The sequence below is a fragment of the Ochotona curzoniae genome, unplaced genomic scaffold (genome assembly GCF_017591425.1).
Source record: "Ochotona curzoniae isolate NIBS_2020 unplaced genomic scaffold, NIBS_Ocur_1.0 contig_64, whole genome shotgun sequence".
NCBI lineage: Eukaryota > Metazoa > Chordata > Mammalia > Lagomorpha > Ochotonidae > Ochotona > Ochotona curzoniae.
Genome location: NW_024466502.1, coordinates 3,999,101 through 5,152,533, shown reverse-complemented (window position 1 = coordinate 5,152,533; position 1,153,433 = coordinate 3,999,101). Strand labels below are relative to the sequence as shown.

Here is a 1,153,433-nt window from a genome sequence, read left to right as displayed (position 1 = left end):
AGGCCCAAACTCGCAATCTAAAACCACATCTGGGTCTCCCAACTGAACCATTGTCCTATTCCTCCTTAGACACATGAACAGGCAAGTAGCCAGGAAGCCGGAAGCTGAATCAGGCACTAGGGTATGGGTTGCAGTTTTTTCCTGTGACCCTCTGGATGACAATGCTGAATTCAACCTTTGATTCCAGCATTCCACTCATGAACACCCACCTAAGGTATTCCAGCATTCCACCCCACTCCTGAACACCCACCTAAGGTATTCCAGCATTCCACCCCACTCATGAACACCCACCTAAGGTATCCCAGCATTCCACCCCACTCATGAACACCCACCTAAGGTATGCATTTTATGTGTTCTGAGGGAAACCTTGAAAACATTATTGAAACAAAAAAACCCCCCTCCAGTCGCCAAGGGAAGGATTTTGATTTAGCAACAAATCACAATGGCAATTTGAGAATGAGAATTTGTATCAATGTTTTCTTGAGTCACATGTAAAAAGAAATGAGATTTTCACAAAGAAAAAGATAAACCTGTGTGTAGCTATGTGTCTTAAAATCGTATCTGTGTAATCATGATGTCATTTAACGGTAAACCATATGGCAAGCTGTCAAAAATTACACAGAAGAAACGTGTGTGTCTTCTCATTTGCAACAGTGACATTTACTACTAAAGACAGTAAAAAAAAATTTAGTCAGGATTATGTTAAGAGAGCTGGGATGGTTCCAAATCATATTCATCTCTTAGTAGCTTGTAAGCTTTTCTTAAACTGCAAATAGTGGAAAATGTTGATATTCTGTAGAAAGGCAAATTCAGTGATGTTAAGGCTAGTTACACAAGCCCAGCACTGACACAGGGTCATCAGAGTTATCTTTGTGGCAGAGAGGAAGAGCTAGTGATTTCAAGAGATTCTGTGGAGAATTATTCTCATGAAAAAATGAAAAATTTTAAATAGATCTCTTCATTTTGTAATTAATTTTAGAATTAAATATACATTATTCCAAATATTTTTATTATTGTGACAACTACATAAAACATCATTTGCTTACCTATAATTGCTTGTATTTATAAAAAATAAATATTTTAGTATCTAAATATGTATTTACATTAAATATTAAAATATATTTGGTCACCATGCCTCTTTTATTCAAGCAGATTACATCAGAGCATACGTTTTCTGAGCAGTGGAGAAATTACAGCTTGTTGTAAAAGATTAATTTGAAGTTGTTATATATGGCCTGGCACGGGAGCCTAGCGGCTAAAGACCTCATATGGACTCAAGTCCAAATTCCGGAGGTCCTACTTCCCATCCAACTCCCTTCTTATGACCTGGAAGAGCAGTTGAGGACAGCCCAAAGCCTTGCGCACCTGCGTCCAAGTGGCAGATAAGGAAGAAGCTCCGGGCACCTGGTTTCAGATGGGCTCAGCTCTGGCTGTTTTGGTCACCTGGGGAGTGAACCAGCAGACAAAAATTTTCCTCTCTTTCTCTCTCCTCCTCTTTGCATATCTGACATTTCAATAAAAATAAATAAATAAATATTTTAAAAGTTTTTATATAAAAGATCTATCAACCTTTTGATTTAAAAAATGTTTTAGGCAAGTAACATTCTAGTAATAAATTGTGTTTAGCTAGTGAGACATTAGCTGTCCTCCTTGATTTGCATTTTTTTGAAAGCCAGAATATTTATGCACATTTAAAAGGGCTGAAGGTTGTGTGTTCTAACTGTTGTATTGAAGCAGTTATTCTAATCAGGACTGAACTTGAACTTGGTGAGAGAAGTTAGGCAGAATATCAAACTTGGGAGGGCCAAGAGACCAAGCAGAGTTAAATTAAAAGCACGAACTGAAAAAGAAAAAGCGGAAGGGCTGCTCACACCTGAATCTGTCAGGAGGCTGTGGATATGTTTTAAAGGTCAGAGTTTGCTATTCACACAATTTGATGTTCTGAATCTCACAACCAGTACATTTATGGGCAAACTGCAAGATTCATGCTCTCTCTCTCTCTCTCTCTCTCTCTCTCTCTCTCTCTCTCTCTCTCCTGTGCATACAGATATTCATCTGAAAAATGTGGACTATAATGTCTACTTGTTAGGATTACCGAGGTGAATAAGACAGGCTGCGTATTCAATGGAGGATCTAACACACAGCTTGCATTCGATGCATGGCAATGTTAAATATAAGTAAAAGAGCTCTAAATTTCATGAGATAAAGTTTGGAAACAGCAGGTTTTCTTTTAAGTCAGATTAAGTTTTTATGTCTATATCAGAATAGTGATAATAGAAGACGTATTTATACAGAAAGTGTTCTCTATACTATTTGCATAAAAATTTATTTTATATGAACTATTCTCTAAACATAAACTCTCATACGTTGTCTTCATATTTTTATGATTTTGAGAATTTATCACTTGTTATGTTTGCAGTTATTAAGTGGAGAAATGTCTTAAATGGGAAAGATGTTATTCTACCTGATACAAAAACTAAACTGCATGTGCCCCTCACACGGGCTTCCCGTTCCCGCACAGCTTCATTACTTTGACGCGTTTCTCTGGACAAGAGGATGGACAGTCAACTGAGTAGGACAGCCCATGCTTACAGCCGAATATGACCTTCCAGCCTGGGATCACCTCACATGATTCGTGTGTTTCTCAGATCTTGTGTACTGCTTGCAAGAGCAGTGTTTGACTGACAGCTGTGGGTTTTCAAAGGTAACAATAATGCATACACCAGCACTCATTTGAATATGTCCCCGCATTCAGGAGAGATTGAAAAGGCAGTTTCACATCTTTTCATTATGTGGCATTATCCTATTTTAAAATAGTCTTTAGTCAAAGGAATCTGCATTATTCTTAAATTATGAATATGACGTGGACCCCGAGTCCATTCTCCGCACCATAACAATGCCTAACATGCAATGCGGCATTACACATCACTAGAGAGTCTTGTCTTTAATATAAAAATTCAGAGCTTGCACAAAAAGACCATTTGGAAACCTATCTGTCATTCAGAAGTTTTAAGCAAAATGCAATTTGTCTGCAGTCACATTTAGGAAAAAAATTATAGTTGATGGTTGAATTGTATGAATGACAGCTTCTAATTTTCTATTTTATTATAAGGAAAAGATATATTTATTTGAGGTTTATTGCAGGAATCACAGACACTTTTAGTTACACACATGCACACCTTCTATTGTGTGAGTCACTTTTCAACAACTTTATCGAGAAACTAACTCTTGGCATTGAGCCACTATAATATCTTGGAATGAAACTTATAAGAAATCAGGATTTGGATCCTATCCCCGAGGGAGATATAAAGAGAACAGGAGAATGACAGCACACTTGTACTTAGCAGAGTCAGTAAAAATGTGCATAAATTTACGACAAAACTATTTTCAGTTTGCACTGTAATATATTCTCAGATTATTTAACTTTATTTGACTATTTATTAGACTGACAGTAGGGTTCTGTGCCCACGACGAGGTAATGGACAATGCCCGAGGAAATGGATAATGAGGATGAAGGCAACACACAGGTGCACTCATGCAATTGAGCCATTAAGTTGATTGGCTATTTTTTATTGCATATGCCCATACAAAAGCCCCATTGAAATGAGGGAAAAGTCCTGGTGCAAGCCAGAAGCAAAGTTTAATGTTAAGGATGCACTTTTAGTTTTGGGTTGTCCTATTGCAGCACATAGAGAGACATTGGATTTGGAATTTTTATCCCTTCAAAATGAAGGAGAATATCTGGGAATTAAATGAAATCACTATTACAGAAGATGAATTGTGTCTTTGAATTATGTTTAACCACGCTGGAACTGACCTCATTTTAAGATAATCTTTTCTATTTGTGTGTGATTTTTGGAATACATGTCAAGGAGCCACATTTTGTTTATTTATTTTATTAATTTAACAGGAAGTGTCAGAAATAATATTTGAAATGTGCCTGATGATCTACATGGAGATTCACTCAGTGACACAAATGCTGAGATGATAGGAAAGGAGGCGTTGAATGGCAAGGTCAAGGTGGCTCTAGGGAAAGTCCTGGGCAGGAGCAGATAACTCTGTCCTTTCAAGCATACCCTAATAGAGCACCCTTCTTCTGCAAAGAACGGTCTTAGCTCAGCCACAGGCAGTTTTTCTCTCAATCCAGTCTTTCCTTATAAATTGATTTACAAGTAAAATTTGGTTTGAACCTCTAGTAGCAAGAATGTGCCCAAATCTTAAATCACTTCATTGAAGAAACATTCCTGATTTCCTATTTTCTTTTTTTTTTTTTAAAGATTTATTTTTATTATTTTTTCATTGGAAAGGCGGATATACAGAGAGGAGAGACAGAGAGGAAGATCTTCCATCCGATGATTCACTCCCCAAGTGAGCGCAACGGGCCGATACTACGCCGATCCGAAGCCAGGAGCCTCTTCCGGGTCTCCCACGCGGGTGCAGGTTCCCAAAGCTTTGGGGCCGTCCTCGACTGCTTTCCCGGGCCACAAGCAGGGAGCTGGAAGGGAAGCGGGGCTGCCGGGATTAGAACCGGCGCCCATATGGGATCCCGGGCGTGCAAGGCGAGGACCTTTAACCACTTGCGCCACCGCGCCGGGCCCACTGATTTCCTATTTTCAATGTTTTCAGGTGCTTACCTGAAACAATGAATTTTGCACTGGGGTCTAAATTAGTGACACGTGTATTTGAAAATAAGCCACTTATTGGTCCAGAACCAATGTAGGCCACACTGAAGCGTGCTTTCCACTTACTCAATTTGCTTTTTCTAAATCAAGCTGTTTAACTTCAAAGGTGTATATGTGAACATTCATCCTGACTTAAAAAAAAAAAAAAAATTTAGTGAAAGACTTTTTGAGATCATCTGTTAGTTCATCCTGCACTTTAGGAAGCCAATTTACTAACATACATAATAAAACCATTTATTATTTTCCATTTCTTTTTTAAGCTTATGTAATCATTACAATTCCAATTGGTTTAAAAATGTGCAATTTCACAGAGTAACATGTAGTATTTCAACATATGCCTGGAGTCAAAACATGAAAACTGTGTTTCTTCAAGCAGTTTTATTTTTTTCTTTCCTCAAGGTTTTATTAAGAACATTTACTTCATTACCCATTTTCCCCCGAATCATTCTAGCCTCATGCCCTCTGTCTTCAGTAATTACTAAGCTCTTCCACGTGGGTGGCTAAGTTGCTTTTTCTGATAGCATAATCTCTTGTCTTTATGATTTGTAACTTCTTTGCTTGTTTTTTTTTAATTGATACTTATAGAGGGTCGATTTCATGTAGTTCATGGACACAGTTCTGAAAAAATAGACATGCTTCCTTTTCCGTCTCCTTTCTCAATCCTCTCTCTTTCTTCCTATTTTGTTGTTTCCTTGCATTTTTGTAAGAACCTAATTTTTTTAAGACACCTGTCAATTATGATTTGAATTTTGGCAACTAAACATTTTAGAAAATTACCTTCTGGTTTATATTTACATACTGGGAGAACTACCTCTCATTTTATTTTTCTTAAACAGAAAATTAAACCATTTGTTATCTGATAGTTTTGCCATTTCCTGTCCCAGCATACTGCATTCAAATTTCACTCTTCAAACCAATGTGATATTTAGGGACACACAGACTGGCAAAAGTAATCTATTTGGAGTGAAAATAGGAAGATGTGTTGTTACTTGTGTGTGAAAATTTAGACCCAGTTAGGTTGTTAATGTGACATGTGTTTTATTGGGTTAGGTTTAAATTCCCTGCTGACATGCAGCTATGAATAATGGATTATATTAACACCATTGACGTCTTTCCTGTTCTCATAAGGATGCCATCCAGATTCTAGCAATCATCTTCCTATTGACAGATAGAAAGACAGATATCTTAGATAAGCTTTATTATACCTGAAAATAAGACAGATGAACTCAAATGACTTTGAATATTTTTATTTGATCCAATTTTGAGGAAAAGGAAAACAATTGAAAGATAAGCAGCTAAATACAAGCAAAATGGCAAATATAATATTCAAATTATTTAACTATATTGCAATTAAAATATCAAGCAAACAGTGGAATTGTTTTTAAAATTATGTCTTTTCAACTTTTTTAAAGATTTATTTATTTTTGTTGCAAAATTAGATATACAGCGTGTAGCTCTAATGCTTAAAGAAAATAAATCTTTAAAATAAATAAATAAATATCATCTGTAAGAAATTTTATTTTCAAGATATTTTCACGCAAATTTTGTAGAGAGAAATGTAAAATAGACAGTTATAAAATGCTGACCTCAACGTTTTCAAAACCATGATTTGCCATCACCAGAAAGTAAGATTGTCTTTTTGTAGTTTGACTAGCAGATGGCCATTTTTGTTGATAAAATCATAAAATAAAATTATCAGTTGATACACAATAAATGAACACTAATCAAGAAAAGTTAAATTTAACACACAGTATTATTATTACATTTGCACTCCTGGTTTGTGGGTAATAAGCTGTGCAGTTACCTCTGTTTTTCCTTAATTTTTTCTCACACTTGACCCATTGGAATTTTTTGATACAAGATGTTGGATTTTTTGAGCTCAGGAGAAGTCAACAGTAAAGAAAACCTGGGGCTATATATTGAAAATTATATTTATTTCTATTGCCTATATTGACTTTTTACAAATGTTTAGATTCTGGGAAGCAATATTTTACTCTGAATTTTACAATTTTGTTTTGTAGGTTTCATCATTGTAAGATTTACATAAACTTAATCTTATTGACTAACTCATGATGCAAAAAAAATGGGTATTTTCATGACTCATAGCTAAAGGAAATATTCATATGTGTGGAAAAATGCTGCAAGAATCTGGTCTATTCTGTAAGAGCCCAGAAACAAATGCAAAAAGCAGAAATGAACAAAAATATCACATCAAGCCAATCAGCTTTAGCACAGCAAATGAAAGAATCAACAAAGTAGTCAACCCAGAAAATAGGAGAAAACATTTGCCAACAGTGTCTGATGAAGGGTTAACAACCAGAATATAGAAGGATCACCAACAACGCAACAACAAAAAATCCGGTAGAGAAGGGAGCCCTTCATCCCACAGTAATATGTCACTTAACCCCGATTAGATTGGCTATAACCCAAAAACAAATGAACAAGCAAACAAAAAGCAAAACATAACTAAACATAACAACAAATGCTACCACACAGTGAAGGAAAAGGTACCATAACATGCTATTGGTGGGAAGGTAAACTGGCATAAATATTATGGGAAACACTAGAGATACTGCCTAGAAAACTAAACATAAATCTACCATGTGACTGAGCCATTGCACTCCTGGGAATTAAATCCCAAAGAAATAAATTGGGCACCAGAAGAGCTACCTGCACCACCACATTTAGAGCAGCTCAGTTGCCAAGAGCTACGATACGGAATCATCATTGATGCCAATCAACTGGACACTCGATAAAGCAAGTGCTGAATATGCATGATGTAATACTGTTGAGAAATTTAAAAAGGAATAAAATACCAATATCTGAAATAAAATGGATGCAACAGGAGACCATATTGCTAAATGAAATCAGCCAGACCCAAAGCAAAAATTCAGTACACACACACACACACACACACACACACACACACACACACACACTGTCTACTGAATTGTACCAGATAAATAACAATGTACTCTTGCTTCATGTGTTTGAAAACAGGAGGGATGGGCCCAGTGCAGTAGCTTATGTGGCTGAAGTTCTTGCCTTGCCATGTGTCACAGGATCCCGTATGGGTGCTGGTTGGTGCCCTGCAGCCTGGATTCCCATCTAGCTCCCTGCTTGTGGCCTGAGAAAGCAGATGAGGATGGCCCAAAGCCTTGGGACCTTGCACCTTTGTGGTAGACCCAAAAGAAGTTCCTTGCTCCTGGCTTCAGATTGGCTCAGTTACAGCCATTGCAGCCACTTGGGGAGTGAGTCATCGGGCAGAAGATCTTTCTCTCTGTCTCTCCTTTCTATATATCTGACATTCCAATAGAAATAAATGCATGTTAAAAAAAAAAGAGAGAAAATAGTAACACTTCAAAACACTGGTGATGTCCTTCTTTTAAATCGAGAATAATGAGAATCATCAGATGATAAGAAAGCTCAATATAAGTATATTTGTTGGGATGTAAAATACAATTGAATATTATTTTAAAAGGTGGTTTCAAACAAATATTTACCCCTGTGATTACATACTTAGCCATGAGTCATGATGAATATAAACTCTGATGAGTAAAATTAGAATGTATGAAAAATTATTTATTTTCTTTGAAAGGTGGATTTACAAAGAAAAGAAGATACAGAGAGAAAGATCTTCCATTGACTGGATCACTCACTCCTCATATAACTACCATGGCTAGAGCTGAGCCAATTTGAAGCCAGGAGCCAGGAAGCCCTTTTTGGTCTCCCAAGTGGGTTCAAGATTCACAGAGCTTTTAATATCCTTTGTGGTTTCCCAGGCAATACTCAGGGATCTGATTGGGAATGGGAGCAAACAGGCCATGAACCAGAGCCCATATGGGATGCTGGTGCATGCCGGGGGAGGAGCCATCATGCTCATACCAGAGAATCAGTTTCACTATGAGTCACTCAGCAAATTCATTTATAATTAAAAAAAAAGCGTAGATGAAATTAAACCAATATTGAACATTCTCTATATTTAAAAAGGATATAAATATTGTTTAAATGATTTTATTTGTGACCTTAGTGATCAGTAAACAGTGATAGAAGGTGCTTCTCATACTGGCTTTCAATTCGCCAATACCTAAATTGGTTTCCATTACTGAAATAATATCATAAATACATTTTATCTTTTTTGGTTGTTCTTACATATTAATAATCATTTTTATGTTAAGGCAAAACTGATTTTGTGTAGGCTCATGTAGGATTTTTGATCATTCATAATCAAAACTTTATTCTTTCTCAGACTACTGTCTGTTCATGAGAGCTTTAAAAAGTTATCCAAGGACTACATGAACAGCTGACCTCCATTATTATAAATTTCTAAAAGACTAAATGATGTATTATGATATGCTTTAGCACATGGGGAATGTGTAAATGATATCAAAATGTAAATAACAAAACTCTGAGGGAAGAACAGGAAGACTAGAAAAATGGATGCAGCTATGGAAGAGATCATTGCAACATTTTCGAATGTTCTTTTCTACTTTACAAAATATTTATTTATTTGAAAGAGTTACAGAGCAAGAACAGATGACTGAGTAAAAGAAATGAAACTTGCATCCACCAATTCACTCATGAGATGCCTCCAGTGGTAGGCCCTGGACTGACCAAGTGAAAACGGGATCCAGGAGTTTCATCAGCTCTCCTGCAGAGGCGGCAGGTCCACAGACACACACATCCCCTTGGCTATTCTCCCCAGACTATTGACAGGGTCTGGGTTGGAAACATAGCAGCTGGGACATGAATTAGTGCCTGTGTGAGGAGCCAGCATTTCTTTGTGCAGCTGAACCCTACACACCAAAGGCAAGAACCAGGAATGTTCTAGTTCTTAACAAGAACATTACTGGTAGGGATGTGTGAATCAGGCTAACATTTCAGCTGTACATGCTCACTTGTAAATAGTATGACAATTTAAACTGGCATTCAGGAGACTATAAGTCAAATATAAAGGACTATTGGCAATTTTGTATAACTCAGAAAGTGTCCTCATATGTTCATTAATGAAGTCATAATATTCATATTAGGATATAAATATGAAACCATCTGAAAAATAAGTTGTTAATTTAAGAAATATCTTTTATTCAGCTTGAAGCTAAGAGTGGTGGAAGTGTGTAAGAATCTCCAGGATCTCTTTTAGTTCCTGTGATTGCAATGTGTTTGTCACAGCCCTGTGAACGTGAGAGCACAGAGCTCTGATTTAAGCACAGGCAGACCTAAACATGTTTATAGGTTATATTTTCCTTGCAAGGATTGCATTCTATGTGTCTCCTTTAAAAGCAATGGGAGAATAATCTTTATCTGCAATAGTATTCAAGTAAAATCCATTTGGTTTTAAAACCTCCAAAGTGGCTCAAAAATAGTTTAAAGCATTGCTTATCACACAAAAAAAAATTCTATTTGAGGAAAGCATGAATATTGGATGAAATATAGGTCATTTGCATGCCCTAATTGAATGTGTTTGTATCTTCAGAATCTATTAACTAAATATTATTAGCTCCGTATGTAGAAGGATGATTATTCACAGTGCTATATTTTACTGTTGTTGAGGCACTGCCTTATTTTCTTTTTCTTTTCTTTGGGTATAAGCAATTTGGCTAGTTAATTTCATTTAAATGTGCTATTTATTTTTTATTTACTGCTATTTCAACATTAGCGCTACATTTTTTTTTTACGATGAGAAAAATTTACCAAAACTCAAGGATCTATTCCTGTTACCACACTCCTGAGATTGTCTGGCCAAATGTGCTTTTTTTCTGACACCGGCTCAAGTTGCTTTCCCTGGCTCTTTTCTTCATTGCTCCCATTCCCTTCCCCCTCCCCCCTTTTCTTTCATTTGATTAGGTCTCCTGGGCCAGGCAAGAATCTAGCTTCCTATATCCAAATCCCCAAAATCTCTCCTCTATGGTCTTTATGAATTCCTAGGTTATATCCACTAAATGTAAGTTAACAGCTCTATAAATGATCAAAAGTTAGTGTTCTATCTGTTTTGTGGCTTTGGTAGAGTATATGGCCAGGAATTATCTCATGTATTACAAGCCAAAAGATTGGAAAAAGAATTTACCATAGCCCAGCTCCAGGTCGGAGTTCAGAAGGGATGAAGAGGCAGAAACCGCAGAACTTCGGCTAGGGTTTTGATCATACTGAGGCGATCTGCTGGGAGAGAAGAGTAAGGACAAGGTGGATCCTGGTCAGGCAGTTGGCTGACGCACTGAATTAACACGATACTTTTTTCATTTGGGCCACTGCAACGGTCTATCAATGTGTGTGCATTCATTGATGAATGAATATGAGAATGGATACACATCTGAGTGTATTTCACAAATACACTTGTGGGATACACATCAATATGTTGGTTGATGAAAAACTGTATGCCAGTGATGCCATAATATTGCAGGAGAGCTCAAAAATGTCTGTCATGCCTACGTTCCTAATACAAAAGGAGCTGTGGTGGAGCTGGTGCAAACTAACCTAGTACACTGCTAGTCATATCAGCACACTCTACAATTACAGGTTGTAAAGAACATAGAGAATAACAACCGAGCATATTGGCCTACGCAGTTAGTGCACTTTTCTTCACACAATTGTTTCTAATGTTCTCCCTCAGTTCATAAAAGCAGATTCTCGTAAAATAGTGTGTCGTGCTATGCTTACAGCCACCTCACATGTGTTTAACTTGATTTAAACTCAGATTTTGCCCATCATTACCCTAAAAGAAATAGATTACATTACACATATACAACCTACCTATGTAGTAAAATGTACCGTCTAGGTTTGTGCACATATACTCTAACATTAGCACAAATGTTAGAATATGTTAGTGATACATTTTTCCATAATAAAAACAAACTACTGAGAAAGACCAAAGTTTATGAATCTCAGTAATGTATTCCTTCTCAGTCTTCCGCAGCCCAGAAAAAGGGCATGTTTGTGTAATGCCTGGTTAAACCGAAGACACAGAAGTTGGGGTAATCAAGCAAGGCTCTACTGTCAACAGAACAATAAGAAAGGATCAGTTGCCGCTGAGTGAGCTGTGGTGCCTGAGCCTGCTGTGCTCCACAACATGGCACATTCCAGCACGGATCTGCCTCTGCATCTGTACTCGCCTTGGCAGAGAAGTGTAACCTCTGAAATCCTACCATGAGCCTGGGCTGGTCTGTGCTCCTAATTGAGGAGAGGAACTCGGGCACATTTTTTAACTTAGTTCAGTTGAATGTCTTCATTGCTACTCGGCCATTCATCTACTACGTATTCAATTTCAGCCAGGAGTTTTATTAATGTCTGCTTATTAACACCTTTGAAAACTTTATAAATAACAAGCATACATTGAAAACCTTTAAGCTTGAACTCTGAGTAAGAACTAACTCTTAGGTATGAAAACCAAGCGTCACTATTTTAAATGATGGAAGTTATTTATGCACAGTAACAGTAAGCTTCTTCTTAAGGCAAACCTTGAAATGAATAATATTGTGTTTAAATGTCATTATTGATTAGCTCAAACAAATAAAACTCTTCCCTATGGGCCAGATTTCTGGCTAAGTGGGTAAAACTGCCCCCTAAAATGTTATCATCCCAAAGGAGCCAGTTCATCTCCTAGCTACTCCAATTTTGATCCAACTGCCTACAAAAGCTCTGAGAAAAACAGTGGAGGCTGGACCAAATGTTTGGGCTTTTACATCCACAAAGAGATGCTGATGAAGCTACTGAGTGAAGGATTCAGCCTGGTCAACTCTGGCCACTGGAACCTCTGGGAAATGAAATAGAAGATGGAAGATTCTCTCCTGTTCCTTGCTGTAACTCTGACATTCCAAAAAACAAAACTTAAAAAGTATGACCAGGCTCCATGAGGCCCTAGAACAATCAATCAGGAATCATAGCCAAAGGTCAAGAAGTATTTTTTTTCTATCACTCTTTTAAAATAATTTTTTAAAAAATTATATTTATTTGAAAGACAGATTTACGGAGAGAAGGAGTTACAATAAGACCTTTTGTTTACTGGTTTACTCCCCAAGTGGTTGCAGCAGCTAGAACTGTGCTGATCTGGAGCCAGGAGCCAAGAGCTTCTTCCATGTCTCCCATGTAAGTATGGCATTGTATGACTTCAGGCCATCATCTACTGTCTTTCCAACCCACAAACAGGGAATTGGATGGAAAGTAGAGCACCTGGGACTCAAAAAGCCCCTCCCCTATGGGATATGGACAGATGCAAGGCAAGGTTTTAGCCACTGGGTCATCGTGCCATGTCCCTTCCATCACTTCTTTGAAGAAGGTAATGAACGATTATGGATATTTGGACCAATGAAGGTAAAAACACATAATCACGTGTCAAAATATGATGTGCAAGAAAAAAGCAGAAGAAGCATATCCATTATACATTATCCATATTGGTAAGTATAATATTCGGAGTAAAGTGCAATGCTAAGAGTATAGATGCAATGCAGGGAGGGAGAGGTATTCTGGAAAATATAGTTCAGTAAAGATCTTCACCAAGAAATGAATCTTTCAGTCATTGAACACATAGACAGCAGGAAAAAAAAAAGTTGTTGTAAATTTGTTGAGAAGGACTTTGGTTTGGGAAGAAAATGGCTACACAGAAGAAACGAGAAAATCATCCTTTCAGGCACAGAGAAGGGAAAGGCATAAACAACCGTGGACAGTGGATGGAGCGAAGCCAGGAAGGAATCAAGAGAAAGAAATTCATCAAAGACGAAGCCACGACTATCAACTGCTGAGAAGCATAAGTGTTAGTGAAAGCAGTGATGGTAATCTAAAGAAAGGTCTAATGGGAAAGGTGCAATTAGGATCCTAAAATTGTAATCAATTGAGTATTATGTAAAAGGTATGGGAACATACTATTAGTGCAGACTGTAATTTGAAAATATTTTACTTTAAAAAGGCTAGATGGCAGGAGGGAGCTGTAGGGTCTTAGTGTGCATTCCACATTTGTGTTTCTGTGCTTCTAAAAAAAAACTTCATTTGTCATGTGAACGTTAGAACAGCATCAGAAATAAAGATTTCAGTTTTGTAGGATGAACATATATGGAGATAAATCATGGAGAGAGGCTCATCAATGTAGTAAGATGCCACAATACCTTGGAAAGTAGTGGACATCTCTATCCGTCCTTGACACAAGAAAGAATCAGGTAAGCACCATCAATTTTACTGAAAGGAATATGGTGTTGGCTCTCATATTTTGTGAAGCTCTATGAACATGAAGCTGTTTTTGGTAAGAGATATAGACACGTCTCAGCTGAGACCTGAGATTCCTTTTTTCATTCCTTGATCAGTAGAATTGTTACCACAGCAGAAGTGAAAATCTGCAATCTAAAATATCAGGTCATGTAATTAAATCTCTCTGTCTTCATCTCTCTCTCTGTCTTCCTGTTCCTTCATCCCTTCTCTCATTTTCTCTCCTTTCTTTGAATCTGTGTATTTGGAGACCTAATTTTCTTTATAAATTGAAGGTTAGCACTAGAATGATCAAAGGAAGAGATATCAGAAACACCTAAGAGAATAATCTGAGACCGCACAATATTCAGTCCAGATTTTCTAACTTTCCAGAAGTGTTGCATATGTGAGCAAACCTTCAGATAATTCCATTCATCAGCTTCCAACACACAAAACCTAGTGTGGAGTTTAAGCACAGAGCTGTCACCATCCAACCCTATTCTAAGTACAAACTAATGAGCAAAATAAATGTTGTTTTAAACCACTCAGTTTTGAAATGGTTGATTACATAGTGCAACCTGCTGGAACATTTGGTAAAAGTAGGTAAAATGATCTTTGATGGTACAAGAGATTGCTATTGATGCAGACACCAGAGTTAATAATACAGGATTCAGTCAGGTGTAACACTTGGAAAATGAAAATGAAAGGGAACAAGATAGAAAAGCGTACTCAACAAATCAACAGGGTGTACAGCACATCTGACAAAATATGACAGAGGCATCCCTGGTGCAGGCAAGAGCAGCACTAGATAGAGCTGGAAGGCTGTAGTTGCACTTGGCTCAGAAACTATTTGAAAGCATCTGGATTATACTGAGTTAATATCCAAGCTATAAGCAAGCTGAAACTAATAATTGAATTGATTCAAAAATAAGGCTTTTCAAAGCTGAAAAAAGATTAAAAGGTTTGCTGAGTTATGTGTACAAGTTACATACTGAAGGAATTATAATATGTCTTTCTTTTTTGCCAAGAAATATGTATCTGTGGCATATCATGTCAAACCTCCTCCTGGAGAGTCAACATCCCATATGGGTGCCACGTCTAGTCGCGTCTGCTCCACTGTGACATACCTCCTTGCTAATGGCCTGGAGAGGTGGAGCGTAGCCCAGGCCTTGTGAACTGACACTCACACAGGTGGTCCAGAAGACGCTCCTGGATTTCAGCTTTCAACAGACCCAGCTTTGACCGCTGCAGCCATGCTGGGACTAAATCAGCAGATGGAAGATATATTTCTCTCCAATTTTCCTCTGTCTGTAACTCTTTCAAGTAAAATCCATCAATCAATAAAAAGTTATCTGAAGTTACTACAAACGTGCAAGAAATGAAAACAGATAGAAATAGAATGTCTAACATGCTAAAAGGCTCACTGATATTGAAACCTTTGACGCAAAACTGGTTTTGGTCAGAGGCTGGAAATATCCAATTTTATATGAAGCACTTCAAGCCTGAATAAATTAGTGCAAACTCACAGAGCATGGGATGGCAACATGACTCCATGAGGGTTGCTGTCAGAGAAGTCTTGGTGGGTGAGGTAAGCAGTGGGTCCTGTGAAAGGTGCAGGCTGGAGGAGAAAGGAGTGGGATCTGACCTGTGGCGCCAGGCACGTTGCTCTGTGATAAAGTGACAGGACAGTGCTGCTTATGGCATGCGAGGAGGCAGGTGTTCTCTGAGAATACCGTGTATAGAAGCTCTGAATGGTTGCAAGGCGTGCATTTCTCAGATTCAGGGAGAGGAACTGCGGGGTATTAGGAAAATGTCACTTGACAGACCTAGACACACAGAATAAGTCAGGTTTCATGGTACTTCATATTTCACACTTATACAGTTTCCTGTTATAATTATTGTGTCTCCTTTGTGAAGTACTGAGCAATTCTAAGATATTTTCCACACAGTTCTTCAAATTGTTAATGGTTTACTATTAATATTTAAAGTACATGGAGTATAAACTTTGCTAGAAATGTGATACCAGTTGGTATAGAGTTACACATTTTGTCTTACTGAATCATACAATGTGGATAATAATATGCCCTTCTTTCCCCATATTTTGATTTTTGTCAGAACTAACAGTTTGTGATGTTAATATCTTTTTAAGAAAATATAGGGACTTATGTGTAACTATATAACACCTACATTTAAAAAAAAAGTGAATGTGGTAAAATGTTAAAAAAAAAAAGTTGTTAAGATATTTTAAAGATATGTTTATTTTGGGGGGCCCGGCATAGTGGCCTAGCGGCTAAAGACCTTGCCTTGAACGCGTTGGGATCCCAAATGGGTGTCGGTTCTAGTCACGGCAGCCCTGCTTCCTATCCAGCTCCCTGCTTGTGCTCTGGGAAAGCAGTTGAGGACATCCCAAAGTCTTGGAATGCTGCACACTGTCGGAGACGCAGAAGAGCTCCTGGCTCCTGGCTTTGGATTGGTGCAGTACTGGCCTTTGCGGTCACTTGGGGTGTGAATCATCAGGCAGAAGATTTTTCTCTCTGTCTCTCCCTCTCTCTGTATATCTGACTTTGCAATAAAAATAAATAAAAAGCTTAAAAAAAAGACATGTTTATTTTTATTGGAAAGATAGTTTACAAAGAGAAGGAGAGACAGAAAGAAAGATCTTTTATCTGATGGTTCATTCCCCAAATGGCTGCAACGGCCGGAGCTGAATTGATCCAAACCCAGGAGCCAGGAGTTTCTTTGAGATCTCCCACAAGGGTGCGAAGCCCCAAGGCATTGGACCATCCTCAACTGCTTCCCAAGCCAAAAAAAGAGAACTGGATGGGGAGTGGAGCAATTAGAATACAAATCGGTACCCATATGGGATCCCAGGGTATACAAGGCAAAGATATAGCCACTTGGCTACCACACTGGTCCCAACAGTTGTTAAGCTTTACAACTAAAAGATAAACTTATAATTAAATATTTCATTTTAATAGTTATTGCACAATTGTATTTTAAATGTTTTACATTCAGTACCAACAAACTTTAATAATATGTTCCAGTGTGATAAACAAGTCATGTTATGCAGTGTGATGTTGTCATTTAGCAATGATAACGAATGATATTGTAATTAAAGATATGATTTCTTCATTCCAAATCAAAATTGCATGAAAATATAATGTGAATTATCACTCCCTCTGGGTTTACCCTTAAAGAAATAAAACAAAACCAACTTTTCCAGATGATGTGACACTAGCTGGTTTCATAATGATTTAATCTATTCTAGCAATCAAACTCTATCCCAAATGCAAGGATGTATCTAATGGCTATGCATTTGACTTTTGTTAACAATGAAAGAGCTAATCAAGAAGTAAATAGTGCCCTTTAAATGGCACTGTCACCTAGCATTTTGAACATCTTTAGGAAATTTAAAATTTGAAACATATGAATGCTTACCTTTGTTGCGACTCCTGTTTATAAAAGAAATATAAATACAATTTGGTTACCAATAGGATGTAATTTGACTTAAATTTGATCTGATCTCCTAGTTACTGGAAGAATTGTTAGAAAAGAAAGAAGAAATCTGAATGATTCAGTCCTGGACCTAGAGAAGGAAAAACAGAATAAGTGATGGAGCCAATGTGGATTCTAATTAAAAATACACTTCCCAGTCTCTCTACCCTGCTCTGCCCAAAATTTTGGATTCCTATGTGTGTCCTGAGTTTCTCATTAGCTCTAAGGAACCAGCACTCACATGTCTCAATCAAGCCCAGACTCTACTCCTTGCCTTAACTTAGTTTAAGAACTAGGACTCTGCAGTTCACCCAATGTTGTATATCCATGATGCAAAAGTCATTTTTTTAAATATAATTGATAGTTGTCAAAATATTGGAGTTTATGTTCTAATCCCCAGGAACCTGTATATGGAGAAGGAAGTCATTAAAATGATCCAAAATTTTAGAATTTTAGCAAACACCAATTCCGTTATTTTTTAAAAAATGGACACAGGATCCATTTCTGGTCAGTGGGTTCTCCTGCCATGTGTGACAGCATTCACAGCTGATGAAAGGAGCCTATAGGATGATGGGCCACCCTCTGATAGTATATACTGCAGGAATACTTGTACAACTAAAGGTAAATTAGTGGGCTTAAATGTTTCATTTTAAAATACTGTAGGATTGCCCATGTTGGAGAATCGGTCAGAGGAAGCAGCAGATATTCTCAATGTTGATGTTGTTGGGACTGAATGAACCAAGCTGGAATCACCTTCATCCAGATTTCTTATTATATAAAATGTAAAGCTCATAATGAAAGTAAGGCCATTTAATTCAGGCACTCTATTATTCAAAGCCAAACACATGCACATGATCAAAAAAACGTGTGAGGTAAATTATGTGGGTATTTAGAAAATGACAGTTTTCAATCTGGAACTGCAAGAGCTGGCAAAACAGGAAAGAAAGAAAAAACTGCAGAGCTCAGAGGAAGAGGCAAGTGCAACAAAGAATTAACAAGGGAGTAAATAACCTTGATTTCTCGTGTTGCTACATAAGCGTTTTGGCACTTAGAGATGGTTTATGGAAATGCTTATTGAGCACAGATGTTATCTTTTTGCTTCCTCATAACCTGAGAGCATTTTGCGGGGAATAATCATATGGTAATTTCAGAAGCATTTTTAACACATTGTTTTCTGATGTCATACATGGGCTTGCAAATAAATCATCCAAAGAATTTAGTATCCTTTAAAAGAATTATTTTCTGCCCTGCATGTTTTATCTGATTAGTGGTGTCTGAAATCATTCCTATACCACTGCTATGGTCTGGATCCAAATCATCTAACTGAAAATAATTATTTGGCAATTTTGACAAAAGAAATATGTAAGCATTTAAAGGGCATTTTCAGAAAGCCAAAAAAAAATTCCAGATAAAAACAGAGGATTTCACCTACAGCCCTCACATACTTAATCATAAAATGGGACTGATCTCGTCTTTTAACTATTTAAATATTTGCTACATAACATACACTCAATGTTTAATTGCATGCCAATAATGTACTATTTTGTATCTTGTGATATCTAATTTCTTTCTAAGGCTATGTGGAGCAGGTTTTTGGTCCTAGGAGCCAAATTCTATGTCCAAGGAGCCAAATCAGATTTTAAAAACATACATGCTGGTTTCAGTGCTATAACCTAGTGGCTAAATCTTCAGTTTCTTCCTCTGGGATTCCATGTGGGTGTCGGTTCCTACCGTGGCTGCTCCACTTCCCGTCCAGCTGGGAGAGCAGTTGAGGATGCCCTGGGACTCTGCACCTACGTGGGAGACCCTGGCTCCTGGAAGAAACCCCTGGCTCCTGGGTTTGGATCAGCTCAGTTCCAGCCATTGTGGCCATTTGGGGAGTTAAATAGGTGGGCAGAAGATATTTCTCACTGTCTCTCCTTTTCTCTGTAAATCCACATTTCCAATGAAGATAAATAAATCTTTAATAAATTTGAGCCTTTTGTCCTTTGATTTTTCTGACAGAAATTTGCGAGTTGCTTCCCTTAGAGCAGCGGTGGGAAGTCTCTGTCTATTCGTGTGGATCTCGGTGTATCCTGTGTGTATGTCTTTCTCTGTCACTATGCCTTTAAAATACATTTTTAAAATCTAAACCTTTCACATGCTACAAGATATTACATTTATATATATTTTTTATTTTACTCTTGTAACATCTAGAACTATTTACATTTAAAGCCGGGCAACAGTTCATTAGTTTTGCCTCATGGATATGAAAATCAAGATCTAGAGATGTAACAGTTTATCATGAAGCCACAGTGGAGCCCATGCTGGGCTGGCACCCAACAACAGTGCTTCAGTCCACTGTTATTCATGCCAACTCCCTGTTACATGTGTGAGAAAGTAGCAGAGGCTCTCCCAAGGCATGGGACCCTGCACCTACATGGGGCACTAGGAGAAGTCGAGATTCTGGCTTTGAAGGTGCCCAGCAATGACTGCTGCCGTTTGTTGCCATTTGAAGACTGAATCAATGAATAGAAGATCTCTTTCTGTATATTTCCTCCTCCTGTATGTCATTTGCCTTTCAAATACATACGTAAATAAATGTGTGTGTGTGTGTGTGTGTGTGAGAGAGAGAGAGAGAGAGAAAGAGAAAGCAAGAGAGAGAGAGAGAGAGATTTGTTTTTAAGGCAACACAAATAGAAAACACAGTCCCCAGGCCTTAAAGTCATGTTTTCAGTTATGTCACCCTGTCTCACTAATGGTAAAGTCAACCATCTCTATTTAACTCTGCAGCCTGAAGAAATTTTCATTATTACATTCTTATTTGTATTTACCGGATGAAGAAACCATTGAGTCTTTCTGAAGATCTCTGAGTACACTAAGTTTGTTCAATGATCAGTTGCATTTGATGCTAAAAAATGGACACTTCAATTCATGAGTCAAGCGTATACTCTGGAGTTTGGCCTCAGAGAGACTGATAAATTTGTTAGTGGACTACAGACAGCTAATTAGTTTCCTATCATTTATGGGCTAGTAGAATCAGTGCCATCCTCCACCGAACGGGGATCTTAGGTGGGATTTATTCCAGGCTGCCCAGGAAGCCACCTCTCAACCTTGGTAATGTGGCTCACATGGAGACCAAGAGCGAGCATGCTAATCCTTTATTTGGAAAATGATCTTTCAAGCTTTCAGGAGTAGAATCTCAAGGGAGACATCTGCCTTCTTGCCAGGATTATCTGTCTCTTATGTTTAATGGATCTCATTTCAGAAGTCATCAGGTCAATTAATCTCCTCATCTAGGATCATTTTACAGGCTCATAAATATCGCTGGAATCGCACATGGCAATTGATGACTTACTCTGGGTACGGTCAAACACTGCGAGCTTAGTCACAGCTGGAAACTACAGAACACCTGGCACTCGCATATTTAGAACTTCTCATTATTTTCCAAAGATTGTGAGAAGACAATAAGCAAACATTACAATAAGATCTAGTCAATTCTGTGTATTTACACTCTACATTTTAAACAGGTGCTGTTTTGTTGGAGATTACTAATTGGAGAAGCAGTGTGGAAAATGATAAGTAAAAATATATGTAAGATAAAATTATCCAAATTTTATCAGTTTTCTCATGTCTGCATATGCTGCTGATCTAATGTTAAAATGACAAAATGTAAATATATACAAAATAAATATTATTTAATATGATTTCTTTTGTTTATATCTTAACAATTTCATTCACATTAATGTTATCAACACGTCACCTAATTAGACTAATTCAATACTCAAAATATGAATCATGCTATATTCGAAGTACAAAAACTGAAGTATTCTTTACAAAATCATTGTTAAAATAAGTCTAGATGATAAAAATGTACACAATCTTCTAAAACTTTACTCTAAAAAATTCAAAGTTATCTACAATGCATGAATAATTTTTCATGATTTAGTTTATTCCAAGTGAAACTACATTTGAAACTTGCTATTGTGAAAATTTGCTGCATTTTGGTAAATAATGTGAAGGTGAAAAATATTTGTAACAGCTACTGGATCAGAATTTTTATAATCAAGAATTGATGATGATTTAATTACAATGTTAAATGAAAGGAACTTCCTAATTTTCAAACTATTCAGAGACTATGAGCCTTGAAAGTTCTGTATGAGCACATAGATCATCCTATTAATTCACATTTTGAAAGAATCAGAAAAAATAATGTCTCCCTGGTTAAGGACAGAAGAGAGGAGTGCGAGATGTAACGCTGCCACCTGCACCAACAGCCCCGCGCCTGGGAGAGAGGCTGCGTTCCTTCCTGATCACGTTGAGGCGCTCATGCTGCCACGGGATGCAGCAGGCGGTGGCTCACGTGTGCGGGCCCCTCTCACCTACACAGGATGCCAGCAAGCGGAGCCTGGGCCCTGGCTTCTGTTGGCACTTGAGGGGTGGATCAGCTTCTTTCTCTCTTTCTCTTTGTCTCTCACTCTCTTGCTTCTCTGTTCTCTTTCCAGCCTTGCAGATTAATAATAATAATAATAATAATAATAGCACTGAAAAGGAGAGGGAGCCGAAGCACAAGCACAGTGCACGTTGAAGATGCGCAGCAGGCAGTCGACGACCCTTACCTGAAAACAGCGAGACAACGGGGTCCATGTGCTCAAGCTCCTCCATGGCTGAGTCAGCCACGGTTTAGTACCAGTGCTTATGCTTAGGCATGATTCCAGAATGGCTACATTTTACCTGACTCTTTTAAATCTGTATCTGAATAGTTTTCATTTTATTGAGGAAAATGTGATAGATATGACGTACTACATTCCCTATAAAATACTGGATTTTATATTATACACTATGTGTTTTATGTATGTACTATATATACTAAATATATAGAGTCATGATGGACTTCAATCATAGAAATAAGCATTGAGAGTCCAGTGTAGTAGCCTAGCAGCTAAAGTCCTTGACTCCTGTGCACCAGGATCCCATATTGGTGCCGGTTCTAATCCCTGCGGACCCACTTCTCATGCAGCTCCCTGCTTGTTGCCTAAGAAAACAGTGGAGGACAGCCCAAAACCTTGGAACCCTGTACTCGTGTGGGAGACACAGAAGAGGCACCTGTCTCCTGGCTTCAGACCGGCTCAGTTCTGGCTGTAGCAACCGCTTGAGGAGTGAATCTTCCTCTCTGTCTCTCCTCCTCTCTGTATATCTGACTTTCCAATGAAAGATTTAAATAAATCTTTAAACAAAAGAAATAAGCATTGATATAATTTTATTGCAAATCTACTACTTTATACTATCATATTTACTAAAAGCCTAGGGAATGGTAATCTTACTAAGGTTTTCAAATTCTTTGAAAATGAAATTTGATATTCAGATTTTTTAATTAAACATTTTAAAAGGAATATTCAGCTAAGTATATTATCAATACCTAATAAAATTAGCACAAATAAGTGTTTAGTGATTCCACAATATTTATAAGTTACTTAATCACTGTTAAAATTTTCAATGAAATAATGTTAATAGTAAATGGCAGTCAAAGTGCAAACTCTTAAGAAGGTGAAAAAGAAAGCAGAGAGTAATTAGGTTTTGGACAGTCCATCTTGCCTTGACAGAATGAAAAGAAAATCTGGTATACTTGATGTCAATCCATTTAGGATTCTTTTGTAGAAAAATGAAAGAATGTGATTAGAACTGTATCTTTAAAAGTAGCAGCGGGAGAAATGTCATTGTTCTATGAAAAACACTGTGCTGAAGACTTTACATGAAGCACCGCACCAGCTTCGTTCTATCGCTCCTCATGCTCGTGGGGAGGCAGCAGCTCGGGGGACTGTGTGTGAATGCCCCCACTCCCAGCGGCGGTCTCTGCATGACAGAAGGGGTCTCCCTGACAAGCTCCCTTCAGCATCAAGCCGGTGGATTAGTCAGCGAGCGAGTGTGTCACACTAAGGTCTGGCAGTACTCAGTGAGCGAGTGTGTCACACTCAGTGGTCTGGCAGTACTCAGTGAGCGAGTGTGTCACACTCAATGACATGAGATTACTCAGCGAGCAAGTATGTCACACTCAGTGGTCTGGCAGTACTCAGTGAGCGAGTGTGTCACACTCAGTGGTCTGGCAGTACTCAGTGAGCGAGTGTGTCACACTCAATGACATGAGATTACTCAGCCAGTGTGTCACACTCAATGACATGAGATTACTCAGCCAGTATGTCACACTCAATGACATGAGATTACTCAGTGAGCAAGTGTGTCACACTCAGTGTTCTGGCAGTCACTGATCTCGGTGGATCCCACTCATCTGCTGCTTGAGCTTAAGCAACTACATGGTGTTCAGTTTACATGGGCCTTCAAAACCTGGGTCAGCTGTCCAGTTGATTGACCATGTTATAGGCATCAAACACAACTCAATAAATGTGATTAGGTGCTGTATCAGGCAGCATACCCTGACAGACCCAGCTTTCAAACAAGGATAGCTCTATCCTTCTAACTATCAATGTATCTCTCGATACAGTATTCCATGTGGCACAATATAGGAAGAGAATTAATACTCTGTAAATATTTAACAGTTTAATTAGTTTACTTATAGATGGCAATCTTGCCAGTATGACATGTTGCATGGGAATTGCAGAATTCCAGGCACAGAATAAAAACAAAAAGGGGTCTTACTCTGCTCTTCTATTCAGTTCATAACTTGAATCCAAAATATTACTATTGTATATTACTATATATGTTACTATTTTCATTAGGTCTGCCTTCAAAATCATATCTGTCTATTGCATCCATTGTTCCACACCTTTTCTGTTAAAACGTTGATCAAGGTTATCAGCCTCTATAACCTAGACAGTGCAAAACCCTGCTAAGTTTAGTATTTTTCCATGCAACATAACAAAGCAGACTGATCTGCAACCAATTTCTGTTATACTGCAAGTGAGGCTTATCTTTCCATTCCTGACAACCTTTTAGTGGTTTTCAGATGTAGCTACAATGATGTATACTTCATTTATAATACTTATAAGGGTGCATGTGTTATAAAGGCTAGCAGAAGTTTATCTAAATATTGCTTATAAATAAAAGTAGTTCTATTAAAAAAAGATCGTCCGGCTTACATTGCAAAGATCTATGGCTGATGGGCAGGAGGAGAGTTGCTTCTTTTCAGATGCCAAAGCTTACAGTCAGGGGTGGTCAGCTGGAACAGGAAATCAAGTGTGATCAAGATTTTCTAGGACACTACCAATATTGACTAGTTTCTGAACAAAATTAAAACAACAAAACAAAACACCCTAACCTAACACTCAAAACACAACAAATGCTTCCTTCCTCCATTCCAGTCATCACTCCTACAGCACAGCACAGTTAAGCACTCTACCTTCTTAAATTGTCCCATTCATCTGACACTGTCAGTACCAGTAATGCCAGGACACACTTAAATAACAGACTGAAGGGATCATGACTCTGATGAAGGCTATACTACTGTCGCAACATGGGGAACATCTGCCGGGGATGGGAGTTGGCGGGAGGGGGAAATTCCAATCTCTACGAAATTGTACCATAAAATTCAAAAATTTGAAATAAAAATTTAACAAAAAAAGTTAGTAAATGAAAAAAAAGTCCTTTCAATCTTTATAGGCAGAATGTTCACACGGTCACTCTTTAAATAGACATTGTTGTGTTGCGGGTACCAGATAATAGTGCACAGATTTTCTGCTTTCTTTGTTACTCTGGGAAGCAAACAGAGGAAATGGGAGGCCTCAGAAATGCATGAGTCAAATTAAACAATTTATTCACATATTACATCTATTTAAAGCCACGCATGCATAAGCTATATATTCAGCATTGTATATAACAAGTAAATCTATTTGGGATAAGAATTATTCTCCAATGAGAAATATCTTTATTCTTACCTAACGATGATTCTACTGTCTATAACATAATAAATAAAAGCTATAGATTACTAAAATGCATTGTGAACAAAGCAGCGTATATCGGAAGTCAATTGCATCTTTAGCCTGTTGTTGGATACATTGCTGATGTTTCTGTGGTTCCTGTTTAACTTCTGCTTCCAGCTTCCTGACGATGCTTTTGCTGGGGTAGTAATTAATGATTCAGGTATTGAGTCATCACCACTTGTGTAGAAGACGCAGACCAAGGCCTCTGGTCCCCATTCAGTGCAGCCCAATCTTCATTTGTGCAGGAATTGGGGCAATGAATCAGCAGCTTGGAACGCTCTAGTTTCTTCACTCTCTCCCTCAAGTAAACAAATATTCTGCAAGGAAAAAATTTCATTGAAAGAAAACAGGAAAACAAAAATAATATCAATATTTGAAATCTCAGCTCTTAAACTCATAGCTTATTAGATTTTTGCAAGTATAAATATGCAGCTATTGCAATGAAATTTATAAGCAGTTTTGCTATTTATTTTATGTAATAAAATAATATGCATTAATTAATTTAAAAGTCTGACATTCAGAAAGGAAACAAATAAGAGATCTTGTTGTCAATGCAATTATTGAAACAAAAAAATCAGTCTCATAATTAACACTCGTTAGAATATCTTTAGTAAAATAAAAAATAAAATGTAAAAAAGATTAAGGTATTGTAGCAGATAAAATTGCAGTAACAATAGGGAGATCTGTTTTACTCATTTTGGTCTTTCCAGGCACAGTTACTAAATGTTTAACATATAGTATCTCATTGATATTAATTTGAAATTAAATTTTAAGAATCTTAAATTGTTTATTGAATACCATTTAAAATAATTTTCTATGTAGGCATTATTTATTTGACATGCAGACATTAAATTAATACTTATAATCAGTTGATAATAAATCCTTCATACAGAATAAGATAACTAGGGCCCGGCGCGGTGGCGCAAGTGGTTAAGGTCCTCGCCTTGCACGCCCGGGATCCCATATGGGCGCTGGTTCTAATCCCGGCAGCCCCGCTTCCCTTCCAGCTCCCTGCCTGTGGCCCGGGAAAGCAGCAGAGGACGGCCCAAGGCTTTGGGACCCTGCACCCGCGTGGGAGACCCGGAAGAGGCTCCTGGCTTCGGATCGGCATAGTATCGGCCCGTTGCGCTCACTTGGGGAGTGAATCATCGGACGGAAGATCTTCCTCTCTGTCTCTCCTCTCTGTATATCCGCCTTTCCAATGAAAAAATAATAAAAAAATAAATCTTTAAAAAAAAACATTGCTTATAAAAAAAAAAAAGAATAAGATAACTAATAAGGGAAAACCAATTCCAGGGGTAGTCATAGTGCTGCAGTAGAGTGAGCCATGTTCTGGGATATCTGTCTTCCATGCGGAGTCCTGGGTTCTGCAGCTCCGTCTCCCTGCCTGCTAACGCACCTGCGATGCAGCAGAAGAGGACCAAGGAGTTCCTGACCTCTGCCTTCAGCTTGCCCATCCCTGTTTGCTCTAGATATTAGGGAGTGAAACTGCGCTTGGAGAAAGACAGAGACAGAGAGAGAGAGACAGAGAGAGAGAACATGCTTTCCTCTATGACTTTCCAATAAATATATAAATAAAATGTTTAAAGTAATAAAATATGCACATTCTGTATGTGGAAGTGAGTTAATCATTTAAGGATACATTTGTGAATTTTAACACCAGTTATTTAATGCGATTTATTTTTTTAAATCATATTGGCATGATGTGGATTTACTGTAAAATTTGGAATTAAGTGATTTAAAGTAGCATGTGTTCACATATTCAGGTGTTACAAAATTCAAAAAAGTATAATATTCACTACAGCTTTCTTTCTAGTTACCGGGTGTCATTTCTTCAGGAAATTCAATTGTGATTCATTGTTTTTCTAGGTTTCTGGTCCTCTCTGTATATCTGACTTTCTAATTAAAGAGTAAATAAATACAATTTAAAAAGATTTATTTATTTATTTATTTATTAGAAAGTCAGGTATAAAGAGAGGAGGAGAGACAGAGAGAAATATCTTCTGTCCGATGTTTCATTCCCCAAGTGACCACAGCGCCCGATCCTATGCTGAACCGAAGCCAGGAGCCCAGATCCTCTTCCGGGTCTCCCACGCAGGTGCAGGCTCCCAAGGCTTTGAGCCGTCCTCGACTACTTTCCCAGGCCACAAGCAGGGAGCTGGATGGGAAATGGGGCCAGGATTAGAACTGGCGCCCATACGGGATCCTGGCACTTTCAAGGTGAGGACTTCAGCTGCAAGGCCATGGCTCCAGGCCCAATAAATACATATTTTTTTAAAATTTCCAAATTATAATTTCTCTCAAATCAATAGCCCATTTCTCACTTTCTCCAAAGCTACAACCCCCTCCGCCCTTACATCAAAGCACCTCTTAACTTTATTTCCTTCTCTCTCTATTCTATCAATCTCCACAAAATTTGTGCTAGGAGAAATATCCCTCTGTGTAACTCTGTTTTCTAATGTGCAGCCCTAGATCTCGAACACTGTACTCCCTTCTCGGCTTTCTGAGGCCACTGCTCCTCCGACAGCGACCAAACGCCAGCATTCTTCTCAATTTACCTTTTAGTTTTTGTCAAAATTAACTTTACATGCTCAGCAAGCAGGTGATAATTTTAGTATTTTTTTGAAACATAATGTACATTTGAATATTTTTCACTTATACTATGAATATAAATAGTGTTAAATATTCTATGTTCCTTGATTAACAAAGAACCTAGTATGCTTGTTGTACAGGCAGGGATAGTTTCAGTGCACAAAACAGGGAATCCACCAGACTGATGCTAAAGAACAGAAGTATCCTAGCTTTGGTCAATTACTTGTCAATCAAGGTTAATTATTTGCTTAGTGTTCAGTTGAACACCTTGCAGATGACTTGTGCTATGGTGGTAGAGGAATGCCTGTGAGGAGGTCAGATATACATCTGTAAGACCATCCACTGCACTAGGCAAGGGGCTGAGTTTTTTTTTTTTTAAAGATTTATTTTTATTATTTTTTATTGGAAAGGCGGATATACAGAGAGGAGAGACAGAGAGGAAGATCTTCCGTCCGATGATTCACTCCCCAAGTGAGCGCAACGGGCCGATACTATGCCAATCCGAAGCCAGGAGCCTCTTCCGGGTCTCCCACGCGGGTGCAGGTTCCCAAAGCCTTGGGCCGTCCTCGACTGCTTTCCCAGGCCACAGGCAGGGAGCTGGAAGGGAAGCGGGGCTGCCGGGATTAGAACCGGCGCCCATATGGGATCCCGGGCGTGCAAGGCGAGGACCTTTAACCACTTGCGCCACCGCGCCGGGCCCAAGGGGCTGAGTTTTAAAAACATTTTGCCAATGGGTGCACTACTTTACATTCAAAATAAGATGAATGTGTCATTGAAATACATATTCACATGCAAACAATATGTCCACAAATTTATTATATTTCTAATGCATTCTCGTGAAATAGAAATCGGCTTTTCCTACAACATGATCAATTCTTATAGCAATTTTATGTTTTTTATGGTAAGATGAAAATTGTAAGTAGTTGTACTGGATTGCACTCTGTCTTCATTCATGTTGGATAATGAGAAATGTCCTTTTTTCCTTTTCTTCTTTTTTTTTCTGCTATTGTTGTTAAAACCCAGAATGATAAGTCCTTCGTAATATAGCATCATAACACTATGCTCCCATTGTCTCTACTACCAAAACTGTCTTCCGATCAACCTATGGACAATCTGTTGTAACGTCTCTATTACAATGGTCCAAACCCCGGGACACTGGTCACGTCAAATGCCAATGAGAATCAGTACAATAGAACTTATCATCCACTGTTTGTGGTAACACCAAATCGGAGAGCTGCTTTGTAAGACAGTTGGAATTTTTTCCCTTAACATTAATCTTATTTATTTGAATTGGCAGAAAACAAGAAATTCCTCTGAATCTCCCAGCTGGGCGTTGAGGCTCAGGCATTTGTGTCATCTTGCTCTGCTTTTCCCTGGCAAATTAGCAGGGAACTATCAGCAGTGGAGAAACCAGGACATGAAACATGCCTACATCCGATAGTGACACTGCAGGCAGCAGCTTAGCTTATTACACTACAGTGCTGGCTCCCTGTTTGGAAATTTTTTATAAAAATATGCATATCTTTATCATATGACCCAGAAATTTTCTTCCTGGTCATTTACTAAACTAAATTTAAAAGTTGTGAATATTAAAAATAATCATGTATAAATGCTTATAGCATATATATATATATATATATAAAACCTTAAAAGATGGCCTTCCAAGGGGGAGTACATATATAAACTGTGCTGTGTTCAGATAATGAAATATTGTATTTATGTAGAAAGGAAATGAATTCTCAATTCATGAAAATATGCAGAAGTCTTCAATTCATAAATAAAACACTAATAGTAAAAGGCTTCATATTATATGATTCCAACGACCTGACATGCTAGCAAAAGCAAAGTTTGCAAACAGTAAAAGGAAAAGTATTGGCCAGGAAATAATGGAAGATTTCATGGGTGGAAGAGGGAGTTAGCATTAAGCAGTGTACCTATTCTCAGTGACACTACAAAGGGAGATAAAAGTGTCCAAAATGATTATGAAATGGTCTGGATTTGACCAAGTGTTTAAGAAGTCAGTATCCCATTTCAGCATACAATACCATTTTGATTTCTAGTGTTAGTTCTTTCTAGTTCCCTGCTAATATCACCCTAGGCGGGAGTGATACCGCAAGTATTTGGAATTTTGCCACTCACTGGGAGGACTGATTTGTGTTCTTGGGTCCTGGATTCTGGCTTCATCCTAAGCCAATCTGTTGGCACTTGGGGAATGAGCAAGAGTAAGTAATTCCTCTGTCTCCACCAAATAAACAAAACTACAACTCCTTGAATATAGCATTAATGATCCTTTTATGTGAGTATAGAAATACCTACTCATAGACACATTTTAATAGTATACATTTCCATGAGGCTTCGGTAGGTCACTTTTATTGTTCCAAACCATTAAATATATAGAATCAAGGGTATATCTTTGGTCATGGTTGGTCAATATGCGCTAAGACAATTGGGTTGTACCAATGATTGTAACAAATGTGCCACTCTGATGGGGTGGGGTGGGGATGAGATTTCCAAGGAGCTTTGTCTCCTAGTTCAGCCTGGCCCAGCCCTGGCTGGTGCAGCCATCTGGGCAGAGAACTAGTGGGTACAAGTTTTTCATTCTATGTCTTTTTCCATCTTTCTTTGCAATGTGGCATTCAAGGAAATTAAACAAACAAAACCTTCAGAAACTTTAATATGTATAGTCCTCACAATCATTAAAATTAGCAAGTTAACATGGATAACTAATGCTTCCTGTTGTCCAAATCACATTACTCAGAGTCCGATCTGGAAACACAAGCTGAATGTGTTTGTGTTATTAAACTTGACTTCCACTTTTAAAGTAAGAGATCTCAAAACTTGAACTTGAGAATGAACTGCTCTGGCTGAATACTTCCAACCTCTGTCTTGATTTTCTCTGACTGAATTGAAAGGAAGTTGGGTTACCGAGACTCTGAGAAAATAACAAAAGGACAAGTAAATCCCAGCTGTAAAAATTATTATTCTGTGCCTCATGCCCTCATATTGCGCCCACAGGCAGAAAACAGCATACTTTATTTCCACTTGGAAGATAAATATTCAAGGTTTGGAAAGATTAACTGGGAAGCTAAAGTCAAATAGAAAGTTTAAAATTAATTTTTACTGTATAACCAAGAAGTTTTTGATGAAAAAGAAAAGCTTAGTCCTATTTAATTATGTTTGAAAAAGTTACAGCACAAGTGAAAAATACAGAAGTAGAGGCAGTAGTTTAGTTAAGACACCACTTGGGGTGCTTGGGTCCCCTATAAGGCAGTTTACATTCAAATCCTTGCTGCAATGTTTAGCCCAGGTTTCATTAAATGACATCCTAGCACGAAGCAGGTGGTGGTTCAACTTATTAGACTGCTGACACTCATTTAGAACATCCAGACTGACTCTCTGAGCGTGAGAACTGGTCTGTTCCAGCGAGGGGGGATTTGGGAAGTGGAACATTATATCAAATTTGTCTGTTCTGCTTGTCTCTGTCCATCTATCTGTGCCTCTCTTTCACTAACTTTCAAAAACATAAAAAGAAAATATTTCTAGGGAAAAACCACATCAAAATCAAAGCCTATTCACTGTTTGTGTCTTTTTGAATGGTATCTATCCATGCACAAAACACCTGTTACACAGAAATATACAAGTACATACACAGTGGATTTGTCTCTATCACACACATATATATATATATATATATATATATATATATACAAGTTGTGAATATGATCCACATACAAGTCAAGTGTTGACTGTAATAGGATAATTGGAGATAATTACATGTGAATATATGTTATTTGACTCAGTTCACATAACAGTCATGTAAAGTCGAATTCAAAGTTCTGTGTACTAGTTACTTCTTTCTTGTAAAATGGGTTTATATCAAAAGCAGTGTTTTTTGAGAGCGGAGAGCCAGGTGAACCTAAATGTTATACAACTTCATCAGACATTTTCATTTATCTGAAAACAATACTGTAATATGCAATATTTTTTTACATTGTCTCAGTTTTATTTAACACACTGTGAAATAACTTGGTTATGCCTATAGAATATTTTTGCATAAACATGGATTACACCAAGTACTGTGTTGGATGTTGCACAATAAGAGGAAAGCTAGACTTCTCCCAAAGAAAACAAATTCTGAGATTGTATCTAAGTCATGAGAACTGAACATGTAATAGAAAAGTCAGCACTTGCATGGGCTACACTCAGATGCAAGATCTTAAATACAGCGAAACTCGGGGCTCGGCAGCTTTTGATACAGTTTACTCCAAAACTTTATGCCACTTTTCCTTGATTACAAACCAGAAAGAAGCAAGCATTTGTCTTCTTTAAACACTTACTGCTTTGCAAATAAATGTCTGATTTTCATCAAATGCTTTAACCTCTTTATTCGTTACTCTAAATGAAGAAGCTTATTAAAATAGCAAGCCACGGTGCTCTACGCTAGGTAAAGTGAGTTTTATTTAGTGTAGCTCCACAATAGAAATGCATACACATAGGGAAGATCTTTTCTGTGTATTCAGAATGTTTACTTAACCTTTGTATATATGCTTCACTGCACAGTTATTCAACTGTAGATTTGACCAGTGGCTTCGGGGTAGAGCTTGATAAATCTAGTCCGACGGTCCCTGAATTACCACCAATTCAGTTGGTTCTTACATTAAGTTCCAAATGCTGTTTTTGTCTTCAAACGATTTATTTATTTTTATTGGAAAGGCAGATTTAGAGAGAGAAGGAAATATAGAGAGAAGGATCTTCTAGCTGCCTGTTCACTCCCTGAATGCCCAAAATGGCTGGAGATGAGTCAGTGCAAAGCCAGCAGTCAGGAGCTTCTTCCAGGTCTCCCACACCGGGGCAGGGTCCCAAGGCCACTCTCCAGTGCTTTCCCAGGCCACAGCCAGGGAGATGGATGGGAAGTGGAGAGCAGCCGGAACACGAACCATCGCCCAAAGGGGATCCTGGCATGTGTAAATTGAGGATTTGGGCCACTGTGCCATTGTGTTCTACCAAAATTTCAAGGAAATGGAGGACACATAAACATGCCAGCACATACCCCTATTTTGACTTTCATTTTCTTATTGAGCGATGAATTGCTAAACACGTTCTATTCAATTCCCACCTCTGTATTTCTTCAGATAGTCTGCGTGTTTCCTCATTGCGTTTGTGGATTGACTCTGCACTCCACTTGTTCTGTCTGAACACGTGCACTTTAAAAAAAAATGATTTATTTGAAAGGCAAGGTGACAAAAGGGAGGAAAGAGGGGGAGCTATGGGAAGAGCAGGAGGTTCTGCAGGAGCTGATGTGGGAAAACTAGAACTTTCAAGTACTGGTTCACCGTTGGCTTTACCGACGGGTCGCACCAGACTGAATTCTTCAGGCAGGAAGTGTAACTTGTCCCTGTGTGGACAAGGCTGAGTGATGACACGGGTAGAGGGACCAGTCACTGAGCGAGCCTCTTGCGTGGATTCCCCGTGATAGAATTCCACCAGCATCTCAAGGTGAGAATAACAGAAAGTAGCCTTGTGCTTCTGTTGCCACTGATGGGGAAAAAGGAGCTGCTTCGAAATAGAGCAAACCATTTCTTCTTCTTAACAAGATCTTCTCTGGAGAGAAACTACTTAGTTAAACCTTAACTTGATACAATTTTATATAAGAGACCTGGGAGAAGGGAACAGTATGTGAACTTCCACACTGGAGAAAGAAAATCGATACTAGGTGATGACCCCAATAGCCATCTTGTTCCATCTGACTACTGAACCTCCTTAGAAATGAAACTGAAGCTCACAATTCATAAACACATTCTCATCAAAGTTTCAAATGTAGTCAGAAGACTGTAGGTCTCTCTCCTCTATGCAAACATACTATCATTCTACTAAAGGCCTTCAAATAGTGTTGCTTTATCAAGCATGTAACACTCAGCTGTCAAAAAAATATGTATATTACAGGGCTCAGTGTTGTAGCACAGCAGGTTCACCTGCAATTGCAGTATCCCATACAAAGCAGCGGTTCAGGTCCTGGTGTTCTGTTCCGTGTTGAATCCAGCCTCCAATTATGCAACTGGGAAGCAGCAGGCAGTGGACTAAGGAACGCTACCCCCAGCCCTGTTCACACCCAAGCCCCCTCTGGGAATCACTGCTGGGGCTTCCGGTTCCTGGCTGTGGCGCAGTCGGTTGCAGCAGCCCTTCGGAGAGTTGAAGGGATTTGAAGATCTCTATCTTCTTTTCTCCCCCTTTTCAACGATGAATGAATAAATCTTGTAAAAAAGAATGTATTGGTTGGTATTGAGGTGCGTTTGATTAAACCAGTTTGTAATGCCAGCATCCTGTATCAGATTGCTGATTGCAGACCTGAAGCACTGTTTCCAATCCAGATCCCTGTGATACACCTGGGAAAGACTGATGGATTTCTAGGCTCCATTTTTCACATGAGCCCATTCCTGCACATCGGGAACATTTGGGAAATGAAGCAGCAGATCAAAGAGTTTCTCTAAGGCTCTCCATCTACCTCTGTCTCCTTGCCTTTCAAATACATAAAAACATTTAAAATAAAATAGGAAGGCATATTAAAACACAAAAAAGGGGAAGGAAAAAAAATCACAGTTTATAAAGAAAATAATACATCCTAACCAAAGTGACAGGAATATTGGAATTATCACACTGGAAATGTAAAACTAGTGCAATTGACATGTTAAGGCATTTAATGAATAGTGAGGGCATCATGCAATGTAATCCAGAGGAAGATACTGTAAGGAAGAGCCAAGAAGAATTGCTAAAACTCAAACACACGGCAAAGTGATGAAGAATGCCTTCACTAGCTTATTTAGACTAGACACAGCTGGGATAAGAATCCCAACCCTTGATGATAGCCGAATACAAAGTTCCAAATTTAAAAGTACACTTTGCTAAAACTGGCAACTCAAAAGTCTTCCAAAGTTTTATTTATGTTTATAAATATTGTTTACTTACCCATCTGGTATTACCCATGTCAGAGCGTAAGGGTTTTCCTAACTCTTCTAAGAGAAGAGGCAGGCACAACTTAGAATAGGTGAAAAGCATGTCAGTTTCTCAGCAGACACAGCACATACACCCATATTAATCACATTCTTTTCAATATTAGATTTGTGAATGGGAGAATAGCTCAGGAGTAACAAATGATGCAGGCTCATAGATATGGATGATATTGCTGATACATTTTAACAAAAGAATATTTCAGGGACAAATATGTTTATTATAAAGTACAAGAAAAAGAAAATTTCCATAAGACCGACACAGCATTAAAACTATTTTTTTCCTTTGCCATTTTTACTTATTTTTGTGTCCACCACCACCACCACTGTTTTCTTGTAGCATTAAGTTATTTTGGGAACAGAGTAATTTATATGTGGGAAGTTCTGGAAAATCTTTCTCTATGACAAGTTCAATAACTAAGAAGAAAAGATACTGATTTAAAATATGAATGGCCAGTGTTCCCATTCTTTAAACTTTTTAAAAATATTTATTTTATTTTTGCTGCAAAGTCAGATATACAGAGAGGAGGGGAGACAAAGAGGAACATCTTCCGTCCAATGGTTCACTCCACAAGTGACCACAAAGGCCGGGCTGCCGGGATTAGAACTGGTGCCCATACGGGATCACAGCACACTCAAGGTGAGGACTTGAGCGACTAGGCTACCGTCGAGCTTCCCCCCACACACCTTTTTTTTTAACTTTTAAAACTGTGGATAAAATAGAGCCATGTTGTGCTATATCAAGCTTCGTTTTGCAGTATTTCCAAACACATCCATATTACAGAACTCTCACAGCTTCCCGAAATATAGGAGTAACAGAATACCTTGGCTAGGAAGCTCCGTGAACTATGAGAAGCCTGGGATCAATATCCTCTGTGAAAGATGACTTTCAGGAAAACAAGAAAGAGCAAAGAAGAAGCTGAGTAGATGATTCCGTATCTACTCAACTGTTTGAGGAAAACATGTGTACATTTGAGAAACCAGAGGAAATAGCAGCACCATTACATGTGAAATTCAGTGCTTGTTGATCCAGAATCTACCAAATCCTTTCAAGTTCAAAGCATGATCGTTAAATTTAGTTGTTATTATTAAACAAAGTTTGTATATATGAAAAATGGACACTTTTGAATGCATCAAAATTGACTTCGGATGGTTCAGTGATCTCAACATAGAACTTTTCCTGTAAAAATTTAATTTAGATTTTAATTTGATATATAAAATGATTGCTAAAAATTTTAATCACATTCGTATGTGAGTCTTTTCAATAGTTACTTATTTTTATTGGAAAGGCAAATTTACAGAGAAAATGACAGAGAAGTATCTTCCTTTTGCTGCTTCACTCCCAAGTAGTTGCAATAGCCAAAGCTGAGCCGATCCAGTCAGGAACCAGGAGCTTCTTCCAGGTCTGTCAAGCAGCGCAGGGTTCCAAGGTTTTGAACCATCTTCTACAGCTTTCCCAGGCCACAAGTAGGTAGCTGAAAGGAAGTCAGAACATTAATCAGTGACAATATGGTATTCCAGCACATGCAAGGCAATGATTTAGCCATTGAGCCAGTGCGTTGAGCCTTTACAGGAGATTCCAAAGAAAATATGTATAAAAAATAAATATATGAAACATATCTAAGCAAACCTAAAAGCTGAATACTTTGAACCATTCATAATCCAGGGCACTCATATTTATATCTACCACTTAACAGGTCAAAATGTATCTATGTGAAGTGACAAATTAGGAACACAGAAATAAATGTCAAAAATAGAAGGAATTTTGTGTTAATTTAAGGGCCAGTGTCATGGCCTGATAGGTGAAGCTGCTGCCTGTAGCTCAGGCATCACTCACTGACATCAATTTATATCTGAGCTACTCTATTTCTGATCCAATTTCTTGCTGACATAGCTGGCAAAGCAGTGAAAGATAGTCCAAACACTTGGGGCCCTGCCTCCCTTGTAGCAGAACTGAAAGAATTTCCTCATTTTGGCCTAGTGCAATCCTGCCTATTGTGGCCTTTTATGGAATATGGCAGCACATGCACTATTGGTCTCTCCGTCTTTCCTTCTCTGCATGCAATTCTGTCTTTCCAAGCCAATACTGAAATAAATATTTTTGAAAACAGTCAGGTTTATTTATAATTTATATAATGATATCTATAGAAATAATATAATGACTATAGTATGAATAAATACAATGAATAAGATTAATGAAAGTCTCAGTCAAATTCTTACTCTAAACTCGTAAATCACAATTCTATAAATTGGGTGTACTGCTATGAAAAGGAACTTCATGGGATTACAATAATGTTTTGTTAGGTCTGAAGAGCAAGTTGCAAACTGTATTTTATCATGCAATCTTGCATTGTAGTAAAAAAATAGAACCTACAGTATATTGAATACATATTTGTATAACTGTGTAGAAACCAAAAAAATCCAAGCAAAGCACAGCATGTCCAGCTTTCATATTATTTAAGTCAGTTGAATATTAATATGCAAATTTAGGGGAAATGATTGCCTACTTATTAACATTGTTTATACATGTCAATGTTGGTGTATTAATATAATGATAGAGCTAGAATATTTAATTTCAATAATGAATATATTATTTATAATGCTAATTGTGCTTATAATCATTAATTATAGATTTTGTCACAATAAATATATTGTCTTTCCAAAACAGGAAACATTCTAGAATGGTTATAGATTGCTGTGAACAGCTACAGTAGAGTGATTTTAATATTCTCAATCTGTGTAGTATGATTCAGTTTATTTTCCCAGATATTATTACATCAAAAGTTAATTAAATTGTGCTTTATTTTAATGGATTCAGAAGTTAATAAAAAATTGTGAAGCTAGTGATGGGAAATGCTGGCATTGCTTCCAAGGCTTGAAAGCTTGTGCAGGTCAGGTGGACTGGCAAGCAGCGCGCTTTCCAGTGTACGTGTTCAGCTGGCTCACTCACGTCATCTCTGTTTCGTTAACCTGAAAATAACTATGTGATCTTAGATGCTAGTTTGTCCACTTGTTTTTCTTGTCTGCCACTCAAGTTCATAATTAATACATATGCAAAGGTATAATATCCATAGGATTATAATTTTGTAACATATTTATACACTTGAAAACAAAAGGAAAAGGGGGGGGGGAGAGAGTTAGTAGGGAGGAGAGCAAAAGAGAGAGAGAAGCTAAGAGAGAGTAAGAACTTCTATCTCCTGGTTCTCCAGAGAAAGAGGAAGGCCAATACTGACCCAACCCAAGCCATCTGTTTATTGAGTGTAATAGTTAAGCTCATATTCAAGGTGATAAACAGGAAGGTCAGAGTGTGAGCAGCAGTAACCCGATGCGCTCACAGGTAAGCTATAGACACAACATTGCTGAGGAGAGCATTCTGCAAGCCTGACCTCACCACAGTGGCCGGTAATTTTTTCCCTTGTTCCCCACTGCAAGGTGGGGACCCTTCAGAGGAAAACATGTTATGTACGTCTGGCGCCAGTGGCCTGTCAGCCATCAGGTCCAAGTGGGGTCTTGTTCCGGATTTCCCCTGAGGTACAGTGGACCGTCAGGACCTCCAGTGAGGCCAGGGAGGCCAGGATCCATAAACATCCTCAGTATCTCCTTAATTGCACAATTCAAAGCTCATCCGATACTCAGAGAAACTCCAATCTGGATGCAGTTGTAGAAACAGGCTACAGCTGAACCAAACACCTGCTCCCATAGAGATGTAACTGCATTTAGACAGCAGCTTACTTCAGGGATGTGAAAAATTAAGTGAGTATCATGCAAGGTTACAATTTCAATGGTGGATTTCTAGAAAATAGTACATATCTAGAAATACTATGGATTCAACTAGGGAGAAAAAAGAGGGGGTTTGAATGAGTTTATAGCTTATTTGAGAACCCCCAAAGAAGAAAATTTAGAAAACGAGTCTTTTGAAAACTTTTCTGTCTCAAGTCATGGTCTAATAGAACTAATTACAGAACAATCCCAACATTAGCATTAACATGTCTGGGCTGCAAGGAGAGTCGACAATTCTACTTTATTGAGAATATTGTCCTCAACTCATTATTCAGTAAAATAAACAGAATTGAAATTGTAATCTTTTCCTAAAATACTAATTATTTATCTGAAAGCACAAGAGATGTGCTCAACCGATGAGACAAAGTATGTCATTCAGAAGCTTGTAGGATTGTGTGAGCGGCTTTCCATTCAGCAAGAATTCTAAACTGTTAAGATTTGAGGCAGTAATACAAATAGAAGTGTTTTTTTTTTTTTTCCTTTTCCTCCATGGAAATAATTTCCTCAGGCTATAAAATTACAAATTGCTTCGAACTGCCTTTTATACTCAGTAAGAATAATCAAAATAACACTGCTTGAATTGTGCTGTCATCCAAAAACGTGTCCTTTAATAATAATACTTTCAGTGTTGGATAGAATTTTAACCCCAAGTGTTCAGATCATTAGTGTTCATCCATCCTGAAAGAATCCACAGAATATTCTGGTGGAATATTTTCACCTTAAAAATAGAAGAAAAATGAAACCTGGAGATCAACAAAATTAAGTAACCCACGTTATTGGTTGTTTTGATGACAGAAGAATTATTTTTTGTGTCGAGTATAAGAGTTCTACTTTCTAAGCTGCTTTACTTTTTACTCTCAGGCGAGTGGTAAAGCAGTAGGGGGTGCCGTGTAAGTGAGCCAGTCAGATGATGACCCAGAAAGAGGGTAAAGGTTGAGCCATGCAAAGGATGACTTATTTGCTTGGAAGAACCAGAAAGGGCAGGGAAGAAATGTGAACTTATTCTCTTACTGTTATTCACTGTTTATTTTTTTAATATTTATTTTATTTTTATTGGAAAATCAGATGTGCAGAGAGGAGAAGAAACAGAGAGGGCTGTCTTCCTTCTGCTGACTCAGTCCTCAACTGGCCACAATGGCCAGAAGAACTGAGCTTATCCAAAGCCAGAAGCCAGGAGCCTCTACTGGGTCTCCCAAATGAGTGCAATGTCTCAAGGCCTTGGGTCATCCGTGACTGTCTTCCCAGGTCAGAAGCAGGGTGTTGATTGGGAAGCAGGGCTGCCGGGATTAGAATTGGTGCACTGATGAGATCCCAGTGTGTGCGAGGCAAGGATTTATCTGCTAGGCTACCATGCTGGGCCCCCGTTACTTACTCTTATGCCTGCTACTTTTCTTCTGTATCTAACATGGGTGTACTGAACACAGTGGTAAAAGTATCTCAATAAATTCTTGGGTGCTCATCCCATCTCATGGCATAGTATAGATACCTCATGGTTTATAATTTTATCCTTTCGAGTACCAATAAAGCAATAATTTATGGAAAGTCATGTTGATTATTTACACAGATCAAGATTAACATTCCTTAGCCTCATGAATACTATAAAACTCTGATAGATTTCCATCTTTCTATGCAAATAAAATGTACTAGGGTTCATTTTTTGAAAGTAAAGATATTCTAGTCTTGCCTTCTCCAGCAGTCTAATGCCAGACTTATATGGATGTTCTAAGTAAACTATTGTAGGTTACTGTACTGCCCTTCCATAATGTTTTTTTAAAGGCATATCAATATGAACTTAACAAAAAGTTTCATCCAACATAACATTTAAGAATAGAACTTTAATAATTGCTCCTATTATACATGGGTGTACCTGACAATTGTCTCAATCTGAAACACAATGTTGAATGCTGGTTCTATTAATTGAATTTCATGGAAAAACTTAGCAACTAAGCAAGCAGAACATTAAGAGAAACAAGTATGTGAATGGTCTGTGTAGACTGAATTTCCAGCTTAGGGAATTAAAATGATCCATTAACCAACCCATCTAATCCTACTGACTGGGTTCTTCGTTCAATGTAGTAATGTTTAGCAAATTCATCAAATTTGATTGGAAGTGAATAGGAACAGGTCACTCTAAAACTTAATGACAAGTTTCTTTTTTTTTAGGAAACAGCAGACCACCACTCAGTGGCAATAAAATAAACCCCTCTCAGTGAGAGGTTCTTTCTTTGGATTACATTTTTATACTTTCTTTGATGATTTTGTGGTGCATTTATTACTGAAAACTCTGCCTAAAGATAGGGAAAGATATCTTCTACAGTGTAATTATCTGGGATGTCTTATATAAACGGTCTTAAAATAGATCTTCACTGTGACAGCGCACTCATGCTCTTTTCAGCTTCTCACAGAACATCCTCTACAGATTTTTCTTTTTATAGTTAATTATGCTTTCATGACAAAAGCCAGAGGGACAGCGAAAAACAAGTACAATTCTTTATGAATTCTTATTAATCCTCTGAAATATGTGCAGGTTTTCTGCATTAAAGTAAAGGATATTTTAGTAAGCACACATGTACTACAATATCTCTGATTTATATCTTATTTCCAAATATTTTTTTAATATTGTCTTGTATGTTTGAAAGTAAAATGCTCGACTTTTTGTAATGCTTATTCAATTGTTATTTAATGCTTAGCCACTACATCAATGCTCAGTAGCACACAATATAAGTGTTCCTTTTATTAAATTCTGTAACATTGCAATTGGATATGCAAAATACACATGATTTATTTTATTTTATTTTGTGGCCAATTTTAAGTTTTTAAGGGACATTTAGATTGTGAAAATATGCATTTCAATCAAATGCTTCTCATTTATATTCTTGGTAGATTTAATTAACCCCAAAATTCAAGTTTCTCATCCACAAAGGCAGCAAAAATAAAGACTCAAATATTCAGTGTGAACATGAATGACATTGTGGATGTCAGGTAGGATCATGGATATGCAATAGGTGTAGGAGGACTTACATTTGAATCTTACGTTTTCATTGGCTCAACCTGGATAATGAGCATCTTTATAATACATAAAACAGTGGAGGAAAACAAATTGTAATTCATACAAAATGATTCAGCAACCATGTACAAAATTTCCTGTATTTTACTAGATATTGCATGTATGTGGCAGTGTCAAGACTCTTACAAAAGTTCCTGCTGCAGAGTGAGCAACTCATATACATGGAGAACACTAGTTCAAGACCAGTGACTAGTTCTTCCTCTTTCTCCAGAAAATCTGTCTTTTTCTGGACTGTTCACCCATCCAAACAACATTATCCTTTAACTATAGGACAGGAGAATGCAGGGTCTTGCATGGATTAGCCTACATGATAGAGTGATTGGCAAAATGTTCAATCATTATAGATTCATAGATGCTCCAGGAAACGGCAACCAAACAACACAGATGTGATTTTAAGAATACAGGCATGACATCACACATGGGTTCTAAGTAGTACCTATTTCAGTTATGAATTTAGAAATGACAGAAACTGGATTTTCCATCATCTCACATAATTAGCAGAAACTCCCAGGAGCATCAACTTTCTGTTCAGGAAGTTGATCAATGTTATTGGCGTAATAATCTCAGTGTGGTTAATGTCACTGCATACTCTTTAATAGCAACTTGTTTCAAAACTTCACTCTCTATAATGTTGTATTTCAAAATATTTTGTTGATTTGAGGAAGAGACAGAGACAAGGCAGACAGATACAAAGAAGAACTGTTTTCCTCTGTTTCTTCCCAGTCCCCCACAATGCCCAAGGCTAATGCAGGCTGTGGCTCATGGCAGGAGTGCAATACAGGTTTACCACATATGTTCAGGAAGCCAGGGACACAAGGCGCTATTATCAGTGCCTCTGAGGGTCTGTGATGGGAGGAAGCCATAAGTAGGAGCTAGAGCTGAAGAATAGATCAACCACACTATTATGATTTGTTGTTACAGTTGGTTAAATTCTGCTTACATAGGTCCTTTTTCAAGTGATATATTCTCCATATAAAATAAACTACATTCTTTCTAGAACCTTACTGGTGCCCCACACACCCCTGTTGCAAGCCCATGTGGCACAAGCGGCTTCTGCTTAGTAAGAACAGTGACCCTAGTGTGAGCCGAATGGTGAAGATATTAATGGTCTCTGAATGTTCACACTGTTGTACAATTATAATCACAGATTTCAAAACATTTTCATTGCCCACAAAATAATTCTATACCTATTATCAAGAAGTTGTAAATTTCTCCCCCATCTATGCCTTAGTGAATAGCAGACCTTGTATGCTATCCTGGAAATTCCGTGTGAATTTTCAAGGGGTTGTATTTTTTTATAAATGTGAGTAAGAATTTAAGATGCATGTATAATGCGTGTACTTTATTTACAGATGAACAATATTGCATGGCACTACTATGACAAATTTCAGTGACCTTTTTACTATACCTTTTCATCGTTTATGTAGCTATGTGTATGTTTATCTATGTATGTATGTATGCATGTGTTGTTTGCTTGTCACATTAGCTAAGAAGCTTTTCTTGTGGACTTTTCCATTCAGTTACTGTACTTTTCAGCTCCAAACTTCTTTTTCTTTCTTTCACATCATCATTTTATCTTTCATCTTGGTAAAAAATGTACTTGGTGAAAGCTTAGTCTTCTTCAGGTAATTGAAAATATTTAACATAACAGATTAGCTACTTTTATCTAAGAATTTCAGTGCTTGAATGTTGGTACCATTCCAATTTATTTTTCCATGTGTCTAATTTTTTTCCTATCTTTATGACTTGAAGAAATGTTCAAACAAATGAATTTACATATTAAAACATGACATCTGACATAAGGCTCCATCACACATATTTATTGTTGCAGAGAGCTATTTAGTGATTCTTCGAGGGAAGTACATAAATTTTGCCTTGTTTTCCATGTGTCACAGTTAAGCTTACAGTTCATTTGCATAATGGTCAGCAACATTGGATCATGACTTTCCAACATTATTAGAATCAAAGTATCCTTCATTCTTTGTTTTGTGGCCCAGTCTGTGCTTGTGCAATTTTGTGTGTGTGTGTGTGTGATGTTGAAGCACATTTTTAAACTTTAATCAAACAATCTGCACCTCAGGTTTAGCCTTCAAATATTACCATCATAGTGTGTCAAGGTCAGCTGGAAATATTTCCTGAACATATCAATTAACCTTCTCCATTGTGGCAAATATAACAATTTTATCAAAGCCAATAAATGTTATTAGTCAATCTTTCTCCTGCATCTCTAATTCAACATTTATTTTATAAATGAGATTCATACACACACTCACACAAACACAAACACAGAGGTGGAAAGATAGAGAATAAAAGAAAGAATGGGCTCCCATCCATTTTTCAGGTGACCACAAGAGCCACCATTGGGCCAGAATGAATGCAAGTGCCGGGTAGTTCATGTCTGTCACAGACCCAAACACAGGTCATGCTCTGCTGCTTCTCCCAGTCCAGTGGCAGAAAGCCAGATCAAAGTGTAGCAGCTGAAACAGAAACCACGCCCATGTTGGACACCAGCACTGCAGGCAGCGCCATTATCCTCCTTCCCAGAACACAACCACACAACTCTCGCCTTTTGAGAAAGCACATTGTTTGTCCCAAATTATCTGTCAATTCAGGTAGCAACAGAATGCTGATCTATCTTATCACTGTTTTGCATAGATTACCCCAGAAAGCAGTGTTAGCACCAGTAAATTCTGAGATGGATAATTATGAGAACAATCACATAATTTAAGGGAAAAAAAAAAAGCAGATTTGTTTATGGATTTGAAATCCAGAGTAACAGAGATTGGGGGAGAAAAGGGAGATCTTTATCTGTAAGTTCATTCCCCAGAAGGCTCCAACACTTAATTTTGGGAAAGCCCAAATGGGACTTCATCCTGGTCTCCCATTTGGGCTTTAAAGGTCCCAGACTTGAAGGATATTCCACTGCTTTTCCCAAGCTATTGTCAGGGAGCTACAATGGAAATAGAGTAGCCAGGACTTTCAGCAGTACCCACATGGCTTGGCTGTGTTTCATTCCGCTGCTCTAAAATCTGTGCCCCTGTAATAATCCTGTTAAATATAGTTTGAACCAGCTTTTCATGGCAATAAGAAATGTCTACGTTGAGAATTAAGACTGCCATGTTCATAGCAACTGTTGAGGTGGGAAACAGAAGATGAGCTTCTCCAAGTAAAAATGCTATAAAATGCACCATTGTTACTGAGGGTCACCTATTTTCATGGTTTACATTTTGTTTTGAACATGCATATCCTAGGTTCTTACAAGTATTGGTTCATTCCTAGAGTTCTGAAAGAGCTGACACAAACAACTTCTGCCTTCTGTTCATGGTTATTTCTATGAATTTTCTGTGAGTTTCAGAGTTTCACAAGCAACTATTTTACTTCTGTTGCTTCTGTTCCCATTAGCAAAAACTTCCCATGTTGTTGATTTTAGTTTCCTTTCTTGAAACTTAAGAATAAGAAGTTTTCCAGAGTATGAGGAACAGTGTTTTAAAATCATATTTCAAAGACAAGACAGAATCTAAAATTAAATCACACTAAATGAAGAGGTTAAAGCAAACTTGGACTAAAATATGCATGAAAACTAATTTGTCATATATATTAGAAATCTATTATTGCAAAGTGATGAAGCTATTCGTCTTTCACAAGAAAAAAAACATGTGATAATTGGAAGAATTTGGAAAGATGTTGAAGCATTGCTAGGAAGTAAACTCAGTGTCAAAAAATTGAAATTTTGGAGCCAGTTTCTTGGGGTACTAATTTTCCATGCAGGTCTCTCTTAATATATTTTTCCATGCTTTTTATTATCCAACATTCCTCGTAACAAAATTCAGTAAGTAATCTTAGAAAGTGTAGTTAGTAAAAGATTACAATTACTTAATGAATGTTATTACCCCATTAGGTTGTGTACCACCTTTGTCAATCATATGATTATTCACACATTCTTGCAAAATTTTTGCTTTGTATATGCTAACTACTTTTAGTATTGGCAAAATTGGCTCAACTAGAAACCCAGATGCTTAGTAAAATAAGCCACTGTTCAAAGGACAAATATTATATATTCTCTCTAATATCAGGCAACCTTCATGAAAAATAAAAAAAACAAGATATATGGCTGTGCAAGCATATACATATATTACGATAGATGACTTTATAATGGGGATGACCAAATTGGGAAATGAAGATATGGCTGTGGCATGCATCTCCACCCCCAATTAAAGGAGAACTCCCAATGGGACAGTGAAATATATTGCCTGGATTTTTATCTTTGTCTAAATTACATGATGGCCTTACATAGCAGAATCTTAAACTTGTGACTTTTAGTAAAGGACCATACTGCTGTAAGAATATGGGATAGGGGAGGGGGATGGTGGAAGGTGGAAATTGCAGGGAGAAAAGAGAGAGAAGAGAGGAATCCCTAAACCTAAAAAATGTATCACGAAAATTATAAAAAACAAAATTCTCACTAGTAAACAACTGGAAACATAGCTGAATCCATAATTTTCATGAAGCCTCTCAAGTTCTGTAAGCTGAGATTTAATTTCAGAATGGCAGAAATCCATGGAAAAAATATTTAAGTCTAATTTTCTCAGAGAGTAAGATGAATGAATAGCAATTTTAAAGGAGAGTGCCTAGTGAGGAATGCTCAATAATAAATCACATCACACAATGAATAGGAAATAGCAAATGTAAAATAAAGAATAAATGCCTCATATAAGATATAGCCCAAGACAGTATAAAAGCTAGTCATGGGCCCTGCAAAACAGCTCCCTTGGCTAATTCTCCCTGTCAAGTGCTGGGATCTAGGATGGGTTCCCATGCAGCACCCTGTTTGTGACTTGTGATTAGCAGCAGAGAAGGGCCAGGGTTCTAGGATCCTACACCCATGTGGAAGATCTGGAAGATGCTCCTGGTAGCTGGTTCAGCTCAGCTCTGGCCGTTGCAGCCATTTGGAAAATGGACCAGAGATGGAATATCTGTGTCTCCTGTGCCCTGTAAATCTCCCTTTCCAATGAAAATAAATAAATCTTAAAACAAAACAAAAAATATGAACAGTTTTCCTGTGCTTGCTGTTCAAGGAAAAATCATTGATTTTAGACATATCATCACATGACAAAGTTATCTTATGTTTAATGTTAAATATTTGTGCTTAATTTTTACAATCATATTTTTTAAAGATTTATTTTATTCTTTTATTGGAAAGTCAGATATACAGAGAGAAGGAGAAACAGAGAGGAAATCTCCCATACGATGATTCACTCCCCAGGCAGCTGCAACAACTGGAACTGAGCTGATCTGAAGCCAGGAGGCAGGAACTTCGTCCAGGTCTCTCACACAGGTGAATGGTCCCCAGGGCTTGGGCCCTCCGAGTCTGCTTTCCCAGGCCATACGCAGGGAGCTGGATGGGAGGTCGGGCTGCAAGGATTAGAACCAGGGCACACATGAGATCCTGACACATGCAAGCTGAGGGCTTTAGCAGCTAGGCTACTGTGTCTGGCCCCAAATTATCATATTTTTAGCCAGTAAAATTCTAAGTCAAGAGAATTGTGCCTGACTTTAAAGAATAAGATTTGTATATTTATAATTTTGACAATCAGATATCATACGAAAAGTACATGTTGATACTTATGTTGTGGAAAGAATTTACATCTACAATGTCATGATATACTTTGGTAGTAAAATATTGATTCTGTGACCTTCCTGTAGTCATGACATGGGGAAACAAAGGGGATGGGATGAGCAGGATGTGAAGCGGAATCTGTATGCATATGGAATTATATCATGAAAAAATGTGTAAATCAAGCTGTGTTTGTTGACAAACGCTTACAATTCTTACTCATGCCTTTAAGATAGAATTACAAGTACTCACTGCATTGGTCAGGTAATCGAGATTGGATACAGTATGGGGAAGTTGGTCTTCTCTTTCCTCAATTACTTTCTCACTGATGGATGATGTCTGTCATCTTCTCTGTGTGACAAAAAAGGATGAAATTAATTTTAATTAGTTTTGTTGTTCTAATATTTACTTCAATAGTTATTAGACCTACCTGGCTGAAGCTACAAAGTACATACTAATGAAATTCTCTGCCTTTAATTTTATATTTTTTCCTAAGTACAAGTTCCCATTTATACCATATTTCAAAGGTTCTTTCAGCTGATTTTAATAGCATAGATTTTTTTTTTCCTACAAATTTCTGAAACTTTTAATTTAATTTTACTTTGGCTTTTTCTGCTTGTTGATGGTATAGGTTTTCACATACAAAAGTTTTCTAAATATTGCTATTTAAAATATGCTGTATGTAATAGGTGCATACATTTCCAGCTCTCCTCACTGTCACGCTCCATGAAGTCAGGAGCCATTCCACATCATCCCTGTGTGTCACTGACTGCTCCCGAAATGCTCCCGCTCTGCACCGCCCACAGTCCCCACAAATGTCGACACGGATCTCAGGCCGCTCAGAAAGCTCCGTGGCTTTGGACTCCAGTTCTTGATGCAGGTGTGCTCTGAACTGGTCGACTTTCGGTTAATACTTTTGCTCAATTCTATCTCAAATAGACATTTATTTAGCATTCAGCTTACAGCAGTGAATAGTCACTTTGTCCCTAGATGGAGCCTGAATTGCATTTAACAGAGCAGAAAGAACAAGAATGCTGATGGAGCCCAAAAGCCAGAAGGCAGAGACACTGCGTGTTGCTGTGGTTACATTAATTTACTTGACTGTTCTGAGACTGACATCCCACATACATACACACACACACACACACACACACACACACACACACACACACCCCCCCAAGAATCATACCTTCCACTTCCCCTAAACAGAAGAGGCTAGTGCATGGTGCATATGTCACCATGCCTGACTCTCTCACTTGTATTTATTCAATTGCACTTCTCAAAAAGACTTTATCTCTTCCGGGGGCTGCTAAAATGTCTGAGACTTCTTTCCAGTGATTCGAAGTACAGCTCATCTTAGCAAACGACTCACAGGATTGATTAGATGATGATTCATGCTACGAAGAGGCTCCATAAATTCAAATCATCATTGATTATAAGGATGATGATTATTTTATGTGATAAAAAGAAGCAGGCCACTATTAGCACAAAACTTCCTGATTTGAAGTTGAATTTCACATTCAGAAATGTGAAAAATGGCATATGTTCAGTGATGATTTCATAAAACTTTTCTTTATAACTAGTCATATTCATATTTTACAAAAGGCTCTGATAAATACAAAGTATCTAAAATACTTGGAGAACATGTGTTAGGGAAAAACTATGCACATTGATCAAAAATTCTTTGTGCTGGAAGGAACTTTTTACATTTAAATTTCCATAAACTTTTAAAAGTTTCCTTACATTAACATGAGTTTTGTATAAGGAATATAAAGACACAATTCTGGAAATTGTTTCCAAAACAATAATCATTTTGCAAGACCTATGTTATATAAGATGAGGATAATAAGAATATATTAATTTTTATCTTATACACACTTTCTTTTTACAATATTCTCAAGTCATACGTGGAACAGATAACGCTCAAGAAAATTCAGCAGAGCTATGACATAAAGATTGAAGCCTTTAGGTGTGATCTAATGTGATAACCTAATAATTTATCTGGAAGTGAAGAGATCTTTTTTTTTTTTTACAATGATCTTTTTTTTTTACAAAAAATTGGAGAAAAGAAGATTTACAAGTCTGTTTGATTTCTGTTTCTTTCTCTGTATAAGCAAAAACAACTGTATCTTAAAATTATTTTTTTGGAATTTGAGGGTGCCATCCCAAGGGAGCAAAAACCTACACCCTCATATTTATAGAAAAATGAGTGTAATTAAGTTTTTTCTCTTGATAGGTCTGTGTGTGTGTGTTTAATTATGACAATCCTTTCTACATCATAAAATCCATCTTTAATCTCAAAAGCCAAATAGAACAGGGAATAAAAATATAGAAGAAGGCTAAAAAGATGACACCATATTTTTTCCTCTGGCAGATTAACTGGACTCCTTTTTATGAATCTCGTTTTGTTTGAAAAGCAGAGGCGGCCTATCTCCATGGCTCAGCAGGATAGCCCTCCATTGTGGGTGCCGGGTCCCCTGTGGGCACCAGATCCCGTCCATAATGCTCCTCTTCCAATTCTGCTCTCTGCCTGTGGCCTGATGAAAGCGGCAGAGGAGAGCTCAAGTCTTTGGAGCCTGCACTCACCTAGGAGACCCAAACAAGTTCCTGGCCCGTGATTTGGATTGGCTCACTTCCAGTCATTGTGGCCATTGGAGGAGTGAACCAATGGATGGAAGACAGTATGTCTATCTCACCTTCTCTTTTCAATCGATCTTCTAAATAAAAATAAAATGAATATTTAAAAAGTACAGTGGATGCCCAGATGACAGTTGTCCCTCCGTTCCTGCAGCCTCTTCCACAGGGCACAATACGGCGCTCTCTCTCTTTCCCTCCTCCCCTTCTTCTGTCTCTCTCGCTCTCTTCCTCCCCTTCTCCTGTCTCTCCCTCTCTTCCTCCCTTTCTCTGTTTCTCTCCTTTCTGTTACATTTATTTTCCAAAAAATTAACTTTTAAAATAAAAAAGGTTAAATTAAACCTTGGAAGTCTGTTGTTAACATTCTTTTCCTCCTAACATTTAATAATGATTTTTTAAGAACTAGGAAAATGAAAATTTGGCCCATCAGGTATTTCACCAGACTGCTATCCAGATTCAATATCTGACAATATTTCACTCTGTTTTTTTTTTTTTCCTATCTTCTCTTCTAGTTTCTTTATGTCCTAGTATTTTTTTTTTCTAGTTTCTTGGTGTTTTTCATGTTTGGAAAAGTTTACACAGCTAGGACGTAAAGGGTGGAAATTCAACAGGTGGAGAAATACCCCAGCATTCTTACCATTCAAAGAAAGCTAAATTGGTTTCTTAAGGGTTTAACAATAACTCCATGTCTCAGTTTCCACGAAAACAAACGTATGCGGCCCTGGCTCAATGGCTCAGCAGCTAACGTCCTCCGTGGCATGCACCAGAATCCTGTATGAGTACCAGTTTGCACCCCAGATACTCTTTTCCCATCAGGCTCCCTACTTGTGGCCTGAGAAAGCAGTGGAGGACTGCCCAAAGCCTTGGGAGCCCACAGCCATGTGGGAGACCTGGAAAAAGCTCCTGGCTTCTTACTTCAGATCGGCTAAGCTCCCACCATTGCAGTGACTTGGGAAGTGAACCAGTGGATGCAAGAAATTTTTCTCTGTCTCTTCTTTTTTCTGTAAATTTGATGTTCCAATAAAAATATTAAATATTTTAAAACGTAAGTGCATGGGCAGTGTTGCCTTTTCTTCCTTTCCTTTTTAATTTCCTTTCTCTCAACTTTATTGAACTATAAGACCTTCAAGTCCTGGTGAATGGTCTGCTGTGGAGTTGGCTTCAAATTACAGTTTCAGCTTTTAGATAGGATTTTCTTCCTTTCTTTGCCTTTTGTTTTGTAGAAATAGTGAGTTAGGTCCTGAGGTTTACTGAAATTCACCCAATTGGAGAAGTGTGTTTTATACTTTCACACAACAGAAATCCTGATAACGTCTGATTTCCTAACGCATTTTAGGGAAAACTTGACTTTTGTTCATTAGATAAAATTTTCATGAAACAAAATCATTATAAACATAGGCATAAAATGATGAATGATAGTGCCAATAATGCAATACAGTGGATTAAATCATTGTTTATGATGTCAACAGTCCATATCCAGGTCCAGCTTCTCTGTCACCTGTCCAGCTTCTGCTAACGTGCTGTGGAAGCATCAGAGGATAATTCAAGTACTTGGAGCCCTCTGCAATGAGTAAGCACCTGGACTCAAAACAGGCCATTTGGGGAGCAAACCAGCAGGTGGAAGACTTTGCTCTTTGTCATTTTACCATCTGAGGAAATACAGAAGTCAGAGGAAGGAAAAAAGGAAGGAAAATTGGAAAGAGGAAAAAAAGAAAGAGAAAAGAAAAAAAGTCTTCTGAGAATAGCATTTGAGTAGTCAATTTCTATATTGCATTTCAAAGCAACAGCTTTATTACTTGTCCACTGGCTGGTATCTTTGATCAGTGTTATTAAAATGTCAATGTCATATGTTATGACAATAAATCTTTTTCCTAAAAATTGTTACAATCAACTTATAAGAAATAAATGAATTTGACACAGTGATATTCAATAAGAAGAAATTTGAAAGACACAAATATTTGTATCTATATCAAAGTAACCATATAAATCTAAATATTTCAAAATTGCTGCATTTGGAATGTTGGGAGATAGTTATCAAAACAAAACCTTGTCAGCTGTCCATGATTTCTATTACAGTGGACTATCAAGATCGTTAATCTGAAACAGATCAATTTAGCCACGAGGCAGGTCTGACATGTAGTTTAGGAGAGTACATCCCACCTCTTTCAGATATTTACCACTTGAAGGAAAAATTAAAATGAACCTAAGGCTTAGAAGACTGTAATTAATAATTTGTAACTCACCACTGTGGCCTTCAGATTTAGATTTCTAACACTGATTTATTCCAAGAAAAATTGTGCTCATTTTAAGCCTTAGTGTGACTTTAAATTTGTAACTTGATTGTAATCATTAGACACTTCACTGTAAACATTCAAAAGTACCAGAGACCAGCTCCTGCTGATTCAAGAGTTTGCACAGGATGCGTGCGTTGGCAAGGAGATAAGGAGAGATATGGACCAGTAGGGCATGGTGCTCATAGTGGACAACTCAGAAAAGTTGGCTTCTTATTTTTATACACAAATCATCACAAGCTTTTGCACAATATCCAATTGCTTCATTTTCACCTCATTATAAAAGAATGATTACAAAAACAATACTAAAAACATTATTCTTATTTTACTTCAGAGAAAATAGTTTCAGCAAGCTATTACTGAAACCTGCACTGACCTGGCTGAAGCCAGGAACTCCAGGGTTGGCAGCACATGCAGTTACATAGTGACAAGTGGTTTAATTACATCCAAAGTCAATTTTCACTAAACATGAACTAACATTACTTAAAATATCAAAAGTACCAAATTAAAAGAAAAGCTCATAAGTGAAAGGAATTTATAAAAGCATTTATCATAGATTCTTTATTAAACCTTATAATCAATCATGCATTAATTACCGTCACCTTCATCTAGCGCTGATTAAATTGTTTTTTGTTTTTTCTTTTGTTGAAGGGCAGTGAAAGGGATCAGGACAACTCAGCCTTTCTACAGAGAGCTTTTACTGGAAACTTCCTTTGATCTTTATAAACTGCTTTCTTGTCCTAAATATGAGTGCCAATATAATGTAGAAGTTTTTATAAACCATTTCCTTTCCCGAAATATAAGTGCCAATGTAAGGTAGAAATTTTAAGCCATTTTTGGTGGGGTTCACATTTGTCTCCCTTTAGAAGATGTCCCATATACTTTCTGCTTTCCCTGGTGAGAAACCAAAGTGTTTCATTGCATGAGTTGTAACAGTTCAAGGCACATGGTAAACAAACTATTTGTTTACCATCTGTTCCTAGCTATTATCAAGCCATTTCTTAAGGAAACCATCACTTATATTAGGCCAAGCTCCAGGACAAATGTGGGCACATAACGGGATGTTGGGGATATTGTGGGCTCAATTGTACTATTGCATGCTTTTAACTGTGTATCATTGACTTAAGTTGTATGACGCTTTTACTATAACATGATTGATCAGTTTGAGGTGTTATATCAGTTACAGGAATCATTTCACATTTGCAGAAAAACAATAACACCCTCAGGAGAATTCTATGAAATATCAGAGAGGTGATTGAGTGTCCATACAATGGGTGAGGTAGCAATGAGGTGACTAGAGACATTCTGCCAGGCCTTGCCATGCAGCTGGAAACTCCTCGAAGCCTTGCTAACTGAAGAGCAGTGCTCATCACACACCCATGCCAGCCATCCCAACTGCATGGCTCCCCGCACAAAACCATGGATGTTTTTGATGCCACGCAATAATTTGTTCAGAGAATATAACATCTAGAATTAGGAGACTGTGTTTACGTTTTGGTTTTAGCAAACCAGAAGCATGGATGTGTTCTTATCACAATATATAACTAATTGATTGTCATTGTTCAATATGATACTCTGTAATTTGTTTGTCTGTAATGGATACTTATGGTTTTTATTAATATGGCTATAGTAAGTTTTGTCAACATGGCCAGTAACATCCATTTTGCACCAACAGGTACTGGAGTGATTTAGACTACTCCGTGATGGAAAATTTATACCTGCTCTCAAATGATTCACTAGTTCTTCCAGAAAGATGACTGGTCACATTTTATAAGTCCCTCTAAACTTCAAAAGCAATAAGGGAAACTAATTTAGAAGAAATCAAGCTACAAATGCCTTGAATATTTTGTGGGAAAAAAAAAAAGTGCTTCTGCCTTTGTCATTTTGACCTGCAGACTCTGGGATGTGCAGCTGAGTTGTGAAGTGAATGAATGAACATTCACTGTAAAGGTCCTTGGAAGCACTGACAGAGACACGGGAATTCCTCGTTAAAGCTGCAGGGAGACTCATATGGAGTTACACCACCAGAAAACAAAAGTGGATTTTTGTTTTTGTTTTTGTTTTCCCAGAGGAAGGGAGAAATGGATTCTATGGGTCAAGCCTGGACCTAAGTGCAGTGGGAGAAGCCTGACACCGCCACACCCAGGTCCATTTTCATGGCCTTCATTGAGGAGTGCCTGTCACCAGGGGAGCTGCTGCAGGCAGGGAGCGCTCACACTTTCTGGAGATGTGTAACAAGGCCAAGTCAGGGCACAGAGAGCATGCAGGAGCATAAACCAGCAGATTTCTCTGGGCAGGCCCCGTCCTTCGGCTTTTAATCAAAGGCTGAAATATTTCTCAGCCAAATGGTTGAGGCTGTGAGAAACCAATGACATGGGATAGCAAGGAACTTCTCAGCTAGAATAATTATGTTTTCTAAGAAAAAAAAATACCAGTGGAAAGTAGATACAAACAATTGATTTCATTATTGAAAGTGTCTTTCTTTAAGTATAGAGTCCATTGTCATTTCCTGTAAAGCAGACTAACAGATGGGATCAAAAAAATCTCTCAGCCTTAAGAAGTTCATGCGTCCTTCCCACATTTATCAATGTCACACTGGCAGCCTTGTTCACGCTTTTCCCACACACGTCAATGCCATGATAAGCTACAACAGGCTGGAGTAGATTTGAGGTATTGAGTACCAACCCAGCACTTCATCTTTTATTTTTACTGATTTCTCATGGTGCCCTTTCCTCTACCATTCAATCACCCTAGAAAAATGTTTTTCCTTTATCGTATAGAAGTAAAATTATTGACTTACCCTACAATTAATTCCTTAGAGAAATTTGAATGTTACATTTTATACTGGTCTTTCTGTTTATTTCATATTTGATTGCAGAATCAAAGATAACAGGGGCTTTGGGGGAAGTGTGTACCTAGGGCATGGGTACGGGACATTCCAAACCAATGGCCATTTAAGTGCAATGAAGCCATTTAATCTGTCCATGAAAGGAAATGCCAGGCAATACTTGGTTAACTATATCTAAAGATGGTTAAATTTTTAGATTGATCACTTTGTGTGACCTGCAGATGATGTTATATTCAAATGGAATGTGGAAGGAAACAGGACTTCACCCCTGATCGAGGGTTTTTCTTACTTCTTCCAACCTTTTGTATGTTGTGAGACAACTTAAACAATCTATGGATGTTTAGTTTGAAGGGTGTGAGATGTTTCAAAAAGATTCTCTTAACAGTTAATTTTTAGCTGTAAAATTTAAGAATTATGACTAATCCAATGTATTAAAGCTCATAAATTCAGAAACACATAGAGAACCACTCAGCTCTGTTTAAGATATTTTCATTGCACGATTGACTGTATACTCTGAATTATTTATAATAAAACAGTTAAGAAAAAAGTTATGTTTGAATCAATTAAAATCATATATTAAAAGAAAGATTTTAATTTTATATTATTTTTAGGACTCAAATAACCAATGAAGTATTTAATAGTCTTGTGGCTCTGGAAGGATAATGTCCCTTCTCTATTTCACAATCTCACACAATTGGCCTCAGTATCAATATGGTCTATTTCTTTATGATTTCTGTGTTTCTGATTCAATTGAATAGTCAATTCAAACTGAGTTTCTAATCTTAACAGTTAGTATAATGGATTTTCTCTATCTCTATCTAATAAGATAACCACATAGATATTTCAGTCAAGCTTTAAAAAAATTAAACAAAAAGATCTCCATAGAATATATGTAGTTTATGACGAAGGTGGGCAGAACATGTGCATGCCATTGGTACTTCATGGATTTGTTCGTGGGCCTCTCAGCTTCCTCCCTCACTGGAACGCAGTCTGCTCATATGACTTGCTTTAATAATTTTCCAGATTTCTCAGTTTTATACTGAGTCTGGTAATGACAATCAATATTTCTTTCTCTATACAGCAGCTGTAGAGTAAAAGTCATGTTTTAGGAGATATGCCCAGCCCCTACATAACTCCCAAGACATCAATTCTAAATAATATCCCTATTATTGGACAAGACATCAATGCTGATCAATGGAGAGGAATGAAGAAATCCAATGCTATAATCTATATACGTCCCCCAACTCCTCCCCTGGAAAGCTTGGTGCCCTTAGAGGCAGCCCTGTGAAAGAAGATTGCATCAACAAGCCCGACTTTGGGCTGTCTTTTGCACAAGTTGCCTTTCTCTTTTGACGTTTGCCAGGTTCTGAGGTAGCAAAAAGGCACTCAAAGATACCCTAAGTCATTCTAGCCTCCAGTACGAATTGCTTTTAGAAGATTACCAAGTTTACAATATTCTGTTGGATTAATGTAATGGGCCTAACCGGATAATAATTATGGCCAGAGGATGGACTATGATGTTGATTATATTAACGATGCTATTTTTGCTAATTGGAAACTTCTGGAGCTAGTAACAGAGCAACAGACCATACAAGCAGTAGATAGAGAGAATTTAATTTTCAGCAATCTACATTAGGCCAAATGTACTATACACTCTGCGCCTACCTTAAATTTGGAAATTAATTGTGAGAAGTGATTGACAGTTTGAGAGTGTTTACTTGAACTTGAACTGAGTGGCTTCCTAAAGGTACTGAGTTGGCAACAGCAAAACTTCTGTGGCTCATTGAACACAGGTGCAGTAACAGTCAAATGCTGAGGACATGGGATGTTGGAGTAGGTAAACTGTGTGGAACCACATGGATGGTCACATTTTTCTCTGGAATTCTACCAACTGCAAACAGGACATAATGATGGGAGAATTGCCATGCAGCTCACTTCCTTAATTTCAGTTGAAGGAAAGTAGTAAAAACTGAATGGATTTAAATAGCAACACTAATTAGAGGAACAATAAAAATACTGTGAAACGCAATGATTTCTGGTGACTAAAAATCCGGATCTGGGGTGGGCACTGTGGCACTGGTTAGGCCGCTACTTGGAAAGCAAAATGCCAGTCCTGGTGCCTCTCTCCTCATCCAGCTTCCTGCTGAGATGCTCAGGCAGCAGAATGTGGTGTCACAGGGACTGGGGGTTCTGAAACACATGGCAGACGAAGATGCAGGCTTGTGCCTGGCCCAGCCACAACCACTGCAGTCTTCGGGAGAACATTTGTCTCTGTCTCTGTTGGTTATGCCTTGGCTGTTGTCTGGAGTGTTAGAGGATAGAAGGGTCTCTCTCTCTGTTTCTCTCTCTCTCTTTTTCCTTGTCTACCTCAGCCTTTCATAGAGCAAACAAACACAAACACACAGCAAAAAAACCAACGTTCAGGGTTGAACACAGTAGTGCAAAGAATATAGCTTCCTGTTGCATCCCAGTTTAATTCCCCCCCTTTCAGTAATACAGATGATGGACTAAGTTCTGAGGAACACTCGAGGTTTGCTGGAGCTCGTCAGGTGCTGCTCTGTCACAGAGCTGATTCTGATGTGGCATCTGCACACTGCCTACTGAGACAGTTCTGTTGGCCAGATAAACTCTTTTTCACCAGAATTCACTCAGATAAGCTCAAGAAATTTGTCTTTGACCCACAAGACAGTAGCATGCCTGTGGCATTTATTACAAGGCTATTTCATTTCATTTCTTCTTTTTTTTTTTGTACTTTACCACAAGTTACAACATTCCATTTATATTCTATGCATTCCAACTTGTGAGGAGGAAATGCCACACTACCGAATAATGCAAATGCCTTCGTGACTCAATGGGGAATCTGATGGCACCTGTCATCTGAAGGTACCACTGAGATGGCGTAACAGATGTGTTTTTGTGTACACACACGTCTGGGGCATAGAGCCGTGATCTCAGGAGTAATAAGATTACTACCAGGTCTTGATTTATTAGTAAAAATCGCCACTAAATTCGGAAAACCGTGTAACTCAAGACCAATTGCAGGAAAAACGAAATCTCCCCTACTCAATCATGGAAATGAGTAACTTCAAAATGTAACAAGCATCTTTAATGGTAAAAATGACAACTGCCTAGTAAATGCTGAAGTAGAAATGTGTGAAAATTAAAAATCAAGAACCATCAAGAAAATGACAGACAACAAAGGAGATGTTATAAATTAGGATATTTTAATTTTCAAGAAAAGCTTCAACATAAAATTGCTTCATGAAGAGATTTCATCATGGGGGGAGGGCAGAGGATTCACACAGCTGTGGGTTGTCCCAGCAATATGTAAATATCAGCATCACAGTTAAATGTGTATTTTCCTATTTGACAGTTACCACCGTCATGCCTTATGACCACCTGAGAGGATGATGTTAAATGCCTCCTGCTAATCTGTAACGGCAGCTGTAATAAGTCCTGTTTTGAATTATTATAAAATATCAAATACATTGAAAGGCATCATCTGCATGAAAATCAGAAGGCAAAGTTTACAAATTTACTACTTTGGAACGATAAACAACAGAGGTTCCTGAAATTATCACCAATAAAAACTGAACAATTCAGAGAAGAATTGGTTAAGTGCTGCATACAAAGCAAAGGGGGGTACATATGATTCAGGCATTAGGAGGAACAGAATTATCCATCTGATTATTTAAGAATTAATTATGGAACTAATGCTAACATTCATTATCAAAGTTTTAACCTATTTTTAGGAAATTCATACAAAAATTAACATATGTGCCATTTCTGACCTTTATTTACAATGGATCTGAAAAGAAGAGTGGTAAGAAAAATTTGAAGAGTATATTCAACAACAAGATTAGATTAAAGAAATAGACATTTGGTTTGTAGTGAGCGAGATTAAAAAAAAAACATGTATTTTAATTGGAAAGATATTTACAGAGAGAATGAGAAACAGAGACGAGGATCTTCATCTGTTGCCTTGCTCCCCAAAATGTCTCAATGCATGGAACTGAGCCAATATGAAACCAGAAGCTTCCTCTGGGTCTTATACACGGGTGCAGGGTCCCAAAGCTTTGGTTTGCCCTGCATTGCTTTCTCAGGCCACAGGCAGGGAGCTGGATGGGAAGTGGAGCTGCTGGGACATGAACCACTGCCCGTATGGGGCGCTGCACTTGGACGTGGAGAATTAGCGGCCTGAACACACATGCTGCTCTTCTTGAAGAGAATTAATTTTTTTCTAAAGTCTTAGGCAAGACTGTGATACTATATTTTGATATTCAGAATTCATTTGTTTCACACTGTAAAGTACAAAATGTATAAAGTAATCAATGTTTAGTTTTGTCACTTTCTGAAATGTATTATTCAGGGAACATCATAAATTTTAAAAATTACCCTTTTGAACAAATCTGTATTATCCTCAATGCAGTAGTAAACCACATCACTCTTATTCTTAATTGTCTTAACATAACGAATTAGGTTGACCTTAAGAAATGTTATATTTATCCAGCCATGAACATTTATTTGAAACTAAAATTTATTATTTAGAAGTAAATATAGTTTCCATGACGTTGCTTCTCTGAACTTAACTGGATTTCTTAATGCAGCAACACTTAATACATGAAACCCAACAACTTAGTAAACAACAATATCAGTGGAATGATTAATGAAGTCTAGCTAAATTGCTATTAGTTTGAAATAGTCTATTAACTGGAAATGATAGGGAATCAACTAATATTGAAATCACAATAAAATGTGTGAAACCACTTAGACATATTATAGCTAAAACCATGTGTCGGTGCCATTTCCTATGCAGAGATACTGGCTAGCTGCTTCAAATTGACAGAAGGATTTGGGGGCATATATGTGTGTTATTCAGTGCAAACATTCGATTTTTTTTCTTCCAGCAGAATCTCCTTCTGTTTTGGTCCATGTTAATTTCCCTTGTAACTTGAGGACAGTCTCTAGACACTTAGACATATTCCACAGTAATGCTTGCCTTCATGTTTTCAGCAGGTGCAAAGGGGATCCTGCTTGCAAGTGCAGCCGTTACATTGCACTGTGCTCTTTCGAGCACTCATAATCACTCAGTGGCTCATTTTAGAATCAGTGCATCATGATTCTTTATATTTAAGCCTCCCAAATATTTGAATTGTTATTGTCTTTTCAATCTTTCTTTCAAGGAGTTTCTTTAAATAGTTACTTTCTGCAAATAGTTATTCATAATGCCATATCACATACTTCAAGCTACATAAATTTGAAAAGCATTAGAAATACGATCCATTTGGCTTTTTAAAGTATCTTCAGTCTTAAAATGCAAACCACCCTGTAACTTGATGCAGATTCCTCATCAAGCATATAGTCGGTGGAAGCAGTGACGTAGGTAAGACGAGTGTGGACATCGTACCAACACAGTGACAGAATCCTCTCCTTGGGGCCATGGATGCAGCAGGAGTCATCCTGTGCTCCACCAGCTCTACTCAAAGTTTAACTACCTCATTTCACTGACCTTTGCTGTCTGACACTGCCCGCCCCTATAGAAGACAGAGACTTGTTCATGCTTCAGCTAGATGTGACGATAGTGAACTTTTAAACCCTGTGAAATATTAACAGGCCTGATTATACAAACTACACTCAAATTCATGCCAGAAAAAGAAACATTTATAATAAATTGCATTCATTATTTGTTCTAACTAATCCAAAAAATGTGGTTTATTTTCAATAAATAGATGAGTAAAGAATAGAGTTTTGAGGAAAATTTAAGAAAGAGGATTCAGGACTTTATAAATTTTTTCTCATAAATTGCATGTCAGGATTAATTTGTCGTCTGAAGTGTTTGTTACCGTGTCTTGTGTTAAACTTAATGTTTTTCTCAGTAGACACTTGTAGAACTATTTAGCACCAGAGCCTTCTGTTCACTGCCTTTTTGAGCTTACAAAGCATGACTTAGGTGGAAAGCAGTCCAATTTTATAATATTTTTGCATGTGATCAGCAAGCAGATGTGTCTGTGAAATTTTTTATCATTTTTTTCATTTTCTTTCACTTACATGCGCTAATATCTGACAAATTACAAATCTGATTTCTTTCCCTATTTAAGTATTCCATAGCTTTTAGTCAATTTTGATCAGTGTGAAAATGAATTATAATTCATTTACAGTTTCACAGTGAGTACACAGAAAGTGAAGGACGGTGTGTCTGTGTGCAGGAAGAGCTGACTGTGTAGAGTGGGTAGTGAGAAAGCCGCGGGCCTCCTGATCCGGCACAGCTCCATCTCCTGACGTGGCCAGGTGTCTGCAGCTCCACGTGTAACAGCATAGAACCTCCAGACACTGCTTGCGAATGTCCCATTGCACCAATGGGCACTACTGTCACCCACTCACTCTAAAAAAGTTACAAGTAGCCAACACATGCCTTTCCTGGTTTGTGTGCAAAAACAAACCAAGCAGCACCTGCAGACAGCCCTGGGTACAAGCCAGAGGATCTCAGAGAAAAAAGCTGTGTTTACCTGTGGCGAGTGAGACACATGGTGTTAAGGTATGTTTGCTGAAAACAGACTGTCCTCTGAGAAGGAGCTGTCATTAGGGAACATTGTGATTTCAACGTTGAATTTAATGCCTTCATGTTGCAAATAAATGTCCATAACTATCTTGAAGCATGAAACATAATTATCAGGGGAAAAAGCATCTGGATTCTTATAGAAAAACCTTGAAATTTAAGCATTGCTTTTTTTGTAATATATATTTTACATTTACTTTCTCAAGACACCCTCATGCCTTTTGTGCCATACTAAATTTTTCTATTTTTCTATAAATCAGCCACCGGTTTTCCTTTATGATAGGTTACATTGTATTTACACTTTAGCCAACTTCTTGTACTAACAGTGACACCTCATTTGGTATATTTTTATAACTTTCTATTTTGTTCAGCTGAAAATAATCCTTTCTCTCACGAGTTTGAAGCATCCTGGTGTCAATGCCATGCTGATGTGAAATTACCAATGATCTCAGCATTTGCTATGCATTCTTCCACGATAACACTGTCTGTGTGGTGTACAAGTCCCCGGGAGCCAAGCGCAATTTGCTGGGACTTCTCTCTCACTCTGTTTCTCTTGATCTGAGTCTTTCTCTCTCTCCCCCTTAATCTATCCAAATTTTCACCTTCTTTGAGAGTATCTCATAAGAGAAAATTAAGCACACATAAGAGAATATTAAGGCTTTGTTATTGATATTTGAATTTTCCAAATTCTTCTTTCAGTAAGCTTTTGAATAGGTGTACAACAGTTCCATAAAATAATATGGAACCATAACTACAAAATTTCTTACATCACCACAGAAATTTAAAAATAAATTATTTTATTTTCTGTACTACTAGCTCTGCTTATGATATAATTTGTCTCTGTATTTTGGGACAAGCATATGGATCTATTAATGATTCTTTGGAGATTGCTCATGTAGGTTTTTATATTTAAAATAATATTTTATGATTTTGCATATCAAAATAATGTTGTAAAATATATTCTAATGAGGTTTACATGTTTTGTGATACTTTTGATATCTGTAATTTTATTCTTTATTATTTATCAATATGGATAATTTCTGAATTCTCTAAGTTTCTCACATACATTAGTCATAAACAGTACAAATTTTTGTATTGTATTCTTTTTTTGTGATCAAGTTCCAAGGCTCAGGAATTTCCGTTTCTATTTTCTCCATTCCTCTTTCCCTCCCACTGTTTCCCCCATATATTACAGATAAAAGATACATAAACATGCACATGCATATATTCACCTGCAGGAACTGTGTGAGGGAAACTATCACTCAGAGAAGGGAATGCATGGTGCAGTAGGCACCTTTACTCCTGAATAAAAGATGGACTCCCAAAGAGATTGTTAAATATAACTTGACAATAGGATCCTGGCTATTTTATCATTGTCTACACCTACAATATCATGATGCAGTAAAATAGCAGAATGATGGATGAACGAGTGTTATGGGATGAATTTTTGCAACAAGAGTGTGAGATGTGGTGGGTTTACGTGAGGTATTGTGATAATACTTTCTGTTTTGTTTGTTTGTTTGTTTTTATTTGAAATGCAGGTCATACTGACAGACAGAATAAGAGACACAGAGAAGTGTCTTCCATCCAATGGTTCACTCTTTAAACAGACGCAAACCCCAGAGCTGAGCTGATCTAACGCAGGGAATCCAGACGGAGGAGTTTGTTCTGGTACCCCTCCTAGAGCAAAGCAGTATAATGACCACTCCTGTTCATTCTTTGTGGACTGAGTGATTTGGAAATCTCTCACTATATAATATTTAAGGCCTTTTCTCTTGCATTATTTTCTTACATGACTATATCCAACACTATTTTCTTCTTAAGTTTGACTTGCATCTATCTCTGCCTTTTATTTAAAAAAGTCCTGTTTGCATTGAACAAACCATCACAGTTACTTGTCTTAAAAAAATACTTGATTAAGGTGAATATAGAAATTTGATAGACAATCACGCAACTAAAGTGAGTGTACCTGTGAACATTTCCAAACTAGGACAATGCCTGTCTCTTGAAACAATGTGCTTCTTGCTTAGAATAACTGAACCTGTATATATTTTGTTGTTAAGGAAGTATTGCATCAATTGTCTTATTTTTAAATTACATTTTGTGATTTCTTTTGATTTTTATGAATTCTTTTTTGTTACATGTATTGCATTTTCTCCACTTAAAAGCATCAGCTGTTTTCATTTATATATTTGAATATATATAACTTAGTTACAAATTTATTAATGCATAGTTCTTTTACTATGTGTATTTTAATTATATATGTTTCTTAAAATTTAGCCCTAATTTACATTTTTTAAAAGCAGAATAAATTGTAAGTTTTATATAGCAAATTTTGTCTCTTTTAAAATAAAGTAAGGAACTTAGCAGGCATTCCCATTTCTCATTCTTCCACTTCCTGACAATAAGAATAAAAAGATCATTCCCCCAGGAGCTGTAAGCTGGGGATGCTCTGCGATACAATGTACAATATCCTCAAGGAAATACCATTACACTGGAAATAGATCTGAGCACAGGCTGCTGTTCCTTCCATTATCCTTGAAAACAAGTCAAGCCACTGGGAAATTCAAAACAACATAACTCAAAATCAGGTAATTGGTACAGAGGCCCTAGACAGTCATTTAAACTGATCTCAGCCACCATAGCGGGGTGGACGGTCCCTAAATCACATGTCAGTGACCTATTTTAAACACAGTCCCTGAGGTGCCTAAAAAGTGGGTGGAAAAACCAGTCTGTGTACCACTTGCAAAAGAGGAGTACAAGACACTTTAGGCAACAATGTTGCACAGACTCCAACCAGGAAATCATGACCAGAAAAATAGTACTAAAGGTTAAATCTGGGCCCGGCGCCTTGAACTAGCGGCTAAAGTCCTCCTCCCTTGAATAAGCTGGGATCCCATATGGGCTCCTGTTCTAGTCCTGGTAGTCCTGCTTCCCATCTAGCTCCCTGCTTGTAGCCCAAAGCCTTGGGCCCCTGCACCCATGTGGAAGACCGGGAGGAAGTTCCTGGATCCTGGCCTTCCATCAGTGCAGCACCGGCCATTGTGGTCACTTGGGGAGTGAATCATCGGACGAAAGATCTTCCTCTCTGCCTCTCCTCCTCTCTGTATATCTGACTTTGTAATGAAAATAAATCTTAAAAAAAGGTCAAATCTCTGGATTTTTGAGAAGAATAGATGAGCCTGGTATCACTGAAGCTCACTGAAGTTTTGCTCTGCTATGCTCTTGATAGATGCTGAGGGGAAGTGAACTTCTCCCTGTGAAGTTCTCAGGACATACTCTTTACCGAGTTATCACGTTAGTGCAGAAAATTGTTCTCCAGTTCAGAACTGAGGAGGGCATAAAAGTGGAAATCCCATGGGAATATTGTATGTTTCCTCAAAACATTTTGAAATGAAAAGTTACTTCCTCTGTACTTGATGGGGAACTAAGCAAATAAATGTGATTTATTTTGCCAAATCTCTAAATAGCAACTGTTTTCATATATTTGAGTTTTGTATGGAATGCTAGGTTACAGAAAAAGAAAAAAAAATGTGAAGAAAGTACAGAATGACCCCAACATCAGATTCATTGTCCAGATTATTAATCTTTAACAGTAGCCTGCTTGGTTTTGTACTTAATTAGCTGAATAAAAGGCATGCTCCGTTTACTTTTTCTTCGTTTTCTCCCACTGTCCGTTCTTCTTACTGGAAGCCCACGCAAAACATTCAGTTACAGTCTGCTCTGGCTATCTCCTGATGCACACGTTCTTAGCCCTTCCGTGACGTTCATGACCTGCAGAAGTTTGCCCACAGGCATTTTATGAATTGTCCTTCGGACTGGATGAATCCAGCGTGTCTCTGATGGGTGGTTTGAGATCTTTTTGCAAGAAAACCCCATGCCTGCCATGCTTAACATCATATCAAAGGTGCTTACCATCCCAAAGAATTGTCACCTCAGATAGTCTAATCAGTCGTTTGGTTAAAGTGGGATTTGTCAAGTTTTACTCTTCTTGGCATCTCCGTGCTGGCTGCACTCTTTAAGAGAAAGTCACTGGAAGCAGCTCCATTTAAGCCACAGACGCTATCTGTAGATCTTCCGTCCTGGAGGCTATCACTTCTTGCCACTTAGCTACTCAGTCGTTTGTGTGTATACCCATAGATATGCGATTTACATTTTTGGTAATAATCAGGTGCTAATTTTTGTACCATGTAAATTCAACTGTTGTTGCCTTATTTGTGTCTTCTGCTTTGTTAGGCTCCTTAGTCCCAGAACACTCCTCTATTCTTGTCAACACACATGTGGGATTTTGCCTAGCTGGCATCTATGTTTCCTTATTTACTGATAATAAAAGGCACTCTAGTATCTTGTTTGCTTCCTATACCTGTCCAAATATCTACAATGTTTCTGAGGATTTTTGGTTCAATTTGTTTGAAACTGATTCTATAAACCAAAGCATTGGGTCTATGGTGTTGTGGCTACCTATGGACTCAGTTGTCAAAGCAAGGAAAACTATGCCTGTGTGTGTGTGTCCTCTGTGTATGTACACAGAAATAAACATTGTATAGATAATCATTTGTACGTATAGACAACTGAGCAGGACTTCACACTCATGTCTCGAACTCTCGCTGCACACCAAGTAGATTCCTCCTTTTGATTTTCTATAAATAACTACTCCAACAGTGACAAAACACACACTCTCTGTCTGCTAGTCCTTAAGCTAGGGTTTTATACAAACATTTTACTCACTGATTGATTTTAAAATGCAATTAAAAAAATTAAAATCCCTGACAATTTTGAGTCAAGAATATTAATGAATTGTAGCTGCAATTCTGGACTTTAGAAGCTCATCAGTTTGGTTTCCTTATTATCACTTAATGACACAGGTGAATAGGCCCTGGGATCCTTTCTGTTGCTTCCTTCATTCTATTTCAGAGATGCTCCAATGTACTTCTAATTTGCTCCACTGTATTCTTAATCTCTGATATATCAGCTTTCATTTGATTCATTTCCTGCGTGACATATTCCTTTAAGTCCTTCAACTCCCGTAGTATGTGCTTCTCACTATCGATAAGCTTTACGACAAGTGTTTTGAATTCTGTATCCTCCATTTTCTCAAAATATTCGTCATTTAACTCTGAGGTTGGGAAATGCCTTTGCTCCTTTGCAGGGGAGTCTTCAGTAATATTTAGTGTGCCTTTGCTTTTTCTTTTGCTCTTGGTTATTGTACTTCTGGTTATCAGAGTCTTCACCTTAGGGCAGGTTTCTAAGCTGTATCACCCACAGGTCTACAATTCAATTTAACTTATTGTGGTTGGTACATAGCTCTTTGTTTGCAGTCAGTTGTGCCACTCCCTCCAGTATGTTCCAGTGTTGTTAAATTAGCCTTACAGCATGGTCTCTATAGCTTCAGCTCCCGGGTCACCACTCTCCACCTCCTGTGATACTGTGCTAAGGCTGTACTGTTGTCAGTACAAATCTTTTCCGACTTTTGATTCAAGCAGTTCCCAGAATTAGGGACACGCCAGGTGTCCTATATAGCTAGCACCACTACTAGAGTTCTTGATCTGCTGGCCATCAGGTCTGAGGGCTACCCAATCTATCTTGGGTAGAACTTGTAGGATGCTATATTATTGCAGTTTACTTAGCCAGAAATGAGTTCACTCCCAACTTAGTGCAGGTGCAGTCCTATCCCATAGCCTTAATGTAAACTTAGCTCTTAAAAAAGTGTTGGCTTGAAAATAAATAAATAAACAAGAAAGAATGTGATGAATATATAAACAAATGTAGTTCATTTACATACCCACATTTTGGATTACTTTTCTAATTTATGTATGGTAATCAGTTACTTACAATTTTAAATGGATCTTGAAACCATTTTTTAATTCAAGTTTGAACTATATTTTCGTTGGTCATGAATATTCAGGAAAATATTTCTGACCAACTTTGTATTTCAGTGTGTGATATTGCATGCCTTAGGTTATTCAAAGATATTATAAACTTTCTGAGTTCTCTGAGTTTATAATCCAGTGCAAGAGATAAGACACTCTATGAAGAGACTGAACCTTAAGAGGCAGGAAATGTTAATGTGTAGCCTGAGTGGTTTAGCAAATAGAATAGTCTAACTGCAGAAAAGGAAGTTCATTGAGCTGGGACAGAGAAAGAAAAATAAAATGTTGCCTAAGCAGGTCAGTCTAATTGTAACTTAAAAGTGAAAGGCTAGTATTACCTTCTTGTATTAACAAAAGTAAAAGGGCACTGCTAAGAAATGAAACATAAGAACCAAGCATTGGATTCAAACATAACCACCTCATTTACTCTATTGTAAGTGCTTTCTTTTTTCTATTGTACAATACTGTTAGAAGCAGTAACCATAAGAGAATAAGCACATAATTTCCTAAGGAGACCATTTTCAAGAACAAAATTAGTGATATGTAAAAGTTGTGGCACAATTATTTTTGTAATTTATTACCTTTTTAGGTGATCCCTTCAGTTATTTAAAAACATTGAATAGGCATACTTTGTGATGGATTCTGATTCAAAGAGGTGAAGATCACGTATACAGAAGGTATTGATTTTAGTCCAATATAAAATAATCGTTTCTAAAATTATGGTTTGTCATCACATAACATCTCAACATGACCTCACAGAAGCACCCAATAAAAGTTTATTCAATGACTATATATTTAAAATGTCTAGATTTATTAATATCTCTAAGCTGACTTGCTGGTAAATTAAATACATCTCAACTAAATCAACCAGTACCTATATTTTAAGATAACTTTATTTAAAATTTGCAGTAATTTTTGAAAAGCTTTTGGAATTATCTACAAGATTACAATTGAATCCATCTTGTCCATAATTCTTCATTATGCTTCTGGTACTGTTTGATCACCTTAAGCATAGGTAAGGAGAGCCTTTTATTTTTGTGTGATATGAAACTAAATTCATGAAAATAAAAACTCAGATTTAAATTTGTAAAATATGCAATTCGTACAGTTTTTGTGTCCAAATATAGGCACATTGGCAGTATCAAGTTTTCTTTCTTTATAATTATTTTATTCTCACATTGAGGAGCACAGTGAAACTTCACCTGCTACATTCCCTTCTGCCTCCTTCACTACCATCCTTCTCTCCTTTTCTCATCTTTTACATCTAAATTTTTGCCACGTCATACTTTCACTTCACATCTCAAACACAGGCTTAATACTCCATTAGGTAAAGAATTCAACAGCTAGACGGTTGGGGGAAAGAAATAAAAGCAAAAGAAAACCTAGGGTTCCTCAAGAGTTTAGACAGATCGTGTACTATAGTTCTCCAAGTGTCAATCTTAAAGATAAAATTAGCTACTGTTGGAGTAGTCTTTTCCAGGACCCTATTGGCAATTACTTGACCTTACAGCGTTTGTATTGCTTTATTGACTTTCAATAGGGTTGCCAGATCTGAAAGGAGTTGAGTGTTTTCATTCATGTAAGTGTTGACACATATATTCAGACTTCTATTTTCAACTTTGTTATTCAAAAATAGCATGGCTCAGGGCGATTTTTTCTTGTTTGCTTTCAATGTTTCTCCTGCTGAGGGTCAGGAACTCTAACCATGGGGTCACTGGGGATATCTAAAACCGGTAAAAGAAACTGCTGATGGAGAATAAGTGCAGGCAATCAACATTGCCCACTTTTGGCAGGGAGCCATGTGTCACAATTATCTGTTCTTCCCACTTTAACCCCTGCGTTGGAGTCATCATGTCCAGTTGCTTCTTCCTACCCCAAGTGGCTAACTCTTCACTGAGTTTTTCTTAACAGTGGCCACAGTCCTTTTACACAAATAAACTGACTTCCTCATCACAATTTTGCATATCAAAAATAAATTTGCACTGCTCTAGAACAAATGTAATAGCAATTATTTAAATATTCTCTCTTCTTCAGAACTGTGAGTGTTATGGAATTAAAGCATGTACACTGATGCTTTCAGAGAGCAATCTCTGCTAATGCGACTATAAACGCAGCCTTAGAAATGGCTCAGATTTATAGTGAAATTACTTCACTTGAATGTCAAAATCCTGGAACTATTGATCACAAGCTAGTTTTCATTTAAATTTTATGTTATTATAATATCTCCAGATCTAAGATGAATTATTTGTTTTGCTACAAAATTATCTTCGGTAATTGCTTTCTATCACTTTTAGTTCTTAGTAAATTGACACGTAATTCTCCTTAGACAAATTACATTTTGATTAAGTGTAGGAAAATTTACTTTCATTTAAAATGAATTAAAATAGTACATGAGAATATTTAAAATTCACACAGGGTTTAATGAACATCATATACAACCTGAAGGCAAAACTAGAGTTCAGACTTAACAATTAAGAAATAAATAATAATTATGCTTTTGAACCAGTTTTATAGTTAGCAAAACAAAGAAGAATTTGACCGATTTTATTGGATTAATTGTCAGTGAAATTCAAAAGCAAGATCCTTTAATCAAGGTTCCATTATTAAATGACATAAATATTTGAAAGCAAATTCCATTTCAATAGGTAAATTTATGTGTGGTTGAAATTTATATTTGCATCGTGAGTATGTTTAAAACACAGAAAATGATTAGAAATGGAATAGTATTTGTATTTAGTTCCACAGTAGCCACAATAAAGTTGGGAAAAAATTTTAGCAGTAAATTTTCAATGCAAAGGTACAAAGACTCAGTTCGGGCCTGGTGTGATAGTGTAGTGATTAAGATCCTTGCCTTTCATGCCTGGGATCCCATATGGGCGCTGGTTCTAATCCCAGCAGCTCCACATCCATCCAGATCCCTGCTGCAGCCTGGGAAAGCAGTCCAGGATGGGCCAAAGCTTTGGGACCCTGTACTTCCAAGTCTTCATTAGCCCAGATATTTGCTAGGAAGCTTCACTGGCTAGCTGATCAGTTTATTCAGCCTTTCATCCTCAGCCCAACCCAGCCGTAACCAACACACACTTGGGCCTGACTCCTACTAACTTTGCATTTGTATTTTAGTTTTTCTCAGTTATTGAACTGCATTGTTAGATTATTTATTTGATAGAATTCCATTTTTTCCATGTAGGCCCTTTTGTGTGTAAATCGTCTTCTAAACCCATCTTTGCTGTATCTATAAAATTTGATATTATATGTTACTATTTTGTTTTAGTTTTATGAATTACATATTTACTTTTGATTTCTTTTTTGATAAACTTCTCATTTAGGAATTTTTGTTTTCGTGGTACATTTTAAAATTTCTCTAATTTTGTATTTTAGCAATGCCAACCTACATTCTATTGGAATTAGAAAAAAACAGGTTTGCCTCCATTTTTCTTATAATCTTTTGAAGCTTGTATCATAGCACATGGTGTTTCCTAAGAATTCACCCACAGGCTCATGCAAAGCATGTGTGCTGTGTGAATAACGAATCCAGTGATCTGCAGGTATTGATCAGATGCGTTTATTCCACAGATTAGATCATCTCTGCTGTTTTGTTGCTGATATTTTTTCCTAATTGATCTATGCATTGATAAAAATGGGTTGTTATCATTGTGTTGGAACCTTTGTGTACCTTTGGATCCATTCATTTATTGTAAGTAACCAGGTGCGCAGTACTGATTGCATATAGATTTACTTTTACTATTGTCATATCTTCCCATTGAATGGATCCATTCATCATTACCTTCTTCATCTCCCTATGGCAGAAACATGCGAATTCTAGAATTCAAAATAGGCATTTTTGAAATTTTACAGGGTTGGAAACATCCTCAGTCTGCACCACAATTTAATACTGTTTAGCCGGATGTTATTTTCCTTCCAGACTTTCGAGGTAGGATCACTGTCTTCTAGCTTCTTGAGATACATGTGTCTCTCCTGTAGTTTGCAACTGTTTTCTGTGCAATTCCCCTCTGAAGAGTAGCTCTCTGGACAGGTGCTTGAAACAGATGTTGGGTGTAGGTCTAGCCACCCCAGCCCCTGTCCTAGTTTTCATGCCATCCCATGGGGAATGGTAACCCAAGAGGGAGGAGCCCACTATTTCCCTCCCAGACCACTCCCACTCCCAGATTATGCACCCTCCATGTGGTTCTGTAGTTTTACTTGACAGAACTAGCCCCCAAGGCCAGCTTCTTCCAGTTGATGCTGTGGCTACGCCCCAAGAACTCTCGCCCACTCTAATTCATGATTTTTTGATGTCCTCATTTCTTAGAGATAGTCTTTCTGTCCTGCCATTTGGCTCCACCTGAGAGCTTTCCAGTGGTATTAACTCTGGCTCACCCCAGATCGACACTGAGTGTGTCTGCAGAAGGCTAGATACTCATGTTCTGTGAATCCAAGCAGTTTGTTCTAGCTTCATACAAGGTTATGCATTGTAAAGATAATCACTTTACAGATACGGAAGACACTGTAATTGTCTGAGGAGCCTGATTATTATATATAAGATATTTCATCTTGACAGTCTCAAACCAACAAGATTGTTCTCTTGATCTAAACTTCTTACATTCTCAATCACTGTATCTACTTTTTCTAATATGTTCCAGAAAGTTACCAGCTTCTGCGATGTGTAACATTGTGTCTCTTATAAATCACAAAACTGACCACTAAATAGGGATCAGCATTTAAGGTAACAGTTAAGGAAACAATTAGGGCAGCACATCCTTTTCTGCAGTATCTGGGTTTGAGGTCAGCCTGTGCTTTCAATGCACTTTTATGTAAGTATTCACGCTGAAACACTACAGATTGTAGGTCAAATCTGGGTCGTGCCCCCCACATGGGGCATCTATACTGAGCCCTAAGCACTGGCTTCACCCACGTACGTCTCTAACTAGTAGAGGCAACTGAGAAGTAAAACAGTGGACGAGATATTTCTCTCTGTGTTTCTGCTCATCTGCATTTCAAATAAATAACTGTAATAAAATTAGAGTTATAAATGTGTAATTTTAGCACAAGATGACACTAAACTCTATGTATTTCCATTGTCCTTAATTAAACCCAATACTTCTATCAAAAAACAGAACTCTCCTATCAGAGTATATTCTAAAAATGGGTGGATGATAATAATGAACAAAAGTATAACAGTAAAAACAAAACATATAAAACTCCAAAAGGGGAATTGTATATACTTTTGTGTGATTTATGTAAGTAATAAAAATGACTATTAAACATGAATTATTAACAAATGGGGTATGCCACCTGGATAATGTTATTCACCATTGTTTGAAATAGTTTGTTTATGTTTTTCAACCAGATTGACTTTTCAAATAGTTCTTAGTGTTGTTGAAATAAAACTATTCAAAATATTCAGTAAGATTAAGTATTTCACATGCTAAGTGCATAAGAAAGCAAACAGAGAAGTGAAACATCTGTGTCTGCAGATGACAAGATCTTTGGACCCCCGTTTATGTAGTATCTTGGACTACAAGAGACTCCAGTCTTACTGCAAATATTGTTGACGTATACAGTATCACAAAGTAATATTAATATTTTAATACGTATCTTGAAAACGCCTTCTGCATCACTTCTCGGCCTTTTGGCTAAGATCAAGCGAAAGCACTTTTTGTAGAATCAAAGAGTTGTAAGTGCTTATACATGTTTTTCATAAAATTTAGCTAAAGCATAATGCAATCTAGTGTAACTGTTCATTACGGTATAAACACGCCATCATTATCTACTCAGCACCCCCATTTTCCATAAACAGTCAATTTAAAAATAAATTGATATTATAGAGTAAAAAAAATTAACAATAAAATTCACCAATTACTCTTCAAAACAGCATGTGAAAGATTTTTGTAAGTTTCAACATCTAAATATACTTTTGCAAATTTACCTTTGTTTATCATAAAAACACAAATGACTGATATGTTGACTGTATCAACCTCCAAATCTTTACTTTGACAGACTTTTTAGCATTTTTACATGATAGTTCTATCTGAATTCGAAAAAGCACATCTCTAGATAATGAATGACTTTGGTCGAAGTAAACGCAAAAAAACTTTGCCAAAGGCAAAATAAATTCTGTTGGTTTCAGCAGCCAAAGTTTCACCCGGGTCTTCTGGTGAAACACCAGGAGATTACATGACTTGTTTTTGATATAATAACCAATATTAAGTTCTTACAAAATGCTTGTCCTTAGTAGAAAGAGATTCAGCCTGAAGATTGAATGCAATTAATTGGATGTTATTACACTTATCATAATTAAATAAAATATATGCAAAACATAAGATACAATCACTTCCATAGATTTTTTTGGTGGCATATGATATCCCAGATTTTGACAGGATATATGTGATGATAATGTATTATTAAATAATTTTTTGTTCTTCTGGAGGACATGAATAATGGTAAGAAGATGTAAATAAGAAATAAATTAATCCATTGTGAAAACTGCAGCCACTGTTTATAAATCCACTATGGGCTCCCAGTTGTTTATATCACCAATGGCTGTATTTTCAACTATAAAAAGCCAGAGAACAAACACTACCCATTCTTAATCAAACTTTTTTTATTTGCAAGATGTATTTCCTATTTTATATTGAATATAATTTGAGAAAAAGTGGACACAGGGAGAGCTTGTTATTTTCAATATGCTGCAATGCTATTCATTAATTTTCTTTTGTAATAATGTTGTCATTTTTCATTTATTCGTTGGGGAAAACAAATACAAGAGAAATAATCGCCTTGGCATTCTAACATTCAATGTTGTGGTGTTTAACTTTTTAACTTCATATAAGTACATCAACAAAGTCTAAACATAGATTATGAAGGGAAATTATGCAAAAGATATGTATATTTTAAGTACTTAGGGCAAGGACTGTACACTACCTAGAATCTGGGGTGGATGTTTTACAAAGAAATTACATCTGGGCATGGACATGCACAGCTCCAGGAGATCACCATCCTGAGGCTCGACATTCCTAATGCCGGCTCATGTCCCCACTTGTCCATTATCAACCAACTCACTGAAAACATCCTGTTAAAGCAATGGAAATGATCACTGTCCTTGGGCCTCTGCACTCATGCAGGAGGCCCAGACCCAGGAAGCCAAGGAGGCATCTTCAGTATCCTACAGAAGTGTATCCATCCAAAGTGCTATTTCTTGATATGAATATTCAAAATTTAATATTTGATACATAAACATCTGCACATTTTGCATGTGTGAATATCTACATGCATAATAAAGGCACCACGTTTGTAAAAATTGTATTTTCTTTTAGTTCCACTTTCTAATGAACTGAATTCCAATAGTTCATACGTCCACACTTATTTTTACATAACTGTTTGTATGTGTATTTATATTTTCCTACTAGTTTTTAGATCATGCTTTAATGAAAAATAATCCATGTACATGGAACATGCATGATTTAAAATACAGAAAATGGCAAAATCAGTGTCTAAGAAGCATTGCTCATGGATTTTTTTTCTTTCATTAAAGGATGTAGCAGTTTAAATGCAAAAATTGTAACAAAATACTTATATTTTTTTATTTAACCATTAAAATGGAGAAAAGGAATAGACATTCCTAATTAGATAATCCCAGCTACAGTGACTAAGCATGGTGGTGATTTTGTAAACAATTGGTACTAATGCGACCGGGGATCCAGAAAAATTTGAAAGCTTCCTTCCGTGGACCTTGAAGACCCAGGACATGGCCAGCTTACTGTCATTGATCTCTACATGAGTGGATAGATTCATGGCTTTTATCAGGACATTAAGTAGGAGAGAATCTTGCCTGAGAACACGTTGTTGTCAGTGGAAAGAGCAAGCAGCCTTAATTAAATTACATATGAACAATCCAGATTCTTGGGGCTAACACATTGTTTTGTCACATATAAGTTATATAGCATGTTTAATATTTCAACACCTGCAAAAGCATCATTTGGATGTTGCATAGATTGCATTACCTTTCTGTGTGGATTCCGTCTCCTCTTGCTAGTGAGGAAGACAACTGGGCAGATGCCTGTTTTTCATATAAGGCCACATCATATTGAAGTGATGGAGACTATTACTTATATCAGAACATTTCAACAGTACTTAGACGTGGGAAGCAAACCCGAAGTGTAGAAGAAGAGATTGCACTGTCTTCTGACGCAGAATCATCCTTCAATCCTGTGCTGGTGAGGCATGTTGCTCCAAGACTAACGTGAAATATCAATGAGGAGAGGGGAAAGCAGTGAGGGGAGGATGTCCCTGAGCTACAAAACTGTACCATAAAAAAACAAGAAAATATTTAAACAAACATTTAAAATACATAAAGTGTTTTGGGCTAGTTTAATGCTTATTTAATAAAATCATGCAAAATGAAGATATAAAGGAACACATTAGTAAATAAACCATCCTGTACAGTTTTAATAATAGAAATAAATATTTTGCTGCATGAAAACTGGAGAATATAAACATTATGACCCAGAATGACAGGTTTTATCAAAGTTCAGAAGGTTTCCTAAGTCATAAGAAGAATTTTCCTCTCATTCAAGTCTTCGTTAAATTCCATGTTTTTATATTGCAAATATCGTTAACGTGTTAGCATTTAAATATATACTAGTAAATATTTTAGTGATCTCCAAGAAATTGCTGACAGTTTATGAGAAAAAGTATTCTTTTATCAGATAAGAAACAACTACAGTATAGCACTACTTGAAAAGCTCATTAAAAATTAGAACTATTGCCTTATGAAATGAATAAATTATGAGAAAACATTAGATCAACTAAAATATGGTCCATTAAAATGCCTAAAACTATATCCACTGACAATCAGAAATGCAGAAATTTAAGAGTTCCAAGTCATATAATTTATATCAATCATTAAGATATGGCAATATGCAGGGCAGAGGGAATGGTGCAGCAGTTCTCACTCCGTGCTTGGGTACAGGGCTTTCTGATGCATTGGACAGTCAGCATAGAGCACCAAGGGGATGCTCTGAGACCTGCCCAGGGTTTGCATGAAACACCTCGCCTAACACACTGCTAATCCTCACCTTTGTCTCACTCAAAATAGTGAATCATTAGGATCTATTATGAATGACATGCATTTTAAAAAGTTTTATTAACACTTCCTAGTAATATATAAAGACAACACAGTGACTATCTTCAACAAATATTGAAACTCTGTATTTTTAAGATGTTCAAGAGTATATAGTAATCATCGAAAGGAAAGTGGTTTTTGAGAAAATAACAAATGGCATTAGACTTGTGGGAAATTGAACTGGAATTTATATACTAAAAGTCATGAATGTTTAATGTTGAACTAACAATGAAAGAAAGGTAATTGTTTTTTTCAGAAGTATAATATTAGATGATTAAGATACTGTCTTTTCTACTATCAATAATGCAAAAATAAGAAAAGGCCTTAAATATTAAGCAGGATAGAGTTGTCCTGAGTATCCAAAGACTACTGTGCTGCCTACTCTTTTTTTTTTTTTTTTTTTAAAGATTTATTTTTATTGGAAAGGCGGATATACAGAGAGGAGAGACAGAGAGGAAGATCTTCCGTCCGATGATTCACTCCCCAAGTGAGTGCAACGGGCCGATACTATGCCGATCCGAAGCCAGGAGCCTCTTCTGGGTCTCCCACGCGGGTGCAGGGTCCCAAAGCTTTGGGCTGTCCTCGACTGCTTATGGGATCCCGGGTGTGCAAGGCGAGGACCTTTAACCACTTGCGCCACCGCGCCGGGCCCATGTGCTGCCTACTCTTAAGCATTACTTAAACTTCATGTTAAAATTTCAGAGCATTCATGATTATAGAAATTAGAATGTGACTCTAGAAAAATGATATGATAGCAATGACAATAATGTATAATAGCTCATAAAAATTATCATGCGACATAATTTAAAGGCCCCCATTTACATCATCTGAAAGTTGACTGATGCCAAAAGTCTCTACTGAGATTATAGACTAAAATTCAGAATAGTCTACAACCCAAACAGTCCCAAAGGAAATTGAAGAGACCTCCACATGGCTCACAGAAAAATACTCCAGTGTGTTTTCACGTAAGTGTGAAGAACCAGACAGGAAAATGGAATGCAGGACTAAGCAGAAACTCATAAAGCAAGTATTTCAGGTAGCTGTTGATGATAACGACTTGGAAACTCAAATGATTCTTTTAGGTCAAATATTGCTGTAACTTGCACATCTTTGCAAAATTAAGTGTCTCAATACAAAGCGAACTATCAAGACTAAAGGAACAGCTTGCACACTATTTAATTCTGGCTTGAACACTCATAAAGTATGTACCCTCTCCATTAGAAGACCAACATAATGTTTGAATTAACGCCTTATGAGTATTTTTTCTTTTCACCCAATTTTAAGAGAATGCAAAGACAGATTTACAGAGTGAAGGAGAGACAGAAAGAGATACCCTAGATCCACTGGTTTACTCCCCAAATGGCCACACAGCTGGAGTTAAGCCAATGTGAAACAGGAGCCAGGTGCTTCTGTGGAGTCTCCTAACTGCGCTCAGGGTCACAGCGGCTTGGCCCTTCCTCTGTTGCTTTCCAGGCCAAAAGCAGAGAGTTGAATTTGAATTGGAACAGTCTGGACAAGAACTGGTGCCCATATGGAATGCTGGACCTGCAATGTGGATATTAGCCTATTCAGTCACCATGCCAGCCTCAGGTCAACTTTTTTGTGATTATAGTAATGGAAACTCTGAATTCAAGCTGTTTATCTCCTTTTGAAATAAGACCGTTATGATTGCAAAAACTACTCCATGTTTTCATTGGCACATGCATTTCCTTTGTTCTTCTAAAAGCACAGGACAAATATCACATTTCCCCATTTACAGGAAACAAAATGTCTTCTATTCTTATAAAAAAAATGGAACAAGCAACAAGAAGAGCAAAGAGAAGTTGCTAATTTTAGAGGGCCACACATAATCACTGAAATAATTTTGTTAATATTCATTAATAAACAGTAAATGAATAATTCAGTTTATCTTGAATGAATTTTATGTACAGGATAGGGAAGAGAGTAGGAGAGAGAGAGAATGATGGAAGAAAGAAGGGAGGGACGAAAGTTAGAAGGAGGAAAATGAAAGGAAGAAGAGAGAAGGAAGGGACAAAATAATGAAGCAGCAGTTCACGTAACAGATTTTAAAAATATATTATAGAATGATCCCAGCCATATGTCACAATTTGGATAACTTGCTCTGAAATAATTTCAGGGTTGGGTGTGTGTGTGTGTGTATGCTTTTATTTCATTAATTCTTAACCATCTGTCTTTCAGCACAGTGATGAACATATTTGGATGACTGCCTTGGACAGATTTAAATGATTCTTTGCATTATTTCTATCAGCTGAATTTCAAAATGAGATATTTTTTAAAACTCATTATGTTGGTACTTTTTTCTAATGGCTTCCCTTGTGGAAGACAGGATGACCAAGGTTCTGCCCTGCCCCACCCTGCAATGCAGCTTGCTCGAGAGCATCCCCCACCTGCACCATCGTGACAAAGGTCCCTGAACCTGTCACTGATTTGTTCTGCAGAAAGCACTGAGTCAGAGAACATTCACCTCCATCCTTGCAAAATTACTTTATCTCTAGAACAGAATGCATTTGTATCTGAGCACATCATGCTAATCATGTGGGCCTAAAATGAGCTCTATTTCATAAGCAAACCAAAAAACAGTCATGTATCACTGTTGGCGCTACCTAAGAAAATATTACTCTCAAAAAGAAAGAGATTATAGCCATAAAAACTTTACCTATTCATAAATATAATGATCATAGAAAAGTATGCATGCATTCTACTTAATTAATTTTACAAATAGAAAATAAATATATTAGAATAATTTTTACCTGATTAATCGTTATGGATGTTCTTTTCAGAACTTTGTATATACAGAAACAATTTGAGGATTTTATGGAATAGGTTTTCAGGAGTTTTGGGGTGAGGCCAGGGAGTAAACTCCTTCATGTCCTGTACAAAGCACCAGGGCTCTGTGCCCAGCTCCGCCTTCTGTTTCCAGCTTCTTGCCATTGCAGAAACAGTAGTTGAGGTCCTTTCAGCCACACTGGAGACTTAACCTGTATTCCTGACTTATAGTTTCAACCCCAAATAGGTCCAGGTGTTATGGTCCAATGGGGATTGAAACAGCTTCTGAGAGCAGTGTGTGTGTGTGTGTGTGTGTGTGTGTGTGTCCCACTTTGTAAAATGATTTCTACCAGCAGCTTAGAACAATTTGCAATCCTCAGTTTGCGTGGGTTCTCATAGTTGCTTCGCACGGCCCTGTAGTTTCCTCTGAGGCTGCCTGCTACCAGGCTCTGGATGTAGTTTTCCTTTGAGGGCACCTCCCACCAGCTTCTGGGTGCTTTGCTGCGTGACAGTACTCCCTGCAGGGTTTAGTGCTGTGAGGCATCCCATTAATGCACTTACCCTTTTCCAGCACAAAGAATAACCCAATAATGGAGTGTGAGATACTGAACTACCAGCTTGACTGTTTCACAGTTGTTCATACTCTTCCAAACCCAAGTGTTAAGTTCAAACTCAGTAAAATACTTACTGTAACAACTTCAGCTAAGAGCTGTGTATTGGCCAGTTTCTTCACAGCAAACAGCCGTGTGTACTGAGTGGAGTTGGTGTAGCTTTTTCTCAAGGATCAGAAGGGACCTTATAGCCTAGATTTTCTGTCAATAAAAATACTCAACTGAACTTTACAATTTACAGAAGATGAGTGCTCCCTTTGTTACAATAAAAGGGGAAGCAGACCTGGTACAATTCCTCAAATGTAAGCCATCTGTATGCTTGGTTGTTCAAAGTTTGAGACTATCATCTGTGCAGATATGTATCATCAGTTATAGTTATAGTTATAGTTATAGTTATAGTTATAGTTAGTTGCCAGCTAATATACTAAAAGCAAAAAACCTTAAATATTTTACATTGTGTCATTAGATATTACGTAAGTTTCCCTACTCTCTGTCTTTAAATCAACAGCGGACTTGGGGTTTTATTCAAAAGTCAACACAATAAAAAACAATTAAATATAAATACCCTGTAGTAGGCATATCCCTTAACATTCTTACAAAATCAAACCACATGTGAAAAATTCAGACAACTTTTATTTTATACCGTTGGTCATTAAGTTACACATGCTCCAAATAAGAACATGACAAAGTTTTTAGTTGGACAGAATGGCTACCAGAACTCTTTTGTTGTTGTTGTTAGCGGTGCCGACTGCTGCTTATGGTTAAAATTCTGGACAAATAGGTTTAGTGGATGTGAGGGCGTCTTTGTGGCTTGACAGTACCATGCGGAGGGTGTACACATGCGCACACTCACACACACAGTGCAGCTTTTAAAGGGAAAATAAAGCATTCGATGAAATCGCTGCTCGCAGTTGCTCTTTCAATGAGCAAAGTCTTAATGATGAATACAATACGATAAGGAAACGGACTGCTCTGGCTTCCGAGATATTTATGAGAACAGTGCTATCAGGTTACTGATGACCGGAGAACTTCAGTTTGGAAACGGGGAGTACTTTGTGAGCGAATGCAGCCAGGAGCCTCCTGTGAGTCACAGCGGACCAGCCATGTGCTGCTGATGAAACGCTACAGCTGGGACCGATTCGAGGCGGCGGGCTTTAGTTCACAGACTTAGGCACACAGTAAAGACGAAAGGATTTTGAAATGTGCCATTCTCTCTGACCATTAATCTGCGAGTTTAGTCATGAAGATTTTGATAGTTTGCTACTGGTTTTCTGTATATCTTAATCTTCTGCAAACACAGAGAACGACGTCAAGCAAGTACAAAAGGAACATTTTATGTTTTGGGCTTAGAATGCTGCCTCATCCAGCCAGACGCCTTCATCCCACTTTGCTTTGAACAATGGTTTAGGTGGAACACATTTGTTAAGACAATTGTTTATGCATATTTGCATAAGTAATTCAGTTACATCTATTTAGGTTTTGGTTGTTTTCTTCCCAAACATCTGCAAATGGGAGGATTTTTGTATTCGACCTCCTTCTCCTCTTCTTCCTCAAAGTCAGTTCATTTAGGTTGTTAGGTAGGTTCTTGCACATTTCCTAAGTGTACTAAGGTGCATCTGACAAGAGGATTCAGTTTGAACATTTAAGTATTCCGGAAGAAAAATACAACATAGTCAAGGTAAAGAATATGAACAGTAATGATGGACTTGAGAGTTACTAGAAACTTAGAATTCGTGAAAGAAAGACTGAGAAATGAAAATCATGAAATCTAAGTTTGTGATTTTGGATTTCATAAAATAGCAAATGAAAAGCCCCAAAGCCTCTGTTTATAATCACCGGTGGGGTTAAGAATTGCACGGATGCTAAGAGCGTTAAGTTTTAGGAAGAAATTATACAAGAAAAGAGTTAGAAAATATTCTCTGCATTTCTTCACTTTCATTTCCTCCTTTATTAGTTCTATTTTGAAAATAGTGTATCCTGAAGTTAATAATATACATAAAACTGAAAGGGGAATGCATTTATGTTAAGAAAGTGAAAGGGAAGAAAAACAGTAAGATGTGGTGAAGGTCAAAGGTATACAAATGGTTTTAGAGAGTCTAGCTCTGTAATAGATACGGATTCTTCAGACTGAAGACAGAGAAACTTAATATCAAACTACTTTTAACACATTGCTAAAGAATAAGGGCAACCTGTAAAGCATACTTTATCATAATTAAGTGGAATTGATGACACATTTTCTTTTCTTTCTTTTTTCTATCCATTTTCATCCAAGAAGCAGATCCAGAGTGAGGAGGAAAGGGGGAGAGAGAATGTTAGATCTAGTGCAGCCCACATGTGGCCGCAGCAGCGGGAGCTGAGACAGTTCTCTCGAACATGTGTAAAGGTCGAAGGACTTGGGCCATAAGCAGAGAACCGGATTGGAAAGGGAACAACCTGGGCACAAACCAATGCCCACGTGTGTTATTGTCACATGGTGGGGGGTATCCTGATCACACCTGCCGTGGTAACACAGTTTTAAAAGAGACAAACAACAAGTAAGACAAGCATATGAAAACATCTGTACTCTTTCTTTATTTGAATTAACTTACTTCAGAAGCACTCCTTATTTACTATGAAGTTAAAGTGTTTAGTGTTTTAGAAACTGTCAAGTAAGAAAATTGACAGATGGTTGAATCAGAGTATTACTGAGAAGCTAAATATTCAGGACAAACAGAAAGACCAACTGCGATCTTGAATATAAGATGCAGTATATTTACTAAAACACCATTATTTTGTTTGTATTTGTTTAGAATATTATTAGGTAGGAACCTACTCAGGGATTTTAAAATAAAAGAATAATAAAGAAATGAATTTGTGATTTACATAAGGTTTAAAATTGATTAACATTTCAACAGTGGCATGATGAATTGTGACTGTTCATGAAGGACCAGCCACTGTAATATTAAAGGGAAAATCCATGAGAAGAGAAAACAAAGTTGGGGAAGGGGATGAGAAATCCCAGAGTCTATGGAACTGTATCATGAAACAATAATAAACAATTATTTTAAAGGGAACAAAAAGGAATAAGCTTGGTTAATACTTTATTATTTCACAACATAAAGTACTTTTAAATAAATTTCTATGTAATGATAAACATTTGGTAATATATATTTTTTTCCCATGATCCAAACCAAGACTCAAGAGAGTCAGGATTAGGGCTGGGATTGGGGCGTAGAGGATCTGCACATCACATCCGCATTCCATATGGATGCCAATCTTAGGCCCAGGGGATCCGCTAGCCACCAAGGACGCACCTGGAAAGGCTGCAGTGGATGACTCAAGAGCTAGGGACCATGTCACCCATCTGCAGGCTCAGGGAAGCTCCTGACTCCTGTGCTTAGCTCTGGTCATTATCTGTGAGGGGTGTGGACCAGCAGAAGGATAAGCTCTCAGTGTTTTCGCTCTGTGGCTCTACCTTTTGAATAAGTAAATCAATCTTAAGAGAGAAAGAGGATTTGGTTGAAAATTTAAGATACGTCCAATATTACTCAGTAAACAAAATAAGTGTTATTTCAATAACATTTAGAAAACTCCAAATGAGTGCAAATTATTCATGGATAGATTATTACAATTTGAGCACAGAATAGTTTCAATGTATTATTTCTACATGACTCATAATTTTCTTACTATTCTTTTGAGCTCTGTCCTTTGATCTCAGCTGTTTTTATTTCTGATCTTGCTTATGCCTTTGTTGGCATTTTTAAAAATTTAATGAAAAAGCAAGCTAAGATTCTGTTGTGTGAATGCATTTGAAGTATATGATTTTAAAACACTAGCATGTATTTTAAGAACACAGAAAACATCAAGTTATGTATCACAGAAATGCAAGATGATTTCACTGTGTACAAGACAATTTTGTTATTAATTTTAAATTATCATGTCATTTTAAAATTAAATATATGGGAAATTGAACCATTCTATTTTAAAATTCGGATTTAAATTAGCGTTAGGACACATAACATAAGCAAGTTACATAGAGAAATCCTTGAGTTTTGTTGCAGAATCCATTAATCATTGGTTGGGATGTTAGAATATAAGTGAGGTAACCAAAATTAAAACCAAGAATTTTAAACTTAGTGTTCCAGAACTGTTTCTACATCCTGTAAAGGTCAGATGTTGTGTAAGACGAGTGGAAGCTACTTCCCCTCTGTTATTGTCAGGGCGTTAACAACAGGTTCCTGCACTTAAACAGAGATCCCTGAAGTAATTCCCAGTTTAGACTAATACAATTTCATTAAAACGTAACAACCTCAAAGGAAATACAAATTATGACAGATCAGATTGGTATCAGTAAAACCTTCTGTTTTCATACAATTGTTTAAGAATTGTATGTTCTTTCCATCCTTGCTTGAACAAATGTTTTAAATGAAATCTTTGCAATGACCAGAAGGGTTGTCTAGGTTTTTCACCCTGGTGTCCAGGCCGGCAGTTGGCACTGCTGTGAGCATGACCAAGGGGCCCTTGGGTGTCCTGCTACAGATAACTAACTGGACTCTGCATTTCACGTGAGTTTGTGGCGAACACGCGGCAAGGAGGGATTTGTTCTGTCCAGGTGAACCAGACTGCACCCATCAGTGCGGGTTTAAACACGCGCTGTAAACTGGCCTGTGGTTGTGAAGCGCCCACGCACACACACACACATAACAACACACACATAACAACACACACATAACACACACGTAACAACACATGTGTTTCCTTTGTTAGCCTCATACACATCACCTTCTGTTTGCACTGCGTACATAAACTTCATAAATAACATGATTTCAGAAAAAAGGAACAGGAATATGTAATTCTTATCATCAATGAAAGTTGTGTTTCAGTAAGCACTACCAAATATTCCTCATTTTGCCTTTAATGAAAGGAATTGTAGCCATGATCAGTTCTTTCTCCTTTAGTGTCTCTGATTCCAACTGATGAGGAAATGTAACATTTCTATGAAGAAAAGGAAATCTACTCAGAACAGATACATGGAAAGTACATAGGAAATATATTTTTCTTTGCAATGCATAGATATTTGATTAAAAGTAGGTATATGAAATAGCGGTGATGTGATAACCAGTTCCGGGCGCTGCACATGTTCTTAACCCGAGACTGTGAGAAATATTTGCAAAGTATGCAAATATTTGCTGATGCATGAGTTCACTTTAATTGAAAAGACCATAATGAGGTAGAAGTAGTTGTATTCAGTTGAGAGGAAAACAAAAGCCGAAATTAGCAGACAATTGTGATGATAATAATACTGAAAATGTCATTCGCTGGGAAGCCTTGTTTCCTTCCCAATGTTTGTCAAACTGGAATACCAGCAGAATTTCCTCACTGAAATGTTTACACTTCATGATAATAATTGAATTATAGAGGTATTTGCATTATGAAAGCAAGCACATTTTTCCAACTTTCCATAACTGATTAATGCAAACATGCCCAGTGCTGTCTTCCACTATCAAATGGATGGCCTGAGAATCAAAAACATCAATTAACTTATTGACTAGATAATTAAGGCAAATATAATCCATCAAGAGGTTTAGCTGACAGAATGAATGTGCAAATAAAACACAAATTCCACCACGATATCAAGGTTGGTATTTTAACAATTCATAAGCAATTACTGATTTCCTTTGGATGCCGTGTGCTACACTGCACGCTGCCACTACAGCGATCCATCGGGCTACAATTTTAAAACAATTTATAGTTCCTCACCTCCTCTCTCAATGTTTTCTATGCATCCCTTACAACCATTATTGCTCTTAGTAAAACTTTAGCTTGGTTAAGACACTGAAGTGGTATATATTTTAATCATGTTGAGTAAGAAGATGTGGATTCTTTGAAACCCAAACCTCCTATTCGTGGGAGCCTTTGGTTAACTCAGGAGTAAGCTTTTTTCTTTGCCAAGTTTGTGGAATGAAAAGTGAAGCCAAAGAAAATTAGTATGACAAAATAAATATAAAATAGCCCTTTTAATTCTGTTCTTATTGCAACTCATGTTTATTAATATTTTTGTTTATAATTTAATTTCTTCAAAATAGTTGCTTTCCTCTTCAATTACTCTTAATTCACACAGTAGCATCATTTTCTCTCGGAAGGCTTTTTGTTTTTATTTCTTCAGAGACATTTTGGTCATTCAGTAGCATGTTATTTAACTTCATGGTGCTGTAAATTCTTTCACTTTATTCCTGTTGTTCATTTTGTTTTGTTTATTCATTTAAGGGAATGCATAGTAATTGTGTAATCGAGACCGTCATATCCAAATATGAAGATACAATGTGGTATGCATCTCTACTTGCAAACCAAAAATGGACTCCCGATGAAACTGTTAAATATATCTTGACAATACGATGCTGGAGTGTATGCCATTGCCCATGTCTGCAATTTCAGGATACACTTGTGATGAAGGACTGCTCTACTGTATAATATAAAATCAGTGTGGGAAGGGGACCTACACAAGGGGCAAGGACTATCCAGGAGGCTATGCAAATGTATATAATAATAAATTAAATGCTAAAATTTAATAGGATTGAGGTATGCATTGGTGATTATAAAGCTTTTTGGGAAAATGCTACTCTGTTTTATGGAATTTAATATTTTTCATGCACACCATTGTGTTCTCAGTATACTATTTGACTTCTCTAAGTGTGATTACCAGATCACAAATGTATGGCAACTGAATGTATTTTGTAACTAACTGTGTAATAATTCATTCATGGTTGTTTTCATAGTGTATGGTTTTTCATTTGTGGCTGGTAACGGAGGATTATAAATTATCTTGATTTAATCATTATGATTTAAAGTGCATAACATAACCTATTTTTAAAACCCATTGAATAACTTATTCTACTTTCATCTCTTTCCAAAGGAAAAGAAATTCAGTAAGTTCTGGAAGTGGACATTGGCACTGCTTAGATACTTCTGTTTGCAAGGATGTTAGCATTATACCAGACACTGCTGACCCAGGTGGTCATTTTAATGTGGACATTTTTCTAAGGAAGTAGACCAAAACCACTAAACATATTTGCTCCATGAGCTAAGCTACAATAAAAATCCTCTGCATATCTTTCTTCACCCCTTTGAATACTATTCTTTCTTACGTCATTTCCAGAAGAACCAAACATCATTTGGAATACTTTTTTCTGAAGTTTGAATGCAGTTAAGTAGGAGTGTGAATTCCCATGTTATTCAAAATGCAATAACTTCAGTCATCTCATTCAATATTGAAACGACAATTTTTCTTCAGAATGAGCATAGATCAGATTCCAAAAATGACTATGCTGTCCTAGCAATCGACATGGAAAACAATGTTTCTATGTTTTCCATAGAAAATTTCCAAGAAATTTCAAATGTAGCTGTTTAATCTCACTCCAGAAACCATCCAATCATGCTTTCCTTTTATCTCCTTTGCTGAAGCTATCCTCTATTCCAGACTGAAAGTTGTGAAAACACTTACTCTCTTAGATCAACAACTCTACAGGTTACACAGAGAGTTGAGCCTGGTAAGATATGTCAGAGTTCATCATCAGATATCAGCAGCCATTTGAGACCAAATTTCATGTTTAGTCTCAGATGTTGTTCTTTTTCCCAACAGCTTGTAAGATGAGAGATCTACCACCTCAATCCTACTGTTCATTCTGTTTGTGGGAGAAGGTAATTCGTTGCATAGAGCAGTCTGCCTGAACTGTCCTTTCTGTGGTATTCCTGCACAACACTGAGAAGTAAATGGAAGACCTCTGCCATTTCCCTCGGTGTCTACTGCTTCCAATTGCTTGCCAGGTATGTTCCATGTTTTGTTGTTGTTGCTATTGCATATTCTCTATGTATGTATGTGCAAGTATCCGTGTGTGTGTGTGTGTGTGTGTGTGAGAGAGAGAGAGAGAGAGAGAGAGAGAGAGAAGGGAGATTAAAACCTTAATACCTTTCATTTCTCAAAATGCAAGATACACATCTTAATCTAATATATGCCTCCAAAAGTATGTATTATCTTGCCTATGAAAACTGTATATAACATGAAATCAAGATAAGTATCAATTGAGCTTCATCTGTGGAACTGAAAACAAACAAACAAACAAAAAAACCTGCTCTCTCAGCTGTCGCATTATCCTAAGTAGAAACTCACCTGTCCCCAGGTGACAGTTAGGAGTGTTCATGCTGGGGGTGTGCTTTTCCAGGAAAGCCTGAGAAATGCTTTTGGAGGGTAAGATGCAAAAACTAGCACAACCCAGGCTGTTAGGTGATGTCACCACAGCGACTTCAAAATTAAAATGTACAACAAATCACTGCTTTGTTTAAAACAAATATTGATGCTTGTATTTACTGACTGCTGATAAACATTATTTAAATAATTCTAATATACGTGTTCACACAGTTGTTTAACAGGTCATCTTACTCAATATCCTAGGTTGCTTGTCCTTCTAAAATTCAGGCCATATGTACCTGGTCAGTTTAAAACAAATCTGAAGGAAATATCACTAAGTTGAAGAATGAGATGAATTTTTGAATAACTGTATGTTCTATGTAACAGCTAATAACAGTGAAACCCCAAGTTCATTTACTTGTCAGAACAGAAGCTGTGTTTGTTTTTCTCACTTTTCATCTACCATGGGTGAGTGAACCACTTGTATCCATTCTCCATATCAGCGACAACTCTGTGACTAGAGATTCTTCAGGGAGAGTAATCGCTAAAGAGTAGATCGATTTCTGGTCAGCAGAGTGACTCAGTTGGTGGTGGATGCATTTCTTTGTATGAACGTAAAAGCTGGCTACTGCAGAGACTACTGCCAGCAAGGGTTAATTGACCTGATCCTCCCCATGCAGTCACCCGCCCAAGTTCTCTGCACTTCCGTGCTTCTTGAGCTTTCCTAAAACTAGCCAAGTGAAACGATGTTATGTCACTAACACAGAAACTAGAAATTGTATTAGAGTTTCTATCACTCACAAGAGTGCAAATGAAAATATTCATCAAACACAAGATCTTTTTAGAGCCATGATTTTCAGTAGTTTGTTCATAAGCATCAAGAGAGTCACAATGTCGCTGAACCACTGCTGCTCCCATCCATTAGACCACGTTTCTGGCCTTGTTTACCTAGTCACACCAGGAGTGCAGTGGTCGAGTTGGGGAGTGGGGGCGTTTGAGAAAGGCACCCTGGTAGTCATGATAGTTCCACGTACTGAATTAGCACGACACCTCTCTGAATCAAGTGCATTCCTGGAAAGCCACATTTGTAGTCACATATAAGTGACTGTGTGGAACTGACATGTCTCGATAGGCTAATCCTCTACCTGCAAATTTCAGTATTTTAATCCCAGCTGCTCCACTTCCAATTCAGTTCCCTCCTGTGGCCTGGGAAGCAGCTGCTGACTGGTCAGGTCCTTGGCTCCTGCACCTGCAGGGAGACCCAGCGGAGGCCCAGGCCCTTGGCTTTGGAGCTCCTCAACTCCCAACGTTGCCCATTTTGGAAGTGAAGCAGCGGATGGAAGATCTCTCTTGCTCTCAGTCTTACTCTCCTCTCTATGGATTGACCTTTCAGATAAGTATGGATAAATCTTTAAAACAACAACAAAAAAGGTGATTGTGTTATGTTGATCAAAATTGAGGCTTAACAGAGGTGCGATTATTGCTCATTGAAGTGGCTTGTCAGACATCCTTAGATAAAAGGCCCAGTGTATTACCACATTTCATCAAACAAAAAGAAGAATTAGTGAGTACAAGTGAAGCAAAATGTTCTAGACACACGTTCTGTTACCAAAAGGAGAGTGTAATTCATTCATGATGATCTATGCAGATCATAAATTGTCCATTCCGTGTGTCCTGTGAAAAATATCTCGGTGCTTTATTCTTTATGGTCTGTAGCATTGCACTGAGGATCATGCTGTCAATCTACAAACATTCATCGAAGACTTCCAAAAACGCTGTCGGTAGTAATTACTGTTGAATAACTCATCTTCTCTGTGAAGATGAGCTCTGTAAGATTTGTAGCTGAGCCTTAGATCTCCTGCTTCCCTTTTTTGCTTTCATTCTGATCAAAGTTCCAGAAAGATGCTCTAACAAGCTTTTTACTTCCAATTTTCAAGTCATTTTGTCAAATGATCAGTAGGACTTGAACTCTTTGTACAAACAGGAAAAATAAGCCAGGTGTCTTTTCTCTAATGAAATCACTGCGCGGAGACAATGCATTTTCACATCTTGACTTAGTCATTGGCCCAACTCCAGTGAGCGGCTGCATCTACTGATTTAACTTCATTATGATTACAGTCCTGATCTATCCTTTAGCAATAATAACATCCATGGGCACTGAGTCAATATTTTGAAGAAGATTAGATGATAAAAGACCAGACTTTTATTTTCATGATTATGTCAATTTTGAGACATAATTCGAAGACCTTATCTCACAATGAGTAGAACCAAAATGCAAAGTAATGTTGGTACAGTGAAGATAAAATTAATTAGAGGAGTTTAAAGAATGTTGTGAGATTTTAAGCAGAATGCAAAGAAAATACTCGTAAAATTTTAAATGAAGACTATGGCACTTAAAAATGAAAAATCTAATGAAGGATATATTTTTATTACTATTCAAAATACAGTTCTGCTTTTCTATTTATAAAAGATAATTTGCTTATTTGCAGTTGATTTGTCTAAATATAAAAGCAGCTGTTAACCAATATGCTTATATTAATTTTGTCTTCATCAAGATTTTCATTTTCATCTTTATTAGGTATAACCATTTTTTTCTTAAAATTATATTGTATTTATATAGTTTAGGTAGCATAAAATCAAATTTATATTAAATATACATTTTATAGCAATACAATATAAAAACTTCTGCTTTCTATGTCTACACACACACACACCTCCAAGTACATATAGAAACCCAAATGCATCTGTGGCCATTCTTTTCACTTTGAATTTTTAATGTGCTATGTGTGATTGAATCAAGAGGACCACATGTCTATCTGATTTTTCTGATTTTTAATTTTTATTTTTAATAAAGGATATTTTTGCAAGTTATCATCAGGCTGTAATCGGTATTGTTCAATCTGACTTCATTGGAGAAAATGAAATTCTAACAGAATACTTACATTGTGTTAAAAATAGCATCATGGGCACTTAATTTTTTTCTCTGCATTTAGTTTTCTGTTCAGAAACAATGGGGCACATGAGCTTCTTTGGGAAGAGTCAATATAAAATTTTAGGCAAGAATTAGGTCAGAATGCCCAAGAACAAAGGAGAATACAAAATCTTTAGTGCAGTCATACTGGAATAGCCATAACATCCCAATGATCGAGATAATTAGAATGGTTTTAGAGAGATGTGTTGGGCCAGATTGTAAAGGCCCCTGACTGTTATTGAAGCGCTGTGAGCTTTACTCAGAAAGAAGTGCTCCGAACCAGAGGGTGGATGCTGATGAAACGACACAGTCACGGTGTTGGCATTATGGCATAGAGAACTGTGTCATTACCTGCAACGCCCACATCCCATGTGTGTGCACTTGGAGTTCTGGCTGCTACATTTCTCTTCCAGCTCCCTGCTTGTGGCCTGGAAAACAGTCAAGGATGGTCCAAAGCCTTGGGACCATGCACCCACGTGGGAGACCTAAAGAAACAACTGTTAGACCTGGAAGATGCTCCTGGCTCCTGGCTTCAGATTAGCTCAGCTCCAGCTGTTTTGGCCACTTCGGGAGTGAACCAGCAGATGGAAGACATTTTTCTCTCTCTCCTTTTCTCCCTAGATCTGCATTTCCAATACAATAAATAAATAAATCTTTTGAAAAAAAAAAAGAGTCACAAGCTTCAGGGTACCAAGAGTAGAGCCTATGTGGTGATTATTATCATTGTGTAGAATAGTCCTGCTCTTCAAAGCCAAGCAAAGGGAAAGGAGCACATCAGAAATCAGACACTGATTAGAAAGGGAAGCTGTGAAAAATGTCCTGTGGAAACCAACAAAGTCCAGTGTGTAATTTTTCAGTTCCAAAATAAAGAAGAAGAAAAAATATTGACTGCTTTTTTTTTCCTTTTCTTGAATGCCTTAGCAAGCTCCAATAAATCAGAAGTAGTCACTGGGCAACATTTGTAGATAATTTAGGCTCCCATATTCTGGATACAGAAGGAAAGGATACTATGCATTCAGTTATGTGGTTAAACGTTGCACACTGCAGGATCCAGCCCCCCACAGGCCAGCATTGCCCCACTCCAAATGCCAATGATGAAGCTGTGAGGCACTGCAGTGCGGAAATACACCAGAGCAGTTCTTGGGGACTATACAAAAGAATTTGAATTCAGAGAGACAGTATATCATAGTTTGCTCTGTGAGGAACAAAACATCAACACAATTGATGGAAGCAATTTCATATTTAGGAACCAATTGCGTACAAGTAAAAGCAGAATAATGTAATACAGCATGGGAAAATAACTTCTGTGTAGCATGAAGAACATTACCAGTAAAATATATAGTTATATCTTACTATCGTATAGATACTAGTTGAGTAGGTAAAAAACAGTTTATACCACAATATTGAGACTTGAAGAAATTTATACAGTTTGAATTGAAAATCTAAGGGGTGGACATTCTCCAAAGTGAATACATCATTTCATGGGAAAGCTGCATCTTACTTTGGGTGCTTAGCTTGAGTTTTGGCTCTGCTTCTGAATTTGGTGTCTCACTAATCCACACCTTGGGAAGCAGCTCAAGTGATTGGGCCACAGTTATCCATATGGGAGAACCAGACTGTTCCTAGGTCCTGGGCTCAGATTTCTGCTGGTATTTGCATGCTGGGATGGCAGGGGTGAAAGATACCTCCATCTCTGTTTCTTTAACATCCAAGAAGGAAGGAAGGAAGGAAAAAAGGAAGGAAGGAAGGAAAGAAAGAAAGAAAGAAAGAAACTATTAAGTATTAAAAGAAACCTAGAGAAAAGGATAAAGGTAGAAGAAATTATTATTTTTCTTAATTTTATTAAGTGTTTGATTTTTTTATTAGAAAGGCAGATTTATAAAGTGAAGGAAAGATAGAGACAGAAAGATCTTCCGTTCTCTGCTTCACTCTCCAAATGTTCACAACAGCCAGAGCTGAGCTTATCTGAAGCCAGGAGCTTCTTCCAAGTCTCTGATGGAGGTAAGAGGTTCCCAGGCTCTGGGCCATCCTCTGCTGCTTTCCAAGACCAGAAGCAAAAAGGTAGATGGGAAGTTGAGCTGCCGGGATCGTGTAGATGGTGAGCTGCCAGCACTCACACAGGGCTCTGAGTGTTTAATATTTATGCCATTGCACCACCCTCAAAGATAATTCTTATGAAGGTGGAATATAATGCACGCTGGTTGAAGTTTAATTTCTTATAGGCCAGCCATCAGGACCTGAGGAGAGGCACAAGGATTGAATATACATCATAAACCAGACATGGGAGGACTTGGATATACATGTGCTCTTGCTCCAGTGAGTTCCAGCCTTTACTGAGTCCTAAGGATGCCAGAGAAATGAGATTAGTCCATGAGTTTCTGCTTCTCAGAAATGCAAACCTGAACACCTCACTTGACTTCTCCAGGGGGATATGACTTCACCTTTCATTGGCAACATAGAGAAGCAACATTTTATTCCAACTGTCTGCTTCTGCGACCAAAGACACACTAAAATCCTGTTGATGATGTTCCAAAATTAAAAACTATCTTCAAGTGCATTGTGGTCCTGCTCTTTCTAAAGTTCATAAAAGCTTGATAAAATTTTGGTGTTGCTCTGATTAACATAACTTTTTATTGCTGTTAGGGAATTGGAAAATACAGGCAGAATTATTTTTCCCTACACTCAAGGTGTATTGTTTTCCTATTAGATTATGTTGAAACCATTTATGAGAACTGTGCACCCTCTCTTTTTTTTTTTTACATCAGCCTAACATACTCATTTCACTTTTACTAAGCTCCCATATACTTTTTAAATCCCATTCGTCCCTGAATACATTTACATAATCAGTGTGCAGTTCAACCCAAGTCTTCTCCAAAGCCAAAGTATATAAAAATTGTCTTGGCTTTTTGGGGGTTGTGGGGTTCAGCTGCTGATTGTACTGGAATAGGTCAGATAAATTTTTCATTGCCAGTAAATCCAGCTAAGGCTGATGAACTGACCAAGCAAGGAACATTTTTGGAGTAGCAGAGATTTGATGGATTCATGGAGCATGCAGGTACTGCTCAGCATCAGTTACTTGAAATCAAGTTTAGACATTTACTAGGCAATTACTGTTAAGCGAGTGGAGTCTATTTGCTTATATTGTTAGAGCTTCATTTTTATATGAACTTTTGATTTTCATTAAGTCATGATGCCTCCGTTTTCTGAGCCATGACAATTCTGTTGATTTTCATCACAATAAAAATGAAATGTCATGTTAGGAATGGGCAAATGCTGCTTAGCATGCACTTGGTTCCCTCCCAAATTCAGATACAATCAGTACTGAAATGGACTGGTAATGCTTTCTCTCCTCATTTTGGAACTGAACATTTTTCAAAACCTCATTTGAATTTATTTGAGATGAGATAGAGGGAACCAGGAAGGGAGAGAGAAGAGGGGAGAGAGAGAGAGAGAGAGAGAGAGAGAGAGAAAGAGAGGATGACTTACTTACCCCTAATCTGCACAATGGCAGAATGTGGATTAAACCAAAAGCAGGAGTCAGAAACTCAGATTGGTCTCCCATATCAACAGCAAGGACTCGAGCACTTGAGCCATCACCAGGAATCTGCAATCTGGATTCAAGCCAAGTAACTAACCCAGATATGACAGCACACGTTCAGACATGCCGAAGACTGACTGAACATCCTTTGCTAGCAGCTGCATTTCTGTGGAATTAGTGTGTGGTTTTAAATGGATCTGTGCCTTCCTGGCCCATGTTGGAGGTCATGAGGGTGCAACGCACTGCATCCCTGGAAACCGGCAGAGGGCCTGACAAACTGAGACCCCGCTTGGACCTAATGGCCGACAGGTGGCTGGGGACTAGTCATAAAATATCCTGTTTTTCTCCATTGGGAAGGTCCCTACATTGCAGTGGCGGAAATGAGGGAACCAATTAAAGGCTGCTGGGATCAAATCAGTTTTGCAAACTGCTCTCTTCAGGAAGGATTTTACCTAAAACTGAATCATAAGTTGAATGATGGCTATTGGGGATGGAGAGATGAACCAGGTTAACTCCTAATGCTCCGGGCTTCCTGCTCATCACCCTGTGTATAAGCTTCAGTAGTAGATTCAACAAATGGAATGTTTGGTTGACTTCCGCTCATCTCCTTTTATGGTGGTTTTCTGCCAGGCCTCTCTCAGCTCACCTTGGCATCTCCTGGGGGACTGCAGAAAGCAGCCTCAAATGAGAAGAAACAGCTTCTTGTAATCTGTTATGTTAGACACATATTTATCAATATATGTCTCTGTCTCAAGAGATTTAAGTACCAGCATCTTTCTTTCTAAGTAAAACAATTTTTATGGGTCTCTTAATGTCAGTAAAAACAAAACAAAACAAAACAAAAATCAATGTTCATAAATTGTACCAGAACTGTGGGCAAATTGAAAATGTGGCACTTTCATTTCTCAAGCTTATCCCTCTCCAATTAGTGTTTTGGAAGTAGACTATGAGGGGGGACATAGCACTCAGGAAAATCACCACCATGCACTGCCCTCACTAAGTTCATTAGAAGGGCAAATGACAATATTTGCAGATGGAATGTAGAATGAAAAGGATCTTTAAAACATTAGAAAATTAAATACCCTGATTTTATTGTACCTGGAAGATGACCAGTTTTATATCATATTTGTTCAAAATAAAATTTTGATTCAATTTGCGTTGCCTCTTAGTAATGCTTTTAAATGTTATGCTACTCATGCTTAAATCTATTTTCATCCATGTGTTTTTTTCAAAATTCAACTTTAATCTTCTGAAATATTTCATGATGAGGCACAACACTTCAGTTCTCTCTACATTAACTTACATTTAATGTTGTTTTAATATATTCATGTAATCTACTTTGAAATGTATCACCTACTCTATATAATTCTAACTGTTAGGGAAATATCAGATAAAATGTTCCTAGTTCCTGAGTTTTCAGTGCAGCTGATTGAATTGCACTTAAATCCTGTCAAATCGTGTTATTTGCTTCTAAGGAAAATACAATGCATAAGGTAAAAACAATTCCAATATCAGATTAAGACCTGTTTGACATGAGAGCGTGAGTGACTCGGTTAGACTTTAAAACAGCATTGCATGTATCCAAATAGAAGTGCAGTATGTAGAGCTCAGCTAAGGTTTCTGGGACAAAAAATGAATTGATTTACCCATGAGGTAGAGATCAAAACAGAAGTCACCAGAGAATGAGTCATTGTAAGCATTGACAGGGTCAGAATGTGGTGACCCCACTTCTGTTCGTTATATGGGGCCGTGGGCGGCACACTCATAATAAAAGTGACATTAACAAGAGAAAAGCAGAACAAATGCATTTGGTTATAGTGTCACGTGATGGAATTGGTCATGTTGACTACCCAAAATCCAAAGGAGTATGATGCATTTCTATGTTTAGATTGCAACAGACAGAAAAAAAATGGTGCAGATGTGACAGGACCCAATGGGGATGCCCTATTAATAGTAGGCTGCACAGGAGATCGTCAAATGTGTATTTAGAGTCTTCTGGAATGTGTGGCCTTGTTTCCTTCTAGGATGTGACAGGGCTCTTTCTCCAATGGAAAAAATCTATGACCTGGAATCAAACAAGGTCAGAACTGAGTTCATAGAGTTTCATCATGGTCAGTTGAAGTATGGAAATTTAGAAGAACTTTTTTAGGTAATTTGGGTTTGGGAAAATTATTTTTGGTTTCATGATCTTCCTTGAGGAAGAGAAAGTTCAGCTTCTGTGCTTTGCTTCAAGGATACGAAACACATAATAAGTTTGGAAAAAAGCATCACTCTTGAGCACTTTTTGCTTATGGTATTGTTCCCTGAGCTCTAATGTCACCCAGAATCAAGTGACATTGAGAACTTTTTCATATATTGATTCTGCTATTCCTTGTTATATAATAGAAGGCTTCACAAAATACAGTACATGGGTCTATGGTAGAATTCTTCATATTAAAATATGAAGAATAGGTTTTCAAACTTGGATGATAGAATGGGTTACCGCATGTGCAAAATGAGTTACCACACTTCAAATAACGGTGGGGAAGTCAGGCATTGTCAGCCTAAACTTAAGGATAAAGGAGATGTAAGCTACACAGGTGGTGATTCCAACACCAACACCATCACCACTGTGCTGTCCTTCCAAAAACCGGGTCCACTGACCTTCGCTATGGACTGGACTGGTGGATGGAACAAGACAATAGTCTGAGTATAACACAGGAATGTTTAGAAAGGCACATATGTGTCATTTTGTTTCTTCCTTAAGTTTCGTTGTTTTGTTTTGTTTTGTTTGTTTAGTTTTGACTTAACATTCCTAAGGCTGTATTAGTAAGGAGGGAGAAAGTGGGCCGTAGCAGGGACAGGCCAGAATGGGCCAAGAACATCTGGTACCAGAACCAGGACCTACAGGTCCCCAGCACAGCACCCAGAAACACCCCGACTGATGTCAAGTGGGAATGGATGCTCAGCTGTCCTAGGCGTACAGCTAGCACATGTCCACTTTGGGAATTACACTCTGGAGATTGAGCAGTGATGGAAGACAGCTTGCAGGCAATCGTTCTGCAAAGCTGGCAAGCTACACTTCTGCATCACAAGCTTTCTTTTACACTCACCTGAGTACCTAGCTTCTGTTCCAATTCTGAGACAATGGACCGCCGCAGGACTGCCACAGACCTAATTTCCAAGCACTGTGATGATCCTTGGTGGAGAGGAATGGAATTTCTCAAACTGGTGCAGGTGAAAATAGGTGGAGCTATCTCAAGGCAGACTTACACAGCACAGCTTGAATTTTAACTCTAAGTTTTGAAATCTGGTGTCTGCCCGATGTCATATGATCCAATGATAAATTAATTACTTCAACATTGATGAAGTTTCTTAATATTTTATCCATAGAAATTATGTCTCTTTTATAAATTAGTTTGATTAATTAGTGAATAACTCATCTGCAGTAAAACAGCAACAGCAGCAGTATCATGCATTAACTTCCAGCATGGACCAGGACTGTGGTGAGCTTTGGCTGCAGATTTTCCACTGAGTCTCCTGTCTCTTTTCTCATTCTTGATGCCTTGGTCTTCCTAGGCTTGTCTCCATTACTTGAAAATATCTAGCTCATTTCTGTTTTAGGAATTTGCACGTGAATTTTTATTTCTATGTTGAAATTACCTCTGTTGATTACCTAACCTTCTTTTTTCATTCCAAATGTCAACTAATCAGGAGATTCCTTCTGAAACCTAACAGATTTCCTCTTTCAAGTCGATGTATCACATGACCACATGTTATATAAATTTTTCATTGTAAACCAATAGTCTCGATGGTGTATTTTGTTTGTCTTTTTAAAATCTACCTTCAGATGCTATCTGCATCAGTAGAAATTAAAGGTCTTTAAGAGAGCACACATTTGAAGAGTACAGAGAGAAATCTGTCTTGTATCCATTAGTAAATGTAAACCAAAACCACAAGAAGAGGTCACTTCATGTTGAGCAAAACAACTGGACTCCAAAAATGGGTAAAAACAAGTGTTGGTGAAGATGCACAGCAAGGCAAGCCTCATGCAGTGCTGCTGGGACAGCCATACCATGCAGTTGTTTTAGAAAATAGTCTAGTAATTACTCAAAACTTCAACATAGAGTGAATAAAAGATTTAGAAATTACAGTCTGGAATAACCTGGAGGAATATAAATATATGTTTACATACACATGTGTGCATACACTCAGATTGAAGGAATGAGCCCTGTGAGTGAAAAGTGTGTGTTAGTTAACAAAATACATAACAGGCACACAAAGAAAAGATACAATGGTAGGAGCAGAAGGCTCTAAACACAAAGAAGAGACACTGCAGTGGGAAAGCCTGGGTAGACCAGTCAATGCTGTAAACTCGCTTCATTATTTCACTTCTCAAGAAGATGTGCAAGGATTAGAGAGAAAAACTGTGCATGTGAATATGCATAATGGTGTTAATCATGCCATCTAAGGAGTAAAAATGGCTAAATTGTTTGTCAATTGATGTGTGAATAAATTAAATTGGGTATACAGACTTTTATTTTCTGATATAAAGGACTAACATTTGCTATAGCATTAATAGACCTTAACAAAGCTCTGCCAAGTGAAAGAAATCAGTGACAAAATCCTGCTCGTTGTGCAATGTGATTGGAATGCAAAGTCTGCAACAACAACAACAAAACTGCAAAAGTAAATGAGTAGGTCCCCAGGACGAGGACATGATGAAGAAGGCTGGAGATAAACTGGAGGTATCTGCTGATGAGATCAGGGTCAGAGAGGGATGATGATGGAACGACAAAGCTCTGATCAAGCTTGTTCAAATTTGTGGATATAACAAACACATCACATTGAATCACACATGGGGCAGTTACACAGTGTATGAACTGTACCTCAATAGCAACAGCAGCTTGAGGGCTGATGGGGTGTTTGGACTGTATTTGTGTGTGTGTGTGTGTGTGTGTGTGTGTGAGAGAGAGAGAGAGAGAGAGAGAGAGAGAGATTGATTTTGTTCTAAGGTTGAGTAGCTTTAAACTTCTTTGTAATAGCTGAAGATTATGAACACAAGGACTTTTCCAAGTGAGACATAATAAAAACAATCTATACTGCAGTAGTTAAAGTTTCATTGACTGCATAATTACTGATCCTTTTACTAAATTTCATAATGGAGATGTGAAAATGTATTTTTACTGTACGTTTTTTCTTTTAATGTTACTTTGCTTCATATATGCATGAATTTTCATGTTGTCTTTAAATCATTATTTCTATGATTCGTTGAAGGGTCATAGTTTGGATTGTACTCTAAAGGTTTCAGTATGAATTTGCTTGAATGGAAATCATCTTTATTCTGTAAGAAAATACAATTACAACTAGGCGTCCTGGCTGCAGGTTGACTTCATTGGAAAGCTTGAACTGCTTTTAAGCACTTACAGTTTAAACACCAAGTACCCCTTTCAGAAATGACTATGCCCTTGAATTTTTACAACCATGTGTATCTTAGCGGAAATTTAATCCATATGTTTTTTATTCATTTACACTTAAATCATCAAAACCCTGGTCTTTACGAGTGATGTGATATCCGTGAAAGCTGTTGAGACTTTCGGATAATCCTCTAAAGCTCTTAAAAAGAGAAACCAGGAAGTTTTCCCTTTCACAGAAGGGACAAAAGTGCCTGAGGGTTCACCTTTGGTGTGTTCAAAGGTGTGCAGACAAGTTCTCTCATCCGTCACAGGAAAAGGGACAAGCAAGGTGTTGGTGACAAGCTCACCTACAGGAAAAGGGTTGAGAGCTATTACACGTTGTACATCACACACAGGCTTCTAGATCTTTCCATCCTAATGAAAAGGTCTGAAAATATGAATTTTCATTACTGTAGATGCTATTAGATCTTTGATTTTATATTTTCAAATCTGAATGCTTTGCTGCTTACTCAATAGTATTAAACATTTTATTGTATGTTATTTGAAAAGTGCTCAGTAATCCTTTGAAATTTATTTTACACATGAGGTGGAAATTTGTTTTTTATGTAAGATGTAAAAAAAAATTACCATGAAGCTTATATATCACTGATTCCATAAAAGTGAGTTATAGTCCTAGTAGGTAAAATTACTGCTAGTATAATGCAAGAAAGAAGTTTGGAATAAAATACTTTATTTTTAAGGTTAATGACTTCTTCAACCCTACATATTCAGTTATGCGTGAGAAAGTCCTTTCATGATTAACTCTCTCAAGTCTTCTTTCTCAGTTTTTCAAAATGAAATGTTATCTATTCATCCTCATCCAGAACAATTGCACACTTTCATTGCAACTCAAGTGTCCATTTGCAGACACTTTCCTATTCAGGTGGCTACTCCATCTACAAAGTAGGAGTTTGTGTTTATACATTGTTTTCTATTTAGATCACCTAAGGAGAAAGACATAAAGGCATATTTCCATTTTGTGCTATAAAGACTTTCCTGACAAATGCCATTCAGAATTTAAAGAACTTCAGAATCTATGTTTATATTTGCAGAGTGTAAATTTCATGTGACACAAGCCAAAGCATTTTGGCTTTTCTTAGATAAAGTCTACAATGTATGCTGAAACTCATTATAGACATGGGGTGAGATCCGACAGACATGAGTCTATTTTTGCTGTGAGTTCTTTGAAGTGTTGTTAGGAAACGCTCATTACTACAGTGAACTTTCACTGTTTCTCAGTTACCCATGTAAACAGAAAGCCTCCGCCCTCTCTGTGCCTTACAAGGAAATGTCAGAGTCCTTTCCCTATGACAGGTGAAAAATTCAGATCCTCGCTTGCATCAATGTTCCATAATGTTCGTCAGGACGGCTTTGTTCCTATTAAGTTAAATACTTCAAAAAAATTTAAATGTGATGATAAAACAAAATACCTGAAATGGAAATACTTTCAATCTTGTTGTTTTCAGTTACCAAAGCTCAACTAAGCATGCCCTTTTTTTGTTAAAACAAAGACGTAATTGTAAAATTAACACAAACCTCAGATATATTAGTAGAGTTTCTTTGAAGTGGCTACATTTTGTTATCTTGCTTCAAGTGGCTTGGATGATCCTCTGTGGAAATAAAATGCTTATTAGGATTTACTATTTTTTGTAAGCATGCATGGATATACTCCAGTCACCTTGTATTTTGCAAGAAGGTTATCTTAGTGAGAGAGAACATAGGATATCTGTCCTTTTGGGACTGACTTATTTCACTGAGTGTAATGGTTTCTAGTTGGGTCCATTTTGTTGTAAAAGGCAGAATTTCATTGTTTTTAATGGCTGAGTAGCATTCCATGGAATAGAGTTACCACAATGTCTTTATCCACTCTTCTTTTGATGTGCATCTGGGTTGTTTCCATGTCGTTGCAATTGTAGATTGTGCTGCTGTGAATATAGGATTACAGATCCCTACTGATGTTGTTTTATGGCTTTTCATTTAAGGGGATGTATAGTAACTCTGTAGTAGAGACTATCATATCCAGATGTGAGGATACGATGGTGTACGCATCTGTACTTGCAAACCAAAGATGGACTCCCAATGACATTGCTAAATTTATACTGAATATAAATTTATATATATATAGACTGTTAAATATATCTTGACAACAGATCTGTTTTAAAATTTCTTTCAAATCTCTAATGTAGGAATTTTGTATAATTAAGGATTTAGCATATTTTAAAAATGTATTTATTTATTTTGAAAGACAGTGAGACAGAGAACAGCAAAGACAGAGACAGACCCTCAATCTGCTGGTTCACTGCCTCCGTGGCGGCAGTAGCCTTAGCCGGGCCCATCTGAATCCAGGAGCTTCTTCGGGTCTTCAAATGGGTAAAGGGGCACAATGTCTTAAGCTGGTCTCTACTGTTTTCCTGGAATGTTATCAGGGAGTTTCTTCAGAAGTGGACCAGCTGGGACTTTAACCAGCACCCATGCAGGATGCCAGCAACACAGGGGGAAGTTTTTCCTTCCATGCTTTCAAGGTACCAAGGACCACAAGAGGATTTAAATGTTAAGCTTAATATGGTGAGATTTTGTTACCACTGTTTTGTTTTATTTTGTCGTTGTTTTGTTTTGTTTTTCCCAAAGCTGAAGAAAAACTTGAAGGCCGGTAATCACTCAAATCTTTTTCCTTATGTGTATACCAGTAGATACATAGAAACCTAAGGCTGCTTTGCCTGTAGGAATTTGCTGAGCCATTTTGCCAGCTTGTTCCAGTTGTAGGGATCATCGCACGTTGGTTTCCTTATGATCCTTCACTGTTGTCCTTGGAATTCACCGGTCAATGCATATGTGGTCACATTGTCAACGAAGAATACCAGGCCCTCTTTGAAGCTACTGGACATTTATTTCCAGAACCTTTCCTTTAAATATGCCATTGATCTAATTGTCCTTTACTTTGATATTCATGGTAGAAAAATGACATTAACTTTACATACACTAGAATTTATAAATGAAAAATATGCATTTTTGTATTATTTCAAGCACTATCTTAAATACTTCCTTTAAGAACTCATGGCTGTTTTGTTGCATGAGGATTTATAAACTCCTGAAACACTTGTTGTATTGATTTCCTTAGCTTCGTTTTTAAGATGCAAAAGGTGATTTTTCTTTATCTCCATGACAAAATATGGAATACAATTAAAACAGGAAGAATAATGCCTTTATTTTTACAGCCATTTTTTTGCACAAAGTTATGAATTGCCTTGTTGGAATACATTTTCCCTTCCTGAGAGCTTTGCCCCAGCTCTCCAACACTCGTGAACGCATCCGTATTTTCTGAGAACGATTTGCAACGTGTGCATGACCTGCAGCTGAGTGACTAGTGGAATGCAGGAAGGTGTATCCTGTGTTTTCTGTCTATCAGCCATTTATTCCAGTTTTATTTTTTAGTTACAAAGGTGAATCTTCATTGTGACTCTTCTACAGCACTTGCATGTTGAAAAATATCCTCAAATATTCATTGCCTTTTAAGTTGCATAATTTCTGAGATATCAATCTGAGATTAATTCTGGGCATCCCTCATGGTTGTCAGAACAGGTCTGCACTGCACCTTGTTGCTGAAGCTGGAAGTTACATTTCGATGTTAACTGACTGTTACATGACAAGTAAACAAGTTTAATTGTGTTATTCACCTCATTGACTTTAATGAGTCAAAAATAGATGTAATAGGCACTCAGGACCAGATGGCATAGGGTAAAAGTCCCCATGAAATGCCATTTTTTCATCTCAAGTATCTGATAAATAGCTTAAATTCCTGTGCAATGGCAATTGTTGAAATCTTTTAGCAGCTGGCCAGTTACTCTAAACTGAAGGCACCCCCGGGTGCTGCTTATAGGTTAATGTTCTCATCTGTAAATTCCCATGAAGAGGGTAAAAACATACATATTCTTGAACTAGAATCCAATAACATAATTAATGGAATATTTTTTATAAATTACACTTTAGCTTGAGTCAGAAAATTATGCAGTTACAATGGAAGGAACCGTAAAACGAACTAAAGGGGGACATAAGTTGCACTCAATGTGTAACTGAATGTTTCCTGGCGAGAATGTGTAGCCTACATCATGCAGCAAAACGTCTTATCTTACAGAAAGGATTCCTCTTTCCACTTTATGCTTTCTTTCTTTTTAGTTTTTTTTAAGATTCATTTTATATTATTGTAAAAACGAGATCTACAGAGAGGAAGAAAGAGAAAATCATCTTCAATATTCTGGTTCACTTGCCAAGTGACTGTAATGGCTGGTACTGAGCAGATCCAGAGCCAGAAGATTCTTCTGGGTTTCCCAATCAGGTGCAGGGTCCTAAGGCTTTGGACCATCTTCTGCTGCCTTCCCAGGCTACAAGCAGAGAGTTGGAAGGGAAATGGACCAGCTGGGACAGGAACCAGTGTCTATATGGGATCTTTACACTTGCAAGCTGGGGATTATCCAATAAGCTGTCAGGCTGGACTTTACCCTCTATGTTTACAAACTGCTTCTTGAGTAGTAATTGCAATACCTTATCTTTACGTAACTTTGCATTTGTTTTAAATTTTAGAGCTCAACTATTCATGTTTTAAAAGATTTTTTGGGGAAAGTTGTGTATACAATGAGGAGGACAGACAGAGAGGAAGGTCTTCCATTCTTTGATTCAGTCCCAAGTGACCACAACAACCGGAGCTGAATCAATCCAAAGTGAGGCACCAGGAGCTTCTTTTGGGTCTTCTATGCAGGTGCAGGGTCCCAAGGCTTTGGGCTGTCCTCAACTGCTTTTCCAGGCCACAAGCAGGGAAGTGGATGGGAAGTAGAGCTGCCAGGATTAGAGTCAGCACACATATGGGATCCCAGCAGTTGCAAAGCAAGAACTTTAGCCACTAAGCTACTGCGCAGTGCACCAACTATTCATTATAATGTAATGTTTAAACACAAGCTTTCCTTCATTTTTTAGATTGCTATGTAAAAAAGTATCAGTATTTATCTTGTCAATTTTTTATTGTAAGCGATGTAATTTCCAATTGTTCCAATAAAACAAAAGTGTTACACTGCAGGAAACTCCGGCACCTTGCTCTTTCTGAGTCTGAAAGAGGAAAGATTATTAATGCCTCTCCTGCATACCTAAAACTTGTGATTTTTCCATTCGCTTATGACTTAAAATCTTAGTCAATAGCTACTTAGTATTCTACCTAGGACACTTCACAATCATGGAACTATGTTTGATGATCAAGTGGCACAGCATGTGGGACTGTAACCTTGGGCATAGTGTGTATGAGAAGATGATTTCACAGCACTTGCTCTTGTTTTTGTTGATGAACAGAGCTTGTGTGGTGTCGTTCTGAGTAGCTGGAACCTATGATTTGTAAGAAATTTTAAAAAATTGTCATATTCACCAAGGTAACACTTACTCCAAGGAAACTATGGCAGCTCTGGAAATGGTAGACGTTGTTGGTAAGGAATGTTCCTCCACTGAAAAAAGCAATGAAAAGCATGACTTGTTTTTGTCTGAGGGAATCTCTTTCAAAACCTCCATGACTCCATCTGTCTGATCTTAAAGACATCTTGTCTGCAGTGCGAACATGGTTATTGTACAACATGGTGCTAACACACCGGGGACAGCCATGGTGATTTGATAGACCAGTCTCCAGCAGTGTTGCAAGACAAAAAATGTAAATGAAGAATGGACCAGAAATTGATGCATTCTGATAAAGTTAACTCAATTCAGCCCTGAATCAGGGAAGTGCTGTATAGTAAAAATAAGGGTAATGAGACACAAAGCAGCTCCAATGACGGCTGGGTTTCCACTGTTACATAGATGAGTCCACTAGGAATTGACAGTATTCCTAGGTGATGGACAAGACAGAAAGACAACTTGTCTGAGAAAAAAGATTAAACATCCCCATACATCTAGAACTATTTCTTCACATTTTAAAATAGCATTATAATAGTGTAGCAGGTAGTCAAGGAGCCAAACCTGATCTTATTAGGAGAAACAAAAAGGAAGGAAGCAAAAGAAAATATGGAATCAGATATCAACAATATTTAGTGTACTAAAAAATTTAAATTCAGATATATAATTTCTATAATGAACTAGAAATTTTATACCTGAAAATAAAAGCTGTTAAGACATGCAAATATTTATCGAGTAGTAGATTCAAACCAACTGAGTGTACAATGGCTGTGCTGGGCAACGTGAATAACAGAACCCCATCAGATGCAAAGAACTGAGAGTCTAGAAAATCATACATTTAAAAAGATTGTGAAAATCACAGGAAATGCATCAAAAATAATAACATGTGTAATTATAGATCTATTTTAATAAGCATATTGAAATATATATACACATATTAGAGTAGATATATAATTCTTATTTCATGGTTTAGATAATATAAAAACAATCCTAAAACCTTATTATTATTTTACCTCAAAGAAAACATTTTCTGCAAACCATTACTCATTCAAACCTGCAGTCAGCCGGCTGAAGGCAGGAACTCCACAGCTGGCAGCGCATGCGGCTACAGAGTGACAAGTGGTTTACTTATATCCAAAATCGATTTTCACTAAACCTAAACAAATAATACTTAAAATAATAAGGATACAGAAATAAAAAGAAAGCTCGTAAATGAAATGAAATTATAAAGACATATAAAGACAATCAGTCTTATACAAATTGCAATCATCTTCACCTAATACTGATTCAATTATTTTTGTTCTTTTGTTAAAGGGCAGTGAAAAGGATCAGGGCAACTCAGCCTTTCTATGAATCGAAGACATTTACATAAACTTATTTGTATCTTTTCAAACTGGTTTCTTTCCCTAAATGTAAGGGCTAATATAAGCTAGAAGTTTTAAATGATTTTTCTTTGGGGGTTCACATTTGTCTCCCTTTAGAACATGCTCCATATACTTTCTGCTTTCCGTAGTGAGAAACCAAAATGCATCACTTCATGTGTGGTAACAATTTGAGGCTGCCTTTTAAACAAACTCTTTGTGCCTCCATGATTGACAACTGTTCCAAGGTATTATCAAGTCATTTCTTATGGAGAACATCATAGAGTAGGCTCTATCTTAGAGTAGGTTCCAGGTCAAAAGTGGGCGCACAATAAGATACTTGGGATCAATATAGACTCAATTGTGATACTATATGTTTTGGCTGTGTCTTATTTTCTTAAGTTGGTTAAGACCCTTTTATCATAACTTGATTGGTAAGATCAGTTTTGCAGTATTAAACCAGTTACAGAAATTGTTTCTTATTTGCAGAAAAATAACAACACCCTCAGGAGAATTCCATGAAATATCAGAGATGTGATGGAATGTGCATACAATGGGGTGAGGTAGCGATGCGGGGGTTAGAGAGAGATTCTGCCAGGCCTTGCCACACAGCCAGAAACTGTTCATAGCCTTGATGACCAAGGAGCAATGCTAGTCACACCCCTTGTCATCTGCTCCAACTACATAAACATGTGTGTGTGTGTGTGTGTGTGTGTGTATACACACATATTTTAAGGAAAACAGAATGATGGAATGGGAGTGACATTTCAAACACAATGCTATAAAAGTTCTGAAACCAATGAAAGTTATTGGGTTTGTTTGTGAAGCAATACAATCTTTAGTCAGGGAAAAATAATGGCTGGTAGATGGGCAGAGGATAAAGAAATAAAATATAGATTCATATACAGAATAGACACAGCCTGTCAAAATGCAAAAAAAAAAAAAAAGAAAGAAAGAAAGAAAAAGAAAAACATGTGACAAAAGTCTTAGAAACAGAAACTAGATCCGAGGCTTCAATTGTGATAGTGGAAGTCACAAGCAAAGGCCATTCTGTTTCTAAAATCTTCCCAACAAACCTAAAAGAAACAAAAAATGGTCATCCTAATATTCATGTTCATTTATAATGTAATTTAATAATGGCTGCATATAATTGGGATTAAAACAAAGCCAATATAAATAACAATACCAAAAGATGTGCCAAAAAATGTTCAAAATTACCTATTTGGAAATTTCAAGGTAAAAAAAATAACAAAGTAAAAAACATAGAAAAAGAGGAATATTTATGAAAGAATATAGACAATACCAAAATATAGGCAGCAATGCCTTGTAAATATATTGATAATATTTATCTCAATTATATTTGTTATTTTAAAGAATGTATTAAATATAATAATGTGGAGTTTCAGGGTTTATTTTTATTCTATTTCTATTTACTAATATAAGCTATATTTCAGTGAATTTTATAGATATAATCCCAAGAACATAACCATATTTTTCTCCTTCCCTTTTGCATATCTGTCCTATTTCTCCATTTTTTTACATTTTATTATTATTATTATCACTTTATGACACAGTTTTGTATTCCCTTATCCACTCCCCAATTTCCTCCCCCTCTTCTAGTTCCTCTATATCATTACTAACATATAGTTCTTCATACACAGTCATATGTCCATCATTGTGAGCATGGACAATGGCAGAGAGTCCAGAATCCTATTGTCAAAATGTAGTAAACAGTTTCATTGTAAGTCTATCTTTGTCTGGAAGCAAAAATGCATACTATACTGCATCCTCACATCTGGATGTTAGTCTCCATTTCACAGCTACTGTACATCCCGTTAAATGAAAAGTCATGATACAAAATCAACAATAGAAATAAAAATCAAAATTTACAATGCCATGAAGTTAAATAACATGTTATTAGATATGACAGTCTCCATTACACAGTTACTATAAATCCCCTTAAATGAAGAGCCACAAAACAAAATCAACATCAGGGAGAAAGAAGAAATTAACAACACCAAGAAGTTAAATAACATGCTATTAAATGACTAACGTATAACTGAAGAAATGAAAATCAAGAATCTTCTTGAAGAAAATGATGCCTCTGCATGATCTACGAGTCATTGAATGATTTAATCAGAAGAAAGTGTTTTGAAGAAATGAAACCAACAGAAAACAACAAAACCCATGTGATACAATTTGTGCAGATCTGTGTTGAAGTGTATTTCCTCCAGACAATAAACAGATGGGTTTTGTTTTTTAATCCAGTCTACTAATCTATGATGTTTGATTGAGTTTAAGCCATTTATATTCAGAGTTTAGTATGTATGGATGGTACTTTGATCCTGTCATTTTAGGAATGGGTTGTTCATTGGTTTAGTCTTCTATTGTCTTTTTATTGGGATGTTCTTGCCATTTGCCTTTGGTTTTGGTAGGTGTATCTTGGTAGAACATCTTGAAGTATCATTTGTAGGGCAGGTTTGAAAGAGGCTAATTCGTTTAGGTTTTCTTTACTCTGGAAGAATTTTATTTCATTTTCAAAGACAAAAGAAAGCTTTGCTGGATATGTTATCCTAGGCCGACAATTTTTTTTCTTTTAAAATCTGGAATATGTCACTCCATTCTCTTCTTGCCTGTAGATTTTCCTGTGAGAGATCTCCTGTGAGTTTAATTGGCATTCCTTTATATGTTAATTGATTTTTTTTCATGTGCACATTTAAGGATATTTTCCTTATATTCAATTGAAGAGAGCTTGATAATCATGTGTCTTGGTGAAGACTGCTTTTCACCAAGCCTGTTGAGAGTTCTGTGCCCCTTCTGGATCTTGTTTCCCAATTATTTCTCCAGATTAAGGACATTTTCATTTATTATTTCATTAAATACATTTGCAAACTCAGCTTCTCTTTCTGCACCTCCTAGGACTCCCATAACTCTTATATTTGGCCTCTTAATAGTGTCTTTCAATTCTTGAATACTTTTTTTGGCCTGATCCAGCTCTGCTTCCAGCTTTTTGTTTGCTTCCCCCTGGTGACAGGAAATATCTTCCAATTCTGAGATTCTTTCTTCTGCTTGCTTCATTCTAGTTTGGAGACTCTCCACTGTACTTTTAATTTGCTCTACTGTGTTCTTAACTTCTGATATACCAGCCTGGATTTGATTTATTGCTTCCTTAAATTCTTTGAACTCTTGCATGAGCTTCTCATTGTTGATCAGAAGCTTTAAAATGAGTCTTATGGATTCTGTGTCCTCCATTTTCTTGTTGTCTTCCTCAGTGAACTCTGAGGTCGGCATAGGGTTTTGCTCCTTTGCACGGGGGTTTTCATTAATATTCAGTGTGCCTTTGTCTCTTCTTTTGCTCTTGATCATTGTACTTCTGTTTAGCAGAGTCTTCTTCTTTGAGCAGGTTTCTTAGCTGTGTCACCCACAGGTCTACAATGCAATTTTACTTATTGCAGTTGGTACACAACTTTTTGCTTGCAGCCACTTGTGCCACAACCTCCAGCGAGTTCCAGGCCTGGGTTCTTATATCAGATTTCCAACGTAGTCTCAACAGGCCCAGCTCTTGGCTTACCACTCTCCTCCTCCTGTGATACCGTTTTGAGGCTGTACTGTTGTCTGTACAGCCTTTCTCCCACTTCTGGTTGGAGCAGGTCTCGGGATTAGAGGGACATCCGGTGTCTTATGTAATTAGGTTGTTGGTGGCGCTGATCTTGTTGGAAGCTGAGGGACATTAGGTCTGGGTGCCACACGGACCTATTTTGATCAGTACAATGCCACAATCGGTATTATTTTCCTGCGGGACCAGTGCAATCCAATGAACTCAGTGAGTTCTTGCAAGCTCAGCACATGCCTAGTTCACTGTTGTCTCCTGCAGTCCCAAAGCTATTGTCACAGTGTACAAAACGGTACCCAATGTACTACCAATACAGTTCTTGATCTGCTGGCCATCAGATCAATGGGCTATCTAGATCTGCAGTGGGTGGAACCTGTAGAATGCCACGTTGATGCAGTTCACTGAGTCAGAAATGCACTCACTCCCAGCTCAGCGCATGCTCAGTCCTTTCTCTTGCCCTTTGTCCTTATCCAAAATGGCGCCCAATTCAGCTCTAGGGAGCTGACTGGACTATGAAATCCATCCTGTTCTCGAACTGCCTGTCTGATATCTGCTGCTTTGTCTCTGCTCCTGGTCAAAACAAACGAACCCGCAGGATGGAGAGTTCCCTGTCTGGGTTCACCTCCCAAGCTCCCAGTGATAGTCTCTTCCCACCTGGTTGTTGGTGGAGTTCCACCTGCTGATGGAGTTCAGATCTCCGTTAGCTTAATGCTGCTGGAGTATCAGTCACTGCAACACCACACCAGTATGCCTGCTGCTTTCCTGAGTCTGTTAGTCTCCAGGTACCCCTCTGCTGTTGTTCAGTCCTTTCCTATTTCCTGAAATATGTCCTCTCTGCTTCATCTTGATTCAATGTTTTTCTGTCCTTTTAAATGCGTCCTTACCCTATTCCGCCATGTTGATTCTCTATTTCTCCATTTTTAACATAACATACTGTCAATTTGTTTTATAAACACACTCCTAATGTTTCCCTAAATAAAGTGTCCTGTAAGTACAGTTTCAATGGATCCTTATTCTGCAAGAGTTATAGACAACAATCAAATATTCAGATCTTACTTTAGTTCAGTATTTGTTGTTTATAATACATAGTTTAGCTACAATCAACTAGATAAAGAATATATTTGTCAACAGGGTCTCACTTATTCCAGTAAGCATTAATGGTCTCAAGTTGCAGCCATTTTGTTTCAAAACACAGATTTCCATCCTTTTATGGCTTAGTAGTGTTCCATTGTGTGTGTGTGTGTACCACAGTTTCTTTATACAGTGCACAGTTCATGGCCATTTGTGTTTATTTCCTATCTTACTTACCATGGATTGGATTGAGCTGCTTCACACACAGGGTACAGATAACTGATGCTGATGTCTTTCTCTTTGTGTAGGTTCAGAGGCATGAAAAGCCTGGTCCATTGATAAAGCCAGGAATTAAAGATTTCTGAGGAATCTGCAGATTGTGAAGCATAATGTTTGCATCAGTTTACATTCCTCCAACAACATACTAGGGTAACATTTCCTGTTAATCCCCAACCTCAGCAGTGAAGTGTTAGTTATTCTCTTTCCTTTCCTTTCCTTTCCTTTTTTTTTTTTTTTTCATGTGGTGTTAGAAACCCAATTGATTCAGCCCCAGTAGTAAGTGGAAGCCAGGTTCAAGCCAGGCACTGGAAGAGAGATTGGATTATTTAAAAATGTCTCAGATTCTAGGCCCTATGTCCTTACCAAGTGGACATTTCAACTAGAGAAAACAGTGTCCTAATTGTATAAAGTAAGTAGAGACAAAAGATAACATTAAATGGACTGCGGGATACTTGGGCATTTAAAATAGATTAATTACATTAATCAAATATAAATATGGTTAAATTTAAAAAGTCAACTTTACTAAGCAAAAATTAAATGTCCAATTTCAAAATAATACAATTACAAAGAGTGTGGCTTAATTTAACATTCCATAGTATATAATTCACATTTGGAAAATATAGTCTGAGCAGACCTATATAAAAACTTGAAAAGGAGTGACCAATTAAGACAATTGAAGAAATACAGCAATAAAAATTAATTGAAAAAATATAATTAAATAACCTTAGAAATAAACCAAGTAAGTAAATACAGTATACATATAGACAGACTAAAATAAAAGAGAGGGTATCTCTAAACTATATTAGGAAATAAGACACTGTCACAGAATGCACAGCAATGGAGAAGTTAGTGACAGTGTATCAAAGACTAAATAATAAACCTGAAACCTGAGAACTGATATGAAATTAACAAATTCCTAGGAGAAAATGTGTCAAATTTGGCAGAAGTAAAAAATTGGACTTAACCTTTGTCAAAACTAATGAATCTAAAGTTTAAAAAAATCTCCCCATATAGAAAACTACGGCAAGTGATTGCTGTGGAAATCCAACAAGCGGCTCAACTGGCTCAATCTTCACCCCACTGCATTGGCAAAGCTGATAGGCATTGCTCTGCGTCCCGACCATCTACGTCTGATCCAGCCCCTGCTTGTGGCCTGGTCCACTCCCCAGGTGTCCGTGACCGCTGGACCTGAGTCTATTCAAAGCGCGGCTCTGGTCATCGGAGCCACTTGGAATCAGCACATAGAAGATTTTTGTGTAATTCCTTCTCTTTGTGCAATCTTCCTTTTTAATAAAAATATGTAAAGTTTTAAAAATCCAGCAAGTCCTAATAGAAGAAAAGGGCCAATTTGACCAAAATGCCTGGGGAAGCAGCAGAGGATAGCTCAAGTCCTAGGCTCCTGAACCCACATGGCAGTCCCAGCAGCAGCTCCCGGCACCTGGCTTCCGATTGGCTCAGCTGCAGCTGTTCCAGCTATTTGGTGAGTGCACTAGTCTATGCAAGACCTCTCTGTCTCTCCTACTTTCTGTAACTCTGCCTTTCAAATGGAAATAAATACATCTTTTTAAAAATGCTGTCAAATACAATAACGATCATTTAAAATAATTGGGAACAAATGCAAAAAAAAATGCTGTGACCATTAGATATCCACAAGTTCACTATTTTTTCTCTCTGTGGTGGACTGTATTTAAGGGCATACATGATGGTAGGGTAGCAGAAATTAATATGTTCATAAGCGGAAACAGAAAGAGGCATATCTCCACGCACACTGCACAAGGATGGACTCCCAGGGAATTGGCTGATAATGTCCTGTATTGTTGGAAGACCTCAGTGGCAGCATGATGAACTTGTGCAAGTTGATGAAACAGACCCATTGCAAAACCGGAGTGGAGGTCAGTGGGGGGGGGGGGAAGGAACTTGGGTAAAGGAAAGGAGACCCTAGTGCCTCTTAAACTGTGTCAGAAAAACAATGAGCACAATAAAAAAGCCATCCAAAGAGTACAGAAGAGAAAGTGAAAATTCGGAAAGCAAAAGCAATAACAACCATATCTCAATTAATATCGGTCATACAGAAAAATGGTGACAACGAAAATTACATGTGAGAAAACCATCACTTTTTGTTTCAGGGATTTATTTATTTTTACCTGGGAATCAAAATTACAGAGAGAGAGAGGAAGAAACAGATATCTTCCAACCTCAGGTTCACTGCACAAGTGTCTGCAATGGTGAAACCTGAGCCAGGAGTAAAGTGAAGAATGTAGAAAGACCTATAAAATTATGTTTAAGTAACAATATTGAAAGAAAAAAAAAACTGCCTTTCCAAAAAACAGGTGTGACAGTAGCATGGTCAAACTGCTTGGTTGAGGAAATGCTCCTTTTTCTTATAAAATTATTTTTAGTAAGAATCAAGCAGAAACATCTCAGTATGAATGAATAAATAAATAAATGAACATAGAAATATGTATGCTACATTTTAAAGTGCATTGGTGGACTCCTTTTTAAGAAGTGAAATAGAAGAAAACGTGTGAAACCAAGTGTTATGGACTAATAGAAGAAAAAGTGCCAATTTGACCAAATGAAAAACCTGGAAGTTCCAACCTGATGAGTCACATTAATAATTAAAACCATTAACATTTATATATTCCCATCTTCTGCAAATGTGCCAAAGGTTTAGAACAATTGAGAATAACATCAATACTCAACATCGATTATATGTAATTGTCAATCCAATTGCTCCTCGTTGACTTTTTAAAAAATATAAATCAGATTTACAGGTTCTTTAATGAGTAGCTCTTAAATAATTTAATTTATCATTTTAAATATTTATTTTAATTTGAGAAACAGAGTTATAGATGGAGAGAAAAAAAGCTATCTCTTATATCTGGTTTACTCCCCAAATGGCCACAGTGGCAGTATCCAGACTGATTTGAAGCTAAAATTCTGGGACCTGCTCAGGATCTCCCATGTGGGTGTAGGGTCCAAGCACTTGGCTCATGCTCTGTTGATTTCCCAAGCCATAAGAAGGAGTTGGATTTGAAGTGGAGCAGCTGGGACACAAACTGGTGCCCTGATGGGATACCATTTACCACAGATGGAGACTTTGTCTATAATGTGGCCTGCTTTCTTCACTCTAAAGATTTACCCATAGTCCTTGTAGCAGTTTCTCTCCTTCTCTTGGGTCATGGTAATCACCAAATTGTCTTTTTCCTGTAGAGTTTTGATTACTCAGAACTTCACAAAACAGGAGTCACACTCTTCCCCTTTTGTGTATGACTGCTGTCACGGAACAAAACATACTGCTAGAATAGATACATGCTGTGAGCCTCAGCAGATCCTCTGTCTGTTGCAGTACTCCTCTGCTGACGGCAGCAGCTAGGCTTGGGCTACGACAAAACCAGAGCCCAGACTCCATCTAGGTCCTCAACGTGATTGGCATGGAACCTGCTTTCCCAGCCACATTAGCAAGGATGTTGATTGGGAAACAGCTGGGACTTGAACAATTGCTCATACGGGATACTGGTGTTGGAGGCCACAACCGGGTCATTCGGTAGCCGTGCCAAGCACTTCTCAACATTCTACATATGAACAAAGCATTTTGTCAGAATTTGTCTAGAGTTTCTTCTCAGTAATTTCACCACTATAAAAGCACTCTTTCTTACAAGGAAGTACAAATAGGAACATTTTCAAAGATGGATTTCAAATGAAACTGTTCAATATATCTTAACAATGAGATGATGGACTCTCCGCAGTTGTCCATGCCTACAATGTCGGGATAAACTAAAGAGCAGAATAAAGGACTTGGGACTGTTCATGAAGGAATATACTATTGTGGCAAAGTTGGGGAAACCAGTAGAGGGAAAGGGACATGGGGTGGGGGAAGGGAAATACCAAACCAATAGAACTATATCATTAAAGAAAAAGTGTAATTCCCGTATGTGATCCTGGCATTGCAGTGGGAGGACAACCAAGTAAGCCACCATCTGGGCCCACATAAAATTATTTTAATCGTTTTTACATCTATTTTCTCTCCCAATAGTGTGTGTGTGTGTGTGTGTATAAAACCCAGATGCACATTGGAAATAGATACACATACACACAATGGATAGATAGATAGATAGACAGATAGATACATACATACATACATACATACATACATACATGGAGTAACATATTACTAAGTAAGAAGAAGAATGAAATCCTGGCATTGAGACAAATTAATGCAACTGGACACCAGCACTGTGCTGTCTTTGATTAAGCTTCTGTGTACAATATACAACTTGGGTTTCCCTCCTGGCTGCTTAGTTTCAGATCAAGCGTCCCACTTTTGAGCCCCTGATGAAATGCAGGCTCCTGTCCTGTTTGTCCCAAGTCTGGGCATGCAGTCCTGTGGTGCTTGTTTGATAAATCGCATCAAATTGAAAATTCTGTCTCTCTTATTCTCTTTTTGTAACTTTCATTAAAAAAGAAAAGTACATTTTACAAGAGGAAAACAGAATGGATGCAACAGGGGGTCATTTTACTAAATGGATTTAGTCCAACCCAGAGAAGCAAAAATTACATTTTCTGTTTTGTGAAAGTTAATATACAGAGAATATAAAAATAATGTCAATATCACAAAATTGAGTGTTTTTTAATAAACACCATCTCACTAAATCAGGCCATGTAATTCTTAAATAGTAATCATTTTCATGAATCACTAACTGTGCAATATTTTAATCTCTGTTTTCATACCATAATCTATATGTATGTACTTTCTGCATTTGAAATACTGTGACAAAAGATCAAAAAATTTAAAACATTAAAGGCCCAAATTAGAATCATCACTGATTATAGCTAAATTACATTTTTAAATTTTATATTACCTGCTAAGCACACTAATGGTATGTTAAAGTTTGACTAATACAATTATTTGTAATGTGAATTAACTATCCTTTGAATAAAGCACTGAATAATGTAAAAATTCACTCATTTCTAATGAAATTAAAGTTTTAATTCTTTCATTTTCAAGCATTTATTCAAGTCAAAAAATTGTGAAAATAAATTGTGAGAGTGGTAATTAACTATTCACAATTATTTATAAATATCCACCAAGGGCATTTGCCACAGATTAATATAAAATATAATTACCATTAATTGTACAGGTAATATTATGAAATATTCTACCAAATTTCATAAAGAAACATAAATTAAAAAATATAAGTTTCCTAAGGAACTTCAAAAATGCTAAATATGCATTCTAAAAATCAACTGTTGATTCATTTGTTTACACATTTATCTCAACGGGAGATAAATTGCCTGATGATTTTTTTTAAGATTTATTTATTTTTATTGGAAAGTCATACACAGAGAGGAAGAGAGACAAAGAAAAATATCTTCCGTCTGCTGATTGACTCCACAAGTGGCCGCAACAGCCAGAGCTAAGCCAATCCGAAGCCAGGAGCCAGAATCTTCTGGGTCTCTCACAGGATCGAAGGGCCCAAGGCTTTGTGCTGTCCTCTACTGCTTTCCCAGACCACAAGCGGGGAGCTGGATGGGAAGTAGGGCAGCTGGGACATGAACTGACACTCTTATGGGATCCTGGCACATGCAGGCTACAGCACTAGGCTACAGCACTAGGCTACAGCACTAGGCTACAGCACTGAGACCTACAGATGATTTGTTTGATAACTTCAAAAGGTGGACTACAAATAACAGCAGGGGAATTTATGATAATAATGTTCTTAAGGAATGTATCCTTTGATTAAAAAAAAAAACCAAGGATTTTTATCTGACCACAGAACCCTCTGCAGGTGCAAGATCTGAGACTGGGGGTGGGTCTGGTAGGGGAACTTCTGGTACTCCCCTGCTGGCCTGAAGCTCCTGCCTGTGAGAATAAGAGTCAGAAATGGGGTTGGGTCTGGGTGGTCAAGGTAGTAGGACTTGGGGGCAGGTTTTGTTGAGCTAATTTGTGGCACCAATGAATGTGCAGGAGAGCCAGATGAGATGTAAGACAAACCAGGCAAGGCTGCAAAGCAAAAACTGGGTGTGGGGGCCAACCCATGTGAGTGGTTTGAGGTTCTCCGACTAAGCTATTGCACCTGCTAGTGTGCATTTAGACCAGGCTTATGGAGGGACTAGAACTAGGAGAGTTGGGACTGAAGGTGTGCAGCTGACCAGGCAGTAGCCTTCTACCATTATATACTTTTGTCAGAACAAGCAACAGGCCAAACTTGACCCTGATGGTACACACAGAAGAGTCAAGTCTGAAGTCTTGTCTTAAGTCACCCAGGTGAGTTTTCTTGGAGGACTCTCATACTAGATTGTTGGACTCAAATCCAGGCCACAGGGAAAATCACAAGGTATGGGGTCCAGTCTTGCTGTCCATTCTTCGTGTCTCTTGTCCCCCAATCTCTCCTAGGTGGTTGCGACCCCCATTGACTGTCCTGCTGGACGGGACACCACAGGATATGTAATCTTATGCAAATCTTGACGGGAGTGAATGAGAAATAAATACCAATCTCCTTTCCTCTTTTGTGTGAGTTGAGAAAATTTGTTGACCCGTTTAAGAGATATTATTATTTTTGCAATGTTGATAACATTATTTGAATACCCACCATTCATAGAATGATGGATTAAATCTGAGATCATCAAAATTAAGAGAATCATATTGTCCACAGAAACTGTATGAAAACTACCTAATTTTGGTCAGAAAAAAAAACAAGCAAAAAAATAAGGCAGTATAGAACATGGGGTCAGAATACAGCTACACACAGTTTCAAACTGTGACACTGTCTCTGAACTAAAGTTCTTACCATTTCTCATTGAAGCTTAATGAGACATAAGCCACCTTCCTTGGGCACTGAACTCAGTTGATTGCTATTATACTGGCTTAACAGGAATGTTAATAAATTTGAATAGTATAGAACAAGCAAGTCTAGCGATCACGCCCCTACTTCATTGCAAGAATACTGAGATCCAGTCTTACCAACTACCCACATAACTTATTCTGCATATGGACACAGCCTCAGCATCCCTACAAGTTATCCCCGAGGCAAATAGCTAGAGTTTTCATATAGAAGCTACCAATCTACCCCTCAGTGGGCAGCATGGATAACCTGTGTCCCTGATTCCTTTCTTGCCTGTAACATCATTGTGGCTGCCTTACCGAATCTTAGCCCAATGTGCCAATGCTTGTGAAATGTTGATCTGAAGAGTATTTACACAAATTCAGTATAACATAGCACACTTTTTATTATTAAAACACTTTGATTAAATTGGCACTGATTTAGAAGTTCTTCAGATTTTGGAAATGTTTTTAATGGCAGATATTCCTTTAGGATCAGGGACAATTTTGAACAAAATCATTGACTTGATTTAAAAAAAAAAACAGAAAAACTGGCATCTAGAATATTGTCAGACTTAATTAAATTGCTGACCGCTATGCCAGCATCCTTTGCTAATGCTCCTGGGAAGGTAGGGAGAGATGGTCCAAGGGATTGGCCCTCTGGACTCAGTTGGGAGAGATACAGAGCAGATCTTGGGCTCCTGGTTTTGGCCTAACCCTGTCCCAGCCATTGTTACTATTTGAGGAGGGTGTCAATAGATTGAAAACTTTGTTTTCTCTTTCTCTCTCTCCCCTCCTAGAATATTTAAATATATAAACAAATACATCCTCTGAAAATAGAAGACTTGAGTGATTGGGAAAAAAGAAAAAGGCAACCAAATGACTGTTTTGACAGTGGTTGTGGGTGGCCTGAGCATTTCTGGAGGGGGAACCTGCTCTTAAAGCTGTTAACAAAGGTGATGGCGCCTTGAGCATGCCATTGAATGCATGCATGGAGTGTCCTGTGCTTCATGCACGTGTGGGTGCTAACACCAGCAAAACGTCAAAGTTGCCTGGAGAGCAATTTTGGTTTGGAATCATTCTGTTCTTCTCACATGAATCCTCATCTTAAAACCATAAGTTTTCACACAGGAAACTAAACATTTATATTGCACATATTTGCTCCTTTTATTGCATTTTGGGAGAGCATTACCTCAGATTATGTCGATTTTATATAGTACATTAAATGTTGTAAATTACCATAAAATGAAACAACACATCACATAGTGATGTAGGAATCATAAATAATTACTATTTCCTGCAGCAAGCAGATGTTCTTATTTTTAGACCCATGTCAAGATTCATTTTACTCTTCCAGATTGTTGAACCAAACTTTCAATTTTTTCATTACCAAAGTGAACTATTATATTCACACTGTCATTTATATAAGCCAAACAAAATGAGGTGCTCAGACAGTCAAGGTAAATCAAATTGAGTGCATCACTGTTCCACAACTGGCTTCTAAAAGTCAGAATTGAAACCGACAGGGACGTTAAATGGTGATTGTATTCAACATCATTAAGTAAAGATGACATTTTAACTTCTGTTGAAGCATCATTAGGTACAATCCAAGCAGTGATGGTTGTGCCGGAGGCACCTCAGTTTACTTCCTAGCTTGTTGTCTCTTTGCTTTGGGAAACTGATCATTGCAATCGATCAGAAAAAGAGCAGAAGGTTTGGGTGGAGCACTCTGCCTTTTTATGATAAATTCATCATGCTCTTTTTACCGCCCATCCTTCTCCTGGCTTCTTAAGTACTCATCAGACAGATCAGCAATTGGAATATATGCAACTAGAGATTTTATGTCTGCAGGCTAGTGGCTGGGTGGCCAGGAGGGATTGCATTTTCAAAATGCCCAAGGCATTTAGCTTAGCAGTCCATGAGACTAAGAACAGAAATCAATAGAAGAAAATAAAATAACTATCGAAGCAGGGATGTGTGTTGGTAAAGCATCATACTGTATCAACAGTTAAGTTCACTGATGAGATACAGAACTTCTGCCCTATACCAACACATATGTAGATATCGCATAATAGAACTAGACTCTTTTTTTTAGGTTTTGTATTGTATTGATGAGAAAGAGATGAAATGAAATGTAGATGAAGGGCAGATAAATGGCCAATGGGGTGGGTGAGAGGTTGAGAGAGAAACAGAGAAGGAGAGAAGAGAAAATGAGGGTGATTGAGCAATCAATCCGATATTATTTTAGTTTAACCTTCATTATTGCTTTGTGTTTCAGGGTAATGTCTACTCTGATAAGTTTCCATTAAAGCTTGTGAAGTGAAGCTATGGAATAACATCCTTCAGCGCTGAGCAGATATGAGCTTGGGAACCTGTTTCAGGTTTGGATGCTGGTTTCTGCTTGCTCTCGGTATTTCGTGAGGATTTCTTCTACCCTTTGTCTCTAGGCCTTTCCATGTGGTGCTATTTCTCTTTTAATTTTCTTTTTTTCCTTCTCTCTTCCCAGCTGCCCAATTTCACTATTTTCCACTGTATAATTGAAGGAAACATTGTATCATACTTTCCAGAATTCAGCAAATGTGTCTTCCTTCATCTCTACATCAATATATGGAAAGAAACTTTCCCAAGAGTTGTAGAAATTTATGAACTGGGTAACCACTGTCAAATATTTACTGATGAACAGCGTGATAATGGATGTGATAGATTATCACCAAAGGTTCTTCACTTAAAAAATGCATCCTGATGTTTAGGAGCCTTTACAGCATAGGAACACCTTTGAACTGTGAAACTATTAGTGGTTATTACTGTCTTCAGTAGTAATACTTACTTAGATTGGCTTGCTGAATTTCAGAGAAGCTCTGAATGTTGCAGAATAGGCAGTATTCATATCTAAGAAATATTGGAAATCCTTTAATTGACATAAATTGCAGTCTGTTTTGAAAACCTTTATCTTGAGATTTATATTAACTGAAACTAAGCTGATTCATTTGTCAGGAGTCAGTTTTAATGTAATTGCTTTTATTTACATTGTCATTCAAAATTATTTAGTGGAACTAACAACAAGTAAATTCATGTCACCTTGAAATATAGCAGGCTTACAAATTAAATTCTTTGGAAACTTACTGCTTCCAACATATCCTAAGTCCCTGGTGTCACTGGCAGCTCTGGCCAGCCATCACTGATGGAACACCTGGTATTTCCCAGCAGAACCACATTGCCACCAGGAAGTCATCTGCAAAGAGGCTTCTGTGCTGTACTTTGCATGGCAGGTGAGAAAGTATTATCATTTTTTTTTCACATCTTTTTCCCTTGGAAGAAAGGTTTAACCAGTTATTTTTCAAAATAATTCCAATGATAAATGTATTCATTTCTATAAATAAATGTTAATTTGAACAAATGGAAGGTAAACTTTAATAATGAGGGCTGTGATTTTCTTTACACTTCACACTTTCCTGGCCACCAGGGACTGCTCTGTTATCAGACTGGTGTCCTTTCTCCTCTGAAACTGATATGCACTTCCAGGAAACAAAAAATTCAATTTGAGCCAGACAATTATTTGCAAAACATGTATTGGGAATATAATTAGGCCTTATAAATATTAAATTTAAAAAATAGCAATGCCTTTGCTTATTATAACTAGAGCAATACTATTCAGACACGATCTTTAAATATTAGGTTGTGCCTTCCTGTTTTAAAAAAACAGATGTATACTACTTACATGAAGAAATGCTATACAAAAAAAAAAAATCAGCATCTATACATTGTGTAAATAAGCAATGCTCATCCGACACTTGGCGCTTTGTTTCTTGTGCTTAGAATGATACTATAGTTGGGATGACAAGAGTGACAAAGGATGAGCAGAGCACAGGAAGAAAAAGAACGTGCGAGGACTTGGCGGGCGATGCAGACCCGCGGAGGAATGTGCAGCTGCCACGGGAGAGAAAGCAGAGGTTTTTAGGGAGAAGTGAGACTTGGACTGCCGGCCACACCGCAGGTCCGATTCCTGTGCGGGAGAGAAGCAGTAATCAGTGTTGGGAGAGGCCTGAGGGTGCAGCATGGTGAGTCTGCTCCTGGCCTGGGATTTCAGCGTTTTGAAAATAAAAACATTACAGAGAAAATTTGAACTGACCACATTGACCAAATTGACCTTCCAACTTTTGAACCATTAGCTAAATTTGGTGCCACAAATATTCTGAGCATTTAAATAAAACTGTTTGAGCTGCCATATAGTCTAATGGCCAAATCCTCACCTTGCAAATGCCAGGATTCCATATGGTTTCCAGTTTCTGTCAGGGATGCTCCACTTCCTATCCAGTTCCCTGCTTCTGACATTGGAAAGCAGTAGAGCACAGCCCAAATGCATGGGGCTCTGCCTCTGTGTGGGAAACCCAAGGAAGTCCCTGGCTCCTGGATTCCGACTGGCTTGTCTCCCCCTGTTGTGGACACCTGCAGAGTGAACCAGCACATGGAATATCTTTCTCTCTGTCTCCCCTTGTGCCAATAAATTTTCCTTTTCAATGAAAACAAATATTTAATGAACGCATAAGTAAAACTGTTTTCTGTGCTAGTTTTATGCTGTTTGAATCATTTTCCTTCTCTGTTCTAAATATGTAATTCAATAAACATCACAGGAATACTATAAGCTATTGGTCTTTACAATATCTTAAAAATAGAGGTCAATCTTTCTTTGATGATGTCCTGGAACAATGTGTTGTTGCTGATATGATACATTTCGCTGCATTCATTCAAGATGATTTACTATTTATGTATTATAATCCAGGTTCCATTCATTTTATATCTTCAGTTTGTGCAGATAGTTCCGTCTTTATTATGTTTCATTTGGGTCAAAGGTATCATCGCGTTTGTGGGAAAATGGCGCAGAGTCATTCGTTTATGTGACCGTCATACTTTCAACAAGTGTTCATTGAATAGCATGTATTAATAGTCTGCCAAATTGTGTGTTCCATAAATGCTGATAGACACTTACATACTTTGAGAACAGATTGAATAGACTTTGGAGAGAAGCTATTGAAGAGAATAAATAAAATTGCAACAAGATTGCTTTTTTCCACAGTAATTGTAACAGTGTATTCATACTGAAGGAGCTTATGTATTATATCATAATGTCTTAATGATACGGATAAATGAAGCAAACCCAGTATATCAGCATTTTACAAGTGACAAACATGCTAGTACAGTGTTAGTTCTGTTTTCAGCAAGTGTTGCCTGATTTAAAGGAATATACCAATGAATGATTGAAAGAATGCTTAACCACAGGAAATATTAGCTCATAAAGCATTCCTATTTTAGCAAGTAGATAGTGTAGAATAGAGGATTTTTTCCAGAAAGAATCAGATACTGAGCAATGCAGGTACTATGGGTTGCATGGTTATGACATCTATTCTGTTGCTGTTCTACACTGCCTTTGTAGCAAGGATCCAAGAATACGCAATCAGGAAATAGTGTGTATGGCTACATTAGGAAGACGTTGCTTACAATAATGGGCCACTTAAGGGCAAATTTTAAAATAGTAAGCATCAGATGAAAACAATGAATATTCATATCCACGTATATGCAACAATTGAAGATGGGAACAGAAAGTATATGTTTAACCAGACAGAAGTTTAGTATCAGGACTTTATTTTTATGATTTATTTTGTTTATTTGAAAACCAGAGTTACATGGAGAGAGAAAATAGAGGGATGAGAGAATTCCCATCCCTTGATTCACTCTCCAAATAGCCACAACAGCTGGAAGCCAGTCTGAAGCCACCAACCAGAAGCTTCATCCAGGTCTCCATAATGGTGGAGGGGCAAACAGATTTGGGTCATTTTCTACTACTTTCCTAGACGTATTACCAAGGAATTGGGTGGCAGAGGAGCAGCAGGGACTCAGATCAACGCTTCTAGAAATGTGCATATACGCATCACAGGTTACACTTCAACCTGTTACCCCACATTTTGAGCCCCTAGAATTTCTATAAAGTTCAATGTGTCCTAGTTTCCTTAAGGGGTGTTTTAGCTCATTTACATCCAAGTCATTTGAATGAAATCATTGGCAGAATTTTAAAACTGATTTAGCTGGAATAATTTTAATTTTACATGACATGCTTTTTTTCATTTTTGATATCAAAATCATTCAAGTTGGTGGCAATTTGAATTTCATTGTGGCCAGAAACATTGGAAATTCAACATTGTCTAGAGTATAAACACAGAACATACAAAATTCCATATAGAGAAATTGGACAGAACTCAAATGACTTCAGGCTACATAAGGTTCAGATTTTTGGCCAATATTGACTCTTAATTTTTAAAACGTCAAGGGCACACATATTAACATTGGAGTCCTCTGGGATGGTGGCCTCAATAACAACAGAAAAGAGACCGACCTTTTATGAAAAATTCACCTCTGAGGCCAATCAGTTATAAATAGTCCAATTGCTGTTTCTGTAGCTGGCTGGCAGCCAGGAAAGAAGAGAAAACAGATTGAGGCAAACCACAGGGTTACATTCAAGGTGGGCAGCAGGCTGAACAATGCACTCCAGTCAAGGAAACACACCCAAGTGTTCCTGTGACGGAGGACGAGAAGGGTATGCAGTCACTGTTTCCTCTGAACTTTCATGGGATTCCAATACCCTTGAAACTGCCTCTCAACACTTGTTGAGAAAACCAGCAGGAGGCCTGAGAGGAAGCAAAATAGGATGCATTTCTATTAGTCATTGCAGCCTGCTTTGATAATGGCTCATGCATTCTGTTTTTGGAAAGTTCTGTAGAAAGCAGAAAGGAAACACTCATTGCTTCTTGAGCAGAAACAAAAGCTTGGTCAGGACACACATGATGCAGAGTTCACAGAACATCTATAAAAACCAATCATGCTTCCCTGCCTGTAACAAGGGCAACTTTCACAGGAACACCAGAATACAAGTTAACATGAAACTGTCCTCCTGAAAAGTGTTGCATGAATGGAGATTCTATCTTATCAGACCAATCGAAGCCGAAGAATCACACAGCTTCCAATGACAAAAATATTTTAACTATACTATGCAATACACAGTATATTTAAATTTATTCAAAAATGAAACTACCTGACTTCTGTCTATGAATAAATAGACAGTAAGTGGATGCAGATACAACTTAATTTATCTTCCTATCGAAACTTGAAATTCACATTTTCTACACAAAATACAATATTGGCTGTCCTAGAGATGTATGAGGAAATTTGAAGCTGCTCTTCAGAAAGTTAGTAACGCAGTGGATGAAGACAGCCACAGCCTCACACAGTGGCTCAGTCATCACATGGACAGTGTGGCTGAGGCTCTGGTCCATCAGTGTGTTGAGTACTCCCCTTGAGTGTCAAGAGTTAACCCATGCCATCCCAGGGAGAAACTTAACAACTTTCAACATTAACTATTGACACAGTTTCATATAAACACAGGAAAATGACAATTTGTATGTTGGTGCTTCTTGGTATTACACAGCAACATTCAAACTGCTGACGATTCATTTTCCTTTAACGAGAAATGAACTAATTTTCATGTTTTATGGTCCTGTTGAAGCATTAAGTGTCTGCTTCTTAAATATTTCCATGTATCAAATCATTTCTAAGAATTGTAATGTCCTCTCTTTAAAGGCAAAGTGCTGTTATTAACTGATCTTCTGAAGTATACAGAGCAAAATAATGGCAAAATATACTTCAACTGACATTTTTTCAATTCTACTGCTGAACTTCTTATCAACAGTAAAGGACAGAATTTGTAGATAATGGAAACCTTTCAGTGTGTTATGTTTTGATAACTTATGTTTCTAATTTCTCAGAAAGAGTATTTTGAAATGCTTGTGTAAATCTTAGGCATAGAGGACATGACACTTAGGGGCAAACAAATGTATAATCAAAATTAATGTGTATTAGTTTCATATTAATGCAGGATTTCAATAAACTCTTCTTATTGTTTTTTTTTAAGATTTATTTATTTTTATTGGAGAGGCAGGTATAGAGCAAGGAGGAGAGACAGAGAGGAAGTTCTTCCATCCGATGGTTCACTCCCCAAGTGAGCGCAATGGCTGGAGCTGACCCAATCCAATGCCAGGAGCCAGAGCCAGGAGCTCTTCTGGGTCTCCTACATGGGTTGGGCCATCCTCGACTGCTGTCCCAGGCCACAAAAAGGGGGATGGAGGGAAAGCAAGGCCACCGGGATTAGAACCGGTGACCATATGGGATCCTGACGCCTGCAAGGTGAGGGCAACTATTACTTAATTTGCAACATATTGTCACAAGACAGTGACAATTAACAGTAAATCAAATATAAGAAATACAAGGAAAATCTAATATGAGACAAATTGCAGTAATTTAAATACCCTTTAAAAGAGTGACAGAATAAGAATTTCCATTGTGTACACAGTGCAATAACCAGAAAAGAAATAAAATGTTTAAACATGCTAAGAAGCGTGGGCATTGCCTGAGCTGTAAAGTCGTCAGGATGGACACATCCCACAGAGAAACAGGCTTCATCCCTGGTCCACCTGCCACTAATGCAGGTCTTCCAAGAAGCAGCGACGGATCAAGCAATGGCCACTACTGACCAACAGCATAAACCTGGATTTCATTCCCAGCTGTTGGATCTATTGTAAATATTTGGGTAATTGACCAGCAGATTCTCTCTCTCTCTCTCTTTCTCTCTTTTACTCTGTGCCCCTCTCTCCCACTCAAGTGAATAAACTATAATAACAGGCAGCATGAACTATGAAATTGATGAGTTTGAGTATTTTTCTCCAAAAGCAGATAAAGATCATGGTGTAACAGGGGTAGTTTAGATGTCAGCTGTACCAGAACAGCAGACTGGGACAATACCATAACATCAAAAGTCTATCTTCATTTTTACATTTATATTGTAACATACTTTATTGTTAATAAAACCATTTACCTAATACCATTAGTAATGCATTTTTGTTCTTACCATAAATATATTACTTCATTTCAGTTAAAATTGGCTGACAAAAAATGTAATATTAGTATTACATTGTGAAAGTGTATAGTGTTACTACCAGTTACTACAACGACGGAATGGTGTGTTCCTAAGATGGCATTGTACTGTGTCAATATTTCCAGCAAATGCAGCAGACAGGCTGGGGATTTGAACTGGGAAATATAAGTGTAAAGCAGAAATGTGGCAGGGATGGAGGAGGATTATCCACTGGCCAGGTGTTAAACAAAGAAGGATTGTAGTTAACAAAAAAAGACAATTAAAGGCATGCTTTGTGTAAGGTCCTAGAACTCATCTGGGAGCAATGTGTAGTTAGGAAATGTGAATTTGGAGTGGAAGAAAGAGACATGGCACATTTTCCAATAAAAATGTGTGCAGCTTTCATTATGCAAAGGGCAGCTTAACTATGCAAACTTCTCAACAGCTGGGGCAAATGTAAGGAAGCTATGTGAAACTTAGAAGAAAACAAATGGTATGGTAACATTCTGTTAAATTAATGCAGAGTTGGGAGGGGAGAAGGATGTCAGGATCAAACGGGGAGAAATAAAGCAAAGCCTGACTTGGCGCTGAAGTGAGAGCAGAGAGATGAGGAAATCATAAATTGAAAGGGAGGAAGTGAGACACAACAGAGCAGCCAGGAGATGGGGCTGGCAGAGAAACCGAGACGGACATATATCAAAGGAGACACCTTTGTCTACAGAGAGGAGAGGACAGGACTAAGGAGAAGTAAATTAATGGCAGGCAAAGCACATCAGTGAGAGGAATGGAGTCATGAGTCCTGCAGGAAGAATATGGATGATAAACCAAAAAAAGCCCAGTTTTAAAAACCTAACTGTAACATAAGGGGATAAAGTCAAAGAAAAGAAGTTCAAAAGAACTTGAGTGTTTCAGTCAGTTACATAATATCACAGAATGATAGTGCAGGGGCTGCAGAGATCCTGAATCTAAATATAATTTGTATTCAGCTCTAGAAATTCAACAGGGAATGTGTCAAGCTGTCAGAAGTGACTGAGGGCAAGGATTCAGCTTTAGGGTTGAAAAGCAGCCTGAGCGGCCCAGTGTGTTGGCTCAGTGGCTAAAGCCTTGCCTTGAAAGCATGCCAGGATCCCCTATGGGCACCAGTTTGTGCTGGAATCTCATATGTGCTGCTCCACTTCCTATCTAGCTCCCTGCTTATGGCCTGGGAAAGTAGTAGGGGATGGATAAAAGCCTTGGGACCCTGCACTGCTGTGGGAAACCTGGACGAGGCTCCTGGCTGTGAATCGGTTCAGCTGGGAAATTAACCAGCATAAGCAAGATTTTGTACCTCTCCTTCTCTCTGTAAGTTGGTCTTCTAATAAAAACAAATAAATCTTAAAAAGCGAGAGAAAGAGAGAAGGGAAGGAAGGAAGTGAGGAAGGACGAGAGGGAGGGAGGGAGGAAGGAAGGAGGCAAGGAAGGAAGGAAGGAGAGGAAGAAAGAAAGAAAGAAAGAAAGAAAGAAAGAAAGAAAGAAAGAAAGAAAGAAAGAAAGAAAGAAAGAAAGAAAGAAAGAAAGGAAGAAAGGAAGGAAGAAAGAAAGGAGAGAGGGAAAGAGGAAGAATGAAGGAAAGAAAGACTGTTTGATCCTGGTCTTTCTGAGCACTTGAACAATGAATGATTCATGGGGTAAGAGTTCTGCCTTTGTCTGTGACTCTTTCACACTTTGCTTTTTAAAAAGTGGTTGAAAAGTTATCCCAGTTTTAAAAAGAGCTACTGGAAAAGGCAGGAGGGAGAGGCTAAGGGTGGGAGGAAAGAGAAACCCAACAGTTTGAGTAAGCAGGTGTGTTTTGTTTTGCATTTGGTGTTCTGGGCTGCCGTTTCCTTCAACATTAGTGAGCAGATGGCAATTCAGGATGGCTGAGGTCTTCCTGTCCTCCAGCCTTCCGGGGTTTGTCCTTGAGCTCTGGCACTATAGAGCACGGTGCAGAGACAAGGGCACAGACACTGCCTCTGGATCCAGGGAGGGAAAAATGCAAGCTGTGTGTGTGTGTTTCAGTTTAAAATGAAAAAGTTCAGGCACAAATGGGAGAAATGCATCTATTCCCCAGACTTGGGATATTTTCTAGAGAAAAAAAACACATTTTTTTATATTAAAAAATATGTCTTCATAATGACCAGATTCATGACATCGTATAGGTGATTAAATGTTAGAAATCTGCTTGGGGAAACATTAATTGGAGGAAAACATTTTGACTGCCACAAAGTGAATATGTATAAATGATGTGGTTTTTGCAGCGTATCCTAGAAGAATATATCGGGAGACACATGCAGCTTCTATAATTTGGAATCAGAGTAAATTGAAGCATGCCTTATAGAGGGAAATTAGAACTTTAAGTCACAAAGAAAAGAAAAAAACCTAGCACTTTTACTTATGACATTGGCATAGGAAGAATAGATTTCTCATTATGCTAGAATATGAAAGTCATATAGAGGACAGAAATGTTATGGTAGGATGTAGAGAAACAGAAAAGTTTAAATAGAATCAATGGAAAAGATAGCTTGGCTTTATTTTAAACTATTGTTAGTTAGATAAAATATGATACTAAATACAATGGAAATATTTTAAAAGATACTCATTTTGTGCATTTAGTGGTATGTCGATTTTTCACTTAGGAAAGGACAAGAAGTTGAAATAGAACCGGGGGGTGGGAGGGTGGATAATCCTGAAGCTTTACATACAAAGGGGAAGATGAGGAAATGATTCAAGGTGAAAATTAGAGAAATAATTGAGGTACAGCTTTGCTGGAATGTTCTCCCTGTCTAGATACATACTACAAGGATCAGAACAAAGGAATAGTGGTTACAAGTCCGAGGGAGCCTTCATGGTGCAGAAGTTGAAGATGCACATGACGAGAGGAAATGCTATGCGTTGGTGTTCTTGTCTCAGATGGAATGACCCAGGAGATGCCAGCATTGCTGCCAAGTGGGTTAAATGGCAGACTGCAGCATGTGCTAATATGAGCCCTGTGCTAACACACCTGGGAAAAGAGCAGAAGATGCCCCAAGGCTTGGAGTCTTGCCACCTTTGGTTCCTGCATTTGACCTGCCACCGCCCTGCCCCTGTAGCCAGAGTGATACGCATCTGGTGGTGGCATGGGGGTATGTTTACAAGTGCCTGTAAATCTGCCTTTCAAATAAATAAATACATAATTTTGAAAAACAATTTTAGGGCTATCTATGTAGGTAGAGAGATTCAGTCAGGGTGCAGCAACTTTACTACATGGCAGCGGAGCCTGCTGACACCAGCTGCAGACTGTGGCCAAAACGTCCACAAGAAGATGGTGTCACAGTAGCACAAGAACAGTTATGTCACAACATCAGAAGGGAGAGGAGAACTGAACCAGAAAACATAGATTAGTGCACCTGCTAGTCAGGTGGAATAAACTTTTTTGTGCACACAAATAACCTGGTGAGTTGTGTCAAAATATCAATTCCTTGATGCCAGATTGTTTTTATAAATATTTCTTATTTCAATCAGTCATCCTTACGATGGATGTTATTTAAATGCTCACATTTTAGCCAAGATGCTTTCATATCAATTCTGCTGTCCTTTTGGAGTGATCTTGCAAAATTTTGTTTTAAGGTGGAGGTTGCTCATGAATTCTGGTATCAGTCTTGCTAGAAACATCATGTGCCTATTTTGTCCTAGATTGGAATCCTTCTTCGAAGGCGTTGAAATCTTGCAAAGTGCCTGTTCTGGGTCATCAGTGACCCTAGGTTGACGACAGCACACAGAGCTGGGAAATGCTTCAGTTCTGTATGTACTAGTGATTCAATAGTGCCGATTCTTAGTGACATCTGTATCTGAACACGCCATTACATAATTCAACTTTTTGATTTTTGCACTGAATGTATTTGTAGTAGTGTAATATCCGGTTGAGCGCAGCACCCTTGAACATACAGATAAACATCTGGTTAGATTTGATATCAAATTTTAGTGATCTCTTTTATTTTTGATTGCACAGCTGTTGAATAATTCTGTTCTCAAATGAAAGATTTTCTCAAATAAATCTAGTTTCTGCTTTTAGTATCTGCAGTGTCTTCTCTATGTCCTCTTCCTAATTATGTGGTTATTTTATCTACATTAAATGTTGTACTTCAACACTTTGAAACTTCACCAAAATGTATGTAGGTTTCTCTATTTCTTCTTATCTCAGAAAAAGAAAAGTTAGTATCCTGTATATTCTGTCCTCCCTGTTCCACTTTTCACTAAGTGATATATTTCTCAGATGAATTGGTAGTCACGTGCTACATGTCAAGCTTTACTCTGACACTGGAATCATCATGTACTCCACTGTTGTGCTGATAATATAAAGGATACAGACATGCACCTAGGTGGTATATGCCAAATCAAGCTCCTACTGGAATAGCATGACCAATTGTTTGGCTAGAAACTGGCACAGCATTCTACTGTACTGAATATGGTACACAAGGATAACACAATTGCATTTGTGCATCCAAATAGCTTTAGACCTGAAGAGCATAAGAAAATATTGTGTAAAAGATAAAAAGTGCTAGTGTGGTACCCTAGAGCCTAACATTGTCGCCTTATACATACTGGGATCTCATATGGGTGCCGGTTCATGTCCTGGTAGCCCTGCTTCCCATCCAGCGCCTTGCTTGTGGCGTGAGAAAGTAGTTTTGGGTGGCCCAAAGCTTTGGGACTCTGGACTCACGTGGGAATCTCGGAAGACGCTCCTGGCTACTGGTTTTGAATCAGCTGGGCTCCGGCCATTGCAGCCACTTGGGGAGTGAATCAACGTACTGAAGATCTTTCTGCCTGTCTTCCTCTCTGTGTATGACTTTCCAATAAAAATAAATAAATCAATTTTTAAAACGCTACACTTGTATGAGTCAGTTAGCATGAATGGGAATAACTGTGTGACTCATTGAGGGTAAATGTAAGATCTGAACGCTCACTGCTCTTGACCTTAAAAACAGTGTACATTTAGGCTGTGCTAAAAGGCATTAAACATCTTTATCCAATGATAAACTGACCTGGCATAAAGTGACCTATTTTACACTACGAACCTTGCCCCACAGTGAGACCTGTAGGCTTTCTAGTGCCCATAGAGCTATCCTCATCTGTGATCACAGGTCCATTTTTGCCATACTTCCTGAAGGATTTGCTAGAAGCTCTGCTTGTGAAGGTGTGGCTTCCTTCATCATTACATCTATGGAGACCTGTTTACATTATTTCTTTCTTTTTACTTTTCTCATTAGATTTACTTATAAATACAGAATGCATCATAACTATTCCTTCCTGTGGATGAGAACTTTCTGGTGATTGTGTCCATGCTTTGAAACTCCGTAAGGAGCTTGATTAGGTTTGTAAAACTTCTGCTAAAAATCCATTAATGCAGAATTCTATTGATGATTCTTCTCTCTTTGTTACTGCAAGTTCCTTTCTTCTTGTCACCTGTTCAGCTACTGGCCGTAGGAATGTATCTGGCCTTGACTATTGCTGTCCATTTTTTCAATATTAAACTCTTACTTTCTAAAAAAATTAGTCCTTGGATGTGATCTGTTGCTTCTACTTTACCAGTGTCACTTTTAAGATTCACTACATATTTAAAATTCTAATCACCATTTTTCTTTTTATTGCTATAAAATATAAGTAATGTTGAGAATCAATCTATTCACTTATATTGACATTCATAAATGAGTTCATACGATTTAATATTCCAAAATTCCTTCAACAATTATATACTGTAAGCTCTTGCCAGTTATCCTGCTTAGGACACTGTTTCAACATTGTTCCCTCTTGCTGATATCCAGGCCCCATTTCTTGTCTAATTACATTGCAAATTGAATCCCAAGATCATTGCTGTTCAAAACGTAAAGTCAATTACAATTATTTTAATCATTTTCATCAATTTTGTTTTATAAAAGGAATCAAGTGGCTTATAAGAAAGACATATACAGCTTGTGTGATATAATTGCAAGTCACAAGTAATTTAAGAAGTATTAAGAATGCAAAAATGGTAGAAATATATTATTTAAGCAAAAAAATAAATATTTTCACATACACATCTTACCTTGTATGCACTTTGATTGTACACTCTGTGTTGGGTGCATATCTGACGGGTGAGTGAAAGCCACAGGCCTGGGTGAGTTCTTAGTCTTTACTTTGCTAACAGCAACTTCCAAACTCACCTGTTACTTTCCTGATACATAAAGAACTATCAAAAATGTATTTCCAGTGAAATTCAGCAGTGTTAGAGCATAATCAAATTGCCTACAATAAACTTTTGAATGGCATTTTAAGTAATGTTCCAATATAATGGCTCTGATATGCCAGATTGGATTGTTTTAGTAATAACAACTGGTTGTACTGGAGAGAATTGATAATTCTAAGGTACTTCGGTGGTTCTGGTTGTACAGGAGTTGTTCTAGGAGCTACAGTGGGTGGCAATGTGTAGTCTCAGTTGTGGCTCCATCTGCTTCTACAGCAAGCTGTAGTGCTGGAATGCTGTTTCAAAATCAACAAAGCTAGCCTGGGCTGGGCGTCCTACCAGCCAGTCACTGCTCTAAGCCAGTCCTTTTGAACACACTTGAGCAATTACCATGGCAGCATTTGGCCAGGAGTTCTCAGCATCCTGTATTTCAACCATGTCACTGTTGGACTCTTCAGGTTTGAAGTGGGTATCTGGACAAAGCATCGCAAGACCTGCTACAAAGAATAATTTAATATAATCATTCTACAACAAGTATGATTTCCCAGAGGAAATCAATTAAATTCAACTTTAGAATAAACACTCATCAAGTCCAAATCTCTATCAGCATTCTTGTTAATTATATATAATTCTAAGATTGGAAAGAAAAAGCTGAACCATGAGTGATCAATATTATCATCATTATTACTGACAGCATCTGTTACTCTTTGGAAAGCTAAATAGTAGAAAATAAAATTTAAAAGATACTCTCCACAGAGAGAGTAAGGAAAGAAGAGAGAAAGCTAGAGAGGGAGAGAGACAGAGAATCTTTGATCCACTGACAAACACCTCAAAGCCCACATTGGCCTTTGTCCAGGAACCAGGAGCTTCATCGAGGTCTTCCCACTGGGGATAGGTGAGCAAGTACTCGGGCTATCTCCCACTACTTTTACATTAGCAGAAAGCTGGACTGGAACTAGGGCAGCTGGGATCTCAGTAAGTACCCACAACGGAGGTAGTTCTTAGAGGTGATAGCTTAATGACAAATCAAAAACCCAGCCCTTGAATCTAGACGATTTAGGGGAAAGGGAATCAGCCTTCAACAAGAGTAAAAGGGTTGTATCTGAATTTAAACAAAAATGAATTAGTACACTGCATTTCACATAGCAAGTTGTGTAAATGTTATTTTGGGACACACATTGCAGAATAAATTGCCTAGGTTCGTAGTCCTGGCTTAGCTTTTTATTCTGGATTCCTGTTAGTATACATCCGATGAGATGGCAGATGAAAGCTCCAATAACTATGTCTCAATCCACTTGGGAGACCTGAAATAAGTTACTTAGACAAATAACTTTCACTTGGCTGAGTTCTAGTCATTGAAGCTACTTGAGGAGTGAGGCCGTGGTTGGAAAATCTTTACCCATCTGCCTGTCTCTCTTTATCTTGAACAAAATGAGCTACTTAAGTAATTAAGGATAAATAATTGTATCAAATGTTTTGTGATAGAAATAAGATAATGTTAAAATCTATTTCATATTCTTTAATTCATTGGGAGAAATTGCATGGAAGTCTTACATTGAAAGTACCAAATATTGACCTTCCATCTATTTTTCAAAGAAAATAAACAATCTCCATACCTTTTTCCTAATGTCAAATTTACTTTTCACTCATTTTTTATTTCTTCCTCCCATGAGTAAAAATCTGTGCACAGGCATTGGAGATAATTGAAGGATCACAGGATTAGAGTGAACACTACAATGAACTACCTATGCATGTTGTGAATTTCCCTTCCCTGGAGCCTTTAAAAATAGATACCCATCTGTTTGTAGCATGTTAATAAAGTACTGTGAGACGTCAGGACATAATCCTCTAGCTTTGGAAAATCTGAACTCTTCTTCTAAGCAACAAACCTTTGACAACCAACCAGATTGAAGAAAGAAAGAATGGAATCCTTTGGCTGTAGTTTGCATTTAATTTATTAGCATACAGACTGTCATTATTTTGTTGCAAAATGTTTTTAAGTGGATGTTTATAGGCAAGCTATGTCTCCCACTGGATTACTTCAGCTTAAAGTAGGTCACCTTCTGGTTTGAAATATATAAAAAAAGCATCCTTTGGTTCTGTTTCCAAAGTGAGAATTTCATATTTTAATTGCCAGTGATTTCTAGAATCAAGGATACAGCATTTACTTGCTAAGAAACAAATAACGGGAAATCAGAGCAGTGAGGTAAGTTAGAGCTTAGTTAGAACGACATCCTGAAAAGTAGACTTTGGAGTTTTTTATCATTATTGTTTGAGTTTTTGCTGAACATTGTCAAATCAGCTGATCTGTATTTTCTATTCTGGAGACGACATTTGCACTGTTTGTATGTGTAGCGTGTCCCTGAGGCCTCTGTGGGAGCAGGCGCGTGGTCCTGGTAAATGCAGTGACTTACCCGATGTCTGCCAGTTACTGCGCTGCTGCCATTTGTACGGTAAACATCAGAACAAATACACGTCACATCACCTTCCCAGTGCATTTCTGCCTCTGTGCTGCTGCGCCTCTGCGTGTTTCAATCCAGATCGAATAAGAGCACGTTTTTCTGCATCACATTTTTTCCACCTTCAAGAAAAAGGGAAGATTTTATATTAGTGAACATGGTCAGCAGCCAATTGTGAATTTTAAATGCAAGTAAGTGATTTAGAAACATTCAGTCTTACAAGATTGCCAATGTAACTCGTGATAGTCAATAACAGGCTAGCTTCATTGTACATTTCCAGCCCTTAAATTAATTCATACCAAGCCAGCTACAATTGAAAAATAAAACTTAAACAGTGCTGCACTGTGCATGTTTAGAAAGCCTCTAGATGTATTAAGACTTATCCACCCTCTTTTGGGTAACAATATCTATTTACTACACTTACTAGTGTATTTGATCATGTGTTAATCTTCATTGATACAAATTACACTATGCTTATACTCCAGACTTGAGTATCACTACATGTGAACTGAAGAAGGTCACATGATGAGACTAAGCATGTGGATTTCAGGACTCTAACCTTATGAATACTTGCACATGTTCAGGAAAGCCCACTGGATAAAATTTATGTATTGCTAATGATTTTTATTGGCCCCTTGGCCCAGTGTAGTGGCAAACTGCCCAAGAATCTGGAAGACTCCTGCTTTCAGTTAGTAGTTAGAATGCAAAGTGTAATAAAATTCAGAGAAGCATGGTGAAAGTTGAAATATATTTACCCAGGTACAAGGAGCCAGCCAACCTTCTGATTGTGATTTCCTTGGCCTTTCTCCCTCTGCGGTTACAGGATTCGTTTCATCAGAGTGTACTCATTTCTGGGCTCTTTCTACAAAATTTTGAAAACTGCTGCATTATCCATTTGTGTTATATTTTCTTGCGTTGTATGCCTGCAAAATGTCATATAATGCCTAATATGATCCACAGCTTTCTTTTGTATGCTGAATAAATGATCTCTTATATTCTTTATGTAACTGCAGGCAAATCACTTGGTTTATATTAAAAGCAGGCAGTTTGGTAATCCAAAAGTTTTGGACAAGCTTAATTGTACATCTGATTTGCGTCTTTGTAAAAGGAAAGGCAAATTTCTTGCTGAATAACACTCATTCACCCACAAAGAGATGATAACATTAAAACAAATAAACAGAAACCCCATGAGCTTTTTTCCCCCCACTCTTCTTATTTGTATTAATTAAAATGTTAGCTTCCAGACCATTTGTCCTACAAATGGTTACTGAATCGGGATATAAATCAACCATCCTAACTAAATAGAGGAAGCCATGCCGAGGTACAGAGAGAGCAAGCAGGAGGATGCTCTCAGGATCCGGGAGAGCCAGCCAGCTTGTAAAGAAGCCTGCTCATAAGGAAAGTTCTCACCTTTGACTCAGAGAAAGCCTATGGCTTCCAATGATCAAAGTGCATGAAAGTCGTGATAGTGCAGGAGACAAGCACAGTTGAGCTTTGGGCTTACCACCAAAGTGAGTCCCCTGACAATCAGTGCACTCACATAACAAGGTCAGTTCCAAAACTTCCCACCATCTCAATGCTACAAATGCTGTTTTAATATAACCTTATATAGAGTTAAGGTTATCCCAGTGAATATAAGAATTTGGAGAAACAAATGAAATGACCAATGTATAAATAAGTCATTAGGCTCTTACCAAGGAACTGGCACTTGTGCTCCTCAATGACACGAGTGGGCTAATCCTTCACCCAGGACTGTAGGGGTCACCTTCACCATCAAGTCTGAATACACAAGACACATGTCACATTTTCAATATGTGTCACAGTGTTCAATATCCAAAACTGAATATACCATAATCTTCTGTCAATTATTATAATGAGGTTAGCAATTATATTATAATAGCAAGATACATGTGTGGTAGAATTCAGCAAAACAATGGCCAAAGCTTATTTAGCAAAGTCATAACTCTTAAAATCAGAGCATATATGTTGACTGGCAGAACAAAGAGTTCCCAGTGAGAACCCTGAACATATGGCAGCAAATGTCCTAGGTAAGCATGTAGGGATAAGTTCACAGGAAATAAAAGCTAGTATCAAAAAAATGAAGCATGCAGAGTAAGGATGATAAAGCAGCAAACATGAGCATTGTAAATCCCCAGAATTCAGTTGAATGTGCAGAAAATTTAATAAGCACAGCCATTATCAAATATGCTATGAGTAAGCAGAGAAAGCTCAGCAGGCTAGGCTCAGGCAGAAGGTCCTTTGTGGGGGAGGCGAGACTGTGCAACTTCACAAACAGACACAGGTGCCAGCTGAGCAGACTGACTGCTAAAGAAACACAGAGCAAGGACCAGCTGAGAGGGCACTGAGGAGACACAAGAGAAGAGCAGAAAGGAAAAATTAAGATAGTTGCTATGAAAACCCTGAAATCAACAAAGGCCTACCTTTAAGAATAGAAACAGTCAGCAGGTATGTACATTGTTAATTAGGTCTGCAATACAACTGGACACAGAAGGGCTGGAGGAAGGCAGAAAGGAAAGGAAGACATATTCTCAGAAGGTGATGTTCTCCTTCCCTCTCAATAAGAAGAGCATTCTCTTAACACGGAATGAACTTCAAGTAATCCTTGAAGATGACATGGAAAGCAGTCCAATACATTGACAAGTAAGTATCAGATTAGGACAGGACATACACTGGCCCTGTGACCACACAATATACCTGCACTCAGAGTTTTCTCTTACCATACAGTGCGTGCAATCACACGTTTGCCTGTTTGTCACTATGACCCAGTGCTAAATTTCTATCAGTTAAGGAATGCTTCTTTCAGATATGTTTATTTGCATCAGAACTATTTTAGGGATGTTTTTATTTATTTGCTTGCAATTTTTCTTTTTTTTCCCTTCTGTGAGGATACTGGTTAGTTTAGGCTGCTATATCCAGGCTTCAGACACTGTGGCGCTTACTCAGCCCCTCCCCTGGTTCCCAGTAGTTGTGGTTACCAACTGCCTGACACGATTGGCTGGTAGATTTCTGTCTTCATCTTTAAGTGAGATTTTTGTCATGCTTGAAATCTGTTCAAATTTCTCCATTAAATGAGGACATGGCTGACACTGATTCAGAGGCCAGGGGTATTCCAACATGACCTCTTAGCTGCCTACCTGAGCGACGATTGTGCTTCCCTTCAAGACACTAAAGCACAACTTCCACTCAAAGGGCTGGGGAATCAATGTTACTGAATATAGAAGCATTTATTGTGGATGTTACACAAAATAAAGGACATCGTTTCAAATTGGATAGCAGAGGATTAATAAATACCTAGTGACCCACCACTTAACCAATGAAAATCTTTAGTGGGTTGTGGCTTCATCTATTTCATGTGAAATCTTAGAGTTGAACTTCCTCTTGCTCGATCACTGTCCCAACATTCACTCCAGCTGGATATGAATCTGATCTAATCCACGATCCCAGAACTCAGCCCTAGTGGTCAACTCATGTAGTTGATATAACCTCAACTGCTGTCTCATGTGGTGGTGATTAGCATGGAGCCGGAATAAGCAGCGAAATTGGTACTTGAATCCAGGCATTTCTAATGGCATATGGGACCCCAAGAGGTTTTATAATGGGCACACCAAATACCTACTTCCTCTGTGTACTTTCAAGCTTATATTGCAGCTTTTTCTGAAGTCGGTACTTTATTTTGTCTTTTTAATGTTGCTCCCAAGGTAGGGTTGGAGTACATGTGTATAGATTCATTAAAGGAAATAGGAACATATGGACATTTGTGTTCTATATTGACCATATAGAGGGTATATTGAATATTATATTTCAACTGTTGACTATTACTACATTTTAAAGTAAACATCTTGGAGTTAAGCTTGCTGATTTAATTACAAATGTACTCTACAGAGTGCAGCGACCTTGTCTATAATTGATGGCGAGGTTACGGAGGACAACCTCGTATGAAATATGACCTACCTGAGGTCAGTTTGCCCAGTGTTCTCCTGGTTACCCTTGTAGATCTGCCCATAGGGCGCTGGGTCAGTTGGCTTTTCACATGAGAAACAGGCATGAGGGATGAAAGTTGGGGGTATTACCCCCAAAATATCGAGGCGTGCCATATTTATAAAACCCTAGGTTTTGTCCAGGATAGCATGGCCAGAAGCAATGGGACAAAGGGAAGTGGACAAAATGCATGCATAGATTTGACTCAAGACATTTTCTCCTTGTTGGAGTGGAAAAAAAATAGTTTGTTTACAAAGGTGAAACCCAGGGTAAAGGTAATTCAAAGTACAAGTGCAGAGAAAAACCAGTGCAGGGATCATTGTACACCGTGGTTTGTCCCATTGGAGCCTGTCTTTATGACAGTGAAAGAGAAGTCCTACATACTTCATCATAGTTGTGCACATGTGCTTGAAATCATTCATGCACATGTATGTATACACATATTTCAGCTTTGAGTTTCATGTCAATAAAATGTCTTACATTTTTCTTAAATATTGATAATTTGCTGTTTGTTCATAAATCAATCTCTGTTTTCTTTCTACTATTCCTCATATCAGCCACGCATGATGATAACACACGACTTGGGTCCCTGCAGAAAATGTTACACCAGATACCTGGGCAAAATACCATTTCACAATCTACACATATCAATGAATGAAAATAAGCAAGCAGAACAACCTATGTGGTACATCATGTTGTACGAAGGTACTCACCTTCCGTGTGTGCAGATTCACAGCCAAGATCGACCACTGACTAATACCATTAGCAATATAAGAAATAACTAAAGGAAGCAGAAAAACATGTAACAATAATTCTTAAAGCCACAAAAGCAATGCATTACCTGTGTCTAGCAGGAATATTGCATTAAAAAAGCTAATATGCAGACATGGCTTTTTGGAGAACACTTGGCCACAAGAAAGAGCATTGAGTGATTTCTGGCCCTTTTCACATTTTTCTTTTGTCTCTTACTTGTACCAAGTATCACTATGTACATGGTAAAGCTTAATTCTAGAAACAATATTGATGCTGCCATGGAACGGATACAAGCTTGCAGACCTTTTCATTTTGGCCCGTGCATCATCAGAAATGCATAATGAAAAATATTATTTTATTAAGCAATCATGGCAACTTTTAAAAAATGGTATTCCATTTATCATTTTCTTCAAAGTGTATTACTATGACTTTGTGTATGAGAACAATGCATAAAGAGGTAGATGTGTTTAGATTTTAATTTAGAGGAAGTAGAATGGCCAAAACCATTCTATTTTCTAAGCCAAATCATAGCATAATTCCAATAAATGAATCATTGCATTCATTATCAGATCATAGAATGTGCATATTGTACTCCAGAATACTCTACTTTTTATGTTGTCCTCTAAGTCAAAGGATAGCTATGCCTTGTGGTGATCTTTTGTTCTACTGAATTGACCAGTTTAAAATTTTCATTTTTATGGGGGCCATCTTCAACAGGTTTTCTATGAGACTTTGATTTAGTGAGTAACAGCTATTTCTGCGTAGATAAAACTATAGAGATGGTGGCAATACCACGTTCAATACAGATTGGTTGGGAGCAGAATCTTAATTTTTCTGCAATTACTACTTGAAATATATTCAAATATTGCACAAAAATGGAGTTGATCTGTAGTAGGTACATATTAAATGTGTGTGTGTGTGTGTGTGTGTGTGTGTGTACACTTTACAAGAGATAACATTTGCCATGGAAGATGTGCCAAGATTTCTGTATTTTGGTTGTAGACCCAGAATCTGGAACATCCCTATAGGGTACTAGTCACCTTGAAAAATAAAATGTATTTATTTAATTACACCATATGATGCCCCATCAAGTTAATGGTTAGAGTTTAATTCAAATATATTTCTTTGTGATGAGTGTATGTATCTCTCAAGCTGAATAAAATAATGTACTGATTTTCCAATCATAAATGATTAAAAATCAATTAAATGCACATTGACCTTGTGCTACTGATCATTAACAGGAAGCCTGCAATAAAGCATTTCAGGATTTAATCAATAAGTCTCTTCAATTATTATTTAGAGAAGAAAGTATCAAGACAGTTTAATCAATAATGTGAAACATGGTTCTTATATGTAGAACACTGAATGTCCATTTTATTGTAATAGATGTGGAACTAATGGGAGAGAAGCATACACCATGAGATTTGGAGTACCAGACATAATTGTGACTTCCAACGTTAGTGATCATATGCAGAGGTTCGTTCATGGGGACATGCAACTCTCCAGTGAACAAATAATTCACACACATGACATGCTTACACTTATGCTGATTCAACAGCATTTATACCTATGTAACTGATTTATAATTAACTATTTATGAACATATGAAGCAGTCTTATAAATATGTATCTGCTTACATATATATATGAATTATTATATTAATATAAGAAAATGCTAAAATCAAAATGTATTGTTTCTGTAGGTGGTGATTCATTTATTTATTTATTTTTCTGACCTTGTCCCAGTATTGTCTACGGCCATACCACCCTGAAAGCGCCCGATCTCGTCTAACCTTGTCTCAGTATTTCAGAGAATTTCCTAAGGCAACAACTTTCACTGTTTTGGAGGTCCCATCAAACTAGCTAACATTGCTGGCAGTCTAATGTCTGCATGTTGAATGTACTTGTATCAAAGTTTCACCATTCCTGCTTTACCACATCCAAGGGCCCCTTGTATATTACTCTGAGGATAGAACCTGCACTTTTTATTAACTAATAGGAAGATGAAAATAGCATCAGATGTAGCACTGCATATAAACAGAAGAACCATTTCTCCACAGCGTGAAAGTGCCTGGTTTCTCTGTAACTGAAATAAGTGGGATGAGGTACTGGTGAATTGGGAAGCCAATTGTGTCTCACACCACTGAGGATGCCTCCCACTGAGCTTTCAAGCTACAAAGGGTGAAAAAGTGAGATTGCGTTTTGAAAAACAAGTTCTACTTTCACTTGCTCTTTGCCGTTTTTGGGTTTCTAAGCAAGAAGGACTCACTCCACACTCCTCATTACCAAGTACAGTACATTGATGCAAAATCAAAGAGTGCCTATTTATGTAATCATAAAGCAGGCAGACTGAATCTCCAGGATATGAGAAATGAAGGAAGTTCGTGTGAAAGTAGGTATATTTAGCTTTACATAGCCTCTCCATCATTCTATAACTTCAACAAAGGTTTACAAAATATCAGTGTAATATTGAATACACTCAGGTAAGAGCCTTCCTGGGTTCTGATCCCAAATTGTCATGGCATGATCTAAATGGGAAGAAGTGGATAGATCTGACTGAGATTATGGCGACAGCAGATGAAATGTAGAGCTCTTTGAGGAATTAGTATGTACCATCGTCTTCTGAGAGTGCTTCATTGCCTGGTGACTCTCTGCAAGGAACCTGAAGGGGTAGGAGTCAGTCACAGTAGCTGAAAGGTCCCAGCACAAATTTCATTGAATTTCCCGGGATGGGAGATACCACCTGTAGCTGTAAAGAGAAGTTTCACTGTAATTGGGTGTACAAGAACATGTATAACACAAAGATTACTGTATTGGAAAGCAGTATTACACACGTAGTTATCACACAAACTGATTTTATAATTAGCAATTGATAATTGGGGGATTTAATGGATCACAAATTCTCATTAGTTACTAAAATAATACCCATTTAGTAATGTTGGGATTGTTGCTTCTATTTTTAAATGCATGACTTTTTTTTGAAAAAGGAGTTATTTGAGAAAAATAAATGAGAAAGAGCATTCTTCCACCCACTGGTTCACTTCCCAAATAAGCATAAATCCCGAGACTTGGCCTGTCCAGCTTGAATTCAGGGGCTGGGCACTCCATCAGAATCCCTCAAGCAGCATCAGCGCAGGCACTTGTCCCGCCATCCACCGTGTTAGCAGGTGCACCACCAGCCAGCTAAATCAGAAAAAAAAAAAAATTTGATCTACTCCTCTCAGCATCAAAACTAACAGTTCAACAAGCTGCAGAAAAAGCTGGCCCCTTTGGAGAACTACTTCTAACGGCACTTAATACAATAATTTAAAATTACATTATATCATTATTTTATTTTATACAACTGTTAATAACATGTTAATATACATGTTATGAACAATGCTATGAACAATACCATCTGCTACTTGGTTCATTGTGTAATGTCCAATCATAGTAAATATATTTTCAAATATCTAACATTCCTACAGTTTTTATTTCTATCATGAATTTCCATACCACTTCAACCATAATTAGCATTTTGTAGTCATCATCATATGAAAGAAGATTCCAAAATTCTTACTTTTGTCTAGCTACAACTAACACATGTGATGTTGACATTCTTTTAAGATTGATTGCTTTTTTAAAACATTGGCACCAGGTGACCTTGATTCATGTTTATTTTATTTCTTTTCTCTTTAAAGGTTCTTTATAGCACGGTCCACTGCAGGTTAGACACACTGAAGAATGGTGGTGATGAATCTCTGGTTTATGTGTTAACTAGAATTTGTAACCTAAACCTGGACATCATCCATTTTTGAAAATGAAGGGGCAAATCAAGATAGTGGAACAGGATAAGGACACATTTAAACAGCCGGAGAAATATTAGCCAGTGTGAAGAGGAGAGGGCACATTTCAGGAAATAGTGGAGGACAGAACAACAGCAGAGGGGTACCTGGAGATTGGCATACACCAGAAAGCAACGGACACAATGGTGTTGCAGCAACCAATACCCCAGCAGCATTCAGTGAGTGCCGATCTGAACTGCACCAGCACCTGGAACTCCACTATCAACGAGGTGGAAAGTGGTGTTCACTGGGAGCTAAGGAGGTGAACCCAGACAAGGCACTGCCTGTCCTGCTGGACTGTTTGATTTGACCAGGAGCAGAGACAGAGTAACAGATCCCAGATGGGCAGTGTGGGAACAGAGTGGATTTCACAGCCCAATCTGCCCCCTAGAGCCGTAGTGGGCATCATTTTGCCTAAAGACTCAAGGACTATGGGACAGAACTATGCATGCACTGAGCTAGGAGTGAACTCATTTCTGGCTCAGTGAGCTGCAACAATGTAGCATTCTACAGGTTCCACCCAAGATTTGTCTAAGTAGCCTTCAGACCTGACAGCCAGCAGATCAAGAACTCCAGTAGTGGCACACCAGGTGCTATTTCATAAGCTGTGGCAAAAATAAATAAATAAATAAATAATAAAACATTTAAAAAAATAAGACTTCAGGGAAAACAATGTGCTGTGTATGTGCTGAGCTCAGAGAGAATTCACTGAGCTCAGTGCACTGTACTGGTCCCATAGGGAAAATAATACCGACTTTGGCATTGTACTGGTCAAAATAAGTCCATGTGGCTATCAGTGCCAACAGCCAACAGGTTCTGGCAAGATCAGTGCCACCAACAACCTAGCTGTAATAGGACACTTGGTGTCTCCCTAATCCTGGGACCTGCTCCAACCAGAAGTGGGAGAAAAGTTGTACAGACAACAGTACAGCCTCAGCACGGTATCACAGGAGGTGGAGATTGGTGAGCAAGGAGTTGGGGCTACGGAGTTCTTTGTGGAAATCTAACATAAGAACCCAGACCTAATCTAGAGAAAGAATTGGGAAACAACCTCCAGGGGGCGAGGCACAGAACTCCCAACAATCTTGATCAAATAGGACACATGATAATCAAGCTCTCTTTAATAAAACATAAAGAAAAAATTCTTAAAAAAATAAATAAAATAAAATAATAAATCATAAGGAAAGGATTCTTAAATGTGCACATGAAAAAAATTAATTGATTGACATATAAAAGAATGCCAATTAATTTTACAGAAGATCTCTCACAGGAAAATCTACAGGCCAGAAGAGAATGGAGTGACATATTCCACATTCTAAAAGAAAAAAAAATATCGGCCCAAGATAACGTACCCAGCAAAACTTTCCTTTGTCTTTGAAAATGAAATAAAATTCTTCCACAGTAAATAAATTAAAAAAAAAAAGCCTCTTCCAAGCCTGTACTATGAATGATACTTCAAGATGTTCTCTTGACAGAGAAAAGGAATGGCATCCAACAAAACCAAAGACAAATGAGAAGAATATCCCAGTGAAATAATAACAGAAGACTAAGTCAACGAACAACCCATTGCTAAAATGACAGGACCAAATTACCACCCATTTATATTAACCCTGAATGTAAATGGCTTAAACTCATCAATCAAACATCATAAATTAATAGACTGGATTAAAAACAAAACCCATCTATTTTTTATCAACGTAAGACACATTTTACCAACAAAGATGAACAGAAACTATATATCATGGATTTTGAATTTTTTTTGGTGAATTTCATCTCTTCAAAACACTTTCTTCTAATTAAATTCTTCAAGGACTCATAGATCATATAGTTGCATCATTTTCTTTAAGAAGTTTTTTTGATTTTCTTTTTCATTTCTTCAATGACACATTAATCATTCAGTAGCATGTTATTTAACTTCATGGTGTTGTTAATTTCTTTTTTTTCCCTCCTATTGTTGATTTTATTTTGTGATTTTTCATTAAAGCGGATGTATAATAACTATGCAATGGCGACTGTCATATCCAGATGTGAGGATACAATGCAATATGCATCTCTACTTCCATACCAACAATCGACTCCCAATGAAACTCTTTACTCTATTTTGACAGTAGGATGCTGGACTCTCTGCCATTGTACATGCCCTCAAGGATGGACATATGACTATGCTATAGTAATGATATGGGTGACTCAAGTGAGAGGGGAGGAAATTGGGGAGGGGATAAGGGAAATCCCAGGGCCTATGGAACTGTATCATAAAATGATAATAATAAAAAGAAATAAAGTTAAAAAAAGAAAATGGGGGTTTATTGAAATAATGTTAAGTTGGCTTATTTACATGTTGCATCTGACTGTTTTGGGTTAGCTCACTACAGCACACCCTGTCCACAAAGTCGTAAATACTTTCAGGTCCTTTCCAGGAATTACCTGCCAAATCCTGCCTAGACTTGCCCAACTCAAGAAATGATCCCTTGTATCCCTTCTAGAGGAAAATGCTGGTCCAGGGACATAAAGTGGCATAAGACACACTACGTATTCAATGAATGAGTTATAGTGTCCAACTTCACATGCCAAAGCAAGCTTGTTAAATTTTATTTTGCCCTCATGTGTAGCATTTTATTAATAGAACACTTCAGAATGTGCATTTATAATATAGTTGCAGAAGATGTATTCTATTGCTTCAGTACTTTCACCGTTTCAATACAATGCAGATTTTAACATGTTCTTTCCTATGCATATATGTAATCAGTCAAAAGCTTTTAAGGGTTTTCTTGGCCTCCATTTCGTCACTGCACCATCCAATAGGTTAAACTTAAGGGTCCTGTGGTAGTTTCAGTGGCGCAGATAACCTTTGCTGTTTTTGCCCCTGTGAAGCGAATATTACATGCATAAAAAAACAAATACCTATCTATCAATATTACAGCTGCCAGAGGTTTTTTACTAAAAAAATGTAAAAAAGCTTTTAAAAATCCCTCTTAAGTCCTTTGAAATAAATGACGTCAACACTTAGGCAGGGCAGTTAATACAAGTCACGGCAGGCAAGGATAAAGCCCTTTGAATAAGATTTTCTTCAGTATTCATTTTCTGACAAAAAAAGTTTAGGAATTGGATGAAGTATGTGTTGCTTAAAAGACATGAAAGGAGCATGGAATCTGATTTCCATCTTTGTATCTTTTTCTCAGCTGGAATGGTTTTTATAATTTTTCTGTGAACAGATTTATGTTTACCCTACTTTGAGATGTGTGCAGTTTTAAATGAAATAGAAGGTGCTTGTATTCTTAAATTCAGGGTCAGCCTAACCAGTGATGAGCATCCAAATTATGGCATGATCAATGATAGAAAGGCATTCTTGCTGGAAGGGGTTCTCAAAATTGTGAATATTGGGGCCAGAACCAATTGCAATGCAGTAGTAACTTCTGCAACATAATGAGGACGTGCTTTGAGCTCGGTAGATGTGTTCAAATTTGTCCAATTTTTCTTTTCTCATGAGTGAGGGAAATAATCTTTTCCCATACATCCTAACCCCTGCACAGATGAATATGTCAACGCTAAGAGCACATGTATCCTGTATTTCAGCTCCCAGCAAGAGTGCATTCCAAGTCGGTTGTCCTTTGACCTTAAGGAAGAAGCTATCCCAGCCTACACTCCCACCAACAGTGAAATAGGGTAACTTTCTCTCCACACCCAAGCTCAGCAGGTGTTGTTAGTAGATTTCCTACTTTAGCCCAATCTCGTTGGAATATGGTGAAATCTAAATGCATGTGTTATATGTATATCCCTGATTTCTAGGGAGCTGTGCACTTTTTCATGTGTTGATTGGTCATTTGCATTTGTTATTTTGAAAAATGCCTGCTCATTCCCTTTGCCCATTTCTTTACAGGGTTGTTTTGAGTTTATGAAGCTCTTTGTAAATCTTGGATATTAGTCCCTTATCTGTTGTATAGTGTGCAAAGATTTTCTCCAATTCTGTTTGTTGCTTCTTCACTTTGTTGATCTTTGTCATTGGTATGCAGAAGCTTCTTAGTTTGATGAAGATTTTGACTGTCTGTGGTCTTGGTGACTTCTGCCTGTATCTTGGAGAGTGCTTCCTATATTTTCCTTTAATAGTTTGATGGTTTCTACATATAGTTTGAGGGGATTCACAGCACAGGGGATTCTTCACTGGACTGAGAAGGAAGGGAAACTTGTAGAAGAGTGTATTCAGAGACAGGAAGGAATGCAAAGTGCACGATTTTGTTAGAATGTTGGCAGGAAATGCTAGGTACAATTCCCAGATGACATCAAAAGATAGTTCAACATAGGCAGTAACTGCTGTATGCTCCTTGCTTCCTGGAGCCTTCAGACCTGTGACAGATCCTTGTGGATACAAGCTGCCTTTGGGGTTTAAATATGTTCTCACTACACATGTCTCAGTCAAGTATTCAGTCAGTACTAGTAAGTTGACCTTCCCCTTAACTGGAGCAGTGGAAGCAAGGGATTCCCCAAACAGAATATGCCAACATATGCAATGTGTTCCATGAGTTAATTTCTGCACATTTCACTGCCGGGTTCCTGTTGTCAGTGAATATCATCTCTACTCTTTCTGTTCAGCAGACATAAATTTGGGATCAATGATGGCTCCTCTTGTCTGTCAAACTCATCCTCTATCCATATGTCACATGTCACTGTTTATTTTACATTTACAAGATATCCAGTTTCTGAATAACCCGGAAACACTAACGACAGTCACCTTTCTCTCCTCTAGAGAGTTCCCTAGTGTCAGTTCCTGCTTGTCCTCTTCATTCAATGAGATTCCCACCCTTTTTCTACGTGCAAATTTGAAAAATTTAGAAACATAACATTTCTAGAGCTCTCTAATAGAGCCCTCCTCAAACTCAGTAAAACTTTAAAAAGAAATTCATTAATTTCAGTGACAGATGAAAGTTACAAGTATATACCACAAACACATAATCTTTGAAATACATAGCTATTGTGCAAGACTTACTCTACGTGATGAGCACCGTGTTACCTTACATATCATTTTAATAGTGAGGACATTTTACATCCACGTTCTTAGCATATGATACAATGTGCATTGTTAACTATGTTCACAATACTGTGCAATTGCTACCTTGATCTGATTCTCCCTCTCTAACCAAAACTATATGGGCTTTCAACATCACAGCTGTCTCTCCAGTAACCTTCAGAGCCCAGGTAGCTACTTCTCTTTGATGAGATCAAAAACAAGCTGTGTTAATGGGAAGTGAAGCAGTGTGCTTTTCTTTCATGTTGCAACTAGAGGACACTTATTCTACAATACATACTTTACCTGATACTGTATCATTGATGAAGGAGAACTTTCCTTCTTCCCTACTCATTTTCCACCCCAGACAACCACTACTGGCTCTTCCACTCATTGGTATCATGCCTGTTTATTTCTCTCTGACTGCCATGTTACCACCTCACACTTATCTCACACACAGGGTAAGCTTAGGGTTTAGCTCCTTATCTACCTGAGATAGTCCTTTGTTATGCAGAGTTCCATTAGAGGAATAAAATTAATTCAATATAAATTTAGAAGCATTTTATCAAGAAATCAGTGTACATGATTGTGGATATGATGAAACCCACAAGAGATGCTGATGCTCTGGTGTAAGCTGACATCTAACCCACAGATGGGATTACTTTTTAAGAGAAGTTGCAGCTGCACCCTTCAGAATTTCAGCTGACCAAATCAGAACCACATGGATTCCTCAGAGTAGCCTCTTCCAAAGAAAGCAAACCGAACGTACACCTTAATTCATCCAAGGAAACAGCTTCACAGCAGCACTGGCGTTAATATCTGAGGAACCAGAAGTATAACCTCTCCGTATACATACGTGCCTGCCAACGTCTTTCTGTTTCCTGCGTGCATCAGTAACAAGCCTCTGTTCCTAACGTGCTGAAGCTCACCCCACACCTTCCCTATGCACCAGCACTACTTGGCATTACACCTGCTAGCACACTACAAATGCTCCATGGACAGAAGCTGGCCATGGTTCCTGGACATATCAAAATAGTATATTATACTACATCCGGATAGTATATTTATGTGATGCAATTTAATTGCCATTCTGTATTCAAGCTTATTTCTTTACATGATATTTTATGATTACAAGTATTTTCCTTGCATTTTTAAAGTCATTGCATTATCTGACTTTAAAATACTTGGTTATCACGTCACCCAATTCTTTATTATAGACACAGACTCCTATCTGTTTTTATTTTTGTTGTTGTTTTGCTTTTCCATTTTGTTACTTGGGAAAGCTATCTTGCTGTCTTACAGAATGCATCATGTGAATTTCCCTGAAACCAGGACTTCACTAAATTGATTCCTCTAACTCCTGTATTCCAGTAAACTGAAAATTAAATTTACATATTCAGAAAGGGTGCATAATGTGATAAGGTTTTACTCCTTCAGATTGTTAGATATGATATAACCTCACAGTACTCCCTGAATAATAGTACCGAGTTTCAACAGTCATGTTTTGACGACTCTTGCAATGCCCATTTCTCATGGAAGGCACTCTAGGATAGGAAAAGAGATGTTATGAATTTTGAGGCAATATCTAAACAGCTATTTCTGACATGCACACTTTAGACAATACGTACATGGAGATTCTTTCTTGAACAGGAAAAAGTCAAGTTTCTTTCACACCTTGATTTGATTTGAACACTAGCTTTGATTAAAGACAGAAATTGTTGGACAAGTAAATTTTTTTAGATTATTTTATTATTTTTTTTTTAGAAAGGCACATAAACAGAGAGGAGGTTAAACAGAGAGGAAGAACGTGCGTCCATCGATTCACTCCTCAAGCTTCCACAACCGCCAGAGCTGAACAGATCCGAAGCCAGGAACCCCGAGCCTTTTCTCAGTTCCCCATGCAGGTGCAGGGTCCCAAGGCTTAGGCTTTCCTAGACTGCTTTCCCGGGCCACAAACAGGGAGCCGGATAGGAAGCAGGGCTGCTGGGATTAGAACCGGTGCCCATAAGGTTTCTTGCTTTGTGACAACTTCAGCCACTAGATTACAATGCTGGGTCCAGAATATATAATTTTAAGTGAAAATTATGCCTATTATACACTCCCTAATAAGGAACAAACTAGTTTGAATGTGTAATTTGATAAAAATGATATATTTGCTTTTCATTTTTTAAAAATTTATATGATAACAAAATTGATGTGTTTTATGTAAAAGTTTAAGAATGTAAGGGCTTTCCTCCCACACCCTTCCACACAGTTGTATTTCCACACCTTTTCTTTCCCTTACTCTTTTTGTCGATTTTTACAGACATAATTTCAATTTGCTTTATAATCACAAGTTTAATTTTCCACTCAATAAAGAACTCAACAGAATCACTAGAAAAAGCACTATTTTTTTAGAATACCTGCTAGGGCAGTAACAAAAATAAAATATCTAACCATCATATTCTATCATATACATTATATATTGTTATATATTCTGCATGTTAGTTACCACAGATAAAGTAATACACATGATTAAATAACAAAAAATGTGGCATATATCCATTATAGAAAACTACCCATTCTTAAAAAAGGAAATCTCAAATTTTGAAAAGAAATCAATGTAAGTTGAAACCATATTCTTAATGAAGTAAACCAACCCCCAAAAGGCAAATATTATATGACCATGTTTTCGTACAATTAGCTTCATCTACCAAATTTTTCACTACAATACTGTTTATATTATAGGTATCCAAACAGTAAAACAAAAAGAAACAATATGAGTTTAGAAAACATATCCTGGATTAATTTTGATATGATAAAATATTATTAGCATTTTAAACAGAGTAGAACTACAGATAAATCTCCCATTTCTGTAGATTAGGCATATGTGTCACGTTTGTGAGAAGAATGTTCTTAAATATTCAAAGAATTACAGTATACAATGTTTCAAATAATAGAAGCTCGAAGATGAGAATTTTAATTGGGATATGGCAGTCCCTCCCCCACTTTCCAGCTTGCTTTTGAAACCTGAAGTGTAAGCTTACTGCTTTACTAGCTCATTTTCCCCTGTTGTTACAGACCATTCATACGCATGGAAGTCAGATGGTGTGAGAGTGTGCTCACGACCTGCGTTTTCTCCCCTTTCTTCCAATTCTATACCCAGAACACTATTTCTAAGAACATAAAGCATACTCTGAATCAACTTGATATTCTGCCTGGGCTTTGGTGCTTCTCACTCCTTCAGATTATGCTCATGGATGTATTCCCGAGTACTTTAGGAAACCTTGTTATTGTTTTATTCACAGGCCATAATGTCCCACCTGTATTGTTAACCTAGACACTTTCCTTAAATTAAAGAAAAATATTCCTTTGAAGTCCATGGTGAAATTAAAATCTGGAATTACTAGCCATTGAGTGGAAAGTCTGGGAAGCTTGGAAAGTTAGGGATGTGTCCCATGTGTGCATGGCTTTGTGCTGGGGGTAGCTGTTATTCAAATTTCCAACCATAGTGGTGAAGCAGCGCGGGAGCCAAGTGGACGAAGATACACCAGGCAGCTGTCATGAACGAGGGCACTGGTGCAAGAGAGATTTTGAAGGGAACAAAAGAAAGCCAAAGTACTTTGTAGCTTGTGACGGAAATGGCCCCCAGGATTGTCACAGCATTTCAGAAACTCTGGGTAATTCATGAGTCTACTTTTAAGTTACAACTTAGAAACTGCAATGTTTATTTTGCATATGTTACAATAGGTTAAGTTGACTGCATTTCAACAAATAATTGGGAAAATAAAAATGAGTGTTTCATTAGTTATTAATGAACCTTCACTGTCTCTCCCCAAATGGAAGCTAAAAGCTCATTTTTCTCCAGAAATAATTTTGTTTGGGTCTCACTATATCAACTCTGTCAATGGGGTTACAACTCCACGATCAGCTTGAAATTTAAACATAACCTGTAAGCAAGTCTCTTTTCTACCACAAAATTAAGTAATTGCTCTCCATAAGAAGCAAATAACAAAGAGGGAGAGAGAGAGAGAGAGATTGATTTGCCATTCACTGGTTCATTTCCCAAATAGCTAAAAGCCTGGAGCTAAACTGATGTAAATTTAGGAGCTTCCAGCTTCTTCCAGGTCTCACCTGTGAGTACAGGGTCCCAAGGCTTTGCACCATTTTCTACTGCTTTTCCAGCCACGAGCAGGGAGCTGGATAGGAAGAGGGGCAAGATGGTTAGGAACCAGTACCCATAAGGTATTCCCACCTGGGGAGATGGATTAGCCAACCCTGCCCATGTGACAGCTCATCATGAGTTGGTTTGTACAGAAGCTGCTATCTGACTTACACTGCATACACCTCAGCCTTTTTTCCAGTGACATGCTATTCTCAAATCTATGGGAGGGGGCAGGAAAAAGAACCACCTATATACAAACATATATGTTTATAAATTGCGGAAATAAAATATAAAATAATGAAAAATGTTAAGTGGCTTTAGTTACAAAAGATAGTTGGGATTTAATTTACCCATGTTTTTCTTGTGTGCATGTGTGGAGTATTATAAATTTAATGTGGCTGGGAAATTGATGTTTATAGCAAGAAAATGGGATAACTGAATTGAGAAAGAAATGAGACTGTGGAAATACTGATTTTTTTTTTTGAAGGAAGCCAAAGTGGTGACATTTTCTTTGAAACAGTTTCATGATATGCATTGGTAGTTCCACATATTAATTAGAATATTCAGAAGTAAATCCATGTGTGTAAAAAGTTATAGAGTGATTGGCCTTTAAAAATCACTTAATTTCCAAATACAATTCTATCCCAAAGCAGCCATTGCTTTTGGACTTAGGGTGTATTGGGGTGAGGGTTGTAGACTCATGGTACCAATAGTTCATCCGCAGGCACCACAGGACTGACATTCATTTATGGTAGAGAACGCCAGCGAGCTTCAACAGCAGTCTCAAAACCCAGTAGGTGCTGAGCAGTGCACTGACTGAAATCCATCCAACTACTTCTCTCTAAATCCTCTACAGTAATCAAGCACAGGGAAAACATTCTGTGAGGCAGAGTGCACAAATAAAACGAAAACTTCAGTTACACTGCCACAATCCATCCCCAGTTCCTGTCTTTACAAATGAGCTAAAAATGCATGAGGATGTGCATTGAAAGCTATTGGAAAATTAAAACAATTTTAACAATATTCATTTATCTTTATTGGAAAGGTAAATGTACAGAGAAGGAAAGAGAAAGATCTTTCATCTGCAGGCTCACTCCCCAAGCAACCGCAACAGCTAGAGTTGAGCTGTTCCGAGATGAAGCCAGGAGCCTCTCCCAAGTCTCCCACGCAGGTTCAGAGTACCAAGATTTGGACGTTGCGCTACTGCCAAGGAGACCACGGGGAATAGGAGTGCCTTCGGAGGCTGAGAACTCTGAGGTCACCCACCCCCATCTGGAGCTTCCACAGGGGATGGAAGAAGTCCAAACTCTGCCGTGCAGAAATCAGCGTCATTGAAAGGACAACCAGGAGCCCTGAGTGGTCTGCAGAAACAGAAGAACAATAAACTTCCTTCGGAACTAGGGAGGCGGTCTTTCTCTGGTCCTTGCCTAGCTCCAGCTCTGGGTCCCCACCCTCTCTTGCAATGACCATTAGGATCACTCCAGAAACCCCTTAAAACAAACAAACAAACATACAAACAAACAAAAAACCTAGAATAGACAGACAACAACAATGACAGCTTAGGATCAGACAGTAAGTGGCCAGCGTGGATTCACTCATAAATCACTAGGTGGGACACAGAGATTAGTTACTCCTCACTGGGGTGTTGGGGATTTCTCTGCACATCCCTCCTAAAAATGTTCTGTACCTAAACTGATGACACATGTCTTGCTAGAGTTATAAGCCAGTTAGACCACCTGAAAAACAACCAAGTTCAGCAAAATCAAGCTTCAACACTATAAACAGCTAAATACTAAAATGAAAATAGACACGAGACACCTGAATAGAAATCTATAGCCATTTTGAGGTGTATGGAATCCGGTTGAATATAAACCAAAATTGAAATGTCTATGAAGTCACAAGATGTGGTTAAGAACCTGCATTTTCCTATTAACATACTGGTTAATCAATACCATGTCAATTAATGCCATAAGGTTGTAAATGGTTGTTGATGTTATGTCGGAGCATCTAATTGATTGGGATGATACTTTACTGGCTTTACCTTCAGATCAGAGATGATCTTACCAAGAAATCGTTGAACTCACCAGAGTAATAAGATGCTGGACTTTATGCTTGGTAAATACTTCCAATGAAATAATCTCAACTGAATTTGAACTGTGATAATGCAACAAGGTGGAGAAATCCACCATGGGGGGAGGGTTCGGGTAGGGTTGGGGGTATCCCAGTGTCTATAACATTGTGTCACATAATGCAGTGCAATTAATAACAATAAAATAAGAGAAAATATTTAATTATTTTTATTGCAAAGCCATATACAGAGAGGAGGAGAAACAGAGAGGAAAATCTTCCGTCTGATGATTCATTCCCCAAGTGACTACAATGGCCGTGCTGTGTCAATCCAAAGCCAGGAGCCAGGAGATCTTCCAGGTCTCCCATACAGGTGAGGGGTCCAAAGGTTTTGTTCTGTCCTTGATTGCTCTCCCAGGTGTCCTGGAACTCCTGAAAGTGAGTGTTTAAGAGAAAACAATGGTAATCTCATTGTAGCTGCAATCATGCGCCCAGCTTGTACTTTCCTTGAAACTGACCAAGTAAACTGTAGTGAAAATAGGATATGAACATTATAAGAAGATGTATTTAAAGATTTAAAGGGATACGGAGAGGTACTGTTTTCATTGTAAATAAGTGCCTGAGTGAGGCGATGACTTACAATGTTAATCACGGACCTTCAGCTGTGAAACAGTCCACATTATGCCATTCTGAGGCTCAGACAATCAAGTGGCACATCTGGGTTCTCATTCCGTATATGCTGAAGTAACTCACCCATAAAGGTGTCTGTGGAGCAGGTATTTGGAATAACAGCTAAGGTGCCAATTGGGACGGCCGCATTCTCTATCATCGAGGCGTGATTTGGAATTTAGTTCGATTCCCAAGGCCACAGGTGATGGCTCGGTGCTTGGGTCCTTGCCATTCATGTCGGCTGCACACACGGCCTTCCCGGCTTCCCCCGGACCCCTCCCCATGAATGAGCAGATAGAAATAAATTTCTTACTCGCCCCTTCAAATAAATGAAACAAATACTTTTTTTTATAAACTGGCTTTGTCTAGTTTTATAGTTTTACACTTCATAATGTATGTGAGATCCTTTAAAACAGGGAAAGAGTGATAAAATATAAAATATGAGGTGTAATATATTTCTAACATTGAACTTAATTAGTCTAAAACATCTAACTCTTTTAAAAACAGTTGGCTGGCGCTGTGGCTGGATTTAGATCTGCTTGCTGCGCGAATCACAGCATGTGTGTCTGCTGGAAGAGGTAAGTGAACTCGCCCCCTCCCCTGCTTGAAGCACCTGGTGCCTTCCTGGTTGTGAAATGAAAAGGCTCTGGGCATTCCTTGCCCGCCTGTTAGAGTCTTAGAAACACATATATAATTCTGGCTTAGGTTAAGAATTTCACAAGCAGTGCTGAAATCAGTTTATTGTAACTGAGCATAACTACCCTATTTAAATGGTGAAACATATTTGAGAATTATTATTCACAGTGGCAATATGTTAATACTGACTTCATTAGCTCATGGATTGCTACATACAATGAGTTACAAAAAAAAAAATTGATTTTGGACCCAGCATGATAGCATCATGGTTAAGGTCCTCGCCTTGAATGCTCCAGGATCCCATATGGGCACCAGTTCTAATGCCTGCAGCTCCACTTCCCATCCAGTTCCTTGCTTGTGCCCTGGGAAAACAGCCAAGGATGGCCCAAAGCCTTGGGACCCTGCACTCAAGTAGGAGAACTGGAAAGAAGTTTCTGGCACCTGGCTTCGGATTGGCTCAGCTCCAGCTGTTGTGGCCACTTAGGGAGGGAATCATCAGCGGGATGGTCTTCTCTGTCTTTGCTCCTCTCTGTACATCAGCCTTTCCAAGAAAAATGAAATAAATCTTTAGAACAAACAAAAATTGACTTTGCTCCTGCTGACATTGTTTCCACCTTGCAGTAATGTGAACTACAGAAAAACATGCATAGCTGCCTTCACATGGAAAATTGACTTTTCTTTAAAGATTTATTTTATTTTATTAGAAAGTCAGATATACAGAGAGGAGGAGAGACACAGAGGAAGATCTTCTGTCTGATGGTTCACTCCCCAAGTGGCTGCAACGGCCAGAGCTAAGCCAATCCAAAGCCAAGAGGCAGGAGCTTCTTGCGGGTCTCCCGTGAGGGTGCAGGGTCCCAAGGTTTTGGGCTGTCCTCGACTGCTTTCCCAGGCCACAGGCATACAGCTGGGCGGGAAGCAGGGCTGCCAGGATTAGAACCAGTGCTTGTATGGGGTCCTGGTGCTTGCAAGGTGAGGCCTTCAACCGTTAGGTTATTGCACAAGGCCATGGAAAAATCAGAATTTTCAGTAGCCTGGAAATTAATTTTTAAAATCTGATGCATTTTGCAATATGCATATCAGATCTCAGCACTAATTAGGTTAGAAAGGTTAATTAGGCATACATGCAAATATGTTCGTTTTCATAAATTCCTTTGCCCAAGGAAGACTATAAATAAATAAATAAATAAATAAACAAATAAAATCTTTTGAAAATTCAACAAAACAAAGGCAAACATTCTACATGCAAAACAAAAGCATTCACAGTTACTACAAAGAAGACTGTGGCAAAATTTTGTTCTAGCCTTTATAATCACAATTGTAGCTAAGACATTCGCTTTGACCCCTGCGCTTTATTAAAAGCCTTACGTTTTGAAACACCTCTCCATGCAATGGTGTCAGTTTTGATGGAATGCCAGCCAACAGTGACCAGCCTCAGTGACATGAGCGAAAGGCCGATTTAAACAAAATAGTCACATATTGAGGTAACAGAATCTTAAAGAAAGGTGGTTTTAATAAAAAATCCTTTTTATATTGGACACATTTGTTTAGATTTATATTCTGTAGACTCTGATGACAACTCAATAATGATTGCTCCAGACCTCTGTATTAATAAGATTTAATATACTCAAGTTTCCAGAAATGTGTTTTTTGAAATATTATGAGTCAGGAAATATCCCTCTGAAGCTGAATCTCATCAACAGATTTTATGAGTTTGAATTCAAAGAATATATATATATATATCTATATGTTTAAGAAAAGAAATGAAGGCAAAGCAGGCGGATTAGTTAACTAGTTTTTATGCATGACAGACGCATATGATAGAATGTAATACATCTTCTAGGAATCTTCTAAAGTTCATTTTTTTTGACTTAAACTTAGAACAGGATCCATGCTGTTTGCAGATGTATTGCATTGTAATTATCCAAGGTCTTGGGCCAAAATATCAGTGCCTTTAAAACATACTGTGGATCTTTGATCCCTCAAAGGAGCTAAAGAAAGTTATGGCTTAAATGGAAATTGCTCGGTATGCATGCTGTAACTTGATTTAACAATGGATGTATATTTGTCATGTATCGTTTTGATATTGTTTGGTATGTTATAAGTATGGCTTGATGTTAATTATCTAATTAAGAAAGATTTTATTTTTAGAACTAATTGATTTTTCTGGTTGCTATTCTTGTAACAAATATTTTAATCTTAGCACAGTTTTCCATAATTTTGAGAATTTGTTATCTGCTCTTTGGTGGTTTGATTTTCAAAACCACTCAGTTGGAAGTACAGTGTTTTACATGGTAATTCAAAATTAGAGAATATATAGGAAATGCCCAAAATAGTTACATATATATTTGAATTTTTTCTGAGAGCATTTGGGTACTTCTGGAGATGTGTTTGGATGAATGTCTCAGTAGCATTAACATCTTTCCAATTCTGTGGCATTCTTCAGGGTAAATTTGAAAGAAGAATGGGAAATTAGTACTCAAATTCCCATATTTATCTAATGCTTTCAAAGTATTCTCATCTGAGGCCAGAGAGGTGGTTAATCCACTGCCTGTCACTGCCGCTCCCCCAAAGGGTGCGCTGGGTGCAGTTGATGCCCCTGCTACTTTTCTGATTCAGCTGTTTTTGTGTTGTTTTGCTGTGTTTTGTTTTGTTTTTTACCGAGTGGAGACACAGAGGAGGATGGCTCAAGTCTATCAGCTGCTGCACCCACATGGCAGATCCGGAAGAATCTCCTGGCTCATGACTTCTGCTGGAAGGAAAATCGCTCACTCTCTCCATCTTTCCTTCTCTCTGATTTTAAAAATCATCATCTGTCTTACAGTTTGTGCAAGTAAAGTCACCTTTGCAAATGCTGTTAATTCTTTAGTTTGTCTTTCAGATTGATCACTGACATGTACATCCACAAACATCTTCATTTTTAATATAATAATAGGATGGGCTTAGTGTTCAGTAATGCTAGAAAAATAGGTAGGCACAATTGTTATTCTAAATGTTTACTAATTCCAATGTTTACTTTGGCTGCACATATTTTAAATTTGGAATGATATAGAGAGGGTCATCATGGTCCCTGAGAAAGGATGATATGTAATTGTGTATCCAACCATGGTTGATTTAATATAAGCATCTCTATAATCAGTGCTTTAATATTACGCTGTTTTATGTAAGTTACAAAACTCCATGCCTAAATTTATTTTAAAATGAATTATTTATTTTTATTGGATAGGCCAATTTACAGAGAGAAGGAGAGACAGAATAATCTTCCATCTATTGCTAGACTTGCGAAATGGCTTCAGCAGCCAGAGTCAGGAATTTCCTCACAGTCTCTAATGCAGGTACAGTTCCCAATGTTTTGGGCCAATCTTCTCTGCTTTCCCAGATCACAAGCAGGGAGTTGAATGGGAACTGGGGCAGCCAGCACAGAATCAATGCCCACATGGGATGCAGCCCTCAGAGGTCTCCCCAAGCCCCAATTTTTTAAGATTTATTTTTCATGGAAAAGAAAATTTATTGAAAGAAGGTTAGAAAAATCATGTCCAAACTTCATAATTGACATGACTAAGAACAAAATATCTATCTTAGCATTTTAGTAGACACATAAAACACAGCCAACAAAGGTAATTAAAAACTCACACAACATAGTTTAGCAAAAATGTTAACAATTTAAAAATACTCTATTGATTTCAAAATGCACTGAACTTGTAGGATGCATGCTTCTGTGAATATATTTTTGTTTTCCCGAAAGAACTGAACAATTCTCACTGTGATGCACTGATGACCATGACTGATATATTAATGTTTTCTATCTTTTAAATCCCTTTAATTTATATAAGAGCATAGGAGATTTTTGTGAAACTCTGAATGTCATTATAATAGTGATGTGTATTTCAAAAAACATTATGTTTTGTCAAGGGAAAATGCTGCATAGCAGCTTTGATAGTGGCAATATAACTTCCAAACCAGAGTCCTCTAAGGAAATGTGTCTGGAAAAGTTTTATTCTAATTGATGTGTGATGTTATGAGCAGAATTTTCCAGCTGAAAAATGTCTTTTATGACTGGTAGTCAGCCAAGCAGTCTGGCTGTCCTTGACCACCCAGTCTTACAGCAAGGATCTAGAAATTATTCATTATTGATCTCTTCTCCTGGAAGTGGAAGCCAGCACTCCTCAACCCTTTCAGCTTATTCGTCAGGTTGTGTATGTCACCTTTACATAGAGATCTTCTAAAGCTTCAAAAAACATGCTATAAGGAACCAGATGCATTTTTCTAGAAATTTCAAAACTCCTATTTGTATATGGGAATTTCAAGTATAAGGTTTGAACAACAAAAAGATCAGTGAGAAACAAGTAAACAAAGGCAGAAATATTTGAAAACAAAATAAAAATGTAAGTAATGAAATGAAAGAAGTAAAGAAAAGCCATGTGATTTTTTTAATGGAAAATCCAACACTGGAAAAAAATTCTTAAAGAGTTTTGAATGGTAATAAAAAGTAGCAATAAATAAATCAGTCACCCAGGATTTTGACAAAGACAATTTACCCAAATTCAAAACAGAATAAAAAGACTAACGCAGTGAGACGACACCAGGGTATCTCTGAGAACAGAGTGCCTTTCCTAACATCCACATCACACAAGTTCTTACAGAAGGGAATGAGGCAGACACTGGATAACACAGAAATAATGGATTGACAACTTCTTTTTTTTTTTTTCCAAAATATAACCCTAACTACTTAAACAGCTGAGTGATACAGAATTTAATCATTCTTGTGTTCTCACCAAGACACGTAATAGGCATTTTTTTAATTTAAAAATTAAAATGATAAAAAAATTCACAAAAATAGCTAAAGAGGGGGAAATGACTTAATGTGTATAGGAAAATAATCCAAAAAACATGATTTATCTTCATAAACCACAATGGCCAAAAGACTGTACACAATGGTTCTTAGGTATTAGAAGAAGTCATTTAAAATTCAGAATCCTGTTGCTGGAAAACATAACTTAGGAAAGAATGAGAAATCAAAATATACCTCATATTCAAGAAAGCTGAAGGAATGTTGCCTATATATTTGCATTAAAAGAATGGCTAGGGCCCGGTGCGGTGGCGCAGTGGTTAAGGTCCTCGCCTTGCATGCCCGGGATCCCATATGGGCGCTGGTTCTATCCCAGCAGCCCCGCTTCCCTTCCAGCTCCCTGCCTGTGGCCCGGGAAAGCAGTCGACGACTGCCCAAAACTTTGGGCCCCTGCACCCACATGGGAGACCCGGAAGAGGCTCCTGGCTTCGGATCGGCCTAGTATCGGCCCGTTGTGCTCACTTGGGGAGTGAATCATCGGACGGAAGATCTTCCTCTCTGTCTCTCCTCTCTGTATATCCGCCTTTCCAATAAAAAAAAAAAAAGAATGGCTAAAGAATATTAAAACAAAAGTAGAGACCTTGGATAATTATGAAAGAAAAAACTTGATAATTTAAAAATGAATAAATAATAATATATAATTCTGATTTATTCTTGAATTTCATATATCATCATTTAATTTTAAATTTTTGTGTAATTATAGTTGTAAAGATGCTTGAAAATAAGCATTAAGATGTCAGATCCACTTTACTTCGGCTCCTTACATCTTTAATTCAGAAAAACATTGTGGAATCTGTAGCCTGGCATAGTAGCCTAGTGGCTGAAATCCTCGCCTTGTGTACGCCAGGATCCCATGTGCGCCATGTATCCTGGCTGCTCAACTTCCCATCCAGCTCCCGGCGTGTGGCGCGGAAAAGCAGTGGAAGATGTCCCAAAGCCTTGGGACTCTGCACCCACATTGGAGACCCAGAAGAAGCTCCTGGTTCCTGGCATCAGGTCTGGTTCAGAACAGTTCCGTCTATAGCATCCGCTTACAGAGTAAAATAAGCAGGCAGATGATCTTTCTCTCTGTCTCTTCTTATCTTAGTAAATCTGATTCTCCAATAGAAATAAATGAGTCATAAATAAAAAGGAATTCTGGAGTCAGGAGTTAGGGTCAAATGTCCCAGCCAGATACTGTCATGTGAAGTGGAGCCATCCAAAGGAATGCCCTGACATTTTGTTTTGCCTTTTTTTTATCCAGCAAATTTCTATCTCTGCAGAGTTACCTATGGGTACTGCAAAATGATAACATTCATCTTATCTAAATAAAAATCTCTAAACATAAAAATAGAAATTTCTCTACAAACAGGGAGAGACTCATTTTTTTTTTCTGTGCATAGATTTTCATTCTGCAGACAGGTAAAAGGACTATAATTTACTTAGTACCTGTAATTAACAGGTTCTTTAAGAAGTCTGAGCTAAAATATCATAATTAAAACATGAATTCTAAGCCTTAAAAGAACTTTATAAAAAATATCTGCTGTGTCTTGCATCATGTAAGTCATGAAATGTGGATCCATGGTGTCTGGGATGGCCGACTGTGTCTCTGTGATGGGATTAAGAATGCCCAGTGAGCCGGCGCTGTATCGTCGCTGAATTATTTGTCGGTGGAGTCATTATTCCCAATGCTCCCGTAGGGATTAGGTGCAGCCCTGATTTGCCAAAAGGCCAACAAAGGGGCTTGGGATTTGATTTGTATAGCAGGAGCACAGGTAAAACAAAAACAAAAATAATATGTAACAATGGAGAGAGTACTGATTAATAAGAACAAGAATTATAAATTCAGGTACATGCAGACTGAATCACAATCCTAAGCATTGTAGCCACTTATTCACTATCTCATGCACTGTCCTTTCAGTATCTACCATGTACAAGACATGAAGCTACGGCCCGTAAATGGGTATTGAATACACTGGTACTATGCCAATGAAGGGCATGGACCAGCGATTGCTGCAAACTTAGTCTCTGATATGTATGCATGGTGTCCAGGCCCTGCTCACTCACGGGAGACAGTCTGCAGCAACCACGGGGTTGCCTGTTTCCATCCCCAGCATGGACAGCAGGGCCAAAGCTTCTCCTTTCTTACAATGACCCAAAACGACATTTCAGCACAAACAGAAAACACATAGAAATACTAGGCTCAAGTATGCAACCTAGCTCTCTCACTCCAGCCATTCTGGGAATTCCTTCTTCACGAGAAAAGGTCACATATTCTGGATTTTTTTTAAAAAGCATTTCTTTGTATTACAACATGCCACATGTAAAACCTTACATAAACACATGCATAAACACAAATTTTGTTTTGAAAAAGCATTCTATGTGGTGAAGAGGGGAAGGTGAGGATGTGCACGAAGTGGAATAAGTGGTGAAATACTTCAGGCCGGGAAGCTGACTGAGAGTGAAGTGTCGCTGGTCAGTGCTGCTCAGTGCTGCTCAGTGCTGGTCAGTGCTGGTCATGTTCGTGCTTCATTAAACGGGTTTGTTGGCAACCAAGACAGTCCTCATCCAGAACACCTGGTACTGATAAAATAGCCAAGCTATAATTTTGTGAATAGATATGCATTATAAATAAGGAGATAAGGGCTTTAGGCCATATTTTCCTTCCCTAGCTGCACAACTGGAGTAACTTGTGGGAAATTGGAATTATTTCCTTACCAATGAAAGCAAGGAGGAAACTCGAGCAATCCAGAGACAACACATACAGCCTGCAGACGACATAGGAGTGTGTATGCCTGAGAACTGAAAACCTACAATGCAAACAGCTGACAGTTGATACCATATAAAATGCCCGACTTTTACCAACGTCCTAAAAAGATAATCAACTCCAGGGGCTTCAGAGAAAAGAGAAGTGAGCAGGCCTGGGTATGAGGAGGAAGCCTTCGGCAGGAAGCCTTCGCTGAGCTGCTGCAGGAGCAGCAGGTGCTAGCGCAGGGCTGCTGGACGGGTGCCCACCCCTGCCGAGAAGTGGCGGTGGCAGCAGGAGTCAGGGGGAGGACCGCAGAGAGAAGAGGATGCCAGACAATCTCCTCCTGCTTTTGCCTTTCGTGCTTTCCAATTAATTACCAAAATCCTCCTTCTGTCACATTGGAGGGAGGTGTCTGTGAGCAGATGGAGAGGCCCGCACGTTGCTGCTGGCTAGCTTCTTAGGCGGAATGCTTTTCCTCTTTTAATTGACAGTTACTAGTGGTAGCCTAGTTTCTGAAGCAGAAAAGTGAGGGGTGGCTATAAATCTATGCTTAGGGATTATTGTGTCTGCCTGCTGTATACTTCCGCATGGACTCATTCTTTGGGTTTCACCCTAGATAATATCCAAGTGAGAAATTTCAGGAGTTGTTAATCTAATCTTGGCTTCTCAAATTTAACTCTTGTCCTTTTGTCTCCAAAGAAATTAAATATATAAATGAAAATCAGACTATTTTTTCATTGGGCTAAATAGAATATGACATAGAAAAATGAAAAATGTACAAGCATACAAAGACCAATTTTTCTTTTAGCATGAGACTGTGAAGTAAGCATCCGACAATATTTGTGTTAATGCTTGTCTTTCTAAATTCTAAGGCTGCCTCGTAATCGCACTGTGATAGATGGCAGAAAGCATTAATGATACCACCAAGCTTTAAAAAATGGCAGAAAACTGATGGTACAAATGCATTCCTGATGAAGGATACATACTTGAAAGATGGCAAAAGTGAAAGACAGGGTGCCTGCATGTCGTGATGGGGAGAGAGAATGTGCCTCCGACACATACAAAGGGATTGGTAAAAAATACAATACAAATGGGGAATACTATTATTTGGCAAAAATCAGTGATGTGGAATAGTGGGTATTATGGCAAAAATAAAAAAGCACTAAGAAAATCAAAGAAAAAAATAGAGAACCATTACAGCTTTTGGGAGGAGAGGCACAGTAATCAAGATGAGCACGTAATAAGATGTCAAGGAATAGGAAACCGTTGAAAATTCCTGAGAATAGTGAGAAAAATACTGCTTTGTTGACGATCGATGAAAAAAAAAAAAAACTTGGGATCTGCAGGAGGTGATTTGAATTCTGCTTTGTGAACTTTCAGAACTCCGAGCTGTGGCATGGGAATCTGACAGGGCACACTCGCCTTTGCGGTGCTGCGGTGCTGCGGTGCTGCGGTGCAGTGCTTCCAGATGGACTCTGCACACCCTCTAGCAGTGGAAGAACAAGCTAAGTCATAAGGAAGGCAACCATCTTTTTTTGAACCTGCTCAGATCGTGTGATTCGTTCATTTATTCATTCATTTTTATTGGAGAATTAGATATATAGAGAGGAGGAGAGGCAGAGAGGAAGATTTTCCACCCATTAATTCACTCTCCAAGTGGCTGCAAGGACTGGAATTGACCTAATCCGAAGTTAGGAGCCAGTAATTTCTTCTGGGTCTCCCACGCGGGTGCAGGGTCCCAAGGCTTTGGGCTGTCTTCCACTGCTTTCCCAGGCCACAAGCAGGGAGCTGGATGGGAAGCGGGGTGGTAGCGGCATTAATCGGCACCCATATGGAACCCTGGAATGTGCAAGTCTAGGACTTTAGCCACCACATTATAGCACCAGGACCCTCAGATTTTGTTTTAATTTTCTGTGTTTTGTGACTGACTTCTCTCTTACCAGGCAGCCTATACTGGAAAATATCTGTGTTCGAAATCATTGAAAGATTTAAAATAAACACAAGAAAATAGACATCTCATAATCTGAGTACTCCAGAGATCAAATATCTTAATGAAATTAAGTATTTTGAGTAGCCAGAATATCTGAGAAAGATAAAGAGGAAAGAGAAGAAATAGATGGGAAAGCTTGTGGTGAAATTCTAAACCAGAAAGAGAGAAAGAGAGAAAGAGAGAGAAAGAGAGAGAAAGAAAGAAAGAAAGAAAGAAAGGAAGAAAGAAAGAAAGAAAGAAAGAAAGAAAGAAAGAAAGAAAGAAAGAAAGAAAGAAAGAAAAGAAAGAAAGAAAAGAGAAGGAAGGAAGGAGAGAGGGAGGGAGGAAGGGAGGGAGGAAGGAGAGAGGGAGGGAGGAAGGAAGGAAGGAAGGAAGGAAGGAAGGAAGGAGAGAGGGAGGGAGGAAGTACAGGACTGATGGGCAGAGCTCAGCTGTGGTACAGCTGAAGATGTGTTCAGCCAAGACCGGTGTAAGCAGGAATGACGCTGCTCGCAGCAGTGTCATGCTCGGTTGGTGGCTGGGACTTGGTGAAGATTGGCTTTAGAATACAGCGGTGGTTGTTTCTGTCTTCAACCACTGAGGCTGCTGTAGTGAAAATGCATTCAGTTTGTGGCAATCAGCAGGCAATTATCGGACAGACTTCTAGAGGCTGCAAGCTCAAGATCCAAACAGCAGCAAATTGCAAGTCAGGTGAGGTCCAGTAGACTCATGAACATTGCTTGCTAGCTGTGCCTCAGGTGACAAAGACCGCAAGCCAGGTTTCAGAAAGGCAGGGACCCTTTTCCTCACCACCTCACTTTTCACTATCAGTTGTCAACAAATGAATTTGGGGTGGGAACATATACAGAAAACCAGTTTTCTAGGAATATCTGAGCATTGTTCTGTCTCCTATGAGGCTCTCCTGCATGGAGGAGTCACTTCTAGTTCTGTCTCCTACACCATTCACTTGCACAATGAAAGGCCAAGCTGGCAGGTCTTTTTCAGTGTATTAGTTCTATGCTGACGAGACAGGTGCATGAATGTGATGCACTGCAGGCAGGGTAACACCTTAGTGCTTCCATGTGCATGGGAGACACTATGCGTTCAATGTGTTTAGAGGAATTCACACACAGGCTGTCCACAACGATGCTCTCCCTCCCACTGTCTCCTCTACCCATTGGTATTCAGAGCTTGTTTTTCAATCATAATATCTGAGCCATTTTTAACAATCACCCCAGTGCTCTGGTTTAAAATCCCACTAACACTCTGGTATTGGGTCATACAGAAGTTTCATTTTGGAAAAGAGAAACAAAAACAACAGCAGGCAAGTTTTAAAGATATTTGAACTAGACGCACAGGTTTTCTTAATGAATTAAAAAATCCCAACAGTCAAGTACAGAATGAGAAATAAGCCATGTCCAATTGCTGCCACAAGTCATCGTGACATGAACTTGGTCATGTGCACAAGTATTCTATTTAACTGTCATGTCACTTGAGTAAAGCACAACATGCTTTTTTTTTAATGTTGTGCGTTCCATTTTGGTCAATTTTCTTGTCTTGTAAAGAAAAGTCCTTTCATTTTGTGTCCCCTATGATGAGTTCCTATTCAAAGCTAGAACTTCCATTGAAACAACCCACCAATTCCCTTCTTGGAAAAATAAACACCTCCTAGGGCACCTCAATGTGCATGGCTGCTCCCAGGCGCTGTTTGTGAGAGCCATCACACACTTGCAAGAAGCTGGTTTTGGTTAGCACCCAATTGCAACGAGGATAATTGGCACACACCTCTGCTCACCACCACTGGGTTCCCACACAGCTTTGGACTGCTCTGACCCCGATAAAAGGAAAAGTTGCTAGGCGAGTCGAGTGAGCAGGTTTGGATGAAAAGGCGCCTGTGAACCAGCTGGGTGTGCTTGCACTGCAACAGGGTCAGGGACCTGGTATGGTCTTAATAAACAGAATCAACTGACTTCATATGCATTTTGGCACTAATCTGTGGCCTATGGCATCATTTCCTGGGGTTTAGTACTACATTAATAGAAAGGGCTCATCCAGATTAGGCACATATCAATGCTACATTATAAAGTGGTCTAATTTTTTGTCAAAAAAAAAAAAAAGAAAGCAAAGTAGAATGACTGTTACTTGTGATTGACTTGAACATTTATATAGCCAGTTTAAATTGAGATTTACTTTGTTTTAAAATCCTTTTTTGACTTTTGTTTATTACTTTAAAATCCTATCTTTTCTTGCTACAAGTATGAAGCAGAATATAACGCATGGTTATAGATTTACCCTCTGGCTTTGAAACACACTGAATTCATTACATTTGTTTTTGCAGCCTCCGTTAATCTATTGTGACAATAAATTAGACTCTGAGTTAAATTAAAGCAAATTACACAACGATTAGGCGTGTGTGTGTTTTCCTTCTCCATTTCTTCCCTTTTTTTTCTCTAACCTAACAACATTAGACAATCTGGAAAAAAGCAAGACAATTTAAACAATCCACTCCTCTTTTCATTAAAGATCAAGTTTGGACAATGCAAGAAAATAGTTTTTGTTAAAACTGTTTTGTTAGTTTTTCACAGTATTATAAAGTAAGTACAGGAACAGTTGAATGTAATATTCCTATTTATCAACAATTGTCAACTGGCTTCCCCAATTGTGATCTCATCTCTCTATGTGTTTGAAATGAGTTGCAAGGAAGTCACATCCTAGCAAATGACTTTCCTTAAAAAAATTATATAGTTGCAAATCAACAAAAACATGAGGTCATTTTTCTCATATGCAAAACACAAATTTATCCTGTATTTCTAGTTCAAAAGTGTGGTCTAGAAATTTCTTTCACATGCTTGTAATCTTATATTAGATGCTCTGATTGATTTAATTTTATGAATAAATTGAGCAGTAGAAGTCATGCTTGTGAAACGAGTGCCTGGAGCATCCACACCCTGGTCTCTTCATATCCTTTGCCTACAGGTGATTCAAAATTGAATTCTGGTGGCCACGAGAATGGTCACTTGATGAGCAGTAAAGCACTTGAGTAATGCACCATCTGCTTTGCAAACCCGTGTGGTGGTGGAGCCTTACCTGAACACAGAATGCCCCCAGACCAGTGGCCATGATTCACCAGCCACTGAACGACACACACACACACACACACACGACACAGCCTTGCATTAGTTGATGTGTGATAACTCAGAATGGGCTTGTGTTCATACCACACTGTGCAGAAATGAGAAAGGATAAGTCCAAGATTGTGGCTAAGCGGCGAATCTAAATTAAAATCAAGATCAACTATATATGAGAAGCAATATAGGATTCTTTTGTGTTCAAGCATTACCACATTAGCTCTAAAAGACTGCAATACAATGGTAAAATCCAAATCTCTCCTAATTTGTTCTGGGGACCAAATGACATAACCCCACATTTGCCAATAAATTTCAATCATGCTTATTTGAAGTAGGCTTCAGCTTTGAAAAAAGAGCCTGTACACACATACAAAGGACAAGCACCTTTAATACAATGTTGGGGTGGCAGGGACATTAGCCAGCACCCATGTGGAATCCTGCAATGTGCAAGTCTAGGACTTTAGCCACCACTCTATGGCACCAGACCTTCAGATTTTGTTTTAATTTTCTGTATGTTGTGACTGACTTCTCTGTTACCAGGCCACAAGCAGGGAGCTGGTTGGGAAGCGGGGCCACCGGGATTAGAACCTACGCCCATATGGGATCCTGATGCATACAAGGCAAGGACTTTTGCCGGGCCCTATTTCTTCCATTTTTGTAATACACATAAATAGTTATCTTAGAATCAAACACAATTTGTGCTTTGCAAATCTGTAAATAATAAAAATTCTGTGTCCTTGCTTGCAAAATCAGTCAGAAATGGGGAAGCAAACCATTTCACAGTGTTGCTGGACTTGTAAACTGGAGTGTATTTCTCCAGCACACGGTAGTGAATGAGTCATCTGAATGTGCCACTAACACTGCAGACAGAGTGCGCCTATGAAGACCCACCTTCCTTGACTGATCACCAGGGCTACTCGGAGGTCACACGGTCACTAAGCAACTCCATCCCGCAAACCAAAGGAGGGCTCTACAATCTGGTGAACTGGACTGCTGTTTTCCTTGTGACGCTGATTTAACTGCCCTGAATGTGTCACTTACCCTGGAAGAATTGTAATCCTGAGTACATGGGCACCACAAAGGTGGGGAGAGGAAGAAAACAACAGCCAAAGCGGTTTGTGATCAAATGGAGACTGTCTACAGCAGAGCCGCAAACTACTACTGCCTGGAGCACATTTTGGAATCTCCTCAAAAGTAAATTAAGGATGATGATAGCTAATCATTCAGTTCCTGGAATTTCACTGTTTAATTAACTTGTCTTAATTTAGAATGTATGTACACACCATAAGGTGCAATGCATTCCTGAAATCAAAACACATTTAGAGTTCATTGAATTTTATTCCTGGCTTACTGAGCCGAAGGATAAATGTAAATTCACCTGTGATAATAATCTTAGTGAAATGAAATGGCTATCATATCTTTATTCAAGGGCTATCCTGTTCTCTGCTATCTTGTAAGACTTACATATTTAAGGACTCAGGAATAAGGAAAGGGGTATTTGCATAAAAATGAAGTAATTTTGAAAAGAACAGCAATGCTTCTATATTTTTCACTTTTCTCATTTCTTATTTCTGCTCTTGCCTGGATGACTATCTCCCTCTTAAAAGTAATTTATTTCAGAATATTTGCCATTTTATGTTCACTAACTAGGTGTACATTATCATTTATTTTTCCGTGTGGAAAAAAAAAATCTTCATAAAAGATGGTCAACATGTTAAAGTCGACTACCACACAGTGATATTGCTTGTTTTTTTAGTAAAGGAATTAAGCAAATCAGGGAAGTTCAGAATGAAAATTAATATTTGGTCTCACAAACCATCCATTGAAATTCAGCAGAAGATGATACTGGAATTCTGTGTTGTGCATTTGCTTTTGCAGATACTGTAAGACAAAATCTATTTGAATCAGAGATGCTCTTGTTTAATCTGCTAGTTCCTCAGACATCCTTAGGGACGTCTCTCCTTCTCTTTTTCTCTTGGGGGGTTGGGGGTGAGGGTAGCTCTTTTCTCCTTAGCTCTGTCTCTTGCTGTGGCTCCAACAGCAATAACGGCCCCTGAAGGCAGAGGATTACCCCACTGAGCCAGTTTTTCACTTCTTCCTCTTCCGTCTCCACTGTATTTGAGTTCTTATTTGACTCCCTGAGTTGGCTTCCCATCATCGACGTTCACCACCCTTCCTCCCAATAATTCCAGATTAGACTGACTTAGAAAATGTGGTTTTCTCTCATGCCAGCCTCTGACAATTGAAAGCCTCTGATAAAGTCAGAATGAGACTATTTTATCTAAGATGCCTGGAATGGTCATGTCCCTAGATATCTACATTTATGTCCAGAGTAGTTTTACAGATTGATGAATGCTTTCCCTGGGGCCTAACTCTTGGAATAGTATCTTCCAGAGAAGAGTTTTTTAAATCATATATTTATATATACATCTCTCATTGATAATCCTATACAGTGTGTTAAAACAAGTTCAGTAGCAGGAAAGCAGTGACTCTGTAGAATATCTAACACAACCTGGGACATTTGGATGTTCAAATTCTCATTAATGAATTGACGAACCAGTCAAACAATTGGGATTCAACCCGGATTTTGGTTTTTCAGGCTTTTCACTTTCATATTTTATTCTCACATCTGAAACCTTCAGATCTAAGTGTCGTTAAGGAAACAACACCATCATCAGTGATGTTCTTCATTAAATGACGACGTTCTGAAGGCACGGGGAACCAGCTCTATCCGGTGCTTCACTTCTCTAAAGCATTTGGGACATTGGTGAAATCACAGGTTGGCAAAGGAAATGTGAAGGTGACCAAGAACAAATACATGGAATCTGTGTTACATTATAGGAGTACCCTAGAAAGCGAGAATATAACCTTATACCCTTATAACCTATAATATATATATGTATATATATATATATATATATACACATATATATGTGTAATTTTGTAGTTGAGTAATGCAATGCTTGCATAGTCCTTGGTCTCAATAATGGAAATGAATGTTTTTATTCACAAATTTATCACTTAATCCACTAATTCAGGTCCATGACCAGTCGGAAGGTATTTATTGCACTTAGCATAATTAAGAGTTCCAAATCCATTCTTTGCATACATGTATATAGCTGCCCCAGAAAAAATTGTATGAAAATATTGTTATTAACTCATTGAATATTTTTGGAACTCTTACTCAGAAATAATCGACTATAACCATGGGAGCTAATTTCTCTTTTCCCTTTACAAATCAATTGTTTTATACAATTACTCTTATGCCAAGACTGCAAATTTTAACATTTAAGCTTATACTAAGTTGTGAAATCCAAAATTATGAATTCTTTGATTCTATTTATCTTATTCAATGAGTTATTTGGTGATCCATTGTCTCTTATAGATCCACAGGAATTTAGCATTGTTTGTCAATTTCTGCAAGAGATGCGTTATATTTTTATAAGATTTGCAAGGAATTTACAGAATAAATTTAAATAATTCTCATATGAAGATTTTCAAATATGGATATAGGATATAATTGCATTTTTTACTTTTTCCAAAAAAGTTTTGCAGTTTTATATAAAAGTTTTATTTTAACTTTTCATGGCTATATTTATTCCTATTAATTTTGTTGTTTACAATGATAATGTTAGAACCCACAGGAGATTTTGTATTTAAGACCACATTGGGCCCGGCATAGTGGCCTAATGGCTAAAGTCCTTGCCTTGAACGTATCAGGATCCCATATGGGCACTGGTTCTAATTCCAGCAGCTCCACTTCCCATCCAGCTCTCTGCCTGTGGCCTGGGAAAGCAGTAAAGGACGATCCAAAGCCTTGGGACCCTGCACCCATTTGGGAGACCTGGAAGAGCTCCTGGTTCCTGGCTTCAGACTGGCTCAACACCAGCCGTTGCAGTCACTTGGGGAGTGGATCATCGGACAGAAGATCTTCCTCTCTGTCTCTTCTCCTCTCTGTATATCTGACTTTGCAATAAAAAAATCAATAAATCTTTTAAAAAAAGATCACATTACGTCAAATAATGATCATTTCACTGTTTTCTTTCCTATGTGATTGGATTTTATTTCTTGTCTAGGACAAATTCCATAAGTGAATATTAAATTAAAACATTGAAAATAGATGTTTAAAGGACATCTTCTTGTTTTTAATAATCTTATAGGAAAAGACTTCAGTGCTAAATCTTTAAGCAGGATATCAAGCATGAAGTTGACCTCTATGAAATTCAAAGATTCATTTTTTAATCTTGGTTTATTCTGTATTTTTGTGAGTGAAATATTTCGGATTTTAAATGTTTTTTTCTTCATGAATTCCTTCTGTTACTCCTTTCCAATTCCATTCCACTGTGGTGGAGAAGGCACTTGTTTTGATGCTCATCTTTACTTTCCTAAACTTGAGTTTGGTTTGTGAGTTTCCATATGGTGTATCCATATTTCATGAGAACTGAATAGAATGTGATGTGTACTTTCTTAGGACGAAATGGAGTGTTCTACAGTTTCACTGCAGTCAGCTCAGGTTGCAATGGCCATCAAATCTCCAGCTCATCTTATTTGTCTTCATCTATTGCTCCATTTTTTTTTTTTCACATTGGGTAATTGCAGTTATACAACTGTGAATTTGTTTTTGGGCTGGCTATTTAAATCTGCTCTTGCACATGTCTATGAATATTTTGTTTTAGTTACCAGAATTCTCACTGTAGAAATATGTAATGGGTGGTTTTCACAGTTTTATCTCTTCAATGATATTCTCTAGTTAATAAGCAACATTCTTGAATTTTTTAAGTTCTCAAGACATGGTTTATTTGGTATTTGCAATAGCTTGAAGAAGGCTGACTTAAATAACTTTTGTACTAGGATTAAGGAATGGTTAATGCCATTTACTTCCTTTCTACGAATAGATTTCGCTTTCTTATTTTTCAACATTTCATAATTCTTTGGCTGAGATGTTTGCTTTTCAAATTGTATGATGTGAGAGCCCTGGAGACTGCATTCTCCATCCTGCATAGCAGTTACCATCAACACTTGTTTCAGGTTTCTCCACATTAATCTAGTCACATCCTGTCATAGATGTGTAATGTTGATTTTCTGTGTCATATGTGCTCAAAGAGTTCTTGGTTTTGCTTACTAAGTGATTGGCTGATAATTAGTCTAATACAGAAATGTCTAATATAGAAAGACATCTCCCAGTCTTATAGTGGATCTCTTTAGGTGTAATGTAGTATGTCCAATATTGTGTCAGTGAACAGTGTATAACTCTTAGTCCCCATTGTTTAATTACACCATTTCCTTTTTTAGCAGATATGAGGAATTAGAACATTCTCAAGGTTTCCTAAGCATATGCATAGCATGGGCATGTATGTGGCTATTTAGATATTATTATTTACCTATATTATTATTTTTTTAAAGATTTATTTTTATTATTTTTTCTTTGGAAAGGCGGATATACAGAGAGGAGAGACAGAGAGCAAGACATTCCGTCCAATGGTTCACTCCCCAAGTGAGTGCAACGGGCCGATTCTATGCCAATCTGAAGCCAGGAGCCTCTTCCGGGTCTCCCACGCGGGTGCAGGTTCCCAAAGCCTTTGGCTGTCCTCGACTGCTTTCCCAGGCCACAGGCAGGGAGCTGGAAGGGAAGTGGGGCTGCCGGGATTAGAACCGGCGCCCATATGGGATCCCGGGCGTGCAAGGCGAGGACCTTTAACCACTTGCGCCACCGCGCCGGGCCCCTATATTATTTTTTATTTCGTAACTTCCATAGGCTCTAGGATTTCCTTTTCTAACCTCCATCGCTTATTCCCTACTAATTTTCCCCAAGCCATTACAATGATATAGTCCTTCACAGTTAGTAATAAGTCCATTATTCTGCTATTTAAGTGTATCCTGACATTGTAGGCATGGATAATGGCAGAGAGTCCAGCATCCCATTGTCAAGATACATTCAACAGTTTCATTGGGAGTCCATCTTTGATCTGGAAGTAGAGATGCACACTGCATTGTATCTTTGCATCTGTATGTGGTAGTCTGTACTGCACAGTTAAAAGATATTTACTAGAGTTTTCCAAATTCTTAAAGTCCAACAGATTTACTTCCCAAAGTCTCCCCATAAAATCTGATGGAAAGTTTCATTTACTTTACCTGCTACCCATTGCACAAACATAACTCAATCATTTCTCAGCTCTTCCATCGCAAAGCTTACCAGCAACAGTTTCAGATCTGGGTATGTTTCTAAGTTAGGGGAGATAGAAGCAAATATCTGGGCTCAGTTTTATACATTGTTCCCACAGGTACAGCTACATAGCTATACTTGTGTGCAAAGAGAAGTCTAGTCGGCTTCCTTCAGTGTTTGCAATGAAATGCTGGCTGTTGTATTCCAGGCTACTGCTAACATGATGACTGAGGCATGTGACTTACTCTCTGTTAAGATGACACAATGTTCTCTAGTCTTGCTGAGACTCAGCTGCTTTTCATGAATGAACATTTGCTGATTACTTACTGCAAGGTTGTCAACATTTTAATAGCTATGAAAAAGTTAAACCATGCCATTTGTGTGTGTGTTTCATTTTTTTCATCACTTTTATGAGAGATTGCATTTTACATTTTGGTCCTTCATCATTTTTACTGCCTCATGGGAATTTAACTACAATCCCTTTATTAGCCTAGTAGCAATCTATGTTGGATACGAACAAGCCAACACAATATTATAAGCTAAAATAAAAAAGAAGAAACCTACCTGTATACATATATTGAGATTTATAAAATCTCCTCTCATCAATTTCATTTAGAAAATCTATCCAGATTATGGATGTAAGCAACTTGCTATACTGTTTTTGTTGTTGTTGCTTTCCTTCAATTAGACTCCTCAAATCATAACAAAAAAATAAGTAAATATTAGAACCATGTAATTTTTTGAAACTCAACATTCCCCAATCTTCAATCTAATCATAAAGTGTCTATTTGGCACCTTATCAGTCATGTCTGCTGGTGGCAGAGTGGAGGGTTTGGAAATGTCAGTCTCTTCCCTGGAGTCCACCTTCATTTCAGGCCAGATGTCCTTGCCTGCTCCTCCGTGAACCTGGTGGGACAGTGCCCACAGCTGTGCTTCAGAGCAACATGTTCTGTGAGTACATGTATGAAGTAAACATCAAATGAAAACATTTTATGTAAGGAAGGTCAGAGAGCCCAGGACTCTGCCTCTGAACTAAACATAAGAGAACATGGTCCTGAAGTCTCCATTACCAGCTTGTGTTCATTCTCAGTGTCCATTGCTAAGAACACAGCTAAGTGACATATGTATTATCAAGATCATAATACCGTCTTCAAATTACTATACTGTTTAATACATAAAAGGTTATCCACTATCAACTGTTAAAATGAATATATAAATATCGATGTGATGCTTTTGAGAAATAGAGCAATATTTTATCTTTTGTCATTTTATATATTTGGATATCTCTTGATAACTAGCAGGCTCTAGGTGCAAATGTAGCTAGGAGAGTTCACAGTCACCAAGTCCCATAAGGAATTTTCAGTTAACTCAGAATTCAGCTGGAAAGAAATAAAGTTGTAATGTATTTCTCAAACATCACACAGGACATGCAACATACCTTAAAAAGAATAGTTGCACAGCTCAGATTGAAATTTAAATGGAAGATACATTTTACATCTACTATCCTGGCTTGTTTGTGTCCATGTTATTGATAGAGGAAATCTGTTAGCTTCTTTTTTGAGTCTACAAAATATCCTTTCTCTCTTTCTATATACTCTGTCTCTAATTCTACTGACAATTATGCGAACCATATGATTACAGACTGCTGTATCTGAGACTGCAGTAGCAAGCTTGGTATTCAACGGAAGTTACCAAATGGGGGAATTGAAGATTTGAGCTTTAGAGGATGGTCGTAAAAGCTTTTTGGCAACAGTTATAACATCAATGTTGGACATTAACTTATAAATTTCAGCAGAATCACAAAGAAAAGATTTTGGTTAAAAGTAACAGCTTGTACAAACTCTCACAACATCGGGAAATCCTATGGAAGTTTTAGCTAATTCGTAATTCCCAAATCACTGAAGAGCAACTGAAATTGGAATGCATGAATCTGCATACAGAAACTGAAACGTATGAAAGCCCAGTAGTATGCAACATTAATGGAATATATCTAAAGGCAGATATTGGTGGCCACATGTTCATTTTTCATCAGCTTTCTTCAACTCACTTTGTCTCAGATTTAGCATAAGTGTAAATGTCTGTTTGTTTGTGGGAAAGGCAGATTTTCAAAGAGAAGGAAACAGACAAAGATCTTTTGTCCACTACTTTGCTTCTTAAATGATGCAAAGCTGAGCTGATCTGAAGCCAGGAGGCATGAGCTTCTCCTGGGTCTCACACTTGGGTGCAGTGTCCCAAGGCTTTGGGTCATCCTCTACTGCTCTCCCAGGCCACAAGCAGGAAGATGGGTGGGAAGTAGAATAGCTAGGACAGGAACCAGTGCATATGTGGGTCTAGGTACCTGCAGATAATTACTTGCCAATTGAGCTGCCAAGTGGGCATTAAACATTTGTTTTTAATTAATATAGTGTATTCTTGCTATTATTTCAGTCTTACCTAATCCTGTATGAATGACACTATTGTCACCGAATGTCAGTCTAACTTTCTTGTATTGGTCACAAGTCTTGGGGAGTCTGCATGCTCCATATCCTCACGATCCTCACTCATCTGTTTTTATTGTTCTGGAGATTGTTTTTACATTTTCAGGAACACGAAAGTCTATTTCTTAGGTAAAACATAAATTCATATCTTAAGATTAGATTCCACAGACTTTTTTTTTTCTTCCTGCTGGTCTATCTGTGTTCTCATGGGCAGCCTGAAACTCAACAGCTAAAGCTGCAAGAGACAGTCTGTCGAGTTTAATACAGTTTCTGAGAGCAGCAACCAAATGAAAATCATGAAATCATTTGCTGTTGAATCAGGAATGACACTAGAGAAACTGTTACATCTCATTTTCAGTGGAAGAAACTGTGGCTTTCAGCATTTATTGATTTCTTCAAAGTTACAGAGCTGAGTACTGTCTACATCAAGACCAGAACCTGTTCTGTCCACTGCTCTGGTACTTTGCACATCATCATTCTGGTCTCAGAATTGCCAAAACTCGGTATTATCCGGGCTAGAATGGTAGATCGTAGGAGATTGTTTAATGATGGACATCCTAGAGAATGGGTGGGAAGCGCAAAGCGGAAAAATGAGCAGAGAATCAAAGCGAGGCAGATCTCAGAGCTCTAGGTGCCTGGAGCCGGACACACACCAGCAGTTGGTGAATCGTTCGTCTTGCAAAATACGGAGCTTCCTGCCTTGCAGGTGACATACCAGTACGAAGAACCACGTGGAAGCTATCATCATATGTGTGGTAGTGTGGAAGATGTACCAGCATGCCACATGCAGCCAGTGAAATAAAGCAAAAAGCAGCTCCATCTTTCTTTCCCCTACTGAAAGCTATCAGGCTTCTTATGGTTGCAGTTTCCTCTAACGCCTTTTGCGCCTGCTCCTCCTGCATGAAGAGAACTTTGTTTCACGTGAGCTGGAAGGGAAAGAGGAGAAAACATCTTTACAGAGCATCTTCTGCAAATGTGTTTGATCCTGCACTAACTACAAACAGCATGCCCTGTCCCTGCTATTATTGTCTCCATTTTGCAGATGAAGCAAAAGAGTGATCAAAATATTAGTGTTGTAATATAAGGTTTTACAGCTCAATGAAAGATATGACATTCAAATCAAAGTGAGGCTTAGCTCCAACTTCAGATACCTTCATTTTTTTAAATTTACTTTTATTATGTTTTTATTGGAAAGGCGGATATACAGAGAGGAGAGACAGAGAGCAAGATCTTCCGTCCAATGATTCACTCCCCAAGTGAGCGCAACGGCCGATGCTATGCCAATCCGAAGCCAGGAGCCTCTTCCGGGTCTCCCACGCGGGTGCAGGGGCCCAAAGCTTTGGGCTGTCCTTGACTGCTTTCCTGGGCCACAGGCAGGGAGCTGGAAGGGAAGTAGGGCTGCCGGGATTAGAACCGGCGTCCATATGGGATCCTGGGCGTGCAAGGCGAGGACCTTAACCACTGTGCCACCGTGCTGGGCCCAGATACCTTCATTTTTTATGTTTCTGGATAGCTGAGTAGAACTGAAATGAGAGCTATATGTTTTAACGGCAGCTTGGATGAGTGATAGAAACTTAATTCGTATCTTGATCTGAATCAAGAGAGATGGAGGTGAGAACTTAGAAAAGGCAAAGGAACTGGAGCAAGTGAGTAATAAGTGAGCATGGGTAATCTGAAGTTTTGAGACTTGAAAAATTGCAGGAATCTTAAAGGACAGTGCATTGCAGGGATTCTTGGCTGTGCTGCTCACATGGATCTAGCTCACATATATTTATGAAATACCTTGGCTAGATTTATAGGATTTTCCAAAAGCAGTTGTTAAATGAAGATATTACTGCATTTTAAACTCCGTATTTAATTCTAGAATTAAACTAATCATACAAAGCTAATGATAAAAATTCAAATTCCATGGCCTCCTTGTTTTCCTGTTTCCAGCTGTTGGGATGATCCGTGTCTGTGATTTCCACAGCGCAGATGAGGTGCAGTACCCCAGCTCCATCCTTCCTGCACTCTGGTAGCGTCCACTTAGCCATGATCGGAGCATGATTTAGGAGAAATGGGAAAACGCCACAAGCTGTGGCGGATTTCCTCAATTTCTAGGGAAAAAGTAAACAAAGTGCAGTAAACATCAGAGAGTACTATGACTCATTACCTCATAAAGAACACCAAATTATGCCAAACTACATATGGCTACTGTTTTTTATAACTTTTAATTGGCTTTAGATAAAAGGTGCAGAATATAGATAAAAACATTTTTTCTTTCTTTTAAAATAACTGACTATATGAAATCTCCAATAAAGTGTTGCATATTATCTTATTAATCACAAATTAAGGGTGCATTTTTTCATCAATCTCATCTTATGTAGCTTCTACAGATCAAAGAGCAATTTTATGTTTTGGGTGAATGAGAAGTCGGTAAGCACATACCAGCCCTCCTTAGAATGAGGGATGACAGTAACTAATGTGTTATAGGATAACATCAATTAATGTAATGTTCCAAATCCACAAGTGCAAAAAGCTGGACAAGGTCCATGCTGTTTACAAGCACTGGGGTTACTCATCAGCAAAACACGCATCGTGATGCTGGTCTAATCAGTGGAATCTGTTGGACTATCCCCCGTGATCATCTGTAAGTAATTACAGGAAAAAGTAACAGAATATGTGAAGTTAGAGAAATTCAGCCAAGATGATAGGGTTCACCAAAACCACTGGGCAGAAGAAAAGCAAAAAGGAAAAGAAATTACGGAAGTTTTTGCGCAGATTCACAGCTTTGCATGCAGTGGAATGTATTTACATTAGGAAGAGTTTCCTCTTGTCTAGTTGTTCAAACGCAAAACTGGCGAGCATATGCTTTCGCGTAACTCCGTTACTGATTGGTTCATCCTTGGCAACGTTAGTGAAAAGAAAACCAGCTTTCTAGATATGAGGAACCACAGATATTCTCCCTGTATTTTTTCATTATGCTTTCCTGTTCTTAGGGAATTATGTGTTTATAAAAATGTTAACCCCGTTTTATTAGGAGCTGAGCGCCCTCCTCATTGAGCAATGGGATAATCTTGCAGACGCCTCTGTAGTTCATGGATCATTTCATTGCTGTGCGTATTGAGCAGCCTTTCCCACCAAGCACCACTCACTTTCCTACTCAAGGCATCAGAAGACTTCCCTGGTTAGATTAATCATCCCATATCCTAGGAGAGACATTGCTTTTGTTTGTGTTGATTTGCTTTCTCAAAGACTTCAGAATGTTACTACGGAAGCTTCTGAGAGTCTATTTTTTAATGTTGATTTAAAGCAATTCATTTGTTTCAAAGAAGTATTTTTTAAAATATATTTTATGTGAACTTAAAAATATTTCTTGTCGGGCCCAGCGCGGTGGCGCAGTGGTTAAGGTCCTTGCCTTGCACGCCCAGGATCCCATATGGGCGCCGGTTCTATTCCAGCAGCCCCACTTCCCTTCCAGCTCCCTGCCTGTGGCCCGGGAAAGCAGTCGAGGACGGCCCAAAGCTTTGGGACTCTGCACCCGCGTGGGAGACCCGGAAGAGGCTCCTGGCTTCGGATTGGCATAGCATCGGCCGTTGCGCTCACTTGGGGAGTGAATCATTGGACGGAAGATCTTGCTCTCTGTCTCTCCTCTCTGTATATCCGCCTTTCCAATAAAAATAAAAAAATAAATCTTTAAAAAAAATTTCTTGGCATTCTGAATGATTTGAAAGCAAAACTAAGGAGTGAATTTTAGTGACCTTTTGAATGCAGTGAAGTTAATTACCTACAGAGAATTATAGAAATGATAATGAATGTATTTTCTGCAGAACAGAAATAAAGTATTTGCTATTTTCCTAAAAATGCTTAGGTCACATTGCCATGAAAATGTGTTATTTCCTGGACCATTAGCTATGAATGCCTAACATATTTGAGGTGCTCAGAAATTAAATATGGAGGAATGATATAATCCTTTCAAGGTGATATGATATACCACACAGATGAGTTCTATGACAGAAAAGTAAGTTATCAAAACGTAGTGAATAGTCTAAAAATTTTGTGGTTGGATATGCAAACAAGGGGTCTAAACAATTGCACAATGTTCAGACAAAAGTCATAAAGAAATTTAAGGAAATATTCAGTTGGAAGTAGCAAAAAGCTAAGTGCTCCTAATGACAGTCTACTTGTGCTTGATGCAATCGAGGCCCAGGTAAAGTAGTTCTCTGTTGTCTAAAGCAGAATAAGCAGGCTGATGATTTGAACTAAGTATGCAAAAGGAAGTAATAAAATATAATCAATTTCTAAAATAATCAAACAATCCCATGCCTTGAGATTCAGGTGCAGTTTAGGATGTTGGCAAGCACCCGCTGGCAGATTTCACAGTTATTTGAAAAGACTTGCTAAAAGTCCAACTCAGTCATTCCACTGAGTCTGCAACTTATTCTATTAATCATGTTTCCTTTATATTAAGTACTACATACTGTAAACCATCATCCTTCACAACTGGTATCAACTCATGTTAGCTCCTAAAGTCATCCAATAGGAATGATATTTACCACGTTGTCCCTACTCCAACAGGGAAGGAGCATTCTCACTTCATGTGGAACTTGTGGAGCAGGCCAGGAAATCCCAACTAAGAGACAGCCAGACGCTGCAAGAGCAGAAAGGGAAGTGCAGGGCCATCCGTGTGGCGTGCAGATTCAATCTCCACCTGCAGAACAGCGTGCCTCCTTTGGACTGGACCCTAGCATAGCCCTGGATATTGAAGGCCATTATCGCCCTCATCTTTAATTATGTCTTTCAACTAGATAACAAAACCTTTTAAAAAGACAATATTTTAATAAACACATTTTTTATCCTTAAGTCATGTTTTATTTATTTGTAGGAGAAAAATGAAATGTTGATGAAGATTAGAGATGGGAACTAAAAATGTTCTTCAAGATATTTTTAGTGTTATTATACAAAAGAAAAAAAAAACTGCTGTTCTCGTGATGAAGACAAGGTGATGACAAATGGTGGACTAAATCTTCCTAATTGTTCATTGTTTTTTAATATGCTGTAAATAATTATGTTGGTGATATTAACTGATATGGTCACTGGACAATAATTTTATTCAGGGATATGATAAAATACCTTTAAATCTATCTCAGTAGTAAATCCATGCTTCCCAGACAATTTATTTTCACATGAAATGAAATGCACTCCAAACAAGTTTAATTAAAACCTCAGAATTATCACTTTAATAGATGTTATCATTTTTGTATCTCTGTAATTATTTGCCATAGTCTATTAAGTTGCTTTATTTAGGGTCGTAAATGAATATTGTAATAACTCATTTAGAAGCATTTATGCCATATATTACACTAGTGGCTGAAAATATTATATGCCCAAATGATACACACATATCATTCAATCTATTTTTATGTTTTCATAATCCACAAAGCAGTTTGGTTTGAGATCATCACCCGATATAGAAATGATGTTCTTACACATGATTAATGTATTGATTCAGGTATGTGCTTCTCGTTATTTAAGAAACAGAGTAATACTGTATGCTGTTCTACTGTGCAAGTGACTGCAATGCCGGTTGTGGACCGGAGTGATAGCCAAGAGCCAGGAACTCAAGGAGCTCTTACATGCGTGACTGCAGTCCACACTCGAGCTGTCACTTGTGCAGGCTTTTCATTCACAGGAAATTTCAGTTGGGGCTAGAGGCAAATACTGAACCTAGCCACTCCAAAACACACCTGCTAGGCCAGAAGCCTTTCCCTTTCTTGCATTTATTCAGCAAGAAACGATCAAGAGCAACAATGCAAAGAATAGGGGAAGAGAGGTGTGAGAAAACTGCAGCTCCTCTCCCAGGGTGGCTGTGTGTGCATGCAAAGCGACAGCCGTGGGCAGAGGAAGCAGGAATGATGAGCAGGGTTCCCATCACCGGGGAGGTATAAGCATGTTTCTGGTTGTAGAGGCTCACTGAGACTGGCACTCAACACTGCCTGCAGGCCACTGTGGCTGCCATGGAGGGAGCGTACCAGTGTGTGGAAAAGCTACAGATGGGCAGATGCAGGCGTGTGAAAAAGCTTGTCCCTATCCGTGGAGGCTGTGGGAGTTTTGACTCTACAAAAAAAATCTCAGAATTGTACTGTGAGGTACCTGTGATTGTCCAATTTATGTAATTTTGTTTCATGATCTAGAATATAAATTATCTATGGAATAAAGGGAATGTTCCATGTTGCAATACCTAAGTGGTGCTACCAAAGCAGCAAGGTACAATCTTTTTTTTAAAGATTTATTTTATTTTTTATCACAAAGTCAGATATACAGAGAGGAGGAGAGACAGAGAGGAAGATCTTTTGTATGATGGTTCACCCGCCAAGTGAGCACAACAGCCGGTGCTGCGCCAATCCGAAGCAAAGATCCAAAGCAAAGATCCAGAAATCTCTTCCAGGTCTCCCATGTGGGTGCAGGGTCCCAAGGCTTTGGGCTGCCCTCCACTGCTTTCCCAGGCCACAGGCAGGGAGTTGGATGGGAAGTGGAACTCTGGGATTAGAACCAGTGTCCATATGGAATCCTGGTCGCTTCAAGGCGAGGCCTTTAGGCGCTAGGCCACTAAGCTGTGCCTGCAAGGTAAAATTTTGTGTTAAGGGATTATCTTTGATCACAGAACATGTACAATTTTATTTTTCAATAAAAAATATGAGAAAAATGAGACCAAGTGCAGTGGTACAGTGATAGTGGGCACATTTAAATGATGGCATTTCCCAGCACGTCAGTCAAAGCAGGCAAAGTTCTTGAGTACATGCACATCCATTTCCTGTACTTGAGACAATTCTAAACTGCAGCTTAAACATGCTTGCAGGATCTTGTGTCCACACCATCAGCATTAGTGGAACACCAACTGTATCCCTTTGTTCTATATTTCCACTCTACCAGTCAGGTCTGAACACCAACCGTGTCTGTTGATTTCTGTGTTTCCACTCTACTTTGGACCCTGCTTCATTTGCTGACACAAATTTTCATGACGCATCAGGAAAATTTTGAGAATTACTTTCAGTCTTTATCATGTAAACTCCACAGTTTAGAAATTTGAATTTCATATTCCAGTCCCCACAATTTGCATTTATGTTCATGAGGAATTAAGTAGTATTTATTCATATTTTGAAAGACAGTAAAGAATGTTCCCTCCCTGTTTTCAATGCAAAGCCGAAAGGGAGAATAACTTCCATATGCAAATCCTCCAAATAACCCAGGTTCTAACTTCCTCAATTTCACACCTGAATCCTTGGATTCCCAAGTTCATGGACCCTACCTAGTGATACTCCTTGTTTAAAGCAAATTTCCTTTACTCATTTTGTTCCTGCAGAGCATTCCATAGACTCATGGGGAAAGCTTTTCTTGTGGAACAGATCTTCTTCCAAGTTCCCCTGTCTTGGATCTAAGGCTTGGTTTTCACAGTCATTTCCTAGCATTGTTAAATTAAAGCATATGTATAAAGAAACACACCTGTTTAATATATCATTTAATGTATTATTTATATTATTTAGTATGCCTGGCTATAAAGAAAAATATGTGGATCTTACTCACACCTGGGTTGTGCACCAGTGTGGGTTTCAGTGTGTTCCTGCCATGGGTACATAATGCAGAGCAAAAATGATGTGATGTGAAAGGGCAGGAGCAGATTTAAGTCCTTAAATCAAGAGAGCCAGGCTGACCAGGTAGCTTTACTGGTGATCTGAACGTGTGAGAGAAGAGTCGTGTGCAAGTTCTCAGCCAAGCGACCCCACAGATCCCAGGCAGGAGAGGCAGGCTCTAAATCCTACACTCAGAAAGGAGGGAGACCAGAGTAAAGAGAAGTACATGTGCAAAAGGAGAGATAAAGAGAGATTGAGAAAGACAGTGTGAATGTACAGCAATTCCACAGTCATGGTTAAGATTTCACAGTATTCCGGGCATGGGATTTCCAATCAACCATTGGAGGATTTGAGTAAAGGAGAGGCATGGCCCCAGTTACAGTTTACAGGAGTCATGCTGACAGTTGGTTGAGAATTAATTGGCTTTTAATTGAGTAGCAAGACCAGCAACAGGGGACCAATTAGCAGGTTATTTCCACAATCAAGTGGTGATTGTGATTTTATCAAGTAGTAGCTGCAGAAGGTTTGAGATACAGTCAGATTTGGGGCATATTTTGAAGATGGAGCTAACAATATTTATAGAGTATCACATGCAGTAGATATAAAACTTGTGCCAAAATGTTAATGATCATTGTTGTATTTTTTCAGATGCCAATAACAAGATTAATCTATTTTTATTAATATTTACCATGGAGTCATAAAAAGCATTTGCTATCCATTGCAAGGCCAAAAAACATCATTAATGTCCAAGCTGGCGGGAGCATGTTGGCAGGTGCATCAAAGATTAGGATGTGTTTGCAGATGTCTTTGAAGTGATTAGTATGAATAATAGATTCAGGCCTTTTGTATTAGCCTCCTTAGAGCTGGCTTCCTAAGTGTTACCCTCCTAGGGACACACCATTTCTGTAGACATGCCAAAAACACTTTCCAACAAGAATGCTTACTAAGGTTTGTTGTGAATGGCTAATACTAAACTGATCGCTCTCATCTTCTCCTGCTGCTTAGTAAGCAAGGTTCATCTATTTTAATAACATAAGAAATATTCCAAGCAAAGTCAGTTAAGTGCAATGGCATACAACTTGCACATTTCTAATGAATTTGAATATAATTTTTATACAGAAGATCCTTTTTAAATGGAAGTGATTGGTCCTGTAGCGGTAACCCAGTGGCTAAACGCCTTACCTTGCATATACCAGGATCCAATATGGGCACTGGTTCTAATCTTTGCTGTCCCACTTCCTATTCAGCTCCCTGCTTGTGGTCTGGGAAAGTAGTTGGGGATGGGCCAAACCCTTGGAACACTGCATCCCCTTGAGTGAACCAGAAGAGGCTCCAGGCGTCTGGCTTTGAATTAGCACAGCTCTGGCCATGTGGCCGCTTTGGGCATGAAACATCAGATAGAAGATCTTCCTCTCTGTCTATCCTTCTCTCTGTATATCTGCTTTTGCAATAAAAAAAATCTTAAAAAAAAGTAAGTGACCCCTCCAAAATCATACAAATATTCGCATATTTACACAGATAAATTTTACAATTACTTTGTATCTTTTTAAAATTCTAGTTTGTGATACAATATTTTTCAAGATTGTATAAGATAAATAATTAAAACGAGAAGTTTTGGTTTTATTCTTGAACAGGATGACAAAACAGTAATTTACCAAGGAATAAATTTGTTAAAAAAAAAAAGCTAAGAGAAAGATTTTGAAATTTTTCAATAAAATTAAATGATAAATGACCATATTAATAAGTTCACTATGAGTTGAATATTACACAATATAAACATGTCTCATAACATGGTAAAAGTACATATAATTTTTATGTGCCAATCAAAATTTCAGAAACAGAATAAAAATTTTAAAATGATATTTACTGCCCATGAACGTTTGATTTAATAATAAAAGCACCACTTGGCCGGCTGCATCCCACGTTCAAGGGCTGGGTTTCCGCTCCAGGCTCCAGCTTCTTGGTGCGGGAACTCTGGAAAGCCAGGGGTGGACGATGGCCTGAGCACTTCGCACCTGCCATCCACTGTGGATGCCCAGATTGAGTTCCTGACTCAGCACTGCTCAACACATAGATCTGTGAATTGAACAAATGCATGGCGATGTGCCGGTCTTAACCCCAATTAACAATAAATATGTTTCCATAGAATTACTCTCACTCATCTAAAAAGTTCTTCATATGTTTTCTCAATATATTCTCAAAGAATATAATCAATGGGGAAAATAAATTACTTAAATTAGTGATGTACACTATTCTTGTAAATGAAATATTTCATATACTAAAGAAAATATGAAGCCTGTTTGAGACATTATTTATTAACAGTATAAGAACAACAAGAATAACAAGTAGAATTGGAGAAAATGTCCTACTGATGCCCATTTCCTTAACTTAATCTCAACATGATGATAATACACACATACGCAAAAACGGCCTTTAGTTAGCACTCATGTCTTAGGAACTCCTATGTTTTTGCTACAGTGGTATCATTTTTAGAGAAGATAACTTATTAAAGTTTCTTCCATTTACAGTTGTTTAAAGACATGAGTTTATTTTGAAATGGCTACAGAGACAGCAAGTGAGAGAGCAGGAGTGAGAAGGAACATGCACCTGTCGCTACAGCATCCTCTGCCTGTGGTTTGACAACACTCACAACTGGGTCGGGCTAAATCTAATGACCAGAAGCTCCAGTCTCCTCTCCCCTATGGGATGTGGGGGAGCAAACACCCATGCAATCTCCCAGGGCTGTTCCCAGGCCACTAGCAGGGACCAGGACAGAAAACGAGTCAGCTGGGTTAGGACCTGGTTCTCACTTTGACTGCTGGGGTCACCACAGATGAGCACTCAGCAGATATTGATGCAATGCTAACCTATTTTCCGGATTGGGAAGGTATTTGCAAGGTAGAAGGGGATTCAGAGAGAAATATCTTCTGTGTGTTGGTTCATTCCCCAAGTGCCCTCAATCACTGGAGCTGAGCCAATCCTAATCCTGAAGGCAAGAGCCAGGAGGTCCCTTCTATAGCAAATACAGGAGCTGGAAGGGAAGCAGAGCAACTGGAGCACGAAGTGGCACCCATATGGGATCCTGACACATGCAAGTCTAGGAATTAGCTACTAGGCTATCGCACCAGGCCTAAGACTAAAATTCACAGAAAAATAGAATGGAAGACAGCAAGATGGCCTTCTTCCCAGAGACCCATTCAAGCACAGTCTGTGCCATTGTTGATGTCTCTTACTGTAGGGGCGAATTGTTATGACCAATGAGCTGCATTCATTCTTTAGTTTATCTGAAATCAATAGCCTATATCAGAGTTTTCTTTTGAAGTTTATTATATGAAGCTCAGTCTTTACAGTTTACTTATTTTATTTGAAAAGCAAAGAAATAGTCAGTGGGTACGGAAAGTGGGAGGGCTGCTTCATCCGTTGATGCATTCCTCCAAAGGCAGTAAGGAGCTGTTGGCAATGACCTGAATCCAGACCTCCCATCACAGTGCTGAGAGCCAGCTGTGGGAGCCATCACGCGCTGCTTCAGGTGGACAGTAACCAGGAACGGGAATGGACAGAGATACACGCTGGTACCCAGACGCACCTGTGTCGGTTGATGTGTCAAGTAGCACTCTAATCAACAGCTGAATGCACAATACCTTTATTTTTTTCTTTTACTAAAACTACGTGAAGCAGATGGATACAACATAAGTTTTACTGATACAAGGGATTAAGTTTTTAACCACTAATCCATCCCTTCTTGCTATGACATCAACTTTAAAAACCTCTTGTCCAGGGAAGAACTAGATGTGAGGTTGGACCAAGCTCAGAAAGAATCCTGTCTTTAGCTGTGTCATTTTGAGTAGCTTCATTTCCAAGCTTCACTGTCCTTTATTTCAGAATACGAATCACAGCCTCTGCAAAGAATCTAACGAAGTACGCATGTGTGACTGGCCGTAACCCTGGGTGCAGGTGGCTGAAGAGTCGCATCCCCAGCGTTCTGAAGCGCGTCTAGTGTGACACTGATATGATTATTCCCCAGAGTGTTTTCTTGTAAGCACAAAGGTGAAAGTATGTGGGCAGCTGTAATGACAAATTACAGAGAATAACTTAGCGATATTTTATCATCATTAGTATTAATAAGAGTCCAGGCAGTGCAGTACAGAGACGCTCACACATTGATTAACGAGATCTGCCTCAGAATATTGTGCAATTGTCTAGGAATATGAAAAACGCGAATGCATCATTTTCATTTATGGAAAATGCTGTACGTTTCTGTGTGGCTTGGATTTGAATGAGGAGAATAAAGGTAACTTTCTTTTCTTGTCACAATATTCCAGCGTTGAAAACACTGTTTTCAAAATGTGTCCTTATAAAAGCAAAATCCAAAAGTTTATGCCATGGTAAGAATTGTTATTCTATCATTTGATTAATACGCCACTTGTGATTTATCGTCTGTTTAAAGATTATTTACACATTTTGTAATTCTGTGATGCAGTCCTGCAGCCTCCGTGATTTCCCTCTGCCCCCCCCATCCCTACTGCCCTCCAATTTTCCCTGTCATTACAACAGTGTAGACCTTTCCTCTACATCCTCATCAACTCTCATGAATGTGACAAGATCAACAATTTAGTGATTATGAACAATATTTAAGTTTATGAGTTCAAAGTGTACGTATCTTCTCATTTTCCTTTGTACAGATTGGTAGGATTTTATAATAAACGATGCTATTTTACTTGATCTCCTTTTAATTCTATTAGAAACTAATATTTTAAATTATGACCAGTGAATAGATATTCCAGTGCTTTTGTCATTTTAGTTTACCAAAAATATCATCTCTGTATTATCTAATGCTGACTTCTCATCAAAGATTGGTGGAGAATTAGTGACAGAGTGAGATTCTCATCAAATAGTAACCTCATAAAAACAAACGCCTCCCGAGCTGCAATTTGAAACTCCAATATACTCTACTGATTTAAATCTGTCAACTCTCATTATAAAACTGACACATCTGCCTCAAACACATGCATGGGGGCATAGACACATTGGTGCAAACAAGGAAAGGTGAGAGGAACTGTCTTAACCAGGTGTAACACCCTCCTTATGGTAATGTATTCCTGTATTTGCTGTTGTTGAAACTGGTGGCAAGCCAGATAAACTTCCTCCAATGAAGCTGCTGTATATTTCAGTAAGTCTTCAAACATACTCTGTATGTAACTCCCACAGAGAAACTGACTTGGTAAACAACAAATAAAACAAAATAACAGACAAGATTTCTGCATTTTTACTTTAGAAATGATCGAATCAAAAAGTCTTCATTAATTTGCTTTTAGCATGAAAGCTATAAATTATGCATAACACAGCATAACATTAAAACATTAACATAATTTAACAAGGATCTATCATTTGTTAAATAAGAAGCTGAAGGGTCCCCCATCTTTCACATCTGACTTTGGGGTTTCTTTATATGCTAGAATAAATTGCTAAAACATTTCAATGCTGTCAATTTTAATTTTCACTTTCTGCTTATCAGATAAAGAAATAATCAGGTTACTCATGTACTTTGCATGCTTCTCTCATCACCCAACACTTTGTGGCTTTCTCTGTGCAAAATTCTATTTAATGATATGCTTTCCCCAACAACTGCTTTGATGAGTTTAGAATTAAACTTGCCATTTGTTTCGCATCCTCCTTAGTTTTATACATCTGAAAGTGCACAAATAGGAGTTATACATCACAATTGTTTTTTTTTCAATAAAACCTCATTGGAAATTATTTCCCATTTACTATAGGTTTGTCTGGCACACAGATAAAAGGCACGAATTCTTTCCATACTCGCCACACCAGCCCATTATGATCCATTTGCTCATAATGCTCCGGGGTGCAGAGCCCTGCCTTCTGTTGTGGTGCTTTTAGACTGAGCACCATATGTGGTGTTATCCCCAGAAACAGCAGGGTTCACTTACAGGGACCCACACGTTTCCCTTCTTACTCTAACAGCCCCCACATTTATACAGCATTGCCATAGCGGGATTTATTTATTATGATTAGTGCACTTGCTGTTCATTTGACAATTACTCTCTATACAGAATCCTTTCCATTCATCTCGGTATACAGAATGCCACTGAAAATGCGATATTTTGTATTTTATACAATGTTACCACAAATGAGCTTGGACAGTATCAATCTATTTTGGAAAGCTTGAAATCAATTAAACTTACAGGGGCCTGAGAGGCACTCTCTTCTTCACAAGGAACACAGACATGCATGTAAGCCAAGAGTCTGCTCACCACAGGATGTGTTATGAAAATGTCCACACTGTCCTGGCCCTGAATTACAAGGCCACAGGAAAGGCTGCTAGCATATTCTTGAAATGTTAATATCAAGTCACCAAAATTTATTTTTCAGTTCCATACTATCACCAGATATCTAGGTTAATAAAAATACTAGGAGAATCCTTGGAAAAATAACTTTAGAATATTCTTCCATAAATTACAATTGTTATTATTCATGAAGCATCCTTTGGAGAGGTACGTGATTTGGATTCGGAGAAATCAGCACCAAGTAGTAACATTGAAAAACGGCTCTCCAAGTGGACACTTCCTCCGACGGAACTTGTGTTCCTTCAGAGGACAAGCCAGCAGCTGCTATGACCACGCATAAAGAAGATGATGAAGCTCAGGGCCTTGAGAGGAAGGGCTTATCCTGAATGATCAGCCAAGGACATTAATGCATGCATTCTTGAAAGACAGCCAGCAATCGTTTGGAGATTCAGAAACTCACTGAATACCACAGGGATTGTAGATGGAGGTAGGGATGGACGTGGCACTGTCCTAAGCTAAGGGATCCCGGCAGCTGCCACGGCTGGAACAGGCCACCAGGAGACCCTGCTCTGGGCAGGCAGGGACTGAGACCCCGTGGACATCTGCACTTTGGACTTCCGGTGTCCGGAATTGCGTTTGTTCTGCGTTAGGATATTAATTTGTAGTAGTTTATTACAGTTGCCTTAGGAAAATCACAATGATCTACACTATGTATCTGTGCACATCTATGTCTCACACATGAACCTTGGTGAAACACACATACACAGGGGGAGGAGGGAGGAAAGGGTAAAAAACGGCGAAAAGATTCCTAGCTGAGATCACTGAAAGCACTCATGCAGACGTCCCTGGGCGAGACACATGCTAACCAGTAGGGCATTCCTTGATTTCTAGCAGCAAGGCCTCCGTGAAAACATATCCCATTCCAACACTAAGTCATGTTTGACTCAGAGAGCATGAAATTTCTTTGTGTAGAAGAAAATAAGGAAGCAAAAACAATTGATAATGGAAAAAAATAATGAAAATAAGGGAAAGCAAAGCAGTGCTGTTGGTGGCCAAATATTCTTTTTTTTTTAATGAGCATTAATATGTACCTGCAAGAGGTTATAACATCATCAAGATGAAGTGGAGCTTAAAGTGCATATTAATTCTAGATTAATAAGTGAAAAATAGACAATCTAGAGATACAGACAAATTCTTCCAGTGTGTGAACACACTACATGCAGAGACAACCACCTTGCAGTATGTCAAGCAAAGACAGAGCTGAGAAAGAAGGACTGGGTGAAAAATGAGGAAGAAGAGAAAATCTTCCTGATCTGGAGATGTTTCTCTGCAGAGTTTTCCTGGTTGCAGAGGGAAATCTACCCTTGTCAGAGGAGAATCCATCAGCTTCATGGATGATGCTTATGATGAAGATGGACACTGAGGACGGATATGATGTCGCTATGTGGCATGTTGACAGGGCGGGCACCCCGGGGTCAGCACAAGAGGCAGTTACCAACTCTGAGGTGAGGAACACTACAAGAGTAAATGAGCGTATTTCCAAACGCCAAGAGTAACAAAGCAACTAGTGTATCATAGGTTAAGCTCATATTTGCAGTGCCAGCATCTCAAATGGGCACTTGTTTAATTCCTAATTACCGCACTTCTGGTTTAAATCGGCTGTTAATGTTCCTAGAAACACTGGGGATGGTACCCCAAGTGCTTGGGTCACTGCAGCGATGTGGGAGTCTTGAATGAAATCTCCTGGCTCCTGAGTTTGACCTGGTCCATCTCTGGCTGTGGTTGCCATTTGGGGAGTGAACCAACATATGGAAAACCTCTCCTTCTCTTCTCCCCTCCCTCACTTTCTTTCAAATTGGTAGATAGATCTTAGAGAGAGAGAGAGGGAAGGGAAAGTCATTCTTCTTTCCTTGAAACAAGAGAATGGAATTGAAAATTAGAAAAATCTGTATCTACTTTAAGAACTTACAGGAAAATACCCGCAGAACATTCAGGAGTATTGAGTGAGCACAGGAAAATACAGTTTACATCATCCCAATGTCTCCTTCCTTGGAGCATTGAGTCACGTAAGGAGACAGAAACATTGAAATGATTACTGTGAAAACTTATTGGAGGTTGAGTGAAGAATAGCCTTTGCACAGAATTCTCCTGGGACTTCCGAGTTTTGAAAATGCATATGCACAGCTTTGGAGGCTGACCTCCGGGCTGTCCCTCAAGACCCCCAGTGAAGAGCCAAGGAGGTTTTCCTGATTCGAGTCGAGGAAGTCAGGGGGTGATTATTTCAATTTAGCCCAACATATTCTAGAAAGTGAATGTTGGTTTTGTAATTTCGCTTTTTGTTTTTAGGTTAAAGGGTGTTATTGGAGCATTATGCCACTTGGAAGAGAGAACATACTGACCTTAGAACCTTCTAGATTATCTGTCTGACCTAAGCTAGCATACACACAGATAAACACACAAGCACAAACGAACACACACACAAACACATAAACTAATGAACATTTGTGAAAGTCACAATCTAATAACTTAAACTCACAAAAACGCTAGAATCACCGCAGCAATATGGCTCTAGAAAAAAATCATAAAAAAGTGGATTACCAATGATGCAATTATAATTTCATTCCAAACTGCAGGTCTTAGCAAAAGTATTAAAATGCTGATAACTAAATCCTACTTACGATGAGGAATCAGATGTTTTTTCCTTAAGTTTGAACCTTCTTCACCATCCCTTCTGGTCACATTGGAAAAACTGGTTAGTCTTTCAAGAACATCAAAGAAGACAATGAAGCCATCTACTTGTAGATGCAGTGCTTATCTATGTGGAAAATTGTTCAATAATCAATAAAAATATTTGGGGATTTAAAAACAAGTAGAAAATTAAGTTTTAGGAAGCAAGGTTAACACAAACTGAAATTGCTTTTCTATTTACCAGTAATGAATAAATACACTTATAACAAAAATATTTCTAATGCTCAATAACAGCAAACATTAAGAGATATTTAAAAATGGAACACAAGTCCTCAACTTTGCCCCAGTGAGAAAAATAGAGGTGACAAAAGCTGAAGTGATGATCAATAGCTCTGCACTGCTGCCCAGCAGCCTTCGCTGGCCCAGCTTCCTCGCCCTCCTTAGACACTGCAGAATATGCTGAAGATGCAGTATTCTGAGGCACAGAAGAAACGTACAGGCAGCTCTGTCACAACAAGAACTTTTCCAGTCATGCTTTCTCCATGGCACAAAACCAGAGAACATCAGACTCAAACAAATGAACAAGAACAAAGTATACTGCTTTCAGAACCCCTCATATATGATCTCAAGTGAGACACGTACAGCCTAAGACCCCACTGGCTTTGAATAGAATGTTTTCCTGGGGCCTTGGGAAATAACTTGCCATGGATGCTATATTTTTATGTTGTTTTCTGCCTATCTAGAAGTAATAGAATTATTTCCACGGCTTGTACAAAGCTTCTGTCTTACCAGAGGCATAATTAATCATTTGCATTTATTCCTGACCTCCTCTCAGACTGTATACCTGAGCAGAAATTGCCGAGGATTTCAGAGCATTCTCGCAGGATGAGATCGTGTTATGAGTAAAGTGAAAATCAAAGCAACAATAAAGGATCACTACACAACAATTAGATTGGGCCAAAATTCAAAGCATTAATAATATCTAGTGACATTGGAGATGCACAGCAATAAGAACTCCTTTCATCACTGGTGATAACGTAAACTATAGTCAGCTGAGTTTCTCACAAAATGATTCTTGCCCTAAATCAAAACTCCAAACTAGCTGATATCAAGCCAGAGGAAATGAAGCATATGTCAGCGTAAAGCACTCCGTGCTGATGGTAGTTTTATTCATAATTACCAGCATTTGGAGAAAGCTGGATGTCCTTCATCAGACTCTGGGTGATCCCAGTGATGGAAATAAAAGGAATTTCAGGTGATATTACTAATTTAGAGCAGTTAATTTAAGCAGAATGTATTCTGTTTAATTCTGAATGTAATGCATTTTGGAAAATCCACAACTGTAGAGAAAGGAAGACCAGAGAACATTCAGGACTGGGTGGAAGGAGAAGCAGAATGGATTCTCAGGGCAGTGAAATGATTCAGCTTGGAGCTTTGTTCCTGGATCCCTGTCATGGCGCATTTCTCAAAGTCTACAGATGATGCAACAATCAGAATGAGCTCTGCAGTAATCTATGGTCTGTGGATGATGATGTTTCAATATTGACTTACCCACTACAACAAACGACACAACTGGGAGCATAGCGCTTACAATGTGGAATGCTGGTAGCAGGAGAGAGCTGGCAAGTCTCTTTACCCCTCACTCTATCTTTCTATGAAATTAAACTACCTGTAAATAAAGACTGTTGGGGCCAGCACAGTGATACAGCACACTAGTCCTACCACGGCAGGGCCTACATGCCATATGGTGCAGATTGGGGTCGCAGCTGTTCCATTTCCAATCCTGCTCCCTGCTTCTGATCTGGGAGAGCAGTGGAGGATGGGACAAAGCATCGAGCCCCTAAAGCCACATGGGAAACCTGCAAAAAAGAAAGGTAAATAATTAAATGCCATGAAATCTAGACTTTTTACTTTTGATAAAATACGATCAATTATTTTTAGCATTGTTTTAATTTTGATGAAATGTTACTATTATTTGTATGTGAATATGGGATGTATTTTTCTTTGCAGTTGTGATGCCTTTCATCTTTTTGTTTTATTTTTCTGTATTGGCTAGAATTCTGAAAATAACACTATGGATAATTTTGACTGTAGACATTCTTGATCTGTCCACAGGAAACCTGGGCAAAATCGCAATTATATCCAGTTTAAAGAAAATTTTTTGAATATATAATTTGTAGCAGTTTTTGAGTTCACCCTGTAAACCACATAGAAATTATCTACAAGGATAAAATAAATAGCTTCATTTCATATGGGAAGCAAGAGAATAACATACAGAAAAATATTAGACAACTAAGGAGTATAACCAGACTGGAGATCATTAGAAAAGTTCTTGGGGTCACAAAATTTTTAAAATAGTCTTTCATTTTACTCACCTGCAGATACATGTCAACAAGATGTAAGATGTTGAACGGTTATTTTTTTCTCTGTTGTTCAATTCCTTTGTAAAAAACACAACATCTTCATTTCTGTGGGAAACTGCTGAGGTTGCTAGACTGTAAGATTATATTTCAGAAACATATTTTATCACCAGAAGTATCAGAACCATAACAGGTACTAAGCTAAAACCATTCAAATTAAGGCTTATGGTGAAATAGATTTTTTTATTAATGAATGACTAAGGGAAAATTATAGATTTAATTAGAATTAGCATAAAGTTGAGGAAATCTTAGAAAAGTACCTTAGCCTATGGAATTACATCATGAATTATAAAGGAAAAAACATAATAGTTTTATTTTCTTTTAAAAAAGAAATATACATAAAGATCCTGAGTATCTAAAATATATAAATATGTTAAATACATTTTGGGAAAACATAAAAAAACTGTAACAAATGAAGGCCGTTCCTATGAAATTGAATTGTTATATCTGAGTATTTAAACACACACTAATTATAACTGCATTAGCACTCATGTGCCCATATAGGTAGTAAATAGTATCAACCATACTGTTCTCTTAGATAGCGCTCCACTTTTTCGATCTAGAAACAAATTATGACAATTGGGAGCTTATATTTTGATGGCATTTTTAATAAACCAAATCAGAACCTCCATAGCTTTTGAAAAATAGTTATAAAGTAAAACAGTGCTTTCTATGGAAAGAAATAATTGGGATCCAGCACGTGAACCAATTTTGTGAGAATCTGTGCATGTAGTAGCTTATTGACATCAACCATTTTGCTATGAATTGAATTTTGAATACATATAAAGACCTAAACATTGGGAGATTTTAGAAACACTGCAATGACCTGAAAGCAACATTCATAGTTTATATGCTCCAGGAAATAAAACCTCTGTAGAAATTTCAAGGATCGGGCCCGGCAGCGTGGCGTAACGGCTAAAGTCCTCACCATGAATGATCGGAGATCCCATATGGACGCCGGTTCTAATCCCTGTAACTCCGCTTCCCATCCAACTCCCTGCTTGTGGCCTGGGAAAGCAGTCGAGGACGGCCCAAATCTTTGGGACCCTGCACCTGCGTGGGATACCTGGAGGAAGTTCCTGGCTCCTGGCTTTGCACCAGCCGTTGCGCTCACTTAGAGGGTGAATCATTGGATGGAAAATCTTCCTCTCTGTCTCTCCTCCTCTCTGTATATCTGACTTTGTAATAAAAAATAAATAAATCTTTAAAAAATGTTCAAGGATCTCAATGATTGTTAATGTTTAAGAAGACACAAGATACAGAAAAAAAAGATATTAAAATAGTTTCTCTAGAAAATCTGTTTCAGTTTATTTTCACTGTAATTTTTTTATAAAAGAGGAAATAATTGGCATACTTTCTAAAATTTTATGAAGAAAAGAATTAAAACATGTAGTGCCATCACATGCATCTCTAAGTTTATTACATAGCTTAATTTAAAATGGTATAAAAATCAAAAGGAAGTACCCAGCACAATGGTTCCATGGTTAAACACTCACCTTACAAACATTGGGATTCCATATGGGTGATGATTCGTATCCCAGCTGCTCCACTTCCCATCAAGCTCCCTGGGAAAGGTGACCCAAAGCCTTGGGACCCTGCACCTGCATGGGCAACCTGGAGAAATCTACTTATGCTGGCTTTGGGTCAGCTCATGTCCAGCCATTGCATCCATTTGGAGACTGACTCAGTGATGGAAGAGCTTTCTGTGATCTGTCATTCCAACAAAAAGAAATGCTTAAGGTGACAAGAAAACATTAACTCATCTCAGCTGCTGTTTTGAGCATGGACAGTGTATTATGTACATTGTATTCCACTCTATGAAATACATCAATAAATTAATAAAGAGAAACTGAATACATCTGTGGTACCAAGTCCCTAACATAGCCAATATTTTTGAGTAAACCATTAAAAAAATATTTGGTATAAATCATATACTGTCAGCACTTTCATTCCTGCTGGCATTTCCGTGTAGTTTCCAAAGAAACTTGTGCATCTGATCAGACATGCGGGGTTCTTGCTTCCCATCTCCTGGGTTTCCTCGCCTCCAGTTGCCTTACAGTGGAGACGCTGAACTCCCAACAGACAAGAAGCATCTTGCCTTGGACTTACCTTGTCAAGTTACTTACTCCTTTCAGGAAACCTTCTATCATGAACAATGTTCTCCAGACACTTTGTAGTTAAAGAATACAAATAATTTCATGACTATGTCTCTGAGCTGTCAAAACTCAAATGATTGCACAAATGTGTCCATAATTTGAAAACCTGATAAAAACTCCAACAGCAGTGAGTCATAATACATCTACTTGTGATGGGCATGATGGACTTCACAAAATGCATAATCACTTACTCACTGATACACAGTCCCTATGTAAATAATGACAACCGAACACACACATGTGGGAACTTTGGTCCTGTATATTCTTTCTTCCCTAAGAATCCTTATTCAAGCAAAAAAAAAAACCTTTCTAATGTACAAAGCCCATCAGATGTAAATGAAATGTGGAAGACAAACAAGCACTGGTTTGACTCATGACTTTATATTCCATTCATTTAAGCAATGACTAAAATAAAATTTGATATTTTTTAAAAGAACAGGACAAAATGCTTACAACGAATAATATTTGTATTGACCGTAGCCCACAATTATAAGCTATCTGAGTTTTGTAACAATGAGTGGTAGAGGAAATTCCATATATTATCCATTTTGTGCACAGAGCAGTAAATTATGGAGCCATTAAAGAAATTTTGAGTGGCATGTTATTGTTTAAGGTCCCGGATACATTATGGTTCCTTGTTCCTGAAGAATAGAGGCATTCCATTCCGTTTTTCCTCATAAGTTAGCTAATCAGTCAGCTTAATCACAACAGATGCAAAAACGTGTTAAAGTCTAGTAAGAAATTTCGTCAGAATTAAAACACTTCATTGCATGTCTTGATTTGCATAAGACACTTAAGTGAAGCCATCACCTTGAATGAGCAAGCAAATTCAATTGAAATATTGCTGTAGTTGGTAATAATTATGAACATAAAATCTGGGATTTAGTCTATAAAGAAAGGTGACACCTTGAAAAATTCCTAGCAATTATGCTCCTTTGTATTTTCAACAGAAGTTATTACGGAGGATTATATTTTTTCCTAATATTTAAGGGAGGCAGTGCTTTGGCTCTACAGATTAATCCTCCCCCTGCAGGGCTTGCAGCCCACAGAAGTCTTGGCTACTCCGTTTCTGATCTATTTCACTACTTACAGCCCGGGAAAGCAGTGGAGGACGAGCCTGTTCCTTGGGTTCCTGCACAACAGGGGAAACCAGGAAGAATCCCCTGGCTCCCAGCTTCTGATCAGCTCTGCTCTGGCCATTGTGGCCATTGGTTAGTGAGTGAACCAGCATAGGGAAGACCTCTATCTCTCCTTTCCATAAAAACAAAGCTTTTCAAATAAAAATAATATATTTTTTGAAATGTAGTAATTTTCTGCAGAGAGATGAGTGAGTAGTACAATAACTCACATAGGTATCTAAGTTTAACTTTAAAATGCACTTACTTTAAAATAGTTTCAGAAATAACTGGGAGTACTTAGTATTTGTTTTGGATAATAGAAACTTTTAAAAATGCAGTTAAAACAACTTGATTGAAAGAATGAAGAAAATAGAATATACTCACATAAGAAAACAATTGAAACATCAGCAGTTACGTGCCGCTTGGGAAACCCACATCACACGTTAATTCTAATCCGGCCTCCTAGCTTAGGATCCAGTTCCCTGTTAGTGTGAAACAGGAAGGCGGAGACTAGAGGTTCAGAGACCTTGCTGCATCCATGGAAAATTTGGCTGCAATTCCAGACCACCTGCTTGTGTCAGACACAGCCCTGGCTGTTGAAGGCAGCCTCGTGAATAAAGTGAGAATAAAGAAAACAGCTGGAGATCAAAACTCACCCGTTCTGAGGCTCCACTCCACACTTAGCTGGCGACCTGCGTTAAGGACTAATGTCTGTATCCAGCACACAGCAGACTGAAGAATGAGCTCGACAAAATCGAGGCCTTTCAGCGATCTGCATTCTCTGTGTCTGGCTTCTGACCCAGGAAGAGATACTAGAACATTCTGTTATTCCGATCATGACAGCAAAGGAGTCAAGCATTGCCAAGTTGCAACCCATCCTCTCTTCTAGTCCAAGAACTGACATAGATGTGCCACCCAATTTTACCTTTTGTAAAACTCAACAAACTCTGGAAGATAGTATGTACGCAAAGGCAGGCAAATGGAAAAGTAATATTTGGATTAAGAAGCAACTCTCTTCTGAATGAAAACTTCTAGCAGCTTTTCAAATGAAAACATGTAGTATGTCAGATAAGCCAGTAACATTTTCTCTGAAAAAGACTTCTAAAATGATTTCTTGGTCATCAATTGTCTCCAAAAATGGAGTCACTTGGGGGCTTTCCATCCCACCTGCTGAAGCAATATTCATCCCTGATTGTGCCCTATTATTCTCTCCTGTCAGACACCTTTTCAAAATGTTCTGCAGAAAACGTGGAAGGCTAGAATGTGTTAAGAGGAAAAGTGATAGCTCCACAGGGTGCAGACCTGATCCGGTGACTGCCAGGAGCTCACCTATTGCAGACACACAGCGAGAGCTTGGAGGTTCCCCTACAAGAGCAACAGAACTATCTATTTACTGAAATACACAGCACATCACAAACAGCAAGAGATGCCTAAGTTCAGTGCTTTTCTAAATTGCAACTAATCTTGAAAGTGGGTATCAGTTTTACAGTTTGGAAAAATGTTATATTAAACACGCCTTGGTGACCTTTCCATTGATTCATCATGAGCAGACCAAGCTTGACAAGTTCAAGAATGCTTTCCCAATTTTCCTCACATACTTTTACATGAGAACTCATCTTAAGAATTATATATCTTGTATTTTCATTTGTGTATGACCCAATTCTCTTGAAAACACCAAGATTTGAAGTCCAAGAATCATTTTGAAACATATTCATAAACATCCTAAGAATTTAGAAGGAAGCCACATTCAATAAATATCCATTCTACTGAAATTAATTTTAACTCAACCAAATTACTCTGTCACATAGATTTTTTTTTCTTTCCATATTAGGGTCAAATGACCCCTGGTGTAATAGCCAAGTCCTCCCAGTTTGTATTGGAAATAGGCAAATGAGAGAACCAGTTGTACAATTCTCTCAGTGCCACTTCACACCACAGGCTCCCATGAAGAAGCAGATGTGAAGCAATGCCCGGGTGATGTTTGCATTTACGGGTGGTTGGAGAGAAGGTGGACTGTTGAAATAAAACCCACGACTTTGCACACCTCATCTGCAGGTGTGCTTGCAGGCTTGCTGGAAGGCTCAGCAGCGTTTTGATACTCGAGTCTCTCACCTGGGGCATGATGCCGTGTGGAATATCAGTGCTGGAACGTCTGCTTCCACACGTGCACACCTTCCTGAAAGAGAACGATAAAAGCTTAGGCAACAGCCGTAAGCTTGTGAGACCTTGACCCTTGAAATATGGCTGACATCACTGAAATTCTTAATTGAATAAGTGCGTGTCCAGTTCCATCGCCTCAAGAGAGGCTCAGCTTACTCAACTGTGCAAAAGATTAAGGAAAGAAGTGTTTTTTTTTTTCTTTTACATTTTTAGGAATTGCTCTAGTTATTTCCCCCTTGGCACCTTAGTTTTTATGTTGAACTGTCATAAAGATGAAATATTTCAGAAAGTAAGGAAGCAATGATTTTTAAATGTATATGAATGCCTATTTTCTCAGAAGATAAAATATTATAATGCAGTCATATTTTTTAAGTAGAACAAAAATGCATAAACAATTGACACTTTCCATCCTTGCTCCCCCACCACATTCCTTCCCTTACCAAAGATAATCAGTATTTTGAATTTATCTCTTAATGTGTTTGTTAAGCATTTCAAGAACTGAAACGCATTCACATTTGATATAAAGATCTTGCGTATTAACAATGCTGCTGTGTCTGCCTTTTCCATGACATGTTTCAAAACATGAATTGCGCTGTGTACAATTATGCTTCCTGGGAATCTTCTGATGTTGATGGGGATTTACGTGGCTTTGAATATTTCATTCCAGTACTCTACTTACTTCTCTTTGATAGCCTCAGAATTTTACCTCTTTTTCAGTGTTCTTGCTGTGATAGAATACTTTAATTTCAGGAAATGTAGTAGAAAGGCTAGTAAGATACCATAGAGGTTCAGTTACAAGAGGAATGATTCCATTTTAGTCCTATTTTTGTTTCATGAATATGTATGTCTGTGTGTTCGCATATATGTGTGCATGTATGCAGATAAATTGAAAATTGTTACGTTTGCTCTAATTCTATATGATTGTCTAGTGTCTAAGAGTGCAATAGTCACACTACCTACAAACAAGCCTGTCTCTACTTTAGCACTTCCAGCTACTTCCTGGGCTAGCAAGCTGCTGTGGATTTCTCATTCCTGGCACCTTTTAACATTGCTTAAAATTTTTCATGGATAGTTCATCAAAATGAGATATAAATTGCCCACATTTAAGGAAGGAAAAAAATCTGGGAGGTAAAGGATTTTAGGTGTAATCCTCTTATATAAATGAAGTGCAAGTTTAATTTGCTAATCATTTGAGTATTTATAGTGGATAATTTGTCTGAATTTTACTTTAATTAGGCATCCCCCTTTAAAGAAACTGGATTAAAATGTTAAAATATGAATTTTGAAAAACATGCAAGTGTGCTTGTGACTTTTAATGAATGTAACTATGATGGATTTGATAGATTTTATTTTTGTTGAAACTAATTTTACATTCAGTTTATGGATAATCATATATTTATTTGCTGGCTAAATGATATGAATTTTATTTTCCTGTCTTCGCCATTTAATTGATATGCATATCTCTATAATTTTCTTCTAAAACTTTCTTAAAATATTTCAATGCTACATCATATTAATTGGATCACTTATATCTCACCACTTTATTTTGTCACATTTACAGATATTTGTGAATGTGTGATGACCTGCTTATGAAATAACACTGCATTTTTTACAAATATTTCTGGAGCAGTTTGTGCTTCAATTTCTTTTATATCATTTTAGTTTTATTTGATACAGCGTATTTCTACTATTGTTTCTCTATGCTAAAATGAAAATCTCTGTCATTTAAACATAGAGTTTATTTGATCATACTTATTAAAATCAGTTTTACAATTAGACTACATAACATGTACTATCAGATTTTTGGCATTCTTTTCTCTTAATCTTCACCTTAATAAAGTTATTTATATTCATTATTTCTAAAATGCCTTATGTTTCTACATATTACTTAAAGTGAATTTATGTCAGGAGAAAATTGTAGTTCAAACCTTTTATATTAGACAGTCATTTTGATAGCTGCCCCCAATTTTTGGCACATGAGTTCAATTTTTTTTATGAAAACTGCATAAAATTCTTCAATATCTTCACCCTTTGCTACATGCAACACACCTTTATCTCTTTATAGTAAAAGATATTTTTCATCTGTTACGGATTCAATGTTGAAAATCATGGTGTATTGGAAACAGATCAGCATTGTCTATGTTTTGGGTTGACAAGAACATTATTATCATTTCAATGTCAAGTTTAGCCATTCAGGTCATCTTTCGAAATGTGGATGGCTAGATCCTTTAATTGTTGGTTTAGTCTTGCTCTTCTGTGTGCTGCCTGACATTGCAAAGTGTTTTAGTTCTTCATCACTTTCTAGTGTCCTGTATGGAAACCACCAGCCATCTTCTCTCCTTCATGAGCCACCAATGTTAATCAGGATCTTAAAGCTTTTAAAAATCCGGCTTACAGCATACAGTTCTTAGCATACCTTATTTTTAAAAAGATTTCCTTATACTTATTGGAAATTGGATTTACAGGGAGAAGGAGAGACAGGAAGAAAAATCTTCCATTGCTGGTTCACTCCCCAAGTGGTTGCAACCTGCTGAAGCTGAGCTGATCCAGCTCCAGGAGCCAGGAGCTTCTTCCAGTTCTGCCAAGCAGGATCAAGGGGTCGAGGCTTTGGGGTGTCCTTGACTGCCTTCCCAGACCACAAATGGGGAGCAGGAAGGTAAGTAGGGCAGCTGAGATCTGAAACAGTGTCCACATGGGATCCCGGAACATGCAAGGCAAGGACTTCAGCCACTAGATTCATGAATCTAGCTCATTGCCTCAATGTCACATGGGACACATGGAAAGAAGGATGAGAAGCAAGATTCAAAACCTTTTCATTATATCACAGAGAGTATTGTGGAAATTATAGCTTTCGTGTTTATTGTTGATATTTCTATTTTCTCATGTTTTAATTGTGCTTGCTTCCTAGGAAAATCCAACTCTAGCATTCTCCTTGGTTACAATGTAGTAGGAATCCTTGTAGGAAATTCTATCACAGCTGGTATTGTATGGCATGGATCCCTTCACTGATTCTTCAACGATTTAGCAGATTCCCGAGGAGGGGCTGCATGGAATGGTGGCAGCATTGCTTTGGTTTGGACAGGGTGAGGACGGCTCACACTTCAGGTGGCAGAAGCCTTATCTTGATGGACGCTCGGTGGAGGGAGGTGGTACGCCTTTGAGACAGTATCAGTGGAAGAAGACTGGATCACTGATTGTCCTGGATTAGCACCCTTCAAGGCAGAAGCTTCATCTGATGGGTGCGGAGCGGAGGAAAGTGGTAGGCCTTTAAGACGATATCAGTGGGAGGTGATTGGGTCACGGAGTATCCTGGAGTAACAAGTGACTAGTCTGGTCAGCTGGAGTGAGTCAGTTCTTCTGAGACCAAATTATTGGTGTCAGAATATTCTCTGTCCGCGTTTGCTGATTTTCTGTGTTCCAGTTGGATTCATGCTGTCATGCTTTTGGACCTGCCTTTAGGAGAAACAGAAAGTTCTGCTTACTCAACTTCACTACCTTGTTGCAGTGACAGTGATTCAGCACAGAGGCCGGAGACGAGTATTTCAACAATCAAAGAATACTGGTCCTGGCACGATAGCATAGTGGTTAAAGTCCTCACCTTGCATGCGCCAGGATCCCATATGGGCGCTGTTTCTAATCCCAGCAGCCCTGCTTCCCATTCAGCTCCCTGCTTGTGGCCTGGGAAAGCAGTTGAGGCCTGCCCAAAGCCTTGAGACCCTGAGCCCGTGTGGGAGACCTGAAGGAGCTTCCTGGCTCCTAGCTTCGGATTGGCTCAGCTCCAGCCGTTGTGGCCCCTTGGGGAGTGAATCATCGGACACAAGATCTTCCCCTCTGTCTCCCCTCCTCTGTGTATATCCGCCGTTCCAATTAAAAAGAGAGAGAGAGAGAGAGAGAGAGAGAGAGAGAGAGAATCAAAGAATACCACTGACAAACTGGGCAACTCCATGTTCAATTGAATTATAAAGTGTAGCAGCCAGTGTGGAAAGGAAGACAGGTGTGTCAGCCTGTTCTCAGGCTCCATGACGTCTGCGTGTTGCCGGGTGCTGCAGTCAGTCAGGATGAGATGCACCCGGAGATGAGGAGTACCTTTACCAATGAGTGCATTTCCTGGAGTGAATCCATTTTTAGCTGCGCTTTCTTTGCTCCTTGATTTTTCATCCAAAGCAAGATGTTGTCCCTGAGGCCTGCTTGCACATACTCCTGAAAGTCTGTTATACCCACTTGATATTAACAGCTCAATTAAATATAAAAATCAAATTGCATATAACATAGGGATATAAGTATAACAATATGGTCTTAGATATGGATTAGAAATGAATTTTATTATAAAGAATTACAGTGTGTGTATAATGGCCTAAAACACAAAGTAACTCATGTCTCAAATAAAAAAATAGTAGCTCTTTTATATGATATATAAAAGATTAAGGAAGAGATTATCTCTGTTTATTAATGCACTCTGAGAACACTTATATTTGAAACAGTATGGATAATCAAATCATGTAATTGTTGTGCAGTTCAGTTTCCAATTTTGCCAGTGACCTGGACATTAATTTTTGAATTAATCTAGCTAAAATTTCCAGGAACTGAAAAGATGTGGGGGCAGTTAATTGTGGAAACCTGTGCACTGAAATTGCTGCCATGTGACACAAAGGAGTGGGCAGGCCTATTTTAAGTATGAAATATTAAATGTATGTCCTTGGATTTCTAGGTTTCCCAAATACCCTGCTGCTCTCTGCATTGGAATTTTTTTTTTTAATTTAAGAATTTTGGGCAGTACACTGTAACGTTATCTGATCTTGTCCCTGCCATCAGCTTTCTATTTATTTTCTCTGAGCTAGCCTTATACTGCATTTAAAATGTAGTAAAGCTAAAATAAGTGATTTTTCTACCCAAAAGGACAAATTTTATAGGCCTGAGTAATTTACATGCAGATTAATGTTCTCAATTAACGAAGTCATTTTAAGTTGAGTGACTTATGCAGGGTCGGAGAGTCATTGAGAGTTAGAGACTGCAACATTGAATTAAAGATCTATGATCGTTATTGTTACAAGATGCTAGCATTCATGAAATACAGAGAAGTGCTTTTTCAACTCAGTGTATGCAAAGCTCTGTTTGAATGATGGAACCCATAGATGAGTGTGTGAAATGCAACTAACCAAAACAGTAAATGAACACACATGCCATGGAACTGCAGGAAGGAACTGCTTGCTCTCTTGAACAGATCTGCATCGTAGAGGACGGAAGATCATCCTACTATCACCTGCACAACTTCTTCACGGCATCTCATAATGTGAAACAGTTATGTGGGAATCCTTGAACACCTTTGCCATGTCGCACAGTTGACTACAGCCTCATCTGACTTGCAGTGCTGTTATTAGCAAGGATACAAAGCCAATGTGTGAGCACACACGTACAAAGAACAGAGCTAGTAAAGGCGGAGCTAGCCTTGATGCCACAGACTCTTTACGTCACAGATTCTTGGGGAAAATGTACATACTTGTTCCAGGAAGTGCAGCAGATACTTCTAAGGTGCCCTTTCCATTCCTGCCATGGGAGGAACCCACACCAACTCCCTTGACATGTTTCATTCCTTTCTGAATGAATCTTGTCTCTATCTTCAGTCAGTGGTTCACTAACTTTGAGTTGCAATCTAGCTAGAAAATATACTTTCAGATATTCCATAAAGAGCAAAATCAAAGAAAAAGGCACGATAATAAAGCACCGGTGTGAGTCATTTCTACACGAAATGAATGTGGATTTTAAATGTCTTGGTACACTGAAAGCTTCGTTGGAAGCAAATGAGACCACAAACACCTTGGGACAAAGAGAAGAGTCAGTTCAGAGACAGAGGCAGAGCAGTTGGGCGGAGCTGCCTTTTCTTCCCAAGGGTGGAGCGCCTTCCTTGTTCTCACTACATCTGGCAGCACAGATGGCAGGAAAATTAATAGGAGGGAAGCAGCATTGACCTCATGTGGTTATAAACAAGTCCTGAGACTACACAGCCAGGCAAATCTCATAATATCCTTAGATGAGACCTTGAAAGTTCAGTGAGTTCAGCTCCCCGCTGCTGCTAAAGCTGTGCTTAACAAAGTCCGAGGTGTTGGGCAGCATTATTCAGGTAATATGCACAGAGACGCCGGGATAGGTCACTGAGACAAACCAGGCAGCCCATCTCCCTGGGCGGATGGGAAAAGGGTATGTGAACATCTGTCTTATATTAGTCTGTCATGTTAGAGGCCAGAGTTGGAGAAAATGACTACATTTACTTCTACTTTTTTGTATTAAGCCAATTATCGGAATCATCAGAGGGGAAGAGCCGATACAATAATATTAATCTTTAAATGCTTTAGCAGAGTTAATCCAATTGCATTGTTTCACAGAGATGTTGCAAATCAGCATTAATCAGTAAATACATATCTTCTATTGATTACAGAGTCCACAAATCAGGAAAATTGGAGTGCTAGAAAATATTGTCTGTAGCAACCGTATGTTGGCTATTTTGACATTCTGACAGGCTGACCTTGAATTTCTTCCAGCCCATCTATCCATCACTATCTCTCATTAAAGATGGCTTCGTGTGGCCAGGGGCCCCATTCCAAGGCCTGTTGGCAGGGGGAGTAGGGGGCGGGTTCAAGTGGGATTAGCCTATCTGACTAAAGGGATGCTTGTATCTTGTGCTGTGCTTTCTCCTTTTCCAGTTTCCTGGTATGTGCACTTGACACATTGTAACTTAGATGCAAGGCAAGAACTGCACAAACTGCAAATCATTTTCAGCAGCTTACAGGGCACCATCGCTAGTTACACATACACAACTGACTTCTGTATTTAAGCCAAGTTTAACTCCTTACTTTAATGCATGGCAAAATAATGCATATATGATGATAGTCACAGTGTCAGTCATTCAGCTTTTATGCTCTTATTTTAATTATTACATTTTGATTAATAACTTACAAAGCACATTCAAAAACTATATCATCAAAATGCTCTTGCTTAGCCTCAGCATTTTTTCATTGCCATATTTTTTTCACTAAATCTGAAATGAATCATCTTCTCCAGATGCATATTATCACCAAATCTCCATTTAAAATTAAATTTAGAACATGTACCAGATAGATGCACTCATATATGTCAGGATAATGTTATCAAATGAAACATGCCAGGCAATCACATCTATTAACCATGGATCCCCACATGGGTGATGCCTGTATGCTGGGCAAAGCTTTTTACACGTCCATCTGAGTCACAGGTGCTCCATAATCACATCAGCCTGTAATTCTCTATTGTAGCTTAGAGACACACCATCTAAAAATCTTGATAAAATATAGTTAAATATACTTCCAAAATTATGTGTTTAACTGTTGGCCCAAGAATTCAAAATTTCCACTTACTCCCCCAACATTTGATTCCAATGTTCTTGATTTGAGAGTCTAATTTCCAGCAGCACAGATACAATTTCAAACACTGCTTAAAAATTAGAGAGGTTATAGTATCGTCCCTCAATATGGGAGAACACATTTGTGTTTGCAAAATGTTACCAGACATCACTTTAAATTATGCTTTCACTTAATGTGATCATTGCATTATTATGTGACCTTCCAGTGGAATTTTAACACAATAGCCCAATCTCCAATATATTGTACTCTAAGTGAAAACGTTTTGCAAAATAAACAGTCTCTTGATTCCAATTCTGATATCTCTACTTTCAGTGGGTCCCCACCACTTCTATCTCCAGGGAAGATCCTGTAGTGGATGACTAAATATTTTTAAATACTTTGGTGCATAATCAAAGAATACATCAACTCTAAAATTCACAGAAATAAATTGCCAGGTTATGATACAATGATCATATTTTCAATGTTTAAAACATTCCCACTCGCGAAGAAAGGTGTTCCCCACTAAACAGAACTTTTTCCTACAGCATTGAGTTTTAGCCACTCTCACACATGCACACTGCAATGGCAAATCTTTGGTAGGCAGAAAGCAGGGGAGGTGTGCTTACTGCTAGAAGGGATGGGCATCTCTGGTGAGTCCAGTGTAGCACGTGTCTGGCGCACTATTATTTAATCTCTACTTTGGGAAAGAGCAATCAAATGGTAGCTGTTGGTATTTGTTTAATAAAAACTCCAGATGCTGACAATGTTTCCCCATGGCCGTTGAAATATAATGATTTACACACAGCTGCTGAAAAACCCGCCAAGCGCAACAACTTTATGATGGTCACGGGGAGTGATTCTTCTTCGTGTGCTTTATGTACAGGTCCAATGGCATAACAGATACTTTTCAAATGTAAAATTCAGCCAGATAAATCAAAAAACTTAAATTTACTCTCTCAAACGTTTATACGGAGCACTGTCAAACATTAGCTGGGGAGACTTAATGTGACAATAGGATGTCATCATTGTGAACCGCTAGTTAACTTGGAAAATCTTCTTTGGCAAACATTGTGTTGATCAAATATACAGATTCCAACTTGGACCACAGAAAGAGAGTAGCAAATGGCCCTGCTGATTTGTTCAAGGGCTGTTCAAGTTTGGACTTCTGAATGATTCATATTTTTGGTTTTTTTTTTTCGGTCTTTTCAGGTGCTGCACGTCCATGTGTGATAAAGTTGTGCAATCCAGATCTTAGTTGTTGCACTCCTGCTCCCGCACTGGGTAAAGCAGCAGAAGACAACCCAGGTGCCTGGGTCATGTCCATCCACGTAGATCTGGATGAAGACCCTGGCTTTGACCCAGTGGCTGTTGCAGTCGCCGGAGCAGTGAGCCAGTGGCTTGTTCCCTCTCACCTTCTCTGTTACTCTGACTTTCAGATAATAGTAAAACAAATTAAAAAGCCAAAAAAAAAAAAAAAAAAAAAAAAAACCAACCAAGAGTTCTTTCTTACTTTTATTCTTCATAGTTAGGTACATGAAGTAAGGTACATCTTAAATTTTTCTATGTGCACAGACGCAGTCTCACAGCTACTCTCAATATCTTCAGGACTGAGAGATGATGCAGTCTCAAGAGTTCAGGCCTAAAATTCCATGCATTGTTAAAGATATAGATGTATTTTGTAAGGTCAGTTGCACATAGAGAAGAAAAGACAGAAAGAGGTAATGACAGTCTTGCAACAATTGGTTCACTCCCCATTTGGCTGCAACTTCCGGGCTCTGGCCTGGCAGAGTCAGGAGTTAGTGTCTGCTTCTGGATGTGCCACACGGCTGCAGAAGCCCAAGCATTTGGGTCATCTTCGGCTGCTTCCCTAGACAGTTTAGCAGGGATCTGAACTGGAACTGCACCAGTAAGATCTCAACATGGTGGCCATATACAGGACCCCAGCACTCCAGGTGGTGGTTTAGCTGGCTGAGCAATCATGTCCATCCCCCTGATTTCTTGAAACACATATGGGTGACAGGAGCTTCCCAAAACTTCAATCATTAACAGAAGCAAGTATACAGTTCCTTCTTGTCTACGTCAGTGACTTGTGAGTACACTCTGAAGATGAAACAGGTAATTCTGGGTGTTTCTGCACAATGAGAGCATTCAGCCGGAAATGGTGTGTCTGGTGGAGCTCTGCAGGGGAAGGCCAGCCCAATGACCAGACAGAGGGAAGAATTGCTCCCAGCCCAGTCACCAGCCGCCAGAGGTCTGTGTGTCTCTGTTCCACTCACCTTCCCAGTCGTCACACCTCTGTCACAGGGCCAACTGACATTTGCTGCCTCTGCTTCATCTCAATATTTATCACTGAATAACAATGACCACCACTAAAAAAAAAGGCTCTGAAGGCCCACCAACCTGTGTGTAGGAAACAAGCATGATAAGCATTGAATGATCACAGGACCTTATGTTAGGTCACTGTTTCTGCTAGGGAAAATAACCAAAAACAATACACAGTAATCACCCACAGTGATGAAGGGAACTGGGTGAATTGGCACAAGCCTGTTGTCTGCCTGTGATCTGTCTGCAGTCTGGAAGAGATATCACATCCCCGCCTTTTGTAGTCTGAACAGGCCTTCGTTCTTTGGATCACAGCCACTTCTTCCAGGTTCAAAGCCTGCATGATGCTGTCCCGAGCTCTGCCCTCCTCCCTGCTGATCTCATGTCTGGCTCTCTCCCTATTCCTCCTACTTTCTTGTGGGACCCTGCATGGTCATCTCCTCTTACGACCATTCATCAGTTTTTACAGTCTTGTTCTGAGGGCCACACATCCCCGTGAAGGAATAATGCTAATCTGCCAAAAATGCACTAGATTACATACTCTTCTTCCAACACCTAGATGAGTATATTTAAACCTGGATGGTTAGGTTCAATTTTAGGGGTAGTGTCCATTGAAAAATCTTAACATTTACATGAAGTTTCAGACTGTTCACTTAGAATGTATTTATAAGTGATAAATATTTCACAGGCCTAGGTAACTGAGAGCCTATGAGATGCAACATAGGTGTCTACGGCCATAACACCCAAAATGCGCAGGATCTCGGAACATAGCTGCTTTTATTTTTCTCACAGCACACTCCTTAATTAGCTTCTATTTTTCTGTGATTTTCCTACATTTTAGTTAGTGTGGCTACAGGAAAACATGGGCATTTGAGAACTCTTTATTTACAAAGAAGAGATGCAAAGAAACAGCATTTTTGAAATTCCAATGTTGTACTAAAATAATCTGAAGAAGCTGCAAAGCCGTTTCTACTAGAACATCCTTCCTGTATCCTGCAGTCATCCTACAGCCCCCTTACATACGCTTCCCGTCAATGCCTCTCCTTACCTCACCTCCAACTCACTCTTCAACTCAAAACTGATAGCTTTGCAATAACTGTCAAGTTTCCAAAAATCACAATTTGTTTAAAGCATCGGGCTGGCCAAGCACTCATCCCTGATTTTTGCAGAATTTTCCAGCATGCCTGACCCTTCTTTCAAACATTTCCCTTGGCATTGCTGACACATACTTTCTTGCACATTTTGCTATAAATTTGGCTGCTGCTTACCAATTTCCTTCTCTGGCCTCTCCTAGCCAATCTTGAACCACCTGGTATATATCTTGTTTCCACAGAAGTGTCCTCATCATTTTCAACACCAGCGATGTATTGCTCAAAACCACATCTGTAGCTGCGTTTCTAACCTTTTTTCATCTCCTATGCATGCAACTGTATAATTTAAGTCGAACATATGTCACACTTACTTGGCTAAAAATATGTCAAACTGGTGGAAGGTCTTTAATTCTAAGCTTTCTTCTACACTAATGGCACCTAGCTCTAAAGGAAGCTAGCCTCATTCCACTGACACAGAAAGCCACCTGCCGCATTCTGTTGGTTTTAGCAGATTTTAACTTAACTATGCCTTAATCCCCCTGCACATCAGTGGTGACACTCACAGGCAGTACTGCTTATTCCAGATAATCTCATACATGGCACATGTGATTTCCTGTCTGTCTGGTCTGTCTGCGTCTTTCTTTCTTTCTTTCTTTCTTTCTTTCTTTCATTCTTTCGTTCTTTCGTTCTTTCTTTTGTTCGTTCTTTCTTTCTTCCTCTCTCTCTCTTCCTTCTTTCCTTCCTTCCTTCCTTCTCTCATTCTACCTCTCTGCACCCACTGCTTTCTCGTTCTCTTCCTATCCACATTGCAAATAAGTAAATACATGAACAGTTTTCAAAAATTACTAAAGGAACTATCATTAAACTCTGAAATCTATATCATGATATATTTAAGATTTCCCATGTTTGATAAGGCAAACAAAACTATAGGACATTTAAAAAATAAAAAATCATTACTTAAACATGAAAGTATGCAATGAGGGAATCAGAGCAAAACTACAAGGTGAAATTTTGAAAGCTTAAAAAGAAAGATGAGGAAAGAAATCGAATCAAATTGGGCAAAGAAAATGTGAACAGTAAAATAAAGACTCTCTAAAGTGGAAATGAGTAACAGGCACAAAAGAACTTGAAGGTTTACAAGGATGGAAAACAAATGGATAAACACAAGTAAACTCAAACCTTGGAAATAAAATGCTATACTTTACAATACAAAAATAAGTTTAGCAAAATCTTATGAAATACACAATAACAAATCACTGTTTTTGTTGTACGATGTAGAAAAGACTTTCTTAGTACTTGTACTAGCGCAGCCAGAAGGAGCTTAGTGAACTTTTAACCCTCTGAGATGAAGTAGCTAACAGGATCGAACAGCAGGAGGATCATTCACCCAAGCCAGGTGGGATTCATCCCAGGCATGCAGGGATGGTTCAACATCCACAAAACAATAAATGTGATACATCACATCAACAAAATGAAAAATAAAAACCATATGATTCTCTATAGATGCAGAGGAGGCATTTGATAAAAACCAACACCACTTCACTTGTCTGTCTGATATTATACCAACAATGTCAGGGTACACTTGGATAAGAGACTGATAGAATTATGCTTCTTTATGAAGGGCTACAGAATGGGAAAAATCTGATGGGGTGGTACTTTGGGGGGGAATCCCAACCTATACAAAATTGTACCACATAATTCAAAAGTCAAAATAAAAATATATTTTAAAAAAGCAGTAGCCAAATTAAAGTGTTACTGCACACTTACATCAAATTATTTCAACGACTCAGTAAGTTCACAGTTCTTACACCCTGAGTATTGACTTTAAGATGAGTGGAATATAATTATTCACAATTTTAAAAGATTTATTCATTTTAATTGGAAAGGCAGACTTACAGAAAAGAAGAGACAGAGAGAGAGCTCTTTATCATGAGCCACAAAGGCCAGAGCTAAGCCAACCCAAAGCCAGGCAACAGGAGCTTCTTCTGGGCCTCTCACACACATGCACGGCCCCTAGGTTTTGGAAAGTGGAGAAGCCAGGGCACAAACAGGCACCCATATGGGATTCTGGTTCACAACCCTCAGGGCTACAGTGGGCAAATTTCAGGAACTTGAAACAACCCAGTTCTCTCACAAGAAAGACCAAAACCTAAGCAGCAAATCCATCACCTCTTTCTAAGGAAGTGCAAATTAGCCTGAATCCATATAGTGAAGCAGAGCTGGGACTTGCTTATTGTAACAAATTACCTGGAGATTTACATCTCTAAGTAGAAGCAGTTGACACTAGAAAGAAAAATCTATAATTCAAATTTCTTTGTTGTTAATTGGCCCAGGAAATGCACCCAGAAAATAAAGTTAAAAGGACAGGGAAAAATAGTTTCAACTTCCGTAACAAAATGCTGTTATCCCATGTGTTTACTCATTGTGTTTGGTCTAAAAGGTTAGAATCAGCTACTCTTCAGGTATCTGACAACCTTTGAACATGTATGAAAAAGAATCTTTGGAATCTGTTTTCACCGTGATCTCTCACAGGATTACATCAAACGGTTCTTAAGTCACACAACAGAAGTACAAGACCAGAAACAGGCCCATCGCATCTGACCAGAGAAGCTGGAGCTCATCCACCATCTGCCTCGTTAAGACAGTGACTTTAGCCTGATGCCTTCTGTGCAGGAAAGACTTGTTGAAGGAAGGGGGAGCAGTTTGTGTCTAAGAGTAGGACCAATTTCTTGACGTAGGCCTTAATCCTGAAGGAGCGTCAGGGCTCCCTATGGCAGCACGGATGGCTGGGCCTTCCCCAGATGCCCTGTTGCCCTGTGTCTGCGCTTGGAGTACCAGGGGATGCCGCTTGTTCCTGGAAACTACCATAGAAACCTGTGCCTTCAAGTGGTTTGGGCACAAACGGGCATGCCAGGAAGCCAAAGGAAATTACAATTTTTAAAAGCTGAAGGAAAATGAAACAAAACAAAACAAACAAACAAACAAGAGTAACAAAAGTTGAAAGAAAATATTAAAAAAAATAAAAGTTCAGAGTTCAAGAGACCAAGGCATGCTATGGTAATCATTCAAGCTGTGACTTAGGAACTATTTCTATAGACATCGGGAAGCCATAGAGGGTATCCGATAGAGAAGGACGACTCTTTCATTTCAGTCATTTTTATTATGGATACATGTAATATGCAATGGAAAGTGATAAGATATTGGTATAAGAAAAGAGGTTTGCCAGGCAGGTGCAATGATAAAATAATTACATGGAAAAAAAACCCTGAAAAATCCTGCAGGAGAACCCCATACCTGTGATTCTTCATTATGTTTTATATCAATTAAAAACATATAAAAGCAGGGCTGTATAGAGGGCTTGGACAACAACGGAATCTAACAAACAATAGATTTGATGTTTTAATGAAACCATACACATTACATTGCATGCAGAAGAAATTGTACTGATTTTATGATTTTTTAGTTAAGAGCAAATAACAGCTATAATTCTAATAAAATAGCTAGAGAAGTATGAAAATACCCCTACAGCTAATTTAAGACTCTGTATTAAATTGAATTGAACATCTTTTGCCAGTTCCAAATAAGAAGTAAAATGTACGTGTGTTATAAAGAGAAGACAGACAATGAAGATAGAGTGATTTCCATGTGCTCAGGTGGACCCCGTACGAATGAGACTGTTGAGAAAAGGGACCATCCATCCCTGCCTTCATCATAGAAAGAAACAGGACTCAGGGATGGAATGAGCTTCCCAGGGTACCGACATCAGCGAGATAACCCACAGTGTGGAGAGCATGAGGTGGCGAGACCACACAGCCATGCAGGCTATGTGCTGACATTTCGCTTCAGAGTTGGTTGACTTTACATGAGTGAGGAGCTGCATAAACACCTAGGCAATGATAGAAGCCTGATCACCCTTCCCAAGAAAGTCACAGGGTGACAGTGCAGCGGACACAGACACAAGAAAGTCACAGGGTGACAGTGCAGCGGACACAGACACAAGAAAGTCACAGGGTGACAGTGCAGCGGACACAGACACAAGAAAGTCACAGGGTGACAGTGCAGCGGACACAGACACAAGAAAGTCACAGGGTGACAGTGCAGTGGACACAGACACAAGAAAGTCACAGGGTGACAGTGCAGTGGACACAGACACAAGAAAGTCACAGGGTGACAGTGCAATGGACACAGACACAAGAAAGCCACATGATGTCACACCGTGGTAGTGCAGTGGACACAAAGACAAATCTGGAGGAGGATTCAACTCATAGAAAAGCTGACAACTAAATAAAGGAAGGAGGATACCACGGCTTACACCATGATGAGAGAAAGCAGACGCAAACATTCAGAGTATGATCCACAAGACGGGATCAGTTCAAAACCAGAAAAGCCAAATGAAATTGGTAGGCATAAGGGGATATTCTGAGATGAAGGGATGAATTGCAAGTATAAAGAGTAAAAAAATAACCCCTATCCTTCCAAATCTATATCACAAAAAGTGTGAAATCTACTCAGTTTATTTAATCAGAAAAAAAATGAAAACTAATAATCTAAATATATAAATGTTGGTGGTATAACCTTGAAAAGTAATTGTATGCAACCTGCAGAATGTTATAAGGAGAGGCATTAAAATTAAATACACATGGTTAAGAAGCAAATTAGAATTGTAAATGAGATAATTAGTGAATTAAATAACATGTTTGAAGATAGTAGGCAGTACATTATAAATCGTTTGAATGTAAGAATTAATTATAAAAAAATGACAAAGTAACATTAGTGCCATAAAAAGAGATCTTAAATACAAATAAAAAGAACGAATGTTTACTCAGAGGGTTAAACAATCCATAAAACAAACATAAATAGATGACATATTAGAACTTTGCAAGTCTGTTTTGGTGGCTTAGTGGAAAAGACACCTGCTTGAGGTGCTTGTGTCCCATGCTCAAGTGTTGCATCAAATTAGAACTGACATATGAGTTAGATTCCTACTAATGCATTCTGTGAAGTCACAGATGTTAACTAAAATGTTTAAGCTGCTGACACCTGTGAGAGTAACCCCGATGGAATTTCAGGTTCTTGGCTTTGGGCTAGCCTGGCGCTGCACTAGTACAGGCATCTGTGCATCAGCAGGTAGATAATCTCTCTGCTTCTCACCTCCCATTGAAAAAGACACATTTTACCACATACTACTGTAAACCAGGATACTGAGTGGAGCCAGTGCTGTGGGTTAAACTCACAGCATCTTCCCTTGTGGGCTGCAGTTCTAGTCCTGGCTTCTCCACCTTCAGTCCAGCGCTCAGCCAATGCCCTTGGGGAAGCAGCAGAGGATGGTTAAAATGTTGGCATGTTTCTGTCAAGTCTAGGAAATCCAGAGGATCTTGGCTCCTGGCAAAATAGGATCTAATGCTGACTTTCAAATATGAAAGACTTAAAAACATCAAAATGCTAAGATCAAAAAAATAGACATTGTAAGGGTCCAGCATGGGTGGCCAGCCACTCAAGTCCTCACCTTGAACGTGCCAGCATCCCATGTGGGCATTGGCTTTAATCCCAGCAGCCCCACTTCCCATCCAGCTCCCTGATTGTGGTCTGGGAAAGCAGTCGAGGATGGCCCAAAGCCTTGGGACCCTGCGCCTACTTGGGAGACCTGAAAGAAGCTCCAGGTTCCTGGCTTCAGATTGGCTCAGTTCCAATCTTGAGGTCACTTGGTGAGTGAATCATCGGACAGAAGATCTTCCTGTCTGTCTCAGCTCCTTTTTTTATATTTGACTTTGTAATTAAAAAAACATCTTTAAAAAAAATAGTGTGAGAAAAGCATACCCATATAATAAGCTAATATCCAAAATAATTGGAAACTGTAGCATTTTCTGGTTGTGATAATTATTTCTGGAAAAACCACAGTAAAAGATTCCAATAGATTTGAGAAGAATGAAAGCAGGAAAGGAACTAGCGACATGATTATTGAATTAAAGTGTGAGTTTATAAGCTGCAATTTTGAAAGAGAAAGTATTTTAATTACCAAGAAACATGAAAAGAAGTCAAAAAAATATAAACTCGGATATTATAATGGATTTTAAAAATAGAAATTCATACTAAAAATAATTCTTCAAATCTTCACACTTTGGAAAATAAAGTGTATTGTGTTTAAATAAGGCTGTGTTGATGGTGAAAAAGAGAGGCAGCACAACATATTCCTTATATTGTTTTGTTTTGTGCTGCTAGGAGGTATTGCCTCTGGGACCAGGTTGTTTTCAATGAACAGCATCTATTGTCTCATGACTCTGAAAGCGGGAACCCCAAGCCCGAAGGCTGACAGCAAGAAGGCCGTGTGGAATTCAATCACTGTGATCAGCCTTTGTCTGCACTCTTGAGGAACAGCACGTTTTGAAATGTTTTCTACACTTGCTATGTGTTGAAATCGTTACGTAATGGACTGTTGAGGCTGTGACTACGATGTGAAATGACACTAAGCCATTGTAAAAATTGAAAATAATGCAAGCGGGAAGGAGGGGAAGGGTAGGGTGCTACCACTAGGCTCTTATACTTGTCAAATGTGTATTTTGAAATGTGTGACCTTTGCTTAGGTTTTTAATAATTAAGTTATATTTTTAAAAAGAGCCCTTGACAATGAAGATCAAGAAAGCAAGAGAATGAAGGTGCTTCTGGAAGCCTTTGCGGGCATGAACCCACTTACAAGGGTTCCTCGGGGTTCCAATGCCCCCAACCCATCACACCCTCACCGCCCCAACCATCTCACTGTGGTTCAAATGCCAAAACCTGAATTCCGGGGTCACATTCACATCGTGTTGCATTAATTAGCAATTAAGCTGTTGTTAAAAAAAAAAAAACTTGCAGGTATCCACCTGAGCAGTACTTTGAATGAAACTGCATATAACAGAAAATGAATTCTGTTGAAATTGATACGTTAGTAATTGCGTAGTACTTAGAATAAACACAAAAGAAAATATTAAAGAATAATATAAATATAAATTTCCAAAATTTATGAAATAGAAATGGTTGTCATGAGTAGTTTAAAATGCAATTTAAAAATACAGATATAATGATTCAAACTGGGGCGGACTGAGAAAAAAACATTTATATAAACAATAATAATTAAAGTACCATAGGGGCAACATCATGGCATAGTGTGATAAGCTGTACTTGTGATTTTAACATTCCGTGCACCTGCTATTTCACTTTCCAGTCATCTTCCTCCTTATGGCCGGAAAAACTAACATGGCGCATGTGCTTGGGCCCCTGCAACCCATGAGCGAAACATGGGTGAAACTCGAGACTCCTGCTTCCATCTGGTCTGGTCCGGACACTGAGGCTATTTGAAGGGTGAACCAGTGGACGGATCTCTGCCTTTCTAACTCTGACTTTCAAAACATGAATAATAAAATAATTTTTATACAGAAAAATAGAATAGAACAATGAATTCAGCAGTTCATAAATAAGTATATAGATAATTTATGTAAAATTAACTTTCCAGTACTAAAGATTACTAGAACTGACTCCAAACAAAATATGAGCATTAACAAAGCAATAGGGAAACTTAAGCCATAGAAGTTATAATTTAAAATCAGTTTAAAATATACCCTTTTCCAAGACACAGCAACTATTACCAGGTCCAGACGGTTTTATAACCAAGTCATATAAAAATGTAAAAGAACATGTAATCCCTAAATTACATAAATTGTTCCAAAGTACTGTAAACTGAGTTTCCAAACCTTTTTATGGAGGCTGCTGCAATTGTGATAGCCAAACCAGGCAAGAAAATAACTCCAGAAAGAACATTTACGGTTTAATACAGTCAAGGTTATAAATGTTAAACGCTACAGATAAAATTGATATCCCAGCACGCTAACCAAAATGATGATTCCAACTCTATATGGAAACCTGAACATCATGTTAATAGATTAGAGAAGGTGGGAGTGTAAGATCAAGAGATACTGAAAAAAAAATCCACAGAATGAACAAAAATAGATCTACCAGATATAGTATATTCAAAAAATTGTGTTTATTTAATAAAACATGATTATCAAACAGCATCCAAACTGATTTCTACTGATGAAATTTTATTCCTTTTAAACTTTTATTCAACTCACTTTATTTAAAATGCAAAGACAGACACAGGATCAGGTAGAGGCCATGAGGCAGGAACTAGCCTCGATCTCTCTCATGGAGGCCAGCACAGTAACCCAATGATGTCAACCATCACCTGCTTCGCTCAGGATACAGGCACATGGTAACCTCGATGAGAACAGAGGACCTGAGCTGCAAAGATGCACTCTAATATGGAGTCCCACAGGGCTGCTCGACTATTGCTGCCGATTGTCAGTAATGGATTACACACAGATTGACACAATTACTTCACACAGGTAATACTGTGTTTCACATCTTGCCATGGGTTAAAATATAAGCAACAAATAATAAGTAACTGAAAAATAAAACATGGAAAGGAAAATATAAGAATTTCACTACAAAACAATTTTCATACATAACTCAAAAGAATATGAGGTTATTAAAAAGCATTTACCTTCTTATAACCAAGAAACAGGTGAATAAATAAAGAAAACGAAGACACTATTGTTTTGCTACATACCATGAGGTAAGGGGTGTAATCTAAAAAATAACAACACTTATAGGTTAGTTTTATAGCTTTTTTGCTTTGTTTTGTTTGAGGGGGAGAGATGTTCCATTTGGTGGCTGATTCCTCCAATGCTTCTAATTGTCACACATCAAACAGAAGGTAGGTGACATTACTTTTGCTACAAAGACAATTGTAACAAATCCTCAAATGACTTCAAAAAATAAGACAGGTATTTCCTATAAACAGAACTACATGATTCAAAATATTTCTCAAACCAAGCTTATAACTGCATGAAATTGAAACCAAAATTTCACAAAGTGTTCATTTCTTATGTGTGAATTTTAAGAACATTGGTATGAATTTTGCATAAAGGAAGAAAACACAAGGATGGCCAAACACAACTCATAGGACCCAAACTGTCATTTTTACCTGTTTAGGTAGAAATCATCATTGACAGTAATGAAACTTGGGGATTATAAAAGGTAGATGATACGTACCTTTTGTAAGAGTTGGTCATGTAGCTGGTCCACATCTACAGACAAACGCACATATTGTAGCATTTTTGACGGGTTGAATTATAAATCAGCATATTCACTAGCTGTGGGAAAAGAAAATGAGTGTCACACAAAAACCCAACACTCAATATCACCCACTGGGCTCCGAGGCATAGATGGGAAAAGTAAACTTTAGAAAGAAAAACTTTCGTATAGTCTTCAAAAGTAAAATATGAAGAAAAATGTGAGCAACTGTACGTGATAAAACTGAATGTTATATCTTGAGCTTGTCTATCTTTCTGTGATTTGTAAAGATATATCTGTGTATATTCACAATAGGCTAAAATTTCTAATATAATCAGTAATAATCTAAAATATTATGTCACTAAAGAAAGAGTAAGAAAAAAGTATTACACTCCAAAAAATTTGAACTGCTTCATTGGAGGGAGAGAGAGAGAAATACTGAGAAAAAGTTAACATATGGCTGCTATTATTTCTTATATTTCCCGACATGTCTGAAATCCTTCTTTTTATAGCAATAACAAAAAAGATTTTTTTTTATTATTTATTGGAAAGGCAGGTTTTCAGAGAGAGATAGAAATATCTTCCATCCACTGGCTGAGCCCATCCAAACTCAGGAGTCAAGTGCTTCTTCCTGGTCTCTCACGTGAGTACAGTGTCCCAAGCTTGTGGGTGATCCTCTACTGCCTTCCCAGCTACAAGCCAGGTTCTGGATCAAAAATGTAGCAATCAAGACATGAACCACTGCCTATATGGGATCTCAGAATTTGCAGGTAGAGGATTAGCCAGTTGAGCCATCACAAAGACCCTATGGCTGAACTTTTCTTTTACATTTAAATTACAACAGTCAGGAAAAGATCTAGGGGTATGTTTTGTAGGAGTGTCAAGTTGGTGACACTAACTGGCAGGAAATGGTTTATATGGGAAATTCTACATGGCTCCTTGTAAAGAAGAGTCTACATAGAGTCATGAGTAGATGTTTATCAAGTGTGAACTGCATGGGTAACAACAACATGCAGAGGAAACTAGAGCATCCAGACTCCCGAAAGAAATTCATCTATGTCTACTGCCACTTTTTGATCACACTGTCACATCACATGCAGACCGTAACTATCCCTCCAACGTCCATGCTTAGGCAATGTGCAGCAAGTGTTGAAAACCAGGGCTTTAATTAGAGGTGACCTTTGGAAAAATGTGTCTACTTCATGAGGTTAAGCAGGATGGCAGCTGTACTGTAGTGTATCTTTACCCAGCAGAGCAGAGCCATGTCACGTCAGTGCAGCATAGCAGTGTCTGCATCTCCTGGGAAGTTAGAAACACAACTGAAGGCACCTTCCCAGAACCACGTAGTCAGCCTTCCCTTGAGGGACCCACAGTGATCTACGTGGGTACTGAAGTTTGAAAGGTAACAGGTAAAAGCATTTATTGAGTTAGAACTAAATGCTTCCCTGAGGAAACATATAATGAGCATTTACTCCTTAAAACAAATCAATCATCTGTCCATTTCTGAAAGAAAGAGCAATAGACTCCATTTTCAGAAACTCCCCTTGAATCTGATTTTTGTGGAGATAGGAAGTTGCATCAAGGTGGAGGAATCCACCATGGGGGGAGGGGTACGGGAGGGGTGGGGGGAATCCCCCGTACCTATAAAACTGTATCACATAATACAATGTTAACAACAATAAAAAAATTAAAAAAATAATATTCAATAGTTTGCTTGTCTTATATACAAATTTTAATTTATAAGTATTAAGTGAATCACCCAAGGTCGTAAGTATAGTTACAGGATGTGAGACTGTGATAAATCAACAGAAACCAGTATGTGCTTAGGTAGCTTGTTCAGGATCAGGGGTTTGAAACCCACATCTCCCCTGCCTGTGCAACTCCTTGTGCTCACTCACCTTTGAGTCAAATGATGCTCACCTGTCATTGCCTGGAATCCGATGTGGGGCATGACTACCGCTCTTGCGAGTCCCTAAAAGCTCGCACTGGGGAGGGCTTTGCTCTGTCATTTTCAGGCTGTGACCTGCTTCTTGACCTCTCTTGCCTCCCATGGATGCACTGGACAGAGGTAGTAACATGGCCTGCCTACTCTATAATGGCTAACCTGTCCACTGTTTTTGCTGGTCAAGCAAAGATTCAAATGCTAACATGTTTTGTATTTCTAATTCATGTACTTCCATTTGTTCAAGGAGAGGTGAAGTCTAGCATTAATGGGATTTTGGCCAAAAAGACAGGAGACAGTGCATGCAGTTTGCTAAGTGCTTCCAGGTTGTTTGTCACATGCCTCTTAGGATAATTTATATTGCTGGGAAAGCTGGAACAAGGGTCTCCAATTCAAAAGACGGATTTCACAGCAACGACCATTACTCCATCTCTGGGTTTTGATCATTTGTTAATTTCTGTTATGAGCAGATGAATGGTTGCCTAGTAACTGGAGTAATATTAGAAAGCTGCAACTCCACACAGGGTAGTGTTTCCTATAGTAGAGTGAGCTGCCATCACCAAGCTCGACTAATAAACGCTGCTATGCTCATTGTGCTGCAGCCATGGCACCTGAAGCCAGCTGTTTTGCAGAGGGGGACATGGGCACTGGAGTTCATGGTTCATCCGGATTCTCATATATTAGTTCTCTTCCATACTTTTCTGGTGAAGCTCACCATTTTCTATGCGAGTAAATTTGTTGTTGATAATGGTCGATTCTGAGAATTTCTTCTGCTCGAATTTTTTTGCAGAGATGATACAGATGTAAAGCCCATCTTACACTTCTCTTTTCAGATTTTTTTGCATAAAGATTCAATTCTGTATTATCTTTCTCCTAATCTCAAGAACGAGTTTTGTTACAAGTTAAAGAGCATCAGAAATTTGTGTACAATGGATACTTTTCAGAGAGCACCAACTGCTCCATCTTTGGTTCTGATGAAATGCTTAGAAAATGGAAATGATTCCAACGAACCTGTCCTCCAACGAGAGGCCTCCTGAGTAAAGAGCTTCGATACGATGTGGATAATTGATAATGTCCACGCAAGTGAATTTATTATATACACTGAGTCAGCATTTTATACAATAAATCGTGGAAAATATAAAATAAGGTTACTGATATGCACATTTTTCATAAAAATTATATTACATAGAAAAGAATGAGTTAATATTAGGAATTTATGGAAATAATCTTTAGCTTAAAGCCACATGGACAGCAGTAGAAACGGACTTACTTAGCATCATAATATGCCCAAACATTTTCTTTTACTTTAGCAAATTTTAGCTCAAGAAAAGCATATCATGGAATAAGGTATTTCACATTCCCTAAATAATTCAATACTAGAAATATGGTATCAAAGCTGTGTTGCTAAATTTGCTCTCTACCCCCACAGTCAATGCTGTCCCTGCCTTTAACAATCTGACTACAGAGAGGAGAGCGTCCCAGTTCCTTCATGCTGCCGTAGAATGGCAGCTGGAAATCAGCACTAACCTTAATAGGAAAATAAAAGAGAACCTGAACGATGAAACTATGCTGGGACTCCAGTTTTGTCTTTTTCATCAATACATACTGAAGACAGTTGTTTCTTGATTTTTTTTAAGTGTGAAAAACCACAAGGCAAAAATATTTGCAGCATCTACATAAATTTCAGGGTGACCTCCAACAAGTGAGGAAGTTTGTTGAGTGTCCCTTTCTTCTTTTTTCAAGGACAATAGAAAAGCACATGGGAAAAATCCTGAAAATCAACACCTTTCCTTGACACCTCCAAAGAATGAGGATTCATGACCAAAACCAGCGAATCATCAATGGGGGCAGAAGCATGCTCACTTCTGCCTGCAGAAGGTCTTGAACCAGTGACACAGCTTTGATGTGTTCCTGCAGAGTGTGTGAACTAGCGTAAGAGGGAGAAAAACACAAGGAACCAGAATCCAAGAGATAATTCAAATAAGATTTCTCCATGTAGCAGTCAGGAAAACAGAGAAGGAAAAAACATCTTGAATGAGAGAGGGTTACCCATAACAAAGATGTACATATTAGTATGACCATGGCTGCCTACAGATCTTTCTTCATGGAGAGAGATAATCATCCAATCACACATTATGAAATACTCTGTCCCACCTAAAAATAGCAGGGATATAATGGCAGACAACAGTGCAGTTCACAGTCAGGGTTCATAGAACCACTAAAACATCATACTCAACCATGGGATTATGCTGTGTTTTTTCTCTACTTACAATTGACCGTCACATGCAGAGAGTTGCAGAGTAACAGTAGAAGTTTCAAAGGTACAAAAGTTTCACAGAAGAGTGTCTGATTTTAAAGGGAAATCTGCAGACAGGAGGGGACTAAAAATTTAAGAACTTTATAGGAAGTTAGAGCTATGGCACCAAGACGACATACATTTTCCATTGGTGTGCACGTATCTGTAGAGTATGTTAAGAAACCTAAGACATAATATATAAAGTATTGAAAAGAGAACTGGAACCCACAATAATTGCATTTGGAGGCTAAAATATTCACCCTTCATTGATTTATAGAACAAGCAAGCCAAAAATCAATGGGAGTGTAGTTAACTTGATGGGGAGCATCAATCAATTGGCTTAATTGACTCACATTCATTCCGTTATCCGTTCGTGATTTGAACAAATCCTAGCCAACACTCAAGAAGCTAAAAATATATAAATAAAGGTAAGAATTTGATCAAATTAATAAGAAACACCAACAAGAAAAGCAATAGTTCGCAGCATAGCTGCAGGTAGAAAACTGAATGCCTTCTGCATCAAATCGATGACAAACTAAAAACGATCGTTCTTACCACCCTTTGTCAGTATTTCTAGAAATCCTATCTCATGCCATAAAACCAAAAGACAAATAAAAATTGATGCAGAAAAGAAAGAAGAAATAAAACTAGCACTGCCTCAATTTGTGAATGGCATGTTGTTCTATGTAAAATGTTCCAAATAGTTAAAACAACACAGAGGAAAACTGATCCAGTCAAGTAGCCAATACTTACAACTAATACAAAATCCTATCATAGGAAGTTTATAAAATCCTACGATACATCACTGAAAGACAGAAATCAGTCACCTTCCCACAGTCTGTGATCTTCTACTCCATGGATGATGCATGAACTATGGTCAACTACAGTTGAAAATATTCAGTAGAAAATTTCAGAAATAGACTTATCCTGATCTGTGGAAACTAATATTCAGAAAGAAAACGTAATGTATATGAGTAAAATTCACATCATGAGAGTCACATCTTGTTTATAGTCACTCTTCACAATTCTGAAGAGTATTGTGTTTTATCTTCATGCAGTGAACGCACAAATTTAAAATCGCATTACACTGAGTAGCATGATGAAATGTCACATCAGCTAGCACCCTTCTATCCAGGATGTCCATTGTTCTTTCAGCCAGTGTTCTCACCCTGAGTATGCGACCCGCTTGTTGTAAAACGCAGTGCAGGTGATCTTTGGACAGAAGCCTATGCTGAGTTTTCCACCAACACCAGGTTGTACAGAGCAGCTTTTCTGCTTTAAAAACCCTCTGAGTCCCACGCCTTTGTCCTTCCCTTGCCACTCACTGTTAGAGATCACTAGTCAATTCCCCATCCTTTTGGTGTTACCAGTTCCGGGTCTTCACAGAGTGGGACTCGTGTAATGTGGAGTGCTCAGAGATGAGCTCCTCTCACTTAGTGATTTGTATCTACATTTTCTTCATGATGTTTCATTATCTGATCGCACATTCCTCTTGGGTCCTGAGCATCAGTACTTTGTCTGGAACTCTCAGTTTTCACATTTACTTATTGACTATTGTCCTAAAGTCACCTCGGTTGCTTTTTAGTTTTGTGACTATGGGCTTCACTTTTTTTGAACAATTATATGCAGAATACACATGGTTTTCAACTCCCTTGGGTAAATAACAAGGGACACAATTGCTGCATAGTGTAATTAGAATATATTTAGTTTTGTGAAAAACTGGCAAGATGAAAGGCCCACATATTATGTGATTGCAATTATTTAACAGTCTTAGAAAAGTAAAATATGTAAGCAGAAAATGGTAAATTTGTTACCAGTGGCGTATTCAAGGAAGGTGCCATGACCAGGTAAATCACAGGATAATTTTTCAGATATTGAAAGATTATAAATGATACCAGATGACAGATTCATGGCAGTATCTAATAATCAGAGATTTCCAGAAAAATCAATGAAATTAAGTATACTCATATTTGCTTTGCAACTTAAAATGAACTTTTCAGGCCCAGTGTGATGGCTCAATGGCTAAATTTTCACCTTGCAAGCACCGGACACCACATAGGTGCCAGCTCATGTCCACACTGCTCCACTTCCCCTCCCTGCCTTTGGCCTGGGGAAGCAGTACAGGATGACTCAAAGCCTTGAGTGAATCAATAGACGGAATATCTCCCTCCTCTTTATATATCTGACTTTCTGATAAAAATAAAACATCTTTAGAAAAGAGAAAATGGAAAATTTATCTCAATTATGCAATATAATTATAGGGTAAAAAAGAAAATCACCTTTCATTTAAGTTATAGAGTTAGGAATTGCATAAAACTGTAGATTTTACTCATATAAATTGTATTATTTTTAATACAAAAACATTCTAAGTACCAAAATATGTTCCTCACAAAATTATTAATTTTCTGATTATGAAAATTATAAAATGATAGGGCGAAACAAAAGCATACAGCCTTTCATAAAATGTGACAAACTTCTTTATGTATAGAATTTGGCACAGGATTTGCTATTGGGACAGAAGGGAGAAGTGCAACCATAAGGACACACAATCCTTCAGTTCCATCAATGTGTGCCAAAGGAGGAACAAGCCGTTTTGCTCCCGAAAAAGTATATGCTCGTGCGAATTAATAAGAACTACACATGGGATTTATACGACCACATCCAAAAAACTTTACTCTTCAAATAGTATCTAATACAGTATCAATTACTATTTTGACTGTTATATGTTGCTTTAGTGGCAAGCTGTCACAGTAATACTCCAGATAACCATGATTTTATATCATTTCCTTTTTCAATACGTCATCATTAACAGTAGTTTCATGTATTAAAAGAAAAATGCAGAATACACAAAAAGACACATTTGTGAGCAAGATTCTCATCCCAAGAACAATGTCTTTCTGCAAATTGTACTTTGTTTCCAGACATTCCTAAAATTTAATGTTTTGGAATGCATTCTTAAGCTCACCTGTAAAAACAGTTAGGGATGAGCTATATGTTTCATCGTATTGATCAAACGAGGCCTAAAACATAGTGTTAGGACATCAATTAATTTCCCAAAAATCTTACAATTTTGGGAGGACTTAATTGATACCTGTGCTCTTTATTTTATTCCTATATTTATTTAACTAATGCACTTATATAAACACTCTGATAATATATACATATAGCAATAAATAGATACAGAGTCTTACACAAAGTAACATTATCTTTTCCCGTTCAATATCCAGGATCATTTACCAAAAAGAGAGAGAGAAAACAACAACACAACAACAAATACTACCACAGAACAAAACAAAACAAGAAACACTTGGAGTAAAAAAAAAGCCTTGTTCCAAGTGGGAAAATAATATGAACTTGGAAAAGCACAGCACAGACCTCATATTTTCACTTCACTGTAATGTGTTTTCAGCCTTTAATTCAATTGTTCACTTCCCTCCTTTATTAACGTGCTAGAGTGCAAGAATTCTTCAAACAACTAACTCCATATCACGCATAGGGTGATTTGAACATGATACAAAATCACTTCTCTGCAATAAGATGTCCTCATTCGACATTTTTAAATAAAAAAATTAAATCATTTTTCTCAATTATTTTCCATTTATCTCTGGACTCAAATCATGAGGCAAAGCTACAAATCCAGTCTTCTCTGTTTTCATGCAAAACTCTAAGCTCTTACAGGAAACTGTTGTCATAGTTTCTGAGGACAACTTGATAATTATCAGAACATAGGAAATCACACTCAATATAATAACATAATGCCTCAACAAAACTAAGTTGCAAATGTATGTGTGTCTTTCACATTAAAGTAGAAGCGGCTTCCCATCAACAGCAATCCTGCCTCCGACTTGCAGTAAATGTTAAGAGCAAAGGAAATATTTGGAAAAACAGATCATCAAAAGAATTAAGTTATAAAGGTTTTATGTTGCTTAAGGTAATAGAAAGTAACATCTTATAAATCAAAAAACTAATTATGAAAAGAAAATTACAAAATAGAAGAGGAGATGTAATTGTGATTTATTTGGTATTTCTACTTTGATTCAGATAAAAGTTTCCTTTGTAGTGCACATTTAGCATCACAAGATAAATGTGCGCTCAGATAAGTACTCAGCACTTCCTTTAAGCTCCTTCTTTGCAGAACTGACCCGAGAGGCTCACTCATGAAATGTCTGTAACTGATTAGAGTTATGTAAACTCTTAAGAATGTAGACCTACAGAGTCTTTCTCTTCCTTTGGTTCCTTTTTCTTTCTTCTCGATTACTGTAAAATCTTGTGTATCGGAGCACTTGGTTATGGCCACAGATGTCCGGCAACAAAAACACCACCTACATGTTTATATTGTTTGTGTTAATATTTATTCCTTGCATTTCTCATTTGTTTTCACTTCATGGATAGTCATTTTTATTCTTCAAATGTATATTAATTTCCACTGAGATTATGTACTGTTAACAGATTTTGTATCTAGTTTAAAAGAAAATTACAACCTGATTTTTTTTCCTATTATGAATTTGTATGAAAACCTTGGGTATTGGGTCTTCAATGATTTTTAGATATTAGAAGTATTTGGGGACTAAAAATAATCTTAGAGTTTTTCCAGAAAATTCTGGGTGTAACGGGGAGAATATGTCATTAGTGTCTGGTGCAGGTGAGTAGTAACTTAAGCCTCCATCTGGATCACCAGCATCTTACATGGGCACTGGTTCCTTTCTTGGCTGCTCCACTTCCAAAGCAACTGCCTGCTTAACACCTGGAAAGGCAGGGGTGGTTCGAATATTTGGAGCCAGGAGCTTCTTCTGGATCTCCTATACGGGTGCAGGGTCCCAAGTCCTTAGGTTGTGATTTACTTCTTTCCCAGACCACAAGCATGGAGCTGAAGGGGAAATTAAACATCTGGGATAAAAACTGGCATCCATATGAAATCCCAGCTCATTCACGGAAAGGACTTCAGCCACTAGTCTTCCCACTGGGCCCAATGATCAGCCGTTAAGTATATACACACATGCTTAAAACGGCTGATCATTATGTGTATATAGGGCACCATGTAGTAGGCCATTGATTAAAGTCGTCACCTTGCATGTGTCAGGATCACGTGTGGACGCCAGTTTGTGTCCCGGCAGCCCACTTCCCATCCAGCCCCCTTCTTATGGCCTGAGAAAGCAGTCCAGGATGGCCCTATGCTGAGGGACTTTGCACCTGCATGGCAGACCTGGAAGAGGCTCAGGGCACCTGGCTTTGGATTGGCACATCTTTGGCCGATTCAGTCCCTTGGAGAGTGAATCATCATACGGAAGATCTTCCTCTCTGTCTCTCCTCCTCTCTGTATATGTGATTTTGCAATTAAAATTAAATGTAATCTTTTAAGAGAATATGTGCATGTGTTGACATTCTATCTATCTATCTATCTATCTATCTATCTATGGCTGTTCCTTAGTCAATGTATCAGTGTGTTTATAATCTTATGGCCTTTTGAAGATAAACCTTCCTGCACGATGACAGGACGTAATGAACGCTAAAAGTGGAGCTACTCGGTAACAAACTGAGAAGACACTCAGCGAGTAGGAACTACTAGAACATAATATTGGCAATGAAAACCCCCATATCGGTTACAGATGGAGCATGATGCTGTCACCAACAATATTCCCAACTTTTACCCTAGTTCTATAACAAATCATATCTCTATTGTTTAAGGCACCCCATCTGTGACACTTCGTTAGGGCATCCCTAGATACCTAATGTAAATGACTCCCTCTGGTCAGAAAAAGTATTTATTCGTTATGTACTTCTGCATTGATGATGGGCAGCGAAGCACTGACATTTGCTAATGACTGTATGGAGAGAATAACATAGGAGGCAGAATGATGACTGATGGATGAGTTGTGTGAGCTTTCTTTTATGGGGCAAAACAGTTACAAACTTCGATTATGGCGGTGATTGTGGGATCATGAGGTTATACTAAAACAATTGGATTGTATATATTTTAAATCAGTGAATTGTATGGTATTGGAGTTCTACATCAATAAATCCACCAAAATTTGATAAAAACACACCCTCTTTTTATGAATATCAGATTGAGTCTGATGATCGTGATACTAATTATGATAATCTCATTATTAAAAATAAGGTTCAGATTCATTTAGGGAATCACAATAGCGGGAAGCTCAACAAGAACATGAACATACAGTGGAGGAACCAGTCAAGAGAGTTTATGAGGGATGGCCTCAGATCTAAGCAACGAGGAGGAAAGAGACACTAACTGCCAACATGAGCAGGAAGCAGCATCCTTATAGGAAAGGACATTCTCAGAGACAGAAACACGAAGGACTGAGATGGCACATCGCCATGTCACTTCCAAAACGTGTCCAGGAAGCACTCCTTTGGAAAGAAGTTCAAAGTAAGACTTGCAGGCAGCAGAAATATAGATGTTCAAAATATGGTTTTGTGTACTTAACTTGGGTTTCACCTCTTTTAATCTCTGTGCACTTTGGTTTCACAACTTAAGGCCCCACATGATGGTTTAGTGGTAAATCCTCATCCTCACTTTGAAGCACCAGGGTCCCATATGGGCATCAATTTATGTCCTGGCTGCTCCGCTTACCCTCCAGCTCCTTGCTTGTGGTTTGGGAAAGCAGTTGAGAATGGCCCTAAGCCTTGGACCTTGTATCTGTGTCGGAGAACCGGAAGAAGCTCCTGGCTCCCGGCTTTGGATCAGCTCAGTTCCAGCTGTTTTGGCCTGTTTGGGAGTGAACTAGTAGATGGCACATCTTTTTTTCTCCTTCTCCCTGTAAATCTGTCTTTCCAATAAAAATAATTTTCTAGAAAAAATTAGCTTTTTATTTCAAAATGTGCATGAATGATTACAAAGTGAATAGATCAAGAAGATAGGTTTGAGTCGGATAAATATGTGCTCAAAATTTTGTTCCACCTGATTCAAGCTGCTAGACATTCACCAGAATTTCTTACTATACTCTCTTAAAGGATTTTTCAAAACTGTATCAAATAATATGTTAAACCTGCTTAGCAAGATGTCCTGTGTGTGTGTTATTATAAAATCCTGGAGTCTATTCTTAATCCGCAAGGTTGTCTGAGGCCAATGTTTGTTGATGTGAATGATGATACCAAGGGCAGCCTCTGGCATGTAATAGACACTCAATCTTCAGTGATCCAATATTCCAGATGCGCCTTCAGAATGCACTCTGTAATGGTTGATTAATATCCGATTGATTCCACAATGGAGAAACTGTGGGAGAAGGGCAATTCATCCACGTCAGAGTGAAAGGCACAGGCAAAACAAAACAAAGCCTGCAGCACCGGGATCCTGCCTACTCTGCTTCCTACTGGGAGAGGACAAGGCCTGCCAGAACTCACCATCTCTCTCCCATCCTAGGCTCTTTTGCATTTCACAGCACAATTTGTATTTCTTACAAAAAAAGAAAGCAGAGTACAAGCCAAACCACAACCATGATCTAGACATCACATTAAAATGTTTCCCACTATAATAACCACAATTACATTTGATGACACGTGGTATTGGAGATATTAATTCTGTACTTAAGAGACTTTAAATAAAAGTGTGCATGTATCATACAAATTGTCATAAATCTTGCAAATATTAAAATTTTTGTGTATTTATTTGTGCATTGACAAATATGCTTCTCTGCCCTTCATAGTGAGTTTATATTTACAGAATTTTTTTTAAGATTTATTTATTTTTATTGGAAAGGCAGATATACAAAGGAGGAGCAACAGAGAGCAAGATCTTCCATCCGATGATTCACTCCCCAAACTGCTGCAATGGCTGGAGCTGAGACTATCTGTAGCCAGAAGACAGGCACTTCCTCCGGGACTCCCACATGGGTGCAGGGTCCCAAGGCTTTGGACTGGCCTTGACCACATTCCCAGGCCACAGGCAGGGAGCCGGATAGGAAGCGGAGTTGCCAGGATTAGAACCAGCACCTGTATGGGATCCTGGTGTGTTCAAGTCGATGATTTTAACCACCATGCCCTCGTGTCAGGCCTACAGTGAGTTTATGTTTAAGTATGTTCTGTTCTCTGATATATTTAGAGATTTATGTAAATATTCATATTCATTTTGTGACAATTTATATTAGTGTCATTACTCTTCTCCATTGAGATCTGGTGGTCACACTTTGGTCTCTCATTAACCCATCTGAACCATGAAATTCAAAGCAGTCAATTTCTTTGCCTCATTAATTTCATTGCAGATATACTTATAAAAGAGGTTATCAGTAAAGATTATATGTGATGATTAAAAAAGAGGTTACAAGTAATTCAGAAAGAGTGCACTGTAACCCTTCCCATGATGTTCCTAATTTTGATATATGAACATTACCCTTTTAAGCACAAATGAAAGAATTGGCACTTTAAAAACAAATGCCAAATAATCATGCCAAGAAGTGTCTAATGTTTACTTAGTGCAAGCCAAGATGATTTTCCTCTGCCTTAATTTAGTTATTTAATTACACTTACTATTTTTCTTTTGTTGCCAGGATGCTTAAATGAGTTATTTGTGTAATTTTCTATGCCCAAATTGTCAAACCACTCCCCCCCCCCCCGCCGCCACCAAGCCTGAACACACTTTGTACTTGACTGAGCTTCTCAACTCACACCACACACTAACTGAAGGGTGTCCGGGAAGGAATCAGGTCACCTGCCACCTGCAAATGGGTGCCCGTGGCCACAGATCCGCCGTCTTACCTGCCACCTGCAAATGGGTGCCCGTGGCCACAGATCCCCAGTCCCAGCAACCTTGATCATTCTCTAAAGCCTTGAAAGTGGCTTTTTATGATCTAGCATTTTTTACAGTTTCTGTTTCTCAGTAGACATTTGGTTTGCCATAAATTCTTTCATTTTTTCTCTACTTCAATGTACACATGGGACTGATGAATACGTGTGGGTTGCCATAGGAGGCCAAGAAACATGTATGTGTTGGTATAATGGACAAGTTAGGGTAGACATATTTATTTCCTCACATATTTAAAATCATTTTTATAACTTTTAGAAATACTTAGTGCAATATCATTATCAATATTCAGTTGAATATACAACCTGCAACTACTAGACATGACTAGAGAAACATGTTGAGATGGCAATGGGCAAGGATTTTTTTGGATAAGAACTCCTGAGAAACAAATGCAAAAGTAGATAAATGGAATTTCATCAAGCTTTATCTCTCTACAGCAAAGGAAATAATTATTTTAATGGATTTTCTATTTGTATGTAAGATTTTACAACTCCTAGCAGAAATCCTTTCAATCAGATATTATCTGTGCTACCTTAGTTTTAGATAACTAAGCATTTCTCCATTTAAAGGATTTGCCTACTCAATTTGAATAATTAGAGCAAATGGCAATGGGTTGTGTTCTGTAATGGGTTCCGTGCAGAAACAACAACTGTAACCTGTCTCATGGTCTGAAGTGGGTGCACAATAATTATGACAAAGCTGCTACCATCTTTTCTATCTTGCACAATAATTCACTGGATTAGAGCATTACCGTAATCAAATTTCTAACTAAACATTTGAAAAATAATAAGTTATAATTACAATAAGTAGAATGAAGAGACTACTGCCCAAAAGAATAAACAATTATCAAATGCTATATCAATTTCACACATGCATACTACATTTTCACTAATATGTGAAGGATTACGCATGTAATTATAAAGTAAATACAAAGTAAATTATTGCAAAAATTAAAAGAATGAAAACAAGGAGAGCAGAAGGTAGCATTGTGTGATTCAATTGAATACATGAAATAAAATGACTATGTAATGAACTTTCAAAATAATCACTCATTATAACTCACTATGAATATTTGTTACTAAGCTTTAATATCATTATGGAAATAAACAAACTTGATCCATGGAAAAATATCCTAATACTGATTAGAAATGAATGTATACAAGACACTTACAAATAGCACAGATAAATCACTTTTAAAGTAAATGAGCCCTCTAACAAAATCTAAATGCAGACATCTAGCTTATTCATAATTTTGAGCTCAGAATCATAAAATTTGAACAAATCAATTAGTAATAATATAACAATTAACAAAAACATATTAGAAAATAACAAAATAACTTACTTTACAAGTTATTTAGACATTATACAACATAGATTAGTAAGATTAGTTAACCCACGTGTGGGGTTTTTCTAGAAGGTTCTAGAGATCAGTGTGTTCCACAGACCTGTGGATCACCAGGGAGAAAGGAGTACTATCCATAGAGAAAGAGAAAATGAAAGAAATTGTGGGGGCTGCACAAATATGTTATTACAAGTACATCAGCTTGAAACCCGGCCTACTTGCGTATTGTTCTGCCATTACTGGTCCTACTTCAATACTTCATAAATAGCAGGAATTGTAGATTAACATTTCCCCCAATCCCAGTAATGAACATAATATGAAAGAAACCACAGACTGGCAGGAAACAAAGCCTGATTTCTCCTGTGTGGTGAGGGTCATACTTGTCAGAACAGGTGCTCACCTTTTAGCATGCACAGTAGCTTCCCCAGAGAGGCAAATGGAGATTGGACTCTCAAAGTGCCTTAACTTTCTGAAACTTCCAGTATTGTAATACAAAAAGAAAAAGCAAAAATGAACACCAACACCCAAAAATCTTAATAGAAGAAAGATATATCGGGGTGCGATTGTTATCCTAGTGGCTACAGTTGTTGTCTTGCATACCCTGGGATCTCCTATGGGTGCCCATTTGTGTCCAGATGCTCCACTTCCCATACAGCTTCCTGCCTGTGGCCTGGGAAAGCAATAGATGATAGTCCAAAGCCTTGGAACTCTGCGCCCACATGGGAGACCTGGAAGAGGCTCCTGGGACCTGGCTTGTGATCAGCTTAGCTCTGGTCATTGTGACCACTTGGGGAGAGAATGAGTGGGTAAAATATCTTTCTCTCTGTCTCTCTTTTTGTTTATAGATATCTTTCCAATAAAAATAAATAAATCTTTAAAAATAAAGATACATCAGAAATTACAGATAATTAAAATATAAAACAAATGTAGGGTGCAAAATATTTCTCTGTACTAGAAATAACAACAGTAAGATTTTGCATTTATAAAGTAGGATTTAATGAAATAAAAAATTACTATGGCAAATTACTTAGGAGTAATCTTTACACATATAAGTAAACCCAAATATCTCAACCCTCCAAATGCTGTTCTGTATTGTTTAAAGGAATTTAATGAAGGGTGCAATTCACTACAATAATTGCTACTGTAGAGGAGTTAAGGGACTACGTTGCATCCCTAGCTGATTGTGATAATAAGAGATGTCTTAAGAAAATCAGAGACGGATTGATGATCTCATCAAGAAAGATGCTTCGTAAGAGGTTTATGCATTTAGGCTTACAGACCATGGGAGTCAGTTGCAGTCTGACAGCTCTAGGAATCTGTTAGAAATGTGCATCGTAAATACAATGATGCCCGCAAACAATTCTACTAATGGGAAAAGCAAGCTTTGAGGCACAGGAATTAGGCCAACTTTTCAAAAAGAGTATTTTTTTTTTTTGCTTTTATCCTTTCTACATTTCAGTAAATGCAGTTTTCTTTTCCATATGTTGACACCAAGAGGGGAAAATACAAAGATGCACGTTGTTCAATAACCCATTATTATTTCAACACTGAAGTATACCTGTGCACACAACCACAACGGGAAGCTCTCTAAGCTCTCAGCTGCTTCTGGTATTGCATCCTGATTTCTCTGATTCCTAGTTCAAGATTGTCAGCGTGTTTCCATTTTACTCACAGTTAAAGCCTAATTCCCCACTCAGATCTGCCATATTCTACATGATTTAGCTCCCTGCTAAACATGTCATTTCTTTTGCCCTTAACTATTTGTGGTGGTCAGGTGACTGCAGGCACAATGACTTCAGTGTCTGTCTGTCCCTGGACCACATTTTGCGTGAGTCCTTGAGGGTCAAGCTGTGTCCATCCCTCCCTTCCTTAACCCCTGCTTAGATTTCCTGAATATTTTCTGCCCTATTCATCATTTTCGTTTCGAGAACATGGATCTCCTAAGCAGGAGTTATGCATGAAGCACTTCCTTCCTTGAGTGATGCGAGCGCTGTTGCGTAGCATCAGTTACTCTTCAGGACATAAAGAAGCTGGATGTGCCCCCAGGCTTTGAAAAGGCATAAAAATGTGCAGAATCACTATGAATTTACGTACTTTTCATTAACATCGGGCTCACTCTACAAGCCACTGTGTCCTCCCCTCCTCGTTTACTCTTGGAACAAATTGGTGAGTAGAAAATCATTCGTGCATCCCGAGGAAGCACGGGGAGTGGGGAGATAAGTGGTGGACCGTTTGGACTATAATACTCACAGTGGGTCTGACTCCAGGCCCTGTAAGTGTGCAAGTATGCATTCAAATGAATGGCAGACTGTCCTTTGGGAATGCAATGCAATTTAGAAAATATGTGTCGTGCACTTACTCCTCCATTCAGTATTCCTTTCATCTGTAGTTTCACTTGTTCTCTGGCTGAATTGAGGATTAACTTAAAAACTGCAAAAGTCATGCGGGTAAAAGTTTTTCCACAATTTAGCAAGAAGTTTTCTATAAATCCATTTTAAAACTAAATTTTTCTAGTTATCTGAATTATGGTGTAGGATAGAGGATGAGGGAGAAAGATCTAAGGAATAGTCATGATTCTACTTGAAACTGGGTAACAAGGCAGCAATAGTAGGAGGGACACACATATAATAATAATATGTAGCTACATTGGCCCAACCTGCAAATATAGAATGTATGGATTGGAAACCACATTCGATTACATTGTATTTTCCAAATCCTACAAACTAATCTATGGAATCTCTGCCTTTCCGGTTGTCTACATTTGATCACAGCATTATTTTCCATAAGATCATTCTGGTGACTCAGACTCTGGCATTTCTTTGCTTGCCCTAAATCCTCTCTTTCATTTGGATATAATTTAATTGAAAACAAAGGCAGGGTCTAAAGTATAGGAAAAAAAAATTGTGATTTCATCACAAAGCAAATATTAATTACTTGGAGTTTAAAAATGTATATGTTGAATTTGAAATAAACTCCAAATTTTTTTTTTATTAAGATGGTTTTCACACAAATGCCTCCCACAAATCCTGGCATTCTTCAATTATCTCCAACAGTACAGATAAAGAAATCTGTTTCTCTGCTATGACAGTGGTATGAATTTTATGAAAATATTCAGATTTAACTTACAGTGTGAAATATACAAAAGACTCTTTGCAAAAAAAAAATGGGATAGTAAATAGCAAAATCAAATAATGTTAATGTCAACCAGAGGAACTCAAGAGAGCTTTTCCTAAGATTTCCTTATTTTTCTTTGAAAAGGCAGGTTTACAGGAAGAAAGTTTTGGGCATCCTCTTCTGCTTTCCCAGGACATCAGCAAGGAGCTGGATAAGAACTGGAGCAACTAATGGGACCTGGACAGTTGCCTAGTGGCTAAAGTCCTTATCTTGCCCATGCCAGGATCCCATGTGGGTGCCAATTCTCATCCTGGCAGCCCCGCTTTTCATCCAGCTCCCTGCTTGTGGCCTGGGAAAGCAGTTGAGGACAGCCTAAAACCTTGGGCCCCTGCACCCACATGGGAGACCCAAAAAAGTCTTCAAGCTCCTGGCTTTGGATTGGCTCCGTTCTGGCCATTGTGGCCACTTGGGGAGTCAATCATTGGATGGAGGAAATTTTTCTGTGTCTCCCCTCTTCTCTATATATCTGACTGTCCAATAAAAATAAATAAATCTTTAAAAATTAATAATTTTTTTAAAATTAATAAACTATAGCATGGTATTTAGATTAACATCTGAACTAGACAAAGGACATGAGTAAAATAAAATTTGAATAAAAGAAAGAAAGAAAGAAAGAAAGAAAGAAAGAAAGAAAGAAAGAAAGAAAGAAAGAAAGAAAGAAAAGAAAAGAAACAGAGCAAGTGGACATTGAACCTGCATCTATATGGAATCCAGTGCTTGCAAGAGGAGGGATTCGTGAGCCACCACACCAGCCCATGAGCACTGTTTTCAATAATGAGTCTTCCACATTCTTCCACAGGTTAATACTTCAAGGCTTTTTAGAACTCATGCTCTTGGTAAATGAATATTATAACGTGCACTGCACAATTTAATTGAATTTAAATCTTCATACTTCATTCACAAAAACAACACAAAACGAAAATACACATACGCGGCGGAAGTATAATTTGGTTCCGACAATTCCTTTGTCCCTTCGTTGTGAGACTGTGCAGCCTTAGCTGGCCTCTCTGCACTTGTTCCATGTTTCCCAGCAGTATCCGTCTCTAGAGAGGCACGTGGCGCCCATCCAGATCTGCCACGACAACATCAGGAAGCTAAAACAATTCACACTCAAGACTTACATGTAAGTCAGTGTGTAATAATGAGTCATCCGGACAAGCTAAGAGCTGCTAGATTTTTTCTGCATGCAGGATGCATGAACAAATTCTTGATTTCCAGCTTTATTTGTTTTGTATGAAAAAGGTTTGGTCAGGACCAGCTAACGAAAAGTGAATCTTGGGACAATCATTCATTCAGAGGACATCAAAACATGAAAAAATAAACTACTTACAGAATGACAAAAAGGATTAGCATTAAATGAAACAGAGGCAGATGACAAATGCAATATACTTTTTCCAAAATGCAGCGCTATATGCTTAAAGTTATAAATTTTCCTTTATGTTTAAATGAAAATTAATTTTTAAAGTAAGCATCTCTTGGTTTGGGAGATTTCTACACATTTTGGCAGATTTGTTTTACCTCTCAACATTCAGCATTTTAATTTTAAAAATATGTTCAAATAATATTTACACTGCTTCCTTTAATTGGTGATTCCAAATTCTCCGCTATTCAGTGGAATATTACATGAAAAATAAAGTAAGCATATAAACCGTTGTTATCTAAGAAGTGATATTTTATAGAAAGCTCCAATTACACTGTTCTGTCCTTACAAATAGTTGATTTATATCATCAAACTCAAAACATAAATAGTGTAGCATAAATGCTATGGTATTCTTAATGTTACTATGCAATAATCATTTAATTACAAGACCTAAAGTCTAATTTTACTTGTAATTATAAAACAACACAAAAGATTTTTTTCTGTTCTCCCAGAAGACATTTTTACTAACATGAAGGCCGCGAATCACAGTGATACGGGATTAAATTCCACATATCTCTACTTCAAGCTATTAAATGTTATAATATTGTGTTTAGGCTTCCTTCATCAATTATGTATGCCTTTGCTCTCTGATTCCTAACGTATACGACAAATGTGCACTAACAGCAGTTCTTTTCCATCTAATGGACCTGTAACCGCGATACCACCAAGCAGAAGGCTGGAAGAGGCATACGATGCCAAAAACAGTCGTGTGCCAGATTCTGTGAAGTGAGAGTCCAATAACTTATATGTGGAAAAGCTAGTGACAGTCTAGAATGTGATACCAGGTTATGCAACCATGCACGATATTAGAGTCGATTTCCACCTGAACAACAGAAGGGCAATCTATGAGACCAATGCAAGGTCATTGTGACTGGCACACACGTATGTTTCACTCAGTTATTTTTTGAACTTGCTAGTGAATATGCACTTTACATTTGTTCTTTGCGGAAATACAAAATTTGTGGAAAATATAATTAACAGATAAATTCAGGATTTGTGATGCTTCCTTTTCCAGGAAGTTTTTGAGTGTTCTCAGATTGCTCTCGGTATGTGTGCATGTGTGTGTGTATTTTCATAAATATTAATGGCAGAAAGCAAGAAATAATCGCAATGCCCTGGATAAGCTTTGCTCTGATGAATTTATGTTGACAGCAACAATTGTGTGCCACCTACTGTTTTGAGAACCAAGGTATATAGGTCAAGAAAAGTAAGTGCAAATTTCAGAGGTTTTGTTAACTTGCTTTGCTCCTGCCTTCCTGCTTGAATCATTGAACTTCTGCAGTGTTGTCATGAGCTGCCAGCAGCTGCATCTCACTCCGCGATTGATTCTGACAGCTCTTCGCATCAGCACTGCAATATTCCGCAACGTTTAGTACGAAAGGAGCACGCGCACACATCATCCGTCAATAAAAGGTAAATACTTGAGAAACACAGCAGTTCCTCACTGCGCAACTAAACACCGCGGTCAAGGGAAGCACCATTTGTCAGAATGGGATTTTTCTCTTCAAAAAACAAAAGTTCATTCAGTAGGTCATCGGTTAGAAGGAAAAGAAAAACGTAACTGAAACATTTCTCATAGATTCGACTCTGCATGTACCATTCACATTACACATAGACCACTTCACTTTTAACATTTAACTTTAAATTCAGGGAATAATGTCCAAAGTTGGTCAAGATCAACATCTTAGCACTTTGCTCTGCAGCAGCTTGTGACTTAACGCGTACATTTAGCTTGAAAACCCAAAACCAGTGTTTTAAAATCGGTTTCCCATTTTTCTTGTTAAGCAGAATAATCTTGATTAAAAAAAAAAAAAGGGGGGGGGTGCAACACACACGCCAAAGAATCGAAATCACTTCATGGCATGGAAGGCTGGAGGCGTTCGTTACCCTCCGAAGCAGGCTATCACTGCCAGTAGTAGTAATTTTACATTTTCAGGACTTATATTTAAGGTTTCTATCCATCTTGAGTTGAATTCTTCACAAGATGGTCACAGCACGCACTTCCAAATTCCAGGACTTGGTGGAAATCATGCCAGGTTAACCACAGCACCTTCTGGCAGACCAGATCTAGGGCTAGGGGATGGCCTTGTAAAGGGAACAGTGGGCACTCCTCTGCTGGGCGGAGGTAATGAGATGGCATTCCATATTAATATTAATATTTAACCACTGTGAGAGGTTTCTGTTATCCCCATTTTGCTGGTTAGAACAGTAAGGCTTCGCTCCTCAATCTTTTGGCTTAGATCAAGGGTAGAATACTTAGGTTTCGGATTACATCATATAGCTCAAGTCACACAGCCAGGAGCTTTGCAGAGTCAGATTTCAATCTAGCTGTGCTTAGTACTTTCGTTACACTTACAAGTGTTAGATATGGGACACATAAGGTAGGTAATGGGAACAGGCCATGGATGAAAAATATTTTAAGAATGCAGGTGGGTAAATTTTGTCTGTATTGACATATAGTCCAATAAGAATAGAAGTGGAAGAATGCATATTTTGAAACCAGAGAAGTGTCTTGTTGATATAAACAGAGAGATAAATTACCATTGTAGAAACAAAAGTCTAAGCTGACAAACAATGTTGCGCAATCATATTTTAAATTATTAAAGAAGAATGATGCAAAGTATAATGTCGACTGAATATGTTCATTGCTTTGGAGGAGGAGGACATTTATATTTAACATCCCTTTTTTGGAATTTACGAAGTCTTCCTTATAAATTATTGTGTTTGATTCCTACAGGTTCGTGAAACAGATTTTACTAGTATGAATTAGAAATTAAATCTTCGTGTGGATAGAGGACCTGCTCGCTGTCACGCAGTGCATGCATGATGAGGTTCAGGCATGAATTTATGTCTTCTGATTCCAAATCCAGAATGCCAGGGGGTCTTAGAAGGCGATAAATAGTCATGAGCACTTTTAACTTCCTCAAATCAAATAGAATACACATAAATTCCAAACTAAATAGACCTGGTTATCAATCCATTGAAGTGCAGCAAGGGAGACTTAGATAAGCTTCAGGCAGGATTTCTAGTTCAGCAAAGATATAAATACATTCCTAAAGCAGAGGTGGAAAGCTCTTATCTTCTGAAATTTGAATAAAGCAGATAACCCTCTACCTTGGCGAGATGACCCCTTGAAGTCTATGTGGGTGGCCCAACGACCTTGAAGGCCTCACTGCATATGCCAAGGAAGTGCATTAAAGACAGAATTTAATTGCAATCTTCAAATTGATCTTCATGCTGAATAAAGTAAAATGTCCAAATCCAAAATGTGCGAGGGGTTCCTTCCCAGGGGCTTCCATTTGATGTGAAATGTGAAGCTTTCCCTCTTCCCACAACTTTTTCCTCCACCTCATCTCTTCTGACTGCTTACACTTTAGAACTCGCAGTACCATGGAGTTCCCTGTAGCATACATATAATAACATGTCTCTGTTACACTTGGAAACCCAAGATGGATACTCTGTGTGTGTGTGTGTGTGTGTGTGTGTGCGCGCGCGCGAGGATGCTCACACACCTCCCTTTGAAATCGCCCTGTTGTCAGCACAAGCAGTTTTCTTTTTTGAGAACTCTTTGAGAATCTCTATAACTTAATCTGCTACCATCAAAGTTCAAGAAGTTAAACAATTAATCATTTTTTAAATATGTATGTTTGTTTTTAAGAGAGGGAGCAGAAAGAATGCTCCTCTAGATCAGCCTGTTAGTGCAATCCTGCCCCACTCTACCTGGGACCCTGAGCTCAAGACGGCGCTGCAGGACTCCCACCTGAGTTACAGGAGCAGAGCTAGCATGAGCCGTCAGCAAGACTCACCTAGCTCTGCATTACCAAAATGCTTAACTCAGGAGTAGGAGCTAAGAATAGGAAGCAGGTACTGTTATGTAGGACAAAGACATTGAAACGTCTCAGCTAAATGCCCACAAAGTGCCACCTTCAAAACTCATGCTTGTGTAGGAGGTGGCATCTGCCTCTGTATGATGTTGAATAATGCCCAATGCTTTTTAATTCTCCGTGTTAGAGGTAACATTGAATTTTATCATGGCTACACTTCCTTTTTTCTCATTTGCCTGCAATGTCATTTTGTAGAAGTTGGAATTGCCCCCGTTTCTCGGCACCAATGAAGTGCTCTGTGCATTTTTCTACAGATGTATTAGTTTAGTTACTTGGATGTTTTACATACTAAACATTAATATTGAGGGTACATCTATTTTCCATTTGTCTTCTCTGCTCTACAGGAACGCTAAGTTAGGTAATCAAAATTATTGTACTTTTTTCGTATAGTCTCTGCGTTGCCTCCTATAGGGTAACATGCATATTCACTTATGTTCATTTCAGTAGTGCTGTGTTTCCATTCTCTATACTCCAATGCTTAATGCATCTGGATTTTATTAGGGTACATGTTGTGAGGTAGGGTCTAACCTTCTTCTTTTCCACATGGTTAGTCAATTGGCCCACATCAAATTAAATGATTTATTCCTTTTTTTCCTCTCTGAGGCATAACGTGGTCTCTATCATGCTGCCTTCCAGTAGGTGGACAGCAGATATTTGACCTGCCTGTGAGCTGTTTTTCCTGGGATCATTTCTTGGCATGCGTAGTCCTGTAAATTTGCCTGACATCTTAACCTGACATGGGAGTTCCTTAGGAGTTGAGGGGTGTAGGCAGAGCACGGGTCTGCAGATTGATAACAGGAAATACCACAGGTTGAAGAATGAGAAGAAGTGAAATTTCACATTATGTTTCCTTTCCACGGGATAAAAATCTCAACCTCAAATTCATGGGAAGCAGTGCATGGCAGGAGGAAAGCAAGCTGACAATCAGATAAAGGAATATATTTCAATGTTCTAACTTCTTTTTCCTTCTCAGTGTCACCCAATTACGCTCTCTTTCTGAACATCAGAACAAGGACTAGAAGCCAGCGTACCATAAGCAGATGGTGCCACAAGAATCAGGAGATTTCAGAAGTACCTCTCAGAAAGCAACAATGTTGTGCTCAGCTGGAAACATCTTGATTTCCTAAATCCTCTTCATAACATGGAAAAAGATTTTCCAAGTTTCCTTCTTAGCTGCTGCAAATGTGGCTATACTATTGCATGAACATATCTTATAAACAGATGCACATTTAAAAATAGATATTTCATGTAAATATTGCCAAGAATGTTTGATGATATCATAAATGCTGTTAAATTGGAGATCTGGGGAAGAATAATTTATCTCTGTGCATTAAATATTCTCATGTGTACCTTAAATTAAATTATAAAGCATATAAAATAATTACCTGGGCCTTTTTATGGCTGTGCTGGTGAGCACGACTGCTTCACACAGATCTGAATGTGACATAGCCAGAAGCATGCCGCACCTTGATTGTGCCAAGTGTAGGTGCTCAGAAGGCCAAGCTGGGGGCGCTTCCTAGGTCCTTGTTAAGCATCCTACAAGAGGGTCTCCACTGCTGGCTTACTTGTGGAAGTCAGGCCTTGGAACAAGTCTAGGCAAAGATGGAAGCACTAAATGTGAGGAGGAAGGAAGAAAGCGCAGATCACGTATGAATGTAGGGCCATCTACTTAAACTAAACCAAGTACTGCAGTGATAGAAGAATACATGCATGAGTATTTCTCAGTAAAAAAATCTAATTATGAGTTTTCATATAGGGTCTGAAAATAATCTTGTCAGAGTTTATTATTATTATTATTATTAAATTATGTTATTTCCAAATGGTATGCGGGACACTTGACTTTGTAGCAAAATCTTTTTACAACAGGGGAGAGGTTAAAGTTCAGAGCACAGGTGTCACACATCACAAACCCAGAAACTGTTGAGGCAGAAATGCGAACTCACCCCAAGGTGCATTCCAGGTAGAGTGAGGATGGTTTAAGGCCTCTGCTGTAAAACACCTCTCCTCCGTTAGAGTTTATGCCCAAACCATCTCAATACCTAGCCGTGTTGGAGGAATCGCTATGACTTGATTTCTGTGATCTTTCATGAATGATTAGGCACGTATTTTCACTGTTTTAATTATTTCAAAGGTCCGTTTGCTCCCTTAGAAAGCTAGGAATTTTGTGATCAGAAAGATAGTTGTTCTTTCTCCCTATTTTAAGAGTTATTTATTTTCTATATTCCTATAAGTATTTATTTATTTATTTACTTATTTATTGTAAGAGAAATTAAACAAAAATAATACTGTTCACTTGTTGGTTCACTCACCAAATGTTTGCAACAGCTAGCTCAGACCACACCCAGGAACAAGGGTCTCCTGCAGGCCTCCTGCCTGGGTGCAGGGGTACAAGAATTCAGGTGCTCCTCTGCTGTCTTCCTAGGCCATTGGCAGAGTGCTGGATCAGAAATGAAGCATCCGGGAGACTGGTACTCAGCTTGCTTTTGTAGTACAATTGCTTTATTGGTGTTTTCACCATGGTGTACATTGTCACATGAAATTCTTTTAAGAGGACTATCTATATAAAATAATACTCATGTATACTTTTAATCTGACTACCTTACCTTTGATATGATATAGAGTTCTAAACAAAAATACAATAAAAGTATCTATTTGTATTTAAATTATTATAATACATTTTATATAATTTCATATTCATTGATCATATGTTTGGTATGCTATTTAAAACATTAACACAATGGGTGAAGCCATTGCCTGTGGCTCTGACATTCCATTTTTGTGTTGGTTCAAATCTTTGCTGTGCCACTTTCCAAGTACCTGTCTGATAACGTCCTGGGAAGGCAGAGATGGATGACCTCAGCCCTTGAGCCCCAGCATTCCTACAGGAAATCAGAAAGACCTCTACTTCCTGGCTTAAGATCGCCCAGCTCGGCCACTGCGGCTTTGGGGAAGGCTTTAGGCTAAAGCATTCCGTTTGTCTTTCCCTCTCTCTAACTCTGCTTTTCAAATAAATACATGTAAAAAATGATTTCACCAGGAACTCTTTTAACAGAGGAAATCTCAATAATTTATCACAATAGTCCTGAGACATTACGAAAGATTTCCTCAAATCCAACATTTTATTGAATAATTTCATTGGGGCAAGTCTACATAAATGATAGATTTGTTCCCAAGCCTACAAGTTGGAAGATTTCACAATGAAAAGGAAGTTACACGCCTCGCTCCTCTGTTTACCAAATTTAATAGGCATTCACCTAACTGCATGAGAAGTGAAGCCTGCACACACCTCGCGTTCGCCTGTGATGGAGTGGATATGCACGCAGCCTCTGGCTGCTCCCAGTATGTCAGCGGAGCAGCACCACCAGCATTAACAAAGAATTCATCAGGGATGGAATATGGTAGCCCTGCCCTCAGCCAAACGTTTTGCACTGTTTCCTACCACGGAATTCAGAAATCAGAGTCTGTTTGTGAAGAATCCTCGAGGGATTAATGATGATACAGGTTAGTAAAGACAGTAGAAGACAGGGAGCTAACTGTAGAGGAAGATAAGGAGGCCCCATGGCCCCTTGGTTCCTGCTCCGTGTAGCCCTGGCATCTCTACTAAGAGCATCTGCCTCGCAGGAAAGTCTAATAGGGCAGGAACCAAAAGCTTTTATGAGAGAATTTTAAAGAAAATAGACACTTGGCAAAGCAGAAGGAAGAGAGAGAATCTCAGGATGACGAGAATGAGATGAGCAGGGCCCGGCGCAGTGGCGCAGTGGTTAAGGTCCTCGCCTTGCACGCCCCGGATCCCATATGGACACCGGTTCTATCCCAGCAGCCCCGCTTCCCTTCCAGCTTCCTGCCTGTGGCCTGGGAAAGCAGTCGAGGACGGCCCAAAGCTTTGGGAACCTGCACCCGCGTGGGAGACCCGGGAGACCCGGAAGATGCATGGCATGGGCCGTTGTGCTCACTTGGGGAGTGAATCATTGGAGGGAAGATCTTCCTCTCTGTCTCTCCTCTCTGTATATCCGCCTTTCCAATAAAAATAAAATACATCTTTAAAAAAATGAGATGAGCAAATCATCATGGGAGATAAAATTAGGACTGAGCACTTGATGGAGTTCAATCTGGAGAGGCATGAACTCAGAAACAAACGCAATGTGGATATTCCAAGGAACGGAGGGACACAGCACTTGGGACTGAAGCCGTGGTCAGATCTTTACAGCCAAGGAAACATTCCTTGAAAATTTGGTGTACTTAGTTGATATGAATTGAACCTATTTTATTTTGAGCTAACACTCAGAAACAACAATAAAAAATACAGCTCATTGATTACAAGCATTTTTGAAGGGTGAAAACTGAAGAAATGCAAATTGTGTAAAAATTCCTATTATTTATTGGATATTTTATTTTATTTGCATTTATTGCTGTTGTTATTATTTTCCATGATGATGTTTTGCAGATACTTGGATTCTCTCTACTTCCTCTTCTTCCTTCCCATTCTCCCTCCCATCACCATTTCCCCCCGCCCCGAATTCTAACAATACTAGAGTCCTTCAGGAATAGTTACAAGTCCAACGTTCTCTATTCAAATATATCACAACCTTGCAGATATAAGCATTGGTAGAAAATCTAGTGTCAGATTATGTAGGTATATTTATTAGATATTTTAAAGCTAGATTGTATGATATTTTATTGCTGAAAGGGAAAGTGCTAAAAGGACGGAGGAAAGTTGACACAGTGGTTAGGACTTCCCTGGAATGCACACATTCCATGTTGAAGCCTGTTCTGCCCCCTTTCCCATCTTGTGCCACTGGAGACCCTGGAAGGCAGCAGGCGACAGAGCCTGTGCTTTCCCAAGCCCTCGGTATCGGCTCCACATGCAGGATATTTGCAACTCTGGTAAGTATTTGCTCACCTCTGTGTCTGATCATGACGGGAAGAGGCCTTATATTCACACACCAGGTTTGCAACTGTCATACATGAGTGCCTCTCAATGAACGGTAAACGGATGAGTAGAAGTCTCTCTTAAAAAGGGGGTTGTCAGGAGAACAAATCAACAGCAGCACTCAAAGAAAGATGGGCTAGCATTCTCTGAATGTCTGCTTCCAAGTCCGAGATAAAGTGATGTTTGATTTTGTTAGCAGACTAGTAAAGAGCAGAAGCAAATCCACTCACACTGCAAATTCCATCTGCAAATACCAGGAGGGTAGGAGAACACCTTAGAGCAGCATGAGAGAACTTAACTCATATAACAAGAGGTAGTTAAGAAAGTAAACACTCAGACCAAATGAATAGAAGTATTCCTGAAATATAAACACCTAAGGTCAAGTGCGCACAAATTTAGCGTGTGTATTTTAGCCAATGTGAAAAAATTCACTTTAAATCAACTTTTGAAGTAAATACCATATGCTAAGCATTGATCTGAATTTATCTAAAACTCTGTTCTAATTATCAGAGCGATCTTTTTATTAAGTCATAAACAGATCTATATGTAAATTAGTTTGCATTACTGCTGAGCTTTATAAAAAACATGATTCTATTTTAGTTTTTAAATTAATTTATATCAACTCAATTACATAAATTTGTAGATTGAAAAACTTTATCCCATTTCTTAAAATTTTCCAATCCATGTTATGTTAGCTTTCTCATGTGTATTATATTATAAGTAATTTCAAAAGTTCTATAGGAACTAAAACTAATGGCATCTTCACCATAGAAATCACAGTGCCTGTTAGACTCAACATCATAATCATGGATCCATCTCACTCAGTATTTCTACTATTAACTCGATTAGCTTTGCTATTAGATCTGATTAACTCTGCTTTCAATGAATTTAGACATCAAAAATATAAAAGGGCCTCCATCATTCTCACTTAACTTGGTCCCTTATTATTGAGATATCATGTTGTATACATGAAGGAAAGAAGTAGTCCTTTCCGATTAGCATGGTTTGTTTGGCAAGGAAGGATTTTAATTAGAGGCAATGGCTTTGCCACTCTGAAATACTGGCTACAAGAAGAAAAGATTTCACAATCACAGTCTCCCTTCAAGTTGTTGCCTGAAAATCACTGGTTGTTTTATTCTGTGTTGTTTCACATTGAAACATAAATCAAACCAGATCTAAACTAAGAATGCCCATTTCCAACTGACATTTTTCACAAATTCTTCTCTTCTCCCACATCATTTCCTCTCTTCCCTGAGACGCAGCGACTTGAGGTGTTTTCTCAGAAGTAGCTGTAATGCTTTGCCCTCACAAATGCAATCCTTCCTAGCATTTCCAGAACAAAATGCTGCAAGGTCCTTATGGAGAGGGCGGAGTCGATGGCTGGGCATGCCGGGAGTGGCTCCACGTGTGCCTTCCTGAGTTATATATTCTGCACTTGTGCAGCACATTTATTATAATTCAAAGCATTTCAATTTTTTTATTACATCTGTAGCAAAAAATTTATTAGACACTATATTAATGTGTAAAACTACAAAAAAAACACTGACCGTAAGAATAAACATCATGATACAATGTGTACCTAATATCTTTAATCTTCATTTCTTAAAAAAAGGTTTTTATACAATTTATTAAAAAAACATTGTAATAAAATATCAAGCCTAAATACATTAATTCAAACACAACAGTATTTCAAAAATTTTCAAAAAAAATCTAGTAAGTGGGGCTTATCGGTTACAGTGCAGAGGCTAACTGGCTGGAACTGTATCTTGTATGTTCTGTGATCCCTTGTGGGCACTAGTTCATGTCTCTGCTGCTCCGTTTCCCATCCAGCTCCCTGCTTCAGGCCTGGGAAAGCAGTAGAGAGTACCCTAAATCTTGTGATCAGGCACCCACATGAGGGACCTGGCTTGAGATTGGCTCAGCTCTGGCCAATGTAGCCTCTTGAGGGAATGAACCGTCGGCATCAGATGTTTTTTCTCTGTTATTCCTCCCTGTAAATCTTCCTTTCCAAGAGTAATACATAAATAGTTGAAAAAAGAAATAAACGAATCAATAGAAGCCAACAACACTGTCCTATGGGTGTTTGCGGTGGCTTTAGAATGAGAGTACTGACGGTGCATATGTAAAGGAAGCTAGTTTTCTCCAATTATTTTTCCAAGTCAGGAAAAGCGCTCTCCGCACCTGGCTGAGCGCACCAGGACACACATAGATGCCGTGGCACTTGAAATCAGGGCGCCGCCAGGTGTCAGCTTCAGACATGATGACAAGACCTAGAACAAGAAAATCATTTCCACTCTTCAGATTGTCCTCAGCAACATTTTGAAAACCCTACGCAGAAAAATTAGGCAGAACTCATATGGGATGCTAGTATGACAGGTGTGATCTTAAAATGCTATGTCACAGGGCTGGGTGCAGTGGGCTAGTGGCTAGTCCTCCCCTTGCACACGCTGGGCTCCCATATGGATGCAGGTTCTAATCCCAGCGGCCCTGATTCTCATCCAGTTCCCTGCTTGTGGCCTGGGAAAAGAGTCCAGGATGGTCTAAAGCCTTGGTTCTCTGCACTCACATGGGAGACCCAGAAGAAGTTTGTGGGCTTGGATCGGCTCAGCTCCAGCCATTGCTGCCGCTTGGGGAGTGAATCAACAGACAGAGAGTCCTCCTCTCTGTCTCTGCTTCTTTCTGTATATTTGCTTTCCCAATGACAATGAATAAATCTTTAAGAAATAAACTGCTGTGTTACAGTGATGACATGTAAAATAACTTCAGAACTGAAAATGATTAAATTATGTCATTGAACATTCACACACTTAAACCTCTCAAAAATTTATAGTGTTCGCCAGATATGTTATAAATGTTCTTAAACATTTAACACATAAAACTACCGTAGAAACTTTATTGACTTTAATTTACTTATCATTGATTAGAGCATGCCCCGTTTATATTTCTTTTAATTTAACCACATTTCTCAAAAGAACAACTTTGAAAATACATTTAAACAGGTGTGCATTTTTACCTTCTCACCAAAACAGGAGAACATAAAACAATAGCTGGATACTAAATGAGAATTATTATTGTAAAGCTTAATTGCAATGTCTGCTAAAAATACTGTTGGAATTATTTTGTCATCAAATCTTAAAGGAAAGTGACTCGTAACAGTAGCTGCAAACATTCCCAAGCACATTTTATTCTATATAATAACTATGTAATTTTAACAGAAATGTTTCGTATACTCTGTTACTGCAGAACAGGGTAGTTTAAAGACAAGTCTTGAATGTATGATATTTTCTGCCATAATTTTCTTGACTTACATCCACATTTTTAAGTACGTGTTGGAGGCTAATTAGATACTGACGATATGACTGAAAGCAAAAGTTCTAACGTTAACTCAGTATAATCAGATATGTATCAACACAATTATTTCTAAATACTTCTCTTAGGAAGCTTGGTTTTTCAGTGATACCTGGAACGCCACAGAAAACACACCTAAGACAAAAGTGATGGAAAATGCAAGGAATTCCTACAGCCTGTGTATGCATGTGTGAGGCTAGACAGCAAATCCTATCAATGAAGTGTTTATTTTAAATACCCCACTTATTACCATAAAATAAATTAAGAAGGATTGAAATGGCCTAGCTGTTCTAATATCCTGCTTATCTTAATGTATTGTTACAATATCACTTACAAATAAAGATGTTTGAAATAGTGTCTGCAATCTACATTTTTGATCTGCCTAAATGGCTGCTGGCTTCAGCAGAACATTAATGCAAATCCAATGTACCTGCTGGTATGATTAGCTGAATCAAATGATGGCATTTAAGTAACACCTAAATAATCTTAATTAGGATCTTCAACTCATCTTAGCACTTAGAACTCTACAGATGGATAGTCTTAATTATGAGCCTTTTGATTAGGATAACAGCACTAATCAAGATGATGTGGGCCTGATAGACAGGGTATCAGTAAATTAATGACTGCTGTTAAGTGGGAGCATAAGCAAAAAAAAATATGAGCTGTTTTGTATAAGAAACAGGATGACGTCTACACAAAAAATGTAACATTGTTAGCAAAAGCTCAGAGTGAAGAATCATGGATCGGAGCTATGCTCTCATATCCAAATATGTTTGAGTCCTTACATTCAACATGATTCTATCACATGATTATATTCATTTAGTGTTCGTATTAAAATTAACAATGAAGATCATTTTACATATATTTCTAAATTCTACACTGGTAATTTCTTGAAACTCACTATTTGTCTGTGTGAATCAAAACTAATGGAAATCCTGAATTATAACAGAAATTATAAGATCACAGCATAAAGGGCAACTTAGATGTTTTGTTACTCCTTCCTCGTGAAACAGTGTGCGTTTTGAATTTTAACTCCCTGATTACCAACTTCCTGATTAATTAAGCATAAGACAAGATCAATCCAAGTGATTTCTTGTGGTTGCACACAAAATACTTGATTTCAAGGAATTCCTGGAATTTAATAAAGGAAGAAAAATAGAGGAACTGTATTTATGCACTTTGTGTGGCACCACGAATAAATTTGACAAACTTTAAGTTGACCTAGAGAAGGTCTTCATTTCCTTTCATTCTGCACTCGATTGTTTCGGGTCTTCAGCGTGGATTATGCTGTGCCACCTCAGCCTGTACCCGGAAAATCATCATCTGTGTCCAGCCTTCAGTGACCACACTCCTGTCATGTTTGTCATACAACTGAGCCCCCTCTTCGAAGGCCTGTCCTGGCATTTCCTCTTGTTTTAACTAGAGTTATCTCTTCCTCAACATGGATTGCACTGGAATACGTACAGTTCATCACTGGTACCCTTGCCACTTACAGACTGAACGTTTAGTATCAGAGTTCGTATTTTGGGCTGGGGCGTGCTAATGAAGGTAACATCAGATTACCATCAAAAGCTTGTGGTAAATGGAATTGTAAAACAGGTGTGTTCAAGTTAAATTTTGAAATCCATTCACACTTTTTTTTTATAACACACAATTCGACGAAATTATGAAGACTGTACTACAATTTCATAGGTCAAAAGTATAAGAAATTGATGATTTCGGTGTGAATCAGAGAGGAAAACAAGAATCTATGCTTATCTGAGAAGAGAAGAAAATCAAGACACCAACTGCTGCCTGGAATTCGGAATCGTAGAAATTGTTTGAGCAACTATGAATTTACCCAGTGTTTACGAAGGACGTAAACGACGGTATCTTCAAAGTATCATGTTCAGGGTTTTGTGCTGAACATCCTGCCACAATCGTAATGAGAAGTACAATAATTGCATGGAATCCTCCCCTTCTCGCAAATCTGCCTAGTGCAAGACTGGTTCATGAAATCCCACACGTACCTCCCCCTGCTAATTTACTCACGGCCTTATTCCAGCCCACGAGACCAGAGGACTGTGGAGAACCCGCAGGGGCATATGTGTCGTTGCACTTTCTGTGCTGATGAGGTGAGCACTTCTTCCAAAGTGTCTCCCATCCCATGGGCAAGCTGGTTATGCTCTCCACTGCTCTGTTTGAGCCCCTGAGGAGATTCACAATGTACTAAGCCCACCCCCTGCCCTGGTTCCTGTGCTTGCCACTATGTACAGCAGACTAGTCCAGTCTGTCCCACATTCCATTCAGCTCTTACACATGTCAAAGGGCATTTTAGCCTAGTTCAACCCATCCAGCTCCAGTATCCACATACATGCTGCTGGGTGCCATAGTTCAAAGAATAGCCAACAGGTGGAGTCAAACTGAATAACAGACACAGAGAAGGTACCAAAATATACCTGATATGTTCATTATAAGTTGTCTAAAATGAATATAAAAAATAAACAAATTAAGTAATAATATTAAACATTTATCTCTTGAATGAAAGGAAATACAGTAAAATTCAGGGGAGATCATTATTATATACAAGTACTACAGAGTTCAAATTTTTTGTGGAAATAAAGAGAAGTGTGTGTCTCACACATTCATTTCCTTGACATTGTTCACAATCATGTATTAGTCATTGCACATCCACCTCTACAGGGAAACTAAATTTTAGTCTTTTTTATTTGAGACGAACAATCTGACATATATTTATAGTCACTTAAGGAAAATAAGTAAATCAACTACCAGTTGCAAACAAGAGATTAAATTACTGATTAATTGCACAGAATCTGTTAATTGTTTCTCATTTTGGATTCTAATAAAAGATATATTTTAAAAATAGTAATCAAATTACTATGTCCCTGCCTTTTTAAATTTTATTTGAAAGGCAGAGAAATAGAGACTTGGAAAGACAGAGATTCTCCGTTTGCTGGTTCATTAACTGGATGCCCACAATAGCCAGGACTGTGTTGGGTTCATGCTAAGAAACCGAAGGTCAGAGTGTGTGTCCACACTAGTGGCAGGACAAAGTGCATGAGCCCTTACTTGTGCTGGAGTTCACACTAGCAGAGAACTGGATTAGAAGTGGAGGAACTGAGTTTATTCGAGCCCACTCATTGTAATATGAAATTTAAACATCTCAATTGTTGTAACACATGCTTACCCTACATTTATTTTTCAAAAAATGAGTGTGTAAAATATTTTTCCATTACATTTTTTAGAATTCTTTGATGTTTCTCATGATTTAGGCACTTTGCACAGTGGTAAACATATTGCTTTCAAAGAACAGCATCCTTCTGAGATAGGCAATGCATATCACTTCCGTGTCCTAAGGCCACGATTATTTGTTGTTATTTAGTTATGCATTCCAAAATCGACAGCCTACATATATGGTTCACTAAAAGGATGCAAACATTTTAAAAACACTGATAGTTTCCTGTTTTACATTTTCCCACTGAGTGCCTATTGCATCTGCTTGGCTAGGATTACAATATCCAACTTTGCTTGTAACCAAAAGGACTATGGGTGTTAGCAAACCTCCCAAATATCAGGGGATGGTGGCCAGTGTCTCCAAATTTCTTAGGAGTCTTCATGAGCCTTGAGGATTGCTGCATAATTGACATCAGTCTTAATTAATAATGTGATAATATCAACATGCTTGTCAAAAACCTTTTATGATTTCCCCCTCATTAATTAATTAAAGCTAAGCTAATTTGGCCTTTGTTATAAGATTCAAGGCTCTGTCCCTGGACTTTCTTGTAAGCTTCCTCTCTCACTGATTCCTCAGAGCACAGAGCACAGTTTATATTTTCTATGGTTGCTAAGAGCGTATTTGACATTTTTCATCCTTTTTATTCATTTACACAGTTTTCCTTCAGAAGCTTTTCTCACCACTGAATTATTATCTCCAAGCTCAAGTTCATGATCTACGCTAAGCATTTTGTTTGCATGAATTATCTCTTAATATCATCAAAAAGTATAATCTTCTTTGACTCTGAATTTCAATATTAATTATTTGTACTTCTCTTTAACTTCTGACCCTTCGTTGGCATTAATAAAATTGTCTCAGAGAAAGGGATAATACTAGCTTTATATCTACAACTCTCTATATTTATTCTCATCCACAGTATTTGTTGTGATACCCTGATCATGGCACGTGCACCTCATAGTTATAGGAAAGAGAATGAACACTGGAGGGCAAAAGTAAAAGATGCTTCAGCTTTTGTCTAAAACAGAATGCTGAAACAATTCCTGTAAGAACCCTAGGTGGAAATGACAAAAATGATCATATATCGACAATTTGTCCAAACGCCCTCATTATATACACACACATATATATACATTTATATATTATACAAAGAAAATATAAATAAACAAGCAAAAACTCTACTGAGTTAGAAACAAATAACTTTTTCCACAGGAAATATCTTTAGCAGCAACTCTTTTCAAATATTTTTCTATCATTTTAAAATCAGATTTTCTTGATTTCTTAGTGCAAACATTCAATGCTGCACTAAAACAAGTCTTACTTCATATGCCTACCTCGGGAGCCAGGAGCTCTGTTTAACAGCAATGCATGGCATACAGCTCACAGTCTTCCGCCTGCTTGCTTTACTGGTAGCACAATCTATTGTAAATTATAATCATAACAGATCTGCATGGAAAAAACTGTTTTCAAAATTAGCGAGACATCGATGAACTGTCTTTTCCACTGACATCACTGAAGTTTGAGCATTCTTAGATGCAGAAACAAGCATTTAAAATGCCTCATTATTTCTTTGAAAAGCACATACACACAATTATTTTTGTGTTCTGAAATACTTGAGAGCTCAAAGTTGCTTCCATAACAAATCTTTGAAAGATAAGGTAAGACAGAGCATACATAAAATCCATCGGCCTGGGTTAAATAAATCACTTGCTGAAATCTCCCATCCATGTGGTATTTTTATTTGTCTTTCAGCTTATTTTCTGTAAATATATTTTTATTTCTTTTGTTCTATTTGTGTCTAATGATGCCTAAGTATAGCTGGCACCAAAAATAAAACTCAGGTCATGAACTTGAGAATATAATGGGTCATTATTCCTGTAGCAAAAATAAGGGAAAAAACCCACATTGCCAAAATTCAAGAAGTCCCCAGCTTTGTGATGTGAAAAGAACAGGAGAATTATTAGTCACACAAATGCACTCAGAAGTCACCGAATGGATAGGAATTATGTGAACTGTATGGCGATTATAGTTACTGGGATTGTATTGTTTGGTATGTGTGTGAGAGAGCTGGTCTGACACTGCTCACTCCTCTGCCCAGCACACTTGTGTTCCTACATACACGCTAACTGATTATGATAAGGCCTGAATTGAATTATTTGCAGTTCTAATTTCATAATATCTGTATGCATCAAAATAGCACTGCACACCACCAAAATATACATCAGTTAATTGGCAGCAAAATCTTCGGAGGTGGATGGTTATTGGATAATGACTTACTGTATCCTTAGTGTGTGAGTCATTGTATTAGGTGCTATGAGGGGAAAGAAATTAAAGACTGAGACCAGGAATCCTCTTAGCAAGTTTCCGACCCTGCCTGTGAACTTTGCCTCTGTGACTTCATCAGCCTGCTACAGCCACCTGAGATAGAACTATGGGCTTCTACCAAATCTACTCGACTCTGCTTTTTGGGTCATGATCTGCAATTTATATGACAAAGATATCAAGCAGATCGCCACGTTGGATGGCTAGCCAGTTTCATCCTGTGGACATTTACCGAATGCAGCACAGCAGAAAGCAGGTACAATCAACACAAACACGACTCACCCGACCATCACAGTCTCACATCCATAGACTAAATCCTCGCACTTGTTCCAGAGAATGCCCTGGCGTTGCCTATGAAGTCATCAAGCACATGTAAGTGCATTCTGTCACGTGCTAGGTAATTTGAGGAAATACTCTTGTGATTATTGGAATTGGGTACTCTCCCTTCCTGTTCTTTAATCAGATGTCATTTGTACTTGAAAGAGCACTAGGTGAATTATACTTGGTGTGTGGTAGATTTTTCTCACAGTTAACAAAATAAAGCTGTCATTTCAGGAATACAACCTACCGTTGCCTCTGCCAACGGCAAAGCTCAACCTTTTCAGGGTCGATATAATTTCAGAACATTTCTTTCTTCCTCAAAAATTTCACAGGTGCCAAATACTTAAATATGCTTTTGTTTTATGTTAATTTATAAATGGTGTCATTATTTAGGGAATCTACATGTTAGAGAATCAGTATCGCAAATGACCAAGGAATGATGTAATAAAATCATTGATGAGGAAGTGATATATTCAAAGTACAAAGAATATCAGTGTCTTTTCAAACAAAGGTAGTGAAATCGCTAATATTGCCTCAAATGAGTATTACAAGTACCTCAACAAAAAATTTAGTTTTCAGCCTTTGCTGACATTCAAACAGAATATTCACAAACCTCTGAAAAGATTTATGTTTTCTATCTATGTAAGGCAAGCATTTTTTCCTGTAGAGTGGAACCCCTATGATGCATAATAACATCTTCATTTCCAAAATGTTATAAGCATAACGTACCCTTTCATTAGGCCACTATGCTAAACAAATATCTAAAAATGCCGTTTCTGTTCATTATATATTTTTGGTATCAGAAAACATGGTGAATTGTTTTACAATTGTATTACATTACCACAAGAGGCCTTTAATATTATCATATCAGTGAAATAATATGATTGAAATTCTTATATTATACATATTAGTAGCTATAAAGTAGAAAGTTCTTTGAGGTTTTAGAAACCTTTTTACAGCACAAAGATTAACTCATTTGAAAGCAGCATTCCACAGCAATACACAAAGCAGAGACAGTGAAGTGCCTTTTTAGATTTGTGTAACAGAAATATAAGTTCATCTTGTTTGAATAAACATTAGGACAAAGTCACTCCCTTCCTCTCATTGTAGAGTTAACACATAACTTCCAGGAAACTCACAAAAGCCCGACTTCCTTCAAGAACCTCCTGGCTAAAGGAGTACGGGACGGTTCCCTGTCACCATTTACAGCTGGCGTTGAATCCTTTGAAAAGCCCAAGCAGCCATTGATGGCGTCTTTCTAAAAGAGGAATTACCATTTTGTGAACTCTCTTTCTACGGTTGTATCACATCATCCACTTGGACTTTCACTACTTACTTTGTGATTTTATTTTATAAATCTCAATTTTATTTCAATTAATAATGAACGCATTACTAGGTGCCTGCATGATCTACCTTCAGCCATTCTCCTCTACCTCCTAAAACACTTTGGCTGAAACTCTGAAGAACTTGGGATCTTGGGCTCTTCATGAGGAACCATCAGTATTCCAAACTTAGTGCATGCAGCAAAAATTAATTTTACATTTTGAAATATGCTTAACATTCCCAAAAATGTGCCTCCCTTTTGTATAACACAACTGATTATCCTACGTATTTGTAAGTCAGTTAACTAGGAATTGATGACTTTCACATAATCATACTTAAAGGCATTACAGTATTTAGTACACATTTGTATTTTGGTTTCAAAAAACCTCACTGACATACCGACCTATACATCCCTATACAGCAATCTGTAATAGCGTAATGTAAAGATATGTGAGATGATCTATGATGATTCTAATGATAAACTTTAACAGAAAACTATTGTTATAAGTGAATCAGCCACCTTTATCTTGATCAATCCTAGAAATTTCACAGCTAAACCAATATTCAGAAATATGCTGGGCATAGTATATCAGAACTGTCTAAAAATACCATTCTATAGTGCAAAACTTTCATAAGTTACAGACATACCTTGAATACTGAGGAAAAAGGTGATAATGTGAATGCAATTAGAAGATTAGATGAATTTTATTATTGGAATGTGATTGTCTTCTCAAAACCGGTCATATAGAGGGTTTTTCTTCCATGTACAGACTCATTCCACGTGAAGATTTCACTATTTTACAGTCAACTTTAACAAATATAGCTTACTTATGTGGTGTGAATAAACATCTGTAAGCAGAGGGAAATTTGTCCAGAATTAACTTTTGTTGGACTATCTTGCAAGCTATATACTTCGTCAAGACCTGGAGTTTCAACAACAGGAAGCTTCTGAGACTGCCTGGAGGAGTAGAACAATCGCCATGGCTACAGCGATTCACAGCAATGTACAACGCTCTCTATCTTCTGATAAAAAAAAATTAAAAATAATGAAGTAGATTTATTTGCACACATGAAAAACTAGAAAAGCAATGAGAGCAAAGTTAGCAAAGAAAAACATAGTGACTCAATATTTGGATACATATTGTCATAGACTGATATAAATTTACAATGAAAGGTGGGTGCGTGTCATGGACTATTTAATCTCACTTATTCACCCTAACTTTGTAGTCAGCATTTTCATTCAATTCTACGGGAGATGTGTGATATTTTTCAAGTGTATGTTGTTTCCTTTGATGGGTAATCAAATCACAGTCATGAGGCCATGCATGCGTAAGTAGTCTGCACACAGTAGAGCTTCCTTCAGATTACTGAAATCAGTTCATTTTAACAGAAACAGATGCGCTAAATCACTTATAACTTTTAAATATTATGGCAGAAACAACATATAATTAACTTTATATCATATCTAATCCAAAAAGGGATTCTATTAGAAAGGTAGTGAATTGTTATTTAAGTAATTATATATTTATAGTCTGTAAAATCAGTAATTAAACGGTAACTAAAATGTACTTACATATTTACACACCATAAAATTATGGTATTTTAACATACAGTAATTAATTTATATTTAACATATACTCATGTACGCTTGATTAAATGTCAATTAGGTGCAAATTTGTGAAACATTAACCCTTACTATCTTACGGCTTTATTAAGATATATTTATTTTGCTCTATTTAAAATATTTTATTCAGACTAAGTTCATTTTAACAGTTTTAAAATGTGCTTTCTTGTTTACTAAAAAATACTGAGTGATTCATTACATACTGGAAGATGCTAACTTCAGGAACTGAAATAAAATGAAAATTTTATTTAAAACCAGTAGATATCATTATTAAGTGAGTATTGACATCATATTAAACCCATTTTTTTCTTCTTTGACTGTGTTCCCACCTGCATTATTTTCTCCATGCTTTTCATTTCTTAATGATCAAAAAGTATGGGTATATGAATATTTTCCTTCAATTTATTTTATACCAAATTTATATAAAGTTCATTTTCAGAAAACCTATTTTTAAAAACATTCTCATGTTTCAATATTAAATATTCTCAAAAATGCATACTTCTTACAAGTAAATATAAATAAACCTAGATGACAGTTTGAATTACATGTGTGTTTCTGAAAAATCGTGTATATAGTTGAATATATGTGACAGAGGCCACTTAAGAAAAAAAATAACAAAGATAGCGTTATAAATTAACTACTGATGATATTCAAATAAAGGCCAGATTTATGAAGGTTTCAAAAATATTCGCAAATATGTATAAATTCATAACAACCTCTTTGTTTATATAAAGAGGGCAAAAACACATGTTTCATACAATATTTTAAACCCACAATCTCCTTTTCACCCTACACTTCCTCCTTCCGTAACTACCATCATCCCTCATCCTTGCATTATTATATTCCTTTTGCTTTTTACATTTAAGTGTTTATAATTCATTAATAATCACAAGCTTAACCCTCCACAAAAATAAATAACTCAAAAATAGTAAATAGAAATTCTATTGTTCTCCCAGAGCGGAGACAAGGGATTAAACAACAATCAAATATCAAAATATCATTTTCACTTGTATGTATTACTTTTCATACTCTGCATATTAGCTATGACAAAATAACAAAACTATGGTATTTCTCTCTTTTGACTGGTTTGTAACATGATTATGCTTCTTTGAAGTATAGCAAATATCATAGCTGGATTTGACTCGATATGGTATCAATTGTGTAATTTTTCATGCATTCAAGGAAATAAAAATGCTATTGAAGCTAAATTGCTGTATCATGTATCATGAGATCCATCGAATATTTTCTGGAAAAATGTGATTAAAAGTAAGTTTATTTTGATGCAGTTTATAAATCACCTATGTACTGGTTGCTGTTAGTAAATCCTGACAAATGCGCAACTACATGAAGGTACTAGGCATTTCCTGACAAGTGAAGACTTAAGCTGATCAAAGTCTTATTTTTTGAAGAATGTTTGCATGAGAAGGGTTTGCATGCTCTACAGACAGCTTGTTTAACTACACTGATATATTGTACACAGATCAGCAAAAAAAGTGGCAAAAAGCCTTTGACGTCACGGAGATTAATAACTATCAAGTTATAAGACTGAACTCGCTTGGAATCATTCATGCATTTGTAGCTAGAAGTACAATATAAGCACAATCCACTTTTATTCAGAGTAGTATGAGATATTGTCGGCACTGCTACCTGTCTGTAGGTTTTGCCTGAGGGGCAAAAGCTTCCCATAAATTAAGATTTCCGTAGCAGTTGTAAAAGCAAGCTCAGTATATTCTAACATCTGTGATGAAGGTACTGCCTGTTAATACTGCACGGTTACAAAACAAGGGGAGGAGCCACAGACTAGAATAACAATTACAATTGTCAGAAAGTTGAAAGCAACAGAGTGAGAACTGAGATACACAATACTAAAGTCATGCATTTGATTTCATACAATAGGAAACATTGAATTTTATACTAAAAATTAAAGAGAAATTAGGATACATTTCTTTGAGAGAAAAAAAGCATGCCTTCAATGCTTACTTAAGAAGTAGATCAGGAACACACACACACACATACACACACACACACACACACTCACACACACACACACTCACACACACACTCACACACACACACACTCACACTCACACACACTCACACACACTCACTCACACACTCACACACTCACACACACTCACACACTCACACACTCACACACTCACACACACTCACACACACACACTCACACACACACTCACACACACACACACACACACACACACACACTCTCTCTCTCTCTTCTAAATAAACATATAAAGCTCTCTTTCTTCCAGATTGCCCCAAATAAACAAAGTAATTGTGCAACTTGCTGTGTTTAACAATTAGATAGAACTGAGAATACGCATGTGCCTTACGGTTAAAATGCTGCTTCCCAAGCTAGAATGACTGGGTTTCATATCTGGTTCCAGATCCAACTTCTTTCTCATGGAAAACCTGAAAGGCAGCAGGGATGACTTTAATTGGGTCTTTGTGTCCCATGTGGGACCCTAGATTAAATTCTCTGCTCCTGGGCCTGGTGCGGTAGCCTAGTGGCTAAAGTCCTCATCTTGTACAAGCCTGGATCCCATATGGGCACTGAATCATGTCCCACTGGCCCTGCTTCCTACCCAGGTTCTGTGGCCTGAGAAAGCAGTTGAGGATGCCTTAAAGCCCTAGGACCCTACATCCACATGGGAGACCCAGAAGAGCTCAAGGCTCCTGGTTTCGCATTGGCTCAGCTCCAGCCATTGTGGCCACTTGGGGATTGAATCATCGGATGATCTTCCTCTCTGATTCTCCTCTCTGTACACCTGACCTTCCTCTGCCCCCACGTCTGTTCACAGCGTGGCTGTTGCAGGACACAGGAAAGCGAGGACTGACATAGCATCCCAATGCGTGCGCCCCTCCTATTCCCTTTCTCTCTCATTTCCTCTTCTCACACCCCCTCCCCTTCCTCTCTCTCTATCTTTCTACATCTTCCTGTCCTCTCTCATATTTTCCCACTCTCTATTAAAGAAAGGTTTAATTTATTTAAACACAGAATCATATATAGAGAGGTTAAAGAAAAGGCACAAACATATACACAGAGAGAGCGGCAAAGAGGAAGGGAGAGAGCCTTGTATCTGTTGATTCTGCTCAGATGGCTTTGGTGGACAGGACTAGACCAGGCCAATCTCCGGTGCCTGAAGCTTCGTCCAGGTCCCCTGTGTGAGTGGCAGGGTCCCACACACTTCAGCCCTCTTCTTGTGTTTCACCTAGGCCATTAGTAGAGTGTTGTTATTTTTGATAGAAGAAAAAACTTTGAGTTGGTGTTTCTGGCTTATCTTTCATAATTTGTGTCAAAGGTTTGAGTTGAACCTAGTTGGCTGCTCTTCACTCCTGCATGTTAGGAATCAGAAAGCCCCTCTCCTCCTCAGGCATACATACTCAAAATTATAATACGAGAAGAGTAGGGAAAGGACCAGAAGATATTACAGAGTAATTTGATTAACTAGTAAATACATTACAAGTTACAAGTAAGCTGTGGAAACATCATCATTGAATATACACAACAGGCATTTTTATTACTGCAACAAGAAAGCACAGACATTTCTCTGCAGAGCAGCGTTGGGCTTTGCGTCTCAATCACTGTCCAATCCTGTGTTGTATACTGAACACTGCCTTTTATTTAAAAAATTCTATGTAACCAAGTCGGAAGGAAATAGAAACACTAGGTGTAATGGAAATCTGAAGTACCATGCCGCGAAATAGAACCAGCAAGACGCATCTTGAGTTTACCCGTGCTAATCGTAAGTTTTTTTTTTTCTTGTTCTGTTTTCATGGGGCAATAAGAGCCAGAAATCTCACACTGTTTTTAAAAATGCTGGAAAAAACCCACAAGAGATTTCTTGTATTTCGTCGGAATAATTCTGAGAAGATAAGATCCGCTTTTCCTTACTTCAGTCTCTCTCCTTCCTTCTTTTATTTTCTTGATGTTTTAACATTTGACAAAAAGTAGAAAGACCACAGCTTGCCAGGTTTCGAAACAAGGGACTGAGTCGGCAATCCAACTGAAGGTGTCTATTTTATCCCTATGCATGGGATTTTACATTGTGTATTCTCACTTACAGGAAACAAACGCTGTTTGTCCTTTTGGAGTGGATGTTCACTAAGCTGCCTATAGATGCTCCTGCCAAAGGAAAGATTGTAAAGCATTTGGAGAGGGGAGGTTAGTAATATTTGATATTTGATATTGTGTATACGCAGTATTTCCTTTATACTGTCATCGATCGATGGACATTTGGGTCGTTTTCACGTTTTCAGTGTGAGTTGAAATGCAGAAAAACGAATGAATGAAAAACTTGAAGTTACAAAAGTCTCTTATCCAGGTTTCATTTCCTTTAGGTAGGTTCCCAGGTGTGGAATGTCTCCCGAGGAAAGACCAACTTCTCAGTTTCTGAAGAATCTTTACAATGGGCTTACCGCTTTACATTATAAATTAGAATGGATTAGGGTACCATTTGCAATACGTTCTCACAACGTGGATTGTTTTTTGAAGGATAGTCATTCTAAATAGGATGAGATGAAACATCATTGAGGTTTTTATTTGTATTTCCCTGATAGTTTCTGACCCAGAGAAACTCTGGTCATTTTAATGTCATCAGCTGAAAAATGCCTTTCCATGTTGGTTGCCTTAAGCAGGCTGTTTGCTTGATTGGAGTCAAGTTTCTCCAGGTGTTTATAAATCCTGGATATTAATCCTTCATCAGTTGCATAGTTTGCAAATATCCAGGTATTTTCTCCTCTTCTGGCAGTTCCCTCCTCATTTTGTTGACAGTTTCCTTTGAAATGTAGGGGTTTCTTAGCAAAAAGTAATCGCATTTGTCTGTTCTTGTTGTCATCACTTGTGTTCCTGAAGATTTTTCCAAGAATTCTTTGCCTGTTCTGGTGTTTGCAGGGTTCCCCCAAGATTCTCCTTCCTTAACTTGATAGAATCACATTGCTAATCTAGGCTCTTGGTCTAGTTCAGATGCTTTTTGTGTAGCATGTAAGGCAGCATTGCTGGGGAGATCCAGTGCCCCAAGCACTAGTTCTGAAGAGACTGCACTTTGTCTGGGGATGGATCTTAGCTCATTGCTCAAAGGTCACTCAGTTGTGCTTCATGTATTCATTTCAGGAATTTTTATTGCTTCATTTGGTCTACATGACTATTTTTGTGCCAATACTGGGATGTTTTGATTATAATTGTCCTGTAGTTATGTCATGAAACACTATGACTCAGAGAGAACTTTTAAAATCAGTATAATTCAAAATAAGTACACAATTTTAAGTGCATTGTGATAAATTTAATTAAGAATATGAAAGATCTTTACAATGAAAGCCATACACCATGAAAGAAAGAAATAGAAGACAAAAAAAATAAAGAACCTTCCATATTCATGGATGAGAAAAAAATTAATACCTTCAGACTGCCCCAAAGCAGTTTACAGATTCAATGTGATTCCCATCTGAAACATTACAGAAGATCTCAGTTCTTGGAAAATAAGGCTAAAATCCATAAGGAAAGGGGAAAGATGATCCAATGACTCAAGTAGTCTGAAACAATAAAATCAAAGCCAAATTCATCAAAATACAAAATATTTCAAATTCATATAATTACAGCAGATGCCTAATATTTACAGAAAAGAATACCACAACAACACAGTGCTATTGATTGGAGTTGTGTAATAACAGACATAAAACCTGCCGGCCGGTATTCCAGCTGATCTCCCACGCACACAGCCTGGATGCTGCTCCCAGAACACACTCTCCAGCGATGCTCACCAGGCTGCAGTGCCAAGATTGAGGTCACTCTCATTTTCTTTATCAAATTGCTTCCCCTCACGACAACACGAAATCGCTGCAAAGCTAGAGGAAAGAGAACGCTGAGCCATCTCTCATGGATTTTCTACTGAAATAGCCGAGTTCTCCCTTGTGAACAGGGAGAAACACAAAAGCGTGTGGCACACAATCAAATAGAGCTCGGTAACTGGCATGGTCAACCAGGTGGAGCCAAAGTTGGTGCTGGTACAGTCAACCCAACAGCTTGACAAAAGTCTGCCACTTTTTAACTGAACCCTTCTTACTTTTGAGAACTTTTAAAAAATGCACATTACAGTCAAAGGCTCAATATCTCACTGAATGTTGGGATTGATACATGCAAAGGGAAAAGGTCGAGGTTCAGAACAAATACACACCAAAAACAAATGAAAATGCATAGATTTAACTCACCTAGAGTAAGTTTTGAAATAATCACAGATCATAAAGATTCTTGAACATTTTTGATAAATAGTGAAGTCATTATATGTATTTTCATTTACATTCTTATTTATATTTTTTCATTACACAGTTTCATAAACTCCGGGATTTTCCCTTCCCCCGCACTGTGTTCCGCTGTGTCACAACAGTCTGTAACTGATGGACTTGTGACTGAAGACGATATTTGAAGCAGACCTGATGATAAGCATTTCTCTTTTTTTTTTTTTCTTTTAACATCTATTTTTATTGCAAAGTCACATATAGAGAGAAGAGTAGAGACCGAGATAAGATCCTCCGTCCACTGATTCACTTCCCCAAGTGGCTACAACGACCGGAGTTGAGCCAATCCAAAACTAGGAGCCCTGAACATCTTCCAGGTCTGCCATGTGGGTGCAGGGTCCCAAGGCCCCGGGCTGTCCCTGACTGCTTTCCCAGACCACAAGCAGGGAGCTGGATGGGGGGGCAGCCCAGATGAGAACAGTTGCCCATGTGGAATTCCAGGGCATTCAAGGCGAGGACTTTAGCTGCCAGGCCACCTTGCCAGGCCCAGCCCCTCCCCCTTTTTAATGTCGACTCCTACATATGAAGGAGAAAAAGCAACATTTGCCTTTCTGTGTACATCTTACTTCACTCCTCTTGAAGTCCTCTACTTGGAATTGTAGTGATGCAAATGAAGAGTTCATTTGAATAATGAATTTGGTCCTAAAGCAGAACTTCTCAAATCCAAGGGAAAACCTGTTCAGCTCCAAAGAGGCAGTATCTGGAGCAGACACAGGATTGTAAAGTATTGAGCTACTTATAAAGGATGTTGTCAATGCTTTTATGCCATTCCGGTGATAATATACTCGGTTTTTGCTCACTTTATAATTCTTGTCATAAACCCCACATTCTCTGATATTAATATCATTGATTTGAAGAAAAATAATGTACATATATATTCATATATTTCCATACAAAATGAATAAGGAAAACATTTAAAATTGTTAAATTTGCATTCATATTCATTGAACAATTCTTCATATTCAGTATTAATTGAAATTTTTTAAAGCAAAATTTCAGAAATCATCAAAAATGCCACTGTGACAAGGACATTTTTAACTGTTTTCAATACACGAGAAAATAAACAGCATTTTCTAAAGTGGTAAAGCACAAATTCCGAGACAAACTAATCTAAAAATTCAATCAGTGAAGAAATGGAAAGACAGCCAAAGGAAATAAAATATGAACTAATACCACCCCAAAAGATTAACAAACATTATCAAGAGTGTGATAGCTAGTTTCAAAATACCTTTAAGTATAATAGAATGTAACTCAGAAAGAAATGGGAAAACTGGCAAATGAAACAGAAGGAATAGGAACAGAATTAGAAAGAATGGTGAAAAACTGATTGTTGAGGAAGAGCAACAGTGAAATCCAATTTACATGCTAATATCCCTAGATAAAAGAACTAAAGTGAGGTTGCAGAAAATATATTTAAACAGGAAAACCCTGAAGGAGAGGCCAACAATATATATGGAAACATATGGGCTCCAAGTTCCACCCACCACTGAGATCCCAGCAATGGTAGACCCCATACAGGCACACCAGAGGGGCCAGCTTGAAAGTGAAAGAGTGGATCCTACCACATGATCTGCTTTTGACTGTGAAACAACGAGGAACCACTCTTGGAAAACACTATGCATGGACAGACGTGATAATGAAATAAGCTGTCACTATTTAGGTCATTGCATCTTGAGACCATCTGTTATTCAGCAATGGGTAGCCAAATTTTGGCATTATTTGTTAGAACAGAAATGGAAAACTGTTCAGTACAATGTATTTTAAATATTGACGTTTAGGAATAGTTACGTCCATTCACTGTGGCTCCCAACTTGACCGTAAGAAGCAAAAGACCAAGTTCAATGAGCTGAGATCTTTTTATTTTAGATATTAAGAAAAACGATGTGGGGCTGTAGTGATGTATCAATGGCTGCTCACCTACCTCGGAACTGCAGATCCCGTATGAGCGTCAGTTCATGTCCCGGCTGCTCCACTTTGCATCCAACTCCCTGCTTGTGACCTGAGACAGCAGCAGAGAATGTTCCAAAACCTTGGGACCCTCCATCCACGTGGGAGACCCTGAAGATTCTCCTGGCTCCTGGCTTTGGAGGGACTCGGCTCTTGCCAATGCGGTCACTCTGGCCTAATCATACAGATGGAATGGTTCATCTGTGTTTTTTCTTCTCCCTGTAAATCTGCCTTTCCAATATAAATAAATAAGTCTTGATGAAAAAAGTTAAGAAATTTGAACTTGGATTATATACATGGTATTTAAATGATTAGTTTATATATATATATATATACCTAAAGAATTAAATACATCTGTTTCTCATTCCACTTGGTATGGTAGATAAGGGAGAGATAAATACGTTGGGTCAGAATGAAGATGTTATGGAATTAGAATAAGAAGAATAAAATCCCTGAAAATCAAGAATTTCATCTTGTGAGTGTTGTAAGAATAATGCATATTATATATATTATACTAAAACCGATTTAGAATTGTTGTTCCATGGTTTTCATGTATGTTTATCAATAAAAATTTTCACACACCAATATAAAAATATAAGAAAAATAATGAACATTTTACTAGCAGAACTAATTTGCTTTTTTAGTATAAAGAAAAATATGAAAAATGATAACAGTATAAGCTACTGTGAAATCTTCATTTGGAAAATCAGTTACTTATGATGAACACATATTTGACAGTTATACCACACTAAGTAATAATGCGGTTCTCTCACAAGACAGAACTCTGTCGGAATCTGCTTCCAGGGAAATTATTAAATGCAATGGGTGATTCAACTGCTTGTACTTTCATATTGCTTAGCAATTTCTAAAATATCTTGCAAGAAATTATACTCAAGATTTTCTTAATATTTTCATGGATACAAATTATCTCAGTGATTTTCAAAAATTAAGTCAAGCAGAATCACAGTTGAGTTGACATGCAGAGAGAAATATTGGAAAATTTGATGCTTTATTACCTATAATTTCTGTTAAAGTAATTCCTTCCAAATCTTTCTGTTGTTAATATTCAACTATACCTAAAAATTCTTGCAGAAAAGGAAGGTAGGGAAATAACATTTTTCAGCTATCAATATTTCTTTCCTATAAATGGAAACAAATGGAACTGACATCCAAATCATAATCATGGAATTACAGTAAGTTTTAAAAAGCTTCAATTGGCATTACTGACTACAGTGTAACGCTTTGTCCAACAAAGAAGTTAAACTGCATTAGGAAGCTTAATTCTTTTTGCCTTGACATTAGGCATGATTATATCTGTTGTCAAAATTCAATTACAACACAGATAACTCATTTCTAAGATTATTCATAAGCAGGGGTCAAAAAGAAGTTTCTCTGTATTTTAATTAAGCCATCAAGTATAATATCAAAATAATTTACTTTACATATTTCAAAATGTATTCATAACAAAACAAGGTTACACCTGAATACAATTTTGGAGCTTAACATACTTCAGAGAGTATTCCACTAAATTGCTAATTGGATTTACAAAGACATTCATAGAACTTTAACTTACCAAAAGTTATTAGGTCTCTTGTCAATCCAATTAGTCAATTTCTCTCAATTTCAGATAATGCAAAACTTTCTATGGTGCTCACACCTCAAGTGCCTTTCAACAAAAATCGGCAAATAAAAATTTAAAAACCTGGAATTCTGAAAGGGAAATTTACTGCCAATTTGCCAAAATACTTGGTACATTTTTGACCACTTTTCATTACCTTCAATCTTGTCATTGTTACATGTTTATGTGTAATGTTTAGCACACAGCAGTCATTATTTGTATATTTTTGGTGAAAAAACACATACAAGGTTTATACATACATCATGGTATCCAAGAAACTAAACAGATTAGTGTATTGCATATACTTAATTACTAAGTTAAAAATATTTTTTAACATACAATACTTCAATGGGAAGACATGGTGAAAACTAATCAAATTAGGTTTCTGGCATCCACCACCTGCTGTCTTTCCATTCCTTGTACAATGCATCATTGTGACCGACAGTTCCCCCACTATGCTTACCGAGGTCTGGTACATGTTATGTAAGATTCTTCTCTTGTGGCACAGGTCACTGTCCATAGATTACTCTGTGGCAGGCAATGAGTAAAACATTGTCAGTGTGACTTTATAAGGAGGAGCAGGACAGACTGGGTGTGGAGGTTGGGTTCACGGATGGCTGATACCAGAGGCCGAGGTCAAGCTCTGTGGGCAATGGGTCACCACTGGAAAAAGTCCAAGACCAATTGGAGGCCTGTGGATGAGCGTGGAGGCTGAGCAGGAGTGCAAGCCCACAGAGCTGTGCACTTTAGGGATATCCTTGAGACAGTCCCCTACTGACTTGTATACTTGCATCATGCTGTTACTTCCAGATCATTAAGATTGGCTGGCTATCAACGCGGGACATAACTATCAATGTTTCTATAATTCAGCTCTCCCAAAAGATTAATAAATGATCGTGGCAGCAAGTCTTTTGAGTTGACCTCCTTCTTCGGGTAAGGGGTCTTCCCGCTGGCTGCTCACTTTCATAGCCTGACTCATTTTTCATTTTTTGAACTACACATCGCCCCCTCTCCAACCCTGGCCATGCCACTGCCAGCATCAGTCTGTTCCTCTTCCAAACTTAAAGTTTATTCCTCTTTCAAACTCTTTGTCCGGTGCACACTTTTATGTTTACTTCAGCACTAGTCACAGTACTAAAATATAGAGTCAAGGTAGATGGCCACTGGGGGTTGAATGGGTAAATAAAATGTACACATACAAAAACTGATATTAAACAATTGAGGAGCCTGTATGGTGGTATGCAGGCTAATACTCTGCTTGCAGTGTCAGCATCCCAGAGACACCGGTCTGTGTCCTGGCTGTTCCGCTTGTGAGCCAGCTGCTGGTTAATGGCCTGGAAAGGCAACAGAAGATGGCCCAAGTTTTTGGGCCCCTGTACTCATATGGGGGACCTGGAAGAAGGTCCTGGCTACAGGCTTGGAGCATCACAGCCTGGCCACAGTAGATATTTGATGAATGAACCAGTGGACAGAATATATCTGTCTCCTTTCCACTTTCTCTTTGTAAATCTGCCATTCCAATAAAAATAAGTATTTTGAAAAATATCCCTAAAAATAACCCTAAACAGAAAGAAACCCTGCCATTTTCTGGAAATGGAACTGTAGACAACCATACTAAGAAAAATAATAGGAACAGAGATTTAAATGCCATATTTTCTCTATCATATATGGAAGCTAAAAAATAGTGGCTGTGAAATCAGAACTACTAAAGCTCTTGTCTCTAAAACCAATATAAATAGAAAGATACCCATGTGTTCTGGATTTTATTCATCTGTGTGCTTAAACTGTAAAAACAAATTTACAGGATGTGAAAAATAAATATAAAAATTATACTAGAAAAATGTTATCTATACATACTTATCTTAAAATGCATAATTGCTGCAGAAAAATCTTTCCAATGCTTTCCCTAACATAAATAAAAATGCATTTTAATGACTCACTTATTTTTAAGATTTATTTATTTGAAATCACTTTCATCTGCTAATTCACTCCTCAAATGCTTGTGAGTGTTGGAGCTGAACTGATCTGAAACCAGAAGCTTCTTCGTTGTCTTCCACATGAGTACAGGACCCTGAGGACTTGCACCATCTGCCACTGATTTCTTAGGCCAAAAGCAGAAAGCTGAATCAAAAGTAGGGTGGCCTTTCTTCCCTCCTGCTCTCTCAGCTCTTATCTTCTCAGCTCTCTCCTTCTCCCTCTCTCTCTCCTTGTGCTCTCTGTCTCTTCTCTCTCTCTCTCTCTCTCTCTCTCTCTCTCTCTCTGTGTGTGTGTGTGTGTGTGTGTCTCTCTGCTCTGTGTGTGTGTGTGTGTCTGCTCTCTCTCTCTCCTTGTGCTGTCTCTTCTCTCTCTCTCTTTCCCCATGTGCTCAGTGTCTCTGCTCTGCTCTCTCCTCCTCCTTTCCTCCTGCTCTCTCTCTGCTCTTGTCATCTTCTGTTCTGCTCTTTGTCTGTCTGCATCTCTCTATTCTGCTCTCACTTTCTCCCTGAACCACACTACCTCCCTGGCTGAAATAAAGACCTCTTGTGTGGCTCAACCTATTTGAAAATCTCCTGTTTTCATCTTTATGACATTTAGGATGCTCCAGCTGTAACAGACATCACAGTAAAAAGTGGTTTAAATAATAAGGAAAATTTATCTTACTTAAAGGAAAGTCTTTGCAGACCTAGGGTTGCTTCAGTAACAAGCAGTTCCTGGAATCAACTTCCTTCTTTGAGTAACTCCTCCAAGTGACCTCCCCACACCCAGCACGAGGGGCTATCAAGGAGACAGCTGAGAGCAAACCTGAATAAAGAAAAGAGGGAAGGGGTCCCAGAGCAATTGCCTTGTGGCTAAACCCTTGCCTTGCATCTGCTGGGATCCCACGTGAACACCAGTTCATATCTGTACGCTCCAGTTCCCATCCAGCTCCTTGTTTATAGCCTGAGCAAGCAGTAGAGGATAGCCCCAAGCCTTGGGACCTTGCACCAACACATGAGACCTGACAGAAACGGCCATTGTCACCACTTGGAGAGTGAACCACAGCATGGAAGATCTTTCTCTCTGTAACTCTTCTCTTTATATCTGCTTTTCCAATAAAAAAATAAAGAAATAAATTTAACAAGAGGTAAGGGGACCAGCATTGTGGGGTAGCAAGTAAAGCTGTCACCGACCGCTAGACTGAAGCATCGTGCTGAATCCTGACTGCTCTCCTGTCTTATCTAACTTCCTGCTGTGCCACTGAGAAGGCAATGGAAGATGGTCCACATGGGTCCCTGATGAAGTTCCTGCTTCTTGGCTTCAGGCTGGACCACCCTGGGAGTTGCAGTCATTTGTGTAATAACCAAATGGGTGCAAGATCTCTTTTCCTATTTCTACCTCTCTCTCTGTCACATTGTTTATCAAGCAGATAAAATTAAACCCCATGGCCTGTTCAGTGGTATAGTAGATTGCACTTCCACCTGCGGTGCTGCTGGTTAGAGTCCTGACTACTGCCCTTTTCAAATAAATAAATCTAAAAAAAAAAAAAAAAAAGGAAGAAGCGGAGTGAGTTGGACATGAATTAGTGCCCATTCGAGATGTTGATGCCGCAGGTGGAGGCTCAGTCTATTACACAACTGTGTCAGCTCCTGCAGGGAATTTCTGAGCTACTTTCTTGGTGTCAGCTTATATGCATTGGTAACAAAATCCTAACTTTCATACTCAATGAGACTTCCATATGTTACATTACATAATATATTGGTTTTTATAAATTGATGTTAATGCAGAAAAACTGTCTATATATTATTGCTATTACTTCCCACTTACCCCTCAAAATGCATAAGAAATTTCAGGGCCTTCATCAATTTGTCATGTACTGGTACTCCTCTTCCAATCCAGTGTCGTACTGCATCCTCTAGACGTAACCAAAATGAGACATTGCTATCACTTGAAAATGAGGAATGAGCCTCCTGACTCCAAGAGCCTGCTTGGCTCAGCCTGGACTGTGCATTCAATGGGGAGTTGATCACTATTGGGAATAATCAGTATTTGGAAGGTCTCTTTCCTCTCCTTCTCTCCTCTCTCTGCCTCTCCTTCCATCCTCCCACCCTCCATTCTGAGCTAATAGTGTTTTAGTTAGAGTATAACGCAACCTGACAAGCCATTCTAGGTGCACTGATTTGATTACACTTACTCTACTCAACAATGAAGTTGATTTTTTTAAGTCGATTTTTCATGTGAGTTTCACCTGTGCTTAAAAATAAGCAATTGATAGTCATTAAGGACATACAATTGATGGTATTGAGAAGAAGTTTGTTATTGATGCTACAATCAATGGATACTTAGCGAATAATCTCCATACTTTACTAATATATGTATAAATTCCCTTTAATATATCTAAAAAAGTTTCATATTATTTTTCAAGATAGTGTTTTACTGGCACAAAGATTCTCCTCTCTACCCCCATTCCCACTCCAACTATTTTTCCAAACATCATTACAATATTGTAGTGCTGTAGCAAGCTATTTGGTATACCATGGCATTGTAGGCATGGACAATGGTAGGTAGTCTAATATCCTATTGTTCAGGTATATTTAACAGTTTATTTGGGAGCTTTAATAGATTTTTAATAAGCAATTGAGTGAAATGAAGTGTTTTAAGTAAAATATTTTGTTTGTGGAGTTATTTTGTAACTGGAATATAATATCAGTAAAATCTGTATGTAAAGCAAAACTTTCTTATGTATCTTTTAAAAATTGAAGCTACTCTGAAGAAAAATGTTATTTTTATACGCTGTAAGGAACTGAACCAAAAATCTGTATGGACTTTGCACTCTCTTTCATACTAATTTTAAGCTAATATTGCAGAACTAATGACAGCCTTGAGAAATGCCATTATCAATTCCAGCTGTCGCTTGCATCAAGACACCCTGAATTATAGCAACATTTTAAGAAATGAAGTTCTGAATAAAACCCATCACAGACGAGCTTCTGTTTTTGTGCGTGGCAGACTCCTCAGATGGTGTCTACACAGGAAATCACAAACGACTACCTGAGTTATCTTACTTTCAGTCTTGAGTCCTACACACTTCTTGCAGTGAACACTTGGTTTAGTAAATAACTGTATGTTTCATTATCTGAACTCTCTTCAAATTATTTTTGTATTGGGATGTATCAGCCAATCTTCCCTTTGTACATTTGGCGAATGGCAAGGTTCGTCTCTTCTGGACCTTTTGGTTTCTGACTATACTCTCTCAGGCCATATTTATCTGACCTATTCCTAATTTTAATAAAGACCTTGTCCTGCCATAATTATAAGTTCATCTTAGAATCCCTAGATTCAAATAAGGAACAACTGCCGTATAACTAATACAATAATGATAGCTTAGTGATGCTAGTGTAACCACGAGCCTCAATCACTTATTTCTCCCAATGTCTACATAAAATTATTCAAGATAATTCTAGGTACCAAAGTCAAAAGAGTTTCTAATTTAGAAAGATATTAGACTGTATTTGTACATTTATTCAAGAGGTTTGATCTTTTACTTTTCAAATTTATTACACAGAGACTATATTCCATGTATTTCATATGTACAGTTGTAAGAGCATAGTTAAATCCACTGTTTCAACAAGTAAGCTCACCTGTGGGGAATATAAAGATAAAATATTCAGTACACAGGCCATGAAAAGAGTGTGCGTTGGTCAACCCTAATTCCAACAACTGCAAGGCAGGCAAAGCTCAGAGGAGCGTGCCTCTAAGTCTGCAGGGCAGTGTGACAGCAACACTAGCAACCATCAGATACTAGTGGAACTTAATGAGTAATCTCTTTCCATAATGAAGAAAGTGTGGATAAATGGGGATTGCAAACACATGTCTCTTAAACTGCAAAGCAAGGAAGATCAGAAGGATGCTTTGGGCCACGATATATGCAACTCATTATGAATGTTTGTAGCTGAGGGGATAAAAGACAGCTATATAATAAAACTAAAAAAAAATATATTGGCCAGAACTATATAAAGATATTTTGGATTAGATGCTAAATTCAGTGGTAATGGAAAGCTATTAAAGTACTTTATGTAATGGAATAGCAGAAACACTGCTTAACTTTGAAATGGTCACTCTCATGAAATCATGTATATTAATTAAAGGTAAGAATATAAGTAGAAGATCTCAAAGATGGTTAACAAAAATGATCATATCTAGTAAACATTTCAAATAAAGCAAAAATTAAACTAGTCTCTTTAAATACATTAACATATTTCACCAGTTATGTAATTACTACTCACACTTTACTTTCAAAATGTAAAGCTACAATGGATAAACTCTGTATGCGTGTAGTTTGGGGCCCAGATTGACCCGGGTCAGATTACAACTTGGAGTCCTCTGTGGGCTTCTATCTCCTCTAAAGTGGTGATGGAAAACATACAAGGAACAGCTCTTTCAATGCCACTGCCGTGAAGTCACACATGAGACTAAACTTTGAGCTCAAAGGAAAGAAATACCCTCTGCTTCTAGAGCCATTGCTTTATTATTGCAAACCAGAGAAGCAGTAACTTTTGAAAATGGCTGAAGAGTGACTCAGCAAAATGGGCCCTATCTGTAGCAAACGTGCTTAGAAACAAAATGCAAAGGAGAGAGTCGATGCTTTCTCTTTTTAGGGAAATCAGCGGGTTCCAAAGGCCCTTTTTGCATTTCCGCACTAACCCTCTTCCTCTTCGACTCCTGACGCTCTTCCCAGTCTGTCTTCAGTCTCCCAGCATCACACTGACATCTGTTAGTATTTTGCTTGTGCTTCCTTTTAAAAAACGCCAACTTTCTGCTTCCACATCACAGTCTTTATTATGACCCTGGGGTTCCACACTCTGCTATCCTTTAAGATCTTTAAATCCACATTATTTCCTAACTCAGAGTATGTTTAAATCTGTCTCTATATGGCTTTCATTCCCACTCGGCTTTATCATCTTTACATTCAATTTCAGTTATCATTGATATTTTAAACACATGTATCTATTTTCACTACTTTATAAAAAAGTAATAATCTTAAAAAGTTAGATGTATTCATTTTCAAGAAACAGAATGAAAGTTCATAGACAGATCTAAGTAAATACAGTATAGTAGGGCAGGTGTCATGCAAACCAGGTAGTTACCCCTTGAGTAACTACATAAGCAGATTATGAGTTCATGTCCTAGCTCTGACGTTCTCATCTAATCCTGCTAATGCACCTTTGAAGACAACATGTGGAAGTAGGTGTGTTTGGGTCTCTGCCAGCCACATGGGAGACCAATCTACAGACGCTTGTTTCTCCATCGGCTAGGTCCAGCCACGGACGTTTCAGCATTGCAGAGTTAACCACTAGAAAGGTGATCTCTCATCTCCCCAACTTCTCTCTCTCTCTCCTCAAACAAATCAATCTTTTATAATATAGTCAAATAATCTCTGTCAGAGGAGGAGAAGCAATACAATCTAAAATTAAAAATGGTACTACAACAAGTTCTATTTACATCAAAATGATTATTGACAGACTTTATAACCTTAAATTAAATGAATTCAGAATTATGATAATTTTAAATGTGAAATAAGGTGTTTCAGGATATGTTTTTTTTATAATCTTTAATGTACAACTATAAAATAAAAGATATCATATGAGAAACCTCAGACTACCTTTAATGAGATGATGACTTTGTATATACATTGCCAAAGGCAGAATCTAAGAAAGAAGCACTTTATAAGCTAAACTCATTACAAACACTGGCTTTTAGAAAGACATGCCAAGGGAGTTAAATGAGAATCCAGAAACTGGATAGAAGTTTCAAAAGAAACCGCTGATGAATGATTTGTAACACAATGAAATCCCAAACTTAAAAAAATGAAGCAACAGACTTTTATTTTTCAAATGACCTAAGAGCTTAACGAACAAACTGGCAAGACAGAAATATTCACATATGATAGGTGAGCATTAGAAGAGATGACCCATGCCATATGTCATTAGGGAAATGCGAACGGAAACCGCTGGATCCCACTGTGCTCTTACGAACCAGGACAACACACGCATATACACAGCATGAGGAAATCCTGATCGTGATGTGGAACTTCAGTAACTTATTAAATGCTGATGAAAAGGCAAAATGAGCTAGTCATTTGGAAGAAGATTTGGCATTTTCTTTCAAAATGAAACTCTCTCACCGTAAATACACCACTGTGCTTCTTAGTATCTAACCAATGCATCGGGCCAAGAGTTAAGGTTCACAAAAAAGTCACCCATGGACGTTTATAGAAGTTTAGATATAGTTGTCATATCTTAACAACAAAAATGTCTTTCTGTATGACTAGATGAATAAACTGATAAATTCACGTGAGGGAATGTGAGAACATTATTCAAGACTGAGTGGAAATGGACTGCCAAGCCAGGAGACGTGGAAGAGCGCGGAGGCTCACCAAGGAGTGGAAAGAAGTGTCTTTTGAGAGGAGTTACATGCTGTATGATTTCAGCCACATGTCATCCTATAAAACTGATGGAAATATTCAACAGTGGAAACCAGTGCTTGCCAATGATGGAAGATGGATGAAAATCAGAGCACAGATTATTTTTAGAACTTTGAGAAAAACGCATCATGGTAGTGCTGGATCCGTGCCAGTTTTTCATTTGTGAAAGCTCTAAAACAAACAATGGGAACTGGAAACATTTGTGGAAATAGAAATTTAAAAGACAGTCTTATTTAGGTGAAGCCAATACTGGAAATTCATGCATAGTTTATTGATAATAAGTGCTTTTCACAAGCTTTCTGAAGATTCTCCACATACATTTATTTCAAACTATTTCTACCAAAATAAACTTATCTTTGAAATTCATTCATCATTAATTTTTTTGAAAAGCCTGCTTGCACACAACACAACATTTGGAACTTGTGATGTCTTATGGTAGGTTCATCAATTCCAGCAAATCTGCCATTTAGACTGGGGGGCGTGGGACTGACAAGGCATATGGACAAGGGCCCCAGAGCCATTCAAAGGAATGAACTGCATGCAGCACAACCAACACTTTCTATGCAAGTCTGTCTCTTATACAGAGAGAGATATATAATTATTCGATACATGAACATAAATAATATACAACAATATAAGCTTACATTTATTTGGTATAGACCTAATTATTATCATTCAAAATTTATGTAATAAGCAGAATAAAGTTGCAATAAAGTAAAAGCTAATCTTGGCAGTTGTCGCATGACCACATGGCTACTACGTGAAGAGCTGTGGTTTGCAACTCAGCAGTTTGTGAATTAGGATGACAGCTCACTGTCTTGAGTCTCGTGAGCAAGTGGCATCTCTGATAAAGAGACTCATAGAAACTCATGCATGTTTACTACAATGATCTCTAAATGTGTGCTTACTCACACAATGTTAGTAATTGATTTATGTTGCTTTCCCTGTCAGGCTGTGGGCTCAATGATTTCAGAGTGTCCATTTTGTTACACCATAGTCCATCACTGATACAGGCTCTAACCTAGAATGAGTATCAGAAAACGCTTATGAATGAATAATTTAGGAGCAAAAAAATACACAAATTTACAGTTAGAAAACTGCTGGTGTGTGTGTGTATTAGACGCAAATTCTTCCTCACCATGCTGAACTTCACAAAACGTTATGAGATGTAATTAAACATACAGCAATATTTAGTCAGAAGTATCCATTAGAAAAGAAGGTCACCTTACATTTTAAGATACCATAGGTATCTCAGATTACATGGCACTTTCCAGAGCTTTTACTTTGAACCACAAAGTACTGTTTTAGGTAAGAACACCTCAATCAATGCCTGCTCTAAATGCTTGTGAAGATCGCCCGAAGCAACAGGGAAAGAGACACAGAAATCGAATATATGTTTATGCTTTCCTTCCTGGGAACGAGCTCATAGTGTTAAATGATGGTTGGTACTTAAACAAGTGTTTATGTAAGTTAAAATGTCACACAGATCATATTTTACTCCGACCAAGAAGTGTATGATTTACATTCATGGAGTATACAAAAAGTGACATTCACTTGCCTGTTATATGAGTGGGTTTTTGCAGCTTGAGATAAAATTTCCAAAACCAGCAGAATGCAGTGATCCCCACATCTGCTGGTCTCACACAACCTGGATGGCACGGAGAGTGCTGTTGTGTGCAGGCAGTGCCAAGATGGCTTCTACAAGGGCGCTATGGTGAAGAGCTCACAGATATCCAAGATGTAGGTGCATAAATTGGCATATTTTTTGTTGCAACAGTATAGAAATTGAGTATCTCTGAAATCTTACAAAACCTAGGTATGCATTATGCCCACGTTTGTGTGCCTGTACGTGTTTGTCTGACTAGTTGTTTCCAGTTATTAGGAGTTGAACTGGATTCCTCTTCGCTACTCACAGTGGCCTTTAAACACCAAAGCCTTACGTCATCAATTGATGAATTAAGGGCGGAAACCCACTCCTATGATGGCGCTGAGGAGCCATCTTTACGTCACTCAGCGTTTCCCCTCACAAGATAGTTCTCACTGGAGGGGTGGTCCTGTTAGTCTCACGTGCTCTGCGTGTCAATAATACTAACTCACCCAACAACAGGTCCTCTGCACATGCTCAATCCGGGGTGCTTCACCAGTGAACTTCCAAGTCACAAGCCAAAATAATCCTTTTAATTATCATGAAGTTTCTTCCGGAGACTCTAAAAATAAGGAACAGCTGGGCACGATGTAGTAGCCTAGCGAGATCCCATATGGGTGTCAGTTCCAATCCTGGCAGCGCTACTTCCTGTTCAGCTTCCTGCTTGTTTCCTGGGAAAGTGGTCAAGGACAGCCCAAAGCCTTGGGACCCTGCACCTGCATGGGAGACCCGGAGAAGGCTCCAGGCTCCTGACTTTGGATTCGCACATCTTTGGCCATTGGAGCCACTTGAGGAGTAAATCAACAGATTAAAGAACTTCTTCTCTGTCTCTCATCTCTGTATTTCTGACTTTGCAATAAAAATAAATAAATCTTTACAAAGTTACTGAAAGGCTCACGTACACAAAAATCAATATTTTTGTATATACAAAACCATTATATACCTATAAATTTATTTGTATAATTTATAAACATTCATTATATGGTCATACATAAATAAATAAATACATTACACATAATAATACCTTACAGATGATTTCAAGGGCATATGTCAGCATAGAATTCAATTAGTTTATTACTTATATATCCATACTGGCCAAATGTGCTTTTTGGAGCACAAAACTTTCGAAATAAAATGAACATAAAATGTTTTAAAGGGCTGAAAAAGATCCATATGAAATATAGGAAACCTTTAAGCCACTAAATGTGCATGCGATGGACATTCCCAATGAAAAACGTATTGATCACCTGCCAGTTGAAATAATTCTTGAAAACTTCTGAAGTGTTAAAAGAGATGCGAACATCAACATACAAGAAGCTTAAAAGACTCCAACCTAACTCAATGCTTCTCCCAAAGCATATTGTAATTGATTTATCAAAAGTTAAAGACAAGGAGAAAATCATGAAAACATTTAGAGAATAAACATCAAATAAAATGCAAAGGAAAATCAGTTAGATCATTACCAGATTTTTCAGAAGAAATTCTATAGGCCAGATGAGGAACCCATTTTGTATTCAAGATCTTAAAAATAAAGAAAAAGAGCTTTCCACTAAGAATGCTGCATTTAGCAAAGCAATTCCCCATCATCAGAACAGTCTACAACTAACTCTGAAATGCAAGCTAAAATAGATATATACAACATGAAAGCAAGTGACACTACCAAATCCAAGATGTTTCCACTGGAAAATTAGAGTGTTTTTATATCATTTCACTTTATATTAACCAGTATATGATATTTCATTCTGGCGTTGTTTCTCTCTTCCTAACTCTAGCTCAACAGAATCAAGCAGATGAACCTTAGTTCCTAGTGAAATAGGCACGCTGACCAACACATCGCTTGCTTCCAGGCAGGGACATCTTCTCTTATATGGAGACGAGGGTGACAGAGAAGAAAGCAGCATGATTATTCTGAAGAGAAAAGAGGAAAGTCATCTGCTCCTTCTACCCTTCTCAACTTCAATGTTCTTCTTGTCCATGCCTTCATTCCATCTAAAGCTTGAAATATCAAATGTAGATATGATAGGTACTATTGTGAAGGAAATAGCCGATGTAAATTCTGGATTAATAACGTTAAAAGCAGTAAATAATTATGAACATAAATTCTGTTCCTCTCAGAGCATATTATCGTTTTTCTGCATTCAACATAATGATACATTTATTTGGAGTATGCTGTCATGCTTGAAACAAGCAAAACATTTATAACATCTGCTGTGTAGGTGTATTCCAGAGGCTTTTTCTATAATTCAAAACTATAAATACGTTAAATTCCTAAGGGATATTTAATGTAGGACATTTTATTCCTATCCTCTGAATCTTCATGTTTAGCTTTGAAAGAAAAAAAAAGTTGGAAGTCTTTAAATTAAATTCATATATATTTTATAAGGAATAAAACACAACTTGAGTGATCATATATTCAAGAAATTATGTTTAATAAAAGTAGCATTTTTAGCATTCATATCATATTCAAGAATGTCTGGAGAATACATTTGCTCAATTCCCAGATAGCTGTTTCTGGAAACTAAGTCTCATTTGAGGGTAGACCTGATGAGATAATGTCCATGTGCCGCGCGTTCTTTCTCTGCTGGGCACCGTGCAAAATGCATCCCCAGCAAAAATTTCATTCCTCAATGTGTTTTAAATTGAGTCTGTCTCTCTTGATACCTATGCAGGAACACAACATATGATATGTGGCTATGTTTCCCATTTCGGCATCAGCCTTAGCTTGTTTCATTGGAAATAGTAAGCATTATGGAGAGCAGACAAACACAGTCTGTTACAAACTTACAAAGGCTTTTAATTCTTGGCAGGCGGGGAATCCTTTATACTCACTATGAAATTTAGAGTCTCAAGACTCCAAAGTCTCTGCTTACTATTTGTATTTACTTCCTGTTTAGAAATTACTTGTGATACTTTCATAATAGCTAACTGCCAAATATGTGCTAATCACCTAATTCTGGGCAGTATAATGTGTCTACATTAAAGAGTCCTTGGTTTCTGAGAGACAGTGTAGCCAATTGGGAGAGAACTGGCCTTAGAGTTGTCTCTCTGAATTTGGCTATAGTTTTATGTACTTACACTTTCAGCCTTGGACAAACTGTTGAATGTGGTCTTGCAGATGGAAAATAAGGAAAATAATAGTTTGATGTAGAAAGTTTAATGAGTTAGTATAAGAATGCATACATTGGTGTCTGTTGCCCAATGGGAGCATTAGTTTTGCTTAAAATTTATGCTTAAAATGACTAAAGGCAACAAGCTCCTGTGTCGTGTACCTCTGTTTACACCGAAATGGTGTTTAGTATCTAACCCAGCCCACATTCTTTGATCTTGCACAAGAGGTGTGCTCTATGTGTTTCCAATCTCCCTTTTGAAATAGTTACACAGCCCTCCTTGTGTCATGCCCTGAATTAGCCCAGGAGTATCCAAGTCTGATTTCAAGCTTCGGGTAGTGATAACCCAAAAGTGAGAACATCAAAAAGACCCAAAGATGGAGGATGCTGTGCATGTGAGAGAAGCACCACTTTGAGGAGGAGCAGTGGCGTAAGCTCTAAATTAAGGCCATCCTGGTGTGACCAGCTAGTATCTTTATCAGCAGACCTCAGTTGAATGCTAGATTTTTAATAATCAAGGTTAAGAACAAGTATATCATCATCAATCTCCCATTTCCTCTCACAGGAAATGTTTGGGTAACATTCACCATAAGATGTTTTATTATAACTACTAATACTGACGAAATGTCATGCTTCAGGAAAGGTGCTGCTGGCTTTATGCAGAGCTTCAAAACTTCACAAGGTAATTTGAATCATGATTGACAAATTAGGAGGCATTTTCAAACAGCTGGCAGTGCTTTCTTTGCTTTAGCATTCTGTGATGCTGTTTGTGAGCTAGAGGGATAAGTTTCCCAGTCGTGGATACTTTCTTCCATAGGTTTCTACAATTATCTCTCTGAAGATCTGTCATTAGCTGAACGGAAATAAGGATGAAAACACATTTGTGGATAGGAATATATAGGATGGTTATGGACAAGGGACTCTGGTATGCATGTATGCTTTATTAAATGAGGGAAAATCACTAATTCTGCAAGTTCAAGGTGTCTGACAGCACTTGAACTCCAGAGGTTGAGTGTGGATTGGCTAGACACAGCCTCTTGACGTCTGCTCAAACGCAGCTGAGGACTCCAGGCTCTCCGCTCGGCTTGGGATGCACAGTGACACAGGTGTTGCTGACAGAAATCACTTCATTGTAATCTTCAGAAAGCAACAACAGAAACGTTCTGTGCTGCGGCCCGAGCCCACAGTGCTATGACAGCAAAAGGACTTTTATGTTCTGAGAATGGAGGTTAGAGGTGAGAAGAGATGAGGGAGAATCGAAGAGCCACAAGCAGGCAGCTATAGCTGAAGTGCAAGATCTAAAGGAACAGTATTTTCAAAGTTGAACCTAACAGTCAAAATAGAAATAACTTAAATGGGATATTTGTTAATAACATAGTTAATGTTTATTTTTAATCCCAACTTTACAATGATATCAATGAATGGGTAATCAAGAGTATAATCAATGAAAAAATCCCTTGACTTTCAGGTTTTGTGATGGCCACAATCTTGACCTTGCATTTTAAATTAGAGACATAAATAGCTCTCATTTCACATTACAGCATTATTCTATCTCTCCCTACATAGAGTTTTTAAATTTTCTAGGAGATAAAAATATGCACAAATAACAAGGCCTCACTTTTTAAAAACATACTTCTGTATTTGAAAGTCATGGTTACAGGACCTATTGTGATGGCTCAGTAGTTAAACCCTTATCTTACATGCTCTAGGATTCCACACCAATGCCAGTTCGTGTCCTGGTTGCTACACTTTCCATCCAGGTCCACTCTTCTTGCCTGGGAAAGCAGCTGAAGATACCCTAAAGCCTTGGGATTCTGCACCCATGTGAGAGATCAGAGGAAGTTCCTGGCTCTTGGCCTTGAATAGGCTCAGCACTGGCAGTTTGGGCATTTGAAGATTGAACCACCATATGGAGGATCTTTTATTCTGCCTCTTCTTTCAGTAAATCTGATTTGTGTCTTCAATGCAAATAGATGAATCTGAAAGAGAGAAAGAAAGAAGGAAAGAAAGAAGGAAAGAAAGAAAGAAAGAAAGAAAGAAAGAAAGAAAGAAAGAAAGAAAGAAAGAAAGAAAGAAAGAAAGAAAGAGAGAAAGAAAAAGAAAGAAGGAAAGGAAGGAAGGAAGGAAGGAAGGAAGGAAGGAAGGAAGGAAGGAAGGAAGGAAGGAAGGAAGGAAAGAAGGAAGGAAGGAAGGAAGGAAAGAAGGAAGGAAGGAAGGAAAGGTGGAAGAAAGAGCTGTTGCATTGCTTTCCCTGTGACGCAGTGGTCCGGCCTGGGCCAGACTGAATCCAGCAGTCAGGAGCTTCATCTGGATCTCCCACGTGCACTCGCCCAGACATGAGGGTCATCCTGATGGTCTATCCCAGGCTACTAGCAAGGAAACAATTGGGAAGAGGAGCAGGGACAAACCAGTGCAAATATGGGATGACAGTGTCTCGGTCAGTGGCTTTACATATAGGGCCCTATAAAAAGAGTCTTTCTTATATACTTCAAATGAATAGAAAATTATTCTAAAATAAAAAATGTATATTAGTTTGAAGAACAAAAATGACTTTTTTTCCGATTGGTTGTCTAATACTAGTTACAATTTTGGAACTTGAAGGAAAATATAGGATGAAAACAAAGTAAAATGAACCCGTTGCAATTTAAAAACCGTAAAATATAAGAAAAGACATAGTTGTAGAAACTATGAAAATTAAAAAAAATGCAATTGCATTTTCTCCAGAACTTTTCAAATCTTTAATGTTGTGTTCAGCTCTGTGAAATTTATGGTGTCTCAGTAGTATAGATGGTTTGCAAAATGTACTATGAATATATGTTTTAAATTCAAATAAGAGTTAATATATTATGATTTTATACAGTTCATAATTTTATATTAATTACTCAAATACATTTACATCCACAATACTTGTAAAATATTTAGTTAAATTCCTTTTTAAAGGGTGATTCAAATCAAACAAACTGAAAAAGTTATTTTAAATTATTGATTATAAAAATGTGTACTCTCAAATTATATAATAAATAGAATTTATTATCAGCAGCAATGTGTTTGAGTAGTGACTTCATTTCTGATACCTAATATTAATATTTGATTGAATGTTATTTTTAGTATAGTTTACAGGTTTATATTGAATTTTCATGCCATCTGAGCATAAGTTTAATACATTCTTAAGCAAACTACTAGCCAGGGATATAGAGGCTGTTTGTAGTTCAAGATACAAACTCAATAGAATGTATTGCCACCTTGAAAAATTACGTGTTAAGTAAATAATTATTCAATATTTACTAAAGGGGATTAGGGGAGACAGAGATACATAAATGTCTCATCTGATCATTTACTCTCCAGATCCCCATGAAAAGCAGGAATATGTCAAGCCAAAGCTTGGAATCAGAAACTCATTCCAGGCCTATGGCATCAGTGTCAGCTACTGAACCACTTGAGCCACTGTATCCCATGGTTTGCCCACGCAGAATAGGCTGCTGGCATTGAATGCAGGTACTCCCAACAGGATGCAGGTGTTCCAAACTGCATCTTAACTGTTATGATGCCTACCTGCCTCAGAAGGATCACCCTGAACCATTGCTGCTCAAGTCTTACGTATAAGCTTGTAAAATGATGACATCTCTAGGCGACTAAAACAAATAGGTAAATCCGTGCTCTTTACTTATTTTCTCATTACATTTTAAACCTAAGCTCATAATTGTAACTTTAAATACCAATGTCCAAATGTTGAAAAGAGAGTGTTGGATGGATTTACTTGTTTGAAATTGGGAAAATATAAACTAGTCCAACCATCCTGAAACATATTTTGACAGGGCTTATACAGTCTCAAGTAATTATATTGCCTTATATCAGAGAGAACAGAACATAGATTTCAGAGATTTGCTCTGGGTTTTAGAAGTGCAAGTAGAAAATATTCAAGTTATAAACTAATATAAACCTATTACTCTCAATTTAAGTTGCTCTTATAAGGAATAGAAATTATGCCTTCCTGTATGGATTTACTTATTATACTACTGTACTACTGAGAAAATAACAAATACAATAATATATTTTAATATTTAAAATATTATTGTATTCTCCAAAAACTATTTCAAATTTAAACTTGAATTAATAAATTGGATTATTACCATTGTTTCCCATTCTGTCAATTATATGAATAGTAAATATAGCCATTACTATGGCATTATGATATTACATCAGAGGCTAGGATGGGTAAGCTACTTTTCTTCTCAATATACAAAAGTATCTGGCAATTAAATGATTTTAAATAATTTTTAAAAGGTTGAAAATGTTGAAGATTGATGCTTCTGAAATATATTTCTTTTTAGAAAACCAAGGTTAAGTGGAGGAGATTCCAATGCTGACTCTAACTGAACTGATTAGAAGTCAGTGAAAGTTCTGCATAACTGAACAGGAATGCTCGCAGAAGCGCCAGGCAGTGTGGCCATTGCACAGTATACACGCCATGTGGGAGGAGCTTGGGGAGCTTCTGGCACATTATTCAATAATGAGCCAATCCTTCAAGAATTTATCTGTAAAATAAAGACAAAAACAAATTGCCTAGCTTTCATGCAGAGTAACACCCACGTGAAGGATGAAACACTGCGCCATGTGTCATGAAACACTGCTTCACAAATAAGCTTTAGAGAGCTAACAAGCTACAAACAGTGTCCCCCAAACAGCATCAGGATCTTGGGCTGTGCCAAACAGAGAAAAATAAAACAATTTTTAATTTATTGGTTTTCAATTATTTTATCCATATAAAGCAAACACACTTTAAACAATTCACAATTGAGTTTCAAGAGTAAGGGAAGTACAACTCCTGAAATAAAAGTGTATCAAGCCTATATAACATTTCCAGCAGAGCTCGTATCTGAAGTAGTGAGAATGTTAAAACATATTATAACGTACCAATATTAGACATCTTCATATCGAATTATAATTTGCTAACCTAAAGACTTCTTTCTCCCTAGCAAGACACTGCTCTGAGTAATGTTCATGCTGGAGTTCAGTGTAGCAATATGAGTTGTTCTCAGTTTTCCTTCTAGTGTTGTAGGTATGTTTTTCATTAATGAACCAGGGACTCCAACTACCTATGAAAATTGTGCCCTAGGCCAAGCCCAGCTTAATTCTAAGCATGTTAAGATGCATGTCCTGGCTTTGGGAGGCATATTTTAATTAAAAGTTGAGATTTATATTTTAGATGGATGAACTAAAAGTACTCTGTGGCTCAAACAGCCTGTCTACTTTTATCAAAATTCCATTCATTGATTTGCCAGTGTACGTTTTAAATCCTTTTCCTGATGTGAAGAAATCTATCTACCTCTTAAGCTCATTTATTTATTTTCTTTGATGGTCACTTTGTTCAATGAATTCCATATGGTCATTACACAATGTATGGGAATGTTATGTCTAAAGTCTCTACATAGTTAGAATCATTGATGTATACATACCACTGGTTCTTTCATTTTGTATTCATTTATGAAATAAGTCATACTATTTCTCCTTGCGACAGCCTGCTTTTCCTCAGCATAGACTTTCTCCAACATCTAACAACTAAGACAGATTATCTGCTCCTCTTGTGAATGTATGACTCTTTGGCATCTAACATTCTAAGAACGACACTTAATTCTTTCTGCCTGAAACTGTGGAGATAAGATTCAAAATCAGTTTTCAAATTGGATAAAGGCAAAAAAAAATTACAAAGGGAAAGCTAAACGTGTGTGTAAGTGTGGAGCAGCAATAGGCTGAACACGGAGGAAAACCCTTCAGTCCCTCTGAATCCCACCGTATGCCACATCGATGACCTCAGAAGAAGCAGTTGATCACATCACTGCCACATGATCACATGACTGCAACTTAGAAACGGATTTCTCTTTGTACAATAAAAAATGAGATTTTTAAAGTCATTGTGTAGGATCAAATAATACTAATTTGATTCTTGGTTATTTGTCTTGCTGCTTTCATAATAATAATACTGAATTGTTAAATCTAAAAATTTAGTAAGATCTTCACTTTGTCTCTCTACTTACTTGAAAAATGCTTTTAATCGAAATTTATGCATATTGCTTCTCGGCCTTTTGCCCAAGATCAAGTGTAGAAAACTATGCTTAACATAAAAAAACATCACACCAGTTGAAGATTTCTTCACTTGAAATAGCTGATAAAATTTCAGAAATATCATTTGGATATCTTTATGAAACCAGATATCTTTTTAACTTCAGAATTTTTCTTCCAGACAATTATAGTGAGAATGATTGAGAAATGTGATAATAAAATATTTAGTGTACATTTTGATAGTTTACAAATGAAGTAAAAATCTGAGTGCAAAGTTAGACAAAATGTGCTTACTAGATCGACTTCATATCAATAATCCAACACATATAATATTTGGACATCTGTTTAAGCAGTTTCTGGGTCGCATGTTCTCTGATCATAAACTTATAGGAATATCAGTTTCTTCTTGACTACTCCCTGCTGTTTATTCACACTGAAAGAGTTTTCTGCCAGCTTTATTTTTTTTCCACATTTGTATCCCAAATTGTTCAGAACATTACTTCTAAATTATTCACATTTTCCTTAGTCCCTGGTGATAAAAGATTATCTGTCCTATCAAACTGGCCAACATTTCATTTGAATGAGACATGGCAAACGATTTATTTTTCCAAAGTAGAGAGGCCTTTACATCTATTCCTCCAACATTGCTCATTTAGGAGACCTTTATCAGTATCTAGAAACACTTGTCGCTGGCATCTGCCAGACAGAAGTCAGAGAAACCATCACCATTCAAGGAGCAACTACCAGATCCCAAACACCAAAGGCATCAAGGCTTAGCAATCTTCATGAATCACCCCAAAATATCATTCAAAATTACAACTATGTGGTCAGAATTTCAGCATTACTCTTTCATACCAAGATATGCTTTTATTCACTTAGTGATTGAACCTGAATCAGTATTTAGAGTATGTATTATAGAACTCAACAATTTTAAAAAGGGAAATAATATTTTAACCAATTGTTTTAACATGCTTACACACCAATATTCTTAGGGTGACATTAAAATTAACCTCAACTAACAACAAATTTCAACCTCATTGGTGACCTCCTGATGTAAATGCTTTTTTGACTAGTACTTTCCTTTGTTCTTTTCTTTTCTTTCTTCTTCTTCTTCTTTTTTTTAATCTTAGGAAGTTTATTCCAGTGGGGCAGGAACAGGGTGTTGGTGGTGGAGAGAAAAAGGGGCAAGGGAAAGGGGAGAAGGAGGCAGGAAGGAGAAGAGAGAGAAAAGGGCAGAAGGAAGCACCTGGGGACTTTTTATCTGCAAGGTGAGGGGAACCGGGATTGGGAGGGATTGAGGGCAGGCCCAGGGGATTGGTGCTTGCAGGTGAACGCCTGGGGGTGCTAGGGATGATTGGTGAGTGGGCAGGGTTGGGGAAGGGCTGGATGATTGGGGGTGGGATTCTCAGGTGAAATGCTGGGTTACATCTGATTGATGGATGACTCAGCCGGTGCGAATTTCCTAAAATGTTTCACGTGTTCCATTGCACTCATTGGGTATGTTTCAAAAACTGGGATCTGAAGTAGTTAAGTTAAACTGATATAAATCTAGTCCATCATTTTAAACTAATGTTTACTCTGACAAAGTTTGAAACCTGACAATTCTTTTATATCTAAGCTTGAAAGCCCAAGTATTCCAACTGGGCTTCTAGCTGCACTCATAACATGCTAGGTTGGGAACGATTATAATTATGATATGCCTTATTTATTGCATTTAATTGTATAACAATGTTTCATAGGCTCTGATGCTCCTCCTTACCCTCCTCTTGCCCTCCCCCCACGGTGGATTGCTCCACCTTTTTGCAGTATTACAGTTCAAATCTAGTCCTGTTCCTTTCAGTGCAAGCGTGTGCCTTGCATAGTGTCCAGTATCTCACGGCCCAGCTGAATTCAACAGTTTCTTGAGGATATGTTTTGACTAGTATTTTCATAAAGCACAACTTAGTTACCAATAACATTGTTCCAAGATATATAACGAAACACAGTAGCAGAAATCCTTGCTCATGCTGTGGTTATTTCAGCACTTTCTTACATTCCAAAATACGGAATGACAGAAGCATGAATGTGTATTAGGGAAACAGCAGAAACGCAGGAATCATGTAATATTAAGTGACGGTAAGGATGATGTCCACTTTTATGATCAAACATGGAAGAAACATTAATTTTGCATCTATTACATGTAAAGTGTACTATGAGGCTTTATTTACATGATTAGCATATTGGAAGCCTTGTTTATGTTATTAACCTTAAAATGTTAGGTGTTTTCAGAATGTCAACATGAGTCACTCTTAATTGAGCTTTTTCCTTTTCAATCTAAACAGCTGTGCTGGCTTTCCCTATAAGGACCACTTCCATTTCTGGTTGTTGTACCTCCATGCACCGACATGTGAATGTAGCTAGGAAGACAGTGGGAAATGACCCAAGCATTGGGCTGTTGTCTCCACTGGCAGGCTTCCACCTGGAGTCCCTGGTTCCTGGTCTGTCTGGCACAGTCCCAGCCTTTTTGGGCTTTTGAGAGGTGAACCTATGATTGGAAGTCTCTCTCTCTCTCTCTCCTTCTTTCTCTTTCTCTCTGTACCATGATGTTTTAGATAACTAAATTTAGTTTTTTTCTCTTTCTCTCTGGAACATGACCTTTTAGATAACTAAATTTTAATTTTTAGTTTTAAAATGAATATGTGACATCCAGAAAATGGCCCATTACATCTGTAGCTTCTATTTGTGTGTCTGTCTCTGCATTTATCTGTCACACCTTTCAATCTGTCTTATCTCTCTACTGTGCTAAAATAAATAAAGACTGTGGTTGTTTCATCTTCATTCACAAAGTTTATTATCAAATCTAGATATCCTTCTAGTAAAATGGAAGTGTCACTAAATTTAACAAGCACTAGGCATTATCATTTATATGAAGCAGAGTCAAATTCCATTTCTTTTTGCTCATTAGAGTGACAGATTCCCATCAACAATTTCTTATTATTATCCACCATCTGTGTGATGGCTTAACATAATTGCTTGCATACCATGCTTTTGGTGGGCCTTATTTCTGATGCACAGAAAATAAATTTAGGCTCTCATATGAGATCCATTACAGAGGAATCTTGGAATAAATATAGTAAATTTAATTTTTCCCTTTCAGAAACCTGACAAGGCAGCTGCTAGAAGATTACTTATGAATCTTTGTTTACAATGAAATTCTGAATGATGAAGCTTCTGCCTTTAATGACAAAATGTGCTATATGGTCAATGGGAAAGGAAGAGTTTCCCAGGCTTCTGTCCTAGATGCATCAAGAATTAAAAGAATATGAGATAATTTAAAATGATAGTCATTTTGTGTCACTGAATTCTAAATCAACACCTGGGTTGTACATGATGAGTAGAATATGAAGCCAAGTACATTCAAGGAAGTAGAAGCATTTGCTTTTAATATTCATAAAGTTTTCAAATGCAAGCTGTACAATGTTGTATCACAGGTGGCACTTTAGGAAATCATGTCATATGATGGCAAATCAGCAGGTGAATGACTGTTAACATGCCAAATGAGGTGGGACACATGCTATGCCAGTATCCCAAGGATGCAGAACAGAACAGCACAAAGACGTTCAAAATAAAGTGTAGGTTTTATAAGAATGAGAAAAGTGCAGCACAGTGTTATTTATACCAATTTAAGGTCAAGTAATAATAAGTTATTGATGTTAAAAAATGAATAAAGGGTCAACAAAGGCCATAAACATCAATGACATAAAAGAAACACACAACGCTTGCATGTCCAGTCTTATACATTCTAGAAAGTACACCCGGACAACTAATAGTTTTAAAATGTGCATTGGACAACTGATTTCTTTGTACATCTAAAGTGAATGGAATCAATTAACTTCTTAATGATTGTTTCCATTTTTAAATTTAAATATACTTGTTAGAGTCCTTTATGATATTTTATTCATTCAACAGTTCTAATTTCATAATGAATACCTGTTCAGAGTAAGGGCCAGCCCAAGTGATTTTATTTCATCTATTGATAAATAGTTAGGGGCTCTTATAAGTTCAGCTGCTAATGACTTTTTTGAGCAAGTCACGCCAGTCATATGTTTTAATTGTCTTTGGCATCATATATTCTTTCATGCTTAATTTTATGAAAAAGCACCAACTTGTTCTTCAAGGTGGCTGAAGCAGTTGACACTTGTGTGAGGGAATTATAAAAATGTCAGTTCCTTTATATCCTCTCTAACCGTTAATATTTTCAATATATTTTTTGACATCTCAATAACTGTTAAATGGCTTCTTTTGGATTTGCATGCAACTCTTTGAATCATCATTGCTGTTTCCCAAAGTCCGCATTAGAAAGGAAATGATTGAGAGGTAGACCTGTGCACGGAAGCCTCGTGGACTGTTGAGCATCTTGCCGCCTTAATGGCTGGGGCAGCATGGCTTCTATAGGCTTAGCTTTAGGCTTTGGTTGACAGTGTTCCCTCCTGATATTGTGAGTTAAAACCAACCACATTCTAATAAACTTAAAGCTTGTAAATTGTGGGGAAACTGAGTGTTCTGCAGCTGAAATGGTGATGAATTAATATTAACCTCATAAGATTTTATTATCAACTTGGACAGGCAAAGTAGGTTATCCCATCTTGGATTCAGATTTCATTACTGATTTTAGAAAGAGGGCACTATTTCATTTTTATAAGCTTATTTTATTTGCTTATTTTTGTGTAAATTATATTCCCTCATCCACTTTGAAGAAGGGATAGCCTAATTTTCAAAATGGGATATTTAAGTATATTATATTTCCTCTTTGGTCAGTTAATCTGTTTATTCATGTAACATGTATCAATTGAGATATAGCTGTCATTAATTAATGCAGGAATAGGGACAAAGCTTAGTCTGGGCTAGATTTTACCTATGGCTCTGAAACAATGCGACTGGATTCACCTTTCCAGCTGTGTTCTTTTCTAGTCTTGGGTAGACTAGGCAATCCCTAGTGTATAATTGGTGTACCATCTTCTTGGGATCAGATTTTCAGTTTGTAGCCTCAGTGAAGAACATCACTGTCTCTTATTAAGAAAATAATTTAGGATATTAAGAAACTGAGTAGGAACAACAGAGTGACAGACATCTAAGCAGAAAGCTCCAGATCACTGCTCAATGGCCCCGTCTTTTCACAATGTTAACTGTTACTGGGAGCTGATGTTGTATTGCAGTGTGTGAAGCTGCTAACTGCTATTTCAGCATTCCTTATGGGTGCCTGAGTCCCGGGTGCTGAATTTCAGCCATGGTTCCCTGCTAATGCTCAGTGAAAACGTGGAGGATGACTCAACACCAGACCACCTGCTCACAGCTCAGAAACCTGAAGGAAGCATACAGACCCTGGCTTTGGCCTACCCCAGACTCAGCCAGGGCAGCCACTTGGGGTCTGAGTCAGCAGATGGGCAATGGCTATGTCTCTCTCTGTGGCTCTGCTTTCCAAATATATAACATAAGTGTTTCAAAAAATCATCATAGCATGTGATTATAATTACCCTGTGATCATTAATGTAGATTTTATATTTCCTTTCCGTAAGAGAGCTAGGAGTATCAGCCCTGTGTTTTATTTTAACTTAGGGCCTAACACAGGTGACGGCAAATGTGCTCTGGCCAAGTAAATGACTAAATGAAAGAATGAATGCACTGTTGATCTCCATGCAGTAGTCTGAACACTTCAGTTAAAAGTAGCTGGAGAGTGGAAGCACAATCTGTAAAACAATGGGAGAATACTTCCATCGCTGTACTTAACTGTACTTAACGTGAGAGCCCCTTTCCCCAGGCAAGTTGTTCTAGGTCATTTTCAGGGTGAGACTCCAGAACTTACTATGTGAAACTGCTTTGTATTACAATCTTTAGACCACATTCTAAACGTAGCTTTAATATATCCAGTGAAAGTACTACAGAAAGAAAGAAGGATGGATTGGGGCAGATATCTGAACAAAAATTTGATTAGATTCAACTCAGTTCACTAGCAGATTTTCAGGATTTGCTGAAATTTGCCAGGTGTATGTGGTATCAGTCGTCTGCACGGCAACCACTGGGCTTCAGGACGTTGACAGGAGGAACGGCATAAAGCAGAGCCACGCGTCGCTGTCCCTTCACATGCCAGCTATGTTTATAGTTGATCCATGATAGACACACAAATGTGTGTGCGGTTAGTACAGCTGAGACACCGACACCAAAATGACTTTATGAATAGCACTAAATCTCTCTTGTTTTGTCTGTTTCTTAATCATGGTCTGGAAACAGCCAAGGTTCAATGTCTTTTCTGCCAAGGTTCAATGTTTTGTTTTCAGTAACCTTTTGGCCAGTAGTGTTTTAAGAAAGTATGAGATGCTATTTATGTAAGAACAAACAATATTTTAAACAATATAAAACCCTTTCAGAAATTACTAATCACTTTATAACGATTTAAGCTATAATAAAATGCATCTATTAAAATCTACCTTTTCCATAAAAAAAATTCAATGAGAGCACAAACATTTAACTATTTTTTTTAAGATTTGTTTATTATATTTTGTTATTGAAAGGCAGATATACAGAGAGGAGGAGAGATGGAGAGGAAGATCTTCCATCCAATGGTTCATCCCCATGTGACCACAACCGCTGGAACTGAGCCAATCTGAAGCCAGGAGTCAGGAGCAGCTGCTGAGTCTCCCATGCGGGCGCAGGCTCCCAAGGCTTTGGGCTGTCCTCAACTGCTTTCCCAGACCACAGGCAGAGTTGGGTGGGAAGCAGGATCACCTGGATTAGATCTGATGCCCGTGTGGAATTCTGGCACATTCAAGGAGTGGACTTGAGCCATTAGGCTACTTTGCTGGGCCCACATTTAACCATTTTTAACATGTTCTGTTTACCTCCTCTGCAAATATTATGTTTATATATACATATGATACTTTCCTGGAAAAAACTGGCTTATACCCATAACAGTGTGAGATTCATGATAAAGATCATAAAGTTTGGAAAGAAGCTACACTGTACATAAGAAGTGTAATTTAGTGAAGAGAACATTGGTCAATATCTATATACCTGAAATATGGAGCCTACATAATTTTAAAATTACACACACACACATACACACGTATATGTAAGGAAATACATGATATGTGATGTTCTGTGCCTGATTTATTTAACTTGCCATTATCTTATATTTTTAATATAATATCAGAGTTCATTATCTGGAATAAATTCTTATTTCAAAATCTTGTTTGCAAAATTTTCTCATTACTTGAGATACACTTTTTTTTTTTTTTACCATTTCTCTATCCAATCCAGTCCCAATTTTCCTTTCTATAAAACATTGGCTCTGTTGTATACATGTATATTGTACATTTTAATGTTGTTTATGTTACAATTTTTTTCTTTATTTTTATTCTTCAAAATACTATTGTGAACGCAGTGTCATCCTCTAGCTCCTCTTATAGTTTTACCTCATTCATGTCTCCTACAATCTATATCTGTCTGTCTTTCTGACACCATCCATGCCTGGAGCATCCCAAGGGTTTCCTGTGCCTCATCTCTATGCCCTGATGATCTGCACGGCTGTGCCTGCGTTTGCTATCGCATCTCAGGGACCCGTGCTGTCACCAGCCACCCTGAATTGTTCCAGTCCTTGATTAGGAGCCAGGCCTGGATAGATGAGTCCAAGGGCATTTAAATGTCACCTTTCACTTCCTTTTCACACTACGTTTGGATTTTGAGGGATGAGCTTGCCCTTATTGGCATAACATTCAATCTATAATGGAGTATGTTTCTAAACAGCACCTCTGTGAACCTGCAGCCATGTCCTCCTGTGACGACAAGAGCTTCTGCTCTCACGTAGTCATTCCTCCGTGAGATAAGATAATCCTTCCCTCTGATCATGGAGTCACATTAGAAATGGTTCACTGTGGCATCCTTACTTGCTGCAAATAAGGGACTTCCCTTGATAAATCCTTCTAGTGCGTTTCTTAAAATTCAGAAGGAAGGGAGCCCCAAACATAGGGTGGCTAACTTCTTTTTTTTTTTCTTTACAATGTCTCATACTCTGCTTATCCTAAAATGATTTTAATCTGGAATGATAAAAAGTACAAGGTTTTAATGTCCATCCAAAGAAAAAATAGAACAGAAAAATTTCAGAGTGCCAATGTTAAACTTATTTTCATGTTAAAATATTTTATAAATTTGATGTCTGTTACTGTGTCCTTAATATGCTTTAAACTGCTTGTTGAAACACATAAATTTTGTGTACTCATAGCAATGCCTTCTTGGTGTGTGCCTAAAGCCTGTGGTGAGACAGGACAAAGAGTGAATTCACACTAGGTGCCAGTTTCCTCTTGCTCTAACTGAACACTCTTACTTTTAAAAGAAATGCAATTCCATTGCATTTTCTTGGGGGAAACAAACAAGTCACCGGTGCTAGGCATCTCGAAGTGCAGGTTCCCATAAGGAGAAGCGCATCTCATCTGCGGAGTACCAGTCCAGGGTGGTAAGGGAATCTTATTTCACCACAATTCTTTTCAAACAAGGAAAAGCAGGGGAAGGACAGATCTCCTTGCTCCTTGCTAATTGGGATCAAAAGAAGGCTTCCTTTCTCCATCTCAAAATAACACCATTTTCAGGCTGCTGAATAAATGCTTTATTGTTTGCAGTCAATGGAGAAGGAATCGAATTCCGTACTATCAAGAGGGAGTCAAGGACATTGTAATTGATACTCAGAGAATCAAGGTAACCTATTTTCACAAGAAAGGTCATGAGAATCACCAACAAGGACTTGAAAAATCACTCAGACGCAGAGAGCAAGGGCCACACACTTCAATGGCCGCAAGCATCGTGCCATCCTTCACGTTCTCAAGAAAGTGAAGTATTTCTCAGAAGCTTGTGCTTACTTACTACAACTTAAATTTAAGAAAAATGCAGATTATACTTTTGAAAGGGCTCAGAAATAAAACATTGTTTTTTTCTGAAAGGGAAATAAATGAATCTCTTTTTACCAATTCAGAGAGTAAATAATTCTGGGTAAATTTAAGATACATAGGAAGAATTACATTGTACAGAACACATGACTAGCAATGTAAGTATAAGGCATAAACAAAATGGAATCAGTAGACCCGGTACGGTAGCTTAGCCGCCAAAGTTCGTACCTTGCATGCACCAGAAGGTCACATATGCATGCTGATTCTAATCCTGGCAGCCCTGCTTCCCATCCAACTCCTTGCTTGTGGCCTGGGAAAGCAGTCAAGGACGGCCCAAAGCCTTGGGACCCTGCACCCGCGTGGGAGACCTGGAAGAAGCTTCCCACTCTTGGCTTTGGATTGGTGCAGCAGTTCCAGCCATTGTGACCACTTGGGCAGTGAATCAAGGGGATTTTCTTCCTCTCTGTCTCTCCTCCTCCCTGTATATCTGACTTTCCAATTAAAAAAAAAATCTTTAAAATGGAAATACACGTACTCAGCTCCTAAGTTGATGACTTACAATATGATTGTTGTTCTAACTTTACATTTGAAGAAGAGGAATGGAGGAGGCAGAGTGCATGGGAGTGGAAAACACATACTCCAAGCAGGCACACTGATTCATAAATGTGTCTGTTTGTAGGTGTCATGACGTTAGCACAAAATGTGAGAATAAAGTAATACTTCACAGTAAGTCACTTTCAGTCAGCTGTAAAGGTGAGTTGCCTCAATCTAGACTGAAGATTTAGAACAGGATTAGAGAGAGAAGTGTATTAACCAAAGTGCTTCATTCATATACTAGGGAAGGGAATTTGGTGTGCTGGTTCAGTCATTTCTTAGGACAATTGCATCCCTCCTCTGTGTCCCTGGGTTCCATGCCTGACTCCCTCTGCATTACAACATCGGTAAAATGACACCTGTGCCTTGTCTAACTGCTACTTGTGAGCTCTATCAGAAAAGACACAAGGAACAAAGACGTGACACAAGAATTCACAGCCAAAACAAATATTTAATAAAGCTGATTTTATTAAATATTAATAAACTCATTGCAGGTGGTCAACTGTTGGCTTATTGAACTCATATGTTCATAGCCTGGTCTTTCAGCAGGCCAGGCCTTCTATAGCTGCAGGATCTTGGGCTGTTGGGAGGAGTGGGGGAGTTCCGAGAGACAGGGCAATGGGTAGCATTGAGGTAGCTTGTCACAGGCATTTCAAAGTTGGCAAGCCTTGTTCCCTAGGGACTGGGTGCTGGCACAGAAACGCAGAGACTGAAGTGCAGAACCATGCAAGGCGAGTGCTCTTCTGGTCTGTTGAAATGAGGGAAAGTCCCTGTACAATCGCTTTGTCTTCTGGGGGTCTGGGTGTAATGGTTGAGTAACTAACACAAGGCTTGTATCCTTGCTCCAGGAATTAGCACATATCAATAATGGATGGAGAGATTTTTTAAACGTATGAACTATTAGGTAAATGAAATCTAAATTCCTTTACTCAAATTTTATAACCTTTGACAGCGCTGTTCGTAAGATGCACATGACACACTCATGAGTACTCACACTTACTCACTTACTGCTTCATCTTTCTTTTGTTCAACACAGTCAACTAACATACTTGATTAAAGCTTCTGTGGAAAGGTCCTTTGCAAAATATGATGGAGCAACTGCAAATCTGATCTCTGCTTAGAACGCTTGCCAATCTGATATGAAATCGAAGAAAAACGTGCAGTGAAAGGTTATTCTCCACATGGATGCTGTTTTGAATGTGAAATAGGGTCCAATGTGGCGCTTACTCTATAGGCAGTTCATTAGCAGTGGATCAAGAAAGGTTTCCACAATTAATATTTTTTATTACAACATCAGAAATACATATTTTTCTTTGTAATTCTGTTGGACGACAAGCCTACCAAAACTAAATTACGAGTGTTAATAGTATTAAAGAATCATGAAATAATTTTCTCCCAGCAAATGGATAGAGTTGCTTTTATTGCCTGTGTAAATATTCCCAGATAGCATTATGTGATGGGTACATCCAATAAACAGGATAAACAAAGAGTTTATAGCACTGCTATTTCAGGACACTCAGAAAAGCCAGACAGCTGAGCAATCACATGGCAGCTAGATTCAAAACATCTCCAGATCGGAGCAGGCATTCCCATGTAGTCAACCACCATTGCTCATACTGTTGTGATTGGAAATGTGATTCTTCCTTTTCCTGCATCCCTATTGCCTTTAAAATCAGATTGTGTCTTACACAGAGATCACAAAAGTATCCAGACATACAGATACATACCAACAGCTTATGTCTTATTTAAGAGTACCAGGCAAACATGTCTATAAGAAAGGGCCAGAAGATGTCATTATACAACATAAACTCAGATGTTCTAGATTTTTATGCTAGCGTTAAAACAAAAGAGCGACTTTGATGTTGCGTTTGAAACTGCAGCTTGTTTTGAACTTTTAAAACAAAACCGTTTTTCTGAAATGCTTGCAAAAATAGAAAACATAGTACTGAAAAATATACCTCCATTGCAACTTGGCTTGCTTGTTTTGAAGCTCAAACCCCAAGCTTGTATTTGCAGTCATCTTAGAATTCCACTTAAGTTACTAACAGCACACTGCACACATACAGATTCATGGCAGGAAACAGCATTGCACTTTGTTTCAGGAAAACCTAGGAGAATAAAACACTCAACCTTATGCTTTCCGTGTCATGATTCCAAATGGATAATCCCTTGAATGTTCTGTTTTGTAAATTAAATGTTCCACCTGTGAAGACACCTGAAGAAAGGAAACCGTAATATTTATTCAGCGTGTGGCGTACACCTAGCACTGCATGAGTCAGTTTCACAGCCAGCACCTTCCAACTTTGACTCTGAGGACACGGTTATTCCCATCGAGGAGGCGCTTCGGGTTTTAGGTGCAGCGACTAACCTAGCTTGTGGAATATGAGATGTGTTATCAGCTCTTACTATGTTTCACAAGTCACCCTCTACTGAAAGGAGTAAAGGCATAATCATCTCAATTAATTTTATTTTAAGAAAAAGTGAACAATTATCACAAATTGATTAATAAATCCTCCATATTTTTACATATAACTTGACTGTGATCTGAATTCACACTGCCACAGCTGAACCACTTCTGATCCAGCTATGTGTTTATGGCTTGTGAGAGCAACAGAGTATGTCTCAGGTCTTGGGTCCCTGCTCCACCCGGGAGACACAGAGGAAGCTGCTGGCTCCTGGCTTCGGATCGGCTCAGCACGAACTATTGCAGCCATTTGGGGAGTGAAGCAGCAGATGAAAGGTCCCTTTCCCTCGCCTCTCTGTGACTCTGCCCTTCAAATGAAATTTAAACACCAACATTAAAAATAAAAATAGTGGCATGCTTATAATTGTATCCCAAACAGACTACTAGTTTAGTTAAGGTAAGCTTTATCCTTATTTTATATATAACATTACTTCATCAGATGAAACTTTCAGATTATGGAATAAAAAAATGAACTCTGGAGAGAAGTCTTAGGTGCTCGAAGTGAGGCAAGCGATGCAATCACTAAGGGAACTTCAGAGTCTCTTTGATTATAATTATAAAGGTAAGTTATTAGTCAGCTCAGGAAACATTTATTACCAGCCATGACAGTGCTTCAAGCAAGTCATGTAGAAATTTTAAAAAAGTCTAAATAATATCAAAGCATTCCCAAATAAATAACAGTAAAATGTCAAAGAGATTCAAGCCAACAAGATCCAGCAATTAGCTGGATTTTAACAAAACAGTGATGTGTGTGAATTTTATTCTTGCAAAAGATATATTGAAATCCTAATTTCCAGGACTTACAGAAGTAAGCTTATTTAGAATTTTTTTTCTTCAGATGTAACTAAGATATAGCCATGCTGCAGTGGAGAAGGTCAGAAACACATGAATGTTGTTTTGAATAAAATACATCATGCATACCTGCACACGCACATGTTTCATACAGAGACACACTCATGCACAAATGCACGTACACACACAGGCATACAAACACCCATGTGTCATAAGCAGGCCCTAGGAAGGCGTAGATGCATATACGACATTGGATTTAAGCCACTGTCATCTAAACATTGCCAGGAACTGCTGACAATACCAGAAACTAAGCAGAAGGTGTCCTCCAGAGAATTCAGAGGACCTTTGCAAAAAAAATTAAATTTAGGCCTCTGGCCTCTAGAATAATGAGGCAATAAATTCTGTTATTATAAGACACCTGGTTTGGGATACCTTGCTATAGCAGACCTAGAAAAATAATACTCAACAGTTCTCAAAATTTGGAACCAAACATTTTTATATTTCCAAAAGCTTTTGAAAACTCCAAAGAAATTTTTACTTGTTTGTGTTTTTGTTCTCTTCAAATTTATTATTTAATAAATTGAATCTGGTACTTTAAAATATTAATTAATTTAAGATGCTAGGATATGTAACATAAATGATACATTTTAAAATAGGTATATTTTTCCAAACACAAAAGAATTTAGTTGGAAGAGTGGTGTTATTTTACGTTCTTGTGAATGTCTTTAATGTCTAGCTTAATAGAAGACAGCTGGCAGCTCTCACGGACTTCTGCTTTTAATCCGCTCAGTGTGTTGTTCCGGGTGAAGGGTACTAAGGAAATATGCTCTTGCAGATATAAAATGGAAGGGACGAGTGTTTGTCCCATAGTCTTTTCTGGTGATTATGGATATTCTTCTGTGAGGCTCCACCCAAACCCAGGAGGTGGTCATAGCATCACTTCTGTTGGCATATAGGATCTGAAACTCCATCAATAATATTTTGGATCCTGTACTAGTAAACCCATCATTTTATTTAATCCGTATGTCTAATACATCTTACACTTTATGCATGCATCATTTTTACAACATATGTTATAATCCTTTGGAAAACATTGGTTAGTTTAATTATGCTACTGTTCCAGGACATTTCCTTATACTATGTGCTGATGTAACAAAATGTCAATTAAAAATTCTTCAAAGGTTAGGAAACTATGAAGTTTACAATGCCAAATATTTTTATAGTGTTCAACTTATTTCTTTTTGAATTCTTATTTATTAATTTTTAAACAATTTTACTTAGTTGCTTAGGGTACAAAGGGTCAAGGGCTATAGGAAAGTGGGTAATACCATTGTTTACACACTAATATCATCATTTATTTCTCTGTATCTGTCAAATATTTCTTTCCAAAATTATGCTTTGATTGGAAAATGATTTTGAGATTGGCAGGTAATCCATAAGTGATACATTTATCACATTCAACTGGTCCTGACACACACATCTGGGTAAGCAGAGCTTGTCCACAAGGACATGCCAGTAAACTCGGTGCTTTGCTCAGAAAACTGTCAGTTCCTCTCGCACTCAACACACATTCCTACTCCAGGACAGCTACTGGAATTTTATAACAGACAATATGGAAGTGTCAAACGCAGCAATAGAAATATATTTTACTGCTTCCAAGGTGACGTGAAGAGAAAACGAAAGTAATTGCATACAAAGATGCAGTACATGATATATTGAACTGTCTCACGCTTGGGAAATTTCCAAAAAGTGAAAAAAAAACTTTTCAAATCATGTGATAGCTGTTTCACCTTAAGTATTTCAGAACTTGTTTAACAAAAATCTCAGTATCCTTCTTGGCAGATGAAATTATGTCTCACATAGCACTGTTATAAGCCTTAAATTAGATTAAGATCAAAGCATGATATATGGTAATTAGGGGTAAAATATTATGTAGAGAAACAAATGTATGTATAAATTTATTATATACAATAAATATATTATTACATTATCACTCTTACTTAGAAGTACAACTACCAGGTCTGGGTGTTGCCAAATTGTCAATTATTCTTAATCTAGAATATGAGAGAGCTGACATCAATCTTCACCTGACATACAGCTAACATACAAATTCATTTATGTATATATATACATACATACATAGCAAAATAACCTGCCTTCCATGGAGGAATGCTGGTAAAAGAAATAAATTACTGAAGCATGTATGTTTACTGAGGAGTGGGGTGATGGGCTGCGTACTACATACACAGATAGGACAGGAGGTTAGAGCAAAAGGCCAACATTCTTCATAAAACAGAGAAAGTGATCTACATGCGCAGATGAGATGGAGCCAGAATGCCAACAAGAGAAAGAGAAGCAAGAATAGACGCCAATGTGTCCAAGTTCTCAGGGGCTTGTCCTTGAACAGAAACTTGTTTGTGATCACCGCTTTCCTCTCTTGGGCATTTCTGAGATGTAATCATGATAACGGAACTTTCCTCACGTGTGTTAAGGTTAGACAGTGGAACGTTGGCTGCTGGGGTGGGGTTGAGGTGGCAAGACAGAGCACTGGTTCCTGATGTTGACTGGGAGAAAGAGCTGCCAGTCAACGGATCCCTCTCATGTGCTAGAGGACCCTGCCCATCACCTTCTGATCTTGATGCTGCCATCCTTTGAGTGACTCGGCCACTATATTTTTGTTCACTCACTCATTGGAAGCCCCATTTCTGCTAATTCACTCCCCATGATAAATCTGAGCAAGACTTGCTAACTCAACTCAGTTCATCTTCCTGCCCTGTGAAGATGTTTGCAATCCCTGTAGAGCTTCAGAAAAGCAGAGGTGACAGCTCTCTTGTCTTTCTCTTAAGTGAGAGGTGTATGGAGTGTCATTGAGCAAGTCTGGAATGCCTAGCTTTCTAACACTGCAGAATTACCTGTGATGTTCCGTGCATCATAAGCTACTTTTTAAAATATCTCATTTTGAATGTGAAGAAAGGGCATACAATGTGAACATTAAATCATGTAAATACATGTAAACTGTCATAAGTAAATATCTTTTTCACTGTGCAGTGTTGTAATTGTTTCAAGAACTAATTTTTACTGGTTTTAGATTATGTGTGTTCTCCATAGCTCAAGAACCCAAAAACACATTTCCACCATAAATTAAATGCTTGAAGCAGCATTCTCAATTTAAAATATTGGTTTGCTCCCATATGCTGACTGTCCCGGCTGCAAAAAAATTGCATAGAACATCAAAACACGCCCCCCCACACACAGAGAGACTGTTTTGTGGATTCTCGCTCCCCCCTCTCTTTTCCTCTCTCATTCTTTCTCTTCAATTGTTTTCTTCATTTAAATATACATTTGGTAAGTTTAGTCAAAATATCCTGTAAGTCCCATAGTGTGAATTTCCTACGATTTGATTGCATTGCTCCCACACTAATTTCCTTGGAGACTAAGACCGCTGAAATTTATCAGATTGGCTAATTTGTGGTTAATTTGTTTTTCACACAGAGCAGATCAAATATAAATTGATTGGTTTTGATAATATATGAGGGGCAAAATAAGCTTCAGGTCTGTGCGCAGTCCTGGCTTTGACATGAACTAGACAACTCATCTTTGCTTCCTAAACCACACGTTGTTTTGTGATTCAGCACTTTTAGGAATTAGCTCATTGTTGCCGTTTCCAATATTACTTACCTTACTTTTCTGATGAGCATTTCATTGTTTGCATTCGACTGTCACGTAATATCAGACAACTCACAGCATCCTATCAACGAACTAGATTGCTGAATTAAGTGCCTTTCCCAATAGACTATGATGGTGTATGCAAAAAAATTGGATTTTTATCAGATAAGCGCTTGACGATGAGCAATTAGGAAATGATGGAATGAGCATGTATTTAATTCCTTTTAGTACCGATTATGGTTATCAACAGAGTCAGGGTACTTCAATACCCTGTTTTGTTGTAAATCTGTGATAGGAAACACAGTGGCCAGTGGCAGAAAGCCATGCTTCCTCAGAGAGCAAAAACTGTGCAGGAGCCCAGGGAGTTTGCCGTGCACCTTCGTCTGTAGACACTGCATATGAACCAGCAGAGGCAAAGCTGGTGGGCACTGGTTCCATGAACCAGAAAAATAGTTCCCATTCTGGACATCAGAGAGAAACACACATAACCTGCTTCCCCATGGGAAATATTTATATGAGCAGAATATTCTGTTGATTTATTATACATTCCTTATTTTTAACAAAGAAAGAAAAACAGCATTGCACAGATCTCATTTTTTTTTTATCCCTCAACTGGCTTTTCTTATTCCAGGTGAGTTTTGCTTTGTCACCTTACTTAAATATCAGTGTCAAACTTCTTCAAGCACAGTCTTGCCCATAAATCAGGTGTGAACTTTTGAACTTTTTGCATTCCTTCTGCCCTGTTTCATGAAGTAATCGGGGTCCTTCATGTCCATATATACAGTCAGAACCCTCACACCCCTGACTTCACAGTAGTAATGTTTTCTTCGCTCAGGGTCATAGCTGTGAGCTGCATTGCACACTTATTGTCATCATGCACTATCGTCACTGTGTGATATAACATAATGACACAGGGGAGAGTAGACACATCTCTCTAGACCAAAGCAGACACTTACTGAAGTCTTAATTAAAATTAGATAATAATGAAGACATATTTCAAAAATCAACCAGATTACAGCACATACACAATCCACCAAATAAACTATCATAATTTAAAATCTAAATAATTATGCGTTATAATCGTAGAAGAGTTACACTGAGTTAGTATTATCTGAGTCCATGAGGGATATATTTTCATAAAGTATCAGTTAGAATGTATTGAACACAACTGATAGTATTATTTTTCATCTATAAATGCCCCAAGTATGAGAAAGTAGTGTACATATCTAAAAGATTCACAACATTTAATTTTTATAACTAATACACTGCTGCAGAATTTGAAATGGCATTAAGTTTTGAGTTTAGGGGCAAAGAGTTTGAAAAACATCTGGAGATGCTGAAATAACCTGCATTCATTTGTGTTATTTAGGTTGTAAAATCATATTCAATCTTGACCCACTCAGGAAATCTAAGATAAACGTCCTGCTGATTTTGACAGTCATACAGCAAAAACACCCTCTAATGAGCATTTAATAGTCACCAAAAGTTTTGCATTAAGTACAAAGCCCTTTTGATTACTTATTCCACTAATTTAAAGTAAATGCTTTTACAGATGGCATCTGTTAGGCCGCAGAACGTGCGCAGCATTCATATGTAGTCAAGGAAAATAGATTCCAGCTTGAGTAGAATGATCGTACCAAAAGATCAAACGCGAGGCACTAGGTAACGTTTGCCAGTGATACGTTTTCTTTAAATCTCTTCATAAATGCTTATCCAATAAGAGAGCACAATGCCTCGGGTCTGAGCCGTAATTGAGAAATACCTTGACAAATTAACACCTACAACCGCGTGATGGAGGCAGACATGTCGGCCTCTTCTTTTTCTCATCTGCCACAGCGCAGCAGCCTGTAACATCTCATCCCGCTTCAAACTGTATCACAGATTCCATGAAATGCTTTTATATGGGAAAGTAGCAATGACAAGTCGCAAAAACAATACCAGAAGCCAAAGATGTTCTTACACAATGAAAACGGAATTCTGTTCTGGTTTGGTTTTCATGTACAGATTATTCTGTGGGTTAACGCTCTCAGATACCGAACGACACAACAAAGGATTTACATCAACGTAATCATAACATGATGTAATTTAATATCAACTCATAAGCTTTATCAGACAATGTAAAAACAAGAAATGAATTCGACCGCATGGATGTATAGATAAGGGTTTTTTCAGTGATTTACAAATATGTGAGTTCTCGTTGGCCACAAAGCAAGCACTCAGATATGGTGGAATCCTTACTCATTGCTCTCTCAGCTCGCAGGGAGAATGTGTCTCCATTTGACAACAACAAAAGGAGCCTGTATTGCATAAAGACAGAAAACTGACCATCCTCATGTTAGGTGACTATTTTTTTACCTCTGTAAAAATTGGGCAAAAGCTGCCAACATAGTAAAACTCAGTAAATTCCAGCAGTATGTCTCTCATTAAAGTTATTATGGAAACTGAGTGGAATGATATATTCATTTGGAAATGTTCTTGTAAACACTTTCATTTAGTAATGTGCCATATTGCAATGTGAAGATCACGAGGTTTGTCCAACCGGACACTACTACATTCCAGTCTGGATAACACTTTCTTGTGGAGGGTTGTCATTCACAATGCCAAGTTCTTGAGCAGCATTTCTGCTGCCTTTAACATGGAAGTAGCATCCCTGACACCAATTGTGGAAACCCAAATCATCTCCAGACATCAGCAAATATCTTCTGGGTTCTAAAATATATGCTGGTTTAAACATGAGGGAAATGTGAAGCTAGCTAAAATATTCAAATAGTCATTTCACTAATGTTGCATTAAATATGAAGATGAAAATTGTATTTGAAAGTCTGACAATTTACTATGCTACTTAATATGACCTTGTGATAGTCACATCATGCTGGAATACCAAGTCGTCTTCATTTCAGTCATTCTGCATCTTGTCAGAAATCACATGGGTGATTTTCCCTAGAACAGCACGTCCTATATAAAAACACAGCACTACACATCTTCTGAGAGATTCGATTTCTACAGACGGAAGGTTAGAATGAGCAGGTAGAAAATCAACAAGTGCATTCTCTAATAAGGATAGAGAACTGGAGTGATTTTTGAAAGAAAGAATAACAACTTAGGAGTCAACATCATGGCTCAATTGGCTGATGCTCCACCTGAAAGCATCAGTCTCCTATTTTGACACTAAACTGTGTCCCAGTTGTTCCACTTCCCACCCAGCTCTCTGCTACAGACCTGGGAAAGCAATGGAGGATGGCCCAAAGTCTTGGGACTCTGTACCTGCATGAGGGACTGAGATGGTTTTCCTGCCCCAGGCTCCTGATTAGCTCCGCTCTAGCTCTGGTGGCCATTTGGGGAATTAACCAGTGGATGAAAGATCTCTCTCTTCTAAGTCTCTCCTGCTCACTGTAAGTATGCATTTTCACTAAATATAAATATATCATTCCTAAGGAAAATGAAAATAATTAAACTAGAAAACGGATGTATAATTATTCAAGGACCCTTGCAGATATCAAAATTGTTCAAATGCTACTGTAAAATACTATAAACCGTCTGCACATAGCCTACATACATCTTCCCATATATTTCATATCACATCTAGGTAGAGTATAATGTCAAACACTGTACAAATATTATGTAAGTAGTTGTTACACTGTATTGTTCTGACAGAGTGCTGACAGGAAAAATGTCTGCATGTTTTCAACAAACTTTTTATTTTGAATAATTTTTCAACTATTTATGGTTCATTGAGTTCTTGAATACAAAGAGGTGATTGTATTAGCTGCCATAACCTTTAATTTAACATAATGTGGGGTACAGTATTACTCTTCTGTGGAAAAATGTAATCATTATATAAAAGGGGAAAGTCAATTTTTCAATGTTCAAGATATAAAGAAATTAACAATGTACTCTGATTTGACACATGCCCAATTAAAACAAAGAAATATTCATGGCTCTCACTTGATCTTTATTTTATTGAAAGAATTGTATATAAACGTAAGAAGTTTGGCAGCATCCTAGTTCCTGCCTTCTAAATGGCAATCTACCCTTAACAATAATTGTGACAAGAAATTATCCCCGTACACCATAAAATGTAGGTAATATATAGGTTTATATACCTAGGCATATATTTATTGAAATATGGATATATGCAAATATATATTTAAAAATATTTAATGTCCCATATATCTATTGCTCCTTCATAGAAAAATCAAACATAATTGTATCCTAGTACTTAACCTAATTTATGAATAAGAAATTCTACAATGTGTGAGAGAAAGGATAAGCCTTACACTTGGTTTCTGTTCTGTAGATTTAAATATATACAAGTATTTCAACTAAGCTAATGGCTAGAATGAAAATGGCTGCTGTTCAGTCACAAGAATTCGCACAATCTTGTTCCTGGCGCTGAGATGAGAGACCCACACTGAGCTTGTGGCTGCTGGCGGGGTCTGGTTGCTTTCCAGCCATTGCAGGCGTCTGGAGCGTGATCCAGTAGGCAGGAGCTCTCTGTTTCTGTCTCTATTCAGTGTGTTTAATGTCCTGGAATAGTAAATTGTGATACCAAACTTCCCCACATTTACTTGCATTTACTTGTTAAGAAAAAAATGAGAAAATATTGTATTTCTAGGAAACAAAATGAAAAAAAAAAATTGAAACTGTACAAATCAATAAATGTGAAATAACATGAGTGGAGAGCAAAAAGCATATGATTGGTTCAACAGAAACTGAGACTACATTTGATAAAGTTCAACATAATTCATATTAAAAATCTTAATCTATACAAAGAAGGAATTTTCCACAACACAGTTAAAACAGTACTCAAAAAAAAAAATAGTGCAAAACTGCCATCATTTTGCATGGGAAGAGACTGAAAATTTTTGCGTGAAGATAGGAAACAAGACAATGATGTTCACTTTCATCACTACTATTCATCATGGTACTGGAAGTCCTAACCAGAGCTATTAGGCAAGAAAAATAAGTTAAAGGAACTCAAATGGTAAAAGAGAAGGTCAATTCATCCTTGTGCACAGACAGCATGAGTCTGCACAAATGAGAACAGACAACTCCTGGCAAGAAAGTGGGGAAATGGAACCCTAATCCACTGTTGGTGGGAGTGTAGGCCAGTGCAGCAACTGTGGAAGACAACAGCAAAGTGCATATAAAACTGAGGCTTGATCCAGAATTTGACACAGCTATCACACTCCTGGGGACATATCTCAACAAGCAGACTACTGTAACAGAGAATGCAGCCGAATACAAAGTAAATGAGCATAAATGGATAGCCTTATTATACACTAACAACTATATGGCTGAAAAGATTCTTAAATGGGACTGTTGCAAGAACAGGCCCAGTGAAAATATTATAAAAGAAGCAAATAGTTGGGATAAACCTAACCAAAAATGTGAAAGATCTCTATGATGCAAATTACAAAACATTGAAGGGAGAAGCAAAAGATATTGAAATATGGAGAAATGTACCATGTTCTTGCAGTGGAAGAACCGATATCATCAAAATGCCAGTATTGTGAAAGTAAACATGCAGGTTCAATGTGACCACAATCAAAATCTGAACAACATTCTTCTTAGAGATAAAAATAAATAAATAAATAAATAAAAGCCCAGGAGACTGCAAACAAGCAAAGCGATCTTGAACAATATACACAAAGCTGGGGGAATCGATGTGGGATTTCAAGACATAGTATAGAGTAGTGATCATCAAACAGCCTGGTGCTGGTACAGAAAAAAGAACAGATCAATGGAACAGAATCAAACCCCAGAAGTGACGTTACACACATACAGCAAAAGAACTGAAAATAATCCAGGGAGAAAGGTCCAATTCAATAAATGCTGTGATAATTGGATATTCACCTGCATAAGTAAGAAACAGGATCCTACCTCTCATCTTATATAAAAATCAGCTCTAAATGGATCAAGAACCTAAATCTACACCCAAACACCATCAATTTACTAATAGAAACCATATGAACACTCCACAAGTTGTTGGTATATATAAAGACTTCTGAGAAAAAAACACCAAATCACAGGTAGTTAAATCCAAAATAAACAAAGGGGATTACATCAATCCAAGAGCCTTCTGCATTGAAGAGAAAGTGATCAATGACATCAAAAGGCAACCAACAAAATGGGAGAAAATCTTCACATATTACCCAAAAGATAGGCGACCAATATCCAGGATTTACAGAGTTTCAGAAAATTAGCAAAACAACCAACCCTGTTACAAAATGGGAAAAGGAAATGAACATGCATTTTTCTAGAGAATGCATTCAAATAGCTAATAGACATAATAGAACTGCTGATGAGGATGAAGGTGTTACTCTGCTGTTGGTGTGAGTGCAGGCTATTGCAGCCAGAATGGAAGTCAGTATGGACGTTGCTAAGAAATGCTACTCAAGCATGAAGACAATGAAATCCTATCTTGTCCAACAAAATGATCCCCCCTGTAAGCACTGGTAAATGCTAAGTGAAATAAGTCTGTACCAGAAAGACAAATATTGTATGTTCTTTCAGTTCTCTCTGATCTAAGACAGCCTTTTTGCAAAGTTCAAAATAAGTAGATATAAGTAGATATACAGATGAACTATATAATGGAGACTAGCATATTAGAAAGCTAAGTTTTGACACAGTATGCCTCTGAATTACCAAAACAGTAGAGCTCAGAATTAAACATGTATCAAAATATGTTATGATAATAGATTTCTTGTTTTTGCCTATACCTTCCATGTCATGGTACATTAAAGAGTAGAAAATTAATCTTGCAACTGGTACTAAGTGATTTTGCCACTTTGATAAGTCAGAGAATAATGGCAGGTAAAGAAATGGGGAGGAAGGAAAGTCATAAACTGTGATACTTCATACTGTACACTTGAAAAATGAAAAAAAAATTCATTTAGATATATCAGGAGTTCTTACCATACACACTGATAGCTTTCTCTATTTGTTCTAATGCATCAATACTCTACACTACAATATTTTTGAGAAAGAAGTTTTAGCACATATATTATTCATAAGACATGTGTTTGGGACTAAAATTTCAATTTTTAACACAGTAGTCATCCAATAGCATGTACAATTCAAACAGAAAGAAATGTTCCTCGATGCAGGAAAACCTACCCCTTCCTCTCTAGTTCTCCTGAGGATGCTGTCTGTACTGTGCTTAGCTTCTTCATCTGTGCCATGTTACAGAAAGACCTTGGCAGCTTGAACTGAAGAGCCCTTCAATTCTAACTCATCTGTAATATAACAGAATTTAATCTCAGTAAAGTAACATAAAGTCATTAATAAAGATAATCTATGCCCTTACAATTTTTAGTAGCCAGCTGCATAGTATACATAATACTTTATAGACAGAAGATGGTTGAAGAAACTATTGAATAAGACGTGTTTATATTTTCTTTCCATCCAGAGCACAACTCTAATTAAGCCCCAGAGATAAACTAATAAACTGTGACTGATTAATTTAACCAACGGTTATGGTTGAGCTCCTTTCTTTTGACCCCTGATTTAACATATTGCCCTTTCTCTAACAATAAACAATGGAAATAAGAATTGGAAAATGTTTACTGTTTCATTAATTTTTAAGGTTTCTTTCCCAGTGTTGTTACTGCTTTAGTATGACTGCTTGACTATTTTAAATATACATGTTAGGAAATGCGGGAATTTCTATGACTCTTTCATGTAAAAAAAATATAGTAGATTGAATAAGCTAGAATAAAACTGTATTTTTATGCTGTACTCTTATTTAAATGTTTCCACTGACAATAGAATATTACCCAGAATACTACCCTGAATAAAGAAATCCAACCAGAAGGTTAAAATTGGGAAGATAAAATTAATAGTTAGAAGTAAGGACTACAGAATGCTATATTTGTTTTTCTTAAGACTTAATCCTAACTTCCACAAACTCTAAATAAAGTTTAAAAAAAAATACCCAGAACTTATTTTCTACCAAAGGAAAGCAAACCATATTACATGCAAGTGTTCAAACAGGTGCTTTTTTATAAAACTGTCCATGTGAGCTAAATACACTGAACAGTGTAAGTGACAACCCCACTAGTACTGTTTCAGAAACCAGCTGAACTTGACTTAGTAAGTGAAGCTTCAGAGTTAAGAACACAATTCTGGAGTAGAAACTACTGCAGCGGGTGAGGACCGGAAAAGAGCTGTAGGCTTGGGAGGGGCAGAAATCCCTGATTGAGTTGGCATCACAGCAGGAAGAGGGCAGGGATATCATGACATTTACATCCAGATCTAGTTTCTGCAGAACCTGCCTAACACTGAAGACCACTCAAGATGCCTTGCACTCTGATCTCCCCCTCCATTGCCTCACCAGAGGGATACAATTGAAATCATTGCAACGACATCACTCCTGTGTGTATAGTGTAATGAAAAGACCAAAACCCAAGCAAGTTAATAGGAGGCACAATCAAGTTTTGTCTGATTACTTACACAAAGAAAACAGAAAAAACAAGGGAAAGGAAATGTGTTCATTTCTATTTACAACTGTGCCTCACTAAAACCCCTTACAACATCTCCATCTTCCAACAAATGTATTTGAGAAGCAACAAAAAGTGTAAGAGAAAATGTAGTCTCAAGATTCAAAGTAATGATTTAACCAGATTCAGGAATGGCACATGTTAAAAGCATACAAAAAAATAAAACAAAACAAGCAAACAAACAAACAAACAAAACACTACAGTAATATTGTAAAGGCTCTAGGGATGGGAAACAAAGACAGTACACGAGCCCAGAAAGGTAATTCCAGTGAAGAAATGGAAAAACATGGACCATTCTAAGATACTGGTTTAGCCAATTGTGTCAGAAGCAAAGCAAAGGTGGTGAAACCAAAGATAGAGAAACAAGATTTTATGAAACTAAGATGTTTCTGTGCAAATAGGAAAGTGAAGAGACAATGGAACAGTAGACCAAATGTGAGAAAAATATGTTCAACTCTGCATCTGATAAAGCATTAAATTGTAGAATATTTATGCAACTCAAGAAATTCAACAACCTCCCCCCGCCAAATAATCCAGTTAAGAAACTCACAACAGATATGAGCAGGGATTTTTTAAGTAGAAATACGAATGGTCAGACTAATGGAAAGGTGCTCAACAGCAGTGATGTTTCTGGAAAGCAAACAAAAATCACAAACAGGCATTATCTCAGTCCAGCTGGGATTAATTAGTCGGCCATGTGGATAATTGTAAGTTTATCAATACTTATAGGTGCCATATAAACATTATTCAAATGCTGTAGCCAGTCTTAAAGTGTTCATTTTTTTCTACTTTATGTTGAATTTTATGGTATAATTCCATACCATCTGTGATTTCCCCTACTCCTTCTCCAAATTCCCTCCTCCCCAACTGATTTTCCCCACATTATTACGATAGTATAGTCCTTCATAAGCAGTTATAAGACCATGGTTTTGTTACTTAAGTGTGCCTGGACATTGCTGGTACAGACAATGGCAGAGTCCAGTATCCTGCTATTAAGATACATCCAACAGTTTCATGGCCAGTCCGTCTTTGATTTGGAAGTAGTGATACATACTGCATTGTATCTTCACTTCTGGATATGGTAGTCTGTGTTACACAGTTACTATGTCTGCTTAAATGAGAAGCCATGAAACAAAATCAACAACAGGGATAAAATTAAAACAAAATAATTATAGCACCATAGAGTTAAGTAACATGATACTGCATAACCAATGAGTTGATGAAGAAAACACAAAATCTTCTTGGAGAAAGTGATGTTACTATGTGATCTATGAGTCATTGAAGAATTTAGTAAGAGAAAACAAACTATTTTGAAGAAATGAAAATAAAAACAATATCAAAACCCATGGATTGCAGCAAATAGTATTGAAAGAGTTATTGATCTTATAATTTGCATGAAGGTTGCCTTATATCAGAGAGAAAATATGAAAGCAACATTGAGATTCTACCTCACTCCAGTGAGATTGACCTACATTCAGAAGTCTAATAACAAGATTTGCTAGTGTGGATGTCGGGAGAAAGATACCCTGCTTGACTGCTGGTAGGAGTATAGCATAGTACAACCACTATGGAATTCAGAATGGAGAGTGGTTAGAGAACTGAAAATTGACCTGCCATATGACCCGACTATCTCAATTCGGGGAATGTATCGAAGGAAATGAGGTTTGCATATGAGAAATAGACCTGTGATCCTGTATTTACAGCAGCACAATGTACAATAACAACGACATGGAAACAACCTAGATGCCCATGCAAAGAGGAGTGGTTATAAGAAACTGTTGTACATTACTCCGGGGAATACTACTCAGCCATTAAAAAGACTGAACTGACATCATTTGCAACCGAATGGTCTCAGCTAGAGACCATTATGCTCACTGAAATGCATCAATCCCAAAGTACTGAGTGGTTTTGAATATTCTGCATGCATTATACACTACATTAAGCATACATCATTAGTGCTGTTAAAATAGTAGCAGGCCATGTAAATATCCAATTTTGCAAAAAGAGAGCTCAGCATGATGGGATAGCAGTTTAAGCCTTTCCTTATGGTGTCAACATTCCACATGGGCATTGGTTAATGTCCCTGCTCCTCCACTTCTGATCTGGCTCCCTGCTAATGGTCTGAAAAATTAGTAGAAGTGGTTTTAGTACGTTGGGTCCCTGAATGCACATGGATTACCTGAAAAAAGTCGCTGGCTCCTAGCTTTGGACTGTCCTCTTACAGAGGATAATTCCTGTCAATGGAACCCCTCAGTTTCTGTCTGGAAAGCCTGATTATTCTTATACATTTGCAGCTATAAAAATATTCTAGCTTTTTCAGTGTTCATAAGGAAAATCTTGGATTACAAATTAGTTTTTCTTTCATCACTTAAAAATTTTACACGCTAGATGGCTTGCTTGTCTGGAACTGATAAAAAATTCTCACATTCTCATCAATCTATTTTACATATTTTCATTGACTAAAGGAAACAGAATACCTATAGTCTCTCTTTACATGAATTGTGCATTGCAGTAGAAGAAAATTATAAGAATGAAACTAGGCTGTAATGACAAAGTATTTAGTAAAGGGGCAAATACGTATATTCTTGCTGAAATAAAGTGACTTTCATGCAAAATATAAGATTAGTAGACACACAGATAAGCATGTACAAACATTTTTAATCTATACAAACTTGTTGATGGAGGAGGATATACCATGCAGTGGGGATGCATTGCAATAAGCATCTCCATTTTGGAATAAAAAATGGATTCTTACTGAACCTGTTAAATACAAGTCATCAGTAGAACTCTAGACTTTATATCATTTTCTATTCCTATAATGTCAAGATACACTTCAATGGAAGAATGATGGACTTGCGATTGTTGTTGAAGGACTATGTACTGTTACAATACTGGGGGAGACACTGGTTTGGTTGATACAGTGTTTTCTGATCTTTCTATCCTGGGGAATCAGATTGATTGCAGGATTGAAAGCACCGATTCGTTTCTGTCATCCTTTCCATTATATGCAGCTGTGCCTGCTGTGAATCAGACCTAAGCAGTCTGTAAATGACAGAAAGTTGAATTATTACAGTTGCTTAAAGTCCCAATTATGGAGGACATAACGTTGCCCAGAGAAGTAGAAGTAGGCCATCACGTCGGGCCCATCCCAATCATCCTTTAAGGAACTACTAAGTGTGCAAGGCTGCTCTGAGGATATGGAAAGCAACAAAAAGCATCATCATGTCATCAACACTTCAGACACTAAAAGAAGAAATGGATCTAATTAGAATTATAAAATAATGAGATACATTATTACAAAAGCTAGAAAAGGAAGTTGGGAAACATGAGCTCTGACTATTACAAGGAAGACCTATGCGAGGATCCAGTGTAGGTAAACCTTGTTGGACAGAAGGGCTATCCTTCCCACAGACAGAAAAAATGGGAGCAGAGCAAATCCAAAAGTCATACAAGCATTCCAGTATGGAAGAACAGAATACCAGAGAAGGAAAATTGGTTATGAGAGAGACCTAGGTAAAGGTCACATTTTGAAGACAACTTTATGGTATACACAGTCAGTTTCATATTACCTTGTTAGAAACTAGACACTGTTGATGAAAGAGAACTGCATGCTTAAGGCCCTCACAGGTGCAGCCCTTGTGCAAGGAGCTGAGTTTGCGTGGTGATGCATGAGTGCGGAATGAATGAGTGCAGGACTCTGTGCTGGACCCTGCTGGGAGGAAGTGACATGTAACTTGTCATCTGTACGCAAGGGAATGCTTTTTGGATTGAGTCTAGAGGTTATATTTGACCTTCCCAACTGACCTGTGAGAAAAAAGTTTTCTCCAGATTAACATTGAAATAGCTGCCACTCAAAGTGGTGGGCATTCTGCAGTGGTTCTGAACAGGACTCTGGGCTCGACAGTGATAGTCATCTTTGATGACTCTTATGTTCCATCTCCAACGAATTAATTCACACCTCTGCAATTCAGTTTGATTCTGTGAAAAATAAAGATGGTAATATTGTCCATCACAGATGGTTATCATTGCTGTTAAAGCATTGTTAATGACTGAAATAATAAATGCAAGAACAATAGTGTTGATCGCATCGTAACTAATCAGTATTCAATAAAGATTAGCTGTTAGCATTTGCCTGAATCGACTAGGTAAGAAGAGATGAATTGTAGTGCCTCCCGCAATGCTGGTATTCCATATGGGTACTGTTCCAGTCTAGCTGCTCCACTTTTGATCCAGCTCCCTGCTAACATTTCCAGGTAAGTAGCAGAAGATGGCCCAAGGACTTGGGTCTCTGCACAATGTCAGGCCTGGAAGAAACTCTTGTCTACTGGTTTGGCATGGGCACAGCCCTGCTGCTGAGGCCATCTGAGGAGTGACCAGCTGATTTAAGATCTCTACCTCTCCCACTTTCCTTCCCTTGGCAACACTGTCTTTCAAAAATATAAACAAGATTTGTTTAATGATATAGCTGAAGATACCTAATTATTTTTACAACATATCTATTTACACACACATATATATAAATATATATATTTATAAATGATTATGGATAAAATTAATTCAAAAATATCTAGTGAAAATTAATCTGAAATACACATTTCCAATGATCCTTTTAAGGATATAACATATATCATATTATTATATATTATTATATTATATATAAGCAATATATTATAAGATACATAATATGATTTCAAGTATATTTCATACCAAATAAAGTTTCTTTTCACTTCATTTTTTGCACATTTTTGACTTGCCCACATAAATATTTGTGTGGTATAAGGCTCATAATAAAATTTTGAATGTAAAAATGAAATTTGGTTGGCGCATAAGTATCTTTGTATACATTGAATGTTGAAGCATGAGAAAGCAAGGACATGGAATGGGGCAGAGAGAAAGGGTCCTGAGTCCAGATTTGCTATTATCTGACGCTTTTAAATCTCCATATGAAATCCACCCCCACATTCTCTGTTGAGCAATCTGGACATGGTTTGGATGTGCTTTTGTGTCCCTTTTTCGTTGAGATATTCCAGATCTAATTTTACAAACAAAAAATAGAAAACAGAACATGGAAGTAAAATTCTATCTTTTATGATGAAAGGTTTCAATGAGAAATTGTTAAAGCAAAGCATCTTGGCATAATGGAAAAAAATTCTAAAATAACACTTCTAAAAGGTTCCCCCTTTTACTTACTCACATACACAATGAGATCTGGGGAATTAAACTGAATGCCAGGGATGGTAGTGCCTGGTTGAGTTCCGTTGCCATCTCATCCTTATTAGCTTTACAATTCTCACATTTTTTCTTCTACATCAATGCTGTCATCTTTGAAACACAGATTTGCTGTTTTTTTTGTTTGTTTGTTTTTGTAGTTCCAATTCAGTTCATGTTGGCTTTTGTAACTACACCAAGGATACAAAATGTATTTTGAGCAGAGTCCTATCTCCCCTGTTTAGTGCCACAGCCCATTGCAGCGCACAGCATCAATGCAGTTACCCTCTCCAGGAGCTGCTACTCACTTGGAGAAAAAGACACCAAAGCACAAAGCATCGATATGACAGTGATTTGTAAGCTTCATTTCAGCTGTATTAACTGAGAAAGTCAAAAATTGAAATGCATTTTTGATTTATATAGAAAAATATGTTAGACTTCCTATGATATTTGACTTCACCCTTGGAAAAATACAACTCTCTCATTATTTCTCTTATTGATTTCGCGTACTGGTAGGGGAATGCTGAACCGATTATTTCTGTTGCTCTATGTTGAGAGATTTTTGTAGAATTTCTAACAAATGAGAAAATAAGGTTAAATTAAGGAAAGAGCCATTCATCAAACATGATGATAGTCCATCCATCCAGACATGGTAATCTAGTACAACCAAACCACACAGAAACAGGATGTTTGGGCAAAATTCGGAAGATTGCGTTTGAAGATGAATTGTCACATTCTACTGTAGCTGCATTACTTCAAGTATGATTCAACAGTACATGATGGTAAGGCATCTATAAAGATCAGGTAGCTTTTTAAGTGAAATTGGCAAGAAACTCTAGCTTCCCATCAGTCACAGCAGCTTTGGAGGAATAAAATTATTGGAACTAAGATCAAATCTCTGGGTGTAGTGCAAGATCAGATCAAGTATACAGTGTTGTATCATGGCTAATATTCTGGCTAAATGAAGCTACTTTTCTCTGGCTTGGGAACATTTTTAGGTCTCAGATCTTATTATCTTTTGTTTCAAATGATGACAGTCATGTCTGTGATCCAAAACATTTCCTCCTTTCTTTTGAAAATCCAGACGACTGCATTTCTAGGAAAGCAAGTTTCAGCGCATTACAGCAATTGTAATGTTTTATTAGGCTGGATCAATGCACCATTAAGAGAATGGAATTTTCTTTGTTAATTATGTGTTTAATCAGAAAAGAGAGAGATCTTTCCAGCACACTGAATCGGTCTTAATCAGTCCTCGAACAGCATGCCCACATTAACCAGAAATGGGCTAGTTGAGTCTGGAAGCTGAAGCCTGAATCTCGCAGAGGGCTCCCCCATGGTGGCAGGAGCCCAGGATTTGACCCATCACCGCTGCCTCCTGGGATCTGCACGAGCAGTGAGTTGGAGACAATGCAAGATACCGAGCTCAGATCTCGAAAAGTGTGGTCCATGAGTCTCAACCGCGAGGCCAAGCATTCAGTCCTCAATGAGGCCGTTTTATGATATGAAGTTTTTTATCTGGGAAAAAATAAACACAAATGGTATTTTACAAAAAATATTATGAGAATGTAAAATACATGAACATTACGAGTCAACAAAGAGGCTCTTGGCAAGCTTATGTTTCCCTGGGAAATGAAACAATTACAAAGCTATACAGATAATTTTGTGGTTCAGCTGAGAGTTGAGAAATCTTTTCAAAATTTTACCATGGGACCAAAATCACAAGCCTATCAAGCTCCTAGATATATACTTACTTCCATGTTTCAAATGTGATCCACTATTGTATGTGTTCCTATATTAGAATGTCCATAAATTTCTAAATTTAACACACTAAATTAATATATAATGAACAATGTTTGTATAGCTAAAATTCTCTATTTCAATTAACAGTGTAGTAGTCAGGCCTGGCATAGTAGCCTAGCGGCTAAAAGTCTTCACCTTGCACCCTCTAGGATCCCATATGGGTTCAGGTTCTGATCCCAGCAGCCCCACTTCTCATCCAGTTTCCTGCTTGTGGTCTGGGAAAGCAGTAGAGAACGGCTCAAAGCGTAGCAACTCTGTACCCCGGGGGAGACCCAAAGAAGGCTCCTGGCTCCTGGCTTCAGATTGGCTCGGCTCTGGCCATGTGGCACTTGGGGAGTACATCAGAGGGTGTAAAATCTTCCTCTGTATATCTGATTTTCCAGTAAAAATAAAATAAATCGTCAAATAAGTTCTTCATATGAGTGAAGTTAACCGTTAAAAAATGATGTAGCAATCTATAACAGAAAATACCATCCAGTTTTCTGTTTTTATATTCTCCAGATTTCTTTCCAAAAGTTTAAAATCACAAAGTATTAGCAAATACAGAGACTCAAGCAATGTAATGGAGACTGTTGCTTTCCATAAGTGTGTATTTCATGAGATAAATGACATGAGACTCATATCATACTGATTTCTGAACCGTAATACTTATGATTATATTCATGACAGGTATAATGTGAACTATTAATCTATATAGAATTTCTCTCTGATTATAAATCAGGATTAATCTCAGCAAATGTCAAGGGCATTCTAACCTTCCAAGGCCACTGACGCGTTACAGAATTTGCAGCTCCATTTTCAATATGTTCCCACAGCACCTAGATTTATATTAGTTTGCATCAATACTTTGAAATGGTGTTATTTCATTGCTGACCTGGTTCCTTTAATTAGATGAGGTCCTAGTGGCACAATTCCTAAAAATAAAAATCTTTTAATCTAACTTTCAAATCTTACCACTCATAATTAAAATCACTTCATTTTTCCTGATAAATCAAAATCCATAGCAGGAGGAAACTCCTTTGGAAGAGGCTGAGCAGGAATTCAGCACCTCTCTCTGTGAGGGACACAGCAAAGCGCCCTGCAGTCTCCTCGTGCAGAAGCGATGGAGGTGTTTTGTTAGAGGGCTATCTTGTTTTTACTTGAAAGATTTGCAGCATATGTGTTTAAAACCACAGGACAGCTAAATAAATAAATAAAAAGTTGTAACGGATGTAAGATATGAGGCTGATGAGACAGCAGCAACAGGATGAAAGGGGCTCCAAGTGCCGTGCGCCAGCATTAACTTTGATCTCCCTGGTGCATCAAGAGTTTTGCCATTATACACTTCCGGAATGTTCTGTAACACTCTAGAAGTCTTTTACATATACACCTGATATGGTTTCTCATCCCCAGAATAGTAATGATTCACATTTGCAAGAGGACGAGGATATCAGGGAGAATGTCATGGGGCCTTCGACAAGTCCTGTGTCGGCTCCCAGGCCTTGTGAGCACAATACCTTGTTACTCACTCCGTTTGAATTCTATCCTAAGATCAGACTCAGAGCTCAGATATAAAATGAAATTGATAACTGAAAATCACCAAGTAGAGTTTGTAAAATCATTTTATAATCTTTAAGAGTTATGTATATCATGGTTGTTTTTTAGAAAAATTCATATAATTTACTCCACTGTTAACCCAGATGTCTGTCAAAAGCAAAAGAACGCAGTTATGAAATCCAAGTCATTCTTCTCCCCACATGTGCAGCATTGAGCACACAATAACAACAGTACAATCAGGGGAGTGCTGCCATGCTTGCATCCCTGCACGGGGCTCTCACACGCAGCACTGCAGTGGCCAGTGTGAGTTCAGTGTCCTCTGCGTGGGGCTCTTACATACAGGGCTGCAGTGGCCGGTTCATGTTCAGTGTCGTCTGCTTCGTAATTGCCTTCCTGTCTCTGTGCACCTGGAAGGCAGCAGACTCTGCTAATGCCCTTTGATCAACGTCGCCATGGTGGGAAACCAGGGTCAAATTCTAGGCTCCTAGACTGTGTTTTCAACCCAAGCTATTGTGGGATTTCAGGAACTGAAATGATAGATTTTAGATCTTTGATTTTTTAAGAAAAATGAGAAATAATTAAATAAAATTAATAATAACACTAATTTTTGTGAGCATAATCTGTAATTATTACAAAATGTTTACGGTAATGGGTTTTGCTTTACTATGCTTGTTAGAAAATCTCAAAATTGTTTCTCTTCATCCATCAAATGTTTTTCAGTTCATACTCTTTTTCTTATATACAATTGCATATATATTCAACTATCACATAACTAAATGTACTCAAAATTATTTCTTCCTGAAATGCTATTGTTATTACCATAGTCTTTTTTCTCATTCATAATATTTGCTAGCTTTTTAAAAAGTGTATATCAGAAGATGTATGTTTTCCCGCAGTTTCATATTTTTACCATATTTTTAGAATTCTTTATTCCTCTAGGTATTTTAAATAATCATCTACCCCTAAACTTTAATTCATCTTCACAAAATATGAAACTATACCAAGTGGGAGGAAGTTTGGGGTTGTCTATTTTTGCACAACAAACTTCAACATATTTTGCCTACTTAACCCTTGTTTTGTAAGCTCATGAGTCTGCACTTAGACATGGCCGAACTTTCTTTGATTATTCTTGGGATGCCCGCTGGGATTATTCACTCCCCTGTAGTCACCTGCTGGCATGCATGCCAGCTTTGGAAGTTATAGAAGAGCTTGAGTCTGAGGCGAGCAGCACGGTATAGCAAATCAGATGACTTCTACAACACCAGTTTCTCCACTTTTAATCCACCTGCCTGATACTCAACTTCAGAAAGTAGCAGGGGATTGAGTCATTGCTCCCATATGGGAAAACTGGAAGAAGCCCCTGACTCCTGGCTTCAGGCTGGGCCATCCTTGATTGTTACTGAAATTTGGGAAGTGAGCCAGTGTATAAATCTCTCTAACCCTCTCCTTTCTCCCAATTTTTCTCCAGCTAAATCTCTTTCTCCCTCCCTCCCTCTTGCTCTGTCTCTTTCTTTGTTTCTTCCTCTCAGACATATTGTCCTTCTAATAAATCAATACATCTTTTTTTAAAGATTTATTTTCTTTTTATTGGAAAGTCAGATATGTATAGAGAGGAGAGAGACAGGAAGATCTTGCATCTGTACATTCACTCCCCAAGTAGCCACAACTGCCAGAGCTGCACCAATCCAAAGCCAGGAACCAGGAGCTTCTCTGGGTCTCCCAAGTGGATACAGGGTCCCAAGGCTTTGGGCCGTCCTCTACCACTTTTCCAGGCCACAACCAGGGAGCTGGATGGGAAGCAGGACTAGCGCGATTAGAATCGGAGGCCATATGGGATCCCAGCAGATTCAAGGCAAGGAGTTTAGGCACTAGGCTATCACACCGGGCCCTAAATCAATATATCTTAAAAGAACAGCCTTTATAACAATATGTCTTAAAACTGACAGCCTTCCTGGGGATGTCAGTTACTTCTGGCTTTATGCTGGGCATTTAGCTGGAGCTACAACAAGGAGATTCTTGTGTCTTAAAATCCATGATTCTGCTTTCTGTTTGCATGGCAATATAATTTCAATGAAGGACAATCCTGTGCACAAGAAAGCTATCCCAAGAAGTGAGGTAACTGCTTTCGTCACAATCATCATGCAAAATAATTGGCATTTTCTGCCATGTTTTAAACAAAAGTAACTGTGTATATTGACAGAGTACAAGATGACCATTGTGAAAAAGCCCTTAAGACAGAAATCATTGCTGTGGCTCCTAGCAGAAAGCCAATCTTCCACTGAAGCTTATTTGTAAGATTTATTTATTTATTTGACAGTTAGACTTACAAAGATGATGGAGGGAGAAATGTAGCTAAAGGCAGAGCTTCTGTCTTCCTGCTCACTGGCTGGATGGATACAAGAACCGGACTAGTTCAGGATAAAACCAGCATGCACTGGTCTCATTCGAGATGCCCATGTAGGTAGAGTCCCAAACACCAGGGCGATCACGCATTGCTTCCCCAGGCTGTTAGCAAGGACATGGATTGGAACTGCAGCAAGCAGGAAAACGATCTTGCACCATGATGGGATATTGATAATGCAGATGGGGTCTTTACCCAGTATTCCACAAAGCCAGCCACTAAAACATTTTTTTTTCAAATAATCCAAAACTTAACATTTTTAGAAAAGTAATAATTTGCTGGAACTACTCTGTGACACAGAAAGATTGGTATCAAAAGACGAGTTGGCCTCTAAAATTAAAGTTAAAACTCTTTCTATTGAAAAGACAGACTTATAGAAAAACAGAGAAACAGAAATATCTTCCATCTGATGGTTCATTTCCCAGATGGTCACAATGGCCCGAGCTGAGCTACTCTAAAGCAGTGGCCTCCTCTAGGTCCCTCGTGTGGGTGGAAGGTACCGAAATCTGCACCATCCTTCATTGCCATCCTTCACTGCCATCCTTCACAGGCCGCAATCAAGAAACCAGATGAGACACGGAGCAGCAGGACACAAACCAGCACCCATGTGTGATCCTGGTGCTGGCAGGCATAGGATTAGCCAGCTGAACTGTTGGCCCCTAAAATTGAGTGTTATCAAGACAATAATGAATAGATAGAGTGATACTCATATATTATAATGAAAGTTACCATTTGAATGGGTTATTAAAGTTGCTGGAAGGAGTATAAAGTGTGGGTGAAATGAGTCAGAAACCATTCAAGGCTAAATTTACAAAAGCCTTTGAGACTTGCAGTTCACATAAAAAGCGAATGGTTTATAGCATTGATGGTCATTTTTAAGCAGACTGAGACAAATAAATGCATCCCCCAAATTTGATGATTCAACCTAATCATGTATTATCTCTGAACATGATTGAGGATAATAGCTTGGTGTTGAATAAAAGAGTAACATATATGCATAGCTTCTTAAATGCAAGGCTATGGAGCTTTGGGTGGTCCTGTGGAGGGACAGTCAATATTAGATAATGTTTGTTAAATGGAATGATAGCAACTTGAATCAGCATCATTTTCCCAACTAGGAATTGTTTTTGAGACTCAATTTGTGATGTTAGTGTTGATGCTTTAATTAAGCTAAAAATATCAAGGATTTGGCTCCAAGTGATCACACATAACTGCATGGAGTTGGGATGTGGCTTAATATTGTTTATCTTTCTGTTTAAATCATTCTGGCTCAAAGCAAGGATAAATAATTTAGTAGCTTTTTATAAAATTATTTTTATTTTTATGTGGTTTAAACCAGTCCCGACCTGGGCTTAGTTTTCCACAGTTTTGGGAGCCGTCACACACAAGAACACACTCTACAAGGAATGAGGTGGGGTAGTGTCATCAGCGTTCCCATCACATCCACTCCAGCCTCAGCCCTGCTAATCACCTCCTCTGCCACTTGTCACCGTTGCTACAGACATTGCTTCTCCATTCTCACCATAAGCATTCCTCCTGAGAGTATCAATGTGTAAACCTTTAAAGTACGAAATGTCTTTTTTTAAAGATTTATTTATTTTTACTGGAAAGGCAGATATATAGAGAGGAGAAGAGACAGAGAGAAGATCTTTGTCCAATGATTCACTCCCAGGGCGGGCACAAATTTAAAGCTGTGCTGATCTGAAGCCAGGAGCCTGGAGCCTCCTCAAGGTATCCCACATGACGGCAGGGTGCCAAGGCTTTAGGCTGTCTGGAAATGCTTTCCAGGCCACAGGCAGGAAGCTGGATGGAAGCAGGGCTGCTGGAATTAGAACCAGAATTTATATTCTGGTTCTAACCAGGGAACCCTGCGTGTGCAACGCTAGGACTGTTAGTTGCTAGGCCACCACCCTGGGCCCTGAAGTGTGAAATATCTTAATAGAAGGTTAGAAAATCTCACTTTCTCTAGCATTCAATTATATTTTCAGCAGTTTAGAGATATGAAATTGAAACCATACATATATTACAATAAAAAAGTAAAAAAAAATCATGAAAACAATGGGTTAAAAAACCTCATGGAACACTTGGTTAATGAAAAACTAGCTATGCAAAAATGTACCTGAAAATCCATGGTATTTATTTTTTAATGGGAATTATAATGCCATTACTATTATCAGTTCTATACAATACATCTTGATAAACATGTGTAAGGACATTGCAACTATAGTATTCTATGTTCAGAAACTCACTTGGACAGCATGCCCAGCCCAATGGTCAGGACACACAGGTTCCCTCACACAGGCTCAGTATTCACAAAGAATTATTCTGGAAACCTTTCAAACACGTGGTGCCTGGTGGTTGTACGCTGTTAATGAAAGCCATGTTTTGGTGAACTGGGAGGGTTGGATGCCATGGAAATATTTGCTGACTTCACCAAATAGCATTCTATGCATGCATAGATCAGATATTACATGGTCTGTTTCCAAAGCCTTGGGATTTTTAACGTCCAAAGTTACTGAGCCTACATCAGTGAGATGTACACGCACTGCATTTGCCCCTGAAAGCAGGAGTGAGTTCCCTGTAACCCACCAGGTACTCTCACTCTGTTACTGTATCATCACTGCCACTGGGCACTGCAGTTAGCTGGGGCGGGAAAGCAGTGGGTGAAACAACAAGGCAACCTTCCATCCAGGAGGTAGACCTGGGATCTTGGCCTCGTTACTGAGTGGTCCACATGCGGTCAGTGACTAGCCCGTTGCTCTCTACTCACCCTCAACAGGACACCACTCCATAGAGGAGCAGGGCCTGGGGTTGGAATTACAACTCTGCCCTCTGAAGTGTATACACCTAAAAGCACAGGATAGTTCCCACTGTTTGATTTCTACAGCTAGACCACCAGGTAATGCTCGGTTAGGGGTGCAGCTCTGTGCGGTTACCTGCTGGGCAGGGTGACTCACCACACAGGAAAAACGGCAGCGCCTTGAAGCAGCATAGCCTTATAGTAGGCACCGCCAGTGCTCTTCAAGACCACTTTTTCCAGTGAAATATATTGTAGAGTTGTTTGGACAGTTAAAAAATGATTCCCAGGCTCCGGCGTGGTGGCCTAATGGCTAAGGTCCTCCCCTTGAACACCAGGATCCCATATGGGCATTGGTTCTAATCCTGGCAGCCCTGCTTCCCATCCAGCTCCCAGCCTGTGGCCTGGGACAGCAGCAGAGGATGGCCCAAAGCCTTGAGACCCTGCACCCATGTAGGAGACCTAGAGGAAGTTCCTGGCACCTGGCTTCGGATCAGATCAGCACAGCACCGGCCATTGAGACCAATTGGGGAGTGAATCATCAGACGGAAGATCTTCTTTCTGTCTCTCCTCCTCTCTGTATAATTGACTTTGCAATAAAAGTAAAATCAATCTTAAACAACAAAAAAAGATTTCTAGTTAATCATAAATCATACTAATAAAATAGGATCCAAATTTTACAAGAATCATAACATCGTTTTATTCAGGAAAAACAAGGGCCTGGTGCCGTAGCCTACTGGCTAAAGTCCTAACCCTGCATGCGCTGGGTTCCCATAAGGGCACCAGTTAGTGTCCCAGCTGCTCCACTTTCCTTTCAGCCCCCTGTTTGTGGCCTGGGAAAGCAGTAGTGGACAGCCCAACATTTTGGGACCCTGCACCTGTATGGGAGACCCAGAAGAAGCTCCTCGCGCTTAGTTTAGGATTGACTCAGCTCGAGCCACTGCAAACACTTGTGGAGTGAACCAGAAGATGGAAAAGCTTTCTTTCTGTCTCTCCTCTCTGCCTTTCTAGTGAAAATAAAGAAATCTAAAAAAAAAAAAAAAACAAACCTTAAAGACATAAATTGCTATTTTAAAAATGTATATAGAAGTATTAGAAAACCAGAATTACAGCAAGAGGAGAGACAGCGAATGGGGGTGAGGGGAAGTAGGCTTTCAGCCATGGCACATTCCTCAGGTGTCCTCAACCGCAGAGCTGGGCGATGTCTAAACCAGGACGCAGGAGCTGCATGCGGGGTTTTGACAGGGGTTCGGGACCACAGACCCTTTCTTCTGCTGATTTCCTAGGGCATAAGCATGGTGCTAGATTAGAAGTGGAAAAGCCGGGACAGAAACTGGCAGCCAACCGGGAAATCAGCAATGCATGCAGTAGCCTTGATTGCTATACAATGCTATACAATGCTGGCCATAATCTAGATTTGTTTTTAAAGTAACAATGCAGTAAAATTGTTTAGGAAATTTGTGCTGTTCTGTATGTGTACTACATCATAGCAATGAGTAAATTGATTTCCGTGGCGTAATCTTGTCTCACTGAGTCTGCTTTGATGTGATTTCAGTTAAAACAAAACTCTAATTCCAGTTAACAGGATATATATATATATATATATATATAGAGAGAGAGAGAGAGAGAGAGTGATATGATTTTATACAGTTGATACTTGAAATAAAATTTTATGATGCAGAGTATTTCCATTGCATAAGGATATCTTTAAGAAAACAGTTTAAGAATAGACTATTCTATGAAATATGTTTATTTGCTCACATTTTAACATGTAAGATCATCACCCTTAGAACCAAAGGTAATGTACACTTTGGAGCTTGTTGAAGGCCAACACGGTGGTGTAGGTATATTAAATATAGCCAATTATGAAGTTGGAATTACATAGGAATATCGGTTCAAGTCCCAGATCGTCCATGCCCAATCCAGCTCCTTGACTAGGGGCCTGGAAAAGCAGCAGCTATAGTCTAAGTGCTTAGGACTCCACCACTCAAGTGACAAACCAAGATGAGCTCCTGGCTCCTGATTTCTGCCGAGTCCCCTGCTGTTACAGCCACTTAGAGAGTAAACCAGCAGATGTAAAAACTTTTCCTCTCTCTTTCTCACTGTCACTCTCTCTTTCACTCTTTGTCTCTTCCTCTCTCTGTTTCAGTCTGTTTTTAACCCAAATAGATACATCTTTCAAAAAAAAAAGACTTCAAAATACAAAAACAGTGCACAGGCCCGTCATATCACTATCATTTGTTCTGCATGAACAACGTGGTCTTGAAACACATGGGCACTAACAGCTTTCAAAGCACATCACTTACTGATGAAGGGCAGCTCACATATCCAAGGGATGGCTAGAAACAGCACACAAGTCATGCTTGTCATATCTAGAATTCTTTATTTCTTAAGTAGTGATGCAGTGAAATTTTTTAGGAAATCAATTCTGTCCTGTTTGGGTGCTGTATCATCACAATGAGTAAACAATTCACTACATCTAAGGAGAAATGACAGCGGTGCAACATGACAGGGCTTTCCTGACCAGCAGGTGCCCGAAATCATTGAGTTGCTGAGCTGACTGTGCCCTTCAACAACAACCACCTGAGATAGTGTAGTTGAGCATATCCATTTATTGTAATGCAAGCACAAACTTATATAGACTAAGAACGGGGAAGGCAGAAGGGCTTCTTGCAACAAGCCTCACCTCAACAATGACACTGTGACTGACTAAAAGGAATGTCTATCTCTCTGGCGCCTCCAGTCATGTCGTGGTCACCTTCGCCACATGTGGATGGCAGGTTGGCTGTGGGTTACACGTGACTTCTCAGAGTTGCTTCTCAAGGATGTCCCCACACAGCTCCTCCAAGGACAGAGGAAAGATATCAGGGTGAAGCCCACATCTCCAGCCTAGCTGGCCAGTGGTTAGACCAGGTTGAGTTCTTGGGGAGCCGAGATCATTGTCAGGGATTCCTCAGATACACACACCTATGGCCTCCTACGTAGGCCAATTAGACAGAAATACAGGGGCGATTTCTCACAGACAGCTGCCTAAAGAGTGGCAGGCAGTGTTCACTGCAGCATTTAGCAGGAAATGGCATCATAGCCTAAATACCACAGAAGCAGGAAAATATATATATGTATATATATGTATATATATATATATGTATGAAAAACCACAGGAAGAGCTTAATGCTGGACACTTCAAATTGCAGCGTTTGATCTGCATGGTATCATGAGTAAGACTGAAAATAGCCAGTTAATGAACATTTTTCAGTTTAAATTATAGATAGTGGATCTGCAGACACTAGGCAGCTTCTTCAGATGTACAATTAGGATGTCAAAACTGATCCATCTCTCCGTGTGATGGTGCCCAGGCAGAAAACTTCCACAGATCAAGCCGACCCAGAGTTGCCACTGACTTCAAAGTGAGGCAAGAGGATTGGAAACACCCAACATGTGCATCAGCAGTGCTGACAACTAATAACTGTTCTCTCCCCCTCCGAAATAACAAATGAAATTCAAAAATTATTGAAAGCAGAATATCTGGCTGGACTGGCTTTTGGTGTAGTGAGTAAAATTACTTCCAATCCAGTTAGCTGCTAGTGGACTAACAATGCAGGAAATGATCCAAGCCTTTGGATGCCTACCAACCACTGGGGAGACCACACCAAACTCCTGGCTTGGCCTGGCACTCGTGTACATCTAGGGAGTGAATCAGTGGCTGGAAGATCTCTCCCTGTGTAGCACTTCACACTGCATATAACTCTGACTTTCAAAATAATGTTTAAAAAAAAAAGCCTTGGGCCCGGCACAGTGGCACAGTGGTTAAGGTCCTTGCCTTGCACGCCCAGGATCCCATATGGGCGCTGGTTCTAATCCCGGCAGCCCCGCTTCCCTTCCAGCTCCCTGCCTGTGGCCTGGGAAAGCAGTCGAGGACGGCCCAAAGCTTTGGGACCCTGCACCCGCGTGGGAGACCCGGAAGAGGCTCCTGGCTTCGGACTGGCATAGTATCGGCTGATGTGCTCACTTGGGGAGTGAATCATCGGACGGAAGATCTTCCTCTCTGTCTCTCCTCTCTGTATATCCGCCTTTCCAATAAAAATAAAATAAATCTTGAAAAGGAATAACCATCTACAAAGCAGTAACCAATAACTCTATATATTCTCCCAGTAAATAAAATATTTAGAATGTAGCTTGGGCTCAGTGTGGTAGCCTAGTGGCTAAAGTCCTCCCCTTTCATGCGCCAGGATCCCATATGGGCTCTGGTTCCATCGAACTTCCTGCCCGTGGCCTGGGAAGGTAGTTGAGTACAGTCCAAAATTTGGGGACCTTGCACCCAAGTGGGAGAGCTGGAACAAGCTCCTGGCCTCGGATGGGTTAAGCTCCGGCAGTTGTGGCTACTTGGCGAGTGAAACATCAAACGGAAGATCTTCCTCTCTGTGTCTCCCTCTCTCTGTATACCTGACTTTCCAATAAAAATAAAATAAATTTTTAAAAAGATGTAACTTGAATTCATTTTTTTAGAGATGGTAAAAATCACCCAGGATTAAGTTCACATTTCCCAAAAACTGAAGGAATATTTCACATGCGGATTGCTTTTTTTGCCATATAAAACAAAATAAAACAAAAACAAAAACAAGCAAAATAAAAAGGGGAACTGGAAACAAATACAGAGCAGCATTTTCAATATGTAAAACGGCAGTGTCTATCTCTGGAGAAAGACTGAGAAAGCTAAGATAAAGGGGAAAAAAATATGTAAGTGATTGCACGTGCTTTCCGTATATGGAAATAATAAATGAAGAGGCAGATGTCACAGCTGAGGGGAGGGACAGACACCGAGGCCAGTGGAGGTGGAATCCGCTGAGCACTCAACAGCTCGTGCAGAAACCACACACACACACACACACCATCCAACCATCTCCCTACCATTGTGGTGATTTAGTAATTTATCCAAGAAAGAAAATGCTGAAAACCGAGAAAAACAAAACCCTCCATCAAAAACTAGTACAAAGCAAGTAGATTAGAAAGCTATAAACAAAGTGTTAAAGCAGATTATATTTTTGACCCAACATTTCTTTAAAACATGATTTATTTGTATTGGAAAGGCAAACACAATTTTTGGAGAGAAGGAGAAACAGAGAGAAAGATCTTCCATCTGGTGCTTGACTGTCCAAGGAGCCACAGCAGAGGAAGCTGAGCCCGTGTGGAGCAGGGAGCCAGGAGCGTCTTCTGAGCCTCCCATGTGGGCGCAGGGTCCTCGGGCCTTCGGCCTCCTCTACTGCTTTTCTAGGCACAAGCCAGGAGCTGGACAGGAAACGGAGGCGTCAAGAGACAAACTGGCACCCATATGGGATCCCAGTGCATGTGAGGTTAGGATTGGCTATTGAATCACACCAGGCCCCGTACCACTTCTTTCTTTTTTTTTTCTCACTCTTTATTTTTTTCCCAGTCAATTAAGCTACTAAGATATGGTTGCATTTACCCCTTAAACTCTGTTTCTATTCTCAGCTATTAATGCATTTTCTGAATAACTGTCATCCAATATTGAACCTGTAAAGTTTTAATTATGCATTTACAAAAAAGGGTTTCTCCTAGCCAAAGTCTTCACTTATTCCAATTCTTCAGTTTTAATATGAAAATTGAAATACCATATAGCAAATTCTAAAGCTTTCCTAACTGTAATATCAGTTTGCAACCCTGAAAGAAGCTAACACCGAGATATTATGAGAAAGGTAGAGATACACTATTGCAGTATCCATGAATCTTAGTGTCGGCAGTCCAGAAAATCGACTTGCATGGTAATGCGGTCAGCAGAATAATTCTTAGCCTCCAATCAGGTGAGAAACAGATTATGCAGCCAACAGATGCTTGCACTAGGATTAGAATTAACTAGAGCTGCCCGTCTGGTCTTAGTAGGGTAGAAACTAAGTGCTGTTTAACAGTCTTACCTCTTCGGGTTCGTGTTTGGCTGCTCCACTTTCCATTCAGCTCCCATCCATGCGTTCCGAGAAACTTGGAGAGAATGTCCCTAAAGCTTGGGAGCCTGCTCCCACGTGGGAGACCCGTGAGAACCTCGAGGCTCCTGGCGTCAATTGGTTCACTGTGATTGTTTCGAAAGCGAACCGTGATACAGTGGATAGCAGATCTTTCTTTCTCTCCTTCTCTCCAAAAATCTGATCCGACTTTATTATATAAAGTATATGTGTGTATAGGCATATATACATATATGTATATATGTATATGGTACTGTGGGTACCCTTGATGTATACATATATACATATATGTATATATGTCTATACACACATTATATATATAATGTTAGTATTTATTAGACAAATCTTAAAAATTTAAAGTAGGAATCTACATATAATTGGATGTCTATCAAAAATAAAATTTTAAATAATGTATTGGTAAGAATGTAGAAGATTCGGGACACTTGTACATTGCTAACAACAATGAGACATGATGGAGATGCTACAAAAGGATGATAGTGGTTCCTCAGAAGGTTGAAAAAAGAATTATCATCTGACCTAGTGTTTTCACTTGTGGATATTTACTGAAAAAATTAAGGAAAACATCATTTTTTGAGAATCCATGTTCGTAAGACCATTATTTGTAATACAAAAGGAAGAAGTCACTCAAGTATTCTATGTGAAATGAGTGAATAATCAAAATGTGATACGTATGTTCAATGGAATAATATTCAGCCTTATAAAGGACAGGTTCTGAAATACTGCAGCGTAAGAGAGTGCTTAAGGCTTATGCTAAATGAAATAAGGTGTTCACAAAAGAATATAAACTTGATAATCCCAATGTTTGAACTACTAATCAGCTCATACGTTACAGATCCTGAGATAGGGACAGGGGTAGGTGAGAGTGAAAGAACGACTCATTAACAGGCCTAGATTACCAGTTCAACAAGATGAAAAACGTCTGGAGAAGGAGAGAGATGGTGGTGGTACAACACTGTGGGTACCCTTGATGTCATTAAGCCATATGTTTAAAATACATAGAAGAGCAAAGCTTGCTTTATGTACAATTTAGCATACAAAAATTAAATGCAACAGTAATTTTTAAAGATTTATTTGTTTATATTGGAAAGGCATATTTACAGAGACAAGTAGAGACAGAAAGAATGTTCATCACTGGTTTACTCCTCAAGTGGCCACAACAGCTGGAGCTGAGCCCATCCAAATCCAGGAGCCAGGAGCTTCTTCTGGGTTTCCCACACAGGCACAAGGTCCCAAGGCTTTTGCCCACCAACCACTGCTTTCCCAGGCCATAAGCAGGGAGCTGTAGGGGACCACCAAACCAGGACATGAACCAGCACTCATAAGGCATGCCAGCAAATATGGTGATTTAATCCAATCACGTTTGTCAAGGAGTAAAGAAACAATTTTAGACTCATTCATTGCCCAGCAGTCTCGTCTTCCATTCTGACATACGCAAATATCTTTGTGCCTTTCAAAATCAAATGCTAGGTACTGAGCTAATATTATGTCAGCTATGTAACAAAAGTAATATCACTCCATCATTGCCATTGTTGAGCACCTTATGATTCTATTTGCTAATGGTAGATATGATTTAATGCAGTGTTTCTATGACGCAGTGTTACTGGAATCCGTGTGTCCTGATTCCCTGCGCCCCCAGATTCACCATGCATTTTGCTGCTTGTGAAAATCAGATTTCAATGACTTTCCTTTTAGTTGATGACCGCATTCAGTCCAATGTAAGTAGCAAAATGTGAAATAGCTATCTTTTTTCCATATAAAGCTCAATCTCCACATCTCAAAATCTACAGTTTAAATATACAGATGCATATATTTAATATACAGATAATATAATTTAATATACAGAGGTATATATATATATACCAGTTTGCTGAGAATCTCCAAAGGCAATAATATACCTCAAATTTTGGCTCCTGTCTGTGGACTTTAATTCTGCTTGGCAAACAGGTGGACACCAGCAGATACAATAGCGTGAGCTTGCTTGGTGAGAGGGAACAGGCCCATTCAGGCAGAGAATGGAGCCCTTCATTAACACTGACCCATCGACAGACAGTGTGCTACTCCTCCGTTTGAGCCTGGCGTGACAGTGTGGCGGTTAAGGTCCTCATCTGGAACACACTGGGATCCCATATGGGCGCCAGTTCTTATTATCCCTGTAGCCTTGCTTCCTATCCAGCTCCCTGCTTGTGGCCTGGGAAAGCAGCCGAGACTCTGCACCCGTGTGGAAGACCTGGAGGAAGTTCCTGGCTCCTGGCTTCGGATCGGCGCAGCACCGGCCGTTGCGGTCACTTGGGGAGTGAATCATCGGATGGAAGATCTTCCTCTTTGACTCTCCTCTTCTCTATATCTGACTTAACGATAAAACTAAAATAAATCTTTTAAAAAAATGCTTACCTCCCACAAGTACAAAAGAAATGGAGTCTATAACATATGCTGCTTGGAAAATACTTGAGGTTTTCATTATTTTGTCATGAACTGTACTAAGAACCACTTATTGCAGTCAAGGTTTTAGATTCATCTAGTATTTTGGCAGAGTCCAATTTAAGGTGCAAGTTGAAGAGCTCTTCCAATACACACTTTCTTTGGGGTTCTAAGCAGAGTTGAGCTAGTACAGAAAGCGCTTTGCACCCAGTGTAGACAGGCAGCCTTGCTCTGTGATTCCACGCTCATTAATCACCACTGTACACATCCGTGTATCCAGCCCCTCGGGAAGCTCTTTCTTCCCCCTAGGGAATGCCGTTTGCAATGAATTATGATATTGACATTCACTTATAATGATTTCATCAAGTTCAGGACTCTTAGTGTGTCTAAGGAACTAAAAAACTGGGTTTTATATGAAGAATACTGCTGTGAAAAAGGAAGTTTTAAACAAGGTGGTATAAATAACTGCTTATTAAATCACTGATTTCATTATTAATAGCCTATGAGTATAAGGATATACATACACACATGCATATCATATATATCACATATTGTTATGAAAATATTTTATGACATATATTACATACTTAAATTATATCCCTACAAAGAAAATAGCAAAGCCTCAATTTCCTTTTTTAATAAATTCTAATACATAAATACTAATTTTGTAAATCCTGGTTTATGGGAACAATCCTGTGTCATTAATAAATGTGAAAAAAATTTTGAAAAAAAGGTTAAACACAAAAGTGCTCATCTCAGTAGTACAAGCTGAGTAGGGAAGAAGGACCAGGCAAGGGTCATTGTGATCCACATTTCACACAAGGAATCTAAGGGAAGGGCAAGTGCTGGGGCAGCTCTTCATCCACATAAAACAATAACACTCTCATCATATCTAGTTTTGTGGACAGGGCACATACCCAGAGTATTTATTATGTTGCTAATATAAACACATATATATTTATATATATATTACAGATGATGCTGATTTAACATATAGATGTCAACTCTGTTTACATAGTGACAATGTATTTCTTTATTATGGGTTTTGATATCTGTGTGTGGTTCTAGTTATCTACTAAAAAAGGACAATCCCAGTAGTCACTCATTGTAGTTAGCTATTTTAGTATGTGTTTCTTATGTAACTAAAACTGTTTAGGACTGAGAGTAAAAATTAAACATCTGACTTTTATTGTGCTGTAATATTTTTTAACCCTATAAGGGATTTTAACAAGATGAAAATTTGTTACCTAATCAGTTAGGTTGAAATGAAGCTATGGTAATTATTAATAATCTATATTGACTTTTATTTACTTCTATGTCAAATTAAAATTTTAAAGTCTTAACATAAACTTTTCCAACTCAAATCAAGGTGTCTTGTTTCTCAATTATAAGTGGATTTGGAATTGAGAATGCTAAGGAAACATGAATTGGATTGAAATAGAATATTTAAATGACTGTAAAAAGGGTGGATCATTTGATTTACAGTTTAGAGTGAACAGTATCATATCCATATGTGTTATTAACATGTAAATCTACAATATTTTCAAAATATTGTTGGTCAAATTCAGACATGATTTCAATTTTTTAAATTTCAGTGTTGAACTTCTAGTGCCCCAAAGTCTTGGTGTCAAGGGTCATTGTGTGGCCTTCTTTCACTCAGATCATTTCCTAACAGCTAGGAAGATCTTTTGGAAGATCTATGTTTAAACGTTTTGTTTCAGGAATGGGTATCTTCTGAGAGTGTGTGTCATCCCTTGCATTGCTCATACTCTATATCCAGTACTGGGAGTTACATGCCAGACCCTCCATTTCCATCTGGAGTTTCCTAATGAGCCTGGGAGGCAGCAAAGGATGCATTAAGCACTTGGGGTCCTGCCAACTATATAAGACCTGGGTGGAGTTCTGTGCTCCTGGCACTGTGATGCAGCACCAGTTGTTGTGAGTAAGGAATCAACAATGGAATTTCAATCTCTGCCTCCATCTCTCGCTCTCTTCCTGTCTTCTTCTCATTCTCTCCCTCTCTCTCACTTCATATTCCCTCTCTTTGAAATAAACACATAATTACATTATTTAGGAACAAAATATGGGTGATTTCAGAATAAGGTTTTACTTGAAGATTTTCTTAGTAGAATAACAGTTATTACATTTCCACATAAGAGCTTATCTCTCAGTTATATTTCTGGAAAAAAAAAAACTTCAGATGGACTTGTGGAAAACTCTTCTTCATCCATCCCTCATGTCCCATCAAATGCCCTTTGCCATACAGAAGCATCATAGTCTGAAAACAAGGAGAAAGTGTTCTTGTAGTTTACAAAAAAAAATCTAAAATCTTTCTTGAATACACCCCCTTGAACAGGGCCAATAAAAGTGTATGCTCAATAAATGGTTTGAAACAAATTGAAATAACTGAATGCTTGGATGAATGGCTTAGTCCTGGCTGTGTAACCTGAAGAAATGTTAGCCAGGCTGGAAAAACTGTCCCATAGTGTGATCTGGCCACCAGGGAGCACAACGTGCCGATGGCAGACACTGACTAGTAATAATCAAGACACTCCCACACAAAGAAGCAGAAACTCCACATGCGATGTGTCTGTTGAACTTGATTCCTCGCTAGCTTTCCTTTCCTTTCCTTTTCCTTTTTTTCTCCGTGGCAGTAGCACTCGAATGACTAGGGATGGTTGGAATTTGCTCTACCCTGCTCATAAGCTTGTGTGATTGTTCCTTCTTCAATTCCTACACAATCATTGACCAAAACCTGCAGTTTCCAGCAGTTCTAAAAATACACAATGATCTGTACCTTAAATGTCCAAGGTAGTTTGAAAGTTTTGTTAGTAAATAGGTTCAGAGAGTAATATTATTTCATCATTACTGTTTTGATTAAGCTGACACATCAGATTTCAGTTAACATAGCTAATACGCATATTTTAGTTTGCATAGAAAGTTAACAAATTACAATTTCTCAAATGTTCCAACAGCTTATAAAATATGATGCTTGTCAATTTTGATTTGTATGACATTACAAACTATGTGGCTTTAAAACAAGAGACACTTTCTGACCCATGAAAGAATCAGTGGTCTTTGTTTCTGCGTTCAATTCTTTGTGGAGCAAGGGAAACAGATTCATGTAAGCGCTGCAGCCGTAAGTGAGCAGACATGCACGCCCATGTGCAAGGTGGAATACGGGGTGTGGGTGCCTCAGGAGCTTCCCTCCCACCCAGAAGCACAGGGAGTTTCCCCACTGCACCTGGGTTACGAGCTCAGAGAACCAGGGCTTTGCATGGTAGCCACTCCTCCATCATTCCTCACTCATCACCCTCCACGGCCCCTTCGAGTACCATGCTTTCCCCCTTTCCTGACCCCGTTCTCGGTGCTTCACACAGAGGGCTGTGCTTCCTTATCTCTAGTGGCAGGTCTGCATGCAGAAACCTCAGGGAAGGCCAAATTCCCTGCTCTGTGTGTGCAGATTCAGCTCCATACGCTGCTCTCCGGCAGGAGGCTGTAATCTCTCAGAGCAAGCTGAGTCCCTCAAGGCTGGCGAAGAAAAGGCTTCTTCAAAACCAAACACTATCAGAGGCACCTTAATTGGAAGAAGCTGTTTCATCCAACTTTGAAAGTCATGAGAAATGTGTTTACAATGCCTTTCAAGTATCTTTGTAGACTCTCCTTCCTGTCACATGTGGGTAACCACTTTGTCCCTGTTCCATGGTGGCATGCAGCGGAGTCTCTAAGTGGTATACTTCCATTGGGGCATTTTGTTCCTAATTTGTAATAGAAATGGGTAGCACCTACAGTGTGGAACTGCCTAGCATCCAGTGCTGGGTTGTTGTGTTCTTCTACAATGCAGTGAATCTTCAATCATCTGAGGCATAGGGTGGCAACAGGTCCACTGTGCTGCCTATCAGATGTGTCTGTTCTTCAGTGAGCAACAGTGCACAATCACATTGTATTTCAGAAGAGGCTAAAACGAAACTCGACTCCAAACCAGTGGGGCTCAGGAGTGTTTAGGACGTGGCAGCAGCACAGTGCCTCTAGCTCAAACATCGGCAGAGCCAGACTGAATGACTTCGCCAGCCTTCCATGGCACCACAACCTGTCTCTGGATACTCCCCCTCAGCTTCTTCCCACACATTCCAAAGAACACAAATCTCCATGTAACACCATGACCAATGTCTCAGGGAAGAATAACCCAATGACGGGGGAGGCGTTTTGTTGCTGATTTCTTAAGAAGGCCTTGGAGGGGAAATGGAATCCAGAAGAGAATGAGTTAGAAACGCTGTATGGTTTTAATTTTCATAAAATCATCTCGTGTCTTGATGTACAAACACCAAGTTCATTGTGCAGACTCAGAAGCACTGCCACTGTGTGTGTGTGTGTGTGTGCACGCGCCTTTTTTCTCTTTTTTTGAGTGTGAGGTCAGTCACCTTTCCCCTCTCCAGCACACAATAACATATGAAAAAAAACTCCATTCAAACAAATGTTCCCCACAGGAGGATCGATGCTTTCTTCATCATGCCAACCTAGTTATTTCTCTTTAATGATTTGGGGCTAACTACACAGAGTCGAACAATGTTCACTAGAAATAGATTAACTCGGCCATTCAGCGCATGTGAGCTGGCTTCCAGTGTTGGTAAGGAGACAAAAGCCAGGCCAACAAAAGATCCTCCCTTCTCTTTGGTGGCTTTGATGCCGCATTTGAACCCCTTTGAGGGGTGACAACCTCATCTCGTGTGATTGATCTGAGAACCTGTGCACTTGGATTCCTTGAAACTTTTTGTCTTGGTTTCGCTGGCATCTGTTTTGCATGCAGGTCCCGTATCTGTGACTTCATCATATCCATGCCTGCCACCGGACACAGAAGCGCTTTGCTGTGCCCCTCTTTATGCTGGGGGAGGCTTTGCTGGGGGCTGCTTCTTGTTCTCAAACATGAAAATGTGCGAAGCATAAAACTCCAGCTGTGAATACTTACCTCCCTGCAGTGTTAAAAAGTTCAATATACAAAACACCTGGTTTCAAGGAAAATGTACATCAAGATATACAGCAAGGAGACAGGTTTAATATACCCCATAGGGCCCCTAGGCAGTTTTTAAATTAAAGACACAACATACTTTTTTTTTAGCTGAGGTTTTACTATTTTACAAATAATGAACTAATAAACATCATACACCGAAAGAAAGTTATAAGAAAATGGTAGGAAAGGTCATTGTTATGTAGATGAAAATTTCACTCAGACATTGCTTAGACACATTGTAAATATATTTATTTCTGGTCAGTAAAATTCTTTATACACGTGATAAATGTGGGCCAAACTTAATGATTTAAATCCTGTGGGGACCAGCAGCTCTTTTAACTTCAGTGACCTTTTAAATGTTCATCCTGAATGTAATTTCTTCACTAGGAGATAAAAGTGCTACAGAGGCCAAATTAATGATGCGCTGTAAAAATTCAGAGAAATTATTATTAGAGAGTGACAGAATGATAATTTTTATGTACTGCTGTTTAAGCTTTCAAACATTAAACTTAACACTTTTACATAGAAAAAGTCTACTACCCCACGTACACACACAGATAAACACACTAGAGCAAAATACTGGAAAGACAAAAAAGCTGGCAGGAGTGCCTTGATATAACATTACATGTTATGGATCGAAGGGAATCTGTTAGAGTCTTCTTTTTCTGAGTTTTGGATTTAAAGGGAAAAGAGTAATCTGCCTGGATCTTTAAGAATGGTGGTGATGGTAGATACTGGCAGATGTGCAAGCAATAGACAAAGTGTAATGCATGGTCTCCTTCAGTCAATGTTCCAGAAGATTCTAAAGAACAAAGCAAAAGCTCTCACTGGTCTTGCACTCACACACACATCCTTGACTGGGCCTCCCTTGCCTCACGCTTGCTCAGAATTCCCAAGGATCCTTCCTGGAATTTTGTGCTCAGAGAAAGAAACAACACCTTATGATAACATTTATGTGGCATTTTTTTAAAGAATGCATTAAAATAGGCAAAGGACCAGCACAGTGCCTGCCACATAACCCTCAAAACTGTTGGTTGACATCATAACTAGTGCTATGATCTTCAACAATGCACAATAATTTTAGCAACCTCTTTGATTATATGTTAAGCGTATACCCTTCCAAAAGGTTTTGCTCAACCTCTGGTAGTTTTTATGGAGGCATACAGAATAATAAAAAGAAAAAATTGGCAGTAAATGTAGTTGCTGATGAATTCGTATAGCAAAAATTCACCTAAATTTGAGGATCTCCTGGGTGTCAGCCTCCAGGATATTGTGCTTTGAAAATAAACAAACAACAACAACAAAAAACCTACTCCAAATTTGGAGATTGGGATATGTATATACCAGGTAGTGGTTTTTTGTGTGTGGATTTGGCTTTTGCTTTGCACCAAAGCAATCTATCATCGCATATCTCTGAACTGTAAATACACAGTAATTCACACATTTGTTTATGCACGGATATTCTGGAATAACCAAAAGTTTACTGACTCAGCTGGCTCACATTATGCAAAGATCAATCCACTTCCTCACCAAATAAGCAACTTCTTCTCAGTTTCCAGCTTATTAAACATAGATGACACTGTCCGAGTACTCAGGACATCAGAAGGACTACCCCTAAGTGCTCTTCCTTGCATTAGTAACTCCCAACCTCTTCCTTCACTCAAGAAACCATTTTTCTCTTGATCCCGAATGCCAGCCAGTCTAATGGTCTCGGTCTCAGGAGCATTTGGTCTTCCTACCAGTTACTTTATTATCCTCCATGCCTCTCGGTTCAGTCAACAACTGACCACAGTCACTCTGCATGAGCAGCAAAGTTCTCTTGATTCTCCAGCTCACTCAGAGTGAAGTCCAAGCCCACACAAGCCACAAAACCCTGTAGTCAAGTACCCGTCCTCAGAGCGTGCTTCTGGGGAAGCGGCAGCCAGCAGCACACTCGCAGATCCCATCGGAAGCTTATGTTCTCAGGTCCTATCCAGAAATGTGGAATTAGAATCCTTATGTTCAAAAAATGTGCTGTTTTGTATCTACTCCGCTCCACATAAACAGCTCTGTGGGAACTTTCTGGTCCTCAGGTAATAGCTCAAGTGAGCTCAGCATTGCGTGGCGTGTCTTTCCTACGGAAGCATGATGAAGCCAAAAGGACCACTAGCAGGAAGAGGACGAGCAGATATTCTCATTCCTTAGAAAAATTATGTAAAATATGACAAACATCTGATGAGTTTCCAGTGTCCAAAATTAGAAACATTATCAGTTCCACAATCTACTATGAAACAGAAGTGAAGGGGTCTTCATGAATTTCTTACACAGTTGTATGTTTTAAAAATTTGTGTAAAATGTTTTTTATAGTTTGATTTTCTATGAACTTTGTCTTTCAAGTTCCCTTACATTTCTTTAAGGGAGCAGAGTTAACAAGGCAGGGCATGACAGTTATAGGAAAAAAAAATTTTCTACAAGATTCTCTCCAAAGAGAGCTTCTTGGACTTCAGAGAACTGCAATATTTTGAAGGGAGACAGACAGAGCACATCCGCTAAAGTTGAACATGGTACACGAGAGACTTGTCTACCACATGTATTGAAGAATAAAGTGCGTGCTGGATAGGTGCACAGGAGAAGCAGCTAGAAGCCCTCATTACAAGTGAGGTTAGCAGAGAAAAATGCATCCTCCTTTGTCCTATCAAATGCATGAGAGGAGTATATTTGATTTTGAATGAGTATTTCTTATAATAAAATGCAGATGGCATAAACTTTGTCACTTTCATCATTTCATAATGCATGATTAATTCAGGGGCAATAAATTATTTCAGTGTTTTGCAGTGCACACAACAGATAATATGCAACGCAAAAAATCCCTGACATTTGGAGCATGAGAGATGGAACGGGACATCATGTGTTCGGTAAAATAAGTCAGACATTGAGGGATCAATACATACCCTTCCTCACACCTGGTAGTTAGGAAATATGATGGATCTGGGCTGAATGAGGGATGAGAGAGGAAGGAGAGCAGGTAGCACTACAGTCAATGAGAGTGTTGTGCAGTACAGCGCATTGAGCTCAGCTCCCATCAATGCAGCTTACACTGCACGGAGAACGGGCTCAACTACAAACCACAGGTCATGAAAGTTAAAGGTTAGTAACTCAGGCCGATGGGTTCCCTCAGTGTGAGTGTGAGTGTGTGCGTACATGTTGAAGTACTACACTCAGTTCCATTAGAAATGTACAATATGGGCTCTGGCGCTATAGCATAGTAGTTAAGGTCTTCACCTTGAACGCCGGGGATCCCATATGGACGCAGGTTTTAATCCTGGAAGCCCCATTTCCCATCCAGCTCCCTGCTTGTGGCCTGAGAAAGCAGTCAAGGACGGCCCAAAGCCTTGGGACCCTACACCTGTGTGGGAGACCTGGAAGGAGTTCCTGGCTCCTGGCTTCAGATCGGCACAGCTCGGGCTGTTGCAGCCACTTGGGGAGTGAATCAGTGGACGGATGATGTTCCTCTCTGTCTTTCCTCCTCTCTATACATCTGCATGTCCAATAAAATGAATCTTAAAAAAAAAAAGCACAATTCTTTACATAGTAATTAGAAAGTTATAAAGCAAAATAAAAAGCAGTGACTTAAATAAACTATATCTTGCTGTCAACTATCATGCCTTCCCTTTTAGAAATGCATAGACAGTTTCATGTAAATAAAGAGAAAAGAAACCGAGCTACTTACTTTTTAAAGAAGACAACAGAGTTAATGAATTTGTATTTTCTGTTTAAGCCAGATACTGCAATTTCTAAAGATAAACAATAAGGATAAATAAACTTGGAAATTCAAATCATGGTAATCTCCAGTATTGGCAATGAGTCCAACAGTACACAGACATGGACGCTTAGCGTGGACGTGGAAGAGAGGCTACGTGAGGAATCAGTGCTGGTGTCGCCAACACGCAGCATTCCCTCTCTTTCCCAAGGCCCATGACTAGAGGATAACAAGTGTCAGGATTTTAAAAAAATAGCGTGGAGGTTGGCACACACAAAAGAGAGCTACACCTGCAGTCCTACAGGATTGAAAACTCTGAGAGAGTTATAATGATAAATAGGGCATTTGCCTAAGTTCTGGGCAAACTTCAGAAGATAAGGAACCTAAGAGATACCCCAATCCCGCATGCTACAACCATGAGCAGCAACATCCCATAATCTTGCTCAGATAAACTGGCCCAAGTGTGTTCTCCAAACCAATCCAGGCTACAAGCAGAAAACATGAGGGTGTTTTCCCAATCTGGGTGTGAAGGCTCAACTCGCAAGCTAGGACAGGAAGCTAAGGTAAAACAAAAAACAGAGGCCTTCCCTGCACAATGTTCAGATGCCAGTGCAATGCTGCCCTGTCCTCGGGACGGCTGATCTACCGTGGAAAGCAGAGGGGATATGCTTGCTATACGCCTGCCGCTTGCTAAGTCCCAGCCACTGATGGAAGTATTTGATGTATGTTAAATAATTAAATAGAATTAGCAAACCCGTGGAACAGATGTCATTATCTTCACTATCCTTAGACACAGAACTGGAGGGATAATGAAGCTACACACTTGGCCCAGGTAACCCAGAGGGAAGAACTCAAAGTCACCATTGTTGCCTTTCACCTCTCAGGGATGAAATATAAACAAGGGCACCAAGTTCCATAGAGCATCTCACCCGGATTTTATACGGACTTGCATTGTTTCTACGTCAAAGGGTACTTGAGGCCACTTAAATGTAGATAAAAATTAGCACAATTACCTTTTATGTTTTTGGGTACATAGAGTATGAATTTGCATACTTACTACATTATCCACCAATGTATCTACCAATCATCATGCCCTATTTTACATTAACCTCCGCATTTTCTGCACTGCCTAGGCTAGTGCTGGATTCATAACTTAAATTGAAACTTATAGAGAAACAACACATCAGGCAATGAGTGTGTCTTACCTTTACCTGCAAAAACAAAAGATTGTTTCATTTGATGATTCTTAAGTTTCATTGTTATTGTCATTGTTAGTATTTTATAACTTTAACATATCATTGAAATTTATATGAATTTAAAGCTAAGAAGTTTAGTTAGCAGCACATCCCAGAAAAGCTGATCCTTTTAGTTTTTGCATGCTTTTAGCTTAGCAAAATTCAGAACCGTAAAATAATATCTCTAGAAGGCACTTCTACTGTCATTTAGCAGTTGGAATAACATTAAGGCATAATTCTTTTATGAAATAATAATCACCAAAGTTTGAACAAGGTGTCCATGAAATGTGAACTCTGAGAATTAACTTTAAAATGTTGGTATGATCCTGAAATTAATACTTGCGTTTACTGTTTTCTTTAATTTTCCTTGTGAAAACACGGAGTGTCGAAAAACTCAAGAAAGAACAATGTTTTTCTGCTTGTGGACAGGCCAGTAACTTCATGTAAGTCAATGGGCACGCCTCACTCCTCAACTTCTGCAAGTTGAAAGCACTTTATTAATCAGAGCCTATTTCTATGATTCAAAAGCTTATTTATTAAGAAGTGAATCATACATGGAAGGGATTTATTTATTTATAAACTAAAGAAGTTATGAATATCAAAATATCCTATCACTTTAATTATCTTAAATAAAGCTTTGAATGCAATGTAACCTATCTCTTTAGAATCAAAGTATGTTGTTTGACGCTGACATTCACATTTCAGGCTTTAAAACAGGATGAATTCTTTGTAGAGGAATCCAGCTGACCATGTGAAAACTAGTCATAACTACAGAATGGCTATGTCAGTATTAGAGTTTTGAGTAGAATCTATAGCAAACATAATAACTATTTTACTAAAACATAAGACGAATGACAGGATTCTACTGTGTTCTTTCTGTTTATCATGCCCATATAAATTTTCAAATATTGTATTTTAGGTGAATGGTGAGTAAGATAGTGAAGAAAAGTGAGCGTGAGTTACAAAATTCCTTGTCTTGCCTCCAACCATTACTATGAGTGTGGAAGGATTGTTCCATTTGATTCCAACGCAATCTGCGCTGCTTCTTATTTCTTCCAAAAGTGTGATGACATCACATGTTCATATTCCAATGTGGTAAGTACCTGTCGACGATGATGTGTCAATGAACTTGGTGTTCTGTCGTTGGCATTGGAAACTAGCATCAGGCAATCGCTTTCACAGCTAACATTGGGGGGAACATAATGTATTCTTTAGTAGTCTGACCTGATTTGGGAAAATACACAAAGTTGATATCTCCGACGAATATATTTTAGAAACAGCGCTTCACAGTAGGAGCCATTCACAAGTGCTGCGGCCACCTCAGTGCTGCCATAAACTGTTGAAAGCACAAATTGGATTATGCTATAATTGTCACTGAAACTCATGCTGGAAATCGTCTGATAACTGTCAGACTGCCACAGGGATGCAAAATTGTTATTTTTTTGTGAGGCAACATGATAAGGTTTTATCTATTCAATATAATGTGATGTACAAACAAATACATAACAAGTCCTAATTAAAACCCATTTCCAGAAAACACTGCAACTTTTTTATTGATCACAGCTGATGTCAATCTCATGGAGAGCTGATTTTTATTTGTATTTACTGTTAAAACAAAACATTCTGGGCCCGGCAGCATGGCCTAGCGGCTAAAGTCCTCCCCTTAAATGCCCCGGGATCCCATATGGGCGCCAGTTCTAATCCCGGCAGCTCCACTTCCCATCCAGCTCCCTGCTGTGGCCTGGGAAAGCAGTTGAGGACGGCTCAAACCTTTGGGACCCTGCACCTGTGTGGGATACCTGGAAGGAGTTCCTGGATCCTGGCTTCGGATCGGCATAGCACCGGCCATTGCGCTCACTTGGGGAGTGAATCATAGGACAGAAGATAATTCCTCTCTGTCTCTCCTCCTCTCTGTATATCTGACTTTCCAATAAATAAATAAAGCTTTAAAAAAAAAATTCTCCATGACACTGAAAGTAGAACTTATGCTTTCTGATAAAAAATAAAATGAAAACTGTTATATGTAATTGTCTTACTATTTATTTGTTGAACTCAAACTCAATGAGCAAACGCTCTGGTGGGATGATGTAAAGTGATGAGCTTCCGTTGCAAGATGACATGAAAAGGCAAAAACACTGACAATGACTTTGAGAATGATTAACAGCTGCAACTGTTTTTGGGGAGATTAAAACTGAAATGTTCTGGGAGACTTATGCCAAAATGTAACAAATACCCTTGGTCATATCCACCTTCTGTGAACTGACCACTTGCAAGTTCTGAACGTGTGCGTGAGGTTCCCTACACCTAGGGGATATGCTAAAATCAAAGCTGCTCTTCCTCAGAAGCCAGTCTCCACAGCATGGAGGGCATAGGTGGGCATGATGGTCTCAAGATGGCATCTCAGCAGAGTTCCATTATGGTCATTCGTATCCGTATTAGCCACCTCGAAAAGCTTATGAAAGCACAGATTTTGAGTTTCTATGCTATCATCCATTAAATTAATTCAGAAGATGAATTATTGCTCAGCAAAATGTGCAATTTAACACTTGACACCATACAGAATTAGGGCTGTTTCATCAAGTTTTCCATTGCGGAATACTGACACTCACTCATTTCTAAGTAACTCAAATCTCTATGGCTTATGAGGGACCCAACTTCTGTCCCATGATACTGTGCTGTAGCTCATTAATAAATCATAACCATTGTATCTTTCTCTATGCAGTCAGACCTACCACAGTCCTGAAGTTTGAAGTTCCAGTCAAACCACTTCATAAACTTCTCATGCATTGCATTTGTGCCCAACCCTAGTGTGAGCAGCACTTTCAATCTGTGCTTCGTCAACCATACACTTGATGCAACATTTACACACCCATGTTCGAGGGTAAATTTTAAAATTTTCTCCTCTCTGGTTGTCAAAGGGAAAGACATGCATTCCAAAGAGTCTCCAAAACTTAACCCAAGAGATATAATTTAAAGTGCAGCCAAATACTACAATTGTCAGAAATGTCTGACCAGCTGGCCTGGGAGACATGCAGGTTGAGCTGGGAGCTGGAGGGTTGGGGAACACCTTGAGACAAGCACGGTGAATTTCTTGAGTGCAGCCTGTATTTTAAATCAGCTACATTAGTCACATCACATTTTTCTTTCCCACAAAGATATATTTGGGTATTTTGGAATAAAAACAGCATATCCATTCTCATATCAAACATGTATAAACTGTTACCATATGTAATATGTGTGCTTCCATATGTATCAGTGGCTATATGACTTGCTAACTCTCCAAGAAACACATGGTTGTTTCAGATGCTTTCAAGTCATATTGAGGTTGGACTGCACTTGTGGTTGCTATGGTGTGACTATGTTGACAAGCATATGGATGAAGTAGAGCACAGGAAGACTGGGCTGCCACTGATTGTGAGCTCTTTAAAGATTGGCTATACTTTGCTCATCTTTAATTCCCTTAAGTTCATATTGAAATACTGGATGCATCTTTTGTACTAAATAAACAGCATTCTTTCTGTATATTTCTTGGTTCCTCTTTACACTGGTGCCAGTTCTTTAGGGAGCCTTGAGAGAAGGACATTGGAGGAATCTGGTACTACGGAATGCTTTGTGTGGTTCTTCTGAAGATCACACAATGACTTAAATAGCTTTGGAAAGTCTCTTCCAGATTAATAATTCTGCTTTTGTTTTTACTATTCACAGATGAAATGTGATGCTTAGAAAATAATATTGCCATTTTCTACATGTGAACTTTAATAAATGATGCATGACACATTACTTTTTCTACCTTAGGTGCATGTAGATGACCCTTTCATTAAGAACCGTTGCCAACCTGCCACTTTGACACAAGCCAGGTGGTTCACCTCCTGAGCTTAATAGTGACTTTGAGCAAACATGCTGTTTCATACCAAATGATTCTTGGTTTCACACCAAATTACTCGGGTTGCTACCTGCCGTAAGTTAGCTCTTTGCTGCCATGCCTTGGTGTTTGCTTTCTTGTATTAGTGCTAGTAAGTAGTAACAGCATCACTCAGGAAGTTGAAGGCCTGGAAGTTTGGTCTTTGAGTAAATCAGAGTCAATATTGCTTTCTTTTTGCTGCTTTCACTCACTGGGATAACATGACATTGGTACCAGCTCCTATGGAACATTGCTAATTACAGATATCATTTATAAACGGCCTTAATTCTAACACTCAGAGAGAGGCCTGGTTTTTATATGGTGGCATATTTCCTTATAAATACTTACAGAAAGGTGAGTTTCAGGAAGTTTGTGACCTGTCAGCCATTCTGCACAGTATTTCGAAAGGCCACTTTTGAGATGTGGTTTGCATGTGGAAGTCTAGAAGGAGACTCCCTGTACAGTCTCTGTGTGGATGCCTGGCCGTGTGAACTCTCGGGGGAACAGGTGATGACTGTAGTACTTTGGTTACTTTGACCAGCACGGGACATCTGTACTGAGTTCACACGTCCCGGCTCCAGCTTGACGAATCCCTTGCAAGTGGGGGGTTTCCCTTCTCTTTATATATGACATGTGCAAGGAAAACGCTCATAAAGACACACACACAAAGTTTGTTTCTGTGGGTTTACGGAGCCGCAGCCAACCATGCAAGTGGACAAGGCATCCGCCTGGCCTTTGTGCAGAGGTCACCCAGCTGGCCCTTCCTCGGGAGGAGCCTTCCCATGTGGGATTGCTGTTCCCTGATTCCCCCCTTCTCCACTACAGAGTTCAGACACGCATGTACCAAGTGCATCACATGTGTCCTCAAACTGAGTCCAGGCTATGTTGCAGACTTGTTTTAGGCATTACAGATCCATTTCAAAAATTATTTTATTAATGCAGAATAGCTACATTTGATGAATTTCATAGGATGAGATTTAGAAGCACTGTGATATTTCCTGCTCCACCACCCTCGCACCGAGCCGTCACCCATTTTTGTTTTTCACTTCTTACGTCTTCCTTCTTGCCTTACAATAGCACATTATCAATTTATCTCATAATCAGAGACTTAAGCCTTCACTAGATAGACAATTCAACAAGTAGTAAGCAGTAAAAAAGAAATACACTATTTCACAAGAACCTATACCAGAACTGAAAACCATAATCAAATTCGAACATTTTGATTTTGCTCATTAATGTTGAAATTTGGTACTCTGGGCATTAGGTACCAGAAATTTAAAACACACACACACACACACACACACACACACACACACACAACAAAAAACATGGACTGGCACAGTAACCTAGTGGCTAATGTCCTCTCTTTGTCTCTTTGCAAGAACCAGAATACCATATGGGTGCCAGTTCTAATCCCTCCGGCTTCATTTTCCATCCAGCTCACTGCATGTGGCCTGGGAAAGCAGTCAACGACAGCCCAGTGCCTTGGGACCCTGCACCCACATGGGAGACCTGGAGGAAGTTCCTGACTTCGGATCGGTGCAGCACCTGCCATTGTGGTCACTTGGGGAGTGAATCACTGGACGAAAGATCTTCCTCTTTGTCTCTCCTCCTCTCTATATCTGACTTTGCAATAAAAATAAATATTTAAAAAAAAAAACAATGGACTAGAAGGTTAGTTAACTTCATATTGTTAATTTTCTATTTTTCTCCCTGTTACTGACTTTGTTTCAAGGTTTGTCACTTAAGGGGATCTATAGTAACTGTGCAATAAAGACTTTCACATCTACATGAGAAGATATAATGCAGTATGCATCTCTACTTCCACATCAAAGATGGGCTCCCAATGAAGCTGTTAAACATATATTGACAATAGGATGCTGGACTGTCTGCGATTGTCCATGCTTACAATGTCAGGATACACTTAAATAGCAGAATGTTGGATTTATGACTGATTATGAAGGATTATACTATTGTTATGAATTGGCGGAAACCAGTTGGTGTGCAGGGGGCAGGCTTTGGGAAGAAGGAAAATCCCAGAGCCTATAATGCTGTATCATATAGTAATAACATTAATTAATTAATTATTTTTAAAAAACAATAGTTTAAGGCTCCATTCCCTTGCACTCTCAACAACGTTTCTATAACTAATGTAACTCAAGGTGGTTTTAATTTGCATTTCTCTGGTTTTTAGTGATTTTGAGCATTTTTTTATGCATCTGTTGACGATTTAAATTTCATCTTTTGAAGATAAAGAAACTATACCCATTTCAAGTGGTTTGTTTGCTACTTTATTTTCTTAAACCCTATGTAGATCCTGTATATTAATCCTTTATTCCTTGCATGATTTAAAAATATTTTCTCCCATTTCTCGTGTAATGCTAGTTGCTGTCCCAAGTTCTTTGTTTTCTTCACCCTGTAGAAGCTTCTGAGTGTGAAGTAAGCCTGTGTGTCCATTTCTCGTTTTGTTGACTGTGCTGCTGTGGTCCTTTCATGAAGCTGTGCATGCGCCAATGTCTTGCAGAGTTTTTCTAATGTTATTCTCTAGTAATTTGATGATATCAAGCTGCGGATTTAGAACTTCTGTTCACTGGGAGCTGTAAGGTTCTGGTCCTGCTCCATACTTCTGCACATTAGATAGGATGTAATATACAGATCCTATCATCCCAGCACCATTTCTTAACCACTGTCATTTCTCCAGGGATTTTAGTACATCTTCTGAAGATCCGTTCGCTATAGATACAGATTGCTTTCTGGGTCTTTTCATTCTGTAACATTGCTCCATAGGTCTAGCTAGCGTCAGTTCCAGACTGTTATCGTCGTTGCTGCCCTGTAGTGTCTGCCAATACTTGCTATTGTGATGTTTCTGCTTTTGTTTTTATTATTTAAAATTGATTTGGTTCGCCTGTTTTTTGACACAAATTTTAGTATCACTTTTTTTTTTTTCAAAGTGAGCATTGCTATTTGAGTTTGGTCTTCACTGAATTTGCAATTTTCTTTGAATTGCATCGAACTTTCATTATATTAATTCTTCCACTCCATGAGAATTGATCATTACATTTTTGTGTCTTCTTTTATCCTTAATACTATGTAATTTTTTTTTCAAATCCTTTTTTTATTGGAAAGGCAGATTTTCAGAGAGAAACAGAGAAAGAGAGAAAACTTTTATCCACTGGTTTGTCCTGTCCAGCAGGACAGTCAATGGGGGTCGCAACCACCTAGGAGAGAATGAGGGACAAGAGACACAAAGAATGGACAGCAAGACAGGATGTCTGATCAAGCTGTCAGTTTATTGATTTTAATTGGGGGTTTTTATATTCTTCAGTAACTAAGGCTCAGGGAGGAAAGGAGAAACTGGGACGCAAGCCATGGTCTCCAGACCGATTGTTCTTGAGCAGCCACCATATTAACAATAGTAACCAGTGTATCAACAATAGCATAGGTAATCAGTAACAAGATGTCGGCAGGTACAGCATAAATCGCATTCTGAAACAGTTGCTAGAAACAATTGAAGCTAAGCGTGTGATTAATTTCATAACTTCTTTCCCAAGCATCTAGCCAGCCGGGGATTTTCCACTGGCCCATAGTTCTATATTCAAAATGGCTTCAGTGTGGCTACAGTACATGGCTCCTGACACTGGTTCACTCCCCAAGTGACTGCAGTGGCGGGAATGAGCTGATCCAAAGCTGGGAGCCAGGAGCTTCTTTCAGGTCTCCCACAGAGGCACCAGGTCCCAAGCCTTGACCCATCCTCTACTACTCTCCCAGGCTGCAAGCAGGGAGATACATGGAAAGTGCAGCATCCAGGGTGCTCATGTTGGATCCTGGCACATAAAAAGCAAGGATTTAGCCCCTGAGCCACTATACCAGGCCCTTATAATTTTCCCCACAGAGTTTTCACTTGCTTGGTTACATTTATTCTGAGGTCTTTTATTATTATTTTTGTGACTACTATGAATGACATTCATCTTAAAAGTTCTTTTCCAAATAGCCTTACGTATGTAGACAAAGGCTGCTGAGTTTTGGGTATCTATTTTGTATCCTGAAACTTTATTACACTCTCCTATGAATTGCAGCAGTCTCTAAAATGACATTTTTATTTTCTCTATTTATAAGATGATGCCATCTTCAAACAGGGATAATTTGACTTCATTTTTCCAAATTTCATCCCACTCTTGCTCATGGCACTAGGACTTCCACAGCTGATTGAATAGCAATGCTGGAAGTCTGCATTCTTGCCTGGTTTCAAAACTTAGTGGAAGTGCTTCCAACTTCTCCCCATGTGATGTGATCCAGGCTCTGGGTTTCTCATACATTATCATGACTGTGTTTCTTTTACAGCAATTTAGTTAGAATTTTTGTTGTGGAAGGATGTTGTATTTTCATGTTTTCATCTATGAGAGAGTCACACAGTTAACAGAGAACAATACTCAAACTCTGGAAAGAATGCAATGGCAGAAACTCTCCTACACAGTTACAAAGGAACTATACATCAAACAATTGGAGTTTTTATAGAAAAAATGTCACAGCCAAAAGTTACTTATTGATAATTACCATCAACATAAATTACCCAAATTCTTAAATTATGTTACATATTGGCAGGATGGATAAGAAATACATAACCCATCTATATGATGCCTACAAGAAAGACATTTCATGACTGAAGTTATAGAAAATGATCAGTTAAAGTATTTATTGGAACTATAAAATTCTAGAAACAAAAAAAAGGACGTAAAAGATATTTCATGCCAATGATAAGCAAAATGGAGCAGGTGAGGCTATCTGATACCAGACAAAATCGAATTTAACACAAAAACTGGAAAAAAAGAGAGACGAGAAGGACATTATGTGATGATTAAAAGATTAATTCACCAAAACTACCTAATGCAGTAAATACATCAGCACCCAATGTGAAGGCACGCCAATATTTAAAATAATTGCAAATGAATCTAAAGGGATCCATAGACTTCAGTGCAATAACACTGGGAGATTTCAGCATCCCACTTTCATCAGTGGAAAAATCAAATAGACAAACGTGTCAGTAATGAAATAACAAAGCTAGTGCACACTCTGGACCAAATGGGTCTAATTGCATCTACAGACTATTCCACTCCACACATGCAGAATAAGTTACTCTTCATAGGTGAATGGACTTTCCCAAAGACAGGCCATAATGTCAGTCCCAGCAAAGATTAATATAAATCATACCACATATCTTTCCTAACAGCAATAGAGGGAAACTGGAAACTGATCTTTCCAGAACCTACTGGCTATTAGGTCTGAGGGTCACCTGATCCTATTTTGAGATGTAAGATGCTAAAGTTGATATTATTTTCAATGAGGGAGCAGTGTAATGCACTGGGTTCAGTAAGTTCGCTCCCTGTTCAATGCATGTGTAGCTCACTGTTGTCCCTGCAGTCTTTGCCACACTGAACAAAATGGTGCCCAACATGCCACTTGTGGAGTTCTTGATCTTCTGGCCATTATGTCAGGGACCTACCTGGACCTGTTTTGAGTGGAACCTATAGGATGCAATTCTAACATCCAATAGCATGTTGTTGCAATTCACTGAGCCCAAAATGAGTTTGCTCTCAGCTTAGTGAATACACAATCTCATAACCTTTGCCTCACTACAAAAATGGTACCTGATTTAGCTTTACTGAGGTTTGGGCTGTGAAATCCACCTTGTTCCCACACTGCCTGTAAGAGATCTGCTGCTCTATCACTGCTCCTGGTCAAATCAAACAAGCCAGTAGGATGGTAGGTCCTTTGTCTGAGTTCACCTCTTCAGTTTCTGGTGAACTCCCCTTCCCACCTGGTTGCTGGTGGAGTTCCAGCCACTGGTGCAGTTCAGAACACCACTGAATGGTATTTGGATATTTGGTCACTGCAACACCACACCATTGCCTTCACTGCTTTCCTGTACCCATCATTCTCCAGGTGCCCCTCTGCCATCTATCTGTCCTCTCCTATTTCCTGGACTGTGTCTTCTCTGCCTCACTGTGATTAATGCTTCTCAACATGTTTGAATGTGTCCTCACCCTACTTTGCCATCTTAATTCTCTGTGTTTTACAAGGCCCTGACACCATAAGCTGGAACTTGACACTTGTAGTGCGGAAATCTCTCATGGAACCTGCCTCCTCTATTACTTCTAGGGATAGGATGGAAATGATAATATCAGAAGGTGTAAACTTAAAATACAAAGTGGTACACAAAATGTAAAACACCAAATATTTTAATAAGCATGATTTCTAATGGTTAAGCTGATCTCACTGATCTCATTTATTTTTCTGGATTTCTGTAATATTTTACCATAATATGATAATGCATAATTCTATAATTAAAACACCATTCAGATAATGAACAGTTATATTCCAATATGTATTTTATAAATCAAAAGCTCTAATATTAACACTCTTTAATTTGTATAGAGATTAATAAATTAATAAATAATCCAAGATCCTCGCAATCAAAAACCATCTACAGAGAAAAGCCCTCACGTCTATTGACAAAGAACAATAATGCATTTCAGAGTCTCTGATACTGATCCTCCCAAATTTCCATCTGAGGAAGAAAACCACGTGTGGAGATCTGCTGGAGACCAGCTCCAGCTGACTGAGAGCTTGCAAAGGATGCATGGATCAGCGAGACAATAGGAAGAAGACATAAGACAAGGACCACTATGACATGATACTCATAATGGACAACTCAGAAAAGTTGCCTTCTCTATTTATACACAAATCATCACAAGCTTTTGCACAATATCCAATTGTTTCATTTTTACTTCATGGTTAAGAGAATACAAAAAACAATCCTAAGGAAAATATTTTCAACAAACCATTACTCATTGAAACCTGCAGTCACCTGGCTGAAGCCAGGAACTCCACAGTTGACAGCTCATGTGGTTACATAGTGACAAGTGGTTTACCTATACTCAAAATCAAGTTTTACTAAACACCAACTAATATTGCTTGAAATATTAAGAGTACAGAATTAAAAGATCATAAATGAAAGGATTTTATAAAAGCATATAACACAGATTCTTTACTAAATCTTATAATCAAATCATGCATTAATTACCGTCACCTTCACCTAGCACTGATTCAATTGTTTTTTTTTTTTTTTTGCTCTTTTGTTAAAGGGCAATGAAAGGGATCAAGGAAATTCAGCCAATCTACAAACAGAGGGCTTTTACAAGAAACTTCCCTTTATCTTTATGAACTGTTTTTTTCCCCCTAAATGTAAGTGCCAATATAAGATTGAGATTTTAAGCCATTTTGAGGGTGTTCACATTTGTTTGCCTTTAGGAGAAGCCCCATATACCTTTGCTTTCTGTGGTGGTGAGAAACTAAAATGCATCATATCATGTGTTGTAACAGTTCGAGGTGCATGATAAACAAACTCTTTGTACCTCCATGATTGCCATCTGTTCCAAGATATTATCAAGCCATTTCTTAAGGAAAACATTACTTATATTAGGGCAAACTTCAGGACAAAAGTGGGCACATAACAAGATGTTTGGAAACATTGTGGGCTCAATTGTACTATTGTATACTTTTAGCTGTGTGTCATAGCCTTATGTTACTAATGGTGTTTTTATCATAATGTGATTGATCAATTTGAGGTGTCATTCCAGTTAAAGGAATCACTTCACATTTGCAGAAAAACAACAACAACACCCTCAGGAGAATTCTATAAGATATCAGAGAAGTCTTTGAGTTCCATACAATGGGGTGAGGCAGCAATGAGGTGACCAGAGACATTCTGCCCAGCCTTGCCATGCAGCCAGAAACTCTTCATAGCCTTGCTAACCAAGGAGCAGTGCTCATCACACACCCATGCCATCTGACCAAACTGCACTGCTCCCCACACAGATCCACTTATATCCAATGAAATTGCCTACACAGCCTACTGCCTCAACAGTTAATAAGTCCTTGTAGCTGGCTATGAAGCAATGAACCTGATTCAATTATCAAATTGAAACATAAATTTCCATTACTGCTAAAACAATAAGACAAATGTTAATTTTATGAAGCAACACATCTGATCCAATTATCTAAATGTTGACTTCTCTTCCATTGTTGCTATAAAAACTGCTAATTTTATTATCATCAACCAATAGAAAGTGCATTATTGTCATTCACATGCAAAAAGTTCAGGTGAGCTTTAAAATTGTCATCTATTACCGAAGTGGTGTCACTGCAAACATTTTTCAAAAAATCTTTGTTACACACTGTTGTTCAGAACCTGTGTTTTAAACACATGTTCAGGTCCAGTGTTTCCACATTATTATTAACATTCCATAAGTATTCAAGGTGTGCCAGCTTCTGAATTACAGGTCTCACTTATGGAATTGCCACAATTCCCAACTTGAAGAATCATGAATTTCTCCCGGTGAAAATATGAGTGCAGAATGTTAAGTAAGCAACTCCAGATCATGCAGCTGGCTTGCAACAGCTGGAGTTGGGACCAGAGATGAGTCAGCAGCTCTAACCACCAGGTTGAATACCTGTGAGAGATTCTAGGTGTTGGACTATTTCAAACCAAGTGCAGATACTAACATCCAGGACTTGCCTGAGTCACTGCTAACTCACCTAGGCATGAAAATTTGCTTCAGTCCAAACTCATAAGAGCTCTGGACACTGATTACTGTGACCATGGAGAATAAGCACTGGAAGATGTCCTTCATCTCATCTCTGATGACAGCATGTCCACCAGGTATTAAATGCATATGTGCTTCGGTGAATCCAAGGGAGATATGCGAAATAACAGAATGAACCCCAATGCAATCAAATATCAATTGTTTGGCTTGTTTATAATGTGTTTTGTCTCTACCACCACATTTTGGAAAGAACATCCTAAAGAGCTCAAATGTAACAAAATAAGAGTATTTAAGAAAAATCTTAGATTTGATATCCAGAAAATCAGACCTCTAGTTATTGGAGGGGTTTCACATATGAAAAAAGAATCATTGTGAAAAGATCTGACAATTTGAACATCACTGGGTCCTAGAAGGAGGACTCCCCAGGTTGTACATAAGAAACAGAGATGCAGAAACGAAGAAGACATGCAATTTCAGCATCTCAGATGAACCGATTCCCTGATATTGGGATGTTGCTTTGTGCATGGTCTGTGGACAAGTAATGATAGGCTGAGCTGAAGTTATCAAAAGACAGAAAATGGAAATGGAATCATAAGAAACCCTGCAGCAGGTGTCAGCAGGGACAATCACATCCTCTTACCATAAGATGGATGGATGTCTCCAGATGCTTAAACAGTGTGCAAAATTTCTTCTGTCTACAAGTGAACTGAGACAAGAGACATTAGTGTCTGTCATGTATTTCTGTGTGAGGACTTGATGCCACCAGGAATCTCAAACAAATGACACCTCAAGCAAATGACTCAGGAAATTTAGAACTATTCCACCGATTGACCAAATAAGACCTCAAAAAATGCAGATAGCCTCAAGTGAAGGTAAAGGTGTGCCATTTGTATATTTCCTTCAACTGTAGCTATAAGCTTACCTCCTAAATTGCTACTTCTAGAATACAATGTGCAGTTCTAGCCTACTTTATGCAATTTAAGACAAACTATTAACTCAGATTGCAATAGTTCTCAATGTAAGTGTGGCAGTTGCATTTACACAGTATACAGATTCCTCAGAAATCTTAAAATGCCATTTCATTTGTGGGCATTTACTTGAAAGGAATTAAATCAGTATATGAAACTGTTCCTGCAACCCATGTTTATAACTATTCAACTCAAATTGTTAACATAGTTACACCTACAGGTGATCAGATAAAGAAATCATTTTTGTGTCTATATGATACAATACTAATGAGCTGTGAAAAGATGTAATCTTGTCCTTTACAATAAAATAGACACAACTGGAAACTGCAGTGCTTTGTGACATTAGGCAGTCCAAAACGTGACAAAATGATTATGTTTTCCCTAGTTTGTGAGAATCAATTTGCAGAGTAAAAAGTGTAATGCATTTGAGTGAAAATGGTGTTTGGAATCTGATTATTGTTTATAGCATTTTCTGCAGCCACTAGGGACTTTTTCCTTACTTTTTGCTGATTTCTTTAATTGGCAAAGGATTATCTTCACGATTGTAAAGAAAGCTGGATGCATGTCATTGTGAAACTTTAAAAGAAAGAAAAGAAAGGCAAAGTAGGTTAAAAAGTATCATTACGGTCTCAAAAAGTATATTTGAAATCCATAAAATTTGTTCTCTTGATATAAGCAAAATATTTAAAGTGGAATGTACTTGGGATAACTTTCTAAGGAAACAGAGAAGTTTGCTCGTATGGGGATCTAAATATGGGCATGGCGATTTAAATATAACAAAAGCTAAATTGACATTTACTGGGGCTGGAGAACACAATTGAATCTCACTTTCAAGCATGGGTGCTTCATTTTCGTACAGATGCACTAAATTCAAATGGGAAGAGTAGCGTGCTGGATCATTTAACTAGGATGGCATTTAGAGGTGCAAGAAAAATTGGAGCTGCAAATAGAGCAGAGAAAAAGACATACGAGGAAAAAAGGAGAAATGAATGTAAACTTACTAGTCCACATGTTATCAGAAAAATACGACCTCAAGAGGACTCGAACAATTGGAAGATTAGAATTTAAATAATAGAAATTGTCTAAAATGTTAAGTAGACTAATAAAGATACTCGAAGGATGTGATATATGGCAGATACACTCTTTGAGACACTAACTTATCTGAGTGGAAACAATCTTCAAAACTAGTTGTAGGTTACTGGAGAAGGAACATGTGTTAAAAGAATTATTAGGATGAACATAAAATATAAACTAAAGATTGTATCATTAAACATGTGGAAAAATGGAAGAAGAGTATAAGAGGAAATACACCATTTTTTTCATAGACATGATAAAAGAAACAATGCTTGGAAAGATTGGCCAAAAGGGTGTTGGACAAGGCAACGTTAGTATGGGAAAACTCTCTACAAGAAAACAGAAAGGGGCAGGATTGCTTAAAGATGAGAAATTTTGTTCAGAAGTCTTCCCGAAGTATGTAAATCAGTGTGAAAATAGATGACATGAAAAGAATAGGTGGGAAACTGAAAAATCAAACACCAGATGTTCTTAAACACATAAAAGAAGGATGGAAGGAAGACTACAGATCCAACTGGGTGGTAAAAACCTCTGAATGTAAACATACAGAATGTGCTTAGAAGAATTTCTGTGAGGAATGGGGCAGAATGTAGGTGGGCTTGAATATAAGAAAGACTAAACTGATATTTACTGAGCAAAAATATTACAAATAAATGTTACTGCCAAACATAGGACCATGTTTATTAACATTAAAAAACTAAGACTTTATCTCCTTGTTTGTGGGAAACCCTTCAGCATCTAGCTCAGTGTGGCTTGATTACAAGTCCCAAGTTCTTTATCTTCCAAACAGATATAATACAGCCCACATTTCCCAGGGTTGTTATGGGAGTTAATTAATGTTTATAGCGCCCTGTGGGATAGGTGTTGCAAACTCTCCCACTCAGATTTAACTCAGAATTATCTGGGAGGCCTCAGCAGCCCGATTGTCTGCCATGGACCTGGAATCCAGGCCCCCTGAGATGTGATGCTAGGCCTAATGTCTGTTTTATCAGATTATTCTTGTTCCAGAAGCTCCTGCCTAACGGTGGCTGCTTCGCAACCAGGTTCAAGATCACAGTGCAGTTGACAGCACCTTGTAAGCATCAGATAAGATGATCTGCCATGTGGTGATCAATGGTTGTATCCTCATGAAGGAGTCCTGGAGCCTAGCTTGGAATGAAGTGGCCTGGGTTCCAGGAGCGTACCTAAGCACAAGCAGCAATGTTAGCTTATTGAAAAGCATATAATACAATACCATATGTCATGTTCTATGAAACATGGTATTACATTATTTATACATTTCATATATACATATAGCTGCCCAGTTTCTATTCTTTAGAATGCTTCTACATATTTTGTATTATCTTTATTTCATATCATATGCACACTGATTTAACACCTTGCTACAGAAAATACTTTGTATTATATTTTATTTTTTTGTTATATTGCATTGCACATATTTTAGAATAATGTATTTACAGACACGTATGTTATAATACCCAGGCAAATTACAAAGAGCTTGAGGAAAATCAGAATTAAAAAGTAAAGTTATTTTTCTAAAAAAACTTTTTCTTAATGTATAGTTTTTTTGATAATACAAACTTTCAGGGATTATTTTGATAAGTTCTTATATTATTCTATTCATATTTTAGTGTGATTTCAATGTAATACCATGAATTAAAAAGCTTTCTGTTTATGCCACTGATGCCTGAATGATATACCTTCTATACATTATAGATTAAAATGGAATGTGAATAATTGAATAATAAATCAACAATTTTAAGTTTGTTTTATTGCTTTAAATATTTTTGCAAATGGATTAGATTATTTTCTGAGTTGCTTCCTATTTTCTTGTTGATCTCCAACTTAAGTGTTCCTAACTCTCATTTTCTAGATACCAAAATGTGAAGAATAGCTACATTCATGTTTGGGAATAAGTTAAATAGAAAATGCATACATTAGAGAAATTCTCTAATACAGAGCATATAGAAATCATGACATATCAACATGGTGTAGAACTATAGAAGCTGAATGGTACTACTGTCATAAAGGAATAGTGCAATTATAAAAATGTTCTCCAGTAATATTATCATCTAAAATAAAGTCAAATTTATGGCAATCATAAAAGGAGGAATATGCAATTGATGTAAGAGTGGGACATAATTGACAGTGCCTTTCTATTTTTATTTATCTTGACTCATAATTTAAAAATGATAATATGTGCCAAATGTTACATGTTATAAAACTTAAGTGCATCAACATTTAAATTAGCCCCACCCAATATGTAAATAAGCAAGTCAATCCATTAGATATAAAATATCTATTGTGTTTTCATAGGGGTATTCATTTTTATCTTAGTGTACAGGTTTTTTATGATACAGATACAACAACCTTTTTCTTAAAAAAGTTTGTTTTAGCCAAAACCATGTATCAAGCCACTTCAAGAACATCAATTAAGTGATCAATTAATCGCCAAATTACCTACAGTTTGGGCTGAACTCCCTTCTTCACAAACACTATCTGGTTCCCCAATTACCGTGCCATCCCCACAGCTTTATCATAACGCTACCCTTCATCAACACTGCCCTGATAGTTTATTTTACCTTTCAGTTGCCTGTTTATCCAGAATATCCACCAAACTTCAGCACAATGTCTCAAATTGCAGTTTAGTACAGTTTGTTGGAAGAATGAGTGGGAGAATCGAGAGTGACAGAGCAGATGAAGGAAAACTGGATGTGTCCCGCTTGTTGTGTTCACCACATCAACACCACAGACTTTGAACATGATCCCGAACCAAGAAGAATGCAAGACGATCTCTATATGATACGTTGGGTGATATATTTACACAAATGCACTGATGTTCAGATAAGGATCTGTTTATAATAACAATGATATAGTTGAGTGTTCATATAGTTAACATCCTATAATACCAGTTTTCATGAAGAAGAGAACTATTTAAAAAATTAAGAAATATTTATATTAATGTCCCTGTACAGTTTATTCACTGAGTTACAATAACTCCAGGCCACTGTGCTATGTGCTATAACCCCAGCAAATAATGACAAATGTCAGATATTCTTTCTTATATGTTAAGGCTAAACACAAATTAATCTAAATTTAGAATAGTGAATGCCAGAGGCTGAAATTTCTGGGGTGAAGATAGAGAGTGTGAGTAACAGGCACCAAACACAAGCAGACAAAATGAACAACATCTAAGGTTCCACATAGCAGTGTGGTCACTGTAGCTCCCAAGACTCTAGCATACGTTATTGGGAGAAATATTTGTGAGGATTTGGAAAATTACAGATACAAAGCAGGATAAAGAGAAGGGGACGTTAGTGACTGATTTGATCAGTGCAACGAATAAATGTCTTAAAATATCATAAGCTGCCCTATAAATATGTACAATTGTTGCATGTTAATTAAAAATATATTAAATCCTACGGGAAAAAAAAAAGTAAAACAGAATTAATGACTCAACTTTTTCCTTGTTAATTTTAAATGCAAATAAGTAAATCTAAAAGTTATTTGTATAATTTATGTAAAAACAGATGATATCGTAGGAAGACTTAATGGGAAATAATAAAACTATAATGTCCCACTGTTTAAAAGGAGTGAGATCAGAAACCACATTTCTTCATCTGTTTTGTATTTGTGTGTGTGTGTGTGTGTTACTTACATGAAAGCTGTCAGAATGGAAATGAAAATTCAATTTGCTTAACTTCACATAAAAAAGATTAGATTAAAATTCCAATTCCACCTTTTAGGATTAATGTGGTATTGACAGATGTATGTAACTTTCACTTATATTACCCAACTGTTGATTAATATGATTCTGCTTATGTTAGGGTGCTTTGAGAAGTGACAGACAGCAAAGCTGCTATCTAGTCTAGTATAGACTCTCCCTAAAGTCAACTAATTAGGCATTGGTTAGATACATTTCAAGTCAACCTTAAGAAACCCAGACTTATTGGAGAAAATAGAGAACAACGACATTCGTTCTGCTAGTTTTGCAAGTTTGATTAAACTAATGACTAAGTAACAGTGCATATGGGGAAGACAGAGAATCTAAGATGACCTGAAATTGCTGACCTACGGTATTAATAATAAAATCACACAAATTCATACTGCCGTGAAACTTTTCCCCCTCAGGCCATGCAGCATGCATGCAGGCCATGCAAGTTAAACTACCACCTATGGCACTGGCATCTCCTATGAACAATTCAGGTCCTGGATAGACCAGGTCCAAAATCCAACAACTTGATATAGCGCAAGTCTGGGGGCAGCTGCAATTCACCTGGGAGACCTTGAGGGAATTCCGGTCCTCTGCTTTAGGCCTTGCTCCTTCCTGGTCATTGCAGTAACTTGCGAAGTGAACCAGTAGAAGGAAGTTAAGTCTCTCTCATACACCCTCTCTCTGCCTTTCAAATAAATAGATCTAGGAATACATTTTCTCTCAATAAACATATGTCACAACTACACTGTTATTAAGAATAGAACTAATGGTAACTGGAGGGTCAATTAGTACAACCTTAAATCACTCTGAAGTTTTATAATGATTTTCTTTGTCTCCCCTTGGCTTCATCTTCAGATGTTCTCTGGATGCAGTCCTGAATTTGTCCTCTCTTCAAGACATTACTTACTTTGCCACAACATGCGATCTGGACAGTCTAGAAATCAGAAATGGTCTCTTTTCCAGACATGATTGTCCCAACTGCTTTGTCTTTCACAGCCTCTCTTCATTACGTTCTCTCTCCCCTAGCAGGAACTCGCTTCCAAGTACCCAACCACGTGCCAATTCACCTGAAAACTATGTGTCTTCCGTCATTGTGACATACATATATTTCTTCCTTACATGTTTTCTGGACCAACTTTGGTGGAGACAATGTACCTTTCCCCTATGTGAATTCAAAAGAGACAGTGAGGAGGCTGGGGCCAGCTTGACTTTAGACAATGAAATCATAAAATCGTTGCTTATCCTTGTTTCAAGATTAGTGTTGGCTATTGGCTGCCATCTCAGCTGGGCTCATCACCTGGAACACTTGCATGCGTTTTCTCTCTGTTCCCATTTGTCATTCTCATGGCATTGTGAACACGTTCAATATGAGCATACCTAGAGTGTAAAGCGCTTTATAACCTTTTCACCTTGTGCTGTAAGACAGAGAAACCCCTAAATTCCACCAAGCTTTATGATATATCCATTCACTGAGAGTAGATCAACACCCCACATAAAAAGAGCTGGTGGGTTGGTAGTGTTTGGTGGCCAAGCCTGCAACATAATTTCTTCCCTTGTGACCAAGGTCCTCTTTGAAAACCAATAAGAAACTGTGAGCTCATGAAACCATGAAATAACTAAGAAAAAGCTCCCCTAAAAATACACTCTCCTTTATAGAGAGACTGGATCTTTGTTAAGTTGCTTCCTAGTTCAAACACTCTAGACTGCGAAGGCCTCTATCATGACTGTCCTGAAATGTTGCATTCACATAGTTGCATCTGGAGATGGCTTGAATGACATTCCCAACATCCTCACTGCTGTCATCCAATAGAATAAACTGAGTCCTTCCAAAATTCAAGTTACAACTCCCATTATCTGAAAGATGACTATATTTGAAGATAAGACCACTAAAAGAGGTGATAAAATAAAATGAGGTCATTAAGCTGGGCCCTAATCCAACATGTCTAGTGTCCTTCTAAGAAGAGGGAATTTGGAAACATGTAGAGAGGGAAGCCCATAGGAACTGGGAGAGGGTGGGCATCCACCAACCAAGGAGAGAGTCCAGAAGACCTTGAACGTCTGACTTCTTCACCCGGACATCTCGCCCCCTGGACTGTGTGAAAACACATTTTTACTGTTCCCTACTTTACTCCTGTGGCATTGTTATGGCAGCCCCAGCAGTCTGATAAGGGCAGACAGCGAGACTTTGAGTGTATTTATATAGCAGGAAAATAAATTTGCTTTGAGCAGCTAACTGATTTTGGAAGACAGCCTTCCTGAGTTATCTCATCTCCCATGCTCCTCTGGGAAAAAAAAGTTATATTAAATTTGCAACCCATGATCCCTCCCATTGAACCTGGGGGTGCAGCTTTGTGAGTAGAACAGAGTGCAAGGAGCACCATGTGACTTCCAAAACTAGACTCGCAAACGCCACGCTCATCTACTTCCTCTGCTTGAGACAGTCCACGTGGAACTCGGAAGACATGCTGTGAGGAAGCCAAGTGGACACTCAGTGAGGATGTGTGCAGCTGTTCCAAAATCAGCCTTCATGACAGCCAGGCACCACAGCCAGATCAGGCAATCGATGCAACGGCTCCAGCACAAGCTGTCCAGAGACCTCCACCTTCTGACTGGCAACCGGCTGAGCTGCTGGGCAACCTCCTGAGAGCCCTGATCACACTGCAGAGCTGCAGGCAACATATGTGCCGTTGTTGCATCTCTCAGAATACATTAATGACCTGCTAGACATTATTGGAACTAAAGACTACAGTTGCCCTAGATGAACAGTTTGACTTTTGTCAAGATGGATTCCTTGTATTTTCCCATAGATTAGGAATACCCCAGTTCCTATTGAGATCACTTGATATGTCTTAACTAAATAACACTTTTTCAACCACCTCTAGCAGTATTGGAAATATAAAATGAAAAACAGTAAAGTTAAATTTTGAGAAGGATGGTAGAAGAAATTTCCCACCAGGAGTCAATTGAGTCACTCCATCTAACCTAGAAACACACACACAGTCTTCAGGTGCCAATTTCCAAATCAAGCTTGTTGCCATGGTTATATAATACTTTTAGGAATGTTGTGCTGACATGTCCATACTCTTGGTAGGCTGTATACATATTTTACAACTTTGTAAAAATATCTGAGTGTCATTTCTGTGTTTTGCTTTTTCTTCATTGCTTCGATTCCTAATTTCATTTCAGAAATTGTTGTCTTACAGATGACTGCTGCATACTTTTCATCCTTCCTAAACTGCACCCGTCAGTTTCATGTAACAGGTCAAACAGCTCCCTACCACAGCCTCAATAAACTCAGGGTTTCTGAGCAAGAAGTAGCCATACACATGATGGCTTCTGACCAAGGTACTCGGTAGGATGACTTTTATCCATCATACAAGGCACAGAAAAAAAAAAAGATGAGGGGCTTTTTACTCCTATTTGGGGGTCTGCAATTTTGTCCTAGCAGGTGCTAAGGAAGACAATTTAGAACTTGCCCTGCAGTATAGTGCACAAATGTCTCAGGGTCTTTCATGGCATCTTTCCTGGGGGGTCACCAAGTTGAGAAGCAAGGGTTTTCACTGTATTTTCTCTCTCCCAGAAGAGCATCACCATGATCTGGCAACATTTTATCCTTTTTTTATCTAGGACAGAAATATACCTCGCCCTTCAGGCAGCTATTAGCGGGTATCAACTTGGAAAAGCCACAAGAATATGCGGCTAATGCCATGTGATGCAGTAGTGCTCAATTATGCGTGTCCTTTCAAACCCAAGCTCTTTTTCTGAACACAATAAACATGAAGAGTTATTAACTGAAATGCTAAGGTGCTAAACACACGCTACCACCACCAACAGCATAAAATCCCCAATAATCAAAGAATCTGAAGGAGATGAAAGAAAAGTTGGGTTAAATATTTATTTGCCATTAAAAAGACCGCAAAAATATAGCTTTGTTATAATTACGTGCTGAACAAATGGATTTATTTGTTTGTTTGTTTAGTGTTTTAATGGGAAAAAACCCTGCTCTAGTATGCAGGAAAGACAAAGCAAGGTGAAAGTGATTGCAGTGTCTTAGAACATAAAAAGGAAGAAAATCTTCTGGCAGCATTCCGGAATCCTTCTTGATGAGTCAGTTTGCACTTTTGAACGTTTGAATTAAAAAAAAGAAAAAAAAAAAAGCTAATACCCTGAATGAATTTCACACAATTCATTAGATATATGCTTTCCCCATAGAGTGTTATGAAAGTACACATTTCAGCAGTTTACAAGGTTTTATTAACTCTCTATCAATATTTAAAATTTCACTAACAAATATTCTCTAACTTGCATTTAAATCTAAAAAGTAAACCCCCAGATACCAGGTTATCATAACCTTTGTACAAAATATGCCATCTTGTTACCTTTACATGTATAACTAACAAAAATCTAGCCAAATACTTCATCAGCATTTTGAAAATGAATGTGTCATACAATGAGTAGGCCGTTTCTCCAAGGGGATTTTAAATTCTGTCTATGACATTCTCAACAATATTTTAAATAGGGGGCAATTATATTACTCTCCTGAATCTTCTGACTTTGTGCACTTGGGACATTAAGCAAAACTGTGCAAAGGTCTTACAATTGGATTGTACTTTATCCTGTTCTCTAGACCAAAATGCATATGAGTTGAACTTGCCAATCATAGCACCTTAAGAAAATGAGAATTTTTATCAAAGCAGGAGATGAAAATGAAACAATATGTTTTTTTCAAAGACTAGAAACTATACAAATGGATTCCAATCCATTCTTTTTTACTATTATTAATTACATTGGATTATGGGACATAGTTTCATAGGCCCTGGGATTCCTCTCCGTGCCCTCCCCCCATGGTGGATCCCTCCACCTTGTTGTGGTATTACATTCCAATCCATTCTTATTAGAGAAATGCCAAGAATGGGAGGAGACCTAGGAGAGGTGGCAGGAAACTTACTCCAGAACAGTGTTTCTAGCGTTATTACGGCCGTCAATGTGTGACACTAAAACTGTTGCAAAACACTCCGTTTTTACATAGAAGTACAAATAAAATCATTTAGGGCTTGATGCGCGTAGTGATTCAGTCTTGATATTCTTCTCTGAATTTGCAAGCATTAGTAGTATAAACGAAAACAAAATCTACATGTACTAGCTGCTGCATCTGACAACCACTTTTGATGTTCTGAATAAATACAAGGTAGAGTTAGTTTATATCATGTGAAGTGATCATTTGAAGTGTACAGATTCCTGCCTTAAATTTGCCTTAAACTTGTGTGTAGATAATAGTCACTGTTTCAGGAGAGGATTGTGTCATTTATTATACTTACATATACTTTTCAAAACTATGATCATCTGCTCTGCTGCTTTTATGAGAAAAATCAAACAATTTATTCTATTTGCTATTGTAAATTCGGGGGACAAATCTTTATTTCTCATCTATGGGAATTAAATTTTTTAAAATAGGTATTGAATTCACTTCCTCTTTTACTTATATACAAGCTCCTTTGGAGACAGGAGTTGTTCATTATCAGAACAAAGAATAACCATGAGTGAAGGGACAGTAATCAGGGTAGCAATGAATCAATGAACCGATATCCAAGCTAAAAGTATCATTCAATGTGAAAAACTAGGTTCTAGGACTTCAGATTCTTAGAAACGTCATCTTTTATGTCAACAAAACATGAAAAATATGTTACTTAAGTGTCAAAATATAAATTATACTCTGAAATCTATTAATGTTAAGGCACATGTGATCCACTAGTGGTTAAGGCTAAATGAAAGCTAATTTTCTTGGTAGTAAGTTATCCATAAAAGGGATCCAATTGGATAGATACAGCCATTTTAGTTCTAGCTACTGTCATTATCCTTACCAAAACCCTATTGAATAAGGAATGTACTATGGCAATCTGCTCTTATGTGACAGCTGCTGCGGAGCTTGTGGATGTGCTGCTTCTTGAGCAGATCTAAGGGAATCCTGGTGAGGCACCAATGGATCTTGTTTGTCCACAAAGCCCTCGTTCCGGTCTCACTGTGTGATGACTCCATCCGACCTATCTCTGAGTCCCAAATGAAGTGTTCTCTATGTAACACTAGAGCTGTTCCATGATTTCTTCAGTCTCACAGCACCTTGTATTTAAGAAACCAGTTCTTACATACCAAACCTGAAACATATTATCAGGTTTTGAATAATCTGAAAATAAGAATTTCAAGTAGAATTTAGATCAGTTCATGTATTTCAGAATTACCCAGAATTACATTCACATGTTTTAATCCAACCAAGCGTTCAGCATGTTTTGCAATGATTACGTTGAACTGATGCTTTCCCCTGATTTATCAAGCATTCTCTACGTTCATACTTTTATAACAGCACTATTAGAAATACTCATTTTTACTCAAAGTACTATTAATTTTCATGTATTTATTCAATTGATATGTATATTGCACAGCAGGAGAGGAAGAACTATTTTAATGCACATAGAAATTCAAGGAATGCTTTAGAACACAGAAGTTTATGTTAAGCTGAAAGGGAAAGACTTTAAAACCTCAAAATCAGTTAATTCAGAAGACGAAGATAAGATTAATTGCATATGAATTTTCTAGCACTCCAAACAAATCCATTACTAATATACTTTATATTGAAAACGTCACAATCTGGCTTTACTTCACTTTATGTAATAAACACAGAGCATTTTTGTAAAAGCATAATGAGCACCAGGGAAGAGAAACTCCAAGTGAACACTTACAGAAGAAATTCCAGAATTATTGAGTAAAAGGCAGATTCAGAGATCCAACTTTAAAGTTTCTTTTAGCCTAAATATCGGTGTTATTTAACATTTGATTATATTACAATGAACCCCAACCATGTCACTCCCCGTGATGGAAGGACACGACCACTTCTATTTGTCCATGAAGAAAGACCATGTGCAGGTAAAGAGATAACTTTCTCTTTGCATTGCATGAAATTGAACACCGCAGGTCATCTGAATGACATCTTTTGTTACTGCTGAATATAGAAATGCAATAATACAAGATCTCCCCCTGGAGAGCTGAATTATGGATTATACTATCTGAGAATTAGGCAGCCACTGACTTAAAAGAATTGCTCCAGTGTAATATCAACAAGACTTCATTACTGCTCCTGCTGCTACTAGGAAAACACTGCTACTGCTGAGGGTTTATACATGTTTTTGTTATAGACCCAATTTCCTGGGGTTGATTTGTCTTAACAGTCATTTTAAGTTACAAATGAAATCTACTTTCACTGTTACATTAAGTTGACAGCTCAACCAAAAAGGTGTTTTACAAAATAACACACATCATTGTAAAGAGTCTGCCGCAGTCTTAAAAATGAAGCAGCGTATTTTCTACAAGCTTATTTAAAAATAGGGCCAAGGAGCTCACTAAATACTCATGGGGCGGGGGCATGTGGTGCACGTACAGTACTTTCATTCAGTAAGTGGGAGCCATCCTGGTGCTGGAAATATCCCTCAGAGAAGGGCTAGAACATTCAGAGAAAGCTAAGAAGCTATCAGCCCTTATCACTTGTTCCATTTAGGGAGCAAGGGGGCATGACTCAATTTTGAGAGATTATGGAATTCGAGCACTAGCAGTTACTACAGATAAGTAATATTTAAAAAGAGAAAAATATAATCTTGCAACTATTATTTTTAACTGAATCTAAGCAGTTCATAATTCATATGCTTAAAGCACTTATTCCTAGAAACATAAAATCTTTATTTTAGTTCATACATAAAAAGAAAAACATCGGTGGATTTCATTTTTTGATAAACTTTAAGGAATAAACATTTTAATATAAATGTCCTTAAGGGGGAAAAAATCAAATGCAGAGCTGAAAATATAATTAGAGAATTAATTCTAACAGTGTCTAAACGGAGCTTCGAGAGAAGTCAAATCATACTTTTCTTTCACAGGAGGAGTACTTGGAATGCCAGGGGCCATTTCAGGGAAATTGGTATTTAGCTGTTGGTAAATCCAGACATGACTACCACACATGTATCCCTCCGGCAATATTTATTGCCTTAATGAATTTAGACACTTGAGAAATGGTGGGGAAAATCCCAGTCAAGTTACCTATTACTGTAATGCAAATGAGTTTTTAATTGGATCCACTGTTTTATAATGAGGTCATTGAAGTAAAACATCATCAATTTGACTCAATAATAATCAACAATCTCAATCAAAAGAAACTTGATTGAATAACATTCTAGGTCATATTTTATAAAATCAAGTGGCCAGGAACAGGATATCCCTGCCTAACATGTTCTTCCCAAAGTATATTTTGTCTAACTTTATTTTATTCTACTAGTATTTTTCAGGATAAGAATGCAAAATACAAGTAGTTTTTATTTATACAGAAGCCATGACAAACTTCTAGATGGATGCAGTTAAATGAAGTTCATGTAGTGAAATTTAGTTTTGTTTTATGGATAAGGAAACTGAAATTAGAGAAACATTTTTAAAGCTTCTAAAATTTAAAAACTAAATAATCTGACGCTATGATTCAAAAAAGTCTAATCATACACTCTTTGTTCCTCTACAACTTATACTGACGAACATATAAATCATGGCAAAGGTACCTGTAGTATGAATATTCATCCTAGCATTAATATAAAAGTTTACCATTTGTAGTTCTCGTTTTAATAATAGCTCCTTATTATTTGGTTCCCTATAAAGTTTTTATTTTCAATAATCATAGCACCCTTATGAAATTGTCACAATTTTGCCATTTGTAGAACAGCATAACTAAAACACAAAACTCAAGGTCAAATGTCAAGATCAAAGTGTTAATAACTGTCTTCCTAACTTCTTTGAACTCAACTCTCATATTTCTACCATTGTCACACAACTATTAAAAGAAATGACTTCACAGTTTCTTTCCTCTCTGTGGTTTTCTAAGCATATGGGTCAATATAACGCATTAACACCACACCACCACACCACGTAGCCATTCTGCATAACTCAGTTAAAAAAAAAAAGAACTGAATTCAAACAAATGGATTTAAATCTTTGAAACAACAAAAATCAGGTGGAGGGTTTATAAAACAATGAGTAGGGCCCAGCGCGATGGCGCAAGTGGTTAAGGTCCTCGCTTAGCACGCCCTGGATCCCATATGGGCGCTGGTTCTATCCCGGCAGCCCCGCTTCCCTTCCAGCTCCCTGCCTGTGGCCCGGGAAAGCAGTCGAGGACGGCCCAAAGCTTTGGGAACCTGCACCCATGTGGGAGACCCAGAAGAGGCTCCTTGCTTCGGATTGGCATAGTATCGGCCGTTGCTCTCACTTGAGGCGTGAATCATCGGACGGAAGATCTTCCTCTCTGTCCCTCCTCTCTGTATATCCGCCTTTCCAATAAAAATAAAACAAATCTTAAAAGAAAAACAATGAGTATATCAACTACTGATTAAAAATACAGATGGCACATCGGGAATATTCACATGACTGACAGCGGAGAAGCAGACAGCACCTTGAAGAGGGTGTCCTGTGCACTGTAAGCCTGTTTGACAGCTCTTTGGCCTTTACCCAACAGGTGGCAGAGTATGCAAAATCTCTCCAGTGGAGAATTACTGGATCACTACATTTGTAAATCCTTTTACAATTACACTAGAACTTGTAGTAATATGTTGAGCCGTACTCTAAAACAAAATTATCATGGAGTGACTGACTTCTATAAACACACAATTTATTTCTCGTGATTCAGTGTCTTGCGAGGGCCTGCTTTTCTCTGCCGTGTCCTCAAGCAGTGGAGGTGGTCAGGGGCAGTTCTTTCCACAAGGCAAAGATCCAGTCCCCAAGGACTCCACCATAACACCACAGCACAATACTGCCTTCCACACATTATCGTGGAGTTAGGCACACAATATTCAGCGCTGGTTCAGTGGCTTCCATTGGACTCCTTCTCAGACTTCCATTTCTGAGTCAAATAATGTCACCTAAGACTGTTTTCTTTTCAAAAAAATGTTTTTCCTAGACTTATGCCTACATAATCTGTGTTCTATATCTGTAAATTCTACATCTATAGTCTCAGCTGGCCTTAGACTGAAAATATGAATGAATAACTAAACAGATGGACACTAGTAAACACATACTTAATGTTTGTTCTTATCATTTTTCCTTACATAATGATATAATATGTTTTACGTAGTATCTTCACATTGAATTATGTGTACAAGAAACTGAGAGATGAATTGGGGACAGTGCCACGGCGAGACAGTCTAATCCTCCACCTTCACCGGATAATGGCGTCCAATATGGGTGCCGGTTTGAATCCTGGCCACTCCACTTCTGATCCAGCTCCTTATTCATGGCCTGGAAAAGCAGTGGAAAATGACCCAAAGTCATGGAACATAGCACTCAAGTGGGAGGCCTAAAAGAACTTTTTGGCTCCTAGCTTCTTTTAGCTCAGTTTTAGTCATTGCAGCCATCTGGGGAGTGAAGCAGCAAATAAAAAATCTTTCTTTTTGTCTTTTTCTCTCTCTTTCTCCATTTGTAATTCTGAGTTTCAACTAAAATACATAAATCTTTTTTTTTATTTTAAAGATGGGTTAAAGTATAAGGAAGGATCATATACATTACAAATAGTCATTTCACAAAGAAGACTTGAGCATTTGGTACTCAATAAGGAACTCCAGAATCAGTTCCCCAGAGACACGGAGGGAACATTGAACTTCACAAATAGTAACGACATCATACATTTTTGGTTGGTAGCAGAAGTTATATATGTTTTATATAGCACATATATAAAATAAATAGCAAAGCTAGAAGGAATGTGATAGGAAGCAAACTGAAAGGCAAGACGCAATCTTAAGCAATGAATGAGGCTGAGATACAAGAAAGCCATAGAACGGCTCCACGCATGTGTGAGCTTCGAAGGAAGTCAGGCATTGATACATCTTATTTTTGATTGGAAAACTATTCTTATTGAAAAAATAAAAAGAAGAAGAAAGTCACAGTATCACACAGGAATACAACTTAATGTAATTTATAAAAGCGAGAAGGTGGTAACTCACCCACCATCATACGCAGTCGAATTCAGAATGCTGTTTAACCACATGAAGTACTAAAGGGTCAGCTCACCAATCACAGTGCTTAGGTGAACGCATCACTTGCAGTGCTTAGGGGATGGGCCAGCTCACCAATGTTGAATTTCACGGTGTTCTTGTTTAACAGCAGATGGCTAAAATGGACCTTAGATGCTTTTCTTGTCAGAAGCATAATTATTCAAGTTTCCATTCTGGACATGGCTGTTAAACTTTTTTTAACCCTTGCTGCTTTTTGGGTGGCTAGCCTAACTTCATAATGTTAATGGACACTTGACAGGCTAGAGCCACTCCGTCTCACTCCACTCCTTTGCCTTCTCGGCATTGTCTTTGTTGAAATATTTGGTTGTTCCGTGTAGCCCTGTAAGTTCTGGTTCACCATCTTTGAATTAGCTCCACTCCTAGATCAAACTGATTAAAATGATACTTGAAAACTTCTCAACCCTCAGTTGTCTAAGAGGAAACAAAAGATGAAAAAGTGATAAACAACAGTTTTCTTTGTCAGTTTTTCCCCATTTATGTTAGTGAGGATCTTCGAAGCAAGTATTAACATGATGAAAATACCATTTGAAACGAAAGTACAAATATTCTGATGCCCAGTACAGTGGCCTAGTGGCTAAAGTCTGCCTTGAATGTGCTGGGAGCCCATATGGGCACTGGATCTAATCCCGGTAGCCCCGGATCCCATCCAGCTCCCTGCTTGTGGCCTGGAAAAGCAATCAAGAACAGCCAAAGCCGTTCTTGCACCCATGGGGGAGACTGAGAAGAAGCTCCTGGCTCCTGGCTTCGATTCGGCTCAGCCCTGGCTATTGAAGTCACTTGGGGAGTGAATCATCAGACAGAAGATCTTCCTCTCTCTCCTCCTCTCTGTATATCTGATTTTCTAATAAAAATTAATAAATCTTAAAATAAAAGAAAAACTTGAATATTCTATGTGGATGGGTGGAAGATAAATGCTGACCCTGGTTGTTTAATTACATGATTATACTCTGCACTAAAGCCCAGGGTCACAGTGCTTTCCTTTCATTGGAGATGGCTGGAGTAAAAGATTAAGTGATATTTACATCTCAGAATCTAATAACAAAGATAAAGTGTCTAAAGAATACATATTATATCTTATCTCAAACCTAAAGGGACTGTTTCTACTTTACAGGGACAAGAAGTTCATGGCCTAAGGAAAGTATGTATGTGTTAAGTACATAGAAACAGATATCCAAATTTAATTCAAGCACTTGGCGAGCACCGAGACTCACTGCCTGATAGACACTTCATATGTTTTACAGTCTGCTCAATCTTTCTTCTGTATTTTCAGCTCAAAGTCAGCAGAAATGCTTTGCACTAGCCATATGCACTGTATCTAGAGTGCTCCTTCGTTTATTGAAGGGAACGTGGAGCCTCTGGGAGCTGCCTCACGTTTGTGGAGTCTCACTTATAGAAAGAGAACAAAAAGATATTTTTGGTTTTGTGGTTTGCAAAAAGAAAAAAGAGAAATAATTTGATTTAGCTCACTCATTGAAGCTAAGCCTTTTTTCTTTTTATGTAGTATTATACATAGTTTCTATACAGTTTCTCAGTTTTATATAAATAAAACTAATTGATATCAGTAATTTTAAAAAATATTTTTAAGATGTGTTTTTACTGGAAAGGCAGATTTGTTGAGAGAAGGGAAACAGAGAGAAAAACCGTCCATCCACTGGCTCATTTTTCAAGTGGCTGCAACAGTTACAGGTCAGCCAAACACCAGCCAGGATCCAGGCGCGTCCCCAGGCCTCCTACAAGAGTACAGGGTCCAAAGGCATTGGACCATCCCGGGCTGCTTTCCTGGGCCACAGCAGAGAGCTGGCACTGCAGCAGGCAGGACACAAACTGGCACCATACAGGGTCCTATTGCTTGAAATTGGAAGACTAGCCAGTTTGAACCACTACACCATACCCTAGTAAATATATAATTTCTTGAAAGGTTACAACTTCAATATAGGTTAGACTACATTAAATATGTTTTAAATATATGAGTATTTGAATTAGTTCTTTTTTGTAAGAAAAGTGGCATTTCAGGAAGGCATGTACATTCTGAGGTCTAAACCCACTAATATGGCTATATCTTAGCTGCTGGGTCAGATTTCCTGTACACCTATGAATAGAATTTTTCCTGCTATCTCTATACCAATACCTCACCTGCTGGCCAATGTAACATCCAGCAGAAATACAGTCAATGTAGCATCCAGTAGAAGTACAGCTCTGTACTGATCTTTTCCACATTTCAGTTCCAGAGATTTGGTCATTTCAATGGGCTCACACATGGATTCCAGCACAGCAAACACAAATCTTTCATATTAAACTTGGTTGTGGTTTTCTGGCCTGAGCTCCCACTGTGCGTGTGTCTGTAGGAGCATTGTCCACGTTTTATCCTGCAAAGTGGGGTGGAGTTAAGGCGTCCCTGACAAGATTGGAGGGACTTGGACTTCCTTGCAGCACGCTGTCGCACAAAAAGCTTGCTTACTCCTCGTTTACCCTTTCCGATCATTGCTATTTAAGACGCACTGTGATGATGAGGAAAGCAGAGGAAGTCAGTTCTACATCACTGAGGGTTCTACATGGAAAACATAGTTGCTTTCCATGTTGTATCACCAAAACCAAAGAGGAACATTTCTGAGTCTTTGCAAATACATTCAAAGGAGAGGCATCGTTGGAGTGAATGAGGGACACATTAAATGCCCAAAGTATGGATTGCGCGGAGGTGTTGGACAGATACAAAGCCACAGCACCCAGATGGTGCCAAAAGCCACTTCACAATATAGGCTATGGTGAAAGCACGGGCATTTATTACATTCTGTATTTCCCATTTGAGATCATTTATCATATTCCTGAAATATACACAAATGAGGACATGGCTTCGTGCAGAAACTGATGACTTGCCTCCGTTTTCACTTCAAATGCTTTTGAGAGGAAAGTCAAGGTTGGAAAAATTTACATTTTTAAATTACAGAAACTCTTGAGAAAAATCACAATTGTATTTTGAATTCTAAGTTCAGCGGAGTTGTTTGTTTTGGCATCACTTGTCGACAAAGCCAAGCCCAAATACAGAGAATGCCCAGGTACAGTAAACTCAGCCTCTGAAACAGAAAACATCAACAGCAAAGAGCAGGATCAACGATGTCGGCATTATACTTCACAACTGCTAACCAACAAATGCGAGAGAGACTTGCCAGAAAATTAAGTTAGATGGATTGTGTATATTAATTTCTCGTCCAATTGTGTGCCAGTCACTGTTTAAGAAATCATCTAAATCTAAATTTTTCAAAGTTGAATGCTAAGTATTGTTTTGCAAGTATGTTTTCAGAATGATTATAAAGAATAAATAACAGGCAAAAATGCAAAATGAACAGGGATTGTCAATAAGCAGAAATCAGTATTTTTAAACTAAAGGTGAAGATACAAAGTAAAGGTGAACAGTATGAGAGTAATTGAATCTAGCTGAAAGATGATTGATGACGATATTAAGTCACACAAAAATAATTGAACTTGAAGGGAGCAATATGTATTGTTTCAGCAGTTAGCAATTAAACTTCACAATAAATGTATCATTACTTTATCATCTTTCACTGTGTGGAATCATTAATGTCATATATTAAGGAATCAAAGAAACTACTAATAATGCACTTAAGTGAAGCTAAAGTGGACAGTGCAGCCAGAGATCTCTGTGACAGCAGCTTCCTGGAGTGTCACAGGACCGCCTTGTTGGGCTCGCTCACACCGAGCGGGGACAGGAATGCTCAGTGCCCAGAGGCCATAAACTTAGCCACAGGATGCCTTCTGCACAGACAGGCTCCTATGTCAGCTTCCACACCGTGCAGCCGTCATCCATTATACAATACAGAGCGAAGGGAAAAGCTGGCAAGAAATATTCACAGAGCGGAATGATGCATTGTGGTGGAATATGCCTTATCTTCTCAAAAATGCGGTGGCACAGCAGCGGAGGCAGAGATAATGGGAAGAAAGCAGGAAGGCAAGATAAAAAAGCAGGAAGCCTTTCTTCACGGCTGAATCAGGACTGTGTTTGGGAGTCGGTTTACCTTTTGTCAAATTCATGGGTCAAATGTTATGAGAATGAAAAATTATCATCAGAATCCACAGTGCTAAGAACAAGAAAGTACAGAAGACAACGGAGGGAGAGAAAGCGGATTCCACCGTGTGACTTCGCGTCTGGATAGGGGAAACTTGACAGAACTTGCCATGAACTTGAAGAAAAAAGAAAGCTGCGTCCGTGGCTTTCCCCTGTAATTGTGTCAGTGCTGACAGGGAACATGCATCTGTGCATTAAAAATGCATTCTGACCACACCAGATTTTCTTCCTCACTGAAACATTAAATTCAGATGGGCCATTGTGGATTTTTCAACTGCTAAAAACCCACACTAAAGAGTTTTGTATGACTATGAAGAGTATTCAAAAAGCCCATGGAAAAAAATACTCATTATAGAATAATTGTGGATGTTTTGTATATTTCAACTAATACAACCTTATCATGCATTTACTTTTCAAAAATTGAAAAAATATTATTGATTGATTCACACACACACACACACACGGAGAAAGAGAACCCCTACCCACGGGCTCACCCACCAAATGAATGCTAGCAGGGCTTGACTTGGACTGAATGTGGGAGCCAGGAACTTGAGCCACTGCTTCCACATGGAAGGCAGGAGGCGTCAAGGCTGTCTTCCAGAGCCGTTGTCATCAGCATGAAGCTGGAATCTGCAGCTTGAGTCAGGAATCAGACCTGACTCAAAAATATATATATATGAGAAAATAAATCACATCCCATGAAAAATACATACATATATATAAATACATATGTGTATAAATATATATAACACATCATATACATCAATGAATGCATACACATAATCATATTAACATGAAATGCATATAAATGTATTTTCTTTTAATATTTACAATAACATTGGCTTGAGTCTTTGATCAACTGCAACACTTTGAAAAATAAACCTGTCCAATCCCACCCTAATCTTCATGTTGCTTTATTTTTTCCAGTATTTTTCATTAAAAGAATAAGGAGAATTACAAGCCTGACAACAAATAAGTCTTCATTTTTTGATTATTTAACACAATCTGTGAGAGAAAGTATTGGGGCATGCAGGTCACACAGATGTTTTATCCAGTATGAAAAGATTCTATTTAATCAATCTAAGTGGTAGTTTCAACTGTATATTGTAAACTTTGAAGGGATGAAGCACAACGCTGATGGAGAAAGCTTAGCGTGCATTTGCAGCCTTACACACTAACTTCTCTGCAGCTTGCACCAACAACGGCGCCCTTTTGTAAGAAAGGTGCAAAGCAGACAAGATTTGAAAGGATGGGAAACTGCGGTGAGACACCAGTCTAACGAGGCGAATCATTTAACTTACCCTTGTTCTAAATACTTTAAGTTCCCAAATATTCAACTTTATGGATGTACTTTGCTTTTCTCATTCCTAGATGTTCCCTATGTGGTGGTCAGGATTTTAAAAGGAAGCAGTTGTGACAGTTTCCGCGTTTTAAAGATGCTTTCGTGCATGTCCCCCACCTCTAAAAGGTGGCCCACAACCTAATTGGAAATTCTTGCAGGGAAGAATTTCCTTTCAATATTAATGAGTTTCATAACTTTTTTTTCCCCCTGGAATAGCTATAAATTGTTAGCAAGAATAGTTTCACTCTATTTTCCCAAAAGTTGTAGTAAGTGCTAATCAGATCACAATTTTAATTGATAAAATCAAGCTGAAGGGCAGAAAATAGAAGAGCAGTGTAACCAGTGAACAAATAATCTTAACCTTAAAATGACAATTTGTATATGTATACACAGAGAAGGTTCACTTTTCCTTGAATCATAATTACCGGTGCCTTTCCTCTCTAAATTAGATTGGACATCACAATTAATTAATTCCACAGCGATGGAGGCAAAAAGCAGGATACTATAGATGGTCTATTCACCTGTTTTACTTTCAAATACTTACAGGTGAAAACGAAGATGTGGTGTAGTGGTGGCTGCACTGCGCTTCTAGGAACATAATGATTTTGCTGTTAAGCGTTTCTTCCCAGAGCACCAAGGTGGGTGCAGAAAATGTCTTAACATTTTGGGACATTGCCATTGACTGTAAACTGAGCCACATAGCTGTGTGAGGCCCAGGTGTTTGTTTCTTCTGTGTTTTTGATGGTTTCCAATCCACAAGGCACACACATGGGTAGAGGTAAGAACTGGTGGCTGCTGGGCGCCTCTTTCCATTCCTGAATTCTCTTAAGTGTTAGAGTTATGGTGTACATTCTGCAATTATTCTATCTTGTTATGTGGAAGAACACCCAGTCTCCTACCTAATAGTTACCATGTCCTCTCGACCCGGCTTACCTATCCTCTGCCATCCCAGGTACCAGTGGCCCTGCTTGACAATGTGGTGTTCCTTGATTACCATGGAAAGTGAGCAGCTCCGAGACTCCCTGCGTGAGCCCAGCTGCACAGCGGGAGTCAGTGCTTCCGGGGCAGCCTGCTATGCCGTGCTTTCTCATTTCACATTGCAGGATACTGTGTGGTTCCCAGCAAACACATGCCAACATTGCTCCTCGCATATTCTCGTCTTAAAATTCTCACTTGAAAATTGCTTCTTAATTTTATTTTTGGAAATTAATCTACTGTAAGCCCCTTACTTATTTTTCACAAAGGTATATATTGTTATGTATATCTTTGCTAAATACGCTTCCTTTTCTCAAATAGGAAATTATTAGAAAAAGTTCACATAACATGAATTAAAAGATAATCTTATTTTGGTGAAACATTTTTGGCTATCTATACATTTGAAGGATTTTTAATAAGTTCATGGAAAATGTATATTCTGAAAAAATTTAACTCAGTTTTCACGTATTTTCCACCAAAATTAATTTATATTTTAAGCTCCCAGAGCTAGGCCTGGGAGTAAGACCTAGGCTCTCTGTTGTGGCTCATGGGTATATGACCCCTAGGGTGGAGGCTCACTCCTGTGCTACACAGTGCTTTCAGCTGCTAAGTTACAGATCCTTCAATGTGAAGCACCTTAGCTTTTAGACAGGCTATAATTTAGTTGTATATTAAATAATTACTGTAAAATTAAAGGCTTGCTCCTGATAATCCATATGTTCATGATTGCTAATTTGCTCTAACTCATTACCTCGAAGAATCCAGTATAATAAAAACCTGCATAATTTCAGGGAATCTGTTCAAAATCGCAGATGATTAATATCCCACTTTTCTGCTTTTTATTACTTATCAGGCTAAAAAAAGTGACATTCTTGAGTTCAGAGTCTTACAAAAATTCATTGTGTGTGTGTGTGTGTGTGTGTGTGTGTGTGTGTGTGTGTGTGTGTGAGTTTGGGGCCACTGGCACAGTATGGCTATGGTTGTCTTAGCCACTGTGGATGATTATGACATGTTACCATAGACAGGAAGAAGTCATAGAAGTAAATTATTCTTATTTCTGAGGGCTGGGAAGCCCAGAATCAGGTGCAGGCAATTCCAGTGTCTCATGACACTGATTTGCATATAGCTGTGTGCTTTCTGTGTCCAGACACAGTGCTGAGCAGAGACACACAAGAAGTCCTCAAGTCTCTGCTTACAAGGACGGTCATCAACTCTGTAAATCCACCTTGCTCTCTACCTCCCACATACCCACCCATTAATGCCACACACTCATGGTTTATATTTAGCATGTTGAGGTGGGCAATTGGCGCATCTGCTAACAAACCCGTGTCCTACAAAGCTGCGCCTGGTTCCTGACTGCAGTTTTGAATTTGATTACCAGACTCCAGCCAATGCAGACCATCGTTCTTGATATATTATGAGCAGAAGAAACTTGCTCACCTCCCTTTGATGTCTTCATGCCGATGATCCTGCAGGCCCAAGTATAGGTAGCTGTCTTGTAAAAGTGCCCAAGAGTTCCTGGAAATATTGATCCTTTGGATATTTCTCTCAACCATTCCCCTCCCCATCATGAGTAACTGTCTGAAGAATTATAATTAGTGCCTGACTGTCATGTCACTCTGATTTCTCCCATGAGTGAGAAAGTGAACCCTTGAAAGCAGTTCCTTTATCTTAATAACCTTATATTGTGCATGCAAAATAAACCATCTGTTTAGCACCTGGTATATAGTAGACGCTCAGTAAATATGTAGTGTGATAGTGAGTGATCAACACATGAGCTGTGACATTTCACAAAATCTTTGATCTTGACTAAGTTAGAGGGGAAATTACATTACTTACTCTGTGCTCCAGAATAATCTACCAGAGTTACTCTAAAATGTATGTGAGTATAAAATAATGAAATAATTACATATCATTTTCCAAGGTCTAATTTAAAGCTGATCAAACTGATTGAGATCCCCATGAACTCCGCCCGTACTTCTCACCATCTGCAAGCATCTGTACATATTTAGCAAACAGTGTTTGTGTGAACATACCGAGCAGATCTTTTCCACTGACGTAGAGGCATCTGCAGCAATAAACGACTTGGAGCCTCACGCTGTGAACTCTGACATTCCCCAGTCCCTTACTTCAAGCATACATGCAGGTTTCACAGACTTAATGAAATTTTTAAGAGAAACTTTGTTCCATTTTCATCACAAGTTGCTAGAATCCTTTTTGATGCTGTGTGCTTGTATGAAGAATGCCTTTTCATGTGCATAGTAGGAAATTAACCTAGACGTTGACCACGTTTGAATTTCTCAGTGCCACAGTTTGATACCTAAGTTAGTCATAGTTTTAACTGAATCGCATTACCAACTGCTGAAAAATAAAGGGCTCCCTAAGGAAGCAAGGGGGCAGGGGTAATTGCAAGTTTCCCGGGATGCGTCCCTTGCTATGGCCAGTGTAGAACTTGGAATATTGGTTCTTTCTCAAGTGTATCCCGTCACTTACCTGGGGCCATAACAATCTGGATAAGTGTTCGCTCTGGCAGAAATGGTGGTGACCCAAAGAAGCTAAATGCTCCGTGAAGTTGGCTACCCTTTTTGTAAGAGCCAGTATTAGAACTAAATGAGTCTTAAGTTTCTAAATCATTCGACTAAGCAATCACCAATGTTCTAAGCTCTGTCAAAAGGATGGTTGCCTTTTCTAATGTAATATATGTCAAAAACACGTTCAGATACAGGTGAATCGGTCGAAGGCTAGTCACTGCAAGCCTCACAAGTCTCCACCAACTCTCCTGATATTTTCTAATTGCAGTACAGAACTAGTCGTTTTTTCTTTATGGTGAGCCCTTCCCCCTTCAGCCCACAGTCCCTCCTGTCTCTGTTAAGTGGTCAACATAAAACGTGCAGTAGTTTGATGCTGTGAGACTTCTCCCTCATTCCTTCTTTCCTAACCATTTGTGGTATTCAGGTTTCACACTGTTATTATGTTAAAACAGAATGCCCTTTCCTCCGTGTCCTGCTGACATTGCCCAGCACTCCGCAGCGAGTTACAGCACTGATAGATAAAATGACCTTGTCCTCACGTGGGCTCTTCCATTCATGAACAAGAGATTGTTTCAAAGATTAAAAATGACACTCCCGGAAAAACATTGTTCATCATCATTTTATTGAGTCATTCCCAAAATGTACGTATTTGCATTGCTTTTTGTTTATGTTATTTACATCTGAATGGTTGGAAATATTCCTGTGAAAATAACAAAAAGAAAAAAATGTATTTTCATGAAAGTAAAAGATTAACTGCACTGAAACTTTCTCTGATACTTTCTCACTTTATTTATCTAATGAGGACAGATTTCACACATATTGCGTTGCAGATTCAACAGCTAAGTGCTACTTTCCATCACACCATCCTCCTGCCAGCATTCCCTCCCCTCCCATTCCTAATTTCTAGTTTTTAGGTAACATATTTTCATTTCATTTTGCAATCATAGGTTTAACACTCCATTAACACATGGCAAGTAGAAAAGAATCATATAGAGAACAACAATGATACAATTCTCCCATTGGACAGAAGTATAAATATGGGTTGTACACAATAATATAATGCCAGAATGTGATGCTTACACCTTTAGATTACATTTTTGTACCCTGCATATTAGTTTTCACAGATTAGGGAAAACATATATTTGCCTTTTTTGAACTGACTTATTTCACTAAGCCTAATGGTTTCCAATTGTACTCTTTTATTTGCATAAGGGAAGATTAGAAATTAAGGCCTGTCATTTATCATTAAGTATACGTACTATGGAATTTTTCTATATTTTCATTTTTCAACAGTCACTAGAATGGAATTGAATCCTAGAATGCCTTTTAGTTCACAACAGAGATGTTTCTTTTTTCTATAATATTCTGATACCTGGGTTCAGCAAATATCAGCTAGCGATCTCTCTGTCTTCAACCCAGCGGGGCCCTTGCGAGTTCCTGTCTGGGCTGCCATGCATAAGGTGTACTAGTTTTCTGGGATTGTTATGGACCTGATGCGTTTACACAGAAAATTTATCCTGTCAGAGTCTGGATAGTCTGGAGGCCACGTGCCCAATTTGACAGCACTGGGCTGAAAGCCAGCCACCTCTTCCAGAGATCACACAGGTGAGTGCAGTGGGCAGGCAGAACCTGCTCCTGATCGTGGAGGTTCTGGGGAATCAGACACACAGCCTTTCCCTGGATTCACACCACTCCTCCCTGCGTGTGTAACACCTCCCTTTGCTTTTGTCTTTTGGGGACAGCAGTACTAGTATTCTGCCTCAACTGGAGAATCCAGGATCATCTGTTAACCTCAAAAGTCCAACAGAATCACATTAACACAGGGCTTTTTTTGTTTGTTTGTTTTGTTTCAAACAAGGAGACATTGATAGTCTTAAGGGATTAAGAGCTGATAACTCTGGTGAACATTCTTCAGTTTACTAACGGGGTCCCAAAGATAGTATTAAAAAAAAGGCCACCATAGCCTAAGGACATTACAACATGGGCTCCTTAATCCTCCCCTTCTCAGATCTGGACATCAGACAAGACTAGCCTTAGACTCATAATGACAATTGCCTAGCATCCATAGTTGTTTTACAGGCAACAGCAGCCATAGTGTGACTGGGTATTGGTAATGGAGCCATGTTTCTTGGAGAGTAACAAGATCAGAATAGGTAGATCTTCGTATATTGACTCCTATGTCTAACCTCAGAATCAAAGGCTGATTTACAACACTTGATTCAGCGAGAACAAGAGAAAATATTAAATACAAATCAGAAATATCAAGCAATGACTTAAGGAGTCTTCCAAAGCCACATCCCTCAAGGATGCCCCAGTGATGTTTGAAAAAAACTTTGCTAGAACTCATAATTCCAGCAGACTTACAGAAGAGGGCTCGAGCCTAGACAATCATTCTTGGGTCCTACTTCACTCCACAGGTTGCTTCAGTTTGGGGAACAAGAGTGGCTAACTGTCATACCGTTCCTTTTTTTTCTGTCTAGTCACAGAACCAGCTTCGTAGGATTCTTGTGCGGACCACTCACATTCATGGTGTCTTTAGCACTAATAGCACATGACTTTACTATACTTCATGCTTTAAATCAAGAAAGTTCCCCATAGGCAACAGCTTGGCTTTTCCCCAACCCCACATGGAAACATGTTTTAGATATCTTTGATTTTCTCACCAGGAATCTTTAGAGGCTGTTTTGTGCGTGGATGTCCTGACGCTCCACTGAGCCAGTGTTCTCACTGCAGGGTGCTGAGCCAGCAAAGCTCTGACAGTCAGCAGAGGCGCTACAGAACAGTGGTGCTGTGCACATTCACACTGAATGCTTTGCTCATTTGCTCTGAATTATTGAATGACTCGCAGATATCCCATGATCAAATTTATCTTCTCTTTACATTTTAACGTCATCCATACTGCAAAATAATTTTGTTCAATGAAAAATTCAATGAGTGAATTCATTACCCATGAGTTTTTAATCTCCAAGTCACTGTGTACAGTAAGTGTTCAGTACGTATTTGTAAATATGATTCAGTTATCATGATTATGTGCATTGATGGTTAACAGGTAGAGCTCTGGAATCAGAAAAGACCTAAATTCAGCTTTTGGTTTCCCCAAGAGAGAAATATTTGCTGCCTCAGCTAAGTGTTTTTAAAGGCTTAATCTCAAATTTCATCACAGCTAACTCAGATGGCAACATACATTGCCTTCACACAAATAGCTAAATATTCATTGTAAATCTATTTTTCTTAATAGAGACATATCCCTCCATTTTGTGGCCTGTCTTCCTCACCTCACATGCATCGTGTAGCTGATCCCAGACGAAAGAGCCAAATCTGACTGATCAAGCACGAGGCCAGGGATTTCAGAGCAGAAAACCAGTCCCAAGTCAGGAACTAATTTGGAGAACTATGTGTGGCAAGAGACAGGGCCTCCAAGATAAATAAAATTAGAAGTAAGATACACATGTCAAATGCATAGGAGGAAAGGCACCATTGGGATTATTGTTGCTAAGGTTTGGGCCTAGGAATTCTGGTGTTAAGGATTCCTCAGCATCTTGGAGATTCATTTTCAGCAGGTAAATGGTTGGCATTGGTTGTGTAACTCCCTGGTATTTAAATTAGGGTTCCCAAAACCAGCCTACTGTAATACACATTTCTCATTTATAACCATACTGAATGTGTTAAAAGGCTACTAACTAAGTCATTAAGGATACAGATGAGACAGAAAACTCCCATCTACTAATTCATACTCTAAATGAATGCTGATAAAAGCAAGGGCTAGGATGTAACAGGAATTCAGATCAGCCGTCAGGCCAGTCAGGGTTTGCTGTCAGGAAGCTGGAGTCAGTACTGGGCTGGGGATTCCGTGGAGGCACCGGGGTGAAGGAAACGGGCATTTTCTCCCTCATGTTAGCAAGTAGGACAATCCCTTTATCACCCAGACTACTGAATCAAAACAAATAAACAAACAAAAAACAACTTAGGTGTACTATCTCTGTTTAGCAAATACCAAGGGGAAAATATTAAAGAAACACAGATTCATGGAAACACACATCACCTCACTGCATTTCTATCCTTAGTGAATTGGTCCCACTGTCTCCCTAAAAGCTATTGATTTTGCATGATTAAACATGAAGGATTTGAGGTAATTACATAAGACATAGACCAGTGTCATCTAGGTTGATGTCCTGTGGTGTTACCCAACGATGACCTATAATAGAAGATTGTCTTAGACTACGTGTGTCCTCATGGGAAAAGTAGCACAGATTCTCTAATCTGGTTGGAGCAGTCAGGTTGGATATTGCTTAAGGAATAATAAAATAATGTGGGCAGAAAGATGATGAATATAGGATCTCTACAGATAATCACTCAGTTTCAAAGGGGTGTGGCTGAAAGTCATGTTTTAACATTGAAGACTTCGGATAGGAAAACAAACAGCAATAGACCAGTCCCCGAAGTAAATGTACACTGCCTACATTTTAAGTCTTGTCGTTAAAACATTTCGCTGAATTCCTACGATGTGGCATTACATGTCCTGGGACTCCTGCCGCGAGAAAGCCACACAAATGAGATTAGATTCTTTCACCAGTTATGCCACAGCACAACTCTCTCTCTTGATGTAGTTCAGAACAGTACTATTGTTCATAAATAAGACAATAAATAGTTTGATTTATATGGGAAAAAGTTGCGTCTAATTCCTTGCAACTCAATCAGTATTTGTTAAACTTCTAAATGCCCTGAATTCAGTCAGCATCTCCTTGTCTCAGAAGGTGGAAAATATTGCTGTGGCATGCTATCTCCAACTTCCTGTGTATTTATATTGTTTTCTTCTAGTAAAAAAAATTCCCAATGTACATTTCATATTGGATAAAATATTTGTATCAGAATTCGCCTGCGATAGGGAGAGCACGGGCTTCATTTCCTGTCAAGAAAACGCACGTGCTGGGAACTCAGGACTAAGATCAACTAGTGTCAATACACAAAGCTTTATATTTCCCTTACTTACTCACAAATTATATTGATATTTTAAAACTCTGTGTTCTATTCTCCAATGTTCTCAATCATGGTGAACATAAAGCTCCTCTTACATATTTAGTGCCTTTGTAAACACACACATGCTTCCTATTATGCTTGCATAAAAATTATGTGTCATAAAATTCCAACATTCAAATTGCCAACATAACCTTAAGAAACACATGACTTTAGAATATTTACCTTTGACCAATACTTCACAATGGTCCTGATACTGGCATGTTCAATTAAGTTGTCAGTTGTCTGTTGGTAAAAACAACATCTAGGTTTGAATCCAAAGCAAGCCAGTCATCGTGTAAATGACATAGCTCTCTAAATGTAGGTATTATGTTTCCTGAGGAGCCACTTGGACTGCCAAAGCCAGTCAACATGAAAAGTACCCAGGCTAAGGCGGCCAAGCGTACCTGCAGAGGGTCAGCAGGGTGTTAAGTGGAATGCCCAGCAAGGCAAAGCAATCAGGCACCAAGCCAGCCATTTCCTTGTGGTCCAGCCATGGGGCACACATCACCCTAATGTCTTGAAAATTAATGTGTTTCTAGTCCCAGTGTTCTTTACAGTAGATATCATTTTGCCTAATGTGGAAAGCTATGAATTCTTGGGCTAAAAAAATAACAAATTAGCATCTGGCCACAGGCTTGTTGAATTTTACTTGCTGCCTTGACACTGAGTAATGATTTGAGATTAAGACGCCAAGCAGTTTCCGTGCACGCAGGGAAAAGTCAGCTCTCCTCTGTATGGGCTCTGTTGCTGCTGGGTTTTATATTCCAAACTCAGTTTGTTACTTTTCTTCACCAACTGAAGTCTTTTTTTACTTCACCAGGCATGAAAGACTGTTCAACCAAGTGTTCTAATCTCTCTACATTCACCTTCCACTGCCAAGTTTAGATGTTTTAGAACTTTCAGGTGATACACAACTCTAGGGTCACTGTGGAACCCTCTGCTGGGTCTTTAGCTCTCACAGAGCCTCACTGAAAAGGGCAAGCCTTGATGGGAAGGGAAGTCATCAGTGCTTCTCATATTTATGGTTCGCCCACTGCATGGCGCTGAGACATCAAAGGGCCAATCATGTGTGCAGCTCGTAGCGCAAGTTCGGCACAGCAACCATGGCGTATTGGACCAAGCCAGATTACCCCTTCATCCTGCTGCACACATCGTGTAATTTCAGTACTCATCAGATAATGAATTATATTTTAAAATAAAGCCCAGAAAAGATACACAGTGATTTTTCTCTTTCATAATATTTATATAAATCTTATTATACCTATAGAGCAACATATATATGCATTTATTATAGGAAAAAGGAAGTATACCTACTCTTAACCATATCTTAAACAAATGTTGAAGTTTTTCCTTTAGATATGATGATAGTATCCATTTAATAATGTTGAATAAAATGCTACTCAGCGAGTGTTAAGTGAAGTTTTATAAAACTATTATCCTGACAAAAGTACCATATCGATAACTACTGAATCACATGGTCTTCTAACTGGTCCATTGCTTTCAAGATAAAATCAATAATTTAAAGGAAGGATAAATTTTAATGTTTAAGATGTTCAGTTCCATGAAAATATTTTCTACATGAATTGAAATGTAAACTTTCCCAATAAAAAGATAGCTTGCCACATGTAATCTGTGTCAATGTTTTCTGTTTTAAACATAAAAACGGAGACCCACAAAGTATATAACTGCATGAAGTCAGTCCTTATTCTGGACTTCCTACCCCATGACATCAGGTTTATGTCAAGTATATCATTTCAAGGTAAAATCTTACAGTCCTATTTGCAGACAGGCACTTACACCGATGTCAAAGTCTTACAGCGATGTCTGTTAAGGAATCAGCACACAGCTGGGTCTCCATGAAACAGATATTTGTTATGTAGCTAGGGATTATCTGCTTCAACATTCACATAGAAAACAGTGTTTGTTAAGGGATACTTGGCGATTCGGTTAAGGGGAAGTCCCCACGTGTACTGGAAAATCTCCATGCCAGTCATGGATTGTTTAGAACCTGAGCCAACAGTATCTTCTACCCACCACAAGTACGTGACCACAGACACTGTTTAAAATCGTGAGACAATGACATCAAAGCAAGCACAACTGTTCATTGCTTCCAAATTGTCTCTACAGAATAATCAACTCTGACTATGCATACCAGTTCTGTATACTACAGCATCTAGCAACTACTACCTAAAAGTGATCATCCAGAATAAAATCTATTGTTCAGAAGACTTCTAAAAATACAGTTATTTAACCCAATCCAATGCACAGGTTTACTCACAAGATTGGTTTTAACTTCATAAACAATGATATTAGTTACTAAGTCTGTAAGAATAATCAGGACTCAGTGTTCATACCACAAACTGGGAGGAAATTATTGATACAAAGAAGGAAATAATAATAGGCCTAGTCTGATTTAAATTAATTTCTAGTGGAAGGCTATTTTAAAAGTCAAATTTAAACTTTAATTTCAAGAATAAAGAGAGGGCCCAGTGTGATAGCGTAGTGGTTAAAGTCCTTGCCTTGTACACACTGGGATCCCATATGGTTGCCAGTTCTAATCCTGGCGGCCCTGCTTCCCATCCAGCTCTCTGCTTGTGACCTGGGAAAGCAGTCAAGGACGGCACCCGTGTGGGAGACCCAGAAGAGCTCCTGGCTCCTGGTTTCATATTGGCTCAGCTCCAGCCGTTGCAGTCACTTGAGGAGTAAATCATTGGAAGGAAGATCTTTCTCTCTGTATCTCCTCCTCTCTGTATATCTGCCTTTCTAATAAAAATAAATAAATCTTTACAAAATAATAATAAAGTGAAAGGAGATAGTCAAGAAGGTTAGAGAACTACTCTAGGTGTTCCCGACAGCCACAGCCCTGGAAAGGACTCAGATTATGGAAGAACTAAGCATTAGCAGTTACCGCATGACTTGATAAATGGTGACACAGTTATCCATGTAGATGAACAAATGATTTGGAGCTATTCCAGATGGTAAGTTGTATTTTGGGAGTTGTGTTCTAAGTATAAAGAACATCAGTGCAAAATTTTATGTTAAGAATGCACATGATCAATGTACAATTTTGGTATCAGATTGTCGCATAGGACTGAGTTGAAGTCAATAAAGAGAAGATGTAGGAAGATGAGAAGAATTGGGGTGTTATTATAACAGAGGGTGTGAGAAAGAGAACAGGAATGGCTCCCCATTTTCTGGCAAAAACAACAGGAAGAAAAACAAACAATAACAACTCCAGAGTCGGGTGTCCTGTCTCAGACAGGGACAGGTGTGTGGGCCAGAAGACAGTCAGGGTGCTTGTTTGGATAACATTGAGACTGGAGCTATCCCAAACTATCTCACGGAAGTCGCCAGGCAGTTTTATATCTAGGAGAGGAACAAGCTTCTGACTCTGAGCAGGACTCAGGAACCCTTCATGTGTTATGCTAGGAAACATGCAGCGATTAACTCATAATAAAAACATGCCAATACAGATTGTGTTTCCCTTTCCATTCAAGACAGTTTATTAGCAATTCATTTTGCAATAGTGATTTTTCCCTCTGAAATTCAATAGCACTCCAAGGTTTATAAAAAGTTTGTATTATTCTACAAATTTTTAGAATTTTACAACTTCTACTTAAAGCAAAATTTTAACAGAATTCTGTATGTATTCAATTCAAGCAGGAACGCAAGCAAGAGAAGAAAGTGGTGAGGGTCCTTAAGAATGCTAGGATGCGGGGCCCGGCGCGGTGGCGCAAGTGGTTAAGGTCCTCGCCTAGCACGCCCGGGATCCCATATGGGCGCCGGTTCTAATCCCGGCAGCCCCGCTTCCCTTCCAGCTCCCTGCCTGTGGCCCGGGAAAGCAGTTGAGGTCAGCCCAAGGCTTTGGGACCCTGCACCTGCGTGGGAGACCCGGAAGAGGCTCCTGGCTTCGGATCGGCATAGTATCGGCCCGTTGCGCTCACTTGGGGAGTGAATCATCGGATGGAAGATCTTCCTCTCTGTCTCTCCTCTCTGTATATCCGCCTTTCCAATGAGAAAATAATAAAAAAATAAATCTTTAAAAAAAAAAGAATGCTAGGATGCGAGATATCCTAACAAGGAAGGCAAAAGAAAAGCGTTTACTAAACCAAGTGCATCTATATCATAAAAATCTGGTATTTTTAATCAGCTTTTCCACTTACCATTATGAAAATCAACACTTTTAAAGTAATCAATAATATTTTGAAATACAAAAGAATAATCAGGCTATGCTACAAGATGTTAGAATTTTATATAGTTTAATAGAATACATTAAAATAAATGTAGGTTATTCACTGTATTTCTGTTAGTCTTGCTAATAAGTTATATGCTAAATAGTGAATGAGTAGGCTCAGAATATGAATATCTTTCTCAAAATGGATATTTGAAAATATCATGAGCATTATTTAGCAGGTCAAGGTCTAGTCCTGTTTAATATTTCTGTTTGATAATTGATTTATGCTCATCCATGAGCAGTTTTTTGAATATTTAAATTATTAACATGGTTGCATTGATGAAATCAATGTATGCATTTTGTAATCCTTAAAATTTAACATTTCAAATGTGACAGTGATACAAACAAAATTAAATTAACTTAATATTCGTTAAATCACATCAGGTTAGCTGATTCATTCTATAGCTCATCTCAGAATAGGGATAATTGTGTGTTCTGCGCGGATTTTTTGAGCACAGAGCATCAACACAGCACTGATTTCAAAACCAGCAGTGTACCGAATGTGTTTCTTCAGAGGATTTTGTCCATGATTTTGCAGATGAACAGGGTATATTTTAGTACCTCTATGCATAGGCATTCTGATCGTCACCAAGCTGAGCTATGGGATCAAAAACAATGAAGAGCATGTTTCAAGACTCAGTGTCCACATTGTTTCTGCTTTTACCACAGACAAAATACTTAATTATCAGCAACTATTAGGGTGAAATTATACTACGCTGCTTCCTTGGGGAAGTTTTGAGGAGCTCTTGGGCTGCCCCAGACTTTCTAGAGCACACATCTCTGGTGGGGTCAACTGAATAAATAATAGAAAGTGAGTTCCTGAAATTATTAAATATGGATCACTTCATGGTTTTGCTGAGTAGGATTTAGTAAAATTGTCTGATACACTTTGATGCAACCAGGTCCCTTCCACACTGATACAAAATGACTATTATATGATTTGACTAATTCTGTGTATAATCTACAGGAAGAAAAGTGATTGAGAATTGCTATAAAAGCAAAAATAATGTAAAGATTAGAGTTAAATTCTAAGTAGACAGCCCACAGCAGTTTGAGGATTTGAACACTTGTACAAAATCCCAACTAAGTGCTCCTGTCCATATTGTTTGCATCCTTGAGGGTCCAAAAACAGAAGAGATGCTTCTAGAATTTGTTTGCAATATACTCAGCTGGAGATACACACAGTGGAACCTGAGTCAGACCATGCCTATCACTTCTCTGTAAATACAGGTTAATTGGAACAAGGCCACACCCATCTTGTGATATTATCAGTGGTTTCTGTTGCACTGTAAAAACAAAATTGAATATTTGTGAAGAAAATGACATAGCCTTTGAATTTCAATCAAATATTATGTAGTTCTTTTCACACGAAAAAATTAATATTCCCTTGTATTAATCTAAGTATGCCACTCATATATGTTTAAATGCATTCAGAAAAAAACTTTTACACAATGTTTTTATGTATGTGTATAATTAGGAATACATAGGAATTGAACAACTCATATTTTTATATTTCTAGTCTCAGAGTAGGTTATCAAATAAGATTGCAACTGTGTATCAAAAGTGTTTATTAATGCAGCATTATGAATTTTTTCCTAATGCAGTCTCTAGAACAAAGTGTACCGTGACACACACACTCATCAATGGTACAACACATAAATAAAACACAATTCTCATAAAAACACACAGGGAAGATTCATGGATTTACTGTTAGCCACTCATAAACCCTGCCAGTAAATACCGAAAATATTAAGTGTGCTAGGTCCACAGAAATGATATTAAGTTAAAAGCATTTTTTCTGTTCCCATGAACAACAACAACAAAATGTTTGAGAGAATAGTGTCAATGCATTTGAATTTATAGCCATGCTCCATGACAAAACAGAGATGTATGTTTTTTAATGATTCAATGGCCAATGTATTTGCACCAAGTGGTTTTTGTGAATAAATCCTAGAACCAATACTGAATTTTTGTTTAATTATCCGAATCCAAACCCCCAAGAACAGGGCAGCTTCACTTCGAAGGCTCTAATTCAGACCAAAGTCTACATATGAATGTGTTTTTAAAATCATAAAACACTGGAAATACACAAATTCCTAAAATACTGTTAAATAAGAACATATATCCTTTTTTCTAATCTTAGAAAAGTCTCAATATTCTTTAGAAACACAGAATTGGAAAAGTGAGGCAAGCTAAAACAGCGCTTTCCACTTATTCAGGGTGGTCCCCAAACTCGCAGCGCAATCTTGACGGTTCGTTGTTGCGTACTGTAGTTCTTTCATTATTCATTTTAATTGAAAGTTATTTTAAGGTCATAAAAGCATTATATTTTATTCAACACAAGCACTAACAAATTTCGCAAAAATTTTCTTCCCATACCACATACTCAAGTGTGAACAAAAACTAGAATATATGCATTTTGGAAACCTTAACGTAATGTGTTTTTGTTTTGTTTTGCTTCTTTGATTTTCCACAAGACAGAAATATCCACCTGTTTCCTAAGGTCACTTTTGATCGATGGACATCTGCTCTCTGAGAGCCTCATATGCACAGGAAGCTGTTTTAAGTCATCCATTACTTGAGGTTTGAATCAGGATAAGGAAAGGAAAGGAAAACTGGTGAAGCTTTGATAAAGATATTTGATCCAATGGGGGAATCTCTCTCAACCCTGCCATCTAATGACACAAACATTTTTTTTTCTTTCTTCTCTCACCTTTGCTTCCTACATAGAAAGAATGGAGAATCTGAGTATTATCAAATTTGATATGTTTCTATGAAGCCAAAGAATACATAATAACTATAGTTTTGATTTTAATGTAGTAGTTAAGACTTGATTCCATAGTATTTTCTGTATAGTGACTTTGTATTATGGTTTTAAAGCTTTATTGATTGACTTACTGAGTGATTGATTGAAAAGAGAGAGAGTGATTGGTAAATCGAAACCTTTCAACTCTCCAACCCCTGGCTCACACTCCAAATATCACAGCAGTCAGATGTGAGCTACACCCTGCTGTCACACTGGGGAAGCATTATCAAGAGGCTGGCATCCAGAGCAGAACTGACACTTGAGCCCTGTCACTCTCATGGGGACAAGTGCGTCCTAAGTAGTCTTAACCTCTACATCAAATTCCAGCCCAGAGTCATGGTTTTTGATGAGCATTATCGCATGGTATAGGCAACCTTTAATTTTCACAACATGACCCACACAGCCATTTCCAACGTCAGTGTATATGTTTATTGAGGAGTTAGCATCTCCTAAATCAGCAGCTCTTGTTTCTGAAGACCTGGCTTCTACGATTCCACAAAGCGCAGATGCCATTGCTGCTGGTGGCTCATGGAGCACAATCCTTGCCAAAGAGATCCCAGCAAGCCTCAGAAAGCTTCCAACTCTTGAAGCTGGAATTTCTTCTGCTTGGGAACTCTGTTGTGGAAATCCAGTCCAGAACTATTTTCCAATCATGACCCTGCTTTGCAGCTTGGCTATGGTCAGAATATCTGCAGAATTGTGCCTCTACTTCAGCTCTGAGTTTTCATTATGCTTCAGTTTACTACTGACTGGCGTCAATCATCTCGAATTGCACTTACAAGTCATGTGGCTGATTTTCTGTTGTGGTTTCACCAGTTTATGCCAAATGTTGGGTTGCCATTTTTAAAATGATAAAAGCCAGAATGTTGATTTGGCTTTCTACAAAAAAAATTAATCTAATGAGTAGTAAGATGTCAGAAAATCATGGAATCCAACTGAATATCAGACCATTGGGCAGCCAAGATGAAAGTGCAGCACGGACCACCGGATGACAAGCGCTGCTGCCTCTGACCCACCAGCGCCTCTTAATGTCTGAAAGCAGTTTCATAACCCAAGTGTCAGAGTCTTAGTGTTAAGTGTCTGATTGTCTGTGTTAGGTCTAGTGCTACCCTCCTTCCCATTCAATGTTAGATGACCACTTGTCCCTGGAGTAGAGGCCACAGCAACAGCTGACCAAGGCAACTGATCACCCACCGTCACTACAAGTGAGCTAAACCAGCAAGGGCCAACAAGAATGAATGAAGGAGCGCGACTTTTCAAACTCAGCAGCAGGAAGGAGCAAGCATGAGTGTGCTTACACACGCCACCAAATACTCTAATGAGGTGCATGATTTTGTTCTATAATCATAGTTAAGCAAGTGATTCAGCAAGCACGTGCTGTTAAAAGCCAATTGCAGACATCTCTAAGAAGTTACAGGTGTTTGTGTGTAAAAAAAAAAAAAAACTTTTGTTACATTTTAGTGATGATTTTACAAAACTACAGAGTAATACAAGTCTAGTGCTTTTTATCTGATGCTTTTTCGCTTCCAGTAGCAATTAACCTATTGTGTGAGAGCTGGACACGGAGGTCAAACTGTTCTTTCGCTAATTTCTATTTATTTCAAATCTTTTCAATGAGTACTGCTTATTTCCTTTCAAGTAACTATCAAAGAACCGGAAAAGGAGAGAGAGGTTAATTCATAAAATCCTACAATCTGTGATAAGAAGACACCATCGGTACAGAGTGAGAAACAGGGCATCGTGTCTGTGTGGATGAAGTAAAAGGCGGCGTGTGCATCGGCTGGCTGTACAGGCAGTACACGTCTATACTACCTGTATTCTCACTAGTCTCCTTCTTAAACACAACCACTTCTGTCGCATCTACCGTGTCTAGTTATTTAAATTATTTTAAAATATGGCAAAGACCTTGGAATTAATGAGCCCCATCTGCATACACAAAAGACATGACACAGGGAACAAAAAAGCATCTGAGGACAAAGTGAGGCTTCTTTTCCCAGGCAATCGGGGAAATTAGTGTCATCACTAGGTTGAAGACATAAAGAGATTCAAAATTAAAAATCCTTTGAATGCCTCCAACGAGATTCCTATAATCAACTGAAAGATAAGTGATGATCAAAGCCCTCTAAACAGTACTGTTCATTCCATTAAAACGGCTTCAGTGTACCCTACTATTCATGAGAAATTATAGGAGATTACTGCAGAAAATACAATCTCTTTTAGCAAGGCTCCCCCGACTAAGGTGAGGTTGAAAGCCAGGATGCCAAACAGCTGCTTTCAGAAGCACCACTTGGGAGTTCAGCATCCCTGATAAACTGGTTTACCCTGAAGAAACTGAGACACAACTAGGTCTGGAGTGTGGAGGAGGTAGACAAGAATGGAAAGTGTGTTCCATGGAATCAAATTTAACATAACTCTTCAAATAAACCCTTTCAAGCCCTCATTACGATATGGCTGTCGTTTAGCCCCACCCCCTGTTAGGCAGGTGAAAGGCAGACCCGTTCTGCAGCTGGCATACCTCGATCGCTCTAGGCCAGTGCCGGATGTCGTTACGCCGAGTAGGCCATGTTAACATCTGAGAACATTCTTAAATGTTAGTCCATAAATGTGAGTGTGTGATAGATTTGCCATCCCTGCTCCCTCAATCCCTCATGGACTGTATTTCTATTGGTCCAAATCTAGTGAGATATCTTCAGTTGGCATCATGAAACACCGTGCAGTTTTCACATGGTGTGGTGTATTACGTTTAGCTAAAAATTAGGAAAGTATTCCTAGGATTTGAGGTGCTACTTTTTTTTTTTATCTATTTCTAGGGATTTTTTTTTTTCTTCAGAAAAAAATAGTGTGATTCTCCCAAGGAGCACCAAATCCAATGGTGCAAAAATAAGAAAAAAAGAATCAAAACGAAAGAATTGCAGATTCTAATACACTGCTTACGGTCTCAAATTAAAGATTTCTGCCAGTGATCTGGTTACATTTACCTCTGATGTTTGAGACCCTGTAAAGAGAGCCTTAGTGAAGCATACCAAAATATTTGCTGTTGTTAATAAAGTTATGGGAGCTTCAGGAAATTTTGAGTATTAACTAACTTTCATAAAAGCAATATCTATAATATGAAAATTTACAATTGAAAGTATAATTAAATGGCCAGCTTATTGAGCATCAACATTCTTTCAGTTAAGAGAGCCCAATTTTGGGGCCCAGCGCGGTGGCCTAGTGGCTCAAGTCCTCACCTTGAACACGCCAGATTCCCATTTAGACTCCAGTTCTAATTCCAACTACCCCACTTCCTACCCAGCTCTCTGTTTGTGGCCTGAGAAAGCAGTCAAGGTTAGTCCAAAGGCTTGGGTCTCTGCACCCACATGGAAGACCTGGAAAAGACCCTGGCTCCTGGTTTCAGATCAGTACAGCTCCGGCTGTCACTTGGGAAGTGAATCATCGCACAGAAGATCTTCCTCACTGTATCTCCTCTTCTCTCTATATATCTAACTTTGAAATAAAAATAAATAAATCTTTAAAAAAAGAGAGAGAGCCCAAGTTTGAATGTGAGTCTTTAAGAAACATGTGACTATTTTAGCAAACAATGTCTTCCAGACAAAAATACTGACTGGACACCATGAAATAAAGACAAGATATATTCTCTGAACCCCAACAGCTCACATCAGTCCCGGTTTCTAACTCTACACAGGAATTGGAATGCCACCCATGACGTGCACAACCAAGTGGGAAACTCTCCCCCCACCTACATAGCTGCATTGGAAATCCCTTCCCATGCCTGCAGTGTGTTTGCCCAAGCTTCAAGTCAGGACAGGTCAAAATGAGCCCATCACGCTCAAAGGCATTGCTGAAATCTGGGAACCTGTGCCATGTTTTGTGAAATGGATGTGGGAAACGCCATTGGAATTATCTTAAGTTCACTCAAAAAAAAAGATTTACAAAGTCCTAACATACATAAATAGATCAGTACTAGTTCCAGCCTTGTCTTCTAGAAGATTCCCTTTCCCAACTACATGTGGACCAACTCAAGGAGACTTTGCTTTTATTTTTGTTTGTTTGTTTTGTATTGTTTTAATTGCAACACACTGATTCTTGATTTAAGAACGTGTAAGATAACAGGTCACATAGTATATAGCTAAAAGGTACTAAATGATCTTAAAATGTATACGGTGACATGCTAGTATCTAGCTTACTCATATATTCATCAATCCAATAATTATGCCATGTATTTGTCATTCTTCTCTGTTGTTTTTTCCAGTTTCATTAATATTGCTACAAATAACAATACTCTCATTTTTTTCTGTATGCATAGTATTTTGTCAAATACAAATAGCTTTCTTGATCCTCCTGGCAACGGATGGGCAGTTAACTGAATTTCACATCACAGTTTTTCCAGTCGCGTTCAAAGGACATATCAGCGAAGATATCTGTTTATGATATTGATTGAATGCTTAAATCTGCATGCCGTAGTGAAATATCTGGATTATATAATTACCTTTTTTATTTTTTAAGGAATCTGTTACTGTGTCCCTTAGTGGTAGTTTTTATTCACATTTCCACTAAGAGATGCACAGGGTTCATTTATTTTTCACATTTGCTCTATATGTCTTATCTTCTCTGTTTTTGATAACCATATCCACCATTCTAATAGATCTAACATCAGATCTTGCAGAGGCCACCTCTATCTCACTGGTGATTGGTGGCATTCAATATTTTTTTAACACAGTTCATTGACAATTAGTACATTGCTTCTTTTGAGGGTTTTGTAAGTGGTCTCTCTGGAGGAACACTCCTACAGATAGTCTGGCCAGTAATAAACTGAGTTGTTTCCTTCTCATTGATATGAGTTGCTTGTTTTGTGATATGATATATACTATATGCACATATATTCTTCCACCTTACAAGTGTTCCCTTCACTGTGTGGAGTTCTGGTTTTGTGATGCATAAAGGCTTCTGATGGATACAGTTCCATCTGCTAAGTTAGGGGCTGCTAAACCCTGCGGCATGTCCACCACTTTATTCATATCAATATGGTAGCAGTAATGGTCCTCTTGTATTAACTGAATATTCACAATTGCCTGTATTAGTTCTTCAGTCCACACTCTTTTGCAGGATGCAGATATTTTTAAACAGCACAGTCTCTTGGGGCCCAGCGCAGTAGCCTAATGGCCCAAGTTCTTGCCTCACATGCACCAGCATCCCATGTGGGTGCTGGTTCGTGTCCCGGCTGCTCCGCTTCCCATCCAGCTCCTGCTTGAGGCCTGGGAAAATAGCTGGGGATGACCCAAAGCCTTGGGACCCTGCACCCACATTGGAGACCAAGAATAATCTCCTGGCTTCAGATTGGTTCAACTTGGGAAGTGAACCAAATGGAAGGAAGAACTTCCTCTGTCTTTCCTTCTCTCTGTGAATCTTTCAGATAAAATATTAAAAAGAAATGAAGAGGCTATTGACGTGAGGCTCTTAAAGGAAGGCTCCAGCCTCAGATCTTTTCAAAGCATTCTGTGGCTGAAAACAAGTTTAAGAAAGGACAATAGAGCCAGTTCTGACATCCTGCGGATGGGAGCTCGCTGGTGAAGAGATGGTTTAGGAAGACAGGGGTCACTTGATTCATTCTTCTCAAGTCCGTGTGAGTCTCAGGAGAGATGACAAGGATCCCACGGAGGGTTTCAATTACTCCCTGAGAACAATACTGCCATTGTCTTCAATCATCAGTGTGGATTTTCAAGCTCCTTGGAATTTTTCTAACTTATTTTTGATTGGCTCATTACAAATGTACATACATTTGTAGTGCAATGTGATGTTTCCACCCATGATATGTTGTTGAAAGATTAAATCCAGATTATCAGCATCTTCTCCCTTAAATTGTTATAATCTCTTCATCATGAACACATTCACTATATGATTCTCCAGCTATTTTTGAAATATTTAATATTACTGTTAGCTATAGTCATCCTATATTGCAGCAGAACAGAAATTATAATACCCAGCTCATAACCCATGAAGTCTTTTCTCCTGTATAACAGTCCATTCGCACATAAATACAGGCTGAGCCACACCGAGCATTGGATGGTTATCTGTCAGTTTTGGTGTTGTTTGTACCAAGGTGAAAGTCCATATACTTTAGGTTCTTGGGAAAATAACTTGAAAATATTTTTAAAGAAACCGATCTCTCAGGCCTTCACATAGGCCAGTCTGTCTATTGAGAATAATCCTGTGTCACTCCAACAGCTACCAGGTGATGAATTACAGCCTGCTTGCTCTGGCTCTTCAAGCCCATTCTCATGTTCTAAAATAAAACCTGGAAGAAGTTCATAGCTCCTGACTACAGATCAGCTCAGCTCGGGTCTCCCACGTGGCTGCAGAATCCCATGGCTTTTGGGCCATCCTCAATTGCTTTTCCAGGCCATTGGCAAGGAGCTGGATGGGGAGCAGGGCTGCTAGGACATGAACCAGGGCCTGTATCAGATCCCAGCACTTGCAAGGTGAGTGCTTTTGCCACTAGGCTACCCAGGCTGGGTCCTGATTTTATAAGCCTTTAACAGAAATGTGCCACTACTTGAGAACTTAACCTATGTCAGGAAATTTTTTAGCACAAGAATGATGTTCAAAATATGTTACTAAATAAATGAAAAGTGTCCTCAAGTATCATGAACTATTTTAAACTACAAAAAAGAATAATGTTCATTTTTATGACCCAGTTTCATTGGCAAACCTAAAATCTCCTAAATCTGAAATTTTTACATCTATCAAAATTTAATTGTTAAATAGAGCATATGTGATGTCATCATATTTTAGTGGCCTAATGACCAATTAGAAAAAGAGACGGTTAATGAGTTCCCCTGAAGAGAGCTTGGCCATCACTGAGATTGCTGTAAGCTGCACATTGCAGATCACATGGCTCTCATAAGCGCCTTCATTACGAGGACTTTTAGAGAATACAGGAAACAAGCAAGTTAATTTTGTTGCTTGCTCTTTCAGCAAGATTCATGGCTGATTTCCAGGCTTCCATTTCACTGTATGAAGATTGACTTGTTGTACAGCCCAGGTAGAGAGGGCAGCCGATCAGGAGCCCTTCTGGCAGCCTGCTGGAAAATGTGGCAAAAGCAGCTGGTGAAAAGCCAAGCGCTCTGGAGGATTAGCTTCCTGCCTGGACTTGACAGAAGATGTAAAGAATCAACCAACACCACGTTTTTGCAACAACTTCTATGTTTTTGGTGTTAATTAAACCTAAAGGAGCTGTTATTTTCAAGATGGGCACAATACCTTTTACTAGAAGAGTTAAAAAGTCTTTGATATTTGTTCAATACCTCGATGCCACAACTGTATGCCATGCAGGAGAAGCTTAGTTTTATCACATCCCCTCTTGTCCAAGGCCTTAACATTTTTGTTTTGAAGCCTTTAAGTACACACTTAGGATATTCACTGTCTTCACTGTAGATGAAAGGGCTTGTTAAAATTTTGTTAAAGAATGCTCTGTTTCTATGATTGCTACCGGCTGGGCAGTTCCCTCATATTTCCATGTTAACTTCGCAATGTCAAACTCCTGTCTTCCAGCCTTTAGGGCAACAGTAACTTAATGGGATAAAGAAGAAGAAGCAGCAAGGGGAGAGAGAAATAATGGGCTAGACAACTCTCTTAGCCCTGAACTGAAAACACTTTTTCAATATGGATTTATTTTAATGTCTTCCATGCCAAGCTTTCCCCACCTCACCTTTTTGGGAAACTGGTAGGTGAATATATCAGATGTCAGCCCAGAATCGCAAGATCTGTGTGCCTCATTTTGAGTCCAAACTCCTCCATTCAGACAGACAACATTTAAATCACTATGTGAACATATTTTTTTTTCTATAGTGCATTTTGTGGAGAACATAAAAATGTGGATTGCAAGGGTTTTAGCACAGAAGGAGATCAACCATCTGATTACATGGATCCAATGTCAGCCGTAGCTCGATACAGCACATTCCATCTCGTACCTAATATCTGCATGAGATTTTTTTTTTTTTGCTCAATTTTCTATGTTACAAGAAACATCTGTCTTTCAGTCTCTTCACAGCATCCAACCCCATGGACAGATGTTTTCAAATCCACGTTGTCTGTGAACATTTAAAGGAATACTGGATTTGCATAAACTCTGGGAATTCCAAGCTCCGTGCTTTCCATACTGTTTTAGTTTTTAAATCAACATTTTTTGTTCGGCACCCATCATTTTGTTTTCTCCCTCATAAAGCAGACATTGTGTGCACACATCTGTGGAATCCAGGCTGCATTGATTACAGTTCTGGTCTTCCAGAAACAGGAAGGATTAATAGCCACAGACTGGCTCTAGAAGCACCCCGTGTTTCTTAACACACAAAATTAATTCAGAGTTGACAAAACTCTTTCAGACACAGCCTGCTTCCTGCTGATGGCGCTTTATTAGCATATTCTTCCCAGAAAAAAAAAGTGCCTGCTAGCCTCTTTTTACCTCTCCTCTGAGTTCAATTTGTACAGCCCTGAGTGACAGACAGCAAAATGGCTTGAATATATCTACGGCAAGGTGCCAGAATCCTCCCGATAGGAGCACTTTGGGGTCTTTGTTCTGAGTGCATTGAAGTCACAGAAGGTCCATGGACTGTAGACAGTCCGGGGCAGGCAGGATGTTCTCAGTAAGACAAAACAGCAGGTGATAAATGACATTAAATAACAGTGAGAATTTACCACAGACTAAATTAACTGCTGGAGTGAAATGTTCTCAGCTCTAAGGCTATATTAACAGTGAATTTATAATTAGGTGATTATCATTCTTTCCAGTGTTTGAGGAAGTCTATATGTAAAGATGATGAAGACAGCTCTATTGGACTCAGGGGACACTCTGCTGGAAGTGCTTCTAAAAACGCTCAATAATAATTCTTCTTTCGGGCCTTATAAAGCCCTTTATAAAGGTAAGTGCTTAGCAGAGAATGAGGCTGTTGGCCATTCTCTCTCTTCTTCCCTCCCACACCTCTTTTTCTCACACACACACAGAATTAGTAATTGCAACCCTAGAGAAAATCAAATTACTTTCAAGGTGGGCCCTCCTAAATCAAGCCAGAAATTGATGGCTGCCACGAGATACTTTCAGCTGAGCAATAATGTTAACCATCACTTTGTCATTGTTGACCACTTATCATTTTACTACAAAAGGAATTTCCTTTTGACCTTCATCAAAGCTATGGGGTTAGGAGGGTATTTCCCTTCAGGGTTTGCCCTGAAATCTCTAAGAATTGAAAGAAATGAAACATAATCTTTCCAAAAAGCCATGGTAGGGGTGAATTATGGTGAATATGACCATGAATATGGTTCTTTTAAGATCATCATTCAGAAATGGCATTGGCAAATATTTTGAAACAAAAGAAAGAAAACGAAAGAAGAGGATAAAGAAGGTGAAGAAGAGGAGGAGGAGAAAATTCCACCTGTTTGGATAACTTCTTTTCCCATTATTTTTCTCTGCCAGACTTGTGTGTATCCAACGAATAGATGTGCAGTCTGCAGCAGATGAGCCAGAAGCCCTGCCTGCAGGGTGAGCAGATTCCGCACCGGGACAGAAGCGCACGGGGTCTTGGGCAGACTTCTCCCAAGGTAGCCACTTGTGTACTTTCCATGAGGTTTTCTTGTAAAGCTACAACATTTCACTCTTGGCAACCAACTCATGTATGTCTAGACACATTATAGTGCCTGGTTACGACTGCGTTTCCATAATAAACTAGTATCCTTTCATTCATAACTTTCTCAAAATATTCTCCTTTTGGGCTTTTAACTCTCCAAGCATAGCCTCAGCCAAAGGTGAATATTTGGAAAGTTTCTGCTAAATCCATTTTATCAGATATTGGCTTATATGGCTCAGAAATCATTTTCCATACATCCACAAGAATTATTACATTCAGAAAAGAGCCCATAGGAGCTGGCTTTTAAAATTTAAAGCTTTGAATCTGACTAGTCCTTTGTGAAATCAGCTCCAACGCTGGAATGAAGGGTTCAGATTTAAAACAAAAATGTCTTCCTGTTGATGCACGTTCACTGGAGCATGCGTACACGCACGGACAACTTTCACTTTTACTCCTTCTGCACGTTCTGTGGCTTTCCTTTAAGCTGTGACTGATAACCTTTGAAATAACCACTGAGCAATACCTACTGAGAACTCATAGCATGCCAGGCAGTGTGCTGCAATTTACATTTACCAGTTAATTCTGTATTGAAAACAATAAAGTGAGACTGAACTTTCATTTGTGGAATCCTATGGACAGCTTGTAGTTATTTAAAGTCTGTTAGCCTTTGTGGATAATGCCTAAATTTTTAGCACCAAAGTAAGATAATTACCAGTCTTTTTGGTGTCTTCTAAGTTCACAGGGTTGGAAGGCACTGTAGTTTTCTTATAGATCTTGTTCTCAGGGATCCTAGTGAAATAGGAAATTAGAAGTGAAGCTACAACTTCTAGAGAGGTAGTCTCATGATTTTATAAATATTTTCTTGTACTCTGGAGAAAATGGAGACCTGCACAGATGGGACAAATAGGGAGGAAAAAATGCAGGAAAATGTTTGGGAGTGGCACCCCTCAACTCCCCAGTGCCTCTTCAATGAAGAACTCATTTGGTGAGACTCTCTGGGGAAGCCGGAGTGCAATGGCTCAGCAGGACAAAGACACAGGGCAATCCCGGCAGCATGGGCGGGGGGGAGTGCAGAACAGGATCAAGAAGGAAGATCCAGTAATTAGTGAATGTTTTTTTTTTTTCTAATGGAATGTGTTAGCCTGAAATGAGGCTGGAGTATGGATGTCCAACAGTCAAGTGAAATGAACCTATAAAGAATAAAACAGTCTTTTGTGGTCATTTATCCCTCCTGGATTGGATCATGCTTAAGACAAGGATTAGCTGAAAGAAGTCAGGAAGGCTTGAAGCCAGAAAGTCAGAGCACTGAGAGATAGACATTTCATTCATCTGAAGGTGCAGCTAGCCAGGGTCCAGACACGGATTTTATGGATAAGAATGTTATAAGAAGGGGGACAAATTTAACAAAATAGAACTTGGAATAGACATGAAGATTGCAGATAAGTAACAAATTCGAGTCCCATTTACATTTGTGAAAGTAACATAATGTATTTTCATAATAAATTCAAATCACAAAGCAGTTCATTCAGTTTGCCAGTCTCCCTCATGGCAATAATGTAAATGAAATTTGTTAGTATTTCTATTTCTTGTGGCATAACTAGTGCATTTTCTATATAAATGATCAACTTCAATTTCAAACACGAAAGAGATAAAAGCAGGCAAAGGATTTCTTATGATCTACTCTCAACATTGATGGATCAAAGTATTGATTTTTAATTTGCCTGTTAGCATTTCATTCGGTATGCTCTATCTGTATTGCATTGCATGCTGGAGGGAAAGACACTTAACATTTAAGTCTTCTCTAAGATCATGTGTCATGTTTAAGGCTAAGGCTCTTCAAGACGCATTACACTTCTGATTCATGTACTTCACATTATTGTTCATCATTTAGGTCAGCATTTTCAAGTTCCGTGCCCCGTAGTGCCTGTGTTGTAGACCCCTGGGGACTTCGGCTCTTGGCACTCAGTCAATAATTAGGTTATATAACGCACACTCTCACATCAGCTGTGTAACAGATGTGAAGTCCCTTTCCATTTTTTCTTCCTGACATCAGTGTTCAAACTTACAGAATTTCAACCTCAGACATCAGTGCAGGAGGAAACGTGACATATGCGTGTGTCACCGTCTCCTGCTGCTCTGAGCTCTGCTCCTCCCGGTCTGCAGGCAGTCCCGGCTCCACACATGCAGCAGGAGTCCTGGGACGCCTTTGCTGAGACACCAGTCTGGCAGCAAGCGCTCCAGCTGCTGTATACGGAATCTGGAAATCCAAGCCGTAACTTGGTATTTATATTTATCACTGACAATTTTTTTTAGAAATTCAATGTAAAATAACTTACTCACTGAAATGATCATTAACATCATGTACCCACAAAAAGGTTTATTCTCTCCACTTTCTTTCAACATAGTTTTTACACTATAGCTAATCAAACTAATTAGGCAAAAGAAATAAATAAAGGACATAAAAATAACAATCAGAAAGTTAAATTATCTCTTTGTAGCTGACATGATTTTATGTAGACAAACTGAGAAATCCACTAGCAATTCCGTAGAACAAACAAATTCATAAAGAGCTGACTACAACATCACAAAAATCATTCTCATTTCTCTGGATGCTCAGTGAACTATATGGAAATGTAGCAGAAAGCAAGAGCGCTTACAATGGTTAGCGAAGAAATGAGCAGACATAACTTTGGTGGTGAAAATTTTTCCATGTGGAAATCTTTAGAACACTGCTAAAAAATGGGAGAAAGAAACAAATCGTGTCTCATACTCTCATAATCATGGGTGGAAAAATTAACATTATTAATATATCCTACCTACCTGAGTCGATTTAAAGAATTAAAATAATTGATGCAGATTGAATGTTTTTCAATGAAATAGAAAAAAAATCCCATATAGTTAAAAAAGGGAGTCCTACCGTTTGAAACCACATGAATGATCCCAGAGAAGATTAGACGGAGTAAAATAAATCATACAGGAAAAAAATGAAAACATTTGTCAGAAAAAATACACAAATATGAATGCTTTATTTGTAGAAGTAGAAAATATGGAGGCAGGACCACTGTTTCTGGGATGAGGGACTAGTGGGTGGTGGTCAAAAGTGACAAGCTTTCCGCGACATGGAAGGAATATGTGCAAGAGACACATCAGACAACATGGCTACCACAGTTCAAATAGAGCATTCCTGGGCTCGGCGCGGTGGCGCAGTGGTTAAGGTCCTCGCCTTGCACGCCCAGGATCCCATATGGGCGCCGGTTCTAATCCTGGTGGCCTCACTTCCCTTCCAGCTCCCTGCCTGTGGCCTGGGAAAGCAGTCAAGGACGGCCCAAAGCTTTGGGACCCTGCACCCGCGTGGGAGACCCGGAAGAGTCTCCTGGCTTGGGATTGGCATAGCATCGGCCGTTGCACTTACTTGGGGAGTGAATCATCGGACGGAAGATCTTCCTCTCTGTCTCTCTCTGTATATCCGCCTTTCCAATAAAAAATAAAATAAATCTTAAAGTAGAGCATTCCTGAAGACTAATCACACAACGGATTTCAATTTCTCCACAAATATCATCAACAGTGTTAGGCAATACATGTGTTAATTGGTTCAATGTTGGCATGCCACTCTGACTAGATATTTCAAAACAATATGAGGTGCTTAATAAATATACAAAATTGATTAGTCAGTTTAAAAATTAAATAAATAATGAATGTCTAGAATGAAAAATACATCAACAATAGAATGAGGATTTGGAAGGAGAGGAATGGGCTTGGTTTCTCCCAAAATACTTGCAGCAAACGTAACGTGTGTGTGTTCAAAAGGGCACACTCTGGTTTCTCCTCAGATCATATAAATCTTTCGCTTTTCACACACTCACACATGCATGAATCTGCACAACTGAGAAACGGCTGAAGGATACTATGAAACACAAACTGTGGAGCACTACTCAGCAGTAAAAAACTGGCAAACAACTGATCATGCCATTAAATCAATGGAACTTACCAACTTTGTGCTATTTGCAATTCCAAGAAGGTAGAATATGGCACAAGTCCACTTACACGAAACATCCAGAATAGGTGATAACAGTCACAAATCAGATGATTGGTCACAGTTTTGACAGAGTGGGAACAACTAATAAACTAAGGATCCATGCTTTCGATAAAGCTAAGTGATAAAAATGTGCTAAAGTTAGTACAATTAGGGATATTGTAGAACTCGAAGAAGATAACTAAATTTATTGAATTTTAACGTTTGTATGAGTGAACTGTATGACTTTTGATCTATAACTCAATAACAGTATTTTGTGTTTAAATGGACAATAACAAGTTTCTTTTATCTCTAATAAGAGTACAAAGATGTTGGTATTAATCAGGAATGCCTCCTCCAACAGACACAACATAAACTGACATCAGTTTGTAGCTGCTACTGCAGGATGAAAAGTAAAAACATTCTTTGTGTCAAATAAGATTCAGAAAAACGTAAAACAATAAATGTAATAATTTAAAAAAGTAAAATTGTCAGACTATTGTTCCCAAAAAGTATAATAATTAAAAAACACATTGAGAATTCGTTAAACTGTAGATAATACCAAAGAACATGCTTTTCTAAATATCTTCTGTGGATAAATTTTGATCATGCTATTAAACTTACTATAAATATTCTGTGAGAATTTATGTTCGCAATTGCTTTGAATTGTAAATTTGTTTGTTTTCAGATACAACTTATGTTCATGATGGTCCCTTAATTCCGTAATAAATATTTTAAAAGTTAGAGTAATTTATGGTAAATTTTATTTTGAATTGAATGATAACAGTATCTGGGAATAACACTGGTTTTTAGCATTGGATAATAATGGGCCTCCCTGCTGCCTTTCGCTCTAACTTTGGTACCTGGACCAACGCCACAGGCTCAGGCTCCGCGGGACTCCCCACAACACCTCCATGAATGTGTGGACAAATATGTTTATTATAATGGGACACACTAAGCAGGCCAGTCTGCTCCAGAATTACTTGGAATGCAATAAGAAATCTCAATAGTTAAATGTACATGACAATGCAACCAAATTCTTATTCTGCAATTTAACTTTGGTTACAGGAAGCCTATATCAAGTCCTCAATTCGATATAATCTTGAAAAAGGAAATTATTGTTTGTTGGGAACATGCCCAAATCGTTTCCAAACCTCAATAACAGACCTAAGAAGAAGCCATGTCTTGTGATTATAAATGCAAAGAATTTTGATCTATCAAACACACTTCCAAGAATTAAATATTCCATTAATGTCTTATACAGTCCATTGCAGCATCAAATTATAGTCTATATCTACTCATAATGAGTTGGGGAATATGTGCTCTATTTTCTACATTAGTGGTGAAATTTAACATGGATACATTAACGTAACTACTGGGGAATATGCTGATTTGAGCAAAGAAGTCCGTCTCCTAGCTTGGCCAATCTTCTTGTGAAATAAAACTTGTATGGGATCAGAGATGAGAGAGCACTGTAAGAATGTTTGAATGTCTGAGCACAAAAATTTTACGGGTGTTGAAGCTGGCTTTTGGGAGTGAAAGTGAATTTGAAAAGTAAGAATGAAGTAAAACAATTGGCAATGAAAATGAAGAAATTGCTTTAAGGAACAATGTGGCAATTGCACTGGAGAGAGCAAAATTGCAACTTCTTCCATAAAAACAGATTTATTAATATAATGTTAAGAAATCATTTCATCTGTTTATAAAACACCAAAGATTTGAAAATATTTGGAGAGTAGGAAGTTGGTTATGTTGGGGTTAATTTTCATAATGTTATTTTAATTATATGTTAATTGAGATGGATCTAGCTTATAATGTATTTCCTTCATCAAAACATATGCTACAGAAATAAACCCATATTCAAGCAGTGGCAGCCCATTCGTCAGCATTTGATTACGTGTGTGGATTTCACAGCATATACAAAAAGTGAGGCCCACAGTGTGAATCACAAAGGAAGAGAAAGAGCATTTAAACAGGTACTGTGATTAAATCTATATACCCAGCCTTAATCTGTCAATCCATGACTCTGAACTACATGTGTTAGGGAGCCAAATCATCTTGAAACTACACCAGCATATTTATTCCCAGCTTCCCCAAATTCATGTCATTTTCATATGAAACAACCAACCTGTCTCCCAAAAGTCCCAAAAGTCTTAACTCCATACCATATTCATTATAAAGTCCAAAGTTGCATCTGTAATTCAAGGCATACTCATTTAGCTATAGTTACAGCAAAATATAAGCATATATACTTATAATCTACCAGTGTAGAACACTCACAGGGTAGATGCTTCCATTCCGTTACCCAGCGCCAGTTCCAGTCTCTGGTTTGGCTGCAGTGAGCTCTTGCATCCTCATTCATCTGCGGTTTGCTGAGGCAGGTGGATCACAGAACCAGCAAATGGATGATCAGGTGGCGAGTCGTGAGGCAGAGAGAGAGTGGCAGAGCCGATTAGAGCTTCTACTACCAAGTACCTTCCTGGAACTGTATACCAAGGGCATGCATACAGGATCCGAGAGCCTCATTGCAGAACCATACAAAAGTAACCAGAATTGGCTCAATGTTGTATGGTTCTGATGAAGGGCCAATTAGCCACCCTTCATCTTTGAATCCATGACTTTAGGAATTAGCTATCTACATGAATTGGGAAGCTAAGTCATGTTCAGATGATATCAAAGGGCAACAAATTTATATTTATGTAAGCTACTCTGGCAATATAGGCTTGAGGAGTGGGAGTTTTGCTTTCCCTAACTGCTTCTTTCTTGGAATACAAACATCGTGCTCAGGTGAAAATAATAAAAATACTAGTTAAGCAGGAACTCAGGAGAAACCTGAGCCCTTGGTAATTCTCTCAAGCCTTGCACTAATCCCATGCCACCTGTATTTGTGATTCTTTCTGTATGAGAAAAGGAGACTCTACATATGTAAATTGCTATGGAATGAGTGATTACCTTAACATGTGTTCTTTACTGATAAAAAATGCAAGAATAAAAGCAATAATGTGCATTCTACTCTGAGCTAAGTGATGACAAGTAGCGCATTTCGAAATGTAGTAGACATCTGAATCAGAGGGAGCAGCTGAATGAAAGTATACTGGAAAAATTCCAGAATGTTGAAGTTTTTGAAACATCTTCACCATATTTCAGCATTTTGGCCACTAGGAAATAGTTGATGGGCATGCGTGTGATTTTTTTTTATGTGATGACTTCAAGATATTGGGTAACAGATACTACTTTGGTTTTCCTTAGTACCTGACCTGCCAAATGGTGTGCAAGTGGATTTATTTACCTTTCAATAGAAAAGATGGAAAACGCAAATTTTGATGTTCTAGGACATTTTACGTCAAGGGATCTTAAAGGCAAGATTTATATTATCAAGTAAAATGTTCAGATTAATAACTAGGCTAACAGATAAAATGCTGTCAGAAAGAGTTTTGACCGCTGAGCATCAATCACCCCTGGAAAAACCAAGGTGCCTAAGCAAATGCACTTCACATTTTCAGTGTTTCTCAGGATTTATTCTAGCCCTGTATGCAGCTCCTACCCTGGTTCTTTTCAGATACAGCTTTGCCTCATACTCTCCATTTATTTTCCCTTACCTTATTAGAGTATTAAAATTAGTTTTTAGCATTGTTCATGTTTAGTAGCTCTTTGTAGACATGAATGAAAGCAATGAGCAGAAGAAACCATTCCATTAAAATGCATGCATTTTTCTAAATGATTGCCAATGAACCATAACAAAGCAAAACCTCCCCTCTGTGGAAGTGATCAAACAGTTCAGAAAGAATATTTGATGATATGCCAAGCCAGCACATTGCTGCAATTATAAAGGCAATGACCACGCTCCACACAGCCAGACTTTTCTTCTCTATTTTGGAATAAGTGTTCCAAAGTGAGCCTGATTTAGCACAGGATCAAACTCTCAGTGCCCACTTCATGAGCTCTGTGATATTCCACAGTGCCATAGGACCCAGCTAACATCGTTAAAGCTGTGTGACACCACGTCAAGGAGAAAACTGACATCTAAAGCATTGTCTCCAAGTATCATTTGATCTTTTCTCAGACTACAGAATCTGCAGAAACCTCAAAGAAATGTTGGAAATAGCTGCTTGATGTGTAAGTTATTCTTCCATTCTTCCACTGACCCAATGTGCATTGAGGAGTGCTATAGTATGCTTGTCTTACTTCTGTTTCCCACAATCTGTTGCTTTGAATATTGTTTTGTTTTTAAAAACACGTGGCTCCTCCAAACTCACTGTATGTAGAATCATGTTAGGTTTCCACTGCACTGAATTCCATAATGTCAATAATATCATGATAGGATTCATTTTCCATGATTTTATCTGTTTTGAAAACAAAGCGTTGCCCTTGTTTAAATACTTTTCTACCTGTAACACCTGATCTACTTTGTTGTGCAAATATAGAGTGGACACTTCATGAAACAATAGAATCACAGTCAGACTCACTTCAAGGGAATACAAAGCAAAACAACACTTCACCACTCATCAGTAAGCAGGTGCTTTCAACTGCTGCAGGATAACTTGATTTTTACAAAGGTCGTCATGGTACTGCATTGGCTTCTACACCTGCTGGTTCTTTTTTTTGTCTCAAAAATCTCAGAAAACTGAAAATTCTTTATGTAATATCGTTGTGAGTTTCTGAACACTTGTCAAACTTTCCTGAGCACTGTCTCAATAATTTATTTTGCTGCTAAGATAAGCCTCTTTGGACCTTTCAAATGGTCCCCACAGCCCACATCATGGAGCTGTTTCTCCTCCTCTGTGTGCATTTTTTTCCATGTCTTTCTTAAATGAACGCCAGAGAATGGTCTGTGATGTCCACAGAATCATGAAAAAAATCCCACTCTTCCTGACAAATTCCACGTCCTGCATTAAGTTAGCTTTGTCCACATCTGTGTCTATTGCTACAATATTTTTGGTCCCTTAAATACCATGGATCTGCCTCATTCCGATGGCTCTCGACTCATCCCTAATGCCATGCATAACAAAAGAATCCATTCTCATGAAAATGTGTGTTTAATCCACACCCAGATTATGAATCTAATGTGGAAATTCTCTTCTGGTGCTGTCTCATGATGTGAATGATTTTTCTGAGCTTTATGTGTTGATAGGTACAGACATCAATGCATTCCATGCATGTGTTCAGCAATGCAACTCAGTCTGACACGTTTGTCATGTGGAGAAAATATTCAAGATTCCTAAACCATCCCTTTAAAACTTCAGGAAATTGGACCAAGGCATTAGACTGTTGGTGTTTCAATAGAATTAAGTCAAATTAAATAATGTGGGAAAGAATAAGAGATAGGGATTAGAAGATTCAAAGTATGAAGATCTGAGACAGAAGAGTAGGGAGAAAAAAGGAACAATGATTAAACTGAGAATGAGCATAATTTGTGTATATTTTTTCTGAAATATGACAATCAAGATGTGCATAACCTAAGTTCATACCACACAATTCTTTCTTTCTTCTTTTTTTATTGCAAAGTCAGATATACAGAGAGGGGGAGAGACAGAGACAAAAGTCTTCTGTCCACTGACCTACTCGCCAAGTGACCACTACGGCGGGTGCTGTGCCGGTCCGGAGCCAGGAGTCTCCCACGCGGGTGCAGGGTCCCAAGGCTTTGGGCTGTCCACAAGCAGGGAGCTGAAGGGAAGCGGGGCTGCGGGATTAGAACCGGTGCCCATATGGGATCCTGGAAACTTCAAGGCTAAGACTTTGGCCACTACGCTATCACGCCAGGCCCATATCACACAATTCTTTATAGTAAAATATTAAGATTCATAAATGATAGATGGCAACAGATCAACCAGACCAACATTTTCCCGTGTGAGTAGGGCTGAACCAGCAGCAAGATGCTCCGTGGCTCTGTGCCTTTACTTCTTCAGTGTAGTTAACTTTGCTTTTTCTGTTCCTGAAAGGAGTTTTGTAATATTAACAGAAACCCTTTTCTATTACATTCCTAAAAAGTAATATTTTAACTTCAATTTGAATGAATTATGAATAGATGTTGACAATGTAAAAATCAAAACATAGTCAGCTTACTGAAATGCCAGAAGTAAGGGAAAGTGTCATCTTTGCTGAAGTATGATTCAATTAACCTGGAGATTCTTATAGTTTAATTGGATATATGTAGATAAATAAAGCAATATGTGTAAAATGCATACTGGAAAGTTATTCCATGATTCAACATATTTTAGTCTAGCAGTGGTTAATCAAATGTGAGTAAAATGTAAATGTAGACAACATCTCAAGATATTCTTAAATTTAAAAAAGGTCCTGTTTTATTTAAATCTTGAGAATTATATAAATTCTTTTTTACATGATTGCTTTATTTTAGTTGGAAATGCTTCAAATGAGTGTGAAAACTCATCATGATGATTCATTTTCTTGGAGATCTGATTTCCACAAGATGGTTACATTTTATAACAAGTGCAGGAAGTACCGAGAATTATTTATACCCTAGGAAAGAAGGAGAGAAGCTGATATCAGAAAATCAGTAACAAACATGGGGTCTACGCTGTGGTTGGAGGATATTTAAAATGTCTTTGAGAATTGTAGCTGATTTATATTCTAAGAATATCATTTAAGCTATTTTTAGGTTAAAATATTCATTCTACAATTTGTCAAGTCTGACAAATCAAGCGCCAATTTCAAGGTATATGATTGAAATAAAATATGAGATTGAGTACTTTAAGCTGTGGTTAGAAAAGTGAAGCTTGAAATGTCTATTTACAAAACAAATTTTACTCTGATATTATTTCTGAATTTTACATGGACTTAGAAATTTTCTAAGTTGAACACAAAACACTTGAATATTTTAGGACTAAGATCCCCTCTATGAGTATAACAAAAAAGTCAGAAAAAAAACCCCAAAATTCCCATACCTAAAATTGTAATATATCCATAATGGCAAGAATATTTATTTTAAAAATTGTAATTTAACATTGATTATATACACGTATCAGATTAAGCATGTAGATTATTTTTAAGACTAGCTAAAGTATCACAAAAGAGAATTCATGTCATGTAGATATTATTGAATGTCCCTGGGCATTGATTGCTTATGATGCTATAAAAATGGCTTACCATCAAAACAATAACCCATATAAAATAACCTAGACATGAATATTTTGTTTTTTCACTGACTGTTTTATGCATGCAAACACAAAAATTATGACTTGCATTTATGCTAACAAACAACAACACAGCAAAGTGATTTTCCTACTCACTGGTTGCAACCAAGCAGTGTAGTGTGGTTCTAAACAATCTGTTGGTTCTGTCTTTATACATACAAGGTTATTAAATAAACATGATCTAAAATTCAAATTATAGGACATATATTAATCTTTATTGAATTGTTTATTTCTTGTTTATTTGAAAGGAAAACAGACAAATAACTGAAATAGGTTATTTCAATCATGAGTGCCAAGTGGTCTTACCCAAAGCCAGCTCCTGGAAACTGAAGCAAGCAGCAGGGACCTACTTGCTTGAACAATCTCCTCTTGCCTCCCAGGGCACACACATTACTAGGTGTTTGTGCTCACCTTATAATACCATGGAATGTGTCTGTCCCTGCCATTTGTTAGCCACTAGATCGAAAGCCCTGCCTAGCACGTGTTAACCTAACATAGTGTCTTCATGTTGTGGCTTTCATTCTGTTTTTAACTATTACCTCCTCCAAGAAAAGCCTGAGCAGCTTCATTGAAACCTGTTCAACAGGTGCCTTTCTGGTGTGTGCAAGCCACAAAGAGCACATTTGTGTGTGGTAGTCTTTTTGGCTGTCTTAAAAACTGGAGCTAAGCTGAATTAGCCATGTTCTCAAGTTGTTTTTTTTTTTTTTCAATTTATGGGCAAGTGCCTCACTGGAGAATATGGGCCACCATCTTTGTTTGAATTTATTTATGTCTATATTACTGCATATTAATCCTACCTGGGTATTACAATAACTTTATTAGGTTTTCTTCCACATAAAAATGTCAGGACCATGCCATTGTAAAACCTGACGTGATGGGTTTGGTAATGATCCTAGGTAATTAGGTTTTTAAAAACTACCACCGATGGACTAAAGTGTAAGCGGAGTAAAAATTCATAGAAATTCACAGTTCTCAGCACAAATGGATGGTGCAGAAAAGCAACTAAGCAAGACACAACCCAAAGAAAGTCACGAAAAATAAATCAGACTGAATAGCTCCCACTGAAATATTTTTTTTTCTTATGAGAAACAGGTAAAAAACTGAATATTGCTTTTTAATATGTCTAGAATTTGTTATGTCTATTAAATAATAGCCCATCTTTTCAACAATGAGTAGGGAAGTTGATAAAATTACCATACAGCGTCAAGATGATATAATGGTCAAACAAAAAACTCCAATAAGAAGGCATACATTTTGTTTAACATTGGGAAATATTTTTGTATTTCCCTGTGGAGGGATTTGTCATGAAAGCAGAATTTCTAAAAATATTAAAATAATGGAAAAATCTAAACAGCAAAGAATAATTGGTGCTTTGCTAAATAACACACCCATATATTTGAAAGAAATAGATCAGAGAGATTGTTGTTTAAAATGTTTCGGGGATGGGAGATGAAAATAAAAATACATAGAACTGATACTTTTTTTTCCATGATCAGTTCCTCAGATTCAGGGATTTCTACTCCCCGCCCTCACCATCACCTCAATCCCCTCACTATTATCCCTTATATTTAAAAAATAGTGTGGTCCTTTAACAATCACAAATGTAGCATTATCCTATTTAAGTATATCTTAACATTGTAGGCATGAACAATGGCAGAGAGTCCAACACTCTATTATTAAAATATATTTAACAGCTTCATTGGGAGTCCATCTTTTATTCTGAGAGCAGAGATGCATACTGCAAGGAATCTTCACTTTACAATATACTTGCCTCTATTATAGAGTTCCTCTAGATAAACACATGCTTATACATGCTGAGCTATATTCCATGGAGCAGATATACCATAGTTTCTTCAGCCACTCCTCTTTTGATGGGTGTCTGGGTTGTTTGAATGTATCAGCTATCGTAGTTTGTGCTACTTTAAATGCAAGATTACAAGTCACTTTTTCACAAGCAGATTTAATATTAAGATTCTCTGACCGCCAAAAGGTGTTTGTTTTGTCCATTTTCATTTTTATCTGCCCATATTCCCAGGCTGCTTCCTAACTTTACATGAGACCTTTGAGCCCCTGGGAATCACACCTCTCCCTATACACTCAGAATACTGTTTCTTCCCTACCGTGAACACGAAGTCGAATGTAACAAGGCTAGCCAGTTTTATCGGACTACCAAACATTTTGAGCCATGGACGGAAGGTGAAAGGATGGCTTTTAAGAATTCGTATCTGAAAATACGGTAGCCTAATATTCACAACTGCATCTGGTTGTGGCTGAATTTGTTGACACCTCTGAGCCCGACAACACACATGTTTCGTTGGTAAGTTTCCAACCCTGTCCTGATCAATGTCTCAACATTTGCACATTGTGTTGATCTCTTTGAAAAATTTTTTTTTAAATTTTAAAATGCATTATTCATTTTTACTGTTGGGATAGGATAAGCTTAGATTCTTTCAATATCAGGGATTTACCTCTTTTCAAGAAGATGATTTTCAGCCTATTTCCTAACATTTATTTTACTCTTAGAAGTTGATCTAGAGCTAAGCATGAAGTGGGAGTAATACACAATCAGAAAAAATAAAATCATATAACTGCAATAGAACTTTAAGACTTGTTTATATGAGCAATCTTTACCATAATTTTCATAGGAATAGACTCAGAAAATGTTCAGAAAAGGGAAAATAATTAAATCAGGATGAATTTCTCAAAATATATCCTTATGCAAGTGATGTAGCTAGAACAGATTTTTATGCACAAGTTGATATGTTTCTGTCTGTCTCAACATTTCATTGATGAGGCCGGCGTTGTGTTCAGTATTTTAGGCAAATGTTCATAGTACTAGCATTCCACGTGAGAGAACAATTCATAGCCACTTCCCACTTCAAATGCAGCTCCCTACTGATGCACCTTGGAGACGAAGCAAGCTGACTCAGCTACTTGGGGTCCTGCCTTCACGTGGGAGATCCAGGCCGAGTTCCTAACTGCTGACATAGGACTGAGGCATACCTTGCTGGGTAATGCGGAGAGAGCCAGCACTCAGCCTTACATATGAATAAATTACAGTATTTTAAATTGTTTATTTGTTTGTTTGCTTGTTTGAAATGGCAGCATTACAGAGAGAAAAGTAGACATAGACACACCCACACAGAGTTCTTCCACCCACTGATTCACTCCGCAAATAACCGGGACGGCCAGAACTAGGTTGGTCTGAAATCGGGATCCAGGAGTTTCGTCTACGTTTACCACATGGGCATGGGGGCCCAAGCATCTGCACAAGCCCCTGCTGCTTTCCCAGGTTATTAGCAGAGAGCTGGATCAGATGTGGAATAGCTTGGGCATGAATTGGCACCCTACAGGCTGCCAGCACTTCATGCGGAGACTTATCTGGCACTTGCCTCAAATAAATCAAATCATTTTAAAAATATTTGTTGGCTAAAATTTAGGGCCAGTGGAAACCACCTACAGTTATAATTTCATAAATTAATTGAATTTAAGGCAGATCAGAAAGAAAACTTCGGACCATTTAAACGCTGTATGGTTGGCAGATAACCTACTTAGAATTCCAACTGTGAGTCTCAGACACCTTATATTTATCAAAAGTTTTTAAACAAATGAATGATGTCCCAAAAGACCATGCCTTGAAATTGTCTCTGGAAACCTGCTGGGTGGGACTGAGACTGTGTGTGTCATTCCCAACCGGAAACAGCACTTACTGTGAGGGAGGCAAAAAGGCAGAATTTTCCTAATGAACATCAGGTGACAGACACTGTCAAAATTATATGACCCATGAATGATTATAGGTATAAATTGGCCATGTAATTCAAAATATCCTTGTTAATGGCAGCTGGCTAGGGTACTGTTCTGTCACAGATTCTTCTTGGGTAGAAACCTAAGTGAATTTATTCAAAGAAAGTTTTGTTCCACACACAATTCCTAAATTTGCACCAAACTGTATTACACACAAGGTATTTTAACCAAAGACCAAGCAATTACTGGTGTGTAAGTCTCCTAAGAACATTAGCATTTATTTTAACAATGATTCTAGCCTTTTAAACAGGAATTAATATTTATCTGTTTTTTATCTCTCATGGATTTATTGATTTTTTTTTGTTTCTCATCTACCTATCATTATCTAATTAAGTACTGCAGGGATCAAAAATACATGCCAGTTTCATTGCCCTTTGCTAAACCAGCTTCCCCCTGTTAGTTAGTAGCTAGAGTGGAACCGAGTATGTTGGAGAGAGCAGTGAAGATTTCCCCATGTTGCTCCACGGACACCTGTGCATGTTTATCTTGTTCATCAATTAAAAATCCTTCTGCCAAACACATACATTCTTGGTCTACTTTTTAAGCAGTTATTTTTTTTTCCTGCTAAATTGAGCAATATATGTTTTATGATGTAAGCATTTTCAATTTCTTGGTTCTTTAATGTCCAAGAAATCAATTGTCCTATTTAGAGAGAAGTCAAGCAATTCTGAGCTCTCTGGCCATTTCACTAAGACAAATATATTCTTGAATGGTGGAACGTTGACATTCCAGAGAGTAATATTATTGAGTTTATAACCATCATGTGTAGCTGATTTTATCGTATAAAATGAGGATGGCCATAGTTCTGGATTTTTCCTAACAGATTCTGAATAATTAGTATATGCCTTGTATATGCTAGTTAAACCAACAGTAGAACTCTCATTTTTGCAGATCCGATATGGGGGCACAGACAGTTGGCTTGACCCAGTGAAGCCCGGCTCAGGAGCTGCTAGCTTGCCTCCAGGGCGCCACCCAGAAACAGCCACAGCAAGGAATGCTGCTCCTGCTCCCTCTCTTTTTACCCCATTTCAGGACCTTCTTTCTGTTGCTTTCATTACTTCAACAGCCTCATTAAAGTTATCTCCCTGGCTTAAATTGTTATTTTTGCAACATGCCACCAAAATCCTTAGCATACAGATGGCAGTTGTGAGATATTTTGTGTGTCTTTTTACTGTGGTTGCAGTGACAAGCAGCCTTAGAAGTATTTGTGTCCACAGTAGAATTCACAATAGAAATGGAAAGATGTCATGTAAGCATAAAAATAAATTCAATAGCTTGATAAACTTCAATTGTCGCAGAGCATTTATAAAGGTCCCTTGATTTGGAATTTCCTTAATGTCATCAACATCAGCATTTTAAGAGATTAAAACTGATTGTTTATACCAAATGTGAGAAACGTAAGTCATATGATAACTTTTATCTCAACAAAATTAAATAGTAATATCTTCTATTTATCCAAAAAACTTTCAAGTTTAGTGACTAACAAAACTTATGTTCACCTCAAAGGTCAGAAAGAGAAGGGTTAAGAACTGAGATTGAAATGAAATATCAAGATACCAAGAGTACATTTCTGCTCCAGATGTTATAGAATTCAGACAAAGAAGCTTAAATTTCAGTTTGAAGGTCAAAGAAATAAAGTTGAAGATTCATTTTTGAATCACTGTTGCCGACTTTCCTCACTGGTTCAAAAATAACCTTTTGTCCAGTAAGAGTCACTGGCCTGATTTTCCTGGTTGCCTGTGTTTGTAAGATGCCTGCAAAGCCTGGACTTCATATTGAACGGCTCCTTAGTTTTATTCTTGTTCTCCATGGTTTCATATGTTATGTCCTTTATGAGACACTGCAAATCCGTGATGGATAACGAATACTCGTGTGAAGAAAGACGGGGAAGGTTAAGGAATGTGAGGAAAATAATCCAAGAAATAAATTGACTCAGTTCAACTTGTGTGTATCTGTGTGCAATAGTGATGTTCTGAATTGCTAATACACACTGCTTCAAATTAAGGTAATCTGATATTATTAAATTCTAAGTCCATCATCATTTTATATAATTTTTGTTTGTTTGACAAAGACAAAGAAAAAAAATGAGCAGAATGAGAGAAAGTCAATGGGAGAGGCTCGTTTGCTGGGGTCTTACCAGTTTTCACAGCAGCTGGAATCTACAAGGGTCAATGCTTATCAGAAACTGAAAGCAAGAAACTCAATGTAGATCTAAAGGATAGCAGGACAGCAAGATGGGTTCACCAAACCACCTGAACCTTCAACATCCTAGGGTTTGTGAGAGCCGGGAGCTGGAATCAGGAGCAGCTGCTCATGTCCTTCCCAGACACCCTGTAGAGCAGCCGGTATCTTAACTGGGGTCTCCACTGTGAGGCCAAATACCGCCCCTCATAGGGGAGGAGGGGAGTGTTAAAAAACGCATGGATATACATGGCAACGTGTATGTACATTTTTATTTCCTTTCACATTTGAAATGTGGTAAAAGAAAATAACTGCTCCACTCCCTCATACAAATGTCTTTGAGAACAAAAGCTATGTCACATTGTGTAGGACAAGTCTCTTGGTTTGTAAGTATTTAAATACTTCATTGCTCACTAGAATTATGAAAGATAAGATATATTTTACTGCTTTTTCTAGATCGATAGGTTTGGTTTTAAAATTAAGACAATTATCCCTGTCTATACTAGCTGAAAATTGGACGATCTGAAATCTCAGCCAATTCTTAAAATTCATTGTTGTGCACTACCTCTTGTAACACAGCTCCTGCCTTGGGATTCACTCTCCTGTGATTCAAATGCCAAAACTTTCCTCTGATGTATGAAAAATTACTTTTCTGGGTCTTAAATTCACAGACAAAATGAAATATTATTTTTGTTTGAGGTGCAAAATGTATTTGAAAGGAAGAGGAAGATACAAAGAAAACTCTGATTCACTTGTTTACTCCCCAGTACATACAAGAGTTGAACCTGAAGGCATGAGCGGAAGCTTGGAGTCAGGATCAACACAGGTCTCCAGCATGGACCTCAGAACACCAGCCGCTTGGACCTAATGATGAAACTGCAGTCAGAAGCAGAGTAGAGACTCAGAGCGTGGCATAGAAGATGCAGGCATCCCAAGTGGCGATCCGACCCCCATGACAAACACCCATTTCCACAAAGATATTTCAAAGTTAAGTTACATAGTGTAGTTCTGTATCTACTCTTGAAATCCTTAAACAAATCACAGTGAGACTATCAAGGTTGCCATCAAGCATACTTCTTAATCTTGACCCTGAAGACAATGAATAAAGCACACACACACAATAATATAAAATGGAAAGTATAAATTCATTCCATTTCTATATATTTTAATGTCATCTTTATAGTAAATAATTTTGTGAGTCATACAGAGGCATTTATGATGAGCTGTTAGCTCTGGCATCTCTCAATGCATGTTCTGAATGGATAATACAAGCTTAGTATAACCATGGACGATTCCTCAGGCTGAAACATTTTCCAAGTGTGTTTTTGTAGTTTGAACAGAGTGAGGTTTTTTTTGTTGTTTGTTTTTTGGTTTTTATTTCCAGGCATATATGTTCCCGTTCTTAAGAAAAACATCAAAGACAGATGTTTGTGTCAACTAAATAATTTCTTGACTTTCATTTTACTCAAACATTTGAAGTTTTTATCATACACATCTAGAAAAAATATTAAGGTAGTTGATTTACTATCACTGTTTTACATTATTACCAATTCACCACCATTGTAAAGTTAAACAAAATTAGCAAGCATTTCTAGAACTACTGAAAGCAAGATTCAGAACAAATGTGGTAGGCTTTTAATGAATAAACATGACTTGGTCATTTCTTTGATGAAAAGTTGCTGAGATACTTGATGCTCTAATGTAGCTTTCTTTCCTGAAGTCGGCCTGAACAATTCTCCTTTGAGTGTCAATGTTCCAAGGCAATGTGGTGACAGAGAGCTGCAACCATCTGTCTACTCAGCACACATTTATTACTAAGGCCTGTACCTACTCGCAATTCCAGGGACAACACAGAACAGTGAACAACAACAACAACAAAAATATCAGATAGAGCCCTCATTCTATGAAACATCAAACAATAAAAACACTGGCAGGGCTGGTCAAGGAGGAATGATTGCTTACTCTTACCTCATTCTCTGATTTTGTTTTGTTTATAATACTCAGTGTTAACCATGCAAATGGTTCATTATTGGCACTTGATTATTAGCTGTATAGTGAATTGCGGTAAACTTTCTTAAAACATCTCCAAAGATGAATATCTTCAAAAGTCACACCTGTAAGATACAGTGGACAGCAGGAACGAATGAGGTTTACATTATGCAAATCATGTCACATGGATTGGTTTGAAACACTAACTCCTTTTTTTATGGTTTCCAATTGGTTATGCTTCCCTGAGGCACAACCTCTCAAAAAAAAAAAAAGTTGGGCAATACTTTCTTGGAGGCTTGGAACAAAGTCAAACAAGTCTTGGTTCTGGAAAGAGCTATTGTTTCAATGAGCAAATGGAATAACTGAGAGAGAAATCAGCTCATTTACTCCCTGACAACGATGTGGGAACTCAGGTTTCCTCTGGCTTTTGTAACGGGCGCACTTCACTAAGTGAGAATCTCCAGTTAACAACACGTCTTTCCCTGGGTGGTTTTGGGAGAGGCATGCACAAAATCCTTTGTAAACACTAAGGTGAGAAGGCAAACGCAGGAACCTTCACCCCATATCTAAGGGCACATTACCTACTTGAAGTGTGGGTTGGACAGAAAGTAATACCACACACTTTCTGTTCAGGCATGCATTTGCCCGGAGTCCACATGGTTGATTCATCATGTGTAACAAGGCATCATTTTGTTGACAAAGGAATGAGGCTTTCTTATGACGTGCAGCGCTAACATGACTAGTGCATGGTTTTCTAATTAGCTATCCTGATAATAACACATATGTCAGTCATGTTTTAGTACCTCAAAGCTAATAACAGGAAAGCATTCAATAAAGTACCATTTCTGGAAAAGAAACAGACCGTTAATAAAATAATGCATCATGTTGCACTATAAAACTATTAATTGGGTAAATGTGAATCCTTATGCTTTGTTTATTGTATAAAGGAAAGTAAATGCAGTAGCAATACTCAAAATCTGATGATTTTACAAAGTATACGTGCCTTTGGTAAACATCCGCATTTCTGTGCAGATTCTTTATATAAGTAATTTATAATTGTACTTCGTCTAAATATCTGCTTCTCCCTGTCAACAAGAACTTAGTAATGAGGCAAGCTGTTGAGTAATGGGCAAGAAATAAGCGTAATAGTCAAAATTCTTCTGATTCCTTTTCATGTTAAATATTCATTTGGTTTCCATAAAAGTGCCTTTAGAGGCTTTACTCTAATTAACTTAAGGAAAGAAAAGATTGACATGATTTCTTAAGCCTAGAAACCTCAACACACAAAAGTTCCAGTTTGTGTGGGTCAACGCACACGTTACCTTTGTGTTTTGATGCCATCCTTGCATCTTCTCCTTCCGTTTACACCGGTCTTCACTCCCTTACCTCACACGTGCTTCTTCATCACTCTATTTAGGGCAGCTATTTTCAGCATCCTGTTCATTTAAACACATTCTTCCTTGATCCTCCACCACATGTCTCCTTTCCCACTAACACAGGCTCTAGTTCCTTGCATAATCAGAAAATGTAAAAAAAAACACTATGTTACTAAAAGTTTATCATTGATAGATTCATAAACTTCAGAGACAGCCAACATTCACAAAGGAGCTCACCATCCATTTCTTGGCATGTGATTTATTTGGCTTCAGCATTTGAAAATACTGTGCAGCAAAAATGAAGTCTACAGGGTAAGCACATTCAACCTTGGGTTTGCATTTCTTATTTATTTCTTTATTTTTTAACAGCAAGGGTAAGTGATTCCTCGGAGCAGAACCAACACAGCTTCTTAAAGCAAGCAGAGGAATATGTCTGCACACATTGTTTCTGTCTGGTCAGGAAAATGTCTGGAGATAAAGCTCCTGAGATAATTGTTCCTGTGATAAGTGTGTGCATGACAGCGTAACAGTGGCTTGAGGAAGAGCAGATAGCTATCTCCTTTAACTTGATATACAGCATTGATATTTTTATCAGCTGTTTCCTTTAGTATTTTACTCAAAACGCACTCAGCTGTTAGCTTCCAGAACAGAAAACATTCAAATGGACAGACATAATCCTTAGGCACTTGAAGACCACTTTAACCACTGAACTATTAGGGGCCAAACACTGACCTCAGGTCCCAGTATCTAATCTGTGAGGTTTTGTAAGTGCCTCATTGTTTTTGCTAGCATAAAAACTGAAGTAGATCACTGCAGGCCAGGACATATGTTTAATATGTATTCTTATTAAAATGAAATTTTAAAACTTCCATGGCTCACAGTTTAGTGACTCAAACCAGATATGTTATTTTGTTAAATATATCCTGTAGGTCAATAAGAAGAGCTTGTTTAAGACTTTATTTAGAACTCGAAAAGAAGATATAGGTAAAGCAAGCCTCGATCCTTAGTGTTGGGAGAGGAAGCTGGACATAGAGTCATATAAACACAATGGCTTCTTTTTTATTATTATTGTGTTATTTTGGATGATTTTTTACATAGTTGATTAGGCTGTGAAAGATCAATGGCTAGAGGAAAGTGGGTGACACCATTGTTGCCACATTCTCATTTTCCCTGACACAATGCCTTAAAAAACAGAGATTTTGAGTAACTTAACAACTCTTGAGGAATAGCATTTATGCAGCTTTTCTATTCAATTGTGTACGTACTTATAAATCTGTTATTTGCCAATGGTAGCAATGAAAGATGCGTTTTAGAGGATAGTAAGTGATCTTTTCCTCATTTACAACACAATTTGTTTGAGTAATTGCAATCAAACGTCCCAGACAACTCATGAACACAGGACTCCTTTCTCATGTTCTCAACTTCCCCTCTGTGTGCTTTCCCAAGCGACAGGTGCATGACAGGTAGATTTAGTGCATTTTTGTTCCTAAAGCCTGGGGCAACCTCTAATGAAGAGAGTTGTCCGCACTGGAACAAACCCTCAGATACTGAAGCTCATCTTCTGCCTAGTCCTTATGACCAAGCAGAAATACGTGTCAATATTTCTGAATTTGAGAATCCACAAGTGGGCCAAGAGTAGCACATTCATCTAGACAGAGGTATGAGCAGGGAAAAATGCATGGATGTGGAGATTTAGATGGTGATCGGTATAGTGACATATAGATGGATAGAAAGGTAGATGAGAGAGAGAAGGAGGAGAAGGGAAGGAGTAGGGGGTAAGAAGCAGCAGCAGAGAAAAGAAGAGCCAGAACAGAAGGAAGGAGGGTGAGAGAGAATCGCCAAAGCAACGGATGCTTCGTTTTCCTTGCAGATACATGTTGTAGTCCTGCTTGCCGCTTAACTCCTTGTTCCCAGCTGTTTCAAAACAGCATTTGACAAATCATGCCATTTATTTGAATACCATTACCTCATTCTTTAACCACTTTATCCTTCTTTATAAAACTTCTCCAGAACTCACATAACATTTAAGCAATGGAATATCTTCATTTGTATCAGAGTTTCTGAAAAATTAGATGAATATGTCCACATTTGAAATTCCCATATTTTATATCCATTTTGACTTAAAAATTAGCTTTATAACTGAAAGAATTTCTAATTGTTTTATTTGTATGCAGATGTTAAATGTACACAAATACAGAAAATTATTATTGATAAATATTTATGCTCATTACTTGGGCAAGTTAATGATTAGATTTCGCATATTTTCTTCATCCATATCTTCATTACTGATGAAATATTTTAGAGAGAATTCCAAAACCATAAAATTTCAGCACTTATAAGTAATAGTGACAAAATGTACTTTAAGCATAAAAATCAGTTATTCATTATTGTAGCCTTTTTGGTAATCATAAAGAATGAAACCAGCAATAATAGGCAAATGTAGAAATACATAAATAAAGGAAGAACAAGCTAATTTAAGGTGAGCCACAAATCAGAATTCAATATAACCAGTGACTTGTGACAAATCTGTTTTCCTTATCATATTATCAAAGGAAAAGCACATTGTTATATACAGTATATGCAATCCCATATAGATAAGGACGTGTTGTTCTCTATAATACATCTAGATAGACAAAGAGATACAAGGAGCATGTAGTACCGAGAAATGTACATACTGTGATATATTGTAAAGAAAATAAAAAGTTCTAATTACTGCTTTGGAAGAAGCAACTGAAAAAGTGGAAAGAGGACCCCTTCTCTATTCTTCAATTTCTGTAATTGGGATCTAAGCTATATACATGCATTTTTATTTCAAAAGAATGAAAATTATGCTGAGGCAAGATTAGCCATGCTATAACACCTGTTTTCTAGTCATTCGTCCCAGCATCATGAAATAGTTTCTTTTTTTTTTATTAGGCATAAATTTTCATGCTAACATTTTCCATATGAACACCACCACAAAAAATGGCCTTTACTAGTTTTATTTTAAAAATACAACTTTCAGCGTTAATACTTAATATGTTATTGATCATATACTTGCTCCAGATTTTAAAATAGAACTTGCTATATTTAAAATATGATGAAGACTTATATTAACTATTTCTAATTGCACATAATTTGAACAAACATGAGCTAATCATTGCACATTTGGGGCTTTAAAAACAAAATTTTCATGTTTCATTCGAGGAAATTTTTTAAAGATATAAATTAATTAAAATGTTAGAGTGACAATAAGAGTGGGGAAGATAGAGAAAGAACATTCATCTCCTGGTCCACGCGCATGTAATCACAGTAAGAAGGTTTTGAGCTGCCTCAGAGCTTGGCATCAGCAAGCCTACCCAAGAATCTCACGTGATGTCGGGAGCCCGCATTTCTTCTGTCTCCCAGGTGTTTTAGCTAGAATGCTGTTAGAAACAAAGCAGCCAAGTCTCAAACCCTCACTATGATGTTGGATTCCCTGTCACTTTTTATTCAACAAAGATCACAATGAGTGAAATTATTCATTGACACCTTGAACAAACAAAACGCACATAATGAGCACACATCTGCTGCCATTCTGGTGAGTCCTGGACGCAAGAACTCATGAATTCCCAGCAGGAATATGATGTAAGTGATGCAAGAATCATTTGAGAGATTTTGTGGATGAAAACACCAGTTTTCTTAGTAAATCTCATCCATTATACATTATAAGAGAGAAGTGATAGTTGCTTACACAAAGTCTGAAGATCTTCCCATGGTCTCTGGGCACTGAAACACAGGAGCAAGCAGGGAAGGAAGCAGGCTTGAAGCACAATGAGGAGCAGACATTTATATGTGTGTAAACATCCTCTAATACGAGATGATGCATCTGCAGACCCTTTAACTCTGGTACCCCTACTGCTACATGGCAATCTCACATTGGCACCTGTTCATGTCCTGGATGCTTCACTTCCAATCCAGCTCCCTGACTGGGGCCTGAGAAAACAGCAGAGCATGTCCCAAGGACTTGGGACCTTGGACCCACATGTGAGACCTGGAGGAGGCTGGACTGCAGCACCCATTTTTTTTCATGTGGAAGATAGGGCTGGAGACAGAACTGAGCCAGTAATTTCAACTACCAAATATGTGTAAGGTGATTGGGGCAACGGACTCTGCCGTGCCCTGTACTGGCATGCACAAACTGGAATCAGCCCTGGGATCACCTCACAAAGTTTCCTAAGGGATCCCTCCAACTGAACTGCTGATCTCAGAACCCCAACCAAGATTTTTTTTTTTTATTTCTTATGGAAAAGTCAGATATACAGAGAGGAGGAGAGACAGAAGATCTTCCGCCCACTGATTTCACTCTCCAAGCAGACACAATGGCTGGTTCTGCACCGATCCAAAGCCAGGAATCCGGAGCCTCCTCCAGCTCTCTCATGCAGCTTCAGGTTCCCCCTGCTTTGGGCCATCCTTGACTGCTTTCCCAGGCCACAAGCAGGGAGCTGGATGGGAAGTGGGGCTGCTAGGATTATAACTGATGCCCATGTCGATCTTGGCATGTGCAACATGAGGATTTTAGGCACTAGACTACCTCGCCCTGCCCTCTGGTACACTCTTAATAAACCAGCTAGACAGACAGCTACAGTGAGCATTTGCTTTCTTGTCTCTTCCAGATAAATGCTTGCAAGGACAACATGATTGTCTATTTTTGGAGACCATAAGGATTTTTTTTTTATGCATGGAATATTAAGAGATACCATCACAAGCCCCTTGTCTAAAAAGAAAGGCAAGAAAAGCAGCTACAATTTCTTGGTAACACACTGTTAAACTGATCTCATTTTGCAAGATTGCAGATTTCCTTTGAATCAAGAATTATAGTTTCTAAAAATGGCTCTAAATCTAAACTGTGCATTTGATTTTCATATCATGTAATATTTTGAAAAATTAAAGGAAGTGGAAAAAATCTCTATACTCAAAACTTCTCAGCTTTTACAGGAGCAGTTTGCTCATATTTATTCCTTCAACACATACTCACGGGCTGCTTAACATTTGAGCACATTTAAAATTTATAATATTTTCTTTTTTGTAACATTTGCTTAAAAAATCATGATTTTCTTTACTTTTATAATATTTCACCCAGCAGGTTCATTTTTTCCTAAATGCCATCATGTGACCTGGATAGATGATTTATGGAATATAAAACAATGTTTTGGGTCATTATCTGACCCACAGTTCATGACAACACCTACTAAAATATTGTTTGATGACAGTGAGTAGTCATCCTTTAACCCGGGAGCTCCACTTTCTGTGACTGCTTAAGTAAATTTAATCAATATTCCTAAAACTGGTTCTCAGATTTTTTTAGAGCTACTTCAGGGCTTGAAACTTGATTGTGATTGTAGATGTATTCCAGGGGCTGGGGGTGGGAAAACAGTGGAAATTCATATTTCACGTTGTTTTCATTGTTCAAGACCTGCAAATGTTTTAAGCACTAAAGACTACTTCAAACAGACTGGCCAACACAATGACACAGCTACTGAAGTTAGGTTACAGAAGGTTTTTGGGAACCTCAGGGAATGGGTCTCCTACCCGAGAGCCCCCTGCAAATGCTCAAATCCCTTACCTGGTATAAACCAGTATTTGCAAATATCAACATATCATTCTGCAGTCTTCAGATTATTATTGGATTACATGTGATATCTGATTCAAATCAAATGTGAATAAAAAATTATTACTGTATACCATAGAGTTTATAAAATAAATCTATAGATGTTCATACAGTCTCATGTGTCATAGACGGAATTCATAGAACATGATCTGTGCTTAGTTAAGTCTTCAAATATAGAATTCCTAGAGGTAAAGGCTGACTGCAAAACATTTTTTTAAATATTTATTCATTTTCATTGCAAAATCAGATATATAGAGAAGAGGAGAGACAGAGAGGAAGATCTTCTGTCTAGTGATTCACTCCCCAAAAGTGGCCGGTGTTGTGCTGAGGAAGCCAGGAGCTTCTTCTGGATTTCCCACGTGGGTGCAGGGTCCCAAGGCTTTGGGCTGTCCTTGATTGCTTTCCCGGGCCAGAGGCAGGGAGCTGGATGGGAAGCAGAACTTCAGGGTTTAGAATCATTTCCCATATGGGATCCCGGCATTTTCAAGGTGAGAATTTTAGTCACTAGGGCCCTGCAATACATTTTTTAATTCACCTGGCTAATAATTATGGCATGGTGAAAATACTGACTTTATTTTTTCATTTGAGACTATTGTTTAATTTGGAAAGAATGGATCAAAGTTTTTCTCACTTACGCCTGAATTTTGTGTAGTTATATGTATATCAATCATTGACACATTCTAAGAGGACATGAGTATTTTATGTCATGATCACTGAGACAAGATGCTTTTACTAAAACTAAGAAGCAGTGAGCAGTATACTAGCACTGTCAGTCGGATGAGTCTTTTGGGGGACATTTGAATGTGATGGCTTTTCTGAAGTCTATTGTTTCGCTCTTCACAATCGAAGCGAAGGTGTGTGTGTGCACAGCGGACTTGAGCTTCGTCATGGACGCACACTGAGAAAGCTCACCGGAAAGCGGGCTTCAGGTTGCGAGCAGGTTTGGTTACAACGAAATATCAGCCTTGCAAGAAAGAAAACCGCTACACTGGCTGGTCAACTGAGCCACTCTGCATTTCCAGACCTGCTTCAAGGCGTGCGTCTGTGCTCTAAGAAAACACCATTTATTTTGGGGGAACCCACGATTAATTCGTATGTGAAACAGGTGTCCAAACATCTGCCCTGTTTCATTCACAATTCTGTAAACATAAAAGGAGATTAATCATATTAAAACATGCATAATCTTTCTAAAAGAATGAAATATTAAACTAAAGAGGAAAAGAGGTAAAGATCTCTATTTGTCTTAGATCTCTATTTTCTAAGTGAGAATTTAAATAAATTTTGTGAGAATAAGGTTAACCACTTCCTGAGTTTCTTTTTCAATGTGTTATTCTCCAGGATTCTCATTTGCTCTTTTTATGTTTAAGATTTTGTTAGGATTCATGCTATCATTTTTGATATTTCATATTGCATTACTAATACTAGAAAGAGTATTTTGAGAATGAAACATACCAATTAATTTTAGCAAATTTATGTGTAAAGTTCACATAGAGTTTTTAATAGGTAGACCAATAGTTCTGTCAATATTTGTTACATGTGTCAATAATTCAATGGTCGGATGATCTTCTTCTCTTTCTCCTCTCCTGTCTATATATCTGACTTTCAAATTAAAATAGAGTGGTTTTTTAAAAAAGAGGCAAGAAGAACGTTCATCCTTGTGACACTCCTTGGTACAGCAACGAGACAAGACTGTCTGGCAGCGTAGTCAGAGTAGGAGAGAACTGGGGACACTGTATCCAGCCAAATGTCACCAAGATTTTGCATCTTTGTTAAGTATTCCATTCATTTTGCCACGGTGCTGCCTTTGCAATTGAGATATGCAGCATGTAGAGCAATGGAGTGCAGAATAACCCCTCAGATTGAGACGAGGGCAATGCCATCCTCACCCTGGCCAGACGCCTTACACCCCATCCCAAACACGCCCGCACATGCACTCCTGTGACTGTCTTCACCAGGAAATAGTCTTTCTTCTCGTCCTGCTAGTACCACTCCTATCATACATAATGGTAAGTAATTTCAATAATCATTCATGCAAAATGTCTTCCTTCAAAATTCCAGGTTTGTGTTTTGTGCAGAAACTCACCTCACCGCCTTCCTCTGGCTGTTTCTCACCTCTCTGGTAAGTCCCCTCTCATGTGACTGCAGCAGTGGAAACCACAGGTGCCCTCGGTGCCCACTCCTCTCCTCCTTTCAGTTCCTGTGTCCTCGTCCTGACCTTCCGCTCTCCTTCTGCCCTTTAGAGTCTCTTCTTGCCCATCTTATCTTCTCCTCATTTGTCCTTACTGAGTCTTAGTAACTGCAAACAGCATCAGTAGTTGGGTCAGTACACTCCTCAGTCTTAAAGATCGGTAGCATCAATCAAGTTATCTTGAGTTTCAGAAAACAATCCTCCAAAGACATAGAACTTTCAGTAAAGTCAAATCTGCTTGTCTTCCGCTATCATTAATCTCACAGGAAGCAATCATTATTCATTGCTTTCATTCCCACGAAATCTGGGAGTCACCTGTATGTCCCCTGCTTATAAATACCTTCTTGTTATCAGTTGACAATATGCTGTGGATTCTGTTTAATCAATATGTCACCATGTCTGATGCCCCTTGACTTTTTAAAAAATGTTCTGCTGCTGCCTAAATTAGTTCAATTTCTACCTGTTACTATGGTTTCCATGTCTACTCCATTCCCCATAGGATGTCACTACAGGCTTCCAAAATTATGGATTAGATCAAATTACATAACTTTTCACCCAAGCACTTTCCAGTCTCCAATATCTAAAACAGCATTTTTCAGTTATTTATGTATTTGCATACATACTTAGTGAATAAATGTACACAAATACATACACCCAAGGATACTTCAAAAATTTTGTGGAAAATGGATTTTATTTTTTTTAAAGATTTATTTTTATTATTTTTTTTATTGGAAAGGTGGATATACAGAGAGGAGAGACAGAGAGGAAGATCTTCCGTCCGATGATTCACTCCCCAAGTGAGCGCAATGGGCCGATGCTATGCCGATCCGAAGCCAGGAGCCTCTTCCGGGTCTCCCACACGGGTGCAGGTTCCCAAAGCTTTGGGCCGTCCTCGACTGCTTTCCCGGGCCACAGGCAGGGAGCTGGAAGGGAAGCGGAGCTGCCGGGATTAGAACCGGCGCCCATATGGGATCCCGGGCGTGCAAGGTGAGGACCTTTAACCACTTGAGCCACCGCGCCGGGCCCAGAAAATGGATTTTAAAGATCAGTTCATTTTGGTGCAAAAATTTGAAATTTGCACACATGTATGTGTTTGGCAATTAGTGTCTACCAACACACACACACACACACACACACACACACACACACACACACACAGACACTTCTGGGATTTCACCTTCCTTAATTTAGCCTCTTAAATGGCATGTCTATGTCATGAATCCTTCATTCTTTCGTCTGGAAAGCACCTGACTTCTGGTCTACAGGAATTCTCCCTCCACCCATCCTTTGGGATTTTATTACTCCATCTTTGGAACCTTGTCTATGTGAGAACTAGCTGTTCACTGAGTAAGTCCTATGTGAAACTGTTTTCTTTTTCTGACTTAACCTTGTGTTTCAAATGTTTTATGATAAAATGCAATTAATAATAATCAGCATGTCATAAAAAATTCTCTTTCTACAGTATCATGGTATAATTTTGGCATGTGGTACATGCAAAGCAAATATTTTAATAAATGAGTAACAACATTTTGGTCTTTGAAAATTTAACTCCATATAATATCACTGCAGAATGATCATAGCGTTCATTAGATGTTGAAAGAGAACTATCACTGAATAATTCCTTCTTCCCAGGAGATTACAAGCTCCAGCAGAAACCACAGAAATGAATACCAACAAAACTACTACAAAGCACAGGGTCTGTAAATAGTGACAAAGGCACCCGAAAAGGATTAAATGTAAGAACAGCAGAGTGGAAGATGTTTTTAAATCAGACCAGAAGGTGAAGTTGGAATGCAGACCACATAACTGATATTCTGACAATAAAACTAGAGGTATGTTAAGGAATAGTATGAAATGAATTGACAGCCATTTTGAGAATTTGAATTGTATTGTATGCGGTGAGGACTCATCAAAGACAGGAGGAACAGACCAAGGAAGGAGAAAATACACAATTCCGGTAAGTTTTCTAGCATGCACTTTGTGATACGCAAGATGCTAGGTATTATGGTTGTGAAAGATACAAGCATAAACTAATAAACTACGATTAAAGATTTGGAAAGCTTTGATGGAGAAAGAGTTCTCAGAAAGAGTTCTCCTACAGGAAGCACAGAAACGGCAGCAGAGCAGTGCCAACTTCTGCCACAATCTATGTTCTCTGAGGCCAGAGGCCAGAGGCCAGACCTAGCACCACTAATACACTGCAGAGAATAAATAAACTAAAATAAGAAGAAATAAAGTGCTTAAGACACATTTGTGGAATCAGAAAATGACTCCTTTCAGGAAGTACCATTTAAGTTGAGCGTTGTGTGAAGAATGACCAGTGCTTTTCTGTTCTTGCAACAATACTCCACATTGCTAAGTGGAAAATACTCTTCTGTCATGAGCAGTGTCAGAAAGGCAGTGTCAGGACACTATCAAGAAGGTCCTTCCCAGGGCAGGCCCCGGTGTCCCAAGAGCGTGGAGTCAAGCTTCCTTAGGCCAATTTAGGATACACAGACAAGAGAAGGATTAAGGTAATCCCTCTACTGCCCATTACTGGTGAGCTAGAGAAAGCAGTTAATTGTAAAAACTAAACTTGCTCCTTCAAAAAATGCTTTCTTTGCTGCTTCTGATCCTCCTGTTATGTTTCTTTATGGAACTTTGAAAACCTTCAAAGGAACAAAGGCATGTAGATGAGGTATGCAGAGAACCTGTTAGTCTAGAATAGTTACGATCCAAGGTTTCACAAGTGGAAAGACCACTGAATACAAAGCTGGGGACCCACTTTCCACATAAACACTCCTTCAGTCTTCATTTTTCCATATGGAAAGTGAAAAATAGTACCATCTGTTTTTAATCAAAAGACTATCTGAGTCAGGGGAGAGTATTTCCAAGTGCCCGTTTCTGCTGATTTTTGTGGGATGGTGATATGACAGGAATTCAAGTGTGAGACTGGCATCGGCTGTTACCTCCCTTCCCATTCTGGCAATGGAAACATGCAGATACATTTAGTAGATGCGTGTCTCCTTACTCTTACATGGATTCCTTGGAGAAGCCCAGAGTCATTGATCCAAAACGTGTTTAGTGCATCACTGATGGAATACACAAATCTTACAGCATCATTGAGGGCTAACCCTAGTTTAAACAGTCTTAGGTGAGACTTCAGGCCCACTATTCTCTGTCAATACAGATTTTATGTGCAGTCCATATCTTCTTGTAAAAATCCAAGTTGTACCCTTAAGTGTCATGTTGTAAAAAAATAATACGAGTAAAGCTAAATTATTATCTTTAAATTGGAAATAACAATAGAGCAATATCTTCAAATTCTGTCTTGCATCTGCCCTCATCTATATATGAGATTTTTATTCATTTCAACTAGTATTAAATAGTAAATATTGGCTGAAGATAGCAATAGATTCTTAGCACACAACTTATTTCTGTTCGTATAACTCATTAGCTATGAAACTTCAGACAAGTGGATTAAAAGCTCTCATTTTCAGATTAGATGAGAATCTAAATTAGAAGTAATAATAACTGCTTCCTAGTTTCCATATGGTTTAAATAAGATAATGTCTATAATAATGTTGTGGATTACTAACCACATGTCTAATGTCAGCATTGGATTCCAGAATATGGAAATTGATATTGAAAGAACATCTTTCAACAATTGATCACAATAATCAATGGTGTTTGAAAATATCATATAATTGTTATTAAAATTATAGCATTTTAGTGAGCACACAAATGAACTGTGAATACATTCAAATCAAGTCATTATAAATATGTTCACATTATAATGCAAAATGCAATCACGTGGCAGAAATCTGAGGATGCAAATACTCAAAGAAAAAACCCTTCAACCTACGTGCTCTGTAGGTACAGAACATTGAGCACTGCAGAGCTAAGCATCAACTGCTTGCTAAGTAAAACATGCTGGCAATGTGGCACAGATTGTTCAATCTTGGTTTTGACACATTTAAAGAAAGTTAAATCACCGATTATTGTATTTCTTCCCTTTGTTTTAAGAGGTAAATGCGGAGCGATGCCTTCTAGCCACTGGCTCAGTCTCAAATGTCTGAGGTCATGTTCTTCTGGGTTTCTCAGACAGATGAACCCCCTGCTTCTTTCCCAAGTGCTTCACAGGGACCTGGACTGGAAGTGGAGCAGCTGGACCTCGGACTGTACTTGGCATTCTGTCATGGCAAGTGGGGCTTTACCAATTACTCCACAATACCCACTCTCTGGTTTTATTTTCAAAACCAAAATTAGCTATTCAATATAGTTCATAAAATGTAATGTCTTTTTTACTATATTCTACAATTCAGAAATTATGAAAAAGAGACTGCACAGGATTTGTTCAATAGCAACATTTAAATATTTTGACATTTAATAAATAATGTTGAAGCTTTGGATTTTAGGAACAGTAACTTGATTCTTGGTAACTTTGATGGACAAGAGAAGTTAAAGCCAACAAGTGCATTTTATATACTTCACTATTTAAAACCTCCAATTCAGAATCAAATTCAGTAAGGCAACATGAAAGAGTTACAGCGTAGATACGTTCAACTTTTCTGGAAACACAGTCATGGGAAGAAGGCCTGTATCTACTGGGAACGGATGTGCTGGGCCTCACTCCGAAAAAAATCATAATACTAAACAGAAAACCATAAACACCACTTTTTGGAAGAAATATTGAAAATGATTTTGAAAAATACAGTCAAAATCCCTTCTGGCATTTTCAAGGACAATTACATAGGTAAAAATGTAAGAAGAATGGAAATCAGAAGTAACATTCCAGGGAACACATCCACATCTTCTCATTTTCAAGCTATTTTTTTTTCAAAAAAACATTTTCACTACCTTTAGCTTTAATCAAAGCAAGAGAAAGCTTCTCATTCTTGCCAGAGAGCTCAGAATTTTTTCTAAAATCTCTGATATTTTACTGTTCAAAGTCTGTAAATACTAGATTGCAATTTCATACTCACTAATTAAGTTTAATGATGTACATTGTGACAGAAATTAACCACATAAAATAAAGCATTTGAAAAGATATATCTGAGTAAACGACATATGATAAGTGGAAAGCAGGAAAATATTTTACCACTGTTATGTGGTTAAATATTTGAAATGACATAGTTTACTATTATCTTAAAGTAATATAATTGAAACTAAATTTATAGAAACTAGAAAGATTTTAAAATGAATAGGACTATGCAGTGATGCTTAAAACCTGTTGTTGCTAAAATTATCAAGAATGAAATTGTACAATGTGTTTGACATAAAGGACATTCCTTTTCGGCTCCTACCAAGAATTAGCAGAGCTCAATAAATTAGTCAATTCCTTTTATCTATAAAATAAATGTATCCCTCCAGCTATACATGAAGTCGATCCCGCTGATATTTTCCTCTGTTTGTGTACTGTGTGTATGATTTTAACTTTAGCCTCTGATTTCGATATTTCAGCTGGCTACTTCCATTCACCCATTTTGTGATGCTGTGAAGGTCAGAGGTCATCAGTAGCAGCCATGCTGATCTGTTCTCATCCTGGTGATGTGTGCTTCAGTGTTGGGTGTCCATAGCAATGCTGCCCAGCATGGTGAGTTACCCTTCCTGAACTACCTCAGCAGCACGAGGAGCAGCATGCCCGCACCACAGCGTCCTCTGCTGCAAAGAAATGATCTTCAGTAGAGCAGGTGTATTGACTGCGTTTCCCACTTGAAACAGTACCTACAGCTAATGAGTTCATCAAGACATAACCTTATCATTACAAGTTGCATAATCCAGATTTTGAAAATTCTGTGAAGTCACCATTCCTTTGGTTATTTGGGGAGACCTGTCTCTACACTCAGAGGAAGCAAATATTGATGGATTTCAGGTAACTACCAGTGGCATGCTAAAGTTTACACACATGGATATATGAAATAGAATAACTTCCTCATAGAAGCATAGGCTGGAGGATTTATGATAATACTCCAGTTGACATAATGTAATACAAGCCAGGAGATGGATTGTTCCTGGTACCAACCTATTTAAACACATTCTTATTTTGCTGTAATAATTGAAACTTGTTTGTGTATGTGAGACATGTTATGATCATTTATCTCCTAACAGAAGTATCAGTTTAATCAGTAATATATAGTCTAGTCAGTAAGATATTTCTGGTATTCATAGCCATTATATGACATTAAACCACAAATCAGATGCGCTAGCCTGGTGGTGAAGCAAGCTAATTGTCCACTAGCAAAGCCTGAATTCCATATGGATGCCAGTTCAAGTCTTGGCTGCTTTATTTCCAACCCAGCTCCCAACTGATGCCCTGAGAAAGCAGCAGAACATGGCCCAAGGCCTTGGGACTTTGCATCCATGTGGGAGACTCAAAGGAAGCTTCTATCTCCCAGCTTCAGACCAGAGCTCTGGACACTGGGACCATTTCCAGGGTGAGGCAGCAGCTGGGAGATCAACCTCTCTCTCCAACTCCTTCAAACAAAACACACTATTGGAAATCATGAATCACATGTAAAATAATTGTGTTACTTACAGATACAATATATTTGTATTCTCAAATAAACTTATGATGTTTTCTTATAAATACTTCTGACAGTTCAGGTAGTATCCGGTATGTTACTTAGTCAATCAAGCTCTCCGTTCCTGTTTTCTCAGATTCTGAGAACATAGGTGAACACAGACTACTTCTCCCCTTACCAGAGCTTCATTTTCCATCTTCATGATCTGGAGTCAACTAAAGTCAAAAAGTCATGGAAGCATTCCAAAACCAAATAAATATTCTCAGATAGCTTTTGTTACCTAATAGTGTTTATCACTCTATCCCAGAAGGATGTGAAAACCCTTTTGTCCAATATCTGCACATAATACAAGAATATTTCAAAGATTTATGGAATCTAGAATTTAAAAACAAGAAGCATATCATAAATTTGCTGAAGTCTCCTCCTTTGTACTGCTTGCCTGTTAGGTGTTTCTTGTCTATAGCAGATATCATTTTAACTCATGCAGCCTCAAAGTGCTTATGGCCAAGTAATTACAACTATATATAAAAAGATGCGTCCAACATGCAACGGTGATCATGTGAACAATGCAGTTATACTAAAGAGAAGATGGAAAATACTTCTTTAAGGAAAAAAAGGGGGGAAGTTCTCAAATTACTGAGAAAAGAATGGAAAAATAAAAGGTATATGTTGAGATTGTTAAGATCCATGATTAGAACAAACACATACATAATATTGTGGATAGGGGAAAAGAAATCTGTGGTTATTTTGCAGTACAACCTAATGCTGCAAAAGATATGGCCGCAGTGTGAAATAAGCGCTTAGCTAAGCCAGAACTAAGGAAGCAACAGTGAGAAGGGATGCAGGGCTGTCCTATCTGTGCTGTTGGAATGCACAGGATGCACCTTCCACCACCAGGGGTCTGGAACTGACCCCATCTTCAGAGCATACACCCCAGGATCCATTGAAGATGTTACATCACACCTGTGCATGAGGGGAACCAACATACTACATGCACATGATCATAATGTACCCTACCTGCATACACATATGCGCCCCTACACACAACAAAGGCCATGGAAAATTATTATTACCAAAAACTAAGCATGGATTTCAATGTTTTAAACCAAAAAAAAAAAAAAAAGATGCTAACAATAAGCTGTCAAACATGCCTGAACAAGATGTACCTGAGGCACCAACAAGGTCAAGACAATCCATTAAAAATTCCTTTCAGAATCAAAGTAAGAACAAAAACACTCACTTTATAACAAAGCATGGATGGTGGGATAGATTAGATGTAAGATAGTTTCCCAAAAAGTTTATGGAGTCAGTGCCTCAAGGAAATCAATGGCATGAAAGTGAAAAAGACATTCAAAAGTGAAACAAAATGGCATTAAAGATGAAAGTTCTAAGGGCAGACCCTCCTCATCAGTTTGTTACAACAGTTTATTCAATCCCTAAGCAAAGAGGACAAAAATAACCAAATAAATAACAGTAAGAACATTGACCAACACCAAGGACATCTCAACTGATTAATTTTGCATTGGTCTTTCAAAAGTTTGTCTGCCCATTCTGTATTCATCTAGACATTTACTTGAGAGAAAGAATGAGGGAGAAATACACCTCAAGGAAGAGAGAAAGAGAGTGAGAGAGAGAAAGATTGAGCAAAAACACTTCTGCCAGTTTGCTCACTTTCCCATGGCCATTGTCAGAATTTTCATCCAGAGTCCCCACATGGATGGTAAGAATGGAATTACCTGAGCCTTCACTGCTGCCCAACCAGGATACATGATGGGCAAGCTGGAGTCAGAAATGGAGCCAAGTGGCAATGACATTCCACTCTGGGTCAAGGCCATCTTAACCAACATCTTAACTGCCCCACCAGTTTCAGGGTACACTTTCCACAGTTATGACTGAGAAGATTAAATGAAGCAAGCTTTCTGCTCATTAAGTGCTAAAAAACATGTTGGGCTCCAATCAGTTGCACACCAGAGTAGACCAAGTTTCAGTGGATAAGATTAAGCTCCTCAAGCATTTCTCTGAAGAATTTTAAGAGGAGATGAAATGTAGCTTTCCTAGGGCACTCCTACAGACAAAACATAATTAAAGCAATGTCTGCTAGCAGGTGGATATGAACTATTCAAAGCAAAATACAGCCGTCAAGATCAAGACCCACAGCAACGGTTTTCATAAATTTTGGTTTTGGTTTATGGTGTGCTCAAGATATTTTACTCATTGATTTCTTTCGTTTTATGTTTTTGCTTTTTTAGAACTAAAGAATGATAACATCTGATTATTATGAGAGCAGTTTTGAGAAAGCTAGCTAAGGATCTCAGAAGACATCAACAGATAGCTATGCTCTGCTCATACAATATTCCAGCTTAGTCTCATCGATCAAACACTTTTTTACAAGAATTTTCATGGGAAGTCATTAGGCATTCGCAAGATAGTCCTGCTTATTCAATTCTTCTGACCCTTATTTATTCTCTGACTTTGAAAAGAAAAGCACTTTATAAAAAATACTCTCTTCATTCACCATTGGGAAAATGTAAATGAATACCACAATGATCCATCACCTCACTCCAGCTGGAGTGCTTATTATCAAAAGACAAAACTGTGACAACTGCTAGCAACCATGCAGGTGAAAACATCCTGTTATAAAATTAATAAGAATGAGAATTAGTGTATTCATTATAACAGGTAGGATAGAATTTAAGCTTAAACTAGAACTACCCTAGTGCCTAGCTACTCCACTTCTGGGGACAGTATACACCCAAAGAAAATGAAATTCACCTGTCAACAAGAATCCTGTACTGGGTGTTCACTGCAATACTAGCAACAATAGCCAAGATATGGAATAATCTTACATTCTCATTGTAAATGAATGGGTAAAGAAGATTATATTTGTACAATGGAGTATCATTCAGTCCTAAATGAGGTTGAAATCTTGACATTTACAAAAAATGGATGGAATTTGGATTGTTATGCTCAGCAATGTAAGGCAGATCCAGAAAGACAAATGTCATATATTTTCTCTCACATGTGGAAATATCAAAATGGCCCATATGAATTAAGAATTGTGAAACATAGCTACTGGGAAGAACAGGGCACGCAATGCAGAGAGGTCTTATAAAGGGACACGATACAGTCAGAAGGAACAATGACCTAGTGTGTCACCTCACAGTGGAGGGACTACACTTTACAACAATATATTGTACAGTATGTAAAAGACTAGAAAGGAGGAATTGGTAGGCCCCAAGCATAAAGGAAGAAGAGATAAGGAATCCTCATTTGAACGGTTTCTGCTGCACTCATATTTGGTATATTTTGTGTCCCACAAAAGTGTACATATACTACAAACTGCTCTAAAATTATATTATATGCATACGTATGTGTACATGAACACGTGTATGTATATGTACCTTATATTCTTGGGAAATAGTAGTTTGGCTATTTTTCCTATGGCTTGCTCACTTTTTAGTTAGTGGAGAATTAGCTTGTAAGTATGAAGCAAATTCAAAGTGTCTCATTGTAAAACTGAGAAGAAAAAAAGGAGAATTGAAAGTGCACATAAGGGAGAGACAGACAATGGAATGAGAAACATTAGTCTCTAATGACTGTGTATATTTAAACTATATGAAAATTTTCACTTTATATATATTTCAAAAACCCAAAAATATGAATATTATTTACATAACATGCCAATGCATTGTAACTATTAGAATTCCCTTAAAAGTTGTCCGTTTTCCCTCAGTAAATGCAAAAATAATGAATGTTGTCAGCACACACACACACACACACACACACACACACACATCTTCAAGCAAACTGTAGAAAATGCATATTATGAGGGTCTTCGCATGAATTTTAAAAAAACCTTTGCAACAAAATTAATATATCTTTTCACTTCATTTTTCCACAGGCCCTTTGTAAAATCCTTACATAACTCAAAATTATATAAGAAAAGTTACTCAGTTGTATACATCTTTAATCTTTCTTAATTAAAATATATATTAACACTCCCATTTCTTTATCCTTAACTGTTAAGTGGTAGTTGAGAAAATTATTATTGATTTTACAGTTCAATGATTTATTTTTTATCATAAAAAGACTTGGTTTGAATCCAATTGGAAAAGCTAAACCTTGGGATTTTCTAAAGAAACTGTGATCTTGTAAGGTTGTGAATTTAATTTGGAATCACCTGCTGAGTCCTCGGTGGAATATTTGATAATTCAGAAGCCATTTCTCCAATTCTTAAGATCAGAGCCAGGAGGAAAAGGTTCATTTTAAGCTGCCTTTCTGACTCTTCTCCCATAACAAATAGATCTAAAATGAGTCTGGGGAATAAATATGTGAAAGAAATGTTAGAATTTAAGGCAGTTTATTAAAAACATAAGTCTAGTAGAATTTCTCTTCCAAGTATATTCTAAAGTCTCTGAGGTTAGAAAAATCAAACAGATGAAGGTATGCTTCACATTTTGGAAGGAAGATGATACGCTCAGTGGATTTATCTCGACAAATTTGTTAGACCAAGGATATTTATCCAACAATGGGAGTATCTTGCTTTCCCTCTAACCTAAACTCATTGCACTGATTTTAGTCTTGCTTTATGCTCATAGGAATTCTCAAGATACATAGAGCTCAGCTACTATAAAAGATCAAGATGGAATGGAAATCAATGTCTTCATAAAGCTGCAGAGCGGCTCAATCACAAGAAGGGTTTAACATGTGCTTTTTATATTACTGTTTCTCCATTCCTCAAGTGTCACTCCAGAAGTTTTATGAGAATATTACTTATACAATCAAAACATACCCTCAGTCAAGCTATAACTTTTCACAGGGTAGCCATATATTAAAGATCCCTCCCTATTGATCCACGAGCATGTGTCCATCTGCTTAGCAGATCTACTCTTACCGAGGAGATAAATGGATCAGCCTCAGCAAACTTCTTGTTCTCTTTTCAATGTGTATTTGGTCTGCCTCTCTCTCCCACTGTGAGTACAGATGATTCTGCTGCTAATGCCTGACATGCTGTCAGAGGAGTTGAAATGGGACATGATACATGAGGCAAAGAAGACATAACCGGAAGGAGAGCATCCAAGACAACGAAGAAAATAAACTCAGACCAAATCCTGCCCGTGGTCCTGAGATCACACGCTGTGAACGTCTGCTTAAACCATTGTGTGCTTGTTTTGTCTACATAAATTTACTGCAAGTCCAAAATTTACTGAAAACAAGGAGAAAAGACAATATGACTTTAATCCTGTGTTTCTATCTTGATTATTTTTATTCTGCTTGAATAATTTGGAGATCCAACTGAAGCAAATTTATCCCATTTCAGAAATATGTATTCATTTTTAAAAATTTATTTTGATCTTGAAATTACTGCTTAAAGCCAAATAATAATAAAAAAATATTCACAGATTATAATAAATTCCAAGTAGTGCATTAATTGGATTGATTTGAGAAATTATCACACATTCAGATATGCATTAAGAACAGCAGTGCAAACAAAAATCAACAAGCAGTATTAGAATTTTATGGAACTCATAATTTACGTAAGAAGTAAAGCAAATAAACTACGTTATACCTAAACGAAATCACATATGATTCATTGCTAAGCCACATATCATTTCTTTTTCCATTGGTGAATATCAGGATGACACATGAGCAAATTACCATCAGGTTGAATTATTGGGAAATCATTCATCACCTGGTCAAAATTCAACTATTTTTAGCAGCTCTTTCTGGTCAACGGTGATGTCCCAAAATTAACGTTGGTACCTGGCCTGAAGACACATGATTTCACTTACAAACTTCTGTTCAAGCTGATCCTTATAAAGCAAATACCTTCTTAATTTTACAAGTGTATCATGGGAATCGTCTTGTGCTCTCTGGAAAACATGGATATGGACCAATATACGATAAACAGGCTACAATAACACATTTCTCTATCAAGCTGCTTAATAGAGTTTATTTAGCACAATTACCATAATTTGATAACCCTTTATGATGTATTACATAAGAAATCTGTGTCCTAGAAATTGATTTCATATTGTAGAACAATATCCTCTGAGTTAAGATACGGTTCTACTCTGGGTCAATGTATGTCTACAAAAAAATGTCACAAGTATACATGACTAGTTTAAAAATCCAGTATTTTCACTATTACATGTAATAATGCTGAAATCATGCAATTTGAAATCTGTAATCTTAGGGCTTTCAAACATATCAATTATGTTTACATATAGTGAATAAATTTTAACTTCATGTGTAGACTACTGACTCCTCTAACTCCTTGCTTCATCCACACTCAGATACATTACATATTTTATGCAAAACATATTAGTGGTTAGATATCAGCACAGTAAAGATTGGCTGTTAGGTAGTATCACATCATAGAAAAACATAGTATTTCTCTTCTATGGTCTGACTTTTTCCCTAACCAAAGTGGGTTCCAGTTGCATCCATTTTGTGGCAGTGGACGGATTTTATTCTTTCTATGGCTGTGTAATTTTCCATTATGTCTAGATACCACATGCAGATCCACTCATCTGTTATTTAGTCATCATCTGGCTTGGTTCCATATATCACCTATTGTGAATTCAGCTATGATAAACACATAAAAATGTAATGTATAAGACTGAAATTGACGCCTTGGTAATTCTTAGTTTATAGATCTTTCTTACACAAGGCAGTAGGATAGTGCCAGTGGAATATTGATCTTTTTTCTTTTTACTGGCTGAATTCTTTCTTTAGGGGAGGATTTAGCCTGTGATTATAAAGCAATCCACTATCATGTTGTTGAAAATTAAAGTAGAATTAAGAAAGGAGGGATGGAAGAAAGTAACTAGCAAGCGAAGGTAAAATGGATCAGTATGTGTTAATATCTTATAATTGAATTATGCTTGCTCTCTGTGTGGACATGAACTTTTAAAGAGAATATCCATAACCCCCTTTCTACACACTCATTCTAAGGACCTTTTGGATATGGCCCTTAAAGTCCCTGCTGAGAGCTGAACACATAATTTTCTTATAATTGTTGTCGTATCCTACCAGATCTTCACAATTCTAAAATATTATGAGTCTATTTCGTTTCTTGTGATTTTCCTAAATTTAAAATCTCCTGGCATTTGATGTTCTTTCTTTTGGCCAAATTCCACGGTTCAGGTCCCATCTACATACAGTTCCGACTCACTGATGATACTTTGTCTTGCCATCATGGCTCCGAATAAAAGTCCCCAAACACACCTGTTCTCCACCACTGAAAAGAATGGGTCACTGTGGGAACATGTCCAGCCTTGCTATCCCAGCACTCACTGCTTTCCACAACCTGCTCCAATTCCATCGAAACAAATTCAGGCATTTCCAATTGATGATCCATGCTCTCCAGATGAGATGACTAGCTCAGCTGCATTTTTCATTTCTGTTTTCCTTTTTCCTCCCTTCCCCTGAACAACCTCACCCCTTCCTGCCTCTTCACTCAGGTAGTTCTTATCTCTGTTATTAATGTAAGCTAAATGCTTGTTAATGCATTACTTCTCTAACCACATCTGATTTCCTGCCCTTTCAACTTGGAATTTCTCTGAGCCTTAATTTTTCAACTATAGTCACTCAACATTTCATGGAATCAGAAGTATTAGTAAATTCAGCTGGGACTTAGAGCTGATGCAGTCTAGTTAGTCCCTTATAGCAGTGTTGAACCAGGTTATCTAAAATGGTAGTGATGCAGAAATCCTGTTTACAATTATTTCTAGTATTTTTCTGGCCATATTAACAATATTAAAAATTCCTCAAAAGCAGAATCATTCTTTGTACTTATTTTCTATTTCCTTTCTGAAAATATCGAATCCAAGGTGCCTGTAACTTTGTCAAATAAAGCCTTTAGAAAACAAGGAATTCTGCCACTTTTGTCCAAAGAAGTTGAGTTGTCCAGCATGGTGAAACTTGGTGACATTGGAGGGGTTTGTTAAATCAGCTGTCCTTACTTTGTCATTGCCCAGGCCACCTTTGCATTTACCTCTACTTGGCACACAATTGAAGCCAAGTATCAGCTCATGTCTTTATAAAGCCCCAAAATATTGATTATGCGGTAGCTGGAATAATTGACACAGATGCCATAGTCATCCTGAGTACCATGATTGCTTCCTAGAGTAGATGTGATTAGGCTGGTTTAGTTCCTATCACTTATGATAGCTAGGGGTTATTTCACCTGGAAAACTATCTCTTGTCGTGATGAACATTGGATTTGTTAATGCATGTCATAACGATTCACCTTTGGTCCTAATGAAACTATTGCCATAAATGTACAATGTGTAACATTAGGAAACATTCAAGTGAGATCATGATGATGCAATCAACTGAACGTCTTGATTTGTGCAGTCTTCCAATCCCTGATCTGTTATTTCTCCGCATGAGTAAGATGAGTAGGATAAATGAATTCATGAAGACTGCCTTGCATATTTTCTACTGAATACAGAATAAACAGTAATTCCGTACTGAATGATTCCTTGATCTTCCTTCACTGACTCACACACCCATAAAAAGTCTAAAACAGTTGTGAATAGAGGCATGGATGACTGCAACCCGGTAGGTTGTTACCCTGTCTGCTGGCTTTCAGCTTTTTTTAAAACACATTATAATTTCACTATCTACTACTATTTATATTGTGGAAATAGGTTCAATTAAGCTATCAAAAGCCAAACAAGGTGGAATTAAAGTTAGAGTGACTTAGATTAGATAACCAAAAGGACTTCCTGGACACCCACACTAATCATCTCAAAGATCACCTAGGCAGTGGCTTTTGTGTCCTCGACGGGTATTAGTGGGAAAGACACAATTACCTTAATAGATTCCATTTTCCATGACTACTTTTACAAAATTGGGTGCCTAGAGATCAGCAGATATGTATTAAAGGAACCCTGTCACTAAATGAGAGCGCAGAATACAGACTTTTTTACAGCAAAACAGGAAGCAGGAAATAAATGCAAAAGTACAATCGTGTGAATGTACAATGGTCCTCAAAAATTCCTTTAGATCTTACATTTATTTCAAAAAAAAGTGAAGGAAGCAGATTCAGTTTCTCTGTCCCACACACCTTTCATCCCATATCCCATTTTCACATCAAGGTTTCAAATATGAACATTATACTCTTCTCAACTCGAAACTACATCAAGGAAAATGGAGACTTGCACGAACCCTCCCACTCCTTTTGTTAACCTGACAAGTGTTCAAGTTAAAACTAATATCCATTCTGTTCTTATCTCCCAGAAGGCCGCACACTGGAGAAAAGCAACCTGGACGGTGGCCACATCTCGAGAGTTAAGATAGCTTTGCTTTCTGCCTTTGGATTTCCTGACCCAGGAATAAAAATTCCACACTTAAGCCACACTGTCACTTAGATGAGTTCCATTATAATGGCATATCTACAAACCAACATTTTCTGAATAGGTCTTTGTTCAATTTGGTGCTTTCCTGAGGAAGTTTTATCAGTACTCTGATGCTGGTAACTGGATAAGCCTTTATTTAGCACCGATGTATCACCCCTTAACCTTTCAGAGAGACGAGGGGCAGCCCTGCCTTCACCCACTGGGGTGATGATCAAGTGTCCCCCGTGAGCAGAAGCAGATTAACCAGGTCGTTGACAGATTAGATTCATGTGACCGCAAGGACACTTCAGCAATAATGTCAGGGCCTGAAAAAATAGCTTTTCATAGAGAAGGTTTGGAAATGTTACACAAGCTTACATCAGTCCGTTTCTCAGTTACAGAGACTAACACAAGTACTTTCAGGTAATAAAATTCTCAAGAAATGTTCAAGTTTTAGTACAATTCCGATTCTATATAATTGCTTTAATCACGTTTATGCTATCCATATATTTTAGTTATGTATGGATGGTTATTGTTTAGAACTGTGATTTTATGCAATATTGAAAACCTATGTTAAAAATTTCTGGGATTTAAATATTTAGTTACATGAATTCAAGGTCTAAAATTAAGTTATCAGATGAACAACAATAACTCAGTTTTATGGCCCAAATTTCAAAGTGAGTTTCATGGCACTCCCTGAGGGGACGGAAGCATGTGGCAAAGGACCACGATGGCATTACTCACATTATAAAACAAGTGCCACAATCACATTTGAAAAGCTTTTCAGTTTTGTTCATTTAAATTATTAATAAGCAGCACTCAAATTAAGAGAAATTGCATTAGGATGTGACCTTGAAAGGTAAATGACTATTTTGCCAAAACACAAAGGTGAAAATACATCCTGGGTAAAATGTACAACGTGATCAAATCATGCAAGTCTCAGACTGTTACAGTGAGACCCTGCTCAACATCTCACGGCTAGTCCTCCGTTGAGTCCTCCGTTGAGCGGCGCGTGCCGGATCTTCTATTGGACAAGCTCAGTGTAGGTGAAGAAAGCGGCTCCAGGAAAGGCATAAGATTACATTAAAATGCTAAGGCCTGTATTTTTATGCCTCTGCCACCTGCTCCCCTTTCGAAATGGATGACCACTGCGGGTAGCCAAGTACACAGGCCTTGATAAGCTCACAACACAAAATAGAAACTGAACAAGCCTGGACGGACACATATTGAGTTGCAGTTTTCCACACCTTGACTCACGGAATTATTAATGCTATAGTTCCAGAGATATCACTGTTGAGAGTGTAACAAAAGGGTAATGGCTACTTGCAGACTGACTTTTAACTGGCTATGTTCATCTTTCATGGCTCAAAACACAGCACAATTTAATGTAAAACAAAACAGTCATTATGAGTAGAGACACTAAAAACTAAAAGAGATTTTAAAAGCTAACAGAGAACATTTAAGTAATGGTCCTTTTATTTTCTGGAAAATATGTAAAATATTATATAAACACAAATAAATGAAGATATCTAAGAGTGTCCAGCGCAAAAGCCTAGAGGCTAAAGTCCTCACCTTGCACGCACCAGCATCCCATATGGGCATCCCTACTTTCCATCAGGCTCCCTGTTTGTCTCTTGGGAAAGCAATAGAGCATGCCCAACAGCTCGGAACCCCACACAAGTGGAAGACCTGGAAGAAGCTCCTGGCTCCTGGTTTCGGATCAGCTCAGCTCTGGCTGTTGCGGCCGCTTGGGGAATGAGTCAGTGGACAGATGATCTTTCTGTATCTCCTCTCTGTAAATCTGACTTTCCGATAAAAATGAACAAGCACATGTTTTCTTAAAAAAAGATATATAAACAGAGAACTTTATTCGTTAAAAAACGCTAATCAGGAACTCATCTTAAGTTGTCTGTGAAATGTTCAACATCCACTTTTCATCTTTGATGAAGTGTTCCTGAAAACAGGAGCAAAGATCCTAGTCTACATCAGTTTGATATTATATGTAAGAAAGAAATTATAAAGACAAAATGCATATTGCAATCTATATATTACAATAATTCTAGTACAGGGAATGGCGTTGTGGTGTAGCATGTTAAGCCATTGCTTGTGATGCTGCAATCCGATATGGAAGACAGTTCTTATTCCAGCTGCTCTGGTTCCAATCCAGTCCTTGATAATGGAAGGAAAAAGTGACAGAGGTTATCCCAAATTTGGGGAATTCTGGCAACCACATGAGAGACACGGGTGAAGCTCCTGGCTTTGGCTGATCAGTTGCTGGTTAGTGCAACCATCTGGGGCGTGGACCGATTTGCCTCATCATTTCTCTCTGTAACTCTGGTTTTCATAAATAAATAAATAGATAAATTTTGCATATTTGAAAATGTAACTCTACTTGAACTAATAAATAATAAATAGCATACTTCTTAGGACTTGTTTTACTGAAAAGTCAAAGTTACACAGAGGACTAGAGACAAAGAGAGACAGATCTTCCATCCACTCAAGCACTCTCCAATGCCCCAGTGGCCAGAGTCGGGCTAGTCCTAACCTGGGGACCAGGAGTTTCTTCTGGGTCTCCCACATGGGTGCAGGAGTGCAAGGTCAATGGTCATCTTCTGATGCTTTCCCTGGCCATTAACAGGGAACTGGATCAGGAATGGAGCAGCTAAGACTTGAACTGGAACCCATACAGGATGTCAGCATTGGAGGCAGGAGATTGGGCCACTGTGCCACAGAGCTGGCCTTGATAATACATGGTTTTAAAAAGCTTACTCAGAAACACATAAAAGAAATAGTAATAAAATTGAAGACCAGATAAATTAATCAATTGGCAAGGGACGAAAGGCAAAGATACATATGGAAAGTCAGGTCACCCAGCAGAAAATGCAGAGAAATGCAAGTCACATTATTATTAAAAACTTGAATGTCAGTAATAAAAGTCAACATTAAGATTTGAGTTGTTATTAACAACTACTGTTAACAATTAGTATTGACAACAAAAATAGTGATAACAATCATAATAATATCAATAAAGGCGTGGAATGGTTTACAATCTAAAAACATAAAAAATATATAATTTAGTGTTTTTGATCAATAAAGTCCAAACCTAGAAAACCATGGCATGCTCCAATATTTTCAATATCAGAAACTGACAAGGATGAGGGTTGAAAATAGGGAAGAGGAATGGCAAAAGACTTTTAGCTGCTTGTAAGGATTTTCGGGTCCATTAGTAATCAGATGAGATTAAAAAAATAAACAACAGTGAGTTTTGAATCGGTAGATCAGAGCTGTCCATGCTCTGGTTTTACAGAGCGAGGCGTGCACAACCAGAAGTCTGCTTCTGACAGCGCTGTTTGAGTCATCCTCAACTTCCATGACAAGCCGCCAGGGCTGAGTGGCTTATGAAGAACAGACACGGATTTCTCCAAGTCTTGGATGCAGGTATGTCCAAGCAAAGTCAAAAGCAGCCATGGCAGAGAAAGAGGCATCCAGGCCGGTGCCTGTCTGTCGGCTCCCCTGCGCCAGAGTGGAAGAGCTGAGGGCTCCACACCTCATCACCTGGTCCCTTCCCAAAGACACCCAGGGTCATGATAGGGTTTCAACATATGAAAAAGCACAGGACAAATCCCACACAGGTCTCTGAAAATGTCCCTGATGGTATTAGCCGTGGCCCAAAGAATAAAGTCACTGTAAACGTTTGCCTCAGAGGAAAGTCTGTGCTCCCCGGGATATTAGTATATTACAGAATAGGTAGATAGGCCTTAGTTAATTTATGGATTAAAATGCATTCCCATTTCCAGGAACTCTCCATGGCTTCAGGACAACCACTTGTCGTTTCTTTGCAGAACATCATGATCTCCCTGGCTTCTTGTCCAAGTGCTGACAAAAAACGTTTCGAACATCACCTAGTTGTATTATTTATTTAAAGATATAGCGTGCATTATCACACATGCAAAGTGTAATGTGGATTCCCACTGAAGTATGTTCCAACAGCTTCAATTTTGTAGTTTTGCTTAGTTCACTGGCAGATGAGGAATTTCTTTTCTTTTTTTTGGCTCAAAAAGCAGAGTGGGAGCACGCATCAGACCTCAGGCTAATCCACTACGGAAACTGTTTACAGAAACGTGTCATTGTCACAGCAAGCATCCCTTTGTGGGTTCGTGTCATGCAGCAGGATAGAGGCTAATGAGAGTGGGGCTGGACCGGAAGAGCGTGTGAGGCACAGGCTGCTGAGCGGCCGTGTGCGTTGAGGATAAACACTATTTTGCTTGAACACAACAGAGTTGAAATAGAACATCTAAAATCTGCGCTCCCTCACAGTTAAGTTAGGGAAATCCGCTCTCTTTACATACATGGCAGTGGTGGTTTGATAGTGGGTTTAATTGGGAAAGTAGTAACCGCTGCCTCTTTTGCAGGTTGTCACCTATCTATGCCTTTGTATAATTCTGTTGTAAAGCCAGAATTGGAATGTGGGCAGGTTAGCGATCAGAGCATGAAGTTAAAATCCTAGGGAAACAAGCCACGTTCTGAAGGTAAGCTGCAAGTCCTATCGATCCTTAAAGACTTTTCTGAGAGTAGCCGACTCAAAGACAGAATGACACAGGTCAGCTGCCAGTTTCTAAAAATGCACAGGATTCCAGTGGTACATTCAATTCCAGGGGTACAAATTCGCGAATATATAAAGTCCCACAAAGATCCATATATAACAGGTGCAAGAGGAAATGAGTACAGCAGATGGAGTCAGTGTGTGAATACCGGGGCCCTTCTGCCTTTACACAGCATGTCTAGATCTGGGAATGAATGTGATTGGGCATTGATTTGTCATGCCTACCTGTAGCAGGTTACTTTTTCCAGATAATGGTGTTCTTGTCGACATCATGTGGCTAATTCCTCTTCTCAGCCAGCAATCCTATAAACAATCTGGCTCCAAATCTGTATTCAGCAACTGTTTTGGAAACTACAAACATATTGCTATTTTTTAATGTAGTTAATGGTTCTTTGATACCTGTATTTCAACAAAGAACCTTTTTTTAAGTGCAGGAGATTAAAGCATGATACATTTTGAGAAGTTTATTTTAGTAATGCCATACCATTTTTCTCTCCTTAACCAAGGTCAGCATCATCAACACACCCTGAAAAGTGATAGATCTTGAGCAGACCCATAGTAGGAGGTATCTGGGAGCGACTTGCATTGTAACAGATCTTCATGCATGTTTAAGGGCGTGTCCTTATTTGAAGGATGTGGATGCTCACTGATGCACCTGTGATGATAGGAACATGTTAGAATAAAAACCAAAGTCGATGGATAAACTCAATGGGAAACTGCAGAGGATCGTTCAAAGAAAAACACCTCTTAGAAAGCACAATCGTTCACAATTCCTAGGCACTGGGTCTGGTTCTGATATGTCAGAGGGTGACATGTCATCTCTGAGTTAGAGCCTCACATCTGAGTCTTCATGCACTGTAGGCTGAGCAATAATTATCCTCACAGAAGAAGGGTCTCACTTAGGTTTTTATATCAGTACCCAAGGCCTCATCAGACCATGGGGAAAGAAAGATCATAAAAATAATGAGGAATAGATAGGGTTGCACATTTCCCACTTCTTACGTGCTCGTATCATTCTGCTTTATCAACCAATACTCCTGAGTACATTTTTGTCATAGACATTATGATGTGAATGAAGCATAAGGATTCATTTCACATATGATGTATCTGTAGCCCCTGGCACCTTAGCACAAAATCAAGGTAGGAATAGGACCTGGAGTGTGCCCTATGCGAATGGCACCAATTAACATAAGATAAGAGATTTGAGAATTTTAAGGAACAGAACTTAGGTAACTGGTTACTGACTGGAAATTTCTGGCCATCTGGGCTGGAACCAGGAAAAGAAAGCGTTATCAAGTTTAGCAAAGTGTCTCCTTTCTGCAGCTTTCCTTTTGTTGTGTGTACAGCTTCTCTCCATTCATCAAGCTTCAAGTCCCATTGCTGCATTATCTTTCACAATCACAGTCTTCTGAAAAAGGTTGTTTTCTTTGAGTCACGTGACTATTTGCCCTCATTTCTCTAGAAATTAGTTACAAACAGTGTAGTTTGTCCTCTCGCTATTGTTAGTGGAAAATACACCATATTACGCTTTTATGAGCACCACAGAAACAATTGAACATGCAGTATATACCATAAGTAAAAATAATGTAGAATTTTTTAAAACGCTCATGTGATACACAGTTATGAAATCATTCCATAATGTGTTTTTTTGCATATTGCATGTGTATGTTAGGGGAACAAAAGACCGTAAGTCTTAAAGACATTATTTTATTTGTTCTGATTTAAAATGACAGATCACTCTTGCATAAAAACAATGAAAACCAAGTAAAATATCTAATACTAACCTTTTAAAGACTCATTGCAGTTTCCTATTCTTTATCCCATAAGAAAATATTTTAGAAAGAAAAAAAGAAAAGGGAAGAAAGAAAGGAAGGAAGGAAGGAAGGAAGGAAGAAAGAAAGAAAAAGAAAGAAAGAAAGAAAGAAAGAAAGAAAGAAAGAAAGAAAGAAAGAAAGAAAGAAAGAAAGAAAGAGAGAGAAATAAAAGGATGAGTTTTTTGTCATATCATAAAAGTATGAATTGATCCTGCCGCTGTCTTGGCCAAGCAACAAGATGCAGGACAGGCATGACTATCACCCCAACAGTCACCATCCCACGGGGAAGAGTTGTCAGCATTCATTAGAACTAGCTGATGAAAAACTCTTGGTGGCGACTCCAGGTACTCCACCAACCTTAGCTCACTGAGAACATTGAGGAAATCAGAAAATGCCACAAAACGATATATGAGAATCAGTAACTGGAAAATTTCACATCATCCCATACCACAGGACTCACAGCAAAGTCAGGTCACTGAAGATGAAAGCAATAACCGTGGCCAGCACTGTGGCACAGCTGGTTCCACTGTTGCCTGGGATGTCTGCGTTTCATCTCAGGGTGCAGGTGCAGGTGCTGGCTGCTTGTATTGCCCTTGCATTTCCTGCTGCTGTGCCTGGGAAGACACAGACCATTGCACAAGTGGTACAGAGCCTTTCACCCTGTGCGAGACCGGGCCCTGTTTGTAGAGAGCATTTGATAGAACAAACCAGCAGATGGAAGATTTCACTCTCATTTCCTCTTTCTCACTCTCTTGCTCTTCCTTTCAAGCAAGTGGAAAAACAAATCTATCTATCTAATATATATTCTCTATATATGAAAATTTAAATGTAAACTAACGAAGACAGTATTATTTTAGCTTCTCCATATCTTTGGTCATCTCAACTGAAAACCTTAAAATTAGGCCAGGCAAAGTAGCCTGTTGTGTAAATTCTCACCTTGCATCTGCTGAGATCCCAAGCAGGCACTGGTTAATGTCCCAGCTGCTCCACTTCTCATCAAGCTCTCTGCTTGTGGCCTGGGGAAGCAGTAGAGGATGCCTTCATCACCTGGGGCCCTGCACCCACCAGGAAGCCCCAGAAGAAGCTCTTGTATCCTGGCTTTGGATTGGCTCAGCTCTGGCCATTGTGGTCATTTGCGGAGTGAACCAATAGATGAAAGATGTTCTTCTCTATATCTCCTTCTCTCTGAATATCTCCCTTTCCAATGAAAATGGAATAAATCTTTAAAAAACCAGTCTGTGAACATACTACATAAGTATACCACCTGCAAATACAGCCTATAAGGAGAAAATGACTCTCCCTTGACATAGGCTCAATCAGTAAGTTATCCAAATGGTAATTAAATGATACAAAAATAAATTGAGGAAGAAAAAACAAAGCAAATGAAAGCCCTGCTTTACTTAATTACCAGGTAATAATTATTTCTTTTCTTTAACAGAAAACAGAATGTTGATTTATAACACTTACCATCTTATATTACACATACGCCTTGCTTCATTTCCTCTTGTTATTTTGACAGAAAGTCAATGGCTTCTATCGCCTCAGGGTCGCAGAATCAACAGGACACAGCCTTGGAATGTCCCCTGGTGTACTCCAGTGGCAGCACTGCAACTCGCACCTGACCCATGCTGCAAACTTACTTCAGGCCACAGCCTTGGAGCATCCTCCAGTACAGCACTATGGAGTTATCAAGATTTGCAGTATGATAACCTGAAAAAGCAAGACACTGGTTTTACTGTTCTAATGAAGGTAAGCTGACCTTCCTCTGTTAAGTATGAAAGGTGTACTACTTGGAAAGCAGAAAGCTTACTGGGGAAAGTTTTTATGATTAAATTCTCTCTCTCTCTCTCTCTCTCTCTCTCTCTCTCTCTCACACACACACACACACACACACACACACACATAGCACATTAGGAGGACATGGGGCATGTGGTCGATTAGACCAAGGAAGAACTTTCCAAAGGCTACAAGTTAACTGAGAAGGTCACCCAAAATGGGAATGTCAAGTGCTGGTTGAGATCACATCATGTTGCTGACATCAGAGTATATTGAAAACAAACAAACAAAACCAAAGCTGTGGCTGCGACATCGCTGCCAATACAATTCTGTGGGACAACCATTATTTACTATGCCTGTCATTGAACATAAAACTGTTACACAGCACAGAACTGCATTCCAACAAATGAAACAAGTGGCAAGTCAAAAAAAAAAAAAATTCTAAGTTGCACATACCGTACTAATGACGATAAGGGATTATTTTAAAAGGCACCAGAAACCAAACCTTAGCTGAGTGATTCAACTGTGATGACACAATTGGCCACACATTTCTAGTACATAACCCTTACCACATGTGGGTGACAGAGGACATTTCTGTGAAGCTTTCAAGTTCATTTACAGCCACATCAGTCTTCCGCAAACCAAGCCATATCCAAAGTTTGTTAATGTTTTAATTGGAGCAATCTTGACACTGGTGATCACAGGTGTGAAATGCATGGCTATAAAAACCATCTCCTCATAGTCTGACAAACACCAACCAAGATTTAAGTATGTCTAAGAAACCCAAAGAAACTGTTTATTTTATAGCAAGTTCACTTTCTTTCTTCCTTGAAAATAAGAAGTACAAAGAGTGTGGAAGCAGCCAAGTAAATCAACCCCCTCTCCATCCAGGTCCACAGCTAGCTTAAAAATGTTTGCACACGAAGTGAAAGTTGCCATGTGCATGTTCAACTTCTAACTTTATTCAGGGAAAAATATCAAAATACAGCCAAGAAAAATGAAATCTTTCTGCTTTATAATCTGTTGTTCTTTAAAAAGAAAAAAAAAAACCCTGCTACCAAATATTCTAAAACAATATATATGCTACAGGCACAATGTATAAATTGTATTAATTTATGCATCAAATTAATAATAACTTATGCCTAAAATCAGGTATATAGTGAATATGATGACTTAATTTTAAAAGATTTATTTACGTGAAAGTGTTAATGATAGAGGGAAGAAGAGATAGACAGTGAGATTGTCATCTGCTGGTTGCCTCACCACACGATTGCTGTGGTTACGCTGGCCCAGTCCAAAAGCGGTAGTCAGAAGTTTGTTCTGGGTCTTCCCCGTGGCAGCAGGGGCACAAGCGTTTGGACCATTCTCCTCTGTTTCCCAGGTCATTAGCAGGGAGCTACACCAGAAGTAAAACAGCTGGGAACAACTGGCTCCACCTGGAAAGTTAGCATCCCAGGCAGAGGGTCAGTGTGCGAGATCACCACACCAGCCCCGATGCTGCTGCTTGACACAAAAAGTTTTTATCCTTCGGAGGAGTAAATAAATCAAGGTACTATGCAGAAAGCGAGTGTTAAGATTACCCTATCTGGGTACAAAGGGAAACCAGGTGAAAGGAAATGAGAAAAGGGAGCTAAGATACACCTGACAGAAAACTTTTTAGGAAGATTCATCTGAGAATAATTCTGCAGGGCTGGCTTACGGTAAAATTAAATTTAGCTATTGGATAAGAATGCACTTGCTGCATTCCGTTTTTCTTGCAATCATCTCCTAACTTTGGAGGCCTCCTGTCCTTGCCCACTGATGTTCTCTGTCCTGATGGTTCACAGCTAGCAGCTCCGGTATTCCACCCAGATATATTTTTTTCCTTTTAAGCCAAAGTAACCTCTTTCCTCTAACTGCTATCAAATTTTCCATTTCCTTAATGGAAATTATATCTGATAGTTGGAGGAAAGTAATCTGATTTTTAAAGCCCTTTCATGCTAAAATGAAGGTGGCTTTTCTGTGAGGCTTAAAATATACCAGCATTTGGTTTCATATTACAGCAGGTGCTAATGAATCCAGTAACTGTTCCATCCTAAGGAAAACCACTGGGGATGCCAAAAGAGTGTCTGGTGCGGTAGAGACCCCGTAACTTCTTTACCTGCTTTAGTCTTGGGAACACCTACGAGCCTGGCCTTGCCGCACAGCCCTGGTACATGGAACTCATGGTGAAAATGGCAACAGCATGCTAAATGTCTATTTTATCTGAACTCAGCTTTGTTCTTTGGGAAACCATAAATCCCTCCATGTCGTTTTCATGACATGGGCATGTCCATAGGTACTCATTCTTTGTATTTGAATTGGCCTTCACCTATTAAGCTGCAGACTGTCATTCAAGATGTGTGAATGCCATCTTACAAGTGCACAAGAGGTCAACCAAACTCGATTTGATTATCCTGACCTTGAAATATGGAAAGACAACATTGATACTTTTTTATGTACTATCTTACATTGTGATTATGCATTTGTTTGCTCTTACCTTTTGCTGGAATTGAAGGTCTTAGGTGACAAGTCATTCAATGACCCAGCTTGTCTAGCTACCATCCTGCTTTTATTTCCCATGCATGGGAAAATGAATTCTTCCTCACTTATTTGTACATTTCCACTTATTTATAAAATGTTTACTCATAAATACTTATTTGATACTTCGAGTTGTGATTAAAAACTAATGTAGTTTTCTTTCTTTCTTACTTTTTTTTAAATCAACTTGTTTCTGTGTGGTGCTGGTGCTGTGCAGTGGAGAGTAAAGCCAAGGCCTACAATGGACACCAGTTTGTAACCCAGCTGCTCAGCTACGACCCCAACTCCCTACGAATGGCCTGGGCAAACAGTGGAGGCTGGTTCAATTGCTTGCCTCTGCTAACCATGTGGAGATCTGGAGGAAGTTCCTCGCCCCTAGCTTTCGTCTGACACAGTCTCGGCTGCTGTGGCTGCTTAGCAGTGAACCAGCGGGTGGAAGATGGCTCCTTAACTCTGGGTTTAAAATAAATACAAATATTTTGGCTTTGGCCATTAAGAACTCTTTCAGTATGCTACAATTCGCATTAACATACCCCACTAAAACATAATTATTTAATAGTGGTAACCTGATAAAGTAACACAGTTTTTGTTGCATTCGTGTTTGTAAGACACTGATTCTTTTATATTTCATCACCAATCAGAGGTACATGGCAGGTCTGTAATCAGCTTTGCAAACAGATAAAACATTTCAGTGAAACTGGGTAAGCGAGTGCTCTCTAACCATGTACCTTCACCTGAGAGAACCCAAACCTAAAGCTATCAATTAATCCATAATCGTCCTCAGTATTTTGAAAGAATTTAAGAAACAAAAATGTAAGTCCCTAATATTCTCTTAATGTTAGATTAGATAACTATTATGAATGTTTTGACAAGTAAAAATGTTTAACACCAAATGTAGATAAAGTATGTTTCCAGTTCAAAAAAAAAAATGTTCAAGCAAATGTCCTAAAGCAGTGAGTAGTTTAAACAACAAAAATCAAATATTGTGCCAGCAATATCTTTAACTGAATGATAGAATATTATTCATGTTACACTATAGCAAAAAAAAAAAAAGCAAAAACCACTGTAAAGGTTTATGCAGCAATTGTGTAAAACATCTCTTCTATTATAATATCTCCTGCAATCAAAATCAGGCCATTTTACCATTAGTGGAAAAAAAAGCCATTTTGCCTTTTTTGGGGACTCATTTTCATCTAAGAGAAGTAATACAAATATTGGCGCACAGCATTTCCTGTGGCTTAATAACCAGCTGGCCCTCAAGCCATCACCTTCTCTCATGTAGCCATTAGTTCCCAGGAAACATTCTGTGCCTTGATCATTATTGCATAATTAAGACCATTTCATGTTCCTTTAATGTAACATATCAATTATTGAGAAGAAATATAATACTTGAGAGAAAGTGATGAAATTGCAGTGTGTGGAAAAGAAGGGAAAACAGAAAATGAACAGTCCGAGGAGTTTATTTTAATAGCTGTCCTTCAAAAGAAAGCCCACATCTAAAGGGAACTGCCAAAGAACTTTTGTTGAAATCATTCTACATACAGTACGGCAAATAAGTAACAGAATACAACAAAGGAAATACTTCACATAAATTTTACAGAAAAACTCAAACAATTGGGCATATAAATGGCTGTATTTGAGCATAATTTTGAAATTTAAGTAAGAAGGCAATATGAGAAGAGGAGAGCTTAGGTGAACTAGGAAGTTTGGGGGATTAAAAAACTATGAAGTTATACCTGGTAAGCGATTCACTATGTACGTCCACTTTAACACATAGATTAATTTTGCACAAAAATGATGAGTTGAGAAAAGCAGCCTCTTTATCCACAAGTGCTGTGTGCTACCGTCACGGCTGATCATCTCCTCCGCAACTGAGACCAAGACAGAAATCAGTGAGAAGATACATGACGAGCAAAGCCTTCAAAAACACTGGAGTGAACAAGTCATGACTGTTAAGTAAACTGTATAAATTAAAAGTAAAAAGCATTCAATTTTCGCAACTACTCACATGACTTAAATTTAAAATAGGATAAAATTCTGTGTAGACACTAACAAATAAAACTCAGTAGCAAAAGCATTGATGTGGTGAGAGGAACACTCGGTTCACGATGAACCCCTGTGCCTGCCCCTGTGCCTGCAGGCTCCTCCGAAGGGGCAGATTCCTCCCTTCTGGTCGCATTCTGCATATCTGTATTTAAAATGGTTGGCACAGCATTCTGATCAGTTGTACTCAAAATCGGTGCAATGAAACCTGTTAGCAATGAATGTTTTGATGGATGTTGAATTTATATTACTGCAGCATAATAATTTTCCTTGTGAACCATAACTAATATATATATTAGAAGCAAACTTGTTTTAAACTATTTTTGCTGATGGATTCTGTAAATATTTTTTTGGTATTAATGCTGCGAAAAGCATGACATACACTGTGTGCTCTTTACTTTCCAGATTCGAATGTGTGGGGGTCCCGTCAGACTTGAGCAACTCAGTAGCAGAGGGAGGTGCATGAGGAGACTGTACACCTCTTCCAAAGGCTACTGTGAGTTCAGCAGGTGATTGGCTCTGCTCTCTTAAACTTCAAAATCACACCCTGCATATCCACAGCCTGTAACTTGAGATAGAATAATCTAGAGCAATCACATAGACTTCATAATATCTGATTGGGCATGCCATCTTGAAAGTACTTGCTACTTGATTGAATCCATAAATGCTTATAATCAGAATCTCTTCATATCTTCTTATTTAAACAGAATAGACAATGTGAGACAGCTCTGTGTTTTAAGAAAATAGACAAAAATAGGGAGATCAATATGAATGTAGATAATTGCCAACCGGAACTACAGATGGCGATGCATGTGGTTTATTCCCTGTGTTTCTCTGTATTTTTTGCAATGTCTTTTTCTCAGCATGCATTATCTGAAGCTTGCTGTAACCTGGGCTAGTCCTGGAATTACACTGTCTTGTGCAACCAGGCATCTCTACTGGAAAGCTCTTGGCACACTTCTTTATTCTTTTTTTTTTTTTGGTTGTAGTGGTTTGTGTCTAGTTTGTGACCCAAAGGTCTTTCTACTGGAAGCTTGGTTCTTAGAATGGAGGTGTTGGGTGGTCTGTGGAATTGAAGAGGAGGCTAAGGGGAGAATGTTCTGGGGTCAATTCAAAAGACTGCTCCCTGCAAAGGGTTAATTTGGAAAGCTGTTACTGAAACCCGAAGCCTGGCCCCACCCACTGTCCCTGACCTCCCGAAGCACCATGAGGTCTCTTTTTTTCACCTACAGTGTGATGCAGCACAACAAACTGAACACATCAATATCATACCCTGTACACTATAAACCTTCTGCCAGATAACCCTCCTTCCTTCATAAATAGCCTGTCTCCGTTTTTTGTTATAAAAAGTATTAACCAAATGATTTGTGATCCAGCCATTTTGAATTCCAGTTCCCTCCCCCCTTGATCTATATCCATATGCATTATTTCATTTTCTGTTGCTATTTGCACAATGCTATAGCTCTGATAAGTTAAGAAAAAATGTTTATCGTGGTCCACTGATTGGGTATAGGTTCAAGTAGTCACATCTGACGAAGCCCTCCTTGCTGGTTGCTCCTCAAACACAAAGCACTTCATGGTGGGAGAGGGAGAGGATCCATGAACCAGTCGGTCAGGCTCCTAAAGATCCACTTTCCACACACTAGTGTGAGTTCAGGTTCCCTTTCCTCATTGCAAATTTCGTATTGAACTCTTTGCAAACAGAAAGGTAGCATCATGTGGGTTTTGTACAGGCAAGCCTTCCCACTGATCTGTGCTTGGGGACTCAGAACTACGTTCCCTACAGTAGTCCGCCTGAGGCTTCATTGTGATAGGAAGAGTTTAGGACAGATCCCCACCAGACTTTCTTTCCAATGACATTCATTTGTTTTGCATGTTCTATGATCTGGACTGCTTCTGTTTGAGGGCAGGGGAAGATAGCATGCTACTATGAAAACTGATTTGACAGTACAGACATTTCAGCAAAATCCACATGCAATAGGAACACATGGAAATACCCTTTAATTGAGATGTATTTTATCTGAGACCAAATGAGTCAAGATTCCTTCCACCCCAGATCATTATTTCGTTTGAGTGATTGCAGATCTCCTCATCACACTGGACAGGTGCAGCTGTGGTTGAGACCAGCTACTCCTAAGACTTGTCGCTCGGAGGCAACGAACACTGCAAATGCTCAGTAAGTGTCTGACCTGAAAAAATACAACTCCCTGGGTTTGAATGCAATATTTCAGCTATGCAAGTTTTAAATTTATGTTAATCCCAACCTATTTTGGTTACTAACAGAAAAACAGGTCGTTTGCCATTTTTATATTGAAAAAATGACAAAAATAAACATAACTAGACAAGCCTGAACATTTGACAACCCAAAGCAGGGCAAGAGCTTGTAACATTTTCTCTCTTGCTCATACAGATCTGAGAGTGTTTTAGAATCATATTACCCAGAAGAGCTGATATTTAACATGGTTGTAGATGCTTGAGCAGCAGACTGTCTCTTACAGGCTTGACCGAGTCCACACTCCAAACCAACAAACAGGGGAGGGTGCCTCTTCCCCTACCCCCTTTTCATGTCACTGCCATTTTTCGCAGTGAATGGAGAGGGTTCTGAATGGAACCCTGCCTCTGCTCACCGACTATGAACCCATCCAAGCACTCCCCTTTGGGGCAACTTGAACAAGTTAACTTTGCAGATCTGATCTTATCACCACTCTACACCAAATCCCCCTAATGACTTCCCCATGCCTCTTTGATAAACCCCAGCCAGCCTGCAGAGTTGGCTCTCGTTTTTTTCAGCATCCTCCCATGCTACTGCATGCTGCTGTGCCCCCTCCTGCCCAGGGCTCTCGGCTGCCCGGGACACTCCCCGTCACTCACCTGAGCTCTTCTCACTCTCATGAAGTTTCTGGACTCAATCAACCTTTTGGTGCAAAGGCTTCACTTATCCAACAGGAAGAGCCACTCCTTTCCCATGGGATCTCCTAAATCCGAGTCTAGTGCCGAGATTAGCCCTCTGATAGCAGTGCACATGTGGGAGGGATGTCAGTCACTGTGGAGAGCCTGACTACGAGGCTGACTGGGACAGATATTAACCCGGTAACATTATAATATCAGAGAATGAACATGCCACCTTAGAGGAAGCAGAGTCAACTTGCTTTTGCAAACTATTTTTTAAATGTATTGATTGATTTGACTGGTTAAATATGTTAATGCTTGAATTTACTTAAAACCATAAAAACAATTACTGAATTCATAAATAACACGTTAACCACAGACATGAACAGAACAGCAGCAGAGACTGGTAATGAAGGCGAATCTCTGTCTACCTGTTTTTTAATTATACATGTCAATTTCCGATGAAGACAAATTTAATCTAATGTTAACTTATGATAATGACCCAGTCCAGTGATTAAACAGAAACCCAGATATGGGTGATATTTTCAAAGTTCCATTCCTGTAAAGTTTAATTTTAGCGTTTGCTGACCTTCTGTGAAAAGTCACTGAATAGCACTGTAAAACTGACATAATGAAAGCACAAGATTTTTCTCCCACTAAATTCTTAATAAGCCTCTAAACAAGTCATTGTCACAAGCTCAAAAAAGTAGTTACTTTATGATATTGTCATAAATATGCTACATTAGAAATTAAGTACAAATAAAAGAGCTTGACAAAATTCACAATATTAAAGTAATATTCATTTTTGTGTTACTCCAACATTACCAATGAAATTTAGAATTTCTCTTACTGTACATTTTAAGACGATTAAGTAAAGGATCAAGCAGAAGTCCTATCTATCCTTCCCCAAGCGCAGCTTAAACTACGGCTTCCAAATCAAAACATACAGTTTTGGAAGATCACATAAATCTGATGCTATTAGCTAGAAATGAAGAAAACGTTGCCAGCCCTTTAAAACTTAGTGAAGTTTCACAGTATCACTCAAGTTCCCTTTAAGTAGGAGGATTCTATCCAAACTTTGCAATGTCTTCTGACTTTATATTTGAAAATGTGCATGCAAGAACATTCACAAAGGGAGTGCAGTGACAAATGTGCTCATCTGAATTAGAGCCAAATGCAGCACAGGCTACTGCTCTGGGCTTGTTATTACAGTCTTGGCCCGACATATGAGCTGGAAAATGTTGAGCACGTTATAAGGCTGCACCACCCAGGCCCTATCAAGCCAGGGAGAGCCACCAGGGTCCTCGCACATGCATCCTGTCATGATTCCATCCCTGCCTTCACCTGCAGGAGGTTCGCCTGAGGTGGGGACATCTGCACAGTCTCATGTGGCTCTAAGAGCAGTGACCACTGTCCCTTGCTGCTCACGCTCCTCTGCTCTCAGACCATTTGAAAAATGAATGAACTCTCAAAACTTCACAAGTTGCTTTCCAAAATGGAGTGAAATTTGCTACTACGAAATCACAGAGGACATGACTCGACTCTCAGAACAACTGTACTCTGTTTTTTTCTTTTTTTCCACACCCATGTCCCCAGCCCCTTCCAAGTAAGCATGGGATTTTAATGCAAGCTAAACAGTGATTTGGGGTTCCAGAAGTTTTCTTTCCAAATGGGTGGGAGGGGGTGCTGGGGAGACTTGGTGACTTAATTCAAAGCCAGTAGAACGAAGGCAATTTTGAGCGCCACATTCGGTCCTCTGCCTAGAGGCCCTTCCAGACATTTGTATTCCTCAAATCTTAAGGAATTATAATCTCTTTTCCATAGATCCCACGTCCAGAAGGCCTTAATTTTAGGAATTATGTTGCAATCCCTTTTAAAATGTGATTTGGAGAGATGGTGTGTGAAAGCTTTTCAATGACTCCTTAGCAGGAATTAAATTTGATGTGACTAATTTTTCCTGTCTTAGATATTTTAGTACCTAAGTGGAATTCATTTCCACACATTCGGCTGCTGATTTTTGTACAAAAAAAAATATTATGGGTATGAGTGTAAGAGAATTGCTGCATTTAGGAAAGTAGTGATTACTACAGCTTTCATAGGGCCCGTGTAAGGAGATGTGATTATCTGTGAGACACAGGCTATGGTGGACAGACAGGAGGCATGCGTGGCTAAGCCAAGACAGAGAAAAGGCTGGATATGGTGCTAAAGCAGGCTCATGCTGGGTGGAACGTAGACAAATATCCAAACTCACTTCTTGGAGTGGTAAATTTATTCACTAGAATATGAGGTAAATTAAAAGGAATGCGTCTATTGGCAATGAAGTCCTCACAAGCACAGAACTTGCATCTGCCATATAAACAGACACGCTTTTAACATCATTCCCATCAGTAGTCACTTCCAGGGATTACAGTAACATTCACATGTTTTTAAAAACCCAGCTGAGATTTTTCATCAACCTTCAAGGTAACTAGGGAAGCAAGAGGAGAGTCGTTAGTGAGATCGAAATCACACAGAGCTCCCACAAGGCCAAGGGCTCCAAACCCAAGCTGGCAAGTGGGACGCAGGGGACCCTCACTGTAAGACATCAGTCGGAGGGTGCCAGGGACAGCACCCACAGCCTCTCAAATGACTGACGGCAATCTTTCATACACTGTTCTTCTGCCACAGGTTCGCAGATTGGCAAGTAACATCATCCAAGTAAGGGACTGTTGACCAGACGTAACGGTTTCCTCTTTTCTCAAACTAGACTCTAACTATCAGGTATTATTCTGTAGAGTTGGTAACAAAACACTAAACACTTTTTGCTTCTTAAAATGACATTTCTCATTTCTTACTTTAACATTTTAACATTTCTTGTTTTATTCCTCCAGGGAAAGTATCTGTGAACTTTAAAGTTCAAAAACTACAGATAAATATTTTTTTAAAAAAGAAATCTCAATTTCAATCCCATCTTTTCACAAGATATTTGACTGCTGGTGTCTATAAATGTTTTCCAATCGGACTAACTGCTTTTCATTTAAAACTTATTCATTCCTACGTTGAACTATCAAGTTACTGTTCACGATGACGCTTTGCAATTTCCCTCAGGAGACATGTTTTCTCCTTCTTGATTCTTTAAGGAAAGTGAGTTGAAGCGAGCCAGGATGCACGTTGGTAGCAACCGAGTTGCATCTGCAATTGCCCACTGCCTTGCAAGAATCAAAACCAGGTGAGAAAGTGTGGCTGGAGCAAAGAATCTCTCCAGCCATACACCACTCCCTCCCAGGGTGGCGTTTCCCACACTCATTCCGAGGCATTCTTTTTGCTGAATTCATCTGGTCCCTTCTCATCTTGTAGTCCAGTTTCCATGTGACTTACACACTGAGGAAATCATGGCACCCCCACACAAATGTGCCTCTCTTCACAGACACAACACTTAGAATGAACAAAAACAGACCAAATATTTGTCTAGACAGGTGGGCTAAACGCCTTGTCTGGTGAGGCAAACTGTTCTAAATAGGAAAAATAATGTACCTGAATTATAAACCCAAACATGACACTAAAATATCTGCCCCTAGCCAACTAAGTGTAGCAAATGAAATATGACTTAAAGCTAGTTTAGTGTTGAATAAAAAATATCAACTTTCTGAGCACATCCAAATTTTCCTGAAAATACATAAAAGATGTTTGTGTTCCACAGAAGACGAAAGTCCCATTTATTCTACATTTGTTTTTGCAAACACCTAAATTTCATTATATGCCATTCGTCAAGAAATGGAGCCTACAGAGAAACTTGAAATGCAAAATGTACAATTCCAATTTTGTTTTAGGCGGCTGTGGAAGTAGCTCTTTTGTATATTTATATAATACAATCAATGTGTAGCTGACAGCCAAAAGGATGGTATAAATTTTCCCCTGGCAGAACTACCATTTCCAACATTATTGCTCCAGAGGATATTGTGTTTGCTTAGTATGTGTGTATACACACATCTTCAACTTTCGTTAACATTCCCATTTGTTTTGTTTCCTGCTGTGCATGTGTGTATGCGATTTTATTTAATAATGTTACTTAGCATTTCTCTTTTTGGTAAATATGATAGTATAATTTGAAAAGTCTGGCCCAGTTCCCAGACTTAGGTCAAGCTAATATATGAACACATTTAGTCCAGTTTACTGTTTTATTGGACTTTGAGGCTAAGTGATTTATTTTTTGAAGCAATGTTCCTCATATTACAAATTCCAAGAACGATTCTAAACAAGAGAATGTTTATTTCACTCTTTCATTGTGATAAGAAGGTGAATCTAATTTAGACATCCCAATTGCGCATATGTATTTTGAATAACGTGGGAAGCTTGTAATTACGTTAGATATGAGGAATCAGTTTTAATCTTACTTTAAATATCACAGTATCTGGATCACATGCTTGGATTTGATGTCACTTATACCGACAATGTGTGTGGATTCTGAATTTTTAACGGGTTTTCGGCATTTTTTGTCAAACACTGCCCTGGGAGCCTGATACAATGGCTGACTAGAAACAGATGCCGAGTCAATATTTGTGAGTTAAGTGGGCTGCTGCTTTTTTGTCTGATTGACTCTCAGTAAAGCTTGTCTGGTCATCTAAATGTCAGCCTCCCCAGCTGCACACAGCACTTACTACTGGGCTTGATGTTTCAAATCTGTATTAATCACAATGGAGTTTAAAACCTAGCAGATATTTGCTTATTCTGTTAAGTGCAGACTCTCGGGGCTGGTACAGAATCTCTCAAACTATTTTCTCAAAGGACGAGTGGGATTTACCAGCTCCTTTGGTACAGTGTGAGTGAACACAGGTGATTCCTAGAATGTTCTTCCTGTCCTTGTGACTGAGCGCCCAGCCTAACCACACCCACTCCAGGGACTGGTTGAAGAATCTGAATTGCTTTCCAAGAAGCTCCATTTCACAAGCTTGGCGGAAAAATTAAAAAACAGAGTGAAATACAAGCGTGTGTGCATGATCATTAAATGCACACATGACAGACAAAAGGTGGATCAACTAACATGACAGGGCATGTTCTGATTTCATTTTACTACTTAAAAACTGTAGCCCACCATGGTGGCTTAAAGGAATTGCTTTAAGTCTACATCATGATGCTGTGAGTCAGGCATTTAGAACTGGCATCACACGGAATACCCACCGCTACTCACAATGCCTGGAATTTAGGTGCAGGAACTTTGAATATTGAACCACCTGTTGGGTTCCAACTTTTTCATGTAGTTGGCTTAGGAATCCTAACAACATGGCAACCACAATGCAATTAGATTTGCATGGCAGCACAGGGCATCCGCAATGGATAGGTCAAGAAACAGGAAGTAGAAATGTTAGAGAAGACGAGCCTGGGGTCTAGCACCATCTCACTCCGGCTCTGTTCTGATGTGCACGACAGCGCCTTCCCAACAACCACCTCTAATCACAGCAAGGAAATGCATCCTGGTGGCTCCCTGCTGAGGAAGACTGAAGTCTTGGTGAGACTCTTCAATCCACAGCAGGCAAAGATAACTCAGTTGTCAACAACAGCCACTTTCATCTACCTGCACTAAATGTTCTCAGGGGTTTGTTCAGTACACGGTAGATCAGTGTAGATAAAGGATTAACTTTGTACTTGTTTTAAGTTTTGGATGTTAAAAATGCAATGTTTGTAAGGCAGTTAAACCTGGAAAATGTTCTACTGTCCACCATTCTTCAGCTGTAGAATTGCCCCAGCTACAACAAAATGTAAACCTCAATTTCTTCAGTAATAAAAATAGAAAATTCAAATACATATTAGGCTAGGTTACCTATGAAATTAAAATATGATGTGTGGGGCCTGCTGATAGAGTACACTTGAGCACACTGGGATCCTGTTTGGGAGCTGGTTTGTGTCCTGGCCGCCCCACTTCCCATCCTGCTCCCTTCCTGTAGCCTGGGAAAGCAGCCAATATCAGCCTCCAAACTCGGGACCCTGCGCTCATGTGGGAGACCCAGAAGTGGCTCCAGGCTCTTGGCTTCCGATTGGCTCAGCTTCACCTTAGCAGCCACTTGTGGAGTGAATCAGTGGACAGATTTTTCTCTCTGTCTCTCCTCCTGTCTGTATATCTGTGTTTCTAATAAAAATAAATACATATTTTTAAAAAGACTATTATATGTGGTAAGCCTGATGAAGTGATGTACTCTGTTGATGTTGCCTATTTTACTGATGTTCTTCATTTTTATTTCCTTGTTGAGAGCACAAGCACACTGGATAATATTTTATGTTATCAGACACTTAGACCTAATTTTGGTGAAATTTGTTTCATAGACTTTCAAAGCCCAGTCTTCCTAGAAAAGTGGTGACCTTTTACGTCCCATTGTTCTATTACTTCTTATCTTCGTGTTAATTTAAATTATTCAAGAAATCAGACTAAATTGTGCTAAAGTTGCATAATCCATTGAACATGTTTTTGAGAGCAAAGAAACTTCAATTAATTTGCAAGATGTAGAAACCTAATTTTTCTAATTAAAATGCAACTTTTGGTTTCTGAAGTGTTAATAGCTTTTCACACTTACAGTTCAAAATAATCAACTATGTGAAACACAGAGTATCTTTCAGTGTTTATAAAGTGGTCACTTTGTCTCCATGAAAAACAAAAGATCAAGTAATTTTTCCAAATTTATTTCTTTATTTTTCTAAAGTCAGAATTTGGGGTAATGATTTTTACTCTCAAGTGAAAATATGGTAAATGAGCACCTGGTGACTGTGTGGAAGCCTAACCTCCAGGGGGATCCACAGCTCTTTGTTTCACAATCTGCCAGTACCTAATTTTATTAAATTTTAATAAACTATGATTTTTTAAGTACTAAGTCGTATTTCTCCTGAGTTTTCCAGTTGTGAGACAGAATTTAAAATCCGAATTGCAGAGTCATTGCCTTCTGCTACTTTTCTATTGCTAGCCATGACAAGTTAGCATAAATCAGTTTCAAACCTACATGTGTCCATACCGCAGGGTTTTGTTAGTTGGAGGGTGGAAAGACGCCTCACCTGGATAAAGCCAAGCTATCTGTAGGGCCTTCTAGAGGTTCTAGGGGAATCTGCCCCCTGCCTTTTCCTGTCTCCAAGGGGTGGCTGGCCTGTCTTGGTGGTGATGCCTGCGCCTCTGTTGGATGGATGCCCTCCCCTTGCCAACGTCTTCCTCATCAGTGACATCTACAGTATCCCTTCACGTGGCAAGGTGTGGCATCAACAGGTCCAGGAATTACGGGATGGTCACAGAAAGCTGCCTAGCTTGGTCCTCATCGCATGCGCACAGGTTTTCATAAGCTTGTTCTATGCAGAGTTTCATTTTGCCTCAAAGGTGAAGATGACTGTGTTTGAGTGCCATCTATATACAGGTAGATATTTGGCATATCCTATATATATGTTTTTAATTTCTGACAAAAAATAATGATTATTCGGAATACCCAAATAATTTTATTTACTTTCACTTAATAGAATCATTATATTTGAATTAAAAGATTGTCCTCAGCACCCAGCAGCGTGGCCTAGTGGCTAAAGTCCTAGCCTTGAACATGCCAGGATCCCATATGGGCAACGGTTCTAATCCTGGCAGCTCCACTTCTCATCCAGCTCCCTGCTTGTGGCCTGGGAAAGCAGTTGAGGACAGCCCAAGGCTTTGGGATCCCGCACCCCTGTGGGAGACCTGGAAGAGGCTCCTGGATCTTGGCTTCGGATCAGCAGAGCACCAGCCGTTGTGCTCACTTGGGGAGTGAATCTTCAGACAAAAGATCTTCCTCTCTGTCTCTCCTCCACTCTGTATATCTGACTTTGTAATAAAAATAAAAATAAATCTTAAAAAAATAGATTGTCTTCAGCAGCGCCGCAGAAAGTTTATCAGCTGACATGAAATGGAGTTTATAAGTACAATCAATGCCTTGCTGAATAATTTGAGCAACAAATAATTAGAAACAACTTTCATTGTAAGTAAACCAGTGTGTTAATTTCCTCCACTTAACTTTTAACAAAGCTAATGATATTCAAATGAAAACAAGTTCACTGTCGTCTGATGAGGGCCACGCCTTGGAACAGGACTTGCTTTGGAGCTGTACCCCTAGTTTGTTGCACTTCAATAATATGTTATGAAAGCAACTGGTGAACAGCCATGCATCAAACGGAAGGAGATCTTGGAGCAAATACAGACATACAAATAAGTTTATAATAGCGGGGGGGATGTCTTGTTCCAAAACTCACATTACAACGAGTATAAAATTAGGAAAGACTTCTAAGTGTCAATAAGCTTGAGCAAATGTTCAAGTGTAAGTAGAGAATATGTGTAAGCAGGCTAACAGTAGGACACATTCATCATGCAGTGGAGCTTTTAGTAGCGATGCCATTTGGTCCAATAGTATTGGTGCTAGGTGGAACGCAACATCCAAACCAGCTGAGAGTAGAAAACTCCTTCCTGCTCATTGCTCCCCTGCTCACAATTTCCAGATACGATAAGTGGCTTACTGACTGCATCTTGTGTCCTTCTGTTGACCAGTACTCCCTGCATTAAAATTAATTCTGCTATGTCACACTTTATGCGTGCCTTGTTTTTCAGCACCGGCAGTGACAGAAAAAGAGATCACATTATCAATCCAAACATCTTACTTCTTTCAGATATTCACTGTACACACACACATACAACACATATACACAGACTACACACACAGACTACACACAACACAACACACGACACACAGACCTATCAATGACGGACATCTCTGGCAGGCAAATGGAGGGCATATGTATATTGTATAACAAAGATCACTCAAAAAGCCATTATTCTGGTATTTTCCCTGTTATGCACTATCTATTAGAGTTTGCAGAGTTTACAAATTCAGATTTTACAAAGTCAGATTTTACAAATTCATTGCTTCAGAAAAGCCATTTTCCTGCTGAAAAGTAATTGAGATGCATTTGAGTAGGCCCCCTGGTAGCATTCTTCCTTTCCTCATTGCTTTTATGAAAGCCAGGTTCAGTTCAACAAGGGAAAGGAAGACTACTGAGTTTCATACTGTAATGGAAGGATTTTTTATTTTTAGTAATTCATTTTCGTACATCAAATTGCTCAGTCATCTCAAACATTTAATCTATCAGTTGTGCTCTGTCAGCTTCTGTTGTGTGCAGAGAGGAACTCTGATTGTCTCTTTTAAACAAAATTGAGGAACATTCTTAGTTTTCTATTACTTGGGAGAGTTCTTATTATTTCATTTAAAAAAAAAAGGTTTATTTATTTTTATTGAGGGGCAGTTTTACAGAGAGAAAGATCTTGCATTTACTGATTCACTCTCCATGAGGCGGTAACGGCCAGGGCTGAGCTGTGCCAAGCCAGGAGTTAGGAGCTTTTCCCAGGTCTCCAACAGGGGTGCAAGGTCCCCAGCTTTGTGTCATCCTCAACTGCTCTGCCTGGCCACAAGAAGGGAGCTTGATAGGAAGTGGAGCAGTGGGGAAACGAACTGGTACCCAAATGGGATTCCAGTGGATGCAAGCTGAGGATTTAACCACCAAGTCATCGTACCAGCCCCCTTATTATTTGCTTTTACAATGAGTTTTAACAGCTGGATTTCAAATTGGTCAATCAGCCTAACCAGAATTTTACATGCTAGGGTTTATTTTGTCTGTAGTTAAAATGCATTCCTTATTGAAATAATATTCTTGCTCATTTAAAATATGTTTGTTTATTATTTAATTCATTTCTATAATCCAGAGGGAGACTGGAATTAGATTTTGTCATAGTCCCTCTCAGAACAAATTACTAAGATAAAGATAATCCCTCAAGGCTTGCTAAAGACAATTTCGAATATAAAGTAGATATCCTGTTATTCACGTAATGCTTTGTTCTCATAAAAAATGTTCTTAATTTCCAAGTTTGGGAGATTTGAAATTTCTACAGACCCCATTCTGGTACCATTTTTAACTGTTTAAGTGCCTTTCCTCTTTTTCTGTTTTGTATTATTTTATTTTATTATTTTATTATTTTTTATCTTTTGCCACCATGGCTAATAATTTTAAAATGCTTTTTGTTATTTGAGCCAACCTACATAGTAGCAAATGGCACATCCTTTAGCATCATCCACTCACCATGACTCTGTGAAGTTTAGCTTTGTAGAAGCAAAATTCTTAAATCGTTCTGTGTGAATGTCATGCAGCAGCTCGTACCTGAGGGTTACGGGAGAGATAAAGGCTGCAGGTGACAGTCAGCTCTGTCGGCATGGGAGTGTTTTTGTCTCCCCATTGTGAACGGATGCAGTGTGCGGTTTGCTGCAGAGGAAGAGAGCATCTCCCGTTTTGGCCATATCTCCAACAACAGTGTGCGTGTCTCAAGCAGTAACTTCTATCAGAATCCTCCTATGAAACAACTTTTTTTCTCTTTTCTTTTTTTATTATTATCATTTTATGATACAGTTCAATAGGCCCTGGGATTTTCCTTGCCCGCTCCCAAGACTCCTGCCTTCCCCCTGACCCGATGGGCTCCTCTATATTATTACTCTAGTATGGTTCATTAATACTCATATGAAACAACTTACTTCTAACGAAAACATCTAACACACTAACAAAGATGGACACTTGCTACAATTTCTGTGCACTCATTACAGCAACATGTACAGTAAATGATGGGATAATAGCTAATGTGAGTGCTTCTCCTGGGGGGAAGCACACCAGAGATGGGAGCAGGAAGGATGGAGGAGAAAGGCAGAGATGTGGGAAGGAAAGAAGGACATGGTGGTACAAGGCAAAAGCAAGGAGATGGCCATTTGTCAGAGCTGATCAAATCCTAGACAAATTTCTCATATCAGCCTAATGCAGGAAAATGGAACTTCACCTTCAACCGTCAAATGCAAGGATGCTAAGCACCAATCCTAGATCTAATAAAGATTCCTTCTTCGTATTTTTTCAAATAGCAGATCAAACTCATTTTTTATTTCCTGTAGCTTATTTTTCCTTTGCTTTCAATTGATTGCCCCTCTTATCCTCATGCTTTGCAAGCTGCTGTCTCCGTTCCCTGCGTCTTTGTGCGCATTCACTTTGCTAACGTGAGGTGTCTTTCACTAAAAAATCATTGCTCTTTCCTGTAGATCCGGCATAGCAAAATCCCCTGAAGATTAAGAAAAACTGGATCATGCCTTCTTTGACTTGAAAGAGGGGTGCCTCAAACAGTTCATTAAGAATTTATATTGTCTTTGAATTCAGTTTCCATGAATTTTTAAGTCCTTTGAATTGAAGATTATTGTAAAAGATTACAAAATATACCTTTTCAAAATAATGTTTTGTTTTTTTTTAAATCACAACTATTTGATGTTGACATGTCATTCTGCATCTAAGGCTGGTGTAATCTGTCATTTGCAGTATCCTTGCAGCCTCTTAGTTGGTCACAGGGAAGTATAGTTGAAGAGCTAGAAAATGTTAAAGTCACTTGCTGAAATTATACATGGGAGCAAAGCAACAGAACTCTCACCCCGCGATTTCAAAGTGATTTTTGGTCACACCGATGAGCTCTAATCTGTCACAAAGTAGCAATGGCCACAGCATACTGGACTGAAGCAAAGTTAAATTTAGATGAATTCCATAAGAGGTTACTTCTACTCATTTTCAGTATGGAGTTCTAATCAGAGTTACCTAATCTTTGTGCTTGAGGAAAGTTACTTTAGCCAATTCTCATATTGCAACTGTGAAGCTTCATTCTTTAATTTTTTATGACTTTATTTTTCCTGGGAGTAAGGAATTAGGAATACATTGTAGATACAACCCTCTAAAATTAATTCATGTGAGGAATTCTCTGGACCAGGTGGTATATGCTAGATTTCTCATTTCTACAACAAATAGGCTAGTTTTGCTTTTCTTTTATACTATTTCTTTTTGGGGTACAAAGATTTTTTGTGATTTTGTTACTGTTAGTAATTATTTTATTTATCTATCCTAATGAACCTTTCATTTGTTGGTATAATTATCAGTTGACTATGGTATTTTATAACAATCGTTCAGGAAGTACCTAAGCCATACAGTCCTGGGTATCTTACAGAATAAATAAATTGTTTTAGTTTGCTGGACATTATTCAAAAGATTTTAATAAGGGCAAGATATGTTGCTAAATGTAAGAAAAGATACATAAGCAACTACATTTTCAGATCGCGGTCATTGGTTACAGGTACATTTTCTGAAGACAAAGGGTAACGGAATAATCCATAAAGGACAATGTTCTAACAAATGTATTCAAAATTTTACCGTGTTCTCAATTCACAATCAAATAGCCCTTCATGAAATGAATCAATTTGTAGATTTTGTGACTGACCATATAAAACCATCAACAATTTATACAAATAGGACAACAGGAAGTATGAAATGCATTGATTTATAAAAATCGACTTAAAAAAAACAACTGTAAGAAAATAATCAAGGACAAGAAACGTTAGGAGTTAAATTGCTGTTTTCAAGTTGAAACTAAGAAAAAAGGGGGGAGAGGAAGCTGGAGAAAAGCCAGAGCAATAACTTTGGTGAGAAGTAAAAAAACAGCTTAAAGAGCATTCTTCCACAACTGTCCTTACGAATCTGAAAACGTCGCTCTGCTCCTTGAAATCTTGTGACTTTTAAAAAGTAAAAGAACTGTTTTGAGATACATCTGAAATTAAGCAGAATATTGAATTTCCCATTTTCAACACTCACCTTACTTTTTTTTTTATTTTTCTCAACCATTGCATTGTGGTTCTAAACAGCAGCTGATTAGCTCTGTGCTTTTAAAAGTCTGTCTCAGACATTTGCTGGGGCATTTTGAAGGAGACTTGGAGGCAAAGGCAGTAGGCTGTGTCGTCGAAGTGAGATAAGAAAGCAGAAGTTAAGTCAACTTAGGAAACCAGATACTCAGACTCCCCAGCCTCGGTTCTCAGCCACTCTTGAGTTTAATATATCTGCTGCGGCTTTCAAGGCAGAGAAAGCGTAATCGGAGCCACGAAGGGAAAGCTTTGGCAGGCTCTATCAGCATTACAACTTATCTTTCATCTTAAAACTCTTGCAAAGCTTTATGAAACCGTTCAGATAGGAAGTGTTATTGTCCCCACATACCACCCCTCCCAAACAGGGGCACAAGTGGACGGGTCAGGTGGGGTGGAAAAGGAGTACTGCGGAGAGAAGTGAATTCAGAGGAAGATATTTCCCATCTAAACACAGAACATTTTGTATTATGGGTGCTAAAATGATTCCCCTTTCAAACAATTTAGGTCCTGTGAGACCCTCCCAACAGATCTATCAGAGGAAAGGAAATTGACCCCAGAAACTGTGTTTGGTACACTTAAAAATCAAAATTAAATTTTCATGCCATTGTGTTCTATAATGAAAGAAGGTTAAAATATCTCAGATTCACTCCAGCTGAATTACAATAATCCAAAGCTGCGGTTGTGTAGATAACTAAAGGGGGAAATGGACTGGAAATTGGTCATGTGGGTAGACAAATTTATATTTTAAGAGACAGTTGGAAATACAATTGCTTTTCAATTAAAAATTTCCTGTGTGGGCCTGGCACAGTGGCCTAGCGGCTAAAATCCTTGCCTTGAACATGCCAGGATCCCATATGGGCACCGGTCCTAATCCCAGCAGCACCACTTCCCATCCAGCTCCCTGCCTGGGGCCTGGGAAAGCAGTCAAAGAGGTCCAAAGCCTTGGGACCCTGCACGGTGTAGGAGACCTGGAAGAAGTTCCTGGCTTCTGGCTTTGGATCAGCACCGGCCATTGTGGTCACTTGGGGAATGAATCAGTGGACGGAAGATCTTTGTCTTTGTCTCTGCTCCTCTCTGTATATCTGACTTTCCAATAAAAATAAATAAATCTTAAAAAACAAAAATTTGTGCATCCTATACATTGTTTTCAAAGTAAAAGTTAGAGTCATTTTGTTTTCATCTGAATGTAACCTTGGAGAAACTGAGTGGAAAATGGTCAGTATGAGGGCTTCAATTATGCATATTTATTTTGTATACTTAATCTTTTAAGAACATTCAGACACTTTGTTAGGTTAATTATGACATAAGAGGATTATAAGTCACCTCAGATATTCATGGGGAAGATCTCACGCGTATGCTATTTTATAAAATCTTATGTTAGATGCAACCTATTTTTAGGTGCCTTTCCAAGAATATAATATTACTCACCACTTCGAAAAACCTACAGGAGGGAAAAAATCTTGTCTGGAGCTTGAATTCACCATCTCCCTTATCTAAAAATCAGTCTGGGAATATTCAGGTGCTGGAATTTCTTTCACTTCCTGTTTTCTTTCTTCCCACCTCCTCTCAACATAGAATTGTGAGACCAAAGAACTTTTGAAATGCCTACATTTTGAATTTTCAGATCAAATCAAGTTATGTAAATACCATAACTGGATGGCTCAGCTGTTCAAGCAAGTTCCTAAGTTTCCCCTAGAGGTGCTTGCATAGAGAAGTACACCTTCCCACAACTTGTCCCCATTTTTTTTTCTTGAAAGTCATATAGTAAGTGCTAAAACTAAGGAGACCAACAGACCTAATTTCCCTCTGGGTGGTTAACGGCATGGGTGTGAAAAAGGAAATGACTATTTAAAGCAGAGAGAAGCTTACCTGACTTCATTCTGAGTCTGGAGATGGCTGTAGACAGTCGTTGCTGCCAACCACACCCCAATTATTTCAGGTTTCTACGCAAGTCATTTTGTTGAATCACGGTACTTAGTAGCCACCTGCAAACCTTTGGGCCTGCGACCCGTTCTGTGTGTCTCTGTGTTTCCAGCACACTCTGACTAGGGTTCTGGGTCCAGTGTTCCGGAATCATGGCACACTTCCTATAGTCACAAAGGGCAAGAGCTCATATTAATACTTGCCAACTTTTACTATCCCTCTACTTCTTAGGACTGTGTCTGTGGACTCTGAGACATTGGCAGCGATGTCCTCATGGCATTTGTCAGTGCCTACAAGGTAGTGGATGAACTATGTCACACACACAGACACACCTGTGCCTCAGCATTTTCTTGTCCACCTCTTTCAGCCCTCATCTGAAACCTTACTTTGTCCAGTAAGTTCCATTTAATACAAGGCAGATGTAGGGGTACAAAAGGCAGATCCTCAGCAGAGGGAACGACCCGGCATTCAGAGCGGGAGGCTGGGCTTGGAGTCTGGACCCTTCACACTCCCTGGGAGCCCTGAAATTCTCAAGTTTACCCACAGTCCATTGCATGGACTTAGTAACTTACCACTACTTTGTGTATCTTCTCCAGTGATCTGCAGGTGGGTTACACAGTGGAGGTATTCTCATTATAAGAATAATCCAACTGAAAAGCCAATAATACGAAAGTGAATTAAAAAGAAGAAAATCAACAATCAAAACACCATTGGAATCTGCTTGTCAGCTGTCAGCATTGTGGTGGAGCAGATGTGCTGGTGACATCTCATCTAGGGGTTCCAATTTCCAACCGTACCGCTGCTTTGATCCAGCTCCATGCTAATTCACTTGAGAAGATGATTTGGTCCTCTGTTACCCACTCAGGATTCAGGAAGAAAGTTCTGGGCTTCTGATTTCAGCCTGAATCAGTTCCAGATATTGCAGCCACTTGGAAAGTGAACCAATGGGTAGAAGATCTCTCTCTCTCTCTCTCTCTCTCTCTCTCTCTCTGCCTTTCAGACAAAACAAACAAACAAAAAACTTATTTCTTTTTGAGATGCAGAATGATACAGAAAGATGGGCAGAGGAGATGCAGAATGAGAGAAGGTGGTGACGTCTTTTGTCTGCTGGTTCATTCCCCAGATGGCTCCACTCTCCGTGAGGGAGCCTTGACAAAGGCAGGAACTGGAAACCTGATCAGGCATCTCCCAAATTGGCGGCAGGGACGCCAGCACTTGGGCCATCTGCTATTGCCTTCCAGCTACACTATCAGGATCTGGAGCAAAGAGAATCCAGGATTCAAATGGACAATTTTACAGAACACTGGCATTGTAGTCAGTAGCGCCACAATGCTGATCCCCATAAATAAATCTTTGTAAATGATTTAGTCACAGGGCCGACATGATGGAATTGCAAGTGAAGCTGCCACTCACGATGCTGGCAGTCATACAGGAGTATCAAATTTAGTCCAAGCTGCTCTGTTTCCAATCCAGTTGTCTCAGCAGTGGATGATGGCCTAAGAACTCGGGACCCCACTGACTGCATGGGATAACAGGATGGAGTTTTGGGCTCCTGGCTTCAATGCATTTCAGACCCAATTATTGAGGCCATTGGAAAGTGAAAAACTGGATGGAAGAGCCATGTCTTTTTCCTCCATGTCTCTAACTTATAAATGAGTAAAATATTTTGAAAATTAACTTAATCATGAAGTGTTTTGAATGATGAACACTTGGGGTAAAAAACTTTCATTCATAAATATTTTGATGACAAATAGTACAGAAAAATAATTTTTGAGATCTGTAATTATTGACATCAAGTCCATTTAAACCTTAAAATTGAAACACGTGAGTTTTAAAAAAATAATAAAAGACTATAAAAATCATTTCCAGAATTATCAATCCTGTGCCTTTGACATTAATTTATTTGCTTGTCAAAATTTATTAATAACCAATTTAGCAGCATATATTTCATCTTTGCTGCCAAACAAAAACGTGATTTGTCATCTGAAATAAATCTCTATTCTATGGTATATTGAACTCTCTGAGACAATAGTTAATTCTGTAAAGCATGTTTGACTTCCTGGGCATTTTTAACCCTCGAGTGAGGCATTACTTGAAGCAGCAATCAGCCCCTAAGAAATCCATCTTGAAGTGGAGCTGCCTCACATAGTCTGGGCAACACTAACAATACAGCCACACTTGGTTTTCAAAGCACCAAGGATTTTATAGAAACATGTCTTAGACAGACGCTTTTTCAAACAGAGCTTTTCTTTGAGGAGCGGTGGGGAGGCTTCGTGCACGGTCCTTTCAGGGCAGACTTCCACAAGGCTTCGCCCTTGCGTGCTTTAGCGGTCAGTGGGCGGGCTGAGCTTTAGTCCACATGCAGTCATCAATGGCTATTGAACAGTGCGCACGCGGCATGCCTTCTCCCACCGATCACATCAGATGGACGCACACCTGTGCTGACAGGGCCAGGAGCAGCTTCCCCTGGGGCAGGTGGGAAAGTCCAGAGCAAAGGTCACACATTCCCCTTGCTGCAGGAAGAGAGTTCTTACCATGTTTTGTGGTCAGAAGTGGGGAGAAAGGAAGAAAAAACAAGTGGCTCCAACCACTTCCACCCAGAAACTAGGCTCTTCTCTTGCTCATTGTAGGGATCCGCATGAAAGACTTTTTAGAATGCTATTATTTTTATTGTTAGTATCATTTTCTGTAATATTTCTGTAGCTAAAGGGGCTCCTCCTTCACTCCTTCCTTTTTCTGTATTTTTGGCTCCCACCATCTCCCCTCATGTTATCATGGTAATATAGCCCTTTAGTAACAGTTACAAATTTATGATTTGCTATTTAAATGTATCATGGCATTGTAGCTAGAGACAGAATTAAAAGAATCTGGTATCATACTGTCGAGGTGTATTTAGCAGTTTCATTGGTAGTCCTGGTTTTATTCGGTAGCAGAGATGCATACTGCAACACGTCTTCACTCCCAGTGTGCTAGTCTCTATTATGCATTTCACCCATGCGTGTTGAAAATATACTCATTTACCTATAAATCGATGGTTTTGCAATTTGCATGAAAGTTTCCTTTCTCCCTCTCTTCCCTCTCTGCATTCCTGTTTCCCTCCCTCTGTGTTTCTCTGCATATTTCACTCCATCTCTCCACTTTTCTACTTTCCGTTAAGAGACACACAGCGACTGCTACGGCATTTGTTATCTCTACTGTAGCTCAGCCACCTGTTCTTACTTTCCTCACCTCTCATTCACACTGTGTGTGGTATTTCATCCCTTTGCCCAGAACGGTGATGTGTAGACTTCTGCATGTGAACTAGTATTCCTTTACAGCATGATTTTTTTTATCCATCTGTCCACAGACACCAGGATGTCATGTGTCTCACAAACCATTATTTCAAAGGTTTATTTTCTGTCTGTTTTTTTTAATGTTTCAAGATGTATATGTTTCCAGTTTGTTCGTTTCAAAAATGTTAATGCACATTGGCCTTTACATTTTTTTTTAATGTTGGTATTGTCATTTATTTCTTTTTGACCAAACATCTAGCTGGAACCTGCTATCCACTGGTAGCTTTGGTTATCATTTGTATTCAAATGATTTCCATACATATATCTTCACCTCTCATCTGTCATCTGAATTCTAAAAGCATTTTTCAATGCTCAAGTCTTCAGGTCTGCTTAAAACCTTCACTACCAGTCAAATCTGGCATGTGTAAAAATAAACCTATGCTCACCCCACCGCACTCTTGACCTACTGATCTTCTTGTCTCAGCAAATGGCATGAGCATCATCTATTACTCATGTCAGAAGCCTGCAACTCAACCGTGACTGCCCATCTCTCATCTCCTACTCAGTCACCAGGTCTGTTGAATCTACATCAGAAATATGCTTTAAAAATCTCATGATGCCTTGCAACTACCCATCATCTCATTTCTTTGCAATCACCCAACTCTAGGATTAAACTATTTTCCAAAAAAAGATATGCTGTAATCCTAACCCAACATACCAGGACTGTGAATATGACCTTATTTGGAGAGAGTATGCTGCAGATGTAATTGTGTTAATAAGAGATGCTTGGCATGGGCTCCATGCCAACATAGCTGGCATCCCTATGAGAAAAAGCAAAGAGGCACCAAGGCAGACATACAGAAAGAGTACTATGAGAACACACAGAAAGAACACCGTGGGACAACTGAACAACATATCTAACAAATCAAGGAATACCAAGGGTTGTTGGTAACTCCAGAGCAAAACACACTGACTGGATTCTCTCCTCTTGTCTTCAGGGAAAGCATGACCCTGTGACACCTTTCTTCCACACTGTAAGTGAATATGTTTGTTAATTTCAGGTGTTTAATATTACCTAAATGATCTCCGCAGTCGAATTCCCAATTTTACATCTAGCGTCTCTTCTTTTTCCTTGTTTGAGTTTGTTTTTTTGCACTTCCTGCTCTCTGTTGATTTTGGCTTTTTTAAAATCATATTCCTCCCTTCCAAATACTATTTTGCCATTGCCTAAGTGTTTGCTTGGTTGACATGCATTCATTCTTCAGCGACCCTGAGACACAATTTTTTTCTTTACACTGTAAATAGTAGCAACTTGATATTATCATGTACAATTTAATATCAAAATTATATAAATATTTATTTCTGACTATCTCCAATGAGTAACAGTCATACGTATGTATGATTCAGTGTGGTCTTTTGCTTAATTTGCACATTGAATCAGATTACACAAAGTATGCTTTCACTGTAGGATCTGTGTGGCTGTTTCCTCAACTTCCATCATCTACACCTGGACTGTTTCCACATACCAGCTACCTCTTTATTCTTGCCCTTCTCTAATGAATGTGTACTTTTTAAGTGCCACATAAGTGCCAAGTTCATTCATGTGTCTTATGTCAGAGTACTGGGTGAGAGTAATCTGGCAACTGGGATAAGAGAAAAAAGAACGTGAGGATAGAAAACTTGAAACACCAGTACAGCGTAGGGAATGGCACGCTCTTGCCAGCTGCTTTGGATGTGCCTGAGCCTCACATTTGCTGAGTTCATCATCAGTAACACCCACACAGCAGTCAGTGCCTGCACAGCCTTCCCCTCCATGATGGCTCTCCCTCCGCAAATCCGTGCCAGCTCCTGCTTTGGGGGTTTTTGTCTTTACTGACACCAGATTTTCTTTAACATGCTCTAATATCTATGATAATCTGGTGATGGAGTGTGTAGACAATAAGGTTACCATCTGTCTTTGCAATGAGAGCTCCTAAGTTTAGGGTCACAGAAAAATACTGAAGACAACCACTTTCACTACTCAGTGATTTCCAAATTCACATTTCATAAATCACTTATGTTTCTACGACTGCTCCCCATTGTTCAGGCAAAATGTGCCTACAGGAAAAATAAACAGGATCTCTGAAACTATAAGTGAAGGCAAAAAAAAAAGTGTTTAAGATAATAATCAGCCTAAGAGGACTCAAGTACATAACCATGGGCAAACTGGAAGGGAAAAGTACCAAATCATTAAAACAATTTGGAAAATATAACTATATAATCTTTAAAAAGTCTTACATATGGTTTAACGTAGTGTCCTAGCAATTAAAATCCTCATCTTGCACGCGCTGGGATCCCATTTGGATGCCACTTCTAATTCTGGTGGTCCCGCTTCCCATTCAGCTCCCTGTTTGTGACCTGGGAAAGCAATCGAGGATGGCCCAAAGCCTTGGGACCCTGCACCCACCTTGGGAGACCTGGAGAATGCTCCTGGCTCCTGGCTTGAGATTGGCACAGCACTGGCCATTGTGGCTGCTTGGGGAGTGAATTGGCAGATGGAAGATCTTTCTCTCAGTCTCCTCTCCTATCTGTATATCTGCCTTTCCAATAAAAAAAAAAAGTAAATCTTTTAAAAAAATAGGTCTTATGTAAAATTTCAAGTACTGAATTTCAAGTACTTTTGTTTGTTCTGAAAATGAAATACTTAGAAGAAATCGATCACCAGAGCCGTATTATACACATTTCCTATAATGTCCTGGTATCCATTTCAAGTTTTCCAATACAGTAAATGGAGTGACCAATATAAACCGGCAAGGTTTAAAAGGCCGTTTCCTGAAATTTAGAATACCTTTGCCAGCCCTGGGGACCTGCTTTGAATCCAGCAAGAACATCAGCTGATCATGTTCCTTCAGTCTGAAAGCTTTGGATTTTTAACAGGGCAAAAAATGCAAAATGAATGGAAGTGAATAAGCTTAGAAATAAGGGAACTTATCCATCATGACAAACAGCTGTGTTGGAAAAGGCCAACAAAGGTTCTGCTAAAACATGAAGAGTCAGTGGATTTCCCTGACAACTGCTAATTTAAATCTGGTCTTCTTCATTTTTCTCTTGCCAACACTCACACCTTATCCTCCTGCTCTCTCTTCCTTTATCCTCTCTCTCTTTCTTTCCTCACTCCCTTTCTTCCTTCCTACCCTATTTTGCTTCTTTTTGTTTTGTATTTAGTGCAATATTCTTGCTAGCATGAGTAAAATAAGAACATTATCCTTACATTCACCATTCTAAGAAAGGAATGACCAGTCTCCAATTTTATGAAAATGTAACTTAAACAATGAATGAATTCAAATCAAATTTTTAGCATGATTGTAATCCGTTCATCTCGTCCTGATTTGATAATAGGGAGCACACACACACTCAATGTTGTTTATAATTGGTACATTATTAAGTAATGAGTATACCTATTCATATTTTTTATTCAACCTCGGGTACATGCTACATGTATTTCCTACAGAGCTTGAAAACATGACTGTCTACTTTGCTTTACAATTATTTCAAAATATTCTACTGTTGTATTCCTCCACAGAGGTCTCTAATTCATTATTTTCTACAGGAAATTCTCTTTTGAAAAGATTACAGGTGTGACAACGATTCAAAAAAGCACAATAAAACCTTGTTTATCCCTCCAGAAAAGCAGAAAATACATTTAATTTTATTTTCTAGACTTGCAAGGGCGTAGGGTAGTACCAGGCCGAGTCATCACCTCAGAGGGCCATGACCAAGTCCCCTCACTATGGAGACCCCAAGGCTGCAAGGCTGTGTCAGATCCTGCGGTGGTAATTTCTCAAACTACGACAATGATCTTCCAGCAACATCTCTTGACAGTTCTGATGGAACTTGAGTTACCAGGATGAATCTCTTCCTATCCGTGAAGCACCAGATCGCTGATGGTTGTAATGGAACTGTTAAGACAGGGTCATGCTCCAGTGGACTAATGACTCACTGAGAGAGGCAGAATGAGCACATATTTTCATACATATGGGGACCGGGTGGGAAGTACCTTTATGACCCTGTGATGTAACATGATTGGCTCTGTACTGGAAGTTTCCAGTGGAAGAGAACAACAGGGCTGAAATTAAAAAGTGCATTTTCCGGATAGAGAGTATACTAACCTGTGAACAATTAATTTGGACTTCACAGCAGTTACTTCAGAGCAGTACCAGGCCAAGCAACACATTCCACATGAGCTGCTGAGCAATATGGCACAGGGAGATATTGATCCTACCTCCCCCAGTATTGGCTGTCCATGACAGACTTGCACATCACCGGGCTACCCCTCATTGTGAAGCTACATTCAAATACACACATACACCTGTCACATGCCTTTGTCTGGTCACTTTGTTCAGTGTGTGTGAGGCAGCCATCACCTGTTTCCTGTCAACACAATGTGGGAAAAGGAATGAGATGTTATTCTACCTATTAACATACATTGCATAGGACTGTGCAACTGAGCCAGACATGGGGGGTTGTAAACGAAGTACAGTCACACTGCCAAAGCCTTAGGGCCAGGAACTCTCAGGGGTCTCTAGAACCTGCGGGCCAGCCTCTGAAAGCAAGGGACCCTTGCATCCGCACCTGGCACACAGGCCGGTTGCACAGCCATGAGAATCTGTGTGCCAATAAAACCACAGCATTTCAGGAATGGGCTTCTTTGCAGCCATACTTCTAGATGACCATGACATCTGGCAAACACCATAACCAGATTTTAGAGATCCTTTGCCTAGCAAAGAGGATCCTCTGCTTGGCACAGCCAAAATGTGCCATGATGTCTGCATTCATGACTTTTTAGTGCCTTTTTGTTTGTTGTGTAAGACTTAGCTGTTTGTATTTGAAAGGCAGGTTCACAGAGAGATAAGGAGAAGCAGGAGAGAGATATCCTCTGACAGATCTGGATCAGGCTGAAGCCAGAAAACAAGAAACTTCTGGGTTTTCCATGTTGGTGAAGGTTGTAAGAGCTTGAGACATCCTCCACTGCTTTTCCAACCCTTTACAGGGAGCTGGATCAGAAGCACAACAGCCAAATTTGGAACCCAAGCCAATATGTGATGCCAGCATAACAGGTGGAGGCTTACTGTACCATGCCACAGTGCTCACCCCTATCGTCACCACATCTGAACACAACTGATCATACAGTGATGGAATCTAATAAGATAGGCCCGCTAAAAGCTTGATAACATTGCATCGCTAAGTTATAATTTGAGATTATACCTGCTGCTTTGCGACCAAAGGCTTGTGAAGTTATTTTGTTAGCTAATGAACTCAAGTGTAAATGAAACACTTAAGATATCAGTATCCCTAAAACAATCATGGATGTCTTCCTTCACCGTGATTATGGAATGACAATCTGGCCGATCGATCATTGCATTCTCAGTCAGACCGCGTAATTATTAATTCTTCTCTATTTTTATAATTTCTAGCTAATGTTTTATGCAGAATGTTAATGATTAAAATCATAATTACAATCCTTTATACATTTCTCTGAAATAAGTATTTTATATCCTTTCTAGGAGTATTAATAAGAAAAGAAAATGGCATTTGAATTATGGATGTTTTTCTGCAAATAAATAAGAATTCTTTAATAAAAATAATCTAAAAATAAAATAAATCGATGAGTTTCTTGTTAAATGCCCATACAATTGCAGCACTGACTTACAATTAACAATCCAAGCAGGGTTTCTTGGTTGTTTTTCTGCTTGTTGTCACTTGATAAAATAACAGTTGCAGCCATACGCTCAGCACGTGACAGCATGCCATTTCTACACATCTATTCGGTCTCTCTTACACCTGACGTTTGTCGGTGGTGTGATGAACCTGACTATAACTATCAAACAACGCAGGTGAATTCATAACTCATGGAAGCAACCCCAGCTTGTGATCATTTTGGCGAGTTCTTCTCACGAGAAAAAATATGAAGAAATGAATCATGACTCAACAGTTATGAAATATGCTCGGCCTCGACAGGAGAGGACTGCTATTGATAGTATACTTAATACTTAGGACAAAGGATTCCACATGAGACTATTGATTTTTACATGGCTGTAACTGGGATTGAAATTAGATAAATTACTTGAAATTCACTTAAGCTAATGGGAATAAAGTCACATGCTGATAACCTCAATAGCAGTGAGATAGAAGCCGTAGTTAAGTGAATCTTAGGGAATGATTTCCCGGGAACCAATTACAGTTCTATCACTTTCATATTTCATGGTCTTGGCCAAGTTCTATAATCATTTTAACCTTTGTAGAGACTAATGTGACGTTTAAGCGTAATGAAGCAGCCACGATACTTAACTTCAAGCCCATCACACATCCTAACTCAGCAATTATTTATTAAGATGATAAGAGGGTTGAGTTAGGACGCCCCCACTTTCAGACTAAAACACATTCACTACCCTGCCCTTCTTCCTCACATTTAGCACTCAAATAATTAAATATGAAAATACATTTTGCAGATTGAAATCATCATTGGTCTTGCTTTGCTTTTGAATATCATTTATTTAGATCTTTCTTTTTTCTTTCTAAGCAACTTAGCCAAAATAAATGTTCAACACAAAAAAACTGTTTGCCCCAAAATATTCTATAATTCCACTGGAAATCAGTCAGTGAAACCATCCCTAGTTTTACTTCTCTCCCATGAAAGCAAAATGTGAATATGGATTATAGAACTTTCAGACTTACTTCCCCAGGAGAATAAGGGCCACCTCACTAAACAGAATCCTCCCAGCTGCGCTTGAATCCAAGGGAGGCTGGTGAGCCTTAGCACACATGTTGGGTCTGATACACATTTATCTATGCATGTGGTTTTTGACTCAGAAGAATAAAACTCTAGTTATCTCCCTACAACTTTTTAAGATGATCTCTGTTCACGTTCTTGGGAGTTATTGTTTGAAGGGGAATATCCATAACCAACATTATGTTTCCAGATAAGCAGACACTTTAATGGAAAAAGAAAATACGAAGTGTGGCTTTCCAGCACAGTGGGCTGAGCCCTCACTGAGAATCCAACAGACCGCAGTGCAGGGCCAATGGGAGTTTCAGCTACTCTGGGCTTCCCCCTTAAACTCCCTACAGATTACAACAAATGATAAGGCAAGTGCACCGTCCCCTGCAGTCCACCTGGGAGACTCGGAGAACACTCTCCTGCTGGCTTCGCCTTAACCTTCTAAGCCACTGGGCTTGTGGCCACTGGGGCAGAGCATCAGATGGAAGGTTTCTCTTCCTCTTTCTCTCTGGGATTCTGCCTTTCATTAAATACATTTTTAAAAATTAGAAAATATAGGTCGGGCGTGGTGGCCTAGCACCTAGGGTCCCCACCTTGAATGTGCTAGGATTTCATATGGGTGCCGGTTCTAATCCCGGCAGCCCCATTTCCCATCCAGCTCCCTGCTTGTGGCCTGGGAAAGCAGTCAAGGATGGTCTAAAGGCTTGGGAACCTGCACCTGCGTGGGAGAACTAGAGGAAGTTCCTGGCTCCTGGCTTTGGATCGGCGCAGCACCGGCCATTGTGGTCACTTGGGTAGTGAGTCATTGGACGGAAGATCTTCCTCTTTGTCTTTCCCCTCTCTGTACATCTGACTTTCCAACAAAAATACATAAATTTTTTTAATTAACAAGTATAAAAAGTAATTTTGGAGATTTCTCTATGTAAATGGAAATGAATACATCAATACTTACAATTCATTCAATATTGCTTGACTTTGTTATCTGTTATTTTATCTATTTAGTTACATACAAATGTGGCTTTACCTACACTGTTATACAGTTTGGATCTGCATATGCATGGGTATTGTGTGTATAAATTCATGTAAAATTACATAATTCAAAGATAAAAGATATATATAGTCTCTTCCTCTGTATAAATAAATAGCTCTTTAAAATGATTTCATAGCAAGGATTTTGTATTTCAGCTGAGTATGCTTAAATAGGATGTGTAAGTCTGTTTACGCCTGCGTAACTAATCCAAGTGGACACCATAATCACAGTGATAATACACTCGGTGGAGCCATGTCTAAACCAAAGTGAGGAAAGGAAACTGAATTAAAACAAAGTCATTCCACAGTGGGAGTTTTGCCCAGGGATCACACTTCCAGGCAGTGATTTTCATTAGGAAATAAACGGTATATAACAGCATTTCCTGAAGTGCATGGATAGGAATTTTAGAAGTTGATACATTTCTCCCATGTTTCTCTCGTTCTTCCTTTAAAATTTCCTGATAAAATTACAGTTACAAAGACATACTACTTTACTTTTAGTAATTAATAAATGCTATGATAACAGCGTGCTATTTACTTTATCCACAATATCCATAAATATACTGTTATTTAAATAACAAGAGCATGCATAATTTGGAAATAAATAATTTGCTCAAAAAAAGCCCTAACAAACTTATTAGTTCACTCCAAGAATGCACATGCTTTATTTTCTGTATTTCTGTGTATGTAACAATTTGTACAAATTCATGTGAATGTAAATATATACACACTCAGAGACTTACATACACATATATATGTTTTACAAAAATGGTGCCCCATCTTGTTTTAAAAACATACGTTGTGTTAGTCACAGATGTAAACAGAGGATAAAAGACAAATATCAAAGTCATGTTATTATGAAATAAATTATATAGCCATTTTTTTTTTGGCTATTAGATTTTGGTTTAAATATGTAACTTTTGTAAGCCACAATTTACTTAGCTATCAAAAAGAGAGAACAAAAGTATGCATCAGATAACTCTATAAATCACTTAAAACCTGGAGACTCTTGCGACCCAGTCCAGTACGAGAAAAAAGTTCTGTAAGTGTTAGCGGCTGTGGAGGCTTTGCTGCATGCTCTGTATTAGGAGTTAAGAGGCACTGTGCTTAATAGATTGGCCATGCTACTCTGCATTGTGCTTAGAAGGTTGAATTGTCCTGTGCGCAGATCCCCCTAAATGTAAACCAGGTGTCTCACACTTATTCCGCCTGCAGGGCTGGGTCGTGCTTCCCTTTAATGCTAAGGAGCGAGAGCTTGCATCCCTTGATGTGTTACTGCAGAAAATCGAGTCTTTTATGGGGTTTCTCTCCCCCAGCATTTCTGAGAGTTCCTCCAGAAGGCTTACATATCCCACAACCTGGTGTGTCGTGCTTGTGTTTGCCCTGCCATGAGCCAGCTGCGTCCAGAAGTCTGTAGCTCTTTCCAGACCTGTCCTTGTTGTCTTTGTTCTTCCCTCTTGGTGCAGATTGTCCATGGGTGGGTGTCCCACCACACAGCTAAACCCAGGCCTCCACCAGGAACACAGCTGGAGCCAGGCTTCTAGTAGAGGGTGGCTGCACACTGAATAGAGGTCGGTGCCCAAAGCGCAGAGTCTGTGAGATTGTGCAACTTCAGACTGCTTTGTGAACAACCATGAAGCAGGAGGGCTTGACTAACAGTCACTGATGGGACTGACTGGTCACATGTGGTCCAGGCAGGGTTGCTGGGATTGCTTGGATGTGGCTCCACATTACGACTTGGGTTTAGGTCGGGTACATGCACCTTCCCATTCCGCGACTCTCGGTGACTGGCACTGATAGGCTTCAAATATTTCATGTCAAATGGAATCAAATGACAAGTTTGTTTCAGTCAAAATAATTTTGAGAAGCGTATTTGCACAGGATCTTCAAAAATGTAAATAAGAAATATGATGGTTTCATTTCAAAACTACTTGTGCTAAATGAAATTTATGTCTTGATTCTTTTTCCATGGATTTTTGAAGTAGCCTCACTGTCACAACATAAGAGGCCAATGTCACATAATATGAGAGCAGTCGCAGTGCCATGCAGTGGCTGGAGCAAGCCAATGATGGAGTTCACCCCCAAGGCCAAGGGACACACAGACATGAGCTCCAGAAGTCCCTGTGACTCGCTTGGCTGAGGAATAGCAGGGCTCCCCTGCACAGGAGGGAGTGCAGGGTTGAGAACACAAGCATCAGTGATGTTAGGTGACACTCACGATGTCATGGACCAAGTTCCCTCCCCGGTCAGCAGCGATAGCTCCCCCTTCATGCACCGTGTTTGTCGTGATGGTGTGATATGTGCTGCTGGCAGTGGTTTTTCATGCTGTAAGATCCTAATTCCCAGTGGAAGTTCCTTAAGTATATTTCCTACCAGATGGGTAATGAATTTCTGGAAGACACAGACTACCAAGATGACATTTCTCTAACAATTAAAAAAAAAGCTTAGTATTTAACAAATCCCAAAGTGGGTATTTTATTTCAGATTTTCTCAAAGTGTCATGTTTTTAAAATGTGGCTTGTTTGAGGTGCATAACCACAAAATAGTACATCTCTCCTCCCCTCTTCAAAGCAAAGGAAAGGTGAGGTCTTAAAGGTGAATTTTCTCAGCCTCGCTGAAATGGGACACCTTGTCAGCTTTCCGCAAGCAGCCTGTTTTTGTGCAGTGAGGAATGTCCAGGTCTCAGTCAGGATGTGCAAAATGTTTCAAGTAATCAAGCTGCAAAGGAGTTTGGCTAAGTGAAAACCCTCAGGTGGAAACAGACTGACTGGAGGAAGCAGAGGCAGGTAAGAGCTGAATGCCTTTTGGGTAGAAACCAGGAATGGTAGGTGCGAACTGAATACCTTGCAGGTAGAATCCGGCAGAGGCAGGTGGAAACTGAGTGGATTAGATTGTTGACTAGACAGGGTGGAGAGGGCGGATTTCTGCTTTTCTGGAAATTTCACAGAATGAATACATGATGAGTATACAGCTACCATTTTGGTAGGCTGCACAAGGACACAGGACAGACAGTCAATGCAGCAAAGACGCATGGCTTCCTAGTGATTACTCCTGCAAAGGTTGGAAGAGGCCGGTGAAAGGTAAGCTGCATGGGTGCACGCCGACAACAGAGAGCTGAGGGTGTGTTTGTCGCTGGAAACCACATGCAGCAGTACCAGCTGACGGTTGTAGCAGGCCACGGCTGCTCAGAGGAGTCAACACTTGTCCACTCGGCTTTTCCTTCCTTGGAGTCGACAGCTGGGACCATCCTGAAGGAGCAGCGTCTCCCTGAGGCTAAGTTGAGCTTTCTATGAAACCTGACGTAAGCTATAGTAAAGACAGTCACAGTCAACTGAAAAAATACCCACATCTATGGTTAAAAATAAGTGGATTTTTTTGTGCAGTCTGCTAAGTGTAAGGGATGAATGCCTATGTTTTGATGTGTATGCGAGCTGGGGACAACAACAGGAAAATGATAGCAGTAAGCAGAGATTTTCCAAAATGAATGGATGAGCAAAAATGTAATTGAAAAGTTGAATATTGCCTATTGATGAGATTATTTCTAGTCAAGAGTGATATAACATAGTTGGAGGAAAATAGCCTGCATTTCACAGGTAGCCAGATACTTTCTTCCCACTCACAACCAAATCACTTGATATCAAAAGACTCGGACAGATAAGCCTCCGGAAAAGTCAAAATCGACAGCTTTTGGCTCCAGAATGCAGAAGAGCGACAGTTAGGAGACACACTCTTCAACTTCAACGTGTGGTTTGGATCAGCAGAAACCACACTAGCAGCATCAGCCCGGGCAAGAGGCACATGGAGCCTCCCGGTTGGAACCACACGCGGTGTGGAGAACAGAACCGGAGACAAAGGGAAGACGCAGACAGCTCTGATCCAAGCTTGGAAAGGTACAGCTGAAGGAAAACGAAGCCTTCAAAGACACAGAGAGAGAGAAGACAGTAGGCGAGGACATAAGCAAGAATTATCAAGCAGAGAAACATTCATTTTGCTCTGTCCCCTTTATGACATATCTTCTCCAAAGCTGATACGCACTTAAATAATTGCCCAGCTGATCTCCTCTGCCTGCATCAGTAGAAGCCTGTGTGTCTCTAAGGGAGAAAGGCACCTGCCAGCTGAGTCCACATGATGGGAAGAGAGAAGAAAAAGTCCAGGGGGAACCTCGAGACTGCCTGTCTGGGAGATAGCTGGCTGATGATGTCAGTGGCTCAGGGAAACACTTTAAGTTGTGCATAATGACAAAGTAAAACTGCGTGGAACAATAAATAACCATAAATTATGTAAAACAGAAGCAAAGAGGCTGTCTGTCTTCCTGTTAAAAATCTTCCCAAGGGATGTACAAAGTGTGTTTCTCTGTTACAGAGCCCTCACATAACCAGTGGTTTGGGGACTTGGTGAGAATTTTGCACTTACCCTCAGAGAACGTGCGACATTCTTCTCCCCTTGGAGGCAGTTCCAGCTGCAGGTGCGCTGACGACCCACACGGATGCACAGCCGACTGTAGTCCTTAGGTCTGGAGTTCTCATTCTGCAAGAACAGAGTTGCTGTTACACGTGTTTCAGCATTCTCCTTTATTTGCCAGCAGGCCATGTTCCATAAGGGAGCTCTCTTAACCTTATTATTTCCTGCCTCACACTCATTCTTTGGATGGCTCCTGTCTCTTTTAGTGGAACTTGCATTGTCATCTGTCAGGATGCTTCCCGTGTCAGTTCTTCCCCACTCCAGCAACCTAATATGAAGCTGCTCAGCAGGTGCTCTTGCTTTTTGTGAATATGTTTCTTGACTTTTCTAAGACAGCCAACCTTCTCTAGGGAAAATGCCAGCTTCCAAACAGATCACCGTTGACTGGGAGCACCCAGGTCCTTGCACTGCCCATGGTGTTCTTGCATGGCACATTCAGAATTGGCAGTTTTATGAAGAGCCACAAAAATAGTCTTTTCTTATTTTACTTTAAATATCAGGAACATCAGTGAAGATGTACTTCAGATGTCTTTCCCCTGTTCTTTTTTCTGTTTATTCATAGGTGAGCTACGACAACTTGTCTCTCTGTCTAGTAATTTATTCTGTATATTGAAATTCCAGATGGCAGAGCATACTCTCAATGGAGATCAGTCAGGGCCAAGGACGTCCTCAAGTACAACATCTACCACTCACGTGGCAAAGATATAATGCACATTCTTTGCCAAAATCATATTTCCTCATTTTCAAAATGCTTTCTCATATAAAGGCCTAAATTAAAACGTATGTACAATCAAACTCAGTTGTGAAGGAGAGAATCAACATATCAGTAGCTTGCATTAGTGTTTGAAATTGGAATTTGCGGTGGTGACTGTGTGTATGTGTGTGTGTAGGAAAAAAAGAATGAATCTTAACCATACATCCTAAAAGACTTCTCTGATCACCGAATCACACTTTTATTCTTTTTTTTTTAAGATTTTTTTTTTTTAATTGGAAAGGCAGATATACAGAGAGGAGAGGCGGAAGATCATCCGTCCGATGATTCACTCCCCAAGTGAGTGCAATGGCTGGTGCTATGCCGATCCAAAGCCAGGAGACTCTTCCGGGTCTCCCATGCGGGTGCAGGGTCCCAAAGCTTTGGGCCATCCTCGACTGCTTTCCCAGGCCACAGGCAGGGAGCTGGAAGGGAAGCTGGGCTGCCGGATAGAACCGGTGCCCATATGGGATCCTGGGCGTGCAAGGCGAGGACCTTAACCACTGCGCCACTTGCACCGAGCCCCACACTTTTATTCTTGAGACAAAATACATTTAAGTAAATATATAGGTGATACTGTTGGTTTTGTAATATACATACATGTTTATCTATATGTGGTATACATTCTAGGATATAGCATTTAAACATCATTCTAGTCACTTAACCTAAGAACATATTAGTATTAAAGAATACCGAAGAGGAAGATACAGAAAATTTTCTCCAACTTTGAAAAGTGGTTACATATAATTAAATGTCCTGAATATTTTGAGATGAAAATTGTCATCTAAATTGTGCTCTAAAACTGCTTATAATAGAGTTGCATACTTCTGGTGTGATATTGTATGCATCGCATTTTGTTACACTTATTATACAAATTGAAATGAATAATAATTTGCAGTTTTACATCCCATGAATATTTTCAGTATTCTCAACCAGCAGTTAATATGCTAACCAACTTTACTGAAAGGCATGCAGATGTGGAAGAAATCTATCTGGGGACTTTAATTATCACCTTGTCAAATTCAAATTATTATCTTGTGAGTTCATTTCCATAAAGTATCCCTTTCGCTGTTGCATGATTTAACATGTGTCTATTTTTTCTCATCTTCTTTGTATCTATATGGAAACTCTAATCTTTTCGAAGGAGATAGTTCAACGTCAGGTCTGATGTTTACCATAGAGGATTTGGTCCAATACATGTTTACAACCACTGTAATTGTCAGAAGCCAGTTCTATGCGATGTATAAAATAATATTACTATCAATAATGTCACAGAAATCAGACAGAAACAGTTTTTTAAATAAACAATTATCAACTTAAAAGAGATTTAAAAGGAAGCGACTGGTGTGCCAGCCTTGTTTTGGAAAGTTGACCAAGGCTCGACTTAGGTGCGGTCGTTTCCCAGGGTGCCCACTCTTCAGGGGTCAGTGAGGGGCTGCTTTCTAAAGGAATTAACACTAGCTTCCTGAAGAGAGTGGTTTTAAAAGAACAGGACTGGGTGTCCCCCATGCTCTTGCTTCCCATCTTGCCTTGGATACTCTTTAATACCCACTCCCACTGTGTATTACTCCCGCAGTCATGTCATTCCCATGATGTCCTCGATAGAGACAGAGCCACGGTCAGCATCATGCCCTTGCATGTCCAGAACTCTGAGTTAGATAAACCTTTTTCTCCATGGAATTTCCAGCCTCGGGTGACTTGTTATAGTAACAAAAACAAAAAAAGACTAACACACAGGTCATGACTTCAGATATTAGAAAGTTGGAGTGCCTTCAGAAGTGATGTGTGTGGAGACCTATTCTTGATGAAAAGCATACTTAGAAACTATTGATCTTATTTTCTCAATTCAAAGTCAGTATTTTTTTTTTTTTGCAGGAGCTGTGAGAGGTAGAAAAAGAAATATAAAGGCTGATAGCATGTAAGAAATACTTTCTGACTACACATATCCAATGGTATCATTTGGAGTCCATTTTTTGTTTGGAAGCAGGTTTGACATTGTCTGTACCAACAATGTCAGGTCACACCTAAATAAGAGACTGATGGAATTACGACTCATTATGAAGGAATATATTATTGCAGCAACATGGGGGTGGGAGTTTGGGAGGAATCCCAGTCTATACGAAATTGTACCACAATAATTCAAAAAATCAAAATAAAAATATAACTAAAAAAGAAATACTTTTTGATTTCCGTAATCATACATACATGAATATAGTTCTGTATGCAGGTTTATTTGGTCCTTAAATAAGAGTGCTTATAAATCACTGGATCATTTTTATGAAAAGTTGGATGAGAAACTGCTATGTAGTTTTGACTTTCGCGTACTTTTGAAACTTTCATCTAAAAGGCTTAATGTTGATGAGGAGTCCCTCAATAATTTTTAAATGTGTTAAAGTGCATCTTCAAATATTTTAACGAGCACTTCAGCTAACATCTTTTATTATCACCTGTCATATACTCCAACTCAAAAACATACAAATGAAAGAATCAAAACATTGTATATTTCAGCTAATGAAATTGTGACAGTGACCTAGACTGTGAGTTTCTTATTTGACTTTCAACAGACACTCATTCAAAAACAGGCCACCATAAACAGTTCACCACATACCCTGATTTCATTAGTTAAATAAATACATCAGGAATACGGTTTATCATTATTTATGAGGAAAGCGTGAAATCTAGAGAAAAAGCAGTTGGATTGAGGAAAATGAAATGTCACTTTGAAGAAAACCATTACAGCTATGGTCAAAGATAATGGGATTAGGAAAAACAGTATCCAGAGACTTGATCTGGAAACATCAGTGTAGTGTCCAGGACTCCAGTGCTGGAGCCAGTGCGCATCAGCAGGTGGCTGGAGCGAGGAGCAGAGCGAGCCGCAGCCAGGCACTCCCGGATGCCAGGGAGGCGTTCCAAGTGGCGCCTTCACCATCACAAACATTCACACCCAAGAAAGATTTTCAAATAATCAGGATAATCAAAGCAAAAGAGACTAAGAAACCTAGTGTCATCGAGGTCTCCTTAAAAAATGTATTTTCACCAAGCAGAAAAAAAAATGTCATTTATTACATCTGTGAAGACTGGTATAAACCTGCTGACTCACCTTCCCTAATGCCTTTACGTACACCTGCTCACAGCAACAAGCGTGCCGCCGTGGCTGCGGACCACTATCCCCGCTAAGGCAGCAGCGAGGATCTGCTAGTGCAAGCAGGTCTCATTTCACACGGAAGGAAATCTTCCCTGCTGGAAGAATCCAGTGCAGAGCCACTTCAGCAATAGCATTTGTTCATTTTCTGAAAAAAAAAAAATATATATATATATATAACACACATTTTACGTATGTGTGTAAACTTGTAAGAAGTGTTAGGACTTTCAGGTACAACCTTCTGTGTACATTGTAGTGCAAGCTGTTTTTATAAATCCTGCTATTCCATATTCCTTTGACTGCATCTTCCTTTCTTCTGCATTTCCTGCGTGCTTCCTCCTTCGCGGTCAGTGCGGAAGTCACGGCTCCACTGTTTTGCACCACATGGAGTACAATGAACAAACCACAAGAGGAAGGACAACCAAGACGAAGCGCTGCAGTCCCGAGCTGGCTCAAGGAAAGAACAGGAGCTCAGAGAGTTGCAATGGCGATCATGCTGCACATTAGTGCTTTTCATCCGCCTTGAAAACAAAGACCATTCAAAAGCAGTGTATGTGTGCGAAAGGAGTTATGGAGAAACGCTTCTTGGCTTTCTGGACATCATTAGGGGAGCAGCCGGAGCAGCACACTGTGCTGGGCTGTATCCCGACCTGCAGGCGCTGGGGGAAGCAGGATTGCTCAAATGAAATGAAGCTCTCACTTCTAAGCTGCGGCAATTTCCTGCAGCAAGTCAGGGCCAAATGGGGTGAGGGTGAAAAGTGTGATTTCCTTAATTTAATTTAGCCTTGATAGACATTTGAGATATTTATCTCTAACTGCATCAGAAACTAATAATTACAACAAATGCGTGCAAGTACAGCTGAGATAAATAAAAACAGCTGTGGAAGCATCTGAACGTGCAAAAATAATAGAGCTGTCACCTGGGTCTACTTTAAATTAAAGCTCTGCTAAACGCAGCTCCTGGTGACTGAGCCAAGTGGTACTTGCAGGGCACATGTGGGAGCGACAACAGCAAAGTGTTTAATCCACATTCCGAGGAGCGATAGCTTGGTCTGCTCCCTCTCCTCCTGTTCCATGGTGTAAAGAGAAGCATTGATTTCTGCCAAATGACAAGCAACTAAGCATAAAAAACCAGGAGCAGCCGGACCCCGGAGTGATTCCTGTTAATTCTCTCCCCAGGCTTTCTCTGCAAGGAAGCCATTGATTTGGACTTGTTGAGGTGGATTTGACAAAGTGATCGCTTTGAAAGAAACTTTGTCTTCTAAGCTATCTAGGAAAAGAAACCCAAATTAGATTGCATGAAAGTAGGTGGAACGAATCATAGTTCTCAAGTTTTCCAGGCCAAAAAACAAAAAAGGCTCCTTCGTGCTTTGCTTTGTTTGAGGAAGTTTAGGGCAAATGGAGGACAGGAAAAATCCAAAAAGAATTTTCTTACATCAAATTTGAAAACTAAAAACCATTCTCAAATTAAGTGAATGATAAAAATACACTTACAGAGCAAACATAGCTATTCTTTCGTGACAGCTTAAGTATGTGACCACAAGAATAGGTATAAATAAAGCTAGCTACATTTTTATATTTGCCTATAGAAAGAAATCGATTTTAAAGTAAATATGTATGAATACTTCAGTTTTGCACAATTCTAGAGAAGTAGATAGGGGATGCTTTGGAAACAGCACTGTTCTTGAATGAAAAATCGACAACTTCCAGGACAAAAGACACTATACTTGCCCACGTGTGTCTCTGCAATGGAAATAAATGCTCCAATTAAAAAAACTTAAGGAGACTCAGTTTTGTGCTTTGTCATAAATGCTTGCTTTTCATCCTTCACACATACTTGAAAAGTGCCAAAAAAGTGCTTAAGGCAAAAAAGGTGGCAGGTACAGCTCAGCCAAAGGGTGTCAGCTGCAAACTGGCTGAGTCTAGGAGCCAGGGAAATGCTGCAGGACCAACACAGCTTCTCCCTCAGTTGTAAAATACCATAGGCGGCACTTTACTAATTGGTGTAGACATTTATAACTAAAATAACAAGACGTTTACTTCACCATCTAATGTAGGAATTACTGAGTGGCTTCTATGCACCAGGCATTCAGAAGGGCCATTGCTTTGTTTCAGTTCTGTAAAGAGCTTCAAGTCTTTTTCCCCGTTGGACAGGCCAAAAAGCTGCACTGCAGAGCAGTCACCTGTGGTCTTAAAGTTCTAGCAGCACTCACATTGAAAACCCCAGATAAACTGGCTCCTGCAAGGACCCTGAATCACATGCACAGTGAATACCCAAGTGCAGACACAGCAGCAGCACGGCCATGGAACTTACTAGAAACATGTGGAACATTTTCCCAAGTCCACCGGTTCTCAGCACCACGCCTTGCCGTGACATGTAACATTAAACATGCTGTGGAGCATCTGCCAAGCTCTTCCTGCTAGCCATGTAACTCAACTCTCATTATTTCCTGCAATTATTAAAGGGAAAAATAATCAAAACATTAGGGAATATGACCAAGTTTTTCCAGTTATACACTGACATGAAATTTACATCTGTGTCTTTTTAATTCCAAATCGTCTGCTCCTTTATCTGAAAGAAATCAGGCCATTTTTTGCGTTGGACATATTAGTTAAGAAGCTAGTCATCGATAGAAAGTAGGCTTATTTTGGGTTGAGACATTGTTTTGTGGCTGATGAGATGAAAAGGAATATGTTTAAAATAATACCCAAGTCCCAATGATGAGCAAAGCTCAGAGTTCTTCTCTTAATTAATCTTATTAATTTAGTTCACATGTGAAACTAGGATTCTAGAAAATAGTTTCTAAAAATATGTTTAAAAAATACATGCATGGAACTGATGAGATAACTACTGGCTAATCCTTTGCTTGCAAGCACCAGGATCCTACACGGGCACTGGTTTGTGCACAAGATGCATGTAGGCAGTAAGATTGTTGGGAAGCCAAGACTTGACTCCATCTCTGGCACTCCAGCGTGGAGCGAGGCTGTCCTAACATTTGGCTTAACCCGCTGCAAGGATAGCCCCACACAGGTTTTGCAATTTTTGTAGATTTTATTTTGTTTTGTTTTTGTTGGTGAGTGAAAGTGGCTATTATAATACTAGCTGATACTATGAATGCTCTCGTTTCCAATTAGAACATCTTTGGGGAAAAAATAGCCATACTAAGTCTGAAAATTAGAGAGGCCTATATAGTAACATTATGATTGTTACTGCTTATATTATTGATACTCAAACAATGCAATCAGCTTACCATTTAAATGAATTTCTTCTCTTTTTAAAGGCTTGCTCATTGTTTTAGAAAGGCAGATTTACAGATAGAAGGAGAGACAGAACCGTCTTCAATTGGCTGGTTCACTCTCCCAGTGGCTACAACAGCCAGAGCTGAGCCAAAAGCAGGAGCCAGGAGCTTCTTCTAGGCCTCGCATGCTGGTGCAGGGTCCCAAGGCTTTGGGCCGTCCTCAACTGCTTTCCCAGGCCACAAGCAGGGAGCTGGATGGGAAGTAGAGCAGTGGGGACAATAATTGATGCCCATATGGGATCCCGGGCAGATGCAAGGTGAGGATTTAGCTACTAGGCTACTGCACTGTGCCCTTAAATTAATTTCTTATTATTACTAAATATACTCTCAGAAGCGTGACATTGTTTCAGAAAGAAGGCTGCACTTTATGTTGCATTTCTCTCACAATGGTGAAGCAGTATCTTTAAGTCTAAACTTTGTGATTAACTTTTATTTATCATAAATAATAACAATTGCTGAGAGATTAAGTGAAATGTTAGCTTCTTGACATAAAATTTCCTTGTTAGCTCCGAAGGACAGCAACGCTTCATAATAACAGCACAAGGTATAAGTGTTCCCTGTGTTTTAAAACAGAGGCAGACTGACCGTAAGCACTTCATTGAAAGGGTGCTATTGTTATACAATACCAAAGCCTTGCTAAATTAATGTTATTATAAATGCTACAATTCATTTTGTAATAGCTAACTAAACCTACCCAATTCTCAAGCTATTGGAGAGTGTCACGCATGTGTTTTACCTTCTAGGTTGCTGCGCCCTGGCCAGGAGTCTCTCTCAGAGGAGGCTGCAGTGAGCATGAAGCCACACCTGTTTTTCACAAGCTGATAGGCCAGATCCAAGGCAGTGGGGTGGTGTCATGGAGGGCTTCTAACGGTTTCTCATTTTCATCAGCTGAAGGTGACTTCCTTCTAGTCATTTTAAGAGGATGAAGATTTACACATGGAAACCTCACCATCTATTTGTATCAGCTTGACAATTTATGGAAGTGGAATCACCGGGCACAGTGCCTCCAGGTTCACCCAGACTGTCTCAAGGCTCGGAGCAGGGATGAGGAGTTGCTGCTAGCCTGGTATGGAGTTCGTTCCATGCATGAAGACACGTGCTAGAGCTCAGCCTCATGGCAATACACCTTTAGTGAACACTGCTAGATGTGCCAGTAGATTCTGTTTCACGTTAGGTGTCCTTACCATGGCACCAGCAACAGCGACAAAGACATGCCTCTCTTTGGATCTTTGAGAATGAACTCAAGTGAAAAAGAACTCAGCTGACAACACTCAGGCCTGCCCCTGGAGACTGGATGAACACTGCAGAAGGGCGTTTCAATGATGTCTGATCTGAACACCGTATCTCAAGGGTGAGAAAAATGCTCCCTGAAATAAGACATATTATAACCAGGCACTTGACGAAATCCCCAGGACTGAGAAAAGGCAAGAGAACAGTCTGACTCTGCTCTGCAGGAATCATCTCCTCTGGCATGGAGATTGGAGGGCTCTTGGGTTCCCATGCTTTGCTTTCAGCTCAGTTTTTTCCTGTACCAGGTATGCAGATCAAGACAGGCCAGGACACTCCCCTCACCCCCTCAATGACAGGCAGAACTCTGCATCAGGGGCCACCTGCCGGGGATACTGCCAGGACCCAGAAGGCACTGAGGCTCAGTCCTCTGTGTAGGCCTGGCCCCTCACTCTGCAAGGGATCCTTAGCTTTCCATGCCTACGAGATGCATGTTCATAATTAAATAGAGGAGGAAGGTTGCTCATGGCCTTACATCATAGCTAACACTATAGAACACTCACCTTGGTATCTTTCAGGTACCACAGAGATGGACAAAGTTAGGATGCTTTTCTAAAGAATTTTGTGGATGCCAAGGGGAAGGCAATTTTGGAAGGAAACAATCACTTCACTTACATTGGTTGTATTTCAGGGAAGAGCACGTTGTTTCTGTTTCAATAATTTCACACGTTTCTAATTCACAAGAGGTTAATCCCTAATGTCATGATACCATTTCCCCGGAAGCTCCCAAATTCCATCTCCTGTGGTTGTACTTCAATGGGCGAACTTCCTTTTACTTTCAGGTTCCTAACACCTTGGACTTCCCTTAAAAGCTAACCTGGAAGGTGGCCGCTTTCAAAGGATTCGCACAGAGAGGCCCCGATGCCTTTCAAATGCTTCCCTTTCAAAGTTGCTTCTTGTTTGGAGAGGTGAGTACTCCGTCAGAAGCAGAGAGGTGGGAGCAAAAGGCTGGGGCCAAGGGCAGCCAGCTTTTTACTTCTGGTTCAGCTCAGGACGTGGGAGACGCCAGTGCAGCACCGGTCAGGACTGCCTGCCTTCACCTGCTCGCACAGCCGGCTTGCTCATGTCTATTACACTTAACCACTGACGTTTCAACAAAAAGGGTTCTATTTTTTTTTCTTGCCTTCCTCACTTTCTGGTTCATTTATTTAGTATAAAGTCTTTATTGGAAGAAAAATGCAGAGACGTGTATTTAATCACTTAGAAGATTAAAGTCAAAAGTTAAATTAAAAATGTAATTTTTTGATAATCCATTTCATTGTTAAAGGTACCCTCAGTGTTTCTCTGTGTGTGTGGGTAATTAAGCCTGGTACTATGCTGCGTGCAGACGCCCAGTAGTCTCGGTTAAATATTAGAACTACTTAATGAAAGGCAACAGGGATTTTTGCACTTAGTAATTATAACCCTAACCTGGAATTGAAACTCAATTCACCCTCAGACTCCTTAATAAGTGAGAAAATGAAACAGTGGTAGTCATTATGTCGCTCAAGGAATTTTCATGTCAGAAGAAAAATTGTGACATGTTGGAAGTTTCCTACAATTGTTGTGGTCAAATTATGGAAACAAAATTTACATTATCCCCTTCTCTGGTGCTATAGGAATAAACCCCATGAAATTGTGAAATGCTGTAACTTATCACTATGCCACATCAAGTTAAAGGTACTATTACTGATAATACACAGGCTGCTAAGACTTTTTAAATGGCCACCTGTATGAATAAATTGAACAGATCGCTTGCTTCATAGAGAATAAAGCAATAACTATAATATTTCAGAGAAGTCTCAGCTTAAATTCAAGAGTGAGTTTCTTGGAAATTAAGCACAAGTGAGCTAACAGTAAATTTTTATCTTTTGTTTCCATATCACTAATGTCTAACATATCATCCTTTTATGTGAGAGCGCCAAGAAAACACCCACTTTAAAATTCAATTTCAACAGTAAGTCTTTTAAAGACAAAATTACTGATGGAATCTCATGAAATGTCATGGTTGTGAGCAAATTTATAATATAGATTATCCCATTCCGTCGCCCGGAACTGAAACACTTTGAAGCTAGGGACAAATTAAAGTGTTGTTTCTAAAAGCCCACAAAGGGATTCAAAATTGCTATCAACTTGGAGGAATGGCTTCTCCCAATATCCCATTAGTTGTTTCATTAATATAGTCTTTGAACTGCTCCTTGAGCTACAATTTTCTAAGACTCCATGATCTAGCAAACGTCCGACTGATTCTTCCAAGCAAAGCCTGACTTGGTAGACACAGGTAAGCCACATGGACGCAGGCAATGCCAGCCACGCTAAGCATTCTCTGCGCTGGCGTATTAGAGCTCAGGATGTTGGCTGGTGCATTCGCCTCCTGCAGAGAAGGTCCTGTTTGCTCCTTTTCTGCAGTCTTTCAACGACTCTCTGGCCACTTTAATAGAGAATCACGTGTACCTGTTTGCTTGCTACAGAACTTGAAGCCATGGTAAATTTGATTTTGAGAGTCTTGTTTTCTCAGTTGTTATACCAATCAGTTTTGTTCACATGCATTTCCCATGAACCATGTTTACTATTCATTTTCTGGGACTTCTTGATATTACAGGGTATTTTAAAGGTTCATGGAAAAAATGTCTGTTGTGAAAATACTATGCATGAATTTCATTTTTTTTTGTAATGACAATCTTATATTTGAATCCCATTTTCCAGAAACTTTTTGAAGTGATCTTCCATGACACAACAATACCAGTGGCTATGTTGTGACCCAAGCAACTTCTAGGGGGCTAAAAAAATTAAGCAATAATGAAAATTACAAAGAAATAAAACAAAATACAATTTCCGGTTGTAGGAATAACTCTGGAGCAGACACAAAATCCTGACCCTCCTCAGGAAATCCAAGAGGCCCGGATAGAAACGTGGCCTGGAGCAAACTACAACCGTCTCTCTTAAAACTGCCAAGCGACCTCGTCTTCCCCATGGCCCTTGAATGTTGTTTGGAACCGGCACTGCCAGGGGCAGTGTGTTGGGGCAAACCCCTTACCCAACAAATGTCTCTGTCTCCAACTCCTATGGTAGCATACAGTCTTGTTACTCCGCCTCTCAGGGTTATTTCTGGAAATGCATGAGAGAACCGCAGAATTCTCCAGTAAGCTATAAATGAACGGTATGTACAAGATATCTTGACTTATAAATGCAGAATAATCAAACTTCAGACTAGCGGCACATGCAGATGCGTGATGTGTCAGTAAGAGCCGAAGCAGCATACTGTTTTCAAGTTCCAGATTGGTTTGTTCCACAAGGAAAAGAAACCTGTACTCAAGCTTCTCAGACAAGCACATTTCAAAGGAATACACTTTTGTATGGTGACAATCCGTTTTGGAAGCCTGATGAGATACTGTCAACTAAGCCTAGTTCAAAAGCTGCTCAAATGTGTTCATAAAAAGACTCCATATTAACTCTGTTCGCCATAGTCACTTGTAAGAAAAACAAAGGACGGAACCAGTCTGGCATGGTGGATGTAGAAACAGAGATTGAATTACCTGCAAATGAAACAAACATGGAGGATAAATAAGAAATTTCAGCTGAAAGAGACAAGACAATAGAAGCCCTGTCCTGTCTCCAGTCAGGGAAATTACCAACTCTAATAGGATTTGCCATACCTCGGTGAGAGGCCCTTGCACTTAATTTCGGTTTCCTGCCCCCTACCCTCTTGCTAGAAGCAGTGTGCTTAGTTAAAGTGGTTGGAGCCGAATTATCTAGAGTTAGTTTTCATTCTTTTCAAAGCATTTTTTTTTTCACGGTAAATCTAAAAAGCACTAAATATCAGAAGGTGATATTTAAAACTAGATTGCCACAGCTACCATTTATTAAACACTTATCATTGGATGAGTTTAAAACTGAAGTACTAGTTTTCTCGCCATTTATAGAATTTGGAAGCTGAGTATATAGAGCTCACCTTCCCTTCCCCCATTGACTGCTTAAGGTTATCGCCCTTTGGGGGCTGATGCCTGTAAGTGAGCCACATGGAAGAGCCACATGGAACAGACTTCACAACAGGGACACTTGCTCAGTCCTCTCGCAATTTTATTTGCAAGAGATGTCTTGTTTAGCACAGTTCCCTGCACTCAGCAGAAGTCGCAACGGATGTCTCCACGTTGATGTTTCCCTGGAGTCTGGGGACAGGGGTGAGCAGCAAGAACTGGGGAGAAGTTTTTTCTTCTCCTGGCTGAAGGTTTCCATTTTTGCTTTCCACCAGAATCTCAGGTAGTGTAGAGGAGGCAGGGCTATGCTGAGAAAAGTCAGGCACTGTCTGCTAGCTCTGAAAATCACAGGACATTTAGTGAATTCCTCGGGTTTACTTGGGGATTCCTTGAAACGCCTGCCATGAGGGGGTTGAAGTGTAGTATTACTAGGGATGATCACAGAGCGGTCTCGAAAACTGTTCTCTCATACTTTTGGTTTCAAGAGTCTGCACCTTGGGTGTTGGCATTGTGGCACAGTGGATCACAGCAGCTCCTACAACATCAGCCTTTCATACTGGTGTTCCAGTTCTCTTGGTCTGGCAGCTCTATTGCCAATGCAGCATCTTGCTAATGTACCTGGGAAGGCAGCAGAGGATGGCCCAAGTCCTTAGCCTCAGGCTCCCACATGGGAGACACGGATGAAGCTCCTGGCTTGGGATTTTGGCTTGGCCCTGTCCTGGCTGTTGCAACCACTTAGAGAATTAACCAATGAATGGAACATGTGTGTGTACACACACACACAGAAATCTATATATCTGTATAGAGAGTTCTATATCTATATCCATATCTATATCTATATAGAAAGATAACTTTCTCTGTTTTCCTCCCTCCTTCTGTCTCTCTTTCCTCTTATTTCTTTACCTTTCAAATAAATAAAGATAAAAAAGAAGCTGTGTTTGCCACAGTATGTTCTCTTTATAGTCGTCTTTTTCAGTGTGCTTTCAACATGAGCCACATTGCACAATGCACATGGCATCCTGCAGTTACCCACTCTGATGGAAGATCCCAGCACTTACTGTACTGCCCACACCTTCAGAAACGTGAGCTCACCAATGCCTCCATATTTCTTCTCTACCTTCTAACCCAGAGACTGACTTGTCTTCTTGGTCAATCAGCCTCCATGATTTTCACCTATTTCCTCATCTATACTTCACCCAGGTCACAGCTGTTTCAATCCTGCACTGATTGTTATTCATCCGTTCGCAGTAATTCTCAATTCTGATCTCTGTAATTTCTTCTGACCTCTTTCCAGAACTCATGGGGCGGCAATGGTATTTATTCCTGTTTCCTCTTTCGGACTGCATCCTCTTTCCTTATTTCCCATTCTTGGAGTTGTCTGTGATGGACCAGTTAGATTCACGTGTTGGACTGTGTGGGTTCTCCGAGTTCCCGGCTGTGTCTTCCCTGCCATCACTCACACGCACCCAGAACCTCTGCACGGTTCTCTCCCACAGCAGCTCATGTGTTCTTCCTATCTTCTTTCCCTATGATACCAGAGTACAGTCTTTTGCCTATTTGTATTTAATGTGTCCTATACATATTCTGTTTCTGAGTGTGTTAACACCAACACCCAGCTTATTTATAAAGCCTTATTTCTGGAGCCTTTTGTTTTTGAAAGTGCCCCCTCATGGCTTTTTCTTTCACCATTTCTCAGTACCTATAGTGTGACTGCTAGAGCTCAACCTCCTAGAAACATTTCTTAGGGAAATTCTTTGACTACAGCAACTCATTTGAAATCTTACAAGGGAGGTTAGTGTTGCTTTGGCCATACTTAAATTAACTTTGAAGTAAACCTCAAGTATGTTGTACTGTACATTTTTTAAAACCAAACAAGTAGTTTGAATATGAGGCTTGCTTTTTCCTTTCTGCTTCCTCGGAGAAGGGAAGCGTGTGTGTGTGTGTGGTGCACAGTTCTGGCTGCAGCTGGAGAAGCAGTTGAGCGTCATGTTGATGGTTCTAGCTTACGGGAGAACCTCTCAAGAGATACTTCCAGCTTCTCAGGGGGGTGGCGGGTTTTGCCAATTTCCTATGTTCTAAGAGAAGGTGCAAACCAATCAGAAATTTAGTATTTTAGGCCAATCTATTCAAAGTCAAACCTACTTTTGAATTCTGCCTTCCTGTTCCTCCAGTTTTCAGCAGAGAATTCTTTCTTTCTGCTGAATTGATCATTCATAAAACATTTGCCCAAGAGCTTTTAGAGGTATTTTTCTTTTTATTTAAGAGTGGAAAAATTAGAATATGTAGCCTCCTATATTGCCAGAAGTGAAAAGCTGTTAGGAAAGCTTAATTTAAATTTTATGAAATCTTACAAGTGAACAAGCACTTCATAAAATTTAGCCTTTGTCTATCCAATGCCCCTCACCTAAGTTTGTTATTCTGCATCTATTTAATAGTTCTGTAACTTTGAATTTCATAGGTTTTTGAAGTAATTGATGTATTTTATGTACTGGTATGTAATTATGTTCTAGATAACTGACATTGTACAGATTTGAGCAGAAATGGTGCCATCCCAAGTTTAAGTTCCATTTCCGTTTTATCAATTGAATGTTCTTTAATGGTGGGCTTACATGGATACTTTTTTATGACTTTGTGTGATACACTACAAATTAGAATACCCTGGTTGCATTCAGCATGGGCATGTTGAGCATGTTTTGTATATCCCCAACTCTGTACAACCCAGTCCGATGAGCTCCCATATTTATAGCTTCATAAAATGCTTTCTAGACAAGTTCAAAGAGTAGCTGATACCTTACCATTAAATGGATAAACTTCCCTCAACCTGGTCACCACTGTCTGTTGATGAAAGTTTACAGACCAGGCGTTACGTGTAATTGATCACAGTGTGTCTTTGATGAATGCAGTTACAGAAACAAAACGATCCTTATCTAGACCAGATGATTTATGATGAGTTTGTGTCTGTCTCACACAATAGCTTGCTATTCATGATGGCAAGTACCACTGTGACATTATGGCTGGACTTACACATACGCAGGATAACTTTTAAGAAAGTAATCCTCAAGATTGCATCAAAACCCTCAGGATACCTTACATTCAAAAACAAACAAAACAACAACAAACACCACACACGCTTGGCTGGTGAAGCTATTTACCGATGGCTTCACCAAAACTCCTTATGAAAACAAATTCATTCTAGTCTCCCATGTTCAAAGCACTCATTCTCTTGAAAACCATATTGAGACGTGAAGTTGCTGCCAATATCTGATACCCAAGTTCTTCTATACACTCAGTGCTTAGCCTGGAAATAGGAGCTCGGATCTGCTATCCTGTCCATAGAATGCGTACCACCCCCTCCATAAATACTTCTATTTTTAGAGTATCCTTTCATCCATCTGCATCCTACTCCCCTCTGGTGTCAGCAGAAACCATTTCAACTTAACTCACTGAGTAAGTTAAAAGGTAGCTGGTCTCCCTGGACACCATTAAGAGACTCACAAATATTTTCAGTTTCCCCAACTCGCCTTCCCTACTCAGCTCTGTCACATATGTGCAAGGACTGCACTGGCCAAGCCTGTGGAAATAAGCATGGAGCATCAACAACACATGTGGCTAATGGCCATGTGTTTCTGGTCAGAGTCCCAGGGATGGAACTCTGGTGGTTCTTTCTCTGGGACTCTGCTTTCTTCGACCACGTTGCTTTCCAGGGCCAGAGACTTCAGCAGCCCACATGCAGCTTGTATCACAAGGTGTTACATCTGGTCCAAAAAGAAATGAAAAACAGATGCAGGACCACTCTGACAACTTGAATAACTCCACTTATTTTAGCTCAGCCCCATCAAAATGCCACCTCAAAATTGACATGTTTATTTTTTTTAACATTTTCTTAATATTCACTCTTGCTCACACAGCAACTCCTTAGCATATGAACTTAATGTTATCTTATCCTGCTAAAGAAAGACTTTCTTAATTTCCCTTCCAAGCACAGGCTTTCCTAAGTCATTATCATCATCATCACTTACGCATTCTGTATCAAGTGATCTCCATCCAGGTCAGCAGCTTATGGACAAGAGTCTCGATCAGAACCTACCTGCAATGCTTACCCACTTGCCTCCATTTGAAAACCATCAAATGAGTGTCAAGCCCTTCACACAGTTCTCCTTTCCTTGTTTTCCTCTTCTCACTCTCTTCCTAGCTATCACACTGTATAAGGCTCAAACCTTGCAGTGTGCAAAGAGTACCGATCATGATCCAGAGGACTGCCAGGGACGGTCCTGGGAGGGGGGATTGTGAGGGACGTGCTTACTCACTGCTTAGGACATCCATATTGTGTGTCAGGACCAATGGGGTAGAACTCCAGTTTCTCACCTCACACGGCTTCCAGGGGACAGCAGGTGAAGCCTCCCACGTGGGAAACTTGGACCGGACATCAGGCTCTTGGTTTCACCATCATCTATTCCCAGATGTTGCTAACAGTTGGGGAATAAAGTAGCAGATGGAAGATTGTTCAGTCTTTCTCTTTATCTGTCTGTGTGTATGTCTCTCTGGGATTCAAATAAATAAAATAAATAATCTAAGAAAAAACTGACACCATATCCTTTAATCTCACAATGTGTTTGTTTGAACAACAGACTTACAGGCCACTTCCCTGCGTCCTGGGTAATATCTCATATTTCCAGCTGAAAATGCAATGAATATAGAGGCAACGGGTGACTGAAGCCCCGAGGAGCAAATATGGAAAGAAAACACAAAGTGAAAGCTGGTCATTTAGATACTCGGCTTGGGCTACAGATCTCAACCACCCCCTTCCCATCCCAACTCAAAGTGTCACCATCTGGAGTGCAAACAGGTCCTAGGGGCTTGGGATGCTCATTAAAACGGAAATGCAATGGTGCTTTGGGAGGGAGAGAGATCGCAAGGATGAGTTCTAACTGTTAGGACTTCAGTTTTAAACAAGATCAGAACAAATTTAGGCTGCCAAAATGAACTTCAGATGTGTTAATATGTTGATCCGCTTTACCGTGCCTCTTCTTATGAGACTTCTGGAGCTATTTCCATTACGGGTTCTTCAGAAAGAATTGCAATGGCCTGTAAAAAGTTGGCGGGAGTTGAGTCCCTCTTCTTCTGCTCTCTCCACCTGCAGTAGAGATGGTCTTAGAAGAGCCCCTTTCTCAAGGTCCATCAGGAAGCAAACTGAGAGGCAGACCAGTAGATGCACTTGTCTGGACTGTCAGCCTATTCTCAAGGCTATGCATGGATGATGTCATTGAATTGATGCAGTAAATGAATTGTAGGTTCCTGCGTCAAAATTGCCACACACACATTGGGCTAAACTTGTGCATGCTCTCGCTTTCTGTTTCTGTGCAAAGTAGCTACTAGGATTCATTTCCAAAAATTCAGCACAATGAGTCAAAACCCTTTTTGCATAGGAAAGCATTTCCACACTCCATGTTATTCTTAGGGGAAAAATTCATGATTTGCAAATGCAGTCAAACACGTGCATTTCCAAATGAGACTGATTACGCAAGGTTGTTTGTGACAAAATTTGTATTCAGGCATTGACTCTGTCCCCCAACCTCTTTTATCCCATTAATAGCAAATAATATTGTACTTTTCTGTATTTAAATGCAATAATGAACTGCAGATCTGTTTAAAGTATCAACCAAGGTCTTCATTCCAGATTTAATATATTTTAGTGTCAACTATACTGTCAATGCTTATTCTACATCCTAGTCCCTGCTTCAACTAAATTTTGGGGAAAAACAAGGAAATGATAAATTCTCTTGTGGTTGAGTGGCCATGAGTGTTCTTATGATAAAATACATAAACCTATGTGGGCAAATTGTGTGGTAAATATTACTATCCAGCTACTTTTTTATACTTTGTAAAATTGTAATGTGAGCAGGTTTACTGTAGAGTTTCTGATCAACCTGTGCCCCGTGAAGTCCCTGAGTTGTACTGAGACTATTCTTTTCTTTCAAAGTACTCTACAAGTTAAAAAAAGAAGGAAACTTGTGATTTTGCTTTGTTTTGCTGTTTTGTTTTATTACGTTAGCTACTACTCCTTTTCTTACCTGTTCTCATCTAATCCTAAAAAGGTAACTAACAATTGTCAGTTTCTGGTATTACATTGCATTTTTTTTTTTTGCAAGGATGATTCCAATGTCCTCCCTATCCACCAAAGACAAGTCCTATTATCCTCATGTTATGGATGATATTTGAAATAGGGGTGTCAGTATAGACATGCCATCCTCGGTGCTATTGCCCTCACCTTAAGGATGACGTGTGGCATAGGGTGTCAGTAACACATTTGTGGTCGTCAGGTAGCTATGATTGGTGACCTTTGGCTGATTCGGCTCCATGTCACAGGGAACAGGAATAAATAGCACTGACATTGTCAGCAGGATTCAGTGTTCCACAGACTGTGAATGGAGATTTTTGGAACCCTAGGTCTCATTCTGAGAGCCCCTCCTTTCCCTTTACACATCACGTTACTTATGTGCTACTGGTGAAAGCAACTCTGCCAGCCTCCTTCAGAATCTGACACCTGAGAGCCACTTCTGCCTTGCACCTGCTCAGAGCTACTCTGCTCTACTTGTCAGCAAAAATCTATTTACCCGTGTTTTTTTTTGTTGTTGTTCCATCTAGTACTTTCAAAACTGCATAAACATTCATTGAATAGATGAATGAGGCTGGGAGACCCAGAGAATCTGCTTTCCCTGCCTGGCACCTGAGTGGGCTAAAGGAAATTCAGGGATAGGCTAGAAATATCCATTTGGAAACCTCCATTGCTGCCTCCCTGACACGGCATCACCATACTCTGGCTTCACAAATATACTCTGTGTTTTGATAAGAATGTTCCAAGAAACCTTAAACAAGCTTCAAAGCTTCCTCCATGCCAGTTTTAGAATATATCTTTGTTTTTACCTACAGTGCCATGATGCACACAAACAGCAGTATACTGCACTTGTGACTTACTAAAGCACAGTACTGCTGAAAAAGGATGGAAGAAATTGGTCAGAGGAGAAAAGGGAGAAGAAGAAAACGGAGAGGGTTATGTAATCCCTACAGCTACAAAAAGTTAACATGGTAAATATAAAATTAAAAAAAATCCAGAATATTATCTTCAACATTTCCTTGGGCAAGGAATTGCTAAGCTTAGCCTACATTCTATACGCAGACATTAACCTCTACATTACCACGGAAAGATTAATAAAGACTTTGTGGCAACTTAATTCTACCTGTGGAGGGAAAATGCTTTCAAATTGTGGCAATAGAAAATAATACATTTAGTTATGGCCAAGCGGATGTGGCAGTACTGGCCTTCCTGATGTGAACAACAATTAATACTTACTACTATTATAACAGGAAAATCAGTGAGTCACAGAGCATCAAGTGACATCTGGTAAGAAAACTCACCTTAAACATGTGACAATCAACGCAGTGTCACACTGATATAAAAAGCACATATCTGTACATTTCATATGTATATTTGTATGCACATCAATGTAATATACAGAGTTTGAAAGTCAAATACACAAACATTGAGTTCAATCTTCTTGTAAAGATCCAAATTCAAGGGGTAAAAGGACAAATATTTCCACAAGGGAAAGCCAAGACAAGTCCAGTCCTTTTAGCAAATGGTGACAGATTGAAAACAAGTTGCATATAAACGCAAAAATGAGCTTCACAACATATATAAAAACAATTCTTAGCTAAACATGGATAAAACTATTATGCTCAGTGATATAAGCCCATCCAAAGGGACAAATAGTATATATTCTCTCCAATAAAAAGCAACACTCATGCAAACTACAAAAAGAAAAGATATTTAATAAGTGTGTATACACACATATTCTCACAGATGAACTGTATAATGGAGACTAGCACTCTGGGAAGTGAATACATGTTGCAATACGCATCTCTGCTCCTGAATAAAAGAACTCCCAGTGGAAGTCCAAAATATACCTTAACAGTATGATACTACATTTTCTACAATTGCCTATACCTACAATTTCATGATACCTTAAATAACAAAATGCTGAATTTGTGGCTGTTGTTGAAAAACCATACTATTGCAATAATATGAGAGAAAATAGTGGCCTGGGAGACAACAAGGAAGGAGCCTGGGGGTGGAAAGGAGAATCCCTATACCTACAAAACTGTATCATGGAAAATGTATTAAAAATAAACGCATAAGTAAATAAACACGCACAAGATACAATAACAACTTACATCATAAAACTTCCAAAATGTTGGGGAGATTACTGCAGACACTTGGTTTCATGTAAAGTTTGCAAAAAGCAGTAAGCATAAAAGTTTATATTTCATCAGATTACAACTCTACACCTTCACAGACAGCGCCAAAGGCACAAACAGCCCAAAGGTCAAGCAAAAATTGTTTCGATGAACTTATCTGGCACAAGTCTTACATTTCTAATATGTAGAAAAATCCTTAAAAGAGAAAAATAAGATACCAAATTCTAAATTAAAAAGTCTTAAGCATATAGATTGCAAAAATAGGTACATGCATGACCAATAGCTAAAACATTACATATGTGTTCAATGTCATCATTTATCAATTTGATTATAATTACTATATGCCTATGAGAATGATTAAAGTAAAATGATTTGTATTTCTGGGGGAAACAGAGAATCAACTTTTGGGGAGCATTCCATCCTGAGTTGCTGCTACTACTACTCCAGAAATGCAAGCCCTCCCAGCGGTCTCTATGTGGGCAGTTTCTCAAGCCTACCTATGCAGCGAGCACCTTTGAAGGGATAAGAAAATGCTTTTGTCCAGCACAAAGTTCAGGCTTGCTTGATTCGTACCTTGCCATGGAGTATTTCAAAGTCATCCTTCCTCTTCCGGGATGTTTGGGCATCCGTCTGGCCCTAAGCCTCCTTGGAAGACTTGGATGGGGGAGAGAATCAAGGAACACGCTGCTCATGTTGTTTACTGGACTGTGAATAACAAAATCTCTTTCCTCTGATCCCAGAGTCTTGTGTCTTCTGCTTGCATCTATAAAATATTAACAGGCTAACTTATTAACTTCTAAGTAGGTTAAAATTTCAGACCCTAGAAACAACCACTTAGAAAAACTACTGCTTTTTCAAATGCAGTTCAGTTTACTACATGTTTCAAAAAGCACACTACATATGGAATTTCTTTGCAAATTTTAAGAGGAAAAAGAACATTATATGAAAAATACATGCTATGGAAAAGTTACACATGGATTCCAAAAAAATCTTGCACCAAAGTTGATCTTTAAAAACAAACTTGTACTATTTTTATTGTTAAAATATATTCTTAGAAAACAACATCTAACCAAATTCACTTTAATTAGTACAATAAAACCAAAATCTCTGCAACTATTAAATAGGTTTAAACAAAAAAATATTATTAAAACTCCAAGAATCACTAAATCTCGATGGTCTTTATTAAAACTGAATGACAATACAGTTCCTAAGTTATTTAACTTGTGACAAATTTAAAAAATCTGAAAATATGAAGGCAAAGATTACTTTGGATAAAAGAAGCATAAAAAAAACCATATTATCACTGAGAAAAAAACCAAGCCTCATCTTTTAATTCCACTTTTCTACACATTTTAAGAGCCCTCATGTTCTCTCAAGAGAAATAAAAATATATGCCTTCTGAAAAATTGTATATGAATTTCCCAGTTTACTCAATACATTAAACAATCACTACTCATATATTCATAGTATAAATTCTACTCAAGAACTAGAAATGACAAATCACAGCACAGGTAGAATTCAAAAACCCTGTGCTCAGTGAAATAATCCAGAAACAAAAAACATGCAACATTGTCTGTGATTCCATTTATGTGGTCTTGAAATTGAAAACTAACTCACAGTGACATATTTCCATCTGTGGGCAGAAAAAGTCACAAGGTTTGTGTTGGGGATGTTAAAGCTAGGATGTATTCAGAGACCTTCAAGTGATGATGTTAAGTATTCACATCAATATGATGTGAGTTAAATATCAATTTTTGACAGAGCAATATTTAAGAATAGAGATTCATCTGGAACAAGACAGGGGAATGATGCCATTGTGGTCACTGGAAACAGCGGTTACAAATATTTAATGAAATCTGCAATAGCTCAGAATGTTGTCAATGGGTCCTCTCGTGAATTGAGGGGATGAAAGAATTCCTATCGCTCGGAGACATAGGCTCTTCACCAGTCAGGTTATTACACATTGAGGCAGCTCAAGGTGGTGATGGGGGCTGATGGAAGGGAAACAGGGGGGAGGGAGAGAGAGAGAGAGAGAGAGAGAGAGAGAGATCAATTGACTTTATTAGATACTAAAATCTTAGCCAAGAAAATTGGTAAATCACAGTCACAGGAGCAATGAGCCATGATAAAATATGAGCTCTCCAGAAACAGCATGCAGCTTTTAATGAAAACAGGACAAAGAGCAAAATCTAAAAACACAAACACTTCACTTAAAAGAGAATGAAAGTCTTGAAGAGATCATTATGAGACATACAAAGCCAATTGCTTAGCCATTATTCTTCCTACTCTTCTTTCTTCCTACTGCATACCAAGTTTGGGGAGCAGAGGCCATAGGTCAGCCATTAATCTGATACTTCCCAGTTTCCTTCATGCAAATGATCCAAGCTCAGCCCACCCCCCTCCAGTTCAGGCCACAGGTATCTAGCATGGCTCTGTAGCCGGGGTTCATAGGAACAAATACCTTTTCCTGATAATTGGAAGCAAAGGGTGCTATTTGTTTTGTCCCTTTCTCTGTGTTTTAGGTACACACATGAGCAATGCTCATGCCATTCCAATTCTAAAATTTCCATGAAGGAACAAGCTTGACAGAAAAACCCAAAATAGCAGGGTGGATGGAATAAAAGGTGGAATGTGTACTGATAGCCAGTGGTATTCCTGGACCAGCTGGATTCACTGAAGAATGCTATCAAGTATTTCAAGAACTTACCGCAACCATCCACAGCTTTTCCAAATAGAAGAAAGGGAAGCAATCCTTCCGAAGTCTTTCTATGAAACTGATATCACCTTAACATCAAAACCAAATAGAGACACAACAGAAAAAAAGAACTACAGATCAATATCTTTGACAGACAAAGACACAATGATTCTCAACAAAATACTATCCAACAGGATCTGACAGTACATCAGGCAGATCATTCACCTGAACCAGGTGAGACTTATTCCTGGTGTGCAGAGAAGGTTCAACATCGCATATCAATACATGTGATTCACCACGTCAATGGTTTAAAAAAATACAGATGATCATCTCAACACATGCAGACATGGCATTAGACAAAATCCAATACCACTTCATACTAAAAACCTTAAGCAACAGGCATAGAAGAAACATCCTATATATGAAAAGCGAATCCCAGCTGCGTACTAACTGGGGATCGACTGGAAGCTTTTTTGACTAAGAACTGGAATTAGGTAAGGATATTCACTTTGACCACTATTGTTCAATATGGTATTGGAGTCCTTGCCGAAGCCACCAGGCAATGAAAGCAAATTAAAGGAATTCAAACCGTAACTGAGGAATTAAAATATCCCTGTCTCCAGGTAACATAATTTTTACATAAGGAAACCAAATGATCCAATGAAGAGAGCATTGGAATTCATAAGCAAATTTGGCAGTGTAGTAGGTACAAAATTAATGAGCACAAATCAATGGCACTAGTATGCACACGTAACACCATGACTGGGAAAAAAGTTGTAACTACAGTCTCCTTTAGTGGATAGGAATCTTAAATACCTTGGAATTACCCTAACCAAAGATATGGAAGAAATCTATAATGAAAATTACAAATCATTGTAAAAAGTAATAGAAGATATTAAAAGATGGATCGGCAGAAACAGTATCATCAAAATGTCCATATTACCAAAAGTAATACATAGATTCAACATGTTTCCAATCAAAATCTCCACAACATTTCATCTTGAAACACAAATGATCACAAATAGCCAAAGCTATCCAGAAGAATAAAAATCAACTCCAGACTTCAAAACATACTACAGGACAGTGGTCATAACAGTCTGGTACTGGTAGACAGAGAATAAGATCAATGGAACAGGAAAGAAATCCCAGAAGGGACCCACACATGAGCATCCAACTAATCTTTGACAAGAAAACTGAAAACACTCCAGTAAAAAAGCCTGGTCTCTTCAGCAAATACTGTTGGGACAGTTGGATAGCAGTCTGCAGAGGCAAGAAGCAAGACCCTCACTTGTAACCTAATGCAAAAATCAGCTCTAAATGGATGAAGGACATAAATCTGTACCCACAAACCATCAAACTCTTAGAGGAAGTACTCCAAGATACATGGATTGGGAAAGACTTCTTAGAAAAGTCAGCAAGAGCACAGGCAGTAAACACAAATGGGAATACATCAAACCAAAAAGCTTCTGTACAGCAAAGGAAAGGATTATCAAAGTCAAGAAGCAACCAACAGAATGAAAGAAGATATATATATATGCAATATATATAACCAATAAGGGACTAATCTCCAGGATTTACAAAGAGGTTTAAAAACCCAATGATAGCAAAACAATCCTGTGAATAAATGGGCAAAGAAAATAAACACACATTTTTTGAAAGAACAAATTCAAATGGCTAGCAGACATATGAAAAATGCTCAGGCTCCCTAGCTGTCATGGAAATATAAATGAAAACCACAAACTCTAATGAGATTGACCTACATTCAGAACTCTACTAATAAGACTGGCTGGTGTGGATGTGGGGAAGAAAGGTACCCTCCTTCACTGTTGGTGGGAGTGTAGGCTGGTACAACCACCAAGGAAATCATTATGGAACTAGAAATTGGCAGAACTGGAAATTGACCTGCCATATGGCCAAGCCATCTCACTTGTGAGAATATATCCAAAAGAATTGAAATCTCCATATGAGAAAGGGATCTGTAATCCTTTATTTACATGCAACACCATCTACAATAGCAAAAATATGGAAACAACACACATGCATGTCAAGGGAGGAGTGCACAAAGAAACTGTGGTATTTCTGCTCCATGGACTACTACTCAGCCATTCAAAAGGATGAAATTCTAGGGCCCTGTGCGGTGGCCTAGCAGCCAAAGTCCTCACCTTGAACATGCCCAGGAGCCCATATGGGCACCAGTTCTAATCCTGGAGGCCCTGCTTCCCATCCAGCTCCCTGCTTGTGGCCTGGCAAAGCAGTCGAGGACGGCCCAAAGCCCTGGGACCCTACACCCGTGTGGGAGACCTGGAAGAGCTCCTGGCTCCCAGTTTTGGATAGGCTCAGTACTTCCATTGCCGTCACTTGGGGAGTGAATCCCCGGATGGAAGACCTTTTTCTCTGTCTCTCCTTCTCTCTGTATATCTGACTTTGCAATAAAAATAAATAAATCTTTAAAAAAGAATGAAGTTCTACTATTTGCAACCAAATAGTCCCAACTAGAGACCATTATGTGCAGTGAATTAAATCAATCCCAAAAGGATAAATACCATATGTTCTCTTTGATATAAGGCAGCCTTCATGCAAATTACAAGATCAATAACATTACAAATCATGGGTTTTGATATTTTTAGTTTTATTTTCATTTCCTAAAAAAAATGTTAATAGGTCTGACTCGTAGGACGTGAAGAACACAGTGGTGATTCAGTAGAATGTTACTGTAACTTCACGTTATGATAAGTTTTCTATTGTTCTTCCTGCTGTTGTTTTATTCTATGGCTTTTCATTTAAGTGAATAAATGTAATGCAAGTAAAGCCTATCACATTCAGACGGAAAGACTCAAAGCAGTGTATGTCTCTACTTGCAATCAAAGATGGTCTGCCGAGGAACTGCTGTATATATTAGATGGTAGGATGCTGGACTCTCAGTCATTGTTCCTGCAATGTCAGGATACAATGAAATAGTAGAATGACCCATTTAATGTCTAAATCTGCACCTTGCAAGCATCGGGATCTCATTTTGACACTGGATTGTGTCCTGGCTGCTCTTCTTCCCATCAAGTTCCCTGTTTGTGGCCTAAAAACACGGTGGAGTTTGGACCAAAACCTCTAAGCCTGCATGCATGTGGGAGACCTGGAGAAAGCTCTGGCTTCTGACTTGGAAATGGCTCAGCTTTGGTAAACCAGTGGATAGAAGATCTTTCTCTTTTTCTCTACTTCTCTCTGTAAGCCTAATCTGTCTTTCCAATAAAAATAAATACATCTTTAAAAAAGTACTCAGTGTTGGCCCTTGGACTTTTGTAAAATCTCCCATGTATTCATATAGATATTTTACTCTTTCAGCTTTTAATTTTTAATGAGAATAACATATGTGATGTTATATGGTTTTACCTAACAAAATATTAGGTAACTTCAGCTTACCAAGATACTCTAAACAAATTTATTTTGATAAATTTTAGGACAACAATCAACAGCATTAGTTTCACTCTTACAAAACACCTGATGATAAAAATTACCTGTTGTAAGGAAAGATTTTGCAAGCACAAGTGCAAGTCTGGTAGGCCATTTATCAAGAATCTAAAACTTTTTTGTGGAAGTAACCTAGCAGAAACAAGTCAAAATATCAAAGTATTGAAAGCATCCATTCGATGGCTGCTAGAAGCACAATTGTAATGCGCTAGTTGCTGCGGGACAGATCCCACGGGACAGAGTAAGGTCAGTTGCAGCTATGCGCTATCGTAAAACCTTGGACTGAAGTTTCAAATTTATGGATAAAAAAACTTTCTATATTAGCTTAAGTTATTGAGAGACAACCGAGGTCTACATTAGTTGGAGCTACGATGTTTCTTTAGTGATATTTTATGAGGATTTAAATAACCATGTTCACAGCTCAGGAAGCAGCATAGATGTGGACATGATATAGTAAGCATGGAAAATGTCACAAAGCATCCAAGTGAACTGAGCAACCACAGCACTGTGCCTCTTTCACTATTAAAAGCTAGATGTCAAATCCTCTCCATTGCAAAAGATTTATAAAATCTTTGTGCCAGCCATCTGAAAAATTGATCTATGATGTGTATAAATCATTGAGGTTATTTATGGGATCATGTAACCTTCCTAATTAGCAAAATCATTAAGATAAGTGACTTTAAGATTGATGAAAACTTAGATAAGTCTTTTAGTTAAGCTGAACACCACAAAATAACCAGAATCATGCTCCTTCTATAAGGACAATTCCGTTTCATTCCGTGTGATCTGTCCTTTTATAGTTAATGTATCAACTCTCTGTGACTTACCAAGAATGACAGCCTTGGAGTCCTTTTATGCTATACTTCTTCATGTCTTCGAATAATTAAAAGGAGCCATCCATTTGAGCTCCTTGACTTTCCCCACAGCAACCCCTGCCAACATGGGACCAGGTGCTCACGGCTCAGACCTGTGCACGACCTGGAAGGGAGTCACTTCCCTCTGCTGGCTGACGCTTGCCAGGTTCCTGGTTCTGGAACATCACACTCTTCTGTTGAATCAGTTCACAAGGTGTTTCAGAGATGACTCAATGTCTGCAAAGTTCAAAATTCATGCTGTTATTTTGCAGATATGGCAATCTATTATTTACACACTTTTCTGACCTTACCTTTCTCGCTCCACTCTGTGAAAGCTTCATCCAGAACAAAATACTTCCTGTCACTCTGCTAGCTATTTGTTCATTTCTAATCTTCACCTAAGACCTATTTATTTGTGCTACTTCTATGGAAATTGCTGATAATTAGATACACTCTTATAAACTTCAAGACTTTATGAGATCTTCTAGAAATTTCCAGTAAAACAAGTGATAATTCACTATTTGCATACATTAATATATAGTGTGCATTTTAGGATTTATGTTTCTTAGTTTATAGCCTAAACATTCCATTTAGAGTCTTACCAATTAAATCATATCAGCCCTAGTGACTTCCCAAAACAAGACGACAATATATAGCTAATCTTGTCCCCAGATACACATTAAAGCGACAGTAAAACAAAAGCATGTCACTAGCAAGACTGTGATGATTTTCAACATCAGCCTTTTGACTGAAGGGTCAAAGTGGCTTTGACTCTTAAAGATATATCTCTTCAATGACAGTTTGAAAGGGTCTTTGTTTAAAATTTTGGTCTTATGCTCACATGTTATTAAATTTTTACGCACTTGTTTGAGAAAAATAAAACAAAGAGAGGTAGAGACAAGTTAGCTGTAGAGAGACAAATCGCCCATTTGCTATTTCATCTTCCAAATGTTCCCACTGTCTAGGTTACTAAGCCAGGAACCAGGTTCTCAGCCCCAGTGTCCCATTTGGTGGCAGGAAGGCAGGTCTTTGAAGATCACTGAAGCGCCCAAGTTCTATATGATCAGGACACAGAGCGCAGAAGTCAGAGTGGGCAGTGAACTCAAGCTCTGCCTGTGGACATGCGCACCACAACTCACAGCATTTGAGGTTTGTTAGGCTAAATGTCCACACCCAAAAGATCATTTGATGCAAGCTTATACAAGTTTTTAAAGTCATAAGATGATATTGAATTACATCATTGTAGAGTGAAAGTTTTAACTGTATAGGTAATTTAAAACTTCCTTTTAAATGTATTAATATGGTACCTGCTGGATAGTCCCCTTCCAGCGCTAACATTTATCATTATTTAGGCCCATTCCATATATTTCAATGGTGAATGCTATATAATGCACCACATATTCCTAAATGAAAGCTGTGGAAAACACCTAAGCACATATGGGTAGAAAAATTACTCTTTAAAACATTTATGTTTAATGGAAAGGCATATTTACAGAGGAGAGACAGAGAGAAAGATCCTCCATTTTCTGGTTTACTCCCTAAGCTGCCACAAAGGCCAGAGCTGTGCAGATTAGAAGCCAGGATCAGGAGCCTCGTCTGTCTCGCATGCAGGTGTAGAGTCCCAAGGCTGTGGACCACCGTATGCTGCCCTCCAAGGGCAGATGTAGAGAGATATATGCTAAGTAGAGCAGCTGGGACATGAACAAGAATCCACATGGGATGTTAGCTATCACAGGTGGAGAATCAGCCAATGAGCCAGTGCCTTCGCTCCTCCCACAAAAGGAAAAAAAAATTAAAAAAACCTTTTAAGATGAAATCCAAATTAGTTTTCCAAGTTCTATTGATCTTTATCAAGCTAAGACACAGAAATCAAATACTAGGGATAAAGGAGATTCTTGGGTCATGTTTATGCTACTTGCTTAACTCCATTTAATTAATCAAAGATTGATCGACCTTTTTTGCAGGGGTTTGTTGCTGGTGATACTGGTGGCAAAATTTCCCCAAATGCCTTGTTGCCTTGTCCTGGTCTGCTTATCACATTAATTAGAGTATTCCATACAATTCATACATTCCTTAGAAGAGATAGCCGTTTCCATGAGAGGGCAAAGAATTGAAATTACTTTCAAACTTCTTTTTTAGGATAACACCAGCAATAGAACAGAAATAGCACCTGGCCTCCATGACCGGAAATGTGAGTGTCAAAACTGTGTGGTCCCTCTGTACCACCTGGCTACTGTCTCCTGGTTTGATCGCTGGATTTCTCTAAGTTTCCTCTTTTTCAACCATCTTGCCATTGATGATTAGCTACCACTCTTTGTCACTTGTCCTGCTCGACTCCAAGCCACAGGGCAGGAACACTTCTACGTGCTCAAACTTAGTGCACATGAAAGTTCCTCACCACTCTGAGTTGAAGGACAGTATTCTCCTTGTAACTCAGGAAACTTCTCTGGTTCAGTGTCTTCTCTCCATGATGACTTCCAGAATCTAATGTCCATGTCCTTTCTGTTGTAGCCCTTTCTCATGAGAACTGTATCCTCACTGTCTTCAACAGTGTCCTCTCTGTTTATTGAGCCTCATCGAATAATTCAAAGCCAATCCCAAAAGGACAAGCATCATATGTTTTATGTGAAATAAGACAACATTCATGCAAAATACAAAACACGTGGATATGAGAGTGAGCTGTATCCACATATAAGAGCTGTGTATTGACCACTAGCACAGTGGGGAGTGAACAGACATCGCAGCAGTTATCTCGAGTCCCGGTGCACGGAGGATTCCCAATGAAACAGTCACATGTACTTTGGCAATATGATAATTGATTTTCTGCCTTTGTCAATACCTATAATGCTAATATTGCACTTAAAAAGCAGAATATTAAGTTTGTAACTATTATAATAATATGGGGCACTTGGTGGGTGGAGGAAATGGGGAAGGAAAATGAAAGGAAAGAGGGGGAATTTTTATACCTAAAAACTTGATCATGAAAAAAAAAATGTAAAATAATCAAGGTCATCGGCACCCCCCCACCCCGCACCTGCCACTGCGCTTCAGAATTGGACCTGGAGATGTTTCTGGAGAGCTTTAAAACCACCGATACTTAAACTTTACCAAAAGAAGCCATTATTTCATTGGTCTGAGTTCCTTTTATTTCCACAGATAATTTTAGGAGAGAAATCTGAGACATTGGTACTGTTGTCCAAGTACCATCCTGTGGCCACAGACTAAATTTACCTTGACGTACCCTTTTCATGAACCGAGGGCAAGTTATACATTCCATTAGGCACTTGCGCTACATTTCAGAAATCTGAGAGCATGAGCGTGGACTTATTTCAAAAGTGTCATTCTGAAGTTTCAGAAGGAGGAAGAAACAACTCAAGAGGAAAAGAAAGACAGAAGAATGGCAAACTGCTGCTAATGCATGAAGCAAGGATGGCTAGTGGCAGAGGGAAATGTCCTGGGAAAAAGTAAGAGGTCTGAAACGGGAAAACCAGTGTAATAATGACACAGGAATATTCTTCAATCTTGCAAGGAGTTTGAAACAAAGTGATCCAGGATACATGAAAAAGAATGCAATGGAAGAAAATGGATAGGATATTAGTTCATTTGATTCAAGGTACATTTGTGAAAAAGTAACATAGCTGATTTTCTTCAAAGGAAAAGTGTAGAAAATGTTGTTCAAGGACAGAAAAATGTTTACTGCACATTAATATGTACTCAAAAATAAGTAAGACAGCAAAAATTCAAGTTAAATCAATTCAGTAAAGGGCAGCATTGAATTCAGCAACACAGATAGAAATCAAAAAGACAAATCTTAGGATTGAACTTGATATATAAATCTCAGGATCAAGTATATGTTATTGACAAGATTTTTTTATTAATTTGTTGTATTATGTGACACAAATTCATAGGCTCTGGGATTCCCCCAAACTCTCCCCATACCCTCCCCCCATTGTGGGTTCCTCCACCTTGTTGCAGTATTACAGTTCAAATTCAGTCAAGATTCTTTCTTTGCAAATATATACCAAGTAGAGTCTAGCATCTTATGGTCCAGATGAATTCAACATTTTCTTGGGGAAACCATTTCTGGTCTGAAGATAGAGCTGGCAGAATATCTTCCTGATCAATTAAGAGCCCCAATACAACATCAACAACAATTTACGACATTATGGAATTAATAGACATGGTATTGAGTAACCAATATGTTAAAAAAAAAATGCAAGTACTTAACTACATCCTGTGACTACTTCATTGACATTTCAATTTTAGTTTATATACAGAACCGGCTGCTATTCACCTAAAAAGGGTTACAGGGTACTATTCAGCTGCCTCATGTCTATTTTCATTTTAGTATTTAGCAGTTTATAGTGTTGAAGCATAATATTGCTGAGCTTGGCAAATTTTAGGATAGTCTAACTGGCTTATAACTCTAACAAGGCATATGTCAACAGTTGAAGTGCAGAACAGTTTTAGGAGGGGTGTGCAGAGAAATCTTCAATACCTGAGTGAGGAGTGACTAATCTCTGTGTCCCACCTAGTAATGTATATGTGAATCCTTGCTGACCGTTTCCTGTCTGGTTCTAAGCTTCCCTTGTTGTTCTCTGTCTATTCTAAATTCTCTCTCTCTTTTTTTTTTTTTGGTGGGGGGTCCCCTCCGGAGCGACCCTGATAGTCATTGCAAGAGACGATGGGGATCCAAAGTTGGAATTAAGTAAGAACCAGAGAAAGCTCCTCTCCCTAGTCCCAAAGGAAGTTTACTGTTCTTCTGTTTCTGCAGACCACTCAGGGCTCCTGGCTGTCGTTCCAATGACCTTGGATTCTGCGAGGAAGGATTTGGGCTTCTTGCATCCCACGTGGTAGATCCAAATGGAGGTGGATGACCTCAGAGTTCTCGGTCTCCGAAGGCACTCCAATTCCACGTGGTTTCCTTGGCAGTTGGTGCCCGTACTGATAGTCCTTGGTGAGGATCGAGGAGTCTTCAGGGTTTGGATACAAGCCTCCCCCTGTCCACCTGCTCCACTCTGGGGTTCCCTCCTGCTCTGTGTATATGACCTCCTGTTAAGAGGGTGTCAGGATCGCTTTTGATTCCCCTATATGTCTTTGTAGTTTTACTATTGTCTAATGCTGATTCGAGTCTGTTGTCTATGAGTTACCTGTTTTGTTCCTGACATGTTATACTTCACATCTTCCTCACACATTCTAAGGAGATGGCAAAATTTTACAGTATCAATTACGTTGATAAAAGAAAATTATTGCTGTTTATAATACAAATATTGAAACGAAAGGAAAAATATATCTGCGAACTAAAACCTGACAAAAATAAAGGGTTTACAAAACTGGAGGCCCAATATGAAAGAGAATATGAATGCAACAAAATGCATAAGCATCATGGCTCAGTTTGAATAATTACAGAAATAAGATGAAATTAAAATGAAATCATCTCAGTCCCGATACAGCTCATGGGTGAACCCTGAGTCAGTCCTGACCTAGTATGAAACTCAGAATTCTGCTCTGAGGTAAAACCAAATGAGACGTGGGAACCTCCCAGCTAATGCCGGTTGTCAGAGTTCATGATAGAAATCAGTAGATCATCTTAGACACAAAGTGAAAATGTTCATTTAAGAAAGATACTCTTTTAAAAAGTGAATTCAAGTGAGAAGCTATTATAAATAATAGCGGGACTGACTGCTTCTCTTTCCTGGTGTCTGATAATTTACCTATTATTCCAATATAGTCTGGCTATCTGACCTTCCGGGCTGCACTTCCCTGACCGTCTCCCCATCTTCCATTCATCATTCAGTCATGTCGTCAAAACGTCTTCTCACTCAGCACACTCTGCCTGTGTGATCTCACTCACACTCACTGACTGCTACAGGTAGATTGATTACCAAGAACAGATGCAACTAGATTTTTCTGTAGGCTCGACAAGCACATCAAGGCACCAGCTAGACCTCTCTATCCAGATGTTGCAAACAGTTGAAGATTCACACATTTTAAATGAAACTCATCCCTGTTCAAACTTTTTTTTTTCAGGCGTTATCTTGACTTACCACTGTAAGTCAGAAAATCAGATCACGCTCTCCAGCTTCTAATTCGCTCTCTGCTCAACAAAATCCTCCATCACATCCTGTAGGATTGATGTCCACACCTGCTTCTACCCTCCGTTCAGCTTAATTTATTTTTTGATCCTCCGTGCTGTTCTCGGTCTTGGATGATCCACTATTCTCTTACAGAACAAATTCCCATTCAGGTAAAATTACACCTGCAGCTCTCCTGAGAGCACTATTGGTTCTCCATTCATGACAACACATATCTCCAGGTTAAGTTGACCAAAACAAGACTCCAATATCTAATTTCTACCAATCACCACTTCATTCTTCTCACTCACTCTTGCATTAAATAATGGAGCATTTTGCAGTTCTCTGAAAACTCAATGCTTTTTTACTTATCACCGATCTATCTTCTTTGAAAGATTCTCTCATCATCTGCATGGGCGATGTCCATTCATCTTCCCAGAGTTGGGGGATGTTAAATGTTGTGTGAGCACTACATCTTGCAAATCTTGCATCTCAAAGTACATGGCAGATTCTCAACAAACAGTTGACTGTGATGCCTTTGGGAAGCAAAGAAATAGGTTATCCATCACCAAAGCTTTAGAAATGGATAGCACCAAAAGTACAAAGCAATTTCCATGTGGCTTATTTTGCCAATGATTTGTATCTCAGGGAAATTAATTTGTTAAGTAAATTCTGAATCATACTAGAAGAAGAAAATATGTAAAGCTTCCACATCTAGTTTAAAATCTTAACTTTTTAAATTTTTTAAAGAAATATCTTATTGGAAGGGACTCTGCATACATACACAAATATGAAAAGAGGGAGAGAGCTCCTACTCAGTGGGATACCCCTCCAGAGGCTCGAAACAGCTGGAGCTGGTCCAGTGTGTAGCTGGCAACAGGAACCTAATTACTTAAAGCATCCATCACCTGCTGCTTTCCAGGGCATGCATCAACAGAAAGCAAAGGGATTCAAATTCAGCATCCAAAGATACCGGCCAAATCTTACTGTAACATTTTCCAGTCAGTATGCATTGAGTGCTCCATTCCTGTGTCAGTATTACACTAATTTTGTTGGAGTGGGGGAACCAACCTGAGGTAAGACCATTTCCAATCATAGGATAGTTGGAAAGCCAATTAATATTACTATCTTTTCTTAGCCATGTGGCTTAATTCAAATGTATGCATGTGGCTTAAGCCATCTAGTCAGAAATACCCTAAGAGAAAAAAAAGTACCCGGTCTCTGCCAGTAAACACCGGTGGAGTACCATATGACCTTCCAAAGTGCTAGTGATCATCCTACATGCATGAAGCAGATCAACCCCAACACAAACCAGTTGGACAAAATCACTGAGTAGGGCAGGTGACAATTTGCTTTTGCAAGAATAACCGTAGTGAGTAAAGATTTGCTACAGTGCAACTTACTGAATTTTGCATGCATGTCCATCTATGTGAAAGTGGATACGCAGTGTGTTAGCCTGGGAAGCTCTCATCCAGATGGTTCAACATCAGAGCTGGTGACTTTCTGTTTCTGTGGGTGACACCCCCACATGAGGGACTTTCCAAGATAATAAAGGAAACAAGAACACCAGCAAATAGCTTTATCCCAACCAAGACATTGAGGAAAACATGCAGAATATCTTTTGGCAATATTTGAATCACAGACTATTCTGCAAGAAATATTAAGGCACATATGTTAACTAAAAGTAAAGAGAATTCCATTATAAGAATAAAATATTATTTATAAAATCCAACAAATATAGTTCCTCTAAAATCATGAATAAACAGACATAAGAAACTCTGCTAATGCATGCAAGTAAATTTTGAGGTAAAGTTTCGATAAAGTGCTGGCTAAATGTAGAAAACATCAGAACCAATCACAGTGATTGCAAAGTGGGATCTTACAGACAATAAAGGACTGCTCTGTTCTGCAGGGAGTTGGAGACCTCAACTGGAGGAGCTGAAGCTAGTAGCCAGTCTCACCCCATGTGCCCCTGCTTTCTCTCTCAGCAGTATCACCTCTGCCCAGTTGCCCTAGGAGACATTGGTCCAGCTTGGAGTGGATCTTTTCCTTCCTTTGCTTCTACCAGGGAAACACTTCACCAATCACCAAATATTCTTACCAACTGTTGCACAATTTCCATAGGAAAAAAATCTTACAAAAATTTTAATTGCATTCAGACCCACAGCTTTGACACCCTATAAATAAATAAATTAATAAATTAATAAATAAATAATAGATGCTCTTTACTTGAGAGACCAAAAGAGTTACTTGTGGGACAAGGAGTTCCGGTCTGCCAGCTCAGTCTCTGAACGCCAGCAGCTACTTTGGTGGAGGTTCAAGCTGAGAATCTGGCCTTCTGCCCACTTTTTCTAAGTGAGTGGAAGGAACCCAATTGCTCAGCCCTTCCCCCTCCCACCACTTCCCGGGTTCTGTACTGATGAGAAGCTGGAATGTGGCGTTGGAGCAGGAGACTGAACCCAAGCACCTCGCTATGGGACACATGCATGTTCACAGCATCTTAGCCGGGGGCTAAACATCCACCTCACACTCTTCAGTTTTAAGTAGATCTTTATATTTAACGATTTTATATGGAAAACATACAATCTCCAGAGCTAAAAAGAGACTGAATTATTAGTACCAATCCATGCACCTTCAGTACTACGTTGGAAAATGGTGAAGCATCGTTAGGGATCCAACAGCTACCTGACCAGACTTGCTGTGACTTCACAACATGTCGTGTGAATTTCTCAGTCCTCCTCTTAGAACACAGTCAAATGTGCTCCACAGTGAGGATCTCCCTAAGCTTCTCTCAGTGCATTTGAAGGGCGTATCATGACCTGAGTTGCTCTGCACTTCATTCATTGCTCAAAATGGAACATGGAAGTCAAGCTCAGCCAACGTGTAGCCTGAACCAGATCCACTACCCAGCTGAGCCAAGTCCAACCCAGCCAAAACTCAGCCAGCCAGAGAATGGAAAGCTCCACAAAGCAAATTGGCTGTGTTAAATCATGACATTTTCAGATCAATCATGATGGGGTGTTATTGCCATGATGTTTGATAAATAACAACTTAGAGCTCTAAATTCTGGGTTACACTTTTAAATCAATTCTTTGTCTACCTGCTATGAATTAAATGTACAGAGACATCTTCAGTACTTTCACATTGTCTCATTTGAAAGTGCCCTCTGCATTCTCTTTGCAATTATCTAGTCCTGTTTGTCACTACATTATTCTCCAGTATTGTTTGCAAGTTTTGTTTGAAAGGAGTCTCCTTCTTTGGCACTCGGTGTCTGCAACTACATTGCACAAGGCCCAAATATACATACAGTCAATAAAATCACCATAAAGTAATTTTATCACAAAGTATAATTACGTGATTATTCACCTACATCTGAAAAGTGGAGGACAGGACATTTAATTATTTTATATCCCAGCTTCTAAAAAAGACCAAGCATTAAAAAACCAAAAAACATGGTGACAGCATTGTGGCACCACACCCTCAGTTGCTGCCTGGAACACTGGCATCCTGCAGGGGTACTTGTCCTGTCTCAGATGCTCCTTCCAGGCCAGCTCACTGAAAATGACCTGCAGAATCAGTGGGAGACATGAAGGCAGTGACGGGTTCCCAGTTGAGGTCTTGCTGAGCCCCGGTTCTTCTTCCAGGGAGCCTGCAGATGGAAGTCTTCTCTCCCTTTCTCTAATACATTTTTTTTTAAATACATAGAAAAATAAACAGGAGTAGATATTGAGGAAACAACCCAGACTGCACATTTCTAGATTTTTTCCAGTGCAGAAATAAAACACATCATTTGTTAAAATCTCACATCACCATCAACTGTTGTGGCAACTGACAATGATGCCCAGTAAGCAGCTTGATTTCCATGACACAATAGCTCTGTGTTGTTTCCAGCATATCTGAAATATTATACTCAACCTGAGCTTTGGTGTAAGTCCTCAATAGTTTTGTTTTCCAGAAGTTAAGACCACAAACATCCCTGGCCCTGTGCCTTGGAGACTCTGAGGATTACAATGCCATAAGTTTTCCTGTAGAAGAACTGCCTATCATCTCTCTACTCTAAGCCAGGAAAATGATGTCCCATCTGAAAGCCTGAGGTGCTGCCATTCCCTGCAACAATTTCTAAGACCATTTCCTGTTGCCACAATGTCTGAATTCACTCACACACACCCAACTGAAAGTCTTTTATTTTCTAAAATCTAATATCCAAGAAATGTTTCTAGAGTGTTCATTTTCTCATTTAATCTATTAAGATTAATAGAAACTTTAGCCTCATAATAGAAAAACAAGCAAAACATGAGATAGATTTTCTAAAGTCACCAAGTTTCTCACTATTTACAGCAAGTACTTGATCTGGTATCTTATTTCATAACATTATTTGAAGGAGTCAGAACAAATAATGCAAATTTTTTTCTAAGAGTATTTAAACAGTGTGTAATTTCAGGAAAGAGCTTAATTCACTAACTTTTCTACAGGAAAGCAGCAAATAATTCACTTTGTATCAATTCTTCTTATGTATTTTATAAAGTACGGCTTTAAAATTTAGTAAAGAAGACAGTTCCCTACCACTAAAACGTGTTTAATTCTGAGATAGAAGAACTAAACTAAATAATTAAAAGAAGAGCTAGGATCACGAAACGAAGAAGTTACAGAAGATTGCTGGAGGTTTGGCAATACCCTAGGGTCTCACAATCACCATCTCTGACATTTTTCTACACAGAAGATTAAAGGTGGAAGCCAGAAATATGTGTTTTTTAATTTCAACTAGCAGGTTTTTACAAGGGAAGTTATGTTGGCAAATGTAATGGATTTACTCATTTCTGAGATTCGAAAATAATATATTGTTTGAAACGCAAAATGACAGAAGAGAGAGAGAGAGAGGAAGAGAAGAAGTTCAATCTTTGTTTCACCTCCTAGTAGCCTGCTACAGCCAAGGCTGGGCCAGGAGGAAGCCGGGAGGCAAGAAGTGCACCTGGCTCTCTTAGGCTGTTGCACAAGAAGCTAGAAGAAGCTGGGATGAGAACTGGGCATTTTGGTATGGGGTGCTGACTTTCATTTCTTTCTTAAAAACAAACAGGGCCCAGCAAGATGCTTCAATGGCTAAATCCTTGGCCTTGCATGCATTGGGATCCCATACAGGCACTGATTTGTATCCCAACTGATCCACTTCCCATCCAGCTCCCTGCTTGTGGCCTGGGGAAGCAATAGAGAATGGCCCAAAACCTTGGGACCCTACACCCACATAGGAGACCTGGAAGAGGATCTGGGTTCCTGGCTTTGGATTGGCTCAGCTTTGGCTATTGAGGCCACTTGGTGAGTGACCCAGTGGACAGATCTTTCAGTGTCTCCTACTCTCCATGACTCTGTCCAGTAGAATTGTATAAATCTTTAAACAACCAAACTCTGATGAGAATGTAGAGTTTATAATTTGTTAATGCAATTGTTCACAGAAAAATGAAGACTCTCAGAGTGTTAAATTTATACACAATGCTTAGTATGTTTAGTTTGGCACTAAAGAGACGCTTTTTATTAAGCTGATATAAACAACCTTAGGTATGGATAAAAACCTAGAGAATTTCTCATAAGACGGGTCTGGACATTTTACCGTTAACTGTCAAATGCTGTTTGCTTTTATGATCGGATGTGGAAGGAGAAAATGATAAAGTGTCAGTAGGGACCCAACACCCACTGAGAATCCCGAGACGCCCCACGCTCACGCATCCTCCACTTAGTGTGCTGCACTAAGGGCTCCCACAGTCAACATTTTCCTTTTCCCTCATTGCCATAACCCCATGCATAGACAAATTAATGTAGGTGGATTCTGGCACTGTACATAAATATTCAACTAGTGTCTGTATTTATGCCCCCGCTTACAAATAACTAATGGTCGACTGAGCCAAAATAACCATGCAAGCTAGACACGTAGAGGAATTGCTGATTTCATTTATTATACCACCCGTGAGCCTCCTAGGGAAAGAGCAGGCTAGTGAAATATTTTGGTGCACTGACACAATGTTGTGCTTGTTTATGAGGCTGTACCAACCTACTACTAATTTCCTGTTGTAATTCTTTGCTTCAAAGGCTAAGTCCACACATGGGATGAATAATTTCTGCAGTCTGCTCACTGCATTTCTATCTATGCTTCTCCACTTGCCTCTCTGGGTAGTTTTTGATTCTTCATACATTTAACAATTACCAGGAATTCAAGTTAACATTCAGGGCAGTGAAAAAATCAATGGATATAGAAGTTTTAGATTGCTGTGCTAATTGCTCAGTTTTTGTTCTTCTTGAGTCCTTAGCTCTACCAAAAAACTCTTGCCATTTCAGTAAAATCTCACGAGGAGACAAATGGATCTTACTTATGAACTCAAAGCCTCTTTATAGCCTATCCCGATAGGTTGATGTAATGTAGACAGCCTGGGAACATTTGCGCTGATCCTTTAGAAAGCTTCCACAGCAGCTCTCAGGAGGGGCTGTTGCTGGCTTCTCATTAAAACGTGCTAATCCCAAGTAGAAGGTTCAACCTTACAAACACCAGAGCAGAACAGGTGGCTGTTTCTGCAGTCTTAACCACCCAAGAGCATCCACAGGACTTCCTATCGCTATGATCTCCAACTGAGATTGGCTTTGTTGTTCACTTAATTCTATTTTTAAATAGAATATATTGGAAAGGAAGCTTAAAACTAAGATTACATTGGTATAAACAATTTTGAATCAATGCATAAAAGTTATCTTAAGACTTTTCAAGGAAAATGTATAAACTGAAAACAATTAGAGATGAATTTCAAAAAAAAAATTGCATCCCTATAAACTTACATTTTAATTTTATTTCGTATGAGCTTTTAGGCATACAACTATCTATGTGCCTGGATACTTAATAATATTTGCATGGAGTGACACTGTGGTATAGCTTGGGAAGTTGCCACTTGTGTCACTGGCATTCAATGCTAGTGTGCTGTTCCCTTTCGAGCAGCTCTGCCTTTGAAACAGTTATCTCCTGATGTGCCTGGGAAAGTGCTGCATGATGGTCCAAGTGCTTGGGACCCTGTCATGCTGTGGAAGACCCACACGGACTCTTCGGCTCTTGACAGCGGCCTGGTACAACCTCAGAGTTGGCCGATACTTGTGGCATGGGACAAGTGATCAAAGATTTCTGCCTCTCTTGTTCGGTCACTCTGCCTTTCAGACAAATGCAGAAACCCATTAAAGATAAACACTAACACTCAGAGCTCGACATGTTGTTTGCAGCGCGTTTGCTTCACTGTTAAGATGGACAGTTCCCATCACAGAGCGTGTTTCAGAGCCTGTGTACTAAGCTTCATAAAGTCAGATGGAAGATGGCAGTGCCAGACTCCATGCTTAATCAGAGGAAACAGCAGCAGCACAAGTCATGTGGACATCTCTGAGGATACTGGCCGAGGCAGGGAGTTGACAGCCAGAACAGGCTGATCAGGAGCAAGACAATCGAATCTATAACATCCCGATAGTCATCCTCAAAATGATTTCCATGATTGCCTCATCAATGATTAATTCAAAGCATTAGGGCATTAAACAATGATCAGTTTCACTCTATGCCAAGGATTTTCCAATTATTGGTTTGTCTAACAAATTCTGGCATCAGAATAAACCGCAAATAACTTAATAATGTTTAGCCAATAGCTTCAAAAGAATTTTAGAAAGAAAATGAACATGCGTACACAAATGATAATTAGGGACCAAAGGACACATTGCTTAAATGCTCATTTGTTTGTTGTGCTTAAATATTGCAAAGGTTTCTGGTAGGCACATCGTGGTGTACCATATGTGATCCTATTTGCTTACACCAAAATAATTGTTAGTGACTGAGCCTTTGAATCAATCTTTCTTGTATAAACTCTAATGATCATCTGACTAAAAATGACACTGTGAATTTACAGGCTAATTTTAAGTATATTTTCCATAAACCAACTTTTCTTTTCATTACATATATATATAAGTAATATACATATATTCTTTTAAATGTATTTAAGATAAGATGTACTTTCCCAAGGCAGTCTTAAAAAAAAAAACCAAACTTTCCTGTTTTATCTAATTATCTAATAAATTAATACAACAAGGGAATTCATTAAGTACAAAGAGGAAGAGAGAAAGGTGTTGCTAGAACTTAATTAGCAAGATACAAAGATACCAATTAACACCTATAGCTCAGCAAAAAAAAAATTAAAAAACAGCTTTTTTTTCATGTGACAGGAACAAAAAATAAAATCACAGCTGCTTACACGTATTAAGTAGAGTGCAGATGACATTTTGTGTTTGGTAGTGAGGCCTTAGCGTGAGCTGGGAGTAGGGTGGGAACATTCGTAGTGTTCCAGCCTGTCCAAAACCACACATTTTGTTTGTTAATTTGAATTCCTTCTGCTCAGGCTTTTCGAAGAGGGAGTCCACATTCGGAGAAGTTTCTACACAGATTTCAGCCAATGGCACTTTACTGTTTTCTATCCTTTGAAAAATGACTTTGTGTAGCAAGCCTTATAAATATTTCTATCAACAGCATCAATCACTGTTTTCTCAGATCTAAAATTTGTGTGATAAAGTAAGCATCCTGCAGTGCCAGTCATAGTCTCCTCAGTGTAAGACAGTATAACCGGGAAGGGAATTTTTGTTTTCAGTTTTCTGTAGGAATATGAACAGTTCAAAGTTGTCACATACCATCTTGTTTCATTTTCAGGGAAAGCTCTGTCCTATCTAGAATTTTCTTTTCAACGTGGTTGAGGCAGCCTCTCCATTCCCTCTGTGGTTAAGGCACTGAGGTGAGGCCCCAGTGTGAAGTCAGGAAGCCCAGGGACAAGCGCACAAACAAAGCAGGACAAGCAGCTTTTACACAAAACAATTATTAGGCCAGTCTTCCTGAGATAAATTTCTATTTTCACTTGGCAGTAATTTTAATTCTAGAAATCGTAAGAATGGTATGTGGAGCTCCTAAAAGCACTTTCCCCAGAAACACTGCCACATTATTCCCATGTGCTTTGTTCTGTGTATGTAAGTCGGTACGTGGATCTGTCTCTATGCCGGTGTTTTGTCGTTGTGTGTGTCCATGTGTGACTGTGTGTGTCTGTGTATATGTGTGCCTCTACATGCGTGTCTGTGAGTCTCTGTGAGTGTGTACACCAACCCCTTTAGCATCTGCCACAGCGCTCCTTCCTTCACGCTCATCTTCCAAAGATAATGGCTGCTGGTTTTTACCCACAGTGCAATGGGACATTACAGAAGGCATCCGCATGATTACCGTCAGTATTCCAGCTTGGTCCATTGATCCAGCGGTCTTTACGGGACCCAGGCCATCGTGTGTCCATTCAGAGAGTCTTTTCTATCCTTCAAGCTAGATGGTGACCTTTCTATCTCAGCATTGGCATATCTGAGGACATCTTTAACAGAAAATCTTCTTGTAGGCTTGCGTGGTGTTTCCTAGTTATTTGATTATAGTTGTGTATCTGCGTCACAATGCTGCTGCAGTAATGCTGTTAGCAGCTCAGCATACCAGGATGAAGCCATGCAATTACACATTTACCTCTTGCTGATAACCCTAATTATTTTTACATTAATCTTGTCTTGTGTACTCATTGTTTAGAACTACAGGATAATTTTAAAGCTAGTTATATTTTGATGAGTGATCTGAAAGACTTTAAAGAATATATTGTATATTTAAATGACTTGTGTGACATGTTTCACAGCTTGATCAAATGAGATCTATTTCTGTTTTGGACTACTATCGGAAAAAAATCACAATATTATAATATCAAAATTTTGATTTGCAATCAGCTAACCAAAATGTCTAACATCTCTAATGATTTTAAGACTAAAGTGCTTTCTTAAATGTCGTGGTTTTAAGACTGGAAAGATTTATTTGTATTTGTCTCCTACAGCATGTGCTGGCTTCAATCGCGTTTTTTTCTGTAAGACCACATCAACCAACTCATACACCTGTCAAAAGATGACCTTTCTCTGCCGGCTTGGTGCAGCTTAGTGTTCAGGTAGGGCTAGGCAGCTCAGGGTCAGTTTTTGAAGATAAGCTAAGTCTATACAGAAAAAAGGTGGAGAGAGAAGAGTGGTAACGACCAGAGAGGCAGGCGTGGTGGGGAAGGTGTAATCCCTTAGTCAGTCCTTTGCTAATCAAAACTCACATCAGTGCTCAACATCAACCACCTGACCACACTGTGTGCAACTACTTATTGTATAAGCTTTTTTCACACCTTCGTTTTGTTTCACCAAACTATATCTCGGAAAGTTATTTATTTCCAAATTTGTATGACGATTCTAATAATTTATGCAAATACAAAATAGACTAGTTGTTATTTTCAGATGTAAAACAGGCTAAAAAAGGAAGTTCTAGAATATTAAGTGCACAACTACTTTGCCTTTGTAGATACCATTCCCTTAAATTCTAAAATCTAGAATTGCTAATAAAAAGATAAAAACCTGGGAACACCATTCCCTCGTAAGATGTGAAACACAAATATTTTATAATTATGTAAATTAAACAAAAAATCTGGGCCTGCCACGGTAGCCTAGCAGTTAACATCCTCACCCTGAGTGCTCTGGATCCCATACAAGTGCCGGTTCTAATCCTGGAAGCCCCACTTTCTATCCAGCTCCCTGCCTGTGGCCTGGGGAAGCATTTGAGGATGGCCCAAAGCCTTGAGACCCTGCACCCACATAGGAGACCAAGAAGAAGCTCCTGGCACCTGGCTTTAGATTGGCTCAGTTCCAGCCATTGTGGCTACTTGGGGAGTAAATCATCAGACAGAAGACCTTCCGCTCTTGTCTCTCCTCCTCTCTGTATATCTGACTTTCCATTAAAAATAAATGAATCTTTAAAAAAACAACAACAAAAAGAAAAAATTGGATATACCACAAAGTTACTAAATGCATCAGAACACAGAGATTACAAGGAAATTAAATACTGTAAAACCCAAGAAGGGCAGGTGCTGGGCTGAGGGACAGGACGTCAAAATGCAATCACTTGCAACAGAAGATGGGGGGAAAGTGGGGCCCCTATAGCGCCATCACTGGACACAAGCAGGCTGTGGGACCATGTTTGGTGGGTAGAACGTGGAACAGTTACAGCTGTGCTAGTGCCAGTTTCTAGAGTCTTAAAACTGGTGACATCTCTTTTGTATGAGTGTTGTGAGTTACGAATGTGGGAAGATCTGTTATGTAGCAAGTGATGGCTGGAATAGTGAGGCATCTGAATCTGTTACGTTTGTGTAAATTCATTTCAAGTGTTTCAGCATGAGGGATGTGATAACCAATGGGACTGGGCAATATCTGGTATTCTTTTGATCCAAAAATTGAAGTTTTATAAGTTTTGACCTCATACACGTTTTTGGTGATGGCCTAAGGTGTTGACTGGTCTAATAAGAAGCATGGTATGAAACAGGAAGCAGCAAAAATCTGCCACTTTTCCCAATACTGGATGAGAATAGAGATTTGGCTAGATAACCTAACCAATAAGGTAGAAAGTATTTTTAACAAGAGAAATACTGGTGATCAAGATGTTTGTATTGCCAATCAGCATTGCAAATGTTCACCCTCCAATTCAAGAACCATTGAAGCGAGACCTAGCAAGGTTAAGAGCCTGCAAGTGGTGATGGCTTGAAATGGTTTGCTATTCATTTTCTGATCCACTGATTTGAAGACAATTATCCAACCACAAGTTTAACTGAATCCTTTCCTTATAATATTTTGTTCTCTGCTTGGGTAAACACTTATTTCCATATGCAGTTACCAGACATTCAAGGCAGGGAGTCGGGACTTCATTAGGCCGAGCATTTGTTGCTGCCCTGCCTGAAGATGAACATCTGCATGGGCAGCAGAATCTGTCAGACTACAAGAAGGAGACCTTCAGTTCTCATATGCCCTGACACACACACACAAGGTTAATAATATTTTATAATGGCCTATTAACGGTTTGTGCAAATACCAGCTCAAGTCAGTTCATACGCAGAGCAGGCTGACATGTGGTGAAGTTTCTCATCAATGGATAAAAGAGGACGAAAAGTTCAATTTGGGGCTCCAACAAATAAGCCAGCACAGTTGGGACACTTCAAGAATATCTACTCAGTTGTCATCAGAAACAGCCCTGCAATTTGGGCAATAATTGATGTTAGTGTTTTTGAGGATGCAGCTGTTGAATCAGATTGGCCAGTGCTACTGTCTAGCTGTTTGCTTCAAAGTATTCACTTTCTTTCTAATTCATTCTGCTTCTGCTTTCCTGAAGGCCCTGACCTACCCTATGCTCTCCCTTGGAATCCATTTGTTGGGCTTCAGAGTTTTGTACTTCAGCTGCAGCTTGCTTCCTCTATGTGAGTTCACAGTGGTTCTCTGGGTAGATATTTCAATGGATAAAGACAAGGAAAAATGGCCAGATACATGTGTATGTTTAATAAGCCATTGCGGTTCATGAAGTTTGCACTTTAATCTAGCACAGATATTAAATCTCTACCAGTCACATCGCCCCACCCACCAAGGATTCATTGGTTCATTTAATGCTTCCTATTTCCCATGTGCTTCAATGTGAGCATTTTTTACATATATTTAGGGCTTTTTCCTCTGTAGTCCCAGCTTTATCATTCTATGAAATCAAGCGCTAAAACCCACACATTGGAAATAACTGACCCTCACAGAAATGTTTCTTCCTCAGTCTGTGAGGGAAAATTAAATTCTCCAAGAGGAGGATGTGAAATTGATTATTGAGGGATGAGAAGAGTTTTGAGGGTAAGCAAAATGCAAAGGAGAATGGAGGGCAGAGTGTGCAAACCCAGACTAGCATGTCTAGCAAATGAAAAGCAGTTTACCATGGAGGAAAGTCAAGATGCATGGTGAGCACCAGCCCTGTACCTACGGCTGAAGTAGCCAGGCAGCAGCCTCTGTCAGCCAAGGGACTCCAAGGTGGCCTGGGATGACCCTGTCCTGCACTGCTCCCTCACCACACAGGGACACTGCAAGGATGTGGTATCATTGCCAGGTATCTGCCGAAGCACAGCTGAAGAAGAACAAGGGACGTGAAGGGTGAGTATGCTGTGAGGAGAGAGGTACTTCCTGCAGCTGGGGAAAGAAGCAGCACAGAGAAAAGAAGCCAAAACGCTGAGGTTGACTAGTCATTGAGGAATTAAAACACGAACACTCAAGCAGATGATGACATGTAGTGATTGGACATACTGACAAGGATGGAGAATGCCCAAATGAACCAGGCCTGACTGTGGCTGCACCTTGCCAGAAATGAAAGGTTACTGAGAAAGCAGATCTCAGAAGATAGCAAGAGTTGGGACAGAGGCGGACCCCAGTGGACTGCACACGCCTAGGGACTTGCACACTGCTGGATGTTGGAGGAGCACTGACCATGTTGAGGGTTACTAGTTACTCAATGAACTGGCAGTAAAGCCAAGTGTTCCTTGTGTTGAAGCACTGAGGAGCAGGGCAGACAAGACATCAATTTTAAAAACGTGTAAGTTTGATTAGACACTGTACAGAAAGTGTGCAATTCATGACAAAACAGGAAGCAGTGACACAGAAGAAAGAATGACAAAATGCTCTTCCAAGTTTTCCCTGCAGCCTGAAAGAATTGTGGAATCACTGAAAGAAATTAGGAGAAAAGCCATTCTGGAATTAAAGGAACACTGCTAACTCTATCCGAACCAGTTGTGTTTGTGGTTGCACACAAATGAAAAGCACAGATGCAACTTGAGCTCCACAAACCAAGCAAGAACACAACGCACGAGTTTTTAATCTTTTGTTTTGAAATGTTTATAGTGGAAGATAACTAGTAGGCAGTTTTTATCCTTCCCTGTAAATATAAACACAAGGGAGAACTGGAAAGAGTTTTTGCCAGCTGTTGGTCTAGGCACTGGGTTAACAGCGCCAGTGCACTGGGACATGTAGTTTTGCCAGTGCCTTTGAAGAGCAGGGTTCTTCCCCAACCCCTTGCAGTACTGATTATGACGCTGCGATCCTCAGGTCCACAACTCCACCTAGCACAACTCAGACTGGAGTAAAAGCATGGCCGCCTCAAGCTCCGCAATTTAAACTCTTTGCCACACACCGAAAAACACATAATCCTGGAGGCCCATATTACAAACGCTTCAGTTTGATTCAGCAAGCAACTTGGGATTTTCAGAGGGCAAGTTGGTTAATAAGGCCAGGAAGGCAACAGTTAACAACAAGTCTTTAAAATTAGATAGAAGATCTGGGTTTCTGCCTAAACTTCAACATTTCCTTGCTTTGTAACCCTGGGCAAATCACCAAACTTCTGTTAGACCTAGTTTCCTCCTTTGTCAATAAAATAACAAATTCTTCTCCTGTGTGACAGCTTCAATGGCAGCAGCTATACTTTTTATCACAGAGTCTAATCGATATTAGGTGTTAGGAGTTATTAATGCACTAAGCGTGCATTTCAGCACCGTAAACTTTAATTTACATATGCTTTTGTGACACGACTCTGTCAGACCAAGCACTTGTACAATCTCACAGGATAGAGAAATATTTAGGTTTCTGTAATCATGATATGTTGATTTGTCTAAATTGTGTTTCACATTTAGAGGTGCACATCATAAAACTTTGAGAATGCACCAGGGATGAGATGCTTGTGATGCCAAATAACCTGTAGATAAAGCAAAACAAGACCAAGGGGCTTTTAAAATTTCTTCCTTGTCACTTCTGATGATCATCCAAATTCACTGATCACTGAGAAAAACACTGTAACTTCTGTTGGTATCAAAAAAAAAAAAGCTAAAAAATGTGGGAAAATTAAGCCAACTCGCTATTTGGCAATAATGTCAACTCAAATCTGTTAACTAAAAAGTGACATCTGATAAAGCTCAAATAAATAGAGGAGGCTTTTTACATATCAGAAAATATTAATACTTGAGCTAAAAATAATGCTAGACTAAAACATTTAGGTTCTCTGACTTGGAATGTTGGACTGAATTAGTTCCCTCAAGACATTCATTTAGCTGCCTTATTTATTAGTGCTGGTGGTTCACCCATTCCTGAAAATCAGGTAGGGGTACCTTTAATCTTTTCCCTTCCTGGGGTTAATATTAAAGAGAAGTATACCTAAACAGTTGCAGCTCTTTAAAAAGGCTCAGTAACTCAGCTGGAGCAGAGACGAACACAAATGCAGATATATAAACGGATCATATTACTATATTTCAACACTCAAGATCTGGCTTTTTCTGAATGTTTGTTCGGTTCCTCTTCATCATTATCGTCCACAGTCTCTCCCCTTTGGTTCATCTGTATTCAGACTGCCCTGATGATTCCAGGGAAGCAGAGTAGGTAGTGAATTTGCCAGCAACACAGAGTGACTTAGGAGCTGCAGACTTCCACGTCTCCGTGCTCATCACTTCAGGCTGCGATGCATAGGATGACTTAATCAACAGAGTGCATCTCTAATCATTCTGGAACTGGTCAGCCCAAGGCTGACAGTGTCAGCAGGTAGGAATTCCCATGGGGCTTGCTCCCACCTCCATTTGTACTCTCACATCATGGAGAGGCCATCTCCCTCTCTCATCTCTTAAGTGGGCACTGATCCCATTTGCCAGGGCTCTGATCCCATATTATGCAAAGTTAGTGACGTCCTGAAGGTCCTGCCTCCTAGCACCGGCACATTGGGAACTGTGAGAACACATCCACACTCTATCCACAACATGCCCCGTCACAGTCTCTGTAAGGAAGTGTAACAAATGACAAATATTCAATGACATCAATGGCAGCTGCTTGCCAGCCTGCTCGTCGCCAGTGTGACTGAATCAAGGCCTGAGACCCACTGCATCTAGAGAGACAGGCAGCTCGAAGAAACAAAGACACAAACAAGAAGAAATCAAGAAAAGGATAGGTGCTCTCCAGATTAATATTTTGTTTGTGTTAATAATGGGTTAATATCTTTAGGGTCCACCCATTTACAAGGGCTTCACCCTGCTGTATGGAGCTGGTCTTCATGCAATCATATCGTGTGAAAGCTTCAAAGGATGGCCAACCACAGAAGCATTTCCTTGCATGGGGCACAGGCCCAAGTATACACTCCCAAACTTGGGCAAGAGGTATTACAGTTTCGCCTTGGGTAGAATGCCATCACCCCTTTTAAAATGCAAACTTACCTAAGTAGGGGTGTAATTTTTTTTTTAACAGGAAAAAGAATAGCACGTTGAGAGATCATTTCTTGTGTGGTGTGGACTTGCAGCCTGTTAATTTGCTGATGCAATTGGAACATTTAACTTAGATTTCTTAGCATAGTTGAGAAAATCCTTCAGCTTTTTTTTCTATTTATGAGTATGCAAACATCTAGCAGGAAGATAATTGAATGTTCACAGTAGTTCTGCTCCATTTGGCAGAACAACATTATGGGACAAAATCCCACGAGGTGTCGCATGCTCACCAGGTCACTTGCCCATGAAACTCTGGTCACAATTGTAACTCTCAGTTTGTTTCCTGGGCTGCGAAATGAGGAAAATGAAATGGAAAATGGTGACGTTCAACTCCAGGTGCTGGTCTGAGGAATGGCCCAGAGAGCGTTGTAAGAAGCATGTTACACATTCTACAATGCTCTTAAAATTACATTAATATTCTATTTTATATGTTTTCTGAAATAGACCAAGTGTAATTTTATGTCTACTGAATTCCGATCAATCCCTATAACATATTTCAACATGCATGTACTATTAACAATAAGTGTTTAACATGCATGTATCAACTAGAAAAAAACAAAATAAATTTTATGCTGTACATACAAGTTACCCCCAGGAGGCATGGGGATGGCATTGGTATCCATGTGTCACCCATTGTCCTCACTCAGGCCATTGGTGGGCTACCATTGCCAACTCCATCTCAGGAGTGCTTTGCTCACCCACCCGCAATGGTAATCACACAGCGTGGTTCTCATGAAAGCGAATATTGCACAAGAAAAGCAAACAACATTAAGCCTGATTAAATGCAAATGCATGGATTGTATCAATTCTCTTCACGGATATTTCCAGCTATTGGAAAAAACTGTTTTTACCTTCTGTGGTCCTCTGCTTTTTGGAATTACTTCGTGGAAACTCACACCTTGTCCTGAAAATTGATCATTGCAAGCTAATCCACATTTGGAAACATAAATTCATTGGAAATTTTATCTCTTCCCTGATTTATTTGCTAAATCATGTGTTTGTTAAATTGCTTGCAATTTATCATTCATGGCACTAATTGCATCTACTTTAAATCTTGGATGGACTCATATTCCCAAAAAGGCTAATTTCCCACATCATATGTAGGGTTCCTCACACTATATTTCCCTGCTTGTTTCATATATTTTTAAATGGCAAAATAAAATTAGGAAAACACATTTATTTTTTATCCAATAAAAATATTTTAGATTACATCATTACAATTAGTTATTCAAGAAATTTGAGATATTTAGTTAACGTTTTCGACAGTACTTACTCCACTTGCATTTTCACGCAGACTATTACATATACCTAAGACCACCTTTGCATTATGGAAACTATGGTTATTTGCATTTAAAAATGAGGAAAGATATTCAAAAAGATGAACTGAATTGCTCAGTGTCAAATGCCTTGTGTTTTTGCCACACATGGATACAGAAATACATAGTTTGCATCAAAAGTTCATGCCCTTAAAAATATATCAGTGGGTCTTAAACTTTAACATATATGGAAAATCATCACAGGGGCACCTTAGCGCACAGCTTTCTAGTTCTCATGCTCAGGTTTTCCATGATTCAAGTAGGGAGCTCTTAGATTCTAGGTTGCTGTGGATCCAGGTATCACATTCAATAACGACAGAATTGCACAGGTCAACATTGTCAAATCGGTGACCAACGACCATGTCAAGAGGCTGAATAGTATTTATCACATGAACCCTGGGGACATTGACATCGACCCACACATTATACCCAATGCTAATATCTGGTCTTACGTATTATGTAAAAGCCTCTAAAGCAAGTTTCACAGGGATTAAAAGTCACGTGACTTTATGATTTGATTTGTATGATTTGATTTTTCCTCTGAAATTTAGTTGCTGTTTATTGAGCTAATTATACAATGCCCTTACACTCAAAGTTGCATCATTTTAAAATAAATAACTGTATTTGCTTAACTGAGTTTTTGAAACACACAATCTTGTTCACAAATCAATGTCAGAGCCACTGACGAGCAGGTAGGAGAGAACGTGTGAGCTTTGGTCGTAGTATGACGTCAGAGCCACTGGAGTTTTACTGGCATACATGATGTTCATACAATGTGGCAAAGTTACCTCACTATGCGTTTCTTAGCCACATCCCTTTGCAAAGAGGTGTGTGATCCTGCAACATCTAGCACAGGGATTCAGTAGTTGTCTAGTTAGAAACTATTTTCCTTGCCATTTTAGGCTATTTTAGCTAGGTAAAGAATCAAGAATTATTAAAATGAGGCAATAGTATAAAAGAAAAAAAATGAAACAGAATCACGACTCGGTGGTTGTGTATTATGTATTCTTCTTTCACTCAATGTGGAATTCAATCAATAATATAACAAAAGTTAAAAAAAAATACATTCCTGACAACCTTTTTACTGATAGCTTGAGTCGAGTGATTAAAGGCCATTATACTCTCCTGAAATAGTGACTTTCCAGTAAGAACTCATTAAGCACTTTAAATTGTGGGACATGACTATGGAGAATAGAATATTAATTGTTAAAAATAAGTGCCATTCTTTAACTGACTGAATTAATCTCCTTCAATGTGTTGTTATAGAAAGCGCTCAAATCACATGTATTTTTAATTATCAAGAGTCCTTCTTCCCTAATTTTTAAAACTTGTTGGCTGTTTCTATTCCATTTTCTTTGTTGGCTGTTAGTGGAACATGATGTGATGTAAGCTTTTATCTGCTAGATATAATAGTGAGCCAATACAGTGCAGGGGAGGAAATTGTAAAGTTGACGATTTGGCCTCCATCAAAGCAGAGCTCTTGCATTTTACTTGGCTCACATCATCCGTTTCCTGGGAACTTTGAGCAAAAGTCCTCATGTTCAAACTAACTCGAAATCGTTAATCTGATTACACAATACTTTCTGATGGTAAGGGGGAGAATGCAAATATCGCCTGCAAGTTGATTTAAAAAGGAATCAAAAAGCTGCATGCAAGAACATTTGTGAAATTACTGAAGGACCTGTCGCGGTTGCCTAGAGGCTAAAGTCCTCACCTTGCACGTTCCAGGATCCCATATGGATATTGGTTCTAAACCCAGGGGGCCAGCTTTCCATCCTTCTCCCTGCTTGTGGCTGGGGAAAGCAGTTCAGGATAGTCCAAAACCTTGGAATTCTGCACCAGAGTAGGAGACCCGGAAGAGGCTCCTGGCTCCTGGCTTAGGATCGGCTCAGCTCTCGCAGTTTTGGCACTTAGGGAGTGAATCAACTGACGGAAGATCTTCCTCTCTGTCTCTCCTCTTCTGTATATATTCAAATGGCTATCTAACAAAAACAAAAAAAGAATCTTTTAAAAAATTAGTTACTGAAAAGTAGGACAGGGGTTGCCTTCAGGATGGGGCATGAGAAGAGCCTTTGGGTTTAGGCACTGCTCCAGAAGTGTCTTATTTTTATCCTCATGCTGGTTCCATGGTTATATTCACTTAAAAAAAATTGACCTGTCAACTTATGGTTTGTATACCTTTTTGTGCATATCTTAACCTTTAATAAGATTTACTTAGCATTGTGTGGGAACTTAGGCTATTCTCAATTCATTAACCATCCTTACAGGATAGGTAAAGAAAGGAACTAACTCATACAGACTACCTATTGGACTCTAAAAATGTGTGCTTTTGCTGTGCTGTTCAGAACAACACTAAAAATGCAGCTTTCTGTTGAACAAATGTTTGTACTTTGTGGACTGTGTAAACACTCATTTCAAAAGGTCGGAAACCAATTCGTGTTTTATGGGGACTCTTGGCTTCCATCTCCTTACAAAAGTGAAAAATCACCTCTGGGTAAAAATCAGTGACCTAAATTCAGAGCCATGATCCAGGACAAACCTATCAAGTTCTGGAGAGATAAAAATCACCATCTCCTGGATTTATTTATGTTGTTACTCTGCTTCAACAGCATCATTTCAGTTTCTCAAGACTTTAGAATAATTTGTTTTCTCTGAACCAATTTGTATCATGTCAAAGTGAAATTGCAGTTTTACAACCACCTGGGTGAATGAGAAATCCCCTTTCATAAATATAAAAGTAATCTGCATAAATATGTACTAAGATGTCCCTATAGACTTTAAATTTTTAGTAAATGTTGGGAGGCAGTTGGAGTACAATTAAACAGTGTGAAACAAGTGGCAGTCATCACTTCTTTTGTGATATTCTGATTGTCTGATAAGTTAATATCGAAGCTAAGAATAGACTTGTACAATTGATACTTTATCCTTTATAGTATTAGAAGGGCTGACTCAGATAACTGTGTATCTTCCCGCTGAGCTGCATGCGCCAATGTAGAAACTTAGAGAAGTGAGCTGCCATAAAAAGAAATAACATGAGGTTTGGAAGAGCTGTTCAAGTAAATTTGGATGTTCTGAGATATCTTGTGTAATTTTGCCACCAAATATTATCTTTGCACTAATCAGCCCTGATTGTATTTCTCTCTTCTCTATATTACATTCAAGTTAAGCAGACAGACACGCCTTCCCACTGAAAGCTGTCAAGAGGCCAAGAAACGTGTCCCCGATGTGGGAGAACATTTCTTAGAATAATATAAAAGTATATGGTGTTTTGAATATTCACTTTATCATCTAAAATCTGAATTCCAGCAAGCCTATAAAATGTTCTGCTATAGTTTATTTTCTGTATCTTTGTGTTGCCAGCAAGGGCATTAGTGGCTAAATTGAATCAGAGAGTTGAATTTGGGCTACTGTAACCTGGGTGTGTATAGTAGCCTGCTACAAGAGTGCTAAATATTGCCACAGTCCAGCCCCTAAGGACCAACTGCAGCACGTCATTCTTGGGAAACCACATTGTCATGGACCCCACATGATTCGTGAGTCCTCACTCCCACGTTATTATGCATTTTGCTTCCTGTCCTGGGATGTACTGTTACTTTTGTCATTAACGTGTTTTCCTTTTGTCCAAAGAACTGATCATCATCTGTCCTCCGGGAATGATACAGCTTGTCTTTTAAATGAGAAACACAAACAGCAAGAGGAACAACTTCTTTTTTCATTTGTAAGAGTTGCTTTATTCATTTTGAGAAGAGTTACAGAGTTACAGAGAAAGAGTTGCGATGCACATCTTCACTGCACACAGACTACGCCAGGCTGAAGCTACTTGCCAAGAGCTTCCTCAGGATCCCCAATTGGCACAGAAGCCCATGCATTTGTGCCATCTTGTGATGCTTTCTCAGACCCCTTACCTGGGAACTGGATTGCAAGTGGAGCATCCAGGTCTCAAAGTGTACCCATGTAGGATGCTGGCGTTGTAAGTGGTGGTTTAAACTTTCACACCAGAACACTGGCCCCAGAGACAGCTTCTTAGTGTGATTTTCATAAACTGTACTTACACAGTCCTGTGGGACACCTCTCATGCATGCTACTCATTCCCTGGACTTAACTGGTATAACAGTGCCACACGTTCAGGTTATACAAAGGAAAGACGACAAGTTTCATGCCTTTCAGCTCATCACAGCCTAAACAGAAACAACAGTGAATGGGACGTTATAATAAAACAATTAACAGCAATAAGAATCAATGAGCAATCAATTGGAGAACAGTTAACTCTTCGGAAACAGTAGGAAGGTCCCACTATTTTATTCCTAATGTTTGGTGACAAAGAAACATTGACAAGGAAATGAGGTTAGGAAAGATTGTTCTAAGCAGAAAAAGAAACAAAGGAGCTGGGTGAGTTGGAAAGGCCCATTTCATCAAGAGAACTGCAGTTGTCTAACATCCCTGGAGATCTGGGAGACCATGAAGGAAACCGGCAGATATAGGCACCACGGTGATGGTGAATGGCACTGACATTCTTGGACTTTATCCGGTGAGCAAAGGGATTGCCTGGATTAAGGGGAAATGAGTTATGGATGGGAAAGTAATTTCAATTGAGGACGGAAGAACACTGATATCATTGTTCTGTTCCTTTCACCCTTGTAGAATTAGCTGGATGTTGAAAGGTACCCTTTCTTGTACAGCCTTAGCACCAGTTGAGACCAACTCAAGCCTTGGCCAAGCACCTTTGTCTGCACTACAAAGCTTTGCATCCAACGGTTCCTCCTTCTGCTACTTTCTAATTTAGTGTAATTTTCAAATAGCAGAGAAGTCACAGAACTATAAAGTATCTTGAAGTTCTCTCAGACTCACCTCAAAAATGGCCTATTAGTTCTCAGTGTCCCTGATTTCTCACTCAGGACACACTTCCTGTTTTTTGTTTGTTTGTTTATTTGTTTTATAAGTAGGTGTACTTTCCTTTCAGAGAAGCTGCAGCTATGGTGCCTTCTCCCAGGAAAATAGAGCTCGAATTTTAATGCAGTAGGGTTTCTTTTGTCTGTTTGTTTGTTTTTAGGATTATTGATTCTCAAACAAAATGGATTGAGGAATAAAAGTAAAAGCCACAAGTAAATTATAAGACATCTCTTTGCACTCCTTTTAATCTATAATACAAGGTGTTTTTTTTTTTCCTTTGGAGACTTTCAAATGGATTCTTTACAATATTTAAGTGTGCTTTATTTGTTTTAAAGATAGGGAAAGATAAGAAATGAGGGCCCAGAGAGAAAAAAAAAAATTCATCCACTGGTCCACTCCCTACATATTCCCAACAGGTGACTCTGAAATCAAAAGCCAGGAATCCCAACAGAATCTAATCTATGAGTCACAGGGATTGAGTATTTGAATCTCTCTCCATGAATTCCCAGAATGTGCACCAGCAGGGAGCTTGACACAAGAGCATGCAGGCTTTCCACCAGCCACTTAAAAACCATAGGCCAACTTGGTATGGCACACACCTGCACCTCCTGGTAAAGACTTTCAGTACCCATAAGAAACGCTTTACAACCAATACCAGTTTAAACTGATTCAAGATTAATGGGTAAACAGAAGAGGATGTAGTGGTAAGGAAATGAGAAAAAGGCCAAGTCTTTGCAGATAACCAACAAGCTTCACTCCCTTCATAGCTGCTTTCTTAGTGTGATGTCAATACTCTAAACAGAATTCTGTTCCTGCATACTCTGCTTCACTGGTTCAACACTTCAGAAAGTCTTTGGAAAAGCCAGTGTAGTTTGAGTTTCTCTGGTGCTTTCTAAACTGTTGGGTCTTGAATACTGCATTTAAGGCTATAGATTTACACAACAACTCGACTAAAAAGTTAACAAACCCTCTGGACACTTGGAAGCTTCTATTCCTTGTGAGGCACAGCAAACCCAAAGAATTTCTGATACTGGTTTGATTTTACTACATTTGAAAACTGACAGTTTATTACAGTAAATTTGATTCACTGCATCACTTATACTTAAGCAATGATATTTGTAATTCGTTGTCATTATGATGACTCCTTGTGAACCAAGGGATGTCACTGCTATGGCCCCAAGGGAAGTAAGATGCCACACGTAATCCTGGCATTCCATCATGCACACGGAGCGCAGGCTTCATTTCTGATCCCGTTGCCTGCTGGTGCATCTCGGAAGGCAGGAGATGATGGCCCAAGTGCAAAGGACACACATGTAGGAGACTGATGAAATTCCAGCGTCCTGACTCTTGTGTGCCACAAAGCTGTTGTGGCCATCTGGAGAGTCAGCCAGTACTTTTCCTCTTCTCCTTCCTCCTTCTTCTTCTCCCTCTCAGGCTTTTAAATAAATAAATGTGTAAACATGAATAATACTAACAACAAAGAAATATATTACAGCCTGGTAAATGTAGTGGCCAATATCAAGTTATCATATGTATACATCTGGTTTATACAGAAAACTTAAGAAAATGCTAGAATCTGGTGTTAGAACTTGGCTGGCCAATAAATGTGTAAAACGCAAGGTTAAATTCTCAGCAAAAACTCTCAACTTTTAAAAGGCATTAGTCTTTCTCAAATTAAAGTTTTATGCCTTTTGTCAAAGGTCTCCTAAAATTATTACCTTATATAATGAAAGGGAAAACAAAAACATACTCATTCACCTTTATCAATAAATTTAATTCATCTTTACTTTTTCTTACATCTGTACCAAAAACTTCCACCACAAGATGAATTACACCAGCACATGTCTAATTTAAGCACTTGCCCTGCTGGAGTCATTGGCTTTGGTCACCATGTAATGTACCTTTGTCACTTTGCTCCAGTGACTGTGTAGATGTGACTGAAATGTATAATGCATTCTTTTCCAAGCAATTAATGCATTTTCTTTTCTTTAGTTAGTGTAGGCATAGTCTATTAGGCAATTAACTGTGGTTAGCTCAATTATGGAAAACATAATTCATTTGGTTTAGAAACTTAACTGACAAGGCAGATGAACTTTGGCTAACCTCAGTGGGATGGAAATGAGAAGAAACAAAGCTACAAGTGCCCTGTTTTACCAGAAAAGGAATCCCAACAGGAACAATTACAGAGATGCACTGATTCCAATACGGATTAAGTTGATACAATTATGCTTTTTAGATGAAATCTTCATTAAAAATTAAAAGAATTTGTTTCAGAAAATAAGAACTTACATGTTAGTATTGATATCGATTATTGAAGGTGCACTTCTCTTCCCAGTGGTAATTCTGCATCTGGAAATTCAATAAAACAACACGCATGTTCTTGAGACATTTCGGACAACTTACTCTTTGTTTTTTCTTTACTTTCAGGAATCACTCTTTCATCACATTGAGAGCAAACTTGGAATTTCACAACCTAGAATATAGGATTAGCTTTGTAACACGAGACTATTACAGCAATCTGTGATTAAAGAATGAAAATCCACATAACATTTTTTGCAAAGCGTAAATATCTTCATCTAAGACTTTGATGGGCACATTTTTGAAGTATATGGTTTTTCCTTACTGTATTCACTCAGTTAAAACAGAAAAGGCCTTAAAATCCTTTCTTTTTTATTTTGTGGCATTCACAGAAAACTCACAGATTGAAATTAAGGAATGGCTACAAAAATTACAAACATTCAGGAGGATTTTAACAATTCTAGGGCTGTTGCAGCAGCCTAGCTCATTCAAGTCCTCACCTTGTACGAGCCAGGATCCCATATGGGTGCCAGTTCTAATCCTGGCAGCTCCACTTCCCATCCAGCTCCCTGCTTGTGGCCTGAGAAGGCAGTCGAGGACAGCCCGCAACCTTGGGACTTTGCACCTGTATGCAAAACCCAGAAGAAGCTCCTAGCTCCTGGCTTCTGATTGGCTCAGCTGCAGCCGTTGCTGTCACTTGGGGAGTGAATCGTTGGAAAGAAGAACTTCCTCGCTTTCACTCCTCTTTGTATATTTGCCTTTCCAATAAATATAAATAAATCATTGACAACGAAAAATAAATAAAAGTATAAAAACAATTTATAACGTGATTTTGACCAATTTTGTTATATAACCTCATAGTATTCCATGTTGGAGAGAAGTTCAATGAACTCGCCGAGAGCGTTTTAAGAAAATTGCATAGAGTTGGCCAATCTAATGCTGCATTTCTTAGACTGTACAGTCCTTACAACTCAAATATGTGAAAAAAAGGTCATACAGTCGCTCAGTCTTGAACAAAATGGAGGCAGGCATGGATGAGAGCAAGGGTGATGGGGGATTGGGCTTTCTCCATCTTTCATCTTCATCAGAGCCGAACACGCAGCAAACAGAGCAGGAGGCAAGAACAGGCTGCTTGTTGAATTCAAAAACATTATTATGATTACAACATTTTAATATTGGAAAAGTATTTAACACGTTTTTTAAAAAGTTTTTTAGCTCAATTTTTGGCATTTATTAGACCTTGTAACATTTAAAAATCTATTTCCTTTTATTTATGCTATAAACCTCTACTACTAAATATGTTTCCACATATTATATTTTCCTTTTAAGGTTTTGCAACAAGATACTTGAAACATACAACTGTCTCAGCTTGCTTGTTCACAGTAAAGGTTTTCTGTGACACACAGAACTGTGATTGATTCGAGCTCAATATCTTATCTTTCTTTATATCTGCCGCTGAAAAATTATGAGGCAAATGCAAAGTAAGTTGGCTTTGAGGTTCAAAAAGCACACTCAGGCTAATGAAATTAGATTAATCAGCCAAGCAGTTCTTGAATTTAGGACTCATACATTCAGGTTGCAAATTGATTGTACAACACAAAAATCAAGACAGGTTAATAGATAGAGTTCAACAATAATTAGGAAGAGAACTGAGAGTAGATTTTAGACATTGAAACAGAACGTCAGCTAATGCAAATCACTATACTGTATGGAAAGAGAAATGTACATGAAAAAATTAGTTCTCACGGCAAGTTATACATCAGTTTTTTGTTCAATTTTTCCTTGGGCTTTAATCTTTCCAACAACATATGACTGAATACATTAAGGGTGTGTGGAAAAAATAAAGTCTTTCCAGATATATAGTTTTACAATAAAGCATGTCGATATTTTACAAAGTATCTAGAGATGCTGATTTTGAAAATTATATAAATGAGCAATCATAATAATGTCACATTAAGATGAATGCGTGATCATAACTGTCACATGTTTTCTACATACCTGTGGTTGAACTCCGGCTGCTCGTTCTCTTTAAAGACAAACTGACTTTTCATATTTTGTTTAGAAAAAAAACTAATTACACTTTTGAAAATATATAAGCACCTATTGAGTATCAAACACGTTTCCAGTATTAAAAAGTTATAATAACAATGTTGTCCTTAAATTCAACAAGCTGCCCATTTCTGCCTTTCCACTTGGTTGTTGCGTGTTAGGTTCTGATGCAGAGGGAGCTGACTCACAGGCAGCGGCTTTACCTACTACGCCACAATGTCCCATTTATTTTCCTTTTTACCTCGCTTGCTACATTGCATAACCACATCTTAGACCATTCATGTTATTCCAAACAAATATAATAAGCCAAGTGATTTATTTGTTATTGTTCCAGAGGATAGGAGATTAAGATCAAGTCACCAGTAAACTCTAATGAGTGTCCTTTATTTGGTTTGTAAAATGTAGCTTCCCCTCACCTTTTGTGTGTTCATGAAGGACCTAACTCTAACCATCTTTCCGAAAACCCCACTTTCTAATTCTATCCCCTGGGAGATTAGCATGTCAGTTTAAGAATCATTTGATGGGGAGTCCAGTGCAGTGGCCTAGCAGTTAAAGTCCTCGCCTTGAATGCACTGGGAGATCATACGGTTCTAATCCTGGCAACCCTGCTTCCCAAGCAGCTCCCTGCTTGCAGCCTTGGGAAAGCAGTCCAAAGCCTTGGGACCCTGCACTCGAGTGGGAGACCAGAGACTCTGGGCTCCTAGCTTCGGACTATCTGAGCTCTGTGAATCAATGGACAGGAGACCTTCCTCTCTGCCTCTCCTCCTCGCTGTATATCTGACTTTCCAATAAAAATAGAATAAATCTTAAAAAAAAGAATGGCTTGGGGACACAGATATTCATGCCATAGCATTTTAAACATTGTTCTCAAAATTCCTGGGCCTTTCTTACTGGCAAAATGCATCCATCCCATCCTTGATACTCTAAAACTCCTCATCCAATCCAACATCCTCAAGTCAACAGTCTAAAATCCACACCTTCAAATAAATATTTATATCAGTTATGAATGAGACTCAAGGTACCATTCGTCATGAGGCATATTCCTCAGTGGCGAAACTATGAAATAATGGAAAGCATTTGCTTCAAAATGTAGCAGTAGGGCAGGCACACGATTTTATTTCCATTTCCAAAGAGGAAAAAAAGAAAACAAAACAGAGGAACGGGAGGGGTAATAAATTCTAACTTCCTAACCCATCTGGGGAAATGTAAAACGTTAAGTTTGAAGCATCATTTTCTTAGTTTTGATGTTCGGCCTCCAGGACTCAATAGGACAGACACCCTGCAGTGGGACACTGGTAGCTTTGTCACAGAGGGGCTGGTTCCCAAGGCTTCAGGCAACTGTAGCCCATGCTTTACTGAGTTTGAGTTGTATATCCATTACCTGCTTCTTGGAATGCATGCAAGTGCTGCCAAGACTTGGAGTCTGAAGAGAAGCCCCGTTGACAGGTCTCTGCTGGACATCACCCTGAGTAACTGTACCCCAGTCGTGGCCTCCTAGGAGTCACTAGGCTACGGTAGCTAAAAACCACAGTGAGAAGTCTAGACAGTGGATATTATATCAGAAGATGTTCTGTCCCCTGCCAGGATCTAGTGCAAACCCTGATAACTTCTGCAATATCTTTGGGGCTATTCTTTCATTGTCATGAAGAATGGATGCAGATTACTGTTGCGATGATGAAATGATATCCTTATCAGATGTCTGTTTCACAAAGTGTTGATCATTTCTTTCACAATAGAAACGAATCCTTTGAATTTGTTATGTGTTACGAATATGCAAGAAGACATGATAAAAACATGTTCTCATATTTTATGATATGACAAGATTGATACTTTTCCAAAATTTCAAGTTCCATATTCCTTCTGATTAAAAACTGTATTCTTAAAATCTCTCTCCCTTTTCACATTGTATTACTATCTATTCCATCCAAACTTCTGGAAATGTCCTCACCCTCACAATTTATCCCTACAGTCATTTATGGAAAAAACATAATGCATCCCAGTTCTTTGTCATTGTACACAAGCAATGATCTTCTTCCACTGTCCAAGCTAATGTTCCTTATTGAATTTAAGACTTCAGCAGAATCGCCTATATCATCTGCATTTCTATAAACACCTGTCAGCAATAAAGTATATATTCTCTAGCCTATTTTTGTGAAGATTTATTTATTTTGATTGGAGACACGGATTTACAGAGAGAAGGAGAGACAGGGAGAAAGATCTTTCACCTATTGGTCCACCCTCAAGTGACTGCAATGGCTGGTGCTGATCCAACCCAATCTAGGAACTAAGAGTTTCTTCCAGATCTCCCAGGTGGGTTCAGTGTCCCAAGGCTTTGGACCATCCTCCGTTGCTTTCTCAGGCCACTTGCAGGAAGCAGGATGGGAAGTAAAGTAGCTGGAGCATGAACCAGTGTCCACAGGGAATCCTGGTAGTTGCAAAGAAGGATTTAGCTGTTAAGCCATTGCTCATTTCTATAAATTACTTAAAGTATCACTTCCACGTCTAAGCATCAATTTCTTGTTTATTTTTGATGTTACAAAAATAACCCCTAGACTGTTAGACCTATAAACAACTGAAAAATCATTTCCAACAGAAAGAGGGAGGCCTGAGACCAAGAGGCTGGCAAGCTCAGACTTTGGTGAGGCAGTCTCCCAATACATCAACAACACCTGCTCCAGGTTTCCTTGGTGAAAACATCGACACATGTTTCTCACCCCATTTTTAAGAGTAATCATGACATTATGAGGTTTGGACTCTTAGAAATCTTACAATCATTGTAAAGGATCTATCTCTTTATAACATCACCTTGCTGCTCAGAATTTCAACACTAGTATGTTGGGAGCCTGAGAACTTTCAGACAGTAGAAATCTTCAATCAAAACAAAATCACTGGGGCAGGTGCTATGGCATAGTGCACTAAACCTCTAGTTACAGTGCCAGCATCCCATTGGGGCACCTGCTTGTGCTTTCATTCTTTCTTTTTTCTTTTTTAAGATTTATTTATTTTTATTGGAAACTCAGATATACAGAGAGGAGGAGAGACAGGAAGATCTTCCATCCAAAGACTCACTCCCCAAGCAGCCGCAATGGCTGGAGCTTGGGGACTGCTTTCCCAGGCCACAAGCAGGGAGCTGGATGGGAAGCAGGCCTGCCCGGATTAGAACCAGCACTCATATGGGATCCAGAGCATGCAAGGCAAAGACCTTAACCACTATGCTATGGCGCCGGGCCTGGCTCCATGCTTCCTTTCAGCCAAGGAAAGGAACAGAAGATGGACCAAGTCCTTGGGCCCCTGAATCCCTGTGGCAGATCAGAGGAAACTTCTAACTTCTGGGTTAGGATTGGCCTAGCTCTGGTGGCTACGGCCATTTGAATAGAGGGCCAATGAATTTATTAGATGGTTTATCCACAAAAATATGAATCACAAGATATAATAGTAGAAAAGCACTAACAATATTTTCTTGAGTGCATTTTGATAAAATTATCAGAACTTGAGTGATTTATTTGGGGGTCAAGAACAAAATAAGTAATGTAGAAGTAAGGACAAAAGCAAGTCTAGCAAAGTCTTTTGTGGTTCAGATTTCAAAGAAAAAGAATAAACCAGCATGTAGACGGAGGCAGTCATTCAGACAGTTTCATAATGGTTTATTGTTTCTATGCTTTTGTAAAAAACTCACATGAAGATACAGAGGGATCAGATCAGCTGAATCCCAGAGACGCTTGGTGCTGGATGAAGACAGATTCTAGAAGCAAGGGAAATTTGCATCCCTCTTCAACCACTTAGAGAAGGACTCCTTGTTTCTGGACTCGGGAGGTTTAGTAACTCCTTAAACTGCTGCAGTCATCTTGTTACTGCTCTGGTGATGTCATCGTTGCCACACAGAAGCAGTTCCCTCTAATGACTGATTGGCATATGGTCGCTCCTGCTTGCTTCACATTTGCCGGTAATTTGATCCTTCACCTTATGGTCTTCCCCAGGAGTAGAGTAAGAGAAGACACAAAGGACAGGAAAATTTCTACTGCTGTGGCTGAAGCAGGGATTGAATGGGGTGACGAGGTAAGGTATGTCTTGTTTATTTGGCAAGAAACCTCTAGACCAAGCCATGAAAGAAGTCTTTTACAATTTGGATTCACTGCCCTAGTTACCTTTTCCTGGTTCCTCTAGCACAGATTTCTTGACGTTTGATCTTCTAGATTCTATCTAAAGTCTTTTATTTAGATTCTCCGTGTTGTGGGTAAGTCACAGCATTTAGAGCATCTGCATCCCATAGGAGTATACCATTTGTGCCCCTGCTTTCACCTCTTCTATTCCAGCATAGAAAGCAGCAGATGATGGCTGAAGGCCTTGAGGCCCTGCCATCCACGTGGAGTTAGATGGAGTCCCTGGCTCCAGGTTTCACCCTGCCCAGTTCTGACTATTGGGGCTTCTGGTAGAAAATCTCTGTCCAGTTTCCCATGTTTCTTTCTAACTTTGAACACAACAAAAAAAATCCTTTAAAAGATTTGGATTGACTTTGTTTTCACTTTTATTCAAGAGATATTTTCTTTCTTTCTTTCATTTCCTTCTCCATCTCTAAAAATACGCAGATGAACAAGAGACAGAAAAGTCTCTTGTATCAGTCCAGGTGAGTTGTATCTCGCATACCATGCACAGTAGGCCAAACTATGGTTGATAGCCCATGATCCTTTGTCCAAAATGACATGCGCGCAGCCTGGCATCCAGCCAGGGCTTACCGTCCCCATGAAAGCAGAGCCACACATCAGTAAGTGAAGTGTGGGGAGCCCCAGGTGTGACCGGAACTCTATGCCAGCAGGGTGGATAGCAGAAGTGACAGAACCTTCAATACCATGCACTGACAATATAAAATTAATTCTAATTATCCTGACCATTGAACACGTAAATGAAAATGAACACACTAAAGATAACTAATTGCCAGGAAAGCCATTTCTGATGATGACGTATGAAAGATTTTAAACAAAGGCACTGTAAAACAGTAGGTTTCCATAGCCCAAAGCTTGTCAGTTTGTTTATTTGTACTGATCTCATTGAATTTACACACCAGAAAATTGGGAATGATTTGGTTGTTAAGCGGATGTGGAGAGGTTCTAACCCCAGCTAACAGTTTCCGAGTTAGTAATATTGTCAATCTTCAGACCCAAATAAAAATTTAAAAAAGAGCACGAATAACACAAATCACATAGAAACTTGTTCCTGAACTGCTATCGATTGCAAGGTTGTGTTTTTGCTGAACAATGAAGTGGCAGTGGTTCTCTTCACTTCAGGAGAAGTCAAGGAAAGAGGAAATATTGACAGCCTGACCATTGATAAACAAGATGGGGAGACACGTTTTACTCACCAGAACCTGAATTGATCAGCATTGTATTCTTTTCAGGGTAGCAGGGTGTTTCATTCACAGGTCTCCAGAAGTAGCCCAAGGTTATTCTTACCTTCTAGAAAAATGGTAGGACTTGACTGAGCAAAGCTGTCTAATTTAAAAAATAAATTGGACTGAAAATCGCAACAATAAATGTGTCTGAGGACAACTTAGTTTGCTTCAATTCAAGCATATTCCAAAAATCTTCCCCATTATAAAAGTGTTGGTTCAAACAGAAACTTGATTGTGAAAATGCAAGAAAGCAAGTGGAGAAAAAGAGTACTGTGCTTTACGTTGACACTTTTGAACCAAAGCTCATCTCTAAGGACTATGACAGATGCTGTGTGCACTTTAAATTATCTATGTACTAAGTCCTCCGGAAACCCCAGAGTCAACTTTAATAAAGTATTTGTTTTCTTAAATAACAAAAAAAGGTGTGACTTTTTTTCTAAATCTCTGTCAAATTCCTCAGGTTAGCAATATACTTAGAAATGGTTCTTTGCAGCTGGATTTCCAGTTTGTGATACACCCCCTGCTGTGACTCTTGCTTTAGCCACTCTGAAACAGGGCTGTATCTACGTTACATTATTAGAAATGCAGAAGCCACTGAGGGACTTGACAGTATCATCATTATTCACCAAATGTGACTTGTCTTTGCTGAGTTACTCACCGAATTTTGTACTAGCCTAGTTAGAGATCAGCATCTCTTACTATTAGTTACAACAAATTGACATGATTCTTACATAGCTCAAAGGCTAGGAATGCACATAAGCTATATACCATGCATTGACTAAGAACATGAAAGCTGTGGTTAGTTCTAGCTTGTTTCCAGCTGTGTTTTGAGGATGTACAAATCATCTAATGTCACATACAAAACACTTAATAAGCACAGTCACAGGGCTGACACAATATCTTGTTTGACTGATCCTCCACCTGCAAAGGCTGGCATCCCATTTGGGCTCTAGTTAGTGCTGGGGCTGCTGCACTCCCCATCCAGCTCCCTATTTACAGCCTGAGAAAACAGCAGAGGACGGCCCAAAGCCTTGGGTCCCTGCACCCGCAAGGGAGGCCAAGAAGAAGCCCCTGGATCCTGACTTGCTGCTCCTGGGGGCGTGAACCTTTCTCTTTGTTTCTCCGCCCCATAAATCTGCCTTTTCACTAAAAATAAATTAATCCTATAAACAAAAATTAGTGGAGTCTCATATGTCTTAGTACTTTTTATTGATTGTGAGACACTTGCATTTATTGGTTTACTTAGTATCTCAATGTCAAGAAACACATTTAAGCAGTTAACATTCTGTTGAGTGGCAATTATTGAGCAGAAAGGACATTCATGCTTTGGAAGGATGTGTATTCTAAAGGATTGTTAGTACAAAGGCAATGCTTTACACCGCAACAGTGCGGTGTTAAAAGTTTGAACTGGTAGCTCAGAATGTCTAGGAGAAGCTATGTTGGAGTTCTTTCAGCATCCTGGTTACTGTCTGAAAATGAGACAAATAGCAATTTGAGACAAATCTATACAAGATTTCCTTAGTACCACCATCAGGTTGTGTCAGAAAATCCCTGTAGGAGTCCGTTGCTACGGACAAATGGGAGCCTGTGTCTTCAGATGCTGCAGAGCTGGGCTAGGTCCTTCTGAACCACACTAAATCATGACCCATAGTTTCTTAAAGTGTTGATTCACTTTAGAGGTGAGAGAAAAATAGGCATCATCCACTGGCTCATTCCTCAAATGTCCAAAACTGCCAGGGCAATGCCTGTTCTGACTCAGAAACTAGAACTTCAACCCAGGTGTTCCATATAGCTAGCGGATGTGTAGGAGCCATCACATCTGGTTAGTGTCGGCATTAACAGGAAGATAGAAGAGCCATAACTGGGCATCCATTCCAAGTACTTTTCATAGACTTTGAACCAAGCTACACTAAAAAGAGAGAAAAAAAAAGTCAGGGAAGGAGGTTGGTTGACTTAACCTGTCTATAGTAATGAGCTCAACCATGCACCTTCCGGAAACAGACTTAGAGACCGGAGTTCTGAGGGATGGAGTCTGTCCTGAGGGGCGTGCAGTTATGGAACACTGACTTTTATGGTCCAGGCATTATCTGTGCCGTGAGACAGCCACCATAGACACCACTAATCCAAAGTACAACAACTAGGATGGACTGAACTCAACACTTTTTCCCGCCTCCTCACAATGGTCTCTGTTGTCTTTACAAGAACATATATAGGCTCTGGAATCCGACATTTAAAATGCTCTTCCCCCTCTAGTAGTGTGACGTTGTGCATGTTACTTAAAACCATGTGAGTCTCTGTGTGTGTTTCAGCTTCCCTAGCTAGGAAAAGAAATAATAATTATAATTACCTCATAAGATTGCTATGAGAAATAAAATAGAAAATCACCTTAAATGATTTAGCATAGGATCTGGTTTATAGTAAGTGCTTAAAAATGTGCTATTGTATTAATTTTTATGAAGTGGCAATGGCAACAAGCTGGGACCCAAAAGAGCTAGAAGTGCCAATAGATTTAACTCATAATCATCCATAATAAATGTTGATAGTTTATTAGCCACAGCGGTAACCTTCTTGTAGTCACAGCAAACCCACATTCCACATGAGGATCCCACTACCTTCCCCAGTTAGCTTAGGCTGCCTGCATTGCTGGCCCCGGGATATGGCGACAGCTGGTGAAGCAAGGGACTCCGGAGGGAAAGCTTGGAGACATGACGCAATTTGAAGAGCTGCGTTCTTGAAGTCTCTGATGGCCACAACGGGTTCTGAGGTACATGCTTCTACAATGAGGCTTGCACTGCCTTCTCTTCCTCAGTTCTGAACACTCAGGTAGGTCTACCTTAGAAGCTTCCTGGGAGAGGTGCCAGAGTCTCCAATGGGTAGGTCCTGGAGTCTAAAAGTGGGGTTCAAAGAGGGAAGCCTTACTCTGAAATGAAATGAAAGATAAAGCAGATAACGGTCATGTAGGTCCTGATCTTTGAGCGCATAAGGAAGCCACAGTCAGTTAGCTACTCAATACACGTCAGGCAGAAAAATAAAATTAAATTAAAAAATTGTTTTATTTATTTTTTCCTTCTTGCTTTACGAAGGTCAAATTAAGGTTTTTTTTTTTTCCTTGTAAAAGAAAGCATCCCAACAGGCCCATGACATGATTGATATTGATCCATGATTGAAATGATCAGTGTTTTCTGCTTAAAAGCCTGGAGGACCCCATTTTGTGACCTCATCTAGCTGGCTGGCAGGTGGTTGCCTGGTGGCTCACTCGCATCTGCTCTTCCCACTGGCTGGTCTAGCCTGATTTATTTGGTCTTTTAGGTGGAATAATGCTGGATTATCTATGGAAATAATAGATACTGGAAGATTATGGCAAGACTTTAAATGGAACTGCCATTGTAATTATCTTTTCAAAAAGAAATCTAGGCTGTGGGTTATATTCTTTTTCTATTTTAGACACCAGAGTGGCTATTTATACATATGTACTTTTTTTTCTTGTTACCTGAAAATATGTCCAAAGGCTAGAAAGCAATGGGAGCCCCATTAACTTCAGTAAGCAAATATCTGCTTCTTGTCAGTAAGGACCTCAGGGCGTTAGTGATAGGTGCTATGTAAATGTAAATGTGGCCTGAAATGAAAATAGCCTAAGGCACTCTCAATGAGCAAAGCTATTAACCCCTGGGTCCTGGCCCAAGTTCTGCAGATTTCAATCAGGGGCATTTCTTGGGAAAGCAGCAGGACTCAGAACGGATCCCCTCCTGCAGTGTCCCTGCATCTTGCTGCTGACTGACACTTTCTGTGCCCCAGTACTCTAAAGGCTGCACTGCAATGTGTATGCCCCAAACACTGCAAAAAGTAGAGATGCAAACTCCATGCAGGGGTTTGCTGCATTGGTGCCTCCAAACCTGAGCTCCACACATCAGAAAACGGATGCCTGAAGGCAGCAAACAACTCTCTCCCTCGGAGGGAGTTAGGATACATTGGTTGGGAACAAATCTGTTTCTCTTTTGTCCTTCACAGCTTTGTACATCAAATAAAATATATAGGAATCAGCTAGATTTAATACTAAGTATATCAGGTTGTGATAAGATTAAGTAACTGGCTGATAGCTAAACATTTAAACCAATTAGTTCTATATGTTCTGCACGTATTTACAAAATAGATACCAAGCATTTATACAAAAATCAATGAAAGTAGTAGGAGGCAGGTCCCTGCACAGTAGCTTAGTGGCTAAAGTCCTTGCCTTGCATGCACCTGAATCCCATATGGGCGCTGCTTCTAACCCTGGAGGTCCTGCTTCCCACCCAGCTCCCTGCTTGTGGCCTGGGAAAGCAGTGGAGGACAGGCCCAAAGCCTTGGGACCCTGCACCTGCATGGGAAGCCCAGAAGAAGCTCCTGGCTCCTGGCTTTGGATCAGCTCAGCTCTGACCATTTGGGCCACTTGGGGAGTGAATCAGCAGATGGAAGATCCTCTTCTCTGTACATCTGACTTTCCAATAAAGATAGATTGTTTTTAAGTAGTAGGAGACAGAATAAAGAATGAATGGGTAATGGCATTGGTGAGCTGCTGGGAAAACCTAAAGTACCTCCAAACAAGAGAAAACTAATTAAAACAGGAGAAAAAGCTTTGTGTCTCACCTATTTTCCTCAAAGGCCTTATGTTAAGACACAAGGGCAAGGCAAACTAGATCAGCAGTGGTACTTAAGGATTGGGGGTACAGTACGAAGCAAAAGCATAAATGTGTTTGGATGGTTTCAGAATTTTCTAGGATGTTTGAAAATGTGAGGGGGAAGAGAAACAGCACCGTAAACTTTGACAGCTCTCCATCTGATGTGGCAGGAGAGTAAGAGGCATTCTCAAAACGTGGATTTTAGGTGACCCCCCAAAGACAACTTAATCCCCAAAGTCTTCTGTGACTCACTAGTTTTGATCTTCCTACTGGTTTCCAAGGTAACCGCTATGCGGTCCCTCATAGCTTTCATTGTGGCAGAGGTGTTGATGATGTGCTTTTGTCTTGCCTCTTCCTGTCTACCTAATAACAAGATCATTGATCTGGGTGTAAATGGTGACTTAACAAGTGTCTATTTAGAGTGAACAGTTTAAATAAAAACCTGACTTTTATCACCTTCCAAATATGAAAAACTTGTTACTCGAATGAAATATTGAATATTGTAATTATTTATAATCATAATGAGAGTTAAGTCTGATTGGAAAAAGAGAAAAAAATCATTTCAGTAATTTTTAATTTTGTAAAATACTCTCTAAGAGAAAGACAAAATGTGTAACATTCATCCTAGTCCTTGAAGTGAGAAACAGAAAGCTACATCTTTCTTTTCTTTCTTTCTTTTTTTTTTTTTGAAACTTGGTGCCCAGATTTTACAACAAAATATAGTTCTTTTGTGACTACAAATGAATGTATTTAATTATTTGACACAGAAAAGCATGATGAAATGGTGACACGAGAGAGAGGAGAGACAGAATGAGAGCATTCCAATCTACTGGTTCATTCCCTGAGCATGACCATCTTGAGCTAGGAGCCGAAGTCAGGAGCAGGAGGCTCAATGTGGGTCTGCTCGGTGACAGGAAACCAATTACTTGTAATATCCTGCTGACTTCCCAGGATACACATTAGCAGGACATTGGACTTAGGGACTGACATTGAATATCAAACCCAGGGAATCTGTCACAGGATACAGGTGCTTAAATTGCTGGCCAGAGAGAGAATAAGATGACAGACTACACAGCCGTTAGGAAGAATGAGATTTTACCATTTGCCAAAAAAAAAAAAAGTTCCAATTAGAGAGCATTATGTTCAATGAAATAAGGCAATCATAAAGCACATCATATTTTCTCTACTATTTAAGTCAGCATTAATACAAAATACAAAACCAACAGATATATAGGTGAATAAATACATAAATACATTTTCATAGAGGAACTGTATAATGGAGACCAGCGCACCAGAAAGTGAAGATAGTCTACTTTGCATCTCTACTCCTGAATAAAGGGAGGAATCCCAGCGAAACAGTTAAATCAAGCCTGAAAACCTGTTACTAGATTTGCTACCTCTGTCTATACCTGCAATGCCATGATACAGAATATTAAACTCGTAACTGCTACTAAACGATTATACTACATTCATAATATGGAGGGGATAGGTAATGAGAGGGGTATTGAGGAGGGAAAGAGGAAGGAAGGAAATTCCTATGCCTACAAAACTGCATCATGGGAAATAAAAAACTGTTAGATCAATACACCGTATGCCTATTTCAAAACACTTTTTCTAAAATAATTCTGTAACAAGAACTTCCTCTTCCCAAATATTGTCACTTTGGAGAGGGTATATTTTAAATTTTAATAGGCTGCAAAATGCAAAGCAATAAATTTGATGAGTTGTATCTATTTCATTGAAAAATTTAAATATATATATATATATATGGATAGAGACAGAGAGAGAGAGAGAAAGAAAGAGACAGAGACAGAGAAAGAGATGGCTGCAGATTTCGACACCTTGGATCCTGGATGGGATCAGTCAATTTAACTCAGCTCCATTCTTACTGAGCATGGCTCTCATGTGTGCTGCTCATCCTGGACGCTGTGTCTGAGCCCAGGGAGAGTTGTTGGGGAATAAGGACACGGGATCGAGATCAAGCTGATCATCGGACATGCAGTGTCAAACCTACAGGAGCTGTGCCTTGGATCACAGTTGGTCATCCAAGGAATCATCTCACAAAACATGACTTGAAAAGGAAGACACTGAATAGTTTCTCCATGGTTGTGTTTTATTAGCAATACTGGCAGGCAAACAACCATTCACTCACAGTGTCTCAGGAGCAACTTAATAGACCAGAACTTCCCAACAGGTGAGGAATGTTAAGTTTTTTGTATTGTAATTTTCCATAACTTGAGGGTTCCTATAAATATTGGGGGCCCCGTTTCTCAAATATATTTGAAATTTCTTTGTTTGTGTTACATAAATTTAAAGAATAGTGATCGAAAATTAATGAGTAAATTCATAATCTTCTAAGATCTTAAAGATCCATTTTTGCAGTCCCGAAGAGTCCCAAGAAGCAAGAATGCAATCAATTCCTTTCTCTTCCTGAACTACCATTGATGATTTAAACTCATCATCTAAGAATATTTTTCTTAAATAACAAATAAAAGCTTTGTGCTCTTTCTTGCTGAACATTTGAATCTGAGTCATATATGCTTGCCCTACATGGAGTTTGTCATGCATCCTTAAACAGATGGATTAATTTTGAGTTTTGTTGTGGGAAAGCATTCATGCGGTGCTAGCACAGGCCAGGCAGGCATGCAGAAGTCAAAGGTTGAAGTCCTTGGGAAATAAAAGATATGAGTGTCCCAGGACTCCCTCACGGGAAAGAGGAGGACTTGTCCTTTACGGGCATAAGCCCTGCCAGGAGCAATGGCCCCTGACTTGGTCCTGGAGCACAAGTATTCTGCGGAGCTTGCTCAATCCACACCTACCTCACTGGTCAGAAGAAGGCTTGGAGCTAGAATAAGGAACCTACTTAAAACCTGGAGAAGCTGAGGAAGGAAAGTCCAGGGTGGGATGTGAGTGATGGGGTCATTGCTTAGGGTTCAGTGTGCACCTGCCATCCAATGTCCTCTGGGAGATTTTCCAAAGAGGATGGATTTGGGGCCAAAAAGTGGTACTATTTTTCTAAGCTCTGAAATGCCTATTAGTACACATCATTTGTATTTAAACTCCCTTAATAAAAAACAATTTAGAAAACCCTTAAGGGAAAAAAATGTGAAAAAAAGAGACCAGAGCCAGAAGCATTCAATCATCAAAAATATGTGGCTATTAAATGTTACCATCTCAGTTTTGATTAAAAAAAAAAAATCAGATAAGAGAGATGAAGAAAGAGTGCTGGTAAAGAAAGTAAAATGTCCCAGTCTGTGGCCTGCGTATGTTGGGAGTTAGTACCTAGAAGGATGAGTGTTACACGTGGGAGAGAATGCCTTCAGATCTAAACCTTTTGATAATTATTCCTAACCCTTATGACTAACAAAGTAATTACTATTGATAGCAATCTGCATATTCTGTGGTTAAGATTTTGTTTCATTTCTTTACCTTATGCTTCATTTTCAAGAGTGATAAGCTTCACTTTGATCTTTTTTATATTCCTGAGATTAGCTCCTCCACATTGTCTTAAATAGTACGTATTTTTCATTCTTTTATGAGAATGCATAATTAATAATGCAAATTGTGAGCTTGAAATCTGAAAGATATATTGCCTTTTTCAAATATTTAACCTTTGAAATGTTCAAAATAACATATTGACAAAGGTGTGTGCTTTGGAGAGGCCTCCACAAAACATCTGGGATGTGCCTGTTGCCATGGCAACTGCTTTATTAAACATTAACATTAACAGCTCTGCAAAGCGTTCAGATGGCATGAAAGAAAGGACTTTATAAATGTAATTGAGGTTTAGTGCCAAAATCATAATCTTAGAGCAGAACGCCCCACTCGTGTCCCCTCTAAATGCTGCAGGGGCTCCAGCAACAATGTCATGACTGGTTTTTGGGAAAAGGAAACAGGAACAAGCTAAAGTGCAGGAGATTCAGCAAATACTTCAGTACTGGTGTAGGCATGCACTTCCTCCCAAGTGCTCAACGGGTCAGAGGGTCACCACTCAAAACACACAACTCTTTCTGGGTGTTGATCACGTTTGTCTTCCTTTTTTTTTTTTGTTTCAGCCCATTGAAAATTTTAATTTATTCTGATTTGGAAATAAAACATTTTATTTTGATCCTGAAATTTCATCCACTTCCTTTGAATGTTAAAATAGCATCAGATAGGTTTAAGTACTGTGTGTCCACCCACGACAAATTGAGCTCTGCTCTTCATGCAAGTGTTCTCTGCTTCAGCCCTGCGCATGCGTGGCTCAGAGAGGGTGAGAGGCCTGTGCGTCCCCTTCTCTGTTGCCTTCCCATAGCTCAAGAGTCATCCATGTTGGTTGGTCCAACCCACAAGACCAGCATCATGCATTGTCCAACATTTCAGACTCATTCTGGGACCCTTATTTCAGTCAACAGTCCTAATTTTCTACAAGGGGCAAAATGTAATAACGTAAACCATTTCTGCTGCTGGAAGAAGGAAAATATTTCATTGTCTTACATGTTTACTCATCTAACTTTCCCAAATTGTCACTATCGATTATTATCAGATAATTACCTAAAACAGCTTACTAAAATCACACATATAAGAAAATACATGAAGACATTAGTTAATTTCTGACAAGGTTACTCAGGGACTTCAAGCTCCAGTTCTATGTAAACAAATTACAAGTTTAAAAGGAAAGATGTGGAAAGCCTTCAGTCTTCTGTTATTCTAGATTCCAATTAAATGAGGAAAATATCCACTTATCAAGGGCAATGAAAACTCCTAAAGGAAACGCCAAGGTGTCTAGCACAGGTTGCATTTAAGCAACTGAGCTGCGTTCCCAGACTTCCCTGCTGACCCTCTGACCCTCGGGTCACTGAGTTAGGAAAGAGAGGGTTAAGGTTAAATGGGGCTTCAGCGTTGAGTCCCATTCTGCTAAGGTGCTATCTTTCCAAAAGAGGAAGAGAAGCCAGAAAGGGATGAGAAAAGCCACGAGAGCACAGTAAGAAGGTCCTTCCTCTACAAGCCAGGAGAAACCTTGGCCTGGCAGATCTGTGGGAGAAGTTGTTATCAGAGTCACAGTCATTTAAAAAAATCTCTTCTGTTTCAGACCCGGCACCATAGCATAGTGGTTAAAGTCCTCACCTTGCACATGCCGGGATCCCATATGGTTGCCGGTTCTATTCCCAGCAGCCCTGCTTCCCATTCAGTTCCCAGCTTGTGACCTGGGAAAGCAATCAAGGACAGCCCAAAGCCTTGGGACCCTACACCCGCATGGGAGACCCTGAAGACCTCCTGGCTCCTGGCTTTGGATTGGCGCTGCTCCAGCCATTGTGGTTACTTGGGGAATGAACCATTGGACGGAAGATCTTCCTTTCTGTCTCTTCTCTTCTCTGTATATCTGCCTTTCCAATATAAGTAAATAAATCTTTATATTAAAAAAATCTGTTTTCTGAGATGGACTAATCACAGCAACAAACCTACAGTCATCCCTGGGTTTCTTCTAGACAGATTAGATTCACATTAGCTTATAGATGACTCAAGAAAATAAAAAGAATGAAGACTTGTTAAGTATTGTGACTGAACCCTCATCATCCTAAAAGGCGGAAACTTTTACCAGCCCCACTTTACAGATGGGTACCCTGAAGCACATTGAACTTGCCAACTTGCATGAGTTGTGAAGTGACTAAGATGAAATTATAGAGATAACATCCAAAGAATTGCACACTTTCTTTCTTTCTTTCTTTCTTTCTTTCTTTCTTTCTTTCTTTCTTTCTTTCTTTCTTTCTTTCTTTCTACTTAATACTGGGTAAACCTTTCTAGTAGCTCTGAACAGCTCTCTCTGTCCTTCCTAAAACAAGGGGTCCTCAAGATGCAGAATGACAGGCCCAGGACTGGACATCTGTGGGCAGTACTGACTCCCTGAATCCCAGTGTTGCCCAGCCTTTCTCAAACTTTCTAAGAAAATGGACTCCATTCCCCAACAGAAGGAAGACTAATTCCACACAGATGGAAACAGGAAGGACAGGCTGTTCTGCTGAGTGTATTAAAGCCCTCTCTCTCCAGAGCCTCAGAGGGGTGGCAGAACCCCCATTCCTACCTCCTGCTGTGGGTGAGCCCACACTGGATGCACCGGCATGTGTTCAGGGGCTTTGAGTCAACACCAGACCTACCCAAAGCAGCATATGTTGAATCCTAACAAGATCAAGTACAAAACTTTTGGGCAGTAAATACACATTTGGAAATTAACTCCTCACCCCAGATTTTATGGAACCCATCATTGTAGATTTTTCGGTATCAGATTTCCTTGTGTTGGGGAAATCTAGTCAAATGATTTCTCGTTAAAATCTCATCACTGTTCAGTGATTTTTTGTAAGAACATGTCCTCTTAAGTGTCAAAACAAAACAGCATCTTTGATGTGTGTCAAAATAAAGGAAAGAGATGGGGATATTAAATTTATATTATCACACTGGACATTTTCAAACACAAGAACATGGATTCCAAAATCACCATAGATCATTGAAGGTTTGATAACAGACCTGGGGTCCCGTAACAACAGTGTTACTTATGGCCCCAAGGAGATCTGCACATGTTAATGAAATATTTAGGGAGTTGTGGGCATCTAAGCAGAAATCCCACGCCCTGCTGTTCTACCATGCATTGTTTACTTTTAATAAAATTCTCCCTAGGAGAGCAGGCCAGGTGAACTGGGGAGTTTCCTATATATAGTACAAGCCACACAGGGGTGCGTGCGAAGCCAGTTTCCTCTCATCCTTTGATGCAACAAGTCAGCAAAAGCTTCCATCCCAGCCTCTGAGGTGTCCCCAGCTAGGAAAACAACTCTCAGATATTTGCACAGAGCGTTTCCTTCGCCGCTTCACTGAGACGGGCAGTCACTCGCATTTCACGCTTCTGCTCTAAAATCCTGTTGCTCATTTTCTTTTTAAAACAATCTGAAATCCTGTAGTTCCCTTTGCTGCACAGAGCTGAACTGTCTAATGGTTATGTGGAGAGATTTTCAAAGCCTTCTACTTAACAAAGAACATGTGGCTAATTATCATTACTTTTAATTTATGGCTGAGTCTCTGTCTACCAAACAACCAAAAGTTAATTTGAGAATGAAAAAGGTGGATTGTTGCTGTGGTTGCTATTAAAGACAGCTAACTATTAACATACTTTGACGAAATGTGCTGTTCCTTTGTGTTGTGTCTATTTTGTTTACTTTGCGTGCAAATTGATGATGCAAACCCACATTAAGGTGGTAAAACTGCTCAGACACATGCTTCCCCACCCACGCTACTGGAAGCGCCTGCTCAGCAGTTCTTGGCTGGGGCGCGTTGATACGTCTCCTTGAAAGCAGCCTGGCCCTCCCGTGTGGGATCAGTTGGGATCACTCTACAACCGGACTCTGTCAAACCACCTGTTGGAAACAAGACAACACCATCATCGTGAACAGTCTAAGAGATCAAGGTCCAGATGGGCAATTGTCAGATAGCCAACCTCTAGCCAACCATGATGAAGGTGTGCCTGGGAAGACATCCTAGGGTAAGCGTTCCATTTAGGTGGCTGGGATGGGTACCATGATGAGGCACTGAAGTGACAGCAGTGGAAACAGAATGATCACACAAAAAGAACTCTGCAATTCAACATTATCCAAAGAAACGCCCACTTTGTGGTAGAAACATACTGTATTCGGGGTAGATGGTGTGGCAAAACGGGATAAGTCACCAGTTAAGATGCCTGAGTCCAATATCTGAGTACCAGGTCAAAGCCTGGCTCCCTGCTTCTGCTTCCGCTCCCTGCTAATGCATCCTGGGGTCCCGGTCATGGTTGCTCAATCCTTGGAGTCTGTGTGCTTGGCTTTTGCCTGGACCAGTCCTAGGTTTTGTCAACATTTAATGAGTGAAATAAAATAGATATGTGATATCTCACTCTCACTTTCAATGTGCTCACTGTGTTTGTTCGTTTGCCTTTCATATATATAAAAAGGAATAAACAACATTCAAAAATTACACTCAGCACAATAGTTTTACAAGTCATAATCGGATAGCAATTGGCCTATCAAAAATAGCATTTTTTAAACAATTTTATTAGCTTTCTGTATCTGATCATGAGCTCTGTAAAATTTTTCAGATATCTGTTTATTTCACATATTCAATACCTATTCTGCCAATGTCTATTCTCTACAGTGAGGAATCAGAGAGGAAGAACCATATGCGCTTTGCCAAGCATTTTTTTTATCCCGTAAGGGATGAATACACTAAAGAAATACTTCCATCTCATGTCAAGGGGAGGTAAGTACTTTCAAGAAAAGAATAAAGCAAGATGAAAAGATAAAATGTTCTTAATTCAGTACGGACCAATGCTACTCATAAGAGGGTAATGAAGAAAGGCCTTTTTGATAAGATGTCTTCTTTCTTCTTTCTCTCTCTCTCTCTTTTTTTCCTGAAGACTTGAATAAGAGATAGAGAAAATAAGAGGCCAAAATTTTAAGTTTTGAAGGAGCAAAGTGTCTTCCATGGAGCGGTTAGTTAAAAGGCCATTTTGACCAGCTCCTAAGTAATTGAAACTACATATTTTTAAGAGGAATTTGACAGACACGTCAGACTTACAGGTAAACACAGGGAGAACTACAGAACATTCTTTAACATAGTAAAAGGACACAATGAAGAGTGAAGAGAGAATCAAAGTATTTCACTAAAGTTGAAATGTAAGTGTTGGTGAGAATTACATGTTGCAAACTTGAGGATCCAAATTAATAAGGAATGATTGAGCATGGCGTGATAGCCTAGTGGCTAAGTCCTCGTCTTAGGTGCACACAATCCCATGTAGGCACTGGCTCGTGTCTGTGTTGTTCCACTTCCCATTCAGCTCCCTGCTTGTGGCCTGGGAAAGTAGTTCAGACAGCCCAAAGCCTTGGGACTCTGCACTGACATCGGAGACCTGGAAGAGGCTCCTGACTGCTGGCTTTGGATTGGTTCAGCCGTGGCCATTGTGGCCACTCGGGGAGTGAATAAGTGGAGAGAAGATCTTTGTTTCTGTCTCTCCTTCTCTCTGTAAACTTTACTTTCCAATAAAAAATAATTTTTAAAAAATTAAATAAGGAATTATTAAAATGAAAACAAAAATCAAACTATTTTAATAGGAATAAGCCAATAAGGAATCTCTACATCAATGAAGAAACCAATATCAGCAAGTTCACTGGATCCTCATAGCAGCTCTGCGAGCTTGGCATTAGTAAATGTCATTCTATTCCCATTGAAGAAGACATTCAAATGAGACTGGAGGTGATGTGTAGAAACCACTCCAAAATTTACCTAAGTTTACTGTATAGCATTTGTATTGAAGAATGATTGTGATCCTTCCCAATGAGAAGGCGATAGTGAGGTGCAATGTCCAGTGGAATCTACCAGGGTGACTTTGGGGCGTTTTTAGGCCTGTTCTTGCATTTACAGTCTGAGGACCCCACCTTCACCAACACCAGGGGACTAAAGGCAGTGTGTGTGAAATGTCCTTCAGCCGACCTGGCCATCCCAGAAGGGTCCCAGCTTGTCCTATTTCCTTGTGTGCACAGATTCAGCAATGTAGCAGGGGCTGGATACAGCAGGAAGCCCCCCTCCCACCACCCCCAGCTGCGTACTCTGTAACTGAAGTGTCATAGTGTCATCAGCTGGGCCTTCCCCCTTTCTGCCCCCAAACTGAAACATGTGATTGAAGAACTATTACTTCAAAACAATGACTTGTGGATGGTGGAGTATCAAATAAAATGGGATAACTGGTCCACCCACTGAGAATTAGATACAGATTTTTATCTTCAAAACTTGGAACATTAGGTTCCTGCTTCTCCTATAGAAACAGTGGATTCAATTTAAAAGGGCAAACATGCAGCAACATGATTAGTAGCCCTGTGCATCATGGAGGCTGAGTTCAATGTATGTCAATGAATGAATGAAAACCTGGATCTGAAGTGTCTGAACGGGAGGACAGGAGACCCAGGCAGCCTGGAAATGTGCTAGGAACAGGACTGGAGAACTGGAGAGAAAAGGAATTCTGAGTGTTCCCAAGGGAGTAGCAACTGATGCTTTTCAGCCTTAGTGAGCAAAGCTAAGGGAGTTTGTCAGCATTAAGCTGAGTCAGAACTTTGTGTAACTTGCTGTAAAATCTTTAAAGGTGGCCAGTCTCTAAAAAGTAATGAGTGGTTTTGTTTGGCTTTTAAAGGCAGCTGGTGCAAAGTTGAATTTCGTATACAACCCACTGAAGTTCTTCAATTATGATTTTCGTGGAATAACCTATTTGGGCTCCAGTAAACTGAGGAATACGGTGAAAAAAATCAAGTATCTTCAAGTAAAGACAAAGAGTAGAATTCCAGAGAAATGCAGGGTTTATAACCACACTGCTTTATGGAACCTAATTGTTTGGGAAATACTATATTGAGTAGAAAGTAAATCCTTTGGGAGTAATTTTTTATTTACTGAAAGGTCAAAGAGAAGATCTAGTGCTATACAGTTTGAAACGTCCGGTCACTGACTTGTTCTTGCCTGTGTTTTTCAGCTGGGCAGCATCACAGACACAGCTTCTTTGGAAAAGCGTCTCAGAACCACAGGGACAAGGGGAGCACTTGGGGCAAATATGGAAGAAATGTGCAGATCTAACGTGCCTAAGAATCATCAAGTACATTCTCGTCTATAGGAACTGTAGTTCCCACTTGTCACAAGCATGGGAAGCTGCCCTGGGGAGGGTCTGCCTATGCCTCCAGCTCTAATCCCCTTGGATAAATGGCTCCTTAACATTCCATTGTCCAAACACCTCTGGAGACTGTCAGCAGGCACAATGTGGACGTCATTGGAAGCACCACTCATCCCAGTTCATGCCACCCTGTTTTGGATCACGCCCTGGAGGAGGCAAAACATGGAGAGACCTGTTCAGGAAGAATGCTGGTGCAGGCACTGGTGATGTCTTGCTGAGAGATCATTAGGTGGAGTCCATTTCCCAGGAATAGAGCAGCTCCCTCCCACTCCCAGTGTGGAGTTGTTTTCTTATGATAACAGCTTTGGAGTTACAATCCTGAACTCCTCCCTTCCCTGCTTGTCTTCTCTGCACTACCTCCAGGCTGTGTGTCACGCTAGTTCTGGCAGTATTTCTCCTGAGCCACTCCAGTGGCCATGCTCTGGACCATGTCCAGAGTGGCTCCCACACACAGCTACAGATCTTGTGATGGCTTGAGTCCAGGGTTCTACCCCTCTGGTCTCAGGCCCTGCTTCTGTCCATTCAGGGGGTTCTGTATCCAGCCTTTTTGAGTCCCTGCTTTCAGAAAGAAAAAGCTCTTGCTACTCCATCGTTGATGTGTGTTTATCACAGGCTACAGGAATATCTGCTGACTAACTTATGCACATTAGGCCACAACACCTGTTGGATAGTGTAAGGAATATAGTGGCCTCTATTCTATTTTGTGTTCATTATTTAAACCAGCTTCTGCAGGGAAAAGAGAAGTTATGATGACTTTCACTTTTATCCTTGTTTTTTTTTTAACTGAATTTTCTCAACAGCAGTTATTTAATTGAATTTTCATATGGGCAATTTCACTTGGATTTAATGTGATCCATTCTATCCAAATGATCTAAATTGTTCCTGCCAAGATGACTTCCCCATCCATTCCTGGACACCAGCCGGAGATTCTCTCTCTCTTTCCCTTTTCCCTAGTCTCAGGTTATATTCCATAATGGCCAGCTGAAGTGATGTCTGTTGGCCTCTTACGATTGCAGTACACCCTTTCAGCACGAGTGGGCTCACGTTTCTCATTTCGGCCACCATGGGTTGACTCTGCCTGCCCTGCAGATGGAAAAGCAAAGTCTGGAGTTTTTGGCAAAAATCTGAAAAACCTTCGATACATGTTACTAACCACTCTGTGGGGACCATTTATTCAAACACAGCAGATTTCTATCCTGTCTCCAATATCAAGATCTGTCAAACCCAGATAAACTACTATGCCTTTTCTCAAGCATCTCTGTGAGTGTGAATTAAAAATCTTGTCTCCCTTGCAGCTTTTTCCAGTTTTCCTTGGTGAGTACGCCTGAAGTTCCTCCAGCCTTTTGTCCACAGAGCCCAGAGAATTTGTCATGCGGTGCTTCATTCTACTCTCTCATTATCACATGACTAGGCATTTTAACAATGACCATCTTTCTTATTGTATACTAGCCAACCCTCACAAATCCATCATAGATTAAGATATTTATTGAAAGTATGAGTTACAGAGAAGGAGAGATAGCTTCCATCCAGTGGTTTATTCCCTAGATAGTCAAAATGACCAGGGCTGGGCCAGGCTGAAGTCAGGCGACAGGAACTTCACTTGGTCTGCCATGTGGGTGTCAGGAGTCCAGCCACTTGGACCATTTCCTGCCACATTCCCCAGGCCATTAGCAAGGAGCTGAGTCGCGAATGGAACCGCCAGTGAACAGGCGATACCCATTCGGATGTTGACACTGAGGGTGGCAACTACCTGCATGTGAAAACTCTCACCCGACGGTGATAGTGTTTGCGTTTGATATACATGGGCCTTATTTTTTCAAACACTGTAATATGCATTTGGAATAGGCTGCACTGATGTTCACACTAAAATAATATGATCCATGCTACCCTAAATTTAATTTTTTATGTACAACAAAATTCGTACAGATTTTGGAATAACATTTTTCCAACAAACAAGTTTCGCATTGTTCTTAAAAATAGCTGCATCATATGAAATATTTGTTTCTAGCAAATGTATGTTTCCAAAATAGTATCCAGAATATATTTATCATTATGTGAAATTTTTAGTAAATTAATCTTTTTTAAAAATAAATACTAAAGTCAACATATTTATCTCTACTCAGGACGTAAGTTGAATAACACTATCACCTGTGAATGTTTTTTTATTCCTAAATATGTATTTTTATTCTTTCTTATTTTTCAAAACTTAATTAAGTGTTGGCACTGTGACACACTCAGTTAAACCAGTGCATATAGCACCAGCAACCATGTGGGCACCGATTCAATTCTCATACGCTGGTTCAAGCCAGATTGCTACACCTCCAATCCAGCTGCCTGTCCATGCGCTTGGGAAAGCAGAATAAGATATGCCAAGTGCTGGGGATCCTATACTTATGTGGGAGAGCAATGGAGCTCCTGGCTTCTGTCTACTTGGGGAGTGAACCATCAGATGGAAAATCATCTCTCTCTGTCTCTGTAACTCTGCCTTTTTAAATAAATACATCAATAGATAAGCAAATCAATAAGTAAGCAGGTAAGTAAATAAATGTAACTTTTAACTTAGGGGAGAGCTTCTGGAACCTGCCCCGTTGGGTTGCCCACATCCCACACTGGGGAGTTAGTTGCAGTGTGCCCTCCACTGCTTGTCGGGTCCAGCTCCCTGCTGAGGTGCACAGGACAGCATCCGATGCTGCTGAAGCACTTGGGTCCCTGCCAGTGACTTGGGACACCCAGGCTGATCTGCTCCCTACTGCTGGAGCACGGCGTAGCCCAGACAACAGTGGGAACTTTAGGAGTGAACCAGAAGCGGAATTCTCTCTTTCCACTCTGCCACTCTGCCTTTCAAAGAAAGAAAAATAACACATTTTTAAAAATTAAGCAATTTGATTATATTTAGTAATTATATTTTGATTACCTATGATAAAAGCATGAAGGTAAAACCTATTATATAATTGTGATAAACTGCACATTTAAGCAGCACATGGACATACAAAATATTCCCAAAGGTTAACATTTTTAAACTAATATGATAATTACTGAAAAAAAAATTAAGATTGCTAAAAAAGCTACCATGGTCATTTAACTATTGAGCTTCACCAGACAATTTTAATTTTTGGAGACGGCACAGATTGTTAATCATGCAGTCTCCATGTCCACTTGACAGTGAGTGGTGCATTATTTAGATTTATGTATTTCAGACTTCCATCAAAGATTTGTTTAAAAATGTGCTTCACGATAGCATCATCTGTTTGCCAATGGGAAACCCGGGTGTGCAGTGGCTTGTTAATATTTTATTTAAGAAAATACTCCTTTTATAAAGGAGCCTATTTCAGAAGATTCTTTCAATTCCTCTGGCCTTCACCCTGGCCCACCTACAGACAGTGCAAGAAAGTCCTTTTGGCAAGCAAACTCCATTAGGAAGAAAAAATATTCTTCCTGACTTTTATGAGTTTATTTTTAAGGAGAAATTAGAAAACTTTCCAAATGCACAGAAATCCATTAAAAAACAAATGGTGTGCCGGCGGCAGAACTGGCTTTTACAGTCCTGCCTGTCATAGCCTCCTCCCGGCTCTCACTGAGTCAACAAGCTTTCAAATGAGAGCAGGTCCCACAAGCGTCAGGAAACTCACAGGATCCTGAGCACACAGTGAACTTCTCCACATTCGCCACCAACCCAGCACAACATAGCTTCCAAGGACTCGGGATGCAACCACGCCACGCGACAAGGACACTCCTAGAGACTCCCTTAAACATCTGGCGATTGCAAAGCACCGCACTTCCAAGGACGGGGTTACACACTGTGTCTGCCTGTTGTGATGGCAGAGAATCTTCAGGCTTTGATCTGCTGCAACTCAGAGTGTGATGAGACGGACTCTGACTAAGCAGGCTGTTGAAAAGAGTTTCTCACTTGGGTTGCAGGAGAGACACATCTGAGATAAGGGCTTTGGCAAGAGTGAGTCTTGTAGCCCTGGTGTGACTGCAGGAAACGAGAGGTGCTGTTGAAGGGAAAGAACGGGCTTAGAGTGGACTTGCTGCTGTCGGACACACATTGCCAGATGGGTTTCTTGGAGCGACTCCCACGTATAATAGCTGCATTCTGGGCATGGGATCTGCATCTGGATCCGTCACGTGCTACACACTGTTTTGAAGGTTTCTGAAAGTAATCTCATGCTACGCCTTCATGGCGCAAATCACTGATGATTTCCTGCTTGAGAGCTGGACAAAAAGCTGAAATATTTCATCTTATATAAGTTGGAATACAGTTAAACATTACCCTAAGTACTTGTGTGTATATATATATTCACATACATATATACATATATATGTATATGTGGAGAAGAAGAGAGCTACAATTGCTTTTGAATTAGGAGATTTGCATGTCAAATAACTGCGTTTTGTAGGACATTTTAGTAAGTTTGACAAAATATTATTATATCTTGCATAGCTTCTATGACCTTACCAAAAACCAATTCTAAAGAAAATCCAACAAATTGCATAGGCTCCTTTTAAAGCAGTAGGTATTTATCCTTCTCTTTGCTCATTCAGTCAAAAACCGTGTATGAGTCCTGTGCCACAAAGCAGGTGCTGCACTGAGCTTGGAAGCTTGTCTTGGTTCTCTCAGGCTGCTATAGCGCACACCATACACAGAGTGGCTTGTAAGCAGCACCCATTTCTCTCCCACCAGTGTGTGACTTGGGAAATCAAGAGGAAGGTGACATCTGCTGAAGGCTCACCTTGTCACTGTAACCTCAGTTGATGACAGAAGGAACTGTAACCCTACTCAGGAGTTCTCTCTCTTCCTGGTCAGAATCATTCTCCAGGCCCCATCTCCCAGCAGCAAGCACCTTGGGAATTATGTTTCAGTATACGAATTTCAGGAAAGCATAAATATCCAGATCATAGAAGGTTTTCCTGTCCAAAAGCAAAGTTTAAACATTTTGGAAATATGTTTCTTCTGTTTCAAAGGCAAGTTTTATAGGGTGAAGGAGAGACAGATCATCCGTCCTTTGGTTCACTCCCCAAATTGTCACAACAGCTGAAGCTGACCCAATCTAAAAGTGGGAGTCAGGAGCCCCTTGGAGTCTGCAGGTGGGTGAAGGTGCCCGAGGGTTGAAGCCATCCACTGCTGTGTTCCCAGGTTATAGAAAAGGAGCTCGAATGGAGCTGAAGCAACACAGACTTACCAACTGGTGTTCATACCAGCGCTGCAGGCAGAGGATTAGCTTGCTGAGCCAACTGTCAGCAAAGGACATTTTAAAGTTATCCTTATTTCCCATGGAAGATATTTGTCAACTCATTGAACGTTTTGAATCAGTACTCTTGATACTAAACTGTACAGCTTTACGATGTTATGAGTAAAGCATATTTAGAAATCCAGCAGTTCATTGAAGTTTTCAAGTTTACTGCTATATATGTTTACAAAAATCTGTGTTTTCTTCTTAGAGTAAGTAACATTGTTTTCACTTTCAAGTCTTTCAACTTTTTCTCTCTTTTCATTCACCCCTCTTTTCCCATTGTTAGTATTCTTTGGTATTTCCTATTTGGTTTCAATGTCATGTTTATTCATTTCTGCTTTCCTTTTTTCCTTTAGTCTTTATTATTACTTTTTAATTTTTTTATTGGAAAGGCAGATATACAGAGAGCAGGAGAGACAGAGAGGAAGATCTTCCATCTGGTGGTTCACTTCCCAAGCAGCTGCAACAGCTGCAGCTGAGCCAATCCGAAGCCAGGTGCCAGGAACTTCCTCCAGGTCTCCATGTCCCAAGGCTTTGGGACATTCTCGACTGCTTTCCCAGGGCACAAGCAGGGAGCTGGATGGGAAGTGGGGCTTCTGGGATTAGAATCGGCACTCATATGGGATCCTGGCACATTCAAGCCAAGGACTTTGACCACTACACTATCGCTCCAGACATAGTAAGTTTGCAGTGTATAGTTTTTAAATGGATTCTATTATTACGTGTTTGATGTGTCAACAATGATTCTGCTGAAAAGCAATTTCCAGTATTCCCTTTCTCACAAATTCTCATTAAGGGAAGTGGTTCCTCAACCAGGCAACTATAGTCCAAGACTCCGCGAAAAATGCGAAGACAGAGTTGGTCCTGAAAATGTTGAGTTTGAACTGGCCCAGTGGACAATTATTCCTCCTATGCCCCACCTAACCACTGACACAGCCTTTGTAAAGCGTGTGTGATGAGCCGTCCCTGAAGAACACCAACGGGGCGGAGCCCCTAGTGTGCTGCCTTCGCGTCTTCCCTCATTTCCACCCGTGGACTTCAAGCTTCGCCTTGGCTTTCTGCAATTTCTGCTGCCAGGTCTGCCTCCTTCTACTAGTCCTGTGTCTCTGGTTGCATAAAATTGTCTCAAGAATATTCTCCCCACTTACTTGGCCATCACATTTCTATTTCTGTTCTTTCATTGTTGTTTAGTAGTGTTTTCTAAGCATAAAATCAACCAACGTGTGTGTGTGGTAACAGTGCTTGCTTCCTTGCCAGCCAGCCTGCCTGGCTGCCTTCTTTTCTTTCTTTTTGTTCTTTACTTTTCATGATGAGATTCCTGAACACCGGGATATCCCCTCCCACTCGGCACCACTCCATACTCCGACTCTCTTCACCCATACTGTAGCAATAGTTTAGCCCTCAACAGCAGTCACAAAGCCATTATTCTTGCTTCTAAGTACGCCTCGGCATTGCAGGTACAGAGAACAGTATGAATTCCGGCATTCTAGTGTCAAGATGTATTTAATACTTTACTTGGGAGTTCATCTTTTATTCAGAAATAGAGATGAATACTGCAATGTATCTGTACTTCATGGTTTACTTACCTCTGTAAATTAACCAGCATTTTTACACTTCTCCTGAACACTGCAGTCTCCTTACAATGCTTTTCTCGTTTTTCTAGACTGCATTTGAGTACATGCCCAGGTGGAGGCATTTCAGCTCTTTACTCATCTCCCTGTGCCCTCCTCCATAAAGAGTTAGCACTGATGTGACAAAGGCAGTTTAGACACGCCTACACATTTGCTACAATATCTTCTGATTCCTGCTTTTTCCAACTTAGACCTTCCATTATTAACTTGCTTCTGCCTATAATTACTTACAGATTGGATTTACTACCAAATATTCCCTCAATGTTGTCTTGTTGAATAGTGTCAGCTTTTTGTTTTAAGAATCGAGAGAAGTGTTCACTTTTGTGGAATTCTGGGGTTGTTGTTACTGTATTTTAGCTCATGAAGATATAAACCCAGGTTTCTTTATATCGCATCTCTATTGTTAGGAACTCAAGTAACAGCAATCAATGCATTTCTTGGATGCCACATTCCAGAGAGGATTTTCTGGCTCAAGCCTTGTTGCCCCTCTGAATTCCAGTTTTCTACTATCATGGATGAATGAAGGCAAGAGGAGATGGCTCAACTGTTTGGGTCAATGCCACCAAGATGGAACCCTGGGTCCAGTTGGGACCCTGCTCTTAGCTTCCCTCTTCTGCTATTGACAAGTAAGGAGCTAGCCAGCAGATAAGAGCTTGCTTTCTCTGTTTACATCTCTCTGCGTTTTTCAAATTAAAACAAATACTTAAGAAGTAGTTTCAGACTTACTTGTTTCTCTCTCTAGGTTAGTTTTCTATGGTCATTTTGTTCTGATTATGTTAAAGATAGTTTTGGTTGATTTTGGTGTTTTCCCATCTCATCATGAAAAAAACGTATTTAATGTACAACACGTGGAACTCATTGTAACTCTTGAATTTGATTATTGACATCTTTCATCAGTTCTATAAAATCCCTAGCATTATTTCTTCAAATATTTTCCACAGCTTCTTCTTTCTTTTCTTCAAGGATTGAGCTACAATAAATATTGTAACAAGCTCACTTCCTTTCATGTCTTTACCTTTCAGTAGTTTTTTACATAATTTCTTCTGATCTTTGCTTATTCCCTTAACTTTCACTTGTTTCTATAACATATTGGTTTTGTCCATTGAAAATTATTTTCAGGTATTTGCATTATATTTATACACATTCCTCTTGGTCTGCTTAAATATCCCATATCATCTTATGAAAGATTGCTTGTTTACTTCATAGATGTATTTTTCCTATAATATGGTAATTTATGCTCATTCCAATATTAGACATTGTGGGTTATATTTTATTTTTCTTATTCATAAAAAATTCACCCTGCCCCCATGCTTGCTTACCCTCCATTAAACCTTGCATATTATCTGCAAAAACTGAATTTGATAACCCCAAACTAATGGTATAAATCGACTTATTCCAGAGGTTAAGTGTCTCTGTTCCACTCCAGTGAAGAACATCACATGGTTAGAGAAGCTTTTTAGGGTGTGGACCAGCTGATGAAACACTGGTCTCTCTCTAGCTCTGATTTTCAAATACAATAATAATCTTTTTTGTTGTTGTTCATTTTTCTTTGAAGAATACTTGCCATGGAACTGTAAGCTAGGATTTTCCTCAGAAACTGAGTTCAAACTTAGAATGAAAAGCAGATTTTACAACTGGAACCTTTACTTAGGAAAATATCATCTATTCTAGTGTATCCATACCTGGTTTGCAGGACTTGTTGGTATGGTATGGGTGTGTTGCCGTAAGAGGAAAAGGGGAGGACATTTTTTAACTTGCTCAGTAAGTTACAAATGGTTTATATGTTAGAGTTCTTACTTATTAATGTACACATTTTTTAGGGAAAAAGAAAAGCACACAAGTTTCTCTGGGCCTGGAACTGACTCTCATGGAGCAGCAGCGGCCAAGCTGTGGCTAAGAGAAGCCTCAGGCAGCAACGTGGATTGCCCCTCCGAGGGCATTCGCATGGTTGTCCACATTTTCTCAAGACCGTCAGAAGAATGGGCATTCAGGAACAGGCCTCAAAATTGCTCTTGGTTCCCAGGAAAGCCAAGTTTACCTCTTTTGGAATTGTCTTCCGGAGCTCCTGAGTAGCTCCACACGGTAGTGGATTTGCATACCTAGTGGGCACTGGCCATGCGTGGGGGCTAGCACAGCTGTCAGGATGTTAACTCCTCCACTGTTTTTCTTCTTTATGTTTACCTTGGAAACTCTAGTGCTGCTTTACTGGACTCTTGTATCTAATTGCCCACAGTTTCATGTTAAGCAGAAAGTAATTTTGTTCGAAATATGCATTCAAAAATATAGGGAGAATGATATCATGTAGGAAGAATTTGCAAAGGGCAGAAAGCAAATTCAGCAGTTAATGTTTAGCCTTTTGAATTTTGTTTTCCACTAAAATGACTTTCCCCTTATGACTAATTATGATTTCAATTTAGGAAAGTATTGCCAAGAAACTTCTGCATAGCTTGGTCTAACCTTTTTAGAGAATCAACTACTGTTCCTACTGAAAAACATTTTGCAAAAAATATTTAAATCAACATGTTATAAAATTAGAAAACAAAAATTGTATGTTATTAGGAGCATTTAACTTGGAGTTCACTACTCACTCATCCAAAAATAATAATTCTACTTTAAGTGGTTTCTCATAATTCCCAATTATATTTGTTTCACGAGATGTTGCCTGACTTTCATTGAATAGGATTCTCCTTAATTCTCTAAGTAGTCCTCAGGCGGCTAAAAGAGCTAGCACTGCCTGCAAGTGACTTCCCCCGAATCAGACGGCAATCAAGGCAGAAGGTGCGTCAGCTTCACTAATCAAAATTGATTCTAAACAGGAATGCTATTGCTTAAATATATTGACATCAGGACGGCATGGAGAGCTCTCTAGGAAAATTGGCATTCTTGCACACTACACATGCAGGAACCGACGACTCCATAAGGGTAAATCAGTGTCAGCATTGGATTTTTCCCGGTAATGTTGATTTCTTAAATATTGTTAAAGCATGTTTGCTTGCTTTCAGTCTGTGTGACAAAACTTATAAAGCACCATGAGAATTTGCTCTGAGTCATTTTTATTTTATATGAAATCATGTGAATTTGGCAATCTGCTTTTTTTTTTTTACAGCTGTGTAAATCAGGTGACAGTCTCGAAGAGTTTATTTCATGAAATCATGTAAGACAGATTTGAGTTTAATTTGCCAATTGAAATCATCAGGGTTAGTACATTAGATTATCAACAAAATACTTACAATTGTTTAAATATTGATGACAGGCAAGTGAAGTTGGTATCTGCCACTTTGCTTTCTTTTTGATAACAGGCTCCCTATATATATATATATATATATATATATATATATATATATTTTAAGATATATTTATCTTTATTGGAAAGGTAGATTTACAGAGAGGAGGAGAGACAGACAGGAAGATGTCCCATCTGATGGTTCACTCCCCAAACAGCCGCAATGATGGAGCTGAGCCAATCCAAAACCAGGAGCCAGGAAGTCTTCTGGGTCTCCCACACAAGTGCAGGATCCCAAGGCTTTGGGCCATCCTTGACTGTTTTTCCAGGGCACAAGCAGGGAGCTGGATGGGAAGCAGGGCAGCTGGGATTAGAACAGGCGCCCATATGGGATCCCGGCACATGCAAGATGAGGATCTTAACCTGGAATGCTCCCTATATTTTAATTCAATCATAACTATCACAGAAATATTGTGTATCTTCTCCAATAGGTATCGATTCAGTATAGCAACACTGTCAGTAGTATTAGCAGTCATGACCACTGGTTTATTGAATATTACCAGTGACAAGAAACTGAACTTAAAAATATAACCCAACTACACGATATGATTCACTACCAAACAACTATATTTTTATGATTTCCCCTTGTGTCATTCTGTAAAAATGAGAATTACATTACTCTTGGAGCTGTATCATACCCATATTATTTTCCACAAGCACTCTTGCTCAGTTATTTGCTTGGGTGTAAGAGAACCTTCAAAATGGCTCTTTCCTAAATACATACAGAATAAGAAAATAGAATAAAGTGTATTATTCCCTATGGGTAAATAAAGTATGCCTCTCAGCATTCAAAATACACATTCCCACTTCCACCAAACTCAGAGGAAAAAATCAGTAACTGTGAGGGAGGTCTCGTCAGTTTGATTGTTACAATTGTCTTGATTCTGAAGTGCAGGAAACAAACTAAAGTGCAACCTAGGTTTAACCATTGACACATCCCATCTCACCTGCCCCTGTACCCCCACATAGAGACCTTAACACCAAAAACGCAGCTTTCCCTCCACACCCGCATGGACTGCACACAGGGGGCTCAGGACCAGGAAGAATCTCACTCTCCTCCAGCAGAATGGCAGGGGAGGGTCTGAGGACACTCTGCAGAGGACTTTCCAAAGGCGAGAGGATCTGACGGAGGGACACCCAGAGCATTCTGCAGGACCAGGCCCTGCGTGAGAGGAGCCTTCAGTGCAGTGCTGTGTTGCTCTGGGTCTCCACTCACAAGGTGCTCTCAGCAGCTGTCCTCAAGACAAGTTCCTGAGGCCAGAAGAAGCAGGACAGGCTTCCTCAGCTTTGGGTGGAGCCAGGGAAGGGGTGGGCACCCGCTACCTTGGCCCCACATTTTTCTTTAGAAAGCAAGATCCATTTGTTTTGTTTTATTTATGTTTGACTCCCAAGTAAAAACGTGATGTAAAGAATCGTGCCCCTACGCATTTGGAATGTCTGCTGGATCTTGCTCAGAACACCTGCCGTCCAGGACGATCTTCTGCCACCAATACCAGGGAACTTGAACCAGAACTTGTGCACTACTTCTGTTTCTATTGATTTAATTTGGTAAATGCAAGAGGACTTCAAGCAGTTCATGAAAGTAGTGGATTTTTGTGTGTGTGTGCAAAAACATTGAAAGTCCTGCCGTTTTCACAGACTATTTTCCGTGGATGTTTGGAAGACACATTGTGTTTTCTGATCAGTGTGTGGTGTTGGCATTGCCATTTTTGATGTACTATAAGTTTTGTTTTATTATGATTCTGATTTAATGCTACAAAGATTCTCCTTTCAAGAAATCACATTTTGTAGAGTTTTCTTCCTGAGCAAAACCACAAAAGTTAATAAAACACATAAAAAAGAAGAAAACTGACAGTGGTTTTTAATAAATAAAGCATGCAGCTGTTTAGAAATTAACAACAAGGAAAGGGTGGAAGTAAACAAAGCCTAGAGATGAAGCAGGAACACCTCAGTGCCTCTGGGGTCCAGACTGAAGGCCAGAAAGAATACATTCACAGCAGAACATTTGGCTTCAGGTTAAATGTTGGATGCATATTCAGTGTGGTGGAAAATTCCATTTTATCTGAACTCCTGCTTTTATTTTTCTCTCCAGCCATTGCTTTCCATTGTTTCAAGATATTAGTGGACAGGACATGCTGACCGTGGAGACACAGTGCAGACACAGCCTGGGAGTTGGTTTGCAGCAACCCCGCATTCCTGTGATGTTTCTGAGGGTACTTCTCAGAATAAGTGGAAACAAAATCAGCAGAATGACTTATTTCATGATAAATGAATGCACCCAAAAGCACGAGCCTGGAATGCCAGCCAGAGTGCCTGATTCAGGCTTGTCAAGAATAACATGAAAGAGAATAGGAGAGGGTTTCTTACGATGCCAACTTAATCAAAACCGTCAAACATGAGAATAAAAACATTTGACAGGAAGAAAAAGAAAAATATCCAGCTGTTTTCCTGCATTGGCATGAGAAAACTTTGGAGAAAAGATGAATTCTATAATTAAAGCACATAGAAATTTAGCGAATTTGTGCATCAAATCAGGTCCATAAGATTCATTGTAAGGCTGGCATTTAGCTGTTACATTACATGGAATTCAAAAATTAAATTGAATTTGTTGTGTTCTTAAGTGAATCAGTTGAGCTCAACTAGAATTTTGAGTTTGGTTTAAGGAGTTAGGATCTGTCTCCCAAATTGCTTAAATGTATAAGACTGAATCAAAACGGAGAAAAGCCCCACACGCATATTGGTGCTGACTGGGAGAATGAGGAGCTGAACACAAAAGCAGAAGCATCCGTACCCAGCCATCTGCATGTGAGTGAGGTAGCTGACACTAGGATTGTGGCCCTTGCTTTGAAGGACTCTCCTGAGCATTGGTTAAAGAGGAGGCTGGGTTAGCAGTTGAAGTCATTATTTTCATGACAGACTTTTCAGAGCCTCTAACATTAAAAAGTATGACTTTAGGGGCCAGGTATGGAACTGGGATGATTCTCCTCTTTGGGCTGGGGTATGGGACTTGCTGCTTTTACTCATTGACTTTGGAAACTCTGAAGCCAGACAAAGTTTGTTTGACCAGTGTTGCTGTTTATGCAAGTTCAAAGAGCAGTTAGGGAGGCAGTGTCAGGTGCCAGGAGAAGCCAGCATCCCTGTGGCTATGAGGAGTGAGGCAGGATCTGCAGAGGATCCGGGTCCTCCAGACAACCTCTGGCTGCCGAAGGGCGTCCCTGTGGATTCTGATGCAGACCACAGGGCTAGAGCCGTACCAGAAGTGGCTCAAACATCAGTCTGGGTGTTTCTGCAAAGGTCCTGGTTAGATTAGATTAGCACTTAAGTCATTAGACTCTGAGTAAAGTGTGTTATCTTTCCTGATGTGGGAGGGCCTTATCCAGCCAGTTAAAGGTCAACGTCTGGGGCTCCCTGGGAAAGAGGCAGGTCCATCATCATTCAGAAGATTCTTGGTGAAAGATGGCTGCTTCTCAGGCCTCCAGGTTGACACCTGCCTTGGACATCTCAGCCTCGTCAGTTCCTTCAGTGTAGGGAGAGACTTCATTCTTTTTTGTTTTTCTGGTTAACCATGACTAATACAGCTGTGTTGCGTCAAGCTCTTTAAACGTAAAATTTCTATTTTTTAACAGACTCTCAAAATATCTGCATGGCATTACAATCTCTATTTATGGAACAAAAAATACCGATGTTCTAACAAGTAAAGCAATGTGACCACATTATAGATTTAATAAATGATGGAACAGAAATTAAGTCCTAAATTGCTCTGCAAGTTGTGTTTTTTCTGTCTGTTACTTTGATAAATTTTTGCCTAGACAAGCATCTGTGTCTCTAAAGGTCCCCAAAAAATGTGTCTTCACAATCACATAGGCTATATTCTTTATTAAGTTAGGCCATAAACTTATTAAAATATGACCAAATATGAAGTAAAACCAAAGCCAAATCAGTAAAACCGTCCAGTAATTGTGCTTCAGAACATTCTCTTAGGAGTCAAATGGGAAGATGGTGATTGACCAGACAATGGGCACACTTACCTTTACATTTTGTTACTTAAAATTGTATTTCGATTCTTTGTAAAGATTTTTTTTTCCCGTGGAAATTAAAAATCCTAAAAAAAAAAAAAGAAAAAAAGAAAATGGGCCTTTTATAGATATTATGTGCTAAATTAAAACATCTGGGTCTCCATAGGTGTTCCTGATGTTAAAACTTTATTGAAATCCCATGCATAAAAATTCATCATAATGAATGCAAGTGACGTGATCACCTTCTAGCAGAGGATCTGTGTGTTTGAGGGCCTTTAGCCTTAATCACATTGAACACATCTTATGTGACACACCAGGCAGCGTGGGCCCCTTTCTGCCCTTAATACAATTTGCACTGAAAGGATGCAAAGAAAAAACATTGTTTAGATTGAAAAGAAATGTATGGTTTTATATGACATACTTTCATTTTTGTCAAATTGTGATGGTTATAAAAGAAACCATAGAAATGCGGAACATACCTTACTTCAGCACAACTCTTTAAATTTTAAGGTGTTTAAAATATTTAAGATAACATAAATATGCAATTTAGAAAGATAGAAATATATATTTCAAATAAGAAATAGTTATCACAGAGTAAATGCAGTGTGTAAATATCGGCTTATTGATCAGCTGTTAATTGGTCCAATTTTAGTATATGTGCTGCTGAAGCGAGCACGATCAGCTGTTAATGGAACACCCACATTCCAAGCCAGAGTGCCTGGAACGGAGTCCCTTCCTGTTTGCAGGTTGTCGCTGATGCTTACTCTGGCGGTAGTGGGTGATGATTCAGCTCTACAGGGCTCCATCACCCATGTGCAAGACCTGGCTCCAGTCTGCCCCTGCCGCAGCTACCGAGAGCTCTTGGGGACTGAAACCATTGATGGGAATTCTCTCTTGCTCTGTCTCTCTCCCAGCACCTTCCGTGTGTGCATGTGTATGTATTTCTCTTAATTAAGGAAAAAAATAAAATACGGGGTACTACAATTTATAAATATTCTAATACTCCAAACCATGGTAATAACCGATACACATCAGTTATTATATATATTATATATATTTATTAAATATACACGTATGTGTATATATGATTTAATATATATTAAATATATACATATATGTTCAATATATATGATTTAATATATCATATACACTATGATGTGTATTGATCAAATATATTATATAATCATATATGATTTAAATATATATACACATATATACACATATGTTCTGGATTGTTCAAAAATTCAGCATTATGAAAACTAAAGTAAACAATCCTCTACAAGAAGAAAAAAAAGAGCTATTAAGAGAAACTAAAGGACCAAAAGAAAACAATATGAAACAAAAATCGACTGTTGTAAGTTACCTTCACCTCATCCTGGCTAAAAAGAAAGCCAAGTGTAAGGCAACTAAACTGTGAGCAAATAGTCAATAGTAATCACAAGTGAAGGTTCTAGGAGAGGGGCGTTGCTAGGAATCAGCCCGTTTGCTTCCATTTCTCTGACATTCACATTCCTACAATAAAAATATGCAACCAAGTATAAAAAGCAGGAGGCAGAGTATGGGAAGTGGAAGAGAGGAGAGGTATTGAACATTTTCTGAGAACCTTGCCTAGGCCGGGAGACTTCACACATGTCTTGGGAAAGCAGGAGGGGAGCAAGTGCCCAAAGTTTAGCGTCACAAACACGCCTAGTTTGGGATGTCATAGAGCTAGGCCCTGCCCATAAGCAGTCAGGGCACAGCCCTTGGAAAACCACCATCTCTCCAACACCAGCACCTGAACAGGGGGAACAATGCAGGCAGAGGTTGTGACAGGCTCGGGGTCAAAGGACTTCAGAAAGTTCCACCAAGGTGTGTGCTGAGCCTTGGCTGTCCTCAGACTGTGCAGGTCCATGTGGCACGGGAGAGAGAAGCAGGGCAGTTCATCACCAGCCTTTGCTCTATCTGGAAAGAAATGACGCACTTGCTAACACATCTGCTGAGAACACTTGTTATTTCATGTAAGATAAATATACTGGAAAAAAAAAGTTACTGGTAGCAAAGAATCCCTTTTAGCTTCAATAGTCCTCCAACTCAGTATTATTTTTCAAGACATTCCTCAAAAGCAAAAATATACTCTTGCACATAAAATCATCAAAACTACAAAAACATCTTGGATAGTGTAATCACTCAGAATTATGTCGGCATTTCCAGCTAGGTAGAGAAAGCTTACAGTGTTATCAATTTAATGGGAAAATTGACAACTTTAATGGTCGTTTTGGATCAGATCCAAACACTCAGGGCTCTTTTTATTCTGACTATTTATTTACTTAGTTTTACTATTTGTGTTGTGATTTATGCAAGTTCATTTACAAAAGTTAATTAATACCAGTGTGAGCTATCAACTCTTGTGAAAATTCATTATAAATAAGAAATGCTCTTATCTTAGAAGTGATACAAATGTAGTAGGTATACAATCAAAAAATTTAGCCAAAAAATTCAAAGAAAAAAATTAAAGCTTTTCAGAAAAAGTGCCATATTCTCCTGATAATCCTTTTTTGATTGTATTTTTCTAAATATTTGTCAGGCTCTTCCATCAGAATGATGGGAACCTGTGGTAAGCAAAAATCCCACACCATGCAGACCAGCATCCTTCAAGCTATGGCAGCTCAAAAGCCAGGCTGAAGGACTACTTCCTGATTTAATGTAACACACAAAGAATGTGTTTAAAATACCTCATATTTCAGGCTTTCAGAGGTGAAAGAGTTGCAGATTATCCATCTACCCACAGACCCTGGTCTCTCAAGGACTTCAGACACCTACTGGAATTTGCCAGAAGTACCAATTAATGGAGGTCATTTCTCATACTTCATATGGTTCAGTAGTTTTACATCACTGGGAATCATTAATAATTACTACTGTTGGCAGTTGTTCCTACCTTGTCACTGTCTCCCTCCGAGACGGTGGGCGGAATCCTCTCCAAGAAGATAAGCTTCATAACTACCAAAACATTTCCCTTTAACATCCCATGCAGGTAGAAATTAAGTGATTGATGACAGTACTTGCTCTTTTGTACATAAATGAAATATACTCCTAGAGTGGCCAGATTCACCTACCAACATCTTAAATGCCATTCTAAGTACCAAAAATGCAATATATACTCATGCAATAAGATAAATGGTGAATGTATTTAATAAATAAACAAATTTGATCTAAAAAGTCTTGCTGGTTTGAAAACTCACACGCGGTGGCTTTGTGACATACCAAATTAAGCTGCTACCTGCAGTGCTGACATTTCGTAAAGACACAAGATGGAGTGCTGGCTGCTCCACTTCCAATCAGGTGTCCTGCTAATGTGCCTGGAAAAGGACAAGAGGATGGTCCTGCATCCACACGAGAGACCATAGGAAGGTAATGTCCGCTGGCTTTAGCCTGGTTCAGCGAGCAATCCAGTCGTCAGAGAACTCTCTCTCTCTCTCTCTCTCTCTCTCCCCCTCTCTGTCTCTCTCATCTTCTTTCTATTCCTTCTCCTTAATCCTCTATCCCTGTGACTCTCTCTTTTACTCTGATAAAACAAATATTAAAACACACACACACACACACACACACAAGACTGAGACAAATGAGAAAACAGAGCAGAAAGGCAGAAATGCAAAAATGAATACATAACACTCCTAGGGACCATTTTCTTCCAACAAGTTAAAAAAAAATCAGAGCCAGGGACAGAAATGGCAGTGATGGTTCAGAAAGAGAGAGAAGCCCATCAGATGATTCAATTCCCAAACATCCCCGCTGGCAAGGCTTCAGCAGGGATCAGGCTGGAAGTGAGGAACTCATTATGGGTCTTTACAATGTGTCAGAGACCCAGCTAGGTGACCCATCATCACTGCCTCCCCTAATTCACATTTGCAGGAGCTGGTGGCAGGAACCGGGGCCGGGAGACAAATTCAGGCACTGGGATGTAGGTATGTTGATGACTACAACAAATGCTTGTTTATACCACATTGATTTTTTGTTCACATCTAATACTTAATATATCCCCTTCCCAAATTTCTGAGTCAACTAAATAGTCCCTTTCAAACAGATAAAGCCCCAGAGTATCTGAGAATTCCAGTCGCAGGTAATTGATCATTCCCCAGAGAGTGAAGGACACAGAAGACGCAATGACTTCCTAGAGCAGCGTCTTCAGGGAGTAGAGTGCCCAAGGTGAAGTGATATGCAAAGTTTGAGCTCTGGTTCAGTCCTCATGCAGCAATAATCCTAGTTGGGAGATCAACAAAGAAAAAAATTAAACACATCTAAATGCACAAGAATTTTTCCTGAAAAAGGGTACCATGGGATTCTTCTGAACATTAGGGTTTTTCCAGAGCCAGAGTCTGTACCCGCCAAGCCTCCTAGTACCAAGTTGCACTTTTACTATACACCTGTGGAGTTTTCCTGAAGGTCTTGATGTCACACTCTCAGAGTACTCTGCTCAGAGCCTGTCACTCTCCATTCCAACACTGTCCCAGACCTTGGATATCACCCAGCATGCAGAGGACGGCGTTACAGAGCGCGTGAGCCCTTCATCCTGCAGGACTTTGTAGGGAGAGTGCTCATATGCTTCTTTGTCCTGTTCCCATGAATAATGAAAATGTGTTTCAAGGTAGCTTTTCCATTTGAGTCATTTAAGGGATAGGCAATTCCTTTTATTCTGTTTTCACAGATGTCCAATTATTTCACAGTAGAAAAATAATAAATCAGTGCTCAGGTTAACACCAAACATTAATACCAAATGATACCATGCAGCTGCTAGATATTGGCTAAAGATGCAAGTTTTCATTTCCTGAGACACGGCCGGGATACAAATGCCACAAATTACTAGTTTTGTTATGTCTATAAAATGAAAGTGTTGCTTGGGCAAAAAAAAAAAAAAATCTTTATAATGACAGCAGCTCTCTTGCAAAAGGCAAGGCATTTTTGCAAGGTAAGACAATGTAATAGAATAAATGATACAGGTAGAAGTTAGCCTCTCTGAGAAGTAAAAAAGAAATGTACAAATTATTTGAGGAGAAACAACTTTTAATTTTTGATCTATGAAACAGATTTTCCAACAAATATGGGAAATCGGAGATTCCTCCTTAACTCTGAAGTAAAAACTAGGCTGTTACACATGTATTATAATGGCAGACAAAGATATTCTTAGATTAAGTTCTGCCTGTTACTACAGCTAACAGCTGGAATGAAAGCATCCATGTTTTCCTGTTGATTCCCCAAGTTCTAATTCCAACAAGGCAGCAGAAGGAAGAGATGAAATCAGCAATTCCAGTAGTTGTGTTAGAGTTGAGGGACCTGAGTGTTAGTCTATAGGGAGGCATGCAAGCTTTCTTTCTAGGGATCTTTGATATGTGTTCATCCCTGGAACGGAGCCCAGGGCAAATCGAATTAGTGCTTGGCTTTCCAGATACACAAAACGAGAGGGTTCCATGCTAGCAGACCAAGGGAACAGGGGAGGATGAACAACCTATATGCTAAGGCAAAGCTTCTTTCTGGGTCACAGGAGCTGAAGGATCACTTAGGAAGGATTCCTTGCGAAGTGTCAGTTTTGGCCTGCAAACACGTACATAGACTTACTGAGAAAATTATGCTGCACATCAATCTATTCACTGCAAGCCTATTATTAAAAGATTAGTGTCTCTGCTAATTTGTGGTAGTTCTTCTTCTTCTTTTTTTTTGATTGCCCAATGTAATATTAAGAGGTAGTACTTGTTCTGACATTTAAATTAAAGTAAATCAGTTGTTCTCAACTAAGCGTGATTTGGCAATGTCTGAAAACATTATGGGTTGTCACAACCGGGACTACTACTGACATCTAATAGGTATAGCCGAATTCCCAACCTTCTGCAATGCACAGGGCAGCCTCCTCAACAGTGCATATTCAGCTCAAAGCCAATGAAGTCAAGACAAAGAAACCCTAACAGCATAACGAAGCCCTAGTGTCCACGCCCTTTGTTCTCTTCATCGTAGCTAATCCAGAACAGCATTATTTAAACCATATGATCACTGAGAAAGACTTGACCTAGAAATCTTGTATTTGTTTCAAGTGAGTAAATAAAAAGGCAGGATTTATTCAGAAGATCAGTTAGAAATCACGTCCAGGATGATTTGGTGTTTATTCTTTTTGGACTAACTTAAACAAAGGTTAACCTTTAACTCCAAAAATTCCACAGAATAAGAAAAATACAGATTTCACCTACTTTTAATCTTTTAGAGATGGAATGCTGGAAACAGCACTCATCAGCTTTACGATGCAGGGAAGATGATATAAATTCTCTGACCTTGAAGGTTTTCACTTTTAAATAGAATAAATATAATATGTAGTATTTAAAACTGCCTGCATAATGCCACGTCAAGAGACAGATGACATTATGGAACAATAGAATACACTGCAAACTCCACAGCTGCCAATATAAGGTGTGTTGCTAAGAGCAAAATTTTTCTGGTTTTTTTTTTTGAGGTTTTTTTTCCCCCTTGACATCAAAGAGACAGTAATGATAAATGGCCCATTCTCCTTTTGTAAGATCATTGATTTTCGAAATCCTCAAGGATTGCAAGAGTCTTTCTATTCCTCCTCAGTGAGTTGTAGTTTACCCTGTTTTGAAGGTCAGGCATGTGCAAGTGTATAGAGTAACTTGTCAGAAATTAGATTTGTGTTTGATGTAGTTGCACAGCAATGTGCCTTGTGAAATGTTGGAGAAAGACTTGGCAAGTCTTAAAAAATGGGGCAATTCAAGTATAAACGTGTCCTGAAGCCTGTTCGGAGAAGCAGGGTTCCCTGTGTTGCTGTCAGCCAACTGGGTTTAACATGCACTTAAGCCCATTCAGAGAAGCAGAGTTACTTGTGTTGTTTTCAGCCACTTGGGCATCTTCCTGTCCCTTTCAGCCCGGCAGAAGCAATGTCTCCATGATGTCATAGATTCAGTTAGTAACAGCTTGTCTTGCTCAAAGCCAGCGGCACAGGGGGCAACAGCAAATGCTTTTACAAGAGCTTTGTAGGGCTGTGGCCGAAATGAGTCCAATGGGTCGAGACAATGAAAGTTTGCAAAACCTACTTGAAATTCTCATAGGTGAGATAGCAACTGTTCAGATATGATTCTATTGGAATAAAGTGCAAAAATAGAACATGAAGGATTTTCAAAAAGCTTATGTAAATACATATATAATGAACTGCACAAGGAACTTAATTTTTTTGTATAAAAATTATCAGTTAGTAGTCCATTTTTACTTTTTGAAGATCCTGCATGCATCGCTAGCATCAGAATATTAATTCTGCTCACCACAAATTTTCCTATTTTTATGTTAGACAATGAAAGTTATCAAAATGTCCATTTCAATAATCATACTTAATTCATTCATGAAGTACCTTCCAAGGGAGTGGCTAACTTCAACAGATAATTAAGTTGAGGATGAGAGTAAATCTAGTTAACATTGAAAAGGTGCTAAAGACTGGCTTAAGTATCATGGTGATGAATTTGATTGACATTTAGTGTGGGGAGTTTCTTACCGTCATTCCACATCGGCTTTCTAAGCCACATGATTTTACAACAGCTTACAGCTTAATATTCACGTCCCAGCACTCATGCCATGGTAGTCGTTTCTGCTCATTAACATGATGGGACAAGAAAATAAAGAGAGGAGGATGAAAATTACCTCACATACTTTGAAATGGATTTAAAAGCAAGAGAGATAAAACTTGAATTTTTTAGCTGTAAACCTGTGTTAGGACTCTTGCTCGGCACTTTTACTCACGTGTAACAAAGTGAAAAGACAAGGGCGGTCGTACAATAGATGACAACGTTAACCCAGTCATCTACTTTCAAAGCATGGGATGCTGGCATTACTGATTCACTCAGTTACACCCAGAAGCTTACCATTCATTTGGAATAGTTTTGAAAGTACAGAATGGCAGAAGCAAGAGGAGGTAGATTAACTTTCAGTATTTTCCAAGCAGTATACTGCTAGAATTGAACTGGATGGTAACCAGTTAATTCTGACCTACCCAATTATCACACCAAATCCCGAGATAAAAACGTCCTAAGAGTCAAAATAATATGATGAGCAAAATTCTGTATTATCATTATAAAAATGCATTATGCTGATTTTCTTTGAGCAACTTCAAGCACATTTTTTAAGTTCTGCATTTTTGTGATAGAATAAGTTTCTCTTTCTTGTAGAGATTGGTGATAATGACTAAGGAATATCATGAAGCTGCATGAAAGCAGGATGAGTAGGCCATCTACCTGGGTGAAGAATGGGTGTATTTCCAAATTCCCCTTCACAATCACTTCCTAAGGTATTGTTTCTCCACCAAGACATGAGTAATTAACCTCTTGTATCCCGAGACTAGAATCAAGTAGCAATTTAGTTCTTTTTTTTTTTTTCTATTTTTGTGCATCAGCAATGTATGGTTAAGTACAAAGTGAAACAAACTTGACTGTTCTTGTTGCCAGAAAGAGATCCATGGCAGGCTCCAGTAGAAGACTGGAAGATCAATCCCTCCCCCTTTCCTGTTGGTGAGCACAGCGGTGCATTCTCCAGCAAACAGCTGGCCCGATGTCCAGCAGCTGTTGGGAAGCATCCGTCGGTGGCAGCACAACTTCATCAGGCCCACTGAGGCAGGCAATGCTTCCCTGTGATGATGCAGCAGCTCCCACATGCCCAGTGCTGTGAGGGCACTGCAGGTCCACCAGAGCAGGAAGAACAACGGAGACTGATGGAGAAGACAGACCAATCGTTGGAAGATGTGCACAGGCCAGGGTGGAGAACTTAGGAAACTTCTGTGGCTTTTATGGAAATACAGCTCTATTGGGAAGCACGTACTTTGTCTTGAATTTGAAATTGCTGAAAATTATAGCAAAATCAACAATGAATAGTCTATCATCAGGGATTTTCTTGGTAAATTCCAGAAGACTAGTATCTATTTAGTTTTGTTGACTCTTAGACCAAATTAATTATACCATACACATACAAGTACCTTGGGATCAGAGAAGTTTGCAGTTGAATTCAATACATTGTAAGACTTCCTCCTCAAAGTTTAATTAATTTATCAGAGCAGAAAAAAAGAAAAGGTTCTAACTATTCTTACCTTGAGGTGGGAGCAGGAGATTTGAACCTGATCATGAATGAAGGCACGAAGTGCTATGTTCTTTCCTCCTTAGAGACCTTTCGTGGTAGGTGCTGTAGTGTAGTGCATTACGCTGTTGCCCACTTCCTGGACACTCAGCTTTCAGTCAACCTTTGTGTTGATGCTCTTGGAGGTCCTAGTGCCCGACAAGCTTCTGGGTAGTCTGGGGTGCTGTACCATGAAGAGCAGGAGATTGGACGGTCTCGGAGCATGACTGACTTATCAGAAGCCTGAGGGATGAGAACTTGAGCTTCCTTCCCCACTTTGCAATGGAGGTAGTTAACTGAGCATTATGTATGCTACACATCGCTAAGTCTTTAAATTTACACATGAGTGCTGGAGATTTATACAGTGAACTTTTCTGCTCCTGGTTCTCTGGCCTTTAGACGTCCACGGTGGCGGGGTATGTCCTGATATTTCAACAGATGAGCACTAAGTGGATATATGCTTTACTTATAAGATCATTTCCTTAAATGTAAAAGGAAAATTCCATGCAGTTCTGGAATGCTTTTTAAAAATGGCTTGGGTCATTTTTGGTGACCACAGGGTCACTGTGGGCCTGAGATGGCTACGTGCTGGGCTCCGCCCAACCCCCAGAGAACACTGTGCACCTTGCTGCTCTCGTTAGCTTGTCCTGTGCATCCTCTCTCTGGGGTCTAGACACACAAACATCCTTTGCACATGTGGGTGTTTGGAAAATGCTTTTTGATGATAATGATGATGATTTCCTGAAAGTAAGGGTTTCTCATCAGAGGAATGTGTGACTGTTGGAGGCTTTTGATTAGTTTCCTCTTGATCTCTTCAAAATAGGATGGATTTGCTCATGTCTTTGGGATGTTTAAGGGGAGTCTGGGTGAAGGGAAGAGGAAGGGGAGGATGACTTCAAGGTCCCTTCAAACTCTGATTCTATGAAGCAGAATCTTTCTTTTTTTTTTTTTTTAAGCAAAGGATTGAAGGATTCGTGTGCAAAAGATGGAGACCAGCTGCTCTCCTCCTGATTACACAGGAGGAGGTGTGTTTAAATTTGAGCATGAGCTGTTGAGGCTTGGAGGGAAGAACTTCCTGACAGCAAGGCTCTGTGAAAACCAAGGACAACACAAGCCAGAATAAGAAAACAGCTCATTTCCCCAAGTGGCCGTGAGTGCAGCTTGAAGGGAAGGTGAGGGAGCAGAGGGCAGTGCACCTGCGTTTTGTTTCTCTTTCTGCTTCTATGAACGTTAATTTATTCTTTTCCTGATATAGCTTAGAGCCCTTTGATGTCTTTGGAAGAACCTGAGACGAGACAGGGAAACACAGTGATTTATCTGAGGCACCCAAGCCCAGATTAAGGCTTTGTAGAAACTTTCCGTGTAGCTTATGGGTACATCTAGGATCAACTGGAAGATGGCTTGAATGTGCTCTTATATTTCTTCAACTTAGTGCAGGGTTCACTATGTGTTATCAAATGTACCGATTTTATTAATTCCGGGTGTATAACCATATCTCTTAAAAATACCTTTCCACATTACGTGAAGTTGTATCACTGAATATAGTTTAAAGTGCTCTTTCCTCGATGATTTGGGAAAGTTTACATTAGAAATATTTAAAAGGCAAGTTTATTATTTGGAAATTACACTAGTATGTTAGTAGAGAAAGCTTGCCCAGATCTCTCTGCACTCTTTGTTAGAATAAAGGTAACTGTTACTTTAAATTATCTATCAAGCCCAGCATTGTGGCACTGCAAGTTTAGCCACCGCTTGCGATGTTGCTAACTGCATTTGGGTATGTTATCCAGGAGGACAGAGACGCAGACAGAAAACCCCTAGGTGGCACGAAGAGTTCCCGCACTGAGGTCAGTTACCCGGGACCCATGAAGCTGAAGCTGCAGTGGATCCATCAGGAGACAACACATCCCTTTACGGCCCGCCCAGTGATCACCACTGCCTCAGGAGTGTGCGGCTCAGTGCGTTAGCTGCCTTGTGGACCAACAACCCTCTCCCGGGAGCAGACCTCAACAGATCGGGTTTTACCATCATTCTGGCCTCTACAGCCCCCCCCGTCTCAGTGTGGTCTCATATCTAACAGGGTACGGCTCTGGGATTCCTGCTAATATTCCTGAGAAAACAGTAGAGCCTGTCCCAAGAGTTTGGCCTCCTGCACCTGTGTGAGGGAACTGGAAAAATTGCTCTTTCTTGGTTTTGGCCTGCCAGAGGGAATACCTCTGTGTCTCTATCTCTTACTCTTTGTTACTATGTTTTTGGAAAACTAAATTAATTTTTAAAATTATCCATAATTGCTTATAATATGATGTTTAAAAATGATATAACAACCATAACTAATCAAATATAAATCTAAACCCTACAGGGAGTTGATTATTTATAATGTCATTTTCTTTCATGCTTACTAACTTAAAAATCTAAAAATACCACAATCAAAATTTTATAGCATTTAACATTTATAACTATGAATAAAATGATGTCTTTATTATAAAACTGTATTTGTGTATGCATATGTACATAAATGCACATACATACATACATACATAGTATCATTAATTCCTACAAAATGTCAACCATTCGAGAAGTAAGATAACCACTAAAATTTAGTTTAAAGATCTCCAGGCATTACTTAATACGGTAATACACAGAGACTTACTCACACTTCAGAATATTAAAATCCCGCTGATTGTACTGGATGGAATCCTCTCAACTCCCAATAACAAAGTTGAACAAAAAGGAAGCCGTTTGTGTCAGTACCTGCAGGTGGTAGCTGCAGACACCCTTGATGAGGCCTGTACCAGCTATCTGTGCCCTGCAGGGCTCTAGGCAGAATGCACATACACAACCCTGCCAGCCAGGGAAACAATAGCCCTTCTTCCTACTGACCAAAAGGCAACTTTTCTGGAAAGCTCTCCAGCCAGTTCTTTCACCTTCCATTGGTCATAAGCATGTCATCTTTGAATGCCTGGGCATATTAAAAAAGCCTGGAACTACTAGGATTAACTCCTTGGATGAAAGTGGCTGAATCCCCACCAACATGTGGCTGTTCTCAGGAGACTGCGGAGACAACAAAGGAACTGTGGGGCAGGTAATGAAGACCGTGTCCAAGGCATACACATCCAAGAACCACAGATCTTAAAATGCTGTTTGTCAAACCACAGTATGATAGAAATATCATCCTGCATGTATGCCTACGCACATATGCCACAAGAAGTAAAAGTTAAGACAAGCCAAAGGAGTCATATCATTGCCATTCACATAGAGAAGCAGATCAACTTCCCATAATTCCACTCGCTTACTCGAGCAGCAAATGAGAAACTAACTTAAATTATTGCCAGACTTTTCCAACCATCATACCAAGAGTCATCACCATTTCTACATGCTTTCCATACAAAAGTTAAAAACTCTCAGAGTTTAATCTTAATAAAAATCTTTATATTTTCATTTACTCAGTGAACTGGAAAATGACTCTTCAATAATAAAAACAGTGGTGTCTTTGAATGCAGTTTCTTAATTTTAATATTCCATCTATATAATTATGTGTTACCGCTATCAGATTGCAATGTGATCATGATTGAAGAATAATTTGTTCTTAATGCAAAGTGCTATTTGGGACTAATTTTAAAGGCCAGAGAAAACAGATTGCTTAAAACCCACGTAAATTAGAGAGGTGTTGTTTTAGATGAGCTTTGAGTGAAATGGGTACTTTCTCTGAATCCTGCGAGCATGAACAATACTCCCATTACTAAACAATACCCTCCTTGCTAACTAAAAATGCCTGGGACCAGGGGAGTGTATGGGGGAAGGAAAATCAAGATTGAAACATAGATTGCTTTACTGTAACCTGATAAACATGTTTGCCATTGGGGAAAGGTAAATTTACAGTTAAATTCATGATAATAAATCAGAAATGATCAGATTTTTAAAATTTTCCTTATTTGAAAGAGTTTTTTTTTTTTTACACAAACCTTGGGAAAATGTGTTTTAGAATAGTTTTTAGTTTCCCAAACAACAGCTTTGCGAGAGTGCAGAGTCCCCGGGCACTGCACGCTCAGCTCCCCATCGCCCTGCTCTCAGGTTGAACCACAACAAAGCACACTTAGCTCACCCTAGTTTTTCAATCCAAACTTCTTCTTTCCCCTCTTCCTTTCCCAACTTCTCAAAATTCGTGTCTACATTAATCTTGCTGGTATTTTTTTCTGCTTTTGATCTTGAATTTAGCTGCCCACATTTGAGTCTCTCTCTCTCTGACTTACTTTAATTGACATGAATTTATCAATCTATGATGTGAATTACAATGGCAAGAGAGAAAGGGAGAGATGATGGGGATCTTCCTTCCCTTGTCTGACTCTCCCAACAGCCTTAGTGGTCAGGGCTGGGCCAGGCCGAGTTCAGGAAGCAGCCATCAGGAGCTTTGTCCAGGTCTCCTGAGTCAGTAGAAGATCCAAACCCTTGGGCCCTCTTCCACTGTTTTCCTCAATTATCAGTAGGAACCTGGATTGGAATTGGAATGACTGGGACACAAACTTGAACTCATGTGGGATGAAGGCATTACAGGTGGCAGTCACCTGCTATACCAGAGCATTGCATCCAAACAAAAAGACTAAAACGGAGACTTGTTGATATTATCGCAAGAAACAGAAAACATACAACTATAAATATTTACTCTTTATGCATTTAATCTATATTTAATAAATGATATCTGCCTTTTGATTGAATTACTAGCATAAATATGTGATGGCAATTTGTTTCCCATAGTGAAAACAATCAACAAAGTGAAGAAGCAACCAGTAGAGTGGGAGAAAATCCTTGTATACCACACAACTGACGGGTGCCTAATATCCAGGATTTACAAAGAGCTTCAGAAACCCAATGACAGCAAAACACACGTATTTTTTCTGTAGAACCATATAATGGAGCAAGGATTCCATGAAGTGGAGATACAGCTCTACTTCAGAGTAAAAGATGGAATCCCAATGAAAGTTTTAAACTTATCTTGGGCCCGGCACCGTGCGTGGCCTGGCGGCTAAAGTCCTCAACTTGAACGCGCCTGGATCACATATGGATGCCAGTTGTACTCCCTTCAGCTCCACTTCCCATCCAGCTCCCTGCTTGTGGCCTGGGAAAGCAGTCAAGGACGGCCTAAAGCCTTGGGACCCTGCACCCGTGTGAGATACCCGGAAGAGGTTCCTGGTTCCCGGCTTTGGATTGGCGCAGCGACCGCCATTGCAATCACTTGGGGAGTAAATCATTGGACGGAAGATCTTCCTCTCTGTCTCTCCAACTTTCTGTATATCTGACTTTCCAATAAGTAAGTAAATACATCTTTTAAAAAAAATTTATCAACAGTAAAATACTGGACTAGATAGCATTGTCTATACCTACAATGTCAAGGTACACTTGAATAGCAAAAGGATGTACTTGTGGCTGCTTTGGAAGGGTTATACTCATGTTATAATACAGGGGGAAAGAACGAGGGGGAGAAGGAGAGTTGTCACGGAAATCCCTGAGCCTAAGGAACTGGAAACTGCATTCATTAAATCAATAATTGATAAGTAAATGAATAAATATATCTGACTATTTTTAGTATAACCAAAAATACTTGATTAGAAACTCAGTTAAATAACATAATAGCTAAGCTTCAAAATACATAAATCAAAAAATGTAAAAAAGTAAAAGGAAACATAAAGGACTCCAATCAAGGTCAAATAATAAACATTTTTCTTCCAGGAAAGCATATAAAACAATAAGATGAAAAAATAATAACTATCTGGAAAATTAGAATAGCAGTGTAAACCATATTAATATTGTTGACACATAGAGAAAACAATGTCCAATTATTTTTGAATATAAATTGTTCTGTGCTTAGTAAACATGCATCCCAGGTGAATCCCTAGCTCAGCCACAAAAGAAGCCGAAAAATTCAAACAGACTCAAAACATACCGAGTGCTTTCTGATTTCAGGAAAACTATAGTAGAAATAATAACCAACAATATATTTAAATAATTTCTAATCATTTGGAGAATAATTGATACAACTCTAATTAATCCCGATGTGCATTTGAAAATCAAAAAGGAAATTAGAAAATGTTTCAAATTGCATGATGAACTTTGAAGTATTCCAATCAGTTGTAAAAGGGAAATTTGTGTCCTCAAATATCTATAATGGTAAATAAATAAAAATCAAATAATTTATGCTTTGGTCCAAAGGAATGGAAAAACACAAATTAAGTCCAGAATGAGAGAAAGTAAAGACAGAGCAATGGTAAAAAAATAAATAAACAAACAAAAAATAAACAAAATAAAAACAAGAATACTGTTAATGGTAAAGAAACAGAAAATGCAATTAGAGCTAGTAGTTTAAAATGCTGTGGTGTATCATTGTAGAAATGTCACTCGCATAACCTTTCTTGCGTTTCATCACAGTGCTGGAACTTGCCCTGCCTGAGTAGGTGCAGCTGCTTGACTTGCAGTGGCGGCTCCTGCAATAACAGCTTTCCTTCCAGCTGAAAAGAGAAATGCAGTTTCCTTGATGAAGTTCCACTTGGTTTCCGCTCTTTTCCTGGAGACTGCTCACCACTGGATGTTCATACACCTTACTGTCAGGCGTATAAACCAGCAAAGCCATACATTTATTGGGGGAAGGGGGTGGGGAGGGAATCTCCCAACTTGGCCATGTGTTTGGTTCATTAAAAAAAAAAAGAAAGCTTTGGTTCATCTACTCCATGGAATACTACTCAGCTATTAAAAAAAACAAAATGCAGTTCTTTGTGGCTAAATGGGCACAACTGGAAACTATAATGCTAAGGGAAATGAGCGAATCCCAAAAGATTAGATACCACATGTTTGCCTTGATTTAACCTGTAATTTTTTGTTTGGTTGTTTGTTATTTTTTGAACCTGTCATTGATACTGTCTCAACCCAGATGTTTCGAAGAATGGAACTTGCATTATTTTTAACATATTGTTTACCCAATACTATGTCAATTAATTCCATAATGTTGTATAATGATACTGAGGCCTTGTTGGGGCTTTTAACTGACTGGATCTTTACTCTATTAGACCTATCTTCAGACCATAGAAGGTCTCCCCAAGAGGCCACTGAACTTATCTGGACAATAAGACGCTGAACTTTATGCTAGGCATGTGTTTGCAAGCAATGAATCTCAACTGAACTTGAACTATGGTTATGCAACAAGGTGGAGGAATCCACCATGGGGGGAGGGGTATGGGAGGGGTGGGGGGATCCCCAGCGCCTATAAAACTGTACTACATAATATAATGTAAGCAACAATAAAAAAAAAAAAAAAAAAAAAAAGAAATCCGGAACTCCCAAACATGAACCTAGGGGTAGGCTGGATTCCTATTGGTCCATCTACCAGTCTATTTTCTCCACAATTTGCAAATAGTAAATGAAGCAAAGTTTGCTTTAGACATCAGCACCAGGTAGTCCACAAGGTTGCCCCATCCCTACTTCCATCCTGAATCTACATTTCTTTCATCATAGCCCTCCATTCTTACCTCACAAGCAAGCCTTGCCACGAAGCTCTCCATTTCCCACTCCTCGAAGTCTATTTTAACCCGATAGAAAGCCAACTCTTTACTTAAAATTCAGTGGAGGGTCAATGGGACCAGAGAACAATACAGATTTGCCTCCAGGGAGGCTAAAGGCTTTGCGGAAACCCTCACCGTCCGTAGGATAGTGACAAGTGTCAAAACACAAGGGGATGGAAGATGTAGGGTTTATCTGTACACTAAACTGAACACTTGGAAAAACAATGAAAATTCCATGTCTGTCTGTCTGTCTTCAACTTGTTAAATGATTTTACTGCTCATTGTTCCCTGAAGACCAAGTGTAATAGATAGACCAGTGGTAACCTGGTTAGGATTTATATAGTGACTCAGTTTCCAACAGCCTTTGCAGGTAAATTACTGAAGAGTACGAGTTGAAATCTACAAATCACTCTGTGGTGCCTGCTGGCACGCTGCTCAGCATCCTGGAGCCCGAAGAGCGAATGCAGAGCACATAGGACAGCATGGGGATCCCAGAGCTAACGCAGAACACATAGGACAGCATGGGGATCCCAGAGCTAACGCAGAACACAGAGGACAGCATGGGGATCCCAGAGCTAACGCAGAACAGAGGACAGCATGGGGATCCCATTATCCAGAGAGACTTCAAGGATCACAGTTGCAGACCGTGCACTAACGATTCCAGGACAAATTGAAGTGTGTCAAGAAGCAGGAAGTCTCCAAGTACCCTGTGCACATTTGCTCAGCGCACCTGGGGGTGACTGCCATCAAGTCAAAACAAACAAACAAACAAAAAGACTGGAGATGTTTTTCTTGAAGAGGATGAGTTAGAGATCCATGACTTTAGAACTATTTTGCTGTACTTAATTTCACATTAACTGAAGCTTTGAAGCAATCTATAAAGTGAAAACAAGGTGTTTCTAAAAAATTACAAACTTGCTGTTAGGCATTACTAAAATGTCATAGGAAAAGCTACAAGCAGGGAGAATGGAATATTCACTGAACCACCTGTTTCTTGTAGAAAGTTAGGAAAATGGCAACGAATTGCACAGTAAAAATCTTGGTAAGCTGACGAAACAAGGTTGTCACATCATCTTTAGAACCCCTTTGATACAAGAGTGAAATAAAACCCCAAATGCTTGCCATCATTTTTGTAAACAATATTTAAATGTGAAATTACTCTATAATGTACACGCTGCCATTCTTGATTAATTTTTATTTTTCACTTTGGATTTAAAAGTTAGAATCCTCTGACAAAAAAGAGAGAAGAAAGTATAAGGCACAGTTAGCCGGAGAAGTGTTTGAAATCACTGTATTGTCTAAGACAGAATGGAGCTGAATCGTGCAACACATGGAAATCATTTCCATCAAATGATGGGACAAGAAAGGTGTCCTTGGACCGGCTCCGCAGGATGAATCTGATCGGAGCACCAGGAAATTGATCTCCGATGCAGATGCCTTTCATTTTCATTTTTCCCCAAGGTTGGGTCATTTAAGATCTATTGTGTAATTCTATTAGGCAATTAGGTTATTATCAAGTGTTTCTTCTCCACACACACAAAAATACTGTTAGAACATATTACTAGCATGCATAAATAGAACAAAGGTCATGTTATAATTATAGCATAAGTATGATGGAATGAAATGAAACTAATTATCTCCTTAAACATGTGTGAATGCTCTTAACACTTGAGGGCACACTTGTCAACAGTAAGAATAATTCTACTGCGCTGTTATTTGCAGGGGAAAAAAGCTGGCGAAACTCAGTACCTTTAAAAATCCACTAATGTGAGTTTTTTAAATTTGTTCTCTATAGCTACAGAAAAAAAAATGTAAAAGAAATACACTAAAATAGCTTTGTGCCAAGGTTTTTGGTGCATTATATTCCACGGGCTTAGCTGCCTGTGTATATTCATGCTCACGCACAAGCAATGCTCAGAAAGTCTGTACATAAATAAAACAAGATACTGTGCATTTCACATGAGCTTTTTGAAAAGTTTACTTGGGAGCCCATGTGATGTCGTAGCACACCGATGTTCTGCCTGGGTCACTGCATCCCTCATAGGCATGGCTCCAGACCTGGCTTTTTCACTTCCCATCTAACTCCCTGCCAGTCATGGGAAGGCAAAAGAGGACTCACAATGTGTCAGGCACCTGCATGGGAGACCTGGAGGAAGTTGTGGCTCCCAGCTACAGAACTGGCTCCCAGCTTGAGAACCACCCATCTGTAGCCGTGGTAGTCGTTTGGGGAGTGAACTAGCAGATGAAGGTTCTCTCTCTCTCTCCCTTCAATTGTGTATGTATAATGCTGACTTTCAAGTAGAACATCTAAATCTTTAAAATCATAAATTATTTCATTTTTATTTGAAAAGCAAACAGAGAGAGATATGAGAGAAGGAAAGAGTGAGAAAAAGAGAAAGAGATTCCATGTACTGATTCCCTCCCCAATTGGCACAATTGGGTGGCATCGGGCCAAAAGAGGCAAGGAGTCAAGACTTGATCCAGGACTCCCACGTGGGTGCAGGAGCCCATGTACTTGGACCATGTTCTGCTGCTCTCCCAGGTTCATTGTCAGGTAACTGCATCAGAAGTGGTGCAGCCGGGTTTGAACTGGCGGCCATAAAAGATGCCAGCATTGCAGCCAGTAGTTAAAACTGCTGTGCCAAAGCATCAGCACCTCTGCATTTTTCCAGGTGCCCTCATACATACACACACGTGTACGTGTGGTTGTGAGTGTCTGTAGGCATTAATTTTCCCATTCTTCAAGCTCTGTATAGAAGGATTGTTTTCTATGAATCAGAGGTGTAAAATTTGAGCTATCAATAATATTTTATCTAGATACATTATGATTTGAATGTTTGTGTCACTCTACATTTATATTTTAAAGTCCCAACTCCACGTGGCCAGCCTGAGGAAATGGTGTGTGTGGAGATGATGAGGCCATGGATGTAGAGCCCTCACAGGATGGACAAGGGCCCCATCCCTCCAGGGGCTCTGGTCCTGCCAGGGGAGGCCGTCACAGGAGGCTGGCCCGTGAGACCCAGAAAAAGTGAGCATGTTGACATCTAAGCTGGCCAGCTCAGCCTCCCACGCTGTGAGGAATCAAGGCATGCTGCTTGGGTCACTCTGTGCATGGCATTGTGCTGTAACAGTCTGGACCAGGAGAAGGTGGATGTGCTCTTAGTAAAACCCTTTATGTCTTCAAGATTTTTGTATTGGAAAACATCTCTTGTTCTAAATATCAGCCATTACCTCAGGGTGATGACTTTCTGAATACTCACTGTTAGTTCTGGAACCTCCTTATAGCCTAAATGAAGGAGTGAATTCTATTTCTTCGCCTTCCTTTCTTTTACTCTCAAAATACTTGTCATTGTGTAGGAAAATGAATAAACTCATTTTCTTTGTGGTGGAAGATGCGGGCTGGATCTTTTAGTTATCTTTGCATCATCACAGAGAAATGATCAAGACCAACTTTTGTTTCAGTTCACAGCATTGCTGGTTTGCAGGGCAAGATCAGGCAGCCCCAGTGGTTTTGCATCTGGTGATGTTATTCTTGGTGGCAGAGTCCTCAGCCAGCAAAAACAGCAGGCATGCCCGTGTCTCTCCTTATAAAACTCTGCAAATCGACCTAACAGGCTAATCTAATCTAATCACTTCTCACAAATCCCTGCTCTGAACACCACCACTGAATTATGTTTCAGTTCTCTTTTTATCATTAACATAAACTTTGCAAAGCTAAAGCCTTCAACACATGAACATTTGAAGACAATGAAACTAATATGCAAACTATAGCCACGGAGGAGTGTTCATTACATCCAATCAATAAGTAAAATTGAGTCTTCCAGCTTCTTAGCTTACAAGGGATGTCATTCTCCCTTGGGATTCCAAGAGCATTCCTTTTAATTTTATATTTAAATAATTTTTGGCTACTTATGAAATCATTTTTGAAAATCAGTATGTGCATTATTTTTATGTCATGCCTCCCTGAGAGAAGCCACATTGCAACCTAGAAGGGAATCAAAAGGAGCTAAACAGAGACGATGACTCCACACATGAGTTCTGTGGCTTAAGCAAATAACGTGAGCCTCAACTTCATAAAAATAGGAGCTATTGTCTCCACTAAAGATTTTTGCCAATATTATGTATATACACACACGAACTTGCTTGCACATACTAGGAAATTGTCAAACATTTGTTTCTATCTTAGTGGCTCCTTTGTATATTACGTCACAAAAATAGTATGCAAGAAGAGGGTTCCATCAGCAAATGGACTTAAAAATAAAAAAAAACAATGTTACCTAATTCATCATCGTTTTTAGTTTCTTGCATTACTTGAGACAAATGTTTTAAGTCAGATGGTTGTTCAGCCTAATCTATGAAATAAATGTTTTATTTTGTTCTCTCTAGAGATTTCTTTAATTTTTTAGATTAAAATCAAATATAATCTCACAGAAGTATTGTAATTTTTAAATAGAACCTAATTCCTTTCTTCATTGCAAAAAACTAGCTGCATTTTAGGCAAAGGATGAATAATGGTTGTACCCAAATATATCACCATTCAAGAATTTTTATGCTAAATTATATACTAATTTGTGGAAAATAGTGCAGTATTTTCTCCTGAAAGCAGAACAATGTATAGAAACTATTCAGTCTTGCATTTGGAAGATCATGGTATCCTTCCTGATAAACACAGGACATAGTGTTAATAAAGGGAAATTGTCATATAGATGATGATTCAGCTGACCAACAGTTTACCACGAATGCTTATTTTCAGTTGACTTATTGACAAATTCTGTTGGTATAAGCTACAATTTGAACTAGGCTTAATTGATTAGCGAGGAAGGGCTAGGAAAATCCTAGAGATTTTGGGAGGGAGAGTGGGTGGTGTGATGGTGGGTGTGATGGGGAGAGTGGGTGGTGTGATGGTGGGTGGTGATGGTGGATGTGACGGGGGCAGAGTGGGTGGTGTGATGGTGGGTGTGAGCAGGGAGACCTGCAGGGCTTCAGCAGAGATTCTTGGCTCAGTGGTGGAACGAGCCTCTGCCTTCCCCCATTTCTAAGCTAGTTTGAAGTTTTTAGGCTCCAGTTTTTCACTTGAACTCTCCCTATCTTTACTACCTAATGTTCCAAACACTTGTAGGACTACAAGGATTTAAATACAAAAAGTGAATCAGCCCACAATCAGTTTTTTTTTTTTTTTCTTTTTAAGACTGAATTTTCAAAGTCATTCCTAAAACAATGCACAATCATTGGGTTGAACAAGGGTGTTTTCCAGCAATGTTTATCTTGCTCTGCTCCTTAGGAATAAAAAGCAGTAAAAATGTATCCTGTGCCCAAAGTTTAAAAAAAAATCAAGCAAACACAAAACCTTGCATAAACACGAAGGCCACATCATCACACATTACACTTCGCACTGCGGGAGTATGTGCAGGAAGTGTTTCAGTCATAACTCCTCTCCAGTAGGTGAGCTGCACATGGTCTCTATCATTTCCATTTATTTGAAAGGCAGAATTCCAGAGAAAGTGAGACACCAGGGAGGTTATTTCACCTACCGACTCACTGCAGGTGGACATAACGGCTAGAGCTGGGCCAATCTGAACCCAGAAGTCGAGAGCTTCCCTCAGGTCTGCTACACGGGGCAGAGACCCCAGGATCTGGCTCATATTCTGTGTCTTCTCCAGGCACATTAATAGGAAGCCACTGTCAGAAGTGGAGCAGCCAGAACTCCAGGACTCAGATGGGATGCAGGCACCATGCTGCAGTTTAACCCATTTTGCCACAACATTGTCCTCCCCCATTTTCTTATTTTAAGTTCTTTTGTGCAAAATAGGATGTAATCTAAACTTAAGACTTGTTTTCATGCATTTACTTCACTTACCCATGGACAACGAAACTGAAACTGCTTTAGATGCTGAATTTCTGAATTAAATCCCCATACCCGTGATATGCTGGAGCTAGTTCAGACTAGCTAGACATAATTAATTCTTCACAAAATTTGGTGAGATGGGTTGGTGTTATGGCATCCTGTTAGGATTGCCAGTCTGAGTACCAAATCTTCCATTTCCGACCCAGCTCATGATAATGTGCTTGGTAAAGCTGAGGAGGATACTTGAGTCCTTAGGTTCAAAAACCAGTAGGGCAGTCCTAGATGAAATTCCTGGATCCTTGACTTTTAAGGAGTGAACCAATGGAAGGAAGATCTTGCTTTCTGTCTCTCCATCCCTCTCTGTTACCCTGTACTTTCCCTTGTAATTCTACAAGGTGTTTTCCAACACTGTACTACAAACTAGCACACAGTAAGTGACTTGAGCTGGCTCCTGTTTACCTTTTTAATGCATGTATTATACTTACAAGAATCACCAACTTGAGCTAATGACTCTGCATAAAGTCACTGGGCCATATCAAAGCCCTGACCAGAGGGAGTGTCTGTCTTGCTATCATCCCAATACTATCCATAGTATTTCAATTCAATGAAAAGCCATGGGGTATTCCATGGGGTTTCCTGCTTAAACCAATCAGCTTGCTTCCCAACTGCTTTTCTGCCTGTCTGGTTTTCTTGTAACAGCAGCTCCATGAGAAGCTCATTGCTGTGTAATACGGTGCTCAGGACTATAACCTTGATTATGTAACGTTACTCAGTGTCCTAGATACACACACATCTGGCCTTGTCCTGCTGAGCACGCCGTCTCTTGTTCTCATTTCTATCTTTAATTTCTTCCTCCCTATTGTACTAAAAATTACTTGTTGGAGAAATACATACTATCAGACATAGAGAGAACTGTCTTTTATTGGTAAAAACCATATATATATATATATCGTAAAAATAAAGTGAATTCAGAGGAACAAGTTGAGCTGTGCTTTACTCTGCCCTCTTGCTTCCTGAATGTTGTTTGTGAGACTAGCATGCTAGGTCCACAGGGCCTTTTTGCAGCTGTTTCACTTGTGTTTTTACGAAAGAGTTTTGAATATATTCTCTATTGTCATTTTCAAAAGAATTTGGTTTATTGACAATAAGTCTAATTGCTACTTTTTTGGTGGGAAGTGTTTTCATACAATTAAGTTTTGACAGCATAAAATTTTAAATTTTTAAAATTCATGTAGCATTTAAAATGATTTATACTTGACAAACATTGTACACATTTATCACGTATAATGCAGTCTAAAATATGATTATGGTTTAGAACAGCTAAATTGAGATAATGCATACTTCACTTCATGTACCTTTCTATGGAAAGAACACTAAAAATCTACTCTTAGCAACTGCCCCAAAATACAATTTTTGTTATTGGTTTTAGTCACTACATTATATGATAGGTCTCGTGAACTCCTAACTGAAAAGGCATGTGGATTTGTGATGTGCTGCGATTTTATTATTATTGTTTGGGTTTGTTTGCATTTATTCTCCTCAGTGCTAGACATGCCCCTTCGACAGAAGGATCATATGCTGAGTTGTGCAAAATCGCCACTTGTGTCCGATATGAATTCTCCTCTATTCTTTATCCTGCTTCTCTTGCACTCCGTTGCAGATATGTCGGAGTCTCTAAACCCAGCCTCACTTTTTGTAATTTGTTCTTTAATATAAGGCATGTGTGCATACATGTGCACACCTTGGCATGTCCTTAATGTGACACTCTGAAAGTTAACATTTAGACCTAGGCATTAACTATTCTAATAATCATGGTATATCTCTCATTTCTAATATATCTACTTGATTGTTTTCCTATAGCTGCCAACTGATTTCTTCAAGCAATTATTTTATAATCATTTTGGTTTGTTTCATGGATATTGCATTAGAAAAATCAACATTGTTGTCCCCTAAAAAATTGCAAAGTGTAAGTGTAATCTCTTGGGTATGTAAATATGTTATTACACATGAAAAACGTGATTTTTGTGAATAACCTAATTTCTTTCCTGTTTTTTCTTTTTTTAAACCACTCCATTCATTTGAAAGAGTAACAGAGATTGAAAGAGTCTTTCTTCCTCAAATGGCTGCAACAGCAAAAGCTGGGCTAGTCCAAAGCCAGGAGCCAGGAGCAGAACTGGGTCTCCCACATGGGTGCAGGGGCCCAGGAACTTGGGTTGTCTTTTACCTCTTTCCCATGAGAATTAATAGGATCAGAAATGGAGCGCTGGTGCTCAAGCCAATGCCCATCTGGAATGGGATGTCAGCACTGCAGTCTGTGGCTTAACCCATTGCGTCACTCTGCCAGCCCCCTGTAACATCCTGCTGATGACAACAGTTCTCATGCGATGGAGCCAGGCAGCTGAGGAGCAGAGAAAAGATGCCAAGACTGGCACAGTATGTGCACAGGCACTGTTTGAGGATTTGGAGAAGGAACTGTGACCCAAAGGTGACAGTGGCCTCTGGAAAACGGAGTAAGACCAGAAGCTATCCTCCCTCTGGGCCTCCAAGAGGAAAGTAGACCTGTTGGCATCATAGTTATAACCTGATTATACCATGGCGGACTGCAACTCACTGCAAAAGTAGTGAGGCTGTGCTGTTTTATTGTGGCGTGAGAGGAAAGTGCCAGTGGTGCCTTTATGTTGCAGGTTCCACCTATTTTAGAATATTTAGAGTCTCCTTAAGTCATCTGTTTGTTGTATTATTTCTGTTTTATTTGAGATTTCTTCAGCCTCTCTCTCCTTTCCTCCTAATTTTTTTTTGCTGTTCTCCTTAGGGATCCAGAGCGTTTTCTTCCCACCTCTGTCTCTACTCCACTGATTCTGTGCAATCCAGTCCTGCGCCACATCTGAGACCAGTGCCAGCCAAATCCCGGGAGCCGAGGGTAGCCCAGGCCACCTCACCGTAAAGGATCCTCAGGCAGCCCGCCCCCATCCAGGTGGCTTGGTGCTCCCTTCCCTGAGCAAACCTCTGCCTTGAAGCCTTCATCTTTGCTTAAGTCAGAGTCTCTTCTTTCAAACAGAGCAGATAAACTTAGTTTATTTGCAGAAGTGAAGCCATTGTTGTCACTTGTCACTCATGGTACCAGGGATCCTTAATCCTGCTGAAGAACAAGCATGCGCCACTCCCTCCCTCCCCTCGGCCTGGTGCCATTCTGCATTCTGCTTTCCTTTTAGTTCCTGCTCATAGACGTGTCCATGTTGAGTTCAATTACTCACATCCTATTTTTCTATTGTGTGCGTTTTTGTTTGTTTTGTTTTTACTGTAACTGAGAAGAGCTCCCAACAGATGAACTTGGACATATCGTCACCTTCACCTTCATTGCTTGACATCCACTTCATTTTCATTTGTTTACTTTTTATTTGAAAGGCAGAGTTAGAAGAGAAAGAGTGAGAGAAACAGACAGAGCGTGTTTCTACCTGCTGATTCGCTCTCCAAATGGCAGCAAAATCCAGAGCTCAGCCGATCTGAAGGATGCCCATACAGAACGGTCTTGGGCCATCTGTGCTGATTTCTCAGGCCATAGGCGGGAACCTGGGTTGGAAGCATGGCAACTAGAACTTGGGTTGGCACCCAGATGGAATTCCCGCTCTATGGGTGGAAACCTAGCATACTAAGCCACAATGCTAGTCTCCAAAAGCACTTCATTTTCAAAAGAATTCTTTGGTAAGAGGCAAACAGAAGTAGGTCTATAGAAAATCCTCACTAAATGGTCTGCTGTCTTCATATCAACCTGATCAATGTGTAGCCGCTTCCTGGAATACTGCTTGGTAAAAGAGACCAAATGATACTTATTGTCATTGAGCAAATGTGTCACCCACCAACTTCAGTAATCCGTTTTCTGATGTAGACGGAAGGTATACCCTGGCTCACATCTTACTCGTCACAAAGCAAAAAATTGCTGCAAAAGGTAGGTGACCATCCCATGCAGTGTCATCGGCCTGGGCAAAATTACATCTCAAAGGAACTAATCATGAAGATATTAGAAATTCCTTGAACCGTGAGTAGCTGGTAACCTACTCTTCCGATGAAACTGGGTTGATCATCTCCCAAGGACACCTGTGTGGCTTGGTAAGGCGTCACACTGACTTTGCAGGCGGAAACCCTTATAAAATGAGCCCAACGAAGGACTGTTTGCCTTGCTTCCCACGAGGAGGTCAGCTCGAGCACACTCATGGGGAGTAAGCCAAGCCTGCAGGCACCTCGAACACACAGAAGTCCAACACCAACATGTTTGCACCCGTTACAGTCTTCAATTGGATCCCATAAAGTATTCTCTGAATACACTAACTTCCTTTTTCGTTTTCTTAAACAAATATGAACAGCAAAGTATGTTGATTTGACACACCTAGAGGCATAAAGTAGATCTATAAACAGAACACTGTGACCTGGAAGTTTTACTATAATGTACACATTTAAGACAAGTATTTCTATAGCTCACTAGAACTAGATTGTTTTTAAAGATTTATTTCTTTTTCTTGGAAAGTCAGATATATGCCGAGAGGAGAGGAGATACAGAGAGAACTATCTTCCATCCAATGATTCACTCCCCAAGTGACCGCAATGACCGGAGCTGCACCAATCCAAAGCCAGGAGCCCAGATCCTCTTCCAGGTTTCCCATGCAGGTGCAGGGTCCCAAGGCTTTGGGCCATCCTCGACTGCTTTCCCAGGCCACAGGCAGGGGGAGCTGGACAGGAAGCGGGGCTGAAGGGATTAAAACCGGCATCCATATGGAATCCCGGCACATTCAAGTTGAGGATGTTAGCCACTAGGCCTTCATACCAGGCCCCTAGAAATAGATTATTTAGTCAAATGTACCTGCATTTATAAGTAGGTCCACCCATCTATCTACTCCTAGTTATACTACATTTTCATAATTTATTCCATAAAGGAACCTGGAGGACATTACATTATTGTTTATTGTTCTTATTCATAAACAAAACTCTTTCATATACAAAAATTATCACATAGGCATTGATTCCAAATTTAAAAAGTTATTTAAAAACAGCCTACATTGGAAATCACTTAACAAAAACTTTAATTAGTGTGTTATTATTCCCACTATGAGAAGTATTTTTGATTTTTAAAATGCATATCAAAATACATCAATATTATTATAGTAATTCTTAAATGGTCATGTCAAAACTGTAATTGCAGTTATGCATAAAGTCTCTGAGAAGCACTGTCGGAGCACTTACTCGCAAGGTCTCTTACCTTTCAAAAAGCACTAGAAATAAAAATACTTACCTATGCTCACCTATGATAAGTATATCATAAATAATAAGATAAATAAAATGCTTACCTATGATTGGACTAACATTTAAGTGACAACGCATGCAAAACTTGTTCTCAAATGTTGCAAATCATTAAGAAATATTATTTCCAGTAATGATTTTCTCAATGCAGTCTATTTTAGTACTCACCAGTTTACGTAACACATTTTAAAATATTATTTAAAAGAACATAATATTATTTAAAATAGCAAGAAGGAAACAAATGTCCTCTGACGCAAAACCACAGACCTTCTTTACTCTTTTTTTGAAGTTACAAACTGTGAAAAAAACTAATCAAAATGCAATGTTTCAGTTGTTCTTTTAAAAGATTATGGAAGCCAATAAAGTGAGAGCATTGCTGAATTAAGAAGAACTAGTCGGATCCTAACCAAGTCTTCTTGAGGTTCACACTGCTGATCTTGCTTTGCTCTCCCATCGTACATTTAGTACTGTGTCTGCATATTCTACAGGGAAAAATACAGTCTCAATCATCAGCTATGAAAGTAGACATGTTTTCAGGTACTAAATGTAAAGACGTACAGGACAAATCTAATATAAGAATAACTTCTTCCCGATGCTGTATCATCAAAAGGACTTCTCTATAATGAAAGACAACATCTCTCTCTCTCACCTCCCCCTCCTACCAGCTTTCGCTTTTTCCTCCCACCTCCCTTCCTTTCCTCTCCCTTCTTGGCTCCCTCCCTGCCTCCCTCCCTGCCTTCCCCTCCAACTAGGTCTGCCTTCCTCCCCCTCCCTTCCTCCTTTCCTTCCTTCTTTCTCCCCTGAGATCCATCCATCATTCATTCCTTCTCAGTGTACATGCTTACCTGCTTCTCAAGCCATCGCTCCAAACAGTGGTGACCACTCTGCAGCAACTCCAGCTTAAGAAGAATCAACCTGGTACAGAGCTAGGCGCTGACCTTGGAGTCCTTGGTCCTTCCTTTATGAGTATGTCCCTTATGCTGACAAGCATTCAGTCTCACTCACTCATAAGGAGTCTAGAGCTTATGCAGAAGTCAATTAGTGGATATCATTAGTTAAAATCATCTGCATTTTCCTAATCTTCAATTTCTGTCACACTCTAAATGAATGCAATTAGCTTCCACTGTATTTTATATCTCAATACAAAGGCGATATGATTTAAGTGGGAAAAGGGAAAGAAGAAAATAAGAACCAGCTTTCCTGAAGTTATAATTGTACATGAAAAATCATTGCAATGAAGTAGAAAAACAATGCATTTAATTATGCATGAAACATATCAGAATTTCCTGAAGGAATAACCCTGAATACCTCTCAAGAGTTTCATGACAGTGGTTAGTTTCATAGACAACTGGCTTTAGTTTGATATATAGCCATTTACTACTTAAAATGAGAGGTATCTCATATAGTTAAAACTTCGATATGTTTGGATTACTTGATTTTTTTTTCTTTGAGATCATATCCATTATAGAACTCCATTTCATCTTTCATAGCCCTGAAACCAAAGGCTAAATTTCTATAAGAGAAATATTTGACACTGGGCTCAGTCATTTTCACAGTTGTCGGTGCATGAATATATTTTCTTTTTATCAGAACTGAAGATACAGAACTTAGCTTTTTGCTCAATAATAGCTTCTAGGAAACAGCAGGTGTGACAGCAGAAGGGGCAATTAGGACTCAGAAGATAAATGACCAGCCCAAGAGGACACAGATTAGCTCCCAGGAATCCTTGTGTCTCTTCTGAGATCTTGTTACAAAACCATACCATGATTGGAGATAACACGGGCCTCAAGATGTGTCTTGACAAATTATTTTTAGGGTGACTTTTATTTAGTTAAATTCGTTTGATACAGAATGATCAAAAGCAAAATCTAAACAAAGAAGCAGAATGAAACAGCAAGGAAGAACTGCACCTCGTTGAGATGGTATTGATACAGCACAGCTTTGGGGTGGCTGCCGGAGCCTTTCATGTTTATGCAGGTGCAGTCTGTTGTTAGACTTACGCTTTTCTTTTCTTTCATGTTACCGCATTTATGTCATTTTACATTTGCCCGATGCCATCCCCTTTACTATCTGTCAAATACAACATAAGTAGCTCATTATCACAAGAGAAAGAAAATGCAATCCAGGATTTTATTTTTTAAAAATTAAAAATATTGTAACTATTAATTGCTAAAGCAAGATAGACAATCTGAACGCATTCTGGTGTGCAGTTTTGACAAATTCAGCTGCAAGGTTTCAGCCCGTGGACCGTGTTATGATGTTGGAGCTCTCTTCACAACGCAATGTGAGCCAATGGAGCACCGAGCACAGGCCACCTTAATGCTCAGACCACTGAATAGCCGTACACCTCTACTCAGTGGCCGCCCAGATGCAATTGACAGGGACACGGTGGAGTATGCTTGCATCAAACCCAAAAACTACAAAAAATGTACCCGTCAATGTGAAACTAGGATAGCCTGAAGCTCACCCAGTCCACCCTTTAGGTAAAGCATTTATCTGTCCCTAGTTAAAGGAAAAGATGAAATACTAAAGTGCGCATCATTTACACGTGGCTAAATATGACATTGATTTGACATCAGATTAGTGCAGGAGTATTTTTAGGATCTTACAGAGAGCACACGTTTCACAAAGTTGTGTGTGCACTGCCGTGTGACTTGTAGTGTTTGGATTGTTTAATCCACTGCGTGAGTCCAGTGAAACAGGAAATAGCAGGACTCCCTGGGCTGCAGCAGCTGGCTATCTGTGGCAGCTCCTTTTCCAAATCGCCAGTACCCAAGTTTTCCAAAAGTGAATGTTTTCTGCATAATAATTGTCAAAATATCCCATGAGTTGGATCATGTGCGGTGAGGTTTTTAGTATTTTTATTCAAGAATTACTTAACGTTTTTTCCTAAGTGGGAAGAACATTGAGCATTCAATTCAATCTGAACCAGCTGGTCTTTGCCACACAGCATGTGAACGGTCGTTTTTCACACAGATACATTTACCTTCCAAACTGCCCAGTGGTTCCTGCTCTGCCTGGAGAGCAGCACAGTTGACGCAGCCTTGTCAAGACTTGCTTATGAAGTTTCACTTGAGCTTTCGCCAATGGAAAGGAAGCAAGACTAGCAAACAACCTTGTGAATTCGTTCCCAAGGTAAAGATCAAGCCCATTAAAGATGGGGCTACCAGACCATGATAAAGACATGCATGCTCTAAGAACATACTGCACTGTCTCACAATCCAATAGTTCAACGAGGCAGGAGTGAAAGCTCGTATTAGGAAGTCATTACATATTATATACACCGAGTATGCAAAAATATGTAAATGACTGCAACATGTGATTTCAATACGCATGAACGTTTTTCTTTATAATCTGTTATAAATCTTTAAGAAAAGTTTGGGCCTGTTAAATATGGATATTTGGATTTCATATTTTATGCCAAAATTTTGCAAAATTTGCTGGCATCCCTTGAAGAAACACCCTAAAGCAGGCTTTTGTCTGTGCACTTCAACAAGCTTTCATGTAATAGCAGTTCACATTTATTGCTATGCATTCATTAGATGCACAAATATGCATCTAATTTTTTTTCCTGGTTTGGAAGAAAAATTATATGGGAACCACAGCTACAGCCAAATGTTTTCAAGGTGACTTTCTTGAACCTTAAGAATAAAAGACTGGGCCCTGAGTAGTAGCCTAGTGTCTAAAATTGTCTCCTTGAACCTACCAGGATCCCATATGGGTACATGTTCATATCTCAGCTGCTCCACTTCCCTTCCAGTCCCATGCTTGTGGCCTGGAAAGGTAGTACAGGACAGCCCAAAGCCTTGGGATCCTGCACCCACGTGGGAGACCTGGAAGAAGCTACAAATTCGTGGCATAAAATAGGCTCACCCCTGGCAATTCCAGTCACGTGGGGCGTGAACCTGCAGATGAAGATCTTTCTCCCTGTCTCTCCTTCTCTTTGTAAATCTGACTTTCCAAGAAAAAGAAATAAATCTTTAAAAAAAATATAAAGAGGACTAATCTTATCTTGAAAATTTAAACTAGGTTATGGGTGACCCGCAAAAATCTCTCAAATGTAGAGGCTAGGCTGCAAGTCCAGAAGTAATGACATAAAAGGTTTTGCAAGAAAGAATTTCGGGAGAGTGGCAGCCAAATATCATGTGAAATGTGGGTCCCACCAGACAAAAATTTCAGGCCAACCTTGATATAAATGTTTTGGAATTTTAGAGTCCAATGAAAGCAACTTCAAGGGAAAGTTTGAACTTGCAAATTCCAGGAGAAGGTTTAATCTGTGAAGTTGGGCTGATTTTGTTCCTTTCTGCTCTGTGTTCATTGGCAGCTGTCTCTCTCTGCTCCCCAAACTGCAACTGAACTTTGTTTTGTGAATTATAACACTCTGCCTGGCCAACCTACAACTGTGCTCACTGAGCACCTGGAATATCAGGGGCTTCTGCTTAAATCATTGGTGGTTCTGACTCAGAAAGCTAGCCCGAGGTATCGGCCTTACTATCACACAATTGCTCTTGTAGCAGGCCGCTTTGCGTTGGAAATGAGTGACCTGCAGCATTATTGCACATCTGATGTCTTCTTGTTTTCTCTCTTCGTTTGCTCTTCCTTTCTTTTGAAAGTCAAACATTTAAGACAAGTGCATTTGAGAAGAAATGCACATGTGTAGCAAATTAGAAAATAAACTTGCATATGCAGCAAAAATGACACCTGCTCAGAAGAGATTTGAAAAAGCTGTAAATACACACTTCAGCCTACTACACAGTGCAGAGACAGTCTGCAACAAACAGAACACAAAACATAGATCAAAAGCAACACTAGTATTTCAGCATTGTAGCTCCTCATTTTGAATTACTCAGTTTGTGAGATGAACTTATTGAAAAAAATAATTGTTTAGGGACATCTACTTAACACAGAGATTAAAATCCCAGGTTATGATTTCCAGCCAGCACTATGGCTCAGCAGGCTAATCCACCTGCAAGTGCCAGCATCCCACCTGGGTGCCGGTGTGTGTCCCACTGCTTTGCTGCCATGCAGCTCTCTGGAGGCAGAGGAGGGTGCCCCCAAGCCTTGGGACCCTGCTTCTGCATGGACCCCAAGAAGGACTGTGACTTCAGATTGTCTCAGCTCAGGCTGATGTGGCCATTTGAGAAGTGAACCAGTGAGTGGAAGACCTTTCTCTCTATAAATCTGCCTTTCCAGGAAATTAAATAAATATTCAAAGAAAATAGGTGCCTACATCTTACTTCAGAACACTTGGATTTGAAGTTAAACTCTGGCTCCTGAGTCCTGCTTCTTGTCCTGCGGTCCCTGGGAGGCAGGAATGATGGTCCAAGTACCAGTTCCTACACACCCACCCATTTCATTTCTTGATCCCAGCTTCTGTCTTCATTCAAACCTCATTGAGTGGGCATTTGGGAAGTGAGCCAGCAGGTGGGAGCATTCCTGTATCTCTCTACTTGTTAAACAAAAATAAATTAGAAAATTAAGTCAGTTTATATTTCTGGACTTGCAGTGTATAATGATGCTATTCTGTAACATGAAGAAATAAGAGAGTTAGGGATGCAGCTATTAAAGGAAAACATTTTATATTTTTTCTGAAGTTTAGATGGCATACATTCAAATTAGAATGTTATAACTTTAATATATTAAATATAATCACTATGGCAATCAAAAAGAAAAATAATCTCTAAACAGAAAAAAAAAGAAGGAATTTTAACATTTCACTGAAAATCAACTAATCAAAACAAGCACAGAGAGGGGGAAAGTGATGAGACAAAGCATTCCACAGGGCGGAAGCAAGCCCCTGCTTCCTGGAAGTCATGCTGAGTGAAGGACTCTGCAGTCAAAGGTGCGGGTCAGGAGGATTTTCTTTAAATGCTCCTCCTTCACTGTGTCTAGCAGCATCTCACCTGCCTTCCAACAACAAAACACTTCCAAGGTAGAAGGATGGAAGAGGCACTCCGTGCTGCTCATGACAAACGTGACCCAGAGCAGTGTCACCATCACGAAAGAACACGGACTTCGCTGCCAGATAACAAAGGACACGGCCTGTTCAAAAACGTTCATGCAGCAAGAAGAGACAGGCATTGCGAACACTCACACATCCAAGCTCTGTCGCAGTGTATGACACAGGAGTGAACACAGCTGAAGGCAGAGATAGTCACTTCCACATCTGGATACACCCTCATCTTACTCTCCCAAAGGGCTAGATTAGTTAGACAGGAGATAACTAAGGAAACACAGGACTTGGTCAACACATTAAATTCCTCGGTGTCTGGACACGTGCCTAACACTCTACCACAAAAGCAGTGTAGCACACACTCTTAAGAGCACAAGGCACGTTCACCAGGATGGACTCTATTTTAGTCCTTAAGCTAACCTCCCTAGATTTTTAACAGATAATAGTCAAAGTATTTTCTCTCACCCAAGTGGGGTGAAGTTGGAAATTGCTAATAGAAAATCCAAAAATGTGCTGATTTGGGGATCGGGCAAGGTAACCTGTTGTCTAAAGTCCTCACCTTGCATGCACTGGGATCCCATATGGTCACCGGTTCCTGTCCCTGTGACCTGGCTTCCCACCAACTCCCTGCTTGTCACCTGGGAAGGCAGAGGAGGATGACGCATGGCCTGGGGACCCTGAACCTGTGTCAGAGACCCAGAGGAAGCCTCTGGCTCCTGGCTTCAGATAAGCTCAGCTCTGTCCCTTGAGGCCACTACGGGACAAAACATCTTCATCTCTGTCGCTCTTCCTCTCTATATATCTGACTTCGCAATAAATCTTTTAAAAAATTGTTAATTTTTGGAAACTAAACAGCATATTCCCAATCAATAGATCAAAAAAAGATCATTAACAAAGTGATAGAATACATAAACAAAATGAAAATTAAAACACAACTAAAACGATGTGGGAAGAGCTGTAGGATACAAGAAGATACATCTTCATAGAAAAAAAGAAGCATTTCAAATCAAAAACTTAACTTTTAGGAAGTTAGGAGCTGCTGTTGTGGCTCAGCAGGTTAAATCATTACTCACAGTGCTGTCAGCCCACGTTGGAGCGTTGCCTCAGTCTGCAGCTCCATGCTCATGAATCTGCCAGGGAACCATGACCCGCGTGTTTGGGTCCCCACTACCCACGTGAGTCTCCTGAAAGGCGTTCTAGCCCCGTGGCTTTAACAGTGCTGGCTGCTTGTAGCATTTTAGAAGTAAAGTGGGGGATGAGAGTTCTCTCTGTTTACTTCTCTGCCTTTCAAATAAAGAAATTCTAAAAACAGGAAAATGAAAGGAAAAGAATATCTCAAACACCAAACTATAAAAAGAAATACAATAATGGGACCTATAGCAGAGGCAAAGGAATTGGAGAAGAGAAAAATCAAAGGAAGTGGTTCTCAAAAAAACAAACCAGCTAACAAACAAACAAACAAACAAACAAAAAACCAGAATTGAAGCAACTAAAGAAAAAAACAATAGTGGAATACCACTACTAATCTTCCATAATCAAAATATTACAAGATAAGCAATTGTACACTACCAAATTTGAGAAACAAGCTGAAACCAGTAAATTAGTTCAAACACAAAATCCACCCAGACTTACTGAACTAGGAATTGTAGAAAACTGTCTCAGCGCGTTGGAAACCACAAAGAAGATTCAGCAGCTGTGAGTGAATGGCGGGAACTTCTTCCTGCCAGATCAAGACCAGGGCAACAAAGGGATCTTTGGCTGCCTTCACTCAACACCGTGCTGCAAATGCTTGCCAAAGTGACTGGCAACAAGAACATAACAGAAATACGGAACCAAGAGGGACATTTCTCTGCTTATAAATGATTTAGTCACATATGTGATAAATCTTTACATTCCTACAAAGAACCTGTAAGAACTACTAAGTTAATCCGGAAGGATAAATTAACAGAAAATCAGCTGCATTTCTGTACACTTATGAATAACCAAATAAATAAGAAAGTAATGACATTTATAGTGACTTCAAAAGGAATAAAATATTCAGGCTTTAAATAACTCAGAATATTATAATCCTTTACAAGGAAAACTACAATGTATTTCTAACAGAAATTAAAGAAAATGTAAAAGAATGGAAAGACTTTCCATGTTTGTAAAAATGGAAGATACAGTATTGTTATAACGTCAGCATTACCTAAAATGATGAAAGAAATCAATTCGTTTCTGAGGTCTCAGTTCCTTCTTTCTTTCTTTCTTTCTTTCTTTCTTTCTTTCTTTCTTTCTTTCTTTCTTTCTTTCTTTCTTTCTCCCTTTCTCCCTTTCTTCCTTTCTTCCTTTCTTTCCTTCTTTCCTTCTTTCCTTCTTTCTTTCTTTCTTTCTTTCTCTCTCTCTCTCTTTCTTTTTGCAGGAAAATAAAAACCTATGGGAGATTTTTTGTGGATTTTCAAAAGATACTCTCAGCAAATTATACATTTGACACAATCACGAAAAATAATTTAAATGGCATGTCTAATAAGGAACTAATATCCAAAGCATATGATGGTGCTTCAAAAATTAACAGAAAAAATAGTGTTAAAAATGATTGGTGCAGAAAACATATCTGAATTGCTTTATAATTTTTATTATGTACATTTCCATGAACTTCTTGAAGATTTTTAATGTAAGAAAATCACACACACAAGAAAAACGGGGTTTGGCCCTATGGCCTAGTGGCTAAGTCCTCATTTTGCATCTTCCAGGATCCCATGAGTGCCAGTTTGTGTCACGCTGCTCCACATCCCAGCCAGCTCTCTGCTTGTGGTCTGGGAAAGCAGTAAAGGATGACCTAAAGCCTTAGGAGCCTGTATTTGCATGAGATGCCAGGAACAGCCTCCTGGTTCCTGGCTTCTTCCTGGCTTAGCTCTGATCGTTGCGGCCACTTGAGGCATGAACCAGAGGATGGAAGCTCTTTTTCTGTCTTCCCTTCTCTCTGAAAATCTGACTTTTCAATTTCAAAAATATTAAACCTTAAAAAAATAACTTAAGGAATGTTTTTGATTATGTGAAGCACTTGAAAAGATATCTCTGCCAAAAAAAGAAATACAAATGTCCAGATGCACATGAAAAGCTGCTCACGAGCACATAGCAGTCGGAATATGAGAGTGAGACTGCAGAGACATACCAGCTCACACCGCCGGCATACCTCCTGTCAACACATCAGATGTCGGGGAGGATGTGAAAAACAGGAGTCCCTTGAAAAGACTGTCGATAAGACTGAATGCTGAACTAGCCATTGTGGAAGAGTATGGTTCCAGTAACAATTGCAGGCAGAATCACCATAGGAACCAGGAACTCTATTTGTGAAAACTGGATTATATTCAAAGGACCAAAAGTGGGATCTTGAAAATCTGTATCTAGCTGTCTCTTCTTTCTCTCTCTCTCTCTCTTTTTCCCTGTCTATATCACTGTATCCATCCACCCATCCAACCCAATTCATTCCGATGAGTTCAGCAGTTGTGTTCAGAATAGTTCATATATGGAGCATCTCTGTTGTCTATTGAATGCATAAGCTTACGCACACAGCAGACTACAGTCCAAGCATAAAATGAAGCAGATTCTGAGATCTGCTATAAGAAGAAGCAACATAGGATAACATAGTAACTGAAATAAGCCATTCATCAGATGGCACATACTGTATATTCTACTTATATGAGGCACTTTCGGTAGTCAAAATCATTAAAAGGGAAAGAGAATTGTTTATAGTGTGGTGTAGAGGCTGAGAAAACATAGTAATGAGGATTGTTTGATCAGCCCAAGTTACAGTTTTGTGTGATCAAAAGAGGACTGGAGATAGAAAGTACCTGTTTGCAAAACATCATGACCACATGAATGCACTTAAAATAATTCTGACAACAAGATAGAAAGAAGAAAATATGAAGACCAGTTCTTAAAATGTGTACTTAAGTAAGCACCTGGAGTCGTTATAAGCATCCATTGTCCCTGAACCCTTACTATCCAACCTCAAGAGCCAATGGAATTGAACATTTGCGAATTTGTTTTATATGATCATTTAGATCAACAGTATTGTGGCCTTTAAACAATTTGAAAGGAAGTGGTTTTTATTTCTCCAGTATCATTGTGCATGTTTTGTCTTAGTATTTTTCACATCACTGTTTCTCTTTCACATCCTCCCACTCTCTCTCTCATTCTCTCTGTGACTCACTCTCTCTCAAACATACAAACACAGAAAACTACAGGGAAACACAGACACATACAAAGAAATACATACACAGAGAAACACATTACTTAGGTTTGGTTCACTCAGCCATTTACATTTAAAATCTTCAAGGACAAGCAGCTTCAGATATCGTAGTTTCACAAGGGATTTGTCATTATCAAGTGGAATCTTGACCAGAGGACTTGGAGGAGGAGTAAATTGGGAAAGAAATAGCCAGGCACTCTGGTTTTCTGGTTTCTAGTTTCTGGGTTTATTACTGAGCTGTCATACGAAAACTGGGAGGGAGGAGCTGGAGGAGGGAAAGGAAGGAGTTGAAGGGAAGAATCAAGTGCAATGAATAGTTGCAATTACAAATTAGGTAATTGGGCATGGAAACATTTGCTTTAATTTGAACATTCTGCTGTGCAGTCTGAATTCACTACTGCCTATTTGTGTCATTGCATCCCTATTTCTTGTGCCTTACATACTTTAAAAGTAATTATCTTCAGCTGGAGAAAAGATATTCTCTATGGCACACCACACAGAGAAAACTGTATTGTACATAACTGCATAATGATAACCCTTTGTATTTTGGTTTTCAGACATTTCAGAATGTCTAAAAACCAGAAAAATATGTTCTTAAACCCTGACAAAAAAATTGATGATTGTGAAAAGTATGAAATACACCTGTAATGCTAATAGCTCTAAACCAGAGCCATTTAATGTACTTCAAATTAACTGATGTTTTCATTACTGTATTTTTGATGATTCCAAGAAAAAAAGGAAGAGAATTCCAGCAAAATAAAATGAAAGTATGAGATGACATTAATGTAAAGAGCTACAATTATTAAAATTAGTGTCTCTTGAGTTCACAACTCTAGTACAAAAATGCCTTGAGCTGGCAAGTGTAGGACAAGTCTCACACAGTGAGTCAGAAGGATGGCCTCCACCAGGGTATCTTTTGTGAAGCCCAAGATAACTGCAGTCAGTAGAACAGAAGTGCCGTCTTCCCCATGCAGAGGCACTGGAAGCAGGTCTTTGACACAGTCCTGCCTGGAACAGTCTTGGCTAGAACTGGGCGCAACAGCATGGCCAGGAAGTACAGGGTTTGTCCTAGAACATGTAATGAAACATGTGCTCTGAGAAACACCTCTCATCAGAATGGAATCTCTAATGAAGCTGGGATGCTACTTAGATAATTTGGGAAGGTTCTTTTTCCTTCTAAAGAACATGATCAATGTAAACATTGACAGCAAATTGCTAGGCAAATACTACTAGTCCATTAAAACTTGAGACGTTTCACTCTGAGACTGCAGCTTAAAGCTCTGAATTTTGGTTACAAGACAGCAATTTTACTCCAGATTCTGGACAGATATGAGGAACAGAACAAGTAGAACGAGAATTGGAGCTACATAATTGAAATGAAGGAACAAATTACCCATCATTCCACCACACATTAGCAGTTTGTGCTACTTTTCAGACAATAAACCATTGTCACCATGTCTGGCATCTCATTGGGCCAATGAACTGAAATTAGAGGTAATTCGCCTCTTCCAAGCAGAACTTCCAAGATGGTAGAGGGTTTACCACTTCTGTTATTGACAAGTTTCTGCAGAAAAGGTACTCAGACTGCCTCAGCCCAGGAGAGCAGGTGATGCGGCATTAGGACTAAAGCCAGCTGGCAACGGATGTGTAATAGAGCTGAGGTCCCAACCTTATAAGACATGAGAGATTGTGCAACCATTTGCTGTCACAGTATATTAATACATTCAAATTAATAATGACAGCATCCTCACTGAAACAGTCTATGGAAATCAGATTATGAGGTGATAAACATGCTAATGCCATTTGCTTATTCTTGCACATACCTATACTCACAAATAAGATGCCTCACACAAGCTTATTCCTGAATCCAAAAGAGGTTTTATTTTCCAAGTATATTTTATTTATTTGAAAGACCGAGGGACTTCTACAGAGAAACAGAGACAGATTTCTCATCTACTGGTTCAATTCCCAAATGCATACATCAGCCAGGAGTGGGAGACTAGGACTGCCAAAGCTAGGAGCTGGGAACTCATACTGGTGAGAGGGATACAGGTACTTACATTGTCATCGGCTTCCTTCAAGTGTACATGTCACCTGGAAGCTAGAATGGAGAGCAGGGCTAGAACTCAGTCTCAGGCACTTCAGTTTAGAACATGGTATTTCCTAGCACTAGTTCAACCACTGAGCCAAATGACAAACCAGTTATAAAATTTATGAAAACACTGTCAGTGTTTTACTGCAATTATTGAGACTTGCTTTCATTTCAATGGCTGTTTTATATTTTAAAAATTTCAATTAACATACAGAGAACAGATCTGTCTATTTTCTTAATACAATTCCAAAATTGCTGTACTTCCTTCCTTCCCTCATCTCCCATCGTTCCTTTCTTCAGTTTGATTTTGCAATGACATTCAATGATGCTTCAAGATTTTTAAAATAGTTCATTCAAAAAGAAAAATGGTAAATCCAACAGGGAACTGTCCTAGCTATCATAGTTCATAAGTTACTAAAAACCAAGTGGCATTGCTTATTACCCCCAAGCCTCCTTCTCTCCACTGCCCATATGTGGTCTTGCATAATCACCAGTACAGATAGGCCTGACGTCTCATTGGTTGGAAGCTCAGTCCTCAGAATGGAGATGCTGAGGTCTTGGGATGAAATTTGTGTACCTAATGAAAATCCTGAGATTGTCCTTTCCTCCATCCCACATCCATCCCTCTCTCTCCCATGTCAGCATGATGTGATTTGCCACGAGGTGATATGGCAGAGCAGGCTCTGATACAGAGCTGAACAAATGCAGTGCTGTTTGAACCTTCGGTCTCAAAATGGTGAGCTAAATAAACCTCTTTTTCTTCTTAAGTACCAGTCTTGGGTATTTTATTGTAGTTCATTAAGAATGGCTTAAAAAATGTCAAGAGAAGGAATAATATCAGAAACAAAATGCTTGCAAACACCCTAAACCAGAGAAAGAATCCATGATTACAAGAAGGGCTTGTCACACACACATTTCAGGAATGCTGCAGACACAAGCCAAAGAAGCTAAATATCTCAGGAGCAAAGTAAGGAGCAGGTACTCTGACCTTGTGTGTACCTGGGCGCACTGAGCATAAAGCTTTAAAGCCCGTTTCTCAGTATGAGAACAATGGGCCAATATGCCATTATGTCCTCTTAACCTTTCTAAGCACCGCATGATAAGCTCCAGCACACGAGGACTTCAGACACTTCTCTAGATTCTTACAGAGACTATGAAACATTGACACCCTTGAGAAATTCTAATTCACCCCTCCCAAGACCATCCCAGGTGGTGTGCTGGGTGGCTTTCAGGGCACTCCTCGGGGATTTTTATGGAAAATATCTTACAGACTTAGACATTTCAAACATTCTGATTCAGACTGAATATTTACAAAATGCTGAGGCCTCAACCTCATCCTGGCATGCCTGAGGTTCAGGAAGGGTGGAATGTTCCTTGGGGAAAAAAGTGAGTGATCAACTGTAGCACTCACTGAAAAGGGTTAAGAACAAGATGCTGAGCAACCTCTAAGCCTTTTTATTTCTTTAAAGAAGATATAAAAGGTTCAATCTGTGTATATAGTGACACTGAAAGCTCTTTAAAGTGCTGCAAATGTAAGACATTCTGAGAGAAATGTAGGGTGCTTTAATTAGAGACTGCAGGTACATATTAATCATTGTATAAGACAATTCCACAGGACATGAGGATTGTTTCAGCGACTGAAAACTGAACGATGCTGTTATTAGCAATAAGGAAAAAATTACCATTTAGAGAGATATATGATTTCGGAATTACTCATCATTTAAAATTTAGAATTCTTCCTAGTAGCGGTGGGAACTGCTTCCCAGTGTTTTGAAAAGGGGAGCTGAACAAACGAAGCTGAGTTTGAGGCTTCATTCTTCTCTGTCTGTCATCAGCACACTTAGGTGCCTGTCCAAGGGCAAAACCTTGACATAAACCATGCTAAGCAAGACGAAGACTTCCAACCCTCCTCTGGTAGGCCATGGGCCCTTTCAAGATCAGTGTGAAGAAAACAATCTAATGCTAGCGAAGGTCAAAGGCTTGAGGAAGCGATGTTCTGATGAAAAGCTTTGCCTCAAGACAGCAAGACCTATCCTTATTGTCTAACTCAGCTGAAAGACATTAAATCGTGCTAGCTTTCTGGTTAATTTTTCAAGAATACGGGTTGCTAGAGATCAGAATCCTGTACAAACCTCAAAGCTTGTGAAATTTCTGGCTGAGCCCAGTTTGAAAGGGGTCTGACTCCCCGTGTAGGTCGGGTTCTTGCCTTAAATTTCCGCTTTGCTTTTTTCTTTAGTTTCTTTATGACAACCTTTACAGTTCCCAAAGACTCATTTTTAAGCTACATTTTTCAAGACAAAGAGATTTTGCAAAGCCTTGAAGGAGAGCAGATTTTTTTCCCCAAGGAATTTAGTAGTAAAATATCTTTTCAGAACTAAGTAGCAGTAATATACGAGCTTCAAAACTATGAAACAAAGCTTTAATTTGTATCCAAGCTAAATTAGCACAGACACATTTTGAAGATTTCTTCTTTTTATATTTGTGTTACTTCCTGATTTAGCCAACTCTGAAACATTACAGGACAACTTAAGTTGGAATTTTTTTTTCATATGGCATAAAAATTTCCAAGGTTGTACAATGATGGGAGTGAAGATTTTTCTTTTACACAATATAAGAATCAAAGGAGAAAATAAAATGAGCCTGACAGTTTTAAGAATGAAAACGGTTGATGTATGGAATGGCAAATTCAGCTGCGAGTTGTATCAACCATAGCAGCGTTCAGATTGGAGTTCCGGCTGTTCCCTTCCAATCCAGCTCCCTGCTACTGCACCCGGGAAGGCAGCTGTCTCCTGCAGCTTGTGGCCTCCTGGACCCTGGGTCCTTTGGTGGACAGAGGGAAGATTGCATATGGAAGGGTCCGGGGGTAGCCCTCTGTGGTCTGAGGCAGAGTACAGTCCTTCCAAACTCCGGTGAAAGACGGTAACTGAGCACTCTGAGAGATGTGTGGACTGTTCATTCAGTCACACTCACAATAGAGCACTTCACCAGGATAAGAAGACAAATGTCTGATCTGGAGCGTTCACAGGAAAGTCTGCGGCTTACATGCTCGTCCCCGGCCTTTCAACTTTAGGAAACATCGATGGCAGCGACTCTGTGGAATGAAGACCCCCAGGTCGCTGCCACACATGATCTTCTGTTTCTTTAAATCCTCGTTGCTGATGCTGCTCATTTTTTCCCCTTATTTCTAAGGTGTGCATACATCTGTATAAAGAGCCAATTCAAAATCTGTCTTGATTGCCCCAAAAATGTGCTGATGACTTCACTTACCATCTCATGAAGTGCACACCCCTTTCTTCTAGTTAAATTCATCTTGCAAGAAATGCTTGAGACTCTTTCTCTGATATATATATATATATTTGGCAGTATAGTGGTAATTTGAGATGGAAAAAGAAGAGCATCTCTCCCTTGGAACAAAGGATTTATCCTGTGTGAATGGCCAATCCACGATGAATGCTTATGTTTCCATCTTTTGTTTCTCCCAGCTTGAGGAATGACAACCTGGAGCACGTCCGGCATTTGCTGGGTAAAATCTGCTATCCGTGCAGCAACAGCATAGTTGCACTGCATAGTGTATTTCTGCACTTCCCAGGTGTCCTTTTCACTTTACATTCTTAGAGTGATGGCTTTAGACCTTTGAGAACACCAAACTCCATGGATGTCAACATTTCTTATTTAAAATGCAATTGCAGCCTTATAACAAAAATGGAAACATTCTGTGTTTCTTTGATTCTACTGAAGCTAAATTATTCTCATTTTTTGTATATCATTATTTGACAACTAGATATTCACTTTCTAGTATTAAAATACAAATTTAACTTCCGTGTTTTCTCATTGACATATATATATATATCATAAAGTTAAACTAGTACTACATAAAATTGTTGTTGCAGGCAAAAGACATTACTGATACTAAAATTAGTCGACAAATTTATGATAAAAACCAGGATATTTCCATCATGTTAAAATATCTTCCATGAAAAGACTTAAAAAGTGAAAAAAATGATCATAGTAGAATGCAGACAGCTGGCAGGCATGATTGAAACGGAGAGACACGCATACATATATTGTGGGGCTCTGCCATTACCTAATGAAAGAGAAGCAAGATCCCCCCAGAAGCCATTTTTCAAAATTATATAACAGCAATATAATCATATGAAAACCCTGACACATCTAAATGAAGAAATCTTTAGAGCCACAGGTAGTCATCTTCAACATGACAAGGTCACATGTGCTAAGAGAGGCAGTGACACAGACCGGAGACAGCAGAGCAGGCGCGATATATCAACACCCTATGGAGCCTGGGGCCAGAGAAGGGGGCATTAGTGATGGAAAGAAAAGTGGTGACAGCTCTGTGAATTCATATAATTAACAAAAAAATTAATTAACCAAAAAATAGTATTACTACAATGTTCACGTGCTGTGTTGGGTTTTAAACTATATTGACTAATATATTATCATACTATTTTAAACAACAGTGCTGTTGGTTAAATAGAACATTTACTAGCTATCGGAATTAGTTACAATTACATTAACAGCAATTAGTTAGCTTCTCATAAATGTTAATTTTCTCCTTTCTATAGATATACTATGATCGTGAAAAACGTTACTATTAAATGACTGGATGAAGTGTATCTTTGTATCTTTTACAAAGCTCTAAACTTACTGAGCTGGAAAGCTAAGTAAAGTAGGGCATATTTAGCACACATTTTTTCCCTTGCCCTTCTTCCGTCTGCCTGGATCACAGGCCCTGTGTTGCAGGTGGAGCAGGCAGACGGCTCCAAGGACAGGGACAAGGATGATGGGATGGGAACGGAGAGGCCTGGGTGCCTGATGGCTCACAGACCCGCAGCAGCTGCACAAGCCTCCTGCTGCCCTACCTCTTCAGGTTCTTGTCTGTGGAGAATAGAAACAAGCCAACAGAAACTATATGTGGAAGCAAGTCTCTGAAAATAGCAAGATAAATGATTCTGATTCTTCAACTCCCCATCATTCTTAGAAAATTAGAATTCTTACTTAGAGAATAATTGTGTTCTTCAATGATGGAAAATATCTCTGATTGTCACTGACTTCATAGTCAATGACTTCCCTGCTTTTTTCTCTGGAGGAATTGACACAGTGCCAGTGTCTGCCTTGCTTGGAGGTCACTTAAGAGGATGTCCTCAACATGGATGTGTCCTCAACGTGTGCGTGACACAACACTGTCCTTCGATCAATGCCGCCTTTCTGCAACAGCTGATATTTTATGAAATGTGTTACATGTATCATCTTGCTCAATTGCGCTAGTATTTTATTGACACATATACTTTTTCTTCATTTGTGGAGGAAATCTATGCTCAGCGAAGTCTAGCCATTCAAGGTCATACAGCTTCTCTGAAGGTATTATGATGTGAAATAGGCTCACAAATCCTTCATCACCTGGCAGTTCATGTGCTGGTGGCTGATTCTTCTGCCTGGTTGTGTGAGTCGCTCTAGACAAATAGTTCCAGTGGATGGTTGGCATGGTAATGATGATGGCTGAATTGCAATAGTAAACCTGAGAGGCATGGGTGGCTTCCCTCTTACTCCCTCTGACTTGAGTCATCCACAAGTCAGAAATCCAGCTATGAGGATATGAGGACAGGAGAGCTGCCAGGTGAATAATGAGAATATTCAACAATGACATGCAAGTGAAATGTCCAGAAAGCCCCTGTCCTTTAGACCGCAGCCCTGCCTGACATCTTGACTACAACCCTATAAAGGCCTCAATCCAGAGCCATCCATACTCATTCTAAAATCAATGAGTTGGAGTCTTCAGCCAATAACAAGCCTTGGCTGTCATTTAAAGCCCAGAAGTTATGGGATTATGTAACTAACTGAGGTTGGCAGAACAAAGAGTAAAATGAAGATCTCTGACTCCAGGTGTAGACTTTCTGTTAGTACCCTATTGATGCTTTCTCCTCCACACACAGCAAGCCAGGCCATAAGCTCCCAGCAAACATGAATAACCAGGACAGAAAATAGCTTTGTGTTCATCCGTCTTTGTAATGGGACACATGTGCCATTTTGCGGTTGCTCTTGTTCCCTGCTTCAGAGCACAGGCCCTCAACAGATGACACAACACTTAATGTTTAATAGGGAGAAGAGGTAGAAAAATTATCTTAGGCAATGGAATCTATGAAATATTCATGGAATGAATCATGTAAATGTCATAGGATATGCTTTATGGAGTGTAAAGAAATACTTTATGCTCCACAGAATTTATAAGTGCTATAATCTCATCATTCTGGAAGAAACTAAATTGGAGTAGATCTAGTTGGATCCCCTGTAGCTATATAATTATTATGTTGTTTTTATCTTCATCTGTTTCTATATATTTTACTTGAAATTCTAAAGCAAAAGAGTTAAAACTAACAAGAGTAACTACCAATGAAAAGGTCATACCATGCATGTATGAGTATTTTGAGAGGTGTGGTAGTTTCTTAGGATAGACATTGATTTCTTAATTTTATTATTTTGACAAAAACAGCACATTCGTTCCTACCCCACATGCAAGTGATCTGATGCTCTTTCTCTGCAAGTCCAAAAACGGAAGCAAAGCAGCAAGATTTAAAGCTGGAGCAGCTTCAGTGAAACTTCAAGCAGAAAACACGCATGGCTCACAGGTTTACATGACTGAGCCATGTGTTTCCATGTTGGAGTAAGTCATTCATACCGCCTCACAGCATGTGTGACCAAGGGCAAATTCTACATGGAAATAGTGCAGTAGCAATGCTTTGTATGAAAACTATCCACTCTCTTTGACACAGTTGAATGTTTCCAAAAAATGAAGGAGAAATATCCATGCAGGACCAGTAGCTGCCAGTCACCATCCCACTTGCCTAATGCTGCTCTGTTTTCCACTTTATTTGCACTCAACCAAAGTGCTAATCACTTTAGTGTGTGTTTATCCATGCTGGAGCTCCCTCAGGCAAATGTGGACAACAACTGACTCCCTTATCCCCAGTGTACCCTCCATCAGTCGCTTGCTGTGCTGTGCTTCTCCTAAGAAATCAGAAATAGCTCACATGTTGCCGGATGTTAAAAAATTTCATACAGAGTTTAGTTGAAAAGATGGAAAAGGGAAATATGTCAAATAATTTCCAAAGAAAGCAGCCTCCAACTTGTTAGCATACATTTGTTCTGGGGTATGCACATGATTTTCTTTAGAACTGTAGTAACCGATGTACACGTGTTACTCATGTTCATCTAAGAACTGTCCATTCAATGAAGGTAAAACATTAAAACTTCAAGGAAAAACATTCATTAAAGGCAGATGACTATGCACACAAAAGAACAAGAAAGTCTGGACATCGAGCTGTGAAGGCAGGCTCCTGTCTGAAACAGGAAGGCTTGAACTGCCTCATCTCTGTCCTTGCAAAAACAGAAAGTTTCACAAGCTTAGAAGTCGATGGATGCTATTAGCTGTATCAAAACACAGAGGTTGTGGGTTAGACATCACTTTATCTTGCAGACACAGCTGAGATCTGCTTACCTGGAGTAATAAGCGAATACTCCAAGGTTACAGAATGGAAGGGCAATATATTAACACAAATCCTGTATCTATTTAGATAGGATTGGATATTAATATTATTAAGTCCAGGGCTTTCCTTTAAATGAGAGAAACATATTTGGAGCTTAAACTTAAATAATTCTTCCTCTTTGGAATAATGTCAATATATGAAATAATCATATACAATCCTATCTAAATAGATACAGAATTTGTATATGGAAGACTAAACAAATTATTGAAAAATTCAAAGAGCTAAGCAAATGGAGAGGTGGTTCATGCTCATGAATTCGAAGATTGGCTATTTTAGTATGATCTTTCCTAAGCCGATTCATAGGTTCAAAAACAGTCCCAGTAAAAATCAAGACAAGATCATTTGTAGATGTAAATTAAATGATTCTAAATTTCATAAGAATGGTAAAAATATAATATTTATGGAGAAGGAAAAAAATGGTGAGAAGACATGGGAGGAGGAGAGGAAGAAGAGAGAGGAGATAAAAGAAGTCATATACCTGACTTCAAGAAATGCTACAGACATTCTTACAGTTGACTGGCAAGAGCAAGAAGAAATTGGAGGAGAAAGGCAACAATTGGTAGCGGATTAATTGAAATTTCATAGGCAATGAGTGACTAACCAAAAGCTGGGCAGAACTTTTACCTATTGGGAAAAGCAACCAGATTTCAGTTTCAAGTCTTGGTTCTGGCTTATGATTCCCTATTCCTCTTAAAAGCAAAGCCTAAGAGATGACAGCATTGATAGTACAATTGGTCCCCAACACCGACATGAGCTATCTGGTTGTTTCAACATCCAAGACATTTCCTAGAGGAAGCATATCAGTGAATGCCAGAACTGTTGAAGGGGGATAAATCTGAAGGTGTGAAGCACAAAGGATATTGGACTATGCATTGTTTAATATTTAATTGATGAATATGCAACAATCAAAAACTTATAGAAATGGATTAAGTCCATGGCTGGTCTAGAGAATATATATAATGAAACCAGAGCTCCATACATTGAGACTGATTTGTATGGGGGGATAGGATGACCTTTAAGGGTTATACCAAAGCTAACATCACTGAATACCACTCACTGGTACACATTAAAGCTAGGGTTGAGGGCCTATCTGGCAGGGCTAGATCACAGTACCCAGCAGAGAGAGCCCAAACAGGAGGTGGGTCATGTTAGGCTGGGCCATGACACTAACCATCATGTGAGAGAACCAGATCTGGGGGAAGAGTATGTTGTGGAAACGGGTATGTGGGTTCACTGATATAAAACTGCAGTCTCCACTGACACGTGCAAGATCTGTGGCTGGGAACAGGCCTAGTTGCGGAGCTGAGGGGATACCTTGGCTGGGTTGGGGTTCGCTCCAGCGAGTGTGGCAACTGGTATGGGAACAGTGGTCTGGGTTAGACATGGCTGCGGTCTCCCTCGACGTGGATATGGACTGGGTCTGGCAAGCACCTGACTAGGTTAGACTCCAGCACAAGCTGGTACTCATGAGAGCCAGAGTGGATAGACAATAGGCCGGGGTTTGTCTATCGTTGTTAAGGAAAAGAGTAATAATAAATTAATACATGAAGTTAACTGTGCTGATTATCAGTTTGCCTCAAGAAACAAAGTGAAAGGAACAGAGAAATCATTGTAAATAAAGACAATAAATCTTCAAATTATCAAGATGGGGACAACTTGAGACAAATTAGTACAGCTTGATTTAGAAACTTGGAGAGAGAGGACCCCGGTTGCAGATGATATTAAAGAGAAGAAAGGGTTTAACAGTCAGAAAACAGAGGACACTTGTAGGTGAGACACAATGTTTGGAGCAATTGGGATTAGAAGGTTTGGAATTCTGGACTAAGAACAATGGGCATCCTATGGTCTGAGTCTCTGACCTATGAAAAAACAAAGTATGTTAGGGTTTTACTTTTCCCACCTTGAAAGCAATGAGGAATTATGGAGTTTGCACCTCTATGCTAATTCAACATTTAAATTTCTGGGAAAATACCAGAGATCACAGTAACTACATTATAAATATTTCAGAAATCACTGAATGTGCAGGGTGATCACGGACAAGCATTCTGCCAGGGCTCTCATGGCCCAGTACATATTCATGTTGTAGAGGAACCTTCACCAAGGCCTTAGGAGCGCTCTGACTGTCGTTTGCCCTCAGTCTCCATGGACATTGGTTCCAGGAACCCACAGGAGATTTTTAAGCCCTTATAAAGGGTGGTAAATTATTTTCCTGTAATCTGTATGCATCCCCCCAGGTGCTGTAAGATCATCTCTTGACCATTATATCTAGGTGCAATAGAAATACTATGTGCTATATACTTAGTAATGTATACATTCTGTACAATTACCATCACTGTTACCAAACGCCTCCATCTGAAGGCGTGTGTGTCTGCAGGTGATGGGCATCTGGACATTTGGAAACAGGGTCTTTAACAGGACAATGAGGGTCAAAAGCATTCAGAAAGACGGAGTCGGATCCAGTAGGACTGCTGTCCTGTTAAAAAGAGGAAGAGACCCTAGAAATCCCACAAAGGCAAACTACTGTTGTGTGTTTTGTACACACGCAGAGAGACGACCTGGAGAAAAAATGCAAACAAGGCAGCCATGTGCGCGCCGAAAGACCTCACCAGAAACTGACCCTGCTCTGGTTGTTGGCTTTGATCTCAGTCCACCTATTAGCAGCATGAGAAAATAAGTTTCTGTTCTTTCAACCACCAGACTACGTTATTTAATTGTGGCAAAGAGGCAGTAATGTTTTTCAAATGAAATGTATCTAGAAATTTCGGAGTATCTCTTTCGACTGAACAACTCTTGTCACAGTGTCAAGGTCAGTTAAGAAATATTGAGCACATCAAAATATCTAATTATCTAAGATCTTTCTATATAAGGTAGAAGAACAAGTCTTTGTGAAGTCTATAAAACTAACATTAGCTGTTAAAGATATGAAATCACTTCATTTATTTTATTTAAAAAGCCAAAAGCTAAAGGATTGTCGGAGGACATGGAGAGTTTAAGATAAGATCGCAAATTCCTGAAAAAAAAATACAGTTGGTTAACTAATTAATCAAAATGACATTAAAATATTTTAAGGTAAACTTAGAAGGTCAACATAATTGTAAATAATCCTAACTCTTTCAACAACTGGAGAATGTTTCATTGTTTTTAATAACCAAATATATATTAAAGTCAACACAGAAAATCCTTAGAGTTCCTGCCTTCTTTATTATGGCATTTTTATGGTAAAGTTGCCCACACTCCTTAGGTCTTTGACAACTCTAGGTAGTTTTTATCTATCCTGATACTGACTTGACGATTGTGATGTTGATGTTGCTATTAAAGGATCGTAATTCCAGAGTCTCGTGGGAATAACTGAACAGGAGTTGTTGTTAACGCCACAGTGAACTTTGGAATTTAAATTGATGTACTGATTTTGCTTCGACAATCCTTAGCCAAGAGAGTAGACCACATCAGTACGCTGAGCCCTGGACATGCTACGTTCCAGAGTTAGGTCTCACTGACGTAGAACAATGATGAAGAAGAGAGTTCGTGAAAAAGGGAAGAACGGATGTACATACATGATTTACTTAATGTCATCTCCACGTTCTAGTAGATGATGGACAGACAACAGATAAAAGTTGTTTCTTTCTTTAAAGATTTATTTTATTTTTATTGCAAAGTCATGTATACAGAGAGGAGGAGAGACAGAGAGGAAGACCCACTGTCTCTTGATTCACTCCAAAAATGTCCACAGCATCTGGAGCTGAGCTGATCTGAAGCCAGGAGCGAGGAGACTCTTTCAGGTCTCCCATGCAAGTGCAGGGTCCCAAGGCCTTGAGTCTTCCTCAACTGCTTTCCCAGGCCACAAGCAGGGAGCTGGAAGGGAAGTGGAGCTGCCAGGATTAGAACTGGTGTCCATAAGGGATGCCAGCTCAAGCAAGGCGAGGACTTCAGCCGCTAGGCCACCATGCCGAGTCCTGTTTCTTTACTTTGAAGCCAAAAACACCCTCTCATTCATCAATGCTGAGTTTGAAGATTGAGTTAGATATTTGTAATATTTATGTGATTCTCATAAGTCAACAGCTTAACTGTGTCTCCTGGTGACTTAGGGAAATGTTGTGCGATACATGTGCTGGTTGAATAAGAATCTATCTTTCCTCTTGGGAAAATATATTTCAGCACCCAAAACTGTCTGAAGTACTTCTGAAAAGCAGACTCAACAGATTCCAGTCCTTAGTTTTGAATTTGCCACATGTGTGTGAATAATCAGATCAAACTTCTTAAGACTCAAATTTCTGTGATGAAGACCTATCTTCAGATCGCCACTGCGGAGAAACACGTCAGGCTGGCTGCTGAGATGACAACATCCTGCGTAGGAGTGCTAATTTGTCCCTGCTACTCTGCTTCCAATCCAATTCAATGCTACAACACTGGAAAGTAGCAGATGTTGTCTTTAATACTTCAGACCCTTCCACCCACATGCGAGATCTGGATGGAGTCCCTGGCGCCTGCCTTTTGCCTGAACCAGTTTATGCAGCTGCAGGTATTCCAGGAGTGAACCAGTGGATGGAAAGTGGATCTCTCTGTCTCTCTATCTCTGCTTTTCAAACATATGAATCACACACACACACACACACACACACACACACACACACACACACTCTATAGCAATTTCATCATGACTAGAGAAACAACCAGGAAATAAACAACAGCAAAAATATGATTGGATGCCCTTTCAGTACAAAATCAGTCCTAGCTGCTTCTAGTGAAACTCTTGAATGATTCTTTGATTCTAAGAGAGTCTGCCTTTACTTCTTCATTTTACAGAGATAGAACTAAAATTGTAAATAATTGATAGTCACGCAAATGTATGGTCCTTAGGCATACAAATGGCTACTACTCTTGTCAATGTGAATGCACATTGGAAAATGGGTGTTAGTGCAAGCATAATTCTCATCTGAACCACTAGAGACTCCTGTTCCCCTTAAAACGGGCTTCCAAAGAGATCAAAGCTACTCAGAACCACCTGTGGCAAACAAGGAAAGTGGTATTTTGGACTCCCAAAAGGAGGATACTTCTAGACGGGTAAAGGCTTGTCTGCTTCCAAGCTCCAGAGATTTGAGTGTGAGGAAGGGAGACAACTCTTCATAGGAGTGTCTGACGGAGTGAAGCGGTGGAGGGAGATTGGTGCAGGCATTTTCTGAGGGATAGATGCCTTTTCCTATTCATAACAGGTCCCGTTTCTTCCTACTGTGGGTGGAGCTGCTCCTTCTGCTTAGAGCCTGCAAAGTGTCAGGCTGCAGGAAAGGAACAGAATCCAAGATGAAGCTATAATTCTCCTGAGCAGAGATTTGCACGGACATTGGATAGTTATTAAATGTTATCCAGATCTGAACCCTTAGAGTTGTAACTGGAGGGAGAGAAGGTTTGTAACGTGAGCACCCTAGTGCCTCACGTCTGTATTGCTCACAGTCTTGTGGGGTGGAGCTCTTCCCTTATGGGGTTCGGAAGTGGAACAGCTGGGACTTGAACCACATCCTTAAGGGCTGCTAGGATTGTTGGGGGTGACCTAACCTGCAGTGCCACCACAGCAGCCCCCAAATTATTTTTGGTTTTAAGTGAAAAATATTATTACTTAGAAAAGAATACATCGTGTTTTTGTTTTTCTAACAGGAAACCATGAATCAATTGATTAATATTGATGTAGAAAATCTTTCTACAAGCCACAAATGCACATTACTGAAATGGACGGCCAGAGTTCCCGAGCTCTCAGACCAGGGAGATACGCAAAGTGACTTTGCTTGATAAAATGCCAGAAATAGCACAGTGGCTGCTTTATACTTATCCTGGGAGTCTGTTTTAAAATTACCACGAATGTTTATGTTTTGATTTTATTTAAATTTATCTGTGATATTATTTTAAAAAGTAAAAAATCTAGCTAATCATTCAACTTGACCATTGTAAATTAATTCAAGCATATGGAAAGTAAGCCATTTCCTATGAATGATGAAAGTATTTATTAAAAGGGTTTGATGACTTTTATGGTGGAAACAGTGGAGCGAGTTCTACATTTCATTCTGTTTCATGAGTATTTGGGCACAGTTGGGTGTTCCCATATCAAACAGTGTCTGTGGGTCTTGACTGGAGTCTGCAGATGGGGGAAGAGGGGCAGACATGGCCACGAAAAGCCTGTTGGATTTATAAGAACCTCTTAAAGAATAGGGCTATAAAAATGTTTTGGGGAAACTGGCAAAGTACAAACACCCTAGGTTTTAAAATAAATCTTAAAGTCGTTTTATTACCTTTAAAAAACTGAACGTTAACCTGTGGAAGAAAAGCTAATGATCCACTAAAAACACAAGCAAGAATAAACTCAAGCAGGAAATCAGGCATGGGGGTCCGCAGTGCTGTCCTCCATCAGGGATGCGAGCCGCAGTGTCAAGGGCCTTGCGTGCCACACCAGGGATTCGGGATCAGACACACCAGCTCGTCTGTGGAAGCATCATCAACAGAATCCCTGGAAGCATGTCATTGTGGCTTCATTGCCTTTGTTCAATTAGAAAGCAGTTCCAGAGATGTTTTTTAAGATTTTTACTTTATTTTTATCAGAAAGACAGACATACAGAGTGGAGGAGAGACAGAGGGGAAGATCATCTGTCCATTGATTCACTCTCCAACAGCCCACAATGGCTGAATCTGTGCCTATCCAAAGCCAGAAACCAGGAGCTTCTTCCAGGTCTCCCATGAGGGTGCAGAGTTTCAAGGCTTTGGGCCATCCTCAACTGCTTTCCCAGGCCACAATCAGGGAGCTGGATGGGAAGCAGGCCGCTGGACCATGAACCAGCGCCAATATGGAATCCCGATGCATGCAAGGCAACAATATTAACCACTAGGCTACCAGGCTGGGCCCCATCAGATATTTGTTTATTTTGAGTCATAAAACTTTGTCACCCTCCATTTTTCCCTTATATTGATGAAAGCTCCTTTTATATTTATAATATTGCTCTAAATTTTATACTTTTGAGACACGTTTAAAACACTAAAAGTTTCAATGATGAAATTTATTATTACCTTTGTTCTCTTTTTCATTTTGTTTTGTTTTTACAGAAAAATGAGTATCAGAAATAGTTCTTTCTTCTCTTCCTTGTAAGAAAAACAGCAGCATATGTCAATGAAAATTGGTAATATCATATGGCCATTTGAAAAATCCAAGAGACAACACGCCTTGTCCTCAATATATTAGTGGTATCAGAACTGGAACAATAATAACAATAAATGAACGACAGGCTAAGAATGCAAATTCCCATGTAAAATCTTCTATTCTCTAATGAGAAGGAAATGATTCAAAGAATGTAAGAACTTTGGTATGTGGACCAGATAATGCTGACAATTTTCCAAGTCCTGTCAATTTTTAAAAATCTGCCTATAGTTTTTGCAGTAGCAGCTGCTCATACTAGGTTAAATTTTAGGCACAAAAGCTAAGAAAATTAGTAACTTGTTTACCATATGCCATTATAACAGCTGAGCAGCAAAAAAATACCAAATTTATACAACTCGAAGTAAATGTATTATTTTACAGAGGATGATTTAGTTGAAAATGCTTGTCAGTTTAAGAGAGTTCAACAAGTGTTTGAATCAGTTGGGATGAATTTCCACTTTTCAAAACATAAACAAAATTTAGTCTATAATGATGCTTATTTCCTTCTTCTTTTGTTAAATATTTGCTTATGATATATGATATGATTTGCTCAAGCTCATAGAAATTAGCAGTTAATATTACAAAATCAGACGTCAGGCAGGTCAATATAAAATGTCATGAAATCCTTGTCTGGCTTACTGATGGGTCTGTGAAACTTCTTAATCGTGCATCAAACAGCAATAAAAATAATATGTGTTCCTTCATGCTTTATTTATTTAATTGATTATGCATTGTAAACTCTGACATCTTGATTTTCGCATAGTCTCAGGAGTAAATATAAATGCATTTCAGTTAAAATGTGCTGGGTATCACTTGGTTAAAACAAGCTAGTGCTCTCAAGAGACATCCTACAACCATTCAAGGAAGCCCAGTTCTTGTGTGCTGGCACTGGCAAGGCCGCCTGCCCCCTGAAGCTGCGTCACCATGCGCATTGGCTCAGGCCCAGAGCGCTCCTTCCCTGAAGGATGCTCTTCTTCACTTACAAAACACTGTGCTTTCAGTTTTGAAGTGTCTTTATTGGTTTGTAAAATAAGCCCGCTGGAAAGCTTCATCCTACAGGTGTGCCACAGCTTTTCTAAGGTTTAATTTTATAATATGTGTATAATTTGGCTCATTAATTACTCACAACTAGGTATTCTCAGCTAAATTTTACATTCATAGAGGAGGATGAAAAGTATCTTAAAATGCTGCTAAAAAATGGCAAACATAATATTAAAGTGGCACAAAAAGTGACATTGGGAAAATGCCAAAGAGAGCAAGTACTTTTTAAAGGTAGTATATTGGAACACGCATTTCATCAACTGTATAAGACAATGTTAAGATGCCCTTGTCCCATGTTAGGGTTCTGTTCCCGGCTCTGGCTGACTCAGGTTTCTGATACTGCTGACCTGCGATGGCATGGTGGTGAGCTGCGTAATAGGGGTCTTAACATCCACGTGGGAGAATGGGATTGAGTCCTGGACTCCTAGCTCCAAGTCCTTGCCTTCTATGACCCACTGGGAGATTGGAGAATGAACAAACTAATGAAGACTCTCTTTTCCTACTCTTTATCTCTCTCTCTCTCAAATAAGTTTTAAAAATGTAAAAATATACTCAGTCATAAAAGAAGCATGAAATCTTGCCTTGCAACAAAATGGTCCCAGCAGGAAACTATTACACTAAGCGAAGTGATCCACTCACAAAAAGACAAATGACATTTTTTTTTCTCTTTGGTTTAAGGCAGTCAATATGCAAAATACTATATAAATATATACATATATATATCTCACATATACGTGTAAACAAATATATATGCATATATTCCTACAAGTGAACTAACTGTACAGGGAGACTAGCAGGTTAGGACAGAAAGGTACTTTACTGGGTGCTTCTCTCCTCCAAAATTAAAGGCGGACACCCAACGAAACGTATAAAAAACCTATACAGTACTAGATTGTCTATCTTTGCCTATAATTGTCATATCAATGATACACTTAAATACCAGAAAATTAAACCTGCACATTGGGCGTGGTAGCCTACCAGCCAATGTCCCCACCTTGAATGTGCCCTGGGATCCCATTTGGATGCTAGTTCTAATCCCAGCAGCCCTGCTTCCCATCCAGCTCCCTGCTTGTGTCCTGGGAAAGCAGTCAAGGATGGTCTAAAGTCTTGGGTTCCTGCACCCACATGGGAGACCCAGAAGAGGATTCTGGCTCCTGGCTTTGGATCGGCTCAGCTTTGGCCATTGCTGCTGCTATCTCTTTGGGGAGTGAATCATCGAATGGAAGATCTTCCTCTCTGCTTCTCCTCCTCTCTGGATATCTGTCTTTCAATAAAAGTAAATAAGTGAATAAGACCCTGTAAACTGTGCTAAGGAATTGTAGTACTGTGGTACCACAGGGGAAAATGGCAGGAGGAGCAACACAGGAAGGGTCGAAGGACAGGGAGGTTGAGTCTCTGTTCCTAGAAAGCCATAGTGGGAGAAGAATATTTTTAAAAGGCAATAACACAAAAATCATAGGGATACAAAATCAATGAATAACAAGTTACTTATCTCTTTAATTGAATAATGAACTAGAAAGATGCTGCAATAATTTTGAGCTACCATTTCAAAATACCAAACAAATTTAGACATAAAGAAATCAAAGACTGAATTTATAAATACATGTAAAATTGGCCTTTCCCATGAGTTTGGGGAAATGGTTGTGTGAACTCCCTAGCCTTTTCCTAGGAAAAAGTTCTTTTTGTGTTGGCGTCATTTCATTTGACCATTTATCCACACTTGATAGAGTTATAACTACTTCAGAGATACAGCTCATTGAAATGTTATCTTGCACTGGATGGGATGCACAGGCTTTGGGGGGATTGCTAGTCTCATTTCCGTCCATGTCCAAATTATTCATCGACAGTGACTGAGAATGGTGATTCCCCCTAATGAACACATTCCACTAACCTTGCTGTATCGCTGCCCCAACAAAATCATGCCCATGTTGTGTGACTATATACATGTTCCTTAATTCAGAATAAGTGGTAGTGAAGAATCAAGGCCCACTGCCCACCTGCACACAGACAAGTACAGACCTACATACAACCTCTGCAGTGGTAGCCCCTGAATTTTGTTTTGAGAGGCTATGCTCTCTTCCATCATGGCTTATGATGACAAAGCACAGCTCAATGAAGTGAGGTAAGGTCATAATCCACAGGAAAAGAAAATAACAAGCTTACATACTTTGTCATATCTCAATATATTTTTTTTTCAAAATCAGAATTTTAAGTGGTATCTGTAATGAGCAGAAAAACCATGCTCTCTTCACTTCTCTCCATCACTCTTTCCTTCTTGCCTCCTTTTCTTCCCCCTTCCAACTTCCATTCCCTAATGTCTTTTTTTCACTATCTCTTTATGCCTCTTAATTCCTTAAGACAAAAGAAGGAATTGGAGCAAGACTTAGCCATGCCTAAAATAATTTTATCAATGTAGACAGAATTAAATGAACAGGTTGAATTATTATTGATATTGACTGTTTGAATTGATCAGATTAAACCCAGTAAATTATCAGATCACTACTTCACAAAAGCAGCTTTAAATTATAGCTGACATTGGAAGTAACTGGAATAATCGTAGAGGGGAAAAAAAGAAAGAATAAAGAAACAGAAGAGCAACAAGCAGTTTCAAAACCAAAAACAAAATCACACACATTTGGTCTCTACAGTGGTGATATCTTTTCATATCTTTCCATGCATTTATTTATGCCCTAAAACCAGTTTACTCCAAAAAATATTAATATTAGTTTAGAAATTGAATAAATCAGACATGTAAAAATTGATTTTAAAAGTTAAGACACCAGGAGCTCCCAAAAACTGGCTATGAAATGTTTATCTTTCCCACCTACAGAGCTTGAAGTTCAGCTCTAGCACATTGCATCAGGGTGGCGGTTACTATAGAACACCTCACAGAAAATAGAAGTACAGTCCCTCCGTGAAACTCCAGCAGGCTGATAGAAAATTGAGGAGTTCCTGTGTAACTAGAAAAAAAAAAAAACTATTTTCAAATCTGTACTCCTATTGAGACCACAGAGTGACAAAATGAATGTAAATCTTCAAAAACGTGATTTTATGATTGCTCCCTGAAACAGACTTCCAGCAGAAAGCGGTGTCATTCTGAAGTGTAGCTGAGCAAATAGCTTTTGAAGAAGGGAGAAGATGGACCCTGGAGGATGTGAGCGTATCCCTGATGGGACAGGATGGAGCTATAGCCATTGTCAGTGCACAAGCCAGGCTTTCGGTGGTGACCACATGAAACCAAGTGGGCAAATTTCCTGAGAAGTGCAAAGAAAGGTGATCCTCCAGCAATGCCAGTGAACTCAGATGAGAAATGCTAAGTGTCATCAGTGTTAAGTCAAATATACATTTTTGCTGATCATATTTATATGAATATTTGGTTTCTTTTGTATCTGCCAGCTTTTCAAAGATTATTTATTTATTTATTTACTTGAAAGGCTAAGTGGAAGACGTACAGAGCGACAGAGGCAGAGAGAAGTTTGTTCGTGCGTCCATGTTTGTATTCACTGGGGCTGGGCAGAGTCGAAGTTGAAAGCCAGGAGCTTTGGGCGGCAACTCAACACTGTTCTCCCTCTCCAACCCCAGCTTTGTTTTTTTAAGCATTAGCTCTAGATAAGTGACTACTTTTAGAAAATAGGATCTCAGACATACTGAAAGTGAGTGAAGCTTGGAGGGGATGAGCAAGCAGCACACCAACGGCATAGAAAGGCTGACTTCTCCCTACCATTATTTATTTAAAACCACCTATGAATAGCATTTTGCTGATTTAACTTTGAGTGTAAGCATGTTAAAATAAATCCCTTTAAGTATATATTCACATGTGAATTTCTTGTTATTGCTCCTGTTGCTCTCCTGCGACTGACTAACCATGCACGAATGAGTTTACTGTTCGTTTGGTGAACAGTGAGTGGCCACTGTCATTTAAAAAATAGTCATGATCAAGCTGTGGGGTGAAGCACACATCATTGCTTGTATTGGCCTTCTATTACAGTTACCCACATCCTGCGTTTTGATTATTTGTGCATATTTTGTGCTTTGTTCCTTTCTAACTTTGCTATTTTTTTAAAAAAAATCAAGATTTGGTCCAGGGATAATGGCTCAGAGGCCAAATCTTTGCTGGGATCCCATATGAACTCCAGGTCATCTACTAGTTTATCCACTTCTCATTTAATACCCTACTTGAGGCCTACAACAGTAGTAGAGGATAGCCCAAAATGTTGGGAACCTGCATGCAGTGGAGACTCAGAAGAAGCTCATGGCATCTGGCTTCGGAGAGGTTTAACTCCAGCCCTTGTAGCCACTTGGAAAGTGAATCAGCAGATGGAAAGTCTTTGTGTAAATCTTTCCCTTTGTAAATCTGCTTTTCAAATAAAAATAAATGAATCTGAAAAAAATGAAAAACAATACTTAATCAAAATATGGAATCAAGTAAACCATCATCTGTTCAATGAATTAATGTGATATACTTGTGTACAATGAAATAACACAGAAAGACAAATACTGTATTTTCTCCTTTATATGTGGCTGTGCATATCAGTATGGCGGCAAATATAATTTTGTTGAACTTTGCTTTATATTATTGTCAAATCAGTGGTTAACAATGAGATATGACTGTAGTTATAATAATATAAGTATTTATGAAATTATGTTATATGAATGAAATGGTTCTTTTCAGTTGATACTTATAGCCCTTGCCTGCATTTCCATGGAACTACGATTTTTTACAGAATTTTTTACAGATTTTTTACAGTTCTTTGCTTACAGAACTCTACTTAGTAGAGCATTAACCATCTGATTTTAATATGAATTAAAAATACTCTCTAAGAGACTGAAAAGAAAATAAAGGAACAAAGGTGATAGACAGAGAATGACGGATGGAAGTGTCATTTTATCTTTATAATTGTATCAATGAACCATATTAAAACATGTCCTTTTTGTATTAATACCACTTTAACAAAAGAGTTAATGAGAATTGTGTTGTAGGAATTATCATGTGTTTTCTGTGACCCTGAGAATCCATAGGACAGGTAATTTCTTAACATCCTTGATGATGCATGTTCTGCTAATTTTACATTGTATTTCTCAATGCAGAGTACAAGTTTGTCACTGCCCTTGAGTGTTAAAACTCCAAAAAATCTATCCCTCCCTTCATATCCTGAAATTCAAAGCAATCCACAGCTGAATAATGATGTAAACTTGAAATAAATATGTAACTACAGAAAAATAAAATCAACACTTAGCCCTTTTTATTCTTCTACATGAGCCCGGGAACCATCTGAGCCATAGAGCGGGGTCACAGTCGGTCCTAATCGCTGGAGCGAGGACAGTGTTGTTGTCATCGCAGGAACTTGACAAAATCACTTGATTAGTTCTACATTTTCTTTCTGATAGATTCAAACTCTTTCTTCCTCCTATGATCACACCCATTTGTGCCCTGACTGTCACCTGGTTCTGACTGTCAACGTATCGGTAAAGCTCCTGTATGAGAAGTTAGGCTAATGGGCATTTAGAATCATTAGCAAGCAGCTGGGCCAGTTGGAACACAAGTCAGTTAACTGCATGTAGCTTTAGCAAAGCTAGACAGAGTTGCCATCCCTACCCTCCCGTTAGCAGTTTTTCCACTCCTCCCCCAACAGATTAAGTCTAGATTTGATTTTCTGAAAACAGCCAATGCAAGAGAGCTACTCTGTACACAAGAAGGACAACTCCCAGAGGCTCACTGTCCACTCCCTTTCAGGCTGCTGTGGCAGGTGGTCTCTTGCTTTGTTCCCTGTCCCTGTTTGCATGGACATTCTGTAATGTGAGACAAGAACTGAGGTTGCCCTCACCGTGGTTCTCTTCCAGCATCAACAAGAAGCCCATCGCAGGGTTCTCATATGATGGATGCTTTTCCCTCCTTATGTTTGAACTCTGATTGTGTTGCTACAAACTTCCATTTTGCCATCAGTACTCCTAGCTCTCCTTTTAGATACCAACATGTCCCTGACCAAGTGACTGAGCTTGGGTATCCTTCTCTGTTTCTGCTGTTTCCATTGCCATGCAACCTTCACTTTGACCTGATCTTGGCTGTGAAACAGGGAATCCTAAAGCTTCCTGCTCCTATGATCTCTTCAGGAGTGGATTTTATTAGCTAGAAAAGAGAAATACACAAATGCCCAGGCCACAGACGCATCATTTTTACTTTAATCAGATTATACTGATATTTAGTAATTTCATAGTGTTCTGTGATATGTAGGTTTCATCAAGAACCAGCTTCAGGCTTAATTTGCACATTGTGTTTCAACGTGTGCAATTGCCTACTGAAAAATATTCACGAGATTCCCCATGAGTGTTTCAAGGCACACACGAATCAAGTATTTATTTTCACAGCAATGAATTGCCCCCCAGTATTATGATCTTTTGATGACCTTCTTCTTTTTATGTAATGTTATATATTTGTTGGAGATGAATAGCAAAAGAGGTACAAAAAGGGGCGGGATAAATGATTCCTGTTTGCTTACTCACTCCCCAAAACACGATGTCTAGGTCTAATATAAATGAAGCCACATCCCAGGAACTCAGTCATGATCTGTACTTACGTGGGCAGGAAGAGCCCAAGAATTTGAAGCATCACCTTCCAGGGTCGACAGTGGTTGGGGCTGAAATGAGCAGTGAGGATCCAATAATCGAACACAAGGTCTCAGAAGCGCAGTGTGATTGGACGACTACTAAGTGACTGAAGGAGTGTCCGCTGTGACTGCCAAGCCAGGTACATGCCTTGCCTGATTTCTTTTTTTCAGTCTTAGCCAATGACACTTCTATTCTCAAATTTATCAACATAAAAAGCTAAAATTCAAAATACTCTCAGTTGTTTAAAATCTATTCCACATTCTAAGTTCTCACTCTAACTGTACATTTCTCTTTTTCAAGAAAATATACTCTCAGTCCATTCATGACTTCAATTCCCCAAGGCCATCAAGATCCAGGGCTGAATCAGGGTAAAATCCAGAAGTTGACACCCAATACAGTTCTCTAATTTGTGAAGCAGAAACTCAACCCTATGAATCATCCTGTCCCACTTCTCAAGTTCTGCATAAACAGTGAACTGGAAGCTGGGACTTGAAGGAAAGACAGGATCCAAGTTTTCCAGTGTTGGGCACAGGTATTTTAACTGGCATCGTATTCACCAGTCTGAAGTCTTATTCCTTACTGTGTATTCTTTCCTAAATCTCTGTAGTAGCTACAGACCTAATTTAATATTACAGAATGTCCCTGTTTACCTTAATTGCTCTTTTATATATTCTACTACAGCATATTTTTATGAGATACTCTGTATTCCTTTTTTCCAGAACTTCACATATTTTTTAGTGGTAAGAAATATTTCCTGTTGATCTTGGCAATTCCAATCCTTGGTATAATTTTGTGCTACAAAAATGGTCCCTGCAGAATACCTAGATTGAATAAAAAATAACTGAATCAGATTTAAAACATTAACTGATATACCTTAGAGATATTTAGAAATATGATCTCAAATATACGAGATAATGCATATGTTAATTAAAACTATGTACCCATTCCATAATATGATGTATTTCAAAAATTATTTCATGCAAAATATATATATATGTAAATATAATTTCAGTTGTTACTTTTTCTTTAAATAAACTGCAGAGAAAAGATAAAGAAAAATGCATTAATAAAAATCCTTATTCCTCACAATTTCCAATTGGGTCTTGTCTTTTGTTTTTTTATTAGAGAAAGCAACTCTTTCAATTATCAAATAATGTACACACTCTCCAGAAAGGAGTCTACATGATTTTATAGATATTCTAATGGCTAAGGTCATCTTTTTGGGAACTCTCACTTGTACTAAGTCACCCAATCATGAAGTGGATGGCTTAGAAATTTTACATGTAAATATGCAGGAAGGTCAGGCTCAGTTGGATGCAATTCTCTAAGTAAATTCATCAACATAACTAGACGGAGATCAGATACTAAAACATCATCATCGCCGCTTTAGAGTTTTCCCTCCTAATCCATAAGGGGATCACTAGCCGATCTCTGACATGATGGGACACTTTTACTCGTGTTTGGATTTTTAAGTAATGCTCATATACGGAATGAAATTTTCTGTGGTCTGTTCCTATCCACTCAACATCTGGGTTTCCCATTTTGTTTGATACAGCAATAGTCCATCCATTTTAATTACTATGAAGAATTACATTCTCTAGATCCAGCACAGTTCCTTAAGCTGACGGTTGACCTCAGGGTTGTCTTCCTTTACGGGCATCCTAAGGGCTGCTCCATGAACACTTTACACCCCATTTCATAGACATATTTATAAATTCCTGCTTTATAAGTACTTAAGAATGAAATTATTAGGTCATGGGATATCTAAAAATTCAATTCATGGATTCTATATGATATTTTTAGGTTTGCCATGGCCTCACACACGAGCAAACACATTATTAATTTAGTCACACATATGTTCAAACATTTATTTGCTGTGTCTATGCAAATATATGAATATACATGTATTACTGTATGCATTATTACATGTGTACATGTCTATTGATGACAAATTTTTTCATGTAAATTTTATGTATATTCATTGTAGATATCAAGCAATTTATCTAAGCATAAATCATGCGTGATTGCATAGGTATGTGTGCATATGTTTATAGATGATATCGACACAAAGCATTTATAAATTATTGTGATTCCCAGAACCAATTAAAACATTTTTGACCAATCTAAATTACAAAAAAAACTTACATCATTTCCATTTCTTGAATATCAGTTGAACTATTTCATTCCAACAACTCCTCATTCCCATGCCCCTCAAGGCCAGGAGTCTGACTATTCCAATTGCCAACGACTCGGAGTTTTGTTCAACTTTGGGAGATTGCAGGACATGTGGTAGAAAAGCCAGTCTTTGTTGGCCAGAAGCATGACCAGGAGTAGTTTTAATTGTGATTCTGCTGCAGTCATGGTACATGATCTTTAGTCACCCATTGGAACTTCCTGAGGCAATTGAACCAAACACTAAGGGATTTTCCAGCTCATGCTCTTTACACGTTTTCATTTCTATCATTTTGACACACTTCTTTTTCCCATTTATGATAATAATAATGTTATTAATATTATGATGATGATTACTTTATGATACAGTTCAATAGGCACTGGGATTTTCCTTACTCCTTCCCAAATCCCTCCCCCCTCCCAAGTTTCCCTATATTATTGTTATGGTATAGTTCTTCATACTCAGTCATATGTTCATCATTGTGGGCATAGACAATGGCAGAGAGCCCAGCATCTTATTGTCAAGATATAGTAAACAGTGTCATTATGACTCCATCTTCGATCTGGAAGTAGAGATGCATACTGTATATCCTCACATCTGGATCTGATAGTCTCCATTACACAGATACTGTTCATCCCCTTAAGTGAAAAGCCACAAAGCAAAATCAGCAACAGGAAGAAAAAAAAAAGAAATTAAAAATACCATGAAGTTAAATAACATGCTACTGAATGACTGATGTGTCACTGAAAAAATGAAAAAGAAAATCAAGAATCTGCATGAATAAAATGATGGTGCTGTATGATCCAGGACTCAGTGAAGAATTTAATGAAGAAGAAAGTGTTTTGAAGAGATGAAACTAAAAAAACTAATAAAAAAATCCATGAGCTATAGTTTCCACAGATGTTTGTTGATGAGATAGATGGGTATTGCTTTTTAATCCAGTGTACTAATCTATAATGTTTGATTGATGAGTTTAAGCCATTTACATTTAAGGTTAATATGAATCGGTGGTAATTTGGTCCTGTCATTTTAGCAATGAGTTGTTAATCGATTTAGTGCTCTGTTGTTACTTTACTGGGATGTTCTTCACTTTTGCCTTTGGTTTTGTTGGGTGCTATTCCTCTTCTCTCTCAAGAGAACATCTTTAATTATCCTTTGTAGGGCAGGTTTGGAAGAGGCATGTTCTTTTAACTTTTCTTTACTGTGGAAGAATTTTATTTCATTTTCAAAAACAAAGGAAAATTATTTCAATTGTGGTACAAAATTCCACTCTTAGGTAAACTACATTTCCAAAACAACTAATACAATACTTTCAAGAGAAAACATTGTCAAATTAGTTTTTAGAATACATGGAATGATTTCTAAAAGGTACAGTGAATTTCTGATAGTTTTCTCTAATAGGTTAAGAAAACCACCTCCATTTTAAAGTTTGTTTTTACATAGGTAGTAAAGATTTAGTGAATTTCCTACTTATTTTGTTTATTTTTTCATATTTGAGTATAAAAGATTTAACCTGTGGTAAAAGCATTTAGAGCAAAATAAGGAGCAACCTAAAATTTTAGTATCAACTGCAGCACAAATACATGAACGGTATATTTAATTCTGTATCTTCAAGTCTTATAAAACATTATTTTTTGTACATATTTTTTTCCGGATGCCATCTTCACTCAATAAAAAGCACATTTCTGAATCATTTATTGTGTGTTGCTATTTATGCCAGTCAATTATTCATATCATCTGCAAAAAACATGTTAGCATCATTTCCACACCCGTCAGAGATGAAAGGAAAGAATTTATGTGCTAAAACAGCTTCATGTGCCCAAATCATGCAGATTCTCTCAGCCGTTTCCTGATGTGCAGATGTGTCAGTTGCTTCCTTTTTGTCTTTAGGAGTAGGTATACAGCAGTACGAATCTCAAATCAGCTTTTGTCCCACCTTGTGGTTCTGAAATTTCCTTTTCCAAGAGAGAACCAACGTACTATTGAGCCGTTGTGAAATGCTGAATGGAATCTAATCTTCCATTTCATGTTTTATGAGGCAATGCATTAAAAAATTACAGATGCCAAAGATGTGTTTCAGTGTCCATAGGCACGTTCTTACATAGTACATGCTTGTAAGATACTAATGGGTATCAGATTCCATGAAGCATAAGTGTGATTTAAGAATCCTTAGAGTTTAGGCACCAAGAAGTAAAAAGAAGGTGTTTAACAAAAGTCTGACAACATCAAAAGGTTCTAGAAGTGCCCAGCACGTAGGAGACACTCCAACACACTTCTCCCTGTTTCCACGGGATCCCAGCATCACTGCCTTTCCAAGGTTAGAGTGTTAGAATGAAAAAGAAAGGTGCCAAGTTGTTAGATTCTTTGTGCTTTACTTTGTTGTATTTATTTTTATACCACATAAATATAACAACTTCTCCCATCTGAGTGGAAATTTCTTTCACAAGGCTCCAAAAAACATTTAATTCTATGGAAGAAATGTAATGTCAAATGATCTCCACATGTCTTACAAACAGCTTCCTTTTTTTCTCAGTTTGTAGTAGCCCTTTAAATTCGCATTCCTATTTCCTTAAAAAAATGTGAATAATGGTAATGCACTTGGGTGTTTTGAAGCATTTACAATGGAAAATAATGGTGGCATTGTGTTTGCAAGAAGGTATGATGATAAAAGTGAAAAAATGCAAAAATGCTTAAAAAGAAACCCTGACTTGCTGCTTTCCACTCTAACTGAAGCAGAGAATTTTAACACTGTGGTCTTTTCTGAAAGAAGTATCAAAGAATATTGGAATTTCTGGACCCTGGACACCTCTCTCCCAGAGGATACTCACTTAATTCCATTGGGATATGTGAATTTGAAGTACTAATGCACCATATTTCCCTCTGGTGCTATCCAGGATTATCTAAGATGTGTTTGATAAAATTATCAATACTGTTCCTCTGACACACGATTTTGCTCTAAGGTTACTGTGAACTATAGTACTGTAGAGGGGAAAATGAAGCTTTAATAAAGACTGGCACTTCAAACTCAGCAGGAATTTGACAAATATTTCATGTCCAACATTTCTGTGCTAAATTTTGCTGTTGAATTCTTGGTCTTCAAAAACTCAATCTTTCTTTGCCAAAAATGTCAATTACATCATTTACTCATTTTAAAACATTCCTTCTTTCAAGACTGTAACATGTGCTCTAAGATTTCTGGCCTAAAATGGAAATGTGGAGAAATAGCTTCCAAAAAATTCCTCCACTGAAGTGTGCCATTCACCTGCTGCCTTCCTTTCAGCCCCAGTATCCTTACTTTGACTTGCCCTAATGGATTAACTCTTGCACCTGTCTATAGCAGGTGGAAAGTCACCTGAACACCAAGCTATGACCCTCTTCTTGGCCGTAATCGCCTTGGACCCTCCAGTGCATGCCCTGTGACTAAGAACGATCACTTCCTACAACATCTTTTCTTTGCCCAGTGTGTTCTCTGATTCCCCAAGTTAAATGTGTCTTTTTAAACTTTCCCTTTCCAAATATGGGAACCACTACATTGTTCTAACTTTATTAGTCCAATCTTTGAATTTTCCTATGATTTTATTTTTACAAGCCTCACATTCTGGTAGTATTGTAGTCCCTTTGGCTGATTGACAGTCACAGTGAACAAAAATTGAAGTCATTCTCATATAAAAATGATTTTATTTTATAGCTATCAACTTGTGTGGCAAGTATTTGGTTTGTGACGTTTGTTCCTGACATTGAAGTATCTGGGTTCAAGTCCCAGGTCCCTATTCTGCGTCACAGTGGATAACCCTAGCTCATTCATTTAGGTTCTACCAACTCGTATCTTGCCTGTAAGCAGTTTTTCAGAAGCTTGGTATCTTCATTTGTACCTGCACATCATTTTAATTCTCATGATCTCCATTTCCCTTTCACTGAAACGTCATCAAATGTAGAGCATCTCTCATTTATCAAATTACTAGGCTGGAATACAATTCAGTTACCAGCATTTTACAGCTTTGGACTTATTCTGAAAACACTATGTTTTGAAGCTGCCTGTGGTCAGAAAGCAGCCTTCTCATGTTTTGATTGGCAGCTGACTTCTCTCCTGGACCTCGTCTGGGACCCTGTGAATTAGCGACTCAAGCACCTGCCATGGCTCCTGCTCCTAAGGCTTTCACACTGACTCTGTGGTGCTCACATCACACCAACACCCAGCATTTACTGATTCAAATATAGATAATCTTAGGTATTCATGAATTTGTATCTCTTCATTGTCCTCTCGGCACTTTGTATATTTAAAACCCTTTGCATTAATGTTCTGTAATAATTCATTAGTGGTAGCTTAAAACTAAGGATCTTCTTTAGTTATTAATATACAAGAGAGAGCATATTAGTAATAAATATCTGACAATATTGGCAATAACCTCAGGTTATGACATTCTGTAAGATTAAAAATTATAGTCAGGTAAGCATATCTTAGAGCACAAAGAGATAAGACATTTAAATGTATAGAACCTGACTTAAAGCTTACTGCATTTTATGACAGCTAAGCTAATGTGCTACAGTAGACTGATTCTCCTTGGTTTCTACCTCGGGCTCTCCGGTCTTGTCTCTGCATCATAACACATAACTCCAGTCCATGCTGGTAGGCAGCCTACCATCCAGCGAGTCCATTTTTCCAACCCATTCTATGCTTTCCCTTGGCACTCTAACCGTTTTTGTGAACCAAATGTTCTGGAATGCCAGATTAATCATTTTAGTATACATGACCCACAACCAAAAATATCTGATTACAAAGGAATATGATCCATGCCTGGAAAATATAAATCAATATGAAATGAAAACTAATTGCAGTGTTTCTGCCCACATCGACCCGATTTTGTCTTTTCTTTCCACAGAACACAACCCTTCCTCTTCTAAAGAGTTTGGCTCCTTGTATATAATTGATTTATATGGATCTTTTCTAACAAAAGGCACCTTGAATTATATATCTGTGTTTTTCCAAGCACTTTGCAGGTATCTAGTGCTTGACTTATAAATGAGAAAGAAAGGGTAAGTACTTGTATCTGAACTTTCTCTACAGAAATTTCCAAACTGCTACTCATTTTTGAAGATTCATTTAGTTTTATATGAAAGGCAGATATTACAGACAGAAAGAAAGACAAGGGCAAAGAAAGATCTTCCTTCTGTTGATTCACTCTCCAAATGGCCATAATGGCTGCAACTTAGCTGATTCAAAGCCAGGAGCAAGTACCTGCTTCCTCGTCTCACATGTGGGTTCAGAGTCCCAAGGATTTGGGCCATCATCTACTATAATCCCAAAGCCACAGGAAGGGAGGTGAATGAGAAGTGGAACAGCTGAGACATGAAGCAGGCCTAGGAAATAAGATGACCATTAAGATGCTTAACTGCTATAACAGAGTGCTTGAGCTCAAATCCCAGCTCCAGATCCCAATTTTGGCTCCTTGCCAAGATTCTGGGAGGCAACAGGTGATGATTCAAGTGGCTTATTTTCTGCCACAACATACAATTATCCTCAGATATTCAGTCTGTCCCAATTGTGATTGTTGTTGGCATTTGAGGAGTGGGTCAAAAGATATGAGTGATGTTTCTGCCTCCTTTCCTGTTTTTTCTACATCTCTCCCCTTCAAAACTCAACACACGTGCACACACACACACACACACGCACACACACACACACACGCACACACACACTTTCCATAAAAGGGTGTGGTTCTCAAAAGAACATTGAATGTTGGAAGTTTGACAGAGCAATCACGATGCCACTTGAAAGAGCAAGACATCATCTGTGACTTTCACAGCCAACGGCTGGTGGAAAGTGTGGCAAATGTTGGGCTGCTCTTGCCACTGATGATACTGCCTTTGATAACCTCCTAGGAGACACTGACTTTGAGGGTGGCCTGAAGCATTAGCAGAGAGCTAATGAAATGAGAGCACACTGTATTTCTCTCCTCCTCTCACAAAAGCACCTCACAAACAGCAAGGAGGAAGTCAGCTAATGAGACAAATGGAGACTATAGTTACTTGTGTGAGATGAGGATTTTATTGGAAGGATAAATCCAAGGTCCTCACTGACAGTATGACTGCACTGGATGTTTAGGAGGGGACAGCGTTGTCACTGGAGCCCAGGAAGAGCTCACTTCTCTTCATCCTAGCAAGGAATTGGGATGCAATTTGTACAGACAGAGCATCACCAACTTTTCTCGGGCAGATAGCTGACTCTGGGAGTGCCGTGGCTCTCTCATGGAGAGGGTAGACGTGTAGGGATCAGAGTGGATCTGCTGCTCCTTGTGATTGCAGGAGCTCTTTGTCCTGTGACTGTGGGGATTTTATGAGTGTATAATAGGGTGGGTGGTGTGGCTGGATCTGTGGGTAGTGACTGGGGCTAGTTTCAGAGGCTCTGAGTTTCCTGAGTGGGTCGTCAGAGATGATTCTCTGCTCATACTGAGGAGCCTGGGATCCTGTGTGGTTCATGCAGCTGCGTGGGTGGGGTGCTCAGGCACGGTGTCCTCATTGTGAAGAGAGGCTGAGGCTGTGTGACTGCCAACCAATCAGAACACCCGCTGCTTGCTGAAGATGGAGATCTACCTGCGGCCCTCGGGTGTCACGCTGGCCCTAGGTCTACCCTTTAGCATCCTAGTCCCACTCTGTGCACACTTCTGAATATACACGTAAGGAGCAGACACTTCATTAAGCCACAAAAGTGTCTTTTCATGATAATATCCCTCACGGGAGAAGACCCACACGCGTTTCCACAATACTACAAATAAATGTATGAATACAAGGCAAATGAAGAACGAAATAGATGAAGGCCTGAAAAGGAATGCAAATGAATGCTTATAAAATTACTCAAAAACAGAGAAACAAATGCATACATGACAGCACGTGGCAGGAGCACAAGCTCTTGAGGTGTCGGCTGCTGCCTGCTAGGATGCACAAGCAAATCAGAAGAAGCAGAACAACCAGGACTGGAATCAGACCCTGAAATACAAGATGCAGTGACCTAATCCATTACAGCACAACATGTGCCCTGAAACCCAAGGTTGCTCTGCCCACGCTCTTCTCCCTGGTCCTAATCTAACCCAGGCAAAGCTTTTCCTGTTAAAATAGTTACTTTCCTATTCACCTTCTTTCTTTCCAAACATTGCTTAAATTGCACCCAAATCATCATTCTAAAATTTCTAAAATAACTGATTTCCCTGCTTCCAGCACTTTGCTGTTAGTCTTGGAACACAATTTCAAACTTTAGAAATATCTGTTTAGCCACATGTATCCTTGTAACTGAGTTTCAAACTTTAGAAAAATGTTTTTTCATGCATTTATCCTTCTAACTGAACTTCTTACCTATGTAATCCCACCCACCTGCTCACCTCCATACACACAAGCCTGGCACAATTGCATGTTTCACTTCCCTTAACTTCAATTTATTTTGGTTCTGTTAACATAAAATCTTCTATTTCCGGATATTCATATATATATATTCTTCTATTTGAAACACAATTCTGCAATAGCTTTCCTGCAGCCCAGCAAATTCTTACATTTCACTGAATGCATCACCTCCTGTACAAAGTTGTTGCCCCTCTCTACAGATTCAGCTCAGAACCTCCGCATTGTGGTCTTCCAGCATCTGACGTGTGCCGCATCAGCATACTTACCACAATGTTGGTAGGCTTAAAATCAGCAAATACTGACCTAAGTATGGAAATTAAGAGCATTCTTCTTGGGCCTGGCACAATAACATAGTGGTTAAAGTCCCCACCTTGCACGCGCCAGCATCCCATATGGTCGCCAGTTCTAATCCCAGCAGCCACCTTTCCCATCCAGCTCCCTGCTTGCGGCCTGAGAAAGCAGTCAAGGATGGTACAAAGCCTTGGGACCCTACACCCATGTGAGAGATCCAGAAGAGCTCCTGGTTCCTGGCTTTGGATCGGTGCAGCACTGGCGGTGGCGGTCACTTGGGAAATGAACCATAGGACAGAAAAGATCTTCCTCTCTGTCTCTCCTCCTCTATGTACATCTGCCTCCCCAATAAAAATAAATAAATCTTAAAAAGAGAGCATTCTTCTTTTGAAAGAGCAGCAGAGAAAATAATGAGAATTTTATTTTCTAAGCAACTTTGTGGTTTTTCTGAAATTTTTCATTGCCTTCTATTTTCTTCTTGCATCCTTATTTTCCCATCTTTCTTTAATCTCTTGTTTTCTCTCTTTATTATTGCTATTTATTATAAGTTACTGACATTTATATCCAATTGGATACTTTACAAGAATTTTTATTTATTTTTTAAAAGACAAAACTCCAAAATGCATTTGTCCAAACTAACAGCATTCTTGCACTGCTAATCATATAGAATCTCTATCTACTATTTTCCTACCTAATCAAAGCCCGTTTTTTCTATAACACATCACATTACTTATCTTGGTTCATTCCCTCTTTTAAGCTATAATATATCTCAAAGTAATATAAGGAAATGCTGATATAAGTTAGAATTTCAGAAGACCTTAACTATGAAAATGTAAGAATTTTACTCACTGTTGACTAATGCTGTAATGATAGTAGAAAAACATCAGTGCTTGTCTTGCATTTTGAAGACATTCCTCCACTGACTTCTAGTATCAGCATTTTTGATACAGATGTACAGAACAGTTCTAAGATGATGCATTACAACTTATTCACATACACCTCTGTCCCAGCTTTTCCTTATGTTTTCCTATTAACCATGTTTCATTTGTCACAACTAGGACATCAGCAGCAGAATAACTCACTTCAATCTCACTATTACAGTTAAAACTGGAACTGAAACACAGTTTCGTTATGTGCTTGGGTTCCTCAGGCGTTTTTCCGTGTTGTTTCCAACCTGGTATCATACAAGAGCCGAGCTCTTCTTCTCCCTATAATAACACTTCGGTGGGCATTGCCTGTGGCCTCAACTCAAGCCAAGTTTCCGGTGCAAGACTTTCCACCGCTGAGCCTTTTTGGATGTGCTTGGGTTTACATCTTAGCCATGACAAAGTTCCTATTTATTTCAGGTTTGATATTTCCTGCTTGCTTTTATCTTTGTCGTTTGATCTTGATCTTGTTTATGTCAGCATTTATTGGATATCTGTTTGCACGATATCTTCAAGTGCTTTTCTCTGTGAGTAACTGACTTGCATCGGTTTCGTTCCTCACAGATTTCTCCATGCCATCACAAACTTACATAGATGTAAATCATGTTCCTTCTTCTCCCAATAACAATGATACTAAATTCTTTTGTCCTACTTTGGCCTCAGAATCCTCCAAAGCACGACTCCCAGCTTGCAGCATTCCTTATCCCCTTCTGGTCACCAGCTGACGGGTGGGCACGCTGCTTGCATTGCTTGGCCTTCTCTGCACAGTCCTGAGGGACAGAAGCCAAGAGTTGGGTCATTCTGACGCCAGACAGGGTGAGCACAGTGTGGCTGTGTTTTCTCTGGCGAAGGGGGAAGATGGACTGCAGTTGATACTGACAGGAGGGGCTTCGGTTACCAGCTGCTCAGCTTTGGGTCACTTGGCTTCCCGGAAGGCTCCCGCCACTGCCATGACGTAATGTTTCCTTTGTCTTTGGCAACACTCGTCACAAGTAAGTTTTTAGTCTGAAACTAATTTTATGATTTTCATTTTTAAAGTAGGCCATATGCAGAAAGATAAATTGGAAACTGCCTTGCAGATTTTCGTGTTGTGGTTTACTCTGGTTTCCCAATCCACTATTGAGTTACTTTTAAAAACATTTTAAACTGAAATTCTAGAATCCCTCTTTAAAAAACAGTTCATCAGATACATACAGCTTGTTAAGCAAATTAAGGATTTTTGTTCTTTACTATAAATCTTAACTCTCCTCTCTAGCCAATGACAGATCTTTGCATCTAATTCTGGGTGATCAAAAGGCTTTTTATTTTGTTTTGTTTTGAAATTACTTACTGTTTCCACACCGTCTCTTCATCCTCCTAACAGCCACCCCGTTTGAGCTACGTCAGTGTGAGCACCTGTCTTAGCACTTCCACGATGGGGAGGGAGTCCTGGGGGGGCAAGTCTCCTGGCTCTGTTCTCCAGGATTTTTAAAAGAAATCACGGATGACAGAGATCAAGCAAATGGCTAAAATGAGCTTTTAGATTATTCATGGATGATAGTGACGGCCTATTAAAGATTAATGAATACACATGAAGTTGTTCTATATTTAATTTGTGCAATAAATTCCCCTTTGGATAAATACATGAAAGGAGGATGACCTTGTTAGTTAAAACGATGCTTGACAAAATTTCAGGAACTATGACAATCTGATAATATGAATAACACTTGCTGTTGTTCATGTATTACAGCACTTCTTAAAAGCATAACTTATTTTGTGACATGAAGATGCAAAACTTCAGAAATAAGTTGGCTAGACCAGAAATTAAGATGTACAGACTGAGTTACCTCAGAAGTCAAACTGTTATTTAGCCCCAAACTTCTTCCTACTTGTTCCCTACTTCCTTTAATGATATCACCATTCATTCAATTTCCTTACTAATACAGTAAGACACTAATACAGTTGGACACAACTAATACAGTTGGACACACTAGTCAATGGCCAAAACAAGGGAGCCTGGCACAATGACTCAATGGCTAAATTCTCACCTTGATAGTGCCTGTATCTCGCCTGGGAGCCAGTTGATGTCCCTGCTGCTACCTGCTTGTGGTCTGGGAAAGCAGCAGAGGATGGCCCAAAGCCATGGGACCCACATGGGAGACCCAGAAGTTTTTGGATCCTGACTTCTCATTGGATCAGCTCTGGCCATTGCAGCCATTTGGGGAATTAGCCAGCAGATGGAAGATCTTTCTTGTTGTCTTTCCTTTCCATAAATCTGATTTGCCTTTCCAACAAAAAGAAATACATCTTTGAAAGAGGCAGAAAAATGAAAACAAACAAAACCTTCTCTTAGTGCTTGGACAATTAGTCTAAGCTATGCATTTAACACACAAGCTCTTTAAAAATGAAAGTTGGGGGCCCGGCACAATAGCAGCTAAAGTCCTTGCTGTGCACACACTGGGATCCCATATGAGCACCTGTGCTAATCCCGGTGGCCTCACTTCCCATCCAACTCCCTGCTTGTGTCCTGGGAAAGCAGTCGAACATGGTCCAAAGCCTTGGGACCCTACACCCGCGTGGGAGACCCAGAATAGCTCCTGGCTCCTAGATTCGGATCGGTGTAGCACCAGCCGTTGCAGTCACTTGGGGAGTGAACCATTGAACAGAAGATCTTCCTCTTTGTCTCTTCTCTTCTCTGCATATCTGCCTTTCCAATAAAAATAAATAAATATTAAAACAAATGAAAGTTGGACATTTGATTGTTGTAAGGACTTGCTGGAATGTGAATGTCTAGGAGTGTATAGTGTTACATGATAGAGGAAACAGACATTGGGGGATGATAGATTTTTTTAATTATTGGATGAAATTTGGAAAAAATTACTTAATTTCAAATTTCTCTTTCCCTGTACAAATGAGAGCATTTATGCATGTGAATGCTAGTCATGATGTTATTCTTGATAAACACAATTAAGTGCCTGTATGTCATTTGGCATTTAGAAGTACTCAATTATTTATATAATTATATGAATAGAAAAAATAGTAATCTCTGATCTTAATAACGTAATAACATAGAAATTACGTATCTCTGTTAACAAAGGATAACAGGAGACTTGCAATGAAACTGTCCACTAAGGAAGCGTGGATGTGAGTGCAATCCAGGTGAGGCTGCGTGCTCTGCATGTGCAGGCTGAGAGGAAGCAGGCGCAGATTCTCCTGCCTCTTCAGCGATGTGTGCACTGCAGGCATGAGGGGCGGAGCTTCTGCCCGTCTCCCTGTGCCTGCGCAAAACAGCCCCATCTCCCTTTCATGTCTTCCTTTCTTGCCTCTACTCTAATAATGAACTATAAGTACAAGACAAATTACTGTCAGGTAAAAGCCTTTTTAATAGATCCTGCAATGAAAATTATAATTACTTTAAACCATTGAAATTGTAATCCTAAGTGGTAGTACTCAGACATGTTCTTTCTAAATACTCATTTAACTCTGCCGTGATATTTTCTGATACTCTTCAAGAGATTCCCCTCTTAAAGAAATGACACATAAAATATATCCATTCTGCTCCTAGAGATAAGAGCCACTAGAATCCAATACTTTATCACGGAGAGTTAGATGAATGGAAAGGTAGGTTATATCAAACCTTTAAATGATGAGACCCAGAGCAGGCTAGCTCTGAGATGACGGGGTTTTCCAGTCCTTCTGACCTGTGGCCCATGACCACAGCACACCACTCTAAGAGGACTCGGTTCAAAGAGTCAAACAAAGCAGAGCATCTCAGGACAGCTAGCGTGTGGCTATGATCTGATGGTGGGCTCTCAGTCTATGGCCTATTGACACATAACGTGTCTGTGCGACCATTGGAAAAGGACTGGAAAAGACAACCTGGAAAATTGGGTTATAATCATACAAAAAGTCTTATTTTTTCATAAGAAACAAGGATTATCGCTTAAGTTTTAAATTACAAAAATGCACCATTGTTAAGAAATAATGCAACATAGAGTATTGTATTTAATCCACTGAACAGCTTAATACTGTGGGATTATCGTTGTTGTTTTATAGTAACAGACCCTGAGATTTTTTGGAATGGGAAGAACTGAAAGTGCTAATGATTGCCACCCTGCAGTCCGGCTCTGGTTCCTCCCCCTCATGGCTCCATGCTGCCTCTCTGAATCAGCAATGGGCGAGTTGAGTGAATCACCCCAGAACAGAGAGGGAGCTTTTGAACATCTGGAAGTGAATACCTTTCCAGTGAGGTCTTTGAAGGAAAACCCTCCTCTCTAGTAAATCAGAGAAGTTCCTGAAAATAGTTGCATTATCTCTTTCTTTAAAAAAGATTTTTATCATGGCTATTTGCATACCCAAGTTTGCTTTTTCAGAATTTTTTTTCATTATCCATGTTTCAGATGATCACACTGAGTTCCTTAGCACCTAAAACCTCTGCTTTATCTGAACTATTTTATTTTAATCCAGTCAACACATGGCTTACAGGAGGTGAGCTGGGTACAGCTGCTAATGGGAGATACAGTCCTTGGGACTACATATAATAATGTGTGTCCTGGAATGTAGCTTTCTGAGTGTCTCCTGATTGAAGACAATACAAAGCGGCAGTTACCTCACCTTGCAGGGAGAGCAGAAAGCTTCCATGCTTGCTGGCACTGGAAGGGCCCATCTTGACGTGTGAGCAGGCATAGACAGATGCACAACAAACAAACAAACAAACAAGCTGAAGTGACACACCTGCATGAGCCGCACCTTGAAGGAACACAGGTGGGGTTCTCCGTGATTGCAGTGTTTGCTACCCTGAAGCTCTCAGGAAGAAGGCTGGAGAGGTTGGAAAACAACAAGGGTGACCAGGAAATAGTGTCTGTAATGGAGAAGTGTCAGTCGATGGGCATTCTGAACAGCACATTCGAATAACTACCGTAATTTATGTAATGTCACTCTGACGAACTAGTAAGTGAACGTGAAGTGGCTGTTACATCGCTCATACTTACTTTATGCCTCAACATGCTTTGTGTGTGTTTGGCAAGTGACGTTTGAAGATTCAGGAAATGGAATCAAGAACACAGGGGAACCAAACTTAGACAAAAACCAGACAAAACCAGAGGGAGAGCGGTTGCAGTTCTGCGCATCTTCTTCCCACCTCAGAAGGAAAAAGGAGAAAAGAAGAAAGGAAAGTGTTCAGATTGTGGTCCAGTGAGGTCATCCTCCAAGACCTGCATGCAACATCCATGAAGCTGAAAGGGCTTGCCACGGACTGGAGCACCTGTTTGGAGTGACAGAAGCTCCAATTGCTCAGGGAAAAATCACTAAGCAAATGCAGCTGTTACTTAACAGTACCGACATCTTCAAACATGGGACCTTAAAAAAAAAGCACATTGAAAGTGAGGCATGAAGTGGCACTTCCCAATGACCTCATAGTGTGGCAGCAAGTGGACCTGTGTTCTAGAATATGCACCGACATAGGAGAAAGGGGATTACGACAGTGGCCGTGGCGAACCTTTGAGAGAAAGCCTTTCTACCCACAATACGTTCTTCCTTTTTACTGTATTCTATGCCTGCCAAGTGTGTGTAGGACACTGCCCTTTGCCAATCGTGTCTGTAACCTGCTGTCTGCTTTGATGCCAAGGATGTTTTATACTCAGTGTCAGCAGTGGTGCTTTCACACAGTAGCAGATGTATAAAAATGTTCTACTAGAAAATGCAACTTTAAAGCCAAGCTAAACTCTCATTCCCACCTCTCAAAGTCACCTAAATCTCTTCCCAAAATCGCAGTTAAGAGCGAGAAAGTGCGCCCAGTGAGCCCCACTCTGGTGTGCTGGGTAAGCTGGGACGGGGCCTGCCCTGAGGGGAGAAGGTGCTTCATTTTGTTTTATTTTATCTTTCTTTTTCCAAAAGCAGGGGGTCTGTCTCCCCTTTAAGGGACAAATTGCTCTAGGTTTTGTTCTCTTCTTTTGGTGTATTCCTTAAACAGACATCATAATGGTGTGTTTTAAGTTTATTGTCTATCGTTCCAACAAGTTACATTGAAAAAGGAAATAAATATTTAAATGAAATTTGGAAATTCAACTGTAATTGTTTTCTGCTTTCTCTTAGCTGTGTCCCCAACGTCAGCGTCACATGCATCATGCTATGCTACAAGGCAGACTTAAGTCATCTTTTATTTTTAAAATTGTTTTTAGATTTACTTTACTTTGATTGGAAAGGCAGATTTATATAGAGAAGGAGAGGCAGAGAAAAAAAAACTTCCATCTGTTGGTTCACTTCCCAAGTAGCTAAAACAGGAGGAACTGAGCTAATCTAAAGCCAGGGGCTTCCTGTGGGTGTCCCACTTGTGTGCAGAGCCCCAACGGTTTGAGGCCATCCTCCGTTACATTCCCAGGCCACACGCAGGCAGCTGTATGGGAAGTGAAGTGGCCAGAGCACGAATTGACACCCATATAGAATCCCAGAGAATGCCAGGTAGGGATTTGCAGCTCTCACTGAATTTGCAATATTTGACCATTATTTCTTTAAACAATTTTATATGAAACCCTCACCTAATTTTTCCTCTTAAGCAGGGATAAGTAAAAAATAAATAAATACTAGTAACTGAAATTGCCTACAGTCAATTAATTTTGCTTATAATTTTAAAATTGGATTTTTTTTTTCTGAGTCTCATTTTGGAAACAGAGATGTAATTATTACCTTTTTGTTTTTCTGCACTGCATAATTTTAGCTAATCGGGCATATCTTTCACCTGACTCCATATAGTTTGATTTCCAGAAGCTTAATTTGGGTCTTTTTGATACTTACATTTTCCATATTTCATTTTAACTTGATAAAGTATGGGATGCTGTTAGAATAATTACTGTAACTTTCTTGTTTATTTATTTTAACACTTCCACCAGTTTTGACTGAGTGCCAGTTGCTGGATTTCATTTTGATCCATGTTTATCTACTTTCCTCTTGCCTGGTAATTTTCTTTTAGATTTTGTGGATTGTAAAAGTATTGTAGAGTGAGTGTTGGATATATTATCCTTTATAAATACCCTTGATATTTAAAATTCCACCTAAGTTCGATGTAGACGCATTAACATTTTGGATCTTTCATTCATGATGTGGTTCGCAGACGCACAGCATTGCTCAGTGCAGGAATAGCATTAATTGGTAGTGCATTGCAGCTTAGCTTCTAAGTGTCCTGTCTAATACTCCACAAACTATGAGGTTTCCAAGTCAAGCTTTTGCCAATATGCACTTTTCCTTCCATTTTTTGATTGTAGGACACTTCAATTTTTCAAGATAATTATTTTTTCTTATCTTTTTAGTTGCGTCATTTAAGTGTTGATTATTATTCAGCTGGAATATCAAAGGTAATTCAGGCAGGCATTATTATCCCCATTTGTCTCTGTCGCTAGAGTGCAGTTCTGAGAAGCCTTCTCAGCTACCTATGCTTTATTCTCCTCGATTAAAGTATCTTTCCGGATTCTGTACATATTCCTCCTCCACACGCCACAACCTGAAAACTCTTAATATACTTAAGGGAAACTTTAGTATTCATGTTATTTTTTGTCACATGTCTGAAATTGCTATGCTTTTATCCCTATTGGAAAATATCATTCAACATATTGTTTTATATATAGTTTACTCATTTTACATGAAGTGAGATGAAATATGTGTCCCCTGATGATTCATCTTGTATTTTTACCTTTGTGGAAAGCTCATTTCTGGTCATTGTCATTTCTTCTTTCTTATAGGTTTGTAAATTTCCTGCCTATTTCAAAATCAGACAGACAGGAACAGAAAGCCAGTTCTTGCATCCCTTGTCTCACTCCCAAATGGCTGTAACAGCCAGGGCTGAGCCATGTCTAAGCCAACAGACAAGAACTTCATCCAGGTCTCTCACGAGTGTAACAGGGGCCCAAGAGGTTAAGCCACCTTCTGTTGCTTCCCCAGGTGGAATAGAAGGGAGCTAGATGGGAAGTGGAGCAGCCACAACTCCAGGCAGTGCTAGTGTGGAATCCTGGCCTTACAAACAGCCGCTTGGCCTACTATGGCCCAATGCAGTCCTTATCATTCTTATTTCCTTATTGATTAACTAGTCTATGATGCAGATAACATCATGCCAGTAGTCTTGACATTTAGAAAAGGTATTTCCCTACTTCCCTAGTTAAGTAACAGCTGTTACCCCATTTTGGTAAAGAATATTTGCAACTTCTGAGGCTACTTCGCTTCAGGGATATCAGCAAAATAATGTCACAATGCTATCTTTGACATGCATTTCAGTGCTTTGTTGAGTATGCATGGTTTGCCAATTGCAAATGAAAAAAAAGTTAAAGTAAATTTTATCTTCTACAGAAAAAAGTGGCAACAACAAAATCAGCATCTTTTGCCAAATGGGCATAGCAAATCATTGGCACTGCTTGGAAAGTTATTGAAAATTGTCTCTAATCTTTTTGTACTCTAAATTATTCATAACCACAAAGCATATAAGCAGCCAATGAATCAATGTGATAGTTTGTTCTATTCTAACCGTGATGAAAGTCTTCCATGGGCAAAGACCTGGAAATTGTTGAAAAAATACATTCACATTTATTAAAATGTTGGGCTTGCCTTCAGGAATGTCCATTCTTCTTAGCAAACTGACGTCATACATTTGTCAGACTATTATCAGGGATTGTTTGAAAAAAATCACTGCGCTAAATAACATTCCTGCAAAGGGTGAACTTCAGGCATTTGGATTCTTGCTGCGCCTCTAATAAAATGGAAAGACAGGTATATGCCATTCTTTGATAATAAAATGTCAAAGGATTTTGAGTTTTGCTTAAGTTCTACAAGATCCTCTCTGCAGATATAAATGTTTTCTCTTCCAAGTAGAAATATACTTCGTCTAGTTTTCCTGGTAATGATCTTCTGTGGAAATGTAACTTGATGTTTGAATCTTGGTTTTGTTGAACAAGAAAGAGACCCACATAAAAGAAGTTATTATGAAAATTAAAAGCTGTGATTAACATTTGAGTAACATTGAGTAGGCTGAAAGCTTTCATATACATGTTAACATACTCAATGCAATGACCCTGTGGTTCTGTTCATGGTCCACAATTTGTTGTGTATAACCCTTGTCATGGCTGCGAGGAACAATTACAAAATTTAATTTAAAAGGAGCAACCTACAATGTCAGGCTACATTTAAATAGCAGAATGATGGCCGTATGACTGTTTTTTAAGTACTAGACTGTTGTAACCAATTAGGGGAAATCACTGGGGGAAGAGTATTGGGGAGAGGGAAGAGGAATTTGAGGGGAGAGGAGATCCATGAGCCTATGTCATTGTATCATAGAATAAATAGATTTAAGAAAGAGCAACTGTAACTATTATTGCTTATGGTTTCACATACAAATCAACAATATACGTACAAAAAAAGCTACATATTCACAAGTCAAACACATTAAAATATTTTTTTCTTCCAAAAATCCAAAAATATATTTAAACTCAGATTTACAGAGAAAGAGGAAGGGGCAGAGAGAGACCTTGCATCTACTGGTTCACTCCCCAGATGACTGCAGTGCCTAGCAGTGGCATAAGCTGAAGCCAGCATCCAGCAGTTTCTTTCATGTCTCCCAGGTGGGTAACAAAGGCCCAAGCACTTCAAGAGTCTCAGGATGCTTTTCCAGGCCATTACTATGGAGATAAATTGAGAGTGTAGCAGCTGGGACGTGAACCTGCATCTGCTGTTACAGATGCTAGTTTTACTTGTTGCATGATAAACATCAGCCCCCTAGGAAAATTCTTCTTCTATATCGCCAGAGAAAGAATCACTAAAGGAAAATGGCAAGACTATCAAAAAATGTAAATAAGTACTGTTGAGCGATCCATATGTTAATCTTGTCACTTCTATTATAGAGAAGTAGCAAACTCTTATCAACTTGCTGTATGCAATAAAAAAAAGAGCCCTGACACTTAATTCTGCAGCCTTGATCAGTAGGGAAGATGCCACTGTTCAGAGCCACTCAGGGAATGTTCTTTTTCACAATTACCCCTTCGTTGTGCACTTTTCAGCAACACCTGGAACAGTCATCAGGCACTTGCCTGCAGAATGTTCAAAACCTATGGGTGTAAGTAAAAGGCATGTGCTGTGCATGTGTCTCATTTGCTTTACAAGTGGGATCAGAAAAGTGACACCAAGCTTATCTGTGCTTGCAGATTGGTAGAAATGACAATTTGATCTTCGTTCAAGTTTGCATCCACTTAAGTTTACTACTGAAAGCAAGCAAGAGGTGCAAAGCATGTGTGTTAGGTGAGGGTGAAGGTGAACAGATGCAGTTTCCTAATTCACTCTTGCTGGAAGAATGCCCAGAGTGCCCAGCCAGTGCAGCCAGCCTGGAGGGAGGCCTGCATAGGTCAGGATCAGAGCTACAAACCTTCTTTGCCCTCTGAAGCACCAGCTTCAAGCGGCAATCTTTCGCAGCATCTATGCATTCTCAATCTTCTAATAATCTTCCTTTGCCGGTGAGACATGATGCGTGAATGTTGTTCTTTGGGTGAGTTCCTGCCAGGACAGATACTGCCTTTTACAATGCATATTGTAATTCTGCAGGAACTTCCAGAAAAAAATGAGGACCAGCAGAGCTATCACTCAATGCAATGCTCTTATATGAACATATCATATTTAACTTCTTTGTTTTCCTGCATAACATCCCACCTTGGCACAGCAGCGCTGAAAACAGAACACTTGGGGGACTATAATTTAAGCAACTCTACGTTTTTGTTTCCATCTTTACTCAATTGATTCAATTAGTTCACTTTCCTGCTTAAACAATTAGTTTAGTGATTATATCTTAGTTTGAGGATTAAATATTTGAATTTTTATCCCGAGTTTCAGGATTCGTTCTACAGTATGGTAGACTTAAGGCTTTATCATGAAATGATCCTGTTTAATTTGTTTAAACTTCATCATTTAAAAATCATCTGTGTATGCTGTGTGCGTGTGTGTGTGTCCTAGGTGGAGAAATCGTAATCACTTCTTTCTGCCATGCGAATATTGTGTAAGATGATTCCAATTACATTTGGCTTTCGTTATTTGCATTATGTACAGTTCACTAACTAAAAATGGCAGAGATCAAATTAAGTAAGATTGACCTTATACTGCACAATAATTTTAGTATTTCGGAAGTAGTAGAGTCACAGCTCTGACTAGGTCTAGCTACAACTGAAATGGTAAGCCAAGACAGAGTTCCCGTGCAAGATGTCCCATCAGGAGGGCCGTGCAGCAGCCGGGAGGGTAGCACTGCTGTCGCACATGCTGCCTTTCACATAACTGTTTCGATAGGATGCTTTCATAATAGCCAAGCCCTAGCTGAGTACTCCAACAGAATCATAGTATGATATACACTGTCCCCAAAAAGACAGTGATTTTTATGGTGTGTTTTCATGCTGTGTAAATTCGTAACCAGTTTTCTTCTGAACAGAGTTCTACATGAATGAGCCAGGAAGCAGCTGCTAGGGAAGCCTGTTTCCAAACCAAAGTGTGATGCTCTCCAAGCCTCTTCTCCTTATTCTAGAAAATAAAGTCACAGGTGAATACGTGGCACAGACAGAGCCAGTTAGAAAATTGCACAGCATGATTTGCAGTATGATGAGCCTGAACTTGCCTGATTGAATAATTACAAAGTCATATAACAGCATCTGTTGCTAGTGATATTTCAACGGCACTGACTAGGCACACGTGCAGGGCCTCAATGCCAAGGTGCAAGCTTCCCCTCACTTCTCATTCTACTTCAGACAGCTTCATCACCCTGAGAATTTAGCTTGCAGTGTCATGCTTGACTCTCCCCGCTTCTGATTGGGTCTACTACTCAGGGGTCCCACCTCCTGTGTCTGTTATTCTCAGTGGTCTTTGAAAACCATCCTCCAAGAGCCTGAGAATTTTCTCCTCCAGCAAGTGTGTCCTCCTCCTTCCTTCCTGACCATTCCTAGATGCAGTCATGATCAAGGGTCAAGGGTATCCATTACCTAACACCAGTCTCCCAGCTCACTCCTTATGCTTGCTTTCCACCACCATTTGAGCATACAGAAATGGAGAGCTATCAGTTCTGCCATGTGTTTACTCTGCCCCTTCACTAAGTGCTTTGCTGCGATCCAGGCAATTCCCAGGGCCAATCCCCTGCAGTCATCCTCATTGCCCCTGTGCCTTGGATCTAGCACACCAACCTGGAAAAACTGAAATTACATCAACTCTGCTGCTTCCCTGCCTGTACGTGCACAATGGATCTATGGAGCTCACTAGCTTCGAGGCAGACGGATACACACATCTGTGCTGGCAATGTTTTCTTTAAGTTCAAGATCCCTAAGCCTACCAGGGCCCCTCACACTGCCCGGTGTTATGCCCGGTGTTACCCCCATAACACATTTTCCTAGCCTTTCCACTCTCCTCCTCTCTGACATTTCTCTTTCATGCTATTTTCTCCTGTGCTTTACACATCTTCCTGCATGAGTAGATCATCCCTTCCAGAGAAAGAACACTTTTCTTTCATCTCTTAAAAATATCTTACCCTATTTTCATCTCCAGAGTGTGCCCTCCTCTGCAAACAGCACAATGCCTCCCAACATGTTGTTTGAACTTGATTCTCCTTGCTAATTTTCTTTTAAAATTCATTCTAATCAAATTCATCTCATCTCTGTGACTGAACCTACTGCTAGAAATACATTGAACAATACATTTCCATGTCCTGAATTTAATATTCAGAGTTCATCTTGAGTTCAGTCCTAATTGGACACAGAGGCAGGGTTTATGGAACTGGGATGGTCGGAAGCAGCAATGAGGGAGGAGAGGGCCTGCCCTCCTCCCCTCTTCCACACACGTTCACCATTGGGTCTCAAACATACCTCCCCTCTGCCTCTCTGGCTGTAGTTTCGGCTGTCGCTTGCTGCTCCCCAGCCCTAGCATTTAGTGACTCACACGCTGGTTTTCTGGAATTTGTAGCTTCAGCCCCAACTCTTCCCTTGAGTTCCATACCTACATGGTATGCATTAAGATTCTGTGTACCCAAAGACGCATTTTTAGAACTAACCAGTTCCTAAGTTAGACATTCAATTTCCGAAATTTCATATCTTCTTTCACTCCTGTGGTTGGGCATCTGTCCATGTATCTGGTCATTGGTTTGTGTTTCCTTGGTCTGCCTACCAGTCCCATCATAAATTCAGTCTTTCACTCAGCAAAGGACAGCTTCCAGGTGCTCTGCTGGCCTGACTCTTGTATCATTTCCCCCCATTTCCTATCAGTTGATAGCTCAGCTTTTTATTTCACTGACAAGACAGAAACAGGGCATATCCTCGTTATTACCTTTCACCAAACTGCCAATCTACTTGTGCCTGAAACATACAGGTCTCCACTGCTTATCTACTCAGGATACAATCAGTAGCTTGAGGTCTGGCAGCTTTATCATCTACAAGGCTGTCAGATATAACTCTATTTGAAACTTGGCCATATATAAGCATATTTCAAGCAGTTTGTTAAAACTGCATTTAAAACATACATTTATTTTTGTGCAAAACTATTTTGAAATCTAGAAAGTCTTTCATGCTATTCATTTTCCTGAGTTTTTGAAGACCCTTTGTACATAATCAAACATATTGTAATTGAAAAAGGAGAATTTTAGATGTATATGTTACTGATATATATATATATATATATCAGTAACAATTATATATATATATATGGCCCTAATAATCTATATTTAGAAGAGTTCTGCAGTATGAACATTTATTCAGTGTTGGGGCAGGGCATTAGCTCTTTTCAATGAGCTCTTATTCAATCTCATCCTCTCTGTCTTATATGGTAGCTGAGCTCTACATCAGAGATACTTAAGATCAGTGTCTTCTGGTATGTGAGTTTTAGAAGACACTATTTTAGATAGTCTTGGTATAATGGGATACTGAGAAAAGTATACTGGATAAACCCTAAAGGGATTTTTTAGATTTCTGCTCTATATATGCCTTCCCCTTGTATCCAAGCAATACTTTTGACTCATTTCTAGCCAATAGAACATGGTAAAGGCTGTGAGGTATTGCTCAATTATTAGGTTTTATGGTGTACTGTAAGCCTCTGTCTTAATTGAACAAAGGGAGATTCACCTTGTTGGCTTGGTGATGGTTTCCAATTCCCAGAGGATAAAGAAGTCAGAGCAGCACCTAGTTAACAACTAAAAAGTACCTGGGGGCCTCAGTCATGCAGCTACAAATAGCTTCTTCCGCTAGCACCCTGCATGTGACCTGAAACAGACCCAGAGCATCATGTAGCCAGTGCAGCAAACCCTTCCTGGAGCCGAGGCTGCAGGGCAGGAGCAGTTGCAGGATTAGGTGGAGGTGTGGGGGCACTGGGTCTTCAATGGGCTTCGATGGCTTGGAACAATAACAGGTCTGGGCTAGAGTTTCCTCAGAGTTGGATAGTGGTGCTTACCAGATTAAGAACAATGAAACATAAAAGGTCTTTTCCTTCAGACGCCTTAACTTAGCAACCCCCTGTGCAGGTGTAAAGGTGGGTTTTGTAGATCCCTCCTGGAATGACAGTTAACAGGTTGCCTGTTCACACTTGAACATGCGCCAAGGCATCTTTCCCACTCTATAACGGAGGCATCTCTGGCTCTTTCAGCGACTGCCTCCTGCTTGTTCTCAGAGACATTCCAGTGAGTGTGACTCCCTCATGGGGTAAATTCAACTCCTTCAGTTCTAGTCCTCTCCTGTGTCTCTCACTGGTCTCTGGATAATTTTATTAGCAATTATCTCTGTTTCTCAAATATGCAACTCACAGAGCATACGTACTATGGTCCATGATGGCACAGAATGACCTAGAAATAACAACAGTGCAACATGCCAGGTAAGTATGAGTGAGAACTCAGGTTATGATTGAGTATGGTAACTCCCAGATAGCCTTGGGCGCCTGCTGTTCCCTCGGAGATTTAGAGGCAAGTGGTTGCAACATGGCTCATAATTCCTTTCTTGTAACCTTTGCTAAGAATTTTCCATAGTCAATACTGCTTTAGCCCTAGCTGCTCTACTTCCTATAAATCTCCCTGCTGATGGCCTGGAGAAGCACCAGGAATGGCACAAGACCTTGCACCCTGCCCCCAAATGGTAGATCCAGAAGTAGCTTCTGCATCCCAGCCACAGAGCAATTCAGCTCTGGACGTGGTGAGAGGAATGAACCAGAAGATGGAACATTCTCTCTCTCTCTCTGAAGTTCAACTACAATAAATAAATAAACCCTTTAAAAAGAGAGAGAGATCTAAACTGAACTCAAAAGGCAGAAAAAGATAGTAAAAGCATGTTCTCCGTTAAGCAAAGTTTTCGAATTCTTAGGTAAAGTTGAGTCAGGGAATGCGTTGGTGAGGATCCTTGTTTAGTAAGATTTCCATGAAGATTTACCAACGTCTCCTGTCTCCTTTTGTTGCTGTGTGTGGCTTTGTTTTTATTCATGTCTCTACTGACAGAGAATAAAACACTTAGTTTTCCCCTTCCTGCCTGGGGAAGAACTGGCTTTGATGAGTAGGGAAAGGATTCCTCTTTATCGCTAACATTTTTCAATAAGAAAGTGTTTATAAAATTTGATAAAAGAATAATTCACCTATTGGCGGGCTAGCAATATTCTATCCCAGAAATGAGGGGGAGAGTTTTGCATCTGAATTAAATTGAAGCAGTGGTGAGCAGGTGAGGTTGCATAATCACCAATGGTATCTACTTCTGTGGGATTACACCATATCTCTGAGTTATAACTGAGTCTTCCCATCTTCCTTTTTAATATCATAATCTAATTAATCTTCTGGAAAAATCAAGACTTGGTGTTGTGACCAACCAGAGCACAGAAGGAACACTTTCAGACTGTGGCAAGCCCAGGATGACGCCTGAGTCTCAGAGCCGGTTTGCATTTATCATCCGGGATATCTCAGTGTTCCTGTTTTAAGGTGTCGTTAGTAGGCATCTTTCCTTGATTTTAAAATAAATGGAGCAGTTCTTCAGGAATGTAGCAAACTCCTTATTAGCTTCCAATAGAGCGACCTTGAAATTATGTACACATTTACAGACCTAATATGTGGATATGGTTTTCTACGTTCATTTACTCTGAAGACAAACAGGTCAATACACACTTGCAGTACAGTGAAGACACACACAGCTTTGCATTTATTACTTCCTGCTTCTGCTTTTCTCTGCATTTTTATGACGTCTAATTAGAAACACAAAAGAAAATGAGGAAAGCATCTTTATCTCTCATTTCCTGTTGCCCATAAACCTCTTCAACAACGTTAAACTCCCAGAGGAGCAAGAATCATTTCATCTTTCTAAGGATACAATAGCTGTGTTCTCTGGAGCGTCTGTGAGTAATCTGATAGAACATTATCATGGAGAAGATATTTTTAATGTATTGGAAATATGACATATGACGCAGGAGGAACCTCAAATAAATCACGTCACTTCTGGCTGTTAATTAAGTTTGTTAAAAAGCATTGCTCTTAATGTATCTTTGGAAGTGAAAGAAAAATAAACTCATTGACCAAAATGTGCTAATTTGCATTTAATTTTAAGGGATGAAAAAATTTTGAATCCCTGAATATCTCAAATTAATTATTGATTGGGACAGGGTCCTTTTCAGTATGGCACAGATAGCCGACTATAATTTTCCGCTTTAAATGTTGCTTCTTTGAAACAGAGAGACTTGAAAATTCACCTGAGGGAACTTGATTATTTCCCAAGAGCACCTCTACCTTGGAAAGATGTCTTCCCTAGCAGCTTGCCAATGAGCTCTCACTTCTAGAACTGTGGTATGTGAAAGGCAGAAAATCAATGACCACATTTGCCTTAATTGTTTGAAACCTCCTTAAGAACCTGATTAAATCATAATTCCGTAGAAAACTCAGAACATTTAACCAAACATAATTTTGGTGAAGTGCCTGTCACTTTTCCAAGATAAATGATCTTAAAGCCTCCACGTGGTAGAACAGGAATTTATCACATACAAATAAAGGAAATAGGTGTGCACAGTCATTTTTGTTAGGATGGAAGAAAGAGGGTCAGCTCAAATGATGGCAGCTTTTCAAGACTCCTGACAAAAGACTGTATTTCTCACTTCAAAGGGTCATCTACTGCTGTCTCCGTGGAAAGTTTCCTAGCAAGTGTATTCGTAGGGTGTCTGAGATGAGTTAAGAGAGATCAAGAATCACCAAGGCAGGTAGACATAAATCCACCTGCCCGCCTGCCTGGGGAGGGATGTGCTTCAGCTGTTGGCTCCCAAGGCCCGGGCATCTCCGCTGTGACAGCAGGACAAGTGTGGCTCGTGTCAAGGGAAAGATCACAGAATGTTTGTGTGTGGACTTTTCACTTTGTACTACTTGAGGACTCCGTAATGCCTAATATTTGACAAAAATCAATGCAACAATCTACCATCTATAACCTTATACTAAGATTAGTACACAGTAAGAAAAATACGCTAAACCAAAATACTTATTCAACCCCTCAAAAATAACCCAACATAACAAAACCCCTAACTCCCTCATCCCTCCCCCTATTCTTCTCTCACACTCAACTCCCCTCCATCTATACAACCACTAATCCAACCTTCCCCAACACATCGTCATCCCCACAATAAACTCCCAATAACACAAACAAAAAAAAACCCATTTCCATAACTAATCTATCATCAAACACCCCAAAACAAACAATATACTCAATTTACAACATATCAAACTTACTCTTCCTACCCAACCCCTACTCAACTCTCGCAAACACAATCCAAACCCCTTCCCAAAAACCATCAACAACCCACAACACTACATCTCAACTCAAATCCCCTCATAACCCACAAATAAAACCTAACCCATCAAACTACCCCTTCCCCCAAATACCCCCCCATAAACCAAATCCCAAATATCCACCCCCAAAAATCACTCCCCAATTGTAAATCTCCATAACATCATCCCATTAATATCCAGCACCTATTAACCATACACTTGATTCAACATTCTTCACACCCCATCCCCCCCCAGCTGTTCTATCTCAATTACAATATTGTATCAGCTACGCCCTCCCATATTTTATCCAAAGCCCTGTACACTATTATGGAAACAGAGCCTACGTGTGATCCTCTTCCGCCAACAGCTCCCCCGAAGTCATGGAAGCAAGTGTCTCCCAGGACATAAAGAAGACCATTGCAACTGAAGCAATAGAGTGGGACTCCAGTTGAAGCCAGCCAAGTGGCAGGGATGAGGTACGCACAGCCCTACAGTGGTGCTGAGGGTAACACTCCTTCATTTGAGCAATGAGGAACCACTGAAGAACTCAGAAAGAAACATAAACAAAATACAGATTACAATACAAATTTAAGACCTGATGCAACAACCTAGTGGTTAAATCCTTGCCTTGCATGCCCTAGGGTCCCATGTGATTGCAAGTTAATGTCTAAGTTGTTCTGCTTCCCATTCATCTCTCTGCTTGTGGCCTTGGAAAGCAATAGAAGATGGTCCAAGACCTTGGGACTCTGTACTTGTTAGATAATAATAGTCCATTCCAGGGTCTCAATCAACTATAATAATGTTTTTCATAGGCCATTGGCCTAATTTTATCCAAAATAATGATCAGTGCAATGAAAAAGCCAGTCCTTCCTTGCGAGAGAAGAAACATTCCAAGATGATGCTTTGATTAACATTGAGAGAGTTACCGTTGCTGGAAATGACTAACCATAAGAGTGTGCCTTCTATGTGCCAAACATCAGACTGGCACTTCACTCCAGCTCATCCTCTGAAGGAGATAATGTTTATGTTTTTATTTTGTGGATGAGGGGAATAATACAGAAATCCAGAACCCTGGCCCAAGTCTGAAGCTAGGTAGGAAAGTGGTGCGAGTGGGCACCCTGCAGGGCATCCTGCCTTCCTGGAGCAGAGACCTCTCTGGATGCACCTGTGGCTCTGCCTCAGAGCTAGAAGGCTATTTTGACCATAAATGTAAATAATCAAATTTAGGAATAAAGAAATCTAATGTGCCAAATCCTGTCCTTTCTGTGAGAATGTTGACACAATGCAGATCACCTCCACCCGCAAAGCCACCAGGGCTGGGTGTAAGCCTATTGTCATTGGTAGATAACCTTATTATCATGCTGAAGAATATCGGGCAGACAAAAGCACTTCAAAGAAAAGGAGGCCATCAGTGAAAGAAGATAAAGAAGTTTGTACAAAGCACCTTTTTTTTTCATAAATGGCTGACTGTCAGGTAGAAATCAATTTCCTGTGGACAAGACCAAGAGCAAGACGAGAGGAAAATAAACATGCTTGAACTATTGGAGAGTCCATAATTTAAATATAGATCCGCTGGTGAGTGGCAGTGTGCACTGAGTCAGCTCCAGGGATGGCAATAACACCGTCCTGCTGCGTTGCAGGCAGGATGGGAAAGGAAGCCGGCCGCAGGGACCAAGGCCTGATTCATGCAGTGGGCTTGCTTGCCTGGAGCTGGGAGGCCAGGCTACAGAAAAACACATCTTTGAAGATTTAATGTATTCCTCCTCTGTCAGTCGCTCTTGCAGATTTGTCAAGCCTTAGCTCTGGTTTTCCTTACACTCAGGTTTTTTAGCTATGGCTTTTACGTTAGGAAAAAAAAAAAAAATCAGTTGGATTTAGCTAATAATATACAGTAAAAGTTTCAAGATAAAGGTACTGTTTTTATTCAGCAGCTAGATGAGAGTCTGCAGTGAATTAAAATTTTAAAATGGATGTTTATATAGTGACACAAGCCATATCACCATAAAATGTTCTCAGAAAGGAAACACTTGAATTTGTTAACATTTACACAATAAAATGGAAGGAATAAAGAGAAGGGAAAAAATGAAGTTATAACCAATGGTCAAACTGAAAGTTACATGTTAATACCAAACATGGAATTGGAATAGAAAAAGTACGGCAAGTTGGATTTTTATCTAAGAATGCAAAATCACTGTAAAAAAAAAAAAAAAAAAAGCTCACGAATTAGACCTGGAGACTGGCATTAGCAGCAAATTCAACATTTTTGAAGGGCGTGTTTCTACAAAGAATGCACTATTATTCTGTCTAGACTTTGTGGCACGGTATAATAAATAAAGACTGACAGCATCCATATATTTCATAAATATAAAACTGGAATTTACATTATTTCTGACTATTAACATTTTCTCAATTACCCTAGGTAAAGCATATACATATATATATATATCTTATAAAATAAAATGTACTGATAATGCCCTTTACTAGCACACAAAGGAATAGTAATGGCATTTATTTCCCTGAATATATTCATCTTCTTAAGTAAACTTAGGAAGTCTAAACTTGGACCCATAGATAATTCATTAGCTTCAGTCCATAGGTTTGCTTTCTTAGAGTCTTCTCATACATATAATATCCCAGCCAAGTCGTTGTAAGATTGCTTCAAGGGGTTCTTTTTTCTCTTGAAAGGGCTGAGCTCATATAAAACAAACTACAGGGAGTAACTTGTGCGGCTCTCAGTTGACACGCAGTTGGAATAACTTCTTTCTAAAAAATCTCTTCTAGAGACACACATTTTTGTAACGAAACCACCAGCAACAGATGCAGGTTCAGTGTTACTTGTACCAGCAGGTCTTAGTCTAACATTTCCTAGAGCCCTGCAACAGAGAAGGAACTAGAAATATAATTTTGGAACACAATTATTCATTCTCAGGAAATGTATAAATACTCCAGGAAATCAAGATGATAATCACGTTCTGCCCCAAAGAAAAGCTGAGCTGTACATCACGTTGCATTGTCTTCCAGCATGGCTTGATGTTCTCTACAATAATGATACACCTCACAATTTCTTTTTACTTTTTATTCTTAGAAAACCCTAGCAAGGAAATAGTCCCCTCCTTTGGCTGCTCCACTGGCTGAGAATGCACCTATCTGCCCACCTCTCGGCTCCTGCTGTGGCACTTGCTGCCTCTTCTCTTTCTTCTTTCACCACTTTCCCTAAACAAATGGAAGCCTTGGCTTGCCTCATTCCTACCAAGTTCCTCCACAAATACACATCCCTGTGAAAACAAACCTAATCCAGAACCAGAGGAGCTGAGCACATGCCTTGCATTTGTTTTTCCACATAACTGCTCTGATTTCTCCCGATGATGTTGAGACATTGGCCAGCTCTGAAGTTCATGGATACCCATGCCTGTAAACAGGTGAGGATGCAGTCAGGACCCAGCATTATGCAGAAGTTAATGCTGTTCTGGATTCTTCCAGAGAGAAATCGTGTGAAACAATTCAGGTAACTATCTATTAGTCATATGCTACCTCAACTGCTACTGATAATATTTCCCTATAGAATAGCAATTTATATTCTTTAGCATCATTCTTAATAGTGATTATATATTGCAATTTTTATTTCTCATCAGGAATTAATTTTTATAGTACTGTCTCCATATCTCAACTAACAAGTGTTTATGCTCTATAAAATTTTTAACTTGATTTCTTTTTATTTTAAAAATCATAGCTTAAAATTTTGGTTCAATAAGCAAAAGGAGATAGCCAGAAGAAGAAATTTGTATTGATCATTAAAATATACACCAAATAATTTCCACATTGATTTCATACTCAAGAATCAATAACGTTCCATAAACTAGGGGCCGGAGAGACAGAAAAGACAATCATTTTTAATTAAAAAGCATGAACATGGGTTCCTGGAATGGTTTGTGAAAATGTACTGGTTCTTAAGAAGGAATCACAGGGTAATTATTATTATTTTTGCTAAAATCCAGTGCTAATGGAACTCCCTGAAACACGTAGCTCTTCTGAATTCTGGCTGTCCAATATAACTAGTAGAGACACGTGACTGAGCTTTGAGATGTGACTGTCTAACAAATGGAAATCAGCTTTCAATCCGGAGTTTCCCTCTGTCCTCCACCCTGAGTGTGCATACAGTAGAAACTGTTGATAGTCACGCGTGTCCGTATCACATTGTGCTGCCCACAATGCTTGCCCCCAGAGCGCCAGTGCTGTGCACCTTCGCTGAAAACAAGCTTAGAGGCAGGTGCACATTTTGCTCTGCATTTCATGGAGTGGTTCTGGGAGCCAGACCATCTTGGGATCGTTGTTAACACACATAGCCACGAGAGCAGTGAGTTCTGGATTATGGGAGTTCTGTCTGAATGTAGAGAAACAGAATTCACCCAAATCTTACTCTTCAAAGTTCTACAAAGGGAAATCTGATCACTGGATACTCTCTCTATGATCACAAGCTGCCACTTTCTACATACTGAGATATACTTCTACTAGCTGAAAAATCCACCTAAGCCATTCACTGTGCCCAGCAGCGGAGGCCGGTCCAGCCGCTCTGGAGGGAGGGTGCGGCTGGGCCCTAAGAGCCCTTGCCCTTGCCCTCTGTCTTCTGAGCATCCCTGGTGCTTCCCAGCCATCTCTGTTTCTGTGGAGCCCGGCTTCAATCTCATACGTATGTGCAGGGCTGCCCGCGGCTGAGAATGCACAACTGACAGACGAGGGTGATCAAGCTTTAGCAGAGACAACGATGAAGTGACAAGGCACAGCCACCCTGCAGGGATTTAAAGTCCTATCTACTCCTTACATGAGAAACGACATGCAGTTCACTGTAAAGCGTTTACATAGGAACCTCAAATGCCATCATCCTGAAATAAACTTTTTTTTTTCATTTACTTTATTTAAATTGCTTTTTAGAATACTTTCAGGATAAAAATAATACTTATTTGATAAAATAGTGGACACAGAAATTGCCACTAAGAGTTTTACTGCTAATAAACTATCCCCATTAAAATGTCTACACATTCCTTTCTACTCTATTTTATACCTATTAAGTTTCTGTTCTAATTTTGTTACATGTGTAACAGTCTTTTTTCATATAGTACTCATTTCAAGTATTTATTTTCATTGCTTCAAAGAAAGTACAACAAAGAGAAAATTTAAAAATAGTAAGAATCAAAGAGAGGAGACTAGAATGTCTGAGAAAGGCAGAAGAACCAGAGATGAAGTCAGGGGGTGATCTTTCGTCTGCTGGTTCACTCGCTCATTGACAACCACAGCAGGGCTAGGTGGGGACGAAGCCAGCACAGAAATCCACATGGGTCTTCCAGGTAGACGATCGAGTCCCACATGCTTGGACCATCTTTAATTGATTCCTCGGATGAATTAGCAGGGTGCTAAATTGAAAAGAGAGCAGCTAAGACATAGCTCTAAGACATAGCTCAAACATGGTGCTCGGATATACGGCGCCAGCGTTGCAGGCTCTGGTTTGAGCCACAGCTCTACCGTGTCGTCCAATAACACCTGCTCTCACTGTCCATGTTCGAAGGTCATACGTGACTCTCTCATACATATTTAAACTGTACAGCGATAGCACCAGCATAGTTAGCTTTTCCATCACCCAACATATTACATACAGTTTGAATGAGTATGTAGTAGTTATATTTATTTCTAATCCACAGGGGAAAAGAAGAAAAGAACAATTCATGCAGATCCACACATGCCCTCCCCCTGCCCCCACACACAGCACACCAGGGAGGCCTGTCTGTTCTCTATCACTGCAAGTCCAAGCTTCACATCAGGTTCATTCTGGCTGTCGCACACTCTGCTTGCCTTGGCAAACATGTGGAGACCTGCATCTACCATTCAAACACAGTAGGACCAAGTTGTCTTTTCAAAGTTGAGTCTCTTCTGCTTAAATGCCTTCTGTGGCTTGCCATCAAACAGCAGAATTTATTACTTGTCAGTGAACTCAAAAGCATCTCATGGGGTTCCTTGTTTCTTTGTGACATGGAGCTCTCGTCCATGATGCTCTGGCCTCTGAAATTCCTTGCTGCTTTCACATGCATCCCTACCTGGACCTCCAAGCACCTGCCTTTCCCTTCACCCACAACACCCTTTGCCACAGCATCAGCTCAGCTGAGCTCCCTTCCTCAGCGGGCTCCAATCATTACCTTAGAATTAGGTCAGCACTTCCTGGCCACCCTAATCCTTCGTTAGCTATATTACATCTTCTTGAACTTCACTTTCCTGCAACAGTTTAATGAGGTGTTTTATTTTTTTGTCTGTGTGTTCGATGCCTTTTCCTCCGGCTCCCAATGTGTTTCTTGAGAACAGAGATGTTGCTTGTCTGTTTTACCGCTCTCCGGAGAATGTGTCGATCTCACCATGTCCTGTTTCAGCTTGTCAAGCAAACGGAATGATCAGATTGCTGGGATGGCTGAATTAGTATCACAAAACAGTGCGAACCACGTCTGGCACAGAACGTTCACTACCTGTCAGTTGTTAATCATTTTGTCATTCTCAAAACGTGGGAAGGAGCTCCCGGTCCTTCCCCGGGCTCTTTCCTCCTTCGCAAACACGGTCTGCTTGGACTCCTTCCAGCCCGTGCGGGAGCCTAATGAACCTGCGCTGTCCTGTGGGCATAAATGGCCTGCTTGGCCCTGAGTACTGCGACTGACATGTTAGAACACAGTTACACAGTGTTTTCAATGACAATAGCGATCTGCTTGGGGAATTGAATGAGGTTTCAACCAGGCTTAAAATAACATGGCAACAAAAATTGTAACAATATCACTTTATATGGAGAGGTTATGATGTGCCAGGAACTTCACATGTGTATTTTTTCTAACACTGAGAACTACCTCGCAACGTGGAGATTATTAATGCCAATTTTTAGATCAGGAAACTAAATGTCGGTGGTTTAGGGCTCACCCCAGACCACTTCCTCCCGAGAGGAGACTCCGTGATGCAACCGGGGTGCTGTGGTTTCCAGGTGTTGGTCTTTCTCCGGGACAGAAAGTATGGCGGCTGAAGGTAGGGCTCAGCATGTGCTCACACTGCAGCACCTGGCAACGTCCACAAACCCTGGCACCTGCTTGACTGCGGACAGCTCTGGCCAGTCCCGAGGCAGCGACTCAAGGGCATTCGGTCACAGGAATATTACCAGGGCAGCTGGGATTCCCCTTGCAAGGTCTCAGAGAAAATCTTTATCATCTCAAGTTGGTGGCATTTCACCCTGGCAAGCTGAATGTGAGTGAGTGGTGATATTCTGTATTGGGAAGAGTATAAATGGTTATCTAGTTCAGGGACAGCGAGGCTTCTGACAGAATAGACACACTAAGCCAGCCTCTCACCTTAGAATGCATGGATTGCTTTAAAATTATTTGATCAGCTAGCTATACTTAACACGTGTATTTTCTTTCGCGTTAGCTTTGAGGGTGTGTGTAGTTCTGTGCATCAGAAAGAAGTGGGAGCTTGAAGTTTATGCTTCCTTTCCCAAAATGTGTCCTGGGGTTCTTGTGAGTGCTACAATCATTTTATATTTGGTTCATTTTCCTCTTGAAAGTGATATTGTGATAGTATAGGAAAGAAAATTTGCTGTGAGACATCTTTCCAGGTTAAGTGGGAGGGGATGTAAATTACTCATTTTCTAATAAAATGAAGGTACACACTTGTTAGTTTGAATTGTAGCTGAAAAGAGAAAAGTTTATATCCAAAATCATGTCCCCCATATGTCAGAAATTTTGCAATTTTTTGTTCTTTCTGTTTTTAATGTCTCAGTTATATGTTGAAATATTTAAGATCAGAATGTCTAATGAACAATTTTCTTAAAGTAGCAAATATCATGACTGTAATCCCAAACAATTCAAATGAAACATGCTACACAGTTTTTTTCCATTGTTAAATTAATGGTGATCTATTAAAATAAGCTATTTCTCAAGCAAGCAGATGAAAAGACATGTAGCATTACCCAATTTCTAGTTATGTTAAGAAAAAAAAACTAGAAAACTTACATTTTTAAAATGTTTGTTCATTGGACCCAATGTCACGCTTCGGTTGCAATGGCAACGCCTACTAAACAGCATCGCGTATATACGTTCAGTCATGTCCGGTGCGCTCCACTTCTGACTCTGTGAATGTGCTGAGAAAGCAGCAGAGCATCCATCGCCTGAGTTCTCGGGCACTGGAAGAAGCAGCTTGACATTTCTGACTCCTGGCTTCAGCCTGGTTCAGCACCTGCTTTTGGGGAGAGCTGGGGAGTGAGGCAGTGAAGGAAAAATCTTTGTCTCTCCTTTCCTCCCTGCAATCTCACTTCCTAAATAAATAAATAAAAGTTCTTAAAAAAGACCTGGCCTGGCTCCATAGGCCAGTGGCTAAGTCCTCACCTTGTATATGCCAGACTCACATATGGGTGCCAGTTCGTGTCCGGGCTGTTCCACTTCCCTTCCGGCTCCCTGATTGTGGCCTGGGAAAGCAGCAGAGCATGGCCCAAAGCATGAGACCCTGCAGCTGTGTTGAAGGAAGATCAGTAGGGAGTTCCTGGCTCCTGGCTTTGAATCAGCTGAGCTCCTGCGATGGCAGCCACATAACGAGTGAACGAGTGGATGGAAGATCTTTCTCTCTGAATCTTGTTCTCTCTGTATATCTGCCTTTCTAATAAAAAAAATACTTAACAAAAGACTTACTTTGCCTTAGAATAACTATTTATTTGCTTGTTAATTTGTTTGTTTATTTTGAAAGTCAGAGTTACATAGTCAAAGAGAGAATGAGAAACAAATATATTCCACCTGACTGATTTACTCCCCAGATGCTCATGACAGCTAAGGCTACTAGGCCAACACTGAGGCCAGGCCAGCTACTCCAGCTAACTCCAGCCTGTTCTCACACATGAATGCCAGGGCTCTGAGTACTTATGCAATCTTCCCCTGACCTCGCAAGTGTATTAGCAAGGAGCTAGATTACGAGTGTTAACAGGCAAAACATGGAGCAGCACTCTGATATGGGATGATGGCACAGCACATAGCAGTTTAACTTGCTGAGCCATAATTCCAGCCCCGCTATTAAACAGTTTCATTTTATTGTTGACAACTCCATTTTATGGATAGACACATTTTTTTTGGTGTTTATCGCAGATGAAAATGAAGCACATTTTTAAAGTCCTTAGAATGTTCCATGCTTATATTGCTGTTACACATCCAAATGATGGTGACCCAGGCTGATAAAGGAAAGAAGTGAGAATTTGCAAAGAATCATGTCCACATCAGACACCTTCAAATACCGTGCCAAGCCTTTACATTTCCATTTTTAGAGAGGAAAGAGAAAAATTCCATGCAGTTAGACTCAGTTGCCTAAATCAGGAAGCTGGAGATTGTTATTGGCCCTTTTGCCATGGGGCCGTACAGTATAACCTTTTCTGTTCCAGCATCAGCATGGAAAATGCACAGCACATGTGCTGGAACACAATAAGAGCACGTGCAAACCAAAATGCTACTGAATCAACCCATTCGTAAGCTTTTTCTGCAGAATTTATCATGTTGGTGACTTGATGTATAACCTTCCAAATTTTTCAGTGTCTAGACAGCAAAAGTAACAAATCCTGGCTGGCCAAGATTAACCTACACACATGTTTTGCTTGGCCAGCATTGTATCTGAACGCATTAGAATGAAATAGAACATTGAATGCACACACGTACAGGTTACCTATACCTGAATCCAGTCCACTTTCTTTGAACAAATAACATACCCTGGCTTCCACAGGACAACATACTGCAGGCTTAGGGGAACTCCTTTTTCCCTAGACCCCAGCTCTCTCCTTGTATCCTACATTTTGGAGGGAAAAGGCCAGCTATCACGGGGCAGAGCAATCCTGCAGTGACCTGCTGGGATCCTGGGAGCATTTTGTATTTACAATCCATATGTATTTCCATTAAGTTGCTTTTACCACTTCAAGTTGTATAGAAATCACCTTACCTATCTTTCCTCCTTAAAAAAAAAAAAATAGCAGTCAAGCAGCCCATTATTTGGGTAGGCTATCACTTACTTAACTCTCTTACCACTGATGAAGAGTTGGCACTTTTCCAGTTTTTACTATGGAAATGATTTAATGGCCATCCTTCTACATACATCTTTGTCTCTTGTGTTTATATTTCAGTAAGATAAATTCCTAGAGGTGGAATTGCAGGGTAAAATGCATGCACATTTTATGCTTTGTTGAATGGGTCAAATTGCCTCGAAAGATTGTCCTGCATATATAACATATAAGAGCGATCTGAGCCCTGATCTCCCATCGCCCTGGAGTGGGACAGATCACATAGCAGTCAGCATTCACCTTTTCCAATCTCTTTGGAGAATGTGTTTATTTTATAGCAATGCATGAAATAGTGTCGTTAATTTTGGAATTGACTTAGGACAATTATGTCCCACTGAATTTTGTTCAAAATCAAAATTATTCTCATTTCTGACATCAGATAGTAATAAAGAAGACAAAGGAAATTGTGCCCCACTTTGCTGTGATCTTCCTTGGAAAACGCAACCAAGAACTTGTGAAAAGTCAAGTTTTGTCACAGAAAATTCTACCAAATATGCCTTTTAATTATTCCTATCTTTTGACCTATTGTTTGAATATATTTAAGGAGAAATAATACTCTTGAGAAGAAAATGTAATAGCTATCACTTGGGAAATACAGAACTATAAATATAATTATGAAAATCTGGTATTTCTGTCAAATTACTAGGTGATATTGAAAGGGAAATTAAGATTTTTTGAAACCAATCAAGTGTTCACTTCTCTAAGAATAAATACCACTTTAAGCTAACCTCTGCTGACATTTGTCCATGTCTGACATGACATCCAACTCTCAAGAGAAAATTAACAGTATCTGAGCTTAGGAGTATTTATGTGTGCGCTCATGCTTAATTGCCAATCTGTGTAGCTGTCTGTTTCAACATAGATGATTTCTTTAATGCAAAGTCCTCTAAACAATTAATTTTAAGGCATCTAAGTCTATCCCCCTCAGATATAACAGATTGGCCCATACCTCCTTGAAGGTTTAAGTAGGTTCCACCTCACATTCAGAAAATGAAATGTCCAAGTGTCAATTCTGCAAAAAAACAAAATAGAAGCTGTAAGATAAAAAAGGAAATCCTTGGAAGGTATTTTAACATAGAGGTTGCAATGTTGAAATATGACTATTTATGAAGAACTATACTATAGTAATAATATAGGAAACCTCACTGTATTGGTTTGGGGAGGGGGTAAGGGAAATCCCAGGGCCGAGGGAAGCGTATCATAAAATGATGATAATAGTAAAAAAAAAAAAAAAAGTAAAAAATGGAGGCACAGAAACCCTTTTTACTGAAATGAATCAATATTTATATACCTTCAAAATTCTTAGGTTTATTAGCATGTCCAAAGTTTTACGTTTCAGTTTTCATTCTCTACAAGAAGTTAATGATAGTAAATACCTTTAATGAAAATAAATTAATTTGTGATTTAGGCCTGTGCTTGATTATCCAAGAGAAAATGTGACAGCCTTCTTTTCCTCCATATCATTTGCAAAATAAGTGAGATTAAAAGAATAGCAGGAATGAATGTACCACTTCAAAAATAAGAATGCAAATGCTTTCCTAGGGTTTAGGGCAGCAAAATGGGAACGTTTTTGTGTCCCAGTTGCTCCACTTCCCATCCAACTTCCTGCTTATGTCAGGAAAGCAGTAGAGGATGGCCCACGCCTTGGGACCCTGCACCGCAGGATGCATGCTCCCTAAAGAAGCTCTTGGCTCCTGGTCTTGGATCAGCTCAGCTCTGGCAGTTGTGGTCACTTATGGGGTGAACCAGCTGGTAGAAGATCTCTGTCTCTCCTTTGTTAATCTGCTATTCCAATAAAAATAAATAAGTAAGTCTTAAAAAAAGAAGACAAGACCAAAGTTGATTTTAGAAAAGATGTTGCTTAAAATATTATGAATTTAAAATTGTTCTTCTAAACTGAAACAAACATTCACTCTTCCCTGATGTTTGTTGGGATCCTGCAAGCTATGTCATCTCTGAGGCACAGTGAAGAATTTTAGGAAAATCATATCCCTGCTACAAAATCCAGTAAGATAGTCACAGAAGATATCGTGAGAAAACCCACAGGAAATGAGCCAAATCAATAAAGGACCATTTGTATAAAATTATTCATTTAGTTTGAAAATAACAAATTTCACATAGTCAAACTCACACAAACCTGGGAGCTATCTGAAAAGTGAAGATGAAATGGCAACGCAGTGTGGTCCCCTGTCCCTGATAGAAGCCTTCTCTACCGCACCTGCCATCACCCCACACTGAGACGTGAAGACTCAGACGCAATCAGTTCTCGCACCGAGTAGCAAATGTTAGCCAGAGTAAAAGGGAGGGAGTACGAGGTCAGGGCTGTCTGCAGTCAGACATGCTCCACAAACTTCAGAGTGAAGAAATAAACTTTCTTCAAATCTGCATTTGGTAAACTCCTAATGACAAACGTGAACACATTTCCCAATTCTATCACAGGGAGGAATACAAGATATGACAATGAATTATAAAAAATAGGGGCCCTGAGCTGTAGCCTAGTGGCTAAAGTCCTCGCCTTGCAAGCCCGGGATCCCATATGGGTGATGGTTCATGTCCCTGCAGCCCCACTTCCCAACCAGCTCTCTGTTTGTGGCCTGGAGAGGCAGTTCAGGACGATCCAAAACCTTGAGACCCTACACCCGCATGGGAGACCTGGAGGAGACAGCAGACTCCTGGCTTCAGATTGGCTCAAGGCTGGCTGTTGTGGCCACTTGGAGAATGAATCATCGGAACGAAGATCTTTCTCTTTGTATATCTGAATTTCTAATAAAAAAATTTTTTTATAAAGTTTCTCAAAGTGTCGGTTCAACCCTAGTCAAGAAGTCAGCAAAACAATTCCCAAAGATCATAGCCTGTGGCCCCATTTTATGATAGTTTTATTAGAATCAATCATATTCATTCATTTAGCTTCAATATGGCTTCCCATAAATTGTAAATCATTTATTCCTTGGATTTTTACCCACAATCTCTGCCCTATTTTCAAGCAGGGTACAGAACAATTGTGTTTTAATAGTTTTGACAAGGTTTTTTTGATTTTTGGCTTTTGAAGGTTTTTTTTTGTTGTTATTGTTGTTTTTTAAAAAAACTTAAAAAAAAAGACAAGGTCTAGGACAATTGCATTTTAGTAGCTTTGACAAGGATTTTTGTTGTTGTTTTGTTTGTTTACTTTTAAAGGAAATCTGTTTTTTTAAAAAAAGATTTATTTTTATTGGGAAGTTAAATATACAGAAAGAAGATACAGGAAGAAAGATTTTCCTTCCACTGCCTCACTCCCTAAATGGTCAAAATGGTTGGAGCTGAGTCGATCTGAAGCCAGGAGCCAGGAGCTTCTTCTAAGTCTCCCATACAGATGTAGGGTCCCAAGGCTTGGGGCCATATTTTACTGATTTTCCAGTCCATGGGCAAGGGGCTAGATGGGAAATAGAGCAGCCAGGGCACGAATTTGCATCCGAATGGGATCCTACTATGTGCTAGGTGAGGATTTTACCACTAGGTTATCACACTGGGCCCTGTTTTCTGTTTTTTGTTGTTATTTGTTTTGTTTTGTTTGTTTTTTATTAAAGGAATAAAAGCATCATGTCCGAGCTGCTGCATTCTATTGCAGCATTTCTCAAACTGATTTTTAAAAATTTTCCTCATTTGAAAGACTGAGACAGAGAATCTTGCTATTTGTTCCTTCTCTAAAGGCTTGCGGCAGCTAGACACTGAGAGCTGCATCCAAAACACCAACAGCACAGAGAGCATCTTAAATGGTGCGCCAGGTATGCACAGCCTTCACGCTTTCCAAATCCATGTGTGCAACTCCCATAAGAAGTCATTCCCTCCCAGAGAATCTTAGCCTTTAAACATAGTATTCTGTTTTGTTTTTTTTTTTTGAAGGAACCCAGTTCACTTTGTTTAACCTGAGATTTGCTAGCCAACCGTGTTTAAAGACTGCACTCTTGTTCTACCAAATATTTGCCAAAGTCACGATTGTCAATGTACATGAAATGTACTCCAAAAGACTTTCTCTGTTTTCATATTTAGAAGAATGGAGGAACAGAGAAGTCACACACAGCTCCCAAAGCAAAGGGTCTGCTTTCAAATCTGTGCTCCTCTCTGTTCCTTCTTGCTGCTGATGTTGTTCCTAGGAGGCAACAGGTAATGAATCAAGGGTTCTGTTAACCTCACTTCATCTCTTGGTTCTTGGTTTGGAGTTGAGTAATGCAGGTATTTGGAGAGTGAATGAGCAGATAGAAGGATCTCTCTCTCTCTCTCTCTCTCTCTCTCTCTCTCTCTCTCTTTCCTTTCCTCCTTCTCTAATGAAACAAACAGAAATTTAAAGCAGTTCAGATGAAATGGCTGAAGCAGTGTGGTTATATGCATTTAGATATAGCAATAACAAAATAATTTACCAGAGTTGAAGGCTAAAGACATCTCTAAAATGTATTATAAACAACATTAGACTGTATTTATGTTAACATGTTGCTTTTCCAAAGAAACTATATCTCTCAGTATCAGAATCAACAGGGCCATTCATTGTTTCTTCGTTTTTAAAAAGTATTTGTTTTTATTTGAAAGGCAAATTTACAGAGGAGAGACATAGAGAGATTTTCCACCCACTAATTCATTCCTCAGCCGATTGCAATTAATGGAGCTCCGATAATCCAAAGCCAGGAACCAGCAGTTCCTTTTGGATCTCCCAGAAGGGGCCCAAGCACTTGAACCATCTTCTGTTTTCCCAGGACTCTTTATAGGGATCTGGACCAGAAGGGAAGCAACCCGAACACAAACCGGAGCCCATGTGAGATATCTCAGGTGGACTGTTACCTTGCTATGCCACTCTGCTGGCCAACAGGAATACTTGTCAAAGCTGCCCAAGTCCAGGTTCCATTAAGACATTAAATATCAGGTTATTTGGGGTTTTGATATAGATTTAACAAATTCCCAACTAATTTTTAAGTGCCCGAGAGCCAAGGACTCAGGAAGATTAGTAGAAATATGTCAAGGTCAAGAATCCCATAAAATTTCCAAGAATTTTTCTAACTTGGATATCATTGAAACACTAGGTATGTCTGCCCTGGTGTCACACTTGTGAGACTTTGCAAGCAGATTAATGCAACTCTAGCAAAAACACAAAATCAGAAATTTCACCATCAGTATGATCTCTCTGTAGAATTGTAAGAAATTTCTAAGATTGTAAAAAATGTCAGATTGGTTTGTGTCTTTTGTAAAGCATCTATTTTTATTGGAAAGGCAGATTCACAGACAGAAGGAGATACAGAGAAGATCTTTAACCCACCTACTGGTTCACTCCTCAAATGATCACAACTGGAACTGAACCAATCTGAAGCCAGAAACCAGGAGCTTCTTCCAGGTTTACCACATGGGTGCAGTGTCCCAAGGCTTTGGTCTATGCTCTGTTGCTTTTCCAGGCCGCAGACAGGGAGCTAGAAGGGGAGTGGAGCAGCCAGCACACGAACCAGCACCCATATGTGATGTCGGAACTTGCAACGCATAGGATTAATCCATCGAGCTATGTGCTCATTGGGCCCTCAGATGCATTTCTCATCCTTTTATGGCTTTCCTTGAATTTCTCAGTTCTGCTATATTTTTCTGTTTTTCCTTAAACGTGGCCAATTTATTCTGTTCCTTGTTGTTTCACAAATATTTACACTGCATTCAATATCACATTCCCTCATTTTGCGTGTGCTAATAGTATCTATTGTACAGAAAAAGATAAACATGTAAATATGTTTTGAGAGATTGTACATTGTGGAATACAGGGAGAATATTTGAGGCAATTCTAAAGGACATATGGAATACATGACTCACTAATATGTAATGTGAACTAAATAACAACAAATGGCTCAATTGATAAATAGGCTTATTTGCTGCTATGCAAAGAACTGAAAGTACAAATGTATCTGGACTGGCATTAAGCGATGTCCCTTCTCTGATTTGATGGCATATTACGGTGTCAGTGAATTTGGGGTGAGAACATACATTATTAGGAAATTGCAGGCTCAAGAGTACATCTAAAAAGTAGAGCGTAAAGTTCCCTTGTTTCACTAATCAAACAGTTTCCAGGAGAACAACCAGGCAGCCCTGCTCTCTGAGTCAGTAGTGTGGACAACAGGAAGAAGGGTGTGAAGAAGGAGGCAGGCTTCCTGAGTGGAGAGTATGGCAAATGCTGTGCATTGCACACAGAAGCAAACAGACAGAGGGGCTTCCAGGAGGATACGGTGGCTTCAAGCAGGCTCTTTTCGTGCAGTGACAATGCCAGGGGAGAGTGGCAGTGAGTGCACATAGGCGACAGAACTGGAAGGACCAAAGGGATGTTTGACACTCAAGTTCTTATCAGAAACAGAATCACAACCTGAATCCTGGGAAACCTTCAAAGACCAGAAAGAGTTCAAGAATGAGATCAAAAGGAAAGCCACAATATACAAGCTAGACATGAGATTCTCAGACAAATAAATGAAGGCGGCTCTGTGTTTGCAGTCAAACAAAGCACTATGAAGGAGGTTCCTCAGGGAACTGGACCCACAGAGAGGTCAGCAGTTGGCATGCTACTGGGAAGGGTGTGATCTACAAACCGACTTGGTAAGTTGCTCCCCAGATGGGAGATAAGTCCACGTTAGTATGAATCTGCAGTTATCAGAAAAGATTTCCCACATCTAAAGGTAACTTTTAGGTTAAATTGCTGGAAAAGAAAATGAACACAGTGAATATCTGTTGAAGGCTTAAAATGTATATGTTTTAAATGTATATATATATAAAACTTAATTGGATTTGTAATTTCATAGGGAGAAACCCATCCTACGGCCATTGTAGGCATGCAGTAATTACATTTATGGAACAATGTAATTATTCCTTCAAGCCTTCTCATAGGAGCAAAACTTACCCATGCCTCTGCTGATCTTCTGTGGCTATATTAAGCACAGTCAGAAAAGATGAGACACATCACTGTTACAAAGAATAGCCAAGAAAATGCACAGTGTTTTTAATAAATAGATGAGTAAATCAGCAGAATGATGATATCTGATGAACATAAATGATTGTGCAATAGGTGATATGGGTGGGGCTTTTCCCTTTGTTTCTCCCCTGACCCCAGATACAGGGAAAAAATGATGACATTACTGTGGAAACAATGGTATTACCCACTTTCACGCTGTAGCCCTTTGACCCTTTGTATCCTAATCAACTAAGTAAGATTATTAAAAAATAATTTAAAAAAGAAAGATAAACACATGCATACCTTTACACAAAAAGTATAACTTAGAAATGTGTATTGATTGTATATGCATATATTCAGAAAAATATACACACGTTCTCATAGCTGTTTAAACATTAGAATCATCAGAAGACATGCATGCTTGGGTACGTATGTAGGTATATCATACATATGTATCTGGATGTATATAGATGCATATATAATTGCATGTGATGTATTTGTATATATACCTGTAATTGTATCAGATTCTGGATTATTTTTGAAAAACCTATGGCTATTTGCTGGAAAGCATAGGTGGGCCTTCAACATGTGGAAGACACCAGTCGAGGCTTGAGGATGTATAAAGATAAGAAGCTTGTCCCAGCAAGGAGTCAGAAGTGCTCACGCTGGGGCAAAACCGACATCTTGTTCCAAACTCTGGCTCAATACCAACAACACTGACCGTTCTACTTTTCCTGACCAGCAACCCTTGGCCTGTGTGCCCCAAGCTTCTGATCGGTGTGGCAACCGAAAGTGATCTATAGCAGAACTTCCTGACAGGACTGGCCCAGAGTTTGTGAAATAATTACATGTCTTCGTAAGAGATCCTGGAAAGACTTGGGTTGCATTTCAGCAAACGTACAAAAAATTGCTTACAGGTAAAATGGACATTTTGGGCTGTGTTCCTGCTAAAACTTAACAGTTGATATTCTCCTTGTATGTGTCAGGATACCTGGGTCATCGTTAAGTAGATTTCTTATAACACTGCAAAAGAAGAAGCAGAAGAAGTTAAACCGGGAAAGAAACAGGATTGTGGGCAATGCGTCGCCTGCACTGCAGTTCTTTGGAAGAAGTGAGGAGTCGGCCGTGTGATCCATGTGTTGGGTTTTTTCTCTGCTGCTCGCTTTCCTCCTGTAAGTGGCTTCTCCTCTCTTGCCTGTCAGCTGCTTCAAGATCAGCTACTTGGAGAGGGGTTCTCACTGACCATTCGCAATCCTCAGTGTAAGGACGAGTTGAGGCTCTCAAAATTATGCCCACAAAAGCCTGGGTTGCTTATCAAGGTCATTAACTGCTCCTTGCATCGTGCATTTACTAGGAGCATGCGAGCAATCAAATGCATCAGGAAGAATGAGCTTTACGTTCTGGGGCCTTTAACAGACCAAAGCTCTATTAGCCTGAAATGCTGGCGGTCAGGAAGCCTGCGCTGTGACTGCTTCCCCATGCCCCATCACCCTCCCACCTGATTTGAAGCCTCTCCTCCAGCTGTATGTGGCGTATATTGGATTTCATTCCTTTGACATGAGATTTAATTAAGTTTGACATTCTTTTTCTTCCTTTTCTTTTTTAAAAGACTTTTATGTCAACTTTTAAGGCTTTAATTTTGACTTTACTAACCAGGAGAAAGCATAAATTTTGTGAAACTACATACACAATTTAAAGATGTAACCTTCTTACTTTTCCTCACTTACTTCATCAGACCTAACTTCCAGAAGCACAAGGTGTTTGAGAAGTGCGTTTGTAACTTTCCTAGTGTTAGGAACAGGTGGCTCTGGTGATTAAGCTCAGTGTTGCCTGTCGCGAAGCCTCCGGGAGGAAAAGCCAAGATGCACTAAACAGTCTCTCGTTCACACTCCTGCTAGGAAAAAATGACATTTTATAAAATAACAACAAAAAAAAATCTTACTGGAAGTATTCATCTGTTCCTTACACATATCTAGATGTCCATTTATACAAATTAATCACTATTTTCAGAAATTTATTTTAGCAGTGCTTTTCAGTATAGTTTTTATGGCAAATGTCAAATAATTTTTTTTTCTTCTCAGAAAAATCCCTTGAACGTTGAAACAAACATTCTAAGCAAAAATATTCTACCTGCAAAATAGTAATAGTAGGCACTTGAATGAATATTTAGGCAAAATGAAATAATCAAATAAATATTTTTACAAAAATTATTTTCGGTAGCAATACTGTGGAATATAAATGAACAACTAGAAGAAAAAGATGAGAAAGATGTTTTCATACTTCTATGTGAAGCAAATTATTTTTAAATATATAAAAGATTTTTGTTGTCCGAGATGCTGGCTAAACATCAAACAACATTCTTTATGGACACTTGCCTAAGGGTAGAGTAGTGGACTTGTGCAGCGTCCCTGTGAAGTAACCGATTCTGAAATGGTTGCACTTTTAAAGACAATCACATGACATTTTTTTAAATGCTCTTAAGTATGGAGAAATCAAGCAAGAAATAATAGTTTTAATAATGCATGATTAGCAAATATGAACACTACTTCTAATCCCAGTGGCTCCGCCTCCCATCCAGCTCCCTGCCCGGAGCCTGGGAAAGAAGTTGAGGATGGCCCAAAGCCTTTGAATCCTGCACCCCCATGGGAGACCCAGAAGAAATTCCTGGCTTCTGGCTTTGGATCAGCACAGCTCTGGCCATTGAGGTTGTTTGGGGAGTAACGGATCTTCCACTCTGTGGCAGACAGCTCTTCCTCTCTGTCTCCTCTCCTCTCTGTATATCTAATTTTCCAATAAAAATAAAATAGATCATTGTAAAAAATGTGTCATTTGAAAATGTACTTAAGAAGTTTAGCTGAGATGAAGTATTCCTATCAATATACATTCTTGAGGCTCAGTTTGTACCCGTGTATCTTCAGAGTGTTTGATTCCCTGGCAGAGTCAGGTCTGACATGATAATAAATTGAATTTTTCCCAGTTCTGAGTTTCCAGAAATCTAATCTATGAGATCTGTCTTAGAGACTTCCATGCAAACAAACAGATCTGTAAACACAGTCTCTGAAAGAGGGAGTTTTACCATTACGGTTGGTCTAGCCATAAGAAAGATTCAGAAAGAGAACTGAGTAATATTGCAACATCAATAAAAACTTATAAAAACTTTCCATTAAACACTGATGTCATTTCTGCTTTGTATAAGCCAGAGTGCCAAAAACTACATACATAAATAAATACAGTGTTGAGCCAGTGCTGAAATATTTTACAATCAAAATAGACAATGCTGGGCCCAGCGTGAAAGTCCAGTGGCTAAAGTCTTCTCCACAAAAACTCAGGATCCCATTTGGGCACCAGTTCATGTTCTGGCAGCCCCACTTCTCATCCAACTCCCGGCTTGTGACCTGGGAAAGCAATGGAGGATGGCCCAAAGCCTTGGGACCCTGCACCCATATGGGAGACCTGGAAGAAGCTCCTGGCTCTTGGCTTCTGAGCGACTCAGCTCCAGCCGTTGTGGCCACTTGGGGAATAAATCAGTGGACGGAAGATCATCCTCTCTGTCTCTCTTCCTCTCTGTATATCTGACTTTGCAATAAAAATAAATAAACAACTCTTTAAAAATAAACAATTCTATTGAGTTAGGTTTTACTATTTGATTAAATAAATATCTATGTAGCAAATTTCTATTATTATCCAGAATTTATTGTGTGTGTCACAGAGTGACAATAATACACACACAAGTGAAAACATGAATGTGTGTATGTGCACATATATGCCGTACCCACAGAGACCGGACAGAAACGCACAGCTGGACAGAAGCGGACAGCTGGACAGAAGCGCACAGCTGGACAGAAGCGCACAGCTGGATGAATTTAGAACGCATGTGGTATATGGCCAACACACTTATCATCTTCAGCTGCTTTACTATTACTGCTACTTGGCTGTATAACTCTCATTACACTGTTGCATCATAATTCATTGCCAATGACGCCATATATCATTGCCGTTTGGGACTGCCACCTGTCACTTCTCCTGCAATGAACATCCTTTCAGAATATATTTAATTATCTTCGTATGGAGACATTCCAGACAAGTAACGACAGGATCAAAGTGGGGTGTCTAGCTGCCTTTCTTACGAAAGCAAACATTTCAGCGTATTGAACTCTGACACAGCTAGCATTCTGTACTTACTAGCGTCTAACTTACATCGGTTCCATCCTGATCATGCTTTTATAACTCTGAAGGCAGCGTAAGAGCTGTCTCCTCCATACTCTGTCTGATATGATGAGACTCAGTAAGAAAGTGAAGCACAGGGAGCAAAACAGGTCATTCTCAAATTGGAGTCGAGTCTTGAGTAAGCAAATTCAGTACAGAGTTTCCTTCTTTCTCCCTACCTCTTACACTCGATCCTTAACGTCCAGTGTTTATCCTAGCAAAGACAATAGCAATATTGTCACACAAAAACTTTTTTTCAGTCTAGCAGTAAAGTCACCATGTATATGACTTCTTTTATATTTTCGCTGTCCCCTATGAATTTTTGTCTGAATGTGTTATCACTGTATACGTTCAATTATATGTTGATTTATATTCAGATTGCATAAAAATGTGCCTTTAACTCTATACGCTCAAGTGCTCCATACTTTTATTCCTAGAGTATGTCTTGACCAAGGCACCATTTTTCATTGGCTATTCTCTCCTAATTGATTAGTGAACAGTTATTTTTATTACAAGTGTAACATGTGGTAAAGTTTAAACATATGCAATTACAGACAAATGTAACTTCTATAATATACACCTAACAGAAAATGAGATTTCTAAACTTTATTCTTCTCCAAGAATTCTTCTCTGACTTCAACTTTTCTCACTTTAAAAGTCCCACTATTCAGTGTGAGTCACGGTCACCAGAAGCAACCCCCAACATGCCAGTGATTCAGCTTTCTTAATTTCAGGACATCTTTAAATAAATAGTGCTCTCCACATATATGTTCATTTTTCTGTTTCTCTACCTGCTTATAAAACTCATTGCTGTCTCAGTCCCATCGTTCACTCAGTGTTACGCAGTTTCACATACCCCCGTCTGCACAGTCAGTAGGCTGTATAAAGTATCTTGCGGAACAAGCCTCAGTAATGGATACTTTCAAACGACTTCAACCTTTCTTGCAACTGTTCTGTCATTGGAGAAGAGACAGAGTTTGCTTGCTCACATCATGGAGGGAAAGGTAATGTATCGAAGTATGAGGAATCCCACCGTTAAGAAGGACACACAGTAGGTATTAATACTGAAGTACAAGTGCATAACTGTGTCCTGCAGCTTCACACCCACGGCCATTACCTTCAATTCCATTACCCCCTGCCCAAACACACACTTATTTCTCATCATTTCCTTGGACTTCCAATATCCCATGGAGACTGTCTTCCTAAGATGTTCTCCTGCTACATGGGATGTCTGATTTTACAAAAACAAGCGGGGGCTTGTTCTTCACTACAGCATCTCAGTGGATATTTTCAGCACTTAAAAATAATTGAATTCCCGAGCACAGTCTCTAAGCCACTCCAAGATCCCTCTGAGACTCCATCTCCAGTAGTAACCAGAGGCAGCGGCTTGCTTTTCCCAGAAATGCAACTCGGTTTTATACTTCCATAGATCAGCGCAAGCTGTTCTGCAAGATTAGACATTCATATTGTGTCCTTTTCCAGACTGTGGTTTTGACAAACCCACCTCTGGTAGATATAATTTCTGCATGTCCAGTGCCTACTTCAAGAATTCCTGTCAAGGTACTGATCACGTAGACTCGCAGACATTTCTATTTACATTTCCATCTCTTTCAGTGAACTGTGAGTTGCCAAACTTGTCTTCTCAGCTTTATAAACCAGGATGTCTACGAAAGTGCTTTGCATAAAACATACGCTCAACAAACATTTGCTAAATTGAATTTTTGGACACTTAACAACAGAACTATTTCAGACTTGTTCATAGTATTTTGTTAATCCAATCAGCTTCAATCACAGAGCAACGCCATGCCAAGGACATTCAAGGTATGCCACCAGAATCTGCAATATATGTTTATATGCGAGACAGTTCTCTGTGGATAATTACTGGAAAATAATTTGCATTGAGTATGCTCTACTAATCCTATGTGTTTGCTGAACACCCAAGCACAGTACAGAATGCTAGATTCAGGGATTACTGTTATTTTATATATTAGTAAAATAGATATGACACACATATGTGACAGTAGTGAGATTATTCTCTCAAGTATTAAGGGCTGTGCACAGTCCTCCTGTAAAGCCAAGCAGAAAATGTGGCCCAAACTAAAATATGATGATTTCTCTGTGCACAGATGACACAATTCTGAGTTGCAATGCACTCCATTAATTAAACAAGTCTGCCTGCCCAGAATTTAATTTACTGAAAGAATTCACAAGAGGGATGGGAAACTGGGTTCCCCTGTTTCCCATAAATGTAATTGATATAATGAGCAGCTTTCTTCTCTTTGAGTCACAATGCCTTACAGGAATACCTGCCTCCCATGATATCAAACACTCTTTGAGTTGCACAGAGAAATAATTTTTTAAGTGTAATTCAGTTCAATACAGATAGGTATCATATGGCATCAGATATTTCAGAAATAAAGGAAATTAAAAGGACTTTAATGAACTTGAAGTCAGAATGATAAGCCTCATTCAGATAATAATTCATAATGAAACAGTGTGTATTTCTCTCTCAGCACTAGACATTTTCAAAGTAAGCAACATTTAAAATAACAGAAACAGGGGTGGGTATTGTTTGAGAGAGGAGTAAGTTGCTACACGGATGACAGTATCCCATGTCAGAATGCCCCTGGGATCCCAGCTGTGCTGTTTCCAGTCCAGCTTTGTGTTAATGCACATGGGAAGGCTGCAGGAGATGGTTCAAGTATGGGTTCCTGCCATGCAGAGGGTAGACACAGGGAGAGCTCCAGTTGCTAGCACAGCCATTAATGTGGTAGGAATTCATGCAGTGAGGGAAGTGAGCCAGCAGATGGATGCTCTCCCTCTCCACACCCCTTGGTTGTCCTTCAAATAAATGAATACAATCAAAAGAAAAACCTTAATTGAAAATGTGCATTGTATCACATTTTATTTTAAAAAGACAGTTCATAAAACATAGTAAATGACATATTTTCATGATCCTCAGAATGACCCATTTTATAAATGATAAGGCAGATTTGATGTGTTCCCTCATTTGACGTTGCAACTGTGCCTTCTTCTTCCTAATGCTACACGTGTTGACTATTGAGTTATGACTGTGCTACGTCCTGGGTTGTCCCTGTCAAATGAGCGCCTACGGGAGAAGAAGAAGCGTGGCTTTGGTAGTGCCACAGTGATTTTAAAATCACAGTGATTTTATTTTAATGTTTTTAATAACAAGCTCATTTTATTTTTGGTGATTACATAGCTGACAGGGATGCATTCCCATGTGGACCACTAATTGGGATGGGAAGGGTCGAAGAATTGGGGAAAGTTGGTAAGACAACTCTTTCTAATCTCCTTTTTCTTCACTCACAGCAATTTTGAAAGAAAAATTTATTGTTGACAATTGTTAATATCAAGTATTTTTCATATCATTTTAAATTTTCAGTTGAATTTTTGATTTAAATAGTTCTTAACAGACTCAATGTGCTTAATAGATACAACTCTAAGGTTATAATGATGTTGCTTTCCTCCCCTCCTCCCCCTTGCTTCCTCCCATTTTCTTCATTTTCTTTTCCCTTTCAGTCTTTTTTTTTTCTTTTTACCTTTTGAGGCAGCATACTTTAATTTTACATTACAGTAAAAGGCTTAATATTTCACCAAATAAGGAGTTTAACAAATGAAGACTCTAGTTAATTGGGAATACAAGTAATAGCTATGAACAATAATTGAATGGAAAATGACCATCTTCTTCATAAATGGTAAATTTTGATGCGATTACAACTACTAAGGCTTTATACCTATGACATTCTTAATCATTGGTTGAAAAAGGCATAAAACAAAGTTTTACAAAGTTATATTTGCAATGATTCTGCTATAATAATTCCATTTTCTTTGTTTCTTTCTTTTTCAAATCTTAGCTTCATATCTAAGGGAGAATTTAGGTATTTTTCTTTCTGGGTCTGGCTTATTTCAGTTAACAGAATGGAAATTTTAATATACAATATTACATATATTATATGTTATATATTTCCCATTGTGCATACTCACTGTATTTTCTTTATCCCTTCATCTGAGAATGGCTGCTGTAAGAACACTGCCATGAACATGGTAGGATGCGTGCCTCTCTGACGTGATGTGTACAAGTCTCTCAGGTATATACTCCAGAGTGGGTTTGCAGGTTCATAGGAAAAGTCTATTTCAAGTGTTTTGTTTTGTTTTGTTTGTTGTTTAATATCGACAGTGTTTTCTGCAGTGATGCATGACTTGACATCCCCATCAATAATGTATACTGCTCTTCTTTCTCTACATCCTCAAAGCATTTGTTACTCTTTCTGTGCTGGATTTTAGCCTTACCGACAGGGATGAGATGATAGCACACTGTGGTTTTGACTTGCGTTTCTTAGAAGAATAGGGATGTTGAGCATCTGTCATATATTTGTTGCCCACTTGGATCTCTTCCTTTGAGAACTCTTTGCGGAGCTCATTTATCTGTTTTTTTTTTTAACTGAATGGCTTTGTTGTTGTTGAGACTTTTCAGTTGGTAAAATGTGTGAGATGGTAATCTTTCATCAAGCAGGTAGCTTGCAAATATTTTTTCCACATTTTGTCAGATGGCCCTTCAATCTTTGGTCATTTCTGCTGACGTACAAAAGCACCCGAGTTTGATGCAGTCCATTTGTTTAGTTTGGCTTTTGCTGTCTTGCTTTGGGAATCTCTTCCAGCATGTTGTTTCCCAGTGCCAATGTTTGGAGTATTTCCCCTGCATTTTCTTCCAGGAAATCCAAAGCCTAAAATCTTACATGTTTTTACAGTTTATCCATATCAAAAATGACAAGTCACAAATATTTGGTTATTCCCTAATTAAATTAAAATTATATCTTTAAACCTCTAAGATAAGATATCAACACAAGGGGAAATGTGAATGTTTAGTTTTCTGAATGGTCTTATTCCTCTCTATCATTATATGGTTCTCCCATTTTCCTTTCAATTGGTTGCTTTCTTCTTGTTAATCATGTTTAACCTTTTCAGATTTCACATACACTCCCTTTCTCTTTTTCTGTGTTGTATTGTTCACATAAAGAAAAATATCCAGCGAGCTAATAAGTGTCTTTTTTACATGTTCCATAAAGCATTTGTAATACAGTGAGCAACCTTCAAGTATCTTTAGAATTAGCCATTTAAGACTTTAATATCTGGCACTGAGAAAAGCAGTACTTTGAAAGCTTTCTTTTTATACCTAAGCTCTAGAAATTTCAGCACCTACTGATAGGTTATGAACATTCATCAGTGAATGAAACAAATTAAATGGCAAAGTCATACCAGTGTTTAAAACATAACATTTTAGTTCCTGCTTTATTTATCAAACAAAAATAGAATGCAGTAAACTACTCAATAACTTAGCTTTTCTTGTTCATCTGTCCAACTTGCTTAGAAATTCCACCATATTTGATAAAAACATTCCTTTTTTATCAATTCAACATATTTTCCACATCACAACTATTTCGCCAGGGTCTGTAAGGATCAGAGAGTATATGTTAGTGGTTACACACCTGGGTTAAAATGTCTAAGATCTTTCTTTGTAAGAGGATTATTTGGAGTTGTGAGCTTCCATGGTTACATTTACAATGCTTCTGGGTTTTTGTTGTTGTTGTTGTTCTTTTGCCACATTGTAACAAATACTACAGCAAGTGAAAATGTTCATTACAAGAGCTTGAAACGGAGTTTTAAGTGCATGACTGCCAGCACAACGTGTATGAAGTTCGCTAGAGATGTAGAACGCTTGTTGAAAACTACAGACTTCAACTTCCCTGAAATCATATGGTGAAGCCCTGCCTAGCCTCCAATGTGCTGACAGAGAGGGGATTGAGTTTCCACAAGATCTTGAGAGTGGTGTTCCCAGTACAGTGAGGGCTCTACTGCAAGGAAGAGATGTTACAGCTGCCCCTCACTCCTATCTTTGGAGGACACACGCAGCAGGCAGCTGTCTGCAACACAAAAGGAGAGTCCTTTGCCAAAGCTGCCCATGGAGGCAGCCTGCTCTTAGATGCCTCAGACTTTGGAGCTGTAAGGAAGAGATGTTTATCATTTAAACTACTGTATCTGTGGTGAACCAAGGAGCTAAGGACAGCCTGCAAGACAGAAGACAATCACATGGGAGTCTGAATTTATTTGAGTCCATAAGTCCTGTCCTATTCCCTATCAACACATAATTTTCCCATCATCAGAAATGTCACCAATTCTTACAGAACCAAAGTAAGTTCATTAGTGTGTAACTGGAAGAGTCATTACATTCCAAATGTGGTTGGAAATGAAACGGAAATCGCCCGTTTTCTGAGCTAAGAAACAGGAACGGTTCCAAGAGCACAGTATGGAGTGAGGACACTGATGGTCTAGGACGGCCTCAGAGAGCACCTGCAAGGCAGCTAACCTTTCCCAGATCCAAAAATATGGCAAACACTAGAACAGGAAAAGCTGCAGAAGTCTTGGAATGCGCAATATTGAGAACAATAAATGGGCTACCACGACTGTGTCGGCCATTGTCACGTTTTATGTGAGATCAGGGTAGTATCACTGGGTGCTCACGGGGCATCTCGGAGCTCATTGCACATCAGATAACCAAGACCAGACATGTACGTCCTCATACTGCAGACATCAACCTACCAGGTAGCAAAGTTGCCACTTAGGAAGCGTGTATCGTTCAGTGGATTGCCTACATTATATTTCAGGCTCTGAATGTCAAGTCCAGGTTCCTATTAATGAAGAGTTAGAGGTATCATGATGGTTCCCATAGTCTGGCCGCATCCAGCCACACAACAGTCTCAGACTGTGCTCCTGGCTCTGGCTTCAGAATGACCCAGCCCTGGCTGTTGGAAATATTTGGGAAGTAAACTAGTGGATGAGGGAGAGCTCTTTAACTCTGTTCTGCATTGTGTAAGTAAATAAGTAAGTAGATAAGTAAATAACATCTCTCTAATTTTTTTAACTCCTAGTAAAGAAGCAGGATTAGTGGATCTGATTCTGAATTAACTACATAACCTGTATGTCATTGTGGAAAATGAGAGAATCAAAACAAAAATAAGCCCAAGTTATGGAAATATGTGTATATTTCCATATATATCCACGGTTGCTATGAATATTTTATATTTGTTCTAGATACAAATTCTAAGTGATAATCTAGATGCATAATAAATGCCTTCAAGAATAAAGAGCAGGATAAAAAAATAATGTGAAAGTTAAGATTTTCCCAGTGAGCTTAACTTTTGGACAAATTTTACTGAGGAATTTTTGTGCTATATTTAAAGGATTAGACTCCCATGCCATTAGAATAATCAGACGCTACAGTAAGCAGATCATCGGGTGTGGGAATGGCATCATATCTATGACTTAGACAAATTTTACAGCAAATTATACACATGGGAACTGCACGTGAGTGGGATTCAGGAGTGGTTCAAAGGTTATTGCTCCTGTCCAGCTAGGTAATATAAAGAAAATGAGCTTAAAATGAGAGCAATGTTGCATGGGCAGAATTAGCACTGTCTTGACTGTGTGGGAAGAAAGTCGGCAAGAATCACTCAGATTTGAGAAGTGAAGGGTGCATTGGCATCCCTTGCAGTCCTTGTGAAGTACCTTCCTGATGAAAAACAGGAAGTAGCAAGTTGATTAAACTACACACAACAGTGAGCATTTGGGGTTTTAGATGCCAGAGGGGCATTTAGGATGAAGTTAGGACAGAAATCAACTGCAGAAACATGTAAAAGAGGCAACAGTCTGGTAAGAAAAAGAAAATAGGATGGTTAACTTGAAACAGAATAAGAGGACAAACTTGCCTGTGCTCCCGGAATAAAAAGAGAGAAAAAGCAGATTGTAAAATGGGCAGGTTCAAGATTATTAGCAGGATGTGGGGAGCCAAGCTCTCCAAACAAATCTGTACTCATGACTGTCGGGAAGCCAGAGTCCTTCTGCCCCACACTGCAGCACTAGTTCTTAGACTTGTGACCAATTCCAGAGAGCATGACCGGTGTCTGAAGAGCAATCACACAGCATGGTGGTGGTGGCACTGAACTGTTATCCTGAATTTTCCATGATGGCTGACTTTTTGTTATGGTTTCCATTTGCTTGTTTTAATTACAATTTCTATACATAGCGTTACATCCTAAAATGTTTGTTTTCCAAATGCTTTTCCATTTAAGAGAGACTAAATAAAGGTTCTGACAGAGCTGTAGCGGTGGGAATTCCTACATCTTTTTATAGGAAGCTATTTTTGTTCAATGGAATTGAGAAATCGAGTTTTCAGTTGGAGGAAATGACAGGCATGCAAACTCTGGATATAGCTGCACAATACCATCTTGCCAGAGAAGACAGCATTTTGAGTCATCTGGATATTAACTATCACACATCTGGGCATTTTAAAGTACCAAGAAGAGAAATGTGTCAGTTTTTCTCATATCGCAAACAAGGGCAAACCAATGAGGCTGACATCAAGGAAGCAAGTGGCAAGGGTTCAGGCAGAAGGGCTCTTTCCTAGTACCTAGAATTCAACAATGATTTTAAAAATTCATAAATCCTGTTAATTGGAGTCTTATTAGTGTGTGTCATTCTAGAATTAAGTGAGTCTATACATTCATGGTCACTATAATCTGTTTAAAACTTGTATAACCTAAAATTTCTTAGGCCTACACAAGGGTAGAAGTAGAGTAGACACAAAGTTGAAGAGGCCCCTAACGTGCAGGTCAGTGTGTGCTAATGAAACAAGGAGAACAAATACCTGTTTGACAAAACTATGAGATGAAAAAAATTGGCCAATTGCTTTAACGGTGCTCGAGTAATTGAAGAATGGAACATAGAAATTTCATTTGAATCTAGCAACAAGCAAGTCCCTGATGATTTTAAATAAGATCCATCTCACCAATGTCATCAAGAATGAGATCTCACCAAAGAGAACTGAGTTGTGAATGAAAATTGATAAGAAGAGACAGTGAGATTTATCAAATTTTTGACAGATCAGTTGCTAAATAGTGAGTCAAGATTGCAAAGATGTCTAAGCATTTGTGTGTGTTGGAGGAAATCATTAACATAGATGCAAAGACAAAATAATCAGAAGAGGTACAATGCAAAGAGCGAATTCAGTGAGCGGATGACTCATGGTGTCAGAGGAAGTGTATAAACTGGGGAATGGATAGGAGTGTGGCAGAAATCAACACAACAAACAATGGGAAAGTAGGATTTGGGGTGCACAGTTGGTAAATCTTGCAGACACTATACACAGTTTCAAAGTCCACTACCCCTCTACAGAAATTATTAAAATTTCAGGATGTTGTAGTCTAAAACTTTGCACTTTAAAGTAAACATGATTTAAGAAGGATATAAGGCTATAAACACACACATAGTCAAAAGACATCAATCAACATCAGATTGAATCGGTGGTGAGCAGATGAACTTCCAAAAAGGAGAAAGAAAATCCAAGTGACAATATAAGCTACATGGTACTCACAAGAATAAAGGGAAGGGAAGATATTTTTGTTGCAATCTGTTTCAAAGACACCAAGTCAGAAGTAATTGATGAGATGTCGAAATAGAAGTGCCTTCTGGATATTGAATCAGAATTGGAAACTAGCGATTGGAATAATCAGAAAATAATCACATTCTTTTCTTTAGCTTTAGCTTGGTGCATTAAAAGAAATAAATGGTTTTAATTCCATATGTTTAACATGAATACATTTTAGTAAAATAAAATATTTTTTCTAAAAATAGATTTTTACATGTTCTCTTAATTCTACATTAAAAGCCATCCAACCATGGTCTGCCCCTTTTTAATCGAAAAACATTTATAATACTAAAAGGTACATGGGGGAATAGGATCATTATATGTGTGCATAATAGGCTTAGTTTATTAAAAACATTTTTATTTGTCTCTGTTAAAAGCAATGCCTCCATTGTGTGTGCTAAAGGAGTTTTACTAAACTAGTAAAACGTAGCAAGGAGAAAATTACACATCACGCTGCTCTATCTCAAACCCATTGCTTTCAGGAGATGCAGGTTCTTTGCCTCCTAAATGAGTTGAAGCAATTAGTGTCACTTAAATTATCTCTGTGTAACTGGGAGATAAATTTTTAATCCACAGCTAATTGGTGAAGCTTAAATTATTACATGTACTGGTGAGACTTTCCAATTTTGGCTTGAAAGTTTGTAACAAAAGAATTAAGGGAACAAAAATGAAAGGAAATGTCACATCGACATAAAAAGTATTCAAAGCATGTATTTGGAAGGAAGACTGTGGAAGTAAAATGTCTAATGCCGTAGTGTGCTGTAATGGTACCACTGTGTTAAACAAGAGCAAGTCAAATAGAATCACAACTTAAATTCTTTCCTGGACGTTCTAAAGTCATAAACTTGGAGGGAATGAGAGTTTCCCAAGTTTTCAATGAACAGTTCAAGTGGAATATAATAAATCCTCTTTGTCCAGCTATTTATTTCATTCTTCATCTATCTATCTATCCAAAAGGCCAAATGATAGAGGAATGGGAAGAGATGAGAAAGAGAAAGCAAGAGAGAGAGAGACAGAAAAGAGGGAAAGGGAAATAGGGAGATAGAGAGATCCATCAGAGGACAGGACAAAGGTATGAGTCCAGAACTCCATCTTGGTCTCTCCTGTGGGTGACAGGGTTCTAAGAATTTCAGTCATCTTTGCTGATTTCCCAGGTGCAGCAACAGGAAGTTGAAATGGAAGTGGAGTGCCCCAGATTTTAAACACTGCTTTAGAGGATACTAGCTCCCCAACCATGTCACAATGCTGATCCAAATTCCATATTTTCAAAAATTCATTATTTATTAATTCATTTATTATTATTATTTGTTTCAAATCCGGGGTTACGGACAGAGAAAGGTAGACGGAGAGACAGAAATTTTCTCGCTGTTAGTGCCTGCTGGTTTCTCTCCAAATGAGCATACTGATCAGGGCTGAGCCATGGCAGAAACAGAGGTCCAGAATTTTTTTATTGTTGTTCTTTTTCTTTTTCAGATTTATTTGTTTTTATTGGAAAAACAGATCTTACAGAGAGGAGGAGAGACAGAAAGAAAAATTTTCTGTCTGCTGGTTCACTCACTATGTGGCTGCACCAGCTAGAATCGCGTTGATCCTAAGCCAGGAGCCAGGAGCTTCTTCCAGGTTTCACACGCTGTTGCTGGATCCCAAAGCTTTGGGCCATGCTCTACTACTTTTCCAAATCACAAGCAAGCAGCTGGATGAGAAGTGGAGCAGCTAGGACACAAAAGTGTGCTCATATGGGATCTTGCCACAGCAAGGCAAAGATTTAACCACTGAGCCATTGCACTGGCCCCAGGTCCAGCATTTTAAGGGTCACCAGATGGATGCAGGGGTCCAAGTACTCATGTTAGCCTCTATTGCTTTCTCAGGAACATATGTAGGGACCTGGACCTGAAGTAGAAGAGCCAAGACTCAAACTGTCACCCAAATGGAATGTTGTCATTACAGTCGAAGGTTTAATTGAATATGTCACAACACCAACCCCCAAATTATAATATTTTTATCCTAAATGATTGGAAAGATATTTTAGTATCTTTTAACTAAGCTTTATTTTATTTAGATTTATAGAAAAATTGACACGATAAAACCAAAAGAAGATGGAACAACAGATTCTCATGTTCCCTGAGGCCAATTTCTCCTATTAGTAGCATGTGGTATTAATTAAGACTATTTCACATAACTAGTATTTCTGTATTGTTTTTAACTAAAGTCACATTGGGTGGGGATTGCTTTAGTTTTACCTGATTCTGTGTTCTGTCCTGGAATCCCTCAGGATGCTGTGTTACCTTACTTGTCATGTCCCCTTCGACTGAGGCAGTAGCTTTTACCACTCCAGTTTTGGGTATTTCGAGTGTTTGGCCGAGGATTGGCTAGATATTTCACAGATTTCTTTCAGAAAGGAATCATCTGACTTTCCCCATAACTTGACTTGGATAAATGTTATCTTATCGCAACAAAGATATATAGCCTTGCCATAATTTAACACTTGATTATGACCTTGGTCTCACTTCTGGAGTGTGCAGCTTCACTCCCCGCTGCCGATATGGAACAGCTACACAAACCACGTGATGATGTGTGAGAGAGCAACGTCTTCTTTCTTGTTTACTCATTGTTCACTATAACAGTGCAGACTCAGGAGCACCTACTTTATTTATTTTTGAGTTACATCTCATTGCTACTTTAGCTGTAGTTTCTTTGTCTTGATTGCTTTAGCTCTGGCTCTCCCAAGTTCTCCCATCCCCTGAGAAATTTCTTTATTCTTCGGCAGGTCGTGCGTTTGACATTTCAAGAGGCTCTAGAATTCTGCTCCCTGGGTCCAAGGATCATTTTTCTCCTCCAAGAACCCTTGATATGTGTTATTGGAGGATGGTGTTGGGAGCCATGACCCCGCCCGGAATTGTCTGTTGCTGCTGAATTGTAAGTTCCTATAGCACTTCTCAGATGAGGCACAGAGAGAATATGTGTGAATATACTAACCAATTAATATAATTAACATTATTCATGGATATATCAACCTAAAAATATATTAGGCTAAATTTGAGCTTACAGTTCAGTTTTATTTCATTGCCACAAACCATTTTGGGCTATATTGAGCATTACCAATGAGAATTTTTTTCTATATTTCACTTTAAAGTTTTATTCTTTTTAATTTCTATTCATGTGACGAGAGTAGATATCGGGTATTTCACAGAGTCCAGGTGCAATTCAACGATAGCCATCCCTTGTTCCTTCTCAATATCTATAACCTCTTCCTTTATTTTTTTCTTTAATCTTTGCAAAAACATAATTTCAGTCCGCTCTTTAAGAACAGATTCAATGTACAACTAGCCATAATATTCAACAAGTAAAAAGTAGAGAGACCACAGTTCATCAGGAGTATAAATGAAGGCTAAAAACAACAAGCATATCACAAAACGTTGGTTTCATTCCTTTACATTTTTTATATACCACATTAACTACTAAATATCAGAGAGAACGTGTGATGTGAATTTTGGGGACTAGTGGTTTTGATGTCAATGATTGTTTAAAATGGGAACAGGCAGTTCTATTTGTTGAATAAAAAAAAAAATCAAAGCGAGGATAGTGCCTGATCCAAAGACCATTAGTACATCCTTGCTTGACCTTGACCAATCCTTGCTTGACCTTGACCAAGGTTTTATTCTTTAGGGGTGAGCAAGTTTGCTACTGCATATGGAGCTTTGTGCTCATAAAGAAATATGCATGTTCTTATAATTTAGTCAGAAATTTTCCACTGTCCTCTGTGCAATTTCAACATGTGAGACGTAACTAATTTAATCCTCAATATCCCCCATTTTAATGATCTTTGCATTAAATTGAAAACAAACCAAGAAAACATAGCTTGTCCTTTATTATAACTAGCCTAAATACAGCATTCAGGATTATTATTGTCTACCTTCTCCAAGAATTGGTTTCTGGACAAAGACTTAACGCTTAGCACAGAGTAGGTCGTGTTGTGCAGTAGCCACACTGTCCCGCAGACTGCCTGCAGGTCACATCAGAGTGCCTGAGTTGGAGTCCTGGCGCTGCTCCTGGCCCTGCCCCTGGATCCAGCTGCCTGCCAGTGCACACCTGCTGCTCAGGCATTTGGACCTCTACAATGATCGCAGGAAGCCCAGATTCAGATTCTGGCTTCTGGTTCAAATGGTCCAGGTTCAGCTGTGGTGGCTATTTCTGGAATAAATGTGCAGATGGGAGAGCTTTCTCTCACTGAAAAAAATCAAGCTAATTTAATGATGTGTAAAGGACAAGGAATAAGACTGATGTTTCAACTCTCAAGCAGTGTTAGACTTGAGTGCCCAGGAAACAGCATAAAAATGTTGGGAAAATCTCTAGGCAAAGAAAACATTTCTTAAGAAATATCTTTAACCTAAATGTTCTAACATTGATTAATATTAATGAAAAGACAATTGACTTAAATAACATCAGTAAATTATCACATGTAAATTGTACAATATCCAATGAGAATATTATTTTAGTTATTAGATCTAAAAATATATACTTGATCATTATGATATATTTATTACCCACAATTATTTGCAGGTCATCACAATCAATATGAGACATAAATATTTGGGCTATCTAAATCAAATAAACATGGGATGATATTTAAAATAACTCTCATCTTAGGAAAAACACAGATGTGAAGCCCCTGATGGGGTCACAGATGATCCTTGCGAGGGGCCACCTGTCCCAACCATCTTGAAGCACAAACAGGAGTCCTCAGCTGCTGCAGCAGGGTCAAGAGAGGAAATGTAAGACATCTAAGGACAACCATCCCCACCTCATCCATGCAATCGGTACGGGACTGTTAGAAGAACTTAAACAGGAGGGAAAAGTGAAATACACTCTGTTGTTATAAAAGAAGAACCCACAACCTACAGGAACAGTTATAATCCCCCCGCTCGTCCCTGCCCTCCCTGGGTTATTTCTGTCCTCTAATGGTGTCGTGTCTCATCTGCTTAAAGTTCATTTCCAAGTTTGATAGACATTCTTGTATACTATTACTTCTGTTCATGAAGATGGCAGACAGAAAGAGTGCCAAGAAAGAGAAAGGGATCCCTTGCCAGTTTCATCTATTTTCTGTCTCACCCAAACAACATAACGCAAAGCATCCATAAATATGATTTTGTCTGAAATACAGGACAGCTATTCTGCGCAGGAGTGACCAGAGTCAAAAGCATACCAGCCTCCAAGAAGCTGCCGACGAGGTCACAAGTTCTCAAAGACAACTCAATCTGTAAAAATCGCCTTGCGTCAGCTCTGAGAGGCAAGAACTCTGGGATGGAGATGATCAACGGCAGACCTGCAGAGCAGTTTTTAAGTTTCATAGACATGTGATTTGTAGGCAGTGCCAACACCTGATATGTTTATGAAAATTCAAGTTTGTAGGCTACAAACTGAATCATCAGTTCATAATTCTTGAGATAACACATCTGCGCAAATTGGTATTTTTTTTAATAACGTCAGACATTTTTTTAGGTTCACAGGTATAATAGCCAAAAGTACTTTTTGCAGAAAATCCTGGGAATTAGGATAAGTCTCATGGTTACTCATGATCTGAAATGGGAGGTGTAAGGCAGTGGATGGAGCTGATAGACAGAATCCAGCAGCTAAGCTGCCTGTGGAGGCCAGCCAGCCAGCTTCTCCCTGCCCTAGTCCCCACTGAGCACAGCCGAATCCCAGCACTCAGGGCTTGCTTCGCTGTTATTCTAATACACCCAGAGACCCATGGACAGGGTTTTGCTGAACTGAAGCTGAAATCACTCCATATTCAATAACTGAATTCTGTTACAGTCTGAGGACTGGGGGAAGGAGACCCTGATGGAGGCACCAGAAGGCCAGGAACAAGGCTTGCAGATAAATTGCCCAACACGCAGCTTGATTTTCTTCTACTCTCACTCTCTTATAACATCTTTTGCAAAATAAATTCACAGCTTATGCTTCAACACAGTTGGCTAGAACAGAAGCGAAGTGAGACTAGACTCCGGGGAACTTTGCTGGATGCAATACCCTGAGAAGCTTAGGACTGACTCTGTGTCCGGAGCCTAGGAGAGCCTGGTGTGGAGCACTGCTTGCTATTTTTGTTTATACTTCCCACCCTGAGAGTCAGACACTAACAAAAGGCCTCCTTATTTCATCACTGGGTCCTTTGATCTCAGTGTGCCTGGTGCCACTGTCTTGCCATCCATCTGCGGGTCGTCTGGGGCAGTGTGGAAGCCCATCTCTTTGCACAGTTCCGCCTTCTGCCAAATCACAAGGTCAAAGCTGAAAGTTTGTAGTTCCTGCTTTATCTCCCTCCCTTTGTTTCTCACACATCCCATTTTTTTCATTTGTAAGGTTATGTTTCTTCCTACTTGATCTATGTGTACAAATATCTGCTTTACACTATTGGTATTGCAATGTTACTCACTGATGCTTAGCTATTCACGCTTTGCATTACTAATATGCCCATTATTAACTCAATGTCTCAGGCTTTCATTAGTGTAATTGTCTTCATTATCTGCACACCATCTCGCATTCACAGGAAGCAATTAGCCAGTTCATTGGATCAAGGTACACAGACAAAATGATTAATTAGGTTTCCTAAGTTATCGTTGACTGTCTATACTGGTCAGAATAGAATGAGTCCCAGAGGAGAGCGACACAATCAAGCAGTTTGCAGATTCCTTGAGTTCAGATCATCAGAATTAGTGACAGATCTGCCGCTCATGGCTAACTGTTCTAGCACCTCTGCATCCCTTGCTGATGGTCTTGCCCTGTGTGCTAGCCTTGGGAGGCATAGGAAGCAGATTGTTGGCCACATCTTGTGGCAAATGGTGGCTAAATGAGGCTGCTGGAGCTAGCAATGACGAGGCAAAGAGGAGTGGCTGAGTTAACAGGTGTGCTTCCACGTGTACAACAACCTCATCTGGAGTTCCAACACTTATATCATTGCCAATGAAAGGACCCTACACAGGAAAGAGATGGCTGGAACAAAAGCTCCAGAGCACAGAGCTCATCTTAGCAGGAAGCAGCACTTAAATAAGGCCAATATCTCCATCCAACCCAACTCTTCCCAACACACTGCAATTGTACTACGTGAAAGGTATTTTAATCTCTGGCAAGTCTGGAAAGACAGTCTTGATTGTTCTCTATCTCCTGTCATCTCCACTTTCATGATAATTACTACTACTTATTCAAAGAATGCACCTCAGAAGAAACGGCAAAGTGTTGCCAGCATTTTAGATGCACTATGTGTAAATAACTGCCTCATTCTAAAGTAATTTGAAGATTCTCTCTCTCTCTCTCTCACACACACACACATACACACACACACACCCCTAAATTCTAGGATTTCCTCTGCCCCATGGATTTCCATTGAGTATTTATTTCCATCTGAAAAATGTCAAAATGGCAGAAATGATTATTCATTGCCCTCGAAGGGAGGGAAGAGGTCCGGCGTCCCATGGAGAGATGAAGCCGGCACGTAAGTCTGAGGCAGCTGGGAGCAGCCTGCATGGAGCTCTTCCTCTTTAAACCAGCCCCACCTTGCCCAGGAAGAAGAGGTTTCAAGTTAATCCTCCTGTGGGTCTACTCAGTAACTTCCACATAAACACTGAAACCACCTTGGATTTCTGTTTACAAGCAGGTGGCTGCTGCTGGCCCAGATATGACCACCACTCTCATTAATCCATGGAGCTTAAGACAGGAAGGGAAGGGGGAGGGCAGGAGCCACGAGTTGTATAAATGGACTCAGCATGAAGAGAAGGAGGTTGATAGAAAAAGTGAGAAAAAGGCGAGAAAAGACTCCATCCTTGAGCTCCCGTCCCTTTTCCATAACTGTGTCCGACCCTCTCAAGGAAGAAAGGCGTCTCTATTTCAGATCCTCAGGACAGTCATTGTTTGGCCCCATGGCGGTTGCTGAGCACAGAAGTCACGTGTAAAGCTCTGTCCTGACATTTGTGTAACCAGATCAACCCTATTTTTGCACTTTCCTTACGTCACAGATTGTCTCTATTTTGTTTATTTTCTTGTGGTATGTTGTTTTGGGAGGGCAGGGTCAACTCCCAGAGAAGCTTAGTCAGCCACGCTGTGGCTTTCTGGGGCGGAAGGGTTTTGGTGTGTTCCTCATAGAAAGTCCTTGTCTTGAGTGTGCATTAACTTCTCTGGACAGACTTCCAGAGCCTCTGTCATCCCAGGAAGTGCACTGAATTAACTGAGAGACGCACTGATACCGTTACCCAGCCATGGCACCCATCCAATTGGCTTTTTAAGGTGTCACCTCTTCCGGAAGATGAGGCTGACTGCAGTGGTGCTCTGTGTTCTTGCACTGAAGTCACATCCAGCACAGAGACACGGAGCTTTCCTCCTCCGAGGTCAACATGCAGTGAGCCGCTTCACGCGTGTTAGCCAAGTGTGGCCGTACAAGCACGCTCTAGGCACCACGGATCTCAGCCATTAAAGGCCTGAGCCTCTAGTGCGAAACATGTGAGGTGACAGGAGGGAAGCCTCACCACACTGTCTGTGTTTGGAGGGTTTGGCATTCAGTTTTTACTTCCACCAACAGCAGTATCACAGTGACCTTGAAGATGCTCATGTTAAGCCAAGTGCTTGCAGCACATTCACACCTAGAACTTGTAGGAGGTGCATGCTGGTACCCATCTCTCGGATTGGGAAACTTTCCTGCCCATTGGGCGCAGATTCTAACCCAGGCCTGCCCAGTTCTAAGGCACCAGTTGGAACAGACCTTCCTCAACTGACGAGGGTGAATGAGAGCTTGTGGAGGCTACGTGCTACTCCAAGGGCATGAAACGAGAAGCAGGCTGAGGTCCAACCAGATTTCATCTCCTTTCCCATCCCCAGGCTTGCCACCCCAGCACTCAGTTCACAGGTGCCAGGACTTAAGCCATCCAATTCTGGGAATTTGATTTCGAGAAGAATCATTTGAAACAGTTAAGCTTCAGGAAAAAAACTTTCTTCTGAACCATTTTCCTTTTAAAGGCTGCAAGAAATCTTATTTATAGTGTTTAATTTCACTTCTCATTTTATTAACATGACTGAGGTAGTATTTTTCCTTTTCTGTTATAACCTGCTGCTTTCTTAGGCTGTATTATTTTATGATGCATCCTTTAATTTTTTCTATTATTTCACACTGAGTTTAATAGGTTTTTAGAAAATTTCCGTTCCTTTCTCAGCAAAAGATTTCTTCCTTGGAAAGGTTTTCTTTGGTGAGTTTCCAGCTGAGGCAGAGTCTCCTAAGCGATATCAAAGGTTGTTAGCTCTCTGTTCTCCCCATAGGTCTATGGAGATGAGCTTTTAATATTTATTTCTAAGGGCTGTTTTCTCTGTTTATATCCTGCTGTTGAAATGAGCAGCTCAATAAACTTCCTAATGAAGGTGGTTGAAGCATTTCCTTTCGCTTCCATTTCTATTGCCTTTCAGATGACAGTGCAGTAAACAGTCTCTGGGCTTTTAAGACTTTCTGTGAACTTGAGATGCCCTAGTAAATAATTCTGAACTCATTAATTGACATACAGAGTCACTGAGCTCAAAATCACACTGTTTTTAGCAAGCACTCAGGCTTTCAAGCTTATGTTATCTATAAAATAAAGTGTCTTAAATTTAATCTCCACAAGGCTCTGGGTGATAAGGGCTACCCCTGGCATTAAGGTTCATCACGGGTCATATTCCAATGAAGCACAGAGCACTGGTCCTGTGACATTAAGTCTGCTCTTCAGCGAAGGTTCGGGGCCAGAAAGAAGGACTTTCTGGAGTCTGTGAGAGTCTTCTGACCCGATCTGTTCGCCTCCTACATAGGTGCTGGTTTTTTGGTTAGGTTTTCCAATGAGCTAAAGGCTGTGTGTAATAAGTTTCAAATCACAGGTGCAACCTTGTCTGTCCAGGTTCGCACTTTGTGTAGCAGGTGCCTGTGGTGCTGAGTACGTCAATCTATGCAAAGAAAATGTGACACAAATATCCTAATGTCACAAAAACAGAAAGTTGGGAAAGCAGGTGTGGGTTATTCATTGGGAAAGTGAATGCATTTTTCCAAACTTCACCTGTTTGCCTATCTCCTTCTGTGCATCTATTCACCTAGAATAAGTCTGTTTTTCAATCTGTATGACACAAATCTCTCTCACTCTGTCAGTCTATTATTACTGATTTGAAGATAGTTAATTCACATGAGAAACTTTTATTGATATCTCAACTTTATTTGAGCACTTACGGCATACACTGTTCATCCTATAGATTGTATAACATGGATGGACTAATAGATAAAATATATAGTTTCTTTTTCATTTTTTAAGTTTTATTTTGTTTTTAGTTTTTCATTATACTATTCCTTAGGCTCAGGGATTTTTTTTCTTCTCAGGTAAAACAGGAAAATCTGCCTGACAGATTTACAGAAGTAATGTGTCCTATTAATGCCTAATAAAGACAAAGATGAATGTCAGAATGAGTGGCTTCATTCAGAATGTCTGAGTCAGGTGGTCCTCACCAGGTCATGAAAACTTTAAGATTCCCATCTGTGCCATGGGAAAACAATTCATGAATTCATTTACTCATTTGAAAATGCTGACTGAGAATCCAACTATAGCTGCTCAAGACATTACAGACAGGTCAGTGAATGATACGGAAACACCTCCTACACACATAACCGCACATTCTAGTGGGCCATAGAGACATTCCAGAGGGAGGCAGGAGCAGCCACGGCTTTTGACAGATCCAATATCCAGAGAAATGGATGCCAAACAAGTCATTATCTAGCCAAATAGATGTATTCAAAATGGACAACATCTATTCCATTCTCAGTATTTTCTCAGGAAGCTATGAGATGCATGCAAAGGTCCAAAGTGAAGATTGCCAGAGAATTTATATATCTCCAGATGTCATATAACAACGTGTGTTCCCTGGATGACATATGCAGAGTTATCTCAAAAAGTCCCTGGGAAAAATGAGTTGAGAAGAAAAGTTTTTGTTTTTTTTTTTCTTTCTTTCTTTTTTTTTAATCCACATGTAATTATTTTCATAGTACTCATTCTCCACAAAGTCTTGGAGTCTTCCACATGACAGTGGTTCCATAACAGCATCATAGAAACCTGATGTGTGGCAGGCTGTACTGCCTTGGATGGACCAACTGGATGCGTGGCAGGCTGTACTGCCTTGGATAGGCCCACAAGGGTGAAACTGCCAAACGACACAATCCTCAGATGTCCCCTTCATTGCCTGATGCAGGAGAGACTGATAACGACTGGTTAATAAAATTATTGAAGGCACTCCAAATGAGAGTGGCCGGTTTAGTGATTTGCATGTAGTAGAAATTCACCAAATGCTAATTAATCATGAATATGAGCATTGCTCTATTTAGTTTCTACCTCACTTACCAATCCCTTCTCCAGGGTCTCCAGCTTATCTCAACCCAGTGGAAATCCAAATGGCCAGCAGAATTGGCCCATAAGCCCATCTGGACGTGATGTCTTCACTAAGTTTCTTTTTACTTTATATAGGCTGCACTCTCATGATCATAATGGTCAAAGTAGGAGGATTTGAGGTTATAGGGCTTATAAAACAAAAGGGGCTTATAAATCACAAAAAACAAAAACATTTGTACCTTATATGAAACTTACCAGCTTACAATTTGATTGTATTAAATTTTAGAGCTCTGAAAATTCATACTGCCATTGTACACAAAAGATAAAAAGATAAACCCCATTAGCCAAATCCATGGGGGTCCTTTCTCTTTTGCTTCACAGGAAGCCTTGTAATATTGATTGTGAACTGTGCGCAGGGTAGAGGCCTCCCGTTTTGCCAAAGGCCCTGGGAGGATCTTTTGTTTTGCACCTAAAGGTCCGCATCTTTTGAACCAGCTACATGCCCGCCTATGGTGGCATAAGCTTGTCATTTCTGATACAGCCAGATAAAGCATAACATCTTAGTCAAAATTACTCGATCAAAAGTAGCACACTTCTGGTTTCAATTTTTTTTTTTTTACCCAACTCAAAATAGACACTTGCAGAGTGAATCCAAGCTAGCTTAAATTTTCAGATACATGTGAAAAAGATCCCTAGTTGTCCTAATTTTGATGCCATGTGTGGGGCAACCATGAGTAACATTGGCTTCTGAAACTGCCACCCTAGCATCATTATTTTCAAATTTCCAATTCTATTAATATGGGTTTGAAAATAATCTATTGTGTTTCCAGTGTATAATCTACAAAGGCAATCAAAAGAATTTCTCGGCAGAGCTCTACTTGGAGCTATGATAATAAAACTTACTAGTGTCCTCAAATTTTATTAGATTTTATATTTCTTATTACAGAAAATGAATATAATCTCATTCCTGGAGGAAAAATTCTTCATAGCTAAATTCAATAACACTTGGAACTTAGAGAATTCAAAACCTAAGATACTTGAAGTTGGAATTTGTATTCATGCTGTTTAAAGAACAAAAGCTGGTTGCAGTGCTTACAGAATCACAATTAGAAAAGTTAGAAAGCAAAGTATAATAGTTGCCAATTTGCTTAGTAAAATACCGGTCCCCAAAAAACAAATATCTTAGGGTTCCCCGTATGTGTGGAGACTCCTATACAGTGTACAAAAATAAAGCATATCAGTGAAATGGACATTCTCAGATTTGGTTATTATTTATAGTTGTATCTATACTCCTAGGAACAGTGGTTTTGCTGAATATTTCATTTAATGGAGGGTTGGGCTTATGATCATAAAGAAAATTAGAAATAGGCCAGTATTTAAAAAAAAAAAGAAAATTAAAATTGAGGGAGGCTGTGCGGGTTAGAGGGAAGGGTGACAAGCATCATTATTCTATTAAAGTGGACTGAAATGCTTGAACTCTGTTCCCTTCACACACACAGACACACACACGCACACACACACACAACTGAACAAGAATTAATATTTTATATACTCTTCATGGTAGCCATAAAACAAAAATCGACAGAAAGTACAAATAATGAATGAAGTAGAAACAGCTCACCATGGAAAATCATGAAGACAGAAAGGACTGCACAGCACAAGAGAGGGAAAAGTGCCACAAGCCGGTGAGAAGGGCACGTGCAATGTGTCAACAGTGAGCCTTGCCTGCCATAGTAAGTCTCAAATCAGTATATATCAAATCTGTACACCAAATAGCTGCATGCATCAAAATGCAAAGGCAAGACAAACCAGAGTAACGGCTATAAAGCCTGTTGAAGTCAAGGAGCTTCCATATTTATATCTGATAAGAAATACTTTCAATCAAAACTGTAACAAAAAAACAAAGAGTCTTTTATAATTTAACAGAATCTGACTTCTAAAACACTACAAGTGTATACGAAGCCAATATCCGAGCCAAAGACGCTGGTGAAGATCTTCTGTGTTTTCCCTTTCAACAATGGATACATCATCCAGAGGGGAAATCAATAACGAATCTTTGACCTCTAAGGGAAAACTTCCGGTAAGGACGTTTCGGACCACACGGCCGTAAGAGGCATACACGCTGCATTGCATCCAACGGCTGCAGGATACGCGTTCTTCTCTCCAGGAACGTTCTTGAGGTTTGTCATTAACAAGTCAACGAACCTGAGAACATGGGCATCGTTTTGAGCATCTTCTGTAATCAATGACAAGCAAACACATGTCAATGACAGAAGGAAAATTGATAAACTAGCACATTTCCCAAAATTAACCCACATGCTTCTGAACAGTCAGTAAATCAACAAGAAATCAGAAGGCAGATCACCAAAAATAACTCTGGGGTTAAAGCACTCAAAAACTGGCATTGAGAAAAACCGGATATTTCATGTTAAAAGGAGAAATCGGACTCGCATTTTATACCATCCATAAAAATCAATTCAAAATGAATTAAAGCACTAAATAGAAGCTCTGAGATAGGAAATCGGAAGAAAATATGGAAAATGTTCCATGACAATTGCCATTAGCAGTGATATTTGGATATGATGTCAAAAAACACCAGCTTTAAAAAGGTAAACAAATAAAATTACATTAAGATAAAAAGTCTCTCTACAGCATATTAAGCCATCAAAAAAGTGAAATGTTTACCTAAACAATGGGATAAAGTATTTACGAACTCTGATTTTTACATCAAATAGGGCTTGTCTATAATTTTAGGAAGCCATCTAGCTCAACACCAAAAAGAACAAATGATCTTGAACCAAACCAAACAAATAAACTAAAACAGATAAAGGACCTGAATGATATTTTTGCAAAGAAAACACGCAGGCATTCAGCAAGTATGTGAATGAATGGTCAACATCACTATTTAAGAGAATTTGCACAGCACAGCCACAAATAGATTTGCTTTCACACCTGCTACAATGCCATTTTTTGTTTGTTTGTTTTTTAACTAGTGGAGATGTAAGGAAAGGGGAGGTTTGGAACACTGATGATGGGACTGTAAACTGGCAGAAACATTATAGAAAATGGTGTGAACTTTTGTCAAAATCTTGACTGCACTACTGTATACTTCAGCCAGTCCATTTCTGAATATATATTCACTGAAAGTTCAACTATTGCTGCATGTGTTGCAGCACTGTGCTCACTGGAGCATTATTCATGGTAGTCGAGATTGGTAACACCCTACATGTCCATTCACACACAGTGTAATATTATAATATTTGTCAGTCTTAAAGGGAGGAAGCCCTTTCTTTTGCTTCTGTAACGCTATGAATGAGTCTAGAGGATATTATTTCATGGAAAAGCCAGGCACAGAAACACATATATAGAATTATCTCACGTTCATCTGGAATCTGAAAAATTCAAACTCACAGAAACCAAGTAGAACAGTGTTTATCAGCCATCAGAGCTTGGGAGAAATCTTTCACTTATAAGATGAACAAGTCTTATAGACTTAATGTACAGCATGATGGCTATCATTAATGATATACCAAATATTTGAAATGTGCTAAAGAGAACTTAAGCATTCTTAACATACCCCAAAAGTAATTGCAATATTAGATCCATTAACTGACTGCTTGGTTGTAATTATTTAACAACACAGACGTATACCAAAACAACTTAGCCACAGGCCTTCATTATATACAGGTTTACTTGTCAATTACACCACCATAACGCAGGAACACACACACACTAAAACAGGTGTAAAAAGGGAAAAATGGGCATTGAAAGTGTTTGATAGATTTGACATCATCATTAGTATTTTATTTTGGTTTGCAACTCTGAGAGTCCTGCGACATCTGCAAATTTAAAAAGGAAACAAAAGTTGACATGTCATTCGATGATGTGATAGAATCTCTGAGATACCAGTGGCTTTCATATTGTTACGATACGGAGTTCAGGAGGTCTGGTAGCACACAGGTGTCAGGTTCAGTCCTGCATCTCCCAGGTACTGGCTCTGTGATGGTAGCACACAGGTGTAAGGTTCAGTCCTGCATCTCCCAGGTACTGGCTCTGTGATGGTAGCACACAGGTGTAAGGTTCAGTCCTGCATCTCCCAGGTACTGGCTCTGTGATGGAAGGATGGTTGCATAACTACAGGAGATTCACTTGAACTTGCATCTAAGGCTAAACATAATACCTAGTTGAATTGCTTCTATGGGAATAAAGGGAAATGACATTTGTAAAGAGTTAAGGATTTCATAAAAAGAAAATACTGAAAGTGTGTATTATATAAATCTTCACAGATTTCAATATTTTTTTTCACTTTTCAGCTGTATTTTTATGGTTTTTTTAAAGTACCTTCATGTTTTCTGGGACAGTTTCAATTATTATTATTATTATTATTCATAACATTGTACTATGTGACACAGTTCTATAGGTACTGGGATTCCTCCTACCTCTCCCATAGCCCTGCCCCCATGGTGGGTTCCTCCACCTTGCTGCATAACCACAGTTCAAGTTCAGTTGAGATTCCTTCATTGTAAGCATATACCTAGCATAAAGTCCAACATCTCATCGTCCAGATAAGTTATATGGTTTCTTTTTTTTTTTAAAGATTTATTTTTATTATGTTTTTATTGGAAAGGTGGATATACAGAGAGGAAGATCTTCCGTCCGATGCTTCACTCCCCAAGTGAGCGGCAACAGCTGGCCGGGATAGAACTGGCGCTCGTATGGGATCCCGGGCATGCAAGGCGAGGACCTTAACCACTTGCACCACCACGCCGGACCCAAGTTTGATGGTTTTTTAGGGAGACCTTCTCTGGTCTGAAGGCAGAGCCAGCAGAGTAAAATCCCGATCAATCAAAAGCCCCAACATAACATCAGCAACAGTATACAACGTTATGGTACTAATTGACATAGTATTGAGTAAGCAATATATTGTAAATAATGCAAGTTCTTAACCACATCCTGTGACTACTCCATTGACATTTCAGCAATTGAGGTGCATAGCTGTTAAATGTTATTGCTAGTTAAAACTCCAGCAGTTACATTCAAGTTACACCTACCTAGAGTGGGAAACATTTTAGGGGCAGAGGACCCTTTGTATCTTCCCTGAGAATTTCTGGCCATGATTAGACAGTTTCCCTTCTTATGCAGATGGATGGTCTGTCACATGGATACCATAGCTCTGAGCATCAAAAGCATAATTAAATCACTCTAATACAAATACTGCTGTGAGAAGATCAAATGTATAGTCCCCAGTTATTCTGAATGTCAAACGCTAAATCCTTTACTTTCTTTCACCTCTGGCACAGAGGAAAAGCACATGTACATCCAGATGCACAGAACATGGGCACGCTTCGTCCGAATCCTGATTGGATCAATATCGTCCGTGCTGGTTCTAAAGTCACTGCTCTATGCTGTAATAGGTAATATCCCGTGTCTATTTTAAGGTTAATATCTTTCAGTAGACCCGTCTACAACTTGCTTTATGGTGCCATTAGCTTAGGCCCTTATTGAGACAGATGTCTTTCCTTGAGCAGTTGAAGCAAGGTTACCCATTTGTACCATTAAGAGTCAAAACTCCAGCTTCTGTGGGCATGGAAAACACTGACTCATGAAATACTTTCCAAAAAAGGCTCTTTTGAGCCCTACTAACTAGTGGCAAATCTTCAACTCTTGCTCTAAGGATAGCAATAAGCTTTCGTATTCCACTTTAAACATGTCATGTGTCTGTATACCCACTATTTCATGCACTCCTAATAGCCCACTCAGCTTATGAAGAAGTGGCAGCATAGTTCTGCCCTTTGGAGTTCATTCTTACATAAAGACACCAACAGAACACTCTCACTCTCCACTGAACGACATTCTGAGTCCCGAACTCTTCTAGCCCACATGCAACTGCCTCATTTCTAGATTTTATGTGATTACCGGATTTTCTTTTAATGAAACATTTATAATCATTTCCTTTATAGCACTGATGTTTTGGTTCCAGGAAAAAATAAAGATTCATTAAGTTATCAAATGCCAGTAACAGTTGTATTTAAGCCAGTAATGTCCTCTTATAGTTAAAAGTATCCAGAGATATATTTTAAACAATCAACAGCATGTTTTATTCAAGATAAGAAGATAAGCAGGTACAGCCACAGCACAGAAATAGGCGTTGCTTGTGAGAGTATTTCAGATACTCTAAGAGAGATGAAAATGAAACAGATAGGTAATTGTTTATAAGAAGTTTGCCTGAAAATGAACTATTCTGTCATTTACTCAAAAAACTTGATTTGATGTATTTTTCCCTTGGGAATGAAGCGAGCAGGGCGGAGTGGAGTCTGAAGCAAGGTTCCAGACTCCCGATGCACTTTGCTTCCCTCTGCAAGGAGGCTGCCGGAGTTTGCCTTTATGACTTAACTTGCACAGCTTGCCAGCATTTCCCAAGTGTACTTCAGGGCTGTCTACCTCGGATCACTGGTGTGTTCAACTACGGAATCTGAAAAGCCCAAGATTGTATGTGCGAGGACTGGTATTTAAGCCTGTCTGAAAATGCCACTTTCTGGCCAAACAAACCAAACTCAAAACGAGAAAAATCTGCCAAGACAAACTCTGAAACCCAAAGTTTAAAAACATTGGAATTATGGTCATGTAGCACTCCAATGTAAATGTTGTCACATAGGGCCAGACCCTGGGAGGAACCGATGGAAAACCGTTTGGTGGCATTGACCAGCCCTTGTTGACAATGGCAGGGACTGCAACTTGCTGTTCCAGCGGTTCGTCTCCCCTTCATTCTTTAACAGACTCCGAGTTTTAGCTGGACATTCCATTTCCCATCCAAAAGTCTGTATTTATTTTCCAGTTGGCCTAGGCTCTGTTAACAACCACTGCAGGGATTCACAATGCTTAACTTTTGGACCATATTGATGTAGCAAGCTGTCTTCCATCATGCCTTATTGCAAAATTCAAATCCACTCACCTTTGTCCTTGCTCAAAATTCTTTAATAAACTTGATGGTTTTTATAATGTGAAGGGTATATTCTTTAGCTTGGTACATCACATACCTAAGTTTGGGTCTTGGCTGCTTTTTCTGATCGCCTTCTATTTGCTACTGCCTCTCATATACCATACGCTGCCTGCATTCTAGAGAAGTACTTTGTCTTCACACCTGTCACACGTGCCCCTTCCAGACAAATGTGATATCCGTGGAAGGAATGTCCACTGAAGGGCTGAATCAGAAGAGCTCTCTGCTAGGTGCAAGGAGATTTGGGGAGCAAGTATTACAGCATTCTAAGAGGAAACTTCAGAACTCTTTTATAAAATGGAATTAAAGATAAATTTGGACACTTGAAAAATTTATGGGAAAAGTATATGATGTCAACAATGCATGAGTTTCAAAAATTCTCTTCTGAAATTGTGAATTTCTCTTGTATTTGGCGTTCACTCTGTGACATCAACTCATTTGTACTGGAAGACAACTGCCGAGACACTGAATTGGAAAGATGGCCCAGGCTCAGACCATGTCCTTGCAAACTCACTCATTTTTTGTCCTTGTAAGGAACTACTTACTCATCCTTTATGAAGCATTGAAGCATCCCATGATCATGTCCTTATTCCTGCACCAAAGCCAATATTCTCTGTTGTCATGAAGCATAATGCAAGCATCCACATTTTATAACTCTCACACTCTTTTCATACTTGATTATTTCTATAAAATGTGTGAGTCTTGGAGCAAGCTGATTTTCTTGTTCATTTTCCTGTCCTCAGGGTCTTCTAGGAAGCTTAACACTGTACGTGGTGCAAATACAGATGTGAGCCCTGACTGGCAACTTTGTTGACCTATTCACCCCATTCATACCATGAACAAAACTTCCCTTTCATGTCCCAGAAGATCCAACCCTCTCCAGCAGTGGGATATTCTAAATGTGTCAAGATACCACGAAAGCACTCTACTGATCCTATAAAGCAAGCTCAGGACTTTGCCATGAATACCTGATGAAACAAGAGACTATGCAATGAGTTGGGGGGTCAGAATAGAAAGGGATCCTGTGGTCAATGTTCTTTAATTCAACTTGCTTAACTGACAGAATAATGTGGAATAGATGGTCAACTCTTATTCTATCATTATTAAAATATATTTTATGCAGCCATATTCATCAGTAACAAAGATTCATATCATAGAATGTCCCCAATCCTGTGCATGGAAAAAAAATCTGTGAAGTCTTTGAAAGGCAGTGTTTACTACCCCCAGTGCAATCCCCGCATGGCTCACAGATCTTTCTAAAGTCTCTTGGGAACTTTCGACCTACCCATTGAACATACGCTACTCTATGACCAGAGGGTAGAAAGCCACATTCTGATACAATCAGCCCATTTGATCCCGTACCCATGAGCCATCTGGGTCTCTCAGCCGGGAACTAAGCACTCCGTAGGTGAATCATAACTACACATATATTTCTTTTTCCCTTTCTCTGCAATGTGCTGAGATTCCTGAGAGAGAAATCTGTCAATACTCATCCCTGAATCCACTCTTATCTAGTCAGATGCTTAAGAACCTCAAGTTCATTATCAGAGCTTAAGTGAGAAAAAAAGCATTCCAGAATGCCTCAAAATGTTCATTCTAATCTCTAGCTTAGTAATGAGCAAAGGTCAACATACAAACAACTGTGTGTTTGAAAGTTAAATTAGTGTGTTAAATGTCTTGATGCTGAAAGTCTATCATTTCATGCTTGTGCTGTTGTGACTTTTCAATCTTCAAGAACGCACTTTAAAGTTGACAAATCATGCTTGAAGTGCTCATCCAGTGTCTGTTGATGCTTTAATGACATTAGTTGCTCAGATTACTGTGCAGAGTTGTCACAGAGCAGATCCACCCAGCAAGATAGCTCCGTAGAAGAGAAAGGAGATAGTGGAAGGCAGGCAGGTGACGAAATCACAACTTACCCATGGCATGCCACATTGAGGTCAAGGGAACAAGGTTCACTGGTATGTCCTATGGCAGCTGAGATTCTGGGTAGTTTGTACATATGACTTATTCAATCCTTTCACTGTCCTCAAAGTTAAGGGCTCTTTCTTGATTCTATGCGTGATAATATATGACTTTATATGTGGGCTTCAAGGAGTGAGTTTAATGTTTATGTGTCAGAGCCATGGGGCTGAGAGCATTGCTACAAGAATTCAGACTGGGAGTACTGGAATTTGAAAGACATTCTTCAACTCTTATCAGTCGAATTAGATGTTAAAATAAGCACACAGAAAGCTGAAGACCACAGCTGTTATGGGTAACAAATCCTCAGCCTTGCACCTCCATCCACAATTAGGGTAATTTCTTAGTTTGAAGTATACTAAGATTCCATATCTGAGTATACATTATAAGAAATCCATGACTGTATTTTGAAATTTTATGTAAATAAAGAGATCTGGTATTAATTATGGAAAGCCCCAAATCTGTCATTTTATGTGCAATAATAAGAATTTTAAATTAGGCTAAAAGTTTTAGGTGGAATAGAAGAAAAAAATTAAAGCCGTGTCCTTTTAAAGATATCTGTACCTATTTATTTGTAAGAAAGATGAGAGAGAAAAGATCTTCCATCTGCCTCCAAAATGGCTGCAATAGTCAGAGCTTGGTCAGGTCAAGCCGATGCCGGGAACTCCATCCGGGTCTCACACAGGTAGCAGAGTCCAAGCACATGGACTTTCTCCTGCTGCTTTCCCAGGCACCTGCACAGAGAAGTGAATTACAGCACAGCACCCAGGACTCCACACGACACAAGATTCTGGTGTTGGAAAGCAGCAGGGCCTTATCCAGGGCAGTCCAAGTTTGGTTTTTGGAACAAAAGAACAAACACACACACACACACACACACACACACCCCAGTAGTCAATAAATACATAAAGGCAAAATTACGTTATAATCATAGAGTTGCGTGATTTTGTTTAAAGATTTATTTTGTTTTTATTAGAAACTCAGATGTACAGAGAGGATAATCTTCCACCCGTTGATTCACTCCCCAAGTGATTGCTACGGCTGGAGCTGTGCTTATCCAAAGCCATGATCCGGGAGCTTCTTCCACGTCTCCCACTCGGGTGCAGGGTCCCACAGCTTTAGGCCGTTCTCAAATGCTTTCCCAGACCACAAGCAGGGAACTGGACGGGAAGCGGGGCTGCAGGGATTAGAACAGATGCCCACATGGGATCCTGGCACTTTCAAAGTGAGGACTTTAGCCACCAGGCTCAGTTGCTTAACCTGAAAACAGTGAGTAACTAGGTCTTCTCTAGGGTTTACCACTGGATTGGCCACGAGCAAATCAATGTAGTAAAAGACATTTTGCTAACCAGATAACACAGGAGAGCAAAAAGAATTATAGAGCAATGAATGTATCAAGGAGAGAGAGAGAGAATGGAGATATTTAATCCTCAGAAATGGTCACAACCCTTAAAATTACACAGTAGTCTTTAAAAAATAACAATATATGTGCCTTGTGCCCATTACGCATAGAAAGACACCAGTCAATTTCACTTACTAATGTCTCCATTTTACTTAAGCTTTTAAAATGTATCATTAAGATGTTCCACATGTGTTTTCAAAGGCTCTTGTAGCTAAGCCAATAAACCAATTAGACCAGCCTAAACAAATTCTTAACCTTTTGGGAATTTCCTGCATTCTGTGCATATGTAAACATTTATAGAATTATAAAAATTGTAAGAGTGCAAAAATGCAATTCAGACATCTGTTTGTTAAATGAGGTTTTTCTAATTTTCCATTTCCACAAGTTGCATATAAATTTTCACGGAGAAAGATCAGTCAGCTAAAAAAAAAAAACAGTGTATATGTGCCATGTGAAATATAATTTGTTATATAGACACTCAAATGCCAAAGTTTCTTTATAGTAAAATCAGTTAATATGCTGAAACGCAATTGGAGAATCCAAAATAAAGAAAGATAAAAAATGAATTTTCTTGGAAAATGGTTCTGGTGCTCACTTAGGCAGCACATATACTAAAACTGAAAAAGGGTTTTGGTGCAAACAAAACATATACAAATACACATATAGTTCTATGCATACTGTCACAGATCTTGGTGAATATTAACAAGTGTTTTCTCTAAAAGGTAAATTAAGAAGCAGAATGAAAATACAAACATCTGGAATAAGTTCTTTTTAAATTTTTTAAAGATTTATTTATTCTTATTAGAAAGTCAGATATAAAGAAAGGAGGAAAGAGAGAGGAAGATCTTCTATCTATTGACTCACTTGATTCACTTCACAAATTCCACACCAGCTAGAACTGAGCTGAGCTGAATCCAGGAGCTAGGAGCCTCTCCCAGGTCTCCCACAGAGGTGCAGGGTCCCAAGGCTTTGGGCCATCCTCAACAGCTTTCCCAGAGCACAAGCAGGGAGCTGGATGGGAAGTGGGGACTCTGGGGTATGTGAACTGGTGCCCACATGGGATCCTGGTGCATGCAAGGTGAGGACTTTAGCTACCAAGCTACTATGCCAGGCCTTGAATTAAATTGTTTGGAGTCATTTTGATTAGTTCTATGTACTACTTCTTACCCAGTACCATCACACCTGCAATATTCACCCCCTAAGTTGCGGATCAGGGTAGATATTTCTGTCCAACAATGACAATGACTTGTTTTCCAGTAAAGATTATTAAGAGAGCACAAGCTATGAACAAATACACACTGTTGACATGAGGCAAAACCCCACTGCTCCTTCATGCTTGGTCCCACACTCCCACCAACATTCCAGCGTCAGGATGAAACGCATCACACACAGTGAAGCCTTGCTTTGTCCTTAAGGACACCTGTTATGTTGTTTCACATGCTACCAACTTAGCCAGGAAACTAGTAAAAAGACCAAACTCCAGGCAACCATCTGATTAGTGTAAACAATCGTCCTCCCTAAAGCCCATCCCTCAATGTGGCACCCTGCTTCCCACCCACCTTTCCGGGGTGCAATGGGGAAAACACTAGCTAGCAGCTAAGTACGGGAAAAGGGTCTCATGCATTTAACTCTCCAGACACACAGAATTCCATCATTCAAAAGAACAAAAGCAAGAGGATATGAAACACCCACTCAGAAAGACAAAGGGATGGTTTGCCATTTGATAAATGAGCTTTAAGTTTCTCTCCATTTCTCAGTTAGCACTTATTAGCTTAAAGCCACTAGCGGGTGGGAATGGATTATAGCCAAGAACATTTTTTCTGTTAAGTAGAAAGCTTCACATTTAACCAACGACACTGTCTTCTGCAACAGAAATACCTACTCATTTTGAAAATGATCTTGCCTAGAGCTTCTGAACATCAGTTCTCAATCTTAGCTACAATTTCTATGCATCACCTTGGGCTCAACACTTCTCTTGACTCCGTAATGTCTTTCTTCTCTTTGGAGCTACTTCTAGAAGTTACCGGATTGAATAGGTACTTGGTTCAATAAGGTTCAGTGCAATATGAAGGACATAACACATACTTTCAAAACTATCCAGTTCTAGAAGTTGTTACTGTGGCACAGGAGTCTGAGCTGCAGATTTGGATCCTGGCTGATCTGCTTCCAGTCTAGCACCCTGTTAATGTAACTTGGTGATGGGTCAAATACTTGGGGCCAGGCCATCATTACAGATGAAACAACGAATAATCTACTGTTTATGTTGAAAGTAAGAACAATAATAATAAAGTGCATTTAATGTTATTTTTGTGCAGTTCTGGTCACATCATTATAGCAGTTTTCCATATTAAAATCTTCTATGAGTGTTGAAATGTGTGAACATATCCCTAATGTAAGCTATTTACATTTGAAAGATTGTATTCTTTTTCCAAAAAGAAAAAGCAAATCTCACTCTATATTTTGATTACCTGACATGTTTGAAACCAGAAAGAGTGAGCCAGAGAGATCATGCATCTCAAAGTTAGTTAACCAAATGATTTTAGCAGGTGGGAATCGGCTAGGCTGAATCCAGAGTCAGAGCCTCACCTGGGTTTCCTACAGGGACCCAGGTAACTGAAACATCATCTACTGTTCCGATGCTGCGCATTGATAGGAAGCCGGAATACAGACTGGACCAGGAATACAAATAAAACACTGTGACTTGGGATGAGGTGTCCCAAGCAGTGGTTCAAGAACTGTGCCAAATGCCCTTCCTTTCGGGACTATTTTCTATTACAAATGCTTTCCTTGACTTATGGGTGAAAAGAAAGTGTGTCTGTACTTCTACTAGAATATCTGAAGACCTTTACACAAGAAAAGCGTTTATATTATTTGCTCTGGATGTTTCTAAGAGAATTGTACAGACTTACTCTGTGCATGCTATGTGTGTAAATGTATAGATATTTTTCTGTTGATTTTTACATATATGCCTGCTTGAGACAAGATGTTCTACATTGCCAGGTTGTATGAGTTAATAGACTGAAGGCTCATTTTCACACTTTATATGTCACAGTGATAACAACAGCAGGTGGTCTTCTATATGACTGATTCCATTTAGGAAGAACCCCTATGGAGTGTACATGAAACTCATTGTTCAGGCAGTTTCAGGGAAATATATATATATATAAGAAACTATATTTTTCTCATAAACATCTTACTGTAACATTGGAAACCTAGTTAACATATTTGCAACAAGCCTAAATACTTTATTATATTTTGTGCAGTTGTCAGAACTTGAAATAGAGAATTTGAGAAAGAAAACTAAAGCGCAAAGCAATATAAATTGAGAGGAACAGAGTCCTATGCTGTGTTCCCAGTATGTAACAAAGGTCTATATTATACACAGGGCAGTCTAAGCTTATGCTGACTGATATCTTTGCAGTTCTCCCAATTCAAAAGTAAATCAAAGTGGCTATTCCTCCTAGGATTCCAGAGTGACACAGGCACAAATTTCTCTTTTAATGGAAAAATCTTGTTCAGAAATAGGTGGATGTGTCTAAAATTCCAAGGTGAATTGGAGAAGACACCATACAAAGCCTTAGAAAGACCTAGAGGTCTCCCAGGGCTTAATATGGTACAGACAGTGAGAGGGCCATGAAGCCGAACTAGCACATTTGGGGAACAAGTGCAGAGATTGTGAAATCATCAGGAAAAACAGAGTAAGTCTTCACAAAGCCATGGAAAACATATAATATGAAAAACGGTTGCAGGTTTTTCAAAATGGCTTACAACAAATTAAACTTATCATTGAAAACTATTGCTTTAATCTATTTATCCAAAAGGCAAAGTGGTAGACAAGAGGAGATATCTCCCCAAAGCCTGTGATGATGGGGCCTAGGCCAGCCAAAGTCTGTGACAACAGAGCTCAGGCCAGCCAGGCCTGCTACGACAGGTGCTAGGATGGCCAGACCCTCGACAAGCAGGCCTACGATGGCCAAGGACTGGGACAATGGAGCTTAGACCAGCCAGGGCCTGCTACGACAAGGTCTAGGCCAGCCAGGGCCTGCGACAATGGAGCTTAAACTGGCCAGGGCCTACTATGACATGGCCTAGGATGGCCAGGGCCTGTGACAATGGGGCCTACGATGGCCAAGGCCTGGGACAACAGAGCCTAGGCCAGACCAAAGCCAGGACACAAAACCTTTGTTGGTGTCACAGGTCGGAGCCAGCAATCCTAAGCCCCTAGACCTTCATTTCTGCCTCCTGGTGCATCAGAAGCATGATATTCATGCAATTCAATATGGGATGTGAGCATTTCAAGAAGTAGTTCAACCCTACTAAGCCACAACATACACCAAAAACTAAGCCTACCTTTGAATTCCATTTTTCCATGAAGTCATCCAATCTCCCTCACAGAGAACAGTGTACACATCAACACTCACAAGCGCTCAGAGGACAATGCAGACTGGAAGAGCAATGGTAACAACAGCACACTGAATGTGCTGCACTGTATGATAGAAAACCTTCATCAACTTTAGCCTTTGTCTTTAATCTTGCTTAATGCACGTGGTACCAACAGGCATTAGTCTCTCCCATCTGCTCACAGAATTGTACAATACAGAGTGGGTCTACGTCTTCTGCTGAGGCATGTCTGTCTACATTCACCGGCCTTGACCAGCCTCCAAATTCTTGGAGCAAAGTATGAATAAATGCAAAATATTTAATAACAATAAAGGAAATTTATCATTAACCTGATGAAAACTGGTTTGTGTGAAAATGTGCAAGTTACTTAAAATCTTTAAGTCTTTACTTCTCCATTTATACAATGGCATTATTATTAGCAATGTGAAATAGAAAGTGTGAGGATAAAATGAGATAATGACTGCATAAATAAAGGCAATACAAAGTGTATTGTAATTACAGAAAAATAGGTATTGAGATTATAATTATGATAACAATAATGATGATAACATTGACGTCAAATTCTTCAGCTTGAGTTTCTAAAACACCACTACTCCTGGTACAACCAATAAATACATACTGGAAGAGTGACTCACTCCAACAGCTGAATTCCATTGGAAGGAATTCAAACGCCATCATGACACAAAAGATAAAACTCACTTTCAGAGAAGTAAAGTGTATCGTCTCACCAGCTCACAACCACCCAAGCAGCTAACAGTGCTATCCTCATAGTCTCTTGTTCCTTCAAATTGCACATGCTCGAATTCACTGAGCTGCTTTACTAATACAACATAGATGCAAGGCAAAGATTGCAGCCTTGCATCTCAGTGTAGATGGCTTTGCTGTTGCCCAAAGAGACCGTGTATTTTGCCTTAAATAATCCTGTGTTGAATGGACAGTAAGCTGATTTGGTGAACCAACTGATAGGAGACGGAAGAATTTTGTTCTGGCTTCAGACTTTCCCGTCGTAGGCGTTAGGTCTAACTCTGTGAAAACCTCTTGGCTAATAGAAACGAACAAACTGACACATCGCCTTTCAAGGCTCCGTTCTGAGCACGACTTGGCAGGATAGCTCACGGCACTGCGACCTTCGCCGAAAGTGCTCTTTATTCCTCACCAGTGCTCGCTCCTGTGAATACGCCATGAAACACACTGTTGTCTGCATGAATACAGCTTCTTTTCCTCCTAGCTAGTTTTTACACTGCTTGGAAGAGAACCTCAGATCTGACAGAGAAGTTCACTGCCAACGTTGTCCTCATGAGATATGTCCACAATGACTTTGAAGAAGTCAAAGAAAATTCTTCAGAACATCAAATGTGGGAAGGAATAAAGAGTTAAGAGCTCTCTGCATGGTCACAAGTGCATTTTCACCACCCTGTATTGGAAAAAGTAGAAAGTCTCTGGTCTTGAAAGGTGAAAAGCAGGCCCAGTGACGTGGCCTAGCAGCTAAAGTCTTCACCTTGAACGCACTGGGATCCCATCTGGGCGCCGGTTCTAATCCCGGCGGTCCCACTTCCCATCCAGCTCCCTGCTTGTGGCCCGGGAAAGCAGTCGAGGATGGCCCAAAGCCTTAGGATCCTGCACCTGCGTGGGAGACCCGGAAGAGGTTCTTGGTTCCTGGCTTCGGATCGGCATAGCATCGGCCGTTGCGACTCACTTGGGGAGTGAATCATCGCCCGGAAGATCTTCCTCTCTGTCTCTCCTCCTCTCTGTATATCTGACTTTGTAATAAAAATGAATAAATCTTTAAAAAAAATAAAGGTGAAAAGAAAAGTGGCTATCTTTTCTTGAGGAATATATTCAACATGCATCAGACACGCCTTGGCAGTTTCCTCGCGTTAAGCATGTCAATCCTCTGCCATAGTCTCCTTGAACGCCTAGGAGCAGAATTGGGCTCAGCAATAGGTGTTCCCTCAGTGTCCGCAGCGCCCTGCAGAAACCTGACAGAGGCACTTAGGAAGCCGATCATTCCGTGGGGGCGTTGACAGCATGGCGAGATACAGTTCTTTCATGTGTGCCCGAAACTCACCAGGTGCGGGTCAGCAGTTTTCATAAAAGATAGCTCCAGAAGTCAGAGTCCTGCACCGGGGTAGAGCCAGGAGGCACCAGGGAGCCACTGGAGCGCCTGTGTCGGAGTCCTTGCTACTGTCCTGATTCTTGCTTCCTGCGAACCTTCTCCCTAGGAGGTAGTGGACAGTGACTGTAGGTGGAAGACCCACGGTGACTTCCCAAATCCCTGCTGGCATTTGTGGAGTGAATCTGTGCTCTTATTCCTCCTATTTTTTTTAAATTTCTGCCTCTCAAATAAATAGGTAAGAATTTGGAAAATAAGTGACTATAAATATAAATGGAATGCAAATACATTTTTCTTTGTACATTTTTTTAAAATTTATTTTAATTTGTTAGGGAGGCAGTCAGAAATACAAAGAGATGGAGAGACAGAGAAGAAGATCTTCCATCTGCTGTTTCACTTCCCAAGTGGCTACAAAGGCTAGAGCTGAGTCTATCCAAAGCCAGGAGCCAGGAGATTCTTCTGGATCTCCCATGCTGTCTTTGGGCCATCCTCTATTGCTTTCATAGGCCACAAACATGGAGCTGGCTGGGAAGCCGGGTTGCAGGGACACGAACTGGCACCCATATGGGATCCCAGGTCCTGCAAGGTGAGGATTTTAGCCATCAAGCTACTGCACTGGGCCAGTAAAACTATTTTAGAATATAGTCTTCACAATGGCCCTCACTATACCTTTAAAATGGCATATGAAAAATGATTATGGATATGACAAAAATATACGGAATGGGGCAGTCACTAAGGCTCAAACCTAAGATGTCGTTTAGGACACCCTGGGCAGACTTCAGATGTTTGGGTCTCACTGCAGTCTCCTGCACCCAACTCCATTTTCCTACTAGTGTGAATTCTTGGAGGTGACAGAGTGGCTCCAGGCTCCACCCTGGTCACACACAGGACAGATCTGAGTTGCACTGCAGGCTCAAGGCCTCAGCACTGGCCCAGCCCCAGCTGCTGCAAGTCTTGGAACAGAGCACCTGCACACAAGGAGTCTCTATCTGAATCTCGTCTTTCAAAAAACAAAACCAGGCAAAAACCAACCAAACAAAAGCCATTATCTCTTATTATTTGTTAATGCATTTCTTTTTGCTGTCAAAGAGAAATGATAAAAATCTATTGTTGCTTTTTTTTTTTTCTGTCTGTGCTGTGCTGTGATCACCACAAACTCTGTTAATTCTGGTAGGTTCCAAAATTAAACTTGGTCTTAGGGTCATTTCCCTCTTATATTTTCTTTAGTGAGATGCAAATTAGTGCAATGCAATTGATTTAATATGACAATTTGAATGTTTTTGTCCATTTGTTTTAATTTTTAGATTTCTGAATTATATATAGCCTTTCAGACAGGCACTGATGTGAAACTCAGTGGATGATTTCTTACATGCTTTTGGTTGACTGAATGCTAGAGTTTTATGGTTTATGCTCTTCACTACACACGGCAATGTGTTCTAGAATTTTAATGGACAAAGTTTTAGTTGGGAAAAGAATATAATTTATCATGTTTCATCATACTCCTCTTACATTTCAAAGCTATACTGAACACGATACATGCAATCAAAAAAGATAATAAGTCAATTAGAAATTAATGAAAAGTCACACATAAATCAATCACATTGAATTATAATTATAGGCCTGTTCACATCAAACTAATGAAAGAGCTGATCTTTGACACATATCTCTAGGCAAAATTGATCAAGATTTCTTACTACCATATAAAGGCTTTGTGAACAAAAATACAATACACAGAAATTGATTCTCAAAGCAGTATGGAGAACTACATGGCAGAGTCCATTAATATGAAAGATGCTCTGTGAATCTTTTGAAAACCAGAATTGGTTGGTGTATTTATGTGATAATGAAACAAAAAGATTATTTAAAATATTTTATTTATTGGTATGGAGAATTCAATAGAAATGACCAGAAGGTATTTTAGGAACTTAGAGATTTTTCTAGATATCCCTCCCAGCTTTGTTGGATCTACAATTATTGAAAATAACAGAAGAAAAATTTTTCATCGCAGGTTGTTGTTAGGTAACATGAAAAAGCATTTGAAAGGGAAAAAATGAAAGAAAACATGCACCACTGGCCTTGGCTAGCCGTGCTTGCTGACACATTATTCAAAGGAATAAAATGTTTATTGAAGAAAAGAAGAAAAGACGCTTATTTTTATCCATTAATATTCGTAAGGCAAAAATTATAAAAATTCTAACACGTAAGCCTTTTGTCGTTATACACAGAGAGCTCGGAGTCTCCAGATAGAAAATGCACCATCTGAGTTGGAACATAGCATTGCTTAAAGCACTCAATTTGTACTTACCATGTCTTATTGTTTTGTAAAATGTCAATGTATTAATTATCTCTCAACATATTTTAATACCTGAATAATGATAATCATAAGTCATAAACATTTTTTTCCAGATTTCAATGACAAAAAAATATACTTAAAATAACTAGGAAACACCAAGAAATTAAACCTTTCCCATCAGCAGTTCCCTCAAGGACAAGAAAGGTGGTGATGACAGAAGAATTAAAACCACTAAATACAGCATTCTGTTGAACCTGAGGAATTTTTTTGTTTCTATTTATATTTTATTATTTATTTTGAAAGAGCTAATTTGTTTATTAGAAATGCAGAGAAAAAGTGTAGGGGCAGAAGGAAGAGAATCTTGGATCACTCTGGTTTACTCCCAAAGAGCTGCAACAGCTGGGGCTGGGTCAGGTCCAAAGCAGGAGCACAGAACTTGTTCCGACTGTCTCAGGGATGCAGGGGCCAAGAACCCAGACCATCCTTGGCTGCTTCCCCATGTGCTTTAGCAGGGAGCCATGTTGGATCCGACTGTCTCGGGGATGCAGGGGCCAAGAACCCAGACCATCCTTGGCTGCTTCCCCATGTGCTTTAGCAAGGAGCCGTGTTGGAAGAGGAGTAGCCAGGACTTGGCACTGGTGCTCTGACAGGTGATGCTGGGGTCACAGTCATTAACCTGCTGCGTCACGACAGTGACTCCAAGAAGAGTTATTTCAAACAGAAGATAATCCAGCTGATTCTCTCGCAGAGGAAGAGTTATACACTCCACATTGCATGTGAGCTCTACCAAGCATGGCCCCGAGCCCTGTTTTGTCCATAAGAACTGCAGATTTTACTGATTTTGTGAAGAATCTATGGGATGGGATTTGCTGATACCAACTTTATAATAATGAGCCTCCACAAAGGAATAAAAACATAAATCAGTGCTAGTAAGTACTCTTTATGAAAGTTCAGAGACAAATGAAAACAAATTAGAAAAAAAAATACATATGGACAAAGGCTACAAAAAGTGACAACACTGTAACGCTACAATTTAAAGGTCAAATAATTTTCCTTCAGAATTAATCACGGTTGTATACAAATGTGTGGCATTAAGTAGATAAATACTGAAAAGTTGAAATAATACAAAGATGATCATTAGCATTGTAATATCCTACTATGAGGATATTACACATACCTGAAGAAACCGGCAAAAATGGTGACAACAACCAAAAAACAAAATACTCATGATTTATTTCCGTGGGAAAGAATCTGAACAAATAAGAATCATAATATAGAAATAAAATCTGATACTGTTCAATGGTAATCTGTTGACTAATTAATATGCATTAATTAAGGTTAGTCAAGCCTAGCTCCCTGGCGCCAGCAATGGCACATTGTTGATAAACATGGCACACATTTGCAGGCTTCAGACTCCACCCGCAGTCCTCACCGTGTGGAGGTCGAACAGAACATGTAAGGGCAGCCAGAAAGGCTCCTTCATAGAAAAGATTTCGCTGCAGAAATCAATCGGCACCCTCTCTTCCTGGGTTCAGAAGTGTTGTGTTTTGTGAGGAAAAGCAAGATCACAGCATGAGAATGTACTGGAACGTCCACAAACTTGGCTCACTCACAGAGCCTGCAAATCTAAATCCATCTCTTTATAGGCAGGAAGCAGAAAGCCCAAGGCTCAAACATCTTTGTCCGCCTGACCTTTGCATCAAAGCTCCTCATTTCAGCTGCTTTCCCACAAGGTCTGGAAGAACGCAGTAACCTGAGAGCGTGATGGGCATGAACCGGTCATGAGGGGGTCGCACATGGTTTACAGCCACACCACAAACCAGCACAGCTCATTAACCCAAGAACACAAGACACAAGCTCAACTGCGGAGGAGCATCCTTCACTGAAGACCTTTTTCTTGCCTTGACTTTGAGCTGAGACTGCAGTCCCAGGGACACCAACTGGGGTAGACCACAGACTGGCTCCTGGTTTTGCCCTTTGCATTGGTTCTGCTCAATCAGAGGAAGGATGATCACTCTGGCCTGAAATCTCAAGGCCACGGAGTTCATTCAGGGAAATAGAAGACAGGAAGCCTGGCCTATGTGGTTAGCTAAAGGTCTTATCTGTGGGCAAGACCATCATGTTTTCTGCAGATATGGGAACTACATTGGCCAGTTGTGCTTTTCCCTGTGCCAAACCTGCCTGGGTACCACCTGGATCCCCCGTCCATCTTCATAACATCCTTTCATGCTTGGGCAACAGCCTTTAGACGTAGTTTTTCACTCTGACGTGAAGCACTTATCATGAGTGCTTTAAAAGCCCACCAATGCAGGCAAAACTTCATGTGACACATTTGAGCAAACAGATGAGGCCCTGGTTTCCCTTTCAGTTCTTAAAAACACATGTGTTCACACCCCACTGAGCAGGTGACAGTGAAAACTCGCTAGCTCGGAGTCATTGTGAGTGCCTAGTTCCTCAGTAAAAGTGACCCTGCAGGCAGCAAACTACGGAGGGGCTCTCTAGCCACAGACTTGCTGAATTTTCTATGGCACACGAGGAAGAAAAAACAAAGGGAAATCATATGTTAGAAGTAGCTGTATGAAATGTCAGAAACCAGTGTTTTAAATGACTAACCATAAGTATTGGCAGAAGTGTGCAATTTGTTTCTTGGGGAAGAAAAAGAGGGCACATGAATTTTTAAAAAGATTAGAGTTTCCATTCACTTATTACTGTCACATGTAATTCCCCACAAGCTCTAGAGAGGGAGAAATTAATTGACTTAGCAAGATAAATACATAACAAAGAAAACTGAAAACTACACCAAAAGGGTGCTGACTCTCAAAATCCATTCATGATAACTCACTCAACTTAGAATTTCCTTACAAAGTTGAGTTTCTGTGCCAGTCGGGATGAGAAAGATCTATTTTCCAATAATCATTTACTTGCAGAAGATCCAGCTTCTTTCTCTTTAGTTTTTTTTTTTTTTTTTTGGCTGTCACATGTTCTGGGTTAAGGGGTATCTGTATCTTTCCACCTCTAATATTTGAAAGAGGCTTCCACAGTGCATTTCTGACCCCTTAGCTGTTATGGTTAACCTCCTTAGTATAGGCCACACTCAAGGTCCAGTTTTACATGTCTCCTCTCTCAGGGATAAGGGCAGTGTCTTGAGTTGTCAGGAACTTGATTTTTAAGGCTGGATTAAGCCAGAGGCAGAATCCTCTGAGCTCAGAAGGAAATCGGCAGCTCATGGCTAGAAGCACTGCTCCTTGCTCAGCCAATGACTTGATCAAATCATTTAGTCATTATTAACTGCTTCATTAATCCATCTGTGAAAGAAGGGTTTGTGAAACTTGAGGCAATATGAAACTGCAGAAACAAAATTATGAATCTAGATCTGATCTGAGAGATATGTGAGCAACATTCTTTGAGTTGAGGAAGACATTGTACCTCCTGCCCTTTAATTTTCTCAGTCTCTGGGCTGGAAAATCATGTGAAATTCACCCAAGTGTAATTCTCCCGCCTCGTTTCATTTGAATGCTGATACACGGTAATGTCTTTGTTAATTCAGATCTTTTGCTTTGGGCAAAATAAGTTTTTATATTGTTTTGAATTCCTAAAGTAAGTTGCCCTTGTCCTTTGAGTCCCCCACATTGTTACAAACATGCGTCAGCCATTAAAATAATGAAATCATACCATTTGCAACTAGATTGTCCCAACTAGAGACCATTATGCTCAATGAAATAAGTCAACCCCAAAACACAAATACCATTTGTTCTCTCTAACATAAAGAAATCACCATGTGAACTGGAATGTATAGTAATGGAGTAATGGAGACTACAATATCCAGATGTGAAAATACAATGTAACATGCATCCCTACTTCCAAATAAAAGATGGACTCCCAATGAATGTGTTGGACATATGTAGACAATGGAATGATAAGCTGTCTTACATTGTCTGTACCAGCAATGTCAGGGCACACTTAAATAGCAAACTAATGGAAGTGTAACTCCTTGTGAAGACATGTACTGTTGTGACAATACAGGGAAAATCAATCAGGAGGGTGGGAACTAGAGCGGGGTGGAAATCCCAGATGATACGGAATTATACCATAAAATTCAAAACTAAAAATAAAAGTGCATGTAATTATTAAAATAAAGTAAGAGCCAGCATTCTGGCAGAGTGGTTTGAGCCACCTCTTTGGTGAACACTTGCCGTATCTGAGTGACTTTGGAGTCTACCCTGCTCTGCTTCCACTCCAGCAACTTGCTTTCACGCATAGAAAGCAGCAGGTGATGGCTCAAACACGTGAGTCCCTACAACCCGTGTGAGAGACCTGGGTGGGGTTTCAGGCACTTGACTACAAGCTGGATCAGGCTCAGCTCCTACATTTGAGGAGAGAATCAGCAGATGCAACATCCCTCTGCCTCTCTTACTCTTGCTCTTTCTTTCCCTCTCGCTACTTTACCTTTCCAACAAGTAAGTAAACGTTTTAAAATAAGAAATCTATTAAAGGGAGGAACTCATAGTAGGAATCAGGAATATTCCAATCAATCAAAGAACTGTTGCTGTTTGAAAAAATAGGATTCCCAGGTAAAAAAAAAAAAAAACATATACAATGAGAACTCCCAGATAAAATATAGGACTCCTTGCGAAATTTATATTTCAGATAAAGAAACAATTTTATTAAGTTTGTCTTACACGATGACTGGTACTAATTTATAAGTTTCTATGAGATATTTCAATTAACAGGCTTCCTGTATATCTGTTGGCTCCATCTGATCTGGAAAGTGGGTTTTCTCAGGCAAAGCCACTTTGCATTTGTGCCGTTCACTGTTGACACAGCCGGAAGAGTACTTCCCAATATCCCCTCCTCATCTCGCTGAGTGGTTTCAGATTTCTTCGTCACTGGAGGAAACTTTCAGACATTTGTCATCACAGAAATTAGCCAACAGAGTAGCTCTCATCTACGGTTTGTCACTCACCTGAGGTTGATAACATTTGCAAGAACTGCTGTCATCATTTCCTCAGTATTAACAGTATTTCAAAGACTGACAGTGGCTTACATTTTCTGTATTTTATTTATTCATTCATGTACCCAGAAAATATTCACTGATTCACACAAATGCTTGGTGCCACTGCCATTCTGTGTTTCTGAAAGCAGTGATGAATAGCAGGGAGATGCAGTGGAAATCAGGATTTCCACTTCACTGCTGCTGCTTCCTCATTCCTAAGCTGAGATGCAATGCCTTTTTGGACAGGTATTAAAAGAACAGGATAATGCTTGTAAGACTCTTGCCTCAGTGCTTGGCCTAAAGTAAGGAATTCAACAAATGGGAGGCTCTAGTTTTGTTTGAATAGAGTCATGTAAACCTTTGTGGAGTTTTCAATGATGTTACCACTCACACCTGTTCCAAGATACTTTCCAGAGTCAATAAGACAGAGGTAGAGTTGCAACAAGGAGTTGTGCGAGTTCCAGGTTTTGCAATCAGCATCACAAACACAGAGAAGTCTGTCTGTCCCATTTCATGTGGGAAGAAATTTTAAGAAAGAAAGGAAGAAAGAAAGGAAGGAAGGAAGGAAGGAAGGAAGGAAGGAAGGAAGGAAGGAAGGAAAGAAGGAAGGAAGAAAGAAAGAAAGGAAGGAAGGAAGAAAGAAAGAAAGAAAGAAAGAAAGAAAGAAAGAAAGAAAGAAAGAAAGAAAGAAAGAAAGAAAGAAAGAAAGAAAGGGAAAAAAGAAGAGAAGAGAAAAGGAAATAAAAGAAAAGAAGATAAAGGAAAAGAAAAGAAAAAGTCTTGGAAAAAGATGAGTCCAGATCTGTGTCTGTCCAGATTGGTGCATGGCATGAGAAAATTTTCATTTTACTCCACGAATAACATCCTAAAACTATCTACCCTATGTTCTCATCTTGCACTCAAGTTTACCTGATGAGCAATTGACACTAACTAAATATGTATTACTCTAAATTATTTGATCCATCTTCACTAGCACGAGGCTGTAGAAGTGCAGAATTCCTATCCAAATGCTCTGACCAGAACCTTCATGGAAGATCAATTTTGCTTAACGTCTGAGACCCAAGGTGTCCCTGAACAGCTCCGTTCCTTCTGCCAGTGAGGCTGCAGCCACACGCTTCCCAGAAGCAAAGCCCTTTCCCACAGGAGCCTAAAATTGGCCGGATGTATTGATGAACTAACTCTCCACGGAGCTTCTCCGTCATCTCTCATGTCTTTCTTGTTGGCTATTTTCTTTGTCATCTCTACTACAACATAAATACACCCCAAACACTAGTATTTTCTAATCATTCTGATCTCGTAACTACAAAAGAATGGGAAAAACAGGCCAAGAAAGATCATAGGATAAAAGACAGAGAGAGAGAGAAAGAGAGAGAGAGAGAGGAGAGAGAGATGAGACAGAACTTACTAAAATGCAAACAAGGGAAAATGAGCTTTAAAAAAAAAAAGGGAGAGAGACAAAATTTTCTTTTGCATTTATCTTTAATGTCCACCAAAATTTTCTTAAGTTTCTATTTTTATCTTGTCACATTTGGCATCTTTTGTTTATGCAATTAACTATTTGCAAAGATGTGATAATCTTTCCTTGTTATGAGAGATGCTTAAGGTAACTTCCTTTCACTTGCCTTAATAAGACCAAGAAAGTAATGTCTTTTGAAAAACTGGAAACAGACCTAACTGCTTCTGCTCTGACAAAGAGTAACCAATCCGTGCTTACACTTCATACAATGAATTCCCTTCTCATTTGTTTATTACTCGGGGTGGGGGGGAGGTAAAGGCATATAACGTTTTAGACAGGAAGCAAAAAGCAAACTCAAACAAAACAAGCTAACAGTAAAATAGTATATAGTTTTGTCTTAAATAAATCTTAGTAAAATCTTATTACTACGTGCCTTTATTACCCAATGCCTCTTGATTTCACTTAGAAAGTATCTGTGTACCTCTTCATTTTGCTTTAATGCACACAGATGAGAAATTTAAGAGTAATTTTACATCTACACAAAACCTGCTTTCAAAAGTCTCTGCTATTTTTCAAAATACAAATTCATGATCAATTTTTTGTACAGAATTGAGATAATATCCTTGTAATCAAATATTTTGTTTTCAATAACAATAGAATGAATTTCAGCCACTTGTACCAGCTCTCCAGATTCAGAAAATATTGTGTCAACTGGGACTGAACAAGAAAAGAGATAGTTACGGAAGAATGAATGGAAAGCAGAAACCAGTCCTAAAATCTCCTACGGGATTTTCTTGTCATAGGCAAGAAATTAACTTTACTCTCACTGTCAGCCATACGCCAAGCACTGTCCTGTTAGCTGGAGATAAATCAAATGTTTCATTCATTGCCTTTAATGAAATTCAAGTTATATGAGCCACAGGTAAAATCATAACCCATTTTACTGAACTGGAAGAGTTAAGAGAGAAATACAAATCTTAAATTCAGAATCTTTTGAAGTTGTTCACACAAACCACCAAAATCACAGTTCTTCAATGCCTTGGGCCAAAGAACAAAGACTGAGAGGCGGGAAGGTCTTCCACTGAGACATGGCATGGGCTGGAGTGGGGAGTCCTTCTGTAGGCGCACTGTCAATCACGGAAGTCACTTCACTCAGTGTTTCCTTGTAAGCGCAGTGATTAATTGTTCAGAGAAGAAATCATTGTGCATTTTGCATTTATAACTGTTCAAACCACCTTCCTGAGAACATGGACAAAGAATGGTTGCTCTTCTGTACACCAGGTCGACAGTGCAGCCCGGCTTCCTTCCCATCCCCGACCCGTGAAATCCTGCCCCTTCTCATCACTGTCTACACAGAGAAGTCAATGATTATTGTTCAGCCTCCTATGAACAAAATACCCAAAAATGCCATTTTCTCTGCCTTTTAGAGAATCATTGTTTGGTATTAAGGCTTTTAGAAATAGAAAGGTCATGGGCTTTGATAGTTTAGTCATTTTTTTTAAACTAAAGCAGTTATGGTCAAAGACTACGTATACTTCATCTCCATTTTGGATTCCTAAGGCATGCACGCAAAGTACCGCAAACTCTATAGCTTCAAAGTGGAATTATACTTTTCCCTCAGAGTTCTGGAGGCGGGACGTCCCAAGTCATGTGTTGGAGAAGCTGGGAGGCCCTGAGGGAAATCCCTCCTGGTGGAGGCGTCCTCTGGGCCACTGCTCTAGCCACTCTGCCGCCCATCTCATGACCTTTACCCTGTCTCTCTGACTCCTTGATGAGGACACCAGTCACGGTGGCCTGGGCTTGACCCTGCATACCTGTTTTTATCGTGAGGACACATGCAAAGATCCTATCTCCAAGTAAGTTCAGTGCTGCGAGTCTCTGCTGCAGCAGACATCCTGGGAAACAGAGCGCGACCCCTAGCCACACAGAATACTGGTGCCACAGTCCCTGCAAACGGCACTATAATAGGAGCTTACAGTGAATGGCAGGTATTTCAAACTGGAAACCATGAAGCTGCAAACTTTAACACTAGTCTGATATGGTCTGATAGAAAAACAAGCCAACAGTATTTTAAAAATAAACATTTTGTTCTTTGAAAGCAACGTTAAGAATTCTGCAGAGACAAAAAGTTTTGAGTAAATTGTGAATGGTTATAGTCATGCGTACTTTTCTAATGCATTTTAGATGATGATCATGTGCACTATGTAAAAATATCAAAATCTGTATTTGCTTCTTAGGGCTACAGTATGTTCTTCCATGTGGATGGCAGGACAACAGAAATGTGTATTCGTTCATGTCTGAGGACCAGGAAATCCAACCCAAGCGGTCATCCAGCCATGCTCTCACTGAGACTCTAGATCAAGCCCTCCGCCAGCTCCCTGAGCTTGGAGTAAGTGCCCCCGACCCCTCGGCTTTCGGCTGCATCACGGCAGGCTCTGCCTGGGACAGTGCTGCCCACATGCTGGGCTTCCCTGTGTCTTTGCAAGGACGATGTCATGTTGGATGGGGCCCCACCTGAACCTTCACTCAACAACTTCAGCAGAGATCCTGTTTAGGAACAGTGTCACTTTCATAGGTGCTGCGTGAGGCTGGGTGAACACAGTCCTACCCACAGGAGTCTGTGCTCCAGCGGTGGCTTTTGCATGCTGTCCCCATTTTAAACAGAGGACTACAGTCCCTTTTATCTGCTGTTTTACTTTGAATTATTTCAGTTACCTGTATCCAACCAGGCTTCCTCAATGTTAAATAGAAAATTCCAGAACAGACATTAAACTTCCCAGTTTTAAGTGACTCGGCTCTGGCTTACCAGAGGCATCTTGCCGAACCTTTCTTGGTCCTTCTCCAGACATGAACTATCCCGTTGTCCAGCAGATCTACTGCTGTTGGCCATTTAGAAACTTTGCAGACCTCACATATGGCTTTCGTGTTCACTGATGAGAGCACAGTGCTCTGTCCAAGCTTCTTAAAGGAAAGAGGTGAAAGTTGGACTAAGGTATGTCTCTAGGGGGAAACATGTACGGTTCAAGTTCCACTACAGCTCTTGAGTATAACTCTCCTGTACCAAGTGTAGGGGTAGACAGCCTATTACATTTCCTAATTTGAACTGATTTGGAGTTCATTACTGACATTTCACGTGATGTTTTGGTATTTTCCAAAGGACCAAAGTTCATTCATATATATATATATATAGATATAGATATATATATCTATATCTATATATATATGACAGTTTTAATTACCTTATTTATTTGAAAGATAGAATTTGCCATTCTCTCATTCAGTCCCCAAACGCCACAGCAGCCAGCACCGGGCCAGTGAGTAAGCAAGAAACCTGGAACCCCAAGCAGCTGACCACAGGTGCAGAGGAGCCCCATGCACCCACGTCTGCTCTTTCTGCCATGAGTGCACAGCTGCAGAAAGCTGGAGTAGAAAGTAGAGTGGCTGGTGCGCCCAGGTGTTCTGATGAGTGGTGCCTAGCCCCTACTCCAAGTGCCCATTCCCAAAATGTATGTGGAAGACACTTTTTGGAGGTATAAGAAATGACACTTGGCCTAGTTCGTACAATCTTTCTGGATTATGATGGTTGGAGAGAAGTGTCAATTACAATCATTTCCACTAAAAGTACAGAATAATCAATTGCTACAGATTGGTTTTTTTAGGAAAAACAATTAAAATAAATTTTGTTTAATAAATTATTGTGACAATACTTTTTCTTTAAAGAAATTAGAAATTATGAGGCATATACACTGTATTTCAAGGTCTTGGTAGCAAAATATCTTTCTATAGGAAGAAATTTCTGAATATATATGAGAAATCAATTGATCCAAGTATTTGATATTTCTCTTGTGATATATCTTGCTTTTGCTTTGTCTGTCTTTGAAGTAATTTCAATAATCTGTAAAGCAAAATTACTCCCCCTGAAAGTGACATTATGATAAATTATATCATTTTTCAGAATACCATCAAGATAACTTAGAGTAATTTCAACCTAAGAATTACTGTTTAAGAAATAAATAGGATGTTCTTGAGTGAATCCTAATTTTTCTTCTATTTATTTGTCTTTACTTTATTTGAAAGACAGAGAGAAAAGCATACAGAAAGAAACCTTCCTTTTTCATGTTCACTCCCTAAATGCCTGCCAACAGCCATACCTGAGCCAGACCGAAGCCAGGAGCACACAGCCCCAGCTCAGTCTCCCACCTGGAGTAATTGATCTAACACCCATTTTCCCCAAGCAGAAAACTGGACCCAAGCAGAAGAGCCCAGATGGAATCAGGCCTTTTGATGTGAGGTGAGTGTCTCCCCAGTGACAACCTAACTGCTATACCCAACATATATCTGCAAATTCTAACATTCAAGGTCAATTTAGAAATCTTTCTCTACATTATAGATTTTAAATTTCAATTATCATGCATATGAACTATTTAATAAACATTACCAAGATGACTTTCCTCAAGAATTAGAATTTTCTCACTTAAAATTTCTGATTTATCTCATTGAAAGACGTGAACCAATCATTTTCATTGGGTGCACTGGCCCGTGCTTCCTTTGTTGGGGTGGACATCGCTGGAAATGCCAGCTCGTTTATCAACCACGTGACCCTAATCAGCTTCCTCATTTCTGTCTCTCTCTGTTCCTCATTGTGTTCCAGAACAAAGGGAATTATATTTGTTTCTTTTCAAACCATGAGATGCAGAGACTCAAACAAAATCACTTATAGAGAGTCTTACTTGATAACAATACACTTGAGCAGTTAAGTATTTAGACAAGGAGCTGAAGGAAAAAGGAGTCGAAAGTGGCAGAAGCACCAAGGGTGATTCAGGCATGAAAAATTATACCAAGAGCCAGAGTGTCACACCTGCCTTCATTCTGGGAACAAAAAAAAACGTGTATGACTAACCGATAATCCACCCCAACATGTACAATGGCGATTAATTAACTGGGAGTGCTTAACTCTTGAATACAAACCTGTCTTTATTCAACATGAGTCATGCAATACAAATTCATGTTGTCTCGCAGACATGTAATTCTTGTGAGTCAATGCCAAAAGCCAGCAGTCTCTCATTGCTTCATCTTCTCTCCAAGGAGTAACAGCACACTGGACTTCCACAGGTCCCATCACTTTACGTCAACCTGACTCATGCTGTGGCCCATCCAGCTCATGCCACGTTCTATCATTATAACACACTCTGGCTCAGTCATCATGCCCTTAGGTGTCAGTGCTATTTAGAAAGCAACAAGACAACTTCATTAAGACTGGCACAGAACCAGAAATCCAGATGCTGCATGCAATATGCACCACAGAGCTGCCAGACACGGGATCTCATTCATTACCTAGGCAGCATGATCAGGGAGAGGAGCGGAGTGTCCAGCATCACTGTTGGGCTGCAACTGCACGAGAGAGTAATAAAACAACACATCAGGGACCATTGTCGGTAGCGTCCCCAGGGGAGGAAAATAATGAGTCTATACTCAGAAAGCTTTCAAACCCTTTCTCACAGAGTGTCTCTGCGCTGCCTCGGGCTGATTTCTGTTGCTGTAACAGACTGTCACAGAGAGCATGACTGGCAAAGAACAGAGGGTCATTCCCTCCCCCACCCCACCAGTCCCGGAGGCTGGGAGCCCAAAAGCATGGTTTCAACATCCGTCTCACATCTGAAGAAGACCTGCTTGCTAGGTCATGACACTGTAGAGAAAGAGCAATCAAGCCAGAGGGAGCTGCCTTTATGACATTGTCACCCCATAGGAAACCCATCGATCTGCTAATCCAGTAATCCATAAGGGACCAGTCCATTGATGAGTAAAGAGCTCTTCTGACCCAACTACCTTCTCAGGCCCCAGCACTCAACACAGCTGCACTGTGGAGCAGCTTTCCAACACACACATTCAAAGTAACACACTGTAGCACCTGCATCAGCATCTACAATGTAACATAGAATGCAACATTTCCCCTAAACACAGTGCTGCACCAGCATTAGTGATGTGTCCTTGTTGACTCCCCTTAGTTAGGGTTGGGCCTCAGCCTTGATTCAGATACGGTAATGTTCCGAACTCTACAAAGGTAGCATTAATTCAGTCTCATATGCAAATAAGTTGCCTTGACCATATAGGTATTGCAATAAAACTAGCTAACTACGTTTTGTCGTTTCACATCCAGATATCCTGGAATGACTCAGGTTAATATGGTGAATTGAGACAGAAAATCATGAAGACTGACTATACCATTAAGTAACTCCCTTAGAGTGATTCAAGTAAAAAAGTAAACATACAATGAAAGCTAGATGTATACGTAATTCCTCATAAACATACCTGCCAAATTCTATGGACACAAAGTCACCTCTATTTGCAGGAAATAGGGAGAGGTGAAGGCTTTGCTGAGAATAAACCAGATGGGATCAATGCCCCTACTGGACCCAATCCTGGTTAGCTTTCAGAAAACATGAAATCTCTCTAAATGTCTCATTTCCCCTCTGTCAAAGTGAGGAGAGAAATGGAACAAACTGCACATAAGCAATGGACAGTTACTCACGCAAGATCTTCATGCAGGCACACAGACATACTAAGATGTCTGTATTTCTCAGTTGGTGCTGCACAAGCATGCTTCCTCCTGTTGACTTGAAGCCTTTCTCTAGCTCATAGACTTGATTTGCCCTAATCTACAATTAACTTCTTACTTGAAAGAATAACAGAAAGAGGAAGAGATGAAGATCTCTCATCTGCTGATTCAGTCCTCAACAGCCAGACTTGGATAAGGCTTGAAGGCAGGAATGAGTCCACCAGGTGGGTACCAGGCCCTAACGGTCATACCACCTTCTGCTGCTCTCGGGGGTGTTACCAAGCAGCTGAATTGGAAGTGGAGCATCTAGGACTTGAGTTGGCATCTATATTGGAGGTGGCATTGCAGGTGGCAGATGTATATAACATGCCACAGTGCCAGTCCCCCCAAAACAAATTACAACACACATTTTATCAATCAAATCAAGACAAATGATTCAATCTGATTGAATATAAGCTTATACTACTTGACTATATTCAGAATGACATTATCCCAAGTAAAAGTGCAAGTTTTTTGGAAAGGTCCTTAAAACTGCTGATAGTTGCACCATAAACCTATAGTATCTCTAGTAATAGGGTTTAAAAATGCTAAGCCCAAAAAACACAACACAGTTCCCAGCAATGGAACACCATTGGCATCAGTGCTATAAGCAACATACCATTGCTATCAATGTCTAGCTTGTATCAGAAGAGAAAGGAAGGTCAATGGATATACTGAGGCCTTTTCATATCTGGTGTTTTTCTTCATTTCATGCTGATACAGAATCTAGCTTTTTTGAATAATTGGTCATCAAATCTGCTTTTCTATGTCAAGGGAACATGTTAAGTCTTAGGGATTATTCACCCAAAGTAAGGCAATGTATTTTTGTGTAATTTTGAATTGGAAACAATTAAGAATTGATTTAGGAGTTACAGGAAGACAAACAGGTGAAAGCCCCTACAGACCACTGGACACTTCCTGTTTGTAGAGAGGACAGCAGCTCTGCAGAGATGAAGCCTTATTCCCCCAGCGTCACGCGGCCAGCGAGGCGCGGTGACAGCGTGTTTGCTCTCTCCATCTCACTTTCCTGCCTCGGCTCCTCCATCTGTCTCTTCTGAAAACCGGACTGGGGTCACAATCTCTTTCCAAGTCCCTTCCTCACCCCCCCCACCCCGTTCCAGAAGAATTGTGAATCTCCCTCATCCATGGCCACAATCAGACTTCTTGTACTGACCGAAAAGGGAGCCTGCAGGTGTCACAAAAGGCACAGGCAGGCAGAGACGGAAACCTCCTGTTGAACCTCTCTAAGTGCAGTGGGCTGGCTCCACTTTAACTCATGCAAAGAAAACACAAAAGCTCCAGGGCTGATTCTCTTTGAACTTCAGGGGCCCTACCTGAAAACAGCACTTAGCTCCCATAGTCACAGACAGGTCAGGAATTTGATTGTCTAACATTCCTCAGAATTTATGGCCTTCATCGTCATAAATGAGATCATTGAAAGGAGCACTGCTGGAGCAATAGATTCAACAAGGATTCCTGCGGCATCTGCTGGTGCTAATGGCTGCAGAACGCCTGCAGCAGAGCGGGGGGGAGCCCAGCCCCTTCGTGGTGTGGAAGGCACAGGCAAGCACTCACTTCACAGACACATTCCTTAGAGCAGTACCAATATTGAAAGCAAAAAATGAAGATTGTCAGAAATGATTAGCTTGCCAATGAGTGTCGTGCTGAGGATTGAGCAGCACTTGAACAAGGCAGACTGGGTAGCGGGTCCAGGCTCAGGACCTGCGGGGAGGTATGAACACGGGGTTTGGGGATGTCTCCTCAACTATACCCACTGGCAGGGAAGGTCGGCTGCCACAAGCAGGTCCAACCTTGTCCAGGACCTGGGCGACACTGGCCGCACAGGCTCATGAGAGCAGTCTTCAGACCTGGGCAGAAGGCCATGAAGTACATATGCCACACAGGCCCGAGACAGAAACCTTCTGAGCTTTCCTGCTCCCATGGATGTCCAGAAAGCCAGTCGAGGGCATGCTCGTAATCATAAGGAATCTTATCTGAGGGATTCTGTCTCTGTCTCTCTCTCTCACACACATACAGAAGTTATTACAACACCATTCACACATAAACTGGGTGGAGCACAGCTCTCACACAGCAGGCCGCATGCAGCTTTCCAAAAATGTGATCAAAACCTGAGATATGCAGGCAGGAGCCACAGGGCTAGACAGGCATAAGGCAGACCCAGAAAAGTGAGCCTCAGCGAGCACATGCCAGACCAGATACCAGGAACCACAGGCACTGCTGACGAGGCCCAAGCAGCATCCAAACAAGGTAAACTGAGGGCTGAGGGGTGCAGCAGAAGCCCCATCAGCATGAGCAGAAGTGACGAGGCCAGGAAACTCAACATGCCAGGCCTGGCTGACAGCAGTGAACACAGCAGCCCTGATGTTTGGTAAGCCAAGCTTCCTTGGTGCGTGGGACTCACCCTCGCAGCATGCTCTCTTCAGTGTGAAAATGTAGCAACTAATTGGGGAAGACTGACTGAAAGAATAACGTCTGCTATGACAGGCCCTTGATAGGCACCAGTTTACTTTCAGTAGGGCAATTGCCTTTTGTTACTGCTGCACTTTCTGCTTAGAATTAGGACAGATGTATGAACTAGTGACACCACTGAAGGACCAAGACCAGAACAACACCTGGGAGTCTCACAGTAACTTCTGGAACTCATTAAAGTCACTGACAAAAACAGAGAGCTCACTCCTCAAGAAGGCTAACGGTGACTTGAAATGAAAATGTAGATTCATATCCAATGTAATTCACACCCAGGATAAGATGGCAGAATTAAGTCTACTCCCATTTTTACCCCAAGGTGTCATGGCAATGTGATTTGTCAAACAGTTTTGCAGATTTTGGCAGGTGTGTGGATGGATTCTGTGGTCATAGGTTGGACTTAACAAGTCTCCATGACATTTGAACATCTATGTCAACCAAGCTCACTCATTACCTACATACAAATATCAGCACTTCCAGAAAGTTCTTGAAAGCCATCAAAGACCCCTGTTTTTTGTAAAATCAATCTAATAACTCATTCATCTAAAATCATTTTGGTCCTCTTTGCTAACGTAGCTACCATTGAATACAAAGTGTAATCTAAAACCCAATTTAGAAAAATTCTATAAGGGAGACAATGAGTTTTCTTTTTTCTCTCTGGGGCAGGGAATGGCAGACTTCTGAGGAACTCTGAGAAAAACGATGTTCTGTTGCTGACAATAAGGCCCAGGACATTGAGAAGTTGCTGTCCTATAAGCAGTCTGCCCAACGAATATCAGCTCCAAACATAGAGTCCTCCATGGGCTTTTCTCACCTCTGGTTGTTGTCTTTCCATCTGAGCTACAAAACAGAAGTGGTTCAGAAGCATTGCCGATACTGAAGCCCAAGAAGCAGCTTTGTAACATATGCAAGCAGGCTATCCAGAAAGAGGTTTTGAGAACTTAGAAAGCAAAAAAAATCAAGACAGAATACACTTTCACAATATGATTTTTCCCAACATACTCTGCCACAGTTACTGGATTCTGTACCTCCAGATTCCAACACAGAGTCTTCTGGGAGCACAGAATTCATTAAATTTCATCAGACCCCAAGTCAATACCATTCCATGGACAGAATTCAGATTTCTGCCTCACACTGCACGTGTTTCTCTCTCAGAGTGATGCATTTCAGATGCATGTTCCCCTTTAGGACAGTTATTTTTCCTGAGAGTTCTCCCATGGGTCAGATGTCAGGGGCGGCCTCTTCGCTTCTGCTTACAGATCACACAGATCAAAGTCTGCAGCATGGACGTCTGCTCCCTGGAAAAACAGTGAGTCTCTGGAGGAGCAAGCAACGGCTATGGACCAGCCTGAGAACAGATCATCACAGAGTGAAGCTGAGTATGTGTTATTTCCTAGGAGCCAACACAATGCTGAAACGTAGACTTGCAACGTTTGTTTCTGCTCATTAAGAGAAGAAAGTGTCACTCAACATATGTGACCTAAAGGATGCACAGGTTCATGGGGGAAAAAAAAAGACCAAATTTTCCCCAAGGAGACAGGCTGGGCTCACAGGAGGAGACAGAACTCCCATTTCTTAACACTAGGAGCCTGGTTTCTCATCTGTGGCATGACCTCTCTCACAGGTTGCTATGCAAAGAGTGCTCACTGATCCATGTAGAGTCCTTACTGCACGGCATTCCTCCTGGCAGAGTCCAGGCACTGCTAGCTAAGTACCATAATTGCTGTCTTATTGATTTTCTTTGGACAACATGAAAAGTGCTAACCTATGACATTCTTTCAACAACCAAAGCTGTATTACTTTTCAATTTCTGTGATGTTTTACAATTGAAAATGCACCTCACTGGTGAAAGTTCATTGAAGCTTCACAGTTCTGTGGAGTGGGTGGACATCCTCCTTAGCTTGGAGAGAGGTGTCCTTTTCCCTGTGATTTTAAGTGAGAGTGTTCAGGAAAAACAACAACCTACACATCGACAGAGCTCAGAATAGCAAATCACAGGTAGCATGAAAGTTGGAAATGAACTCAGAAACCAACTCTCTCCTGGCCTCCACCATGTAATAGGAAGGTTACTGAAACTAAACAATGGAAATAAAGTGCAATTAAGCATGCTCATTGAGTTTCTCTGAGCTCTTTATGCAGCACAGCGAAGCTTGCAGAACCTCATGTTAGTACAGACAAGCAGGAGACATCAAGGAATTGGATAAGTCTAACCTTTCATCTTGGCCCTGACATGTTTTAGCCTTATGATCTTGAGCAAGTTAATTTGCCACTTACAAAAATGTGTAAAATTTTCCCTTGTAAAATGGATATGACACAACTTGTAAGTTTGTTGCAAAAACTAAAATGAGGTCATGTCACTTTGTGGTAGTCGGCAGTATTTTTATTCTTCTGTATTCAAACGTAAAATGGGGAGATTTTGAAAATCCTAAGATACTCAGACCAACAAGCCACTTTATAAACAAAGGTTTTAGGTTGACCCATGTGCTACACAGAACCTTTTGTCAATGGGGTTTCAAAGGCTCAGGAGCCCCAAGCCTTATTTGTAAGTCCCCAACATCACAGATAAGACATTGCGAGCAATATTGCTGTGATATTCACACTATGTTTTACAGGCCATGAGAATAATACTTGTGGAAACTTCAAGTCATCAGATATTTCAAAAGTAACAGGAGGATGTGTGAAAGAATGGGTGGAGGAAGGAGACACACATCTGGTATGCCTGCTGTGCACAGGCTCTGTGCCGGAGTTCATACATCACTCCCGTTAGTGCCCACTGCACAATAGCTCTGGCTTCTCTGCTCTTGCTCAGGCTCCAAATTCAAGTAGCAAAGTTTCCATTGTTCAAAGGATGAATCGAAATTATAAAGCTGATTTCTACCAGAGAGGTAAATATCTCATTTTTTTTCTCATGCAAGGTCACAACAGGAGACTACAAAATGTGTAGCTTTAAGGATCCTGTTGACTTGTAACTTTAACCACTCTCCTTCCCTGGTGGCCATCTCATCTTCTGCTGACTTCTTCCATCACTGTGCGACTATACAGCATCCTCTGCCTCTCCTGAACCTTATCCCCAGCAGGCTTAGGGCCCTCGGGCTAGGTCAGGGCAGCCACTTAGGGCTAGGCTAGAGTAGACTCTGGCTGCACTGAGTGTCCAGAGGCCCAGAGGAAGCTGAGAATCAGAAGATCACCAAGAGACAGAGGGAACAAATGAGCAACACCATGCGCATGCACTGTCCCCGCAGACTCTCACTCTGCTTTTATTCCATGAGGAGCTGAGGTATATAAGAAAGAAACATGGGAGCCATCCTCTGCAGTTGTTAGTCTTCACCCATTTTTAAATATAACTCAGTCCCCTGGATTTTAACAAAAAATGGGAATCCATAGTCTTACTTGTCTTTCCTCTGCATTACCACAATTTGAATCTTTGATTGTGTTGACGTCAAGGCCTATAGTATGAAATGGCCAGGCACAGCTTTACAACATTGCCAGTCCTACCTTGGCACTCCGCAGGCTGTCCACAGAACAATGAGTCCCCACTGCGTCCACACCTGGAATTCCTCGCTGCACCTGCACACCTGCACACCTGCACCACCCAGCCCTTCTACTCAGTGCCTGCTTTTGTGAGGCTCAGCATTTCTCAAACACACTATGATCATTCAAGCATTTCCCTGTACCAACAAACTCATACCTACATTCTTTTGAGTGATGTTACTGCGGGTTACTAAGATTTGAACTTAGTGAATTTCTTAATTTTGACAAGTGATCTATGTAGTAGTATCTACTAGAATTATCTCAATTCTCAGATGTTGAGAGGCTGAGGCAGAAGATTGGGTGAATTCTCCCAGACTTAAGACAGGGGAGAATCAAGCCTGGACAATCCATCTGAATCACTAGCACTAGAAACCTGGGTCATCTCCCCCCGCAGAGTTGGCTAACTCCCCAACGTACCCTCCATGCCCACAATAAATGCTGGTTATGAAGAATCTGGAATCCTAACTTATGCTATATCAACTTACCAAATCACATGAAATTATTATTTTTATGTGGTGTATCTCCTCTTAATATAAGCTTGTAAAAGCATTTAAACTTTCTCAGAGTCTTGAAGAAAATTCCTCAAATCCCCTAGCTTAAAATAACCAATGAATATTTATTGAAGTGAGTGAATACATAACTAACTTATAAGTGAATAAATTAATAATAAAGGAATGAAGTGACACATTTTAATTCTATTTTCCCAGATCCGATGAGCGGGCTCATTTAACTAGAGGCTTTGATTTTTCCTTTGGTTCTTAGGTGACAGTCCCTATTTCCTTTTCTCTATTATTACTACTTTAGAAAAATGGCTTTAGATTGTATTCTCAAAAATCAAGAAAGAAACGTGGTTGTTAGGTTCAGCTGTAATGCTGCTGTTAGGTATAGAGGTCACAGCTTAGTGTTATGACCCAGAAACACCATTGAACTGTAGAAAGTAACTTTCAGACTCTGCTTCTCCCTTCTTGGACTCTGGGCCACTCCTTCTGGAGACCAGCCCCTCCGGGCACACGCCCACTGCCCTGGAATGTGGCTCTTTCCCAGGGTCATAAAGCTCACTGCCTTTCTGCTTCAAAGTCCTCAGGACAGCCCAGCTCTGCAGCCCAGGAACTCTCTCCCACTAAGAGCTCAAGGGGCAACTCCCTTCTGCAAAGGAATGACTCAGGCTTTGGACAAGGGAATTTGCTCATTATCAAACCCTAAAGGGAGAGCAATTCTCTTCCATCTGAGAAGTAACTAGCTTCTTATGTCAAGGACTTCAGCCCTGGAAAGGACCATCATCCCTCTTTGCAGTTTCAGAGGAAGTCATTTCTGCCTGGTTTCTGTCTAGATTAAAGAGCCTGGGGAGCCAGAATTATACTGATCAAGTGGTCACTTGCTTTAGGTGATTAGTGACCTGCCAATCTTGCCCAGATCTAATGTACTACATTTCATTTCATCTTGTGATGGATTTATCTGGAAAAAAAAAAAAGAATGGAACACTGCACCATACTATGTGTCATTCACCTGAATATTTTAGCTTCAGGGAATGAATTTATACTACCACACCCACCTGTCTTTCAAATTACTTGTTTACTCAGAGTAAAAATCTCGACTTCTCTATACTTGCATAGGTAACCTTGATATGGATTACAAAAGTCAAATTTGAAAAAGAAAATTGAAATCACAGAATCATATCTCATACAAACAGAAGGAAAATATCTCTCTTTTGTGTAAAGTAATGGAAAGTTGAGTACATAGTCTGTGGAGTTCATTTACTCCCGGTGTATTTTAAAGAGCAGGTGCAAGGCCAGCTGGCTCTTGCCAACACTCGTCTCACACACTGACACAGAAATGATTAAGTGTCTGTCTTAACAACCTACAGATAGAGGTAATAAAGTAAAAGTAATTGATGATAAACATCTTAAGGGTCTGAATTCTCTCTGTCTTTGTCCCTGAAATGTTACTGAGAGAGACAGGATTTATTAAGACTCTCAGAACTTAACGTAACCGACATGGCCAGGTTCTCCGTAAAGAGGGATGCCTACTGCTGCTAGAAGGCTTCACGTCCAGACTATCCAACAACACGGGGACTATCTCATTAAGCTACTGCGGGGTTCCGTGGAGTAACCTCCCGTGCATCCGGAATGCATGTTTTCTGTAACATTATCCACAGTATCAAATAAGACAAAATCACGTGAGCTAGGTTTCCACGTTGTGTTATTTCTTGTAAAATATGGGATGCACGCGTGTTGGTGAATGTAACGTGCTTACATCACAAGAGAGTCTGGCACCTCGTAATCGTGGCAGCACACCCCAGGATGTTCCCCACCTGTCCACACAAGTGCTGCTGGGAAAGCGCTCAGCATCTCCTCTGCCCCGTACGCAGTCTGCAACCACAGAAACGTTGTAGGAGATACTCCCAGAACAATGACTCTTTAGTTTGAAACAAATCATGACAAGGAAAATTAATCTTAAAGTGAAGGAAATAAAACCTATCTTACAGCCTGATTGCGACCTGCCCAGCATCTGCGTTCAGAAGCACGCATTTCAGTTAACATTCTCCCCTGCTCGACTCACGGCCAGGCTCTCAGGCAGTGGCACAACTCCCATAGCAAAGCCATTTATACTATTATTCTTCCTAGCTTGGAATCCATTCTCTCATCTAAATGCCCACTACATGGAGTCATGATCTATAAGAAATTTGGGACATCTAGGCTGTGAGAGTACAGCTACGTGACTCCCCGGGACCTCAAGGAGAGGGGTGTCACAAACTAGAATTGCACACGAGAGCTTACAGAAATGTGGACATATGGTCAGCACACCCAGAGTTTTCCTGGCACGGAGCTGCTGGACACCCGAGTCCCAGAACAGTCACTGAAAAGTGTCCTGCTTTGATAACCTGGTAACTTCGCTCTAATTCTAGTAGTAAAAACCGCTCACCTTTCCTCTGAGTTGTCAATTAAGGACCGAAGTTCACTGAATCGTATCTTTTTAGAGAAGTCCACAAAGGAAATTTTTGGTCAGTCTCAACTAATCGTTCCAGAGGAAAGTGCTGCGGCAGTTGGCTAAGCCTCGGTTATCTGCAGATTCGCTTCTGCAGGACAAGTGAGTCCCAGAAGCTGTCGCTATATTAATGATGTGTTATCGTAACACGCTCACATTTTGCTATCATTTTTCTTCCTACCTCCTGACTGCGGTTTTAGATAAGTTTTATTGCTCCCTCAGCTTTCATATGTCATGTTCTCCACTGTGCCCTTTCCTGTCCAAGTTTGTCTAACTTTCTTGTGGCTGGAGACAAGGGCTCATCCCGAAGTCGCCTGGTCGTCATCTCTCACCGAATAAAACCACTTCACACATGGTCAGGCCTGACAGAAGGCCAGCATATTGGCGGCTTTCTGCAAATGTTGCATCGTAATGACAAAAGCACGTGTGACTTGGGAGAGACACTAACAGACCTTGCTTCCCATCTGGTTTCCAGGAAGCACCACCGACCGCACTTCCTTTGAAAGCGCTGTGTCTTCACTGGGAACTGCGCCGTGTTTCTGCTGGATGCTGTCGGTTGGACTTCTTTTTCTGTCCCTTTTGCTTGTACTTCAAGTACTTTGGTTTTCCAATTAAGCTAAGATTTATGGTTTGTTGACATATTCTTGTTCAGATGCCTTCACTCTGCAACTTCTCTTAATGCCATTGGAGGGAGGGAGTGTCGATGGGAATTGCTAGGGGCGCAAACCCCATTGCACTCAGTGTTATGTTTAGCAGGCTAAGAATGTCTGTGGGTTTCACCATCCACATGGAGAGATCCATGAGCCGTGAGCGTGCTCCTCCCATTGAAATAACAGCACAAAGTCAATGTACGCATTAAAGGATTCTGGAGAATTGAAAGCTAAGACATGCACTATGGAACAAAACAACACAAAACCGTTACAGACAAATAACAGTGATCCGACATTTTATTGAGGCAAACACAACTCCGGCACTGTGCTATTTGTATTTCATTAAAATGGGGCTAAAATTCACATTTGCATCTTAATGAGAATGATCACACACTTTTGTAAAGACTTCTAAAGTTTCTGATTAAATCATTAAAAATGTCATGTTCAGAGTTTACATGTGGGCCCGGCGCCGTAGCCTAGTGGCTAAAGTCCTCGCCTTGAAGGCACTGGGAGCCCACATGGGCGCTGTTATAATCCCAGCAGTTCCACTTCCCATCCAGCTCCCTGTTTCTGGCCTGGGGAATCAATCGAGGATGGCCCAAGGTCTTGGGATCCTGCACCCCATGGGAGACGTTGAGGAAGTTCCTGGCTCCTGGCTTCGGATCGGCGCAGCACCAGCTGCTGCAGTCACTTGGGGAATGAATCATCGGGTGGAAGGTCTTCCTCTCTGTCTCTCCTCTCTGTATATCTGACTTTGTAATAAAAATAAATAAATAAATCTTTAAAAAAGAGTTTAGGGGCACAGTTCAACAGCGCTATGAATATGTATTGCTACGAAACATACTTCCAGAATTTTCTAATCCTGAAAACTGAAACTCCATGGAGATTAAGCAACTCCTTGTTTCTCCCTTCCCCTAATCTGAGGACAGCGGCTTCATTCAGTCTCCCAGGGCTTGAATACTGCAGGGCCTTCTAAATGCAATCACGCAGTCGTTGTCCACCTATGACTGGCTTATCTCATTAGCATAATGTCCTCATCTGTGTCCATTTCATAGTGTTTGTCCAAACACCCTTCCTTCTTAATGTTGAATAATATTCCATTTTAGATGATATGATGGTTTCTCAAATTCATTCATCAATCAGTGAACACCTTTCAGCTACTATGGACGGTGCTTTTATAGTCAATGTTTGCACAAATATTTCTTCCAAACACTGCTTTAAAATATTTTGAATAGGGCCTAGCACCATGGCCTAGTGGCTAAAGTCCTCACCTTGAACACATTCTAATCCCAGCAGCCCAGCTTCCTATCCAGCCCCCTGCTTATGGCCTGGAAAGGCAGTAGAGGACAGCCCAATGCCTTGGAACCTTGTACCCGCATGGGAGACCTGGAAGAGCTCCTGGCTCCTGGCTTTGGATTGGCCCATCACCAGCCATTGTGGTCACTTGGGGAGTGAATCATCGGATGGAAAATATTTCTCTTGTCTCTCCTGCTCTCTCTATATATATCTGACTTTGCAATAAAAATAAAAATTAAAAAAAAATTTTTAAATCTTTTGAGTATATGCCCAGAGCTGAGATTCCTGGATCACATCATAATTCTGTTTATAATTTTAATATATTTTCTATTTTGCTATGAGAGAGACAAATAGAAACCCCCCCCCCCATTGACTGAATTATTTTCCAGATGCCTATAACACAGGGGGCTGGGCCAGACCAAGGTCAAGGGCTAGGAACTCAATCTGGGTCTCCCACACGGGTGGCAAGATGTACATTAGCAGAAGGGTAGACTCAGGAATGGAGCCCAGGAACTCATTATGGGATGCTGGTGTCCCCAGCAATGTCCTAACCACAGCCCAACTGCCTGTTCCTATTTTTATCTTTTTAAGAAACAACCACAAAAATATCCCTAGCAGCTGTACTGTTTTACAATCCTAACTTGACAGTATGCAGGATTCACATTCCTCCACTTCCTTGCCAATATTTATTTGCTAATTCTTTTTTTAAAAAACAGTTGCATTCTCATTGTGGCTTTGATTAAATTTTCATAAGTATTAAAGATGTTGAACATCTTTTCTTATTTGCTGGCCATTTGAGCATTTTCTTTGTTTTTTGGGGGAGTGTTCTATTTTGATTCTTACTCTTAACTATATACATGATACACATCATTCTCTCCTGTTCCCTGGGTTACCCCTTCTTTCTACTGGCTGTGCTATTTGATCCACGAGTTTTCAATTTTAATGTAATCCAGCCAATCATTTTCATGGCTGTGGCCATTGCACACATTTTGAGAAGAGTGAGTAAAATTCAGTTTATAAAGACTGAATGAATTTCTTTTCCTAACATCAGAGTTACTCAAAAGCAGAAGTAGAATTTGAACACAGGACAACTCATGTTACAGGGTGCGAGCGAGATCACACCAGACATGTCTAAGGTTTTATTAAGGAGTCTTTATTAACCAAGTTTGGTGATAACACAACATACTAAAATAACAGATCACAAGTCCAATCAAAGCAATATACAGGGAACATTCTCAAGGGATTACCTGTCCTGGATCAGCCGAGAGTCAAGGTGCCAGAGTAATGGAAACACCTGACCAGAAAAAGAGAGAGAGAGAGAGAGAGCCCCAGCCTCATGGGCCTTTTAAAGGGGCTTGTGGGGAGTGGTTACACAACAATGCACTACCATCCCCTCTCAGGTGGTAGATGAGTCCCAGGTGGGCAGGAGCGAAAACCCAAGTGCTGTGAGTTAAGGAGTCAATTGATGCTCATTGGGATGGGCAGAAACAGGAACTGGGCTTGTAGCTAAAAAGACTAATTGGACTCATCTGCATCCAACATCTGAATTAGGATGTGTGGGGGGAAGAGTATACAAGGAGAGGTGAAGGAGCAATCACTGGCTGCACTCCATAAACTGTCATAGAATGTTCGACGCTTTCTACTGTAACTCATGGGTTCTGGAAAAAAGAAAGCATTCATGGGAAGGTAACAAGCCAATGAAGATATCAAACTGAAGCCAATGAAGGTATCAAATGAAGGTAACAAGCCAATGAAGATATCAAACTGAAGCGAATGTGAATGACAAGCATAGGAAATCACACTCATCAGACAGGAAAAGGAACACGGAGCACTTCCGTGAGTAATCAATAGTGAGGCAGAAAGGGCTGGATTGTTCACTGGAGTGCTGCTTGTATTAGAAAATTCTCAAGTACTCAACGATTGAACCGGTTTGCCACTTATGTTGGTTGGATATTATGCCACTAATAAAATCGTTAAAATAGGGCAGGCAGCAAAGGTCACTCCGGGTACTTAGACACTGACAAAAGCCAAGCAGCACACTCCCATCACCTCTTGCCACAGGCTCAGTAAATCATTTCGGCAACACAACAGTGTCAAGGCACTCATCACACCAGAGTCCAAATACAGGGATTCTTCCAGAGTAACACGGACACCCGATCTGGCCCAATCAGAGTAAAAGGATCACTCCTCCTTCCCTAGATAGGTGAGTCAATGACTTCTTATTAGGACAATTGTGTCATGATTATTTGCAACTGAATACACCTTAATCCCTACAAACGACATTAAAAAGTTGACAGCATACCACTAAGGAAAAAAATTTAAAAAAAGAATTAAAATAGCACGTAGTATGTGAATTTCAAGTATCTGTTACTGCATGCACAAAGTCACATGGAACATAGTATTTATATATATTAGCATGTTTGAAGTAGGACTAAAATATTATGTTTTATTTGTATATTTCAAGAATATTCAGCAGCGGTGGGAACATGTTTACTTCTTGACTAGTGATAAAACTGGCTTCCTGCTACAGCATATTGTCCCCACCGACCTCGCAAATGTAACTGATATAGATAACTCCCCTGAGGCCATGAGGCTGCTACATCGCGAGGTGGGAGAGCGCGCAGGCCCAGGCCGTCTTCTCCACACTTGACAATGCAAGGGAACCCGAGTCTCTATCCCATCTTCTTCGCATCCAAGACCATATACCTGTCCTTCACACCAAGAAACTTAAAGAAAGTCATTTCCTAATTACACGAAATTCATCTGAGCATCTGTAAACTATGTCACATAATCAAAATGCTAGTTATCTTTTAATCATGAACAAATGAAAATTAGGGCCAGGCAGCATGGTGTGGTAAGCTAAGCTTCTGCCTTCAACACTGGCATGCCATATAAGCATTGATTTGAGCCCCAGCTGCTCTGCTTCCAGTCCAGCTCCCTGCTTGTGGCCTGGGAAAGCAGTGGAGGATGGCCCAAGGCATGGGAAATGGGGAAAAGCTCCTGGCTTCGGATCGGCTCAGCTGTGTCTATTGCAACCAGGTAGGGCTTGAGCCAGCAGATGGGTGATTGCTGTCTGTCTCTTCTCTCCATAACTTGGCCTTTCAAACACAAATAAAATGCATCATTCAAAAAATGAACAGATTATGAAATCTGTCAGTTATCTTAGCTTTATTAGGGTACATTGTCACTGGATATCTGTGAATGGTGGCTGAGTCAAACTCGAAGTGACTGGTTTATACTATGAGATGAGGGGATCCCCCAAGCAAATTGTGGCTTGAGTTGATGAGTGTTGCAGACACAGGTGTGGGGAGAAGACAGGAGAGAACCCGAGAGCCAAGCAGAGGAAGGTAGAGGGGGTGCTGTTGGGCAGGTGGGCCCCATCCACATACCTTGACTGGCAGCAGAGTGAGCACCAATCATGGGCAGTCACTCATCGCAGGAGAGTCAAGTCACAGCTATGCGGGTCTCATATCTGAGACACAAAGAGCAATGGGGTTATCTTTGCCTTTTTTAGAAGGCCAACAAAGATATTTTTTTATGTTCCAAATATGTTAAGTTTTCCCTTTCATCACCCAAATGTCCTACGGGGAGACACGGCACCAGAAACATCTTATCCCTAGTGCATATGAGCTATTTTCTGGGACAACTTGGTGGATGCACGGACATGGGGGCAGTGCCGTCTGTGAATATTTCTCAAGGGATGTGACCACCAAAGAGACCTCAGTTTCACACAGGCTGGTGGAGCAGCATCCTGTGCCCTGCAGTGCGGGAAGCGCCGGCCTTTGATCCCAGAACGCACAGAGGATGCATGGCCTCAGAAAGCACTCCTCACACAGGGCTGCCAGGAAGCAGACGCTAAAAGTGGCAGGAGGTCCAACAAGCAGCCAGGCCACATGACACAGCCTGGAGCATGCTGCAGGAGGCTAGAAGGTGTTGTGCGAGTGTTCGACAACTGCACGAGCAATCAGGTACACGGCACAATTCGCCTTAAGCTGGCACAGTATCACTGCACTCTCACAGATACTCTTCTAGCACGAAGGCAAAAAAAAAAATGCTTTGTTTACTTCAGCTAAAAGCAGTCAGCTATTTTCTGGCAGTTTCAGAAAGTAAAATCTCTAGAGAAAAAAAAAAAACCTTAGGACTTCAAAAAAATAAAAACAGGTTTCAGAAAGAAATATTTGGAGTTTCTGGTTTGATTTTTCAAGTATGTATGGTTTTCCCATTCCTTTCCTTTTCAATATCTCTTTTTCCCACTGGAGCTGCCAAGTTATCCCCAGGAACGCGCTGGTGAACATTTAGTGTGGGCATGGGGTGGCGAAGCTGTGTTAACTCCCAGAGTTGCAGGGAGTTCCAGCATTTCCCACCTGTACTGTCTATGCCACTTCCTTCTCTGCAGAGCTCCACGCTCCAGCAGGCCCCGTTGTTGCCAGCCAGCCAGAACAGGCCGTCAACTGGGCTGGCGACTCCCCAGTTTGCATGTCTGTTACTCGTATTCCAGCATTTGGTAACAGCAGCTTCTGCTGTCTTTGTGGTTAAGATCGTCTTCTATTAGTGACACGTAATACCCGGATTTCATTCATGAGAGTTCCCTCTTCAGCATCCTTCAAAAAGCAAGTTAACTGTTTCAATGTTAAATAAAACGGCAGAGGTTTGCAAAAGATAGGGCACATTTTCCACAGTGGAATGGTATAACTGAACTGTGGGAATTGACAGTAAAATACGAAACACGTAGGTGTTAGAATAGGTTATAAAGAACAAAAAGGGCAATGAAATTAACAGCCTCCCAAATTCAGCGTCCCATACTCCACGCTCTCTCTGACTCGTATTCAACAAGCTGACCTTGCGAAGCAGCAATTGTTTTTAAAACTGTGGGTCACTTCCTTCAGGCACACCCCTCCCTGTTTTTCAGCCACACTTGTGTCTCCCCATGGCCTGTTGTCCTGGCATCCTGCTGCCCACAGCTTTGCCTTATTTAAACACACACACACTCACACACACACACACACATACACACACACACACACACACACACACACACACACACACACACACACACACACAATCTGAATGGTAGACCTTTCATCTACCTTTCGCCATCACTAATTCGCTCCCAGGACTCAGAAGCTTAATTCTGGTCTCCCCTGTGGGTATAGGGGACAAGTCTTGGGTTGTCTTCTGCTTTGCCACAAGCATTACTAGGGAGCCTGATTGGCAATGAGGCAGCAAGGTCTCAAGCTGCCCCCTTCCCCCACACAGGACTCCAGCAGTGCAGGTAGCAGCTCACTAAGGCACAATCTGAGTCCTTACATCCCTTCTACAGCAGGTGGAAGATGCGCCTTCTAGAATGAGCCAGACTGGAGACCACTGACGCAGTGCAGGTCCGGGAGAGAAAGTCACCAAGAGCGTGAAGAGGTGAGAGCCTCGCTAGTGAACTTTGAAATTAGGAAGAGAAAAGGTAGGTGACTTTTCAGTTGAGAATTTAAATGTTTTCAACACCTCAAGAAGTGACGGAGCTCTGGCTGGATGAAGCAGAGCTGCTTTCTTCCACTTCGGCCTCCTTTTCGGTCCTCCCTCCCAATCCCGTGACTCACCTGAACCCTGTACCCTGCGGCCTGTTTCCCATTCCTCCACCCATATCTTCCCTATTCTATGATGCATCATCTATTTGCTAATGTATTCATGCCAGTTAATCACTTTTCATCGTAATTCTAACCCAATACCAAAAACATACTGGGATTTTTCAGGCATCCAAAACCACAATTCGTGTAATTGCCCACAAAATTGCTACCAAATACAATGAATTAGAAAGCTACTGAGTATTCACCAGATTCTATTATATCTAATTATCTGAGATCCTTTGAATTGCAATGAGATTATTCATAGTTTAAAACATGGAATAGTGAATAGTTAATTTGTTAATTTCTAAAATGCTACTAATTTTACATGGCGCTCTTATCAGCTTAACTACACAATTGGGTAAATTCACATTCTGCTACTTGTAAGGTAAGCTCTCCAATGAAAGTCACTCTTCTTTCCTTGGAATTTTTCTACTCTGAAACAATTATCAAAATTCTAGTAACTCTGCAGGCCGTTGGGGGGAGTGTAGTTAAATGTCTGAGAATAGTCTGAACCCTTGTAATGAAACTCACAAATTAATAACTTTCAAGATGTCTTTTATGAGTCATTCCTTGCTGCCAGTTAGTGGCCACCATTAACACGCACAGCCTCTGTTATGGCTATTGCGACAAACTCTTGATTCCCAAATAACCTCTCACTCACCTGCACAGGGGGAAAAAACAGAGCGTGCTGGGTTTTGTCGAAGAATAAATGGCTTTCTGCTGTGACGCTCAGGAAGTGTTTATTAACCCCAGGCGAGACCCGGGAGATCTATTTAAGGAGAACTCCGCCTTCGCCACGACTGCAGTGGCCGGGCCTGCTTTGGTGACTGACTCAACTGAGACAAGGTCAGGGGCGGTGGGGAGGAAGCTGGATGCTGCAATGGCCTCTTCTGTTTTCACATCCTGACAGCAGCAGCTTCCTCCGTCGAGGCGTGAGGCGAAGCCGGTCTCAGAGGATCAAACACATGGTACCCTAACAGCAAACAGCCCCTTCCTCAGGAAGCAATTGAGGCAACCAGGGGATTGTGTTGCCGCTACAGAAACGTGGCGGTCACTGTGCCTCCCCAGGCAGGACAGGTTGCGTTTCCACGTCACTTTGCCATGTTGGGTTAACACCGCCCCTTTCCTTGGGCATGTGCTGGAAGACGGGCAGGTAACTTGACCAGCCACAGTGGTGCCACGTACTGTGGGGAAATCTGTGTCAGATCCAGTGACAGTCCGGCTCTGGGACATGAGGCTCCATAAACTTATTGGAGCCTCATTTGTTCATCTCTGAAAACATTGAGAAACCTCTAATCTTTAAACCTCCAAAGCCAAGGTTTACCAAACCCTTTATAAGGTCTCAGTGGCTCTACCTTTCTTTTCCTGGCCTCTTTTTCCTAGAATGTTTCTAGTAAAGGGACAACCAGTTCATCTACTGTGTCGATGAATCTGAATTGGCAGGAACCTTTCAAAGGCACCAAGAAGGATTATCTTTGTCTCTAGATAAAAAATGTCCCATAATATTCTCGTGTGCTCTTTGTAGAGACTTCAAAACACACATTATACATTTTCACGCCAGAAATCCTACCTAGGATGCAACTGAAACCTTGAGAAGCTCAAACTTGCCATGGATAACTGCGACAGGAACCAGCAGAACTGAGACAAAAACGTGGTCTCTTGTCCCCTCATGGAGCATGTGTCTAGTAGACCTTGCTTCCTCCTCAATTAAGTTATATTTTTCAAAAAGAAAGAGAACAGATGGAGGTGGGGGGAGGATCGCGTGCAAGGCAATCCCCACCTTGGCGTGCACCCTTTCCATGCACACATGTGGAGCATGGTCTGCGTGTGGGTTACTGCACAGCTGTCAGAGAAATCAAAGACCCACATGCAAAGCCCAGCACTCTCAAATCTCATGTGATGTGGTTTTGCAACCCTGACTAGAGGACTATGGGTCTAGAAAATAATGAATGGATTGTGTGGGAGACTAAGAATAGTATTTTCATATGTGACAAATGCAATCCTTAAGGAAATTCAGGACAATTTTCATGTCCTTTAGAAGAAAACATTGCTCATTTAGAGCAGCCTTGAATCTTTAGCTGACAAGAACCTGGTGCTATCTCCGAGACTCCTTCTGCTGTGAGTATTGTAGGTTCTACCTTCCTATCTGAGACGCATGTGTTGAAGAACATTCCAGAAGGAAACAGAATGGGTGATGTGCACTTCACTTCTGCAGCTGGCATTGGCACTTACTACAAAAGAAAGTTTTGTTTTGTTTTTTTTCTGGAGCTGCTGGGGCAGGAAGTGAATCACACCTCAGGGCACAAACAGCATGAGCGCAAGCAGCAGGTGGAAGAGAAGCCAGCTCTTCACTCAACACAAGGCTTCCGTTGCTGCTCACAGTGCTGAGAGACGCATGCGACACGAACGAAGAGGCCGAAGGTTCCAACTATGTCAATATTGATATTAGTTTATCATTACTATTATTATTACAAGACTCTAGAGTCCCATTGGGTCAAGTCAACATGCCAGCAACTCAAGGAAGACGATGCTGGAGAAAAGGCAACCCTCAGTATTTACATGTCTCCAACAGAACATAAAATATTTCATTATCTTGACTTTTTAAAAATTTGGTACTTTATTTATAATTTTTGAGGTAACATATTTTTATATTTTATTCCAAGGCCCAGTAAATGAAGACTTCAATATATTAAAAAGATTATAGTTGAGTAAGAAAACACACAATGGTTATCAACAATAAGCACGTACATATTATTTCTTTTATATATAATGTATTCTTTTATATTAATGCAGCATAGCATCTATATTTATGGGATTTATACTTCATTGGTATTGTAAGTGATCTAAGGATGTTTTAAAGCCTTCAGGGAGATGTGTAGTTGCATGCAAACTTGATATCATCAGATTTTGGTAACCGAGGAGTTCTGTAACAAAGGCTGTCCAGGGATAGGTGCACTAGTGGGCAGCCACAATTTGCATCATTATGTGTGAATTTCCCCCAGCGAGGTCAGGAACAAGAATAACTAGCAGGAGTGAAATCAACCCATGGTGCCTCTGGTTCCTCAAAACCTGTCTCCCAAGGAGCTTGAGTAGACTTGAACTGTGGGCTACAGTTCCGGGATGAGATCTGAACATGCAACTTCCATTCAGGAATTTCCTTAGGGAAATGTTGCCTGGGAACCCATCAGCTAAACGTGTGTCCAAGTTCCTTACTTTTTATTTAAAGCACAAAGTTATCACCAACTGTTTGATTTGGAATTATTTAAGATATAAAGGCAAATGAAATAATTATTCTCTTTAGTCCACAAAAAGCAAAATAAAACAAAGAGCAATGGCTCTAAATATATCGGAAAATGTGAATCCCTTAAAAAAAAAATCCTGCTAAGAATAAGAGCCTTTGCGGGCCCGGCGCGGTGGCGCAAGTGGTTAAAGGTCCTCGCCTTGCACGCCCGGGATCCCATATGGGCGCCGGTTCTAATCCCGGCAGCCCCGCTTCCCTTCCAGCTCCCTGCCTGTGGCCTGGGAAAGCAGTCGAGGACGGCCCAAAGCTTTGGGAACCTGCACCCGCGTGGGAGACCCGGAAGAGGCTCCTGGCTTTGGATCGGCATAGTATCGGCCCGTTGCGCTCACTTGGGGAGTGAATCATCGGACGGAAGATCTTCCTCTCTGTCTCCTCTCTGTCTCTCCTCTCTGTATATCTGCCTTTCCAATGAAAACATAATAAAAATAAATCTTTAAAAAAAAAAAAAAAGAATAAGAGCCTTTGCATTGGGCCTGGCGCAATAGTGTAGTGGTTGAAGTCCTCGCCTTGCACGCCCCGGGATCCCGTATGGGTGCCGGTTCTATTCCTGGCAGCTCCACTTACCATTCAGCTCCCTGCCTGTGGCCTGGGAAAGAAGTCGAAGACGGTCCAAAGCCTTGGGACCCTGCACCCACGTGGGAGACCTGGAAGAAGCCCCTGGCTCCTGGCTTCGGACTGGCTCAGCTCCAGCTGCTGCAGTCACTTGGGGAGTGAACCATCTTCCTCTCTGTCTCTCCTCCTCTCTACATATCTGCCTTTCCAATAAAAATAAAATAAATCTTTAAAAATAAAAAAAGAGTCTTTGCATTGCTGTATATATTCCTCAGAAGACAGAAAGGCTTAAGAGCACAGCATCCAAGCGTAGTCTGTTCATAGGGGAAACAAGAGAAAAGGACATATGGGCAGAGTAAGGGGGAGAGTGTTCAGGTTCAAAGCCACTTCCTGTTTAAACCTCATTTTTTTTTCATGTTCTAATCATAAAAAAAAAGAAAGAATAAAGGAGCAGTGGGAAGGAGCAGACAGGTGGAGGCCTGGGTCCTGCATGCCCCTGAGGCACCCAGTAAGGAAACACGTGTGACCTCTCAGGGTTTGAGTCCCGGTGCCCAGACGCTCTGTTCTCCCGTTAAAGTCCCCACCTGCTCCTGGCAGGTGGAGGAGCATCAAGCAAAGGGAGAGTGCACTCACACTCAGCCAGCTTCCCCAGCCCTCCTTAGTTGCAGGAACACCGGAGCTCAGGCCACCTAAGGTAGGGTGGCCCTATCAATGGGCAGAAGTTACTCCGGAGAAGGCTCCCACCCTTAGGCCTGAAGGACTCTCCTGGGAGGCTCCTGTGTGAGTTCCTGCCTTCCCCCACACGACGTCGGTGAAGCCAAGATAGTAGCCACTCGTAGGATACTGTCTGCCCTCAGAGCCAGCGTCTGATGCTCTGGGAGGAATGTCCACGCCAAGCACAGAGGCAGCGTGTCAAGCCTTCCTGTGCTCTTCACCACACCCAGTTCCTTGTGAACCAGGTCTGCACAGCCCACTTAAATTCCACCCAAACTGCGGTGTGGATGGAGAGTCTGAATTTCAGCCTCACCTCGGGAAAAGTTGTTGCAACAGACCCAGGAATCTAAGGAGAAAATTTAAGCCTGTGTCAAAGTTTAGCCTCCGCGTTAGGCTATGAATTTGTATGTATTAATATGTACAATAAGCCTAAAATTATCATTCTAAAAATAAGCTGTTACACGTGCATATATAAAACACACAATTATAGTTTTTCTTAACAGTTTGGAATATTTATGGAGTTTTCATGTTTTTCACTAAATACCTTAAATATATTGTTAAATATCCCATATTTGAGTAGATAATGAAATCCTGTATATATCATACTTGTTTGCACAAGCATACACAACAAAGTAAAGCAAAATGTTTATTCTACTCAATTTTCCTTTATTCACCATTTTTTACTTTTTAAAGTTTAGGTTATTAATACATGGGAATTCACCAGGAAAAGAAATGACAGAATTAGCAATCGAGAGAAATATTTTGTTCATGTGACAGCTAGCTAAGGAAATCAATAACCTCACGTATTTTCTACCATTTGAGCTAAACTGAACTCTGAAACATGAGAACATTCAAGAATGCCACCTGTACAACCGAGCAGGGGCTTTCGCTTTGCACTGAGCTCCACAATCAGCAGGACACAGTCATTTCTTACTGCAGCATTTCACAGAAACTGAACCACGCAGCACCCACCTAGGCTAGCCCTGCCAGTCGTGAAGGCGTCGGTAATTATTCCATTCAACCCAGACATTTAGCATTCATCAAAACTGTGAGAAACCTTGATTGATAAACAAGGTGTTTCCCTCGCTGCAGTGCAATGTCACAATGCAAACGCCTCCGTTCATTTTCTGCCGTTAAGAGCAGCTCAGACGGAAGCAACTAAGACGGCTTTCCAACTTTCAAAGAAGCCTACGGAAAGGGGAATGCTCGGGTAATTCATTTTGAAGCATTTTTAAAAATTGGCCAGCATTCAAGACTGACTAGAATCCCAGGAGGACATAATTAGGATTCATGTACTAATTTATTCATTCATATCTTACACAGTTCTATATTGAGCACTTATTAAATGCCCTTAGCTAGTATTCCAGAAGTACAGTTGCTTTAAATTATACATGTGCTTAAGTTGTTTAAATTTCGGAATACTCCATAAACTTCCTGGAAAATGTAATTATAAGTTCCCGCTGTTGCAAAAAGTTTTTGAAACTCATGCATTTGAGATGTCTTTAAAATTTCTTAAAAATACATATAATGAAAAAACTATACGTAAATTTGGCCCTGTTTTGCACCCCAAGCATATCTTTTAGCTCTGTTTCCATATACTTTTTGAAGTGCTTTCATTTATGTTTGTATGAGGAGGGATATCTTATTTAGCTATATGGAGAAATGAAACATTTTAGTATGATGGCATCATGTGTGCTTGAGGGCGGTGTGACCCAAGGCCGTGGCCAGTGTCAGAGGGCAGGCCGCAGAGGTGGGTCACAGCAGGGAGCCGGCTCACCCAGGGATCCAGACTCCAGAGTTAAAGAGAAGAAGGACTCGGGAGTTCAGCTGGCAGTAGCTGTAGGGCAATGGCTTCATTCTGCACAAACCCATTTTTAGGAATAATACCCAAGTAAAAGTCTGGAAGAAGGAATTCAGGTTTTCTTAGTGAGTAGAAAATTTCCAGACACTGGGAATCACCGGGGAGGACATTCCGGAAAAGGACCACAAGTCTTTGAGACACAAAATGTTTATCAGTCCTTTAGGGATCATAAAAGATGTACCACCAACTTGATAGCACAAGATTATAGCTTCGCTCCTCTACAATCAAGGTGTGCCTGTGGGCGAGACACAACTCCATTCACAGCAATGATACCTCAGCACAGGATGGTGAGTGAGTGGCCTTGTGGTAGTTGAAAGTAATTAGAGTTTTATTTAAGCAAATGACGATCCTCTACAGATTAGTAACATCACACAGTTCACATGTTAAATGGTTTCTAGATTCAACAGAGGGACTAATTTAGCTGGAAACAAGAGCAGAGCAGAAACAGACAAAGGACTACTGCATTGTTCAAGATTAAGGGACTTGAGGAGTACCGGTGGAGAATCAACGAGATGATATTGGAGAAACAGCAGGATTTAGTAACTGCTTAGCTACAACAAGAAGGACAGACAGTTACCAAAACCCACGCCTAGGTTTCTGGCTTAGGGTACTTGCCTCATAACAGATCTGGTATGAACAGTTCTAAAATGGGTTAGCTTTGGGGGAAAGCATTTGACACCATAGTTAAGACCCATGAGCACTCCCTCGTCCAATCCCGGATAACTGGAGTTACACTCTCCCTTCCCATTCCCAGCTGATTTACACCTTGGAGGCAGCAGATGATGGTTCTAGTAAGAGACACAGATGCATTTCCTGGCTCCTGGCTTCAGCCCCGCTCAGCCTGACTGTCGTGGTAATTTGTGCAGTCAACCAGGAGATCCGTTCCTTTCTGTCCCCTTCCAATAAAATAGGGGAGAAGAGGAGTAAGCATTGGCTGTGACAAAAGGAGAAATGTTTTGAGCCATTTGACAATACATTTACAGGTAGCCATTAAGCAAGTGAGTATGGGATCAGGAGAAAGATTTGAAATTTTGAAGATTTCAGAATATATGAAAAATATCAATAGCACAAGAGCTGGCATCCCATTCAGGTGCCAGTTTTTGTCCCAGCTCCCCGCTTGTGGCCTGGTAAAGCAGCGGAAGACGGCCCAAGTCCTCGAGTCTGCACCCGCACGGGCGGCCCGGAATAAGTTCCCGGCCCTTGGCACTGGATCAGCTACAGCTCTTTCAACCAACTGAGGAGTGAACCAGGGGATGGAAGATCTTCCTCTTTGTATCTGTCACTTCTTCCCTCTGAAAATCTGCCCTTTCAATAGAAATAGATACATTTTCAAATAAACACATACTTCAAAATATATCTGCTTTAAACACATTATCTATTATTAATGTGCTATTTTTCTACATGTGATCATGATAATTAATACATGTTAGCTAAGTCTAACATGACCAAAATACTGAAATATGATTCACCATGACTCCGAAAGATTATCTTCCAACAGATAAAAGATATCAGAACTTTATTTATGGGATTTGTCACCTCAGTATATAGGCTCTATGGCATGTTTAAACATTTGTGCTAATACTGGGTGATTTCTTTATTTCTGTATTAGTTGAAATGCATTTCAAATTGACTAAGACATGAAAAGGATATTGCATTTACAAAAACTAATAGTCAAGTAAAAGAGATGATCAGAAAGTGCTGTCAGAAGTGGCATTCCTGGCTAAAGCTGAAGAATCACTGTGGTGAGTGGCAGCAATCAAATCCATGGATGTGTAGCAGTTCCTACCCAGACTTGTATCATTCCGCAAAGTACCTTCACTTTATATACAAGTCCTCCCAAGGTCTGCTTAAAGAACTAGATCACCAAGATTCAAAATGACATGAACATATAAAAGAGTTGGCTGCACCCCCATGTCTATGGTTGCCCATGTCATAGTAGCTAAGATCTGAAAGCAACCCAGATGACCAAAATCTGACGGCTGGATTACGTGCATCCTTTGTGCATGTGCTGGGGGAACAGTTTTCTGCTTGCTCACTGCTTGTTAAATGCTGCATGAAGAACATCTAGCAAAAAGATAAACTTGTTATTTTAAGTGAAAATTAAAAAGATGACATTGTTAATTTTAAAAAAAATAGGAAAATGTAGATGGAGCATAGGACTAGGGAAAGAAGTATGGGGAAAGTATGATTATGATTTTAAGACTGTAACACATGGCACTCGTTCCCTTCTTATAAATTTAAATTTCAAATGAAAACAGAGAAAAGACTGTATCTGTAAGCCACACTTGTCTTGTGTTTCCTGCAGTACCTGTCACCCGCACAGGAACAGCTGGGCCTCAAGGAACAAAACTTTGACTAAGGCAAATTTCATTTCAGTTTGCAGTTCTAAATATTTTTTTTAATGTAAGAGCTTGAGAATTCAGACACAATAGCTTGAACCAGTGACATCTTCAAATAATATTATAAAATGTATATTATTTTATGAAAACAGTTTGCATTCAACATTTTTACGAACTATGTCTTAAAATGCATAAATAAGTTATAAGTGTTAAAGATGTGTACAGTGGCATCTGTGTTAAATGTGTATATAAATTATTATTATTATTTTAATTTAAGTGCTGGAAAATTTATCTTTGCAGTAAAATGCTTGTCTGGACTACAGTCAGTACTCAGCTGACATCACATGCTTTTATAATGGTAAATGTTTTCTATGCTTCTGCATCTGGGGGAAGGCACAGGGCTTTCAAACGTTAGATTTTAAAAATAGATCATCATCTCACAAGCTTTCTAGGGAGAGGTGATAGTGTGAATTACTTTGAAAAAATATATGAGGTTTTGAGCCAGGTTAATGTGGTTATTGTGGTCACAGTCTTTAAGCCTGGATCACAAACCACAAGTGTTGAGAGCGAGCAGAGTTCCAAGCATCACATCATTGCAACAAATGCAATTAGCAACTGCCAAAAGGCCAAGCTTGGGAATCTGGAAAAGCCTACAGACATTGGGGCACATTTTAAGATTATTGCTGAGAACAAAAGTCACGTGGCTTTTTGAAAGTATTGCTTGCACTCCATCTAATTTCATGCAGCAGAGAATTCATCCTGGATACCCAGTGTGTTCCATGAGCACATGTGCCAGCCAATCTGGAGGAATGTTTATTTTGGGTCTGACTTCAAGAAATGGTTATATTCTGTCATTTGAATCAGCTATTGTAACCAGTTGGCACTGCACTGTTTGTGATTGGCTTTGCCCAGTCTAGTTTAATAAAGGGATTCATCTCCAGCTCTGGCAAAGCTAACACAGTGGGTGAGACGGGGGTGTGGAGGGGAGTGGAGGGGAGGACTCGATGAAATCAAACTTTGTCAGGAAGGTGAGATGCAGTTGTTAATTTGAAACATCTTTTGAGCTGTCGTCATTTCTCTGCTTTGCATACATTGCAACAGACACAATACCCAGAAATGACAGAAAATTCCCTGCAGTAATGTTGACTACAAACATAGAAGTCATGATTCTCAGTAATGCTTTCGAAATGCAACTACTTCCAGTCAAAGTCATATCTCAGAAATGGATATTGTTAGCACAGTACTATCAAATTAAATTTTTGGTATTTAGAATACATTGCAGAGCCTTCTAACTTCCTAATTACTCCATGAGCACGACAAATTTACACTCTACTGAGAAGCCCAAATGTCTTCTGCTGACTGGTGAAATAAGACATCTTCATATAAAGAAGTTGGAAATCAATTAAATTTAAAGTTAATGTTCAGCGTCTTTAAGCCGCACGTCCCATTTTGCCTGAATATTCCAGACAGTTTGATTTAAAAGATCTTGGTGTCTCCAACTATAGAAGTCATCGTACTGAAGCCTCATGCCCTTTGACGTCACAGTTGATTTTGTAGCTATTTTAAAAAAAATATTTATTTATTTTTATGACAAAGTCAGATATACAGAGAGGAGGAGAGACAGAGAGGAAGGTCTTCCATCCGATGATTCACTCCCCAAGTGAGCGCACCGGCCGATGCTATGCGATCCGGAGCCAGAAGCCAGGAACTTCCTCCAGGTCTCCCACGTGGCTGCAGGGTCCCAAAGCACTGGGACTCTGCTTGCTCTGTTGTGCTGTCCTCAACTGCCTTCCCAGGCCACAGGCAGGGAGCTGGATGGGAAGTGGAGCTGCCAGGACTAGAACCAGCGCCCATATGGGATCCCGGGGCCCATTCAAGGCGAGGACTTCAGCTGCTAGGCCACGCCGCTGGGCCCATGTAGCTTTTTTTTTTTTTTTTTTTTTTTTTTTTTATAATATGGGCCTCTCCGGCTCCACTGCTCCTGCAGCTCATGCTTCCAGACTACATCTTACAGTACACAGGATCTTGCTAGAGATCTTATTCAGGAGCTCTGAGGTGTGTTCTCAGAGTGTGAGTAAGTAACCAGCTCACAGGCTGTGGCTCTGAGTGATAGAAGCCTCCAGAGCTTGTGTGTTCTCTTAGCCGGCTTTCCTTCCACATCCGCCTGTCAGACAACATTGCCCACCAGCTCCGCTGTGCTTCTTATCGTCATCACTACCACGCCTTACTCTCCACCTCTTACGCGTGCCTGGCCCATCCCACTGGTAGCACATTCCTGCACTCCACTCTCCAGCTGTCTGCCTTGGCGTTCTGTTATCCGGCCTCACTGATCCCATAATAATTTCTTCGCGCCAGGACCATTATTTTTCCATTTTCTTCTCCTTCAACACCCACTAGCTTCTGTGACCAACTGATGCTCCTGTAACACAGCTTTTCTTATCATATCCCTGCATTGCCACAGTGTCGACCTTCCATTGAAATCCTCCTCTCTGTACCACAATGAAAAACACCTCTTCCCCCACTCAACCCGCAGTTGCCTCTTTCTGTACAGCTGTCATCCACCGTTAAAAGCAAGAATAGTGTTTCTTTGGGTTTCCTATCACATTCACTAACAACCCCTTCATGCAAAAGGTAATAGTTTGCAATAATTACTGTTGTGCATTGATAACTTTCTAAATCTTAAATGTTGAAACATGAGGACTGGGTATGTCTGGTTATTTTATTGGCAAAGCTTTACCCAGTGCTTAGCACTGGGTATAATTACAATTAGTATTAAATGACTGACTTGTAAAAGTTTGTAATTGCTTCAATAATTACCTTGATAGGAAAAATGCTTTCCTGACCTCCAGTATGTAGAAAGGGGCAGGGATTTGGCAGAGCAGCTAAGACACTGCTCTGGATACCCGCATCCGTGCTGGGTTGCCTGCAGGCAGAGTGCAGCTCTCTTCCTGCTGAAGTGCATCCTCGGGGTGGCTGGTAATGCCTCGAGTCGCTGTTTTCGCTGCCACCCAAAACGGAGCTCCCAGCACCTGGCTTTGGCCTGGCCCGGTCCTGGGTGTTACTGGCATCTGAGGACAGAATGAGCTATTTCTCTATCTCACTTTGTCTCTTTACTCTTAAATAAATTAGTCTAAAAACTAACTAAGCAATTAATCTATCTTTGACTGAAATGGCTTATTTTATATTTTGAAAATAAATTGTGAGTACTTATCTCAGACAAATTGTGATAAGGCTAATTGAATAGAAAGCAATCTTAATTTCCAAAAAGTACAGTTTTTTTTTTAATTTCTAAGCTTTAGACTTCTAAGATCAAATTAATTGCTCCTTATTTTAGTGCAACTCTACATATATAGAATTTCTACTCGTACATAAACCTGAATCTGCACAGGTGTGTTGCACACTTGTGCTTTTTCAGGCCGAGAGGTGCATTTGTCAGTGTACTCCTTGTGGTGCCGTGAATCAGCCCTGCTTCTTCTCTCAGCATACTCTACATCACAACAAGGTGTATGAAAGACTCGCTCATAGCCCATTCAAGGGGGTATCCTTTGAGCAAGAAAAAGGCATTGGAATCCTTGGCAGGGGAAGTTATACACTGACATTAGCAACATTAATAAACCACCCACTCCAAAATATACTTATAGCTAGTATCAACAGAATTATCCATTTTTTCCTTCCAGCTATCTATTCTCTGTTTGGTATTTCATCTTCATTTGCTTATTGGATCCTTCCAATAATTCTGTAAGGGAGGTAAAGGGAACATGATGAAGGTTTTCGCACTTCTACAGAGGCATGGACAATGAAAATGCACCGATGGCCCCTTGCTGCTGTGCTGCTGGGGTCTGTGTCACAGAGATGCTGTGGGCATCACCCAAGCCTATAGAAGCGGCAGAAGGAGCCAGGACAATACAGAGCACAGAAAGAATCTCCACCGAATGTCAATGGTATAACTGGGCTTGAAACAAACCTTTCTCCTTGGAACCATGTTACCCATCTACCTTTTAGAAATGTCATTTACTTTTGCATTTCCCATTTGGATATGACCTGGCCTTTGGAAGGAATCAGAGAACATGTGTTAAAGACTTCTATGGGAATGTCTTGCACAGTGGAAAGAGGAAGAAATGCAAGAATTGTCAAAGTTGTCAGGAGATGATACAAATGTCGCTCGGCATCCCTTGGCTTTGGACTTAGGGAAAGATGACAGAGACAGGTTTGGTCATCTCAATAGAAATTCACAGTTTTGATGTTTACCCTAGAACAATAAATTCTACAGAAGACAGACACAATTACATAGTCAGGCACCATACCCAGCATTCTCTTCGTTGAAGATAAGCCCAGATTTGGTAGGTAACACCTCCACCTTGGAACCAGCAGGTGAGGATTTGGGCAAGGCATTTAAAACCGAACCACACATTTCATTCACATTCTACCAGTGCATTTGAATTTGTTTCCATCGCTGCTTCAAAACACTTCCCTGCAGCACAGGAAGTCCGTGTGAGGTTCTGCCGGCTGCAGCTGTCAGAGCCCCCTCTCTGTTTAATCACTTGGCAATCTAAGTACTGTATTTTGATTGTGCAGGCACTCTCCAGAGACATTCAATGCAAGGCAGGTAGTTTTCTTTAAAAGAAAGCAGCGACATCAACAGAATATTGAGGAGCTGGGGCCGGAGCTGCCAGGCTGTGTGCTCCTATTTTTAGTACAGGATGCTTGTATTTTTAGAAAGGAGGGGGAATTGGGTAAGCACAGGAGACCCCGCTTGAGACAAGCAAAAGCTTTTTTCTGTACCAGATAAACATGAAGACTCCATCACTCCTTGGCAAGCACGTTACAGGACAAAGCCAGGACATTGTGCCGTGTGATTCTGTCATGATCCAGTTGCCTTCCTGAATGTCCTTGTTGATGAAACCAGACTGCAAGCAGAGGAACGTTAACCCATTTACGTGGGATAGCTTGCGGTGAGAAGCTTCTGCTGAGATGTGCTCTGACAATACCCACAGGCTCCATGGCTCTCCTGAAAGTGTGACTGAGAGCTGAGATCATTGTCTTAAAACCCACGGCAGGTAGCGACAGGATGCGGGAGTAACTAGCCTGACTGTGATAAATGGCAGCCTGGCATTTTCCCTCCACCGTTTGGGGAAACCACTGGCACTCTGGGCATCAGGAAGTCATCATGCTCTGAAGGATTGTCTCCTAATCAGAGTGGTGGGGCCAGAGCTGCAAGGAGCTGTGTCTGCCTTTCTTCCAGTTCCCAGGTTGCTGGCTTCGGGCCTTGGCTGTCAGCCCATCAAAGCCTTTCCAACAACAAAATGGTTTTCAAAGTCTGTATAAGAGAATGCACAGAAGCTCCTGTGATTTACCATGTAAATGGCAGCTGCATATGGCATGTGGATGTGGTTTTCAAAGAAAACTAAAATGACACTACTAGTAGGGTGCTTGGGAATAAACAGGGACAGAAGTGGCTCAATGATGTCTCCTTTTTTTCCCAAACAAAATGTGATCCATGTCTCATTATTGTTTTTAACCTGCTCATCCACTTAGTGTACAAATAGCCACAGGTCTTTGCAAATATTTCCTGCATTGTGTTACCTGAGGTCACAAAAAGTCAGCTGGGTTGGTCTGGTGTACCTCAGCACAGCCTGGAGGCACATGGGTCAAGCAGCACACTCGGGACCTGTGCAGACATCCATCCAAAGCAGGAACCAGCCGAAGCTGGTTTCCAAGAACTTGGCATAGTCAGCAGCTCCCAGGAAGCTAGGGTTGCATGTCTAACCTGGTGTCCCAGCAGGAAATCTCCTCAGAACATAAAGCTTCCAGCTATGCTAATCAGAGTACGTGGCAATGAAATCAATGTGCAAAATGTCACCAATCACAAGTTATCTAACACAATCACATTCAGAGAGAGGCAGAGAAGCACATGGCTAGCAGAGTGACAGTCTGAAATGATGCTTTCTCTGCTGAAGTCTGGCTGGACTTGGCATAGAACTGCACTATCCCATGGACTAACCATGAAATACCACAAAAGGGGCAGTCCTAATTGAAGTGAACAGCATTAAAATATATATGGCATTGATCATGAAATGTTAGCATGCACAAAAGATAGATAATACTGCACTTATAATCTTACACTGATGACACATTTCAAGTGATGTTTTAGATACTGGGTTATGCGAAATATATTATCAAAAGAATTCTATTCATGTATGTGTTTTTAGTGTGACTAATACAATGTTTAAATTCTATGTGTGAATCTTATTTGTGGTTCATGCTATGCTTTAGTTGGACAGCAGCACTGTGGACGGTATGGCTGATTCTCAAGCCTCAAAATGTTGGTCTTCCTCATTTTCACAATCAGGCTCAATAGGATCTAACTCCTCATCTGGAATGAAAATCGCTTCTGTATTTTATACAATCTCAAAATAACATTCTGAGATGATGAATTATAGATTAAATCACTTTATTTTTCAACCAGATAAGCCATGTAACTGGCATTTTCTGAAGAAACTATAACACTCTGCAGATATAAAGTAATTAAGGTGAATTTGTATATTCATAGACAAAAGTTTGCCTGCCCCCTCTGAAAAGGTCTTTGTGTTCTTTTGAGGAAACCAAAGGGAAAAGATAGGCTTCTGCTTTCCAAGTTCTCTGTCAAATGCCAGAGATCATCCTACATATAGGACAGACTAAAAAGAGCAATGAAGGATGAGAAACGCGAATGACAGTGGTATGCAAACACAGGGAGGAGACAACTTGCTGTCCTCCGGAAGCAGAGGGGAGTTCTCCACCAGAGTTTAAGGCAATAGCGCTCCATTTCCAGCACCAGCAAGCAGAGACCTGAGGCACGGAGAGGCAGTTACTCATGTATAAACAGTAAGGACACCAATGCAGACTCAGCTGGTCCTAAGCCCCAGAACTGTGCCTGATCCACCACAGAAAAAGCAATGACAGGACCACACAGAGGGACACAAGTCTAATGACCTCAATGCAAAAATGAAGGAGGATAGGATAAATCTGTTTGCCACCCATATGATCTGCTAAAGTTGGGTCAATAGATCTGTTTCATTTTCTCTCATTCACCCAAAATGGTAAGACTGTGGATTGCCAAGACTCCTGTTCCGTTGCTGGGGTCTAGTGCCAGCAACACGCCTCCCATCCCTCGACGCAGGCTCATAACCAAGCTCTGCAGGAAGGCCTGCTTCTCCCTGCTGATGACGCCCAGCAGACCAAAGGCTCCTTCTTACATTATCTAGAACATTCTAAGTCCTCCACCAGAAATCCCCTGAAAAACATGCAATAGGCTTTCCTTGTTCAAGGACCAGGGAGTAAATATTTTCAGTATTCTTGGTGATAGGATCTCTGCCTCAAGGTCCCCACTTTCCTATCACAGAGTGACTGTCACAGAAAATGCAGCGAGCCAGGGTGCACCTGTATGTTTTCCTGTGTATTTTAGTTATGGACACTGACATTTGAATTTTATAGAATTTTCATGTGTATCATAAAATATTATTCTTCTGGGTTGTTTCAATGATATAAAGAGGTGAGAACTATTCTTAATCTGCTGACTCCACCACACAAGCTTCCCAAGACAATCAACTTCCCCAGGAACACCTAGAATCCATTATTTGTGCTTTGGGTGAGGTCATTTCAGAGCAGTTTCATCATTCTGCCAATGCAAATGCAGACAACTCCCGGGATGACTGCTGTCTATGCACCAGGAGGTGAATCCTGCCCTTAAACGGGGCAGTGGCCAGGGTCAAAATACCCAACCCCCTGACTCCACATAGAATCTTCTAGGTTGGCCACCATGTGCTGAACCAGCTATGATGTCTCACGCAATCTGAAACTGCCTTTACGCATGAGCTGCTTTGTGTTTAAAAAAAAAAAATGCTCAAAGCAGGAAAGCTCTAAACCTATGAAATTGCGCTTTCTTCTTATTTTTGTGCTGGAGAGTATTGCTCGTCTCCCAGAGGAGAAAGAACCAGTTCACAGGCTCCATTGCCCCATCGATCGTCCCTGCTGGCTCCCAGACTATGTCACGGTTACCCGGCTGTCAGAGGCACAGAACTTAGTCACTTTTGTGTAATTCTTTCCATAGATTTGGACCATGGGTCTGATCACGTCCTTTTTACAAATAGGAACTCTGACACTGATCTTGGGACAGGCAAGCTAGCCGGACCCCCACTCCACAGCCACTCCAGGAATTCCTTCTGCCCAGGCCCTGCAGACAGTGCATTCAAAACCCAGCTGTAAAGTAATTCTGTGATGTGTGACTTCCTCAAATCCTTGCACTGCAAGAAGGGGTGAGCACACTGCATGCTTAGAGATAAGAGAATGGCTGCCCTGGGAGCAGAGAGGGCAAGAAGAGGTGAAAAATTGGAAGGGAAAGAAAAATCAACAAGTTGGGAGAAGAAATGAGAACACCCTTAACCTTTGTCATTTTCCTGTTTCACAGTGGCTCATATCTGATCCAAAGTGGTTAGATATTTTGGAGGGAATATCCAATAGAGATGTCCCTAACTTGAGAACAACATTGGCTTTCTTTGAGTTTGAGCCAGAGCATAATGGACTTAGGGACATTTGGCTGACTTGGGGAAAAAGGCTTCACCTCTGCCGACGAAGTCCATCATGTGGAGCTGAATGCCTACAGGTACTGTCCTCTGGTTTTATTTTTATTTTTCATGGTATGTGGTACATTTCTACATTTCTACAGACTCAGGGATTTTCTCTTTGTCCTTCCCCATCTCCTCTTCCCCTCACACTGCTTGCCCTTTTATTTTCACAATGGTACAGTTCTTTAGCAAGAGTCACAAGTCCACCATTCAGCTCTGGAAGCAGTTCATGACACTGTAGGTGTAGGCAATAGTAGAAAGCCTGGCATCCTAGTGTCACGACTCATGTTTTATTGGGAGTCCATATTTGATTTGGGAGTAGAGATGCATACTGCTCTGTATCTTCTCCGCATGCTGGCCTCCATTTACAAATGTTATTTGTTCTTGTTATTTGTAAGAAATAGTTCTAGTACAAACTATGCAGCACTCTTTCCAATTACAAGAAGCTCTGGTGCTTAATACCAGTTGATTGCCCTGGAATATTATCATTTGTGGAAAAGTTAACTGTGATAATACTACTGTCTGTTGCCAACGTGTCATTATCCAGAGGGTTAGGAGAAAGATTTTCAGCCCAATTATTGTTCCAGCTGCTTGTCAGCTCTATTAGCACAGCTGAGACTTAGCATAAAACCTAAGCCACAATCAAATGATTATTTAGTCCTTTCTTTTTAATCAGACAATTGCTTCTCCCATATGGAATAATATATGAATTCCATTTGTTGATATTATAAAAAGGGCAAAATCGTAATTCATGATGATATAGATGAGGAAAACTGATCTGATTCTGCCATGGAAAATCATACATACATCAGCATTTATATGAACCAGTAGTATTAACAAACAGACTACAAATAATTTAAGGATAATATAAAATGAATTATCCTGGGGCCAGCACAGGGACATAACAAGCTAAGGCTCCACTGTGGTACCAACATTACATATGGATGTCAGTTCAAGTCCCAGCTGTGTGGGAAAGCAAAGGAGGCTGGCGTGGATCCTGGCACATTTGTACCCAAGTGGGAGATCGACAGAAAGTTTGGATTGCCTTAGCTCTTGCTGTTGTAGTCACTCGGGAAGTGAACCAGCGGATGCAAGACCTTCTCTCTCTATCTCTCCTTCTCTCTGTAAATGTGCTTTTCCAATAAAAATAAAATAAAACTTTTAAAACTCAAAACAATGAATTGTTCAAATGTATAATATCCCCTCAGTGCCACAAGGGTCACACACTAGCATCTATTCCTACAAGAAGGTTTTTGGTTCCCGTTTTCACCGCTCTTGTGATGCATTTTTACTTTTGTAGATTGTCTATTAACTTCATGTTGATGAAAATTTATTATTTTCACCCTGTTGCGGACTGTGTCCACTGGCTGTGTATTTTCGGGATTATATAACAGAAGTGTAGAGTGGACTGGTGCTCAGATATGGAGACAAAGTGCTGTATGCTCTATTCCTACAGACCAAAACTGGACTCCCAGTAAAAAAAATGAATACATGCTAACAATAAGATGATGGACTCTCTGACAATGTCCATGACTACATTGTCAGGAAACACTTCAATAACAGTATGATGGACTTGCGATTGTTAATGAAAGATATCCATTGTGAAACCAGAGGGGAAATCAGTGAGTGTGTGGGGAGGGTGGGTTTAGGGGGAGGACACGGGCAGTGCCAGAGGCTATGGAACTATATCCTAGAACAAAATAAAACTTTTAAATGTCAAAAAAATAACAATTTATATCTTTTCATGTTTTGATCAAAACATACAAAAGCACATTCAAAGAAGGAAAGCTGCCATTCTTAGGCGGTGAAGGAACTTTGCAAAAATCAAGAGGCCTTTTGGGTTTCACGTCCAGTGGGCATGTGGATTTGCAGCAAAAGCTGGGAGGTACCCTTGCCATTTCCTTCCTGACTTCTAAAGATCAATATTTAAAAATGGGAGAATCCATTTCAAAGGTATTGAAACCATACTTTGAAGTGTTGACTTTCACATCCAGGACCAACAGATTGCCAAGCAAGTGCAAAATTCTCAGCCTGCTGAAAACCCTAGGCAGAACTCAGGTTAAAGCTAAATTCTGAATCTTTGGGCCTACGCTGGCATGTGTTTGTTGTTCTCTCCTGGATCTCCTGCTCTGGTCAGATCCTGTAGGTACAGACGGCTCGATGAGTACACTCGGGACCCATCAGAGTGATGGGATGGGAATTTAAATCCTCATGCTTTCTGATCTGTAAAAGCAAAACTGTGATGTGCGTCGGATGCAGATCAGGTTGCCTTGCTCAGTTCAAGCCACTAGTCATGGTTTTAGAAATCATAACATCGTACAGAAATTAAATCATGTGAAGAATTACACAGTTTCTCCACATCAAAGGGAAAACCATCAGCTAAAACATAGGTGAGCAATACCAGTACAACCACAGCCTCATTCTGCTCCTTCAGGGAAACGGGGACTTTCCAATGCTATCTGTTTAATTAGAGTCTTACCTGAGAGCAGGTTACTGAGAAAGGATACTTAATATGTGCTTGGAAATGTACTAATTTCCCAATAAGGTTGTTGAAAACAAACAAAAAAAATTTTTTAAATGTTTAAGTCTATGTAGTCACATTAATTTTGCCTTATTTATTGAAAGAAATGACCGGTTTCATGCACTGTCGAATCTGGAGAAAGTGGAAGAAAGAACAAACTATGGTACCTTATAATGAGGTTGAGTGCAAGTATTTGGTACTGGGAGACAGGATGCCTGATGAGTTTCATGTCAGCAATGCGTCCCCTTCCCCACGTGGCTTAGCCTCCCTGCAGTCGGCTGGCACCACCCTAGTAACTCCCCAGGCTTGAAGCTCCACATCAGGTCAAGGCAAGGATTTGCCTGCCAATCTGCCCAACTCTTGTCATCAACCGAGCAAGTTTAGATGTGTCTAAAATCTTTCTTTACTAAGGCCGGTAATCTATTATCCAGGTCTGAGAGGTATGTTGTGAATTCAAGACACTGAATCATTAGGTTCAGATGAAGGTGAACAAGCTACCAATGAGAGTGAATGCTAAAGATATAACTATTGCAATGCTTTGCTACACGGTGACTGCCAAGAGATGGAAAGTGCATACTAGAATGGAACCCACCACTTCACCCTGAGAACAGAGCTTTGGTGGCACACACAATCCCAGCAACCTGATACCATCACTCAAGCACTTACGGCCTCCTTGAAACAATCCATATTTCTATAGCTTCAGGAGCAATGATGTGTTCAAAGTGCATTTAAAGCAAAGGAAATATAAACAATAATAATTTACGTTCAAATTGAACTCAATTATTAAATATTTCTAAAAATTAAGCACAGTAGGGTGCATGCTAAACTTCTAAGCACAGTATCAATAGCTAATACTTGATGGTATAGATTGGACTTGGAAGAAATCAGAATACCCAACCTTACATTCGATCATCAGAAACATATAGCTGACCAACACTGTGTCATAGCATATTAAGCCACTGCATACAACATCAGCATTCCATATAGATGCAGGATCATATCCAGCTGCTCCACTTCCAATTCAGGTTTCTTCCTGTATGCTTGGCTAGTGGATAATTGCCCAAATTTTGGGGTCCCTGACACCATGTGGTGACCCTGAGAAAGCTCTAGGTTCCTGGCTTTGGCCTGGTCTAGTCCAGGTCATTGGGGTAATTCGCTGAGTAAATTGACAAGTGGAAGACCTCTCTCTCTATCTCCCATTTTTTCTATCTGTAATTCTATCATTCGAATAAATAAATATACCTTTTTTGTAAAAAGATAACTATATTGCTAACATCAGTAATTAATTCTGATACATCAACAAAACGACCTTTACTTATGTCATGAAGTGTTTGCAGTAATGTGAATTTTGATATACAGCAAATATGCAGTGCTCTGTACATCCTTTCAAAATCTTAACTGACTAACACACAAAAATTTCCATGGATACAATATCTGATCATCTTGAAGACAGCCACAGTGTGTGAATCAGCAGAAGACTGAGGCACAGTCGTTAACTCACAAAGATGACAACTTCATCCCAGAATGTTAAAAAAGAAAGACATTTTGATCATTTTCATTTCAAGTATAATAGTTTTTAAAAAGCCAGGACATCTCTTTCAAAGGATATTCGGCTTGAGGTATTGCTAAAATGTGTACTAATGGATGATTGTCCTTTAAATGAGTATTTTAGTGTTGTAAAATCAAAACCCTTTGCTGATACAATGCTCATTCGAGAGGCTGGACTCTCTCCTTCGACTGCCGGTTAAGAAGCATAGAATGTCTGTAACGATTTCCCTAGGACTTGCTCCTTCAGTCCTTCTTGATCCTGTTTCCATAGTGAATCGTTTACGGTTGATGTGGTTACCATTTGAGAGAGACCACTCTTTTCCCCAACAACATCTTTCTTGCCCAATGGCATCTCATCCGCCAAGCCAGAGCCTGAACAAAATGATGCTGAAAAACTGGTGATTCTGGATGAGTCTTGCAGACCGAGCACCTGTATCTGCCTTGGTAGGCCTTGCCACTGGCTGCGTGGAGCACATATGAACACTGATCCCCACTCAGGATGAACTCAGCGCTGCTATGGAAATGCTAGCAAGCATAAGTGAAAAGAATGATTGGGGTTGACAAATGAAAAACGTAGAGAAGGGAAAGACAACTTGAAATTGTGCTCCCACTCCCTAAGTGCTCCCAACGACGTCTGTAAAGCAGGATCCTTAATTGGCACAGCTTATAGGTAGCATGCCAGTCTTAAAATCTGATTACGCTGGAAAGTTCTCCAATTACTCAATGTGAATTACTCAAAAGTCTATCTGCTATCTCAAAAGTCTATCTCTTTGAAAAGGCATTAGTTTTTAAATATATATATATACACATATGTGTATACCAAATTATTACATTACATTTTATCCCTTTAAAAAAATTTCCCCTGGGCTCTATTATCCCAACTTAATAAGAAAATTGAGTCATATGTAGAAGAGTAGGACTCAAAGCTGATAGTATCTACTTATAGAAGATGGTATTATACATCAATAAAAAGAACAAGGGAGTAAAGTTTTCACAAATTGACAACTTTTGCTTCCAACATTGCTTCCAGCCAGGGAGGCAACTCCAGCAGCAACAACAAGCAAAGTGTTGCAGACTCATTTGCCATGTCCCTGCTTCACTTCAAGAGGGGAAGGAATAAGGGAGCAAAGGGTTATAAATTATTTCTGACAGGAAGGGCATGGTCTCAAACCTGATGATCAACAGAGTTCTAGCTCAGGAGTGGACACAGAAGAGTGAGCATTCCCCCAGAGGTAAAAAGTGTAGAATATAGAGGGCAAAGGTTTGTGATATAGACGCAGGAATTTTAAGTTGCTGGGATATAGAATAACCATCACTACCCCAGGGAGAAATGGGTTATTTTTTTATTTTTATTTATTTTTTTTTTGTGGACAGCACAGTATCCAGCTTTCACTCTAGTCCATGCAGAGAGGCACTTCATAAAGAGCTTCGGCTGACTCACAAAATTTCTCAGAGGGTCAGAAAGTTGGAATTGAATGTAGCCACAGGATCCAAGCTTGAACAGATCTTGGGTGGCACCACAGGTGTGCTTCTACTCAAAAACCAGTGTTGTGTGAGTGGTTGCTCAGCATCCGTGATGTTTGGAGACACAGCCTCAGAGGAAAAGAGATGTTGACCACAAGCTTGCTTGTTTCTCTTATGTACCCACTGCTTTAAAATTATCATATCCACATCTTAATTCATACAGATGCAACTGAGTATAGTAACCAAGCCCAATATGTATTTTCACTGTGCTCTTAATAGTGACATGTGCGTGCAAGCTAATGGAGATTCAGTGCATGTTGAGTGGGAAGAGTATTTCATACTAGTCCAGACCCCTGGCATTGTTGAACAAGGTGCAATGTCGTCACTTCTCATCTAACTAAAACCATCATCAGACATTCCAGACTGTAGTAAGCATCCTCAGGGAGACATGGCTTCTCAGATCTGTACCGTCCTGGACCTCCCATATGATTTAAAATAAAGTCTCCATTCACTAACTCATGGCTAATAAAATAAGACTAGATTTTAAAGTTATTTTGTGAGCTGGAAATAGAAATCATTCTAGATGGCCCAATTCAGAATGTTAATGGAAGATCTACTTCCAAAGGCATGAACATGTTCAAATAATGGTGAGACAACGGCAGTGACTTGCATGAGATTCTCCTTCTCAAACTCAAGCACCTGTTTAAAACTGAAAGAGAAGTGTTCACAGTTAATAGACCTTGATCTACTATAATGTATACAAGTGAGAACTCTTTAAAGCAAATGAACTGCATTTGGTTGCTAGGTGGGAGCCCTGGGGATCCAGTCGGTACGTACGGCTTTAGAGGACACACGTGGATGTGGACTAAGAGGATGCTCCCTGTGTCCCGATTCACCTTGAGGTTGATTCTTTGCCATCCTCTAACCTCACTTGATTTCTAAGCTGAGAATTCCACCTAATCCTGGGTTACCAATCTCCAAAACTATAAGCCAAAATAAGTCTTTCTCCTTGCAAGTTAGTTTCTTTCGAATATGTTAGCTAAAGTAGTGAAAATGACCACTTCTCTCCAAGGCTATTCAGTGTAGACAGTTTCCATCAGCCCTTGGCCTGAGGGGTTACAAGCAGTGGCTACAGTGAATATACTGGTGCTGGAGCCCCCAATGACAAGAGCTGTGGAAGGGTGGGAGCCCTCTTTAGGGAAAGAAACCTCACTTGAGACATGGACCTAAGCTTGAATCTTCCATAACTGATTCCCTGTCTTCTCGTGGTGCTTCCAGAAGCCTTCCCTGGAAGGTACTGAGCAGGCCACAGAGTCCAACACACTTCAAGGGGCACAGAATTCCTTCTAGGATCCCATAAGACAGTGCATACATGCATCCTCTGCTTTTAAAATAGGATAATATTTATATTAGGGTAACTTCTACTTTGGACATGCTAGTCTTTGTTTTTCTTGTCTTGGAAATTTCATTTTTAATAATTAGTTCATGAGATGTGAGAGGCTCTAGGAATGAGTTCAAAGAAAGTGTATGACAGAGTGAGAACAAATTTGAGGAGGAGCCGGGAGAGTTGAGGAATTAAGTTTAGAGATGGGGTCTTAAAGGAACCATTGTAAAACAATGCATTGTCAAGTATAACTTGATATGAAATGAAGGAACATAGGATTTAGCCATCTTTTAGAGAAGGCCAGGTCAATAAATCCCCTTGATTCTCACTTTAAAGTAAATGTTATTCTCCAGCTTTAATGTAAATAATAGAGCAGTAATGGGACAGTAATGACAAGTAGTACAAGCAATTCGTCGACTGACACTCTTCCTCAATTTCATATAAGGGATGTATTATGAAAGAATTGCATTTTAAATGAATAGCCATTCTTCATGGATTAAAGGAAAGAAAGTCTAGCTTTCTTAGTAGAGCAGATACAAATTTATCTGTTAAAAAATGAGTTACAGAAATCTCTTTGAAAATACAAATATTCAGAATAAAATCCTGCAGAGAAGAAGAAAGATCAGCAAATGCAAGTGGTGACAGAAATCACAGGCTGGCATTCTGGCTCTAAGGAGGCCCACCCCTCCCCTCCCAGTTAGGTGATTCTTGCTCTAAGGTGGCCCACCCCACCCCACGCCTCCCCTCGCCTCCCCCGCCCCTGCTGGGTGATCCTGCTTCTTTCCATAGATGTATTCTTCAGCTATAATGAGTTTTCTAAAAATTAAATTCTTAAACTGTATGAAGATATCATTTGAAAATCCAGCAGGTTGGTTCTTACGTTGGTCAGATTTCATTTCTGAATCTGCAGTTGGAAATGTTAGATTAAGCGTCAGACAGAAATAAGGCCCTCCATCATGTTTTAATAGTTTCTTTTGGCAGTGGGGTCTGAGACCTAAATAGACTCCTTTGTTATCGTGGCGCTTCTATGAGAAAGGAAGCGGTGAAACTAAGCTTTCAAAATCCTCTCCAAATCTGCCTTTTCAGAACTATTGCTTTGGGAGAATGAGATAACACAGGGCATTGTCGCACAGTGGCCCTTTGGCTGGCCCCGACGAGAGTGTAACTCTCAGTAGATAATAACCAGAAACACGGAAAGTGACTTGATGATGTCAAGAAGGCACCAGGCAGGTATCAGCCACCTTGCTGAATCACAGCACGACGAGGTGCATGTGTTAAGTGAACAAGAACCGCACGGAAAGAGCTAAGCTGGTGAAAATAAAACAAATGTAAAAACAAACATTCTACAGCTGATTTAAAAATATGGTGCACCAGCATATGGAAGAATCATTGCTGACTTTAAGACGACTGCATAGATTTGAAAATTAAAAACATGAATCTACTATGAGTGAAGTTTTTGCAAAAACCAACTGACTACATGTGTGTATAGTCTGCTGCCTGCCAACCTGCAGCTCTGCTCCCAGCCTCACACTCTGGCTTGTGGAGTTGAAGCCTGTTTCCCACAAACCCACAGATCTGCTTTGGGTCAGCTTTATGAATGCACGTCATTTACGCCATTCATCTAGCCCTTCGCCTTTCGTCCCCAGGAGGAGATATGAATACTCATTGTATTACACTCCGAAGGTAAAAAGCTGTGGCTAGATTGACGAAACAATTATGTAAATAGTGGCAGCCGTCTGCGGAAGACTAATGGCTAAAAAAGCCGAATAACATTAAAAAGTTAATATATTTAATGTTAACCTTTGTAGCTTTCAGTAATAATTCAAATATAGGAAAATTGTTGTCGAAAGCATGGTAATATTAAAGCAAAGAGGAAAATGTCACGGTAATAAATGAACCCTCAGTTTTCCGGGAAGCTAGCAGGATATTATTCTAGTACAACACTAAAAGCTAAGCACAAGATTTTATTAATATTGAGTGTCATTATTCTTTGCTGCACTGACCTTACCTGCAAAATGGAGATACTTTATTTCTAATTATTTATTTCCATCAAAGATGAAAAACATTTCAACTGCAACACTGAAACACACTTTTCTAATAATATAAAATAAATAATCAGGCAAAAATTAAAACACAGGAGACTTAGTGGGATTTTTCATTAGCACACAATGAATAATTTATTAAATCAGTGATTTATTAGAGCTTTTCGGCAGACAGTATTGTAGTGTTACCCTTAAGTTGTCTCCCCCTCAAAAAAAAATACTAGAGGGGCAGGCGGGGAATAAAACTTATAACACACTGACAGGCTGAGGTTAGAAAATTTGAGCTGAAAGACAGTTTGAGGAGAAAGTAACGTGGTAAGGAACTTATATGAGGGAAAAATAATAACTTCATAAAATTTCTGGGCTGTTTCGATGACCAGGTCAATCTCAATACCAAAATAACATCTGGCTACTTATTAAATTTCTCCAGGTACCATTTTACATTTTGTCAAGTGAAAAAAAATTAGTATTACAAGTTCCATATTCATTATCCAATGTACTTAAGAAAAAACAAAAGTGCTTCCAATTTGGAATTTCTGGGAAATAACTGGAATATTTAAATATATGTAAAATAAGATCTTGGGAATGAACATAAACACCAACTTTGTGAATGTTTTGTATGTAACTTATACACATGCACAGTGTAATGTATTTATGCAACACTGAATAATTTTTTGCATATGCAATGAAATTTCATGGAATGAGATTTCCCATTTGTGGTATCAAGTTGGCACTTAGAAAGTTTCTGATTTTAAAATTTTTTGGATTTGGGGTTTTCATTTTAAAGATTCTCGACCTATATGTGTAATTGTTTGTTTTCTCGTGGAAAGAGATTGGGCAGGAGGACGGGGCTCAACTCCAAGCGGTCTGCACTGGCTCCTCTGCACTCGCACCACTCCACTTAGCTTTTCCACTGATGACCTCTGCCAACGAAATCCGACAGAGAAACCCTCTCACATTGCGACAAGGAAAGAAATGCAGCTGCATGTTTCTATTGCAACTTTAACAGGTTTATAAAGACAACAGTTCCTGGACAAACATGTTAATGGCCACAATTCCCACTTGCAAGTCAATAAGAATTTCTGCAAAAGCATTTGACTAAAACAAAACTGTTGTCTACTACTCAGAAGAGTAAAGTTCTTTGTACCTTTCTGTAGCAGGTGATAAAACATTTTTGAGATTGTGGGGATTCATTTTCTTTTAGTGTCTGTATAATAGAGGTTAAAGAAAATCTAAATTTTCTTTTTGCCTCTGAAATAATGAAATGGCATGGAGTCCATGGGGTTCTGCGTTATGAAAAAAAAATTAACTCTTTGGTTTTTAAAAACTATCCAAAACTCAGAGAACAACAGAAAAAAGCTGGTCTCTGAAAATACACTTGATTTGTTGAACACTAGGGGCTCTGCAGAAGTTAAATAATGATGCTACACCTTTGTAATAATGCCAGGAAACCAGAGAAGAAACCGGAGTTTGCTGTGACAGCCCCTCCAGCAAGCAGCCATATTGAAATGCAGCCTCACTGAGGAGAATATTCAGCTGTTATTCCCTAAACACGTTCCATTGTTCTATCGACTCTGCTAGCATGAATGCATATTGCTCCCTGGAAAGAACTTACAATTCCCTTTACAATTCATTTACAGTTGATTAAAGAATGGATATGCAATTCAGAGTCTATAATTAGAGCAAAGGGTCTGTATAATTTTAGCTCCCCTCATCCACTAATGATGATGTTATGGAGATTAGCGACTATTATAAAGACCCATGGCCACTAAAATGATTACTGGAAAACATGTATTGGGCTTAGTAGTCCATTCTTTTACCACAGGAAGCCCATTATAAACAGAGTGTTATACAAGGCTACTAGACAGGAAAAATGAGATTAACAATTAACACCTTGCTGAAAGGATTAGTATTTCTCTTATGCAGTGAGGACTTGGATTCTAATTAAAACTCAGAGTGTGTGCATGTGAGCATGTGTGTGTGCATGTTCATGTAACCATGTGTGCAATGATGCCAGTTACTTGCCAGGAATCTTAGAACATGAGTTTGTACATGTCATGAGCTGTTAGCAAATCTTTTACAAAGGAGACGTTTCTCATTGATTTTTAATCAGTAACCATGTAGGATCCTCTAAGCAGAGTATCAGTATAAATTCAAGATATTCAGTTCTCTTATGAATACAGCAATTCTTGCATATCCATGCATAATTCAGTTTCACCATTGATTTTGGTCATGATTTCCATGATCACTAGTGTTCTAGGTAAAGCCTTCAACGAGGCTACAACTGTTTGCAAAAGCTCAAATCTTCCGTGCTTTAAAATACCACAGCGGTGTGGGGTGAAATCAAACTTTGATTCGTATTTTTCAAAACTCTACCTTTTCTGCTGTCTCTGCACTCTTCAAAGTGTATATAAAATTGGTATAGTATCTCATTATTATAGAATATTTAAATAATTTGCATAGATTAAGCACGTTCAGGGTTTCTTTTAATTATAAATGAGTATGCAAATAAACAGTAAAATATTTTACTCTTGATTTCTCCATTGCTTAGGCATGTGTGCTCATGAAGATGTAACAAAATTTGCTTCCCTACCTCTTTCCCTCCTTTCAATTCAATATAGTAGGAACATGGGGAACTTGAGTCCATTTTTCGTCAAATTCCCTACTTTTTTTGGACTAACTTACTCAGAACTATTCATTCAGTATTCAAGAAATGTCTTTGCTGGGTAAGAATGATAATAGGGAAAAATGTTATAAATAGTATACAATAAAGTATGACTAACTTCCATGTTCCAGGACAGTAAAAAATATTATGGGTGGAATGAAGCCTTACTTTCGGCTTCATTAAAACTTCTCACAGGAGAATATTTAAGATCATCTCAGTGGTAAAAGGGCAAGATCTTCAAACAGACAAGAATAAGCTATCTGCACCCAAGCGCCTCTGAAGAATAAATGCTTAATAAATAAATAAAAGAACAAATTCATGACAGGAGAATAAGCAATACGATAAGCATGCATTTATCAGAAATAGTAGAAAAAGTTGGAGGATTCATGATTTTTTCTTTAAAGATCTGTGAGAAGCGGAAGACTCAGACAGGAGCTCACAGACACGGAATGAAAAGAATACCGACAGCGAATGACACGCGGGTGAAAGCAGCTGCACGGTCTGACTAGTTCTAGAGAAGGTGGGACAAAATCCAGCCATGCAACATGATACACTCTATCCCACAGTCACAGAACAACCACTGCTGTCAATCGAGAGAAGAACTATTTGAAGAGAGAAGAGGAAAGAACAATCTCTACCTGTTGATTCACCCCCAACACCACAACGCCAAGGCTGGGCGGGGAAGCCCGCCCCTCAGTGTGGGTCCCCCGTGTACTTGACCCCAGCACGACCTGTCACCTGTTCTTTCCCATTCTGTACCTTGCAGGGAGCTGGATCAGAAGCAGAGGAGTTGAGATTCGAACAAAGCACTCCTCCACAGGTTGCAAGCAGCATCTTAACTCACCACACTCCATACACATCATGAGAAAGAAGCAATTCATTTATCAAAGGTAATTCTTTGAAAGTGACAAAAAAAGTAGCATCTCAGAAATTGTTTTACTCCTGGGAATTCCCACCTACATTCTGTATGAGATTCTGTTGAGGAATTTTAAAAGTTACATGTTTTAAGACATTAGCTCTAAACAGAGGACTACTTGATGGGTGAACACAAATAAAGGTAATTAAAATGGAGATTTCTTAGTAAAACATTTTTCTTTTTCAGTTTAAACAAAAAAATCCAACAGAGTTAGCATCCTTAATGGCAATCAGGTGGAAAGAACGAGAATTCCACTGACATTGTAGGAGAAGTTAGCTAGAGCATATTCTATAGGGGTTTAAAAATAAACCAAGACAATGAATATTACAAGTAAGATAAAAGCATAAACTGTTCTCATAGGAAAATAATTAGATGTTTAATTACGGATAGAGGAAGCCTACTTTTAAAGATTGTTCAAGCAAATAGAATACAATCGCTTATATAAACAAGTGTGTTCACTTTATTAAGGCAATTGCAACGTGATAGAATATGAGGTTATTGAAGATGTAGTGGCTTCACTCATTTCAGTAGACATTAAAATCTTTGTTTTCGGTAAACGTAGAACAATAATTTGACCTAATAAGTAGGACTCACAGAAAAGCCGGAACTGCTCAGTCTAAATCAGTGCATCCGTTCTTCAGTGTTGGACAAGCTTTCTCAGCAAAACACAAGAGAGAAAGAGAGGCAGTACTGTATGTGGAAGATTTTATCAACTGGATAGAGTAAACATGTCAGACCAATTATTGCTGCTGCTCAGGAAGAACAAAACCAGCCACGGATTAAAAGGAAACAGAAATAACAGCATTTAAAGATGCGGTCTTCTGATGGGAGCTCCGGAGACACGATCGGTCGATTGTTTTAAGATTTGCATTGGCAGTCTAAAAATCTTTGAAAATGAAGGAGTGATTTTTTACAATGAGCTTATTTTAGGCTTCAACGATGCTTATACAATGCTGCGCAAAACAAGCCAGTTGGCCATTTCAGAGAAGGAAGAAAGGAGACACTTTAAATTATTTTTAATCGTCAAGGTGAATTTAAAATGTGTTTCTTATTTGACAATTTTATTATAAAAAAATTCATAATCAAAATTGAACATTTCACTTATTTCTAGGTAGATGACTAACACAGATATTTCACTGTGTATTCTAATGTTACCACCAAGAGCAATGGAATTTTCATATTTTTGTCTCTTCTCTTTGAAAAACTATCATACATTTAATGATCTATTTCACTATTTTTCCTTTTCTAAATTCTAAGCAAAGATTCACAGACAGGAATCGCTTTATTTTCCCAGCAGTGTCTGAGGGTTGCGTCAGCTCTTAGAGGGAGGCAGCTGCAAGGCTGCAGCCACCCATCCCGCAGGCACGGGTTAGCACGCCTGATAGACGGGTGAGTGTGGGCATCCTCTTACCATTAACGTGCTTGAATAGTCATATCTTACTTGTACACACTTTGTCATGAAAGATTTAACCCCATGACATTTGCTTTAAAAACACACGAAAAGAGAGCACACTGTGAATTTCTTTCACCTGTTCTTAAGTCAAAAGGCTGTGATAATTTCATGCTATTTTATTGAAAGATAACATGATGTTAGTTTACCAAATATTTAAAAACAATTCCATAATGTTATAATGCATTCCAGTCTTTACTAACCTCTGAAAGCGATCATTTAAAGACTTGATATTCTTACCACCTTCTGACAAAAAAATTAATAGACCCTGATTTTATTTCTCCTAGTGAATTAAAAAGACATTACTCATCATAGACTCACAAATTAAACAGAAATAAATCCCTTCTTATCACATCTGAGTTAGTTATTATTCTTTGGTTTTGAATCTGTATAATAAATTCATGTCTCATCAAACAACAAAACATAGTAAAGATGTTTCAGGATTTTAGAAGTTCTTGTCATGCATACGCAAACCGCTACGTTTCTCTGATACTTCCCAACTTTTTCAAAGCACAGTTTATCAGTGGCCTCTCTTTCTAGAAGCCATGGCTTTTTAGAGCATGCAAAGAGAAGGCATTTGTAATTGTGCAAATGGTAATACAAATAGTCTTTTATAGGTAATCCGGGCTGGTTTCTTTGCAAACTTTGGCAAGATTAGTGATCACCAATGATTTGCTACACATCAACTCCGTTTGTCTGGCCTTGCTCCGGAAGTTTCAAGTTACCTCCTGCAACTGCACCTAAATCAAAAACTTTGATGAGGAAAAGCTAAATCGAAGCAGAGTTTACTTCCCTTCCCAAAGTAAAAAATCATCGAAATAGGATTATTGTCACGGAGCTCAACATCGCTTTAAGAAAAGGCAAAGTATGTGAAAGATGCCGTTTTTTATTAAGTGTTCCTCTGAGCTTCCTTGGCTTCAGTAAAGCATTATGACTGTTGAGTGTATTACAATCTTCCTTTTCCCCTTAACATATTTTGGTTTTGGAACTAAAGAAATGCTCTCATTCTGACTTTCTCAAACACATAATAAGATAAAATGCAGCAAGAATCAATTGAGTTCTATACTATACAAGTAATAATTTTCTATTTGTATGTTTGGGTAAAATGTCACCACGCATCCAAGCATGCTAACGATTTCCTTCTTCAGCTTTTCCTGATCCTATTCCTTTCTTCTTGACCACACAGTCCATTCATTCTTCTTGAGAACAGTCATCCCAGGTATTACACTGTGCCAGGTTTCTACCCGCTACAGACACCGTGTTGGTCTGTGGAAGGTGTTCTTCTAATTAAGTTGGAAGGCTCCCCTCCCGAGGTGTAACCCATAGGAAATCCACAGGTCGATGAGCCCTCCTCACAAAGGGGACCAAAAATGCACTCTGTAACCTTGTTCTTGTGTCTGAAAACTGGCTTGATATGGTTGTCAACTCCCTCATAAAATGTTATTCTTCCTGATATGTTTCCCTATCGATGGACTTAGGTTCTATCCTGCAATTTTAAGTAATTTTTTATTTCAGTTTAATTACAGGCCACAGAGATACATTTCAAATTTTTACCACTCCAAATTTAATGTTCAATCTCCAATATGGAGACCTTTAAGGCTAACCCTATGTATTAACAGTGTTTTAACAAGGGAAGTCTAACATGGTAAATAAATCGCACCATGAGCAGTTCTGTTGAGTTGATTGTAGGAGGTGTTTGTTGTGTAGATTAAGAACAAAATATGCATTCCAGTGTGATGATCCCAGTGTGAGTAGCACGCACTCCCTAGTCCCAATATTGTCCTTAAAGTAGAACACTCACTTGTTCTCCCATTACAATTTTTTTAAAAAATCTTCTCTTTCGGCTTCCTTTTTCATGATATATGGGGTGCTATTGTGCCTCATCAGACTAATGAGTGTGGGAAGAGAGTGGGGCATCTCTCCTAGTCCCCCGTTTCCTGAGACCTTCCTGCAGGCACTGAATTTCTGAGTCCTGTGTTAGACTCAGCAGCAGTGGTGTTCCCCATCAAACAGATGATCTGTAGATTTCCACAACTTTCTGGAATCGCTACAGATAAGACAACATGATTTGTAGTTTAGGATCCGAAAGTCAATATTACAGCATACCCAAGGCAATTTATAACCTGACCTGGACACAGAAGGAAGGCAGCCCTACCTTTACCCCGTTGAGCCTCTGTCCACGCGTTGGTTAGGACCTAGGCAGACAGGTCGGTGAGGTCTGTGTGTTTAATCTTTGAGGCCTCCAAACGCTACAGTGAGAGACTAGCTTGGATTCTCTGAAGATTACGTTTCACTGTTGATTCTGAGTGGATGCATTTGTCAGACTAGCTTTTCTGAGGCTGTCTGTGAATACTTATCTTAAAGAAGTAGCACTTTCTCCCTCCTCAAACTTGTAGCATTTAATTTATTTCAAGTTCATGCTTTTTCCTGGAAGATTCTGGTCCGTTCCTTCATTTTCAAGACCTGTGTCGGTCTTGAAGTGTTATGTGCGTGCTGTCTCACTCAGCTCAATATCGTCTTGAAATTGGAAGAAAGTGTCCTTTACGTCTTTGTCAGAGCTGTCCCCATGAATGATGACGGTGACAAACCTGACATGCTGCCTGGTGGCACTTCATTGGAAATTTTTTCCACTTCTAAATTCAACCCATTAATCAATTCTCCCTCTTAGGATCCTGCAAATGTTTAAATTTGCTTTGTAATGAAACATAATTTATGTGTTATGAAATTCACAGATCTTGAATGGATTTTGACAAATGTGCATATCTTTGTAACCCTTTCTCAAATAAGGATACAAAGCAATGCCTCCATTACATGCCCCTCAACCAACATTTTCCATTTAGTAGGATCAGATTCGCTTTGCCTATTATGTTATGTCTACTTCTGATGGAGTTGTGCGTTTCTACTGACACTCTTTGTTTTGAACAATATCTTTCTATGTCAAGCATCTCATCATCAACTGCAGACAGCCTTACGTAATTGGCTGGAGAATTTAGTCAAAACCATTGAAATGCTACACCATTGGGCTCGGCACGGTGGCCTAGCGGCTAAAGTTTTCACCTTGAACACTCCCTGATCCCATATGGACGCCGGTTCTAATCCCAGTGGCTCCATTTCCCATCCAGCTCCCTGCTTGTGGCCTGGGAAAGCAGCCGAGGACAGCTCCACGTTCTTGCACCGGCGTGGGATTCCCAGACTAAGAACTTGGGATCGGCGCAGCACTGGCGGTTATGGTCACTTGGGGAGTGAATCATTGGACGGAAGACCTTCCTTTCTGTCTCTCCTCCTCTCTGTTTATCTGACTTGGCAATAAAAATAAATATTTTTTTTAAAAAAAGAAAAAGAAACAAAGGAATGCTACACTGTTGTGCTAATAGTTGTTTTCAGATTGGATTGTTTGACCAGAATCTACAGAACACTTCCCAAACCTAACTCCTTGCCAATTCTGCTGCTACCAGTAATGCGGAGATTTGTGCCTCAGACTGGATCGCATTTACAAATCCTAACAACCAGATTGTATCCCAGAGTGGTTAGATCAGAATCTCTGGAGCTAAGTCTCTCGAGATCATTCAGCTCCCTAGATCAGGCAATGCTCAACCAAGTTGGGCAACAAGGAATGCCTTTAGCAGCTCCACACCTGCATTCTAGCCATTTCTCTCAAAACCCTTCTTCAAATGCTCCCTCCCTGCCACGCTGATTTTACCTCCTACTTCTTTGTTCCAAATTTGTATCTTTCAATAACTTTGTTGTCTTCTGATTCTTTATCGTTTATTTCTGAATTTGGCGTTTGAATTTAATCTTTCCAGATTCTGACTCTCAGCAGTCTACTTTTGGTGCGAAATCAATGCCTCCTTTAACTGAATTTTACCATATATGGATTTTTAAATGCAATGACTAATGTTCACATTTCTAAGAATTATTCCTGGCATTGAAACTATTTAGATACTACCTTCAAGCCAAGAGAAACACTGGCAGATGACTTGCGGCATTTTGTACACAAAGATTCTAACAGTGCATCATATTTTATTTTTTTCCACATAAACGTTGTCTTATTTCAAACAACTGAAAAGTTGCATTTGAAATACACTGAAATTTACTTCGTGGCAATTTGATTAAAAAGCACGTTTGCCATAGTTGAATAATAATACTTTGCTCTTATATGTCACCACCTCTCCAAATAAACTAACATTTATAGATGATAGATTAAATACACTACCAGTTTTTCACCTGTACAGCTAAGAAAATATAATATTACATGTATATTTAAAGAAAGCCTTCTCCGCGGTGGAGCACACACATATACATTCAGGATTTAGTCCCGGGGACTGAGGCCATCCCTGCCAGGCCCCCACACGGTGTGGATGGCGGCTCCCTTGGGGATGACTTCAGCAATGACTACCAAGATAACGGCTCGGGGTACTGTCTCCAGTCTAAGCATTCACCCCAAGAAAGGAGGCTTGTGTATTTTAAACTAGGTTTCACCAGGGGCACTTACACTTAAGATAAATGATCAGCTTCCTGCTCTTGTTTGCTTACAGGGATGTCCTACAACAAATAAAGTGCAGTCAGCACTTGTCTGCTGGCTCCAACCAGGGGAGCAAGCCACTTACTTTGCACTCTTCACTGAAGATCCGTGGCTTGCTGCTCACAGGTCAGGCTGATCCTCCCAGACAGAAGTCCAATGTCAAGGACACAGAGAAAACAGATTCAGAAGCACATGAGTCTATCCAAGCAGCTAGAGTAACAGAATCAGCTTCAGAATTATGCAGGGAACAGGCCTGTCACCACCATTCCCACGGGTGTTTCTGGCCACACTGTAGTCCCTACATTACAGGCTGGGGACACATCTCTCTCTCATGGTATAGTTTACATTCTGGAGTCATCTGCTGTTAATATTTACTAGATAGCCAAAACCAAATTTCAAAAATCTCAAGTATGCAGTGTGGCCATTTGGCACAGTCATTACAATGCCAGTTGGAATGCCTGCATCACATTTCAGAGTGTGTCCATTTACCTTCCAGTGCCAGCTCCTCTTCCCATTTCAATGCAGTGTACCTGCTAGGATGCCGGAGGTGATGGCCACATGAAAGATTTAGGTTGGGTTCCACTTCTGATTTCAGTCTGTCCCAGCAATTAGTGTGGCTGGCAATTTGGGAAGTGAAGAAAAATGAGTGTCTCCCTCTGCCGTCTTCTGTCTCCTTTCCCTTGAAATTATTTAAAATAATTAAAGAAAGTCTAAAGCAGCTATATACTCTTAAAAAAAAAAAAACAAAGCTAATATCACCTACGAAGAATTTCTCTGGGGCCCAGCACTGTGACCTATTGGCTAAAGTCCTTACCTTGAATGCACCAGAATCTCATATGGGCACCGGTTCTAATCCCAGTGACTCCACTTCCCATCCAGCTCTGTGCTTGTGGCCTAGGAAAACAATCGAGGACGGCCCAAAGCCTTGGGACCCTGTGCCCTTGTGGGAGACCTGGAGGAAGTTCCTGGCTCCTAGCTTCGGATTGGCATATCACTGGCCATCGCAGTCATTTGGAGAGTGAATCATCAGATGGAAGATCTTCCTTTCTGTTTATCTGATTTGCAATAAAAAAAAATCTTTAAAAGTGTCTCTAATCACTTAACATTTTTAAGTGATGCTAGATCCCTCTTAAGAAAAATGAGCACATACTATAATCTTGTGTTGAGGCCATGACTGTAGCTTAGTAAACTGATTCTCTGCCTGTGCCACTAGCACCCCATGTGGGTTCTGGTTCCTGTCCGTGCCGCTCCACTTCTGATCCAGTTCTGTACTTCTGGACTGGGAAAGCAGCAGAATACTGCTTTAAGCCCTACACCCACGTGGGAGATCCAGCAGTCTCTGGCTCCCATCTTCAGACCGACCCAGCTCTGTGCATCACAGCTTTTTGGACAGTGAACTAGGGAATAAAAGATCTCTGTCAGTCCTGCTCTCTCTGTAACTCTGCATTTCAAATACAAACAAATAAATATTTTAAAAACAGACCTTCACTTTAGGAAGGTTACCATCAATTCCTTGAAAAGCATACATTTGAACATAGACAGTAAAAATGCATAGAGAACAAGAAGGACTTTCTGATTGGCTTCTGCCATGCTTTCCACTCAGGATGGACGAGCAGGGAAACCCTCAAGAAAGCAGTTTATTTGGATGACGTAACAGTCTCAACATATAGGAAAGGGTAAACAGGAGTCATGTTTTAGTTCTAAAGTGAAAGGAATGACCCACACAGGGCATGCTGCAGTGAATGGCAGCTCCAGAGGAAGCCAGGCACTGTGAGAAGTCAGGGACAAGACAAGAGCAGGAGATGGTTTCAAAAATTTGTCATGTCTTTTTCTGGAGCTTTAGGGGGAGAAGAAATCCTTTCTGCATTTTTCATGGGAGATGCTAACAACACCCAAAGTGAAGTTCTCTATTGAAACTATATGTGTGTGTTTTAAAGTTTCCTGAAAATTGAATTTAACACAGTACATTCTTCCTTTCAGTTATTTACTCTGTAGCTTGGGCCAAATATATCCCACTGAGCTATTCTCCAGGATCTAGGAAAGAATTGCAATCATTTACTTTACTAATTTTTTCTTAATTTTTCATAATACAGTTCCATAAACACAGAGGTTTCCACCCTCCTTACCCCCCACAATTTTCCCCATAATAGTACAGCAATAGCCACAAATCCATTTTTGAACAAAGAGCTTAGCAGAGAAGATCATTAGAGCAAAACATTAGGAGGCAGACAGAATCTTGACTGCCTCTCCCCTCCAAGCGCTCCTTAAGCTCTCTCCTTACTTTGAGTTTCTCACAATGTGATGGCCTTGACCCCCTTGCCTCCCATCCTGAAATAACCCCACTCTACGAAAGGATCTTACAACCTCCCTAGGCACAGCCTGGCCAGATGTCTGATTCCCTGCCTGCCTGTTTCGACCACACAAGGAGTGCTTTTCCTTCTTCCTCAAAGCACCTGCTCTCACCTCCAGAGATCTGGAGACTTCGTGGTTGGGTGAAAGACACAGTGGGCACACTCCTATGGTGTACAATAAAGCTCCTGCTAACATCCCTCTTTCCCTTTGGGGTAGACCTGAATGTGTTTTTGAAAACGAAATATCTGCAGTTCTAGCCTTTCAATTTGGAAACTGAGTTAAACACACATCGCCCACACTTTACTCCTAGGGAACCCACATTCCAGGCAACTTGGCCTCTATTCCAATTTATTCCACAGTGGAATTGATGATTAGCACACTTTATTGGGTCCATTAGAATAATTCTTAACCATAAAGATGAATGAGTTGGTAATGTTTAGTCTATTTAAATAATTAAAACCCAAATAACTGCATATTTGGAATTAATTACTAATGAACATCTGTCTAGAAAACAACAACTTATTATAGGTGTTTTCATACCCCTTGAAGTGTATGAGAGCAACGCTACTGCTATAACAACAGAAAACAGAAGACAGCTTTGTCTTCAGAGACAGTTTAGTTTGAAGAGCACTTTATAGAAACAGGCTTTTGTTGCTGTTGTTAAAGGAAGACAGAAAGTGGAGGAAAACAGACTTAGTCATCAGCAAGGGGCTCCCTGTTGGCGAGTGATGCCACATCTCAACACATGAAAGTAAGTACAGACAAGCCATCAGATGTCGTCATGCTTCCTGTTTCATCCACTTGACATTACAGCAAGGAAATGGTAACCACTCTGCATTTCTTCTCATTATTTTCCATATGGTCTGCGACCTTCTGCTCCTCTTGTATGCTTATAGGGGAAACAATGGCAGACAAGAAAGCCCAGAATATTCTGCTGCATTATCTTGTTCATACTCTACACGAAACAGCCCTTTTCAGATTAAATGTCAAGAGTTGGTTTCAATCCAAAGGTAAATTATCTTGGAGATGGTGAAGAAAATGTAGCCAGATGTATTCGGTTTACATGATTATTTAGACACATCTTGTTGATTTAAAAACAATCTAAAGCATGCAATGCTTTCATACACTGATAACGTAGAAGCGAGTACATATATTTTCTTCAAATGATGAGCATTGTAATTTAAGTTGTGTCAACAAAAGAAAAAATGCTTCAAATGTGGAGGTTTTAGATGGTAAAGAAGCAGAGGCTATTACATAATCCTAGTGTGGCACTCTGTTCTCTCATTCCTATGAAAGAAACTTAAAAATTAAATTTAAATTAAAGAGATATTAATCTGTCTCCAATACTGAAGATGCCCATATGAATTTTTATGTGCAGGTTAATAATAATGGCTTTTATGAAGTAGTTGGTAACTTTGGAATCAAAAATAAAGAAACGTTTTGGAAAAATATATGATTGTTGGAAAACTTAGCTCATTTTCATTTAGTTAAAAGTTCAATGATTGGACAGTGTTTGTATTGATCAGTTGCACAGAACCCTTAAGCAAGGTGCCTACGAGAATCACAGTGATAACTGGTTTTATAACCTAAAGGTATACATTTTCTTTCATTGAGTTTAGGGTAAAAAAATTGAAGCCTACCCACTAACTGTGGTTTTCTATATATTCTTTATTTTATAAATGAAAAGATAGTGATAGCTTAAAAATAAACTGTCAGTGGAAACTCCACATTATAAATTCTTAGTTTAGTGTAATGAATATTTGAATTTTCACAGTTCACTGAACAGATAGTTTTTATAAATGAAGCTGCTTATCTGCAAAACCTGTTACATGCATATTTCCTGTTTTATTGTAGTGTTCGGGGGAATACACAGAAGTATTCATAGAAGTACAGCACATCACACACTATTTGTTTCATTTATTCATGACTTTTCCTCAAAGAAATGTCTTTCAGATTAAATGCGCAACCTTGGTTTCAAGCTAAACTTGAATTATCCTGGAGAAGCAGCATTCTTCCCAAGCCTGGTTCTTCACTTCAGCAGGTGGATGAAGACAAAAAAGCTCTAATACCCGCTCCAGTCCCCCGCCGAATTATCGGGCTGGATGTAAACCTGGATGGATTCATTCATGGGAGTCACTCAATCCCAAGCCAGGTTCCAGAGGACAGTACCACAGAAAAGGGAGAGGCAGGTTTCCCCAAAAAGACAAAGGGCAGCCTAGGGTTGATGAGAAAAATCCCCAGTTCTCCATGTGATTCCAGCACCTGCGTGCATCGTTTGCCTCTGACCAGTAGCACCTGCTTACAGCATCGCCCCACGGCAACAGTCCGGAGCCGACGGCAAAGGCCGTGTGTGTAATGTTGGTTTGACTGACTGTTTATTTGGAGTTTCTCTTTCGGGCTCACCATTGTGATTCACCTTCACTTAGGGATTGATATTGACGCAATGGTTCTAGCACAGATGCTGAGCATGTAGAGACATGGAAATATCTATCAAATGATGTATCAAATATTTATCATATGTCTATTAAAGCGTCTATCAAATATATATCAAGGTTTCAATGAGATGCATTCCTCACCAAAATGGTTAACTTGCAGTGGAAACACAGGAAAATGCTAAACGTCACAAGGACAGAGGTCATGGAACTCTCAGGCATTTCTTGTGGAAACGTGAAACAGAACAAGAAGTCAAACAATACTGGACAGCTTCTTAAAATACTGAAGAAACTCCTACATTCGAATCAATCAATTTTTCTCTTTTGGTATTTATTCAGTTAAAAGAAGTATAAATAAGAGAAGAGAACTAGGTCTATTTGTTATAGTGAAAACTGAAACTGAAAAACTATCAAAAGGAATAGGCGGAAAAATCTGATGTGCTCTTTCAAAGAAAACCCATTTGACAGAAAAAACAAGTATACGGCAATATGCATGAATTTTTCAGCATTAGGTTCATTGCAAGCTACAGTCAGACACAAGGCTTTAACATGTCCTCTATCAGAAACAAGATGCCTGAATAGGTTAAGGATACATTTAAATAGACAGATACTCATTGGCCAGGCAGAAGCAGAGGGGCTGTGATCCAAGAGAACAGGAGAGGATAGGCAAGTAGCAGGACACCTGCAGATGTGTGACATGGGGAAGAGAGACAATGGAACAGTCTTGCAGAGAGCAGATGTCCCAACAGCAAGCTGGAATCAGAGCTACACTGGTGGCCGGGTGGGAAGGGGAGTTCACCAGGGGCTGAGGAAGTGAACCCAGGCATGGAACCGCCTGCCTCACTGATTTGCATGATTCAACCATAAGCAGAAACAGAGTAGCAGAGCCCTGGCAGTTGGGTGCAGGAACAGGGTGGGTTTCAGGGCTCAGACCCCTAAAAGTGCCATTGTACTGAGGAAAAGACTCTGGGCTACGAGTGCAACAGTGAGCTGCACATGTGCTAAGCTAGGGGCAAGTTCATTTCCAATTCAACACCTGACACTGGTCCCACAAGGGAAACAGTACCGACTTGGCGTTCCACACATTCCACTAAAATAGGCCCAGGTGGCCTGTCGACCTAATAGCCAGCAGGTTCTGGCAAGACCAACACCTCTGACACCAGTGATTTATAACAGATGGTGATTCCCTAATCCTGGGCACTGCTCAAACTGGGAGTGGGAGAAAGGCTGTGCAGGCAATGAAGAGGCAACAGCACAGACTCACAGGCTGTGGAAAGTGGTGTGCCAGGAGCTGGGGCTCTGGAGACCATGGTGGTAGCTTGGCACAAGAGCCCAGGACTGAAACTCACCAGAGGGAGTGGCACACATGCCTGCAAAAGAAGAACCAGGCACTGAACATGAGTAAAATCAACCTGTAGCCCATCGGGAAAAACAGCTTAGAAACTGGCCTTGTGGAGAAAAATCTGCTCAACAGAGTAGCAATGACCAAAAGCAACGGAAAAGACAGAGGTACAACGAATATTACTGAAGACTCCCCTACAAAGGAGCAAAAGCATTTGTCAACTTCGGAGTTAACTGAGGAAGACATGGAGAAAATGGAGGATAGTTTATTTTTAAAACTTGTTTAAAAGCTGCTTATCAAAAAAAAAAAAAAAAAAAGCTTACCAACAAAGAGAAGCACATTTAAAGAATATGTCACACAGGAAATAGCAACATTTAAAACAAAATCAAGCAGAATTATTAGAAATGAAGGACACATTGGAGCAACTTAACAAAAAACATTCAGTAGAAAGAAAGAACTCTGTGAGTCATGTATTAAAAGGTCAGGAGCAGACAAACAAAAATATAGGATTAAAATCCAGAACAATAGATTTTTATTTTAAAAATATGTTTAAAGATTTATTTATTTTTATTTGAAATGCAAATTTACAGAAAGGAGAAGAGACAGAAAGATCCTCCATCTGCTGGCTCACCAACCCCCCAAGTGACCACAATGGAGCTAAGCCAATGCAAACTTAGTACCTTCTTCTGGGTGTCCTACGCAGGTACAGGAGTCCAGTGACTTGAATAGCCTCTGCTGCCTTCACAGGCCACCAGCAGTGAGCTGGATTGGAAGTGGAGCAGCCAAGACATTACCTTGTACCCTTATGGGACGCCAGCTCTTCCGGTAGGAAAGTGATAGGCCACTGTACTTGGCCCAGAACACTAGTAAGGGCATCAAAGAAGGCCAGTGCATTACAGAATTCTCACACAGCACTCAGGAAACTTCCACTGAAGACAACACAAGCAATTTTCATGGCTGATAATTTTTGTGAAATTTCACTTGTTTTGTTTTATGGAAGAAACACCCAATCGTAAAGACAGGAAGCAACAACCAGAGCTTGCTCTCTGATACCTAAAACAGCCAGGCTGGTAACTCAGTCCATGTGTCCCATATGCTACCCAGGATTCACTCTCTTGAGTCCTCACCAAGCCACCCAGATCTGCATATATCAAGAAGCTGAAAATGGAAACAGAGCTGGCATTCATACCCATGTACACTGCTATGGGATGCAGATGTCCAACAGACAGCTTAACGGTTAGGGCAGAAACCCACCCCAGTGTGATTTTTTGGCCTGGCTGGGTTCATTCAAGAGTGTGGTTTTGCCAGAATTAATTAAATTACATGTGTAAGATCTAGGCATTTCATTGTATCAAGTTTTTCCTTGTGATACATGCACACATGTTCTCCAGCACACTTGACACTTTCTTTTGGACAGAACACAAGCTAGACTCTGTTAAAAAATCAATATATTAGAAAGCATTGAAATCACACCAAGTATGATCTCTGACCACAACGGAATGAAATTAGAAATCAATAAAGAAGGAAATTTGGGAAATTCACAAAAATGTTGAAATCAAACATCAAATTCCTAAATAATCAGGAGGTCAAAGAAGAAATCAGAGGGAGATTAGGGAAATACCTTGAGGTGAATGCAAATAAAAACACAACATACCAAAATTTATTAGATACATACAAGTGAAGCAGTATTTAGAGAAGCTGTATACCCGTAAACACATATTAAAAAAGAACAAAAAACACACTTTTATCATGTACCCTTGTCTTTGAAAAAAGACCGTGGTAAACTGAAAACTGAAGATTGCCCTTACCACTGCATGTGACAGAGTACGGAAGGTTCTACCTGGAAAATTAAGCAAGAAAATTAGATAAAAGCAACCAGAGTGGAAAGGAAGAAATAAAATTATCTCTATTTGCAGTGGCATAATCTTGTGTACAGAAAATCCTAAGGAATTCATTTAAAAGCTATTAGAACTAATGAAAGACTTCTGCAAGCTGGCAGGGCCCTGTGTTCAATAAGCAACAAGCAAGTGTATTTCCAAACTGCAGCAATGAAAAATTCAAAATGAAACTAATGGAGAAGTCAAATACCTACTTTAAGAAAGTTAACAGATGAGTACAAAGTTTATGCTAAAAAACACAATGTATTTTTGGCAGAAATTAAAGATGGCTTAGAAACAACAGGCCTAATGGAACTGAAATAACAATACTCCTCATTTAATATATGTGCTCCACACAATCTTTATATCAGAGCCGACCTTCTTGGAGAAATTGACAAGCTGATCTTATAATTAAGATGCAAATGTATGAGCTCACAAATAAAACATTATTGAAAGTGAAGAGTAATAGAACCGCCATGCTTATTTTCAAAATGCATTGCAAAACTACAGTATTCAAGACAGCTCGGTGCTGAAACGCTGGGAACAGTCAACACATGCATGACTTGAAACTCGGAACCCAGAAGTCAACCCCAACACTGTGGGACAGTAACTCTTTGACAAGTGCCAAAACACACTGGAAGGGGAAGAAATAATTTCTAATAAATGGTATCTAACAATTGAATGTCCTCATGAAAGCAAACTAAACAGAAAAAATAAGTAAATAAATAAAAGTAAGTCTGGGCCCCTTCTCCGTACAATACAAAACAAATACAAGATCTAGAAAGTCTTGCAAAGGGGCAGGCATTGAGCCTGCCTGTTAAGATGTTCATTTATTATATTGGAGTACTAGGGTCCAAAATCAGTCCTGGCTCCCGACTCCAACTTCCTATCAGTGCAGACTGTGGGTGGCAGTGGAGCTGGCCAAGCAACAAGGGAAACCTGGGCTGAGGTGCCGGCTGGCCACCGGCCCTGGCCTAGCAGTGCCGTCATTATGGTGATCTGGGGAGTGGATTAGCACTTAGGGTTCCCTACTTCTCCCTCGCTCTTTGTCATTCTCCCCTTCCTCTTTCTTCCCCCTATCCCTAGGCTTCTCAAATAACTAAATAACTATGGGCCTGGCGAGGTGGCGCAGTGGTTAAGGTCCTCGCCTTGCATGCCCGGGATCCCATATGGACGCCGGTTCTAATCCCGGCAGCCCCACTTCCCATCCAGCTCCCTGCCTGTGGCCCGGGAAAGCAGTCGAGGACGGCCCACAGCTTTGGGACCCTGCCGTTGTGCTCACTTGGGGAATGAATCATTGGACGGAAGATCTTCCTCTCTGCATATCCACCTTTCCAATAAAAATAAAATAAATCTTAAAAAAAATAACTAAATAACTAAATAAAATTGTTAGAAAAATGTTTTGATTCTTATGATAATTCAATAAGACTTCTTAAACAAGATACCTAAGCAAAATGAGGCAAAAATAATATAGAAATAAATGTGCTTCACCCAAAACAAAAAATCCCTTTGGTTCGAAGGATTCCACCAGAGTACGAAAGGATGTGGAGAAATGGAAGCATCCTACTTTGCTGGAAGCAATAGCAAGTGACACTGTGCCTGCTGAGAACGGCCTATCCATCCTCCACAATAATGGCCACAGGCTTGGGGCCAGAAGTTGCGCCTAAGGCACACAGTGAGTCTCTCATCCATGGGAGATGCCCTGGGACTATCCTATAACAAACTCCTTCACTACCAGAAACCTTGCACAGGACTAAAACCTATGGATATTGATTTTTCCTGGACTTGCTTACGTGTGATTACTTGCAAATTAGGTATAAGAAGAAAGTAGCAATGGAAAAATTATAATATAAACAATGATGAACGTTTAAGGCTTATGAGATGTTTATTTCTGAAATTTTCCATTTAATATTTTAGGACTGTGATTAATCGAGAGTAACTCAGGTTGTGGAGTATGAAACCACAGATTAAAAAAGATACTTTTAAAAAAAGGATGCGTTAGTCCTCAGAAGAAATCTGTCTCCAGCAAGACACACACATGAATTTTCACCAGGTTATTAAGCCCAGTGATCCCAAAGTGGAAAAGAACAAATGTGCAGCCACTTATGCAAAACAAATAAAATGCAGCACAGGCAAACAATGGAATAGAAATCATCAACAGAGAAAACGGAGCCCAAGAATGCACCCCAGCTTTCTGATATCTGGAATTGTGTTTTCCCATTTCCATGAGATGCCCAGAAGACAATTCTGCAGAGACAGAAAATAGATGGTGCTATACTGAGGCATGCAGGAGAGGAAGGAAGTACAGAATAATGGGTATTACAAATAGCATTATTTTAGGGATGATAGAAACATACTAGGATTCATGGTGCCACCTTCAGTGAATGCATTAAAAATGTTAAATTGTACACTTTAAATTGGTGATTTCTACAGAATGTGAATATTTCAATGTTGAGTGTTACAACACACACAAACACACCCCTCACACACATGCACACACACAAGACCAAAATTACTCTTCCCACTTCAGTAAGTAGGAATTCCTGAGTTAAAAATCAAACTGTTCCCAAGGGGAAGCCTCCCCAATATGTGTATTACTCATTGCATCTACTTGACACAGAGGAGTCAATGGCAAGAAAAATGAGAGAGTGGAGAACAGCAGTGTGGAGCATCTGGTTTGCTGTCCAGTTTCCAGCCAGTGCTTTGGTAAGTTGTCAAACACCGCTGGACATCAGTGATTGCACCTGTTACAAAGGTTGCTAAGATCAGGAAAAAACTGAGCATCTATCTCCCAAATTCTAGCATTTCCTTTCAATGATTGGGTGTGTGCTTTCATCAACAAAATACTCTCTTCCTGTTTTATATGTCTCCTGGACTTATTCCCATTCAGTGTTCAACTACAAAAGCATTTTTCCTACACTGATGTAGAAGTACCTTACACTTAAATCAGGCCAGATAGTGATATGTGCTCTGAATACTCATTGCTCTTATGACATTCCAATATTTTGAAAAAAAAGTAGTAGTCTATATGGAGGAAAACTCTGTGAATATAAATAGTTTATAAATCTTCATTTTAGAGTGATGGAATTACTCTAAGATGGTGTTAATTTTAGATGTATCTGTGTAGTTGAGAAATCAATCTGAACGCTTACAACATTTGCTCAGATTTTAGATTTTCTCAATATCTGTTGGCCAGGAATGCAGATATTTGTTCACGGTGTTCTTGACACATAATACATTTTCAAACATAAAACAGCAACTTCCAACCATGCAGAATAAAGTGGTTTCTCCACATTCCTAAGAAATTACATGCTTTGACAGTGCAGTAAGGCACAAACTTGAGATGCAGCATTTTTAAAATAGTGTGTGGTTGCCTGCACTGCTGAGTCTGAGGGATGAGTGTGGGTGAGCTGTTTAAAGTCTCTCACTTTAGCAAAGGTCAGTGCCTCCATAAACTGAGAGAAATGGCACTTCATACATTCTATTACTAACAGTTGAGTCCATTATTATGTAAGTTATTGATGCATATGCTAGGAAGGTTGGAAATTGGACATCCTAAGCTGGATTTGATGTACCAGCTCACAAAATGTCTACAGACATTGTAGGTATTGATCTAAAAGGAACTCCGTTTGCAATAAGGTCATGCTCTTTACATTTCCATTGCCTGGTACCTAACAACTAGCAACCAGGCGTACTGATGTTTCTCTGCAGAATCCCCCTTGGTCCGGACGAGGGCTTCACTGTGTGGACATTTGACTAGCACTGCTTCTGCTCCACAGTTGCTCTCAGATCTGCTGCATTCTGTGACCTGCTGGCCAGGGAGGGGTTGGACTCTGCAATCCTGCAGAGAGGGAAGCACTGTGTACTGCTACAAAGAGTGACAGGGAAGATGTTTGTAGCAGAAATCGGGACTTCCTCGGAGAGCTAGAGCCACATGAGGACCTTTCACTGTCAGATCTTCCTCCCTCACCCCTACTCAGAATAATCATATGTAACTAGCACCAACTCACCACATACAATGGTAGAAGCCTTGAGAGGCAAAAATATTATAAAAGGAAATCTGTCAAGGTAAGAGAAAAAGCAAAAGATAGAGACCCAGCTGTATGATTAGATGGCATTTCAGTAATGGTTGTCTGTATCAGGGCTACAGGGTCATTCACTATCGTGTCATCATGCCAGATCAAGCCAAGAACTCTAAATTTAAGGTTCCCAGCGTTTATTTCACCCCAACATGCCTGAGAGGAAATTTCACTTACATTGCTTAACTTACATTTCTAATAAAGCTGTGAAATGGGTGACTATCATTCCAGGTATCACATTCCTCTCTGTTACTTAAACATCCAAAATTTTTAAAAATGTCAGAAATCAGATGCTTGTTTTTTAATACAATCCTATTTGTTTCATAAAATTATGTTGTTTCTCATTCTAAAAATTAGAATAAAATTGGGCAGGGTTGTTCATTCTTTTCTCCATTCGTTGCAATGCTGTTGAGCCTGAGTCTGCAGTCAAAAGGCTAGGGCTTACTGCAGAGACCTTGCAAACCAGGGCCATAGGCTCTGCCATCCAGGCACTGGGAATGCCTACTGAAAAGGGAGTGAAGGGAACTGTCTCTGTCATGCTCCAGAAATGCATTCTCCTGGAAGTTTGGAAAGCTATTGGAATTCTGAGATTTGAACATGATGAAAGAAACTTCTGGAATGTAGAGCAAACAAATATGTGAAGAACTCTCCATTCTCTTTCAACAGACATCTAAATTGTTTCCATGTTTTTGCTATTGTTGATTGTTCTGCAATGAAAACAAGTGTGCAAGTTGCTTTCTCATATATACATATATCAGGTCTTTTGGATATATTCCCAGCAGTGGGATGGCTGGTTCATATGGTAGGTAAAGTTTTAGTTATCTGAGTATTCTCCATATCAGGTTCCATAGAGGCTGCACCAGTCGGCAGTCCCACGAGTAGTGGAGTGGAGTACCCATTTCCCCACATCTTCACCAGCAGTTGTTGTTGATAGTTTTCTGTATGCAGGCCATTCTCACCAGAGTTAATCAGAAAAACATTGTTGTTTTCATTTGAATTTCCTTTATTGCAAGGGAGTTTGTGGTACATCTACTGTATGGAATACTACTCAGCTATTAAAAAGAATGAAATTGTACCATTTGCAACCAAATGGGCTCAACTGGAGACCATTATGCTCAGAGAAATGAGCCACTCCCAAAAGGACAAATATCATATGCTCACTCTAATATAAGACAACTTGCATAAAAAATACAAAACAAAAAATTAAATAAGGTGAACAAACATTTGTAATTCACGAAGGATGTAATGGAGACCAGAGTGCTACAAAAGTAGCTCTTCCCATGGAACTTTCTAAAGCACCTGGGCAACAGAACATCACTTCCTTCCACTGCCTCTACCAACAGTGTCATGACCCATGTAAAGAGAAGAAAGCTGGTGTCACTTCTTTTTCATCTCTATGTTTAAGCAATTGTTCCCTCATGCTGCTCTTTTAATATGGTTAAAATTTTGTTTTGCTAATATACTTTAAAAATGTCTCTTTCTTTTTACAAATTGCAATTTTTAGTTTCAAATACATTTATTTTTTGCTGTGAATTTTACCTTTCCAGGCTTCATTATTTTCTTTTTCAATAAGCCCTTGATATGCATTAATACATCATTTATGAGACATTTTGATTACTTGTAAATACTTGATGTTATAAACATCTGTTTCAATACTGTTTTTACTATATCTCATGGGCACTGATATTTTTGTTTATGTTTCCATTTCTTCAAAAAAATTTTTTGTTTCCTTTTATTAATCTTTTCAGTGACACATCCGTCAGACAGTAACATAAGTTGCTTCAAGAAAGTTTTTTTAATTTTATTTTTCATTTCTGTAGAAACACATTGGTCATTCTGTAGCATGTTATTTAGATTCCTGCTATTGTAAATTTTCTTTCATCCTGTTATTGCCTTTGCTTTATGGCTTTGTATTTAAAGTGATATATAGTAACTTTATAATAGAGACTACCATATTCAAATGTAAGGACACAGTACAGTATGCATTCTACTTCCAGATCAAAGAGGGACTTCAAATGAAATTGTTAAATACATTTTGACAATAGGATGCTGGACTGTCTGCCATTGTCCATCCGTATAATGTCAGGATACGCTTCAATAGCAGAATGATGGACTTAGGAGTGCTTTAAAGGACTATACATTGTGATAATAGAGGGGAAGTTGGTGGAGAGGAGGATGGAAGGGAAATTCCAAAGCCTATGTAACTATCATAAAATAAAAGCTATATATATATATGTATGTATTTTAAATGAAATAAAAAGGAAAAACTCTCCAGCAGGGTTGTTGTGTTTATGATGTTTAGCCTGTGAGAAGGCCCTATGTGGGTATGTTTGTATAAGCGATCTGTGCATGGAGAATGGTGGTGACACTGAAGGAAGACAATGTGAGGATTCATGGAGAGCGTCTATAGGAAATGTCAAAGATGGAAGGAAAATACCAGTGACCTAGAGAGGCATGGGGAGACCAACTTGCCAATAGCTTGATCTTGGGCATCTGGGCCCAGAATCAAGAAGCCATAAATGCCTACTGTGTAAGCCTGTTAATTTGCAGCCACCCTAGGGAAGGGAGACAATATCTTCCGTAGGCTACTAAAGATAGGCTGGTGATTACTTGGAACTACATCGTGATATTTGTCTGCCCCTGAGCTCAGCAGTGTTCTAAAGTGACTTACTGAGGCAGCATAATTGAACTGTCAAAGCTCATGGGCAAGAGCAGAGTTTGGATAAAGTAGGCTTTTCCTCAGTATGTGTCACATCTTACAGAACCATTGACATCCCCTGATGCTTCCATTAGATTTTTGTTATCCAGCATAATGATGCTCATTTGCTCATTATTTGACTAAAATTATACTCAAGTATTTATTTAGGGGCTGGTGCCCTGGTTTAACTGACGATTCCCTCACCTTCAAGCACCAGCATCCTTTATGAGCTCTGATTTGTGTCCCGGCTGCTTTACTTCTAATCCAGCTTCCTTCTTATGGCCTGGGAAAACAGAGGGGGATGCTGAATTCCTGGCCCACTACATCTGTGTGGGAGACACAAAAGAGACTCCTGGCTCCCGGTTTAGGATTGAATCAGCTCCAGCCATTGCAGCCATTTGAGGAGTAAACCAGTAGGGGGAAGATATTTCTCTCTGTCTCTCTTTTCCATAACTCTGCCTTTCCAATAAAAATAAAAAAATTTTAGAATATATACTTGAATTTAAAAAGCTATTTCTTTGTTTATTGTTTGCTTTGAAAGGCAGAGTCAGAGAGGACTCTAAGCACTGGTGTATCCCCAAATGCCCACGGCAGCCAGGATGAGGCCAGGCCAGAGCCACAAGCCAGCACAATTTTAAGTTTCCACAAGAGTCGCAGGATTCCAAGTACTTCAGACATGATCTGCTGTCTTCCCACGGTACTCATCAGCAGGAAGCTAGCATTAGAGGGGCCGGGATTCACATTCAGGGACTCCGGCCTGGAGTGTGCTGTGCCAGCACTCACCTCTGTGCCAGCACTCACCTCTGTGCCCATGCTCTGAGACACTGTCTGATCCTATGACTTCTCCTAAACATGAAACGACTTCGGATGAGTCACTCTCAAATCTCAATAAACAGTGAGATATTTCAGCATTGTTTCCTTACATCTGTCTGGACCAACATGATCATCAATAAGAGAACATTGTTGAGCACTTGTTTGACATATTTTTTGAAATACAGCACACTCCACTGTACCTTGTACTTAAACAAAGTGAGAACTCCACAAACTGCCGTGGGTATATTCTGCATGTCCATGCACTAAATCATGCAGTTCCTACATAATTGATGAAACATTATTTTGGGGATGACCATAAGGGTGGTCCTGTAAAATGTGGATATTGAATTGGTAGATGAGTAGAACAAAAGGACCTCCCCATTGTGGCCGGGCCTCATCTGTCCAGCTCAAGTCCTGACTGAGAAAGCCTGCCCTCGGCCAGGCTGCCCTGAGCTCACACAGTATTCCCTTGCTGCCTTCAGATTAGGACTGAGAACTGAAGCTTATCCTGAGCCTCAAGGCTGCAGCATTCAGAAGGCAACTCTATCTCTGGCTCCTGGGCTGCAGCTGGCTGGAACACTGAGAAACCATGAGCCCCAAGTATATGGAACAAGTTCTTACCACACATCTGTCATGAAACAGGCGAGATAGATAGGCTATGTATACATCACAGATGAGGAAGAAAAAGAAAAAAGAAAGGAAGAAAGGAGGAAAGGAAGAAAAGAAAGAAAGAAAAGAAAGAAAGAAAGAAAGAAAGAAAGAAAGAAAGAAAGAAAGAAAGAAAGAAAGAAAGAAAGAAAGAAAGAAAGAAAGAAAGAAAGAAAGAAAGAAAGAAAGAAAAAGAAAGAGGAAGGAAGGAAAAATAGTTGGATAGATGGATAGCTAGCTGGACAGCTAGACAGATGATCAGTAGTTATGACGTCTTTAAAAATCCATGGAAATGAATAAGCCACAACCTTGAAGTCACCCCTTTGACACCTGAATTCTCTTGTTTTCATCCCATTTCCTGTAATTCATTCACACTCTGAAAGCAAGCAGGTAAAGCCTCTCATAGCAGGGTCCTTGCACCCACAGGGTGGACCTGGCTTGAGCTCTGAGCTAGGCTTTCGCCTGGTCTAGCTCTGACAGCTGCAGGCATTTGAGGAGTCAACCAATCACTGTCTCATTTTTTCTTTTCCTCTCTCTCTCTCTCTTGCTCTGTAACTTTGTCTTTTAAAAACAATTAAACTTTTTTTGAAAAACTGCATTGATTTCAAAAGTTTTTTCCAAAAATAAATATGTCTTATAATTTTATTTTCAACAAGCTTTTTTTAAAGTTTCCTTCCCTGGAAAGAGAGATGGGTAAATAGTGAAATAACTCCTGGGGAACCATGACGATAAAGGGTTATAAAGCCATACATGACATGCAGTTGCATTTTTATTCCACAGGTGAAGTGACTGGGCATAGAGCTCTGACAGCGTGCTCATGGGCGCATTGGTCAGGAGCTCAGAAGGATGACTTTGTGAACACAGAATCTTAATCCTTACGTGCCTTTCTCTCCTCTACCCCATGATACCTGAAACACTGATTCTATTTCTTCTAACGTGGTCACATAGCATTCTCTGGCAGGTGAGCTCCAGGCCCCAGAATTTTATATCCCCCATCATTCTAACACCAACACATCTTCCAAATCTATGGTTCCCTCTCCTTGATCAAATACCACCCAGATATAAATCTCATCAGATCTCTGAATACATTGTGATGGCAAAAAAAAAAAAAATGCAGACTAGATGTACATGTCATTCCATTGATAATTTTATTGTGATTTACAACAATTTCCACAAAACGGGCTGACTGCATCATTTGGCAGCTCATAGGTTCCTGCTGGTTTCCCACTGCCTTTTCCTGGGTGTCACAGGGCCAACAGTCCCCTGATTTCCCCTGGTTATGAGGGTCAAAGCTCAGGGGCTTCCAGCAGGGAAATATTTTCAGGATCACTAGTGCGTATCGACATTCATCCTGGAGAATTTTCTCAATGTAAACTGGCACACTATTTGAAATTCTCTCATGATAATTGGCACCTGTCTTCTGAAAATGACTCCCTGATGCATTTTCTCTGTCATTTATGGATCTAGGGAATCAATTTCAAGCAGACTGTCTTGTGACCATTGCAGACCAGTTCTCCATTTCCAATCTTTCAATCCACGGATTTGCTACAGAACTCTGCATTCTGAGTACTTACTCTATGTTGTGAGCACAGCACTTGACTTTCACACCCCATGCATGTCTATGCGTCAAATACACAACACCAGGGACCCTGGAGACCTTTATTAATAAAATCACCAGCTGGTCTCACTGTGCCTCAAACCCTGCGTCCTTAGAAAATCTATTCAGACCCTGAGGTCAGAGTCCCTTTTCCCACTGTACCATTCCTGTGTCACTGCCCAGCTTTTGGAAAATCTGAGTCATGAAATGGCTTAGAACATGTGTGGCCAATGTTAATAAGCAGAGAATGCCACCATGGGAAACAGACTGGTCCACAATTCAAGGTTGCTGAGAACAGATAACCAACTCCAGCATCACAGCTCACACCACCTGAATTATACAAGAGGTGAAAAAGAGTGTTTACAGGATGCAGCCTCGCCCACAGCTCTCCATAGATGGACTCTACAGCAGATCTTGCATTGCATGCCATGCTGCTTTGTCAGCACACTCTGTCCCCTCGGCATGTGGAACACCGGAAGCTGGAGGTGCTCCTGAGGGCTGTTCACGTGTGCCTGCAGCCAAAAACCAGGAGTCCTTGTTAAACCTGCAACAGAGAGGCTTCTCCTGCTCGAGTCCAGACGCTGAAGCTCTTTGTCGTGTGACCAGGTAAGTATCCAAAGACCACATGTACAAGTCTACCTTTCCCATTGATGATAGAACCTGAACTCTGGCAGTCTGAATGGGGCCTGCACACACTCTATTACTTTAACGCTGTCTTTCCTGTTTTGTGTCTTTTCATATCAGTTATGTTGGATTCCACTGGTGTAACAACAGACTGACTCAAGACAGTGTGTTAACACTGATGTGCCTCAAAAAGTCTTTCATATAGAGATAGTCCATAAACATTCTACAACAACAACATGTGCAGGGCATTTAGTCAAGTGGAGACGATTTATATGACTGGAGGGAGGCTCGAACCCCAAGAGAGAGAAGACGAGCCTTTGCACTAGATAGCAGCACCAAGCACAGATCAGCACCTGTTGCTGTGGGGTACTACACTGTGCTTATGTTCACGGCCTCCTTCCCTGTGAGATGCAGAGATTCTTCACCTAGAAACTGCAGCAGCGCCTTGTTGTCTTTCCCAACACAGAGAGATGACACAAACTGAACTTCACAATTGCATAATGTATGTACCTCTCAAACCATCCAGATCGTTGAATCTATTGCCTTAGATCATCTTGCTTTTTCATGGAAAACATTTTATGAAATAATTTGAAAATTTATGACTGAGTAAAAATCTTTCATATCACTTTATGCCAAATTCTCTGTGCCAAGCTGAGCTTTTAGTTAATGATGGGCTTTAATTACAATGGTTTAGGGTTCATATAGTTTAAATTAAAGTGAATTGAAGAGGTTCAACCGCTAAATTATTTTGCAATTGAAAACAGAAAATATTTTCACCAGAAAATTTTCACACGGACATTTACATCACCTTCCTGTCTAAAATGTTTGGAGAATTTTTCTCCTAACACAATTGCCTAGTGGCCAGTCCCCATCAGTGTGTGGTCTGGGGGCATCCAGGACCTGCAGGCATTACAGTTTTATTAAAAGGAACTGTTTTCTATGTGACCCTCATTGACTCCTTTGGAAGTGGTTCAAGTCTCCCTTCCTATCAACCTAAACGTCACCAGGCTTCCATGAGCCTTGACCTAACGCATGATGTTTAGTTCCTTTCCAGTCTAGAAATCACAACCTCCTCGCAGATTAAATTGTTGAGGCTGGAATTGATGAAGCACCTCATGCAAATCCCAGTTCTTGGCCACAGTCACCTGCTATCAGAGATGACAAGGTGAATACACCCAGCACACCTTTGCACAATCCCTTTGAAGAAGGAGCAGAAGACAGATTCCTAATTCTGCTCCTGTTGAAGCAACATTTTGTGCAACACCACGGAGCTGTGGGCATTCTAAAGCATACAGTCAACAAAGGAAAGCCAACTGCTGGCCCCACGCTGGATTTTTGTTTTACATAAATGTTTTTATTATCAAAACTTTAAATTTCCAAAAGCTATTTGGAAAAGAATCTCCTTTTAATTTTTGGACACAGTACAACTCAGACAAGGAATGCCTCATAACTCCCTGACAATCTTCCAGTGCCTCAGTTGCCCATCTGGGGCACGGTCCAGCTAGTTGTCAGTTACTGCTACAAGGCATTGGACATTTTTCCCCCTCGCTTTTAATGCTTTCCTCTACTATCTGAAGCTTAGCATCTAGGAAATTTTGGCAGACCTTCCAGTGGTGTGTCTAGAAAAAGAACAAGCATTCATTGGAACAGACTATCTGTAGCAAGCAAAAAGAAGTGCAGAAAAGAGGTCAAACAGGCTTTGAAATTTTTGGTGATCAGATTTTGTGAACTGTTCATTTCTTTTTAATTTACATTTTTAAAAACCCAGAGGTTTCTGTTCCCGCTATGCTTCTTTCTAGCAATAAATGTGCTCAAAAAATATCTTACCGTGCAAGAGGTCGTGACTCGCTCCTCATCGGAGAACAGAGACAGGAATCCGCTGGCACAGGCTGTAGCCAGTGTGTGCGGCTTTTTCAGAGCACAACGAAGTTACCTGAGTTTGGAAGGGTCCATTGACTTATAAATTATGGATTAAAATGAACATTACCCATTTGAAATGTAACTACCTGGAATCAGAACAAACTCCCTTTAGTTTCCAGTGAGTCGTTTGGGCTGAAGAAGTCTGAAAATATAACCACCGCCTTGACAGCACAGAGCAGTAGTGAGAGTGTTCATCCTGGGGGAAGTGGAGACAAAAGGAAATAATCACGACAGCTCTGACCACTTCAGGTAGACGCAAAATCTTCAGTGTGTACTGGTATTAGATTATTACTGCAAGAATTTTTGTGTTTCTAAGTTAGCCACTTTGCATTAAAAAAAGGAGTATGCCAAAGAATCAAATCAGTCAGAGAAACAAGATTTAGACAGATCATCATCTACTGGTTCCATAGATTTTGGTACTTTGATGTGGCCCGTTAGCCATAATATTTTTAACTGAATAAATTAAATTCTGGATTATGGTGCATAATTGAGGTATCATTTATTATTACATTACCCAATAAAATTGTTACAATTTCCTCACGGTTGAGAACTGCCATCATGCTGCTCTGGCAGAGTCGACAACATGGAAGTGTTTCAAATCTTCATCATTTACTCAACCTAATACCAATCAAAGCTGTGTCACGCTGAATCTGTGCTGCTGTTCAATGTTTCCGTAAAATCCACACAGCAACTTTGCACGTTAGCTCATATCATTCACTTCACTTTAACACAAGAAAATGAGGCACAGAGCTATTAAGCTATTTGTCCAAAGCCACAGCTGTATGCCTACCAAACGTGGTATTTTAGAGTATCTGGGAAATTTTCTTACCTTCAAGAAAGTTTAGTAGCTGGCCTTTGCTTTGAACTCAATGTTCATTTAAACATGAAGGATCTTAACTATGCAGCCCAGGTGACTAAGCGTGTGTGTGTGTGTGTTAAACATGTATCTGAAGACAACGGGATTCTAGTCATGTGCGTGCTTATGATTATTGTACCTTTTTAAACATAGAACTGTGTCATGAAATAATATAATTAATCAATTTTGAAAATTTTGAAAAAAAACCACCATCAAGCATCACCTCTCCCCACTTACGATGGCTACAGTCAAAAAATCAGGAAAAAAAAAAATACTGGCAAGGTTGTGGAGAAAAAGGAATCCCGATACACGTTGGTGGGAAGCTAAGCTGGTGCAACCAGTATGGAAGACAGTCCGGAGATTGCTCCGAAAACAAAAAAAATCAGTCATATAACCAGTAATCCCATTTCTAGGAAGATATCCAAAGGCAACAAAATCTGCATATGAGAGAGATGCCTGCACTTCCATGTTTATAACAGCTCAATACATGATAGCTAAGATGTGAATATTCAAAAAGTGATGATATTGAAAAATGTTATAAATTATACATATACACACATTCAAATATTACTCATCCATAGTGAAAATTGAAATCCCGACGTTTGCAACAAAGTGGATACAAATAAAGATCATTATGATAAGTAAAATAAGCCAGACCCAAAGAAACAAACATCATGGTTTTTTTTTCTCTTAAATGAAGTGGCTAATGCATACAGAGGATAAAGATTGGGTATGCTGTATCATTTGGTTTATAGTGATAAACACTGTTTTAGTGCATCACACTGTGTAAACCACAATATACTCTTCTCCATATTAAAAACTAACGAGGTGGGAAATAGCAAGAACTCTGGCAGTAAGAGTAACGCATTGTTCTTACCTTTGGTGTTCAACACGAGTGGTGACCAGATGACAGAAGGCTGCTTTATCTGTACACTTACATGCACTTTTCAGCATGTATACTATATTTCCAAAAAAAAATGTTTAAAACAAAATAAAAATAAATCAATGAAGTTTTTCAAAAGATAGTGATAGGAAAAAATCAACAGAAAAGTATTCCAAGTTAGAAGACATGCAACAGATTTTGCAAGTAATTTGAGCACATATCATGTACTGTTTTTTTGAGTTCTCATGTTCCAACCTAGTAATGAAAACGTGCATTGCAGCATAACAGGTGAGGCTGCTGCCCAAGATGTTAGCTATCATCCCATACAGGCACCGGCTCAATTCCCAGCTATTCCTCTTCCATTCCAGCTCCCTGCCAGTGGCCTGAGAAAGCAGTTCAAAATGCGTAAGTAATTAGGTCTCAGTATCCACATGACACTAAATGAGGCTCCTTGGCTTTTGGTTCTTGGCTCCTGGTCTGGGCACGTTCCAGTCCTGGCAGTTGCCATTTGGGTTGGGTAGTAAAACCTATGGTTAACACATCCTTTCTCTTTTTCTCTCTCCAATCTTTGTGCTCATGGGTGTGACTCCCTTTTTCTCAGCAACACTGCCTTTAAAATGAGCAAATAAATCTTCATGCACATAAAGACTTCATATTCTGTTTCCAATACTTTAAAATGCTTATATCTATTCATTTTTAAAGCAATTCTAATTTGGACCCAGTGTGATGGCCTAGTGACTGAATCATAGCCTTGCATCTGCCTGGATCCCATAGGAGGGCTGGTTCCTGTTGCAGCTGCTCCACCTCCCATCCAGCTCCCAGCTTAGAGCCTGGAAAAGCAGTAGAGGATTGCCCAAATCTTTGGGACCTTGTACCAGCATGGGAGACCTGAAGAAAGCTCCTGAATCCTGGGTTTGGATTGGCTCAGCTCTGGCCATCACAGCCATTTAGGGAGTGAACCAGTGGATGGAAGCTCAGTCTCTCTGTTTCTTGTTTTCTCTATAAATCTGTGTTTCCAATAAAAATAAATAAATTTGTTTTTGGAAAGACAAATTTGTTTGAAAAAAAATAAGTAATTCTAGTTCACAAAATTATAAATGCAAATAACTCTTACTACACTGACATCGGCCATATGGATCCAAAATATTTAAAGGAAGAGATTTCAATAAACATTTCCAGGCTACTAAAATCAATGAATACAAGCTTAGAGCTGATCAAAATCTTATTGCTAAATTTTTCTTTATTAACATGTAAGTCTCGCCCAAAAAATCTACTTTTGACACTGGACAAATAAAAATACTGCTTCAGGAGTAGGTACATTCATTAACTTGCCGTGTTCTGTGCTAGATGTTTTACTCTGGCAGTGGCAAGAGGAGTCCCATCCATGGATAGGAAAGGGATCTTGCAGAACTCAGCTTCATCAATGGTTCTGTCCTGCTGTCTAACGCACTGCTATCACTCAAAGACATATTCTTTAGCAGAACTGGATACAAAGTGATTGCCGCATCTAGTCATGGAAACGACATGCACAGCACACGGAGTTTGGACGACTCGAGATTATCTTTTTTAAATGTGCGGCTTTGAAATGAGGGTGGCCTATGCAATGATGAGATGCTATAATTTCTTCAAACCAAAGTTTACCTAAAATTAAATTAAAAAGTATGAATTCACATTAAGCACTGAAGTCTTGGGAGAAACAGAATTTATTGAAGAATTTCTGCTTGCAGGAACAATATGACAGAGCAGTTTGAAACCATCACATTACAAATACATACGTGCAAGGTAAGTTTCATCTCTCGAATTCCAGGCTCATTCATTTACAGATGAAGTTGATTTTAGTAAGGCTGCTGACAGGCTGCTGACGCCGTGCTGCAGTAACTATCGCGAAAGGGGAAGTGATGGTTGTGAACGGATCCTGCTGGGCAGAGTGTGGGGTACAAGCGCCAACCGGTAGAGTGAGGATTTCTGCAGTATGACTCAGCAGTGAGCACTCCAACCCCAGTGAACTCCTGGCTAATTGAAGCAGGATTTAAGATATGTAAATGAAGTTACAATCATGCCTGTAAATTTGGAGAAGAAGCGGGCTGGGTTGGAAAGCTTCCACACCCTCTCTTCTGTGTGTACAAACGCAAGGTAAACACTCAGCTGGTATCTGAGAGCAACAGGCTGCCTTCAGGAGAGACAAGGTAAATATGGGTGTGGACTACTCGATCATTCAGGAAAACCATGTTCAAACCAGTTTGTTGCGGGAGGAGAAGGTGCTCATTATCTTCCAAACATGTTTGAGAATTTAAGTCAATAAAAAGGGCATTTCTATTACTAATTTACAAAACTGTCTTTTTCCTAGGCAGCTTGTCAACCTTCTCATTGTTGATCAGTGAGAGAACGGCCATCGAGACAGTGGCTTGGCTATGATGATTCCGATAAAGGAGGCAGGTCACTAGTGAAATTGGGGCAGACTTTCGTAATACTGGCCAACCTATCAGTTAAGTTCTTCCAGTTCCTAACACATCTATTGACCAACACAACAAAAATATCGTTGGTTCGCTTATAGATGGAGGACAGATGTAACATGCAGCCTGTATCAGTACAGTTCCAAGAATGTAGACTCTCAGGATTGGAAGAGAAATCCACTCCTAATTATCCAGCTACTGCATGAGTCTTATCAAAACACAAACAAACAAAAAATCTGTCGAAGTTTCACACTGCATCATAAAGCTAGACTAATAATGAAGATGTGTTATTCTTTGGCAACTACCGCTGCCAAGCCATATTTCTTCCTTGTATTTATGCAGCAGAATTCATTCTGTTTAAATGAAAGCGCACTGTCTTAGATGTGTCCCCAGCATGCACCATTTTCAGAACTGTGTCTAGTTGTCATGGCTTAGCAGGCACATTATAAAGTCAGAAATGTGTGACCCCTCGCAGAACTCAGTTATGTACATATAGGATGATCAGGTCCCCCATTACTTCACCTAATTCTTCATAAAAAAATATTGACCAAGGCAAAGACAGCTTCCTGAAACACAGGGCTCCTTTGTAAGTGCCCAACGCGGGGTCCCCAAGTCTCTTCATCAGGCTCTCACCTTCATACTATTTTAGTAATTTATTGTCAATCCAATGGTTAAAAAAAAAAATAAATCTCCTAAAAGTCCCTGCCAATGAGATGCAGTCTATCATACAGAAAATAAATAGTTGAGCTAGTTTCTAAAACATCATCACACACAGAGAGAATAATTGCAGGTACTGATCTATCTGGCTGTCCCAGACCTTACGCGTAGCCCAGGGCCGCTATTGAGAGACCTTCAGTTCACTGGAAGGTATTCTCATGTGTGCATCATGTGCTGTGGTCCTCTGAGTTCTGAACAGAGCAGTCAGTGACCCAAATCTCTGGAGCTATCTGCTCTTTGAAAGTTCTTGGTCATGTCTCCAAGAAGGGATTAGGGAAGTAATTTTGCTTTCTTGTAATAATGTTTTAGGTGTTCTTATGCATCCCTGACACCACAGAACAATAAATAATCTGAAATTTGGCATCAGTCACCACTTCATTTCTAGCAGATGTCACATTGCCTGGAATATAAGGCTCTCTATGCACTTTTATTGAAAATAAACTGAATTAATGAATATTTCTATTAACCAATGGGCTAATCTGTCAGTGTGAGTCCACTGCCTTATAACTTTATTCTTAGTATTGTGAGACGTGTGGATGCGAACATGACTCGTGTCTGTCCAGACTTTAATTGTGCCTCTTGCCGCATCCCATTTTTGAGATTTAATTTGCTCTGCCCTTTCATGTTTCCAGCTTGTCTGTGTGGCCTTCTAGGTAACAAATAGCATTTTGCCTCCTGCTGTGAGGCTTCTTTGGACATTAATGAAGGAATAGGTCCCTTTGCAATGGTCCTGGGCACCTGCAGCGGTACAGCAGTAGAAATTCAAGTCCTTACTCTGGTGTTCAGACCTGAGTCCATTACATATCCTTCAAATCAATGATTCCTTGTTTCCATCTGCTGCTATTTACCTACCACGTTTCTCATTGTCAGTCAACATACCTCTTATGACTCAGTAAAATTTATAGAAAAAGACAAAGATGTCGAAATGGAACTCAATTTTGAAGGAAAAAAGAAAAAACATTGTGCCTGTTTAACTGTATTCTACTGCATTCAGAAACAGTATTTAGAGCAGCATAAACTACCTTTCAAATGAACTCTAATTCAATGAGTTTAAAAGTGTCCCTACTGTGTGTAACACATACTTTTCCTTATAACTTCTGCACTGCACAAAAGGCAAGAATGAAATATTTAAGCCGTGTTGCATTTTTCTGTAAGAGGGGAAACCTTATGAGATGCAATCTTTGTGCATTGGCTAGCAGATGCCGGGAATACAACTTATTTTTAGAATAATTTTAGGCTCACTACAGAAAATACTTGAGTGCATTTTCATAAAGTCCTCTGGTTTCCATGGCAAATAGGGCCATTATTCCTTCTAAAACGGAAGGCTTTTACTTACACTTTCCAAATGCTTTTCATATTGTGCCAAAACCTCAAGCCGGTGCAGAAACAAGTACACTAGTGGCTGATTGTTAAAAGCAGTGCTTAAGTAGTAACGTGCAGCAGGTCAAAGTGACCTTCCATTCAGGCCTGTGGAGCGGAGCGAGTAATCCACTGCTGTCAAATGGCATGCACGACTCTCAGATGTCCAAGGCAGGGATAGAGAGATTGTAATGATGCTAAGCACTTTATCCTGGTGAGATAGAAAAACAGCATGTGTGGATGCTCTCTGTGAAAACTAAAATGGTTGCTTCCTAACTGAAAAGTCACAGGCTCTCAAAACCACTTGTGTTCAAAGCCACTTTATAAGCAATATGCATTGTGCATACTGAAACATAAAAAATAAAACCATAGTTTTGTAAGCTCTGCTTAATTTCATGATGGGTGATGATATTTCTTCCTCGGAGGATTGTGGAATTTTTATTAGAGAATGTTAAATGGATTTGGAAATGCAGCTAATTAGACTAATAAATATCAACATGATATTTATATTGTTTGCTGTTTCATTTCTTGTAAGAAATTACACAACCACTAAGGGGAAATCAGTTACAAATTAAAGATACATATGCTGTTAAATTCCCTTTTGTTTCACTTTGGAATTTAGTCCATGGTGTCCTTTTCCAAAAATAAAGAAAAATCTATAATTTTAATTTCAAATTATACTTAATCAATACCAATATTTACTTGTTGCCTTAATAACCAGCCATGTAACTCTGTCTGTTGACTGAGGTATCTCTCTATGGAAAAAGCACAACTTACCCAAGAATGACTAATATTTATGCATAACTAATGTATAAGTATTCAGGAACAGGCTCTCCATTGCTTTTTTAGTATGTGCTTGGAGAGACCAGTTCAGAACTGTAAGCCCAGCTAGCTTTTCTCTACTGAATACTGACCAACAGGTTACAGAGAAGCACTCGATTAGTATTCCTCAACCAACCTGTAGTCCTCACTCTACATTCTCAGCTCAGCAGTCACTTGTTTATTACCTCCTGTTATGGACCCATGTTTCCATACTAGAATAAACACCTTTAGTTCAGAATTCCTATACAATTTTGAATCAAATTTAATATCCTCAACTCTAACCACACCCTGTCATTTCCATTTTTGTGTAAGTGGAATCATTTTGGATGTATTTATTGAACAATGCTCAACCATGGTAAACAGCACTGAATCACAATGAAGTGCCAGTTCATTCTAGAGGTATAATTCGCAGATGAATGTCCCTTCCAACATCTCCTACGAACAAGTCAGTGCTCAGTCACACAAAAGTTCATGTGGCTCCAGTAAGAAATCTAAATTCACTGTCATTCAATTTTGTTTTCTTTTACAATGAATGTGTCCTTGAATGCCACATTGAGCCTGTCTTTACCCAAAGGGGTACTGCTAATGACATATGCCACATAATTCATTGGGCTACAATCTAGTTTCAGCCAGTCTGTTTTGTATGGTTTTATTCAGTGTTTAACAGTTGACCCCTTTTCTTTTATACATTTATCTTTCATTGGATTTAATATTCTTTGCCCCCTCTTTCTTGAGTCAGGTAAGACACAGCTGCAGGGGGGTGGAGTAGTCAGGTCTCTCTCTCCAGTCTCAGGTGATCTTAGCTGTTCCAGACATGGAGTAAGCAGGAGCAAGAGAGAAACAGACAAACATGCATTTTTAAAAAAGATTTTTATTTCTATTTGAAAGTCATATATACAGAGAGGAGGAGAGACAGGGAGGAAGATCTCCCGTGTGATGATTCACTTCCCAAGCGTCGCAATGGCTGGAGCTGAGCCAATCCAAAGCCAGGAGCCCAGTGCCTCTTCCGGGTCCCCCACGGGGGTACAGGGTGCCAAGGCATGTCTTCCACTGCTTTCCCAGGCCACAATCAGGGAGCTAGATGGGAAGCAGGGCCTCTGGGATTAGAACCTACACCCATATGGGCTCCCAGTATGTTCAAGGCAAGGACTTCAGCCTGTAGGTTATTGTGCCAGAGCCCCAAACGTGCATTTTTAACTCTGGGATTCCTTGCCTGGAAACCTATGATTCTCTTTGTGCTTCTTTAACATCATTGTTGACACAGTCCTGTTCAGCAGATGCGTCTCTGTGTGGGCCACTCGCAAGCTCACAGGAGTTTCTACAGGAAATCTTGTTCTGGCTTAGCACAGGGAAGTGGCTGAATGAACCACAACACTGCTAATGCTTCTGTAGGGCTCTTCCTTTTCTAGATTTTGGGAGAGGAAAAGCTCTTCTCATCTACCAGAACAGACCGGGCAGGCATTCCTCATGGACACTGTACGCTCCACAGCATCTCCCCTTCCTCCACGTGCATTGGCTGGAGACCAGGTTCGGGGTGACAGAGCTGGTGAGGATGATACTGCAAACAGAAACATGAGATTCTAGGTCTCTCTGTCAACCTTCAAAGAAAGTAGGTGGCAAAGTGGCTCTCTAAACTTGGAAATGTTTACGTGCAGTCACATGCTTATTCCCATCTTACGGTCTTATTAAATTTATGAAATGCAAAGATGAAATCATATAGAGGTTCCATTGCACCTGTATTCATTTTATTTGCAAACTAACTTAACCAAAAATTAGATTCATCAAAAGGCTAATTTCTAAAAGGTGTCAGAAAAGTAAGAGATGTGTTAACTAGCAAAATTCATGCTGATAGATATAAAATAAAGATAGATGGACAGATAGATATAGGTAGATGATAGATAGATAATGGGTGGATCGTTAATAAGATGGAAGAACTTACTGTTCTTTGCCATTATGAGACAAGGTAGGTGAAAGAACAAAGTTTTAAAACTGACTCTTCAGCTAGTTGTCTTCAGGAAATACACCCGACAGACCAACACCTGACTATCACCAGCACAGACTAGCATACACTGCTTGTGCTGCTGCAAACTACTACTGACTAGCTGCGTAAGCAACAGAAATATATTGTGAAGTATTCTGAAAGCTGGAAGCCCCAGGTCTGCCACAGGGTGATTTTTTTTCTTACTGAGGGCTTTGCTCTTGGCTTCCAGGTTCTGTCTTCTTGCTGAGTCCTCATCTGGTGGGGACAGAGGAAAAGATCTCTACCCTGTGTGTTGTTAGTTCACTGACCCCACTATGGGGGTCAGATTCTTGCTATCTAAAGATGCTCCAAAGGCCCCACCTCCAAGCACCATAGCACTGGGGATTAATAAACATCAACCCACAAATATGAGGGCAGAATAATTCAGTCTGTAGCACCCTTCCAAGATTCATCAAAACCCTTCCAAAGAATAAGATAAAACGAATAGTAAGATTTAATTTAGTCTGCAGATAAATTGTTAGCAATCTCTTTTAACAACCTTTTCATTCCTTAATGTTTAAGAAAATTCAGAACAATTAGATAAAGGCAGCGCTTGATTTAGTACACTTGTTGGATAAATATCCAGTTGGGGGTGGGAAATTAGACAGGAGTCTGGATGGAGGAAACAGATAGGAATTATCACGATGCATGGTCAATGGCCGGTGCTCAAAGCATGGCAGGAGGTAACAAAATTTGGTAGGAAAAGAGGTGGTCCAGTTGTGCATCCCTGTGATTTTACCTTGTGTATCTGTTGAGTTCAGAACTGAATGCTCCACAAGAGATATTTGAGTTTTGTATGTGAGATACTTTTACTTGGATAAAGGAAAGTTCAGAACATTGATTGGAAAGCCAGGTTTTAATGAATCCTTGTTAATGTTTATTGCTTTTCGTCCCCATTCATGGCTTCCAGTATATCTACTTGGAATAGCTCATTAAACTTGCCAAGTTTTCTGTATTGAGGCCCAGAGAGTCTGGCAGAAAACACAAGGTGTTTTGAGTACTTGAGAGAAAAGGTATCATTATATAAATACATCTTGGCAAAAGTGATTGGCAATCTCATAGTACACAGCCCAAGTGCCACTGAGAAAATCAGATAGGGGAAAAAAGTAAATATAAAGGCTCAAAGTATTTAATGGTTCTACTTTAATTGAAGACAAGCATTAAAATCAACAGAGCAATTTGCAGTAGTTTCAAGATGATGCTGAAAGAAATAACAAGCAAATTGCAAACAAATTCAGGCTGCCCTAAGCTTATCGCTGCTTGCTAATTTGATCACATGGAAATCATTATTTCACAATGAAAGACACCAATTAATATGGGTGCTGCAAAAAATATAAGTATAGTCACGTCTCAGGTGACAGTGCTTGCCAATAGATGAGAACATGTCAACACTTCCCTTCAACATTGGTGGGAAAATCTTTCCCTTCAGATCGTTGTTTCTGGCTGGAAGCAACCAGAGGAATCATAGCTCAAGTCTTCCTTCCCCAAGATGCCAAGAGAGGTAGGAATTCCTTGTAAAGCATTTCCCACCTTCACAACCTTTCGCAGATTGCCAACTCATGAACAAATTACAGTGGAGATACAATAAGTACACTTGCTTTCCTAGCATTCAAGACTTTGAAAAATGGTACTGCAGGTATGATTTAACTTAACCAAAAGGGAAATAGTTTCTTTTTTTAATCAGCGATGAATTCTTAATGGATCATTGGAATCCATTTCCCTTTTAACAAAAAGGTTATTATTAGCATAGCCAGACTATCATATTTCACTATTTCCAAAAAGGCAAAAAAAGTTTGAATTTTTTAAAGATTTTTTTTTTATTATTATTGCAAAGTCAGACAGAGAGGAGGAGAGACAGAGAGGAAGACCTTTCATCCAATGATTCACTCCTTAAGTGACTGCAACGACCAGGGCTGAGCTGATTCGAAGCCAGGAGCCAGAGCCTTCCCTAGGTCTCCCATGAAGGTGCTGGGTCCCAAACCCCTGGGCCGTCCTCCACTGCTTTCCCAGGACACAAGAGGGAGCTTGACGGGAACTGGGCAGCCGGGATTAGAACCAACATCCATGTGGGATCCCGGTGCGTTCAAGGCGAGGACTTTTGCCTCTAGGCCACCGCGCCAGGCCCAAAAGTTTCAATTCTTAATGGTGTTGAAATAATCTGAAAGTGAATGCACGCTGACTTCAAAAATAAACACAGATTTTGTAGAAACAAAATAGAAACAATTTCTAAACAGATCCCAAGGGATGACACAGCAAGAGCTGATTAGTGACTATATATTGAGAAATCGTTTGCGAAAACAACAGGCAGGCTTCTGTCAATGATTCTTTACATCTGTACAATTCTGTTAACATAGTTTGAATACAGAAAAATAATAAATATCTACCAAAAAATAAAGACAACATGGGATCGTGTTTTCTGCACTTCATTCAGTGCCGAACAACCTTGCTCTCTTGCCAGTTACACAATAAATTCCTAATGCTTCAGTAGAATTATCAATAAAAGAAAGATAGCCATGGCTATCATGGAAGAATTTTATAAGGATCCAATGAAAAGATGTTCAAAGAAGTTCTTTACATTACACCTGGTGCTGCATAAATGGTGGTTAATTATTTTAAGTAAAATGAAAATTAAAACCTTGGATGTATATTTGCACAGTGCTGGCGATTTTTGATCTGTTCACGCTCTCACTAGAGCTCAAGTGAAAAATGTGTGACTGGGATTCTTTCGAACAAGGAATGCTTGGAAGTTCCTCAAGAGCAAAGCAAGCTAAAGATTGGGTACAGATACTGAATGGAGAAATCTGAAAGCAGAGACAGGCGCCCCAGTGCTTTCCCAGTGCTTTAGATCAATGATATTCACAAGCCAGAATTATTAACTTAGGTGCACTGAAATGCACTTATTAAGAAAATTTGAAAAATATCATTTTTGGAAGTCCTGGAACCTAGTGAAATAACAACTACAGTTAGGTATCAAATGGGTGTTGGCACAGCAGTTAACTTACGGGTTAAGATGCCCACATCTCATATCCTAGTGTCTGGTTAAAGTCCCCAGAACTCAGTTTGAGACATAGCTTCCTGTTAACCCACGCTAATGGTTCAAGCAGCACAGACTCTGCCACAAAGGTAGCCAACTTGGACTGCGTTCTAGACTTCTGCTCTGGCCTGACCTAGCTCTGGCTGTTGCAACCATCTGAGGAGTGAACCTGTCTTCATTTCATACAAAAATTATAAATAAATACATTTCTAAGAAAAAGATATATGGTAACTTCTGAAAAATTGAGTTAAAATATAAAGTTTATTTTTGTATCAAAAAGTGGTGGGATCCATGCACAAGGTTTTCATCGCATGCATTTTCCAGGAGCTGTTTGAAGGTCACATGAGTGCATACGCACACAGAGAGATCTCCTTCTTTTTCAATGTCAGAAACAAAATCCAGAGCCCCAAGTCCAGTTATCCCCACCAGGGGATTACTCACCAATATTTCCATTTTAAGACACAAGACTTCTCATTGATTTCACTACTTTTGAAAACAAAGTTCTGAAGTCTAAACTATTAGATCTGATTCACAATTACACACAGCTCTGGAAATACTAAATTCCATAGGCTGACAACGTGCAATAATTTGTTAATACCTGAGCCACAAAGCTGGCATTCCATATGGATGCTGATTTGAGTCCTGGTGCCTTAGTTCAAATATACATCTTTGCTAATGTGCCTGGGAAAGCAGCAGAAGGTGCCCCAAGTATTTGGGCCCTGCAACAACATGAGAGCCCCAGAGGAAGCTATTGGCTTCAGCCTGACCCTGTCCTAGCCATTGTGCCCATTTGGGAAGAAGCTCTCTCCCTCTGTAACTGTCTTTCAAATAAATAAAGTATCTTTAAAAATAGTAGTGTTCTGCCCTTTCTAATTATTTTACTAATGTGATTTGTTGAGTACCTATTCAAATTGCAACACATTTCATAGGGTTTTTTTTACGTATGTCCATATGTAATTATGATAATATGTCTCTTTTTATTCAGTCAAAATTTCACTGTTGGGGCCAATACCATGTCATTGTGTTTTGAGTCTCTTTGAGTGGTGGCAGCAGTATCCCATATATTTGCTGGTTCAAGTCCTGGCTACTCTACCACCAATCCGGCTCCTTGCTGATGTGCTTGGAAGGGAAGCATAAGATGGTTCAAGTACTTGGGCCAATGCACTCATGTTGGACACCCAGAGGAATCTCACTCCTGGCTTCAGAACAGCCCAGGTCTGGTTGCTGAGGCTCTTTGGGGAGTGGGCCTGTGAATGGAATATATCTCTCAGTCTCTCCTTTTTACTCTGCAACTCTGACTTTCAAATAAAAAATAATACAATAAAATAAAAGCTGCAGAAAAAGATATTCTTTATTAATTTCAGTCCAAACTCCTAACGTTGCAATAGTTTCTGTAAGTAACCATAATGACTCAGGAACTTTAATGGCTCAGAATTGCTCCTTTACTCTCTTTTTTGCATATGTACATGGCGCATGTGCAAACACTCACATGTGTGCACACTCATTCCTGCACTTGGTTGTATACCCATAGACACACAGCTGCATGATACTCATTACCCAAGAAATCAAAGTGTGGAGTATGGCCTAACCCACAATAAACCCCTCCTTGGGGCTTTCAAATGTGCCTAAAATTAGAGAAATCCAAACTAAATTGAGAGCACTAGTCAACGACCACAGCTGGTGACTTGGAGGCAAGTTAAAAAACAAATCACAAGGCATTGCCTGGATCCTCCTCCTCCACCAGCTTGCATCAAGACGGTGTGACCACGGGGACTCCAAAGGGGGCCCTTACAAGAACTCCCAGGGGCCCTGTGTGCCCACGGGGACCCAGGGAGCTCTATGTGCCCACACCCACCCAGGGAGCTCTATGTGCCCGTGGGGACCCCAGGGAGCTCTATGTGCCCACGGGGACCCAGGGAGCTCTATGTGCCCACAGGGACCCAGGGAGCCCTGTGTGCTTACTGGAACCCCCAGGAGCTCTATGTGCCCACAGGGACCCAGGAAGCTCTATGTGCCCACACCCACCCAGGGAGCTCTATGTGCCCACAGGGACCCAGGGAGCTCTATGTGCCCACGGGCACCCAGGGAGCTCTATGTGCCCACGGGGAGCCAGGGAGCCCTGTGTGCCATCCATTCATGCACCTATCTTGTACCTACCTGTGTTCTGTTACTTTTGTTTTTTCTCCCCATCTGCCTTCTGAGACACACAGATTACAAGTTGGATCGCCAGGAATAATTGCATCCTGATTTCATTTCCCTGCAGTGTTGAGAGCTAACTGCAGGACTGCAGGGCTGCTGAAACCCACAATGCTGGACGCTCATCACCCCCTGAACCTGTCAGCAAAGGCCATGCCTTCATAGTCTCCACTGGAAAAAAAAGAAAAAAAAGGTTTATTTTAAACGAGAGCCTAGAAGGATGATGGAGGTCTGCATCTAGAACTAGAACGAAGTTTTAAGCTAAGAATATATGCAAGGGGCACACACTTAGCACTGCAGCTAAGATGCAGTCGTTAAGCCCCTGCGTAGGGTGTGCACATTCAACAGCAAAGTGTCTGGAACTGAGTCCTGGCTTTGCCCTCCACCTCAAGCCCTAGGGAGCTGGCAGCTGATGGTTTAGTTACTCAGGTCCCAGTTTCATGGGATGACCTGAAATATGTTCCAGGCTCCTGGCTCTGGCCCGGTTCAGTCCCAACTACTGTGGACATTTGGGGAGTAACCTGGCAAATAGAAGAATCTCTCTCTCCGTGTGTGTGTGTTTCCGTAGCCCTTCGACTCCCAAGGAAGTTTAAAAGTAGTTTCAATGGAAACAGACTTGCATTTTCACATACAAGGGGTTTCAGAAGAAAATCACATAAAGGTTTTATTTACCTCCCACCGCACACTTTTCTGTTCCATGGGCCAATTCCTAGAAGTTCACCTGCAGGATGATATTTCATCCACACCTGCAGGTGAGACAGTCTTTTAGCAGTAAGAAAATACGGTAACCACTACTAAGGCATCGAAATCCCTTCTGAACCCTGCGCTCAAGGACAGAAGCACCTATTCTTCAGCAAAGGACCACGCTGTCACTCTGACCTGCACCCCGCTTGTGTGAACCACTCCCGAGACTGAGTCACTGCTGCAGCAAGTCTCCTTCAGGGATGGGGCCTGCTGGGGCAAGACGGCCAGCTGCGTCCTGGGAGGCCGGCGTGATGCAAGCCTCAAGCAAAAAGTGTGAGAACTAGGGCATAGTTTGAGGTAGCAAATGTCATCTTTCCTCTGAGAGTGCTCAGTTCCTGGGAGTTGTGGTTTTCTTTGCTCCACCTAAACCTCATTCACGGTGCTTGATGTTTTTATTTTTGTTGTTTATTTGTTTTTGGCTGGAGAACCAGCAGTCAGTATTTAAAAGCCTCTCACTGGTCCCACGTGGCCTACACTTTCAGGTATTGCCAACATAGTGGGTTTGGTTTCTTCAGCCACACATGCAAAAGTTAGCTCGGATGGAGCCCACCTGAAGAACCTTCTGCCTCGCCTGACATCAGCCATCTGTGCTTGTCCTGTGGCGAGAGGCAAGGCAAGTCGGAGGATGCAGGAACTGCTGGTGACAAAATGGGGACAGCTAGCATGCACCCGCTGGGAAAACTCAGGCACCACGTGCTGGCCAAAATTTTCGTTTGTTACCGACTAATTGGTCACAGTAATTTGGGAGGACTGTAAAACAAATAACCAACAATAAATAAATGCTTTACAGTATTAAAATTAAGCAATTCTTATAGCCTGAAAATTTTTCTAACAAATCCTTTGACAGAATCCTTCTAATTAAAATCAAGATCAATGGACCTTAAAGTGTAGGAGAGAGACCCTGGGGATTGTTGAAGTTTCTGCAAGAAATTCCAGAGTCTGTGCAGACCGAGGCAAGTAACAAATCTGGCATTTCTGCTTCCGAAATTCATCATTACCAAGATGCAAACTGACTTTGAACAAAATGCAAATCTATATATCATTGACACTGAATCCATAATAACTCTTGTTCTTAATCATTTAATTGAATTTTTTTCTATAAGTGCCCTTGCTATTTGTGGACGCTTCTAGAACAAAAAGGCCTCAAGTGTGATGCTTACATTCTAGGTCCTTTTTCTAGTATTGCATCCATTGAGTCATGAGCATGAACCTCTGACACAAGTTGTCAAGATTTCTTCACAGGCACAAGTGAGCTACATGTGACTCAGCCTGAGACTCTCTGATTCTTCCTTTCCCTTTACTGTTATCGACACGCATCAGGATTGTAAACCCTCTTCCAGTGAATTGCTGGGGAGGTCCAGGGCAAAGGCCACTTCCTCTCAGGAGACTCCTTGACTGTGTGGGCACATTAGCTCTCTCTGTTCCCTGCCCAGGCACTATGCCTCACAATCCCTTTATTATACCACTTAACACTCGGCCACTCAGCGCTTCTCACATCCTCTTCCTTATCTCCAAAGCAGGGGAGGGGCTGAGGTCCTGCCCTTCAGAGAGCTGTAGACCTAGGAATCTTAGCACAAAAGTGTTGAAAGAATCATTATTGAGGTTGCATTCACCAATCTCTGAATGAATCACAGATGATAATAGTAAACACACCACTTGTTCTTGCCTATGGCTTCTTCCTCCTCCCCTGCTGGAAAAGGACCCCAGCTACAGGAAGCAGTGGTCTGGCAGAAGGTGATGGAGTAAGGCTGCTGTGATGAGGAGCTGAGTGAGAGAAAGGAATGGATAGTAAAAAGTTACAAAGTGAAGCAGGCAGCCCACATACATTGGTGGCAAGTCAGGCAAATAGTGTTGAGGACAGCAAACACTTGCAAAGTACTTAGGACTTCTCATTGTGTCACCACCTGAATCCATGCCGTAAAGGAAGAAGAAACATACATATCTACGTAATTATTAACGCCTCCATGGTGGAGACAACTGGGCTTGAAAGCAGAAGGGTGAAATCAGTTTCCCAAGTTACACAAATTGTTAGTGGGGCGATGAGACAGAACCTCACTCGGAGTAGTCTTGGTGCTAAAGGACACCCCGAGCCTTCATGGGGAACAACGTGGATGTTCTGACCTTCCCTACACCCAGATTCCATCAATACCTCCACGAGTCTGGGGAAGAAACAGATGCATGGGAGCACCTGTTCAGAGACAGTGTGGAGTTGTATGATGTCAACTCTTAAGATAATGTTTTATGGAAAGTGTTAGGGTTGTGCTCCACTTAAAGCCTTCTACTTAAAGATCTCCTGAGATGTGGCAAAGTTGATTTATTTCCACAACAATCCAGGAGGAGGAAGAGGAGAGCCACTTCTGGACAGGAAGCATTGTAGTTATCTCACCTCTCATAGGCTTCTGAAAAGTGCTTCACAAAGCCAGTTGCAAAATAGTGAAATAACCATTTCAAGGACAGACACGCCCATGACCTACCAAAAGGCAACTGAGACTGGGCAAGGAAAGGGGCCAGAGATAAACCCCTCTCCCCCAGTCCCAACAATTACAATTCCTTTTGCTTTGAAGAATATGTAGAATTCTTCCTTGGAAGAATATCTGCCGCATGGCAGAAACTGCAATAGAACAGCCAATAAAATGTACTGCATTAAGCCCCTAGAAGTTGGCAGTAAAAAGAGGATGCCAACTTGTAACAATGTAAGCAACTAACATACAAAAACGCTGTGGGAAAACAACCTTGTGTCACTGTGTGGTGACATTACTATAAGACTGAATTAATGACGCCATTGTGGTGCAGGGGTTAAGCTGTCAGCCACGATAGTGGTATCCTATATTGTTGTGCTGGTTTGAATCCTGGATGCTCTAGCACCAATTCAGCCATCACCTAGTGCTTCTCAGATAGCAGCAAAAGATCAAAGAAGTATTTCATCCTCTGTCACCCATGTAGAAGGCTCAGATGGAGGTCCAAGACCCTGAGTCCAGTCTGGCCTGATCCAGCCGTGGCAGTCCTTTAACGGTGAACCAGGTATGGAAGATCTCGTTCACTCTTCGCCTCTACTGCTTTCTCTGTCACTTGCCTTTCAAGTGAATAAATCTGCAGAGTGAACCCGTGAATGTAATCTCTTTCTCTCTCTGTGTGTGTCCCCTCTCTGTCTGCTTCTATCTCTGATAACTCTGTCAAGTAAATGAATCTTAAAAAAGAAGAGGAAAAAAAATTAGAGGTCCTAAAAGAACTTTTCAGGCATGTCTGTAAGAAATGATTAGTGCCAAGGCATACACCATAGGAATGCAGAGAAATGGATAAAGCCTAGTGACAGCAGAATTTAGGATCCATAATGTCTGGAGAGATTGTTTAATTGAGTGAGAACAGTAGAAATCTCCAGGTGATAAGGCATTCTGCAGGAAACAGGCAAGCTAGGAAAGCAGCTGCAGATCTGGACACATAGGAGACCAGATTGGTTTTGGATATGCCATGCCAGCAGTGTCTAGTGGGGATACATACCAGAAATGGATATCAAGGCAGCGACAGGTAACGCCATGGGTGTGAGGGGGACTCAGCTGGGAGAGCGCCCAGGAAACAGAAACACACAAGGAGTGAGCAGTGGGAGATGCAACAGAAAATGACATGCAGAAGACATTTGCAGACAGTGGGGACAAAATCAAGGAGAGAGTTATCACAAAGGTAAGAGAAAGAAGACACCTCCAGAAGAGCACCACTCTATGAGTCTTCCAGGAAAGGTCAAGGAGTTCGCTGTGCTTGGCCCCTGGTGAGCGTGGAGGGAAGCAGTGGATGAGATGTGTGCAGATCAGCAGGTGGAAGGCCAGGCGATGTGGGTATAACACAGGAGTATGACTGCAGGTGTCAAGAGTCAGGCAAAGCATGCCACAGCACAGTTAGGAATTCATCCACAGTTTATTTTATATGCCCTTTTTACTTCCTTTTTCAGCAGAGGCATATTGCCCTAAAGACAGTCTTTTGCAGTGCTCCTTGAGAGAATCTAACTCACTTCACTGAGGAGTAACTAGAGAAGGCTCTGGAAACACTGCTTCACATTTAATAAAAAAAAGATCACTTATTTCATCTTTCCAGACAACTTGATTGTTTTAAAAGAAAGAGTCATAAATAATCCTGTTCTCATCTCCAAAATAATAAAATGGGAAAATTGCATCCTTAAATTGCTATTATTTCACACTTCTGTGTGTTCTCTCTCTAACAATGAAATCCACTGGTCGCCATCAGAGCTTTGGATGGGGCATGCAGTATGTGCCTAGAGGCCCTGTGCTTCTCCACTAAATTCTGATGCTCTAAAAACAGCTTTGTGCAAGTTTACTAGGAAAAGAAGGCCAATGGAGCAAACCAAAGTGATGTTCAGTCATCTCTGAAGGGACTCTAGCCTGCTGAGTCCACACAGTGCTGCAACATACCTGGTCCTCGGCAAGCAGATGTAACACACACATCCAGAAAGGTTAGCTTGCTCCAGCTGCGGGTTGGAAGTCAACAGCTGAAATCCTTACACATCACGGACACAACTGAAGGTGCCCTACCACAGTGCTGCCCGTCCGAGCAAAACCCGCAGTGCTGCCTGTCCGAGCAGAACGTTCAGCTCTGTTTATACTCCCTCTTCCTGGCTGCTTTCCAGTACAATGCTAGAATTGCTTGGTGTGTAATGATTATTTGTCCAAGCTAATAAAAACTTTGGCATTTTTTTTCTCATTGAGAAGGATAACCTCCATTGCTCCTGTAGAGATAAAATGTGAGATCTAGTCATCTCAGCTGCTCCAGGTACTCTCAGTCTCTGATGGGAAACAGCCATCCTTCTCTGGGGGCTTGTACCACATACAGCTTCCTGCTGCAAACAGAAAGTTAGGCCTCCGATCTTGTCTTCATGTGCATGCAACCACTAGAGAGTAATTCACGAGGGATTATTGGAGATCATTTTCTCTTAATGAGGTTGCAGATGTTGCATTGGTGCCTGGGACACTGATCTGTATTTTTCGTGTTCTGCAGTAAGTGTGATGTCATTTTCTAATCTGAAGGTTTCTGCTGTGTCTGGGCTGTTCCATAGGTCAGAGGCTGACAGAGTGTATGATGGAGCTGTGTGATCAGGTCCTGGAATGGGGACTGTGTGTTTCCTTTCCCTGCCCACGGTGCTTTGCTGCCCTCTCGGACACTTCTCTAAGCAACATTAGCACGTCCTTCATGATCTCCAAGGCTTTCCTCCATACTCATTTAGACCTTTATTCATCTCCTTATATAAACAGTTTTGTTCTTTGCAGGTCATTCTTTATCAGGGCTATGTTCTTTATTTCCCATTTTTAACAATCTTTCCATATAGAAACACTCTAGAGCCTGATCTTGGTTCTTATTCCTTTGAAATGAAGGATGAAATTATTTCTGCTGTGAGCATGATGTCAAATAATAATTGAAACCAAAATTGTCAAGCATTGTTCTCAAATTCCTCCATTAAGTAGTAGCAGACTGTCATGCACTCCTTCTACTTGACCTTGTGCAGCGAATTACATCTTCTCTTCAACAGTGAACTGTTATTCTAAAGCTTTAATGGGATATCCTGGACTGGTAAGTCTTTCCTGTTCATCTGCTATCTTATTTTCTCTGAATGCATCTTTCTTCAGAGCTATTTCAGGGCTATATTCTGCATTGTCTTTGCCTCAGCCTGTAAAGCTCCCTTGACGAGGTACGTCTAGGATGGAGATGGCAATGTTGGCTGCAAATCCACCTTCCCACTCATCACTTGACAAAAACACTCACATGCAGATACTCTGTAAGGACCCAAATGACTGCTGTATTTCTCAACTCCACTGCACGTAGGTCTCACTCACAAAGCGAAGAGGTTTAGCACCGAGCCCTGGAGGCAGTTAGGATGCCAGCTCTGAAGAGAGGATAATCTTGTCTACATTCTGATATTAGTTCGTTTGCTAGGCAAATCCTTGTTGGGTGATGCTTTTGGCAGAACAATGACATAATAATTTGTAGCAAACAACCTCCCAGGTAAGAAGAGGCAGGGCAAAATTGCCTGAGAAGCAAATAACAAGATTAAGTAAGAACATGGGAGGGGGAACCTGAAAACCAAATCTCTAAGTGACACCCAGAAATGTCAGTGGAAATTCAGTCAGTGTAGAATTTCTCAGGATTGTTAGGTCAGAAAGCAGCTTTTGATTTAAACAGCTCAAAGATGACTGGGATCTGGGACAAGTTATGACTCCATTGATATAATTTGGGGGCTGACAGTTGTTGACGGTAGAGCAGCTCAGAGCCTGAGGTGCGACTAAGCCGTAGAGCCAGGAGCCTTCACGCAGAGGGACTATGGACCAATGAGAGGCAGTTCTTACTTACGCCACAACCTGAGTGTTTAATCTTCAAAAAGAATAGGAAGAAAGCACACATTGTTTAAGTAACTTTCCCCTGCACTTCAACCACCAGTTCTGCACCTAAGCAGAGGCTGTGCCCCTTTATCAGGAGCCATTTGGCCAACATCTGGAGATGCTTCTCTTTGTCACAAACGGACGGGGACTTGGGACAGAGCTAGGGACAGAGGATAGAGGTGCTGCTAACACCCTGTAACGCACAGCGGGGCCCCCCATAAAAAGGCTGTGTAGGCACGAACATCAGTCACCCCAAGGTTCCGAAGCCTTCCTCCCAGCCATGAGGAATACAGTGGTGTTATGCTTCTTATCTTTAGAATAGTCAAAGATTAAAGCATAAATTAAGAATTGCAAACATGTTCTGCAGTAATGGAGTCCACTGCTGTAGACACTGTCGCCTTTCATTTCGAGGTCCACAGCTCTTCAATGACTTCTAACCGCCAACAGAGAAAGCAAGGAATCTGTTGGGCTGCACAGGGTATGTGGAAATGAAGTAGGGTTTTCACCCACCATGATTAAGTGAAGACTAATTTTTGTAGTCTTATTTCTTGATTGCTTACATTGACCTGAAAATAATATCGAAGCTAATTATACTCCAACATTTAATAATGTCGCTGTTAATCTTTGCTTCCGAATGCAATGGCATCTCAGTCATTCTTTCTCAGACAGCATGAAGCAAGGGAGATAATGAACATAAGCCCTTGATTTTCTGAATCTGAATGCCTACGTCTTTGGAGAGTACAACAGGAACAGGCCTAGGATTCTAATGGCAACATTGAAATGAAGGCCTGAGGCGCTGACAAGCACTCTAAATTCCACATTAACCAATTTTCATGGGAGAGAGCATTTTCTTATCTCTGTAATCAGGAAGTAGCTTAAATCTCTGTGTAGTGATGAAAATGTGTATTCCCTTTTAAGTTTTTAAAACCTCTAAATTGGCTACTTGCTAATTATGGTTTTCATGTCTTCAGCTATTAAATGGACAGAAACAATGTGGGTATTGAAATTTCCAAATTATACTGTATCCAGTTTCTCAAATGCGATATTGCATGTTAGAAAAACTCATTGTGTCTCATTCAATTCAGTTGCAACATAATGCCTGGGTACCATGGCTCTCCTGCGAAGCTTTGTGCCACCACACTCACTCTTGGCCTCAGCCCTTCCAAAGTTGGGCAGGAAATGCCCACCGAGGCTACTCCACCGGGCAGTGGGCCAGTGTGCAGAGCAGCCTGTCCCAAGGTCGGTCCCAGGTGTGGGAGTACATGACGAATCCTTTATAAAAGGGATTTCCTTCCTGTCCAGAGTGTTTTTCCACAAGGGAGCAAACATTGGCTTTCCCAGGGGTCCGAGCCTAGCAGTGTGAGCTTCCTCGCTCACGCCGCACTCTGACTCCGCACAGTGGGTCCTGGCGCATGCGTTCTCTGTAGGGAGTCCTCCAGCACTCTTTGGAGGAAGGTGCATCTGTGGCATTCAGGATGCCGAGAAGCAGAGGCAGATGGGTGCCACTGGCATCATGCCCAGGCCTGCAACACCATCAGCTTCCTTCCTTTCCCCTCAAGTGGCAGCTCCCTTAGCCTCACTCTGTATCCCAGAGATCTTGCTTGCAGAAAGTCAAACATCCAGAATCTTCCTTGGAAGTCGCTCAGCAGGGCCCAGCTCAAACTGGCAGCAAAGACACAGCCAAGGGACCCCCCCCCCCCCAGGTCACCTCGCTTGCTTCCAAAGGTTTCACCATGTGGCCTTTGGTCTGTATCCACTGGCCATCCCAGGCTCACAGCACACTCTGCACACAACAGAAAGAGGAAGTCACATTTCACCCCTGTCCTCAACCAGCTTGTCTCTTCCCCCATCCGGGTGGTGCCCTCAGCAGCCCTGTGCCTGGGGAAGTATAAGGTACAGGGGGATCTTCACAGTTGTGTCTGCTAGGAGCTAACCCATCTGCTGGCTCACAAGAGACTAGAGACCATCATGGAATGAATACGTTTATAATCAGACCCACATCAGAGCCTCATGAACTGAATAAAATGGCCCAAAGAAAGGTCACTGCCAAGCAAGAAGGAGGTCTGGATGATACTACAGACAAATCATGTCTCCCAGAATGCATTCATGGAATCTCCACTCCCCAAAGCAGTAGTCTGTGCAGGGATGGCCTTAAAGGAGGTAATGAAGGTTAAGCAAGATCAAGAAGATGCTATTTTAATCCACAGGGCACAGTGGCCTTAGAAGAAGAGACAGACTGGAGGAACCAGGGCCATGTGAGGACACAGAAGCAGCCAAAGAAAGAGACCTTGGAGGAAGCCAGCCATGCCAACCTCTTGATCATGCACTCGAAACTGAAATTACTGTGGGAAAGCAAATGCTGGACTTCAGAAGCCCAAGCAGATAAGTACAGGTGGGGCCAGACGCACCAATTCAGTGCTTTCTCCATACCAAGCACAGTGAGCTTCTGTCATACGCTCTTTCACTAGGTACTCACGATGCCTGTTTAATATTTCACTAACAAATCAAATTATTTCAATAATCCCTTGTGGAATACTTTGGTATATTCATTTTCATCTTCTTATTCTTTCTGATAAAAAAGTAAATAAATAAATAAATAAATAAAGCTCTGATATCTATCATCTCAGTCAAACCAGTGGCAACCTAGATTGTTGCTCACATGTTAGTGGTCAGTCCTCCCAATGTGAGATAATAAAACCTGAAATTGGCCTTTAAAATAATGAGTATTTTGACGTGCGAAGAGTGTGCAAGTCGCACACAGAGCAGTCAGGAAAAGGGGCTGTTACTCTCAGGATGCCTCTGCTAGTTTGCAGTGTCTTCACGTGCATTACTTGAGGTACCCAAGAGAGAGCCACATCACCTGCCAGTCTCCATGCACTATTAGTGCTTTTTCTCTTCTGTCTTGTTTCATTTCCTCGTTGTTAAAGCAGGCACGCTGCAAACACTGCCTCACAGCAATCAGTGAAGGGATAATGCATGGAAATCCCCCAGGACCCACCGGGCACGTATCAGGAGCTGAGCCACTGCCGGGGGTTCCTGCACCATGGATCCATCACTGCTACGACTACTCCTCTTTGTTTCATAGCCAAGATGAGCACCACATCTGGATGGTCCTCTGGTGATTTAGTCCTGACCGCCACCACATATCACATAGTAGGCAGCCTGTAACTCCACAGGATACATTCCTGTAAATTCTAGAAACTGCAAGCTCCCGATAAGGTCGTGCACAGCAGCATGGTGGAGCTCTGGTGAGGACTGTCTTCTGGGTTGCACAGCTCTCCCTTCTGGAGGTCTCTGCTCTTCTTACCATGGCACTGATCCTATCATGTCAGCTTCAGCTGCACCTGCCAATACGATCCCACAGGGAAAACAGGTTAACTCATGAATAGAAAGTGGAAGACTGAAACCTGGAACTCATAATACCTGCTATTAGTGGGACAACTGAATTAAAAAAAAAAATTAATTCACCTTCAAGTGTAGTTTAGCCAGGGAGAACTGAGGCTCTCTGAATACAGGAATCATTTTCAATGATTTGGGAGTTTGTTTTGCACTGCATTAGCTCAGCAACCAATCTTTGGGGGAAATTCAATCAATGTCAGTTGGACTTTTTAAAAAGAATTGTAAATGGTGAACTCAACATGATGGGCCAGGGGCAAAATCTTCACCTACCTGTGCCGGGATCCCGTATGGGTGCTGGTTCTAATCCTCGTTGTTCCATTTCCATCCAGCTCCCTGCTTGTGGCCTGGGAAAGCAGACGAGGACAGCCCAAATTCTTGGGATCCTGCGCCTGTGTGGGAGACCTGGGAGAAAATTCTGACTCCTGAGTTCAGACTGGCTCAGCTCTGGCCATTGTTGCCACTTGGGGAGTAGACCAGCAGGTGGAAGATAACCCTCTCTGTCTCTCCTTCTCTCTGCAGATCTGCCTTTCCAATACAAATTAGGAAAAAATAACTAAATGTAAGAAAAAAAATTGTGACAAATTCATGTTCATGGAGGTACAAATGGCTCGAGTAGGGAATGCCACTAAGACAATCCCTACCAAATTAAAGAAGTAACTAATTTAAACTCATGTCTCTATGCATCTTTGTAAATAACTTGCTTCTGGTTTCTGGAGACGTGGTAGCAATGTCCATGCGATTTGTTTCAGCGTTTATTCCATTAACCAAAGTACATGATCACAAATGGGGAGCCCCTCCATCTTGCTATTGTTACTGAAGTGATTACAGTTATTTCAATTCCTCAATACAATGTCTTTTACTGTTGAATCTCTAACAGAGCAATATCTAAAACTCTGTATGAAACTTCTTAGATCTGACAACGTCTTTGCTGTGATACTGACAAAGTAAATGCTAAACTTTTCAAAGGTCAATGAACTATTTAATATGATCTTGTGACCTTGATGTAAGTACCCTTTAACCACCACATTTTCAGGACAGATTTAAACCTTTTCAAGCTCAAAATAGCTCATGTATTTCAGTTCATTGTGAAATTATTATATTGGAATTGATGTGGGATTGTTTTGGTGTATAAATGCAACATTACATTTTGTATCATTTTTTTGGCTTGTGTTGTATGCATGCATATGCATGCATTTTATATAGTAATGTAAGATGTATAATTATAGCATCAAATATCTTTTCATAAAGTGGTGCCTATAAGCTTTTGTTTTTCTGAAAAAAAATCGTGGGTGTATTTTTGTAGTGTGTGTGTGTGTGTGTGCATCCTATTTCTACATTAGGGTACAGGAGCTCTCAGGCTGCTCTTTGCAAGCACTATTCTAAAAATAATGCATTGGGGACAAGAAAAGTCTTTAGTGTGAACAAATGAAGAAATCATTTAGATATAATTATCACTACATTTTTTTTCCTTTTCAACATTTACTTTGAAAACTGGAGACACCCGAAGATGCCACACAAGTGATATTAGATAAAAAGCAAATTATCAACCTGCAGATCAATTTATGTTGAAGCAAATTCAAGGAATTAGCATCACTCTGGAACCCTTCAACACTGCTTGTATTCAGCCATCAGTGTGTGCTCCAAAGGAAGGCTGTCCAACCGTTCTGCTGAGAGCCCTCTGGTGTGACTCCGCATCATGACGATGCCCCCTGCCCTCAGCAGTATGCGGACACAGCGTTTCTCACAGATCAGTTTAACAGTGCATTCTAAATCGGGACTTAATCACCTTTTCCACGAAGCAGGCACTGAGACAACTTTCGGAACAGGGACTGCCCGGGGGCATGTGGTTCAAGACGCTCCTTGAACATTCTTTACTTTGTCTTCAAAGACGGTCGATTGTCATATCAGCCATATGAACCATACCAGTAGTCTTATTCTTTTCTCAAAAGGAAGAGATGAAACATGTGTATGTGTGGGGAGGAGAGTCCTTCAAAAACTGTGTGGAAAATTAAACAAAAAGGTAAGGGATTTTTGCTACAAAATTTTCAAATCCATTCTTGACTGTTTTGTGCCTGCACTTCCCATGTTTTGCATTGGGATTGCAGTGAATAAACACTGTGGTAATTCAGATTTATAAAAGTCAGCTTTGACAAATGACATCTTGGGTGCAGTAGGCCAAGTCTCTGCCTGCAGCATCATCATCCTATATTGGTGCCAGTTCAAGTCCCAGTGACTCCACTTCTAATCCAACTACCTGTTTATGGCCTGGAAAGCAGCAGAGGAGGGCCCAAGTCCTTGGTCTCTGCACCCACATAGGACACCCAGCAGAAATTTCTGGCTCCTGACTTAAGACCTATCCAGCACAGGCCGTTGTGCCATTTGAATCAGCAAATGGAAGATTTCTCTTTCTCTCCTTCTCTCTGTAATTTTTTCACATAAAAATAAAACTTTAAGAAAAATCAGTTTTTGCTAGCTCCATCTTTTTGCCCCCTAACACTTGGAGCCACCTTACCCTCAGGATGAGGATGAAACGTGTCATATCCTTGGGGACGATGCCTCCATCCTTTGCAAGGGAGGTGGAGTTGACCAGGGGACCACCATCATGTCGGCAGAGCTGCTTTACTTTTAGAATTATCGTTTCTTGGAGTGAAGGCATGAGGCTGCCTGCAGAATCCACATGAAACAAATGCCTGAACTCTATTTCTAATCTGTCTCCAATGAGCCTACCATTGGACTCTGCTGAGAAAGCCACATTTGTGAAGACACCTCGGCCGCCCACATGAGTGCCCTCCAGCGCTGGGATTTTCCTCTTTTCTCATGCCAGCTTCTTGGGGGCATTCTCTGGCTCCCTCCATTTATCTCGACTTCTGACTTTTCATCTTAGAGCATTTCAGTGACTTTTCCTGTTCAGTCCTGACCAGGCATTTTCCTCCTTGCCTTGGTCCAGGCATTAGGTCAGAAAGGACAGCCTTTGTCATTAATCTCACCTGTCCACATCTGGGGCTCGGCTAGGAGTTGAAATCTATATCAAATGCCTGCAGCACCACTTTTAATCCCTATAACTTAAAGTTCACATCCTAAAATAGTTTTTACTTCATGCAGTGTGTGATGACTCAGATATAGCCAATGATTGGAAGGTATTCTTGCCACATGAATCTCGTAGTAAAAATGCTGTTTTCATTTTATTTTTACCAAGCTCATAACACACGTCTCTGAGTAGGGTCCAGAGGTCTCCCTCCCATCCCCATCTATTAAAGCAACAAAATCAGTTGAGCTTGCTTCCCACAATATATTGGCAGTGAAATCCTAAATGTTATGGAAGTTTGGGGATTCTGTAACTTCACAAACAGGAATGCAGAGGTTATAGAACTATACGCAGCAATGTATTTGTAAATTTAGATGCACTTTTACTTTATTTGTCTCATCTTGACCCAGAATATTAACGAGGGATTTCGATAGGGGCTCACAGACCCCAGCAAACAGGTTTGCTCCTGCTCTACCAGACTCCATTTTTGTATCTGAAAAATAAGTTTGATTGAAATGACTCTATAATTGTATCCAGAGAAAGAGGCACACCCAGCTTTGCAGATTCCAATGCGAGTGACAAATATCTGGGCCACCTGAACAACTCCCTTCCTTGGAAGGGAAAGCACATTAGCCAGGAGGCAAGGAAGAGTTCTGGTCATTTTCTCAGCTTTTGCTCATTTTCTGGCCGCATGAACATGAGCTGCTTTTAGCTTCAACTTTTTCATCTATTGTCAAAAACCCCATGGAGACACAGGTTGTGCCATTATTTGCAGCAAGTGGGACTGCCTTCAGCAGCTTGGTGTACTAAAATGGCTAAAGAACCCCAATGAATTATGTATTATCCCCATGTCCTCATTAACAAGGAATCCAGCAGCTCCTAGTTCACATATCTCCTCAAACCCAAGGGTTCCAGAGGCCCATTCCGTTGGAAGGTGCTCAGCACCACTTCCAAACATCACACAGAAAACTGGAAGTTGGATCCATCCCCAACAACTGCAGTTTTAACTGCTCTCCCTGAACACTGCTGCTGAGCCAATATGTGCAGTCCTGTGTGGGGCCCTGCCTGCCCAGAACTGACAACACGGCAGAGGGGGCCTCACACTCGAAGGGGCAGAAATGACACAAAAAGTATCACACAGAGGAAAAAACTGTGATTAAGCTTGAAAGACTCTGATTTTATTGACCTTGAAGTTTTGGGTTTCCCAAATGACACTGAAAATAGGCGGCCTGTTCTGCGGTAATGATGGGAATCTGGGAGCTAAGGTTCCTTGGTTGCAGTTTTTAGTTGAGCAGGCTCCGAAGTGTGTCCTTGGAGAGTCTGTGCCTGTTGCAATTGGTGCTTCCTTTATTGGAGAGACACCGTGCAGACAAATGTGCAGATGTCTAATTCGTCAGTGGACTATTGTGTGAGTAAATGAATCACAAGTCAGGGGACATTAACCAACGCTCCTCCAGGAAGAACACCAGCAACAGAGAACATAGAGAAGGCAGGTTTTTCTTCTTACCACCCTTAATGAGACTTCAACAGAGGAAAGAAAAAATTCCTTTCAAGCTCAGTGTTCTCTCAGCAGACATTCATGTGCCTACCTTTGTTCCCCAAAAAGAGCACCACAAACACAACTGGGTCCTCAAAAGACCCTGACCTCAAACTCGGCAAACAGCAGCCTCTCCCCAGGGCAGGTGGACCGCACATCCCACTGAGCGCTCACCCCCAGCCTGCATGTGCCTGTTCCTCTTGTGAGCCCCGTCCTGTCTGTAGATTTTGCCTAGACATCCACGCCTATATCCAAAAGTTCTCCTCTCTTCAAGTTCCTCAGAAAAACTACACAAATGTGACTCCCAAAAGTGGCACAAGGAGGCTTGGTGTCTGGCTGTACCCAACCAAAGGCCTGGTTACCTCTGTTGCCCATGGAGAGATTGCCCAAGAAGCTTAACTCTTGGGAACTATTTCCAGACAGAGCTGTGTGTCTTACGTAGAAAGAAGAGAGCAGGGAACATGGACATGGGGACTTGACAAGTCTCAGAAGAAATTGCACATTTTCCTTGAAATGCCCCCTCACAGTTGCTTAATATTTTTCATGGCATCTTGTTACACATTAGTGATTGCTATGAACTATAATAAAATAGAACTATTTAAGTAAAATAAAATACCTCATTCACTTGTTATTTGTTCCTTTCTGTTGAAGCGTTAGAAAGTTTTCCAAATGAACCACAGGGCTGAGTTTTACCCCATACTTGACTATCAATTCCATGGGGAAGAGGAGGTGAGTATAATTTTGTGAAATTTCCATGGGAAGAACATACACATATGAACCTGTGAACCTGTCAATTTATGGATCTAGAAGCATGACTTGTCCTCTACAGGACTCCTAACGTCCTGCTTGAAGATGCCTCTGCCTGCCCAGAACGAATCACATGCCCAAGTGAAGCCTCACACCCCAAGGGACAGAAATGACACAAAAGCTAAGTATCACACAGAGGGAATATTGGAAGGGAGCTGGTTTGGAAGTAGAACAGCAAGGACTTGAAACTGTGCCTATGTGGGATGTCAGTGCTGCAGGCAATGGCTTCCCATGGTATGCCACAGTGCTAGCCCCTGCTCTGCTTTTAAGCAGTCAGTTACGTACTGATGCATCTGGCAAGGAAGTAGAAGATGATTCAAGTTGTTGGGCCACTGACACCCATGTGAGAGACCCAAATAGTGCCCTGGCTCCTGGCTTCAGCTGGGCCCAGCCTCGGCTATGGGAACCATTTGGGTGAATCTGCAGATGGAAAGTCTCTCTCTCCCTGCCTCCCTCTGTCTCTCTTTATTTCTACCTGTGTCTGTATAAATCTGCCTTTCAAATAAATAAATAAAACTTGGAAAAAAAGTATGGAGGGTACTTACCCTAAGCACTCTGATAGTGGCATGCAATCCCCTGTACCTGGCTTCACTCTTCTATTACAGTTTTCCAGTGGAAGCCACCTAGCTCTCACAAGAATTATTTAACCTCTTCAGAGGGCAACCACCAATGATTTCAAGATTTCAGACTCAGCCCTGCCTCCTAGAGGGCTCACCATTTCATCATCTGTCTCATGGTCATTCTGAGGATTGAGCCCCCAGCACATTAACCCTGGGACCACACTCAAACCATATCCAAGCCAGAGCATGTGCGTTCAAATAACATAAGTTCTACCATACACAAGCACCAGCGTGTGCAAGGGTACCCTCACACCCGCTCCACGGCTCACCTGCAATGAAATGACTCCAGTGAAGGAGCCGACTTCACCCGCTGCAGGGATAAAGGTTACCTCCAAGTGCCCACGCCATTAAAATCTGAAACTCCTAGTGGAATCTTAATGCTGCTGATGCTTACTTTCCTGTGCCGTCTCCACATTCAACTACCTCTTCTACATTGCAGCAAATGAGGAAATAGCGCATATCACCAAGAACAGAAATGTATCCTAGTCTTCCCTTACATATGCTAGCTCCTTATTAATCACATTTTCTAGGTGAATCTGTCGTTTTTATGTGCATATCTAGCTGACTTAGCCTTAAAATTTCCTCTGCTTTGAAGTTAAAATGTTTATATGGGCAAAAATTGAATCTGTGTGGAATTCCACGAAGATGAAGCTGTGGAGGAGGGAGAACTAACCTGTTTTTCAGTTCAGGCCCCAAGCCACAATTTCGCTTATTTACTAGAACATAGCAAGTGACTATGAAGTTTGCCCTTGACAGTGAACCAGCTTTGGCAGCCTCCACGCCCATGGGATCCTTACGGATAACATCAAACAGGACAAATAGAGCAAAAAAAAAGAAAAAAAAAAAAAAAACAGTGAAATAGAGTGTTTCTTGTATTTTGAGGAGGATAAAGCCTAACCAGGAAGAGCTTCGTGAAAATTTTAAGCAATATAAACACTGTCAGTCTCATGGAATTTAATGATACGTGAACAAACTTTAGGACATTTTAGCTAAGTTTTATCAATAAATATTCACTTGATGTGTTCCTAACAGATAACATATTTGCTTGTTTGTTTGTTGTTAATAAAAGGTCAGAAGGTAACAGGAAGCAAATTGCAGTGGTGCCAGATTACGTAGCAGCAAATGGAAGGAAAAGGAACTCAGAAGCCAGGGCCACTGGAACGTCATAGGCAGAACCAATGCTGAGGACCGCGGTGTCTCCAAGAACAGCTCCGGAGACCAAGGTCGTGGCAGCACAGAACTGGAGGACAGAGCTGCAATTCTAAGATTCCAACGATCTTACTAAGCTTTACACCAACTAGTAGGACAGACCTCAAGTGAAAAAGTACAAAGTTGACCAACATTTTTTTTTTTTTTAAATTCAGATGCGATCATTGAGAGACAGAGAGAGAAAGCGAGAATTTGGAAGTTTGGATGGCCTTAGGTCATAAATAGTGGCCTCAAAAGTTTACAAAAATTAAACCTCAATGCAGGTGCAGCTATGACAAACCATCACCTCTTTTTCAAAGAATTCGGTCCATGAATCTACTGCAGGAAATTGCTGAAAGTGTGCCATGTGTGAAAATGTTTCCTGTTCATTCTTAAGAACTTTCTTAATTTCTGGACACAAGGTAACGAATTGTATTTTACCTAGATTATGGTAGATCATTTATTTCGAACTGCAAAAATAAGTTTCTGCATGTATTTCTTGATACAGAATGCTTGAAAACTTGAATTCTGCATATGGCAATTTAAATTTTCCTCTAAAAGAGGCTGTTATTAATGATTTTAAAAAGCATATATATGGTTATATTTATATGTATCAGTAGAAAAATTTTATTTCATAGCTATCAGTTTTAATTTTCTATTACATTTTAAGATAGTTTCATCTAATGGTTTCATTCTTATTCTTTTTTAAAAGATTTTTATTTATTTTTAATGGATTGTCAGATACATAGAGAGGAGGAAAGACAGAGAGGAAGCTCTCCCACCCGATGATTCACTCCCCAAGTGGTCACAACAGCCAGAGCTGTGCCAATCTGAAGCCAGAAGCCAGGAGTTTCTTCCAGGTTTCCCACTTGGGATTCCAAAGATTTGGGCCTTCTTCAACTTCTTTAACAGGTTTCAGGTTAAGACGTAGGGCCGTCGGGATAAGAACCAGCACCCACATGGTATCCTGGTGCTTTCAAGGCGAGGACTTTAGCTGCTAGGCTACTGTGCAGAGCCCATCATTCTTATTCTAAGAAAACCCAGATAACTTAAGAAGGTAAGCACAAACCTGTCCTCTTGTTAATGAAGAACAGTCATGGTCGGAGGTTGCTTTATCGTGGATGGAGTCAGACTTTCCTGATCAGTATAGATATCAGAATGCTGTACACTGAACATGCTCTGCCTGATAAGCTCATTTCTCACGGAGTCAAGAAACACCTAGTTTAAAAGTGCACGTTGCATGCCGTCAGGAGTCCTTTCGAAAGTGACTGCCAGCTTGAACAGTGTGTCTTTTAGGATGAGTCCTGCTGAGCTTGAGGAAGTCTCTGCTACACAGACATTCTTGTCAGCAGGAGAGGATGCGCGATGAAATGACCCATGTGAAGCCAAGAGGAAGGATTTCACTGGAAGAAAACACAATGCAGTGGATGCAAATGATGGCAGGCACTTTGCTGATAAATTTAATGAATACTTGGGCAAACGCAGGAGTGATTTTGATTCATTATTTACTTACTCAATATCTAACCCGAGAGTTAATTTGTTCTGTTGTGTTAGCATATGATTTATATTTTAACAATAGAAAAACAGACAAATTCTTCCTTGTGATTAATATAAAACACAAGAATGTAAATTAAGCTTAATAACAGGATCTGTGTACTCACTGCTACAACTGATCACAATTAATGCCATACTACCTTCCAATCAATCATAGCTGGAAAATACCAGGCACGTGTTGAGAAACATGGTGTTGCCTCTTAAGATAATCATGAAAAAAAAAACACAGGCAAGCTCACAAAAAAAGCTGAAAAGCTGCTAGTGGACAGAAAATAAACATGAATCAGAAACCAAGGTGAGAACATTGTTCATTTACATATTTACTTATTCATTCACTCAATGGATGATCAACAAATTGAACAAAGCCTTATAACTTACTTGGATGCATACATCAGCTATATCGTTCAACATGGACATCACTTAAGCAAAGCTCTGTTTCAGGAGAATGTATTTAACATCATTTTGGATGAAGAACAGATGAAGTAGGCTCAATTACAGCAGGAGAGAAAGCGAAAAGTAATAAAACAATCTGAAAATACATAAGATCCTGCAAGAGTTAAAGGTCAGAAGCCACAGCAACCAATCACCCTAGCTGGATTAACAGAAGTCAGGCACCAAGAATTCATTCCGAGTCTCCCAAGTGGGTATCAGGGACCCATGTAGTCAAGCCACCAGCTTCCTCCACTGTAGCTGTGCGTTAGCTGGAAACTAGAATCAGAAGCAGACTTGGGACTCTGACACAAGCACTTTAATATGAGTTTGCGGATCCTAATTGCTGAGCCCACTCTCCTGATGTCTACTTCCCCTCAGAAACTGAAGCAGTCTTCAGCACTCGTATTTACACAGGAGTCAGCAGACAGTGGATTTGGAGTTTGGGGGTGGGAATGGGAATGGTGTAGCAGTGTGGTATTAGACTAAGATGACTTTAGAGCAAAGTCACCCCTATGGAGACAGGAAGTAAGAGCTTAAAGTATGAGCTTAGCCCCCCCTGCCATTTCACTGTCCTGACTCAATTTATGCTAATTTGTCTCTTTCCAAGCGTGGTCTACCCTTCACTCCTGAGTGCCAGTATCTTCCAAGTGCCTGAGACAGAGGTTTCCAGACATATTGCTTTTGTATGAATGAATGGGCCTGTGGATGAGTGACTCAGGTACAACCAGGAGTGGAAATGGAGCAGGGGAGAGAGGCAGGGTGTGAGCTGGCGAAAATCTTTGAAATAAGCAATTTTCAGGAGGGAGGAAGTAAGGTAATGAGGTTGTCAAGGATGGAGAGTGGGGGAGGCGGCTGAGCCCAGAACGCAGGACCGGTCGCCATCTCCCAGGGAAGTCTGCTGCATCCAGCCTCTGTCCAGAACGCATGGACTGGCCGCCATCTCCCAGCGAGGTCTCTGAGCCCAGAACGCACGGACCGGTCGCCATCTCCCAGGGAAGTCTGCTGCATCCAGCCTCTGTCCAGAACGCATGGACTGGCCGCCATCTCCCAGCGAGGTCTCTGAGCCCAGAACGCACGGACCGGTCGCCATCTCCCAGGGAAGTCTGCTGCATCCAGCCTCTGTCCAGAACGCATGGACTGGCCGCCATCTCCCAGCGAGGTCTCTGAGCCCAGAATGCACGGACCGGTCGCCATCTCCCAGGGAAGTCTGCTGTGTTCAGCCTCTGCCCAGAACCTCTGCTATCCTGAAGCACCTTACCACCAGTGCAGCCTGGATCCTCTGCCCAGAACCACTGTTATTCCCGACCACTTTACCACCAGTGCAGCCTGGATAAGGTGACACATTAGGGTCATGGGAGTCCCTACGTACTTTCAGCTTAACAAGAGTCAGTGAGGAGAGTTCCAGAGGGGAAGCAGGAAGAACGTATTCTAAAGCTGGAGAAATGAAGAGGACTTCAAAAGGCTCATGGAAATGAACTAGAACTCAGTTTATTTTGGTGCTTCCTCAGTAAGCTGACTCTAAAAACCCAGAGCAAGTCTAAACACTTTCCTTTTTCTTTAATTTTTGATGATATTTACATAGCTGATTAGGACGTGAAGAGTCAAGAGACAGAGGGAAGTGGGTGAGATCATTGTTGCCACATTCTCTTGTTTCCTTCCAATATCTAGGGGGAAGGGAGAGATAAAGGAGAAGCCACACCCAGTCTCCCACCCATCCCAGGGTCCCCGCTGTGGATCACGCTCCAAGGGTCCTGCTCTAGTGGTTTTGATAGTTCAGCAGTTCTGATCGGCTCCAGTCTTCCCAATCCAAGGGCAATGAAATCTGTTTAGCCTCCATTGGCTGACATAGCTCACTATATAGTCTCTGTTTCCCACATACTCACTGCCAATGCTTGCCTGGAGTATTTGATCAAATGTATTCTGTCCTCTGTTATGGTATCATGTGTCCTTTGCAAGTTCTAATGTGCTGCCATATCCTCCGTGTGCACCTGGATATGCTGTCCACTGCTCTGTCTAAGCCACGGAGGAGGCCCAGCTCTGATATTTACACTCCATGGTCAGACCGTGGAACCTGCAATTCTGCCCATGGCTGGAGTTCCGACTCTAGCAGTTCAGTTGAGGGGATCCCAAAAGAAACCTCATCTGGGATAATTCAGTCCTGATTCTTGTATGTGTTTGCTAATACAGGGTCTGGCACAGTCCATCGCCAAATCAGCCCAAGCTCACACCAGTGGTGGCAATTGCTGGGTCCGGTCTGTCTCCAGCCCTGTCTTCTATACAAACTAATGGGTGTTGCACCCCACCCTGATCCTGCTCACCACACACTTGGCCTTCACATAAATGTTTGGAAGCTATAGCCTAGTTGGAGTGACCCCTAATAACCCTCACCAGACCTGTCCCCTGCCCTGGTTTCCACTTCCTTTTCTGTACAAAGGGACTTTTTTTTCCCTACTACTTGTAACCAAAAAAGACATCCACTATGTTTTATGTTTTTACTCAGTTACTTTTCCAATTGAGGAACCATTACCAGGGTAGAGGCACTCAGCATTTGGCACCTTCATCTATAAGTTTAATGGCCCCAGAGAGGATATATTGCTTAATTTCTCCTGACTATACACATTTGTTAGATACTATAAAATTTAGCAAAAAAGAAAAAACTTCTTTAATGAGGGAAAGAAGTTAAATAAACAGAGTAGATAGAAAAGGAGCATGTAACTAACATAATTAAAGAGAATTAGCAATTCCAATTTTTCTGCTAGGGCATATAAATGTATGTCCACATGTGTGTACATGTGTGTAGGGTTAGTAAGGAAATGCCAATTTTTCTGTTTTCATTTGAGTTAAAGCATAAGCTTTATCTTCCCCTCTTTCGATAAATTACCTTAAAATGCCCATGTGTCCTTTTCTCCCATGAAAGTTCAGTATACTAATGAAAAACAGAACATGAACAAGGATAAACTCATTACCCAACTTTAATTAACCTCATTAAGATATAAAATGACCCTACCAAAAGACATACTTTAGTGCCAGTTAATTTAATAGTTAAAACTAACTGAGAATTCAGCACATTTCAAATTACATATAATGCCTATTTTAAAGGACTTACACCAGTAATGCCTCCACCTCAAAACATTAGCGAACTACACATAGCAACAAAATGAATCTTCCTCTAAACATCTTGGTTGAAACTTGCCATAACACAACAGATTAAATATACTAGGCACAGTAAACTTGCATCTTCCATAATAAAATGCAGCAACATTTCTTGTTGCTGTTATTGCTGCAAGAGTTGTTGCTGTTATTGCAAGAGTTGAAGCCTTCAAGACATGACTTCCAGTAAATGACAGCTCATAATGTTTAGTGTTCAGTTTTGCAAACATGAAATATCAACCATAGCACGTTTTACCTGGGCCACATAGAATCACCAATAAACCAGTGATAACTCCCTTACATGTCTCTGCTCAGGAAACTTGAAATTCAAAATGAATATCAAGACAGAGGGGGGATTGGCACCGTGTGGTAGAGTAAAGCTTCTGCTTACAGCACTAGCATTCCACACAGGTGCCATTTTGTGCCCTAGCTGCTTCATTTCGATCAATCTCCCTGCTTATGGCCTGGGAAAGCTATGGAGGACACTCAAGCCATTGGGGGAAACTTGAAGAAGCTCCCAGTCCCTGGCTTTAGATCAGCTCAGCACCAGCCAGTGGATGAAAGAATATCTCTCTCTCTCTCTCTCTCTCTCTCTCAATCTCTCTTTGTAGAGAAACAAACAAACAAAAAATGAATCACTCCCTCTACTGGCTCACAGTCCCAGTGCCTACAGCAGCCCTCACATGGCCAGTCTGAAGCACGGAGCCCAGAACGCCATCCATTCTCCTTGCAGACAGCAGGAATCCAAGTGTGTGAGCTTTTGCCTGTGGTCTTCCAGCATGGTATCAGTAGGATGATAAGTCATAAGTAGTGCCGGGGCCTCCACTGCTGTGCCAAATAGCTTCTCTTCCCACTGCACTGGATTTTATTCTCCTTGCAATTCTGTTAGATAATGCAAACTACGGCTAAGAAATGTACTCAAGGTCACCCCAATAATTAATTGACAGATCTCAAACAGAAGCAGAAAGGCTTGAGTCTGCTGCTCCACACACCTCCACCCCAGGCTACCCTCCACCTGCAGACACATGGCCAGGTAGAAGCCTAAGTTGCCTGGGAGTGTTTCAGGAAGGCAGCATTTCACCTTAACTGGATCTGCTTAGTTGAAATCAGAATCCTAAGCACAATTCCTAGGCAAGCTGTGGCTGGGAAGCCCTTTATCAGATGAGCAGGGGAGAGACAAGCGTAAGAACACAAAATCCAAGGCACAAGAAAGAGAAATTCCAGTGAAACTCATCCAGGATGGTCAGAAACAAACTGCAACTTTTAATCCAACTGATCCCAGTCAAATACTCCCTGTTCAGCTGTTGGGTTGAATGACCCCTTACAAACTCTTCAAGGAACTATTACAGAGGGTTTACCTACCTCCTTCAGGAAAGTATTGATCTGAGTAGAGTAAAAGAGCTTCTGAGAGGTTTGATTAAAAATAAACTTCTTTCCCAGAGAATGAAAAGCACTGCCAATTGTACCCCTGGGTCCTGAATCCATCCATGAACAGCCTGCTCTCCAGGACTCTTCCTTAGGAATGTATTGCTACAGAAGAATACAACACAGATACTAATGACTATGGCAAAAAGTTACTTCTTGTGTATTGATCCATTGCCCGGACTGGACTTTTGAAGGGTGTCCTGGTGGACATTCAAGCTGTGAGAGACAAAACGATGCATTATACAACCAGTCGAAAAAAAAGTGCTATAGAATATTTTAAGAGGCAATAAATTCTGAATCAGTCCAGTTGAAACACTTCTTTGTGTAGTGCATGCTGTGTGTTACTCCGAATGAGAGGACACCAGGGAGGAACAGGGATTCACAGCTGTGCACAACCAAACAGAAAATGCCCCTGACAACTCTGTAAATGAAAGCTGATCAAATCTCTGTGTGGCGATAGGAAAGCGAGATGCCAAAGAGGGTAAAATGGTTTCACAAACTTTAGTACATTCAGCACCTGGACACTCAGGCCCCTCACGACAGGAAACAATGCACGAACTGAGGTTATAAGACTAGGACCAACTCCATGATCTCTCCTGGTCCTCATCTCTCCCAAGGTACACCGGGGATGTAGGCTGTGAGAGAGGCAGGATGCTGGGGCAGCTGGGCACTGGTTGAGATCAAAGGGCAGTCTAAAACATCAGTAGGTGGTAGACAGGAGAACTGGTCAATTTCCAGCAACACTTTTTTTTTTCTGTCCTGGAAAAAGGGACAGAAACAGCTGTGCTCTGAGTCCGGGTCCCTGTTTAAACCTCAGGACTGGCCATAGCTCATTTGTTCCTTAATGAAATCCAGAGTGGACACTTTTATATTGAAATTTGCTATAATCTCCTGTCCAGCAAATAAAAGTCTCCATCCACATCTGGCCCTTGAGAGAAGCCCAATGCATCATTTATGAAAACACGGGGATCCTGAGAAGATTGATTCTGCCAGTAAAAAAGGTTGCATTAAAATCTCTCCAGAGTGCAAGCTGCACCTTGACTTGGAATAGTCCACAAAGCCAAAGGAAAACTTTAGTTCCTCCTCTGGCCCATAGTTTCCTTGTTGGTTGTTTGGCTCAGCAGACACAGCATCTATCCAAAAACCTCAGTTCCCATCAAGGACATGCTCCCCTCTCCAGTGTATTGTCTGTGGGTTGTGACTGGGGTAGCTGGTGATTTGCACACCAGAGACCTGGGAGCAGGATGTTCATTCTTGCTCATTCCCCAGCCTCAGCTCTAGTGCTTTCTTACGGCACCATCAGGTAATGCATTGGAGGGGCTCATAATGGAGCCAGCTTGTTACGTCACAGACCTGTAGGTTGGTCAGAAACCTGGGCAGATTGACTACTCTCTCAGCTCTGGGTCTCACAACTCCCAAGTCAAGTGCTCCCCAAAATGAGTCCTGTATGAAGGCTCTGGGGAATCTGCAGTACGCATCCCCTCCCAGAGGTATTCAGAAGCCCTGGGTGCAGCCACAGGACTGAGGTCTCCACTTCCTTGCCGGTTGTCTCTCAAGGCTCACCCTGTGCCCCTGAAGGGCTTGGGGGCTGCTTAGGGGGGTGGGGGAATCTCACCTCAGCCGGTAATAACACCATGCGTTCTGCTCACACTTGGAATCCCTGTGACTTTCCAGGAACCTATTTGAGACCATAATGTTCGCTATGCCTGCCAATTGTCTAGCCATAAAAAGATCACTTCCACAGTTTCCGGGGCTCACAGAAAGTGTGGGAGGAGGATGCAGGAGAGTGGGATGAGGTGGGTATTTGTTTGCCTATCATCCTGTGTGAGCAAGTCCAGAGGTTGAACTGTTACTTTCAGCCAGTGCACCAGGAATAATGTCTTAAAACAAAGGATAACTTTGCCAGAAAAGTTTTTGTTTTCAAGGTTTATTGAATTTCTAAAATGATAGACATTTTGCCATTAAAAAGCATGTGGATGTCTTTCCTTTGCATGGGAAGTTTGTGTGTGTGTGTGTGTGTGTGTGTGTGTGTGTGTGTGTGTGTTCATTCTTTTCCAGACTAAATAAGTAGAATTCAGATAGGACTGCAAAAGGAAAAAAAAAAAAATCACCTGAAGTTCACCATGGAAGTGCATGCTAATACGGTCCCGTGGGCCAAGGTAGTTGGAATTCCACTAGAGTTTGCCATGCTATATCACCTTATAAGAAAATGTTATTTGTTAGAACAGTGATAATGTACAGTTATGAATATGCACTTCCTATGTAAACTCTCGATATTTTGTCAGTATAAGAAAATGGTAAATCTGTCCAAATCTGAGGGGGAGGGGCGGCAAAAATTAGCTCCATGAAATAAATTTAAATTCCTGAAATGCTTCTGCAGATGGGGAAGTTCAGTTTTTAAAAGGGGGAAGTGATTATATGGTTTCTCTGACTTGCACTTTATTAAAACTATCGTTCCAAATCCTTCAGGCAAAACCCCAACACCAGTTGTTTAAATTCTCCCCATTTTGTTTCTATATTTGTTTCTTTGAAAAGTCTTGAGCTAGTTGGCAGAGGAGGGATGGGAAATCTAGTCCACGGACATCTCTGAGTGACTGCTGAGCCTTCACATGTTAAACTAAAATGTTGATGAAGAAGAAGCCCGCGTCGGTCTCCTAGAGGCTCAGAAAAAGGGTACCCCTCTCAAGCAACTGACCACATACACACAAAATGAACACCTTTACAAAGAATTTCTCTTCAATGAACTTTTTAAAAATACTAGACCTTAAGGATTATTATGTTTTTCACTCTGTCTTAATGAGAAAAGGTAGCTTGGCTGCATTTATTTTTGAAGAGCTTAAAACCTTTTTGCAGAAGTACTCCGTGAGTGGCTTGCTATGGATTGAAAATTTGTTATTAAGGATAATTAGTTCTGTGTAAAACATTTCACCTAAATGTGCTGAAAGTCAAAAAATCACACTAGATTTTTAAAAACGATATAATAACACAAAAGGAAAATGGTATTTTCCCACCAAGTCCACATTAAATAAAACCCGTTCCTGATCTTATTTAATTTTTATAATTAATATCATAGAATGTGAGAACCATAGTCGTAGTAGTCTTAGCTGATGGTTAAATCAGTTCTGCAGTCTGATCGGCAGGGTACAGGATGATAAGAAAGACATTTAAGAACAGGAACATTCCCATATAACCCAGCAAGCGCACTCGGAAGGAGCAGATCAAGAACAAGCCGAAATTGCTCTGATGGTAATTCTGTGCAAAATAAACAGAGAAAAGGCAGCTTCCCTTTCTTCAAACAGTTCAGGCAGGGAATAAAGAATAAATGCTGACTGATTCGTCCAACCTTGTCTAGAATGTGCTTGGGAAAGCTTCGGCCCCTGGAGGCAGAAATGCCTTCTGCCAAGGCTCGTGTCTTCCCAGGGTCTAGCTCAGGCACAGCCAGGCGTACGCCATGTTAGAGCAAGCAGAGAGCCCGCCAGCAAAGACAGAGGGCAGAGCGTCCAGCGGCTATTCCAAACATCTCTTTCTTCCTTCTCCTCTGCACAGGCCCTGCTGTTTCCGTCAATGACAATATTATTAAACAAAGATAAACATGCACTCGGCAAGTGTCTCCTCTGATGACAATATGCGGCCCACTCTTGGATCAGAGCAAACAAGCACTCTGCTTCAGTCTTTAACAGCTACATCACACTGATAGCTGTTGGCACCTGCAGAAGACAGCCACGTGCAACTTGATGTTCCATGACATTTCTATGCCTTTTTGCAGTTGTTGAAAATATGTCACCTTAAAATTTTATTATTTAAAAGTGACATTTGGGGGTGGTTCCATTAAAAAAAGAAAGAAAGAAAAGATCTAGTTATGTATTTTCCCCTTGGTGTTAATGCCTCTGTGAAACATTACTGAAGCAGGTTACATTTTTTTTCCCTTGGGAGGCAGAGAGATACACACAGATCTGTCCACTGGTTCACTCTCCAAATATCCCCAACAGTGGAGCTGGGTTGGCCAAAACCAGGAACTATGAACCCAGTTGATATCTTCCACATGGGTGGCAGGGAGCCACCTAACTCTGTGTCACCACTGTGACAGCAAGAAGCTAGAATCTAGAGCTGCGGTGGGTATTAAATCCCCGTGCTGTGATGTAGGACCTGAGAATCTTAGCAGCATTAAACCTCTATGCTGATGAGAACCTGCTGATTAAATCTTAAACCAGAGTAGATGCTGATGGGCATACATGTATGTGTGATTATTACACAGACTGGACCTATTGTTTAAAAATGGATACATGGGGTCTCAAGCATGAACATTTATAGCAGAAACTGTCTTACCCAATTTTCCTTTAATGGATGAAGCTGTCTAACCAACTTCCCACTCACCTGGTGAGTGTATAAAACACACCAGCATTGACTAATGCTGATACCTTTCCCAAGCAGCTTATCCTCCAATAAGCCTGTATTCTTCCCTACTCCTGATTCTTAAGAGTCAGTCATATTTGTTACTAAAGTAAGTTAGATCTGTTAGCATAATCCTGCAATTTCATTCATTGTAACATTAACTAATTGAAGATAAAAATGAAGGAGATACATTTTCACAACACCTAAAGTTACTGTACTGATAAGATTCTATTAAGATGATTACAAAAGGTGTGAGAGCAAGTAAGTTGAGCGTGAAACGAGACAGAGAAAGCAGCGTCAAGGACTGCCATGGAACTTTGGAATGCTAAGATTCTGCATTGGTTTGGTTCCACAGGCTTCCTGGTTTTTGAACAACTTCGCATACCAACTAAAACAAGTCCTAGCCAGCACCATGGAGATTTCAAGTACTTAAAAGCACACACTCAAACGTGCTGCCCATATGACACCCCAACTTTTGGTGACGAGGCGCCATGTCTCATGTTAAGTCACCCACGATGCAGCACCAGGAGATCAGGGGAAAACTGTAAGCACTCCATTCCAAAAATTTCCCTTAGGAATCATATGTCACTTCCGATCCAAGCACACGGATCAAAGCAGTTTGGAGGATGAATCTAACTGTGGTCTGGGTACACAGCCCTTACATTTGACCAAAAGGAGAACATGGCTAATCCTGGTGTCTGACAACAATATGGTGGAAGTCTTGGTTAAGCACATCTTCCAGGATGAGTAAAAGGTCATTGGGCAGAAAAGAGCACTCCATGCCAGGAGACTGGAACATGTTTCCTTGGCACAGTGACAACTTTGCTAACATGTGATCATGGAATATGAGACCAGAAACAGTAGAAGGGTACCTCTTTATGAGAGAAGATGCCCAGGAAGACATTTTTCAACTAACAGTGTTGGCATGTTGTTAGTGTCACTTAGCTAACACACAGTTTGAAGTGGCATCTTAGTTGTCCCCTTCCCCTGGTCTTGCAGAATGGTTGCACTCAAAGCATTGTATCCTCATGCCACTGCATCCACAGCCAAAATGAAGGAAGACATAGCTCCAGTCAAAGAAAAATACTGTCAAAAATTCCTGGGGGAATTTTCCAAACATCTCAGAAGGCAGAACAGGATAGGACCAACCCTGTGCAAATGGCTGAACTTCCCAGAGCAAAACAATTCCTCTCCAGCCATAATTCAAAACATTGAATTCAGTACATGAAGAAAGATGGGTGATAGACATGGTAGACAAAGTTTGTCATGAGGTTGGGGGATTCCATTTAAATCTTTATTTGGGATGATAAACAAATCAACGGGATTTTGGCATAGACAAACAACCGTTAAAACGTCTTGGTAAGAAACTATCATAACAAAGATTTGCACCGCATAAGGAGATGGTTCTGTTGGTGATGTCAATGTACCCTGAACAGGATAAATAGCAGAGAAGATCTGAGAGGAATTCACAATGCCAGGAATTTGAGTTTGAAGCCCAAACATGGCAGGACCAGGAGTGACTAAAAGGGAAGTCTTTGGGGCAATACTTTTGACTTGGTAGGAACAGTAGCTGATTGACTGAGGATCAGGTAGTGCAGAAAAAGGGAAGAGGAATCGAATCAACAAATTGGGGAGTTCTACCATTTGTATTCTACATCAGCAGTAGCCACAAGGAAATAATAGAAATAGAAAAAGGCAGAGATAGCAGAAGACGGTCAAGTTCCATAAAGCACATAATACGTACCATATTAACCATTTTTGAGAGTCCAGTTGATGAATGGTAACAAACACAAGTGTGTGGTTGTGCCACACAGTGCCTGAACTCTGCTTTTTGACAATACTCAAATCCTGTGCCTATTTGACATTTGCCATCCATCCCACCCCCGATCTCTCAAGCCCTGACAACTATCCAGGCCCACTTTGCTTTGCTTTGCTTTATTTCTAACAATTTGTTTATTTAAAAGGCAGAGTGGCACAGAAATAGGCAAAGACAGAGAGAAAGAGAGATCTTCCATAATTTAATTTTTTCCTCCCCAAGTGACCGCAATGGCCAGGGGTGGGCCAGATATTTGACCCATTTCCAGTGCATTCCTAGGAAGTTGAATCAAAAATAGAGCACCTAGTACTCAAATCCATGCTCTGACAGAGTAGACCAGCAATACAGGCTACTGCTTAACTTGCAGTGCCACGTTCTGGCCCCAGTGGCTTACAAGTTGAGTTTGAAGTTTTCAAATGTATGTTATCAAAAGTTCACAAACACACTCTTCAGCAAAAGATTGTTAATATACATATTAAAAGATTACTGGCACCAAGTTGGGTTTTTTGTTGTTATTTTTTTGTTGTTATTTTTGTTGTTGTTTGTTTATTTTACTCCTCTGGAATACTTAAAACATACATTGAGGAGGACCTAAGTTAGAATCTGAGGGAGTCACAAATGTCAGCCATTTAATAATTAAGAGACCATATCTAGTACAAAAATAATCAAGATAGAAAGGAAACTGGGGGGAAATCAGCTCCCAGCCGTGGAAGATAAGTACATAGAATTTTTAAAAAGATTATAGTCCGTAGGAGTGGATGTAAAGCTGACAAAGAAGAGAACTAGGAAGGAGAGGTAAATGCACAAAATAAGAGATTCCTAGCAAAACTGCTCAAAGCATTTATAACAGAGTGTTAGGAGGACACCTGAGTGCCAAAAGTGACGATATCATAGGTGTCTTGCTCAAAAACTTAATAGGTATGTGAACACAGCATTATGAGAAGCAGCCAGGGTCCTGTGGGAATAGGGTGCGTTGCCTGGGTGACGGAACATACCATGGAGTGTCCCGATCTTCAATGCACACTTTGTGGTTTCGACTGATGTGTCATCCATGTGACCACATCACGATCAAGCGGTGTAGATTTCTGTTGCTGTAGAAGTCTGCTTTGCCTTCCTCCACCTCATCGCCAAGGACACCGCTGTTCTGGGAGTTTTTACTGCACTTAGATTTCACCTGGACTAGAACTTTGTATTGATGAAATTATGCAATGCTATCATCATACTTTTGGCATCCTTCCTGCACTCTAATGCAAGATGCATAGATCATGTTGCATGAAGTTCGTGATTTGTTCCTTTCCAGTCCATGGTTATATACTATCTACTGACTAATCAAATCTGCTTATCCATTGTTGTGTTGCATTGTACACATTTTAATACTCCAAACATAGTTGCCATATATATTTATGTACAAGTCTTCTTTTCCTTACGGATTTTCATTTTTCTTAAGCAAATGGTGAGGAAAACAGTTTGTAGATGATAGAGGAGGTTTATGCTTACTTCTGAAGAGACTGCCAGCCAGCTTTCACAGGTGTTTGCTTCAGTTCACATTGCCACAAGCAATGTCTGCTGCAGGTGCTCACTGACGCTCATGGATGTCAGGCTTTTTCAAAGTTTAGTCATTCTTTGAGGAGTTCAGAGATGTTCTGTTGCACTCAGAATTAGCTTACGTGAGTTCAGAGTCTCCACTAAAAAGATTTTTTTCAATCAGCAGCATGAATGGGAACAGACTATTAGGGTTGATTTTAATGTTGTTTCTTGAATGTCAGAAAATACAAATAGATTGAGAAAAAAGATGCATTCTAAAAAGTATGCAACTGAAAACACTTTCTAGGTCACCAAGGGGAAATGGGGCCTTATCAAGAAATCAGACAGGGAGTAGCCAGGAGGTGGAGGGCAGTCCTCAGAATGAAGAATGTGTTCACGAAAGAAAGGGAAAGAACAACAATCCAGCGACAATATTTTGTTTGTCTAAATTTGATCATTTCAGGCAGAGCAGCAGAAAAATGGGGGTTGAACCGTGACGACACTGAGAGAGCAGAATGCCAGAACAGGATACTGTGTCTCGAGGACACCTTGCCAAGCCACCCCACTCTCCTTTGGGTGACCGCGTAGTAGGAATTGAGCTGTGTCTCCAGAAATGCCTACCCACTTTTGAGATGTAGAAGCAAGAGCACAGTAGTCGTTTTATAAGTGTTCTTGCCATACTTGTAGCAAAAGCCAAAATCTGTGTTTGTAGATCCTTTTTCTCCCATCAAATATAATTATTTGTCTCATCCACTGGATAAAATATGCTAAATAAAAACCCTTGAGTAACTTTTTTTAAAGTCACTTGTTTGAATATTTTCATATAATTTTCTCATTTGCAAGTCTCTGTGACACTAAGTGGCTAGAAGCAAATAGTGATTGCAAAGTTAATTTCAGAGGTACACTCATCATTATTAAACACCACCCCTGTTCCCACTGGCAGAGACCAGCCTGGGCAGCCATTCAGACCCTGGCATAAGAGACCCAGAGCCTTCATTACTCATCAGAATCAGAAAGCCAGTTCTCCTGGCAATAACTTAAGGGGGTCAATTAGGACGAGCTGGGTAAACAGCTCCATTCTACTTGGTCTTGTCGCATGCTGATCCATGGCAGTGGCACCAGCAGGCTAATATATTCTCTGCTCCCCTGGAACTTAATGGAAGGGACTCATCATGGCTCTTATGCCACTAAATGGAATCCTAGAAATGACTTTTAATTGTATCCATTAGCTTGAAGTAGTTTATTAAGTTGTACAAAATGAACAAACTAAAAGTTAACATCTCAACTTTTCAAAAAAGGATTAGCAGCTCATCAGACACCTCGCCATGCATTATTTACCTCTAACTCTAGCATATAAACACCTTCCACATGCAGCATGTTGACTCAATTGCCTAAACTTCCCTTTGCCAGCATTGGGATCCCAAATGGGCAACTTTCCATAATCCAGCTGCTCTACTTCACAACCACCTTCCTTCTTGTGGGCTGGGAAAGCTGCAAAGTATGGCCCAAAGCCTTGGGACCCTGCACCCACAGGGGAGATCTGGGAGAAGTTCCTAGCTTCAGACTGGCTCAGCTCTAGCCTTTGTAGCCATCTGGGAAGCGAATCAGCATATGGAAGATTTTTCTGTCTCTCCTTCTTGTTGTAAATCTGCCTTTCCAATAAGAATAAATAAATATTTTTTTAAAAAAAAAAGCTTCCATCTTATGTTTTCACTATAAAAATTTGATTCGGCAATGAATCTCTGTATGAGGCAGAATGGATATTTAGCTGTAAAAAGTAAATCATAGGGCCAGGCGCAGTGGCCTGGCAGTTAGTCTTCATCTTGAACGCACCAAGATCCCATATGGTCACCAGTTCATATCCCAGCAGCCCCATTTCCCATTCAGCTCCCTGTTTGTGGTCTGGGAAAGCAGTTGAGGACGGTCCAGGGCCTTGGGACCCTGCACCTGTGTGGGAGACCTGGAGGAAAGTTCCTGGCTCCTGGCTTCAGATTGGTGCAGCACAGGCTGTTGCGTTCATTTGGGGAGTGAATCATCAGACAGAGATCTTCCTCTCTCCCTCTCCTCCTCTCTGTATATATCTGACTTTGCAATAAAAATAAATAAATCTTCTTAAAAAAACTAAATTCTATATGTATATATTTTATTATATTATATTTGGTGATTATTTTGCTATAAAATACCTGAGATGTGCTAACTTTTTAAGTAAATAAATTATCTTACTATAATGGTTTATATATTTCTGACATTTTTTCTTTAAAAATTTAGATCTTTTTTTTCTTTTTTAAAATTTTGAATTTCATGGTACAATTCCATAGGGTCTGGGATTCCTTCCCCCGCCCCCCCAGCAAATTCCCACACCGACTGATTTTTGCCATATTATCACAATAGGTTAGTCCTTCAAAAGGAGTCAGGATCACGCTCTAGAAGTTTCAGTTTTTAAAAAGGCTTTCAAGAATACTTTAGTTTTGAGGTTGGAATGACTGTTGTGTTTGCAAAATGCACATGAAGCAAGGCAGAGCCAGAGGCCTACGATTCTAGGTCAAGTTCACCTTCCTCACAGTGCCGCTGATGCAGTGTAAATTAGGAGGACTGACACTGCCGATTAACCAGAATCTGCCTTTTATAAATCATCAAAACAGAACAAGCCTTGAGAAAAGGAAGTGTAAAGTGGTTTTGCGGCTCTGAGTCGGCCTTATGTATCTAGGAGTGCCCTGGTAATAAGAACAGAATGTAATGGTTGACTCCAGACTGGAAACAAGCCAAAGAGCCATCAGCATGGGAATAGATGAATAATTGTAGGGCACTTATCCTGTGGACTACTAGAGGACTCAAGATTCAGAAACACAACCAGTTTTTTGTGTCTCAGTTGTCCATTCCACAGGGAACAGAGGACATTCAGAACTGAACTCTGATCATAGAAGTCCAGGCAACGCACACTGACCAACACTGCAAGCAGCAGGTCAGCGCTCACCTGGAGAGCAGAGGCAAGAGTCAAGAAGCGAGGCATGGTGGGAAGGAACAGGAAGACTGTCGAAGGCCACACCCTCAGCTTAAGCAGAATGCGTCCATGCTTGCTACATCTCTCAGGCTTTACCATATTGCACATTTTAAATATCTGCATCCAGGTGATTGTCAAGTGTATCTTAGCAAGTTTTTGTAATCATTATTACCAAAGTAAGGAGAAGTGTAAATACACATCTTAGCCATATAAACCTACATCTATTTAAAAATACCAAGATTTTGTGTCTGGAAACATAAAGGGGAAGACGCAAGATTGAAACTGATTTAAACATCCATTCGTGTTGGTTGGTTCCCCTCATTACAACCGGTCCAAATCCCTGACACCCTTTTAGGTTTCATCTGCTATCTCTTTCCAACTCACACACTGTAGTGTACGCACACTCTTCCCACAACCTAATAATATTTCATAATTTTATTGTATTAATTCTCTGCTCTCCCAACTTCCTCTGCCTTGCATGATGCTCAGTCGAACTTTGAATGCTTTGTCATAGCTACCCAATTCATGCTTTAACATTTTTAACTTGTAGTTCCAATAGCACTCAGTGTACACCACATTTAGAATTTACTATAGGATGTTAGGACCAGGCAGGGTTGGTTCCATTCAGCCTGTAGTCCAGTAACTGGTTCAGTCCACAGTAGCTGCTAGCAGTACTCAAACAGGTCATTGAGTACTATAATAAGTGATTGAATAATCTTATTAAAGATTTTAATAAAAAGAAATTACCTTTGGCAACATAGAGGTGTTAGGCACTTCGAATTGAGTACTTTTAAATCTTACGGCTATTCTGCAATCATTTTCTACCTTTTACAAATAAAGAAATGGAAACTTAGATGATGATTGATTTTCCTGAGGCTGCTGGGCTAATAATGAAAGGCAGGCTAGGGACTGGGAGCCAGCTCCTTCCCTGACTCGGAGTCGGCCTTGGGAAGTCGGCCTTGGGAAGCCGGTCAAGCAGTCTTTGCTTGTGTCCTCCTAGAGCGATTCTTGCATCCATGCAAGCTCCTTTCATCACACTTGCTACACAGTTTATATTCTAGGGTCAAATTTCTTCATCGCCAACTCTGAACTTTTCTTCAAGGCATTCCAGACTTGTTTTTGGACACACACATGCAGGTGTATCAGCTTTAATGGCTTGATCTCAACACTGCCTGCCACACGTGTGCAGCGAGACCTGCAAAACATCTCATTGTTATTAAGACTTTCACGCCACGGGCTGTCTTTCTTCACTGTTAAAATAAAGTATACTTCAGGGAGGAAAAATGTAAAAACAGACACTGAGAATACAAGGGCAAAATGTGTACACAGTCGCTAGCAAAGATTGTTTGAATCTATGGCTGAGTCTCAACGAGAAAACATATGTTGGGTGGCAAGAAGAATGGTTGGTAATGACAAATTGATGCGACCTGAGTTTCCACATGAATAAAGTAACAAATAATAATTACTAGTATATTATAAAATTGTAAATTAAGGTGATCTAAAAACAATCATATTGCAAAACCTACAAAAGAAGCCTGCCTTTAGTATCTGTCCTTGTACTCCAAGACCCCAAATCATGTTGCATGTTTTTCTCTCTCTCCACTTCCACTTCCTGCTGCAGCAAGTTCTTCAGATGTCGCCTTCAAGAGACATGATGGGGCAGGCCTCTCCTCTCCTCTCCTCCGCAGCTCCCACCTTCTCTTAACTCTCAGCGTGCCTCGCCTCAAGCGGTCCCTGCCACCCCGCAGTTCTAGAAAGCCCTGACATCTTCCCCACTTCTGTCTCTGCTGTCATAAAGACTACAAACCTGACTGGATGACCACCTGTTTAAACTTTCAAAACTCCTCCGTCCAGCCTGGGATTGGATCTCAAGTCCTTCCTTTGTGTCCGGGGTCCCGTGCATTCTGGCCTTGCCCGTCGGGCTCTGGCTGTGCCAGCGTCCATGGCAGGCAACATCCTTGCTCACAGAAGATGCAGTTCATGATCTCTCTCGCATCTGCTTGCTCTGTGCATGTGTTCACTTTATGGCCTGTTCTTCCACTGGATTTTTGAGCTTAGGTGTGCCTGATAAAATTATGTATAAATACTAACATATGTATCCTTTCTTTTGCCTTTCGTGGGGTACCTTGATCTTCATTCTCCAGACTCCATGGGCTTAAACAGGACGGGCTGAAGACGCTCGCAACTTACATGGCAAGACACTCTGATTCTAGGTCAGTTTATAAACCTGACACTCAGGGCTTGTACCTCTGTCTTGATCCCTACTAGGCTTTGTGTCTTACTATCCATGGGCGCCAATTACCTAACCTGTCAAAGAGGTTCCATACCTCCTGACAGGTGTGAGAGCCGTAGTTCTAACTTCCTTCTCCTCCAGACAGTAGGCTCCTCTCTCCTGCTGGGCTCCTGGCATGCTACTCTCATCTTGGCACCATCAGCCATTTGTTTTGGCAATAGTTTATTTTTAACATTCTTAGATGTGCCTAGTACTATATGTTTGAGAAAAGTTTTCATTTCAACTGCTGAAAATTTTGTTATAGTGAGGTAGAGATTGCTCCTAATATGAACATATATTTTGCAACAAATATGAGAATGAAACACCTTGTAAAAGCATCTTATAATTTGTTTATTTAGGATGAAATAGATTTAATATTATACATTGCTGACATAGAATGAAAAAGCAAGTAATATTAAGGTAGTATCAGCTTTTAGTTTCAAGCTAATCAATCGCTTATACATATTTTGTGAATTTTCCTTACATATGAAAAAAACAAATCAATTTAAATTAATTTTTTAAATTTCCAAGTACATTAATAGTGATTACATTAATTCATAGTTAATAACATTTGTTTAAAATTAAAATGTTCACCATCCTATTTTGAATTAAGTTTCCAAAAGTCACAATAAATCACAAAGACAGATGATTTTTAAAAAGCCTTCCAGCAGATAATCTATAAAATTCAGTAGTGCTCATAACAAAAAATCCTGGAAGTTTTCATTTTACAAGTTTAGTTTGATATCTTCTTTGAGGAAAAGCCTGAGACAGAACTGAGTGCCTGCCATGCAAAGTCTGCTAACCATTTCATATTTGTATGACATCTGTATTAAGATTGTAAATTCCCTAAGGAGAGTATCCCCTTAGGTAATTTATTCCAATACATGCACAAGTTTGATCTCAGCTGTCACTCAAATGGGCCAAGAAGATTTCCAAAATTAAAAATTAGAACCCAATTAATCTTCAACATAACGTCAACATGGTTCATATTTCCTTTAGTGAGCCAAGAAATTTTGGAAGGTGACATCATGTCTGCGAAAATGTCACACCCGGCAGGAAAGATTCTTTGACTAATTAGAGAAGGCTTTTGAGGTGATCCTGTGCAGAAAATGTGTTGAAAATATACATTTGTCCAAAAAGGAATAGAACAGTTCCATTTGCTTTCACGTTACACAGTATTGGAGACCCATGGCTCAGAAACCTGGCATCTCATGAGGTTACTCTGGGTAGAGGACTTACGCCACAGAGATGAAAAGTGCATGACCATTTTCCCCCCAATACTTTATGTGACTAAGAACAAAGAGATGAGCACTGAAAATCCAATGTGCAAAGCAGTCTTCATTGCGTAGAGAACCTTGCTGCCGTGGGTCCACCGGTCGTGGGGGGCTCCATGCAGAACCGCTTTTCTTTCCATGCTGATGGCTTCTGAGCGGAAGTTAAGAGACCACAACAGAGATGCACTTGAACACACCGGCTTCTTGAATCCCAATGCGATGTTACAGTTGACTGTGGTTCACTTCAAACTGTATCTGTCTTTGGCTGAAAATATTATATTTATCAGAGTGTTATTAAATAGCAAACATATTTTGTTATAGGCTTTGCTTAATGTCCATTTCACTGCTAAAGTAAACACTGAGTGCAGAGGGGACTGGCAGAGGAAATCTTATCTTCTCTCAGGAGCAATTCTCCATCATAAAAATATTGCCAGAACACAAGGTGTTCCCCTGACTAAATCCACCTCTTTTCAGAAACTAGACTTTTTAAAAATAGTAAATGTTGCTGTTTTGCACATCTTAAGTAATTTATAAAATACTCACACACCTCATGAGTTCCCTCGCTCAGTTCCCTCATCTGTTGCCTCGGCGTTTCTTGCAGGTCACCACTGCGTTTAGGTCATGCCCCTATTTGCCTGCCTGCAGGTAAGCTCAAGTGCCACCATGGCAGCCGCTTAGCTCATTGAAATTACAACATTTGCCTAACCAAGACCAATAAGTTAAATTCACAGCTTCCTTCCTCAGAAAAAACATGCCCTTGGACTTGCACCCTGATGTTATGGTGTCTGCCACACCCATCTTGTTCTGAGTGCTTGTGCCCAGCCTCTCCACCCCCTAGCTCCCTGTGCTGTTATCTTGGGTCTCGGTTAGGAGCACAGCTTTCCTATGTGAACCAACCCTGACTATCGCTTCCAGTCCATTTTCAAAAAATAACATCACTGTCCCTTGATCTGCTCATAAGTATTCACTGGCTCACCCATGTGCTAAGCAATGTGGTCCAAGTTCATTAGTACAACTTCCTGGGCCTTGCATAATCTAATTCTGAAGATTATTCCCCATGACTTCTCTTAGCGTAATGGAACACAGGACTTCTCGAATCCTGTTCCCTCCCTCCACACAGAGTTCTTCCCCATCGTTTGAGGACATCGATTCTGCACAGCCTTCAGGCTCATCGCCCACACCAGAACCTTCCCCTTCCCCAAAGCCCTCCTTTCCAAACTGAAATAGCAGCCTAACAATACTACTTCTGTCACTTTGCATTTTCCATCTCACGCTATCAACATTTCTCTATGAATTACAACTCCCTCCACTACCAGCAGCTAAACTTCGAAAGATTGTTTTCATATTAATTTTATGCCCCATTTGTCTTATGAAATAATGAAATGACTTTTTGAAATACAGATTGTATTTAGCATATTGTGTAGAATTCATTACTTTTATTTTTAGCTGTAGAAAGGAATTATAAATTAAATATTGTTTTCCAGCAAGGAAAATGTTTATTCTTCGATGCTTGTCTCATCAGAAATAGCCAGTCAGCTGAAATATTAACTGCTATAAGGACTTAATTGATCAATACAGCTGCAAGAACTTTTAAAAACTTACTGACAGTTTCACATAAAACCTAAGGCATACAAGTCTGCCCAAGCCTTTGCTAGTCTTCCTATCAGAATATTCATATTTTTACTTAGGATGACCTGAAAAGTATGAGTCTTCTCATACAGGAAAACTGGAATCAGTATTTAAAGGGATTTATCAAAAGTTACCAAGACATCATACCCACTTTAAGAATATTATGTGAAAATATCTTGACTAGGAACATTTGGCTATGTGGGAATAAGAGAAGGTTGGACACAGATGGGGTCAAGTCCCACAGGATCAGAACTGAGTTGGATTCAAAGTCATTATTCATCAGCTGTCATCCGGAGACTATCTTTGCCTGCCCCTGCAGAAGGAGCAGCCTCTTCAGGAGCTGGCAAGCTCACGGGCAGTGCTTCGAGACACCTCCATCACCGGAGCAGTTGTGCATCCCTGCCTCTCCCACCTGGCAGCTCACAGGCCCTCACCTCTGGGGTTGCAGCTCCAGAGAAGCATGCCCTTTCACTAAACAGCCTTTGAAACTACCAAGTCAATGAAACGTTAGCGAAACCCTCACCCAAACCAGAAACACTCTCATGGCTTCTCAGTTACTTGAAGATTTTCTTTCTACGCCATGCACCTTCTTCTCAGTATTCCCTGCTTGGTGCACTCAGTTGGCAGAGTTTAGACCAAACATAAAGATGGATAAGTTGATGTCCTTGAAAATGAACGTGTGGATTTCTGTGTCGTTGTCCTGTTGTCTCTGCACTGGGAATCATGCATCACTGGTTTCTATCTATACAGTTACAGGTATGACAGTCAGCTATGATTCAGGTGGGTTTCAGAATTTCTCCAAAAACATGCCCTTGGCCAAAAGTTCCAAGAAAAACTAATGTTCCATATAAAACCCCTGTGGAAGTTTTCAATGTGTCTGATACCCAGACAATGAATATATTCCTTAGTATGTATGTGCAGCCTCTATGAAAATCAAATACACAAAAGCTATCAATAATATTGGCCCTAGAAATGATAAGGTACAAAAACGTGCACCATGTGTTCATTTCTGATTTTGATTTGACCACCTGTACCGCGAGAGTGAGTCCAACAGTTGGCAAAGAGAGTCGATTTGAGCAAAAGAAAACATCCAAAGTGGCTACGTTTTCCAAGGGACGTTTTCCAAGCATCACATAATATGATATGTGTACCCACTCCTGGGGATGGAAACCAGTTATATATTCTAGCTTTAGCTGTTTTTGTAAGCCAATGCAGAGATGTGATGAGTCCAACTCATAAAAATGCAGGAGAATATAAATATATATAGTTTTTAACAGATGTGGTAGCCTGCTCTGTCAAACCATTAAATAGGAACAACTTTGAGCACAAACCTAGCTTGCTCGCTGCCTCTCTGAAGCCAACTGTATAAATGATCTTAATTACTCTTGCAAACTTGAGGATGATAGGGAAGATATTTGGGTGCCATCACACTTTTGCTGCCACTACTTGCCTTGCCCTCACACGGTCTAGGTTACCTAAAAGGTTTCTGCACTTCAAAAACTTTCAGTGGCCTGTCAGCTTGGTCCTGTTGGGGAATGGATGCAATCAGGCTGATGTGAATTCCCTGCCATATCCAACGCCAGGCAATTGCTATTAGTTCCAACCCTTCTCCCCTCTGCATCACAGAAAGGAGAGATCTGATAAACCCGCAGTGTTATTAATGATTTATTATCCCTGCCAGCAGTGTTTGCATTTTTATGGAGGTCAAATGTGTAAGACGTTCATCTCTTGGAGGTGGAATTCAGGCATGATTGGCAGAGCACAATGAGGATTGAGGTCTCAGCCTCGTGCACGCCCCACCCACAGGCAGTTCTGTATTTGTTACTACGTGTAAGGACAGCTCTGCAGACGGCGCTTCCATGTGATTAACGCGATGAAACCAACTATTTTAGGAGCTTAGGATCTAAAGGATGGAAAATAGATAAATACATGCCAGGATACTTGAAAAACATCATAGGACTGGTGTTGTGGGACAGTCAATTAAGCCGCTGACCCACTTTCAACCCAATTTCCTACCAATGGACCTGGTAAAGCAGCACAGATTGTCCCCAGTGCTTGCACCCCTGTACCCTAGAAGAACTCCTAATCTCCAGGTTTGGCCAGACCAACCCTTGCTGTTGCAGCCACTTGCATAGTGAACCAGTGGATGCATAGATCTCTCTCTCCCTCTCTCTCTCTCCCCTCCTCCCCTCTCTTTCTCACTCTCTCTCTCCTTTCTCTCTCTCTATATGTGTGTATATATATATAGCACATATATATGTACATATACATATACATAGCTTTACTTTCAAATAAATAAAACATTTAAATACTTTCATGGAAAATTGAAATAACAGATAAATTTGTTTTGCCTTAAAATCCATGCCTACTTTATTTTTTATATTACACGTTTTCAGGTGCTTTTTCAAGATCCCTCATATGCATGGCTTTTGAGATCTTTGCATCAAAATAAATCTCTTTTCATATCACTTTCCTTCCGGTACTGTAGAAACATTCTCCTCCCTGGCTAAGCAGCAAGGTCCTGAAGAGAGGTGGCTGTAGCCTGTGCTTGGTCCTCTGGCCGCTGTACCTGAGCCATGTGGGAGACCCTCACAGAGGAGCCCACCCTGCTCCAGGCCGGCCCTCGGTTGGAATGGACTTGCCATGGAGGATGCTTCTCCAGGAGCCAAACACCCTAGTCTTGCTTGTATTCCTTGAAAATCAAATAGTTTCCTTCTGTCTGACTCAGTACATGGGATCCTAGCCATTACCAAGATAACCCAAGTAGACATAGTCATTTTAGCTTTCAAAGCACAATACTTGGTTATCAAAGTCTACGGAAATAAGAGGCAAAGAGCAACCACACACCTTCAGAGGAGGTTCTTTGGTTGGAAGCATGTGAAATGAAGCTGACAGCAGGACAAAGATCAAACAGAGATGAACAAATTCATCTCAAAATTAAAGTCTAAGTCATGTGTTAACAAGGCAAGGCACCTGTTGGAAGATGGAGAACAGGACCCTAGGTGGCTTTAGGTTGCTCCTGGCTAAGGAAGAGAAGGGACTTTTTTCCAGCTTCTTCCTTTTTGCCTTCCCCATCTGTTCTCCAAATGGAAGCTAGGATGGTACCTATCCCCTTGTAAGCAGCCCATGACTTTTTTCCTCAGGTCCCCACAGCGCCTGATTTCTTACACACTACAGGCTGAGTCTTAATGACGTCACATAAGCCCCACTTGATTGGACTCCAACTTCATCTGCTCCATCTCTCCTGAGAGGGCTGGGTCTGGTATACTGACTTCCAGAACATACTAAACCTCCAGAAATCAAGGCTTCTCCTGCCTCAGGTCTTTGTTAATTCCTGCTCTCAGTAAAGTCAGAGCTTAATCACTCAGTAGATGCAGTCTCCCCAAATGGGTCTTCATCAGAGGCTCTTCCTTGTCAATCTATCTGAAATAGTGCACAATCCATCATTGCCTCCCCCCTCAGATTTATTTTCCTTCATAGCACCCACTGCGGTTGGCACAGATTTATTTGCATATACTCTGTCACGTTCCCAGGAACTGCCTTGTGGTGTGAAAGCCCATCCCTGTGTCCAGCACACAGTAGGGGTTCTCTAAGTCTTGATTAATAAATAGTGAATTAAGGGACTAGTGCTAAATGCTTACTTCATACATAATTACAGGTTTTAACCTCACAATCATATCACGAGTGGATACAAATAATCTCAAACTCAGATAAGTTAAGAGATCTGCCTATAGAAATTTAAAAATGGGATGATCAAACTACAGTGAAAACAAACTTGTAACTCTATGTCCTGGCTTCGGCCCTCTGACTCTGGCTGCACAATACGAAGCAGAAGAAAAATCACAAGCTCTCCATGCAAATGGCAATGGGAGAACGTCCTGGTTATAGCCCTCACGTCCCTCATGTCTCTGAATGTCCAGTGGTTCCCTGGGTTTTATAAAGTCTAGACCTAAGCATGGTTTTCTAAGGAAGAGAAAGATTGTTAGCAATCAGGGAGCCTTAAGAACCTTTTTATCTTTTAAAAGGAAAGAATAAAACAGAGCGAAAGAGAGAATGAAAAGAAAGGGGGAAAGGAGACTTCCACCACCAGATGTCCTGAAACAGAACTGTCAAGTGCAGCAAAATCTTGTAAAACGTTCCTCTGCTGTAGGCCGTAGAACAGAACCGTAATAAACTCTGACCCATAAAAAGTCATGTAAACATTATAACCTGTTTTTACTAGCCCTCTAAGCACGGAGAGCAATTGATCTGAAACAGCTTGGCTTTCCTCGTTTCCAAGTCTCTGTGAGACTCCAGCCTCCAACATGGGTGTTCAAATGCCTCTGGCACTGGAAGCCAAAAATAGGAACGAGCTAGAAAATCGCAGCTATTTTGCTATTTGCCCTGGGCAGATGTTTGCTATTTCCAAGAGCAAAACATCCAAAACTCCAGAGGAAAGGCACGCTTGCCATACCTGCTGCCATAGAGTTCTTCAACCTGAAGAGTCCCTGACTGACAGCCACCTCCATGTGCTCCTCAGTCGCCGCTTTTAGCTGTCTGCAAAAGTCATGCAAAGAATCAGCCCAGGAGAGCTTCTTGTGCAGCAGAAGTAGTGATATCGATGCCTCCGGACAGAACAGCCCTGACTACCTCCCTGCAGCTAAAACGCTTTACCACATGAAATATAAATGTACAAAAATTCAAGCAAGATTTTTACAGGTGTCAACATGAACACTCATCCCACTACCTATTTGTGGAATGCTAGTTAAGCCTGTCTTGAAAACATCTTCTTCTAAGTTCCTAGAATCCAGAGGGTGGGCTTGGGGAAGCTAGACAGAAAGCCTAGAGGCACATCAGCAGGTTATAAATTGGTGAATTTTTCTGATCTTGTTTTTTATTGTCCTTTCCACGGATTTCATGCCTGAGTTCGTCTCCATCCAAAAGCTATGGTTGGGACTGGCGTTGTGGTGTTGTGGCACTGTGGTTTAGTGGGTAAAGCCGCCTGTGATGTTGGCATTCTATATGGACACTGGTTTGTGTCGCAGCTTCTCCATGATAATACCCTTGGAAAAGCAGCACAAGATGGCCTAAGAGCTTTGGTCCCTGCCACACACATGTGAGACCTTCATGAGGTACCTGGTCCCTGGCTTTGGCGTGGTCCTACCTTAGCCAATGCAGTCCTTGGAGAGTCTACTAATAAATGGCAAATCTCTCTCATTCTTTTCTCTGACTCTCCTTTCTCTGTAACTCTGTCAAATAAACACACAAATAATTTTTTTTTTTTTTTGCTTTTTCTTAAGAATAAGAAGTACGTGCAGGTGACTGAGAGCTGGATGGAGTGAGGCTGCGCTCAGCTGATGGGAGTGAGGCTGCGCTCAGCTGGTGGGAGTGAGGCTGCGCTCAGCTGGTGGGAGTGAGGCTGCGCTCAGCTGGTGGAAGTGAGGCTGCGCTCAGCTGACGGGAGTGAGGCTGCGCTCAGCTGGTGGGAGTGAGGCTGCGCTCAGCTGACCGGAGTGAGGCTGCGCTCAGCTGATGGGAGTGAGGCTGCGCTCAGCTGGTGGGAGTGAGGCTGCGCTCAGCTGACCGGAGTGAGGCTGCGCTCAGTTGGTGGGAGTGAGGCTGCACTCAGCTGGTGGGAGTGAGGCTGCGTTCAGCTGACCGGAGTGAGGCTGCGCTCAGTTGGTGGGAGTGAGGCTGCACTCAGCTGGTGGAAGTGAGGCTGCGCTCAGCTGGTGGGAGTGAGGCTGCGCTCAGCTGGTGGGAGTGAGGCTGCACTCAGCTGATGGGAGCTCTGCAGTGGAAGAGTCTCAGAACAGCAGTGATCTCCATCTCCCATTGAACTTTGTCCCTCCCATTTCTGCGCCGGTCTTGCTGGCAGTCATCCTGCAGTATAAGGGCATGAATGAATCCACTCGGTTTAGCTCAGTCTACGGAGCTTGATCTGCTGCATGGGGGAGCCAGGACAGCACTAGACACTGCAGAACAGTGGAGCACTGTTCGCAAAGAACCTGCAAATCCCAGGAGAGTTGTGGAAGGACTGGGGTCTGCTTCTAGTTTGGAGACACTTGGATGGTCCCCAGAAGGACAGTTCTCATGCTGTTGGCATTTGATACAAGAGGCACAGATGTGCAAAGTGCTTGTTAAGTCATCACAGCTAATTGTCATTTAGCAGAAAACATGAGAAAAATGGAGAATATATATACATATTTTAAATTTAACTAATTGACATTTTCTAAAATTTTAAGAAAGGCATCAAAGTTTTGTTTAGTGAATATGTTTTACATAAAAACAAGTGTGAATAAATGTCTCTGGATCAACTACCCTTATGGAGGATCTATACTTCAGATATTAAAAAAAAAAAAAAAAACGGAAATCTGACCATACCGCTGCATTTTTCAGTACAATGAAAACTGGCAGTATGTCTTACTTGATTTGAAGGAGCAAAACAATTCTTTCCACCTGCAGGAATCCCACAGGCGCTCCCAGGGGCTTAGCTAGAAACAGAAAGAAAGGAAAGCGATATCTAATGCATACCACTTAGATAGGCCAGCACCTTTGATGCTCAAAATAACCGTGGGGAATTGGCTGATGACATTACCTGTATTTTCACATGCAAAGCTGAGAAAAGTTACCTGTATCAAGCTGACCCATAAAGCTAGACCCTCAAACTATGCATGTGTCACCCAGGAGGGCAAATCGGGGTACACTGTCTTTACATTGCCTGCATGTCCCCTGGCAGATCTTTCTTCTTGCCTGACACAAGTCCAGTTGCCACCTCTCAGTGAAGAGCTTCCAACTGGAGCCAACCACTTGTTAGAGTATGTGGTCTCACACTCCAGTTCACTGTAATGGATGCAATCACTTCTCCCTCCTCAGTGAGCAAGCTGTGCTCATCATTGCAGCTGAATTTTGATGCCAACTCAGTGGTAGGGAAGACTGCCTGAGCTCATATCTAAGGCCGTGTATAATTTCTCTAGCTGTCTTACAATGGGTCCTTTCTTTGTACCAGATAAATTTCAAGTCTCACTGAAGCTTTTAAACAGGCCCCATGAAGATCCCCTGCCTCAACTGTGAAATGCACAGATCAGCTAAGTCGCTGTCACGGGTCTCAGAGCTAACAGGACCCATAGCTTCTTGTCATCCACACAGCGCCCTGAAGGAACATAGGCAGAAATCACGGCGAACTGATGTCAGAACATGCATCATTGCATTATTTGTATGAACAGATTAAGACACAAACCTAAAATAGTTGAGAGGATAAGGATTTAAATAAATTAATTAGCTCTTTTCTTTTGGTTTTGTAGTAATAAAAGGACATTTGGGGACAGAAAAAAATCTCCATGCCAGTTGAATCATACATAAGTTTCATTTTGAAAAGTTATTTATTAGATCCTTTATTTACTTGAAATAAAAACAGAGAGGAAAGGTTAGGAGATAGGGAGGGACCACCCATTCCCTGGTTTGCTCCCTAGATGCTAACATCAGCCAGGGCTGGGCTAACCCAGATCCATCCACGTGATTAACAGTACAACAAGAACTCAAGATTAGACACTGTGACATCTGCTGCCAGTACCCTAGGCAGTGTGTCAAATGTTGTACTGAGAACTTACCCCTGTCCTGACCTATACATGAATTAAATGAGATATAACAGTGGAAGGAGAGGCAGGAAGAGGAAAAGACAGCAGAGACAGAGAGTGAAAATTCTGAATGCTGTGGCAAAACCCCAAGGCTCCTACTAGCACTGCTTGCAACGCCTTTTGTGTGTTGGGATTACAGGGGCTTTTAAAGTACAGTGTCCACCATGAAGAGTTGAGCTGTCTGGAGACAAGTCCTGGAGAAGGGAAGCTGGACCTCTAAGGGGCGTCACCACAGCTTTTATGGAGTGATGTCACTAACACAGAAAAGTGACTCTCTTCAGAATGTGTTCCTCACCAGTATGCACACAGAGGACAGTTGTTGCCCACTGGGCCCCACTTGAGTTCTAGGGAAAAGGGAGGCCTGTTATTCTCCCTTTCACACTGACAGCAGTGACAAAGACGGTTGAGAATAGAATCTGTGGCCCCAATGGCTCCACCCTGTGCAAGGTCACAAGACGTAATGTCTTCAGACACAACAACGTTGCCCACTCACAATATGCTTGTGTTGCTGTTTTAGGAGGAGATTCTTGTCCTTTCGGACAATCAGAATAAAGAAACGGCTTGGCTCACTCAAGAGATGGAGAGAGGCAGTGCAGATAGGGCACAGAAAGCCCTGGGTATGTGAGTTTTCACTGGAAATTAGACCTTGCATAATAACGGCCACTTGTTCTGACTGTGAGTGGGGAATATGGCTGACTTTGTCTATGTTCTGTTGCTATAATAACATACTTAAGGTCACATATGAAGAAGTAAAGGTGGCTTTGCTCACAATTCAGGAGGCCATGAACTCAGAGAGCACTCCCAGCTTCAGAGGAGGGCTTTCTGGGTGCACCAGGACATGGCAGACGGCATTGTGTCAAGAGATGGAGCAGGACGACCATCTGAGTTCCCTCTGATGCCATCAGGACGTCCCGGCCTTCCAAACTCCTCTGATCCCATTGACCTTGGGAAGGCTGTGCTTTAACACTGTGAACATAGAAACTTGGACATTACAGGTCAGGTTTAAATCACAGCCTATGGGAGCGCTGGGTGAGCTGCTTTGTAGAGGAGGCCATGGGCAAGGATGATCATGGAGGAGGTACACACAAGACCGACTCATACTTCCTCGACCCAGTGCAGCGGGACAGAATAGTGATTTGGCCAATGACTGCCTACAATGCCAGTGGAAAGTGTTCATGGATGCTTCTCAAGCAGGGAATGAATTAACAGGATTCCCATGGAAACATTCTTTTCTCTACTGTTTCTGTGTGTTCCCAGTTACCTGTGTAGCCTACATCATCTTTCAAGTTAACATCATTCTAATTATTAACTGAAGTGGAAATCGCATTCCTAGCCCTTCTGGAGTGCCGAGACGCCCTTGTGTCTAGGAGAACAAACACAGGGCCTTCTCAAGTTCCTACTGAAGCCAAAACTTGCATGTGTTGGCCAAGGCCATGCAATGCTTCCAGCTGGAAGGTCCCAGGAAGTGGGGAAAGTGGCTATCCCCTTTCCTCTGGCAACTGCGCACTCACAGCTTCCAGAGCACATGTTCATAGTGGCAGCAGAAGTGAGATGGTGCCATCACCTGGCTCCTCTCCTTGGATCAAAGGATGTGCAGCTCTCTGCTTCACCACCCTTCAATGCTAAGCAAAGCAAAAGCGGCAGCTAATGCTCACATGGTGTTTCCTACGCTATTCTCAGAGCAATGCATGCATTCTCCTGCACAGAGCCAGTGTTGTTGCTCACAAGGAATCCAGGATCTTAAAGAAAAGTCCAGCCACGCGCCAGTATGTACCTGCCCCATTGTGTCAGAGCCACTGGGCTCCAATTCTGGAACAGAATTCTAGAGATTTATTTCCAGTTAGAAATTCATACTTTTGGATATTTTCCTGAGTTTAACATACTGACTAAAATAATAATAAAAAAAAACATTCTCAGGTTTCTACAAGGCAAATTAATCTTAGGAAATGGTGAAATAAGAGACTAAATCTAACTACGGATGGTAGTACAGTAAGCATTTCAGATGAACAGACACCTAAATGCAGACCACAGGCTGGCTTCATCAAGCTGGAGGTCACCCTGAAAGACTTTACAAAGACAGGAGGGGCCGGGGCTGTGACACACCAGCTGCCCACAAAGCCAGCATCCCATTAGGGTTCCTGTTCATGTCCCTGCTAACGCACCTGGGGCAAGCAGCAGAGGTTGGCACAAGGGCTTGGATCCCTGCACTCACATGGCGGATCTGGGAAAAGCTCCTGGCTCGTGGCTTCATCCTCACCCAGTCCACCCTATGCAACCATGTGGGTAGCGAAGGAACAAATAGAAGATCTCTCTCTCTCTTGGTAACTGTTCCAAATTAATAAACAAATGTGAAATTAAGAAAGAAAGAAAGAAAGAAAGAAAGAAAGAAAGAAAGAAAGAAAGAAAGAAAGAAAGAAAGAAAGAAAGAAAGAAAGAAAGAAAGAAAGAAAAGAAAGAAAGAAAGAAAAGACCCCACAGAGCAGACAGCTGAGGGCCTCGTCTGTAGAATCTTGAAGCTCCTTGGATAGGCATGCCCTCTGTGTGAATGGCACTAACTGGACAGAACTCAACATGCACCCGGGTCCCCCAGAAGGAACAATTGTCTCAACAGCCTCCCTTGGTTAGGAGCAATTATTCCTGTCCGTATTTGGAGCTTGGTGATCAGACCCCGAGTGGAGGCAAACACTGGCTGAGCTTCTGTCCTGCAGGATGTAATCCAAGAACATAGCAAAATGGGCACTCTCGTTGTGTTTCCTATCTCTGGAGCCCTGCAGTAGAAATGAATCAAACGAAACAGCAGGAACCTGAAAATGTTGTTTCTGCAATCTCAAAGCGGCCTGGAATTTACTCCCACATAGGTTACTCACCTGAAAGAGCAGAGCCGCAATCATCGTGGTTAACACTGCCTGTCTGCGCCGACATGAAGCTGCAGCTCACCAAGCAGCACTGCTCACACCCCCAGAGACTCCCAGCCCCCAGCCAGCCTCTTTCATCTCGCCTCAATTATCTTGCCCTCAGTTTCAACAGCTTAGCAAGCTGAGTTCCTGAGACGAGACGCGGAGTGGCTTTATCAGGGAACTCAGAAGGCTCCAGCAACAGCAGACACACACAGGGATGCTTCCCAGACTCACCGTCCCTCCCCATCCTTGCCTGGCTGCAGTTGTTGGAACTCCTCCAGGGCCAAGACGGCCTGGGCTTGTCCAGGGATCCCTCTTCCTAGTGGGGTTTGCCACCACCCAGATACTAAACCAGAAGACAGCAAAACTCCTCAGGGCAATGAATCTCTGGAACAAAACAAAGAATTAGCTTGAGGTTGTTGGGGGCTTGGGGAGACTACAGAACTAAATTGGGTAGAGTAAAAATTTAGTAAGTTTTTTCTTCTGCATTTTTCCTGCTTCTACGTTAGCAAAAACACATTCCTTTGCAAATCAGCAGCCGCTTTCTTTGGTTTCTTTGTGTTTGTGCTGTTGAGTTCTGCATTGTTGTCTTGGGAGTTTTAGAGCAGTATTCAACAGACTTCACCGGAAGATCATGTTTCATACAAGTAAGACGGCAAACACCTTCGTTTTCAGGTGCCACAGTGTGCTCAGATCTTTGGGAAATTCACAATAATGGTTTCAGAAATAATTCAAGACACCTGTAGTATGGAATCCGAATGATCTCACTGTTTCTGCTGCATTGTTAGGGCTGAGCTTCTCCCTATGGGACCCCCATCTTTATTCCTTTCTCCAGGCACCTGACACCTCATGCTGGGGTTTGGAGCCTGGGCAGGGAAAGGGCCCTCCTTTTGCCCTATACTTGCATTTCTCATTCTGTGACCAGAAAACAAGAGGGATCAGTTAACTTCACTTGACTTACAGGAGGGCAAAATCAATTCATACATGATTGAATGCTTAACTCACACCAGACTACACTTGTACGCCTTAATTTAAGAAAGCAGTAAGACCCTTGGAGCTGACCGTGAGCTGGCTGGGAAGAGTTGTGCTCAACGGCTGTAGCATCCCAGTACAACACACACCAAAGGACCTGGACGATGTCTTCCCAACACTGTGCAGGCCACTGGCCTTTCTGCAGAAACCGAGCTCCCCATCTGGGCAGGAGGCATTAGAAGACTTTATTAATCATTCCACTTTTATAGGAACCGATTACTGCGCCATAAAAAGCAGGTCTTTATAAAAGCAGCATCCAAGCCTTCCAGTCAAATAGCATTTATACCAAGTCCACATCTTTCTAAGCATTTCACTCCCACTATGTTGCTTTTCCAGCTATATTATTCAGCACTAAAATACAATTAGCTTACACAACAGTTTCCTTGTACATACGTCTCTGATAAATACTGTACCTAAAGAATCATATAATATACATGGTATTTTAAGCCTTCCTTATTAACTTGAATTAAGTTTAGCTTGGCTGTCATATAAAGAGCATTTGAAGTATTAACTGCATTTATCTTGAATTTTTCACAGTAAGTAATATTTCATAAGAAATACTGTTGGATCAAGCAGTGCTTTCACTCCATTGGTGCTCAACCTGGGTCGGCAATGCAATATTTTAGAGTTGGGTAGTGCAGGATAATATAACAGGCCTTGAAAACTACACTTTATTAGAGATCCCAACTCTGCTGACACCTTGGGTGGGCCGGCATGAAAAACAAATCGTGCTTTGGAATCCAGAATGGCTTGAAGAAAATCCAGAATGAATTCTAGGTATTCAGGACTAGCTGCAAATTATTCTGAAAAATGAAGAAGGACCCATTTAAATAAGTTAAATACCATTTGTTTAATTGCTAGTAGAAGATACATTAGTTCAGCCACTGTGGAAAACAATATGGGGATGCCTTTAAAAAGTCAAAATATTTCTGCTGTATCTTCCAGTAACTCTACTATTGTATATATATTACCAAAAGACATGAATAGATTGTATCAAAGCAATTCTTAAGCAATCATATTCATGGCAACACTATTCATAGTAACCAAGACATGGAATCAGTCAAGGTGTCCAACATCAAATGGATAAAGGGGGGAAAAGTTTATAGAATTTAGAGTTCAATGTTATCAAGCTGCTTAAAAGCACAAAACTCTATCATTTGGAGCAAAATAGTTGGAGTCCATGTCGCATGAATAAGCCATGCGGAAAGGGGACACTGCAAGTCCTCCCTCACATGTGACAACTGAAGTTGAAGAGCTAAGAAACAAAAGCAAAATAAATGCCTGGGGCCCTTAGTTTTGCTGCAAGTAAGCATTTTATCAAACTTGGTTTTAAATCTTTGTCAAAAAGTTGCTGGAAAAATATTACTGCAGTTTGAATGATTCTTGTGAGTATTTTAAAATGTACTTTATGTGAATGAGTGAAGCCGAACATTATTATTATTTGGATTATTTCACAGAGTCTTTTAATTTGTTATTAAATTTTGTATTTAATAGAGCAGTATTTGTTATAATTTAAATTAAAAATGTTTTCTTAAAAAGTAAAATATTGAGTTGAAATAAAAAATAATACCCAAACTAAAGATAAGTCGTCTATCTAGTGGACAGATGTTACGTGACACGACATCAGAAACCAGAAAACCTGAGGTCGTAACGCTTCTGCTCAGTGGTGCAACAGGCATCAAGAAAATAAAACTGAAGGCAGATAGCTTTGTTTCTCCAAGAATTTTTTTCATATGAGGAAAGTATGAACCACACACACACACACACACCTCACATTGTTTTAGAACTTCATAAAAAAAAATCACATTCCTTTTTTTAAATTAGCCTAACACTTCTCCCGACCACTCCTGGCCCTCTGGCAGGTGGGATTGTCCCAGCTCCTTCTCTGGTCCACCAACCCGTCCTGGAGCTGTGGTGAGAAAAGCCGTGAAAACGGAGCAGCTGCCCCTCCTGCGGTGAGCACCAACAGCAACCGCCAAGAGCCCACGGGGAGAGAGAGGAAACTCCACGGGCCTTCCTGGGATGCTGCTGCCCCTTCTCCAGTTAGCCCTCCTGCTTCCTAGGCCGAGGACTCAGTGGTGCCAAGCACGCACGTTTTAGGGTGATGATGGTCCACGATGAGACACTCACACGGTGAGGGAGACGGCTTAGGAGCTTTCCTTCTGGTTACCTATGGTGACTGTGGTACACACAGCACACTCCTTCCACAACCCCACACCACTCTGAGAGTCCTTTGCCAGGAATCTCCCAGGAGCAATTTAGAGACCCCTGCCCAGTGCGCCACGAGGAAGGAGTTCTGGGACTCAACCCAAAAGGCGCGGATTTGTCATCTCCTTTACCTTCTGGACTTCTGCCAGGGACCAAGTCTTTCACAATGAAAAATGTTTGCAAATCAAAAAAATCCCTTCTGGGCATCAGAGGAACGTAGCAGCAGGTCAGGGTGGTGAGGCAGGGCCCAAGGGCTCCAGAGCTTGGCTCCGTTGTGTGTGTGCTGCTGGGATGCAGGTCCCATTCCCACAGAAATGGCACTCTGTGCAAACACACAAGCAAGTGGACCTGCAGGGTGGCTGAGGGTCGAGTCAGACCTTTCCTGGACTGGATCTGTGGGCGACAGAACTGAGCACAGAAACCGCTCAGGGCAGGTCTGGGGTCCAAGCCCAGCGCTGCACACACTCTGCTTCCCTGGCATCCAACACCTCACCTCCTTCTCTTTGACAAAATGCTGCTTGGCACATTTATGCTCCTGCTACCTAAAGCATGAATTGGAAAATGAGCCCGAATGATTCACAAAAGGAGCTAGATTAAATAGGAGCTCTGGAACTAAAGTTCCTTTAGGTTACTGGCGGGTGTCATGAAAGGTAGCCTGAGGGTTTGGGCACCAAATGGACATAATGGGAAAGTTACTCAGTAGGAAGCCAGGAGGTCGCTGCTGGGGGAGGGAAGAGGTGGTGGGCCTGGTTGCTAGCCCCTCCAGTTAGAACAGGTATGAAAGTGTAAGAATCTGCTTTTTTTTTCTTCACCAGGCTGAGCTGGCTGGACAAGATAAACAAGCAGATGGCGAGCAATATATAGAACAGTGGAAACTGCCACATGAGGAATGAACCTAAGTCTAGATTCACTAAAACTAGTTAGATCACTAAAAAGAAATGCATGCTGAGGTGAATACCAAGATTCACACACCTGAGCGCACTTGGCATGTGGTATGACCTACACAAACATGTCTTCGTTCAGACAGGCTTTCACTCATCCACAGGAAACTTCAACTTTAACACTAGAGGCTTTAAAAAAAATTTGAATCCTCGGTTGACCAAAAACAAGAAAAAGAGAGAGAGAGATCCAATATGGAAATTTAAGACAATGAGTAGCAAAGGACCAGGTGCCAAAGATGGGAGATCCGACAAATAGCCAGTCATCAGCTATCGACAATACCCTGGCATTAACACTTGGCTCTGCCTGCACACACCCTGCATGTTTTATTCATATGGGGAATCAGGATATTATCTTCTTTTCACAACTGAGCTACACCAGCCAATTCACTTGTAATCTGTGGATGACTGGAATTCTCCAATCGGTAACATTTCATGTTGGGTGTATTTCTACAACCTAATCAGGTAAATGGTTGTTGACACTCTTTTTGTTTATTCTTGCTAGCTCCTAAGGCTTCAAGTATTTAAATATCTCTGGCAGGATAAAGAAATGAGGGCTCCAATAGCAACTGATTGCTAAATGTGCTCAATGATGCAACCATTTTACCGCAAGTGTACCAATCTCATCAAAGACAATAAATAAATAAATAAAACTCTGAATGCATTTTAAGTACTGTGTTGATAATTAGTTAGATAAAATACATGTTGTTTTGCCAGGGTTCAGGTAGATTTTGAAATAGGTGAGTTTCCTATTCCTTTGTCTTATGAAGTAGCTTTCTCATTATAAATTCCTTGGCTCTGACATAAGAGGACTTGGGAGCCAACACAAATACATTCCTGATAACACAGTAAAGCAAGTCTTTCTACCAAATGGAAATTTCGGAATACTTAAGCCAAAGGCCCCAAACTTTTCTCCAGGCAATGTGAAGCAAGATTGTTCAACCACAAACAAGCCTCAACAAAAGCAAGGTGGTTTGTTTGTTTCCCCGTCTGCCTCTTCATTTGACATTGCTCGCTTCTGGCTTCAGTAGTTGAGACACAGTGACCAGGGAGGTGTGTCCCAGGCCCATGCTCCACTGCCTTAGCAATCGCCTGCCTTCTTTACTTAAGGAGTGAGAAGTGCCATGCTGCCCAGGGTCCGTGTGCACCTGCCTGGGAATGAAGCAGTGGCAGAGGTTTGGAGGAACCCTTTTGTAATACCCATGCCTGTCACTCTGAGGTGTCCGTTGAAGGAGAATCAAAGCGTCTTTGCAGTGTAATTAAGTGGTAGGGCCCAGGCTGTCAGGCTGCATCATCTTCTCCAGCCAAAAACACTTGGAACCCCAAGCGGCAATTTATGACTGCTGCCTGGCCAAGCACCAAGACCCTAGCTATTCTGTCATCCAAGCCATAGTCTGAAAGAGTCCTCTGTGGCTTTCCAACCATGTCTCTTCATTTGCAGCCATCACACATTCTGAGCTTGTAGCTCACCAACTACATGGTTAAAGCCACTGCTACTGGTTTCGCGGTAATGTCTGTGAATTGTGGTTTCCTATTCTGTGCTTTCTGATGCAGTTCTTGCTGAAAACACAGCAATGTCGTGCTACTGAAGCACACTCAGCAATGGTATTGAGCTATCAACCACATGACACACCAGTTTCCCTTGGATACCCTGCAGCCATAGCCCTGTAGGAAGTTATCTTGAAAATCCCCACTCAGAGAGACAGTGATGACGGCCTAATGTGTGCATATAAGCGACAAGTCAATCAAGTTGCATGTGCATTCCTGTAGAACTACATCAAATAACTTCCTATACTTGGGTTGTTTAGCACTTAGTTGAACAACCAGTTCCAGTTAGCCTCTTCAGCCATTCACTTAAATAAATGCATTCAACCAAATGTATCAGTGTGAACTACAGAAAAACAAGGCAGCTTTAGAGCATCCAGAAGGACCCAGTGCTGCTGCCCCTTCAGCCCAGCGAGACATCCTGGACCTCTCAGCTCAGAGCCTGGAGAGAATGAATATGTGTTATTTTAAGCCACTGAATTTTTAGTAATCTGTTATATCAACATTTGGCAAGTAATATACCCAGGCATAACTCTAAAAAATCTCTGTAAAATAGAATTCAAAAATATTTATTAGGGTGCAAAACAATTTTGAAAGGCATGCGTATGAGAGTTCTACAGCTAATGAACGGCATGGGTGTTCAGCACAGCCATTAAGATATTGCTGGGGTACACCTGGTCACAGCCCAGCTCTGCTCTGGGCTCCAGATTCCTGATCATGCACACCCTGGAAGGCAGCTCAAGTCCCACGAGGGAGACCTGGACCAAGTTCTCAGCTCCCTCACTTGGTCTAGTCCTGCTACAGCAACTGCAGCTGTGTCAGGGACAGACCAGAAGAAGTGCATTCTCTCTCTATTTGACACTCACCCTTCTCTTGATTCTATCTGCCTCTCAGATAAATTAGTAAATAAAACGTGTTAAGGTTATTGAAAAAATGCATATTATGAAAAATCTATGCATAGATTTAAAAATATTTAACAGCAAATTAAATTTATAGTTTAACAGTTTCCCACAAATGTTTTGAATTACCCTTATGCACCCCTTTGCCTAGTGGCATTGCTAAGTGTTTTTGTGGATATGCCACCAGACAACTCTTGACATTCTGTGTGTCTACATTTTAGCTTCTTCTTGTTAGTATATATTTCATCATGGTCTCAGTATACTTTTGCCTAATTAAGGATAAAATTCAGCAATGTTTACATGCCTAACATCCAAATAGGTTTTCTCCTTTGCTGAGGTGCTCATTGATATTTTACCCCCTTTGTCAATGAGTTATCTTTTCCTCGTTGGTTAGTATGGGTGATTCATAAGCTGTACGCTATCCTTTTTGTGAGTATGTGCGCATGGATGCAAGGATGTGCATTTGGCTGTGATATTGGCATACACTTACATTCATCTGCTCTATGTGCTCCTTTCACACTCCTGTGCGATTTGTTGCAATCAACAGAAAATATTTCTATCAATTGTTTCCCCCGTTTGAGACCATGAAGATGTGCTCTATGCTGCCTTCTGAAGGTCTTAAGTCTTCATTACATTTACACGGTAGTACAGCAGGAATCTCTCTTAGCTATCTTAAGACAGGCGTTACCTTCATTCTCTTCCTGCAGGTATCCAAGTTTTTTAGCAGTTTGCTGAAGGTCTGGTTGTCTCCTTTCTTTAGCAACCACACTGCTGTGTGTGTCTGTCTTTAATATATGACTCTTTTCACTAAGTAGCGTATTTGTCCTGCCTCTGTGCTGTCTTTTCTACATCTTTGATAGTTCCGTTTTGTAATAATTCCTTCTATTTCTTAGATTGTTTTCATGCCACTCTCCTGTCCATGTCTCTTAGCAATCCAAAGCCCCTTTGCAATGACATATAAATTTTAGATTCAGCTTTTTAAGTTCTACCCAAAACCTACTGGGATTTTTAAATTAAACATGTGAATCAATTTGGGAAATATGACACCTTTAAAATATTGAATACATTCAACGTATATTGATACAGAACACCTATCCATTTACTTGAGCCATCTCAAATTGCTATCAATGAGACATTGTAAGTTCTTCATACAACATTTCTTTCAACAATTTTCTTACCTAGGATTTGTTATCATAGAATATATGTTGGTGATATCATATAAAGTGGCATATGCTTAAAAGTAGAATTTATTAAAGTATCTGACATTTTTAATAACATTATCTACTTAGACTCTGTCCAAAATAAACCCCATATTTCAAATATAAGGAGCTAAGTGGATTTGTGAAGGATGTTATTGCATCAAATGCAAAATTACTCTACTGTGAGGTTTATCAACTGCTTGATGGATCCCAGGACATCGATACCTCTGAAGGTGAAAACCACAAGCCAATTCTCTCTGTTCTGTAAAAGTCTGCATTAGGCTTGGAGGTCACTGCCTCATCAAAACATTCATTGACGTTCTTTTGCAGATGTCAGAACAAACAGATACCAGTAATTCAAACAAAACAAACTGGTGCATTTGGATTCCAGTTTTCATATGCATTTAAAGAAATGTAAGTTTCAGAAACAATGAAATTCGATTTTCACCTGACAGTGATAAATGGTGGCAAGAGTGTAGAAATATAACCACTCTCTTTTAATAGTGCCAGTTTGAGAAATTGGCCCAAACTTTTTGAAGAATAATTTAGCAATTTCTATGAAGCAGTAATGTTTGCACTTATTGTTCCAGCAATTCCACTATGAGAAATGCAAAGCTGGATATACTCCCAAATACACACAAAAAGAATGAGCATAGATGAGGATGCTCAGTCTACCTATAGGAACATTAATCAGAGGCACAGCTTGTGAGGCTAACTCAGGTGAGAACAGGGCACAGCTACACCTGCAGGTAGAAAGTGAGTGTAAGAAATGAAAAGCAATGGGCAGACACATTAAACAGCAATATCCCATGCTCTGATGTACTCCCTAAAGTCAGGCTGGACCAGGCTCCAGTCAGGAGGCAGAAACTCAATCAAGGTGACCCAGTCAGGCAGTAGTCCAGCTACATAAACGCTCCTGCTTCCCAGGGTATGAAAGCAGTAACCATTATCTTGACTGTAATGCCTCCATCTCCTCTCAAAGTTTTGTGGGTCTTTGTTTTTTATTTTTTTTTAAGATACACAACTGAATATAATTTTAAAATCATGGTTTTTCAGAGGAGCATGAGGAGGCAGGGGGAGATGTTAGACTCAGGACTGGTGAGTCTACGCTGTGCAGGGCAGGCTAGAAGTCCCTGGCAGGGAACAGAATCACTCCCTGTGCTTCTCAGTCTTTTCTCTGGAGATCTTTTACAAAAGATACAGTGCTCACCTACATTATAGAGGGTGATCTCTCCTTCACTCTAAGTCTACTAACTAAGAATTAGTCACATCTAGAAAATTCTTAAACTACAAAACTTAGACTGGTGTTTGAACAATCAACTGGGTATTAAAGTTACCAAAGTTAACACCTAAACTCAACACTCACAGATAGACAGCGTATGAGGCTAGTATGCAGGTGAAAGGTAGATGGAAAGATGAATGCATCGGTAGATGAAGGGGTGAAGGGTGCATGAATGCTTGTCCAGTACTGGAAAACTCCTGTAACCTAACAGTTGCTCTGGGTGAGACTGACTAATCTAGAAGGAAAAGCTGATTTCTATCATACATTACTTTGTGATCCTTTTTTTTAATTATATGCACACATTCTTTTCAACATTTTTTTTCCTTATTTTTAAATCTTTTACTTATTATTATTATTATTATTATTATTATTATTATTATTTTAGGATACAGTTCCATAGGCCCTGGGATTTCCCTTAACCCTTCCCCATACCCCCACCAAGTTTCTCTGTATCATTATTAAAGTATAGTTCTTCATACACAATCATATGTCCATTATTGTGGGCATGGACAATGGCAAAGAGTCCATCATCCTATTGTCATATAGCAAACAGTTTCATTGGGAGTCCATCTTTATTCTGGAAGTAGAGATGCATACTACAATGTATCCTCACATCTGAATATGATACATCCCCTTAAGTGAAAAGCCACAATACAAAATCAACAATAGGAAGAAAAATAGAAATTTACAATGCCATGAAGTAAATGACATGTTATTAGATATGACAGTCTCCATTACAGAGCTACTATACATTCCCTTAAATGAAAATCCACAAAACAAAATCAACAACAGGAAGAAAAAAAATAACAACACCATGAAGTTAAGTAACATGCTACTAATGTATCGCTGTAGAAATGAAAAAGAAAATCAAGAACCTTCTTGAAGGAAATGATGCTATTATATGATCTGTGAGTCAGTAAAGAATTTAATCAGAAGAAATTATTTTGAAGAGATTAACTAACAACAAAAAAATCAAAATTCATTAGGTATAGTTTCTGCTGATTTTTGTTGGTGAAATGTGTCTCCTGTAGGCAACTAAATCAATGAACAACCCACTGCTAAAATGACAGGACCAAATTACCACCCATACATATGAAGCCTGAATGGAATGGCTTAAGCTCAATCAAACATCATAGATTAGAAAACTAAATTTCAAAAAATGAACAGCTTTTAAAAATATTAAATCTCATGAAAGTAGCAATCATTGTGAAAATACGAGGAATTGCTCCCAGGAACCCTTCTTCCTCCACTCCATCCTGTGCCATGGCCTTGATGTTTCTCCCCACAGGAGAGCCTTGGAACCAGTGTGGTCCCAGCCTTGTCCCAGTGTGTTCCCTCACATCTCAGTGGCACTCCCTCCCCTGATCAGAGTACCCATCCACACTGGTGAATTCTTCATGCCAAAAGATCCTCTTTAGAAGAGGGAGAGAGAGACTGAAAGTGTGTCCTTCCACTGATTCATTCCTTAAGGGACTGCAGCAGCCGAGGGCGGCAGCACATCATGGCCCCCATGCTGGTGAGCGTCTCTCCATCCTTCAAGCCCTCCCTCACCATCTCTGCGAGGGATACAGGACTCCATCTTTGCTCTACACCTCCTTGTCCCTCTACTGTAGATTTTTATAACCAGGTTAGCTTTCATTTGCAAATTATTGTTGGTCTCTGTGTTTCCAGTGTGTAGAGAAGTCCTCTTAAATTTTTATGTATCTCCATAGGTTAGTCAACTCTGGTTTGGGGTCAGAATCTGTGTATGTATGTGAAACAATGCAAAATTCTGTGGGTAGGTGTTGGACTTCTTCAGTGCTTCCATTTCTGTCTGCCATGTGGGAACCTTTTTTTTTTTTTTTTCTTTTTTTGCCTCCTGGCTCTTAAGGTGGGATTTCCAGAGGTGGTAGTTGATCCAAAGTCAAAATCATCTGCTTATCTATCTGGCTTCCTTCACCACTTTTAGGCAGACAGCTCCTGGGTCTATAAATTTTTCCCTGTGAACTATACTATAAGTGATTTTTTGGGATCTCTGCATTCTTAAGCACCATTCCTTTTTTCCACTGGAGCATCTTGCTTGGGCTTTCTCAGCCTTACCCCTTTGGTCATTTGGGATCAGAGAATTCTTTGTTGAGGGCACTACCATCTGCACTGTAGAAAGTTTACCCAGTAGATGTCAGAAGCACTCCCTGTCCTCAGCTGTGACAACAGTACTATCAGGCATTTCCAAACATGTCAGGTGGGGCATTGGGAGCAAAATCAGACTCTTGACAAATACTGAACGTGTTGCATGACCCTACATTCATAATCTTCCCCCAACCATCTCTTGTTCCTCACTTCCTCACTCCCAGGAGTGGGCCTAATCTTTCCCCAGGCATTCAGGAGTCATCCTTGGTTCAGGCCTGATTCAGCCCCCATTCCCAATGTTCCCTGTCTAGCCAATCACTAGGACATGTGGAACGGACTGATGAGTCCTTCCTTCCCTTCGCTATTTCACTCTGGTTCTGACCTCCATTATTTTACACTAGCACCCAATGCCTTCAAATCATCTCCTCACCTTTAATCCACTTGCCCGGCAATGCTGGATAAATCTTTCTCCGGGACAGTTTGTAGTGTGCCCCTTATGCAGCTAGAACCTCCAGTACTTCCCTTTGAGAGATCAAATTAAGTGCCAGGTGCTCACCCTCGCATTTACGAGCCTTTGCCATATGGCAGCACCTCCCTTTTCAGCCTCGGTTCTCACGTCTCCTCTGCAAGTACCAACACGGTTGCTTATTGCTCATCAGAAGTGGGCTACACATATGGCCCAATGCCTTTGTTCATGCTCTTACCTCATTCAGTTACCTCCTCCACAATTGTTCTCTTAATGATGCTTCCTCTTCCTTTGAGGCCAACCATGCATCCGATACTGTTTAGAACTGCTTTTCTGGTTGACCAGACAAGACACCATTCACCTTTTTCTCCAAACCCCAGTGGCTGTTCCTGCTATGTGTATATGACCTTTGCTACAGTATTTGTGGTATGATGGCAGTGATTAGGTTACACACATCTTCATACACGCTGTATCATCCAGTATAGCCAGGGACATTTTAGACATTAATTCTCCACCTAGATGAGTAAGGAAAGTGGACTTGATGCATTCTTCTTAGAACAGTTCCTCACCTTTCTTTGCTTAAATAATTAGCCTCCTGATTCATCCCTCATCGTTATATTCATCATTGCATTCTCTGTTACAAAAGGCAACTTTCCAAATACAAAACCGATCACTCTGAGCCGGTATAGAATCCCCAGCCACATCCTTGCCATGTGCTGCTAAATGACACACATGAGCCTACCCATGTGAAACACAGCCAGTAAATAGCTGGGCTTCTGACATGCTTTTCATGCCCTTGGTCACAGGTTTTTGCTTTTATGTTATTTTGTTTTGTTTTGTTTTGCCAAGAAGACCTCTGCCAGCCACAGTCTTCATCGTCTACAAATCTGTTCATTTTTAAAAGATATTTTATTTTATTATTGGAAAGACAGATATACAAAGAGGAGAGACAGAGAGAAAGATCTTCCATCTGCTGTTTCAACTCCAAGTGGCTGAAATGGCCAGAGTTGAGCCAATCCAAAGCCAGGAGCCAGGAGCGTCTTCCAGTCTTCCACATGGGTGCAAGGTCCCAAGGCTTTGGCCAACTTCTACTGCTTTCCAAGGCCTCAAATAGGGAGCTGAAGGGAAGTAACACAGCCGGGATATGAACCAGCGCCCATATGGGATCCGAGGAAATGCAAGGTGAGAATTCAACTACTAGGCTATCGCATCAGATCTAAAATCTATTTATCTTTATCACTGTGCAAGGAAGGTTTCTATTTACACACGATGCACTCCTTTCCTGGGCATCCCTGTATTCCACACATACTGTGTCACCTTGGTCCATGTCTGAATCCACATGCTACATAACGAACTAGACAAGATGAACAGTGTGTTAGAGATCTTTGCTTTCCTGATGCCTAGAATAGTATCTACCAAGGAAGGACATTAATGAAAGCCATCTTGCTTAAATTTCTACTAAATAAATAATTCAACAAGTAGTAAGTGGCAAGGGCATTGTTTCTCAAGAGTTTGGACATGGGTAATAAGCAATCATTGGATTTCAAAATGTCAATTTCATTAATACACATTGCAAAAAGTGAGTCAAAATTATGTCACTGCAGAAACAAATACAAAAGCATCAGTAAAAAACGACAGAGAAAGCAGGATGAGAGCCAGGGAGTGTCATCATGGTCTCCAGCCTTCATATGAAATTCATGAAGTTTGTCCCCTCGATGCAAATTAACAACATACATAATAAATTTAATTTCTATGTTTTTCATGTCATTAAGTAAAATGCCACAACAAGTAGGTAATTTTATTTTCTTAGACCTGATTTTCTGCCACCAATGAGGAGACAGATAATCTGAATGAGTCCATTTCCACTTTGCTGCCAATGTAAATTGTTTTATTTATTTAAAAACGTCTGTGTCATATATTTCCCCTGACTTGGTCAACCAAATATTCAGGAAATGATTTTGCTCTCCACCTGTACTGGAGTTGTTAACTATGAAAATACATTCAAGGAAGGGTGTTGCAGTCAATGATTAAGATGCTATTTGGGGAGCCTGCATCCTATATTAGAGTTTCTGGGATCATGTTCTGGCTGCTTTCCCAGTTCCACCTGCCTGGAAATGTACACGCTGGGAGGCAGTAGGTGACGCCTCAAGCAGTTAGGACCCCATTGCCAAACTGGAGAGCTGGGTAGTATTGCTCGCTTTGACCTGGTCAAGCCCTGGCTTTTGAGGGTAGGAAGTGAACCACAGGATGAAATATCTCGCTGCTCTCTCTCCCTCTCACTCTCTCTCTCCAAAAAAATAATAAAAGAAATAAAGAAGGAAGAAAATCAGCCTTTAGAAAAAAGAAAAATATATTCTGTGTGTATGTGACTTTCTATTAATGTATGTGAACAGATGCCAGGGAGAACCCACCCTGTTCTGAGTATGGGCCCTCTCCCTGGCCCTGCCCTCCTCTTCACTGGTCAGGTTAGTCACCCATCTGTCCACTCTGCCCCCTCTCTGTCCTGCATCAACATTATGACTCAATGGTGCTGTCTGGAGAAACCAGCAGAGTGAATTTTTTAAATCACCTACTACCACATTGCATTTGGGGTGCTAATACAGAGCAAACTGTGGCTTATAAACAATCCATCTGTTCTCATAGCAGTGCTTGGGTGTAAGAAATCCAAGATGGAGTTTGCTCTAGGTTCAGTTTCGGGTGAGGACTCCCTTCTTAGTTCACATAGAGACATCTTGCTATGTCCTCACATGACTGAAGGGAGAAACTGTGGGTCTCTCTGGGTCTCCTCTGTAAGGACACGGATGTCGCTGAACAAAGCATTGTTCCCACGACCTAATCACGTCTTCATGCCTCACCTCCATGGAGTACCACCTCTTGGTGATTAGGTTAAAATACACAAATTAGCCAAGGACAATTCACTCAGATGACAACAAATAACTGTTCAGATTTATATCTTGTGAATGCTACTGTCCTGAGATTAGTGTACCCCTGCCCTCTAAAACAATGGACATCGCTGATTGCCTCACCTCACAGTGGCTGCAGAGATGCGTAGCTGCATTTGAGCTCCACCTCTGAGGTTCCTGGCATGGCTGACATCTTCCCCACCAGGACAACTGAACTTGGAGAGAAGGGGTTAATAACAATCAGTGAAGATGCTTTATATTTATGAAGTTTGGAACTGGAATAGGAAAATAAAGAGCAAGCTTCAAATTCTACATACCCAAGTTGAAAGGGTGTTAGAACTCAAATGAAAGCAAAAATGTCTTTAAAGCCAGAACTTTGAAAATGGTGTGGAAAAGTTAAATTGGAAAAGACCAAGAATCTACAAAGGAAAATGGTGGAGTTTTGTATAATGGAATATAAAAATAAGCCTATTTCAATTATAATAATCAGTGATAGGAAAAAATGAAATTTATCATTTTAAGAGGATAAAAATTTAAATGATTAGATGTGACTTAATTAAAATATGACATGTTTAACAAAATAATCTAACTGCCAATGAAAGGAAAAACGAGCATAGAGAAAAGATTCTGTCCAAAAGGAAAAAAGAAAATGAAAGAAAACAAAATGGTGAATGGAAAGAACCAGGCAGTCTTTGTCTCTAAAGGGTAACAGCCGCTATTTACTGGTGATGCTTCACATGGGGCAGGCTCATGTGTATCATTTTGCATTCACTATCACTTTTGAGGTGACTGTAAGTACTTTGCATGTTAAAGGGTGAGGCACCCCAGCCAGGCTATGCCAGGTCCCATCGTCTGGAAAGCAGGCTACTTGACAGCTATTCTAGGCTTTATTCAGAGCAACTCAGACGGGATCCAAACACCTCATGTTTTAGCGGTCAAGTTGGACCATGTCCTCCTCATGACTGGTGGAAAAACTGAACCGGAAGATGTGCAGATTCTTTCTTCAGCCTCAACTAGCGATAGTCATGGCAGACCCAGGATCAGGCTGAGCATCAGAGTGGGTGTGCTTGACTAAGTTACCTTCCTGGAGGTGTAGACGGAGGGTGGGGGAAAGAATAGGCTCCTGATGCAATCGACATCTGTGCTACAGGTGAGCTCAATTATACCACCACCAAAGGTCATGAGCTGTGAACTTGTACCTGACATCCCCAGCAGCTACTGGAACCAGGACAGGCTGCAGGAGCCAGGAGCTACCTTCCCGCTCAGTCTGTGAGAGCTATTCAGCAACATGTCAAGGCAGTCATAGCTAAGACATGATTTTAAAGAGGTGGCAGAGAAAGTACAATTAAAAACAAAAAGCTAAAGAAATTAAAATCAAGTGTCAGGTTAGAGATGGAGCCAGCACAAGAGCAGGGCTCCTGTGTCATGTGCCTCCACGTTGGCTAAGGAGCAAAGAAGATGTGGCCGGGAGGGTTATGTATCTCATGAAAGAAAAGAAGGAAGAATGCAATAAGGGTCAAAGTGTAAGTTGGCAATGTTTGTTTTTCAAGTGGTATTCATCTGCTGTGTCTGGATTTTAGTATTGACTAGGTAGCAGTCTTGAAAGTGTGCATTAGGTAAATAGATTTTATAGAAAAAAAAATGCCACATAATGGATTTGCTTAAGGCTTACTAAGAAGAGTACACCTTACAGAGCATGCAACACTTAAGAAATTTGGAGAATTCTTCATGCTAACTAGATTGGTCAGGTGACCTGAAACATGGTCTCTTTCTAAAACTTTACGTCCACTAGAAAAAGTAACAGAGTTGAGGTGAATAGCTCTATTCATTGGCTGACTCTGTGAACGTCAACCCAACTGCCCTTGAGCGCAGCGTCAGAGCTCAGGAGCGTCACGAGGTACTCAGTGCTCATGCAGATCCTTTAGCAAGTGGTCAACTGGAATTACCACCAGCAAGGCAAAGTCAACTGGACAGGTAACATTTTTCATAATGGATAAGTGACTTTAAATTTCATTTCTTCCCTTGGCTAACTTCTGACTCAATTCTCACTGGACAAAACTACTTGGTGACAAGACTAATTGAAATATCACAGTAGCTTTCACAAATATTCATGGCATTGTCATGGGTCCATTTTCTTACTGGCTCTTCTGTTCTGACTTTTTACTCTCTAAGAGTCTGGTGCTTCCTTCTTGGGTAAATTCAAGGTCACACAGCAATACTGGGCCTTTTGTTCTTGGAGGTGACTACCAGGCTGAGCATGAATGGGGCCTGTTTCTGCAAAACACCATGTCTTATTGTTACTGCTGTTGTTTGCCCTACCTTGCTCACAACGTATGTCCTCTAGCACAGTAGTGCAATAGTGAGTCATTCTAGACTTTGACATGGTCCCACACTATTGCATCCAATCCTCACTACAATATACCAGGAAGGCATTATTACATTTATTCGTCAAGTAAGGAGCCTGACATTTAAATAGACTGAATAATTGCTCAAAGTCACCAGCCTCAGGATTGGCACAGCTGCCCTTTCATTGTAAATGCCAGCTTTTTCTCCAGTGGGAGAGTAGGTTTTTTCTGATTTTGGATCTTGTTCTTGTTCTTGTGCTTTAATTTGAAAAGACAGAGCCACATGTCGGCAAGTATTCAACACTACGATGGTCAGTAATTTTGCATTCATAGGCAACCTCTATAATACTGGACAAATTCCCTGGCACAGTCTGATGAAAAGCTGAGAGCTCAGACCTGTTTCAGCAACCTCTATTTCATTGGCTCTGTGATCTCAAAGCTAGCCTGGATGGCTTCACCATATCTATGAAAGAGGTAACTGCATCTTTGCCCAGCCCACTGCTCAGGAGATATTGTGAGGACCAAAGAGCAGGTTACGGAGTGCAGTCTGTTAATGAATGTGCCCTCTGCCTAATTCAACTCCACTGAGGCCTTGGAACAGCCCTGGTAGGTTCTGTTCCCGAAACATGGCATGTCAGGCTAGAATCTGCCACCTTTCTCTGGTGACACTCCCACGCACACTGACCATGCATCTTCTAAAAAGCAGAACAGCATGCTCTGATCACTTTCCCCCTTCGCCCGCACTTGCTCCTTGCAGCTTTGCTGTTGTGCTTCCCCAGGGCAAGGAAAGGGCAGAGGCATAAGGCAAACCTCAACACCGGCTGACGTGCTCAGATCACTTGCAACGGAGATTTCCCCTCTGCATCGCTCTCCTCCTAGAACCCGAAGGGTGCAGCTTTCCTCCCCTAGGTTTGTCTAAGCCCTGAACAAACACCAGCTACGTGAGGTAGAGATTCTGAACTTGGCAACAAGCTGTGACTCTTCAAGTGACTCAGCTCTTCAGAATTATGAGTGAAACCCCCAGGATCTCCTTGCAGCACACTGAAAAAATGTGCTTCCCTGGAAAACACTGTGCTTAGAAACTTCACCGATGTTTGCTTTAGCCATAGCAGGGAACAAGCCTCACTGCTGCCAGTTGAGTGACGAGCCAGCAGCTCTGTGGTTAGCCCCGCAAGCCATGCAGGCCTGGAAGTGCCTGAGTCCTGAGCACGTGCAACAGCGAGTCACACCAGCAGTGGAGCCGTGTCTACGCCAACCCCTTGCCTTCTACGTCTCACCAGCTCCAAGCACAATGAACGCATTTCAGTCTCCTTGGAAAAAAAAACATTAATAAAAAGCCAGTGAAACACTTTGAATTTTTCCATCAAACACACCCTCCTTCCCCAAGTCAGCTCTGGCTGAGCTGGAGCAGTCTCCGTCTGGAGGTGCCAGCCGCAGTGCTGCTGCCTATGGCCTCCAAGTCACTCTGGGCTCTTGCTGCACATGCAGTCCATCGGCCTCCTGATAAATGATCAGCTGCTTTGCATGTCTGCAGCTCTCCCAGAACAATAAAGCAAAAGCGTTTGTGATCCACTCAGCACAGCTGCAAGCAGCGTGTGGGAGGGATAATTGGATGACACCCAGGGAAGTCGGGAAGGAAAGAGCTTCTCACGGAGGGTGAGGAGTCTCATGGTAGGTCAGCAAGAAGCCCACAGAGGGAGGACCAACCCACCAGGCTCCTTGGATGCACTCCGTGGTCTAGAGCCTCAGGACATCTAGCGCTGGCCAGGGCGCTGCCTCCCCTGCACATTTTCTATGCAGAGGGAGGCAGCCTGAGAGGACTCCACTGCTGTTTGCAAGCAGGCCACCGAGCTAGAAAAGGCCAATCGCCTTTAACCTGCAAGAGACCCTCGTTGACAGGGCAGCTTTGATTCATGGAGGGCTGGGTGCTCGCGACAGACAGCTGTCAAGACAGGGCCTCTGACAGGAAGACGGAGGGAACAGGCACCCCATGAAAGGCACACCACAAGTGTTTGATCCTCGGATGGCCGTGCTGCCCACCCTCAGACCCCTCGTATACAATGGCGCAGCTCACCGGAGTCTGCTCACAAAGAACCGTTCATCACACGCTCGCAGCAGGCCCGACCCCAGCTTTGAATCACGCCTGAGAAAACCCAGAGCTTGAAAATCTGTCCCGCTCATTGCTCAGCTTTTTGTGTGGCATTCAAGATCATCGTGTTCAAGGTCAAAACTTGAAGATAATCATCCCATATTTTTGCACTATGTGTTGGGGTGGGGTGTAAAATCTGTTTATATATGAGTGTATGTATGTGTAAATGTATATATGTGTATAATGTGTATTGCATATATATGTATCTGTGCATAAATGTGTGTATATGCTGGTATGTATATGTGCGTGTGTGTGGGGGCAAATGTGTGTGAGTGTATGTGTGTGGCATGCCTCTACTATATATGTGTCTGTGTGTGTACAGATGTCCATCATGTACATATGTGTATGTGTGCACATGTGCATGATATGTAGGGGTGTGTAAATGTGTCTATTTGTGTATGCATTGTATGTACATATGTATGGGTGCAAATCTGCATGACTGTGTGTTGTATCTGTTATGTGAGCATGTATGTGCACTGTGTTCTTTGTATGTATGCATTGTGTCTATTTATGCGTATGTGTCATGGATTATTCTTTCCAAACCCCTGAGGGGTACACTCCAGGCCAGCCTTGCCTGGCATGAGAGTATTAGCAGGGCACATGTCACAGGCGTTGCAGAACGGGGACTCCTAACAGTAAAGGAAGCAGAGGAGAGGTGAGAGATCTGACCTGAACCCCTGTGAACTGATGCTCCAAAGAAGTGAGACTGCATTCACAGCAGGAGGGCAAGCAGTGGCCTTCCACCCCTTCCTGGCGGTACTGAGTAAAGAGCTTCAACCACAGGAGGTCATGAGGCAGCACATGGAGCCCAGGGAGCAAGAAGAGAGAGGTTTCTGCAGAGCGGGGACCTGTGGCTGCCTGCAGGCCAGGCATGCAGGGACAGGAAGACTGTTAACTTGGGATGATTGGCATTGGCATGCTGGTGGTCAGGCTCTGATTTTGTCCACTCAGGCTGCTGCAGTGGCGCCCTACTTGCTGGCCTGAACAGCAGGTAGCTGTTTCTCAGAGTTTTAGAAACCAGAAGTCCAAGAAAGGGAATATGCCTTTGCATGGCCCACTTGTTTCCTGGTGGTAGATGGCTGGCTTCAGATCATCACACGGAGGCACGGACAGGAAGTTCCCACATTTCCCTTGTCCGGGTGCTAGTCCCATTGCTGAGGGCTCCCGAAGGCCTCAGCTCCCAACAGCAGCACAAGGGCACTGCAGATGACAATACACAGATTAATCTGAAGGGACACAGACATTTGTCCCAAACAGATTCCACTAGAGAAGAACGCACCCGTATGTAGACACACAGGGGCACATGCAGACCAGAGACAAACACATGCACACAATTGAACTTCTAAAAGGTCATGGAAGATGGAATCAAAAGACATGTCTGTTTTGGTACAAAATAATTTTGAAATCCCCACAGTTTTTTTGCTAATTTGCATTTTGCATGAACTTTGGTTGCACAAGCTGGGAAATCTTTTTTTTTTTTTTCTTCTAAGGCCTTCATCTGGTTGCATGGAAGCCAATTCCCATCACAAGGACCACCCGTGCATTAACTGTGCCTCAAAATATCCTCACAACAAACCCAGGTCAGTGTTGTAGAGGATACCTGGCTTCTGAAGACTGACCAGACCTGCACCTGCCACAGGCATCACCAGGACCTGTCCTGTGCAAGGCGAGCATGCTGCTGGTCTTCAGCAGAGCCAGGCCCATTGCATTCACTCCAGCTATGACCAACAGCAATGCCTGTGGTGGCTGCCAGCAGCTCTGGAGGGTGGCAGCCACGTCACCAGTTAGAGTCACACCAGCCTGTGGCAAAGAACGCAGGCTTCATGTGCCACTACCCCCAAGCTCATCAACAGTTCTGCATTATCTGTAGCTTAATAAAGAAAAACCTGGTTTTCCTGCATGTTCTCAGAATTTTATATTTTCACAGATGCTATTTTAATACACAAAGGTTAAGGAGCTCAACTGATACCCTCAGTAAGGCACAGTAGGTAGGACATGTAGGCTTTAGTGTGGGAGCAGTCACCTAATTAGCAACAAACAAGTCTTGCCTTCGGGTATTGTCCTTGCCTCCCTCCTGGGATTTGGAATTAAAACTGAAATAATAATAATAGAACCAATGGTGAACTTTGTCCAACGATTCTCAGTTAATCTGCTTGGACCCCAACGGAGCCCACTAAAAGCTAGACAAGGGTAAAATCACAATTGGATTTGATATTTCACTGAACAGAACATTTGTACATACAAACTACATAAAAATAGTTGGAGGCTGCTATAGTTGAAGGCAGTTTTACAAACATTCACTTTTCCTGCATCGTATATATTTATAATTTTTTTCTTTTTCCCGGCATTGCTATTAGCCAACTTTTTGTATGTACCCTACTGATATTAAAAAAACATGCCCTGTGCTCTTCCAGCCATCTGGTGTGAAGTGACACATAGATGGCAAGCTGCTATTTTAAGCTCTGAATGCATTATCCATCACCAACCATGATTATCTCCTGCATTGTTAATTTCCTGCTGTGCCTGTGTAATTTGATATTTTCTTGATCGTGCACAACTGCATAGGATCTTATAAGCAGCATGTAGACACACACAAACACACAGCAGAAAGTACTTCAGTTTGTGTCTACACACTGCTTGTCACCAACTACAAAACTCGGAGGCCAGGGCTGCAATTTGAAGACTCTCAAAGGCTAACAAACCATTGCTTGAGACTGAAACTTATCTGTTCTTCTAGTTGCTTCTAGCAAGGCGAGGACAAATTTTCAGTTTGGACTTTGGACCCACTAAATACCAAAGCAGGATTTGGGAGGTTTTTCCTTGGCACTCTGTTCCCCACTGAGTGGGGTGGGGGCGGGGGGAGGCAGAGGACATTCTCAGAAAGTTCCTAAGCGTGTCTGTTGCAGAGCGGTCAGCTGAGAGCCAGATGCTGAACATGTTTATTGTGAGTGTACTGAATGCTGGCATTGCTGGTTCGAAAAAAAAAAAAAAAAGTCGACTGTGCAAATGCAGCTTTCAGAGACCTGGATTGAACAGGCAGCAACAGTATCTGGGGTTGGTCTAAGAAGGGAGACTTTTGTGTTCTCCATACACACCTGGAAGTGAGTGGGAGGCCACTTCCCAACAATGCGTGAGTGATGACAACTTCTATCCTCCTCCACGTGTGTAAAGAGAAATGGATCTCACTGGTGAGCAGAGCAGCCAAGATGTTGAAGGACTTTTTTCCATCCTTCATCTTAACCCTCTCTGGGTGGCCCTTGTCATCCTGCCCGAAGACAGAACGAAAGTGAGTTACTCATCTTAGGGCTCTGTCTCAGTGCACTGGTCGCTCTCCCAAGTTAGGACTTGAGCCCACACATTTAGCATTAGATAAAGCAATTTTCTTCGCTAAGAGGATGACACAGGTACCTAATTCTATTCACTATAAGCCGGGCAGTTGCACAGCACTAATATTTGCTTGGAGATCTTTAAAAAACAAAAACAAAAACAAAAAGACCCACTTGTTCTCAGAAAACCTTGATTCTAACAAGCTGGTTTTTCATCACATCAATTTTTATTAAGTTTTACAGTAAATATTTAGCTTTATGACCACTAAAAAAAAATCTGAAGGCAGATTTTGGCTCATTGTGTGTGAAGGTAAACATTTGCCCTACTTAAGGAAGCAAAGGACCTTCATGTTCGGGGGCAAATTCATTGCAGCTTAATGCAAAGGCCGGGAGGCTAAGACCATGATTTCCCATTGTTGCTCTTACTTGTTTCCCCGCAATGTTTTCAGGATAGATATTATCCCTTCCGTTTGCTAATAGAAATGCTGGGTTTCTTGATAATATGCCATGGCAAGAGGGGAGATTTGAAAAACCTATCTTGTAGTCAAACCCACCATGTTGCCACACTTTGTTAATGTTTTTGTACATAACCAGTAGACCATTTGACACAGCTCAAATATTCTCCCAATTCTACTACATAAAACTTATGAAGGCATTATATTTAAGTTACATTCAAATATTGAATCTCTCAACATGATGGAAGAAAATGATTGTTTAGATGGAGACAAGGGGTGGATGACGGTAAGGAAAGTCCCATCACGATAAAAATGAGAAGCCTGAGTTCATTTTTGCAAAAGATCTAAACTGGTAGATATTGAAGATAAATACCCAACTTCAGAATATGACTTTTGTACAGAGTGAGGAATATTTATCTAGTTGAAGGTTAATTGAGACAAATCAATAAATCCCAAGACTTAAAGACTAAAGTGGATCTCCACAGCAGCTCCCAACTGCCTTGCCACCTGAGGCTTTTGCCAGTCGCATATGCAAGAATAAAAACCACCATGCATGCTAGAAACACCTCATTCTGTTCTTGGCTAGGTTTTTGCCACCAAGACCAGCTCCCAGCTTCTATGAGGAAGTCCATAAAGATGAGGGTGTTCCAAAGCAGCATGTGAAATGGAAGGAAAGGCTTATTTTGGAGGTTGGCACTGTGCTCCAGTGGGTTATGGCACCACTTTTCACGCTGACATTCCATAATTAAGTGACAGTATTCTACTTCCAATTATCTGGCCGTGCAGAAGCCTGGCAAGGGAGCAGGCGAGGGCGCAAGTGCCCAGGCCTCTGCCACCCTGGAACCCAGCTGGGACTTCAAGGCTCCTGGATTCAGTGTGACCAGCTGTGGCTGTGTGGCCATTCAGGAGTTAACCAGAAGATGGGAGATTTCTCTTACAGCTTCTCATTCTATCACTGTGCTATTTTACAAATGATAATGAAGTTTCTTTTAACACAAAAATATTTTTGAAGTCCATGTATAGTTTTTTTCATTACACGCATTTTACAGGAACATTTTGAAGACTTTAATATGCATGGGTTTAAAAATATTTGAACCACAATAACTATATCTTTTAATTAAAGTTTCTCATGCACTTTTTGAAACTCCCTTGTAATTATGAAATAGCTGAATCACCAATGGATTAATCCATGAAAAAAGTCTGTTTTATATCAGACAGATTCAAGATGTTTCATAGTCTGGCCTTTCTATAAATGCTTAAAATAATTGTTACTCTAGAAATACTACATAAGACAGATATTAAAGATTTATCACTGGCCACAGGACTACAAGTATTTAAAAGTAATGACAGGGTAAGTGGAAATATGTAAAGAAACTATTCACATACCAGGAGTTATCCCGAGCAGTGTACCATAGACCTGGTCTCACCTTGCGAATGAATAGTTGGCCAAAGTAAAAAGAAAAGATAAGAGGCGCCTTGTAGTTCTGCCAGCTCTCTCCTGTTGCTCAGCCATTACCTACTGTGTAATACATAATTGGCTTGAGAGACATGGAAGGGAGCGGTTCTAATTACGGAGAAGTTAATGATGCACAAATAATTATTCCATAGCCTTTTGCATTGTGTGGTTTCCATTTTATGGCTTTAGAAAAGAGACGACATTCATCATGGTCGGATCCAAATTCCTTCAAGATGACAGAAATGTGGTACAACTTGACGTGAGAGAATTCCGTCGGCAGGTCCATGTGTGCTGCTCCTGCCAAGCGCCCGTGTTGCCCTTTCCTGCCAGAGATCTCTCGGTGGGCGTGGACCATCCTGTCCCTTTCACAGTTCTTGAATATACAATTCTCTCACATTCTCGAATTCCTCCCACCACTTCGTATCTTACAAAAATATTACTCAGCCAATGTTCTCTATTTATCATATCCTGCGAACTTATATTTCTCCCATGTGTCTTGCCAGCATCCTAGTAAGGTGCATACCTTAAGCCTACAGCCCTTTACCAACTCCTACAAGTTAGATTTTTTTTAAAGTGTTAAATGATAATGCAGTCATTAATTCTGAAAGTGTCTTATTTTTTCCCACTTCCTCTTTCTCTTTTAATTGCTCTGCCTCTGAGCTCAAATTTCCCAAGTTGCTACATAAGTATGCATTTTCACGATTGCTTTCCTGTGTGTGGGATCACTCCTGAAAGAATCATGAACTTTCACTTCAGCTCCACACTCCCACTCAAGACTAAGCAACTAGAAGCTGAATTAAGCAGAAGCAGGAGGTATGCAATTTATCAGGAACTTCCTGACAAGGAAGAATGGGCTCCTGGCTGGAAGCGAGTACAGACTCTCCTCCACGAAGGACCTAACAACCAGGAATGGAGCAGAAATCTCTGTAACAATTGATGTGCAACACAATGGAGCAGGCACAGTCCCCAAGCTCCACTCTGCCATCATCCCAAATCAGATTCCTACATGCGATATGCCTTCACTGCCTGTCAATGCAAAACAAAAGACCCAATGCCCATGGACAATGCGTCACACTCAGGATAAAATTTAAAAATTCAATCTTATCGCAAACCTGATGGGAAATAAGTAACCTCACATTTCTTCAAATTTGACAGTTCTTGGGTAGCACATATCTTGTGAAGCAGTTATTTTGAAGCACTGGATTTGATTTTCCTATTTTCTTATGCTATTGTTGTTTACTTATTTGAGAGAAATGGAAACAGACAAAAAGATAAAGGCATCTCCCATAATACTTCACTGCCCGAACACCTGCAACAACAAGGATGTGGTCAAGCAAAGGGAAGAAACCAGAACTCAATCCAGGTCTCCCCTGGAGATGGCAGGAACTGCTTCTTGTGCTGTGACCTGCTGTCTCCCACGGTCATCACTGGTAGGAAGCTGGACTCATGGGATGGAGTTGAGAATTAATCAAGCACTCTGATTGGAATGTGAGTATCTTAACTGTTGGAACAAATGGCCACCTCAATTTTCCAGTTTCTTAACTTGCTCTTTGTCATTCACTGCAGAGTAACAAATAAAACAATTGCTGATATTAAAAAGGCTTTCCTGAAATGGATGCTTACACGAACAACGCCCTTTAAACAATGCCTTTATTCATTCTAAAAATCACTGGGATGCTTATTGAGACTCCATAAAAGACTATTTGAGAAGAGCTTTAGTAAGTCTTGGGCACTTGATGATGCACTCAACTTTCTTTGATTATCCCCAAAGGCCACTGCCTCTGTTGCAAGAGCTACTGAAGGTCAAGATAGGTTAGTGACCAAGAATGCTTTAGGCACAAATGCAGGTCACCCTATTTGGAAAATATGACTACTCAGTAGTATTGGAATTTAAGGAGGGAATCTGATCCTGAACAGTGAGAATTCATTAAAGTATATACTGCTCTGAACAATAATCTCTCTCTCCCACCCTTCTCTTTTTCTCTCTTTCTCCATTTCTCTTTCTCTTCCAGAAACATTTCAAAGCATCAAAGTCTTTTCTGTAAACACTGAATTTCCATTGTCAGTCAGTGCCCTTCTGCCTTGATACCACTAGTCATGAAGTTATAGCTCTAATCTTTTAACTATGGAAATTCACTTATTTTATGACTCAAAAAAAATCTAGCCAAACTTTAATGCCTTAATCACTCTAAAATGTCAGACCATGTAAAATGAATTTTTACAGATTCTACTGTCACTGTCACCTGTGATACCTAAACACCCCAGTAAGAAGTATTGAAGCGGAGGGAGGGCTTGGGGGAGTCCCAGAGCCTATGAAACTGTGTCATCAAATGAAATAAATTTTTTAAAAAAGCTCCTTTTTTTATTTAAAAGGAGCTTCATTACTCTGGTTTCTCTTCAGATCGTATAAATCTTTCACCTTCTATTCAAAGGAGCTTCATGTATCAGCCACCTCCATGTGAGATTCCAAAGTAAAATCCACAACACAGAGAATACAGGTAAATAATTGTGACTCCCAGCTTCATAATCTCAAAACAAGTTTCTCATTTTAGCCAGAAGCTTCTAAATGCAAAACGCAAGTGGGTGATAGAAGAAGGAAGAAAAAGTGATCTGTTTTCCCACTTAAAGGGAAGCCCTGACACCCCACCCACCAGTGACTTGTTTTTCTCCTTCTTGTCAGCATTACTGCAATGGGTGGCTCCTTGCTCAGCTTCTGCCAGCCCATATGTGTCACCTCTACCTTCTGCACAGCCTTCCTGGAATATAGATCATATTAAGAAAACTTCAATAGTAGCTAGCATTTCTAAATATTGGTCTCAGAATAGACCAGCAATTTTCTAGCAATTTAATTTTGCTAGAACTCACAAAGTTGTCAAAGAAAGAAAACGCTGGAAAGGAGACTAGAAAGCAGTTAGGAAACAGAGCAAAGTGCATAAGAAAATTCTCAAATGCAAAGAGGCAAAAATAGGGCCCAGCAGGGTAGGCTAGTGGCTAAAGTCCTCGCCTTGCATGCGCTGGAAATCCACATGGGTGCTGGTTCATATCCCAGCTGCTCCACTTCCCTTCCAGCTCCCTGCTTGTATGCTGGGAAATTACTGGAGAATGGCCTAAAGCTTTGAGACCCTGCTCTCTCATGAGAGACAAGGAGGAAGCTCCTGGCTCCTGGCTCCTGGCTTCAGGTCGGCTCAGCTCAAGCTGGTTTGGCCACTTGGAGAGTGAACCAATGGATGAAAGGTCATTCTTTCTGTCTCTCCTATACTCTGTAAATCTGACTTTTCAATGAATAAATAAATCTTCAAAAAACAGACAAAAATATTCCAATAACAGAAGTGATAAAGCTTGTGATAAACAGAGTTTCAAAGAGTTGGCAATAGAGAGTGAGGCAAGGAAAGGAAAGGAGGGAAGGAGATAAGACACAGATGAGAAAAGGCCAGGGGGGTAAGAAAGAGGACGAGTGCTAAATCAACAATACTGAACTATGCTTCAACATATTTCATTTTAAAATAAATCAATGAGATCTTGTGGCACATCTTGAGTGTAAGCCACTTGCAGACCCAGCTACCCTAATTCCAATGCAAGTGGGTGACCCAAGGGAGGTTAACCTGGCCCTGATGTTCCAGCTACCCACTCACATGGGAGACCAGATGGTGATTTGGAGAATGAACTAGTGGATAAAATCTCTCTCTCTCTCTCTCTCTCTCTCTCTCAGACACACACACACACACACACATCTTCTCTTGCTGTCACTCTGCTTTTTCAGAAGAGAAACAAATCTTGTACAAACTTACAATGAAATGAATCTTTTCAAACAAAAAACAAATCGAAAGTGAGAAAGTAGCAATGTGGTGTAGACGGTGCTGCTCTCTTATCTCTGTTCTTTGTTGCGGCTACTCTTAGAAACATTCAACTGAATTACAGATCTTCATTTAATTTCAACATGTGTACATGCTCACTTCCAGAGAGCTGTGGGACACAGGAGGCCACAGAATTCGTCTGTTCAATTGAATTATAAAGCCCTTTGGAGACTGGTTCTACGGCATAGCAGTTAAAGCTACTGCCTGTGACTTCTGCATTCTATGTGGCAACCAGTTCAAGTCTTGCTCCTTGCTGGTGGTGTGGGAAAAGCAGATGTTCCTACTGCTTGGGTTTCTGCCACTGTCATGACAGACCTGAGAGAAGCTCCTGGTTTCTGCCTTTGGCTGGCTTGGCCCTAGCCACTGTGGCCATTTGCAGAGTGAATCAGCAAAACGAATATTTCTCTCTTTCTCTCTCTTAACTTGGACTTTCAAGTAAATCTTTTAAAAATAAAGTCCTTGACGACAACCTGCAAGATTGTATTAGGCAAATAAGAAAATATTTTTGATTCAGCTTTTTATTCCGCCTAGTACGTAAAACAACACAGGGCCAGTATAGATGTGATTACTGCGGCCAGAAACTATGTTGAAAATCAAATCACACCAAGGTTTTCAAAGGGTAAATTCCACTACAAGTTTACAGAAGCTTGCGCAAATCCTCCACCAGATGCTCCTCTCCCTTCTTAGTTGTTATCTGTTCCCTGTAAACATATATATAGCCCCCCAAATTACTTCAGAGTGAAAAGGGATCAATACCAGACATAGAAAGATGAATGCACCTCTGAGAAAATTAAGCCATTATGGTTTGTGGACTATGAAATGAGGTGACACCACCAGGCATATGCCACACTGCTCCACGCAATGCTTCTTCAACGAAGCGTCATTAATTTCCAGAACTCCATGAATGCAGCCCACTGTGGATGGCCATTTGTTTTGATGTTCTCCAATTAGACTATATTATTGCTACATTCATAAAGATAATGCCACTGACCTGCCATCAATTGGCCAAGCACTGAGAACAGTTTTCAGCACAGGGCAAACGGAACGGACCGATCTCCCTGAGAAAAGCAGCCAGCTACAATTTGTGATCAATGCACACTTCCCTAGACACGATAAAGAAGTTAAGCTCTGTCCACCCTAACCATATGGGCAGTTACATTCCAGGATGACCACAGCAGCCCCTGTTGCCTTTCTTCTTGTCAGAGCCAAAATGCTGTGAGAACCACCCACTAAGGAATGGAAGTTGGACAAAGCTGCCACCAGCATCTAAATGCAGCTATAAATTCTAATGTCTTCCATCACCTGATGAACAGCTGATTCACCACAACTATCAACTCTGAGGAGCATTCTGGAAACCAAAGGAAAAGCAAAAGGGACATGACACAGACATGGTGATCCCATTTTTAGAAAAGAAATGTTTATCTTAAATATACATCTAGGTTAAATTGCCTTGGAAAATTATTTTTAGTCTTCAGACATTAGTGTGCTTTTGAGCATGTGTAAATCAAGTTTTTTTTGGCACTAAAATCAATTCTAATTCTGTGTATCAGGTCCTAGAGAGAGTTAAGAGGTTGGAGCACCAGTGGGTCCTTGGGCTGTGGGAATTCTTATCTAGCTTACTGTCTACTGCCACTGTAAGTTTTCCCAAAGGCAGCTTAGAGATGAGGTCTTTGTTCCTCGGTCAACCTTTGTGAAAAGGACTGCATTTCCCACAAAACAGAAGAGGATCTCATAGTGAAAGCACCTGCCAAGGGGTCTGAATACTGTGCGCAAATGAACATGTACAGGGAATGGTGGCTAATGGGAAGAGTAATCTGACCGTGCTCACCCCTCTCCGACCCCACTTGGAGCGAGCAGCCCAGTGCGGCTCTCCTTGGCAAGGCGCAAGTACAACTGGAAAGAAGCAGAAAGATGACTCAAGATAGAATCATGAGGGACCGGGGCATGTCAGGCAGCAGACGTCACTGCAGAGCTTTAACTTGGGGGTCTGACACAAGATGGGTTGGTGAATTCCAAACATACCGTGGTGACTGTTGAGCAGCGGCTGGCCGAGGAAGCACACTACACGTCGGGCTGAGACTGCCTTTCCAGCAATCCTTATAGCACCTGTAAGCTCCACAGGGCCTACACACGATCAGATTCCAGAAGTTCAACCAAGGAAAGTTCTGCTTGAGGAAGATTCAGCTATGAAACATTGAAATATTTTTAATAGGAAGGATTGTACCACACAGAGTTGTACAGAATTGTATAGTACAGTAACCCATGATGCCAAGAATCTCAGAATGTGTAGGGGTCTTTGCAACTGTAATAAACTTAAGATGAGCCCACACAAGATGGAGTAGACCCTCATCCAGTGACTGATAGCCCTCTGAGAAGAGGGACATTTGAATAAAAAGGGAAGATGATGTCAAAACAGACCTGGAGAATTTCAAGAAACAACAAAAGTGCCAGCAATCGCCAGAAACTGTGAAAAGGCAAGGACTCCCCAAGAAACTCTGCAGAGAGAGCATGGCCCTGCTGCCATGGTGACTTCAGACCTGCAGGTACTGGGAGGAGGAGACAGTGACCTTCGACAGGGCGACACAGGCCCATCAGTGCTATTTTGGTATAAGGCCAGAGGGAACAAATGTAAAGAACAATCTCAAAACTCAAAAAATATACAACCACACCATGGAGATCCTATTGAAACACCCATCACAACAAGATCAAGGAAAATCAGCCACCTGTCAAAGAAAGCTGCCTTTCCTTTTAGGCACAGAGGAAACCAGGGGACCCCTCGCACCACTGCAGGAGACACGCTTAGGTGTCCCAGGCACACAGGGTGAGGTAGACGAGTCCTGCAAGGAAGTCTGCATGACCGTAACCTCGCCAGGATCACCTCTGCCCATTGCTGCAATGCAATCAACACAGCACAACCATCAACTCCACCAGGATCGCCTCTGCCCATTGCTGCAATGTGATCAACATATATCCTTCTTGTGATTGCTACACCTATATTGTTTTTCCTCATAAACATTTCCAAGGCCAAATTAGAAAGTACTTTGAGCAAATGATCAGAAAATGGCAAAGTTCAATGCAGATATTAATTGCTTTTATTGATAACTTTAAGGTTATTTTAATTTTTAAAACACAGGCAATGAAATTTTCAATGGGAACACTTTAGAAACATTTAGAAATGAGAGCTTTTCAACTGTCCTGTAATAAAATATTTAGTCTGGATCAAACACATAAGAAATGAGCAAAGTACAAATGGATATTAGTAATCACAATAATAGGAATCAGTTACAAATAAATTCAGCTTACCTACACAGGCAGTAATCTGTTTCGCCAACAGAAATGCACGTGGAACCCAGCACAGTGGCTCGATGGCTAAATCCTCACTTTTCATGTGCCAGGATCATATGGACACCAGTTCATGCACTGCCTGCTCCACTTCTGATTCAGCTCCCTACTTCTGGCCTGGGAAAACAGTAGAGGACGGTCCAAAGCCTCGGGACGCTCACCCTGCATGGGAGACTCGGAAGAAGCTCCTGGCTCCTGGCTTCAGATTGGCTCAGCTCCAGCTTGTGCACCTTCTTTTACTTACTACCTCATTGTGCCCAACAAATACATTGATTGTTTTTAGAAATTTGGTTAAGAAGCAAGACTTGGTGTTTCAAATCTCCTACACTGCCCACCCCATCCCACCCCCCAAAAAGAGAAAGAAAAACAGGAATGTGTTTTCTAAAGATAAATTGCATATCTGGCATATTAAATCCATCATGTTATATCAACGTATGATACCTTCACAAACTATAAAAGCTATGTTGGCAAGAGAAATGGGACTCAAGATCTCTCAAAGGGAAGTCTAATTGAATTAGCACATATTGAGAAGCACATAAGATTTTGTGAAATTGTGACTCATAAAAGTGAGGCAGAAAATTGTACATTTTTAATTATAGTCAACTTTGCAGTACTGTCTGGATTCCAAGCAAGTTTTTAAATTCAAATAGCATAAAAATTGTTTAAAATGCCCAAACAGACTCTTGGGCTTAAAGGTGTCCCTCTCTATGCCTCAGCCTCAGTGTCAGGGTCATGCACGCACGCACTGCTCCTTTGATATTGCTGGGCCTCGGTGCCTTCTAAAGCACCATTCGTCAGCACTCTCCTTTGTAAGACCTGCCCTACTCATCACCGTTCTCCACACGCACAGGCACCTCAGTCTGTCGGATTCCCACCGTCATGGTTAGAGCAGCTTCTCCCGTGCCAGGCATGAGTCTCTCCTTCATTGCTGCACATCCCCGTCTCATCCTTCCTCCGTGTGGCGCCTTCCTATGACACTCCACATTCCTGAAACAAGCCCTCCTTTACTTATATATTTTATTATGTTTTTAGAGACATATTTTATTTATTTGAAAGATCAAGTCACGGGAAAAGAGGGAGAGAGAGAGATCTTTCATTAGCTGGTTCACTCCCCAAACGGCCCTGTTGCCTGGAACTGTTAAGTTGAATCCCTGAGTCCAGAACTTCATCGTGATCTCCCATATGGGTGGCAAAGGCCCAAGTGCTAAGACCATCTTCAATTGTTTATCAGGCACATTAGCAGGAAACTGGATGGATAGTAGAGCAGCCAGAAGAGTGTGGAGCAACCAGGCCTTGAACCAAAACGCATGAGATGCTGGCAGTGAAAACTGTAGCTTTACATGCTAGGCCACATCACCTGCCCAGCTTCCACCTTTTCCATCTCCAGTCCTGGCGGTTGTTTGCCAGGCTATGGGCTCTCCCGGTGACTCAGCTTCTAAAGGTACTTTGCACACCACCTCTGGTTTTAGCCCTCTGCTCTTCAATGCATTGCCTCAGAAACCTAGCAAACAATATTCTTGCCTGATCTTTCATCAGACAGCTGTGAGAATACTTCCAAAAGGATGTCATTCTGTATCTCGCCTGCTTGGGAGTTACTTTAAAATACTTCAGTTTAAACAGGCAGGAGTCCATGTGCGTATGTTATTTTTGATCTATCTATTTGGGTCGCTTTGTCAGCATCTGAAGCATATTAATCACTAATCCATAATCGTCAGAGTAGCTCCCACAGACGGCTTCACCTACCTTTTATTCAAGTGATGCAGGTTAGTGTCAGGGCTTTCTAGTAGCCTCTCAGAACACTCATGAACCCTTTCTTCTTCTTTCTTTTAAGATTTATTTATTTTTATTGCAAAGTCAGATATACAGAGAGCAGTAGAGACAGAGAGGAATCATCACCTGCTCGATGATTCACTCCCCAAGGAACCACAATGGCCAGTGCTGTGCCGATCCGAAGTCAGGAGCTCAGAACCTCCTCTAGGTCTCCCATGCAGGTGCAGGGTCCCAAGGCTTTGGGCCGTCCTCGACTGCTTTCCCAGACCACAAGCAGGGAGCTGAAGGGAAGTGGAGCTTCCGGGATTAGAACTGGCACCCATATGGGATGCCAGAGTGTTCAAGGTGAGGACTTTAGCCACTAGGCCACGCCACCAGGCCCCTCAAAGGTTACTTTTAAAGAGCAAAATATATATATATATATATATATATATATATATATCTGGAGTCCATTTGTCATAGCTGTGGAGACAATACTTTGTTTTCCTAGGTTGGGTTTCTGGTTTGACTCCTGCTTCCTGCTTTGGAGGCAGCACGGGAGGCCTCAACTGCACGGTTCCCCTGCCCTCCACGTGGAGATGAGGCTGAGTTCTGGGCGCCTGGCTTCAAATGGCCCCTGTTCTGGCTATCAGAGGCATTTGAACAGTGACCCAGGGGATAGAAAATCTCGTCATATGATTCTCTCTGTAAATCTGTGTCTCTGTGCCTTTCAAATAAATGGAAATTGATAAATATTTTTCTTCTAAAAAGAAGAAAAATCCTTGTCAATTACTTCTAACAGTCAGTGACCAATAGGAAATGAATGACATCACTTGAAAAAGGTTAAAATGTTTCTCAAGAGAAAAGCAATCTAGAAATATTAATTTCTGTGCAAAAAGAAAGGACCATTTACTTTGGCTTCCTGCAATAAAGGCACGGACTGTAAATCATAATGACTAATTCAGACTGTGCCTTATGTTAATTTCTAATCATTGAGCAATTCTCTTAGAAACCACAGCAGCTTCTCCTGTTCGGCCATCTGTATTCATGAGTTTAGGGCTGCGCCTCCACTGACCCATTCAGAATTGCCTTCCTCATCTCTGCCTGACACTCGAGTGTTTTCAAAGAAATTAAGAATTCAGGAAGCTACGACAACACTATTTCCAGCAACATGTTTAAGAGAATCCTGAGTATTCAGAGTTCAGTCTGTGACGCTGGCCATCCTGCTCCAGAATGATTATCACGTATCCTTTAAAAATGTAAACAGTTCCTACGTTTAGACCTTTGGCGTATAGCCCCCTGTTACCCAGAGCCTAAATCCTAGAGTATTGTTCCTGATAAGGAATTTTAAGGGTGCCGAAGATCACTCTTAGTACTTTAAGCATTCTGGAAAAGTCTGAAGAAACCAGGAAAACAAGGCTGGCAAATTCATTAATACACATAATATGAATGTCAACAGTACCATGTCTTTATACTTTGATATTAAAACATGAGTGTGATCGATTCAATGTGCTTTTACTGTAGCAGATTCCAATGAAAGTATTGTCTGGATGTGATTTTATTGCAGGTCTAAAATATAGGTCAGTTTCACTCAAGGAACACTGTAAAGTTAAGCAATTACACCAATGAATGGCCATTAATCAATATGTACTCTTAGCATCCAGCATTCAAAACTATCCTGAACACAATAGATCTATCATAAAATGAGAGTCTGGTAAAAAGCAAATTTTAAATGATTTCAATTTGATATAACAACTGGTAACACATGAATTTTTTTTTAAATATTTCATGTTCAGATACTTTATATCATGCAGCCCAAATATCAAGAGTGGCTACTTTGTAGTTTTGATTTGATTGCCTTGTTGAGTTACATTTTGTTTAGTTTCTTTCTTTTTCCTTTTTTTTTTTTGTCCTTATTTCAGAAGATATTCTCAATCATTGTTGAAATTTAAATTTTTGTTGTTTAAATTGCTAAACAATACCCTTCGGTGTGTTAAGCCCCATAATGGATATAAAAATTATTCAGGCATGTTTTAATATGCATGAAAAGTTTTCTCCTGTCCATTTCAACCACTTTGTCTTTGTAAGAACATAATAAAAATTATACACTTGTTATCAAAATAAATAATAAGATGATAAAATTCTTTGAAAATAAAAAAGTTAAAACTGGAGGGAGAGGTGGCAAAGAAACAAATTACTGCAAGTTAAAGTAAATAATAGTCTGCTTTGTAAATGCCAGCATCTAAAATGAACAAAATGGAAGTGATATTTCTGAAATGAACATATGGTATCCTACCCTCTAATAATTGGGTTTAGTATCAACAGTACAAAAAAATGGAGAGAATTCTCACTAAAACCAAATCCAATCCACAGTGGATAAAATATCCTTAAAGAAATACAGTAAAGTAAAACTGGGATTTGCTTTTTCTGTTGAGTTAGGTGGGAAAAATAACTGCTAACTTAAGGATCTGCAAAATCACAGATGGAGAAGTTTTATTGGGGTCAATATAAGTGAGGTAAATAATAAAATGATAGCTGGTTCCTTCCTTTCTTAATGGATATTCTTTAGTCAAAAAATTATTAAACATATTCAATAAACAATGCACTGAGACTCTACAGAGATCGTGTCCCAGCTGCTCCACTCCCCAACCAGCTCCCTGACTATGATCTGGGAAAGCAGGTGAAGGCAGCCCAGAGCCTTGAGATGCTGACCCACGTGGGAGACCCAGAAGAGGCTCCTGGCTCCTGGCTTTGGATCAGCTCAGCTCCGGCCATTGTGCTATTTGGGGAATAAATCAGCAAATGGAAGGTGGTCTCTCTGGACCTCTTTCTCTCTGTAAATCTGACTTCCAAATAAAGAATAAAATAAGTCTTGAAAAAAAATTTCTACAATCCCTCTAGGACTTAAGCAGCCACCTGATGTACAAAATATATCTTAACCTTGGGTTCAGGAAACATCGGTAATTTTAACGATATCTCAGCTTGTAAGTGCACTCTGCATTTCATATGGAGAAGAACTGAAACATTAATCAGGTAGTTGCTTGCACACACTCAGAAAGGCAGAGAATATAAACAAACAAACCAACTACAATTGATCTTAAAATGTTATTTGTTTCCCAAACCAAGTTTGGGCAGTCAGAGAAACAATACCTAACAATTCACAATTAAGACTTCCCTTCATTACCCCCTGTGAATTTCACAGTGTAAAGGACTTTTTAAGTCGCCTTCCAAGGAAGATTAGACACATTTAGAATTAATTAATCTGCTGTTACATTAATCAAGGATAACTGGAACTGCAGAGCCTCATCACACAAACAAAAGATGTCAAAGTGTCTCTTTGTGAGACTCTGTGTACTCTGAAATCTTTTCATGACCTGCGTGAACCTAGTCTCTGTCAAGCAGTGTCGGAGATCATGAGATGCGGAATCTGACATCCTGCCGGACAGCGTGCTTCTCACTTTCACTGGTGAAGAGTCCTGAAAGCAGTCATCTACTCCCTCTTCAGCAACTCTGCACTCTCAGTGTCAATGAGGCAAGCACAGAGTCACTCAGGTCGCACAGGTCTATTGTAACTAAAGTCCTCACTTTGCATGCACCATGATCCCATCTGGGCGCTGGTTCATGTCCCGGTAGCCCCACTTCCCATCCAGCTCCCTGATTGTGGTCCACAAAAGCAAGAGAGGACATTCCAAAGCCTTGGAAGCCTGCACTCACCTGGAAGACCTGGAAGAAGCTCCTCGTTCCTGGCTTTGGATCAGCTCAGCACCAGCCATTGCAGCAACTTGGGGAGTGAATCATTGGACAGAAGAGCTTCCTCTCTGCCTCTACTCCTCTCTGTGTATCTGATTTTCCAATAAAAATAAATATTATTTAAAAGAGAGAAAGAATGAAAAGGAAAATACAGAGTCATGCAAATGGCATCCCAGGTAGAAGAAGGCCAAATCCAAGGGAGCTTTGTGGAAGGATCACTTGTTTAATTCATCTGGCCTTACGTCACGCTTCCATAAAGATGGAATAGTGATGCTAAAACAAGCTTTCTGTGCAAAGATCAGTCACCAGCAATTACTGTGGCAAGAGCAACATGAACATGTGTTCAAGGGAGATGGGTTCAAGAAGGAAAGCTTTCCAGGTGTTTATGTGCAAATGTGCAAAGAAACACTAATACCACATGATCTGAACTTCGTTAATGTTTCAAAATGCTAAACTGCAAGCTGTACCTACAAAATACCCAAGTGACTTAGTTGGCAAGAATTTGAGCATGTAAAATGTGCCAGCCTGCTCCAGGTCCAGTGGGTCAAAATTTAGATAAGAAGCCCTCCAGTTCTGGCAAGTATGAATAGCGCAAGCCTGTCCCCCACTCTGGCACCGCAGTGAATCACTACATCTGTTCTGCCAAGACTTCTGTACAAATCATTTTAAATTAGCAACATAGATAACCTTTGACCCCAGAGTTCCTCATTTCAAAGTTAGTCAACAGAGAGAAACATCAGGAAAACGCTTATGCACTCATATTTGTTGTAATAGATTCTTTTTCATCCTTAGTGTGTGAGATAGAAAGAGAGAAAGAGAACAAACTCCCATCTAATGGTTCCCATCCTAAATACTTATAATGTCTAGACTCCCAAATCTGGGAGCCAATGATTCAATCCCAGATTCCATGTGGGCAGTGATTTTTCGGTTATAACTAGCTACTCCCCACTATTTGCATTAGCAGGAAGGAGCAGTACTGAAGCCCAGGTACTCTACCATGGGTTACTCAGCACTGCTCAGTATTGCATCATTTGTTATGTGGCGAAAGAGTGACAATAATACCAACAACCAGAAAATGGCTGAAGCGCTTATACATTAGAAAATGAAACTATATGGAAAATGCCTGTTCATCTAACTGACTTGAAAACAAGCGCTTTTGAAACCAACAAGAAATATAAATAACTTCATTTGCATTTAAGTAGCTTTAAATACAGTAGGTAAGATGGGTACTTTAAAAATGAAGACAAATTATGGAGGGGGAAAAACTGTATAGATGTTCATTCAACATCATCAAAATGCATTAGAACCGCCCAAATTAAACTGGAGAGTTTGGACAGAATGAGAAGACGGCACCCTGTATTTCCAAGAATATTCCATAGCAGCGATGACTGGAGACAGAGGCTGAAGAGAGGGGGATGAGACTGGAAAGAACATCCTTCACAATGCTCTGAAAAGGCTGGGACAGTCTACCGACACACAGCCTACCGACACACAGCCTACCGACACACAGCCTACCCACACACAGTCTACCCACACACAGTCTACCGACACACAGTCTACCGACACACAGTCTACCCACACACAGCCTACCGACACACAGCCTACCGACACACAGTCTACCCACACACAGCCTACCGACACACAGTCTACCGACACACAGCCTTGAGCTTTGGCTGTGTGAGGTTGCTGCAAGTTGGTCCATGCAGCTAAAGAACAATCTCAGGAAGACAAAGAGACACATTAGCATTTCTAAATACCTTTTGCTGAGCTGTCACTTTAATATGGTGATATTTTAGATACATTGAAAAGACCATTAAGTCAAAGAATAAAATGCTTCCTAATGTTCAATTTTTAAGATGATAGTGTGTCGTCAGAACGTTGCTGTATACAGGTGGCGCGCTTGTGCAAAGATCCCAACGAAAAGCTAAATAAGCCAATTTGTATATTATCTTTGATAGAATAATAGACTATTTGTCTCTGTGGAATTCTGACTTCCAGAATTACCCCCTATGCAGACCTGCACATCATTCAGGCAACTGCTTAGCACATAAATAGCTTTCATGGAAACAGATGGCGATACTAAATACATCTGCATATCTAGTGCTTACTGGCAAACCATAAGCCAGCTATGAAAATTAAAATCCAGCAAAATAGATAAAAAAAAGAAAAATAATCTTTGTGTTGATAGGAAACCAACAACAGACAAAATGAGCCATGTCTATACAATTAAAAAGACAAGAGCTCTAATTTTTTTCAAGGCACAAAAGAAGTTAAGTGAAAAATCTTTCAGTGTTTGGTCAATCAAAGCTTGTCATGGAGGAGCTGGAGCACAGCTGTCCATAGGTGGTGCCCCATGGGACTCAAGCACAACAGCTTCGTGACATCTACTTGAAAACTCTACCCAATGCAGTAATCAAACAGCAGCCACCAAAGTAGGAGGTCTGCTCTAGCAAATCACTCAGTTAAGTCCTTTCTTACGACTTTTGATTTTCAAAGACCTAACAAGATCAAAGTAGCTGTTAGAGTGTCTCTTCTTTATCTACTTTGCAAACTCCAACACTATTTACAGGTTTGATTACTTTCTTTTTTTTTTTTAAGATTTATTTATTTATTGGAAAGTCAGATATACAGAAAGCAGGAGAGACAGAGAGGAAGAACTTCCATCCGATGATTCACTCCCCAAGTGAGCACAACGGCTGATGCTATGCCAATCTGAAGCCAGGAGCCAGGAACTTCTTCCGGGTCTCCCATGCGAGTGCAGGGTCCCAAGGCTTTGGGCCATCCTCATCTGCTTTCCTGGGCCACAGGCAGGGAGCTGCATGGGAAGTGGAGCTGCCAGGATTAGAACCGGCGCCCATATGGGATCCCAGCGTGTTCAAGGTGAGGACTTAAGCTGCTAGGCCACGCCACCAGGCCCAGATTTCATTACTTTCAAAGGTAGCTTTGTGAGTCCGAAATATCATCTATTCCTTATTTCACCAAATATGTAAACCACTTTAGTTTTAATATTGAGTAACTCTTCAACATTGCATTTTATATCCCCATTTTAATCAGAAAACTACATGGACAAATATCACAAAAATAGACCCAAAATGATGATTCTTTGCCATTTCTGAGGAAGTCATTGCCAGTGGTGAGTTGAAACAATGAACAAAATGCTCATAGATTCTCAAAAATATTGTATCTAAACATTTGCAACCAAGGTTTCACCTATATCATAGTCTGGGGACATACAGGAAATGTGGAGAGACTTTCATATTTTTGTATACCAGTTGTATTGTGAAAGCTAGCCAACAAGCTTATCTATCACATTTACTTGTAGGCTAGGTGCCATTTCCATTGTGGTTGAAAGTGTTTTATATTGAATAGTATCCTGTCTGAACAATCCACTCTCACATTAAAGACACCAATTATTCACATGTGCCACAGATATAAGCAGACATGGTAATATGCTTCTGGATACCTGAGGAACTTCTAATGTTGTACCTAAGAATAGAACATTAAACTTTCTAGAAGGGGAAATCCAAAATTATTGCTTCCCGGTAATGCAAAATTACAAGTGGCTATTTTTCCTAATGAGCAATGTATTTATGGGCTCAGGACAGAACTCTTATCACCTTCCCTGTGACAAACTTGGCAGAAGCTTTCTGCTCGGTGCTAGCCATCCCAGGAAATGTGTCAAAGTCAAGCTTCTAGACAGGAGATTCTGAGCTCTTGTCCACCATCGTGACTTGCATTTGTCTCTCAGCACCTGCTCTGTGGGAAGCTTTTCATCTCTTGCTCTGTGGGAGGCCAACCTTGGATTTCACGCCTGCCCCTTCACACCACTTCTCTCCGGCGCCCTTGTCTCCTAGCCCCCGCTTGGTGTTAACAGAAATGGCTACTTAGGGTTCAATCTTGGATTCTCTTCTCTTCTTGGGCCACCAAGACAAGCTCTTCAAAGAAATCTCACTTATCCACACTCCAAACTCTTCATTGTTGGTCAAGATCTCTTTCCAGTGTCAACTTGTATGTATCCAATTGTCATTGAAAATATCTCGTGGACTCCCACTAGTTCTAGAGCTATCACCAACTGCTTCTTCTTCTGCTGTCCCACTGTGCTATCATCCAGTATTTCTTGGTGCGGTCAATAGAGCTTGCTCTTCACCAAGCAGGCAAAGTCCTTGAGAAGTTTGAAGTCATGGAAAGCAGGAGATATTTTAATGCACAGTTGAGTCTCCTGCATGACATCATGAAGTATGAATAATCCAGCAATGCTTCTAGAAACAGGTGAAACTGACAATGTGCATTGCAGAGACATCCTTAATATTAAAAAAAAATTTTAAAGAAACAAAAAAGTAAAAAATTAACACAGAAAAATTTGTTTAGAGAAAGTGCGGTATAAAAATTTATGTCTGTAATGTTGACTTTGTAGAGAAAACTCTGAGCTGGTAACAAATACTCAACAAAAACGTGTTCAGTGACTTCATAAAATAATGCAAGAAGCTTTATTTACACGTTAACCCAGTAATTACAAAATCTTTAAGTTTTCTAGTATCTATCTAGTTAGTTACATGTAGGCGATGTAAAAGACAAAACTGCTTACTAAAACTGGAAGAACCGGAGATGTTACAATAGGTCACATCCTGTTTCTGACCCTGATCTCTGTGTGACCTTGAACAAGATGCTTGTCTTTACAAGTCTCCATTTCCTCATTTGCAAGTGGGTTTAATCATGTTCATCTTGTATGTCCTGACCTCTTGAGAAAATGTACAACATGTGTATGGAAACTGCGATATCAAATACACCACACAGCAGGAGAATGAGAACACAGATTTTATATTAGAAACTCCCAAAGACAAGATTTATCAAACACCTATCAGGGCTCACCTCCCTCAGAAACAGAACCTTTGGGATGAGATCAGATACCTGCATGTTGAGAAAGCTCTTGTAGTTAATCTGACACCGAAAACCAAGTGCTTAGGAACCACAGTCATAGACAAGGATGGTGCTCTGTGCTGCGGAGTCATGTCTATCATTCAAAGTGCCTTCAAACACATCTGTACAATTCATCTAAGGCAGGGAGCCATCCATTTCCATGTGTATCAAACCAGTGATGATTCAGCATTTGCACTGTATTAGGTGCTGAGGAGCAGAATGGGAAACAGCTCTGACAATCCTTCCCAATAGAATATAACCATTTGTATGACAGAAGTTGAACAAAGCCAAAATGACAAGGTGCTACAGATGGAGGAAGACAGGACATGTGGCACTGTGACATTCTCACCCTGGCTGCATTGGTTCAGGAATGTAGCATGCATCTTCAGTCAGCTTCATCAGACCCAGCCAAAGTAGTAAAGACCTGGATTTGGGTTACAACGACATTTCTTACCAAATTCCTGCCTAAATGTATACAGGCAACAGAAAGCAAGCAGCATGCCGCACAGTAAATGCCTGACTTAGAAAGGCTGCAGTTTATGAGTGCCAGAAGGAAAAAGCTGCAGCCGGGCCAAGGTCTGGAAGAAGATAAAAGGACACACAGGCCAGCCTCATTCAGAGCCAAGGAAAGACAACAGTCCATGCACCACCACAACCAACCCCATTCAGTGCTAGCACAGTCCCTTCCTAAGACATATGACAGAACAAAATGCTGAAGTCTAAAACTGTATACATCCTTGGACCCAGAAATTCCACCCCAGAGCCAGGGCCAGGGCCTAATAGCTTAGCTACACTTTCAAAGACTGGACACCATATCAAACTATAAATTCCTGTCCCAGCTGTTCTTCTTTTGATCCAATGCCTTTTTAATGTACTTGGGAAAGCAGCAGACGATGACCCAAGTGCTTAGGTCTCTGTCACACATGTAAGAGGCTCCATGCAGTTCCTGAATGGAGCCTCTTCCACACCTAGTTGTTGCAGGGAGTAAACCAAAAAAGGGAAGGTCTCTCTCTCTCTCTCTCTCTCTCTCTCGCTCTCTTTCTCTCCTTTTCAAATGAATCTTCTTTAAAGAAACAAAAACAAATTCCAGCCTTCAGGAATTAAATTATCAAATATGCTCAGAAACAATGCCTAAGCATACTCTATTTTTAAATGTTACTCATGATTTTGAAGCTCAAAAAAGCATAAATGTCTGACATTAAGAGAACATTTAGTGAATATGGTCTACCCATAAACCTGAAAGTCGGCAGTATTAAAAATCATAGGGTGCTTTAAACATAATAACATGCTTACCACATAAGGAAAAATGAAAGAGGTGTAGAGACTTAGTTTGATCTGAATTTGGAGAAATAAATGCCCAACAGCCAATTGTCTGTGGACACCTTGCCTGTTGCAGGAATGCATTGGCACAAAGAAACACAAAAATGTGTAAACATTAATTAATTCTACCTTTTAATTTTATTTCATATTCTGTCTCCACACACCATGAACAGTGATCTATCATTAAAAAAGAAAAGAAAAATAGCAGATGTTTTTAAACAGAACTGACTTTTTCACATCTCCTCTGGCTGACCCCAGAGTACATGGACTGTGAATACAGCAACAGGCTGCCCCAAATGCACTTGCAAGGAGGAAACAAGCGTTTTTCTCACCTGTGAGCTGACAGGGAGAACCCACAGTCACAAAACAGCCCTTCTTCCAGAAACCTCTCCTCACAGATATTCATTATAACAAGATGCTCATTGATCATTGCGCATCCTTTAATTGCTAAAAGAATGGTTTCAATAAATTTAGGACAAAATGGTCCTTAGAAATATGGAGATGAGGACAAGATCTGATAGGGATAGTGGCTAAATCCTCACCTCACATGCATCAGGATCCCCTATGTGTGGCAGTTCATGTCCTAGCTGCTCCACTTCCTATCCAGCTCCCTGTTTTTGGCCTGGGAAAGCAGTGGAGGATAGCCCGAAACCTTGGGACCCTGCACCCACACGGGAGACTTGGAAGAATCTCCTGGTTTTGAAACGGATCTGCTGTGACCATTGTGGCCACCTGAGGAGTGAATCAGCAGATAGGAGATCTTAATCTTTGTCTTTCCTTCTCTCTGCAAATCCAGCTTTCAATAAAAATGAGAGAAAGAAAGAAAGAAAGAAAGAAAGAAAGAAAGAAAGAAAGAAAGAAAGAAAGAAAGAAAGAAAGAAAGAAAGGAAGAAAGAAAGAAAGAAAGGAAGAAAGAAAGAAAGGAAGAAAGAAAGAAAGAAAGAAAGAAAGAAAGAAAGAAAGAAAGAAAGAAAGAAAGAAAGAAAGAAAGAAAGAAAGAAAGAAAAGAAAGAAAGGAGGAGAAACAAGATGACAGAATAGGGTAAGGTCATGTTTTAAATGGACAGAGAAACATTAACCAGTATGAAGCAGAGAGGGCACATTTCAGGAAATAGAAGAGGACAGAATGACAACAGAGGGGCACCTGGAGACTGACAGACACAGGAAAGCAGTGAAAACAACAGTGTGGTGTTGCAGTGACTGATACCCCAGCGGCATTCAGCAAACAGCAGTGATCTGAACTCCAACAGCAGCTGGAACTCCATCAGCAACTAGGTGGGAAGGAACTTTCACTAGAAGTTCGGGAGGTGAACCCAGACAAAGAACTGCCCATCCTGCTGGTCTATTTGATTTGACCAAGAGCAGGGGCAGAGCGACAGATCCCAGATGGGCAGTGCAGGAACAGAGTGGATTTCACAGTCCAATCCATCCCGTTAGAGCCAAATTGGGCACCATTTTGTTTAAGGGGGGCAAAGACAAGGGAAAGGGCTAAGCATAAGCTGAGCCTGGAGTGAACTCATTTCTTACTCAGTGAACAGCAACAATGTGGCATCCTACAAGTTCCACCTAAGACAGGCCTAACATCCAGCAGGTTTCTGCAAGATTAGCCCAAACAACAGCCTAGCTATATAGTATACCTGGTGTTTCCCTAATCCTGGAAGCTGCTCCAATTGGAAGTGGGAGAAAGGTTGTAGAGACCATGGTGCAGCCTCAGCACAGTGTCACAGGAGGCAGAAAGTGGTGAGCCAGGAGCCGGGGAAAATTCCTGTTGGGAGAAGCACAATTGGCTGCAAACAAAGAGCCATGTAAAAATGCAATAAGTAAAATCAAACTGTAGACTTGTGGGTGACACATCTTAGAAACATGCCCCAAAGAGAATATTCTGCTAACCAGAAGTACAATGACCAAGAGCAAAAGAAGAGAGAAAGGTACAATGAATATTACTGAAGACTTCTCTGCAAAGGAGCAAAAACCTTTTCCAACTTAAGATTTCACTGAAGAAGACATCAAGAACTCAAAGCACTAGTTATAATGCTTCTTATCAACAGTGAGAAGCTTGTGAAGCAGGCGTTCAAGGAATTCAATGAATATGTCATAATGGAAATGAATCAAATGAAAGCTGATATATCAGAAATGAATAATACAATGGGGCAAATTAAAAGTACAGTGGAAACGCTCCAAAATAGAATGAAGCAAGCAGAAGAAAGAATCTCAGAATTGGAAAATATTTCCTGTTACCAGAGAGAAATAAACAAAAAGCTGGAAACAGAGCTGGATCAAGCTAAAAAAAGTATTCAAGAATTGAAAGACACTATTAATACCTAATGAAAGAGTTATGGAAGTCCCAGAAGGTGCAGGAAGAGAAATTGGGATTAAAGGTGTATTCAATGAAATAATCAGGGAAAATTTCCCTAATCTAGAGAAAACATTAAGAAACAACATGCAGGAGGGTCATAGAACTCTGAACGGAGCTGATCAAAAGCAATCTTCACCACTACACAAGTTCATCAAGCTCTCTTCAACCGAACATAAGGAAAAGATCCTTAAATGTGCATGTGAAAAAAATCAATTGACATATAAAGGAATGCCAATTAAACTCACAGGAGATCTCTCACAGGAAACTCTACAGGCAAGAAGAGAATGGGCAACATATTCCAGATTCTAAAAGAAAAAATTGTTGGCCCAGGATAACATACCAGCAAAGCTTTCTTTTTTGTCTTTGAAAATGAAATAAAATTCTTCCATAATAAAGAAAAGTTAAAAGAATTTGCCTCTTTCAAACCTGCCCTACAAATGATACTTCAAGATGTTCTCTTGACAGAGAAGAGGAATAGCACCCAACAAAACCAAAGACAAATGTGAAGAACATCCCAGTAAAATGACAATAGAAGACTGAATCAATCAACAACCCATTGCTAAAATGACAGGACCAAATTATCACCCATACATATAAACTCTGAATGTAAATGGCTTAAGCTCAATCAAACGTCATAGATTAGTAGACTGAATTAAAAAACAAAACACATCCCTTTGTTGCCTACAGAAGACATACTTCACCAACTAAAATCAGCGGAAACTATACCTCATGAATTTTGATTTTGTTGTTGTTGTTGTTGTTAGTTTCTTCTGATTAAATTCTTCAATGACACATAGATCATATAGTAACATCATTTTCTTCAAGAAGGTTCTTAATTTTCTTTTTCATTTCTTCAGCGACACATTAGTCATTCAGTAGCATGTTATTTAACTTCATGGTGTTGTTAATTTCTTTTTTCTTCCTGATGGTGATTTTGTTTTGTGGCTTTTCATTTAAGGGAATGTATAGTAGCTCTGTAATGAAGACTGTCATATCTAGTAACATGTTATTTAACTTCATGGCATTGTAAATTTCTATTTTTCTTCCTGTTGTTGATTTTGTATTGTGGCTTTTCACTTAAGGGGATGTATAGTAGCTGTGAAATGGAGACTAACAGATCCAGATATGAGGACACAATGCAGTATGCATCTCTATTTCCAGACAAAGATGGACTCCCATGAAACTGTTTACTATATGACAATAGGATGATAGCCTGTTTGCTATTGTCCATGCCTACAATAATACACATATGACTGTGTATGAAGAACTATACGTTAGTAATGATATGGGGCACTTGGTGGGGGAGGGAATTGCGGAGGGGTTAAGGGACATCACAGAGGCTATGGAAGAAGATCATAAAGTGATAATAATAATAATTTTTTAAAAGAAATGTAAAAAGAAAGAAAGAGAGTGAAAGAGAGAAAGGAATAAAGAAAGGAAGAAAAATGAAGGAAGGAAACGTGAAGATGAGGCGGGCAGTTTAGACGCTAGTTAGGACCTATCACATCCACACTGAAGCTCTGGCTTTGGCGGCCAGCTCCAGCTCCTGACTCAGCTTTCTTCTGACCCAGAGCTTGGGAGGCAGCAGCGCTGGCTCAGGTGCTGAGTTCTGCCATTGCTGTGGGACATGAGAATTGAGTTCCTGGCCCTATTTTTCAGCCCGGCTGAGGACCAGTCATTGCAGCATTTGGCACACAAGCTCTGTTTTCTTTCTTTTTATTTTTAATAAATTTGGTAAAGTTAAAGAAAATGTGGACACACATAATGCAGTAGAATAAACTTATTCTTTAAACACGAAACTATGTCCAAACTTTAGTCAGAATATATGGGGATACTTCAAAAAGGTCATGGAAAACAGGATTAAAAGATAAATTCATTTTGGTATGATAAATTTTGAAGGCATGTGTAGCTTTTCCATAGCGTGCATGTTGTATGAGTTTGTGAAAGATCTTCCATATTCTTTTGAAACCTTACTGTGCCTATTTTGTCTCTCACTCTCCTCCTTCATTGATGTGACCCACGGCACTGGCATACGTTAGCATCAACATACACTGTCTCACATGAAGCCAACATGCCATATTGTATCATCAGAAAGACACAAGTGTTTGTGGAGCTTGTCTGAGCTTGCACAGTGCACCTTCACATCAAGTCAACAGAGCCGCCACGGACCCCGGAGAGGCCTAGAGACTGTCCTCACAGCTGGTGGCCATCTGCCTAAGTGACAACTGCCACATGGGGGAAAAACTGAAATGGGGATCAAACATTAAACGAAAGAGGATTTCTTAGAAAACAGCATTGACATCGATTATTCATGTGACTTTTTAATGTCTTGGAAGTTTTCGTATGAAATACTCGGGTAGGAATTTTAAAAAGCAGATAAAAATTCCTGGATGAATATGTCTAGTGTGCTAGACATGAAATGTTCTGTGCTTCCTACAGAAAACACACTGAATTCATTTATAAACCTACTTGTTGTTCCAATTTGACTTCAAACTCATTCAAGATCAAAGCATCCATGGAGTGTTTTGCCTTGCTCCCAAGAAGGCTTGTGCGCTTTCTCATCATCACATTCCCCACTGCTGCTGTAAAACTCTCCAACGTGGTTGGCATACGCACCTCTTACCTGTGCGCTGCCTAACTTGGAAAAGTGAACAGCAAACAGGAGGATGCGATGGGAGCTGCTCAGTCCTAACCTGTAAGTTTGGGCAGGCGGAAAGAACAGGTCATGGAAGTGACATGAACTGACAGGGATGAACCTCAACATCGCTTTCTTACCCATTTTGGAGTACACAAGAAAAGTTGAGACTTCTTTTTTTTATCATCACCATTGTTTATTTAATGTGTAGGGCAATGTTCTAGAGTTAATATATAAAGTCTGAACTACAGAAAATTCAACTGATCTATGAATTTTCTAAAAAAGGAAAAAGAGAAGTAAATAAATTTGGTTTTTATTTTAAAGAAATAAAATCCTGTGCAAAATATACAAAGGCTTCTAATTTTCAGTGCTATCCATCTTTTTAATCAGTTCCAGACCAAACTGAGAATATGAGCATAGAGAGAATGCAGCCAAGGACAGAAGTCAGAATTAAGGGAATTGGTGGACAATCATGGATATGGATACTCAAAGCCTCGTTCAGTATCAGACAGTGCTCTGTGGGATCCCCCTTGCCCGCCAGCAAACACGATTTGGACTTGTCTCCAAGATGGGTCATCAGAGGGTCCTTTGGTGTTCTGCAGTGGCGTCTGTCCACAGCATCGTTCTTTGACCCCTGTTTCAGGCTGGGTCCATCTCTCCCACTTTGACCAGCATTGGTTTCATCCACACACAAGCTTTATCTAAACTGGCAGTTGTGAGGTAGAAATCTCTAACAAAAAATGACAAATGCAAACCCTCTAATTTGACATTTTCTGAAGTGTTCAATTTGGCTTCAACATAATTGCTAAAAGATGGTGTAAGTTATTTTAACATATTTACATTTTTATTATTCAGACATTTATAACATACTTTTTTGTTTGTTATATAACTCCCTATCTTTTCTAGGGTTTTTGAGAAGGTAATACTTACAGACATAAATCCTAAAAGGGACACAAAGCAATAAATGTTACTATGGAGATTGCTTAAAAAACACAAAATCAGATCATTGGCATTTCATTGAAGTTTTAAATTCCACCATGAGAAAAGCAAAACAAGCTCAATATCAACTCAGTGTTCTATTGTCAGATGTAGTTCTAAGAATATAATGGATACCAGGTGACTTGAAAATCTCACACAATTCCTACTGAACCATAAATATCCATCTTCTATGATGTGTCATGATTATAAATTAGAAATATACACAGATGTCTCTGTCATAGCAAAGAAATAAGAAGAGCAGAAAAATAAGTAGTAATTTTATACAAGTTGATTTAGTTACAGTTACTGTCACCATATGAGTGGTTACAGCTCAGACAACATTGAGAACTAAACAAACAAGTGCATTCTATAATCAGAAAGATAGAAATGAACTCTTTAAAATGTTCTGTAGTAAGTTGAAGAATGGCATAATCCTCTATGCAATTTCTACATGGTTAAATGTTAAAATTACTATAGTAATTGCCTAATTCTCTAGCAATTTCTAGGACCTTCAAAGAAGAGTCAATAAAAGCCTGATGGTAAGGAAGAAAGGAAAGAAATGAAGGAAGAAAAAAAAGAGAGAGAGAAAGAGGGAGGGAAGGAAGGAAGAAAGGCAGGCAGGCAGGTGGGAAGGCGAGAGAAGGAGAGAGGAAGGAAGGAAGGAAGGAAGGAAGGAAGGAAGGAAGGAAGGAAGGATGGACGGAAGGAAGGAAGGAAGGAAGGAAGGAAGGAAGGAAGGAAGGAAAGAAAATTCACACTGCCCTCCCTTGGAGACAACAACAGACATTCTGCCTTCTGACTCCAGGAGTAGGCTAGGGGGCAGCCTACCTTTCCACCAAAGGTAATGTGCTACAAGATAGATATTTTAACTCAATTTTCCTAGTCAGTGCATAGTAGCTCCGTTTTGCATATATCATGAACTCAGTTTCCATGTGCTCTGTATATCAACATGAGCTATTCTTACCTCGCTTTGGGTAATCTGGGTGACTGTTATTTTGCCAGCTTTCTCATGGCATGTCACATTTTCTGAAGTGTTAGCTTTAGAGAAATATTTCCTATTTTGTAGCCAAATATTTTAGCATCCAGAAAATAGTGTCGATTTTCCGGTGAATTTGCTGATGCAGAGGCGAGCTTTTATTTTGTTCCTCAACTACAACAAATGCAATCCTAGACTAAGGTAGATGAAAAAGAACATCTCCGTCTTATTTTGACCCTGTCTCTGTCTGTGCTAGCTATAGTGTCAAGGATGCCATCCAGTTCACAGTTCTTTGAAAAGTGTCCAAGTGTCTTGCTGGAAGATTTCCAGTAAGAAGCCCCATTTCTCCAGTCTCCATTTCTTTATTTGAGAAAGGGATATTAAACATGATGCACATGCCAGGCCTTTGCTTGGCTCATTCAATACTTTTCATTCATAGTAGCATTAATATCACCTGGTCATATAAATACTGTGGTCAGGACATGTCGCGCAGCTGTGACTGCCGTGTTATAATCAGGGTGCAGGTTGTGAGGGTTTACGATGTTGTCCAGTTAGGGTGTGACCCACATAACTAAGGACTCAGGAAAGGTTCAGATGAAAGCAGTGGCAGAGTCAAACATGTAAACAGTGGCTGCAGCTCCCCTACACAGGGAAAGGATGTTTTAAAGAGATGGAATAAAGGGGGCCTGATGTCATGGCCTAGCAGCTAAAGCCCTCGCCTTGAAAGCACTGGGATCCCTATCAGTGCCGGTTCTAATCCCGGCAGCTCAACTTCCCATCCAGCTCCCTCCTTGTGGCCTGGGAAAGCAGTCGAGGATGGCCCAAAGCCTTGGGATCCTGCACCCGTGTGGGAGACCTGGAAGCGCTCCTGGTTCCTTGCTCCAAATTGGCACATCACCTGCCATTGTGGTCACTTGGGGAGTGAATCATCAGAAAGAAGATATTTCTCTGTCTCTCCTCCTCTCTGTATATATCTGACTTTGCAACAAAAATAAATAAATCTTTAAAAAAGAGAGAGAGATCGAATGAAGTAGGTATGTCCTACTCCTCTGTCTAAACTGCCTATGTCAAGCAGTGTGCTACTGAATTTCGCCACCAAAGAAATGCTTTTAAACGGGGCAGTGATTAAGCTCTCAGTGGCTGGTCAATGGTCAAGATACTGCTCCTACCCTCCTCTTTGCCTCTTGGCACAAGTCAGCTCTACAGTGAAAGCACCTGCTAAAAGTCTGGGACTTCCCAGCTTACCCCATCATCATCTCAGGAGAAAAAAAGTTGCCAGTGCTGATTGGGTAAGCTTCCAACATTTCCTCATCATTTTTGTTTGTCCCTATGACTTACAAACCAGGAAGAAACAAACTTTCCTAGGAAAAAAAAGGTTGTGAAGTGTATCTTAATTTTAAAAAAAAGTTATTTATTTGAAAGACAGAGAGCTACCCATCCATCCATGGATTCACTGCTCAGTACCTGAAATGGCTGGGCTAGAATCAGGAACCAGGACTCAGTCCAGGTCTTCCCTCCCAGGCAGCAGGAGCCCCATCATGGGAGCCATCCCACCTGCCAGGGTCTGCGTGAGCAGGGAGCTAGGGTCAGGGATCAATGTGAGATAGAGGGAACCTTAACTGTCAGGCGAAACGCGTGCTCCAGGATACATCTATAAGAGTCATCCTGCTGTAAGGAAATAGCCCTAAAATAGTAAAACTGAAGTAATATTTATTGCCCTAGGTGAATATAGAGAGGCTAAAAATGTTGATCAATGTTATTGAAATGAAGGCATCTGCAGAACTAGAAGTGAAAACTGAGTCTTGAAAGACATAGACACATTTTTAATACATATAATTTTTAACTCAAGTCTTAGATTTCCTAAGATTACGGGTGTCAGGATATTCAGAGTGATATGAGTAACATTAAAAATAATGGAGGCAAGCTAAAGATCCACCAGGAGGTCATTGAAAAACGTGAGTTATAGCTATTAAATGTATTTGTTAAAATATAAGGTCTCAATGGCTAATAGCAAACGCAGTTACAAAATAATCACTTTAGTGCTATCATTGATGTAAAATAATACTTGGCTAGACACAGATGTTCAGAAGGAATGGCCAAGATGTGGTTAGTTCAGGGTGGTGGGATTTCACACGATACTTATTTTTAAAGAAGTCTTCTGAACTGTGTACCTATTGCTGCAGATATGCACTATTTTAAAATAAACAAAGTGACAACCAGCTTTATTATTAAACAAAAGCTCACTTCCTTTACCGAACTGCTATTTCCTAAAACTCTGTGAGCTGTGTGCAGTGAGAAGGGAATTTTCAGAGAAGAAACACTGTTCCTATCAGCTTGGATTTCTTTCATGGAGGGGTTTTCAGGTCCCCAGGAAGGGTGTGGTGGTGGAGACACAGAGGCTCTGTACTGAGCGCACTCAGAGGGCAAGGGCCTGCACACCTGTGCAAGGGAGTGCGCAAGTTTGAGAGAAAGGAGGGTGGAAAATGGCAGGTGCAGCATGCCAGGCAAAAGTTCTGCAAAGCGCTTCCTCAGGAACTCACGCAGGTCTGCCTTGCTTCCCAGGGCTGATCTGGAGGGTGAGGCACAGCACAGAACTAGGACAAGACCAGGATTCCTGCAGTCTCTGCTTGGGCTTAAAGGATTAGCTTCGTACAGGGGTCATCTCCACCAAAGGGATGTGAGTGCAAGACTAGGGCACGAGGCCAGCTCCTGTCGCAGTGCCCCCTGCAACCTTTCTCCACTGTCCCCACCCCGACCTTCACCGTTACTTCTTACAATCCTTCATCTTTTGCTCAGCTGGTGCACTCCCAGACAGGCACAGCCCCTTTGTGTTCTCAGAAGCCCTCGTCTGCCTTCAGCAGAGTCTCATGAGGGTGCCAGGTACCCTGTCTCAGTGAGGACCTCGTCAGGGTGAGGACCTAGCTCTGGCTTAGAGCCCTGGATATGCCCTATGCTCCAGAGATCCTGCTGTAGCCACCTGGGCTCACTTCCTCGGCAAATCAGAACCTGGCATAAACACACTCATTTTCAGAACGTATCCTGGTACCTTCTGACATACCAGCTGTGATGAATACAACATCGTCACCTCATAGTGAATAGTATCTCACAGAATGACTGACCCTGTGCTAAAAACTGTCATTTATCTTCAAAATAAACCGAGGACCATAATACCACTACTAATACTAACAATCATTCCTGCCACTGATGACCCCCTGTGCGAAGAAATCACTTGACATGTACTCATTGGCAAGGTCCTACAGCTGCCCAGTGACGGAGCAGGTGCCATCCCAAGGTGACACTGCAAGCACAAAACAACTCTGAGCCTTGTCTGCACCTGTGTCTGCCTTTCCCTTCCTAACATGGCAAAAACGATTATACCATCCACCTCTCCACATTCCTCCCTCTCGTAACAGGGAGCTGTGCCGTCCAAGTTTGTCAGACCCTGACTTTCTTCTTACCCTGTTTCCTGCTCAATGCAGCCTGGCACCTGCCTCATCATCCACTGAATGTTCTCTCAATAGATCAACCTGGAGAACCCCACCACTGCCTAATGCAGCGAGTGCTCTATGCCAGTCCATGCTACAGACTAGTCCACCCTCCTGCAGTTCTTTGTGCCCTTGGCTTCTGGTTCTGGAAGCCCCTCCGCCTGCTGAGTCAGAGCCTTAAAGCTGCACACGAGACCCCTTTTCTGCCTGCGTCATACTCTTTCCCAGCGATATTTCATCCAACACCAACTATGTAAATTCATGCTCTCTGCAGCAAATAGCAGCAGCAAACTTTGATGGATAGAGCTAGAAAAAGCCAATTGTAAAAAAGGTTTTGGGAAGCTCACCAAACAGTTGGGAAGAACACAAATTCCCACTGGAGGCTGATGCTCCAGAGCTGCACCCACATTTCACAAGCTGGCTTGAAGGAGCAAGGCCATTACCACTTCCCCAAAGTACCTGCGATACCAGTGTTCAGCATTCCAACTTGACTGCAGCTGCCACCAGCACCATCATCACTTCTGTACCCAACAATGCACCCTGAGATTACAGTGACTGCTGACCCCCAACACAGAGCTGCGATTCCTCAACAGGCTCTCCACCTGGGGCTGCCGACTCTTGACCAGTATCCAGAGTTGGTGAATGGGACTGGCAGAGCTTTGGTGGCAAGGATGGCTGGGGATGGATCCAATACAGTTCCTTCTGGTTCTCATCCACACTGAGACTCCACAAGTGGAGAGTTACCCAGGCATAGGCAGATGGTTGGACACTAGGCATTCAGAGTGAGCAACAGCTAAGCCTGGCATCATGCTGTAAGCATCGTCTCTGTGGTTCAAACTCTTGCATCTCCAGCCTTCGGTTATTCTTTGAGCTTGCCTGACAGCTCACTTAGGATACTTACCTCAAATCTGCCATATTGAAATGAACCTTTGGGCTCACAGGCTCTACCCATGTTCTCGGTGCATGTTTTGCCCACTTACAAGCCTCCATTCATCTCATTGCTCACATCAGGGATTTGCGACTTTCCAATTTTCCATCCACTGGCTATCCAGCCTAACACACAGCACTATCCAGTAAGGCTTAAAACTCTGCCTCCACTCTGTACCTCCCTCTTTATTTCCTCTCATTTCTTAATGCAGTGTATAACAGCTGTAACCTCCTTCCTGGATCCCAGCCTCTCCTTTCAACTGCCTCCAATCAGTTACCGTCACTCATTCATAGGTAGTCTGCAAGTAGTAAATCCTGAGTAATGTGGAACTTACTAAGTGATTCATTATTACCTTTCAGAATTGTGCTTTAGAACATGTTGGTCCTATCCATTGTGTACCCTTTTAAAATGTTACTAGGTTAGTAACTAGATATTTTGAAAGAATCAGGTCCTGTGGAATTTGACCCATCTCATGGTAGACTTCTTTAACCCCACTGTGTATGTTCTGCCAGGAGGAAGCCTGGCTGTCTCTGGGTGCAGGTCCTTCTTCCTCTGCCAGGTGGCCATGCCCTCTCCTGTATCTCCAGCTAACCTTGACTGAAGGCAAGAGCTGCCCAGTCTCATGCAAAAGAAATAGATGTAAGCAGGATTGGGGACTGCTCTAAAGAGCATGCAAGAAAGAAAACATCAAAATGGAAATCCCATGTGCCAACAGCAATAGTGCCAGGGTCTCCCTCTCCCCAGAGGATGTCTTCTCCTCACTGTGCCTACAGAGAGAAAGGCAGCATCCAAGTAGTGCCTCTAATATTCAAGGTGGAAAATCAGAATCCCCACCCTACAACTTAAAGTTCATGAAGAAATCAAACCGACACACACTTAGCAATGTCTCCAGCTAATGCTGGCTCCTCTGAGGCTGTGCTTGAGGCTGTACTGAAAGAATGACGATAGGGGAAAGAGAGAGATCTTCTGTCTGTTGGTTCCCTCTGCAAATGGCTGGAACAGCCAGGTCTGGGCCAGGCTGAAACCAGGAACCAGAAATTCCACCTACACTTTGACCCCAGCACACTTTGGATTCCTTCTCAGTTTTATTAGAGGGGAGCTGCATCAGAATTAGAGGAGCCAGGAACTGAACTTTCACTCCAGTGTGGGATGCCTGCATCTCAAGTGGCTGTGTAGTCCACTCCCAGCCCCCTAACATATTTTAGGATGGAAGGGTCACACTACCCATAAGGCTCTGGTCTAACCGTGACATGCAGAATGTTACTGTGGGTAGAGACATATCTGCATTGAAGCCAAGCAGAACTGAGTTATCCTCTTGGGGTAGTGAAGCTGGCAAGCTTTGCCTGAAGACAAAGTGTTTGTTTCTGGAGGAACTGGCCAAATTCATGAGGGCCTGACCTACAAGCTTTTCTAGGACAAGAGGTTTGCAAAGACGGTCCCTTCATTGCTACCAGGTACATCGATTACCCACATTTGCATCTTTCTCATATAAACTACAACTGCCTTATTTAATGGTGTGATTCAATAACTGACTTTTTCAGATTTTGCAAATGAAAAAGCATGTGTAGACCCTTCGGGTTGCCAACCCAACCTTCTTGGGTGATGCAGGCAGTAAGCAATCATCTCCCGGTCCACATCCTCCTCATTCATTCAGCACATAAAGTTAGTTCTGATTCACAGAAATGCAGTTCCTTCAAGCTGGCCAAGGAGATGCAGAGCCCTACTTCACCTTGGTAGTCGTGGCTGATGTAACTGCATTTGCTGTCACAATGGCTTAACATTCAAATGGCCCTGTGTGCCATGTGTTACTCTGTTATCCACACAAAATACACCCAAAGATAATCCCTCCAACGCTCTTGATGAAATAGATATTATAATAAGAAAAACATTCCTGGAGAGAGCTTTTGGAATGGGGGCTCAGATGCTACCTCGGCAGCCAGCATCGCATGTTGGAATGCCTGGGCACCTCCCAGTCTGGTCCTGATTCCAGCTTCCTGCAAATGCAGACACTGGGTGGCAAGGAGTGGTGGCTCCAGTACAACACCCATTGTTGTGGGTATGTGCAAAGTGACCCATTGGACAGAAGTTATCAATTTCCTTCTCTCTCTGTCCCTTTTCAAATAAATACATAAATGGTTTTATAATGATCCCCAGGTTATAACAATCCATAAATAGTAGATGCAGTTCTAATCTTATTATATAAAAATAATTTCTAAGCCCTGACACATGCATACATATTCTGGTAAAAACTTAAGTGAAATAGATATTCTTGGACTCAGTTGCATAATCCTTTCAATTTAGTTCAATTACCTGAAGTTCAGAATAGCACGCAAAGAAGCAATACAATTGAAAAATAAAGCATAACTGCTGGCAAACTTACAGTGCTTTTCAGCTGAAAAGAATTTGCCTAATCTCACATTCCTTTAGCAAGGCAAAGAAAGGGAAGAGGAGTGGAGGTTCTATTGCCTGTCTTCAATGACCCAATCAATCAATCAAATACCATATATACTTTCTTCAACATTGCAACATGGTGGCAAGCTTATTATTCACCCCACGACTCTGCTAAGTTAGCTTTTTTTTTTTTGCACACCCAAAAATAGCATCCCACCAACAACTATCTTTAATTATGACAGGAACACAGAGAGAAATCTGCACAAGCTCTGATTTTTTATTAAAAAGAAAAACATGGAAGAACTCACTATTGTTTTCTAGATTTCAAACCTCCTTGACATATTAAAATCACAAGTGCATTCACATACCAAACACATGTGCAGCTGCTATAATGGTAAGTCAGCACAATTAATTAAAAGGGGGAAAAATAGAAGGAGGAGCACACGGTGCCCCCTAGCCCACAGGCACAAGTTCAAGGCAGTGCAATGGCCCAGCAGCCTCAATGGCGTTTAGAAGGGACAGCTGTGTGCCACATAAATTTGCTGACCCTTGTGAACTTTGTATCAACAAGGTTTTCTCATCCTCCCATTATTGCTGTTCAACAATTAATCAACAGCTGTTGAAATGTTATAAGCTTGCCTGTAACTTAGAGCAGAATTAATGATTGCCTATCTATTAAAAAGCTGAGAGAGGCTTTGTTTTCGAGCCCCAGTGTGAACTTGCTGATTTATTCTACAAATCAATTAGCCTCCTGAACTCCCTTGCCTCCTGACTGCTGGTTAAGAGCATCCCACACCCCATGACTCTGCTAAGTGAGCTTTGACATGCATAACACCAGGTACACTTGCCTGGCCATGTGACTCCATAGAACACAGAACTATGCTAGCAGTGAAATATGAGCATACTTAGGGAGAGCAAGATTTTGTTTCTTTTTGTTTTACATTCAATTGAATGTGATTTTTTAAAGTTAGAACCAAAACATAGATAGAAAATTCCATGAATTAAAGTCAGCAGCAAATAAAAGCCATGCTATATATGAAAACAAGCTTAAGCCAATGAAAACATTTTAAATGAGTTAATAGCTCACCAACTAATATTTGCAAGTTTTTATTATTAATTCATTGTCTGTACCTGTCAGCAACTGAGAGTTCCTGAATATGTCCCATGTCCATCAGCCAACTAGACATCCTGTCATTAGTGGTCCTGTCATCATGTCCTCAGCATGCCCAAGAGGGGCATCAGAATCTGATTTGGAAGCAAATAGCCATAACCCCCTCAGTCTCAATTCCCAGATTTAGCCAGAAAATAAGCGGTTTTCTGAGGAAATGCACTAGGTGATCTGAGTAGATCGTTAGTTTTGTTTTATTCTGCATTTTTGTGATTAGTTTTCATTGTTTTTGCATTTGCATTTATTCTGACATGTAATATTAAGAATAAAGTGATTCCTTGCCTTAAATTCAGAAGGTTGGTGCAGGTGGAACATAGAGACAGAACACTATGAATCACAACTGCATTGCCTACACTATGGTGCACACACTACTGCACTCCCATCACCTGTTCTGAAGCCCAGCCATGGCAAGTCACACTCGCTGGTCACACTTGCAGCTAACGACTCACGTGCATACCTCAAGTCATTGACCCAGACAACTGCCCACAAGACAGCTTCAAGTGACACTAGTATGGTTCAAACCAGTAAGACCATTTCACCTGGTTATAGCTTTCAGATTGATCGAATATAAGAAGGAAAGGAAAAGGAAAAGATATAATGGGAGTAGAAGCCAGTATCAGAATGTTTTTGCAAATAGATGGAGTAGAAACAGTGTTTACTGTGAGGATATGAAACAAGTAATTAGAGGTGAATAGAAATTTTAATTACATAATGTGCACATTTCCATTTTTTTTTTTCTGCTGATCTGCCTGGCTTTCCATCTGAACAGCATCTTTTGTTTTCCTTTGAAATGGAAAAGCAATACCCAATACTTCTGACTCAAAAGGGACTTTTCTTCCACAAGGAAGCAATATTTTTCTACAAACTACATCTAACATATTAGTAATAATGGTATTCCACTTCAAACACATTACAAACTAATGTTAGTGCTCTTACCCATGTTTCACCAAATAACAACTCCCTGTAGGCCCATTTGCATACAGAATGTAACATTTAAAGCCAAGTTACAGTTAGCACTTTATTATGGAACCCAATGATTGTAATATACTGCAACCAACTTATACTTGCTACAAGGACTTTCATTTATGAAAAATTGCACTACTAGAATCACCATCACAACAAACCAAGTTACATTCAATTATAAACTCCAAGACCAAGAGTCGTTGTTTAAACAGAAGGAAACAGAAAACACAGGATAAATGCATGCCTTTGCTTTCACCATCTGACGTGTAAACAAGATGGATACGATTGAGGAATCCCACAATGAAATGGCAAAGACAGTGATGACTGACAAGACACACTCCCCGTATATAATACACGAAGGGGCTTTGATCCAATCCAGCTCCCACTCCTGACTGGTGTTTGGGACCTGTCACTTATGTGAGTTACCCAGATGAAGCTCCTGGATCCCAGTGTCAGCCTGAATCAAGCTTGGCTATTGTGGCCATCTGGAGAGTGAACCAGCAAATGGAAGGTCAGTCTCTCTAGCTCTCTAACTCTTTCAAATAAATAAGTCGGTCTTAAAACGGCCATTGCAACCATTTCGGGAATGAAGCAGCAGATCAGAAATTGATCTCTCTTTCTCTCTCAATGTAACTTAGCCTTTCAAATAAATCAATCTTAAAAAAACAAAAAAAGACATAGCAGCTAACACCAAAAAAAGAAAAGGTATGATAACCACAATCAAAATCAAAAGTCAAGAAAGCCACCTAAATCTTCCGAATTCAGGATTTACTAATTAACAGCAAATGTCCTGTATACTTTCACAGGAATTTGTAGAACTAAATTATAAATAATATCATAAAAATTTATACAAGTCATTCTTTAAAAGTTGAGTTCACAGGGTTTGTATCGGGGTGTGTAATTGTGATCAAAAGTCTGAGTTTTCTCAGTACTCTTTCAAATTTAAACTTTCAGCTTGCTACAATCTGTCGTCCATTTTAAATGGTGAAAAACTGATTCACAGCAGCAGCTCACCAATTCTTCCCTCCAGTGAAAGAAAAGTAGAATTCTTAAACAATCTGATCATTATGTTTCTTAAAGAGCAAGCATGGGCTGTGTGGATGACCATCAGCTGCCTAGAATTACAACTTTCAAATGATTTTTGGCTTAATTGCTTCTCTATGTTTCACCTCCAAACAAAAAAAATATACAAATAGACAAACTGAATGTTTACATGTATGGTTTGCTTTATATAATAGCATGACAGAGCAGTTTGATTTATTAGATATTCTTAGCACCACAAAAAGCCATGGCCGTGGCCACACACATACACATCTTATGCACACAGACATACAGCCACACACACACACACACAGAGAGCGTTTCTGCTGAATGGATCTTAAAGATATTGCACGTGCAACTAAAATCCTGTTTAACAATGATCTCACAGTCTTTAAGGCTCTATTAACAATCAAAGTTCTATTCTTCTTTTCTCTCGTTTCAGCTTGCCTTTTTGTGCACTAAGAATGACACATTCCCTCAATCTTCCTCATTCTTCCCCAGCATAATTCCACCCCCTCCGTTTGACTCATTTCATTAGTCTAAGTACATGGGTGAGCCGAGCAGAATGGGAGTCACTGTACCCATCCAAACTACAAAACTGCAGAGGTTGCGGACTACTTCTGTCCTGAGACAAGCACCAGAGATTGTGGCTGCCGAGAGAGAGACATACAGAGAGGACGTGAGAGGGAATGGTCCCTAAGTCACAGTTGTACAGCCAGCCTAACATTGCAGAGTAGTAGAAGTTATAGCTTGCTGAGAAGTAGAGTGAGTAACCACTGTGGAGCCCTCCACCGCCGTCCCCTTGATTGGGGTCACCACCCCAGAAAGTCATTCAACTGCTTTGTGACTCAACGTTTCAGACACTAAACTGTCAGCAGTGCCCTCTAACAGCTTCCTATCAGTACAATGAATAGGAGAGGAGTAACCTAAGGAAAGATGCTTTATGGTACAGACTCAGAAGAAGTACTAAATGTTAACCTGCACTTACTACTGTGAAATAGGATGCCAGCCTGCCCATCATACCTCCAGAAAAAATGAATATTTAACTCCATGCAGTAGAAGAACTCTTTGAGTTCTGCTGTGCGGTGTTTATATTTAGTGAAGGAAACTCGTCTGTCCACCAAATCATTTTTAAATAATCTAGAAATCTCAGAATTGGTAGTCTCCAGCTGACAGTAAACAGGCTATTACTTGGTAAATTGCAATATAATATTATATGTATTATATATGATATACATTACTTATAGTATAGTATTGTTATTACATAATTCTATAGAGATTTCACAATTAATACATTCAAGATTTTTTTCTCCATGTTTTATTGTGCATATTTACTTTTATAGAACACAATGAGAAAATACCAATCAGGCATTTTAATTAATTAGTGAGTTAATTAATACATGTTACAGCTAAATAGGTACTATGGTCTGAATGTTTGTCTCCCTCAAAATGCTTGTGCTAATATTGCAAATATGATGGTATTTCTACAGGGGCAATTGGAAAGAGCATAGGTCAAAGAGCAGAGGTCTAAAGACTGCGACTAATGCCTTCATAACAGAAGCCCAGGGGAACCACGACCCCCTGTCACATAAGGACACAGCAAGAAACCACGAAATCCCGACCTCATCAGCCAGTGCCCTGTTTCTAGACTTTTCAACCTGCAGAGCCTGAGAAATAGGTTTCTGTTGTGGAAGGGCTGGCTGGCTTTAAACCTAAGAGTTGCTTAAGAAAACTGCATGTTTACCCCAGCTACAAAGTTGTCTGACACAGCTAGAAAAGCAGAGGTTCCAGAGCAGACAAACTCTTCTGTGACTTCATCCCCTTTAGTCACAAAGATACTCGTAATTTACCCTCAGGTCCTGCTGTAAGACCTTAGGAACCCTGAAATAAACGACAAAGCCAGTGCCTCATTTACAGTGAATCATCTTATTCCAAGAACAATTCACAAGCCACAATCAGCAAGTACGAAAGGCCAGCAAATCAAAGATTGTGTCTTTAGAGTAAAAGGATGCAAACAGGGTCTGGAGACGTCACAGTCTAGTGCGGTATCTGACTCACTTGTGAACGAACAAGCAGATACTTAACAGAATCCCAGAAGGAACAGTTTGGCTGGAGAACCCTCACTACAGGAGGCTGAAGAGACAACTGGCTCTTGGTAAGGATTCTGCCCTGAATTTGAATTCAGATTTTATCCAGATGATTTCATGTTCATTCAAGGTCAGCCATTCCCTTTCCTACACGGCTTTATTGGGCTAAAAGACTAACGGAGATGATCAAGCATGAACTCTATCCTTAGAATCTCGACTTCGGGTCTACAAATCACGTACGTGGCAAGGCAGAACGCAGTGTACAAGTGGACATTCAGAGTTAATCAAAAAGGCAAAGAATTAACTATCAGGAAAGGTTGAAAAGATGAATGCTGAATAAGATCACAGGCAACATTGAAGAAACAGAGATGCAGCCTTATTCTTTCCAGTCACGCCATATGAAAAACTGACAAACAGCACACAAAATCTGTGAGAAGCGAACATACAAATAGCAAATGCTAGCAAGGATGTGAAGAAGAAAAAATCTTTGCATATTGTTGGTGAGAAGGTAAATTAATCCAGTCATGGTAGGAAACAGTAGGGAGGTTCCTCAAAAAGCTAAAAATGGAACTGTCACATGATCCATGTTCCCATCTGCTAAAGAGTCATTCACAATAGCTGGGACCCCGTGTGTCCATCCACCAAGGAACGGACAAAGAAAAGCGGTGCACACACTCCGTGAAATATTCGTGCTTAAAAAGGGCACAATTTAGTCATGTGCAACAAATGGATGGAACTAGAATTCATTGCATTACATGAAGTAAACCAAACATAGAAAGACAAATACACGTGATCTCGTGCACATGTGGTGGATAAAAAGTAAGAGATCTCAAAAAAGGTAAAATAAAATTATGGTTCCCAGTACGGCAATGGGAAGGTTGAAATGAAGGATGACTGATGGATAAAAGCTTACAGCTACACACGAGTAAGAAGTAAGAAGTGCAGCAGTTTTATTACACTGTGGATCTGTACATTTGTCTTTAAACAAAAAGAAGATAGAATCAAAAGATCGGATTTTGGATGCTTTTACTTTAAAGAAATGTTAAATGCTTGAAACGATGACCCTGACTGGTGATTATACAATATGTACATGTAACAAAACATCACATACTATGCTGTAAGTTTGTACAATTTTGTGTCCGTTAAAATCTTTAAAGAAAAAGCAAGAAATAGCAACAGGATTATAACTTGTTGAAAGTAGAAATCATAGAAGGCATGCGATTGGAAGAGAATGAGGACATTATAAGCAGGTAGAGTAAGATCAATAATCAGGCAGACTAAATGAAGTTGTAAGCCCACCAAAGGGACAATGGATAAAACACTGGGGCTTGAATGGGGTAGAGCCGCCCTCCACACCTGCCGGACTGGTCCATATTGGGACTGTGGCACCTTGCTTTCCATTGGCTTTGCATTAAAGTCACCCTCAGAACACTTTAGCAATAATATTCTCTAGTGTTTTGCATGAAGTTTGCAATCAACTGAAACCTGCATGTCTGTCTTTTCAGCAAATATTGACAAGCTTAATCACACATTTTTGCAAATGATTTCTTAACTCAAATACAAAATCTGATTTGCCATTGTCAATTTCCCCTTTGTGTTGTTATAGTGATTATTTTAACTCCTCAAAAGTATTTTTAATCCTGACTTTGCCATCCTCTGCAGTAATTATTCCTCCATGCATTGAGTTGTGACAACCTGCATAATTATATCACAAATATAGTTGTTCAGCTCAAAAATTGAACCTAACGGCCTGCTGTTAAGATCTTCCACAGGACTGCTTTTGAGTCAGTCCACACTCCCAGGCTATTTACTTGGTAAGTGTGTGGATCCATATCACTGTATTATTCTCCGGTATGTATTTCCCAACTTCTATATGGGTTCATGAGAGGGTTCTTTTCTTTACTACATTAATGAAATTAAAGCTCACTATTACCTAATAAATGCATAAGTCTAGGTTTTGTGTATGACTACATTCTCTACATTTTGATGAAGCGTAAATTGAGTATGTCTACCTTGTCTTATTCAGTCATTAATTTATTTTTTATGTAATATTATTTATTAAGTGGACACATCAGTTATTCCCAGCTGACCAGAGTTAAATTCAGAATTGACTGTGGTGTGCTCTGGCCAGCCTATCTCAGATCATCTATGCCAATTGCCTGCATTTCCTGCCAACGCTGCAGTCAGTAACTTCCATATAAGTTCAATCACCTAGGTGGGAATATTTACATGTTGGCAATGAGCAAACAGTACACATGAGTGGTCCGTTGTTGCTGAGAGCACTTGATAAACATTCAACAACATAGAATTGGAACCAGTTCCAATGAGCCTCCAAGATTATGAACTTTTGACAGTTCGGAGTATCATCTATAGATAACCTAGTGTCCACATGTAGGCTTTGGGTGAAGCAAAAGAACAGACATCTATTACCACATAGCACATGTGAAGTATTGCCAGAACATCTTTGAAAAGCCATTCAGCCAGCTAGCAAGTGAGCAAAACAGAGTGAAGCACAAGGAAGAACAAAAACTCAGCTGCACATTTGGATATTATTAATTTGTTGATGAAACTTAGAATGATGTGAAGAATGAGAAAAGCAAAATAAATAAATAAATAAATAAATACTTTTCAAAGCTGTTTGAGATATGCAAATAGATTTAGAACTTCTTAACTCCACTTACACACCACCAAAAACACCATCATTGTTGCAACACCAGACATTTTCACCCAGAGCCATGTTTATTTAAACATGCTTCATTCTGGCAAAAATACAAAGATTAAAATCTATATGTGTATTTTAATATAAATTATATAGGTTACACATAAAATACGTACATATATACATATACATGTGTTATTTGCCATTAAGACAGTAAACTATTCACTAGGGGACAGGGTTTGGACACAGCAGTTTAAGTTCCTGCCTGTAACACTAGCACCCTGTATTAGAGTGCTGGTTTGACTCCCAGCTTTTCTGCTTCTTGCAGATTCTGCTGCCTACGAATGTGCCTTTGAAGGCAACAGAATACAGCCTAAATTCTTGGGCCCCTGCTGCCCACATGAGAGACCCAGACGAAATTCCAGACTCCCGACACAGACCCAGACAGGATGTGACATGGACCTAGTCTAGTTGTTGCAATCACCTGGAAAGTAAGTCAGCGGATAGAAGATCTCTCTCTCTCTCTCTCTCTCTCCTTCTCCTCCTAATTGTTTTTCAAAGAAACAGATTTTTTTAAAAGGAAAAAAGATTATTTTTTATTACAAAGTCAGATATATAGAGAGGAGGAGAGACAGAGAGGAAGATCTTCCATCCGTTGAATCACATCCCAACTGGCGGCATCCACATGAGCTGAGTCGAACTGAAGCCAGGAGCCCGGAACCTCTTCCAGATCTCCCACATGGGTGCAGGGTCCCAAGGCTTTGGGCTGTCCTCAACTGCTTTCCCAGGCCACAAGCAGGGAGCTGGATGGGAAGCAGGGCTGCCAGGATTACAACATGCGCCCGTATGGGATCCTGACGCATGCCAAGGCAAGGGCTTTAACTGCTAGGTTAATGAGCCAGGCCTGAAACAAATTTTTTAAAGATGATTCATAAAAACGGTAACACTTAACATCATAGCAAATTCTGAGAATTTTAAGAAATAGAATGGGTGAAGACAACTACGAAATGCGCTCACCACAAATGGCTCACAAATTGAAAAGCCTTTAGCAAGAATCGGACCAACCTAGACCCTTAGCAGCTGGTGCGATCGGCTGCATCTGTGACTGGACGGCCCCTGCTCAGTGCACACTAGCAACAGGGACCACCTAGGAACTGTGCTCGGAGAGCTCGGGATCACTTCATCGCTGCGTGTGCAAGTGTGGAAATTTGGCCTGAAGCAGAGTCAATGTTCAGAGCAGGACTTTTTTCTCTTTGTGATTGATCTCTTCTTTTGCTTGGTCCAAAGCGTATTACTCATTTCTACCAACAAAACCGCACTTGCAGCAACAGATGTTATGCCATAAAGAAAGACTTATGTGCACTGGTATAAATAACAAAGGTGTTAGCTGGAATTAGAGGAGACATTTCATATGTATGTGTATGTATGCACGTATGTATACATATATATTCAGTGATTACTGGGCAAGGGTAAAATTCGCTATAAATAAATTTTACATAAACAGCATGTTTAAGGAACATTGGAAAGTTTGACTAAGAAAGAAAATTTATCTTCAAATTAATGACTGTTTTGTTCACCCCATATAGTTTACATGACTGTTATACATATACAAATTGTAAGATACGCATTAATCACCAGCTTTGAACTGACCCCCTATTTGAAGAGAGCACGTAGTATTGTGGGTGTAACTTTTATAAACACCCCAGATGCCTGAGTTACTGCCCATGTTTTGGAGCTGGTCATTGCTTTCCAAACCCTCTCCTGGAAAGAAATGCCATGAGGGAGGATGTTGCCCGGTGTGAGGCCTGCCCTGTTCTGCAGCAAGACCCCTTGTCACCACGGGGATGCCAGTCCACACTGTCATACACAGCGATGTAGCCCCCAGTCACCTGGCTGCTGTTGAGGTGGTTTGGGCTTGCTGGGATGGTTCTAGCAAAGCCAAATTCCGAGAGCTGTGGAACCAGCAGGCCTAAAACAATCAATCTCCTCTCCAGATGGAGTAAGCCTTACAGAAGTTCTAAGAACACAGCAAAATACATACACACATACAATGCATGTCCTGTTTCAATAGAAGTGTACTTTCCAAACTGCTGCTCTTGGGGGGCGGGGGGTGTCAGGGGATCACAGTCAAGACAAACAACAGAATCTCTACAGAGATTCAAATCCCAGGCATCCACACCGGTGTACAACCTTAAGCAACTCGCATAGCTTCTCTGGACTACCCTCTTAAAAGCTAGGGTGCCAGTACCTACCCTCACAGACAGCATGGAGGATTTATAAAGGCAAAAATGCCCCCTAAAACAAAATCAGTCTTCACTAAATAGAGAGCATTTTCATGTATTTCCTTGATTTTCTGAATAAACTTGAGATTGATATTATTTTTCCTATGTGAGAAATCTGAGATTTATGAGAGTAAAAAAGTATCTGCCACAAGTTCTTTAACATGCCCGTAACTGTCTATTGCAGAAAGTGTGTTTGCTACAGCCCTTATTAAACTGCATCAACACTTGGGACAATAACCGCCAAGTTCCTTAAAACACTGACCAGAGTAATTGTGTCCTTATCTTCCATGTTGCTCAAAAATTGAGTTTTGGTAGGCTGATAAAAGGCAGACAGCAGTGGGGCCAACATTGGTACAGCAGCTAAAACTATTGCCTAAGATGCTGGCATTCAGTCCTAGCTGTTCCACTTCCAAACCAGTTCCCAGCTAATAGGCCTGAGAAATGCAGTGAAAGATGGCCCAGGTGGTTGGGTCCTACCTGCTACAAAGGAATCCTAGATAAAGATCCTTGCTTTGGCCTGGCCCAGACGTGGCTGTTGTAGGCACTGGGTGACCCTGTGGAGTGAAGCTCTCTGTCTCACTCTGTTCCTCTTTCTCTCTCTCTGAATCTCTTTCAACTAAATAAATGAATTTAAAATTTAAAAAAATATTTTAAAATTTTAAAAATATTTTTAAACTTTTTAAAAATATTTATATCTAAAATTTATATTTAAAATATCTTTTTAAATATTTAAAGATAAAATTTAAAAATACAATAGTGAATAGGTGGTGAATAGAAGATTTGGCATCTTTAGAGGATGTCACTTCGAGCACTAAATGACTTCAGTATAGTGACGCTTAACACATTATGGATCACAGAGACTCTGAGATTATAAATGAATTTACAAACTTTCTTTTAAGAAATGCACAATCAAAGGTCTTTCATAGATGTTCAAAGTTCTCATAGATGCCATGCCCGTCTGGGGGACCCTGCCCTCTCTGGCTGTGTACTTCATGGTGTTTTATCTATTTGAGGAGAAATAAAAGAGAGGATTGAAGAGAGGAGCCATTCATTTAATTTCCTTTAATCCTGGAAAAAGGAGCTGCACTCAGTGACTGTGACTCTGGGCGAGCACAGGAGGGTGTGCACATGACAGCTGGATGATGCAGCAGGAAAGTTGGCACTAGAGCGTGGCCTCCATCCTGCAAAGAAAACAAAGATGCCTGTGAATGTGTGTAGGCATCACTGTCTAACCGATCACCGGTCCACCTGTCATTCTATCAATATCTATACACGCATCTGATGCAGCAGCAGGAAGGATTGGAGGGAAGATACTAAAATCTGTAAGTCTTGGAGAGAAATTAGGGAAAGGAAGAAAGGCATGAGAGAAAGAAAACCACAACTATGAGTGCGAAATTGCATTTTTTTTTATTTCCGTGATTGTTAAGATCAAAGGCAGAGGATGAGAAGACATTCCCAAACGAAGAAGTGAACTTTGTTAGGAAGGGGAATGGTTTTCCCAGAGAAGAATTCTCTGCGACTAGAAGAGATGTTATACAGCCACATCTCACTGTTGGGCATATCATAAAGATAGTTAAGGAAAATAAGGAAAAAATATCTTATTTGTCCCATGACGCGAGGCACTTCAGAACTCAACAACTGGCCTAACAGTTAAGACACCAGTTAGGATTCTGCATTCTAACTCAGAGTACTTGGGTTCAGTTCCTGGCTGTCATTCCAGATCCCAGCTTCCCAGCAACACAGGCCCTGAAAAGCAGCACTTATCCCACATGTGGCTGGATTCCTTCTACCTTTATGGGAGACTTGCATCGCATCTCTGCCTCGTGGCCCTGGCTCCAGCCAAGCCCCAGCAATTGTGGGCATTTAGGTTTAGGCAGTAAACCAGTACATGGAAGTTTTCTCTCTCTTACTCACTCTCTGACTCTCAAATGAATGAATAAATACATAAAATGTAATAGTCACATCACCTTAGAAATGTGTATAAACATACAATATAATTGCTTAATCCTAAAGCACATAGCAACTATTTTATATGCTTTACCAAATTTGCAGTATCGAACTTACGACTAGAGTTCTACAGAGAAATAAAAGCATTGTTTATTTACAGAAATAGAAACATGTCAAAGTGCAGCAAATAAAACTGTCACCCACACAGCCAGCATAGCCCATGGGCTCGGGCTGTTGTCCCGGCTGCCCAAACACAGCTCTCTGCTAACGCCCTAGGAAAAAGCAGTAAAAGATGGCCTGAGTGTGGGGGACTGGGAAGAAGCTCCTGGCTCTTAACTTCAGCCTAGCCCAATTCCAGCCATTGTGGCCATTTGTGGAGTGCAACACTGAATGAAAACTCCTGAACTGACTTTGAAATAAGTAAATAATTTAAAAAGAAGAAGAAATATGAGCAGTAGAATTGATCATTGAGCGAAGGCAGGGTCATTTGGCCTAGCGGTTAAGAAACACTTAGGACACTCACACACCATGTCAGTGTGCCTCCTTTCCAGGACCAGATTTGCTCCCGATTCCGGCTTCCTGACACTGTGTGCCATGGAAACAGCTTATGCAGTTGCCCTGTGACCCACAGCATTGAATTCCAGGCTCCCAGCTCAGACCAAAGCAGGTTTCAGGCATCTGGGGAACCAACTAGCCAATGGAAGCTCTGTTTTTCTCTTTCTTTCTATTATCCCCACGCATAAAATACGTAAATAAAAATAATCAAGGGGTTATATATCATGTTTTCATCACATTCTTACTTCCTGTTTAGGAGGGCCATTTGTGAAACAAGGTACTAAGTTTTAGTTATCTGTGTTTTGAGCAGGTACTTAGCACACAGTGGATACTTAATGAAATGTGTAGACACAGGAACTGAAACCTAGGTAGAACTTTGCAGTGATGCCAATTAAGCAAATGCTATGTGCAAGGAGAAGCTCTATGTTTAGGGCAAAGCAGTGACTAAAGCAATCACGGTTGGATGGCATAGAGTTTATATACAAGAGGAAGAGTTCATATATTAATATTTTAAATTTCTGTGCAATAAAACCAAAAATTCACTTTTTTTCTTGTGCTTCCAAAAGACAGTGATGAGAAATGTTTTTAGGTTTAGGGGGATTGTGTTAAATTCCCTTTTCAATTATTAACAGAACCTTTTGAAGAGCGGTCTTAAAATGCTGGTTGAATCTGAAACAATCCTTTCCAAGCCTCTGGTGTCTTGACACGTTGCAAGACTGACTGGAGCCAGACCCAGCAACCTCGCCCAGTCAGCCCTGCAGGTGACTCTTCTGTAAGCAGCTCAGTTCCAGCTGAATGACCCTGCACCTCAGCCTCATCACAGAGCCACCCAGGCAGACGGGGAAATGCTTGGATCTCAGGCCCAGACTCGCTGACGCAGCTGGTCAGGAGGACGTGGTGCGGCAGCGGTGCAGCCCCAGGTGAGTCTCCAGTGCTCTCACCTGTGACAGCCTCTGCTGCCCAGTGCATCTGGACCTGCTGCCCTGTCTCTTCTCGCTAACGCTGCTTTCCAGGTGATACTCATCTATTCTGAGCCTCAGCTGTGCCCTGCAGCCTTGACTCCCCTGTCTACAGATGCCCCTCACACTGCAGGGTTGTCGTGAAAACACCTTGACCCACCGAAGGCAGACACCTCAGTTCAGTACCTCCAAGATTAAACCCTTGTGCATCCCCAGAGCTGGAAAGCATTTTTGCACAGAGTGGTCACGTGATTCAACTCCCCTGCTTCTACACAGATGATCCCAGTGGTGCTGGGGGAAGAACATTAGCAGCACAGAGGCTGTGTCCTGTTGGAATAGTAACAGAGCCAGAAACTACATTAACTCTTTGTGCCTCATTTCCTATTCTTCATAATGAAAATGATAAGAACATATAGGCAGGTTTACGTTGATGCTCAAACGAGCTGCTTCGGGTAGATCAGTGTCAGCAGAGAAGGAATCTACAGAGACGGAGCAGACACGGTGGAAAGAGAGCCGTGCCATCATTTATCACCAAAATAGAAAAACAAAAGGCTCCCAGGACCAGCCTGGCAGGATCTGTTCCACCGCTGGGATCCCAGTGAAGTGGCAGAGGAGAGCAAAACCTAACGTAGTTCCTAGCTGACTCTTTACAGAAATAGTTCGTTGCTTCATGATTTGGTACTGCTTTTTCTAAAATATAGTTATTTATTTGACAGGCAAAGTAACAGTGGGACACACACACGCACGCACAGGAAGAGAGAGATCCCTCACACCCTCTGTTTCACATCACAAATGAAGACAAAGGTAGGAGATCAGACTCCCTCCAAGTCTCCCACATGGGTGGCTGGGACTCATGTACTTGGGGCATCTTACACTGCCTCCCAGGGAAATTAGTAGAAAGCCAGATCAAATGCACAGAGTGGTTGGGACTCGAATTAGGTACTCCAGCATGCAATGTGGGTTCCCTAACATGCTGTATCATAATGTCTGCCCCTTAGAGTCTTTTGAAAGATTAAACCTGTAATTCCACAGGGCAGGTCTCACAGAATAAAATGAGAAAAGCACTTGCTACTGAAAACTCACCCCATCTACCTCTTCCTCCCTGTTCTTTAAAATGCACTCACAGGCAGGTCCATACTATTTCTTGTCACCCACAGGAGATAAATGTAACTGGCTCAATCATGGGGACTCTCACATTCCCTTCAATAAAAACTCTAGTGTCCTGGAAGTCAAGACTACCAGCCTTGCCTCTATCGTCCTTGCCTCTGTTCACAGTGCCTGCTGCCCTCAGCCTGACCACTGTCTGCATGCCCACCATTGAATGCTAGCTGGCTCACAGTCCACCTAAGTGGAAGTGAGGTTGAGAAATGTAAAGTGGAGAAAACAAATGGCTGGCCCGTGGAAGGCATCCCTGCAGCTATGACAACTTACATGGGTGTCTCTAGGGAGTTTATAGTATCACAATAGCACAAATCTTCTTATTCCTAAAGGCTAATTTCCATACTACATGCATTTATCATTCTCGATTGATTTTTTGAAGACGACCATTCATGTATCAGGTTGTCTTTCTATGATTATTTACTTAATGTTTATAGTTTTGTAAGCCGGAAAGTTCTCCTCTCCCTCTCCCTTCCTCCGTGCCCATTCGCTCTGCCCACTGTTACTCTCTGAATCATTTACAGTAGTATCATCCCTTAGTAACAGTTGCAAGATTAGCTGTCTGCTGCTTAAGTGTATCCTGACATGATAGGGAGAAGTGGAAAGTCTAGTGTCATGCTGCACGGGTATACTGACAAGCTTCAAAGTGGGAGTGCTGCCTTTATTCAGGAGTAGAGATGCATATCATTCCATTTTATAAATGTAAAATTAAAGTGAACCCAAAGAGTTTCACAAGTTCCTATAACTAATTAGCAACACAGGTGGTTCTAAAATCTGGGGAGCTTGCCTTTCCACCTGGATCATTGCTCCAGCCCTCTTTAGCGTTCTAAAATGCGGGAACAGAATGGTGTATATCACTGAGATGGGAAGAAAGAGGCAACTTCCACTTTCACCTGTCCCGATTCAGCTCAAGTAAGAACTTAAACTCAATCTGTGTATGTACACAGAGGACCAGCATACCACGGCCACCTCTTCCCACCTGCTTTGTCCCACTAGCTGTCCAGCATCACAGTGTTGTCTTTCAACTGTCGACCAGATGTCAGGGAAAACTTGATGCTTGCTGGCTCCTCCAGCATGAACTGGGTTTTGTGCCCATCTTACCGCTTCAGTTGTCTGCTCTACTGCAAGGACATGCTAGGACTCCCCCCTAGGTCCCTGGCCAGGGCTCTGTGATGTTCAGCATCTGACCCTGTACATAGCTGCTCACAACATTTTCACTGTGCTTTGGGATCTGTTCATGCTACTTGTATTTGTCCTGTCTGTCCAGGTAATCTAGTGTTGTCTCATAAGCCAAAGGCTCTGGCATTTCATAAACTCGTTTACCATTTCTTTTTCCACCATGGTATTTGTTAGTCTCACTTACCTATCAAGTAGCTACAAGGAAAAAAAAAGGCTGATTCATTTTTATGTCTGTGATACACATTTTATTGAGAATGTGGCAGATAGCTGATGTCTTCAGGTTCTAGGTTATGTCAATGATTATGGGATTTGATTGTCAATCACTATTATTTTCTATTGTTGCTATTGCTTGTGTTAATACATTATCTTCTACATTAGAAGAATACTAAAGTCAGATGAAAAAGACAACTACATTTGGGTCTAATTTAACAATGTTGAAAAAATGAGATAATAATCCAAACAGAATCATTACAAGTCATATGAAAAATGGACTTGATCTTACTAAGACAAATAGTTTTCCAATACAGTGATTGACTAATCGGTACTCAGATCAATTATGTTTATATGCATATACACAATGATGACCTTAAATATTCCTCCATCTTGGCTTTATGAATATAATTTGAAATGATTCTAGGTCAGTTTTTATTCCTGTAGCAGTGACAAATACATCAAGAAATGTTTCTGTGCGCTGCATGCACTCTCTAATCACCTCCAAGCAATTCTCTACAACACTTCTGTTATTTTTAAGTCTTCATTAAGCCTGATTCTTATTATTGTCCAACTACTAGAAGAGTTCTACTTTCTCGAAATAAAAATTAAAGCTTTGCTGATTTCTCATCATCTGCCTCCAAGACCTCTCCTTAGGCTGGGTTATACAGAAAAGTAATTATTGTACATATTATTAAAGTTGAATGTAAATCTATATTTTTGCATTGGAATGATAACTTGAAAAAACTGCTGAAAAAAAGAAAAACATAATCCTTGCCCCATGAAATAAAAAATTCACCTGGGATCAACCCTAGCGAGCAGTGAGTTCCACCCCTGCTTAGGACAAATCCCTTATGGAATTCCAATTACACTTTCCATTACCTTACTTCGGAAGCATCTCCCTGCTCCCCATGGCTGGGAAGCAGCATATGGACCCTACTCCCCCTAAGAGACCCACCTGGATCCTGGTGAGCACTTCTGGTCTGGCCAAACCTTGGCTGTTGCAGGTCTGTGAAAAGTAAACCAGAAAGATGCCTCTCTCTGCGGTTCTTCTTATCTCGGTCATTCTGTCTTTCAAACAAATAAATATTAGTTTATAACTTGCTATAATCATTTGAGATCCTAATGATTTATGTTTTTGAAGGTTCTCATTATAGCCTTCAGAGGTGTAAATAAGAAATTAGTTTAAAAATGTAGTTGAATTGACTTTTGCTTGTATTCCATTCACCACAATATGTTTATCATTTTGGAATTAGGGTGGGGGAAGCTTCCCGGAACATTGCCTGTGGTTTAGAAAACACTGATTCTAATCAATAAAATCATAAAAATTGTTTTGGGTAAGGTACATCTTTCAAAGAGTGGCCACTTGTATTGGAAGAACAAATGAATATAGTTTGTTTCCTCGCTGTTTAGTATAAACACTTAAAGAAACAGTTTAAATAGCCTCCCTTCTTCCACCGTGAAGTAGTTTCTACCATGGATAGCACTTGAGTTTACTTGTAGAATTTAAATACGCAGAGGAATTTCAACCATGGGGTATAAAATGATTAAATATTTGAATTTTGTTATGTAAATAGTCTGTTTGCAGAAATATTACTCATGCCTTGTTAACTTTAAAGTTCTTCCTTTTTTTGGAACATACTTCAACACCACAACATGGTTCCTTGGCTATGGTACATGTTGGCAACATGAGACAAGACATCCGTGTGGTAAAGGAGCATGTAATCACACAGATGGCTCCCGTTAATGATGGTTCATTCAGCTAAGAGACACCAGGGTGCAGAAGTTATGATACACGTTCTGCAGGATCTAACCTAGGGTTTGTAATTTTAGCCTCTTCCTTGGCAAGCAAAATGTCATACCATTCCACTTGAAATGAAGTTAGAGGCATCGGTCACAACTTCCAGTCAACCCCAGGTCATGATGGACAAGTGCAAGTTCTCTGCCCATAAAGTGTTCCTAAGCTAGGACATTGGGTCCAAGAGGTGTGATAAATGCCTTGTGACTTCCTATATGTGCAGTGGAGCCTGGATTTACTAAGATGTGCCCCATCATAGGTGGAGGAGCATCATTTCTAGCTGAAGAGATTCCTCTGAGACAGAACATATCCAGATTCAACCCAGATTCTTGGGAGACTAAAACATTATCTGACAGAAACTATTATCAGAAGTGATCAAATAAATAGCTGTAGCAAGAAAGTAGAAAATGACTCAACAGAAATAATTAGGTTTTTTAAGAAAAGAAGCTATAGCAGTGTTTATTTGATTTATTGGCGGGAAAGCAGAGTGAAAAATGTTGGGAAAATAAGCATACAGTCTCATTGTTGGTCCTAGGAGAAGTATTTGCATTCAATTCTATAAATAGACTTAGGCTTGTAACATGTGCTGCTGTATCAAAGAACTATTAGAAATATGGTTTATGAGCAAAAATTTGGTGAGACACTATTTCAATATTGAAGTTTTCTCCTTTTGGAATATATTCTAGGTCTTGTAAAAGGCATTTATTGTCACAAATTGCTAGAGGGAGTACACCACTATTATTACTGGAAGGAAATGTGGAAATATTCACCAGACTTAGTTGTCATAAATTTGGAATATGTCCTAAAGCAAAAATGAAATTAAGACTACCAAGATTTAACAATAAGGAATTAACTATCAACTAGGGTAAATCTATACTACTGAGTAAAATTCAGCTTTTCATAAGTGACTTCCTCTTCTGGCCAACATAAGAACACAGTTTGAGACCATCTGAAACAACAGCAACTAAAACTTCAACAGAAGCTCCCATTTCCAGCCTAAGTACCAAGAACTCAACAGCTGAAGCTATAGCAAATACAAGAGAATAAATTATCTGATAGAGTCATTGACAAAATAACAGACATCATTGGCAATGTGTAGTAATCCTGAGATACAGGACGCAGGCCAGAAGCACGAGCTGGATGGGAAGCACGCTGCTAAGGTTAGAACTAGCACCCATTTGGGATCCTGGTGTGTTCAAGGTGAGGACTTTAGTAGCTAGACCACTGTGCCGGACCCAGATTAGCACTTTTACAAGTAGGTAAATATGTATAGCTAATCCAGCTATTTAACTCCTGGATGTTTATCCAAGAGACATAGATGTATTTATCTATACAAATACAGTAATGTTCACAACAGTTTTATCTATAATAACCCAAAACTACAAATAATCCCAACTCCAATTCAGAGGCACATCCACACCATGACATACTATGCAGTAAACAAGAAAGAGGGAACTGATGCATGCTACGACATGGGTGTTCTCCAAAACAACCGACGCTGAAAGAGCACATGTTGAGGAGTTCCATTCCTGTAAACTACAGGGAATGCAAATTAATGTGCAGTGACAGAACGCAGATCAATCATTGCTCATAAATGGGCAGGAAAAACACTTGCTGATCCTAAGAATGTTCATTATCTTGATTGTCATGATGGTTGACTATGTCTACATCTAAACTAAACCAGATTGTGGACTTACCGGAGATGTGTGCTTTATCGTCTACCAAGTATGCCTCAGTGATGCAGTTTAGGATCCCAGGAGTAAAGGAAGCACAGTCACAAAGTCCATTCCACTGGATTGTCCAGCATAGGAAAATCCCCAGAGCCAGAGAACAAACAAATGATTGCCAAGGGCATGACATGTGGGAGGAGAGTACCTGCTGATGGCTAAGGGGTTTCTTTTTGAGTGATTAGAAAAAAAAATGGCCGTGCTGATGACTGAATACATCTGTGATTGTACTGAAAACTACCAAATCATATTCTTAAATGATGAACAATACGGTGTGTTAAGCTGTAATCTCAATAAATCTGCTAAACAATCATCTTTGTAAATACTCATTGAGATTCACACTCTGGAAATTTGATATACATTCTTTGAATGATTCTTTGATAGCACATATTGAGCAGAATAGATATCACAGTTCCTATTTGACACACATGAAGAAATAATGTTTCACTCACTTGTGTGTGAATGAATGCATCCAGAGTTGAGCCTTTTGGAAGGTTGCTTTGTTCCACTGCAGCCTATGCACCCTCACAGATAACACCATGCTTTCATGTGTGTGGTTTTCCTTTGGTCCCTCTAATGCATTCTTGTCACACTGCCTCGATGCACATTTTCTCACCCAGTGGACCTAACCGGATGATGGACTCAGAAACGCTTTCCAGAAGGACTCCGGCTGACAAGTGTAGGATAATTGCTGTATGATCTTTAGAGTGGACTGGAGGTCATGCTAGGGTTCACCGAAGTGTATTTGAACTGATCAATTAATGAGGCAAGCTTAATATCATGTGACGTATCAATTAAATGTTCATTCAAGTTTTCTAGTCTGTGTTAGGCAATGGAAGTTCTGTCATCTGCAATCCCGATGGGTGGTCTGAGACAGGACCAGCTGTGCAGGGAAAATGACAGGACAAACAGAAACAGTGTCTAAGGTAGATAAGCCTGTGACGGCACAAGCCACAGAATTAGTTCAAGAAAATGTCAGCATTTCAGGACAGAAAACGTACAAATTAGGAGCTTAGAAATAACTCAACTTGATTAAATTAGAAGACTACGGGATAAGGGGACCACACACAGCAAGTAGAAAATAAACCCAAATCTAATTATTGTTCTTTCAAATTATTTAGAGACTCGTTATAATTGGAAACAAAAATTCCACGCTGACAGAGGTGACAGGATTCCTCAGGAACTGCCACCCTAGTGCAAAACCACAGACTTAAATAGAGCTCCTATTTATCAGCACACTGCAAGACTATCACAAGGCAGGAACGCACAACCTGAGAGAATGTGAAGAACAAAGCCAGATGACTACAATAAAGGGAGCTGGTCACTTCACCTGGAGTCAAAGGCCTACGCACATGCCAGCCACCTACAAACGACACTGCTTCTAAACTTGTGCACCTAGTTAAAATCGTAACATTTTCCTGTTTAAAAACCAGAGGAAGCATTCTGAGTATTTTTAAATACCTGGATTATACCTATTTCCGAATGAGCTTCCTTTGCTTTCTTTACACAAATATTAGAATTAAGAAATATATTTATGTAGAGAGAAGAAGAAAGAATAAGTTTAGAATTGCTTCCTCGGATATAAACAGAAAGAAAATCCTCCTTGTCGGCTTCCAGAGCCAAGCAGGACAATGAGTGCGTTGTGTGCTTGGAGAACAGCTACTAAGTCTCCGAAACTGAGAAGTGCTCTCCTGTGAACTCACAATTGTCTTAGTGTGTGCTTGTGCTGCCCTGGGTACACAGAGAACCACCGATTTTAAGGAAGAAAAGTATGCTTCAAACTCCCACTCACATTATAATCAAGGTGCCACAAAACTCAGTGCTAAGGTGTTTGAGCAATATACCAATTACTCCATATCCCTGACATCCCCTGGCTCCGTGTCTCTCCCGTCTAGAAGGCACTATGATTCAGGCCCTACACATTCAATACAATAGAAGGCGACTGATGAGGAGCATGTAAGCATCCTTAATAACCAAGATGAAAGATCATTCGAGAAAAGACAGAAATAGCCCAGCACGTGGTCATGTTGGAGCCAGGTTGGCTCATTATTCTACCCCATTCTAACCACTTTGGATGTTTCTTACTTTAACCCTGGTCTTTTCCAGTTATGTCCTCCGGTCAAGCCACTGGGTCTCTCTATCTTTCCTCTATGCCCTTCTCCCACTTCATTTTGAGTCACAGAGAGGTCTACGGTGGCTGGACAGAAAGTGGTGATAGAAAACGTCCCCCTTCTTCCACCTCTCTTCCCTCTCCATATTTCTGTATCTTGTTTAAGATTTCTTTATTTTTATTGGCAAGACAGAGACCCAGAAAGCAGGACAGATGGAAAGAAAAAGATGTTCCATCCACTGGTTCACTCTCCAAATGGCTGCAACGACCAGAGCTGAGCCAATCCAAAGCCAGCAGGCAGGAGTTTCTTCCCGGTGTCCTATGTAGCTGCTGGGTCCCAAGGCTTTGGGCCATCCTCCATTGCTTTCCCAGTCAAAAGCAGGGAGTTGAATGGTAAGTAGAACAGCTGGGATACGAATTAGCAGCCATGTGAAGTCCCCGTGAGTGAAGGAGAAGTATTAGGCACTTGAGCCTTTTCACCAGGATCCCATCTCCATATTTCATCCATTACTATTTCAACAACCTTAACACAATTCTGTTAGGAAACAACATCACTTACTACAAAGGGACCAAGCATCTGTGCAACTTGCAAATAAGCCATGTTAATCCATGACACTTTCATAGTTGCTGGTAAAGAAAAAGTTCCAAGCCCTGAAGAGAAGGCCAATCAACTGTACTCGTAACAACGGCTATCATCAGACTGTTTTCCCCAAACTTCAGCAAAACCAAGGAGAAACAACTAGGGCCAAAATATGTGTGTATGTGCCCATGCCTTTGACTGTGCTAATGGAAGAGGAATCCTGAACTGAGGGGATCAAAATCTTTCATAGCAGCTAGTGAATATGCCAGGAGGGTTTACCTATATTCTACTGAGCAGTAGGCATGTCTATCCTTTGCTCCAGAGGGAAATATCGTTACTATCTTCCCAGACTGTTGCAAATACAAACACCCTTGTAACATCAACAATAGCTGGTGAGTCAGTGATTCTCTCAAACAGCAAACAAAAGAACAAAGAGCCTATGGAAAATGATTTTCCAACATATCACTGCACCATTTGCACTTCTGAAGAGAGAAACGAAACCTGGGGAAAAATGTTTTTGGATCTTATGAATGCTTCATTGAACAATAATCAAAGATGAATAGATAAATGAATAATAATAATAATAAAACCTTGAGAAACTTCATGGAACCACAGGCTGGCCTTAGGGACAGGAATGGAGAGCAGACACACCTGGGCAGAGGCCTGCCTAACCTGAATTTCCATGATAGAATGGGGGTGATGTAACAAACAAACACATGGATCTTGGCATTGCTGGGGGTGGGGTAAAAAAGAAAGAACATGAGAGGAGATGAAGAGAGGGGAAGAGTGGGGAAGAGAGGGGAAGAGAGGAGAGGAGAGGAGAGGAGAGGAGAGGAGAGGAGAGGAGAGGAGAGGAGAAGAGGGGAGGAGAGGAGAGGGGAGGGGAGGAGAGGAGAGGAGAGGAGAGGAGAGGAGAGGAGAAGGAAGGGGAGGGGAGGGGAGGGGAGAAGAGCAGGGAGGGAGGGGAGGAGAGGGGAGAAGAAGCGAAGTGAAAGAAAGGGATGGAGAGGGGAGAGGATGGTAGGGGAGGGGAGAAGAGAGAAGGAAAAAGGAGGGACAGGGAGGAGAAAGGAGAGGAGAGGGAGAAGGAAGAGGGAGAAAAAAGAAGAGGAAGGAAAGAGAGGGACAGGAAGGAAAAGGGAAGAAGAAATGAGAACGCCCAGAAGTTGTCAACCTCCTCTGTGGTACATGTGAGTACCTGTACTCACTGACTCTCCTCTCTGCTCCCTCACCTCCCCAGGCCCATCACACTGAAGCCTGTGCTTTCAGACTAGCACGTGTGGCTTCCAGGATCTGGATCCTGCGGCTTCACTGTTCAGAAAAGGAACGAGGAGGGGGAAACCTCGGCCACATTGGCATGGGAACCAGCACAAGCTCTCATTGGAGCTCCATGTGATGTAAAGAATTAGGAAATGCAACCTCCCGGCACATACACTGTGGAGGAGAAAGTTTTTGGAACAACTTTTATAACAGGCTCTTTAGATTGCAGCCATTTGACAGTGAGATTACCTTTAGGAATTCAGCGAGCACACCAGCGCACTCAGGCTGCTTTCTGCAAAGGTTTGCTTCAGATTTTGGATAAATATATTCAAGCATCACACCAACATCCTGTTTTGCAAATAGCTGCCCAACTAACTAAATGAACAAATAAATAACAAGGCAACATAACCTGGCTCTGAAGAAGAATAAACATTTTATTTATTTTTAAGTATATTTTTATTTTGAATTTTGAATTACGTGGTTCAATTTTGTATAGGCTGAGATGCCCTCTCAAACTCCCACCCCCCGGCAGATTGTTCCCATTTTACTACAATTGTGTAGTCCTTCATAAGGAATCATAATTCTATCTGTCTCTTATATAAGTGTACCCTGACACTGATGGTACAGACAATGTCGGACAGTCCAGCATCCCATTGTCTACACATGTCCAGCAGTTTTATTGGGATCCATCTTTCATCTGATAGCAGGGATGCATGTTCCATTATACCCCCACATCTGTATGTGATAGACCCCAGTACTCCATCACTATACATTTCCATGACTGAGAAGCCATGAAACAAGGTCAACAACTAATATGAGTTAGAACAGCCACAACAACATCAACAACAAATTACAGCACCATGAAAAAATGCACCACTGAGTGGCCAACACATGAGTGACAAAAAGGAAACACAAAAGTCTCTTGGGAAAAATGATGCCACTGTATAATCCATGAGCCAGTGATGAATTCAACAAAAGAAGGTGTTATTTGTAATAAACAAAATTGAAATAAAAAACATTAAAACACATGGGATACAGCCAAAAAACAAACAAACAAACAAAAATCAGTATGGATTGGATTATTGAAGTTACACTTTCCATGCTGGTTTCCTCATATTCGTCATAAAAGAGAGAAAATATGGTATTTGTTCTTTCGTGGTTGACTCATTTCACCGAACATAATGGTCTCTATTGGGACCACCTAGTTGTAAATAGTATAATTTCATTGTTCTTAATAGCTGAGTAATATTCCATGGAGTAGATGTACCACAGTTTCTTTAACCACTCTTCTTTCGACACACATCTCGCAGGCTCCCTTGCCATCAGAGAGATACAAATGAAAACCACATTGAGGTACCACCTAACTTCAGGGAGACTGGCCTACATTCAGAGCTCAATGAAGAAAGGTACCGCCTTCACTGCTGGTGGGAGTGTAGGCTAGTACAACCACTGTGGAAATCAGTTTGGAGAGTACTTGGAGAATTGCAAATAAACCTGCCATACGACCCACCTATCCTGCTCCTAGGAATATACCCAATAGAAGTGAAATCTGTATATGAGAAAACATTTTGTTTAATGCTCACTGATTAAATGTATAGCGAATGGTGCTAGAATTAAAGAATGGAAATAGTATACCTTCACACGTTGTGATCAGCCACCAGCAAGTGCCATCCCAGCAAACATGACATGTCAGGTATGTGTGTGAAGTAACAAGGGGTGAAAAAGAATCACAGAGCTTCCTAGCTTTTCAGTAGTAAATGAAACATGATACACTCTGGTAAACACTTCTTTTTTTCCACACTGGAGATGAAGTTTCAAAATCCTCAACAAAGAAATGGAATACACACTGAACCACTTAAGAGATAGCAGGAGTAAAAAGATTGTTGCAACAGAACCACAAATCAAGCAATTGATAACACTTCAAGCTCTCTAGGATATTGAATTGCAAGGCCTTGTAGATGAGCCTCGATGCTTCCTAATGGATCCTCCTTTCTGCCTCTCCTCTGGTTGTGACTAATTCAGAGTTCCTTCCTACGGGTGCTGGTCTCACTGGGGCTTCTGAAGCAATATAGACCGCTGAGGTCTGCCCTGGATTAGCTTGTGCTACAGATAAAGACATGACGGAGGGGCCAGCACTGTGGTGTGGTGGGTAATGCTGCTGCCTGCAATGCCAGGATTCCATATGGTCACCATTTTGTGATGCAGTTGTTCCATTTCTGATCCAGCTCCGTGCTCATAGTATAGGAAAAGCATCAGAAAATAGCTCAAGTGCTTGGGCACCTGCACACATCTGGGACACCCAAATGCTGGTTTCAGCCTGGTCCGGAGAACCATTTGTGTGATAAAGCAGCAGGTGGAAGAGATCTTTATCTCTCAAAATAAATGAATCTTTTAACAGAAAATTCATTATGAATCTATGATGCCTTAGAATAAAGGTCCTATTTGCTTTTCCACGGATAGATATGTGGTTGCCAGTGGTCACATCAGAAAAGTGAATTCCATTTAGTCCAGGAATCAGATCAGAACTGAAAGAAGTAATAGGGATGACTGGAATATACATCTTAAAGAATAATCAAACTGATAGATACAAAATATAGAAATGCTGACTTGTTTCATTCAGATGGTTCTTTGTAAGACATTGAGGAAAAATCAGATAAACCTACGGTCCCTATGGGAATCCCATATGTAATTTATTTATACTTTTTTTGTCTTTTGTATAGTAGTTTACTTCTCGATACATTGTCCTTTCATCCTGAGGAATTCTGATGGACTGAAAAATACACTGGCAGAGTGAGCTGGGGAGTAGAAGTCTGCACATCAGACAGGTGCTGGTTAGGGCAGCAGAGGGTGTGAGGGGACGTGGTGACTGCACAGCACAGCATCTTCCTATTGGCAGATGAGGCTGCAATGGGCTCTAATCTTTGCCACCTTTCCCATCACATATGGACAGGTGAACAGGGAAGCCTCCTGAAAAGCACTAGTCTAAATAGTTTGGACAGCAAAGTCTCTTCTAATGATAGAGCCAATGATGAATGACTCTTAACAGTCAAACGCTGATGAAATGAGTGACAGACACCACTTTGAAATCACCACTGCAGTCAGCAATTCTAAGGGGCAACTTGTGAAAAGGAAGAGCTATCTCTGAGTCACAACCAGCCCATGGGCCGACCAGACCCTCGAGAGATGTCACACCTCACTACAGACCTACTGAACCCAGAGCTAGCACAACCCTGCTTAAGGACCTAGCTCATGAAATGCATAGGAAAATACCCATGCTGTCCCGAGTCCCAAATTGTGAAAACCATTTGGTAGTATGGATAATTCTTTGGAACAGGTTACAGATTACTGAAGTGATGTGTTCCTTGGAGAGAGTTAACTAAGTAAAGCTCTTTATTTTTAACTGAGCCATACTTTGTATTTGTGACACGCTGGAGAATAGAGCTACATATTCGACACAAATATTTCAAAGAGAAGAGAAATTTTAATGCTGAGCATTTTTATGAAGATGCCAGTGGTTCCTGATTTTTTTTCTGGATTATGGAAATGTAGTGACTAACGGAGCCATAGTTTTTATGAAGACATACAACACAGAGAAGATACAACAAAAATGTACAAATGAATACATTTGGTTTACTAATGTCATTCTCCAATAAGAAAAACATCACTCATTTCTTGTTTAACTTTTGAACTTACATGTAAACTCCAATCAAAGTTCATTGCAAAGAAACTTAATCGCAGGATTAAGCTATCCTGGGATTCACCTCTCAGGAATTTGCTGTAATCTCGGGGTTCTAGGCAAGGCCAGAGATCTGGAGAGCAGTTCTGAAGAGGGTTATCAATCCAGCCTTGTTATCACTGAGTCACCAAATATCTCACTGGCCTGGTCCTTAAGGTCTGGCAGCTCTGCAATTTCTAGGACCCAAATGGGGCTGTGGCCATCTGGAAAGTGCGGAAGATGTGTGCTCAGCAGATTGCTAACTGCAGCATCACTCATCTCACCAGGGCCCTTCCAGACACACGCGGACCCAGCAGACCCCTTGTCTCGCTCTCCAGCTGTTGAGCACACCCCCCCACACACATACACACTGGTCCTCAGAAACATTTCCCTCTAACATCATACGTTTAATACATTTTAGCTGATAAAAAAGGACAGGGATTTAACCATTTCATGTCTGGAGGCTGGAACCCATTCAAAGCAAGAACAATACCAAATCTTCATAGACAACCTAAGAATCTTAGGGTATACAGAGGATGTACTACACAGAGCAGACAGTAATTAATTCATCAGCAAATTATGCTCTGGGTTAGACTCTGTACTGCCCCTTATACGACCTGTGGATATTACCAGCATTTCTTTATTCCTGCTTCATGTGAGTGAGAAAACTCCTGTCCCATACACTGGGGACCACTTCATTGCCTTGTCTGTATGTTGTTCTAATTTTCCTACTTGAAAACTTACTACTCATTACTACCCACTATCTATATTTCTGTGCAGCATTAAATACACTAGCTAATGTATGCAGGGGCAGTATAGTGTTGTTTTACATTACTCTATATTACTCTACATTATTATTTGGAATATTGCTTTCTTTGCTCTGCATGACTGCCATGGTTTTGAAGATTAATTGAGCTCCTTGGGGGGATACTTGGTGCTCATCATGCTAAAGACAGCCCTTGGAGCACACACAGGTCTCCTTCAACCACATCAGTTCACTCTCAATTACAGCCAGGAGGAATTATGAATGGACACTGGATTTGTTTTCTAGGCTGATGAGTTAATATCTCAACACTCATAACAAAATTGAGAAATAGTTTTAAATACCTGAGAACACTGTTAAAATTGTGTTACTATTAAAATAGGAGACTCACCATCTTTAAAGCAGTAGAGAAGTAATTTTAATAGGAGTACAAAATATGTTTAAAAAGCTTTAGATGAATTTTTAAAACATGTATGAAGTTGTCTGAATATGACAGCATATAAAGTTGACATTTTTGTGACTGAAAAAAAAAAAGAAATTGGTCATAATACTGAGAAGTGAAATACAGGGTGTGAGAAGAGACTCTAATAGAGCCAGTCAACAAGGCTGAGTGGCAAGAGACATTGAAGAGCAATTGTGATAGGAAATCAGGAGCTCACAGCTTCAAGAGGGGAGAGTGCACAGACACCTGGGACTCAGCAGCATTCTTCCACGTGCACAACACGGGTGGGAAGGAACAGAAGGTTTCAGCTCAGCCACCGTGCTGGATTCACACTCAGCAACCCACTACAAAAGCAAACACAGCAAGAGGGATTCCAGTTCAGGTCAATAGAGGCATGGCATTGCAAGGAAGAACATTTGCATAGATGGAAAGTGCAAGAAAAATTAGAGCAGAAGCATGATAAATTGTTTGTTCATTCAGTAGGTGAATTGGGATGTCCCATATATTTTCAGCTTAGAAGAGAGTGTTTCAAAAAGCTTTTGGAAAACGGAATTAAAAAGTTAACTTTGTGCAAAAGTTTTGGTGCCCATGCTGCAGACGTGTTTCCAGAGTTTCCAGAGAAAGTGAGTATTATAAAAAAAAAAGTGTGCCAATTTTTTACACCCAAATAAATTAAACTTTTCTATTTCATTTTCCATGAACATCTTGAAGTATACTCATGTCTTGTTCACAAAAGCTAACCTTTCAAAAGATTAAAACAAATCCAACTAAAATAATATTTATTCTTTTTCATTTAAATCCTTTTTACAAATTATCCTTTTTTAATTATTATGTGAAATACCTTCAAAATCTTGTAAATTTTAGGGCCCAGCGGCATGGCCTAGCAGCTAAAGGCCTCACCTTCAACGCGTCGGGATCCCATATGGGTGCCGGTTCTAATCCCAGCAGCTCCACTTCCCATCCAGCTCCCTGCTTGTGCCCTGGGAAAGCAATCAAAGACGGCCTAAAGCCTTGGGACCCTGCACCAACGTAGGAAACCCAGAAGAAGTTCCTGGCTCCTGGCTTCGGATCGGCATAGCATCGGCCGTTGTGCTCACTTGGGGAGTGAATCATCGGACAGAAGATCTTCCTCTCTGTCTCTCCTCCTCTTGGTATATCTGCCTTTCCAATAAAAATAAATGAATCTTTAAAAAAGTTTTTTTTTTACTTAGAATGACAAATGAAAAAGCATTTGACACTTTTATGAAAAATGAACATGTATAATTAAGATAATATTGATGTATAAACAAAATCAATTTTACAAAATTATTCATTTTTATACAATCCTGGAGTAGTTGGTAGAATACATCACCTTCTAAAGCACTAAATAAAAATATTTACCTACTGTAGACATTGCCATTTTAAAATATTTTAGTTATTTTAAAATATTTGCTTACTGTCCTGACTACAAGAATAAAAACAAGAACAAGAATTTATATTGTTTGAATTTTTTTTGTGACATGCAAGAGTTTCTCATTGTAGTCCCCACTGCAGAAAATAACCTCAGAGATTATAATATAGTGAACAAAGAGTCTGCCAGAAGTCACCACCATTTACTACCCTGAAACCCACACAAGGTAAGAAGCAGCATGCCAACTGGGGCCAGTCTTTCTGAAAGAAATTCAGAATCCACAGAACATTGAGTCTCCTTGAAAAAAAAAATAGGATGAGAATACACATTCATGCCAATATTTCCTACAAATACAAGAGCCATCTTTTCACTTTTTAGAGGTCGTTATGGGAATTAGGCAGAGTGAAAGAAAACAGAGAGAACCCTCCGGGAATTCCACTGAGCTTTTCTGAAGCTGCTTAGGGCAGACTGGGAGGAAACCTCCTCTCTGACCCCTCTCGGGGCAGGCTGCAGCATCCTCAAGAAGGGGATGGATGGATTTAATTCCTGTTTCATGGAACCCACCTGTGACCATTGAAAATAGCTTTACTTCAAGGCAAGGAGAAAATGTTGAAGGTAGATCTCTGATGGCAAAACCAGAGGATGGTGATTGCCAAGCAGAGACCATGAAATGAAGAGCATTCTGGAACACTGCATCATTAGCCTGAATCGTTTGGAGACTTAGTCATCCACACCTGCTAAGCGGAGGATGCGATAGCTAAGGCCAAATGGTTATTTCTTGAGCAGTTACGCTCAAGATCTGAATCTTCCAGGCAAAGCATGTTTGAAATTAACAACGATTTCAAGCAGATTCGAGTGAAAATTGTTAAGTGTCTCTGAAAATTTTAAACATACCCAAATGATTTAAGGAGCCATTATCTTCTCCTATAAAACAAGTCAAGTTATTAAATATGTGCTTTGAAGCGATGTATGTGACCGAATGCTGATTTAATCTAATGAACTGGAGTTGCACAGAAAAGTAACCTTGGCTATTCTTCCTCCATTTATGTGCTCAAACACGGGAGAAATTTGTGGGGCTGCTGATACCCATCTGAAGGCACATTCTATAGATAAACAGAAGACTTTGTTCACTGAATCTTTTCATTCGAGCCTTTCATGAGCTGTGAATTCCCTCTATCAGCATGAATGAACTGATAAAAGCCAGTGTGTGAAATGCCTTCCACTTAACTAACAGGCATGACTCCAAATTCTAGAACTCCCACTGCTTTCATCTGAAACCCAACCCCACGAGGGTAGTAAACACGATTTGATGGAAAGTCCTCCACTGAAGTTACATGATCTTTGGCCTATTGTGAAATCGCAGTTAATGGAAAGCTTTGTCAGCCATAATCCATTCCTGTACAGTCTTTCAGATTAGCCTGTGACTGCAGTTTTTCATTTTATACAAAAAGTCAGATTAATAAGTCTGCTCAGTTTTCCCAGAGTGTCGTCTGTTCATTCAGTAGCTGTCACCTTAGGAAAAAGAGGTGACAAACTGATGGTCCATGCCACCAAGGGCAGTAAAAACACCATGCCTGTGGCCAGGCTAATGAAGTCCAACAGGAAACGCTGACAGACCTGGAGTCGGAGATGGGCATGCTCGCAAGGGTGAAGTAGCTCAGTTAGTGACAGGTCAGGAAAACAGAATGATTGGTGAGACAGACAACTCTTTAAAGGGAAGAAAAGGCTCGATTTAAAAAACGTATCTTGGATCCTGGACACAGATTACATGCATTTTTCTCAAGAATGTATGGAAATTTACTCTAAATTGTCACATATTCCTTTGTAAGACAATTCTTGAAAAAGTCGAAGGATTTACATATGAAGAAAAGTAAAGTAGAAACTTGCAGGAGACTAAATTAGAAATGCCTATACGTTTGAAAAATCTAAGATACTTTTAAATAATGGAGAAGAAAATACACTGGAATTTAGGAAAAAAAGTACATAAATTCAACCATAATAAAAGCGTGTTAACACTTGTAATGTGCAGCAAGTTTACATTCTGAAGCACTTCAGATCCTCAGGTTCCTAACAGAGGAAACGATGGGATGGGTATCTAACTGACAAGCCAGAAACCATACAACAGAACCAGTCAAAAGGAATTCTCAAGAATTACTAAAACAGAAGCAAAAACAGAATTAGAAGAAATGGACAAAAATTTTAGAAAATGATTTCTTGAGAAAACTTATAGATGCAGATGAGTCTGTATTAAGAACCGAAAGCACCAACACCAGGGAATGGCACACTCCATGGATGACCAGAAGACACGGCCACCAAGACAAAAGGAGCTGGACCGGATACTATTGTCACCAAATCCAGGCTGTGTTCTCCAAGAAGCAGCAGTCTCAGAAAATCCAAGGAGCTCTAACTTACTCTAAAAGCTTCCATAAGTGGCATAAAGTCTCTCCACAAGAAAAATCTCTGACCCAAATGTTTTTTTATAGAAGTCTTATGTATTACTCCACTTCCACAAACTCTTCCAGAAAACAGAGAAACAGGAATAAGCCCCACCTCACACCACGAGGCTTGTATAACTTTGACTCCAAAGCAGACAGGGCTGGCTAGGTATCATAGCAATTCAGAAAACTTGTATCCAGGAGTACAGAAGCAAAATTCCTGACTGACATATTAGATAAAGCAAATTGAGCAGATCCAGGCTTTTAAAACCTGGACGACAAAGGTGAGTTAATCCCAGCAAAGTAAAGGAAGGAGGTTTACACAAAGGAAACTTCTAATTAACTGTGTTAAAAGATCAAAGAGAAAACCACATAATCATCTCAATAGATATAGAAGATGCACTTGATAATGCCGCATTCCTTCATGATAAGGAAAATCTTACCAAAAAAGAAATGAAAAGGAAGCTCCTTAACAAGATAAATGTACCTGTACAAACCCCAGAGCAGATATGATTCCAAATTAAACATTCTGAAGTACTCTCTCTAGCATCCCTTTGATGAAGTTGAGACTTCTGCATTTCAAAAAACATCAAGAGTACTAAGGACAGAAAACAAATGGGCATAGGCTATTGCAACCAATATAAACAAATTCCAGAGTATATAACCGAATTTATCAAAGCTTGCTTGGATGCTATAACAAAATACCTGACATTGAGTGACTGAGAAAGAGCAGTTAAGTTATTAATCCCAACTCCAGAAGCTGGGAAGTTGGAGTGCCCACAGTGTCAAGGTGTCAACAGACTCAGTGCCTGGTGAAAGCTACAACTGTGCTTCGCAGAAGCCAAGCCCCTCATGTAGCTGCCATTGTGGGTGAAAGGGTCTCCTGCTCACTGTCCTGATTTCTGCTCACGGGACTTCGACTTTCAGGACCTGATCACTTTGAAAAGGCCTCACCTCTTGGAATATGATTGCATCTCCAGAAGAAGCTTTGACAGATGAATCCCGAGGGAGCACAAACATTCAGGTCATGGCTGAGTCATAGATCTTGTCAAGGAAAAGATCAAGAATCCTCCAGAAATATCAGAAATATTTATAAACAGCCATTCACATCAATGGCCCATAACTATCTAAAAAGATTGGCCACCTCATTAGTGATCACTCAAGTGTGAATTAAAACCAAAACTCATACTCTATTACACGAGCGAGGTTGGAAAAGTTACAGTGTCTGAGCATCTTACATTTATGACTGCAAGACTTCAGAGCTGCCGGCTGCAGAATTCCAACAAACACTTTTGGGCTCAATGTGACATTAACTTTTAATGCCTGTCGTCTAAAACAGCAAGTCATCTCCTAAGTGTGCAGATAACCTTGAGAAACCCTAGCACAGAGTCATGAAGTAAGGACACAAATCTTTACTTATGAGAATAAAATATAAATGCAAAGCTTTCACATATTCATTAACAAAATAGATGACCAAATAATGAATAATGAAGTACCACATAACAAAAAAGAAAGAATAGGATTATTTATTAACTATAACTTTTCTCCTTCCAGAAATATGAGACTTGATCTGCAGGAGCACAGAGATGAGATGGAGATGCCGGGTAGAAAACCAACCAGTCCGGCTAATCCAAGAGTGGGCCCGGTGCCAGCATCTGGGGGACGTTTGGGAATGACCGAAAATGCAAACAACTTTCCTCCATTCCAGACCTACTGGGTGAAACCCTACAAGGAAACAAGATTTATATGCCTGTCCACATTTATGATGTCCTGTTGGAAAGTCACTGCATCTATTATTTGGTACATCAATTAGTTAGACCCCTGCTGCATTGTAATTTGGTTTTCAGAGATTTTAACCTTATCCATTCAAACATGCATGGATGTATTAACATTTCCTGAGTTCCTTGGGCCCAAGTCTTTAGCTCTCAGATTCATATATTCACAGATACACCCCAAAGTATTCTTACTGTATATGTATACATGTGTGCTTGTCAATATACACATGTATACTCTCATATGTGCAGGTGTGTATATGCTCATCATGAAACATGCAAATGTTCATGTCACATGACTAAACTGAATTTTTCCTTTTCTACTTTTCCCAGTGTGTGATTTTTTTTACATAATGTTCACGTAATTATGTTATATATATATATTGTATTCATCTTTTTATGTCACAGGCAGAAAGAGAGAACTTTCATCCACTGGTTTACCCCACCGTAGTCACAGTGGCGTCAGGCCAAAAGTTGGCAGCTCAAAATCTCAGGCACTTGAATCCAGTCATCAGAGCCATCACCTGTTAGTTTCTAAAGTCTGGATTAGGAGAAAGCTGAACTCAGAAACTGAGTTAGTACTTAAACTCCATTATCTGATAGAATATGCAGGCCTTTCAATGAAGTTTTAATCACCAGGTCCGTGCCAGTCCCTAATCTTCTGCCTCTGAGCATCCCTTTAATGGCCTTGTGACATGTCACACTCAAGAAATGTGAGAGTTCAGATGACACCCTAGCTTTTGGTCACCTTCAGCGCTTAAGCTTGGACAAGACAGTAAAATCCTGCTTCAAACCCCCTGAGACTGGGCTGTGCTCGATTCACCGGGCCTTCAGTGAATCTAGGATGACCAATTCAAGCACATTTGAAAAGGGACCAGCAATATCCTTAGCAAAAATTGTACTACTCTATTTAATTACACTTTTATCACCCTGAAGTAAAAGTCATAGCAACACTACTTATGTGTAAGATATGCCAGAATATGTATAATATCCCTATATAAAAAAGAAAGAGAATGATAACAAACCTGAATGTATTTCAACTGTACATGTTCTGTCTTCTTAACTATGCTAGAGGACTTAGGGTGTTCAGGTGCTTGCAATTGCCACAGGAACATGGTGGCTACCATAAGTACAAATGCCCTCTACTCAGCTGTGGTCCACAAGACTGGCTCCCACTATGTGCGGCCACTCTCTATGAAATAGAGAAAAACTCTCACGAAGCTTTTGAAGTAATAAGTGCAGAAACACTTAACTTGCAAAACAGTTGCATTTCTAGGGAAAAAAAAAAACTTTCACATACTAAACCCACACTAAAAGCACTATTTAGTAAACAAAATCTGTTTCATTTTAATCACTTTTTCTGTGTGTATTTATTTTTTTAATGATACAGTTCCATAGGCACAGGGATTTCCCCCTTCAACCCTCCACATTTCAGCATCCCCCCCTTTCCCCCCCGCCCATAGTTTACCAATAGTATAGTCCATCAGCAGCAGTCACCAGTCCAACATTCTGCTATCTACGGGTATCCTGATACTGTAGGTAGACAACGGTAGAAAGTCCAGTATCCTGTTGTCAAGATATATTTAACAGTTTTATTTGGAGTCCATCTTTTATTCAGGAGTAGAGATGCATACTGCACTGTATCTTCACTTCCCAGTATGGTCATCTCCATTCTACAGTTCTATATGTACACACATGTTTACCTACATGTCAATTTAACTTGTATTTTGCACGAAACCTGGAAGTTACCTGCTGAGATATCAGCAATGTCTGAGAAACTCAACATTTTTTCAGATCAGGACAGAGCTGAGCTCAGAGGCTGTCTAACATCCTTGGCCCACAGCCAGTGGCCATGGTGTCGCTTCCTTCACTACAATCACCAAAATCCTGCTCACATACTTCCTTGAAACACAACCCCTCCAGGCAGCAGCCCACCCTCACTAAGGCCAAAGAGACAACCTCAGTTTTGATCCCACCTGGCCGTGGGAAACCAGCCAGGTGTCTCTGCATGTGGAATGCTCTAAAAGCTACTACTTCTGTGTTTCCTCTTTCCAACCACACTCCTGTGCTCCACCTGCTCTCAAGAGACTTCCACCAATCGCCAGAAATCTTGCCACCCCTCTGGAGTTATGTTGGTGGTTTAAACAGACCATGTTGGAAATCTTCATAGAGGGCTTATTTTGTAGGTGGTGATGCCAGCTGATAAATAGATAAAGGCTCTTCCTGGGTGCTGCAGGAAGTAAAACACAAGTGAGAGATGGAGCAGGAGTCCTCTCCAGTGTGGCTGCCTCCAGGGGAACCTGTGTGTGTCTACTGGTGTCTGTTGGGAGTTATGGTTGGGGGCTTCCCGAAATAGCTGAGAGCTTGCGCCAGAGAAAGCCAAAGCTCAGTGGAGACATCTGGGCTCCTTCCCACCTGGAACATCACCTGCCAGACTAACCTGATATCTCTGATTTTGTAGGTGATTGTTAAACCAGGACTCCCGAAACTTTAATGTATATCAAGACAGGGGAATTTAATTGAAAGGCCAACTCCCAAGCGTTCATCCCAAGTAATCATGGCTAAAGCTGGCTAGGGTTTCAGGAGCTGCATTATTAGCAACTGCCTTCTAATGCTGACACTTTAAAACATAACAGCATAATCCCTGCCTTCCACCCCTGAGCAGAAACACAATGCAAGAAAATTGCTTCTATTCACCAAGTTCACCTGCACATGATCTAATCAAGTTCAGAAATTAATTTGGGGGGGAAGAATTTATAAACTTCACAGCTACTCTTCCTTATGGTTATTCAGAATCTACCTGAATAATATCCTTTAGGACTAATTAAATCAGATTACAAGGGTTCAAAATTTTGCAAAAAAAAAAAAAATTCACAGAGGGAAGAACAGGCACACATTTAATCAACATTATATTACACGTTCCTTCCATTCATAATCAGTAAACCAGCAAGTCCATTACAGCCAGATTGGCTAATAATGAATATAATTAGCTAGATCCTTCACTATTTTGAAGGGCATATTAATTCAGGTCGAATAAAATGTGACAAAGATGATGTAAACACGCCTTCCTATTCTGCATTCCTTTCTCTTTACCAAAAACCCACAAACCTGACCTTCAAATTCTGCCTATATGACAGTAACATAATCCAGTGAAAAATGTCAAACACTGTTTGATTTCTTTTAACCCGCAGCAAAACAATCGTTTATTTATCCAGGCACTCATTCATTTATTCACTGGCATTGTTTCAAAACAATACCGCAGATTTTGAGTAACAAAGAATTGCGCTCATCATTGGACTTGCTAGGCAGAACATACAACACCAACGCCATATAAAGCTTTCCTGGTCTGATGCCAAAAAAATAGATAAGAAAATCCATGCTACCAAAATTTTAATGCCTTGAATCTCACTCTTGTTTTTGAAGTCTCCAAATTTACTTATTCCCAAGAAGAGTATTAGCTTCTTCCTCCCCACCCCAACTTCATTTATTTGTGGCAAGTGAATTTTTCATATATTTACACACATGGATGAGCTATACCCTGGCCCCATGGACAGTTCAGTGAAAGGAAGGACATGTGACCCAGGGAAGAATTGGCCTTCTCCCCTGCTGGAATGTCAGGGGCTTAGTAGGACATCACAGTGATAACTAAGGGATCAAGAGATATTTTATGCCATTTGTGGCAAAAATTTCAACTCTATGTCTCACAGTCAACCAGTTTTATACTTTTTAACCTTCTTCTAAAACAAAGTAAAAGTATCTGAGATCCCAGCCATTAGAAATATTTACACCAAAAAAGTTTTAATGAATTTAAATATTCCTCCCATTCTTACTGATACAGTTGACTGGTTTCCTGGACAGTAAGACAAATCATTTCAAAATATGCATCTTTTCATCTGACACACTGCAACCAGAAGGTAACAGTACAAACATTTAATGTAAGCAGTCACTCCTGGCATGATGGCTCAGTGGCTAAATCCTCAGCTTTCATGCACAGGGATCCCAACTGGGCACCAGTTCATGTGCCAGCTGCTGCACTTCACATCATCACTGTTTCAGATGACTAGATAGATGGAAAGAGAAAGAAAGAAAGAAAGAAAGAAAGAAAGAAAGAAAGAAAGAAAGAAAGAAAGAAAGAAAGAAAGAAAGAAAGAAAGAAAGAAAGAAAGACCTTTTTTAAAAACAGGGTGATGTGTGAGGTGGGCGGGGGTGAAGGTATGGCCACGCTCTTCATTAACACCAAGACAGATCAAGTTGAAGCCACAGGAGGATGCCTGTGGCAAGTAGTCCTTAAGAAGGGAGGGACAAAGGAAGGAAAGAACTGAGCGAGGGAAGGAGAGAAAAAGGGATTTTGATGTTCTTATTTTCAGCCTGTGTTCATGCCAAATTACTGCATCAAAATGATTACTTACATGTCATTATCAGTATCAGGATGACTACGTTAAATCAGTGTATCGGTTTTTAAAGAAGCTAAACATTGCCTAATAGTAGAGGGGGATTACAATAAGAATCACCAAAAGCTGAGACATCAAGTAGGAAGTACTTGTGGTAATAAAAGAGAAAATGTAGACGCGGCATTTATTCTGGGGGTGATGCAGAGGCCAACATGGTGAATAAGGGTGAACACAAAAAAGAAATGAAGGGTGAAAACTGGCTAGGTCTCTAACTCAAGTGATCAGAAACATAGCTGTATTCCAAGTACTCAGCTGACAGGCTCCCAGTCTAACTCACTGGCTTTTCTAAACGTCATTATATAGAGATGACAGAGACATAAAGATCTTACGACACCTGCAAGCAACTGTGGTATATGTACTGAACAGAACACTGTTGTCTTGATGCTGATGCCAACAGAATGAAAACCTGTCATTCACCAACAGCTGGGAGGAGCCGGAGGGCATAACATTCCGAGAAGTAAGTGACACACAGTAAGCCAAACGTATGTGCTGTTCCATATGCAGGAACTCAGAAAGCCAATCTTCTATCAGTAGAGACTGCAGGCTTGGAATGGTAGTGGAAAGGAGTCGGATAAGAGGCACCAAAACACAGGCAGGTAACAGGAAGGGCTGCAGTGTTCTACAGCATTTTGACTGTGGTTCCCAAAAATGTATTCCATAGTTTTCAAGGAACTAGAAGCCTCCCAATACAAATAAAACATGAACGCTAAGGGAGAGATAAATGCTAATTACCCTGATTTGATCATTTTGCTTGTATCATCATATTGTGTTATCACAGTCCATCCCACAAATACGTATAATTCTGTGTCTGATTTTTTAAATGAGCAGAAAAGATATTAAGACTTTTCCCTGGAGACAAGATCTCTGTCCTGTTACTAACACTGTCAGCCCTCCTCTTCTGTGACCCTCAACTGAAGACCCACTTCCTGGGTGTGGAACCCACAGCATTCACAGCACTTGATTCACTTCCCGTTCTTTCTTCTTCCTGCCTGAGCTGCTCTCAACTGAACAGGGGTGATCTTTCATCAGTTCATAGAAATATTGCTGGTTCTTCTGCCAGGAAGTTTCTCCACCATCGCTTATGAATGCAAACTCCTCCTTCAGCTCCACATCTAATCATTTTCTATGAACTTCTCCTTTGATTCCTGCCTGACCAGACATTTCCATATACTCCATTCTGCTCCCTAAAACATTTTTATTTTCTTAACTATTCATTCAGCAGCACCAGAATTTGGCATTAGGTTCAAAGCCTCACAAGACTAGGATTGTGTCCATTCAGTTTCTCAAGTCAGCCTTAACATATAACATGTAGCAGGTGTTCGGTAAAACTTTGGAGAAAATAAGGACTGAAGGAATGATAGCATGTCTCCTGTTAACACGAGTTTGGTTTTGCCATTTAAGAATAGCTCTCCTGCCCAGCTTCCCTCTGCCATTATTAGGCCGGGAGCTCTGGCTCCTTTTTGGCATGTCTAGGGTTTGGCTGAGATACAAGAGACACTTGGGGAGCTGTCACTGGTTGCTGTCTTTGCTATCCAGAAGGAATCGTGCCAGCCTCAGGATGCCAGCTCTGATTAAATTCTTTTGATTCTGGCTTCTCTCTGAGAAAAGAGGAAAGGAGTTTGTTGGTTCAGTCTATCCCTGTGGAAAGTGAAAATAAACACAGTTTTCCCTTATTTGAGACCATGTCTACCAAATAGCCCTTCAGAGCTCAGTGATACTGCCTCATTAGAACGCAACCACGCGCTTTTGAAGGACTCCATCATTCTTTCCTACCCCATTTGGCTCTTACTTTGACCACACAGCTTCCATGTTCTGGTTTCCAAAATCCACTTGGAACTTCCTCCTCGGCTCCCCTCCCAGCAGTTCCAACCCTCCGCTTGAGAACTAAGGCATGAAACACATGGAAATACAATGTTCCAATCCATCTAATTAATGCATTAAGTCCCTCATTTACATAGTACAAATTTCCCTTTATGCTTTCAGTTGCTTGGCAATCGCTTGCCTCAAGAAAATATATTAGCAGTTAAAACGCAGCTCAACGATCAGAGAAGTAACAAAGGCGGCAGCCATATTTCAAAAAGCATATTCTCCGAAGAAAAGGGGAAAAATCCATCATGCAAAGGGATTTAAACCGCAGAGCAGCGGAATCACTTGATTTTGAGAAATAGTCTAAGCATAGTAAGTTAAAGTAACTCCTCTGTCAGGCAGGAGGGGCATCAATTAAAGTCTGTGCAGCAGATGCTGCCGTCAAACCCACACAACGTCTCCCCAAATGTGTCTGCCAGGAAGGGTACAGGGAGAAGGAAGCCACCTCTGACTGCGCAAGCAGGAAGGGAACAGAATGTCTCCGGGGTGATGTGACTCCCCGGGAGAGGGCTCTGCTCTTAGCAGCAAAGCGCTCCCAAACAGGGGAGATTCTGAGCCCAGTTCCGAACACAGAAGCAAGAAAGCGCTACCAACCCGTCCTGAGTCACTGGGGAGAGACAGATGGAGGGACAACTTTGATCCTAAATTAATCCCAGCTTGTGTCAAAACACCAGGAGCTCCTCCTGCTCCTAGGGAGGGGTGTGGCTGGGAGGACAGGAGCTGCACAAGCTTCTCCAGGACCCACAGCACTGTCCATGTGCCTTCTTCAGACATGGCTCCATGGGAGGAGGAGCATCAAAAGCTGTGTATCTTCCGTGTTCTCTGTAGAATGAGAACAAGTACGGATCCTTGTAACAAACGTCCAGGCGTTAGCCCCTCGGGAGGCCAGCGCAGGAGCCTGAAAACACTTGAAAACACAGGTTTGAGAATGTTCTGTGAGCATGTTTAAGCTCCCTCAGTAAATGTTTTCAACATTACTGTTCTCATACAACCAAGCTGAAATAGCCAACACTGTTAGTGCATTATAATACACAGAAAAGCTGCTATATGTAAGATTCCCTTTAATGCTTAAAAAGTACTAGGGAGTGGGTGTTAGGAAGTGGTAAGTTCACTGAGATTCTCTCAATTGAAACAAGTATTTCTCCCTAGTGCCAAAACAAAAAGTGGGAGTTATGACAAGTCTAGAATCAGTTATGCCACATCTAACCTCAGAAAGATGAATAAGTTAACAAGTTGTATCAAGTCTCACTAAATATCAAATAGCTGTATTCCTGGTACATGGCCTGATAGTTCAGTTTATCAACAAATTGGAATACACTTGTTCTCAGAATGTTGCCTTTTTACGCCTAGATTAAAGTGTCTGTGTTGATCGTTAACTGTTCCATAAACACTGTATAAAGTTAGGGCCAGGCGATGTCTGACAGGTGTATGCATCATGTAATATTCAAACCAGGTTAAACGTATCTGTCTCCTCAATCCATTCTTTATAATGAAAACATTCAAAGCTTTCTTTGAGCTTTGTTAAAGGGAAAAATTGATGGCAGCTTCCTTTCTAAAGTCACTCTGCTGTGCAGTAACCCCAGAACTTAATTTTTTCTCTCTTTTCTGAACCTCCATACTGGACCAACCTTTCCCTATCCCTGATCGCCTACTGCCCTGATCCTTTGGCAACCACCATTCCACTCTATTTCTCTGAGAAACAAGTGAATATTAGATGGGAGAGTAAAGTTAGAATGCCTCAATAACAAAAAGAAGTCAAACCAAATGGAAAGACTGTTGGTAGCTAATTCCTGATTAGTCATCCTACTTGCAAGCATTCATACTCAGATCCAAACCATTCTGGGGGCACGCAAAAAATAGTCATTTTCTCTCAGGGAATGATGAGCAGCTGTTCTGTTCTGTTGGAACTCATTTCTTGGGACTGCTGTTAGGGACAGGTCCCAACTTCTGGAATGAGGCATTAAGCTGTTAGAGGAAATGTTTCTCCAAAACCTGGCAGGATCTGCTGTAAGTTTCCCAGATGCTAATTTCCAAGTGATTTCTGCCCCACTGTCTGGTTTTCCACATCTCGGCACTCACTAAGCCCTCCGAAGAGACACTCTTGTTGCCTGTTGCTTTCCACAACAATCAGAGCTCTGGGGCCTGGGTTAACTTCTTCCTGTGCCACCAGAACCATCTCCTAAGTGATCTGCTAACTCTCAGTCTCCCCTGTACCAAAGCACAGCAGGTTCTTGAATGTTTTATTCTTCCCTGATGAGAATTCTTCAAAATTCTGAGGAAAAAGACGTCCTTCGTTCACCACATTATGGCAGTGTCTTACATTCTATGCCCTGAGCACCTTGTCTCCCCCATTGCTCCCAGGGAGTCTTCCAGAGCCAAGCCCCTTCCTGTCTCCTCATTGCCAATCCTCCTGTCCCCTTCATTTCTGTTTTTCTTCTACCCTAGTCAATCTCAGAAAACTTTCATGTCTGAAATGAACATCTCTATGAAGGGCAAAGGAAAATGCCATTCTCGTCGAACCTTGTCTGTACTAGTACTTGCTGTCCAGATTAAGGTCTGTTCTGAGGACTCAGCAACCTTGATGTATTACTTTATGGATGCCACCTGTCTGAGATGAGGAGAGGACAGCTCCTAGTGCTAAGGGTAGTTCAAATAGTTTCTGGAAAATGGAATTGAAAGATTTCTTTATTGACCTCTCCCCCTCTCCTTCTCCCTGTGGAGAGGCTGGTGGCTAAGCCTCCAGTTGTATCCAAGTGCTAGGGTTCCAATCGAAGCTCTGCTCCTGCTTCCTGCTTCCTGCTAATATGCACTCTGGGAGTCAGCAGGAAATAGCTCAAGTGATTTGGTTCTTTCGATCCACCTGGAAACCTGGATTTAATTACTCTGTCCTGGATTTCTTGACCTCAGTCTCAGCCAAGGAACACTACGGGAACTGAAGAAGTGAGCTAATATTTAAAAGCAGTCTCTCTCACTACCACCACCAGTATGCTTCTCTTAATAAATAAATAAATTTATTTTTACTAAACAATAAGTTGTGGTATAGTGGGTAGATCTACCTCTTGCAATGCTTGCAGTTCATATGGGCACTGGCTCAAATCCCAGGTGCTCTACTTTTGATCGAGCTCCTAGTTAATGCACTGGGGAACCAGGGAGGTCCAAGTGTCTGAGACCTTACACCTGCAGGGGAGAAGCTCCTGGCTCCTGGTTTTTCCCTGACCTAGCCCCAGCTGTTGTAGACATTGAGCAATGAGTTAGCAAATGAAAATCTCTCCCTCTCTTTCTGTCTATAATTCTGACTTTCAAATAAGTAAATAAATTAGAAAACATAGCTTACTGTAGTTCAAAAACTTTGTAAGTCATTTCTATAAAAGGCTCTCCAGAAAATCATGCATATGCTTATAAAACTGCTTTGATTTTTAAAATTAAGGTTTTATTTGCTTGTTTTATTTATTTGAAAGGTAGAGTGAAGGAGAGTGACTGAGAGAGAGAGACTGGGATTTTTCATGTGCTATGAACTCCAAATGGGTGTCCCACATTAATGTCAGGGGCCCGAGACCTTGGGCCATCCTCCACTGCTTTCCTGGGCCTATTAGCACAAAGCTGGACGAGAATTGAGCAATGAGGACTTGAATCAGCACTCCTTTGCCACAAGCGCTGACTCAAGCCAGTGCACCATAATATCAACCCTAGATTTTGCAAGATATTTGCACTAAAATAAACTAATATTGTAATTTCCTGTGCTGTGCTTTTCTGATGTTGATACAAGCTTAATGTAGATCACAGGTACTATTCCAAGAATATAATTTTATCTATCTTTCTTCCCTTCCATCCTCCATCTGCCTCACTTCTTTCTTTTGTAATTTTGGGGATATCATGATTTTACTCCTACAAATATTTCAGTTGTGCACCTATATAATTTACATTTTAATAATGGCAGTGCTTGCCACATAGCTTCCAGGTTTCTAGAGAGGTAAAATCCGTTCTTAGCAGTTAGCACAGAAAAACTCCAGCAAATAATTTCCTTTCCTTCTCTTGAGAATGTTTGTGTGACCTTGAAGAAGTTTGTTTATAACAGAAACATTGGTTTTCACTTGTGAAGTATACTTATACATTATTGAGTTGACGAAAGAATAAAACATTTAAGACTCATATGCTCAAATCTCAAGATGGTAACTCTTATTACAGTATTATATAATGTTCCATCTTTGTAGACACCCCCCCCGAGCTCATAACAGCTTTGTTTGTATAACTGCAGTGTAAATAAAGTTGAACAAGTTAGTTTTTGTTTTATTCTTAGATATCTCTCAGTGTGCTACTAGGGCATGATGGAGATGCTTTTCTTTTTTCTGTCTTAGAGTAAACCAACAATATCAACAGTGAGACACAAATCCAGCCTGGAGGACTACTGAGTTCAACTCAGTGACATTTGTTTATGGAAACCAACACAATGTTCCCGGAGATTGTTATATTTTCTAACAGGTGGTGTCTGAGTGTAGATTTTGATTCATGATTTACTAATAAAAGCCAGGCCAGAATTTTACCTTTTGACCAGATAAACATTTCCTATGTAAAATAGCTTTAACCAAATCTGTAGGATGCTTTGTGGGCCAGGCATCAAAACCTCAATGCCACGAAGTGTGTTCTCGCGAAGGAGAGGCTATGTGTCTGTCATTAAAAAGAGAATGGATTGATACTGTCTCAACCCAGGTGTTTTGAAGAATTGAACTTGCATTATTTTTAACATATTGTTTACTCAATACTATGTCAATTAATTCCATAACATTGTATATTGATGCTGATGTTTTGTTGGGGCTTTTAACTGACCGGAACTTTACTCTGTTAGTTCTACCTTCAGACCAGAGAAGGTCTCCCCAAGAAGCCACTGAACTTATCTGGACAATAAGATGCTGGACTTTATGCTAGGTATATGCTTGCAATGAAGGAATCTCAACTGAACTTGAACTGTGGTTATGCAGCAAGGTGGAGGAATCCACTATGGGGGGAGGATTGTGGGAGGGATGGGTGGAATCCCAGTGCCTATAAACTGTATCATATAATACAATGTTAATAACAATTAAAACAAATAAATAAAACTTAAAAAAATAAGAGAGAATGGGAACCAGTGATTGTTTTGATATCAAGTTGCTTGTTGTCAAGTTGACAGGTTTCTTCCAATAAAAGCACTTGGCCACATAAGGAGCCTTGGCCCTTGCCTTCGGAAGTTATTCCCACGTCATCACTCACGACCCTTACACCCTGTGTTCTGTGTGTACCCATTCTTTTCAGAACACTGGCATTTTGACGTGTCTCCTTCTCTGTGAGTAATCCCATCACTCTTGCCATGACTTTCCTTCCTCTTGTGCTAATCTCTATCAGAATCTCTCTTCTCCTAAACCTGCACAACCTGCATACAGTCTCACCATTCTACTACTCAGGTTGCTCACTTCCCCATGCCTTCATGATCCTCTCCAGGAAATAAGCTCTTTGGGCCTTCTGTGCCTATGGAATTTTCCCAATAAAACATTCTCTGCATTCAGTGGGACTGGCCACTGCTCCCTTCAACCTGGGGCCCTCTGCAGGTGACAAGCTTCCCTGGCCAGCACCTGCTCAGATTTGATGCATTCTGGGACTCAGTGTTCATCCGTTGGTAAGTTTATTCACCCTCTCCCTTTTTACAGTCACATTTCTACACGAATCTTAAAAAATATGCTCAGATAAAATACACCTGCCATGTAATGTAATTTTCTAAACTACATTAATTAATGATATCATTAAGTATCCAAGAAATTAAATTTAAAATTCACATCCATTTTTATCGCTTTGGTTATCCCTATATCTAGTAGTATACGGAATCCTCAAAAATCCATTTTGGGGATTATACCACCCCTTCCTCCTCCATAGTTATACTTCCGTAAGCACTGCATCATGACATCTCCTGCATGAGTATTACAGATTTCTACAATCTTTCTGTCCGTCAGTCTGCCCTAGAGATTGCTGTCAAAAAGCCACGTTCCTTCCTGAACAAGACTCAGATCAAGCTACTCTAGACTCACGAGTTTCAATGACCTGATACGGTATGAAGTGCAAATACCCAGCCCTGCATTCAGGTATTTACAGGACCTCCTCCCAGCCTTCTGCAGTTCTCCACTAGAGTCCACTCTTGGAGCAGCTTGGGTGTGCCACTGGGGTACACCCAAGGCCCCACACACCCTGTGCTCTTCTGCCATGTCCACCCACCTACTTCCCCTACGTCTGCCATGCTTCTTTTCCTGCTTCCTTCTCCCTCCATTTATCTACTGAAGATCCAACACCAATCAGCTTTTCCAGAAGTCTGGAATTCTCCCAGGTGCAATCTGTCATGTCTTGTTTCCTTCCTGAATGCTCCCATGACATTTAGAAAATGTCTACCAATCTTTAAAAGAATGATACGTGTGTGCGTGTAGCTGCACATGTGTGCTTATATAATCTTTCAGAATAAGAACTTACATTTTAATTGTAATTTCATTATTTACCACACCATTAAAATGTTTCTCACAAGCTGGGACACTGACGAATTTGAGCAAGGACCTTGTCACATGGTGCATCTACTGTGCCAATGCAAATTCATTCTTTCTTATCATACCCTTATCCATTTGAAGCAATAAAACCTGTACCCTGCACTTTGCATACAAGCTTAGTCACTTTCACTGGATCTGTTTCCTGGTCACATATATTTGTTTTATGATCAGATGTTTTATGATAGTTTAGGCAAATTAGCAGTCAGGAATCCCAGTGTCTGTCGCATACCAGGACACTTTCAGACAGAGCCCAGGAAGACATCATGGAACTAAAAGACAGACACACAATAAATTGCAAAAGCATTTTCATACATCTGCAGAAGGATCACCAGCACACGCACCACCCTGAAGACCTATTGATGGAGCAGGCAAAGCATCAGAGAATCCCTGATCAAGAATCCTGTAACTAGGGGATTTTTTTTTACAATGATTAGAACCATACATGCAAACAGAATTTCTAAAGATGTGTATTGATTAAAATAACCACAAAAACCTCAGCAGTTAGCACCATTCTAAGCTCTTTTAAAATATCAGAAGGGTACATATTTCACTATTCCAGTAGAATTCTAGCCAATTCAGAAAACAGATTTTCTTTAAACATTTTTTTGCATACAATGGTTGAGCTGATATGTTATTTCACTTCTAACGTATTTTTTTTTTAGCGATTTGTATGTAATATTAACCAAATAAACTCCAGTTGGGCATGAAAAAGTATATTAGATCTAAAGAAATTGAAGTGATGCTTAGGGAATTGGATCTTTTTAAAGAACAGGCTTTTGGGATCTGAGGAATATACTAGGAAGAAGTCACAACAGCAGCAAGACATACCATTGGAAGATGCTGCTCTTTGATATAATTTGAATTATCTCTCCAGGATTGTAAAATTCTACTTAATATTAGGCGATATTCTAGCAAAAGCTAATACTCCTGCCAGACTTTATTTTTGTTGTCCATAAAAGATAAGTTTGATTTTTATTTTAAATTCCCTTATTTAGTCATTTCTTTATTCAATCGTCCTAAACACTGTTTATAAAGAACACGCTGTGGGTTTAAATAGCACATAGTTCCCGAGGTAGACTGAGGTCCTTAAATCAGCTCCTGTTTTCACAAGGTTGATTTTCTAGCAGGTGAGAAACACACAGAAACACACAGCCATCCCCAAAATACAGTGATTAAGGGAAACTCTTGGGTAGTGAAGTCTGGGGACAATGTCCACAGGAAGTGGTGTCTGAGAGATGGGGTTGACAGGCCAGAAAGGGAACATGTGGGCCTCAGGGGCACAGACCAGAGAAGGGAGCTGCAGAGCAGCTGTGTTCAGGTGGAAGGAGAGAGAGGGAGGAAGATGAAAGGAAAACGGGACAGAGTCCCCTCCCCCAGCACCTTAAGGTGGTCTTAGCGCTAGCATCTGACCAGAAAGGCAAGGGATTCAGTTGGCATTTTGGAAAAATGACTGAATCAATGTCACATTTGAATTAGGTAGGGTCATCGGATGTGCTGCTGGCCGCTGGTGCTGGCCAGAACTGCCACAGAGATACAGTCCTGCCTCCCAGTCAGGGGCACGCACGGCGCTCCTCACTCACCATGGCGTGGCTGCAGCAGTTCTCAGGCTGATCAACTGAGGCAGCTGGAGAACCTTGCAAAGCTGCACGTTCTTGGCTCTGCCCTCCGATAAGCACATTAATGGATCCTGGAGAAATGACAGGCCCCGCGCAGCACGCCTTGCCTCGGTCACTAGTGATTCACATACTGGTCCATATGATAGGATCACCTGTCCACCACAGTCCACCGTCAGCCAGTCCAGCTTTTCCACCCAGCAGGCCATCCCACCCACAGTGGGGTTGACACATTGTAGCCCTCAAACAAACTTGCTGCCAGACTTTTGCTGCAAACCTGCTCATCTGCCTTTGCCTCTTATCCATGCTACGTTATTCCCAAATGTGTCTTCCACGGCCAAGATTACTCCAGCATTCTAATCAGAACTGATCCTTCTCTTCTTTGGGTCCCCATAGGATCTATAGTAACTTTTTTTTTTTAGGGTAGAATATAATTTAAATCCTAAGACTTTCATTTGTGTTTGTGAATCTCAGCTGATCCACTTAAAGATAAAGTGGGGAGGTTGACCTGGTAGAAAGTGTAACAAACTCACTTTTAAAACAGCCTGTATCTTTGAACAAAATAAAGCTAGGAAAACCAAGATACACAATGCCTCCAGAGAAGGTAAAGAAACTGTAGAATATTGCATCGTCATACATGAATGGAAAAAAAAACTTACTTTCTTGATTTTTTTCCACTGAAATTCTAAAGCATCAAAATAAAGCAAATCATGCTTCAGGGGAAAAGAGAGGTGGAAAGTAATGGGGTTCTTGCAAATAACCCACTGGAGGGTACAGCGAAGAAGAAAAGGCCTTGAAAGGGCCTTCAAGGAAGCAGAAGTTGGTAACAGTTACGGGTGTAATATTTACCATATGTTCCAGATGTTTTCAAATTACAAACGTGTAACTCTTTCCCGCAGCCCATTTGCAAGTGGACCTGGCAGCCCAAACCCACAGAAATCAAAGACTGTGATCGACTATAAATTCTGCCACGCTAGATGGAACGAATAGCTGTCAGATTTTTTTACTTAAACTTCTCTTCCTTTGAGAAGGCAGCATCTGGCTCTAAACTGCACATTTAATTGAAAAATCCTTTAATAATAGCATTAATTTTCATCGTTTTGCATTCCAGCAGTCTGTGACAAGCAAGCATGCTCTGCATGTGGAAGGCAGCAGGGTTGCAGGGGAGGGAGACGCAAGGGAAAGGGCTGTGCCTTCAGGCATTGTTTGCTCAGAGACCTGCCCTGTGATAAGATCAGGTGTTATGATTAAGGAAGAAAAGTCCATTGATGACGCCCTTCAAACAGGACAATGTACTTGAGGCTTATCAGCAACAGCCTGGGTACTTGAGAAGGGTAGGCCAGGCCAGGGCTCCTCACCAGTTAGGGACCCACGCTGGCAGCAGATTCAACAGCAATTTTAGGTGGAGCTCTCCCTTAACTCTGCCTCCAAGCTTCTCTTTCTAAATGACTTCCGGCCATTCCCTGAAAAAGTGAAACAGGAACCTGTCCTGAGTGAAGGATTCTGGTGTCTCCGCAGGGGAGGAGCTGGCTGTGTGCAGGGGGACCTCCCTAGGCCCCTGGCAACGTCCGCCCACCAGCTCTTCTGCCTGGCATGTGACACCACCCAGTGATGACGCCCCTGAAACAGAACAGGGGCAGGGGATTGGCGGACGGAAAGGAGGAAGGAAGAGGACCTTCAGGACAGGAAGGGAAATGGAGTGATGAAGAGGGGCCTGAGTGAGCGCGCAGAAGAGCCCGGCTTCACTGGCCTCCCTGGGCCTGGGGATTGTGAGCAGATAAAAGGCGGAACTTCCCCCCTGGAGACTACAGGGCAGCACTTTTGTCTGTGAGCGCACACAGCCCCGGGTGCAGATTCCTTGCCTGTTGCCAGGAGCAGCAGGCATGCAGAGTCTCCAATCCTGAGCCTTCCTTCAAGTTCTACCCTGGTTGTCTTAAGTGGCCTGGGGTTTGACTTCCCCATTTCAGGAGAGACAACTCGGTTTCCTAGGGTTTCTAAGTAAACTATCTGAATTAAAGTCTATTTCCGGCAGCTGAGCTCATCCACATGAAAAGTACACGGAGAACATCTTCGTTTTGTATCCCTGGCCTTTCAAGTTCTCCTTGTTGTTGTACTGAAAGTGGGTTTTGTTAGCTAGGGTTGCATGACAATAACTGCCTGACAAATGCTCCACAAGGGAACTGAAGTGGCAGCCTGGGGTGGCAAGGAGAAAAAGAGAAAGGACACAGACAGAGTTCTCTTTGACTCAGCAAAGAAATCACTCTAGCTGTTATTTCACAGGAGAAACAGTCCAATTAGAAAGGAGGGGTGGGGAGGAAGGTCCTTTTAAAGAGCCCTGTGGTCTGGCTCTTCAGCGTTGTTTTGATTACCAATGTTGGGTGACTGAATAACTCTTACAAGACTCAAAATCCCATAAATGAACCCTGCTAGAGAAGAAGACCATTTCTGGTCTATACTTACCCCCAGAAAAGCTGGTAAGCTCCTGACGTGATCTTAACTGACAGGTGGTGATGCTAGGCCCAAGATACCTCCAGGAATCATTAGTCCTTTGGTGTTTGCTCCTAAACCAGGGGAAGAAAACCCAGGGAGCAGGGAGTCTTGCCCAGGGTATACTCAACATCTCCTGTACATAAGAGTGCTCAATCAACACTCGTTGAATAAAACATATTTGCTTATTTTTACGTGAAAGGGATCGGAGCCACATGGTAAACATGATACAGCTCCCCGGAAGGCTGAAAGGAAATGAAACATGCATGCTGCAATTTTTTAGAAACTAAGATAACCAATCACTTGTCTGTTAGCTTGTCCTCTATAGTAGATGCTTCCTCTCCACTGAAGCAAGCGGTGTAGGCAAAGCCTTCTTCCTCAAGGACTTCACAGCTCACAGGGGCAGAAATCCCAAATATTCAAGGTTCACTGGCAAAATATCTTACAAGGACATGTGAAGAGGAAACAATTTTTTCACAAGACCAGAACATTGCTCAGGCTGGACAGAGGAAGGCTGTTGAGAAGATGGCTCTCTGGGCCCTGGTCAGAGGACTGGTCCCAGGCTGAACTTGGGCTGGTGGGAGGCCAAGTGCAGTTACTGGGTATGTTTCTGGTTGCAGGATACATCCATGGGCAGCTGAAAAACTGGTCCAGAAAAAAACCAGAGCCCACAGTGAGCTAAGTCTGTCCTGCAGACAGAGGACCCTCAGCAGAAATATCTTGAAGGAAACCCTTTTTCAGCAGGTGCTCATAATTCCAGTCTCCTCCTCCTCTTCCTCCTCCTCCTTCTCTTCTTCCTCCCTGTATTCTCAGACACAGGTCTAGGAAGGGAAAAGACGGACATGGAGAAACAGCAAAGTCCAGTGTCCTGCCAGCCACATAGAAACACATTCTGAATTAGTTGATAGAACTTGTGCTTCTTACTGGCATTATTGGAGTTTGTGAGCTGTGCATCAAACCATGTTTATAGAAGACATCAGAGAGTCTGTGGTAAAGCCAAAGCATTGATTTATTTTGGTGGAAAAAAAATTCATAAAGGCATTTCATGATGTACATTGTCCACATATTATGAAAAGTTTCACCAAAATAAGATTAAACGTTCTGAAGTGCCCATGTATATATCATTTTCTAAAATTCCATTTAGTTGAGAGATAGGAAAAAAAAAATGGACCAAAGGTGAGAGCTCCCTGTGCTGGTGGACTCTGCACATGCCTGCCAGCACCTGCCCGCTGCAGCCCAGTTGGGCCACCCTGAAGCCAGGAGCCAAAAAGGCAATCCAGGTATCCCTCCTGGGGCAGGAACCTAGTGAGTGGAATGAAGCAGCACCAAATGTTTGTTGAATGAGTGAATCACTATGTGACCTTCTCTGCTACTGGCAGTAACAGAAGTCTCAGATGTTCTCAAGACCACACAGGATGCATGCATCGTGTCCACTGTGGATTAGAACATTCACCTTTGTTTTAATGGTTGGATTTTGTTTTTTGTTTTATTTTGTTTTTTAATTTGAGGGGGGCTGTCAGACAGATAGAGATAGGCCTGTAGACTGAGAGCTTCCATGCACTGGTTCAGCCCTCAGATGTTCCCTCTGTAGCTCCCCCACCCAACACTGGAAGCTAGGTCAGGGTCTGCCATGCAGATGGCAGAGAGGTGACCAGCACTGCTGCCTCCCACGGCTTGCATTGGCAGGGCACCAGCAACCAGGTGCACAGTGTGGGACACATGCATCTTGGTTGACATCTTAGCTGCCACCCACCCCAGCATGTGGGATTCTCAATGTTCCTGGGGGTTGGAGGGGGCGGGCAAATGAAACACCCCTCTTTTATAGCCAGATTTCAGTCAGCAGAGCAGATGTGTATCTTTATTGTATTCAGTCTTCATTTTTTTTTGCCTCACCACAGCTTATGTCCTGTCTCCTCCATCAGAATTCCTGAAGTATTTCCCTATCTTTGCTCTTGCTGCTCCCCCCTGAGCCCACAGTTCACACTTCCAGGGTGTTGATTTAATTAAAACCCTTCTCTGTCCTGTCCTTTACTATCACACTGTTTCACTGGCACAGACTGCTTGAAGCAAACATTGCCAATTCTTTAACGTTCAAAGCTCTCCTCCCCATTTACTCTATCAGCAGACATGATTTAACGGCTACTTGCCCGAATCACAGCCTTAGGTGTCAGGGACGCCACTGTGAGGAGAAGAGACTCCAGACTCAAATCCTTTCTTTGCATGGAGCTTCACCTATCTCCGATCCTTACTAAGGTGACAAATATGCTTACCAAGTCCAGGAGTGCCCAGGGGCCTTGGCTTGTCTTGGCCTTCTCCCCATCAGCTCCAGGAGCCCTTGGGAGACTGACCTCGCAGAGCAGCAGCCCCACCCAGGTACTACTTATCCACGATAGAACCTTCCTTCTAGGACCAGGAAGACTGGAAACTCTCCCAGTTACTCTCATCACCCCTTTTTCTTATCACACTAACATCTTAATGTGATTCGTCACTCTTAAAACATGTAAACAGGGTCCCAGCACATCTGTCCCTAGGCTTGTGTCCATACCTAAGTCAGTGGCTGGAAAAAAGTTTGTGTCAACAGGTATTTGTGGAATAAATGAGGAAAGGATTGAATAAACTCATTGCCATTCTTAAGGGGTGTGTTTGTAAAATGAGATTTTTTCCCCCTCATACTAAATATACATTGTTGAGAACAGAAATATTGTGCAAAAATTGTTAGCGTCCTCTGCTGTGTTTAGTCAAGTAATACCTTACATATACTATCTCCCAATAGATACTTATTGAATTAAATAATTGCAATTCTTACTTTCTGTGGGAATGCCTATATATCATAAAAGCAACAGCTAATTTTTATGGCATGCTTATTAAGAAACTGGAAGGGAGAAAGTCAGATGGATATGGGGACACAGGACACAGCAGGCTTGGGGGGACAACCAGGAGAGGATGGCTGTGACTCCAATGCAAGCAGTCTGAAGCATGAATCCCATGCTGGCAGTAGACTTGAGAATACTCAAAGGGCATTTTCTCTCCTGAGATTTGTTTCAGGCAAAATCTGAGTTCCATTAAGAAGTTTATTAAATTGCAAGTCAAAACAGACATCAGACCCATTTTCTGGGCCTCCCAGGGAAGTTAAGTAATTTGTTCTACAACAATAGCCAGTACAAGTAGGACGCTGAATGGTGTCACCACACAAGAAGAATGGTTATTATCACGGAGGACACAGGCCAATAGCACAGCTCCCAGTGGCTCCATGCAGCAGCCTCCCAAGGCTCAAGAATCTGCCATTGCCAAAGCTCTGGCCGCGACTTTACAAGCCACTTCTCAGAGGCAGGAGCACATTTTCCAAGCTCATTAGACTGCAGCATGAAACAAGTTTGCCAAGTTAATAATTTCAGAGAAATAAAACTGCCACACAGACTTCATTTGTAGGACCAATACATTTTATCCCCAAGGTTAAGTCATAATGGTGGGAGCAGGGGGAGGCGGGGGACAAATGCACAGTCAAGAACTGATCTGCTAAGAACAACTGCAGAAGGATGTGTATGCCTTCTCTATGTAACAAGCCAACTTGCTCGAGAACTATGGAAGTGTCCTGATGGAAGAGCCCAAAAGCTTCACATTGGGACATCCTCCTGGGAGAGGCCAAGCTAGAATCAGAATACCCTTCATGAGTGCTTGCTACCCACCAAGAGGAGAAAGGTACTAGCTGTCGTGATGGTGTAGGCCAAAGATGCACTGAGATGTCCACGTGCCAGGAGGGCCGCCTCTGGCACTGGGCTTGTCACACCAGAAGGCTTCTAGGTGAAGTACTGCTCCACTGGCATAGCATCTGCACTGTTCTGACTGAGGTGTCCATCTTGCACCTCCACACTGGGCTTCATCATTGTTGACATGCACGCAAAACACAAGCCTGCTGCCTTGCTTCCTAACAGAAGGTGCAGGTGTCACACTGTGTCCTTTAGTTTCTTGAAAGGAAATGAGTGCTAAGTCTGGCATGCAGGCTCCTAGTCTGATTCCTTTCCTCAGAGATTGCTCCAGCATATACCCTGCATGGGCCTCCAGACACCAGACATGCTTTGTCTACTGTCCTTTCCACTCAGAGTCTATTGTTACTCGGCCATGCTCCCTGAGCAATGAACCTGAAAACAGAAGAGGGATTGTTCTCAGGAGCTGTAGCTTCTAAACCTGTGTCTATAATTCAGATGCTGACTTAAATCCACCCGGTGTTCCTTAGTGGTTGATCACATGTCAGGTGACTCGCACCATGGAAGTAGCATTCACCAGCAATTGTCATTGCCCTGCCCTTCCATCTGCTTGGTTTCCAGACCAACAGGCTCAGCATTAACTGGCACCTGCAAGCAATGCAGCCTCAGCTGTGCCCCCAAAGCATCCCAGGTTCCTGCCAAAGTCAGCATCTGCCTACCTGATGAAGGCTCTCAGGGATTCCAGGGCAGCCTCGAGTTCAAGAACAATGGCCCTTGCCTCTATACACCTTCCTAAATATCAAGGAATGAGGAAAAACCAACAAGCACCATTATGACAATAATCCGGTCTTTAGACAAAGCTGTGGCTATCTGAATTTCACAGAGATCCTGTGCTTGTTTTCACTGAGCTCAAGAATTCCTGACCCACAGTGTCTCCCCCAACCCAGTTAATTCTGGAAAAGTCAGCCGATTTAGTTTGGAGAGGCTTGGGTTATCTCCTGATAGGTTTCCTTTAAAGCTCATTGATCTGTTTTTTCTTTTCTGATTATGTGGATTAAGAAAACACTCACATAAACAATCTAACTTCCTTACATGCCACTTTTCAGCAGGCCTCTTCTCAAACCCTAGTCAACAGTAAAATCCACATCGCTTTGTACAGAGGCCCAAGAAATGCTCGGAAGTCTCCTTTGCAGTGTCACAGCCGCATACTTTTTAGAGCGGAAAACAACGGTCCCAGAAAATAAAAAGCGTGGATGACATAAAAAGGAGTAATTTAATATCATGTTAACTCATTCTGCATGATACAAGGTAATGCCGCATCGCGGCGCAGACACGGTGTAAAGTGCTCCCAGATGATTCCGGAACCATTAATATGAGGATTCCATATTTCATAACATCAACAAACCAGATGACCCTCATCCACTTAAAGCAGAGAACAGTGAAAAGAACAAATGTCTTGTGAAGAGTGGAAATGAGAACAATGTGTCTGAGGTTAAACAGTGGAAATAAGTTGCGGATGCTGTGCATGAAATAATTATTTCCGCAGTGCCATTTCTGCATTTAGTTTATAAGCATGTCAGGGTGTATGACCCAGGCATATTTCAGGACAAGAAATGCCAATCTACATGACGCGTGGAGAAAGTTACTGCATGCAAAGCAAGCTCCTCCGAGAACTATGGAAACGAAAACTTTTGAAAGGGGAACTTGACCAAAGTCGATGTGTGTTACGGTGTGCTCGGGACTCGTGTCATTTACTGCATCATGCTTTTCTTGCAGCCTTTTGATAACCTGAGGATACTATGAGATAGAAGTGTACTTGAAAACAATAAAAGTCAGTTCCTTTGAACTCTAGTTAGTGTCTGTTGGTGACCCATAGTAACTGCACCCTCCTTTTAACCTGGGCTGAACTCGCATGGTTTAGATAGTCATCACGTAGAGGAATGATGTATTGGATGCTGCATCAAAGACTACTTACGCCCTCAGGTGAGTTTCCAAAATAATGAGCAGCAGTGTTCAGGCTCCTTAGGTACTTAATCAAACAGAGAATAACCTTACAAAATGATCATCATAAAAAAAATCTTGGGTATTTTTATAGCATCACCAATTAAGCAGCTCTGACTCTGGCAAGTAAAGTGACCTATCCAAGGTCAAAAAACTAAGTGTAACTTTTCACTAAATCTAGTGCCCACTTTACATGGATTATAGATTTGACATTATAGACAGATCTATGCTATCTGCTGCTGAGTGATCCCCAGGCAAAACTAGCATGGAAGTGAGGCATAGACAACCCGGCCTCTGGAGAAGTGCCATGGAAATTAGGACAAGCGGCTTCTCAAGTGTTCACATCTGAGCCTGCGCCAGAAGGTCAAACCATAGCCCTGAACTTGAGTGCCTGCTCACACAAGCAGAGATGCTACAGCCCCTCAGACTGTGCCACCCACTGTCCTCTTCCAGATTCCCCATGCTGGCACCCGGCCTTCAGCCATGCTCTAAGTCCCTGAGCACTGGCCAGGAAGCAGCATGCAAGGAGGCCATGTTCCCTGTGCTGTTCCTGAGTATACGGAGTGTACTAAACATGCATGTAGGCCATGTGTATGACTGTTTGCATGTTCACATGTGTGCTTTGGGACAGCATTCCTATGATGCTACCACTGCTCAGAAGAAACATGCTCATCCTTGGGATTCTTCTGTGGAGTTGCCCTGTAAGCCTTTCTTTGGAGTATGGTCAGGAACAGGCAGTCTCACACTGGATCTGTGGGCTTTATGTCTGGGGAGGGAGACCAACAAATGCAATGCCTTTTCAGAGCCAATTTTAGTGAGTGGAAGTGAGTCATCACGCAGGTAATGTCATCTGGTCAAAAGAATGCTGCACCCCAAAGAAACAGACGCATTGCACATTTGTTTGCAAGCTAACTCTGAAAGTAATTATAAAAGTTATAAGAATATTTAAGTAAAACCAATCATTAAGTGACTTCTAAATCTCAAGGAAAGTCTGAGGGAGAATATTTGCCTGTATGGACAAATTTCAGAGTTTTGATTTCGAAGATCTTAGTAAATAGTTTCCCACAATGCAAAGCACAAGCACACATATTGCTGGGTCTATTTTCATTTCATCCCTTTGTGCTCTCCACAGGAGCCTATGACAAGTTCCATACACACATGTGCTTAGCCAGAGAGCATGTATGCATGGAAACATTAAGTGCATGGTTCAACATTAAATCATTTGGTTGAGCCTGCCAGAAATAGATACATTAGAAAAATGGCTGCAACCAAGTCCTATAAACCCTAAATTTATGACAAATCTGGGCATATTTTTTGAATCTATGCTTCAATAAATCCAAGTGCAAACATGTGACAACTCAGGCAATAGCACTTACCAAAAGTTTCAGGGAGCAACCTATTTAACTAGACTGTACATTGAAGTTGGCGTGGTGAGCTGGGTAACCTGCAGTCTCCTGATCACCCAGAATGGATGTACCAATCCGCTATTGATCCTGCACTAAAATCCTTCTCCACTCCACATCCGCAAACCTCCATGCTAGGAGAGCAGCTGCAACTGCTCCCAACCCAACTCTCCCCCCTCTTCATTGCATTTTTCTTTCTGTGGATTTTGAACCCTGAACAGTTGATGGGGAGGGAGACAAGGTACAAACATAGATTGCAGTACGGAGTATAAAAATCAAGTCACCCATATTAGACGTGGTTTCAACATACATGGCTGATTAGAATCTGGCATCGTGGCACAGTAGAAAGGGCCACCACCTGCAATTCTGGCATTCCCTGTGGATGCAGGTTCAAGTCTCAATCTCTGTGCTTCAGGTACAGCTCCCTGCTAATGAATGGGGGAGGCTTAATGAATGGGGTTCCCTGCTTAATGAATGGGGTTCCAGGCTCCTGGCTGCGGCCTCTGTGTGTGTGTCACTCTCTCAGTAACTCGCCTTTTAAATAAATACATTTAAACAAACCACAGAAAGAGATTAAGTATCATACAAGAGTTAACTAAATGTGTCAATCTCAGATTCTTCTTTGTTCAGGGAATAAAACTCAAAAGAATCAAGTTTCCAAGAGCCTCAATGACCATATCCTATCTGTTCATATTCAACCATGCCTTGATCATGCCTATTTTTTTCTAATTTATGTTTTGAATCCATATTTAATTTCTCTTTATAAGACATTTTTCACTTATATAGTTTATGGTTCCTCTTCACTTTTCATAGTAGCATGACACTCCTGTATCTTCCTTAAAACTTTTCTGTGTACTTGAGAAGCATGGAGGATGCCATAGTAGGTAGCAGGGCCCTGAGCTGGAGCCTGGAGTCTGGAACTCCACCCAGATCTCTCATGTAGGTGGCAGGAACCCAAGGGCCTGAGCCATCCCCACTGCGTCTCAGGAACTGCAGTGACAGGGAGCTCAAGTTTGAACACCTGCTCTGTGAAACTCCGTCTCTACTGGCATCTGTGTCCACCAAAATTATTTGTATAATATGTAGTCTCTGTTTAAACTGTAAAATTGTATGTACTGTGGCTCTATCTATAATTGTATATAGGCATGCAAGGGAATCTGAAAAAGAAATGGAATTTTAAATGGTTTGTTTTGATGTGGAATTTTTTAAATGTATGAATGTTTTTGCACATATACTTTTTCCATGAACATTTTGAAAACACCTCATATATAATAAAATCATCCACATATATGTTACTTATCCAATTATAAATGTATAATTACTAAGATGCTCAGATACTGAAGCTCAACTACTTAAAATACATGCTCAGCAGATGATGCGCCCTATGTTAATTCTGACGTGAAGCCAAAACTGAATTTTCTGGGACTATTCCGGAAGGAAAATAAGTGAGATGGCAATGACTGCCCAACCAGTTAGGAAAGGCAGCTACCGAGTCCACCCGCATACTTGACAGGAAGACGGAGAAATCCCAAATCTGTCTTGGGCTTGCTTTCACTCCTCTGTGTGCAGGCTTTGGGGAAGAACAGGCTAAGCCACTTGGGACATCTGCATCCCAGGTCAGGGTGCCAGTTCCAGTCGATGGTGATAGTTCAAGTAATTAGGTCACTCCCACTCCCATTTATACTGCTGGGAGCCAGGAGCTTCTTCTGGGCATCCAACATAGGTACAGGTGCTCAGGGATCTGAGCCATCCTCTGCTTTTTTTCCCAAGCCATAAATACAGAACTGATTCAGAAGTGGAGTAGCTGGGACACAAACCAGCACCATTAGAGATCCTGGCACAACTTAGCAGAGGGATAGCCCACTCTGCCACCTCACTAGCCCCTAGTTTGCACTTTTTTGTCAGGTTTCAGCAGGCCTTTAAAAAGCAGGAAAAGAATAACATGCAGGAGACACCATTTTAGTGGGGAAGAAAAAAACAAGGAACTGGGACTTTTTCGACATGCCCCCAGCAGGAGAGGAGAGATGGCTGTGCAGGAGGGCATAGCTGTTGACAACCATAGAGACAAACGTTTACTGATTGTGTCTTTCCTAGGACCAACTCAAAAAAGACGACTCCACACCAGGGGTGAGCTGGAAGAAGATCTACAGAAACCGAGATTACATTCAGCACGCTCAGCTCTGTGACCTGGCTTTTGTCATAGCTATTTTTTGCCTTTTTTTCCTGCCATATCCAAAGTGTGGTGTGTGTGTGTGTGTGTGTGTGTGTGTGTGTGTGTGTGCTATCAAATCCACGTAAGAAATTCCAAGTAAGAAAATATCAGTTGTCTCCTGGGAGATAGCTGACTTCCTTTTCACATTCCTAGAGGGTAAGCCCTGGAGGACAGGCATCATTGTTGCTGGGGGGAAACCAGCTTCACCAGGCAGGCTGCCATCCTTGCTTACATAGGCTCTTAAATCCATAAGTGATTCCTAATACTTTCAAATATGACCTGCCCTTTCTCATCCGTGTGTAGAGTCAAGCCTTGGAAAAACTTGCAAGTAAAAAAGACCGGGGTGAGGAGCAGAGAAGGCATTTGGTGGAGTCACTTAAGTCTCTATTTGCGACTCCTGCCTCCCATATCAGATTGAGTCCCATCTCTGCTTCGGATCCAGCTCCTTGCAGGTGCCTGTGCTTGGAGGCAGCAACTGATGGTCCAAGTACTCACATGGGAGCCCCAGATGTACATCCTGGTCCCTGATTCTGGCCTGGCCCAGAACTGGATGCTGTAGGAATTCAGGCAATGAACTAGTAGATGGAAGATCTCTCTTGCTCTCTCATTTGTTCTCTTTCACTTGTTCCTTCATTTCATCTTTCTCTGTCTCCCTTTTTGCTCTGGTCACTCTGCCTTTCAGATAATTCAGTCTAAATTGGGGGTAGGGGGGTGGCGAGGAATAAAAACAAAGACAGACATCAGGAGAGTCAGATAGGAAAGCAGGTGCCTGGAGAAGCAGAAGCAAGGAAGGAGACAGAGGATGATGAAGTCTGCCTAGGAGGATCTTCGTGTCTGTTCTCGTCCCTGCATTCCAAATGCCTTGTGAAGAAGGCAAAGGCAAAGTCCTTCACTTCTTCCCAGTACAGTAAGTCAGTATGTCAGTAAGATTCCACACTGTCATAATACAACCCCACACAGATCCTTTTATCTGACCCAAGTCTGAAAAGCTTCTGGGAAGCGCCATGCACTCAGAGAGCACAGGAATCCTTCAGTGTCAGTTCTAACCAGGGACATCCCTGCTCAGCCCAAGATATCAGCCAAGAATTAGATGCCCCAAGTCCCCTCATCCCTTTTTCCTCTTCTGAGTTGAGGAACAGTTCTAGGACCAGATATTGGATGGGATGAGAGGGAAGTCATTTCACCTAGATATATCCTCTAGGCACAAATAATAAAATCATGTGCTGTGCTTCAGATATTCCAAGAACTAAATCCTTGCCCCGCCTGCTTGAGCTAATCCTAGCAGAAGATGTGTTTTCAGCAACTATCTTATGGATCCTTAATTTGGGTCTTTGTATCTCATCTTCCTCTCCTGATTCTTTCAACCATGTCCAGCCACATCAAAGAACAGATCCCACCAGGTTTCACTTATTTCCTTCAACACCTTCACTGAATTAAAATCAGAAGCTGAACAACTGAAGACTTCTCTACCCAAGGCTTAATTCCAGTTTTGACTCATATATGTAGATAGAAAATACTGAATCTTCTTGATGCTTCCACATCATTTCTGACCCAGTTTCCTTGAGGAAAACTTTGAGAAGGTGAAAGAACATCAGTGACTCATGCCAATGCCCTTCACAAGTCCCACGGAGAGTTTCTTCCACAGTGTATTGAGAAAGCCACCTTAACTGTGGTCTTTAAAACATCTTCCTAAAGACTGATGGCTTCATAAATCGAATTCTTCTCTGTATTCATCCGTGCTTCCAATAAATGCCATGCTTCTTATTTCAGACAACAAGCCTTTGAACAGCTGATGTTTGAAGAAGAGTTCAAACCTGTTCTAAAAACATCCCAACAGCATTATGATCTACACACACCTGTATCTATAAAAGTCAAATAGAGAGGCCATAATTTTTAGGTGACCTCCTTTGTTATGAAAAATGGGATACACAGATGAATTTTAATAGTAGGATAGAATTAGGAAGTGTGTGGGAAGCTTCAGGATGAAAGTGGAACACACAAGTGCACAGAGCTGAATACAGAAAAAGGTGGTTTGTATTATGCAAACAAGAGTTGCATTGAATATGACGGTTCGAACTGTAGCTGACCCTTCTTCCACCCCCAGAAGGGCATGCTTGTCCGCCCTCTACCCTGTCCCCAAAGCATAATCTACAGGACCCCAGGACAATGTGTTTATAAATCAGAACAAACCTATAATGGAAAGGCAATAAGAATTATTTATTTGAAATGTCCAACTTGTCCCTTAGTTTCAGGCAAAAGCTATATGGCTACCAAATTTGGAAGGAAACAGGAGATGTGAGACAACATGTGCATTGGAATCTCAACTTTTCCATCTCCAGACTGTGACCAGTTAAATAATGCCTCCCCCCGTGGTTCCTCAGTCCAGTGCAAAGTCAAGCCCCAAATGGCTGAATGAAGATCTGAAAGGCTTGGAGGAAATAAATGAACTGCATGCTTTTCATTATGCTCCAGCCTTAGGATGGGGCTACATCTGGTTTTCTGATTACACTTTCCCATAGTAAAGAAAATTCTAGCCTAGCAGGTCAAACCAGCTGATGACTAGCCAGCTCCAATTACTGACCTGACCTGCTTCTAACCTCAAAGGGAAAAAGAAAATCTTTTTATTCATTCTTAGAAACCGAAATATGGGTGCAGAAGGCTGTTGGATTTTTTTTTTCTTGATTAATTAAAGTTGCTTATTCAAATTGTGCTGTAGTACATAGTCTTTAATTATAAACAAAATAATGCCTGACTTCCTCTATAAAACAACACTCAAAGGCAAGGAGAAAGAAAGACCAGACTCTTTTATTCTTCTATTAAAAAACAACAAAAGCACAGCAATTCCAATATGGCATTTGGAACTTGATTTGTCCTGCTTAATGAATAAAAGATAATAGAACATCTCAAAGGAGACAGTGTCTACACAGACCAAGCTTTGTGGAACTTGCCTTTTTTAATGGGCATCACCCTATGAGCCATTTCCGACATCCAAATAAACGCCACTCTGGGCTCAGTGAACTCAGCCAGATGATACCTGGGCCTTGCTCCTGTACTCTGACATGGGGTCACCGGATCCGCCTTTAGCTCCACCTCACAAAACGCCCCAACTCTTTCTAAAATATGAAAGGGTTGTGCCATAGCTAGAATAGTTCTGTCAAGTCTTTTAAAGCAACAGGAAAATCGTTCTATTCACAAAGAGTCAGTGCTTAAGGTGGATTGTATGTCAGCACCGTATCTGTTTGCATGTTACAATGTGGTGTTTCTTATATGGACTTAGCTTACATAGGACCTTGGATCATCTAAGATTGCCAATTTTGATTTTTTTTTTTTTTTTTGGCCTGCAAGAATGACCATTTCAGATGGTTCAGCCTACTTTAACGACACTACTGTGTAGAATGAAAATACATTATATCTCAGTTTACCCAAAGCTTCGTTTTTAAAGGGTTTAGCCATACAGGCTTCGGATGACGATTGTTTTCCAACAAAGAGGAAGGTGAATCACAGTGTTCCTCGGTTCCATCAGTAACTTAGGCACTTGGTCTGGAACATTTCTCCAATGGGGCTTCACAAAAAGGCAGCCTGCACCCTTTACTCCAGAAAAACTACACAAAGTTCAGCTTGATTTACATCTTAATCTATTCTGCATGAAGCTACAGAGTGGGTGTTCTTCCCACTTAAAGGAAGGACTACCCACTGAATCTCTCTGAGCACGTCCAGAGCCTGCATTTACCATTTCCGTTGCAGGATTCTTTGATGGGCACCCAATAGTGAATGCTAGTTCTCTGGATCTTGTAACAATAATAGATCAGAAGAATCTAGCTTTATAGATTTTTTTACTCAATCACACAATTAAAAATAAACAGGCAAGTGCATGCATTTGATCATTTTTAGAATGCTTCTTCCTCATTTTTTTAATTGTTTTTTTGATACAGTTTAGTTGGCACTGGGGCCTCCCTTCTCCCTCCCCCAGGTTCCCTTCCCTCCTCACTCCTCTTTCCTCCAATCTCACAATGGGTGTCTTTCATGGTGGACTTGGGAAAATTCTTCCTCATTTTTTCCCCATATTATTGGGAGTGTCTTTCAGTCCCATTTCAACAAATATTTTTGACCACCTATTATGTACCAAGCTTCTCAAAAGCTACTGCCAAACCTAAAAAATATTATCATGGTGGGGGAGAACATTAATTAATTAGAATCGAAACAGTAAGTGACCACGCTTTGTGAAGGCTATGAGCACCGCCAGTTCAGGATGCTTAGCAAGGAGGCTCTGCTTGGAGAGCCCATGATTGCAGTTCCCACCTGCACCCACTGCATCCATTTCCACTGAAGCTTCTATCAGACAGCATTCCTACAACAAAACTAATTAAAAGCTTTCAGCCTGCCAGGGCAGGAAGCTTCTCTCTGGGCTTCCCTTCTGCTCTTACTCTGTTCATTGGTTGTTTCCAAACACTATCTCTTCCTTGGTGCTGCCTGCTGTGCCATTCAGAGCTCATGGCTTTGTCCCACTGAGTCTCCCTAAGCAACACAGAGCACACCCCCACCTCACTCAGCTGCCTGTCTCTGACCATGAATGACTTTCCCACACAAGGTTCATCTAATCTAAAAGGAATGTCCCTTTGGTTGAAAGGAAACTGAAAGGCTGAGTGTTTCCAATCAAGTCTACATCCTTCTGTGCTCTTGGTATTATGTCTAGCAGAGGTTTATGGTTCAATACAGTCTTAGGAACAATTATAGTCTCAAAAAAAACAATATCAACAACCATAAAAAAATCAAAGGCAGTAATGAAACACTGCAGGTCCTGCAAACCCAGCAGATAAGCATGCCACTCCATCCCAGCTGTGCCCACCGCTGTCTGCCCTCTAGCTCTGCCTCTCACGGTCTCACTGTTTCAGCCACTGTCTGGCATTTGCAATGCTCTGTTCTTCCATGTTGCCCTGGCACACTCTCCTGTTGCCTGTTCTTCCAGAAGTCTGTGACTTCCAGCGGGATCTAAGCACCTCTCCTGCTCTCTTCCTTTGACACTGGTGGCAGCACCAACTCTGTATCTCTCCCACTTGCACTTGTTTCTCTTTCTGGACTCCACTCCTTTTCTGCACAGTCCTCGGCTTTCTTCCTAGCCTCACCCTGGCCTTCCATGCTCCGCATCCTCCTCTCCCTGAACCAGACTCTTGGGGTTCCTGAAGGGACTTCAGTGGCCTTTGCTTTGTGCATTTGTAGTTAGCCCGAGCGTTCCCAAGACAACCACAGCATCTTTACGGGAACTTTTCCAATTCCAGCTGTGATCTGTACGAATCATCAGCAAGTCCAAACCTGAATTCACTCAGTCAGAATCAAGTGCTCATCTCGTGTAATGACACCAATACTCATTCAACATCTTAAGGTGAAAACATCAATGCTGTTTCTGAATCCCCCTCTCCTGTTTCCTCCTCACAGTCAATGTACTACAAAAGCCTCTTATTCTTACCGCCTGCATCTTTTCAAAGATTCTTCATTCATGCCATCCTCTCCCACCTGCTCTCGAATTAATTGATTACCACAGTCACGGTAGCAACTCATGCTCCACCCAACTGTCAAAAGAACTGCAGATACAATGTGTTCCTGCCCAGGCTGTCACTCTTGAGCAATTCTGCACTGACAGGGGAGAAAGGACAATCTCTTCATCACGTTCTTCAACCTGAAACCATGTCATTCCTCACCCCATTCCAGAGGCTTTGTCTTCCCCACCCCGTCTGGTCCTGAGCCCCAGCTATGCTGACCCATGCACACTGCCATTGCTGCGGAATATCTTGTTTCTATGACTTTCTCCACTACAAACCCACCTGTCTGTATCTGCCAGTATATCACTCAGCAACACTCAAGGCTTTCACTAACAGCATGCTCTTCTCAGGACATTGCAGACACTTAAGCCCACCTTCATCCACCATAGTCAATCGTGGATGTTCCCTTACCCAAGATATGATAACACCCTATACATGTCAGCCTTATTTTAACCTTTCTTTCACTAAATTGTAAATGCAAATGTATGCTCCCTGTAGACTAGTTTCACAATCATGGTACTGTCTGCACTCATTGTTGAGAGGGTGGTGTATGGGGATGACCCTTTGCATTGTGAGATATTTTGCTGCATCCCTGACCTCCACTGAGTTGATATCTCCACCCTAACACCCACACATAGTTATGCCAATCAAAACTATCTTGGGACATTGAGACAACCATTCCCAGTCACAATTCAATGTTTGAGACTTCAGGTTCACATTAGGCAAAGCTCTCTTGTCATCTACAATATGAAACACATGATGTGAAACTGTAAATGCTCACCACATGTTTATTAACTATATTTAATGAATCTCTGAAGAGGTGGCATCCTATTACTTAAGAATGAGCTGAAAACATAAATCTTGAAATGATATTTATAATCACAAAGAGTTCTTTTTTTAATATCTGGTATTCTAGAATCCGTGAAAGAAAATAAATGAATGATGGTGTCTCACTTAATTTGCAGAAGATGACTCAGTTTTTGCTCTAAAGGTAAGAAAAAATGCATTATCTAAACTAATAACAATAAAGAACATTGCTTTTTGAAAATCATTTATTTATTTTAGTGGGAGAATAGCAATTAGAATCAGGCTACTGCAGTGTATTGTTTCCATTTTTATGCAAAGGAAAGAACACCTTGGCTGAATATATTATATTTCAATTGATATTTTATCTTGCTTTGAGTTACATTAAGTCTGGCTAAAATAAGGAACTCTAAAGATAATGCATTACTCTTGAAATGCATTCTCTGAACTACATTACAGCCAATCACTGGCCATGACCCTTACGCTTTGTCAGATCTGTGCTTGATTAAAACTTGCACTTGAAACCGTAAATGAAGTCCACCAATTTTAAATCTCTTTCCTCCTCATCCAAACCGCACAACCAATTACATATGCATTTTGCTTCAAAAGCCTCATCTCTCAAAAGGATCCTGCTTGCTTCATCCAAGGATTATGCTGAGGAGCAAAGAAACATGAGCCTGATTCTCTTCCGAGAGAGAACAACTAAGTAATTAAAAGTTTCATGTGCAAAGCATCCATTAGTTTAGGACACAGTTAGCTTTAAGCAAGAAATCAAATTAAGTCAAAAACCATAAGTAATTGGTTATAAATGTGTACTTATTGGATCTTATCCCTGATTTTTATTCTGTATAATCAATGACAAGATTCTTCTATTTTCTCTAAAATGGACTAAGCAACAAAACCAAGCCCTGCCCCCTGTTTCTCCCTCCAGTTATTCAGCCAAAGATTACTCAGTAATGCTCTACATGGTCTGATGGAACACAGTGACATAATGCTCTCTAGTTAAACCTAGCTTGGGGAAAAATAAGTAGTCTCTATGGGGCTGACACTGGGAGAATATGTCTAGACATCAAGTCATTCAGGCTTCAGATCTGAGACATTGTGTGTGTATGTTTGTATATGTGTGTCTGCAGAAACACACACGGAATGATGGTGCAAAAGGGGTACCACGTTGGGGCTGTGGTTGTGGAACAGCAGACTGAACCACTGCTTGCAACATGTGCTTTCAAAAAGGGGGTAGCAATTTGAGTCCCAGCTGCTCCCCCTTCCAATCCATCTTGCTTCTAATGCATCTGGGAAAGCAGATGATTGGTTAAGGACTTCAGACCCTGCTACCCATGAGAGAGACTAGGGTGGAGTTCCAGGTGCCTGCCATCAGGGTAGCCTAGACCAGACGATGGGAATATTTGGCAAGTTGTAAATGGAAGATCTGTCTCTCTATCTCTCTTGCTTTCGCCCTTTTCTCTCCTTCTGTATATCTTTCAAATGAATAATGTTTATAGGGGTCCAACAGCAACAGGTAAATCAGGTAAAGGGCATAACTGATATCATCCTTTGAGCTTTTAAAAAGATTTTTATAAGCTTCAAATCAATTCCCAATAAAAACCTTTATAAATAATCCATGGACTTTCTCTCTCCGTTACCTGCCCCCAGACCATCAGGAATGGCACAGACTAAGAAAGACCTGGGTTCTAACCACTGCTTACTATCTCCAGATCATGGCTGCCTTAATGGTAGATTCTAACTTGCCTTCTTCCTCCTGCCTTCACCTGGATCCTTTTGCCACATAGAAGGCAGGTGATATTGTCCCTTGCTCAGACCCACATGTGACCAGCACTTGGAAGGCAACGAGGCTGCAGGGAGGAGTTTTGAAGGGGCCAGACAGCGGCTTGCATGGTTGGCCTTGTTTACAGTTTCAGGTGTTCTTTGCAATAGGTCAAGCCCACACTCACTTCAGGATTTTTGCTTTGACTTTTGACTCTTGGCCTAGAATGCTCATCCCTGAGCGTCTGCCTGCATCGCTCCTGCAGCTCTTCAGATCTCTGCTCAAATGCTATTGCATCAGTATGGCATCCTCCAGCCCAGACATTTTCCTCCTTGCCTCTAACCAGAGCCAACCACCCTGCCTGCCTCCCTATTTTACTTGTCCAGATCATTTGTTAGCAAACATTTCAGCTATGCAGGCCCCACAGCTTCTGCATGTAGTTACTCAAGTCCACCTTGTAGAATCAAGGCAATTGTAAACAACAGATAAACAATTGTTGCCGGGTTCCAACAAAGCTATTTACAGAAAGAGCTGGCCCCAAACTGTGGCATGTTAGCCACGTACTAGGCAAAAACTATTACACACTGACTTGTTATTTGGATTTGTTTTTCATCCCCCATGATGCACTGCAGTATTCATGCGCAAACAGGCAAACTGCAGTTCACTACTGTACTTTCACTGCTCAGAAAGACTGCTAGTGCGGCACTCACTATACAGTGGAAAGGTGAGTGAACTGATCAGCTAAATCTTTCCTGGTTCAGTTGTCCTTTCTTATAATTCCTTCCTCATAAACAGTATTCTTTCTCATCTATTTTTACCTCCATATACTTTACTTGCATTTCATTCCAACCCCTTTTATGGCAAAGTGAATTGGACCCTTCTTTAGACCCGGACTGCATCAGAGCACACCCATGGATTTATGTTGAATGAAAGAATCAATCAAGACAGTAAGATCAAGACATAAGAGGGCTGAGCTGAGCTTGGTGGTAGGAGCTTATAGAAAAAACGGGCATCCTCAGAGCACAATTGCTAGCAATTTTCTCTGATAATAGAAAATGGAGATGATATTCTGTTCTACTCCCTGCAGCCAAACAATACCTGGAGGGCCTTGTTCCAACTCTGGTCCCTATAGTTTCTGAGAAATGTGACAACATATGGTGCTTTATGAGAAATACAGCCAAGGTAGTGAAAAGAAGGAAACTTGACACATGAGGAACTATTGAAAACCTGGAGTTGTTGAAGATTTGAGGCTGCTTGCCTAGAGAAGAGGAGAATTAGAGAAGTACATGCTAGCTGCCTTCAAATGCTTAGAGGGTTTTTAGATTAAGGGGGATTAAATTCTCTGTGTTGCCCCAGAAAACAAGCCACTCTGAAAATGACAGGGAGGTATGTTTTAGCTCTAGTCAAGAGAGAAATGTTTAAGGATTAGAACCATCTGCAAACAGAATGAGCTGTCATCTGAAGATCTGATGCCCAGGGCCGGAAACGTTCACAGTGAGGCTGGGCCACCTCAAACAGGCAGCCAGGAGTGACTTGTAGGTCCTTGGACATGAGGTCAAGGCCTTTTCCCAACCAATGATATCTTCCAGCTCAGATATTATGCTAAATCTATAGAAAGCAATGAAAGATAAGAAAGTCATACAAAAATAAAAATCAGAGTCAACGTGTGAGCCTCAGAAAATGCCAGCACCACCAAAGTCCAAGCAAAGAGAGAGTGAGAGTGCAGGAAAGGCATGTTAGGGTAAGTGACTAATTAAACACCACAAGAAAGAGAAGGATTAATTTTAATTTCAAGTGCTAATTACATCCGTAGACAAAGCAAAAGGGGAAAAAAAGGAAAACAAGTAACATCTGCATGGCTACCCTGGCCACAACCCAAGGAAAAGAAAGAAGCGCCTCTTGGAGGCTTCGGAAGGGCATCACTGAGAAAGGGCTGTGCAGTCCAGCCAACAGCTCTGCAGCCTCGGTGTGGCATCTGCTCAAACCCAGCCTCCCCAGAAATGTGGAGCCTAAATGTTGGAGTTTCTCATTGATTATCTCTCCATTGTTGTGTCTCGTTGAGTATGTCTTTAACCTCCTCTTTGGAAACTTTATTTTTGGACCCAAACAACAAAATATTAACTAACTACTGCTCCCCAATAGCCTTTGTCTTTACTTACCCTTCACAGCAAGCACACTTCTCAATGACTCCTCTTCATCTCCTCATGTTCTCTGCCCTGCACCTGTTACTGACAAAACATTAGGCAAGACCATCTCATCTACCAAGCCTCTGCTTGTTTAATCCTCTGGATGCTTTATAGACACTGTATTGGACGTTCTGAGAGCATTGGATGTTGCTGGCCTCTGCCCCTTTGCAAAAATGTTGCCTTTCATTTTGTCTCAGTGGGAATTCACTGATTTTTGAGCTCTAACTGCATGTCAGGCCCTGAACTGGCACCTGAAGGCAACCCGTAAGAAAGTTCACTTGTTTTATACTTTCAGAGAGTTTGCAACTCAATGAATGTTGCAGACATTAAGAGCTGTGGAATAAAGTAGGTTTCCTAAGTAGTTATCTTCAATTTGTAATTATTACTATCTATGAATATGATCTTATTTGGAAAGAATATCTTTGCAGGGTTAATTAAGATGCAAAAAAAAGAGGTTTCACTGTAGTCGGGTAGGACTTCAGCCAGTGACTGGCATCTATGTGAGAGGAGGGAAACTGGAGCACCCATACACAGAAAGAAGAATGGTACATGAACACACAGAGTCAGACGTGCAGATACACCGAAGGAAGATGATGTGGACACTTGGGGATGGAGGCAGAGACTGAATGCGTTCAAAAGCTGAGGTAGGCCATGGGCTGGCAGCAACGACAGAAGCTAATAGAAGGGCATAGAGCAGATTCTCTCTTGTTACCATCATAAGGCTATCCCTACCAGCATCCTTGCTCAGGACTTTGAGTCTCCAGAACTGTGATAGAATAAATGTCTGTCATTTTCAGCCAGCAGTTTATTGTCCTTTGTTAAGTAGCCATATAAAATAATTGCAACAAGCAGTGGGTGATCAATTGCAGAGCATGCTAGGTGCTGTGAGGGGGAATGGCAATAAGCCACTCATGAAAACTCTGAATTAATGAAAAATATTTTGCCTTCAAGCAATAGAAGGCAAAGTGAAGTTTAATCAAGTAAAGGGGAATGGTCTTCCCTAGCTGGTAGCTCTAAGGCATAGACTGGCATCTAGGAGGTCCCGTCATGACCTCAGCACTCCGTCTCCTCCCCCTCCGGCTTCATTTCTGTCTTCTCAGGCAGGCTTCCTGGCACAGAAAATTGGATTTACCTGACCACTGATTATGTCACTTTTCGGTGAAGTTTCACAACCATGCTGAAGGCATCACTGTAACTGACCAACAGCTGGTCTCTCCGGCCTCAGCAGAGCAAGCTAGGCAGCATGGCACATATCCTGCCCCAGAGAAGGAAGCAGGTCTGAAAATGAAGAGATCTCCATATCTCAGAGAAAAGGGTAGGTGGTCTTAGGCAGGAAAAACAATGAATGCCCATGTCAGGGTTCCAAATCAAGTGCCCACACAGGCGTCTAAGTAATCAGGGAAGATGTTGGAATAAAAGCCAGCCCTCCTTTGGGAGTTTGAACAGGAGAGTAGCAAGTCAGGCCAGTAATGAAAGGGACTTATTCCAGGGGTAAGAAACGGGATGCTCAATGGGCGTAACACACACCATTCGCTTCTCTCTAAATCATTCTCGAAGAAGCCAATACAAATCCTTTTTTTTCCCCCATAAAATGCCCACTCCAGAGATCTAATTCATTAATTCTCAATAGGTCTCTGTATTTCCTATTGCTCAGGGAACTCAGTACCTCTCAGAGAGAGCGCCATCAACTGCCAAGCAACGGATTTCAGCTCTTGTTTTTACTTGTTCTTATTCTCATGAACTTCCCATCATTCACCAACTCTGCAAGCCAAAGCATGGCTGTCTTCCTCAAGCTGCCTTTCCCCACAGCCTCCTCCCCACACCATGCACAGATCACTCGGTCACTCAGCACTCAATGCTATTCACACAAAGGTTTCCCATACCCATATAATCACAGTCTCTTCAAAGTCTCCCAGCTATGGTGCAGCTTCTAATTCTCATAACTATATTGCAATTTCAAATCCTATCCTATGACCTGTGTTTCTCAAATGCATATCCAATCACAGCCTTCCCTTACTTTTTTTTTTTAAGTATGTATTTGCATTAGAAAGGCAGATTTACAGAGAGGAGAGACAGAATGATCTTCCATCTGTTCGATCAATCCCCAAGTGGCTGCAATGGCTGGAGCTGAGCCAGTTTGAAACCAGGAGCTAGCAGCTTCTTTCAGGTCTCCCACACAGGGGCACGTCCAATTCTCCACTGCTCTTGTAACTGCCTAGATCCCATGTGGGCACTAGTTCATGCCCCAGCTCCCCTATTCTCTTTAAAGTGGAGGAAAATAAGTAAGCATTTGAAACAACATATGTCACTGACTTGCTAATATGAATCTAGTCCATTGTGTTATTGCTCTTACATAAAGTGCATTGCTTACTGGTGCACAATTGCAAGGAGTTATGATGTTTACACAATTCAACATGTCTTTGTAATTATGACTTTTGTAAAGTTTTTTTTTCATTTTTCACAATAGCTATCACTTCGTTATAATTTTTCTAGAAACAATGTAATGTTGCCAAGTTTCAGAATATTGTATTAGACATCAGACTTGGTTTGGAATCCTCAGCATTGTAATACTTCACCAAATTCAATTCAATAATATATATATTAATAAAATTTGAGGGAGACAATTAATTAACAATTACAATGTTAATATTTCTCAAAATATAATAATTACACATTTTATTCTTTACAAAATTGAGCTTGTAAATGATTATAAATGTATATGTCAACAAGTATAAAATATTATAGTACGATCCAGGAAATAAATGCAATTATTAATGCTAGTTATGTTAAAGGAACACAGATTATGTGTGTTTTGAAGAAAATTGTGAATAGCTATGTTAAAATAGAATTTTATATAGCAATTTTTCCTCAGGGAAAAATTCGTTTCCGGGAATGGGGGAACAGAATCAAAGAATTGCTCTGAAGTATTTGTTATTTAAGACCAAGGAGATAATAAGAGAGCTCCAAGTGAGATTTGCAGGTTGCTAAAGTTGAAAAACAATAAAAGCACAATTGGTACAGGGAGGAACTCTTCTGAGAAGGCTGAAGAAGCATCAGAAAACCTCTCCTTTTGGTTTCACATTTAATCTTGTGTCTTCATGGAGTACCTCCTTTCCACCTCTGTGTAATCCATTTCCTGCCTTTGATGAGTCACCACCTCTCTCCTGACCCTACACTCATCACATTGACCTCACAGGACAAGCAGGCATCAGAGCCTTTTACTATGCAATCAAGTGTTAAGCTGAGTTATGAGACATTACGCATCATGCTGTTGAGTTTCACCTTTCTCTTAGTTTTCTGCCACTGTACCTATTTAGGCATCTTTTCAGCCTTTGATTCAGGCATTCCCCAGCTTTATGTAAGCCACAAATGTAAGCATGCCTTCTTTGGTTTTAATTCATCAAAAAGAATGTGAAATAGTACCCGGATTCCATTGTGACTCTAATCGAGAATGAGAACCACACAATGGGCTCCTCTGACAAGTAAAGCCCTCAGAGACACACACCTGGCTATTCTGCTGCATAAAGCAAACAGGCAGGCCCAGGGAGGTCGGAAACACTGAACAGGGCAAGAGCGCACCTCCCAGCTGTGAGTATCCTCCCGTTTTCTGAGACAGTACCCCTTCCTTCAAGTATTCCATTCTCCTAGGACAATACTTCAGTGGCCAATCAATATATTTAAGGCTCAGGTACACACACCCTGAGGCCCTCTGTGACCTAACCCTTGAGGCATCACTGGATCTCCTTGTTCCTTAGCTGTAGATGTAACATCTGGTCACTCAAAAGCCCTTGGGAGGTTTAAAATGGACTTCTTTCTATTTTTGCAGTTCCTCAAACGAAAGAGAGAGCTGTGGCAAACAGCAAGTACAGTGCTCTAACTAGGACCACTTGCATTTATTTTGTCCTATAGATCTCTCACGGACTTTCTCAAAGTTTCACAATACACAAATTCAAGACAGGAAGATGCCTTCAGGCCAGATGGTATCTAAACCATTAGTAAGGCCTTCCATCAAAGAATCCATCATCTCCTTCAATAGCTGGTTTCAGGATTTAATATGCCAAAAGCCAGCCAATTCTTACATCTAACTTAAGTCTGACTTTCTGGCATTCAAGTTGAGAAATATACTTTTCTGAAAGAATATTGAGGTTGGAAAGTTGCTCAGCAGTGTAGGTATTAACGCCCATGACTAACTATCCATGGAAACAGCTGAAGTCTGATGCTTTCAAAACTGTGATTCCATTTTTCACACGACCTGCAGCCAACGACATAGCCACAAGACATTATTGCAACCTGCGTCTGGCGCTCAGGCCCAGTGTGAGACCTCGCTCCAACCTTCACACTCATCTCTCTTCAGTCAGCATGGTGCACAAGAGCAATTTGTGCATTGTAATATCAAATACAATGCTCATTACTCCGCAAGTCCCTCCTCACGGGGGTGAGATGCTTACTCGTGCAGACTCTCCCAAGTCCACCTGAGCACTGATGTAAGCAGTTATTTACTGAATAGCCACTAGAATCTCTTGTGGGAAGCCTTGGAAATCAGGAGCCGAGGCCATCACTTTCGCTTGTAGATAGTTTCAATATTCTTATAGAAAGAACATCCTCTTCTTGTCTTCCTAAAGTCTGCTGGTGTAAGTTAGGGTAACACCAGCAGATGTTGGATGGCACGGTGGAAGTATCCCTACCTGGTATCCTCCATAAAATTCTGAAAGGTCGGAAGCAATCACACAGCAGTACTCAACAAGTACAAAGGTTAGTGACAGTGCTACTCCAATCTGGTTCTACACCTGCAATAGTATAGCAGGTTTTTTAAGGGGAAACTACATATTGCCACAGAGATGCAAAGGAGCACAGCTAACACATCTTTGTACAAGATGCTAAATGCCATCCACATGAGAATCATCTCCTTAGCAATAGCTACGCTTTGAACTGTACATTTTACTTTGCTAAAAGAGAGCAGGAGGATGCCAGAATACTGATAAAATCACAAATTCACATGAAGGCAGTATGGCTGTCACTTCCCGGATACTCAGCCCAGGGACAATGCAGAGGTGTCAGAAATGTTCACCGTTCTTTCTTGTGAGACATCACAGGTCTAAGTCAGTTGGAGTGCTCACCGCATGGGCTTTCCCCACCATAAGGGGTTATGTGCAACCATGGGAGCAGCCAAGTTTGAAGCAGTCTCCCCAATCCATTGCTCTACGTCCTCCGAGCAGCCAACAAAGCTATGCCTTCCTAACGATGGCCTAATCCTGCAGAGCTGTGAAGGTGTCACCATATGTGACAAAGGAACTTGGCATATATGCTTAAGATCTTGTCTAATTCATATACTTAAGAGACTGCAGGAGCTGCATGGATGGCTAGAGTTCCCCTGCACTGACCTTGTTTGCCAGGGTCTGGAGTAACAGGAAGCTGGAATCAGGCTGGAGCCACGTAACCAACCCAGACACTCTAACGTGGAAACCAGTGGATTAACCAGGTGCCAACAAGGCAAAGGTTTTGAAATGGGGAAAATATGTTGATTCAGTGCAAAGGTTCCTATACAGTCACCAAGGTCCTCAGAAGAAAAAGGCAAAAGACGACCAACAGAGGAGAGATGACAATACAGACCATGATCAAATGGGTGCTGATCAACCATTATCTAGAGAAGAGAGAAGCAAAAGCTGCCTTCACTGCCTGAGGAGCAATGACCTGTAGTTCACCAGACTGCCACCCTCTAGGATAGCAAGATCACGTATTTGTTTGTTTCATGTTAAAAAAAAACAGTTAAATTCAGATATAATTCAAGTATCATATAATTTATAATCCACCATACTTCAGTTTGTTCACAGAGCTGGGCAAACATCACTGACAATTTTAGAACACTCTCTTCATCCTGCAAAGAAACCGACCAATTCCACTTTTCCCTCACCCCACTTTCATCCAGTCTCCATCCTCAGCCCTGGCAATCTCATATCTCCTATCTATCTATTTCCAGCAAGACTGTCATTTGAATCCAGTGCATTTGTGCCAGTATGCTACTGTAAGAATAAACCAGTTAATACAATTGCCTTAATGAACCACTCATGGAAATAAAACATAAAGCAAAGGATTACAAAGTTTGAAATATCATTTTTTTCAGCGAATTAGAGACAATCATGTGGTCTAGCTTTTGTCTTCCTATTTTAACTTCTATGCTTTCTGCTCAGCTAACTTGACATTCTGAGATCTTAGATCCACCCCCATTGTCAGTGAAGACATCTCCCCATCCTCCCTCACTCCTATATATAGGAGCTAATCCAGTGCCATTTATTCAGCAGCAGTGAACCAAGCTAATCTAGAAAATCATTAAATTTATATATTAAAAAAAACTTCCCACTTACCCAATGACTTAAAATACTGGAAGACATCCTCCTTCCAAATAAAATGAACAGTAAATTTACAGCAGGTGGGGCTGGTGGTGGTGGACAGCAGCACCACACCAAATCCCCTATGTTGGGCATGCAGCTTCATTGGCACAGAACCCATGTCTGATGGCTATATCCATGCCAAAGCTGCAAGGAGATCCCTGTGACAGACAGCAGGACACAGAAGTGCTTGTGTTTGCACAATCCCCTGCAGAGTTGGTTGATGCCAGGCTGGGGGCTCTCCTATATTCCAGCAGCAGTAATAGAACAGCAACTAAGGAGCTAGATCATCTGGAACAGTGTGCCCCGTCTCAGGGGTCCTCCCTGCTTCTCCTCTGTAAGCTAGAGTCATGCACATCTACCTGGAACAGTGTGCCCCGTCTCAGGGGTCCTCCCTGCTTCTCCTCTGTAAGCTAGAGTTATGGACATCTACCTTAAAAGAGAGTGACATTTAGAACATGCTACATGAAAGACCTTTCAAAATGGGGAAATGTTGTATTGTTAATATTACATATTAAGCACATTATAATTCTACAAAATGTTAATCATGTCAAATTTGTAAAATATAGGTAAGTAAAAGGCAATGCCTCTAGGAATCACTTGTTCTATAGGAGATACTCAGTAAGTATTTTTGGTGTAGGTGAATATTTTGAAAATCATCCAAGCCATGAAAAGGGCTCACAAACACTGATCTGTTGTGGGATATTGCAGATTGTCTGCTCCAGAGCCGAGCTGAGCCCAGCAACCTCCAGGAGCTCCTCCAAGAGCAGAAAGTCATTGCTAATGAGGACTGCAGAATCCACAATCCACTGCAGTCCAGGGCAGAGAGAGCCCGGACGGGACAGAGGAGAGCACCTGCAGGGATGCTCGCAGGCATCGCTGTGTGTCGGCAGCTCCACCACACACCTGTTATCTGTTAGTGATTTGTTTCTGCTGAGTGAGGAGAGCTGTGATCATGTCACCAGGGAAGCTGGGAAGTCGCCGCAGTCAAAACAGCTCACTGTCAGCAGAGATTTCATTGAATTTTTCAAATCCTGAAATCTGGCATAATTGGTAAAGACTTTGTTCTTTCTCATCCAGGAAAATTTTGTTTTTCAGGTTGCTTAAGTATCAACTAGGTCTCTTTCAAATGCTTCATTGCAATTTGATCATTGTCTGGGCATGGCCTTGACCATGACCAGAGAACAGCATTCCCTGGGCCTGGCTGGAACTCCATGCTGTAACTTTCCACTGTCATCACCTGAGGCAAGGCCATGTAAGTTCTTAAACATCTAAATGTTTTAATCTAAAACTTCAGTTTAGAATACTTAAACCATAAAATGGTGGTACACAATAATTGATGTAGCAAGTATAAGCTTGTTTAGAAAGCACCATCTTGCATGTATATCATTAGAACAATATTTATGTTAAAAATGAGATGAGAAACAAATATAAAAATACTTTCTAAATCACTACCGGTATGTAAAAGATAGGAAATAAACTTGGTCACATTTTCATGTGAGTGGAAGTGCTGTATTAGAAGACATCTCCTGGCACTAGTTCATACTAGCATTTGTCATCTGAGAAAAAACTGAAACAGATCTGCAACATTCATTGACCGATAAATGGATAGAAAACTACAACATGGTCATTCACAGAATACAACTCAACAATATCAAGGATAAAGTATCCATAAGGAACGCCTCAAAGCATCACACGAGAGCGGCTGAAGTCCATTACTGAAGGCCACCTTTGGCAGTTTTACACGTCACATTCTGCAGGCTACAGCGTAAAGATGTTTGGCCACACAGCAGTCTACACGTCGCGGTGAAGATACCCTTTCAGTATGATTTACATCTAAGTCAGCATCCTTTGAATAAGGAATATTATCATTAATAATGTGGGCAGGCCTATCCATTTATTTGAATAAGTTAATTAAAGTCATAATATCAATAAATTATAGCCACTGAAACTACTATTTTATTCGCTTCTGATTTATATACAGTCCCTCTCTTGAGTAAATGGGAATTTTTATGTGACAATAAAAACTTAATAACTAATATATCAATCCACAGTAAACATTATCCAATGACAACTGTGACAAATCAAGTCCCTAAAATACCAAGGAGGGACAACAATGAAAATAAAAGCGTTTATAACTTCAGATGTAACAACCACATTATCGGTTCTGACACAGTGCCTTTTATCTCGGCTTCTGAAAGCATGTTACAACAGTTCACGAGTTATCACCAAGAACTCATAGACTCAGGACAAAACATTTGACAAATGTATAAGAGCAGCAAATAAACAGCTAGAAGCCTTGCTCAGAAATTTCACCTCTGCTCTCTCCAATGCCCTTTTGTCTCAACAATTCCATGATAACAAATTGGTCTACCCTATTTGCCACTGAATTTCCTAGATATGAGTCAACTAGCAAACTCTCTAAGTGCCACCATGAATAACGATTGCCCCAGGAATTGAGACACTGCCAGTCCTTCTCCCACCGATCTGTCAGAGCCCCACTGAAGCTGTTAAGCTTCAGAACCCAAGAAAATACCAGTGAGAAGGCCAGTCCTACAACTTCCCAGCGATGTCACTTAAGGCAACAAGTCCTCCTGCTCGGTAGCAATGTGGAAGAACATCTGGATTTAACCCCAATTCTGGCACTTCCCATCTGTGGAGTCTTAGACGGATCACTTGACTTCTCTGAAACTCAGATTATTAAATTGTGAAACAAGAACAACTAAGCTAACCATGCATATTTTAAGGATCAAATAACATTTATAAAAGATACTTCTAAGAACCAAAACATCGTAAGGTCAAAATAATAAATGACAGAAACCACTATGTAAGTCTATCCCTGCTGCTGTAACCAATGACCTTAGGCTTGGTGACCTGTGGGTAATGGAGACGTGTCTCTCACAGTTGTGGAGGCCGTAAGCGCGAGAGGAAAGCAGCAGCACATGTGATTTCTGGTCTGGGTCAGTTCTCTGCTTCCAGCTTGGATTCCTGTAGCTGCCTCCACTGGCGGAGGTAAACACCATGTTCCCACAGGGAGACAGAGTCTCTCCTTCAAGTTCTTTTATAAGGCAAGTATTCCCATCTGTGGGGGTATAACCCTCATGGAGGAATCCCTCTTCCAAGCCCCTTCTCTTAAGCTTGGGCTTTAAGTCCTGCATATACACATTCTGCAGAGCACAAACTCCTGAGCCACAGCATTCACTAACAAGCAACATTTGGTTTGGGCTGGTATTTGATTTCTGAGACAGTTGCCATGGTTCTGGGGCAAAGGTCTTGGTTAGATTCTAACGGGTTCTGGTTCAAGCTCTTGGATTGTCACATCGGCTTGTCAGATCATGCTCAGTCATGATCCCCTTCTCCTTCAGAACCCCAGAAATCTGCTGAAGAGAACTGTATTTAGGGTACAGAAGAATCATTTCACACGCCCCTCAACAGTGAGCCCCTACACACCAATCCAAACTCTCATTTTCGAGGACATTAAATCAATAGAGCCCACCAGGCTTACTTCTAATAAAGAAAACTTGAAAGGGTTGACAGGTGTCAATGGATGCTGATTGATTTCTAGAAGAGATATTAAAAAATGAGGGTGCCAATTTATTTTCTCTACTGCTGACTGATAACAGCTTTAGCTCCCCTCAAACACAGTGCATCCCTTTCTGACACCGTTTTGATTGTTTCTCTAGACTTCTCTTTTTCTGAAATTCTTCATCTAATGCATCACTACTCGTAAAAGAAAACAGTTCTGTCTTCACCTTCTTTCCTGTACTTTCTCTGTGCCTCTGCTTTTCAAATAACAGATAAATAACTCTCTTTAAAAAAACATAATACTGGTTTAAAAAGTTTTGAAATGCACACAGTCTTTTCATGTTGTACATATTCCATGAAATTATCAGAGTCTCCTCATGTGCCTAATCCACAGATGCAGAACATATTAGTATATGTAAATTTCTGTGGATATTTGTATAAGCCATGTAAACTCACACTTCATATTACGCTCAAAGTAATTGCTATTAGCAGGTAGGGTCTTTGAAAGGGGATCAGATTAGAACAGGGCCCTGATGAATAGGGTTACTGTCCTTATTAAAGAGGTATGAACAAACCCCCTTACCCTTTCCACCATGTGAGCACCCAGGAAAAATATCCTATAAAATGAACCTAAGAGTTGGACCTGTCCAGGTACCAGATCCACCAGGGTCTTGGTTTTGAACTTGCTGTCCTCCAGACTTGTGAAAAATAATCTTCTGTTTAGACGCCATGCAGTTTCTGGTGTTTTATTATGATAACCTAAATGGACTTATGCACAGATATCCTATAGGCACATTTCTTGAGTGAATTCTTTCTTTGTGTTGCTAACACTGGCAAACCACCTGGCATGAAGCAAAAGTGTTCAATATCTATTTATCGAAAGCATGTGTAAAGCATGTCTCACGTAACACGCTGAATGAAAGAGAACGGAGTAACAGCCGTTTTCTTCCTGCCGAAGCAAGGCTTTATCTAAGGATTATACAGAAGAATCAGTGACAAAACAAGCACAGAGTTGCTTGATTCTTCTCATTCTAGCACAACTGCTGTCAAGAATCCCCCAGGCCCAGACAGACGCACTAGAACTCTAAGGGGTTGTAAGTACAGAGATGAGAAAATAACATTTGAAAAAGGAGCAGCAAATGGAAAATAATAGCTGCCCTCTTTGGAATCATGGAAAGCAGCTGATTCATTCTTAGGAATGACAGATATTCATAACTTCATTTCAAGATAATTATTCAGGTAAGTCTTCTATGAGTTATTTGTGCAGTGAAATTTATACGCACTAAAGTATTGAGTGTTGAACTTAGACACAATCCATTAATTTGTAACCATCAAATCACGCCTTATTAGAAAGTTTTTCTATTTCCCCCAATAGCTAAAATTGGCATATTTTAGGATGAGTTGGGTACCAACAGATATATATTTACTCATCACATACATTCACGTGCTGGTTTAGACTCATTGCCACCGGAGAGAAAAAGGCATTGATTATACCCCACCAGAATCGGAGATGTTTTATGTTGTGTCTTAGCCAATGGTTTCCCGGTTGTCAAAGTGATATGAGCCTACGCACCTTAATCTACACTGCAGTCCAGGTTCTTCCTCCCAAAGAGATAAGAACCCGATCCGAGGCTTACTTAAAATGCCCAAGTGAGAACAGTATTAAAGAGGGAGAGCATGCGGAGCGTGGGCCACCCTGCACAGACAGCCCTCCAAGATTGGTCAGAGCGAGCAGCCTGTGAGAAGGGCTCCCAAGTACGGCCAAGGGCAAGAGATGCCCTCTCCTACATTTCCAGTCTCATGGAAAGCGAGGTGGTGTCCGCATTGAATAAACAGATGGGGTAGGCTCTTAGAATAAATAACACTTTCTAGGATGTATTTGGTTCCTTCATGGGGGATCTTACATCCCTGTGCTCATTATGGTGGCTCCTCCTTCTTGGTCTTGGATGAAATGTAAGTACATACTGGGAATGTAAGGGGTATGGAGCTAACAGGCACGAGCACAAAATTATAACACCAGCAAAACTGTCACCGTGACTATCTAGATCCAATTCCCTGCCTTGTTTATGCTTATCAAAATTAAGAGGCCTTGGCAAGTTTGGGGCATAAGTCTGTGAATAGTTAAAATCAAAATTACAAACACTCTTACTGAGCCTGTTCAGTTTGGGGTAGTTTTTCTTAAAAGCTTAGCATCATTTTAAGTGGAAACAATGAAAAAACCTTCATATTGTTATTGTGATTTTGTCCCACTCACATCCCACTAATTGTAGGTTTTACCATATTGGGGGGGAGGGGAACCAATCTGAAGACTCACCACAAAAGCATGTGTAAACACCAAGAGGTTTAGCATAACAGCCTATGAATTTGAAGATGTTTACCTATGCAAATGTCCGGGAGCTGGACTTTCAGTCCTGGCACAGACAGGGTTGTCTTCCATGGGCACACTGTGGCAGAACTGATCTGTAAGAGGCCGTTTCCCTGGAGCGGGCTCCAGGGCAGGAGCGACACCAGTATCTGGTATTTTCCAGTAAAAGGAGCTGAGGAATTCTGCATGCAAGTTCTGTCGAACGGCCTTCCTCGTCCATTTCTCTAGTAAAAAATTGGAGCTTTCGAGTATTATAACATGAGGTTCATGTGTTTGTACTTCTAACTTGGGGTTCATTTCTTCATGTCAGACACCAGTGAAAACAAAATAGGATGAAATGGAATGTTCCCTTTTTTTTTTTTGTAAATAAGCCATGTAATTTCAGACAGCAAGTGAATTCAATAACACTTTCACAGTAAGTTCTGAATCATTAGGACTTTAACAAAAATAAGATCTTGGCCTCACGTAAGTGGCAGTTTTACCCCCAGAGCAGGCTGGTGTCTCAGGGGTTTGAGTTGCCTTGTGTTTACTGTCTCCCTAATCTCCAGGACCGTCAAATACATGTGGGATTTGGTTTAATTTGATGCCAGTTTCAAGCTACTTTTGAATGTTAAAGAAAAAATAATCAGTGCTTCTCTTTTTGATGTTATGTCACAATTTACTCTGTTGGGAATAAACCGACTTGTTTGTAAACATGCCTGGGATTTCCCTGGTGAGCTGCTGTTGGAATGGTCTCTGCTACAGAGGAACCTGCCCAACCAGTTTCACCAAATCCTGGGAAGAATGTTTTATGACACAAAGCAGGTATTGTGATATGAGACAAAATGAGTACTTATGAGATAATGGATCACTTCATTTTCATTGTGAAATGACATAATATAGAAAAACTAATGGGCAATTACTGTCCTGTGCTCATATAGAACACACAAAAAAAACAAAGGAAGTTCCCTTACCTACGAGGGCATTCAAAAAATGCTCGGCTTGTAACTCAAGCTAATGCAAACAAGGAAATTTATAATCAGGCCAATGTCCAATCCCGAGGCACTCCAGGGTGTCTTCTGAAGCACTTCCTTTATGTGCCCCTTTGAGTTCATGGTAGGGAGGTCAATTCAACTGTGAATTTCCTTATTACCAGCTTCTGTCACGACCTTAACTTTCTGGTTGGTGTATTTAATTTCCTCTCTTTAACAACACTGGCCTGACCCTGATGGGATAAGCCACCACAACTGTGATCCAATTATCACCAAATGCAGACATGCACCAGGTAAGTTCCCCTTTAATATCAACCGTGCTCCCCTCCAGCTCACCACCAGAGGCGGTGGTTGTGGCTAGCGTCATACTAGCATTTTTCCAAGTATTAATTAGTATGCAATTTCTTTCATGGTGTTCATAAAACCTTCTGTGGGCTTTTTTCATTTATTCCTTGGTCACTTCAAAAGCAGGGTTAAGAAAGAGATCTTCTGTGGAAAATTCTAGGATGCTTTACAAGAAAAGGTTTGTGCGGTGCTCTACTGCCAGGAGGACATGACCCCACTCTGCTCTCTCTCCTGCTGCTCATACGAAACCCATGTCTGTAGACTCACTCTCATTTTGTGAAGCACAGAACATCTTTAATGTCACAGGAAGCAAGTGCACTCATCCCACCTCACCAACAACCTTAAGAGTCACAAAAATGCAGACTTCTCAGTAAAGCATAACACAGAATTGAGGATAAACGGCTCCCTGGACTATACTGGCTCTGACACAAAAGTGGCCAACTGACCTTGTTCAAAATGTCTATGACACAGTGAAAAGAAACATCAATTAGCTGTAACATCCAATTTATGTACATAATGAAAGTATTTGAAATAAAATACTCCTAGGCGTCATGTATAACAAGTTTAATGTGTTAGTTTTTACAAAATAAAAACTGTATTTTACAGAAAGTTTTCTTGTGTCTCTTATCACTGAGTTTGAAAAATGAGACTAAAAGTACTTAAGGAACTCACTTATGGATTTAAAGACGCTGTTTGGGTGCCCATAAAAGATGCATAAACACTAGCTGGAAGACAATTGTCTCACCTTGTTGCTGAATTAAAATCTACAAACTTGAACTATGTAGATGCTCTCTTGGCCTGAGGCCTCCGGCCGTCCCATGATGCTTCCGGTCCACAATGCTCCCGGGTACTCTCTCTCACATGAGGAAAGCCCCATAGATGTTTCCAGTCATAAAAATAGTGCAGTTCCAGCAACTTAATCATTGAACCACTAATTTAACCACCCAACATCTTCACTTGTGGCCAGTTTCTCTGTTCTTGGCTACCACACGCTTGCCCTGCAGCCTGCCTTTGCAAGCTCGATGCTGGGGGAAGACCTAGCTTTTCTCCCACCCCGTGCTGTCCTGGTCTCCCATCACCATGATCCTCACCAGGATGTGTGCTGGATCCCCCCTGAGTGGGGACAGATCAGCGAGGAGGCACAAATGCGTGGACAGGAAAGGTCTGTGTTCTCTGCACTTGGGGCTTTTCCAAGCTACCTCTCCTCATCTTGGAACTTCACTGGGAGCAATTTGGAGACACCACTTTGGTCTCATGATGGCTCCTGGAATGAAGTAAGAACCCCTTCCTATCTGTCCATTGAGACAGCACTCAGCACCTGCAGCTCTGACACCCTCCCAGTTATCCAAGTTCTCACCTTCTCCTGACCATCTATTCTCCATCACAAGGTTTGTGACTGGGACCCATGTTATATGATACAGAAAACAACAACAAAAAACACACATAATTTTTAAAAGAGATTTTTGTGTAATGCTGGAGCCTTTAAACGTGCAGACCCTCAAGAACTTTGTGCCAAGGCTTTATGCTGAGGTAGTAGTCAGATGAAGTATAATTTTTGTGGGAGGGAGACTGCACCGAGGAAGACTACCTCTGTTCCTGTCTCCCATGCAAGAAGAATTTCCATGCAGACAAATCAGTGAATAAAGTGAGATTTACTTAAGTCAGAAAATTCCTGCCGCAACAGCAAGGAGGGAGACCTCCAAGAAAGAAAACCGCCCAAGAAATATTCCAAGTGGTTTCTTTTAAGCACAATTTGGGTGAGCAGAGTTACAGCTAACAGTCAAGAAGTTGCCGACAAAACTCAAAGGGCCAGAACTGTAATGCTGCCTAGCCTGTTCGAAACAAAAGCCATCAGAAGGGTTTCATTGGTAACTTATTTCTAATTTCATAGTTTAAAACTCAGAAAGGCAGCATCGCTGGCTCCTTGCTATTCTCATGATAAGAATGGGTACCCAGATGAATGTGAAGGGCACTTTAGATCTGGTTAAACACAGCTTGTGGGGAACCAAGCATCTTGTACACTCTTTGAAGATGTATTTATTTTTAGTGGAAAGGCAGATTTACAGAGAGGAGAGACCGAGAGAAAGATCTTCATCTGCTGGTTCACTCTCCAAGCCTGGAGCTGAGCCAATCCAAAGCCAGGAGCCAGGAACTTCTTCCAGGTCTCCCATGTGGGTACCGTTCCCAAGGCTTTGGCCCATTCTCCACTGCTTTCCCAGGCCACAACCAGGGAGCAGGATGGAAAGTAAAGCAATTGGGACACAACTGTCCCCTATATGGGACCCTGGAGCTTGCATGAAGAGGATTTGAACCATAATGCCGGGCCCCATCTTATAAATTTTTAAAGGGGGTTTCCCTTTTCTTATTCCAACAAGGACCTGATCCTATCTGTGTGATAGTTCAGCTGACTCCTTACAATTGGCAAAAGGGGGTAACTCGGAAAGTGTAAAAGCTGAGGGAGTTAGCATGACCTGCTCTTTCAGTTTCTTCTCAGCATCTCTATTGTCATTTCTTCTGTCCAAGGATTTTGCAGATCTCCTTTGGAAGCAGATCAGGGAATTCTTGTCTGCTTTGCTCCAAGATGGAAATGTACAGTGGAAGGGAGAGTAAGCTTCCTGCTTCGCCAGTTACCACATCCTAGAACCTGTGCCTCCCATCAAGGTGAATGCTGAATGACAGCTGTCAATCCTGGAAGTGTGCACACGAGTGAGCTACTGAGGGTCCACACGTGCCTGAGCTGACGCTCCTCCAGGGACTGCCCACGCATTCCTGCCTAGAAGGTTATGCCCTTCCCTGGTCCAGGGAGAGCCCGCTGGTCTGCCCCACAGCAGCACCCACCTTTCCCTGACCTGTCACTAAGAACTCTTACAATGCGTGGGAAGGAGACTGCATCCTTCCTTTCTGATAAAATGAAGGAATGCTGTCATCCCACTGGGGTCCTTGGCATCCCACAGAGATCTGACATCAAGGGAGGGAAATGGTGGAAGCTGCACTTGTGCGTACAACCAGTGCTGGAATGCTGGCTACGGAGCCAACTGATCCCTCCTGGCCCATTTGAAGTAACTCTTATGGTTATAACAGTTTTAACTATTAAATTTTTCTATACCAGTCTATGAAAGCATAGGTCATTATTTCAGTTTATTCCTAAGCAATGTTTAGCATAGGCATAAGCATTAAACAGTGTTTAAATGTCACATATTTGTTAACATTTCTCTACCTGTCTTCCAACATCGTGTTACTATGTAAGGTCAGGAGGCTGTTATTCCCTCATATCTGGCAAAGGGAAACTAATAATAACTTTAGGTCTATACAACTGATACATGAAGCCCCATTAGAAGCCTGATGTTTTGTCTAAAATGGTGACACAGTATGTGAGTTCTCCTTGTGCCCGAAACGACACAGTCTAGAAAATGTCAATGAATTAACATGAGCAGTAATTGCAATTCAACTGCCTCATGCTAACAGAAGAGAATATATCATTGTATTTCAAAAATGATAGGTGCATGTAACTTTAATGGCATATTTAACTTTTCTTAGAATGGCTTTTAGTGTCCTCTAACGTGTGACTGTGTCGTGAGCAACTTTGTCATTTTGAAACAAGCAAGGTGGAACAAAGAGAAAATTATCAGCAAAACCAACACCGAGCAGTGGAGACTTGCATGCTCCCTTCCTCATACACAGCAGAAGTGGGATGCTCAGGTGAAATTCTCAGGCATCTTCTTCCACACGCTGTATCCATCAAAGACACTGATGTTCTCATGTGATCTTTTCTTTGTAAATATGAACGCTGCTCTGGATCAGCAAAGTCAAGCCCAATGAATATAATTTAAAGGAGAAAACTGCTTGTAGAAGGAACGCAGTGTGCATGGATTCCATGTCTACAAATGCTACCAACCTTTCTTTTCATAACCCAGGTTGGCATTGGATTGTGTTGTTTTAAAGACAGAACAGAAGGAGAGCACAAGAGCGGGGATAATGCTTTGAATGTTCTGCAGCTACATTAATGAGCTGCACTTTCTTTGAACCAAAGGCCTCACAGAGTGCCCCTCAAAGGTGAACTGGCCTGCTGACTCGGCAGTCTTAGAGCCTGAGCACCTGTGTGTGGACAGTATACCCGACTGGGGCCTGTTTGTTTTGCTATCGATCTCCAAATGCTGTCCTTTGAAGTCCCCCACAATGGAAATTTGAACAGAGGACTGAGAGAACATGCTCCCAGGTGATGGGCTGGGGGTCCTCTTACAAAATTGTTCCAGAAACAAACAAAAACACAGTTGTGATTCAGACCTGAATTGTAATTAAAATGTACCATTTTCTCAAGAAAATACTGAAAGACTCCGTCTTTGCCTCTCCACACATACCCCTCCTCCACACCAAAAAGCTTTGTATGATTTCAAATTTTTTGTACAAAATAAACTTTTCTGTTAATCCCATTTTCCCTGAACGTTTTAAGTTTCCTGTGTATGTGGGTGAACGCGCACATATGCAGGAGTATATGTATATCTTCCTAGCAAGACTAAAATGATGCCTGTGACAAAGACAACCATTTTGAAAGGATTTCTTGAAAGAACACAGGAAAAATGGCCGTGCTGTTACCTGGCCAGCACACAGCCTAGCCGTTGCTGTTCAGCCCATGGCAGCAGCCCCGTGCAGCCTGCCTCGCTTTGGGCACAGAGGCCACACCTGCCTCGCTTTGGGCACAGAGGCCACACCTGCCTCGCTTTGGGCACAGAGGCCACACCCAGCCTCGCTTTGGGCACAGAGGCCACACCTGCCTCGCTTTGGGCAGAGAGGCCACACCTGTGCCAGAACACATCCTCCTTCCTGCAGTCTAATCTCCCCAACACATCCTGACCTCCTGTGTGTCCAAATGAACACACACCACGCATGAACAATGCACTACATGGCACATGCATTATAGCTGCACACATATATGCTAAGTACACAGGTATTACACACATACTCACACACGCATCTCATCACACCTGCATCGTGCATACACATCATAAACATCACACATGCAGCACACACATCCATATCCCACTCTTCAGTCTAGCTAAATAGCTTGCTGTTGAACTTGGGACTCAAGAGTCAGCAGGCTTTTACCGTGGTGAGACCAACAGTAAACACCCTTGGCCACTACAAACCAATATAGAATGTGTTGCACTTGACTTACAGATGCTAATATTCACAGTTTATATAATTTATACGTGTTATAATATGCTTCTCTCTCCTACCAGCATCAAGTAGATTCACACCATTTTTAGTTCCCAGGCAATGCAAAAACAGGCAGCCCTGGGCTCCACACCTGCTGCAGGGGGGAGCTCAGCCCCCTGCCTCCTGTTGCGATTGCCAGGGCTGGGACTGGGAGCTCCCTACAGCCTACAGCTGCCACGGCTCTGGTAATTCAGCTCTCTAATATCCCGAGTGTCTGCGTTTTAAATACATTTTACTACCTTTCCTCTGCATTAGGCCCTAAATTCTTTCCTAAGCAGGAAAAATCTTTATAATTTTGAATTCCCTTAAACCCTCAGCATGTGTCAAATGCAGAAAGTACAACCTGAAGGGCCATGTATTCTGAGACTCCTTTTTCTACTGGTACAAAACATTTATCACAAGGCAGGCCTGCTTGGATAAGGCAGTGGGTGCCATGAGCCCGCCTGGGAAAGCAGGGAGCAGTGAATGCTGAACCCCAGGTTCTCACTGCTGGTAACTGCTAACACACTGGGCGTGGCATTGACATTCATCCCACAGGCACTCTGCAGCTGCTGAGTGTCATTCTAAAGATGGCAAGGGGACCAGGATCCTCCCTGCCCTGAGGACGGCAGACTTCAGAGCTGGTCTTTGGAGAAAGCAAAGATGCTGGGGGAGGCTCCTGGGCAGCAGCGCTCACACAGAAATAGGCCAAAGAGGCTGCAGGATGCGTCAGAGTGTGCCAGCGGAGGAAGGGGGACAGAGCCTGAGCAGAAGCAATGGCCTGTAGGAAGGCTCAGAGGCGGCAGGCAGGCGGTTACCTGGCCATCCCCACATCATTGATGCTTACACCGGGCTTCTCCAATGTCTCAGATTCCCGAATAAGACTTTGCTGCTGGCCACAGTGCCCTCAGCAGATATGAGGCAACACAGACATCCCCCACCCCTCAAAGCCCCTGAGTCATCAGGCTCTGGGCATGTACACTTTGCTCCTTTAACCTTCTCTTACTGTTCACGCCGCTTTTCAGAACAGATGGGACGCACACCTGTCTTTCTAGGACTTCATGTGCTTTTAAGGACTACTTCGTAGGCAACTCTCACATGTGTGCCTGACCCTGGCCCTGGGGCCCCCAGAACAGCATGGGGGTATCTGGCAGAGCAGGGTAAGGGCAGGCAAGAGAACAGCACTTCCACCCACAGACAAGCCAATGACGATGAGATCACTGCAAGGATAATGTGGGCACCAGGCAGTGGGCAACAGTGGGCTTTAAGAGACACATCGGATAGAATTAATTCTGAAGAGACTCAGCTCAAACAGGAGGGGGATGGGAGTGGCCAAGGAGTGTTTCCAGGAAGAAAGTGTAAGCAGGTGCAGGTGTCCTTCTGAGAGTAGCAGCTGCAGAAACATTGGCCTGGGGCAGGCTGGAGAGTCCTACTGTGTGGGCCTTGAGGGGTCCTACATCATTCACAACTTTTATTTCTGCCTCAAATACATGCAACTGTGGAGCACTCTCTCTCTCTCACACACACACACTCCCAAAGTGGCAATTTTGGCAATGAGGTGAAGATAGTGAGTATATTTGTGGAGGCCAGTTAGGGGCCACTAGGGTGATCCAGGTGAGAGACAGGTGGCAGGAGCTGGGCGGCTGCTGAGGCTCAGGCGTTGAAAAGAAGCCAACAGTCACCTCACCACACAGGGGTGGGAGTGTACGGGGAGGGCAAGTTAACATTGACACCACATTTATGGGCAAAACCACCAGGAAACTGCAGCCATGCTAAGGAAGACGAAGGAGCACTGAGCAGAACACGCAGGAATCGGAGAAGCTGGCTGTGCTGGGGATCCAGGGTCTCCAGGACTTCACCAGAAGGGCAAACATGGACAGCTGGACAGCCCACTCTGTGACTGCAAAGACAGCTCTGAGCTGCACAGGCACACTGGGACGGCTGCAGCATACACGCGGCAGGCAGGGCCGGGGGACCGCTCAGCGCTGAGGGCACACAGGCCAGAAGAGGCCTGAGGCCTGATTCCTGAGCCTCCGGCATTGACACTGACTTTCTGTCACTGTTGCTCATTTGCCAGCTGACTGATTCGCTTCCTGACTCAGGGGAAAACATATAATTGTCCCAGCAAGGATTTAGATATATATGTCATAACATCTTTTCCATGATAGCAAGAGGCATAGCAAATTTGATACTGATAAGAATCAAGAATAAGCTATCTTTTGGTAGTGGTTAAACATATATTTCAAGAACATATATGCATTTTTAAAGTAATTTAGACAACTCTGTAATAGTATAGCCAAGTGTCCTTTATAACCTATGAAGACATAACAACATAGAGAGGTGCAGACACAGAAGCTGGGTCTGGTAGCAAATAGGTGTGAGGCCTGCTTGTAGCTCTTTGCCCGGTGAGGCATGGAGGGCTGTGTCTCTGTGCAAAGACGTTTAGAGTTGATCTGCACTTCATGAATCCCCAAACTGAAGGGTGCAAACAGATCAAAGGTGTCCTTCACGGTGCACAACACCTCCCTCTTCACCTACAGTCTCAATAAGGAAGTAGGTCATGGCCCTGCCGTGCCATAGCAAACTAGCCTGCCACCCACAACACCTGCATCCACTTCCAGTCTTGGCTGCTCTGCTTCTGATCCAGCTCCCTGTTCAGGCACCTGGAAGGCAATGGATAGTTGCCCCAGTCCTTGGGCCCCTGCATCTGACAGGTAGACTGGGCTGGAGTTCTGAGCTCCTACCTTTGGCCTAGCCCACCACGGCCACTGTGATCATGGTCCTCTTTCTCTCGTGTGTGTATATGTGTGGCTGTGTCTTTCACTCTCTTATTCTTTCAAGTAAACAAAAATAAAATCCTCAAAAAATGCCTACAGGAATACCAAGCCCCTATCATTATGAGCAATAACAGTCTCCAGGACGACACACAACATGGCCACTGGCAGCCCAAAGCTCACACCTTGGAAGGAGCATCCTTCACTGGCAAGGACACTGGCCATTCTCTTCACAGCAGGACAGGATGGCAGGGTTGCCACTGCACTGCGAAAAGAGAGAAGAGAGGGAGAGAGGGAGAGTCTCCCTGCCCTCAGGGGACATGTCCACACTGGAGCAGAAATCTGTGTGTGGTGCAGCAAGCCCGGAAAGCAATCTGACCTCCTCAAATCTTACACCTTCTGGATGAATGTTCTCTCTCCATCTCTCTCGCCTGTCATCAAAGTACAGACCCACAATTTACTGAAGCTGAAGGTTTTTTCTTCATAGTATGGTATGATGACTGTTCTGCTTGTTTTGTAGGAGAATGGGGTGTTGTTAGAAGCTAAATTCTCAAGTTCTGTTCCTAGTATTTCCTGTGGAGGTAGGAAACGTCTCGCAAGAGAAGCTAGGAATATCTACCCAGAAGTGCAGCAGTACGACTGAAAGCAGCGAAAAGGTGGCTGTCCCATGGGAAACTGCGTATTGGGAAAGCAGTTGTGACTTCTAAAATTGTTTCAAGAAAATCTAACTGTTGGGAGGGAAAGCCTCCAAATAGGAGAAATGGTATCTGTCCCAGAGATACTAGTTAACTAGACAACACTTGATCAGCTCCATGACCCTTACAAGCAACTTGACTAGTACCACGAATGATAAATTTCAAAGCTTCACATTGTTTCACCATTTCACTTTAGTTTTGGGAAAAGAAAATGAAGGGTTTCAGGATGCTTACTTACTCAAAGGAAATGGAATACTCCCAATAAGACATTTGAACCAATCACTTATTAACCTGTGTCCTTGGTATTCTGTTACAGGGTAATAATTCCACATCTACATCAGCTGTGCTCTGACAAAACCATAACCTAGTGAGCTTTTTCCTTTTCCACCCAGAGGCTGGCTGACTGGGACCAGTGACACGGGACTCGCCACAGAAACCGGAAGGTGGCCTGCTAGGCTGTCTTACTGTCAGTGAGATCACCATGGAACACTCGCAACTGCTGGGTCAAGTGTAGCTTTAAGTGACCCGTCATGTACCAGTCCTCTTTGAGTTTTATTTCCTGCACTATTCCTCCTGCTTGCTAGAGCTTTCTTCCTTAAGATATAAATCAAAAATCAGCATAATGCTAAATAAAACTAATACATTTCTTGCATGGTCTAGCATAAACAATCTTCAAGCATAACTAAGTCATTTACTTCATTGAATTCCTTCAACATTGCATAATGAACTGACACTCCTTTTAATAAATACCATGCTATAGATGCAAACAACATTGTAAATTCTAAACAATTAGGCTGAAAAAACATAAACTTTTTTTTTTGCCCTTCTGCTTAATCCCTTTAATATAAAACAATGTCTTTAACAAATCATTGGGAAAATAAATTTCAAGGACTCCTTTAATGCCTGTAGTTTCCTTTCTTTTTAATACTGGCTTCATTTCCTAACAAAGAAAATTTGCCAGACTCAAATGTATGGTCACTCATTTTAAAGGAAGGTTCTTGCCTGAGAACTCTAACCTCATATAAATCTCCAAAGTACTGAGGATAGCTAAACTAGCTATTCTTTTTCTCTGACCACGCCAATTTCTAAAATTTGACTTTGATGAAGACTGAACAGTGGCTCTGCCGAGGCCGGCACGAGGAGCCCTGGAGCCCAGCACACTGTGTAAGTGCTCAGCCAGTGCCCATGGTGCAAAGTACAGGACTGGACTGCACCGTGAGGTTGCTAGGCAAAATAGCAAAGGACAATTATGAAATGCTTGGTAAATTTTGCAAAATTGACACATCAATGCTACAGCATTAAAAAAAAAAAAGAGTCATCCAGCAAGACACAAGGAGGCCCAAGAAGGGCGAAGGCGTTGGCTTCGGGCTGAGTAATAGCCATTATTAGCAAAAACTCACAGCTCTGCAGTGGGAGGGGTATTGTGCCATCTGGCCACATTTGTTACTTCCAAATATGGGAAAGGTATTCTTCATTTCCTCTTTCAAAGCTCAACTTTTGACTGAGAACAACAGTGCAGATGCATGCCGCCTTACAGCATCCCCAGGAATCGGCCCCACAGAAACCATAGGTATCGGGAGTGGAGCTCAGCTCCCGCCTCGGGCTGCAGCTGGCACACTGGGACCCAGCGCTCTGGCTGCTGCTCTGGCCTCACAATCTACCTCTTCCCTCAGTCTCTTTTTCTGGCCATTCTTCCCTTGTTCATTTCAAATTTGCTAACATATTTCCTGGCTTCAATAGAGCCTGTTCTCTTAAATCACAGGAAATAACTTGAGCATCATGATGTTTCTCTAAATGTAAATGGCATCTGGCCTTGAAATTCCATGTGGAAGAAAACAATACGTGGAGCAGTAAGGTTTACTTATCATTTATCTCTATCAAAGTCACTTCTCTGGCAATGAAAACACCTGCACTCTCAGAGTTTTTGTGTTGGATGCTGGCTGCAACACCTGGTGCTGCTGGGCCGGGGAGGCAGTGGGCGTGGCTCGAGTACTTGGGATCCTACAGCTCACAAAGAAGTCCTCGATTGTGTTCTGGGCTCCTGGCTCCAACCTTAGCCAAGCCCATGTATAAAGGACATTTGGGAGATGAACCCAACAATGGAATTTCCCTTTCAAATCGTTTTTTTTTTTTAATTACTTCATTTCATTCTGTACAATATAGCCAAACTTGCTTTAATTTTTGCTTAAGATTCTAGACTTCATCCTAAAGGTAACTTATTAAATATTCACTGTTTTGACATTTTGTCCATAATCTAAGTTAAAATCTAGCACAATCAATTCAATGATACATTATACATTAGAGTGATGTTATCTGTCCTAAACTTTACTTTTAGCCATTCATGTATCTATGGTATTTGTAGTTAATGTTCCCCACATAAAATTTTCCATAGAATCAATTTATCCACTTGTACACTTTAAATAAAGATCTAATATTCATTTATTTGAAATGCAGTTATATAGAGAGAAGAAGAGGGAGGGAGGGAAAAGAAAGAGAATCTTCCATCTTCTGGTACGCTTAACAGCAGAACAGCAGCCAGGGCTGGGCCAGGTAGAATGCAGAAACCAGGAGCCTCTTCTGAGGCCCAAGGACATGGGCCATCTGCTGCTTTCCTAGGCACATAGGAGGGAGCTGGATCAGCAGTAGAGCAGCCAGATCTCGAATGGACAGCCATACGTGTGGCTGACATTGCAGACCGAGGCTAAATCTGATATGCCACAATGCTGAACCCCAGTGATATGTTTCCAGTCCAAACTAGTCCCACATTTGGGCCATCTGCATCCAGATTCTCATGTAGGAGTAAGAACGCCTTGTGTGGAAATCAAGATGCCAGTTGAGATGCTGTCATGCCTCCCCACAGCCCCTAGATGTGAAACCCACATACAGGTGTTGGTCCAGCTTCCTGCTAGTGCAGACCCTGACAGACAGCAATGATGACACAAGTGATTGGGCTCCTCTCACCCACAAGGGAGATTGAGGTTGAGTGCCCGTCTCCCTCCTCTGGCCCTGGCCCAGCCCTGGCCCAGCCCTGGCCCAGCCCTGGCCAGCATAGGCATTGGAAGAATGAACTAGCAGATGGAAGCTCTTTCTGTCTGTCTCTCTTGGTCTCTATTATAGGAACTGTGGAAAGGGGAAGAGAACAAATGGGAGCAGGTGAGTGTGTAAAGTCCTAGTGAAGCAGGATATTGTACTTTCTGGGGACATATCTGCAGCACATGCGTACACCAAGGAGATGGTGTAATGCACAGCCCTGTGCTGAAGAGTGGGGAGCTCCTGAGAAGCACGTGCCACGCACAAGGGCTGTCAGGGCCCCAGGAGGCAGAGTTCCAGCTTTGCCCCAGATTTTTATCTAAGTGTTTCTCTTCCAACTGTTCACATTTTCTAGGATTTATTTTTAGCATGAACTATTCCTGTGAGGTATTGGATAATTTATTTGTTTATTGGCTTTTAATTTTTTTACACTGATAATAAAGAAACTGAATGTGAGAAAATATTCAGACATGGACTACAGAGAATTAAATTTGCCAAAAGCTTTTTTTTTTTTAATATGAGGCTAAACCATCCACATCACTGTCCTTAACATGGAATAGCTATGTTATGAACATGCCTCAAAAAATGTGCAAAGGTAGCAAAAGTTGTTTTAAAGAAACAGCTCCCCAGCCCTCTGCCTTAGCTCTGCCTTGGGTAGAGCTGAGTCACTCTGCCTCCTCGTCTGGTTCCACACGCGTCCAGTGCTCTGGCACCCATCCCGTCTCCTACTTCTCTGTGCGCTCTGGAGGATTAGGGGCTGTGTTTAAATTCATTCCTTCAAAATTAAAATGAGAACCAGTACTGGGTGCTGAGAGAGACTTAGAGAAATGGAAAGCTCACAATAGGGGTTTCAGAAAGTTCAGGAAACGTGGAATTTAAAGGCGTTACCTTAACGCACAAAGACCTTTTGCCTCGCATGTGCATATTCCAAGAACTTTTGGAGGAGCCCTCATCTGTGTGGTGGAGGATCATCTCTAAGAGTCACTATAGACAACAGCATGGCCACAGTTAGCAAGGCTGGAAACACCCCTGACCAACAACCATGCCCAACTTCATCTGAATCGTGTTTAGGAAATGCACAAACATGGTGCATGTTCCTGGAAATTTAGTTGGCGCTCTTTGGAACAGCCCAAATTCTAAAGGAACACTTACAATGGACATGCAGCTGAGACGCAGAAGGTGGACACGCCCGGGCAGCTCCTGGTAACTGCCATGATCTGACTAAATGAATGCCTCCTTTGTATCTGTATGTGTAAGAAACCAAAAGAACAAGCAACAGGATGACACAGAGAACAGGACCCACAGCACCCAACACGCCACGTCACACGCTGCTCAAGGCTAAGGATAGGTAGCTGATCCTAGGAGAATCCTCACTAAGTTTGAGCCAATTGTTGTTTTATTTCTAAGAGCAAAAGAAGAGAATAATGCTAAAGGACTGGTCAGAGCAGTGAAATTTCATTGTTGAGTTTTCTTTGGTTTTTCTGTCCTTTTATTGAGAAAATCAATGCATCTGTGTATTTTTTTCCTGCAACCTTTTGCTCCTTAACTATGAAAGCATAACTCTCTTGTATGGCTTTTACAGAATGCAGATAGGAAAAAAGAGACAGCAAATATGATGAAATTGCATCAGGCTTACACCTGGGGGATAAAAGTGTAGTTGATGGTCATCTTACTTTTTGGAATTGTCCTTATTTTTCAAAGCTACCTAAGTGAGAAGAAAAAAAAAACATTGATAGTCTAAAAGAAAGCAACTAGCCTTCCAGCCTCTTGGTCACACTCAGTCTGACACACACACACGTACACACACGTGCAAACACATACAGGAGACCTGTGCGGCCCCTTAGGGACACCATCTGCACCTGAAATGAGACCAGATGGTCTCCTGAGACGTTTGCTCTCAGCACTCGGCTAGCAGTTTTACCACTAGACAAAAGTCAAAAATCTCCCTGCCCTTTGCTGCCTTCGGGGGGGCCCCTTGGCCTGTCTGCAGTCTGGCCTGCACATGCCGGTGGGGAGTGCCAGCAGCCCCACTGCAGGCAAGCTCTTCCCGTCGGGCCTGGCAGTGCCTGAGCACCAGAAGCCCGTTTGCTTCCTCAGGTGCTTGTAAGCACAGGCGGGCTGCGACAGCAGCAGGAGACCCGAGACAGAAGCCAGGTGAAGTGGCTCCTGGAGAGGGTGGGAGGAGGGAGCAAGCCAATGCCCAACCCTGGACCAGCAGAAACAAGGACCTCAGGAAGCGGGAGGTCAAGCCAGCAGCGGCACAGTTCCTGAGGCTGACATTCCAGCAGCTGTGTCACCCTTGGAATGATCATGACACTGCAATGAAAGCAGTGCAGCCAGTCCACATCTGAGAGCAAGAGATAAGAAGCGTCCAAAATCTGCAGTCAAGCTCTGTGTGGACTCATTCCTTTACAGTACAAACACTGACGGATTTCTTGGGGTAATGAGATTGCCAGCTCTGCAGACATGCACAAGCCAGGACGGAGGCAGTAGCTCCTAGGTTCAGCCTGAACCAAGTCCGGTTGTTGTAGCCATTAAGGATATTAATGACAGTCAAGTCTAAATGAATTTCTAATTTCCTAGAAGGAACCACTAGACTGGGAAAGTATTGGAAGAACTCTCTCTTGGGCAGTTAGATGAGGTCTCTTCAGTAGCCAACAATGTGTGTATAATGTGTAACAGTCAAAACTAGACAGGCGTCCTTTCACCAAATCCGGGGTAATTGGCCTACAGTAGCTGTTCTGAGCGGGGCTGCCCAACATGCACGCCAAGCTCCAGGAGCTGACTTCACAAGTCTGGAAAGCCCTTTCGCCAGATGTAGGCTCTCAGTACACTTAGATATACCATTTTCATATATGTAATTTTTCCCTTAGTTCTCAAATTCCATCATAAAATGGGAAGAGTGATACAGACACTGTTTCACCATTTGGAATTTAATATGTAAGATAGAACTTTTTCCCCTTTCTGGAAAAATGTGATTCTACATTGTTCCAACAGTTGGAAAATTAGTCCTCCTCTGCCAAACCTGTAACAGCAATAAAATGTGGGGCAGTTGGGTGGGGCTCCCCAGATTCCAGGAGTCTGTGAAATTCAGAGGCCCCAAGTTTAAAAAATAAAATGTCTGTTTATTTTGCTCTTAACACATTTCTGATTTGTTTTTGCAGATTGTTCTTTATGAACCAGGGAAAGCTATTTTTGTATTATTGCCAAGAGACTTCAGAAGCCAACAGTCTGATCAAAATAATAACTTCCTGTAATGAACAGTCTTGTTGGTTCAAAGATATTCAATTCTGGGATTTTTTTTTCTGGAAATGTAAATTGAGGGCTTCTAGGATCAGTGACAGGACAGTGCCGCTTCAAAGTCTTTGCCTAAGTCAGCTGGCCTACTTTCCGGCAGATCCACGAGGTGGAGGCCCGTGTTTCCATGTTGGAAGTGCCAGGCACAGTCGGGCACACTGACAGACGTACGTGATCCTTCTAACCAATATTTGGAAGTAGAGACTATCAAAATCACAATACTCCCACCCCCAAAAAAGAAAAGAAACCAGAAGAGAAAATAAAATTCTAACATACTGAGAGTATAACTTAAAATTGATCCTACAATAAAGTCTGGAATTTAAATGTTACTTCATTTTTTTTCTTTTGGAAACTTCACCGATGTGAGGTAGAGAATAAGCCACTAGCTGTGCAAGTTGTGTCATTACTGATGTTTCTCATTCAAAAATGTATTTGCGATTTTAGTATGTATTTATTTATTGTAACTTTATAATTTATTTAAATTTATTGTAAAATATATTCATTATAAACTCTCCCTGGAGAATGCCAACCCTTGTAATCAAGTTACAGCACAAGGTACGAGATTTTTGTCATCACCTGATTACACTTGTACAATGTATGATGATGAAATTTTAAAGTTATTTCTTCTAAAGTCTTCTGCTTAGTATTTCCAATTTTGAACCTTCTTTTATTATGCATACGTCTACGTTTCTTTGACGTAAACCTATCAGCTTTAGTTTTATTATAGACCCAATACTGTAAGACTGGAAAGATAAATTATTGTGCACACTTTTCAATGTCAAGTGATTTGTTTAGAAATTGGAAAGCCACAGTCTGGGGCTGGTATCAGATCCATAAGCAATGGTACCAGAGAAATGAATTCAGAAATAGTGAGCCTGGAATTGCCAAAGGGTCAAACACAGAAGCCCTGGCAGTCAGGCCCGTTTCCCACGGCCTCGTCCCTGCTCCCTGCACTCTCTTTGCTCAAGAAGCCGAAGGGAACATTCGCCCAAAGCAGTTTTTAAATTACAGAAAAGTACTGTCATTAGAGCTAGAAGTAATTGAATTTCTGCTTTGATCCAACAAACTTGCATTCACAGGGTCTTTCTTTTTCGAATTCAATAAAAAACAACTCTTGAAAACTCATATTGGGTTTTTCTTTTCCTTTCATAAATTTATATTATGAAAGCAGAATTGTGGAGCCCGGGTCAGACCATGTCCTCTGTGCATGTGAAGTCAGAGTTGGTGGGTGTGTCTCCCTACTTCAACCAACCATTCTCACTCTCCCTGTCCCTAGCGCCCTGCCTCCCACATTCAGAGCACCGACATTGTCCCAGAAAACATTAACACCCCAAAACGTCACGTCTGCTCAGGAACTGAAGATACAAACGTGTTGGATCTTGACAAACTTCAAGGAAAATGCACATTACCTTCTAGTATCATTTTTCCATGAATCTGTCAAAGCACTATTGCATTTAAAAGGTAAATAGCCACATAGAGCAGCCTTCTTTTTTCACCCAAGAGTTTAAAATAGACTGAAAAGCAAACGCCATGTAAAATAAAAACAGCATCACAATCAACAGGAGTGGGCAGACAGGCTTTTTGGAAACAACATATCTTGAGTTCTTTAACCCTTATCATACATTAAAATTAATTACAGGTGAATTGAAGGGATTCAAGTATGAATTGTTTCGGACTTCTGCAGGAGAAGGAAAAAAAAATTTTAAGCACAAAGTCAATGGTTAAAAAAAACTTTTAAAATTGACTTTTAAAAATGAATGAAATTAAAAAATAAATAAATATTAGTTTCACCTTATTGCAATTGTAAATTGTATTATAAAAGTTTAATGATATTTCTTACAAAGTATTCTCTTGAGTGTTCAAATGCACTGATTTGCAAGTTCTTTCACCATATGTATCTTTGAAATATGCTCATCAACTTTGCACCAGCAACATTCACAATAAATATCTAAAAGTCAGTGAATGTGGGATTTTTAAGAGCATTTATAGATCATTAAGAAGTGAAATAAGACCTCTCACGGACAAATAAATAAAACCAGGAGAGTGAATGTTACAAAGAAGAAAATGCAGATGGAAATAAGCAGATGCAAACAAATCTGCTCACTAATAGAAGTGAGAACTAAATGGCAAAGCATTTTTCTTAACCATTGTAGCAAGTAAGCAGAGTTCCTTTGCATCATGGGACTAGCATCACTGAACAGTCACTGACAATGGGTTAGTAGTGTTGTGTAGCAGAATGCATATTAGAGGAGTCCATGTTAACAGGTGGCTTAGGAAGATCCTGACACAGTAGAACCGTTCAGGAAGTGAATGCGTCCCTGAGTGTCTACTCGGAGCTCAGGGCCTGGAATGGGAATATCTTGGGGCTCTTAGAAACGGGAGTGGCCTGGGAAGAGGAGCAGGGAAACCCTTCCGGCAGCTGTTTATTCACCAGAACACAGGTCCTCTAGGATTTTGCTGAGTCTGACTATACCACATTGAGATCAGTTAAAATCAATGACACCTTTCTTTTTCTTAAAGAAATAAATTGCAAACAAAAACATATGAAAGCAAAATGCTGGTTTTGCTCATGGATCTAGTAATTTACACGTTGTATGTCTGAGAAAAAGTGATGAAGATTCATGAAAACTTCTCATCAATCATGGAGTAATGATGACCAAATGGCAAGAGCTAGATTTATGAAATGCTAACTAAGAACCAGCTTGTGCTCCAAGGGATAAGCCCAGATCATCTCATTTCATCCTAACAATAATCTGAAACATGCGTTTTATTATTATTCTTAGTTTTATACATGAGGAAAACAAGCCACTGAAAATGAAACCAAGTTCACAAGTTTACCCAGTTAACAAGAGCAAGAGCTGGAAATCAATTTTTGACCTTGAGGGCTGTATTCACCCACTATCTAGGTGGTTAATAATGCAAATTTGTATGTGATTTAACAAGCTTTATATAGCTTCTTAAATAAATAATAATAATAATTACCCTACCAAAATGTCTTTAGCTCATTTAAGTTTTCATTACCTGGTCACATGTGCAAATGTTGCCTCCTACTCACATTATTTTTAAGCCATTTTCACACGTTGATTAACGACAATTATCCATAAGAGAACATTAAACGTCAGCTATAAATAGTGATATGAGTATGATTCCAACTGCATGTCTACAACAATGCATTTCTGCCTGTTCCCCAGAAAATAGTAAACCCGTTGCTATTAGATTCATAATTAAACCTGTCAGGAACAACAGATTAATTTAAAACAATTGCATACACACCATCCTACTTAAGGAAACAGCTCTTTTCGGTGCACCATGCTGTTGGAAGTCACAATCGCAAAGTCACCATTTCCTGTCACGTCAACCTTCGCAGCTCACTGCGCTGGCTCCCATCCACACAGGGGCAGGTCACCACTGGAACTGTTGCCTGCTTTCTGCCATGCAGCAGCCCCGCCAGAACAGAGCAGCAATCTTGTGATTTCCCTAAGCCCCAGAGTATGCCTCGTGTTGAATTATGTCTTCCATCCTGAACTTGAATAAGTCCTTCCAGATTTCAATACTGCAACATCCTCCCCCTTCAATTCTTACTGAGCCACGACCAATGAAATGTAGGATTTTCCCTCACCTAGTACCACTCCAAATTGTCTTACATAATGACTAAGAACCTGCATCATCCTCAGCAACTCTCTGCCTTAAAAGTGCAAGTATTAAACGCCCCAAAAGTTCTCTCCATTTCTGTCATGTTTCACCATTAGACTGGACTCCATGTGTGTGGGGCTCATCGCCACCTTTTTAGAGGCTAGCAGGGTGAATGCAAAAGAGCGTGTACTCAGTGATTGTCATGAGGTGGCTGGATATCTAGAGTGGTTAGTTCAGAGAATGTAAGCCTTCTTTCCCTTACTGCCTTTGCTGCCATAGAGCAATGAGTTCAGGCTATATTATTTACAGATGTATGCAAATCTACAATAACTTGCTGGCAAATGCAGTCTTACCCTGCACCCTTCAGCCCACTTGAGTAGGTCCTTGGCTCTCCCTCCCACCGACTGCTCTCCCAAGTCTGTCTCTAAACTCATCCTCTCTATGTGTGCCTGGGACTTTGGTGCTGTTTGCCTCAGTAGAGCATCACTGAGTCTGCTTGGTTCTCACAAATGACTTGGAAGGGGCATTTTGGCTTTGTTGTACAGGGCATCCTACAGTCAGATGGCTGGTGTGGTCCTGGCCATACGCTCTTAGGACTTCCTGCCTTCTCTCTTAGCGACCCAAGATCAAGTCAGCATGGATCTCAAGAGTCTAACTTCTACAACAAACTTGTTCAAGCTGAGTTAATTACAACACTGTGTTGACTTTCTTCTTGGCTGTAGGGAAAAGTGCAGAAGACACTATCTCCATTGCTAAACTGTGTCATACAACATAGTTCATGACCTCCTAGTTGATCAGACCAGAAAGGTGTATTTTCATGCTCAATTTTTATGTGATGGCCCATTTCTTTTAAACCCTCACTTACATCTTAACCTATAATGTATATAAACCTCATATACATCTCATATTTATCATAGAAATTAGATAAATATATAGATAGAAGAAACGAGCTGGTGACCTTATGCCTATTACTCTATAAAACAATATTTTCTTAGAATAAGATATTCTTTCTTTTCTAAATTTTAGATCCAAGTTGTTTTTCACAATTGAAAGCATACACCCATCAACTTTTCTAAATTGTTAAGATTGTGGAAATTTGTTACAAACAAACCCCTTAAAATACAATTTTAGTTGTATTTTGTTCTCTGCATCCACACAGATGCTTTGATTAAAGATTTTGCAGTATACAGGGATCTCCAATGGGAGCATATATTAAACGAGTTTGCTTCTGTGTAAAAATGTAGAATAGTACAACAGTCTCCCCTGACACTCCATGGGAATTTCCCATATGGAAAACTTAGACCCATGAACGTGGCCTTGAGAAAACGAGGCAAGACATTCACATCCGTCTCATTCCACAGATTTTATAAAAGGTTCTAATCCCAATCCCACGTCTGTGAGTGCCCAGCTCAGTGACACAAATCCAGCTTTTTCTCTTGCTTGAGCATCTGGGCCCTGTGTCTCCTTGAGCAAAGCAGGAATTTGAGCTTAAATACAAACCAAAAGGCAGCACTTCACTACTCCCCTACATTCAACACCCTCCTAAAAGGTTGTGTGTCATAAACCATGGTGCAAAAACATCACAGGAGGTGAAAGAGGAAGAGGCAGTGCACATAGATCAGCTGAGAGACATAAGGGCAGATGATGTGGGAGATCTGTGCCAGAATGGGAGATCCATGGCTGAACTTTGGGGGTGGGAGCCAGCCAGAGAGGGATGGAGATGACACAGGGATGCTGACGGCGCTGACACCCCCACTAGTATTTGCATGTCGGGCACCCAAGCAAGTGCTTTGTGTTGGTTCACACATGCAGGTCTCACAGGGACTCTGGCAATTAGTTGCTATTACCAGTTCCATTTCACAAATGAGGAGACTTAGGTGCTATGATGCAAAATTCCAGGAATTGAAAAACAAGGGTTTGCTATCCAAACACTCTAGGACCAACACCTTAGCTCCTAACTGGTTGTTGAGTGTGGACTTGGACCTGTTCTCGTGTCAATTGTGCAGAGCCAGCTCAAACAGATAATACTCCTGATTCTAGTTCCCTTCCAGGAGACCCAGTCAAGCTCAGGTTGACCCCCCAATTTCTCTCTGCAGGGGGAGCCACGGGTTATAGCAGGACACAGAGAAGTCTTGCAAGTTCACTTCAAAATGAACTTGTTCTACCTAAACTTGCCTTAGGAAAGTCAGCGACTGATCTAATTGTATGCATTCAACTGTCAAAACCACTGAGGCCTGAAAAGGTGAGGCATCTCTGCCAAGTGTCTCTGCACACATTATGTTCAGCAGATAGTTCGTAAGTGCCTACTATGTGTCAGGCTAAGATCAAATGTCAAACACAGAATAAGCTGTTGGGTATCTGCTAAACCAGTGTAGGGAGCGCCTGGTCCTGGCTAGGGGGGTCAGGGAAGGCTTTTTAGAAAAAAATAGGGTTAGGAGACAGGTGGGAGGGGCTCAGTGACACCTGGGCTAGAAACTGAAGAAACACTCAATGTTAACCAAACTGGTACAAGGTTATTCCAGAAAAAGAGGAAGCAGTCCATGGTACAAGTACTTCCCTGTGGTGGGACAGTAGGACAAGAAGGAAACTGTCTGAGGTGGGGTGCCTGGAGGAAGCCCACGGAGACTGCAGAGCAAAGCATTCTGAACATTCCCCAAGTCTGTGGGAAAGTCACTGCATGCTTTTTCCTTTCAAAAGCAACCATGATCAGGTTTGGTTTGTCCTGGAAGCATGCTGCTGATGGTGGATAAACTTAGAAAGTTTGGAGGTTAGACTAAGGGGGAGGGGGAAGATGGGTTGAAAACGTTCCAGGTGTGCAGGCAGGAAACAATGAAGGGAAAGGCTGAGTACTTTCCAATAAATGCGGGCAGAGCAAACGGCAACAACAAATAGTGCTTGTCTTCCTCAGAGCACCAAGCAAGAGCTAGCACTCCTGGACAACTTGATTCTAGCCCTGGCTAAATAATCTATTTCAATCCCTCAAGGGGTCGTATACCACCACAGACACATACAACCTCCAAATACAACCCCAAACTATGAAATGTTTCGTGGCATAAAAGTTCACTGCTTTTCTTCTTGCCCTTCCATAACTCCAATTACTTGTATCTCTTATCCTAAGCTGCTGACTTTCTCCGCAGGTAGAAAAGAACACATGCCCGACAGATGTGACATGCAGAATTGAAAAGGAGAGAGGCGGCTTGCCGAGCTAGAACACTGGATGCGTATAACCTGGAAATCCTGCACCAGAAACACATATGCAGACAATAACAGTTCTTAGAAAGTTTGAAGTGGTTTCTGCATATGCCTAAGGATGCTTTGGGATGCAGCCTGTAAACCCTGGTATACAAACTACCCCAGCCACACAATCTATTCACCTCTGAAGAATGTGTGAACGTTCAAACTTCTGAAACAGTCCTAACATACGTTTCAGGCATCCAGCTTTCCTAATACGGTAGGAAAGCAACTCCTTCGAGCTACTCATTAATGGCATTAATTAGCATCATGGTTATTGGCCAGTAACAAATGCCTGCTGGAATTTCAGAGACACTGTGTTTTCCTGTAGCTTATGCCAGAAACTGATTTTTAATATCTTCCTACTAAAGAGGAAAAGCTAGAAAGCTGGAATAACAGTGAAAGTTGCAGAGAACTGCTCTGTCAGCAACCAGGGCGCTTGCTCACATCCCTATCAGCAGCTGGACACGAAATGAGTTTGTTTTCCCTCAAACAACTTGAAAGCTTTGTGCTGGCTCCTTGCTTTTGTGCAGGGACCCATTTGCATTCCTGGGCATTCAGGTTTGGGAAGCAGATTTAATCTGCCTGCCTCCAGTGCTTCTCCCAAGGGTTCTCACCTTCTACCCACTCAGAGAAGCCCGATTATTCCCAGCAGTGAGCCTTCACAACTGTCTAATTGACCGGCTAGGAGCTGGGGCATATGTGTAATGTGGCTTTTAAGATGTTCATCTTTCTTCCACATGATCCTAATCCGGAAAACTGTAAATTGTTTAGACTGAGGACTTCAACATAAGCTCTTTCTGACATAAAAGCTGAGATGCTACAAAATAAGAATTCAGCTTTCTTTTTTGTCTTTTCATTCAGACTTAAAACAACTTGAAAAAAAATTGTGTTAAGTAGAAGCAATGTAATCACTTCAGACGACATAACATAATAGACATCAAAGATACACACAAGTAAGATAGGGATTGCTGTCACTGAAGAACATAAAAGCATGCATCCTTGCATTTGGCTTCTGTTTTGCATGCACAGGCTATATACAACAGATTTGCTTATTCAAATCAGATGTGACTTTTGCAGAACAGCTCCTAACATTTTAGGGGGCCCACTAACATAAAAAGTGTTCGCCCGACATGTTGAGATTCAATGTGAAATACGTTTCAATTGTGTTTTTCTTTTTCTAAAACTATTTCTAACCCCTTACATTGCCCGGAGCTTTAACTTTCATGCAGCTCTCCCACCTGCTCACAGAGAGGGAAGCAAGCCCACTGAATCATAGCACTCCAGGGGAGGAGTGTGTGGAGGCCGCCCTTGCACAGTGAAAACTAACACGCAGGAGCAGGTGTGGGCGTGGGAACACGCTTGTGCTACCCTGTGGAAGGAGTTCCCAGTTACTCATCACCACCAGCCGGCCACAAAGTTACAAAATGTGTGTCTTCGTAACATCCTTACATATCAGCCTACCATCCTAGAACAGGTACTTCCACCTTATCAAATTTCCAGAGCAAGAACCCCTGAAAATTGCATTCCAAGGCAATGAAACCCAACTAAAGTTCTGTCACAGCTGATGGCTTCCACAAGGCCTGGAGATCAAAGTCAGAAGCACACGGGTGAGGGCGGCAGGTGTGTGCGAGGCTGAGTTCAAGGAGGGATAGAGGGACGGATGGCTGCTGGGCCAGAGACCAGCAGGTGTGGCTTGCAGGTGGGATCAAAGACTTGTTGGGATATGAGTTTGACAAAACGAGTTGGCCCATTTGTGAGAGCGGCACTGCATCGCCTCCAAGCTATGTCTTAATTATCATTTGCCAGGAACACATTATTAGGGACGTAGGAGGTAAATGAGTGTGCTCCTAATTGTACCTTTTCTCACTTGAACATCGGACATTTTCTCACACATGGCCTCCTCGAGAACACCCCTGCACTTGAATGAGTGAATCTTGTGGCCATCCCGAGTCCTTAACATCAGACAGAATGGAGCACAAGCTGGGAGAAGGGCACTCCATGGAACAGTGGTCCAGCCTACTGCTTGAAGATTTCAAAGACAAAACAGGCATAAGTTGTTTGACATTTCAGTGAAAGCAGAGAAGGTACAAGAATACCCAAAGGTCCTTGGAGTTCAAACTAATTAGAAACTTTCCTGACTCTCCAAACAGAAATGGAATGGCTTAGGGTGGTGGGGGGCTTCCCTTAGCCATTCCACTTACGCAGAAACAAGAAACAGCCTTACAAGAGGGTCGCCTGACTGGACACTGTGATTTGGTAACCGGTGTCTGGCACAACAAGAAACAATTGCAATTTAAACTTCCTATTCTGTTAGGTGTCTGAAACACAGAAAGACAGGATGTGTCCCAACAGCATAAAGCAGCATTTATCCACCTCCTGTGGCTGCAATGTACCCACACGGTGCCAAGAGAGTGTTCCAGAAATCAGTGACGTTTCAGGAAGAAATCATTGTTTAGGTAAGGTGTTGCCTGTGTCCCGTTCTCAACTTGGTGCCAAAACGAAATTTGGCTAGTAAAACAAGATAAGAACTACTGGTACGCTCAGAATGTCCCCAATTCTTGTGGTAGTCCTTTAGTCAACACACAGTGAGTCTACAATTGGCAAGGATGAGGGCCTGAAAACAAGCAGACTGCTTGAGCAGCTCTTTGTGGTGGGCTTCCCAAGAGGCCCTGCAGGCTCTGCACCCTTTGCCTGCGGGGTTCACGCTGCAAAGCAGAGAGAACTCTTCGTGGGCTTCCCGGCAGTCACAGCCACGTCGGGCATGCTCCAGTCTCCACACCGCTGTCTTCACAGGGTCGGCCACCTAGGAATCCCACGTGATTCATGTACTTGATCTCCTTGCCATTCTCACAGCAGTGCAAGCTCCACAAGCAGTAGCTTTGCCTTTTCTCTTCATCTTGGTATCTCCAACATCCAGTAAATGCCAGTGTAACGTAACAAATTGGCCATACTCTGGATTTTCTTTTAAAGATTTATTTATTGATTTTTATTGTGATCTGTCTTGCACATGAATCACAAGCACCCAAGGTGTTTTGAGACTTCACTCCAAGCTAAAAGCTTCAAAGGAAGGGCAGTCACCCATGATTTCTGCTGCTCCGACAGTCTCTGTAAAGGCAACATAACCAGAACGTTCCATGGGTAACACTTGTTCCCAAGGAGTTTTATAGCCACTATTTTAGTTTTAAAACTTAATATCATTTTAAGGGGAAATTTTTCGTTTCCCACATCCTGGAGAGTGTGTCGCCTTGGTCTTAAAGGCGAGTTTACTGTGAGCTCATCACCTTAGGGTAAAAAGCAAAGATACCAGTTCAGGTCCGGCCTGCACTATCTTCCATCTAATGCTGAGTGAGTGAGTGTCTCTCCGTGTCAGTTTCCCTGGCTGCAAAATTAGGGTAATAATAACTTCACTGCGCTATCTCAGAGCTGTGCGGAGGATTAAAAATATCACCTTTTTAATTAGCGTGGAGCACACTGTGATTTTAAGGAAGGTGTGACGTTCACACAGCACAGTACTCATCCGTGCTTCCTGGAGCACTTTAATGGGAAGAATTGCTAGCAACGCAGCCGCAGAGAGAAGCAGAGTCCTTGGCGTGATTGATGCGCTGTGTAGAAGCAAATGATAACAGTATACACATTGGACGTGGCACGGATTTTCCTTCTAAAGACGTTAAGTATTTTATAAATATTATCTCTTTCATCCTGTTAAACTTCCTGTGATGTGACGTTTACAACTCTCTTTTCCAGATGGACAAGCAACCCCAGAGAAATGTGTGATCTCCCCAAAAGCCCATGAGGCCCGCGCACTCGGTGAACGGGCTTTGATGGATGGAGTCATTCATTCATTTGCTTATTCACTCCACAAGGAGACACCAGGCTGCTTTCCATGCCGTCGGCACTGCATCCCGGGCCGTGGGAGCAGGCAGACAGGAGCAAAGCATGCTGAGTGGCAGCGGAGCAGGACAGCAGCATGGCAAGCTGCAGGCACAAGAAGCCAGAAGGAGCTGGAAGGCAGGAGCTCAGGTGGTGATGTGAGGAAAACCCCAGGCAGGGCCCAGGCCTGCTGACATGCAGGAGTCTATGTTTACAAACACACACACATTTATCTTTATTGCTATGAAAAATAGGCAGCACAGACTGCTAAGTAAAACTCTGACCAAGGAGATTCCTTCCAGTAAACATGTTTATTTGTAGGTATGCATCAGGAAACAAGTGTAAGTGCTTCAATGGTAAGCCCGGATGTGTCAGTTAAGATCAGATGTTCAGGACACAGATTCACAGGTTGTTTGCACTTTCTTTTTTATACCTATCCTTTCTGTGAGCGTATATATATATATATGCTTTGAATTTTTTCATTAAGCAGATATAGACTTTGTAATGAAACAGATTACTTTGCTATCTATAAAATAATGCACGTTTATTGACAAGCATGTCAAAAGTAGTTAAAACAAGAAAAAGTAAAAAATAAAGTTTTGTCTTAATTTATCACTCAGAAATAAGTGGCATAAATCATGTATTTTAGAAATCCACATTTTTCATAATTTATTCATATGTCTATAAAATTTTAAATAGGGAATCTCACTTGATTATGTCAAAAATGATTACACATCTTTTTAGGTAAGCACACACTGCTTTATTTAATTTTTCAAAATCTTTCATAAGTAAGCAAAAATAGGTTTAACCAAATTCTTATTGGATATAGTCTCTTCTTTCTTTCGTTTTAATTTAATCAGCAGTTTAGCATTGCATATGTCCTTATGTATATATCTTTGAAAATTCATCAGATAAAAAAAATCATCAGATTATTTCCAGAAAATAAAGGAATTATTAACATATGTGTCAGCATAAAGATGAACACAATTATTTGCACATTTCCCATTGAAAAGTAAGTGTAAGATGCCGTTCCCTTGAACCCAGGCAGAGCCTGTATCACTGCAGAGAATGAGCGCTCTGGAGTGGGTTAAGTCACTCTCGGGGTCTCGGGGTCTCGGGGTCTCGGGGTCCCGGCCTACAGAGAGCATCAGTTTCCACTTTCTGCATCCTAGAACAGCTGCTCTTGGAAATCAGCCAGCCTTGTGGGGCGCCCAGGCCAGGCAGCCTGTTTGCAGACACCACCAGCGCCCACAGAAGCTTCAGCCTTCGGGCTATGCCAACCCGCAAGCCAGCCCAGGCAAGCCTTCAGACTCCAATTCCAGTGAAAGCTCCGTGAGCCCCAGCGAGCGCCACTCACCTGAGGACAGAGAGCTCACAGAACTGGCCCAGATGATGCTAACTTATGCTCTCAAACCCTGACCTTCAGCTTTTGGGTTTTATTTTAAACAGGAGAAGATCAACGGGCCACCTTTCTGTTGCACTTGTGGTACCACTGTAACAAACTGTAAAGTGTTACAAAGGCTCTGTGACCCAGCGGACATGGAAGACTTGTGAACATGGACGAGTTCTGAGCAGACTGGCAGGCCAACATGGCTGAAAGCAGAGGAGCTGTTGGCGAGAGTATGAACGGTGGGTGAAAAGTCCTTCTGGAAGCTCGAGAAAAGGTGACCCCAGATTTTGCAGAGGCAGAAAGCTTGAAAACACTGTCACCTGTGGCACTATGAAAAGACTTTTAATTCAATTAATTCATGGTTTTGGATGAGTGTCACACAATAGCTGGACTTTCGGCTCGAATAAAGACCCTCTGTTGATAAAACATGGCAAGCCTTCTGCCTACTGCAGCATACTGAGTAATGACCCACAAGTTGCCATCCATTACATTCTTGGGTACAATCACATCAGCTTTGACTGAGCGGGTCAGAAGTAAAACAAAATAAGAGTTTCAGATCTCCACTCTTTCGCCCAAATGACCAATGGGTAGTAAAAAGCAGGGAAAGCATTCCAATGCCGTGTGTATGTTATGGAAAAAGAAAGATGACTTGAAGGAAGCATAAGAGACCAGGGCACAAAGCCAAGAACCATGAACAACCATTCCCAGGGAACAGAACAATTCCAACAACCGTCAATATGTGCCCAGCTGGATTTCACAACTGTTACAGGCCAATGACTGCCACGTGTCTCCTGTTCCCACTGTCGAATGGGAGTACATTTGTGGTTTTGCTGTGCCTGCCCACACCGTATACCAAGGGTATGTATGTGTGTTAGTAACTCAGGTTTCTTTGTTCACAGGTTTCAAATAGAAAGGATTCACGCCCAGGAGCCTCACCCACAGCTGGGTCTTATTTACATTGTAAACCCCTGAACCTTGAATATGAACCTGAAGACAAAATGATATGAGGTTTCAGGTGGGAGGAAGGATAGAGAGAGGATGTAGACAGATAAAAACTGCACATGGAAACTGCAAAGAATGTGTGGTAGGAGGGCAGACTGTGAAGGAATAAAACATGTAAAAATATTTTTAAAAACTGTCCTTTCTGTTTCCTTCATTAATATACATTGACTCACTATTGTGTGAACAGCAGATTATGACACAGTGATTACATGCCTCTTCTCATGGCAGACCCTGTCTCTTGGATCGCTTTGCTCTTAGACGCAAACCACTGCTCTGTCAGAGCCCAAGCCACGCCAAGAAGCCACGGGTGCATGGACGGCCAGCCAACAGCTCCAATGAGTACTAGCAAACATTCCCCAAAGGTGACAGCAACTGCCACTACTGCGGGGGCCTTTCTGGACACTCAGCCTAATGAAGCCCTTGGAGGGCCACATTCACATGGCCAAGGACTGGGCCTGGGACAGGACACCTAGGAGGGGCCTCACATCAGTGCCCAGAAACCCTCAGGCAGCGTGACAATTCCTTGCTATGACCCAGTCCATGGCTCCACGGGATCCTGGATGCTGCTTCGAATAAGGAATGCTGCAACCACATAACAAAGCCACCCTAGCTTCCATTAGTTGCCCATTGCTCGTGGTAGAAAGTGCTGGCTCCCATTGTATTGGGTTTGCCAGGTTCTCTGGCCATGGAATCACCAAAATCCCTTGTGTGCTGGGACAAACAGGACTTGTCCCCGGCTACCACATGGCAACGACCATTTTTAGGTAGAGGTTTGAGTCTCTGGTTTCATTCCCACACCCATCTTCTGTTTTAATGCTCCATTTGGCTCTGAGAACCAAGCCTGCCCCTGGAATTCCCACGAGGTTTGTGAGGAGGCAAAGCTACTCCCACCCTTGAATTAATGAGCCCCTCTCGCTGTCAGCTGTAGTTTAATGGATTTCCCCCGTTCTGTGTATTTTCACACCCAGAACAGAAAGTCACACCGAGGTCACTGAATTCTGCACTGACCTTTGAGTCCCTGGCTGGCAGCACTGTCAATCTCGGGCAGCGGCAGGTTCATTCCTTTCCCTGGGATTCGCACAAGCGGCCTCACATGCAGCAGTGCCTGCACACAGGACGGGAGCACGCTCTCTGAAAGCGCTGCACAGCTCCACGGTTTACCCTGGTGACACCTTCTGCCTATTCATCCCCCAAATTTAACATTTTACTAGCCTATCTTTCAAAAAGATTGTGTCCCCAGGGTACATAACATTTCAAGTAACTGGAAAGAAAAATGATTTCTATTCTGTTCTCTTTATGCCAGCATCTTTTTTTTTTTTTTGACACTTTCCTGGTAGGGCTCCAAAATTATCAAATGCATGGCTTCAATTTACTTTGAATGTGTCTTCCCACTGTCTTCATCTATCCTGTGATCACTTTTCCTTATCTCTAAGTTAAATGCAAATGGACCAGGTGAGTTTGAAATGAAAAAAACACTTCCAAAAATGGAGAGGATGAGGGTTCACGGTCAGAAAGAACTGATGTGAAACAGCGAATCCCAAATTTCTCCCAGCGCCATTCATTCTGGACACAGGATATTATCCACTCGAGAGCACCACCTGTCACCGTGCACCAAGGCGAGCACCATGTGCTTGCCACTGCTGGAAGAGACAATGACATTTAAGAAGAATTACAAGATTGCATGCACTTGCTTTGAGAGCTGGGCAGTAGACAGCAGAGGTCAGCAGAAGGTGCTGTCCCCGCCTCCTTATGTCCTCCTGCAGCCTCCTCAGGGCCCCCACCTCTGCCACGAGCGGTGAGCAGGCTCCCCAGGAGGGACCAATCGGAGCCTGGCTGCAGTGTTTGCTCCCAGGGAAGCCCACGGCCCAGCACAGGACAGTGAGAAGCATTGTCTTGAAGCTTTCTCCAAGAGGTTAAGAGTAAAAAAGGCACAGAGCTAAGAAAAAGTGTGTTTTTGATTTAAGTTTCACTAAATTAGGTTTTACTCTCAAAGCTGAATGTAAAAGAACATTGTAGGAAGAAAACCTCCAAACCGACAGGGATGGCACAGTCCACACTCCCCCGTTACAGGAATGGAACCCCTGGACCTGCTTGTTCCCACCACCCTCAGCTCACACATATTCAGTGTTTTCATGTTGTCATTTGCATCCTGTGGTCTCCTCCATATTCTGTTAAAACACAGACTGTACCTACGGGACAGACGAAATGTCAACTGCATCCACTTGCCAGCACAATGGGTCAGCTAACCTTTCTGGACAGTCCCCAAACACCCAAAAAGTGTCTGCTGTAATTGATTGAACTTCATGAAGATACATAGAACCAATTGTTCCTTCAACTCAAAATAAATAATTTTGAATTAAAACCTATAATGATCAAAACAAAAATTATAAAAAGAGCTACAATCTAATCTGATAAAATTTTAATCTTCAAAATTTCATCCAACAAGAGAGTGGGGGAGAGAGAAAGAGAGAGAGACTTGGTAAAAACAACAGGTACAATATAAAACTTCTAAAGGAAAAACAAAATTCTAATTTGTGAAATAATGATTAAGTGCTATCATAGATACGCCTGATCAGTAAGTCAAATATAACTATAAAATTTACAAATTAGTATTTTCAGATTCTAAACTGTCTAATAAATGGCAAACAATTTGATCATATTGCATAAATATTTAGATAAGTAATTTAGGGCAGTGTATTAGGCAGAGAAAAACACTGCCTCGATAAAAGGTCATCTGGAGGTTAGCCCAGGAGGCCGAAGCACATGGACTCCATATGGAGAGCAAGTTGGCTGAAACGCACATTTCCGGGGGAGAAACCTCAACAGTGTGCCCAGCGGGGAAGCAGGATGCTGCAGACCAAGGCTGGTCAGGCAGATGAGCAGGAAGCTATGGAACATTCTGCAAAAGGCAGGGCCCTCAGCAAGCAGAAGCTCTCCTGGAGCTCCAGGGACAGTGGGCTGTAGAGAACTAAGGACAAGCAGCAGAGATCTGACCAGCCGATGCAGGCCAGCCTGGGGGCTGAGGGGTACAGGAGTATCATGGCAGTGAACTTGATGGGACTTGACTAATCGTATGTGGCGGTGGAGGGAAAATGCAACACCCCTCTCAGAACGCCAGGTATGCATGTGGACACATTGCAATCAATCAATCAATAAGGAAGAGCTCTGGCCAGGACGGCGATGAGCTTGTGGTAGATGGAGGAGTGGTAGTGAGCGGAGATGCCCCTGCATCAGCTAGGAGCTGCAGCTCAGGTGAAGGTGTGGACTGAGCAAGGTGGCAGAAGAAGCTATTGGAACACACCAGTTCTCCAAGGAAACTAGCAACGAAGAAAGCATGATCAATGTGCAACCTGCTGTTGTCCCTTTTGTTCTAGAAGGAATGGCCGTGTGTGCACTGTGTGTTTCAATTTGCTTCCTGCTCACAACAAGCATATGGGACACACACATTCTTTCTTCTCACCATAGAAGAAATCAATAGCAAGAGAAGCATTCTTCCCTAAGTGACTCGTGGAAAACGGTGTGGTCAAGAACCTCACTCATTGGACTGGGCTCCTAACCACCAGGCTGTATTGCCCCTTATGGGTACTGAGCCCTCCATCCCAGTGGAGTTAGGACAGAAGGGAGAAAACTAAAAGAGAAGAGTCAAAGGAAAAAGAGGGGAAAGAAGAAGGGGCAAAGTCACAACAGACCAGGAGGGTGTGGCCCAGAATGCCAACAACTGGCCCCGAGCAAAGGTGGGCATGGTGGTGCTCCACACAGGAAGTCAGAGGCCCCTGAGCAGAGGTGGGCAAGGCAGTGCTCCATAAGGAGAGCTAGAGACCAAAGCCATGGGATAGTTAACAGAGCAGAGAAAACAGGGCCAGGGAAGGTACAGAAACCTCTGCTTTCTTTCACAGCTAAGCTTCTTCAAAGAGGTGATGCTGATAGCTACAGGGGTTGGAGGTCCTGAGCCCATCTCCATGTGGCGGGGCAGGCAGCTCCAGAAGCCAGTTAACAGGTAAAAGGAGCATCAGCTGAGTACATGCTGGCGGTTACAGGTTAAAAATAATAAGGTGCATGAAGAGCCAAGAACTCCAGGTGAATATTAAAGGGCTGGAATATTCTTGGCGAGTAAGAGGAAGAGCCAGTCCGAGGCCTTTTCTTTATGTCATCACCACTCTGGCAGGGCAACCAAAGGTCACAATTCACTGAGGATGGTCCCCATTTATGCCTGCGGTGTTGCTGTCACTGATCCACGTTCAGAAAAGCTCCTATTGGAAGGATATGGCAACCCTATCATTAGGAGATATCTTAAGAATGGGGCATGTCACAGTAGCCATTCTATTGAGGTCACCAAGCAAGAAGGCCATTATGCAGTGTGATTTCAGTGGACATTCACAGGAGATAGCTTACCAGTCTTGTTAGCCAACTATTAATTATTTTAAAATGTGTATAGTATATCTCAGAGCTGACAGGACAACCTTCTAAACATCAATCATTAAGAAATGTAGAACAGGGCCTGGTGGGGTAACCTAGTGGCTAAAGTCCTCGCCTTGCATAGGGGCTCCAGTTCGTGTCCTGGCTGCACCACTTTCCTTCCAGCTCCCTGCTTGTGGCCTGGGAAACCAGTTGAGGATGGCCCAAACCCTTGGGACCCTGCACCTATGTGGGAGACCCTGAAGAAGCTCCTGTCTCCTGGCTTCAGATCAGCTCAGCTCTGGCCTTTGCAGCCACTTAGGGAATGAACCAGCAGACAGAAGATCCTTCTGTCTCTCCTTCTCTCTGTAAATCTGCCTTTCAAATAAATGAAAAAAATCTTTTTTAAAAAAGAAGTAGAAAAAATGTAGATCAAAACATATAGCAGTCTCCAAACAAATATACAGCAATCTACTGCATGTATTCTGTGTTTTGAAAGGTTTTATTTATTTCCTTGAATTGCAAAATTACAAAGAGAGGGGAAGATAGAGAAAGATTTTCCATTTGTTGGTTCACTCCCCAAATGGCTATAACAGCCAGGGTCAAGCCAAGCTGAAGTCCGGAAGCAGGAGCTTTAGCTGGGTTTCCCACATGGGTCCGGGGCCAAGGCCTGGGACCATCCACTGCTGCTTTCTCAGGTGCTTCTACAGAGAGTCAGGCTGGAAATGGAGGAACCTGGACTCAAACCGGAGTGCATGTCGGGAGTTGGCATGGCAGGCAGCAGCTTGTTCCATCAAGCCACATCATGGGGTCTACATTCCGTGTTCTGACTTTCATTGCATGGTCCAGCTTTTTCATTTTTTGCATTTCACTTCATTCATATTTTGCATTTAATTGTATTGCATTGCATGCATCTGATTCCTGAAATGTCTTAAATCTTTCCTGAAACATTGCTCTTCAGTCTCTCATTCTTTTTTAAATGTTTCAGAGCAAGTAGGACCGTGTAGAAAACATGGCAGCATGAAGAAATCAGGTGATATATTTTAATGTTTTCTTTTTCAGAAGATACTTCTAATTTGTTAAGGAAAATCACCTGGAAACAGACACGTGAGCTTTCGGGTTAGGCAAAAGGACGGGGCAGTAATCCCAGGATTTAACGGCAATTCACCAGGTTGAACTGGTGGTGACTGTGAATTTTCTACAAGTTCATCTCTGCTCTTTCTTTCTCTGTCTAAAGAAATAAGACTTTCTGGGGAAAATTCACCCCCCCCCCACACACACCCTAAAATGGGTTTGGAAAGATGACCTAAACCAATTGTGCTCATTCTTTTGTACCTGACTCACGGTTTCCGATCGACCTTCTTGCTAGGGCGGGGTCCCTGTGGTTCCATCGGGCTGCTTTATGACGAGATAGCACGAAGAGCGTGGGTGGCGAGTGTACTCTCCAACTCTCTGCCTCCTGGCTCATTTCATCGCCTCCACTGTTCTCATGAGATCAATGCGCTGTCCGATCTGAAGCTACAATAAGCCTCCCTCCTGTCTCCCGCCTGGCAAGCCCCTCTCAAGTACTTGTTCCAGTGCAAAAAGCTGAGAAAGGCAGCATCCTTTCTATTTTCCTATGAATCAGGTATTATTGTTTGCAATGGAAAGAACTGTGAGTGATGCACAAGCATTCTAGCTGTAAACCCAACGAAGGGCCAGCAGCGCAGTGCCTGGAGCAGTCATCACGCACTGGCACTGGCAGGAACCGTGACAAGGGCCGCCTCCAGCACCGAAGCGCTCTTACCGCCCTTTGGGCTGTCTACGGGGACAACACTCCTTATAAACGAAAATCAAAATACACTCAGAGTGCTCTCCCTCATGGCAGTGTTTAACTGCGCTTTTTTGCCTGCTTCCATCTCAGTTTGCTGTATTCTCTCCAAAAACGACTTCCGTAACCAGAAAATAAGACAAATATTATTTCAAAAATAAAAGAGTTCCCACATTATCATTTCAACACCAACCAAGAACCAAAAACAAGGTGGCGCCAGCCAGCAAACCCTAAATGAGAGGGTGTTTTCCCAGCTTCTGGTTAAGATAGGAATGTAAGATATGGGCAAGGTGACAGGTGTGTGTTTACCAGTCCCTTCTCCACAGCCCTCACTTCAGCTCCCGCTCTCCGCCCTGCCTGTTCGGGTCTGTGATTTTTACGTCTAGGACTATCATTTGTTCTTCCCCAGTGCCCTTCTCTTTGGAGTCAATGCTGAGAATTCTGTACACCCCCTAGCTGGAGCCTATTCATATATTAAGGGGATAAAAATAGTTTACTTTGCCATGGTTTTATAAAATGTCATATTCATTAAGAACCTATCAAGTCGTTTTATAGGAAAGTCTCACCTTGCTCCAATATAAGTCATATTTCAATTAGTTTCTTCCCACTCATTTACATTCAGTATTCTAAAATATATAGAGGAAGAAGTGTTCTATTTTTAGCCTACTGGATTGATAATGAAATCACAATATGGCCTTAATGACCATTTGAAGGCTCATTAGCTAGCATTGTCTAAGGAATTTTGTTATGACTATAATTTTAGAGCCAGAATATATAGCTCCAACAAGACCAAAGGGCCCTTCAAAATTAACTGCTTTTCAGCACCAATTTCTTTTAAAGCAAGAGCTTTCAGAACTTTGTATGCCACGTGTTTAGGAATGCTCCCTCCATAAAACCTTTAGGCTGAAAACAGAATTTTCCTATGAATACATAAGCAATCAATAAAATGTGATGTATTAATTCACACTTAATCAGATACTTTTAACATCACATCATCCACCCAGTGAACAGGAGACAAAGCCAAGGGGCCAGCTGTCATTGACCGTGGAGCTGGGACCAAGTAATTACTTCAAATGTCACTGCTGATATTACGCAGCTTCTAGAGAACTGTCCTCACATCAGGCACTTAACTGGCCTGATTCACACCAGACCCCACCTTGGTGCCAGTAGACTATGATGAAGAAAGCAGTTTTCTCTTGCCAAAGAAATTAGGGTCAAAAGAATGTTACAGGACAAATAAGCAAAGAATTTCATGATTCAATTTTAGCTCTTGATCAGCGTTTCATTATTAAATGGGTTCATTTTTTGCAGCCTTCTTTAAAAATAATTTAGAGCAAAGAAATACATACATCAAGTTTAAAAAACTCAGTAAGAAAAATGGAAAACTATTAAAATAGTGTGCTATTATGTCCACTACTTAAAAGACACATATAAAGTATATACCCGAAAACTGGTTATTTGGGCAGAGGAAGTCTTTTGAAATCATTTACGTAATTTTTAAAAATTTCTCTTGGAGTTTCACATTAAAATATATTAAAGATGGCTCTCATTTCAAGGCTTGGAAAGATAATGTTAAAAATGGCACAACTTTATTTACAGCCATAGGCCAAGTGCACTCCCATTTAGTGCTAACATCTGATTAAAAAAAAAAAAATCAGAGCAGAATTGTCCACTGCGCTTCAGATTTCTGTTGTAACTTATTTGAAAAGGTTTCTTTCAATTAGCCCCGAACGCCAGCAAGTTCATGTTTGGTTTGCTATGTAACTCTGTCCGAGGATCTCAAATTAAGAACAAGTGTTGCAAATTTGGAAATGAAACAGGGCTGCAAGAAGAGAAGAGTGTGAAAATTAAGCTCCTTTCTGGGATATCAATATCATTCCAAACAGCACAGTTACTGATGAATCACAGATCCAACTACTGGTATTAAATTCTCCCACAATTGCACAGCGTTACATTATTGTGAGTCTAGGAGCCATCTTGTAAAATGTAACAATTAAAGACCTGTAACAGAATTCAATAGTATTTAATATCTATGTGTTCAGAAGGGTGTGTTTTATAAATTTAGATCATAATACAATCTGCTCAACACTGCTAGAGTATGGATAATTTCACTCAATTTTCCAGTAGGTTTCTACCCTGAATACGTAAATACTGGGTAATGGTTTGTGTCAAAGTCCCTGCAACACTCCATTAAACAGAGAGCATGACAATCGGATCAGATGTCTCTTTTATAGTCAGAAACTGGCAACTTTTGCTCAGTTGCAGCAGGTCACATGGAGCGTCTTCTCACCCTCGCTGGACAGAATTTAAGTCTGCATTGCGATCTTATACTTCATCCCACATTTGATATTGTCTCAGCGCTACTTTTGAAATAATACTAGGCTATTACCCCAGGAGCTGACTGGGCAAGAAAACCAAACAGATATTAGGAGAATTTCAAAATTTTCTAGTTTTTTTTGTGAGCAATGACCAGCCCAAATAAATCAAAAGTGTGCCTCGACTTATGATCAAACCATCAAAATCTGAGCAGAGTTCGACCCTAGGAATACATTTAACTCCATGTTTAAATGAGTATTCAACTATATATTAACTCACCTACAGTTTTATACAATGTAATTGATACTAGACAGTTCAAATCAGTTCAGATCAACCCAAACACCCATCAAAGGAAGGATGTGCAGCCTGAACTTTTGCAGCTGCATTACTGACATCAACAGCCTCGTTACATTTTCCGCTTTCTACAATTGCAATTCAAAGAATGATAAACTGATCCTAACAGTGGGATTTCTATTAATTTTTAAAACTGCATGTAGCAATGTTTGGCAACTCATGAATGTATGATGATCACCAAACGCGTGAATTTTCTCTGGCTTTAGAGATTTGTTTCATATTCACACATTTGTTTAAAGAGTCATCTGCTATTGTTGGATTACTTCACTAGCCTGGGGTCGGCGGGATGCTGATGTTAGCTCTTGCACACAGTCCAGTCTGAGCGTCAGGCAGAGCTTGCACTGGGGCTAGTCAAGGACCAGAACTCCCAGCAGCCTTCATGTTCTTGCAGTCAATCCTCATCACCAAAGATGCAGTGATGACACGAAATGAAGGCATTGTAGTGATCTCCCAAAAACCTGTCACCTCTTCTGGTCTAACTTGAAATGCTTAGTTAGTACATTTGTGATACAGTTAGTACAAATGTGATACATTTCTATTCATGACATATAAATCTTAAAAATGATTTATGGGGCCCAGCATGGTGGCCTCGCAGCTGAAGTCCTCACCTTGAACACGCCGGGATCCCATATGGGTACTGGTTCTAATTCTAACAGCCCTGCTTCACATCCAGCTCCCTGCTTGTGGCTGAGAAAGCAGTCGAGGACAGCCCAAAGCCTTGGGACCCTGCACCCGTGTGGGGGACCTGGAGGTAGTTCCTGGCTCCTGGCTTTGGATTGGCGTAGCACCGGCTGTTGCAGTCACTTGGGGAGTGAATCATCGGATGGAAGATTTTCCTCTCTGTCTCTCCTCTCTATCTGCCTTTCAAATAAAAATAAATAATTTTTTTTAAAAAATGATATATGTATTGGAATGGCAGAATGAAACAGAGAGATAGAACGAGAGAGAGATTTGGTGCATTCACTGGTTTTTGTTCCCTTCCCGTATAGCCACAGGAATCAAATCTGGAACGGGTCAAAACCAGGAGCTAGGAATTGCAGCCAGGTCTCCCACACGGGCTCAGTGTTTATGCTGTCTTCCACTGCTTTCTCAGACAGTTTAGCAGAGCCACTAGAACTTGACTTGCTCCAATATAGAGTGCTGCATCATAATCAGCAGCTAACCCATTCTGTCACTGCACTGGTCTCTACTCACGTGACTTCTAACATCGAAGTATGGGTGTGTTCCACACCACAACCAATGCTCCAACTCTCTAGGCACCATCTGGTTAACCACTGAGTCGTTTCAGCTCTGATACTAACATTCTGGATTTGACCCATATCCTACAGATTAAAGTCTCAATCCCATTGTCTATTTCCATGTCAGATATCAATTCTGGGTTACCCATGGATCTGGATTGCTAGCTATACATTTAGGCACTCCCTTGTACCTCCTCAGGTTTGGTGATTTTCTTGAAGTAGCTCACAGAACTCAGAAAAGAAAAAAACCCTACTTGGATTTACCAGCTTGTTATAACAGAACCCGAGAGCACAGGGCCAGAGGGAAAGGAGCTGCTTGCACACCCTCTCCAGTCCACCATCCTTCCAGCACATCTTTGCATTCACCAATCCGGAAGCCTTCCTCTCACACATTCTGGAGTTTTCCTGAAGGTTCCATTGTTTGGGGAGGATTGAGTCACTGGTCCCTGGGGATTGGCTCTCTCCTCCCTGAGGGCCAAGGGAGACTGACAGCTCCAGGTTGGCACTTAATCAGCCCAGCCACCAGTTACATCATGAGACTAGGCTCACAGCTCTCAAGATCCCTTGTGTCTAAGAAGCTGTTACGTCAAGAATCAGGAACTAAAAGTAAATATCACCCTATCATGTCAGACATTTTAAGCCATGCAAGGAACTGGAAACAAAGACCAAATACATATTTTATTATTTGACAGTTTGTTAGGAAACCAAACATAATTTGCGATCCTTGCATTGAAATTTGTCCATCTGTGTCTATAACACTAATTTGTTCAACCTTTTGACGACTTCAATAAACTACCCCAAAGTCCTAATTTTCCTTCTTGTCAAATTTTGTACTTCTCCCTGTCATCTCGTTTGTGACATTAACTCCCACCCACGCCTCCTTCAGTTTGTCTCCTCTGAATTTTCTTTTATCCTCAAAGAAAGCTTTTAATGTTTTTGCTATAACCTACATACAGTGAAATGCAAAAAAATCTCAAGTGTAGCACACAATGAATATGCACATGTCATTAAGTTTGTTTTTAATTCTACAAAAATAGAATCTTCTTGAACATATTTTGTATTCTATAGACAGGAACATTGCAATCTAGGTAGGCATCTCCCTATTGATTTAAGCATCAGGTCATGCCTTTAATGTTGTTTCTCTTTTTTTATCTTCTTTTTGCTATTACAAAACATTATTTTTAAATGCATTTCTTCCTTTGTAACAACAGCCTGTTCACCATAAAGCTTTCACCATTATAAAAACATTTAGCTTCAAAAGAGTAAAGTCTCTCTCTCTCTCTTTTTAATTGGAAAAGCAGATTTACAGAAAGAAGGAGATACAAAGAGGAAGATCTTTCATCCACTGGTTCACTCCCCAAGTGGCTGCAAAGGCCAGAGCTGAGCTGATCTGAAGCCAAGAGACAGGAGCTTTTTCAGGGTCTCCTACATGGGTGCAGGGTTCCAAAGCTTTGGACCATCCTCCATTGTGCTCTCAGGCCACAAGCAGGGACTGGAAGGGAAGCGGAGCAGCTAGGATACGAACCAGTGACCATATGAGATCCCAGAACATGTAAGGCAAGGACTTTAGCCATTAGACTGTTGCACCAGACCCATAAGTCTCTCTTAAGCATTCTTTCCTACGATCCCCTAAAATCATCAGGGAAAATACGATTTACATCATTGTGTCTAAGTTTTTACTCTCCTAAATGCCCCATGGGTAGAGAATCTTTTTTCTGCCAAGGACCATTTGGATATCCATAACTTTACTGGTGGATCCTACAGAATCACCAAATTAAAAATTAGTCTATTTTCGATGCATTAACTTTCAATTGTGTTTGCATTGGAAGGGCTACAGCCAATGATTTAACAGGCCTTCTACTCATTCTCCACTCATCGAATCAGTTGTTGTTACTCAAACATGCTCACACGACTTCACAAATTCATATAAACTCTGAAGTATTCCATACAATGCACAGAATTCAGAATATCTATGGAATACTATGGGGAAGTAAAATTATGCCTTTCTTTTAACTTTCTTTAATGACTACTGCAAGTAGCAGTAGCAGTATCTGCCCCCTTATCATCCACTGAGATTACTCATGCTCGCATATCAGGTAGTTCTAAATATTCATTGTGCTCCCCAGACACCCACCATTAAACCTAGTTACTGTTTACAAGACAAAGCAGGAACACTGTTCAAAATGCATGCTTTCTAAAATTATTTTCATAACTACTTTAGAATAAGATTTGTTTTATTGAAATGAGAAATATTTTTGTTTACTTATTCAAGAAAATTATTTTGCAAAGAGTCTCCCAGAAGGCATCTCTGGTTAAGAATCCCCAACCTAGAGTCTCTTTAGTGGCTTCAGATCAGAGTAAAACTCTCTAGAAGAGCTTGTATGAGCAATACATACACCTCAATGGGGCAAAAATAAACCATTTTGTACTTACATTAAGAATGTCCAATGTCTTACAATTTCTTCCAAATCCCTTCATAGAAATCTACATATTACCTCACTCTTGGCTAAAATCTAACTTTCTAGCCTCCCAAACTACAATGTACTTTTGAATTTCTTTGTTCATATCTTAGATTCAGAATCCCATTTTCTCTAGCAAACACCCACTTTTACCTTGTAATCACGTCATTATTTCTGAAATCTCATTAAATTTTAGCTAGTAATTTCAGACATGCAATACAATTTGGACTTTCCCTTCTAGATCTAAAACAAAAGCCAGGCCTCCTGATTACATAACATAGATGTATTTTGTACAGAACAAGCACCCTTATCTGAAATGATAAGCACATGCACTTGGTGGGTTGATTGGAAAAGTTGATTAAAGCAGAGTAAGATGAAAATGATGCATGCCTAAACATTTTAACTAAAAACATGCAAATATTCGCCATTTGTTAGTCAATGAATGCAAAATCAAGACTCATTCTCTGAACATGGCTTCTCTGCTCGGAATTCACACTTGGAATTCCTTTTAACACATTACCTGTGATTTTCTCATTTCTATTTCTTTACAGTGAAGTGAGATCACAGAGACTATGCAAGAATCTGAGAGCAGATTCAGTTCAGACTTCTGTGGCTTCCCTCACTTAACTTGCCTGTAATGAATTGACAGTAATTATTTTTGGAGGCCAGCTTTTACTGAACCTTTATCAAGCATTCCACTTAGTTTTCATAGCAACGATGCCTTTTGTCTCCTCAATTGTTTTTCATTGTTCTCTGTTTAATTCTGTTGTTGAAACAAAAACTTAACACAGTTAGCTTTACCAAATTGGAGGGAAAGCAAGCAACTGGCTCTCGGGTAAGAATGAAACACTTGAACAGGTCAAGAGAGTAAGTGTACAAGAGAGACGTTCAGAGCCGTTGTGATGACGTGTGTATACCCAACGTGCAGGCCAAAGGGTTTTGCAGAGCAAAGAGGAGTGCCATTGAATCTGGCCCAGAAACCTCCAGCGAGATTTACCAATTTACTTATGGTTGGCCAGTCTGCATGCCAAGCAAGCTCAACTTCAGCTGTTGTAAAAAATATCTAAACCCTATACAAATACTTCAAAACCCTCACATGGAAATGGAAGTTAAAGGTAAGATTACTTTGATACAAACATTTTTGAAGTCCACACACAGTTTTTGCATCATTTCCATCTGTGATGAACTTGTTGAAGATCCCTTTTAAATGCATGAATTATAATTTTTGTGTGTGAAAATGGCTGTTTCTTCTAATTCCATCTCGAAAAATCATATAAATTCCCTTTGTATATTTTATGATTCATTGCAAAGAAGGGCCTTTCACTCACGTCCAAAGTATTGGTTGAGTATTAGTAAATTTTACAATTTAGCACTACATGTAAAGAAACCTAAATGAAGGGATGTGTTCAGTACGTAAATCTACTGATCTTTTTAACACTTTACACACACATTCCAAGTATCTTTGAACTGAGACACAATTGTGTTCAGAAAAAGCAGTATAAAACAAGCAGGAGGAGCATGTGATATTCTCTAGATTTGTTAAAGGACAGCCATTTGTGAACAAATATTTCATAGGTAACCGGTCTCCTTAAAAACCCCCAAAGCCACTGGCCCATGTCATGTTTGTGACTGTCCTTTGCATGGTTAGAATTACCAAAAGCACATCCTTATGATTCACACTTGTCACTTCCTCAAGCTGAAGATAGGGCAGGGTGTTTCCCGTGAACCCAGGAAGCAGGCACAAGAAACTCTTTGCCAGAATCATCCTGAGTACTGTCGGGAAGCCTCTGGTCAAGATTCTTGGGTGTCTGGCACACAAGCTGCCTGGAAGGACCTGGGAGAATCCACACCCTGCTTCGGTTCATACAATGCCTGGGCTGTTGGAGGTCCTTGCGATTATGCCTGTGCGTGCAGCCCACAGCTGCCCTGTGCAAGCAACACCCTCATCCAGCCTCCTGAACTAGGAGAAAACAAATGTCTATTGTTTGAGCCACCTGGTGTGTGATGCTGTGACCTGGTAGCTTGGCATATGGAGCTCAAGTTCTCCAACCCATTGGTACCATCATTCCAGCAGCTACCCAATGCCTGGCCTTCCCTCTCACCACCTGCCTTGATTTGCCAGTTCCTTGAAGAAAGAAATCTTCAGGTGTTTCCCACAAAATTAAACTTAAGACCATCAAGAAGAATTTGCTGTGCTATCAAAGTCCCCACTCTTAAAAACAAAAATTAGCTTTCCTTCCCTGGAAAACCAAGGTTTTCTTCATGCTCCTGGTGAGTCATCCCAACTCAGGCAATGAGCACCCAAACATGGACATCACCCACAGGAACCAGGGCACTGCAATCTGGAGGGGCGTCTTGCGTGACCATGACACAACTTGCCAAATCACATGAGTTTCACCCAAGCTACAAGGAAACACACGAGTCTCTATGTTCCATTCCCCACACTTATGTGCTTAGCACTAAATAGTCTTTCGAGTGGGGGAGGGGCCGGTTCTGGTATCAGAGACAATTGACCGGACATCTACCCCTCCTTTTCTGCAAAATTGTACAACAGTCATATTCGTGTCACCAGATTAATGAGGCAATCTTGAGATGTTAAAGAAACTTTGAACACTCCTAGAAAAAAAATATTTTCTGGAGCAGTTGTCTGACGCAGCAATTAAGACGCTGGGATCACTGCATTCCACATTGGACACTGTAGATCTGAATGCTAGCCCCTTCACTTGCGATGCCAGAGTCCTGATAAGCAGCACCTTAGAGAGCGGCACTGATGGGTGGCACACTTGAGACTCAGACTGAGTTCCAAGATCCCTGCTTTGCCTTGGACCAATCCCAGACCCTCAGGTATTTAGGGAGTGAACTAGCAGATGGAAGAGCTCCGTCCACACCACCCCCCATCTCTCAGCTTTTGAAATAAAATTTTTAAAATAATATTTTAGAAAAACAATCAGAAGTTTTCAGTTTCCATAGAATTTCTTTCATGAAGTAACTTAATTCTTGTACTTAATTCTTAATTAAGTAACTTAATTCTTCTTCATTCTGCTTTGTATGGTGCAAAACCATGCAAGTGTTGTTATGCTTCAAATGATGCACTGAAATTAAAAGCATCCTCCAAATTCAGTCAATCATCTTTCAGCAGCTTGCTTAGGAATGAAACTGCCATTTGCTCCTGGAACGTACTTGTGTGCTCCCATAGACGTCAGCGTGAACATTCTTGACAGGAGGTCCTCCGTGGACACAGTGGGACATAACTTGAGACACTGGATCTCAGGGATTTAAATCTGGAAAGGAGCTTATTTTTTATTTTCTCAAAATTGAACCCAACAGCTGGCAGGTCCAGGAAAGATTTGCTACACTGAGACATTGGACAGGCTCCCCAACATGAGAAGAAATAAAATTTGAACCAGGTAACTGTGGCTCAGGCAGAACCCTCATTTGTTGGAATAGAATGGACCATTGATCATGCCTTGAGCTCTGCCCCTCGCCAGCCCCCAGCAGGTAACTCAATAAACCCTACAAGCTCTGGTTTCTCAGCTCTGGATTCTTTCATTCTTGTAAAGTTAGAGGAAGCACAACAGAATGACTGCCTTCTTAGGAACAAAGTAAGGAACAATCTCATATTATCATGCATGCGGTGATTGCATTTGCTTCCAAACTACTTGTTTACTGATTCTGTAGTCAAGCAAACTTGTAGGAACGTTTTACTTCTGAATTAAAAGCAGTAATCTCCCTCACAGCTGGATGGGGACCAGAGCTTTTCAGCATCAAGTGCCACTCACTGCTTCCACGACAGAACAAGAAACAGATTTGGGGCACAACCCCTCTCTTTCATTTGGCCAACAGCAAAGACCCCGAATGGCTAAGGGTGGGAAGAAATCTTTCAGCATTGGAAAGATAGGGCACAACACTGGTTAAAGTAACATTTCTGTGGCAATCACCAAGACCACTTGCGGCAGGAAAAATAAATTCGCACTATGCTGTTTCCCCTAAGCAAGGAAATCTCCAGCGGCCTTTCCGCCCAGGGTCCCTGGAAGGCACCCGGGAGCCCAGCCCTGCGGGGAGGATTGCCCACATCTGACACCCTGGCCTGCAGTTGCAGAGCCCACCCCGCCCCCTCAGCCACACACCCATGTGTTGTGGGGAAATCTGAGTCCATGTGTTTCTGATTCACTAGATCGGTACTGCCCAAAGGGTTTTACAAGCTTTTCTCAGGAAACTTTTCGTATTGCAAACTCAAGACTTATACCTAACCAAAAATAAACCCAACATAAACCCTACCTATGGGGCATTAATTTAAAGCAAAGACCACAAAAGTACCTTTTAAAATGAGAACAATTGGTTTCTGAGACCTGCAGGCCGGAAGTTCTATTCTGTCCTGTACTTTGAAGCCACTAAAAGTAGCGCTTTCTAATTAAACTGAGAGAAGAAAGTGCAGTGGTGAATCCCAAATGTCACTTTCTTAAACTCCTACTCCAAAAAAAGACAATGTGATTAAAAAAACTTTAAAGGAGAAAACATTTTTTAAAGAGGCACAATTTTTTTTTCAAATATCAAGGAAATTGGCTGATGATTTAGTTAGCCTTCAGGGGAACTCTCCAATATAAATGTGAAGTGGAGTTTTTTTTTTTTATCTGAAGTAATCCTTTTAAAACATTCACAGATTTAATGGTAACCTATGGTACCCAAGGGATTTCAAATTCTTACTTCTAATATCCACTGGATTTCAAAAGCAAATTCTAGACCAAATATTTGGAGTAACTTGAGTTTTTTCTATATACTATCTTCTTACTAGTTAAAGGAGGTTTACAGAAATTGGACCCTTGAGAGAAATGATTTCTTACCAACCATAAAACCAGGTGCATGGGAGCATTCATTAACAATAAGCGTTAAACAGGCTTTCCTGGTGGGTAGGAAAGTTGTTTGGATTCGGCCCAGCAGTCAAACAAAACAAATACAAGTCAGTCATGCTATCTAGTACCGGCAAAATTCAATAAACACTAGGACTCAAAAATGTTGTTGTTGGAATATACATTCATTCCAACATTCAGAAAATAGCCATTGAGATGGATGCAAGCAGATCCACATAGAAGCACGTGTCTCTACAGAAAAGCATCTAAAATTTGGATAAGGGCGGTGAATGCCATCATGAAAAATTCATGAGTGCTAGGGACAACGCCTGCAGGTGTAAACTGACACAGGATACTTACAGGCCACCAGTTGCTGACTGACCCTAACGGATGGGGGGATCACGTTCAAAGAGCTTACTTTGTCCTTTCACCAAGAAGTCCCCAGCCTCTGCATTCGCTTGAACTGCATGAGAAGCTAAGAAGTCAGTCAGGGGAAATACCAGCTTCATTTTTTTAATGTAATTCAGACTTCCAGGTATCACAAACTGATCCCTGTGAGGAAAAAAGGTAACATTCTTCAAGCGAAACGTGTACTTACCCTGCTGTCAACTGGGAGAGCTGGAATTGCAAATAATTGCATGCACTTTCCTGCAACCAAGAGGGAGATCCCACTGCTTTTTAAGGACAGGGTTGGTCTGCTCCACCCCACAGGCTTTGAACTCGGGGAGGGCTGCAGATTGTCTGCAGTTGTAACTGGTGCCCTTGCAATTGAAAGGCCCCTTTGAGTTCCTGTTCAAACCCATTGATTTCACCGGGTTTCGCACTGCTGTCCTGGCAATGGTGCTGCTCCCCTGTCATGCGTGGGGCGCAGAAGAGAAAGGGGAGCCAAGACAGAACCCACCCTCAGCTGCCCCTGAGGTCGGCCGACCCTCGGGTGTGTGCTTTCACTCAACTTCTCTACACGCTTCTGTCTGCACCAGCTGATGCCTCTATACTTTGAATCACCAAGGGAACAAGGCCCGTGGCAGACAGATGATGGCCCGAGGATTGCACGGGACTAGATAGAAGCGACCAAATTGTTGTCTTGTCCTAACACCTCATTTTCCACAGAGACTAAGCCAAGCGCATACTTCACAACACTAGAATAGTAATTTGCCATGCAAGAGGAAGACATTCATAAATTATATTCTTAGAAAATATAAATGTATGTGTCTGAGTCCTGTGGTGCGTTTTTGCCTCATGATTCACTAAAACAGAATGACTGCAGAATGACCTTTTGTGCACACGTGGTTGGATACAGGTGCTCCGAGGAATTCACACACAGTCCACGCATTCTCCCTGTCTCCATGTTGAAGACAACACCAGCTGGAGTAGGAGCTTAAAGGAGCCACAGCACTGTTCCAACAAGAGATGGCTGGAGAGAATGCAGCATGCGGAGTACATGTCACGGTCCTGGGGTCATTCCATTTTGATTGGCTTTGAATTGTCAAAAATTATAACCTTAGATTCTACAGGGATCTTGTAGTGTCTTAGCTAAGGTACTTTGATCTATGAGGTCTGACTGGCAAATAAGTATTTAAATAAAACTGTAAAAGAAACACACATTTGGGGGCTGGTGCAGTAGCATTCAGGCTAATCCTCTGTTTACAGAGCCAGCATCCCACATGGGCACCAGCTTGCATCCCTGCTACTTCACTTCTGATCCAGTTCCAGCTCCCTGCTTATGTCCTGGGAAAGCAAGAGAGGAGGCCCAAGTCCTTGGACTCCTGCACCCATGAGGGAGACCGGAAAGAATCTCCCGGCTCCTGGCTGCAGACCAACCCAGTCCAGCTGTTGCAGTCACTGGGGAGTGAACCAGCAGATAGAATATCTCCCTCCCTCTATCTATGCCTGTTTCTCTATCCCTCTTTCAAATAAAAAATAAATAAGTCTTTCAAAAAAGAAAGAAATGTGCATTTTGCAGGAAAAATAAATCTTACAATGTCTCCCACCATGGAAAAAACAGAGCGGGCATTACCAATGAGCTGTGATTGAATGTTGCATTCCCTAGCATTGCACAAGTGAGGTCGTCAGAGTTCTTCCAAGACATGTTTCTACTTCCAAGTAGCAATCGGCTCACTGCTGACGTCACCAGGGAAGCAAATTCCACTCGTCTGCCTCAGCATCTCAGAGCCCTGCGCCCATGATACGAAAGGCTGGGAAAGAGCCAGACTCACGGTATCTAACCATATTACAATACAAATTGCTACTGACAGCTAAAAATAACTTGGTTTGTCCTTTGAGGAAAGACTAGGCTATAAAATGCTTTAAAATTGTGAGACAAGAACCACAGAGAGCTGAGATATTTTTCAGACTTCAGATCTCATACACATTAGGCCAGGCAAAATGAGCACTTCTTAACGTGCAGAATACAATTACCACAAAATTGCCTTTGCTTAAAATAATTACCCAATTGGTGACTTGTGAATGCTGTGCTTCCTACTGACGTGGATGGTGGGACCAGGCTGGGGAAGGCAGAGGGAAAGAGGTAGACATGCTGTTGAACGATGAGTCTGAGATCTACGGTCTCCCATTTGGGAAGCCAACAAGTGCAGCAGAGAGAAGCAAAAGGAGAGGAGAAAAAAAGGGAGGGAAGAGGGGCGGGAGTGACATCATAATAGAGAAGAGTCCCAGCTAACACTCAGTCCTGGCGCTGCACGTTTCTCTCCATCCCCTGAGACTCCAGCAGCAGGAGCATTACCAAACTCTTTGCTCCTAGGAAGACCTGTGGAAGCGAGGTAATGGGAGCAAAAGGAAAACACGGGCAGTTCTACCCACCTGCACCCCCACAGATACCAGGCCGACGGATAGGTGACTCCCATAAATTGGGATTGGAAACCTGCGGTGGGAAACATCCAGGCCACAGACGGTGCAAGGTCTGCATTGTCACTTGGCATACTCAAAGTTAAGCGACTCTAGCAGGTTCATTTCTGAGCAGATGCTTTGAGAAGGTCTGTGAGTGATATTATAAACATCCAAATGGCCTTGGCAGGAAATATGCTCCCTGCCCCTTGGAGATGATTAACACAACAAATACATCTGAAATTTTAATGCTTTTATACTCCAAAAAGAGAAAAGAATTAAAAACGTTTCAATCTTCTCATTTTTTTCCCTCTGAATAAGAAGTCATTCTGACTTGAATTGAAAATTCAATTTTGTTTCAAGTAACTACTCAACCACCTTTTAAAAACAATTATTCTGATTTGCAACTTTAAAATAATCTTACACCAAACTTCTTCTGTATCTGTGTTTATGTATTCAGATCCAATTACACTCATTTACATTCATAAATATGCAGTGTTTTCATGATATTGGGTCATCTGATGTTTCACCAATCATATCCTTAAAAATATAAATTCCACCAGGCCAGAATTCCATCATTTGACAGATTCCTACAGAGCTGTGTGTTGTACAGAAGCATAACATGCCATCAGGATTTAATAATTAAATGATACTAAAAAAATAAATAAGATCCATCAAAGAGATGGAAAGAACAAATAGAAAGCCAGAAAAAAGAGATGAGGTAATTTGCTTGGACAACTTGAGGGCTCCAGGGACAACAGCGAAAGGGTGGGCACCGTCTCCCCCATTGCTTTTTCTCATTCTTTCCCCAGCTCCTTCCCTCCAATTTTGATGCCCAGATAAAGCGAAAACTTGGATCACAGCAGGCATACGGCGTGGAGGCTAAGCCACCAGTGGGAACGTCCCTGTGCCACATCAGAGTGTCTGTGTGCAATGGCTGCTCCACAGCTTCCACCCTGAGCTTCCTACTCATGCAGACCCCAGGAGGCCGTGATCCGGGCTTACGTAACTGAGCTCCTTCCATCTTCTGGGCATCCCTAGACTGAGTTCCTGGCGCTCTGTTTCAGCCATGTCACTGCCCCAGCTGGGAGACTGCAAGACCATCTCAGCAGTTTTCTAAAATCTGAGTCACTTGTTCCAAATGTGCATGTCACATCAGACATATTTGCCATCAAATGGGAAAACACAGTCATGTGACTAGGCTCTCTACAGAGTCAACTTTTTACAATTTCAGATTAAAAGTACCAATGAAACCCAGTTGACTGGAGTGATACAGTGACGAAATAGTGAGCCATAACTTGCAGTCATATGGAAGTGAGTGAGTGAGACAAATTCAACATCATAGAAATGGTACAAACTTGGTTACTGTAGGAGTTGCCACAGATTTAAATAACAAAATGTTCATTCTGAGAGTATAAATCACAGCTTTTTAAGCAAGAGTACATTTTAAAATATGAATCACCCATATTAGAAGCTCACATACCTTACAATTTTCTAATACATAGCGACCTGCAGCAGCTGGCGTGACGCGGCACAGGTTGTCAGCATCTCAACACACACAGTAAACTGAACATTTGGCTTTGCTGCCACAAACTCTTGCCTGTTAAAATGGAGAGTTTGACAGATTTTCAGAACTGTTCCATGGATTCTAGTTTATGAGCAACAGTTGGTAAGCGGATGTGCCAGTTAACTCATTGATGTGGTATCTCCACATGGGAACAAGAAATTCTGCAGAGATAAATGGGGGGATATACACTGATTGAAGGTTGCCTCAATGGTGAGTGTGTGTTTCTCGACAGTTCTCCAGGAGCTTTTTCCTGCAAATACACCTTGCCCAGTTATTTACACTTCGCCTGGGACTGTTCGCCGCTTGCTTTGACACCTATTTCATTTAGAATAACAATGAATAAAACAGAGACATTTCCCATGGAAGCCTACTCATGCAAGAAGCATGCAAAACTGTCAAATAAATGAAAATAGCCATCATGACTTGTTAGGCCGCCGTGTCATTTCCAATTCGTCTCTGTAAGCCATTTTAAACCTTGCCACAATAGCTGGAACGCTCAGCTTTCCTCTTCTCTGCTCACAGTGGGCACTGCGGAGCTTGGCAAGGCAGAAACCGGAAGGCCATAGACACAACAGAAGCGTGCTGCGGCGGGAGAGGGGAGGGAGGCCCTTGCACATGTGAGAAGCTGAGTGGGACTAGCACTCCAGCGCTGTCCGGGTCCGCAGCGCCGGGGCACAGACGGCCCTGCCCACCAGAGCCGCAGGGGAACAAGGGCAGGCACTCAGCAAAAGCAGAGCTGACTTTGCACAACCCGTCCCTGTTGGCTTTGTTTTCATGGGGCATTGTGTGTCTCACTCGAGTAGTGTAAAACAGCAGCAGTCTCAGAGCTACTAAAAAATGGCCCTCTCTTTCTTCACTTTAATGAGCACAGACGGTGAGAGTGATTTTTAATGGAAAACCCAGGATAGAAAGTTTTCTCTCTGTGGTTTATGGGTAAAGTTATTCATAGGGAGTTCTGCTAGAGAAGGGATGTTAAAAAATGAAAACAATAGAAGTCTGCAAGAATGAAAAAGCAGTCAGGCTTTAGTTTTGCTGCTTTTTTTTTTTTTTTTTAACAATAAATGCACCAGTTAGAAATCGCCAGCAGCAAAGCACAAAGTCACACTTTGGAAAGTGAGTCCCAGCTGAGTGACACTTTCTGCTTCTTTCCATGGCTGCTTAGGGCACCACCTGGCCAGGCACGGGAAGGCAGTGACTGGAGTCAGGATGTAACAGAGATGGCAGCAAGGACCAACAGGACCGCTCACTTTGAAGGGGTGCATGGTGATAGTTTTAGGAAAAACACCCTCAGCTATTGAAAGACACATCTAACTAAAAAAACGTGAATGAATGACTCTCGGTTCTTTGTCAAGTGTGCAAATAATATGAAATTAACTGGAAAGACTTTAAGACTCTTTCAACAGTTTAATATGAAAAACACTTTGTAAAACTCCCAGCAAGTTCTATCGCTTCCTGCCCTCCCGCATGTTCCAGTAACCAGGGACTCATGTAACGAGCTAGAAGGCTCTCATCCCAGGAAGTAAACAGACATTCAATCACATTTCTTTCAACTACCAAATAAGCTAAAGTGAAAACAATCCAGTATTGATTATACAGGGGTCAAAAGGCAAAAGCAGTTCAGAAAAAGCCACATTCACTGCACAGCGGTTACAAAGCCGTGTGCACGGTCCTGACACCAGGACTTCCCAGCCACTCTCCATCCGAGAAATCACTGAGTCACAGTTAATGAACAATAAGTATCTGTAAAGCAAACAGCCAGGACAAGCCAGCATTCTGAGGAATGGCATGCGATTTTAAAGTGGAAAACACGTAGATCAATAAATGACCCCAATGGAGACATGTGCCAGGCAGACGGCTTGCTGTCACTCATCTCTGGGTTTTTTAATTTCATTGTATCTGAAACTTACTGATGATGTTTCTCTAATTGGCCTTGCGCAAACTGTTCACCTTATCTCCCAAAATAAAAACTTGCAGATGAGTAAAAACACACTGTAAGAATGTCCCACAATCCCCATTTTAGACTATTAGAGCAACCTGTCGGTGCAAACCCTCTCACCTTCAGGAGGAAGGCATCCGGCTGAAACACCGGCTTGTGAGTTAGACTCCCAAAACTCCCAAACTGCAATGTCTATGCCACGTGACAGAGAAATGTTCTTTTGAGGGAGAAATAGCACCCAACAATGAAAACTGAATCCCGGAAATAACCAGATGATTTAAAGCTTTCTAGATAATCACCAGCAACTAGAAATAATACTTTAATGACATATTATATTTAAATAGCACCTTTCAAATTCCATCATGTTAATCTACACAACATGTTCACAAAGTAGGAAGGAATGGGTATTACTACCATTTCAGATTAGAAAATTGCGGGGTAATAGAGACCGGCTTACCAAGGTCTCTCCCCGTCCCGGCCGTGGAAGCGGGTGTAGACACTCAGGCATGCTGTTCGCTGCATCTCGGGGCTGCAGCAGGCTGGCCTGCGGCCATTTTTCTGCACCCTTCGGTACACAGAGGCTTTCTCAGCAGTTTGACCAAATCTCAGGCTTTCTCCACTTCCTGCCACTAACCGGTGGAATGACGTCTTCCTGGGACCTCAAAAAGTAACACCTGAAGCTCCTCCCCGCAAGCCTTATTTAGTGCAAAGCCTTCTCCACTTTGCCACTTGTTGAAAGCAGAAAGTCTGGGGGTGGGAGAGCTCATCTGAGTGCAGAACTTTCTCATGTTCTTCACTACTTGATATTCAAGCTGGGGATTTTAAGATTTCCAAGGACATGCATGTTAGGAAGAAGTATGTGTAAGTTTCAAAAAGATTGTGAGGCAAAATGTACATATCTTTTAATTTCATTTTTCCACAAACTTCATCAAGTTTCCTTATACCCACCCAATCATTAAAACCTACCTCTCTTAAACTCATTTTTTGCCAATGCTCAACTAAGTTGAACCCCATTGCAAGCCCTGGCCCACAGTTAGACACAGTTCAGCCCCTTTCCCTGGTGTGTGGCTAACTTGGATTCCCTCCTGACAGCATGCAAACTTGGCCAACCACACAGTAGTGTCACAAAAAGGAGGGGATGCCAATTTTCATCCATACGTCAAATATGAAGAGAACTGGAGTCTGCAGAAGACAGATCGAGACACTCTTCTGGTATCAAATCTGCACTAGCCACACCTCCAGCCTGGAGGGCAAAGTGGGTAATGAGAGACAGCATCACGGTGTGCAACATGCTGCTGAACAGCCGAGGCAGGAACAGGATGCAGACCCCACTGAGCCACCCCAGGCGTCCTGCCTGGAATCTCTAGGTGTCTCACTCCTAACTCAGGCCAGCTTCCCTTCTCCCACATGCTGCCCTCGCAAGACAAGCTCTCGCCTTGTTTTTTCATTTATTGCTCAGCGGGATCCGAGCGCTCTTTCGACAAGTGTTCCTTTGCCTTCGCTTAGTACAAAGGCCTCCATACAAGTTCACTGTTTATATTGAACAGTCAGCACGTGACATGCTGCTTGCCACAGAAGGACATTTTAATAATCAGGAAGTTTCCCTGAATGAGTATAAAAAGATGCTCTAAACCATGTACAAAGTGCCAAGAGTGACACGTTCTCACGGGGCTGCGCAATGCTAAAAGCATCTTCATGAATTTTTACATTTCCAGGTGAGCTACGTGTCCCCCTGAGCCTTATTTCCCTCACAGGCATAAATAAGTCGCAAATGTTGCGCAGCATCTAAGCATGTTTACACGTTGATCGTTCGGTTACAAAGCTGATTTGAGAAGGGAAGCACCACTTACATTATTAATCCATGGACTGCGCGCTTCTAAAGACGATCAGGAAAGTTTTGATCTCTGTCACTAATGATAAACATCAGACGTGGGCTCCCAAGACTCATCGTAAACAGGAGTCACTTCCAGAACATTGCCAACACTTGACAAAAAACACGTTTCCCAACATCTTTGATTAGTCAGTATGAAGATCACACATTTTAAAGTTGAGGCAGTAGTATTTTTGCCTCACAGTTTTAACTATAGACATATTTAAATCATGTAACACAGAATGATTTATTGAAGCTGATTTACCAGGTCACCTTGTGAATGCTCGACTCGCTGACTTTCTAGAATCTGCTTCTCTAGCTGCTCAAGTCCAAGATGGTTCGAAAAGCCATCTAGCCACCTCATCACGGCTAGCTCAGAGTTTCCTGAGTCTCCGAGCACTGCTTCCATGAGGAATTTGAAACGTGTGCTTATTTCTTAGAATCACTACTAAATTAACCTATCATCCTCAGGAAATTGAATACCCATCTTGATTGAATGCAAAAAATAAGTAAATAAATAAATAAACAACAACTATCAAACAGCTAAAATTGTCTTTTGGGGTATAGTCAAATGCAGCTTTGATGATATTAAGTTACACTGCTCTGCTATGTTTTTCTAGAAGTTTCGCTGAGAAGAGCCCTGTATTGGCCACACAGACACACACATGCTTGCACACAGACTTAGCAACAGAGAGTTATTTTAACATGATAGCTCAGAAGGTGGATGTCAGGTGTGTTACAGCATGAGCCTCTGTCTCAGGACAAGCCAACAGACAACTGGGCACAGGGTAAGGAGTTTCTTTTGCGCTCCAGGCCAGAGATGCAGGGATGAGGGTTCACATGAGTGAGACAGCGGGAGGACACATATCAGCCGAAAACAGACTTCCTGTTTGGGAGTTTAGGAACCGCTCTTGTGTGTGTTGGCTGTCTGCCTCTAAGCAGGTACTTATTTCATTAATGAACAAACAAAGGAAGTCAGGTCGTCCATTACACCAGTCTGCCCTAACAGCACCTCTGCTCCATCATCATCTTGGCAGAGATGTTCAGTTCCGGGACAGGCTGAAGGCCCTCCCTGGCTCCCTGCAAACCCCGTCCCACCAGTATCTCCTATGTTTTGTGTCTTCATTGAGAATATGGAGTGAAAGTGAGGGACTGACATACACAGAGTGCAGTTTTCTCTGAAAAAAATCTCTTGAAGAAAAATTTTGATCCCAGCTGGTCTCCACACCTCTCCCCAGCAGGAGCCCCACCTGGTCTGTCCCCAGCCTACCTGGCCTTCATTCTTAGCACGACACTTGAAATAGTTTCACCCCAAAGACTGAGGTATCACTTACTTCTTCCTTATGTGCAGGGACAGGAAAGCATGGGTAAAAGTGTTTGCAGCTTTAAGCCCTGACTCTCAGTCTGGCATTTCAACGTCTGGTCCTCAGTAACCTTCTTCTCCGCCTCAGCCACCACTGTGCATGTCCACCATGATTTCAGCCGAACCACAGGCTTTGCTGCCCTCTGTGCATTCTTGACTTGTAGTGCTAAAATCTGTGGCTTTCCTCATGTAACTGTCCCTGCCTGGAGGCTTTCCCTGCCAGCCCTGGCTCCCTAAATACAAATTTCTATTAAAATCTAATCCTTCTTGGGTCCAGCGTGATAGCCTAGTGGCTAAAGTCCTCACTTGGCACACACTGAGATCTCATATGGGCATCGGTTCTAATCCCAGCAGCCCCCACTTCCCACCCAGCTCTCTACCTATGGTTTGGGAAAGCAGTCGAGGCTGGCCCTAAGCTTTTGGACCCTGCACCTGCGTGGGAGACCCAGAAAAGGCTCTGGGCTCCGGGCTCCCGGCTTTGGTTCAGAGCAGCTCCAGCCGTTGTGGCCACTTGGGGAGTGAATCATCAGATGGAAGATCTTCTTCTATGTCTCTGCTCATTGTTGTATATCCAACTTTACATTAAAAATAAATATTTTTAAAACTCTGATCCTTCTTCTGTAGTTAATTCCAAAGAGTTTTCCTCCTACCAATAACTTTCGAAAAATTCCAATCAAAATGGTTCCTTCCTAGTCCAAATTTCTTCAGTTCCTGAATAAATATTTATAGGATTCATGTGGAGCATACCTTGGTGATTTTTAGTTACCACAGCATTTATGGAATTTTCCTTATTTCTTGCCCATTTTCTTGCATATGACATGTAAACCTTGAACAAATACGGCATGGCGTAATATTGGAAACATACTCTGCAGCCAGAGCACAGGGTACCTGGCTTCCGATCTTCTTTCTTGCAGGCACTACAGGTATGATTTCAGGCAGATTGAATTCCTAATCAGCAAGATGGTCAAAACAGTGGCAACTATTGCATAAGCTCATTTGGGAAATATATGAGCCAATTCTTATCAATAGGGTCAAGCCAATATTCACTTAATAAGTAAACAACTTTATGAATTTTAACTGTCAGCAGAGCAGTAGTTGGGTTGTTGCATGCATTATTCACAAACGGGGAGTCAGAAGCACTCGCATCCGCAGACATGCAGAATTCCAGCAACGGTAGCTGAGATTCCCTTAGACTTCCAGGCGGGAAGCAGTACACTGATGACTATTCACTCTGTTCTTGTGATTATGGTGGACAGGGGTTATGAGGGTGGGCACCAAACCCTCTGCTGAGTTTCAATCAAGGAATAGAAAATTAGAACTTAAAGGTATCAGTACAGGGGATGGGCAACTGAAAAAGACAGCTCGCCATGGCTGGAAAACGGGGCCTAAGCAGCTGCTTCTGGCCTGGGAAGCCGGGAGTGGTTCAGCCTATGCAAACAGTAGGAGCTCAACAGGCGAAAAGGGAAAGTCTACCATTTGCATATACTCCGAAAGTCCAAATGTAGCAATGATTCCATAAAAATCCTTTCATATTAAACCAATATGCTCTTTCATTGGTTTTTAATTTTTTATTGTAATTGTTAGTTTCCATGATACAATTTTTCAAGTGTAGGGATTACCCTCTCTCCATCCCTTTTTCCTTCCCCATATTCCCCTCCTACCATTTTCCCCCATGTTAGTACAGTACTATCATATTTAGTAGCAGTTACAACTTAAACATTCTGCTATTTATGCGCATCATGATATTGTAGATACAGGCAAAGGTAGAGAATCTAGTAGCTAATACATTTGTTTTTAAAAGGCTAATAGATCTCAGTAACATACAAACTATCAATTTTGATGTGCTAGGACAACTAAACATAATATATGATAGTACTATATTTATTTGAGAGGCATAGTAAGAGAGAGAGGGGTGCACATGACAGAAGGAGAGAGACTGCTGCTCTACTTCACACCACCACATTGCCACAACTGCCAGAGCCGAGAGGGACCAAAGCCAGCGACCAGGAGCGATGCAGACCTCTCACACAGGGACATAGAGTGACCAGGAGCGATGCAGACCTCTCATACAGGGACATAGAGCGAACAGGAGTGATGCAGATCTCACACAGGGACCAAAGCCAGCGACCAGGAGTGATGCAGACCTCTCATACAGGGACATAGAGCGACCAGGAGCGATGCAGACCTCTCACACAGGGACATAGAGCGACCAGGAGCGATGCAGACCTCTCATACAGGGACATAGAGTGACCAGGAGTGATGCAGACCTCTCACACAGGGACCAAAGCCAGCGACCAGGAGTGATGCAGACCTCTCACACAGGGACATAGAGCGACCAGGAGCGATGCAGACCTCTCACACAGGGACATAGAGTGACCAGGAGTGATGCAGACCTCTCACACAGGGACATAGAGTGACCAGGAGTGATGCAGACCTCTCACACAGGGACCAAAGCCAGCGACCAGGAGTGATGCAGACCTCTCATACAGGGACACAGAGCGACCAGGAGTGATGCAGACCTCTCACACAGGGACACAGAGCGACCAGGAGTGATGCAGACCTCTCACACAGGGACATAGAGCGACCAGGAGCGATGCAGATCTCACACAGGGACATAGAGTGACCAGGAGCGATGCAGACCTCTCACACAGGGACACAGAGCGAACAGGAGCGATGCAGATCTCACACAGGGACCAAAGCCAGCGACCAGGAGTGATGCAGACCTCTCACACAGGGACATAGAGCGACCAGGAGCCATGCAGACCTCTCACATACAGGGGCAGAGCCCAGAGCCTTGAGTCATTGGGAGGGCTACATCAGCCAACAGCTGCCACCAGAAGCAGAACTGGAAGCTCAACTTGAACACACTGTGGTGGACTAAGACACCATAAAGTGCATCTTTGCTATTAAGCTAAATACCTTCCCCCAGATGTCATTTCCAAAAGCAGTTGAAAAGAAAGGGAGAACATAGAATGGAAATTTATATTGAATCATCTATTCACCCTGCTGTTCGCTATGTTAACTGCTAAGAGACATTGAAATAAAGGCATGAAGTTATGGACACCCTTATTCATTTTAGAAAGAAAAAATAAAATACAAGTGACCTCTTGGATAAGCCATCCAAGGAATTGAAGAATCAATATCAAATGATGCTTTATCATATGAAATTGACTCATTTGTTAAGAGCAAAAAAGAGACCAAAATTATAGACATTATTCAAATTTGCATTTTTATCAAATGCCCAGGGAGAAATCATGCAAATGAAGAGAAACATGAAAAGCTTGTCACAAAAATAATGACAAATACACCTGGAGAAGCAGCAGAGGGAACTCATGACTATTTCTCCAATCAGAGGACTGAAAGCCACATGGTGTCAATAATATCTAAGCCAAAGGAGCAAGTGTCTTTCCTTGCCATGCTTGCATACCTTCTGACTCACAGCCGACACTGGTGTACAGACTTTGCTTCACGTCATGGCTTACATGTGCAAATATATGAGGGAAGTGTCTTCATTCACTCCTGTCTTTGCAACTTAAAAGCTCTTACTGTCTCTTCCACAGAATACTTTCTGAGATGGGCTATTTCATGTAGCTAATCAATCTTTACACTATAAATCAACAAACATATACTGTGATTCCCACAAATGAACTCCAAATACGTGTGTAGGGAAGAGCATTTTTTCCATGAATATCTTTTCTAACTAAATACCAATCTATATATTGTTTCCTATTCACAAAGAACTGGCAGTGGTCCAGAATAAACTTTATTCTTGGGCAAAATGACAAAAGCTAAAATACAAGTCAACCACCAGTTCTTTATTTTTCACTATACAAAGATCCTTCAAAAAGTTTCTGGAAAATATATATTACAAACAAAAAAACTATTCATGAATTTCAAAAACTTTTGTACCAAAACAAACTTATCTTTATTTTTATCTATTTGAAATTCAGAGCTATAGAGATGCTCTTCCACCTGCTGGTTCACTCCCCAAATGGCTACGTTGGCCTGGGCTGGGCAAAGCCAAAGCCAGAAGGCAAAAGTTTCTTCCAGGTCTCTCTCATGGGTTGCAGGACCCAAACATTTGTTTGTTCTGCTGTTTTTTGTTTTTGTTTTTGTTTTCAGGCACATTAGCAGGGATCTAGTTTGGAACTGGTGCAGCCAGGACTTGAACCAGTGCCCATATGAGATGCTGGCAACACAGGCAGAGGTTTAATTTGCTTTATCAAAATGTCAGTCCCTAAACTTATATTTAAATTCCATTTGTCACAAGCATTTTGAAGTACTCATGTATGAAAGAAAGAAACAAACAAAGGAAGGAAGGGAGAAAGAAGCCAGATATTTCCCCATGACCTTTCCTATGATGCACACATTGCTCCAGCAGCACATTATAACATGTCCTGAGGAGCTGGAGCAGTCCAACCCATCCTATCATATTAGGATGCAACAGATGCTAACGCCATTTCTCCAGTAGGAGCATTCCCAAACATTGCATTCCCTGTCCTACCAAGGTCTTAACAATCAAGGATCCTGTTTTCTGGTGAAAGTTCCTGAATTCCATGATTTAATAATAAAGTAAATTGCATATTCTTCGCATGTATTTTTTAAAAACTCATGAAGAAGGATTCTGGGGGTCAAATGTAAAGCCGCTTCACATGCCCTGAACCATCATGATCTTCAAATGTGAACCAGGAACTTCCTGCTGTGGGTGCTGGCTGTTCCCCTGTTCAACTTTCAAAATGTGGCTTTAATAAACACACACATACACACGCAAATACATAAACACACACAAGCATATACACATATACATAAACACACAACCACATACACACACATAGCTGGACCAGCACACACACACATACACACACACATAAACATACACATATACATGCTCACACATACAAACATCAACACAGAACAAACACACACATACACACACATCATCTCCATTCTGGCAGGGTTTTCTTTCTAAAGCCACCAGATAGAATTGACACCCACCTCCATTCCTGCATAGCCGGAGTGGGGAACCACGTGATGCAACTCAGTAAACACATCGAGTGAACACAGAACCCAGCTGGAGGAGGAGACCTAGCTGGAAACTCTGCTACCTGTTAGTAGACACAGTGGCCATGAAGTGCTTCCCACAATACAGTCTATAACAAATAATCATAATGTGCCATTCAATTCTTAAGTATTCTGTTAAAAATTATTGCATTCCCCTAAATCATTATCCCTCTGTCATGTGTCCAAGTTTACCACACCCTAATAACTAGTCTATACCACATGAAGATGTGAAAAGGTATCACCTTTGGGTTTAAAAAAAAAGGAAAGTTGTCTCTTAAAGTTGATGCATGTTACCAAAGGCAACAAATTAATTTTTTAGTATTTTTTACTTACTTGAGAGAGACAAGACATTGAGAGCTCCTGTATCCTGCTTTACTTCCAAATTGCCTACAATAGCCAGGCCTGGGCCAGGCAGAAGCTGGGAACCCAAAACTCAATGCAAATCCCCCATGGATAGCAGAGACACAATTGCTTGAGCCACCACAACTGCTTGCCCAGATGTGCCTTCAGCTAGCAAGGATATAAGTCAGGAGTTCGAGCAGCCATCAAATCCAGGTGCCGTAACACGGGACATAGGGGTCTTCATTGCTACACTAAACACTTCTTCCAACTGAGTAAATATGCAGTCTCTTTCATGCTTATATAGAATAAACGATAATTTTAACAACTGAAAATAAGTAAGTACCTGCGGGCTTTCTTGAGAATCAGACAATACAACTATACAAAGTGAACTGAAATTCCAGAGCAGTCTCTGATAACTCTTGGGCTGACTCTCCCCAAAGTTCTCTTTTGTACATAAAATTACCTTCCATCACAGTTTTTTTTAATTATTACATCATGGGTAGATAAATATTCAGTTCATGCACAATGACTCCTCTTGTGTTGTCCCAAAAATATCGATGCAGAGATATGCCTAAATGTATTTTATCAATAATGTCCTTATAATATCAAAACAAGTTGCATATTGTACAATTACAAGAAATCTGGCTATTAGAATTTTTTACAAAAACCGTGGCAGACGTACAGGAATTCTTAGAACAGTTTTCTAGAAGCTGAATTGTGAGACAAATGGCAATAGTTATAGATATTGCCCAACTACCCATTGCTAATGCTGACCCAGCTAGTCTACACTCAATTCCATTTGCACTTTTTAAATCTGATGGGTAGAAAAGCATATGTAGGAGAATATCCAAAAGATCATGGAAAAAATAGAATTAAATGCTGAGGAGCAGGCGTTTGGCTCAGTAACAAAGACATGGCTTGAGGTATCCACCACATCCAATGTTGCTGACTCCACTGCCGATTCTAGCTCCTTCTGATACACACGTGGACAGGCAGTAGGTGGGATCTCAGGGATGTGGCTCTCCACCACATGAAAGACCTGGGCTGATGTCCAGGCTTCCTGCTTTAGCCTGGCCCAGCACTGGCTCTCCCAGGCATTTGGAAAAAGAACAATGGAAGGTCTCTCTCTCTCTCTAAAGGTAACTGAAAATAAATAAATATTTTTAAGAAAGGTAAGTTTATTTGGATATTAAAAATACTTTTAAAATCCACACATGTAAACAGTCTTCTACAAGTGTATGAGAATGTGTGTTTAAAAAACTGTGTGGGGCCCGGCACGGTGGCGCAAGTGGTTAAAGGTCCTCGCCTTGCACGCCCGGGATCCCATATGGGCGCCGGTTCTAATCCCGGCAGCCCCGCTTCCCTTCCAGCTCCCTGCCTGTGGCCCGGGAAAGCAGTCCAGGACGGCCCAAAGCTTTGGGACCCTGCACCCGCGTGGGAGACCCGGAAGAGGCTCCTGGCTTCGGATCGGCATAGTATTGGCCCGTTGTGCTCACTTGGGGAGTGAATCATCGGACAGAAGATCTTCCTCTCTGTCTCTCCTCTCTGTATATCCGCCTTTCCAATAAAAAAATAATAAAAATAAATCTTTAAAAAAAAAAAAACTGTGTGAGCACACAGCAATAGTCTAGTCGCAAAATCTTCCAATAATAATAAATAAATCTTAAAAATAAAAACCCTACATGTAAATTTTATAACTTTTTGGCACCAAAATAAGTTTTTCTGTTAATACCATTTTCCATGAACCTTTTGGAATATTATTGTATCTTCTTATTTTAATTGTAGCCTATTTGATTATTTCTGAGGTTGAATGTATTTTTAAGTGATTGCCACTTTTCAATCTTAAATACTCACTGTTACACCTTATCCGATAGGTTCCTGAATTTTGTTGTTGATTTATGAAAATGAAAACTTTAATAGCAACAGTGAGACTAGGAAGAGGTGTGTGTGTGTGTGTGTTGAGAACATGAATGTACCTGGCACAGTGCTATGTGATTTCCATGGGAGACACAGTCTACTCAACATTTCACCTGCAGTGGCGGGGCCAGGCACACGGGGCAGTACTTCTCCTCAGGAGCGGAAGGAAAACCCCAGCCTTGCCACTCCACTTCTGTGTGTATAAGTCAATTATTTTGTACATTTTAAAATCATTCTGTGTTCATATCCCGCCAAATGTTACTAAACATATAAAGGTTTTATTACCTGAAGTGATATTTCCTTTATCTGAGAAATTAATGTATAGGAATTATCAGATTTCCCAACATGGCCAGATACTGTCATATATATTTCAGAACACATTGATCTGTCAACCTGAGCAAGCTAAAGTGATGTGGGAAAACAGGACTTTGGCGTATGTTTATTGCCTCACACGCACTGACATCAGAGTGCATGATCCACCCCTCAGCCCTGCGCCCAGCTCCTCTTTGCTACCAGTACAACACCAGGCAGAAGGATGATGGTTCCCCTCGTTGGGCCTGGCCGTTGCCTGGGTGATCTGGACCGAGTCCCTGGATTTCAGAGCCGCCTGGACAAGCCCTGGCATCGTGGGGCTCTGGGGACTTAACCACTAGTTGGGAGCATATACTGTCTGTTCCTCTTTCTGTCCTTCAAATTAATAATTTTTAAAATATTTTAAGAGATTTGTTTATTTATTTAAAAGTCAGAGTACAGAAAAAGAGGGAGAGGCAGAGAAACAGATTTCCACCTGCTGGTTTACTCTCAAAATGACCACAGCAGTTAGAACTGTTCCTGGCTGGGTCAGAGCCAGAAGCCAGGAGTTTCTTCCAGATCTACCATGAGAGTACAAGGGCCCAAGTGCCTGGATGATCCTCTGTTGCTTTCCCTGGCACATTAGCAGGCAGCTGGATTTGAAGTGGAGCATTCAGAATATGATTTACCCTCCATTTGAGATTCTGTAGTTAAAGGAAATCAGTTCCTCAGCTACCAAAAGAATTGCTACAACTGCCATGTCCTCGGGTTGGCATTTCTGTCTTTTCTGGGAAAGAGCGGCGGCTCCCGTGCAGAGGGCTACGCACACACTGCTGATGTGCTGTACTTCAGGACAGTCATTCACGCCCTGATTGAGCAACAGGACACAAAGGAAATGCTTGAAACCAAAGCAAAGTGAGTGCTTCTGGACTAAATGCAAATATCAGGCCTATCAGTTGGGTCTACTCTTGAAGAGAAAAACAGAGAGCGAACAAATTGCCCATGCAGGGACTGCATGCAATAAGTAGTGTGGCACATGTTATCATGCAGCTCTGGAGAAGCAAACCTTGAATAGGAAGAATCAAAGTCAGTACTCACGGAGTCCCACACCCCCCCTGCTGTGCTGCTCTGCGCCGCCAGCAGAGGCCCACCTCACTGAAGCCTGTGGCTCACTGTGCACCTGCATAAGACATTGTCGGTGCATGGAACAAGAGATGCGGAAAGGTTGCAGTGTATACCTGGGATTTGGCAGAAATTAAGAGAAGAAGCAGAGCCCACACTAGCTTTTCAAGATTCAAACACATCCCCACATAACCAAGATGCCCCAGTGGGGTCCCAGTAAAAACAGTAGTAACAATAGTGCTGATGGGAGATGATGAGCCCCTGTGAGTCACACAGCCTGCTCTGTTCCTCCCATTCCCAGGACGTCACTTAACTCTCACTGCTACCCCATAAGACAGGCACTCCTAGAGATTGCCATCATCTCGCAGACTGGGTCATGTGCCACAGAGTGGCTAAGCACATGCTCAATGTCACAAGCCCAGTAACCCATCCAGAGGTGCACGCAGCTCTAGTTCAGAGATCATGCAATTAACAACTGCAGGGGTCAGAGTCACATAGCCCTGAACACCACCACAGGCAAAGCTTGCAACTTGGTTAGCTTTAAAAGGGACTTTCATCACTTAATCATCAAACCATAGCCTCTCTGTTTAAATTCAGAAAAACGGAATAAAAAATGGAGCAATAAGCAAAGTAGCAAGGCTTTTCTAAGTCCCGTTAGATCTCAGCTTCATCCAACAATAATGGGTGAATGAGGTCCACTGGAATGTTAGCTCTGCTCCTCACCAGTACGTGACACCATTCACACCTCGTCAGGGGGCCCAGAGACAAGCACCTGGGCCCAAGTTCTGCCTACTCTCTTACTTTCACTGGACAACTCTGCCTGCCTTCTGCTGGCTGGAGAAGGAGGGGGAAAGGGCATTAAAAGGAAACAACGGGGCTACGGCATCTGGCTTAGCCAGTACCCAGAGCCTACAGTGCAGCGCCTGGGACAGATCCCTGCATCCAGCTCATGACTTCTGGCTCCCTGGAAAGCAGAGACCAGGGCTCAGTGACAAGAGTCCTTGCCAATCACATAGGTGACACTGGACTGAGTCCCTGGCTTTTGAATCCGACCCGGCCCTGCCGTGGCCATTGCAGGTATTTTCGGGTAAACAAGCAGATGCGACTGCTCACCCTCTGTTTCCTAAAACACATACACACACTCTGGAATCCTTACAATTCTTCAAATTCTTATACAAAGGAAAATATTAAAGAAAGGACTGCAGCCTTAAGGCTCCCAGGTCAGAATCACGTACAGGCCAGCGGTTTCGTACCCTGAGACCCCAAGAAGCAGGCAGAACAGAGCCGCTGCAGGTCACAAGATCAGGACCCGAGACCAGGCCCAAGGCAGGGCTGGGTCACACGTTACAATGAGCCCGGTCCTGACAATGGCAGATGGGCAGATGGCACAGTGCTGCCATAGGCACACGTGTGAGGCTGTCGTCCTACAAGCAGGAAGAACTGCCAACTTCTGACAAGTAGATCATGACTCAAAAAATAAACCAATACTGAGAACAAACAACTCCAGCCATAAAGTCAGGAGTGCAACATGTGCCTGACCCAACATGGATCGCCACTCCCAGTGCCTACCACGCAGAGGCACAACTCCACAAGCACATGCTGAGTGAAAGCCACAACCATGCCTGGCTTCATGTCAGCTTACCACATGCCTGCGACATATAAAATCAGCTCACAATGTGGGTTCGTTTAAAGAATCACTTTCCGTGTGGCATATTCCCTCTTGTATTCTGAATTCCTAATACATGTATATACCAGCATTACGTAGCTGTGCTAGCACGGATTTCCTTATAGGTTGCTTTGAATTGTTTTGTACTTGTTTGGTTTTTAAATTGTTTCATTTGTTCCACCAAAAGCAAAATATTCTGAGTGATTGAAAGGAATTGTGCAACTTCATGGCGTATCCTTGGCAGAGTTCTTTAGTGACAACGTTGACTATAATGATACCATGCTCATTCATTCCTTTTTGCTGGTCTCCTTAGACCAGCGTGTTGTGAATTCAGTTGACCTGTGTATTCCCAGGACTTAAAACTGTGTCTGGCACTTAGTAGATACTCAAGCATTATGTTATAAATTCATGGCTGCATAAAATACTTGCAAACTGGTGCCCTGTTCATGACATATGCTCTGCTCTTGAGGGGAGTCTTACAGTGAAGCTATGACCACATCGTGGCAAATGATCAGTGACGGCAGATCACTCCACAACCCCCGTACACACACATTTGCTTCACTTGTAGGTCAGGCATATGAGCAACTCATGGAGTCCTTTACCGAAATGAAGGCAAGTAGGGGGAGGTTTGGGGACAAAGCTCAAGATATAAGAAGAGTCTAGAGACAACAGGCTATATCAGCTTTGTGTAGCAACTGGTTTAAAACGCATATGCAATATGATCAAGTTGGGAATCAGAGTTTTTTAATTAGTTGTAGGAATGCAAAATTGTCATAGAAAAACTATTATTAAAATTAGTTTGGCAGAGGGATGGCCTCAGAAGGAAACTGTTTTTTCTCCACTCACATGTCTGTACACGCACACAGATGTGTACACTTCGGTACTACTCATGAGAAGATGCAGACACACAGATAGGAGCTGGGCTCAGGGCAGTCAGTATCTTGCACTCAGCTCGGGTGCTTCACTGAAACACTTTGATCCTAGAAATACATCTTTGCAAGCTTTCTCTTTTCAGATGAAAATGATGTTAAGCATTAATGCAGAAAGAGAAAATACTAATTTGCTTATCTTAGGAAACCTTAGCAACATCTAATGAAAGTAGGTTAGACATGCTGCCAGAAACAGCAAATGCAGGGAAAAACCGTTAAAGCAAGCATCTGTTCACCTTTCATAGGATTACATATAGGCAGGAACATTTTGCCATATTTTATAGGATTTTTTTCTGAATCATAACATACAGTATTAGAAACATGCATTTCTCTGCATTACACTTAAAGCTCAGAGCTATCAGTCTATATCAAATATAAGAAAGAATCCCAAAACTCAAGAATCCTCTTTAGTCTCTCCTTTATGCGTCTGCCTTTATGATTGCCTTCTTATTTACCCTGTAACCTCCCTGGATGACTGTCTTTCTAAACCAAAGGCTCTTACTTACTCTGTAATCGTCAGCAGAAATAGAGAACACATACGATCAATGTGACACGTGTGTGTTCTTATGAATCGAAAACAGTTTCTACGTCAACTCCCATTATTTTTTGTTCTAACTTCCGGATTTACTTCCCTATTTTGGTAAAACAGTGGACCTAATCACGAACCCATGTATGTTTTATAATAACAAAACAAATATACTTAGCTCTCTATTGATCCTGTAGAAAAGATAGCCAGGAGCTTATATTTATAACATTTCCAGTGCCTCTATTTGAACCTCCTAAGTGCAGTTTCTGGATATACGGACCTTAGCTCCGACCTCAGTGGTCCCCGTTGGCAGCTGCCTTACTGAGCGCTCTGTCTCACGTTCCAGGCCCTTCACCTCCATGCCAACAGCTCTACAAAGAAAACACTTCCTCGAGCATGGAGACAAGCGTTGGCTTCTCCTCTTGGCAACGGATCCTGTGTTGATGATTTTTAAAAGAATCAGTGTTCAGTTCAAGGGCCCTAGAGGGGCTGATGACTGCAGCACTGATCATTTGAGGGAAAAGAGAAAAGATTATTAAAAGCTGGGTGCAAGGGCATGGAATAAAAGACATTTCCTTTAATTGTAAAAGAAAAAAATTTTTTAAGTAAAAGCAAGTTTTGAGTAATAACATATGGAGCTCCTTATAATTAGATTTAAAGCACATAGATACATAGATTCATGTCTTTGATGTGTCTGGACTTCAGATCAATTATACACATGCTAATGTTCAATTTCCATAAGAATAAAGCAAAAGACAATTATATGTTGGCTTAATTTTGTTTAACAAAGAAACTCTTCAGAGTCCTTAGCAAGAAACTTGGTTCTATTCCATGTGAGTTCACTCCTAGAATCCACAAAACTCCATCAAGAAGAAATTCACTATTTTGGACAATGAACAGATCCGCTATCCTCTCCCAGGATGTGCAAGTCTCCACCTCCTAGAATGAAAAAGGGGTGAAGAATCATTGGGGTTCTTTAGCCTCCTCTCTGGATGAAGGCTGCTAGAGAATGAATTTGATGGCAGATTACAAGGCACAGAGTCCGTCAAATGTGCTGGAGCGAGTTCCCTGAAGGATGACAGGATGGCAACCCTGCCCTGCAATGGCTCCTCCACCCTGGCTACCATTTGATCTCTTCTAAATGAAAGAAGGCAAGACCATTTTCCAGAAGAAAAAAAATCTTACTGAATGTAACTTTCCCAATTAAAAATAATTTCAATCACCCTGTTGGAAAAGGTTAATTGAAACCTGAATAAGCATAGGGTTCCAGAAAAAAAAATTTTAATTATAATAAAGTTTGATGCAATAATGAGAAAAATCTGGTTTTTCATACTATTTCTACCACTAACTAGCTGTGTGGGTTTGATTAGCTCACTTAATCTGTCTTGGTTAAGTCTCCTTATGCATGCAATGAAGGGCTTTGGACTAAATAATTGTTGGGGTTCTTTTTAGCCTTAAACTTCCAAGACTCAATGCAGAAGGAGGATTGTTTGCTTGGCAGTCTACCAACAAGGGCTAAGGAGCAGGCACTGGGAGAGCCCAGATGGACTATGCCAGTCGTCTCCAGCACAAAAAATAATAATAATAATTATAGCAGAGATAATCTGCATTTGTTAGCTTTGGATAAAAGTGGAGATGGTTACTCACAAGGTCAACTATTGGTTAGCCAAGAGGGGATGGAATCAGAAAGAGGTGAGGCATCTTGTGGCAAAATGCCAGCTTCTGCATTTTCAACTGTCTAATCATGGTCTCCCAGGAAGTGAAATGAGAGAGGGAGGGGAGAGAAAGCAGGAGAAGATGTAGAACGCAATCTATTTGTGTTGTATTGCACCTGCTACAGAATCAACTAGAACCCTGCCCTTGCTATAGCAAGACAACTCTGAAACCATCAAAAGTCCAGAACAGAAATGGTGAGAACCAGAGTTCTCGAGAAGACACACATCTCAGAAGGTCACGTGGGCTCCTGTGGAATGCTAACCAGCCCTCGCTTCTTCAAAGCCAAAATTGCTCATCTTAACATTGCAGAATGCAAATGCATGTGCTCCAGCTTGAAACAAAAGGCAGCTTGATGTAAAAGAGCTTTTGCTGCTTTCAAACGCTGTGCTAAGTGCCACGGATCTCCTGAAGATGGTATTAATTTCCTCTAATAATAATTTCTGGGTCATTAAGTTCGCTGTCTTTTACTCTACATGCGCCTGCCTTATCAAGGGCGCAGAAGCCTGTGCCATGTCCCCCAGGAGTCCGGCTGCCGTAGCAGGAAAGCTCACGCTGTCAAGGATTAATAACACCTCCCTGGAGCTTTTAAAAATCCCTTGCTAATCTGCACACTCTCACTGGCGCTGACCCTGCTTGCCTTGCCGCTGAGTGGTAGCGCCCACACCGGCTCACTGGAGAGCCATGCACGCCAGACCTCTGCAAATGATGAGAGCTCCCAGTGGGCAGGATGGAGGGGCAATGACGAGTGCTCACATCGGGCAGAATGGAGGGGCCAGTGCATAGTTCTTTTATTTCTCCTTCTTCTGGAAGGCATAATGAATTTAAAGGTCATCCCAAGATGAATAAAGTATCCTTTTAATGAAAGGCATTTGTGGAGATTTGACTATCTGAAATAGGAATCCTAATTCAGCTGAATGGTTTGACTTAATCTTGCCATGATTACCCAAGATAGCCTAAGAACTGGCATGACAGAACAAGAAAATTGCTCTTTTAAGCTTTGTCCTTCTAAATGATGCTAGACTTACACTAGATTAGTATTAATAAAAGTGTACCACAAATAATACCTATTGATGTTATCCTTCAAACATGTAATTCCTTCCTCGGACATATCAGAGCTTGTCTCCTATATATTATTTCACAGTATTTTAAAAAGACATTGCAAATCAGTTTTTTATTGTTTTATTTGGCATATTTTTATTTGTGTAGTTGGAATTGGCTACCATATTAATTATCCAGAGTGTAATTCAGGGAAGAGAATTGAAAAGAACAGAATGGTCCTGGAGGCAGCATCAGCCTCGGGTTCTGGGGACCACACCATAGCAGAGCAACCACGTTCTGGGCACTGAGTCGCCCCACTCCACACTGGGGCAGCCCCTTCGGATTGATAACCCTAACATGAAGTTTAACTTATAATACACCAATAGCAAGTACATTCCCATGCATCCAGCCATGGTGAGGTAACTGAACCTCTGAACTCCAGTTGTCCCATCATCCAGCTATACAATTTGTGCAATGGTTATTATTTCTCTGAGACCTTCAGGATAAATAATATTTAAGACAAATTCTGAGAGGTAGGCACTGTGGTATTTGTGTTAAGCCACAAGCTTGGGACATCCACATCCAGTCGCACGGTGCCTGGAATAGAGTCCTGATTTTGCTTTGATTCCAGCTTCCTGCTAATGTGCCTAGGAGGCAGCAGCCTGCCAGCCACCCTGAAAACCTGGGTGGAAATTGAGTCTTGTGGCTTTGGCCTGGCCAAAAGGTTGTCGCGAGTATTTCGGGAATAAACCAACAGATTGAAGCTCTCACCATCTCTCCTCTTTCCTTTTCAAATAAATACAGCAGGGTAGATAAACACTTAAAAAATCTTTCACCTAACTTTCCAGTTCCATAGGATATACATGTAAGATCGTGAAAATGCATTTAACACATACAAGTACAAAAGAAAAGTGGAGTTCTATGTTTTTATTAAATTAATATTGATTCTGTTTGATTCCATCTACTTTGCATGCTCCTACCCAATAAAGGGCAGAGAAACAAATGTTCCAATACACAAGCATCGCATTTCTCCTTTTGGTTATCAGTAGCTTTTGGGGGCTGAAGTTTATTTTCTTGAATGCCATGCTTCCTCTGTCCTCATCACCAGTAGCAATAGTTGTGACCTCCTGGGAAGCACCCAAACATGTCTACTATAGGTTGTCACGGACCTTGGGTGCTCCAGTCACAGTCCTGCCTGCCTGGGCTTGCTGAGAACACTTGCAACTCATGAGTCCCAAATAAGACCAGAACCAAGTGGTACACTCATTGGCTCATCCTCCAATGGGTTCATACTCATGGCTGCCCAAAAGTTCTGTTCTACTCCATCCCAACTGGCTAACTACACCACCATTACAGCAGCAACCCCAGCAAGCACTGAACCCAGGAGCGTCAGGGACCGTCAGTAGCTTCTCCAAGGCCACAGAAGCCCAGGACACCATTCTTTTGCATGAAAACTGACACAGCCAATTTCAAAGGACCAGTGTTATGCTTACAAGCACCGTAGCACCCTAAATTGAATATGGGCCACAGTCCTCCTGCCCACTTGCCCATGATCCCCGGGGAAGAGTGCTAAATGTGCCCCCACCTAGCACCCTCCTATGCTGCCAAGGAGCTCCCCAGGACACCATTCCTCAGTCAAGGATGTGAAGAAATCCCCAGCGCAGAGGCTGGCATGGTGCTCAGCGTCACCCCATAACAGCACCCATTCGATTCCCAAATACTCCCCTTCCTATCTGGCTCCCTGCTGGTATACCCATGGGGACAGTAGAGGATCGTCCTCTTGGACGGAGTTCCAGGCCCTAGCCATTACATCCACTGAGGCAGTGAACTGGAAGATGGAAGATGTTTCTTTCTGTCTCTCCATCTCTCTGTGTGACTCTGCCTTTCAAATAAGTAGATCTTTAAAAAGAAGAGAAAAGCAACTCTTCTGCAGGACTTTGGGGTCTCCATAGCAAAGTCAAAGGAATGAGGAGCTGTCCTTCTTTTCCTCTATCTTGGAATCCAGACTCAGCTGCTGGTCTCTAATCAAACCACCAGTTCACAGGCCAGACCCAGCCACCAGGTCTTTATGAGGTCTGGGTCTTTTTAATCTCACTCAGATTCCCCTAAACCTCCCTTTTCCTTCCCAGGCAATAGGCTTCACCTACCCAGTCACACAGTCTTCATGCTGGACTTAGATCTAGGATGAACAATGCAAGCCACAGGTGTTTGTGAAAGACAAAAGGCTGCAGTGAGTGCTAGTAACCTTGAGGAAGGAATAGCATCGAGATGGGTCAAAAAGAGAATGAATCCAAGTTCCTGCCAGATGCTTATGTATCTTTTTTCTTAAAGTTAAGCTGTTTCCCATCTTTAAATATAATTGTTAATTTATTCTTTTTTCAGGAATGTTTTGAAGTGGCAAATTTTAACTGAAACTCTTACTCGGTTTCAGATGTTTCACTGACAGATGAGATACTTATTTATTTCCTGGACTTTGGAGTACAAAAGATCTCTTTCAACTGAGTAACGTGATGATAAAACATCGGATGGGATGAAATACCGTACCATTCATTCAAGTGCCAACACCTCTTTGGAAAAGCTGAGTATTTCCCCAGAGATAAGCACCTCCCTAAATGGTGTGGTTTCTTTCTTCCTTCTTATTAGATTGAATTTTATAGAATTAAGGAAAATTATCATCAGAATATAGTCAATTGATCAACCATTACACCGTGCATTTCTGGCTCATCAAGTGTCAAGAAAATATGGAAGAGGAAAAAAGAAAAATAGATAAGATCTTTGTCCTTGAGCAGGACATGCATGTATCCCTACTAGGAACGAGATTATGCACTGAATGCAGAGTGCAAACTCAGGCACTCTCAGGTGGCACACAGTGGTCCTAGCCAGCAGCTTAATCGCTAGGCCAAATTCCTACTTAGCAATGGCCACTTCTTAACAGCACAACGCACCATTCTAGCCCAAATTCCAGCTGGTGGTTATCCCATTGTAAAATGAACAATACCTCCTCCTCTGCTATGGTAGACTCTACCACAGTTCAGGTTTATTGATGTGTCAGATTCCTTTTTTTTTTTTTAATAATGTGAAGTTGACTCTGCATAATTTCCCTGAAATTTGGCAATTGTCACTCTAGTAATCCACAGTATCACGCATGCTTTCATATGACAAGCACTTCAAGATGCAAACCATTAAGAACAAGATGGCAATTTGTAGGTCCTCTTTTCATAGTTACCAAGATGGGCAAGATTGCAGACTGCAGCACCAGCAGCCTGCCACGTTATATTCATATGAGGCTGAACGGGGCCTGTGTTGGCGCAAAGTAGACATGTAGTATATATGAATAAGCAGGAAAACAACATCAGAGTTATTTTAAGCTATGAATTACTGAAGCTTATTAATTCCCAGAGCACAAGTGAGTCTGTCCAGAAAGATCCACCCTTAATACATGAAATATATTGTGACATGTACACCACTTTACCCCCAGTAAGTATTCCATACAATAGTTTCTACCAGCTAGATTACCAGTGAGCAAACTTGTCACTTTTAAACTGAAAGTTATGGCTTTCTGAAAGAAATAATATGTTTAAGGTTTGAAAAATGTAAAAAGCAAATGAAAGTAACCACTGTAAATAGTGGACCTGGAAGAGAATGCCCTATGCTTCTGAAAGTGACAAGATACCTCTTCACATCTGAATTCCAACAGACATGGCTAGTCACTTACACAACAGCACTGAAAGTTCATGCAACAAGGAACAACATCCGCTGCCCATAGCTGAGTTATACACAAAACGTCAGTCAGTCTCGCACACACACACACACACACACACACACACACACACACACACACACAGCACTTTCTGCCTAAAGTACTAGCAAGTTTTTACAAATTGGAAACTTTCTAAAATTTCATTTCTAGAAATCAGCATTTGGTCTAGCAGTGAGGACAGCACTTGGTAAGCCACATCACATATCTCAGCGTTCGGTTTTGAGTCTGGCTTTGCCACCTGTTCCAGCTTCCCCGGCAATTCTAGCTTCCTGCACACGCACAGTGCGGGATGCAGCAGGCTCAAGAGCAGGATCCAGATACACACACAGGAAACCAACATGAGGAATACGCATTGCCTTCTCAGGCCCTGGCTTCTACCACACTCCATCCCCGAGCTGTTGCATATACTTAGGGGTGAATGTATGTAGGTGGATGGTCTCTCTCTCTCAATCTCACTCCCTCTGCCCCTTCTCCATTCCTCCCTCCATCTGTCCCTCATGCCCCCCTTTCAAATGAATGACTTTTAAAAATCATTGTAAGGCATAAACTATTTCAGCAGAATGCTCTTAATCTAATGTGAAATCATTGTCTTCACCCCAAAACTGTGAAAGCTACGAGTCCTTTTGCCAAAAATACACCTAGGTTGGCCAATAGACACTTGGCCCATAGTTGTAAGAGATTTCCTGACCTTCATGAACAGATACCTAGTTAAGAACTGTGTCACTACTAGGACATTCCTACCTCTACTAATATCGGTAACATACTGAAGTATTTCATGTCTCCAATACCCAGGTCTATTGGATAGTTCATTAACTCAAAGCATCCAAATAGGCAAAGGAAAGACCTTCATGCAATGACAAAAATATTTATCATATGTAAAGTGAGGGACCTTCCAACACTTCCTTCTTCCTTAGCACTTGAAAGAAATTAAGACTTCTTTCCATTTCTCAAGAGTTTGAAGATTCTGAACAATGACTTCAGAATTGATGTAGGGAAAAGATCCATCAAGCTTGAGGAAGGAGGAGACAAAAGGTAGTGCCATGTGGAGGGAGAGTGGGAATAGGTTCCTGGGATCCCGGGGTCTCCCTGGAAGGGTTGGGCCTCTCCATAGCAGGAGATACGTGGAAGAGTCAGGAGATTTTTTCTTTCTCTTCTCAGTCTACAGCTCAGTGACTCAGTGCTCTGTGATGGCCTGCAAAAGCAGCACTTTCACAGTGGAGAACAAGTGCACCCTACTCACCTGTGGGTTGTGACCTATAACAACCAACACAACTCACTCCCAGGTCGCTGCTTGGCCAAACGGGCCCTCTCGTGAGAAGGCAAGGAGGACTTGTAACCCTGGCAGAGAAGCAAGAGCTCCTCTGTGTCCACTCTGTAGTGTGGAGACCAGGATTCTCAGAGACGAGAATGCTGCTTTCACACTCTGTAGTGTGGAGACCAGGAGTCTCAGAGACGAGAATGCTGCTTTCACTGTAGGATTTTATCCCTCGGATTGCTGAGGAGTCTGTGGTAGCCCTGAATTCACTTCTGAAACCAGGAGCAGTCTGTAGAATTTACTCTAAAATAGAGCTTCAATTCCGCGTAATGGAGATAAGGCTTATCAGTTTCACAGAAGGTACCTAGTGGATCTGTGCATGTTATCCCCAGGTTCTAAATGAGCCATGGCTGGGAGGTGGCCTGGCTGAGCTGTTATCATGCCCTCTGTACACATACGGCAGCACAGCCCGAGAAGACAGCGGCTCAGTGATCTTCTGCAGCACACCAGTTTGTAATCAAGGCAATGGCTTAGGAAAGTTGATGAACCGCACCCAGTTAGGACGCATCCCACTGCACACAGGCAGGAGGAGCTTCTCTTAGATCCATCGCTTGCTAGTGTGTGCATTCACAGTGTTACACTAACTCAGTGTTTACACACACACACCTCTACACACAAGCAAATAAGGTGTCAGCAGCTATACCTTGAGCGCTCTGTACACTCTGCTCAGCATTCTATTTTTTTTTTCAGTTTACAACCTTTTGGAGATCATGCACGGACATTAAGCTATCCAATTTTTAAGTGAACAATATCAAGCATGAACTTAATAAAGCATAGCATAAACAGGAGCATACCCAACGTCCCTCTCTAAGGCAGCCTCCAGCATCCCAGTCTCCTTGCCCAGTGACAGACATGAGTAAATAGAAATCACAGAAAATGAAATGAAAGAGACTCAGAAACAGCTGCAGTGTTTTCCTGCCCGGCCAGGGCAAGGGAGTTCATTGCTCCAGAGCAGTGAATCGGGGCTGCTCCCAAGAGGCCTCTAAGCCACGGCAGATGGAAGACACCACCGTTCCCATTCTGGGCTGCAGCCTGGAAGAGGGCGAGCTACATCCTCTTCCTGGAAATCAAGCTCTATGTGTAATGAAAAGGAAGCACCGACATGCTGTAATGTGACCAGTGGTGCTGCACACTGATCATAACGCTGAGCAATCACCCATCAGTGCAGCGTATCAGCCAGTCTAACCTCCTTTCTGGTTCTCCAACTTTGTCTAGCTTTGAAGTATCCTCTTGTAGCTGGCAAGCTTTTCTTATGCACCTGTGTGTTTTTCCCTGCGAACTGCATAATGAGGTATTTTACCTTTCAAATCTTGAATCTTGATTCTCTATGTTAAGGGAATCAGTTCCTTTGATGTACAAATAAACGTCTAATGCTGATGTAATATACTGATTTTCCTATATGGTCATAGTCAATAGCACCATCCCTGCATCGCTATATAAGCTTCCTCCACTCTTCTCTTTCAGCTCCCTGGAATTTCATGCTGTCCCCTCACCATTAGGGAGAGCTGCCATCCGTCTTGTGATGAAATGACAGTTCTGCTTGTACTCTTTTCCTGTTGCCTACTTTTTCTTCTAATTATTTAAGTGCAAGCCTTATATATGAACTTTGCATATCATTTCGGATTTTCTCTTCTGTCTTTTGATTCATGCATGAATTCTTGCCTTTTATCTTTTTTATTATTTTTCCTAAATTGTTTATATAGGAAAACTTTAATAGAAAAAATATTGTAGCCCTTCATAAGGAATCATAATTTTATCAGTCTCTTATTTAAGTGTACCACACAATTCAAAAATCAAAATAAAAACATATTAAAAAATATTGTATCATTTATGGAATACTAGGCAATATTTTATCATATGTATACATGTAGTATAATATCCAATTACAGTAATTATATTCATTTTTAAGCATTTAACATTTCTTTACAGTGAAAACACTCAAAAATCCTTAGTTTTTTAAACAGAAAAAGAAGTTAACAGTATCTACCTTCACCCTGTTCTAAAATAAAACCCCTAACTTCCTGTACCGACATAGTTATCATGCAGTGCCCATCAGTTAACCTTCCCACATCTCTCACTCCTCTCGTCATTCCATGGACTTTGACCATGTTTTTAACTTGACATAGGAGTGAGGCCATTGGATATTTGCCTTTCTGAGCTTGCCGTGTTTCACTTACACAGCCACCTGCAGGTGCATCCATTGTGCTTCAAAGACAAGATCTCATCTTCTTGGATGACTGGGTAATATCCCGTGGTGTACAAGTCCCACATTCTCTCTATGCATTCACTTGTTAGTGGACATTCGGTGGTCTCCATTTCCTGACCATGATGAATAACATGGCAGTAAACATGTATCTTTGACAGCTGACCATCATTTCCCTCAGATAGACACCAAGAAGTGCAATTAATGTTTCATATGGTAATTCTAGCTATAGCTTATTGAGGAACCGTCCACTGTGTCAGTACTAATCTAGATTCTTATCAGCAAGATTGCACCTCCTCATCAATGCCTGTTATCTCTTGTACTTTTGGTAATAACCAATCTTACATTCTCACATGATATTCCACTTTTGGTTTGGATTTGCATTTTCCTGATGATTAATGATTTTTTTTGGATTTTGTTAATGTTTTAACTTGTTTTTCTTTTCTCAGTTTAGGGAGTTTTCTACCATTATCTTTTTGAGTAGGCTTGCTAATTCATTGATATTCTCAAAGTCCCTCTTGTATCCCAGTAACTTAGTTAGTTCCTCTTTCATACCATTCCCCACTTCCCACAAGCTTTCTTCATTCTTCTTGATTCTTTTTGTTTGTTTGTTTGTTTTCTCTCCCAAACATGTATTTTCAAATAGCCTGTATTCAAGCTCACTGGTCATTTCTTCTGTTTGATCTATTATGCTGTTGGTGCTTTCTGTCACTTTTTAGAGTATTTTTCAAAGAATTATGCTTGATTAATTTCTTTGTGAAATCTGAGTTTAACTAGTATCTTAAATGTAGAGTTTGCATAAACATCTATTCTGGAAATCTCCTTTAGTAGATAACCTGTTCCCAGAACCTCATTTTGTGCTTTTGTGGTCATGGTTCTTTGTAGTTCCCAGAGGTTCTTGGAGTATGACAACATCAGCACATTGAAGGATCAGCGTTATTATTCTGATGCTGTTGGTAGCTGACCTAGAAATTCTAAGCACTCTGATTCGCCACCAAGATGGGATGTGGTCTATCCGTTACTTCAAGTGGATTCACTGCCTGTGTTGTGCCCATCAATGGCTGGTGATGTTGTCTGGGCATAAGATCCCTGAGCCAGGACCACAGAATTCCACTGGGTACTGAAACAGGTCCAGGGGCTCGCCTTGAAGACCTTGGACTGCGGACAAGTATGGCTAGAACCAGCTCAGTGTAGGCTTTTATGAGCCTGTCACTGATTTCCAAAACAGTCCTATGATTTCTTGCTATCTGGAAAACTCATAGGAGAAATAAAAGAGTCACCTCAGCTACTCAGGCAGGCCTTGTTGGGTCATTCCTGGGTCTTACAGTCAGCAAACCTCATATAAACTTGTAGGCATACACCACATCCCCCAGAGGCTGGTGGCACTATATTCCAAAATAGTCTGCCTCGGGAAGGTATAGGTCTTTGCCTGATACTGGAACAAGTCCAGGCATTCCGTCTGCAAGCATCACCATGGCTTCCTAACCATTATGAAGGGACTTGGTGTGTGCAAAGCTGTTCACAATGGTGTGAGCAGGGAGGTGGCCAGTTACTATTCTGGCTCCACCCTCTTGGAGTTATTTTGAAGTTGATTATTTAAAAACTTGAAATAATAAAACCTTTTGATACCCACAGCAGATATTCATGAATTGAAGATTAAAATTTCTGTTTAAATATTTTATTAAATACCATATAAATCATCAAAATATCATACTGTAAAATTATCCTTTCATGGTAAAGTCAATCTGTGGAAGAGACATCAGCACTGCCACATTGATTGTAACACTATTCACAATAACTAAAAGTTGCTCTCAACCTCAGTGCCCACCAACCAACACCTGGGTAGAGAAAGCAGGGCAGATACGTTCAGCTATAAGAAATGAAATCCTGTCATTTGTGACAATAGGGATTGACATGGATGACCTCCAGTTAGGCAAAATAAGCAAGAAACATAAAGGTAAATACTGCTTAAGCTCATGACATGTGGACTCATTGAAGCACTGGGTAAAATACTGGCCACCAGAGCCTGCACAGAGAGAATGAGGCAGCCTGCAGCAGGATCAGGTTGTAAGGTCCTTTTGCAAAGTAAGGTGACAATTATGTGTTATATATTTCAAAATTGGTAGAAGAGAGACTCTGAATGCTCTGACCAGGAAAACTATAATAGTAATAATACATGCAAGAGCCAACAAATACGCAAAATCCATCTGATTTGATCACTATGCCATGTATACATAAAGTGGAATATCCCATCGGATATCTAAATACATAAAATAATACTGCCAAAAAGAAATAAAAATCTAAACTATAGACAACTGTTTTTAGTGAGCATATTCCATGAACATAAAGGAAGTGGCTATTATCATTTATACTCCCTAACACAAAACCATAATAACTGTTTTTCAGGATCTCATCTGATTTAGGAAGTTATTTACAGATTCTGAATACCCAGGTCAACCACAATAAAAGGAGGACTGGGCCAGTTTACTCAGAAATAGCCAGTGAAACAAATCATTTCATAAAATCACCTCTCACAGCTCTGTTGCTCTGTATCCTAGCTCTTAGTTTCTCCTTGCCTATTAATTTGTTTAAGTTGAATGGTCTCTTTCTCCCCATCAGTGGTCAGCTTAGTTCATAAAGATAGGAAAGTAACTTATTTATCATTGAATCTCACAGAGCATTGAATGTAATGTGTATTAAGTAAACGTCAAACCAATGATATAAGTGCAAGGACTCAAATTTATTTTTATTTGAAACTTGATCATTGAGTTCCCAAAGACAAAGCATGATCATGAAAAAATACTGTAGTAAGATAAGTTTTCAGGAATTGTTGAAGATGTTTTTCATTGTGGGATACCCATCCATGCACAGTTAGACCAATGGAGTAACAAGAGATAAGGATTCTCAAAGCCATTCATCCATTTTGCAACTAATGTGTTAAACATGTGTCTTTGAATTCATTCATTCATTAGAAATATATTCATTTGTCAGCTGTTTATTCCTAATTCCTGGGCTAACCTCTGGAGAACATGAGGTGAAGAGGGGCCTGTCAGCGAGGCTGGCAGGGAAAATAGTCAAGACCTTATACCATGAACAAATAGGCATGAAGGGGTGAGAAAGAAGCACGGGATGTGTGTACCTGGTGTCCAAAGAGATCCAACAGCACTGGTTACTGCAATAAAAGAAGTAGAATACACCAGCAAGGGAAAGCTAAACAGCACTATGGAGAAGCTAAGCAAAAACTAAACAAAGAAAATCCTTGATGATCAGAGAAATTGGCTTCCTGGATTAAGGATTAATGGCAATGTGTTTCATGTTCACTGATAAAACTTGACATGTATATATTTCTCCCCATTTTACTATTACCCAAGCATGTATAAGTTCAAGGAGCTTTCCAGTTCTAGCTGGGAAGCTAGCCCTGTGTACAGAAGCCTACAAAAAAAGACAAGCTAAGCATGCTATTCAGTCTCTTAAAATATGGGATTCCTATTGAAACAGGGAGGAAGACATCTGTAAAAAGGCAGTACCAACTGTATTTTACAAGGTAAAAATAACCATGTAATAGCACTGTGAATGCATGACTGTTGACAATGTAAGTGCCATGTAACCACAGAGTAATTATCTAGTTCTCTCCTTCTTTAAAACAAAGACCAAGCTGAAAATCTAAGAGCTGCAAGGTGCATGATGATTATTCCGTTCATTACTTGGTAACTGGAAGTATAATTATCAAGTAATCTGCATGAACATAATTACGTATTTACATAGTCTTTGCCATGTAATTACAGAGGAGTTCAGTGATTATATAGTACACTCCTTGCAAAAGAAAGTGATACCAAAAAACAACCCCCCCAAAAAAAATCTGTGTGAAGTAAGTCATCTCAAACAGCAAGAATTAAACATGAGGATGATTTATCTTAGAAAAGTCCTAAATCATACTGTGGAGTGGAAATAATAAAAATTTGATAGATTTTCAATCTTAAAAACCAACCACAATTCATTATTACATTATGGAGGCTCTTTGAGACCCTCAAACCATTTAATCATTTAAATCCTTAAGGAAAAGTGGAGAATTTGCTTTATTTCAAGATGAAGTGTTTTTTTTTATATTTGTTGATCTAATCATCTCTAGATCAGTACTCTTTCACCCACTATTACAATCACAAGTGTCTCTTTTATATTCTAAGCTAGTGAATAAATATGTAAAGAAACATGAGAAGGAATACAATTGAGCAGCATTGATTACAAAGTTCTGAGCTTTTCTCTTTACATAAGAAAGAACAGTACATTCTTTATTTTTTAAGATCTTTAATATGAATGGCTTGTATAGCGATGTTCTTAAAATGTTAAGTGCTTTGTGAATTGTATCTTTGTTGTTAAGATGTCCCTGTTAATTGATAATGCATGCAGCCAGTCTGGGTCATGACAATCAGGTGATGCTTTCTGCAGGATAGGAACCAACACCCAGGGAAGTCACTATCTCAAGCCAGTGGAGGAGGAAGCACCAGCACTCTTGCGTATGTATCACATCAACTCATCAACTACAGAACGCATATGCCAAACAAACATTTGCCCTGAGCTGCGGAGACATTCTCCCAGCACTGGTGCCAGCTCCTGTTTGTGTCTAACAAGCTTGGTGGGGAAATCTCTTCATGCTCTCAACACTTTTTATTATTGCCCGTATGGTAATTTACCACTGTTTTTCACAGGTAAAGCAACATGCAAAGGTCAATAACCAACGTTAACAAGGTAATTTGAGTCCAGCCTATTGGAATGTGACACTTCTTAGAACCATCATTGCAGAACAGCATCTAAGATCTTGTCTCTGTAGTCAGGCTTGCTGAGGATACCACAAATCAGCTTGAACATTTCTGGTGAACTACGATGAACAAATTCCTACTCCTAAATTTTAAATGCCAAATTTAATCACCATCTTCCTAACAAAAGTTTGCTTCATTTCTAGATTGTGATTCTCACCCCGATTACAGTAATACGCATAATAATGGAGAACCTTCAAAGAGATGAGCAAATGTGGGATGAACATGTGTTACCAGGGGGTTTAGCTGCCGCATGCTGTAAGCACCCCATGCAGCAGAGCTGCTCCACTTCCAGTCCAGCTCTTGACGCATCTGGGAAAGCAGTAGAAAGTGGCCCGAGTGCTTCAGCCCTTGCTGTACAGGTAGGAAACAGGTGTAATGCCAGGCTCCTGACACAGGTGTGACCCAACATCACTAACACAGCAACTTGGGGAGTGAACTAACAGACGGAAGAGTTCCTTCCTCCTCTGTCTATCCTGTACTCACTTTGCCTTTTAAATAAATAAGTGTTCTAAGAGATTTGAAAAAATAGAAGCAGGGGTGTACTCACCCCGCCCTCTTCTTTCTGCTCCCTGGCTCAGCGGCCCAGCCTCTGCTTCCACAGTCCGGGAGCTCACTCGACCCTGGTGAGGTGAGCCGTTGTCTTGGACCCCACTTTTCACACATACACATACCAAAATTACAGAATTACATACCTGGGTGGCTCCTTCCCAGGAATTTCCTAAACAAACTCATCATTCCAACGCCCTTGAAGCCCTTCTCCCCGTCTCTTTCAGTGTGTCCTTGAACTAGATACAAATTTTATTTCAAAACTACAGTTTGTGGGACATAGAAACTTGTCCTCAGTATGGGCAGAGCTTTGATGTGCCAGGGGAAGTCAGGGAGTGATAGAAAGGGAAAGCAAAAACATCAGTGAATAGTGTGTGAGGGTGCCCCTCCACAGCGGCACTAAGGCAGCAGGAAGGGCTCTCCTCTGCTGGGGACCGGCACCTGTTTTCTTCCTCGTTCTGCATGATAGCACAAACTTGATAGCACAGGAATGCCACACAATATTAAACACTTTAAAGTACTCATGTGAGTACTAGCTATATGTGTATGCATATATGTGTACATGTGTATATTTGCATATAACGTATATATGTCTATATATATGTATAGGTACGTCTCGATTTTTTAAACCATATCACTTGGAAAAATCAAATACTACAAGTTCCCTTTTATTTAAAGCATTGTATATTAGTTGTTCCAGAGTCACTTATAATTTTTACTTTACATTTAAGAGGGAAATTTTGAATTTTTACAAAGATAATTTTTAAAAATCTAGATAACTGAAATCTTCTGAATTTTTGTATACTTTATTTTTTTTACTGTTTTTTATTTTATTCTTATTTCATGATACAGTTCCATAAGGTCTGGATTACCCCCTCCTGAAGTCTCCTTTCCTGCCACTGATTTCCCCTATATTGTTACAATAATACAGTTCTTCATAAGCAGTCATAAGTCCATCATCCTGCCATTTAACTGTATCCTGATACTGCAGGCATGGGCAATGACAAAGAGTCCAGCACCCTATTGTCAAGACAATATTTATATATTTCAGTTTCATTGGGAGTCCATCTTTGATGTAGAAGTACACATGCATACTGCATTATATCCTCACATCTGAAGATGACAGTCTCTATTACACAGTTACTATGTATTCCCTTAAATGAAAAGCTACAAAACAAAATCACAACAGAAAGGAAAATAGAAATTTACAATACCATGAAGTTAAATAACGTTCTCCTGAATGATTCATGTGTCACTGAAGAAATAAAAAAGAAAAGCAAGAAACTTTTTGAAAAAACGATGCTACTGTATGACCTGAGTCAGTGAAAACTTTAATATAAGAAAAAACATTTTGAATAAGTGAAAGTAAAAACAAAAACATCAAAACAGTTTCCTCTGATCTTTGTTGATGAAATGTGTCTCCTATAGGAACAGATAGATGGGTTTGGCTTTTTGATCCAGTCCACTATGACATTTTATCAATAGGTTTAAATCATTTACATTCAGGGTTAATATAAATATATGGTAATCTGGTCCTGCCATTTTAACAATGGGTTGTTCATTGATTTAGTCTTTCATTATTCTATTGTGATGTGCTCCACATTTGTTTTTGGTTTTAGTGGGTGTCATTCCTTTTCTTTGTCAAGAGAACACCTTTGACTATCATTTCTAAGGCATAGTCTTTGAGCCTTTTTTTTTTTTTTACTGTGAAGGAATTATTCTGGAATGATATGTTTTTTCCCCCCCTTTAAAATCTGGAATATGATGCTCCATTCTCTTCTAGCCTGTAGAGTTTCCCCTGAGAGATCATCTTCATTAGTCTGATTGGGATCCTCTACGTGTCACATGATTTTTTTCATGTTCACATTTAAGGATCTTTTCCTTGTGTTTGATTGAGGAGAGCTTAAATATCACATGTCGTGGTGAAGATAGCTTTGGGTCAAGCCTGTTGGGAGTCCAGTGTCCCTCCTGGATGTTGTTTCCCAATTCTTTCTCTAGATTAGGGAAATTTTCCTTCATTATTTCATTGAAAAAATTTTAAACCCAGCTTCTCTTGTGCATCTTTTGGAATTGCCATAATTCTTATATTAAGCCTTTTAATCATGTCTCTTAATTCTTGAATACTTGTCTTTGCTTGACTCAACTCCACTTCCAGTTTTTATTTTTATTGCTTCCCCATTGTGACAAGAAATATCTTCCAATTCTAAGATTCTCTCTTGTGCCTCATTCACTCCATTGTTGAGCCTTTCCACTGAATTTTAAATTTGTTCTATTGCGTCCTTTATTTCCAATAATTTGGCTTAATTTTGTTTCAATGTTGCTATTTCCTGTGTGACGTATTTTTTAAATTCCTGTTTGTGCTTCCTGTTGTTGATAATAAGTTTTATTACAAGTTTTTTAAGTTATTTATCCCCCATTTCCTTTATATATTCCTCAGTTAACTCTGAGGTTGGCAAAGGCTTTTGCTCCCTTTGGGGGTCAGTCCTCAGTAATATTCATTGAGCCTCTGTCTCTTCTTTTTTCTTAGTCATTGCACTTCTGGTTATCAAATTCTCCTTAAGGCAAGTATATAAGCTGTGTTATCCACAGGTCTACACTTCAGTTTTACTGACTGCATTGGTACCCAGTTTTTTCTCTTGCAGTCAGTTGTGCCACTCCCTCTAGCAAGTTTCAGATCTGCAGTATTGAGCTAGGTTTCCACCAGGGTCTCCGAAGCCCAGTTCCTGCTCGCCACATTCCACCTCCTGTGATCCCATGATGTGGCTGCACCATTACCTGTACCACCTTACTCCCACTTCCAGTTCAATCAGATCCCAGGATTAGATTAGATAGGAATCCCAGTTGTCCTAAATAACTGACTTGTTAGTGGTGCTGATGTTGCAGGAACCTATTGGCCATTAAGTCTGAGGGCCAGATCTATTTTGTGTGGGACCTATAGGGTGCCAAAGCCTGCACTATTTTTCCCGTGGGAGCAGTGCAATGCAGTGAACTGGAAGGGAATTCTGTCCCTCTGGTCTCACAGTCTTTGCCACATTGTACAAAATGGTGCCTGATGTGGCACTGGTGGAGTTGTGGATCTGTTCAAATTTGCTGTTTTGTAAGATTTACCTTCCTTATGTGTTAAACAGAATTCACTGGGAATTTGAATATTCTAAGGGCAGCGATAAGGTTTAGTACTTTAGCACATTACTCTTAATAGAATAAAAATTTGGGAGAGGTAGGAATCTTTATTATAAAAAGAAGTTATTGATTTTAATTCACTTAAGGCACCCAAAATGTAGAGATACACAGGAAATGTATCAAGCCTGTGTGTCTTCATATTATTCTTGTCAAACATCACTGGTCTCACGACAGGGAAAAAACTGGCTGTCATCACAAAGTTCAGCTTTTGCTATCACAACTTGCACTATATCTTGCAATTTTGACACTGTAAGAGTGTCAAAAGAGGATAAAATATCTTTTATTTAATATGACACTAAGTCTAACCCTTAACTTTAAAATGTTTCAACATGTGGGATGCTCTGTATTTCTCAGAGTCCCAAACCCCGGGGCTTTCTCTCACTCTCTGTCAGACCCTGACGTGGCTCTGGTGTGTTCTCAGGTCTCACTCTGACACGCGGGACAGACCCTGACGTGACTCTGATGTGCTCTCTGGGGGCTCTCGCTCGCCCTCTGTCACCCAGGATGTCCTCTGACATGGCTCTGATGCTGTTGTCTTCTCCGGAGCCCCTGCTCCAACTTGGGCACCGACAGATGCCTTCACCTCACCTGAAGACAGGCTAAAAAACACTCTGCTCTCCAACAATGCTAGAGATGGATTCCTCCAATTATTATAACTGTCACTGTTAAAAAGGATGTCATTTCTGGGGTCACATCCTCATTGAAAAGCACAGAGCTTTCTGCTGTGATATAAAATCATAGGGCTTTGCATTCAGCTTGTTTAAAATAACCATAGCAAGTCCTCATCAAAAGTCTTTGTAGCTATACCAGTCCCCTAAAACTGAAAAAGTTCTCACCTGATAAAAATCTGATTTTATTTTAAATTCAAACCAATTAATTACTAACACTGTAATAACCACTATGTTTAATGAGGTAACAGAAAGTAGACTTTCCAAGAGGTTTTGAACAGAACATATCAATGCCTTCTCTTCTTGTATCTGTCTTCTAAAAACTACTGTGACCTGTTAGGAGAAACTTCTCCCTTGCAGCAACACAAATAAATTCTTTTTTTTTTATTATTATTATTTTTGTTTTTTATTGGAAAGGCAGATATACAGAGAGGAGAGACAGAGAGGAAGATCTTCCGTCTGATGATTCACTCCCCAAGTGAGCACAACGGGCCAATACTATGCCGATCCGAAGCCAGGAGCCTCTTCCAGGTCTCCCACGCAGGTGCAGGTTCCCAAAGCTTTGGGCCATCCTCGACTGCTTTCCCAGGCCACAGGCAGGGAGCTGGAAGGGAAGCGGGGCTGCCGGGATTAGAACCGGCGCCCATATGGGATCCCGGGCGTGCAAGGCGAGGACCTTTAACCACTTGCGCCACTGCGCCGGGCCCACAAATAAATTCTTTAATCCTCCTACTTGGTAGTCCCAAATTTTAAGAGGTCAGAAGAGCATGTTTCTTTACGTTGTTATTGTATCTCTTTGTAACATCTTGAGACAGCACAACCCATTTTGGTTTACGTGGCTTTGTGGAAGTGAGGTGAATGTGCATCCGAATGGCTCAGTGAGAACATAAAGTGGCCAATTATAGGATTTATTTTCAGGTGGCGCCACTGCTTTCTAGAAACTTCCTGTTCCCTGAATATCATTTAGCCTTGCTTACAAGCGTCCATGCACCTTTGCTCCTGAATATTGACCTGATTGGACAGATAATAAGTCCGTGAGAAGTCTGGGTGGGACGTTCAAAGTACACCAGAGACTGCTTATCACATCACATGAATTATACAAGGAATACCTTACAGATGTGAAAGGGGGAGGAGGACAGCGGGGTCAGTATGCAACAGAGTGAGACACTCTAACCTCCAGAATGTGCGGGCCCCAAGTCATGGGAGAACAGGTGCAGTCACGCCTCCCTATCAACCGCTCCTACCTGTGCAGATTAAACCTAACAAGGATCAAAACTACTCAGGAAAACGCAATTGCACCTACACTGGACATGAGCAGAAAATTTCTTGTGCTTAAACAGTACAATCTAACAACTATTCCCATAGCACTTACTTACATCAGGCACTATGTAAGCCAGAGATGATTTAAAGTATGCGGAGCAAGTGCACGGACCATGTGCAAGCACTCCATCATTCCATCTAGGAGACTTGAGCAATTTCAGATGGCAGTGTCCCCTGTGGTCCTTGAACCAATCCTAGTAGAAGACTTCACTATCTTTATAGAGCATACGCCTCTAGATAAAGACCTGCTAGCACATCACATCATGAAGGTCTAAAGAGGAATAGGGTAAATTACAAAACTAGCTTCAGTGTTCCACCCTTTTCTGTAACCATGCCTCACCAGGAAGTTGTGCAGTATCTGCCTTATCTGTCTTTGGGCTTGCCCATGGGACACACTTTTGCCAAATGCACTAGGGCTGTGCTAAGAACAGCCCAGGGTTCCCAGTCAGAGAAAGTAAAATGAGAGCAATTCACTTAGGCAAGGCTTGTCTATATCTCCAATAACTAGCCAGGCATGTGAAAACAGCCACAATGAGGTCACCTGGACATCTCCCAGCAATAAATCTTCATGGTTGTAAGACAGGAAGCAGTAAATGCACTTTGGTATTTGCCACTGATATAATGGGGTGGTTACACAGCATTATTGTAGCAATAAACATTTGGATGCAATGAACAAAGGGAATTAAAAATATTACTGAAAAGTATGGCAAGTGTTAGAAAGAATAGGCATGGTTAAAATGCCAATACACCATGGTTAAAACTCCAAGAGGGAACATTTGGACAAAGATAGTTTGCAAAATTAATTCTTTTGCAAGAGAAAAAAATTCAGGACATTGGGTATTGTACATGAAAATACAGGAAAAATGTTAGAAAACAAACTGAGGCTCAAAACTCTAGGATAAAGAGAAGAGAAAAAAATGTGAACAGACTAATAACATGAGATTTTAAATTTATGTACAGTGAGTAACAGGATTTGTACTGAGGAAAATTTAATCCAAGGCATAGAAGACAAACTTGAAAGCTACCTGAGTATGGAGAGGAAAATGACAAAGAAATGGAAATCATCATAACGAGGAAATTCATGTAGGACTGTGGCGTAGTGTATTACACCAAAGCCTGCGATTCCACATTCCACCTGGGTATTGGTTCAAGTACCAGCTGCTCCACTTCAAATATAGCTCTCTGTCAATGCCCCAGAGAAAACAGAGGAGGATGCCCCAGTTGTTTGGGAACCTGTGTCCACGTGGGAGACCCAGAAGAAGCTCCTGGTTCCTGGCTTTGGTCTGGTCCAGTCCTGGCCATTGTGATCATTTGGAGTGTAAACCAGGCGATGGAAAACCTCTCTGTGTGTCTCTTCCTCTCTGTCTTTAATTATGCCTTTCAAATCTAGGCAAGGGAAGGGGAGGGGAGGGGATGGGAGGGAAAAGGAGGGGAGGGGAGAGACTTGCCTCTTCGAGTGGGAATAGATATATAATAAATATAATATAATATTTCATGATCAATTTAAAAAGAAGAGGAAAGGAAACAAGCCTGCAGCAGGAGAAGCAATGGTTTAAAAGGAGTCCTGACATGGTGATAGAAACCAAAAAAAATTCTTTTTGGCTCCAAAAAGAGTAATGACAAAGACCAAAAAAAAAAAAAAACAAACAAACAAAAAACCCTCTGACAAACATTCCAGAAAAGTGGAGGAAGAGGGGAGAAATAACTGCAGAGGAACCGGGCTCATGTGCTTCCCAGTCTCTTGCCCTTCCCTGTTTGAGACCGCACCAGCATGCTCCTGGGGGCAGAGTGTGACACGTTCACTGTGACAGGCATGAGGTCATAGAGAACTTACAAAAAGCGTCAGTACACATCTTTTGGTAAAATCAAAACTTACAAGGAGATGCCACAAAAAGATCAGCTGGGAGGTATCCGGGCAAAAAGGGGCTGAAGCTCACCCCAGCGAGGTCAGAAGTCCAGCAGCCTTGCTCCAATGCCTGGTGTTTACACCAGCTGTGGCTTTTTATGACTATAAACATAGCTTTCCTTCCATGAAAAGAAGATAGTTAGGGTCTACAGCAAATTATTGAGAAGCTTTGAAATAGATGAGATATTGTTAAACAGCCCATGATACACACCTTATTTGGCAAATGTTTGATGATGTCATTGGAGCCACAGATGGATGAGGGCACTTCAGAATGTTCATAGGAAAGTGGAACCAAAAACAGTTTATTTTGCTGCAAAATTATTGAAATGCATGTACAATTTTTCATAATAAATTTTCTATTAATTTTGTCAAGACCCCTTGTAGGCATGGTGATTTTTGTTTAGTTTTGTTTTGTTTTCGTAACAGAGGTGATCATTCAGTTTAGCAGTTAAGGCTCTTCTAAGTCATTGATTCATTAAACTGCAGGCACTCTCTGCTCACTCCCAACTCCAACTTTCTCAAGGTATTTGGTTCTTTCCAGCCACATGAGGGACCTGGGTCGAGTTGCCAGCACCCATCTCCAGCATTCAGCCCAGTCAGCCGTTACTGCATGCAGGAAGATATTTAGCAGATGAGAGCATACACTCTCACTCAAAGTTGTTTTAGAAGTGCCAAATTCTATCTTTAATTCTACTTTCCCTCAGCTTTTCAAAGTATTCTCATACAACAGGTAATGATAAAATTAAGTGGAATGCCATTTGAAGGAACTCCTTCAATTTTGTCAGCTTCTCTCATGCTCAATGTATGCACAGCCTCTGTGAACTTTTTTTAAATTTCTGAAAAGGGAATCTGAATAGTCTCTTCTCTTACGAAGAGCATATATGTGCATATATATATATATTGCATATTATATAAGATCTGTGCAAGTACAATCTACAGAATCAGGCATAACAAACCTCTCAGCAGATGATTAAAGGGCTTTCAACTGGTGACAAGCTAACTACTGAGGAAGCCGCGACTTTGTGCAATAGTCCCAGGACAATCGCAGCACCTAACTGAAGTTTGCATGAGGTAGAACAAGTCCCCAGTCAAGAGTTGTTGTTGAAAAGAGGCATTAAGGGTGCTGGATAAAATCCCCAAGTATCTGGAGAGATTCAGACACAACACGAAAGCTAAGGGTGAAGTGGTTACTACCCAGTCTTTGTCTGGACCAATGATGGCTTTCCCTTGCAAGAGCAGAAGGAGTGTTTCCAGGGCAAACAGGCCAGTCCCAACAAGGATCCTGTTCTAGAAATAACGAAGGAAGTCACTGCCTCTGAAAACAAGAGCTGCCCTTGTCATCAGAAACCTCCCCATGGGACAACAACTGGAGTTTAAGAGAGCAATGAGAAAGGAACACGCACGTCCATATGCCCAGGGCTGATGGATGAAGTCACACTGCAGAAATAACTGTCAGAATCACAAATCAAAGACATGTATCCCGTGGTGTATCCCCACCAACCTCTGTCTTCCCAGAGAAGGACCACAGATTCCTTAACCTTTCAAAAGCACGCTGTAAAGCATATAGCACCACAGTGAAACTAAACCTGGTTTCTTCCCAAGACTTGTCAAGGTTTTCCAGGATGTCACTCTTCATAGGATGTGAAAGATTTTGCTGGAGTCAGCGTTGCTTATCCCACTGCATCCCATATGAACACCAGTTTAACTCCTATCTGTTCCACTTGTGATCCAGTTCCCTACTAATGTGATAATGGAATACAGCCCAAGTGTGTGGTTCCTTACACCTATGGGAGAAACCTAGCTGAAGCTCTGAGTTCCTGGCTCTGGTGTGATTCAGTCCTGGCTGTAGCAGCCATTTTGGAACTGAACCTGAGAATGGAAGATCGTGATCCCTTGATCCCAGTCTCTCTCTCTCTAAATGTGTGTGTGTGTGTGTGTGTGTGTGTGTGTGTGTGTGTGTGTGTCCCTCTTTCTCTGCAACTCTGTCTTCCAAATACACACATTTTTAAAAATTAGTTTACAAATGACCATGCTTTAAGCATAATACTATTTACCAATATGAATAAAATGCACTTCCCTAACATATATTTAAAGTCTGAACTTCAATACTCGTGCTACAGAACTGCAGACACTTCAGTAGCCCCATTCAGAGTTCACAGAGAAAGGCAGTCATGTCTGCAATGAGGTCCTCAGATTTCAAGTCCTTCCTGATATCTTGTCACAATTCGGTGACACACAATATTGTCCTGGCATCGCTCACAGCAGGCTCTTTGTAACCCATTAAACATATGATCAGATGAATCACCAAGTCCATAGAAATAGTACTCAATTTATTAAAATTGAGATATCTTTCATTTTTTTCAAATTCAGAAACAGACTTTTCAAAAAATCAGTGGATGGAATCCTCCTGTTCTTTTATGAAGATGGTAAAGAAGAAAAAGGCCAATGCTGAGTGAACATATTAAACAGACAGTGTCTTCCAGGCTACTTTTCTTTTCTCAGTCACTCAGTATTTTCATATCGTCTAGTTTTGCTTTACAGAAACAAAAGCTACTTGGAAATTTATTCACATCAAGGTGTTGTGAATTGCCGTTTACACTTTAAGAATTGAAATCTGCATCAGAGAAATCATCTTCTTCTTAGTTAGCAAGCTGCTCATCAACACGCAGAAGCAGCCATCTGTCAGTGCCAAGGACAGCGTCCCTCCTGATGCCACTACTGAGCAAGCCAAACCTCTTTCAGACTGGACATTTGGCATGATGTCCGGGACCCTTAGGATGCCCACATTTAAAGTCAAAGTGCTAGAATTAAAGTCCCAGGTTGGCCTGCACTGCAGCTTCTTGCATCTGGTACTAATCCAAGTTGTTGGGGCTCCCTATGTAGGAAACTGCACTGAGTTCAACGTTCTTGAATTCAGCCTGGCCAAGCTGCTGCAGATCTTTGGGGAGTGAACCAGCCACTGAGAGAACTCTTTCTTTCTCTGAGTCTCTGCATCTGAAATAAACATAATATTACTAAATCTTATTAAAAAGTAGACAAGCTTTGCCCTCTTTGGGATCAACATTCCTTCTCCGGTCAACTATGACCTTTCAGCTACACAGATATTGTCCATCCTTATGTACGACTGCTCCCCAAGTGTTCCAAGAAAACTATATCGTTCTTCCCAAGTGTCTGTACTAGTGATTTCATTAACATAAGCGATCCTATGTTGCCTCTATGCTGTAGTTTCTAACAGGCCCCACTGTGGACACTGTTCTTCAGATGGGCCCTTCCCAAAGACAGCACACATGAAGTTCCACTCTGGCAAACAACGGGGAAGATGCCACAGAATCCATTCAAGAGCTGTCAATGAAGCCATCTGACCTCTAGCTTTAAATCCTGACTCTTGACTGCAAATTGTGTGACATGCAGTAAGCTATGCAATGTTCCCTTTTTCACGTCTGTCATAAAGACAGCATCTTACCTGTTAAAATTGTACTGAAAACTAAAGATATCAAAGTAGCACTGAAGCAAAATGCTTGGCACAGAATGGTAAGTCCAATCTATCACTACTGCAGGTTAAAGAACAAAATGATGACATGAAAAGATGTCTAAGTGACTATGTGAATGTTCTAGAAACAAGAAATTCAATTTATATACTCCCCAAAAGTGAGCTCTCTGTTTTCAATATTATTCCCTTGGCTCTAATCCAAGTCCACAGATTAATACATTGTTTCTTTGTGAAATGACACTTTCTATATTTCAACTTTGGGAATTGAACAGTAAAGTTTTTCAGTATCCCCAGGTAGTACCTGAGTTTTCTAGTTTACTTGAAATAAATGGTCTCACAGGTCATAAATTCTCTAGATCATCAGCTGGTTCTACTTGTGGGTGCTCTGGGAGACACTAAATCTACTTCAAACACTGTTGCCAGCCGCATCTGCATGTACTGGCTACATGCCATACCCAAAATGGCGCCGGCCGGAAAAGCCACACCTTGGTTCCTGGTGACGTAGCTTTCGTGGTACTGCGCAGGCGCCTAGCACATGCCCAGTGAGCTGAGGCGTGGCCGGCACATGAACACTGGGACTGACGAATCCAGTCGCCCAGGACCCTGCGTAATCATGACGCCGACCTATCATCGGCGGAGGCGGGGCCAGTCAGCACATAAGAGCAGACAGCCTGCCGGGATCTGAGCCTTTCCCTCCTCATCTTCGTGCGCGCAATAAAGATTACCGCAGAAGACTTCACTCGCGTCTGCCTCTTATCGCCGGACGATAAGAAACGTGGGCGCGACAAAACACCTCTTATTCTTGCTATAGAAATTACCATGCATGTGCCACAATTTAAGAGTTGTGCTTCTAAGTGTTTCACAGCAGGCTAATGTCCATAAAAGAAGCCATGAGGGAGAGCAAGGCCCTGTCCCCCTGAACATGTACACACACAGGCTCCACGCTGTTGGCTGTTGCACAGGCAACATGACCCACAATGACTCTACAACTGAGATAAATACCAGAGAACACAAACGGATATCATTTGGAATTTCCTATGTGAAATTCTAACGTTAGAATCTATCCTTGCCTAATGTCTCCATTTGAGGATCTTCCAGCTTGAAACTCAAAGAGAAAAAAAAAGAAGTAGAGAAACTATGCCGTGATTGCACAGTTGTGGGGGTTAGTCCCAACTTTCAGAAGAGAGTAGATGGTGGAGGGAGCTGATACAGATGAGGAATCTGTGAAGAGGATCAGAGTCATCACAACCGACTCTATTCCTGTTCTCAGAGAGTCAAAGTTGCCTGCAAGCTCTCAAGTTCATCAAGTTGGTCCACCAGGTAAGTCCATAAATGACTCATATATGTTATTTCACTCCTCTCCCTGGGTTGCTGCCAAAAACAAAAATGTTTAGCAAACCACAATGTTCTCTTGAACTTAATTGAGAAACACACATGATGAGAGAGACGAGGTCAAAGAAACGTGGTGGATTTCACAAAGGATCCTGGGCAAGCAGATGGAGAGTGGAGGTGCATCATCAACTTAAAAGTCGACATTACTCACCAGCAATTCTTGCTAGGCTGGCGCATTCATTTCCAAAGTTCTTTCACACTCAGTTCATCTGAGACTCACCAAGTACAACGGAGGGCACAGCCTGAGGTGCTGCCAGGCATGGCGTGATGGGGCTCTTGCAGGAGGCACAGACCAGAGCTCACACCACTGTGAAACCTGCGCAACAGGGCATCTATGACGGGTTTACAAGGAAGACAATTTGAATTATATTTGAGTTCTGAATTATATCAGAAGGATATTCAAGAAACCCGCATGATTTCCAAGAACATAATCCTCAAAGTGCAGGCTGCAGAACAAAACCCTTTTGCTGAAACTGTAGGTCCTTCTCCTGGCTGTACAACTTAGGGACTCATTCATACAACACAGATATGTCAGCATCCAACTCACAGATGTGTTAGGACTAAATGGGTTTCAACCTAGTATTCACCACTCCTGTAAGTAATCTTTGGAAGCATGTAAACATAAAAACTGTTTCCATGACATAAGGACACTTCTTTTCATTGGGAATAAATCATTTATGGAGAAATATGATTGAGAATTTTATAGATTAGCAAGTTTAAAATATTTCAAATATTTTAGCTCAAATATTACCATAACTTCATTTACATACTTCCAAAATTCAGCACCAAGACATTACAAACATTTTAAAACAAAGGTTTTCCACTGAGATAAAGCCCACTGGGAAAGTCTGTTGGTATTGGACAGCAGTAGAAAAGGTCATTTTTCAGTTCCATTAATATCACAAAGGCAATAATTACCTAAACTACACTCCTACAAACTCCAGTGTTCAAAGTGTGTACTATGACTACCTTCAGTTTTATGATTTTAGGTTTATTTTCATTTTATTTGAAAGTAAAGAGACCAAAAAGATTGAGAGGAGACTCCTCCATCTGCTGGTTCACTTCCCAAATGCCCACACCGTCATGCCTGGACCAGGCTGGAGGCAGGAGCCAGACCACCACCCTGACCTCGCACACGGGGACAGGGGCCCAAGGACTTGGCCCAGTATCTGCTCTCATGTAGAACAAGCATGAGCAGCAAAGTGGCTTGAAAGCAGAGTGAGGACTCAACCCAGGCACTCTGAGATGTGAAGGTCCCGAGCACTCGCACCCATACCAGAATGTTTCTTTTCTTTTCTTTTCTCTTTTCTTTTCTTTTCTTTTCTTTTCTTTTCTTTTCTTTTCTTTTCTCTTTTCAGATGTATGTGTTTACTTGAAAGGAAAGATTATGGAGAAAGCTCTTCCATCTACTGATTCCCTCCCCAAATATCTGCATCAGTTGGTCCTGGGAAAGATCAAGCAAACAGCCTAGAATGCTATCTGGATCTCCCACATAGGTGCAGAAGCCCAAGTACTTGGCCCACCTTCTACTGCTTTTCCAGGAATCTTAGCAGGGAGCTGGATCAGAAGCAGAGTAGCCAAGAATCAAACTGGTACCTATTTGGATTGCTGGCATTCTAGGAGGCAACAACCTCACCCACCACACCCCAAGCCAACTTTTCCTTTATTAGCCATCAATATTGTTTTGAAGATTTGTATATGCAATCAGCCTTATCTGATTTTGTAGGATCAATTATCACCCATTCTATGTTCAGTCTAGATCTCTCTCTCTCTCTCTCTTTCTCTCTTTCTCTCTCTCTATATATATCTTTCTCTCTCTCTCTGTTCTGACCCCTAATTCTAAACTGCCCATTAGAAACCATTGCCCCTCTATCTCAAAGACTCCTTCAACCAACAATCAGAGATGCCATCTTCCTGACAGATGTATTCCTCTTCCTATGTTTCTCTCCTTGGTGAATGAGGCCATTTGATTCCTGTGGTCCTGTACTGCTACTCAAATACGTTGTCTTCTTTTAAAGAACCAGTTAAGATATTTCATCACACAACCTATATAACAAAAATAAGTATATCCTCCACAAAAGTGCAAAGCAAAATGCCATATAAAATAATGGGTTTTTAATAAATTAAAAGAAGCAGGCAGCTTGTGCTAATTGTGTGCTCCTGCCCACTTGCACAAGCCAGGACCGGCATGTCTCCCTGCAGTTCTCCCTGGCTCTCAACTGCTGACATCTCATCAGTCACCAAGCCCTGCCAGTGCCGACTCCTCAGTATCCTTCTGTTCAACCCACAGGTATCCATTTCCACTGTCACTTGCACAAGGCTCTCTCTGATTTTAATTTGTTTCTCTGTCCTGACATGCTGTTCTTGTATCCTAAATGGACAACTTCTTTGATTTGGCTAACTCCTGCTCCTTGGGTTTCAGCTTACAAGGGACTTCTCTCCTCCCTTCTTAAAGTGGGTGACCTGTCCCGTGGGTACCCTGCCTTCAGCCCACACTGTTTCCCCTCTTGCCTTGTTTGTGCACCTGAGTTTGCCAGCTAACATCATTACTTCTATTAGTGTAAGCTTTGGAACAAACAGGGACTCAGTGTTGTTTACTGTTCACTTCCCAGCTGTTGGCTCTCTGCCCAAGACTTAGAAGCCCTAGAAGAGTGGATTGAATTCAATGAAAATAAATCAAATAATCAAGGGTATGTGGATGTTTTTCTTTCCACACAGACAGTGGTTCATGTGCTCGTGTCGGCAAGACTGATGGGTTTCAATGGTGTATTTCTGAGATGCTGAGTTTATCCCTATTTGAATTCTGTAGCTATGGAACCTAACAACACATCTGTACTTGATGGTGACTGAAGTGAACACCTGAATTCTATTGGCAAAAGAAAAAGAAACAAGTATCTAGTATGTGTTCACTGAGTCACAATGTACTGAGTCCTCAAATTCATTGACCTAGTAAATCTTATTAATACTTTGTTCCTCTAATTATTATTACTCCTCCTGCATTCTCAGTGTGTTTGCTCTAAGATCTCTTAGGTCAGCAACTTGGTAAATGAAGTGTGGTTAAACTTTACCAGTCAACCCAGACAGAGTTAATAATTCCACACAAGCTTCTCAGCCATGTTCTGCCCACACATGTGCCCTCTGGACAAGGGAAAGGCTGCTTCTCAGGTTCCCAGGGGTTCTCAAGCAATTCAGCCTCAGCACCTTCCCCTTCTACCCTCACCTAGTCTCCAAGCATGCCGTACCACTGAAGCAACATTTTGTGAAGATGGTGATGAGGTGTCCGCTTTCTCTTGGGTCATTTCACATTTCTACGCCTCCAGCTCAGTCATCCTCACATCTTCAGCTTCCCAAATGATGGTTCTGAATCGTGCTCTCACCATGACACACTCTGTTCTCACATCCTCCTGTGGTTCCCAAGCTTGCAGCAGTTCCACCCAGCATGAGTGTTTGTAATGCTCTGGTTCACCTTCCAGTGCACCGCACACACTTCCTGACCTTGCAGTGCACCCTGCAGCTGCCTTGAGCCCCGCACACACTTCCTGACCTTGCAGTGCACCTGCAGCTGCCTTGAGCCCTGCGCCCTGCAGGGTCCACCAGGCTGCTTCTTGGGTCGATACATTTCCAAACACTCTTTACTATTACAAGTAGACCTTCCTGCTCAATCAGCCTAGGAAATCTTTACTGCTCCTTCACATGCCTCCCCATTTGTGACAGCATCTCTTCTCTGCAAGAGCCCATCAACCTACATGGACCACGGCTGCGCTTGCTGCTACACAAGTCACATAATGCAGCGAATATGTCTTGACAAGTCTGTGACACGTAGAAGCTATCAGACACCAGAAGACAATTGTGGGTTTTCTCCCTCGGTGTGTCCCCTATCTGGCACATCATATGTGTTTTCATTAAATAAGTAAGAGAAAGAAGTAATCAATCATAGGAAGAATCACAGACTCAAATCCGTGTCAGGATTTTTTGGCTTCATTGAAACAGTACCAACAACGATTCTAGACTTGGCTCGGTGTTTTCACTTGGTTTTCATTAAGGCCAGAGGCACAGTGTGGAACAATCCAAAGAAAAACCATAATGGTCATTAATCTCTCTGAGAAATCCTAATTTTTCCTGCCAATTGTTTTACTAAGTCTTATGACTATTCACTAGTCTAGCCATTAAAACTCATAGAGGCTATTAGAAACTAGATACTGCTCCAACTTGTCCTACAACACTGAAATTACCAAATGAGAGCCAGTGAGAAGTCCGCCATGCATAAAGTAATACACGAACACAAGGAAAACTGTGAAGCAAGGCCAAGACTTGATCCGGAGGAAAATACACATTTGTCTCGGAATTCAAGACGATTCTCAGAAAGAAAAAAAACATGCCACCCACGCAGCAGCATGAGCTCTCTTTGCTGATGTATTTGCTTTTGCCAGTGTTGGCACCAAGTGTAAAGTTAATACATAGCTGAGAATTCAGCATGGCAGGGAGAAGGGGGAAAATACATGAGTTCCTAGCTGTAGGGTTCAATTGACTGCACCTTAGGCAAATCACAATGGCTGGGAAGGAAAATCACGTGACCATGGCCTCTTTTGATAGGCGACTCATTATTGCAGCTGGGCAGGTCCACAGGAAAAGTAAAACACACCTTGAGACTCACAACCTGTCCATGATTTCTGAGCCTGACACTCTATAACCATCATCTGGATCAATAAACTAAGGACTTACTCAAACTCCTAAGAACCTGCCAAGTAAAATGAGAAGCTCTGACTGAAATAGCAAGTTCCAACCACTCTGTGGTTTGAAAGAGGTGTTACTCCACTTCTCACCACACCTGGGCATTCCACACCACTGGCCCCAGCTGCCATACTTATTATGACCACATAACATTGGCTTCTTTAAAGTCCAGAGTGGCTTAAAGGAAGAGAGAGCAGGCTCTGGAAAGCTTATTCCTGTTAATTAATTTATCTAGAATGATGTTCCTACCTGCTTTATATTATATTAATTAGCATCAACATGTTTTACTGAACAAGATTGGTATTTATGGTTGGTGTTATTGGCATTTATGACTTTCTATGAGTTAGTTGGTGGGGCCCTGCATCAAGCTGTGCTTCCTGGATGCACTGTTACCTATCGAAGCACAGACGGGTGCTCAGCACCAAGATGCCACATTGCTCAACATGCTCCACTTGAATGCACAGCTTTAGTCCAGTGGGAAACAGTGAGAAACAGACTGAACAAGTGCTCGTGCGCTTACAGTTGCTGTTGGATCTTCATTTTACTTTATTTTTTGCTTTTCTGTATTTGCTTTAAAGAATACACTCTAAAGGAAGAGCATATTTGGTGAAAACCTAGGAATCAGAGCAAGTCATGTATGCATGACCCAGAGCCCATGGGCAGTTGTGCCAGGACAGGGGCCCATTCAGGGTGCTCTCTCATGGACTAGAGTGCTACCTGACTCACAGTGGGCCATGCAGAGTGCTGTTTGTGCCGAGTTACCACACCGTGGGTTCTCCAGCTCCTTCTTAAGACATGCGTCCTTCAGTGTGCTCAGATACAGCAATAAACAAGGATCGTCTGCCCTACGCTATTTTGGTAGAGTTAGACAACTGTCGGAGACAGAGAGAAATACCTACGGGGTCTTTTTGACAAGATTATGAGAAGGGAAAAGTTGAAATGTACTTTCCTTTTATTCTTTATTTTTCCTGAAGTACAGTTTTAAACAAATTTGTTTCTTTAATCATAAGCAGCTGCTATGGAACATAAGCTAAACTGCTACAGTGAAGAATTCTAGAATAGACTTCAAGTTGGAAAAGTCCAGTTCTCTCACCATCAGAATGTGACTGAAGGATTTATCATGTCAGTATACCATCTCAATGATGAGTCCTCCCATTTTTTCATGTGCTTCTAACAATACTAATAATCAAGTCAATTTAATATTAAGATAATAATTATTTTTAACTAAGTGCTCTTCACAGAATGAAAATATAAAAATAACAAATGTATTTATTTCTCCTTCTTGGATGTTATAATAAGTATGAAAAAGTGGATAAGTTTTAGATGATGATTGCATGATGTCTGTTCAAAGCCTCACACTGAGTGAAGATTTTTTTTTTAATCTATAAACCAGAAGTAGATTTAAAGCTTAACATTTCCCATTGAGGCATTGCTTAGTTTATAATTAGTAATTTGTAACCTATTAATAATCATCTTTTGCTCCAATTCATTTTTAAAGTCTATATACTAAAGAAGAGCTCTACTGACTCGAGACTATGGATAATGTTACTCTCTGTGTCAAGTACATTTGTGTAGAAATAAAACTAAGGAGCAAAATCAATATTCCACCATTGTGGAATTTAAAACAAGAGAAATTAGTTGAACATACAATTCAATCAGGATAAAATTTTCAAGAGAAATTTAGTTAAATATGCCCATTTGCCAAATTTAAATACGCCAAATTTGCTTTGTTTGTTTACTTTCTTCCTTTCATTCTATTTATTTTTTTTACCTATGATAAGGGGAAGAGAATCAACTACTCAAGAACAGGTAAGAGGATTATTTAACAGGGCCAACAAAGTGATATCATGAAAAAAGATAATAGAGAGATATGGTGAAAAAATGAATTTCACAGAAGAAACTTTTTTTCACATCTATAGCTTACAAATCAAAATTGGGATTTTCATCCTAAGTTACCGCAAAGCAAGAGACACATGGATTCAGGTGTCAGAAGAGATTGACTCAAGCCAAGGGGAAATTTTCCATCTTTTAAACAAATAAGAATATGAGACATATTTAGCAAAAAAGGAAGTTGTTCCTATCCATCGAAATATAGGCAAGCTTGCCCGATATTTAACAAGACATCTAAATTGTAAGGAAAGCTGCCTCAAGATGTGACAAGAACTAAGAAAATGGCGCAGATGGCATTAACTAGCCAATAAGGAAACACAATGCTGATGAACGCACGTTGTGCACCATGGGCGCACTGGGTGGAAGCCTGGCCACCAGTCCTGTGCCTAGACAAAGCCATCAGCAGTGCGCTGGGTGGAACGGCATGACACGATCCATGTCATGACTATTTCATTAATGAACACACAAACCACATCTGCAAGCGCCACAGTCATGAAGCAGCAAACTAACATGGCCATCCCCAAGTCCTTCCCCAAGTGCACAGTGGTTACATTGGAGCAAAGACAAATGAGAACAGAAAGAGGGGGAGTACACATGAGGAGTCAATCGGGAAAGACATGACCTCCTAATGCCACAAATGTTACCGTACATTATTTCATTTCATAGTTTTTTTTTTCTATGAATACATTGTGGCACCATTCTCTTGAGACACAGACATTTTCAGGATTTCAAAACATGGTAAGGTCTAGTGTGGTAGCAGATTATTCCTCCTCTTCTAAGCAGTAACATCCCACATAGGCACCAGTTCGTGTCCCAGTTGCTCCACCTCCCAGCGAGCTCTCTGTGTATGGCCTGGGACAGCAGCAGAGAATGGCTCAAAGCCTTGGGCTTCTGTACCAATGTGTGAAGTCAGAAAGAAGCTCCTGGCCCCTAGCTTTGGTTCATCTCAGCTCTGGCCATTGGGGATATCTGGAGAGTAAACCAACAAAAGGAAGACATCTCTCTATGGCTCCCCTCCTTGCTATGTAAAAAAAAATCTTTCAAAAAAGGATAACTGAATCTTATTAAAAATAAATGAATAGATAACAAAATATGGCAACTCAGAATTGCGCATTGTAGGTATATCTAATTTCCACTATTCACATCAATGGCAAAACCAATGAATTACTAAGGATAAGAAATTAATAGAGAAACCAAAAAGCAGATAATGTAACTTTTAAGCATATAAGCTTATATTGTTATATCCCTAATTAAAAAAACACAAATGATATGAGAATACTTTTTATTTACATAGGAAACATCGTTGATACTCATCAGGCTCCTTTTTTTCCTAGTTCAAAAATGGTTCTTCTGTATAAAATGAATTTATTATCTTCCATAAAGAAAACTTGCTGTTTCATTCACGCTGCATGTCACTTCCTCATATTAAATATAAATCTATTTGAATAGGAAGTATGCAACTTGAATTGCAATCTTGTCACCTGCAAATTAATTGCAAATTTAAAACTATATGCTATTATATTATGACACATAAAACTATTTAGTATGCTTACTGGGTATTTTTTAAGCCCTTAGAGTAAAAATCACTTTACTTAGCACAAAAATTGCCACAAAGTCTGCATAATTATAATTATTCATGCAAAATACTTCACATAGGTTTTTACAAAACAAAGTGATTAAAAGACTGCCATTGTGGTTTAAAAATGAAATATGTTTATAAATTTAGTGGCTTGGTTAAGATCATAATGAATGTAGATTCCAGATGTAAAAGTGAAAATATAGTTGTGATTTACTGAAATTAAAGCTTCGAAGTGTAAAATTGTTGCTACTGAATATTTAAACTCGTTTTCCCCAGGAATGGCAGCAAAGAACGAGCACCACCACAGTCTAATTCTCACACCTTCGCACTGAACGGCATGATTCACTTCCTGTTCCAAAGGCCCATCGGTGTAAACAACATGATTGGCATTACAATCTTCCCTCTAAGTAAGTTGACTCTCAAATAAAATCAAACTTTAAACAAGTGAAAAATTCTCATCCTTATTTCCAGTTTTATCAAGTCAGGCAAGCTCTGCATTTGGTCCAACTACACAGCCCTTCCCAGCCCAACCGGAGGGCCAAGGCTGGCTGCAAGGTGTCTCAGGCAGAAGTCTCTTGGCAACGACTCAGGCTTAGTAGGAGAGAAATGATAATTCTTTTTTTGAAAAGATTTATTTATTTTTATTGCAAAGTCAGATGTACACAGAGGAGGGGAGAAAGAGGAAGATCTTCCATCTGATGATTCACTCCCCAAATGACTGCTGTGCCAATCCAAAGCCAGGAGCCAGGAGCCAGGAGCCAGGAGTTTCATCCTGTTTTCCCATGCAGGTGCAGGGTCCCAAGGCTTTGGGCCATCCTCAAATGCTTTCCCAGGCCAGCAGCAGGGAGTTGGATGGGGAGCTGCTGCAATTAGAACTGGTGCCCATATGGGATCAGAGCATGTTCACAGTGAGGACTTTAGCCACTAGGCTACCACGCTGGGCCTGAGAAATGATAATTCTTCATAAAGAAAAACAATTAAGAAAAGAGAGGTAGTAGTAGCTAAAACATTATTTCCCATTATAAAAATTGATGGAAGATGTCGTTAAGGACAAATTTTTGTCTTAGTAAAATTTTGAAACCCACGGTGTAGGTTTCTTTTATTATTTTTGTTAGTTATTATTATGATGACTGTTATATACATTTTCCATGGACATTTCAGAGACCCCTCCTGGTAGGATTCTAATATTGTCCTGTGATAAACTACTAAGAGGCAGTACAGCCAAGTCTCTGCTGTGCAAATCCCACTTATGCTACCTAAAAGTATGTCTTGGGCCAAGGCCGTTTGCCTCTCTGTGCCATGGTTGGAACTCCATAAAATGAAGACAATCCAAGGCTCTGCAAAGATGAGAAGAGAACTTCCAGTGTCTGGCAGATAGCACGTGGTCAACTCCGCTCACTGACCATTTTTGCTACTCTTAATGTTTCAAGGAATAAACAGAGCATCCAAAGAATCCTAACCATTCTGAGGAAGCACTGTCACGCTGCAGTGTATTTCACTGAGCATTTGTAGGCACTCTGGCAAGCCATCTACATGCACACAGTGTCAAAAGAAATGCTAGACTCACTCCAGGGGTCTGTTAGCTGCATTTCCACACATTACTAGGAATACCATCATTTTTGACATAAAAATGACAATCATTTGGGGATGTAAGCATGGATTTGAATATAACAGAAAGAATTTTTCTAAAAATGGACATTGGTAGGATTATACCAACCACACAGCTCATCCCACACACACCGGCTCCCAGACGTAACCTCCCCGCTCACCAGGTCTCACTGTGACATACGATCAACTGCTGGAGAAGCAGACAAAGTCTGTGAAAGTTTCACAAGCCCCTAAGGTTGCTATAAGAGCCTGCTCCTCCAGTTTCTGAGGCTAGAGAAATGACGGTAGTCTTGTTGGATGTACAAGAATCTTGTGGTCACCCATCTCCATTTGGATCTCCCACATGGGATGGAAGAAGCCCATACCCCACCTTGCAGGATCCAAGGTCATCGGAACGACAACCAGGAGCACTGAGTGGTCCGCAGAAACAAAACAGTAAACTTCCTTCGGGACTAGGGAGAGGAGCTTTCTCTGGTTCTTGCCTGGTTCTGACTTTGGGTCCCCATTCTCTCTCATAATGACCATCAGGATTGCTCCAGAACCCCTCAAAACAAACTAACAAATAAACAAATAAACAAAAAAAAACCTAGAATAGATGGAGAACAGCAAGGAAAGCTTAGAAACAGGAAATGGGCAGTGGGGATGCACTTATAACTCACTGGGTGGGACAGGAAGATTAGTTACTCCTCACTAGGGTATTGAAGATTTCTCTGCACACCCCTCCTAAAACCGTTCACCTAAACTGTTGACATATGTCTTGTTACAGTTATAGAGCTAGACTACCTGAAAAACAGCCAGGTTCTGCAAAATCATGCTTCAACACTATGAACTGCTAAATATTAAAATTAAAATAGACATGAGACAGCTGAATAGTAATCTATAACCATTTTAAGGTGTATAGAACCCAGCTGTATATAAACTAATAATTGTAATGTCAATGTAGAAGTCATAGGATGTGGTTCAGAACTTGTACTCTTTTTGTTTTGTTTTGTTTTTTCTCTCTCTTTGAACATGCTGGTTACACAATACCATGTCAACTAATTCCATTACGTTATAAATTGTTACTGATGTAATGTCGGGGCTTTTAATTGATTGGGATGATACTCTTTCGGCTCTACCTTCAGACCAGAGACTGTCTCCCCATGAAACTGTTGAACTTATCTGCACAATAAGATGCTGGACTCTATGCTTTGTAGATGCTTGCAAGGAAAAATCTCAACTGAATTTGATCTGTGGTAATGCAACAAGATGGTAGAATCCACCATGGGGGGGGGGCGGGTCTTGGGGAGGGGAGGGGGGAATCCCAGTGCCTGTAAAACTGTGTCGCATGATGCAATGTAATCAATTAAAAAAAATAAAACATAAAAAATAAAAATAAATTTTAAAAAAAAAGAATCTTGTGGTCAGGGGAGGTGCTGGGATCACCTAGAAGCTGGACAGAGAAAAATGGAGGACAAGCACAAGAGCCCTACTTCCCTCACCGGCAAGAAGCCCCATGCCACAAAGGCACAAAGGCAAGGGCCCCAGGGGCTGGCCCCACATTCATCTCACCCCCAAAGAAGACGCATCAACTTCTGTCCATTAGACACTCTGAACAAAGAGCTCGGACATAGAGGCAGGTTCTGATCGCCTTTCCCTCACCAAGTGCATGCAAACTAAAGCAACTTGTGACTGTGAAGCATATGTCAGCTACATTCAAATTAAAGAACACCATTGCCACCACATTACCTGCGAGACACTGAGATAAAAGCCGTGATGGAAATCAGCCTATGATCAAGGATATGGCTGGAAAAACCTGCCCAGCACTGATGGCTTAACAAATGCCAGGAAGTGATCCCAGCCAGGGTGCCACCCCTAGACCCAGCAATGTTTATAGCTTTGCTACCTTGGAGAAAAAACCAAAGACAGCTCCCCGAAGCAAACAGGACATTTCTGTATTTCTGTCACTCTTTCACCCTCAATCTCCTTTACTTGTTGCTTTATCCATGTCTTGTCTCTTTCTATTCATGTTTGTCCTTACTGGTGATGTGTTTTCTCATGCACAGAAGAGCCCAGCGCACACTGTGTGGTGCAGATAGCCACACTGACTGGGATAAATTCAAAATAGGAGCTTGCAGCCCTTCATTCTCACTATTTTTTCTTCTAGCTCTCCAGTTTCTTCAACATGTTTATATAGCACATATTTTATGGTCAAATAGAAAACATGTATATTTTTAATTCAAGAATTTTCATCTGTTATAAACATCAATATTACGACATCACATATGCAACTACATCATCATCTGGTAAATTGCTGTTTTCTGAAGGAACAGGACGTTTTCATTAATCGATAGTAAGCTGACATTAAATGATAAAATTGTTGTTTATTTTATTTATTTATTTCTCACAGTATTTTATTTTAAAATAAAACCATGTCCTAATAAACCATGTGTTTATCTGAATCTGCCTCCATTTTTTTTATCTTTTTTATTTATTATTATTACTATCATTTTACGATACAGTTCCATAGCCTGGAATTTCCCTTATCCCCTCCATAATACCCCACCACCTCCGAGTTCCCCTATATCACTACTTTAGTATAGTTCTTCATACACAGTCATATATACCTCATCTCGGGCATGGACAATGGCAGAGAGTCCAGCACCCTATTGTCAAGACATTGTAAACAGCTTCATTGTAAGTCCATCTTTGGAAGTGGAGATGCACACTGCATTGTATCCTCACATCTGGATATGATAGTCTCCATTACACAGTTACTGTACATTCCCTTAAATGAAAAGTCACAATACAAAATCAACAACAGGAAGAAAAATAGAAAGTTACAATGCCATGAAGTTAAATAACACATTACTAGATAGGACAGTCTCCATTACACAGTTACCATACATCTTCTAAAATGAAAACACACAAAACAAAATCAACAACTCAAATGGTAGATAAGCATTTCTGAAAAACCACAAAATCACCATTTTAAAATTGTGGATGCCACTTTGTCAGGCACGTGGAAGTGAAACAGCAGCAGCAACAACACAACCAAGGACCCTGCACCCAGAGGGAAAGTTGAGCTTTGGATAGCCCTTCAGGCAGGGAAGATGGAGCTGTGTGGTTAAGGGATGCTTTCCAGGAACATCCATACTCTTTAAAATGATTGAACAACATGCATCCCTGTATCCAAATCAAAGACGGACTCCCAGTGAAACTGTTGGAGATGTGTAGACAACAGCACGCCGGACTGTCTGACATTGTACCAGCTGTGTCGGGGCTCACTTAAATAACAGACTGATGGAATTACGACTCCTTATGAAGGACTATAGTATTGTAGCAACATGGGGAAAATATGTAGGGGTGGGAGTTTGGGGGGGAGGGAATCTCAGTCTATATGAAATTATACCATAAAATTCAAAAATTCAAAATAAAAATTTAACAAAAAACATAATCAAAAGGTGCATGAGCACCACAGTTCATCTTTCAAGAAGCAAAAGCTTTGTTCTGACATGCACCACAGTAGAGAATGAAGTGTTTACACTGGGGTCTGTATATTTTACTGCAGGTTTCTTCAAGGAACAAAAATTCATCCAATTTTTTTCATCAACCTCCTGAATGTCTACGGAGACAGAGAGGAAGAGTGTTTGCATTTTTCAACCCAACAGGTAGGAAACCTGCTTTTACCATATTTTATCTTGAATAAAATCCCATTCTGCATCAACCCCCAAAACTTAAATAAACATGTAAGGTTTATCCACGAGCGTAAGGCACAAGAAGCCAGAACAGGCAGACAAGTGGCACAATCATGCACCTTGTACACAATTCCCTCTCCAGCAGGACTCAGCAGGTCTGCCCCTACACCCGGGATGATAGCGAGCTATGCTGGCCAGAGTCACATCAGTTTCATTTAAAGTAACTGACAGCCCCAGAGTAGTGGCATCTAGCCACCTCAGTCATTCATTCACCATCTTTCATGTCAGTGTGGACCAAGAAATAGCTGCCCCACAGAAGACCCTGGCCACTGTGAAACACATTTCAATGGAGGACGCGAACTTCATTGGTATGAGCATGGAATGGGTGTACTGTCTGAGCATCAGGCCCAAGTTCCTTACAAAGTCACGTGTGAGTGTAAAAGTACAGACTGCTTGTGCCAGTGAATATATTCTACATTTGCTTTCATCACCTGTGCGTCAGATTCTTTGGAACGGCCACAGCTCCTGGCAAGCCCAGGCCTTCATTTTGTGGAAATTTACATCTACATCGACCGCAGAAATAGAATTGTTTAGAAATTACTCTCTCAGAATGTATTCTTAAAGAAGTGCCTACATGAAGGGGTTATTCTAGTAATGCATTCAGTTTTTGCATAGAGCAACTTTAAAACAATTCTGATCATGCCTTGAAAAATGTATAAGCAAGGAATAAATTCATAAACACAAACAAAAATGTTTCTATCTATGTTTTCTCTAAAATAATTTTTGCTTCACATGTTTCCAAAAAAATCCTTCCTATAGATCTCCAGGAAAAGCTCTCAGAAGCATATCTTTAGAATGAGCTTTGCCACTAAGGGGCCCCTGCTCCACAGAGCCATGTCGCCCAGCAAACACTCATTGCCTGGCTCCCCTTTCACACAAGTTCATAACAGTCGGAGCACGTGACCTTCCAAAGCTAGTTTATTTTGGATTACAGCTCTATTCCCCCAAAGACTTGGATATTTAACAAGGAATTACTACTGACTTAAATAAGTTCACAAAAGATACTAAGTATGCTATGCCTGCTCCACACACAGCACAAGAAGGCCAATGTCCCCGTAACGCTGCGATGCATTCTAGCCTGATTAGCGATGGTTTTCAAAATGGCTCCACTAATCCTCACATGACTACCCCCTGCCTCCACCCAGAACCAACAAAATCTTCAGCTTGTTTAAGCTTGAAACTTGAGAAAATAATCTTCCCTCTATGGGGACTCCAAGTGCAGCTGTACGTATCCCTGAGAGACCTGCTTGGGGTTGGTAGACACCTCCATAAAAAGAGTTTTATTAGCATTTAATTTATTTAATTTTGAAAGGATTAGATGAAATGTTAGCATAACTGACTGCCATCCGCATTCCACAATCAACAACCCAATACCATCACTTTTTTCTGAGAAAATAACCACGTGTTTTGAGTCTGGCTTTACACAACCAGTATGCTTTGTAGCTTCAGGTCACGCAGAGGGAGGAAGAAGGATAAATAATTTGAGGTTTTCTACCTAAGTAGCTACCTAAGAAGGAAGCAGTAACAAGCCCGAACCTCCATGAATCTGTTTAAAAGCAAATCCATGCCTTTAACTCTCATTCCTATCTAAAAGGAAAGTATTATTCTTAATTTATTGCACAAGTTTACATTCATTGCTGTGTATCACAGGGGCTAGGTACTAAATTAGAATTCATTGTAGAAATATTTCCAGGTCATAACTGAGTATTTAAATGGCCTTTCTGATTTCACAAACAGAGTAAGAAAAGCATTAGTCCTTGCAATAAGGCCTTGAGGCTCAAAATTTAGGAAAACAAACCAACCAGAACCTATACAGATGATATCTCTCACACACAAAAACCATTGTGATGAAATGCATTTTCTCCTGATTTCCTCCTTATGTGCCTGCCAGTTTATGTGCCGATGTATAATGGACACAGTATTTCTAGAGATTATTTTCCAGCCAGAAAATTAATTGTGAATCATGAAAGGGGGGAAAAAAAACCTCACTGCTTCAAACAAAGAAAATTACCTGCTGGTTTCACAGAAATCAGGGCTGGCATTTGCAGCCCAGGATGCTGGCTTTCCTGAGCAACATCCATTTAAGCTGGCATCCGGCGACAGGGAGCACGTTGCCAACATCAGCTGCATGCCAACCCTATCACTAGTTGGGCTGGCAGCCCCAAAATAAAACAAAGACAAGATTACTGGCCTTGGAACTATCAAGAGGGACGAACTGCTGCTTAAGAGGTATTTAAATAATCTTCCTGCATTTCTTAACAAGATTACTCCTAAGAGCCCCCTGAGAAATCAGTTCTTTGACCACCCCACCGTGCTCCCCCACGCGGAGTCTCATGCTCCTCTGGTCATAAAGCTTTGTCCAGCAGCAGGCCTGGCGCACCTGTCTACCAAATGTGGAAGCTGGGCCCCAGCAGGCCTGGCTAGTCACTCGCAGTGAGGATGCCACGACGGATGAGATCCACTCTAAGCAGCTAGTGCAGCTCTTGCCTGGGACAAGCAGGGGCTCACACATGGCCTTCTGCCCAAACGTAAGTTGTTTTTGATGAGTGTGCACCTGGTAAACCTGTGCCCTAATGGAGGGTGTCCTTCTCCACTCACCAACAGAAGGCAGGGGAGTGCCCAAAGCCAGGCGGGGCTGCAGTTCTCTGCACATGACATCCGCCACGGACTCTCAAGCCCCGGCACTCCAGAATGCTGTCATTATAGTTGTGAACAGGATCGATTTGCACACTGTCTCCCTGGGAGGAATGTGAGATGATTGCCCATTGTAGGTGGTTGGCACTTACCACTCGGGTTACCAATGCCAACAGGAAGAGTGGCTGGCACACACTCCAGGTGGCAGGTCACTCACCTCCCCTCAGCCTGTTCCCTTGACCCCCAGTAGATGGAGAACCGGGATGCCTCCTCCAAATCTTGGCTGTCCCATTCATTAATTGTAGGACCTTACTGTGCTCCCACTGAACATCTACTAAATGATTTCCCAGAAAAAAAAAAATTTAGATAGCCTAGAGTCTCTACTGTTACTGTCACTTCATCACCAAGCTCCTGTCCCACCTTTGAATCTGAGAGTTTCCCAACATATTCTAGAGAATATTGCGACCAAAACATGGCTCTTGCATAGCAAGACACTAGGCCTAACCAGGCAGAGCCCTGGCGTTTGGGTCATTTTGTACATATGTCGCCCTAGCTGTAAAATAAGCCATAGATTTTGTTCTTTTAATGCAGGAATAAAGATCCATTCTACCATGGGATATTGAACTTCTAAATTTAGTGTTAATCCTCAACTGCTCAGGAACTTTGTTTGTCTTTAATTATTATAATATTCTCATTCAATTAAAAAAATTAGGCGTTGTAATTCAGACTTTTAATTAAGCGAATTAGCTTTTGACATTTTCTTGGAAAAAGATGTTCCTGATGTGGCTTTTTTCCCTTTACTTCCAATTAAAGATTCCTTAGCACTTTTTAAATAGTTTGGTAAGAAATATGCAATTTAATGTAATGTGCCAACTTTGTTCAAAGCCTTGACGAGGCGGCCACCAACCTCAGCATGGAACCTGCGGAGAACCGGACACCTTTGTGTATATTGAAGGACACAGACACCACCACAGACTTGCAGCAAAGTCATTTTCAAGGTTCTCGAGACAGACCCCACGGAGCACCTGCACGTTGACTTCCTTACCAAAGCAGAGCAGGTGTGGCCATACCTGAGCTCACGTCTGCTTTGCCGCCACACCTCCACGACGCGTTCTTTGTCACACTGCCTTCGCTCTACTCCTCACTGTTGTCAGAGCAGAGGTTAACTCTCTCTTTGAATGAAGCCCTCATGATGCCAGCCAGTAGGTGAAGGAGTCCGTGAAATGAGCACAACCACAGCCGAGGGAACACGTTCGTGATGCACATCACACATTCACAGGCGTTGCTCAGGACAAGGCTCTCGCTGTAAGGTCAGCAGGGACAGCACCTTGTCTCTCAGCTCTGTCCCTGGAGTGACTGGACGGCAAACCAATGAAGCATCTCCTGGGAGCTGTGCAAACTTAAGTTTTTCTACTCCAACAAAGAAAGCACAACATTATTTCTATTGCAAGTACTCACTCTGACACTCCTGTAATTAAGAAGTTAGACACGCACTCTCTGTTACCTTAGTTCCAAGGCTGCAACAACATTCAGCTGGGCAGGTAGCTGCAGCCTTGAAATCAACACCCCTGGCGCCCTGTGTAAGCCCCTGCTGAACTGGCTCCTCTCTCTTTTTTGGGTGACTTGATCCAGTTCAGGAGCATGGAGAATTGATCTTTTATGATGATAGCATACTCAGATTTACTTCTTCAAAAACAGAATAAAGGAAATAAGATAAGTGATTGTATATATGTGTGTTTGCGCCTATTAGAAATCAAGCTATTTGATATGCAATACTGATCCTATAATCAGAGAAAAGAAAAAAAAGGCATTTTAAAGAACTCTTAGAAGAAAAAGTCCTACTTCATTTCATGAAACCTGAAAATCTGTGGAAGTATATCTAGTCATTCATCTTTCAAGTCACTTGCTCAGCCAAACATTCTTAGCCTTGTATCTGTGGTTTCAAATGTTTGCTTTTGTCATAAAACAATTCTAACCTTATGAGACTGTCAGCTCTGCAAAATAAGATCAGCTAACTAAAAGCTTTTGCTTTGGTTTTTCAACAATGCAAGAGAAGAAAATGAAAAGGAAGTCGAGGACAGGAGTAAGACGGTATTCAAACAACTTGAATGAACATGGGAAAGAAAAATTACACTGCTGAAGCCATCGAACAATGGCCTGTGATCTTATCAATTTTCATAAATTAAGCTGGTTGAAACTGGTCAGTGTTTAGCTGGTAAATCTGAGTGACTGAAAAGAGACTGATGAAAAGCAAACACCATCAACTCCGCTTTATCTGCGGGCAGATTTACCAGCCTGTGGCGCAGCGATGCCATGGGATCTTCAGCCGCTGAAGGCCTTTGTGCTCTTCTGAAATCCCAGGCCTCCGGGGGCTCCTGGGACACCTGACCCCCGCCCCCACCAGGCCACACGGAGTATTAATGAGGACATGAAGCCGTTTCCAGCTAGCATTCGCTGCCAGAAAGACAGTCAGCCGCAGCGGGGACCTGACTCCTTCCAACTGTTTAGAGTTACTTGAAAGGCAGAGCATCAGGGCAGCAGAAAAGCCTTCATTCGCCAGCCCATTCCCCAGATGGCACAGTAGGTGTGGTGAGGCTGACCCTAGAGAAGCAGCGGGAGCCACAGCACTCGGGCATTATGTGCTGCCTTCATGGCTACATGGGAGGGAAGCTCGGCTGCAGGAGAGCAGCTGGAACTGGAAGCGGCTGTCCGACATGAGATGCTGGTACCTCAAGCAGCAGTTAGCCCACTCTACACAACTCCGACCCTTCTCAGATTTTAAAAAGTATGTTCCTATTAAAAGAATGTTACTACGTGCATACTTTATGTCAGTTATTTTGTCAAGGACAAACATATGAATAATCTCACTTAACACTTCCAACAATGCCATAAAAAGACACTAATGTAGTTTTCAAGAGAGGGAGGAAAATGGTGATTTCAAATAGATTAAAGTCACACAAAAGTATGCAAAGGACAGATCTAATCTTTACGCAGGATTTCTTTGTCTCTCTCTGCGTGTCATTTTCCACCGTCCACACATCAGGGTCTTGACTTCAGCCATGTTGGCCAATTTATCCTGAGCGTTTGAACGTTGGGCAAAGATGCTGAGGCAGGATGAGGGGAGGGGTCCTGCGGTGAGCACACAGGGGTACCTGGTGCCCACCTGCCCATGGCCTGAGCAGTTAGCGCTTCCTCTCATCCCTGCAGCTCTCCAACTTCTTCCCATGAAATCCTTTTTCCTGCATCTGACTCAGAGTTGGTTGCTAGTGCCTGAGATGAAGGTGTGAGGGAATGGATGTTTCATATTCCATAAGCACCTGCCCGAGAGCTGGCACCAAGGGAGATACGCACGGGAGGCTCCAGAATTCGTACACAGGGCTGTCAGTCAACAGCTGCTCAGGACTAGGAGGGCCGAGCAGGACGTTTCTGTGTGTTCCAGGGAGCATGCGCTGAAGGCGTGTGGAGAGTCACTACTCTAACCATCGTCATAACGAGAAGGAGTAAGAGTGCACGCTGATGTGCTGTAAGAACTCGAGCCACCATGGCCTCAGCACTGATTGACGAGTTCCCAATATCAAAAAGTGTTATTGGGTTCGGCCACTCGCCCGTGTGTTCTTAGAGACACATGTGCACACACAGGGCTAGGGCAGAGTTCAGATTTCAGATTATAGAAAAATACAAGTACCTGTTTTCATAATATTACTAAATTCACATTATGTTTCTTTTCAAAAGTCCATTCTTTCCATTTGCATGTATTAAATTACTGTC

At 40.1% G+C, this 1,153,433-nt stretch overlaps 1 non-coding gene across 1 annotated transcript; it reads left to right on the top strand.

Moving 5' to 3' along the window:
- Positions 1–160,447: 160,447 nt before the first annotated feature.
- On the top strand, positions 160,448–160,550 carry LOC121163792. Its single transcript, XR_005884953.1, has one exon. It is a non-coding gene; the product is annotated as a U6 spliceosomal RNA (small nuclear RNA).
- The last annotated feature ends 992,883 nt before the right edge of the window (positions 160,551–1,153,433 follow it).